This window comes from Equus asinus, chromosome 6 (genome assembly GCF_041296235.1).
Source record: "Equus asinus isolate D_3611 breed Donkey chromosome 6, EquAss-T2T_v2, whole genome shotgun sequence".
NCBI lineage: Eukaryota > Metazoa > Chordata > Mammalia > Perissodactyla > Equidae > Equus > Equus asinus.
Window position 1 is genome coordinate 55,021,653 of NC_091795.1, and position 950,507 is coordinate 55,972,159.

At 38.5% G+C, this 950,507-nt stretch overlaps 5 protein-coding genes and 3 long non-coding RNA genes across 25 annotated transcripts; 4 read left to right on the forward strand and 4 right to left on the reverse strand.

Moving 5' to 3' along the window:
• Nucleotides 1-144,430: 144,430 nt before the first annotated feature.
• On the reverse strand, nucleotides 144,431-324,244 carry CCDC85A (coiled-coil domain containing 85A). 9 transcript variants are annotated; one of them, XM_014843029.3, is made up of 7 exons: nucleotides 323,211-324,244; nucleotides 315,298-316,255; nucleotides 183,534-183,610; nucleotides 157,512-157,646; nucleotides 154,203-154,322; nucleotides 150,494-150,592; nucleotides 144,431-146,305 (listed from the first exon to the last, which is right to left on the reverse strand). In XM_014843029.3, exons 1-7 carry the CDS (start codon nucleotides 323,472-323,474, stop codon nucleotides 146,216-146,218), a joined length of 1,743 nt encoding a protein of 580 aa, XP_014698515.3. In that variant the 5' UTR covers nucleotides 323,475-324,244; the 3' UTR covers nucleotides 144,431-146,215. The 9 variants fall into 9 exon arrangements, with proteins under 9 accessions (XP_014698515.3, XP_014698516.3, XP_014698517.3 ...); XM_014843030.3 differs by lacking the exon at nucleotides 150,494-150,592 and having other exon boundaries at nucleotides 323,211-324,243; XM_014843031.3 differs by lacking the exon at nucleotides 157,512-157,646 and having other exon boundaries at nucleotides 323,211-324,242.
• A 44,226-nt stretch (nucleotides 324,245-368,470) lies between these two features.
• On the reverse strand, nucleotides 368,471-380,555 carry LOC123286349 (uncharacterized). The gene is made up of 3 exons (XR_011504027.1): nucleotides 379,450-380,555; nucleotides 378,532-379,150; nucleotides 368,471-368,750 (listed from the first exon to the last, which is right to left on the reverse strand). It is a non-coding gene; the product is annotated as an uncharacterized lncRNA (long non-coding RNA).
• A 15,193-nt stretch (nucleotides 380,556-395,748) lies between these two features.
• LOC106832303 (uncharacterized) lies at nucleotides 395,749-783,415 on the reverse strand. 4 transcript variants are annotated; one of them, XR_011504028.1, is made up of 6 exons: nucleotides 783,112-783,251; nucleotides 754,363-754,463; nucleotides 613,703-613,826; nucleotides 476,534-476,686; nucleotides 418,015-418,153; nucleotides 395,749-396,036 (listed from the first exon to the last, which is right to left on the reverse strand). It is a non-coding gene; the product is annotated as an uncharacterized lncRNA (long non-coding RNA). The 4 variants fall into 4 exon arrangements; XR_011504029.1 differs by lacking the exons at nucleotides 395,749-396,036; nucleotides 418,015-418,153; nucleotides 613,703-613,826 and having other exon boundaries at nucleotides 476,552-476,686; XR_006529127.2 differs by lacking the exons at nucleotides 395,749-396,036; nucleotides 418,015-418,153; nucleotides 476,534-476,686; nucleotides 613,703-613,826 and adding an exon at nucleotides 632,922-633,138 and having other exon boundaries at nucleotides 783,112-783,415.
• Nucleotides 453,529-494,825, forward strand: LOC139045526 (uncharacterized). Its single transcript, XR_011504030.1, has 6 exons — nucleotides 453,529-453,667; nucleotides 454,004-454,108; nucleotides 473,612-473,740; nucleotides 473,845-474,024; nucleotides 477,767-477,981; nucleotides 493,188-494,825. It is a non-coding gene; the product is annotated as an uncharacterized lncRNA (long non-coding RNA).
• EFEMP1 (EGF containing fibulin extracellular matrix protein 1) lies at nucleotides 545,911-604,513 on the forward strand. Of its 3 annotated transcripts, none has more exons than XM_014843026.3 (11): nucleotides 545,911-546,166; nucleotides 547,387-547,476; nucleotides 551,867-551,915; nucleotides 552,082-552,483; nucleotides 586,515-586,637; nucleotides 591,477-591,596; nucleotides 592,575-592,694; nucleotides 594,191-594,310; nucleotides 598,245-598,368; nucleotides 598,453-598,648; nucleotides 603,883-604,513. In XM_014843026.3, exons 2-11 carry the CDS (start codon nucleotides 547,396-547,398, stop codon nucleotides 604,042-604,044), a joined length of 1,497 nt encoding a protein of 498 aa, XP_014698512.3. In that variant the 5' UTR covers nucleotides 545,911-546,166; nucleotides 547,387-547,395; the 3' UTR covers nucleotides 604,045-604,513. The 3 variants fall into 3 exon arrangements, with proteins under 3 accessions (XP_014698512.3, XP_014698513.3, XP_070368179.1); XM_014843027.3 differs by having other exon boundaries at nucleotides 546,062-546,230; XM_070512078.1 differs by having other exon boundaries at nucleotides 546,080-546,827.
• Nucleotides 716,735-761,333, forward strand: PNPT1 (polyribonucleotide nucleotidyltransferase 1). 2 transcript variants are annotated; one of them, XM_014843021.3, is made up of 28 exons: nucleotides 716,735-716,895; nucleotides 720,759-720,819; nucleotides 721,409-721,483; nucleotides 722,150-722,255; nucleotides 723,576-723,625; nucleotides 724,640-724,703; nucleotides 724,795-724,842; nucleotides 725,786-725,899; nucleotides 731,008-731,194; nucleotides 732,050-732,101; nucleotides 735,100-735,157; nucleotides 737,168-737,264; nucleotides 737,703-737,805; nucleotides 741,605-741,675; nucleotides 743,738-743,774; nucleotides 745,745-745,811; nucleotides 745,895-745,984; nucleotides 747,247-747,300; nucleotides 752,077-752,183; nucleotides 752,647-752,718; nucleotides 752,809-752,872; nucleotides 753,282-753,365; nucleotides 753,904-753,987; nucleotides 754,842-754,948; nucleotides 755,036-755,091; nucleotides 756,686-756,764; nucleotides 758,658-758,705; nucleotides 760,078-761,333. In XM_014843021.3, the coding sequence occupies exons 1-28, from the start codon at nucleotides 716,735-716,737 to the stop codon at nucleotides 760,234-760,236; spliced, it is 2,355 nt and encodes a 784-aa protein (XP_014698507.1). In that variant the 3' UTR covers nucleotides 760,237-761,333. The 2 variants fall into 2 exon arrangements, with proteins under 2 accessions (XP_014698507.1, XP_044628415.1); XM_044772480.2 differs by having other exon boundaries at nucleotides 716,754-716,895; nucleotides 721,413-721,483.
• Nucleotides 783,416-783,479: 64 nt separating the features above from the next.
• PPP4R3B (protein phosphatase 4 regulatory subunit 3B) lies at nucleotides 783,480-847,476 on the forward strand. Of its 2 annotated transcripts, none has more exons than XM_044772477.2 (16): nucleotides 783,480-783,983; nucleotides 785,344-785,399; nucleotides 794,770-794,868; nucleotides 800,185-800,808; nucleotides 806,750-806,827; nucleotides 808,418-808,534; nucleotides 809,986-810,102; nucleotides 821,976-822,107; nucleotides 823,196-823,298; nucleotides 826,063-826,104; nucleotides 827,762-827,920; nucleotides 831,588-831,757; nucleotides 833,555-833,694; nucleotides 834,099-834,283; nucleotides 836,024-836,226; nucleotides 845,820-847,476. In XM_044772477.2, exons 1-16 carry the CDS (start codon nucleotides 783,842-783,844, stop codon nucleotides 845,922-845,924), a joined length of 2,472 nt encoding a protein of 823 aa, XP_044628412.1. In that variant the 5' UTR covers nucleotides 783,480-783,841; the 3' UTR covers nucleotides 845,925-847,476. The 2 variants fall into 2 exon arrangements, with proteins under 2 accessions (XP_044628412.1, XP_044628413.1); XM_044772478.2 differs by having other exon boundaries at nucleotides 834,120-834,283.
• A 2,381-nt stretch (nucleotides 847,477-849,857) lies between these two features.
• On the reverse strand, nucleotides 849,858-882,170 carry CFAP36 (cilia and flagella associated protein 36). Of its 3 annotated transcripts, none has more exons than XM_014843020.3 (10): nucleotides 881,802-882,170; nucleotides 878,685-878,749; nucleotides 877,943-878,044; nucleotides 867,331-867,445; nucleotides 857,490-857,577; nucleotides 855,705-855,756; nucleotides 853,954-854,056; nucleotides 850,897-851,036; nucleotides 850,557-850,703; nucleotides 849,858-850,025 (listed from the first exon to the last, which is right to left on the reverse strand). In XM_014843020.3, exons 1-10 carry the CDS (start codon nucleotides 881,914-881,916, stop codon nucleotides 849,924-849,926), a joined length of 1,029 nt encoding a protein of 342 aa, XP_014698506.1. In that variant the 5' UTR covers nucleotides 881,917-882,170; the 3' UTR covers nucleotides 849,858-849,923. The 3 variants fall into 3 exon arrangements, with proteins under 3 accessions (XP_014698506.1, XP_014698505.1, XP_070368180.1); XM_014843019.3 differs by having other exon boundaries at nucleotides 855,684-855,756; nucleotides 881,802-882,155; XM_070512079.1 differs by lacking the exon at nucleotides 877,943-878,044 and having other exon boundaries at nucleotides 855,684-855,756; nucleotides 881,802-882,079.
• Between the last annotated feature and the right edge of the window lie 68,337 nt (nucleotides 882,171-950,507).

A 950,507-nucleotide genomic window follows, 5' to 3' on the forward strand; every position in this document is an offset into this window, starting at 1 on the left:
TAACAACTAGTATCTACTGCAAACTTGCCGCATGCCAAGGATTGCACCAACTCTTTATACGTTACATTTAATCACAGTGAGCTAAAGTAAGAGTGTAAACTAGAGAGTGATTGACTCTTCTGGGTAGACCTCCCTACCAAGTGTTACTTAGTGGGCTTTGGTCAAGCATTTGGGTAAGAATTTGGGGGTTTGGGGATCATAGTTGGGTGGGACATACCACTCTAAGCAGTGGAGAGCAAAAGGAAGTAATGGTATGATCTAGCCAAAGTCCTAAAACAATGCCAAAGATCAATCAAGATCAAGCTCAAGTCATAAATACAGGAGCATATCTGAAAATAAGAGCTAAAGCTAATAAGGGATGGATCAGACAATTCAATAATAGTCCTTTGTTGACCCTTAGCCACAGGATGTGAGAGTGGTAGAAACATAGCTAGAGGGGATCCCAGGTAAGTGAACAGAGATTTTTGGGACTTGGGTACTTTCTGGAAATCTACTATTTGTTTCTAGTTTAACTCCACTAGGGTTCAAGAACATATTTTGTATTATTTCTATTATTTTAAGTTTGTAAGCTTTAATTTATGGCCCAAAATATAAGTTTAGTGATTATTTCATGTGCATTCGCAAAAAATGCATATTCTGCTGTGTGTGTGTGCATGTGTGTGCGATTGGAGGGGAGTGGTCTATAAATGTCAATTAGGTCAACTTGATTGATATTATTCAGATTGTCTACAGCCATGTTCATTTTCTGCCTCATTGCTACATCAGTTAATGCAAGGAGTGCTGAAGGCTTCAACTAAAATTGTATATGTATTTGCTTTTTTCTCTTAAATTCTATCAGTTTTTGCTCTTTTCTTAGGTGCATATTTATTTATATTCGATAGGCCTTCTTGGAGAATTGACCCTTTTGTGTCATGTAATGTCCCTCATTATTTCTGGTACTATTTCTTTTTCTAAAGTCTCATTTATCTGATATTGTCTGATATCTATCTATCATTTATCTGATTTATCTTCTATCTAATTTTCTATTATTATTCGCATGGTATGTATTTTTCAATCCTAATATTTTATCCTATCTATTTTTTCTATTTTTAAAGAGAGTTTCTTGAAGAGAGCATAGAGTTGGAGTTTTTCATTACATCACATTTGACAATATGTCTTTTAATTTGTCGGTTTAGAGCATTTATGTGATTGTTAATAGGTTGTAGCAAAATCTACAACTTTCTAGCTATTTTTCTTCCACCCGTTCTTTGTTTCTTATTTCCTTTTTTGCCTTCTTTTGCATTAATTGAGCATTCTTAGGATTTTATTTTACTTCCCCTCTTTTATCATATACACATTTTTATTATTTTTCAGTGGTTTACGACATATCCTCTCAGCTGTATATTGCATCTCTAAATATCATACTGCAGTGTACAGACCTTATAACAACTATTTTCCCAATTTTCGCCTTCCAATATTTATACTAATCTCATATAGTTTCTTTTTATATGCTTTAAACACTCAATACACTGCTACAATTTCTGCTTTAAATTTTCAACTATGTTTTACAGCAACTGAAAATTAGAAAAAGTGTTATATTTTTACCTTCATGTATTTATTTTTGAGCATTTTCATTTCTTTGTGTAAATACAGACTTTCATCTAGCATCATATTCCTTCTGCTGAAACACTTCCTTTAACATTTCCTATATAACAGGCCTGCTGTTAATGAGTTCTCTCAGTAGTTTAGTACTTTTTTGGTCTAGGAAAGTCTTTATTTCTTGTTCTTTTGTGAAAGATATTTTCACTTAGTATAGAATTCTGAATTGACAGGGTTTTCCTTTCAGTATTTTAACAGTATCATTCTCGTGTCCTCTGGTTACAGGGTTTCTGACATAAAGTCTGCTTTAATTTTTATCTTTATTCTTCTACATGTAGTCTTTTCTCTCTGAATGCCTTCCAGATTTTCTCTTTGTCTTTGATATTCATTAGCTTGAATATGATATGAATGTGTGTTTGAGTGTCTTTTGGATTTCTCCTGCTTGTTGTCTTCTGAGCTTCTTGGTCTGTGGTTTGGCATGTGTCACTAGTTCAGAAAAATTCTCAGCCATTATTTTTTTAAATATTGCTTCTGCCTTGTTCTCTCTTTCATCTCCCTTCAAATTTTAATTATACTTATGTTAGACCACTTAATATTTTCATGCAGATCATAGACACTTTTCTCTATACTTTTCACTTTTTCTCTTTCTGTTATGTCTGTGTTATTTCTAGGGACCTATATTCAAGTTCCCCAATTCTTTTATTGGCTATAACAAGTCTACTGATGAGCCCATCAAAGGTTTTTTCATTTCTGTTACTGTGTTGTTTTTTTATTTCTAGCTTTTCAGTTTGGTCATTTCTCATAGTTTCCATATCTCTGCTGATAGTACCCACCTGATCAAATATGTTGTCCACCTTTTCCAATATTTCCTTTATTAATCATTGTTATTTTAAACTTCCTATTATTTCTAACCTCCTGTCATATCTAAGTCCAGTTCTGTTGATTACTTGACAGTGAATTGTTTTTTCTTTTTTGATGTGCCTCATAATTTTGTTGAAAACTAGCTCTCTTATGAATGATACTAGCGATTGAAGTAAATATTATTACTTACTGGAAATAAGCACAACTTTTCCTTTGCTAGGTCTTTAATGTGGAGGTTTAAGCCTATATAATCAAGAGTTGAGCAGGGTTTGGGTTTTTTTGTTTCTATGGTTACTCTCTGTGAACCATGGACTTCAAATTCCTCTAGCATTATCTTATGTGTATGGTGAGGATTGGTTTGTCAGAGAGTTTCTGTCAGTGCAGCTCCAGTCTCAATTTTAGATGTGTCTTTTGTGCTGTGCCTTAGAAAGAGTCTCTCTCCACTTTCTCGTAATTCTTCCAACACAATTCCATTGTTAAATGTTACTTGACCTTTTTTGGCCTGGTGGTTGGAGCTGCCATCGTCTCTTGTTCTGATTAACCTTCAGTCTTAATCCCTGTAACCTACTAGTGTGGCCTTCTCAGTGCTCCTGCTACTCCATCTGTTGTAGTTACAAGCCCAGCACATATTCCTTCACCTCCCCCCGGGGTTAGAGGGTTTTTTCTTTTCGTTTCCCTGACTGAAATGGTTTTCAACCAAGTGTGACAATGTTTTTTGCCTTCCCCCCAGTAGTGAGATCATATAAGGGAGAAGGATCCTGGAGAGATTTTGTCCCTTTCCCAAGGTGGCTGTTCTTCCCTCACTCCAGGCCTGTATCATGACAGACACTTTCTTAAGACTCCCACAAGTCTTTCTGAGAATGCCAAGTGAGGTTGTGGAGAACAACCTACAAGTGGGTGTAAATTCTCTTATACATTTGGGCCTCAGTGATTCTATAGTCTTGTCTAGCCCACACTCAGCCCTTATCAACTCCTCAACAATTTTAGCTAAATTCTTACCAGTTTCCGGTGGCTCTTCCCCATGTAAGCAAATGCTTGTGTCCTATGTCTCCTTGCAGGCACATGTATTTACTTAGATTTCAGAGTTATTTGTGGCTCTGCAACCTCAGTTCTCTGATGGATTTTAGAAAAGATATAAATCTTCAGATCCTCTGACTTCATTGTTGTAACGATAGGAGTGATGTTTTCTCCTTTCTCTAGCTTTCCAAATCCTAAGTGTACAATGAAAGCCCAAGCAAGGCTATTTCATTTTTTTGTTGTTGTTTTTAATGTTTTATTTAGGTCACACTGGTTTATAACATTGTGTAAATTTCAAGTGTACATCATTTTATTTCAGCTTCAGTATAGACTGCACCATGTTCACCACCGAAAGTCTAGTTTCCATCTGTCCCCATACATAAGTGCCCTCCTCCCACCCTCTTCCCCTCTGGTAACCACCAATCTGCTCTCCTTATCTATGCGTTTGTTTATTTGTTTATCTTCCACATATGCGTGAAGGCTATTTCATTCTTAAGTCCACTATATCATACTCTATATCCTATCCATCACCAAATCTTACTGACTCTATCTTAAAGATGTCCACATTCGGACTATTTCTTACCAACTCCACCATCACCACTCTAGCCTAAGCCACACTTATCTGTCTTCCAGATTTTGTGATGGCTTTCTAATTGATCTTCCTGCTTCTGCCCTCACCCCTCCATGGCTTTTGTTATAACACAGAAGCTGGATGATATTGATAAAAACCAAGTCAGACCACACCATTTCTCTCCTCAGATCCCTCCAGTGGCTTCTCATCTCACCGAAAGTAAAAGCCAAAGTCCATATAATTGCCAGAAGTGCCCTGCATGATCTGTACCGCCTTCTTTCACTGACCGCTCAAGCCATTTTGACCTCCTCGTTGTTCTTTGCATGTGGTAGGCATGCTCCTCTCTCAGGATCTCTATACTTTATGTTCCCTCTGCTAAAATGCTCTTCCCAGATCTAAATGTTCCACACTCTTACCTGCTTCATACAAATAGCACCTTCTCAGCGAAGCCTTTCCAGACTACCCGATTTTATAGTGTACTCCTCATTAGTGCTTATCATTTGCTATATTCTTTATTTATGTATTTTTTAATCTCTTCTCTACCCACCAGAATCTAACTTACATGGAGGTAGATATTTTTTGTCTATTTCACTTGATACTGATCTCCAATACCTAGAAAAGAGCCTGTTCTCAAGCAGATTATTAACAAATGGTTGTTGAATCAATGAATAGTTATAAACTGAAAAAAGAAACCAGTGAAGATGGAGAGATTAACAATAAAGAAGAGAACAAATGATAATAGATGTAATGAGAAACTAGAGGTAGCATGAGGAGATGGGGAATGGAGTACCAAAAAATGGATCAGATCTGATCCTCTCCTGCTGTTACTACAGTATATAGCAGTTGATAAATTTATGGGTAGTAAGGCAGACAGTTAAGAGAATTTACGTTGGGTGGATCCTATTTTCCTCCTGACAAAGCATCATTTGCTGATATTTGGGCACAGTATGTGAGTGGTAAAGGGCGAGAGTTCAAAAGGACAACATCCAACACTTAATGAGAGACAGGCACAAGCTTAAGTAATGATATTCCTATCCACTTTCCATGAAGCATTAAAAATAAAACTCTGGAATAATTGAAAATTTTATTTTCATACTATCTATAACCTGAAAAATAAAAGCAATTTATTTTTGTGTGCCTATCTTAAGTCTTTACATAAAGTTAAAGCTTTTCAAAATTTTCAAGCTTAAACGTTGTTTTAAACGCCAAACTTACTTGCATTCTGTATACAGTTTTGTCTAATTAAGTTTATGAAATATTTGCTTTGCATTATCTATCAACCATCTTCAAATAGAATATACAAATTTAGCTATGAATGGGAAGAAGAATAACAAATTAATTTAACTTACTTTGTGTCTGAATTCTCCATTTTTTATTAAATATTGGATTCGGTCAAGGCTGAAACTGACACATCAGAATCTTGAAATCAATAATTCTGCTTTTTTCCACTTTAAAATCACTTTGAAGCTGTCATAATGGTGCAGCTGCAGAATTTCTGTTTTTCTGTGCCTTCTCTGCAAGTCTTTTGGCAGGTGGACACAGAGATAACAGTACTTCCACTCTTAGGAGTCATACTATTAATATTCCCTGGCAAGTATGAATGACTTCATTTTTCAGCCATGCCTGATTCTACCACAGATATGCAGGCCTTGCCTTTGTATAGAGTAAATCCATATGTGATTTAATGAGAAAAATATTAGTAAATCTCTGCTATATTTGATGTCTTTTCAAGAGGATAGCAAGGAATCTGAAACCATCGGTCTTTTGCGTATTATATGCATATAAAACAAATGTGTTTCCTTTCGAAGTTAAACAATAATGCTCCAAAATAACCTGTGCAAATCACATCTCTCTTGACTATACCTGATAACCAGAAAATCAATAGCATGGATTTCCTGAGAGTTAAAATGGATAGAAACATATTTGCCAACCCTAAATCAAGCAGGTATGTAGGCTAAAGCAAAGAACACAGGCTCAGCATAAGAAGGAATAAACTAATCAATAGGAAACGATGAAGATATTTTGGTGGTAGCAAAGAACACAGACCCAGGCACACTGTACATTCCATGAGAATAGAATTAGGTGTCTGATAATAGACAAACTGAGTAAAGTTTTGGCATTATCAGTCTCCAGCTGTGTGACTTAAGTTCTTAAACCATCCTAAGATTCAGTTCCCTCACCTGATATATGAAGTTAAGGAGACATACTCAACATGACTGCTATGCAGAGCAAATGAGATAAATGTATATAATAATTGTCCACATTTATCTCACACAGAGTATGTGCTCACTCAACAACTGCCGCTTGCCTTTTTGAATTTCAAGCCTCAAAAACTTGATTCAGAGACCATCAACTATTCTCTGAACAGATATTTTGCACCATGAATTGAACCAAGAATTTCCTTGCATTATCTAGATAACAGAGTTGTAGATAAAACTTATCGCAATGTGGGACATATTATTAACATTTTATAGATGAAGACACTGAGTTCAGAGAGGTCTAGTAACTCACAGGAGGTCAAAGAGCTAATAAATAGCAAAGAGTTCAAAATCAAAGAGTTAAGTTCAATAGAATCGCAGGAATAGATCAAACATATATTTTTCAGATGTGATTAATTTATATACCATCACCCTAGTCCCTAAAAATTGAAAAAGTGAGTAAGAAACCTCAGAATCTTGTTCCTCTTCAACTCAATCCCACCTGTGCTTCCATTATGTAAAATTAACTAGTCAGTACAGTCTATAAGACAAATCTAAATATGTCCCAAGATGCAGAGACCAGCACTTCAGGGACCGTTAAGCCACAATTTCCCTACCAGCTACCATCACTATCTTTCTGGATATACAACTGAAATTTAGAAGGAATAGCCATGGCCCTACTGCTAGGGAGTGTTTTTAAAAATGTTTCTCCTATTAAAACATCTAACAAAAATGAAATATAGTATGCAAATGCTTGTATCTCTAACCCTTGAGGCTTCTGCTTTTTAAACCAAGAGTAAAGCATATCCAGTTAGTTGAGCAGGGAAAATCACAGAACAAAGACTTCACCCCAAAACAAAGCTTTCAGCTTGGCATTAGCCAAAAATGCTCAAGACAAATACTGTTTGAAAAACTGAGAGTATTTCAGAAAGACACCTTCATTGTTAGCTAATGACAATAACTACCATTTACTGTGGAAGTATTACAAGCCAAGACACTAAAAACTGTCTTGCCCAAGTGAATACAACAAACAGGGAGAAGTGGGAATTGAAACCAATGCTGTGTGACTCTACAGCTGATGCTGTAACTGTGAGGCAGTGTCGCCAGTGCTATTTAGTCATCTGAACTGATGGACAACTTCCTCACCCACTCCTGACACCACCACAACTAACACCTGCCCAGATGTTGATTTTCTTTGCTTTCATTTATAAATAATCGCTATGGTGATATGGCTATGCTATACTATCTCATTTCATCTGACAGTACCCCAATTCTCCTTTTTAAGATAAAGCACAAAGGTATTTCTTTCTGGATTCTACTTCACCATACTGAAAGCACAGTGCCATGAATTCATTAATGCCCAGAAATTGAACATAAAATGTCATGAAATTCTGCAACTCTTGTACACATATCACTTCTCACATAACCAAATTACAACCATGTCTGTTATGAAGCATTACCAATATTCACCAATTATCCACCCCTAGAAGAAATCATAAAATTAAGCAAATGCATTCTAACCCAGGAAGGAAATTTGCTAAAGCATAAAACAATTATTTGACTTGGCATTTGACCAGAATCCTCAGGTTAACTAGAATTCAATAAGGAATTTTACCCTTGAAAAATGACCTTGACTTTGCAATCATCTTGGTCTATCCTTAGGAGTTTCTGTGAAAACACACTTGAAATTTTTAAAAAGAAACCTGAGGTTTTTAATGTTCTGCAAGCACTTTAAAAATAACCACAACTAACCATCTTTGGCATTTGTCAATCAAGGACTTGTCATCTAGAATCTTCAGTGAGGCAGAAAATATTTTTTGAATTCACGTAATCTTCAAAAACAAAATAAGAGAAAAGAAAGAAAATAAACTAGTGACAAGAAAGTAAAGCACCATAATTAATATTTTGGTAGAAATATGGCTTAAATCTTTAAGTCAGATGAATAGAAAATCTTATAAATAATTGTCCCTGAAACAAAACAAGTTACTTTTCCATTTTTACTGTAAATTTCATGCACATCAATTTATTTGGCCATGAGCTATCCCTATCGGTCACTAAATCAAATTAAAACATTGAATTAATTATGCTGTGTTCCAAATATTTTGGAGATTTTTTTCATCCAGTCTGTTAGTAAGTACTTTTGAGCCCCTATTTTATGCAGAAATACTGTTCTGGAGACACAAAGTCAAATATATTATAGAGCGTCTTCACTCTAACCTAACTAGCTTTATCTTATAAACACAAATAATAAAATAAAGTCCATGACTTCTGATACTGATATTTATTACCATCCACAAAATAGCATTCCTTTAGTCTGTGGATAGCACACATAGAAATGAAACCACTCACATTCTTTCACATGTGCTTGCTTTGATCTCAAGAACTTAATGTATTTTTAAAAGGATAAAGTGATATAAGCCTATTTTAAAGGTAACTCTAATTTCTACATCAAAAACCAAACATCTCATTTACATGTGGCCAATCCTGTTGAGAACGTGATGCAAGCCCCTTTTCTGGGGACAAAGGCCCTTCACAAATACCGATGGCCTATGCCTGGCATATTTAGTTCTAGCATCCAGTTGCAGTTAGTAGCACGGAAGTAAAACACATTGAAATTTGTTTAAAAGAATGTGTTGTTTTATACTGCTTGTGTAGATTCACATGAAATATGCAAAATGAAAGGATCAGAGACCTTATTTTACATATATTGCACTACATGTATGTATATGTTTAGGTAGATAGACAGATGAGTAAGTTGTACTAAGCAGTTAGAATTACGAGTTTATGTATATATTTTATATTTGTTGGAAAATAGGCATGAAAATATGTTTAATATAGGGTCTGTTTAAAAATTCTGCATTGTTTCTGAACTTTCTCTTTTCTCTTCCTTTTCCATCAGATCTACCAGTCATGTAACCAAGATTCCTGGATTTCTTCAAAACTGATTCCACTGATCATGTTCATTCTGAAAAGAATAAGTGGAGGGGCAGATAAAATAAGAGACACAGGTCCTCTTGAATGAGCCCAGGTGCTTTCAGTCAGACAGACAGATGGTCACAGATCACGGTTTGTAAACACTAGCTGCAGAGAAATCTAAAGAAGTCAACTAGAATACTCAACATGAAAACCCAGGTAATGTTGCTATGGACTGAGCTGTGTCGCTGCAAAATTCATATGTTGAAGCCCTAACCCGCAATGTGATGGTATTTGGCGATGAGGCCTTTGGGATATATTAGGTTTAGGTGAGGTCATAAGGGTGGGACCTTCATGATGGAATTACCACCCTTATAAGAAGAAACACCAGAGAGCTTGCTCTCCCTGCCACATGAGGGCACAAAGAAGGCAGCCTCTATCAGCCAGGAAGAGAGCCTTCACCAGAATCTGACCATGCAAGCACCCTGATGTCAGACTTCCAGACTCCAAAACTTTGAGAAAATAAATTTCTTTTGTTTAAGCCAACTAGTCTATGGTATTTTATTATTGCAGCCCAAGTAGACAAAAACAGTTGTCTAAATTTTTTAGCATTAAATTTGAAAGAAAATAATAATTATGCCAGAAATTGATGAACCTTAAATCTTTAAATTTATATTTTGAATTGGGAGATTATTTAAAGAGAATACACGTATGTCTCCAATTCATCCATCTGCTTTCTGAATATTCCGCTTCCTGTGGAAATCAACAAGAATAAAATTTTCCACATGTGCAATCAAATAAAAATGGACATCCTTAACATATATGCAAGGACATTAATTACAGCATTGTTTTAATTGTAAAATACTGGATACAATAAAGTGTCTTATTGAGTAATGGGTAAAAAAAAAAAAAGGAAGTCCTTATCTACACCAAGGAAAACAGAGAATGAATCTGAGACTGCATCACATGGTATAAATATCACAAGGAATTTCAGTTACAGGGATCTACTCATGATTACTCCAGAGATAAAAAAACTCTTTCATACTCCTGACTGTCTAAGGAAGAACAGAATTACACATGGAAATTCTATAGAATCTTAAGTTTCTTTCTACTCATGATACTGGAAAGAGCCTAATGGATGTGCTGACAACCATTTGTCTGATTCCCCAAGATCCATTCCTGTATTAAACCATCAGACAGTAAAGCACATTTACCACATTATCTCAGCCCTTCAAAGAATTGCTTTCATTGAGGCACAACTTAATGTAATGTTCTTTGCCTCTATTGAAAGTCGATACAGGAACCATTAGTTTGGGCCGTGTTTCTTTATGTTTGAAGATTTTATTCCTAAATGTTCTTAGTAAAAAGATCCAGGAAACAAATTCCCATTTTTTTGGTCCTCATATCTTTCTATTGTTAAATAATACAAATAAAAACTGTTAAAGTCTCTGCAATTCTGTTTTTTTTTCTTTTCCTTAATATTTAAAACTTAAAGCCAAATTTCATTGCTGTTATCTTGTTTTTGTTAATCCAGGACATGTAACCTATTAGGGTGCAAAAATCTTCTACTCCTGGGGACAGCCCCATGGCCAAGTGGTTGGGTTCCCACACTCCGCTTTGGTGACCCAGGGTTTCACTGGTTCAGATCCTGGGTGCAGACATGGCACCGCTCATCAGGCCATGCTGAGGCAGCGTCCCACATGCCACAACTAGAAGGACCTACAACAAAAAATACACAACTATGTACTGGGGGGCTTTGGGGAGAAAAAGGAAAAATAAAATCTTAAAAAAAAAATCTTCTACTCTTAAGACATATAATGCAGTGTACCTTTTTAATAATGTGAGTTAGCATTGCTTTAAGAAAACAATACAGTGGCTGAAATGAAGTAATTTTCTATATCCAGGGATTAAATTTTATTATATTTTACCACGGCTTTTCATTGATACATTTTGGAGATAATCAAAAATCAAATGCAATTATTTATTCCCACAATGGCATTGCAAAAACTGCGTCATCTGAGAAGTGTCTTGCACTTAATGGGCAGATACTGAGCTCAGTTGAGGTAAAGTGCAAAATGCACTTCAGATTCAGTACAATCCAAATAATAAGGCCATGTCACTAAATTTATGACTGAAGGCAAGTTGCACAGTGCCTCACAAGTCAGGGAATGCAATTGCTAAAAATAACTTGAATAGAGAATTCTCCCATATTAGTCATATATTGGAAAACTAGAAATATACTCTGACCACGGCAGATCTATTCCCCGCCACTCCTCCTATGCCTACTCCTTCTACACCGGCATCTTTCTGCCAATGCCACGCTGTATCGGTGAGGCATAACCTGTTCAGCTGGAAATTCTCCACTTAAAGGAGCTATTTGGAAGATCCCCAATGGTTCTCACTGAATTTCAACTCAAGATTAGGAAGGAGATAACTCAAATATTCTTTGAGTACATGAAAATTGGTTTGGAAGTGATCCAAATTACATTTTATCAGATAACTCCCTAAGCATCTTTCAAATCTTGACACATTTGACTTATTCATCCAAGACAGGTAGCAGTTGTATGAACTATCAGGATAGGGAACACCTGAAGTGGGGATTACATACATATACAATCTCCCCATGTTTTCCTGGCCAAACAATTCATGGCACCAACTGTCGAAGCCCCATCAGCTAGACCAGCCCCTGCAGTCAGCTCAGGGTAACTAGTTCTGTCGTCCTTACCAGCTACATTAAAAACCCCTTTTTCTTTATAAACTTGAGACCATTTAAACATTACCTAGGGAGGTTATAAAAAATTAATGGAAACTGATAAACACAGCAGATTGAACACATTTATCTTTAGCCTCCAAGAATACCACCAAAATGAAAATAAATCAATAAAAATGGATTAAACACAAGGGCAAAGCAGATGAGAGCTAACTCTAGTTAACATAAGATGTATCAATAAAGGTGTAAAAGATGAAAACAAGATTCACTATTGGTAACTGTCCTAGTAGAGGGAGACACTTGAAACCAATTCCAACCAGAGCACCCCTAGAGACTCAGCAGATAGAGGGACAGGTACTTGCATAGGCAGAGGTGGAGGCAGAAGTAGAGGATGGGTCTGAAAAAGGGAGGATTTCTTGAAAGTCTTTATAAAGAGAATGTATACCCTCATATCTGCTTCCCTACGATGTAGAAATCTGGAGCAAAGCTGCTGGAAAGTTTGAACTTAAGAACCTGTGGATTTGAGGCTGCACAGATAAGGGCAGGTATATTGTGCCATTCTGAAAACAGGTAAAGTAACTGAGCTACACATGCTAAAAGGAGGTTTGCACTCCAGTTCTCACGCTCCACTCCCAGAATGCTAGCAGCCAAGTTTATACCCCTCTCCTCGGCAGTGAGTTAGAGTGCTCATCCTGACCAGAACTAGCAAACACAAGATACGTAGATCAAATCACTATGTTGTACACTTTAAACTTATACAATGTTACATGTCAATTATATCCTAATATAACTTGGGAGAAAAGAAACACATCTACAGATACCCACTTTGGGCCTTTCCCTATGAAATGGCCAAGTCCCTAGCAAACAGTGCCATAGAAAGATAACAAGCTCTGTACAAAGAGAGAACTTCCAATTACCTTTTAATTTCCTCACTCTTAAAGCAGAATAGATGATCAAAGCATGACAAGATATTTGAGGAATGTCTCTAAAGGAAAAATAGGAAAGAAAATAAACAAACAGGAAAAAGGCACCTTGGAGAATCAGAAGAAAATACTAAACTTTGTGATTAATGATCTCAGAGACATGAGAAGTTATTCCAATCATGATGTAAAAACAGATTACTATAAAATAGAAACAGAGAACAAGAAAAAATATATAAGAAGACAGCAGAAATAAAATCAAGAGAAGAGTTTGAAGTTAAAGTTGAAAAAATTATCAGAAACACATAACCAAAAGGAAAATAACTGAAAAATAGAGGAAGGGGGAGAGAAAAATTATAGGATCAATCCAGGTGTTCCAACGTTCAACTAATTAGAGCTCTAACATCCAGAATCAAAGCATAGAAAAAGTAGAGGGGAGTAAATTATCAAAGAATATTATAACAAAATTGTCCAAAAGAAATTGAGTTTCCTCCAAGTGTTCAGCACAATGAATGAAAAAGATCCAAACCAAGGTGACTGTCATGAAATTTAAAAGCAGTAAAGATAAAGGAAAGATGCTAAAAGCATCTAGAGAAAAAAAGAATTGATCACAAACAAAGAATCAGGAATCAGAATGATGCGAGACTTTTTAGCAGCAACACTAAAAGCCAGAAGACAATGCAGGACTGGTTTCAACATTTCAATTTAAGGGAACATAATTTCCTCTTTCCTGCTTTGAGTGCAGATGTCATGCCCGAGACGCAGCAGATATTTTTTGCCCACCAGAAGGCAAGCATGCATGAGTATGGTGTCACAGAAAGACAGAAAGAGCCGGGATCCCTGATGACTCTTGGGGATCCCATAACTGCATAGAATTAGCTCTTTACTACATTTGTATTAGCAAAAAAGTCAATTTATTGCTTGTTTTTTTTTGAAAAAAAGATTGGCACCTAAGGTAACAACTGTTGCTAATCTTCTTTTTATTTTTTCTCTTCCCAAAGCCCCCCAGTACATAGTTGTATATTCTAGTTGTGAGTGCCTCTGGTTGTGCTATGTGGGACACCACCTCAGCATGGCCTGATGAGCGGTGCCGTGTCCACGCCCAGGATCCAAACTGGGCTCAGGATTCGAACAGGAGAAACCCTGGGCTGCCAAGGTGGAGAGGGCAAACTTAATCATTTGGCCAAGGAGCCTGCCCCAATTTATGGCTTGTTTAAGCCACTGTTGTTTGGTGTCTCTTATGAGCAGCCATGAGCAATTTATAACCAATACACACAAATCCAGGAAAGGGGCTTTATCAGACTGGTGAGGCAAAGGAAATTCCTAGAATGACAAGGGGAAGATGTTGCAAGACGGCAGTTGTACATCCAACTGAGAGAGCAACCAGTCCATACTGGAGCAGGACAGAGGTACCTCCCAGAGAAAACTGAACTGACAGATTAACTGATGTCTTTGACATACTAAGAGGCATTTTATAACTCTGTCAGTGAATTTACATATCAAATAAGGCAAACACACACACAATGCAATTGTTAACTCCAATAAAAATAATATTTGCATGAAAAGATAGTAAAATAATTGTATGACATATAGTTTCAGTAGTGAACAATATTTAATAACGAGTCATCATTTATAAGATAAAATTAGTAGTTCTCAATTGGAGGCAATTTTGTCCTCCAGGGGATATTTGGCAATGTCTGGAGATAGTTTTGATTATCACAACTAGAACGTGTTACTGGCATCTAGTGGGTAGATACCAGGGATGCTGCTAAACATCCTATAATGCACAGGACAGCCCCTCACAATAAAGAATTATCTAGCCCCAAAAGTCAACAGTGCCAAGATTGAGAAACCTCGGGTAATGGTTATATATTAGAAATTCAGAACAGTAATTTAAACAAAAATTATAATTTTGAGAAGACATAGGAGAAGCGTAGGCATTTGGTCTGTGCGCGCGTACAAGAGAGAGTCACTGTGAAACGGTTAAAGTCCATCTTTCTGAGAATAAATAAATTTGTAATATCTAACATTTGAACATCAAAAAAAGATGTTTAAATACATTATTTAGAAATATGCAGACAAATATCTGTTCCAATAACCAAAAATGATGAATGTGGCTGCTTCTGCTCAGTGGGCTACAGGGTGGGGAGGAACGGAGCAGGGTACACTGCTGCTTTTTGTTATAAGCTGCTTAGTAGTTTTTGAATTTTAAAATTATATTCATTAGGGCGCTGGCTCAGTGGCCGTGGCCGAGTGGTTAAGTTCGTGCGCTCTGCTGCGGCGGCCCAGGGTTCGCATCTTGGGCGTGGACATGGCACCGCTCGTCAGGCCATGTTGAGGCGGCGTCCCACATCCCACAACTAGAAGGACCTGCAACTAAGATCTACAACTATGCATGGCGGGGTTGGGAAGGTAAAGCAGAAAAAAAAAAAAAACAGAAGAAGATTGGCAACAGTTGTTAGCTCAGGTGCCAATCTTTAAGAAAAAAAGTATATTCACTAAATTTATACTTGGAATAAACTAATATAAAACAAAAAATTGGGAAGCATAAAAATATGAACTATGGAGCCAGAATTTTTGCTCTAGAGCAACATAAGTTTAATCACTACCGCTCTTGGTTACAACAGCTTTTCAGGTATGAAGATCATCCTTTCCTTTTCTTCTATCTTCCTTGGTCTGATCTCTAAATGAATCACTCAGCTCAGCTGTCACATCTGTTTTGTTCATCACGTCTATTTAATACCCTCTACAGGCCTAAAACAGAGCATTGGTCAATAGTTTTCTAATTGTTGCTAAATTGAGACAAAGTTTTAATATTTTTTCTATATAAAGTGTATTCATAAGTAAGAACAGGTTGAAGACATCAAAATAATAGGGAAACTATATGAGCAAACAATTCACAAATAAATGCATTTGTCCATAAATATATGAAAACATATCTAAAATTGTTTGTAACCATACACAAACAAAAATTATATGAGTTTATGTCGAGATTGCTAAACAGTAAAAAAGAATGACGACAGTGAATTAGGGAATTAATCATTTTCACATACTGCAGGGTAAAATACATTTACCCTTTGCAGAGTTATTTGACAAGATCTATCAAAAGATTTAATGTATATTTATTTTAAAATCAGTAATTCTACTTTACAGAACATGCTTTAAAGTAATAAACAAGATTCTAAAGATTTATGTACAAAGATGTCTATCCTGTGATTATTTATGGGAGTAAAACATCTTAGATATCTAAGATTGTGACATAAATTATAAATGAATATATTAAGGTATATGCATATACCAACACAATGCAACTCTAGAGAAGTATTGACATGAATAGATGTTCACAGCATATTAAGTGGGGATAAAATTCAAAAGTATATATATATATAATATATGCATAAAATACCACATACACATAAGTCTGAAAATATATCTACAAAAGCAATTTTTCTCCAGGTAAAAGGATTGTAGGAGATTATCATTCTCTCCATATTTTCATAAATATTCTGATTTATATTTTGTAACAAAAAATGTATTTGTGTATAGTTTTTTAAAATGCTATTTGTTTTGAAAAAATATAAAAATGTATATGCACCAGGGGGCCCAGCACCAAATTTCCATGCTGAGAGACTCTTAGTTCTCAACTAAATTGCAGCACAGAGACAACTAATAAAAGCTGAGCCCCAAAATGAAGCCTTCTCCCACTGTCTGGCCGCTTCCCCAGGTCTCCTCTCCTCTCTCCACTCTGCCCTGGCCTATGCAATAGCTCTGCAGGGTTTTACAACACTGTAATCACCAACACATTCAATAACAAAATTCAGAGGGAGGTTCTGGTACAAAGATAGTAAACAATGCTCAGTCAACAAATTTTCATTTATTAAAAGTGCTTTTGTTCGGAAATCATTACAGACCTAACCAATGTTCACAAAAAAGTGCTTTCTCCTTGACTGTGTAATTCTATTCTATAACTTTATCTTAAGAAAGTTCGTAAATGACAAATGTTCAAGAATGTATACACATTAGACCCACCTCTAAAATTTGCCAGACCCAAAGCAAGAGTAGAAATAAAGCCCACACACCATGTGTCTAAATATTTAAAAGTTATAAACCAAGCTAACACAGTTAAATAAAAATGTTTTTCTTCTACTTTGACAAATCTGCCTTCCCAATTTTTTTTAAAGTGGAGAAATATGTATAAAACTATGTTTTTTATCTGACTGAAATTAGGCAAAATATCAAAAATGATTAAATTTAATCAATATTGTGCATGTCTGAGCATTCTCTTGTTGAGCTGGCAATGTTTGACATGCAATAGAAAAAGGCAAACGTAATCCACAAATTATATTCAAAAATACTCTTGCCTTCATTTCATCAAACTCACAAATTGTTTTTGTTTTGTTTTTTGTGAAGAAGATTGGCCCTGAGCTAACACCTGTGCCAATCCTCCTCTATTTTATGTGGGATGCTGCCACAGCATGGCTTGACAAGCTGTGCTAGGTCTGCGCCCAGGATCCGAACCTGTGAACCTGCAGCTGCCGAAGCAGAGCACACGAATACAACCACCACAGCCACCAGCCCAGCCCCCACAAATTGTTTTTATAAGCAATATTATAACATTATTTTTGTTCTACTGAGAGAAATGATCTAAGAATTAAAATATAAAATGTTATTGTATTCAAAGCACCCAAATTTTGAACACATTTTATCAAAAATGTAAATTAAAGTAAAAACAAATAATTTAAACATCATTATAGTGATGTGGTTTGTTTAACATTACAAACTGTTTCTCAGCTGCCATGCAAACGCTGCAAATTTTGTCCTATTTTTGAGTGACTCCAGAACCAGGAATTGGAACACAGAGGAACAGAGACTGGATGCTCAGAACTGCTGAGAATACTTTGTCATGCAAGAATGTATGACATTTTTCCATGTGAGAGGAAGAATTTGACAAGTTAATTAATATGTTTTTTGTCTTTTGCATAAGCACTTTTGATGCTCAGATCATTCCTGCACCTATGATTTTGACACGCAAACGACACACAAAAGCGGCCTCACACAATCTTCATGGCATTCAGACATTGTCACTTTTTGTTTCAAGGACATGATGCAAGAAATGAAGAGAAGTATTTCCCTGGAGACTGAATGGTATGTCACAAAAAAGGACAAGTTTAGGTTCCCTGCCTGTGCTATGAGAGTGCTGAGTTCTAGATTCCTGATGTAACAGCACTGCCCACGTGTCCTTTACAAACCTGTGAGTCTGTGTACTTGTGACGCGGGTCCTTTTATAATGCAGGTCTAAGGGCAGGGACCATTCTTTCCCCGCTATAGGAATGGTACTAATAAGGATGCCACATCTTCCTCTCCTTGCTTCCATCTATCTCACCGCACTGACTTCAATCCAGCTGAATTTGGCTTGTACGCGATGAAACTTTGAAACTGCTATCTTGAATTCCTTCAGTAGCATCTTAAGCAATGAATCCAACAGACTACTACCAAGACATAATCTCTCTGTATCATCCCCATGGGCTCCTCCCAACTCCTTGAAACTCTTCCTTTCCCAGACCTTCATGGTAATACTCTTCTATTTTTCCTACTCTCTCTGTGATTACTTTTTATGTTTCCTTGGATGAAACAGATTGATAATACCAGTTTATACTTATAAAGGTCAATAAATTTTATTATATGTATGCATATAAGGATGGATGGATCAATGGATCAACAGATAGATGCACTGATGGATGGGTAGGTGGGTGAAACAAGATACTGATTTGAACTGGGACACTAGGTTTCATTCTCTGGCTGGTTGACGGCTGTGTGCGCTTATGTGTGCATGCATGCATGTGTGTGCAAGTGTTTGTGTTTTATTACTTTTGGTAATCAGTATCTTGGCCTTATACACCTAGAAAATAGAGTATATAACAACTAGGGATTAAAACTTAGGATCAAAATAAGTAAATATAAAGGAATAAATCTGCAACCCTTGACTATCTGATTAAATACTAGAACAACATGACTATGATTTCTCTGTTACATAGGATGTCGGATGCAATTTTGAGAAGGATATTCATTTTTATAGAGTTATCGTTTATATATAAACTGTATATAAACTATATATAAACGATAACTCTATAAACTATATATAAAGTTATATATAGCTATCGTTTATATTCAGTATATAGTTTATATACTGAAAGTCGACATTGCAATATTTTTACACTATGAAAGCATTTCTCAAACTATATTCTACATATTCCACAAGGTTGATTCATTAGCTATTCAACAAATATTTCATCACATAAATTTGTTCATATGGTCTTACACATTTTTTTTGAGATTATTCCTAGAAATTTCATACTTTACAACTTTAGTGTAGTTTTTTGTTCTTTGCAATGTTTATCCTGCTAAAGCTATTAATTCATAATATTAATTTTGAAAGTGGCCACTTTACCCAGTGTTCTCAGATTTAGTAGCTTTCCCATTGATTTGCTTTGCTTTGCTTAGGAGACATTAATATCACCTTCAAACAGCATTTGTAAATACTAAACGCTTGCAGTCAAATACACGTTTTTAGGTTACTGAGAAATATGCTGTTTCTTGTCTTTTCATTACTGTCTATCTAATAAAACTATTACTAATGCAATGTTTAAAAGCTGAATTTATTAGTTACTTTGACTCTTTCTCAGATATTTTTGGGTGGGAATTCAATACAAAAAACTTTTGCATCACTTTTTTGGCATTCATTTTTTTAAAGTTTCTATTTTCCTCTCTGTTCCTGCCTAAGCACAACTCAATAAAGTGCATATAAAGTACATTAGTATTTCCTTATTCATAATAATTTAAGTGAGGAAGAACTTTTTGAAAATTCTCATTTTCTTAGGCAAAGGAATGATCTAACTACAGACTGAACTTACACTACTAAGTTCAGATAATTTAATTAAGATGCCAAGCAAATTAGAGTATTATAAAGTGTTTTATTTAAACCTATAGTTTTTCATTACTTGGTTTTACATTTAGGATTTTTCTAGTGTTTATTTAAATACTTTATTATTCCAATATAATCATCATGAGAATACAATTTATACTATTAGAATACTATTATATTTATGAGCCATTATAGAATTTCCTGCTAGTAAGTTTCCTGTCCCAGTTTTAAAGGATTATAGTAAACCTGCAGACACACACAACTTTTTTACTGATGACAACGAAATTCTGTATTCACCCTCTCTCCTGCCTTCTTCTTATTCTGCTTCTGACTAACCAGATTTGGTAATTAAGAGGGAGAGGAATGATTAAAAAAACATTTTTTCAGAGAAAGCTGTTTTTCCTACATTATCACTGATTCTTGATCAATACTCTTTCTGGATCCTCAAGTTTCTTATTTTCTTAGAAGAACTCAAAGTGTTCAACAACAACCGAGGAATTTTTTTGGAATAGTAAGAATTTCATTAGATCAATCAATCAAGTGACTGGAGACACTTAGCTTTACCTCCACCCTCCTCCCCACCCGCCATTGCCACCCACCCCCATACAAGAACAGCTACTTTCAATTCTGGGTCACAAAGTCTCTGTCAAGCCACCTAATGCAGTAAGCAATTTGCCTATACCATGATATACGTCACTGTGTTGAGGTAAAACAATGATTTCATTGAAGTTTTGTCTAAAACTCACAGGGATCACCAGCTTAAAACAAATACAAAATTAATTAAATCAATTACTCATTTCCTTTTCTACGATAATAAATAACTGATTTGATCTTTGCGTTACCACATTGACTGAATCTGTGTCTCCAGGACATTGAAATATCAACTGATCAAAAAAAAACCAAATTGGTTGCAGTCAAAACTTCATAATGAAGTTTGGGGCTAAAAAAATTAAATGGACCATACACCTTGTACTCTTTTTGTTTGTTTTATCTTCTTGTTATTTTTTGAGATAAGACCTAGCACTAACAATTAGCATTTAGTTATTTGCAGCACAATTTGAGGAGGCTTGAAATTTTCAAAACAATATTCATCTAAGTCTGTTTGGTCACATTTGAGTCACACCTTTGAAAAAAGCCAAAATTCAGACAAACATTTTTTTAAATTTATTCCTCTTACGTGCCACAGACCTCTGTATTTAGCCTTCCTTGTCAGAGCTTTAAATCTGTCTCAGGCTCACAAACATTCTTCTACGTACAATATAAGTATAAATACTTACACCTAATGCGTTTAGTTCGTTTTTTTAAAAAGAGACTCATTCACCAAACAAAATTAGCTCATTCTATTCTAGACACATAAAGTAAATTGCATTCTGGATAATTATAATATGAATGACTAACATTAGTTGAGCTTATTACACAAAGCTCATCAAAGCAACACTAGGAGATGGGCATATTTATCTTCATTTTTACAGTAAGGGAACAAAGGCACAGAGGATTAAGTCATTTCCCCGCGTTAGTCTCCTCAGGCTGATACAACAAAATTCCACAGATTGAGTGGCTTAAACAACAGAAATGTATTGCCTCACAGTTCTGGAAGCTAGAAGTCCAAGGTCAAGGTTCCAGCTGACACTGTTGCAGGTGGGGTCTCTTCCTGCAGACAGCTGCCTTCTTGCTGCGTCCTCACCAGGTCTTTGCTCTGTGGAAGGAAGGGGAGACAGAGGGAAAAGAGAGGGGAGAGGGAAAATGAACCCTCTGGTGTCCCTTCTTATATGGACACTAATCCTATTGGATCAGGACATCACCCTTATGACCTAATTTAAATTTACTTACTTCCTTAGCGGTCCCATCTTCAAATATAGCCACACTGGGAGTTAGAACCTCGACATATGAATTTTGAAGGGACACATTCAGACCATAACATCCCCTAAAGTCTCACAGTTAATAAGTTGTGGAACCACGATTGAAACCCCAGCAGTCAGACTCGAGAGCCTGAGCTCTTAACCATATTCACTCAACTTGCGTTGAGCTCCTTACAACCAAGCTTTCACTGCACGTTGAACAGATTAAGAATTAATCATAGGTATTTTTTTCTCCACAAAAAAGCTATATTTTTATATGGTGGGGGGAGAGTAGAAAAAAAAAGCAGCGCCTATCCTGGGCTCTGCTCAGCGGCAGTTTCTTACTGCGTAGGGTTGAGGAAGGGGTGTTGTGATCGGTGGAAGGGCTGAAGTAAGTATGAAGGCCCCTCACACCCTCTGTCCACCTCCTACAGTCAGCCTGAAACCCTATCCTGGAACCCTGGGGCGGAGAAAGAGCCACTTTCACTCCTGTTTCTTGGGCTTGTTGACGGCCACTTGCAAGACAAGCAGCAAGAGCGACGCGCCCAGCATGTTGGCGGGGATGGCGAGCTGCTCTTTGTGATCATGCGGAGAAGCGGGCTCGGCGCCACCGCGGCCTCCCGGCTGGAGGCAGGAGCCCTGGACCCGCGCTTTGTGGCGCCCGCTCTCTTCCAGCCAGGCAGTCCAGCCCGCGGCTCTAGCCCCACCGTCCCGGGTGAAAAGTACCAGTGCAGCCTCATCTTGTTAGGCTCTTCTCTTTCCACTTTTATTATCCGAAGGAAGAGACCACTCTATTACTATTTTGCCTAACTGCAAAACTATCCCACTTTCTTCACTCATAAATTCATAAATGTTCTACAGGTGTCACATTAAATTCTCTTTGCAGCATGTTACTAGATATGTGCCATAGATAATGCCCAACTGGCTGTTTCATTTTTCAACATGGTGAACATTGCATCATAGTTTCTCAAAGTGACTGAAATCACTATCATTGGCAACTGCATTTCTGTTCACAGAAATATATGATTGCCTTTATTTTTGTCCATTCTTAGTCTTACAATAAAAGCTTGACTATTTCCACAATTAACATATTTGTCAATTCTCTCATTTCTGGAAAGCATTTAACAACACATAAATAAGTTTATTTCCTAGGCCATTATTGAAAAACCCTAATGTTCAATTACTATCATTGCATGATTAAATCAAATCACCCTTCATGCTCTATAAATGTTATTGGCTATCTTCTTTTCCTTCGGTGATTTTGACCTTCCTAATTTGAGACATATTCTCTAATATAATTGGCATTGACTGTAATTCCACAAAAAGAACTATTGCATGTAAAGCAGCTGAAATCCTAACATAGTTTTGACCCATTTTATTATATCCTATAAAACAAGCATATGGTACTAGAGAAAGCAATAGATGGCATTTCAGCAAGAAGACATTATTTCTTGATGAACGTTATTTTAAAATTTATGAGTTATGAAGTATCCTTTTATGGGAATATTAAAAGCTTTCCTTTTCCTTAGTACATAGTCACCTACACAGTGTGATCTGTGAAGTGTCAAGAGTAATACTTAAGGAAATGTATCCCCAAAGCTGGCTGGCCTGTAGCCAACACATGGATCCCATCATTATTTGTACATGTGGTAAGTACACATTTGGTCTTTGCTCCCCAGTTCCTGACACAGAGATTCTAAAATTCTTGTAACTTCCTGATTGACAGGGGTAATAGGAAGATCTTTTATTATTCATAAGAAGCCCCTTTCCACTATTTTTGAGTTTATGTTAATGAGGTGACTATTGGTGGGCCCCTGGATAGCTTCAGGATAGAAGATGGTTGACAGAGGAACCAATCGTATGACTAGAAGATTGGTACTTTTAGCCCTACTCCAGTGACAGAAGAGGGGCTGGAGATTGGGTTCAATCACCAATGGTCAATGATTTAATCAATAATTCTTATGTCCTGAAAGTGCCATAAAAACCCTAAGTGATGAGGTTCAGAGAATTTGCAGGTTGGCGAACACACCCAAGTGCTGGGAGGGAGGCGTGCCCATGGAAGCAAGGGAAGCTTTGTGCCCCTTTTCCTATACCTTGCTCTGCATCTCTTCCATTTGGCTGTTCTGGAGTTGTATCCTTTATAATAAACCAGGAATAGTAAGTGAATAGTATTCCTTAGTTCTGTGAGCCATCCTAGCCAATTATTGAGCCTGAGGGGAGCTTATGGGAACCCTTAATTTGTAGCCAAGTTGGACAGTGTGAGTAATTTGGGAACCCAATGCTTGCGACTGGCATCTGAAGTGTGGGCAGTCTTGTGGAACTGAGCCCTCAAACCTGCAGAGTCTGGTGCTAAGTCCAAGTAGTTAATGCCGGAATTGAATTGAATTATAGGACATCCAGTTGGTGTCCAAAGAATCATAGAATTGATTGCTGGTGTTTGAAAACACCGTAGACCCCTTTAAATATCTTTGAAGATATATATCATTTAAAGAGGTTGAAGCATCAATACAGCCTCCTAGTCTAGGTCAACCTGATCTAGGCTACCATCGCCTCTCACCTCTCAATTCTCTGCTTTCTCAACAGTCTCTTCTCCACAGAGCACCAGAGTGATAATTTAAAAGCATAAATCACCTGCTCAAAATACTATGATACTATGAAGACTAGGCAATACTGTGTGTAATACTATGAATACAACGGAATGCCCTACTGTGGCATAGAAGATCAGGCATTCTCCACCTCTTTTAACTGCTTTTCTTTAGCCCCTTTCCTCTTTCCTCCTCTTTAGCCACTCTGGACTCTTGTTCTTCCTCCACAGATTCCTCCTCAGGGCTTTCCTACTTACTCTTCTTCAGCCTGGAAGGTTCTTCCTCAGATTGACCAGCTCCCCCATGTCCTTCAAAACTCTGCTCAAATATCACATCAGCAGAGAGCCCCTTCCTGATCACGGCGATGAAAAACAGCACCTCCGCCAAGATGTCTGCTATTCTTGTTTTTATTTTCCTCATAATGAAAATACAAGGTACAATATAGTCTCTACCCTACCCCCAACGAGGACGTAAGCCCTGTACTTGTGGGCACTTTGCTTTGTTCTCTACTAAATCTTCAACTTCTGGACAGAAGCTGTCGCACACATGAGTGAGTGAATCTTATTTGGCAATAGTATTAGGCAATAACGGAGGTAGACCGTTTCATTGTCCCTTTTTCGTACATTTAAACCTACCAGAAGTTACAGGTACAGTGACAATGTATTACAAGACCTAAGTCGGTGTTTCTGGAAGAGTCGTATGGGGAGCAGTTGTGTCACTTGAGTTTGTAGTTGTTAAGAGCAAAATCTAAGCTCTACCCCATGCAGAAAAATCGGAACCTCTGAAAAATCAGAAAATGAGGCCTGGTTAACTATATTTTAACAAACTTCCTTGGAGATTGCTTGAAACTACTGCCTTGGAGAATGAGTTTCAAGAGTAAGGCCTTTTCAAGTCTCCCTTTGATCTGGTTCCAAGCCCCATCTCCGTTTTCTTCACTCGGCACGCTCTCCGCTAAGTCCCTACAAAACAAGCTCCATAATTTCCCCCGAAGACATCCCACCATACACCCTTCTCTTTGCTCCTGTGTTCATTTCAGAAGTTATCCCTTGAGAATTGCCCTGACCCTATAAGTACCTACTGAAATCTTATTCATCCTCAGAAAGCCTGATCACATACCCTCTTCTCCAAAAGAAGAGGTGAAAAATTAATCAGTGCTCTTGTAACACTTTTGTTATCAATGTTGAGTAAGAGTTATTTACGTAGACATCCGTCTCCCTGATGCAATAGTAAGTTCCTGGAGAGTGGCTACAGCTTCATTCATCAGCTCATCCTTTTGTTTCTATTGCTTCTTTTAAAATAAATTCTACAGGTTAAAGATTCATTCAATAAACATTTGCTGAGTTAAATTTTGTCTAGGTTATCCTTCTAGGTTGTTTAAAATTTTTATTAGCACAATCCTGATATAAGGTAATGTGAAATAAATATGAGAAAATGTGATATTGAGAGTCAGGTGATCTGGCTTCCAAAGTCCTCTCTGCCTGAGTAGCCATCCTTTGGCAAGTCATTTAACTTCTCCATGCCGGAGCTTATTCTCACATCATTTAGAGGTACTAGTTCCTGACCATTTTATTGTAATCTCTTTGGGATAGAATTAAATAAGAATGTATGAGTGCTTCAAAAATATTATAAAGAACTGCACAAATGAAAGTTATTACTACTTTGGTTAATTTTACATTCAATTTGGAAAAAAAAAGTAATCCCCAATGATGGAAGATAATAGTTATGCTCCTTGGTTGCAAATATCTGAAATCCACTCTGACTAATTAAACACAAAGCAGATTTATTGAACAGATAATGATAGCTCACAGAAACACTGGAAAGATGTAAAGGACGAGAAGAAATAAAGGAAACCAAAGTGTAGCCAAGATAGCACATAGGAGCAGTCTGAATGGATGCCGTCATCTCTGGACACTCACCCATTTAGCAATAGGTGAGGCTGCCCCTGGAAACTGACAGTGACAGCTCCATGAGTACACTCCGCTCCCTCATCTTTGAATGATTCCCTTAATGTTAAATGTTCCACTTGTAGTGTCCAGTTAGCCAAGGCTATGATACTTGCCTACACTTTAACTTCTAAGAAATCAAAGAATTTTCTACCCCTTTCACTTTTGCAGTGAGAGGCGGAGTCCTGCTTACCACCACTGTTAGGTTTACCCCCAGGAGGAAAGATATTGGGATTCTTGGATGCTGAGCAGCCAAAAATAACATACATCCACTACAAGACTCATGTTCCCCATAGGAAACTTTAAAATCTTGTTAAATTTTCCATTTTGCTTGAAAGAATTAGAATACATTATTTACTGTACTAAGCAGATATCAGATACCCAATAAATTTACTTGAATGGAAATAATGGAAACATGTTTGAAAGTAAAAGAAACAGAGTAAATCTAAAAAATTTGAACGCAATGGTATGACAAAGTTATTGCACAAATTGATAGCCAGCACTACGTGTAAAAGTAATTTTAAATAACATAAAATCTGGAAATTATGATGAGCAAACTTCCAACTGTATCAGAAATCAAATTTAAAACTTTTTCTTCACCACAATTTGAAGCTTGGTTTAAATTCCTGTACCAAAGTGGGAATTTTATTTAACTTAAACATAGGAGGGAGAAACATAAAAGAAGAAATTAGCAACATTAAAAGACTATGTCAGCATAAAGATTATCTGTGCATTCTTGTACATTTATGTACACTTATTCTAAAGAGCCAGAAATTCAATATTCAGTATTTTTGTAAGAGAATCCAAATGGTTTAAATGGCTTTATATAGATCTGGAAAAAATTTTTAAAGTCTTTTATTAAATATGGGCATGGCCTAGATTTTTTTCCAGAGTCTATGAAAATATGGAAAAGCGTAAGTTGTCATGTCTTCACTACAATGCTGAGGCACAATTTCAATATTTGTGAATACAGGGATAGAAATGATGCCATATTACCCAAAATTCAGTTATTAAGCAAGCTCAGACACACAGATACTCAGGAATTTGCATCTTCCTCAAAATAATTTTTAAGAAGTTCTCTCTGTGAAAAATGAAACTTTTCTTCTGCTTCAGACAACTCAGGGTTTGCTTGCTTTCAAATGAGCAAAAAGTGAAAATATTCAGTCTTTGAAAAAAATTCTGCTAACGCAAACCATTGGAAAGTTTAATAAGTATTATCGCTCTCACTTTTTCCCTGAAGAGATTCAACACAATTATTGCTAGAATTTGCCCTAGATTTTTAGTCAGCTACTGCAAGAGAAAAATAATACTGCCAACGGAGTTAATTAAAACTTGTGTTAATAAACTACTGGGGAGTGAAACAAAAAATGGCCAATAGTTTTCAATATTTCTCATTGGCAGTCATTACATTTATTTTTAAGCATATGTAACCCCAAGTGACACTGTCCATAATTTTCATGTTGGGTTCTCTTTCCAAGAAGATCCATTAACTTACTTCCTGATGTTTCACAGAATGCCAATCCAGACAGCCTCTGAAGATGAGCTTTCCATGCCTCCTTAGATAATAACACATTTCTAGGTATATTGTATTTCCCCTCCATTTCCCTTTATTAATTTCACAGGGAGGATTCTGTTTTCCTCCTCCATTTTTCTCCTTGTAAATACTCACCATCTTAGTCTGCTAGGGCTGCCATTAAAAAATACCACAGACTGGGTGGCTAAAACAACAAACCTTTATCTTCTCACAGTTCTGGAGGCCACAAGTCCATTGTCAACACAATCAGGGTTGGTTTCTGGTGAGAGCTCCCTTCCTGGCTTGCATATAGCCACTTTCTCGCTGTGTCCCCACATGGCCTTTCTAGTGTCTCCTCCTTTTCATATAGTGGCACCAAATCCTATCATATTGGGGCCCCATCCTTATGACCTCACTTAGCTTTAATTGCCTCCTTAAAGACACTATCTCCAAAAACAGTCACATTGGGAGTTAAAGCTTCAACATAGGAACTTTGAGAGGAGATAAACCAATCCATAGCATTCACTTATTAGGTTTATTTCAAATTTGAGAAGTAAGTTTTTCACATAATGAGAACCTCAAATAAGTTATGTCTCAGCTTGAAAGCATTCCTTTTATGGATCTAAAGTGTCTTCAGCAGAAACCCAATAGTAGCACAGAATTATGTGTTGCTTATCGTGTATCAGAGTACTAGAGCTTTAAAAGTTAAAAAATTACTTCCCAACACCCGCGGTCATTTACAAGACCATCATTTCAGAAAACTGAGTTCCCTCCATTCAGAGTTCTCCATTCCAATACTAGAGCAGCTGCCTATATTCATGGTAGAAAGACAAGAAAATAACGTTCAATAAATCCCCTTGTATCTACAAAATGAAAGTCAATCACTGTGCCCAAATTTCAAGGCGGCCACAATCTTGATGTGTGCAATCTTAACTCCCACTCTGGCAAGTCAGGGTCAGACTTCCCAGGTTCAAATCCCAACCCCATTTTTTTTAGCTGAACAGCCTTAGACAAGTTACCTGACTTCTACGTCTCCTTCTTGCCTGCAACTTGCATCTCTCCCCTCAGCCTCTCCCATTTCCAGTCAGGCCAGTATGTAACTCATTCCTTACTTTTCCTCCTGCGGCTTCCCCACCCAGGGTATTTCCTCTTTCCTTCCTCCTCTACCAGACTATCATTCTAAAAGCACCAGCCAAGCTACTCCCTAGTCCTTGATTACCCCTAGTCTTCTTTAAGCAATTTCTAACCATTTATTACATACTCACCATAAATCCAGCTCTCTCATATCTTTTCGTCAGATTCTGCTCACTTATTTTGGTTCATACCAGCCTGTGTTTCATGTGTGAATGCACTACATGTCCCTAGTTAGTTTATGGACTCCATTCACTTTCTTTTTTTTATCACCCATGACACTTAGCAAAGTATATAGTACATAGAAGATGCTCACTAAATATCTGGTTGTTCACTGCTATGGTCAGTTTATATATCTAAGTTATTTATGGCTATTTTAACTAGCCTCCCCTCCCAGCTCTCAGCTTTTAGAAAACAAGAATATTCTATTTTTAGACAGCTAGAATGGTGCCTTGGAAATAGCAAACATTCAAGAAAATTGTGGAATGAAGATTTCCTCCCATTATCTGCACCTTAAACAGCAGGCTAAGGAGACCAGGGAAAATGAGAAAAACTGATCAGTGAGTGGTGCCTTGTACACTCTAAAACGTGTACAAATAAATTCGCCGAGTGTGGCTAGCTAGAGACAGCAGCAGCTCCTCTGTTGAGGAGACTGGAGAGGAGAGAAGTAAGAGGGACTGAACAAAAGCTTAAAGGAAGCTGGTGAGAAAGTCTAGCACAGGCTCCAGGTTCCAAGATTTCTGGTCCCTTAAAAGGAAAAGTAGGGGCCAGCCCTGTGGCCTAATGGTTAAGTTCAGCATGCTCCACATTGATGGCCGGGATTTGGTTCCTGGGCACAGACCTACACCACTCATCAGCAGCCACACTGTGGCAGCCACCCACATACAAAATAGAGGAAGATTGGCACAGATGTTAGGTCAGGGTGAATCTTCCTCAGCCAAAAAAAGGTAAGTTGACTGCTCAATTATGAGCAATCTATGAGAACAGTATTGAAAATAGTTCAAGATAAATTGTCACATTTAAATGACACTGTTTGTGAATAAAGACTTTCTCACCAATAGGACCAAGCCTATTGTATTTTCTATTAGAAATTTATTTACTCCATGTTTCTCATATACATTAATTGATTCCTGGAATTTTCTGTTCTATCCAAGTAGTTCTCAGAGGTCTAAAAGAATCATGATCCCACCTTTAAGTATAATTAGTCAATTCCCATGTCAGCTGAAACACGAATTTTCTAGGCATTGTGTGTGCTATTGTCCTATGAAGGGCAAATTCAAGCAGAAAGAAGAGAAGTAGTTAGAAGGACGTCCTCAGGCATGATTATTAAAAAATGTGTCTAAGTTCTATGTGGGGGGAAAAAAACTACAATAGTCAGCCCACTCTAGCACTATATTAGTAACTATTCTGATCCACCTATAAGGCTAGTATTTAAATAACTGCCATAGCTACCACCACAAAGTTGAGAGCCAGCTTTAAGTGTAAGAAATGTGGAAAGGCCAGGCTACCCACATATAAAACTGTTGTCAAAGCTGGCTTGGGAGTGCTCCAGCCTCTCAGCCCATTCCTCTCGCTTTCTCCTCATTTTATGGTCTTTTTTTCCTCCTTCTGTCCAGTGTCCTCTTGTTCTCTAAACCGACACTCTTAAAAATTGCTGCTGGGAAAAGATCTTTTGTACATTATAAACAGTATAAACATGAATCAAAATGTTCCTTCTCCCAAAGACATTTATATTTAATTCTCTTTTCTCATTATAGATGAAAAGGTTTCCCCTAGGAAATTGATTTCTGCACCAAAGATGAGGTGGTGGTATTTTCTTCACACCAAGTAAGCAGATATGTGTATTAAGGCTTCAGAAGAGAATCAGCATCCTTTCAAACACTGTTGGCAGTGAAAATATACATCTCAACCCTCTTCCTCAGTGAAACCCTTCTGGAGAGCTTCAGTCTGCTGAGCTCACTCAGAACACAAAGACTCAGATAGACTCCGAAAGAACAGAGTACTTTTAATAAAAATGTAAAGTGGAGTCCGTGGATCTGGTTCTATTTCTCTGGGTCAGTGAAGCTCCCAGGCACAGGGTGCTTTGTGGAAACACTAATACCAGTGGGGAAAGTTAAGAAACCTTCTCAGGTCACTAAAACTTTTAGGAGGCCTGGAGGCATTTTTGATCTTATCTCTCAGACTACATGAGGCTCCTTTCTAAAATACAGTCTTCAAAATGTGAAGAACGCTTCCAGTATATAAAATTCCCTTTGCAGCAAATCACTGGACTATCATGTGTCATAGACTACAGCTGACTGGATGTTTCATTTTTCAATGTGGTGTTCATTTATACCCTCTTAGAAAAAGGATGTAAAGGAGACTTCGACACAGTAGACCACAGATTTGTTTTCTCTTAGCTTATTTTGGTTTATTTCTCAGCCAATAGCAAGATCAAATTGTACCTGGGAAGAAAAAAAAAAAATAGGCATATTATATGTTTTCCTACTCTTTAAATATAAGAAATTTATGACTGAGTCTGGTTTAGAGCCAAAAGAATTAAGTGTTATGAACTTCAGTTTAAATCCCACTGCAATTTTACCATTCTTCTTTTTGCACAAGGATCCATCATGCACCTCTAGCCTCGTGCAATTCTTCTCCATTGCAAGTTTCAACTGTGAAAAAAATACAAATCCAGAGGCTGAGGGCTATTAAAGTAAGACAGAGACTAACGTTATGTTTCAGTAGCAATATACAAACATCTGTGTTGTGTTGAACATATACATCCACACACAAAAAAGTTTATAAACAGCCCTATATAAAGTCACAGCAAGGGGCTGGCATGGTGGCGTAGTGGTTAAGTTCATGTGCTCCGCTTCGGGGGCCCGGGGTCACAGGTTCAGATCCTGGGCCCGGACCTAGCACTACTTGTCAAGCCGTGTTGTGGCAGCATCCCACATAAAATAGAAGAAGATTGGCACAGTTGTTAGCTCAGCAACAATCTTCCTCATCAAAAACAGGAAGATTGGCAGCAGATCTTAGCTCAGAGCCAATCTTCCTCAAAAAGAAAATTAAGATTAAAAAGAATAATAAAGTGACAATGATGAGACTTTCGTAAACAAAAGACACGTGGAAAAAATGCATTCTCTGCCTTTCTTCAAGTACCTGAGGAGCATATAAGACGTTAAATAAACCTGACTTTCCTCCATCCATATGTTACAGATGCAGTTGCTGTTCCAGTGCAAATCCTTTAAAAACCAGTTTAGAGTAAGGAGCTCTGTATCTTAAAGATAAGAGGATAATCATTTCTTAGAAAGCAGTGCAGTCCTCTCAAATCTGTCAAGCTTATAACACATGAAGTTATGCAAACGTGATTACCTTTCAGTTTTTCCATTGAGAAACGTTTCGTCCTGGCTTATAATTTCAGACTGGAAAATGGTGTCATCTACTTCTAATATAGCAATAGAGTTTCTATAGGGTTATAGTTTCTATAGAAAGAAAAAAGATTTTCAAAAGGGAGTCCAGTGGGATGTTGTTGATTTTTTCCATTTAGTTTTATGGTAACTTACACTCAAAAGTGTAATTGATATTTAAAGTGAAATGCTATATAATATATAGTTAAAAACTATATAATATTACAAATTTTTATATAATATATTATGGAAACTAAAAAGCTCATTTAAATTAATTGGACTCATAAAATAAAGTTCATTGTTCTTATCATCTGACTTAAGTCAATATTTAAATATACAGTTTCCTCTCGCCATTTCATATCACTGCTACAGAATAAATGAGAATAATGTGGTTTAGAATTTAGAATTTTTTTAACCCAAAGTGTCCTTGGCAAAATGCATACCAAGAATGAACTTGGATTTGAAAGTAAATTTATTCACAGCATAGAAGTCATACAAACTACTTGAGAACAGCCATCCCCATAGCCAGAGTAGACTATTCGTACTAGTGCACGTTTGAGTGGTAGCACAGGTATTTTCCTCTCCAGCAAAAACACTTCCCTTATGTCTCATGCCTTCCTTCCTTCGTATTCATTCAACTTAACTTTTATTGAGCCCTGTAATTACGCTAGGTGTTTACTGGAGGAAAAGTGACATAATAATCACAGGATAATGAGTTTGATAATAACAAAATGTGTGAGATATTTTGGAGAAAAAAGAATGATTTAATCTGCTCAGGTTCAGAACAGGGAACACAGAGAAAAAACATCACAGAGGTTTTTAAGATGGATTATGAAAGATGAGTAAGCATTCTCCAGTTAGAAAAGAAAGAGAAAGTGTTCTAAGTGTAGACAACAGCAGGTGCAAAGACCGCAAGCACAGGAAGCTCTGGAGATAGCAATATTGTGATGTGAATTCATGGACTGCAATGACGAGAGATGAGGGTGGAAAGATGATTGGGACCAGACGGAGCAGATCTTTGCATACCATCACGAGTTTTCTCTTTATCCTTTGGGCAATGGGGAACTGTCAGAAGCTATTTACAGATAAATAATGATAAGCTCTTTATTTAAATAAGTCATGGACTGGACTAGGTTGATACTGCTGGCAGAAGGACCAGGTCACTGCAATTATCTGATTGAGTAGGGAAGGAGATTTAGTCCTGAATGAAAAAATGAATTTACCAACAGGGAAGGTGAAAGACGTACTTTACCGTCATCTCAATGCTCACACAAAAAACTTTACACAGATTTTTATAGTGCCTATATTCATAATAAGTAAAAAGTGGAAACCATCCAAATGTCCTTCAACTGGTCAATGAATAAGTAAACAGTGATACATCCATACAGTGAGTACTACTCAGCAAGAAAAGGGGATGAAATCCCAAAATAAGCAACAACACGGATGATTCTAGAACACTTTATGTGAAGTGAAACAAGCCAAATTCAAAGGGCTAAATATTATACAGTTCTGCATAAATGAGATTCTGGAAAAGACTGTAGAGGCAGAAGCAGATTAATGGTTGCCAGGAGTGGGGTTGGAGAAAGAGTTGACTCCAAATGGTCAGCATGAGGGAAACTTTGGCAGTGATGGAACTGTTCTCTAATTGTGATAGGTAAGAATTTTACTGGATGTAAATTATAACTCCATAAAAAAATGTGGAAAATAAAGTTTTAGATTAAAAATAATTATCATGCCTTTATCCAAGAGCAACTATTATAAGTTTGTTGGAAAACTTTGTTTCAGAATAAGGATTTCCCCATGTTGTTAAAGAAATTATTAATGTAATTGTGAAGGCTTCTCTGTTTGATGACTATAATATAAATCACATACTGATGTCTGCATACTTCTATTTCTTCCATATTAACTTTAACTAAGGTTTGAGTCTTTGAACTTTGACTAAGGTTTCCTGAGTTATAGCACTTCCAGGAGACATAATATTTGAATATTCAAATTGTGTCCACGAATATCATGAGAAAATGTTCCATATGAATATGACAAGCATGTGGCAAAATTAAAATGCTCTCTAAAGACTATAGAAGGTGATTACCATTTTGAAGTTTCAGAAACCAAACTAAATTTTTTATTTTAATTTTAAAGTAATTTCATACAAAAAATTTACAAAAATAGTACAAAGAATGTGTGTGTGTGTATCATTGAGTTTACCCAACTGTTTATATCTTTCATAACTACAGTACAATCATAATAATGAGGAAAATTATATTAATAAAATACTATTATCAAATCTAAAGACCTCATTCTAAATTCCCAGTTGATAACCAGTATCCTTTTTCTTTCAAAATAACCCAGGAAGACACGCATTTAGTTGTCGTATCTTTTTAGTCTACTCTATTCTGGACCAGCTCTTCATTCTTTCTTTGTCTTTCATGACCTCAATATGTCTAAATAGTGACTAATCATTTTGTAGAATGTCCTTCAATTTGGGTATGTCTACTAATTCCTCATATTGAACTGAGTTTATACATTTTTTGTAAAAATATCACAGAAGTTATATGTGTCCTTTTCAGTGTATCATATCAGGAGACATATGATGTCAATTTATTCCTCACTTGAAGTGTCTTCCACTATAGTGTTCTCCGCTATAAAGTTACAATTTTCCTGTTGTATCCTATGGGGAGATACTTTGAGACTATGTAAACATCTTGTTTCTCATTACTACTTTTAGCATCCATTGATGATGATTCTTGCCTGAAACAATTCTTTTGTGGTATTTCTACTTCTATCATCCTTTCTACATTTATTACTTTGTATTAAACGGTATGAAGAGCTTTCTCTTCTCTGTCCACTTATTTATTGATCTATTTATTCCATTATTTGTTTATATCACTAAGTATTCATAGATTCTTAATTTATTGTATGAATTATAATGCATTACTAATGTTATTTTCTTGCTTATATTACTACAGATTTGGCCATTGATAGTCCCTTCAAAGGTGGCTCCTGTGTCTTTTTGAAACGTCCCAATCATTTCCTGAACACTCTCTTGCTTTCTGGCACCACAATATATTCTAGTTTCATCACGCAATTTCTCTGCTTCAGCCACAGAACTGGCCATTTTTCCAAGAGGCTCCTGTTTCTTTTGTTGGAGAACAATATTTAGAAACCAAGGTGTAGTTGAGAGGTGTGCTCATTCATACTGTTGTGTCACTGCTTCCAGACCCTTTCAGAAACAGAGCTAAGAAATAAAATGTATTGATGTGCCTGAATCCTGAGTTCCTGCTGATTCCTTCCATTCTAATCTACTGAAGACGGCCCAGCACTCACAACTAGGCCATGTCATTCTCCTGTTCAACATAAACACAGAACATCGACATCAGAAAATGTTACCTGAGACCATGATAAAGTGAGACAAGACAAGATCACTTCAGAATTTTTTCTCAGAGAAAAACAAGGTAATGTGCCACCCATCAAATACCGAATATCCCTCTCTTCTGGCTGCTACTTCTTTTCCAATTACAGATTTATTCTCACTCTAATCTGCCTTCCCAATACATGCAAGTATTGAGAAACCCAAAGATGGAATTGCCTCACCCTGACAGCATCTAATCTAAAGTGAATCCCTACTTCCTTAGACTTTCACTCAATTCGCCTCCCCAAAAAGCCAAAATCCTATGATAGGTTCTGTCTAACATTCTCTGAGATGCCTCATGGTTCCCTATAGTGTGTACTCTCCATCACTGCAATGAAAAATAATAAACCCAGCTTGTCAATTACAGGTGTGTTCCTCGTGGTCTTCAGCTGAAGGGCTCTGACAGCAACAAGATTTATTCTAGCCTGCCACCTCTCCTTAATTGTAACTCCTTTTTTGAACAGTGAGAAATCTGGCTTTCATTATGCACAATATATTTACTTATTTGCTTAATTCTAGAATACACACAAAATAGTTTCAGAAGTGTTAACCTATACACTTGTGGAAAATAAATCTACTAACTAGTGCTCAATATTTGTGTACAGTTCTTCTTCGCTTTAGCCTTAGAGTATATAGTGAAAATAGTGGTTTTCAAAGTTTCTTAGGTTAATTTTTTTCTTCCCCCTTCTCTCCCTCACTGTGGTTATGCTATTAACTGTAAAATATTTAGGTTAATTTGTTTCTGTTTGTGTTCCATGTTGGGTTGCTTGTATCCAAGTTAATTTTAATAATTTATTTTTGAGTATATGAAGCATTGACATGTTTCTAAATGTCAGAACTGAACCAAAAGGTATATTCAGAGAAATCTTACCCCCATCCCTTCTACCCTATTCCAATTGTCCCTTCCTTTCTATGCCACTTTCACCTATTTCCTATAATACAAGGTCTATATTATTCATTTTGGTTTTATATCTTCTGTGTTTCTTCTTCCTCAAGTCAACAAACACATGTATATTTTCTTATTTCACATCTTTCTTATATGTATGATAGCATACTAATTTATATAGACACTAACTTAACTTAATAATAAATATATCCTGGAAGTTTGTTTTGTTTTTGCTTTTTTAAACTTAATAATATATCCTGGAAATTCCTACATATCAGTTTTAGACTCTTTCTCATTCTTTTTACAGATCATTATACTTCACTGTATTGATGTATCATAGTTCATTTAACCCATTTCCTAGGTATAGTCATTTAGGTTGATTCCTATAGTTTGTAATTCCAAACAATGTTGAATAACCTTGTGCATAAGTATCTTTATATTGTTGGAGGTGTATCTTCCAAGTATAGTCCTATACGTGGGATTATTGAGTCAAAAGATAAATGAATATATAGTTTTGTTAGATATTGCCAAATTCCCATCCAATAGTTGTATTCATTTGCATTCCTACCAGTAACACATGAGAATGCTGGTTGCTTTACAGCCTTGCCAACAGAATCAAGTCATATTTTTTAATTTTCACCAATTGGAAAAGGGAATAAATGGTATCTGTGTAATTTTAATTTTTCTAATTCTGTCTGAAGCTGGATGTCCTTTTATGTTTTCATTTGTTTCATTTTGTTTCTGTTGTTTTTTAAACAACTTTATTGAAGTATAACTGAGATACAAAGATACACTATTTAATGTATACATTTTGATGAGTTTTGGCACATGCATACACCCATGGAACCAACACCGCAATCAAGGTAATAGCCATATACATCATCTCCAGAAGTTTCCTTGTGTCCCTCTGAATTGTTTTGTTTTGTGTTTTGTGGTAAGAATATTTAATATAAGATCTACTCTCTCAACAAATTTTTAAGTGCACATTACAGTATTGTTGCCCGTAGGCATTATGCTGTGTAACTGCTCTCTAGAACTAATTGATCTTGCATAACTGAAACTTTATACCGATTGAACAATTGCCCATTTCTCCTTCTCCCTGGTCCCTGGTAATCGCTGTTTTATTCTCTGCTTCTATGAGTTTGACTATTTTAGGTACACATTTAAGTGGAATTTTTCAGTCTTTGTCCTTTTGTGACTGGCTTATTTCACTTGCCATCATCTCATCCAGGTTCATTGTGACAGCTCAATATCAAAAGAAACAAATAAACAAAGGACTTTAATAGTCATTTCTCAAAAAAAGACTTATAAATGACCAACATATATATGAAAAGATGCTCAAAATTACTAATCATTGGGGAAATGCAATCAAAACTATAATGAGATATCATCTCATGCCAGTTATGATGCTATTATTAGAACAAAAGATAAGTGTTGGCGAGGATGTGAGAAATTAGAACCCTTTTTATGTTTAAGGTCTACTTTCATAGTGAGTTATCTGTTTATGTCTTCTTCCTAATTTCTAATAGTTTTTTATTATGAATTCCCCTCTAATTATAAGAGTTTATTATGTAGTAAGGATATTAACCCTTTATATGTCATATATCTTGAAAATATTTTCTCCAAATTTATCAATGTCTTTGATTTTGCTTTCGATTTGTCATGCATTTTTTAAAATTTTGTATAATCAAATTTATCAAGTTTTTTTCTGATCTCCTCTGATTTTATGGTTATTGGACCACTAGTATCTAATCTGTTGGACAAGTCAGGGTACTTTGCTTGACAGCTTGACCAAAACTATGAGGTAGAGAAAGAGCAGGTAGCCAAATAAAAATATGCTGGGTAGACAACAGCAGCAAATATTTATTATAGAAAAATCTCAGACTAGGGAGCTTCAGCTGCTCCCTTCCTTTTCTAACCCACACTCTTTCAAGTCCCTGTGCTTATTCCATTCTTCACAAGTAAAGATTTCTAAGACCAACCTACCATTTGTGCCAAATGGCAGCACAGTATTTACACAGCTGCGCAAAGACATTCATCCGTCTCCAGAGCAAAACTTCAGTGGGGAACAAAACCAACCCAGAATTTACGTTGAGGCATTTATTACTTGAAGTGTTCCAAAAACAAATAGCCAGTAAAACCAGCATCTTTGGCTCTTTCTCACTACCCATGAGTTGAAAATGCTCTCAATTCTGAATCATCCAGGCCCTATTTTCATGTCCCTTACACACTTTTATTATCTCAAAAATTGCCTCCAGAAGAGAAAATGGCACAACATCAATTTTATATCTGCAAGTTGAAAGAGATACCAGACTTGTAATGGCTAATGCATTCTGAAAAGTGAAACAGTGTGCGTGTGACTACCCTGACCTTTCAATACTTAGACTTCTTGGCATTTCTTCTCTTCCTTTCTCTCTAGATAGGAAGGCTGTAAACAAAAAACAGTGAGAAATGAGTGTGCAGTAAAGCAACGCAGATAACAAGATATTTAACAGAAAATGCAAAGCTTATAATCAACAGTATGCCCATTGTAGTAAACAGAAGTAGAAATAGATTGATTTTTACCTTGCATCTTTTCAAATCTCATAAAAAGGAAAATTAGGCTACAGTATATGAATTTTTAGTATGAAATTTGGATAAGATATTTTTCTTTGTTCATACAATTTTTCATTTTGTCATAACTTAAATACCAAAATTCTTCATGAAAGCCCAAAATTCTTTATTTAATCTAATGGAATTTTACACCACTTTTATTCTATTTTTTCACTGTTGATACCAACCAGAATATGTCTCTACTTGCCATTCAAAAAGGAAGAAGAGAGTTAAGGAATAAAAATAAATTAAATAAATACATACTTTTTTTTCAAAAGAAAGGAAAGCTAACAGTTATCAAGTACCTAATCCAAGCCTGACATGTGTGTACGTGCATGTTTGTGTATGTGTGTGTTCCATAATTCTTGAAACAATCCCATGAAGTAAATATGTTTGTCTCCATTATACCAATTACAATACTGACGTGCAGTAATAGGAATAAGCTTCCCAAAGTCAGACAGCAAGTAAGCAGCAAAACTAAAACTATAAGCCAATTCCCCTGATTTCAAAGTGATGTGTCTAACTTGAGTGGAGGCATTCTTCTACATTTTATTTGTAATTACTTTGTCTTTAGAAATGAATAAATGATAGTGTCATCCAGCATATTTACATAAAGCAAATACCATTTTAAGGGAGGATCATGTACTCCCATACTCATTAGTAACTACCAACAGCTAAATTATGCTAGTTCCCAATTGCATTAGACAGGCACAGATGCTTCATGCCACATCCCGCCCCCTGATTTCGGCAAGGCTTGAATGGACAGTGCCATGCACAGGGCCTGAGTCCCACCTCAAACACAAGCTGCAGTATCTCTGATTTTTCTGGTTCAGGGAGAAGCTGGGAACACAGTTTAAACTGTGCACAAGCATAGCCAGAACTATGGGAAGTTAATTTCCCCAAAGGCACCTCTCAACTAAGAATGGTGGGATCCAGGGGAACCAGATTAACCCTGGCTAGATCAAGCCCCATTCACTCATGGAGGTAACTAACCCTTTTCAGTTTCTCTTTCTTCCCTGCCTCATTCTCTCATTTCTGCTTCCCAGGATCTTCTCCCAAATAAGCCACCTGCACCCAAATCCTTATTTCAGGCTACCCCATCAAGGAAACTCAAACTAAGACATAAATGGTGTTAGAGTTTTTATAATAAGAAATATCAAATCAGGCAAAACAGTGAGCTCCGTACATAGCAATCTTAGGACTTTGTGAGACAATAAGACGGAAGCCCCTGCCTCTCATGTGGCAAACCTAAGGAAGATGGGCCATTCAAAAGCAGTTTCCTCACCTAAATAATATTGAGAATAATTGAAGCCTCTTAATTTTGTCATGAGGATGAAATGATACGCTTTCATCAGATACTCTTGCTTTATCTTATACGTCACTGTCCACTGCTTTTCAAGTCTTCTTTCCTGCTTTCATCTCCTCCGTCTAATCCCTTCATATTGGATTGCCCCAGGGTTCGGTGTTCTCTGTTCTTCTTGAACAGAAATACTGTCTGGGTCAGCAGTGTCCATCAGAACTTTCTTCTATGGTGGCAAATATTCCATACATGTACTCCCCAATTCAGTAACCACTAACCACCTGAGGCCACTGAGCACTCTAAATGTGGTGGCACATATGGCAAGTGGCCACACTGTTGGACAGTGTAGATCTATATAGTGACTCTCAATTTATTATTCCAGATCATACATCTGTCTGCCTACTTAAGATTTCCAGTTAGAGATATCAAATATACATCTCAAATTCTGCATGTCCGAAACTGAACTCATCTCCTCCTACTCTGAGGCCATACAAGTCCATCTTACCTGCAGCCCAAGATGCAAAGCTTGGAGTCATCCTTTATTCTTCCCATTCCCTGATACCCCAAAGTATATTTGGGCTCTGACCACTTCATACCACCTTCTCTGATATCACTGGGGTTAGAGTCACCATCATTTTCCAGGAGGACTACTGTGATCATTTCTAACCAGTCTCTTCCCTTTAATCCTCTCTCCCCATCTGTAGCTATTCTTAACTCAGTATCCAAAGCTATCCTTAAAATATGTCAGATTATGTCACTGTTTTGTTTAATACTGTGCAGTGACTCCCTGTTTCAGAGTAAAAGTCAAATTACTTACAATTGCCTTCAGTCCCTTGCATGGTCTCTGATCTTCTACTACTTCAAGCCAACTCACTCACTATGCTCCAGCCATGCTATCTTTTGCTATTTCTTGAACATAATAGGAAGATCATTCTTAGCACCTTACCTATTGCTGCTCCCTCAACCTGAAATAATCCTACCCCAGATAGCCACTTAAATAATGCCTTCATCTTCTTCCAGTTTTTGCTTAAATGTCTCATTTCTAATGAAACCCATCTAACCATCTTATTCAATACTGCAAATTATCCTCTCACTTCTGACAATCCTGATTCCCTCCATCATGCTCTATATTTTTTTTCTTTTTAACCTGGTACTTATCGTTTAACACCAGTGAAGGTTGGTAGAAAATAAATGGTATGCTCAAATGGAGGGGATTGAAGGTGTATTGGGCAAATATAAGGGAAATTAACTATGAATGGTGAAGCACACCAGGGCCAGAAACATCAAGGTTTTGGCGCTAGTTCTAGTTAAAAGGGCAAGGCAGGGAGAGGCAGTTTGTTGGAACCAGCAGAGAGCATCTTATAGAAGTTGGGCCCGTTGCTAGATAAGCCCAGCCATTGTCAACACTTCGACCAGCAGGAGGAGAGAACAACTCTCACTCTCTTCCCAGGCTCTGGTCTCCTTTTGTTGCCTCTCATTGTTGGAACACAACTGGAGGCAAGAAAGCAACAGAGTCCATTGATTCATCTGTAAAAGTCAGATTCCCAAAGCTCTGAGCAGGAAGAGGAAAGGATGAAATGAACCTAGAGAAGCAAACAGAGAATATCAATCACATTGACTTCTAACATACTATATACTTTGCTTATGTACTGTTGCTATTTGTTTGTTTGTCATCTGTATTCACTCCTAAAAAATGTAAACTATACAAGCATAGGAATCTTTGCTTTGTCGCTAATAAATCCCAAGTACACAGAACAGTGTTGGGCTCATAGCAGGTGCTTAATAATTTTTTTTTTGAATGATTGAACATATGAAAACATCTAGAAATTTCCTGAAATACAGCAAAACTTTAAAATTCAGGTTTATTCTCCTTCCCCATTGTATAAAACCTCAGCCTACAAACATAATTACCTAATACTTACAGTTGGTTACGAAAACGTCTAAAGTTTACCTCTGTAATAACTCTTGCGCCCATCTCCTCTTTTCTATTCCTACTGCTCCTTCCTTTATTCCAAGCCCTCAGGACATCATCCCTTTGTCATGACGGCTTCCTAACTGGACTCCCTACCTCTACCCCTCATCCCTTCAATCCATCTTAATTAAACTGCCGAGACTTCAATGCACAGGAAAAAAGTCACAAAGGAAAAGCATCACAATCAACTGTTTTAAAATTGTTGAACTCATGATAGATATAATTGAAAACTTAAAAATACAAAAATGCACTAGGAAGAATGAGTGTCAAATATGACTTTTACAAAGAACTAATATCCACATGATATGAAAAACTCACCTGGATCAATAATAAGGGTTTTTATCCAGAGAGAACTCAATGGATAATATTCAAGGAGATAATTTGTTGTCTAACGCAATTATCCAACAAATATTTTTGACTCTTCAGCCTCGATTCACCTACTTTGCTTGTTGCCCTTGGACTTCGCTTTCTTCCCATTTCTGCCTCCCCTTCTCCAGACTTATTTCCTAACCCCCTGTTTTTGGCCCTGCCTAATTCTATACAATCTCCCTTGGTGATATCGTCCAGTCAAAGATTTTCAGATACCCTGAATATAAATGACTTTAAAACCTTTAGTTCTCTCCTGAGTCCACAAATACATGAAACTCAACGTGCCCAAAGCACCTTTCACCTCCTACCTGAGCTATCCTCATAAGTGTAGGTTTCTCTACCTCCAGCAATTTGTCACTCTCAAATCTCTCCTTGTTAAGGCTGACAAAAAGATCTTTCTAAAGTAGAAATCATATTGCATCTTTCATCTGCTTAAAACTCCTCAGTAACACTATCATTGCCTACACAACAAAACCAGTTCCTAACCCCACAAGGCCCTTCATCTTCTGAGTCACACCTTAGCCCTGGAGCTGAGCCTCCCTCACACTGACCTCTGCTCATTCCTAAAGACTAGCAGTTTCCAGAATTTACTAGACTTCCATACCCTTGCACCAGCTCTTTCCTATGTCTGTAATTCCTTCTGCTTTTACATATCTGGTTAAAATCTACACATTTTCAAGACCTGGTAACAGCATCACTTCCTTTATATATTGAAAAAAACAAAATTCTGACCCATCAGGAATTCATCATCGTCATTCTCTCATTATACTCAGCTGCTATAGCAACTGTTACCCACTTGTTTTATTCTGTGTCTATCTCCACTAAAATGTAAATTTCTTTAGGCAAGGGATCATCTCTATGCTGTGCTGCTTTTAAAAGAGGAAAAATTACATATGTTAAATCACTCATCTCGGTGGTTTTAACAGTAGAAAAACTTGGAAACTCTCTAAATAAGCATCAAACAATAGAGAAAAATCTTAAGATGTAACACATCCACCAGAATAATACAGCCACTAATGTGATGACTTATGAAAATTATTCAATATGGCAAATACACATAACATCAATTTTGGCATAAAATGGAAGACATATTCTATCTAGACTTTGATTAGCACACGCAGTATTTGTATGAACACAGTGTCTACATGGAAAAAAGGAAAAATTAAAACATTTTCTGTAACTGATTGGTGATATCTCAAACAACTCCCTTTTTTTTCTTTATGTCTGGGTTATTCTTTTATGCTATTTGCATGAAAAATAAAGAGAAGAAAAACTATTGAGGAAAGCACCACAAAAAATATACTTGATGGGGAGTGGAGGAAGAAGTGGGGGATTGCACAAAGTCCTTTTTTTCTGTAAAGATACAAGCTTCCTCGTATGGCAGTTCTGAAAAAATTTCTCAGGTCCCTAAAAGTCAGTGAACCCAGGAAAATTACTTTCTGCTCTCCAAAGCCACACATTCAAATAGTAGATTGACTTGTCAATATCCAAAATCCATAATGTCTTGGAGTCACCTCCTCACAACTATACAAGGCCAGGAAAAGAAAAAAATCAGTTTTGAAAGTTCTGGTATAAACTGGATCCAATCCAGAACACACCTGAGCATCTGTTTCATATTGATAAGTTACGCTTTTAAAAAAATCCTTCCTTCCTTCATTACTGTCCAAAGAGATTAACACAGGAAACATTTCGGAAGTGCTGAGCAGGAAGATATTGACTGAGTCAGGTTGGCCCCAGGTCTATGTCTCATGTTTCTGCTGCCACAGCCATCCCAGCTTCTGCCCAGGCTACAAGCACAAACAGAGCTGGGAAAATTGTATCTTTGGCAGCCATCCCATGGGGTGAAATCCAATACACTGTCTAGAGAGGATAGGAAGCCAAAATTTACTCTGTACCACCGACTTGTCATTGCTTTTCACCAGCTCATTTAGAGAATTAAAGCTCTCTACTGTACCAAAGGACAGCATTTGTTCAACAAATATTTGTCAAGAACCCACTGTGTGCAGGGCCTTATGTTGAGCATTGATTATCCAATTTAGCTGAAATGAAAGGGCATGAGTCAATGACTGCTAAATATCATGTACATTGCCAAACTACTTCTTAATATGCAGGCAGAGAGCTCTTCCTGGAATGTCAGAGCTGAAGCACTCTCATAAAGCGACTCTCTGCCCTAAGGTAAAACCATTCTGGGCAAATGATGATCTGGCTCAGTGCTTTTCACTCAGACTGTGCTCTGAGTGACTCAGGGATCCCACGAGCAGATGGGATCCTCTCTAAGCCCAGCTCTACTCTCACCTGACTTATATAATGGGTTATTTCCTAAAAATATCTTTCAAAAATACACGTCCATCTTTTTCTTTTCCTCAGAAATATCTTCCTACAGTTAACATCAGGGAAATTTTTTATACCTCACCCAGATCTTCACAGTGTGACTTGAATATATTTACTTGCTCTTCTTGTGCCTTCAGGCAATAGTACATGTTGGTCATCACGATTCTTGTTGGAAAAACTTTGTATCCTTAAATGCAGGTAGCCATGAAGTCTTCCATTAGCTTTTTTTCTTCAGGCCAAACACTTAGAAATTCGAGATTGGGCCTAATTTTCAGCCTTTTAGTTTTCTCTGGGCTTATTCTGCTTTAGTTGCTCTGCATACTCAACATAGTAGAGTAAAACTCAGATTGAGAGTCAAAAAAGCCAGATTCTGACATGAGTTTTGATACAAATTCAATGTGAGGCACTTGGCAATTCAAAACCTCTGCGGCATCAGCTTTCCCACCTGCTGAGCAAAGTGGAACACAGCAAGCCTCCTGAGATTCATTTATCTCAAGCCTCTGATTAGCTATGAATATCAGAGAGGCTATGTACCTACCCATAGACAGTAGGTTCTAAGATGAATAATTTAGCCATCTCCTAATTAGCACCAAATTCCCTCAGTAAAATCCAGCACCTCCATGCTCAAATAAGACTTCAAAGTTCTTACCCCTGGGAGAGAAAGAGGTAAAGCTGGCTTTAATTCACTTTGGGGAATATACGACTTTTTTCACCTCCTCAAAAAGCAGTTTGAGAAAGCAACACGGCCACTGGAGAACTGGGGTGGCACTTGGTACATCATAGATACTCACATAAGTACTTGTTCTGTAAGTGATGAACCCAAAATGGACAGCAACAAGGGAGTGATGACAGAAAGTGAAAAAAGCTTATGAGGAAGCTGACATAACAGATATCTGTTTACTGACATGTCCCAGTGTCTTAGAAGAGGCCCTACTGAATGACTAAGCAAAGAAATAGAAAGCTGGAAATTTTAAATTTAAAGTTCTAGAACTTTCCAATTTTGTTAAGGGTAGGCCCGGCTCCTACTAATTCTTTTCAAGGCCCTGAGCTACAGTCATAGAACTTCCCAATAAATAGACTTCTACAAAAAAAAAAAACCCTAGTTATCTGATCTACACATGTCACAGTGACAAATACACAGTGCCTAGACTAGGGCCCCACTTTAGACTGCCAGACAGCTAAAGGAAACTAGAGTTCAGAGGTTTAAAGGATGACACCAAATTTTCTCCTCAAAATAGTGCAATGCAAAACAATACCACTAATACAGATAGATGTAAGAAATCATCAGAGAGCAATGTTTTGGTTTAAAAGACCTGGTTTTATTTGAGTACAGGTAAACCAAACTTTTCAATTGCCATAGTAAAAAAGAGACCTATTTCCAGCTTTTAAACATAAGGCAAGGTTTACAAATTCTTTGAAATAAGTTTAGCCCCTGGATGAGGTTGTTAAAGGAAAGTCACATGAATCTCCCCAGGGATGGAGCTCTACTGTCATAAGAAATTATGGGGATTTTTGTTTCTTGGCTTTGATTGGAATGGCAAAGATTTTGGTGCAATTTAAAGGGTTAAAAGTGTGTATTTCTTTGGAACAATCATATCATGATATTTATCTTTGTCACTATCAAATAGGGATTGTTTTGAGGATGCTTTATATTTTTCCGGCCTCTTACAAAGCTGCGGTCAGGTAAACTCAAGTGCCCAGCAAGGCAGGCTTTTGCTAACTGGTAATTACACAATTGCTACAGGGCTCGAACAGGATCCCATGATGAAGTCAGACAGCTTAATTTTTTTCTTTTTCTTTTCTTTTCTTTCTTTCTTTTTTTTGGTGAAGAAGATTGGCCCTGAGCTAACATCTGTTACCAATCTTTCTCTTTTTGCTTGAGGAAGATTGTCCCTGAGCCAACATCCATGTTAATCTTCCTCTATCTTGCACTTGGGATGCTGCCACAGTGTAGCCTAATGAGCAGTGTGTAGGTCCACAGCCAGTATCCAAACCCATGAACCCTGGGCCATGGAAATGGAGGGCAAGAACTTAACCACTATGCCACCAGGCTGGCCCCAGAGAGCTTAATTTTTGTAGGAGAAAGGTCGACTACACATTGAAAGATGTTATGGCAAGGACAGTACTAAGAGCTGTGTAAGCCTGGAAATCGGAAACAAGACTTTTTTCATTAGAATCCTGGTTTGACCAGGAGGCATCTCGAATAGCATTTTTAAAAACAGTGTTCCTCTTCCACAGGCTAAAATATTTTTTGTTTACTTTTTCTGATGGCATTAAAGTAAATCTGTCTAAATGATTGAGGGGACATGGAGCACTTGTGCACCGTCCTCCATGTATGGGTTCACTGAAACGTCAATATTGAGCCATGCTTTGATGGGCATGAATAGTCTGATGTCCACATGTCAGGTCCATGGCTAGATCAGGCCAGCACCCTTGGCATGATGGCCTGCTTGAGTTATCCTGATGGCTACAGAGGCCCTGTGAGTTCTTTATCGTCCCTTGCCTCTGTTTAGCACGACATCTTCATGACAATGTGATAGGGAAAAGCATAAGAATAGAAGGGGTAGATAATGGAAAAGCCAAGAAAATAGGTTATAAGTCTAACTAGAAATGCAACTACCACCAAGACTTTTATGACCTTGTCAGCAGAAGGCAGAATTCATGCACCTACCAACGGTACTAACTGGCCATAGACCACATGGGTCACGTTTCAGTGGAGATAGGAAAAGTGAACTTGGAAAACCAACATCAATCCCTCAAAAGCACAATACTCTGTGGTGAGGATTAATGAAAACAAGACTACAGGGGCTTCAGAGCTGCTCTTTGTTAGCTCTTTCAATTTCTTCAGGTGACCATGAGGTTTAGAAGCGCTTTGTGGAAATATGTAGAAACTCTCTGACACTCCCTTCCTTCTGCATACATTGGCTGGAAGGTATCATGGATCCATATATACTCTCCATCTTCCCACATACCCTGTTACCTATCTGCAGTGTCCATCTCTACTTAGCTAGACAAAATTCCATCCACCAAGATGTAAAAACTGCAGCCAAGCAATATTCAGTGTTTGGGCACTAGGGCCAGACTGCCTCGGCTGAATCCCAGCTCTGCCGCTCGCTGGCTGTGTAGCCTGGAAGAAATAATTTAAACTTCTTTCAGCTTCGGTTTCCTCATCTATACAACCCTCCTTGTAGGGTTCAATAGAGTGTTTAGCACCCAAGAGACTCTAAAGTGTTAACTATTGCTGTTATTAATGGACGATTCTCACTATGTACAGACATTATTTTCCAAAGAATTTTAAATGTAATTAGATCAAAGCTGAGAAGGGTTCAGGTTTAATCTGTTTCACTCATATTGTGAAAGTGAGACTAAATGTAATCTAGCATTTTTTACATTGTAGCTATTTAGAGCTAGGACAAAAAAAAAAAAGAAAAGAGGACTTTTGGGGGAGATAAAAAGTAGTTTTCCTCTCCCTAAGGAAAGAGAATGTGAAGTCAGAAGCTGTCCTTGTGTCAGTCAGCAGTAACAACACTTTCAGACTGTCTTAGACAAATCATTTGAATTATCTAGAACAGTGAAGTCATTTGAAAAGAAAAAATATCTTTATATTCACCTTAAAGAGATGTTATGAGAACGAAATGAAGTATATGACATTTATCAGAATGAACAATGCTTTAAAAACTCATGGTAAAAATATTATGAAAGCCATTCATTGACGATTAGAGAAATAAAAGAAAAAACTAAGCAAGTGATTGCAGAAAGGAAGATACATAAATTTGCCAGGTCACTGAAGAGACCCTGCTGGCTTTCTGTCTCTCATCATTTGCAAGTCATTTCGGATTAGAAGAGCATCTATTCTTTTAAGCCACATGGAAGCATCATTTTGGCATTAACACTATGCAAATTTGATCTCACCTGGGTGTGCCACACTAATTGCCACAGTTGTAGGCTTTTGGTGTTTTGTACAAAATGATTATTGCTTTTCTTGCTTCCATAATTATATGTTTTCCATATTGTAATTTCAGAGTTTATTGCATAGAATTGTACATAAAAACAAATCTAGTGCATTCATCCTTCAAGAAAAACAGAGCAAGAGAGAACAACAAAGGACTCAAAAGATTTCTATGAACCCCTGAGGTGGTAACAAGAGAATCCAAAGCAAAATGGTTTTGCCTTTCAGTAAATGACTAACCTGGCACAGTGCTTCTTCCTCTGGTGTCCTGGAAATTTAATGAAGCTGTTCAGGCTTCTCATCTACTCTCAGTGCTTACTGTGGATATGTGTCGGCCACAGTGCTCTCTGGTTGGAGGACGGTAGAAGATGAGAAGAATAACGATACCAGGAAAGAAACCAGAAGGAATCAATAAATAATCTAGGAAGAGCTTTAGGTTATTTGAGGCTATCAAATCCTTTGATCATACTTCAAACTCCTGGTTGAGACTCATAGTAGAACTCTAGTTCATCTTAAAATTTTTTTTAATGTATAATAGAAAATGAAATTCTTTGCTAGGAGCCAAATCAATGAGCCATTTTGTGATATCTATGCCAACTGGTGTATATGTTTAGTTACATATATAATAATATTTTCTTAGGGAGCTGAGTATTTGCCACAGTCACTTAACTTAGTGACCCTACTATCTACCTTATTTTATAGATGTATTTATAAATGTCTTCTGAGAACATTATTCCCCTTGAATAACGGATTATGGTATTGAAATATTTCTTGGGTCTCTGTCACTTTTTATTCTTCTCATAAAAATCTTTAGAGGCCAATACAGTCAGTAAATTCCTTATATTTACTACCCACCACGTGAAAAGCTATCGTTATTGCAATTGAGGCAAGCGGTGTTGGCAGCTCTTTTACCAGCTGTTGAAGTTTCCTATTGCTGGCTCTGCCGGCTGTTCGAGCTCCCTTGGCTCAGTCAGGACCACCCCAAATCCAAACCCTCACTGCCTCGATGCGATTCCCAAGAAATATGACACAGACTCCAAACCAGCCAAATGGGCAGTTGTTACCACGTCTCAGGCTTCTGTTCTAAATACTCACCTGCTCTCTCCTCACATAGGCTGAAAGTGTAGAACGAGCCCTGAGGCTTGACCCAGAGACAGCCAAGCAGTCCTACCGGCTTCCTTCCCCCCGGAAGCCTCGGCTTGGCCCAGGTTAGCCTTCCATTAAGACCTGCCTGGCAAAAGATACACTCAGACCTTTACTTGGTGCTGCCGCAGAAAGAGAGGGTCAGAAATTAGGAGCAAGTGGTCGTTTCCCATCTTCTCAGAAAAGCTCAGCCTCTAGAATGGTGGCCCCTAGCACGTGTCTTTGCTGGAACCCTTTTCTGCTGATGCCATTTGTAGGTGACTAAGGCCCTCTGCTCTGCTGTACTGACCCTTCTTTAACAACTTAGATAGCGTGGGCAGCAAGACTTGGATCCGCGAATATGGCCCTACCACAGAGCAGCTGTGTGACTTTTTGAAAATCATTAAGTTTCTTTCTGTTTTAATTTCTTCACCTGTAAAATGGAGACAATAACAGCATATCCACCTCATAAGCTTGTTGTGACAAATAAATAAGGCAATGCAGCTAAAGCACTTAACACTTATCATAGTGCCTGAGAGACAGGAAGCACTCGACAAACCCCATTGCTGCTGATACTTCTTAAAAATGGCATTGAGTGCCCACGACTACCGCCAGGTACTGAGCTAAGTACTTGAGATTCACAGACAACAGACTTCCAGCCTCTCAGGAGCTCATAGCCTAGAGGAGGGGCAGCAAACATTTTCCGTTAAAGGTCAAAGAGTCAATCTTTGTCAACCACACAGTCTCTGTTGCAACTATTCAGCTCTGCCACTAGAAGACAAAAGCAACCATAGACAAGACATACACAGATGCATAGAGCTGTGTTTCAAAAAGTCTTTATTTAAAAAAACAAGGAGTGGGCAGGATTTAGCCTACAGGCCATAGGTTGTCAACCCCTGGTCTGGAGGGAAGACACACACAGTTACAAGACAACAAAGTTATGGCTACAATGCAGTAAGCACAAGTCTCAGTGCACATCTAAGGGAAAGGACACCTCACTTAGCTTCTGTCATTATTCATACCATCACTTAGCACTTCCTACAAAGTGGTGGAGAGAACAAGAAATTTAATGGGAGCAAAAAAAGCTAAAATTGATGGATAGATGGGATTTGTTGGGAGTTTCAGTTTTCCAAGATTCCTCTGCTTTATAGCATCTTTGGTTTCAGAAAGTTAAGCTGAAAAAAAATCTACTTTATTGTCATGTCATTTCATTCAGCTGGCAGCCTATATTCTTCAGAGAGATTAAAGACAAATATCATAAAAGATTCTATCTATTTGCCACAACTCCCAAAATTCAGTCTATTCCTGGTGGATCAAGACAAGTTCTTGAGAACTAACTATAATAGAGCATTTGACATATTGCAGACCCGAGTTTTGGCTATAGGAGGATCTAACTTAGGAATCAAAATATGTTCAGGAAGAAATGTGGTAATGCTACCAGACAGTATAAAAACATTTTTGAAGATGCTTACATGCAAAACCTTTTATTTTTTAAGTGAGCATCTTTGGCTCATTAAAATGAATATCTCAGAGAGAATAAGATTTGGAACACAATTCACAATGGTAAATACAATTGCTGACTGCTTTTGGCTTTGTATAATTATTCTGGAAAAATAGCTTGTCCCAGCAGCTGTCAGAACTGTCTGAAGTGTGGGCATAGAGACTTTTGCATAATGCTGTGTACATACAACCCAGATGCTCCATCCTACTCTCAAGCTGTATGCACCCCCAGTTCTCCAGCCCCCAGCCTGAGGAGCGCAGGAGCGACAACCGAGACTGTCTCAGCTACAATGCAAACAATACATGGTATTTATCCCTTATTATGTATTTCCCTGTACTCTCCAGGTAAAACTTCAGCTTCTTCCAGAAAAAGCCAATGCCTATCACCTAGAGACGGTTTGTCCAGTCTCAGGGCAAAACTGGACATTTGCTTTTCTCCTTTCTCCTTCCATCCCTTTCTCAGAGGCCTGGTCAATTCACTGCTAGTTAATGCCCTTCATTTAAGTGGAGACAAGGGAAATGAAATAAAATTAAGCCAGAATCAGTCTCATTTTAGTTACTTGCTAACCATTCTAATAAAGGCTGCTGATAGATAAGACAGAAATTACTGTCTAAATGAACATGTTTAATGCCTCTGGACTTCATCGCCCATGTTAGCTAAGTATCTCTGAGTAATATAATCATAAACTAGATATAAAACTTCAACCCTGCAGAATTCTCAAGGGGTAGACGGGATCTTCAACGAACACTTGAATCATCTTGGTAAACAGATACCTGAAGGTTTTCATAGTCCATGCCTGTAATACCATGCTACCTAACAAGGTTCAAAAATACCCATTGCTGAAGGGTAGGAATTTGTTACAACCTTCTGAAATAAAAGTCAAGCAAAAAAAAAGATGTCTAAAACCTCTGCATATTTTTGTCATGCTCCAACACCTCCTCAGAAAGAGGTCAGCATGGCTTAAAAAAAAGTAAGGATTTAAATAAGTCATTCCCTAGGTGTAAAAAGGTGTCTCTTATTTTGTCTTCTGCTGCTAACTTCCTTCAGACCCATCATGATTCTGGGAAAAATTACGAGGATCATTTCTAAAACCGGTGAAAATATTGGTATACTAGTGGCCCTTGTGCCCACTCTGCTTCTTTAAGACTTAATGTGCTTTTTAAGGCGTACCATAGATAGGGTGGTAGAGAGAAAATGAAATTGGTTAGGGATGTAGAAATACTTTTGTGAAGAAATTAAATCAGAAAACCTCTCAAGTTTACCCAATTCTTTCTCTTGGGATTGTTTCCTTTCCTAAATATTGTTACTGCTTGAGCTCACAATTTTATATCCTCGGCTTCCTTCTGCTTCGCTTCCACCATCAAATCTAACAGATAATAACATCCTTCTTGCTAACAGGGAAAAAAAACATTTAAATTAGGAACCAGAGATATATCAAGTCTGTTGATAGAAATTCTCCTACTAAATAATGATGCCAATAATGAGTCATTGAATGTAAGCCCAGAAAACTGCTAGGAGTGAATTTTTTTCCCATACTAATGCTGCAGAGTATCTTGACAGGTATTTAATTCCTTATGCTGAAACAGTCCCTCATCCGTGTCTCTGTAACACCAACACTGAAAATTAGATACCAGTTCCCAGCTCCCTGCAGCCGTCCTCATCTGCACCGGCACTGGAGGGGCCCTTGGCTTCACTCCCACAACGGGGAGACCTCCTGGCATGGCCCCAGCTAGAAATCACATCCTGCCCCCCTCGACCTGAAGACATTTGTCAGCCAAGAGAGGCACAAGAAAGGATAGCACTCCCTAGGCAGGAGGCTCTTTTCTTATTCACAGGAAGACAGGGAGGATTCAACAAACAAACAAAACAAAACAAAGAACAGGAAATAGACAAATACCCCTATGAGACTCAAATTCACATTTTCATCTATCTGCTTGTAGAGAAAGAACACTTTAAGGCAAAGAATGAGATGGTAATGATTCCAAAATCTGTGTTTGAACAGAGGGAACAGCATGTGCAAAGGACCGGCAACAACAGAGTCCTAGATGACTTAAAGCTTAAAAAAGCCAGTTTAGCTGGACTGAGAGGGAGGAGAGGGTGTGGGAAGAAATGGAGTAAGAAAGGAAGTGGACAGGTCCTCTGTTTTAAGAAGTTGATGGTTATTCTAACGGTAATGGGAAGACACGGAAGTGTTAAGCAGGAAGTGATATGATTGCACCTGGCTTTTGGATGGCTTACTCTGACTGCCGAAGGGAGAGAATATGGAACAGGGGCAGATCAAGAGGTGAGCAGAACCATTAACAGAATACTGAAGTCACATCTCCTTTCTTCACCCTCTGAATCCTAAAGAGAAAGATTTGGATGTATGTTAATATAGAAAAGTTATGCCAAGAGAGGTACTCAATGCTGACAAAAGAAAAGTGTGTTTGTCTAGTTTATGGTCTGAAGCATCTGAAATACCTGGAAGTGTCTCCCTCTGACACAGTAAGGATCTACAGCTACTCTGATGGGATGGAAATGGGAGGCGTTATCAGAACCCAGAGAGATTTAAAGCAATTGAGTTTAGGGTCCAGGAGAAGAGCCAAAGGGATGGCTGGGAGAGGAAAAAAGAGAGGAAGAGATCAGAGTGGGAGAGATTCTCAAATTTCCAACTGAAGCCAACTCTATATGAACTGAAAGGCAATCACGGGAGAAATGGGAAGAAATGCTGTGGCCCATCCTATGGACCCTTGTTTGTTCCAGTTTGACTAGCATTAAGACTTTCTTCCTAAAAATGCACTGTGTCTGTCCCCTCTTCCAACTTTTGCATGCTTAAATGAGGAGTTACGTGATAGTCTGGGGAGAAATGTTGAAACACAGGTTAGGGTATTAGTAGAGGAAAGGAAGGATGTGAATACATTTTTAAATGTTTCTGAGTTCATTTTCATAGATGAGAGTCAAATTTGTGAGAGGCGATGATGAATTTTTCCTTGATTATATTAAAAGAGAAGTACCTGTGAGACAACAAAATCAAGACAGACAAGGGCCAATTTGATATGTGGGCTGGTGTCAAGGTGTGAAGATTCAGAGGAAAGCATCAATTTAACAACAATCAGATATACAAGGAGCTGTATGGTAGATACAGGATTAGGAATGGCTCTGTTTACTCGGATGTTGAGTAGAATGAGAAGAGAAGAGGAGAGAGGCAAGGAGGAAGAGGGGAGGAAAAGGGAGAGGAAGGATCCTGGAGAAGAACCCTGTAAAACACCAACATTTTAGGTACCGGCAGAGGAGGGAGAGACATGCTAAGGACCAAAGAAAGAGGCACCAGAGAGGAGTGGTAGGAAAGCCAGGTAGCGTGGTATCCCAGAAGCCAGGGAAGAGACTTTTTAAGAAGAAACTAATCAGCATTGTGGAATGCTGCTGAAAGATCAAATAAGATAAGGATTGACTGTCTCCTGAATTTATCAACAAAGAGGTCATCGTTGACCTTGGCGAGAGAAATTTCAATCCACTTACGGGAGCAGAAGTCATACTGCAAGAGGCTGAGGAGTAAACGAGAGATAAGGAGACAGCAGGTACCAGGAATGATTTCTCTAAGCACTTTGTAGATTCTTGGGTACCTGGTACATAGACACGCATGCACTGAATGATTAACAAATACTTATGATAATGTTACATTGTGTTTCAATTCAAATTATTTCGTGTTAATTTATATTTATCACAAATATAGTGCAGATGAAAAATCTCAAAGGAAAGGACAAATTGCCTGATAAATGTCTGGTCGATCATAGTCCTAGATAAATTCATTTTTTAAATAAGTAATCACATTTCCAAAGTTCCAACAAAGCTATATAAATAGAAGAAGAGAAGGAAGAAGAAGGAGGGACTGAGAAAACTTATCTCCTCCTCTGTTTAGACAAATACCTGGCTCTCTTCCACTCTCTGTGTGGTTGTAGGCAGAGGATAAATGAGCCCAAATCCCCTAAGAATCCCATTCCAGTCTGGAATCTGGACGCATTGATTCAAGTCTTAGGTCAGGGCTTGCATTTTTAGCTCATCGGCATCACATCCTGAGGGGTCTCCAGTCTTGTTCTGAGATAGCATGAAAAGACACAAGGCCTATGGGTTCTCCTCTAGTAATTACAATGATTATGCCTTCTGGCTAGACCATGGTTTGAAAAAGCATAAGCTGAAATAACTAAAGACTTGGGAACGTTCATTGAATACTCTATGTTAAAAGGCTCCCCTCTGATTATCCGCAATAGGATGGAAGACTATTTATCCTGTCATCATTTACATCATTACTGTCTTTATGGCTGCCCCTGCTGTTATAATAGGCTGCCTAAGATTCTCACTTACTATGAGAACACAAAGAGAGACATTTACATTCAAACATACGGGACTGGAATCACACATAATTCTGTTTTTCTGTCCAGATGGATTTTTGTCCTCCCCATCACCAACTTGCAATTTTGTCCACACAAGGCCAAGCATCTTGGTGATGAATGGGAGATTCAGTCAACCACCCAGCTGTTTTGTTTACACTGAATATCAGCAAGCATCTGGACAATGAGCTGAAACCTGCCCTCCTCCATCTTTTGCTAGTTGCTACGTAGGCACAGCCCCTGTCTGTTTTGAAACAAAATAAATGAGTTGCATTTTCCTCATTTCTCTGCAAAATTTGTATGATCTTAATATTAGGCAAATTGGGATGCAGTTTGAAAGAAAAAAGCAAGGTTCTTTGTTTTTTTGTCTAGTTTTCCCCATCATACTATTCTTTTATCCCTAGACATGACATGACGGTAAAACTATCCCTTCCACACTAATAGAGTGTTTGGGATTTTCACAGTAAATGTTCAAGAGTGAAGGGCAGGGCTTACACACTTACTGACGTAAAATCTTAAGGCCAGAAAAGTTAAGTGACTAGACTAAAATCACAGAGTTGTTAAGTGGCGGAATTAAAATAAGAACACAAGAAAAAGCAAGAGGCCCAGCTATAATTTCTCTTTCCCACAATAAATCCCAAAATTTCAGGAAAGGAATGTTGAGAGAATCTTTCCAATGAAGATTTGTTAACTTTCCAATTAACAAAAATGAAGAGAATTCTTTCAGATATTTTTAGATTACCAACAATTTAAATTTATACCAATATTATTAATATTAGCAAAATATAGGAGACTACAACTAATAATAGAGAAACTGTTAGGTAAATTTTTGTACATAGACAAGATGAAATATTTAAAGTCACTAAAACTAGGGATATAAAAATTGTCTTTGTCAATAAGAAGAATTACTTATATCATGTTAATTAATATGGCAACATATGAAATGATGTTTTGGTATAGTTTCAAATATGTAAGAAATACAGATACCTAGGAAAAAGGAGGGAAAGAAATGCACCGAAATGTTTACAGTAGTCAAAGCTGGGTGATAGTGTTAGGAGCCACTTTTATCTGCCTTTTTTCACACTTTTTGCGTTTTCTAAATTTTATGCAATAAACAATATAGTGCATGCTATGGTGTAGCATCGGGATTTGTCATCCCCCATTCACCTTTCAGGACTGAAGCACTGATCCTCCTTCCCCTGCCCCCAGGTGCTAAGAGTCTAGGTGGCCAGCAGCTCTCAGCTAAGTGCTTTTCTGGAAATTTCCCTGGCCTGAAGAGAACTGCCTCACCCAAAGTTGCCTCCTTCCCAGGGGCAGCTGGCATTCAATGACTGAGCTATTAGAGTATATGAAGGTCCAGATCCTCACTGTGATTCAACTCTGAAGGGCCATCTGAACTCCAGAGCTCCCTGTGAGATCAGCTGAGACCTTCTCATGAGCATCACATTTCAGCATCTCCATCTGCACAATCCTTCTTGCTTCAATCCAACATGAGTATTGACCCCAACAACACAACCTAATAAACTTTCTGCATGGAGATCTTCTCAGTAGGTGTTTTCTGGAAGAGTCCAACCTGCAATAATTGGTGCCAGGAGTTACTCAAAGAAACAATCTACAAAATGGGATTTTGCTGCTGAATCACCTGCCAATCAGTTAGCAATAAAAACGTCATCACCAGTGGTAGATGGAACATAGACAGCTCTAGCATGCAGTAATGGGGGAATTCACTAATAGTGAATTGAGAGAGGATAGTGGTGGAAGGGGATGCATTGTGGGTACAATATCTCAGGCTTTAAAAAGCATGGAAGATAATAATTATAAAGACTATGGAATTGGATGGCTGTTGTTGGGAGTAATCAATTGTTTTGGGTGGTGAACCTTGTTATCCACTTTATATGAAAAGAGAAGTTCCCTGCTGTTAGAATATATGAAGATTCATGGATAGTGGAAGACTGGCTTTGATGGTGGAATAGGGCCCTTGGAGATAAAAATTGGATGATCATAAACAAGGAAGTCTAAGAAACAGGCATATAGATGGATCTATGAGAGTAGTTATGAGTATGAAACCTTTGATCCCATGTTAACACCAATCAGAGAGGATCCACCTCAGAAAAAGCATTAAACAACCAAGAAGACAGAAAAATTTGACCAGTTAACATCAGCCAGCTTCTATCATCGACCACCTAGTATTGGCATAAAGGATGCATGAATTGAGTAGCCCTAGTGGCAAGGTTGAAGGTTGATGCGTGGGCCCAACAGCATGAGTCCCACTCACTAAGGCTAATCTAGATACTGCTGCTGCCAAATGTCCATCTTGCTAACAACAGAGACCAAAGATGAGCCCCTCATCTTTGTCACCATCCCTCAAGAAGACTACCCAGCCTCTTGTTGGCTGGTTGATCAGATTGGATTTTTGTTCACACTGTAAGAGGCAGCAACTCAACTTTACTAGAATCAGCATATATTCCAAGTATGGGTTTGCCTTTCCTGCCTGCAGGCCCTAATTTAGCCTCACTCTCCAAGAACTTACACAGTGTTTGATCTACTGACACAAGATCCTACATTGCAGTGGTCCCATAACCAGGCAATCCACTGGTCCCAGCACTTACTGTGCCATCTGGAAGATGCTGACCTGGTAGATCAATCAAATGGCCTGATGAAGGCATAGCTGAGGCAGGAACTTTCAAATAATGCCCTGGGAAAATGAGGAATCTCTCCAGAATGTTGTACAACGCTCAATCAATGACCTTTTAATGGTGCTATCTACCCAATAGGTATACCACATGGGTCCAGGAACCAAAGGGTAGAAACAGGAGTGACCCAGCTTACTCTCACTCTCAGTGACCCACTTGAGGAATGTATTCTTCCCTTCCTCTCAATGCTGGGTTCTGCAGGTTTAGAACTTCTGGTTCCCAGATAGGAATGCTTCCACCATGGGACACGGCAAGGGTGCCATTGAACTTTAAGCTAGTGCTCCCCATTCACCTTATGCTTCTTGTACTAAGAGACCAGATAGCCAGGAAAGGAATCACATCTTGGCAGGGATAATTGGCCTGCTCATCAGAAAGAAGTAGGACCACTGTTACACAGTGAAGACACGGAAGAACATATTGGCACCCAGATGATCTTTCTCAGTGCCTCTCAGTACTCCCTGGCACCATTTTGATCGTAAATGGACAATTCACAGCCACATACCGTGAAGGACATGGTGACTAGGGGCTCAGACCCCTCAGAGATTAGGGGCTGAGTTATCCTAGCAAGTGAGCCATCTAGACTAGCAGAGGTGCTAGCCAAAGGTAAGTGGAATTTAGAATGGTTAGTGGAGGAGAGAGATGTTAAGTTGTAGCCTTGAGACCAACTGAAGCAGCTAGAGCTAGAGGTCACCCCACTAACCTTCCTCTTGCAATTTTTCTAGGAAAAGCACATGAAGATCCAGTAGGAGCCATTCCTAGAGAGTATTATATGAAGCTTGTGGATCGGAGCAGTGCAAGTGGTGGCCTGTTGTGGCTGCTGTGGTGTCCAGATCAACCTTCAGGGCTGAACCATCCATTCTCCCACCTCCTGCAAGTGTTAGCAGCTGAGCTGAGGAAGACTCTGTAAGCTGAAGAAAGGCTTCTTCTCCTAGATCATGCACACACACACACACACCCCTCCAATTTCTGGAGGCAGCTCACATCCAAATATTGGTCAGTATGGGAGTATAAAGGCCTAGTTCTCTTTCCTCCCTGTGGGTTGACTCCACAGAGCCATTCCACTCCAGATCTTCCCATTAGGTCAGCAGAGGGCTTCCTTGTGCCTACACTGCAGGTCAATCATCCTACTTTCTTCATTCTCACAGGTGTGATTCCCAAGAGCACTCTCAATAAACTTCCTTTGCAAAAAGATCTCAATCTGAATATTTTCCCCCAGGGCATCCAACCTGCAATATGGAATATTAGTTTAGAAAAATATAAATTTAAAATTTTTTAAAGCACGCTCCTGTATCTATCCTCCTCTTTACACAAAACATCTTCACCCAGGATACCTCAAGTCCCAGGGCTACTTCAGAGTAGAATATTAAGGAAAGAGGTTAAGCAAGGTGAGCTGGGTTTAAGGTGAATGAATGTGTTCTGAGTCAGCTACAAAAAGCCAAGAGAATCACCACGAGATTTGAAAGCAGTGAAGATCATATTCATGGTAGGAAAAATGAAGATAATCTGTGAAATACACATGACAGTGGAGTTTAGTTAAAGAGTTATTTTGTTCATGCTGAGCAAGACTTTATTGGATAATAACCTCCTTATTTCATGAGGTTCTGTCAAGCTAAAAAGATGCAGAGAGGGATACGGTAAAAACAAGCTCATTAGTAGAAGAAGTAGGTAGCAGATAGCTGAGTAAGCAGGGACTAACATAAGTAGATGTCTTTTCTTTGAATTCCTACCTTACGTTTCTTCAAGACAACTTGCATTTTGTGGATCTGCAATTTTTTTTCCTGCCTTCAATAAATTTTAAATAATTTTTCAGCTTCCAAATGAATTACAATAATGTTTCATGTAGTAACAAGCTAATGTTGATCTTTCTTTATCAAAGTGTGATTGTTTCTTATATTTTAATTCGATTTGTGGTACCAAAAAATTATGACAAGTACTTGATGTTTTAGAATATTTTAAGGGAAATGTTTTCTCTTTTGTGTTTGAGGTGAGGATAAGTCAGTCCAAAGATATACCGAGGGCAGTGTGATGTCATGAGGACTGGAGCTCAAAGATATGTGCTCATGTCCAACTCTGAAGCCTTGGGCAAGGCCCTTCACCTCTCTAGACCTTAGCTTCTTCATCTATGAACCAAATGAATAGGACTGGATTCTTGCCAAGTTTCCGTACCGTAAGCTACTACGAACATGGTGTTATAAAGCAACTAAAAAGTCCTGCTCGAAAAGCTTGCTAACCTAGTTTGTGTGTATCCAATCCTTAATGATTTTCTTCTGAGAAGTGATCATAGTGAAGAAAATGAATTAACATAATACATGGGATATGGAACATTTAAGCTAAAGATTAGACCGATAACATGTTGATATAATCAACAGATAACTACAAATTCAAAGGCACAAATTTAGTAAAGAACAGCATGGGTTTCTATTGACCTCCTCTCAGAATGACCTAGGTGATAGGCAGCATGCCGTGTGTTTTATAAAGGTCCAACAGCTGCAGGTACCAGCTATGTCTCAAATGCCTGGGGTTAGAGCACAAGAATCCCCTCCCATGTGCCCCCTCCACAAATTCAATGACAAGGGGTGTAGATACCAAAGAGGAAGGCAGGGGAAGCTCCTCTGGATGAGGGCAGAGATTTTGCCTTCGGAGAATCCAAAACCCAAGCTTCTCAGGCAACCCAGGATGACTGTGTTTCAGACTTTTGGCCTAGCTTCAAGTAAAAATGAGCCGAAGATCCGTGAGAGATTTTTAGTGGCGTGTTGGCAAAGATGCTTTGCTTTCTCAGACCCTATCCCCAAATTTTAAAAACGTATCACATTTCTGACTAAGAATTGACAAAATGTGAGCCATCTGCTCTTCAGTGTACCCACACTGGAACTACTGGCCAGTTTTTCCTTTTCAGGAGATTCAGTGAGATACTCAGAGCTGGCACTTAGCAAAGGGAGTTGCTTGTGTCTGATGTCCCAGCTTCTCTCTTCCATGTCCTTCTCCCCTGCTTCCAACATTAGCTATCCAAAATCCTCCTGCTGTCTGTTTAATCCCTTCCCCTACTCAAATCAATTCACCAGAAATTCTCAATATTTAATATGTTTATGTATCTAACTGAGAACTCGAAGGCCTGTGCACATTTTAACATCCATCAAAGGGCTTAAGATAAAGAGATGAGACCCCAGTAGGTAGTACAGAATATTTACACACCATTTTTTAGTCTTGTGAGATCCCTGAAATTATGTCGCATAGACAGTCACCAAGTGCACTTACAGACCTGCTTTAGATCATTTATATCCCTTCTGCTTCTTTCAGTCATAATGGAAATTCTGTTCCTTTTCATATCAAAAACGTTTTTAGAATCCAGGAAATTTTATAAATAGGAACCAATCTCCCATTTGCTGCTTATAAGACACAGTAAAGAGTGAAAGTTTCTGTAGACAGCTACTGAGAGTGGCAGATCACAAAAATTGAGAAAAGAACACAATTAAATTGATCTGTTGGACAAAATAATGAAATACTGGTAGATAATCTATCATTTAGACACAAAATTTAACAGATGCATAGAAAGAACTGAAAACTAAGCTGCCAAATGACATAAAAGAATAACCCAACTGCCTGAGAGTTCTCGCGATTTTAAGCTGACTTTCAATATATGGGAGGAAAACATCGAAAAGAACTTTAAAATTTCCCTCAAATAAGCATTAATAATTGGGCTCTTAGGGAACACCTCCGACCAGAAGAGCAGTGACAGTTTAAACTGTCTAACAATACTGAGAACAATGACAAAAGAGCTTAAGACCAAATTTATTACAGCTATCAGCCTGTACCCATATGGAGCCTTCCGAGAGCGAATAGTGCTTAACATTCACATGGGAAAATGCCTCCCTTTTTTTCATCTGCCCATCGAGTAACCAAAATAGTCATTGCCTGCGGGTGGGCACATCGCGCGGCTTCTAGAGCCAGCTGCCACTCCCAGACTGCCTGCGTGGCTAAAAATTTGGACAGGGCCCACAGAACACCGCAAGGCTCAGCTGGTGTGCCCAGCCCCCTTGATGGCTAGCAAAGCTCTTTCAAACAAATACAGCAACTTGGCCAACAGAGTTCTTGCTCAGTGACTCCAAGGTGTCAGTCCATCAGTCAGTTGTGAAGCCTCTTACTAAAACCATAAAATGTGTAATTCTCGGACTAATAAAAGGTGATACCATAGATTAACTTTCTAAAGTATAAATTTATTTAAATATAGCAGGAGATTTTGCTGAAAGTCAAATTATTAAGGTGATTTTTAAAAAATGTCTGAAGATATGCTCTCATCAGTGTTACCCAAATTGAGTTCTACTAAACAGATGTTCTATAGGTGAAAAAAGAGTCTCCATGGTCAGCTAAGCGTGGGATATATCCCCCTCTGGGATGTTCACCATCTTTATTCGAATACAATTTAGCCCTAGGGATGACTTTTACTAAAAAGAAAGTTTTAACTGTTTAACTTTTTTAACTCAGATATTTGCAAACTAATTTTTCCCATCAAACTTTTCCACATCGCTCTGAACATCTGGAGACATTCGTTTTCAGAGCATGTTCTTTGGAAAATGGCGATATAGTGTCACTCACGGTACAAGGAAGATTTCTTCCCTCAGATAAAGACATTCACTTCATTTTGTCAAAATTTTTTATTCCTCAAGGTCAAAACATTAACCTTCAATTTCCAAGATTTTGGTAATTTAGACAAAGAATTGTGACCCTAGATTCAAGTTGGAGGCATCCATGCTCATCTGAAGTCAGACAGACAGTTGGGAGAACGGCAGGTCTCCCAGCGCCAGCCCAGCACCTCAGAGTGATGACAGCTTCTGAACTGGGTTCCTGGTTCCTTAGGCAGAAAATGAAAGAACAGAGTCATCCTATCAGGTTATAATAAACCAATTCCAAATAATCTATGAAAGAATAGAAACCACTTCAAATGGTTGAAACTGCTCTAGGACTTGCTGTTAGTAACAGAATTACCACAATAATTTCTTCAGTGAAATTTCCTATTTGCTCATTAAACTGTGACTTTACACAAAGTGGTTTGAGAGAAAAGAAAAAAGAGTAAAATTTAGCTGGGTGATCAATTAGTTTTCAAGTTCTTGGTAAATTAATATTATTTTTCTCTCTGCTTTCTTTTTTTTTTCTTTTGCTGAGGAAGATTTTCTCTGAGCTAACAACCTTTGCCAATCTTCCTCTTTTTTCACTTGAGGAAGATTAGCCCTGAGCTAACATCTATGCCAGTCTTCCTCTATTTTGTATGTGGGATGCCTCCACAGCATGGCTGGTGAGTGGAGTAGGTCCACACCCGGGATCTGAACCTATGAATCCTGGCCGCTGAAGCGGAGTACACGGAACTTCAAACACTCTGCCATGGGCCGGACCCCTTAGTAAACCATTATTAATTCAATGGCTGAAGGAATTATATTTCTCTGGTTTATATTTGGTTTATATTTAAACGCAGATTATTCTTTAAACTTTGAAAACAAAGATGAATAACAGGCAAACCATCAAAAGAGAAACAGTTTTCAGGGCTGGCCCCGTGGCCGAGTGGTTAAGTTCACGCGCTCCACTGCAGGCGGCCCAGTGTTTCATTGGTTCGAATCCTGGGCGCGGACATGGCACTGCTCATCAGACCACGCTGAGGCAGCGTCCCACATGCCACAACTAGAAGGACCCACAACAAAGAATATACAACTATGTACCGGGGGGCTTTGGGGAGAAAAAGGGAAAAAATAAAATCTTTAAAAAAAAAAAAAAAGAGAAACAGTTTTCTTCTCTAGCGACTTTCAGAAATTGAACAAAAAGTATGCTATATATTTTTTTCTTTAAAATGAAACTGGTACAACTATCGAGAGGTTTAAGATAACTATTCTTTTATTCTGAAAGAAGAACAGCTGTAGGAAATTTATCATGAAGCTAAAAAACAAGTTGTAAAAGGCTGCTGTTTTTCAGTGAAAAAAGCTTCTTTATACTTACCTTTAGAATATGGCATTGGAATCATTTGCTATTCCACAGGAATAATAAACTGAATAACTTAGCTTTTACTTGTTTCATATTGGTCTACTATAAAGTTACACCATGAATCCCGTATTTTAAACTAAGTATCTCCAAAACAAAATGTTAAATTCACACAATACTCTTAAATATTAACACAATATCATTTCTACAGGAAATCAACATACTGCATTTAATTACGTACATTGCAAGTTTTTTATTCCCTTTTCTTTTCATTTTAAATTTTATTTAATTTGATGACTTTTGAAATAATCAACCATTATCATAGAATAGACCCATTATGCTTTGCATTAAGTGAACATTATTGCAAACAGTGATAACAGGAATATCCTATTAGAAATTCTCTGCTTTTTCACAAGTGAAATAAATCTGTGTGTACTTTTAGGTTACTGATTCACATGACAGTGTAGTTTGGATATTTTTCCTTATCTTTAAAAAAAATCTACCTCATTTTAAAATAAAATTTGTGCAGTATACTCTACTATTTGTTTGAATCATAACTGATAGATGTTTAGATGTTTCCAAATTTTTTGTGGTTGTTACAAATGTTTGTGATGGTCATCCTAGTAAACTACTTCTTTACATTTTTGTTCATATTTCTATATGGTTGAGCCATTCTTCTTATTAATTTATGAAAAATAAAATTAGCCCTTTCTCATATGCTTTTCCAACTACTTTTTCCTATGGCTGTCATTCTTGTTTTCACTTCAATTTTTGTTTTGACTGAAAGATTTAATTTTTTTTTTTTTTTGAGGAAGATTAGCCCTCAGCTAACTACTGCCAGTCCTCCTCTTTTTTGCTGAGGAAGCCTGGCCCTGAGCTAACATCCATGCCCATCTTCCTCTACTTTATATGTGGAATGCCTACCACAGCATGGTTTGACAAGCAGTGCCATGTCCACACCCGGGATTCAAACCGGTGAACCTTGGGCTGCCGAGAAGCGGAACGTGCGAACTTTACCAGTGAGCCACCGGGCCGGCCCTGGATTTAATCTGTGTCCTTAAATTTATCAGGCTCCCTTCATGACTTCCAAATTTTGTGTCATGTTTAGAGGGTCTTTACTATAGCAATATCCTAATGTTTTACTCCATTGCTGTTACGAATTTATTTTGTATGTTACAATGTTGGATCCGTTTGGAATTCATTTTAGGGGAAGAAGTGAGGTAGAACCCTCACTTTAGTTCTCCAGATGTTAAGCCAATTTATTGAACATTGTTAAATAATCCATTCCCTCTCCCATTTATTTGAATTCTACCTTTATCATGTATTACATTTTCACATATTTGGACTTCTCCTTCCACATTCTTCAGTCTATTCTTAAGTCAGTAACAAACTCTTTCAAGTTCTCTAGATTTATAATTTATGTTAATATATGATAGGGCTTGTTTTTCCTCATTACTCTTCTTATTTTCAATCTTTCATTTAATCTTACCATTTATTTTTCCAAGTGAACTTTAGTATCACTTTAGAAATTTTCTCAAAAGGAATCCTGCTGGTATTTTAAAAGGAGTACAGTAAATGTATAGATTTGAAGAAAATATACATTATTATAGCATAGATTATTCTTGTCCAAAGTAAGTTTTTCTCTCCATTTAATACTTCATTACCCTTAGAAAAGATTTAAAGTTTTTTTCACATAAATTCTATACATTAATTATTATTCCAAGATACTGCATATTACATATTTTATTCCATTGTTTTTCCAAACTGATAGTTTTAGTAAAGAGGAAACTTTCAGTTATTAATTTTTAATGTTATTTCACTAAATTATTTTTTATAATAGTTATTAGTTGATTCTTTTAGGTTTACAGATATATATTGCTATCATTTACAAAATAAAAAATTGGCCCATACTTTCCAATAATAAATTATAAGTCTAATTTCATTTTTGCCTCTTTGTACTGGCTGCACTTTCAAAAGAATAATAAATGATAATGATATATAAGATTATCTTTTTATTTCTCCTGATGGTAACAGAAATATCTTAGTGTTTTAATATTAAGCCTGATGCTTGCTTTTGAATTAAGACACATATCTATCTCATGATAAGGAAGTTTGCATTTCTATTTTATATTTTTATAAGTTTTATATTAGAAATAAATATTGCTTTCTTTTTTTTTTTTTTTGCTGAGGAAGATTTGCCCTGAGCAAACATCTGTGCCAACCTTCCTCTATTTTGTATGTGAGTCGCCACCACTACACAGCTGCCAACAAGTAGTGTAGGTCCACATCCAGAAACCGAACCCAGGCCACTGCAGCAGAGTGTACAGAATTCCACCACCAGGCCACGGGGCTGGCCCTTAAATATTGCTTTTAAGAGCTACGTTTTTATCATCTATTAAATTGATCATATCGTTTTCCTTTACCTTTTAATATGGAAAATTATATCACTAGTTTTTCAAATATTAAAATACTTGCCATAATTTGTTTTGCAGTTTTGCTTACAGGGGTTAACAAAGTGGTCAGTAGTCAGTTTTGTTTTTCTCTTTCTGTTATTGTTAGGAGGTTTTGATATGAATTTAAACTTTCCTTTTTTATATTATAGAAATTATTTAGCAAAATTAGAATTATTTCTTTCTAAAGTATCTGAAAAACTGCATTTGTAAAATCTTCTGAGAGTGATGTTTGTGGGGAATAACAAACACTTTTCTCAATTTTCATCTTGGTTTTTGGACTATTTAGGTTTTTTACATCTTTTTAAGTAAATTCTAGTAATATATGGAAATTTTTATTATAAAAATGTTTGTTTTGTCTAGGTTTTAAAATAGAAGTAGAGAAAATATTGTAAGATAATCACTTATAGCTAATTGCATTTCTCCCTTATGTGCAGTTGTTTATTTCCTCACTTTTATTTCTAATTTTGTGTATTTTAGCTATTTTATTTGCAGTTTTAAAGAATCATCTTTTAGATTTATGTATAAGTTCTGTTTATTATGTATAAATTTCTGCTTTCATTTTATTGTTATTCCTTCCACTTTCCTTAGTTCCTACTTGTTGATCCTTTTTAAAATCTTGATTTGAATAATTAATTTATTGTGAATCTTTCCTGTGTAAGAATTGAAGACTATGGGAATTGTGCCATACATCACTATAGATATGTCCCATAGGTACCGAAGCTTATTGTTTTCATTTTCCTTATTTTATAAACATTACACAATCAAAGTTTTGATTTTCTTTTTGACCCATGTATTGTTTAACATAGACACCCCATTAATTATTATGAAAGACATTTGTTATATTTTGTTGGTTTGATTTTATAGTTCAAGACGGTTGTATTATTGTTTTAATTTAAATATCTCAAATACCCAAATTAAACTCTTTTTGAAACGCTACTGAATTTCACATAGCCGCTCACATATCTTGGAAATGTAAAATTTCTCTTCTACAACATGAAAATAATAATACTTACCTCATTGGTATTTCCTGTGGACCTTATTTAAAACTGAAGCCCCACAGATAACCACCTTCATATCCACCTTCTTGCTTAACTTTTCTCCAGAGCACTTTTCACCATCTAAAAATCATACGTATATTTTACTTACATGTTTGCTTATGTTTGTGTCTCTCCCAACTAAATGTAAGCTTCACTGGATTTAAGAACAGACTCACATATTAATGCTTCCTACTTAAATTTAATATTATTTTATCAGATGCCTCAAAATGTTGGTATTTCATGAGGATTGCATTAATTATATGAATTAATTTAAGGAGATTTGGAATCTTTGAAATCTGGATTACGTATACCGTATACTCAATAAAGATTTGTATGTGTATATATAGTGAGTATATGTATGTATATATTTGTATAATGAATAAACCGGCATTATATGCGACACAGAGAGAAACCTTTTGTGAAAAGCATAGCAGGGCGCTCACCCGCTTGCAGGCAGAAAGTCTGTTAGTACACAGTCTGGCCTCTATCTGTTCATCTTACACAGCATTTGGTGAAGAGCAGTTGCTCAATATATGTTGGTTTCCTTTCAATCAGTCAAAGGAACAGAATTGGTCTCAAGAGCCCCCTATCTCTTAAACAGAGAGTTTTATGTGCATATGCTCGTTATAGGATTCAAGAGGGGATAAACAAAATTTTTCCAAAAAGACAGTTTATCTAACTAATCAAGTTTTATTTTGACCTCGAGCATGTCTCTTACAGAGCCTTATAAACACATGCATAAATTAACCACTGAACCAATCAAATCAATCAGATCAAGTTCCATTACCTGGTCTTTTCACTTAAGAAAATGAAAAGTCAACGACATGACAAAATCTCATAATGAATAGGGGTAACCACACATATTTATTGAGAATCTGTTTCCAGTTATTATTAATGTCATTGTATATGTGATTCAAACTAAATTACTCTATCAAAGGAAATTCACGATTTTAATTTGATTTGAAATAAATAATACAAGGCACCTGTAAAATCAGTGCGTTTATAAACACTCCGAATTGAAATACATAGACATTGAATGATACTCACTGGCTACTCAGTCAGGTTTCTAGCAGGTTTCTTAATCCAGGCTCTCAATTCTATCAGCTTCTCAGAAGGTAGTCAGATTCTGTGGACTTGCTTCATACTAATCAAACTCAGAAACCAACTCTCATATTAGGAGAAAATATATTCACTTTGGATAGGACTTAGCTGTTAGAAAAACACAATGGCTGCGAAATAAAACCATTCACGCTCTGCAGTCATATCATGTTTCTTCCGGGTTCAAGCAACTGGTTCTGTCAGCATCCATATGCATGTCCTACATTTATTGTTCATTTATTGTTGACAGGATTGAGAAACATCATGCTTTCCAGGTGGATTTAAGAGACATCTCTGTAGCACACATTAACAAAATATTTCCTGAAGTGATCCACTCCAGATTTGCTCATTCATTCATTTATTTTTCACTTGTTCATTCACTTATTGCACATTAAATATCATACTATGTGACAGAACATGTGCCAGGCACTGTAGAAATAGCAGTAAAACATAATCCCCGCTTTAAGAAGGTCACAGTATGGAAAGGAAGACAGACATATAAAAAAAGAAGTTACAATACAGTGTGACAAATGTTTTGACAGGGTGCTGCAGAAGCATATTGCAGCTGTCTCATCTAATCAGGTTTTGTTCATTCCACTTGTTTCAATATAAGAGGCTTTTCGGGGGACAGATGAGGAGCAAGGGTGAAACGATCTATACGCTAACTCTACCCTGTATCATAAAAATGCACTTTTGAGGCAAGGAGAGCTATTAACCACACACTTTATAGTCAGCTACAGGAATCATTCTTCCTCTTGGCAAAAAATTACCCAAAGTTAAAAGTAGACCTTAAAGCAGACAAGTTCATATTCAATGGCCATATCTCCAGGTCCCTGTAGCCCAGCTGGAGGTCACCAGCATCTCCAATAGTTTCTACTTGGAACCAGGATTTACACCTTCATGATGAAAGCAAAATTGCCTTGTGCAATTAGACTCAAGAATTATCCAGTCCAGCTGTCTTTGACACCAAGGTGTGGTGACACTCTAAGACCTCAGTGACAAAGATTGAGGAGCTATCCAAATCCTCTATGATTTTTCTTAAATTCTATGTAGCCTCTAGGAAGATGTGAGGACAAGAGAGTAAGGAAGTGATTATTGAAAGGCCAAAACTTGTGAGCCACACATGGCAGCAGATTTTAACTGACCATGTGGCCAATGTTCATCACTTACGCAGACCAAGCAAGCAACCAGGTACTAAGGACTCCAAAGGCAAGGGATGATGAAATGGTAAAACACATTTTATATCTGAGAATATATTTGGGCTGAAAACTAAAGTTCTGCATATCTTTCTGACCTAGACATAAACGAACAGGTTCATTTGAAAAGGTGGTGTTGTATCAAGTCTCTTAACAGGGTCAGCATTTTTAAATTGTTTCCAAAGACAGCAAGAGTGATGTATTATAGAACAAAAAAATTTTTAAATTCTTATTGGATATAACCTTTTTTTACTTCTTGAGTGTTTGGGGGAACTATGCACCATTATTATTCAATAACTACTAAAAAGAACAGAGCAGCAATAATTCTTTTGAATTTCAGAGCTTCAAAGTAACATTTCTTCCTACCATCATTAGAGATACTTAGTTACTCACCAGCAGACTGTGTGCCCTCATTCCAAAATATTGCCTTTGTAAGCACAAGAGGTCCCAAAGGAGAGTATCAATGGTTATTGACTTCAAACCACTGACGCAGCAAATGACATTCATCTGTTAAGAAGGAAAGGTTGAGAGAATGGTACAAGGTCAGTTTCTCTTCAAAACCTACATATGCATCCTTTGCTGTCAATTCACTTCCATTTACCCCAAGAGATTGACTAGAAGTCTTTCTCATAAATTTTCAATGATAATTGGGAAGCTCAATTATTTCCCAATTTGTGTCATTTTAAGAATTTTGTTGATGATGCTGAATTTCAAGAAAATAATATGTATTTTCTGTGAAAGATAGAAAAGTACTGTTCTTAGTTGTTTAAACTTAGCTGTATCGCTCAAGTTTAAATAACCCTTATTATTCTTTGAAGGACGGAAATGGTAAATAAATGGGAAAATGCTAATTATACAATGTTACATTAAAAATGGAAATTAGTTTAGTTTATCTTCAGAAGGCTAATTTTAAAATTATTTTAATGAAGTCTAGGAGAATAAAAGCCTAGAACTTTCTCTGCAGCTTCATGAACTCTTCCTGTACACTGGGATCCCACTAAAGCTATCCGTTTACATAGTCATATTGGCCTGAAATCTAGATATTTTGGACAAACAAAAGAAAAATATTATTGAATATAATTTCAAAAATTCTTCATTTATCCAAGAGATACCTTTTTTGTTTTCAAAATAACTCTCTCTTTCATAAGCTAGGTTTGTGAACGTAGGTAGCTGTTTTCCAAAACAAAATATTTAATGGAGGCAATCATCTGAAAATTTCAGACCATGAGACTATTAGTTCCTTGAGGGCAGTAATTTTCTCTTAATTGCATTTTAGTCCATAATCTAGCATAGTTCCTGGCACGTAGTTGGATGCTCCATAAATATTTGTTAAATGAGTCAAAATAATGTGCTTTTTTGTCCGATATTTTTGATGTGGTTAACAATAATAGCCAACAGTTATTGAGTGCTTATGTACCAGGCACTGTGACCACTTAACATATTTAACTATTTAAATCCTCACAACCATCCTATGACCTCTGGACTACCATTATCCCCATTTTCCAGATGAGGAAACTGAAGTATGGAGAGGTTAAATAACTTGCCCAAGATATACAGCTACTGTAGAATAGAGCCAGGATTCAAACTAGGCAAACTGGCCCCAACCCTCTCACAAAATCATGACACTACACTCCCCTACCTTTCTGAATTGATAAGATATCAAAAATTACAGCAGAATCCAAATATTTTCAATAGAGGCTAGTTACCACTATTGAAAAGATATTGAAAGTTATTTAAAAGATTTCTGGTGGGTCTAGCTTGTTCTTGTGATCTTAAAATAATTTTAAAATAAGATATTGTATATCCTGGAAATGGTTTAAAATAAATAAAACATTAAGCCAGTCAAAACTATTATTCTAAATTTAAAATGTTCGAATAGTTTTTAAAATATATATATATTTACCAAATTTACTGTCACTTGTGTTTTGTTATAAAAGTAATCAAGTCATTTTGCTTAACTAAATTGTTTTTAAATATCATTTTTTGAAGGCAAAGCAGAATGCATTGTAGGACTGAGGGAATAAAATACACTGAAGTGTCTGTGTACATGCAAAAGAACATAAAAGATTTAGATTTGAATTACATGGATTCAGTCCACTAATTCACTTAATATAGATAGACAACTAAAATTAAGAGAAATTAAGGGTAGAAATTGCAATGGAGAAAATGGTTCCTTCTGCACGCAGAGGTCATGGCAGGCAGTAAAGCAAGGTCACTGAAGTTATGTGCCTGGACTAGATTTTAGTCCCCACCCTTATCTCCACTGAGGCTTTGGGTCCTCCTGACTGATTTTCATGAGGTGAAGGGTGTCTGCAAGAAGGTCGCTTCTGATGCATAAGAGCCTGGAAGTGAGTTGAAAAATACAAGAAAACTTGAACTACTTTGACCCCAACCAGCCCCAAGGAAATCACTTGAGCCAAATGAGAGCAGGGGCTTTCTCTCTATTTCTGTGATGAATACACAATGGCACTGAGGACTCTTCTGATGCCCCCTGGATGTGCAGATTTTAAGGATCCTATACTAGCACTCAGGACAGGAACCTTAAAAAAGAGAAGACGCAGTAGAAGTTGCTATGGTTATGGAGGGCTTAACACATGTCAGGCACTTTCCAACTACTCCAAATGCATTCTCTCGCTTAATCTTAAAACAATCCTCACTTCCCGCATAACAAGCTGAAGCTTAGGGAAGTTAAGCAACTCGCCCAAGGTCACGCAGCTGATAACCAAGGTGGTTTAGCTCCAGAAGCCGCTCTCCTAAAAAGGATAAATCTGGTGGAAGAATGGATTGCTGGTGGACATGGACTCTATGAACCCACATAAAAATACTCCCTAGCAATTCCCAAAAACACTTTTAGGGGTAATGGGGTGGCAGCAGTAAGGGGAGTTTCTGGGATGCTGAGTTCCTACTTGAGTGGGTGGGACAATGTCTCAGTGGGATTTGAGTGTAAATTCTAAGGTGAACTCATTATTTCCCCAGACTGATGAAGACTGGTGACATTTGGACAATATATATTTCATGTATTTTATATTTAGAGGAAAAAAGCACATAGACACTAGTAAAGATTAGTTAACACTGCTGTAGATGTACAAAATTTCAGGACTGAAGTAGCGAGCTAGCTAGAAAACCAAACAGTGTGATTCAACTGGACTAAAGATCTGGCTTGAAAGAAATGGGACCAAGTGCTGATTCAACAAAGCATTTGTACAAACATAATGAGAAAATCTAACGTAGAAGGCCCAGTGAGATTCGGCTAGCCATTGACATGAAAAGGAATTAAAGGCAGTCCCCTATAACTCAAGGCAGATTGTGCTCAAAGATTCCGTTTGCAAATCATTTCTCACTTGGGAGGCAGGTCCCTTAGAGAAAATGTAAAAATGGTGATTGGATCTTGGGCCAGCCCAGCTACAGAAATCTATTTCACTTATAAAGACCTGAAATACACTTTCAGGAGTACTTTGAAGCTCACTGCCATGTACCACACTGTTTCTTTTTACCTTAAATCATTTTGGAACAAGGCAGAACTTAAGTAAGTGGAAATAAGCAAAAGATTTCTGTAGGAAAATACATTTGGAAATTCAACTCGGTTATGCCCCAAACACATTTCTTTCTTGTCTTTTAAGCAGAGAATATGGAGATTCCCCGGCTGGTGGGTGAGGGCAGATGAGCTCGTAGGGCAATGACTGAGGGGAAAGTGAGTTCTTTCGCCGTTGCATGTTAAAAAGGAGAAAGCAGCCTGCTTAGCCAAGTTCCACAGTCGAATTTTAAGACTACTGTAATAAGCATATAGAGTTGGAGAGAGGTAGATGTTAAATAACACAATAGGAGCAGTTAGATTGAACTGGCCTGAAGCCCTATACTCCTGGACCTTTCAGTCCTGTGACAGTAAATTAAACACCCAATTTTGTTTATCACTTTGTTTTGAGTCATTTAATTTGCAATTGCAAGGCTCCCAAGGAATACAGGAGTCTCTCCGGGTGTTAAGAAACTAGGTGGAGCTTATGATGGGGTGAAGAATAGTGATGGTTTTGGGAGGGAGAGAAGTATAATGGTGATAATCCAGGCTTCACATGGCACTTGGAGGCAGGTCCAAGGAGCAACAGGAGCTTGGAGCTCAGTGGTACATGGATAGACTCTCCTTATCATACATCCCTCACTTTTCCTTTTTTTACCGCTGGGGTTCCCCAGGAAAAACTGGCATTGGAAGGAAGGGAGAACAGGACTAGTTCAGGAGTCAGTATGCTGTGGGGAGGGCTAATAGGGGCTTCTCCAAACACCAGGACAAAGTCAGCAGCTGCAGCAGTAGTGCAGAGAAAGGCTGGTGAGAAAAGTTCCCCTTGCAGCTACATTCCTTGCAGATATTTTTATTACAGGAGTGCAAAGAAATTGATCATTTGTAGTTCAGGCGCTGAAAGAAAAAAAAAGGCATACGTGTAATCTTACTAGATGGTCATGTTACAAAAAAGATGAAAATGAAGCTTTTGATCCAAGATGACTTAAATATCTAAAGAAGACAATAGGATCTCAAGACCTGCTTTTCAGAGACTTTAATTAGATAACCACAATTTGCGTCACTGACAGCCCAAAAGTCCTCAGAAGACATTTGAACTTTGCAGAAGAGAACCCTTACTTTCCAAAACTCAAGAAAGCAAATAAAGATCTAGTCACGTGTTTGTTCCAATCCAACAGGAAGTCATTAGCTATAAGCCTGGAAGAAAGTATGTCAACAGCAGAGATTAATTAAATGTTTAGCAATAAGCACAGTCCTATAGCAATTATTTGGGGAACATTTTCCAACTACAACAAAACAGCCTGGGGATAGATACAGAAGTTGCTCTATAATGTGGACTTTGAGAACATGCTGCAAAGAGCAGAAATTTAAGGAAAGAGGGAAAATTCTCAAGGACCTCTACAACAATGGCTCAAATTATCACTTACAGACTAATGAGAAAGGAGTAAGCTAAATAATCAGAGGAGGCTTCATGTTACAATAACCTGTGAAGAAGTTTTCCAAAACCAGAGAAAGAATGAGACAGCCAAGAGAAGAACCTATAAATGTTTATCTAAAATGCATTTAGAAGAATACAGGAGAAAACATAATAAAAAGGGTAATTCCCAGGATTGAATTTAATAGACTTATCAAATTTACTGAATTTACTAATAGGGCTTTCCTTTTCTAGTAAGAATGGGAATCCTCTGCAATTTCACATTGAATCTCCTCAACAGGGAGACATTGCAGCATTTTTAAGAGGGAAGGTGTGATACATCTAAAGATGAGAACTCCATATGCCTCTGTGTTTAAGTGCTAATTTGATTTGGGAAACTTTTATGCACTTAATAATTACCCCCTTTCTCCTTGTTAATTGGTTCCCTACCCCCACCAGCACCTCCCAACAGAGGAGTAAAATGAATTTCCTTAGCACTATGTTTAGAATTGTTAACAGCTCCTGTGAAGTTATAGCCTCCTTCACAACAGGAGCAGCTGGAGGAAGGTATAACTCTGGCACTCTGTGTGATGAGGAAGACTCCTTGGCTTAAAAGGCAAATATGACTTTATTCTGTTTGAGACATGTTTTTGGGTTAAACCAAACCTAACTGCTGAGCGTACTATAAAAATAGCTAAAATAGCAGGAAGACAGCAAAAATATTTGTTAGCTATCTGAAAAGAAAAAAGAAAACCAAACTCAGAGTCATATAGTAGTAATTTAAAGACTATATTTTCACCCCCCTAAAGACTGATAATCGAAATATTTAAAAACTAGTGTAGGTGATGTCAACAAGATGGCAGAATAGTTTTGTATCATCATCTCCTCACTGTGCACTGATTTTGTCAATCGCCCATGGATGAGAGTTATCTTTGTTGGAGGACAGAAGTTCAGCAGAGAAGTTTCAGCACATCATTGGAACAAAAAATCAAAGAATAGGCTCATTCAGGAGGGTAAAAAGAACAGTTTCACTTTACCTGTATCGCCTCTCCCCAGTGGTGGCACAGCTTAGCGCCAAGAGAGACCCCCTCAGTCCTCAATCCTTCCCATAGGGGAATGTGAGAGCATAGATTATGAGTGCCCAGCTTCCCTAGTCGTGTGGGACGCTAAATTACCCACCTCCTTCTCACCCCACCCAGAATACTGAGGGGATCAGCATGGCTGAGTGGCTGGGATCAGGGAAGAATGCCAAAGACTTACGGCAACCAGGGCTTGCGACTCAACAAAGGGCCATGGATCCTACTAACTGCTTTGCAGACTCCATCAAGAAATCTGCCCATGAGCCACTGGGGATGCCTCCCTTGTGGACCCCTCAGCTGGCCCATTAGTATCCCCAATCCTCTGTACCACACCTCACTGCCCCTCTGTCCCCCACATCCTGTGGCCAGCTCCCTGAGTGCACTCCACAGACAGTGAATGTGAGCCTTTGCAGATGGCTAATGAGCATGTGCAGAAAGCCAGCCTGACTGCAGGATTGGGAGAAGACACATAAACTCAAGCATTTCGGGGTACTTCCCTAGGAAAAACAAACAGGAGGTTCTCAGCACTCAGCCTAGTTTCGCAGATTAAGAGAAGGCATGCAATCTTAAGAATTCTAACCCCTCCAAGATGGAGTAAGAGGGGTAGAACAAGGACCCTTGTGATTACATTGGATCCACTCAGATAAGCCAGGATAATTTCCCCAGTTCAAGATCCTTAACTTATGTCATGTAAGATAACATATTCTCAGGTTCGCCAGTTCGGATCCCGGGTGCAGACATGGCACCGCTTGACAAGCCATGCTGGGGTAGGTGTCCCACGTATAAAGTAGAGGAAGATGGGCATGGATGTTAGCTCAGGGCCAGTCTTCCTCAGCAAAAAGAGGAAGACTGGCAGCAGGTGTTAGCTCAGGGCTAATCCTCCTTAAAAAAAGAAAATAAAAACCAAAATGGCAGATGCTGGTTCCAACCAAGTCCAACCATATTGATAACATTAACTGTTTATGAATTAAATAATCCAATCAGAAGCAGAGAATGTTAGATTGGATTTTTAAAAAAAACACAAAAACCATATGCTGTATATAGCAAGCACACTTTAGATTTAAAAATACAAATAAATTGAAAGTAAAGTGATGGAAAAAGATATGTCATGTGAATAGCAACCATAAGAAAGCAGGAGTGGCTGTACTAATATCAGACAAATTAGAGCCTTTAAAAATGTTAATACAAATAAAGAATGACATTTTAGAGGCTGGCCCCATGACATAGTGGTTAAGTTCAGTGCGTTCCACTTCAGCAGCCAGGGTTCACAGGTTAGGATCCTGGGTACGGACCGCCACTCATCAGCGATGCTGTGGTGGTGGTCCACATATAGAGTAGAGGAAGACTGGCACAGATGTTAGCTCAGGGCTAATCTTCCTCAAGAAAAAAAAAAAAAGAATGACACTTTATAATGATGAAAGGATCAATCCACCAGGAAGACATAACAATTATAAACATATATACAACTAAGAACAAAGCCTCAAATACATAAAGCAAAATGGACAGAATTGAAGGGAAGAATAGACAATTCAACAATACTAGCTGGGGACCTAAACAATACATTTCCAATAATCAATAGAACAACTATTCAGAAGATCAACAAGGATATACAGTAGTTTCCCCTTAACTGCAGATGTCTTCCAAGACCCCCAGTAGATGCCTGAAACCACAGATAGGGCCAAACCCTGTATATACTATGTTTTTTCCCATACGTACACACCTATGATAAAGTTTAACTTATAAATTAGGCATAGTAAGAGATTAACAACAATAACTAATAATAAAATAGAACAATTATAACAATATACTATAATAAAAGTTACCATAGATCTTAGCAGCCTCAACATGTGATTTTTTTTCTCTTTCCTTATTAAATTAAGAACTTTCACCTTTTCACTTAAAGGAAGCACTTTATGGCTTCTGTTTGGTGTATCCAAATTGTCAACACCACTACTCTTGCTTTTTGGGGCCATTATTAAGTAAAACAAGGGTTACTTGAACACAAACACTGTAACAGTCGATCTGATAAATGAGATGGCTACCAAATGACTAACAGGTGGGTACACACTGTGAATACACTGGACAAAGGGATAATTCACAGCCTAGGCAGGATGGAGCAGGATGGCACAAGGTTTCATCAGGCTACTTAGAATGGCATACGATTTAAAACTTACGAATTGTTTATTTCTGGAATTTTCCATTTAATATTTTCAGACCACAGTTGACCACAGGTAACTGCAACCATAGAAAGTGAAACTACAGATAAGGGGGGGACTACTCTATAAGACTTCAACTCTTTAAAGGAATTCTTTAAAGACATCTAAAGAACAATTCACTCCAAAACAGCAGAATTCACCTACTTCATAAGTACACAAGGAATGTTCTCCAGGATTGATCTGACGCTAGGTTATAAAACAAGATTAAATAAAGTTAAAAGGATTGTACTCATACAAATAAGTTCTTCAGAATGGAATTAAATTAGAAAATCAATAACAAGGAAATTTGGGGAATTCAAAAATATGTGGAAACTAAACAACACAAGCATAAATAATTAATGGGTCAAAGAAGAAATCACAAGGGAAATTTTAAAAAATTTCTGAAACGAATTAAAATGAAGCACAACATACCAAACTTACGAGATGCAACTCAAGCAATTCTCACAGGGAAATTTACAGTTGTAAACACCTATATTACAAAAAGAAGAAAGATCTCAATCAATAACCTACACTTCCATCTTAAGAACTAGAAAAAGAAAACGAAACTAAACCCAAAGCAATGAGAAGGAAGGAAATAACAAAGATTAAAGCAGAAGTAAACAAAATAGAAATGAAATGAAACAGAAAAACAATTTAGAACATCAATGAAACAAAAAGTTGGATTTTTGAAAAGCTGAACAAAATTGACAAAGCTTTTTCCTAAACTGACCAAGAAAAAAAGAGAAGATACACATTACTAAGTTCAGGAATGAAAGAGGGACATCACTACTGATCTTGCAAAGTAAAAAGGATTAGAAAGGAATATGACAAAGAACTGTATGCCAACAAACTTGATAACTTAGATGAAATTGACAAAATCCTTGAAAGACACAAACTACCAAAACTAACTCAAGATGAAACAGAAAATTTGAATAGACATATAACAGATAAAGAGATTAAATTTGTAATTTAATAATTTCCAAAAAGAAAAGCCCAGGTTCATAAGTCTTCATTGATGAATTCCAGCCAATATGTAAAGAAGAATTAATACCAATACTTCAGAAACCCTCCCAAAGAACAGAAAAGGAGGGAGCACTTTCCAACACATTGCATGAGGACAGAATTATTAAAACCAAAGACATTAGAAAAAAAGAAAACCAGAGACAGACAACTCTTATGAAAATAGATGCAAAAATCTTCAACAAAATACTAGCAAACTGAGCCTAGCAACATATGAAAAGGATTATACACCATAACCAAATAGGATTTACCCCAGGAATGCAAGATTGCTTTGACATACAGAAATCAATCACTGTAATACAACATATTAATAGAATAAAAGACAAAAACCACATGGTTATCTGGATAGATTCAGGGAAAAAAATTTGACAAAAATCTAACTCTCCTTAAGAAAAAAGTAACTCAAAAAACTAGAAATAGAAAGAAACTTTCTTAACCTAATAAAGGGCTTCTACAAAATAAGCACAGTTAATATTATCCTTAATGGTGAAAGATTTCCCCGTAAAATCAGGAACAAGACAAAAGTGTCCACTCTTTACACTTCTATTCAGCATAGTGCTGGAGGTTCTACCCAAGGCAGTTAGGCAATAAAAAGAAATAAAAATAATCTAGATTGGAAAGGAAGAAGCAAGACTATCTCTATTTGCATAGGACATGATCATGTACAAAAAAAGTTATAGGAAAGCCACAAAAAACATTATAACTAATAAATAAGTTCAGCAAATTGCAGGATACAAAATCAATGTACAAACACAATTATATTTCTATACAGTAGCAATGAACAATCTGACAATGATATTAAGAAGTCAATTTCACTTATAATAGCATCAAAAAGAGTAAAATATTTAAGAATAAATTGAACAGAAGAAGTAAAAGATGTACTCTGAAAAGTACAAAATATCATAGAAAGAAATTAAAGACCTAAATAAATGGAAAGACATCCAATGTTCATGGATTGGAAGCCAATATTAAGATGAAAATACTCCCCAAGTTGATATGTAAATTCAATGAAATCTCTGTCAAAATCTCAGCTTTTTAAAAATTTTTGGCAAAAATTGACAAACTGATTCTAACATTCATATATAATTACTAGAGACTCAGAGTAGTTAAAACAGCTTGAACATAAAGAACTAAGTTGGAGAATTCGTATTCCTGATTTCAAACCTTACTACAAATCTATTATAATCAAAACTATGTGTCACTGACCTGAGGATAGACTATATATCAATGAAATATAATTGGGAGTCCAGAAATAAACCTTCACATGTATATTCAACTGATTTCCTACAAGGATGCCAAGACAATAGGCCTGAGAAATCTTTTTAGAGTTAATGAAAATATTTTAAAATTCTGAGGATGGTTGAACAACCCGAACATTACTAAGAATCCTTGAATTGTACACTTAAAATAGGTGAATGTTTTGGTATGTAAATTGTCACTCAATAAAACTGTTTAAAAAGCAACCAGTTGACTTCAAATATAAATATGTTCCTTTTAGATTAAGAAGACAATGCGTAAAGTGACTTGTGATTTTTAAGGGTGGAAAAAAGAGGGATGGTTAGACATTTCAGACTTTTGATGGTTAAAATCCTATATTCTAATGTGTGTCTCATTTCACAGATTGAGAAATTGAGGAAGATTCAGTGAATTCCTTGTGCGCCAACCAGTTCCAACGAGATTTTGGTCTGTGCCAGCATTATCTGACAGAGAAAGCCAAGAAAAGAATCATTCAAATCACTGTGGGAAGCAAAAGGCAAAGATTAGAAGCAGGCATTCTAGGTTTGTTTCAGATCAGTACACATTTGGACGCTTTTAATACTTCACATTTATTAAATGCAAACAGCTCACTGGGTCAGAGAGAATCCTGAGCTGCTCACGGCCTCCAGCTCCCTGGTCTGAAAAATTGGAGTGAATATCAGTTCATTCTTCTTGAGGCTTAAGAACTTCCCTGAATTTATGAAATTGGAAACAGATAGTTGAATCACTTGATACCATTATTCATCCATAACGTGGACAGAAGCGTTTTCAGAGTATTTTCCCTTGAAGTCAAGTAATGTAAAAGTAAATTCCTGGCATATTCTAGAGAGATTCACCTTTTTATGAACCAAGTAGTTTTGTGAGTTTGTTTCAATTACCTGATCTCTAAGTCCCACTAACTCTGAGCTTTGTATAGTAGTAGCAGCATCATGTTACCAGAACCTGAAACCATGCTTTTCTGGGATGTTCTGATGGCAGAGAGTACAAAGAAATGACTTCTCTGGACTTGTTCCAGGGCAGCATGCTGTCAGGGCAATCTGAGGATAAGATGCATAGTCCGGTAAAGGCTGCGTAATTGCCTATGTGCTATTCCCACCTCCCTCTCATGAGTTATACCATTGGCGCTGATAAGCCATCACAATGTGCTCAGATATATATTAAAAGTAACTAAGTGTCATGGACTTAGTGACATAATATCATACCTTAAATTTTGAAGGTTGAGTGCTGCTTCCAGTGCTCTTGCCAATAGTGCTGTTTATTCATTCTTATATCATCTCCATGACTTGGAGAGATGACAGAAGAAGGAATGCAAAGGGAAGTCAAGTCACTTAGATCATTGCCAGGTGTCAAGGTCAATGCAAGGCAAGTGACTGCCAAGGATCCTATAGATTCACTCTGATAAAAAAATTCCACTCTAAAGATTTCACTGATATATGGTTCTCTTGCACCTATAATAGACATGGTAATATTTATTTTCTTCAGACACTTTTCACCTACAGCTATTAAAACAGAGCTTCACTTAGTAATCAATATAAAGTTCATTATCTGAGAGATAAATTGTCCATGACATGAAATCATGAATGAGCAAAATTGTTAATATGTTACACTCCCGTGCTCCCAGCCTCTCTAATGTCCTCATTCGGAGTTTCCCTCATCCCGAGAACCTCTTCCCCTCCTACTGCATCTCTCCCTTCAAGTTGGAGGAATTTCTGCCATGAGCCAAGTAGATGAGCCCTTTGATTTAAGCACATGTGCATTCCCCGTTTCCCTGAAATAACTCATAGTTCTGGAAAGCAGTGGAGGAAAGAGATAGTGAGAGACCCAAATGATGGTAGAAGGAAAAGGTAAAAAGTGTCATGGAGAGGGCTGAAGATTCTGTCATGATCTAGAGTCCACTTTATGGCTCCTTAACAGGTCTTCAAATTGGAAATGGACTTGAGCGGTCAATTTCAGCACGAGAACCTAACATTTTACATTGACCCATGCTTCTCTTTACTGAGCTTTCATCAGTCTTTATAAGGCTCTTTAAAGTAAAATTTTTAAACTGCTTAGAAGATATTAAACCACCTAAAGTTGTGAGAACTAGGGTATCTTTGCGACGTTGTAGTTTTGGTAGTTTTGGGCTAAAATAAGCCTCCTGAAAGTAGGTAGTGTTCTAGGATAGGTTAATTTCAACCCCTTGGCCCACTCAAGGCCTAATTGGTGCTGAGTCCAACTCCAGCCTAACAGTCTGGAGTTCCCTATGTGCTCTGAAGGAACCCTGTCTGACTTGAACATATGAAACTACTGAAAGGAAGCCAGAACATCTCTCAGCGCTGGTGTGGGTGCCCACAGGTCTACATTGAGGACCTAGCATGATTATCTCAGTCCCAACTGGCATTAGTCAGGTAAGTTTAAATACTTTGACCTGGAGTAAAAGGAAGTAAACTTGGATTTCTAAGATATCCAGTTTTCCCAACACAATTTATTGACGATATCATCTTTTCCCCATGAGTATTCTTGGCTCACTTGTCAAATATTAGTTGATCATATACGCGGGGGTTTATTTCTGGGCATTTATTCTGTTCCATTGGTCTATGTATCTATTTTTATGCCAATATCATACTGTTTTGATTACTATAGCTTTCTAGTATAGTTTGAAATCATGAAGTGTGATTCATCCAGCTATATTCTTTTTTCTCAGGGTTTCTTTGGCTATTCAGGGTCTTTGTGGTTCTAAACAAATTTTATCATTTTTTTTTCTATTTCTGTAAAAAATTCCATTGAAATATTGATAGGGATTGTGTTGAATCTATAGATGGCTTTGGGTAGTATGGATATTTTAACAATATCAATTCTTCCGATCCATCAACACAGGATATCTTTCCATTTGTTTGTGTCTTCTTCAGTTTCTTTTGTCAAAGTCTGTAGTTTTCATTGTACAGATCTATCACTTTCTTGGTTAAATTTATTCCTAAGTGTTTCATTGTTTTTGACGTTTTGTGAATAGGATTGTTTTCTTTATTTCTTTTGAAAATAGTTCATTATTAGTGTATAAAAATGCAACTGATTTCTATATCTTGATTTTATATCTTGCAACTTTTCTTTATATATATCTTTCTGTATCTATCCTGCAACTTTTCTTTATATATATCTTTCTGTATCTATATATATATATATGCAGATCATATAATCTCCAAATAAAGAAAATTTTACTTCTTCCTTTCCAATTTGGATGACTTTTATGTCTTTATCTTGCGTGATTACTCTGGCTAGGATTCCCAGTACTATGTTAAATAAAAGTGCACGCATGTGTGTGTGTTGAGAATTTTTAAGATCTACTTTCTTAGCAACTTTCAAGTATATAACACAGCATTATAACTATAATAACTATTATAAATATTATAATAATTATTATAATAACCGTTATAACTATAGCCACCATGCTGTACGTTAGATTCCCAGAACTTATTCATCTTATAACTTTCATTTGTACCCTTTGATCTCCTTCATCCATTTCCCCCAGCCCCCATCCCTTGCCCCTGGCAACCACCAATCTACTCTCTGTTTATATGAGTTCAGTTTTTTTAGATTCCACATATAAGTGAGATCATACAGCATTTGTCTTTATGTGTATCCTGCAACTTTACTGAATTTGTTTATTAGTTCTAACAGTTTTGGGTGCAGTCTTTTGGGTTTTCTATATATAAGATCATGTCATCTGCAAATGGAGACAATTTTACTTCTTCCTTTCTTATTTGGCTTCCTTTCATTTCTTTTCCTTGCCTGATTGTTCTGGCTATAATTTCCAATAATATGTCAAATAGGAGTGGTGAGAGTGGGCATCCTTGTCTTGTCCCTGATCTTACAGGAAAAGCTTCAGCCTTTCACCACTGCTGAGTACGTTCCTAGCTGTGGCTTGTCATCTATTATTATATTGAGATACATTCTTTGTCTAGCAATTTGCCTAGAGCTTTTATTATGAAAAAATACTGAATTTTGTCAAATGTTTTTTCTGCATCTATCGAGACGATCATATGATTTTTATCTTTCATTCTATTAATGTGATATATCACAAGTATTGATTTGCATATGTTGAACCATCATTGCAATGATGAATCCCACTTGATCATGGTGTATGGTACTTTCAATATACTATTTAATTTGGTTTGCTAGTATTATGTTGAGAATTTTTGCATCTGTATTCATTGGGGATATTGGCCCATAGCTTTATTCTCTTTCTTATTTGACTTTTGTATCAGGGTAATGCTGGCCTACTCAAATGAGTTTGGGAGTATTCCCTCCTCTTCAATTTTTTTTGGAAGAGTTTGAGAAGGATTGGCATCAATTCTTCTTTAAATGTTTGGTAGAATTCACCAAGAAAACCTGCTGGTCCTGGGTGAGCATCAGGATTTTAAAAACTCTCTAGGTGATACAAATATGCAGCCAGGGTGGAAAGCATTTGAGAGCCTTGGTATCTCCATCCAGAATGTGACAGTGCTTCCCTCTACTTCCTCCTCCACTCTGCTGCTCTAGTAATCTTTCTAAAATACAAATATTTTTGTGACATTTCCTTAAATTTAGCATGTCCTTATGGCTCCCCATCACCATAATCCCAAACATGGATATTCTTAATTATCTGTCTCTCCAACTCTACCTTCTCCACCTCCACGTCACGCTCCCATACTTGGTAGCCATACTGACCCAAATGGCATTTCTTAGATGAGCCATTCTCCCTCACAGTTCCATGCCTGATGTATCCCATTTCCTCAGATTAGAATACTCATTCCCACTGGTGTATTTGGTTAACTCTAACTTTTCCTTCAAGACTCACTTTCCTCTAGACCGAGAGAGGATTGAGAATGAGAAGGGGAAAAATGGTCTGTAACTGTATCTAACAGGTTCTATTTCATTTATATTTTAATCTAATCTTAACAAAGATCCAACCTCCTCATCATCTCCAGGGCTCCCTCTTTTGCACTCCCTAGGATGGTGTGCACGACTCTGTCAGTAATGGTATCATACTGCCTAGTATCCATTTGTGTATCCTAACCTTGTGAGGTTAGGATCAATGTCTACTTTATCTTTTTATCTCTAACACTTTCAGAATATAAGGTTTACATTGGCTAAGTAAACCACGAAAAGTTATGAAAAACATAACTTTGAATCTTCAAATGAATGAGTGAAGCAAGCACAGAAATATTAAAGTGACTCTCCAAAGAACTCATTCCACTTCTGGCAAGATCTCTTCCCATCCATAGTCTGCTTCTGTGGCATAATACTGCATCCAGCTTTAGACCAGGACTTTGAATAAGTTTTGCTTATCAGCATCCCTGTGGGGAGAGGAATAGAGTCCTCAAATCCAGAGGTCTCAATCTACCTATGGTAGTTCAGGGCAAAGTAAGCTAAAGACCCAGGTCTTTACCTTACTGGGTGAGGTCTTCACAAAGGCCTCACCTAGTAGGTGAGGGAAGGATTGAGAATCCACCTTGGAATGAAATATATAAATAGTTTTTAAATGCCTCACTTTCTTCTTGGAATTATACACTTGCCACAGCTTACTTCCTGCCATTTTCTGTCTGCTTTTTATAGTCAGCCTGAACTTGGGGAGATCGCTGCACTGCAATCAACTAGTAAAGCCCAGATCCAGGTAGTGTGATCACACCGGCCCCTTGGGAGTCCTGGGTGAACAATAGTAAGTTAATCAGACTAGTGGCCCCATTCAGACCACATCTAGGCTATTTCTCTCCCGAGAAAATTGCTCCTCTAGGAGCTATAAGCACAGTTAAAAGTGATCCATGTTAAATAGAGAAATTTATTTTAAAATAAGAATGTAGAAAGGCATGATCAGTTTCCTTCTCAGCGAATAAATGTCCACTGAACATTTTCCTCCAAACACTGGGAGTCAAAGTCCAAAGCACATCTGTCTCGTAAGAGAAAACTCATACACAAATCACTGGACAAGTCTGATATTTTAAAGATGATAACTTCACACTATAAATTTTGTCCCTTTATCCTTTAATCCAAATTCCAAACTAGTCTTTGTTTTTAGTCCATTGTTTCCAATCAACTTAAAGTCAAATGACTCAGCATCGACTTTGAATTCTTTGAATTAAACAGAACCTTTTGCAAAGGACATAGCGGGTCTATGACTCACTCAACCCTAATCTATGTCCCCTCCTCTCTTACCCTTGCGTGAATCTTTTCCCCAAGAAAATAAACAGGTACTAAAATCCCAAGACCACAGGTCCAAAGAGCTTAGTCTTCAAAACACTTTACACTTGTTTCATCCCTGTTAGATGGATAAGAGGTGGAGGCTGGGTGCTGTGTGGTTAGGGCCAAAGCTCCAGGCTGAGCCCTTGTGTCTAGAGCTCTGCTTCTTCCCTGGATTATGAGCCATGGTTAATATTATCTCTTATCTTCATATCACAAATCGCTGGAAGCAAGGACTGCCTAGTAATTAGTGTTTTGCATAAAGACACAGTCCAACAAAGTCAGAACCTGCTGAAGGGACTTGGGAGACTCCCATCAAGAGAGAAGCAGGCCAGTGGCTCACTGCCAGGCCCAGCTTCCCAGGGCTACTCTGGAGGCTTTTTTGACAATTCAGCCCATGAATAATAGCCCACCTGCCAGAGCTGCTGAATGGCAAGAAAAGGACACACAGCCACCACCTGCAGACCTCAAATCATCACAGTCAGACTCTGAACATATAAAAAAGTAACATCCAACTTGATTCAATCCAGTGTTGACTAAGGGAAAGACAATGGGCTTTGGAGCATATGGTCTGAGGTCCAAATCCTAGTTTTACTACTTTCTATCACCTTTAAATTTAGGTATAGCCATTAATCTTTATAAGTCTATGTTTCCAGTCTATAAAATTAGGTCTAAGTAAAACTACATATAGAGACTGTCTAGGATATATTAGGAGCACACATTCAATGTCAGCACCCTCCCTCCACACTCAGATTCTCACACATTCCTAGCAAAAAACATCACAACTCTGTATCCATCTATAAACATGAGTGTTTTCATACACACCCAAATATATCAACCTCAGATTTTCTTCTTAAACCCTGTAGATTACAAATCACCAGTGTATCTTCATCATGAATACAAGTCCAGAAGATGTGGTGCTGCAAAGTTCACATTCTCTTTATACACAAACATAGTTGATTAAAATACCAGGCCTGTAAGGAGAATGGAGACTGGGTGACTTGTAGGTCAGTGATAGAGCTCTTAAAACAGATAGTATTTTCTTATCAAACACCAAAAGACAAAAAGTCTTCAGGCTGAGTTGAGTCCATTCCCTGAATTGCTCCTCTGGCTTCTTCCTCATCAACTGAGATCCCCGTTAGGAGGCATTTCACGTGGGAAATCCCTGTGCTGCAGGGTCACAGGAGTAGCTCAATGATCTCAGCTACAGAGACACTCCAGCGGCAATGGCAACAGCAGTGTTGCCCACCTGGGGCCACTATTTCATATATGTGAATTGAGCCCCTGCCCAGCTCTTTGAACATGGACCATTATGGAATCTGTTTATATTTGTGGGTCTGCTTTTATGTTGTCGAGTTAGATTATTAGGCTGCCAGTAGCCTCACTAGTATCTCTCTGAAACACTCAAATCATATACCAAATAAACATATTACTTTCATGGTTAAACAGGAGGCAGTACAGTTCCAGATACAGATCAATATACTTTTACAAGGTTTTGACTGGGGTGCATAGGGTGGTAAAAATTGCCACATGATATCTGAACAGGCTGTGTTTACTATTGGTGTGTGGCATATTGCTCTTGCATATTCCTCAGAAGGAACTGTAGCCTGTGGGTATTTCCTCACTTTCTCATGAAACAAGACAGTGAGGGGAGAAGGCTAGGCATCTCACACCCCAGGAGCTGTGTCAGAGTCAGCTCTGACCTTGTCTCAGATGTGTCTTCTTGGGCTGAGCTGACACCACTGCACATGCTGGTTCCTGTCTTGGCCTTTTCCTTTCGGATCTGCAATTGGTCGGCTGCACCTGCCCCGGAGGAAGTGCTGTATCTGTCCTTAATCTGACCCTACTCCAGAACTCTGCCTCATGTTTCTCTGCGACAGACTACGATTCTGGTTGTTTGACCCTGGCCTAACTATAGGTGTTTTGACCTTCCTAGAAAGAGATGATGAAAACCAACATTTCACAACACTTGACCCATGGGGTGTTATATTTTTTACCATGTAAAGAAGGCTTTCTGTGAAAAGCATGTAAGGAAATATTAAATGAGACTAGTTTCTTTTAGAACAGGACTTCTGATGTGCTAAAGTGCATTATGAACCCATGAGAAGGGGATCCAGTATTGAGCGCTTCTGAAGACAGCACTTGACCAAAATGTTTCTCATGCATTATAACAGAATCAGTGCCCTAAGGAACAAACTTTGGAGAACTCTCGTGTAGACCAATAGGGAAAATGACATAATAGCACCTAACCACAGTAGATCTCTCATCCTTCAGCATCAAAATACTTTCCACTAAGAAATACTGACACCGACATTACCTCCATTTGCTCTTTCCCTTGAGGTATTGTGTGAGTGTGTCTGCTCTGTCCAAAACCTTCTCCCATCTACTCTCTACTGAAATAACTTTCACAAAAACAAATGTGTTGTAGATATTTTAATTTCACATTTGAAGTGAGACTTAGAATGAAAAGCCCTCCACTTCTTACCCTATCCCCAATGTTCTTAAGTTACTAAATCAGAATGTTGTTTTCTCAAAGCAACAATATTTGCTGAGTTCTATTATGTGTACGCTATGTGCTACAAGCCCTGCTGATAAGGGAAGAGAGACAGACCGAGAGAAAGAGAAGTGTTCTGAGGAAGAAGGTGAAGACTAGTGCCTTATAGAAAAGTTGGTGGCCTTGCAGCTTTGCTAAGACCAGACACAAGGAACGTTGGCATTTTATTGGGGGGGGCGGGGGGGGGGGAGGTGTTGTTGAATCTAGTTAGAAACCACCTAATGGGTTTCTTTCAGACTCAAGAGAGACCTTAGCAATTACTCCTAATCCCAACTTCCAGATAGGGCATAAGCTCAGGGCCCCCTTTAAATGCTTCAGAGGATTTCTCTCTTTGTGTTCCTTTTATGGACAAATGGAGAAAAGGTGACTGGAAGACTGGAAACTCAAGTAGTCCCAAAGCTTTGTCAACCCAGAGGCAAAACCCTTTTGTAAATGGACCAAAAACAATAGAACTAAGCAAGCCAGTTCCTTCCAAAATATAAGACAGTGAGCCCGGGCAGCTGAGCGGATAGAAGGGTAGCCAGACATGCGTGCATTCGCAACAGCGGAGGGAATGTATTCATTCCTGAAACTTGGATCCCTGCTGCAAAAAGCTTGAGGCACCTTTGTTTTTGCTTTTTTCCTTAACTGTAAAAGCGTGTTAAGTAGGAGATACCAGCCAGGATCAAAATGTAGCATCAGTTTGCCTTGGCAAGGTTGTAAGGTTCCCCCCATTACCCAATAGCTCTTCCTAAAAAGTGAGTACAGAGGTATCTGAGAGGGAGAGGAAAAAAAGGAAAGGCAGGAAGAGAAAATGAAGGAGATGAGAAAGAGTTGGATGAGGTTTCCACAATAGTAAATGCTGTTTAAAGCCAGTGTTGCTTACCTACAAGTCATGATGGAAGAAAACACCCTTCTATTCAAGCTTCTATTTAATCTTACTTCTAGTTTCATTTCATTCTAAACAGTGTGTTGTCACTTTCAAGAAAGACTTCTCATTTCTGTTTATGAAAACAGATTTCTGGGTAGAAGTTAAAACACAAAAGTTCTGACCTAAGCTTTGGGAACCAAGCTTGCATGAGAGTCCCAGTCTGAGTTCCTTTATGAGATCCGGGAGGGCCATTTTTACAACCATCTATGTCATATTAATGCCTCTGTCTTACAGGAATCCCACAAGAAGAGAAATAGCTGAGAAAGGAATAAAATCTGGTGGATGCCGACTTAATGGGCAGCCAGAGAATTTGGCTCTCCATCCATCTTCACCAGCTTTAGTACCATGCTGTGACAAAGAAATCAGTAGGAGCAAACGAGAGAGCTCATTGTGCCTTCTCACACTAGATTCACTGTCTACAAACAACAAATGTGATATCAATCTTTATATCTACCTGAAACTCTACAGTGCACAAAGAACGTCATATGTAGATATAGAACAGATATACACATATATGTATTTATATACACATACATAATACACATATAAACATATACAAATCTATATATGTAAATAGTACACATATAAATATTATATGTTTTCCCCCCTCATTTAATCCTCAGAAAAATTCTAGAAAGTAGTGATCCTTCTTCCTTATCGTACAGATAAGAAAGTGGGGCTCAAAGAGGTAAAGTGATTTGTCCAATGCTCTGGAGATAGAAAGGGGTAAAAGCTGGGAAGGAACTCAGATCCTACGACATCAAGTCTGACGCACTTTGCATTTGCATTATACAGGGGAAAATGAGGCATTGAAAGAGGTTCATGGTTTACCCAAGGACGAATGGCTGGTTGGAAGCAGAATTTAAATAAACAGACTACTCTGAGGTGATGGAATCATTTGGGGGTGGGAGAATAGCATTGATCGCTAAGGTTTGGTGGACATGCCCCACTTCATGACAGTCATACTTTTGAAAGTTGAAAGGAAAACAGGCCTTAGAAGAGGAGAAAAAAGAGAACATGCAGTCGCTCACTCATCTCCTCCCCACAGCTTCTTCATAAAGCCTTGAGGGAAGTTCTTCCCAGGATTTTTAACATCCGCGGGTAAAGGCGAATAAACACATTCAGAAGGTTCATGGTGAAATTGAGCCTCCCCCATGAATGTCTCAAAGCTTGTCCTTCCTCACTAGCGTCAGAAGGGGGTGAGAGGCCTCAGCCACTGCGTAGGCAGGGAGTGCCACAGAGCTCCCTCAGCCTAACCACATGCTGGCAGTTGTAGCAGCTTTAATGCACGCATACCCATTTCAGTTACTAGAGATAAATTGTGTGTGTGTGTGTGTGTGTGTGGTGTGTGCGTGTGTGTGTGTAGGGGAGTTGGGGCTGGAAGGCTTCCATTTAATTTATGAGCCTTCATGGACAGCCACACTCATAACTAAGGTGCTATTTCCAGGATTTGACAAATTTAATTTTGCAGTTGCCAGGTTTCTTTCATTTTTAGGAAAAGTAGTTGCAGCCCTATGTGGAGTTTCCAAATTTAAAACTGAATCCAACTTTTTACTCTATCCTTGCTATAAATGGAATCCTAATCCTTTTGAGGGCCTAGGGGAAAATCTGTAAGCATGAGACTCATCTTTTTATGCATTTCTATTTGCCCTCATAAAATGGGAGCAACGGTACCCACTGCAAACACTTGGGGGGAACGGAGAGCATCTGACTATCACTGAATCTTGGCCTTCAGATGAGATTTGCCTGCAGAATAGAATCTCAGATTCCCAGATGTGGAAGCTGGAAGACCTTCATGAGACAGAAATGCCTCGTACTAAAAGCCCTGTATGGAACCTTTATTTCTCTGATTTTCAGTTCCCTGCCTGTACGACTGAAGTAATAGTATCTTCCTCGTACGACTGGTGAGAGGATTAAATAAATTATTTATGTTAATTACAGAGGCTCTTAAACATTATGTGTCCAATAAAGTTTAGCAATTTTTATTGTTATTATTGTCACTGTTACATGGCTCCTATGAGGAGAAGAAGACAACAATCATTTACATTCGCAAGAAAAAAATGCACTGTGAAGTTCTGATACATCAAAAATAAAGCAACTGCCCATCAAGAGGATATGTAAGGGAAACACCATAATTTGATTATAATAAACTCAAAATACATGTTTTCTATAATTCAGTTCTCCTCATAGCAAAGAATTTAATGTTTGCCTTCGGCTGGTAAAGAGATTAGGTTTGCTGTGGATCTGTCTTTGAAGGAAAAGGACCAAGCTCTTGGGAGAGAACTTACGGGTGAGTTCTCTGATCAGAAACAAACAGAGGGCCCTGCTCACTATCTTCAGGAATGAGAACTGCGGCTACTGAAGATCTAGTGACTTGATTTGAGAGTCATCTTGTAAAGATTTAACAGGCTGAGCAATAGTGGCCTTCTGCTTGGGTCCTGACCTGAGTTATAGTCCTGTGAAAATATAGATGGAGCAAGGGAAGGGTGGGCCTACGGTGATCTGCCCAAAGTCACACAAATGATAGGTCGGGAATCTACGGCAAGTGCTCTGATGAACCTACTGGGCATACTGCCACTTGGACTTTTGGGACATGCTTTATGGTTTTGTCTTTTTTTTAATAGAAAAATATGAGGAAAATTCTAACGTCATCTTTCAGAAAAAAAGGGGAAATTAGGGATTATCCTGCTGTGAATATGGGGTGCCCTCATCATGCAGGAATCCCTTTGTAGAATAATTCTGCAGATAATTACTTGTAGGACTCCTTGGGGGAGGCCTCTCTCAGCACGGTGTGTGAGAATCCCGTCAGAAGGGGACTGAGGACTTGGTGTCATCCTGAAGTTTGGCCTCTAGTTCAAAGAGTCTCCTGAGGAAAGGTTGCTCTGCTAAGATTTTCCAACTATAAACAAAAGCTTGAATTAACCCCAAAGTGTGGAGTTAGACCACTGTGCCCAGCACTGTGGTATCCCAAGAGTGGCAGCATGGCTGGCTAACAAAGAAATATTGTATCGTTATTCACATTATTTGCTATAACATCTCTTTGTAAAAGCAAAGGGAATTTTGTTTTTCAAAAAAGTACTTGTGAAAAACACACTATCTTGCTTGCTTATTTATGGCAGGAAGTAATTCTAGAATTATTACATTCTCCCTGCAAGTTCCACTCTTCCTCCCCACAGAGGCAGAAGAATAGATTTTTCAACACAAAGTAGCCATGAAAAAATTTTCAATGATTTCCTGTCTTATTTGCTGATGCATAAGAGCAAATGAATATATAAAATTATATTGATTAGTTATATCGATTAAGATCAAACATGAGATATGCAGCAAAACTTCATCACCATTTTCAAAACTGACAAAGACAAAGCAGCTTGGTAAATGGATTTAATTGAATTCGGAAAAACCTCAACATTTCCCCCCAATAAACTAACTGAAACTTGCATTCTTCCCCTTCCATGCCAGAGAGGACACATGTTTGAAAACAATAAAATGGGTCATCTTATACTTTCTCCCTTTGGAGAACAGCAAAGAGAAGTGTAAGGCATGGCACGGTGGAAGCTGGGAAATTGTGACATCCCTCTCCCTCCCAGGGCCATACCCATGGACTGGGCCACAGTCTAGGGGTTCTCAAAACTATACAGCATCAGTCAATGCAGGTTGGGTAAACATGGACTCTATTTCCGGAACCTGTAGAGGGATGCTATGCCTTTGATGGGTTTATATGGCAAGGACAGCATTTTCTCCATAGAGTTACATTCTGGAACGTGGCCTTCCTACACCGCAAATTGTGTGCAAGCTGCCCCTTGGTTGGAAAACTCTTGAGCGTCTCTCAGTGCTGGCCTCTTAGCCCTGACATCTCCTCAACTAAAGGATACCCTTGGTTATGTTAGACTTCTCTTTCCTCTCTGCCGTACACCAAGCAGTTGTAGCTGCTGCTGGTTTTTCCTGGCAGGTCTGCACCCATAAAAAGAACTTCATCTTAACCCTCTGAAATTCCACCTCCTCCAGAAGAAAGCAATTTCTCTTTATAAATATTACTGCTGCTTCTTGAAATATAGATCGTTTCACTGGGAAAGGGAGTCTCACATCACACCGCATAGACCCTTGGGTTCTCCTGGAATCTCAAGAGCATTTTATGAACAAATAGGTTCCAGTTTGTGTTGCAGTATTTCATTCAGCACTTAAATCTGCCTCTTGCCTTCACAGCCATGTATTGCTTTACAGGCTAATTTCACACTTTCATAGCCCTTCTTTCCAATCACTCAATTATTTATTTAACCTGATACAATCCTCAAAAGTCAGGCTAGCATTGTCCTCATTTTCAAGGCAGGAAAATGGAGCAGTGAGTATGCAAGTGTCTGTGTGTATGAGAGAAGAGAAGGATGCACTGTGTTCAATCACAGAATCAATTCAGAAAATAGAACAAGAATATATAGCCTTTCTCAGCTAGTCATTTACTATGTCCCTCTGTTGATAAATATATATATATGCACTGACCGTATAGAGGGTAAGCTATGAAAAATAGAGGTTAAAAAAATATTCCATCTGGTCACATACCTTAGAAACTCAACAGAGACATATATAGCTCCCTGTAGATAAACTTTTTCTCCTAAATTTCTTTTATTCTTAATTTTCTTCAAGGACATTGATGGGTGAAGAGCAACTTGATAATAAATCATTTTGTAGGATTCTATTGTTCCATCATTAATTCTCCTGTGGTTTCAGCTTACTGGTATGTTCTTTCTCTGTTTGATTTTTTTCTTGCTTTGAAATTACAGAGACAGAACAATATGGAGTGGTAGCTATACTGCATTTCAAAAAGTCACTTGGATTAATAATTCAGTCAGACATCTTTGTCTCCCTCCATCCTCGAATCCAGACAAATCCTATTGCATAAAATAAGTATACTAGTTATGTCTCTATCCTATAATCACTTTGACTTATAAACTTGATTTGTTAATTTCTTGAAAATGTCTTAGGTAAAAGTTATTATATATGATATCTGAATCAGTATATATTTTAATGTTACTTTTTCTTTGACCTTTGCTCCCCATGACTGGCAAACATTAGTGGCTAATTGTGTTGAGTGAGTTGAGTCATGCCCAATTTATCACAGAAGCAGCAAGGCTACTCCCAAGGAAGTGAAATGACATGGAATGACAAAAACCTTCTCAAACAATCCAAAGAAAGGATTTCTTTTTCAAATGTTACATTAAAAAAATGATCTGTTAGATTAGCAGATAAAGGGTACTCTTAAAGGAAACTAGATAATCTCCTCGTTTCAATTCCATAAAAATGGTCACCTTGATTTTCATTACCCTATATCTGTGTCACCCCATCTGTGCCACCTCTATTTTCATTAGGAAGAAAAGAAGTACAGGAGGGACAAGTCAGAGGGGGTACTGTCAAAGAGGAAGGAGGAGCTTGAGAAAGGCTGGGTCCAGGGGCAAAGCTACAGTCTGTAGAAGACAGTGGTGACCTCTGATGGGAAGCAGAGGTGAGATGAAAAAGGCGTACACGGAAAGGTACAAAGTGCTGGGAATGTTCTAGTCCTTAGGAAGGGTGATAGGTTCATGGATAAAAATATACATAATTGACTGACTACTTATATTTTTATATTATCAAAAATTAAATTTTGAATTATATCAGCAGCATCATAACCGACATAAATTAGAGCTCAGTCTTCTATGGAATATTTATACTACTTTTTTATTTTTTTTTTTAGCTGTGATTATGGATTCTTGGGAACAACAAACATATGGCAGGGCTAAAACACCCTAGTCTCCCTCTGACTCTCAAACAGAAAGTATTTTTCCAAACAGGTAGACTAGACATTTCATCTGCTTCACCAAGAAGACCCTTTGGTGACTCTTACTCCTTCCTTTCTGTTATTACTTTTACTAGCCAATCTCAATGCCAAAAACTGTACACATTAGAAATTAGGGCATTTTTTCCACCTGTTGCATACAAGAGCTTACCATCTGTTGCATACAAGTGTCGAGAACAATAGTTCTTAACAATTCCGTCTGAACTCATCTAACACAGCCTTTCTAGTTTGATATCTAGCTGAAGACAAGACTCTTTAGGAATATAACTTGAGACAGGTCTGCTTTTTGTTTGCCCCCTGCAAGCAAGGGGGAAAAGGAAAGTTAATAAATAAGCCCAAAACTGAGGCATTATCCTGGAAAGCAATACTGAATTATGGAATCTAACTGGATTATTCAACTGTCAAGCCAATACAAGCACTGGTGTTTGTGATATTCCCAAATCATGAGAACCACAGCTATGTTTTTTGGTCATTTTTCATCCATAGAATATGCTACCAGTTTCCATATGGCAGGCCCATTGTTGAGGAGAGATGGAAGCAAAAGCATCTAAGAGTGTGAGACACCAACACTGAGCCATCACAAATAAGGTGGTCAACAAACTTACCTCAAGAAAGCCCTAAAACTCATCCTCAGGAAAGCTGAGGATTCCAGGGCTCAGGAACAACTAGATTTTCAGAGAAGCATAAAGATGGATGGAGCAGTCTCTTCTAGAGCAAAGTCTTTGAAGTTGCCTCACCATGTTAGAGAACATTATGGAACTTCCCAATCTCTCCTCCAGGGCCAGGCAAGACTTAGGGATGAAACCTAGGTTGGGGTACCCAAGAGCTAGGGACAGGTATATGAATGATTGGGACTAATTCTCAATTTAGAGGTGGAGCAACAGAAAACTAGATTATCATCATAAACAGAGGTAGATTTAGTGAGATCATCTGTATCAGTCAGGATCCCAGAAGGAAAAAAAATCCAATTCAGAAGGCACAAGAAAGTTTAATGAAAGGAATGTTCATAGACATACAGGCACACTGAAAAACAAGGGATGTTGAGGTACCCAGAAACTACCAATGGCTAGAAGCCATTACCAACCCAGGCTTGAAGGAGCAAAAGGAAGAAACAGACTATGAAAGCTCATTGGCACTGGACCCTCTCTGATAGGATAGGAGCTTTATTGAGGAAGTAATGCAGCCACTTCTAGAAATTTGGCCAAAAGCAAACACTAAACTCCAGCTTCTCTCCTCTCACCTGTCTACTTCCATTAGGTGCCTCCCTTTGGCTGAACTAAATGAGTCAACAGCAAGGGATACTAGGTGATGCAGACATGAAAAGTTAGCCTCCTGGGGCGGAGAATAGGGTGACAAAAGCTAAAGAAAAGAACTGAGTTATGGGGGATGAGAGCTCAGATGGAGAGTAACCAGCACATCATCTAAAATATCAAATCATCAGGGGTGAAAAATGTTAAATCAGGAATGAGTGGAGAACAAGCACTGGGTCAAGAACTGATCAAATAGAGGAGAGGCAGGACCCAGAGAGAGTCCCCAAGGAACCATGAACATCAGTGACAAAGAAGCTTTTGGGGACGGTGAGCATTTGACCACTGACCAGACCAGATCATATCCATCACTGACCTACATATGGAGTCTGAACTCCAGTCTCACTGACTTTCCTTCTCAAAATTCTCAAAGGGGACCTTTACACAAGCTATTGCCTCTGCTTACGTATACCCCAACCCTCCCACCCTTCTTTCCAACTCAATTAAACACCTCAGGGAACCCTTGACCTAACTGATGAGATTATCTTCACCCTAACACATGCTCTTCTGGAACCATATACTTTCCCTTCACAACACTTTTCACATTTGCAATTTTATATTTAGTTGTGTGATTCTTCAGTTAATGTTTGTTTCCCCCTCATGCAATAAATCCTATGAGAAAAGGAATCATGTCTATTTTTGCTCACCATTGCACCCCCAGTGCTTAGGATATGGTAGGAACTCAATAAATATCTTTTGAGCAAATACATTTTTTTAAATGGGAAATGAATATTTCCAACTCATGGCTCAGTTGGGTGGCTTAGCCAAGGCCTGGCTCCATAAGTTAACAAATAATATCTAAGATGTGCCTTTTTATGTTGTGCAAAAAGAAAATGTGACATTCCAGGTGCACCACCGTAAAGAGAAATTGCGTTCACTTGTTAAAAATGACAAGACAGATTTCATTCGAGCTACTGCAATAGGAGAGAGATACTTCAGTATAGAACTTAGCTAACCTCCAACTTAAACAGGCAAGGAAGACTTATTCAAGAATATTGCAGTAGGCATCAGGAGTAATTCAATAGGGCAAAGAGGTTGAACTCAACTCTTATAAACAGAAGCCGGGAAAGCTTTTAAGTACAGGGCTGAACTGGGGGGAAAGTACTGGAGGGCATTGTGGGGAGGATGATCCATGTGATTGGCCAGCACTATTAGCTAATTGTCACTAATCAGTTAGGCTCCCACCCTTCCACAGAGCCGGGGAGACAGGGACACCGTCTTGATTATATTTCAAAGGGATGGCTCCCAGATGCTTGAGAGAGATATTCCTCAGATTTACATCTCAAAGGGCAGAGAAAGAATTTGCAACTGCAAGTTTTTTTAAAGTAAATGCTCTAAGAGAAGTCAGGGGCCTATCGTCAGGAAGAAACCTGTCTGAAATTTATTCAAGCTGAGGGGAATGCTAAAGCCATTTGGTCAACTATGTTTCACAACTTTTGCCATTTTTAAGCAGTAGAACCTATAAGCAGAGACAATCTCAGAATCAATACATGTTCTTATTCAGCATGAGAAGTACCTGGTATGAGTGAGTGCGAGCAAAAGATTATATGATGATAGCAAAAAGCCCTTTAAAGAAAGAGAAAATAATCTGCCTCCGTGGTTTCCAATTACACCCTCTCAGTTATCACACTGAAAATAGAATCATGCTCGGTAATTATGGAAGAGATATCTCGGAAGCAGGAGGTACTTAAACTAAATGCCAAGTCAGCAAGCAAATGCACAGGAAAATTATTCCACCCCCTTGTGCTGATTTCCACCCCAGAGTCTGATATGCTGACTGCACACCTCGTGGCTCCCTAGCCTGGGAATCCCAGGGACTGCGGGGGTCAGCAACACGCCCACGGTTCACTGCAGGTGGAGAACAGAGTAAGAAAACAGCAAATCAGGTAACAAAATAGAGAAAGCTTTCGAAGAACCAAGTGCAACTATCAATGTAGGTCATTAGCTGTTCAGACTCTTATGCAAAAATTGATGCAGTTAGGGCTTCCTCTCAAAAAATAACCAACAGGATAAATAAATAAAGTAGCATGTTCGGAATTGGCATAGAGATGCAAAACTGGAGTGGATGATGTACTTTGCATCCATAGACCACATTGCCACTCCAGCCATCTAGAATGTTCACCCAGATATGTGGACTCCAAGCAGAGATGTCTCCTTCAGATGCACCATCACCGCCCCCTCCCAGGACTGGCAAGCCCTCGCCCGAAGCTCCAGCCCTGCAGCATTTGCAGCTGTTGGCAGCATCCTGCTTTCCACTTGGATGGTGCAAGTCTCTTCATTAGTCTTGGTGCTCTGAGCTTCTGCTTATTTAGACTAATTAGCTCCCGGCCTCTGGTGAGAAAAGGAGATGAGGCCCAGGCTCTCTCCTCTCTTCTTCCCTTGCTTTCTCTGGAAAATGGACATCTAATTTCTTTTCTTTTCTCTCCTTTATTTTTCGCAGAGCTATGGAGATTGACATGGCTGATGATTCAGCAATTTTGCTGTCCTGGAGAATTTCATGCAAAGGAAAGGGAGATGATACTATTCATTAAGGTGACTTCGGCTTCTGTAAAATTGAGGGGCTGCGATGCAGGGTTCGGTTCACTGCATAAATGACCAGTTTATATAATAAATAATATAATAATAATAAGCAGATCCAAAGCCGAGCTGGAGCTTTTGAGTGCCTGTATCTCTCTCCCCTCTCTGTGGCTTTGCTTCGTGCCTCCTCTTCCTACAATAGACGCTGAGTTTTTCCCCTGTCTCCTTTCCTGCCCTCCATTCCTCCAGCTGTGGCTGAAGCCCATTAACTCCTTTGACTCCTAGGCATTCCGCAAGTGAATGACTGAGCCACAGGGAAACCCTGTTGCCTCAAACCTCACCTTCACCAACAGCAGCATGTGTGGGGGCACGCCGTAGAACACGATTAATCCTGCAATTCCAAAACAGACAGTTCATCTTCATGCTTTAGAACTTCCAAAGATTTTAAAGCGATTGCATCAGCATCTCCTAAACTCCCTTTTGTTTCACTGACAGCTTTAAAAGATCATCTTCCCTGGCTGCAAAATCACGGATGTCATTTTTAATGATCGATGTTATTTGTCATTCCAGAGGATGATCTCTAGTGAGAATTACAAAGATGCCTTTATGAGACAGGGCCAGGAGCCCAGAGTAAATCAGCGGGTGGTTTTATGGCGACCCAAGTGACAGAGCTGAAGTAATCGTGTGGAAAGTGACACCAGACTCTAAATAACACTCCCTTCCACATCGCCTCTGACCTACCACTCATTTGTTCGCATTGCCTCTAACTGAATATGCCTTAGGTCCAGAGCATGGGGGAACACTCAGTGAATCTGACGGACAATGGCCTTCAGCCCCTGCTCTATCAGTAACCAGCTGTGTGAATTATTCCACACCAATTAACCTCTCTGAGCCTCGGTTTCCACAACTGTAAAGTGATTTCTATTTTAGTGCACAGGTTCTGTGATGCTGTGGTGGGTCCTTCATGAGAAACAGCTGTATGATCCTCTAACGATATCCTTTATTACCAGAATGAAAGCTGGCTGAGCACCGCAGACACTAAAAATCTTCAATGTCAGAACAATAATACCCTCTGGAAAACATTACCCCGTGATCAGGTTAAGCAACTCTTCCCTGCCTAGTTCAGGAAGCGTGACAAACACTAATTATCCTCATTAAGTTAATTTGGTTTCCCAGGCCTTCCCTGACACCTAGAAATCAAAGGGTAACCCCCAAGCTAGAGTCTTTCTGGAGGAAACCCACAAATAAAGTTTCTGGTGCCCAACTACACATAGCTACCAAAAGAGTCATTTTGACTTTCCTTTTATGTGATGAGAATGTACAATTGGGTATGAGGAAGTGGGTCAAACCCATCACATCTCTGTGCAGGCCTGCCCATGACATTTGTGGGGCCTGGGACAAGGGTACAAATGGAGGTCCACCTACTATACTGTCAGTGTTCTTGCTCTTTGGGGCCCTCTAAAGCTTGGGTTCGTAGCTGGGGCCTCTTCACCCAGGCCTAAAAGCTGCTCTGTGTCTGGGACCTGCATGGTCCTTGGTGGATCCTACCCAGCTAGAGCCTCATTCCCAAGGAATTGCTTCACTCACACTTTGTGTGTTAGTCTAGGTCCTCCAAGAAACAAAGAGATGTTGAGAGAGGACTTAATGTACAAGAAATTCATTAGGGGAAATGCCTGGGAGAGAGAATGGGGAGAAATCAGGAGAAGCCAGGAGAACTTGCAGACAGCAGTGCAGGCCTGACTCCAAGGAAGGAAGGAAGGTTGGAAGTGTCTTACACTACAGGGCAGTTCTAAGAAAAGTTGGTGAAGCCATTGGGCCATGCTCAAGGCAGTCTCCCATCAAACAACAGCCTCTCCCAGGAACACATCTGCCTAGTTATCCCTACCACACTGAGTCCCCGGCTGTGAGCAGCGTGGGAAGTGAGGCATTGGTGTGAAGGCTCTGATGGATTTCAGAGAGCAGTACCTAGGGCTAAAGATCAGTTTTTCCCCTGCAGTCACAGATCTGTGTGGCCGACACGGTCTGTTTTAGTCACAAGAACCTCTTCTCTGGTACTAACTGTAGATGAAGCTCTTTCTCAGTATTGACAAGCAAGTTACTGGTGGTGTGGGGTACAAACTCTTTCAGCCTCCAAAAGTCGGCACTGCAACCAAGTGGCACATTGCCTGGGTTTGCCTGTTTAGGTTACAGGGCTGTTTATTAAAGGAATAAAAATCTAAAGAGGAGATGCCATGGGCTACATTGGTCAGGGTCCTCCTATCCTACCTTCCTCTCTGCACTACAGTGACTAGGGGCCTCTCCTTTGGTGAAGACATGGGCTGTGGGTCATAGTACACCCTCTCTACCCACTGTGATATGTCATCTGTTCCCTTGTGAAAATAAGAGCCCTAATGAGGGTATTATATGAGGTTTCTATTACTGCCAAAACGAATTACCAGAAGTTTAGTGGCTGGAAATAACCCCCACTTATTATCCGACAGTTTCTCTACGTCAGATGTACAGCACAGCATGGTTTGGTTCTCTGCACAGGGTCTCACAAGGCCAAAATCAAGGTGTCAGACAAGCTGGGCTCTGAACTAGAGGCTATGGGAAAGAACCTATTTCCAGCCTCCTTTAGATTATTGGCCAAATTCAGTTCCTTGCAATTGTAAGGTTGAGGTCCTCATTCCCTTGCTAGCTGTCATTTGGGGGTTGCTTTCAGTTCCTAAAGGCCACTTACATTCCTTAGCAGCTGGTCCCCTCCATCTTCAAAGCCAGCAATGGTGCATCAAATCTTCCTGCTTCAAATCTCTGACTTCTCCTTCTGCTGCTGGCCATAGAAACTCTCTGGTTTCAAAGGGCTCCTGTGATGAGATGAGGCCCACCCAGATAATCCAGGACAGTCTCCCTATCTTAAAGTCAATTAATTAGTAATCTTAACTACATCTTCAAAGTCCCATTTGACAGATAACATAGCATATTCATGGGTGTGATATCTTATCATTCACAGTCATAGGGATTAGGACAGAAAATCTTGGGATGGGTGCATTTTTAGAATTCTACCTACAATAGGTACCTAGACAAACTTCCTCCAAAAGTGTCTTCCTATGATAAAAACCTTACAAACATAACTCCTAAAAAAGAGAAGAGAATATTGGACACTTTGAGGCCTATATACATGCCTGTCAAGGTGATGGATGGGGGCTGCTCCAGGAAGCAGATGCCCCCAAAGAGAACTGGAATCCCCACCAGCTCTATAACTCCCCGAGACAGATCTAGAGGCATCAACAAAACCGCTCCATCAGACACTTTGATAAGCAGAGAAAAATGCAGGAGAAAGGATATGGGGTTATACTTTCCAGATTGCAACTTTAGGAGAATTTAAAGAAGGCAGTGAACTCAATAAATAAGGAAAACTCATAACAATTCAGGAATACGGAAAATAGTGCAGTGCCAGCATGTTCCTACAGCATTGACAGACAGCACACAGACACAAAAGAAAGATACTAAAGATGGAGCAGACTCAAATACAATCTACTGCTATAAAAATAGAAAGCAATCCACCATCATAAAATAATTTTATGGATTTAAGAGCTAAATAGAGGGGGAAAATGTATCTAATAAAATAACAGATAATATATGTGCTGATTATCTCCTATTGAGATGACAAAAGGCTTTTTAAGATTAAAAGCAGAAAAGGAAAGCAGAAAGGAAGCATAATATTTTTACTACATACATTTTAAAACTTCTACACATCGAAAAACAACCGTAAGGAAAATTAAAATGCAATAAGAATTTAGGAGAAATAAAATATATGTATTTTATCGTAAGATATATAACAAACAGTAGCTAGTAACTTTAACATACAAAAGCTCATATAGATTAATGATTAAATTAATACAACAACAGGAAAATGATCAGAGGACCCAGACTAACAATATGCAAAGGAGGAAATATAAATGACTAATAATCATGTGAAAAAAATCTATCTCACCAGTAACCAAAGTAAATATAAAAATAGTGTAAACAATAAAATAGCATTTACTGCCAATCAGAGTGATAATTAAAAATAATGTATATCTACAGTTACCAGTATTGACAAGGGTGTAAGGAAGAAAACCATTTTATGTGATGAACATCCATTGAGTCAATCCTCCTATAAAACACTTTTGAAATAAAACCTTAAATGTGTACATACTCTTTCTTCCAAAAAATTCATGTCCAGAAATTTTTTGTAAGGAAATAATTAAAGATGTACACAAATATTTATCTACAAAAGTATTCATCCACGCATTATTCATTAGAGTGAAAAATATGGAACAACCTAAATGTCAAAAAATAGGGAATTGGTTAATAAATTATGGTGCATTCATATAATGTAGCCATGAAAAATCATGCTCTAGAAGAAGATTAAATGTTGTGGAAATGTTATGGTTCATTATGTATTGAGAAGGGAAATAAGCAAAATGCAGGAAAAAAAAGTATGTACCATGATACCATTTTGTAAAGAAAGATATGTTATATGTAATCATCACACTGCGTGTGAAAAATCGATTTAAAATGTAACACAATGATGACAATTTTTGTTGTTAGGGGTTGGGACTATGGAAGATTTTTGTGCTATTGTACTTTTTCTAAGTTTTGTATGATGAATATACTATCAAAATAAAAAAATAATTTTAAAAGCAATTAAAAATAAATGCTTAAAATGGTATAAACTTGAGTACCTCAATATAAATGTAAATGAAGGCAAATTATTGGACAGAGAGGAAGATGTAAATTATAAACTAGTAACTTGAGGAGGTTAGTCCCTGGGCATTTGCCCAAAGCCAACAGGTAGGTTCCTGGTGTCCAGGAGGAAGTGACAGTGATGTGGCAGCTCTGGAAGCTGCATGCTGGGCTGGCTAGCCTCATACGAATTTGTCCTGGCCATTTTATGAAAATCCCACCCTAGTTAACTTTTCCTTGCCCAACTTCTCCTTTGGGAAAATCGTGGTTCTCCCAAATCCTATCGTAAGCGTGTGTCTTACCGTGATAATTAAAGACAATAACTGGATGCACTTGGAAGGGAAGTGATATCATGATATCAGGGCATTCCAACTTGTAAACTTCGTCATAATCTGAAAATAACGTGTCCAGTTAAAAGACCTAGCATGGGGCTGAGAATGTCTGATTCCACACGATTGCCTCTAAGACAAGAAGTTCCCAACACTCACACGTGCTGTGTTTTGTTCTTTCAACTAACTTTGTCTGGAAACCATGTCTCCAAACTGCTTGTGGATAAGGTCCTGACAGGGGCTATCCCTTTCTTCTAAGGGCCAGCTTGCAGTGTACAGGCAAAAATCTCATTACTAATATTAATAATATTAAGAATAATAATTAGTTTTCATTGAACACCTATAAGTCCAGGAACTATGCTCAGCTCTTCATAGATTGCTATAATTTAATTCTTCTAAAAACTCTGTGAGTTATTTACTATGATTGTCCAATTTCAAAAACGAAGAAATTAAATTCTAAAAAGTTCAAATCTAACCATTGCCAGTCTTCTTAAATGCAAATCCTGTAGAAAAACATTAAGGCTTTTTATTGGAAAGTTTTCTACTCCCTAGCATAAGAGCTACTCCTGGTTTATGCTTTCTTGTCTACCTTTTGACCCTGAAAACCCCATTTCAGCCTATGGAATTAAACGAAGTCACATCAGGCATTTGTACTCAGTGACTCTGGCTTGTCACCCCCGCATACTCAACAGGGCTGCCTCCTTAGTCTCACCTGATAACTTCTGGGAGACTTGGGTGTCCCAACCTGGGCTCGCTCTGAAGTCTTTTTCTTCTCCCTTTTGTCTCTCTGGGGATGTCTGCGGCCCTCAGAGGCACTGGAAGGCAGACCTTTGCCCCACAGCTGCTCCTACTGCCCATGCACTCCATGGGACCACTGCCCTATCCACAATTTCTTGGTGTTCCCCAAGTTGAAAGACCTTCTATGTAGTTCATCATGCTGCCTTCTCTTCAAGCCTCACGGGGCTGAATCATGCTGTGTTTTACATAAGTGTGGAAGGAAATGTTCTCTTGTCAAGGCTCAGACGTCAACTTCAGGAGTTCCTGGACTGAGAGAGGCAGCAGCTCACACTCCCTTCCACTTTCCCAGGCTTGACACTCTTCCTATCCAGGTCCCTTTCCACCTGCCTATCTCTTTAAAGCTAAAGTTATAGTATTATGTAGGCGAAAACATCCGGAGAAAAGGACCACAATTCAAGTATCAAATTCTTGCTAGCAACGAAAAGTAAAGACCAACTGAGCCATAGCTTGCTTCACCCATGCCACCTGATTTCATTGTGGACATTTTTCATTTTAGTAGCCATCTCACTTCTTATCCACTCCCTTTTGTTGACATTTATTTGATATTCAAAGGTGTTATTAACAAGGTAAAAGGACTCTGTGGGAAGGGCATTGTATAAATGTTGTGAGCTCATCGATTTGACTCTTCAAAGCAGTAGGTGCCACTAAAAATGGTACTCTGAATTTTAATCATTAAAATACTTCCCCTAATGCTTTGTCCCCTTTTACAACAAAGAGCAAAGGTAATGTTTGTGTTCAAGAGAAATCATGTGTCTTTAATTGAGAATCCACTTAATTGGTGAGTTAGGGATTTCAAAGCACATCTAAGAGCATTTGGAATATTAAGAAAAATTAAGAAAATCAAAACCATCCTGGAACCCACAGAATATTGATCTGTCTAAGGGGTCAGAAACCATGACGCATATATCAAATCGGGCCCACTGCCTGTTTTTGTACAGCCCATGAGCTAAGAGTCATTTTTACATTTTCAAATAGTTGGGAAAAAAAGATTGTTACATGACACATCACAATTTATAAAAATTCACATTGTTGCTGTCAATAAAGTTTTATTGGAACAAACACCAAAAGGCTCATTTGTTTTCACATTATCTATGAAAGCTTTTGCTACCGTAGCAGCAGAATTGAGTAGCTGTGACAGAGACACATGGTCCACAAAGCATGAAAGATTTACTATCCAGCCCTTTACAGAAAAGTTTGAAAATCCCTGATCTGTCTGATTGATTTTGATATTTGTAATTTGACATAAAGAAACAGGAAATAAAGACACATGGATAAAACATCCTTCAAAATATTTCAGCTTGAAAAATGAGGTCAAAAAAAGTCTGTATATATTTAGCATAACATTTATACAGATAACTATTAAGTTCTAAATTTTTAGAAAATTTTGGCACAAAGAAGAAAGGGAAAATATACTATTGGAAAGAGCATCAACTGTGGATTCTAACAAAAACTGGGAATAAAACCTAGCTTTAGTAGTTACTAGCTGTGCAACTTTACACATGTTGCTTAGCCTCTCTGAGTCTGATTTCTCACTATGAAATGGAAGTGGAAATTAAAATATCCATCTCATTAAGGTCGGAGTGAGGATTATAAATAACGTAAGTAAAATGCCCTTGTTCCATGGCCAGAACCTACTAGCTTTTTTGTAAATAGTAGATACAGTCCTGTGGTTTTGGTCAATCCTCTCCTGGGAACACATGTTCCTGAGAGAGGTCTTCAAAAAGAAGCTCGGATTGAAAGGATAAGCTTCTGAGTTTGTTACTTGCAAAAGCTCCCAAGAGCTTTTACCACCACCATCCACTCACAGGTAGAGGCATAAATTCTGCCTGTGGCAGTCACCTTGAAGAATACAAGAGGAAAACTTTCAAGAATTTCACAATCTAAAGAGAAAAGCAAAGTAAAGAATGATATAACAAATGCAAGGAAATGCCCCCAAAGTTGACAGACTGTGAAAGGAACACATCGGCTAAGACTCTGAGCTCTGTAATTAAAGAGACCAAATTTGAGGCTCCATCTCTGTTACTTCCTAACCGTGTGTCACTGGGGAGACCACTTTAGCTCTTTTACTCTGTTCCCTCATCTACAAATTGAGAGCCATATTGACACCTATCACACTGAAACTTTTGAGGATTGAAAAAGGTAATATGAAGTGCTTGAGATGGTAGCTGGCATACAGTATGAATTTTATTCTTTCATTCATTCAACATACAGTTACGGGCACACCTATATACCAGACACTGTGGCCAATGTTAGGGAGAAACTAGTGAACAAGAGAGCTGTGGTATCTGCCCTCGTGGGTTTTATAACTAATAGGGAAGCTGGACAATGTGCAAGTAATTGAACAAGTAGGTAAGTCATAAGTCAAGTAATTCTATGAAAGAAACAAACAGTGCTGAAATTCAGAATGAAGGAGGGGTCTGCATTGCCTGGAGTTCAGGTGTGGCTTTTCTAAGGAAATGACATCCTTTTTAAGGATGAGGAAAGACCCAGGTACATAAAGAGTAGGAGCAAAAGAAAAGACTTGTGAAGACTTTTCCTTGAAAGGAAACTAGGTAACTGGCTGAAGTAAGGTGAGCAAGGGAGAAAGTGAGAGAAGATGGAGTCAGAGAGACAGACAGGAGCTACATGATGCAGGACCTTTGAAACATCATAAGGGAGTTGATTTAGTTCTTAGTGCAAAGGAAAATCTTTAAATGACCTTAAACAGAGGAGTAACACGATCTGGTTTATCCTTTTAAAGGGTTGCTAAGTGGATGGAGTGAGGCAAGAAGGGAATCATGGAATCATTTTGGGAACAACTGCTAGAGTCCAGGAAAGAGATGTGTCACTGTCATCTAGAGAGTTCAGTGCAGAGGAGACGGTGGAGATGGTCTGAGGAGTGGGAATGGGCAGGACCTGCTGATGGATTGGATATGAAAGTGAAGGAGCAGGATGCAACAAGAATGACTCCGTGTCTGAGAGGGCGGTCTTCTCTGCTGTTTTCTGGAATATGGAAGACTGTGGAGAGAAACAGCTTCAGGGGAAGTTCATCAACATTTAGAAGTTGGGTGAAGGAAGAGATACCAGCTGAGGTGGCTGAAGAAAATTCAAATAACTATGAAACTAAGAAGCAAAAAAAAAAAGGAGAGGAGAGGACTTCAGGAAGAAGATGGTGGTGGGGCCAGCCCGGTAGTGCAGTGGTTAAGCTCACATGTTCCACTTCAGTGGCCCAGGGTTCACCAGTTCGGATCCCAGGTGCGGACCTACACACCACTTATCAAGCCATGCTGTGGCAGGTGTCTCACACATAAAATAGAGGAAGATGGGCACAGATGTTAGCTCAGGGCCAATCTTCCTCAGCAAAAAGAGAAGGATTCATGGCAGGTGTTAGCTCAGGGCTAATCTTCCTCAAAAAAAAAAAAAGGAAGATGGTGCTGTGTTGTGTAAAAAACTGCCATGATCCTTATTTTTATTATGAAGGAAACATTTTTATGGGGGCTCAAATGTTCCCTCCTCTAAGCGGTCATCTCTGACTTACAGTTAGCTCCCCTCCATTGGTCTCTATCACATCACTGTACTCATGGTATTCAAAGAATGTATCACAGTTGCTAAATATGTGATTTAATTGTTTATAGTATGGATCTTCTACTTAGAATTTTAGTTCCACAAAGGCAAAGACTCTGCCTCTTTTTGTCCTTACTGTATTCTCAGTGCCTAGAAGAGTGCTTGGCACATAGTAAATGCTTAATTAATACATGCTGAATGAATGAATGAACAAACGAACGTTTGGTGGTTTCCTCTTCTTTGCATCATTAGTATCTCATTCTCTTTCTCTTCATCTCTATTCTTCCCTTGACGGTCTCTTTAAAGTCTCTTGTCAGGTTCATTTGACAGATTATATTTAAATGATATTTGAAAATATTTATATAATTTGACTCTTCCTTCTGCCTCATGAGGTCAGTAAGAGAGACATCTCCTCTCCATTTTACAGAGAAGACAGCATAACAGTGCAAAGAAAACTGAACTTAACCCACGAATCCTGACTTCATATATAGGTTTACACTGTTATTCCTCTGTAATTCTAAGAAACTTCCTAAGTTGTTCTAAACATGAATTTCCCCATCTACAAAGTGGGGGTAATATACTAGACTAACCTCAAAAATTTGTTATAAAGATAAATGAGATATATAAACAGGACAGTGCAAGACAGGCAATAGTGTTAAAGAGAAGGGGTGTATGTGTGAGTAATAGAGTAATAGTGGCAAGAGTAGCAGTAGCAGCAGTAATAGTAATATTTGAATACAGTATAATGCAATTTCACATTCAGGTGAAAGAGAAATTTGAGCCTTGAAATTGCTATTTTCTAAATCCTTCGACAAGAAACACGATTAAAAATGAAAATCTCCATAAAATGAAAATCTTCTTAAGGCTCAGTCAGCCACTTGCTTATTCTCGGAACTCTGCTTATCACAATGGGGCTGGGGTATGACAAGGGGCTTTGGACACTGCTACCTGGACGTCTACTGCACCCAGGTCCTTCCATGAATTCGAGAGGAGCCACAGTATCTGGCATATTACTAGGAAATCAGGCCGTATTTGGAATAGACCTGGTGTTTATATTGAACTATCATGAGGATCAAAATACGCTGCCTCACAAATTAATTTAAAATGTGCTAAGTTCTTTCAAAGAAGAACTTGCTGAATATTCTGAAAGCAAGCTCATGGAGAAAGTCTCCAGATCTTGAAGCCTGACTTACACTAGAGAGAACAGCACTCACTTCCTGAAACTTCTGAGACCTGGGCCACAGTTCTGAAATTATGCCCATGGGCACTTCCTGGTTGCAAGAATATTATCAAGCACACGCTAAAGGACACTTAATAACAAGCTCTAACCTTCCTTCTTTTAGGGTAATTTTCTGCCTCCTGTTCCTGTGAAAGAGGAGTAAATCTTTACTTGACTTGTACATGCTTCCTTGCTTTGGTCACACCTAACAGCCGGTCCTTGACCATGGCTTTCTATTGTCTTCTGAGAAGTTATCATAACTTCTTGCAAACCTGAGTTTGGCTTCTGCAGCTACAAGATTCTAAGCTTCTTGAGGTCAGGAAATCTAGGTCAGTTTGTTCTCACTGCATAAAAAACCACACCAAAACTAGTAGCTTTAGACAACAGTGCCTGATTCTACAAGCCACCGGACAATTTTTCTGATCTCAGCTGGACTCATTTAGGGATCTGCAATCAGCAGCTTTGCTCTGGAAGTTCACTGGCTATGGGATGGGGTCCCTTATTTCTCCCCACATGTTCTCTCATCCTCTAGCACAGACCAACCAGGCAGGATTCCAAGAGAGCAGGGATGGGTGCAAGGCCTCTTGAGGCCTAGGTTTGAGACTAACTGGCACATGATCACTTTTGCTGCATTCTGTTGGCCTAAGTCAGTCTCAAGGCCAAGTCAGATTCAAAGGGTGGAAAAATATTCTCCACTTCAGGAAGGAGGCAGCTTCAAGGTCTCATTGGAAAGGGTGTGGATACAGGGAGGAGTGGAAAATGGGGTCAATTTAGCAGTTAATCTACCATAAACCGTGACTTGTGTGTGACTATAGCTCCAGCGCCAAGCCCACCCAGTGTTTAGCCCATAGGAAGTGCTCAATAAACAATTCCTCAAGGAGGCATGGAATGTTGTATTGTTGTATTTGGGCCTGAGCCCTGAGCCTGCTCTTATTTCTCACTGTGATCCCCGATTGTATGATGGATTGAAGTTGCTTCGTCTTCTCTTCCTGTCTTCCTATCCTTGTTCTCTGGCCTCAGCTCAGCCCTAATATCAGCTAAAAAACTGCCAACATAACCAGGACAATACTGAGTCATCATATCATTACCCAAGAACAAATAAATGAAAATATTTCCATCCTGAGCAGGTTTGGAACACTTAAACTGCTTCCTTACTTTGCATTTGAAAATGGGTGGGAGAATTAATTTTCACAAATTGATGTTCTACAAGGATGAAGGGAAAAAATATTGTGTTACCCATACATACCAAACACATGTCTAGGTTTTTCACATGTATTATCTTTTTTAACCCTCAAAATATTATAGATGTTATTATCCCCATGATAACGATTCAGAAGTGCAAAATAACATGCCAAAGGACACCCAGATAGTAAGCGGTAGAACGAACTCCAGGTCATGCCCTTTCTTCCATAGCATGTGTCTTCTCAGGTCTGACAAAAAGTGAGTGTTGAGTTCAACTCTTCAAGAGCCTAAAATAGGGAAGGTCATGAAACCTAGGATGAGGACGTTAAATTATGAATCCCTGTCCTTGAGGCAGGCCAACCCCAGCTCCTTTTAGTTGGCAGAGTTCCTGACAGTTCTGCAGCAAAGGCGGAGGAAGATAGTTTCACCTCTGCATCTGCCATAGCTGAGACAAGAGTAGAGCTAAAAAAGGGCAGGCCCTGATGGGCCCAATGGACCATCAATGAGTAAAGGACAAAATGCTGACCTGAAGAGATGCTGGACCCCAATGAGAGGCAGTCACAGAGCCATTAGGAGATAAAAAATTCTTCCCTTTGGTCATAGTGTAACTATTTTGTCTGTGACATTGAGGAAATTTTCTTTCCATTAAATTTGGCACCAAACAGCAATGATTCACACAGTCTCTCTTTCTGAGATCTCTATTTTAACAACCTCCAAAGCCTCATTCAAATTCCTTGTATGAACTAGAATGTTGTTTCTTAAATCTTCTTGACGTCAGTGGAAATTGTGTGACAAGATGGTGTGGACATGAACACTGAACTGGGATGTCAGGAGGTCTGGTTCTAAAACTAAATCTTGTGTAACTTTGAGCTAAAATCTTCATATCTCTGGGTACTAGTCTCCTCATATGGCAAATCAAAACTCAAAAAACTATCATTATTGGGCTGGACCTACACCCTAAGAGCCTGCCACCTCTAAACATCTCCTTAGACAATTTAGCTAGTTAATTTTCATACATAGATTTCCATGCTTTAGATCCTAAGATCACAGCTCTTTGGATGAGGACCAACCCCTGACCCAAAGAGCAGCCATCTATAGGATGGCTGGTGACTCTGCCCAACAAGAAAAGGTTATACTAGATGTGTTCCTGGCCACATGCCCCCTCTCCTAACTTGTGTCCAACTGAAGTAACTCTGACATCACATTATACGTCAACTATTCTTTTTTAATAAATTTCTCCAAAATACATGTAACAACTCAACAACAAAACTGCAAACAGACCAATTACAAAATGGGAAAAGGACTTGAATAGAAATTTCTCCAAAAAAGACATACAAACACATGAAAAGTTGTTCAACATCTTTAGTCTTTAGGGAAATGCAAGTCAAAAATCACAACAAGATACCACGTCATCCACTCTAAGATGGCTGTAATCAAAAAGATGGACGATAACAAGTGTTGCAAGGAATGTGGAGAAATTGGAACCTTCGTACATTGCTGGTGGGAATGTAAAAAGCTACAGCTGCTTTGGGAAGCAGTTTGCAGTTGTTTGAAAGGTTAAAATAGAGTTATCATATGACCCACTAATTCCATTCCTAGTTAGATACCAAAGAGAATAGAAAATATATGTCCACACAAAAACCTCATAGCAGCATTATTCATAACAGCCAAAAAGTGAAAATAATCCAAATGCCCATCAACTGATGAATATATAAACAAAATGTGGTATATCCATACAAAGGACTATTAGTTGGCTTTAAAAAGGAATGAATTACTGATACATTCCATAACATCAGTGAACCTTGAAAACACTGTGCTAAATGAAAGAAGCCAAAGATCTCATACTGTATGATTATGTTTATATGAAATGTCCCAAATAGGAAAATCTATAGAGACAGAAAGTAGATTAGGGGATGGGGGAAATAAGGCCCAGTAGTACATGCTAATAGGTAATGGGTTTCCTTTGGGCTGGTGAAAAACATACTTAAATTAGACAGTGGTGATGACTGCACAAATTTTTCAATAGATTAAAAACAACTGACATCCTTTTTAAAAAGGTAAATTTATGCCATGTGATTATATCTCAATCTTTAAAAGTTTAAAGAAAACCCTTGTAATATCAATATTAGTAGTATATTTTTTCTATATTTATGAAGAAACTAAGATTATTAAGTCTAAGTGACTTACTCTAGACTCATAGTTAACAAATGCACAGGTGATCACTCAGATTTTATGCCTCCTAAGTATGTGTGCAAGACAACATATATGCATGTACACATGTAAATATCCTTATATTTATATGCAAAAATAAAATACATAGGTGTTTTATAGAAGTTGTGACACATCGTTCCATTTATTTCCATTCAATTAACAACCATTTATTGAGTTTACTCTGTGCTTGGCACTGAGGATACAGAAGGGAAATGAAAAGTGGGCTCTGTCCACACTTTACTGAATTACCTTAGTATGAATTACTTTAGCATGTTAAGTAAATGAAACAATGAAAGAAACTCTCCTCTGGAACTTTAAGTGAGCTCAACCTTCCCACATAAGACCAACCCACACAGATGCCTCACCGCCATCACAGCACCTCTGTGCTCCTTTTAACACTTTCTTTCCCTAACTACAAACTCTTGTTTGGTCCTGGCATTGATCCTACCTCTGACACTCTGGAAAGAATGTCTTTCTGTCCGTGATCACCTCGTGTCTCCCAGGTGTCACTAATGACTTTAGCCCAGTTTCTCTACTGCAGCAGTGTTAACACTTAGGACCAGATATTGTGGGGACTATCCTGTGCACTGCAGGATGCTTAGCTGCATCTCTGGCCTTTACTTACTGATGGCAGTAGAAACCCCCTCCCCAGTAGTGACAGCCAAAATGTCTGCATATGTCCCCTGGGGGATAAATCACCCCTGGTTAAGAGTTACTTCTTAATCTGACATTTCCTCCCAAGGCTCTTCCTGGCCAGGACTGCTTAGAAAGCTGTATCCTCTAAACCATGCCTCTCTAAATCAGTCCCCAGCAACAGTGCCCACCCACTCCAGCACCAGGCTGCTTGTGAAAGGGTGGGTCCAATTCCTTTAAAATATTTTTTCACTGCTCTTCTTCTAAAGCATCCAATTAGCTCTATCTGGCCACAATAATCTATAGTGTGTCTCTTTCTAACCCTCTTTACCCCCCAGAGAAATGCCCCTGATGGATTGTTTTAGTTCCTGGATCCACACAGTGTCAGCACCGGGTTCCCGTGAAGAGAGAGGTCAGAGAGGGCTTCTGAGCATCAGACTCACCGACTGCTCCAGTCCTGATTCTGCCCGCCTCCACCTTTCACACAAGCACCAGTCCCAAGGCACCATTTAACTGAGGAAGCTGCCTCAGCTGAAAAGAATGAAAGTAGGCAGGAATGAGGGCTCTATCAGGCCCTGATTTTAGGTGTTCTGGGTCTAAATCTGGAATGTAACTGAGGAGCTTTCAATCCACCGGGGGCAGGATAAATGTGGGGAATAGACCATAGAAAAACGCCTACAAAGGGAATAGTTCTGGATGAACTGTACTGCTCAAGGACTGTCCTCTTAGGAGAGACAGCCTATTCAAGATAACGCTGAGGAAAAAATTCTATTGTTCCTGCCTTATGGAGGGCCAATTCTTGTCAAAATTGTGAAATGGATGACATTGGAACTTTCTGTGACAGAAACTCAACTCACCTAGCTTAGCTAAAAAGCTAACTGACTGGCTCACATTGTTGGGAAGATCATGGAGTGGGCCAGGTTCAGGCACGCAGAATCATCAGGTTTCTCCCTCCCTCTCTCTCCTCCTTCCCTGTTCATTTCCTTCTAAGGTGTACTCTCTTTGTGGTAATAGCCGGTCAGCATCAGCATTTGGTGTTCATCGTTTATGAAAGTCCCAAAAAAGGACTCTGATAGGGCCGTCTTGAGTTACATTAGTACCTCCAAACCATGACTGTGTCAGGAGTCAAGAGTGGGGACAAGTGCCCTAATACTGTCCGATTTTGCACGCTGGGAATGTAAAACACCAGAGGTCCACTGGACAGTGTGAAGCAGCTTTATGGCTCCGCACTACTGTCCTTCTCCACTCTGCCCGCTCTGGACATTTATTGTCCTCTCACTGCTCATCCACTGTGCAATACTCACTTCAGGTCTCTTGGTATCCATAAGTACTCTATTTCCCTCCACTCCAAAGCCCACCCCCGACTAAGGAGGGAATGCGTAAATTTGGAGCCTGTCACAGAAATGTTTGGAGCCTCCTTGGGTGAACAGGGGCCATCGGAGCCCATCAGAGTACATTATGTAGTCAATGGTCTTACCTCAGTGGGTATGTGCTCATTCAGCCCATTCCAGGCAAAAGGTATCCTTTCATTTATTTGAATTCACGTCAGAGCTTCAGGAACAGATCTTCTCTGAGGTGAGCCCTGGCAAAGTGTAGCCACAAGTCTTTGAAAGCTAAAGAATTCTGGCATTTGACTTGTCCATTCAGACAAATTCAAACTTAAAAATCAGTTATGATCATAGCAGTAGAGGCCAGAGCTTTCCCCAAGCAGCCCCTCACGGCCCTCACTTGAGGGAACGTTTCCCGAATCTAATCAACACCACTGGGCCTGTCCTGGGCTCAGAGTTGGACCAGGGGCCCAACAACCAGTGAAAAACCACACTGAACCCTCAAAAGTCCAAACTCATCTTCCCTCACCCTAAGGAAAATGTCACCTTCCTTATATAACTCTTATGCCTTCCATAGATTATTTTTTGCTGTGCTGTGTTTTTTAATAGCAATTGGACCAGAAAGGATTGTGAAAAGTCCTCTCAAAACAAGAGATCACAAAATTCAGAGCAATATGTTGGGCTCTACAGGCTAAAATAGATTCTCCAACACACGTCTTGTTTTCTTGCTACCACAGAATGACCTTGGCCTCTGGGGCACAGCCAGGGTCTAGCTAAGGACTGACACCGTAGTGATTACCAAAGGCTTCTCTCCTGCCTCTTTGAGGAGGTCTGTATCAGCTGTGTTGACTGTGTCTAATAGTCACATGTACACGAGAGGCCAAAAGAATCCTCTCTGCTCTAATTTCTGTATCACACTTGGCAATTACCAGAGGCTCTCACCGTTGCCACACACAAAATCACCTGGGAAGCTTGCAAAATATACCTGTGCCCTGACTCTATCCTCAGAAATACTGATTTAATTAACTCTCAGGTGGAGCATGTCGGAATGTATGAAAAGCTTCCAAGGTGATTCTACAGTACAGCCAGAGTTGAGAACCTCTGGCATATCCTAAAAATTAGTATTTATTGGGCTCTTGCTGTACGCCAGGCACTGCACTAAGTTGTTTACGGCATTATCTCAATCAAGTCTCATAAGAGCTCTGCTAGGTGGTTACTGTTATTATGCCCATTTCAGAGGTGAGGCAATTGAACTTAGAGGGGTCTAGCCATTTTCCCAAGGTTAAATAGCCAATAAATTTTAGAAACAGGAATCTGTATCCGGTCTTTATGGCCAAAGAATCTGCATGTTTAGCAATTATGTTATACTGTTTCCAACTGTAGTCTGCTACCTTCTGAATACATAGGCTTATGGTAACCAAGTCCAGAGAAGAAACAAAATATATGCTACCAAATGGGAATAGGGGAAGAAAATGTCAAACAGATGATGGGGTTTGCTAAATCTAAAACAAAGATTTTTCTCTCTAGCAGCTGTGAGGTCACTTCTTGACCTTACAAGCACTATACAATTTCTTCTTTGGGGGAAGAAAATAATGACAACGACAACAAGGACGTGGCAATAATGCAGGAATATTAGTGCCCTTACTCTTTCTTTTAGGTACTCAGGAAAATTCATAAAAAGAAAATACACACACTCACACACATACAACACAGGATTTTAGAAGAATCTTAAAATGATCTGTACCAACCTTCTAATTTTACATGTGAGGAAACTAGGACTCAGATCAGTGCAATGACTTGTTCAATTTCACACATATTTGAAGAAACGGACACTAAGTCTCCTGACTCCTAGGTAGGGCTCCTTTTCCAGATCCAGTGATGGAGAGAGCTCCTTAGGAAGACAGATCAGTACTAGCAAACACACAAGGTGCTATAATAGCATTCCTCTGACCTATGTCCATGACGTTACCAACTGAGCCACATTCATGTGCTTATTCTGAGAGTCAGAAAACAGTTTGCACGTAGATGGTCTTCTTGGGTTACTCAGAGCTATGTCCTCCATTATCTGTACCTTAAAAAATGTCCCTTTTCCAGAATGGCTACCTAAACCAAGAGAAATGAGGCCACTGAGCCATAAGCCGTAGCACACGGGTTTTGCTTTCTCAGTGTTTTCCAAACTGGTTCTAGACCGTGAGGTCAGAATTACTCAGGGTGCTTATTCAAAATACGTATTTGTGGGCCATGAACTAGAGCTACCAAATCAGAATTTCTGGATGTGAGGCCCGTTTTGAGAAACTACTCAGATGATTCTTCTGCACATGAACATTTAAGAACTACTGATTTTAGGCAGCAGCCGTTCCTGCTACAGGTGGGTTCCCAGAAGAACCGGAATAAACCAGCAACTTCATGACCAAAAATGCTTTTTTGCTTTCTCAGTTCTGATTCTTAACCCATGCTGAGAGCCACGGTATTCCACTAGCAAATCCCCGAGGCTCTCTAGATGTATCATAAACCAGGCTGGAAGGCCTAGGCAAAGAGTGCTGATTCCCCTATCTTTTGATCTTGGTGTTGGAACCAAAAGAGCCTGGGAACTTGCCCACTCCAAGTCCTAGAGTCCCTCAGCTCACTGATGCCTTATCTGCTGCCAAGAGGACCATCTGAAGAGGTAGATGGCAGACACCGTGGCTCAGCTCCCGCCCTGCTCTGCATGCTCCCCTCAATCTGTGGCTTCCCAGAGAGTGACACCCTGACACTCCTGTGGTCATGTGCCATGTTTTTCTTTTTTTATGTTACTTTTTATTATGTCTCTGGGGGATTCAGCTTTTCAATTTATGCTAGCAATGGATATACAAGTGGAGCCCTCTGAAGAACATGAAAAGATCTTACCTATTCTTGTAACATTTAACCAAAAAAAGGAAAAATTCATGAAGAACACCGGGAGTTTTCTCTTTGAAAGGAAGGCAACCCCTCCATATAAAAGGCATCTATTTCTTTTTATTGTAAGACCGATTTTTCAAGACATGGATGTGCCATCTGTGACTTCATAGCTTCATAGTACCAGGCCTGCCTGATGAGGAATGTGAGCCATCCTGACAATTTGATATCATCTATCTGTGATGCAGCTAGAGCAGGAGAACAAGGAAGGAGAGAAGAGAGCTGTCTAGCCATCTGTATAAAAAGTCCCCATCTAGGTATTCGAACTAAACTGATATGAACTAAACAAAATCTGAAGTTTAATCTGATTTATATCCTTATTTCAAATCCAATCCAACATGCTCAAAACTTCCATAACATAGTATCCAAATATATTACAATGAAAACCTGTATTAGACAAATTATTAAACTAGAATTTGATCATCAATTATAGCTTTCAGTCTCGAGAGAGATGTGGTAACAAAGACGGAAAATTTTTTAAAAAGTGTAGCCCTAAGGAATAGGTCCAAAGGCATGCCCCTGTATTTTGAATCTCTGGATCTGATTGGCTGCAGAGTCATATGACTCAGGTGGGTAAGGCTGGGCCCAAGCGAGAAAGGACTGATGTATTTTGTCGCCAGTCAGGAACTCCACCTGGGATTGAGCTCGTGTGTGTAGGTTGGTTTGTAGAGACAGCTGTGAGGATCCAGGGAAGACAAAGATAGAGACTTCGAAAGAAATTGATGGTAACATGGAAACTAACTTGGAGGATGAAATTATACATAACATGCTGGTGGAATCAGTCAGAAGGAAGAAAGTCTCCGATTTCATTCCAATTGGAAAATAATTTCTTCCTTAATCACAAGACTTGTCATTTTACTCTGAGTCAACTATCTGCAATCAAGTTTTCTCAGAACTGAAGGTGCAGTGGAATTCGGTGGCTAGGGTGAGACACCTGCTGCTGGCACGAGCACAGGGACATTTAGTGCTTGGCCTGAAGAGTGCCCATTAAACAGTTGAATAGAGAAGCCAGGACTATCCAGCTGGAAATCTTCAACTCCTTCCAATTCTCTTAAACACAGAGACACCTGGGCTCCCCAATAATGCTGACATTTAAAGAAGATCCTACCTTTAAAAGGCAATGACTATTAACCACCAAAATGATCTCATTCCCTTTTGTTCTAAAAACATTTTAACATTTTAACACTTAATATTTAATACTTACATGTGCCTCCCACAGTATCAGAACTCAATGACTGTTGTTTAAATCTTAATATAAGACAATGTACTTGTTTGCAGAAAAAGATAAATAAAACCCTATGTTTGCCCTAAATGTGTTTATAATCTATTATTAACAATATTTTACATGTAAAAAATGGTGAAACAAAGAGGAGCCCAATCTCAGGGAATCTGAGTTTGTTAAGGGCAGATAAAGCATGAATACATGTTTCTAAAGATCTAGTGCTCAGTTCTCAGACTGTCTCTCTTTCTGCTCTATGTGGGAGGACTGGGAAGCTTTGTAGGTACAGGGGGACATTTTCTATCTGGATCCAGTCTTCAGCTCTTATTTCCTCTCTGTCTTTTGAGTGTTACTGAGGATATGTAAGAGGTAGGGAAAAGATGTAAGGGATGATTCAGTCAATCAGCCCATCAATATAGTTTTAAGTACTTACTTTTATTCCAAAGCATGAACTTTAGCATGCATTTTGAGCATCTACTTTTCCATTCATTTTTCACATTCCTCACAATCTCCCTATGAAATAGGTACAGTTCTTAAATCCATTTTATAATTTAGGCTTTGACACACTATGTAACTTGCCCAGGGCTAGTTAGTTAGAAAGTGGTAGAGTTGGGACTTATGTCCAGCTCCGCCTATCTCCAAGGCAGTGCTCCTAAACATTATTAGACATGACCACTTTCTGTAACTAGCTACCAACCAACGACTTTGTACTGATGTGGTGTTAGGGGTGAGGGTAGAAGTGGAGAATTGTTCCAGTTTAAACCAAAAATTGTAGAATTCAGATATTTCCCAGCATTTCCATAAAACTGGTGGTATGTGCAAACTACATATATATTTTCATGAGGTGACAAAAAGATAAGTTTATATGATTATTGACCTTTGGAGTATTTTGAAAAAAACATCCTAGTTAAAGTCACATACCCACAAAACGTTTGAACAAATTCTCAAGGCTCCTAAGTCCACTGCAGTCCATTCAGACCCAGTCTGGGCCTGCAGACTCAGGTTCAGAATATCATTTCTAAAGGAAGAAGGAACCAGTCACAGCAAGCTTGACACATTGGCCAAGTCTTAAGCCTAGTGTGGTGTGTCCTGCTCATCTTTGCCTGCTGTCCCAGCTCTTTCCACTCTAATCCTATGGTAGTGGAAGTTGAAAGGGAGAGTTGGGGAAAAATTAAACCCTTATGAGGAACTGGAATTCAATGCAGGCTGACTTTGTGTGACAGAGAAAGCTACATACATATAAAAGAGTGCCAAATCCTACCTTATTTAGTTCTAAAACCCAATCCAACTTTGGTACATTGGGTGACAGGCTTGAGAAATAGCAATGGGGTCTGTCATCAGGTAGTAATTGACATGACCTGCTAGTGACTTCTAAAAAAAATTTCAGAGTTGGTCCTAAATGAGTGGAGAGAGATGAGCCTTTGCAACAACAATTGCTCCAAAATACACACACACACACACCAGAAATTATTATTTGCTGTTTGGAAAACTTTGGAAGAGGGATTGAAAAGAGAAGAAAGCTTGGCTTAACAATAAAAAAAGAAGTGGTTCATTCCAGGCGAGAAGACTGGAATGTGAAGCAATGGAGTCTCTCGTGTGATGGAAGAGCAAAAGCACTACTTTAAAAAGGAAATGACTTTTACATCTTCTAATAACTCCTTTTCTCTCTCTTTTGTTGTAGTCCCACTGAATTCCACTGACACTATACAAAATGCATTTCTCAACAGACTGCTTCTCCAAAACCATAAACGTACTGTGCAAGAGCTTCCTATTATTTAACACAATTCAAATAACTGTCGAAATAAATTGTAAGTTGCTTCTCCAGTCAGAAGAGTCCCTTTAGACTGTGAAAGAAATGGTAATTAAAGAGAATCCCCACTGGATGCCATTGATCTTTCACTCAGGATTGCGGTCTTTCTGGAGGAAATCAGAACCGACATCATAAGTTAACACTCGCATATGAAGTGTCAGCATGCTATGAGCATTTAATTTCAAATGCTAATTGCAAAAAAATTAGACAGTAATTTTTTTAAAGCATTAGTACTTACTAATTTGTACTTACTTTGCTGTAAATTGTTTAATAATATATATAATATATATCATTACATATAATATCATATATAGTATAATAATATAAATATAAATATAAATGAGAATACTGTATAGGTCCAAATGTACTACTTTCTTATGTATAGTCGTATATATAAATTATAGGCATGCTACAAGGTTTTGTTTATTTTTTATGCTTTTCTGTGGTTTGGGGGGTGCTCCTGATGTTGTTTTTATGGGTTCATATCATAAGCTAGAAATTGGACATGTTGCCATGGAAATCACTTTCTGTAGAAGAGTTTACAGTGTAAACCAACAGTTATGGTGATAAAACATACTCTGGCAGCCCAGGGGTAGATTTCTGTTGTACGCTGGTGGCGGTGTTTATTGGATTTATGGGATTTTGTTTTTGTTTATCAGTTTTGTTTCTTTGCTTTTGGACACTAGAAAGGTTTGATCTAATTTCAGTCCCATTGGCGTTTTTAGACATGCCTCATGCCTTCATCTGCTACATTAAATGACTTGAACCGTTATTTTGCAGTTGAGATTTTAAAAAATCTATTTGAAGACTACAATAATCAATTCATTCATCCAAAAAAAATCTACTTGGCACCTACCACATTCCAGGTACTGTTCCAGGCACTCAGGACACACCACTGAGCTGAAAAAGGCCCCTGACCTCATGAGCTTATATTCTACATACAACCTAATAAATAAAAAGTAAATGGTAAGGTACTATGTAAAAAGGTGATTAGTGCTATGGAAAAAGAATAAAATGGAGCATAGAAAGAGGGAACAAGAGTCGAGGTGGGGTTGCAATCTTATATACAACGGTAAAGGAGGCCTCATTGAGATGACCTTTGAGGAAAGACTTAACGGGGTTGAGGAGGTTAGCTGTGTGGATATCTGAGAAGAGATCATTCCCAAGAGAGGGAGACAGCCAATGCAAGTGACATCATGTGGAGTTACATTCATGAGTTCAAGGAATAGAAAGAAGCCAGTGTGCCTATAAAGGAGCGAGCAAGGGAAGAGTAGTAGGAGAAAAGGTCAAAAGATAACAGGGGGATTTGTAAGCCTCTACAAGTACTTTGGATTTTATTCTAAGTAGGATGGAAAACCACTGGAAGATTTTGAAGTAAGGAGCAACATAATCTACCTTAAATTGTAATGGGTTCACTCTAGCATCCCTGTTAGGACTAGACCGTAGAGTTAGGCCAAGGCTAAAAGGAAGAGTGGATAGGAAGTATTGCAGTTATCCAGGTGGGAGAACATGGTGGCACAGACCAGAAAATCAGCTGTGAAGATGATGAGAAGCAGTGGGATAATACATACATTTTAAAGGTAATACCACAGGATTTGCTAATGAATTGGATGTGAGGGAGAGAGGAGGAGTCAAAGACGGCTCTAAGGGTTCCAGCATAAGCAACCAAAAGGATGGAGACATCACCGCTTGTAAAACACATACCAAAGAGGAGGCTTATATGGAGCAAGAATTCTAATTAAAAAGTGGAGATTGGACTTCTGGTTTCCTGTCTGACATGTAAGAAGCTTAGAAGTCATCACTCAATTATAACAGGTAAAAGCTGAACAAACTGAAAAATCAACAAGTCTTCTTAGATCCATCAGAGAAGTGAGGTCACAGGGCAAACTGATGCCCCCAAAATTGGGGAGACAGAAAGACAAACACAGAATCACAACTTACTGGAAAAGAAATTCATGAGCAGAAACCTCCACAGGAAGCAGCGCCAGCGTAGGAAAGCCTGACCTGTAATTGACGAATTGCTAGGCACTCAGGGTGGGCAAGTTTGAGAGTTTAAAAATCCCAGGGACCCAGTCATAGGGGTGTTTTTGGGAGTTTTACCTCCAGGAGTTCTACCAGGTCCCCACAGTGGACAACAGAGAAAGATCTCTTCATACTTCCAGCAAGGGAGGAGAAAAGAAACCATTTTAAAATATGCCAGAGCATTCTATTCTTCTTAACAAGGCCTTCCCTCAGGAAAAATTTTTATTTTACTAGAGCCTAACATGCTGGGGTTTTATCAGAGCCTAACCTACCTGGGGGAAGTGAAATATCCAGCTGCAGCCCCCTGTAGCCATCCTGTCTCACCTAAAGGAAGGAAGAGTTGAGAAGTGCTGATAAAATTTACAGTGCAGGGGCTCAGGCTCACTATGAGACCAAGACCCAATCATAGGACTACAGAATGCTTCCCCTCCTCACCACATCTTACCACTACAGTACTAAAGGCCTTTTATCCAGTACATCACGTCCATTTTTCAACTAAAAAATTTACAAGACACACCAAAAGGAAAAAAAAAACCCACACTTTGAAGAGATTCAACAGGGATTAGAAACAGAACCAAAAATGGGAAGAATGCTGGAAATATCACACCAGGAATTAAAAAACAAACAAAAAACTGTGATTAGTATGCTAAGGGCTTTAATAGAAAAAGTAGACAACATGCAAGAAAAGATGGATAATGTAAGCAGAGAGACGGAGTTCTACAAAAGAATCAAAAACAAATATGGATACCAAAAACACTGTAAGAGAAATGAAGAATGTCTTTGATGGGTTCGTTAGTAGACTTGACACAGCTGAGGAAAGAATCTCTGAGCTTGAGGATATAACAAGAGAAACTTCCAAAACTGAACAGCAAAGAGAAAAAACAGAGAAGAAACAAAAAAAATCCAAGGACTGTGAGTGAGACAACTACAAAAGGTGCAACACATATGTAATAAAAACACTAGAAGAAGAAAGAGAGAAACAGAAGCAATATTTGAAGCAATAATGACTGAGAATTTCTCCTAAATTAATGTCAAAGACTAAACCATAGATCCAGAAAGTTGAGAGGACACCAAGCAGAATAAATGCCAAAAAAACCTACACATTGGCATATCATATTCAAACTTCAGAAATCAAAGATAAAGAAAAAATCTTGAAAGAAACCAAAGGAAAAAACAGCTTACCTATAGAGGAGCAAAGATAGGACTTACATCCAACTTCTCGTCAGAAACCATGCAAGCAAAAAAAGAGTAGAGTGAAATATTTACAGTATTGAGAGAAAAAAAAAATCAGCCTACAATTCTGTACCTTACGAAGTTATCCTTCAAAAGTGAAGGAGAAATAGAGACTTTCTTGGACAAACAAAAATTGAGGGAATTTGTTTTCAGGAGACCTGCCTTGCAAGAAATATTGAAAAAGGTTCCTCAAAGAGAAGGAAAATGATAAAGGTCTAAATTTCAGATCTGTATAAAGAAAAGAAGAGCACTGGCGAATGAATAAATAAAGATAAAATAGAAACTTTTTTTATTCTTAATTGATGTAACAGATAACAGTTTGTTCAAAATAACAAGAGCAAGAGTGTATTCAATTATGTGTGCTTATGACACATGTTTCTATACACTAGCATGCATGCATATGCACATCTATGCGTAAGTAAAATGAATAAGAGCAATAAGGGCAGGAGGGAGGAATTGGGAATATTTTGCGTTTATAAGATACTTGCACTATCCATGAAGTGGTATAGTGTTATTTGAAAGTGGACATGGATTAGTCATAACTGCATATTGCAAACTCTAGGGCAACCACTAAAAAAACCTTTAAAAAATATAATCGAGGGGCTGGCCCTGTGGCCGAGTGGTTAAGTTCACACTTTGCTTCGGTGGCCCAGGGTTTCACCGGTTTGGATCCTGGATGCGGACATGGCACCACTCATCAGGCCACGCTGAGGCAGCATCCCACACAGCACAACCAGAAGGACCTACAACTAGAATATATAACTATGTACTAGGAGGCTTTGGGAGAAGAAGGAAAAAAAAAGAGAAAGATTAGCAACAGATGTTAGCTCAGATGCCAATTAAAAAAATGTATATATATAATCCATATGTTAAGAAAGGAGAGAAAATGGAATCATATAAGATACTCATTTAAAACCACAAAAGGTAGAAAAAATATAAAAGACAAAAATAGCAATAAAGAACAAGTGCAACAAATGGGCAACAGTAACAAATACGCTAGATTTTAATCCAACTATATCAACAATCACTTTAAACTCCAATTTTAAACACCCATTAAATGACAGAGATTGTCAGAATGGATCAATAAACAAGATCCAACTATATATTGTCTACAAAAAATCCACTTTAAATATAACAGCATATATAGATTAATAGCAAAGGGGACCCAACGATTCTGGGAAGATGGCAGAGTAGGGAGCATCAGGAATCTGTCTCCTCACCTATGTAACAATTGCTCTGGCAGAATCTGTCTGACGTTCCGATTTTGGAACTCTGGTGGCTATTGAAGGCTTGCAACTTCCAGAAGAGGGCTTGGATGGTAAAGGGTGGTTAATCGTGGTTAACTTCAGCTCTTTGCACAGTAGCAGCTACCCATCCCCCAACCCTCAGCCACATAACAGGCAGCTGTGCATGTGTTCCTGGAGCAGCCTGTTCACAGCTTGTGAGATCCAGGGTGGGCAGAAAGGACCCTATCCTCCAAATACCCACAATCTGTGCACTGATTGCAGATTCTGATGACAGAGATTCAAAGAGGCAGGCAGCCATTGTTGTTGTACCTCCCCTCATTGTTGCAAACCCCTCCCATTGTGGCTGAAGTGACCTCCAGGAGATTTAAAGGGCCAGAGCCCTTCCCTCTTCATTTTTCTTTTTTTCCCCCTTTGGGAGCCAGATATTAAAGACTAGGACATTCAAAAACAACCGCATATATGGGAAAAATTAGAAAGTAACTGCGTATGCCGGGGGAAAGTCTCAGAAAAGACCTGAAAAAATCTTAAGTTTATACTTCAGGCTAATTCTCGGCAGCCACAGACTACAACAATCAAAAATAAAAAGCAATGAACAAAAATAATAAAAAACAACAAACCCTCTGGAAGGGGAAGAATCTGATTTCCAGAGTTACCACACTATTAGATTCAAATGTCCAGTTTTCAAGAAAAAAAATCAGAAAGCATACAAAAAAACAGGAAAGTATGACCCATTCAAAGGAAAAAATAATTCAACAGAAATGGTCCCTCAAAAAGAATTCATGGTGAAACCAAAAACAAAGGAGTTGAAGTTTCCCTGCCTTTGGATGAAACTGTGCCTGTGCCACAAGCTTAACATGGGAAACAAAGTAACCAGTGTTTCTGAGCTTGCCTTGCAGAACAGCAGGAGGACCACTGATAAGAGAAGAGCTTGCTGACAACCCTCCCCCTAACTAAGCATCACACAGGAGCATTGGGAAGGTAAAATGACCGATTGTAAGCTTCATGCCTCATAGACTGGAGATCCACCCCATGCAGCACATAGAACCCCTCCAAACTGCACGTGACCCATGAAGAAATATGAAAGACAGTCACCCAGTGCAGAGGACTCTTAGAACTTCAGTCCCCAAGGTCACATGCTCCCCTCCCTGTCTTATTCTCACAATGTGCTTTGGAAAAATACTTCGAACTGCACCTGGGCAAGCTAATCTGCAAGTGCTGGAAAGAATAACTTGTTAGTAGAAAATTTATATCCTCTGCCCAAACTGCTCCTTCTGTCCCAGATAAGAAAGTAACTGAGGTTTTAGATTCCTCTGGAATATTGCATTTAGCAGATCTGCTACAAACAGGTGCCCAATGTTCTGTGGTCATCCATCACCTGACATTTCTGAGCCCCCTCCCCAAGCCCTTCTCCCTTCAATAAGTCATTTCCAAATCAGTTCCCTTTAAGATGGGTTTTTTAGGACGATAGTCCACCATCTTCTGATTTGCTAGCTTAACGCTTATTAAAGTTCTTTCTCTACCACTGCCTGCTTGGCCTTTTATCTTGCGGTGAGCAGATTGAACCCTTGCTTGGTATCAATGGCAGCTATGCTAGACAAAGACTTTAAGACAACTATCTTAAAGATGCTCGAAGGACTAAAGAAGAATGTGGAGAAAGTCAAGAAAATGATGTACAAGCCAAATAAAAATATAACTAAGGATGTAGAAAACCTAATATGAAACTAGAAAAAATTCTGGAGCTGAAAACTACAATAACTGAAGTGAATAATTCAGTATATGAATTCAAAAGCAAATCTGAGCAGGCAGAAGAAAGAGTCAGTGTGCATGAAGATAGGACAATGGGAATTACTGAGACTGAGGAACAGAAAGAAAAAATATTTGTACATCTCTGTAGCCCAAGTATACCTCACATATTTGCTTGTCTTTAATAAAATCATATGTTTAAAAATTGGGGGGAAAAAATGAAATGAGCTGGCCTCTATGTGGCTTGAAAGTATCAATAAAATTGATAAGCCTCTAGCCAGGCTAAGACAAAAAAGAGAGAAGACTCAAATTACTAGAATCAGAAGTGTTAGATTGGACATCACATGAGATCCCATGGAACTTGAAAGAATAATGCAAAAATATTATGAACAACTCTGTGTCCCCAAACTTGACAACTTAGGTGGAAAAGACCAATTCCTTGAAAGACACAACCTTCCAAGACACTCAAAAAGAAACAGACAATCTGAATAGGTCTATATCTATTAAAGAAATTGAATTAATAGTTAATAATCTTCCAAAACAGAAGCACTAGGCCCAGAGAGGTTCCCTGGTGAATTCTACCAAACATTAAGGAAGAAATTATACCAACTCTCTACAATCTCCTCCTGAAGACAGAAGCAGAGGGAATACATCCTAATTCATTTTATGAGGCCAGCGTTACTCTAATACTAAAACCAGAAAAGAAAATTACAGAAAACTACAGACCAATATTTCTCATGAACATAGATGCAAAAATCCTGAACAAAATGTTAGCAAAGCAAATCCAATAATGTATAAAAGGAATTATATACCACAACCCAAGTATGATTTATCCCAGGTATGCAAGACTGGTTCAATATTCTAAAATCAATTAACACAATCCATTGTATTAACAGACTAAAGAAGAAAAATCACAAAATCATATCAATTGATGCAGAAAAAGCATTTGACAAAATTCAACACCTATTCATGATAAAAACTCTCAGCAAACTAGGAATAGAGGGGAACTTCCTCAACTTGATAAAGATCTACAAAACTTATAGATAATATCATCCTTAATGGTGAGAAACTAGAAGCTTTCCCACTAAGATCAGGTACAAGGCAAGGATGTCCCCTCTCCCCATTGATTTTCAGCATTGTACTAGAAGTCCTAGATAATTCAATTAGACAAGAAAAGGGGACATATGTTAACTCTCTGCTCTTTGTACTCAACCTAAAACTACTCTAAAAGATAAACCTTATTAATCCAAAAACCTAAAGATATTGTTAATCATAAAGAAAATAAAATATTGTTCAAGAAAAGGGGAGATCGCCATAGTAGATGTTTTTACAAAGCAGGTTTAGACATGCACTTAAATTTAAAGAAGCACGAAAGTAGATTGAAAGTGTAAAGATGGAAGAAGACAGCATCTAAACAATAAGACTGAGAAAGCTGTCGTGACTATTATTAATATCAAATTCAGTAGATTCCAAGGCAAAGAATATTATAAAATATAAAGAAGGAGATTCCCTAATTATAAATGGGCAATTCCTCATAAAGATATAGCAATCCTAAATATGATTAGACTAATAACAGAGCTTCCTTCCTCTTACTTTCACAGATGTTGATCCCTAAAAACAACCTTTCATCCCAAAATCCATCTCCGCATTGGCTTCTGGTAAACACAAGCTGAGACAGTAAGATTGATTCAACATACAAAAAATAACAAATGCAGCTCACCACAATAACCAAATAAAAGAGAAAAATCAGATGATTACCACAGTACATGCAGATAAATGTTTGGCAAAACTCATTACCTACTCACGATAAAATCACTCCATAAACTAAGAGCTTGGTGCTTCTGTTCCTATTTCAGCTGTGAAATGGGCAATTACAGCAAACACAGCCTTGAGAAGGGCATAACCGCCACAGGATGAAGGTCTAGGTTGCCCCATCTGGTAAGCCGCCTGGACCAACAGAAGAGCTAGCTATGATTGACAGGAATTTAAAATATGCTATAGAGGAGAAGGATGATTAAAATCAATTATGGCCTTGGGATGAAATGCAAGAACAAGGGTTGTAGCTCATACAACTAATTCTTCCCATAATATTTCCCTAGAAATTATGACAATCACCATCTCGAAGAAGCTGTGTCAGGGTAGAGTAAATTTAATGTTAGACACAAATGATCAGAGCAATGCAAAAAGTGTGACACTAATGGAAAGTGTTCATGTTATGCCCTGATCCCCCTCAGATCCCTTTAGCATTTCTATCTGCCCTGCCCCCAGCTTTGATGTAATTTTGCTTCCAGGGGGCTACACCTGTCACTCTTCTTTGGCTTACTGTCATCAGGGCACCAAGCCACTTGTGCAAAAAGCTAGAAGTATCTGGATTTTACATATGGACTTTACAAGCCCATACCCTTGCTCCACATCTCCTTGGCAAGTGACAGATGGTGTGGCGGGATGAAAGCCCAGCTTACTTGCATTGGTTCAAGGTAAGCTCTGAGGCGTAATTTACACTCCAGAGTTTCCTTTCAGTGTCAGGCTGAACATACCTTCCAGAAAGCGTGCCCTTGCTTGGCTTCTTCCCCCTTCTTCTCTTGCTTCTTCCCCCATTTCCTTTCTGGTTTCTCCAGACAGCACTTCTCTTGCACAAGAATCTCAGAGTCTGCTTCGAAGAAACTCAACCTAAAATATTTTGTTGTAAGCTTTCATAGCAACCTGGTATTTCCACTTCATGTTACTTAACTCATGGGCAATTACTCGTTCAAAACCTGTCTCCTACTAGTGTATAAACTACATTAGTGGAGGGACTGCGTTGTTCCCACTGCCCCATCCCTAGATTGTGGCACATAGATTCAAATACATGTTGGATTATAAATGAATGAATGAATGAACAAACCAAGAGGGTCAAGATTAGTGACATGTTTGTAATTTTTTTTACGGAAACAATGCTTTATTACTTTTAAGTAGATTTAGTGAATTAACCTAAGATAGATAAGCAAGCCTTATTACTGAAAAGTAGGAATCCTCAGGAGCATGCTTGTCAGTTTTCAACCTTCTGGGTATTTCTTCCCTATATTTTTTCACTCTGATTACTTCCCTTAAAAGAGAAGACAGAATCAAGCAGGAGCCAAGTAGGTACTGATCGCACTGGGTACCAAAGTTGTCCTAGTCATTCTTCCCCTAGGTTCTGTCCTCTAGCTATGATGAATTGAACGATGTTCGGAATATATGATTCTTTGAACATCAGTAAGACATAACACATGGTAGGAGCCCCAAATCACCCCTGCTGCTGCTCATGTCTGCTAAGGGAGGCCTCAGCAAATGGTTCAGCTCGTTAGAGCAGTGAAGACAGGAGAGAAAACTTGCGCGTTAATCCACACGCAGGGCGCGCTTCATTGGAAGGAAAAGGAACTGACTGATTCTCTTGGTGCGAGCTCTCAGTCACTTAATGATACCAAATCGCTGCAAGTAGATCTTCTGAATAATGTTAAGGCAAAGAACACAGAAGAGAAAAAGATGAAAAAAAAAATCAGAGTCAGTTCTCTGTTAGCCTGACTAGAATTTTAACTACCAAACTGAACCAATTCGACTTCTTTGTTTCTTAAATCTTTTCAAGCCCTGTTCTTCCTCTGTGTGCTGAATACACTTCATCCAATGTAAATGCCAATTTTGAGTTGTAACATGGAAAAAGATGTGTTCGTTAATCACGGGACCTTGACTCCAACTTGCACCATCTTCCCGTTGGCAGCTAAAGAAACTTTGCTCAAGATAGAAGAAATTAGGGTCCCTGCTGTGAGTAGAAGAGAGTCCTGGTGAGGAGAAAGTCAATGTATATTGCCTGCAAAGATGTCTTTATAAAAGCCTCAAGGCTAACATTTTAGAAATAGTTATACCATCTGAGAAAAGAATGAGCACTGTGTTTAACTCTACCCGCTAAAGGAAGAGATAATTCAGGTAATTTTTAACTCAATAATTAAATCTCTATTTAACTGTAAATGCAAACTAACTGTATTAAAATATATGTAATTTATTTATTCCAAACCTTAGATGAAAGCTTTATTCACATAAGCAAATGTAGAAAAGGAAATAAAACTGCTTAGTTCATGGCAGCATTGTCTTATTTTTGTTTTGCTTTTATTGTGGTTGATTTAAAATTTCCTTAATTCTGTTCCTATGGCTTGATAGTCATTTGACAAAGGCAGTCTGATGGTTAAGTTTTAAAATTTCTGAATTTATACTACCTATACAGCTCTTTCAAAAACATATAATGAGCTTACAAAAGGAAGACACGGGTGGGGCCAGACTGGTGGCACAGCAGTTAAGTTCGCATGTTCTGCTTCAGCGGTCCGCGGTTCGCCAGTTCGGATCCCGGGTGCAGACATGGCACCACTTGTCAAGCCATGCTGTGACAGGTGTCCCATGTATAAAGTAGAGGAAGATGAGCATGGATGTTAGCTCAGGGCCAGTCTTCCTCAGCAAAAAGAGGATGACTGGCAGCAGATGTTAGCTCAGGGCTAATCTTCCTCAAAAAAAAAAAGAAGACACTGGAATGGTTAATGGAGATTAGTCAATCAGAAAAGAAAAATAAGGACTGAGGGAAAAAATAGGAATTCAAAATGCTAGTCCTGGTGGTTAATACTGTTTATGTGACTGAACTTCTAAACTTGGCTCTGGACTTCCGAATGGGAGAAAAAAACTTGTAGCTAGATAATCACGTGATTGTCTACACTGGAAATTCCACAGGATACATAAATTAACCATTCTCCAAGGTTACTTGATAAAAGATCAACAAAGGAAAATAAGCAAGATTCTTATATCTCTGTAATAACCAACTAGAAAAAAAATTAATAGAAACAAAAGTCCCATCCATAAAATCAACAAAAACGATAGAGTATCTAGGAAGAAATTTAACAAGATATGTGCAAGACCTTCAGGAATAAAACTACAAAGCACTATGAAAGGATATAAACAAATGTGAATAAATTTAAACATTAATGGGTGGGAAATCTCAATACTCTATTCTAGATAGATTGATAGAAGTCAATTCTAATCAAACTCCCAAGCAGGACTTTTTATGAAAATGGATAAGTCAGTCTCTAAGATTCATATGAAAGAGGGAGTTAAGATTAAAGAAGAACAAGATGTCAAGATATAAAGAAGATATAGTAATTAAGTAACGAAGACAGTGAGTTAGAGGAGGTCATCAAGAGACCCAGCAAATCAGAGGGGGATCTCCCTGGGCTTGTGGAACTCTGGAAATCTACAGAGAAGGTACAACAAATTATTAGGGAGTTGGGAATGAGACAGGCCATCGCTGCCCCTGTCTTTGAAGGCTGTGATCAGGCTACATTCACTGCAGGAATGAAAGCCAAGATGCCCCAGCCCGCCCCCAGCACCTGGTATGGGAAATTGATATCCATGCTGAGCCCAGGTGTGGGACAAGATCCTCATGAAGTCAGGCAATCTATTGCTGAGCTGGTGGAAACTGACAGATCCCAGGAGCTGGTACAGGCTGTAGAAAAGACCTGAGACAGAGAGTGAGCTCAAAAAGCCAAAGGCTATCCCCAAATCTGCTCTAAGTAACCTGGAGGTAAATGTGGTTTGACCTCATTGCTGCTGGGACCGCACCTGAACAGACAGACCAGCAATCCAACACTGTGTTGGTTGGCCTGTGGAAAGCCTTAGAAGCTGACAACAGTTCAGACCTGCCCCACCTGCTCCTACCATACCTGATGCCCCACCTGCTCCAGCAGAGCCCTCATGGATACAGTCCTAGTTGCCGAGGGTGCTTCCCACACCATGGGTTCAGGTTGCAGGCCAAGATCACCTCTATGTAAGTCCCCTTGAAGGTGATCAGAGGCCTCATGTTGAGCTCACTATTCACTGGTCCCCCAGAAACAAAAGGTGATGGGTCTGGTTGATCCTGGAGCTGAATGTACTCTAGTAATAGTAACCCTCAGAAGTTTTCTGGCCCCTCAGTGCCATTGATGGTTACGGAGGGCGAATGGTTGTAATTAGGAAGGTCCCTTTGATCATGCAAATTGAACTGCACTGAGTAGTATTGTATGCCCTGCCCATAGTACTTTCAACAGCCCTGTATGGCTAGTAAAAATGCCAGGTGGCTCATGGCAGATGACCACGGACTACCAAGGATTGAACAAGGTAGTGCCCTCCATCCATGCGGCTGTGCCCAATATTGCCACCATCTTAGATGCCTTGACCCATGGTCCTAGGAGTGTATCATGCTGTACTAGACTTAGAAAATGCTTTTTTCAAAATACTCCTGGCTGCTGAGTCACAAGATCAATTTGCCTTCAGGTGGGAGAGGCAACAATGCACCTTTTGAGTGCTTCCCCCGCACAGGGGTATCTGTCCCTGGTCTCCTTCCCCACGTCAGTAAAATGGGTCCATTACGTTGATGATATAATACCAACATGTGAAGATTCACCTCTGCTGCAGAAGACTTTGCAGACTTTGCTGGGACATCTGTGAGGGAGAGGACAGCTAGCGAACCCACAGAAAATTCAAGGCCCAGGCAGGGCCATAAAGTTTTTGGGAGATGTTTGTTCCGGTAAGATGCATGTTGTCCTAGAAACTGTGATTGATAAGGCGCAAACCTTTCCAAACCCTAAGCCTTGTAGGGATTTTGGGGTTTTGGAGGACTTTTATTCCTCACCCAGCAAAGTGCCTTTGTCCCTTATATGACCTGCTAAAGAAAGTGTACATGTGGGCCTGGGCATCCAAGCTGCCTTTGAAAAGGCAAAAATACTAGAGAAGCAGATTAAAGCTCTGGACATCTCCCAAGCAGAATTACCCTTTGAGTTAGATGTAGCTGTGACTCAGGAAAGTATGAGTTGGGCACTGTGGCAGAGACAACAGAAGAACAGAGTACTACCAGGACGCAGGTTCGAGCTCTGGAGAGGGGCAGAAACCCGATATACCCCACAGACCAACAGCTCCTGGGAGTGTGCACAGCGCTCCTCCAGGTAGAGCTTCTCACGAAGGAACAGCATATCATGTAAGAACTTCCCTTCCTATCAAGCGGTGACTTGAGAATATGTCTCATCGACCCGTCTCTGCCATGGCTCAAACTCCTACTTCATCTAAGTGGCATGCATATATACAGCAGAGGAATACCCTGTCCACCAGCCCATGTCTCTAGAAATGGGGGTGCTGTTAGGCCCTATAGAATATGTAGCTCCTTCAGATGCCCCACCCCTATTCCTGTGACAGCCCCTGGGGCCTGTAGACAGGGAGTGGAGGAAATTCCTGCTGATGTCTGCTATACAGATGGGTCTAGTTGGGGCAACCTGCCCACATGGACTGGAGTTGCTATTCTGTCCAACACTGACACCATCTGGATGGAAAGAGGCAGGAACCACAGCAGCCAATGGGCTGAACTCAGAGCATTTTGGCTGATGATCAGACATGAGCCCCGGCCATTCACCCTTTGTACTGACAGTTGGGTTGTTCTAAAGGGATTAACCCTATGGCTTGGATAACAGGAAACTGAGGGGTGGATGATCATGAAAAAGCCCTTGTGGGGTCAGGATAGATGGAAAAACATTTGGGTTCACCTGCAAGAGCCTGAGGCAGTCCTCATTGTCTTCCATGTCCTGGCTCATAAGGCGCTGACACATCCTGGCAGTCTGGAAGATGATGCCCTGGCCTGGGTACAAGCCCTGACAACTGACCCTTCAGTACATACAGCAGATCGGGTACATAGAAAGGGTGGCCAAAATAGTGCCCAAGTGGGATGGCATATTGCCAAGGATGCTAGATTGCTCTTGAAATACAGTGACTCGGTTAGTGTAGTAGCAGCACGTCCTGTGTGCTCTAAGTAATGCCCAAGGCAACTACCAAGGGAGTCTGGGGCCATCCATTGGAATTTCCAACTAGTGATGGATTGACAGATTGTCTATTTGACCAGGGTATTTGTACATGTATTGTACTCAGCATCTCAGATGCCCTATTGGTGGCAGCCTGGTCTGCGTGGCAATAGTGGAAAGCTTGGGTTAGGTCAGAAGCAGTGTCCACACAAACAAAGGCTTATTTAGAACCCTCACCCAGAGGGAGGGGGCCAATATAATCAGTGATTGGGGGTCATATTTTAAAGGTCATGATGTGCAAGACTGGGCAAAAGAATATGACATTGAATGGAGGTTCCATCTCCCCTGTAACCTGCAAGCAGCAGGGTCGGTAGAAAGGAATAATGGACTATTAAAGCAGCAGATTCAATTACTATCAGGTTAAATCACCTTGTCCAGGTGGACTAAAGTACTACCACAGGCTTTAATACATTTGAATGATCAACCAGTAGGGCCTGTTGCCACACATGCCAGACTGGTAAACCCTGCTGAGATGCCCAATACCGTAAAGGGATGGAAGTCATAGGAAACAGCCATTGCCCTGACTCTCACTGTGTATCAGTGCACTATGCTGCTGAGAACACCAAGCCCCATCACCCTGGGAGAAGTGTTATCTACTGGAATTTGCGATAGGACACCTAACGGAGATAGGTAAGTTACTTTTCACCCCTGGGTGAGGGAGGACTCCTTAATCTCCGCTGGGATCCTGTTGTCCTGCTGCAAGCCAGACCTGTTGAAAGCACTATACTTGGGATGAAACATGCACCACTGAAAGAGGGGAGAAGGTGGGGGTCCTGGTCTGGCATATCGCTCCCCTAGTCCATCTCCTCACGCCTGCAGTGCTGTCTCCCCTGGCCAACATGTATGGTATGCACGACCAGGTCAAGTTCCTAAAGCTGCCACCTCCTCCTCCCCAAGGCCAGGTGGGCATGTGCTATTTTCCACTGGTAGGATCATTTGGCCACTGTCTTTTATTCCTCCATTGGCCTGGAGGACATTATAGCACATATAGAAACTCTTACTAAATTCACTCCACAAGCCTTAAATAATAGCCAAACCTTAAACAATAGCCAACAAAGCCTGTCCCTACTGAACACTGAAACGTCTCTAATGAGAAAAGTAGCCCTCCAAAATAGAATGACCTTGGCCATTATTACTGCCTCACAAGGAGGCACCTGTGCCATTATCCAAACAGTGTTGTGTGTTCCTACCTCATGAGTCTGTGTCATCTTTATTAAATCACATGAGGACACAAGTGAATGCCCTAAGTGATCTGATCTCCAGCCTAGAGGACTTAATAAACCAGGGATTCAGGTCATGGGGTTTTTGGCGGAAAAAACTGTTACTTCGGGAATCATTACCACGATCTGTGTTTTCTCTTGCATGTGCCTCTACTGCTGCTGTGGGATCTGCCTCCAGTGCACCCAGATAGCTGCCGGATCGAGCCACCTCCCTGCTAGGGCACGGCTCAGGGCACATTGTGGATGAGGGGGGCATGTAAGGTTGTAAGATCCGGTCACGATGGGTGCACTGTGAGAGGAGGTCATTGAAGGACATGACTACTGGTTGGCCTGTAAGCTGGACCCAGGCCGTCAGAGGCTCTTCACCCCTTCCCCTGTCCTTGGAATGTATGTTCTGCCCACTGTTCCCACACTGGGAGCTATTTTCAAGGACTTTGCCTTGAGAGAACAATGTGCTGTTGAGACCATCTGGACAGCATACATGATAGAACCTAGTTGAGGCCTCTATATAAACTTTTAAGATCCTGATGGGCGGGTGCAGAGATCCACTTGTCTTACGGCTGCCCAAGACAAGCCTCCTATGTAAGTTCCCTGCTTATTAAACCTGCCGCCTACCCTTCTGGAGTGGTTTTGCCTCTTTTTTTGGTCTCTTCTTGCCCTCCATATATAGGGGCCAGTTTGGGAACCAACAGGGAGATTTTGACATGAAAATGGACAAATCAATGAACCAGAATAGAGATCTAAAAACCAGAAGTGTGCACACACACACACACACACACACACACACACAAACTTGACAGATGACAGACGTGGAATTACAAATTAGTTACAGAAGGATGGGCTATTCAATAAACGGTTCTGAAATAATGCGAAAAAAGAATAAAATTGGTTCTCTATCTCACAAAACACGCAAAAATAAACTACAGCTGGATAAAGATATACATATGAATGGCACAATTTTAAAACATTTAGAATAAATAGAAGATTATGTTTATAATTTCAGGGTAAGATGACTTTTCTTAAATACAAGAAAGAAAAGTCATAAGGGAAGACAAAATTTTACTACATAAATACTAAACGCTTCTGTACAAGGAATAATACCATGAAAAACATTGAAGAAGATATGTGCAATGCATATAACTCACAAAGACATAATAAATAGAATACATAAAGCTCTAAAAAAATAATAAAAACAACCTAGTACACAAATGGTTAAAGTACATGGACTTCAAGGGGAAAACCTACAGGCCAATAAACATTAGGATGGTTAATCTCATTAACAACAGGGATAAAGCAAACCAAAACCACAACGAGATACTATTTTGTACCTATCAGATCAGCAAAAATTGTAAAAGATTAGATGTACCAAATGTTAAGTACATGGGGAAATAGATCTCTTTGATGTTCTACTGGCAAAACCACTCTGAAGGACAATGTGGCGACATCTTATACTTGAAGACATTCACACCATGCAAACAAACATTCCATTTCTAAGTGTATACTCTAGAAACTCTGGCACTGGTGCACAAAGAGAGTTGCACACGGGTTGTCACTGAGCATTGTTGGTAATAGCAAAATAATCTACAATAATCTGTCCATTAATTTGAGTAATAAAAATTAGCAGTAAATTCTACAATGAAAAATTATGCAATTAAAATTTATGAATTAGATCCACATGAATTAACATGTGCCTATCTCAAAAATAATGTTGAATGAAAAGGTTGCAGAAGGACGACATTTATGTAAATGTATAAAACACATGAGCAATTTTCTGTATGTATGTATGTATGCCCATATTTATGTTATAAAACTAGAAAACTGTGAATGGAAAGGATACATACCAACTTTGGAATAGATTTTGCCTCTAGGATGGGAAGAAGGAGATGAGAAAGGGATGAGATTTAAAAGGGACTTTAAAAAATGTTTTCTGTTAAAAGTGAACCAAATATAGCAAAATGTCAGCAACTGTTCAAATATTCTCTATTTTCACTACATTGTTGACACATTTATGATTTGGAAAAATTGGGAAACTCCAAATCCAGAGTCCTGTTAATATCTCTGGTCCACTTTTATTCCTGGAAACTCTAAAACTCCTAGGATTCCTTCACTGTCTTCCCAGTGGCGCTGTCACCCACATCATCCTGGGCCCGCCAGCAACTGCATACATCATACACTAATTTTTCACTACCCTTTCTATCTGCCTTTTTTCTCCATCACTATCAGATGTTGTTGGTCTTTTCCCAATCTTCTGACATCCCTCTGTGTGCAAGGCAATTTTTCAGAAATAATTATTCATCTTTACTGCACCATTGTTCAGTAAGCACATTAGTCAAATTCTTGACCCTCCATCCTGGACCCTCCATCTCCTCCTCTTCTTTTCCTCAGCCTCCAGTATGACTGGGTCTGAGAAATTTGCTCCTCGCTCACCACACTGCCACAAGCGGTCTTCCTTCACTGCTGAGACTCTGCCTCAGCACTGTTTCTTACCTTTCCCCGGATGGATTGGAGGATGGAGGAGTCAGGAGAGGAGTGGCAAAATGGAAAATAAGCAAAAGGAAAGAGGAAGGCCGTGAATACCCACTTGCTAATTTCTTTTTATTCTATTACATAAATAGAACCCCTCTTTTGTGATGGTAGTTAAAGGAATCAGTTTAAATACATTCCTTGTTCTTCACAATAAAACTAAGCCATCATCAGATAGAATATTTATCCTCTAATTTGCTATATTAGGAGACCATACACCTAATTCATAACATTTAAAGTGTACCAATTTATTGAATAGGATTTGGGGCAGTCAGTAACAGAATCGCAAATCAAATTAAGCTGAAACAATAAGTAAAAATTTAATCTCCCTATTTGAGATTCCGGAAGTAAAGTGGACTCCAGACAAGGTATATTCAATGTTTCAGCCCTCTTTCTGCACCATTCTCTTGGCTCTACCCTTTCCTGTGTATATGCTTTCTCCTCAGGATGACTTCTCTAATAACAGCCAATTTGACTGCAGGCAGCAGTCAACTCTTCCTTTAGCACATCTGACAAGAGAGAGAAAGAAACCTCTCCCCTACCATGAAATAAAATTTCTTTCCCAAGACCTTAAATGAGTCTTGTTGGTGATGTTGCCACCATTGAACCATAGGAATGTCATGTGCTCATTGGCTTAAAATTGGCTTCCTGACCAATTATTAGCAAGTAGGATGAGATTATCAAGGCAGGCTTTGAGTCTAGACTTTAGACTAATCAACATTCAGCTCTGTAATTGGAAACACCTTCTCCTGAGAGTGAAGAGGGATGTCTGTCTAAAGCAAAGGAGGTCTCTGTTAGGAAGGAGGAAGAGGAAAATGAATCCTGAGTAGCCAAACAATGTGTTCACTATTGAATGGCAGGGCTAGACTGAGCCTAGAAAATAGTGATGGTAAAAAAATGAATACCCTAGAGACTGTTATCTGGCCTGTCAGAAACCCATTCCTACCTAACCCAGATTCTTGCAGAGGGAAAACAGATTTTTCTAACGCCTTTCTCAAATGCTATATTAAGGTCATGCAGCTTGGCCCCTACCCAGCAATGGTCCTTAGAATCAAAGGTCAAATTCAGACCTTTTGTGCTTCTATAAAACTGCATTCCTGATTAGCATGTGAATGTTCCCATGGCAATTATGATGTTGTATATTGTATGCTATCACCTCAGAACAGGATCTAGAAAACTAAAGGTCTTGGGACAAGAAGTGAAAGGCTTCTTGGTAATAAGACCAAATAGAATTCTAACTTGAGCATCAAAACTACGAGAAACATCATTGCAAAATGAGAGGGTATTGTGTTTTTAAATGGACATCATTAAATCTCAAGGAAATGAAACTATATTCACTTATGATTTATCCTTACTTCCAAAGGATTTTGAGGTAGCCTTTGACATTAACACTCATATAAAATACAGCAATTAAAGAACAACTAGGAAAGGGAAGGAGGGAAGCATGAAGGAAGATGGGAATAAGAGAGAGCACTGTGGGGACTTTGGGAGGAGCCTCCATTTCTCCTAACTTTCTGATTTTAAAAAATCTTCTGCTAAATTCTGGCAGTTTCTTGGCCTCAAGCTCACCACATTGCTCTCAGCAGTGTCCTTTCTGCCACATAGCCAATGTATTGAGTTTTTTTTACACTAACATTTTATGCCCAAGATGTAAAATTAATTCTTTTTAATAAATGCCATATTTACCATGTTTCTGAGAATACTGGCTATTCTTGTGAATTCCTCTTAATTCTTTTCCTTGGTGTATCTTTTGTTTTGTGCTTCTGATACACAGCTGTGGCTTCCCTCCAATGTTGGGTGATATTCGGTTGTATATTTATCTCAATATTGAAATTTCCTTATTAGCCTGCTGTGTTTATTCTACAACTTGCTTGTAAGGAAAAGACAGGATGCTGGGTTTTGGAGACACTTCAGTCTTTCCAAATTAAGTGGAAACGAGATGGTAGGACAAATTTAGGCAGACTGTGTCCGTAGCTAATGATCGTGGCATAGAGGGTCCCTTTTCCTGTGGGTGTTAGAAACTTGAAGACTTTGCCATGTGTCTCCAATTCAAATACCCTTACTTTTTGCTCTAGCCTAGGAGAATGATCTTTTTCTCTGCTTGACCCAAGGAGGGAGAGGTTACATGCATTAATCAAAATGCCTGGCTATTGTCAGTTACCTCAGAATCCCACACAATGTGTGTATCAAACTCTGCCTTGTTTGGAGCACCCTTGCAGCCAGTCCTTCTTTTTCAACAATACCCTCCATCATGTACACTGAATTACGGACCCATTCTTCAACCAGGTACTGTCTGTCTCCCTTCTTTTAAGAGTTCACCATAATTGCTTGTCCGTAGAGTACACTATTGTTCAGGTAGGATTATGAATTGAAACATCTTTTCAATCATTTTTAAAGTTTGAGGCAAGAGGAGGAAGCTGCAGCAGGTACCCATTCGGCCATTTTGAAGTGAAAGTCTTTATTATCAAATGTTTCACAGTGACACAAAAAACCAGAATAGTTGTAGAAATTTCGTTTTTAAAACATATAGCTCCTATGTGAGAATCAGACCAGTGTCCCTTTTTTTCTGCATTCCCACAATCACCTTGTGATTGGCCATGACAAGGACTGTGGTAGCTGGATGATGTACAAAGAACAGAGCTTGAAAGTAACTGTGCAGCTAGACTCTCTTTAGGTAGTAGTAGACCGACTCTTCAGTGTTGATGCGGTTCCCCTCCACAGCTTAATAGTATAAATTGCCACAGCCAATGGGCCTAGGCTCCTATGTCTTGGAGGACTTGCCATATTTCTTGTGGACTGTTGAAACCATTGAACTTTGGAACTAGGGTGGCAATGAAGAACCTTACAACAACTAGTGAGATAGATGTTATCTCCGTTTGATGTGAGGAAACAGGCTGAGTGAGGTTAAGTTGTTCAAACTCACAGAGCTAATTAGAGTCAAACGCTAAACTTGCTAGCGCAAAGTCTAAGTCAAACAGCCTTTATTCAGTGCTGCACTTAGTACAGCATACTTTACATTTCCATATGGTTACAACCTAATATTCTCCTTTAATTGCATAAAGAGATGAGAAATTTTTATCTTTTAGAAGTTAATATATGAATTCCTCACAGAGGTGCCATGAACTTGTTGGGACTTTACCTTGATAAGCCAGCTCGAAGTAGGCAGATTCTTTCCAAGAATGGCTAAGAAGATTTTTAATGGAGAATCAGTTTGCCCTTAAGGTGGAGGAGGGATGAGACAACACGAAGCTTACCACAGAGTGAAAACTCTGGAAATTAGCAGAGTAATTAGACTCACCATCTCCTCAGATCGTGAACATGATGTTTGAGGCAAACTTATCTAGGTCTCAAGGATAAAGGAAGCCCCTGCTGGCATCCAAGAGAATACTATTCCAGGTATTTCTTGAAAGCAGTCAGCACCATTAGTCAGGAACCAAAGCTGTGTTTACTCACATGGTAGTGGTAGACATTAACAGTGCATTGAACTAAAGAACAATCATCCCATTAGACTGTCAACATTTTACTATATGTCACAGTAGATGATCTGAGTTTTCTATGATGCCTTGAGCATGTGCTAGGAGCTTAAAAGGCATTCAATTAAAAAGCTTAGATTCTGATTGTTAATCTATAAGCTTCAAATGCTGGGTAAAAATGTTCCAAGATATGTAAATTAACCTTTGTTCCAGGGAAAATGAGGCTATAAACTAATAAATTGGTCACATAAGAGAACGGTGCCACTCACTTTTATTGATCAAGATATTGGACAATATCAATATTTAGGCTCTGGGCTGTCCATCTACTATGTCATTTAAAGTTGAGAATAATGCTAAGTATAGGAAGCCTTATTCCACAGTCTTATTAGTGATTTCCAAGAAATATGTGTACTCTCTGAGCATGTGTGTATGAGGCCAAGTTTTCCATTTCTTCAGTATTTCCCTTCCAGTATATTTCCTTCTGACGACTCATGTTTTAATAATAATCAAATTAAGTTTAATTTTAATCTATATGAATTAAAAGAACAAGTGAAAGATTTTATAACACAAACTAATTTTAAAATATTCTTAAATATCATTCTAAATTTTTTGTGTATGTGACAAAGACTAGCCCTGAGCTAACATCTGTTGCCAGTCCTCCTCTTTTTTGCTTGAGGAAGATCGTTGCTGAGTCAACATCTGTGCCAATCTTCCTCTATTTTATGTGGGATTCTGCCACAGCATGGCTTGAGGAGCAGTGCTAGGTCTGCGCCCAGAATCTCAACCTGGGCCACAAAAGCATGCAAACTTAACCACTATGCCACTGGGCAGGCACCCTCATTCTAAATTTTTAACTACACTGTAATAGAGAATGGTGTGAATTGAGGCATCTCTGAATATTAAATCCCTCATTATGAGCATATTTAAAAACATGGCTTTGTGTTATATTTGAGATAATGAATCATCTGTATTAGTATCATTACCATCATCATACAGGAGCACTAGGATATTTAGTGAACATTAGAAATCTACTCAATTTAGGAAAAATATTTTGAAAAAGAAAAAACACTATGAGATTAAATAATTTATTACCATTGCTAAGATGAACACATATACTTGATACTCAATTTTATGCAGAACTTTAAAAAAATAGTTTTAATACAGTATCAAAATTTACACAAGTATTTTTGTCAAAAGACCAGTGTTCCTTGTATTAGCTTCTGCAGGCTCTATGCAGGCACAAAAACTTGTTTTCAACGTCTTTCTGGTGTAGGAATACAACAATTTAAGGATAAAAGCTTTTCTATGAGGGAAGGTGTAAATAGAGCAAGCAATTTTCTTTTACAGAGTAATAATATTTTAAAAATATATAACATTTTAAAAGAAAGATAGACTTAAATGGTAACCCAATTACAATAATTAGAGAGATAATTCTATACTAAATTAATTCATAAATATTTTCTGAAAACAGAGGGCTGGCTTTTCATCACAGTAACATTTAAAAAAAGTATAATGAAATTTCTTCACATTCCTTCTAAATGACAATTAATACACTGTATAATGAGCCTGTTTAAAAACGACAATAACAGCAACAGAGAATATCTGCTATGAATAAAATCTTAGTAATTTAGAAGAAATCTGAAAACTGGGAATTGTTGCATTCCTACTTTTATAATCTTAAACTACAGTAAAAACTTAGCATTCTGTCACAGGCCTCTTGCACATTCATACAGGAAACTATCATTGCATTTGGATAAACATAAAATACCTATCATAGCATTTCCAATACACACAGTCTAATATTTTATATATATATATATATACCAAAAATAAGAAAGAAACTAAGCAAAGCTAGCACACCTCTTTTTCAAACCTCAAGCAATCTGAACAAGAGCTTTTAGCCTCAATAATGGACATGCGTCAGTTTCATAAAACGTTAGATAGCTGCTGTAGGCAAAGAAAGCTTTTTTCATAAATGCAGTGCAATATTTTAAAGTTTACATAAAGTTTATTAAATATAACAGCATGTCTAGAAACTAAAGTGTAGAAATTGACATCTCACAGCTGGAAACACTTAGAAAAATTATGTTTGCTTCTTCTTTAATTGAAATTGTTAATATTAACATCAATGGATACGCTGAATGAATATGGAGGTTGATATGTCCCCAGGATGTGTCTTCATGAACAATACATCAAGATTAAAAGAAAAGATATATTTATTTTGATCAGCTGAAATAAATGGTACTCTCTGATAAGCACTCTATAAAGTCTTGCTACCCTTCTAGCTGGTAAGGAGAATTTATGTGGTATTTTTAGCACCTCAAAAGTCAAAACAAAACAAAATCCCAGAAACCTAATCTTATCTTGCATCCAAATTAATTATGTAACAGGAACTAGTATTTTATTGACTAAAATATAAGAAATAGGTGCCCAACTCTCAAACTTGGGAAGCTGGAAGACACCTCTTCTTATCTTCAACTCAACATGGTAGAAAACTCCCACGGTTATATGCAATGAGTCAACTCTATCAAAACCACTGAGGCTCCACTAGACTCTCCCAATCATGCAGGTTTCCCAATAACAACCTTAGATCTGAGGAGTCAAAAACGTTTTAGTTCTAATGAAAATATTAGTACCAAAATGGTGATCTTCAAAGCTACCTTGAGATTGACTGTCCTAGACATTGAAGTGAGAGACATTAAATACAGCTTTAGTTATACTAAAGGTTTTAAAGGGAAAATATGTGCAATGTACAATCACTCCATGTTATTCCATGAGTCCAGGTTTGTGGAAATCCACTCTTTTCTTTTATCTCTCTCTGGCAGTGGTGATCTCATGTTTGAAAGAGAGTGCTTCTCACATTGGTCCTTTGTACTGGTTTCCAGACAAATGTTGCCTAATTCCAGGACAGGAACCTGCAGCATCTCCAAGTTTCCTCCATACAACCTTAAAAAAGATAAAAGGAAAAAAGAATAAGTACCTTTATTGTCCTCTTCCACAAAGAGATCTGTGGTTTTCTTATGGGGGATGTATGAGAGGTGCAAAGAGGAATGCAAAGACAACAGACAAAATATCCACATGAATAAGCTCAAACACAAACAAAATGAAATGTGATGCAAGCTTCTAAATCACAAGAATTGGTCAGTAGATGGGACTACTACCCCTTGTTAGCAACCAGTGTCAAAATTAAAGAACCATATGCCAACTTAATCTAGTTACATGAGTGGTCCTTAACTCTGGCTGCACACTATGCATGCACTTGGAGAACTAATCTTAAACAGTAACTCCCACCCTCAGAGATTAACTGCATTGGTGGAGGTGAGGCGTGCTCATCTGTATTTTTTTTACAGCTCCCAATGTGATTCTAACATGTAGCCAGAATTAAGAGGCCATGAGCAAAATCATCCCGGTTCCTATATTATACCTCCATAACAAGGGATACCAAAATGTTTAATCCACTAAGAACCAAGAAGGAGCTTTTGTTCTTGAGCCATTTAAACCCAAGCTGGCAGATTAGGGCCATTAGTAAATTTCCCTGGTTTTCCCAGGCACAATTGAGGGGGCCTCAATTGTCTTAAGTCTTAGCTACCAAACAGTATGATCTCTAAGATTACCAAAACAGAAAGCATCCAAATGCGGGGAAAATATAAGAATAAATTCAAGCAACACTGAGATAGATACAATTACAATATGTTAAAAATTGGGCCATTTTAGAGGAACAATAGCAAAAGGTGAGACTAAGACTAATATAAGTGTAAAATAAAACCACTGAATTCACCAACGATATGCCAATATACTAACATTAACTGGAAAACACAACACATACACAGAATAATAGTCATAACCCTTCTAGAGTGTTTCACTATAAGGATTATGTTCAGATTGATAAATTCCACAAAAATTTACATTGCTTTAATATGAACACAAAACCAGTTGGTTCTTTAATTATTCATAGATTGCGTTTCTTTCTTTTTGTTTTATTTTTCTTTTAAATAGAGCATGAACTCCAGGGAAACCCAATACTATTCATAGTAATACACAAGAATATAGGGTTCTGTCTACCTTCATTTCTAAGCCAATGGAACTATTAGTCTCTGTTTTAGCAGACACTATTATGTGGTAGAAATGTCCCGTCACATTTGAAGGGAGTTATAGTTGTGGTCCTGAAATATTTGGAAAGTAATGAAATAGCGATAGATGGCTCAAGCTGTACACAAGGGAGTTAGGAAAGTCTCATTTCTTAATAATTGACTGTGAAGAGGTACAAACACTTAATCAGGAAGCCAAGGGATGCTATGGACTTCCCTTTTCTAGTCCTTAAATGGCATATACAATTACTTCTACCCAGAATGCTGTGAATGCCTGGTTTAGAAGCAGAGAATGACTCAAAGACCTCAAAGGATGATAGACACAAAGCATTAGATGGTTACAACTCAAAAATGCAACTCCTCAAGTATTCAAATATAGGATGCAATGGGCCTTAACCCTGAAATCACTTAACCCTGAAACCACAACTCAAAGCAGGCAGAACTCTGAAATAAGCTGATGATACTAAGGTGGACACAGAGTAGTGACTTGTTAATAACTAAAAGACAGAACAGATGGGTGTCTGCGATTGTGGCTAAAATGACCAGTCAAGTGCTTCAACGGTGCTCAGGAAATTTACAAGAGCCAAAGAGACACACCTAAGATAAAACCATTACTACAAAAAGATAAATTTATTGTTTCTTAGAGGGCAGTTTATTGATTTCTGTGGCAGTTTAGGAAGAGAATAAAAGGACTGTGTGCTTACTAATCACCACGATGGTGCTGTGAATAACAGTCTTCCTTCTACAGATATCAACAACTCCTCTCCAAGAGGAATATTAGAAACTGAGGCAAAACTATTGTCTTAAGCTCTACCCGAGTCTTCATATTGATCTCACATTATGAGAAAGCTTTATACTTCTGTGACATTTTTATAAAGGCACATAGTTCCTCCAATAGGTTTCATAATCTTAGTTTCTAAGAAATTACTTATCTATGAAACTGTCTCACAATCTGTGGTTTTCTTTATTCTCCAGTATTTACTATGTGTTTTTAATGTTCGTATAATTTATAACTGTGACACAAATATTTTAAATCAACACATTTTTTTCCTGGCTTTCAAATAGTTTTCAAATATGAGTACAAATAATCAGATCTAGGCTGTCATGCATTTTTCTCAAATTTGGCGGATTAAAGACAAGAGTGGACAGTTAGAAAAGCCCTAGAGAACTTATAAAGGTAAACAAAGAAGGCAAGCTTTTCTCTTTCTGAACATATAGAGAAAAACAACAATACCACTGCATGTGGCCTTTTAAGGCATTTTTTGAAATACAGGCAAACAAAAAGATCAACGCAAAATGAATCAAGATCTAATCCATTAGTGGGTCCCTATTGTGACTTTGAAATAAATTTTCTAATGTCCAGAAATCTTTCATCTAAAAAAAAAATAAAGAAAAGAAATAATCTGGCATTTTGTACGCCATGGAGATGGTCACCTCTGTAAGATGCATTGGGAAGTCCCCAGATTCACCACACTTAGGAAAGTGGAAAGAGCCGATCCCCAGAGGAGATCTGGGCATACTCCTGACTTCACTGTTCATTAGAGAATAATCTGAGCAAGCAACAACTTTGGGATCCTAGTTTCCTCAAACACACCATGTGAGTATGGGGTTCTTAGCCAGGGGTTCCTATCCAAATCACCCAGGGTCTAGGGGGAAACCCATACACCTGAATTATGAAGGAGCTCCACATACTACTCTTCGGAGAGCCACTGGGGGATGACCACTATGATCCCTTCTAGTTTGATACTTCCTAATGTCTGAACTTTATTTCTCATTCTATTGCCAACAGAAGAGAAGCAACAGGCATTCCTAGGTGTGTGGCTCAACTTTTAAATTTATCTGAGGGAAATATTCAAATTGCAAACCTTAAGGACAGGCTGAAAAGCTACAGAAGGTGAACAGTGATGCATTAGGAAATTATGACATCTAGAAATAACGACCTTTTGAAAACAGACAAAAACAGATATGCAGGAAAGAAAAATAACTGGGAAGGGGTTGCAAAAGAAAAACAGCCACAACATAAGCAAGTGAGAGACTAAAACCCTTGCCCCGGCACATAGAAAATGCCCATGGGATCTATTATGTAACATTTACTGGATTCCAAGAAACTTAAAGGTAAATAAGTGAGCAAAACCTAATAACCTAAAGCTTAAAGGTATTTCTACAGTTCTCATATCCTAATGGACAAAGAATATGAGGATAAAAGTACAAATATAAAGCAAATTAAAATCAGTGCTTAATATAATCTACCATGAATTTTTGCTTTTTAACAAATGCCTTCCTTTACAATGTTCTATTTAGCTATTAAGCTTCACTAACTATATTCTTGATTAAATGATACATCCATGCATATTACTCAAAAAATTAAAATTTAGTCAGAGATTAATAATAAAATCCGAAGCACATTAATGATTACATAGAACATGTACCATGAAAATGGCATGTGAATTGTTTCCTGTGTTCCTTCTCTGACTTCATAGACAGATTTCTATGTATCTATCTCTTAAGTTTATATCTATCTCCTGTTAGTATTATCTGAGTTTGTGTCAAACACTGAAAGGTAACTACTTTGCATGGCATGAGGCACACATACAATATGCATGAAGAACTAAGCAAATATTACCTATTAAGATGGTGACTTTTTTGCCAAGTACAGTTAGAAAGAAATCCGAAGAAGGCTTTGTTTTCTTTGTTTATCACAGGTTTTTAAACACTGATCTTAAAAGTTTGAGGCAAAGACCTATTTATTTTTATCAAAACTAGTAACATTTTAGACAATAAAGTGATTATTTAGAACTTTCATCATTCATTGTGAAATACAGAATTGTCTGATTATCGCTTACCTGAATATTTTATAACATGATTATTGTGTTAATAAAACTGCAATAAAATATACTCAAGATAAAAACAAAGGGAGTTGGTTTTATTTTTATACAAAAATATGAAGGCATTTGGCCAGCATTTTAAAAGTAGGTATTCACAAAGCAGTAACTAAGCTACGATGAGGCTTTAACACAGAATACACAATAAAGCACGTTAAACTTACATTGCACATTTCTCTGACTATAGCTTTTTCTGTCTCACTAAGGTCATGTTCATACTCTTTACCCTGTTGACGATCTATAGTTTCCTGAACATCCAAGACCTGGATTTGTTGAAAAAGAAAAGCAAATTTCACATGGAAAAAAACTTGTTAGTTATGAATAAAACCATCAAGGAGCTCCACTTTGTAAAACCTTTAGTTTTCTCCGTGTCTGCATATCAGAGTGGATTAGTATAAGGCAAAATCTTTTAAAATAGTTGATTGTTCTGAAACCTATCTGGAATCAATTCTGCTTGATTTTCAAATGGCCATTATAAAGCAATCTATTGCATTGTTAATAGTCAATTGTATCCATTAAAGTCTAAAATAATTAGCTACATTTAATTTGGTGATTAAGATAACCTGTGTCAACCATTTGGAGACAGTCAATAATTCTTGCTCCATTGTAAAGATGGGCAATATAATTAATTATATGCCAAACAGTCCAAATGATATGTAGACATGGCCTAGAGAAAAGATAACTAAAAAAGATGATAGTGATAGGTAAAACTGGTCAGAACCCAGGAATATGTACAAAAGAACTCTTGTTAACATTAACACTAGTGACGTCACAGCTCTTGCCTGGACATGTTCCCGGTGCCTAGGAAAAGACTAGAGAGACAGCTTTTTGATAGTAGCAAAGAGAAACACTGGTTCCTTATAGAGAAAATATTTGAGCAACACTTTGAATATTTTTCATTACAGCAAAGTGTCTGGGGATGAGATGCTTTTAAACAATTTTAGAGGCTTATGATTGCACTTCTCTACATTATCCCTAAATGGATTGAAAACAATATTTCTTTAAAACTGTCTGTAGAGTTTACATGTCAATACTTTCTATGGTAAAAGAGGGACAAAATTTTGGCTTTGAGTGCTGTTTGTTATTTTTCTATCAGTTTATAAACCAACATTAATTAGCACAAAATAACTGATGCTTTTCCTAAAAGCTCCTGCAGAGTTCACACTGAACTGTGACCCTACTCAACTCCTTGGTTCTGTTGTCATCATGGTCAATGTTGATGGCCATGTCTAAAGCTGTCACCTGAGAATTTGTACCAAGAAGTAGTTGAACCAAAATAAATTACTTAAGCATGCAGTGGGACCTTCATGTCAAGTTCACAGATTCTGAGACTACGTTGATATTTACTAGAGATCAATCCTGTAATAATCTAATTCACAAACTACTCTCTTGTTAACTCAAAACTTCTAGCCATTATTATTATATAGATACCACTTCTTTAAAGTAGAATACGACAGTAGTAAATGAAAGGCTCACCTGGCACTCAATTCAGTTAGAGTAGTTTACAATCTTTATACACTTAGACGACAGCATTGACTACGCTCCGTGAATATTCACAGAAAACTTAAAGAACTCCTGGAACAAGCTCATTGCCTACAAGTTCAACTCATAATGCAGCTTAGAAAAGGGTACTTCAAATCAGTTAATTTCTACTAAATGAAGTGGTGCTCCAATTAATAGTTAGGAATTTTAAAGCAAGAAAAATGTGGCATTATTGCAAGTGGGCTAATTTCTGACACTGATTTACAACACTTCCCCCAACCATGACCATAGAGTTTATGAAAGCATAGAGATTTTTTTTGTGAAATCCATAGATGAGAAACTGAGCCATTGTTCTAATTATTCCTTTCAGAGCAGAAAAATCTTAGGATACAAATCAGCTCTAGATTGGTGACTTTCAAAAACAAAATATGTTGAGCGGCTACATCTCTCTTTTATGTTGTCACATTCTTAAGATGCATTTCCCATAGGCTATGTTTGCACATATTTCTGTTTCACGACACAGTTAACTAATGGAAGCAAAGACATCCTATATTCAAGAGCCTCCAGTTATCCAATAAAGACACTTCAGTTGCTCAGTATTATCCATTCTGCCAAGCAAGGACACTTACATGCTCTGATTATAACATAATATCTTCCTCTCTCGAGATAAAATTTTATATGAAAATTAGAAAATGAATCCAGAGAAAATTGAAGAGCTCTTCCCTGCCCTCCCTTTCCTCTTAGGCCATACTAACACAGCTGCACTGAGAAATTTGGGAAAGACTGCAACGTGACCCACTATGCTGATCTGATTCAAACTGTACTTCCCATTTAATAAGCAACAGGACGTAACAACCTTCAATTTGAAAAGTAGGGTAACGTGTGGCTTTTGGAGTATGTGCAGACACTAATACTACAGGAGTGAAGTCACTCTCTGGTCCATTTTTCATTGCTAAAACATTTTTCAGATAGCTAGCGCCTGGTTTATGCTAAAGTAACAGCATGTTTAACAGGCTGTTCATGCTAAACCACATCCCAAATGCTGTTAGAGAGAGCAAGATGGTTGTCATTGGATAAATCAGCAACTACCAGACGCAGGGCAGCACCCCTCATTCTGGTGTGCCTTCTCACAAATTCATCTAGGTTGCTCATTTTGTGCGTTATCTCAGCCAACACAGGAAATGCCAAGTGCGTTGCCATCAGCCATCAGCATGGTTCTGCTACCTTCTCTCTAAAATCAGTATATGCTTGGGAGAAGCAAACTCATTTCGTCTAAATTACAGCAAAATATAATGAGGGAGCTAAATCTTCTGCTAAAATCTAATCATCCCAAATCAAATAAATATTTTGAAGTTCCCATCTACTTCATTGCTTTATGCATGCCAAGGAAAGTGGGGCCCACTCCACAAGAGTGAATCTTCAGGCTGTTGATAAATCATTCTGAAACCAAAACAATTTTAGAAAAGTTGTGAAACTCACGTGGCAAGTACAAGACTGAAGCGCTTGACCTACTCTTTGGCTCAGCAAGGTTTGATCACGGCTATGTGTTAGGAATTACACATAATTTAAAGGACAGTGTTTCATACTTTGGAATTGATGAAACTTTAAGGAACTGTCTTAATTTTTAAGATGATTTTTATTGCCTACATCAGTTTCTTCTCTTAGATGGGTAAACATTTATATTGCTTATTTATTATTAATTTTACCTATGGTGCTTATTTATTAATTTTACTTATTGGAAAGCTCATTATTGGTAAAGAAAAATAAATGATAAATTTCAGCCAAATCTTTTTTGAAGTCATTGCACAATCTGAAGTAAAAGCCAAAAATAAAATAGCCTTATGAATAAGACCATATATCTATTTTCTAATACTTTAGAGAAAGGAGCATTAACTAGAGTTTGAATTTCTATTTAGTGGAGGATAGAGTAGGTTTTTGTTTATTTCAATACTTTCTTTTAGTAAGTTGCACAATGTACCTTCAATTGCATAAAAAAAATATGGTATCCTTCCTTATTTTGGCCAACTATTAATTCCCTATATTTGAAGACATCCCTGCTACAAACAGTGCACATAAAATACCTATAACAATATTTTACACACATGTGTATACATGCACATCAGACTTGAACTTTGATGCAGATAGATATGAATCACATTACTCAAAACAAAATGGTAAAACTAGAGATTCAACCATAAGTACTCAAACCCACTGTTAGTTTAAAAAAAATTAAAATCATACTTCAAAAATTAAGATAAAAAAGTTATAGCAAAAGGGGTCAAAAAATAAAGTATCTGTGGTTAAAACAAGACTGTGAGGACTACCAGACTACAGCGAACAAGCCACAACACAACTGAAGTTCTGGATAAACGGTTGTACACAGTTGGTTACCTTAAGAGAATGTACCACAGGTTCAGGCTGCTGAGAAGGTGTGGCATGTCCACTGAAGCTAGCTGGAGAGTTGGGTGAACTGTTACTCCCATCAGCCCCTGATGACAACCTAAAAGAACCCTTAGTAGAAAATCAACAACTTTGTTATTAAAACAAAAGTCGTTTATAACTGCATAGATGTCATTCAATATTCAATTTCACTGCCAAATAAGAATTAGCCACTGTGTTAATTTTTTTCTAGCCTGTCCTAAGATGCTGTCCACCTGTTAATTGAAATACACTTGCTGCTTGACCAGCAAGAAAACTTAACCAAGAGCCATCCCTACACATGTCCAGATGTCATTTCTGATTTACCACAGAGAGCAATGCCCCCTAAGGAATGCCCATTAAGAGCATTTCAAGAATGACTTTTGAAACTTAAAGATAATCAAGAGTAGGGAATTTGTGAGTTACTCCACAGTGGAGTTAAACATGCTCACTCAGCAAGACAAATGCCATATTCCATATGTCTCAGAAAATGCAGACACATCACATTCTTGCATTGGAGAAACTGTGTCTCTTATAAAACCCTTCTTTGAGGGAAAGCCCTATAGCGGAGCATTTTCCAAAGAGATTTAACTAAATTCAACACTTTCTTTAAGAAAGAATTCTCTTATTTTCTGGTCTTTTTAAATATGAAAAACAAAATAGAACACAAATTACGTATTTGTAGCTTAATGACTCTTCAAATTAATTGCTGAGAAATCAGAACCTGGGCATGATTAATTTGACTATGAGTGAGTCATAGTCACTCATACAGGAACTGGGGGAAAAAGCAAAAACTGCACTTTTTCTAGGGGTTGCTTGGGGAAAGACTAATGGATCAGGAAAGAAGAAGAGCAGTAGTTATCCACCCTCCTAGAGAAAACAGTCTAACAGGAATTTTCCAAACCTGTTTTTATGGAGATCATTACAGAGAGCCTGAGAGATTTTAATTTCTGTTCATCAACAAATCTAATTTTTTTCAGGCCTAATAGATTAATAACTGCTCTATTTCACTTGATCCTATGAATCTAATCCCGAGAAGGAGCTACTGAAGGTGCATCATGTGTGGATTCACAAAAAGAAGAAAAAACTGCAGTCTGGGACATTTATTATCCAGCATCTACAGGAGAGTTTCTAGGGTGTGCATTTTAGGGATAGGCGGGAGGAGCTGAGCACAGCAACTGTTATAGGTATGGGTTTTATGCAAACCATACTATTTGTACAGAAATTGACAATTCCCATTGGTTTTTACAGATATTATTATTTATGCAACTTGGAATATCTTCTCTCTTCCCTTGTTACTGCCATTTCTTCCTAGGTCCTGGAAGGCTATCCTTGTCACCTCACAAGCCAACTGAGGTCATGTTATCGTCCATACTCAAAGAGTTATGCAATCAAATCAGGTCCTGCCTCTACCTTCACTAGCCATCAGGGAGAGGAAGCCGTGGATTATGACATTTAGGTGACCTCTCCAGCTTCTGTCCTCCGTTGCTACTAATGATTACATTAATAGCTGATGATAACACAGGACAGCCAACTATATTAGCCCCAACCCTCTCTGGGAAAAAATATTTATAAGATTTGTCCTCCTGTACTTGTAATTCAGATCAAATCAGACATAATAATACCCGACACAAATAATAGAAGGGAAACTGTTTGAAGTTTAAAGATGGTTAACACCCATTCCCCCAACCCAAGCACCAAATTTTGGACTCCTCTTCCTCTGTGGAGAGCAAGTGTTTCCAAAACGAAGGAGTTATAAAGGAAGCTCTTCTTCCCTGAATAGCTCTGCTCCTCTACTGTTCTCTTTCCCTACTGGCACCACCCATTTGAACTCTCTTGAAAAGGCTTCTGAGGTTACACAGAATTCACGTCACTTCTTGGGACCCACCATCGCACGGCCGTTTTCCCTCTGACCAGCAATCTAACTTGGCAGGCAATCCTCCTTCCCTCTTCACTACCCTCCTTCCGGTGCTTCCTTTCAAACCCTTTTCTGCCCAGCCCCTCTGTTTCAAATGTTCCTTTCCCAGACCCAGCAAAATGGTAGGCATATCACTGCCAGCCTGCTTTTGCTTGGACATGGGGCCTCCAGCTTTCAGGGCATTTTGGTTTAAAAGAATTTCTAAAATCAATGATAAGTTGCTTTCCTAAACCAAGTCCTCTGGGAAACTGAGCACTGTTTAAACTTGAGGAGAGTCCTATTCTACTCTTATCTATTCAGAAAAAAAACACTCTTATTAAAGAAGTTTCCTTAAAATAATAATAATAATAATAACAACAACAACAACAACAACAACAATAATAATAAAAGGCTACAATAGGAACTACACAGAGGGGAAAAACATCATTCAGGGATTAAAATTCTACTACAAATTTATTTTGCAAGCCATGGACTAGTAATCACCAGAAAGACCAAGTTTCCTTTTCATGTGGTTTTTGTGAAGTCACAAAGGTAACCAAATGCCTGGTAAAGTTTTACACCAACAGGTGCTAAACAGTTTTCTACATTAGAACAAAATCAAGCACCACATTCTATCACATCTAATTTATAGTTACTATAAAATAAAAGGTTAGATTTCTATGTGCTTAGTCGAGTCAGAATATTTAGAGAATTATCTATGTTCAATCAATATATACTCTCAGTTGACTAATACATTTTCACTAAAGTATTTTTTTAAAATATGCTACTGAGTGAAATAGCAGTACAACAATGATTTTAAACAGTCCCTTGGAGTTTATTTGAATAAGATTAAGCCCATTTATTTAAACTGTAACTTGGCTGGCTCAGGAGACAGGGAATTTTAAAAAAAGGGAAATCTTAATAAAAGTGGAAATGTGATTCCCAGCTTCAGGGTGGCTTGTTTTCAAGCTCCACATGGTCACATGGTGCACGTAACACCTCTTGGGGCAGCAGGCAATTTGAAAGGGCAAGAAATATTTCTGGGCTGGTCTAGAGACATTTGATGGTGTCTAACAATCCATTTTCAAGGCTTCTATTCTTTTTAAACTCCTTTCTATGAAAGGTGCAGGGTACCTTTGTGCTTCTCCAATGTTTGGGGTTACTCAATTTTCACCCCTCAGGTTCAGGAAAGAAACACCGAAGATGACTGTTAAGGAGATGAGAGATTCTACTCCCATCTTCCCTCCCCAGATTTAGATACAGAGCAAATTTCTTTCATGTGTACAGACTTGCTCTCTACCCCCCAAGTATAACTTTTCCTCTAGCAACAGAAGTCATCTGGTTATGCACAAGACAAATGCAGCAGCTGACTCATCTTCACTCACCGGGAGAGTGGGCAGGCATCGTCCTATTCCTCGGCACCCTTGCCACCACTGCAAGACCCGTCGGGCTCTGGGCCCCCAGCCTTTCTCCATATTTGAGCTGTTTCTAGTTGGAGGTTGCCTTCTATTCTGGGTGGCCTTATATTTGGAACAATATAGTACAATCACTCAGAAAAATACTGTTTCCCAAGTCTCAAGAAAGCAGATAGAACAAGAAGCTTAGTGAAATGAACCACAATGACCACAATGGCAAGCTATAACATGCACCTCTAACTAGGGAAAAAATTAAAATAAAAACAAACTGAAGTTCTGTATATTAGAGCTAAGATCGATTTTTTAGAGTTTTTGACAAAGATGTAACTAATTCTCAAGCTATCTAAAAGGGGTAGACAGTACTGCCAAAATTCCAGAAAAAACAGAAGCTATTAAAACAACTTTATTTTGTTGGTTTTATTTGTGAGAATTATCAGAAGTCTTCGAAGTATTTAAAACTGTACCTTCAGAACTTAACAAAATTATTTGAAATGCAACTGGAAGCACTATGCCCTTTTGTTAGGAAACAGGTTGGGTAGATTATATTCAATAATACTCAGAAAAACTTACACTGCATCAAATTCTCAGCAAAATGTCTGCACATTAAAGAGTATATAATGAACTAAGAGGTCACTATTGCATTAAAATAACTATTTTACATGAGACATAGACATAATTATCAAAATTTCTATTAATAGGTTAATTCTCAAATTTCTGTATTGTTTGGAACTAGAGATATCACATAACAGGAATAAAAAGAAAATACAAAAAAATTTTTTCCCTAAATTTGTTTTTTCCATGACCAAACTGTGTAATTATATTAAAATGATTGGAAGCAAAATAAACTTATTTGAACATAATCTCTTCTCCCTGCCAACTTTCACTAAGACCTTTATCTAACAACGCTATGTCCTAAGGAATAAAAAGAAAATTGTAAATATAGAAAGTTCACAAAATAGCCCAAAAATTCCAGTGTGTAAATGTTTATGTAAATTTTAGGAGATTAAAAAATGAGAAAATTTTCTAGTTCTCATTGATCTGTTTTCCTAGAAGTATGTGCTCTATTGTGAATAGCACAGTCTTATTGTCACTATTCTCTGACTTTGGGAGGCTGAACAATAAAGAAAATGTACCATGGTCTTAAGTGAAGTAAAAAAGAAGAGCAATGATGACTAGCAGTTGGTACCCACAAAACTCTCTTCTGAATCTATGAACTCAGTACCAGTCACCTATCAAATAAATAAGTCACACATATTCCTCACACATAACAGAGAAAATTACGTATTTCCACTTGGACCATAATGATCATTTCATCATAGCAACACTGATTTGACTTTAATAATCATTTCATAAGTCAGTGTCTAATTTATTTTTATAATCAAAAAAAGTATGCCCAATAATTGGTAAAACAACTGATGGCTTAAAATTCACCTCTCACCTCAATCTGGATAGCTCCATTTCTGAGATGATCATTGACAAGTAATGCAAATTTTTTACAAATGAGTTCTATCTTCCAGATTTGGTTCTCTCCATGATTTACATATCTTTCAGATCTTACGTTTTTTGGATTCAACAAGTGAGTAAACCATACAGGAATTCCTACTTTCATTCTTCCTTAATGTGTAGTGAGGTTCGATCCCAATGCCTCTCCACTTTAACAAAGTTTATTATCATACCCATGAAATCTAAGATCAAATCCATAACCATTTAGAAGCCTGCTGGAAACAGTAGCTAAATCATTTAGCTAGAATGTAAAGAATGCACAATATTTTCCCATTTTCAGGAAGTAGATAGGACACAAAATAATAGCTATGCCTTTAAGCATCTTGTAAAAGGTTCTTTTTAAACATATTAAATATAGATTGTATAGCGTAAAATCTCATTAGAGGGGACAATAAACGTGAGCCAGATTTTTGAGGAAGAATAAACTACTTGATAATATAACCATTTTAAAAGAAAAGGTGATCTTCTAGAATCAAGATTATTGACTTTCTACTCATGCCAGCAACTTCTTTTTTTAATTCAAGTCATGGAAAAATGTGTTCTGGATCAGCTATCATTTTTGACCTTCAAGTAAACTATATATGAATGGTATTTATACACTAATGAAAGCTTAGCTCTTGGCTAGCTCTACAACTGTCAATCATGCTACTTGATAAAGAGAGCTTCATAAAATATAACAAGCCTTCAGTAACTCAGTGGTTGGAGTTGTTTCTGGCAACTTCGGAACTCAAAATGGGGGAACCCAGATTCTGGCTGTCAACTGGGAGAATAATTCCAAATAACCTTAAGAAAGTCAGCTTCTATTTTCTGAGGAATTCTGTTTTGCTTAGTTTTGTTTTCTGCAGTTTTTCAAAATTCCAAATTTATAAAAAAAGAATGCCTGAATGACCCTACCATTCCAATAGAAATCTGTACTCGTAGGCCATTTTATATAATGGTACAGAGAGTAATTTGCAAATTATTTTAGATATCAGGATGGTCCACCCTCAATGTTAATAGTAATGTTCTGCATCAAGACTGTGTAGGAGATAAATTACAGATTACTTACTATGTGACTATGTGGTAAGTACTCATTATAGAAATCATGAATCCTAATGCTGTAAGCAAATGCCCTAGATCAGGAAACAAAAGCATGCCTTCATATCAAAGAAGATAAAAATACAGTGGTATTTCTATGCCACCTCATATGACATCTGGAAGACCTTCTTCCATAAAAATTGAGCTTTGGGACATTTTCTAGTGTTGTCCTTAAAATAATTGACTTCTCCTTCAAAATTAAGGGGAAAAAATGAAGCCATTCAAATTTTTAAAAGATCATCTAAACAAAAAGAAAATATACTACTCATGGTCTCACTGAGTAAAATTATTATAATTCATAATATGAGTTTTAAGAGAACCGGCAAGATGAAACTATTGTGATTAAGTTGTCTTCCTGCTATTTTGTGGTTATATTTTATTTATTGCTATTTTAGTACAATTATTTTAATTAACACTCTGGAAGTTTCCATTCTTTTGCCTTACAGAAGTATACATTTAAAAAAAAAATCTTCTAAAAGAATAATAGAATATCATGTTGCTATATTTTGTCATGCAAAATATAGCTTCCCATTTAGATATTAGTCAGATGTAAGGCATTTGTCACAAACTTTAGAGCCCAGCCCTCTTACCTATTATAGGAAGCCAAATACGGAAGTCTGAAGATTGATCGGCTAAAGTGGTTTCCTGTTAGTTAAAGATGTTTAATTTTTTCTAAGTCCTCAGGCTAGGTCAAACCATCATACGGTGCATGATACCTTATTAGAACACATACCTAGTTTAGAAGGGAGGATGAATTCTCTCTTCCCTTATTACAGGGCAAGAGCAGATCCTTTGCTTAATCTCATCAAGATAATAATATTTTGTTCAGTTTGACCAGTCTTCATTCTGACATACTGCAAAGGTAAACTAGTATACAAACAGAAGCTCAGATTAGAAGAGATTTTAAAGTTAACTTTGATAGACGTTTTCCAGAAGATGCCTGTGAATGGGCTTAGAAATGCCAAGAGACCCTCAGCTTTGCTCTAATAGATAATAGTGAGTTGATTACATTCAAAGAAAAGGGCAGTTTTAAATTTAAATTAAGAATCTATTCAATACTGATTTAAAATATCAAATAATTTCTTTTATTTATAGATATTCATTCATTTATTTATTTAACAAATATTTACTAAGCACCCACCTGAGGTAATATCCCATGCTATGCCAGGTAGGTATCTATTCCAACAAAGTTTTTGAAAGAGAAGCAGAGTAAGGCCAAATCATTAACTCTAGGGTCACCTCATCTACGTTCAGATTCTTGATCTGATGCTTAGCAGCCATATGACCTCTCTGTGCCTCAGTTTCCTCACCTATAAAACGTGGGTAATAATGTCCAATGGGACTTTACTCTTTGGGTTTGGGTACTTATATGAAAAGAGCTCTTAAAACAGTGCCAGGCTCACATTACATGCTCTATCTATAAGTATTGGCTGTCATTATCATGAATGTTTTTGCTTTGCTTGTCAACCTATTTTATAACTTGTTTGTCAATCTACTTTCACATGTTTATTATTTAAAGCAATACTTCTCAACCCGGGGTGAGTTGGCCCTCCAGGGGGAACTTGTCAAAAATGTCTGCAGACATTTTTAGCTGTCAAAACTATCCGGTTTCCATTGGCATTTAGCAGGTGGAGGCCAAGGCTGCTGACACTGCACAGGACAGCCCCCACAATGACGAATGATTCTGCCCAAAACATCAACAGTGCTCAAGGTGAGAAACTCTGATTTAAAGAAAGAGATCTATGCTGGAAAACTGAAAAGCAAAATTTCTGGTGACAACTCCGTAGCAGATTTTTCATATGAGGACAAGTTGCCCACATGATTTGGAGCCTGTGATGATTTTCAAGGAAACTCTCTAAGCTTCAGCCCTCAAGTGGTCTGAGTGTAAAGCTATCCATATCTCCACCTTCACAAAGGAAATTACTCTAACAAAAGGAATAGAATTAAAAATACCCAAAACATCCTACTGTAAGAACAACTCAAGCAGAAACAGAATACAAAATGGGCAGGCCCAGTGCAGTGGTCCAAAGAACAAAGAGCCCTATGAGCGGGGACAGACAGCAAGTTGCAGCACCCTGAAAATCCAGACACCACTTCCACAGAGGATAAAACTGGCAGAAGATGTTTTGTGGACGTGACGAAAGAAAATAAAGCTCCTTTGGCAATACAACAGGTAAAGAGTCTGCACTTAACTTCAAGCAGTCACACTAGGAAAGAATAAAATTGCCAGCAAATAGAAACAAGGGCCCTGACGTACGAAACAACATCCCAGCGAAGATGAGACCATCTTTTGACACGCAGAGGGAAATCAGACAGAAATCTGGACCAGAACAGCGACCATCCTCTCCTTCACATGTGGCTAAGGGCTGTAGTCCATTTAGACGTGGGTCTCCTCAGAAGGTAGGGGACTTCTTGAGGACATTATCTTAGTCATAACAGTTTTCCTACTATATGTTAACACCTATTAAGGCACTAACTGTTGGCCTGGTGCTATTCTCAATAATTTATACTCCATAACGATTTTTTTGGTTTGCGGTCCTAGAAGTCTCCTTCTATTCCATGTACTCATCATTTAGCTCCCTGCGCTGCAAAGAGATCCTGGGGAGGATCAAGATGGTTGGGATGACCCAGGGGTCTTGGGGGGATCAGAGCACAAGTGTGTTAATATTAATAACTGATACAGAAGAACTGGTGCACACAAGCTGAACATCAGCTCTGTGCTCATTTGACTTTCTCCACTTCAGGCACAACTGTGACCATGACAGTTACCTAAAGTCTGCATCTATAATAATAACCCAAGGATTCAGAAACTTGGGATTTTACAAAGTAGCCTGAAAGGTTTGTAGGAATTGTTGATGACTCACTTTGGAAGATTATATGAGTCATGCTATAAATTAACTGTATTGTAATAGAGTTCCAGCTAAAGACAGTTATCTGATCAAGAGAATAGGCTATCTCCTGTTTGATTTAACTTTCTTCTTTTTGGGTTTGGGTTCCAGTGATACTTTTCTGGATCCCATGCTTTTTTTGTCCCACACCAGTGTGATCCAGGATGTCACTCTCTTGATTCTGGTCCCTTATTCATATTCACATTCTCTCTCAAGTCCTGGAATAGATATCTAAAAAAGTTCTTTCAATCCTGGCTCTCCTGATGAACTAGTCATGATCATGCGAACTTTACTTTCATTGACGGATGGAGGTAATTACTACCCTGACTATCCACCTTAAGGTGAGTTGACTAGACTCTTTCATAGCTCAATTTTAAGCTCTATAACATTTTACAGTTAATATTTCGTATATCCTGGAGTTCACTGATGTCTCTGCACTTGACTTTTATTATCTCTGTAATCACGATGACTGGCACTCTATCTGCACATAGTAGTTGCTCAATAAATGCTGACTTACTATATTAATGGATTATCAAAATCTTTGTGAGACTGTGGTTTTCCCTGTGTCTCAAAAATGATTGTGTAAATGCTTTCTTTGTGTGCCTATGTACTTTGTAATTAGTAGATATTCAATTATTTGTCAAGTAACTAAAGCACACTTTAATGCTAAAGTGGATCAAAATAAGCAAAGCTGACATTTTTCTGCAATGGTCCATATTTGGCAAAACCACACAATTTAAACACAGACTAAATTCCCTCCATTTTTTCTCTCATTAGCCAGTTACTATTACTTGAGCAAAACAAATTTATGCTGAAAGTTTCGAATCACTTCTATCTATTTCTAGGGCTACAGTGAAGCTCAAGTATATTAAAACAGCAATGAAAAAGAGTCTAGGGATGGTTAGCAGATCAAAAGTAGAAATAGACCTTATTATTGGGACATCTAAAGTATATGCTGATTCCCATCAAAATCATTATGTAATAGCAAACATTAAGTGGTGAAAATAAAAAATTATCAAAAGGGATTTCCCAATTTCATTAAGGCCAATCTATAAGTATCAAAGTGTTTACAGCTAAGGAAACTAGAAGGTAATATTTATGCACTCACTCATTTATTATTGTGCCACATAATGGCTAAGACTAAGGTCTGTGGGGTCACAGTAGAGGTGGTAACAAGTTTCAACTCAGAGAACCTGAAGTTGTAGACAATTGTCATGTTCAGGGAAACAGAAGGAGTCCAGAAGAATGTGAGCCTAGGATGCAAGGCACAGTGTAGCAAGAGCTGAGGTTGACATGAAAGGCAGGAGTCAGATCGAGAACATTCTACACCATATGAAGAATTTGAAATTTATTCTAAGCTGAGGCATGAGCTGTGACGAGACCTCATTTGTGTTTTACAGATCACTGTAATAATAATGTGGAGAATGATTTGGGTGGGACCAGGCTAGCTGGGATGAAGTCCAATTAGGAGATTAACAAAGACATTCAAGTGAAAAATGATTACTCATTGCCTACACTGGACAAAAGCAGAAGCAATGAAAAGGATGATATTAATGGATAAAAGGGCAGGACCCTGTGAGCCTTAATGTTTATTTGAATGAGGCAGTGAGGTTGAAAGAGGAATCCAGGATGGCTCCCAGCTTTTTGGCTGGGTACCAGCTAAATGGGCATGCCATTACCCAGGATAGGAAATACCAGGGGAAGTAATATATCTCACTCCTTCATCAGGTTTTTATAACCAAGATCAAAGAGGTAATTAGCAATATAAAGCCCAAAAGCATCTTTCTTACAGGCGCCCCAACAAAAGGTTTTCTTCTGACATGTAAAAGGAAAGAGTTTGCAAAATATTTAAATTGTAAATGATTTTAACTTCATGCCAAGATGAAAATATCTGATCAAACAGTATAATGTTCTTGGAAGGAAAATAAAATAATTTTGAAATATCTGCAACTCCAGGTGAAACCTGCAGATACCTAAATATAGTTCCTAGAAAAAAATAAGTGAAAGTAATTACAGAGGCTAGCAGGATGCCTTTTTACAAGAATTAGGGAGGGCAAACCCAAGGAAGATAAGAATTAATATCTTGAAAGAGCTAAGACAGAAAACACCCGTATCTCTGTAGCCAGAGTGACAGCAGACAAAGAACAATGAAGGCCTGGTAAAAAACAGCTGTTAAACAATAGGTAGGAAATGGGGACAATTAGTTTACGTACATTCTGCTTCTAGGTGATGAGTTTATGTACTTGATTCTTATCCTTTATTAACCATACAATTCCCAGTCAGAAACACTGAAATTTCTAGGAAAAAAGGAGAATGATACATCTAAACGGCTTTCCAATCAAAGTTGACATTAAATAGCAAAAGTTCATGGCTGAGCGAAGCGTATTTGAATACTTTTAGGTCTTGGGCTTATATCAAAGGGGGCTGGGAGGGGGACGAGAGTAGGACACAGTCAGGGCATGGAACTGACCTGCCAGTATACATGGAAAAGCAAAAAGTCATGCTAATCACATTGCATTTGGCTTGCAGAGCAGAGCCCATTAATGACTGTGTTAAATACCTCAGCACTCCATTCGAGCCCAAGGGAAGATGAGCACAGAGCTAGAGCCCCAAGGACTAAACAGCTATTTAAGATAAACACTGTTGAGTTGACTAAGAAATATTACACTGTGAGGTGGGGTTTGCTGCCCTAGCTTTAGCAAAAGGAACGGTCTTCAGTTTCCTCAAGGAGTCTTCCAGTACACAAAGCTCCCACACGAAATGGGAAGGTCAAGATAAGAGAGGCTGACAGGGAGGCAGAGAGAGTCAGCTTCACCACAAGGGCAGCTACCACTCTAGGCTACATATTAATAATACAAATAAGTGCAGCTGCTTGTTAGACTGCAGATCCACCCATGCCATTGTTGGAAGCCCTACCTTGGAGCATTCACAATGATCTTATGCTTAAAGGTTCACAAAAACAAGAGAGGCCAAAATGAATCTAGGCAGTGTAGCCGCTGCACGCGTGCTAGGAATAAAATCACCTGCAGGGAGAAATAAAATCTCCCATTAGTGACAAGACCATCTGAGCACAAAAGCAAGCATCATGAAAGCGTGAGCTCTATTTTCACAAACGACTCTTACTAGGAAGGAGGAAAATAAGTGATTTAAAAATACGACTATTTGTGCTCTACCTGTTAACATAAATAATTTATGATGGAAAACAAGATTTTTTGATTCAAACTGTTTATGCTCATTTAAGTAAATAATGTTCAAAAAAGTAAGTCCAGGACCCATCAGAGTTAAAAGGAAATAAAGTATAAAACAACTTTGCAAACTTAGTACACGAAGTAAGTTAAAAAATCATCCATAATTTGGGGAGATTAAAAAAGCTAAATGGGCCTCTCCTTACAGTCTGCACTGCATTCCTTTCTCTTCCCTATCTTTAAATCTCAGGGTCCCAGGGCACAGTCCACAAACCTCGTCTCTTGCTCTCTTAACACTCATTCACAAGAAGTTCTAATTCAGTCCCATTGTCATGTAAGCTTCCAAATTTTTATCTCCAGCCCCGATCTCTCCCCTGAGGTCCAGATGTATATATCTAACTCTGTCTGTGACATCTCCTCATAGATGTCCAACATCTCAAATTCACCATGCCCCTAATAGAACTTGATTCCTCCGCACCTCCTAACCTGTTCCTCCCACTCTCTCTCTTCTTAGTAAACGGCACCACCAATCATACAGCTGCTTAGGTCAAAATCCACGGAGTCCCTTCATTCGCTCCAGGGCTGCCACACTTAACCACCCTGGGCTGCCACTCACTGCACAGTCTATGAGAACAGTTCCTTCTGGGGTTGTCAGTGCCCAATCCATGAAGCCACGAGGTCTCTTTCCCTTATACTCCACCATCCAATCTGTCATAGTCTCAGCTCTACTTCAAAATATATTGTGAATCCAAATCCTCCCCACCATCTCCACCCTACCACTTAGTTCAAGCTACTATCATCCCTCTTAGACTACCAACTAGCTCCCTAATGAGTGTCCCTATGTCCCCTATCCCTGCCTCTACCTTCTTTAATCGGGTCTCTACCCAACATTGACAGTGATCTTTTGAAAATGCAAATTGATGATATGGCACCTTTGGCCAATTCCTCCAATGGCTTTTCATCAACTCAGACCCAAATCAAGCACGACCTTAGTCAACAAAGCCCTCTGGGTCTGCTCCCTCTCTGTCTCTGACTTCATCTCCTGTTACTCTCCATCTCACTCACTCTGTTCCAGCCACACTAACCTTCTTGCTTCTGTTTCCTCAAACATGCCTAGCTCATTCCTATCTAAGGCTTCTGTCCTTGTTGTTCTTGCTTCCCACAATGCTCTTTTCCAGCCATATTCCGTTCCTTCCTTCAGGTCCCTTCAGATGTCACTTCTTCAGAGACACCTTTTCTAACCCCATGTAAAATGCCTCTCATTCCAGTCACTCTCCAATTCTATACCTTGCTCTTGTTTTCTTCACAGTGATTATCACTTCCAGATATTACATATTTATTTCTTTAAATAATAATCTATTAAATCTAAGTTGCATGAATTGCTTATTCAAGGCTGTACTCCCATTGTTTAAAACAGTATCTGTACACAAGAGAAACCCAAAAAATATTTGAGAGGTAAAATATTGAATGAATGGCCAACACAAGACATCATCCTTCCATGGCCTACAGAAATCCCATTCCATAATTGTTAAGGGTTATTTCCGTTACACTAAGAAAAGCAGTGGAAGCCCACTAATTACTTGCCATTAAACCAATCTCCCTGTACCAATCTAATGATAAATGTCAACATTTCTCCTTCCAAATGGCAAGGTCACTGCTTTTGTCTATCCTATATGAGATTCTGAGGATAAAAGCATAAATAACTGATGTACAAAGTAGTTCCACCTCATCCCTCCTAATGACACAAACCAAGTCTGTCTAGTTATAAATTTTTCTTTTCCCTGAAGTCTCTGGGTGAAGAACTTAAGAAGAAAAAAAGAGCAAAAATTCTGAAAGCATTACCCAAATAAAGGACCTGGCTAAATCTTAACATGCACAGCTAAAATTTTCCAAAAAGTTGACTGAAAAATTCTGAAAAAGTGACACTGTAAAGCTTTAGGAAAAGCAAATTTTAAAAATGAACTGCTTAAAAATTGGAATTCTTGCAATAATATGATCTTGGATAACAATCAGGTTAACCAGTAATAATAAGTTTTCCATGGCTGGTTAGAGCTATCTTTAAAAAAAAGAAAGAAAGAAAAAAGTAAAAATGTAAAGATTTTGCCTCCTTAAGAGAGAAATGACGAAGTAACAAATGAGCTCCATAAGCTATTCACGACCTGACCCTCAGCAAGTCACATGTCCTCGATGCTAAAATGAAGAGGCCCATCAATTAGCTTCATGTGGTGGTTGTGAAGGGTGACTAACAAATCTGATAGTGAGGCACCCTGAGAACATTAAGTGCTGTAGAGAGGCTTGATAAATGCCAGGTTGCCATCAGGCACCATCTAAGCATGCAAACACATTTGGCTCTGTTTAAGCTCTCTGCCACTCCTTGGCTCTTCTGATGTCAATTCCTAGCAACAAAGACAAAAAGACAAGTAAGTGAAGATTCTTCTCACTTTCCTACGGGTCTCATCCTGCTCTACAGGAAACATGCTACAGACCAGAACTAGCCTTGCTCTTCTCTGTTCTTTCCAGAGCACCTTCCAGATCCCTAAAGAAGAGACACTGCATGCACAGCCAACTGAAGGCTTTTCCTTTCTTTCCTCCCTTTTCCAAGCACATATACATAGTAATTTAAACCCACATATTTGACAAAGATCATAGGAGAGAAAAATATTAATATGAAGAACCTGAAAAATACAGAATTCACTTAATTCTTATCAATGATCTTCTGGTTTTTCATTCTTTCATGAAATGCCCTCACTTACGGGAAAAGGGAGATTAACTGGCTTCTGACCTCCTAAACTAGAAATAGTTTTCCTCATTCACTGATAAACATTTAGATTTTCAACTTTAGAATTAAATTTAAAACTAAATTTAGGATTTAGAATTTCACTTATCTGTGAAGGACTATATAGCAATTCATGTTCTTTCCAAGCCGCCAGCCATGTGGTATCTACCTTAAAGACAAGCCTGCCCCATCTTATCTTTCCAGCAATCTCTCTAAGACATGCAAGAATAGCCAGGACGCAAAAGTAATATAATCAATCAATCACTAAAGGACAGCTTCAGTCACCATACACATGTGTTTCAGAAAAGTACAAATTTCCTCCCTGCTAGTACCACAACAATTATCCCTCCAAGAGGGGCGGGTCTTGACTTTTCAAGTCAAATGGAAGCATCCTGATCTCCAAAAAATTTTCATCGTAAAGCTAAGTGGTTTGTTAGATAAAAATAGCTTTGCCTCTTGCTCAACTACTCCTCTGGTTCAATCACAGAACATTTCAAATCCCAGATACTGATACTTAGGGCAGGTTTGGGGATGAAAAGACAAAGGAACTTAAACCAATAAAAAAATAAATAGGGGCCAGCCTGGGGGAGCAGCAAAGTGCGCACATTCTGCTTATGTGGCCTGGGGTTCGCTGGTTCAGATCCTGGGTGCGGACATGGCACCGCTTGGCACGCCATGCTGTGGTAGGCGTACCACATATAAAGTAGAGGAGGATGGGCATGGATGTTAGCTCAGGGCCAGTTTTCCTCAGCAAAAAGAGGAGGATTGGCAGCAGTTAGCTCAGGGCTAATCTTACCCCTCCCCGAAAAAGAAAAATTGAGAGTAAGTATTTGTGTATGATTAAATTCTTTATGTACAAATGAAAATTTAAGTAACAATATGAGACCAATTTTTTTTAAAAAAAATATTAAGTGATAACCCAAGTAATTGACAAACAAATGATTTTAGTGTAGAGCAGAGGTCAGCAAACTACTGCCAGAGTTAAATCCAGCCCCTTTCATCTGTTTTATCAGTAAAGTTTCTAGAACACAGCCACACCTATTCATTTAGATATTCTCTGTGGCTGTTTTCAGCTGTTCTGGTGCTACAATGGCAGACATGAGTAGTTGCAACACACCATTTGGCTCACAAATTTGAAAATGTTCACTATCTATCCCTGTACTAAAAAAGTGCCAACCTCTGGCATAGAGGGTGAAAAGGTACTTACAGATGGGAATAGTCTGTGAAGTGTCTGGAGAAGGAGGCAAACAGCATAAAGAGAAACCATAACTGAACCAGAAGATTAGTGATAAGTAGACAAATACTCTTTCCTGAGTAATTATTTATCTAGGCTTAGAAATGTCCTTAAGACTGATAAACGGATGAGATCTTTCCATGCTGAGAAAATCATTATTACAGTGATGAAATCTCTCAGTGAATAGCAAAACAGATGGACTAGAAACTAAACTGGTTTTCTTGGCTAATTCCCAATTCAGACCCTGATGATACCACACCAGAGGTTTGTTTTGGATGATGGTGGCAGTGGTGTTTTTTTCATAACGATCTTGCTTCAAGAGAAACACACTTGCCCCATGACAGGTTTCAGTAAAATGGGAAAAACACTACCCTAGTGGTAACAGAAAATCTGGGTACAAACCTTGCTTCTGCCCATTAATGGACATTCTCTCACCTGCAAAACAGAGATAATCTTAGGGACCAGGGTCTGAATGGAAATCAGTATCAAGGTGGACTCAATGTTGGTCCATATCCAGGACCTCAGGTGATGCCAGCTTGCGACTAGCACTTGTGACAAAAACAAACCTCCAGGGTAGAATGGGTGAGTCAGCCACCCCATGCTGTACGCTATCTGCAGCCTGAGGGAGACCCAGCTGCAAGGCTTACAGATTCTTTAAGTCGTCCATCCTGCTGTGGCCCAAGCTGTGCTTCTCAGAGAGAAAAAGGTCCATTCAGACTGCAATCCATCATTTACAACAATTGCACACTATCCTTTGCATGATCTAAAATGTCTCTCCTTGGGCCCTAAAGACTTAATATTCTGAACACTTAAGAACAGTAGGATTGGATGCCTTCAGAAAGAATTAACGTAAAAGATACATCTAAAATAAAAAGCATAATCTAATATGGCAACAAAAGATTAAAAATCAATGTGATAACAACATTGAACACTTTCTACTGGTTTAAAGACCAATTAAAGTCCTATTGATTCACAAATCACCATGGCATCATTTATAACCCTGAGAAACCACCTAGAACACAAATATGTCTTATCACATTCTTATGATTGATGCTGAAGAACTTTGCCAATATCAAGATCCTGAGCAAGGTACTTATTTTAAGTGAAGAAATGCTGAAGGGGCGGCTGCCCTTACCTGCTCTCTCACGCCCATCTTAATCTCGTTGTCAAAGCCTCATATAACCGGTTTCCCTAACCAAGAGAATCCTCTTCAATAGAACGAATGTCCATGCGGCCACAGGAGCCACTTTCTTCACAAGTGACTATTTAGAGAGACCAGTGTTCTCCAGAGTCCTTTTCAATTGGCAAAGAACCTGAGCTGCCATCACCCACTATCTTACCATTTGCGGAACTTACTGACAAAAGCATGTGAGTTTTGCTGGCACTGCTCCCAAACAAATTTCAAAATGCAAAATTGATAAATCCCCCTTTGTCTAAAACTCTTTGTCATCCAAATTCTAACTGTAGCTTCTGTTAACTTTTGGTACTCATTATATGCTTGGCACTCAAAAGGATAAAGACCCATAATTCCCACACAGCTTATTTGTGATCAAATTTATTAAAGTTATGATTTGTTTCTGAGTGTGCATTTTGTTTTTCTTTTATAATATTTCTGTAGTTATGAATACTAAACCTCCTAGCCTACGAAAATATTTTTTTTAAAAATTTTCTGTTTTTGACATGAAGATACACCTGCCTTGGGTGTCAAGAACAGCTGATATATCTTGGCTATTAAAAAGCCTCCCTTCTTAGAGCCAGCTTTTATGTGAGTTCAGGATGGCTCCCATCTGGTCCTGGGTTTATTAGTTATTTGTTATCTGTCAAACATTGGAAATTCTGCCTCGCATGTTGTTCGGTTGCAAATGAGAGGTATTTTAGGCCAAGAAAAGACAGTTACCAAATTCCTTTATTTGCTATACTACATTTGAGTCAGATACGCATTTCTTTTGTGATTCTTACCTTTCAGTATCCAATCTTCCTCCTAATAAAGCTGCTAAGAGTAGTAGCTACACGAATAGAACTACTGAAAGAATTAGTCCAAAGGGTTAAGTGAGGAGATTTGTTATCTCTGTTGTTATATTTTTCTCATGTTTAAAAAATAATTCAGAAGTTGCTTCTACACCACTGACCTATATTATAGAAGAGACAAAAATCTCAGAGTATAAAAATTCTGAAAGAGGGCTTGATTGTTCGTGAGCCTTGACTAAGCACTCCTGAAAGCACAAATTTCTGAGGTAAGTCGATTTTTGTGAAGTACTGAGAATGATGACAACTAGTTCTCTCAGAGGAAAGAATTAGACCAGGTAGGCACACTTGCATCAAGAATAATGGAGCACTTTCAAAAGGGAGGAACATTCTTTGAATAGATTGTCCCTTTACTAACTGTTCCTTCCTACTTCCATTTCTGGGCTTAAACTAGAACTCTGCGGTGAGGAGCTACTTTTTCTGTGAGTTTTGGGCCTGGAACAAGGCAGAACCCAAGTAGGAGTGAGGGATTTTCTCAGCCCAGAGAATGTTGAGAACCCTGATCCCAGGAGTCACGGGGAATGGCCAGGACATCACGGTAGCAGCCAGTCAACAGCCAAAGTCAGGACCAGACTTGGAAGAATAAGTGAAAACCTGTATACTTGAGGAGGGAGCAGCTCCCAAAGGTGGGCTCAAAAGGCCTAAGAGAAAAGTGATTCCATCTCTATAACTCCAATCTGGGCTGGTGTGGCCTGAGGCAACAATCCACTATTATTTTCAATAACGCCACATTTACAAATGTGGGTGGGCTGTTTTTCAAAATACTCCACTGCTGATTATGTAGAAACTACTTTGTAGAATTTCTAGAATAAACTCTAAAATAAACCCTAAATCTTCTCCCACTAAGAATTACTTACCTAGCCACTAAAGGCCCTTACATCATAAAATAATTAAGGCAAAGCCTATAATTTATTTCATATGCTTTCTTCATACTCTTCCTCTACACCTGCTTGAATTAGCTGCATATGTTAACATGCTACCAGGGTCACTGGTACGCAATTTGAAAGATACTATGTAAAAGCTCTTTGTAAACTATAAAAGTGACACTGATCATAGTCTTGCAACATACCTCCTACAATTCCTCCTTCATTCTCTACGTTGACAACAAAATCTAAAGAAAGGCCCAGTCCACTTCCTCCTGGCTGTTATTTCAGATGCTTTAGTCTACAGAATGAATCCAATAAATCAGATATCCTTTGAAAAAATATTGTCTTCCTCTAGACATTGTTCCTTCTGTGTATCACAAGTGCAGGGGACTTCGATTTATATGCAGATCCTCTTTCTAGTCTCGACTCTGTCTAGTTACACTGCAAAAAACTAACGTATGATAGCTCATGTTTCTGTCGTCTCCTTTTCACAGTAATTAATTTCGGCTTATCTCAGAATTGAATTCCTGAAGAGTATGCTACATTTTAAAATAAGGACCATACATTGTTTAGGTATGAATTAGAGGTAAGTAAAAGTTAATTTTCTAATATTTCCTATATTGGTATTCTCTTTCATCCTAATTTAAATTCTCCCTGTGAAATGTCATATGTCCATTATATGAAATCCTTTGAAATATTTTTGAATATGATCTTTTAAAAAATGTTTACATGAGTTTATGTGCTTGGGAGAGACTATCCTAAGTTCAGGTGATCTTTACCATTTGTACCAACTTTTAAAAGATAGTTTCTTCTCAAATAATATTACCTAATAAATAACACTGCATTTCCTAAAAGCATTAAGACTGTTCATAGTTTTGGGCTCTCTTTGAAATGCTGTGTTCACAAACTGGATGTAAAGTACAGGTCAATGATGTCTGTAGGATACCACAGAGACCATGGCAGAGCAGAGTGCTGAGCTCACTGGGCGATGAGTGATCCTCCATCCATACTTCCTAGGTGCTCCTCTTTACCACTGGAGAGAACCAGCTCACTCTTCACCGCATTTCTCTACCTGTTCTTGAATAAAGACCCATTCATTCCAGGGTATGGTAACTTTGCATGGGTATAAGACATGGACACAGCTTTTATTTACCCTTGGGCTCAGAATGCTCAGGGCCAGAAGAAACGACACTTACCAAAGAAGAAACAGAGACCTTTGCACCTGACCAGAGAGAAATCCATAAGCATTTATTACCCTCATCTTGTTTATTTTTAAATATGTATATTGTTAGGAAAAACTAGTGTCTTTATGTTCATTACAAATGATTTTATCTCAACAAAAATAACCATTAAGGGAATTTCACATTGTCTCTTAAAATACTCATAAGCTAACTCTGCTCAGACTAGGATGTAAGCCCCACTATACACATATTTGATGTAATATGCGCCTCAAAGACATAAACCCTTGACTGTATGTTACTTAAATTTAACAGCTATCAGATGAAATTTTACTAACTGTAGACCCAATGAGGTAGAATCATCCACAATGACATAAATATGCACCTGTAAATAAAAGACCCAGTATGGTGTAAAGTTGTATTTTGAGGGAATTTTATATCAAAATAATAAGGGGCACACCTATTTTGTGTATACATCACACATAAATACAAACTTTCTCAGGCTAGAGAGTCTGGATTTGCAGAACTGTGTAGAACCTTCCATACCACCCAGGACAACCCTCTTTTTCAGTCAAGGCATATAAGGCTCACAGAGGTTAGAGGATCATCCTGGTTTGAAAGCTAATTAGGGCAACTCCTAGTTCCTGTAATTCCTATTCTGTTTGTTCTAGTATATTCACAGTGACTTCTTTAATTATTTGATTACTAACAGAGTCCAAAGTCACTGCTGACTATGTCTCAGTTTTCTAAAAATGATGCAGTTATGTTCTGCTTATTTTTCACACAATGATAGCTTTTTAAATATAATTTAGGAAAGTCTCAAATCAAAAGTTTATTTACCTAAACTGTCTTGTCAGAGAATACAATTATTTGCCTATATTACACTTATATTTAGACAATATAGACATTGCCTCTATTACATTTATAGTTGCCTACTTTACATTTACAGGATACAGGTAACTACCAACTATTAAGAGGCACCAACTTTAATTTTTAATGTGTTATAAGCATGATCACTTTGCTTAGGCTACAGTAAAGAAAGAAACTGAGTACAAGACTTTTAAATGAAAAAAAAAAAACAACCCTAAACCCCACTGTAGGAAAGGTGTGAACCAGAGAGGGGAGGACAGCGTGGTTTAGAGTCTTTGACATCAGTCAGAGAGGGAGTGACCTCCAGCAGGAGAGGGAGATCAACCTGAGACTGTGCTCAAACAGGAGTCGTCACATCTTTTTTTTTTTTTTTTGAGGAAGATTAGCCCTGAGTTAACTACTGCCAGTCCTCCTCTTTTTGCTGAGGAAGCCTGGCACTGAGCTAACATCCGTGCTCATCTTGCTCTACTTTATATGTGGGATGCCTACCACAGCATGGTGTGCCAAGTGGTGCCATGTCCACGCCTGGGATCTGAACCAGCGAACCCCGGGCAGCAGAGAAGCGGAACGTGTGAACTTAACCGCTGCACCACCAGGCCGACCCCAGGAATCGTGTCACATCTTTACAAGCTTGAATTAAGCCAAGTTTTCATAATTTACTATTGTGGTTTTTTTTCGAGTAAGATTAGCCCCGAGCTAACATCCACTGCCTATCTTCCCCTTTTTGCTAAGAAAGATTAGCCCTGAGCTAACATCCATGCCCATCTTCCTCTATTTTATATGTGGGATGCTTGCCACAGCATGACTTGATAAGTGGTGCATAGGTCTGCACCCAGGATCTGAACTGGCTAACCACGGCTGCCGAAGTGGAGAGCATAAACTTAACCACTGCGCCATGGGGCCAGCCCTTTAATTTACTGGGGTTTTTTTTTTGCTATCCATATTCCAATAGTATTTACATTTAATTAATTTAATTTCCAAATCAAACACCACACAGTATTTTCCATCACTTTCCATGAGCCTGTTTCCTTACCCTATTAGAAAAGGGAGGGCCAGCCTGGTGGCACAGCAGTTAAGTTTGCACATTCTGCTTCTCGGCAGCCTGGGGCTCGCCGGTTCGGATCCTGGGTGCAGACATGGCTACCGCTTGGCAAAAACCATGCTGTGGTTGGCATCCCACATATAAAGTAGAGGACGATGGGCAGGGATGTTAGCTCAGGGCCAGTCTTCCTCAGCAAAAAGAGGAGGATTGGCAGCAGTTAGCTCAGGGCTAATCTTCCTCAACAAAAAAGAAAAGAAAAGAAAAAGAAAAGGGAAGACTGTTTCATCTTTAACTTTTTAAAGATTTTTGACTTTATTTTGGATTAAAAAGGGGAAAAGAGTAGAAAGCCATTTCTGCAAGGCAACATTAATTTCTCTTACAGTTCCATCTCAGATTTTTGCCAAATATTCCTCTATATTGCTTCTCATTAAAATATCTATGCTTCTAATTGATGTTACTACACAGCAACACTTTTTACTGAGAGAGTCCTATAATTTTTTGTGGCAAATTCTGCCAAGGATAGGTAACAAAAATGCTACTATTTTTATGGCTAATTATAAATAAAAAAATTTTTAATATGCCCTAGTGATAGAATTATTAATATGAAAGTATAGATACAAAAAGATAACACTGTTAAATATGAATCATTGTTACCATAGTTCCTAATAACCTTTTAAATGCAATAATTCTATTAATAAGTTTAATAAGTAGCATAGCTATATTTTCTGTTGCATTTTTATTTCACCTATTTTCTCTCATTAGAATGAAGATTTCTTACATATCAGACAGAGATTCTCAAACAAGAACTCTCAAGCATGAATGGGTCACAGAAGAATGTCATAAATCCCCTACTTTGAGCCTCCGAGTTGTCTTAGATATTTTTCCTATGAATTTCACTCTCTTCAACATTTTCTCTGACCGACTTTAGCTTTTCCCTTATCTAGTCTCCATTTACTTAGGTTCTCCAACACAACTTTTTCCCCATAAATTTATTTCCATATCTATTTGCCTCTTTTATTCCAATACACCCACACCACTTGTGTAGCTCCCATCTGTCCTCTGAAAACTCTATTGAACTATACATAAAAGCTTTTTTGTTTTCTTCAATTATATAAATCATGGTGATTTAGAGAAAATGGTAATGCACATGTACTACTCTTCTGGCGGAGTCCATTTTTTTTCTCAAATACGACTCCAGCAGCAACCAACCCTTAATGGATTTAACTAGTTTCTCCTATCAGTTGCATCCAGATTCTACTCAGGTTGGGCAACATTAGAGTCGCTATCCATGAAAAAAATTTTTTTGCACAACTTACTCCCCAGGAGTGCCAGAATAGCAATTTCTATGCAAATAACAACTGAAGAATACCTGCACTTGCTTTAAACATCCTGGAAAGCATTACTCTGTACCTGTTTTTTTGTGCAATAGCTATTGATATATTTTTTTTCAGAGAAATTCCAACCCTAGAAGAGCCATATATTTATGGCCCTATAAGACAAAAATGACTTGTAAAACATAAAATCAGAAAATGAGAAAAGGCAAAAAGCAACAACAATAAATATCTCCATAGCAAAAAAGGAAAAGCACATGAGGGAAATGTGTGTGTCAGGCCATGTCAGAGCGACTCCTCCCATCTCTGCCCAGCATACTGGTAATCTGCATACACACACAGGTGAGGGAGCTTTGCAGAGATGTGATGCTGGACCTGGGGTGTGTTGCCATGGAAGTGAGAAGCTTGATTTCTTTAGCTCCTGTGTACTCCCCTCAGCACTTCTGGCAATGGTGACAGGTTCCTTTCCTTTGTTCAGAAAATGCTCTGGAATTAGCTCTGCCTCTTTCCCAATGCACTGAAAGGCTGCATTGTGAGGCCACACTGTAACCAAATTATATGAGAGGGAGATTTTTCATTTCTTTTCCTAAAATTAGACTCTGATGTGTGTGCTAGCACAACAGAAATAGAAACACTTGCTGAAAGGGGCCCAACTCAGCGGTGATCCGAGTTGCCATGCCTTTCAAACACAGTCGCTGAACCCACAGCACACTGGCAGGCATATGACACTAGGCAGTTCACGGCACCTTTACTGATTCTGGAAATTGCTCTAAAACGTTGGTCTCGGGAGGTGGGCAGTTTGTATTGGAGAGGATCTCCGGGGCACAAAGGTGTATAGGCTTTCCAAGCAGATGTTTGTGCCAGAGCATTGATGAAAGGGAACAGATTCCCCGGTAGGACTTTTAACAAATGACTTTGGAATCGCAGCAAACTGCTTGTTTCTTGTCTCTAGCTCTCTTCATGACACAAAATCCAAACCCAACACAGAATAGGTGAGGATAGTTTTAAAAAGTAATAGTTTTTACCTCATGGTTATGTCTGACCAAGGACTGATATCTTCAAAAGGCAGTCTTATTTATAATAAAATCATCAGATAGGTATTCTATATCACCTACTTTAAGGTATATAGTTAGACTTCATTGTAGTCATACCATACAAACATATGGGTTAGGTCTGGACTGAAAATCCCTGTGACCATAAAGAAAAGGACAAGGAATGAGTAGGGAGATCTAAGCAAGGTGTTTTGAATTTGGGCTAAAATATCAAATTCTATGGGTACATACTTTGAAAACCACTACTGTAACTGTCTGTTCCCCTACCTGCCTACTTCTAACTCACTCTGAAGACAAAGGCCCTCTCTGACCACATTCTGTGAAGTATCAATTTTTCATGCAGATATTGGTATATGTGCTTGTACAATAAAACTTCACGATTCTGAATTATTTTGGAAATGTGTCCAGGGGAAGAAGATTCTGTAAAACACATTTTTTTTTTTATGATGGATACTATGGCTTTAAGAAAAATTGAATATTTCCCTTAAAGCAGGAATAGAATAAACATCTAACAAATCTTAGATGGCTATACAGATCCAATGTTAATTTTTAAGTTTAAAGAAGAATTTGACAATAAGAAAAACATATTTAGCAGTTTATTACCTTGAATTGCATTAATAGTATGAAATGATTAAAGGAAGCACTGTGCATATGCTAGAAAGAACACTCAACAGGCTTACATCTTGGCCTGAGTGTCCTTAATTAGCTGCCCGACCAGAACTATACCCCTAATCTGTGAACATTTATATGCCTTTACTAAAAGAGGTTGTCCTCAATGTGATACGTAAGGTTCTGTCCAGCTTTGAAAATCTATGACTCTATCCAGAGAAAGTTTGTCTATGTGTAAATGTGTATATGAAATAGGTATGCTCCTTTTAAATTCGATATAACATTCCTTACAACCACAACTTTACACCCTATTGAGTCTTTTATTTATAAATGCCTACTTATGTCATTGTGGGTGACGCTATCTCATTGGATTTAAAAGGTAACAAACATTTCATAGATAGCAGCTACATTTACTTAAGTAACAATCTTCATTTAGGGTTCATATCACATTAAACATGCACATAGTGAAGCTGAAAAATCAGTCTGTGCAGTTTTAGTGTCATGTGTATTATGAGAGTTTAGATGCAATCCTTTGAAATATTTTTAAATGTAATCTGTAAAAAATGTTCACATTAGTTTGTTTTCAAGGAAGTATATCCTAAATTCAGGTGATCTTTAGTGATCATTTGCGCCAACTTTCATAAAAGCATTTTCAAGTTTCATCCATGTTGTCACATATTGCAGGATTGCTTTTTTTTTTTAAGGCTGAATAATATTCCATTGTATGCATGTACCACATTTTCTTTATCCATTCATCTGTTGACGGGCACTTAGGCTGCTTCCACATCTTCGCTACTGTGAATAATGCTGCAATGAACATAGGAGTGCTAATATTTCTTTGAGATCCTGATTTCCATTCTTTTGTAAATATCCAAAAGTGGGCTTGCTGGATCACATAGTAACATTATGCCAAGTGAAATGAGCCAGTCACAACAGGACAAATACCACATGATTCCACTTACATGAGGTATCTAAAATGTCAAACTCATAAAAGCAAAGAATAGAATGGTGGTTTCCAGGGGCTGGTGGAAGGGGAAGATGGGCAGTTACTAATCAACAGTATAAAATTTCAGTTATGCAGGATCAATACATTCTAGAGATCTAATGTAGAACATTATACCTATAGATAACAGTACTGTACTGTACACTTAAAAATCTGTTAAGAGGGTTGATCTCATGTTGTCTTCCTACCAAAATAAAAAGGCACTTTTTTTTTCAAATAATACCTAGAAAATAATACTGCATTTTCTGAAAATAATGAGACTGTTCTTACTTTAAGATGCCTTTGAAATATTGTGTTCACAAACTGGATTTAAAGTACAGCTCAGTGATCTTTATAGGATATGGTAGAGATCACAGCAGAGCAAAGAGCTCTGGCCTTACTGGGTGATGACATGCCACGGTGTCTGCACTGATATTTCAACCACGCTTCTTGTGGGTTCCTCTTCACCACTGGATGGAACTAACTCAATCTTCACTGTATTTTTCTATCTTTTCTCAAATAAAAAACTCTTCATTCTAGGACTCGGTGACTTTGCATGGGTATAAGTCTGGACCCAAGCTTTATTTACACTTAGGTCTACAGAATGTCAGAGCTGAGAACCTTCTTATTTACTAAGAAGTGGAAGCCTTTGCAACTAACCAGAGAGAAATCCACAAGCATTTATTACACTCATCGGTTTATTTTTAAACATGTATTGTTAGGGTGAAGTTGTGACTTTCTGTTCATTATACACGACGTTATATAAAGAATAAAAATAAGCATTAAGGAGATTTCTCCTTCCAGGAAAATGCTTTACATACTAGTCTAAACACTAAACTATCAGTAAAAGACCTAGCTACAGCAATGAAAGATATCTGATATATTTGGAATTATAAACTTTAAAGTAAAAAAGACTATCTTCTAATTAAGGTACAATGAACAAGCTCTAACAACTGAAAATCAAGTGTTCAGATACTGAGACTACGTTATGCAGGGATGTCAGCTTGTTGCATTGAATTGACCTTGCAAATCAGCTAACATCATGCAGTCAAAAATAGCCTCTGCAGGGAAATCTCATAACTGTTTCTTATAGCATGCATAACGTCTAAGAATAAGTTGCAATGCCTTTGTGTTATCCAGCCCAAGCCTCAGTCTTCCACAAGGTCTCCCTTTAAATGATTCTCACTGCTCTGAAATCCATCTATTGTCTTCCATCCTTAGATCTCATCTACTGTCTATGTTCATTTCAGTTGTGTTTATACAAGCAGTTGCAACTGGTGGTTCTATCACATCTATCTTAGCTGTATATGAAGCCAACACCCTCAAATACAGAAATTTAACAGAAATATTGCTTTTAAACTGAGACAGATCTATTGTATTCTTTGCATATGTCCAATAGCATATTTCAAACAATGGCTTTTCTTTGGATTAAAGTACTCTGGACACATAAAAAGTTGTTTAATTCTAAAACATTGTTTTTCCATTTTAACATCTCTGAAATCAGCAAGAATCTGACATGGTAAGATTGACATTTTGTTCTTTCTTAACGGTACATATGATAATATACATCCCACATCAATAACGTCTTAGATTCAATAAAACGTGATCTTTCCTAGCCCTTTCTCGTGGAGAAGAAAAACAATCTTCTTGATAGAAAATAACAATGTATTTAAAAACATATGATTGAACACTAACTTGAAAAGTTGTTTAATCTTCTCCACTCTTAACTACCCAACTACTATGTACTTAAATATTGCAGGCACATCAAGTATAGTTGAGGACTCTTCTGATTTCCCTTCAAGACGTCTAACACTCAATTTTACAGATTTTTAAAAACCTATCTTGTAATCATTTTCACATTTGTTGTGACTTTTCCAATGGTAGCATACAGGCTAGCGTTTCAGTGGTGGATTCAATGGTGGATTCAATTCCCACTCAGGGAAACTAAGAAATCTCTCTCTTTTCCTCTTTTTCTTCATTTGCATTCCCAGTTGCCTCAGAGATGATATAACCATACATAACATTCACAATAAACTAATTATATTTTTTAGGTTTCTTGGAACAAAGACGTTAGATGTTTTCAGTCAAGGGTCCGAGCACAATCATACAGTGAATCCAACATAAAAGGAAAAATGGCAAAGAAAATTTTAAAAATGAAAAGTATAGAAGAGCAAACAAAAACTCTACCAGCGGTATTTTATTTCATGATGCAAACAAGCCCTTCTGTCACCATGAGTATTGACATATGTATAGTATGAGAGGGAGAGAAATAGATTCATTCCACTTAATCTCATGATTTCTAGCCAGATGGTTGGCCAGTAGAAGAGAAAGGCATTCTTACATGCGTACCTGACAGACCAAATCATCGTTAACAAGCAAAAGTAGTTTAAAAACAAAACAAGATTAAAAAGACCTAAAACGTCTTCCCAAAGCATCTTTGCACTAATGTTTACATATCTTCTCCTGACTTACAGCCAGTTTTTGTCTTTTCATTTAAACTACTGTTTACTAGCTGTTTGAGGTTTAATTTTTCCTTAGTCACTTATGAACTAGAAATATCACTAGAATGTGAAAAGAACACTAGTGACTAAATGCTTAGAAAACTCCTTTTTATAAAATATTAAAACATATTACTGTCTACATGTCTGTAAAGAAAACCAACCTAGAATCAGTAGATTTGTTCAACTCCTCAATAAAACATTTCCAAGAATCACCACCTCAACCAACATCATTCTTACCAAGATATCAGCCCTTGGAACTCATTTTATAAGTAAAACATACAGCAAAGCATTAAATCTCAGAAAAAGTTCCACTTTACATTCACCAGGGAAAAGAAATTAAGCCCCAAAGTAAAAACTGTCAAATACTGTCATCGCTTTGTTGCACTGAAAGAGTTCAATTATATCACAAAGAATTTTAGAAAGTACTAATTTAATTAAAATATGAAATCTTCAAACTACCTACAGCTTTCCCCAGCTCATAAATTAGCAAATTTTCCATTTAAATAGGAGTCCCTTCTCTATATTCACCAACTACATGCAGGATGTATATGAGTAGTACCATCAAAGTTCTTCCTGCTTCTTTTCATTTTCTTTCTCTTCCCTTCTTCCTTTCAACATTATTTTACATTCTTATTTCAGACATCTGCATCCTTTAGTACTACACTTAAGAATCTGCATCCTTTAGTATCATACTTAAGAATCTGGATATGATGGTCATTATGGAAAGTAATCATACTCCGCATTGATGAATGGCTATTTACAAAATGATTTCTATCATTTAAAGGAGAAAATGTAATCAAGACTTTAAATTCCAAATAAAATGCTACAACTCAAAGGACACTGACTAGCTATGAGCTTCTGGAAGTCACCCACCTGGGGCAGCATGCGATTTTCTTCCTCCAGCTGTCTTACTCTTGCCTCCAGCTGCCTAACATAGGACAAGGTTGATTCTAAAATTAAAAAGAAAGAACTCACATTATACACACAGGTCTTGTTTGCTGCACTGTCAGGATATTTCTGGCTCTTTTCATTCAAATCAGGTAGTGACTACGTTTTTATTTAAGAAAAAAAAAGATTTCTTCCTAGAAAATCTGTAACAGAAGCCATTGAAACTATAAGCAGTTTGAACAATTGTACAATGTTAAGGAGAATCAGAGACATGTACAGGTGGTGAGCTGTTGCAGGCTTTTGCTTACCATGCAGCCCTCAGAACATCAGACATGTTGAACTTGAAGAGAGTTATTCTCTTTTTTTCTACTTATTTTGTGCATTTTGAGCTTTCAATGATTTGCTCCACACAAAAGACTTTTTTGGTAAAATTATAACCAAAATAAATTACAAGGTCATATTAAAAACAAAAAAATACTTCAAATATCCAGCTCCCTTCATTTTCCCAATATATATTTCATGCCTTCAAATCTACAGATATCAAGCCCATAATTCAGAGAACTGCTATGAAAGGGCTAAATAAATAGAGTTAGGCTGAATTTTGACTTTGATTTTGGCTGAGTGTGACAGACACCCAAGTTTTCCCCAAATCTTCATGTAAACCAGGGGCAGACTTGAAATTCCTTCTTGTTTTCATATCTTCACAAGCTCAGGTAGGTGTATGCTGAAAGCTCAGAATCAGCATCATGCTTAGCGTCTGTTCCATAGTGAAACTCTGAAGCGTATAACTTTATGTCAGGAAAGGGGTCACACATAGGGGAAAGTAGAGTTTCATTCTGAGGAACAATCTGATGGTAACTCTTCTTCATTAAAGTAAAAATATTCAAGCACATCATATAGCAACATAGTTGTAAATCATTCATTAACCAAAGACAAATATATTTCAGATATAGTGAAATGTACATGACAGTAGAATCGCTCCAGAGCATATTTCCACAGTTAATATTAAAGCAGCAGGTCCTCCTCAGTGCATGTTCTTCAGCCTCAGAAAGGCAAAAGAGCAAGAGGCAAGACCAAGACAGTAGTGCATTTAAGAGGTAAGTATTTGGAGCCCTTAACAATCTGAAGTTAGGATGGCTATTGATGCAAAGTAATACCTTGATCTGAAATTCATCATGGAAACTCTACACTTTTTGCAGGGAAATTGGTTATATGAACAATTTCACTTTTATGACCTCCAAAGCAACAAAATAACATTTTCTTAAAATACATAAACAGCCTCAGTTCTTAATTCACAAATGTAACAATAAAGCTCATCCCGGACCAGTTTACAGCATGCTTGTTTTCACAAATGTTTGCAGAAAGTCCCCATCACTGCCATTAATATAACCATCCACTGACCTCACATCAGTGAAGAAGACTTAGCCTTGAGCATTCCTCACAAGCGAGAACTAGAAGGTAAAGGAAACTGAAGACATTTGCCAGAAATATAGTCTCATTTTTTAGCTCAATGAAATGTTAAGCACTTGCTTTATGGACTCTTCGAAATGGGGAAAAAAAGTACACAGCATAAATGAATAACAAACATATTGATTTCATGAATCTGCTTTACTCTAGCAAATGAATAAGTGATTTGCAGATCATCAAGATGTGAATGTAGATTGCCTGATTTACACAGTTTTGCAAGCCCCACTCTCCACTCTAGAAAAACAACCACTTGATAAGGGCTATCTAAGTGAAAAGCTGCTCAGAAATATTCTGTTTAAACCATTGGTAAATACAATTCTTTTTCTTTTTTGGTCACAATTTATATCTTTATCATCCCTATATTGTACCATCCCTAAGACTGTGATACTTAAAGTGGCTGAGATGACTCTATACAGAGTGATTCAGGAGACATTTGAAAAATGCCACTGAATGGATTTTAATTAACTATCTTCAGTCACTTTAATCAATTTCTCTTTTAGATCTTTGCAGCTTACATATTTGATGGTTTCACTAAGTTCCTACTTATATTACGAAAGTTATGTCATGTCGGTATAAAGAAAAGGGTGTAAATTCTTGAATTTGGAAAACATTCCTCAACTCCAATTTTTAATGTCAAGTTACATTACATGAAGACCAAATCTTTGTTTCCAAGCATTCACTGTAAATATGGGCTAGGACAGGAAAAGGTAGGGAATATTTTTAGATGGATAAAATAATGAAAAAATAAGCTTTATAGTGAAGGCAAAGCTAAGGAGAGTTTTGAGTTTATCCATTCAACAAATATTTATTGTGTCACTGATTTGGATCAGCCAGTGTTCCAGGGTTGGGATGAAGAGAAGACCAGTTATTGCAAGTCTTATGTTTCTCATAATACAAATTGTTTTAGGATTACATGCCCATGTGCTGTGTTCCAGAAGGTCCTGTTGTTCCAGGCTCAGTCTCTATTGTAATTATTACTTAACAATGAACGGATACAACAAATGAGAAAACTCCCTCTGGTGGGGGGCTGCAGGGGAGGGAGACAGGAGGAAGAGCCCATCTGCAGGCATAAGTAAGAGAAGCCATGCTGTTGGTTGTTTTATTCATCAAGAAACTGACTGCATAATCCTTTAACGGGAGTGAGTAGGTAAACATTTTTCTGGAATGTACGGTAAGATCATCACTGGGTCCCCAAGTTCCTATATGAAAAGCCATTGAAGAAACCACTCAATCCTTCAACTGTGACATGAGAGGAAAATAAATATTTGATTTGTTAAACCTTGAAATACTAAGGCTTGTCATTGCACCATAGGCTAGCCAAGCCTGACTACTAGTACATAATCGATAACGGAAGAGGAAAATACGTAAACATTTTAAAATAAAACATAAAAGGATAAAGCATAAGAAACTCCATACTTTTAAAATATTCACATCACAATCCACGTCCCAGTCCTAGTTGATTATTAGAAAAAAGCTGATGAAATTTTCTTGTAAGAAAGTAAAAGAAGCCCTGGTATGCTGGAGCCTATTTGGCCATGTCTGCAACCCCTTCACCACATTGCTTCTTCCTTTTTCTTCCTTACTCAAGGGACTTCCAGAGTGGTGCCAACTATAAAATAAGCTGGGCTTCCATTACACCCAGGGAATGTGGAGTATGGTTGTGCATTGACCTAAGAGGAATGTCTCACAAAAACTGGCATTCTTTTTATTTTATTATAAGGTGACACATGCACACACACACAACTGCATTGGAATGTACTATAATTTGAACTGATCATTACATTTTCTACTAGTGACTGACAGCTGTTAAAACTGAGATTTCAGAATGTCATTTTGGCTTTCAGACCTCCGAGAATGAGGCACCAAAAGAGCATCAAGGTGCCCCTTGAAATGGAGCCAAATACTCTGCTCTACTCTACACAGATATACAACATATTAAAGAAGGATCCTATCTGCAAGAGGTGTATAACCAGTTGGGGGGAGATGAGAGGGAAAAAGTAAAGATAACAATAAGGTAATATGAAATTCAGTGCTAAAGCACATGAAACAGGAGTACAGAAAGGTCAATATTGGCTGTAGTTCTTCTGAAGGAGAAATTTGAGCTTAATGGATCAACACAGGTTTGATAGGCCGGAGAGATGCGAGTGGAGCTACAGGATGGACAAGGACCAGCAGTCAAGAATCATCCTGTTGTAAGCAGGGAAGAGGGAAAGCAATCACATGAAGGAAGAGTAAGGGAGCAGAAGGAGGAAAAGTCAAGCTGCATCCCACAGTCACAGATCTGAGAAGCCAACATCAAATCACAGCTGCACTGATGGTGATTTGCTCTTACCCTCCCCAAAAGGTATTTTACTTCTCTTTCCAGACTGGGAAACTCTACAGACATCTTCACATTAAAAAAGCAAGGTTAAGCAAACACTACCAACGTGAAAATCCAACAACATTCTCAACATGTTCTGTGGGTAAGTCATTGGCATATTTTCGAAGCAGAAACTATTTCTTTCCACGTAGCTCACTTATCTTTGAACCTACATGTAAAAGTTCACCGCACCTCTCGCAATAAAATAAGTGTAAGAAATAGTCATGAGAACTCCACTCACTTCACATCTTCTAAGTAGCTCCAATTTTAGAACTGGAATGTACCTTAGAGACTTCCCAATCCAACCTGCCCCAGATCTCCTGACTCATTTGGCAGATGAGAAAATAAATAAAGCCCAGAAAGAAGTGAGCTTGACTTCTAACACTAGGGACTAATCAAATATATTCAAAAGATTTTGTGTCATTGCTGGGCATCACAGTGACTCCTATCTTGGATCTCTAACCATTGAGCGATGTCAAGCTTCTGAGTTCTTTTTTCTTTTTGATTTTAGATATTCTGGATGGGTTTTTACCTTTACGACAGGTCGATATTTTCCTTGGACAATATCCTGGACTTGATTTCACTTCAATTTACCTGAAATGCATTAAATCATATAAAGTAGCTCAACTTTTTCCTCTGCTAGTTTGAAAATACTCTGATCAAAATATTAAGCCCTCTTATCTCCCTTTAGTCTCTAAAGCAATGTTTTTCTCCCAGGGAAATACTCATCCCTGAAATCACTCATGAATTACTCTGATTATTGTACATAAAAGGATTATCATTGGTAGTTGCAACTGTCTAAGGTTTGTCAAACTTCTAAGAGGTTTTGATCGGACGTAGTGTTGTCTGGTCTCCAAAATTTCAGGGCAGAAAATAAAATCTGGTCCATTTTGAAACAAATTACAGCATTTGGAAGAGTGTACAGGAGGAAAACTTTTTAAAAGACTATTATGGCGATGGTTTTATGGGTTAGCTTTCCTGTGGCTAAGAGTTAGTCTCCCTCGGCCAGAAAAAGTTGAATAACCTGGAGGCAATCTCTTCAATAAATCCCAAGCTCTAAAGACACTGCTTGGATTAGTTCCAAATTAATCCCACCATCCACAGGCTTTTACATATTCCTAAGGAAATTACTTCAGAACTATATATTTAAAAGATTTTTGCTGTTCTGACTAAAAGTGTTTCTCTTTCTTCCTCAGGCAAGCAAAGGCCATCCTCCTACTTAGAATTCATATTAGCTCCAGAAATATAAGTGATTACATTTCTCACTATAATTTGATGTTTTTCTTATTAAAAAAGAATCTTGTTAGAATCTGCATTTTCAGATCAGCCTGGATATTTAACTCAGAATGCTTTATTGGCAGAGAGAGAATTCTTTTTTAATGGGAGCTTTAACTGTGCTAAGTAAAAAATGATGTCAGGTCTTGCTTGAGTCCATTACCTATAAAGCTAATTCCAGTCTTCTCAGACCCTTCTCTCTGTGCCAACCTGAAAGAAATATGAAAGCTATTTTCTATCCTATTTCTCCCATGGAAACCTGTTCACTGTTAGTCACCAGCCCCAAGTTCTCTTAGCTCTGGGTCCCTGCCCACACCTTCCCCTGGTCAAATACTCATTCCACTCTGCCTAGTCCAATACTCCTCATTCTTCTATGCATGGTATGTGAAATAGCTTTCCAATAATTAGAATATCCAAAAATTGGAATATGCTGCTTTGTATGATAATGTGCTTCATGCTTATTAGAGGTGTTTGGAGAAAGCTCAAGGAGATGCTGCAAAGATTTCTATCTGTAAGTGCTACTGGGTTGATCCCTTTAACTCTGAAGTTCAATAATTCTACAATTTAAAATTCTTCCCACTCCATGAATCTCTTTCAAGTTTTCCTTCTCAACTCATTGAGTGTCTTGTGATTTCCCTTCACCTACTTTCTTACGTTATTTTTCATGCCCAAATATGCTACATGCAAATATTCCCCCTAAACCCTACACAGGGACTGTTGGCGTTCCTTGCAGGGTTTAATACGTACTTGTAATTTACTTCAATTTCAAGACTTCTTCACCCAATAATGATTATTTGCTGTGTGCCAGACACTGATCTAGATACTGAGGACACAGCAGCAAGCAAGAGCAATAAGGTCTATGTGTTCATGGAGCTCACATTCCAAGGGGGAAGACAGACAGCGAAAAGCAAATACAATCTTTTGCGAAGGCGACAAGTGTGATACAGACAAAACGGAGTACAGCATAGAGAGAGTGGGGAAGTATAGCTTTATTAGGGAGCAGACCTGGAAAGAGCTCTCTGAGGACTATGACTCGCAAATAAGCCAACTATGCAGAGAGCTTGGAGAGTAGAATTCTAGGCACAAGGAAAGGTGACCTGGCTGGGAAGACTGGATTCTGGAATCTAGTCAGGAAGGGAGAAGTGACAGCAGCTTGAGACGGGGATCTGCCTGTCTTGTCACCTTCCTCCACTGCTTAAATTTTTAAAACCTTGTGCTCTTTTTAGCTCTTTACACTTAGACCTAGACTTTAGGCTTTGATTATGAGGCTTTCCTTGTGACAAAAGCCTTATTAGCATTATGTTTGGCTCTACTCTCTCACACACCCCACGTCCCATCCATTGGGAAATTCTGTTGACTCTTCCACCAAAATATCCTGAAAATCCAACCTCACAATTGTCTTCTAACATGTGTCCCTGCTTCTCTTCTTGCCTCCTCTCTCAGGTCTATTTTCATTTAGAGTCTATTTCAAACCCACAGCAGCCAGGGTGTTCTTTCCATAATGCTAAGTCCAATCACGTCATTCTCTATTCAAAGCCCTGTAGTAGCTCACCATTTTGTGCCACAGAAGAGCCAAAGTCCTTAAAAAGTCCAGCAGGGTCCCACATGATCTGGCCACCTGGCACCTCTCCAACTTCATGTTGTCCCACTTTCTGCTCCAGCCATGCAGCTTCCTTTCTGTTCCTGAACACCCCAGCCCTGCTCTTGCTTTAGTTGTCCCTGCTTTCTGGAATGCTCTTCCCCTAGACAGTTGCCTGGCTAACTTCCTCACCTCCTACAAGTCTTGGCTCAAATCTCAGCTTTTCAATGAGTCTCACTGAGTGCACCTCATTTAATCCTACAACCTACCCCGACCTCCAACCCGTACCCCTGATCTCCTTTAGCCTGTTGTACTTCTTCAAAATACCTTACCACCTTCTACCGTATAAATTTGCTTGTCCATATGTTATGTTTATTGCATGAGATCTGTCTCTTCCCATCAGAGTGTCAACTCCACAAGGCAGGATCTTTGTCTGTTGTGTTGAATGACGCACTCCAAGTGCCTAGAGTTGTGTTTGACACAACAAAAACTCAATGAGTCAACCAACCAGTTATGTAGATCGAGCCCTGAAAGGAAATTATTTCACAGTATAGGTCTACACTTTTCAGTCACTCCAGGCAAGACAGGATTTGTATTTAAATGGAGCCTAATATCAATTCTGTTGTGCCATTTGAAAAACATTCCATGAAACAAACTTTGGATGGAAACTTTGAGGTTTGCAAATTAGGTCAGATCTAACCAATAAGAAAATTTGAAATGTACTTTTCACCAGGCTCAAAAAAATGAGCGTGTGTGTTGGAGGGAGAGGGAAAGCGGAAAGGAAAGGGAGAGAGTAGAAGTCAGGGAAGACAGAAAGAAAAGAGAAAGAGACAGAAAAACAGTTGTGGGGAATGTGCAAAATATGGACCATGTCTACCACTAGTATCTTAGAATATAATGTAAGTGCGCTTCAGCTGCAAATCTGCTTAAGTTAATAAGCTTCCCTTTTGGTTAGAAATAGTCACTGGTAGGAATTTAAACTTCACCTGGACATTCTCCTCCCAGCCCCTCCCTGCAAGGGGTGTACAGAAGGCACTGGAGCAAGCACGTTTGTGGGGGCACCCGGCAGGTGTCAGTTGGGTCCAGTTCTGAGCCGTCAGAGAGCAGCCTGTGGAAGGCAGTGGGCAGTGGTCCATATCAAAACAGGCTATGTTTCTTTGTGAAGAGAAAAATCTGTCATTTTGAAGGAAAAGAAAAGAGAGCAATGCGCTGTCCTGGTTATCTTAATTAGAAGGAAGCCTGGAAATACTACATCATTTCTAAGAACGCTTTGACAAGAAAAAGTCATGAGTGCTATTCTCCTAGTGCTGTGCAAGTGCTCTATTTTTCTGAAACAGTCCAGACTTTGTTTCTTGTATCACTTTCTATAAGAGTAAATAGTCAAATGAATATTGAAATCCAATGATTTGTATATAAATTAAGAAATTAAAAAAACCTATCAGGGTCTATGTGCTAGCTTTTGACCCAGAAAATAATTACCATACATTGTTAAAGTCTCTCCACTTTCCAAATGAAAGTGTTATTAAAACGGGAGAAAATGGCACGTTGTTGCATTTTTGCTAGCATCCACTGTACCTATTCCTTGGGAATTTGCACCTCGTTGTTTCAGCTTCCATTTCTTTCTCTCTAACCTGGAGGCTCCATGGGCAAGCCCTTGCCTGACAGCTCTTTTCTGAGCTGCCCGACAACTAGCACAGTGCTACACGCTAGAAGGTGTTCAACAGCTTATTGTTGAAGGAATGAACGAACGAATGTCCCCGTTGTTCTGTTCCCAACTGTGCTGGCTGCTACTCAAAGTTTTGTGCTCCCAGGACAGCCTGAAGCAGTTAACTCAAAAGGCACTCAGATTTCCACCTAGAAAACACACTAGCAAGCAATCTAAACTGAAGTCTGGCTCAGTGGAACTTTTTGTGTCCCAAAATTGCCTTCACTTCTACTATTCCCTTTGAAAGCAACAGCTTTGCATAGAAGGTACTAGGTAAGTAGCCACAAATTGGGCTAAAGGACAGGGGACTATATGGAAAATATTTCAAACTCTAAGGAGCTGTTTAGCACTAGTGCCATCTTTACAGCTATTCAGGGTGGAAATGTGTCTTACTTTCCACCATTATGTTGCTGCTGTTTTGTTGTCATTTCCCAGAGAAAATAACTGCCTTTTCCCAATGCCAGAGGATAAAAATTGAAGTCATTTTAATAAACATAACAATTTTCTTCAATGTATGTGGCCCCCTTGAAAGTACACCTTGTCGGTATTGCCAACAAATGCACAAGGAGGTAAATCTGTAAAAACAAGTTTTCAAAAGACAGTAAATCTATAAAAATGTTATTTCCTCTTAGGATAATTATTTTGACTTTTTATGTCTATTTAGATGTTTTCAAAAGCCTACATATAGTTGCTTTTTTACTGTCATATTTTTCAGCAAAATAAAAATAATTTTGTCAAATTATATAGCAAAGCCTCATTAATTTGGCTTTTCTCAATTGGGAATTCACAAAAATTTTGTTCAATTTAGCCAATATACATTAGCTGCACTGGCGATGAAACAATATTGGGCAAAACCAACTCAATGTAACAACTAAAAAATAGTTCCCTTAAATAAGAAAAGCAAAGTTTTCACGATGTTTTAGCATTATTTATCCACACACAAAGTGATACAGATAGATAATGGATGAATCTAGTTAGATAATGAATGAATTTAGTTAGTGTAGATAAATGAAATTGGAAAGACCACAGACTTTGGAACTTTTTTGGTATGTTGGCTATTTTGGTATATTTATCAAACACTTTGTAATCATAGTCAGTTAACATACACTTATTGAGCATTTACTATGTATTAGACATTCTTTCATGTGCTACAAACATTTCACTGAAAACAAACAAAAAGGGCTCCTCTGCTCAAGGGACATTCTAGTAGGGAAGACATACAGACAGACACATACACAGACACACAAATAAGTGCACTGCTCCCCTATATGCCCTCCATCACTTCAGCTTAGACCTAGATGATCAGAGAAGATCTGGAGCATCTAAGTTGAAACTTGAATGTAAAGATCTGGGAATGAGCTTTTGAAATAGCAAGAATAGAATTTGAAAGTCCCCAAGGTGGGAATGAGCCTGTGGCACTCAAAGAATGGAAAGAAGGCTGCAGCGGCCAAAGGGAGGTGAAGAAAGTGAGGAGAGACGGGAGACTATCAAGTTGGAGCATACGCAGGGGGTGAGACCCACGGTATCAGTGAACCAGTGTAAGGAGCTTGGACTTTTGTACTGTTTGGAGTGGGGAGCCATTGGGGAAGGGAGGACTGGTACATTATAGCGACACCATCTGACTTACACTTTAAAATAATCATCCTAGCTGCTCTGTAGAAGGCAGAGAAAAATGGACCAAGAGTGAAGGTCAGGTGATCATTGAGGGAGCCTCTGCAGGAGGTGGGCTGACAGATGGCTGTGGCTTGTAAATGAGCCACTGCAGTGCTGCAGAGAGAAGTGGCCACATTCAATATGCCTCCTGGAGGAAGAGCCAACAAAACACATGTATGGAGTAGATGTGAGGTATTACAAAACAGGAATCAAAGATAACAGCCACATTTTTGGCACGAGCAACTAGAGGATGGTGGTGGTAATTGTGAGATGGCTTGGAGAAGCAGCAAGACTGGGGTTTGAAATCGAGAATTCTGTTTTGTTCATTTTAGACTGGACATCTAGGGTGAGATATAGAGCAGGCAGTTACAAATATGAGTCTGGAGCTCAGAAAAAAATCAGGGGTTTCGGTTTAAACATGAAAGTCAATAGAAGAGAGCTGTTGTTGAAAGGAGGCATGGGGGTTGGAATAGGGTCTGAACACAGCAGCCTGGTGGAGGAGGAAGCACCACATGACAGACACCCACACAACACCCTCCTCCCCAGCACCCAGCCTCCCTGGTAGACCTGGCACAGGTCTTGCGTTTCTTCCACTTGGGGAAATTTTGATGCGATTTCTCTATCCTTCCTCACTCTCACCTCTGTTTCATTCCTAAATTCAATCCTCCTATTTTCTGGTTTCTCTCCTGCTGCTTCCTTTTAGCATGCCACTCTCATTCTTCTTCATTTGGGACCTCTTGCTCTCCTACAGTCATTCTGGAAGGAGTGAAGTAGAGCACATGACTCAGAGTGCTGGCTCTATGGGTTTTAGTTTTCTCTTGTCAAACAAGAATATTGAAGTAGAGGATCTTTAAGACTCTTTAAGACCCACAGTTCCTGGGTTACAATTATCATGAATTTTACAGTAATCCTTATTAGTGGTTTAACCGCTACAAGCGGCTAAGACAGAATTTCTAACAGTGTACGTGTTTTATGTTGTTATTCTTTCAATCATTCATTAAACAAACATTTACAGAATATCTATCATGCACAAGGCCTTGAGGAAGCAGAGAACTTAGGACAGTGTTGTAATGTTCTGAGAAAGGGAGTCAGGCACACCCATGTGACAGCTGCACACCAGTTCTGATTACGGCAGTTAAATACATTTCTCTGAGGCTTGTTTACAGTTAAAAATACTATTCTTTACGAATATCTTCTTACAGATTTTTCTCTTAAATTCTGTATACTTAAAAACTCCTTTCACTAAAGAAAGTTATCACAATAAGAAAAAAAAAAACCTTAATCTCAGTATAAAGGAATATTAGTTTATCATTGTTGAGAATGAAATACTGAATGATTGCAAAACCAGAGACTGAAAAAACTATAAATTAATCTAAGCATTTTATTTGACAGTGGTATCCTAACTAAACTTAAGATATTAGGGTTTGTTTTCTGCCATTAATAAAATTATAATAGGAAATAAATCTCAAAAGTCCTCTTAAATAAAGCCAACAGATGGCAACCTGAACATGTTCACCCTATTTTTCATGCCCTTTGGTTTTAGAGACACTTTACAACAGTACAGCAGGGAGAGTGAGTTCTGCCCAGGAAAATTCCTGCTGACCTTGAAATTCATTTGGGCTCGTCTAGATTCACAAGGATTTGACCATTTGGTCTTCACTGATCAGTTACTAGGCAACAATAGACTAATCAATTTGGTCAATCAAATACATCAGATGATACAAATAACAGCTAATAACTTTAACATGATTTATCATCTATCAAGCACTTCGCTTAAAAGGCATGGGCATTTTTCACATGCATTAATACATTTAATCTTCACTGCAAAACTAAGAAGCAGGTATTATTGTTCCCATCTTAGAGATGAAAGACCGAAGGCTTAGAGATGTTGAGTAACTCCTCAAAGGCACAGGATTAGTAGAGCGCAATTCTGGAACTCAACCTGAGGCCTGCCCCAGCAAAGCCCATCATCGGCAACATTAAGAACACTCCTCACTGCTGGAGAACACAGACCCTGTGGAGACACAGAGCGAAGACGAGATTAAGCAATTATCAAAGAATTTGATCAGCAGCAAGAGTCTGATTTAAATTCTCTTCCTCATCATTATACTTGAAGTACCACACCAGTCAACTGATGCATTTGTTGAAAGAGTGATAACTGTATTTTTACTAAGATGCAAATAAGTGCATCATCTCTTCAGTTCATTCATTGGTGCCTCCAGGTAAAGAAAAGTCAGCCAAAGTGAAGACTTTATTTCAGTCAACAACCAAACCTCCAAAGCTAAGTGCCTGGATCTGCTAATTCATTAGTGGGCTTAATAAACACAGATGCCATTCACAATGCAATCTTTGGAAAGTTTCACAAACTTCTTACAACCCAAGTATCAGAAATCTATAGGCTTAGAAGAAAATGATGGACAAAGACAAAGGGCAGTTTCTTCTGGCTTTTAAACGTCTAATTTTAGTTTTCAAAGAAGCTGCTTTCCTGAACCTCTCCTGGATTCTCCTCTGGACAGCTGGGGAACCCAATAAAATGTTCACTCTGCTATCACTGCTGTTAACATTCTTCCTGGTGATAACGAAACAGAATTTGATGTATATCACATAACAGAAATAATCACATGCATTTGGACAGAAGTTGGTATTCCTCCAAATCAAATACCTCAATACTCTATTTTTAAAGTAATCATTTTCATCCACAAAATCCTATAGACTCCAAAAATATGCATCAATACTTATGACACATGAGAAAGTAGGGTAGGTACAATAAACTTCTATATCTAAAATAAATGTAATCTTCAAATAACGGTTTCCCAGGCTCCATACAGCCTGAAATTACACACACAATTGAAAGAATGTTTTAAATTCATTTTGGCCATACAATGAATCTATTAAATTCTGTTCTGCTTACATAAGTTTGAGATTGATAAATATTACCCTAGAAATGTTATGTGCTATATAATAAAATGGCATTCTTAAAGCAATGATTTTTATTCACCCTCCTCAAATATAAGAGTGCTTAACTTTCAAAGCAGATGGAACTGAGAATCTTTAAGTTTTCACTTGAGTTACCTCTTGTCAGTGCATAGTCATTATAATTGTTTAGGGAAAACTTTAAATTACAAATAAAGAAATTTATAAATCAACAAGTAAAAGAAGGAATAAAATAGACTGTGAAATCCTGAAATAGACTCTGAACTCCATGATCCTTAGGGAAAAGACTGTATTTTATTCATCTTTATAACCCAAAGTCTGGCACCAATACCAAATCCCAAATAGCTCTTTAACTAAGATGGATACCTCTTCAACATGAAAATAATGACCTTTGAGTATTTTAAGAGTTAAAAATGTCTCTACGAAGTTCAAGTCTATGAGAGCTGAAAGAAAATGCAAGCAGTTGACTTTAAGGAAGAAACATAGTTGTGAATAAAGTAGAAGTGCAAATAAGGTCACAATAAAAACATTCCCCTTTAGAGCACATTAAGACAAAAAAAAATACTGTATACCTGCTCCCAAATGGCTTGAGTGAGGCATTCTAATTAAAAAATAATACTAATAATTAAATAATGTTTTTACACACTTGGGAAAATTCCATTCTAACAAGATACCTCAGGGCCTGCTGGGTGGAAGGATGCTGGTCAAAGCGTATCTCCTGCCTGTGTGTTTCTTCAATTAATAATTAACGTCATTCTATCCCAGCTCCTCTGGGAGTACACAGCTATGCGGGCACCATCATTGTGTAAAGGGAATTACAAGTCTATTCTCTTCCTGAGAATAAACAAATTTGCACAAGAATTTAAAACAATGCAGGAAAGAGGAGCATCTGCCAAGAGAATTGCTTATAAACACATCCTTCTGCCCTCTGTGGACAGCTCAGCTGTCTGCCGTTAGCACCAACAATCCAACCAGAGCTTCTGTCTAGAGCTACTGGCTTAGTAGATTTACTGAGAAAAGGCTTCTTAAATCAGCACATTAGACCCAGGAACGGGACAAGATCAATTGTTTTTAATTTGCCATCTGTCCTTAAGAAGTACCCAGGAACATTAAGGTAGGATAAAACCACAGGCCCACGGCCCACATAAATTCAAATCCGCGGAAAATGATGGACACCTCTTACACTTACAAATGTATATATCTCTTCATAATGACCATTTTAACAAACTGATCTATAGATAGATTAATCTTCTCAGTCTAAATAGTAGCTCACTTGAAATTTATTTTCCTACTGCCATCTATGCAGGGGTGACTGAGAAGTCAATCTCTCATCAAGAGACACAGACTATCCTATGACTGCTATCAAGCTAAGAATTTAGCTCCTAATATATATGGGGAAAAATGAATTACTTAGAAGGACTGTGCATAATAATTCTGAAGATAGTACTCAGTTCTGTGTAAATAAGATTAAATCAACATATTTTTTAATAGATGCCTAGAAAAATACTTGCTTTGTGATCACCACCATCACTGCATATTTGATACATATGTAGACAGGGAAAAAATGTTTAGAAGCTTAGCCAAGTCCTCCATATCAGCACAGAGGTTCTACTCCAGGAAGGGAGTATCAAATGGAACTTTCTCAAAACCACAGAGTCAGGAACTGCCTGTTACTATCTTCTGCTCACTCTGATCTAAAAAGCGAGCAGATGGTACAGTAGCTCCAAAGTTAACTTCAACACAGAATCTCCCCAGAGCTCTCAGTCTCCTTCACAGTAGTTGGGTTCAGCCTCCATTTTTACACTTTCAGAAGCTAAGTTCTGTCTTGCTTTTCAGTCTCTCAGCACCTGGGGTCTATGCTCACTGCCCACTTTGTGTGTGAGGTCCAATGAATTCCGTAGCCAATTTCCAGGACATTTCACAGGGTCCTAGTCTCTGGTGCTTGGGTCTTCTGCATGATTTCAGCATCATAATAGTATCAGCTGTCCCCATTGTTTCTTAATTTATTCCACGCTCTTTTACATATATTTTATTCCACTTTCATCAGCACCCAGAAAATGCATGCAATATTTATTTCAAAACAACGCTTACCAAGAGTTAATGTATTCTTTTAAAAATCTGTTTGGCCTCTTGAAAGTTACTCTTAATAAAAGGTTTGTACCCTCTAAAAAATCTCTTAATTTATGCTACTGCATTATATAGTTTCATACATTGCTTTTATAGTAAAATGGAGCATGTCAGGATCCAAACTCAGGATATTCTTTCTTGGACAAAGGATTATGGTCTAGGGCCAGAAGACTCGGCCTGACTCATCCCAACCTACTGTACTCTTGAGAAGCTACACACTGTGGATGCTTTTAATCTGCTCTGAGAGTCTAGATTCTAGCTCAGGATCTGGACCCAGACTCAAACCACAAATCCAGTCAGGTTGGGGAACGGAGAACTCTACCTTTAAGGAAACCAAAGGCCAGGTAGGAAGGCAGGCGCTAAATCTTCAAAGGAGGCACCTTAGGAACAAAGCTCAGGCTTGGAGATTACTGAGACTCCCTGTGCCTGACTTCCAGGACTAGGCATCTTCCTCTTTATTTGCTTCTACTAACTTTAACTAGAAATCTTCCAGACTTTTATCTGACACTGCTCTGTCTGTGCAATGTTTCTCTTTTTGCTACTGTAAGAATCAACCCCCTGAAGACATTCATCTGGGACCTGGTATAGACTAGTGGTTAAGAGCATAGATGCTGGAGTCAGATTGCCTGGGTTTGTATCCTGGCTCTGCTCTCTACTCTGTGGCCTTGAGCAAGTTATTAAACTCCTGTGTCTCAGTTTCCCCATCTGTAAAATGGATTAATAACAGTACCTATCTCATAAATGGAGAAGTGAGTTATTACGGGTAAGGTACCTAGGAGAGTGCCAGGCACTAGCCCTAGCTTTTATTATTACCTGCCTCCCTTCTAATGCTAAATATGGTTTTGATACCACCACCACCATCACCACTACCACCACCACATCTTTGGCTCTCTCTAGTGGAGCAGATTGCTTGCTTTGCTCTGCCCTCCTCCTCCAGGGCTATGACGGCAGAGAGGACTATGCTCAACATTTGTGTAATCTTCTCCCCACTGCAATCCACATGGTCTTCGGTCTAGCTTCCTGTCCTAGACCTTCATGGGCTGCTCTGGCTCAGGCATCCATACATATTTGTCAAGTAACACCAGCCTTCGTGAATGTACCCTGACTACCGCATCGAGCACTGAATATCAGCAGAAGGAATCTGTGAAATGGGAGTGAAAACCAGATGAATACAAATGGATAAGAAGACTCAAAGGAAAGTAAATACCTTGTTCTGGAGCAGCATTGACTAAATGACTAAATGTGACCAAAATTTGTTTGACTAGTCTTAGTAAACTGATTAGTCACATTCTGGCCGTTAATAAACACTGAGTTTAAGCCAAAACAAAGGTCACGTATAAACAGTATATTTATTTATTCAACAAATATGTGAATGTTGCAGATATTAGGATTCTAGATATTGGGAGACCAAAAATTAGATAAAGGTAAGAAACAAGAAAACAAAATCTTCTCAAATTTGTGAAAGGGGATGAAGGAACAATTGGATGGTCATGGAAGGCCTCTTTGAGGAATGGGCATTTAAACTGATAAATGCTGAAGGAATGAGGGCTAGCCATGATTAGAGGTTGAACATTCTGGACAGAAAAGGCAGCACAAGCAAAGGCCCTATTGTAGAGATGAGCAAAATATTTTTTTAAATACAGAGTCCAAACAGAAAGAAGAGTGGAAGAGTGTTAAGCATCAAGTCTATATCTGCCTCAAACCAGGCTGGTGATTAAGGTCATGTGATCCCTTCCAGCTCTAAAATTACATAAATCTCTGCAGAAAGTGATGTGTCGATAGGCAAAGATAAGGCAGGTTATATTGGCTCTAGCACTTTGGACTGACTATCAAAACTGCCAGAGGAAGGCGTTTCACTAGATGACATGCATAGCAGTCATCAGCCTTCATTACAAGAGTAAAGATGATGGATGCAATTTTAGAAACTTCATGGTGACCTGGTTAGTCAAAGAAAGAGTAAAGTAGTCATGGATAATCCCTCAACTTCACATCAAAAGGACTGCAGGACTTAAGGATGGAGATGGTGTGGATAAAGTGGGAACTGGAGATTACACAGAAATAGGCAAGCAGATCTACGAAAAGCTTGGAATTTAAAAAATTATTTTAATTCCTTTTTCTAAATTGAGACGGAGATTTTAAGAAGTTTAAACTCCAAAGACTGTTTCAAGAGCATCAAACTACACTGCAGGGGGCTTTGAAACAAACACCCTTTTCAAGTCCCTTCTGAAAAACTCATTTCCAATTATGAACATAACTCCAGTATTTCAGGTAAAATTTCCTGTTAATGAGGAAAGACAAGAGTCTAGGGACAGATGAACTGGGTTGCCCGGCTAAGTATTTAATTTCCCACTTAGTTTTGCAAGTCAAGATAGACAACCTTAGTTCAAACATTAATATTTATGAAAAATGGCATAATGTTTCATTTAGGGAAAACAGTGCATCCAGCAATGCCAGTTTAGACTTTTCGGACTGCTACATACTGGTGTAGGTGTGTTCCTTCATGGAGAAGGTAAACCTCCAATTAACGTGCAATTTATTTTGTGAAAATATCTTTATAGATAAATTGCTCAAATGGATGACTTGGAAACCATAGCAACTATATATTTTAATTAAAGTTTTCTGCTTGAAAGGAAAATCTTAAATAATTGGTACCTCCAAGTCTTTGCTGAATTGGCTTAGCTATGGGAAATAGAGGCTTTTAATAATAGGAAAAGAAAAATCTTCCACTTTACCATCCTCCATTCACTATGTGCATCTTTTATAACACGAGATACCTGAGTTAATTCTCCAATATACGAAGCTAAAATGTGCCCTATAAATAGAAAGCCCACTTGAACACAAAATAGAAGAAAAATTATAACTCTGGTTTAGGAATGTTTTTCTAGCCATGGATAAGACACAAAAAAGACATTTTAAAATCCTTTGACAACTATCATTAATAGTTCCAATTTACTGAACATCAATGACGTCTGTTTACATAGAAAAGTGACATTTTGCCATTTTGTGAATAACTGTCTGAAACAGAAGTAGATTATTCAACAAACATTCATGAGCAGTCAACCATGTGTCTGTACTGAAATTCTCGCAGGTCCTACACAACCACTGGCCACCTCAAAGAGGGAGTTCTAGTTATCATGCCGGGATACAAAGTGTGCTGCCTACCACACGGCAGGGTTTCTAAAGTATTTTATTTGAGGAGATTTGATTTGCTTATGCTTTTGCCCATCTAAACATTGTTCTTTTTCTTTGCAAAATCCACAAATCCCACCTATCCTTCAATAGCTGGTCTTCACGCCCTTCCATCTCAGCAGAGCCTCTGTTGAGTAAGTTAGCCCATAATGGTCACTCTCATCTCTGAATTCATACCACACTTTCTCTTAACTCAATGAAATACTATGTAGTTTAACACCGGATTCCATTCCAATGTATCCATATGGTGGTTTTACCTCCCTAGTTGCATACATTCCCTGAGGGCAGGAGCTTGGTTGATACCCTACAGTGTCTGGCACAATGTTAGACATGTGGTATAAACTGCATAAATACTTGCTATTTGAGCAGATATTTTCAATCTTAAAGTCATTACCATAACTAAATTAAATCACCAAAAAATAGTCACATTTACTTCCACCAAGTTTATTTTATGAAATTTCCCCCTTGCCAAAACACTACTGGGGGAAAAAAGTCAAGCTGTTCTTAAGTTATTTATGCAAAACGCAGCCTGACAAAACAATTAGTATTTTTTCCTACTCTTGATTACAAAACATTTAAACAGATTGCATTTAAGGAATTACCTCAGTCAACCCCATGGGAGGTGGGGTAGATGGGCAGAATTCCAAAAGTTTACTTGTAAATCAGTTGTTTGGAAAGAGGAAAACACTTTCCCAGTGATATTATTCCCAGAAGTAATACCCCATGTGGGGGTTAGTTTTCCAGAAGTCTGCACCACATGAAGTAAAAGGGGCTGGGAGGAAGAGAAGCAGATCTGGGGAGACTGACTTCACACCCAACATCAAGGTTCTGGGAGGGGAAGGAGGAACAATTACAGGCACTCTCCACACCCCTTCCTCTATGATGTGATCTGGGAATCAGGGACCAGTGCTCCAGTGCTGGGGGACAGGAAATCCCAAGTAGCAACTGGGTCTCCTCTATAACCTTCAAGAGGAAAAAGAGAAGAAAATACCAGGTGAAAGTTGAAGGGAAGAGACCACATGTTGCTACTCAACTGGACAGGCCATTTAACAGCCTCATAAATGAATAGGAGCGTACTTGAGGGTAGGCTCAAATGGCAGACATCTGAGAAATCACTGAGCCCAGTCTTTCTTAAATTGTGTGCTTCCAAACTTTAGATTGCCACACCAAGTCAACAGCTGCTCTATGGAAAAGACCTTCCATGGTCCATCAGTTTGAGAACCACTAGGCTAAATAAAATCAATCACAGGTCATCACTGGCTACTTTAAGAAAATAATGAACGTTGTAAATCTTGGCGATGTTGGGGGAAGATATGGTATGCAACATGTCCAAAACTATTTTAACACAGAATGGTTTTTGCAAAGGACAGCACTAGTTGGAAAATGCACATCAACCCATCCTCTACATTTTACAGATGAGGAAACTGAGGCCTAGAGAAGCAAAATAATTCCTTGAGATAGCTGGGTTACCATGTGGAAGAGCAGGGACTAGAACTCAGAATTTTCCTACTCCAGGTCAGTACTCTTTCTACTATAGCACCACACAGCTTCTAACTCCAGCTCTGAACACAGGTGTCATTCTGTTAGGCAGCTCTGCCTTAGTCCCACCTTCTTTCGTCATGATCCTGAAGTTCGGCCTTTTCCCACCCTTAGGCTAAGCGCCTAAGCTTATTTAAGACTGGCCTTGACTCCCGTCCCTAATCTAGTCTACTTAATACCAGATCCAATCTCAACTGCCAATCTCAACTAGATCCCTGTAGATTACCTGCCCCTTGAATCCCCATCACAACATGGCTGATCACCAGCGAAAACACACCTGCTCCCCTTAATAGACCTCTTCCAGTGCTAATTACTGCCTGCAGCAACACCATCTCCTGACATCACACACTCCCTCCACAGGCCCAGCCCTGACTACCCGACTAGAATACCATCCATAGTCTCTGCTAGGTCCAAACAAAGTCCCTGCCCTCCCTGTGAATACCTGGTTCTCACATCCCATCCCTATTCCTGTGCCGCCCACTGAGCTATTTGTTGCCACAGGCAACATCGTGTACCAGTGCCTGTAGGACAACCTTCTGTCACAGGAAGTATCCATGGCAACCAGATGGGGCCAACAAATAGAATTAAAGTCCAGAGATAATTCCCCAAAGTTAGTTTAGCCAATAGATGATTTATCAGAGCAGTGAACATTTGGCAAAACTGAGTATATTAGGCTCCAAACCCTCTTTGTTGCACCATGGTCTGCTGGGCAACCACATGGCTTAAAGCGGGAGCCTGGAAAGGAGAGGCAGCAGTCCCAGCCATGACTGGCCTCGAGAAGAAACACTGCCTAGGAAATGAAACAAATGAGTGCAGGATGCAAATCAGGATGTCAGTCCTCCTTACTCCCGCTTCAGATTCAGCTAAATTTATGGAGGGCTTATGATGTGCCAGGGAATCTAAGGAATACAAGAAATATAGCACACATGAGACTTGCACAGGCTAGTTGGGAAAATAAAACTGAAATGTATAAAAAGATAAATATGATTTAAGTGACTGTTAAGATAAAAATAGAAGAGTTATCACAAAAAGGATTATGATTAGTTGCCAACTGGATTGTACAAACAATAACAGCCATGAAGTTTCAGAACAATAATATGACAATTCCTCATCTGGGGACATAATAAAAGGTGTTCAGTGTGCAAAGGGCGATAAGATCATCTGACTCATCCATCCTTCCATAAAATGGGCATGGTAAGACCTAACCCACGTGAGGATTCAATAAGATGGGGTATATGCCTCATTTTGGAATCATAAAGAGCTCTACAAATTTAGTTATTATGCTTCTGTATTTCAGGGTCAGAACCTAGACTAACAAGTCTATCCTTTTTATATAAAACTCCAGAAATATTATATAAAATCAGTTTCAAAATTTGTGAATTTTGTCAGATTTTCAAAATTAGAGACGTAACTAGCACACAGTAGGCGCTCAATAAATATCAAATAAATGAACGCTAAAAGTGCTGTACAGATATTTCCTTTTTCGCCAAGTTAAAATCCTTAAAAATCACTTTATAAAGTGGATGTTCAGAAAGCAACTCATGTTTTCCCATTGAGACTATACTGTAATTGGGTGTTTGTTTCTAACCAAGGATTTGGCATTACAGCTGTCACAAATATGATCTACAACGTCATAAAAGCAAGGACAAAATAATCATAAATCTTTATAATCATGTAAGTACTAAAGATATTCTTCAAACCCTATAATACGGTCATCATGCATGGTACTCATTGATTACACAAAGGGCCCTAAAGAATCATAAATTATACCTACATCACAAAATATTATAAATTCAAACCCAAACTACTGTGGTAACTATAATAAACATTAAACATTTAATTAACAATGATTTTCTTGCCTTTTAGCACTATCTCCCAGTGTTCACCCATAGTCTAAGAAATTCTGATTTAGGCTCCCATATTCTCCTGATAAATGTCTCTTGTAACAAACGAGACATTCTAAATCATTTCATTATTTTTTAAGAGTTACCCTTAAAAAAAAGGTGCTTGGTAGATGTTTAATATTGATAATGATAGTGATAATAGCATTTCTACACCTCAAAAATTAGTCTGTACGTCACTATTAATGCAACACTTCTTGTCATTTTCTATGATCTCCTGCTTCAGTTAAAGCAGAAAAGTAGATGTCCAACATCACATTCAAACAGTGCCACCAAGAAGCAAGCGTCTCTCACCTTCTTGATCTATGCAGTCTCAAGTTTATCTCAACTTCTCAGTGCTTCTCAAACATTAACGGACATTCAAATCACCTATGGAGTTGGTTAAACCTTAGCTTTTGGTTCAGTGGGTCTGGGCTGGGCTGGCACTCTTGTCCTAGGCCGTGGACGACCCCCTGAGAGGCGAGGTCTCAGAGCACTATGGATGCTTGAACCCCTGCTCCACCGTGCATCAGCTGTGAAACCTTGAGCAAGTTACACAGCCTTCAGAGCTCATTTTACATCTGCAAAGGGAAATTCTATTGCTACACTTTTGGAATTATTGTAAAGGGAAATTGAAACTCACATAAAAGCTCTTAGTAAGGTTCCTAACAGCTAGATTCTCATTAAATTTTAGTTACCTTCACTTTATTGCAAAGTCATTAAGAACATCCACAACGACCACAACAATGATTAAGAGATCATTAGCTTGAGCCATCAGAGGAGTCTCAAAAAAACTCTCACCAGAACTGTTAAAGGCCAGCAAAAGCCAAAATCCTGTTTAAGCATTGATGGAAACCATCAAATGGAGTAAGACACTGAGACCTAAGAAATGGTGTGAATTATGCACTGTGAATGAGGGGAGGAGGGAAATAGGAAGCAACCGAAGAGGAAGGCTGCCCCAAATGGAATGATTGACTACAGATTTCCAAACATAAAAGTTTGTATTCTCTCTCTCTCCCCCTCCTTCCGCCTCATCACCAGAGAGAATCAAGAATTCCTAAGAATTAAAACTGGAACAAAATATAAATCAAATTTATTCTTCTCCTCCTATGTCATAAGTCAAAACACCAGCTTGTAAGGAGAATACATCCGTGGGAATGTCTAAGAACACTGTCACAGAAGTTATGGGAAATTTGGGTGGAAAAGGTCATATTTTACATTTTCTACCTAAATTAAAAGTCACCAGCATTGCAAGGATCAAGAGTTCTTTGAGTGTCTGAATTCAAGAGAGACAAATGACTCGAGCTGTGGGAGGAATAGGGATTCCGCAATCTTCATGTTTCCTGTCTATTCAGACCTGTAAACCTGAAGTGGGAAATCAGGTGGAACTAACCCTCTCTTCCTGAAAAGCACGTGCGGTTGTCCATACAACCTTGCTTGCATTTTGCTTCCTGGAAGAATTCCTGGCTACTTCTTTTTCTCAATGGTACAGAGTGTTGTAGACCTTACACAGAAGTGAGGAAAACAGTTCTAACAACAGGAATCCCATTTTTCTTTTCCCATCTTTGGGGCACATTCTTAAATGGGCATTCTTATTTTTAAAACAAAATTTTTTGCTAATAATCAGAGTAATACTAAGTCCAGAGAACATAAAACCAAATAAAACTGTATTCAGATACTCCAATAAAGCTGAAATAGACCAATTTTTTTTGTTGTTTGCTTGATCGGTCTTGGTTGGATGGATTTGGTTCTTAACATATAATCATCATGGTGGCCCAACTTTGCAAGAGGCTTGTTATAAGTTTAAATAGGGGAAATCTATATAGTCTAAAAAGAATTATTCTGAGATTCCTGTTGCATCCTAGGTGAACACTGGGATTTCTTGTCGCTTTTGGTAACTGCAGTTGACAGGACTGAGTAACAGAAAGCTCAATTTCAGCAAGAATAGGTGCCAACCAACTCAGCATCCTAAACTAGTCTTCAGTCAGTCAGAAGCTGCTTCCTATATTTGGACTTCTCCCTTTCATCAAAACAAGCAAACATATACTCAACAATCACTTCCATCAGTGAACATGCTTATGACATTTCACCCAGGGCATGTCCCTGTCTACCCCAAGATTTTAAGGGCAGGTTAAGCAGTGGCTGCAAACAGAGACAGCAAATGACTCCAATCCTGTCCAAATCAGATGGGACCTGGAGTATGTAGTTTCTTTAGGCCTCTGGGTTTTCTTAGGTCGTATAGGACAAACTGAGGAAAAAGTTGTTGGGTCTGAGTAGTGTGACTTCTCCAGGGCCTTATGCTAATGGATAAAGGGCCAAGAACTGAAGGAGAAAGAAAAATAATCTTTTTCTCTATTAGGCAAAGTGCACATTATAACAACTTAAGAAGCAACCATAAATTCTAGGCATGGAGATGACATTCTGCCAACCACGCAGTCATGAAGCCAGACAGAAATTCCACTGCCAACACCCCAGCGCCTTCTCGGGAGCATTCAGTTGTTCAGCTAACAACCTTTCGGGCCCTCTGCTAGCAGGAGAGTCAAAGTCAACGACAACCTTTCACAATGGAATAAAGGATAGCTTCTGTATTTGTTCAAATCCTTGCTAAATCTGTTTTCTAAATGTGGTGGTCAAAAGACGAACCATTAACAAGTAGACTCAGACCACCAAACTGCCCCAAAGTTTATTTTAAAAATCCCTTTTATCGTTAACCAAATGTTACACACACAATCTTGTTACCTCTCATATCAGCATCGCCATTACTTTCTAAGCAATATTTTACATTGTGGCATTACCTAAGCTATCACTATACCATAAAACATTTTAGAAATCAAGCCTGTAATGCCAACTAGGGTCTATGAAGCTTTTATGATAATTAAGCTGGCAGTGTCACTTAATGTGTCGCAAGCTGAAGCTCATAAAACATGTTTACAAAACTGCTATGATCCGCTTAGCTGCCTATCAGGTTTAGAAGCTGGGTCTGACGTCAAGAAAAAAATTAATTTTAACCATTACAAGGACTCATGTCATAAACCACTTTTCTTTCTTCTGAACAGTCTTTGAACAAGAAATAAAATTTAGAATTTTACTCTTTAGTTATGTTCTTATGAAAAAGTTTCATTACATAAGTTCATATATTATCTTTTTTTCCAGAGGGATGCCTAAATTCCCATCTGACCAAAATAAATTATTAATTCTCAAAACAGAATTATCATATTAATATTTTCATTATTTCTATAGGAAACCATCTCAAGGTCCAGTTGAGAGTTTAGAACTTTAGAAGCTGGGAACCCATCTTTCCTTTCTACCACCAAAAGGGAGTTCTGGTTTCTAAAGAAGACTTCCTTCACTCTTCCCAAAGGTACATCCTTCTCTCTCTCTCCCTGCAGTAGACTGTAAGCTGCAAGGCTAGGATTCCACCTTAAGTCTGTGTGACCCCAAAGCCAAAGAAGCTGGAGTGTAGAGAGCATGGTGTAACAGATTAAATGAGACAGTACGTGCCATAGACCTGCCAAAGGGCGGGGCTCAGCAGACATCCAATGAATACGAGTTCTCTTTCTTCCTGTTCATAAATAAATGCCAGTCAGGTTGAAGCCCCCTTTTTGCTTTCAGTGAAGGGTAGCATCAGTAGAGATAGAACCTTAAAGAAAACATCTATGGTAGGTATTATTAGGTTCAATTTTCCAGTTGAGGGAAACTGAAGCTCAGAGAAATTAAGTCTCCTTTCACTCCCCACCAACGTTCACACAACTAGAAGGGAAGCACAGCCAGGATTTTAATCTAGGTCTTTCTAAGTCAAAAAGAAAGCTCAATCTTTCTAACTCTCATCTCAAGTAGATCTCACAGTTCCATAGTGCCCGAAATAAAACCCACTCCCTCAAACAACACTGGCTGAATCCAGAACCCTTGGATAAATCTATTGATGACAGTTCCTCCGACTGTCCTCCATTTTGTCCAAAATAATTTGGGCAGGGGACACAGTGGGTAGTTCTTTCTACAGAGGTATAGACAGCTCAAAGAGTGGGCTTCAGAACAGCAACATTAGGATGAACATCAATTAAACACCTCTCTTGTGGAAGCAGCCGAGATGTCCCTCAGTAGTTGAATGGATAAACTGTGGCACATCCAGACAATAAAATATTACTCAGTGCTAAAAAGAAATGAGCTATTAAACCATAAAAAGACATGGAGGAATCTTAAATGCATACTACTAAGCGAAAGAAGCCAATCTGAAAAGGCTACATATTATACAACTCCAACTATATGACATTCCAGAAAAGGCAAAATGATGGAGACAGTAAAAAGATCAGTGGTTGCCAGGGGTGGAGTGGGAAACGAATAGGCAGAGCACAGAGGATTTTTAGGGCAGTGAAAATAACCTCTATGATATGTTAATGATGGATATCTATCATTATACTTTTCTCCAAACCAAGAGATTGTACAACACCAAGAATGAACCCTAAGTAAACTATGGACTTTGGGTGATTACGATGTGTCAATGTAGGTTCATCAGTTGTAACCAATGCGCCACTCTGGTGAGGGATGTTGATAATGGGGGAGGCTATGCATATGTGGGGGCTGGGGATATTTGGAAAACTCTGTACCTTCCACTCAATTTTGTTGTAAATCTAAAACTTCTCCAAAAACTAAAGTCTTTAAAAAGAAAAAAAAATGTCTTACTTGAAACAATGTCTGAAAATGGTGAACTACACTGGCTTCCCATGACTAGTTCAATGAAATGTCAAGATTTGCCCAAGATACTTTGGGCTGCTGTCAAACCACCAGGTCACCAGAGATCCTCCTCAAATGTCTATTCAATGAGAGTACAAACAGGATGATCTTGGATTGAATGAACTTCAGAATGGGAGTGACTCATGTAAAATGTACTTCGTAAAGACACTTAAGTGTTTGCTATTGACAATTATGTCATCATGGCTGTTAAGAACCAACTTTCTTTCCTGCATTGTTACTCACAGCCAAGCTTACCCTAACAGTCAATAGCCACTGCTCAAAGCACTCGAAAAGTCAGTCCTATACATGAATCATATCCACCTGCCTATATATAATAGATGCGTTCGGACAAGACTTTTTGTCTGTGTAAATCAACATTTCTATATGTCAAATCATTTTCTATCAGGTTTGCTTTAGTCATGGGTATTACATCTTCTGCAGCAATGCCGGAAGCAGGCAGGAAGATCCTGTCACTGGAAGGAGTAGAATTAAGTAACAACCATCACAGGCTATTCTGTCAGCTTTGCTTCATTGCAGGCCAATGATGCAATGCCCTTTGGCTGTGTGTGCATTCTGCTCTTTCAACCTAAGCCATCACTGGACAAGGTGTGGGCTGTAAAGCCATAGAGACATTCATTCTAATCCTGATGCTGCCAATCACTGGGGACACTAGTTTGGGCAGTCTTTCAGCTCCCTGAGCCTCAGTTTTCTTACCTGTAAAATGAGGATAACAATATTTTGTAGAATTGCTAGAAGGATAAGAAATAAATAACTGGAACAAAATAACCATTCAATCAGTGATATGCTATTATTACTTTTACATGCATATATCAATAAAGAAGAGCAAACTCAAAGTCTCTTTTAAAAAGGGGCCACTTATTCAACAAATATTAGTTCATTAAATTTCTATGCTACTTCTTATCATTGGGTTAGGTACTAGGGTTCACTCCTGTGAATGAGAGAGGCCTGCATGGAGCTTGGCTCCAGTGAAAAGATGATCTGACTGTGTTGGACTTGAACCCAGTTTGTTTTTTTTAAATACAGATGATAATTTCTGCATTATGGAATAAATACATTTCATCATGGTAAACTTCGTTATCTACCATTTTTCTTGCTTTGCATACTTAAGTATGTTTTGCATACTTAATGAAGAAAGAGTTCAAAAATATTTATAATAAACTGTTTATTTACAAAGACTCCAATTTCATCTATTCAAAGCACATGAATTTATAAAGATAACCCCCTAGATTTCTTTGGTTTAAGCTGCAATTCTAGAAATTTTTAAGTGTTTAATCTTATCACCAGTTTAAAGATCTAAATTATTAAGAGTCATAAACTTTGAATCGCCACATGCAAAACCACTCATTCTGAATTTTCAATCAACCTGAACTAGGTATAATGCCTTCCTAACGTAAGAACAGCTGGGAAAGGAAAAATGTAACCACTCTGGACAATAATCTTAGTGAGTCTAGCAATATCCTACTAGATCGTCCTGTCCAGAAGGACAGGTGCTGCACCTTGCTCACTGCTGTAACTCAGCACTCAGCCTGGGCCTGGCACACAGTGGTGTTCAGTAAATATTATGGCCTCACCAGTGGCAAACATGCCTACTTGAAATTTCAGTATACCTGGCAGATGTCCAGCTAGAAACAGGTGGGCCATGCTATGGACTGAACGTCTGTGTTCCCGCAGACCCTACGGTAAAGCCCTAATCCTCAGTGTGATGGTACGTGGAGGTGGGGCCTTTGAGAGGTCATGAGGGTGGAACCCTCATAAATGGGATTAGTGCCCTTAAAGAAAAAACACAAGAGAGATGCTCTCTCTCTCTCTCTCTTTCTCTCTCCCTCTCTTTCTCTCTCCCATGTAAAGATACAGCAACTTGGCAGTGGGCCTTCATCAGAACTCAATCATGCTGGTGCTCTGATCTTAGACGTCCAGTCTCCAGAAATGTGAGAAATAAAGTTCTGTTGTTAGGCCACCCAGTCTTTTATATTTCAGTTAGAACGGCCCTAGCTGTCCAAGACAGGCCATGACGTGGGGTTACTACATGCAATAAACACAGTAAAGAAAGCATTTCTAATTTATACTTTTCAGTGGCTTAAACTTACACACCCACAATTTCTCTGACTTAATTAAACTGGATGTGTGGTTGTGTAAGTGGTTACATAATTAATTAAAATTGGAGTATTTCTCTAAAATGTTTTGTTTAGGAAGCCGTAAGCTCCTCTTGCTCTGTAAGTCTCACAGAGCTTACAGCACAGGGGGAGAGGACACGACCTTCCTGTTCCTGTTCATCCTTGTAGCCGTATCCTCTAGCACAGCTCTGGCACCTGGCAAGCATTTGATAAAATTTTTGTGAAGGAACTGAAAGAAGGAAAAGAGCATGAGACAAGAGGGAAACTCTTCTTGGAACAAGTTTGTCGTTCAATTAAAACGAAATGTGTCAATCTTCAAATTGTCATTTTTAGTATCTAATGTCATTATCTGGGAAACAAGAGTACTTGATTACTAAATCAGCAATGCTGATTACAGGATCAGAAGTACTCCACGCTGAATTAAATTCAGCAATTAATCAAAGCCAATGTGCTTACTTGTAAATATCAATATTGAATTTTAAGCATATAAGCCAGACAATCAATTAAAATCAAGACCATGACTTTAATCAGTGAATGTTGAGATACACTTTGCTCACTTCTGCAGGTAATCAAACTTAAATCATTGTTGAAGTCTGTTAAAAGGTAAACTGAGGCACATTAAAATTTAAGAGTTTGAGCAAACATTGATTCAACTGGCAGCGCCAAGCTAGAAGTGGTTAGGAGTGCTCCCCCGACAGGAGCCAGGGGAATGGTTTTTATAGAGAAGACTGGAAGCAAAGCGAAACAAGGCAAAGCAATCATTCGATTGGTTATACCTAAGCCTCTGCCTTATTTGGGAAAGCCTAGCTGGCTGTTTGTGATTGGTTGTTCCTAAGTTTCACTTTCTTGGATTCAAGTGTATTGACTCTGGCTTAGGTTTTGGTTTGCTTAGCAGGCTGCCAAGCATTAGAGCCACCTCAGTTAATGGTCTCCTTGTTTAAACACTTTAGCAAGCCTACTTTTGCCGTCTTTGAGGCAGATGCACAAATTACAGAATCTTTTGAAGTTGTTACCTACTAGCTGTGCCCTTGTCTTTTGAATAAACCTGGTAGCAGAGGTTGTATACTATAAAGACTGCTCTCCCAACTGCAAACACAGAGAAGTATAATGTTTAATAGCACAAGAACTAGAGACTGCCCAAGTTCAAATCTCAACTCTGTTCCTTACCAGCTGTGTGACCGAGGGCAGGTTACTTGACCTCTCTGTGCCTCAGTAAAATAGAGATGATAATAGTACCTACTTCATAGGCTTGTTAGAAGATCAACTAAGTTAATACCTGTGAAACACTTAAAATAGTATCTGCTAAATTGTAAATGTTCATTAAATGTTAGTCATGATAAACATATGCATTCACCTCCCTTCCTTAAAGTGGCAATGTGTCAATAGCATTGTCTTAAATATATTTATGACAACCATTATTAGTCTTTATTATTTTACTAATAATCCTAAAGATAATCTGTGGATTATTAAATATTTTAAAAAATTTCTTAAACATTTAAAAATAATTTGTGTGTGTGAGGAAGATTGGCCCTGAGCTAACATCTGTGCCAATCTTCCTCTTTTTTTTTTTTTTTTTTTTTTAATGTGGGATGCCAGCACAGCTTGGCTTGACAGAGCAATGCTAGGTCCACACCCAGGACCCCAACCTGAGAACCCTGGGCCACCTGAGTGTGTGAACTTAACAACTATGCCACTGGGCAGGCCTCTAAAAATAAATATTTTGAAAAGAAGTTTACTGAAGTCAGATATTCTCTTTAAAACATTTGGGAAATGTTTACCTCCCAGATTCCCCCATGGATAAAATTTAGAGTGAGCATCAGGTGATTAAATTTTTTTTTTTTTGTACATTTGCTATTTCAAGATTTCTGAGTTTCACTTATCACAATATTAATGTGGGTGGCCCAACAGTTCTTCCCATAATTTGAATTTCCTATTCTGCCACGAGCACAGATGCAAATAAAAATCACCGAGTGTTATTTCACCTCCTAATTAAGTCTACTTGGCCTGGTGAACTCTCGTATAAATGCACCAGTCCTAGAGGAAATTATCGATGCCACTGCACAAAAGTCAAATCTGCATGCATATCATATTTCTAAGATTTAAAATTCTGCTCAGGACCCATCTTCAGTGCCACTGTTCAGTGTTAGCATGAGTGTTTCAAAAACATTGTGTTTGAAATCTCAGGTCTGTGAATTCTCCTTAAGTCCAGAAAGCTCAAATAATAAGTGCTATATTCAATTAAAACTACAGAATCAAAGGTGAACCCTATTGTCAGTGGCACTGGTGATGAAATGGGATGGGATTTCAGATAACACATATTTCCTAATGAGAATGCACTTAGAACAGCTCAGCTCATAGCAACGTAAGGCACAATCACAATTGCTACCTAATTGAAATAACTTATGTGACTGCTCTCATTTGATGAAAATCACTAAGACAGGGATCCAACATCCACTCTTTCCTCTTTTTGTTCCAGTCTTTATCTCTTTCACAGCTCCTCCTGGCTTTACTTGATATGATAAACTTCCTCAACTCTTAGTGTCAGTTTCCAAAGATGCCCTTGCTGACTGTTAGCTCCTAAGCAACCTTCATTAGGAGATGCCCACATCCACCAACATATTGCTTGTCTATTAAGATGCCAGAAACTAAGAGTCTAAACCATACTTTATACTTATCAAAGAATTACTCCTTGCATTCACCAAAGACAATTCAAAACGTTTATGGGTATCATAATTTTCTTCCCTTAAAAAAAAAAAGTGGTTGGTAGTTTCTCATCTGCACTATAAACACAGCAACCACTCAGAGAGGCAAAATAGTGATTCAGCTCTCATAAAGACAGACTCCTCATTCTCTAAGTCTGTTGCTCACAGCAATTACCAGCCTTAGAATGCCTTTCCTGCTTGGCGTCCTTCAAGCAAGCCTACTTATTCTGCCAGGTTCAGGGTTCAAATAAAGTTCTTTCCTACTTTGTGACAGTCTTTGCTGACCTTCACACACAAAGGAGCAAAAGCAATGCCAGGAAGTTGGGCACAGGCCAGGTGATGAAGAACCTCTGCCCGCCTTTACATGTCCTCTGGCCAGGGCAACGCAAAGTCACTGAAAAGAAACAGAAGACCAGGTCAGATTTGTATTATAGGAGGACAGGGATGTAACAAGTTACAAAACTAGTAAGTAGTTAAGAGGACAGTATAGCTCTATAAGTACCTGCTGGAGAGAAAGAGTAAATTTAAAAAATATTCAGAGAACTGATGGAAATGAAGACAGAGTCCACATGAGGAGCGAAGAAGGAAGATGATGGATACAAGACACCTGCATTCCCATCTATACTTTACATTCCTTGACAGTTGGTGCTACACTTCAAACTTCTTTTGTATCACAATACTTTTCTACTGCACTATAGAGCACACAGGAGAAGGCATCAATAAAATTTAGCCCATTGATCCTTTGAGAAAACAAATCAACAAAATATTTATTTTAACTGGTTTGAGCTAAGTCCAGAGGAAAACAAAAGAAGAACTAAGACATGTCAAAATAAAAATGAAGAAAGTCAAGTCTACTAATAAAATACTGAATAGTAATATCACTTCCAAATGTTTGCAATTTTACTTTAAATGGGAAAGAAATTATCCGCTGGAGAGTTTAAACCTCACTCTTTATTTTCAGCCCCACAACATACACATTAAGATGTTATGGTAAGTTTTTTGGGACCCATGATTTACAATCCTATATATGCCCCAATTGCCTTGTACGTGGAAGTTAGTAAATAAAAAATGAAATATTTCTGTGACACTGCAATTAACAGAAGTTAATCAGAAATCTCTAAACCTACTAAATATCATCCACTTTGCAATCATCAGCATATCCCATGAATTAGATACTATAATCAGCGTCTCAAAAGACAGCACACTTCAGAGTCACAGCGAGGAACGAAGGCCCATTAAACGCTCACTTTAGCAACATTTTATTCCAGCCTAGATATCCCCCAAACAAACTTTTTCTTGGCCTTCTTTGCCCCCTGAGCAATCTTAAGCAAGTTACTTATCAATTCCGTGCATCTGTTTCTTTATCTCCAAAATTAGGATAGAAATAGTTCTTACTTCATAGGGTTAATATAAGGATTAAATAAATCAATAAATATAAAGTGTATAGAAAAACAGTGTAACTGTTCAATATTTTTTTCTTATTATTAAGGATGGATCTAAGTCTATGACAAAAATCTAAAGAATGTTCTAAGTTTCCGAATTCTAAAGAATGTTCTAAGTTTCCGAATTTTGTGAGAAATCTCTAACTAGAAAGCCAACCACCATTATTGCCATTACACTTGTGCCAAAGTCAGAATTTCCCGGGAGTTCCAGAAAAGAAATTGGCAGGTCCATTCCATGGAGGCCTGGCCTTTCTCGAACTCCCTCACTCAGCTCTGCCTGACACTGCACACAGGGCCTAACTTCTCCCTCACTCAGGTTCTCAGCTTAAATCCCCTAACACAGTTTGTCTATTTCATCTGTCTCACAGGGTTATTATGAGCAACAAACTAGAGGAAAAAAGAAGGAACTGCAATTTCCTAAGACCCTGTTCTCAATTCTTACACTAGGCTGGCTGTAGAGAAGAGGATGAAAGGAAGGCTTGTTAGAAGAGCTAACCTAACACACACTGATAAACACAATGCACATGCACACAGTGAATCTGACTTGATAGCTGTAAAAATGAGCTTTATGTTGAAATTACAATATTAGTCTAAGATTAGGTTCACCTCAGGAACAGTGGAAACAAAGATGTCTTTGTATTGGAAAAACAGTATCTGGGCACACTAATCTCTGTCGGGATCTCTTTGTAATAAGAAAATAGTACAAAACCAAATATATTTCTCCCCCATAGTTTTCCTCCCGTAATCACATAGTTTTTCTGGTTCAAAATTCTGGAGGCCATGCCTATTTCATTTTCTGACAGGTGAGCTACAGGAAGGAAACTTATGTGGGCCAAAGTATGCCATGGTTCTCTCAGTGGTTTTACAACCCAGTCTTGCTCCTGCCCCCCAAGCTCGACATCAGTCAGTTTCTCTCAGAAGCCCCTCATTATATCTTGCCTCATCTCATCCATCCAAATGTCTTCTTCCACTGCCCCAGGTGAAACAAAGCCTTTCATCTGTTGAAGCAGATATATTTACTTTCTTTTAAACTCCACTTTTTGTTTAAGCCATTCTTTATGCATAAAATGCCTATCGCCTGCCTTAGCACCAAGAAAAATTCAGATTCCACATCATCTACAAAGTTCTTCTCAACACCCGAACATCAGGTCCAATGACCTTTCCCTTTCTTACTTCCTCTTCATTTGGTGGTAATCACATATTGCCCCAAAATCATTATTCTGCCTGATATCCCCCATGTATCAGAATCATGGGTAGCGGGGGTGTGCTTCTTTAAAATCGAGGGTCCCAGATTCCCCAAGAAATTCTGATGGGAAAGGTGTGGCCGAAGAAACTATATTTTAACCAGCACCCAGGGTGATTCTGTCTCAGGTGGTAGAAAGGTGATACTCAGAGAAAGAGGCCTGCCACAAAGCCATCCTATGACGGAATGCTGCACACACACGTGTGCACACACCACCCCCATCCCCATGCACACACCCCGTCCATGCCCCCACACACACACCCACATCCAACACACAAGCACACACACAGAGGCCACATTTGGTAACCACTGAGTAATTTGGTTTGCCTCAAATACTTTGTATGACACAAATACTATATTGAGGGGGAAAACATTTTAGGGTAGACCTTGTAATTAGTTCAGTAAAAGCAGCATCCAAAGTCTAGAGGCTGATTTCTTTTACAAAATTTCTGGTGTAAAAATTTTATTTGCAGTTTGGACAGATTTAAAAAAAGAGGCGGCTGAATATCACTCTTTCCATTCATTGCTTCTAATAAAATAAAACCAAGGTTTCAAAATCCAGATTACTCAGATGGTACTTTAGACTAAACTTTGCAGTGTGTGTTTGTAAGAAAAATTAATGCGATTAAATGTGTCTCAAAATAGACTTGTAAAGCGAGATTCACTGACCTTCCAGGGCAAACATCACAAATGCAATCATACTCAGAAAAAACACCATCCCCAGATGGGAGATGACAAGAGTGGGCCAGCACATCCACACTTACTGGTAGGCCTAATACTGTCATCTGTTTTTATCACACCAGGTTATGTTGTACTTTAGAGAGGTTCCTTAAATTCTCTGCAAAAAAGGAAGAGTATTAAGTTCATTGAGTTTATAAACTGAAAGGAGTTCATCCTTAGAAATCAGGCAGCGGTGTGCTAGAGTAACCCATGTTTTCCTCCTCTGTATTTCTCTTCCACCCAACTAGGATCACTTGATCAGACTCTAGTAAGCTCCCTTCCCCTCAAGCAGGCTCAGCCTTGCTGCCAGGTGACTAAAGCTGCCCTTATGGGAGGGAGAGATGGGTGAGGGGACTGCTGGGAATGTCTAAGTCAGCTGACTAACAAATCAGCATTAAATTACACTTACCCCTGGACTACACCTGAGTCTATTTTCAGCAACAAGAAACAGTTTTCTCCATGTTCATTTGCCTATTCAACAAGCATTTATTTAGAACCTACTTTGTATAATACATGGTATTTACTCTGAAGGGTCTTAGGATCTTGATACTAAAGCCAAAATCTACCTATCTCTTCCCACTGGAGAACTGTGTCCCATCTCATTCCCCTAATATCTGATACTGTGTCTTGATAACTTGTCCTACAAGCCAGTTCCTCTAGGTCTGGGAGCCACGGAGCCCTTTCTGTGAATCCCAGTCACCTTGAAGGGGCCTGGTCTGCCTGGATCTATGTCCTATCTGTTTCTGAATGCTGGCTTTCCTCAGGCCACCACTAGGATACACATTTACATCACTTGGGTGCCTCTCTTATCTGCCACCATTCTCTCCAGACACTATACTCCTTTCTTCCCTAGAACAGGAGTCTACTGAACACATCAAAGGTCAAGTCTCTTGTCCAGCTGCTCACCTCTTCCAGTTCTTCCCAGCCTGGTCAGGTTAACTCTTCTCGTCCTTATTATGTCGTTTGAGTCACCACACCTGGGCCCTCTAAGAAACATGTCCTCTTTGTACTCTTACTTGAAATAAATCACTGCAGGTCTTTAGTTAGTAAAAGCTCACTCTCTAGCCCCAAGTGAAACGTATAAATACAGCTGTAAAATGCAGTGGGGATGGGGCAGGGAAGCATCAGCTCATATCCTGAGGACAATGGCAGGGAATCACAGCCAACATTACTTCAGGGATCTAATGCAGTCTGTCTGCTTGCTTATAATGACCTGTTCCTCACCCTACCCCAGTTTCTTGATTCAGCACAAGTGTTCCCCGGCCCTTGTCCTTTCTAACCTACACAGCCACTGGAATCTCCTGAGTCAGACTGTAATTGATCATCCTCCATTCCTAGTATTTTCTTTCTCATGCTGCTCATCCAACCACCAGCCAACTTGTCAGGAAATTTGCTTCCAGTGGCAAAGCTAGGAAACAAAAGACATCTGGGCTCCAGAATAGAGTACAGCCTCGGGATCCCAAGCAGAGATGATGAATTTTAATTCTCTATTACAGTACAGATGCGCCCAGGCAAGAACATTAGAAAAGACTAATCAAGGAAGAAATCAGCAGGGGGCATCCGTGCAGCAGATCACTGACAGCACTCTAAACTTAGCACAGTCAAGGCTAATAGCCTCCTTATATCCTCTCGTCCCATTAAGGATGCCCTGAAAACAAGCTACCCAAGAATATTGCTGCAGTTATCACAGTTACCGAATTGGCAGGCAATATTCTCTAAGTGCACTAGGCCAAGAGCTGAGGATTTCCTGTGCACCCTTTACTCTTTCCGACTGAGTGCAGTTATGAGAAGCAAGAGCGGAGGTACAAGTGATAAATAATGCATGAGAACTACAGGTGCGGAAAGCTTTATTCAGACCTGCCACGCTAATGCATGCCTAAGTCTGGCATTTGCCACAATGTGGCTGGATTTGCTCCTCTCTGTGTCCGAAATGGTAATGAGAATGGCAGAATTGAGGAAGAATCTGAACCTTTGATCAGGCCTTTAGCCTCTCTGCAGCTGTTCTGTCCACTTTGCATTGCAACCCTCTCCCAGGTCTCTCCTCGCAGATGTTTGAAATTTGGCTAGCTAATAAAATCATAGCATTTCAAAGCCCACAAAAGTACACAGAACTGGTGAGCATGGTAAATACTCTATTAGTCAGGCCCTAAATTTCTAAACTTGCAAAGCTGTGTCTGCAATTAAATTAGCTGCCTCTGCTCATTTCCAACTGATCCCTACTCTTTGGATTAGTGATGTCACCGCAAGGTTATTCAAGTCATCTCTTGGACTCCAGTTGTCCTAGAAAGAGTTGGAGAAAACGTGTAACTGGAAAAAGGATAGTAGGCTTAAAATAATCCCTAAACTTGGGCCGACCCAGTGGCATAGTGGTTAAGTTCTGCTTTGGCAGCCCGGTGTTTGCAGGTTTGGATCACACGCATGGACCTAGCACCACTCATCAAGCCATGCTGTGGCAGGCGTCCCACATATAAAGTAGAGGACAATGGGCACAGATATTAGCTCAGTGACAATCTTCCTCAAGCAAAAAGAGGAAGAGTGGCAACAGATGCTAGCTCAGGACCAATCTTCCTCACACACACACACAAAAAGATTCCCTAAAGTCATCAAGTCCTCCAGGAATGCATGATACCATATATATTGAAAGATTTTCCTTAAGAATTTCTAAATTAAGAAAAGTCCAGCCAAACCCGGAAACAGAATTCAGGATCTAAAAACTTAGTGGAGGGGCCGGCCCAGTGGTGCAGCGGTTAAGTGCACACGTTCCGCTTTGGCAGCCCAGGGTTCGCCAGTTCAGATCCTGGGTGCAGACATGGCACCACTTGGCAAGCCATGCTGTGGTAGGCGTCCCACATATAAAGTAGAGGAAGATGGGCTCAGATGTTAGCTCAGGGCCAGTCTTCCTCAGCAAAAAGAGGAGGATTGGCAGTAGTTAGCTCAGGGCTAATATTCCTCAAAATAAATAATAAATAAATAAAAACTTAGTTGAAGTGTTAATATGTGCCTAACCAACTGTGGAACAAGATCACTTTTTCTCCATAATGCAGCCTAACATGTTGAAATGAGGGCTCTCCTGCATTTAGGTTCATGTCAGATCTGAAATTCCACGATGCTTCTCAGGCAATACAGGCGTCTGACTATAACTTATTCACACACAAGAACTCTCATTTCTGCAATTACTTCAGTATCAAACTCTGAGCACTGAGTATTATTTCAGTCTTGGTGTATTCTCTCTCTTGCTGCCATTTCTCAACCAGTATTACTCTGTCAGCTTCAAATTACCCAAAGATACCTCCTTGGCACAAATTGCCATTTAGCTAGTGCATCCACAAACAAGGAATCATCGTTTCTCAATATAACATCAACCCCAGGAAAGTTCTATGGCAATGCAAGATGGCTCTGGTGCCTGGGGCAGGAGCTTGTAAATCTCTTCTGCAGTCAGTGTGGGATGGCAGAGCCAGGGAATAACACCTAAAACCTTTCCCAGAGATGAATATGTGGTTAATAGCAGATCATAGTGTCTCAAACATAGAACAGGTTAGAAGGTACTACCATTTCACAGCCTTTTTTTTTTCCAACAGCCCTAAACACTACCAGTGGCTGGTGCCAAGCTCTTGTTAACCATCTGCGAAGTGCCACCCAGTCTGGCCAAATGGCTGAAGGAGAATGAAGCTCTGGACCCAGTTCCATGCACTAACATCCAAGTCCCCCAAATCACATCGAGCAGCAAACTCTGACACTTACCTGAATTTAGCAAGCAAATATTTTTCCCACTGCCCCGTGCTACTGGAATTGACCGAGAACAGGGCACACTCTGGTCCTTGAGACCTCGCAGTTTAACACAGAAAAACCTACCAACGAGGAGCAACTTTCCATGACCCTGCACTGTGATTCCACTTGAAATCTATCAAGAGTCAACTAACTCTTGCTTATTAAGTAGCCACATCATAAATGCCCCAACTCTTGGCCCTAAAACCTGATCATATAAACATGCTGTGGGAACAGAAAAATATGCAAATGTCACATAATGGGAAACACAGGCTAATATGAGGACTGGTGCCCAAAAAATCTAAGAGAAGGATGTGGTTTTCTAAACACCGAGCTAGAAGAGAGTCATTGCCTCTCCACTGTCCCAAATAAGTCTCCCCAGCTCATCCATACTCCACTTAACATACCATACCGCTAAGAGCCCATTTCAGGGAAGTAACCTTACCCAGTTCGCTTCTCACTTCCCCCGACCATTTTAGCGCTACTGTGGGAAGCATTTGTAATGTGCTTACAGACACACGCCCCTACTTCTCAACAAATAAGTATTTCCTCAGTAAACCCCATTGAGAGTGTACTCCAGAAAGAGCAGTGCTAGCAAAACATCTTGTGTTCATTTTTCATAATTCAGAATGAAGTGACTAACCCCTGATATACAATAAAAATGATTAAATGCAAACTCTGAGCCTCTATAATAAATATTTTATATATTAATATATTTTCAAAAGTCTTAGTTCATTTTTACTGCTTTTCTGTATGGCATTATTCTATTTTAGTACATGCAATGAAATAATCTTCCACAGAAAAAAATAGGCAGTTTCTGGTCCAGTTTAAATAAGCAAATGGATAATTATTGTGCTATTAATTTGCTACATAAGTTGTTTAAATTGCTAACTCTTTCCTCTTTCCATTATTAGAGACAGTTTGTTCCTTCCCAATGAAAATAGAAAATTCTCTTCCAAAGTAAACTGTTTCCTCCCTCATGCCCAAGATACACAATCCAGGTGCTCTGTCTTATGATTCTTTTACAAAACAAGCTATAACCTCAATGAAAAGTGTTCAGTATAATGCCTGCTTACTACTCATTCAATGTCAAAATCCACCAAAATTCCCTTCCCTACTCTAGAAGCTACCACCTTGCTTTAGGAAAAAACACACTGGTTGGGGACCACTTGAATGACCCCATATAGTAATAACAGGCTGCCTGGTGACAGTGAGGCTGCCTTCTCCTTTGACAGGCTTAGGTATGCTTCAATAGTCTCCTTTTCTTGTTTTCATTTGCTGTTTATTGAAAAGGAAAAGAAGAAAACTGCCATATTCCAGAGACTTCTCAGTAGGTATGTTATAAACAGTTTTTTAATTTATTTCACAGCATCCTGGCACAGTTCAGCAAAAAGAAATCCTTTTCTAGATTATTAATGATTCTTTGGGATAAATCTTTTATGCAGGTGCTGTTATGGTAGCCAGAGAGGCACACATGGCCGTTAGACACACATTTAGAAGCTTCTATTAAGTGGGAAATATTGAGGAGGAGAATAAAAAGAGGTAATGAAAGCTATACCCATGCGATCTTGCTAATGTGCTCAAGTTCCTGATGTTATTTTCACATAGAGGAAAGGAAAATTGCTGCCTGTAGATTTCACATTTAAAAAACTGACTTCTTTTTCATTTTCAGGGCTGCCTGCCTCCCCTGTCCTTATTGTATATGTAAGAAAGATGTCAACACTTTACAGACTTAATTGGAAAGTAGTAGAAATCCCTGTCAGCTAGATTTGCAGAATCCTAACAGAGAAATCCTCAGGCACATAGCACCTGGGCAGTGACACTGGTGCCTCTGCACCTCGTCCTCTCACCAGGCCTTTGCCTGAAGCCAAGAGCTAGCACAGTGTGGGAGGAAGAGGGACTCCTCCAGGCATGTCCTTCTCATTCTACCCCCCCGAGTATCCTGACATTAGATAATGATGCTAAAGCTCATGGGAACAAGTGACTACACAGACACCACCTTCTTAATTTGGACAGAAATAACCTGGAACAAGAGTGAGTGGCAGCAGAATCCCACACTTCCAGAGAGAGGGGTCATTTCTCTTTATTGGAGCCAGGCATTGCCACCCACACCTCTTGTCAGTCCTCCAAGGGCCCTTAGGGTGGACTCCTGCGGTATCCTTTCAGAAAGTCAACCTCCTTTCCATTAACCATGTTTCTGCATCACAGAGTGAAACAGCTATCAGCAGGCTGTTAGCCAGAGCTATGCTTATGTCATGGCCCATATGTAAAATGCGGCCCTTTGTAAAGAAACCAATCTATCTTGGAAGATCACAGTTTAAAAAAGGAAACCTTGATTTAGGTCTCACTACACAAAAGAAAAAAAAAAAATCTTAGGATAAACTTCAGAAACAATGATCTAATGATCTTAAAAACAAGTGTGAGGAAAAAATAAATAATAACTCAATAAATATACTCGTCAAAAGGACTTCTTTCTTCGAAGCTATGAGTCAACTTTTTGTTTTTTTGAGTGGGAGGCATTTAGGGAGGTGACTGATTCATTCAAAAAAAAAAAAAAGCCAGTCAATTCAAAAGAATCTGAGCAGAAAAAAGATAGCCACTAATATCTGGCACATGCCTTCAGCAATCTAGCACATTCCTTCTTCAGATACGGGAAATACAATGCTTTGAATCCTACACTCACATCAGGTAATTCATACAATTCAACGACTCAAGCTTCTGCCATCATGTGTCTAGTGCTTGTGACTTCCAAAAATCACAGCTGTAATTACTACTATTAACAACACCAACCCATCTTGGGTATTTCAGGTACCCAGCAAATGGAGGTCCTGGCCTTATGAACCGCCATGTACTTCCTCACAGCTAAAGCTCTCTTCAAAAAAGCAAGTCTTACATCGGACTCAGGGAAAATGTGAACTTGTGTTTCCACAAGTTCTTCCCTACAGCCCAACAATGTGGAAACATTATTTCCTTTTCATACACAAATTCTGAGGCTGCTTAAGTGTTTTATCCGTCACCATCAGTCAGTCTCTACACCATCATAGAGCAAGTGACTGAAAAAAAAGGTGACTCCTCAATTCTGAACAGAGTTATCCAGTTGACGTGGTCAAGAAAATAAACTAATTCCAAGAGAGACCGGCCTCGTGTCTGAGTGGTTAAGTTCGCACGTCCCACTTCGGCAGCCCAGGGTTTCGCTGGTTCGGATCCTGGGCGCGGGCACGGCACCGCGCATCAGGCCATGCTCAGGTGGCGTACCACATAGCAGAGCTAGAAGAACCTACAGCTGGAACATACAACTATGTACTGGTGGGCTTTGGGAAGAAGAAGGAAAAAAAAGAAACTAATTCCAAGAGGAAACTCCCAGACTAAGAGTGTCAGTGATTGCATAACGCTGGCTGTAACTATTCCTACAGAATAAAAAACAAACACCATGACCTAGAAAATCAACTTTAAAAGTCCCATCTCTGGTATATCTTTGGCTTTTCTCTTCACAGAATCCTCCAGACTAGAACGTTCCAACTGGTACATCTGGTGGGCAGCAAATGGGTCACTAATATGCCACAGATACTGCTCCCTTCCTTGACTGGAGCAACCATCCAGGGCCCAAGAGGGCCGAGCCCTCACTCTGGTCTTCTCCAGCTGGGAATGGTCTGGTGCACTCACTCCACTGTGCTACACAAACGCTAGCATCTTTTTTTGTGTTTCATGACATGAAGAGGCTGGAGTGCTGTTCTACTCTGCCCTCTTCTCCTCCAACTTGGCTATTCACTGGGTTCATAGGATTATCCACTCTAGAATATCTGGGAAAAATTACACCTATAGAGGTTTGCATACTACCTTATTTTCAGCTTCCTTTTATAGACAATCTCATCAACGTTAGCCATAATGGGATAGGATGATACTTAGCCAGGAACCAAAACGCACAATGCTGAAATCCTGTCCTGTAACAGTCACAACGCCTTCATGGCCTCTTTGGAAGATATTTATAAATGGCATTATCCAAGGGAATTGTGCACTAAGGTAGACCCCTGGTAACCCAGAATGGATCACATGGAGTATTTTTTCATTTTCCTGCCTAGGTCTGAGGCAGGTAAAGTGGCCTACAACACTAAAAGCAGGTCACACTAATCTGTTATCCCTTTCCTACCTTAAATCCAACAGATTATTCATATCACCCTGTCTTCCCAGGGGACTGAGAGAGGGTTGTGGAAGATAGAGAGGTCTGTAGCCCCCTCTGAAGGCCAAAATGAAATGGTTTGGACCAGAGAAAACTAAGAGAAAATGTATATCCTTTCTCAAGTTTAGAATTACACTGCAACTCAAATTGTGACTTTCCTGCAACAATAAATGTTTTTATTGAACCATTGGTTTTACTGAAGCGTATGTCTCAAATTTGCCTAACCCTCTCCATCTCCATAAATATCAGCCTAGTCCAATCTAGCCTTCACCATCTCTCACTCAGGCCTGCACCAGCCTTCAAGAGGCCTCTATACTTCCACTCTTTGCCCTGCAATTCTCTCTACTCAGGAGTCAGCATGAGCTCTCAACATGTAAATCAGGTTACGTCATCTCCTCCTTAAAATTCTGCAAAGGCCTCCCGTCTTTCTTTGAATAAAAGCTAAACATGTAACTCAGTCTGCACGGCCTTATATATAGTCTACATTTCCGACCTCATTTCATGCTATGCACCCAGTAGTCCGCAAAGCTCTAACCACACTGGGCTCTGACAGCCTCTCAAACATTCTTTCCCACTTCAAGGCCTTTGTATTTACTGGTCCTCTGATCTTCTCCCAAATTTTCAAGGGAACAGCATCTTTTAATCTTTTAAGTCTCAGCTTAAACATTATCTAGTCAGAGAGGCCTACTCTGACCTCCCCTAGCCAGAGTAGGTCCCACTGTTATTCTCTCTCACAGCCACTGTCACTTACTTGATAGCACTTACCACCAGCTGTTTTCATTGTCTATCAAAGTGTTCAGCCCTTTATGACTTTATCTCACTCATTAGTACTGTCTTGTCCACTACCGTGTCTCTAGTGCCCAGCACAGTGCCTGTCTCATAGTGGAGGACTCCATCAGTACTTGCTGAGTGACTAATAAATGAATCAATGAGAATTCACAATATGGCTGGATCCATCTATGCATATTTAGTTGTTGTTGAGCCTCTACTCAAAGATTAATACATCAAGATTTTCTTAATTCTTTCACTATACTAGTTGTACTCTTCAATATTTGTCTCTAAATGAGAAAGCAATACATTTAAATTCTCCAAGATTAGAGTTTCCCAAAACACCATCAGTTGTGCTAATAGTGATTTCCCATACAACCCATATTAGTTCTGAAATTATCACCCAAAGAGAGTTACATGGTCAAAAGAATCTGGGAAACACTCCACATTCTTTTCCTGCCTTGGATATTCACAATGCAAATTAGCATATTAAAAGCTCTAGAAGAATTATAGTAAAGAAGCCTGATTAACTTTAACCCAAGATTTTTCATACTTATTTGATAAACAGAACCAATTTTTCTACCAATGCTAATTAACATCCGTAAGAACCAGTATTTCACAGACTACACTTTGGAAACAATTTTCTAAATAAATGTGTAGAAGAAAATGCCAAATGTAGTTCTTAAGAGAAATTCACTGGGTTCAAGCTAAAGATGCTGGTGATACAAATTTGAAACCCTAACAATGGTAGTAAAAGTTAATGATCTATAGACCAGAGGTTAATTATATGATTTTATAATTATCTGCACCATTTCCTCCTTCTGTTTGTTTTATGGATAGTTACCTGATCACCATCAGTGATGTTACTATGAGTTCAACCCAAAGCTGAGTAAATCTGGAAGAATTAAATAGCGAATTTCACCACAGAGGCAAATATAATTCATTTGACTTCATTTGCCACAGCTGAGAAGCAAACAATCAAGAATATTTAATCATAAACACAGGAACTGACAAAAAGCTGTTCTTTCCCCCACCACAAATGAGGAACCTTCATAGGGCCCCACCCACTAAAATCATGAAAAAAAGCAGACTGGGAAAGAAAAAAAAGAGAGATGGGTCGATCATGTTAGCATTGGCAAAAAGTTATACCTCCAGCATTTACATGGATTATATAGTTAATGGATTAAATCTAAGACTGATCTTTGAGTGATTATAGACAGAGAGACTGAGAATTCACTACAGCTGAAATGTCAGCACTGATGCAAGAATTAGAGAAGACAATTGTGGAAGCATGTGGCCCACAGAAGTGCTTAGCAGAGACGCAGTAGGGAGAGTAACTCAGAACTAGATCATGGCAGGGAAAGAAGGTCAGAACAAGGACATTCACCACCCCAGCCTCTCTCGCATAAGGTCTGCCTGAAAGTCTAGTACCAGAATAAACTCTTCAACTTGATCTGCAGTTGAAATATAAAATATGAAAACAGAAAGCACCTGAAAAAGTGATTATATCTTCCTACTAGCATGTTCTTATATGACTAGAATGTCCCGGTGCGCTTTAACTGAATCCCTCAAAAATAATAACATTAAACTAAGCTTCACCAATTGAGAATTCACGCCAATTCAGACAACAGAGCTGAAGTTTACATACTGTGTAAAGAGTATGCAGTAAACAAAAGAACAGGAGAAAGAAGACGGCAGAGGTAACAAATGAGAGGGCTCTTCAAGATCAGGTGTGTGCCTACCTCTCCAGCCCCAACTCTCACTGCCAGCCCTCTCACCTCTACCCTAACTGTTTTGGACTCTCTATTCCAGGCACACTAAACTATGTAGTTTCCCAAGGATGCCATGTTTTCTAATGCTGCTCCCTCTGCTTAGAATGCCTTTCTACCACACATATCACCCCCTCTTTGCCCACATAAATCCTACTTATCTTTCAAGACTTGTCTCAGATGCTTTCCACGAGCTCCCCTCCTTTTCAGTCTGGGTTAACTGCATCTCCCAGTGCTCACACAACTATGACACAATCTTTATACTGGGTTGTATGGTCTATTTACTTGACAATTTATTTGTCAGGCTTATGTCCCCAGTGAGTGCTACAGTGAACAGTAAGCAGTGATTGGTAAATATAGGTAGAATGAATAAATACAAGGCAAAAATCCACACGCAAAAAGAGACTAAAGAGTGATAATCTGAAACTGAATTCAGAAATAATCAGATATTGTGGATCCTGGTGTTGACTGGATCCATGGATCACTGGATCAATGACTTACGAATCTCTATACTTTCATTTGATATGCTAATTCCAGCTTGGGCAGTTCTCCCTACACCCAGGAATGCTGGTCTGCATCCCAGGCCCCTCCCAGTGCTACTCTTACACCATCCCTGCTTACACTATGAGACACTTATTGCCATCTTAGTGACAGTCACAGCAACTAAATGGTCACCATATACTGGCACAAGGCTCTCTGCCCACAGACCTTTAGAAATAATTATCACTTTTCCATTGCAGAGAACAGATGTGACTGCCCCTCACAAGTCATTTGAACTATTAGTGCAGACACCGGAGTACAAATTTGCAAGGTTCATTGATTAGGAAAATGGTGTTAATTGTGGTGCTCTGGTCTTGGGATCTACAATTTAGGCACAATCAGATTTGTTTTAAAAAAAAATACTGACTTGACTTTAATGATGGTAGGGCGAAGCAGAAACAGGGCCCTAGGAGATGAAAGTTATTTCTCTACTGGTGTGTTAGAAAATATACCCCTAACTTGGTTCTGGAAATGTCATTTTCATGCCAAATTAAAGGTAAACATAATTATGTGTAATACATCAAAAGTACCTAATTAAAAACACTCTGAGGCTAAAATATGCAGACAGACATAACTAATTCTGACTTATCTCATAATAATATCATTATTTATTTATTGAAAAGTGTCAGTCAAAAACATTAAATTAGTTTGTGCTTAGAAGAAGAGCTTAAAAACTGGCAGTGATTTTCATTGTAATTCATTCCTGGTTTTCTGCTTTGGGAAATATGTAAGCATCTGATTATTTTGATGCTCAAAGGGAAACAAAAGAACAAAGGAAATTTTAAGTATGGAGAGGTGGCAAGAGAAGATAAAGCCTGAGAAGTTATGATGAGCTCCATGCAAATAAAAATGCTGGGATTGTGACCAGATGTAAAACTATTCATCACACTGAAGACCTCTCAGTCCACTCTGTTCCTCTGCAATGAATAATTACCATGGCATTAGGGCTCTGTCCCAGCAGTGGGGAGTGAATTGTCAATCAGACCCAAAAGCATTGTGTCCAGAGGTGAGGCTGACACCAGGCTCTGTAAAGGAGCCTCCCAGGTTTGGAAGGAGATAGGCCCCAAGCTTCCCCAGACAACCTCTGCCACGATTCATGGCAACTCTCTGGGGAAAAGGGAAAACCTGAGGATAACAGGGAAGGAACTTCAGAGGTCCTGCTCCAAATTGGGAAAAAAAAGGTCACACTCCCAAAAGTAGTTCACATGTATATGCACAGAATGTTGTGTGCTAGATGTTACAATGTCCCATTTCTTAAAATCAGGCAAACAGTGAAATGGGAAAGAATTCAAACAGGGTAAAGGTGAGAAAATAAAGGATAAATAATAGCTTTGGACCCAAGAAAGAAGAGCCACATAAATAATGGATCTGAAAGGCTGAGCCTGGCATGGCAGAAAAAGAATGTAGGATGACAGAATTAAACATTCAACAGCGAATGTTACTTCTCCTTTTAGTTGTGACAGAATCATTGGAACTGGACTTGCCCTCCTGGCATAAACTAAAAAGTTGGATGAAATGTTGACAACTGTTTTCAGACATTAGACAATAGGCAATGAAAAACAGTAATTTTTGAGAGCAGGGAAGCCCACAACAGCCCATGTTTGCACAATGGCTTTCTGCCTAGGAGCACTTTCAGAATTGCCACAGGGAGGTGGAGCCCAACCAGAGCACTGTGTTCTTGAGCTGAGGAGATGAAGATTGGAGCTTGCAGCCACTGAAGCAAGTGGACTTTGTGGGGCTGGGAATTGGGAAGGAGAGAGCTCCCTAGGGTATTACCCAGAAGTTTGGAGGTCTACCGCAGGTCCTGAGTAAGGATTGGGTTATACAAAGCTAGACTGAGACTCTGTCAGGCCCAGCAGAGAGCAGCTGTTGCAAGGTTGAAAGATGAGCAAAGATCCCAGAAGTTGCCCTATGCTGAGAGACACTGGAGCTCTGCTGTAGCCAGAGTGGAGAGACCTTACCAAATCCCTCAGCATTCAGTTAAGACCACAAAAGGGCCACATTTTGATAAAACATCACTCCCTAAGTAAGGGTCATCCCCTAGGACTAAGAACAAAACCTAAAATAGAGCAGTCCTAACAAAGAATAAAACCAAGTCTGACAGTATCAAGAGGCTCTACCAGTAATTTAACCACCAGCCAGAAGAAAATCCAGTCTCCTTCAAAGAAGACAATATAATTCAGATCCCCTACAAGGATTAACCTAGATATCCAACCCACAATGAAAAATAACAAGTTATACAAAGAAGTAGGAAAATGTGACTCATAATAAAGAAAAATAAACATCTAACACATAAAGACACCAAGAGATGACCCAGATGTAGAAATGAGTAGACAGGATTTTGGAATAGTTATTTTAAATATGTTCAAAGGTTTAGAGGAAAATATGGACATATGAGTGAACAGATGGAAAAACCTCAGCAGAGATATGAAAAGTATAAAGAGAACCAATTCTAGTACTGCAAAGTAACAAATTAAAAATTAAAAATTCACCAAGCAGGCTTAATAGCAGATTGGAGACTCAAGAATAGGGGACCAGTGAACTTGAAGATAGATCAATAGAAATTATCCAATTTGAAGAACACAGAAAATTTTAAAAGCTAAAAAAGAGCCACAGTGAAGAGAATCTCAATAATACCAATGGCCTAACATGTGCAATTATTGGAAGAGTAGAAGAGAAAAGAGAAAATGAGGCAGAAATATATTTAAAGAAATAATGACTTAATATTTCCCAGTTTGATGAAAAACATCTACGTACAGATCCAAGAAGCTCACTGAACCATAAACAGATAAATACAAAGAAGATCACCCACTAGCCATGTGATGTCACACTGCTCAAAACTAGAGACAGAGAAAAGTGAAACGCAGTAAGAGGAAAAAAAAAAAAACCCTACAGAGGAACAATGATTAAAATTACAGTTGATTTGTCATCAGAAACAACAAAGACAAAACAATAATAAAATAGCATCTTCATACTGCTGTGGGGTGGGGGGGCAGAGGACCCTGTCAACCCCTAATTCTATACCTACTTAATACATCCTTCACAGTTGAGGCAAAACAACATCTGCAGAGAGACAAAACCTAAGATTCACCTCTAGCAGATCTGCACTACAAATAGATATTTCTGCAGGCTAAAGGAAAACCATGCCAGCTCAACACACACAGCACAGGAAGGGAAGAGCACTGCCAAGGATAAATATGTGGGTTAATGTAAAAGATAAGTTTTCCTCATTTTTGTTAACAGAAGAGTTACTATTTAAAGGAAAAAAAACAACATTACAGTGTATGGTATATAATGCATACAGAGGTAAAATATATGACACAACACACAAGGACAAGGGGAATAATTATATAGTCAAGTGTACAGTATACGTTCTGAGGATATCAGTGATAAACTCAATATTCAGCGTGTAATTCTCAGAGCAATGATTTAAAAATATAAAGCATTATAAATATATTTGATTAATCTAACAGTAAAATAATCTAAATGTTAGATTAAATAAATATGAAGTAAAGGAGAAAAAAAGAAAAATAAGATGAGGCAAATAGAAAACAAATTGTAAAAAGTCAGACCTCAACTCAATCACATTGACAATTACATTAAATGCAAATGGACCTAATACGCCAACTGAAAAGCAGACTGCCAACTAGATAAAAAAGCAAAATTCAACTATATACTGCCTAAAACAGACTAATATAAAGACACAGACTAATATCAAGGCAAAAGGGCAGAAAAATGTATACCATGTGAATAATATGCATAGGAAAGTTGGTGTTAACAAAAAAATAGACTTCAAGACAAGGAGTCTTATTATAGATAAAGGATAATTCATAATGATAAAAAGTTTATTTTTCAGGAAGATGTAAGAGTTATAAATATTTACGTGCATAATAACAGCACTGCAAAATAAAAAAAGCTGCTAGAATTAAAGGAGGAACAAAACAAACCCAGAATCATAGCTGAATATTCTAATACATCTCTCTTAGTAACAGACCAAACAGTAAATCAAAAATTAGTAAATTAGGAGATTTGAACAACAATATCAACTAATGGACATTAAGAAACCACTACATCCAGAAATGTCAAAACTCACCTTCTTTAAGTGCAAATGGATTATTCAAGAAAGAGCAATAAAATTCATAATAAATTTTAAAGTGTTGAAATAGTAAAGTATATATAAAAACAATGGAAGTAAATCAGAAGACAATAAGAATATCTAGAAATCAAACAATTGTAGGGGCTGGCCTGGTGGCGTAGTGGTTAAGTTCGTGTGCTCCACTTCGGGGGCCTGGGCTTCACCAGCTTGGATCCCGGGCACAGACCTACATACCACCTATCAAGCCATGCTGTGGCAGGCGTCCCACATATAAAGTAGAGGAAGATGGGCACAGATGTTAGCTCAGGGCCAATCTTCCTCAAAAGAAAAAAAAAAAATTAAACACTTGCAAATCTATTTATCAAAGAAAAAAACCACAAGGGAAACTGAAATAAATTAACAAAAACAATATCAAAACGTATGAGATGCAGATAAGAGGCCTCATACTGTGTGATTCCAACTATTTAATATTAAGGAAAAGGCAAAATTATAGAGACAGTAAAAAGATCAGTGATTGCCATGGGTTGGGATTGAGGGAGAGGGATAATAGGCAGAGCACAAAGGATTTTTAAGGAAGGGAAACATGTTAATTTTGGTGTAGCCTTTTCAGATTGGCTCGTTCATTTAATAATAAGCACTTAAGTTTCCTCCATCTTTTCAAGGCTAAATAACTTTTTAATGCTGAATAATATTCCATTGCCTGAATCAATGAAACAGAGCCAGTTTTTGGAAAAGATAAACAAAATTGAAAACCTTTTAACTAGACTAAGAAAAAAGAGAAGATGAATAAAATTAGAAATGAAAGAGGAGACATTCCAATGGCACCACAGAAATACAAATGTTCATAAGAGACTACTATAAACAACTGTACACCAAAAATTGGATAACCTAGAAAAAACAGATAAATTTCTAGAACATGAAAACTACAAGGACTGAATCATGAAGAAACAGAAAGTTTGAATTAATAGACTAATAGTGAATAAGGAGCTTGAAATAATTATCAAAAACCTCCTAACAAAGAAAAGCCCAGGACCAGATAGCTTCACTGGTGAATTCTACTAAAGATTTAAAGAGAATTAATGTCAATCCCTCTCAAATTCTTCCAAAAACGTATAGAGGGAACACACTCAAACTTATTTTACTTGGCCAGCATTACCCTGACACCAAACCCAGAAAAGGCCACTATAAGAAAACTACAGGCCAATATCCCTGATGAATATAGATGTAAAAATTCTCAAAATACTTGCAAAGCAAATTCAACCCATTAAAGAATCATACGCCATGATCAAGTGAGATTTATCCCTGGGAAGCAAGGATGGTTCAATATATGCAAATCAAGAAACGTGATATACTACATCAACAGAAGGAAAGATAAAAATCATATGATCATCTCAATAGACGCAGAAAAAGCATTTGACAAAATTCAACAGACTTTCATGATAAAAACTCTCCACAAAGTAGGTGAGAAGAATAAAACATTAGACCATGTCACTCCCAAGCCAAGACCCTCAAACCAAGCACTAGCATAACTGGTGACTTGCCCATGAGAGTAACGCCTGCAGGGTGTCAGGAGCCCAGAGGTGGTCTCTCAGAGGGCCTTTGGAAGCTCTGCAGTCTAAGGCTTCCTCTCTTCCAGTCTGCATCTGTAGCTCTATTATGAAGAAATCATTTTCTTGATTTTTTTCCTCAAAAAAAGGGAGAACAGAGTAAATACTCAAGCCAATACAGAGGATGTAGAAACTCCAGCACAGTAGAAAGACACACAGGTTCTAATGACGCTTCTACACTGACAATCACCTACCTGTGCCTCTAGCCAGGACTGATGTCCTGAGCTCCTGACCAGCATCCCAAGTGCCCACTAGACATTTCACTCAGGTGTTTTGTAAGCTCCCCACACTCAGCAAGCTCAAGATTGAGATCGGAATCATCTACGCTTACCCCACATTCACCTCCTATATTCTGAGGTGACTCAACCATGCAGTTCTGGCGCCCTTGCTCACCTGCATCAGCTCTCTCACCCGGACTGCTGCTTTCCTTGCACACCTCCTCCCAGATGCTCCTCTCTAAGTCATTCTCCATGCTACTGTCACGCTGATCTTTCCAAAAAGCAAATATGATTACATCATATTTCCCACCAATCCTTCAAAAGCTTCCTGGTGCCTTCTTGGGCATTCAAGGTCCTGGAAGATATGGGTCCTGCCTACCTCCTCAGTTGCATCCCCGACATGTCCTCACCTGCTAAACTAGTCCCAACCATGCCAAGCAGTTTGGAACCCCATGACCTCTCCTGAGTTACTTCTCCTGCCTGCTATTCTGTCAGGTATGTCCCTGCCTAATATCTTGTCTGAGTTACTCCAACTCATCTTCCTAAACTCAGAGCAAGAGTCACCACTTCTCAGAAACCTATGTGAGGTAAATGCTACTCTCACTACATTATGGCGTTTCCTAAGAAGGAAATATTAAAGGGCAGCTCCTTAGGAGACTCTGAGCTGACAATCTAGAGACTCATGTTAACACACCCTATGCTGAGCAGAGTGCCTTGTACATAAATGGTGCTTAATAAATGTTAGCTGAAAGAATAATTAAATGAATGAACCAATGAAGATATGGATTCTGTCAAGGATTTCTTCCAGAAAATTCTAAAATGTAATGTATAAAGCTATCATCATATTGCAAATCAAACTTTGAGTACCGCCTTAAGACTTTAAACAAGTCATGTGAATTTTTTATGCTCCCATGTCTCCATTGTCAAATGCAGAGTTTGGCAAAATAATGTCTAAAAAATTCTTTTCAGCTCTGAAATTCTATGGCGGTATGATTCTTCTGTGTTAATGTAGAATCAATAAGGAACGGGGCTTAATTGAAAGCAGGTGAGATTTTAGTTGGCCATAAGAGAGAACCTCTTAACAAGGCAGAGAAAGACGGTTTTCTGTTTCCCAGAGTTTCCAGGAGAAAAACAACCAACCATCTGCTCTAAAAGGTTCAATCATGCTCCCCAAAGGAGGGGCCATGCAAGATGATTTTTAAGTTTTACCTCCTTTCTCACTTCTTAATTTTTAGAATACAAATCAAAGGCACAGGTATAAGCTCCCCATTAGTGGACTTTTTTTAATCAAAGGGGAAAATTTTATCAAAGAACTGCCAACTTGGGCGCAAGATCCACCTTTCTCATTTAAGCTGCTGAGCTGTAGGGAAACAATCAAAATAGTCACTGAAGGCAGAAAGGTCAAAATGAGAGGACTCTGCGGCCTCACAGAGATCTAGCAACTCAGAGCATCTGAAAACTTGCCTGCTCTTGGAGGGTCTGGAGACTATGTTCTCCGCTCCTCAGGTCATGTAATAATTCTGAGACCTATTAGGGTCCTCTGCACGGACTAGAAGCTGAAAACAAAGTCAGCTGCCAAAGCAGATGATGTTTGCCTAAGTGATCACTGGCTTGCATTTTCAATCCAGATGGACATCAACCTTCAAGTTAAAATACACTCACCAAGACTTAAAAACTGCCCCAGGCCACTCTAACTAGTCGTCCTCAGAAAGCAGTGTATCAAGAGCCAGTAAGCAAAATAAGAACCACTAAAGAAAAAAAAAAAATCCCTAGGTCAATAACCTTGCTACCCAATCCAGACATATTCCTGGGAATAATTCTACATTTACACCCAATAGTTCCAGTAGGTCAAAAAAATTAATGAGTTTCTAAATTTACCTAATAGGAATATAAGGAGGGGAGATGCCCTATATCTATTTCATATAGTGTGAAATTCTCTCCAAGCTATCAATCTGACTAAACTGATTAAGTGTGAAATCTTTCTTTCTTATAGAGGATGAGGAAACACGAGGCTAGCCCACAAGATATTAATTTTTCCAACTCATTGTCTCAGTCTTTTATTCTAAATAGCAACACTAGACCTACAAAAGGTACCAAAAGGACAAATTTACTCAGACAGCTTGTAATGGACTTTTGCCTCCTGTTTTCCAGAAATGAGAGCCAACTTACATTTTGTTTGCTGCAAACTCAATTATGCCCCACCAAATTCCTAGTTGAAGCCCTAACCCCTACTGTGATGGTATCTGGATGAGGGCTTTGGGAGGTAATAAGGTCTAGATAAGGTCACGAGGGTTGGGCCCTCATGATGGGATTAGTGCCCTTACAGGAAAGACTCCAGAGAGCTTGATTCATCTCTCTCCCCTCACCTGCACACACCCCCCGAGGAAAGGCCACATGAGGACACAGTGAGAAGGTAGCTGTCTGCAACCCAAGGAGAGCGCTCTCACCAGACACTCAACTCTGCTAGCATCTTGATCTTGGACTTCCACTCTCCAGAAACATGAGAGAGAAATCCTGTTTAAGCCATCCAGTCTATAGTATTTTACATCAGCCAAGCTAAGATACAGGTTATGCTCAACAAATTGCGATGGTTAAGTCCACGTGTCAACTTGGTTGGGCTATGGCACCCAGATGTTTGGTCAAACACTAGTCTAGATGTTTCTGTGAAGGTATTTGTGAATGTGATTAATATTTACAGTCAGACTTTCAGTAAAGCAGGTTACCCTCCACAATGTGTATCCAGTCAGCTGAAGGCCCTAAGAACAAAGGCTGTGGTTTCCCAAAAAACCAGCAATTCTGCCTCAAGACTACAAAACAGTAACTCTGCCCAAGTTTCCAGGCTGCCAGCCTGCCCTACAGTGTGACTAAAAATGGCAACATCAACTCTCACCTAATTTCTGGCCTGCCGGCCAGCCCTGCAGACTTTAGACTTCCCACCCTTCCTCAATTGTTCCTTAAAATAAATATCTCTATTTCTGTGTGTGTGTGTGTGTGTGTGTGTAGCATATATATGCTATTTGGTTCTGTTTCTCTGTAGAACCTTGTCTAATACACAAGTTAAGCGAAATGGTATAACACAAAAATGGAATATATCAAATAATACATCAAATAATCAGTGACCACAGTGGGGAAGGAGGGAACAATGGGAAAGAAAACATCACACAGGGGGCTGGCCCCGTGGCCGACTAGTTAAGTTCGTGTGCTCTGTTGCGGCGGCCCACTGTTTCGCCGGTTCGAATCCTGGGCACAGACATGGCACCGCTCATCAAGCCATGCTGAGGCAGCATCCCACATGCCACAACTAGTAGGACTCACAACTAAGAATGTACAACTATGTACCGGGGGTTTTGGGGAGAAAAAGGAAAAAATAAAATCTTTAAAAAAAAAAAAAAAGAAAATACCACACAGATCTTTCCCAAGTTATCTACAAAGGTTGGGGTAATTTACAGAGATTATTGCTATTTTAGATTTATCATTAAATCAGTTAAGTCTAAGCAAATATAGTTAAATTAAAACTTTTAGTATTGTCTACTATGCTCATGTTTACTTTAACTAACTATGTATTTTACTTAGTGATAATAATGGCCCAGTGCTCTCACTTGCATAGTTTTCAATCCATTCATCTTTAATGTTTGCCATCAGATATGCCATATGCCTGACAAAAAAAATTTTTCCCCACAATGAATAGATATTCTATCAACTCCTTTTTTTCTGGAAACTTCCCTCAGTTACTTCCAAGTCATCCTACTCCTAGACACAGCTCTGCTACACAGCTGTCGTCCTGAGACTTCCCTTTTCCTCTCTCTAGTGCTGCATTGTCTTTTTTTTTTTTTTTTTCTGGAACGCAGATCATCTTCTTTCTTGGTTTACTCACTCATTTTGTTGCAGCACACCCTCTGGTAACTTTCCAGGAAACATCAGATGGAAGGTACATTTTTAAATACTTTTATTTCTGGAAATATTATTTTACTTCACACTTGATTATTTGCTTGGGTATGAAATAGTAAGTTGAAGATAACCCCCCCTCAATTTTAAAGACATTATTTCTTTGTTTTCTAGAATCCAGTGTTATCGTAAAGTCTGACTCAGTTCTTTTCTGTTTCTTTCTTTTCCCCCATGTTGTGAAATTCTACAATGGTTTTCTTTTGTCTAGGTTTTACCCTCGAATACAAAGGCAATCAGCGTACCCTTCAGAAACACATGGCTTTATGAATTTTGATGTATTCCAAAACACATCTGGATTTTTTTTTAATTACTTCTACATGAACTTCCTGTCCTCCTTTTTTTGTGGTATCTCTATAATTCACATTGGATTTGAACCTCACAGATTGATCTGCTAGTTTTCTTATCTTTCATCTCCTGTTTTCCTCATTTGCTTTTTATTTACTTTCTAGGAAAATTATCTTCCAAATCTTCCTTTGAACTTATTTTGGCTAAGTATGTTTTCATTTACAAGACCTCTTGTCTATTTCTTAATTGTTCCTTTATCATAGCATCCTGTTCTTAATTCATACATGCAATACCATCCCAAATCTCCTTAAGAATATTAAATATGGTTATTTTGACATTTTCTTATCTCCATTTCTCAATTTGTTCATATCAGTGTTTCTTCTATTTTGAAAGCCTTCCCCTAATGCCTTGTGACATTTACCTGCATATTCACATTTACAAGTTAAGGCACTAAAAATCTCCATGGAAGGTTGGAATGTACGGGCTGGGCATGTTGCTTTGTAGGATTCACTGAAGAGCAATCAGCCAGAGAGAAGGGCTTTTTTTTTGAGAGAGAGAGAGAGAAAGAGAGACTATCAACTGTAAGGATCTGGAAATCTTTTCATCCAGGAGTTATTCTGTTTCTCAAGACGCTAATTTTCTGCTGTCCTGCCTCAGGAGCACTTACTGTGTAGATTTATTGAATCTCCTTCTTTTTAGCCCTTTGATTTATCTTTGCCCTCTGCTATATACATGATACATGAGTGTGGAGCTTCCAAGTTAATTTCTTCAAAGAAACCAACCTCAGTTCTATGAGAAAGGAATGGGAGGCTGGTGAGGCGAGTATCATATGACATGTCAGGTAGAAAGGGGGCCAAGGATCCAAAAACTCCCTGTTCCTTATGAACTACTGAATAAATGTATTTTGGTGGTTTTCAGACCATGTCATGGCCACCTTCTGTGGTATGTGCTACTTCTAAGACCATCAGAGTTTCTATAAGATCAGTCTACTTGCTTCTTCTGGTCAGTATACCCCTCTGCAAGATGACAGGTGGTAGCTTCCTCTGTTTTGTTAAGTTGGTTACCACTCCTCATTCTTTTTTATCTTGCTAACTTTATTAAAGTCTATTACCCACTGATGCCCCCTAAACCATTTTTTTAGCCTTAGGGATTAATATCATTTAATAACTTCATTATTTGGTAGTATTTGGGGTGGAGAGGGAGAGGAGAAAAAAGCAAGTGGTCAATTTGTCAAATTAAATTATGTCCAAAGCCCAGGACTGTCTTCTTAGTCTCACACACACACAGCTGGGCTAACACATTTGGAGATAACCACCACCAACCCCTATCCACCCCCACTCCTCTTAGCTTCCAACCAGGGTTCTTGCTCTAGGCAGAAACTGGAAGAAGACTGGAGGAAAGCTCACAAATCCAAATGGTGCAGAACTTGAGCCTTTTCCCTCCATCTCATCAATGCCATCATTTGCCAAAGACAGCAGAGACCTGTCGAGGTATGGCCAGCCACTCACAGGAATAGCCAAGATCTGATGTATTTCTTCCCCTTAGTTTACTGTCTTTACGCTATATCTGAAGCAGGCCAGCCCTTAACCTAGCTTCCTGATCTGAGCCCTCTCTACTCCCCAGACACAGAGGAAATGCCTGCCCTTGTCTCCGTGCCTCAGCTTCCATCAGGAAGAGAGAATTGTTCAGCAACAGAAACCTCTTAATTTGTCCAAACTTTTTAGATAGAATGACGGATCAGGAGGAGCCTGACAAGAAGGGGAAAAAAAACTCAAGGATTTAGTACCACTAGCCTGTGTCTTTATAAGGCAACCCCCAGCATCTCTGCCCTGAAACTCACCTGCATACCTCTGACACCTGTTGTGTAGCGTCTGTGGACCCAAAACAAACAGGCTGTACAAAACAGGGCAGGAAGCAGCTCTAGCTCATATACAATGCCTCCCTCCACCAGTTAGAATTCTTGCCTTTCCAGAGTCTGAGCCCTGCCAGCCTAGCCAATGACACTTGCCTGCTCCTTTCCTACGGAGCTTAGCTGTCTGGATCCAATCCTGTGCTTGTCTAAGCACACACAACCCTCCCACTGTGCTCGGTCCAATGGTAATTCATTACTCAACTTGCTCTTATCTCTACTGAAGACCAGTTCCTGACCAAAATCTACAGCTCCTCAGAACTGACCCACACCTGACCCCAACTGACTCTAGCCTCATCACTCCAGTTTAGTAAATCCTTCAGGAGAGATGATGTAGTATACTAGTAACAGATTACACACTGGAGCCAGACAGACCTGGGTTCAATTCCAGCTCTGACACTGACTAGCTGTGGGATCTTGGACAAGTTACTGCATCTCCTTGAGCCTGTTCCCTCATCTGGAAAATGGAGATAATAATAAATCCTAATATAAAGAGTTATGAGGATTCAAAGAAATAATACAGCAACTATCAATTAGCAGAGTACCTGGAACAGAACAAGCACTTGATAAGTATCAACCTGTCCTATCAAAGCTGGCTTGAATCAGCAATAAATTCAATAGTTTCCCCATGGAGGGCTGCATCAACTGACTAGGAAGCATCCCATGGACCCTGTCTGTCTTGAGTTCCTAAATTAATCACCTTTATCTTTGGTGTTGATTTCCGGATGCTTCTAAATCTCTCGACCTTCAAATACACAAGCAAAGTCAGTATTTCAGATTCATTACAATCCAATACACATTAAAATAACAAAAAACTAAAATGGAAGATTAAAATTAATTTAAACTTATAAAAATAACTCCTTTAGGTTTAACAGTTATTTAAATGGAAAACAAACTGCTCATGGGTACCCAGTAATTGATGTAGTATTGCAGTTATCCACAAAGTATTACTTTTCATCCCAGGTGTTTAAATGGAAATGGTAGGATACTATTCCATTCTACTCTATTCATCTATTTAATAATTCAATCCAAGGACTATTAAAAATCAGCCTTCAAAAGTATCTAGTGAAATAATAGGAGAGCAAACTAATTTTATTTTTTAGGTATTGTTCTTCGCTATCAAAATTATGAAATTAAATGAATAATACTTAAGAAAATGATGCTAATTCTTGCACAAGTCCTGAAATTTTGTCAGTTTCTCATCACTAAGATAACTCATCAAAGCTTTCTGGATCCTACCACTAATTAATGTAATGGAAAGGCACAAATCAGCCAGTCTACATCGACATAAACACATGTATACATTTACCCACCAAGACCTTAATAATTCCTGCAGTGGAATGAAAACAGGTGGGGCATACTTGACAGGCTATTTCTGCACAAAATGAATCTGACACTCATTTAGCCTGACGATGCCATTACTGTGAGAAAGCATTTAGCAGACAAGACTCCTAACAGCAGTCCAACTGACAGATATGCATACCCCATGTTGAGTATAAAAATCAGCAGCAAAGCTAATGTGGAAGGAAAATATAATAGAGCTATTTATGGTAAGGGATCATCTGAGATAACAAACATTCATTCCCTTGGGTTAACTCCACCTTATATCCAGAGACAGCCTAACATTTGCAGACCCTTACTTAAATAAAATAAGGGCTTTCTTTCCAAGTATTTTTTAGTGAGGGGGAGGGTGGTGCTAATGGGAGGAGTGAGACAGCAGCACTTAAATACAAGGAGATTTTAAACCACGTGCTTAAATTATAAGAACTCAATGTGACCCTGGGGTTTAGAGTTTCTGGTGAGGGAAAGTGCCATAGTCTTTCTCTGGAGAGCACTCTTGGTGATGGATTTGATGAATCATCAATACATATTAGCAAAGGCAGATTTACTGTGACAATAATGAAGCTTAAGCTTTAGGACTCTCACTTGCATGGGCCTCTTCCAAGGACTTGGGAGAAGCCCTATCAATGTGTTCATACAGACTTACGTTTTTGTAAATTCTGCGAAAGTGAGATTTTTCACTACCATTAAAATTGCTTCCTGCTACTCCAAGTTTTCCTCCTTCATACACTCTGTCAAACACTTACATCCTGCCACATGGTGTGGTAACATCTATGGGCATTTTGGGGCTCAGCTAAGGAACAGTTGAGTTGGGAATACATTTAAATACTTGGGATTTAGTAGGAGACTTTTACGTGCTTCTGTGTAAGGTAAGTTATTACCTGGGGTCCTGGCGTAAAAATGATTCCCAGGAACACTCCTGCCATACACTGTCCTAATCCCCCTGCATCATGACCCAAAGATATGGGCCAGAGATTGCAAAATAAATGTAGCCTACATTGCCCAGCGTCAAAAAGGAATGGGGTGAAGGAGAAAACAAGGCTTTAAATAAACATTCAGAGCCAGAAATCTGTCTACGAAAAAGTCTTCTAAATCTTATAGAAAGATATTTACACTGAAAGAAACTGAGTTTCCCAAATTTGACAGCAATGCTAAAAATGTATATGACATTACTAATAAAATCTAAAATTTTTCTAAACTAGTAATAAAAAAACAAAGTCCAATCAACCTTGAAAGAAGACAATTATGTTTCTAAGCTCTCTGTAGGAAATATTACAAAAATCATCATTGTATGAAATGATCAAAGACTATGCAGCCAAAAATTTTTTCAAAAAACTGGACAATGGAGGCAATTAGGTAATACGTTACATAATTTTTCTAGACATAATGATAATAATGGTATTTGCTTTTTAAAAGTCTGTAATTTGTTATGATTTCTTTTCTCATTCTAAATATTCCATTTGTTCCTAATCTTGTTTTCCTTTAAGAGACCCTCCAAAATTTTATGTTTCAGGCCCCATAAAACCTGAATCTGTCTTTGCATATTAGATCTTTGTCTTCAACATTCCATAGGATAATTGAATATCATTCCTGATGTATATATAAAAGCCCCAGAAACTTAGAAACTTGACTTAGTGTTAACCTGAATAGTTCATGTAAATCTTCCAAAAATATTGAATACATTAATCTGAAATGTATTAAAAGCATAATTTGGTCTAAGATTCTTTAATACGTACGTAAAGCTTCAAGGCATCATTTAGGCATCATACAGAGCAGTCAACATAGAGATTTATCCTTATAATTGATTTTTAGGAAAAATTGTTGATATAGGCTTTCTGAGCCTACCAAACATCACTAGCTCTACCATCATGACCAATTTAGCCTGTTTCTTTAAATTATGTTTAAGAAAAATTCCAGATATTTCTGAATCCTGGTAGTTAGATTTTGACTAATTCAGTTTGTAATGTAAGTTTCTGGGGGGAGTTCAAAATAGTCCTGAATTACACTGAATCCCACTTACTAGTGTTCCTAGTGAAATATGGGTCTATTTAGTTGTCTTCTGAGGTTAACTGTATAAAACATAGCCAGTTTTATGCTCCATGAGGGCTGTGAGCACTCAATAAACCTGCTCAAAAGCCCCCTGGGCTCACCCTGGGTGCCAACATGCCCGAGCCACGTTGGCATCTCACATTTACCCCATCTGGTCCCAGTCAGAAAGAATGTGAAGGTCTGTACACTATGATGGATACAGCAATTACCTTTTTGAAGAAGCATCACAAAACTGCATGGATAAAAACATAGTTAAAATGATTCAGGTATGCACCATATGTAAAAAGGCAATGAGCACTTGAAACTCTATCATTCCTAACAGGTGGTTTAATCAATCTTTTCACAGATCTGAGTTTTCGCTTAAAAAAAAAAAAAAATCAAAAATAGCAATACTGGTTGTTAAAGAGATCTGCCCAGGGAGCTGGCTTGAATTCTGTTCGGTAGCCTTGGCTGGGAATGGTGAGTGGAGAACTGGCAGGAAAGCCGGGTCTGGAGGCTGGAGGAGGAGGAGTTCATCTCTATTTTTAGGGGCAGTGAAAATTGTTCCATTTTAGAACAGCTTCTACTTCTCAGTTGGAAATACCACAAACCAAGCCCATGAACATATTTCATTGTCCATAATTACATATTACACTATCTCCACATTGCATATTTTTAAAAAAGATAAGGCTGCCTTCATGTGTGCAAGCACATGTAGATTCACAAATAGAAAAATCTTCAAAGATCTTGTTCTCAATAGGGAGTGGGTCTTATAGCTACACTTTCTTCAAAGCCAACCATACTCCACTGCCCTCAACCTTAATGTTAATTGTCTTTCATCCTATTCTTCACATTAACAACAGTAGAGAAGCCTTAATTAACTGGTAACATATTTGAAGCATCCTTATTTGTACAACTTGCTAATAGTCCTTCTTAATGAAGAGGACATAACTCAGGGTCAGGGGGCTATAATTAGTTGACAATATCAGCCACAGAGATGCCAAGGGACAGAGAAGCTTGAGTAACAACAGGAATCAAGAAGCTGTTAACCCATGCAAGACTCAGTGAAAATTCAAAGCCGTGAACCCTAAATTCTAAATTTCAAGGCCTTCGTCAATTCATTTCATACAAATCACCATTAATCTTTACCGGTAGCTGTGTCACTAGAGCTGCTCTCCACAGAAGAGATTACTATGGTAAGTTGGTTCAAGAACTGCCAACTTGGACACTGGTGGCAAAGTGGCATCAGAAGGACATCTTTTCTTTCTACAGCTTGTCTTTCTCCTTTCAATGCCTCTTCCTTTCTCCCTTTCCTCTTCCTACTCCTTGAGTCAGACTTGGGAGTGCCAGTAGCATCTACAAGCAATGCCTACTCTCCCCAACCCCACTCTCAGGCGCTCTGGGTGATTATGTCATACAGTCGTTTGTGGTATGGAGAAAAATAAAGGCAGGGAAGGGGCAGAGGTAACGCTAGGATGAGGAGGTTATTAGTGTGTTTTTCACTATAGGCAAGTCCAGGAAGGCCTCCTCAAAGAGGTGACATTTCACCAGAGATCTGAATGATATAAGGGCCTAAACCAGGCAAAATACCTGAAGATGAAAGACAGAGGGAACAGGAGAGCAAAGGCCCCAAGGCAAAAGCATAGTGGTGTGACTGAAGAGCAGGAAGGAAAGGATGGCCTGGAGGGCAGTAAACGAGGTGAAGCTGTTGGGAGGGAAGGTCAGCGAAAGCAGGGGCCAGATCAGAGAGGGTCTGCCTTTTCCCTTTTCGGTCCTAAGAACATCTAGATGCTTTCAGACTCTAAGAAGGGAAGCAATTAGGAGGGTTGTGAAGAGAAGGGTGGTATGACGACAGATCACTCTGGCTGCTATGTGAAGAACAGATAGTATGGAGCAAGGGTTTGTGCAGGGAAACCAGTGAGGGAGCGACTGCAATAATCCAGGAGAGAAATGATGGGGGCTCAAATCAGAGCGCTAGTAGGTAGGAGGGGAAAGTGGATGGATTCTGGATGTGTTTTGAAAGCAGAGGCAATAGAATTTGCTGGTAGTTTGGATATGAAATTTCAGAGATTGCTAAGATACGAGGGTCAAGGGTGACTCATAGATTCTTGGTCTGGGAAACAGGAAAGATGGCATTCCTGTCTATGAAGACTGGCCAGGCAGTCAGAGGAGCAGGTTTTGGGGGGATGGGGATATTAGAAGCTTGGTTTTGGACACGTTAAGTTTGAAAACCTACTAGATATTCAAGAAGAAATATCACACAGGCAGATAGATATAAGAATCTAGACTTATGGAGAGAGGTTCACATTGTAGATAAAATTTCAAAGTCGAGAGCATAGAGATGATATGAAGGCTGTATAAACACCATGAGACTGGATGAACTCCCCTAGGGAATGAGTGGAAACAGAAAAGAGAAGAGGGTCAAGGATTGAAACCCTGGGCAGTCCAGTGTTTTAGTTTCTAAGTTGGGGGAGATGAAAAGAAATCAGGAAAAAAGACTGAGGAGGAGTCCCTCATAAATTATCCTATTTGCCCCATTGTAAAAGGAGAAGGAATCCGTTCACAGTTCCCAAGAGCCATGCTGCTAAAGAAGGCTGCTCAAGTGTCCACACCACCCCACTTATCTCTTTTCAACACACATTCTTCCTATACACACAAACACACTCTCATACTCTCAAGAACACACATTCACACACACCCTCACATCCAGGTTGCACATCCACATGAGCAGCCCAATACACAACTAGAGTGCAAACTTAGGAGAACCTACTTGGGACAATCCCAGCCAGGGCTCCATGGAGCCACAGACTACCTCAGGGCATCACTCCACTCACCTGAGAAGGCAGGCTGGGTCGGGGGAGGGGAATGGAGGACTCACTGTGGACTTCAAGGTCCTGTGCTGATTCAATTACACAGAATCTGCTCCCAAAGGGAACAAAATCCACAAAGTAATTTATTCTACTTGTCTCCAAGCATGCATTCGAGTTTTAAAGAAGAATTTATTTCTTAATCAAGTTTTAGTACTTACAGACACTCACACTACGGAAGCTCTCTTTAAGTGTGTACGGGCAGTGCATGACCAAGAGCCCAAGATATCAGCTCCCCTTGTGCATCAGGACCACAGCAATCCTAGGGGTGCTGAGCTCTCTAGATAAACTTTGCACCTCTGGATTATACTGCATTTCCACATGATGTCATAGTGGCAGAGAAAGGTCAAGTTTTACACACTCTAATTAAGTACTTTCACTTGCTTTGTGCTGCTTGCAGTATTTCCAGTGCTATTGTGAATGAAGTATTCATTTGGTCCCTGCTGGTGTCTTTGTTAATCAACACTTTAAGTGGTCCTGAAAAAAAACGTGCTCTGAGGCGCCTCTTATTTTCCAAGCAACGTAATTGAAGCTGTAGTTATAATTTGCCAAAGTAATGGAATGATCCAGTGGGGGAAAAAGCAGGCACACCAAATGCCCTGTTTCGAGACTCATGGCTGACTACTTAAATTTTCTACTTGTGAGCTGTTGTGCTGGCGTCATATGGACGTTCTCTTTGCTGTGCAGCTTGCCTGTGGTGACTCTACTGAGAAGCAAGACGCAGCGAGGCTCCGCCGAATCCTTGCTTTGAACGTGAGGTCTGACCCTGCTGCTGTCTCTCACAAACACAACTACTACTAGTTACCAGATACCACAGAGAATCTAAGGAACCCTTAGCAATGTGTGGATTGTTTATTGATGGCCACCACTGGGGATGAGCATTTCCCAGTGAGGGAAAGACAATTCTTGATTACCTGGGGGCACTTGGGTTACACGAGTTTATCCAGCAGTACTTAATGACCCAATTCCGGCTGCCTCATGCAGAAAACCCCTTAGAAACCAAGGAAAGCTGGGTGAAAGCCAATTTTATACTAGACTAAAAGAGACTTACATTTCCAGGAATTAGTTGCAGAAAGAGTGAAACAACTCTTTATGAGCAAATCTTATTCTGTTTGAAATAAATCCCCAGAATATCTGAGGCATTCTTATTATTATCAATTTCTTTAAAAAAATCCAAAACCAGTAATAAGTCAGTTCTGAATAACCTACCCTTCAGTTATCCGAACCTCAGTCAAGACTTAAGTAAAACAATCAGTTTAAAATATAGGAGAGGTAATTGCACAGCTACAGGAAATTAGCCCACACCTCTAATACCCTCTCAAATTTCCTCTACAATTCTATTCCTAGCATGTGAAATTTCAACATTTGAATGAAACTGGGCTCATGCACAGTTGTCTCCTCTTAGATTCAAAATACTCCAAAGCCTGCAATACAACATGTGGCAGATGTTCACCAAATACATACTGAATGAATGTATGGTTAGTTGATTTCATTAGCTCTTTCTCAGTTGCCAGAGGAGCTAGGATAGTGGATGCTAAAAAGGGGTTAAGGGTGAAGGGCTAGCACATGGCTTGGACTGGGCCTCTGGGCAATTGAGAGCTATAGTACATGAGTAAAAGGGCATGTAAAGAGGCTCCAAAAATTCGTTTCATCTACAACACAATTTGCCTCAAATCACTAGCAGTGCTTCTACTTTTCAAATAGCAAATATGTAGTTAGCTTATTCTCATTTCACCAGATGGTAAGTCCTTGAGAACAGGGGCCATGTCATGCATATGCCATACACCATACCTTGCATATATTTGATGCTCACTCATTAAACACTGGGTAAATAGAACTAAGTAAAATGAGGCATAGATTTCTGTGAATACAACCAGAACAATCCTACTGGGGTGCAATGTATGCAGAATTTCAGATTGGCTCAAATGAGGAAAATCTTAGCATATGAATTTGGTTAACTGATGTATGAATGTTCAAAATGGCAGCAGAGCTGTGCCAGAATCACTTTGGATGCAGCAGGATGTGCACACAACATCCATAAAGGAAGGAAAGAGGATGGGAACACCTGAGTTTGTAAACTACCTATCTTGCTGCCCTATTTTTTTCTCTGCAAGGCTTAGGGTTTTAGTTCTAGCCCAAGAATAGCACTGTGTGTTTATATAGCCCCACAGTTTTCAGTGTGCTACGACAGGTTTCTTCACAATCTCCCTGACTCATTTCATTATCCTCATTTAAGAGATGAGAAAACTGCATTTCCAATAGGCTTTGCAAATTTCCCAGCATCAACCAGGACAAGACTGATCTAGGGTGCATATCCAGAGTCCTGATGCCCATTCAGGGCTGTGTCAACTTCATCACTAAATCAGATTCTTTTTTTAAGAGATGAAAACAGAATAAATTTGGACAAGATGGTTTTGTAACACCAAGGTGCATTTTTTAAATCCTGTTAGTTCTTGTGAAAGCAAGATCTATGAGAAACAGATCTAATAATCAAAAGTTAAATGCACTGGAACAATAGAGACAATTCAGGCTAAACAAAATATTCAACCAACAAATTGAATCACTAGAAATGTTCTAAAAATGACACTCTTTTATATGTCCAAATGACTTTTCCCTTACACTAAAGTAATAACCTGGGCAGGTATCGTATATATACTTCCAGAGCTTAGTGGAGTTAATGCCAACTCCAGGCAACCTCACCCCCAAAAGATGCTTCCTGGCAGCAGCACCTAGAGAAGAGATTACTCGGGTCATGAATGCAACATGATTACTAACGCAGCCCTGTCCTGCTCATTGGGCTAAACTACAGAGCCACAGCACACTGCTACTCCTGCTGGCAGATAAGCCACCATGACATTAGAGCAGCTCAAGAAAAATTGGACAAATTTATCATGTTCATGTAAGCCCAGGTTTGAATAAATTAGTTCCACTAAAGTTTATTTTAAGGATGACTTCTCACATTATGGGCAGTGGCAAACAGCTTCTCAAAGAGAGAAATGATCAAAGGAAAGATTCTTGTGATTCTTTGTCAGAATCTACCTTTATTTATTTGCTTATTTATTTTTACCACTGCCCCCCCACCCTGATTCTAGCTGAAATTCCTAGGAAAGCTAGAGAAAAATGTCTTCTCCAGCAGGAGGCTAAACGGTGTTTTGGGGAGAGCATGAGTTACTGATCATCTTCTTTTATCTATTGCCCTGTCCATTTTTCACTATTTTTTTGGTTCCATACTATCTTCCCAGACTTCAAGATGCATGCTGATTTTCACATTTGTATTTCTCTGCCTTCTGTTCTCTCGACACTCTGGTTCCCTTCACATCCTACTTCTCTTCTCTTGTTTTAAACAGGAGTTTGGTTGCTAACCCACTACCTTAAATTCCCCTAGTCAACATAAACATTTGAGCAGGTTTGTATTGATGTCTTACAGCAACATAGACTTCTAAGAAAGCAGGCCAAGTTGGGTTTGATGCAGATGATCCAACTATCAGACTGGACCCCAAGATGAGGAAGGGGAAGTTCAGCATTCAGTGTCCAAAGAGACAAGAAGTCAGATCTGACCTGTGCCATCATCAGTATCTGAAGAGGCCCAATTAGGCAACAAGGATACAAGAGCTCTGCAGTTTTTAGTCCATTAAGGGCAGGACTTCAGCCAATGGCTAGGTTTCTAGTCCCTGGAGAATAGGCTCTAGGAAGACCTAGGAAGGTGACAGAAAGTTAGCCACGCAGGCAGAGTTTCAGATGATCGCAACCTCAGGGAGGAGCACTAAGCAGAAATTGAAGCAGAGGCCCAGACAGAGTCTTTAAATGCTGAGAGGATCCATTGAAGGCTCCAACTCCATGGACATCAAAGGGCCAGGATTCACCACATCTATATCAGCCTATTAGCCACAGGAATACAGAAGCAGAACTCCACCTCCACCCACCAGTGGACTGGAAGCTCCCAGTGTGCACATTCCCTGCTGTGCTCAGGACAGTCAGGGGTTGGATGGGCCTGAGCAGAGAGAGGGAGGCCTAGGAGGCAAGGCTGGGGAAAAGATGCTGGGGACACCAGGGCCACTGGCTCTGTGGCACAGCTTTCTCTCATATCTCCTCTGTTCTCTACCATCTTAATATATTAATTCCAAGATGTCAGCCTCTAGGAGTACGGAAGAATGAAGCAATCAGTGCACGTGATTTTGTCCACAAAAAATGAGCCACATCTAAAATTAATAATATACCCCTACCACCCCAGGCTCCCCAGTCCCTATTCCTCAACTTTCCTGCTCTGTTCCTCCTCAGTACTAGATAACCTTAACAGGTAGGCCCAGCATTGTCCCCCAGTTGCCAAACATTGCAGAAAAAAGCCATAACCTAGGTAACTAAAAATACATGATGTGCATCCTTGCCTGGCCCTCAAGGTTGCCCAGTCCTTATTCACCTCACATTGACCCTGAATCACTCAACCTACAGCTATTACTCTAAACTTTCGCAAAGGCCTTAGCACCACATCTTACCCACCATTCACTCTCGCAGAGGACTTTGACATGTTACTGAAAAAGTTTAATAAATCCAACTTAAAATGCTAATTTCCTTCCATTCTGCTTCAAAATGTCTCTGTATATTTACCTTCCCTTTCACATCTCAGGAAGAAATATCCCATCTCCTCGCCAAGCCAAATCCAGACCTGATCTCTTCCCCTCTGGACTTTGCAAAGACAACTTGATCAGTTAGTTCTTTTCTCTTGTAATTCAATATCATTTTTTCTACTGACTTTATCCCTCTCAAACTCATATTCAACCCTCTCTTGGCCTAGATTCTATTTTCCCTTTTAAACTACCACTTTATTCTACCAAAATTCTGGATGGAAGAGTCTATACCGGGATGTCAAACAATCTCATCCCTCAGCCACCACTAGTAGAGGCTGTTCATAATTCTCTACTTAGAAGGACTCATCCCAAGGCCAGGCCATGGCCGATGGTTGAATAGATGGAAGGGGAGCAGCATCGAGAGTGCTAAACACACTGCCTTTATCTTCCCACTACCCACTCACTCTTGAATTTCTTACATCCTGACTTTCCATAAGATCCTAATGGGTAAATCCACATTTTCTCATTCTTCATTTTCCTTGGTGTCCTCCTCCTGCAAACTCCTTCTTCCATTGGTCCTGCATCATTCCATTGGCTCCATTCTTCTTCTCCCTCCCTGGCCACTCCTCCTCTGTCTCTTCCCACAGCTATGCTTCCTCCCGCACCTCTTAAATGCAGGTGTGCTGCTGGACCCTGCTGTCCACTTTCTTCTACATCCTCATACTCCATCCTCAGAAACTGATTCACTCCTTCAATGTCTTATCCATGGCTCCCAAGTCAACATTTCAAGGAAGAACATCTGGTAAATTCTAACATGTTTATGATTTAAGATGGAGAAATCCAAACTTGTCACTTCAGTTGAGCCCAAATAAAAAACAACCCTTCCTCTTGATTTACCTAATTCTGTGGATGGAAAGGATATCAACATCTTATCATCTTCAATCTCTTTTTCTTCCCCTCCATCAGCAGCTAATATACAAAAATTTGGCATCTATAGCATCTTTTGTATCTCCTTCATATCAGATTCAGAATGGAATTCTCCTTGTTTAGATCTTTACCATTTCTCATTTAGATCATCACAATAGCTTCCTAACTCATTTCCCTGTCTCCAGTATCTCTTTCTCTAATCCATCTAAAAATACTTGAATACACACCTGATTAAATTTCTTAAATACGTTTTATTGCCTCACTCTTCCACTCAAAAATGTTCCAATTCCTCACTCAGAGATCTAAGAGTCTCCAAATTATGCCCAAACCTACCTTCCTCCCGAGTGTTTTTCACATGGCTTCTCTAGCTCTCACTTCTGCAAGACGGCATGACTACATACCCCTCACCTTTTCACTACTCATGTTGTCCTCCCACTGCTGTCTGCCCTTCCTTGTACCCTCACCCCCTCTCCCCACATTCCCCTTTCACCATCCAACCATAATTTAGGTTCATCTTATAATTTAGGGCTCACTTTAAATTCTTCCTTCTTTATAAAAACTTGTCTGGTCCCCTAATTAAAACCATTACCTTCCTTTTTTTGAACTCTTATAGTACTCTGGGTCTCATTTATGCCATCCTTTACATCCTGGTTTGCGTTATAATTATTTATGCCTTGCTGTCATCTCCCTGATACATACACACAGATGGTAACATGATCCATGAGCTCTCTTAAGTCAAGGATTGAGTCTTAAATTTGTGCTTCTACTCTGTACATACCACAACACCTTGCACACATAAGGTACTCATTAAATGCTTTGAAAACTGAATAAAAGCAAACTGAGATCTATCTATGGTTACTGGTAAGGTCATGGGTCACTTGAGTTATTCTACATTCAAGGTATTGGAAAGGTGGCATTATGTAGACTTCAGGTACACATTCTCGCTACAAATGAGCTCTCTTCTTTCCCTTTTGACAAGCTGAATCTGTTTGAGACTACTACCAGTTATTTTTAAAACTCCCAAGCACAAGATAAAAAATAAACGGCATTCATCCAGCAACACTTTACAACTGGTGTCTGAGTTTTTTTTAATCTTTTCAGATGAGTCTGCAAAGCTGTTCACTCTTTTCACAACCTCTGAAGTCACAGGGAGTTTACCAAATGTACATGGCAGTCATTTACCCAGCTCAGTCACTGGGCTAGAAGGTCTATATTTATCTGGCTGGGCAAGAGAGTCAAATCCAGCTAAACAATACCTGAGTCAGCTGCAAGGCTCTCCAATTAGGATAAAAATGGCCTGCCCTACTTTAGTGAACAGTGAAGACCTAATCCTCTAAAAAAATATCTGACTTAATACTGCAAATGAATTCTGATGGGTGTAATTCATTCCCTCCTTATGCATGAGTTATTTTAGTCAACCAATTTATAATTGAATTTTCTTTAGGCAATTCTCAGCTAGGTTGACTGACACGTTTTAACGTGATAACACTGATCAATAGGCCACCAAGGACACGTTGTACCCACTTAATAAATAGTAATAATAAACAGGTGCCTGACATCTGAAAGATATTCTCATTAATTAATTCTTATACCCAGTCCTACAAGGTATCCTGACTCCCCTTAAAAAGATCTGTAGTCAATTCCACCCAGAAATTTGGCTCTATAGTCCCATAAAAACAGCACAATGATAAATATACATTATTCAAAATACGAAATTTACTATTGTTTTTAACTTTCCCAATAATAGCCCTTTCATAGGGTCATCAGTATTTTGGCCTGAAATTGAGATATACTTGAATTCTGATTTTTGTGAGCTAACCTGAATATTTAGTCCTGACGTGCAACTTACTGTACATTTCAGGATTAGGAACAGGCAACCTGAAGGATCTTGAATTCTATATAGCTATGCACGTCTTTTGATCTCCTCAAATATTTCTCTATTTTCAAGGTCTCCTTCCATCTATTGCTCTTATCTCTAAGAAAGAAATGCCTCTGCTTGTTACCAAGGCTAGCTCTGTATTCTGTCTGCTCCTGTCTTCTCTAAATCCTATTCTTCCTGTGTTTTCATTTTCTCTTTCTCCACATAATTCATATTCTCTGCCTATCATCATGTCTAGGATTCACTCCCTCCTCCCAAAGAAACCCTGACCCATGACTTTAATGATCTTCCATGATTCCATCATTTCTTTCTCCTTCCTGGCATATCATCAATGATATCCTCAATTCTCCAACCTAATGACCTGGTCCCACTCTCCATGTTCCGTAATGTCTACAGCGTTTGACAGTGCTGGCCACTACTTCCTTCCGAAATGTCCCTCACCCAGGCTACTGTAACTCCATGAGCTATCCTTTGATTCCTCCTCTTCTGTCTCTTTGGATGACACTTTTCTCCTGGTGCCATCTGCATAAAAGTGTTCCCCAAGGTATAGTTCTTACCATCTTCTCTCTACTTTAGTTTAACCTATCACTCCTTTTTGTACTTCTCTCAAAATGCCATCTCCAACTCTCACTTCTCCGACAAGCTCTAGTCCTGTGTTTCCAACTGCCAGTTGGACATCATCTCCTAATACGCCCAGACTAAACATGACCTCAACCAGACTTATCTCCCCTCTCCCTAAAAGCCTCTATCATTTCCTTAACTTTATGAACTGTGCTTTAGTACTTTACTTCTACATTCACCCAGGTACTAAAGGCCACCTCCTTCTCCTTGACTCCTCCCTCTCCTCCACCCACACATCATCAGCCATGCAATCGTTCTGAGGCATCATTTGCATGGTCATTGAGAGGCTTTACTCCTTCGACACAGCCATAATCATCACTTCAGTGAATGTTATTATCACCTCATATAGAAACTATACCTTCCAGTCCCTTGCAGTTAGGTGGGGTCAGGTGATCAGTCTGGCCAATGGGCAATGAGTAGAAGTGATGTATGATACTTCTGGATGGGAAGAGAGAAGAGCAAGGTGTGAGAACTCCATGTGTTCTCCTCTCATGCCACAGTGACCTGAAATACTCTAGAAGGGGAAGCCTCCATCAGCTAGGGTTCCTCATGACCCATGAAGATTAGAACCTCCCCACTAAGCTACATCATTCATGTAAGGAGAGGAAGAAACAAACCTCTGTGATGCAAGCCCCTGGAATCTGGGGGTTAATCTGTTCCTCACACATAACCCAGTCTGCTTTTTCTCTCATCTTTTCAAACTGCCCTATTCAGACAAAATGCTTTTCTCACCACCCTCTCTTGTCCAAATGAAACTGTTCTTCTTGCAACTTTATCATCACTTCCCCAGGGAAGCCTTTGCTCATGTGCTAGATCCAATCCCTATTTATATGTTCTCATAACATCATATATTTCTCCCTTTTGGTACATATCACTGTTATTCATTTGTTGTTTCTTTAATTAATGTACACCTCCACTACTAACCTACAAGCTCCATGAGAGCAGGGACATCATGCTTGTTTTAGTTCACCATTGAAACCCGATGTCCAGCACAGCATAAAGAAATAAAGAAGCACTTGCTAATTGAGCTAATATATCTTTGTATCTATAGCGGCTAAGACAGTACTCGGTACAATACTTGGTTTTTAATATGAAATAATCAATATAGCACTATCATACACAATAGACATTGCCATAAATGTCTTATCTCTATTCAGTTGTTTACAGGGCAGGATCCACATTTCTATCCTTGACACCACTGCTGCCATCACTACCTAAGTACAGGGAGATAGCATCAATAAACTTTGCACAGCATTACCAAAGGGACTGCTGGAGCCCATCTGAGAGCTTGCTAAGAGTGCTTTCTGAGCTGCGAACAGGAGGTAGGTATTAATCCTTTCACATTCAAATTCAACAGCCCTTATCACTCCTTCAAATACCATCACAACTACTCCAATGAACTCCTACCTGCTAAAACGGAAAATACACATAAACCACACACTGAAATACGTACATACACATGTGTATGTATACATGTGTGTGCATGCACATGTGCGTGTCTCTCTTCCTCAAGAGTAGAGTTGAGAGGAGTAAGTTAGCAGATACTTTTAATATGTGATGTACCAAACTGACTTGCTTTGATAGGCACAAAACTAGTCTTTACGCCCTGTCTTTTGTTCTGCCAACTCGGTCTCAATCTAAATTCTGTGGAGCTTTTTTAGTTGAGCTGGCAGCCAATCTTAGCAGCTGGCATCATTATTCTTTTATGTTTCCAAGCTAGAAACACAGAAGTCATCCTTGACACCTTCCTCTTCTGGTCTCCATAGATCCATCAACAAGTCCTATCAATCTTTGCTCTTAAGCATCTCTCAGATCCACCCATTTCTCTGCATTGCTATCACCACCCTTGACCAAGCCACTTTCTCCCCAGCTTAGAATATTGTAATAACCTCCTAGCTGGTCTCCCCTGATTCACTCTGATTTCTCTTCAATCCATTCTCCAACCTGCATCAAGAGTGATCTCTTTGTAAAACATATCTGATACTCCCTTACGCCAACTCCACTGCTCTTAGGATGAGTCAAAAACCCAGTTTAATTGCCCATGAGACCCACTATGGTCCAGCCTTATCTTCCTCTCCAGCCTCACCCTGTACCAGGAACCCTCTCTTTCCATACCTTGCTTGTCTTCTTTTAGTTCTTCAAATGCTTTCTGTTCTCTCCTGTCACAGGACCCCTTGCCTGGAAATTTCCCTCAATCTTTGCCTTAATTCTTATCCTCCTCATCCTTCAGCTCTCAGCTCAAAGCAACACTTCCTCAAGAAAGCCTTCCCTGGCTTGTTTGATCCATTCTCCGAACCAACCTGCAGTGTTAGAAGCTCCGATGGTAGTTGTATCCTTCAACAGGGAATAGGAACTTGAAGGGTACACCAGGGGGGTTTCTAGGTGCTGGTAATGTTCTGTTTCTTATCTGATGCTAGCTGCGCAGGAATGTTGTGTGTGAAAATTCATCAAGCTGTGTGCTTATAATATGTGCACTCTCCTAAATGTATATTATACTTCAATGAAAAGCTTTTTAAAATACCCAGAGCACTCTGATCATAACGTATTTCTCCTTTTATGTATTAAGTCTTTGCACAGCTGCAATTTTACATCATTAGATTAATGTCTAACACTCTCCCATTAGATAGCTCCATGGAAGCAGGCTGGGTTTGCTCACTATTAACCCTGCAATGCCTGGCCTAGGTAAGTACTCAAGAAACATCAGATGATTCGGTCATCTGATGGAATGAAATCTTATAGAAATAAAAGAATAGGTCAAATTGAATGGCACCGACTACCTGCCATAAGAAATAATGGTCACTTTCTCTCCCGCTGTGGGCCTTCTACCCTCTCACAATCCCTCCCACCCAGCGTTCATCTGGTGTGATGAAGTACAAGCTCCTTCTTATAGACAGGCCAGGACCCATGTCGTTCAGGAAGACAGAATGAAAGAGTCTATAAGGGCACCAAAAAGAGAAGGAAGTAGAGAGATCTCAATAATAAGGGCAGGAATAGCACAACGAGGCAGCACTGGCAAAGAGGGAAAAAGGAGCTGGCACTGAGATAGCCATGAAGGTAGGCGTGTACACAGCCCAAGTGAGGTTAAGCCAAGAGGAACATGCAACTTGATATAAAGGACATTAAGAACAGAGAAGGGAAAAGAAACAGCAGAATCCACTGAAAGTAAACAATTATGAAAGAAACAGAGTGCCAAGACTAAACAGCAACCAAAAGGGCAAAACCCCCATACCCAGAGGCAAATGCAAATGAAACCTGCCAACACGCTCCCCAAGAGCAATTCTTATTTTCCACTCCCAATGGCCCCACTTTTTCAGAGAACACAGCTACCCATTTAATAAATAGTCACATTAAGCACCTAATACATGCCAGGCAATGACAGACTTAAGCACACAAAGCATTTGCTACCTACGAGGAGGAAGCAGAGCCATCTCAAGGCGGAACTCCCCGAGGGAAGGCCTACTGCACCCACATCCCGCCCTTCGTTTCCCAAGTCGACTAACATATTGCAGCATTACTTACAGGCTCCAGGGGATGCGCGGAGGAGGCACACGGCACATATAATATCAGATGCGCAAGAGTTCTTGACCAAAAACATCCAAAAAGGAAAATAAAAGGCGGGGGGGGAGGGGATAGAATTAAACTGAAGTGGAAAGAGAACAAATAAAAAGAGATTAGAGTGAAAAACAGAACAAGAGAGAAGGGAGGTCAGGCAGGCGTATTGGGAATCTGGCAGAAAGAAAAAAAGATGACATTTACAGTAAGAGACCTCTGCATCTAAAATCCTTCAAATGCACTTCTAATATTCCTCCATCCGCTCTGGTTCAACAGACTCTCTGGCATTGACAAATGGTTGCTCAATGAACAGAGACCTGATTTTTTTTAATTAACCAAATAACTCAATTTTTCTGGATGCTTTGATTTTTTTTTAAAACAGCATACATTAGAAACTTGAATCACATTACAATCCTTCCCCTAATACATTCACTTCTCAAAACCCTGAGAAGAAACCCCTGTTCGCTGTTTCTCAGGAAACCTGGAATTCTTAGTCCTCAGGTTGAATGTTCTGGCCTGGCTGCTCCTACCTTCCCCTGACTACCTCCCTCCTTCCTTCTCTCCCTCCCGGTTTCTTCCCTGGTTAGGCTGACTGCCAGGTCAACAGCCACATCAAACACTTAAGGAGTGCTTTTCCTTACTTTTTTTCTGGCCAAGTCTGTGTCATCTTATTCCTCATAGACAGTGCACTATTTTTCTCAACAATGTTCCCAACAGAACAATTACTTTGTTTTTCAAAGTTTGCATATACACAGGCCTGGGTGCATGGAAATAATTGTAAAAATTCCCTGTAGTCTCTTATGCCAATTACAGAATAGGATCCAGGGGACGTTTCAATTGCTGATGCTTAGAAAAGTATTCTAACTTAAAATCTTACTATATTTTCAGTGGCTTCCCAAAAATCAAACAAATACCAAGCCCTTAAATGAATTAACACTTGCTTCCAGATGCTTCCTGCCATCCCACAGGACTCTTCCCATCCACCTCACTCTCACAATAACCCCACAGTCCTTGCTTGCATATCACAGAGGAAACCTGTGAACACAGACCTCATCTGCGAGCCCCACCTGCCCTTCACAGCTGCCCACACGCTGAAGGCATTTACCGCCTCAAGATCCTCAAAAGCAGAGGCAATCAAACAAGGAGGCAATGAAGCCACTTCAACAGAGCTATGGCTGGGCCTGGCAATGTTACAGCAAATTAAATTTTAATGAGAAACTGAAAATGCTGAACCTTCGGGAAGTTTATCAGAGGAAGGGGCATCTGAAGGACAGAAATGCCCCAGGGCCCAGGTGTAGACACAGAACGATAACTACATGCCAGGGCCACTCAAGGTCAAGAATTTGCAAGCTACACAGACATCTAGACGCATGGAGAACAACCCTCTGCAAACATGCTGGCTTTTACTCAGAAGGCAAAGCAAACTGACGCAGGTTTCTTCCAGAAGGCTCAGAGAAAACTGATATGTAACAAGGTCAAGTGAAAGATGCTGGATATACAAAAGCTGATCTAAAAATACAGCTGCTGACCAACGACCCAGTGGCCTGGAAGCTGCCACAGTGCGTCTTCTGAGGTTGCTCTTCAGGGACGGATTCACAGATGGGCTCTGAGCAAGATTTTTTCCATGTGCCCCTCTGGATTCACTCTACCCTCCTCCACCCTGCTCTGTGCACCAGAAGACTGCATCACCTCAGCTTCCCCTGCCTTCTAGAGCTTCTCACTGGGTTCAGCCAATAAGAGGCCCGGTAAGAGACGGGAATAAAGAAAGAGAAAAACAGGGGTTCTCTCCCCAGCACGCTGTGATTTGGCAGTGGGTACCTCCCTTTACCTAAGGCAGAGCTCGTGTCAGCGGACCCCTCTCCCATGGCAACTGCCACCTCCTCCCCCGTCCCTGCAGGTCTGATCTATACTGATTGCAGCAGTGGGTTCTCCTGGCATCTGGATTCCCCCTGGTCTCAGTCACCAAGCAGCAACTGCAGGACACTGGACAGAAGGAAGAGAGTGAGGTCCTGGTATTTATTCCCGACTCCTCCCTCCAGTGGCACCTTGGGCTGGTGAATTTATTTCTTGACTGAGGGTTACAGCCCCTGTCCTTAGCTTTGCCAAGAGCCCTACCTGTTCTCACCGGGCCCCGACTGATACAGATACCCACTCGGTGTGATCTTCAGGAGAACTACAATAGCTAAGAGTATGGGTTTTAGCATCCGACTCCCTGATCTGAATCTTGATTTTGCCAGTCATTATCTACGTGACCGTGACCACTGATCTGCCCTCTTCAAGCTTCCTCACCATGGGGATCCTACGGAATCCAGTTCAGAGTGTTGCCATAACAATTAAATCATGTACGTGGCATTTAGCTTAGCCCTAGCCATGTAAAGGTGCTCGATAAATGTTAGTCGTCATTATTATCACCGCTATTATTTACGATGATCACTCCCTAGCTCCCCCCTCATTGACTGCTACTATTGCCCGAAATCCCCACTTTTGTGATGAGTGGCTTCACTGCTATAAGATACCTGTTAAAACAGAAACACCTTGGGAGTATATGGGAAATCTCTAACTTCTGCTCAACGTTGTTGTCAACCTAAAAGTGCTCTAAAAAATAGTCTATTAACAACAAAAACACACCTTAGGTAGACATGACACATTCAGCAGCTATGACCATTTATCACTCTAAGCAGGAGTCCACCCAGAAGCGATCAGCACGTGGGCCTAGGCAGGCAAGGACTGAGTGGATTGTCACAATGGGAGCCCTGGATGCCTCTGAGTAAAACCTGAGGACTTGAGAGACAGACTGGCCACAAGGCAAACAAGACAGGAGGTAGGTGGGGACCAAGGGCCAGTGTCATCTGCTTCCTCCTTTTCCCAAGGGCAAGCCATACCAGTCCAATGAGCATGTGAGTCTCCTTGATATGCCGCCACATCTTAGCAGCAGATCAGGAGGTCAGGGCTGCCCCCAAAACAGAAGTCACCAAGGTCAGAGACCTAAGCAAGGGAGCCCCTTCCAGGAAGAGCCATGCCTAGAATACGCCCTTCACCCTAAATTCATCATTCTTCCCGCCAGCTGGCAAGACATCCTCCCTCCAGAGCTGATGATTCTGTGGAATATTTAGAGAGCAGAAGCATTTATCACAGTGATATATCCTGACTTCTAGAAATTGAGACATCTAAAAACAGCCATCTGAGTAATATCACTTATAACCCCCATCACCTTCTGAAATGATCCAGCGAGAGAGAAAGATAAAGTTGCTGTAACTTTCTGCCAAGGAGGTAAAGCATGAGTACACCTGACATGTCTCCCTACTCCCCAGCGAGTGAGTGAATATTTCGGAAGCATTCTCTTTCCTCTCTGAATGGCTTGTCTCTAAATAGCTTCTGGTGCCAGCAAAACAGTGGTCCCAATTCCAACGTCCCCAGATTTTCCACTTGTTCATTGAATCAGTGCATCCCTCCCTTTTTCCTGTGATCCAAAGGTGAGAATTCAACAGGGCTGTATTTCACAGGGCTGTCTTAGGAGGGAAAACATATCTTTTATCTTCAGTGTCCTTCATATCCTCCATGACGTCTTTTCATTTGTTTTGTATTTTTTAATAATCTAGTCTTTTCCATTTCATATTTTTATCAAAGCACAAAAGGTGACACCTATTAGTCGCCATCAAAACAAGGCACGGTTTGGAGATACCCAAACAAAAGACTCCAAATGTAAAAAGGTGGCTTCAAGAACCCCATTACTCTTTGTGGGCTCCTACTGCATTAAAAGCCTAAATACGCTTGTGAGGAAAAGTAAGACAACACTCTAACTACTTTAATATTGTATACAAACACCTTTTCCTAGTACCAGGTGCATGATCTATGCAAGGAAAAATTACAGAAAGAAAATGTATCTTCCAAGTTTCTTTCTTCTTCCAAGAACAAAAAATATACCTGTAATGTTCCATGTCTGTAATCCCCAGATAAGTATTAAAATAAATTTTAAATTTCTCAGTCTTCACTATCACTGGATACCAGTGGGTTGCCGTTATTCTCTCAAGCAACGTATTTTCATTGCAACCCAATGTCAGCAAGCCCCAGTGTCAACCCAAGTAAGGGATCATGACACAGATAAGAAAAGATCTACAAACCCACTGTGTTCTGGTTATCTTCAAATTACCCCAGAATAGGCAGTCAGTCTCTTCACACACCCAGGCCAGTCTTGGTCCCCGGGCAGAACCCATACTATGGCACAATCATGTTTTGAGAGGATATCATTTAGCATGTAGTATATCCGAATCCCTGTAATAATAAAAATATTATCGAGTAGAGCTTCACTGAATTTCATAGGAAAATATTGTTGAAAATTAGAATAACTGCAACTTCTTCAAGTCCTTCACACATACTTGGGTTGTAAGGCTGACTGGAATGAATTATTCTTTCTCAAAATAAATATATTTTCAAACCATGAAGTCAGAAGTGAAAAGTCCTGAAACTGTCAACCTTCAAACAAACCTCTGTCCTTCTTTCTCCAAATGTCACCACTTAAAATTTCAAAGGTGCATACAGATTAGAAGAGGAACACATACATACACACAAACACACGCACACACACACATACAAGGGAAAAGTTTCCTGGCAACAACACAGCTTCTCTCCACCTTCAGCACAGTCTGGCTTTCCAGTGACTCAACTTCTCTAAAACCAGATGAAGCAAGGATCTTCTAATGGCTACCCAATGTGGATGCTATGATTTGCCTTCCAATGCCAATTCAGATCACACACCTCCATCCTCTCTGATCATAGCCCAAATTTCACCAAATTATGTTAAAAATTACAGAAGGCATTCCAACATAAAACCTTTTCTTCTCAAGACAGTAACCTAAACACCAAGTTGAATTTAAATATAAAAAGCATCATACACCATGAGCAAGTGAGATTCACCCCAGGAATGCAAGGTTGGTTCAACATATGATAACCAATGTAATACACCATATCAATAGAATAAAAGACAAAAAATGCATCTGATAAAATCCAATAATGTCTCATAATAAAAACACTCACTAGGAATAAAAGGACATTCCTTCAACCTGATAGAGGACATCTATGGAAAAACCTACAAGTATCATCACACTTAAAAGCTAAAATTTTCCCTCTAAAATCATGAAAAAAGAAGGATGCCCCCTCACTACTTCCATTCAACATTGTACTGGAGGTTTTAGCTAGGAAAACTGTGCAAGAAACCGAAGTAAAAAGCATCCAGATTGGAAAAGAAGGAGTAAAACTCTCCCTTTGAAGATGACATAATCTTGTATATAGAAGATCCTAAAGAATCTACAAATAAACTATTAGAGCTAATTAGTGAGTTCAGCAAGTTTGCAAGATACAAAAATCAGTTGTATTTCTATACACTAGCAACTGACAATCCAAAAATGAAATTAAGAAAACAATTCCATTTACAAAGGCATCAAAAAGAACACAATGCTGGGGAATAAATTTAATGGAAGAAGTGCAAAATATGTACACTGAAAACTACAAAACATTGCTGAAAGAAATTAAAGACATTCTAAACAAATGAAGATATATCCCATGTTCATCGATCAGAAGACTTAACATTGTTAAGATGGCAACATTCCCCAAACTAATCTCCAGATTCAACACAATCCCTATCAAAATCCCACCTGGCTTCTTTGCAGAAATCAACAAGTAGATATGAAAATACATATAGAAATTCAAGGGACCCAGGACAACCAAATAATCTTGAAAAAGCTGGAAAACTCACACTTCCAAACTTCAAGACTTACTGCAAAGCTACAATAATCAAAACAGTGTGGTAGTGGCATAAGAACATATAGATCAATGGAACAAAATGGTCCAGAAATAAATTCTCACATTTATCGTCAACTGATTTTCAGTACGGGTGCCAAGACAATTAGTGGAGGAAGAACAGTCTTTGCAACAAATGGTGCTGGGACAACTGCATATCCACATGCAAAAGAATGCAGTTGGAACTCTATCTCATACTATATATAAAAATTAACTCAAAATGGATCAAAGATTTGTAGTAAAAGGCAAAAATTTGTAGTAAGAGGCAAAACTACAAATGTCTTAGAAGAAAACTTAGTTGTAAATCTCATGACTATGGATTAGACAGTAGTTTCTGAGCTATAACACCAAAAGCACAAGTAATCAAAGAAAAGGTAATCTTAACTTCATCAAAATCATTTCTATTGAGCTTCAAAAGACACTATCAAGAAAGTGAAAAGACAGCCCATAGAATGAAAAAAAGTATAGCCAAATCATCTGCTAAGCACCTTGTATCCAGATTATGTAACTCTTATAACTCAATAAAAATAACCCAATAAAAATGGGCAAAGAATTTAAATAGACATTTATTCAAAGAATATATGCAAATAGACATTAAAACTTGAAAAAATGTTTATTAGTTATTAGGGAAATGGAAATCAAAACTACAAGAGATACCATTTACTTACTAGAACAGAAATGATCCAAAGGACAGACAATAACAAGTGTTGGCAAGAATGTGGAGAAATTGGAACCCTTGCATATTGCCAATGGGACTGTAAAATGGTGCAGCCACTTTGAAGAACAGTTGGCAGTTCTTCAAAAACTTAAACATAAGAGTCACCATATGGTGCAGCAATTCCACTCCCAAGAGAATTCAAAACATATGTCCACATGAACACTTATACACAAATACTCATAGTGGCATTATTCATAATAGACAAAAGATGGAAACTCAAATGTCCATCAACTGATGAATGGATAAATAAAATATCCACACAAGGGACTATTACTTGGCCTTAAAAATGAGTGAAGTATTGGTACATGCTAAAACATGAATGAACCTTGAAAACATTAAGGAAGTAAAAGATGCAGACACAAAAGACCACGTATTGTATGATTCCATTTGTATGGAATGTCCAGAACAGGCAAATACATAGAGGCAGAAAGTATGTAAGTGGTTGCTAGAGATTGAAGGAAGGGAGAGATGGAGAGCAACTGCTAATGGATATGATGTTTCTTTTTGGAGCGATAAACAGGATTACATCTGGGACTAGATACTGTGCAACCCCCAGCACTTCTGTGAACTTACTTAAAATCACTGAATTGCACATTTAAGAATGGTGAGTTTTATATATGTGAATTTTATCTCAATTTTTAAAAATTCAACATTAGTGGTATGTAGATTTTAAGAGTCTGCAAATCTTGATAAAAATCAAGAAATTCTATTAAAATCTTACCACAGAACAGACATAAATATATAAAATGACAAATTGATAAAAAGATCTCAAGTTATGATGGTCCTTAAAACTGTGATTCCAGAAGCCTTCCAAGGGAATTCTCCAATAAATCATCACCTCACACTGCCAGAAGTTGTCACTGAAGGGTCAGGACAATGTGCTTTCTGAATGAGGCCACACCATGCCCTTTCCAAAACCCAAAACCCGGGAATCTTCAGCCTGGTCTGAAGAACCAAGTTCACTAACTGTTGATGAATGTCCTTAGTAAAGCAAAACTCACTCCAAAAATACTGTTTAATGAATCTTCATCATAAAAATGAATACCTCCAACTTACTCCCCAAGTGTATTTCAGAGCTGTTTTACAAGACTCCAGACCCTAACCTATTATGTGATTCAAACTGAAATGCACTTGGCTACCTCTGAGCAATGAGTAGTTCCCTACAAAGTTATTCTGAAGAGGAAATAGGAACACGTCAGCTAAAACCTACAGAGGGTAATTTGCCAGCCAACACAAGGCATCAGTCAGCCTGGCTTCATAAGTATATCATTTTAAGCCATTTCTTTTTTGGGCTTCATCATCCAGAATTTTCTCTCTCCTGCCCACTTTTAAACAAAGAGAATAGTATGACATGTACCTTGAGTGTGAGGACATTTAATTACCTCTTTTTCTGACCCAAACATGCTGTCTGTGCAGACTCTGCAGTCATATAGTGACCTTGACATCTGGCTCAATAAAAAGACAGTCAATGTCTACTCAGGGAACCTCAAAAGGCACACTCTTCTCTCTTCGACATTTGAATTTTAGGACACTTTGAAAACGAAACCTGTCTCTCTTTCCAAGCTTCTTTGCACTTATTTTCAGCTGCCAAGGAAATTTTTAAATATAAGGATCCATTTTGCTCTTGGATAAGTACCAGTCATACGAGAATGGTGCTCCATCCCATGGGGAAATCATACAATAAAAAGTAAGATATAAAGTAGTGAAATAATCTTTAGCAAACACCCATTTCAGAGCCATACAACTAAGATTACATGTGTGCACGATGCCTATCAAATGAGTCAATCCTCCGTGCAAAGGACTGGTTTTCTGTAGACTGAGCCCATGATTCAAAAATAGTATGAGTTTTTCACTCTTGCATAGTATCTAAATAGGAGGTCTTATATTAAGAAAATGATCAATTCTTTGTAGAGAAAACAAATCTCTGATTATGTGAACAAACTGCACGCTTTGGCCACTCCAATTAACTAGCAGCCCCAATAAAACAAAGCCTCCAAATAATTTTCAAAGATTTTTTTTCATATTCTATTTTTTTGTACTACATTCAACAAATGAAAATATGGGCTACATAGATTGTGCCAGGAATGAGTCAAATAATGAGCCCTATTTTTAAGAACAGGATGTATTATATATCATCTTTGTATTTTTTTAATGAAAAAATTGAAAGCTGAGTGCTATTTTTATGTCAACCTGCTGCCTCCTGGCAGCATGACACAGAAGAGCAGAGATAAACAGGACAGTGAGGCAGACCTGGGTTCAAAGCCCAGCTCTGTCACTAACTGGCTGTGGGTGATCTTGAGGATGCTGCTTTCCCTCTTCAAACCTCAGCCTTCAATTCTGTAAAATGGAGGTAACATCTACCCCTTTTTTGGTTTTTTTTGGTGAGGGAGACTGGCCCTGAGCTAACATCTATTGCCAATCTTCCCCCTTATCTTTCTCCCCAAAGCCCCAGTATATAGTTGTATATCCTAGTTGCAAATCATTCTAGTTCTTCTATCTGGGATGCTGCCACAGCATGGCCTAACGAGCACTGCATAGGTCTGTGCCCAGGATCCAAACCAGCGAACCCTGGGCCTCTGAAGCAGAGCACAGAAACCCAACCACTCGGTCACTGGGCCAGCCTCATATCTACCTTTTAAAGTTGCCATGAGAACACACCAAGAAAATAAGTATCTCATGCATAACACAGCATGTGACACTTGAGCCACCAATCCGTATTAGGGCACTCACAGTAGGAACCTAACCAATTTTTTCTTCATTTACAAAAGAAATAACACTTTATTAAGCATTCTACCACAACAAACTCTGTTCTTTTTATTACTATAATTCAACAGTTAGAGGTAGTATAGCGTCACAGTTAAGAGTTCCAGCAAACCAACGAGGAGACTTGAGTTTGTATCTTAGCTCCACTGCCTATTAGTGAGTAGATCTGGACTAATTTCTTAACCTCCCAAACTCAATCTCCTTGTCTTTAAATTAGGGATGAGACATTCGTGTGAATTGCTTAACATAGTGCTTGATACATGTTAGGAATTGTTGTTATTACTTATCAAGATTCTTATATAAATTTTTTTCCTACTGAATCCCTTTAGACATAAATTTGCTGAATCTCCATCATATTACACAAAAGCAACATCATGACAGAAACACCTGCAGACACCTGCTTTCTGCCTCCTGCACCCAGCCTTCTGGCCAAATGAACTAGGCCTGCCTGTTAACTGAGTTTTAATGATAACTGTAGCAAGAATAAGCTTGAAGAACTAATTGTAGCTTACATGTGCTAAGTCACGCCAGCGATCTAAAGAGGACATCTGGCTTTGGTGAAGTGCACAAGCCATACCTGAGCAGGAGGCTCTTCACCCCAGGCAAGGTCTGCGGTTAACCCCACTGAGAATCCCAATATAACCAACTGCTAAAACAAGCACCATTTAGAAACGCCCCTCTGCATCAAAGCAGCATTTCTCATGGATTAGCAACCAACTAAACCCCATTTTGACGAGCCATGTAAATAAGTTAATAGGAAAGCTGGACCAGACAGAATGTGATAGAATCAATATTCTTGCGGGTAAGGGGCCCTATTTTGTTACTTCCGCGAAAGATAATCTAGCACCTTCTGGGTAACTCCACATTACTCATACACTTGGGCATGAGAATGGGAACGAGAATGATGGCAACACAAGGAACCTAATAAATTTGCAAAAATGTGAGGCCAAAATGCTGAAGCAGCCATTTACAGGGAGAAAGGGACTCATTTAGAAGATCTGAGGGGCCGGCCCGTGGCCGAGTGGTTAAGTTTGCGCGCTCCACTGCAGTGGCCCAGGGTTTCACTGGTTGGGATCATCGGCGCAGACATGGCACCACTCGTCAGGCCATGCTGAGGCGGTGTCCCACGTGCCACAACTAGAAGGACCCACAACTAAAATATACAACTATGTACTGGGTGGATTTGGGTAGAAAAAGCAGAAAGAAAAAATAAAAAGAAGATTCGCAACAGTTGTTAGCTCAGGTGCCAATCTTTAAAAAAAAAGCGATCTGAGGTCTCTTCATTCCTCCACTAGGTAAATCAGATGCTTATTTTATCTCATCTGCCGAGTCATCACCCTTGTCCTGACACTGTAGGACATTTTTAGATTCTAAAATGGAATGTGTAAAATGAGGGTGGAGAGTTAAGGAAAAAAAATGAATTTCTCATAAAAGGTCAAGAAGTGTGAGGTGTCACGCCGCCTCTGTCCTTCATTAGCTGCTCTTCCCCTTCTCTCTACAGCAAATCTTCCTCTCACCTCCTCTCATTATCATCTGCCCTGACTTCCACCGCCAGAGAGAGGCCAAGTCCAGAAATGGAGGCTAGAAATCAGGTGCAGGTCATACCTTGTTATCTCCCCTGGTCTCCCAGCTGCCTCAAGTCTCTCCCCACTCCATTCCCTCAGGCACAGGATAACGTCACTTCTCTGCACAAACACTGGGATCAGTTTCCTACCGTTCCCCCTGCCCCAATACCAGTCACAGCAACTCATGGAGTGCATACTCGGTACCAGGTACTGCACAAGGACTTTTGCTTCATTATTCTCAATGCTCACAATGACCCTGGAAGGAAGTTATTACTGTTATTGTTATCTTCAGTATTATTCGAACTCCATGTTTGGTGACACCTATACTTCCAGCATTGCTCCTTGAATCCCAACCAAACTGAACTTCTCACTGTTCCTAACTAAGCCTTGTGGTTCTTCCCTTTTGGTTCTTGTTCATGGCTTTCCAGCCAACAGGAAAATCCTCTATTTACCATGCACCCCCTTTTTAAAGCTGATCTCAAACACACCTCTTCCACAAGTACTTTTCATAATTCTTAGACAAAAATATTTTAATTATTACAGATTTTTTTGTGCCACCATCATGGGACTTCCATACAATTTTATGCTAGACTGTCCATTTTTTTTTTAAGAGACAGAATATCATGATATCAATGCCTGTGGATGGAATTTGGTATACAACACACACTTGCTCAAGGAATCTCTTATGGATAAACACAAACTTTGAGAAGAAAACCTAATCTCTATTTTTAGTGTCTTATACATTCTGCTTCTCTCATTGATTAGTTTTGTCTTTCTCTAATTTACCTTTTTCATTCATGTGTAAAAACCAATATCAAAATAAGCCTCCTACAGTATTATTTTTTCAAAGTACATTTAATGATGGTTATTTAATCAAGGCTCTGGTTGGTTCTACAGTAAGTGGACCTTAACGAGAAATTAAGGGAAGAATCTATGCAGAAAACTTTCTGTGCCTACTCTATTAACTATTGCAAGTAATGAGATCATCCACATTTTCATTCAGACAAGCTTCAGATTAGGAGTTTTAAGTTAGTATTTAGTTTCATTCTTTTCCCCTATCACATCGCACACCTTTGAAGATGGCACTTCACATAATTCACTGAACGTATTTTACCTTGTTCATAGGTCTCCACGGATGTTTAACAGAAGTTAATGACCCCAAAACCTTACACCTGTTTTGATTTCTTTGACTTTAGTAAACTGTTTTTCACAACCTAAGATGAACTCATTATGCCCAGGCTTATAGGTATATGAGCACATCTCCTAAGCTATCTCTATCAGCAGAGATAAAAACTGTTCAGCCTTTCATAATGTGGTAATTATTATCCAGCAAATAATTAAAACATAGTGTCTTCCCTAAGTCAGCAAACAGGCAGGACAAGAAAAGAATGTGTAAACACCCAGGTGAAGGAAGATGAATACAGAATCAAGGAGTTATAAAGATTAGATCAATTCTGAATATCTTTAAGAAGGGTCTAAGCTGGCTCTGGAGGACATGCATATTTGAAAGAGGAATGAAACCCAGAGAGGAGAAAAAGGTAAATGATAAATATATGAGTGACTGAATGAAACAGGCAAATCTGAAAAAAGACTGAGGAGTTAAAGATGAACCAAGATGGGAATAAGCATGCAGTATGACAGAAAATGAAAATCCAAGGAAGTTTATTTTTTTAAAAAAAATCAGAAAAATTATAGCCAAGACATTTTGAAGTGATAAGACCAGCAGATAGAAATGAAAGGCTAAGCAAGCTCGGGTGGGGGCTGGTTCAATTCAAATTTTATTTACTGAGGTCCAAGTAAGGGCAAGAGGCCATGCTAAGAGCTGGTGAGCTAACAACCCAGAAAGATCCTGCCCTCCAGAAGCCCAGCGAAATGACAACAAAGCTAGCACTACACCTCAAAACAATGATGTATGGCAGATTGAGACGACGGCCAGGACAGAAGCACCCAGAGACAATGAGAAAAGGACAAAGCTCCCTAGTCAAAGGAGTGACTCATAAGCATGCTTGAGCATGGGTGCTATTCTCATTCATGGAGAAAAAAGAGCTCACTACACATGCAAAAAAAGTCTTCTATTAATAAATGAGTAGTAGACTTTCTCATTTTAATGAGGTTAGGCTTAGAAGCAAGAATTTGGAAATAAAAGACCAGAACAAGCTCTAGGATCACTGAGTGTTAACTATACGGACAGATAGCCTCTCTTTTAAATGCTGATGAACAGTATCAGCAGACGAAGAATGTTCCAGCTAGCCTTAGTGGACAGAGTATTTTTCAGGTGCTATACCACTGAACCTTTACAGTAAATTTTATCAGTCAAGATCTTAGCTCAGAAGTTTAAAAATAATACTTGAAAACAACTCAGCCCTTGGTACAATTTGATTATGCATCAGCTGATTTTTTTCCTTTTTTTGACCTAAAATGTAAGGAGCACCTTTTTTCCACAGACTGCAAAACAGTACACAAGAAAATGGAATCAACTCAAACAAGCATCAGTAAAAGAATGTGGGGAGAAACGCAACATAAGGGCCTGCCCTCAGAGAGCTTACAGCAGCTGCAACGTGGGGGTTAGCCATGAAGGCCATTCTTAGATTCACAAATAGAGCATGAGAACTCTGATGATATCCCCTAGAGCAGGGTCAGCAAAGTACGGCCCCGGGGCTAAATGCAGCCCACTGCCTGCTGTTGTAGAGCCCATAAGCTAAGAATGAGTTTTACATTTTTAAATGGTTGAAAAGAAAGTTTCAAAAATATTTTGACATATGAAAATTATATAAAATTCAAATTTCAGCGTCCATAAATAAAGTTTTATTGGAAGACAGCCACATCCATTTGTTTACTGTTGTCTGTGGTTTCTTTGGCACTATAATAGCAGAGTTAAGTAGTTATGACAGAGACCTTTTGGTCCAGAAAGCAAGCCTAAATATTTACTATCTAGTTTTTTACAGAAAAAGCTAGCTGACTCCCGCTTTAGAGCATGCCAGGATTCCTCAACACAAATGGTTAGATGAGTTCCCTTTGCTCTTTTTCAGGGGATGAGACAAGGAAGCGGTGCAGTCTCGTCCTTACAGAACAGCCTCTGCAGTCAGAAAGCGGCACCTCAGCCACCAGCTATGTAATCCACCAAGTGATGTAACCTGCCAGAGCCTCAGTTTCCTCGCCTGTCCAGGACAGTACGATCAATCCACACCAGCCAATCAGCAGCCTAGGTCTACCAGGAGCTGGATAGCCTGGTGAGTTCTTGGCCTTGTCTTCTTAGCTCACAAGCAAACCTTTCTTCTTTCATGTGCACATTTCTGAGATGTTTATATTTGCACAACACAAAAGGCATTGGTCATACAATGGCATAAAAGAACTAAATCCCAAACCACAAGTCAACTGTTTTGCTGCTATCAGTCATTCTCAATGCCTTTTAAAATCACAGATCCCTTTGACCATAATCATGCGTTCATTCATTCAACAAATAACTGAGCTCTCATGATGTGCCAGGCACACTGCAGACAGTGAGGACAGAGCACCACGCAACTGACAGTCTGTGGGAGAAACAGATAACAAACACAAATGTGAACCCTAATTCACATTCATATATATATATAAATTTACTATATGTAGTAAATTGATAATAAAAAAATAAACACAAAATCCCAGAGAACAGAAAGTGCTCTCTGAAGAGACGACAGTTAAGCTGAGATCTGAATGACAAGAAGCAATAGTCATGCAAGGGCCTGCCAGAGGAAGAGCTTCCCAGGCAGAGGCACTATCTAATGCAGGGCCCTCCAGGGGCAATGGGATCAGTGAGTTCAGGAAGAAAAAATGAGGACAGTGTGGGCTGGGGCATTGCAGTCAAGGTAGAATCCTGTAGGAGAAGGTAAGGAAATTTTGCTACTATTATAAGCCACCATTAAGTTTTAATCAAGGGAGTGATCCACTGACATTTGTTATATAGTGATGAAAAAGTGGCAGTTAGGAAACTAGGAACTAAAAACTGTTCAGGCAGGAACAATAGTGGTGGCTTGGACTAGGATTGTAGTAGAAAAGGAGAAATATGGGAACATTTTAGAGGCAAAGTTAAGAAAATGGATTTGCCAATGGACTGGAAGTGTTAGGGGAGGGAACGCAAGAAATCAAATGCAACTAGTCGATTTTCGGCTTGAGAAACCGCTACCATTTTCTAAGATCACCAATTCCATGGGAGAATTCCATGGGGGAAGCAGCTATGGGGAAGAAATTCTAGAGTCTGGCTTTGGGCAAGTTTCAGACACCAATTAGACATCTAGTGGTGATGCTGAATAAGTATTTAGATATAAGAGTCTGAAGTCCTGCAGAAAAGTGACTGCTATATACATAGATTTGGCAGTCATCTGTATTAAGATGGCATTTTTTTTTTTTTAAGATTTTATTTTTCTCCTTTTTCTCCCCAAAGCCCCCGGTACATAGTTGTATATTCTTCGTTGTGGGTCCTTCTAGTTGTGGTATGTGGGACGCTGCCTCAGCGTGGTCTGATGAGCAGTGCCATGTCCACGCCCAGGATTCGAACCAACGAAACACTGGGCCGCCTGCAGCGGAGCACGCAAACTTAACCACTCGGCCACGGGGCCAGCCCCTTAAGATGGCATTTAAAGCCATGGGACCAGATGGAATTACCTAAATATGCAGGTAGAAAATGGAGGTGCACAAGAGAAAGCCCTGGGACTCTCCAACACTGACAGTCAAGAAGAAGACTGAGATCCTGTCTACACGAAAGAAGAGCCAGAGAAGTAGGCAGGGGGAACGTGATGCCACAAAAGCCAAGAGAAAAAGTATTATGAGGAGAGCATGGCCATCCCTGTCCAATGCTGCTGAGTGGCCAGTAGGAGAACAGTGCCTTTTGGGATCACCAACATGGAGATGTTTGGTGACCCTAACGGAGCTGTCTCACTGAAGCGGGGGGAACTGAAGAACTACTGGAGTGGGATAAGAAAAGAATGTGAAGTGGGGAAGTAAAGTGACTACAAACATCACCAATGAAGCTAACAACATTTTTCCTAGGAGAAAAAAAAAAGCATACTGACACATGAAGCATCAAATATAGGAAGGACTACATGACAGCCAGACCTCTCTAAAGCCATGAGCTCTCTGAGGTTCCAGGCACTCCCATTAAAAATCCTTGGTCTATAGTGAAAACATACTGCCAAGGCTAACTTACTTCACTCAACTGAAACCAAGATTCATGAGTCCAGACACAATTCTGATTTTTCGTGGGGTCTCCTGTCTTTCCCATGAAGTTCTTTTCCTTTATAAAGTGTCTCTTCTTCATAAAATGGAGTCACCTAAATTCAGAAAGAAGCCATAGGCTTACTTATGGAGAGTCTAGTCAGATTTACTCCAGCTCTTTCACTGACGTCTCTAAGAGACACTGTTAGAATGAGGGGCCATGCAGAAGCCTAGGTCCCCGAGAGACTATTTCAGGGCTCAAACACATTATCCTATTACCGAACTTTCTTTTCCTCCCATTGCAGGCTGGGGAGACGATGATGAGCACAAGGTGTTTTACCAAGAAGGCAGTTGAGATGTTCTTATTTTTCCAAATTCCGCCAGAAGAGACTAGCGTCATGCTGATTGAATGAGCAGTTAGGATATCGGAACATCAGACGGCACAGAGTCTTAATCTGAAAGAGATACAGTAGTATTCGAGGAACTAAGTTTTATACCTTTCATTTGCTCCTAAATCTACACTGTGGTTGGCATGCTGCCCTTTAGTATAAGGGAAAGATACCAGCCTGATGACGGGTTTACTGAATCTCTTGCAGCAGCCCCGAGATGTACAAAACAGGTAAGAAGGGCTTGTCTGCATCGTGCTTCTGCAACTCACTTAAACGTCCCTAAGCAGACTTTCAGTAGCAAAAGACAAAAGCAGTTATCTGAACTGGAAGCAGTTCATTCTTGTTCTCATTTCCTCCACCATACCTTTACCTAGCACTTACTGTGCCCTTTTACCAAAGGCCAGTACAGGGCAAGGGCCAAGAACCAAGCCCTGAGTAACAGCCACGGTCCCTGCACTCATGGAGCTCACATTTTAGCAGATGGAAGACAACCAACAAGTGAAAATAAACAAATTTTCGAATGCCAATTATTGCTTTGAAAAAAATAAACAAGAGTCCGAAGCAGAGAGTCTGCTCTAAGTTGGGTAGTGAGTGGAGGCCTCTCTCAGAGGAGGTAACGCAGGAGCTGAGACCTGAATGATGAGGTGCCGGCTTCGGGAAGAGCTGGAGAAGAGGGTTCCATTTATGCTTTTAAAATCTCATTTCCAACATCGAACTTAAAACCACTAAAAAATAATCTAAGCTTTGCAGTTTAGCAGTATTTCTAATAACAGAAAATAAATATGAGCTCCTGGGCTCGCCTATAAAAAGGAATGAGTCATTACTACTTTTATGATGTTTTCAATGACTAATTAACAGAGTTCGGAAACACAAAAAAATAACTGCTGGACTTTTACTGCCTGTGTCCAGGAATTTTATTATCTGTCCTAGGTATCTTTCCCTAGAGAAAGTCTATGTTCCTAAATTATCAGTCACGAGTTCCTAATACAGTAAGCAGAGAAGGGTTTGGCTCCATTAGTCTAAGTAATTATGCAGACTTCACCCAGCCTCAAGAAAATGTTTGAGACACAAAAAATGAAACTAAATATGAGATATATAATGTGGAATATTGAATATGCTGGGCTGGATGTTGCCAAATACCTGCTAAATTTCACTGGTTCGTTCTTCTAACGAGACTGCTCAGAACTTTTTAAATGTTGGCCCAGCATTACTCACTTGAGCATAATTTTACTGACAACATTAATACCCGTATGAACCTCATCAAATCTGAAAATAAACAAATTTTCCTAGTGTAACATCAGAGTCAAAATGCAGACACACTGTTGCTGCTAAAGCAAAGTGAGCTCGAGGTGGCGTCATGTTGATTCCCTGGCGAAAACGCGTTTATTGGGGCTGAGTCACCTTTGCCTAAGATAAAACACAAAGACAGTGTAAGCTCTTTATGCCTAATTTGTATCATATATTGTTTGGAAAAAATTGATCTCTTTTCATGTTTCATTTAGAAAAAAAATCTAGACTTGTAGATTTGGCTGTTTGTAACTGTGCTTCAATACGGTTCTACCTTAAAAAAAAAAAAAAGTGTATGCACCTAGAGCAAAAGGTCTATGATCCCAGCAAATGCGCAGCTCCTTGTCTTCTTCCTTCTGCTCTCCTCTCCTTTTCTTCTCTTTCCCTCTCCTCTTCCCTATATTCCAGGCTTTCCCTCAATACTCAAGTTTTACAAAACTTTGAAGAACTAAGGTCTAAAATGACTGGAAATCACTGACCCATAGCTTTTGCCATAATTACTAGCTACAATGTCAGTAATCTTACCTAAAAAATGCTTCCTTGAGGTCCCCTATTAAAAACCAGAGAAACTATGACACATGTCCAAAAAACTCAGTCAATCAAAAGGAGGAAATAAAATGCATAAGAAACACTACAGATATTCACAGACATAAGCCTGTGTCTTGATCATGTAGGATTAAGCATCTTATAAGCTAATACTGGGAGGGAAAAAAAAACTGCGTATGAAATGACAAACGATGCTTTAGATACATCTATCTCTACAAACAGAGGGGACAGGTCTTAATTCTGCTATCAAAAGTACCCATGGGATGGGGGGAGGGCACAAAGGGTGAAGTGGTGTACCCACAACATGACTAACAATAATGTACAACTGAAATTTCACAAGGTTGTAAACTATCACAATCTTAATTTTAAAAAAAAAAAGTACCCATGTCCCAGCAACCCTGGACTATGGTAGGAAAATCCTGTCATTGGCTTCATTTGCATAAAAAAAGAGACTCCTAAGCAGGAAGAAGTTTAGGGTCTTCAGAATCATCACAGGTATCCAGTTCTATTTCAGTTGTGCAATGGGAAAGACTTGCTGTGAAAGCCCATTATTTAAACATATACTGTCCAATGAACATAAAGTTTAGAAGGTAGATAAAACCTTATCTTCTCTCATCTTGATTTTGAATCTTAAAATGGTCAAAGAGTGGAATTAGAGAAATAGGAGGAGGACCAAGAAGATAATATCTAGGCTTTCATTGCTTTTAAACGGTAATATCAATAATAAAAGCAAACATTTATTGTACACTTGCCTTGCGCCAGGTAGCATGTCATTTCATTTAATTCTGAGAACAGCCTTACAAAGGTGGGTACTATTATTACCCTCAGTTTGCGGATAAAGAAATCGGGGCACAGGAAGTCAGGCATTTTGCTTCTATCTCAGAGCTTGTCAGTAGCAGAGGCAGAAAGCAAGAGTGGACTAGCTGGCTTTGCAAGCGAAGTTCTTAGATACAGTTACTCCTTGATGCTCAATGGGAGACCTTCAGTCCTCAGCTCTGCTGCCTGTCGTGTCCTTAAGAAAAGTATCTCAGACTCTCAGCAACTCAGTTATTTTCTGTGATTCCAAAATATGTCACATCTACCTTATAAGTCACAATGAAGGCTCACAACAGAGTGATAGCTACCATGTGGAGAGCACTGGCAACCACAGTACTGAGTCTTTCACAAGTCTTGAAATCTAAGTGAGCATACTTCGAAAAGGCAATCAGATCATCAACAAACCTCATAAGAAACCCAGGGGGTGAGCGGGGGTGGGGGGGGTGGGTTTCTGAGAAAGGCCATTAAGTACCTTGAACTCTGACAGGGGAGAAAGGTTGACCAGTAGGTAGTCACCATAAATACACAACTATTAAAATACACCAAGAAGATAAGGCAGGTCCTGATGTGTCAGACAAGGGGTATGGTTAGGTCCAGGAAGGTTTCCTGGAGAAAGAGGGCCTGTGGGCTGTAATTTTTTGGAAGGGAACAATGAAAAGAAAAAATAAATATATTCCTCTGCGCATAACGGGGTGGACTGGGCAAATCTTCAGAGTATGAGCCTGAGTTCCCACCAGGTTATCTATACAGCTCAAATGGATAAAAATCAATTCCTGCTAAAAACATTTCTTAGAAGACAAATAAGATGACAGATAAGAAAGACATTACTGCCATGGTCTGTTTTCTTCTCCCTCCAGGCTATTTTTCCATGAATAATGAAATCATTTTAATAAAAAAAATGAATAAAACCCTGAATTATTTTTAAAATCTGAAAACATTATACCTTTCCTTCTGTTGCCAAGCAACACACTTTTGCTATGATACAATCTGAGACCTTGATTAACATTCTCAGTTGTATAGAAAGAATACAGAAACAGGATATCTTCATTACAGAATGAAGTTTTTAAAAATAAATAAATGAAAGAAAAGTAAGAAAAATAGCACTCACATCAAATCACTTGATCTTCACACTGGAAACAGAAAGCCATGGATTCTTCAATTTCATAAAACTCAGTATGTAGAGCTAATAATAAAGGGGGATTCTATGCAGCTCCTCAAATTGCTGAAGCCACGTAAAAACATAGCAATGTCACTCTTACCACATTAGCTATAATTATGCATTTTCAGTTACTCGATGGCTGTCATTAGCTTTTGCACCTTTTAGTGCTAGAATTTGCCTGCTGAAATTAATCAGGATGCATCCCCATGAATTAAGAATTCAGCTAACAAAGAAAAAGTTACAAATACTCAATTACAAAACTCTGAAGTTGCAGACCCAGTCCATCCTAACAGCCTTCCACTTGAGGTAGGAAGTCAGATATCAAAACTGTGGGCAGAAATTTCAGATAGAGATTCTGCAGGTGTGACTACCATGGTCATTGAATTCATTCATCCTATAAAGCTGACAGGGAGAGTGGGAGGACTGGGGAATGGTTGCCACTAACACATTCGGGAGATATAATGAAGATGCAAGAGTCCAACAAAACACAAGGAAGAGATGAAACTCAAAATATTAAAGTTAACACCACCAAATGTAATGATGTGCACTGAGGTTAAAAAGCTCGAACCAGGAGGGCCGGCCCCATGGCTGAGTGGTTAAAGTTCCATGTGCTCCACTTCCGTGACCCAGGTTAGCAGGTTTGCATCCCGGGCACGGACCTACTCCACTCATCAGCCCTGCTGTGGAGGCATCCCACATGCAAAGTAGAAGACAACCGGCACAGATGTTAGCTGAAGGCTAATCTCCCTCAAGCAAAAAAAAGAGGATTGGCAACAGATGTTGGCTCAGAGTGAACCTTCCTCACAAAAAAAACCCCACAAAAGCCCTCAAATTGGAAAAACATGATTTAAAAGAGTTCATGAGTGAAAGATCATGGACTTTTAGTCCACAATGGAGGTTTAATATGAGATAAAGTGTCAACTGTTGCTTAAAAAGCATTTTAGGGGCCTGCCTGGTTGGTGGTACAGTGGCTAAGTTTGCACATTTTGCTTCAGCAGCCCATGGTATGCAGGTTTGGATCCCAGGCGTGGACCTACACACCACTCATCAAGCCATGCTGTGGCTGAGTCACACATATAAAGTGGAGGGAAGTCTGGCACAGAAGTTAGCTCAGCAACAATCTTCCTCAAGCAAAAAGAAGGAGATTAGCAACAGATGTTAGCTCAGAGCCAATCTTCCTCACCAAAAAAAAAGCAAAAGCATTTAAAAAATGACTGAATGCTTACTAAGTTCTGGGCACTGTGCTAAATGTTTTCAATTATAGTAAGAGTTCTAGGTGACAAGCATCCATTCTCTCATCCATTCAATAGATATTTACTGAACATCTACTATGGTCTCTGGAGACTGTACTAAGAACTGAGTAACTGATGGTAAGCAAAGCAAAACAGATACAGTTCCTGCCCTCATGAAATCCAGTCTAGAGGAGCTCCCATGCTTATCATCCTTATTTTACAGATGAGGAAAGCAAGGCACATTCAAGTAACTTCCCCCCAGAGCTAGTAAGTGACAGACCTGGAATTTTAACTCAAATCTGTTTGTCTCCAGAGCCTAGAGCCATAACCACAGTTCATTATATGTGCCCTGGCTTAAGAGGTGGTAATTCCATTGTACCTTGAAATGATAATCACACCTGGAAAACTGTATTTGGTTCTATGTGACTCATTTTAAGAGGAGCACTGAGTTCCTCTAGACACATTCCAGTTTGTTAATCAGGTTAATTGAATATCTGGAAAATTCTCCAGATTGAAAAATCAGGAATATTCTCCAGGTCGTTTAACCAGGGGAGAAGATTTAGGTGGAGATGTGGTAAGCACCTTTACGTAACAGAAAGATTTTTACATAGAAAAAAGTATGTGATTTACTCTATAAAGCCTTGAGACAAGAGTAGAACCAAAGAGAGGAAATAATGGGAGGAGGATAGCAAGGGGCTGACTTTAGTTCAACAAAAAGAGCTTTTTGACACAAAATCTGCCCAAAATTCATTGAAGAACTAAAATTCCTCAAGTGGAGAGTAGTCAATAAACCATTTATGGTGATATGGATATGTGTGATCTGGAGGTTGGATCAGTTTCTAAAAATGCACCCAACTTTAACATCCTATCATTCTAGAAGAAATTCATATATTTTATTTTCTGACACATACACACGAAATTCAGGTAGCTGGACATATTTCTACACATAAAAGAGAAAACTTATTTTTAATTATTTTTTAAACTTATGTTGATTTTATCAAGGAAAAGAGCTCAATTAGGTGCCAATCTATTTTTAACAACTCTCTTTAACACTTGCTGCAAAAACAACAATAGCCAAGAAATGGCAAGAGTGGGCTGAAGCCAACAACGCAAGCACTAGAAATGTAAGACGAGTTGATGAATACACACGAATATTCAAACTGAATTCTCTACCAGAAAATCTAAAAGGCTTCCAATTCTGACCCTATATTTGTAATCCTATCACAGGACCACTGAGCGTAATCGTGCGTTTTGGAGTCTATGTGAATTGCACCCCCTAGAGTTGTTCAGTGCACAATTTGCCAGGCCATCTGCCCCGACCCTGCCTGTCCTTCATAAACCAAGAGAACATGAATGGCCCTCTCCCAGTTAGAGCAGACATGCTGAGTTTCATTTCTACTGGTGCCCATGGCCTTGTAAGCTCAATTTACCCTTTCACCAGCACCTCATGACACATGATGGTACATATTTACAAGACTGGCTACCACAGTGATCGAGTTAATGATCCTGATCTCACTGGCCCAGTGCTCCAAGTAAATAACATAAGAAAGCACCTTTGTCTGGTTATGACCGAAAAAAAAAAAAAAACCTCACACACACAAAAAAATCAAAAAACAAAAAAGCTCACCATTAATAAGAACACTTTCTTTTTAAATGCTCTCACTACTATTCTGACCTTGGAAACTTTTACAAACCAGCTACAAAAGATAGAATGTTTACTTTTCAACCTCTCCTTGACTTTCAGTTAAGGTTCTGGTAATGCAAAATTGCTTGAGGTTTCCCCACACCTACAATATTATTTATCCCTCTGACTTTTTGTCATCCTAGGAGATCTGCTAACAGCAGAGGGTACAGCTGCTGGGAAGGAGTCTTTACTATGGTGAATAAGGTTTGAAATAGTTACAGAGGGGAATGAAGGGTGTTAACTGATTCTAACAAAATAGATTCTTAAAATGCCTAATTTGCAGATAAGATCTCAAATAAAGAAAATTCTAAGGAATCCAACTCTCAGGACTAATAAAGGAATTCAGCAAGACTACAGGATACAATAAACAGAAATCATTTCTATTTCTATACACTAGACATGAACAATCCAAAAATGAAATTAAGGAAACAATTCCATTTACAAGGGCATCAAAAAGAATAAAGCACATATGAATAAATTTAACAAGAGAGGTATAAGACTTATACACCAAAAACTCCAAAATATTATTGAAGTAAATTAAAGAAGACCTAAATAAATGGAAAGACATCCCACGTTAATGAATCAGAAGACCTGATATTGTTAAGCCTGGCAATATTCCCCAAATTGATGGGAGAGTCAATGGAAATCCTATCATAATCTCAGCTGCCTTTTTTGATGAAATTAAACTGGTACTAAAATGCATGTAGAAATTCAAGAGACCCACAATAGCCAAAATAATCCTGGGGAAGAAAAACAAAGTTGGAGGATTCACATTTCCCAATTTCAAAATTTACTAAATAGCTACAGTCATCAAGACAATGTGGCACTGGCATAAGCACAGGCATATACATCAATGGAAGAGAACTGAGAGTCAGAAGTAAACTCTCGGATTTATGATCAATGATTTCTGACACAGTTCCCAAACCTATTCAACATGGAAGAGTCTTTTCAACAAATGGTGCTGGGACAACTGGATATGCCGATGCAAAGCAATGAATACAGACCCTGTCACCTCACACCACACCCAAAGATAAACACAAAATGGATCATAGACCTAAATATAAGATCTAAAACTATAAAACTCTTAGAAAACAAACAGTTATAAATCTTGATGAGGTTGGGTTAAGCAGCGGTTTCTTAGCTATGATACTAAAAAAGCACAAGCAACAAAAGAAAATAGGTAAACTGGACTTCATCAAAATTAACAACTTTTGTGTTTCAAATGACACTATCAAGAAGTGAGAAGAAAACCTACAGAATGGAGAAAAATATTAGTAAATCTGATAAATATCTGTCTATCTGATAAAGGACTTGTATCTAAAAAAGAATATTTACCACTCAATAAAAAGACAAACCAATTAAAAAGGGGCAAAAGACTTGAATAGACATTTCTCCAAAGACAACATACAAATGGTCAATAAATACCTGAAAAGATGCTCAACATCATTAGTCATCAAGGAAATAAAAAACTAAACTACAATGAGATACTATACTTTATACCCACTAGGATGGTTATAACAAAAAAGGCAGAAAATAACAAGTGTTGACAAGGATATAGAGAACTGGAACCCTCATGCATTGCTGGTGAAAATGTAAAATGGTGCAACTCCTTTTGAAAATGGATAGCAGTTCCTCAAAATGTTAAACATATATCACATGGGTGTCATATGACCAAGAAATTCCACTCCCAGGTATTGCTCCAAGAAATATGAAAACATATGTCCACACAAAAACTTTTACATGAACGTTCACAGCAGCATTATTTCTAATAGCCAAGATATGGAAATCCAAATGTCCATCAACTGATGAATAGATAAAAATGTGGTATATGGATACAATGATATATTATTCAGCAATAAAAAGAAACGATGTACTGATACATGCTACAAGATGGATGAACCTTGAAAACATTATGTTAAATGAAAGAAGCCAGTTACCCAAAAACAAAAAAGATCTAATTCCATTTATATGAAATCTGTAATAGGCAAATCTAAGACAGAAAGTAGATTAATGGTTTTTGGGGGGTTGCAGGGAAGGATGGGGATTGACTATTAATGGGTATGGGGTTAAATACAAACTCGTTTGGGGGTGATGAAAATGTTGCAAAGTTGTTAGCAGTAATGGCTGTATGACTGAATATACTAAAAACCATTGAACTGTACACTTTAAATCGGTAGATTTTATGATATGTGAATTATATCTTAAAGATATAAAACGGACGGAGAATGGACACAGGGGAAAGGAGAGGAGGACGCAGGGAGGAAGGAAGGAAGGAGACAAAAAACACCAGGAGGCAGCTAAAGTGGATTCTAGAGGATTATTTAAGGAAATGGAAAGACCAATCTCATTACATCTTAAATCCCTGATGTAGCCATTCCAGATATCTGTACAGCCAGTTTTGAGGCAGCAACAGTGATGGTCCAAATAATACAGTGGTAATGAGCACTTTTAGCAGATTAGATACAGAAGTAAATTCCCCTTTAGACTTCTACTAAAGCTACTGGCTAAGACTATCAGATTGTAATTACATGTAGCATGGTCAGAAACTTTCTTCCCACCTTTGATGTAAGCAGTTGTCCTTTAAAATGGTAATTATTGTATCAAAGATGGAAGAGATGATTCTATTCTGTATTTTCAGTGGATGAGATTGAGATAGAACTATGGAGGGTCATTCATTTTTCAGGACTCTGTAGAGAGCAATGGTTGACAAACTATGGCCCAAGCACCAAATCCAACCTCCTGCCTGTGTTTGTAAATAAAGTTGTCATGAAACAGAGCCATGCCTATTCATTTACATATTGTTTATGACTGCTTTTGTGCAAAGTTGAATAGTTGGGACAGAGACCTAAGGCCCACAAAGTCTAAACTATTTATTACCTGGCCCTTTAAGGGAAAAGTTTACTGTTTCTGCTTTGGAGCAATATAACTAATTTGACTTTTTGGCAAATAATTTATACATCCAAATTAATAGTCTCCTCTTCAAAGCACTCACCTTGTTAGATGGTTTTTACTTCAGTAGTGCCACCAGTGCTCAAAGCTTTTTTGAAACTCGCCTTTGGGATCGTCTTTAAGACCTGAAATGCATGCTTTTTAATATCCTATCAATGGAAAACCTCGGCACTTATAGGTAGACAAGTAGCTATTTGGAATGAATATGGCAAATCAAGGTAGGTAAAATTACAGTTGGCTTAAAATCAGGTACGACTCAAACAATTCAGCTGGTACTCCCAGGAAACATGCAAATTGTCTTCAAAAGCAATTTTAAATGAGTTCCAAAAATGATTTTTCAGTCGAGACAGCATCTTTGGAATAATTATTGAACCACCTACTGTCATTATTCTGAAAAAGAAAGCTCAATTGGGTGTATAAATTATGGTATATTAGTTAAATCTGTCTCTTTACTTCCCAGTCACATCCCATATTGGGGACTCAGGATACATTTATAATCAATGGGTGGGAAAACGTGTCTGATATGCCCCTGAATATTATGCGCCAGAAAAACAGATTTACAAAGACATGAACTCTCCGTGGTTCAATTATCCTTGATGGGCTCCCTAATAGCTGGAGGGCCTGCACATCTCCTTCCCTGACTAGGTCCAGCAATTTATTCTTCTATAAAAGAGAAGCGTTCCAGCCTAATGGTTCTAACAGGGAATACTCCTCTTTGCATGACTGCACATAAAAAGGGGGTCTCCTATATTTCAAACACTTCCCAAGTCTTTTGCCTAAGATACAACAGGGATTATCCCATTAATTTCAAAAGTTGGGAATTATTTTTTAAATGATATAGGCAAAGACCTTTTCTCGGCCTATTCTGTAATCCTCACAAAAGCCAATGCAAAATTCATCACCTAGATTTTCTAGTTCTGCTTTCTTCTTTATAGTGATATTAACACACATACATTTAGAAGAGGAGTGAGAAGTCTATAACCTCGCAAATTTTTCTAAATTTTTATGATTCTGTTTCGAAATATTTCACCATCTTCTTGCCCATCTCTAATTTGACAGCAGTTTTGTTTTTTTTTTTAAAGATTGGCACCTGAGCTAACGACTGTTGTCAATCTTCCTTTTTTTTTTTTTTCCTGCTTTTTCTCCCCAAATCTCCCCAGTACATAGTTCTGTATTTTAGTTGTGGGTCCTTCTAGCCGTGGTATGTGGGACGCTGCCTCAGCATGGCCTAATGAGCGATGCCATGTCCACGCCCAGGATCCGCACCGGCAAAACCCTGGGCCACCAAAGCGGAGCACAGGAACTTAACCACTTGGCCACAGGGCCGGCCCCTGACAGCAGTTTTCATTAAACAACTTACATTTACAGAATCTTTCCATAGCATGTGATTTACTTTTCAAAGAAAAATAACTCTGATTTTACTGTTATAGTTCAATTTGTAAATCTGTATAGTTTTACAGTTACAGATCAATCTACACAATAGTTCTTTAAATTTCAAGATTACAATAACAAGTACAACTGATATAAACAGGTTTGGGAATACACACAGATAACTCCTGGTAAACAACTCAACTAGTGGGACAAATGAGTTTCCTTCTAGCTGCAAATTCTGTAGGCATCAATGTTTTACGGCAAAAATGAAAAGCCTCAGTCTCTTAAGTAGAGTAAGTGGAAGAAAGTTAAGTGCACATCCACTACACAGTAAGTGTGTATGTGGCACAGCTTCATGAAGGGACATAAATGACTTGGCCGCTGACGGTTTAAAATGCCAAGAGAAACCTTGCACACAGGCTGATTCTATTCCTGAGTAGCCATCTACAAGCCCAAACTATCTTAAACATTTCTGTGAAATGATCTGTGGCTCATCTCTTATTCATAAGCTACTGCTTGTTATTTGTGTATCAGGAAATGAAGTAAGAAAAGCAAAGAACCACAGAAAACACCAAGAGAATTAGGACCTTAAATGCGGATGTTTTCACAAAATAGGAATTTCTCTTGAAAAGAGGGAGATGCAGTCCAATCCAATGGGCCAAATGTCGGGAGTGGGGGAGGAAGGAGGCGGCGAAGGCTTTGGTGGGAATGAAGAAGCCATATTCAAGTCAATCAAGAAACCCTATGTCCCTGGCCACCTGCATATTTCTTTCCTTCTAGATTCATGGAAAAATTTATTACATGCTATTTTTGGTATCCAGGAGACAAAAGGGAAGAGGTTATCAATGGAGATCAACTTTTATTGCTGTTTGGTTAGGTAAAGCCAGTCTTACTGAGCTTTTAGACAATCCATTTGTGGTTTGTCCTATCATTAAGCACACTGACATTTCTGAAGAGCAATCTTCCAGAATGCCACTTAGCTACTGAGAAGAAATGATGAAGTACAAGCTGCCTTCTCAGAAATGTCTGACCTGCTAAACTGTCTGCAGTGAAAGGAATATTAAGCGATAGAGTTTCTGGAAAACAAAGTACCACTCCCTCTATGTTTTCTGTTTTGTCCTAGTTTATTCTTTGAAATTACATTTGTCTTTCTTCAGAATTATTATAAAGCTAAGCTGTTTTCAAATGGTTGGTGATACTTTACTGACTTGTTATATAATCACATCTTATTCTCTGATATGTCAATCGTGTTTTGTCTTTACGTTATACAAGCTTGGCTTCATTTTTTAAAAATCCCTAACATATTTATTCAGCACATGATGGGTACCTGACGTACCAGCCTTTTAAGGGAATACAAAGGTGAGCAATGGAGTTTAAGATTAAATAAAAATGGAATCAAAAGGTTTTACAGAAGGTAATATTTGTGTCTGTACCGACAAATACACTCAAATGCAAAAAAGGATCTTCCGAGTACACTAACATTTCAGATTTCCCAGAGTACGTCCTGACTTCAGAACACCATGGTTCTCTCCACACTGTTCCCTATACTCTCGTGGCCCTCCTCTTCTCTAGCTAGCAAATCCCAGAATCTTTAAATCTTTAGCATTATCCTCAGTGAGGCTCTCCTCCCCAACATGGTCGATCACTGGCTACTTCTTGCTCCTGTAGATCACAGCACTTCTCTTTTACATTCATCATACTGTATTATGATTGATTGACTCTGTCACCCCTACTGTACTGCAGTCCCAGGAAGAAAGGGACAAAGCCTTACTCTTTCACCTACCCCAGCATCTAGCATTAAGCCTGCTATACAATGGAAACTGGAAAAATACTCAGAGAATGGATGAGATAGAAAAAGGAAAAGAAAAATCATTGTTAACAGGAGGCAAAAGTAAAGATACCATTTGAGTGGAGGAACATTATGCAGACACTTTCATTAAATGGTGTTACACACAAGGATCTCTGAGAGCACAGAGGAGGGGTGAAGAGCCAGGTGTGAGGCTAAAGGTGCAGGAGTGAATCTTGTCAAGCAAGTGGGGTGGACAGCATTCCAGAGGAAAGCAGAAAAGGCACAAAAAATACTCACTAGTTGGAAGGGCAAGGAGAAGGTGGGATCTGTGAAAGACTTTACCGGCAGTTTGTTATTGCAGCTGGATGAAGCAGGGGGTGGTCAAAAAAGGAGGCAGGACACTTAAAATGGGTGCATTTTACTGCATGTCAATGATACCTCAATAGAGAGGATTTTAAAATGCAAGGTCATGGAGTATTTTTAATGCCATCTTGTTTAATGCCTCATGGGTGTCCTCTAACATTGCGTTTATTTATTTCTTCATGTTTCTGATAGATCTTTTCTCCACAATTATTCTAGAGATCCTGGAGAGAAGAGACTGTGTTCCTCATCTTTGCGTGATTCACCGTTACCTCCCATAACAGCTAACAAGGCATGGTTCACTGTAGGTACTCTATACGATTGCTTTTAGAAGAGGGCCTCACAGCCCAGAAAAAAATATACATCTGTGTGTGTGCACACATGCACGTACACATAAAGTCAGTGTGAAGGCAAAGAGTCTAAACAAAACCCAACAAAGGCACTCCTGCATTACCATCAACTTCTTTAGCATATTGATGGTAAACGATCGGCCTGCTTAATATAGTAAGAAAAAGAGGATGGGCTTGGTGAATTCAGAGCTTCCCAATTTGGGAGACAGCATCTCATAGACTAAACATGTAAATAAATAATTAGCATACCCTTGCAGATAAAAGGATTTTCTCAGTTAAGTACTATACTTAGGTTTACCTTCCCTTTACTCTTGCTTCTGGTCCTCCTTAAACCTTACAAGTAGTGAATTTTTAATGATCCAAGAAGTTAAATACTACCTCCAAAACATTTAACATTAAAAATCTATGAGCACAAGACAACTTGCCCAGTTTCTTCCTGTCTAGCCTCTTCAGCAAGTCAGTGTGTTACAGGAAAGGTGGGGACTGTGCTAGATGAAAGAAACTTAAAGGAAATAATAACTAGATACAAAGAGTGGACTAGAATAGAATCCTGACTGCACAGACAAGCTCTAAAGGATATTTTGGAGACAACTCGTAAATGTCAAATGTGGATCAGGTAATATCTAAGATGTAAATTTACTGACATGAAAAGCTGGTGATTACTAACTGGTAAAAAAGCAGATTACAAAATAGCATGTAAAGTATGATCTTTTTTGGTTACATAGACATACATGTACACAGAAATGAAAATAAAAACACATACAGTGTTAACAGTAATGGTGGTATGAAGACGGTGTTTTCATTCTTATATTTCCTAATTTTCAACAATATATACTTATTGCTATTCTAATGAAAACTTATTTTTAATTTTAAAAATAGCAGTGAACTACTTTTCTGCTTCTTTAACATGTCTAGTTTTGATTTAAATTATTTTAGATTACTATATTAAGACCATAGTTCCTATTTTCAAGTTTGTTTTTAAACTCTTCTTTCTCACAAATAGCAGATATTTAGTACCGTTATCCACAGTCACAATGTACGACATATTTGCTGAAATTACTTAAAAGCATTTTGACTACGGAAAATTTTACGTTGCTGAAGTTTCTTATTTTTTGTTGCTTTTGTTTTGGTTTCTAAGCAAGATTTTTCACACAAGATGTTGTATCAGACAAGATGCCATATGTCCTCAACCTCAGCAGGAACAACTCAGTCTGTGAAACAAATTTAATGATGCTTTTCCATAAATTGACTTCCCTATGATCCTTAAAATATGCACATATTTTAAGAAACCAATAATCAGCCAAACCTAATTAAGGAAGAGATAATTATGACTAACAAAAAAAGTTGGCAAATCACATTCAGGGATGTATATTCGGATGTTTGCCATGATTTTCATGTACAATTAATATAATAACTGTACATCGTATGCTTTAATCCTTGGATAATTAAGATATACTACATTAAGCTTTTAGAAAGAACATCATTATTTTGAGCATTTTGCTTTTCTTCCGTACAGAAAAACGGCTTCTTCCATTCTAGATGTTTATGCCTTTGGGAAGAAAACACCTTACAAATGCTGGCTTTCTTTACATGGAAACAACACATGTGGATAAAAAAGTGAACTAATTATCCACTTATTTTTGTCTACCATCAAACATTCACATATTTTACAGCACCAAAAAGATATGTCACGACTTTCAGTTAAAAATGGCTATGCAAAGGAATTCCTCTCCTTCAAAGACAACCGAACAAATATAGAAGAAACTTCTTTGGAACAAGGACACAGTAACAACTCTAAAATGCAAACTATGAAGCAATCTAAACAATAGAAGGGATGTCACTACCCATACCTTCTCCCATGTTAGTGGAAACAGGTTACCCTAAAAGCTCAGGTCAGACTAGGCCTCCAAGGCGGAGGCCTATACAGTGACAAGGGCAACCAGATAGAGAGGTGCATGTCTGTGAAAATGGTTATAGGGAATATATCTGGAGGCAATAAAATACAGAAGGAGCCACAAAACATCATGGGAGATACAACAAACAGAAACCCTTTTTCACATCCGTGTTTCTATTACCTCTGACCCAAGTTTAGAGGAGGGTGACTGCCAGAGGAAAAGGACCCAGGAGAATCCAGACTTCAGTGGCTTTGCTGTGAGTCCATCATCCGTTAAAGGCTAAAATCTAAGGGAAGACAAACTCATAGGGCAAAGAAAATAACCTCCTTGGCGAGAGGAGTTGTGAAACAAAACCAAAACTCAAACTTCAGATTGTCCCAGTTCACACTCCCCTCGCCCCGAGAGCAAAAGATGAAGAACATAAAAAGAAAAACGCCATGAATCAGAGGAAATTTCCAGGCAAACAGTTCCCCATATCTACAGAGAAATTTTACATAAAAGAGCTCATACAAGGAGAAAGAAGTTTCAAAAAAATAAGATGGCAGAGTCCAGATAAAAAAATGAAAAAGTAAAACAAAAATATTACTGAGACAAAAAACATTAGGAAGAAAAATAGCTGTAATGAATACAATTAAAATCACACAAAAAAAACAAGGTGGACATGATTGAGTAATTCACCAAAAACCAAGGTGGACATGATTGAGTAATTCACCAGAAAAGTAGCATGAGGGGGGTAAAAAAACACAACACATACAATTGATATTTTGGAAGAAGAGAAAAGGAATTGTGAAATAAGAGAAACATCAACTAAATTGGAATCAAGAGGCCTATAGAGGGATCTCTCACACCCTATCATACATCATCAATTACACCAAACAGGAAGAACAGTATGCTTGATTCTTTGACAGGAAGTTAAACTACTTTACCACTGAAGGAAGATTTCTCTCCCCAGCCGGCAGTAGCCCAGCCAATGAGAAACGCCACGACTCACCCAATTAGAAGGTGTTGCTGCCTTGAACTGTTCCTCTCCCTTAATGGGCTTTCATTTAGAGCAGCTCCTCCCTATTCTCCCTTTTTCTCTATAAAAACAGTTCCCCTCCTTTGTTTTTGGATTTGTCTATGGTTGACCATAGCATGCACATCCCGAATTGCAATTCTTTTGGTTACTACTGAACAAATCCATTTTGAGGGTAAAACAACAGGCGAATTGGCTTTTTAAGCTGACAGAATTAATGCAGAAAAATACTCAGAACTGTAATAGGCCTCATTGGTGGTCAGGAAGGAATAAATTAACACCCAAACGAAATACTAGGTTACAATTATCAGACTGAGTGACAAAAATTTTGTCATAAAAATAGCGATTATCGGTGGGCATATGGAGCAATGAGGAGTTTCACCCACTGCTGGTGACAATGTAACTAAAATATCCACTCTGGAACATGTGACATTATCTAGTAAAGCTGCAGACAGACACACTCCATGACTCGCCAATGGCCACGCCCAAGTACACACCCAGCAATGGTATGCACACTCACATGCACCAGTATACACATACAGATGTTCATGATAGTTTTCTTCATAATTGCCAAAAACCAGTAACACCTTTAAGCCCATCAGCAATAGAACAGGTGCATATTTTGTGGAATACTCATGCAGTGGACTACCAGTCAGCAGAAGTCAGCAAACTTCTTCTATAAAGTGCCAGAAAGTAAATATTTTCTCACTTTAAGAGCTATTATGTCTGTTGCAATTACTCAACTCTGCCATGGAAACACAAAAGCCATAGACACTATGTAAATGAATGAGTGCGGCTGTATTCCAATCAAACTTTATTTCTGGACAGTGAAATCTGAATTTCATAATTTTCACAACAAAATTATTAGAACGTTTTCAATCATTTAAAAGTGTAAAAAACCATTCTCAGCTTGCAAGTCATATAAAAACAGGCAGCAGGCTAGACATGGCCTGAGGCCAGAGTTTACCAACCCCTGCTGTACAGCAATAAAAATGTACAAAGCACAACCACCTGCACCAGAGTAATGAATCTTCAAACATAAGACTGAGTTTAAAAAAAAAAGGGGAGCAAGTTCAAAAAGTGCACTAAAAAAAATTATATGTCCATATGAATATAGAAAAAGCATTTAACAAAATCCAACACCCATTCTTGATAAGAACGCTTAGCAAACTAGGAATGGAGAGGAACTTCCTCAACTTCATGAAGAACATCTTCAAAAAGCCTACAGCTAACATCATACTGGCTCCTTTGCCCCTAAGATCTAGAACAAGGCAAGAATGTCCTCTCTCATCAATCCCATTCATCATCATATGGAAGTCCTAGCTAGTACAATAAGAAAAAGCATACAATTTGGAAAGGAAGAAATAAGACTATCTTTGCTCACAGATGAAATGATTCTCTATGTAGAAAATACAAAAGAGAAAAAAAATCCCTCCTGGAACTAACAGGCCAGTATAGCAAGGTTGTAGGATACAAGGTTAATACATAAAAGTCTATTGCTTTCCTCTATACCAGAAATGAGTAACTGGAATTTGCAATTTCAAAGACAACAGCATTTACAATAAATGGAGAGAGAGTCTGTGTTCATGAATTGGAAGACTTAACATTGTTAAGACATCAATTCTTCCTCACCTGATCTATAGATTCAATGGAATCCCAACTGAAATCCCAGCAATTATTTGTGGATATCAACAAACTGATTCTAAAGGTTATGTGAAAAGACAAAGATCCGGAATAGCCAGCACAGTACTGAACAAATTTTGAGGACTCACACAACTAAATTTCTATAATTACAAATGTGCAGTAATCAAGACAGTACAGAATTAGCAAAAGAAGACACATCAATGGGACAGAATAGAGAGCTCAGAAATAGACCCACATAAATACAGTAAATTGATCTTTGACAAAGAAGCAAAGGTAATAGAGAAATAGTGCTTTCAAGAAATGATGCTGTCCATATGCAAAAAAAAAAAAAAATTGACACTGACCTTACACAAAAATTAACTCAAAATCGATCATAGACCTAACTGCAAAACGTAAAAGTAAAAAACTCCTAGAAGATAACATTGGAGAGAATCCAGGTGACTTTGGATTTAACCATGAATTTTTAGACACACCACCAAAAGCATGATCCATGAAAAAAGAAAATTGGTAAGTTAGACTTCACTAAAACTAAAACATTCTGCTCTGCAAAAGATACTGTTAAGAGAATGAAAAGACAAGCCACAGACTGGGAGAAAATATTTGCAAAACACCTATGTGATTAAAGGACTTGTATCCAAAATATACAAAGAACTCTTAAAAATTCGACATTAAGAAAAACAACTCATTTTAAAATGGGTACAAGATCTGAAAGGACATCTCACCGAAGAAGATACACAAGTGGCAAATAAACACATAAAAGATGTTCACCATCATTTGTAATGAAATACCTACAGTACGAGTTCAAGAAAACTAAACTATGCCATTTCAGGAAGTGAACGCTGGTGCTGAGACTATAAAGAAAACGGTAACTGTCAAAGTCAGGAGAGGGATGTCACCAGGGAAGGAAGGGGTTGTGACGGGGGGGGGGGGGGGGGGGGGGGGGGGGGGCGGGGGATGACAGGGAGTTTCTGGGGGGGGGGGCCGTTATGATGTGTGTCTTCATTCAGGTCACAGTTACTTGGAGATTTGCTTTATAAACAATTCTTGGAACTGTACAATTTAATTTCATTTTCTCTATGTTATGTTACAATAAGAATGTTAAATATTTTAAAGATATAATAGAAGATAAGATCCTAAAATTAAAAAGTAACCACATCCATAGGGCCCACGCCATCCCAGGAAAAGGAATTCTGAACTATCAACAACAAGACATACATGGAGTAAGTTTACAGGTCACATTCATGGGGAGGAAAAAGCCAGATTGGCTATTTCTCCACAGTAACCCTCAAAAAAAAAGGGAGGGAGGACAGATTTCTCTCAGTTCGTAAACCGATTTCTATCCATCGACCTTTCTTGCACGCTATGCATGGGAAGATGTGAAGAAGGCTCACAATGGAATGATGTTTATTTCTGAGTGATACAATGTTGGCTTTTTCTTGCTTTTTCTTTCTAATTTTCTGGGTTGCTTAAGTTTTTTATTATGATCTTGTGCCATTTTTACAAAAACAAAGTCATTACTCTTGGAGCTTGGGGAGGCATATCACTTTCCACTTTGAGGAGGTTCACAGTCCAGACTCTAGACTCAAACTGCCCGAGTTTGAATTCAGGTCTGCCTTTGACCAGTAAATAAATTCACCTGTTAACCAGGATTTACATATGTTCTTCCTTTCCCATTTTTTTTCTTTAATTGTACCATCTTCAGCTCATCTTCAATACCAGCATTTATCTAGGAAATAAATACAGGAATTTGTCCAGCAAGGTGAAGGAAAATTCACCCACTAGGTAATCTGCCTCCAGGTAGAGGCTTTCACCTGTTACCACTGATCCTCACCTACGGTTTCCAAGTAGTGTGGCAATCAATGGAAGATCCTAATTCATCTTAGACATTTATGCAACACTTACTATGGGCAAGTATCAATCTAAATGCTTTATATATATTGACTCTCTTAACACTCAACATCCCAAAAGAGAAATTTTTACTATCCTCTTCTTATAAGTGAGGAAATTGTGGCCCAAAGAGGCTAACATAATGTGTCAAAGGCCACAGAAGTAGCGAGTGGAGAGGCCAACACTCAAAATCATGTCTGGCCCCAGAGCTGATACCCCTAACAAGTTTTATCTACTAATGTCAACTTTTTCCCTAGGAGACTGTGCTTAACTGTGTAGTGTTGTCTCAGGAGAGTAATCAAGACCACCACCTACTATCGTGCATGCCCAATCGCCAGTGTCTATTCAGCCTTATTGGACACATCTAGTGTGACATCTTGGTCCTCCACCCATCTGCCACATCCTGCATCTGACTGTGTTCCCTTCCCACCAAAACTGCAACTCACTGCTAAGGGTTGCCCTACCCAAACCAGGCCATCCATCATCAGGTCACGTTAATGAGAACAGACTGGTTTTAGTTGTTCTATTTTCAGTTATTAGACTTCGCTTCTATGCCTGAGTTGAGGCAAGGGAGAAAAGAAAATCACTTCAACAGCAACTTTTTATACTTGAAATAAATACTCCTTAATATCCAGTCATTAAAAGTGCATTAGTCTCCTTTCAAGGGGTTCCTAGAGTGCATATTAATAAAAAATTTTAAGAGGCAGCTCAATCCCTGTTTGGCCTACATCCTAGAGTCTGGGTATTCAGACAAAAGTCATCTATCTCCCCTCTTCTTCCAATCTCCTAGAAAAAGGCAGTTCCCAGAAAAAGTCCTTTTGTTTGAAACATGGGTAATTTTAGCTTCAGGTCTTGGCAACACAAAGAACCTGCTGCCAGTAACAGCCAAATCTAAACTTTCCATTAACAAGACTGTGGATCCCAACTGCTGCCGTATCGCCTTGCCACCCAGCCATCCTGAGCTTGTACCTACAAGGCGGGAATGAAATACAGGTAAGTGTGAAATATTGACCTAATACCCTAACAGCAGGCAACAGGGGCCCAGGGCTAAGCAGTGAGCTTGAAACTGAAATTCTGAACACACTCAAAGCACACTGAAGTGCTTATTCCTCCTTATGCAAACAATAGTGAGCAAGCAGCATCATTTGCAAGCTGTCAGCTGATAAGTGTGGCACCCTAACCAAGGCCATATAGCCATGGAGAGATCTCCACCTCTCATCCCTTGATTCTGTGATGTTATATTCTCTTTACACAGTTAGTGACGATTAGCTTGCAATCTGAGGTTTACCAGCTTCTAAACTGCTGAGATTAAAATGACAAAATAAGGAGCTAAGAGGCGAAGGAGACGGCTTTATCTAACTGTCAAACAAACATAAAATCAGATGCTCTACTACTTCTCCTCCTGGGGAAGAGAGGGACCCAACGTTTATCAACTGCCACTAGTATTTGCTACCTACATTTTCTAAGCAAAGTGAGGCTCTGAGAAGTGGAGTAAGCTGTCCTCCAGGACATGCAGCTTAGGAAGAAACCAGAACCAGAATCTGCAGCGTATCTGGCTCCAAGCTCATGTCCCACCTACTATACAGGGATGCTTCTGACAGAATGTGTGTGAAAATTCAGGCTGCTCACTGAGGGAACCAAGAAATACGCAGGTACACACAAAGGAAAGTTTTTCTTGACATTTACCAGGGAGAACTAGATTTAATACTTTCTACTTTAATAATATACACAAATCTATCATCAGGATACACAGATTTTAGAAAAACATCTTTCACCATTCCCCTCCCAAACTTTTATTTCTATGTTCCCTTCCAGTGTGAAGAGCACATAAAATGATTCCTTCTCCTCACACACCCTCATCAAACACCAGTAGGATCCTCTAGCCCATTAAACATACTCTCAATACTGCTGTTCAGCAAGAGTAATATTGGAATGAAATGATTGGTGGGCTTCTGTCAGCTAGCCATTCCATTAACATTTACCAAAAGCCCTACTTAGGCCAGGCATTGATATATAGAGACAAAGGATGGTTCCTGCCCTCAAGAAATCTAATGAGAATAGGAAAGACAGGTAATAAATAGTTATTATACTGAATAAATACTCTGGGATGCTCAAGAAACCCAGAGATGAAGCATTTGACACAGAATGGGAAAAAACCACCAGCAAAGGCTTCCAGTGTAGGATTTTGGCCAGGAGTACCTGGAAAGTACTTGAAAACAAGTGGCCAGTTATAACCAGAGCATCTTAGGGTGTGAATGTATCGGAGGGGACAGAAGCACTTGGATACGAGGTCTAAGAGCTAAGCTGGGTGCAGATCCTGTAGGACCTCCCATGCCATTTACAAAAGGAGAATAAGTTTTAACCAGAGGCATAGAGAAGCAACTGTCAGGTTGTTAGCAGAGAATTAACATGATCTGATGGAGATTTTAGGAAGATCAGTCTAAAAGAGGTCAGTTCAGAATGGGAGATATCAGAGATAAGGGGAACACCTGTGTAGGCAGCCTACTGCTAGAAGTCTTAACTATGTGGGTCTGAGCTAAGGAGGTGACAGTGGGAACAGGAGACAGAGTGAAGGAATATTTAGGAGAATAAACTGCCAAATTTATTGACAGTCTAGGATGATGGACAAGGAAGAGACTGGGATAACACCAGTATTCCAACCAGGACAACCATGATACCTTCACTGGAAGAAGAAAATTTGGTGAAAATGAAAAGGAAGATGATAATACTAGCACGAGACTTTTTCTCAGTTGTTTTTTTAAACTGTGGTTGCTTTAATTCTAACATTCCTAGTAGGGTAGCACCACTAAATAAGATTTCGTTATTTACAAAGATATTTCATATTTACAGGATATTTTAAAAATAATACAACAAATGGCTTGGCCCATATTCCCCAGAAAAAAGAAATGAAGGAGGATATGCACATACCCAAGAATAAGAAAATGAATACATGAATAAGATAACACATCTCTGCAAGTGCAGATACAGGACACGACCAAGAGCAGCACGAATCATACCTCAGTGTATTGTCTCCCCCAGCCAAAAATCATACAGCTTCCCAAAAGGAGTGTGTAGTGTGAGTCCATGTTGCCTTCCTCTCTTTTCCTCCAAGGGAACACTTAGATTTATCATTATGAATGTTGGCAAAAGATGAACTCTAAATTCCACTGAGTGTTTATCAAAACTTGGAAGTACCAAGGAAGAACAGTAATCCCTAACTCAAATGCCCTCGGGGCAGTCAGATAATAGAAACCAGTAAAGCAGCCTGGATGTAATGTAATAGGGAGTGGTGAAGACTACAGCAAATGGAAACACGTTTGCCCCCTTTGGTGGTTTTAAAACATATTGCAAATTCCTTGACACTTAGCTTGTTGAGAGGTGGGGTCTACAACCCTTCTCCTTACCTCTTGGTGGGCTCGATACTGCTTCAACCAATAGAGTACAAGAAAATTGACATTGTATGACTTCTGAGTGCAGGTCCTAAAAGGCCAGGTGGCTTTTGCCTTGTTCAGTGGGGACACTGGACTTCGGATCACTGAATCACCACTATGTAGGAAGACTGATTATCCTGAGGCCGCCATGTTGTAGAAGGCACACAGAAAGACCTCATGAAAAACCTGAAAGCTGTACAGAGATTTGGGGGGATGCCCAAGGAGCTTCAAGCCATCCCAGCCCAGGCACATGATATGTAAATAATGACTCCTCCAGATGATTCCAGCCCCCAAAATTTAAGTCTCCTCAGCTGAGGCTCCAGACACTGAAGTAGAAACAAACCACCCCCACTATGCGTTGTCCAAATTCCTGACCCTCAGAATCCATGAGCATAATGAAAGGGTTGCTGTTTTACAATACTAAGTGCTGAGATGGTTTCTTACACAGCAATAGAAAACTAGAACACCTCCACTAAAGAACCAGCCACTGCTCTGTTCCTACTGACTGTTGCTATGTGGGGGTGCAGGGCCAGTGTCAGAAGACCCTCCCATTCATTAAGAGAAGTCAGAAACTTAGATTTGTATGTGACTTTTCCAATTGTTAAAACACTAAGTGAGCTAAATAAAACATGCTTGTGACTGGATTTGGCCCTTAGATCACCAGTTTGCAACTCCTCATGTAGTATATAGATTCTCCGCATGCCAACAGATGTGACCCTGATGACAGCCACTTTCAAAGAGCACACTGTCAGTAGCTCAGACCACCTTGCCATCACCACTCAGCACCACACCAGCTTTTGTTTGTGCTTTTCCTTAGACATTAGACAAGAGTCAGCTCTAGTTAAGGCTGAGAAATTCCACAAAAAAGATTCCTAAAAACACTCCAGGATTTGCTTTGGTTTTAAACCTCCAATGGATTTTAAAGACTGTATTTCTAAGACTGCAAAGCCATGGTGATGAGAAAAGATGTCAAGAGCCAGTAAGTTTGCAAGTCACAAATATGAGCTCAAGTGGAGCATGGAATCCATGACCTATAAAGCAGAGCAGAAACTCAGTTGTGGACTAAAAGGTGAGCACAGAGCCTAGTATGCAATAGTAGCTCAGTAAGAGAAATGTATAAATGAATGGATGGATAAATAACAATTTCAACAGATGACCTGTCTGATCTTCCCTTATGTCACTGTATTTTGGCATCTCCACCAAAACAAAACCAAGATCTAATCTAGGTGTGCTTAGGTCTTAAACTGATGCCAACTGTTAAATCTCTAAAACAGATATGACAAATTCTCCCAAGTTTCCCTATCTAACGGAGACCCCCAGTACAGCTAGTTCTTTATAGTCCACTATAGTTTAAACTCTTTGCCCAAAATAAAAGTATTAACCAACCAACCAGAAAAGGCCATTCTCACTTAAACTATTAAATAGGGAGTTTCATATACAAGTCAACATTTAGTTCTGAAAGGGAAAAAAAAAAAAAGAATAGATTCCTATTTGGATCTCTGTAATTTTTACCAAATATCACTCAGGCCTGAATTAATCTTCTTGTAAGTGGCTAGAGTTTTGTTTGTTTCAATTTTCTTTTTAAGGAGCAGAGAAAAGTCACATGAGACTCAACGAGAATGTTTACTTTCAAATAGGTTGCATTCAACAAATTAGCATTCTATTTACTTTCTGTGAAATCACAGTACCGCAGCCATCTGTAGAAGGGAGCCATGATATAAATTATCATATCAAGGCTGAATGTTAAAGAAGACTTGGATATGAACTCAGACAGCAAATTCCAATCTGCCACCATTCTGCAATCTGGTCAGGAGGCCTTCAGAGAAAGATGACTCAGAATGATCCGACTTTGACACCATGGCCAAAAAGTTTCCTCCTTTCCTTTCTGCCTGTCTGAGTTAGACAGACCCCAGGCCTGTGTGCACAAGAAAGTCCCTGAGACAGGTAAAGAAAGCCTGCTGCCTCCTGTCTGGGTTATAAACAGCGCATTTTTGAGATTCAATATGGGGTACGAAAGGAAATTCTGGCTGTTTCTGTACTTACGAGCGGATGCTGAAGACCACGAAGTGCCAAGAGTTTACAATCAGATGAGAGGAAACACCTGAGACTAAGAGCCAAGGCTGCCAGCTCTCCTAATAATGTTCCCTTCTCCCCTGCATCCTTACATCACATGTACTAGGTGAGCCTGGAGGAGCAGAATGAGGTGGAAGCTTGAAAATATTATCATCTTGAAGCCTATAAAATCACTGTGAAAGTTTCTGTCTGAGTTAAGCTGGGCTCAAGACATTGCTTGACCCCATGGCAAGTGATTCACCATGTGCCCAGTAAATTCTAAGGTTCCACTCACCAAACCAGACTCTTCTTGATTTACATTAACCCAGGATTCCAGGAGCCACAACGGCACGGAAGGAAAGGATCCTGTGTTGCTCTAACATACACCACTGCTTCAAAATACTCTGCTACAGTGAAGCTATATCATCAGTGAGTTAAAGTTGCTGTTGCTAAAAGACCAGGCATATATTTGTGTGTGTGTGAGACAGAGAGAGAAAGAAGAGACCTACAACAAAACTGCATTTTACAGATGAAATTAGCAACTCTGTTTATTTTTCCTGAGCTAATAAAATTTAATATCTTGAATACTATAAGCTAGCTCTTAAATAAATAAATAATCTTCCTATAAAAACTCAGAATTGAGGTAGAAAATTAAAGAAACCTAACACTCAAACTCAACCTTTTCGAATGGCAACCCAGTGACGTCACAATAAAGATCACATTTATCTAATCAAAACATTAAAATATAAATTCTGCCCAAATAGTTCCACAGTAAAGAAAGGGAAATAAATGGGAGGTTCCAACAGGAAAAAGCCATGTGCTGGCAGATTCGAGGGTAAACATTAAGTTACGTTTCTCCAGAAAAGTTACTTCCTATTAATAAAAACATTAAAAATTATCAGCACCTCAGCAGCACCTGAAAAGCTTGGTTTCCATTAAAGAATTTATATTTTGTTTCCTCTCCGGCCCCAGAAGGCATCACAAAATGAAGAACAGATGGTGGAGACTAAAGGAGAACTTGAAGGTGGAAGTTTTCAAGAATGCTCCAATTTAAACGTCTACCTCAGAAAAACAAAATCCCCACGCCTATAAATTAACTCAATTGTTTGGTTTCATAACTTGTCTGTCATCACAGCTGAGACCAAGCACACACACTCAGTGACAAGAAGAATCAAGAAATGGTGCTATCTGGAACCACGTATTCACTGCTCCAGAAATCTGGCTGGTGTTTCCAAAATGTTTGCTTCTTTTGGTGTTTCTGGGTTAGACCAAAGGTTTTCAAACTTTGTAAAGTCACCTTTGTTCAAGTAAAAGCTTAAGCAAAAGTGTGAACAGGGAAACCAGTTGAGTACAGAGTTGCCCCAGTTGAAAGGCACCCGCAATGGCAGAGCCTGCCTACTTCCCCTCCTCCCCGCACACCCCCTGCCCCAAGGAGGCTCCACAGTCCTGAGGATTCAGTGGAGTGCAGTTTAAAAACCACCTGAGACTTAATATACAACACCACAGGCTAAAGTGAGGTCCAATACTAAAGTGGAAAAACATCAAAATGAATGAAATTTAAAGGCTAAATTAGGTTAATTTTACTATACTAGATCAACCAAAGGGTCAACAGGTTCCAGGATTATTTTTCTCCCTTTATTGTTTTAACAGAATTAGTTTATTGATTTTCACTCAGCAGTATATTTCTGCCTTCCGGGCAACCAAGCCATATTTTCCCCGAAACCTTATAATATCTTCATTACTGACTCAGAAGATATTAGTCAGAAGATGGATTTTCTTAACTGATGACCCCCATTGTAAAACTTCCCCACTAAAGAAGAACAGTAATTCAGCATAACCTTTGCTAGAAAAATAAAACAAAATAATGGAAGAGGATTAAATGATGGCATAAATCTGCGTACATAAAGCCCTCAAGCACTGATCCTTGTAAAACTTTTATTTCAGGAACCCTTAAAAAAAGGAATAAGAAAACAAACTATTAGAATTAAACTGCGTTATAAAATCCTAACAAGAGATTTTTTTTTTTTAATGCTAAGGAGCTGGCTTTCCTGGTCCACTTAGTTTAATCATAAGGTCTGAAGAATGGAGACCATTTTACATTCTTCCCTATATGAGAAATGAATGTCACCATTAGGAAACACTCTCAGATAGCATTTAACACCCCATGTAATCTAACCTCTATCTACTTTCCAAAATTATCTGCCACAACATAACAAAGTCCTCAGCACAGACCTACTCACATCCTTATCATTCCAGTAATGCCATTTGCTCCTTTCCTCCTTGACGCCATCTCTCCCAGGCATCCTCACGTCTCCTGCCAGCCTATCCAAATCCAACCACTCCCCAGGACTCAACCACAAAACATACTCCTTTGAGCAGCCATCCCTGCCAGTGCAGCCCGTGAGCCATCTCCTGGGCACCAACAGTTCATTCTGCTCTTAATCATACACCTTCACTGTTACTTCCCTCCACCCATGGCCATGTCAGACCACGAAGTCCTAGTATGAAGGGCCTGTGGCTCACTTTTCTGTTCTACCTCATATGGTTTCTATCACTAGGCTGCACCCACATGGAACATACAACAAATATTCGTTGAACAAATGTGTGTTTACACATGTATTATTCTCAATACTCTCAATTCACACATGGAACAGAGCAGAAATTTATACAAAGTGAAATAAGTAGTTTGGTTTTCTACTACCACCCATACCCATGAGTCTTTTACCAGCTCATGCTTCCCCTTACTGTCATTTATGTTTGTTTTACTATATTGTTTGTCTCAGGACACACTCTGATTAGCCTTTAATTTGTTGTAATAAATCTCTATTATCCCTGACACTATTTAGAACGCATGGCTGCCTGATGAGTCAAGGCAAATGATTACAATGAAATTGCTATAGATTTTGTCCTTTGCTTCAGTTGCTACCCTCCCAATTTCACTGCAGAGCCTCGCTCCAAACTCATTCAAGCTCCAGCTGTAAAGTAATAGGATTAAAGTGCCAAAGAAGAAGTGAATGTCTTACCTTCTGCCCAACAGTTCCAGCAAAAGAGACCAAAATGTGGTAAGAATGGACATAAAAGCACATGAAGGTCTGGTGCCACTGCCATGTCATTGGCTTACTCGCTTCCAAACTTTAGTCGATAAGCCATACTTTCCTATCTGGTGCAGGGATGGCAGAGAGACTTGAGAAAATCTAGTCTACCATGGAGTAGAAAGTGAATCCTTCACTCTGATTTTCCAGAGCACTATCCCACCAAGCCCCGTGGGAAAATAGGTTAAGAGTCTAGACACAGAATGCACATGGGCAGCCCATTTGCAGTCTGCCATCTGAGACCTGCCCAAACAGAAGTCTGACATCAACTGGACAAATTCCAAGTTAGCTCCACTATAGCCTCTTTAGCTCCCTGTTCACCCATAAGGTGTTCATACTCACCACTTCAAAGGGGACGGGGTCTATTCTGACATTGCTAGGTGAACTACTGCAACTCTGATAAGTTCCCTACAAGGCACAGCGGTGCAGAGGGGACTTAGCTCAATGGTTCTCAGGTCCTGCCACAAACAGTGAACTTTCCAACTAACCACAGAATCTCTCTCAGATAACGTCCTCACTGTTCCCTGCTAGGAGCCCAGGCCCAGCTGAACAACCTCTGGAGAAGTCCAGTGGGGTGGAAAGCAGGGAGAGGAGCCCCCATCCAAGCTGGTCAGCGCTCCACGCTATGAATCTCCTTTCTTCCTGTCCTGGTGAGAGGAGGGGAAGGAGCTGGAAGCCATGCATGAGTTGTGATTCCTGGCTTTTGTCAGCAGCCCAGAAGCTGCCTAAGTGAAATTAACTTAACACTGGATTCTAAGTTTATCAGCATACAAACTTGTGTGAAACCAGATTTTCTACACTGCGTGGGATAACATGTTGGACACTAGAAATGTACTCTGTATAGTATTGTTGAATCTGAACCCTGGGCTATGTGTTGTTATTATTCCAAAAATTTTTAATAGAGATGTAGAGACGTATCAGTACAATGTTGCCACCTGTTTCACTGAGGAGAAAGACTGCCTGTTAATAAATATATTTTTTGTTTTTAAATGTTCAAATGATCTTTCATGAAATGATAGTATCAGTAGATGAAGACTGTTATTATTTTATGGTCCATATCTAACAAAAGGAAAAAGTTGGCAATCCCAGGTTTATTCTCAGGTTTTAAATATCTGTGAAATCCAAATTCTGGGACTACCGACTTAGAAAATCTCTACTCCAAGCCTCTTACCAAAGGGATAAGTTATTTTGCCCACAGAAGTTGATGGTGTGCTAAAGGTCACACAACAAGAAAGCAGCAAAGTCAATTCTACATACAACTCTCCAGGCGGGCAAGCGTGCCACAAGGCCCTTTGCAAAGTTAGTGCATCAGGCTATGTTTTTTAACGCCATGAAAAATTTAAATCACTTTTAAATGCTTTAAAACACATTTTAATAAACACTTTTATTCACAATTAAAAGAATTTGGCTCGAGGAGATGTATAAAATTGTTTTAAAGCTATAAATAAAGCTTAGATGCCATATGCCAATTTAAGGATGGGTATCTACATATCACTTTAACATACGGGTGAAATTCCAGATACCTACAAATGGAAAAATAACTAGATATGCTTTGTGAATAGGTCTAACAGTACCAGCCTAGCTCTCTTTTTTAAATGAATGCCTATTATATACATGGCTGTAGAGAATCTGGCAAGAAAAATGTTTCCATCAAAGGTGTATGTGCAAAGCCAATAAACCCCAAGGTGGGTAATTTTGAGATTGCAACAGGAAAAAGCAAAGAAAATCAATGGCAAAAACCACGTGGCATATAGTTTTAGGGTAAGACGGCCTGAAGTATTGGTCTCCATTTAAGTGCTAAAAAGATAAAACTAAAAAAGCAATTTTCAGGCCTGTTCTTCCATGGATTTTGAAAAGCTTGGTTCTAAACTATTTCACATGAAAGTCACTATACTGGGGGAGCTATTCATGACAAACCACCTGGATAATGTTTATTTCTAGACCTCTAATTGATCATAATTGTAAATGTATTCTCTTCCAAAGTACCCTCATATGTAAAATAAACAGCTAAATTCAGCCAGTTCCCCCCATGGCTCCATAACCAGGACAACTCTGGTTGGTTCCTACAACAATCAAGAGACCTGCCCTGCCAATCAGCCTAAGACAGGCACCCATTAACAGCGCGCACCGCCACAGACAGATCCTTTGAGATTCTTCATGGCATCCCCCTGACACCGGTTTTGTCTATTTTCATTCTCTCTTCCTTACTGTAAGTTGACTCTTACCCCACTTTCCGGTTAGTCACGTCTAATCCATCATCTGCAGATATGACTAATGACTTGTCTTTCAGGGTCTTATTATTCTGTTTGGGTGAATGGGTGATTTGGCACTTACTATCTAGGGAAAGAGAAGAGATGCTGAATTAATGAGCATGGTTAATTTGAATTCTCAAGAGTGGTTCAACAGACCAGGTTGCTTTGAACAGAAATCTGCAACTCAGATATTTTGACCTTTTAAATGCCACCAAAAGTGTAACATAACTGTACTTTACTTCTGCTTATAGTAGCATAAATCAGAATAACTGGCTTAATTAGTTTTGTTCGCAGTAAGCTGAGTTATTAAAAAACACAACTTCTTGAGAGCAGTTGGTGTTGCCATCTGGCCCATCCCTTTGCTCCTGGTCTCTTTCCCTGCTGTTTCTTGCCATCCAGAAGCTGACACTTCTCCAGACACACAGCATTTTGGCTGTGAATAAAAGTGGACGCTTGAGGACAGGACTAAGGTCAGTCCATCTTCACAACAATATTCATCTAGAAGTAATGTGGTCTTGGGGTGAGGACAGTCCATGTAGGAGGAAAAAGGGTAGTAAGGTCGTTGGCCTCTCAGGCTAGGAGCAGGAAGACTCCTTCTACTAAGAATGCATTTCAGCAGCTGTCCATCCAGCACCCCATCTGGCGGAATCAGAGGTTCTCAGGCAATAGATCCAAGCTCACATCCTAGATTACCAGGTCTTCTCTGGTACCTCTCTAAGCCAGTCTATCAATGTTCACCTTGTCTCACTCTCATCATTGCAGGTGTCTGGTTTTCTGGAACTTCCAAAAGGAATAGTGGAAGAATGGTTCCTATTCCATTTGGGGCCTTAATTATTAACATTACCCCTAACTTCAAGTGGCCTCCAAGTCTGGAGGATTAAATATCTTCTTCATAAAACTGATTCAGTGCCCTGGGAGTCAGTTTTGATTCTAGTCCTCTACTAATTGGCAACTAGCCTTGGGCAATTCACTGAACTTCTCTGAAAGTCAGTTTTCTCATTCAGAAAATGGGAAGGTTGAACTGGATAAAATGTCGAGTACTTTTTTATAGCTCTATGTTCTATTATTCAGTGACTTCCTGAACCAAATACAAATACAGTGTCCTAATTTCTTTCTATTCTTTAGCATTAAAATCCATTATCAATTAACTGAATAACAAAATATATACACACATTTGTACATATATACACACAAATACTCACCACTAATTGGTTTTTTTTCCTACTGGTAAGAAAACACATGTCCCCAAATGCAATTCATACTTCTCCTTTTTAACAAACTAGCAATTATGGACACTCAAGAAGCTGTAGTCACACACAACGCCTAAGACCTCTCAATGATTGGAAGAAAGATGAGAAGACCTTTCAGTTTCCTTTAGAATCAAGACTAGAAGACAGAATTCCGAGTTTAATGTAACAGTTAATATACCTGACTAGAAAAGCCAACTTACTCAAGAAGCACCAGAGAACACCTCCAAACTCCTGCTCATCAAAACTTAACCAAAACACTCTATCCCTCACACAGCAGCAGGCATGATGGTGCTATAAATATTTTTTTTGTGGATTTTAAAATGTAAGGATTTACATTCCTTTATGTAGTTGAAAATGAAAGTGGAAAAGGTATTTAAAACATTAAATATCTTCAAATCCAATGCATGTATGTTCTATTAAACATACATACAACACTAAATGCTATGGGAGTGTATGTGTGGGTGTGTGCAGAGAAGATAAATAATTAAAATAGTCTTTGAGCAATCATCAAACCCAACCTTTGTGCCTAACATATCCTGTGTCGTAGACAAGCCTACAGTAGGCCTACATAACTAAGGATGTGAAGACGAAAAAACTAATAACTATGATTCCTGAAGATTTCATTTCCATGGTAATTGGATGTGTGCCTAGTTTCAAACCAGGGCCAAGACCGAGTCCCAAGACTCTTTACACCTTTCCGTAATGAGTGAAGTACAGAAGCTCTAGAATACATAACTCTTTGTTACGTGAAAACTGTCAATGATTTAACTCTGTGTGAATGACCCAGTAATTGCCTTTTATCTTGGGGAGGACAAACCAGTATTGCTTTTACAAGGATGATAATGCAACCTGCTGTTCCTCTGCCATTTTATCTTTTCTAAACACCTCTCCTGCCTCTCCAACGAGTAAGGATCCTCCACCTCAGAAAGAGCAGCCACTTCTATATTGGAAACTCTTGAATGGCACTCTAACGAGGAGGCAATTTATGTCAGGAGCAGCAGTAATCTGAACCTCCTCAATCTTTTGCAGATTAGAGACTTATAAATTAGAGCTGAGATTTCATGTCTGTGTTCTCAAGTGTCCCATAGTCTACGCTTGATATTGAATCTCAAATTTCCTAGAACTCTTGAAAGCCAGCCCATTTCAGAATAGGAAACTATTCTTAATATTTCCCAGAATCAAATTCAAAATAAGTAATTTTCTCTCAAAGATGCACAATGCTAGCACTAAATATTATGTATTAAAGTACTGTGAAGGGCAACTTGGTTGAGCCAAAGTACCCAGAAACCAATATTTCTGAACTCTTACAGTATTACAGAAATACCTTAATTCTCTGAAGCATAGTCAAGACCCAGAAAATAAGGAAACATGAACCTCGAAAAGCCAAAATACTTATAGATGCATGACACATGGACCATGCACTAAAGCTCATGCATTTTACTCACAGAACGACACTTCAAGGCCATTTACTGACTCTAAACACAGTACTAATCAGCATGGTTATGCACTTTCCCACAGTATGACCAGCCATTAGCAACAGCAGAACTTAGAAACAACAGTGAGAAAATAAGTTAAAGTCAGGCCAGCTGAGGGCAGCAAGGACTAATACTGACAGCATGCTGGTACCTGAAGTGACTGAAAATCTCTTATTTTAAAAGTAGATATTGAAAAGAAAAATAGCCATCTGGTAGCATTTAATATAGGCACTCACAGATGTAGCATAACAGTCTCTGAGGCCTCCAAGCATCAGAAGGTGCTAAAATTTGAGAAGTTTTAGAGCCTAAGGTCACAAATTTCAGTCTGGAAAACTTATTCCATCTAACATACACTGGTCCAGTGATGCTACACAAGTAAAACCTTCTCATTATTTTAAAAACTTGGGCAAAATCTGACTTCACACTCTTATTTCTGACCAATGGAGCTTGACTAAGATCCCTACACCAATGCCTCCAGAATAACCCACTATGAGTAAATGTATATCTTATAGCAAATCACCGTATTTGTACTCATTTGACACTTGTGAAAAGTTATCTGATGAAACGGAATACTCACCATAACTTTTCACTTCCCCATGCTTTGTTCTAAATTATTTCAGTTAAAAAGATAAATGCATGGCTAACTCAAGAATCATTTTTTCTATTATATCTTTCAAAAAGTTGCAATGAATCAAAAAACATACACACTTAATTGATTTCAATTGGGTCTAAAGGACACAACCATAATCAGCTGAAAGGGATTCTTGGTTGACTTCACAGCTGCACCTGGCTTATGTCACACATTTGAATATTTGTTTGACTAAAGAGAATCAATCAACCGAATGTTAGGCATGGTATAGGTACAATATTAAAGTTACTAAAATATATATATACACTCATAACACAAATTATAGATATAGATAATCTCCTTTGGAAAAAGATGAAAATGGTTCCCCAGATTTAAAGAATGTTTATTGCTCTGTGCTATTATTGCCAGTGGAGTTGGAAACCTTACATTCTCCTAGAAAATACCTTTCTAAGCCATTTAGGTTTACCAGTAACAGTTCAACTCTCAGATTACTTTGCAATTTCTTAAACTGTATTTCCAATATTAAGCTTTCTATGTCATTAAATCAAAATGTATTCTTACAAATGTATTATCAGAAATGCAATTTGTACACACAAGTACAGTACAATAATCAATTCTATTTTTCAAAACTTCTCAATTTGGTGTCCTACCAAAGTCTATATAAGGCGATCAGATTACCATATTGAAGCTTAAAGATCAAAAACTATTATCTAGTTCTTTAACCATGTATGTGTCAGTTCACACGATAGAAAATATACTGAGTTCCTCAGTGAAAATCAGTTCTGATCTATAACTGTAACTGTTGAAATTTTTCTCCCAAGAGACATTCAATTTCTTTTATCCAAATTCATTCATAAGCGATATTCTGATTCTTCCTAAGCAAAATAAAAGATTTGTGAGAGCGATTATTCGGGCTATAGTGCATCCCTACTCAATTCACAGACAACCTTGCTTCAGAGAAACCCTGCTGGGCTCCTCCACACACAGCTTATCTTACCCCACGGAGACAAGGCCATTTTGTGTTATCAGCATTTTTTTCATTCACTCATTAATAACCTCAACAGAGAATAGGAGCAATCTTAAAACTCAGGGTAAAATCTATAAGCTGGGAGATTTGAAACGCAGTATTCTCTCGTGGGAAATACTCATTAGCACTGCAGGCACCGCATGATCGACATACGCCATTGGTGTCTACCGTAAATGGGTTAGGCACTCATGTGCTTCTTTTTCCATCTGGATGTGAAGCTTTCAAAAGTACTTTCAAATTGCTCATATGCCGGGGTCTCCCCAGATTAACCTAACAATCCCATCCACCAAAAACTCACATTTTCAACCCATACCCAAAGAAGTACTTTATCAGAGAGCTTGGTCTGGGGTTGAGAGGCGTGAAGTTTCACAATATGTGCCAGGGTCAGTCCACCTTAGTCCTGGAGCTCAGCAAAGGAAGGGAAGAAGTTAACTTTCTTCCTCCCAGGAAGCTTGGGCGCTTGAGAGCTTCACTCACACCAACCCATCTTATACACCACTCCCTCACCTAGAGCAATGGTTTTCGCTGGTCTGCTCATTAGCATCACCTGAGAAACTCTTTTTGCAACATTCCCAGTGCCAGACCAATTCAATTTGCATCTTAGTGTGGGCCTCAGACGCTGGTATTTTTTCAAAGCTACCACAGTGATTTTAATCTGAAGCCAGATTGAAAAGCACTGCTCTAAAGCAGTGGTTTTGAATCAGGGGCAATTTTGCCCTCTCCCTACCCCCCTGGGAACATCTGGCAAGATCTGGAGACATTTTTGTTACAGCTGGGGGTTGCTCATGGGTAGAGCCCAGGATGCTGCTAACCCTCCTAAAACACACAAGGCAACCCCTCATAACAAAGAATTATCTGGTCCCAAATGTGAACAGCGCCACTGTTGAGAAACCCTGCTCTAGACAAAGAGCTGGTGGGAGAAACAGCCTGCTCTTCCTATCTCTAGAGATACTCTGACAAAATAAGAAAAGCAGCAAGAGGCAACTTTCAGGAGGAAGACTTATAACCCTGACACTCCATCCAGAAAGACCAAATGTAGTTCAAAGTGAATCTTGTCTAACACAAGTGAATAATTCCCTCATGTATGCTCTCATTGGCTAGGGTGATGCTGAACGAGGGCATGAAGCTATTGTTCACTGGAACACACTCTAAAGCAAAGAAAATTAGACCCATCCAGATAAGTAAGAATTTTTTAGAAGAAAGATAAAATAAAGAATAATGTTTCTTCTATTTGTTCTTTCTCAGTTGCTGGTAACCAGCAATATGTGCCTCTAGAATTAAAATAAAACATTACTTTTTCATGTGGATTCATAATGTCCAATGGTAGACTATTTGTAAGGGCCTCTGATCATCAGAATCATCTTTGTCTGGAAGGTCAACAGCAAACAAAGCTATTGTTAGAAGAACCTGACTCATCCACCACATCCATGAGCTGGCCTAAAAACTTATCTGTTAAAAAGCAAAGATCTGCTAGCTGGTATCTGGAAGCAAAACCCCTTGGTTTCATCGTGGAAGGGAACACTTTCACCTAAGAAAGTTCGCCCCAATCTTGGATTTCAATGAAATCAGGCAAGTGAATCCTCCATTCTCAATAGTTGAGGCTGTCAGTTTGCATATATTTCTAGCTAGAAGTGGCTATTCAATTAGTTAACTTACAAATCTAGAATATAGCTAGTAATTGAATAAACAGACAAATATCTTTGTGTTTAGATGTGATTAAGTGTTGAATCCACTTCCTCTTTGCAAATGTTACTCTCTACAAATTGAAAAGAAATAGTTGAATAACTCCTAAAGAAGTAAGTTCCCTTCATGAGCATTTTGTTCAATTTAGAAGGTTTTTTTCTGTTTTGTCTCTGCTTTTGTTGTTTTTTAAGCAGCTACTAATTTAAACATGTTATACAGGCTTAGATATTTTGAGAGAGGCCAAATACCTAAAATTCATTTTTGCATTACAGTTGGAAATTAAGCCAACTGTTTTAACCAAAAGAAACTCTTGAACATCAAGTTCATCAAGTACTTCATTCACTGACTTTGTAATTGAAAGCACAAGAAGATTTAAATACGCCCAAAGCAGTTATTCTTTTCACTGATGTTCCCTCAGCACGTATGTATGTGTGTGTTTGGAAGGAATGCATATCTTTGCAAGGAGGACAATATCCCACCAATATAGATTTCATCTCCACTGCATTCTACCATAATGTAGACACACTTCCCACTTGCTTTCACCTGCTTTTAGTTCATACAAAAACACACAAGTGCTCATCCAAAACACTCAAATCTCACACCAACTCCAAAAAGAATGACTGTGTAAATGACTCAGCAAATCTATAATTAGGGATTTACCTCCCTATTGGTTCCTATCAGTTTATAAGCCAATGATTCAACCAAAGTGTGTGGGGATTTAAAAATATGAAAAATCATGTCTTACCATCCATATCAAAAATTAATTTGTAACTGCAAGATAAATACAAGCTACCGATATCCAAGTTTACGAGCTGCTGATCCATAAACATCTCATTGTGCCATTTCATTTTCCAATTGATTACTGAAATAAAAACACAACGCAAATGTACTACAGATATACTTTGGTGAGATATCAACTGTCAGAAGATTTGTCACTTAAAAGAATGAGAAAACCTGAAGTAAACACAAGAAAGAACTATACTACAGTGTCATTCTAAATCATGCATCTATGTTACATCAAATTTTTAACTAAACAAAATTTTTAGATTTTAAAAAATATTTTGCCTGACCCACTATGTTTATCTGACTCCAGGCAATAATAAGCAACGATGTAATATCATCCTTATCTAATGATATATCCTACTTTATGCAAGGTATTGCTTCAAAGTTGCACCTAAAATCTTTTCTTATAAGTTAAATGACACGTTGATTAAACTAGACAAGTTCTTTATTTAAAAGAGGGCTTTTGGAAAGAGAAGAATTGCTTTGTAAGCGAAGCACCTGCCCCTAAATCATTTGTTTTGGTTCAAGATACAAGTTTCTTTAAAATAGTGCAAACATTCCCTTCTGATGCTCATTAAAAAGTAATCAAGAAATGGAAAAGTCATTAACTTTACCTTCCCATTAACCCATTACCCACTGAAGACAAGCTCCATGGCCAATAACCCATCTCATAATAACCAAAATATTTTTTAAATCCCTTTCATCTCTCGTGAAAACTGCACGGCCAAGGCTGCCTACAGCATTCAGGGCAGCATCTCTGCCTTTCCTGGAAAGAGTGAGGGAAGGTTCAAAAACGTGGCAAAAGCCCCAGTCAGTCAGGAGGCCTCAACACAACAGATGAACTGGCTTCTCCTGGCTTGCACCTTCCAACACAAACAACCAAGAAAACAGCAGCATCCTAGCTTTCCCACCTTTTCTTAGGGCCATTTGCGCTTAAAAGAACACTGGATGCATTGGAAGCCAACCTTCAGGAGTCAATTTTCGGCACTATGAGAAAAGGATTAGGATGAAATGGAATCCAACAGGTAAATCCCTACGTACAATATTGAAAATTTACCCCTGTGTGTCACTGCTAAAATTGGCAGCCTCCACCACTGCTCACAGCTGACTGCAGGAAGACTCCGGAGTGGCTTTCACACAAAGCGAAAAACTCAGATATTTTGAATTTTAAAAACCCCACAGTTTACAAAACCAATCATTTTAGTTCTACTCAAGCATAGGTAACATAAAAGGATTGTGAGAGTTTTCTGGGGTTTTTTTTAAGAAATGATTTTTTTCTCTCTTGAGTTCAAAGTGGTTTCAGAACCAAGATGCAGAAAATTAAACCTCTTCCAAAAGGTTTAAAAGCTGGGGTTTAGAGCTGCCTCAGCAAATGCAGCGGATGTTACGCTCTGGAAACCAAAGGAGCGTCCAAACACATCTGCACATTTTACAGAGGAACATTTAAAGGGCCAGGAAAGATGTCTCGAGACGTAAAAGAGCTAGCTATTCAGAATGTTGATGGAGTTTGGTGAGAGGGTTGGGTGGGTTTTGAGTGAGTAGGGAAGGGAATCATTTGATGCATTTTAGATGCAAAGAAGAGTCACAGATTCGTGCTAAAGCCCCCAACACAATGGAAAAAATCCTCAAGGTAAAGTAAGGCATATTTATAGGCATTCAGGAAACCCAACATCAAGCCTGTTGAGGGACACCATATTTTTTTTTCATGTTATTGTTTTTCACAATAAATATTCATTTCTTCCTGCACATGGTAAGCTGAAATCAAAAAACTGTTGGTCAACAGGTTCCACAAGTGCACCCCAGTAGAAACTGCACACAATTAGGAAAACGCTCAAGTTCAAGATGGAAGAATTTGAGAATGGTTCCATTTTTATCTTCAATACCCATAAATCTCACCCTGATTCCTCAGGGTTCCAGGGAATTACTTTTCCCTTCCCTCCCCTAACCCCTCATTCCTAATCTTCTCCAGGCTTACTTGACTGATTAACTGTATAAACTAAACAAACCGAGGGGAAGAAACACGTCACGATTTGGAGGCAAATGTTTTCTCCTGCCCACCTCACCTCCCCAGCCAGCATCTGCACTTTCTAATCCGGCTGGAAAGCCCTTCATCATTCAGAACTATCTGAGCTGCCCCAGCCAAAGCAGTTCCCCAGAACATACTGACCCACCATTCATGCCACTGTAGACATTCCGGTGATGGGGTGACAGGTCCTCTTGCGCCTGCCTTCGCAGGGTACCCTCCCTGCTGCCTCCGCCGCTGCCTCCGCCTCCTCCGCCCCCGTGTTTGTGATCAGGGCTCCCTCCAAAATGCTGTTTGAGGTGCTCAGGGCTGGTGCCCCTGGCTCTGGGTAGATGCTCCAGGCTCCCACTCAGGGCATGTTTCTGAAGATGCTCGGGGCTCCCTCCACTGTGCCGGGTGTGTTCAGGGCTGCCCCCAGGCCTGTGCTTCTGGAAGTGTTCAGGGCTCCCGCTCAGCACGTGCTTGGGTAGCGTTTCAGGGCTGCTCCCTGGGTGTGGGTGCCTTTGCTGTTCAGGGCTGCCTTTGCCCAAGGGTTTGTGGTGCTCAGGGCTGGGTCCTTTGAGTGCTTTTGGGTGATCTGGGGTCCCAGAGGCCCTGGGTTTCTGTAGGTGCTCAGGGCTGGTGCTCCTGTGCTTGGAGTGCTCCGGGCTGCCCTCGCCCCGGGGCTTCTGCAGGTGCTCGGGGCTGCCACTGCTGGCGTGGTGCTTGTGGTGGTCGGGGCTGTCGGTGCTGCCCGTGCTGGAGGTGCTGCTGCCGTCACCCACATCCCGCACATAGGGTGCTGTGCTGGCAGCGAGCTGGCACAGGCTGGCCTGGCTGTCGATGGAGCAGCGGCTGCCTGCACAGCCGGTGCCCTTCTCCTCATCCAGCAGCACACAGAGCTCCTTGAGCTCCATGTTCTCCTTCACCACCTCCTCCTGCTTCACCTCCAGCTCCTTCAGCTTCTGCAGGTATAAGGCCACTTCCTTGTGCATCACCCCAGCCGTGTAGCGGCCCAGTCTCTGCCACTCCCGGGACACCCTCTTGCCTTTCTGCCGGTCATCATCCAGGAAACAGCAGAGGTCCCTCAGTTCCTGGTTGTCCTCCTGGAGTTTCTGGTTGATATCCTGAAAAAATAGAGACACAACCATTCAAGGAAGGTCCACATATGAGGTGTCACCAGGCTCAGACTTCCTGGGAGGTACACATATGAGGTGTCACCAGGCTGACTTCCTGGGAAAGCGCCTGGAACTGGTGAATTCTCTGTGATGTTAGGGGAGGAGACGAGAGGAAGCTGAAGGTTTGTAGCTGTCCATAAAAATAAAAATAATAGGTATTGCTTATGCTCCCTGCCCAATGCTTTACCTGTATTATCTTATCTAATTTTCACCAAAACACTTAGGGAGATAAGGATTATTATCATTCTTTTACAGAAGGGGAAACTGGATCTGTCAAAGCTGCACTTGTCCAAGGTCATCCACTCAATACTTAGGGAACAGCCTGTTAATTAACAGGAAATCAGTAAAAACAAGGCTCCCCTACCCCACCTTCAAGGAAGAAAGATGGCTGCTAAGGCCTGGGAAATGCTCGAGAGCTCTGAGGCTACAGGCCTTTCATCAGCGCAAACAGCACTGCCTAGCTTTCCAGCCCATGGTGCGGGATGAGCAGCCCCAGTCCCCCCACAGGGAACAGCACAGTTGCTCTCTAGTGGTGTTTCAGTCCTGCACATCCCACCCCTACCTCCCATACCTCCTACATGTCTCCCAGGCATCTCACTCGGAACACAAGCAACGCTGAGCTCTTGTGTTCAAACTCCCCTCCCCAAAACGCACCTCTCAGCAAATGCCACCTCCCCCCCACCCCCGTCCTGTTGCTCTTTATAAGAACCTATAGCTATGCTTGGCATCTCCTTCTCCCTCACCTTCCACTTCCTAACTAAACAAGCCTTCTGAGCTCTGCCTCTGAAATTTATCTCATCATTTCCAAGCTTAAAACCCTTAATAGAGTCCGGCTGCCCTTAGGATCAAGTGCAAAGTCCTTCAAGTCTCACAAGGCCCCCAATCCTCCGACCCAGCGTACTTCTCCAACATGAATGGTGATTCATTTGTCCATTCACAAATATTTCGTAAGCATCTATTATGTGCCAGGTACCAGTCCACGGATGTATCAGTGGACACAGCAAAGACCTTGACATCCTATGGCTTTCATTCTGGTGGGAAAGATTAGCAAAAAGCATAGAACAATGTCATGTAGTGAAAAGTGGTGGGAAGCTAACTAAAGCAGGTTAAAGAATACTATTTTTTAAAAGAAGGCACCTCTTCAGAGAAGGAAAACATCTGAGCAAAGACCTGAGTGAAATGGAGAAGCATTTCCCTGAGTCAAATGAGCAAAATGACCCCAGGCAGAGAGAAGGGAAGCATAAAAGCCTGAGACCAACGTGGCTCAAGCTGTGGCGAGGCCAGCGTGCCTGCAGCACAATGAGCAAGGAGTGAGAGTCAGGAAAGGAGGTCTGAGAGGTGTCAGGGGCTAGGGAATGCTGGCCTTGTCAACCACGGGAAGGACTTTGGACTGCTGGTGAGCTGAGGATAGAGGAGTGACATGATATTATTCATTTTGTAAAGAATCACCATAGTTCTGTATGGAAAATAGACTGGTTGTGGGAGTTGGGAGGGCGGACAGAAGAGGGAGACAGGGTAAAGTGGAAGCCAGGAGACCAGCTAGGAGGCTGCCAGGCTGGTCCAGGCAGAGGGAGATGATGGTGGCTTGGACATATAACGGCAGGGGAGAAGGTGACAATATCCCCTCCGCAACACACACTGAGCCCGACCAACGCTGGCCTTGTTTCAGGGCCCAATGGACAAGCCTTTCCCCTTTCACTTGGCATGCTCTCACCAGCCTTCCACATAACCTTCAGGTCTCACTTGATGTCACTTCCCCATAGAAGCTGTCCCCGGCCACTACCCCCAATCTAAAGGAGGTCACCTTCTGTGCTCTATCATTCTTCCTCAGACTTCCCCTCAGTGGCGCATATTACAATTTGTAATCACATATGGTTGTGTGGCTATTAGTCATGTCTCCATCCTTACTAGACTAGAGCATGAGAACAGAGACCCTATCTACTCTGTTCACCTCTGTGTATCCAGAACACAGCACCCCCCGCTATGAAGACCTGAAACCAAGGAATTTTAACAATGGTCAAATCCCCATTTTTTTTCTCCATTCGCACATATAGTAAAGGGGCCAAGTGTTTTTTGAAGGACCGTGGCTTGTTGGGGGTAAAACAGGGGCAGCTACCTAAGATTTCCCCTGCTCTACAAAGCCTGAGAATCTCTGGTCTTGTGACTCTGTCATTCAACCCAGAACTTGAGGTACTTAGAGAGGGGATGTAATTCTCTCAGACTCAGATTGATTCCAACTCTTCCCCTGAAACTGACTAGCAAATAAACTATAAAACATCTGCGAGCCACACCCTGCACCTCCCAAAAGTCCTGAGGCCTAAGATGGCAGTGATTTTCAAGGCCTGAGGAGGAGGATCTGTGCAGCTTGGTTTCAACTCCAATTCTAACTCCCAGCATTACCAACAACTCTGTTTCCTTGTCTGTAAGGCCATCTCTTCCTTTTGCTTCTCTTTGCCACTTTCTGATGTCAGCCCTGGCCATTTCCAAAAGCTTCCCACCCAGCCCCCCTGCCTTGCTCTGCCCGATCCTCACCTTCCCTCGCCCACTCCAATCCAAGCCTCCTTTGGCCAGACTGATCTTCAGAACACTCCCTGCGTGTTATGTCTCTCCTGCATATCAACCCCTGTCACCTATGCTTTGCCAGGGAAAATGAGTAACGCCTTTGGCCAGAACTGAAAGGCTTTCTCCTGCCTTCCCACCTTTAGCTCCCTCTATATCAGCTAATTGCAAACCCTGATTATGCCCAACTTTCCAACTAGAAAGTACTATCTTCTCCCCTACATGAACTTACCTAAGAGGAGAGATTCCTCAGAAGCCTCTCCCAGCACTAGGATAGCACTGGCGTGCAGCAGTGCCATGCATGAATGGATGAATGAATGAATGAGGTAAACCTCCCACTCACTGCCTAATGCCTATAAGACACATTAGCTGGAACACTCATTGGGCATCTTTTTTTTTCTTTTCTATTGTAGATATCTTAGCTTCTGGGGGGCAGAGTCCGTTCTAATGTCTTTCTTTGCATACTCAACACACCCAGCACGGTGTCTTGCATACAGTAAGCACTTAATATGTGTTTATGGACTGACCAACCCTTCAAAGCCCTAGGCCTGTGGCCAAAACAGCATACAACTCTAGCTGCCAAGAAAGAACTTCTTAATGTTTTCAGCAAGTCCCCATTATGTTGGAGTCTACAGTAATAAAGGACTAAATTACCCCTTGACACTGATGCTTTAGGGGAAATCGGAAACTAGATATTCTGAGAAAACAATACTAATCAAAATTAATCTTTCTAAGCTTCAAAAATTATTCTACAATTAGTTTAATCCTGGCATTTCATAGAAAGTCCAAGTCATGTTCTTCTTCATTTAACTGAATTTCCATCTGAAAATACTTACCTGTGACTATACTACAACTACTCCTGATTTCTCCAGAACTGGAAAGTGAACAGAACTTGTGCTACCGAAGGCTTCAAGGAGTTAACGCGCTTTCTACACGGAGTGAAACGTTACTTCTCAGATTCCAGTTGGGGGGGAAGGGGCAGGTGTCGGCCCATTCGGTTTTCTTCATTACAGCTCCTTCTTCCTATTATTAGTTTTCTTGGTAATATTATTTACTCTCCAATTCTGAGCTATTTCCGTTGCCTTCTGGTGAACAGCTAAGCAACCAGCTTGACAATAACCTTGTGAGGCAGCTTCTTCAAATCTGCCGCCTTGAGACTTGGGCTTTCTTTTTCAAAACACTGTGTCCTTTTAACACTACCACAGCCACCTGATGTAATCCATCTGTCTAAAGTGGACTTGTAAAAGATTAAAGCCACCTCACAGCATACGCCCCAAAATGTCATTCATGAGACTCTCAAGCACCGTACCTTTGGCCGGAGAAGAATTGTTTTATTTTTTCATCATTGCAGGGCCGGGAATTGGTGTGTTGGGGAGCCAGGAGGAAAATTAATATGCTGCAGATAACAAATCTACAGAGACTCAGTTCCCCCGAATCCAGCCCCCACCTCCCGAAATTCCTGGTCCGAGCAGCCTAAGTGTTGGCACACGCTCAGCAGTGCACAGCCATGGTTCTCTGGGCTCCACTCCCTACACCATCAGAACCCTAACCTGAATCTCCTTTCTCCACCCCCTTCAGGACCACACATTCCGACCAGAGAATGTCAAGTAGCCCAAAGAAAAGATAGTCGGCCTATTTCGAACATTTTATATCTCTGTGACCTTGAGAAAGCTATTTAACCTCACTGGGGCTTCTTGATCTACGTATCATTTAATTCTTATCAAATCTCATGTGGAATTAATATCCCCATTTAGCAGATGAGAAAACTGAGACTCAAAGAGGTTAACAGTTTACCCAAGCTACCCAACTGTAAGACTCCAAATCCTTTATCTTTCCACTGCCCCACACCACACTACCTCCTAAATGTTTACACACAAACAAGGCAGCCAGTGCTTGGAGTCACAGGCCCCCCAAAGAGAAAGAACTGATACTCCCATCTCCCCATGTCTACAGCTGCAGTACCATCTAGTAGCTTTGAAAATATTTAGATGCAATTTCAAAGGCAGTTCACAGAAAGGGGAATAAAAAAGAAAAATGTCATGGGCTTAATTTACAGTCCTCAACTGAGAGTCCCAAACCATCAGAGGCAAAAAAAAAAAAAAAATCCCTTCCTTCCAGTTAAGCCAAAACAAAATAAATGTAGCTATCATTTATTCAGTCTTCCACTTCTAAGGATCACTACGGTGTCCAGGGAAGCGCTGAATTGAGACAATGAAGAGAAGGGAGAAGGCTGGCCTCTTAGCAGGCCTTCACCACAGCCCCCCCAGGGGTGGGCCAGGGGCCTTGGAGGTGCCACCCTGCAGCTGCCCCCAGATGAAGGGAAGGAGAAGTAGAGGCTGCCTCAGAAAGTACCCAGCCCCCACTATTTCTGAACTTGATAAGGAGATGGACTGGAAAGTCTTTTAATGCCAGGTCATGAACCTAGACCACAAGGAGACTCTCCTAGGTGGAGTGTAAGCACCCTTAACTGGCCTAACAGGTATTTCTCTAAATGAAGCTACTAGAAGGAAGAGCAGGCCCCCCACACACACACGCAATCCATGAAACCTGAAAGAACTTAAGTATTTCCGAAGTATGATGTCGATACGCCATACTATTAACATCTCTAGGAAACTGATTAATTAAAAACTTGTCCAAGACACATTATAGTTCAAACCATCGAAGATTAAATTGGAGGGTACTTTGGTCCAGCTGTGCCTAAGAAACCCACATCCAGGAGATGCACAGCTATATGTTTACGCATCCTCTCCTGACGACAATAACTACCAATTTTTGCAGCTAAGTCCAGTGGTTAACCTCCCCCTACATTATCATAACTTACTGCCACACCCCCCTAGGAGATGCTTATTATCATTTGCATTTTATCGATGAGTAAAATGAGGCTGAGAAATTAATTATCCAAGCTCACCCTCCTGGCAAATGAGGATTCTAGATGCAAACCCACCTCTGAGATGATCTTCCCACTACACCAGCCTGCCTCTAATCCCCCAAGAGTCTGGTACTTAATAAAGACTCCGTTAGTAATGAATTAAGCCAAAAGAGAGAGTAAGCCTTGGGATTTTTCTGACTGCAGGATCTTCCTAACTGCACCCGTGCTAGGGAATACATGACAGCCAGTTGGGGCCTCGGGGGAGGGCCATCTCCACCTGGATTGGACCCAGCACCCAGGTGAGCATCTAGCGTTCTGCCCCTCCCACTCTTCTTTGCACCAGAATCCCAAAGGTGAAGCACTGAGGCAATTAAGAAAGTGTCTACTGCCAGAGAAGTGGGGTGGGAATGGAAAGGGGACAAGAACAGCCTGTGCCTGCGGGAATTCGCCCCCTGAGATCCCTGCAATGATTTCGTTCGTGTCTGGCTTCCTATAAACAAAGAAGAACAATGAGAGGAAGGAATACCAAGAGGCACCAGCGCAAGCGGTGAGAAGTTTGTGGTGCACGCAGGCAGGGCGGTTCCCGGCCCTGGTCTGCTACAGTCAGGCACACTGAGAGCTCTCCAAGGAGAAAAGAAAGTTGTGGGCGTTTGGGATTTTTGTTGTTTTTCTTTTTGCTTTTTTTCTTTTCTTTTTGCTGATAGCAAAGAGGGCTGGAAATAAAGCATCACTGGCTGACACCTGGGGTACCCTTTAAAAAGCCTGCCTCTCCCATACTGAGTCCCTTTGCCCCCTCTCATGCTAGATGAAATTAAAATCAAACTGGGGGTGAATGGGAGGATCGGGTAACCCAGATGACGCCATCCGAACCTGGGGAGAAGGAAAGCAGAGGAGCAGGGAGAAAACGCCAAGGCAGACCTCAAGGTCCTCTGCACCGGGTAACATACGCCAGCTCCAGGGTGGCGCCCCGTCAACCTGTCTCCCTAGCATTGGCGCCCTTTCCTCACTCTCTGCCCGTCGGTGAAGACGTGGCGCCAGAGCAGCCGTATCCCCAACGCCCTAGGGCAAAGATGCCTTGGACTTGCTCCCTCGCTCATCTTTTCCCTGGACTGGCTGTAACCCGGCTCCCCAAAGCACTGATTTTCCAGGCTCCCTAGGAAATTAAATGTTCCGCGTGCCCATTACCTCCCTCCCTGTCTTTCAGCATCCTAACCGCCCGCTCCTCAGGCCCAGAGGACCTCGAGTGAGAGCTCCACGCTGGCGCGCCCCGTATGGGGAAGAGGAAGGGACCAAAGGCCTCCAAAGTTTAGAAAAGTTTCCAAAGGTCTGAGGATGGAAAACAGAAGACGCTGACCAGGAGAATGGGGAGGATCACCTGTTGATGGAGGGAAGGGAAGTTTGCCTGGCCCCACCTCCCCGGGGTGTCCCGCTCCCCGTCCCGACGGGCCGAGCCTCCCCGCCCGGCCCCGCGCTCACCTTGAGCCCACGGATCTCGCCGAGATGCAGCTGCAGGCGGCGGTTCACCTCGCGGATGAGGTTGCTGTGGTCCAGCATCGCGCTCACCTTCTCGGCCTCGGCGCGCCGCAGACTGCGGATCAGCTCCTCCTTGCTCCACTGCAGCAGCTCCTCGTCCGACACTTTGGACAGGTCCTCCACGGCCGCGGCCGCGGACGGGCTGGCAGAGGCTGAAGGACAACTTTCCGCCGCCGCCGCTGCTGCGCTTCCAGCCGCCTTCGACATGGTATCCGCGTGGTGGCAGGTGCGAGTGGGTGGAAGAGGCAAAGCGACTCCCGAAGGCGCGGGCGCGGCGGGGCCGCCTCCGCCCACACCCCTGTGCGCTCGGCCGAGTCAGCTGCACCGCCCGGGGGCCGCTGGGTCGGGGCGGCAGGGGTCGCGCTGGGCGGCCATCCTACCTCGCCATCCCTGAGCGCGCGCCCGCGCACCCCCAGGGCCGGGCCGCCCCCAGCGCGCTGCTACCGAGGCGCGTCCCAACTCGGCGCAAGTCCATGGTGAGGGGTGCTGGGGATCGGCCGCCGCGGCTGGAGAACCTCGGGGACCAGCGGGGGCCCCGAGGGGGCCGCACCCCGGGTCCCCTGCCCTCTCCTCCGCCCTAATTCGAGACTGTAGCCCCCCCCCCAACTCCCGCACACACGCACTCACACGCGCGCACTTTCCTCCCCCTGGCCCAGCTGCAGCCCCCGGCTCCTCTCCTCTCCCAGCCCCGCGGCGCTGCCGAGGCTGCTCCAGCTGCTGCCCGAGGGCTCGGCGCGGCCGGTCGGCTGCGCTCCTCCTACTACGTTCGCTGCGCCCGCCGCCGCTCCTATGCTGCTAAGGGAAGCCTTGCATTGCAGAGCCGAGCCGAGGAGGGGTGGAGGCTGGTGGGTAAAGGCTGGACCGGCAGGAGGAGGGGCCTGGAGCCGGGGACACCGCAGCCGCTCGACCGCCTCCCGGGCTCCGCGGCGCGCTCCCCACTGTCCCGCCGGGGAAGGCCGGGGGCGCGGCTCCGTCGGCGCCGGGGCGCGGGCGGGGCGGGAGGGGGTGCAGGGCGGGAAGCTGTGGCCGCCCGGCTCTGGGAGGCTCGCGCGCGCCACCGTGTGGGGGAGGAAGCTCCCTCCTCCGCCCCCTGCACGCCTGGCTCGTTCCCAGGCAGGGGCAACAGCTGCCCACCCAAAAGAGAGACGAGTATCTAGAGGTATTGGGGCTCAGGAAAGATGCGTAGGAGGACCTGTTGGGCAACCGTCTGCTTGTACTTTAGAGAATGGAAGAAGAGGTCGTTGGGAAAAAGAAAAGGGGGGGAGGGGTTGGGAAAGGAACGTTTAAGAAAATCCCAGTGCTCCGAAAAGAGGGAAGACAGGCTTGAGGCGCGGCTCTTTAGGGACCCCCTACCCCCCGCCTAGGTCTTTGTCTTTTCTAAAAATCCACTACTTTGTGAAGAGGCTTCAGGGGAAGGTACTGGATCTTTTAAATTTTTATTTGAAAAATATCGAAGACTTTAGGGGAAAATAAAATACCTTCATCTCCTGCTTCCCGAGGTCTGGATTTTAAGGTCAGCACAGTCACCTCCCCTCTGAGCAAAGCGCGGCCCCTTAGGCAAACTAAAACGCCAGCCAAGGAGATTTCCGTTTTCCGCTGTGCCGCAGGCGGCCAAGCACTCACTGCTTTGGCTCTTTATGATGGTAATTTCTGGAAGGTGGTACTCTCTGTCCCTGGCTTCTGTCTTTGGGCTACAAGATTCTCTTGCCCCCTCCCCATACTACCCTCTTGTCTCATGGAATCATCTCTGAGCTGAAAACGTGTTTTTCGCCTGAAGAAGTGGATGCATTTGGTCCTGGGCATGTCATTTAGGTGAATGTTCTCCTCTCCAGGATGGAGATGGGGCCAGAAAACTGCAAGGATCTACCCCCACGGGGCTTCAGAAAACCAGGCTGCAGAGGGAATCGTTTGCACCTGGTTGGATGAGGCTGGAAGTCAGAGTCCCTTCGCCAGATGATCGTGAGGTCCCCCGCTGTTAAGGGACGATCAGTTGGAGACTTCTGAGACCTGGCTTCCTGGAGAGCAAGGAAAGGCCGGGTGATCTGACCTAGATGGCCTTGGAGTTCCCCTCAGCTGGACTACTCTTTAGACAGATTTCTTCCTAACATAAGTCCCTGAGCGTCCTCTTCTTACAGCATTTACTTTAGAAAACTTTCCATTGTAAATTCTTTCTCTACTCCCTTGAGATGTAAATCATCTCCCAGCTTCTCACCAGTTTTCCCGCCCAGGAAAGTCTTTCTCAAGGACCTGGGAGCCATCCCTTGGAAGTGGAATCATCAAGGAAGAGAGCACCTCTCTCTCTCTCTGCAAAGGTAGAAGCCAAACTACAATAAGCACCAATTAGCAAACAGATGGCCTAGTCACCTTGACCAACGCCCCCTCCCACTCCCATCATCATCCAGGACTTTTCCAGTAGCTCACCCCAGGGCTTAAAAAGCCTCCTGCCTTTTACATCAGTGGACTTGAGTTCAGTCTCTGTCTGTCTGTCTGTCTGTCTCTCTCTCTCTCTCTCCCCCCCTCTCCTATCGCAACGTCTTGAATGAAGTCTTCCTTGCCTGTTGAACTATGTCCAGTGCCACTTTTCTTTGACCCTCCCCTTCTCTCACGAACACGGTAGGCTCTCCTCAGCACAATTCCTAAGACCACTTTTGGCACAGGAAGGGAAAATATAAGTGAGAAAAATATGAGTCTTGTCTCTGTTACTTGTTAGTTCTCCTTGACTCAGTCCTCTAAACTTACTGGCCCTCAGGCAGCCAGTGAGATAATAATGTACATGAAGTGCTTTATCAAGTTACCTGCAGAAATGCGACTTTCTTCTTACTGATATTACATTTGGGCAACCCCTTATCTGGGAATGGAACCACCACATCTATTTTCTTTCTCCATCACAGGTTTGTTCTTCAAGAGTGCACTTCACGGCTAACTCTCGCAGATCAGTAACATCTAAGTAGATATTAGGAGACAGATAGATGGCTGAAAGGAGGAATTGGACTTTGTTAGGAGGACAAGGAAGAAGGAAACCAAAGAAAACTTTCTCCACAAATTTATATACACTAGCAGCTGCTTGCTGTTGGGCTAGGTCACCTAGATGAGGTTTTAATTTTTCTGTGTTTGGTCATTGATTCAGGATAATTATTTCATGAATTATGTGGCTTCATGCTGCTAAGGTTATGTGTGGTGTTGGGAGCTTCACTTGGCTGCTAAAAATGAACTCAAGAAACAATCACTAAGAAGGCATTTATTTTCTCTCACATAACTGATATTCTAAAGATAGGTGGTTGAGGGCTGGTACGGTGTCTTTACGACAAAGACAGGTACCTTCTCTCTGCTCAGCCATCGTTAGCATGGTTGCCTCCTGGCCACAAGATGGCTGCTGGAACGTTAGCCATCCATCTACATTGGAAAGAGTAGGAAGATAGAAAGAAGCAAATGCAAGAGGGCACAGACCCCTTTAAAAAGTTTTCTTGGTAATTCAACCGAGTGAATGTCATTTATATCCTAATAGCCAGGGCTTGCCATGTGACCACCTACCAGCTGCAGGGGAAGCTAGGAAATTTTTTTTAAGTAAAATCAGAGTTGTTTTAATAGGAAATGAGAAAACAGTTATTGGATGGCCAACTAACAGTTTTGTATGCAACCTCAGCAGTGGACTCTATGTACAGTAAGTAAATGGAGGTATCTAAAAGCCAGCCATAAATGACTCTAAGTCGTTAAGTCCTGATGGTGTTATCTCATATGCTGTTTTTTTGTTTGTTTTTGAGGAAGATTAGCCCTGAGCTAACTACTGCCAATCCTCCTCTTTTTGCTGAGGAAGACTGGCCCTGAGCTAACATCCGTGCCCATCTTCCTCTACTTTCTATGTGGGACACTTACCACAGCATGGCTTTTTGCCAAGTGGTGCCATGTCTGCACCCGGCATCTGAACCTGGAGCCACCAAGAAGCAGAAGGTACCAACTTAACCACCCCACCACCGGGCCAGCCCCTCTCATGTGTTGTTTTGAACTAACTCTGTTCCATCGCAGTTCACCATTGCCCAGCCCAGGATCTCACTAGGTCTCACCTGACTCTCCTCACTGGTCCTCTTGACTTCAGTATCACCTCTCTTGAATCTGCTTTCCACACAACTGCCCACATGAACTATCTAAAAAGTCAAGTCCAGCTGCTTCACTCCTAAGGCAGACAGAATCATTGCTCATCATTCTTCACAACCTCCCTGTGTAATTCATCCCACTCTCTGACATGTGACTTTGCAGTAGCTCCCACTGCAGGGGCAGAGTTTACCTCCCCTCCCCAATGATATTGTACTTGGCCATGGGACTTGCTGTGCCAATGGGATGTGGGTGCTCGCAAGGGTGTAAACCTCCTCTGATGAGGCCTCCAGAGACATCTGTTTGTCCACTCACCTTCCTGTACTTCCACCCTTCACTGGGAGAAAAGCTAACCTTGGGTAGCTGATATTCCTTCGGTTGGCCCCACACACAGCCATCCCAGGCAACCTGAAGTGGACCTCTGAAGTGGAGCCGCCCTCCTGTTGCAAACTCACAGATCTTTGTGCAAGAATATGTGATCTCTGTTTATGCCACTGAGTTTTGGGGAGATATGTTGTGTAGCATCAATGCAGTCATTAGCAGATAGCACTCCCCTGCCTAAATCCCTTCAGGGGCATCTCAGTACAGCTCCACAGAGCAAAGCCACATTCCTTTGCAGAGCACATAAGATGGGCACAGTCTGGCCCTTGCCTACTTCTCCAGCTCCACCCTCCGCCATACCTTGCCTCATATTTCATACTTGACCAGTGCCAAGCTGCTTATAGCTCCCTATTGGCATTCACCATACCTCTGTGCCCTACTGATGCTATTCTCTCATGCATGGAATGCCTTCCCTATCTTCTTCCCCTGCACAACTCCCACTGGATCCTTCCACAGGCATCATCTCCTCCAGATCCCTGGCATCAGCCCACACTTCTCCAACAGAGGCAGAGGTGAGTCCCTCTTCACTCCCATAACATCCAGTGCATACCTCTAGCCCAGCACCTAAACCAGAGTCTAGAACTATAGGAAATTATAGGTGGAGGTTCAGACTAATCCAGCCCAATCCCAACAGAACAGTTTAGCTCCAGCTAGAATTTAATACTATCTCTTTTTTGCTTGCTCCAAACCCTATGGATTTCTGTCATGCCCTACTGAACTCCTTGATGCAATTAGAAATGCTATTGAGGATATTGCTGAGTGTATCCCATAATGCCTTCTTATGACACTGCACTCTATATGGTTTCTTGGCAACTCATTAGTTTTAATCTTACAGACATTGTGGATTATGCAATTGGTGTGTATTCCTCTTTGCACTGGCTGCTGGGGTGTCAGGTCTAAACTTGTGGGCCCCCTCAGCAATTTAGATGAGAATTCCATCATTTTCTGACTTTCAAATTTCTCCCTCCTAATTTCTTCTTTTTTACCTTGTTCCTTATGTATGTTTGTAAGTTACCTGATATATATTCTCACACACATGTATATATGAATGTATGTATGTATATGTAAGGCAGAAAAGAGAAGAAGGAAGGGACAGAAAGGGAAGGGAGGTCTGGTCTCCAATCATAGACGCTATAATGTTTTCTCTCTCTCTCATTTACTTTGATGTCTTCTCCCTGTGTTAGCCCCTAAAGTCCATGAAGACAAGGACCACTTCCTAACCTAGAGTCAGCTCTCAATACAGAAAGGAGGGAAAGAGGGGAGGAACAAGCTTGCTAAAGACCTTTGTCCAAATTTTTTTATCCCACTTGTTTGGAATGCCTCACCACCCACAACACATATACAAGGCCTCTTCCTTTTGAAAATATTAATCACTGTTTAATATATGCTATTTTGGAAGTCAGAGGAATGCTGTGCAGTTTAGAAAATTTTTCAAAGTTGTTTAAATGTGGGATAATATGATGCTTTAATGATTTAGCCTCAAATCGCTGCAGAATACACTCAAGTGATGGGATTATTCATTGATGATGCCAGATGTAAGTAATCGTACTGCATGAACAAGGCTGAGGCTTATCTCATTGTATCTGTGTTGTGTCGAGTAATACAAGCAGCTACAGAAACATCCTATCTTGCTCCACCACGAACCAATTTCCCAGGCAATACTTCAAAACTCAATGGAAGGGCACTGGATTTTAACTTTGTTACCTAATTCTCAGTCTGGAACCAGGGAACACAGCCCTTGTGCAGAGCTGGGAAGTAGCTGGGAGTCCCAGTAGTAACAGGAACCTCTGATGGTGGTGGGTATTACTGATGGATGCCTCCAAAACACGCTCGCACTGTGAACCATGGCGGAAGTGCTTTGCCTCGATTCAGCCCCACAAACCAAACATTCAGGAGCTTGCTGGCCTTTGTGGTGTTTTGTTCTGCCAGATACTATGGCAGAAACTGCTAGGGAAGGATTGGTCTTACTGCCAGAAACACCCAAGGGAGAGAGGTTCAGCCAGCCTAACCCTCAAAGTGTTGAGATCCCAGGTGTCTTCTGACTCATGGAACCAGATGCTTTGCCCCAGCCCACCCACCCCCCCCCTCCCGCCCCCCAACTGGAAGCTGCACTCTGGGTGGGGTGAAGCAAGCCTGAAAGCAGAGAGTACTTCAGAAGCCCGCATTTTCTGTTGTTTGTAAAGAAACAGGCATACGCGTTTGTGATCATCCCTGGACCATTAATGCTATTTCCACTATTACCCCTCCTCCAGGTCTCTGCTCCACAGATTCTCAACCCTGGCTGCATATTGGCATCACCTGGGGAGTTTAAAATATGCTCATGCCTGGGCCTCTCCCTAGAGATTTCTGATTTAATAAGTCTGGGTGCAGCCTGCATATTGGGGTTTTTAAAACTTCCCACATGATGCTGCTGTGCAAGAGTTTGAGAATTAATGTTGTAGTTGACATAGAACACTGCCTAATAGAAATATAGTACAAACCACAAATGCAAGCCACAGATACAATTTTAAATTTTCTAGTAGTTGCATTTAAAAAGTAAAAAAAAAGAGGTGATACTAATTTTAATAATATATTTCATTTACCCTAATATATCTGAAATGTTATTTCAGTGTGTACTCAACATAAAAAATTATTAATGAGATATTTTGCATTTTTTTGTGGTACGTCTTCAAAATCTAGTATTTTACACTTGCAGCACAACTCAAGTCAGACAAGCTATATTTCAAGTGCTCAATAGCCACAGGTGACTGCCAATATTGTGACTACCAATAAGTAGCTACTGTGTTGGACATCACAGCGGTAGACCATTTGGTTGGGGGAGGGTGTAGAAGAATGAGTGGCACCTACAGTGGGCTGAATAATGACCCCCCCGAAAGATAGCCACATGCTAATTCCTGTGAATGTTACCTTATATGGTAATAAAGGACTTTGCAGATGTGATTATGTTAAGCATCTTGAGATAGGGCAATCATCCTAGCTTATCCTAGTGGGCCCTAAATCAATCACATGTATCCTTGCAGGAGGGAGGCAGAGGGAGATGCCACCAATGGAAGAGGAGAAGGCGACGTACCCATAGAGGCAGGGACTGGAGTGATGAGGCCACAAGTAAAGGAATGCTGGCAGCCACTAGAAACTGGAATAGTCAAGGAATGGATTCTCCCTGGAGCCTCGGGAGGAAACACAGCCCTCCCAACACCTTGATTTTTGCCCCATAAAGACTCAAAAACTTCAGATTTCTGGCCTCCTGGGAGAGAATAAATTTCTGTTGTTTTAAGTGCCAAATTTGTGGCCACAATAGGAAACTAATACAACCCATTTGTAGCAAAGCACTTCCTTTTTATCTGTATTGCTGTAGTTATGACAGTCTTTCTTCTTTTATAGCTAGTTGGATACTATTGATTTTTTAGTTTTTCAAGCGCAGGGACCTGTCTTATTCATCAGCAAGCCCTCCACCGCACCTGGCAAGTAAATTGTTTGTTGTAGGAGCACAAAAAAGGTTGTTCACATGCATCAGAAGTGCAGTCTCCGAGGTGCCCAGATTCTGGTGTGCACTCAGGAAAAGAATGAAAGGAAGGCCGCCTCCTGAAGAGATCTCTGTATGGGAAAGCGACAGATCACAAACATCCCAGACTTCCATTGTAATGCCTGCCTGCCCTGCTCACTTGAAGTGTCTTTGAGAAGTGGTAACCCCAGGAGTAGAGAAAAGGAAGAAAGTGCGCAAAGCTGGGACTGCCTACAGGTCTGATCCGCGAGGCAAACTCCTGTGGAGCTGGCCTACCCCTGCCTGTCCCATTGCAGACCCACCTGACTGGATCTGGAAATTTTCAGTCCCTCTGCTAAGCTGCCTGAAATAGACGTAGCTAAGAGTCTCACAAGTGAAAATGCCTCTTCACACATTTGCTCTATAAGATTGCTTTTCTCCTAACGCAGAAATCAGCTGCCATGAGGGTGTGTGAGTTTCATTAGGAAGCCTGCTCTCAGGCAGACGGACAGTATAATAGCGCAACCCTGGCAGCATCCATATCACCTGGGATGTTGGCTTATAATGCCCCCATTAAGCAAAAATGATAAATGACAGACCAAAAATTGAGGTACATTCAGTGCCTTTCAGAATAGAACCTTCCAAGGTGCCATAGTCACATGGTGGCTGGACAAGAACTCTCGTGGATGAGGCACACGATCTTATTGAATCAATATGGGACAGGCATTTTGATCCCATTTTACAGATGAGGAATCTGAGGCTCAGGCCAGACTCCCGCAGTTAGTATGGTGTATCATCCTGATGACCACCTCCACCAGAAGAGAAAGGAGGAGTTTGAGGGCTCCCCAGGTGGCTCTCAGGACCACAGTCTTCCACGTCGCCTTCAAGGAGTAGCATAGGGGTCTTCAGTGGTGTATTCGATGAGACTCAAGTTTTTGACATTAGCAGTATAGCAAGCAAAGGATGAAAACAGGCTCTGAAGCTCACAGAAAGGGAGTCCTTATGCCTTTGGCACCTAGGAAAGGAGTCCTAATCACAGAATAATTTGCAGGGAAGGAGTTGTAATTGTTTCTTTGGTTTGGTGGCATCTACAGAAGTTCCTAAAGCTGCTCTTTCCCGCAGGGTTGTTCACATATGACGCTCTCTGCCTAAGCAGCCCTGTGCCGCTGGATAATTCCTACCCCTTCAAGTCACAGCCTAATGTCACTGCCCAAGAGACACCATCACTAATCAGGTCATCTAAAGGACCTACTCCTTCATTGTAAGTTTGTCACCTTGTTTGTTTCCTTCATAACACTTATCGTTTGCAATTATTCTTATTTTGTTTGTTTACTTTACACTTTCAGCTGGAAAGGCACGAAGGGAGGAGCTGGGTTTGTGTTATACATGACCCGCAGTGGGTTCTCAGTGGCTGTTTGAGTGACTGGATAAATTGCAGATGTTGGATATTTGCTGAACAGCACAGCAAGCCCCTAGGCACTGTGTGCTTTATAACAATAGAAATTTCCACAGGGACACCGATTCAGTTGGTCAGGGGTGAGGCTGTGGAAATGTGTTTGAAAGCTGCTTCTTGGCTGACTCTGATGTAATCAGGCAGTAGAATAGCATGTGAGACCCCTGTGCCTGCCTCCCTCACACAATTTGTGTTTGTTCTCTTTGCAGTGAGAGTCATGGCAACAACCGAATTCACACACTCATTTCTGGGGGTTTGGGATGCCTGGGAGTATCCTATGAATCCCATTTGCATTTGTACCACTTGTCTACCCACAAGAAGCCATGAATTAGATTTTTAGGCTAATGTTACCTCCTGTATACAGTGAGTTAACACTCCCCAGCAAGGAGAAGAGACAAAGACCACCACAGCCTTTGAGGGAATATTGAGGGCAGTGGAGGAATTTCACTTTCTGGGAAACTCACTCCAAGTTCTTTCAAACCTGAAAGTAATTGATATCCTTTAGGGGCTTGTAAAAGAACTAGAAGCTAGACCATTTAACATTGGCCAAATGAACTAACTCTAAGCAGGCCTGAGTGATGGGAGACCAATCTTAAACACTCTTAGCAATAGATGGGGAATGAGGCTGGAAATGGCAGCAATAGGGAGTAGAGGCCCCAGCTACACAGTGGTGGCATCAAAAGAAAGAGCAGAAAGGAACCAAGTACCTGAGGAATTAACTCCACTCTGGGCCTTTACTATTCATAGTGTGGTCCATGGACCAGTAGCATCAGCTTCACCAAAGACCGTGCTGGAAATTTAGAATCTCTGTCCCCGCTCCAGAACTACTGAATGGGAATCTGCCTTTTGATGATCTCCAGGCTATTTCTAAGAACATCAAAGTTTGAGAAGTGCTGCCCTAAACCAATGGCAAATAGAGGGTTGGGGAACTAGAGGAAATTCCTTAATTTCCTCTAGAATTTAGGAATTCCCTGGCTTAGAGGAAATTCCACTGTGGATTTATTCAAGCTTCAGTCCTATCTAAGGACGGGAGAAACAGGGAAACAGGGCTTACTGCTCTTCCATTCCTGGATGTCTCGTCTCTTCCTGGAGGGTATAAGTAAACTGGGGCCAAACAGTGTTCGCTAAACTCCTTCCTGTCCCTCACAGGGTGCAGCCTTGGGAACTAGAATTAGATTTTTGGTAAGCAGTGACATTAGGTAAAGATAATTCTCAGGGTTGACTGAGATCTGCATTTACCATTTTCTCTCAAACATTCTCAGCCTAGAACTTTAGCCAGCCCTCCTAGGATGATGTGTGTATATGAAGATCACAAAACTTTAGAAGATGATTTAGGTATTTGTTATGATGCTCAGAAACATAATGTGCCATTCCTCAGAGGTGTTCTTTCCAAAGTTGGAAGTGTGGCTGACTGTGTTGCTTTAATCTGCATTAAATGCTCCAGAGGGCAGGTTACGTAACAGTGCAAGAAATCATGAAACCAATTTGGGTAGCAGCTGAAAACAAAACAAAAACAAAACACTGGTTCTCTGGTTCATTGACTTTCATCTTCTCCCTAGGGCACAAAGAACTCTCAACTGCGTGGCGATATCACTGCTACTCTTTCACACCCCCTGTGGCTGAGCACCAACAATAATTCTTATTCTGAAGGCAATATGTCAGGTACTGCCAGCATGACCTCACATTTAGCCTCTACTGCAGTGTTCTGGGTGCTACCACAGTGCCCTGAGTATGTGCAGTTCGAGTCCTCTTTTAGAAAATTGCTGAACAAAACAGTCCTGAGATGTGTGTGTGTGTGTGTGTGTGTGTATGCATGTGCGCACATTTGTGTATGTGTGGATACTTGCCTTCACAGTAATTGAAAGAGAAGAGACTTTGGACAGTGAAAATAGAAAACTAGATTAAAACATATAATTACAGTCCAAGTAAACATGACCATTTTCTCAGGAAAAAAAAAATTAAATCTGCACCAGCCAGGATCTCTGGTGTTTGTTCTTTAAGGAAAGTATGTTCTTAATCAAACTATTGTATTTTTTCTGAGAAATAAAATGCTTAGGAAGAATGTGCTAGTGTTCTGAGTGTTCCATCAGGCCTATGAAGAAGGCTGGAAAGAGCCCAGGAGCCTGGACAGCAGCTCAACTAGAGAAGAAACCTGACCTCTAGCTACTGTCTAGCCACAGGGACATCCAAATGTCCCCTTTGCAGCTGTTTCTGCACTTTACAATGAGAATGATAACAAGCATCAGTCATATCTCTTTGTATTAAAACAGTGATGGGAACATGTTTTGAAAAGTACACATTGCCCCACCGAAATGCAAAGTTTGAGTATTTTTTATGGATATTACTCATCCCTATTTTGCTCTCTCTCTCTCCAGCCAGCAAACGTATTCTCAGGGTTCACCATTTAAGAGAGGAACCAAAGCTCTTAATTGTTTCCATCCCCTTGTAGTTGTAAGAATCACCTATATTATGACTCATGCTGAGACCAGGAACTTTGAACCACAGCCAAACTCTAAGCTACATGGGACTGAAGGGGAACACAATTCTTCAAATTATACATGTCAGCCCCCTTCCTACTTCTTCACACCCAACTCCACACCCACTGCCAGAGCCTTGGTTAGTCCACAGGGAAACTTTATGCAAATTAACAAAAGCCATCTCTTCCTTGAGTGGTGCTTCAAGTAGTGTATTAGTGTGTCTCTTTATCAGGAATTAGTTCATACAGTTGTGGAGGCCGAGAAGTCCTAAGATCTACAATCCACAAGCTGGAGACCCAGGACAGTCAATGCTGTAGTTCCAGACTGAGTCCCAGGCCTGAGAACCAGGAGAGGTGATGGCATAAGTTCCAGTCAGAGTCCAAAGGCAGGAGAAGATGTGGATGTCCAAACTTGAAGCTGGTCAGGCAGAGAATACGTTTTCACTTACTGGCCGCTTTATTCTATTCAGGTCTTCAGTGTTGATTGGATGCAGCCCACTCACATCGGGGAGGGCAATCTGCTTGACCCAGTTTACTGATTCAAATTTCATCTCATCCAGAAATACCCTCGCAGACACACCTGGAATAATGTGTAGCCAAATATCTGGGCACCCAGTGGCCCAGACACGTTGACACATAAAATTAACCATCACAAGTAGGGTACGTGGTGGACCACAAGCTGCATTCCAGGCCCCATCTGCCCCTCAGCTGAGCACCGTAGTGTAGAACACAATCTACACAAGCATACACAGTGGCCCTGCCCACCAGGTTAAGAACTCCTCTAAGAAATGGCCTCTTCTCCTCTAGAATCAGGGACCTTGGAGTCTTGCCTTTGTGGCTCCCTCAATCCCACTATAGTTTCTTTGGGCTCCATATACTCCAACAAAGGGTATTTCCCGTTACAAGTTTTTCAAATGAAGTCTCCTATTAATTTTTTACTTGGGGCCACACAGACAAGCATCTGAGTTACATGACTTACATAGGTCAAGGGTACAATGCTGAACCCTTCCTTTCAGTGGGAGAAGCACAGCTTTCCCCAGGACTGGCATGGCAAGTATGTGCAAAACATTCAGTTTCTCTTCAGTGAGGAATAAGAGAACAGAGAAAATCAAAAGGGAGAACAGCAGGAAGAGGACAAAAAACAAAATGAGTCCACAAAGTAAGGAATTATGTAAATGAACAGGGAGATAAACAGAAATAACAACTGACAAAGCATTCAATGAGTACTGCCTCCCAGAAATGACACTTGTGCAGAGCTACAGCATACGGAATGAATCACTATTTACCAGCCATGGACAGGGTGCTGTCAAGTTCAACACATCTGCAACAATTAGGAGTGGAATGTGTGGTGCCTGGAGAGCAGTGGTGTAGGTCTGGCATCAGAAAACAAACAATACCTACCTTTAATCATTTCTCCAAAAAGAAAGGAGGTGGCATGGAAAATCAATACATAAATGTTTCATGAAGAAAGCGGTTGGAATAAATGGCAGTTCCAAGTGAGTAAAATAAAAGGTTTAGATGTTGTTGGTTAAGAAATATAAACAATGCAACCAGGGAAAGCTGAGGAATATAGTTCTTGCTATGGTAACAGATTTAGAAACCAAACATGACTTTGATGTGGAAATGCAATTTTTTACGCTGGAAGAATAAGCATAAATTGCCTTGCCTTAAAATATACTTTCAGTGTTCATCCCTGAGTTCTGGAAACCTGGAAATGAATCCCAGACTCAAGGAGGCCGAGGCTTTGAAAATAGTGGTTTTAGGTGATTTTTCACACAGAGTGTGAAATTCTGGCCTTTTGGCTGCCAAATGGATGGCTCTCATGTGGAGATGTATTTGCTACTACATCAACAACTAGTCTTGTAGAAATTCAGCTTAATCCTAGTGATTGGGAAACCCAGTTCCAGGCCAGTCTACCCAATAGAAATCAGGGATTGGGCTCCCAAATGCGCTCAGTCTCCACTTAGAGAACCTGGACCTCCATCTCCTAGGTAAAGAGTGTCATCATCCCTGTCATTCTCACCAGTCCAGTCTCCTTGCCAACATAGCCTGGTGTAGTCTCCCTTCATCAACATGTGCATATCCAATGGGCATCTCAAACCTAACCCATCCAAACCTGACCTCCTGATAGTCCCCCAAACTTGCTCTTCCTACAGTCTTCGCCATCTCAGTGAATGGCAACTCCATTCTCCCAGTTATACAAGCCAAAACCAGGGATTCATCCTTGACTTTTTCTCTCATACCCCTCATCTAATCATCTGTAATTCTATTGGTGCTACCTCCAAAATATACCCAGAATTTGACTGCTTCGTACCACTTCTTCTTTTATCATCCCACTCCAAGCCACCACCCTCCCTTGCCTGGAATATCGCCGTAGCCTCCTAACTGCACACCCAGCCTCTTCCCTTTGCTGGCCCTGATCTATTCTCAACATAGGTTAAATGTAATCAATCATGTCACTCCAACATGCAAAACTTTCCAATGCCCCCCATGCCACTCAAGGTGAAAGCCACAGTCTTTATAATGACCTGTGAAGCCTTACAATCTGTTCTCCCCCACCTCCGGTCACCGTCTGGCCTTATCTCTATTACTTCCCCTCTTGTTCACTCTACTTCAGCCACACTGACTTTGTCCCACTTCCTTTAAATACCAAACTCCGTCCCATTTTGGAGCCCTTGCACTTGCTGCTCTCTCTGCTCAGACTGCTCCTATCCCAGATGCTGTACTTTCTCACTTCCTTCAGGCTTTCAGGTCGCCATCTACATCTCTATCATGGCTTCCCTGGCCACATTACTTAAAATGTAACCCCCTCTTCCCACATTCCAAACCTGCTCCCAATGTGGATTGGCCAGGGTGTAAGGTGGTCTCTCTCCACACAGTCCCAAGGCTGTCTGTCTAATGTTTGCCATCTTATAGCTGCACAATCTGGAATGTGTGACCTCCTAGGTTGCCAGAGAAGAGAAGAGAGAGCTTGGAGGTAGCACACTGGCTCCTACATGCCTGAATGTAGAAATGGCAAGTATCAATTTCATGCATATTCCATCGGCTTCAAGTGTCAGGCAGTTTCATCCAGTTGCAAAAGGGCTAGAACATGTAGCACCCTAAGTGCTCAGAAAGGAAAGAACAAGACATGGGTGAATTACCATGAACTACAAGCTGTTTCCTTGGAAGTCCGTCACTGCTTAGGCAGTAGGGATCCTTGTCTCCCGACCTTATTGCTCTAAGATTCATCTTAGACTGATTCCTTTTCACTCAGCTATTCAACAAATATTTTTGAGTGCCTCCTTGAGTGCCACAGTATGTGACACCAGCTGCCCCCAACGTCAGTGGCATGCTGCACATGCCCCACTGGATGTGCAGGATAAACAGATCAGTCTTACTTCTCCCAGGAATGTTGATATTCTAAGGGGGTGCTACCAATTTAAGCTTTCCTAAAATTTCTTGCAGCCCTCTCCAGTGGTAGACATATGTAGTCACATAACTAATCATGATCTCTCTTATTCAAGAAATAACACAAAAATGTTCCTTTGATCCTCCCAGAATGATGCATTGAGCACAAATGTTTTCCTCCTTCTTTGGACCTCAGGTGTACACCATGGAATTTTTTGTACAATTAGAAGTAAAAGTCTAAACATGCTCACAACAACAAGGATAGAGTTTAACTTTTTTTTTTTGGTGTAGTGTTTAGTACTGGAAAATGTAACATAATGCAAGATTTATGAATACAATTTGTGTAAATTTAAAATGCATACACCGAAAACCACAAAACACTATATATTCTTCAAGGAAGCATACATATCCAATATATATGTTAAACATGCCAGAGTGGCTGCTTATGAAAGAGATCAGCTTAAAAGGAAGGATCAGGATGAAAGGCGGGGAAATAATAAAACAAGAGAGCATCCTGGCATGGACAGTCATGCTAATGTGCCATCAACTGAGGAATATAACTAACTTGCCAAATATAAAATTTTACCTTCTAAATTCTTTTTTTGAAGAAGTACTCAGAAAACATTTGTTGAATGGATCAGTGAAAAGGCATCAATCTAAAATTAGTATTTAGAGCAATAAGACAGACTGACAAGGCTTCCTTCTCTACTTCTGTGTTCTGTGTTCTGATCTAAGGCTAGAGTTAAGTCTATAAGTAGATAACAGTGATATATCATACTTTTTGTCTATCAAATTGACAAGCATAAAAAATTGTAACACTCTGTGTTAGCAAAGATGTGGAGAAAGGGGCACTTTCAAATTATTAATGGGAACATAAAATGGTACATTTTTCTGAAAAGCAATATTTATTCTAACCCATAAAAATATTTATAGCCTTTAAGCCAAGACTCCACTTTTAGGAATTTATCATAAGAAAAATAATTTAGGTTCAATCATATTGATATAAGATGATTTTTTGAGGTAATATTACTGAAATAACAGAAAATTGCAAATGATGTAAATGTTCAGCAACAGGGATTGGTTAAATAAATTATGATATATTTACATGATAGAATTATATATAATTAATATGTAATGATATAAAAAAAGTTCATGATATATTATTAAGCAAATATAGCATTCTAAAATATGCCATGTAATGCCAATTTCGAGAACAGGAAGGAGGTACATTAAAATGTTAATAGTACATATCTGTGAATACTTATTGAGTCGTTGAATTCTGTATGGTTTTTATATTCTTTGTTCTGATCTAAAGTGGATATGTATTTTAATGGAAAAATACTATAATAACAAACATCAGTGAATATATCAGATTATAATTTCACCCAGTATACTATATTATGTCTCAAAGGCATGAAAAGATTATTTCCATGCTAAATTCTTAAAATATGTCCTTGCCTATTTACAGGATTCTCAGATCTTTTTCACGTGTACATTTCAGTCATTACTCAGTCATACTTGACTGTGTCACCTTGAGCCACTGCATCATTCCCATGTTAATAATTAAAGAGAAAGTCATTTTGAGATAAGAATAAGGATAAACAAAATATTCCCTGTAATTTTCTAGACCTTAACCAAGAATTCATTAAACATTTTATGAAGGTTCTGTTTGTGATTAGAACCAGGGGAATCCATGTTATCAGCAACGTGGGTGTTCTACAGTTCAGTCATGTCAGGACAAAAGAGAAATGACAAGGCATTATGACCCATTTGAAGCTAAGAGTTATATTAAAACCCAGGTTGGCTTTTACTTTAATAATAAAGAACAAATGTTATTTAATTTTATTGTTTTTTTAACTCTGAAATATAAGACCCTGGAGGGGTGGAGAGATAAGCAAGAGCTGGATGGTGTTGAAATTCAAACACTGACATATTTTCTATGTTTCTATGGGTAAGAGCTATTTCTAGTATCTTATCACTTTTATAAATGAATCTTCTTGGGGGAAGATAAAAAACATCACACACAAAACAAAAACTAGCCTAGATTTAGATTTAAATTCACTGAGAGCAAATGTTACCTTAAGAAATCACATTTTTTAATTCCACTGTAATGTATATAGCCGTAAAAACAAATGTAATATGTTCTGTCTGTTAAGCACACACCAATACAAAAATGAGGCATGTTGGTAGTTAGAGGAAGGGTGGCATATTCCAAGGCAAATAGTGTGCAGTTAACATCATTTGGAGGGTGTATTTTTAATGGTTAGTTATTATTTTCAGGTGTCACTAAGATTTAGATAATTACCTGATTTTTTATTAAATGTACATTTGCAAACCCATCTACCACCTGTTACTTTGAACTATTGGCTTCGTTGATATAATTTTTTTAAATTGTATTATATACGTTACTTGAGTTACTATGAACAACCTATAAGATCAGATGTATTTAAAACTCATAAAGGCAGCAAATGGGAAAAACATTAATTAAGAAATTGATTTTGATGTCTTGCTTTTTTAAAAATTATAATCCTACCTAGTTCTGTAACTCCTATGCTATCCCCTTCTCCAAATAGGAGACATAAACCTATCCTTTGTAGCACATATTGCTATGGACTGAATGTGTTCTCCCAAAATTTATATGTTGAAGCCCTAACCCCCAAATGTGGCTATATTTGGAGATGGGGCCTCTAAGGAAGGAAAGTTAAAGGAGGTTAAAATGCTGGGGCCCTGATCCCATGGGCCTTAGTACTCTCTCTCCTAGAGAATACAAAAAAGAGGTCAATGTGGTACAAAAGGCAGCTGTCTATAAGCCAGAAAGAGAGCCCTCACAGGAACTGAACTGGCCAGAACCTTGATCTTGGACTTCTAGCCTCCACAATTGTGAGAAAATTAATTTCTGTTGTTTAAGCCACCCAGTCTACTATATCCTGTTATGGCTACCCAAGCCAACTAATATATAATTATTTCATGTAATTTATGTATTTGTTTGGTACTTACTTTATATCAAACAAATTTGATTAAGTTATTGATTGATTGGATTCTACTAAATATAAGCTTCTTCTACTATCTAGACTTTGAATTCATTCTACAAATGGGGGATTGTGGCACCCATGTTACCATTCTCCATTTCTAAATAAATGGTAGACATAACTAATTGATCACAGCATTCTTTCCTGCTGAATCTAGACCAGAATTCATAACCCTTGTCAGCAATCCAAGCAGCCACCATCAATTGATAGAGGTAGACATTAAGTTGACATCTATTCATCATTCATGTTTTAGACTATAAGCTCATTGAGTCCTTGGATACTATCTTATTTATTTTTTATAGCCTATAACCCTTCATATGATAGAAGCTCAGTAAATATTCACTGAATTAAATAAACTGTATTTTGAGTATAAATCTTCTATAAAGAAAGTTCCCTACACAAGAGCTTTGGGTGTTTAGTCAAGATAAACTTGTCTTGACTCTACACAAATGCATAAGAAAGAAAGCGTCATGTGTACTTATAACTTTGACAGAATCATCATCAAGTATGAATAACGAGTCATAATAAGGATCATAAGAATAATTCATAACAATAATGCATAATTCATAATAATGAAGGGTACATTATGCATCATTAGGTATGAAGTTCAAAGCTGGAAGACACAAGGACACAAAGGAATGGAAAGCCCAGCCCCTTGCCTTGAAGAACTCCCCATCCAGTTGAGATATCAGACTCTTACACATGAAAATTTCACTCGCAATATGAAGAGAATGTGACAAGTGCCACTGCTAAATGAATGGTTTTGACAACAGGAGCATAAGTGTTCAGAGAAGGAGAGGAAGATTTTTCTTTAAAGCTAAAAGGAAATTCAATAGATAAACCAATGCTCCCCTGTGGTCTTCTGTTGATTTATCAGATTAGCTCTTCAGAATAGTTGCATATTCCCCAATAGGTACATACTCTCTCCACTGCCCCACCCCATCATATGCAAAGCAGATAGAGGAGAATGATTTTCTAAATCCTTGAGCAGCCTGGGAGATGCAACATGTCCTCCCTTTGGTGACTCAGTATCCTGTGGTCAAAGTCTTGCCATCCTGATTTAAGATGTTCTCGTCCTCAGTAGCAAATTCACAACAGAAAAGTTGTGAGGCTCCCAAAACATCTGTGAGGCCAAAATTTTAAAAACCAGCAAGTTGTTTCGTTTCCACCCTCAGACAGGCGCTTAGGGCAATACCTAACTTATTAAGTCAGGAGAGCAGAATTTAAACTTTTAACTAGGAAAGAATTTGGTCTTGCTGGACCAGTGGTAGTGAATCATCATTATCCTTAAAATTACCAAGAAAGTAGCCTTTCACCCATCACACAGTAAGCAATAAGCAAATCACCAGTACATTTCACTGATGCGGATATTTATTAGCATTTGATTACAGAGAAATTCTAGATCATTCTGTGAGTCTGTTAATTTTTTTTAAGTGGAAACTAGATGGAGAAGACAAAGTATTAAGCTTCCCATGCATGAAGAGTCACAATACGCTTTAAGACCCTGAAACTCATACTGCATGGCAGCCCAGAGTTTTCTGAGTACTTCACTATAGGAGGCATTAAGAATCATCGTGTCCCAGATTTTTTTCCCCTGGCAGTCATCCAGTTTATTTATAGAATGAGATAAAAGAAAAGAAATATTCCCAGGCTCTATGCTGGGTGTCATAAAGAGGCATTGCCTATTTTCCTCTAAATTTAAAAAAACAGAGTCTTGTTTTCAAGACATCGAACCACATCCTCCCACCTTCAGTCTTTTACTTTTAACCCCACTGCCCTAGGACCCCTGGCTCTTAGGATAGGAGGAACTCAGAATTTGGTTGGTGGAGCCACATATTTTTAAGAATGAAGGTTAAAATGACTTCATTCTTGATAAGAACTGGGAATTGGTAGGGCTTTCCCTGCTTTAAAAGGAGAAAATTTTATATTATCAAGTTAATCACTTTCTCCAGATGTAAACAAACAGCTAAACAGCACTAAGGACAGAAATATTGCAAAAGAGGAGAAGGAAAAGGTGAGGGCTATCACTCTTGTTTTTGAGTAGGTAAATAGGCACAGGACTCTTTCTGGTCCCCTCCCTCACGTCTCCCAGCCCTGCAGTGGGCAGACGGGCACAAGTGGGGCTAGCAAGAGAAGGTGTCCTCCACACCACCAGCTTTCCCTCCCATCACCTGCTTGGCTGGAGAAATCATCGTGTAAGTGGTTTTCTGGCTCTTCACAAAAGAGAAATCCCCACAGGAATCCCCGAAAAATGAACAGTTATTTGTCTGTAGTCCCAGGGGTGAGAAGGAGGATGGAAAAGAGAAAAGAAAAGAAGAGGAAGAAAATCAACATTATTAAGCTCCTAGTCAACGCCAGACATGTTATATACTGTTTAATTCTAGCAATCAGATATGAGACACTGGATTCAAATTCAGATAAGACCTAGATTTGAATCCCAACTCTGCCACTTACTAGCTATAAGACTTTAACCCCTCTGAAAGTCAGTAGTCTCATCAGTAAAATGGAGCTGCTAATAATAATCTTCCAGTGTTATAGAAAAGATTATGTGAGGTCATGCATGTAAAGTACTTAATAAAATAAATGGTAGCGACAATTTATTAAAAATTAGCTCTACTTTATACATGAAGGATATCACTCTGAAGGGTAGGTAACTCTCCCAACAAAGTAATACCCAGAAGATGACGCATTTCCTCCTGAGATGATGCTTGACTAGTTAAAAATGTTACATAAGATGCATATGGCTTTTAAAAGCACATGCATTCTCTATACATTCAGGAGTCACTTATTAAACTCCTTTCGTAATAGTGTGAAACAATGATCTTTGAAAGTGACTTTCAGATCCTGCATGTCAGTCCTTGCCCCAGGCCATCTAGTGGTCAGAATGAGAACTCAGCTTGCTGAGGGCTCCATGGAACTCCTTCCCGCGAGACCAGGCTCTCCTCTTGCCTTCCGCCACCTCTCTTTTGGATGGGTGCCCTTGCACTTTCTTCCCCAACTTCTGACCTGCACTTCAGCAGTAGCACCCCTGCCTCACTACTTCCGATGAGATTCTTACCCATGGATCTTGTGGTAGAAGTAGAATTCTCACCAAATATACTTACTCTCCTGCATTTCCTGACCCCCTTAAAGTTACAGGGCTATCTGACTAGTTCTAGCCAATAAAATGCGACCAGAAATGACATATATCACCTTTGCACTGAGGCAGTGAAAAGTTCATGCCAGATTCTTCAGTCCCATTTCTCCTGCTGTGGAGAATAAAGTCTACATGACCCAGATGATACAGGTACTAAAACAGCAGAGCCTTGGTTAGCTTGGATCCCTGAGTGACTGTGTGGAGTGGATCATCACACCACACCACGCTGGATACTCTATATAAGAAGTAAAGTTTCATTTTGTTAAAATAATGATTTGGGCATCTGTGTTATTACAGCACAATCTAGCATATCCTGATTTATATAAAATTTAAGCCCTGCCTGTAAATTAGAACGAGGTCTCTTGCTCTTGGCCACCTCTCCAAGACACCCATATTGGCTTTCATTTGGCCTTTTTGATCCTAGCGTGCTTTACAGCTAGTGTATAACCTGAAGTTCTAGACATCTCCCTGGAGTTAATTATCTGAATCTCCCCTTCCGTTTTCTCCCCTAAATCTTACCTCAACCCCAAGGAGGTGAAACACTGACCCAGCTAGAGATTAGCTAAGTCGCTAGAATACAAAATGGAGCAGGGAGAGTCACAGGAGCAAGGAAGGGAAAGAAGAGAGAGAGCTGACCCAGGGAGCAGGGGTAAGTGCGCTAAATCTGAAGGGGTCACTCAGAAGTAGGAATTAAAGTCAGAGTCTTAGAGCCAAGTGCTTCAAGATGGAAAAATGAGGCCAAAGGGAAAGTGAGTCATGATCAAAGGTTGGATGGTCCTGGGTAATTTTCTCTAGCCCTGGTTGGTATAGATGACTCACCCCTACTGGGTCAGGAGATAAGTTTGCAGAGGTAATGCTGGCTGACTTCAAGGATCAGGTATCTACTAGCACAGAAACTGACCAATCCACTGTGCTAGGTGATCTGTTAAATGCTGTCATGCTCATTAATGCACTGGGCAACTTGGTTTATTCCATGCTCCTTGGTACAGGGTTCCTCTTTTCCCAAAAATCCAGCAATTCTTACATCTCTCACCAGTGGGCTCCAACCCAACATGCTTAATAATTTGCTTCATATTCTAAAAGCTTACAATATTAGTCACTTGTGTAATGCAATTTCCTCAGAATAAGCACAGAGCTAATTGAAGAACTTAATGACTAATTTCTCAAGCCAAACAAGATGTTCACATTACCTTTTAACATTCAAGTTTGTGATCAGATTCTCTAATTTGGCTATGAAAGCAATAATCACACCTTATACCCCAAATAACATTAAAAATCAATGTGCAATGGAAAAGTTAATTAAGATTATGAAATATTAATTATCCTTTTTGATCTTTTCATTTAAAAAATCCATTCTTCTTTTACTTGCTCTATATTCAAAGCCGAACTGTAGATGTTGTATGTATGAATTTACAAGGCTATAACCAGTAATATTTACAAGATAAATCTTCACATCACGCACTGAATATTCAATGAGAAGCAGCACACTGCCTGGTAGCTCCTCCATGATTGATACCCTGCATATCTGGAGAGATTGTAAATCTTTGCATATAGACCAAATTAAGTTTGCGATTAAATGTAAAGTCAAAAAATCCGTATATTTCAGGCCTCGGGAAGTAGTGAGAGACAATGTTGTCCCCAACAAGATTTCTAAAATGATCCCTTTTAAACCAAGCCAAATGCTTTTACCATGAAGGAATATTGAGTTCACCTCTGGAGTGGCTCCCACATCACTAAATTCCACCTTGCTATATTTAAGAACAGATTCCATTGTTCAATTCTTTTACCTTTCAAAAATTGTTTTTCACTTTGTGCATTTGGGACCTCATATGTCCTATTCACCTTCTACCAGCAAAATACTGTTCATTCCTACTGAAACTGGGGAAGGCAAGAGTTTATGAAAATGTGTGCATTTAGAATCTGAAATTTTAAGATATCTTCAAATTCTAAACCCCTTTCTTTTATACAAAAGCTGGTGCTACAGTTAGAATCTGTGGAGGTGGTTTCAATTTAATTTTTGTTGTGCTTCAATTTAAATTTTATTGTGTACTTTAATTTTTATTCAATTTAATTTTTAATATTTTATTTTAATAATAATTATCATTATTCTGAATAATAATTTTATTATTCAGAAGACACAAAAGTTTTATTTGATGTTCTTGGTACATCGGATGGTCAGTATTTTATTAAACAGACAAACCAAGTTGAAATGGGGTAGCTTACCAGAGACATGGCCCTTGCCCTAGATTTTCCAGTTGTAGCAGATGCTACTTCTCTTGTGAGAAACTCCTGGGGGTGCTGTCTCTAGAAGAGGAGGCCTGAGCACCCCAGAACCAGGTAAACTGATAACCATCATTTCCCATAATCGCTGCACTTTTTCACCTCTGAACCTTCCCTGTGTCTCCCCTACACCACCTCTTTATCATTTTTGCTTAGGAAAATCTTTCTCTTCCAGACTTAATTCAAACAATCATTCTAGGAAACTGTGTTATCAGGAAAATAATTTGTAATGTAAAGCTAAAGACACCATTCATAACGATGCTTCCTAAAATGATCTCTAATATAGTGTGATACCGTCATGCCAAAGTACAGTTCAATGAAGGCCATTCTATGTGGGCCAAGCTATGATGCATTCCTAGTCTAATTCTCTGATAGGCCTAAATCAGGGACAAATTTTAGAGTGTGGGTGGATGAATTACATAGGCTTCAGGTTGTTTTCCATTAATATTCTCTCTCTCAGCTCCACTTTTAAAAGTAAATGAATACTAATGAGTGCTGACAGGTACCCTTATTCCATGTTTCAGTTAAACTGAGCTGGGAATAGTATTGATAAGTTTGCATGAAATCTGAGGAGCCTGACTAAGACTACTGTGGACATAGAAGGACAACTCCCATTCAGTGATAATTCAGTGATAAGAGAGCCCCTCCTTCTATCAGTCTTGATGAGGTGCTGTACCTAGGATACAGCAATCTGTCTACTAAAAGCATTTTTAGTTCATCATCATAAAACCTCGTCATTTGCACAAAAGAGAATGCTTCAGTGTCTACTGCCTGTTGCTTCAGGGTCTACATCCAGTTTATTAAAAGAAACCGCAAAGTATTCCCCAAAAAAGTTAAAAAGGAGGAGGCCACAACACATTTCTGTTGTGTGTGTGCCTGCCCCCCTCCCTTGGTTCACAGGTAATGAATACAGCTTCAGACTGCTATTGCTTCTGAACTGTTTACTCCTGAGTTTATTATTGACAAGAACCCCTAGAATTTTTTTTATGTTGCTACTCACCCACATCTTTCTGCAGTGGTTATTTTAGGACCCAGGTATAGGAATATATACACACAAATACAAACATACCCAAATTTTGTTCTCCCGCTGCTTTATGTCAGGTGTGAATTTTATAGGTATGGCTTTATTCAAGTCATTTATGACTGTTAAACCAAACAAGGGCCAAGAGAGCTTCAGCACGCCTCTAGTCTCTTCCAGTTGACATTCATTATCAGTCAGTTGCCTAATCATACCTCAACAAGCTGTTGGCCATCGTATCCAGTTCTTTGACATGAAAACATTAGACAAACAATATTGAGCTCCTACTATGTACAAGGCATCTTGCTAGGTACTGAGATTTCAGCAAATAAAAAGAAAAAAGATCATTTCTAACCTCATGAAGTTTCTAGCGAGGCTATAAGGATATCTATTAAGTAACATTTAGTGGATCAGGCACTATTTTAAGCACTTTAGGAATATCGTATCATTTAGTCCTCACAAAAACAAAACAAAACCCTGAGGAAAGTGCCATTATTTATATAGAAGGACAAGGGAAACTGAAATGTAAGGAGATTGAGTAATTTGCCCAAGTGCACACCTCTAGAAAGTGGCAGAGGCAGGTTTCAAACTCCAATGGTCTGGCTCCAAAGACAGCACATTTAACCCTTCTGCTATTTAAGGCCATGGTGTCTGGCCGTGTAGGTTGTACACCACACAAGTCAGAGGAGCACGTTCAAATGGACTACAGCCCGTACAATCTCATACAACAGCCTGAAGCCTAGACACACCACCATATTTCCTTGACCTGTCACTTTCTACTGCCCAAGATGAAAATAAACACACAGATGGAGGTAGGTGAAATGGCCCAATGCCTAGAAAGACACAAAATACTGAAACCAACAAAAAAGAAATGGGAACTCTGAATAGACTTATAATAAGTAAGGAGATCAAATCAGTAATTTAAAAATTGGCCGCAAGAAAATTCTAAGCCCAGATGTCTTCGCTGGTAAATTCTGCAAAACATTTAAAGAATTAATACCAACTCATCACAAACTTACAAAGAGTAGAGAAGGAGGGGACATTTCCCAATTCATTCTGTGACACAAAAAGTATAAGCAACCACAGAAAAAAGTAAACTGGACATCTTCTGTGTTGCAAAGGACACCATCGAGAAAGTAAAAAGATATACAGAATATTTGGAAATTAAATAACTGATAAGGGGCTAATATATATATAGTATATAAAATCCCTTGCAACTCAATAATAAAAAGACAAATAATCCAATTTAAAAGAATAGACATTTCTCCAAAGAAGACATATGAATGGGCAACAGGCATATGAAAAGATGCTGAGGCGGTGTCCCACATGCCACAACTAGAAGGACTCACAACTAAAAATATATAACTATGTACCAGGAGGCTTTTGGGAGAAAAAGGAAAAATAAAATCTTTAAAAAAAAATCCCAATAAAATAATGAGAAAAGAACTTTTTTAAAGGCCATAATCCCACATGGACAAATAATATGGGAGAAGAGACTACAGCAAACGGGAGATGTCAACACAATTTTGGATGCTGGAAAATAGATGCATGAGTGTCTCCCTGACCTAGCAGACTCAGGAAAGCTAAAATCCAAGCTTTTAGGGGGAGACAAAATGGAATATTTGCACTCCGGAAAGCTCCAGAAAGGCTCAGAAATTAAGGCATCAGTTACTTCTGAAGAGTGGGGTATGGGATGAGGCTGAAAATAGCAGTGTTGGTTGAAAGTTTATTTAAGGAGGAGTTAAATCTCCTTCCTAAACCCATGGAGCTAGACTACACACCCCACCCCCACCCCACTGCCTTAGCTGGAGAAAGACAAGTGGTTTCCTTTCTGCAGAAGTGGTGGGTCTCAGACTCTGGGCTCAGGACTTAGGCACTGGACCCAGAGACCCAAGACACAGATGAAGGAGGAGGGAGATAGTCAGCTAAAACCAGCAGAATTGAATCAAATGCTATGTATTGAAAGATAAAGTATAGGAAATCTCACAGAAAGTAAAACAAAATGGCAAAGAAATGAGAAATCAGAGAGAAAAGAGAAGAACATTGGAGGATCAATCCAGATGGTCAAACATCAGAATAACAGAAGTTCCATGGGTGGGTGGGTGAAAAATGAGATTAGAGAAAATGGAGGGAAGAATATTATAAAAGAAATAATGCAAGAAAATTTCCCAGAAAGTAAAAGAATGCGTTTCTAAATGGAAAGGACCTACCAGTTGTCCTGCAAAATGCCCATCATTGTGAAATTTCCTAACATGGGGATTCTGGAAGACAGTGGAACAGTTCTATCAAACTTCTAAGAGAAATTCTGTTCACCACAGAATTCTATACTTAACAAAATCATTAGTTAAGTATGAGGGTAGAATGTAGACCAAGAAAGAAGACGTCATGTAATCCAAAAAGTTGGGATTAAACACCAGAGAGAAGTAAGCAAAATTCCCAGGATGATGATGAAGGGGAGCCTCTGGGTGACAGCTGGGCTGCAGGCCTGGAGAGCAGCCGGACAGATGGGAATGTGGGGTAGGAGAATTCAGGAAGTCATGAAAGGTACGTCTCCAAGATCCAAGGTCAGAGAGGGGTGAGGAGTGGGGTGTGCAAGAGATTACTTGAAGTGATGACCTTATAGAGAGTTTTCAGCCTTCAGGAGTTTAGGGATGAGGTATAAGAGTTCTATAGGAAAAGAGGGGTACATTTAGAGGTACTAAATTATACTTGTTGGGTCCTTCCAAGAGACCTCGTAAATCATTTTCCTCTTGCCCAGCCAAGTTTTGAACAATTTGATAAGTAAAACTAAGGAATTTAGATGAAGGACAAAATGTCACCTGTTTTTTTTCTTCATGACAAAGGCTTATTTGGCTAATGTAGTTTAGTTGTGAGAGCCACGTGGGCTTTGAGACCCAGAATTAGGCAGCTTTTCCCACTCAGCCAGGGCAGTGTTCCCGGGAAGCTTGCTTCTTGACGACAAAGAGCTTCCAGGCAGGCAGAAGGAAAAAGGGCGGATCCAAATTTACTACCCAAGTTAAGCCACTCCTCCCCTAGGGAGAAGCGAATGAGTAAGTGAGTAAAGGGGTAGAGAAAACACAGAAACGTGAAGAGGAAAAACCACCTCATGGAAGAAAATATTAGGAGCCAGGAGTGTTGTGCCTCCCTCTGGACATTAACAATGCCAGCGTACGGAGTGAATGCACCAGACACTATCATAGAGCAACGTAAGAAGAGTCAGGGACTCCAGATATTTATGACAGCAGTGGAGTAAGAGAGCTAAATCCCCATCCTCATAACAGAAATCCAATAGATAGTCTTAAAATGGAAAGCCAAGAAATGACAACAAAACATATTATGAAGCAATAAGCAGCCAAAGAAACAGCTAAAAATGCTCTACGAGTTGCATGTGGCGGCTTTGGGGGGAAATGTCAGGGCTGGGGAGATGCAGAGCAGAGAATTCCTGCCCTTTCCGCATTAAGACTTGTTTGTCCTGCTCCTGGACTTTCAAGACTTTGGGTTAAGTTAGATGATATGAAATTGCCAAATTTGATCATTTCTGGCCTACAAAAACCCAGCAATTCCATATGTTCATATAGTTCAACCTAAAATTTTAACAGAAATTTAATTTAAAAAACCTTTTTAATGAAAGGAAAAGAACACAATTTCCCAGGAGCCTTCTCTGCCCCTTTCTCCCTAGTCCCCTTGGCATGCCCCCCAGGGCCCCCGGCACCTGTGCTGATGTATTTGTACCTAGCAGCGTTACAGTCATCTGTGGCCCCGTCTTCCCCACACGGGTAATGACTACTTGGGGGTGGGGGCGGGCGCTGTTTATCAGGGTGCCTGGCACAGCAGCAGGCACAGAGTGGGCCCCCAGTATTTTCTAAACGGCATAGCCTGTATTACCAACCCTTGCTGGGTGCTTGGATCATTGTTTCCTTTCCTGGGTGTTTATAATAACCCTTTTTCAGTCTATCTTAGGATTTTACCCAGAATCTACATCAAGCTCACTAGTACTTTTCAGTTTGCAGAATCTATTACAGTCTCCTTTTTTTAGGGAAAAAAAAAAGTTTACAAACAGAAACCTACTTTCCCATCCTTATATCTCCAGCTGCTCACCATGGTCCACAACATCTATTTGCAAGTTCTGTCGGAAGCTGGGAAGTGGTGGGTCTGCACCAGCAGACCTGACCTCCCACACGAGCTCTGGAGGCGGGATAATTGAGTAGCTCAGCTCTCAGGCTCCAGATCAGACGGTAGGATATAAATTGTGCCCCTTCCCTTCCCCTAATTACATAAAAATTAAACCAATAGCTTCACCCCTCTAAGTCTAAGCCTCCTGATAACTAAATAAAATAGTGCCTAAAACCACAGAGTTATTGTAATACAGGTAAATGAGGTGACGCAGGTAAAACATTGAATGCAGGAAGCATTCAAATATGTCTGTTACTGTCTGACATGGGTTTCCTCCAGTCTGGACTTCCCTTTCCCCTTCATCAGTGTTTGTTCTGTGCCTTTCAATCCAAAGATCATTCTTGGTTGCAAAAACTGGAGGTGAATGGAGGTGGAGGAGCTCTGATTTTTTTGTATTATTGGTTGGCACACAAGAATTGCCCACTGCTCCACTCCCACCACTATCCACCCCGCCCCCCCCCCCCCCCCCCCCCCCGCCTCGTGGGACTTACTCTGAACATAATTTTATGGGTTTTCTTGCCCTGAGCATTTCTTACAAGCTCATGGGAATTAAAGCCTGTGTAATACTGTTCCCACAGGTTTTGCCTCATCTCTGGCTCCAAGCACCCATTTCTATCTTTTCTAAATGTTCTGTTGAAGTCAGAACTCATCAGAGAGCTCTTGCATAGCCACCCTGGCTTCTCTAAGCACACACCCATTTAATTACCCTTCATTGGGTGAATTTGCAGTTGCGCAGTCAGAGCCCAGTGGTTCTGAGAGCTCCCCATCCCTGGTGCATGATCTTCCCTCCAAATACCTGCTTTTCTCTTGAACTCTAGAGCCCAGGATCTGTCTCCCCGGCCCGGCTTTCCTCCCTGGCTCTCACTGCCTCAGGGATGCCTGGTCATTTCTCACAAGGTTCATCTCACTCCTCATCACCCTCTCTTGGTTAGAGTTAGATCTAAAGCAGCAATTCTGCTGGTTACTTTCTACATAAACAGGGAAATAAGGCTAATCAGAAAAACCCTATTCACATGAAGGTGTTCGTTGGGCGTTATAGTGCAAACAAGCAAGGACCAATTTCCACTCAAAGGAGACACTCTAATGATGAGACTTTCTAACAGTCTGTGTAGCCAGCAAGAGAAGTGATGGTTTGGGTTCTGGATAATTTCTTGGCATCTCTTAAATCATAATGTTTATCCAAATAGTCACTAAATCTAAGTGAGGACCATATTGGTGATGAGAGAACCCAGTCCTCTGCAGTTACCTAGCTGGAGAGCGTGGACTAATCCCTTCTCCCCTCTGAGCCCCTGTTTCTCATCTGTGACATGAAGGGGTTGAACTGGGTGATCTCAAAGCTCTCATCCACAAGAAAGTTTTGGGATTCTAAGTATGGACTGAACATTTTTCCTGATATCTAATGTTTGACCTAATGTTAAAACAAAATATTATATCAAAGAAGTATATTAGAGTTCAAATTAAACTTTTCCAATATTAAGCAAAATGTAAACTTCCCATCTCTTTCCACGTTTTCTTTTTTACATATTCATCAAGTTCTTTTTCTAAGTATTTACTCTTTTGCGATGAGACCCCATCGTCAATTTTGATCTATTGTTCTATGTCCCCAGTAGATGGCACCACGTTACAACTTTCAGTTACCTTCTGCCTACAAAGTGCAGACCTTCCAGAAAATAAATGGAGTGATGAGAATGTGAGGAGCATTTGTTTAGCAAACAGATAAATAAGAGGAACTTTATATTAAACATACATCTGATATTAATTGACTTTTCCAAAATTTAAACAATTAGGTTCTACATATAAGGTGTCATAAAGTAATTATAATGTTTTGGTACAGACATGTCATATATTAGACCTGTCATATATTAGAATTGAGTGCTACCCTTCAAAATGATAAAACTTCGAGATTATAGCGGATCCAAATGATGCTGCCACATTGCTATTTAAAAAACATTTAGAAAAAAACATTTTCTGGAAAATACTCCCAGGATCAATTTCTAGCCCGCATGAGAAAAATAGTCTCAATGCCTCCTTTTTGCCATTCCCTCTCCAAAAGCATCATCTTCCTTGATAATCCTCACATTCAAGAGCTGCTTTTTTCCCCCCCGGGAACAGCTATTTCCAAATATTGCACACTCAGTGAAATTTGACCAACCACTTTTAATAATTTTGGAAAGACTAGAACTCAGCAAAGCATTGCCACATTTTCAGCCCATGTGTTCTGTGTTCCAGCTGGCTGCTTTTGCCATAGTGGGTGGAGCATGGCCCATATTGTAGGAAGATTTATTCTGGTATACTGACAAGCAAAGAAGCCAGTAATAAAGGAGATGGGAAAGGACTCCAGCACTGGGAAATGTGAGCCTTAAAAATACAAGTAAGAAGGTAAGCAAAGATCTCACCAGCCTCAGGTCATGAAGAACCAGCCCCAGCTTCACGCCTGGCATGGATTAGGAACCCCAGTTCTACCCTTATAGGTCTTACCAGGAGTGGTCTTGCTGCCCTCAGCCCAGATGCAGAGTCCCTGGCACAGGCCTGGCTACCTGAGACCCCTGGGGCTAGAAACATTCCCAATCCTTAACTTAATGCATTCCTGTTCCCCTCTTGAAAGGGAAGACCTAAGATTTGAATTATACTCTAAAACAACTGGGCCAACTTAACTCTGAAGATCAGTTGCAAGATCTTCTAGACTTCTAGTTACTTGAGAACGAAGTTTCCTGGTTGCTTAGTCCAGTCTGGGATTTCTGTGACTTGCTCCCACAGCTCCCTCTGGTGGTCGAAGCCGCACCCACAGGAGACCACACAAATTAGTAGCTTTGAAGCTCTGCTTGTTTATGGTCACAGTTTAGGGGCATCCTAAGGATATGAAGATACATATTTTAGTTAAGTGGTACCGGAACTATCCCATCTGATTATCAGGTTAAGTTTCCTTAGGCGAACCTCACCGACTCTGAATGACTTTCCTTTTAATCTTCAATATGTTTTCTCCACAGCCTGAAAATCCTCTGCCATGGGAACATGCAACCTAGGATGGCAATGACGATTCTGTCAACAGCCTATATGTCTATAATGCTATTTAAGTTTATCTTTTTCCTAGTATTTATTATTTATTATATGCTAGTTCCTGTTCTAAGCACTTTCCTTATATTAACTTACTTAATCCTCAAAACAACCCTCCGGGGTTGGTATGATTGTTATCCCCCTTTTTTAGAAGAAAAGATTGTTATACATTGTCTCACATGCCACAGGCCAGAGAGAACAACAAATATCAGTCTTTCAGATTCATCCACACAGCATCAATCAAAGGAGCTGTTGAGTCCATAAGGGGGCACCAGGCTTAGGGCAGTGGCCCAGGCAGGTCTTTTTGCAGGAGCTGAGGAGCCCAAGGGGAGATGTTTGGCCTGTGGGGAACACTACCATCAAACTCTACTCAGAAATTTCAAACCAGGGTCCAGTCCCATGGCCAAGTGGTTAAGTTCATGTGCTCTGCTTGGGTGGCCAGGGGTTCACTGGTTCGGATCCTGGGCACGGACCTATTCAGCACTCATCAAGCCATGCTGTGGCAGCATCCCACATAGGGGAACTAGAATGACTTGCAACTAGGATATACAACTATGTACTGGGGCTTTGTGGAGGGAAAAAACAAAAAGAGGAAGATTGGCAACAGATGTTAACTCAGGGCCAATCATCCTCACCAAATATAACTAAAAAAAAAAATTTCAAACCAGAACTTTTAGGAGGCTAATCAGTAACACATGGGTAAGGGCCAGCTTCCAAACAGACTTAGGAACACAGAAGAGAAAGGATCTAGAGATACATATGACATCTGAGATGGGCCAAAATTGTAATCTTCCAATAGCGTGATCAACTCTCCCAGTTTGCCTGGGACTGAAGGGTTTCCCAGGATGCAGAACTTTCAGTGCAAACACCAGGAAGGTTCCAGGAAAACTGGGACAGGTTGGTCTCTCTGTCTTCCAAAACACTTAGTTCTACTTTGAACTATTGGCGACCCCAGGTGTCTCCTTTCTCACCTCAAAGTTCACAAGACTCCTGATTTCATTGGCTTCCATCTCCCTCTGACATTCAAACAGTGATGGGGTCTAAGTATCAAGCTCTACATCACCTTCTGAGGGCTCTCCCAGCTGTTTTAGTACAAAGGAGGAAAGCCCTGCTTCATGGAAACAGTAGTAAATTTGTGGAACTTATTGTCCCCAAAAATAGAACTGGCAGGAAATATTAAAGAAAAATGAAAAAAGTTTGATGTGAAGAAGTTTAGGACATGCTGGCCCAAAATATGGCACTTTGGCATATTGATTATTTTTAGCTAAAGGCACTTTAAAAGCAGTAGATTCAGCAAGGGCACTCTGAGCTTCCTTTTTCTTTCTGAAAGCAGGAGATAAAATTCCCATGTGAAGGGTGCCTCCCTGTAGTAGAAGGAAGAAACATTCTTATCAGCGGAGATGGGGAGATGAGGACAAGAGAAATTTGTAAAAACAGATCTTGTCAAAATGACTTCTATCTTTCTTTAGTCTCCCCATATGTTGTAGTTACTTTTCCACAATTGCCACTCTTTGTTCAACCTAGTATATAAGCACTTAGGCCTAGTCACTTCTTTGGGTCTTCATTTTTCTTGTGAGAGCTCCCACATACATATGAATAAAATTTCTTTGCTTTTCTCCTGTTAATCTGTAGGAGACCTTAGGAGGATGGAGGAATATTTTCCCTCCCCTACAAGTGAACTAATGGAATTCAGATCTTTAAAAGATTGGGAACATTAAGATGAGTGTAAAGAAAGGAAGTGATGTCATGCTACGAATGTCCCTCAGGCCTCTGTTAGCCATTAAAATGGTAGCCCAAGTGGACCATGGGTCTGAATTAGTGCAGATTCTTATACACACCAATTCTTATGGGTGTTTTGGGGGAAAAACAATGGATGAATAACTTTTATGAAAATAAACACATGACTGAAAGAATTCAGAAAAAGAAAAACAATTTGATATAGTCAAGTGATTTTATTTATCCTTTCTTCCATTTTGCCAAACTTAAAATATTCACAAAAACCAAAAAGAAAGATAATAACTCCAGTCTCTGATTTTCTTATCTCCATCTTATTCCTTAACTTGTAAGACTTCAAATGACAAGCCTTCCTGAGTTTGGGTAGACACATAAAATCTTATAGGTGAAAGGACCCACTGAGGACTTTTCTCCTAAAGAGCCAGCCCTGGTCCTTTGGTAAGCCCTACCACCCAAGTCCCACCCAGTTGCAGTTTCAGACAATTGTCCTGGACACTGAGCATTTCCAGCTTGCCGTATTCAAATCCATCTTCTTCTAACTCTTACTTTTGGCTCTAAACTCTGCATTTAATTCCTGCCTTTAGCCCCTGTAGACATGGTGTTTAAATATCTTCAATCAAGATTTTAGCCACAGACTTTGTCTGGCTTGTCCTTTAGTTTCCTGGGGTCTTCCATGGGCTCTGATAGGAATTCATAGGCTTAACCTTAACCCCACAAAACCTAACCCACTCCCCAGTTACTTAGCTGGGTAAGAGTGGCCACTCCTATAGGGAGTGAGGCCTGAGATTCAGGAGGTCTAGAATGTGGTACTAACTCTTCTACCCACTGGGCCTCTATTTCCAGATTAAAATTAAAATTCCCTGCCCTTCTCCTTAGGACACTTGGACTCCTAAGAACAACTTCATAAACCCATGAGAAAGACCATTATGGTCCTAAGAACCTCTTTCTACACAACATTGCCCTTGACTGTATTTAAGACAAGCCCCATGTTTTCCAACTTTAAATAAAACAAAAACAGATAATGCTGACCCAGACGAGCAAAGTAAATAAAAAGATTTAGGTAAATGCTTTGAACTGTTAAAAAGAAAGACACTGTCTAAAATTGATTCCCAGGCTTGGTTTGTATTCACGTCTCCAGCCTAGAACCAATCAGTAGCATAGCATTAGGAAACCATCCTAAACCCCATTTGGCATAATAAAATGATGACCATTATTATTACTCCAAGAGAGAAGACACAGGTAGTGGAGACATCCCTGCCTAGAAAATTGCTAAACAGGGTTAATAGAAATGATCCGGGCAATTCCAGTTTTCCAGCTTCAATGAAACCATGTCTCTTGCTCAGCACTTTCTTCAGAAGCGTCTGAGTCAGCGCTTTGGTGTCCAGGAGGTCTGCTTTTGTACTAGTGCTCAGACTCTCAGGTTCAAAAATTAGATTCCTAGTGGGGAGGGTCCTCATCCCAGCAATGTACAAGCTTTCTGATTAAGCACTCTTTGCATCCTCTGGTGCTTTTTTCATTTGCTCTGCCTTCCTTACACCTCTGTGGGATAAATTTCGTTCAATTGTTTCAAATAGAACACATCTGCTTAATGCTGCCCAAAATAAATTTCCACTGCCCTATTTATTTTAATAGCCACGTGATCTACTAATGAACTCTGAACAGCAGAGATTAAACAGAGGAAATCTCTCCCCAGTCATGCTTTATCCATTAAACATGTGTGAATCTGTGATGATCTTAGCTTTCCTTGTGCCTGATGACTAATTGAGTTTGAGACAGGGGCTGTCAAATGCTAGAAAAGGAATGATTTATGCTGAGGATACTTTTGGTCTCTGATATACCCAGCTTCAGAGGGAATAAAATAAGTCATTACTGTATCAGGATTGTGACAATAGGCAGTTTCCAACAATGGACTTGCCCTCCCACAGCTGGCCAGTCTATTAACTGAAAGCTTTGAGTTTCTGTATTTGCTTTCACCCCTGCTCCTGGACAAGTGATCCTGTGGATTTTTACTTGCATTTATTTCAGTGGCAACATTTATTCCATTCCCAGTTATCCTTCCCCGAGATCTTATTGAAGCTGCCCCGGGAACAAGGGAAATAAGCAGCAGCCTGAGTAAAGAACCAGCTGCGGAGCCCAGCCCGCCGTTCAGATGATGCCTGCCCAACCCTGGCCCTTCTCTCAGAAACAGCAACTCAGAAATACTCTGGTTACCACGGAGGAAACCCATTTCTGTCCCGTAATCTGATTACCATTGTTCTCACATGGGACTGTAAACTGGGTTTATAATACTGCCCTCCTGGAAAAAAAGAAGGGTGGAGAAGGGAGATAGAACTGATTTTTAACATAGAGTGCACAAGTCATAAATGAAACACGTCAACCTGTAAGCTTTAGAAATGTCAATAACATGTAAAGGCTGAATTCTGGTGACTATATATTTGCCTGACTGTTTTATCACAGGAATAATTTAATCGACTAGCTAGATCAGAAAGACTGGCATGGATCACAATGCTAAGAGACTTTTGACTTTTTGTGACATTGCTTCATTGGATTTTCTGCTGCCCCTGGGAGTTGGTGCTCATGGATCCAGGAATGGTATCAAGGTTTTCCCATCTGCACTCAGCTCCCAGGTCCATTGCCCTTATGCCATCAGTTCTGGCCCAGGTAACACTGACAGAGCACTCTCCAGCCAGTCCACTCTCCAGTTCCTCAGAGGGGCCCTGAGGACAGTGAGGAATTCAAAGGATAGGTGTTCACATCTTAGGGTATCAGAGGAAAACTGTTTTCATCTCAGCTCCCTTCTTGTTCCTGTTCTGCCCTCTTGTCCCCCATCAGGTGTCCAGTACCTTCAAGCTGCCTCCACAGCTCTTCAGCCCCTCTCAATCTTGTTTGCTTCCCTAGGGAGGGCCCAGTCTTTTCTCTTTCCCCAACAACCCTGCTCAGAAACTTCATCAGCAAAAATCATGCAGTGATTGGGCTGTGACTCTCAGCCGTAACAGAGAGAAATTCAACTCACACTTAAACACAAAGGAAATTTACATAGATGGGAAGTTCAAGGGGCAAACTAACTCCAGAAAGAGCTGAGTCCAGGGTTTAGACAATGTCCTCAGAAATCTATTGCCATTTCTCAGTTCTGCCTTTTTGGTCTTGGCTTCATTTTAAGGCATGGTGTTCTTATGTGATGGCAAAGAGGACCACCAGCAGCTCTAGATTTACCTCATCCTTACAGCTAGTGGTCCCAATAATTCCAATAAAAATCTCAAGATGGGCTCTGATTGGCCCAGCTGAATCATATATCATCCCTGAATCCTTTACTACGGCCAGGTGAATTACACATACTCATTAGTCAGCCTTGGGTCCTATACCCACCCTAAAGCACTGGGAATGGGCTCCCCACTGGAAATAGGGGTTTTGTTACCACAAGGAGGTCAGTCAAGAGGCACAAAGGGCAAACACAACCATAGCTATGATAACATTCCTGTATACTGATTAAAATGCGTCAGCCCAGATAAATAGGTCTATAATGGAGAAATTTCCTTCATTAATAACAGGCTAGTAGGAATCAGGGCCTTTTAGAACCATTCTAATCATATTTCCTGCATGTGGTTGTTTATTGCAGCCATATATAACTCTCTCAAAATACAATTATAAGTGCGATATGTGCAGTATTCATGCTGTAATTGGCCTTGCTTGGGCATCATTCTCTCAACCAACAATATTCACATCTGTTTTTAAGCACCATGACTTTCTTCAAATAAAATTGTATGTAAAATTCCAATAGATAAAATAGATAAAAGTGAGCTGCTCAGTTTACAGCTGAGAGTTGGAGATGATGAAGAATAGAGGGGCAGACACAGATATGGGGGCCCAGAACTCTCCCACTTGGTGGTCCCTGGAGTACATCCTTGGAACTCCTGGGGTTCCTGAAAGAACAGTTTGAGAACAATAGATCTGATTACTCCGGGCACCAGGCTCTTGGCTACAAATGTTAGCTAAAGCCTACCTGCCTGAGTTTCCTTACCACAACCAAATGCAAAGGAGCTCAGTGATCACGCCAATTCAGCAGGGAAACTGAGTCTCACAAGAGTTAAGTAGGCTTCCCAACGTCACACAGTTGTGTATATAAGTTGGAAACCTAAATTCAAACCCAGCCCTGCTTATTCCTAAACCAATCCTCTCACCTCTATCCCATTAGAAACTCAGCACATAGGGTAGAATATTAATTGAAAAAAGCAGGGCCCAAAGTTGCATATGTCTAATGTGACCCTGCCTATTTAAAAATATAAATGCATGATTAAAAGATTGAAAGGGAATATACTAAAGCATGAATAGATCATCTGGGTTGGTGAGATTATAATGATTATGATAATAATAGCTAAAATCTAAGTTCTTACTACATGTCAGGGACTTTGACAAGGACATTACATAACTTGCCTCATTAAATCCTCATAACAACCACTTGGGGCAGATATGATTATTCTTCTCATTTTATAGAAGACAAAATGGAAAATGACTGGTCCAAAGTCACATAGCTTGTGAGTTCTGGGCTCAAACTCAACCTCCCAAGACCTTGCTCATAACAATACACTCTGGTGCCTTTCACTAATAACAGACGTGTACTTATTTTTTAATTAGACAAAAAATTAAAGGTTACAGTGAAATCAGACCTGGAATTAAGTTTTCTTCAATGCATGGTTACCTAACAGGATGTGGGAACCTCCTGGGCTTGGCCCATTGTCCATATAAAGATTAATCTAGGCTGCAGGGCCTTTTAGCCTTACCCCAGGACCCACCACCCTGCAGTCACCTTCTTCAGCTGGCAGAAGCACCCTTGCTCATGGTAGGTCAGCTCACGGCCTCCCTAGGAACCCTTGTTGGGGGATCTGCTTCAGAACCCGCATTATAGGACAGGGATCTAATCATTGTTGGTCTGACCCGACCTGTTTTCCTTGACTCTGATGTCCTGCCTGCCTCACCTCCATCTCCCTTTTGCTGCCAAGTCTCTGGTTCACCTGCAGGCAGAACCTACATTGCTCACTTGTAGGTAGCCTTCAAAGGAAGGGCTGCCAAGGTACATAGATCAAAAGTTGGCAGAAAAGAAGGCTAAACAGCCAGCATAATTTCCCCTTGACCAACTAGTCAGCTCCTGCCTGTCTCCTGAACTCAGGACTGCGCCCTAACCCAGGCCCCGGCACCTCTTCGCTCTTGTCTATTTCCCTGGTAACATGTCTACTCCAAGAGCAGGTGGCTGGTGATTGTTCCCCAATGCCTGCCTCCCTCATGGCTCTTCCCTGGCTCCACCCTTAACCACAGCAGTCCTCGTGTCTTCAGTGGGACGTTGAGCTGACTGTCCCTCCCTGGCACACTCTACACTGTACTTTAGGCTTAGCAATTCTGAGAACTGAACTTCTGCGTCCAACAGGAGTGGGGCTGACACCCACCCTGTCAGCCACTCTGCCAGCCAGCTCACAACTATTCCTGGCCTGTGGGTTCCTTCTCATGGGAGTTGGTCACCTTGGTCCACCTGTAGTCCAGTGTGGCAGTTTAGGTGTCAGAGGTGGCTGGTCCAGAGCAAGTATATGTGAATTCATATCCTTCTGAGGACTCTAGTCTTTGGTGACTGTGGACTCTCTCTGGCTTATCTCAGGGCAACACAGTGTCTTACAGCAATCCCCCTAACAGTTTTCCTTAGAATAGTATCCACTGAGATGCCAATATGTTACAAAAGGAGGGAAAGTGTCTGCTATTAAATGAGTTTGGAAAACTCTGCCTCCATAACCTCTATTGGAGCGTCACAATTTGTATTAGAATATCCAAGCATCTGTGAAATCCTGCAGCAAAGAAACCTGCTTAACTTGGCTACGTCCAGTGTTTCCCAAACTTATTTATGAGGCCACAGCTCACCCTTTTGTCCCCCAGAACACCTATTGACCTCGCTTTGGACACTGGTGTTCTAATGAACGCAGTTTGGAAAATCTCAGTGGCCTGAGACCCAGTAGAGCAGAGTGATCATCCAGTTATGTCTCTAGCCAGCCTTAGGCAAGTCACTTCACCTCTCTGGGTCTCAATTTCTTCATCTGTAAAAGAAGAGTGAGATTAAGAGTGTTTTCAAGTGAATTCTGAAGGAACCCTGAAGTGTCCATGGATCTACCTTAGGAGCTTCCTCAAGGGATAAACTAGAAGCGCAGTCCGCTTGGAGCTCCCCAGACCCCCTCAGCCCCGACGGGCATAGAATTGCCGATAGCTGTTTTACGTAAAGTAAAGTTTCCTTGTAAGAGATCTTTTAAAGAAATTCCTTTTGTAAGAGAAGGTGGTGGGAAAGGAATAGAAGAAGCAAGGAAGAGTGTGAGAATGTAGATTGCTGTCTTGTTTTCCCTGACTCCTGCGCTACTCTCTGACTCCCCGTTTGGGCATCAGTTTAGCACTGCCATGCAGCTCCTCTGCCATCCAAAGGCTGGATGTGAATGGTCTAACACCGCAATACCACCAGCAAACCTCTATTTCTCAAGGGAAGCATATGGACTACCCGGGACTACCCTGAGCTCCACCTCAAACCTACTGAATCAGAATTGGAGGCGAGTGGAACCTGAGAATCTGCATTTTAACAAAGCGCGCGCGCCCCGCCCCCCGCCCCCAGGTGATTCTTAGGTACTCTGAAGTTTTAGATCCAGTGCCCAGATCTTAGGAGCTGGGAAATTCCCATCACACCAAGCATTTGATGCCCTCTCTCTTCCGGTGTTTTTGGTTCTTCTGGGGAGGTGCTAGAACTCGGTGACATCCCCTCCCACAGATGTGGTGCATGGGCCCAGGGCAAACCCCATAAACATGCCCAGAAGACACCAAGAGTGAGGCCTGGAGATGAAGCTCCAAAACTGGTATGCACATAGGAAGCCACAACACTGTAGGAATGGGGATTGGAGCTGGAAAAGCAAAAAGCAAGCTATGGAAAGTCTGTGTGGCCAAAACTAGAGAGCAAGTCTAGCTGAATTCCAGGGATAGAGGTCAATGCCTGGCTGGGTTTGGTTTTGTCCTTTTAAACTTATTCCGACTGGGTATCTATGTATTACTAGCTTATGTTTACAGGAGCAGAACAAATCTATTGGCAAGATGTCAGGAAAGTGGCAGACACAGATAGGATTAGAAAGAATTGTTTTATCCTCTTTTCCTGCACCTCTAAAGTGCAAGTTACTCCATAGATTCCTGGGAAAATACAAACAGTCTTTTGGATAGTTCCTCCCTCATCTCCAAGCTGCACAGGGGGTCGTGAGGTGGACAGCCCCCAGAACACCCCACAAGGACGGTGGGACTTGCATTCTGCTTTCTAAATCAGCAAATGGTAGCTGTCTCTGTGGGTGCTGGGAAGTCTCCTCCTATAGCAATGGAAACAGCAGAGCCCCGATCTTAGTGAAGTGGAGCTTCTCTGTCTTTGTGAAGGCTAAACAGCAGTCGGACGGACCCAGTCCACACACAATGGTTAGAGAGAGCTTTCCCGGGTTCATGAGCACGTGACTGAGCTGAGGGCAGATCATGATGAAATCACCAAGCAGAGTCTCTAATCCCAGCATCCAGTTTCTCTCTAGAATCCCTGAGCAGCCGGTTCTGGCTTTTCTACCTTAATGATGTCAGTGGCCTCAGATTTCCCTCACTCCTTCCTCCTTTGTCACATAAAGCATGTGGCTAAGAGAGTGGGCTTTGGCATCAGACAGACGTGGGCTTGAATCCTGGCCCTGCTGCTCACACACTGGCAGGTTAGGTCACTTTCAAAGCTAAGGGTGGGTAAGTGTCCTCATTTGCATTGGGGATAATAATGAGAGTGCCGCCTGCCGCACTAAGACCATTACGAAGATTCAATGAAGCAATGACTGGGCGCCCCGTGGCACTGGGCTTCATACACATTGAGACTTTTATCGTAATTTTTATGATATGCTGCAGGCCTCCAACAAGGTCCTTTCAAATTCCTGCAGATAGAGTTCAAAACCATCCTAGATGCAGAAGTTATTGAACTGAATTGAATGACTACGAGAGGACAACCGGCCAGAGGGGCCAGCAGGAACTGACATTTGTGGTATAAATTAAGGAGAACATGGATTTGAAAGAGACTTGGGTGCCTTTTATACTAGTTCATATGCAATTCAGAGCAAGAAGGGGTTTCTTATTTATTCCATTGGAACCTGTAACACAAACTAAAAAACAATAGCACAAATCAACCAATTTTCCTCTTAAACAGGAAAAAATATACACAGAATTCCAAGATGAATACTGGAAGAAATAGAAATCAAAAAAAGTTTCAGCAAAGGCACTCACGCTTCCTTGACGGGGAGGTGCCTTCTCTAATTTCATCAGGTCTGCCCCCACTTGGCCACAATCTCACTCCCGCACTTCTCCTTGCCCAGCCGCTCTCCTTTGCCTTCTGGCTTGTAGTTCGGATAGTTTAATGCACCTCAGAATCACCTGGAGGGCTTGAGAAAATGAAGATTTCTGGGCCCACCCACAGAGTTTCTGATTCAGAGTGTTGTGAGTGGGGCCTGAGAATTTGCATGTTTTACAAGTTCCCAGTGATGCTGCTGCTGGCAGGGCCCTCATTTTGAATAGCACTGGCCTGACTCCATCCCTTATGAGTTACTGAACCTCTCTACGCCTCAGGTGCCTCATCTATAAACTGGGGATAAGAACCTTTACACTGTAGAGTTTTTGCAAGGATTCAGTTAGTTACTCCTCATAAAGTGCTTAAGACACTTTCTGGAATTAAGCCCTCAATAAACGTGAGCCGTATAAGCCATAATTCCAGAGAAGGGGGTGCAATAAGGACGTACTGTGCTGTGAAATCCTCCACGCTTGCTTTCTAGAACTCAAGTGCTCCCTCAAAATGGATCCTTTTCCCCTCCTTGTATTCATCATCACATCCTTTCAAGTTGTATCAAAAATAACACATCTAAAATGTATTGAGTATCCACTATGTGCTAGGAATACTAAGCAATTTACATGCATTCTTTGCGTCACCTTCACAACAATCCTTCGAGATGGGACTATTATCCCACTTTTGCAGATAAGGAGAATGAGGCTGCAACATTACCTAAATATTGTAAGTATCTTGCTCTATATCCCACAACTTGTAAGTGGCAAAACTGGGATTTGAACCTCCTAAACACATTTGCCTGCAAAGCTTATGCCCTTCACCACCCCAGAGACAGCAAAGAGGTTTCATCGTTCAGTCGTCCCATCTGCTAACAGCTGCCCGGGGCACAGGACTCTGAGGCATAAATATCCTGGGTCAAGAGGAAGGATTGCTGGAATTGATTAGAAATGTCTAGCTAGAGAGGGCAGTGTCGAAACATAGACCAGATATTTGCTGCCCCTGTACTTTGCTATGGCAACACAGATGGTGGTAAAGGTTTCCTAATTTTATTGAAGATTATATTTAAATACACACAAATCAGGTGAATGCTCCCAGGAGTTGCTAATGATTTCAGATCTGTAGGCCAGCTCCCCTGCCCGCTGTAATTTAATTCACATGGTATTTCAGTGCACACCAATGAAGGCAAATAGTTATGTGACTAAGCCACATCTGTAGATGATCCAAAACCATTTTGAAGGAGAGGGTTTAGAGTTCCAGCAGAGTGTTTTAAAATTGTCAGTAGACTATCTGACGTGATTGATAGGTGTTCTAGCAAGTTTCTGGACAGTATGCAAGGATTTAAAGAGGAAAAATATATTCCATCTTCACGTAAGACTTGAAAAAATAAAGCTTTAACCATCTGTAGCTGATACCTGATTGTGTGAAGGTCTTTTCCAATTTCCTTAAGCCCACGGTTCTCAAATTTAAATGCATGGGAAAACTGACGTTAGAAAGTTTGTTTAAAGATCAGATTTCTAGGGGCCAGTCTGGTGGCATAGTGGTTGAGTTTGCACACTCTGCTTCACTGCCCTGGGGTTCGTGGGTTCAGATCCCAGGCACAGACCTACGCACCCCTTGTCAAGTCATGCTGTGGTGGACGTCTCACATATAAAATAGAGGAAGATGGGCACAGATGTTAGCTCAGGGCCAATATTCCTCACCAAAGGAAAAAATGAGAGCAGATTTCCAGTTCCTTACCTGGGAGATTCTAATCCGGACAGTTAGGGATGGAGCTGGGAAAACTGCACTTTCAACACGTACCACAAGGTCTTGGGACCACACCTGGGGAGTCTTGCCTTAAGCGATGCTATCGCACAGCAGCTCCCCCTGTGTTTCAATATAAGGAAAACTTTCCTACTCAAAAAACTTCTCAGACATCACTTGTTAGCAGTTACAAACCATTTTGTAATTATTATAAATAAATATGTGTTTTATTTACCAAAATAGTGTGTATATCGATATTTGAGAAAGAGTAGGAACTCAGTGTGAAAGTTTAATCCGTCTATATGCAATGCTCAGCTCGCATATAGATTTAAAATCTTTTGCAGATGACTCTGCAAACCTTGCCTCCACCCCTCCCGTAGCCCTGCCTGCCCACCCCGCCTGCAAAGGTGCATGGGCCAAGGTGGGGAATCACTGAGAGCAGCTTCGATTTCTGCTCATTCTTTAGTACGGTTGTCCCTTGGCATATGGATGAGCCATCACTCAACCGAGGAGAGGAGAAGAAAAGTCACATTCCTAGGGCACTTACGTGACAGGAGTGGATCCATATTGGTTGCTTTACATATATATATATATATATATATATGTATGTATGATTTTGTTTTCATTTAAAAGTAGGAGTCCATTTCTTTCTTCCATCATCTGCACCAAGTAGAAACCCAAATTTGATTAATAAATTCTCATTTTACTGTAAAATCAGATAACCCTACCTCTTGTATCTCCATGCCAGTTTTTATGCTTTTTGTGGCTAAAATTCACATTTGTAAATAATACCGAATCCAAAAAAGGTGTTGGGCATCTACTATGAGCAAAAAACATAAAGACCTCATCAAAATTCCGCATGGGTTGAATACAGGGGATTCTCATCACTAGAGAGGTATGCATTTGGATATTTTTGGATGGTCCCTATTCTGTTTGCCAAACTCAAAACTCTTCTCAATTTTAGAAACTGAGAAACACGAAGGCAGGATTGTCTTCCTTAGGAAAGAATTACGGGTTCTAGCAGACGTGACTTAAATAAGATTATGTCCCCAGTTGCCTTTAGTTGAACTCACATTCAAATCCTCTTGGGTTTTCTGAGAAGGTGGTGGGAAATGCTGATCTAGAATTCAAAATTCACAGAGAACACAAATGATGAATGTACGTAAAAGACAAAGGAAAAGGCACCACAATTAACAATAACCAGGAAGTGTTTGCCCCGCGTCTATCTCCGTCCTGCCTGGCTCTGAAAGACGGGCTTCACATGACTACATGTTTGTTTGATATTGTCATAAATAGTAACAGTGAGGACTTGAATTGTGATAAAAGCCCAAATTTAATAACACGGACAAAAGCACTCAGACACCTGGCTTAATCGACTAAGTTTTGATCATTTCTAGTGAGGCTACGCTTGGACTTAAAACCATCAGGCTCATAGATAATTGAGATGTAGTTCATTAAGAAATGCTTGGAGGGTGATGAGAAAGGAGAAAATGAGAACTGCTTCATTGGGAGAATTTTTTTTAATGCTATTTGTCTTCATGACACCAAGGAGAAGCGCAAGGAGATTCAGCAGCTGCATTTAGTTTGTAGTGACCTTTCACCTCTGTTGATCTCTGACCCGGCTGTTTCAATCACGCAGACACGGAAGCTTGACAAGGAGATGTTTTAGGAGACGGTTTTCCTTTGTCGTGCACTGGGAGGGAAAGAAGTTGAGAAGAAAATCTCTTCAGCAAGACAAATTGCCTCTGTGCTTTAGCTGACAAAGGGTTAACAGAACCTCAGGTCCAGTTTCCTGCTCAGCAGTTTAATTGCTGCAGGCCAGGGAGACATTTGAGGGAGAGAGGACCGTTATTGGGGACCTCATTTTTCAAAGACCTGTCAGAAAGCTGGTCCACTGAATGGGTTTGATACAGAAACCAGGAATTGGGTCTCTTTACCAAATTCGAACCCTATTGACTAGTCCCTCAGCAGGAATTCTCTAGTCGTTGGCTAGGATGGTCCTTTCATCTGTTAATAGGTTGTTTCCCAGAAGAGATATACCTACCATACAGTATAAAGGGGGCAGGGGTAGGCGTGGTGTGCCTGTGTGTGATTTTCAAGCCGGGTTCCAAAAATGGAGACTGTATCAGAATCACCTGCAGGGCTTATTAAAACAGATGGCTGGGCCCACTGTTAGAGTTGTTTCTGTAGAGCTGGGTGTGGCCCAGAAACATGCATTTCTAGCAATTCCTACATGATGCTGCTGCTGCTGGTCTTAGGACAACTGTGTGAGAACCACTGTTCTAAGATATACTTTCCACTGTCTTCTTTCTGCCTTAATAATTACACTCACACACACACACACCCCAGCATAATAAATGTTACATATTATACATTATAAAAATGCTCAATAGGAGCCAGCTGGGTGGTGTAGTGGTTATGTTCGCATGCTCCACTTCAGCGGCCCAGGGTTCCCGGGTTTGGATTCTGGGCACAGACCTACACACCACTTATCAAGCCATGCCACGGCAGCATCCCACATACAAAATAGAGGAAGACTGCTGCAGATGTTAGCTCAGTGACAATCTTCCTCAAGCAAAAAAAAGGAAGATTGGCAACAGATGTTAGCTTAGGGCCAATCTTCCTCACCAAAAAGAAAAAAAAAGCCAAATATTATTATCACTAATAGCTACTTTGAGTACTCGCTGTGTGCCAGTGCTCTTAATCCTCCAAGGCAGGTATTATTGCCCATTTTACCAAGTAAGGCCTGATCCAGCCCAAATCTGACTCTTAAGCCCATCCTTGTAACTACTTTAATATTTTCTTAAAAAGTAATAAAACAATGAGTCAAAATTAACCAACCTGCAAGTTTCTTTTTGAGGAAGATTAGCCCTGAGCTAACTACTGCCAATCCTCCTCTTTTTGCTGAGGAAGACCGGCCCTGAGCTAACATCCATGCTCATCTTCCTCTACTTTATATGTTGAACACCTGCCACAGCATGGCTTGACAGACAGCGTGTATGTCCACATCCAGGACTCGAACCGGCAAACCCCGGCTGCTGAAGCGGAACATGTGAACTTAACCACTATGCCACCAGGCTGCCCCCCAACCTGCAAGTATTTTTAATCAGTCTTTTGTATATTCTAATAAAATCTATACTAGTACTAACTCTAAGTGGAAGAGTATAAACTTTATTTTTCCTTGCGTGACTTAGAACCAAAAAGGGAATATCCAAGGAATGTTGCAAAATCAAGCAGTCAACAAATGTGTACATCCTGAGCTCTTCCTGGATGCTTTAGGACCACAGGACAAGCCAGCATCCTAACCCAGTGCACCTGAAACACTTAGGGAATAGTCTAAGATTAGTGTAAATGTTGAATATGAGTGCCACAAGTTTTTGGGTTTTTTTGCCTTGACAAATAGTAGTAAGTGCAAAAGATAACATGGCACCAAAACAATGACTTAGAGCAGTGGTTTTCAAGCATTAGCCAGCATCAGAGTCACCTGAAGGGCTTCTTGAAACAGACATGGCTGCCTCCCAGTTTCTCATGTAGCAGGACTGGTGTGAAGCCCAAGAATTTGCATCTCTAACAATTTCTCAAGTAATACTGAAGCTGCTGGTGCAGGGGCCCCACTTTAAGAGCCATTGTTTTAGAAGAAGCCTTCCTGGATTAACTCAGCCTCTCTACTCCATTTTCCATTCACTGATTCAGCAGACATTGCTGGAGAGCCTACTATGTGTGAAGCTTCCTTCTTGTTCCGAGCATAAAACTGTAACCCAAAGAGAAAAATCTCTCCCCTCCCAGAGCTCACTATCTAGGCGGGACAACAACTGGAAATAATAAATACGTAGTGTTAACAAGTGATGCAAAGAAAGAAAAACAAATAAAATTGGGCTGGTGGAGAGATGCTATTTCAGTAGTGTTCTCCTCTCTGAGATAATATCCATCAGAACAGATACCTAAAAGGTCAGGGAGCAAGGCAGTGTGGCTATCTAGGTGAAGAGGGTTCCAAAGAGGAAGTGCAAAGGCCCTGAGGCAGAAACGTGCTCAGTGTGTTCAAAGAAAAGCAAGGAGACTAGTGACAGAGGGGAGTGTGCAAGAGGGAGAATGGTAGGAGATGGTATGACTTCTCAGATGTGCTTATTTCTGAAGCTCATCCAACTTTTCTCAACTCTCGTGAAGACTATTTTGGTGTGGGATCTGAGAGTAGACACATCTCTGGAGCACAAAACAAAGAATGTGTCCTCATAGGGTAAGGTTTATTGGGCATGCCCAGGAACTAAGCTTCGCATAATTTTTATTCAAAAAAAATCATTTCTCTCTCTTAAACAATAGTCTGAGCCAAGCTTATTTATATATCGAGTGTGGAAATGGAGGGAAAAGCCTGAATCCAAAAAGGAAGGGGTGGCTCTGGGTGACAGACAAGATATGGAGGGCAAAAGAGGGAATTAATGGAAACGCATAACTACGAATGGAGATTTAGAGAAGGAATGGAATTTCCATGGGGATGACAATGAGTTTGGTTTTATACATCAGTCTATGTGAATCAAATGGAAGTGTGTGTGTGTGTGTGTGTGTGTGTGTGTGTGTGTGTGTGTGTGTTGGGGAGTAGGGGAGATAATAAGATTTGGAAAAAAGGTCATGGCTGTATGTAAACAGGTGACAAATGAAGCCCCCAAATTAAATAAGTTCTCTAAAGAATTCAGTGTGGAGGATGGAGATGGAAGGCCAGGACTAGGCCCTGGTGGGGAGAGATGACTAGCGGAGCAAGAAGAGATACGGAACCAACAGCAGAGTATAAGAAAAGCAGAGCACCCCACCAGCCTCTACCCAAAATTACTGTTTCTGACAGAGCTGCAGCAAACACAAAATGGGCAAAGGTCAGTTCTCCCGTCCTTCAAGCCTATGGGTACGTAACCAGCTGCCTTTGTAAAAGGGATCTCCCCTTATGGAGAGCACCTTATCCCATAAATAAGTCAGACTCAATTATTTTATATCAAAACAATATCTTAGCTTTTAACGAGCTCATCTGCCAATACCCAGAGTCATGCATTATGAATCACTGTTTGCTCCTTCCTACACTTTCTAATTTCCTGCTAAGGAGACAGGGCTGAATGGGGTCATTAATCTGAATTAGAAATACTGTGACCCGCTTTGCACTTTGCTTGCTAACACTGTGTGGCAGAGCTGGATCTGTGGGGCTTTGACTTGCCATGCAGTTCTGAGGAAGAGGTGAGATGAGAGGGAGGTGATGAGCTAGTTTTAGTTTTTAAGCCCTTTTTAATTCCAGATGTTATTTGGGTATCTCACATTGGGCTTGGAAATCATTGCTATTGTTTCAAAGCTTTTACTGGAGCTGTTGTCAAATGACAAGCTTTGCTCAGCCTCTGTCTGGAACTCTAGAAGACCCACCTAAGCAGCCTGAAATAATGTGCCACCTTTATTGGAAAAGGGAGACGTGTATTTTGCCGGCTAAATTGACATAACTCAATAGATGTTCCACTGGTGATGCCATGAAGGGAAGAATCTGAATGAAGCAGGAGCATCCGTAAGGCAGTTAGTTCAAGGAGGCTCTCTGACGACTGCCTGCTTACTGCAGAGGAAATACAATGAATGGCCCTTGGAAAAACATAACTGCAAAGCCATCATTTATAGCTTTCAGATATTTATTTCACTTGCATGAACCACTTACTGTGTGGGCTGGGAAAAAACACAGGGAGAAAACTCAAGTTTATTAATTTACCTTCTTGTTTAGGACTCGAATACGGATTTTGATGGAATTGCTGGAGCTAATGGGAGTTGGGGATTATCTTCAGAGTTACACCAGTCTTGTTTTCCCCAGTCCCCTGAAACAGAGTCACAGATTATAGCAGACACCTAGTGCAGCAACCTTTGGCCTAAAGATGCCTTTCTTGACCTACCCCACCCCGCTCTGATTCCTAATGGGTCACAGACCTTACTGCTAACAATACTACCAGAGGACACTCACTAGAAATAAAAGTGGGTTTCAAAAGGTTTGGATAAATCCCCAGCAGGCTGGTCTGTTAGGGTCTGTCTGCAGGTGCAGTCACAACCTTCTGAAGTCATCAAGGAGCACAAATGTATTCCCTCGAGTTAATTCTGGATGTCTCTCCCAGACCTAGAAGGCAGAGCTGAAGGAAGCGTGGATCTGAGCTGAGGGTCACTCATTTGTCTGTCCTGTCCTCTGGGCCCTACAGCACCAGTCCAAAGTCTTTGAAAGCTGTCAGGATAGGACCCTCAGATTTTCTTTATGGCTTGTGCATGAAAAATTTTCCCTTGCGGACTCACCTCCTGTCTCCCACACTCCTTCCGCAGTCCTTGGTGGTTATGTCCCTGAAACAGCCCCAGCTGCAGCTTTGTCCCGAACCTCTCCAGCTGGCCAGCACCCCACTGCTCCCTCCACGTGCCCCACCTCCTCCTGAGAGACCCAGGGGTGACTGTAGACAACTTGTTTTGGAGCCTTGGGCTTTGGGGTTTTGTTGCCGCTCCAGGGCTGTGGAAAACTCGAGTAATTTTCTGTGGTCACAACCCCAGGGTCCCCAGTCAGTGTAATTATAAGTCAATCACTTCCCTTCCAACTCTGGCTCCTCTTCCCTTTGGGCAGGTAAAATCATTACCCTGGCTCCTTTCTCTCTCAGTCGGACATGTGTACAGGCCATTTACCTCACGTCTCATGAATCTTCTCAACTGAATGTTTTGGGGGGAGGGGTTACTTATTTATTTAACTCAGAACAGCAGAAGGCCTGTCATCGATTTCCTGCCCTCCACAGCCTCTGGCTGCCTTCTCTTTTCCAAAGTGAGTGCAGGGAGGATGATGGGGAAGAAACCTTCCTGAGACACAGCCCCAAGGGCCCTCAGTCCACCACAGCCTGGCAGGAGATGCCCCCGGGGCATAACAAGGCTGAGGAAGCAACATTCTCTCCTCATGAGAGGCACTTGGGGCAGGACAGGGAGAGACAAGGCTTTCTGTGCATTGAGAAATGTGAAGAACCCCTTCCAAAGAGGTCCAAATCTCCCTTACTACACTAACGAGAAAAAAGCGAAGGAAATGCCTTCTTGAGTCAGGTAAAGCAGTTCCAAATACAGGACGGTCATTTATGAGAGTTGGTTTTGTTGACCCAGAATTGAGGGGGCTGTTTAAATTCTCCCTGGGACACTCTCCAGTGGCCCTTCCCCTCGCTGCTCCATCAGCCATCCCATGAAACAACCGTGCAGAAAGCCTTCCTGTGAAGGTGTCTCAGGAGGTAGAAGAGGTTCCCCCCTTGGCCTGAATCCAGCCCACAGAGCTCAGAGCTGGGGAAGCTCCGTCCCTGGAAGGCCCCTCCATCTCGGAAACTTTAAACTTCCCCGAGTGACGTGCATATCTGTGGCCCCGGGCTTGCAGATTTCCTTTCTGAGAGCGTGAATTTTGCAATGGAACCTGGAGCTAGATTCACTGTCCCTTCCTGCCCCTGTGGCACGTGCTTCAAGAGGCCTTGTTGCATTTTTAATTATGTAGTCTAGCTGTTGTCAGCATTCCCACAATCATTTCTCATGCTCCTTGCCTCTGCATTTTACAACGTAGCAGCAATTCCTCAAAGAGGATGACGATAGAGCAGCATCAAGTAGAAGAGGAGTGTGCTCATAGAGTCTGCGGCACATGGCTTCAAATCCCAAGTCAGCATCTTAGCTGCATGGCCTTGGGCAAGTTATTCAACCTCCCTGAATTCTAGCATCTTCCTGAATAAATTGGGGTTGATAATAGTACCTCCCTCATGGACTAGTGGTGAGGCTCAAATAAGATAATGAACAGAAATGCTTTTCCTGGATCTGGAGCAGCACCGTCCAGCAGGTACATAATGTGAGCCACATATATAATTTTAAATTTTCTAGTAGCTTCATTTTTTAAAAAAGAAAAGAAACAGGTGAACTTGATTTTACTTATATATTACAAAATATTATCATTACAAAACAACATCAAAATGTATAAATGCGATGCCTTTAAATATTTTTTGTTGCACTAACTCTTAGGTATTTTATACATCTCAATGCAGACTAGCCATCTGCCAAGGGTTTGTGGATAGTGGCTACGATGTGGGGCCGCACAGGTCTAAAACATGGTAATTATTAGGTAAAGGCAAGTTCCTCTCTCTAAGACTGTCTTTCCATGCCTTGAGTTCAGAGATATTTGGAAATGAACTCTGAAATCACCTTTAGCCCCAGTACTGAAAGCCGTTTCTGAGTTCAGTGCTAGTCTTTTCCTGCAGGAGAACAGGCAAGGACTTTGTGTCCAGCCACCTGAGCACAGGTAGAGAGTTCTGTGGGTTCTCTATGATTCTGCTCTTCACTCAACAGGCAGACATTGATTTCCTGGAACCCTACACCTCAGAATTGCAGGCACCTCTGGTGGTCTAGCCTAAACTCTTATCGGATGCTTGAGCACCTTATACAACGCCCATGCTAATCCCTCAGCCTTTTCTTGAATGCCCCCAGCGATGAGCAGCTCACATACTTCCAGGAATGCCCGCTCCACCTTCAGGAGGCTTTGGTTCTAAGGAAACTCCTCCTTTAGAAACTTGTCCTTCTTCTCTCCCCTTTCTACTTATTGGTCCTAGTACCATCCTGTGGGGAGAGAGCAAGTCAAACCCATTTTCTGTTACAGCTCTACCTATTTTGACGCTGGCTCTCAGGTACCCTCTAGGTCTCTCTGTGTGGAGGATAAACAGCCCCGGTTATTTCCACAGTCGCTCATATGACAGTGTGAAACACTCTCTCCGTACCATGTGTCTGTAGCAGTTGTTATGTGTCCTTTGCAAAGTGCAGCCCCCAGAAGTAAACATAAAATGTGCAGTGTGGGCCTTGAAGACAAATGTTCCTGATTACAGGCAACCTCACCACGACTGCCATCTTAGCCACAGCCACACTGCACCCTAAGTGCCTGGTGGCAGGCAGCCTGTTGGCCCAGATGAGGACCCGCATGCTCAGCTCCATGTGGGATGCCAGGCTCTCCCCACCTACCAGCTGGAGTGTGACCTTGAGGCTGGCTTCTCTCCCTTTCAGCCCAGATGCAAGGAGGGCCAGGAGTGCCACTGCCACCTCTCCCGCTACATGGCCGGGTCTGCGAGCCCTTCCCAGTCCCTTCGCAGCTTCAAACACGGACGCAGCGGGCTCAGAGCTGCCTTGGCCTGTCCTTTCTCGGGGGGATTCCGGTGGCTCCCCTTGTGCCTTTCTGGCAGTGGGAAATCCTTTGGCCAGCTTTCCCCTTGTGGGATAGGGAGATTCTTGCCCTGCCAGGAGCCCAGCACTGGGGCTGCAGGTTTGGTCCCTCCTCTTTAGAAGCTCTACATGTTTCTCTGCCACTGATTAACTTCACACCAAACTCCCATTAAGGCCCAGTTCAAAAGAATGGGGTGGACAATGCATGGGGACGTTGGGCGGGGCCGAACATACTTCTCCAGAGATGTGGAAGGAAAGGAGCAGCTGCAAGGGAAGATTAAGCTCAGCCTCGCTCGCATTGATCAATAAATCAGTCAATCTTTATCGAGCTCCTCTGCCTGCACATGCTCATTAGTCAGCATGGCCCCAAGAGTTGCAGCTCTGAGTCTGGGATTTGAGGAGGAGAGAAGAAGGCCTTTGGTCAAAATATTTTTACCTTGCAAAGGTCAGTGGTTTCCCTGTAGGGTCATTAGCTAATTTACGCTAAGGTGTTAATGACATCAGCTTTCATTCTTTCTAAAGGGACTCCAGCCAGGATGGGGGGCCTGGGTAGGGACCACCTAAAAGGATAAAAGATGGAGAAGATAATACTAAAGGCAAATGTCTCTATCTTGCCATTTTCCCTAGGGCTTGGGATGCTGAACGTTAATTAGGGTCAAGATAGAAGATAGGAGCAGGGCTGTGGTGATAGTCCTGCTTTCATTCCCCGGCTCTTCCTCTCACCAAATGTGACCTACAGCTGGTCACTTAGCCTCTTGAGCCTCTGCTCCCTCACCAGTAAAATAGGAGTGTCCACCATATAGAGTTGGGAGAATAAAACACTTAGCACAGCTCTCAGTTTAAAACAAAACAAAACAAAACAAAAAACATGGTGGATACTTTTGTTCATATTGAATAAACCCAGAATGACAAGAGCTATGACTTTCGAAAAAGAGGATGGATGGTGGCTCTTCCTTGGCCTCCGCCTCTGACAATTCCTCATCCAGGCCTCATTTGGTGGCCCTTTATAATGCTGTCATTTGCAAAATTGTCCAAACCTTTTTGACATTCATTCCCAGTCATTTATATATCCTCCTTAGATTACCTCTTAATTAACATCTCGCAAGTTTATTTTTCTAAAATCACCTCCCTGAAATGTCAAAGGCAGCCTCTCCAGCCCAGTGTTTTGGGATTTGGTGACCAAACTGCATTTTCCTTTTGATTTATAGATTTGTAGTTTATAGATTCTGCCTGTGTCTTAGTTCAGGCTTATCTCTCTGCAGAGCCTGCAGTGTATGTTTATGCCACATTCATGCCTGCTTCACATTATTCATTCATTCATTTGATAAACATTCATTGGGTTCCCTCTAAGTGCTGCTGCTAAGGGCAGGACCACAAAGATGGCCCCTTTCCTCAGTCATTACATACTAGTAGGCAAAGACAGACAAGAAATAGGTAAACAAGCAAATGAATAAAATAATTCCAGTGTCATGAAGTGTAAATAAGTGTAACGAAGAAAACGAACAAGAGGCTGAAATGAAGACTACTAGAGAGAAGGTTGTCTACCTTAAGGAAGAGGTCCTCAGGTGGGAAAGAGCTCAGAATGAGACACTGAAGTATATAAGTAGGGTGGCTACAGCCTAGTGAGCTCAGGAGAGAAGGACAAAAAGAGGCAGTGAAGGGCTAGGCTGGGATCAGGTCCCAAAGAGCTTTGTAGCTCATCAAAAGGAGATCGAACTTTATTTTAAACTTGTTGAGAAGTTGTTGAAAGGTTTTAATCATGGCAGTAACATAATCAGATGTGTGTTTTGAAAGATTAGCTTTGCCAACAAGTGGAACATGGCTTAGGTTTGGGAAGAAAACAGATTTTAATTTGGAGACAGTTGCCTTAATCTAAATGAGAGACGATAGTGGCCAGGAGCAGTGGAAAGAAGTAGATAGATTCCAAGCACATTTATGAATTAGAGGAGAGAATTGACAGGACTTGCTGATGGCTCAATGTGTAGAGTAGGAGGAGGGAAAGAAAGAATTATCAAAGATGATTCCTAGGTTTCTCTGCGGAGTAATTGGATCCACGTAGGAAGATATCACTAATGAGATAGGGAAAATACAAAGCAGGGGCTAGAGAATCAAGTGTCCCGTTTCGGACATACATTAATTTTGTGATGCCTATGAGGTGTCATGTGTCAACTAGGTGGATGAATATGTGAGCCCCGAGCTCATAATCCTGACCAGAGATGAATTTGGAAGTCACAGCACAAAGATGACCTGTAATCCATGGTGGTCGATCTACTCACCTCCCTCCTGCCAAACGTTCCAGTTCCTCTCCTGGAGACACGATCTAGTGCTGTTGTATTGGTTGGGCAGCCACAAAGTCTGGGCCCACAGATTTCCAGTTCTGACCAGGGAGTCCCAGAAAACAAAAACTAAGAGAAGCAGTAGCAATTGCTCTTTCCTGAGGAACGACATCCTCTCATTCAGTTCCAGGGAACTCTGCTCATTGCCCTGTGTTGTTCTAGGAGAGGTTGCTTTTCTCCCAAAGTTCATTACGGGTGTTATTTTATGTACTATTTGGTAAAATGGCCATCTCAGTAGGTAGTCCATAAAATACGTGTTATGGTTTTGAAAGTGAAAGTAAATGATCATTCCTTTGTGTGAAATCCTCATACTCTAATTGGCACCACACTCTTTTGGGTGGATAAATTTATTTCCCACTACTCCCGGCTTGTTGAGACAAACATATTTTAGGCATTACATAGGCCCGTGACTAGGACGTCAAATGAAAGGAAATATAAAGTTTGATAAACACAAGAAAGGGCAAGAAAAGAGACTGGGGCATCTTTTACTCTGAGGATGCATCTCTGGAGGCCCAGACTGCCACAATGCTTCTGAGTGAGGGGCTCCAGGAATCATGAGCTGCCAGAGAAGAGAAACATTACTTATGACTTCTAGTTTTTTCTAGCTCTTACATTTCTCTCATTTTAGCAACTAAAAAAAAGTGCGATTATTTTCCCTTGTGTATAGAATTGACTCCTGGGCAAAGTTTAACAAAATTTAAATTTTATATTTTCTTAAATATTTCCAGAGGGTTGGGATTTATAAAGGAGATTCTGGTGAACATGCAGTTTGAGCAAAAAAATCATTATACTATTAAACATTTTGCATACTGTTGTAATGTTTTTCATATAAGACTACAAAAATTATGTGCTCTTTACCTGCTTGCTTTCAGCCTAAGGAGAGACAAACAAAGCCATCAGCATATGCCACGCCAGCAACTTTTTTCTGTTTTAAACTGTACTAGGGAGCTTGAATTTGCATGCTAAAATAAATGAAAGAATTTGATTATAGTTGCTGAAACAGCCCATTACTGTGCATCATTTCACAAGACCACAAAATTTAGCACATGTAATCGAAATGGATTGTCTTCTTCTAACTGTGAGAGCATTAAGGAGAAACTATAAAAACACTGATATTATGATGAATTGAGTTCTCTAAAATGAAACCGGTTACTTTTCTTACCACTTCTCTTGCTATTACTTGAATACACTTCAAATACCATGTAAGTCTTAAGTCTTTGCATCTTCCCTATGAATATGCTATTGTTTCCCTTAGAAAGATTTAACTCCACATTTATTTCTTTGTACTTATTCTTCTCGGCCAATTAGATTTCTTTTAGCTTCTGATGCCAAAAGAAGTATTGTTGGATGTGATAAGCTGCTTACTCTATTGAGAAGATTCTCCAGCATGTAACAATTTAAATTTTAATTTAGAAGTTTCTACTGTATTCATTTTCTAGTTAATATACAAAGAAGATGTGGGTTAAAGAAAGGTTTCTTAATCTTTCTTCATGGGAGTTCATGTGCCTAAGCAAACCAGCAAGCTAAAATTAGAAATGTTCTCTCACTCCACAAAAAAGCACACAAGTCTCTGAGAGGCTAGGAATTGAACAGAGTGGGAATAAAAAACTAACAAGGCATGATAGGGAGATGCTTATGTGTCAGCTTTCTGTGCAGATCTTTGTGTTCACCTTGTAGAACTCTCTTTTGTTCTCCTGGTTTCTATCTGAGATTTTGATTAAGAAATCATCATCAAAACAAGCAGGTATCTCAACATAATTCTGGGCTTTTCGTTTGAATTCAGTTGGGGGAGGACTTTTTTCATGATCAGAGAAGGAAGCATACCGTCCAAAACATCCAAAACAAACAAAAAAATCACCTTGATAAAACATGTCTCAAGAAACTTTTCTCACAAATGCTTCTTGACACAGAATACCTTCACAAGAATATGAATTCAGTATTGGGCCAAAGATAAAATAATGAAACAGGAGTTTTATGAAAAGGGAAACTGAAAACTTATGGAAACAAACTGAAAAAACAAAGCAGCGTCACTAAAGAAATATCAAATAAGTTAGAAGAGCAAGGAACAGAATAAGTACCACTGACAATCAAATTATTGGCATGGAATAAAAGCTTGAGATAATTAGAGTGCATGCATATTTAAAAGGATAAAGTATTGAGAAAAAAGGTAATTGATATAAAAGACACAGTAACTAAAGTTCCTGAAATAGCCTACTGCATGGAATAATGTATTCAAAAATATAATACAGGAAAAGTTATCTGAATTGAAGGAAAATTTTTAAGTTATCTATAGTTGGAAAGAATGTGTGTTCTGAGAAAATTTAATACAAGATTCTCTACACTGAGACACATTCTAGCTAAGCTCCTGAATTTCAGGGATGAAACAATTTCAGGCATCTGGACAGAAAAAGCAAATAACCTACAAGGAGTTAAAACCAGGCCACCTCAGATCAGTCAAAGCTGTAAGACAATAGAATGATTGTTCTGAGGTGAAAACAGCATGACCCAATAATGTTATACCCAAGATGGCAATCAAGTCTAAAAGCATTATAAACTGTGAAGCGACCAAGGGCGCATCACAGCCATGAGCATGTCTGAAAAAAACTAGACAATGAAAACCTGCTGATCCATTTTTAATCAAAATAAAAAACTTAGAAACAGTGAAGTTATGATTTTAAAAGAAGACTAACAGTGAGCATTCAATTCACTTAAATATTGACCATTAAACATATAAATTGAAGTTAAAGAATAAAATGCAATATTATAAACCCAAACAATGTAAAAATAATATAAAACATATAAAAATCGGCTTTGAAGGGGAGAGAGAAGACATGAAGATGTGTGGCCGTGCTGATGCCGGCCCTGATATCAGTTCCCCTGCATTGAACCCAGCATATGTGGGGTTAAAACCAAAGCTCTCATTCCGTGCTTACTCCCTGTCTCCCTGGCTCCAGAATCCACTATGCGTCGTGGAGACAAATGGCCAAGGTTACCCACCTGCACATTCCCTTATCATCCTCCTCCCTGTAAAAAGCTTCCCAAGGCTTAATGCAGGCTGGTGGGAAGCTCCGACCAGCAAGGCCATTGACTTCCCCCACTCCTATAAGCAGCCACATTCCTCACCAACCTTTAAAAACCCTCCCCTGGCTGATGTCACCTGAAATAAAAACGCTTTCCTTGCCATAAGAGTGGAGTTCCAGTTTTTATTTGGCCCCCTTGGGTGGCAGGTAGGGAACCTATGTTTGGAGGCAGTGACTGCACTAGGGCCTGGTCTTTCACAGCAGGGAGCAATGGTAAAATGTTGAAAATTAAAATATACAGCTTTAAAAATTTGATTCCAACATCAGTATTTTTCACGTTTTCTTAAATTTAGAAAGCCCTTTTATGAAATGATATTTCCTGAGATAAGGAAATACGTATTTGAAGTTTAATAGCTCCTCTAGTCTTACTTCTATAAGTTCAAGGAACATTACATTTATTACTTTTTATTTCAAAATAGCATTTATAATTTTGTAAACATAATGATAAACTCTTGTTTTAAAAAAGACCGAAGCATATATGCCAGGATATTAACAATGGTTCATTTTAAGTAATGGACATAGATTATTATAATTTCATCTTTGCTCTTTTCTGCATTGTTTAAATTTCAAAAAACTAAAAAAACAAGTTAGGGCTGGACCAGCAGAATCTGATAAGAAATTTTTCTCAGACTTTCCAGATTCTACGTAGTTCTTTAAGAATTTTTGTCGTGAGCATCCAAGGACCTGTGTAGCTGTTTGTAGACTAGTCATGCACATATTATAATATGTATGTGTGTGTGTATGAATGTTTTTACTGCTAGAAAAGGAAATAAGTAGCCACTTGCCTTTTTCATTCTATGTTTACTCTTCCAGCTCTCCCGCTCTTCAGGCCCTGGCTCTCTTCTGTTCTTCCTGTTCAGTGGATTAGAGGAAACACGGCAAACACAGCTGTAATGAAAAGATCGTTCCTACTTCGTCGCTTAGCCTCAAGTTAGTAACTTCCTTTCCAGGCCTTGCTGCTTCATCTACAAGACATTATCACCTGCCTGATGATAGGACTTTAGTAAATTACTCTGCGATGACACTTGGACTGGAATTGGGGAGCATGGAAGAGGACTGAGTGGTCCCATTTGGGCTATATTTCCAACAGCCACAGTGGGAGGCCCCAGGAGGACTGTGGTTAGAGAGCGGTAGCTGGTTTGTGGCTGCACCAAGATGCTCAACCTTGGAAGGTAAAGGCCAACAGCACAAACGTACGGGTTAGTTTTCTCAATCCTTAAACTTTCCTATTCTTTTTCACAGATTCAAGAGGAGGGAAGGTTGGGAGGAAATAGTTCAGAGAGCAAGAAAGCACATTCCATAAGTTCGTTATTATGCAAAGAAAAGAGGGTTGGGAGAGACAAAGATGCAAAGCAGCTGTATGGCAGCTCTGGCAGTAAAATGTTTGCATAGTTCGGTGCTTCACACCTGTCCCTTCCTTGTCACTCCCAACCCTGAGAGTTAAGGAGAAGTGGCAGCACCACGGTCCCCACTTTGCACTCAAGAGAGGCTCAGCCCAGTCAGGGCTTTCCCCAAGGTCACCAGGTCAGTGAGTGGTAGAATAAGGGTTCCAAGACAGATCTGCTCCCCCCAAAGACAATGCTCTTTCTAGTACTGCACACTTTCAAATATAAAGCCATCACGGTCTTCAATTCATTTAGCAAACAAAGCAGAAAACCTGAAGAAATGCAGTAAAGCGTCAAAAAAACCACCCTCCAAATTTCCCTATCTCAAGGCGTGAAACCTCTTTCTCCTGACTTGCCCTGTATCTTCTCCATGAACAGCATTCCATCCACATAGCTCAGAGTTCTCCACACACAGCGCACTGGCTCAGCTAAAGCCCTATGGAGAGGGAGGGAAATCGTGTGCGGGCAGAATTTGCGCGTCACATATGAACTTCTCCTGAATACTCCAGTCCCCACATCCTTTCATGTCCATATGTATACAACTTTATTGATCTGCTTACAGCCTCACAGGACTAACTGGAAGGTACCAGCAATTTCTCTTTTATCTAAAGAAGAGAATAAAGTTTTTAGAAAATATTGACATGCTATGTATTTCTAAGTCCCTGAGAGACTGCAGTTCTGTCAGTCCTTCTAATATCCCTTTTAGACAGGACTCCAATGCCTGGTTTCCTCACTTACCTTCATTAATGTAATCTTTGGTAGTTTGAAGCAGGATTGTAGTGTAATAATAATAGCTCACATTTCTTGAGCACTTACAAGCACTGTGCTAAGTGTTTTCTTAGCATTATCACATTTAACGGAATTATTATCTTGATATTTTAGATGATAGAATTAAGGATCAGAAAAGTTAAGGAACTCACTCCTGATCACACAGCTTTTATGTAATGAGGATGAGATTCAAGTCCTGGTCCAGCTGATTCCAGAGCAATATTCTCAACCAGTAGACCAGCATCCTACACATGTCCTCTGGTTGGCACCACAGCTGAAGAGCACACAACGCCCGCTGAATGCCTGAATAACCCCTGAGAACAGGCATGGGAAAGCTTTATAGCAGCATGGCATTGTGGCTAAAAGTTTGGGCTTTGGAGTCAAGAAGGCTCAACTTTGAATCCTGGCTCTGACACCTACAACCTTGCCATATATTGGAGCTTCAACTTCCTCGGTGAAACAAAGATAATGACAGCAGCAGCATCATGGTCGTTGTAATGATTAAATGGGGTAACATCTAAAACATATTTAGCTTGATGGCTGTTGTGTTGCAGAGTCTCAGGAATGTTACTATTATTCATATTAAGTCAAAATAGAAGCAAATACTCCTTTCTGTCAACCTCCATTAGCAACTTATTGAGAATAAAACTAATGAGTTCGCAAGTTTTAAACCTTTTGGCTGAAATGAATTAATCACCTATCAGAGATTGTATCATTCTAGTAACACATTTTAATATCTACCCTAAAATGGCAATGCAAAGACTGTCCAGTAGGTAAATCAACCAACTAATATTTATGAAACACCTAATATTTGCAAAGCATTTTGAGACACACAAGCGAGTATAGATCTAAGAGCCTGCCCTCAAGGTTTTCAGGCCTTGTTATATAACAATAGCATGTTAGATAACAACATTAACAACAGCACAAAAGACAATCCAACGTAGGTGACCTTGCAAAGCAGTATTTGATAAATCCTACCTGAGGGGTCAGAATAATGACACACTTAGCTTAAAGTAAGGTCTTATGAGCCAGAAAATTTGTTAAGGTTAAGAGGGAAAGAGAATTTTTAAAAAGAGCAAAGACAGTGAAAAAGAAGACATAGTTCCTGGTGGTGCAGTCAGGGAAGGGGAGAGAGGTGGGCCGGCAGTTTGTAGATAAGTAGCTGTAATGGGGCATGTCTGAGGAAGGGGCAGAATAAGAATAAATAATGAGGTTCTCATACCCCTTCTGCCCTTTACTCACAGACCTAGCTAAAGAGCAGGAAAAAAATCAAAGCCCTATCATAAAGGGAACTTCTAAAAATAACTTTCTTTGGGGAATCACAGCAGCACTGTCTCTTGGAGGAGTTTTAAGGTGATGACTGCTTGCCAACCAAATCTGTTTTGAATTTGGAACCCATTAGGAGAAATTAGACACAAAAGCCAAATAGTCAAAATACAGTATTATCATCTCATAAACTGATAAAGCTTGGTAAAAAATGGGGTTAGGTCTTGGACTTTTTTTTTTTTTGGGTGAGGAAGACTGGCCCTGAGCTAGCATCTATTGCGAATCATCCTCTTTTTGCTTGAAGTAGATTGTTGCTGAGCTAACATCTGTGGCAGTCTTCCTATATTCTGTATGTGGGACACCTCCACAGCATGGCTTGAGGAGTGGTATGTAGGTCTGCACCCAGGATCCAAACCCGCGAACACCAGGTCTCCAAAGGGGAGTGCGTGAACCACTATTCCAGCCAGCCTACCCCAGATCTTGGTCCAATTTTGTAACTAATTTATTGGCCCAATTAGGGACAAAATTGTATAACCACAGCCTCCCCCCAAGGTCTACCCCCAGTACCAATCCAGGGCAGGTCCCTGCACATTGCAGAAAAGGAGACCATATGCACTCCTTGGGCAGATGGTTCTGAAAATAAGACAGAGTATGGTCTCGGTGCTCTTATCCTCCTCCTAAACCCACCAGTCAGATGTAGAGCGAGGAGGAGAGGAGGAGAGACATTTCTCTCCTAATACTGGCCCCTCTTGGGGAGAGAAAAGTGTATTTATGAGTCTGGTAGAAATGCAAGGAGGTAGAAAAATGAGTCTTTCTCTCTCTGTCTCTCTCTCTCTCTAAATATGTATATATATATAATACACACACACATACATATATAAAAGTTTTAGATTGCAATAAATAAAAACTAAACACTTCACTTTCCGTATTTTCCCTGGGAATTTATTACTAAGATTTTATTTTTATCTGTTATCTAGTATTTTTTTAAATACCCTTCTCTGTTTTAAAGGCATTGCGTCCATTTCTGCAGTTTTGAATAAGCAACACGATTTCACTTTCTGGGAAAACCAAAGTAACTGGAATTTTAAGGGCCATTTTTTGTGCCTTAGTTTTTGCAGATTTGAACACATTGAAATTTGGGATAAAATATAATTTTTGTATTTTATAAAGAGACACTGGAAAATAAGTTAAGATATATTTGAATACTGATAGTATTTGAAGGCCAGTGTCTAAACTTGAACCAAATTCAGTATCACTTCCGAAGAACTAAAGGAATGAAATCTATCAGAGGGAGCAAGCATTTCAATTGTTTTATTTTTGTTTAGGTTTTGCAATGGAAGACTTGAAAATGTGACTAGTTTCAAAGGACTATCTGTTTCTCTCTTCTTTTTCCTTCCTTCTCCCGATACAATTTAAAATTCCAATGTCTTAATTACCTAAGCTAAGTGTTGATCTGATTAAAGCTAACAGTATCAAATGGACTGACCAATAGCCCCAAATATCCCAATGTGCATTTATACTCCAAAGATGCACTTACTCACTCAAGTGACTGATGGATGGAACGCGGGTTGCTCAGCAAAGTTCCCTCCCAGTCTAGACCACAGTGACGCTTCTAGTCACAAATCCTCCAGGAATGATAACTCTTTCTTTTTAATGTTCCAGTTGCTCAGGTCAGCGCCATGGTCAACTAAGGAAGAGAGATGATAGTGCCACTTCAGCCACAGGAACTGCAACCTGACGCCCAGGGGGTCTAACCACCTGGGAGGGGATGGGAAATTTCTCATGGTTTGGTACAAGTGAGTTTCAAGCCTCTAAATATAACCTGAGAAATTCAAGCATTTCAGGTGCCTGAGGGTAGCCAAAAAATTACACCCCTTGGGAAGAGGCCTTTATCCAGTTGGCTTGGATCTCTGGGTATCCTAAAGAAGTCACAGAAGATCACATCCCTGAGTTGGTGAGCTCAACATTAGTACTGACATTCCAGCTATGATATGACAGTAAGAATTGCTCAGTCTCCACACACTCACACACACACACTCACACACACACTCACAGAGCAGAAGACATTCAGTATCAGATTTGAAATTTTTTCTTCAAATAGCCTTTTTCTATTTCTAGAAAGACCTAGTATCTCTCTGATGTTACAGACATTATCACCCTAAACCAAACCCCTCTAGACACAACACTTCCACATGCTCTCTCAAACAGAGCACACATTCATCATCTCTCCTAAGTTTTCTCACACTAAACGCTCTTTTTTTCCTCCTATGTTACCAGGCACCTTTTACAAATGATCTCACCAACTCATTCTGAGCTCCAAAGGAGAGGTCCACAATTATACAAAATTGTTTAAACAAAGCACATGCTTTATTAAGGGCATGGGGACACCAAAAAGATGGTCTGTTCATCTTCCAGACCCCTCGTTGGGCAATGTCCCAGTTATTAGTGACCCTCTTGATGGTATCTTGTGGACTAAGAGCACAGGCAGCCTGAAAGCAAATAGACTCTACTCCTCTAGAAGAGGAACATCAAGGAGGCACGACGTGTCTGATACGCAAAGGGAACCATCTGCATCTTAAGACAAAGCACTAAAAAATAGAAAAATGGGGAAAATTTATTGGTACTGAAGTACTGGCATACAAATGTATCAACTTTAGTCATTCTGTTGTTATAAACAGCTCTGCTTCTCCTCTCTCTCTCCTTTTCAAATCCCCCTAGACTTCAGAGCAGTGGTTCTCAGTGGTTTCCCAGACCAGCAATATCAGTCTCTGCTGGGAACTTGCTAGAAATGCAAAGTCCTGGGTCTCATCTCAGACCCACTGAATCAGAAACTCTGGGGATGGAGCCCAGCAACGTGTGCTTTAAGGAGCCTTCCAGGTGCTCCGATGCTCACTAAAATTTGAGAAGCGCTGCTGAAGAGCATCTTCCAAGCATCCTCCAGTTTCTCCTCAAGCTATGGTTGACACCACCAGTCAACAGTCCTCTTCCCCATCCCAAACCAGATACTGTCTTCTCTTTGGAGGACCCTGGAAGCCACAAGTGAGAAATACTAGAAAGGTTTATATTCAGGGCAGAGGGGACTGGGAACGGGTTTTTACTTCCCCTTGGGGTTTTTATATACAAAAGAATAGGCCCTAAGACTACAATACCAAGCCTCACTCACACCGTGGCTTTTGGAGATTAAAAATACAGCTTAGATTAGGTTAGACTTATTATAAATAAATTATTTTAAGGAACTAAATATCCATTATTTAATTTCTGGTTGGATCCCAGGTGAACAAATGACACTTGACCTTGATTTTAGCCCCTCTACCACCATGACACAACTAATTTAAATTGCACAATTTTAGAAGCTCATTTATTCTTCCAAACATTACCTGAGTATTTAAAAATCTGATCAGTAAAGGCTGTTTTACTTGTCCTTTCCTTCCCTCTACCTTTGTCTACCTTGTTTCTAACTTGTGGCCTCATCTCTCAGCCAGCAAACTGTCTTATGCCCTCAAACAGCTGGAAACAATGAGAGTTTTCACTTTGTAAAACTTTGTAAAGTTTGTACTTTAAAAACTTTGTAAAGTTTTTACAGTGGGTGAGGGAGGGCCAGCTGGAAAAGGTGATGAAAATGGAACTCAGAGAGGATGGGTGAAATTCTAACTCAGGAGGGTGAGGAAGACAAAGTTCAAAGACAGGCATGAGCCTTGAGCGAGGAATTTGGGGTCTCGATGTAGCCCTTCATGTTCTGAATTAGCATCATCAGTAAATTGAGCTGGAGATGAGTCAAGCTGCTTAAAGGTCTTTTCCAACGCAACTTTTTGCCTTCTCCAGATAAGCATGAGCTGGTTGAGATTGCTAGGGGCTAAACAGATTTCCTTGCCTCCACTTCTCATTTTTTAGGTAACTCCCATCTTTTTTGAGTATCTTTCTGAGGACTGCTTTGGGCATTTTCAGACAGGAAATGTTGTGCCACTGAGTCTTATCCAGCTTTTCTATAGGTGCGTTGAAAGAAGAAGGACTGGTCCAAAAGGTAGAGTTTGATTGACCTGGAGACCTTGGACACACATTTGAGACATTTTGCTCTGTGTGATGTCTGAGGAAACAATTTTCTCTGACACAACAAATGGAGCTTTTCTACCTTTACTGGATGTGATTTTCAAATGCCAGTCGTACATAGGGTGGCTAAAGATTGGGGCTGATGAACTCTGTTCTCCTGTGACCAAAACAGTAGAGTATTGATAACAAAAACTGCAATTTACAAATGTCATTTACTAGAAATATCTCATCCTTGAAGAGTAAGAAATGAACAATGCATCAGAGCTCTTTATTTCTTCTCTTATCATTTCTTTCCCAATCTTCAAGTGTAAAAAAGACTTTCACCTTTGTTTTTGCCCCCTTATTGTCCTGATTTGGTTCTAATGTCTACCCAGTTCATACCCCCTCCCACACACCGCATAAATATTGAGAGGAAGTTCTGTTACCTTTAATCATTTAGAATGTTAACTTTTGGTCTCCACTGCTGCAGTATTGCATAGACGACCCCAAATATGTGTCTGATATAAGAGAAAAACCACAGAGAAAGACCACTAGAAGAGTACGCAGTAGAGATACAAAGTCAAACAAATCTCTTCATTTCCTCTTTTACTTAACAAGCAAATGTTTTGCAAAGTTATTGTTCCCTTGGATGGCATTGGCAAGCTACATATTCAAGGAGAAATGCATTCATATAATGTGTGGTAAGAGGTTAATCAATATTTCATTTCTATCTCATAGCAACCAAATGCTCACACAGGTTATTTGCTTGTTCTTTGGCACTTTATTAGTTAAATGAAATTAATTTATTCCACAAATATTTATTAATGCCTACAACCATTCTTGTTATACAATAGGAATTTAGTTAACTATTGATGCAGAAAATATTTCTTGAGAACTTACTATAAGCAGATTCAGTACTAAGTTCCCTGACTCAAGTGATTCATAAGCAGAGATGGGAATTTTTTGCTCTCAGAGACCTGAGTCTATGACTGTGAAATCGTTTGCATACCAAGCATCTCTGGCCTCTTCCTTCCTCTACCGCTAGCCATTCCCGCCACTGCTAATGAGATAAGTAATCTAAGAGCTTGAGCAATGTGCCCGTAAATCCATCTCTAAGGCTCTGCTCAACAATATGTCCTCCCCTGGGTCCATTGCAGGAAAATATGCACCATTTGAAACCTGAACCATCCGCTGCCATAGAAAAGCATATGAATCAAATGCCCACAGCAAAGTCTGATGATCACTTGCTCATGCTCTACAGTAACCCCAATCACTGAGGTTTGACGGCTTGCTGAAAAGAGTAGACTCATCAAAAGTTACTGCCCAAATATCTCTTGCACTACTGGGGACCTTAGAGATGAAAATAATCCTAGTCCTCCCCTCAAGGATCTCCTCACCTGACACCAGGGCCTTCCCTGACACCCTACCCCCTTTTCTTCAGCAGGAACCCCTCTGTTCTTTGTGCCTCCCCCTGTACTTTGAAAAACCCTCAGTAATACCAATTATCACATTCTACTAAAATTACTTGTTTGCATGCTTCTTGAGAACGGCACTCTGGTCTCTTCATCTCTGAAGCCTCAGCACTTCACACGGATGGTGGTGAATAAATGGTTTTCAGGTAGATTTTCTTTGTTCTTAATGAGTCAAGGAACAAATATTATTTTGCTGGAGCCCACAAGACACATAAACTTTGGAAGTGTCTATTCAACCTGCTGTCTGCTGCCTAACAGTCCTGAAAGATCCTTGCCGTAGTTCATCATTATATGCAAAACCTAGGAAATATTTTGCTCCATTATTCTATTAAAATAAAACCACATAATTTTTGAATGGGCATGACCTTGGAGATCTAGTACAAGTCTCTCAATTTCGCAGATGAGGAATTTGAAGCTCCAAGAAGTTAAGTCAAGACGATACAGCTAATGAATGGCAGAGAAAGGATGGAATTGAAGTGTCCCTGCTCCCTGCCCAGGGCTTGGTTTACCAGTCCACAATCCAGATTCAGCTTGTTGAGGTTCCATTTCTTGAGAAGCTCATGAAGGGGTTTGGGGAAGACACTGGCAGTTGAGCTGGATTCAGAAAGAGAGAGACACCTGCCACCAGCTACTCTATTTCTTTTTCCTCTCCAAGGAGGCATGTCCAAGGCATGAACATGGGCCAAAAAGCTGTCTTAGTACAAGGAATAAGAAAGAGAAGAAATGATGGAAAGCTACATAATATGCAGCTAATGAGATATAAGAGGGCCCTGAAGGGCAGTTTCAGATTTATGACCTCGTATCAAGAGGGGCTGCCCCCAGGTCAGATTTTCTGCAGTAACTGAGCTCCAGAATAGAACCTTCAGGCCTGCCCTTGTCTCAATCTGTGTCCCTAAGATGGATCTAGAATGTGAATAGCCCATGACTTTAGACAAAAGCTTTCACCAGGCAGTGCTTCATCCATTAACTCACCAAATTTAGCATGTGCTAAATGCCAGGCAAGGAGCTGAGCACTGCAGCTGCAGAGATGAACGAACAGAATCCCTGCTCTCAGGTGCTCACTGTCTGTGATACCTCCCACCAAGAGCACCTTAGAGGGCCTAGTATACCACACACACACATGCACACACACTCAAACACTCACACACACACACTACACGTATTAGAGACACATGAGCATCTATCACACCTCAGGATTTGACACTCTGTACTGGCATAGTACCATCCAGAACCCTAAACTTTCTGTCTCATGACTAACACCATTTAGGCTTCTCCTTACCTCTTGTCCTTTGTCCTCAAAACAGAAGGCAGCTGTGTCTGAATGCTGGGAAACTTTGTGGATTGTGCCACCACTGCAAAGGTCAAAATGGACGCTGCTTCAGAGCAGAGGAGAATTTGAGCAGAAAAGGGGCTTAGGCAAGAGAAAGGACAAATTACTTCCCTTATCAAACCGCGCCTCTCAGAGAGAATGAATTTGATAGATTCTCACATAACCAAGAATTATTGCTTCTCTTCAGGTACCAATCTGTGATTCGGGAGATACTCACAGTTAGCACTATATTCACTATAGTCGCAGAAAGAAATTGAAGAATATTTCACATTATTAAGCAATTCATATTACTCTTAAGTTTATTTATCTCTCTGCAGATATAGACATAATATATGTGAAAAATAATAAAAATTCTTTATATTGTCAACCAGATGAACTTTCAATATTGGAATTGTGAATAATTTTATATTTATAAAAATAGTCAAAATTTAAAGTAAATTTTAAGTACCAGCTTTATTTAAAAATTGTTATATTCATAAATTACAACTTATATTTTACCTCTTACTTTTAATAAGTCTTGAATATTTTAAGATAAATGTAACTTTTAAAATCTATATCATAAATAATTTTATCTTTTTATTTTCACATTTACTCTAATTTGTATTTGACAAAATATAATCAAATTGTATACTTTTGAGTACAAATATATTTTGTTTTTAATCCTTTAGCTCATTTCTCTAAACAGCACTTGAATTATAGAAAATATTAAGTATAACAATATAAGTAGTGATTTTGCTAAAATAAAGAGAAAAATATATCTTACAGAATAAATACATAACTGATGAAACATGCATGTATTTTATTACTCATGCAAATGTCGCTAGCCCATAACAGAACACAAAGTATGCACAATAATAATTAAATTTAGTCATCTTTAACATTTGCCAACTTTCTATCACATAAAAATCATGGTTTTACCCACATTATTTTTGTTTTGTCATTATGAAAGTATATCTGTCAAAGTAGAAAGAAAGATCATATTTTGTTTCACAGTTTGTTAGCTTGCTTTAGAACCTTTATGTGTGTAGACATATGGTTTGTGGGCCTCCGTTTGTCCTCTCATAGCAGGTGCTGAAATGGTAGGGGCGGCCAGTGTATGAGTCACCAAAAGTTAACATAAAATGATTGAAGCCCCAAAGTAAGCCAACAAAGTAAGTAGGAAAATAAGCCTCTTCCCTTTTCTTGAAGTCAGGACTCTTTTTTCTTGAACAGTTTCAGCTTCAGGTGGAACCATGCAGGGACAAACGGCTGTGGAAACTGAGTTTTACCGTTCATGGAGCAAGTATCAGAGAAAGACCGATCTGGCTTTGTCAAATGATCCTGGGAGGACTGATCTGTATGGATAGATGTAGTTTGTGTCTATGTTGAAGGGCTCCATAAAGTATCTAGGATGCAAAAATAACAAAGGGACTTTTCATGTTTAGAGGCCCTGCCAGTGGCTGCCACGTCCCAGTTGTGCTGGGACTTGAAAGTGATAATCCTTGTGAATTCTCTGCTTGGCCATAACTGAATAGTCTCTGTGTGTCTGATTCATTGCAGTGCGCTCACAAGGGTCTAAGTAAGGCTATGGTGAAACACAATTATTCTATTTTTAGTTTCCATTTCAGAGCTTTTGGAGAGAAACACATTAATCTTTCATTCATACATTATTGTCTTACTCTTTCTTTACCTTTGGTGAATCTTTCAACATTTTTTGACTTCTCCAGTTAATCTCCCAAATCAACCTTATTCTTGGATTTTATCTAATTTTTTCATAAATAGACATTATTACCATCTGGTAAATTTTCTCTCTTTGGCAATTTTTACACAGTTATTTTGAAGTTGGCTAAAATGTCTCTCATTTGACCCAGGGCTGCCCGTGTCTGTCTTTACACCTTAACCACCTTTCACATTGTATAATAGGGTCCCATATTATCAAGCACCCATCGACCTTAAGAAAATTTAGATAAACAAAAGACGAAGAGAGTGACAGTGTGAGCAAGAAGGGAATCCTATTAAATAGTGCAAGCAACCCCCACACTACCCCTTACTCCATCCCACCCAAAGAGTGCATGCTGAGTGAGTCTGAGTTGAGAGCTTTGAATCTGCCATGTCCCGTGCACTGAATATAATTCCGGTATTTAAAGACATAGCTTTTTCAGGCATTATCCCTAAATGCTAGCCAGCCACATGTGAGACTCCACTGCAGAAGCAGCATTCTGTCCCAAAGTTGGAAAAAAACGGTGCTAGATGTGTTGAAGACATGTTGGTCTCCAAAGTGTTGCCCTCCTTAGTGATTCGACTAGTTATGACTTGCACCTTATAAACCAGTTTTAGAAGTGAATCTTTGTGTAAGCTATGAATTGTTTAATGTTCAGCCATATCTGCCTGTAGGTTCTTAGTGAATAGCACCTATGTTTGATTCATCCTTTGTATCTCCTGCAGCCCCAACACAGTGCCTTAAACCGAGAGGTGGTAGGAAAACTCTTTTGAATGAATAAATAACAAAATAAATTTCCAAGTATTGAAAAGTGTGTCTCTGGTGGCCTCTAATCCATGTAATGAAGTGGTCACCAAATGACTACTACCATATTGATACTAGCTGTTTTTAAGACACTATTAAAAATAGTGTTTCTTGGGGCTGGCCCAGTGGTAGTGGTTAAGTTCGTGTGCTCCGCTTCAGCCACCTGGGGTTCATGGGTTTGGATCCCAGGCGTGGATCTAGCATCGATCATCAAACGACGCTGTGGGGGCTGGCTCCATGGCCGAGTGGTTAAGTTCTCATGCTCCGCTGCAGGTGGCCCAGTGTTTCGTTGGTTCGAATCCTGGGTGCAGACATGGTACTGCTCATCAAACCATGCTGAGGCAGCGTCCCACATACCACAACTAGAAGGACCCACAACGAAGAATATACAACTATGTACCAGGAGGCTTTGGGGAGAAAAAGGAAAAAATAAAATATTTTTTTAAAAAAATAGAGTTTTTAAAAAAAAAAACCACGCTGTGGCAGCATCCCACATAAAGTGGAGGAAGATTGGTATAGATATTAGCTCAGTGACGAGGAAGATTGGCAAGAGATGTTAGCTCAGGGCCAGTCTTTCTCACACAAAAAAACAGACAGTGTTTCTCAAAGTGTGGTCCAGATCACCTGCTTCAGAATTAGTCTGATGTACTTAAAAGTAAAGGTAAGGGCCCAGCCACGTCTCTTGATTCAACGTCTCTGGGAGTGAGGTCCCAGAGCCTGCAGGTGTTCCTGATGCTCTCCAGGTGTTCCTGGTGCACTCCCAAATTAGGAGACCAAAGGTTCTCAAGAGTGTCTGTGCATTAGAATCACCTGGGGAGATTTTGTTAACTAAAAATACCTGCCTTGCCCCCCCAGATTAATAAATCACAATCTCTGGGATGGGCCTGGCCATCAGCATGTCTCTAAAACTCCTCTGGTGATTCTAATGTGCAATCAGGCCTGAGACCCACTGCTTCAGATGTTTCTTTCTCCCACGGTAGCCCACTTACAATCTGCAGCATCAGCTACACTCAGCCAACAGTGGGCATGTGGAAAAAATGAGATAGGATCAAGGAAAACATACAAATGCCAGGGTCTGTGGGAAAGCTAAGCTCTGGGCAAACTGCCTCACAGAATGGCTTTCAAAAGCAGCAGCCTCACAGTCAAAATCACTGGCTCTCAAGCCAGTAAGAGAGTGACATTTGATGGAGGCACCATAAAGAGGCTCTTTGCTACCTTATGTGTGTTACCTATTAATAATTAAATTGAATCCAAGTCACTATTCCTAGAACCAGCCCATGGAAACACTTCATTGGAATTAGAAGAGGAGAAATTAATCTCTTGTTTTAAAGAACAAAATATTTATTCTCTGAAAGAAATAATGCCTTTTTTGCATAAGCTGTTTATGAAAAAGTGTAGCTATTGTCTCTTATGAGCCTCCCAATAACTATGTGCTATAAGCAGGAAAAGTACTATTGTCCCCACTTTGGAGACGGTAAACCCAAGTGGAAAAGGTTAAGTGGCCTGTCCAAGGCCACATATATAGTAAGTGTAAGAACCAGGACACAGTCCAAGCCTTCTGATTCAAATCCGATTTTTTTTTCACTCCATTCAAGTTCATCAGTACTATCTTCCCCTAAAAAAGAAAAAGATTCAGATTATATGCAAGAATCTCACCTGCATGCATCTCTCTTATGATACTTGTTGCTTTCTGCTTTATATTTTTAAATTATTGACAGAGCTAGAGATCTCTTACCATTCTACTTAAAGAGGAGTGGTATGTGTGTGATTCATCTTTATATTGGCCCACAATGCCTTGCTCTGAAAAATGGTAGGCAGTCATTAAATGTTTCGTGGACAATTAGATGAAAATAAGATCTGTTTAAATTTTCAAATTGTTGAAACCTTCCACCCGAAAGCAAACATAAGCCTGCTAATCACCAACTAACACACTCTTTTCTTTAAGAACTTTCCTGTGTCTTCCTCTTACAGTGGCAGTATAACTAACACCATTACTAACCTTATTGTCAGCCCAAATTTTAACCAAAGTGGGAATTATACACCAGGAGTCAATGAAGGTTTAAGAAATCAATATTTTAATTCCAGACCAAAGTGTTCTTTCTTTCTTTTTTTTTCAGTTTTATTGAGGTATAATTGACAAGTAAAATTGTAATACATTTAAAGTGAACAACATGATGATTTCATACACATGTACATTGTGAAAGGATTCTCAACACCAAGTCGTTTAACAAACGCGTCACCTCAGATGTGTACCTTTTTTTCTTTTTTGGTGAAAACACAAGTTCTACTCTTTTAGCAAATTTCAATTATACAGTACAGTATTATCAGCTATACAGACTATCAACTATAGTCACTGTGTTATTCATTAGATCCTCAGACCTTATTCATCTTATAACTGAAAGTTTGTACCCTTTTACCAATCTATTCCTACTTCCCCCAGATCCCAGCCCCTGGCAACCACCGTTCTACTCTTTCTATGAATTTGACTCTTTATTTTTTAAGATTCCACATATAAGTGACACCATGCAGTATTTGTCTTTTTCTGGCTTATTTCTCTTAGCAGAATGCTTTCTACGTTCATCTATGTTTTGCAAACGGCAAGATGTCCTCCTCTGTTTAAGGCTGAGTAATATTTCATTTTATATATAATGTATATTCTATATTATAATATACATCGACCTATATATACATATATATAACACATTTTCTTTATCCATTCATGCACCAATGGACACTTAGATTGTTTCCGTACTTTGGCTATTGTGACTAATTCTGCAATGAATATGTCAGTACAGATACCTCTTTGAGAGAGTGATTCCATTTACTTTGGATATATACTGAGAGGTGGGATTGCTGGATCATATGGTAGTTCTATTTTTAACTTCTTGAGGAACTTCCATACTGTTTTCCATAGTGGCTGTACCAGTTTACGTTCCCATCAACAGCATAAAAGTGTTCCCTTTCCTCCACATCCCTGCCAGCATTTGTTATCTCTTGCCTCTTTTAGAAATCATTCTTTTTTAAAGATTTTATTTTTCCTTTTTTCTCCCTAAAGCCCCCTGGTACATAGTTGTGTATTTTTAGTTGTGGGTCCTTCTAGTTGTGGCACGTGGGATGCCGCCTCAACGTGGCCTGATGAGCAGTGCCATGTCCGCGCCCAGGATTTTAACTGGCGAAACCCTGGGCCACCACAGCAGAGCTCGCGAACTTAACCACTCGGCCATGGGGCCGGCCCCTATCTCTTGTCTTTTTGCTAATAAGCACTCTAATAGGCAGGAGGTGACATCTCATGGTGGTTTTGATTTGCATTTCCCTGATGATTAGTGATGTTGAGCACTTTTTCATGTGCCAGTTGGCCATTTGTATGTCTTCTTTGGAAAAATGTTTAGTCAGATCCTTTGCCCATTTTTTAATTGGGTTATTTGGGGTTTTTTTCTATTGAATTGTATGAGTTATTTGTATATTTTAGATACAAACTCCTATCAGATATGTGGTGTGAAAATTATTTTCCCCAATTCCAGAGGTCGCCTTTTCATTCTGTTGATGGTTTCCTTTGCTGTGCAGAAGCTTTTTAGTTTTCTGTAGTCCCACTTGTTTATTTTGTTGACTTTGCTTTTGGTATCAAATCCAAAAAATCATTGCCAAGACCAGTGTCAAAGAGCTTACCCCCTATCTTTCCTTCTAGGAGTGTTATGGGTTCAGGTCTTATGCTCAAATCCTTAATCCCTTTTGAATTGATTTTTGTGTGTGGTGTAAGATAAGGATAGAGTTTCATTCTTTTGCATGTGGATATCCAGTTTTTCTAGCACCATTTATTGAAAGGACTATGCTTTTCCATTGTATATTCTTGGCTTCTTTGTCAAAGATCAATTGACCATATATGCATGAGTTTATTTCTGGGGTCTCTATTCTGTTCCATTGACTACGTGCCTGTTTTTATGACAATACCCTCACTACTTTTTTTTATTGAGGTTATGATAGTTTACAACCTTGTGAAACTTCAGTTGTACATTATCATTTGTCAGTCATATTAGAGGTGCACCACTTCACCCTTTGTACCCACCCCCACATCTCTTTCCCCTGGTAACCACTAATCTGTTCTTTTTGTCCACGTGTTTGTTTATCTTCCACATATGAATAAAGTCATACAGAGTTTGTATTTCTCTATCAGGCTTATTTTGCTTAACATAGTACCCTCAAGGTCCATCCATGTTGTTGTGAATGGGACGATTTTATCCTTTTTTATGACTGAGTAGTATTCCACTGTGTGTGTGTATATATATACCATATCTTCTTTATCCAGTCATCAAGTGATGGACACTTAATTTGCCTCCATGTCTTGGCAATTGTGAATAATGCTGCAATGAACATAGAGGTGCATGAGTCTCTTTGAATTGCTGATTTCAAGTTTTTTGGGTAGATATCCAGTAGTGGGATGGCTGGGTCACATGGTATTTCTATCTTCAATTTTTTGAGAAATCTCAATACTCTTTTCCATAGTGGCTGCACCAGTTTGCATTCCCACCAGCACTGTACAAGGGTTCCTTTTTCTCCACAATCTCTCCAACATTTGTTATTTTTTGTCTTGGTTATTTTAGCCATTCTAATGGGTGTAAGGTGATATCTTAATGTACTTTTGATTTGCATTTCCTGGATGATCAGTGATGGTGAGCATCTTTTCATGTGCCTATTGGCCATCTGTATTTCTTCTTTGGAGAAATGTCTGTTCGTATCCCCTGCCTATTTTTTGATCTGGTTGTTTGACTTTTTGTTGTTGAGTTGTGTGAGTTCTTTATAAATGATGGAGATTAACCCTTTATCAGATATATGATTTGCAAATATTTTTTCCCAGTTGGTCGGTTGTGTTTTGTTTCATTCCCATTTTCCCATGTCTTGTAGAAGCTCTTTGGTCTGATGAAGTCCCATTTGTTTGTTCTTTCTATTGTTTCCCTTGTCTGAGAAGATCCTTTTAAGACTGGTGTCAAAGAGTGTAATGCCTATATTTTCTTCTAGAAGGCTTATGGTTTCAGGTCTTACCTTTAAGTGTTTAGTAAATTTTGAGTTTATTTTTGACCCTCACCACTTTTATTCAACATAGTATTCACAGTCCTAGACAGAGCAATTAGGCAAGAAAAAGAAATAAAAGACTTCCAAATCAGAAAGGAAGAAGTAAAACTGTCACTATTTTTGGATGACATGATATTATATATACAAAATCCCAAAGATTCCGCCAAAAAACTGTTAGAAATAATACAAATCCAGTAAAGTTGCAGGATACACATCAATATACAAAAATCTGTTGCGTTTCTATACATTAATAATGAACTATCAGAAAGAGATATTAAGAAAACAATTTCATTTACAATTGCATCTATTTCTCAATTTGAGTACTAGGTACAGGGTGTACTTACTTTGAAAATTTATTGAGCACTTTTCTTCTATTTGTGTTAAATGTAAATAAAATGTTTACTTAAAAAAAGAGTGAGATTCCTGGCGCCATTTAACTAGTGGTGCACTGATTCAAATAAACTTATAATTGGCTAGAGGTGGGAGTTATTTCTCCACAAATGGAAGATTTTAACAGCAATGTTTCACATCTAATCAGAAATCAGGTACCTTGATTTGGAATTTTTATAAATTCACACTTCACATTCATCTGGCTTTTACTTATTACAGAGTCTCTTGATACTATCCACATTCAGCCTCTCATTGCTCCCACTCACCCACTCAGCCACCAAATACTCCTCAGAAATCTTCAAGGGTGTGACAAGGATCTCTATCTGTACAGGGACTTGGTCCTCTGTACCTAGCCAGCCCAGAGAGAGGCATATTTAGGAGCAGGCACTTCAACATCATTGATGGTTTTTACTCCAAAATCTCCTTTAGCCTCTACTATCATTATCCTCTAGAACCATCACAGTCCAGGGAACATGAGTCATCAATAGTTCTTTCGGCTTTTCCACAGCAGCACAATGCATTTTCAGAATGGGCAAATAAAAGAGCTCTTCCAAGAACGCATAAAGAATATTCCTAATCCAGTGGGTCTTGGAGCCACCTTCCATCACTTCTATTTTCTGGCTTGGCTGCCACACACAAACTTTGTCTCCAGACCTCCCTAGGCATCATTTCAGTCAACTGCCTCTCCTTTTAGGAGACAGTTTTTATACTTGAAGGTGGAGGAAAAAACATCTTCCATAAGTTTGAAACTCCTTCTAGAAACTGCCAGCAGCAACACATGCTCCTTTTTCAGTAAAGACCCTCTACTCCTTGGCCCCATCTGGTGATTTCCAGAATCCAATAAATTCATATGTTGCAATTAAAGTCCCTATCAGGAATTGTACTCTGTCCCCAGACAACTCTTGAATTGTAGCTACTGAATCTCTTTTGATGATGAAATAAGGACCCATTCCCAGTACTTAGGATAAGGATACCTGCATGGGGCCAATGCAATACTAGCAATTTTTGCAGCTCCATTAATTTCAGGTGGTGGCTTAATTCCAAGTAGGTTATGAAATCAAATATGCAGAAAGAATATTCCAAATTCAAAGCAGAACTCTCGTGTACATTAGAGTAAATGCTTCCTCTCTAATTAAGTTCTGGGGATGTCTTTAAATTTTAGATGTATATTTTCTCTTTTGCTATCAACGTCTACCAATAAATCAAGAATTTCAGGGGGGCTCCAATTCAATATTTTTGCCCAGAAAATATTTTTACTTCCTTTTCTTTACTCCTCATTTAAATGAGTTTGAGAAAGAAAGGATAGGACATGAGTAGGCCAAAGATTTGGGAAATATCCTGAAGATGAATGGCATATGAAATTACACTAATAGATAAAACAGAAAAGAGAAAAAGGCACTACTCAGAATATAAGAGAAGGCACAAGAGAAACTACAAGAAAAGTAAGAGCTGTTACTCCACAAAACGACCCCTGGAACTGGGAACCCGGAAGGAAGCAGACACTAATGCAGCTCACTGAAGAATCTGTGGGCTGACTTTTGGATGGTACATAAAGAGGAGGTTTATGTTTCTGATGTCAACAAGAAAAATTAAAGGAAACTAGAAATTCCAGGAAAAATAAAATGCTGTACAAAAATTCACGGCAAAAATATGAAGCATGATTATAGTAATTTATAGAGTCTAGATGATCTTGAACTTGGAACATGAAATATTCTACTTCAAGCAGACATGATTTAAGAACAAAAATTACGTCTCCTCTACAGTCACACTCTGGATCTGCAATGAATAATATTGAGCAATATTACAATATTGTCAGCGATATTTATTTCTTTTTGGTTTTCAGAAACAATGTATAGATAAAGCATGGAGGACTTAAATAAAGTTACCATTTGGAATGTAAATGCTTTAAACCTTGGCAATGTAAAAATAATGGTAGAACTGATCAAGAGTAGGTGTTAGAGGTGGGGAGGAGAGATGGGAGAAAGTATAGGGGTGATCAACTTCACCACATCTTATAACATGGGTAGTTAATCACCTAATCTGTCTGAAGTTGATGGAACCAGAAATAAAAGCTAAACATATCGTTAAAAGTATAACCAATAGAAGGGCCAAAAGCAAAAAAATTGGGAGTACAAAGAAAAAGGAAGAAGTGTGGTAGATGTGAGATGAAATAGTCATTTTTTACAGCAAGGAGTTAAAAGACAGGCTTGAACTTATGAGCCAAGAAATAGATATTTAAATTTCTATAGAATAGATATTTAGAGTTATAGTGATAACCATTGGAAGAACTAAAAACAAAAAATAACATGGATGGTAGCCTCTTGGGAATAGGGCTATGGATAATGGGAAGAGACATAATTTTCATTTGGCATCGTATCTTTGACTGAAATTTTATTTCCATGAGCATGTACTTTTAAGATTCTCATTAGTATGCTGAATTATAGCATCCCAAGTTCTCTACCTTTTCAATTTTCTAATCCTCAACCAGTGAAGCAATGACTCCATACAATGATCAAAACTTGACAGCCGGCTAAATTTTCATGGTCTTCAACTCTAAGGTCAGTAGCCATTTCATGGGAACTCTCCAAGTCTGCATATATTACCTTCTGGACTATAGAAGCAGATACTTCTGAACCACCTCCAACTGTCTGCTTGTTTTCCTGGCCAGATTCACCAGTTTTCTATGGATGTCATCTTATCTTACAACCAAGCATCACAAATCTCTCAGTAGGTCTTTTTAATAAGGTGCACTGGTTAAGTCCATGGTTTTCTCACTTTTGAACTACCAGAAAAGAAAAAGCTGCCAGAACTGAAATCCTGACAAAAAGACGTTCCCACATTGAACTCTGACAGAGGATACTATTACACTTCTGGAGTACTTGCAATCTTAGAAACTTCTGGATCCTAATATCAAGAATGGAAACCACAGCTATTAAATCCTAGAAATATTCCCTCTGCCTACATTACACTCCAAAGCCAAATGCTAAATAACCAGAGGATAAAATACAACGCTGTGCAATCTGCTTTGGGAGGTACAAGGCCACCATATTTTTGCCTCTACTCTTCATCTACGTCCACCCTCTAAGCATACAACTAGCAACAACTTACTTGGTTTAACATGTCTTAGCATCACTTCATCTTATTTGGTTTAACACAGGATATAATACTGAGAGAAGAACAAAATGGAAACTGTAGCTAAAATGATCAAAACTTTTTCTTTAAGGTATGCCTGTTTTTTTTGGTGAGGAAGATTAGCCCTGAGATAACATCTGTTGCCAATCTTCTTCTTTTTTCCTTTTTTTTTCTCCCCAAGGCCCCAGTACATACTTGTATATCCTAGTTGTAGGTCCTTCTAGTTCTTCTATGTGGGACGCCACCTCAGCACGTCTTGACAAATGCTGCTAGGTCCACACCCAGGATCTGAACCAGCAAACCCTGGGCCACTGAAGTGGAGCACACAGATTTAACCACTACACCACTGGCCCAGGCCCCTCAAAACATCTTAAAAGAAAAGATATTCAAGTTTGGCGCAGTTGAAAAAAAAAGCATGTAGATGTTTAAGTAATACAAACCTATGGTAGGGTTTCAAATCAAAAATTTACGTAAGTTGAGTAAGGTTATACAGCTTGCAAATGTTAGAGTTCAGCCCAGAATTGTTATTTTCTTAGCAAAATAATGATTAGACATGAGGGGAGATGATAATCCCCAAACCTGTAAATCTAGCAAAAACTTAATGAATATTGCCTGCCTTGAAAACTGATGATGGTACAAACATTTTTCTATGCATTGGCAAATTTCTACTGAGGTTTATTCTAAGATTTGAGGGGCTACTTAAGTCCAGGGAAATCAAAATTTGGATTTGTCCCTTCAGGTAAATCACAAGGAGTTTTGGACAAAAATCATTCCATCTGATTATACCAATCTCTGAGAATATTAAGCAGTAGAGTGTTTTATTTCTGAATAATAAAGATTTTTAAAAGACTAACCTATTTTCATTCCAATACTGCAGAATTAGCATAAGGTATCTTTTGGTATCATCCTTTTTGTCAAATTGTTCTCCTCTTTATATGGCTAAATTGAAATGTAAAATGTTTTAATTATTATGGACTGCAGTCAAAAAACTTCTAAGAACACTGCCCTTAATCTACACAGCCACTTCCATAACGTAGCTCCTCCATTTTACCTTTAACCTAGGAACTTACATTGCTTGCTAGAATTAACTGAAAATAGGTTACTTTTTTGGAGCAGGGAAAGATTTGCCCTGAGCTAACACCTGTTGCCAAACTTCTCTTTTTTTTCCCCCTCCCCAAAGTCCCAGTGCATGGTTGTATATATCCTAGTTGTAAGTCCTTCTAGTTCTATGTGAGCTGCCACCACAGCATGGCAACTGACAGACAGGTGGTGTGTTTCCATGACCAGGAAATGAACCCAGGCTGCCAAAGCAGTGAGAGATCCGAACGTCAACCACTAGGCCATCAGGGCTTGCTCGAAAATAGATTACCTTTTACCAAGCAATACCAACTGTTAATAGTTGCTTGGAGCACTGTGTTAAGAAGGATTCTGATGTCGTATCCAAGTTCAGTGGTCAGGGAAACACTAATCAATTAACATATTTACTATGGAAGCAAAAAGAGAAAATCACAGTATGTGCTGATTCTCTCTGTCAGGTGCTCAAATCTAGCACATTTTAAAACTCTGGAGGGTTTTGTGTTTTGTAAAATAAAAATTTCATAAGTTGAAATTCTGTAATATAAAACTATACCAAGTCTTCAGAAATTACCAAAATTCTCAAGGTTACCCAAGCTGCCCCAGGAGAAGATAGAAATATCCCAATATAAATATCAACTTGTCTTCAGAGTCCTGGGTGGTAAGGTCATAGAAATCGAATGACTTGATGACCTAGGACCTCCAACTTAACATCATCCTACCCCAAATCCAGTTGATTTTTCTAGGGGTCATCACTGTCCATAGACTAGAAATATTTTCTTTTGAATAAATAGACTAGATAGCCTAGCAGACTCGTGTGAAATATATATAAACTTAATCAAGGAGATACCACAAATCAGTGGGAAAGAGGAGGATGATCTGGGACAGCTGATTAGCTATTTGCATTTTTAAAAAATGCTTCAGGTGGCCTAGTGGTGAAGTTCAGCACATTCCACTCGTAGTTTATTTATTTTTGTATTGAAGTAACATTGATTTATAACGTTGTATAAATTTCAGGTGTACACCATTATATTTCACTTTCTGTATAGACTACATCATGTTCATCAAAAGTCTAGTCACCATCCATTACCATACATGTGACCCTTTACCCCTTTTTCCCTCTCCCTACCTGCCCTTCCCTCTGGTAACCACCAAACTGTTCTCTGTATCTATGCGTTTGTTTATCTTCCACACATGGGTAAAATCATATGTTGTTTGTTTTTCTCCATCTCACTTATTTTGCTTAGCATAATACCCTCAGGATTCATCCATGTTGTCACAAATAGCATGATTTTGTCTTTTTTTATGCCTGATTAGTATTCCATTGGAGATATATATATATATATATATATATAACACATCCTTTTAATCCATTCATCTGTCAGTGGGCACTTAGATTGTTTCCAAGTGTTGACTATTGTGAATAATGCTGCAAAGAACATAGGGGTGCATAGATCTTTTCAAATTAGTGTTTTCACATTCTTTGAATAAATACTCGAAGTGGAATAGCTGGATCATATGGTAGTTCTATTATTAGTTTTTTGAGGAACCTCCATACTGTTTTCCATAGTGGCTGCACCTATTTACATCCCCACCAGCAGTGTACGATGGTTCCCTTTTCTTCAAATCCTTTCCAATACTTTGTTATTTCTTGTCTTTTCAACAATAGCCATTCTGAGAGACTTGAGGTGATATCTCATTGTGGTTTTGATTTGCATTTCCCTAATAATTAGTGATGTTGAACATCTTTTCATGTGCTTGCTGATCATCTGTGTATCTTTTTTGGAAAAACATCTGTTCAGATCCTCTACTCATTTTTTAATCAGGTTGTTTTTTTGCTGTTGCGTTGTATGAGTTCTTTATATATTTTGGATATTAATCCATTATTGGATATATGATTTGCAAATATCTTCTCCCATTCTGTAGGTTGTGTTTTTGTTTTGTTGATGGTTTCCTTCGCCATGCAGAAGATTTTTAGTTTGATGTGGTTCTATTTGCTTATTTTTTCTTTTGTTTCTCTTGCCTGAGGAGATATATTCAAAAAGATATCACTAAGACTGATGTCAAAGAATGTACTGCTTATGTTCTCTTCTAGAAGTTTTATGGTTTCAGGTCTTCCATTCAAGTCTTTTATCCATTTTGAGTTAATTATTGTGTATAGTATAAGATAGTGGCCTCCTTTCATTCTTTTGCTTGTGACTGTCCAGTTTTCCCAACAGCATTTGTTGAATGGTGTTCTTTCTCTATTGTATTTTCTTGGCTCCTTTGTTAAAAATTAGCTGCCCATCAATGTGAGGGTTTATTTATGGGCTCTCAATTCTGTTCCATTGATCTCTGTGTAAGGTTTTCTGCCAGTATTATGTTGTTTTGATTACTATAGCTCTGTGTTATATTTTGAAATCAGGGAGTGTGATATCTTCAGCTTTGTTATTTTTTGTCAGGATTGCTTTGGCTATTTGGGGTCTTTTGTTGTTCTATATAAATTTTAGGATTCTTTGTTCTATTTCTGTGAAAAATGTGGTAGAGATTTTGATAGGGATTGCATTGAATGTGTATATTGCTTTAGGTAATATATACATTTTAACTATGTTAATTCTTCCAATCTACGAGCATAGAATATCTTTCCATTTCTTTGTGGCTTCTTCAAGTTATTTCAACAATGTCTTGTAGTTTTCAGTGTACAGGTCTTTCACTTTCCTGGTTGAGTTTATTGCTAGGTATTTTATTCTTTTTGTTGAGGTTATAAATTGGATTGTATTCTTGATTTCTCTTTCTACTAGTTCATTGTTAGAGTATAGAAATACCACTGAATTTTGTATGCTGATTTTGTATCCTGCAACTTTACTGTATTTGTTTATTATTTCTAATAGTTTTTTGGTGGATTCATTAAAGTTTTCTATATATAAAATTATATCATCCACAAATAGTGGCAGTTTTACTTCTTTTCTAATTTGGATACCTTTTATTTCCTTTTCTTGCCTAATTGCTCTGGCTAGGACTTCCAATACTATTTTGTATAAGAGTGGCAGGAGTGGGTACCCTTGTCTTGTTCTTGTTCTTAGGGGGACAGCCTTCAGTTTTTCACTATTGAGTATAGTGTTAGCTATGGCTTCATCATATATGGCCTTTATTATGTTGAGGTGTTTTCATTCTGTACCTATTTTATTGAGAGTTTTTATAATAAATAGATGCTAAATCTTGTTGAATGCTTTCTCTGCATCTTTGCAATGATCATGTGATTTTTATTCTTCAATTTGTTAATAGGGTGTATCACATTGATTGATTTGCAGATGTTGAACATACTTGCATCCCTGGAATAAATCCCACTTGATCATAGTGCGTAATCCTTTTAATCTATTGTTCTATTCCATTTGCTGATATTTTGTTGAGGATTTTCCCATCTAAGTTCGTCAGCAATATTGGCCTGTAATTTTATTTTTTGTGTGTCATCCTTGTCTAGTTTCAGTATCAGGGTAATGTTGGCCTCATATAATGAGTTAGGAAACATCCCCTCCTCTTCATTTTTTGGAAAGTTTTGAGAGGACAGATATTAAATATTCTTTGAGTATTTGGTAGAAGTCACTGGGGAAGCTGTCTGGTCCTGGACTTTTTTTGGGCGGGAGGTTTTTCATTACTGTTTCAATCTCCTTGCAAGTGATTGGTCTATTCAGATTCCCTATTTCTTCTTGATTCAGTTTTGGAGAGACAAAGATGGACATTATATCATGATAAAAGGGACAATTAATCAAGAATACATAACATTTATTAACATATATGCACCTAACATAGCAACACCAAAATATAGAAAGCAATTATTAACAGGCCTAAAGAAGAAATTGACAGCAACACAATAATAGGAGAGGACTTTAATACCCCACTTACATCAATGGATAGATCATCCAGACAGAAAGTCAACAGGGAAACATTGGCCTTAAATAAAACATTAGACTAGATGAACTTAATAGATATATGTAGAACATCCCATTCCAAAGCAACAGAATACACTTTCTTCTCAAGTGCACATGAAACATTCTCAAAGATAGACCATATGGTGGGAAACAAAACAAGTCTCAATCAATTTAAGAAGACTGAAATCATATCAAGCATCTTATCTAAACACAGTGGTATGAAACTTGAAATAAACTACAAGTAGAATGTTAGGAAAGTGACAAATATGTGGGGACTAAACAACATACTACTGAACAACTATTGGATCAATTAAGAAGTCAAAGGATAAGTCCAAAAATACCTGGAGACAAATGAAAATGAAAACACAACACACCAAAATCTATGGGATGCATGAAAAGCAATACTAAGAGCAAAGTTTATAGCAATACAGGCCTACCACAAGAAACAGAAAAATCTCAAACAATCTAATATTTAACCTAAAGGAACTAGAAAAAGATCAAACAAAGTCCTACATCAGTAGAAGGGAGGAAATAAAAATCAGAATGGAAATAAATAAGAGACTAAAAGGACAATTAAAAATATCAATGAAACTAAGAGCTGGTTCTTTGAAAAGATCAACAAAATTGACAAACCTTTAGCTATACTCACTAAGAAAAAAAGAAAAGGCTCAAATAAATAAAATCAGAAATGAAAGAGGAGAAATTATAAGAGATACCCCTGAAATACAAAGGATTATGAGAGCATACTATGAAAAGCTATATGCTAACAAACTGGATAACCTAGAAGAAATGGATAAATTCCTAGAATCATACAACCTTCCAGCAGACCAGTTTTGAATCCTAGCTCTGTTACTTACTAGTTGGGCAAATTGTTAAGCTTTTCTGAGCCTCAGTTTCCTCATCTTTAAAATGGAGGTGACAACATCTTTCATGCAGAGTTGGTTTAAGGATTAAAGGTAAAAGATATAAAGTGGCTGGCACATAGTAGGGATTTAATAAATGACAGCTATTATTCATATTAGGATTATTAACTTGATTGATGAAATAGGTAAGAAATACCCAGAGAGTTGTGTACTCATGGAAAATACATGCTATTTGAATTATTTCTCAAAATATTAAAAGGGATTTCATCACCAAAAATAACTAGCATATTTATAAATGTATAGAAAATCTAGAATGTACAGGACTAGAAAAATTATGTGAAATCTTAAAGACATTAGGATTCACAGGGGCTATCTGATCAAATTTTAGCACTCAACCCACCATTTCAGACAATGTTTTTCAGCTGAAAGGCCATTAATCCATTAAAGCATATTATTCAGAACAAACATCATGTTGTCAAAGTCTGCTATTGCATGGTTCTAGTAAGTGGGGTCAGATTTTTCCTGTTTTCTTAGCTGTGACCAATACAAAGCACAATGGACTACTTATCAATAAGAACACTCTAAGAAGAAGGAACAGGCCAAGCCATCTAAGACAGAGAAATTCATCTCCTGACCTGGTGTATGATGTGCCAAGGAGAGAGACACAATAAGAAATTCTGATTCTGGGTCAAATGGAATTCTCCTAAAGGCATGGTTCTGAGGGGACAGCACCTGCTGTAGGTGCACTTTCGTGGGAACCTGTGAGTGGAGATGGAGTCCATTTGGTTGGGTGCTAAATACTTTGTGTTTTATTATATTTATGCTCTTTTTAAATATATACTTACTGAGCACCTATTGTGTGGAAGACCCCACAAAGGGAAGTGGGCAGGATACAAAAGGAAAGATAGGGTCCATGTCACTAGGGAGTTTCCGCTCTACTAAAGAAGCATGACAAACCCACAAACAGCTCCAACATAAGATCGTACAGCACATGTGTCACAATACTTACATTTTAAGTACCCTGGAAACATTACACGGTTTCAAAGGACTCTTGTTGTCTCAAAGATTATTGTATAAGAAAAAAGTTCAGAACACTTACTGAAAAGTTATTCAGTAACAAACACAGCAGTCCTAGGATTGGATTAATAAGATTTTTATAGCAAATGCTTCCTAAAACTTATGCATGCAGTAAATATTTTCCTCTACAAAGTAGGTGCATTTAGGGGCTCTGCAATTACTCAAAAAGTGCTAGACTTGATGTTGTCTATGTTAATGATTTTTTATTACAATAGTTACATAACTCCCCTTCTTGGGGTCTTTGTGCTTACCAATCCTTCTCCTGAAAGATCTCCCTCCAGATTTCACATGTTCTGCTCCCTCATCCATTCAGGTCTCTGCTCAAATGCCACCTCCTTAGAAACACTTTTTCTCCCATCTCTTCAGTCTCTCTTTCTCCTCTTCTCTGCTTTGTTTATTTTTCCTGTGATATATACTATGACTTGATATTTTATTATATATATAGTGTTTGTTTATTTTCTGTCTCCCTTTGCTGAAAGCCAAGAGCACTTCTATCTAGTTCACCACTGAAATCCAAGACCTGGAATATTACCTGCTCATAAAAGTCACTCATAAACATTTGTTCAATGAATAAAAGAAGGAAGTGCTTTCTTAGGAACATTACATTCCTTCAAATATCCTCGAAAATGGAAAATCTTCATCTGTGGGATGTGAATTTGAATTTTGGAATCAGCCAAGTTTACTTAGAGCTTTCTGGTTAATAAGATGGGTGGATGAGGCTAGATTCATTCATTCATTCATTCAACAAATAGGTATTGAGGATGACTGTGTACCAGACATCATTTTAGGTGCTAGATTATCTAGTTGGTCCAAACTGAAATGTGACTATAAAGTAAGATGATGGGCTTTATTATGTGATGGTAAACTGATTCTGAAGAATTCCAAAGACACTTCACACGATAGCACCACAACTGAAATAGAGGCAAAGCTTTCAAAAATGACCACTCATGACTTTAATGTGGAGATTCTGGTATGTTTGTTTTTAAAAGATGAGTTTCAGCCTTTTATGTTTCCATTTTCTAGAAATAGGTTCTTTCCGGTGCCCACAGTGAGTCTTGTGGAGGCAGGACAGGGAGGCATTGTAGTGAGGTCTCCTCTACATTATTCTGGACATTCCAGCGTACAACAGACTCACCTTCCACAGCTATTTGTGTGTGGAAAACGTGCCAGCCTGCAAGTTGAAGCTTAGACATTTTGAGTGTTCACAAATACAGAAGAAAGTATTTTCAGATGTAAGTAAAAGTCCTAAAGACATACATGCAAATAATATAAGCAAACACACATATCTTGTTTTGTTTTTTATTTTTCCCCCAGAATCCAGAAGAGAAATTACTTGGTAAGTTATCCTGGCTTATAATAGGGTCCCTTAGAACAAGGATATCTAAATCCAATCCTCCTGGTATCGAAATGGTGCTAAATATTTGCCTACATCTAACAGTGCTGGAAGGTTCTAATGTATTGTGTATGTGTTATATTCTAAGCCAGGCCACCTCAGCATTTATCAATAAGAAATTGTGAAGCACCAGATTTTGTTTGCCTTTCTCTAAATCACTATCTGCATCAGGTTCTTTGTTCTCGACAAAACTTTGCACTTTGTGTCTAGTTACAACAAATATTTTCCTGAAAATCTCCACAGGATAGCCTTATGGTAGAAACTATTTTCGGTGTCTTCTCTGCCTCAACAACACTTTGAGCGCAGCAGATCCTGGAGAGCTGGACGTCCAAATTAAAACAGTTAAAACCACATGGCTGCAGGATCCATACAGCTGTGGCTTCTGTCAGCTCTTAAATAAAATATTAGATGTGTGCCTATTGTTTGTGAGCTGTCCATGGCCCCTTGTTCAGCTGGCTGGGGTTAAAGGGTATGTAGATTAGTTGGCCAGCTGTTTGGCAATTGTCACAGCCAGTCACTTGGTAACCCATAGAAAAGCATTCTCTGGAGATAGGGTCTTTGTTGCTAAGCAATAAATTCAGGTAAAATAACCTTTCCCTGGTTCTTATCGGTCCAGTTTTAAAACACAGGGCATAGGTTGGGTTGTCTCCCCCACAGGCTGCCCACAGCTCTTTTGTTTTTCAACCCAGGCCGTGAAATGAGGGCTGGTAACTTGGACAGCCCTTGTTCACTGGAACTAGTCTACTGCTGATACAGGCCAGGGAGCAAGCAAATGGCTGGAAAGCAGGGTTTATCGGGGTGTGCTATCAGGTTACCACTGTCATAATGTACCTTCCAGACCCAGTTTTTGGATTGGCCAATGTATCAGTCAGATGGGCAAAAAAAGACCAAAAACAGTGACAGACATTTAATGGAAAGGAAGGAAAATATATGCCTGATGATGTTTTTTCTACATTATTTGCAACTCTATAATAATAATTATTATTATTTCTCATGTTTTGAAACATCTCCTTGCCTTCAATACTTGCATAAAAGCTTTATAAGTCAGTCATTCTATGTTACAGAGACCAAGAGCACTGAGAAGGAGGGGACTCAGGCAGGAAAATGTCACTTCGGTCCCTCCAGGACAGGTTTGAATGGGCTTCCTCCTCTAAGGGATTGATTGCAAACGAGATAATCAACCTGCCCCACAACTACACTTCTCCCTGCCTCACAATCTTTGAGGAGGTCAGGAAATAATGTTAGAGGTGAATATCTCAGGTGAATTCCACTCACTATTTTTGTTGTCTCACCTGGCAGTGTTTGAGTAGAAGAGAAATAAAAAAGATGGTACTTTGGTTCCCTTAAAAACCTGTGAATTCAACTGAGCGTACTTGCCACTTGCCATGGAAAGTCACTGGTCCTCAGAGGCAGTGTTTGGATTCCCATTGGTCAGGCCTGCCACTGTCACTTCCACAGTGAGCCCAACCTTAGGTAAATCCCATTCACAAATATCCAGACTTGTTCTAACAGATAATTTAATAGGTAAACATTTTCCTTCCCAAAAGTTATATTCATGGTCAATAAGGGTTCACAAGAAATTCCTTCCAATAGCAGTCTCCACCAGTAGATTTAAAATGTTTCTTTCTTTCTCTTTCATAGTGAAAGTAGACCCATAGGTTGCAAAAATTATGGGATGCGACCTACATCAGGGTCAGCACAGAAGCCATTTCCTCAGTGACACCCTTTCTCAAGACTCCCAGCTGGAACTAAAGGGCCTCTGACAGCTGCCACTGCTGTTTCACACTGGGTGATGGTTAAGAGCCCCAGGAGTCTGAAATTCGATTCACCCATTTATTATCTGGGCAGCCTTGGGCAAGTTACTTGACCTCTCTCCACCTCAATTTCCTCATCTTTAAAATGGGCATAAAAATAAGGCTACTTAAAAACAGGGTTGTTGTGAGAACTACATGAAATAATGCATGTAACTCTTTACCACATTATAATTGTTAGCTTTGATTATAATTACCTCTCTTTTGGGGCCCACATCATTCTAAACCAACAGTAACAAATGCCAGTTGAATGTGCACTGTGGGCAAGGCTCTGTGCTGGTCACTTAAAATCTTGTCAGAGTTAATGAAGATAAAACATTAAAACAAAGACCTCTCTGGGTATTCATTACTCAATGTAATTATATGATTTTTCTAGAGAAACAGGCCTATAAAGAGCAGGAAGGAGCAACACAGCAGAAGGCCCACCACATGAGGGTCACTCCTCTGCTTGGGCAGTGGCTTGGATGCCTTAATATCTGCTCAGCAAGTTCCCTGTGCTGGGAGAGGGCACAGGCATTTAACTGTGCAACTTCCCGTCAGCCCAGTCAATCACCAGCCCAGAGTAAGTGGTCAATAAACATTTGCTCAAGTTGTTGAATCAGGAAAGGATGAGGCAAAGAAAAGGAAGAGGTCAGGTTCAAAGGTTTCCTATAGCTTTTGTTGTTGTTCTCTTACCTGTTTCCTTTTTAAATCTAAAATGCTCAAAGTCCTTTATGGACTCCTTCACCAGGCGGTTAGATCGAGAGGCATCTTACTATCCCCAGTACATGGATATGAGATTATTCAGATAACATGCAACTGGGCTGGAGCCCAAAACTATAACAAACACACAAACAAAACAACGAAACATTAATTTCGTCAAAATTCTAAGTAGGCCTTCTCCCACGTCTTCACAGAGTTTTCCTTGAAATGGCAATTTAGATAAACCAGTACTTTTACGCAAAAAGAGATGCTCAAACCCTATGTCATTAGTGGAAAAACTGGTGAGATTTGAATAGAGTCTGTAGTTTAGTTAATAGCATTGCACCAATGTTAATTTCTTAGTTTTGATAAATGTACCATAATTATGTAAGATGTTAACATAAGGGGAAGCTAGGGGGAGGTATATGGGAACTCTCTGTACTATCTTAGTAAATCCAAAATTATTTCAAAATAAAGTTTGTTAAAAAAAAGTAAAAAAAAAAAAAAGAGATGCTCAGAGTCTTTCAATAAAAAGATCTAGACAATAAGAAGAGAGAGAAGTATTACTCTGTGCATGGAAGGGCCAAACACCCAGATGGGTAGCCCACAACTCTGCATAAGTGCCCCCTGTAGCTCCGCTCCAGAATCTTCTGTCAGGCAGACCCTATCACAAACAGGGAGCAAAGACCAAGGGCCACAGGGCAAATTGACAGACCAGATGAAAAAGACAAAAAAAATTCCCCAGCACAGCTTCTGTGAGGCAAAAGAGGAGAAATCCCAGTCTGACTTCTGTGGTCAGTAACATTTTAACTTAATAGAGTCTGTTTACGTACAGAGTAAGTGTTTGGGGTTAAAAGGAATTATTTTAAGCCATAAAGTAGGTTAAAGAAGCTGTTACACTTCTCATCTGCAATTTGTACGTAGTAAATTTGCGAGTTGATGGCTCTAAGCAGAACCCAAAAGAAAATATCCTGTCACCTGTATAACATGCTCAATTGCTTTTTTCTCTAAACTTCACCCTTTGTTAGACTGATAATCAATTGTCACAGAGGTTTACAAAATTAAAAATGGGCTTTTTACCATCTTTTCATGCCTTATATTTGCACTATAACCTTTTTATGACGATTTCCCCGTTATCACAATCTCCTTGTATATTGGGACTATCCTTGGATAGCATTACCTGATAAAGAAGTCATTTTGATATTTCAGAAATAAAACCCCTTAGGACAGAGTCCAAGAGCCACTACCACTTTAAACAAATTGGTCTTTGTGACAAGTCATATATTAAGACTCCTGTGTGTTTTAACTTTGGTTCTGAAGAACACTTTATTTCTGATACTCAAACGTCAGAATCTTAAACCAAGACATATTCACTTTTTTTGCTACGTCCTCTCTCTGAGTATTAAAAGACAATATTTGGACAGCTGAGGCACATTCTATATTTATACTTCACACAAACAAGGCACACTTGTACACTTTATCACCACAGAAAATAAACCTAAATAAACATCTCTTTCTTCCTGTCCTGTATGTGTCTTTTGGCGGTGAGGCATGATTTTTGCTTCCTTATCCTCGTTTTCTGACCGAGTTGTGTTCTAACTAAACTTTTCTTTTTTTTCTGGAGTTGGCAGCGATCAATTAGATGTCTCCTTGCCTTGCACAATTAGAGAGTGTCTCCCTCTCTGTAAATCCTCCCTACTTCCTGAACCCAGAGCTCTTCGCAACTGGGAACAATTGTTTTTTATTTTGAGTCAGGGTTGTCTATAAGCATATGCAAACAGACAGTAAAGGACCTCCCAGAAGTATACTCTTTCTAGAACATGCTATCGTTAGCATAGTACAAATCTGCTTGATTATTTTTTATCTAGACAAAACTCTGGTGAGGATTTTTTTGTTTGGTTTAGATTTATTTTTCTTTTCTGTCTCACAAAAACCAAGTGTTCTCCAGCAATGAGGCAATGGAAAAAATCAATACTTGCCATGTACCATGTAACCAATAGAATAAGGGGAATGATTTATGTATGGATGGATGCAGCCTGAATCAGCTGGGGCCTCGCACAGAGAGCGAGAAAGAGAGAGAGGAAGAGACAGAGAAGGAGAGAGAGAGAGAGGACAGGGGGGTGGGGGGTGAGCTGAACTGCGGTGATTATCTCTACAGTGTGGCCAGATTTTTTTTTCTGCAGCAATCATCCCCTTCTCCAGCACTGCAGGACACAGGGAAAGCCTGCAATTTGTGGAATATGTGATGGCTCAGCTCCCTCCTTTCCTCAGAGTCATGATGCCATGTTCATATTAAGGTACTCTGAGAAGGGCAGAATGATGTATGGCCTGCAGTCCTGCAACCTCCCAGTCAACTCCACCCTAAGAAAGGCTAGTGATGGGTCGACAAGCACTAGTTGACAGAGTCAAATTATCAACAGGATTAAAAAAATAAAACGTTCCAGCACCGCTTCATGAGAAGACCAGCGGGAAGGGCTTACAGACAAGAACTACTCTATACCTCAGGAGTTTCTGCTGGAAATATAGTTTGGTTAACTGGAAATCCAGGGCGCTGCGCAATTAAAGGTATTTAATCCTGAAGGTAACTTTCAGCGTAGCTGATACTCCTGTGCAAAGCTTAGATATTAACTGTAGTTACGAGCTTGTGATGTGAAGATGCAAATAGACAGCACCAAACCCAGCTACTTCACGGCTGGATACATGGTACTATTGTATATTGAATTCTGGTGGTTGTGACTGTAAACTGGGTTAATCATTTACTTTAGAATGACATAGTATATACCTTTACTTGACATGTTTTGTAAAATTCCTACTCTCTGCTTCAAACTCAGGATGAACCGTGTAAGACTTTGTAAAAGGCAAATTGGACCATTTCTTTGGAATATCTTTGTTTTTTGAGATGTATTTCAATAGATCTAAATTTATTTTTGTAAGTTACCTTCTTTCTACATGTGCCTGAAACTGTAGGAAGCTTGACAGCATTAAATTTCCATCATTCTGTTGAAGAAGACTGAATTATGTCCTTTCATGAGGAACACTGACGCTATACAAATTTTTATAATGTTTTTATATCTTTGAACCCAGATACAGTGTTGACGTCACAGTTAGGTATTCCCCTAAAATATCCTGTATTCTATATATGACTCGTTACACTGCACATAATACCTGAAAAGATATTTTAAATACTGAGTGTGGCAGAATAATGCCACATGGTTAGTGTTTGCTTAATTTGGAGCTGGTAGCATTAACACCCATAAGCTATTAAAATGGCTTTTTTCCCCTTCAGCTGAAAGTATCCATTCAACTCAACGTTATCGTAAACTCTCTTGACAAAATGCTATGTTATTTTTAAAACATATATGTTTACTTTATACAAATTATGTTAAACTCTGTTGACAAAATGCCATGTTGTAAAATATGTGTGCTAACCCCATAAAAATTGTCTTAAACTGTTTTAACAAAATTCTATATTGTTTTTTGAATACGTATATTCAAAGTGTATTGGATGGCAATTTTTAGCCTTTTTCCACATATATATTTATTATCTAATTTTTTCTTTCATTTATTACAAAATTATCTTTTTGTTTCTGGCATATTGTATTTAGTTCCTCATTTACATTTCATGGTTTGTGCATTTATTTAGTAGTTAAGTTTGCATACACAGGATTAAGGATTAGAAGTAAAGTATAGATAGCTAGTAAAGAACTATTCTCAGTAGTCCTCATCTTTTCAATAACTCTTAATACTTTAATACCATTTTTTATGGATGTTACTAAAAGCAGTTAGGTTGAAGTACTATTAGTTATAAATCAGTAAATACTCTCATGTTTTCATTTAAATATCTAGTTATTGACAGACTTGATCTACCCTGCTCCTTGCAAAATTATTTTGGGAAGATTTCTATAGAAACTAAATAAATACAAATGATGTCTTTCCTCTAAAAATTAGAACAGTAAAAATGTACTCCACAGGTAAACTACATGTAGTGCAATATTTTTTTGTAATTATAATACAGAACTGATTACTCAAACCAGCAGAAACTATGCATAATCGTTTTGAATGGGGAAGACCAAGCAGATATCGGTTGCCTCCACATAAAGATAGATGAGCATTGCTTTGTACATTTTGATCTTGATCATCATTCTCCCTCTCACTCTTCTATTGGCCCAAACAGGTAAAACAAGAGAAACCCCTTACCGTCTTCACTTTCGGTTCCGCTGTCCAGCTGAGGGTTAATAAACGCAGAAAACCTGGAGATGATCCAAATATAGTGAGGACTGTGAAGACCAAGCTCAGCACTGCAGGTACCTCAGCCAGAAGGAACATTCTTAGCACCCTACAAGCAGGTATGGGCTCATTAAAAAAAACTAAAGCACATGGAAATGAAGAAGCATGATCACAAGCAAGGGGCTGCTCACTCTAAGGTAAGAACAACTAGAACCTTGTTGCAGGTTTATTTTTAGAGATGTGTTGCTACCACTTGAGAAAAACTGTTATCTATAGCAGAGAAAAAGGTTATAAGCCTGCCAAAGGCCACAGAGAATGTTTAATGAGTCTAGCCATATCTATTATATGATTTGAGACGGGGCCTTACAACCACAGGACCTGGAGTGTTAGCAAACAGAGAATCCTGGCCCTAACAATAGGAGATACACACAAAACGAGTGATAAACTAACCGTGGGCAGGAGATGGATAAACAAGAAGCCCAGGACCTGGATTTCATTGTCAGTTAACAGAGTGCCAACAGCATCCTTTTATTTAAAAAGTTTATGTCTATTAAACATAACTTTACAAGTTCTAAAGAAAGCCGAATAATCCTTCTCCCCAATATGAGATTAATTTCCTATAAATATCTGGAGTTAAAATGCGTAAATGAAACTCATGTCGGTGTCTCATGTTATGACAAAAAAGCAAATCTTCTCATTGTGAACAGGGCCTTCAGTGAACACCTGCTATGGTTTATGCTCCTTCATCGGTGGTTACAATTCACTGATGAAATACCCATTAAAGAGAAAGTCAATATCTGAGCTTAACCGCCTGCTTTGTTTTAGTACCTCAAATTATTTTAAAAACTGATTAATATAAATAACTCACTACTTAGGAAATACAACAAATGAACGTTTCACATTGCTAATCTAGCATCCACCAAAAGAAAAAAAAAGGAAAAAATAAATATAGGTTGATATCCAGTTCTTATTTACTTAACAATTCATTAACCCACTTAATAAAAATAAGTAAAAGAACTAATAAAAACATCCAAGTTTTTATTTTTTAAGTCTAATTTCATTCTTGCATTAAAACAAAACAAAAATGAAAAATAAAATGAATACAAATGAAAACATTCTAAGGTTAAAAATAAATATTGTTACTTCTAAATAAGTCTACCTATACCTAAGAGGGAACTTGTGGGCTCTCCATAAAAGATTATTTCTTGCTTACTCTATTTCTTTTTCCTTCAATTAGTCTACAGCAGCGGAACATCTTGGGTTAGTCTAGTTTAATCTGAACATAATTGGATGGTAAGTGTCTATTTTCTACTCTAAACGAGCTCACCTTAAAAATGCATAGAACTTGGATTCTATTTAACAGAAAAGTTAAATAAGGACAACGAAATGTGAAAATACATTTCTGTTCACTGATCTACTGTTAAATATGATTACCTATACTTTCCAGATCTTGCCAAGGCAGAGAAGCACAGGCAACAGTCTACTGAAAATATTAAGAGGTGAATGAATGTCCAAACCCACACCTCAACAGATTCGCCTGTTAGCATGAGGTTCCTTGGCTCTCATCCAGGCTGTTTATATTTGCATCTTTATAGATTATGAGAAGATATAGATCCTTTCATCTCTCAAAAAGCTGTCTAGTTCTAGCCACAACTTAGATGGTTTTACTGTATGGGCTGCTTCATTTATTAGAGCAGAATTTTTCTCTCATAAAATCTAAATGAGAGCACATCTTCCTCCCCACCCCAAGGGAATAATCCAAAAGATGGGAGGTTCTTAATAAAACAATTAATTGTGATAAATTTCTGATTTTAGCTCCTTCATCCAGGCTATTACCATGGCAACATCCTCTCATCCTATTGTTGGGTTGTTCTTCATTCACACAGCAGGTTAAGCCCAGGGCAGCCAGGGCAGGCTGTTGGTCAGCCTTTATTTTCTCTGGCCCTTCAACAAAGGTTAGTTGAGGTCACGAGAAGCCAAAGGGTAATTACTTTTCCTCTGCAGGGTTAAAGGTACACAGATTGCTATTGGGACAACTGTATGGATGACCTTCAGCTTTTAATGTTCAATCTTCTTTGCTTTCATCAGAGTGAATAGGTATGATATAACAGTGCTGATGCACCCCCATGCCTGAAATTCAGACTGTCTTTTTATTTTGTAAAGCTACTATCTACTAGGGTAATATACTCTTGGAATCAATTTGGAGCCTCCAATGCATAAAAGGTTTCCTATCCCTTAAATAGAAAGAAAAAAAAAACCACCTCATGGCAGAAAATTGCAGCTGTTCACTGGTTTTCTTATTCAGTTAATCCGATATTCATAATTTCCCAGGCTTCAATCATTTTCCTGAGGGTATGTTCTTTAAGGCTGAGAAGCAAATGGAAGCTTTCCTGGCTCCATGAAGCATCTGGGTCTCTATTTTATCCCCCTTAAACACCAATTGTGGCCCTATCACTCTAAACTCACTGAGAGTAAGTCAGATTAAAATGAGTTTCCTCTCTTTGCTTCTCTATTCTTAAAGAAAGACAGCCTCTAAAATAATTTGGGGGAAAGGGTCTTTTGAAACTGAATACAAAACTCTTTGTCCACTCATTTGAAGAGTCACTTTGAGATTTCAGCTCTTTATTTCAATCTGGAATTTTAAAGAAATGATTGTTATGGGCTCCAAAGTGGAGCCTGCCACCAGCCCAATGCATGCATTTGCCATTGTTCTACCATGAGACAAACAGATTTTCAGCTCCTTGGACATGATGGCTTTGCTGATGGTTCATCACAACAGAGATGCGCAGAGGGAGCCTGAACCCCTTTTCAGGGGAGGGGCTAAAATCATCTGAAAGAGCCACTTGACCCACGTTGCAGCCTTAGCCAGAGGCACCTATGCCTCTGAGTCTCATCAATTCTGTCCAAGAAGTTGCCTTGATAAGAGGAGCATTGGGGGAACTGAGAGCAGACTCCCACTCACATCCCCAGAGCGAGGTGGAGACATTGTTTCTGCTCATTTTCTCAGATTCACCCATGTGTGATCTGAAAGCAATCAGACACTTTATTTCCCTCCAGTCCTCTGTCTCCCACGCCAGCACTGACCTAGCTGCCTCTCCAGCCCTTCCCTCACACTCTTCATATTAAGTCGTCCTTCTGCTTGAGCTTGCTGGGAACCCTCCAGACCCACCTCCCACAGCTACCGCTCTGGGTTGCTTTATCAGTTGGTCCCTCCACTTGGCTTGAACTTACTGTCCCAGCCTCCCCTCACTGGCCACTCTGCCTTAGTCAAGCAGCCTGTAGCCGCCTGTGTGTGACTTCACCTTCCCTGGGCTTATGCCATCCTCTCTAAATGCCAATCCGCCCTTTCAATTTCTGTTTCTTTGAAAAGTTTGCTTAAAATTTAGTTCCTTCCAGAATTCCTCCTTATTTTATCCTCTGCTACATCTAAATAAATAAATGCATTTAATAAATATATATACATATTGTATAGTATTCTATATATACTATTATACATAATGTGCATAACGTATAATGAAACTGTAGAAAATGCATCCAAATTTTGAATCTTACTGAATAGCCATTTTTTAAAAACAAGAAGCCCTAAATTTCCCCACTTGCAAATTCTGGAGCCTCTTAAAACACTACTGTTTTACATAAGACAATGTATTACATAGCTGCCCTCAGTATTTATCTCGGCAAGTTCTATTTTTTTCTTCACTTTTGTTTATTCTCTATATCTCTACAAAGTGCTCATGGCCGTCATTCTTAAGAGCGAAACATTTTGGCACCATCACATCACAATCTCCCCAAATAATCTCCTTCTTGCTCTCAATGACCATCAACTAAAATTTACTATTATTAATTGATAACTAAAGAGATAGAGAATAAAACAAAGTATACACACACCCAGGGATATTTTATTTTAGAAGGGTTGCTGAAGTCTTGCAGACCTGTAGAACATGAGTTCTAGCTGTGGAATGGTCAGTGGTGGAGACAAGATTTGGAAAAGGAGACAAGAAACCTAAGGAGGCCTGTGTCAGGGTCTGGCATGTGACCTGGCTGCATATAACCAGGGGAGGGAAGAGAGGGGAAGATCCAGGCCTGCCCACAGCTAGTTGACAGCAATGCTCCCCACTGGTCAAAGAAATCACCCTTTCTTCAGTTACAGACTAAAGCCAAAGGGACCACTTGTGTTCTCTGTTCAGGATTCCCTGGCCAGTGGCATGCAACAAAGGTAGGGCTGTCAACTCCTAAAGCTGACTCTAGGTTAGTTAGCTGGGGCTTAAAAAAGTGAGAGGGAGAGTGATGGGTTCTCATGAGGTAAACCTTAGGAAAGCTGTTCTTTTCCTTTCTGCATAATTTCTCCCCTTTCTAATTCCCTCTCCATTATCCCCAGATGTCCCAGCTCCCCAGAGTCTTATCTGACATGGGAGTTTTAACGTCAATAGGCCATATTTTCTCCAGATCTGTTAAGAAAGATTCCTGGATGAAATACTTAGCCACAAGCAATGCAACTCTAATGATGGCATTTCAGGCATTTTGGATTTTGGTGAGAGAGATATTTAGAAGTGAGTACCACCTTTCACCCTTTGAGTGCTCTCTGGACCAGCAACAAATTGAAGGTAAAGTACTTAGGATGTATGGGGTCAAAGCTTCCTGCAGCACAACAGATCACACACTTTCATTCATTCCAAAGTGGACACAAACATTCTTCCTCTTTAGGCAAGAAATTCAAGCACTTGTCCTCAGCTGCTTCTTACTACTTCTTAAAGCTCTTCTATTTTCTCTTGAAATACAGAGCCATTGGTTTCTCTGTCCTATAATAGCTTCTCTCTTTGCCATTTTGTAGAGAAAGTGTTACTAAAAGGTTCAACGGAGGGACATTTTCACAATTACAATTGGTTCTTCCTCATGTGCCAGAAATAGATGTTGACTTGTCATCTCTTCTAATTGGTGTCTTCATATGTAGGATGTAAGGCTGTCTCCTCCAGAACCTGCAGCAGAAATTTCTCTAGAAATTGTTGAGTAGTTACAGGGAGTGATATGGAAGTGCCATGGTCCAGAGCATCAGGCCTCAGTGCCAAATAAGTGATGAGTGTTCAGGGTTATGGCATTGACTGCCTGGCATCTCAGGGTGATGTGGTGTCCTAAAGCTTGGAGCACTTGCAGGGCTGACATGAAATGGGACCTGGGAAGAAGACTGTAGCACAGTGCTGCTCAAATTTAACATGTGTGAGGAAGAGATTTCTGGATCTCACTTCTTGAGAAGCTGATTCAGTAGGCCCCAAATCAGCATTTCTAACAAGCTGCCAGATGATAATGATGCTTCCCAGCTGTGGTATCCAGTCGGAGTAGTACTGTGGTAGATTTCCCTTCTCTAGACTTCGCTCATCGTACCTCTAAAATGTACCACCACCTTTCCTTTGGTCAAAGGGTTTCTCACCTGTTCAAAAATGCTTGTGATTTCTAGATACCACTCTTCCACTTTCCTGCTCTTCTGTTCTGGTTTTCACTTCATTTTGACATAGCCTTTTAGTTTGTATGGATTATATGGGCTTTTAAGAATAGCACTTTTCTTATTTTTTTTCAACTACAAGGCAACTCCAGTTTCCTGCTATTAAGTCAGGAGAATATTCTTGCCCTCCACCAATCCTCTGTATCTAGAGAGCCCATTTCCACAAATTCCAAATCCTCACCTCTCTACCAACCCTAAGGTGATCCTTTCCCTTCTACCATTTTAGATGACTAAGAGATTTCCAAGACATACAAGGAGACATAATCTCTTTCCCAAGAAGCTTGTACTGTTAGGGGGCAACTTAGGCTAGTGGTGAAGTACATGTCCTAGTGCCAGACAGACAAGTTGTGTTTAGGTCCCCACTATGCCTTTTATTAGCTGTGACCTCAGACAGATAATTTAACCTTTCTTAGCCTCAATTTACTTTTCTGCAAAGTGAGAATAATAATAATAATAATACATACCTCATAAAGGTTATGTAACATTGAATAATATAATGCATACAAAGAGCTTAGGCACAGTGCCTAGAACACAGTAAGACTTGAATAAATGGTGGTTATTATTTGTATAAAGCCCACATTATGAACAGATGGCACAGGCTTTAAATTCCAGCGCAGTAGCTCCCTTTTTAGGTAATTTTGGGCAAGCTAATACATCTTTGAGCCTTAGTGTCTTCATTTTTAAATAGGGATAATTCACCCACCCTCTTGCCCTTTATCCAGCTGGAGTCAGAACATAAGTTTTGCCTTTGACTTTGAACTCCAGGCTCTGAAGGGTTCCTTGAAGACCCTCTCACAGCTTTGAGCCTCCAATTAAAGTAATACTACTACTAATTTTTGTGTTCACAGAAGCCTAGACAAGCCATTTCCACAGATTGTCCCCAGATTTTGGGATTTCACAGACCAGTAAATTTATATTTTATTTTTTTATCATAGGGCTCAAAATAGGGCATCAACTTTTTTCCCAGTAAAAAGTTTTTGGCTTTTTAAAAAATTTTTTTGTTTCTAACTACCATTTATCAACACTGTCATTTCATGAAAGAAAAGATATTTTATCATTAAGAAGTGGAAACACAAATCAAGAGGAAAAAAAGTCCACCTTGCACACACACACCCACACCCACACACACATACACTGTGTTGTCTTCTCGATTTACTGTTAACGTGGGAAATGTTACCATGGAGTGCCAAGTGGCCCACAAATGTGCATAGGAACCCCTGACTCCATTATCTTGGAGGTGACCTCACCTGCGCTCTAGAGTGCTTTCATGCTGTTCCTCAGCATAGGTAAGCAGGACAGGGATGCGCCTCTTCCAGGTCCAGGACCCCTTTGCCACCTCCTCTTCCTGAGCCTCTGAGGAGTGGAAGGGTTGAAGCCCCACTGGAGCCCCTCTAGCTCTGCAGCTGTGCAATGATCTCACATCCTCTGAGGCTGACTGCCAGGTGCCCGGGTGCAAGCAGCTCGGTGGTGCTTCCTGCTGTTTTACTCCCCCTCCCAGCATGTCTACCTCAGGTGGTTACACATTTTGCAGATAGATGCTCATTTATCTGCCGGATGTTGTGCATATTACTATTCCCCTTTCATGAATACATAACTTGAGGTCCCAAGAGGTCAAGAGGCTCTCCCCAGGGACCCAAGAATGACCACCTCGCTACATCTTGTTTGAGTCCCAGGACAGGGTGGAAACAACATGAAATGAATGTCTCTACCAGGCACAGTGAGGCTGCAAAAATAGAACTTTTCTCCAATGTCACAAGCTGAGCACTATTTTATTCCATGTCAATTCAGTGGACATTTACTGAGTCTCTATTAGATGCTGTACCAGGTGCCTAGAACACGAGCATGAAGAAATGTACACTCCACACTCAAGGCAACAGTCTACAATTTATTTCCTCCTATAGCCCAGGGAGAACCTTGTGTAATTTGCATTCAATATGCCAGAGACCCAGACCAGCAGGTACGATGTAAGTGCCTCAGGCAGGGGAGAGACGCCAACCACAGGGAGTAGTTCCGTGTGAAGGGCTCTGGGGAATTTACATGATGTTAATCTCCATGTAAGGACGGATTCTACACAGTTCTTCCTGAGAGGCTCTTCCTTCTCCCTGTAGATACCTGATTTGTTTCCCCTTGGAAGATACTTGAAAGATTTTGGCAGACTTTCTCTTCACTTCAAAATTTTCATCAGAAGCCAGTCTTGCTGACTGAGTAAACAGAGGACAGTGGGAGGAAGTAGAAAGACACTGACCTGGGGTCATGTAAACATGTTCCAGTCCTGGCCCTGCCACTGAGGAAATAAATGCCTTGAGCAGTCACTTCACCTCTCCAGGCCTCAGTTTCCTCATCTGAAAAATGGGTCAGTTGACCTAGCTTTGACGGTGCACTGACGCACACAGGTTCTCATGGTTCTGCATGTATTAACTCACTTAATCCTCACAACAATTCTATGAGATAGAAAGCATTTTTCGTATCCACTTTACAGAGGAAGAAACTAAGGCACAGAGAAGTTAAAATAGTCTCGCTCAGATTCATGTAGCTAGTAAGTAGCAGAAATGGTATTTGGACACACTCCATCTATTTGCAACATCTACACTCTTGACCACTGTGGCATGCTGTCTTTCAGCAGGTGAGGAGAACTAGATGGGACTAAAATCCCTTTTAATGTTTACAGTCTATCTATCTATCTATGAGTTTAAAATGAACTGTAAAGGCTCAGATTCTATATTTTAGACCAGTGTAGTAAAGAGCTTATAAAAAACAATTTATAATTTATGAATCAAAACTACCACCCATACTAGCACTAAAAATAAACATTTTTGAAGTGCTTTCACAGATATGATCACTTTACATACTAATTGGATCTTGTATACACAGGGAAGGTAATACCACCATCCACTAGACCAGGAAAAGGAAGCTCAGAGAGGTCAGGACTTGATTATGTCGCTCAATAAAACCAGTGTCTAAGCCAAGGGATGAGTCTTACTTCTCTAGCAAATCAGAGGCATCCAGGCTGGTGTCCTTGGGCCCATCCAACCTGAGTCACGCGTTTCCTCTAGGACTTACTCTTGGATTCAAAAAGACCTCCTGAATTCTGAGTAGTGACAGAGAAAGGAGCCGTTCTCTCTGAAGCTCTCCTCTGTGCCCTTCCATTGCTGTCTCTCAGAGGGACACCAAGTTGTCTGGCCCTGCAGTCAAGGGGATCAGCTCACACCACCCTTCAACATTCGGATGCATATGGGGGTCACTGCAGAATGAGCTTCTCTGGCCTTGAACTCCATTTCAGGCCTTCCAAAGAGGTGTCTAACCTTGCAGACTCAGCTAGCTCTGCTCCTCCTACTTCCCCCATGTTTACAAGGTAGCTTCTCCCCTCCACAAGAGGAAACTGAGCTCCCAAACGTCACCTGTGACTTCCGAGTCCAAGAAGCAGCTGCTTGTTCCCTTAACACAGCTGGTGCTTTCCCAGGGACGAACTTCTGCTCATATCCTTGCCTCCCCCTGGAATATGCTTCCCACCAGCCTATCTTCAAATCTTACCCTCGTTAGCAAGACTACCTCACGTGTCACCTCTTCCAGGAAGCCTCTCTTAGTCCTTCCAAATCAGATGTGATCTATTTTTCTTTGATCACCCACAATACTTTTCCTATGCCTTTCTCATGACACACTCAAATTCTGCTTTTTTACTGCAGTTGAGCTTATACTTTCTTATCTCCTTCACACCCAAACTGCTTTTTACTTCTTGGCAATGTCAGGAGAGCTAATAAATATCTGCTTGACCTTAAATTAATCTCCCATTCTGTAGAAGGAGTCACTCAGCAAAAACACATGGCAAAGAAAAGGGATCATTAGACTCTGTCTTTCTCAGATTTCATCAATTGCTTCTTTTTTTTTTTTATCAATTCTTTCTGACAGAGCTCACCCCCAGAAGTGAGAACATCTTTTTAGTAACTGCCACGTACCCTGGCTCCAAAGAGGTGTCCAAGTGTGAACATGTCAGTCTGAGACTCTGTTAATTGGACCTTCAGCTGCTCAAGGTCCACACTGCACAGCTGCTGTTTTACCCCAGCAACAGAAAGCTGGGGATGATGTAAGCAAGGGAGGTGGGATCAGGAAAATGTCCCTGCTGCTCCTCCAGGGCACTCAATTTTCAATTAAACTTGTCCTTACATAGGGAGAGGCTGGGACTAAGGATAGACTAGCTGATGTGTTTCATTCTCCTTTTTCCCCTCCCATTGTAACATATTAGAGAAGGGGACCCATTATTTGGAATTTTGACATTTACAAAGAGTTTAAGTTTAAATTATTCTGGTAGAAATGAAAAACCCAATCCTTTCCTCTAAAGTCAGCAAAACTGGCCAACAGAAAAATGCTCCCAAGATTTTCAAGTCTTTTAGGGTCTCTCCTTATGAATAACTCCGTGTAGCTCAAAACACTCCAACTAGTATTTGACTGGTTTTTCAGCCCACCAACATGTGGATCTGGAGAACTGGAACCAGAGGACACCATGTATGGACAGTGCTTTGGGGATTAGGTTTGGTGGAGAAGAGAGTCACCCAGGCCTCTCCCCATCCCACATCAAGGCAAATACGGGGCCGCTCTGAGACTTAGACACAATCCACCAGCAAATGGGCTTCCGTTTGTTCAGTTGATCAAATCAGGTGCTTTGGAAAGGTTGAGAGAAAGGCAAAAAGGGCCTGCCTTCCTCTTCACAGATCAGTGTTTCTCAACCTTTTTTTCATTATCACCTCTCCAAGGAGTCTCTTTAGATGTTTTTTCCTAATTCCTCCCCCTTGACATTTTAATGCCTCGAATATACTGTATATCTGTTTGTGTACTGTTACCCTTTGGAGGCCACAAGCCGTTGTCATGACGCTTAAACACTGATCCCCTATACCCCCTGGGGGGCAATACCTTTCCCTTAAGAATGCATGTCACACACCTGCTCCATGGGTTCAAAAGAAACAGGACACTTCCAGGGCACTGCCTCTCGGTTCCTTTTTCATCTTTTCTCTCACTCTCCTTCAGACTCAGTATGAGCCTTGCGGGCAACAGAGCTAGACGGCCCAAGGTGACTGAGTGTCTGCTCTATGGAATGCCATGGCAATGTGAGGGCATTGGGGCAGAGAGAATGACATGTCCAGAGAAACAGTGTGTTTCATTCAGTGAAATCTTAAGTTCCACAGTAGCAAGTGTTGAACTAATAATTACAACACATGGATTAATGGGTAAAACTTTCTGCAATAAAATTATCCAAAGAATAGCCTTAAGTTCCACAGTAGCAAGTGTTGAACTAATAATTACAACACATGGATTAATGGGTAAAACTTTCTGAAATAAAATTATCCAAAGAATAGCATTACAGAGTTCAGGAATTGGTTATTCCATTGCCCCTTTTACCAGCAAAAGGGTATGAAATTGGATTTTTTTCTTCCATCTAATTCACTTTTCCAATATTATAATTAATTAGAAAAATAGACCTCAACTTCTGCACCTTCCCTTTTGCCTGCAAACTTTATAGGCACAACACAATGACTCTAGTTATTAGTTCACTTCAGGCTAAAAATACGAGGGCTAACAATACATTAACATTTCCATTATCAATCAGAAAATTGCACTTCAGCTCCTTGAATGATATGTTGCTCAGCACATTAAATCCTTGCACTCAGCAAAAATGTATAAATACTTTTACTCCTGAAATTATGTTTTAAGAGAGACGTGTGGTAGGGTAAATGGGAGACGAGGACGATAATCAATTTAGATTGGTCTAAATGGAAGAATAATGGATTGCTATTTTTTTTCCTTTATCTACTATAGAAATTGAGCGTCCACGGTACGCATTTGGATACTCATTTGATACCCATTTTGGTATCAAAGAGGTGGCAGTGAGTAACCAATCAAAAATAAACTTCTCAGCCTTTGGCTCTGTGCTAGTACTTAACCATCTGTTCTACACACATCTCCTTGGGAGAGTGCCATGAACATTTATCAACTGCTATCACTAAAATGGGGTTATTCTCCTTTAACCTAGGCACCACTGGACCTGATTTTTCTGTTTGAAGCTAGTGCCAACTCTGTGTGCCAGTCACTTACCGATTCCACAGGTTTATTACTAATCTCCTCCTAAATATTCATTACTGCCAACATTTTGAGATCTCAGTAGTGCTTCCAGGTGAAACTCCTTCATAACATCAGCTTTCTTCACAAAATAAAGCAAAAAATAATAATTTTTTTTTTGGTTGACATTTCTATAAGAGGGGTAAGGAAACTAAGACCTGTGGGCTAAATTTAGTCATGCCCATTTGTTTCCATATTGGCTGTTTTCTCCACAAGGGCAGTGCTGAGTAGTTGAAACAGAAACTGACTGGCTTGCAAAGCCAAAAATAATTACTGTCTGGCCCTTTACAGAAAAAGTTTGTTGACTGTTTTGCGACATGAATTTTTTAAAATAAAAATGAAAAACAAAAATTAAAACCTTTTACATTTATAGTTTTAGAATTCAGAGTTTAGGATTTTTTTTTAGAGCAGAATAATATATGGTTGTTTTTCTATTCCTGGGAAAGAAATCTGGAAATATAAACCCAGAAATGTAGTAAAAAACGTCATTGATAATGATATGGGTTGGTTATGTATTGGCCAGCTGTTGTTTTCTTTGAAAAGCAATAGTAAGTTTTCTCTGAACAATAACCATGGATGCTCATTATAGAACAGACTGACACTTTCCCAAAGTATAGACATTCTTTTCTTAAGCAAGGAAGCACGTTTGAGAAATGGACATCTATTAGAATTTCTTTATACATGTGTAGAAAGTTAATATTGATATCCCAAATGATCTCTTAAAGAATATCAAGGCAAAAAATACAGCACAATTAATGTATATTGTTGCTGAATGTGATATTAGTTAAGGAGAATCAGAGATCTGAAAATATGAATATACCGATCAATGATTGTTTTCATCTGCACAATAGTATGTTAGCATCTAAACTTCTTGAGGATATCAATACACTCATTATATCTATTAATGTTTATTAAATATTATATTAAGTATATTAAATATAAGTATGTTAAATATCTACTAAATAGTAGTAAGACACAAAGTTATAAAAGACACGCCTCTGCTCTCAGAGAACTTAAAATCTAATAGAGATGCTCAGATTTGCAGACTCCCCAAATTCAGTTTTACATACATTTTTAAATTTCAGCCTACTGAACACACAGAGGTAAGAAAACCTTCATGCTTGATTTAGGCAATTGCTTGGTTATCATAACTCAAAGAGTATGAAAAAAGCCAACCGCATGCACCCTGAAAAATGTTCTCTTTCCTTCCAAGGTGCTATAGTGACCGAAATTCCATTGTATTTTAGAAATTCATTCCTTTAGGTTAAGCATTGCCCCAATTTTCTTCCAATATCAATGGGTCATTATTTAGATTTTTCTAGGCATCTTTAATTTCTGACATTTTAAATATGAATCACTTAAATAAATTACTGCAATAGATTGCTTATATTTTTTCTGATAATTTCTCTTAAGGTGGAATTGGACATAGATGATTTAATATGTTGTCGTTATTTATTTACCAGATCACTTTCCACTATGAGAAATAGGACCCCAGCCCCATGAAGGCACTGGGAATTTTATGTGAAGGATCATTAAAAGGGAGACAAGATACACGAAGGGGAAGAGGGAGAGAATCCCACAAAATAAGCTTAAACTCCTCACAATCTATCAAGACTAAGTATGTATAGGGAGTTAATGTTACCAAGAAAATCAAGAGTCATAAATGGAGAGAAAGGTGGTCTTCTCAGTTACCCCCACACTCCTAAAAATCAATCAGAGTCAATAGTCATATCGAAGTGGGATGGTGGTGATAAAGGGAAAGAGAAAAAAGAGACATTTCCCACAAATTCTGCGTAATTGATGACTGACCACATAGAGGCTAATGTCCATAACAGGAACAAGCTTCTATAAACTTGTACATTAAAGCTCTGTTCTATTCTAATGCAAAAAATAACCCTTTGTTAACTTAAAATTCTTGATCATAGGCAGAGGCACATGAAATTATTGACTAAGCCAGAAGCAAAATGCAAGGTATTGAAATTATAACTTAGTTGTAGGGAATTCAATGCATTATCATTCATTAATAGGCACTAAAAACTTTAATAAAGCAGAAGACTTCAGTGAACATATTTCAGTTGACATTGAGTGTAAACATGACTTGACTAAATGACTGTGTTAATTTGCCTGTCCAGCCACAGCTAAGAAGGCTACTCCAAATCTTAGCAATGCGTTTTTTATTTACTTTCTACTTTATTTGTTGTATTTATGCATATTTGACTTAACATATAACACATAATCATCTTACTGGGATTGTTTTTCTTTTTTTCTTTCTGTGTGTGTGTGTTTACTTCTATGAAATGTTGTCACATGTAAAGATTTGTGTAACTTCCACCACAATCAAAACAAGAACTGATCCATTACCACAAATTGTTGCCTGTCTATCCCTTCATAGTCACACCTGTCTCTAACACTTGGCAACCACTGATCTTGTCTCCACCTCTATAATGTTGTCATTTTGGGAGTGTTATATGAATGGAATCATACAGGATATATCTTTTTTTGAAGATTAATTTATTTTTTAAAGTACATATATGGCTCGTGTATATATATATATATATATATATATATATATATAAAATCACATACGTATATTTACTTGGTATGATCTTGCCTCAAATTTTATAAAAGAGTTTTTAAGTTCAATTTGATCCAAACTACAACAGGACATTAGAGACAGCCCCGGGGATAAAATTGGTCTGAAGGGTGAATCATTCCCCAACAGACAGCAGAGCTCTATGCTTCGAAAATGGCTCAATAGCTCTGAGAGCTGGATTCTATGATGAAGTGCAAAAGCACCTAATATTAGAGTATCTGGAGCAAATGTCCACAGCCTAGAGTGCTGTCTTTGGGAGGGATCATTGGAGAGAATGCACTACTAAAAGAAAGGCAGCTTTGCTTCCCAAGTGCAATGTTCATCCTGCCTTAATTCGGATTTTCTAGCAACAGAAAAGCTCCATAAGTGATTTTGCTGAACAAAGTGAAGACGAAGAGTTAATGACTTCTAACCAGGCCATAAATTCACCTGTTTTTTACAAACGTGAAGGAAAAGGCACTCAGGAGGACTAATGAACACACACATCTAAAAATAACTCCTCATTTAATTAACAGCATGCTACACACTCACTCTAATTAAAACTGCTGACTAGGCTGAGGACTATCAGTTCCACTTTTTTTCACCTTAAAAAGTTCACTGAAACACTGAAATCATTTGAACTTTATGCAGAAATAGCAGGTAGGTGACTGAGGAGAAGGGTGTGAGAGAGGGAAATTAATTTCATTTTAAGCAAAGAAGAGGCAATAGACTGGAAATCAAGCTGTGCAGAAGATCAGGGTGAGAAAGAGAGGGACAAAGATGGAACCAAAGTGGCAAAAAGCCAATCTCCAATTCCAAGCAATTTCCACAGACAGTCTGTGAAGGGAAGAGGGGCCACCTGGCACAGGAAGTATCCACCTCTGCTTTTGGGAAGCTGAGCCCAGCCCTACCCGGAGGAAGAGTAGGCAGCTGTTCAAAATGGGAGGATTTCAAGATTACTCTAAATAACGACGACAGCCAATATTTGTTTAGAGCTCGTTTTGTACCAGGAATTGCACTAACTGTGCTAACATATATTACCTCACATGATACTCACAATAAACCATTTTACAGATCATAAAACTGAGGATTAAAAAAGTTATGTTACTTGCTCGAGGTCCCAGAGCAAGTCAATGGAAGAGCCAGGAAATGGACCCAGGCAAGTTGAGACACTGTGCTGCCTTACTAAGCAGGGACAATACCTATTCCCAGAACTTTTGTGACAATTCAAGAGGGCCTTACAGCCACTAGGTGCTCAACACATAGCCCCCAAAAATCTCCTCCAATGACCTATGTCAGATCCTAAAGAAATCTATCAATGAAATTTGTTCCTTTTGGGTAAGACTTTGTATCTCCAGCAATACCTGAAAAACAAACAAACAAATACAGGCGGGACATATGATATGCATAAAATGTTCCTGAAAACTTCTACCAGATTTGAAAATGGAAAAGTGGAACCATATACATGTGCTCTAAGAGTGCTTCCATTCTCAGAAAGCTAAAATATTTGTAAATACACCTCTTATTGTAGACCTGGTTTTTGATGATATCTTTTCTACATTTGACACATGCTCTTAAGTTTCCACCTTAAACCCCAATCAGCGGCTGAATGAGCAACTGGGATAACTTCTGAGAAATTACTTTCTAGTGACATTAAAAAGTATTGCACTGAATGATTTCAAACTTTATAACATCGGCATTAGTACTTTTATTGTCTCCATTAACTTTTACAACATTTCAAAGAGAAAAAGTAAAAGTTAGACAAAGATTCATGTGTACCCAAATCCTGATATAGGAAAAGATAGTAATACTCTTGAGTCTAAACTGGCAGGCAGTATCATTATGCATCAGCTTGAAATGTCTGTTAATCATGTTAATTCGGCATGAAAAAAGCAGTTCATCTATATCGATGTTTAATACATGGGGAACATGGGCAAGTCAGGTATTTCATTAAGCCATTCCACCAACTGCTACCTTTTGGGATTTAAATTTGTTAGGTTACAGAAGCAAATGACTGTAGGGTCTGGACAGGAAGGCAAATAATAAAGCAGACCAGGTAAAAGGCTTTAGGGATGCTTAGAGACCACGGTGAACTTGGGTGGGACCTAGCTATCTGAAGAGGACAGCTGCTATGCAGCTAGTGACTACCATTAGGAAGGGTGGGCCCAGTGACACATATCATTCCTTGGCTTTCATGTGAAATTTCCTAACTGTTAAAATTTACAACTAATAGTTTTCTCAAAAAGTCAAACACTGTGCTGACCATAGAAAATACTTCTGAGGCTGGATCCAACCTGAAGACGACAGACTACTACATCCTCTAGGGGGAAAGCACCTAAGGATAAATTTTGATTGATTGAAAAGAAAGAAGAGTCCAGAGGGTGGGGGCCTAGGTAAGCAGAGGGGGTGGTGCCAGAGACCCAGGAGTGAGTGTGAGCCCCTACCTCCCACACTCAGGGCATCTCTAAAGAAGGGCAGAAGAAATACAAGGTGAAAAGACAAAGGAAGGACGTTATCCCTTCTTCACACTGTGTATATTTTTAGCAACAGCTGGAGCTGTGGAAAGAAAAAAAATAGATGGAAAAGGCTGGGGATGTCTGTGAGCATGTTCAATACTGTGAAGCACAAACCAGATGAGTGAGCTAAAGCACTTCATTTTCACCACTCTTGAGTGGTGACCTGATGACAACCACAGCAGCAGATGTTTCTAGGCATCACTGTGTCCAGCTCCACACTATGTGCTTTATAAAGATTATCACATATTTAATCCTGACAACAAAAACAAGTAGATATTATTCTCTCCACTTTACAGATAAAGAAACTGAGGGTTAGAGACATTAAGTGTCTTGCCCAAGTTCATAAAACTGGTAGGTGGCAGAGCAGGCATTGAACCCAGGACTATATGATTCCAGTGGTTGAGTTCTGAACCAGTGTCCACTGTTGTCCCACTTGCTGGTCTTGAATTGGGGCCAGAAGATGGATGAATAAAGTCCTTCTGAAATGTTGCAGGTGCTCAACCCTTCAGGAGCTTAGCTATCTGGAGAGAGCTAAGGAAGCACATGTTCTCCTTTTCTTGACAATGGTATTTTTTGGGTGGCAGTATGAGGTGGTGCTAAGAGCAGTGTATCACTAAATCAGCATTTCATTTGCCCTCAGCTGCCATTTCTGTGTGGTGTGACAATGGCAAGGTCACTGGAGCGCTCTCTAAATTTCTCTGGGATTCAGTTCCTCCTCTGTACAATAAGAACAATACCGCTTTAGCTGCCAAAGAAAGGAGGCCCCAAGAGGATTTCTCAAAGTCCCTCCCAGTACATTTTCAAAAACAGATTTCCATCAAATGCCAGCATTTCCAAATGCCTTCAGAATTCTATTACTCTTTAACTCCGGGGAGAGTTCACTGCCATGTGCCAATTCTCAGGTCCCTACGGATCCTGGTTACTTCAAGAGTCCATAACCCAGTCAGTAATCACCTCCGAACCTGTGAGTTTTTAGCTTTGCCTGCTTTTAACCAGAGGAATGGTAGAAAATTCTACAGAGAATATAAAATTCCAAGGTCCATGACCCCTGATCTAAAGATGAAGGCAAATGATAAAGACATATGTATAAAATTGGTTTTCAAAATTCTGTTACACCATCCCACACCAAAATATTCACTTAGGCACCCTTTCTTGAGGTACGAGAATAAGATTTTCAGAGAAAATCACTTTTAAAACTTCACAGCTGAAGACCTCAATAGTAACCTAGTATAGTGACTTACCTGAGTATCTAAAAGTAGGAGAAGCTTAATAAATGTAGGTTGATGGTGATTAGCATATCTAGCACTATAGTTCAATTAATATTAATGTATTTTATTGTGTTTAATCTTGTTTGAGTGAAAGGTATTGAGGGGAATTACATGAACCACTATGAGATGACCCATCCTAGCCCTGTCTGTGAACTGACTCCAGTCCACCTGTATGCTTTGCGTTCGGGAAACCTCCCATCCTGCAGGCACCCTTCTTCTGACACATTGTAATACACAATGGTGCTGCTGAGTTTAGGAATGTATTTCCTTGACTCCTACTCTCCGAAATTCTGAGACACTGGCTTCTTCAACAGTACCTGCATTTTTTGAGAGCCAAATGTATTCAGTGGTGAAATTTAAAAAAATTCTTTATCCCGGTTTTTTCAACAAATACATTGAAAGAAAAAAGGAGAGAGGGGAAGGGAAACGTACATTAAAAGAAACTTTGAGAGACATATCAACAGATTGCAATGTATGAGCCTTATTTCCATACTGATTTCAATAAATTAGAACTTTTAAAAATTATGAGGCAAGGAAATTTAAGTGTTGCCTGGATATTAAGGAACAGATATTAAGGAAGGGATATTAGATGGGATAATGATATTGCGCTTATTTTTTTTTAAATAATGTTTTATCTTTTAGAGATACATGCTAAAATATTTATGGATTCATTAATATAATGTCTGAGATTTGCTTCAAAATAATCCTAAGAAAGAGGAGAAATAAGTGGGAGTGGTTTAGGCATAATAAGGTTGGATATGAGTTGATAATTGGTAAAGTGAGGTGATAGTAAATGGGGGTTCTTTACATTATTCTCTCTTTTTCATGTATGTTTAAAATTTTCTATTAAAAAAAGACAAAAAAGACTGTATGTATCAGCTTCCGTCAGTTAGAAGAGACATTTGGGAGTCAGGGAACTCCTATAAAAGGGGATGCCCACACACTCCATGTCATCTATGGCTGATTTCTCATAATTAAAGAATGTGTTAATTTTTTTAAATTTTTAAGTGGCTTTAATGCACAGATCCTCTCTTTGAGTAGCCAAACTCTTATGTGTCTGAGGTATGGATCTTCTTTCCAACAGCCTGTTTGTGCATCCCCACATGAAGGATGGTCTGAAGACAGAGAAAACTAATGTCCAAAACAGAATTTACTAATTTTCCAACTAAACCTACTTCCTCATTCCATATCTTAGTTATTACAAGCCCTATCTACTCAGTAGCCCAATCTATAAACCTAAGAGTTATTTTCAATTTCCCCCTCTCCCTCCTGCTCACATCCACCTACCTGTCATGTCCAATCAATTCTAGATTAGATAGGGTTCATCAAAATGAACTAAACTTGACTCTGAGAGTTGCAGAACTGAAGGAAGAGAGCAAAGGGCCTGCTGATCACCCAGTCACACCTAAACAGTTCAACCCAGTGTAGTCAGAGTTTAGGTGCAAGAGCACATAAACACAAGGAAGAGCAGTAGAGATAAGAAGCCTGCTGCTTTGTGTTAAGGTATCTCTAACCTCTTTGAGGGCCCTGCTATTGTGAGAGCAGACTGGGCATAACCCTATAACCCATCTACCAGGGACCTCAAGCACACAATGAAAATGATGAATAAAACTATCCCAAATAGGACCAGACCACAACCTACAGAATACCAAAATGGAAGAATGAGAAATGCTGAGCTGCTCAAATGGCAAAAGGAGACATTAACAAAATATAAAAATAGCAAGGAGAATAATAGAATTTAACTGCTGTCTATAAATAGTATCTGAATCTATGTGACAATGCTACCCTTTATTCATCCCCACAAGTCAAACTTGGAGCCAAATGAGCAAAAGAAAAAAAGGGCATTTGACATGAAAGATGCTTGCAACACATTTAATTTTGCATAAAGAATGTAAATTTTCCAAGGATTTGACCTAAAGCATTAAGCCAGCCCGTATATTGTTCTAATCAATTAGGCCTTCCTGCATCAGTACTTTTGCTGTGCAAACAACCAAAGACATCATGTTCTCTAATCAGGAGAAAAAAATTCGTACAGATTGATTTAATTCCATTTATTTTTTGTTATATTTCTAGAAAAAAAGAATAACTTCTAAAACAGGTTTGAGGATCTCTGCAAGCGAAAAGGATGAGCTGTCATTTGTACCACTTGAAAGGGAGAAATGACCAGATGCTACTTAGTGTTTGTCTTGGGGCTTCTCAACATTATGAAATTTTAAAATGTAGATTTCTATACATGAGAGATATCATTTAAAATTATCCAAGTCCAAAATAGAGAGCCTTTAACACTGTTCTGATACTTACTACCTTAGATTTATCAAAATTACCAAAGTGTATGTTTTATAGCTAGAATGAGTTTAGAGATCATCTGTTCCATACTTTTAACGTCCCTATGGAAGTACAGCAACTTCTGTGGTAGGATCTTTATCAATACTGTTAATAATATTAATCAAGTATTTATTGAACACTTGCTATGTGCTAGGTTGTATGCAAAGCTCTCTCTATACTTTAACTTGTTCAGTCCTCACCAAATCCTGTGAGACTGTCGTGATTACTAACCTCACTTCATAAATGATAAGAGTGTGGCTACCAGTTAATGAACATTCTATTGACTCCTTCTGTAGATATGAGAGTATAAGAGTAATGAATAAATATCCCAACACAAAATCTTCCAAAAATCACTTTGGTCCTATACCTCAATGGAATGACGACTTCCAGGTTTTCACTTCTTAAGCCTTCAGAAAATATCTTCATAAGGAACAAAAGTTCATATCCAAGTATTTCCCTATGAAATTTCAATTATATCCCCCTGAGCTTTATTCAGTATCTTCTTCAGCATTTAGGTCATTTCATTGCTCATTATACTCTCCAGAATGTACAGTTACAAATTAGACTAATGCTTAAGGGTTTACTGTGTACCAGATATTATGCTAGATACTTTGTAAATTATTTTATTTCATTTTCACAATATAACTATGAGATAATATCTTTCATATTCTACAGGTGTAAACCCAGAGCGAAGAGACAAAAAGCTGATAAGGGTTGTGACTGGCATTTAGATCTAGGTCTTCTAATTCCAAAGGGAGGGTAGGAGACTGGGACTCCAGTTAATTGGCCTGCAACTGTTGAAAAAAAATATTTTGTGACAAAAAATATATTGAAACAAAGAGCCAAAGGGTGGATAGTTTATTGAAGGGTTTTAATTATTTACTCAATTCCTGGATCTGAATGGCAATACATAGTATGTTGTCCTGGTCCCAAGTTTCTCTTGAAAATTTCAACATGGACCACATAAGACATGATTTTTAAAAACTGGCAACCCAATGCTCTTGCTTTCTACAATATGCAGTCGTTTTATCCCCATATTTCCATGCTGATCAGCATTAGGAGACATAAAAAAGGTGCGCAAATCTAGAGCAAAGAAAAAGGGAAATGAGAAATCACACCAACGGGAACACTCAGATTCCACTGATCGTTTTTCAATCTGTACTATGCCCGACACTATTATCGTGAACTTATAATTTAACCAATGAGGTCAATAATGCTAGATGACCTACATTGTTGACATTTTATGGCAACTGAATTCTGCATTCTGCTATTCTAATAGCAGTAGCAACAAATACTCAGAAATGTATAGCATGAAATGTGTTCACCAGTGTCTTCTCATTCTGAATCCCCTGAATTGATCTCCCAGTTTCAAAAAGTACCCCTGAACCCCAAATACCAGGTGAACCATACAATGTAGATCAATAGCTTTTTTGAGTGCAATAATTGTTTCTCTCTGGGAGATTTCCATTAGTCCCAGAAGGAAGAATACTTTGATTGACCTCAAGGAACACAGCAGATGTGGATAAGCTGTGTGTGCTGCTGACCTTATCAGAAGAAAGCCAGGCCTTGAAAATCACAGGGGAACACCCTGGGCATGTGCATGTTGCTGTGAGAAACCAAACAGCTGGTAAACTGTGTGCTCTCTTTAAAAACCAACCAAACCAAAAAAGGCTGACCATAGGAGGGAAAAGGAGAAAAAGGAGTGTATGAATCAACAATATCTCTTTATGTTTAAAAACATTCTCAGGAAATAATACAAATGGGGGAAGAAAAGGACGTATGTTTAAGTATCTGGGAATATTTAACTTACTAGTAAAAAAGATTTTCTACATAAAATCCTGGAGGCGCATTTGCTTAAGCTCTGGGGGACAAAGGAGTTTACTCTGTTACCTTTGAGTACCACATTTCCTGCTCTGTTTAGGGGCTCTGTAGCTGAGTAAGATGGAAGGAAGAGGGTGGAGAATCAGAAAAATTAATTTCTCATGGATAGTTCCAACTCAAAAGAACAGGATAAAACTAAGAGAAAGTGAGGGAGGGAGGAAGAGGAATCTAGGAGACACTCAGGGAAGTCTTGACTTCAGAATGGGAGGAGTTTTTAGCTCCACTGAAATCCCTACCCAACACCAATGAGGCCAGATCTGCCTGGCACAGAGGCAATCTTTTGTCCCCTGCCATGAACTGAAACACAAAATTGAGCACATCACTAGTATAGAAGAATCACGAGCCACTGCACCCTGACATCTCTGAGAAACCAGCATGTGATCCTGGGCAAAGCACAGCAACAAGAGTTCATGAAACAAGCTTTTACAACCTCAGGTTAAAATTATTCCAGTTGTGCAGCAAAACCAGCACACTATTGAACAAATAGAACAGATGCAGGGACATGAAAATAAGCCCTGATCCATGTTTCAGGAGAGAACTTAAAGGAAACCCAGAGATGCCTCCTAAGGACCCACAGCAGCTATGGACTAAGGGGGAATTTAAAACCATCAATGTCCCTCTTATAAACTCAGAGATTGGTAAAGGCCTAAAAAAATTTTCATTCATTCATTTATCCAGCTAACATTTAAGGCAGGTCTACTATGTGCCAAGCACTATATTAGGTGCTAGAGAGACAAGGACAAAATAAGACAAGGAGCCCTCAGAGAGCTCACAGCTTAGCAGAAGAGAAAAACCACATTAATTCACTACAATACAGTGTAACAGGTAGACCATGGTTAAAGGAAAGGGTCAGGGTGATGGAAAAGAAGAAGGGGCAGATGGAAAAGCAAAGGCCAGGAGGTGGAAGGGGTGATCCTGACACATTGAAGGAGTTTCAAGGAGCTAACGTCTGTTAAACTTTGATTTTGCTGCCTTTTCTCAAATTCATTCACCCAGGCAGTATTTATTGAGAAACCATTAGATGTAGGCATTATTCTAGGTCTGCGTGAAGATAGCAGTGAACAACAGAAGCAAGGTCCCAGCTCTCAAGGAACTTAGAGTCTAATGGGGTGAAGGGAAGACAGATAGATAAAAAGTGAACAACAAAATAAAGATGAACAAAATCGTTTAACCAAGCAAAAAATACTGCAAAGAAAATCAAACAGGGTACTAGGCTAGACAGTGATGAGGGAGGGGTGATGAAAGACAAAGGAGCTTTTGCATTTTGAGGCCACAGCACCTAGGTTCATATCCTACCTCTGCCATTAATGAGCTGTGTGACCTTAGGGGAACTGTGTCACCTCCTTGTGCACAATTTCCTTGCCTATGAAGTGGAAATAATATTATATGCTTCACAGGGTTGTTTTGAGGGCTAAATGAATTAATAAGTGCTTTCTATAAGTGCAAAGAATAGTGCCTAGCATTAATTAAGACTTCAGCAAGTGTAAGCTACTGGTCCACTACTTCTGCTACTATCCTCATTATTACTTACATTGCGTGGTGGAGAAAGGCTTGTCTGAGGAGGTGGCATTTGAGCTAAACCTAAATGATGAGCAGAAACCAGATGAGGAAAGATTTGGCAGAAGATCATTTCAGGCTGAAGAAAAGCCAAGGTGGAGAAGAGCTTGAGAGGGTCTTAGGAATAGAAGAAAGGGCAGTGTGATGAGGCATGATGGAGGATGGCGAGAATGGTGAGAAATGAAGTCAAAGCGGTAAGCAGGGCCAAATCAAGTGGGGCCTTATGAGAAGATAGAGTGCCTCTCCATTTTGTAAATAACTGAAAAGTTTTCCCATCCACATGGATTTTAGCAGGCTGTTGTCCCCACAAAGGCAACTCACACCATAACGTAATCACCTGCCTTTGCACAGAGCTTTGCGTCTTACTGACAATCATAAAATACTAGAGAGGTGGTCAAGGGACTTTGATGTGGTCCTTACCGGTTAAGTGAGAGAAGACAAGTGACATAACTTCTCTACGTTCGTTTCACAAACTCCAAAATAAAATGGATTGAATTGGATGATATTCAAGGTCATTTCCAACCTACAATTTTATATCTCTACTCTTACATTTCCGCTAGATACGAACACAGACGTAGGCCAGTAGGGTTACAGCGTACTTTACATAAAGCCATATCATGTCTTTGCTTTTCCTATTAATGGGTCTGTTAATTAGAAAATAGTAATCTTCTCAAGCTATATTGCTATGTAAAAGTAAAAAAAACCGCAAAATCTGCCTCCTTTAAGACTCTGATTTTACAAGAAAATCTTATCTTCTGGCAAATAGGAGATTCAATCGGGAGATTGGTCGCTCCTTTCTGTGTGCAATTAACAGCAAACACCTTGTCATAAATGTTTTTGAAAGGTCAGAGATGGCAAAAATTTTGCTAAAGAGATAAATAGTCGAATAAAACACTACCCTGGTAATTCCTAGGCTTCAAAAAACAGCATAAGTCTGATCAATAATGAGACACACAAACAGGATTGTGGGATAAAGGGCGGGTCCAATTTGAGGTATTAAAAACTTGCCTAAGTCATTTCTTTCCCCAATGCAACACATGTTGCAGCGGATACTGAAGCTATTAATGGTAAATTCAGACTTACAAAGGTAGAAAAATAAGATTCTGACTGTGAAACAAAAGATTGTTTTAATTGAAGAAATAAATAATAGTAAGAATAAGGAGTTTTGCAAAAGTCAAGGTAAGAATATTTTCCCTCTGTAATAAATCAATTATTGAGCTCAAATTTTGAATATTTTAATCATATTTATTATTAATGCATTTACCCTTATCCTAGCACAAACTACAAGAATTCAAAGGATGATAACATATTGCTAAATGTGTATGTTTATATTTTAGATGTGCTTTAGAAATAGCATGTTTTATTTATATGTTCCTATCTATTGTTATTGTCTTAAGAGTAAATTTAAATTTTTGTACATTGAAGAGATAGGTTTCCTTTCTAAATTTTTCATTGTAAATTTTAATTTTTTTAATGAAAGCATTTCCAGTCCTGATGACAGATTTTATATTCCTGGCAAAAGTGTTTTATCACTTAAACTGCATTACACATTGATTATCTATTATCTTCTCATATTAAGAAGCCTCTATCAGCAGCTGATGTTTACTAAACAATCAATAAAATCTAAGTGAAACCAGAATAAACTCAAACAAATAAGTGGGCTGAAATTCAGAGAAAATTGAGACCGTGTCCACTTTAAAAGGGCAGCCTTTGTGAGAACTCATTTCTGCCTAAAAGATCTAATATATCTTTTTTAATGTCTTCAAAGTTAATAATGGATGACATGTCTTATAGCTTCAGTGATGCAACAACTTGTCGATAACACAGAAAATTTAGAAACCAATTCATCAATTCATGATTTTTTAATTGGACCATGGATGTTTAATTTTAAGTCATTAGACTCTCCAATAATAAAACCCTAGAAAGAGAGAGTTAATTAATACAAAAGCGGGTAGCTGTCCCCTATCTCTTCTGCTTCACAACAGGTGGCACTTTTCACTTCAAGACTTTTTGGGTGGAGTGGGGATAAGGTATGTGGAGTAGGAGGAAGTGAAGTGGTAAAAAAAAGAGGGGCTTATATAGAATGTATATAATTATATATGTTTGTATAGTTACAGGCCTATATATATGTATAATTGTATATATATTTGTGAGGTATTTATATGTAATATATTTGTATTTATAAATTTATATTTTTCTACATTTATTTACACATAAATATATTCATATTGAGAGGTATTTTGTTACATGTGCATATACTTCACAAATACCCCTCTCTCACCCACAGTAAGTCCCATATATTCTGGGAAAATAGGAAGGAATGCAGTTTTCCCTTATTCCCTTATTTGGAAGGGAGGTCGAGTGGTTAAAGGATTTCCTCATGTCTCACACCGCGGCTTACATATTTGCATACTGATATTTCATTATCCCTTGAATGTGCACCCTGGAAAGGACGTTGGTGATTATCTGGTCCACCTCACCCCCTTCACAACTAGGGAACCAGAGGCTCGAGGACATTAAGAGATCTGTCCAAGGTCACACAGACAGTTAGAGATAGAGTCAGTCTTCCTCCCAACTCCCACAGCCAGCAATCAGTCCACTCTACCAAGCTTCTCTGGTCTCCTCTACCTAAGAACACATCTTCTGAAGCTCACAGTGGAGAGATTAATGAGTCTGCAAGTTAAAGATTTGTTTTAAACAAATTGGTTCATTATTGTTTAATTGAGGAGGCTTCAGAGCAATAAAAGCTTTGCTAACCAAAACCAGAGAAGCAGTTCATGAAACATTGAGCTCAAGAAATGCAAAAACTGTCACAACTCAATATGTACTGCCTTTCTGTTTGATAAATGCCACCCAATAGCTTCAGAAGTATCAGAAACTAATGGTGTTCTGGCACTCTGTAGGCATACATTAATGGCACCAGGAGCATAAAATATAAACAATAATGTGTGTATCGATTGTTCTGGACACTTGAAGCCCAACAAACGTTTGAAAAGTCAGTCACTTCACTTGCATCAAATTACAGATAAGTCATTTGCTTGAAGCTGGAAACTTGGCTCTCCATGTAAATTTATCTCGTGACCCATAAACTTAATCATGCCATACCTCTGTTAGCTTCCTTAGGTTGTCTGGTATGAAAAATATAGCAGAAGTGCTTAACCCCATAAAACATACACAAATAAATGACAATTCACACATTGCTAGAAAGGATATTGTGTGGGAGAAATCTATTCCATAGGCTGAACAAATATCACGAAACAGCATTTTATTCTGACAGAATATTTTCAAAGGTTTCTGTAAGTCAATTACTACATGAGCTTACAAATGAATACGTATGCTTTCAGGATGTTTCAAAAACATACAAGTTTAGGAAGTGCAATGTCATAATTATCTTTTACCTAAAAACTAAATTTGGTTTGAGCAGTTCACAACTAGAGTTTATCTTTAGGCAATTTTTCTGCAATGAAAGGTTTACGCCTTTTTAGAGCTCCTCCAAAACAGAATTTAAAAGCTCATTTGAAGTTTGTGTGGCTGTTCTTGTAGAGGAGGCATCTTTTTACTGGCGCTTTCACACCAAAGTCACCTCTCTGGGCTTCTATCGAGCAGTCTCCCTGGTGCTCCCAGGTCTGGCAAACTGGATAGGAGAAGGAGAGAGTTCCCCATCCCCCAGCACCAGTTCCTTCCCTGAAGGGATAGGTTCCTCTTTGGAGTAAATATCACCCTGCTGACTTTTTTTTTTAAGGTCAGCACCTGAGCTAACAACTGTTGCCAATCTTCTTTTTTTCTTCTTCTTATTCTTTTCCCCAAAGCCGCCCAGTACATAGTTGTATATTCTAGTTGTGAGTGCCTCTGGTTGTGCTGCACGTGATGCCCCTATGGCCTGATGAGCAGAGCCAGGCCCACGTCCAAGATCCGAACCAGCGAAACCCTGGGCTGCTGAAGCAAGCAGGGTGAGCTTAACCACTCAGCCATGGGGCCAGCCCCACCCTCTGCTGACTTTAAAAAAGGGCAAGAAGGACTTTGAGAGGTTTAAAGAAAGACTTGTAATTTATGCCCCCTTTATGAGAAGAGGCAAGAGTTGGAAGTATTCCACCTCGCCCTTGACAAGGGCTCCTGTTATCCTGAGCTTGGAGAGTTCCCCCATTCACTGCTAAGGAGTGTTTGTCAGGGTAAGAACCAAGCCTCCAGCGATGTCTCCCACCAAACAAGGGGATAAGGGAAACCAAAGCAGGACAACTTCCTCTGCAAGAGGCCTTGCCAAAAACATACTAGCATTTCCTCTGGCAGAAGACATTCCTCTATCTGTAGAAGAGTGTGTGAAAATACACCTGCTTTTAGGTTGACAGTTTTAATCCTAAGCATTTTCAACTGGTTGCTTTGGGTAAGGTGACTAGATTTTCTTTTTCTGAATTTGGATATACAGATCTTTTACACTGATTCATCCAAGGTTGTACAACAGCTAAAACCAGCCCTTTTGAAGACTAGATGTCCTTACTCATGAATCATACCAGTTTTAAAAAGACTTTCTAAACTCTATTACATTCATTAGTAGTTGATAACCATTGTAAAATCATATATCTGCAATTTACATTAAAAGACCATAATTCTACTAATACACAAAATTAAAAACCCCAAGGGAAAATAATGGTAATTTATTTGGTAGCCAAATGACCTGATTTTAATGTTAAAGACATAATTTTATAGTTTCTTAATAAAATAATCTATAAGAGATTATCCTATTTTAAAATATACATAAAACCTTATGACTAAATGGACTAAAGGAATTACTGAATATCAGTTTAACCAAAACCTAGTTATTATACTTGCTCAAAAAGGGAAGAACATTTCAAAGGCAGACCTTTTATTTCCTGCTTAAAGCAGATTCACTATGAATATAGTTCCTAAGTGTAAATTGCATTCAATTAAATAAATTAAATAAGCTTGCCTTATTGTTTTCCTATTATTTAGATTTTAAAAGGCTCAAAAAACCTGAGTAGCTCAAATATCTCTTATCACAATCAAAACTCAATTAAGTCAATCATGTTAATATTTTGAGTAAAGAAAATTCAGGACCCTGATAGTAATTACATTTTTGATAAATTATATTCTGAAATCCAGGCCGTAACTTCATTTCATTCTAAAGTCATTAGGATGAGGGATATTCATGCTAAAGAAAGGCAGCAGCATTTAATTGCAAACACTATCTTCTAGCATGTCAAAAATGTATATTTTACACAGTGAATTTCTAATCACATAAGATCTGCTGGCTAAGCATCCCCTTAAAGGTAGTCCTCTGTATTTCAGAAATTATTTTCTGCCCTTTAAATTTGAAACTGAGACATTGATGACCAATGAACAAGAAGAAAAACTTTTAATTTGAAACAAAAGAATTCTATTTCTCCACTGCTTATAATAAGATGAATACAAAAAATGTTGAAAGTCATGTCTTTATTATATCAAAAACTGTTCATATGTTCTAAAATGCAGGTTTATAACAGCATTTAAGGACAGAGCTCCTTGCACTATCAAGGTAAAATAACTGTGCACTTCTACCAAGGAGGTCTTCAGAGCAAAAATTTAAAAATTAGGGCTGGCCCCGTGGCCGAGTGGTTAAGTTCGCGCACTCCGCTGCAGGCGGCCCAGTGTTTCGTTAGTTCGAATCCTGGGCGCGGACATGGCACTGCTCATCGGACCACGCTGAGGCAGCGTCCCACATGCCACAACTAGAAGAACCCACAACGAAGAATACACAACTATGTACCGGGGGGCTTTGGGGAGAAAAAGGAAAAAATGAAATCTTTAAAAAAAAAAAAAAAAATTTAAAAATTAAAGAACATTCATCATATCCTCCCTCTGAATGAATCCTTGAAAGCTACGTTAATCTTTCAAAGCTCAAGTGTAATTTACAGATGGACGACTTTTCCTGTACTTTCAACCTAGGAATCTTTCCTTCTTCTTGAAAATGTACCATGCAACTCTCTAGGCAATAACCTCCCAGGGCCTGATGGCTATGTACCTCCAAGTCCTACTAATGGCATTTCAGTTTTAGAAAAATGAAACTAGGCTATCAGTGTCACCTGAGTTTCAAAAGACTGTTCTCTGCTGCAGTACCTAAACTCAAAAGATTTCCTTTTGACATGAGGCTCGTGGTGATGTGAAAAGGGAAATGAGAGTCCCTACTGGGACTGTGAACATCCTCACATTTGTGAAGCCAACTGCCACACTCCCGGCTTTTCTTGTTCCCTGACAAGTCTTGTCCCAGCCCTCTCCTGGGACGCTTTTGACAGCAACGGCAAACAACAGAAGCCAGCAGGAATGTGTAAGAACAGGTGCTGGAGCCTCCCGGGGCACTCTGCCTGCAGAGAAAGGGCCTCCTCAGAGCAGCGCTGGGACATCCCGCATCAGAGATGCCCTCTTGCCCTCAGCCATTGCAGGATCTTCCTTCTTTTCATGCAGCAGATGTTTGGAAAGATTTGTAACAATGCATTAAGGCTTTTAAGTTGCTGCTGGCAAATTTCCTTGGTCAGCTTTTAAGGGGACTTTGGTGGAATCTCTGACAATATAAAACAAGGATGGAAAAGGTGGTTCTTGGGTTTGTGTTCAGATAAGGGATATGATAATAATGAAAGGCTAGGACCTTTTCCTATTACTCCATTATTCCAGGTTACTGCTTTCCACATCCTACCACATCTCAGGAAAGGGGACATTCCTAGGTTCAGGGGATCTCCAGCATTCAAGAGGAAACAGATCAGATAACACTTCCTCAATAAACAAGTCGGGAATGTTCACACACTCCAGCATATTAGACTCCATTTCAGGAGCATCTAGCCAACCACTTTTAATCCTTATCCTTTTTCACTTATTAAAATTGCTCCCCATAGTGCAGGGTGCTCTGCACCATGAGGACAGTCACCTGTGCAAGTGAACAACCACTCAGTGTGGCTGCTATGTCCTACTTCTCAGAGTGTGGTCCCATGGACCAGCAGCAGGAGCAGACATCACCTGAGAGCTTGTTAGAAATGTAAAATCTTAGGCCTACCCCAGACCTTTTGAAACAGAATTTAACAGGATCTCCAGATGATTCATGTGCAGATTCAAGTCTGAGAATCACTATATTACAGCTTCTTAGAGGAACTCAATGCTCAGGATTCAGAGAGAAGATGTTGCCCTACACCAATGCAGTGATCTACACTGCTCCAAGAGTATTCAGGTGCATTATCTAAGCCTAAAACTCCCCTAGAAATATGGGCAAGAATGAATGAATCTATGTTACAGTTGAAAAGACCAAAGTCAAACAGTGGATGATTGGTGGTAGTAGGACTCGAACTGCCAACTCCCAAATCCTAGACTTCTGCCCTTCCTGATGCCTCAGCTAGTCTGTAAGGAATGGCTAGCTCTTTCACATCTGGGCTGTGAGAATTTTTTCCCCATTGGCTTCACTGGTTTAGCAGAAAGTAGATTTCAAGTCTTGCTTCTGCTGTTACTCACCCCCATGACCTCGAATAAATCACTTCTTTAAAAATAGGTTGGAAGCCAAATAAAACAAAGGACATTTATAAAATAAGGTTAATAAACTAAGAATAGAAAAGCAGAGCCATGATTTAGTAATAAGTAGCAAACACTACAAAAATATGCAAGTTCTAATCTAATTTATAATTTCTGAAAACGTATCCTAAGAAAATACTCTCAAAGAAAATGTTACATGTACTAAAATGGTTATTAAAATATTATTTATAATATAGAAAAACTGAAAGAAACAAAATATTTTCTGTTCAGGATATGGCCAATAAAATTATAGAACATTTACTCATTTAAAATGACATTCACCAAGAATTGGCAGCAACATAAAAAATTCTGGTATAATGTCAAGAGGAAAAGCAGGTTATAAAATTGTGGTACAATTCCAACTATGTAGAAATAAGCACACTTCTAGAAAAAAATGGAAAACATTTGTGAAAACTATCATAGTCTATCAAGATAAATAGGATATAGATGATTATTTTCCTAATTTTCAGTAGTTATTAAATTGCTTTTACTATTTCTTTAAAAGAAAGTAAGTATTATGAAAAGGAAATGAAAAAAAATACAGTAACCAAGAGGTCTAACGTAGCAACTATAAATTATCTCAAATCTGGCTCTGAATTCCATGGATAATATTAAAAGACAATGAACAATTACTGATTCATCAGCATTGCTCAGTAAATCCTCTGAGGTCAGTAATATTATGATCCCTATTTTACAGATAAGGAAACTGGAACACACAGCACTCAGACTCTATGAACCTCAGTTTCTTCTTTTGTGAAATAGAGACGTTAATAATACCTACTTTCCAGGTTTCTTATGAGGATTAAACAAAATATTGGCTTGCTAACCTGTATGGTTCTATATAAAAGTCAAAGAGAGATTGAAGCTAAACTGGGGGGAAGACTTTCCACTTTTCTGTCAAGAGGGAGACAAAAATAGCTCCCCAAATGTGATGGCCCCTACAGACTGTCACCACACCAGGCTGCCTGCCTTGTATAAGTACATGGATTCAGGTGGCATCCTCTCAAACATCCCTGAAGCAATATTATTTTCAGGGCACACATGCAAAGGAACAGAAATCTGTGTTACATTTAAAGGTGAGATAGTTCTGCCAGCAATACCTGGCCTAGGAATCAGGAGACATGGAATGATCTCATTTCTTGAGCCTCAGCTGCCCCATCTGTACAATGGGGACATGTGTTGGTAGTGCTCACCCAATGAGCAAGTCAGCTCCTCCCAGCCAAGTCTCCACTCTTGCCCAGCCAATGCTTTTCCCACATGGCTGCCAAAGCAGTGATCTCAAAACCCAATCTAATCACATCACCATACTTCCATGTTGCTTCAAACCATCCATTTGCTTCCATTTTCTCTTAGGATGAAGCCCAATAATCACAGCCTGGCAAGGTCTTCCCCACTCGTCACTCTCCACTTTGCATTCCAAGCTGCCCTTACACAAGCTTTCTTTCAGGTCTTCACACTGGTTTGTGCGCCCTCTGCCCTTGCACACACTGTTCCCTCTGCCTGGGTATCTCTCTCCTCTCTGCCCTTCCCCAGTTCGCCTCACTTCAGTCATAACTTCTCAGGGAGCCTGGCAGACCTGTTTGCCAGGAAAAGCTCACCCTGTGGTACCCACTCATAGCTTCATATCTCTCTCCCTTATGCTACTGAGAGTGGCTGTAGTTTTATAATATTTATGTGATTCTGTAATTAATGTCTTTTTTGTGTCCTGTCATCATCACCCTATCTGCTAAAATGTAGCCTCTATGATTGCAGGGCCTTTTTTTTCAGTCTCCCCAATTCTTAGCACATAGCAGTACTTTGATAAATCTTTGTTGAATAACTGAGTGAATGTTATTCTTCCCGCCCCCTAGATTACTACAGAGCTGTGTAACTAGCAGATGCTCAATAAAGGACCTGCCTCCACTGTCTTTCGGAAACAGCTACATTATAAATATTTACATAAAATATAAAATACAGGGTATAATATTACTGACAGACTGTAGAGCAAATTATTAAGTTAAATTCTCTGGACGGATTTAAACACGGTTTAAATGAAACATGGCTTTTTTTGTTTGTTTGTTTACCCCAGTTTGGATAAACCAGAGTAGACTCGTCTGGGTCTCAGTTTCTTCATCTCTGTAATGAAGGGTTGCACGAGATGATCCTTAACATCCCTAGAACTCTGAGATTTTGACAATTAACAGCATGACAGTGAGAATCGAGAAAGTCTACACATGCATGATGCAAAGCAAGGCTCCTCTACGGACACTGACCAGCCCTCCTTATGTGAAATCCAGAGGAAGCGCGAGTTTGCCTCCCCTGTCTACACTCCTTCTCCATCTGAAAGTGTCTCCCCTCCTGCTCCTCTCAGCTTCTCTTTGCTCTCAGAATAACTGTCAGCAAGATTAATTTAAGTCCACGTGCTTCCTTTCCCTCAGGGCTTTTGCCTTTGAATCTTCTCTCTCAGTGTGGTGAAAGTTGTTTCCTGCCCCCAGGAGAAAGAATTTCAGGCATTAACACACTGGTGGAAGAGGTGTTTACTGAGCAGGGACCCTGTCTGCCAGCAAAGGCAGCTTCCTTCCTCAGCCTCTGAATGAGATCAATCCCTCCTAGGACAAAGGGCAGGTGAGGGAAGCTCAGAGAAGGGGCAAAGCCCCAGCTCAAATAGTACCCATTCAGACTTTACTCAAATGCATTTATGTGTATATTCATGAAAATATGTAAGGCTGATGTGTCTTGCAAAACTGATACACAAAAATCCTATCTTATAATATTAGAAACTATTAGCTAGTTTTGACATTGCAAAATAAATCACCTCTTGGTTGCTCTAAACAACAAAATCACCTTCTGGGTGTACAATTTATTAAAAATATTTTACATAAAGCATTTCAGTCATTTACATGTAAGGGCTCTCAAATTTCTGCAAAATTTTTACATATGGCACATTGAATAAAATATAAAAAGTATACACTTATGTAAATATAATCATCAATTAACTAAAATACTTCTTCACAATGTCTTCTTGTGACATAGTGTTATCCATTAAACAATGAATAATTACTTGCTATAGTATAGTATATCTAGTACATATAATATATATAGTATTATTCTCATGATATAGTATTTTAAATAACTATTTTTTAGCATTGGGGAAAATTGGAGGAAAGATTAGGCAAAACAAAAAAGTCAGAATAAAACAGAATTTAACTGAAAAATTCAAATTTGGAATAATTATGCTAAAAGAAGACTTTACTTTCTCTAACGTTTAAAATCTAAACTTCTATATTTTATAATTCTGTATTTATGGAAATGTACTCTAAATTTCTGAGTGAACCATGTGCTAAAAATGATATTCTAAATTTAAAGATTTTAAATAAATAATTAAAATTATTCGTTAAATGTAAAAAATTTCAAAATGTAATGCAAACTAAAGTTGCTCTTCAAAAAATATGTAGCATTTTGGTAGCACTTAATCAAAAGCAATGCCATTTCTAGCTCCTCTGTATTATCAGTTGATATACTGTCTTCTACATAAGTGCAGCATGAGCTGTACTACACTTGATTTAATTGATTTTCTTATGATTAGGCTTGTTAAATTTTTAAAATTGATTATGCTAGAGAGGGGGCAAGAGAGAAAGTGTTATGAGTGAAACTTCATTTTGTAAAGCAAGAATTTAATTAATTAAAATCTCTATTTTTGGAAAGAAGCAAATTTTGTTGTTTTTATACGTTTAATTAAACTATATTAAGAAAAAAAAAGAATCTTTAGAGTTGAGAATTTCCCAAACCATTTATGATTTTAGCTACAGAGTTGGCAAAACCATACCAAACTATGTGCAATTTCCTCATTTTGTAGTATTAGTTGTTTGGACTGTAATTACAGAGTTCCTCAACCCACACTTTCATCTTTTGATAACCATTAAGAAAGAACATAGAATATCTAATTCAGTTCACTCAAATTTGGTAGATGGCAGAGTGAATTTCTTAGCACAACATCAGTGTTACAATTACATAAGTTTAACTGTAGTTGGCGACTTTCATTTATCCCTCTTTTTAGCATCTTCTGGTAAACGCGTGGATAAGAAGGAGGGGGGAAATAAAGCTTTGACAGATGGTACTCAGCGTTTGACTCCTGCTGAGCTCAGCAGGACCTGTGGTTTCTAAGGTTAGGGCTGTCAAAATGGCTCTGTCTATCAAGTGAATAACAAAGTGTGGACTGCCTGTCTGTTTCCTATACAAAACTTAGATTTCATGTGCCATTATTGTCGGTCTTTCTGCTGATTTAATAACTTCCAAAGAGAAGAACTGAGGGTTCTGATGCAGCCTCACTATTTAGGAAACTACTTGGAAAGGGAATTCTCAAGGGCTGAAAGAGGTAGGCCGAGATCTGATCTCTTTTTCTTTAGTTTCTTTCTAAGGTTTCACGACTTGAAAAGGATTCAAAAGCCACCAAACGTTCACTTTTGGCTAACAGCTAAATGTGAAGTTTTCAAAATGAACTTAATGATGTCTGCCTCTCAAAAATGGTAAAATGTGTTTATTAAGAATCTCGGGGTGGTGGGTACTTATTCAACTAGAGATTGAGAATGAAAAAGAAAATGTTTCTATTATGAAATACATTGACGTGTGTAGATGTGTTTGTCAGGGCCCGTTTCTCACCTTTCGTAGCTCTTAATATTAAAATCATCCCGTTTTTTTCCACTACGTCTAGAGTCTTCAGATGGTCAGAGAAAGTACCTGATGCTGAAAGATAGAAAGCTGAATAATGTCATCAAAATTTGCCTTTTGTCTTGCGTTGTTACAGCTATTTTTCTTGGTAAGTCTTACATTTTTCTTTATGCATATTTTGTGATTTCAAAATTGTTATTAACCTCCTGAGATTCTAATCCAAGGCCAGTTAATGGATTTTAAAACCCAGGCTTTTTACTAAGATGATGAAGAAATTAGGTTTGTGGTAGTGCCCCTGAATAAGCTAATAATTGTATTTCAATGTTTAATTTATGAACATTTAAAGCAAAACTTCTGATTGTTATTTCAAAAGGACGAATAAAATTAAAATGTGGCGTTTTGAAAGTGACAGACTTGGATACATTTTAATCCTATCCTGTTACTAAGCATTTTCATTGCTACTTTTTTGACAAGCTGATAAAAGATAAAAGATTCTTATGTTGTCTCTTTTTTGACGCTGGCTTGAGCAGATACATCCACCAGTGTGGTGATTGTTCCCTACTAACATGTTTGAAGGAACACATTCCTGTTACAATATAGTTGGAGAATTTTCCTCTGCAAATATTTAGTTTATATAAGTCCCATGATCAAAAAGGAAATGTTATTTGGAAGTGTAACAATTTATTATTATTCCCAGTATATTTAATTACTTTGAACATTAAAAAAAAAGTTTTGAAGTATTTACCTTCTTTTAAACCTTTTTTTTTAAAACTCCAACCAAGCAGTCTCGTCTCTGAGATACAGGGCTTTCACTACACAGTAAATATTCAGTAAATGTTATTGAATTGAAATAAAAAGGATATTCAATATTGAATAAAAGGAATTCTTGCATTGAAATAAAAGAGATACAACTTTTACAGCAGCTTGTTATAAGAAATTATCAAATTCCAATTTAGCATAAACCCTTTTCTAGTTGTGCTTGCTTTTTGTCCTGGAAATGTATGATGCTTTTAACCATCTTTGTAGACAATAATGATAATTAAACAGAAATTTGAAAAAAAAAATCCTAAACCAAGATGAAGTTTTCTTCTTTCTTCTTCTATACTTCTTTGCTTGCTTTGTTTAATAGGGCAGTTTCTAAGCTTCTTTCTAACAGCCTACGCCATTCCCCCCAAAGGAAGTTTTATTAATTGTAAAGTTGCTGAATGAAATTTGCTTTTCATGTGTTTTCATTTTCTGAAGAGTCTCTGTGGACTTTATTCATGTGTCTGTGGGGAAAGTGCACTTCTGTAATTTCATCCAAGTCCGTAAACTATAAGGCCCTGGAAATTAAGTCCATCCTTGGCAGGAAGTCGGCAATCCTAGAGGAAGGAAACAGAACTAAAACAGATACGATGTTCAAGAACTGCTATCAGACATTTACCACCCACCAAAACCTTTTTGGTTCTAACCCACAGCACTGGCCCAGAACTCTGGGATCAAGAAGTCAAAATGTCTAGGGTTAACTAATAGAACTAATATGCTCTAACTGCATTGTTTATTTTTTTAGAATTTTTAATTGTAGTAAAACACATAAAATTTACCATCTTGGCCATTTTTAAGCATACAGTTAAGTAGCGTTAAGTACACTCACGTTGTTGTGCAACCAACCTCCAGAACTCTTTTCATTTTTCAAACCTCAAACTCTATACTCATTAAATAATCCCCCATTTTCTGCTCCCCTCAGCCCCTGCCAACCACCATTCTACTTTCATTTTCTCTGAATCTGACTTCTCTAGCTACCCTATCTAAGCGGAATCATACAGTATTTGCCTTTTTATGACTAGCTGATCTCGCTTAACATAATGTCCCCAAGGTTCATCCTATTTGTAGCATGTGTCAGAATTTCCTTTCTTTTTAAGGAAGAATAGTATTCTATTTTACATATATATAATATATGCAATATACATGTATATGTATCTCACACTTTATTTATCCATTCATCCGTGGATGGACACTTGGGTTGCTTCCATCTTTTGGCTATTGTGAATAATGCCGCTGTGAACATGCAGATACAACCTTCAGTTGTTTTAGATGTGATTACTATATGCCACAAAGTACATGAAGACCACAGCACACACTGGAGGAAGAGTGGCAGAAAATTACAATAATAAAAATAATAGCCAATGTTTATTAAGTGCTTACGCGGTGCCACGCACATCACTGGTATAGACTCTATAAGAGATGCACTATTATTATCCTCATTTCATAAAAGTGAAAACTGAAGCACAGAGAGAGGTTGGTTAACTAGCCCAAAGTCACTCAGCTAATATGTCATTGGGATGCAAATGTGGGAAATGGGGGGCAAGAGTCTGTGCACTTGGAGGAGAAAAGAAATCACAGAATCCATATTTATGGAGCCACAGCCAAGTAGTGAAGAACTCCTTGACCCCTGCAAAGGGTGTGGCCTGGCCAAAAGAGTGCTCAAATAGGACTCACAAAAACCATTTCTGTCACCACCTAACTGCAGGACCCTGAACAAGACAACTACCCTCTCTGGGCTCAGTGTTATGAAAGGGGAAGTTGAATTGGATGCGCTACAGTCTGTGGTTTCCAACAATCCCTCATTCCAAATGAGATTTACTGTCTAATACTTTATTACATGGTTTTTCACCTACTTAGAGATAAGAAAGTAATTATAAATTTTCAAATGTATGCTTAAGTCCCCAAATTTTGATAATGAATAGTTTTCCAATTCTTATTCCAGTATATTCAAGTTATTCCTTGTAGCCCTTCAATGAAACTAAAAAGAAAGAATACAATGACACAGTACCAACAAGAGTGTGTAAGGTAAAATATGGCTTCTGTTTCAACAAAAGCAAAGCAGAGAATTGTGAACAGTACTCATTTAATATATATTCACATAATTAGGGTCACAGAATCCCAAACACCCTGCACTAAGAGAAATGAGAGGGGTGAGTTTGAATGAATCCATGTTTTCCTCTTCACAGTCAAAATTTATCACTTAAGGGGCCAGTGCAGTGGTGTAGTGGTTAGGTTCACACGCTCTGCTTCAGCCTCCTGGAGTTTGTCAGTTCAGATCCCAGCCATGGACCTACACACAGCTTATCAAGCCATGCTATGGCAGGCATCCCACACATAAACAGAGTAAGATGGGCACAGATGTTAGCTCGAGGCCAATCTTCCTCAGCAAAAAAGGGGAGGATTGGTGGTGGATGTTAGCTCAGGACTAATCTTCCTCAAAAAAAAAAAGAAAGAAAAAAATTATCACTTCATCACATCTCTAAGAACAAAGACGGTAAACAAGCACTCTCATCATCATAAATAGTTTTATTAGCTTGTTTGGTTCTATGGTTATGAGTTCAGGCTCTAGATTTTTTTATGTTCATTTTCAGAGCATAACCCTAACTCTTGCTGTAGTGATTAAATGGGACCCAAGGAAAGAAAGGAAAGATTTAAAAACAAATGTTTTTTAAGCATTTAAAAAATTCTAAGGTCCTGGAGGAGGGCATTTGAATGCCACTGATCTAACTTATAAGTAGGTGCATGTTTGAAAACCCATTAAGAACACTTAACAGAAAAGACTTTGCCTCAGGCTCATGAGAAGTCTTGACTTGCAGTATTGTTGGAATTCTGTGCAAATCAAGTGACAAATGCTTATTTGACCAAAGTCAGGGTATTTCAAATAGAGTTTGGGATTGATCAGGTCAGCATTTTTTTCAGTGATATCTATAGATAAAATTCAATACTAACTTAAAAGAATGTTTCCATTTACTTTCAGCCAGTATTTACAACAGGGTTCATGATTTTATTTTAAACCAAATTATTACAATGGAAGCATCCTCCATGTTTCAATTCATAAATTTGCTACGATAGTAACTACATTCAACCTTCAGCCTAGCTAGCGAGTTCTGTGATACATACTGCATCTTCCATCTGTGGTTTCAGAAGATGCAAATTCTGCAAACCAGACAGAAGAGGGAGCTATCCATCTGGAAATTAACTGATCCTTTCAAAAATACGTCAAATGCAGAAGGAAATTCTAACACGATCAAGTCTTATTTGGTCTTGTATTTTATAGCAACACTATAAATTTTCTGATGTATTAAAAACAAGAAAGAAAACTACTAGTAAAGGCAAAAATATTGAGCTAAATTAATTAATGAAGAGGCAAAATATACAAACCATTAAAAGGCCAATTAAAAATACATTCATGTTTTATGGTTTGATCTCACATTTTATGGCAAAAATATAGAACCAGAACACATCCCCAAAAGACCAAAACAATATTCTGCTACCATACACATCACTAATGTTACCTTCCTATTAATCCTGATCATAAAATGAAACTGACTTTAAAATTGATAACATCTGGAAATAATGGCAAAATAGAAAAACTGCTGGGCTGCATCTGTCTTGAAAATGCTACGTAATAAGATTTACTTAATATATTTGAAAGAGAAAAAAATGTTTTGTTCCCCAATTTGTTGCAACATCTGAAAGTTCATGAGGTTATGACCCCTCTTTAAGAAAGCATCTCCCACCACCTGCAAATACCCCAGGAAAAGCAGTTGGAAACAATAAAACACGTGCTAGTTAACTGTTACCAGGGTAACGGTTCTGGTTCACCAATCCGAGTGCCTGCACTTCCCAGTGGCTTTGTCCGAGGGAGACATGCGCCAGCTGTTAGTGAATAACCATTGTTATAGATCATCAGGAAACCACAGTCAGCAGGCAACCCAGCCCCACTGGAAGTTTATTTCTCGTATTTGTTCATCACCAGGGCAATCCTCCACCTTTAAAACATCCCCTAAGGCTTCAATAACACCCTGCACCAACAGGATAGTTTAAAGGAGGCAAGTTGCAAAATGGCCTTTTTGCACAGCAAACAGATTTCTAACTTTGATTCCAATTTCATCACCCTCCTGCCCCCTTCACTTGCCAGCGGCAATTACAGGGCAAATATCTGAAGTCAGTGCCCCTTTGAGTGCTGTCCCTCCTTGTCCTGATTGGCCACCCAGATACACACGCATCCCCACCTCCAAGAACTTCCAAAGATCATTGGCTTACCCCATGCTGGAGAGAGCAGTATGATTAGCGAATGAGGGACTCTGCAGAGGCAGTTTGGGGCTGCACCAGGGGAGTTTGAGAAGATAAAGCTCTGGATGCCTGCCTCACCAACACACACACTTCAACCAGAACAGCCCCACTTTTACCAATTTTATATGTTTTTTTATAAATTCATAGATTTTCTTTGAAATAAGATGGCATTACATTTTTAAAGTTTAAAAGCCAATTAGCTCTAAAGCCATCCAATCATCAGATTCACCTTGAAAAAGAGACTTCTAGACTTCCAGCTTCCCATTTGGCATGTTAGGAGCTCAGAAGTCACCACTCCGTCTTAAAAATAAGTGAAAAGCTAAATAAACTGAAAAATCAACACCTCTTCTTAGTTTCGTCAGACAAGTGGGTTCACCAGGTAAACCACTGCCGCAAAACATGGAGAGACAAGTGGATACAGAGAATTACAACTTACTGGAGCAGAAACCTCCACCAGAACCAGTGCCAAGGTAGGAAAACCTGAACTGCAACGGATGAATTGCTGGAGGCTCAGTATGGACAAGTCTGAGAGTCAAAAACTCTAGTCATAGAGAGGGACTCCATGCTTTTGTGAGTTTTACCTTCAGGAGCTTGACCGGGTCCTCACAGTATATATCAGAGAAAAATCTCCTCATGCTTCCAGCAGGTGCAAGATGAAAGGAACCATTTTGAAATATGCCAGAGCATTCTGTTCTTCTTAACAAGGCTTGCCCTCAGGTGAAACTATTCTATCAGAGCCTGACCTGCTGGAGTTTTATCAGAGCCCAACTGACTTGGGAAAAGGGAAATACCCAACTCTAGCTCCCTCTAGCCATCCTATCCTACCTAAGGTGGGGGGATAGGGTATAGCAAATCACTGGTGAAGTTCACAGTCTAGGGACACAGGCTCACCACAAGACTGAAGCCTCATCACAGGACTATAGAACACTTCCCCTTCCCCTGCATCTCACCACCATATTACTAAAGGCCTATTTATCACAGTTCCTTTTACCCAGGACATTATGTCTACCTTCCAACAAAAAATGGCAAGGCATACTAGAAGGCAGAATACACAGTTTGAGGAGACTAAACAAACATAAGTACCAGAGTCAGATATGGCAGAAATATTGGAATTATCAGGTCAGGAATTAAAAAAGAAAAAACTATGACAAGGGCATTTCTGGAAAAAGTAGACAACATGAAAGAATAGATGGTTAATGTAAGCAGAGAGATGGAAATTTTAAGAAGAATCAAGAAGAAATGCTAGAATTAAAAAAACACTGTAACAGAAATGAAGACTGCCTTTGATAGGTTAATTAGTAGACTAGACACAGCAGAGGAAAGAATCTCTGAACATGAGGATATAACAATAGAAACTTCCAAAACTGAAAAGCCAAGAGATAAATGACTGGGAAAAAAAAAGAATAGAATATCCAAGAACTGTGGGATAATTACAAAAAGTATAACGTATGTAATGGGAATACCAGATATAGAAGAAAGAGAGGAATAGAAGCAATATTTGAAGCAATAATGATGGAGAATTTCCCCAAGTTAATGTCAGACATAAAACGACAGATCCAGGAAGCTCAGAGAACACCAAGCAGGATAAATGGAAAAACAAACCAACGAACAAACAAAAACTACAACTAGGCATATCCTATTCCAAACCCAGAAAAGCAGTCATAAAAAAAATCTCGAAAAAGCCAGAAGAAAAAAATCACTTTATCTATAAAGAAGCAAAGATAATTACATTAGTTTTATCCCCAGAAACCATGGAAACAGGACTATAGTGGAGTGAAATATTTAAAGTGATAAGAGAAAAAACCACCAACCTGGAATTCTGTACCCTATGAAATTATCCTTCAAAAGTTAAGGAGAAATAAGACTTTCTCAGACAAACAAAAGTTGAGAAAATTTGTTGCCTTGCAAGAGATGTATAAGTTCTTTGAGAAAGGAAAATTGATATAAGCCAGAAACTCAGATCTAAACAAAGGAAAGAAGAGCATCAGAAAATGGATGTGAAGATAAAATAAAAACTTTTATTTTTATTATTCTTAATGGATCTAACAGATAGTTGTTCAAAATAATAATAGCAACAATATATGAAATTATGTATGCTTATGTGTGATATATCTATACCTAGGTCTATCTATATAGATGTATGTTTATGTATGCTTATGTATAAGTGAAATGAATTATAACAATGATACAAGGGATGAAAGGGAGGAATTAGGAATATTTTGTTATTATAAAGTACTTTACTATCTGTGAAATGGTATAGTGATATTTGAAAGTGGACTTGGATTAGTTGTAAATGTATATTGCATACTCTAGGGAAACCACGAAAAAAGTAAAAAAAGAAATAATCTATATGCTAAGAAAGGAGAAAAATGGAATCATATGAAATGCTTAATTAAAACTACAAAAGGCAGAAAAAGTGTAGAAGACAAAAATAGGAACACAGAACAGGGCAATGAACAAAAAACAACAGCAAATATGGTGGATGTTAATCCAACTATATCAATAGTCACTTTAAATGTCAATGATCTAAATACACCAATGAAAAGAGACTGTCAGAGTGTATCAAAAAATAAGACCCAATTATATATATTGTCTACAAGAAACCCACTTTAAATATAAGACACCAATAGATTAGAAGGGATGGAGAGATATAACCTGCTAACACTAATCAAGAGAAAGTCAGAGTAGCTATATTAATTTCAGGCAGAGCAGAATACAGAGCAAGGAAAGTTATCAGGAACAAAGAGGGATATTATGTAAGGATAAAGGGGTTAATTTTCCAGAAGACATAACAATCCTTAAATGTGTATGCACCTAACAACAGAGCATGAAAATACATGAGACAAAAACTGATAGAACTGCAAGGAGAAATAGATGAACCCACTGTTTTTGTTGGAGACATTGACACCCGTCTGTCAGAAATGAACAGATCCAGCAGCCAGAAAATCAATAAGGACATTTTTTAACACAACAGCACCATCCATCAATTGGAAATAATTGACATCTATAGACTACTTCATCCAACAACAGCAAATTACATTCTTCTCAAGTTCACGCGGAACATTCACCAAGACAGACCACATTGTGGGCCATAAAACACACCTTAACAAATTTCAAATACTAGCAATGGGTACTCAGACCACAATGGAATTAAACTAGAAATCAATAACAGAATGATAAATGGAAAAATCACAAAATACACAGAGATTAAACAACACACTTCTTAATAATACATGGGTCAAAGAAGAAATCTGAAGAGAAATTTTAAAATATTTTGAACTAAATTAAAATGAAAATGCAACTTATTAAAATTCGTGGGATGCACTGAAAGCAGTGTTTAGAGGGAAATTTATAGCACTGAATGCATATATTAGAAAAGAAGGAAGCTCTAAAATTAATCATCTAGGCTTCCACCATAGAAAACTAGACAAACAAAAACAAGTTAAATCCCGAGTGAGCAGAAGAAAAGAAATAATAAAAATTAGTGCAGAAATCAATGAAACTGAAGACAGGAAATCAATACAGAAAATCAATAAAACCAAAAGCTGGTTCTTTGAAGGGGCCGGCCCCATGGCCAAGTGGTTAAGTTCACGCGCTCTGCTTCGGCAGCCCAGGGTTTCACCAGTTTGGATCCTGGACGCAGACATGGCACTGCTCATCAAGCCATGCTGAGGCGGCATCCCACAGGACACAACTAAAAGGACCCACAATTAAAAATATACAACTATGTACCAGGGGGCTTTGGGGAGAAAAAGGAAAAATAAAATCTTTTTTTAAAAAAAAAAGCTGATTCTTTGAAAAGATCAATAAAATCAATAAGCCTTTAGTCAGACTAGTGAAGAAAAAAGAAAGACTCCAATTACTAATATCAGAAATGAAAGATGACATCATTACAGATCCCATGAGCATTAAAAGGATAATAAAGGAATATTATGAACAACTCTATGCCTACAATTTGATATTCTAGATGAAATGGACCAATCTTCCAAAACTCACCCAAGATTAAATAGACAATCTGAATGGACTGTATCTATTAAAGAAATTGAATCAATAATTAATAACCTTCCAAATAGAAAGCACCAGGCCCAGATAGGTTCACTGGAAAATTCTATGAAACATTTAAGGAAGAAATTATACCAATTCTCTACAATCTCTTCCGGAAAATAGAAGGAGAGAGAATACTTTCTACCTCATTTCATGAAGCCAGCATTACGCTAATACCAAACCAGACAAAGACTTACAAGAAAATAAAACAATAGACCAATATCTCTCATGAACATAGGTGCAAGAATCCTCATCAAAACATTAGCAAATAGAATGAACACTGTATAAAAAGAATTATACACCATGACCAAGTGGAATTTATCCCAGGAATGCAAGGCTGGTTCAACATTCAAAATATCAATGTCACCCATCACTTCAACAAGCTAAAGAAAAAATCACATGGTCATATCAATTGATGCAGAAAAGCATGTGGCAAAATCCAACACTTATTTGTGATAAAAACTCTCAGCAAGCTAGGAATTGAGAGGTACTTCATCAAGTCTATAAAAAAAATCTATAGCTAATATCATACTTAATGGTGAAAAACTTGAAAGTTTCCTGCTGTGATCAGAAAGAAGGCAAAGAGGTCCCCTCTCACCACTCTTTTCAATATTGTACTGGAAATCCTACCAAAATAACTCCTGGAACTAATAAGCAATTACAACAAGGCTGAAAGATACAAAGTTAATATGCAAAAGTCAACTGCCTTCCTATATACCAGCAATGAAAAAGAGGAATTTGAAATTAATAACACGTTGCCATTTACATTAGCACCTGAAACAAGTGAAATACTTAGGTATAAATCAACAAAAGATGTACAAGATGTATATGAGGAAAACTAGAAAACTCTACTGAAAGATTTCAAGAAATAACCAAATAAATGGAAAGACAGTCCATGTTCATGGATAGAAAGACTCAAGATGTTAGTTCTTCCCAACTTGATCTATTGATTCAATGCAATCCCAATCAAAATCCCAGCAAGTTATTTTGTGGATAGCAACAAACAGATCTGAAAGTTTCTACGGAGAAGCAAAAGATCTAGAGTAGCCAAGTCAACGTTGAAGGAGAAGAACAAAGTCAGAGGGTTGACACTACCCAACCTCAAGAGTTACTATAAAGCTACAGTAATAAAGACCGTGTGGTATTGATGAAAGAATAGACAAATAGAAAAATGGAACAGAATAGAGAGCCCAGAAATAGACCCACATAAATGCAGTCAACTGATCTTTGACAAAGGAGCAAAGGCAGTACAATAGAACAAAGAGTCTTTTCCACAAATAGTGCAGGAATAATTGGACATCCGTGTGCAAAAAGAATTGATCTAGACACAGACCTTATACTCTTCACAAAAATTAACTCGAAATGGATCACAGACCTAAATGTAAAATGAATAACTATAAAACTCTTAAAAGGTAACATAGGAGAAAACCTAGGTGACCTTGGGTATGGTGATGACTTTTAAGATATAAGGCCAAAGGCATAATCCATAAAAGAAATAATCGATAAGTTGGGCTTCATTAAAATTAAAAACTTCTGCTCTGCAAAAAAACAATGTCAAGAGAATGAGAAGACAAGCTACAGACTGGGAGAAAATATTTGCAAAAGACACATTTGATAAAGGACTGATATCCAAAATATGCAAAGAATTTTTAAAACTCAACAATAAGAAAACAATCCTATTAAAAAATGGGTAACAGACCTGAAGAGGCACCTCACCAAAGAAGATATACAGATGGCAAGTAAGCATATGGAAACATCATATGTCATTAGGGAAGTACAAATTAAAACAATAATGAGAGACTGCTACCTACCTATTAGAATGGCCAGAATTCAAAACACTGACAACCCTAAATGCTGATGAGGCTATGCAGCAACAGGAACTCTGGTTCATTGCTGGTGGGAATGCAAACTGGTAAATTCATTTTGGAAGAGAGTTTGGCAGTTTCTTAGAAAATTAAATATACTTCTACCATATAATCCAGCAATTGTGCTTCTTAGTATTTACCAAAATAAATTGAAAATTTTTGTTCACACAAAACCTGCACATGGATGTTTATAGCAGCTTTATTCATAATTGCCAAAACTTGGAAGCAATTACGAAGTCTTTCAGTAGGTGAACAGATATTCACCTACAATAGGACAGTGGGATATTATTCAGTGCTAAAAAGAAATGGGCTATCAAGCCATGAAAACACACAGAGGAAATGCATATTACTAACTGAAAGGAGCCAGTCTGAAAGGGCAAAATACTGTATGATTCCAACCTTATAACTTTCTGGAAAAAACAAAACTATGGAGACAGGAAAAAGATCAGGGGTTAGGGAGAGAGAGGATGAATAGGTATAGCACAGAAAATTTTTAGGTCAGTGAAGCTATTCTGTATAATACAGCAGTGGTGGATACATGTCATCATGTATTTGCCAAAATCCACAGAACACCAAGAATGACCCTAATTTAAACTATGGACCTTGAATGGTAATGATGTATCAATGTAGTTCTTCAATTGCAATGAATGTATCACTGTGGTACCTGATATCCATAGCAGAGGAGGTTGTGTGTGTGTGGGAATAGGGACTATATGGGAATTCTCTGTACTTTGCACTCAATTTTGCTGTGAACCTAAAATTTCTCTAAAAAATAAAGTTTATTACCTTTTTTTTAACAGAGACTTCTCAAATTCACATCTTGGATGTTCAGATTCAGGACGTCTCAGTTGGGGCTTGGGAATGTGTTCCATAGTTGAGAACTCCTTGGTAGATCTTGACCTCCTGATCTTTTAAAATATACTGTACTGTCCGATTTTTTTCAGACCTTTAATCTCTGCTAGGCATAGTCTTGTAAATGCATCTGTTCTAAATATGCTGATGTCCGATAATGTTTATATATCAAATATTTGTATTTATAAAAAGGTCTCTCTCCATGGAAGTGTTTAAACAGGAGCCCTGTATTATAGGTTAGCTGTCTGTAAAGAACCTAGTCATAGAGCTAAAATGATGATGCTGTTCCAAAGCTCTGTTCCATCCATGCTTTCCCATGGAGCAAAGAAACAAACAAGATATCAACAATCAGGGACATGGCAACTATGATTCCATCATTCAAAAGTTCAATTTTCCTTCAAAAGAACAAGTGATACTGTTAACCAGGCCTTGCAAGCACATATAAAACAAAAAGCATGATTGGAAAAGAGAAAATGAAAAATGGCATAAGGAGGCTTTCTTTCTCCCATAACCAAAGTACACTAGTCCCACCCTTTGGAGCTCAGAGGACAATAATGAGGGTCATAGAGTTCCTAACATTAGCCCCTTCCTTCTACATAATTCAGGATGATGTAGCTCTCTATTTAAAAAGCAGTAAAAAGGATGGAAATGGTCTCCCTTGAAACCCAGATGTTTTCTATCTTTCTAAGCTCCAATTATTTCAACACATTATTTAGCTCCACTCACGTCATATCAGGGCCACCTGTTATATCCTCTACGCTTAGATTTAATGTTAAGTTTGTAATTATGGTTTATCTAGAAAAGTCAGAATGCAATTGAGAGGATGCTTTTAAAGTCATCTTGAGGTCAAAGGATGTGTATACGGCAGATTAACAGATAATCAAGACACTGTGTTGTGCAGTGTAAACACAATCAAACCTAATTTTGTGATTCATTATTACACAAATTTGGATACAATCCAGGACTAAAAAACTCATCATCTGAAATAAAACTACATGCCAGAAAGGCACAATATAACTTTGTTAGACTTTAAGGAAATTATTTTTAACAGTTTCATTATAATGCATTTTATTATAAGTATATGCTTCATTACCAAGATGGATTTTTCATATTTAAATATTCTTTTATCTTGTCTGAAATTAAATATATTCACTCTGATATCAATAAAATATGTGACTTTATGTATATGTATTACCCTTCTAATGGTAAACAGGAATTGCAAAAAAATATCTTCAGTAAATTAATGGCCATTCAGTAAATAAATGTTTATTGAGTACCTATTATGTGCCAGGAACTGTTCTCTGTGCTGGATACAACAGGAACAAAATACACAAAGTCCTTTCTGCAGTCAAATGTTGAAATTAAATTACAGTTAACATGGAGAAAAAACATTTTTTCTGACAAATGAACAAAAACAGAAAGAACATTGTAGAGTTAATGATATCACACTATTCACAAAGTAGATTATTCTTGAACTTCTCCTGAAGTAAAATGTTGCTTATTATGCATTATTCCAGCACTTTAAAATTAGCAGCTGGTGATGTTATTTATCATAAGACGGCTACTAGGGAGAAGAGAGACGGGGAAAATTGAGAAACACACTTCCTCCTTCTACTCATCTCTCTTGTGATTAGTTAGGCCTAGGGTAAATTAAGAAAGACATTGAGAAACCTAATTGCAAAGTCTAACCTTTAGATAAAATTGCTTGAAACTCAAGGGTATTACTTAGACTGACCATAAGATGCTTTCAGTATGGGTAAAACACTGTTACAAATGAAATCAGTGGTGGTTTGGGGAAGCTTCACTTTTCCCATTTTCCTTCATTCTCTATGGAGATGTGTGGCAGAATTAGAGAGTATCCATTCTCATTTATCTCCTATCTGAACCCCAACTATAACTCCTTTTTCCCCTTCAATTTTAACCTTGGATAAATATAGTTTTAAAATCTAGCAGTCCTGGAAAGATCACTGTAGAAAGAAGACAACTTTTTTCCATCTTAAATACAACTTCAAAGTGGCAGACTGGAAAATCTCTGCAGGCAAATGTGATGTCACTAAAGAAATCACACACTTACCCGTAGAGATTCTACAGTCTGACATCTTCAAGCTTCGAACGGTTTCATCAACCTTGCTTTCTCTGTGCAGTTCTTTGATTTGAAATAAATCAGGAGTGACCAAATAATCAGACTATAGCTAACACTTAACTTTGGTTTCTTGTAAACCTAAGGGGCATATATGCCTCAGGATGGTTGAATCCCACCAAATTAAATTGTAAAATAAGAAGACTAAAATGGCTTACAGCTGTTATCAGCATCATCTGAGAAGCTATTGGAAATGCAAATTCTCATGCCCACCCCAGTCCTCCTGAATCAGAAACTCTGAGCATGAGCCCCAGCAATGTGGCTGAACAAGCCTTCCAGGTGATTCTGATTCATACTCAAGTTTGAGAACCACTGGTTTAAAGAAAGCAAAAGATTATTGCTGGAACACTGAACTCAGAGGTCTTCTAATGTTATATAACATATGAAAAAATAGGACAAAACAAATGTAGTCATTAAAATATTATTGTTTAGGATAAATTTCTTTTCTAAAGTGCTTATCTTAATAATAAGCATAAGCATTAATAAGGGAATGAAACATTTTCCTTTAACTCTTACTTTGCTGATGCAATTGCAGAGCTTTGTTTATTTCCTTAGAAATAAAGAGTTAAGAAATCTTATTTAGGAGGAGAAAACGTTTTCATGTTTGGGAGGATTAAAAGGGTACTGACATCATTCAAGTCATGAGCCATAATTCTTATTAGATTTTATTGCTACATTCTTTACACAGCTTTGGAAAGTTATTCCTAAGAGCACAAAATATGCACTTAGACTGCACACAGAGAAGGAAAATGCTCTCACAATGAAATTATTTTAGCCTGACCAAATAATATTTGAAAGAGTCAAGACTTGTCCTCTATGTAACATATTTTTAAAAAATAAGAGATGAGATTATACAAATTTGTCTTTTTCAATATCCTTTATAATTTTCCCTTTTAACAGTGGAATTTGGCTATAAAAGATCTAATTTCTGTATACTAAAAGAAATTATTTTTTTCTTTTCTGGTAGTATAAAAATTGGATGGCTAAAGGGTAAAAAAAATTATAAATTGTAATTGAATTTGGCCTTTAATGACAGTGAATAAAATATACACTTTAGTTCTTATATATCAGAATGTAGTATCTGAAATGTTGGTATGCCTGCTAATCAATAACTTGTGGTAGCATGCTAAAAACTCATCTTCAGTTTCGTTCTTAATGAATTCATTTTTGTTATTTCTGGACCACACCAATTTCCCATGATGCAATGGAAAAAATTGTAACATTGAAAAATTTGAATTAGATCACACACAAAATGTCAACTCACTCAGATTATAATATTAAGGGTTGGCTTATTCATCGAAAAGTGAGAGCACAACTATGTCCAGAATCTGCAAAGACAGTGTTGGTGATCAGCAAGATGTTTTAGACAATTCAAACAACCTGAAGGAAGTACATTTACTTAGATAAGGATGGAGAGGCTTTCTATCTATCAAGTTTCTTTGCTTTTATTGAAATTAAATCAATTCAGTATTGATGCAATAACAAAATTAAAAAATTATTAACCGATATATGCGATTTGATATACAAAATCTTTCAAAACATGGGGTTCATTGGAGGAAACAATAAAAAGTCATGCTAGGAGTTTAGTATCCTCCTAGGCAGTAGAGAAGCTCTAACTTATCTGACGGCAACAACTAACAGCTACTACTGCACGAAGCACTCTATACATATTACCCAGTTTAGCCCTTGCCATGAACATGGTGAGGACAGTATTATTAACAGCCCCATTTTATGAACAAAGAAAATGAAGCCCAGAGAGACATAAATGGAAAGGAAAGAAATGATCTGAATCTACACAACTATACATCTGAGACAAAATAGTATGGAGGAATAAACATGGCACTATGGGCCAGGAAACCTGGGTTTTGAATGTTTGACTCTCCCTCGACTTACGCCTTCCTGGATCTCAATTTCCTCTTCAATGTTGTTATGCTTGGAGTGAACTGGGCAAGTTTTGGGGGTGGCCTGATCTCCTGCTATCTCCCTCCACCATAGCTATGGAAACTGCAAGCGAGAGGATGCTGACGGGAATATTAATTTACCCCCATCATTGGCCCCTCCCAAGGACACCGGCCTCTATCTTTGATCACTCTCCTTCCCAGGTCCAGACATGCTCCTTGGTCCCACTCTGGTGAGCCCAAAGCCACTAATCCTTAAGGCAAAGCAAACAGCTTCTCTTGAAGCACTGTGCCAAACCAGTCCACATGGTCTTTCCTCTTCTGACAGGGTAGCAGATTTCCTCCTCTTTCCTTTCAAGGAATGTCAGGGTTTTCAATAAATGTGTAACTTAAATATACCAATGCCCGAGGGCGATGCGGAAGTAAAGCTTGGCTACAATGTGCCACCCTTCAGGAACTTGAAATTCCTAACTGGATACAATCCTGACAGACACTTCAGAAACTCTATCATTCACAGAATCCTAACATTTCAGATCTGAAAAGGAAAATAGTGACTACTTATTCCAACTCTAATGTTTATTAAGCACTGACTGTGTGCTAGGCATTTTACATGCACTGTCCCATTTAATCCTTATAACAACCTTGTATGAAGTTGAATTATTAATGGTCTCACTTTGCAGATGAGAAAACTAAAGCTCCTAGAGGTTTAATAAGGGACTTGAACTAGATCTGTTTGACTGCAAAGCCCATTATCTTAAACACTATCCAATTTTAAGGCCCAGAGGCTAAGTGGCCTTGGGCCATACAACTGGTTAGTGGTAAACCTGAAACTGGACCTCAGGGGCTTTTTGCACCATATGACACTTATTCCTACTTGAATGGTCTATATTCTTGTAAAAGTGCCCTAAAGAATAATTCAATTTGTCATATAAGCCAAATGGCTGACTCAAAATCAAAGCTGCTAAATTATAATCTACTGGCTAGAGTGAGCACCAGTGAAGAAAGTTTATGTAAATTCTGCATCTATTTATAGTTTAACCCCAACAGGTAAATGCTAAAATCGTGCCTTACTATTTCTGAGGACATGACAAACCAACAAATTCACACATCATTATGAAACAGATGCCTCATCCTTTCCTAATTTCTGCTGACAACCTAAAAATGAAGGCAAAGCAAATCATTAATATACTTGTAGCACAGTGGGGATCACTTTATGGTTTTGTAAGACCTGGCTTGAATTAGCACTCATAAAGAGGTAAATGTTATCAAATTCATTGCTCATTGTCAAATTTACACATCGCTTGTCAACCCCGTCTTCTGTAAAGTTTCACCTGAAGGGCCCATTAAGGATATTACAATATATGAAAAATAGATAGCTTTTCCATTTGACAAAAGGCTTTTAATTTTGTCCTAGCAGTGACGAACCATGGTGGCTGCCATGGAGAACTTCCTTCACCTCACAAATGATTACCCACCAAAATAAGAGTAGTACCCAATAAAATCTGATCTAACAAAATATACGGTGAATTGCTATGCTAAATTGTAGCATTAATTCCTTGAAACAAAAGAAAGTACAAAGGAGACTTTCCTCAGTGGCTTTAACTTGGCATTTGTTCTCCTCTCCCATACTTCTGCTCCTCATCGTCTTGCCTCTTATTTTCTTTCCCTCCTTCCATTCTCTACCTCATCTCTACAAAACTCAGAGCTGTGTTTGGTTGTGGGAGGGGTGGAGGTGAAGGGAAAAATCATTTCAACTGGTGTGTAAAACATATCATCACTAATTCACATAGATTGTTCTTTCCCCTGAGGTTCCAACCAGCAGCTTCAGAAGAACTAAAAGTCCTATTTCTTTGCCGCAGGTTATTGCTTTAGGGAAACCAGGAATCACCATGTATTATATTAAAAAGGTAACTTATCACCATTATGATTATTGACAAATATTTGCTGAGCTCACCATGTGGTTGGAACAGTGCCAAATGCTCTATGTTCTTGAGGGCTTTAAGCAAGGAAAATGAGGTATTCCTTTTTTTAGTGGGGATTCCCCTCTGAATCTTAATTTTCAGTGCCCTAATAAGTTTGGGAGATGCATAAAATTATCCCTTATTTCAGAAGTCAATTGTACTTTATTCAGATTTTACTATCTCACTTTTATGAAATGTTATGAATTTTAAAGTGTTTTTCCCAACAAGAGAGAACAAGCCCTCCTTTCTCACTTTATATATAAACTATCCTAACTGACCACATTTGACTTTAAATATCCATGTTAGAAGGACACAAATTCATTTAAAAAACTAAGCATGTGAAAACTATGAGGAGTAAATATTTATAAAGATGGTAATATTCTCTTTCTTGACCTGGGTGGTGGTTACATGGGTGTGTTCACTTTGGATAATTCATCAAGCCATAGACTTATGACTTACGCATTTTTCTGTAAGGGTATTTACCTCAATAAAATAATTTTATTTTATAATATATATCTATGAAGAGTCCTGACATCCCCTCCCCAAACACATGCAAGCCCACAAACAAAATAACTGATTTCACACAGAGTATTTACTCTCCCTCTCCTAAAGCCCTTACTGCTTGCCCTAGGGACTTTAATTTTTCAATTTCAATCCTAAGAGATTTTTTTTTTTGATTTGATTTTTTTTTCCTATTTCTCCCCAAAGCCTCCCAGTACATAGTTGTATATTCTTCGTTGTGGGTCCTTCTAGTTGTGGCATGTGGGACGCTGCCTCAGCGTGGTTTGATGAGCAGTGCCATGTCCGCACCCAGGATTCGAACCAACGAAACACTGGGCCGCCTGCAGCGGAGCGCGCGAACTTAACCGCTCGGCCACGGGGCCAGCCCCCTAAGAGATTTTTTTTTAGGGCCTCCCTCTCATCAGATATTCTCTCTATAGGCTTTTTTCTTAATGGGCTTTCTTCTGTAGACTGGGCGTGATCTTCTCTAACAGGTCCCAGTCGTTTCCTAATATCTCAAAAGCAATGCAAAAATGTTTCCTTTATTTTTTCCTCACAGTCCTATCTCTGTCCACCCTTGCTGCTGCCCACAAAGCTCCAGGTGTCCATTCACAAATGCTGGCTAGGTGGCGTTCTCAGGCTCCTCTTCAAGAAGGGCTCATATAATCATAAAATGACTACGCCTCCTGGTATCTCTCTCTATCTGTCTCTATCTCTCTTTCCTTTTCTCACTGTACCTCTGGAACTTGTTTTTCCAGAAAATGAGTCCCACATTTCTTTGCAACTTTAAGGAAAAGTACTGCTATTGGACATTCTCCCATTTTCACTTTGATTTTTATGAGAATTTTCCTGCTGGGTTGTTGTCAAGATCAAATGAAATAATCTACATAAAATACTTAGTACAAGGTGAGGCACATGGTAATCACTCATTAAATAGCAGCTTTTTATTATTATTATTAATAGTAGTATGCTTAGCTAATGTTGTTTTTTGTTTGTTTGTTGTGATAATAAGGTCAACTCAAATTCTTAACCCGTACAAATTATTGTAATGCTGAGGGAATAATAAAATAGCAGCTACAATTTATTGTGTTCTGTATCAGGTATAAATTAGGCACTCTATAGAAATAGTCTTATTCAAGCCCCTAGCAATCCTATGAAACAGAAATTGGGATCCTATTTTAAAATAAGAAAACTATGCTTTTGTAGGTGTTAAGCCAATTTGCTGGGTCAAGAGCCAGTTAAATTGACTATGGGCATACATTTCCTTCTGAAATAACCACCTTCTTGCAGGAGGTGAATCTTGCCAGATTGTGGCATGACATTCAACCCATCAATAAGAAGCCACTGGCCCCAGTTGGGTACTGTGAGAATTACAGAAGAATCTCAAACCAGACCCAGCCTCAAAGGAGCTGACAGTGGGTAAGTCAACCCTGTTGCAACCTTGTCCATTTTGTCATTCGAACTTAAAGGTTTGCAGGCTTCAAGTACCTAATCTTCCACTCTTCTCTGTTTGTTGCCTTTAGCATCTCCTCCATCACCCCAAACCAAGTATCATCATAGAAAACTGTGACAAACTTACAGACTGAAGTTTATTCTCTCTTGCAAGAATCTTCAGAGGTCTGGGATTCTAGACACTCTCTCCTAAAAATTTCCAGGATAAAATTCCCTTCTTGTTCTACTTCTGGTGTACTCTACAAAAGATGGTAGGTTTAAGCTGATTCAGCCACTACAACTATAACTCCATTGAGCCATGATCAATGCCTCATGTCACTGAAACTAGTTATTGCTATGTCTCTTGTCTTCTGAAAGAGGACCTTCAAAATACTGTTTCTTTTTTAAGAAAGCGAAGGTGGCATATGCCAAGTCTTAAGGGTTACAATCCAATTATACATAGGCAACCCTTAATGACTGTTCTAATAGCAACCACTTCATTTATTTCTCTCCAATTACTCATGTTAGTATCCTTATCCAACCTGCTAATGGCTTTCCATGAAGAGGTTATTTATTCATCTACTTGGCTCCAGTTACAGGGGATGCACTGTGTCCCTTGAAGTAGAGCTGGCTTCTTTTTAAGGCTTTGTAGAAGCCTGAACTAGAGAAGGATAAAGCCTTTTTTATGAGAACCATCCTTTATATCAATTACACTTCTGCTCTGTGACTACCTATTCAAGAATGTCTCCACCATTCAGAATGTGGAAAACATGCCAATGGGAAGCTCAGCTCAATGGCAGTTCTGGCTTTTGCCTTGGGCTGGACACCCACTTATGCACAGTATGACTCAGACTCCCTTCTTGTAACGCCTTATCTCTGGACACCATTCTCCATGAATCCTTTTCTCTATTCGTAATCACTTCTAATCCTTATGCTCCTCTGTCTGACCTTCTCTTCCCACAAAAATCCAGAAAGTATGCACTTAATAAACAAACAAATCCATTGACAAGGATAGATGTATTCCGAGCAGCTTTACCAAAATTCAGCTTCAAACTGGTATTTAGCAAAATTCCAACCAAAATGCTTATTTGTAACTCCAGCCAACTATTTTATTGAAACCAATATGAAGCCAAACATTTTCTGAATGCCTACAAGGCTACAAAAATAATAAATAATGTTTGGCAATCTTTCAAACCTTGGGGGATTCAGAGTCCCAATCCCAGAAAGAACAAGAAGGTAAGGTAAAAGGAAGCAGACCTGAAAAAGGTTATTGCTTGCAGAGTGACTCCTACCCAGAAAGCAAAGAGAGGAAATTTGTTTGGGGAACCTTCAGGTGGTCATCACAACTGCTAGGAAATTGGGATACAGAAGCAAGTCATGTTGGAACAGTTCTTATAAGTCCTCTCATCCACCAGCACTTTTTCAGTTGGTTTTTATCGATTTGCTGCCTTTGTTTTGAGTTAATTTCCAAAAGGAGTATTGCAAAAGACACCCAAATGTGACCAAATTAGTACTACTTCAGTACCAGTGTGAGTTTGAGTGCCCAAAGACCTGAGATGTTTCAGAATTTAGACTTGAAGGCTGAGGGAGGACTAGATTTCTAAACATGTCTCAAATGATGGAGTGCTCATATTCATAAAGAAGACAAAACTGCATTATAAATATGCTTATATCAACTCTAGATACCATGGGGTTTTGAGAAACCATAAACATCATGTAAACTCAGAAGCCCCTGACTGTAGAAATAGATACACCTCTTGACCTACACCCTAGTACACTCTGGTACATCAATAATAAATGAGTAGCTTAAGAAAGGTACAAAAAGCAGATATGAAAAACTTCTAGAAAGGAGGAGGATAACAAAGAAGATACAAGCATGAAAAACAGAGTGGAATTTGGGTACCTTTTTTTAAAACCTAGAGGTTGGAAATTTGAAAAAAAATAGAAAAAGTAATTTAGTTAATCATAGCACATGGTAAATTAAAATAAAAGTAGAGTTTATTGAGTATCAGATTCTGTACTAGGTAGACATTTTCTCAAATATTATCACATTTAGTTCTTAACAATATCAGACACAAGTATTAACAACACAGAAACTGAGACTCCAAGAAACAAAATAATTTGCCTTAAAGCCCACAGCCAGTAACTGGTAGAACCAGGAATCACACCCATGTCTACCTCGCTCCAAAGCTCACAAGCTTCCCAACACCTTGTGCTCTGTTCCACAGTCAAGCTTGCAGCAGGAAGGATAAACCTTCTAAGTTTTCAGAAGATATCTAAATAATTCCAGTTTTGAATAAATGACACTAGTCTTCAAGGAAATATTAAAACTGTCACTATTTGAACAGATTCAATGACCTGACAGGAATTTTTTTGTTACATCCAAGTACAAATCTATAGAAAGTCTCCAGTAGAACTAAGATCACAAATGCGTAAATTGCAATGCCTCAAAAGATGCCTGTAGAAACATCTACTATGGATTTAGAGGCCTCCTTCCTTTGGTAATCTCCCTAAAATCTTTGAATAAGATGTATAGATAGTGTTAGAAAAGGCTTACTCCTTGATACTTTATTCTGTTACTACTTTTTTAGTTTATCTGGCCCATTGACTATTTAACCACATTGGCATAGCTTGGTTACCAAAACTACCCTATACTAGTTTCATCCTTTTTCTTTTTAAATGTCCAACAAAGGCAACCTGGTAAGGTAGGCAAGGCAGCAATGTGTGTGTCTGTGCTTTCCCTTCAGAGCCCTCCCCACTACAGTTGTGGGCATGACATACCCTATTTCAGGTTCATCTGCAGCTATCTCATCTTCCTCATCCATGTATAGTGTTTCCATTTATGATCTTCTTTTTCTATGTTTTCCAGTAGAGGGAAGAAGAACTACATCTTTATTCTTGCTATCTCTTTACAGTCACTTTTCAGTGTTAAACCTAGGGAGAAAGGAAAACCAAACCTAAGGTTAAGAGAAAAGAAAAAATGAACCATCACGCATGTTGCTTTGCAGTTGTGTCATTCATCCTAATGCCTTGAGAGGAAAGACAGGAGAAATGACAAGCCAATGGTTTTTTATTAGGATAAAATCCTCTATTTATTTTTTATTCTGAGCAATTTGACTCCAGAACATAAACTTAGAACTATATTTTAAATGTTAAATTCCAATAAGCAGACATTTTTATTTTTCAAAGAGTATTCTTTTACTTAGGAATTCATATGAAAAACAAGATTTGATTCACTTGTGCTTTCTCACTTGTTTTGTAACTTTATAACTACCTGATTTTTTTCCATGAAAAGCCATTTTCTAACAGCAAATTATCACTATTCTAATTTTGTCAAGTCTCAGTTATTTAAGGGCAAGTTATGAGCTGGAATCGATAATTCTTTGCTTCAACGAACATTTGATTTAGTTCAACAAATTTTATTGAGTACTTACTAAGTATTAGATGCTATACTGAGAATTGTATGGCTGGGAATATAAAGATGAATAAGCACAGTCCCTACATTTAAAAGTTCACAGTCTACTGATGGAGACAACATGTAAGCAAGAAAACACCATTGTGTATAATGGGTGCCAAAATAGGAAGAGTAAAAGTCGAACAGGATGGCAGAGAAGGGAGACTGAAGAGAGAAAGCAGTGTCTGATATGGGTCTTAGATTCAGCACGTGTGTCAGTCACACAAGGTGTGTATGGCCTGTGCGCATGTGGGTGTATTGGAGGAGGGAGAGAGGAAGCAGAAACCATTCCACATATGGACAAGGCATAACACAGCTCATTGGATTCTTGGAACTTCACGCAGTTTGTTATAGCTGGAGCCTACAGTGTAGGGAAAGAAATGTAGTATGAAATGATGCTAGAGAGAAAGGCAGGGGAAATCCCCGCCAAAGTGTAAATCCCAGCCCCTAACCCAGACCTGCTGAATCCAAATCTGGACTTTCGTCCTGGGGAATCTACATTTGTAACAAGCTCCCCTGGTGCTGCTTATGCTCACTGAAGTTGAGAATCTCCTCAGCAGATGGTGGAGAACCTCTGCAGGCGCAGGCGTCTCCTCCTCCCACCTTTCTTGATTCCTGCCACTGATTGCTGCCTCCCAGTGGACTGAAGGGGCTAAGGCTCATGGCCCAATCCCATGTAGCTATAAGAAAGCAGCATGGGCAAAGGGAAGGACACAGAAACTACCATCTAAAAAAGATAGAGACCTGGACCTCCGTTATCACACCTGCCCCTTTGGTGAGTACACGGTCGTTACTTTTTTCACTTATATAATTGCTGGTTTTCTTGAGATAAATAAATATTTTAGGATGTTTGGCTTTGGTAGTCCCAAATTCTTTACAAAGCTCGTTTTAAAATGGTTTTCAGATGATTGGTTTTACATTTACCTATACTCCTACTTAATGGTGTTTCACATTACGTAAGGATTAAGTAGAACAAATCCTTTCTAAATGCAAAGATTGTACTTTTATGACATTATATGAAATGCTGTGTATGCCAGAAATGTGTGAAAATAAGGTTCCCATTCAGCAAGAAGAGTAGCTTGATAATGTCTCATCAAGAAAAAAGGAGGAGACAAGATTTCAATGCCAGGTCTTCAGCTGATGCACTCAGTGAAAGAAGCCATGCACCCATATGCCTCTGCTCACAAGATTCTTCTTGCAGATCTAACCTGGATGGCTGTGAGTTGGTTTAATCTCAGCTGGCAACTGTGAGATGTTCATAAATCCCCACAGTGGTCTCTGGGATTATGCTAAACAGAGCAATTTCCTTGCCCTCAAGGACCAAAAGACTTGCATGGCTCCAAAATTAGAGTATCAAATTTCTATTTCATGACCAAGAAAAAAAAAGCTGTATAGTTACTGTTTCTTTCTCAACCTCTTTTAATCATATGAAAATCTTTTTCTCAAGTCCTGTCATAATGGAAAGGCAACCAGCCTTGGGAATTAATTTGCCATTATTAGATTCACATACTATTTATAGTACTCCTTCAATGCTACTTGGTTTGTTTTTGTGCTTTTTTTAAATTGCAACCAAGGGAGTTTGGGTGTTAGAAGCTGAACCTAAAATGTTTTCCTTCTGAAAGCTCCTCCCACTCTATATGGGAATGCTACTCTGTCAAATTCCAAGCAGTTCAAAAGAGGAGAATCTCCTGCCAGGCCCTCTCAAACTTTGCTGCCCAGATTATCACATTGAATTGCCCTTCCTCATTCCTCTATGAATGTTTCCCCTTCAACTGTCTTAATTAATATTGAAATTTAGTATCAACTGTGGCTCAGGCTAAGGTTGCCACAAGACTTTTGAGCTGGACCCAACTCCAATTCTTGGTGACCCCTGGAAACGGGCAGAAATCCATATTCTGCAAAAAGAATGAAAATAAATGTAAGGTATTACTGCAGGGTGAAAAAATCAGGACCAGTTATCTTCCTCATTCACCCAGCAATACAAAACAAATTAGATGGAGCAAATTTGTAATTAAATATAAGACTAACTTTAACAAGAAAAATTATTAAAGATGCTATTTCAAAGGTTTTGACTGGCACATAGCTCCTTGGGTATCCTCGGGAAGAGAAGCCTGTGTCTGCCTGATTAAATTATGGATATTTCTGCTACTGAGGCAGATTAGTATAGTATGACCTATTCAGTTTTCTTGCCAGAAATTGATGTTGGGTAGTACGAGGTCATTTTGAAGATTAGTTATTCCCAGAATAACAGTAAAAATATGGAACCAAACCAGAAAATAACACCTCTGGTAAGAAGAGGGCTTCATATTAATCTTCAGGGCTCATTAGGGCCCTTTAAAGCTGCAGAAACTCTCCAAATGTCATCAATATCTTCCTGCTAGTTGAAATAACCATTTTTTTCAAACATTAAAAAATTCCCAATTCCAATTCTTGGTGACAAATTTTCAAAAAGGAAAGAAAATTCTTGTTTCAAAAGGGAAGAAAATGAATGTAATTCAAGAGGGTAAGAAATATTTTTAAAATAGTTGAGTACATACTATGTGTCAGGAACTGCGCTTGTTGCCATGCTTGTACACGCAGTAAGTATATTGTTGCTGTCTGTAAATGTTCGTACTACCCTCTACTACAAAGGCACCAGGGGAGCTTTTAGAAATGCCAGTGTCAAGGGCTCCACCACAGACGAGTTAAATCAGAATGCCTTGGGGTGGGGCCTGGCATCAAAGAGCCACTAGGGGATTCTAATGTGCAGCCAGAGGTGAGAATCATTGTATTTGAGCCCAACAAGAAGGCTATGGATGGAGTGCACTGAGAGAAAAACTAGTAGGAAATGGGGTTCGAGGGTAGCTGGGTGGACCATGATAAGGATTTGGGGTTTTAATGAGAATGGCTTAAGAAGCAAGTGGCAAGTTTTAATTAGAGAAGTGGCATGGCTTGTTTATAGGTAACATAGATCGAATAGGATTTTCTGAGAACCTAATCATTTATAAACTCTCTCTAAAAAGAAATACCTATCATGGGTTCCAAACAACTTCCTTGCAATTAAACTTTAGGAGTGTAGACCACAGGATAAGCAGGTTCCTACCAAGAGGAGAGCTAGTATGAGAGAACAAAAAGAAAACTGGCTCAGGAATCAGGAGCCTCAACTCCTTTTGGCAACTAATTAGTTGTGTTGCTGTTTTTAGAAAAAAGTCACCTATCTTTTCAACCATATAGAATCTGACCCTCTTTTTTTTTTTTAAACTTAAAAATTCCAGAATTGTATCTTGGTGGTAATAAGCATCAAAATAAGGGATGGATTTGGCATCTCTGTCAATGAAACATTCAAAACTCTATTGTTAGATGGGGTTTGTTTATGCCAGTCCTAACTGAAGATGGAGTACAACAGCCTTTTAGTAGTGAGGCTCTCTCTTGCTCCCTATCTGAGATCTTGTTAGGGCTCCTAGGAACTAAGTCCTCACCTCAATCACCAGCATCTACAGAGTGGCACTTGTTACTCCTCCTCCACCTACACCATGAAGACTATGTAAGTCAAAGTGGAATCTGCCAGCCTCTCTCCAAGAGCAGGCAGGCAGAGCCTATTGCCAGTCTGTAGGTCTGCATCTTAGATGTGTACTTAATCTGTGATTGTAAGCTGTTACAGTAAGCTTGAAGTCTATTTCTGCTCAATACAGGTGGCCATGTTCCCTTCATCTGTCAGCCTATGTGTTCCTGTTTGACCATAGATCCCAACTCACTGAGGCTCTGAGCATTGCTCATGCCAGATCTCACCTCTAGGCCTGGAGTTGGCTTTGCCCTCAGGAGCCACAGTGACCATGTGCCTCCCACATCCCTTAGGTATTTGGGGTCCCATGCAAAGAGCATCCCAAGATTGTCTCTTTAGATGCTGCCTGATTCTGCCCTGATCAGGTGTCCTAGCACATACTGCAAAACAACCTGTGGTGCCCAAAGCTTGTACTGTGAGTGTTCTCTAAGCATCCTGACTTCCTCTCCAGGTATAGACTTCCAGCCCCTGGGTGCCCCACCATCACCCAGCCCAGGTGCCTACCAGAGTGGCAGAAGTCCAGAGGTCAAATGATTTCTCCATTGATTTCCTGGCTTTCCATACTACCTGTCAGTTTCCCAACTGAGAAAAGTTCCCCTCCTGAGCTCATTCCCACAGACAACTCTAAACTGTGCCTCCTTAGTGCTAGAAATCAACATTTCTCCTGGACTAAAAAGTCAAGTAAGATTTCCAGCCCTGTCTAAGGCTGGTGCTGGGGGCTCAGCTGGCTCAGGAGGCTGACCTGGCACTTCAGTTGTTGTAGGGAGCCTTGTGCTGCGGGGAAGCCCCAACTTGAAAGCAGGTTTTACTCCGTTATTGAGAAGAAGCTAGCCGGATGGCACCCTTCTGCCTTTGAAGGACTTTATTGTCCTCTGCATCTGAATAGATGTGGTAAGGAATATGAGCAGGCTCAAATCAGGCCAGTAAAAGTTCCATCTATGACCAAGAAGGCCTGTGAAGTCACTGAGAGTCAAAGCAGCTGGGGACATCCTAGCAGCACCCCCATAAAAGCTGTGAAATGGCTCCAGGCTCATAGTGTCTGTCTTCCGTAGACATACAGATTAGAATTTTCTGTGACCCTCCCCCATGCTGTACCACTGCAGGATGAATAGTTTTTGAATGCCCAGAAAGTCAATCTTTGTCTTCCTTTTCAAAACCCCACTCCAAAAAAAGAGCAAAAATCGAAACCAAAACAACAAAACTAATAAAACAAAAATGACTTATATTTTCAATGATCATTGCAAGGTCTCCAAACTCTAAAGCAGACCGTCTTACCCAAGCCACAGCTGTCTTCCATTAAGGTAGAGCCTGATTAAATAAACCTTTCCTGATTACAGACAATCTTGTATCAGCTAGAACCCCTCATATTGGCAACCTGGCTAGGTACACAATTTGTGCCAATATTGCCAATTCCTCTGAGTAATCCTCAAAGCCCAAACTTCTAAATAACCACACTCTCCTTTGGGGGTTATGACATTATTTAATTCATATTCTCAAAACCTGCTGCACCAGCACCCCACACTCCACTAGCAATGAACATGGTGGCCTGGAGTGGGTAAGGATGGGGAAGGTGCTAAGCTCAGCCAACATGCTTTACCAAGAAGAAACCCTAGCTTTAAGTTCTGCTCCCCATAAAATAGAGCTGCTTTTCATTTTCCATCCAACAAGTACTTAATGCCAATGAGGTACCAGGCTCTGTACTGGGAATATAGCAATGAACAAGCCATCCTTGCCCTCAATCTAGAGGAGGAGTTGGTCAGTAAATTAATCATGTAAATATCTCCATTGTGATTACAGGTGGTTAACTGCTATGAGCAAAGGATAGGGAGACCTCATCTAGACTGAAAGTGAGGTAGAGAGTTGAAGAATGAGTAGGAGTTGTGTGAGCAGAATGGTGAAAATCTTGGGAGAAGGGAGGAGTTTAATCAATTCTAGGAACAGATAAGGCTGCACCCTGGTTGACTGACAGTCTTGTCACCTGGAATGGACATACCAGAAGAATCTCTCTAGAAAAATCTCTGGGAAATACTCTGGAAAGGGTGACCTTCTGCTTTTTAGTTCTATTACAGATCCTTCAATTACTGGAAGATGCCTTTAGCCTATATAATACTCTAAAGATTGCTCAAAATTGTGACCTGGATTTTAGGATTCTCCTGTTTTATGGTGGCCTATCTGAGTTGTCTTCCCTTACTACCATTTTGTACTGTCTACAGACATACTAGCCATATTTCCAGACTCAAGTAATACAGAGAATGGCAGAGTTTCTATTCTATGATTTTTCTGGGGTGAAAGGAAATGAAAATGGGAAGTTGCAAATGTACTCCTAAAAGATCTCTAGTAATATAATGATGTCTAACAAGCAACATTCCTGAACTCCAATAATTAATTACTGGACGTGCACTTCTCTAGGTGCTTCATTCTGGCCTTTTTCCTTTTAAATCATCACACTTACTTATCACAGTCCTGTTTAAGATCACCTGTTTCCAATAGGCCACATAGTCTAAGACCAGGCTAGAGCAGTGGTTCTCAAATTATCTCCCTGGACTACATCACCAGTGAACTTATTAAAAATGCCAATTCTTGGGGCTGGCCCGGTGGTGCAGTGGTTAAGTTTGCATGCTCTGCTTCGGCAACCCAGGGTTTGCCGGTTCAGATCCCAGGCACAGACCTACACACGACTCATCAGGCCATGCTGTGGCAGCAGCCCACATAAAAAATAGAGGAAGATTGGCACAGATATTAGCTCAGTGACAACTGTCCTCAAGCAAAAAGAGGAAGATTGGCAATAGATGTTAGCTTAGGGTCAATCTTCCTCACCAAAAAAATATAATAATAAAAGCCAGTTCTTGAGCCCCATTCCAGATCTACTAAACCAGAAACTCTGAGTGTGTGTCCCAGCAATCAGTATTTTCACAAGCGCTCTGGCTAATTCTCCTACATGCTCAAGTTCGATAACCACTGGCCTATATAGGTCCTTTCATTCATCTCCGTGAATCCCTCTTTCCCCACCTGATTCCCTGCAGCAGTTTGTAATGAAAGATGATATTGCCATATCTAACCATCCCAACCACCATATCCCAGTCCTCAGGTTTTCCAAAAAACTTGTTGAATTCTTATATTAGGCACTCCAAATAGTCAATAGAAGCTTAGAGTCATGACATGGGGGAAGTTGGGCTCCTTTCCTGTTACTTTTGGTAAATGACACTACTTAGAGAAAATCCCACAGAGCATATCTGCAATAATCAAATCTTGAGGGAAGAACCCTGTTCTTCACCCACTTTTATTTCCTTATCACATTCTTCCCACCTCACAAAATGACACATCACCAACTAATTTTCCAGCCACTGCTAGAGTTGTTAACTCAGTTTCCTAATCTGTCAAATCTAGCTGCAAAAACAAAAACTATACCTACAGAGACCATGAAAGCTGTAGGGGAATATCATGGTGGCTGACTTTTCAGGTACTTCTCCTGGGGTTCCTCCTCTAACAGAGGTCTTTAGGGTCCCCAATACCATTCTGCTTACAAGTCCTCTGGCTTTACTGAATTACTCTCTGAAAAGCATATAAACTTTAATAGAATATCTAAACAATTGAGATAACACACTTGATCATAGATAAGAACTCTAGAAAGAGAGACAATAAGCTGGAAATTATGTCCCTGGACTACTTTAATGTATTCTAAAATTTTAGCATCTGTAAAATAAAAAATCTGGTAAAACTTTAACTCTCAGGCCTACTTGAGATCCAGATAAATGAAGACAGACAGATACCAATCAGTGGACTTTCCAGTCTCCATTCTGTGATCTCCACCTCTCAACTCCAATTCTATTCCACTTCCAAATTCCCTACCCAGTTATTTCCCAGCCTTTATATCCAAAATAGCCTATGGAAAACAGAAGTTCCATTGAACAGAAGGGTGGATTTTCTAATACAAAAGCCTTTCATTCATTCTATATTTGGGAGTATTCTAGAGGATTAATTACAATTTCCTAATTAATCCAAAGCTGACCTGCAAAATGATCAATAAGGTAGAAAACCAGGAACATTCTTGGGATTGTGTGGTTGGCCACTAATTCTTCTTGGTGTCATGTGCCTCCTATATCTACTAACTCTAATTCTAACCTTATCATTTCAGTGAGCTGAAATTCTAGTGCGGTTAAAAAGACATGATAAACTTGTCTTGAAAATGTAGGATAAACATGAAGTTTATCCTAATCAGTTAATCTGAATCTGAAATTAAATGACCATCAGATTGTCTCATTCAAATCTACCTTAGGATTTTAATATTTTTAAAATTATCATCAAAAAACAGGAATAAGGGGCTGGCCCAGTGGCATGGTGGTTGAGTTCGCATGCTCCGCTTCAGTAGCCCTGGGTTTGCAGGTTCAGATCCCAGGCACAGTCCTAGCATGGCTCATTGGGCCACGCTGTGGCAGCATCCCCTATGAAATAGGGGAATACTGGCACAGATGTTAGCTCAGCAACAATTTTCCTCAAGCAAAAAGAGGAGAATTGGCAAGAGATGTTAGCTCAGGGCCAATCTTCCTCACACACACACACACACACACAAACCAAAAAAATAGGCTTAAGGAAAGCTATTTGTAAAATATCCTTTCTAAAAAATACTTTTATCCATACTAGTTTACCATGAAATAAATGATTACAATAATTGAGTCTTACACATATTATATTTACAATGTCTCTCTTGATAAATTGGGGAAATTATTCATTAGTGTGACTTCGGATTGATTTATTACATGACATGTTGAGTTACTTAATTGCAAATTTCATATGTAGGAACAAAAGTGAACAAAGTTGCTTCATTTGGAAATAAATTATACTTAATATAAATTATTACAGTGTTTTTGATGTCGCAGATACTGCATCAGGAACTGATTGGATAAGAATCAGTCACCATCAGTTCCTAATGCATTGCCTTCAGCATCTAAACAAGCATCAGTTTTACTGTGATGTGATTATAGTTATAGAATAAAATAAGCTTAAGAGAAATGTTTCTAAGAGAGGTGGTCCCAAGATGCTAAAACACCTATCATTAGCCTACCACTCTTACTAATTTATCACAGATACCAGAGAAGTTAATCTAGTTTCAAGTTTATGCCTATAATACGCTTGTATCTTCCTTGCTAAATAAAACAGCATTAAAGTTGCTGATCAGTTTTATAAATTGGAAGAAAAATGAGTAGACTTTTTTTCTTTGCTATCTTTTTTCCTTTCTTTGCTATCTTTGCTTATCTTTTTTTTAACTTAGTTTATGGAGTTTAAATAAGTATTGTTATTTGAATAGAGATTATTTCCTACTATTACCACTAAAATAAATGTTATAAGAAAAAAATGCTATAAAGCAATTACTATAAAAGATAACATGTTGGTTAAATTCTACTTTCAACTGGCCTAAATTCATTTGTATTTTCAGTATTTTTTAGTTGAAGGGACAAGCAAGTTCATTTTACTGCACTTCCTAATTCATTAATCAAACATTCATTGAGCACCTATTATGTGCCTGCTGCCATTCTATGCACTTGTGATACAGCAGTGAGCAAAGTCGCCAACCTAATGGGGCTTACATACCAGTGAAGGGAGCGTGCTAAAACCCAATTTATAATAGTCTGTGTGAAATCAAGAGTTTTCAGAGGAGCAACAGTCCTGAAATAGATATACTTTAACATGGAATGAACATTATTGTGTACAGGCAATAATATAACTTTTGTGTCTACTTGTAAAATAAATTTAATAAACAATTTAAGTTAATTACAATATAGTATATACTATGTATATTTTCGTAGTCTCAGCTGAATATGTTCCCCAAAGGGAGAAAAGGCTACTATGCAGGATCTCTAAATAGTAATTCCTGCAGGTAATATGAGACATAAATTTAATGATTATTAAATTTAAATATAACCCAAATATGCACCATATGGCCTAGTTCCAATAGAGTTGTTAGATCATAAGAAACACAGGCCAATGACCACAAGTAATTGTAAAAAATAATCCCCACTTCTAGTCATATCTGACAAGGATTATTAAAGGAAAAACAATTCATAAACTTCAGCAATACTTCTAGGAATCTCCTCTCTTATTCTTAATGCCCCCACAGTTGTTCTGGAGCCTCTCAATCTCAATTCTCTAACCTTTGCCATCTGTAAAAGCCCAAGCCCACCAGGCTTTTCTATATCTTTTTCCCTCTCCTCTCCTTCTGCCTCCCCCATTCTCTGAAAACTCTCTCTCTCCCTCTCTTCCCACCCACTAAGACTCTACAGAATCAGACCCTAGCTTTCCTTTCAGCCAGTTTCTTCCATTCTTCCCTGTTTGCCATGCCCAAATCTGCTCCATTCTCCAGACATTCATATAACTAATTCTCTCACTTAAGTCTCTGCTCCTTTTCAGAAACACCTTCCCCAACTATCCTATTGAAAATAGCCCCTCAATCTATCACCCTCTATGCCCTTGCCTGGCTTTATTTTTCCTCATAGTACCTATCACTACTTGGCATTGTGTTGTGTACGTGTTTGTTTGGTTTTTTTATCATCCATCTTCCTCACCAGAATGTAGGTGCCTTGAGGGCTGGGACTGTGTAGTGTTCACTGTGGTATCCCTAGCACCTAGAAGATTTCCTGGCACATAGTGGGCTCTTAGTAACTGTTTGAATAAATGAGTTGTTTGTACTAGAAATCATTATTTTAATTTTTCTTTCCAGGGCAATAGTGCATACCTGAATATGAAAGTTTAGAAACCTTCCTAATTACATCCTCAGGCCTTTTCTCTATCTATGGTCTCTCCTGAGGGGATAGGGAGTTTTGGTATCGAGTCCCAGATCTTTAAAAACTATCTATATGCTAATGAATCAGAAATTCATATCTCTAGCCTTGACTATTCCCTGAGCTCTAGACCAATATACCCAACTCTTGGATTGGATTGATTGGAATAGGATCCTGAAAGTTGAAGTGGGGACGTGTGGGAAGACCCTGATGAAGCTGAGAACCTCGAGCCCCTAAATTCTAAAGAGTCTTCTTTGCCAATGGGAGTGGCCTCTCCACCCTACCTCCCACCCCCATCTGAGGCAATTAACCCTATACTGCCTAAGGAATCTGTAACGGTCTCCACTGAGGCAATTTCCATGCAAGACAATTCTGGGTCTCTTTAGGACCTACTCCTCACCTAAGATCTATAACTTTGCTTCTAGATCTATAACTAGATACAAGTACCAGAAGGTCCTAAAGTTGAAATACAAAGTGTGACCCATGAGGAGGCATGCTACACTCCAAAAGACCTTCTTGAGTTTTCTAACTCATACAGACAAAATTCAGGGAATATGTGTGGGAATGAATAGTAAGAGTGAGGGACAATGGTGGAACGAATATAAAGTTGAATCAGGCTGAATTTACTGATATGGGCTCACTGAGTAGAGATTCTGCATTTATTGTGCAGCGTGGAGAGGTAGAAGGGGCTCTAACAGTCTGTTTGGTTGGTTGGCCAAAGCATGGACCAAAAGGTGGTCCACAGTAAGCAAGTTTTGGCTTAACGTAGAGGAAGGGATTCAAAGACTTAGGGAGATTGGAATGTTAGAGTGGATTTGTCATTTAAGACCTGCTCATCCACCCTGGGAGTATCCAGAGAAATACTTTTCAACATGACTATGAGAAATAAACTCATGCAGGATCCTTGAAGAACTCTGTGATCACTCTTATCTGTAGGCCAGACCTAACTGTGGGAACTGCAGTCACTGAATTGGGAAACCTAAATGTGATGGGAGTAATTGGATCCCCAGGTGGCGGGGGCCAATTGGCAGCACTCAACCACAAGAGGCAAAGTGAGCATGATTACCATAAGGGACAGCAGAGTCAAAGCGGCATTCAGGATAGTCTGACTCTTGCAGACCTATGGTGTTGGCTACTTAATCATGATCTTCCTAGAAATGAAATAGATAGGAAGCCTACAAATTCTTACTTATCTGTATAAGCAGAAAAGTTCTAGGTCACGTGAACAAAAGTCTAACCTGAAACATAAAAATAGAGAGTCATGACCCTCAATCAATTCCCAGAGTTGAGCCAATTTACAGACCCAGAACCCCTTGAATGAAGGAGAGGCTAGGTAACCTTGAGGAAGAGCCCCTGTATTCTGCCAAAAATTTATACTGTTAATCTTTCTCCCAGCCATACCCAAAGCCTTTTACCAGGGTAACTGTGTATTGAGGAAAGGAAATAATCAGACCTTTTGAGGACTACTGGACACTAGCTCTGAACTAACACTAATTCCAGGAGAATCAAAACGTCACTGTAGGCCCTCCAGTCAGAGTAGGGGCTTATGGAGGTCAGGTGATCAATGGAGTTTTAGCTCAGGTCTGTCTCATAGTAGGCCCAGTGGGGACCTATCCTGTGCTTATTTCCCCATTTCCAGAATGCATACTTTGAACAGATGTACTCAGCAGCTGGCAGAATTCCCATATTGGTTCCCTGACCATAATTGGCTATTATGGTGGGAAAGACTGCGTGGAAGCCACTAGAACTGCCTCTACCTAGGAAAATAGTAAACCAAAAGCAATGCCTCACTCCTGGTGGGACTGCAGAGATTAGTGCCTTCATGAAGGACTTGAAAGTAGCAAGAGCAGTGATTCCCACCACATCCCCATTCAACTCACTTATTTGGCCTTTGCAGGAGACAGATGGATCTTGAGGAATGACAGTGGATTACTGTAAGCTTAACCACGTGCTGACTCCAATTATAGCTGCTGTATCAGATGTAATTTCATTGCTCGAGGAAATTAACACATCCCCTGGTACCTGGTATGCAGCTATTGATCTAGCAAATACTTCTTTCTCCTTCTCTGTCAATGAGTATCACCAGAAGCAATTTTCTTTCAGCTGGTAGGGCCAGCAATACATCTTCACTGTCTACCTAAGGCGTATATCAACTGTCTAGCCCTATGTCATAATTTAGTTCACGGAGATTTTGGTCACCTTTCCCTTCCACATGATGTCACCCTGATCCATTACATTGATAACATTATGGTGATTGAGCCCAGTGAGCAGGAAGTAGCAACTACTCTAAGCTTATTGATAAAAATTCAGGAGCCTTCCACCTCTGTGAAATTTCTAGGGGTCCAGTGGTATGGGGCATGTCAAGAAAGCTCTTCTAAGGTGAAAGATAAGTTGTTGCATCTGGCCCCTCCTACAGCTAAAAAAGAGGCACGATACATAGTGGGCCTCTTTGGATTTGGAGGCAAATATTTCTGATTTGGGTGTGTTAATCCAGCCCATTTACCAAGTGACCTAAAAAGCTGATAGTCTTCATTGGAAATCAGAACAAAAGAAGATTTTGCAACAGGACCAGGCTGCTGTGCAAGCTGCTCTGCTACTTGGGCCACATGATCCAGCAGATCCAATGGTGCTTGAAGTGTCAGTGGCAGATACGGATGTTCTTTGGAGCCTTTCACAGGCCCCTATTGGTGAATTGCAGTGCAGGCCCTTAGGGTTTTGGTGCAAAGCCCTGCCATCCTCCATAATTACTGTCCTTTGAAAAATGGCTTTCAGCCTCCTACTGAGCCTTAAAGACTGAATGCTTAACCATGCGCCATCAAGTCACCATGTGACCTGAGCTGAACATCATGAACTGAGTATTAGCTGATCCACCAATCCATAAAGTTGGGCATGAACAGTGGCACTCCGTCATCAAATGGAAGTGGTATGTATGTGATCTGGCCCAAGTTAGGTCCTGAAGGCACAAGTAAGTTATATGAAGAAGTGGCCCAAATGCCCATGGTCTCCTCTCCTGCTACACTGCCTTCTCTCTCCCAGCCTGAACCTATGTTCTCATGGAGAGTTCCCTATGATCAGTTGACAGAGGAGGAGAAGACTCAGGCCTAGTTTACAGATGGTTCTGCACCATATGCAGGTACCACCCGAAAGTGGACAGCTGCAGCACTACAGCCTCTTTCTGGAACATCTTGAAGGACAGTGGGGAAGGGAAATCCTTCCAGTGGGCAGAACTTCAAGCAGTGCACACTTTGGTTGGAAGGGGAAATGACCAGATGTGCAATTATATACTGATTCATGAGAAGTTGCCAATGATTTGGCTGGATGGTCAGGGATTTGGAATGAAGGTCATTGGAAAACTGATAAGGAAATTTAGAGAAGAGGTATGTGAATAGACTTCTCTGAATGGGCAAAAAATGCAAAGATATTTGTGTGCCACGTGAATGTTCACCAACAGGTGACTTCAACAGGGGGTGATTTTAATAATCAAGTGGATAAAATGACTCATTTATGGATACCAGTCAGCTTCTTTCCCCAGCCACTCTTAACACACAATGTGTTCATGAACAAAGTAGCTATGGTGGCAAGGATGGAGGGTTTACATGGGCTCAGCAACATGGATTTCTACTTACCAAGGCTGACCTGGCTACAGTCACTGCTGAGTGCCCAATCTGCCAACAGCAGAGACCACCACTGAGTCCCAATACGGCACCATTCTCTAGGGTGATCAGCCAGCTATCTGGTGACAGGTTGATTACATTGGACTCCTTTTGTCGTGGAAGGGGCAGTGTTTTGTTCTTACTGGAATAGACACTTATTCTGGATATGGACTTACCTTCCCTGCATGCAATGCTTCTGCCAAAACTACCATCTGTGGACTTATAGAATGCCTTACTCACCGTTATGGTATCCCAAAGGGATTTCTTCTGATGAAGGAACTCACTTCACAGCAAAAGAAGTGCAGCAATGGGCCCATGCTCATGGAATTCTTACCACATTCCCCACCATCTTGAAGCAGCTGGCCTGACAGAATGGTGGAGCGACCTTTTGAAGACTCAGTTATAACACTAGCTAGGTGATAATACCTTGTAGGGCTGGGGAAAGGTTCTACAGAAGGCTCTATATGCTCTGAATCAGCATCCATATATGGTGCTGTTTCTCCGATAGCTAGGATTCATGAGTACTGGAAACAAGAGGTGGAAATGGGAGTGGCACCACTCACTATTACCCCTAGCAACCCACTAGCAAAACTTTTGCTCCCTCTTTCCATGACCTTCTGCTCTCCTGGCCTAGAGGTCTTAGTTCTAAAGGAAGGAATGCTTCCTGCATGAGACACAACAATGATCCCATTGAATTGGAAGTTAAGACTGTTGTCCAGCCATTTTGGACTCCTCAGCCTCTGAATCAACAGGCAAAGAAGAGAGTTTCTGGGTGGATGGGGTGATTGATCCTGACTATGAAGGGAAAACTGGACACTACTCCACAATGGAGGTAAGAAAGAGTATGTCCAGAAAACAGGATATCCCTTAGGGTGCCTCTTAATATTACCATGTCCTGTGATAAAGGTCAATTAAAAACCGCAATTCAGTTCAGGCAGGACTACTAGTGACCCAGACCCTTCAGAAATGAAGGTTTGGGTCACCCTAACAGGTAAACAACCATGATGAGCTGAGGTGCTTGCTGAAGGCAAAAGAAATACAGAATGGGTTGTGGAAGAAAGTAGTTATAAATACCAGCTATGACCATGTGACCATTTACAGAAATGAATACTGTAATTGTCATGAGTATTTCTTCTTTATTTTCTTATGAATATATTTGTGTGTATTAACATGTATATATTAAGCAAATATTTTTATTTTCTTTCCTCTTGTTCCTTTATCACGTAACATAAGATGTATTGACTTTAGATCATATTATTTAAGTATTGTTAATTTCACATCATAGTATTTAAGTTACAGGATATTAAGGAGAAGAATAAACATCACTCAAGGACCTACCTCTTCTTCTCGAGAAGGGATTAGTGCATTTTTGTTGTATGCAGGATAATTGTGTCATGTTATGTGGAATTATGACCTTGTTATTGTATTTATTTGGAAATTAAATATGGATTAGGGAGAGGCATGTGGGTGGCCAAGTTGACAAGGAGTGGACTTGTGGTAGTTAATTTTATGTGTCAACTTGATTGGGCCAGAGTACCCAGATATTTGGTCAAACATTATTCTGGGTTTGTCTGTAGTGGTGTTTTTGGGTAAGATTGATAGTTGAATTGGTAGAATGAATAATGTGGAAGTGGTCCTCTCGGACACTAGGACCTCCTAACCCATCCAGTCCAGGTTTTGAAGGAAAGAAGGTCACTTGCCTTCTATAATTCCTTAAGTAGATTATTAGGTAAAATGGTGAGAGAAGGAAACCCCACCTTCACCCCTCAAACATGAAGAGTGCCTGTAGGGTCTGATGGATGAACACCCTGCTCTAGAATGTTCTTTCCTCAATCTTTACATGGCTTGCTTCTTATTTCTGGACTCAGCTCAAATGTGACTTCCTCAAAGACCAACTGTCGTCTAAAGTAATGCACCCTCCCCACCCCTACAATCATGCTCTATCTTATTACATGTTTTATTTCCTTCCTAGCATTTCACATACTCTGAACTTTTTTATTTCCTTGTTTAGTCTATTTCTTCCCGCACTCCCAGAAGCCTGCAACTTTGTCTTAGTTCTTCAGTATCTAGAACAGTGCCTGGTGTATGGAAGATGCTCCCAAATTACTTTTGAATAACATAAGAACCGATGGCCTCCAAGGACATAAGGCAAGAGGAAACCACATGCCAAAGTTCAAGTGTGATCCTGAAGATTCCTGGAGATGGATTCCTTTTGCTACAAGGAGAAACTCGGAAGTATATTTCTAGAAGTGATGAGAGCATTCTAAAATATTCTGTAATTATTTGTACTCTCTATCTTAAAGTGTTCATGATGGTATAAGGATTCAGAAGGGAAACCTTTAAGCCTAGTGCTTTGATTTAATTATGGGGACAGAATGAAAATATGGATTTTTGCGAGAAAGAACACTAAAAGTGGCCCATATTGGCCCTGGGATAGCCCCTCTTTAAAGAGGCAAAATGCAGTTTGGAATATGTAGTTTGAGAAGGACTTGCTGCATTGTAAGGACTGTGAAGAAATTTGTGAGGTCTGTGAGAATGACACTGTTTTATTCCTCTATATCATGCCATCACCCAGCAAAACTCCTGGCAGTAAAGATGGGAGGTGGAAACATTTGAGGAACTTCATGAAATGCTTTAGCATCCACATCACAGAAGTGAAGTCAGGCCAACCCAGCAACTACCTGCCACTGTGGCAAATGTACCATCTGAAGAGCCTTTCATTTTCTAGGAGGCAAGTGACAAACCACAATGCTGTAATTTCTTACTCATTTGACCAAACAATCCCAATCGTGTTGTGCTAATTTCGACCAAAGGCATAGAATGGGCATGTCTGCTCCCTATTCCTAACTCACTGAACTGAGCTTAGGAACAATTTGGGAATGGGGACTGTGGCCCATATTGTATCTGTCACAGACCAAAAAAACACACACACATAAGTACCCTAGTTTATAAATAATAGGCCCTCTAAGAACCCACATGACACCCTGAGCACTGGATAGTACTTCTGAAAGTTCTGAGACAGCTGAAAATCACACACAGGCAAGCAAGTCTCTGCTTAAAACATATCTAAGGATCTGTGCATGCATTGTTTATTCCAGCAACTTTACGGAATAAATTACACACAACAAATTAGTTTCAGATGGTAGGATATGAATAGCTTTGTGAAGTATAAGGGAAAGTGAACTCCCTCTTTTGACCCAACTACTTCCCATCTCAAGCATCTAAGACTCAGAATCCAGAGGTAATTCATTTTTAAAAATGCAATGGAGATCAGAAAGTTAATAAGTGGTGAGGATTAAAGATTTCAAAATGCAATTTATGAGTATTGTTTACTCATTATGCTGTTCTATGATTTCTGGTTGTTGTTATATGCAAAACCATGGGTAAAATTGAACCCCTCCTTCCTCCTTCCCTTCCTTATGCACAACAATCAAAAATAAATCTCTTCCTGGGGCCGGCCCCGTGGTCGAGTGGTTAAGCTCATGTGCTCCACTTCAGCGGCCTAGGGTTTTGCCAATTCAGATCCTGGGCGCAGACGTGGCACTGCTCATCAGGCCATCTTGAGGTGGCATCCCACATGCCACAACTAGAAGGACCCACAACTAAAATATACAACTGTGAAACTGGGGGGATTTGGGGAGAAAAAGCCAAAAAAAAAAAAAAAGAAGAAGAGTGGCAACAGTTGTTAGCTCAGGTGCCAATCTTTAAAAAATAAATAAATCTCTTCCTGACATTTCCTACCTGTACAGAAACTCCATAAAGGATTCAACTGAATGCACATTTTAAAATCTCTCTGCATACCCCACTGAGACAATCATTTGTATTCCAGAAAGAGATATAGTCTCTTTTTCCCCTACCAATCTTTTGTTTGTTTGTTTTTAATTAACACAGTAAAATTGACTTCTTTTGGTATATGATTTTACCACATGTATAGAGCTATGGAACCACCACTGCAATCAGGGTACAGAAAAACTCTATCACCCCCAAAATTCTCTGGTGCTACTACTTTATAATCCCCCACCTACCTTTAACCACTGGCAAACCACTGATTTGTTTTCTGTCGCCATGATTTTATCTTTTCAAGAATGTCATATAACTGTCATGTCACTTTCCACTAAGCAAAATGCCTTTGAGATTCCTGCAAATTGTTGCTTAATAGTTTCTTCCTTTTCACTCTTGAGTTGTACTCTATTGTATGAATGTATCAATTTGTTTATTCACTCACCCACGGAAGGATACTTGACTTATTTCCAGTTTGGGGCAATTATGAATAGAGCTGCTATAAACATTTGTGTACAAGTTTTGTTGTGAATGTAAGTTTTAATTTCTCTGGTGTAAATACCTAGGGTTGGGTTACTGGGTCACCTGGTACATGTATGTTTAACTTTATAAGAAACTGCCAAACTTTTTCCAGAGTGGCTGTACATAAAGTCTTTTTCATAAGTAAAATAATAAAAATTATTAGAAGTGATACCCTGATAGCTTGTTCACTCATGTTTAGCTGATTCCAATAATGTTATTTACCATAATAAAATATTGTCCCTAAAATAATAAAAAGCATTTGACTTCATTTTTTTTCTTTTCACTTTTAAAGCTTCAATCAAGTCTTTTAGGTTTTAACATGATTTTTTAAACAAAATTAGATGCTTGACAACTGTAGAAACATAAAGCCTGAGTAATCTACTTATAAATGAGGAAATTTTAATGAGAGGAAGAACCAGGGGAAAGTTTTCATCACAGCTAAGTTGGAGCAATTTAACCCAGTGTCATATGCATCAAGTCCAATTTTCAATTCATAAATAGGCCTCCCCCTCCCTTCCTCCAAAAACTTCCACCCCAGGCTAATTACAGAAGAAAACAGACCATGAGCACCAGCCAGAAAAGATTCACAGTTGCCACTCTTTAGTTGCTACTTTAATGGGAAACACATGTGCAAGATACCACCCAGGAGACAACTGACCAGTGTGCTCTGAAAAAATGAACGTCACCAGAAAATGAGCCACACAACATGGCTTATTCTCTTGGACAGGCTGAACTTAGAAACAAGGTTGATAGCATTTCTGTTCTTATATAAATATGTGCTGGTCCAAAGAAGAGATTCTGAGACAGAACTTAATCTGCAGCAACAAAGTTGAAAGGCAATGACGTGAACTAACCCTCACGACTTATCATCTCATCCACACACCCCGGAATCAGTTACCATCAAATTTGGGAAATTCGTAGCAAAGTTAACATGAGGAGAAATTCTGCAAAGGAATTGGAAGAAAGAGCATGACTGTAATTATTAAGTAATAATGCTAATACTCATTAGCTGCTTCCTACTACAGGTAGCCAGCACTATCCCAATTGCTGTACACACAGCATCACATTATATCCCTATTTTATAGGGCAGGTATTATCTCCACTATATTTGCTCAGGCTGCCATAAAACAATACATAGACTGGGTGGTTTAAACAACAGAAATTCATTCTGGAGAAGAACAAGATCAAGGTGTCAACTGATTAGGTTCTTAGTGAGGGCTTTTTCCTGCCTTGCAGACAGCCACCTTCTTGCTATGTCCTTACATGGTGGAGAGAGAAAGAGAGAGACAAGAGGAAGCAAGCTCTCTGTTCTCTTCTTAGAAGGAGTCTAATCCCATCATGAGACCCCAACCGAAAAGATTCCATCAAAACCTATCTGCCAAAAACCCCATCTCCAAATACCATTGCATTGGGCGTTAGGGCTTCAACATATGAATTTGGGGGAACACAATTCAGAACATAGCACCTACTTCACAAATAAATGATGTTTTGAGAAGTTACAGAGTTTACAATGGATCACTCAGTCAGCAATCAGCAGAGCTTGAACTTGAATCCAGAACTGTCTGACCCTAGAGAATAATATCTACTATTTATTGACTGCCCACTAAGGGCCAAGTGCGTCTACACAACATCTCTAATCTTCACAGAAAATCTTCCAAGTCAATGTTCTTCCTATTTATAGATATGGAAACTCTGGCCCAACTCTGGAACCATCTGAACCTAATTTATTGCACACAATGTATCCTAGTGGTTCTCAAAGTATGGTCCTCAGACCAGCATAATCACCATCTTTACTTGGCAACTTGTTAGAAATGCAAATTCTTGGGCCAAACAGCAGACCAACTGAATCAGAAACCCTGGGGGTGGAGTCCACAATCTGTGTTTTAACATGCCTTCTAAGTGATTCTGATCCATGTGAAAATTTGATAACCATTGGTTCCACAAATTTATTGGAATAATTAATACATTAAAAAATCAATAATAAGTGGTATATCCAAGATTCAAATACAGATCTGTTGGTGCCAAAGCTTGTGGCCTTTTGCTTTACTATACTGCCTCATCCCAACTTTACCAAGGGAAGGTCTTGGGGATGGGATGTTTTAAATGAACTGTAATTGTAGAACATGATTCTGAATTCTGCTTTGCCACTATAATGTTGATCAGTTCTCCTACCTACAATAGCGTAATACAGGGAAATGTATGAAGGACAGTCTCTGAGAATTGACAATGGTGCTTTCCAGTGATCCAAAAAACACCTCGTTGGGGGCTAGCCCAGTGGTGCTGTGGTTAAGTTCGCATGTTCTGCTTCAGCGGCCCAGGGTTCGCCAGTTTGGATCCCAGGTGCAGACCTATGCACCACTTGTCAAGCCATGCTGTGGCAAGTGTGCCACATATAAAGTAGAGGAAGATGGGCACAGATGTTAGCTTAGGGCCAGTCTTCCTCAAAAAAAACCACCACCTAGGGGCTGGCCCCGTTGCCTAGTGGTTAAGTTCGCACGCTCCGCTGCAGGCGGCCCAGTGTTTCGTTGGTTTGAATCCTGGGCGTGGATATGGCACTGCTCGTCAAACCATGCTGAGGCAGCGTCCCACATACCACAGCTAGAAGGACCCACAACGAAGAATATACAACCATGTACGGGGGGCTTTGGGGAGAAAAAGGAAAAAAAATAAAATCTTTAAAAAAAAAAAACAAACCACCACCTTGTGGTATGAACTAGAAAACCAAGCTTTGTGAAATGTTTATTTGGGCCCCACAATTTTTTATCCCATTTAGTGAAAATGAGAAATAACCTAGCATATGGAAACAGTAAGTGTGGAACAAAGTTACTTCTTAAAAAAAGTGAATTTCACCCCCTTTGTTTTATATTTGAAAATCATGTTTAATTCATGTAATCAATCACTGCATTATCTATAGATAGTTGCTGTATAGTTACACCATTTTTTCCCCTCCAAGGAACAAGACAATATTACATCCCATTTTGGAAGTCTAGATAATTTACAGAAAGGGATAGAAGTCTGTCTATAATGGAAATGGATAATTTTCAGAGAGTGGTGAATGAAGGTGCTTGATCTCACACCGAGAGCCTTTTAAAATTAGTTACAAAGTCAAAGCACATTTAAATAGGTTATTTCCAATGCAACTATGATCACTTGATCTCATGATCAATATCACCTCTAAAACAATTTATTAATATTAACGTTATTAATGAACATGTGCTAGACCCTGTGCTCAGCCTTTTACATGTGGTAAAACTCATTTAATCATCACAAACATGTGAGGTGGGTTCTAGGATTATTCCCATTTCACAGATGAGGAAATTGACCCAGAGAGGTTAAGAAACTTGCCAGAGCTCCTTCAGGCATGACTCTAGATTAAGCCTATTAAAAAGTACTTGAGGGGCCGGCCTGGTGGCGCAGCGGTTAAGTGCGCACGTTCTGCTTCAGCAGCCTGGGGATTGCCGGTTTGGATCCCAGGTGTGGACATGGCGCTGCTTGACAAGCTATGCTGTAGTAGGCATCCTATATATAAAATAGAGGAAGGTGGGCATGGATGTTAGCTCAGAGCCAGCCTTCCGCAGCAAAAAAAAAAAAAAAGGAGGATTGGTGGCAGATGTTAGCTCAGGGCTAATCTTCCTCAAAAAAAAAAAACAGCACTTGCTGAACATTCATTCAGACATGAACCCTTGGCTCTGGATGGACTCAGTGTTGCTCTGCACCTGGATTAGTTCCAAAGGTCCATCTGTGAGCCTGCCTGACCCCCAGGGTGGTTCAGCACAGCCTTCATTGCTTTGGCACTCCATCTGGGTAGAATGAAGAAGAACAGAAAAGTGATGATGTGGTGGACCCAACAGTACCCTCATTCGCGTGGGAGACAGAGATCAAAGTGATATAAAGAGACAGAGTGGGAACTGTAGTTCTATTTGCCTGTTTGTTTTCCACTTGGTTTTGAAAACAGGGCTATTAATCATTTAGTTTGTGGTTTTGGTAATTTCACTGACTCCTAATACATTTGAGTCAATGAGGCAACGATTAGCAAGATCTGTGAACATTCAAACTTATATGAAAGACGAATTTTTTTGCTTCAGAATTGTAGACGGATGTGACTTAAGCCCTAATTGGGAGAGACTTTATGTAATTTATAATAGCAGATATTCTTTTAAGTAAACGTCTCCTGCTTTTTAATTCCATCTACCAAAAACAAAAGCTGTTTTCAGCAGAGCATGTTGAGGTGAAAAGGGCTTTCCAAAGAAACTGTTGTGTGTGAATTTTGATTCTGTCCTAATTTGGGAAGTTCATCTGAGCCTGAGATCATTTTGTGCAGCTGACAGGAAGTTTGCTCAATGCCTTTTGCCTTTCACATCCACCCCCTCCAGCTCTCTTTATCTCTACAGACAGATTTCCCACTTTCATTCTTTTCTCCCTTCCTTCTTCCTTCACTTCACACGTGCCTCCACTCCTCCCAGCCACTCTGACTGTATTCGTTGACACCATAAGGAACACTGTTAGCAAAGTAGGAAAGGGTTTTGTAACATTTTGAGAGCTTTTCTTGCAGTAATTAAGGGCTTATACCTGGCCTGGCTAGACTTGTCATCGCATGTCATGTCCAGACTCTCTAACACTGTGTAGACTGAGAATCTTAATTGAGTCTCTCTTTCATCATTCCTTTGTAAGCATTTGAGCTCACTGAATACACTGAGAGCTTCAGAGAGAGCAAAGATCCAGTGTCTGCTCTCAAGGAGCTCATACCCACCTGGGGCAGGGGCAGGGGTGGGGCGGGGGGAGCAGTAGGTGTATGGGTAACAAAGCTCTCCATAGTTAATCTGGACCCAAGTTGATTCATTTAGAAGGTGATTTTCTTTAAATTCCTTTATGAAAAACGTCCTGTTGGGCATCAGACTCACAACAAATCTCCCTGGGTTAAAGATGATAAGTTATTGGTTAAATGATGGGTTTTGGAATCAGATCTACTTAAGTCCAAATCCCAACTCTGCCTTTGAGAAGTTACTGAACCTCACGGAGTCTCAGTTCTCTCTACTGTAAAATGGAAATGAAACCTGCCTCAAGAGTCTGCATGAGGATTAAATGAGAAAATGTTATACAAAGCACCTGGCATAATTCCTGGTACACAGGAGGTGCTCAATAAAGATTTGTTTCCCCTTGTTTTCCTCCTCTCTTCCCAAACATCACAGGAAGAGGGGTGTGACCTCTTAGTGAGAGGACACAAAAGAGTCTCTAATAATATTAAGCACCTCAGTGTCACCTAATCCATCCCAGGCCCTATTGGAAGCACTTAACTCACTTGATTCTCCCCCAAACCCTATGAGATAAGTGCTATTATTATCATCTCCGTTTCATAGATGAAGAAACTAAGGCACAGAGATGCCAAGTAACCTGCCAAGCTCTCACAGCTAGTATGTGGTGGGACTGTGATTTGTACCCAGGTTATCTAGCTCTTAACCATCATGCTATTAGGAGGCAGATCATGAGAAAGGCACTACCTACAGCTGGAGTCTGAGTATACAAACTGGCAGTCCTCAGATAATGGACTCTGATTTGCATGGTATATTAAAAATCAGAAGAGTTCCCATTAAAACCTATATTTCTGACTTCTCTCAAAAAAAGTTGGAAGATATGGCAATACGCAGCACACATCCTCATGGAAACAAGCCCCTGACTAGTGACTATTCTCTGGACTGAGCATATGCTCTCTAGATCACCACAGTTGCCAATGTTCACAGTTGTATTAGGCAGGCCCTGCTTTACTTCTTATCTGTGCATGCATTTGAGCTTGTGATCCAGAATTAGGCAATGCTCTAAACGTAGTTTTTTCCATTAAGACACAAGAACTATGTTCAATAAAGTACGCCCAATTATTGAAATGTTTGAATGACACGAAAGAACAAATGAATGTAGGAAAGAGGTCTGAGTACAAAAGCAATCAACAACCAGGTTCAAATCATAACCACTTGCTTAAGCTTGGATAAGCCTTTGAGCCAAATGTGCAGGAACTGTAAACCTCTGCTGTTATTCTCCACATCCCCACACCTAAACAAAAAGTCAAAAATGCAGGTTTCCTTATAGGTCATGGGACTGAGACCCATTTACTGTCAATGTTAAAAATATCCTTCTTTGGGGGCTGGCCCCGTGGCCGAGTGGTTAAGTTCGCGCGCTCCGCTGCAGGCGGCCCAGTGTTTCGTCGGTTCGAATCCTGGGCGCGGACATGGCACTGCTCGTCAGACCACGCTGAGGCAGCGTCCCACATGCCACAACTAGAGGAACCCACAACGAAGAATACACAACTATGTACCGGGGGGCTTTTGGGGAGAAAAAAAAAAGGAAAAAATAAAAAAAAATCTTTAAAAAAAAAATATCCTTCTTTGTTCAGCATAGCTAGAAAAGGCAGTTTAAATTTTCATGTACTGCTTAACCTGAACAACATCATCTAAACACTTTTCTTCTTCTAGCTCTTTAGGCCTTGCTTATTGGCATAATCTTGGACGGCAGACAAAAATTCAGCAAAACTCTCCTAGAAACCTGGAAAACGTAGGGAGGGAAAGGCATGGAACCTTCTCTGGACAAGCCTCTGAGAGAAGAAGAATCAACTTGATTTACAAGTAAAGAAACTGAGGCTAAAAAGTTACCCAAGACCACACAGCCAGCTGACCCAGCATATTCTGAACTCAGTCTGTGTTCTTTCCAAGACTTCACACTACCTTCCTCAGAGCCTATCTATGTGAAAATCATGTTTAAAGAAGGAATCTGTAGTATCACCATTTGTACCAAAATGATATCACACATCCTGTATTTAAGAGTCTTCCTGACAAATGTATCTTTGGTCAAGAGAGAGCTCTAATATTACTTATCAATGATCCTGCCTTTGTAACATGTGAATTATTTTTTGTTTTAGCTTCTCAGTTTTATTAAACTGAAATCAGGAAAAATCTCATCTTTTTACCAATTTATGATCATTTTTTAAATTATGAACCTGCAGTAATGCTTATTGTATTTACAAATTCTCTAAGTGAAAATTTTAAAACCATTTTCCTCCTCTAATCTCTCCCATTCTGCCTTCTTAGAAGTACACAAAGCATTTCAACCACTCCCAAATTCCCTCTTGTAATACCCTTAATGATTCTGAAATATTTTGTTATTCCCCAAACACCGCCCTAAAGACAAATCATTGGACTCCAGGCTCTTTACACTGCCAAGTTGAATAGAGTTCAAATGTTCTATCTAACCAAACTCTAACTTACAACAAAGACACATATAGTAGATGACGTGTAAGATATTCCGAAAATACCAAGGCAACAGGAAAAAAAAGTCTGTGTCATCAAGATGTCCTCCCAGAACTTCTTGTAATCTGGAATAATCATTTGTATCAAGATCCTATAAACTGATCATAGCACACATGTGTATATCCATATAACTAATAACACAAATCGACTTTCATTTTAGTAATGTGTAGCTTAAGATTTCACATATCCAAAACAATTAATATTATAAAATTTATGACTGTTTCTCTACTTTAGATATCAAAGCATGCACAAGGACTTGAGAGGAAAGCAAAACAAGAAAAATAATCTTAGCCTGATGAAATAAAAATTTTAAATAAAATTATAAATGATTGAAAGTATAACCTCGCTTTCCGAATTAACCATTCCAAAGCATGGTATGAAACAGAACACAGAAAAGACATTTTCCAAAAAGATGTGGGACCTACTAGGATTTCCTTTTATGTTAAAAAATGATTCATGGAAGAAGAGTTTTCAGAATGACCAAAGCATAGCCAGGCACTTCTTCCACCAGAATATCCACCAAAAGGCACACTTCCCCTGACCTGGAAGTTTTATTTCAGACCCAGTTCTTGCCCAACCTGATCCCACCTAGAAGATCTTTGGAGACATTTAAAGTTTATGGTAAGTTCCCTTATTATTTTCAGAACCATATGAACATAAAAGCAAACTGTGTAAAGCCACATAAAGTGATTGAATTTAAATTTCTCCAAACTATAAGCACTTGAAAACCAAGATTCTCCTTTTCCCCATCACTGTTGTACTGCTTGCACCTAGAATAATGCACAGCACATAGCGATACTTAATAAATTCAGTACTTGTATGAATACTGACAAATTCTCACAAGACCAATGGGGCAGTTGTACAAACCTCCCTGCAGCCCTGCTATTTTCAAAGGTTTCATCATACACTTCCCCTAATGGCTCTTCAGTTCACTAATCATAAAGCCACATAGCCAGAAAGGAAAGAAATCCCAGAGACTGAAAAGCAGTTTGCCCTGTCCATCAACTCACATATTTATAGAGTTTTAAGTTAAAAGGGATGTTGGAAGTTGCCTTTGAACTCTCCCCTTTTCATATGAGGAAACTGAGGTCTAAGCTCTGGGGTTAAGTGACTTGGCCTGGATTATCTCGCTGAGAGCTGCCAAAGCTCTTCCTGTTATTTCCTATATCTACCTCTGCAGTTAATTCCCACCATTTCCCCCAAAAAAGTATTTGTAGACATGAGGATTTCCTCTTTAAAATCCTCCCAGAAATCTTCCCTGGGGCATGGTAGAAGGGGCCACAATGTTAATATAATCTACCAATAGCCGGGGAGGGGGTTGCTCAACTGAAAGGTATGTGTTGACTGACCTGCAGGGTTTCACTTTTTGGGGTAAGGTCTTTTGAGTCCATCTGAAAACTTGAAATGTTTTATTACTCTTACATTATTTTGTGAATAACTCCAAGGGGAAAAAAATACCATTGTTTCCTGCAAGTATTGAAACAGAGGCAAAAACCTCCCATTTGGCCACAAGAGGGCAGCTACAACATTTCCTCCTTGATCATTGCAGTTCCAAACCATGACAAATGGCATTTTAGGGCGCAGCCTGCCATAGAATCACAGAGAGCACCTTTCAAGTGAATTCTCAATATGTCACAAAACATTCTCTCACGGTGTTTCTTGGGACTTTTCTTGTTTTATTTTTAAACAAATTATTTTCCAACTTCTTTCTAGATCTAGAGAGCCCTCTTTTAGAACTCTATGCCAAAATTACCATCTACAAAGATCTTTGGAGACCAATAAATCGTTAGGCTAATTTGGAAACCCACAGAAAATGTTTTATTTTAATTATGTTTGACCCCAGATAAAAATAAAAAACAGTAATGATCATCTCATTCTGCCACACTTAATAAAGTTTGTTCTAAGCGCCTTACAGGATTTGCCAAATATTTGCCTCGTCTCATAGCCTTCATTCGTCATTTCCATTTTCATGATATCCTGAAATCTTTCAAGTCAAAATTTACTGTGGAATTTTATCACTGAGCTAAACAGTGGGAGGTCTGCAAACAAAAAGCAGAGATTAGTGAGAGCTAAATTCCATATCCTTATAGTTCTACAAAAACACAAAATCAAATTTATTTCATTTTTTAGGTGACTAGAGTAGGGAGTTAAATTGAAAAGTAAATGCTAAGTTTTGCGTGTGTGTGTGTACTCGCTAATAATTATTGATAGCTAGTTTGGATGTTTACTAATTTTTTAATAGTTTTTGAAGATGTACATAGAGGTGTATTTCCTTCAAGTTTTCCATGGGGGCCTTCCCTAACCATCTATTTAAAGTTGCAACCCCTTGCTTCCCCCACATATCCTGTCCCCATTCCCTACTGCATTTTTCTCTATAGTATTTATCAACATCTGACATACTATATATTTTGTTTGGTTTCTATTAGTCTCCTCCACAAACACCCCCTCCTCAACTAGAACAAAAGCCTATGACAAAGGGAATATTGTCTCCTTTTTGCCATGATCTCAAAGCTTAGAATAGTGCTTGGCACATGGTAGGAACTCAATTCAGCAACATGGTGAAATCACAAAAATTGAAACATTTTTACTAGAAACTGATATTTCTAAATCTCTGGTATTGCTAATCTGCTTTAGGACATTTAAGGAGGCAGCCTTAAAATAGATAATAACCCACTTAATCAGAACTGAATCTATTTCTTAAAGCAAGTAACTTAAACAATAACGTGAGTTTGTCATTATTGCCGAGAGTATCCTCGTGAATGCTCAGACTCAGCTGGGTCCTGTTTTCCAGAAGTCAATCAAACTTGGGATGAATTCTCAGTGAACATGGTCCTCCAAGAGCTGTCACAGCATCACATTAGCAAAGCAGGGGCATAAGGGAAAGAGTAGTGACTTAGCAATAGATCGTAGTTCTAGTACTGCCTGTGCCACTAGCTAACAAGGGGTGAGGAGATCTATTTAAATTGCCTGTGCCTTAATGTGCTTATCCAAAAAATGGGTATAATACCATCCTGGCCTATATCACAGAATTCTGGTATCTCATGAAATAGTGAAATGTGAAAGTGTTTTGGTAAGTATGGAGTATTTTTCGAGTGCAAGACATTACTAAAATTAGTGTTTCTTGTTCTCCGCTATGTAGTGCCACCATTTGGTATGGCCAATCTACTATATTTAACAGTTTAATGGACAGCTGTAGGCTAGATGCAGTTCTATCAGTTAAGAGATATTTGTCAGGCCCTCCTTGGTGCCCAGCCCCCAGACCTCTTCTCATCACAGCTGGGTTTATTTGACCCTGAAAGCTCTGCCCCGTCTCTAGGATAAATCCTGATTGGAAACAGAAGGGATTTAAGAGAGTTGTAGCCCTATAACAAGGAATTCACATCATGTCACAGTAGTAACCATGTGCCCCAATGCTGGTAACTAAGCATCTTTTTTCTTTTCCTACTGATAATCAGATCAAGAATTCAGCTCCTGGGGGCCGGACTGGTGGCACAGCGGTTCAGTGTGCACATTCCCTTTGGCAGCCTGGGGTTCACCAGTTCGGATCCCAGGTATGGACATGGCACTGGTTGGCAAGCCATGCTGTGGTAGGCATCCCACATATAAAGCAGAGGAAGATGGGCACAGATGTTAGCTAAGGGCCAGTTTTCCTCAGCAAAAAGAGGAGGATTGGCAGCAGTTAGCTCAGGGCTAATCTTCCTCAGAAAAAAAAAGCATTCAGCTCCTCTTGGAAGTATTTTCACAGTAGGTATTTGCCTTAGTCCATTCAGCTGCTATAACAAACTACTTTAGACTTGGTGGCTTATATACAACAGAAATTCATTTCTTATGGTTCTGCAGGCTGAGAAGTCCAGGATCAAAGAACTGGCAGATTTAGCATCTGATGAGAACCCACTTCCTAGTTCATAGATGGCTGTCTTTTTGCTGTGTCCTCTCATGGGGTCTCTTTTATGACATTAATCTCATTCATGAGGGCTCCACTCTCATGACCTATGCACCTTCCAAAGGCTCCACCTTCAAATATCACCACCCTGCGAATCAGGTTTCAACATGTTAATTTGGCGGGATGCAAGTATTCAGTCTATAGCAATATTCAATAAATATTTGCCAAACAAATGAATGATAAATGGCTTTATGCCAGTCTCCCCATAGGTTTGGAACTCTACTAGGCCCTTGCCAGTATTTCCTTCACATACACACCTCTTACCTGCTGACAGAATCCTTAATGCTGTCTGACCAATCAGCAAATTACACTTCTGAGAATCACTTCTTCCTCAATTCCTACCACTATCCTCAACCACCTTTGGGACTTCTCACTTAGTCCATTAGACTCTGTAAAGCCACTGCTGCCTGATCTGTTCTTGGTTGCCATACCCAGGGGATACCATGTTCTAATTGCCATTCTGTACTCCATCAGGACAGCTACAACAGGTCGGTATTCTCAGGGCCTGCCTCACTTTGTTCCTGTTCCAACTCATGGTTTGTCTCAGACCCCACGACCCTCATTATGGTTAACTAAAAGGAAGCTGTGTAGTCACGCCTATCATGGGCAGGGCCCTGAGAACATACCAAACAGTGCAAGTGATCCCGAACTTCAAAAAATGTTATGTTCCAAAAGTTTGTTTGTAAATAGGTTCTCTAGCCCCGGGGAATGCATTTCCCAAGCCATCACAACAACTCATCTATTTTAATAGTCATTCCTTCAAAAATATTCATTGAATATTTCCCCATGTGCACTAGTCACTGTTCCTGGCAAAAGAGAGACAAAGAGAAATGAGACTCAGTCCCTTCCCCCCAGAAAGTCACAGAACAATGAAAGAGACAGTAGTAGAAGCAAATATTATATATACAATGTTGCATGTGTGAAAATAGAGGACTATCCACAGTTCAGCAAGAACAAGAAAGAAGAGGTGATCCCTCTCCCTAGGCCAATCAGGAAGGTTCCACAAAGAGACATTCCTGCTGAGGCCTGAAGAATGAGGAAGTGCACCAGACAGATGAAGGGAGAAGGGTGTTCCTGGTATGTGATTGTCAGGCTGCCAGACCAACACCCAAGCATCAATTTAACCCCTAATGTAGCCCTGCCAATGCTGCAGCACTGTCAGAGACAGACAGAGAACAGGTTTCCATAGGCTGGCCTGGGAAAACTTGTTTCTGCTGGGAAATTAGTTCTAAAACCTTCAATAAAACAGAATTGGCCCTGGGCTCATGCCAACACACACATACATGCACACACCCCACTACCACCACTCATCATCTGGGGCAAAAAAGAAAAGTGACTCAGTGACAGCAGCAGCAATTCTTGTGCCTTTGCTTTCTTGAAAAATACTAGCTGATCCTGTGAATGCAAGGTCATGAGTAAGGCTTGGTAGAGACTGCAAATGCCAGACAGGTCCACACCCCGAGGAGCTTAATAACTAGCTGTATAGACAAGACTCATGCATATAAAGTAACTAAGAGCTTAAGGCAGTAGCTGCCAAAGGAATGACGCATGCTATAAGCACTATACTCCTAGTCATCACTGCTTTCTTCAGAGAATAATTCAGTTTAGTTCAACAAGTGTTTTATATTAATGCCCACTGCAGGTCTGTTGACGATGTAAGGCTGCACTCTGAATTTCACAGGGCAGCATCCACCAAGTTCTGTAAATGCAAATAAGTTTTCCTCCCAAAAGTATTAGGTTAAGTCAACTCTGGAAAGACTGTGGGGGGCCTAATTAATCAGAATTCTGTTTTACTCAATACGGTAAATACATCAACACTGAATAGGTATGAGAAAGAATTTCCCACCAGTTGGAGCTGTCAGAATTAGAATGAACCGCCTTGGGAGGTAATAAGTTTCCCGTCAGCCTAGATAATTACTTGGCAGTGATTTTGTAGGGGTGACTCAAGCATTCAATGACCAGTAGGCTCCCTTCCAATCCTGTGATTGTGTGAACTTCTGCAGCTCCCACGTGATAGCACAATAGACAAATCTGGGAACCCACACTGCAGAACTGTCACAATGTTGAAGATTAGCCATGAGTTAGGCTCATTTAGGGTACAAGAGCCCAGTCTGAATAGTGGTGAGGAAACAGAGAGAATGGGAATGTATAACTTCTACCAAGAGCCTGACCAAATTCCTGGGGTTAGAGTGTCTGGGAGAGCCTCAGACTGCCAAAAGTCATTAGTACTCAAAGGGGATCATGGATATTAGATAAGGAGCATCCCATGACAAAGACTAAAGAACTAAATATGTAGCCCCTTGAAGAAGATATATGTAGGGTTCTAGAGTATTTTGAAAGGCTCATCAGATGTGAGCTCTCCTGGTCCCCATAGTGAGAGGCCATCCTGGACGTTAGGACATTCAAATTCTTGGGAACATCCAAGCAAAGGTGTCGGCAAAGATGTGCCCAAGAAGAGATCATCTTCAAAGTGAAACAAGCAGGGGGTGAACAAGGCCAAGTTATACAGGCCCCCTGAGTAAATGATATAATCATAGGATGGTGATTGTAAAAGAGAGGCAACAGGGTGAGGGTCCTGCACAACCAAGGAACAAGCTGCTGAAAATCCTGGTGTCATGTGGCACATCAGAACAAACTGGAAAGAATGTAATTCGCTGAGCTCCAGGTTTCCTGTATCTAAAGCAAGGCAACTGCATCGACGCAAGCATGTTGGCTAACATGCTATCAAGTAAGAAAAAGAGCCCACATTTGGATCCCTATTTAACCAGTTCCAGGTTCTGTAACTGAGAGTGTTTAAATCCTGTGAGCTTCAGAAAGTAGGGGACTGAATTAGAAAATTTTCATGAAGTCCCTTCCAACTCTAAGATCTATAATCCCAATTCACAAAGGAGAACATCTTATAGTAGAAGAAAACAGTTATCAAACAGATCATCACAAAACATTCTGGAAGACTCTAAATAAAGCCAAAACCTTGATTTCTGAATTTTCATCTGTGACTTCTCCTTTTTATTCCTGTTTGGACTAAATTGTGGTTTAAATAGTTAAGCCAAATGAATGGAAGTGAAACTAATACGCCGCACACCAGCAGCATTCTTATTTTTGTGGGGAAAGAAAGCAAATATGTGTTATTTGATCATGTAGGAAAGATCAATCTACAAAGCTCCCAAGGATAAAGCCCAGTTAAATCAATAGGGGTTCTGCCCAGTGCCCAGGGAAACCCATCAAGAGGAGCCAAATTATTTCTTTTTTTAAAAAAGCTATCAACTAACATTACAAATCATTTTCTATTCTCAAGAGAATTGCCTAGGATTGCAAAACTTGATAATTACTGATTCATGACTGATTTAGGAAAAACATCGGCTTAAGTAATCAGGCCAGAGTACTGCTGCTGACCGCAATGCTGGCAGGAAACCTATCCTTTCTTTCATCATTCCTTTCATGAATGTTTAACATTCTACAAAATTTAGCTTTTAGCCTATTAACAGTGGTTTGATTTTTCCAAAAGTTGGGAATACAGAACATACTAGTTCCGTGTTATCAAGCACCTATATATTCTCTGACTTTTATTCAAGCATCACTAAGCAGAAACCTAGGAAGTTATGGGAAAGTGATTCCAGAAATCAGACTTGGTAAGACATGGACTGTTTTCTGTAACATATCAGACCTCAGACTCTTTGAAGGGACTCTACAAACACATAAACATCTCCTCTATAAACTGACAGTACGTTCTGTATAAACCAGCAGGAAGAATTTAATTAATGTTTTGAGCCGACCCTACACATCACAAGCTGCACATACCTACACCAGGGTAATGCACGCTTCTCTTATATAAGCTTTGCTAAACAATTACTTCATTTGGTGGGCAGATAACACGACATCAGAAAATGTTCATCTGTATATGCCTCTGGGAAGACGTTTCCTATAAGGATAAGTGAATCTCATGTCTGCAGAGAGAAAGTTATTCCCTCTCTGTTGGAATTGTTTTTCTGCTTAAAATTAAGAAATTAAGAATATTTTCTTTTCTGCAGAGGAATTACAGAGAAATTCAAGCCAAAAGACTGTCCCACAGATTCAAAGAGACTGCCTCTAAAACCATATCAAATTTTCTTTTCAGATCTTTTTTTTCTGAGATTCTGCTTTCCAAGTAAACACTTTCTTGTTAGTGAAAAGCAAATCCTTGTCATCTACTAGTTTCTACTATCAGTCCTTAAATGCATGTATTAAAAAAACATCTGAATTGTAGGTCTATCCACTAAGACACACCATCAGTGTTCTTGGAGGAAAAAAGTCAAGTATCTAAAGAGAAAATTTAAGTAAACATTTTAGCAGGGCGGTGTAAATAGGTAGTCTTATAGATTGCTGAGGTGCAAGTTGACGAACTCTGTTACAAGAAACTGGACAAAATATATTAAGGTTTTAAATGTTTATACCCTGGATCCAAAAAGTCCATTTTGGAGAACTTATCACTAAAAAAAAAAATCTAGACTAACATAAAGCTTTGTGCACAAAGATATTTACTGCAGCATTATTTAAGAAAAACACAGAAACAACTTAAATGTTGAACATAGGAAAATGATTAAGGAAAAATTAATATAATCTCTCAACAGAATATTTGAGAAATATTCGTGAACATTAGTAATAACAATAAAATGCTTATATTATAATATTAAACTTAAAAGCAGAAGACAGACATATTATATATTATAGATACATACACATACACATTTGCTTTTAATTGTGCTTATAAAAATAAACACTAAATCTCTACCTGTAAAAAAAAAAAATGAAAGAAAATACTGAGTAAATTTTTTCTCCTTTCACCTTCTCTATATTTGAGGAATTCTAAACAGACACAGATTAGCATTGATGCTCAGTATTCCTGACCAAAATTAGATTAGACCTGAGGGAAGTCAGATATGAAGAAAAAATTTGGTGGCATTAATATGTATTGAATTAATTCAGAATTAATTCATTCAATGAATAGTTGTATGAATTGACTGTGGGAGGGAGGAAGGGAATTATAGAAGTCATAGTTAAACCAAGGGAATCATCTAGTCCACATTATGCCGCAGCAGGAAGAATGAACCTTGGGGAGACCAAGATGTAATTTAAGAACTGGAATAATATAGCAGCAGAGAATTCATAGGAAGAGAAACTTTCAACAAGGCAAAGAAGATGACAAACGGTAATGCTGCAGAGATGCGGTGAGGTCAAGGAAAAGAAGGAGAGGGGGAAAAAAGGCATTAGATTTAATAAGTTAAAGGCTAATGGAGAAACTAAGGAAAGAAATCAAATCGCAGAGGATGAGTGGTGAGGAAATGGAGGCAGTGGCTGCAAAAGGAGACGAGAAGGGGCAGCAGATTAGACCCAGGGTCATTTATTTTATCCTTTACAAAATGAGAGACCAGTGTTAGTTTGGAGGCAAGAGGGGGATAGGCCAACCATGAAAGACAGAAGACTCCTGTCCCCTGCCTGCCCCTAACAGTCAGAGGCTGCCCACATACCTGCATCTGACACAGAAATGCACCTCAAACTGGTTCTAAGTACATTTGGGACCCTAAACCAGCCATTGACACAGATCATCCCTTTTAATCAAACCGTGCTTGTGCTACTCCACACCTGTGCTCACATGGCTCTTCCCTCCCTCTGACACTGTTCCTTCTCTGCCTCTTTCATGGGTTCTCCTCCTCTGCTCCCCTCAAATGTCAGGTTCCATGGTCCATCTGTGGTCCTTGTATTAGTCTCCTAGGACTGCCATAACAAAGTGCCACAAACCGGGTGGCTTGAAACAACATAAATATATTCTCTTAGAATTCTGGAGGCTAGAAGTCTGAAATCAAGGTGTCATCAGGGCCATGCTCTCTCTGAAGGCTCTAGGGGAGGATCCTCCCTCATCCTGATAATCCTTGATGTCCCTTGGTTTATATTGGCATGACTTCAATCCCTGCCTCTGTCTTTACATGGCCCTTTCCACTCTGTGTGTTTCTTTTTTCTCTTGTTAGAAGGACACTAGTCATTGGAATTAGGGACCACTCTAATCTAGTATGACTTCATCTTAACTTAACTGATTACATCTGCAAAGACCTTATTTCCAAATAAGGTTACAACCTGAGGTTCTGGGTTGACATGAATTTTGAGGGAACACTATTCAACCCCATACAGTCCTCATGCATTCCTCAGCGAATGGCCATTCCAGTGTGGTCTCATCTACCTCCAATCCACCTACTCTCTGATCATGACTCTGAAATCTGTATCCCAGGCTCAGTCTCAGCCTCTCTGTCCAGGCTTGTATTTCCTGTGGCCTACTGAACATAGTTGAGTGAGAAATCCACAGGCCCTTTAGACAAAACATGTTCACTTCCAAAAGAGAGCCCATTGTGCCTCTTGCGTTTTCTGTTTTAATTTGTGATAAATCCATCTGGTCTTCCAAATGAAAAATCTTAGCATTATCTTCAACTTTCTATTCTCCCTAATCACCTCCCACCACATCTGATCCAGCAATAGACCCTATGGATTCCATTTCACAAACTTTATTCAAATTTGACCTCTACTTTCCACCTCCACTGCTAAGGCCTTAGTCTGGGCTCTCAATCTTTCTTTAGACTATTCAGGCAACAAATGGGTTCAACTCAGTAAAATAATTATAGGGCACCTACCATGTGATAGTGTTGGGAATACCAAGAGGGATTAAACACAACCTTGCCTTTTTGTAGCTTCCAATCTCAGCTGTTCTCCCTGCCACCAGGCTTAATGTATTTTCGTGGAAGAAATAAGAATCCAAATCTGAAACCAAATCTGAGAATGTCACTCTGGGGCTTACAACTCTCTTTTGATTCCCTTTTTCCTACAAGATGAAATGTTGGTCCTCCCCTAGTCGTAAAAGATGTTTCATAATCTCCTTCTCCATGTGCCACACCCCTCACCCCCAGCCCCCTGTCACTGCCATGGTAGCATCTTGCTCCTTCTAGATCCATGCCTAGGAGGAGTGCTTTCTTTGATCTAAAGTGCCTTCTCCCTTTTGTGCCCTGGCAGGCCTCCGCCTAGCTTTAAAGTGCAGTTCAGATGACCCCTTTCTTCTTACCTCCCATCAAAATCCAACAGAGTCCGTGTGCCTTCACAGGACTTTGTTCCAATCCTTATATGAGCACATTTAACACACTGTGTTTAAATTTATCTTTTTATCTGTCTGTCTCCATCACTAGACATGAACTCACAGAGGACCAGTACCAGATAGTACTCATTTATCTTGGTCTTAATGAATGTGATTATTAATGCATCCCAGCCTCTGCTTTATCTGAATCCTACCCAAGATTCAGGGTAGGACTGACTCAATCCCAGCCCCTTCCCCAGACTTTTTTGGGCCACTCACTCCAGGCCATGAGTCTCTCTCTCCTTGGAATGGCCACACCACTTACCTTCTGTTTCACTAGCTTGGCATTTAAAACATGGCGCTTTGTGCTATTAGTTGTTTTCCTTTCTGATGCACTTCAGAGCTTCTTTTCCAAAGCTTAGTCCAATACTTCGCATTGTAGTAGGTGTTCCTTAATATTTGCTGATTGATAAATCTTTTAGGGGATGGAACTTTAGAGGAAAGGAGGAGAGGGATCCAGGACAGGTGGTGATTTTAACTTATAGAAAGATAAGTTATATTTCCTCCCATGAAACTAAAAGGATGAGAAGGATGATATAGGAAAATGATAAAAGAGAATACAAAGTCCTGAATAGGAAAGCTTCAATCTTATAAAAATAATCATGAAAAAATAATATACTAAGCTAATCATTCCACACAAATCTTAAATGCAGCCAAATAAAAACAAATCATAATATACTATCTATGGCTAAATAGAGAAAGAGATAGCAAGACTATGTTAACTTATATACAGTGGAACATGTCATACACATTTAACTTATGTAAAGTCACCTCTAGAGGCTTGCTAGAAAGGAGAGGGTGAGAGAAAAAGAACTGTAAAGTGTGGACAATTCTACCTGCTATTCCATTAAAGGAGCAAGGGATGCCAACTCAGTCAGATCCTCTTCCTATGCATCCCTCAAAGTACAAACAGCTCGTGATGCTGAGGCTGATTGTAAGGTCTGAAGATAAACTCAAACCAGTTTCTTCAGCAATCTATTTGTACAGTAAAGGAAACACTAACCATGCAGAACTTACTGAGACAGAGTGTATTTCAGTATCCAGTGTAGCACATATTTGTGACTACATATATTGATATTTATGGGTGATTTAAGAGACTTTCGAGGTTATGGACTTCACATAGTTTTTATATTGTGTATTGATTTTGATACCTAACCCCAAGGAAGATGTGACTCCCCTGGTTAAGTCAAATGTCTTCTACTGACACTTAACTCCCATTAGGAGCTCTTATAGTACCTGCTGTTTATACTGCTTATTTTGACATTTAGTCGTATGCTATCTTATACCACTATTTAATTGCTGAATGTTCAGATATTCCACACTCTAAGTAAGCTGGTGACAGTAACCACATCTTACGCATTTATACCCCACAATCTATATGGCACAGTACCAAGGACAAAACAAAAGTGTTTAATTATTGAAAGGTCATTTTATCAACATCACTTTCTCTATAATCCAACTCAGAGTCTAAAAGAAATAATAACTCAACTAAATGGATGAGTTTCATAGTCTGTGTTGTGCTTTCTAGGATAGACTTACAGCTGTAAAATGACTGGCAGAAGGAGAAAGGCTCTTGTTTGACCCAAAATCATTCATTAAATATTAAGTAATTGACTGTTACCATATTCAATAGAGAAGGCACAAAGAGACTCAGTATAAACGGTAATAAAAAATGACTTTGTCATCAGCATTTTTCTGGAGGGATAATAAAAAAAGGCATTTGGGAAAGAGGCCACCTTTATGAGTGGCTGGGAGGGAACATCAGATCAAGCTAAGACCCACCCATTCCTTTAGAGAAAATAGAAAACAACAGGGTAAAATCTCCCAGGATTAATCAACAAAATATAGATATATGAAGATATTAATCAGGATTTCTTCAGGCTTAACTAAATTATCATGTATCATCTCTAATTTAAAAATAACACTTTTAAAGTAAAATGAGCCTTTTGCTGCTGATTCCTGACATACTATTTCCTTAAATCCTTTCATTTTATTAATATAACTCTGTCCACAAGGCAGCAGGAATCTGATGAATATTGAGCAATTACTTAGTATCATGGGATTATAAAGATAAGCTATTTGGATAATTTAAACTAAAAAAAATAACTCTCCATTATCTCCAGCGTGGGTTTTGGGACCTGGGTTATTCAGACAATTTGGCCAACCTATGCTTCATATTACCAGAGTAGACATTCTAAATGTGCTTCTAATGCTAGAAAATTATTTCAAACTGTTTTCAACATGTTCTGTGATGAAGAGATGTAAGGTTAAATACCATCCCAGTTAAAAAGTAAGTTTGCTGCTATTTTTACTCTATTGGTCAGCTAGCTCCTTTTAACTCTTGGGTCAAAGTTTTGGGACATTAAAACAAATAAATTCTCTCTGTTTTTTCAAGCATAAATGATATGCAGTAAGCCTCAGAGAACAGAGGTTACTCATTCTGGTTATGTTTTACTTTCTTGCAAACACATACTCATGTTCAATTGAACTGCCACCAAGTGATTTTTAAGTATTAAAGGTGAACACAGCCCTCCTTTTTCAAGGATATTTTGGGGAACTGTTGTGAAACAAAATGCAAATCACTTTTTAAAAAAACTGATGTTAAATAAAAAAGTGCTAGTCAAGAAATCACTCAAAGTTTAAGCTCATATAAAAACAAGCTAAAATTAATGATGGGTAAGCACCTCATAATGTTAAACAGGAAAAACATTCAGAACTCCTGACAACGGGTTCAAATTTCCTGACCTACTGGACAACCTTCCTTTTCCACTTCTTTCCTAGATTCCATCAGGTCATATTTTTCTCTCTACAATAAACTGTCATTTATCTAGAATGCAATCAACCGGAAAGTTAAAATAAACAGGGTGATGTTTTCCTATGCTCCCTTTTGAGTTAATTTACAGGTGTTTATTGAATGCCTACTGTGCTCATAACACTGTGTTTCATTTGCCATGGGCATACAAAACATGTCACAAATGTTGCTTAGAATTGTGTAACTTCTCTTTTATGAGGAAAAGATAATAAGTAAACAAGCTTGCAGAAATGTAGTCCATAAGCAATTTCCAACACATCAAAAATGTAATTCTGATTCAATCTCTAACTGCCTTGTTCATCTATAACCACAGGGCAATAATAGTAAATGCTCTGACAGTAAGAGCATTACCACCAATAATTGTGTCACAATGAGGAATTTAATATAAGCAAGATTCTGATTTTAGAAAAACAGAAAGAATCTATACATGAGGTCAGCAAAAATTTTTAGTTTCCCAGGGTTTCCTGTTTTAATGCCCTATTTGAGGTTATCCTGGGAATTTTTGAGGAAAAAGCTATCTTCCACAGTAGGCACTGTCAAATAAAACCAAGGAACTGAAAGTCCTTCCTTTTTCCAAGAGTACAAAGGAAATTAATATAATTTTAAAAACATTAAACCATTCATTTGATAATTGGTTTTCCATGATATTCAGCTATCAAGTAGGGTGAAAATAACTTCAGCCTTTCTTATTTCATATTTCTATTTTTTGACAAATTACCTAGATGTTGGGACAACAAGTTAACTATTTGGGAAAAAATAAAATTAGATTTCTACTTTTTGTGTTTCATCAAAATACATTCTAAATGAATTATATAATATTTAAGACATAAAATGACAAAATAAAAATATATGTACATATTTGAATATTCTTGTATTTTGGATCAAAATATCCTGTCCACAGAAGGAACACTCTGGATTCTAGATTCTAGATAAAGGAAAAAAAAAGAAGAGAATGCCTGAAAACTCATAACCTCATCAATTATCATTTGCTTTAGTAACAGAAATCACATTATCTATGTAGCCTGTTAAAAAAAAAAAAAAGATTAACAATGAAAGTAGACTAAAGTAACTCTTGATTTCGTAGTGTCCCAACTGGCATGCCGAAGCAAATGAAAATTCTTTTTGTAGAAGGTACCTGTAACCCAAGCTTCATAGACTTCCCACAGATAGAGTTCCAATGATTGTGAGTTCACAAATACAAATCATAAAACATATGAGGAATGAAACTACCATGAAAAAGAGTCAGCATAAAAACCAAGAAATTCAATCAGGCTACAGAAATTGCTGGTGTTGGAATTCATGAAGAAATAAAAGACTATAAAAAAATGGACAGGCTTAAAAAAATTAAATGTTACTTCTAGGAATTAAAACTATAATAATTAAGATTAGAAACTTAATTGTCAGGTTAATCATCAGATTAGACAACCTGAAAACCTAAAGAGAGAACCAGTGAATTGGAAGATAAATCTGAGTGCTCACATGCAGCAAAGAAAATCAAAGATTGCCATATAAAAGGGAAGTCAAAAGAGTTGGAGGAGAGAGAAGATAGAGACATGTTTAACAGGACAACCAAAAGAAAATAATAAAGAGGATGCAAGAGAATTGCTAGAATTGTGGAAAGGCATAAATCCTCAGATATAGGAATCACAACAATGATAAGAAGGACAAATGAAAATAAATCCTTACCTACACCTCATGAGAAACTGCAGCATACCTGAATTTAAAGAGGTCATAAGAGAAGCCAGAGAGAAAAGAGAGATTATCTACAAATGAATAATTAAAATGACTGCTGACATCTTGAGAGTAACCACAGACGCCAGAAGATTACAAAATACCTTCAATATGCCAAATGACAATGCTATCATCCTGGAATTGTATACCCAGCAAAGGTATCTTTCAAGATAAGCATGATGAAGATATTTTCAGACAAACAAATACGGAGAGAGTTTACTACCAACAGATGCTTACTAAAGGAACTTCTAAAGGAAGCACTCTAGGACAAAGCTCCAAAGAAAGATGTGAAATGCAGGGGGAAATACTGAGAAAATATAGTAAGCATGTTGACAAATTCAAAAAACATCGATTGAAATGATAACAATGTTTAATTTGTGGGGTTTTAAAATGAACAAAAATAAAAGAAAATGATAGTACAAAACATAGTTATCAAAGTTAAAGTGTTCTAAGGTGCTTATATTGCTCGAAAGGGTGAAGACAATGATTATCTTTTTGAACATTTTTGAGTAAAATATGCATGCTAAAATTTTTAAGATAACCGTAAAATCAATAGAAATCGTCGTAATGACCAAATACATATTTCTTATAAATCACAGTATCACAGTAAGACAAAGAGAAAATGAAGGTTAAGATGGTAGAGACAAACTCAAAAGCAACAATAATCACTATAATTGAAAATGACTAAACTCTCCCTTTCAAAGAATAAAATTGTCAGACTAGAATTAGAGGAAAAGAAGATATACTTAACACATAAGGATCACAAAATAGGTTGAAAGCAAAATGATGAAAAAGGTACATACTAGGCAAATACTAACCCAAAGAAAACCAAAAGACTAGAGACATGACTATATAATGAAAAGAGAGACAATTCCTTTTCCTGCGGGGGAGGGAGGGGGGGGAAAAGAAGAAATTGGATCAGCATTTGCATCCATTAACTATTGTTACAAACCCAGTGGCTTAAAGCAGCAATGGTTTGTTACCTCTGACAAGTCTGTGAGTCATCTGGGACTGAGTTGAAATCGACTGGACTCAGCTCAGCAGCTCGGCTTGGGTAGCTCTCCTCCCCTTGGGACTGGTGGACTAGCTTGGACGTTCTTCTTATAGCAATGGAAGAAGCGAAATACACAAGAACTCTTAAGGCCTATGCTTGGAACTGATGTCTCTTCTGCTCATTCTGTTGGCCAAAACAAGCCCTGTGAATGATCTGAAGTCAAGAACTGGGGAAATATCATATAACTTTGTGGGAGGAACTTGAAGCCACATAACAAAGGGGATACAGGAAGGGGTGAAGAATTGGGACTAATAATGCAACTACCACAGCACATGGAACCACTCACAAATATCAATTTCAGATGTGTAAGAAACACAACTATGAAAGCCAAAATGTTTTATCTTCAAAAAAAATAGAAGAATATCTTTATGTCCTTAGAGTAGAAAAAGATTTTAAACAAGAAATCAAAAATCACAAATCATGAAAACAAAGCTTGATAAATTAAATTATGACATCAAAAGATACCATAAAAGGAAGTGGGAAAAATGTCACAAACTGAAAGACAGCATTTTCATAAATAAAACTGACTTAAGATTAATATCCAGAATATATAAAGAACACCTTGGAATCCAAAAAAGAAAAAGAAAAACAACCCATAGAAAAACGGTCAAAAGACATGAAAAGCCGTACCTTAGAGGAGCATCCACAAATGACCAATAGACATGAAAAAGATGCTCATCCCATCAATAATCAGAGAAATGCAAACTAAAACCACAGTGAGAAACCATTTTACAGCCACCAGTGATTTTAATGTCTGACAATATCAAATGTCAACAATAACATGGAACAATAGCAATTCTTAAACACTGCTGGTGTGAGTATAAAATGATGCAAGTCTTTTGGAAAACAATTTGGCTTTTTTAAAAGCAGAAAATATGCCTACCCTGTGACCCAGCAATTCCAATACTAAGAACGTATTTTTTGCACATAAGCACCAGGAGATATGTACAAGAAGGTTTATGGTAGCTTTTTTTTTTTTTTGGAATAGCAAAAAACTAGAAACAACAGAAGAGTAAATCCATAAATTCTGATATGGTCATATAGTACAATACCCATATATGCATTAAAAAGGATACATCAACATGGGTGATTTTCAATAGATAATGTTAAATAAAATAAATAAATAAAGGAAATCACAAAAAAATTCAGATTCTAGTTATATATAGTTCAAAAATATACAAAACTAAATAATATATTATTTAGGAGTTGTCCATATGTGACAAAACTATAGAGAAAATAAGAACAAAATTAAGGAAATTGGTTACCTCTGGAAAGGAAGGGAAACGTGATATAGTAGGCTCATACAAGCTTCAAAATTTTGGAAATGCACTATTGTTAAACTGGGGTGTGAGCACAGGGTTATTTGTTTTATTACTATTCAAACAATATATGTATGGTATTTACATGTTCTTTTGCACAAATGATATATTTAATTTTTAAAATAAAAGTTAAAGGTTTAAACTATATGTCAAAAATATCACAAACATTAAAAGGCAAATGACAAAGCAAAAAAAAATCTTGTATTATATCAAATAGACAGAGATTTATTATATGTTTTAATTCCTACAGATAAATTTAATAGAAAAATAAGCTAAACACTGAAACAGACAATCCATTTAAAAATTTACATATGTATAAGTAAACATAAAAAAAGGCATTCCACCTCACTAGTAATTAATGAGATGGAAATCAGAGCAAGCATGTGATGCCATTTTCAACCGTGAGAATGTCAAAGATTAAAATGAAAGAGAGGATAGGATAAAAGACCACTCATATTCAACAAGAGGGACTATATATTGATGTAACATTTCTGGGGAATAATTCATCAATACATGAAAAAAGCCTTACTATGTGCTTACCCTTTAACTTAGGAAGTACACTTCTAAATATTCATCCTAAGAAAATAATCAGTTAAATGCACGAGATTTATGTATAAGCACACTGATTGGAAAACTCTTTATAACAATATAAAGTTGGAAACAATTTAATGTATAACAATTAGGAATTGGTTAAATAAATTATAGCAATCTATACAACATCACATTAAATGATCATTAGATGATAGTAGATACCTAATTGTGGACAGGAAAATGTGTTGATAATAATATTAAATGGGAAAAAAGTTGCAATATAAGTAGGCCTTGTATGACCCCATTTAATATATATTATTATTATTATTATGTATGTGTGTGTATGTATGTATGTAAGTAGAAAGATAGTAAACGATATATATCAAAATGAAAATGTTGGGGCCGGCCCAGTGGTGCAGCAGTTAAGTGTGCATGTTCTGCTTCAGCGACCAGGGGTTCACCGGTTCGGATCCCGGGTGCGGACATGGCACCACTTGTCAAGCCATGCTGTGATAGGCATCCCACATATAAAGTAGAGGAAGATGGGCATGGATGTTAGCTCAGGGCCAGTCTTCCTCAGCAAAAAGAGGAGGATTGGCAGCAGTTAGTTCAGGGCTAATCTTCCTCAAAAAAAAAAAAATTGAAAATGTTAACACTTGTTACCTCTGGATGGTAGGATTTAAGGTGATTTTAATTTACATCTTTTGCTTGTCACTATTTTCTTATTTTCTACAATAATCATGTATAATGAATAATTTTTAAAGAAAATTAAATTTTGCAATTAGAAAAATAATATTTCGTGTAAACAGCACCAGAGGAAATACCATTACAGCTTTTTAAAACTTCACACTTTTCTTTAGGGTTGATCCGGCACTTTTTGAAGGGAAGATGCTGAGGCTCACGAAGTACTGTGGAATCCAACACAAGACCATTAAACTACAGAATATAATGGAAGTCACTAATGAAAAGATTTTTAAATGCCCCATTGTAACACCACCACAATTTAATACAACAGAGTCAGGAAGTCACAAAAATTAAAATCCAATATAAGGGAAAAAATTAGAAAATCTGCAGAAATTTAACAAATTTAAAAAAGTTATCTAGAGTTCAAAGAAGGTATATATTAAATTTGAGAACCCTACAAATAGAAAGAGAAATTGTCTAAGTTATAACTTGTTTATACATTGTGCTTCCATTATGGGAGTTTGATATATCCCCTGACATTATACAGTTAATGTAATGAGAAGAAAAACAAAAGGAACCTAAGAGACTGTGGGGATTAGTAATAGGACCTAGGGACTTTCACCTCTAGTTCATTGCTTGGAATTTAGCCTACATCAACACATGACTAAGAATTATAACCTACACTTCATTCCCAGTGGTTACATGGTCCTCCTTGCCCGGAAAAAAAGGATTCAATCCAAAGAGCAACCTACTGAGGTGCACTTCTACTAGGACCCAGCAGACTCTGTAGAAAGTAAAGATCAATCCCGATTTTTGTCCATTCTCTAAATAACTGTGTGTCTATGAAAAGACGAAAGAGAGAGTGAAAAATTCAGGGATACAGGTGGCTTAAATTCCAAGTAAAATCATTCAGCTCTAATTTTCACACAAGTGCTTGATGTTTTCATTAAACACACAAAACCATACTGTAATTAGAAGACAAACTTGATCAGTCCAAAAATATTTCAAATTTCACTTTAAATTTGACGCCCTGGCATCAGAAGTCCAAGATTTCTGTTACATTTAAAGATGGTTAAATCTGCCAATGAGTGCCTCTTGGTAAGGACCCCCAACTCACACATTTTATATTTTCATAGCAAAACATTTTCCCAACAGAGTTAAGAGTTTTCTATCAGATAATGAACAATTATGCTACAACTTGCTAACAAATGTTCTTTACAGTGAAGACCCAATTAGCTGTGTCTGTTTGACTCATGCTGGCTTTCATTCAGAGACTGAATTTATGTGGCGAGACCTGTTCTTTCCTAGAGATATGACTCTGGTGATTGAATAATGCTAAGTATACATGGCTACGATCCCAAAATCTGACAAACTGGATTATTGCTTGTAGAAATTTAAATTCCAGTTGAGAGCATCTCACAGTTCCCAAAGGCCATCACAAATTGTAATCATAAACGTTATTTATTCATGACTAAATAAGACAAAATTAGTAGGTAGGGAGTTAGAGGGGCAGGGGTGGGAGGTTATTGGAAGGATAAATCTGTCAGCTATTTAGGTTAAATATAACATGCAGAAGCAGCTCTTTCAGCTATAAAATGATTTGGTAAATTTCTAAGAGGAGATTTTTTTTGTAATTTTACCAGATAACAGAGACCCTAACAAGCGTTTTATGGTAACATTATAGAGTGACAAGAGCCCTCAAAAATTCACTTGTTTCAACCCACTGCCTACCAAACCTCTGAAGAAAATTTTATAATCAGAAAAGAATAAGAAAAAAGACAAAACCAACTAAAAAAATGCTACTAAAACTAGTAGATTCTAGATCCCAGCTGTTGGATTTTTTTTCTTTCTAAAAATCAGATTTCAGATTTGAAACGTGAAAATAAACTATGCTCAGAGTACCAGGTGCTCTTTAAAAACAAAACATTGCTGGAGTAGAAGGAAAGTAAGGGAGGACTTAATGGTCTGGAAAAAGCCTATAATAAACAATTAAACCCCTTCCAGGATTCTAGAAAGAATTGTGAAGACCAGGGACCAGCCTGAAAACACAATCACCACAGGAGGATTCAATTAAACATATTCTTGGTTCTATGGAATAACATGACTCCATGTGGGTAATACGAATGCTTTCACAGCTGGGTAAAAAAATAGGATGATCTGTTCTTCAGCTACTCATGGATGGCTTTAGAAGAGATGAGATTCCTGACTCTGGTTATGTGTACCATAAGCCACATGCACAGTGAGTATTTTAGCGACAAAATAAATCTTAGCTGTTTGTATGACAACAGGTATCTGGGTTATATAAGAGAGTATTCAAGGGGATTTTTATTAAATGTTTTTATTGACTGTTTCTTTTTTCCCATGGACATAGTTAACTTAGGTCCATCTCTTTCATTTTATTTTGTCAGAAGACTATATCTTTACCCCTCCTTTCCTAAAAAGTCAATTTCTTGATTAGCCATTCAAATGTCCTAAAAAGTTTCTGATATGGACAACTGGTGAATTTTTGAGTGGTTTAATGCTCTCCTGGGGTGGAAAATCAATAAAATACTTTAGGTAGAACAGCTATCTAAAATATGACAAAGTAATAAGGCATCATTCATATATGCTAATGATACCACAGACAGATGCACTCTTGAAGAGACATGTGCTTGGAGTCCCTTTTCCTGTGTGGTCATGAGCCAGCCATTGCCCCTAATAATTCCCTATGACCAAGGGCATTTGCTTTACGATATATTTCTCCGTGAAGAGTTAAGTTTGTTCAGGTATCAAACAGGCAGATCTGACCCCTGGAACAGTGTGTATTGACCATTTGAACAATACGTGGAAGAGTTAAACACATACTTAAGAGAGTTTCACCTCTCTATGCCTCAGCTTCCTCATCTATACAGTGGAGACAGTAATAGATCCTACCTCATAGCTAGCATTGCTGTGAAGATTAATTTAAGCCTACGTCACAGTTAGCCTCAAAAATTATGCCCTCTTACTACGTCACAAAGCCACACAAAGATGGAATAAAATAACTTAGTTGTAGGAATTTCTTGCTTTGTTGGTTTTCAAGAATATTCTCTACTTATTAACACTTGTTTAAAATTTAAGTGTGTGTGTTTCTCCCTTCAGTAGTCTGCTTCTCCAGTTTTCTTGATAAAGTTCAAATTAGAAGCTTTAAATACTTGCATTGAAGGTTCTTTATCTAGGGAGTATCTATTATAGAGAAATCAGGGCAGACCCAGACTTGTGTTGGCTTGAAACTTATACAAGTTGGGGGCCCTCTTTAAGAAAAAGAATGCGAAATTATGAGTACAAAATTAGGTACAAGGCTTAGAAGTTAGAAATACAAAATTAGGTAGAAGGCAGTGCAAGTGAGGGGCCTCTGAAGTTTCATCAACTTCATGGTAAATCTACCTCTGATAGCAGTTTTAGCATCAAAAGCTTCATCTATTAGTTTCATTTTTAATGCTTATAGCATGAAAAAAATAATTTGTGCTGAAAGGTAGACAACGTGGTACTTACAGTACAGGTGGGCTGCTTTGCATAACACTAGGAAAGCAGAATTCTTGTTAAACAAACAATTTAATATGTACAAAAGAGCCAAAGAAATCCAAGAGCCAGTGTCTTTTACTATGTCAAGAATTTTTGTATGAAATGAATAAGCTGTTTTCAAAAATTAGATTCTTGTGACCTACTTTGTTTATAGTAGGAACTATAATTACTTTTAAGTTGTCTCAATTAGTCGCTGAAACAGAACTATGTAGGAACTTATCAAATCTCAGATACACCATGATTCTTAAGTAGTAGCCATTAACTGTGATTATAAAAAGACACTTCTTTTTGAAGGAAACATTTTTATCATCTAACATGATTTTTTTCACAATACTCTTGGAAAATAAAATTAGCATACCTCAAGAGAGGTTGATGGTGGTAAACCTATCATCTGTTATTGTAGCCAACTATAATTCCATACTAATCCTATACATTTAATGACATACAAACTTTAAATGTTTCATAAATTGAAATAACTTCTTGACTTGACAGCAAGTCACTGTCTCTAGGTCATGATTTTTTATTCACTCTTCAACTTACTGCAATCTGGTTTCTACTTCCATCCCTCCCATTAAATTGCTCTCATCAAGGTCAAATATGACCTCTGCTTCTAAATCCAGTCGACACTTTTTGAGACAAATATACTTGAAATCCACTTAGATACCACCATGCAGACCCCAGATTGCCTAGTCTGGCAAACAGGGGCTTCATGACTCAACCCCAGTTTGTCACTGCAGACTCAACTCCCTTTTACCCCCTCCTTGACCTCTTTACTCCATTCCTACAAAACTGCTTACAGCTCCCCTGGAGCCTTCCTGAGCCTTTGTGAAGGGCCATTTCCTCCCTTGCCCTGGCTAACTTTATTTATCCTCCAGGACTTACCCTTACATTCCTCTCTTTCCAGGAAGCCAGCCTTCTTTGACCTCCTAAGGTGGAGTTAATCGCCTCTTCCTCGGGCTTTCTTGTGCTGTCCCATCAAATTGCATTATAATTGCCTGCCTAGAGGTTTGCCACCCCTCCAGACTGTAGTATTCTCAGGGGCATGGTGGTAAACCCAATGCTTAGTATTTAGTATGTGTTCTACAAATATTTGCAGAAAAACTGAGGAACCAATAAAAATTTTTAAAATAAACAATTTATAAAATAAATAAATAACCCACATCCACACACACAAACTATCCAGATGATTCTACATAGAAATTTGGCTAAGTTTTACCTTGTATTTATAGGATTCAATTATAACAACTAAATCTATTTAATAATTTCAAATAAAATGCATTACCAGTTAATCATCACATAATCACCTAATTAAATCTAATCACAAAATTAAACACTTGTATCTCTGTATGGCAGTCTACATTACTACCCATAATTTAGTCTACATTACTTCCCATAAATGGTTTGGCTATTAGGTTTATTTTTCACAGTTTACTGACATAACAGCCTACTTGAAGAGCAGACAGTCACGATTTTCTAGTGATTTTATAATTTAGGAACAGTCTATTAATCTGTTTCAAATATATGACTAAGAGCTTTCTCAAATAAACATCATTTCCGTCAATTGGAAGCTAATCAGACTTACTGCATTACTGCTTACAAATAATGGAAATACATGTTCACTTCTATTTACAAAGGACTTTTGAGTTTGGATGTATCTTAAACATTCTATTTGTTTTAAAATCTCACCATTGTCCAAATAAAATAGTGAATCAAAAGAATGAGACATGAACCTTCACCTTTACAAATTTGCACTTTAAGAAATCTAATTGGAAAGACTAAAACATACATAAATTAATTCTTCCGTATTTCCGAGATCCATTAAGCAAGCAGTCCCTTCATGTTTTTCAATATTCTGAAGAAAATCATAACAAAACAGTCACAAAAGAAAGCTGATAAACATTTGTTGAAGCCAATCACTCTTGATCAGAGGGTGGGAGGAAGGGAGCCATATTCTTGACAATATCCACATGATGTTGTGGGGACCTGGAATTGGCCACCCCAAGATATGTCTCTTTGGCATCAGGATTATTTGAGGCTGATTGCTTTTGATAAACTGGGACAGGGAAGGAGGCTCTGAGGAATGGAACTTGCCCTTTGTTAGGACACGTTTACATTTGTAAGGTAAATCTCTATCTGTAAAAGGTGTCTCCCTCTCTGTACCAGGAAGAAGAAAGGAGATGACCTTCTCTCTAAAAACTCTTAATCAATACCAAAGGCAAGAACTTAAAATCTGCATGTTATTGTGCTTGTCTGGTAACCTCCTGTAACTAACTTCCCTCCCCCTCCCAACGCTGGCATTTCTTTAAGGATTAAGCTTCTTTCCTTAGGCTAGGAACTGATTGCTGCGCTCACCTGTGACCGCCCAGCTCCAGAAAATCGACTTGCCTCCGGCTACGCCCTCTGAGACAGCAGACCACTACCTGCTGTGTCCATCAAGCACTGTGCTGACAGGGCAATCTTGTGACTATTGTGGGAGGGACATTTCAATCACATGTGAAACACCCTGTTTGGGGGTATATAACCACTATGTGCACCCCACTTCTTCGGTGCCCTTTCTTCCTTCGGGAAGAAAGGCCCCGGGCCATGTTCCTCATAAAGCTTTGTTTAATTTTCTCTTGTTATTCTGTCTCATGTGAATTTAATTCGTTCTCCAGCCAGATGAACCCACAGTTGGGAAGAGGAAATGTCTTCCTCCCCTGCAATGTTCTACGAGATTATTTAACTAAACTGCAACTTCCAAGAAAAAAACTAATTATTCATTCAATAATTCACCCAACACATTTTTCTTGAGACTCTATTCCATGGCAAGCATTAACACAGAACTGGACAAGCAGAAAACAGTCCCTGCCCTCATGGAGCTTAGATTCAGATGTAATGAATGTTTGACAGCAGTTTATTACTGGGGAAAAAAATCTGAATCTCGTAACTCTTACCCCAATAATATGCCTTTATAATTTTACTCTGTATTACAAACCACTTCCCAGACCTGGATAACTATCTTACAAATGTGTAGTATGTATCTCAAAAAATACCTTTGATTCCTCCAGAAAGGATTAAGTGTTATATGTCTCCCCTTCCAAATTAGGGTGGGACAGAGACTAAGCTTCCTTCTTTGTATCCCAACACCCAGTTCAGGGCCTGGAAGAAAATAAGTCCTTATCTTATTATATAGGATAAGAATCAAGAAAACAGGATTCCAGACCTAACTCTGCTATTAAATGTGAGTGTGTGCACGGGGTAGTGAGGCAAGTATGTCTGTTTTCTGGTAAATCTCTTCATCTATAGTATAGCGGAGTGGGATTAAACTTCCAGCTCTGAAATATAATCATAAAAAGAATATGAATGGCATAGGAGGTCAAAGAATTAAAGATCTACTGCCTGTTTAATGTTGCAGGACCTTTGATAAATATGAGAATATGGGAATAAGAAGGGTCTAAAAAATGATCCTCAGGCTGAAATGTAGAAGACAGGAATCCCATTCCTTTTACATGACTCTGAAATCTTTTCTTTCACTTAAACTAATTCTTAACTTGTTCAACTCCAATTTCAAGGCTATTTGTAGAAAAATGAGTAAGAATGAAAAGAATGAAGGCACCCTTATTTTCTGTGGCCCAGTTCTTACTTATCCCTTGTAAAAATGCAATGATGTTGGTTAAATAAATCTAGCTTTCCTCAGCAGCTAATGGAAAAATAAATGAAGAGCTAAAAGATGGTAGGAGGCAGGTGCAATGGGGAAGAAGAAAAAAGGTAATAGTAATCAGGCATACCAATAAAAGCCAGCAGGTAGCAAGAATAGCAAAATTTTTCAAAGAAAATCCAAAGGAAGTCTAGAATTAGCAAGTGTTCAAAGGTTCTTCACTCTGCGGTAGAAGTTCAAAATCCTTTCTACCTTCATTACCAACCAACAGATCACCCTTGCAGACTAAAGTATAATTTGATATAAAGATATACATGCTATGTTCTCCCTTGTAATTTAGACATAGGAGTTTTTCTGGTGAACTAGTAGGGTGGGCCTGTTGAAAGGTGATTTGCATTGGAAAACTAAGGAGCCTCCTAGGAAAAACCTAAGCTTGATTCAGGAGCAAAGACACACTTGTTGGGGAGGAAGTGAGGAGCATAGCAGCGTGTCCTGAGGGTAGTTTCATCACCCAGATTTGTCCCCTTGGCCAAAACCTCACACAATTATTCCTAAGGAAAGGTACTGATGAATAGACTCAAAAAGTTGTTTTTGCTATTCACTGCATAAATGTTGATGTCCAATGCAATGCCACTTTTGTGCCCATGTGACAAAATCTAGCTCGAGAGGGGGCAAGAGATATTTTCCTCACTTCTACATGGGTCCAGGGTGGTGTTAGAACATTGGAAACTCCAGAACACAGTTTGCTTTGGAGTCTTGAGGCTTCCAGCCCAACCATGGGAGCTGCAGTGCCCAATGGAATATTTCAGACTGTGTTTCCCAAGACAGTTACACCATTTTGCAGGCTCAGCAGCTCTCAGCTATCAGAAGTGAGAAGGACTCATTCATGAGCTCATGTGAGATGCCCCCCCAGACCTTCCCTGCCCAGAAGGAGAAAATTTAATATCTCTTAAATTAAGAATTAAGACCACTTAATATCTGGGCCTCCATTTCTTCATTTTTCTTTAATAAACACACATGAAGTACCAACTACAGCCACACTACTGAGTGCTGAGGACATCAAGATTAATGACCTGGCCCCTTAAGGAGCTTTTGGTCCCACAGGAGAGACAGACAAACAAAGACACATACATGCAGAAATCATAGATTGTAGGTCAAATGTAATAAAAAGGGAAATGCATGTGGTGCTGCTATAGTGTAGACAAGTATTTAATCCAAACTGTAAGTGTCATAAAAGGGGAGAGGTAATTTTTCTATGAAAGCTAGTTTTTCAATCAACTAAAGTGGAGCATGGTTATTATCCAGGAAATTATGGTAGTCCAATTCAGTAATGACCAGAACCTAGTGCTAGAGATTGTTCATAGAGAAAATCAAAGATAAAGTTTACAAAACATTACACAATATGAGGAAATAATGTTGAGAAAGAAAAAGCAATATACAAGATCTTGTGCATATGTATAATGTATATACTCCAAAATAACAACAATTGTCTACATTTGCATATATACTTAGAATAAATACAGGTGAAAGAAAGAAAGCGAGAGAGAGTGAGTGAGCATATAGAGAAGTCTGGAAAGAAATACAACAAAACGTTGTCTCTTAGGGTGATAATATTTAAGTCATTTTCATTATGGATAATTTTAATTTACATCTTTATATTTTTTTATATTTATATTCCTTTAATATACTTCTGCAGAATAAAAATAAGTACTCTTTTGTCTAAAATATAGCTGATTCATACATTATTTTCAAATTGCTAGTTATTAGTTAGCTCCATGCCAGAATTTCTGAAAGTGTTGGAAAGAAGACTAAGTGAGAGAAACGCAGCATGACATACAGCACAACACCATTTTCTTCACTGATTAGATAGTTCCTTAGAAGAGAAAATAACCTCTTAATATAGCACAAACTTATATCTAAACTAAGTCTTCACAATACACAGAGAAGGAGAAAAATAACCAATTACACTGACAATTTGCCAGGTATTCAGACCAGCTATCTGGAGATTCAAGGCTAAGAGTAGGTCTTATTTATGTATCTGAGTGTGATCAATTGAACTAGGAGTCATTTTATATCACATACGGTGCTTAACCTCATCTCTTCAAGCTAAATATTCAATAAAAAGATGAAAAGTTACATCCTTTTGTTGGATTGTTTCCTTTATCATTATGTAAAGCCCTTCTTTGTTTCTTGTTATAATTTTTTTGTTTTAAGTCTCTTTTGTCAGATACAAATAATTGCTGATCTAAGTATTGCCTGATATATATTCTAACACTTGTACATATCTATGCACCCAACATAGGAGCACCTAAATACATAAAGCAAATGTTAATAGACATAAAAGGAGAAGCTGAAAGTAACACAATAATAGTAGAGGATTTTAACATCCCACTTACATCAATGGATAGATCATTCAGACAGAAGATCAATAAAGAAACACTGCCCTTAAATCACACATTAGACAAGATGGACTTAATAGATATATATGGAACATTCCATCCAAAAACTGAAGAATACACATTCTCTTCAAATGCACATGGAACATTCTCCTGGATAGATCACATACTAGGCCACAAAACAGATTATGAGAATGCTATGGAAAGTCACCAAATCTCAATAAATTTAAGAAGATTGAAATAATATCAAGTATCTTTTCCAATCATGACGGTAGGAAACTAGAAATTGACTACAAGAAGAAAACTGGAAAAGTCACAAATACATGGAGATTAAACAAAATGCTACTGAAGAGCCACTGGGTCAATGAAGAAATCAAAGGAGAAATCAAAAAATATCTGGAGACAAATGAAAATGAAAATACATCATACCAAAATCTGTGGGATACAGCAAAAGTTGTACTAAGAGGGAAACTCATAGCAATACAGGCCTACTTGAAGAAACAAGGAACTCTCAAATAAACAATCAGCATTATACCTAAAGGAACTAGAAAAAGAAGAACAAATCAAGCCCAAAATCAGTAAAAGAAGGTAATAATAAAAATCAGAGCAGCAATAAATGAAATAGAGACTAAAAAGACAATAGAAAAGATCAATGAAACTAAAAGATGGTTCTTTGAAAAGATAAACAAAATTGACAAAACTTTAGCAATACTCACTAAGAAAAAAAAAGAGAAGTCTCAAATAAAGGAAATCAGCAATGAAAGAGGAGAAATTACAATGGATACCACACAAACACAAAGGATTATGAGTACTATGAAAAGCCATATACCTACAAATTGGATAATCTAGAAGAAATGGATAAGTTCTTTATCCTTTATAGAACCTAAATTATACAATCTCCCAAAACTGAATCAAGAAAAAATAGAGAATCTGGATAAACCAATCACTAGTAAGGAGACCAAAACAGCAATCAAAAACCTGCCAAAAAACAAAAGTTCAGGACCAGATAGCTTCCCCAGTGAATTCTACCAAACGTTCAAAGATGTAACACCTATCCTTATTAAACTCTTCCAAAAAGTTGAAGAGGAGGAGACACTTCCTAACTCATTATACAAGGCCAAAATTACTCTGATACCAAAACCAAACAAGGACAATACAAAAAAAGAAAATTACAGGCCAATATCACTGATGAACATAGATGCAAAAATTCTCAACAAAATATTAGCAAATCAAACACAACAATACATTAAAAGGATCATACACCATAATCAAGTGGGGTTTATTCCAGGGATGCAAGGATGGTTCAAACTCTACAAATCAATCAACATGATACACATTAACAAAATGAAGAATAAAAATCACATGACCAACTCAATAGATACAGAGAAAGCAGCATTCATTTATGATGAAAACTTTAAATAAAATGCATATAGATGGAAAGTACATCAACAAAATAAAGGCCATATATGAACAAACCCACAGCTAACATCATACTTAATGATGAAGAACTGAAAGCTATCCCTCTAAGAATAGGAACAAGACAAAGATGCCCACTTTTGCCACTCTTATTGACCCCAGTATTAGAAGTCCTAGCCAGAGCAATTAGGCAAGAAAAAGAAATAAAAGTATCCAAATTGGAAAGGAAGAAGTAAAACTGTCACTATCTACAGATGATATGATTTTATAAGCAGAAACCCCTAAAGAATCCACCAAAAAACTACTAGAAATAATAAACAAATACAGTAAAGTTGCAGAGTACAGAATCAACATACAAAAATCAGTTGCCTTTCTATACACTAACAATGAAATAGCAGAAAGAGAAATCAAGAATACAATCCCATTTACAATTGCAACAAAAAGAATAAAATACCTAGGAATAAATTTCACCAACTAGGTGAAAGACCTGCACACTGAAAACTATAAAACATAGTTGAAAGAAATTGAGGAATTCACAAAGAAATGCAAACATATTTCATGCTCATGAATTGAAAGAATTAATATAGTTAAAATGTCCATACTGCCTAAAGCAATCTACAGATTTGATGCAATCTCTATCAAAGTCTCAGGGCATTTTTCATGGGAATAGAACAAAGAATCCTATAATTTATATGGAATAACAAAAGACCCTGAATAGCCAAAGCAATCCTGAGAAAAAAGAACACAGCTGGAGGCATCACATTCCCCGATTTCAAAGTATACTACAAAACTGTGTTAATCAAAACAGCATAGTACTGGCAGAAAAACAGACACACAGTTCAGTGGAATGGAATTGAGAGCCCAGAAATAAACCCATACATTTATGGACAGCTAATTTTTGACACAGGAGTCAAGAACATACTATGGAGAAAGGAAAGTCTCTTCAATAAATGGTGTTGGGAAAACTGGACAGCCACAAGCAAAACAATGAAAGCAGACCACTATCTTAGACCATACATAAAAATTAACTTCAAATGGATTAAAGACTTAAATGTAAGACCTGAAACCATAAAACTTCCAGAGGAAAACATAGGTAGTATGCTTTGATATTGTTCTTAGCAGTATCTTTTTGAATATGTCTCCTCAGGCAAGGAAAACAAACAAACAAAATTAAAAATGCTTTTAAAAAACTAAAAAGCTTCTGATAAAGGAAACCATCAACAAAACAAAAATACAACCTATTAATTGGGAGAAGATATTTACAAATCATATATCTGATAAGGGGTTAATATCCGAAGTATATAAAGAACTCATACAACTCAACAACAAAAAAACAAACAACCTGATTAAAAAATGGGCAGAGGATCTCAACAGACATTTTTCTGAAGAAGATTACAGATGGCCAACAGACACACGAAAAGATATTCAACATCACCAATCATCAGGGAAATGCAAATCAAAGCCACAATGAGATATTAACCCATGCCCATCAGAATGGCTATTATTAAAAAGACAAGAAATAACAAGTATTAGAGAGGATGTGGAGAAAAGGGAACCCTCATACACTGCTGGTGGGAATGTAAACTGGTGCAGCCACTGTGGAAAACAGTATGGAATTTCCTCAAAAAATTAATACTAGAACTACTATATGATCCAGCTATTCCACTCCTGGGGATGTATCCAAAGAACATGAAAACACTAATTTGAAAAGATATATGCACTCCTATGTTCATTGCAGCATTATTCACAATAGCCAAGACTTGGAAACAACCTAAGTGCCTATCAATAGATGTGGGAATAAAGAAGATATGGTATATAAATACAATGGAATACTACTCAGCCAAAGAAAAGGTGAAACCTTGCAATTTGCAACATAGTTGAATCTTGAGGGTATTATGCTAAGCGAAATAAGTCAGAAAGAGAAAGCCAAACACTGTATTATTACACTCATATGTGGAAGATAAAAAACAACAAATAAACACATAGATACAGAGAATAAATTGGTGTTACCAGATGGGAAGGGGGGGTGGGGGAGGGCAAAAGGAGTAAAAGGGCAAATTTGTACGGTGATGGATGGCAACTAGACTTTTGGTGGTGAACACGATGTAGTCTATACAGAAGACAAAAATATAACAATGTACACCTAAAATTTATATAATGTTATAAACCAATGTTACCTCAATAAACAAACTAAGTTGAAAAAAACAGGAAAAAAAAAGAGGAAGGAGGGAAAACTTGAAGAATCAATTTTAAGACTAAAAGAAAAATAACCATTCCAGAGAAATATTCATGAAGTGTTGATCGATTGTTTTGCACAGTAGAAAAGAAGATTAATCTCTACACCTATACTCATAACCCTCATCAAAATCAGCTTTCTATGAGAGATAGCTATATCCATGTCTGGCTTCCTGAGAATGTGAGCTACTTTGGGCAAATTCTGTCTCATCCTTCTTTTTCTGTATCTGCTACTTTCCTGACATAATACCTCACACTCAGGAGGCTTTCCTAGATATACTCTTCTAATTTAGTAGAGACAGAATAAAGAGATATTTTTGAAGGTTGCACCATGAATTTATAAAGAACTAGACTGTAGAGAGCCAATTGAAATCCATTTGTACCCATTCAGAGGGAGTATTTGTAATATTGAACTCAAGATTCAGTTGACTAATGAGTTCAGTAATACGTTAGGAGGAAAGAAAGAAGAAAACATTCAAATTAAGTAGCCATTAATCTGATCTAAAACCTTTTGAATCTTAGAATTTCAGTGTTGAATGTTGGAAATCATTTGAGTGATGAAAATGTGTTTCTATGTTTTCCTGGTAATTATTTTATAAAATGTTTGAAAAGGTTTCTATTTTAAAATTCTTTATAAGGAGACAAACTTACTTACTATGACAAAGGCATATGTATTCATGTAAACTTAAAGGCCCTATTCTTTGTCATAGAAATATCACAAGTTCTTGGTTCAGCTTTGTATGACATTGTACATGCTACTTAACACCTTTGTTTACCACAGTTTATAAAATGGGAATAACAGATATCTTATACAGTTTTGTGATACTCAAGATAACTTACCTAAGAAATATTTTCTATTGGATATTTGAATGTTTTAGTCTTCCTACCTTTCTAACTAGAAAGTAAAGAAATTTTCTAAGTTGTGTAAATTTTTCTTCTTATGTCTTCAATTTTGTCAAAACAAATAGAAAGAAAAATTTTATATTTAAAAAAATAAAAAGAGGAAAAGGACAGAGATGACACTATGGAGTGTCTTTACTGTTTATTCCACAAACATCTGTTGAGTATCTACAGGTACCAGGTTATCCGCATTTCCTCAGCAATACAAAGATAAGACTATCAATTTCAGCTCCCAGAAAGGTGGGGTCTCAGCATTAATATGGGCTGGGGGCAGTGTCCTGGGAGCTTACAGTAGGGACAGATATGGGGATCACTTGTCTAAGGTCTGCAGAGGATAGTGTTAAGCAAAAATAATATAAAAGGTATCCTCTAGGAGAGATACCAAAATCAAAGTGAGGTTGAACAAGTAAATTGTCAGTCCAAGGGGAGTATAGGCTGAGAGGAGGACTCCTGGTAGGAGGCAATGGGACAGAATCAAAACAGACAAGAGGATCCATAGAATTAGGACAGGTGCAGAAATTTCCTGAGGCAGAGTGCATTCTGCATAAAGCTTCAAAGAGCATGTTCTGCAATGTGGGCTGGAAAGGGAAGTGGACAAACACAGTTCCTTCAAGATCACAGCCTGGCAGAAAAGAGAGATAACACCCATTTCATTCTGCACACGTAGCTGTCAGCTCCACACAACAGCTCCCTAAGCCTGGACACATGCCTCAGTAAAATGCTCAGTTTGTGTTGCATGGATGGATGATAATAATGAAGATTATGTCAAACAGACAAAAGAGACTGTTGATGAAGAGATAGGGGAGGGAAGCGGAATGCTGCAAAGACAAAAAGTCAGGACACCTGGTTCTAGTCCTTGGCTCTGCAACTAACTAGGATTAACTTGGACAAGTCGTCTAAGCTCCAAGTTTCATGAAGGAGTTGGAGCAGAAGGTTGCAAAGATCCCTTTTTTCTGCTTTTTTCTTTTCATCATAGAATGAATTCATCTACCTTAAATCAGATTGGAAAGTCCTTTCTGATCCTGCCATTCTTCCAACTGATTTGAACAAATTTAAGTGTTTTATAACTCTCGGCCCTTTTAAAAATTAACTACAATTGAAGAATCTGCTTGAACAGAGTTATTAAAAAAACACACTTAAATCTAAGCAATATCCTTACAATATCTCTCTTGTGGATATGTAAACTTTTAATCTCTTACCTTGAGTAGAGTTTCCACATTTGCCCTATTTAATCAACAATAAAAGTCAGATATGTCATTCCTTATATTTTTTTCATTAGCAGCATACTGTAAATTGCAAATAGAAAGAGGTGGGGTTTTTTTGGCCTTTCTACATTCTACAATGAGAAAGAAATTAATGCTAGTTTATCAAAATAATTTATGCTTTAAAATTCCTCAAAGAGCAGGGAGAAAATAGTAACATCCATTCCATTTTAGGCTTTGGTTTCAGCAATTACACTGGTATAGGATATGACATACTAAGGGAAAAAAATCATAAATCAGTATTGCCAATGCTATTACACCATTTTGTTTTGTTTTGTTTTGTTGAGGAAGATTAGCCCTGAGCTAACTACTGCCAGTCCTCCTGTTTTTGCTGAGGAAGCCTGGCCCTGAGCTAACGTCCATGCCCATCTTCCTCTACTTTATATGTGGGACGCCTACCACAGCATGGTGTGCCAAGCAGTGCCACGTCCACACCCAGGATCCAAACCGGCAAACCCCAGGCAGCTGAGAAGCAGAACGTGCGCACTTAACCGCTGCGCCACCAGGTCAGCCCCTATTATACTGTTTTTTTGATTTTAGATTTCAACATACACAATATCTTTGATTTTTGTTTGAACCATTGCTCCCTCTAAAATTAACTTAAATATTTTCAAAGAGATTTTAAAACCTACTTTATCTGTAATCAGCATCAAGATAAAAGATTAGTATTCATAAAAGGACAGATGAGGAGAATTTTTTATTTTAATAAAAATCCACAAAGTGAAGGAAAAAATAATCCAAGTAAGGTGAAACAAAGTTGGAAAATAGAACAAAGGAAATTCTAAAAGTCATCAAAATATTATGGAAAGATTCCAAACTGGCAAAAGTGGGAGAGTGATGATCCATTTCTTTTACATATCGAAATAAAATTACTGATTTTCAGGGGGTATTATTTCTAATTCCATATTCCATAATGCAATCATCTTGAAACCCCATCAGCCTTGATTAGCCAAACGAAGTTTCCGGAAAAGCTAAGTTTGAAAGGAGAGAAGGAGGAACTTGTAGCCGAAAACAAAATAAAGCTTCACATCTGTGTTCGCATCTGAAGTTGCTCTGTAAGATCTGATAACTTGCTAGAAAGCAATCTTTTTTGCAAGGCAATGGATTTACATCATACATTTTATCTCTCCAAGGAAATTCTAATTACTGGTTCCAATCATTTCTGATTGATTTGCTTTTTATTCATCCAAGGTATTCTCTGCTCTATGATGAAATCAAGCCTTCAATAAAATTCCAAAAATTTCAGAACAATTTACAAGCTCCAGATGACTGAAAGTTTTCTCATGTCCTTTTGGCATTCAGAAAGAGAGTTTCACCAAATATATTCCACAGAAAAATACATCTGGCACTCACTAAAACAAAGAACTAACCAATGACATACTTGAAGCAAATTAATGTCACATAAATGCAAATTTGCCAATGTTCTTTGAGGCCAAAGCTGCAATCCAAACTCCGTGTATTTCAATGAATCCTCTTCTTAAGCGCAGGCCACCAGTCACAGGGGTTAATGCTTGAGTGTATTTTAACAATCAACTTAACAAATACACATTCTCTTCTGTGTACAAGTTTATAATGGTTTATATCTCTGCGTGTGTGTATTAGAAAAGACTTAGCATCTGCTGAAAGCCCACTTAAATTCATCTTTTCTCTTGGCCTGAGGCTGACTCAAATTCAGTGACAAAAGATGAAACAGAATCAAAGAATTTTAGCACTAAAAAGAATATTAGAAGCTATCTCTTCCAAGGACTTGTTTCAGTAATGGCAAGTATATCAGAAATCCATATGTGTATTCATCATGAGACTATTTTCATGGATAATACGGTAAATTTAGCTATTTAAAAATATTGAAGTTTTAAGCATCAATATGAAAGCAGCCCAAGAAAATAAATAATCAACATTATTCATGCAAGAGAATGTTACAGGGCTATCAGTAATCAGTGAGCAATTTTTATCGGGTCACTAAGAATATTAATATTTAACAAATAAGCTCTTTCTATGAAAGGAAGAAGCTTATACAGCCAATTCTGGCTCCAGCGTTGGCTTCTCCTTCAACAGCTTTCTAAGAGAATATACTTTTACCAACCAACTGGACCCAAACATTGCCCAGTTTGGCTACACGGCCAGAAATTATAGGCTAATTCTGTGATTCATGTTTTGGTCTCTAGAATGCCAGGAAAACCCAGTGTGGGTCCTTCTTGGGCACAGTTAGCCTACATCTTCATCAGCCACTCTTAGAAATGAGTCACACTGATAGGACATCTTTGATTCAGATACACACTCCAAAGCACATGGAAATTTAAAGCATAGTCATCAACATCTGTGAATCTCTTCTGAAATTGTGATTTTTTTTCGCCAAACAGATCTTCAAATCTTTAAAATTTCAGATTCCTCTGAGCTCATAGCAATTCAGCAATGTGAATTTATTGCAGTCTCCCACTGTAGTCTGCTCAATCTATGCATCCAGTTTGAATCTCTGTAACTGCACTACACTGAAGAAATCATACATGCCTCTGTGCTGTCCCTGCAAGCTTAAATTCAGTTGGTTGCGGGTAGGGAACAACAGAGAGGAGCAGACAGCCTGCTTTTGAACTCTACTCTGCTGCTCACTAACTATATGACCAGGGTGAGTTACTAAACTACTCTGTGCCTCAATTTCCTTTTTAGTAAAATAGGCATAATAATAGTGCTGTTGAGTTAACACATACTAAGTGCTTACTAGTTCCTGACACAGTGTAAGTACTATATAAGTATTAGCCATTACTATTTACTATCAGTAAGGAAGTATAGTTTTATAAGCCACTTGCAATTCAAAAAATTAGGTATCTCAGAGCCATTTATTCAAAATTACCATCATCTCAGGATGTTGCTCAGTATAGGGCCACACATGTCCACGACACACTCATCAAACTGCAGTGGACTAAGTATCTGGACCCTATTTCTCCTAAATATCCCATAAACTAGAGACAGTTACACACAAAAATATTAAGACAATTTTCAACCTTAATCATTTGTTTTATCCTATCATACACTGAATCTGATTCACTAAGCTCACAGCGTAAACTCATGAGTGATAGGTCACTGTGATTAATAATCACAAGAGCAGCTAAAGCTATGTGCAAGGAATTATACTAAGGACTTTATGTGCTTTCTCTTATTTAAAACTCATAAAAACTCTACAAGATAGTAATTATCATTTTCCCACTTTTACATATGAGGAAACTGAGGCCCAAAGAGGTTAAGTAACCTTCCCAAGTTCACATAGCCAGTGATTGGCACAGTCAGAACTTGAACCCAGGCTCTCCAGACCCAAGCCCAAATGCTACCCTGTTCTCTCATTGGGGATTATCTTAGGGTGTGTCTATCATTTCTGAACCAATCACTGTGGCAATAGGAGAACTGATGCTATGATTGACAGAGCCTAAGCCACATGCTCACCCAAAGAGTCAAAGGAAAAGTAAGCTTCATGCAAATCATATAGACTGGAAATGGTCTAGGTCAAACCATGGTGTCTGGATTCAAGGATAGTAGGGATCAGTAGGCAAAGGATATAAATGAAATAAGAGCCCAGGGTGGATGCCCCAGCTTGCAGCCTGCCTTGTAGTTCACAGAGGCAGGCCTAAATCTAGAAGTCTTGACAGCCCATGTAAAATGGGCTGTCTTCCCGTCAGAGAAGCCTGGAGTTGTGGGCCATTGCTCTTTGTATCCTCAGTTTCATCAGCACACAGAAACAACTTAAACCACTACAGAAGACAATAATTCTACCATATCACCAGGCCTAATAGCCAGGTTCTGGGCCTTGACATTCTTGTTGCACTGGCACGGAGCCATTTCCCCCAATTTTCAGGACCTAGGAGTTTTCCCTTTGTGTATACTTAGGGCATTCTATGGGCAGGCCTGATCATGGCCAACCATTATAAGAGTTGGTTTCTAAAGGAAAACCAGGATATTATTACTAGAAGAAGAGGGAATAGATGAGGAACAGGCAACAGGCAAAAGCAATGTGATAAATACAAGTACAATATAATAACTACAGATAAATGCTGTTACCCTAGTCAACGTTTGTGCAGAACTGACTCAAAGAAGCTGAGTAACTGCCATGGTTACCCAGCTAGAGCAAAGCAAAGGCCAGGCAAGAACTCCTGGCTACCTGTCCTGTTTTCTTTCCACTACACAAATCTTTAACTTTGCCCAGGACTGAGGGGTTTCCCAGGACCCAGAACTTTCAGGGCAAAAGTCCTGAGCAAACCAGGATGAGTTGATCACCCTCTTATTAATCCCCGTGTAATTGTTCCATCTTTACTACCTTCTTACTGAATTCATTTTTTCACAGATTTAACCTCCCAATTACACACATACCAGTGAATATTCTTATTCATGTTTTAACCACAGAACTTGTTGACTCCATTAATTAAAAAAAAAACCCATGTGGATCCTTGAGACCTCTAATTATTTTCAGGAATTTTTTTTAAAAAGAAATATTAAAGAAAACATAATAATGTAACTTTTTCTTTTTGACACATATAGTGTAATAGCTGGCAAACTGGGAAGCAGAGGGTTCCCTTATAAAAGTGGGTCACTGGTTACCTTTTAAATCACACAAAGAGAAACCAGAGTTGTGTTGCCTTCCTGAGGCAGTGACTCCTACAGGGAGTATTCAAGTCTTAAATCTTTGAAAATCACACTCACACAAAAAAGGCAAGGAGGTAGTGGGGGGACTCAGAAGCTGATCCAAGCAGAAGTGGCTGAAATGCTCAGCTCACCCAAGGAGAGAAAGGCTGAGAATCTCACCCAACAGCCTCTCCCAAGAAACACTTAAGGGCTGCCACTCTGGAGTGCAAGACAACAAAGGCCAAAGCTCCCAGAGTAGGAGGCTTCCTCACGCTAGCAGTGACCGCATTTTCTGCTGCAAGTAACTGAACACCTGACTCAAAACTGGCTTGATCCATAAGGAAATATATTGCCTCATAAAACTGGAGTGCACAGGTAGAACAGAGTCCACATTTGGCTGATTTGGAAGCTCAACATCAGGGCCACATTATAACTTTCATGGTCCCTAGGCACTTTTGCCTTCATGGGCCTCTTCTTCCATAAAAAATTATATTTTATGACTGCAATGGTATAAAGACAAATATAATTCAGGCTGGATGACATTTATTTTTTCCTTCTGACTCTAAAAGAAATTAAAACTTTGTGGAGGACTCCTAAAAGTATCATGGGTCCTAGGGTCAGTTGGCCTTATGAACAATCCATCAAGACTCCAGGTTCTCTCCACGTGCTGGCCACTCACAGCATGTATCACCTTTGTGTTCAGGCTGGCTTACCTCCAGACTGTAACATGGCTCTCAGTGGCAACTGAGGCAAATGGCTCTATTGTTCCCCTTCCCTGTGAACTTGGAAGGCCTTTCCCCTAACTATGGAAAAGAAATACTTCCTTTCAGTTCTGATAGGTCCTAAGCAGGACAAAGGCCTACTTGGTAACAACATCCAGAGAATGCCATTGATGATTTCTTTTTTTTGTTTGTTTGTGTTTGTTTTTTTTTGTGCTGAGGAAGATTCACCCTGAGTTAACATCTGCGCCAATCTTCCCCTATTTTGTATGTGGGTCACTGCCACAGCATGGCTACTGACAACTGGTGTAGGTCCGTGCCTGGGAACCAAACCCAGGCCACCAAAATGTAACGTGCTGAACTTAACCACTAGGCACGGGGCCTGCCCCCATTGCTGATTTCATTATCCTTGGAATAGTCAGGACATAGCCTATTGTTAGGAAGAGGAATGATACCTAAATAATACTGGGTGATGTTAGGATGGAGGAATGGTCTAATATAGCCCCCCACATGATACATTCTAATATCTCAGAACAATCATTCACATGTGTTGGATATTTGCTATGAGCTTCTCACTTAGTCCACAACATTAAGAAGTAGAAAGTATTATTCTCCTCATTTTACAGAAGCAGGAACTGAGGTTTAGAGAGCTTACAAGATTTGCCCATGGTAAGATTTTTGTAAATAACACATAAAAAGGAGAAAACATAAAAGAAAACAATAATAAATAAGACTTCATCAAAATTAAAAATGTTTGCTCTCAAAAGAACATTAATAAAATGAAAAGGCAAAGCAAAGTCTGGGAGAAAATACTAAAAAAATATATATCTGACAAAGGACTTTCTGGAAGACTATATTTTTTAAAAACTCTTACAATTAATAAAATAGCAAAAAAAAAAACAAACAATAAAGAAATGAATTAAAGATTTGAATGAGCTCTTCACAAAGGAAGCTATATTGATGGACAAGAAGCATATAAAAATGCTCAGTATCACTAGATATCACAGAAATATAAAATAAAACCACAATGAGATGCCACTTACACACCCATCATAACAGCTAACATTTTAAATGACCAATAATACCAGGTGTTGGCAAGGATGCAGAGCAAATGGAATCTCACATATTGCTGGTAGGAATGTAAAATGGTACAGTCATTTTGGGAAACAGTTTGGCACTTTCTTATAAAATTAAATATACCCCGACCATATGACCCAGCAGTCCCACTTCTAAATATCTACCCAAAAGAAAGGAAACATATGTCTACACAAAGACTTCTACGTGAATGTCCATGACAGCTTTATTCATCAACAATCCAAATATCCATCAACAGTGAACAGATAAACTCAAATCAGGATTTATCCACACAATGGAATACTACTCAGCAACAAAAAGGAATGAACTTCTGATATACCTAACAACCAGGACACATCTCAAAAGCGTGCTGAGGGAAGGAAGCCAGACATAAAAGAGTACATACTCTCAGATTCCATTTATATGAACTTCTGGTAAGAAAAGCCTGCAGGGGAGCAAGGGTGTAAGGAGGAAGACCAAGTAGGAGGCAGTTGTACTAATCCAGATGGAAGATGGTGGTGGCTCAGATCAGAAGTGGTGGCTCATCACAAAAGAAGTGATGAGAAGTGGTCCAATTCTAGACATATTTTGAAGATGAAGCCAACAGAGTTTTCTGAAGAATTGAATGCAGCGTGTGTGAGAAAAAGAGAAATCAAGGATGATGCCATGATCTTGGACCTGAGCAAATGGAAAGAAAAAATTGCTATTGATTGAGATGGTGAAGCAGGTCGGTAGCATAGGTTGGGAGAGAGGGTGAAATCAGCAGACCTGTTCAGTTTGAAACGTCCTTTTAGGTGTACAGATGAAGATAACAAGTCAATGGCTGGATATACAGAAAGATTTCCAGGCTGGAGATAGAAATTTGCGAGTTTTAATCCACTTTCTCCAGGGAAAGGGCTGAGGAATGTAGAAAGAATTCAAAAAGAAATAGAAGAAAATGTTTGGACAGATCTTTTTATTATACAAAAGCAAAGATCCATTTTTTTAAAAAAGCTTGGAGGTCATTAATGATTGGGAAAACAAACATTTGAATTTTGGTAGTAAAAATCTTCAATACTACTGGCAAAATCCCATATACTCAAGAAGGTTCGGGGTCATGAAGCTCTTCTGATCTTGTCCAATATTGTGTGGCTTGCAACCAAAATGACAAGGTCTGGGCAATCCATTGCCTACCCCCAGATAAGGGGAGAAGCTTCCACCTGACTGCTCTCTCTCTCTCTTCTCGCACTGTCTACCACATTCCCTCTATAGTAAGCAGGGAAGGGAAAGGAGCTATTCCTCTCCCGCCCACCCTCTGTCTCCTTCTCTCTGTTAAAGTCTTTAACACCTTCAGTTTGCACATTGTCTCATTCATGAAATTGTATTTGGCTGTTTGCTTCTTAGAAGACATGACTGCCTTGGAAGCAAACTATTAATCTGACTTTAGAGTTGGAGACTTTAGAGATAACTGCAATCTGTGTGGGATGACTTAAAGAAGCCAAGAAAAAAGAAATTTTTCTCTCCAGATTCCTGAAATTCCACCATTAGTGTGAAAGGTGGGAGTAAAATGCCCAACTTGGAATGACCAGTATTGGGGACTCCCCTAAGTGAACCAGTGGAGTACAAGCAAAGCAGTAAATGAGAAAAGGGGCCCATAAAAAAGGGAGGTTTGAGACATCAAAAACAAACCCAACCTCACAATTTTGTTAGTGTGAGTTCTACTTGGCCCATTCCCAACACTTGCCATACAGTAGGTCACAAATATTTGTTAAATGAATGAATTCTCTTTTTTCTACATTTGAGGGAGCAGACCTTCCCCCACTCCAAAAAAAAAAAAAAAAAAAAGGACCTGAAAGAAAAGACAAAAGAATCAGTTCTTTGAATGAGGTTAATTTACTCTCTTAGCGTTGACTTACTGGGGGAAAAAATTAAGCGACTTCTCAGGACCCTCAGAAGCTCTCTTCGAGAGATGTTTTCCCCTCTGCCGGGCACGAGAAATTAATTGCCCGGGAGGCTGGAGCATCACCAAGGGTAATTCAAACCCCAGACATCACACGCCAAATGTGCCATCTTCGGCCTGGGGTTCCGGCGTGTCTGGGAACTGGGGGTGAGGGGCTGGCAGGGGAGGGCAGGCGGGGTAACGGAGACCGCCCTAGGAAGAGGGATGCGGCCAGAGCTGCGCAGTGCGCTCTCCCGACCGGCTTGCAGCGCTTGGCTCAGCCGTTGCGCCTCCCTCAGCTTTCTCCTCCGCCCCCCTCGCCCTCCCCCTTTCCCTCCCTTTCTCCTGCTCCTCCTGCCGCCGCGGCCGCTGCCAGACCTCGCCAGTTCAGACCCACGGGGCTGCCCTACCCTGCGCTCTCCCCTCGCTGCCCGGGCCCGGAGCGCAGCGCGGCCGCGCAGGTAGGAGCCCCCGACACGGGGGTCGCACCAGTGCGTCCAGTGCCCGCGAGGCCGGCGCCGGGGAGTAAGTGGGGTGACCTGAGGGGTGCCGTGTAGAGAACTACCTCAGATTGTGCAGGATCTCATAGGCAAAAAGGGAGGTAGAGGTGTGCAGTCTCGGAATGCGATCTGTCAGCATGTGCGAGTACCCGGGTGACATCTGTTTGGATGGGCATGTGTGTGCGCGCCGACAATCACCCGACCGGGCTTTGCCCATAAACGAGGTTTTGAAAGTTTCAGGGGGCCAATGTGCGAGATTTAAGCCACACCTGAATTCCACAGGAGCTGGTTAGAAGCTGCAGCGCTGAGTAGCTCCTGGGGACTGCCGCCTGTTAACTGTTCAGGAAGCGGACCTCACCTCCCTGGGGGCGCCAGGCCGGCCGCCCCGAAACTGGTACCTCAGGTTGCGGTATGGTCCCCTGGTTCCGCTCTTAGGCAGCCGCGATCCTGAAGGTAGCAGGCGAGGACCGAGACACTGATAGGTACAAGGGAATCAGACGCTTTGGGCGACTGGCCCCACACAACCTGGAGCTTTTAAACAAAGCTGCGCGCAGAGAACCGCGTGGAAGTGCCACTTTGAGACTTTGTGCTGCGAAATGTGAGAAGGAGCTCCGAAGGGCAGGTATTCTACTAGGGGAGGAGATTGCTCCCCGAGTTTTGTTTTGGTGTTTTGTTTAAAAAAAAAAAAGTTTGAAGCCAAGGTAATTCATATTGGTTCACAGGTATTTCTGCTGAGTTGTGCAACGAACTTCCCTAGCATATAGGGAAAGACTTAACGTTCAAGGGAATATGAGATTTGCTGCCCCGCCTCCACCCTCGCAAAAAAAAAAGCACCATCTCCTTTGAAATTAATTGCCCCCTATTTTTTCTCTTCCACTCCCTTTCTGGAGTCTGTTGTGTAGATGCAGTATAAAACGCACGCTGTACATCCCTTGTATATATTCAGCGGAGCCGGATGGACTAAAGTGAAATGTAATCCTGCAGCCGTTTTTTCGTGCCTCCTTTGCCCACAGGAAGGTTGAGGAGGGGGAGGGGAGGGGAGATGAGAAAGTAGACTGGAAGTTGGATATGATGGAGCCTCAGCCTCCCCCGCACTCCCTTCCTTGCTTGTTACTTCACGGCTAAGGTTTTATTTCCCCCGCAGCAGATAATAAGCATTGGTTTGTGTTCTGTTTTCTTAGAGGTTCAAGATGTTGAAAGCCCTTTTCCTAACTATGCTGACTCTGGCGCTGGTCAAGTCACAGGACACCGAAGAAACCATCACGTACACGGTAAGGGGCGATGGAATTTGAGATAAGTGCGGTTCAGCGGGATTCCGCGACATAAGGCAGACTTTATCCACTCCTGCCAGTGTATGTGGGCTGTACTCTGTGGGGGGTAATAAATTAAACAACGTTTTAGCATGGCTCACGTTTAAGATTTGTTGTAAATTGCCAGTGGTCCTTTCAGAAGTTCATTTAGATCATCAATTGAGATAGGGACCAAAATGTCCCTTGCACAAGTGGGATTTGTGCAAGGCCAAAAAAGGGAACCCTTTTAAAACAAAACCCAAAGTAAGCTACATGTTTCCAACACGTTCAATAAATTAATGGGTATAAAAAGTTGGAAAACCTGGATTCCTATATACATGCAGATGAAACCAAAACTTGCAGAATAAGACTCAAATCAAGTAAGAAAGTTAAATATCAGAAAAGCACATTGCCTCATTTGTGCATGTGTCTTGTGTTCTCATGTAAGTGGCTTTTATTGACTTTATAAAGGCTATATATTCATTTATAGTATAACTGATAACTCATAAATGCCTTTCAGATAGACATTCTGTGTTACCAAAACGTGGTATTTGCTAAAATGGTTTTAAAATGCATTTTTTAAATTTGGTTTTACAAATAAGTATATCTGATATTTTCTAGTTAGCATATCTGACATTTCCAAGTAATAATCGATTAATTAGCTAATTTCATGGGTATAACCAATGTTTAAAAACTAGTGAAAGTATCCTCTGGCCCCTCCCCCTGCCAGGTGTGGATGTGGTGAGGACAGAGGGCAGTACTCACCTCACTTCTGGTGAGTTTGTTTGCACCTCTATTTTGTGTTTTCTAGTCTTTAATCAGTGTGAGGCAAATGACATTTGTCCTGGATCAGAATATGAAAAACATATTTTTCTACTTGTTCCCAATTTAAAATTAAGTAATTTACTCAAAAGAATGTGAAAAAATTTTGAAAATAAAACTCAAAAGTGAGCTTATGTCAATTACTGACAATAAACATTATCTCACTTTTTGGTACCATATTATCCCTAGAATGCTAGTATTCATCTGGCACATGTTCTTTGTTGTTGTTCAGATCAACTGTAAATCAAACAATGTTTAATATAAATATTTTGTTAACTTAATGGTAAATCTAGTTGCTTCCTCTGCTGAAGATAAATAAAGCAAGAGAAATGAATACATGTGTTGTTTATCTTCAAACGAAAATGTTTTGTTATTCAGGCTAAACTTACTACTTTCTTAGGGAGCTAAAATTAAATTAGCTACCCACTTTTGTGTTCATCTAATAAAAGACTTTATTGCTTTTACAATTGCTTATCTTATACCCCCTTCCATTTGCTCATCACCTAAAGCTTATTCCTCTTTAGCAGAGAAAGTTCCCTGTGGATTCAACACTATAGTTTTAAGACCACAAACTAGGGTTCACTATTATTATAACATATTTCTCAGATATGGCACCCTTTTTGTGCTAAGATTAGGTCTATTCTCTTTTGAATTCTGTATGCCTATTAATTCATGGTTAAAGGACAAGATGTAACTATTTTTTGAGTACTCCACTGTGGAGAGACTATCTCCTTTTAGCCTCACAGTAAAGTATGAGGTCAGTGACATCATCTTCCTTCTGCTGACAGTAGAACTGAAGATCAGAGAGAGTAGCTAACTTGCTAAAGGCTACACAGCCAGCAAGTGGTGAAGCTAAATTCAGTCTAGACTTGTTTGATAGTAGATTCATATTATATGTACTGGAACTAAATACCTAAAACAAACTGCAAGTCTTCTCTATTTAGCATAGGGACTATTCAAGTGAACTGTTATTTTGCTTGGCTTGAAAGATACTTTTCAGAAGGATGGGCTCATATCCACAAGATAGCCTTATATTCCCCTTCCATATTAAAGATGGGGTCCATTAAGCTATTTACTTGCCGAGTATCTGCCATGTGCAAAAGCAATTCTCACCACTATCAAAAGAATTTGTTAATTTGTTTAAGAAAATTCAGATCTTAACCTCAGGGAATTTACCCTGGGAAAATGGTGTTGAAAACTACAAAGTTCCTAAGCAAATACAAATATTATTATTATACAAATTATAATAAAGTTGCTAAAGAAATAGAAAAGTAAAGGGGTAATTAATGTCAATACTGGCATGTTGGAGGAGGTAGAACCTTGTGCTGGTTCTTGAAGGAAGTGATAACTTTGGATTAATCTGGAAAGTCTGAAGAGGAACCTGAATCAGAGAAAGTGGCATAATCACAGGCAAAAGTAAAAACAACCAAGTCAAGTCCAGGAGGCGACAAGTTCAGATGGGCTGGAGTTGGGTAGTGGGGAGAACCTAGAGATGATAATAATGGGAGATGAGAGGTCTGCAGGCTGCTGTGAGTGCTTAGATGGAGGAACAACATAACCAAGAGAGCAAGAAAGATTGTCATGGAGGCTGTGTGCAGCATGCACAGATATGGACCAGCTAAGGAGCCTTGCGTACTCATGAGGCCAGAAAGTCCTTACACCAATATGGTAGATACAGAAATGGACACAAAGTCAGCAGAACTTGAAGGAAAATAATTGGAAAAGTTGATGTTAAAGTTGTAATCCTGGGTCTTAAGAAAAGTGGTAGTGCCTTGGGCAGTGTTGGGGAAACTAGAAAGAATTAATTTGGGAGATAAAGTGAGTTTAGTTCCCCCCCAAGTCTAAGATATCAGTAAAATATCTAAACTGATCTCTATCTCCATTCAGCTATTCACTTGCCAAGCATCTGTTGTGTACAAAAGCAACTCTTGGGTCTAGTAAAAGAACTTAAGTTCATTTGTTTGTTTACTCTACTTTTGCTCAATCCTTCCTGAAGCATCTCTCTCAACTCTGCATCTGATCAAATGTTTTCTTGAGCTTAAAAATTCCTCAGGGTCTCTTATCATTTAAAGCAGCACTTCTCAAGAAGTAACCCGTAGATGACCTGTATCAGAATCACGTGGGATGCTTGTTAGGCATTCAAATTGCAGGCCTCCTCCCCAGACCTACAGAATCAGATCTTTTGGGTGGGCTCAGGAGTCTGTATTTTAATAAGCACCTGAGGTGATTCTTAAGCATAATAAAGTTTGAGATTCACTCATCCTCAAAGTAGAATTCAGTTCCTGCTTGTCCCAAAGAAAGGCTTCCTAGATTTGGCCCTACCTACCTTTCTAACCTCAACCCCACCCACCCAGGAGTACTTGCGGCCCCTTCCTTCTTTAACGGTTTTGTGCCTTTGATCACGTGATCCCTCATCCTAGAGTTCCAACATCTGCCTAGAAAGTCCTGTAAGGCCCAATTCACTTGTGACCTCCCCCATAAAGCCTTCCTTTCCATCCTGCCACACCCACCCACAGCCTCAGGCAGAGCCCATCACTCTTTCCACATGCATACTTATATCAGGGCCCCTGACATCTTGCTCCAACTTATCTACCTGTCTGACTCCTCTTCTGGTCTGTGAGCTGCTTGAGGACAGGGACAAGGTCTTCACATCTTTGCATCCCAAGGGACTAGGATGCTGTCTGGTATGAGAAGGTACTCGATAGATGGATAGATGGTTTGCTCAGCGAGTGAACTAGGGAGGAGCTGTAGGAACTGAAGCTAGAAGGCAGGCCAGGGTGTGAGAGAGAGGCTGAGCATTCAGCTGAATAGGAATGATGAGGAAATCTAGGTGCTGGGATGCTCTAAGAAAATTTGGAGGGGCCTGCCCGGTGGCGCAGCAGTTAAGTGCTTGCATTCCGCTTCGTCAGCCTGGGGTTCGCCGGTTCGGATCTCAGGTGCGGACATGGCACTGCTTGGCAAGCCGTGCTGTGGCAGGCATCCCACATGTAAAGTAGAGGAAGATGGGCACGGATTTAGCTCAGGGCCAGTCTTCCTCAGCAAAAAGAGGAGGATTGGCAGCAGATGTTAGCTCAGGGCTAATCTTCCTAAAAAAAGAGTTGTTGATTTAAAAAAAAAAAGAAAGAAAGAAAAAATTTAGAGAGAAAGACAAGAGTCAAGGGCTGAAAAAAAGAACTCTATTGAATTTTTTTTTTTTGGTAAAATTAACAATGTGGAAGAAGGAGCAAAAAAAGAGTAGTCAGAGAGCTAGGAGATTAACATCAAGACAGAGAGAAAGGAATTCCAAGAAGATGGTTATGGGCCGCTGTACCAAACACAACAGAAGAGTTGAGGCAGCTGATGATTGAGAAGGGTCCCCTGAAGTAGTCCAATGCACAAATTTATCTTAAAAAAAGAAAAGTTAGAGACTGTTAAACTACCCATCTCATCATCTATCTAGGACTCCAGCACAAGTATTGTTGCCACATGTGTGAAGCTTTTAGAGGGACTTCTTAGGGAATGAATACTCAATTAACTGTCTCCTGGCCCCATCTTGATGTTCTCTTCACAGCAATGCACAGATGGATATGAGTGGGATCCTGTAAGACAGCAGTGCAAAGGTGAGCCAACTTCAAAGACTTCCCATCTGAACATAGCTTTCTGTCCCCACCTCATGTGTCATTCTTCATGTCCTGTTTATATTATACCAAAAAGGCATAAGCATATATTTACATGTTCAGTTTCCTCTCTAAGAAGATTCCTGACTTATTTTATTACTGACCACAGATATTGATGAATGTGACATTGTCCCAGACGCTTGCAAAGGTGGAATGAAATGTGTCAACCACTATGGAGGATACCTCTGCCTTCCTAAAACAGCCCAGATTATTGTCAATAATGAACAGCCTCAGCAAGAAACACCAGCAGCTGAAGCTGTGGGTGCAGCTGCAAATGCAGCCGCAGCCTCGGGTGCAACCCCTGGGAGTGTAGCAGCCAGTGGCATGGCAGCCAGTGGAGTGATGCCTGGGGGTGGTTTTGTTGCCAGTGCTGCTGCTGAAGTGCAGACTGGCCGAAATAACTTTGTCATCCGGCGGAACCCAGCTGACCTTCAGCGCATTCCCTCCAACCCTTCTCACCGGATCCAGTGTGCAACAGGCTATGAGCAGAGTGAGCATAATGTGTGCCAAGGTAAGCATGACTTACAATACTAACAAGAAAGTTCTTGCCCAAGTGCATATCTTAGTGAGAATGATAGCAACTCACATTTATATAGAGCTTCCCACTCACCAGACATTGTGCTAAGTGCTTTGCCTGCATTATCATATTTAATTATCACAATAATCCTAAAAGGTAGTTGCTGCTGGTATTATCATTTTACAAATGAGGAAACCTTGGCTCAGAGAGGTCATCAGTGGTTCTCAACCTTAACTGCGCATATTTAGAGTCACTTGGGGGCCTTTAAAACTTCTCCATGTCCAAGCCACACCCCAGCCCAATTAAATAACAGTCTCTAAGGGTGGGTTCCCAGGCATCAGTATTTTTTTAAAGCTCCCCGTGTGGTTCTAGCGTGCAGCCAAGTTTGAGAACCAGAGGTCACAGAGGTGGTGAGTGTGGAGTCAGCCTTCAGACCCAGGCAGGTGGGGCCAAAGTCACAGCTGTCAGAAGGAGCAGTCAGGTTCTTCATTTGGAATTTGAAATTGTGCTGTCAAGCTACTCCATAAATATCCCCCTTTGGATTCTCAAGCTTCCTTTTCATTGAACTTATCATTGACTTATTTTCCTCAGTGAGGAATAAAAAAATAGGACTTCTGCTTCTCATTACCTTTGAGGGAGTCTCCTCCGCTCACATTTATCTCTCTTTTAAGCTCCCATTTGAGCACATTTCGCTTATATCACTTGCACTGTGGCACCCTCTGCCTGGGTTTTTCTGTTTATTTTCACAAAGAGTACACATCACTGTGTATTCTAGAAACAGCTGTAGACTCATGTTAGCAAAGTGATAAGAATCTTGGGCTTAGAAGACGCGTACGATATTAACTAAATGGACTGTCCTAAGGGATTTTGTTTCCCTTTTCCTACTTAGCAAACACTTTCAGATTTGCCTGGTATGGAGATTGTGTTACTGAAATGGGCCACAAGAGCCCCAGACTCCTTTTTCACTGCCAGGGGTTGACTGGGTAGATCCCATATTACACCATAAGTGTCTGGTACACAATGGCCAATGGAAAGAACCCAGGAATTCTTACTTTCTACCTGCCCATGAATGAGGAAGAGAGAATCTTCCCCTCTCAACACTGAGGGGTTCAATGAGGATCACTTGGCTCCTGCATTTAGTGAAAGAAGCATCTTCAGGTCCCCTGAGATGCTTATTCACCCGTGTTGAGTTTTATCTTCTGTATAAAAGATAGGAGATTTTAAGTGGCTTATAAATGAAGTCAGGAAACCTATCATGCTCTGACTTTTATGATTTTATATTTTCCGTCCAAATTTTAAGTACCCCACATCAAGAGCTATCCCATGCCGGAATGGTGTCACTTTTCAGAGGGTGCATCATATTAGCATCTGTTTTCTGTTACTGTCATGAGTCAGAATTCCAATATGGATGATAAATGCTTCAGCATCTGCTTGATATTCCAATATTTAACTTAAGGGTTATGTTAAGGAGATAACCTCCTGCGGTTATTTTATATGCATGTATTTGAGTGAATATTGATTAAAAAATCTTGAGTTTATTTAAGATATTGACTTTAATTGTGTTATTTAAATATATAATTAGATTGGATAGATTGGAAGCTTTTGTGGTACTTTTCCTGAAACTGAAAAGTTTTGCTGAAATTTTTTTAAGTATTGACTTTTATGTGCTGAATTATTTTTCACATTTCAGATGTATATTTTAATAATACTTAGGAGAAAAGACGCAGATAAATAAGTAGGTCATTTCCCAAAGTAGTTTATAGTCCATCATTGACTATAATGTCCATCAATAGTGGTTGAATTCAAGAACAATGCCTAGAACTGAATGAAGTTCTAGAATAAAACATATTCAGGACTTACAATACACATTAGTTACAGCAGGAACTATAATAAAAATGAAATCTTAATTAATTTTTCTTAAAAAGATTTAGACTACCTTACAAAGAAAGTTACTTTTCACATATTAAAACATTTACAATTCTTACTTCTTTGGGAATTTTTTTTAGTTATAAGCTAAAACTATTAAATGCCTTGCTTATGGTAGATGCTAAATACATACTTACTGATTGTTTGCACACAGGGTATTTCCAACCCAAACTGTTCTGTATAATTCAACCAATTTCTAAAATTTGGGATTGGGGGTCTGTATCATTGAAAACAGGGTTAAAAGTTTTTTGGATGACTTAAGGCTTAAGTTGGATTTCTTCCCACCTCCCAATTTTGCAAAGTGCCCATAAATGTGGATTTACTTAATTGTTGATAAAAGGGGGTTATTTCATATGATAACAACAGAATAATCTGTCTAGGGAATCTGACTAACATAAGTCGAGTCACACTTGTGCCCGTTTATTATTGAGCTAATCAAACATGCAGTCCAGCTTCTTCTAATTGCCTGCAGATGTATGACATTCTCATTCCAGGCCAGCAGCACAAAATAATGTTTTATAACCAATATGAAAGTGTAGGGACCTCCGTTTAAAACAATAATGTGCTCCAAGGACCTATATTTCTGACATCATTGTGGAGTTTCAGGAGCCTTCTGTTTTAATAAAGATCTCCACTCCCTTTTAAATGTTACGTACTTGTCCAATAATCCAAACACATTTACCATGGTTGCTGGATCGAAATAAATGAATGCCTGTGGATGAGTCATATTTGTATTAAAATTATTTCTTTTTTCCACATATATTTTTGAACAGGTACAGTTTATCATTACATAACCTAAAGCTGAGGACATTTTTTATGTAATGGCTGAATCTGTACTGTGTTTCAGTGTTAAAGCCAACTGTGCCTTTGAATGCACTATTACCAGTCACAGATGGCACCTAATGATTTAATACCACTAGATATTTTTTAATATATTCTATTTTATAAATATATATTTTAACCAGTTGTCTGTGTTTTAACATTTAGTGAAAGCATGATCCTTTTCATGTATTTGTCCAGAGTTTTTTAATTTTGTGCAAATACAAGGGATTTAAAATGCAACATAACATCCAAGTATCAGTTCACAGTCAGCAGGTTTTTTTCAGGTAATTTTTGCAACTGAGGCTGCTGCTGGGGGAGCCATTTGCACTGAGAATTTCAAATGTCAGGTGCCATCCTTGGCAGCTATAAAATTACATGAAGACCACTTTGGTGTAACATACCTGGAGTTATGTATAAATAAAGTTTCAGAAATTAATTGTTTCTCAGTGAGATATCATCTACCTCAAAGACAAAGGATATTCATCTGCTCCAAAAAGAAGTTGGATGAATGGGGAATGTTTTATATGTAACCTATTAATGGCTTACTTTATTTTTCTACATCTTTATTGCATAGTCTCTATGTAATCTTCCTCAAAGGAGATGGAGTTAGAAATCACTAATTCAAGTTGAGAAAGGAATTTTTTATCATATATAACTTTCTAATAGCCCCACCCTTATAGGAAAAAAAATCATTTGGCAACTAGCAAGTAAGAGAAAGCATCAAATGTGCAATTTGAAGGAATTTGTTCACTTCATTGAACTTTCAAAAAATTCAACATAGGGTATTTTGTATAGCTGGTAATTAAGCCAAGACTAAACTCAGTCACGACTTACAGGTATTATTTCTAACTTGCTAAAGAAATTACACCATCAAAAAATGAATTCAGTACAAATGCCTAATGAAGCTGATTATGGAGCCAAATCCACAGTGCAGTACCTGGCTTCTATTCCATAAGGTGTAACTGAGAGATGTGAAACAGCCTAGGATTTCCAACCATCCCTGTCTATCTGAGACTGTCCTAGTTTTAAAACTGAAAGTCCCACATCCCTGGAAACGCCTGAGTCTTGGGCAAATGGGATGGTTGATCACCGTAGCACACACCCAATAACCAAATCTCCTGCACCTCACAGCCAAGAGTGAGAAAGTCCCAATGTTGGAGCCACTTTTTCAGGTTAAGGCATTGTTTTTCCAGTGAGACTGTTTTTTCCTGTTTGTTTTGAACTTTCAAAAACCAGGCTTCATTGATTTGTTTATATTTGGACGGAGCCTTTCTTTGCAGTTGTCAGGGTCTCACTTGCCAGTTTGTCATAGAGCTGGTTTCTACATTGTTCTAGATCAAATGTGTAGGATATCTGGACATTAGCACCTACATAATAAGATACATGTCGTACTATAGTTAGCTCATCTTTCCACATTTCTGCTGGGAAAAATTTTACCACACAGCCAAATTAAATACAAACCATGTTTCAACTATAAAGCTTTGTTGCCAAAATTTTTATTTTTTTTTCTTTTCAGCTGTATTTTCAATGATTTGATTTGATTTTTATCATTATTACCCATGATGCAGGAGCAAATAAAAAGCTAAAACGAAAAAAAAAATCCTTTTATAAAGCCTAAAGGAACAAAAAAACCATACCCAGGGTTAAAAAGCTCTACAGACTTGGGGACCATCTATTATCTTCTGCACATTTCTTTATAAACATAAGGATAACTAAAATACTATTTTGAAAAGGAAAGAAGTTATTATTTATAAATCTACTTAAAAAAAGAAACTTGAACTAACATGTACAGATTCTCAGATGCCAGGGACGTCTTTCTTTGACTTCTTTCATTTGAAACTTAAATGATCTCATATTCTAAAGAGGATTTATAAATTATAGTGTAATAAGTAGCTTAGCATAACTGGCATTGTCATTACTAAACAGCTTTCAAACACTACCCTTTTGTAGATCCTCACTAATGTCATTAAGGTCTCTGGTTGCTTCAGTTAGTTTTGTGAGGAAATGTCTAATTTTTTGCATGTAATTATATAGCCCGTGAAGAGCTTTGATCTCAGAAAATAGATATTTTGCAAAAGGAAGACTGTAATTGAGTAAATTATGATATTAACAGAAAAGAATACTTCCAGCAGAAAGTAAAATGAGTATTTAGCCTGCTTACAGTTTTTCATTGTTTTCAGTTGTTAATTACCTTTGAGTATTTGAAAATTCTCAATAGGCATACAGATGGACAGGAGTTGAGTTTATAGAGAAAACCCAATCATTTTTTAAATAAGCTGATGTAGTGTAATAGATATGATTGATTTCCTCCTGAAAAATCTAGCATTGTTTCATAATTTACTTTTCCAAATACTGGAACCATCAAATTACTAGTTAATTTAAGACTCATTTTTAATACACATTTATGAACAGTATGTATATGTATCTGATTCATGCACAGTCAGGAAGTATCCTTAAAATTTCTTCATAAAAATTGAATGACAACTATTTGAGGTGGAAGGATGGAAGAGGTCAGTATGATCACTCTTCTGCAACAAAAGACTCTACTATGTAACTACCTAACTCAATGATTCCCAAAATGTGGTCCCCAGACCAGAAGTATTAGCATCATCCAGTAACTTATTAGACCTGCTAATTCCTGGGCCCCATCAGACTTACTGAATCAGAAACTCTAAGGATTGGGCTCAGCAATCTCTGTTTTAACAATCCCATGATTTTGATGCCTGCTCAAGGTTGGGCACCAATGCCCTAATTTAATCTTAACTTCAAGAAGCTGCATTCAGTTACAAGAATCAGAGGGCAGGGTCATAACACTTTACATGGGTTATGGGAAATAGTGAAGAGAAAACATCAAAAAATATACATTCTGCTTCTAAGATAGAATAATATTTCTGTTTTACATCTCTTACCTTTCTTATTGTCATCACCAGTACTCTGATCCCTAAACATGAATGGTCATGAGTCCTGCTTGGGACTATGTCCCTGAACCAAGGATACGATATATTCAATCTAGAGGATATGCAAATGTGATATACTATAACTGCCTGTATTGTCAGCAGGTGAAACTCTAAATTATGTTCTGGCTATGGTAATGATTGATGCTAAGAGATACCCATACCTTCTATAAGCATCCCCCTTACACTCATGGCACAAACTTGTGAGATGAGGAAATGCTGGGTTTGGAGGTTCAGTTCATGTAGAGTCACAAAAGAGAAGGAGGTTGACTCTGACTTTGGCCTTAAAGTGTCTTTCAGTTACCAAAGTGATAGGAGATCCATCCAATAGCAGATGCACAGCTGACATCTCATTCTATTTAGACTCTGTGAATATTATCAGATATTAGAAAAGTTTCACATAAGTGTCTTCTGTTCAATTTAAACTTGATCAAAGATTTACTTCCCATCAAAGACAAGGAGATTCTCGTTAAAACTAGTTATCACTTAATCTGTGGAATGAATTTCCTTCTCCCCATAGAAGCAACAAGAAGCAGATTAAAGTAGAATTGCAAGCCTGGGTAACTTCAGGAATGTGCACTGGTACTGGCTCATTATTTCCTTCTCCAGCAGAAAGTCTCAAACTATATTCTCTGAAATCAACAAGTTGCCCCATTTGTAAGGATTGCCTTTGCACTTTTTGAATTACTGGCACAATTTTATTCTTTAAAACCAAAGAGTAAACAAAATTTGTCCCAAATGTGTTTGATTTTGCATGAATGTACAAATAAGTAATTCATGCCACATCTGAAATTCATTAGCATGCTTCTTTTTCCAGGAGGTAACTGCAAATTGCATACTCAAAAATAAAACTGATCAAGAAAACTGCATTCAGATACTGGCAGAAAAAAATGGCTGTCATTGCAAGCATTTAGCCACAATGGCAGGCTTGTAGCTTGAACCTAAATGATTTGCAAACATTTAATAAAGATGAAGTGAAATGACATGAGAGGATGGCTGAGTGCCAAGATACTGGAAGCAGCATGGATAGCTTATTGTTGTCAATTTCATATGACCACAGATTAAAAGGAGGGTGAGACAGGGAATCAATGTTATATAAATGTGTACTAAATAGACTAAAAAACTTGAGATTTAGGCTGAATTAAATTCTAAAACTTGGACTGCCTTTCAAATACTTGCACATCTGTACTTGTCAAGGGTAACCAGGCAATATCACATGTGAAATTGACCAAACAGAACACAAAACCCTTCAGTTAGTGTTCAATAAATTCAATCAAGTTTGAGAACCACTTTCTGTTGTAAGGCACTTTGATAGAATCAAAGTAGAAGGAAGGAGTGGTCATAGTCCTTAGGGAACTTGGCATCATCAACCCATGAGTTATAAAATAACAATAAAAGAAACAAACAGCAGTTCTGTAAAGTAACACATAGGACATCACAAGAAGTACATAACGAATTGCCAAAAGTAGAAGTAAAACCAGTGTGTGATACAGGTATCCTTGAAATTTACTAAAATTCATATTTAGACAGAAAAAGAAAACATGTCTCCAGAAATGTGGTCAAGAACAAAAGTTTGGTTCCTCCCTAGAACTGGTCATTTAGAAGAGAATGATGAGGGCAAGTCAAGAGGTCTGATAAGGAAATTAAGATTCAGGCAGCAGAGGAAGTAACCATCCTATAGCCAAGAAGAACAAACGAGAAGCAGCACTGTGTCCATGTTCCTTCTGCCCTAGAGTGGCTTCCCTGCACAGTCCCCCAGAAGCAGTGTGCTGCTGATAGGAATGCTAACGAGGTAAGGAGTTGGGGTACTTGGAAGAAGACCAAATCAGAAAGTATACATGATGCTGAACCACTGCACAGCAAACATCCATGACTGGTTCTGTCCTCAACACATGTCCCCAACAAAATACAAATGTGTTCTCTGGCTCTGTCTAAATATCTTCCTGAACTGTGTCCCATTTTACTTATTATGAGTAGGTACTAAGCAAATGTTTTGTGAGTGTATATCTGTATGTGTTTGTTTGAATAAATGAATGGTTTTTAATCAACAGAGAACTCAGGCTTAAAGTTTACTCTGAGTTCTAAAACCATCCTTGAAAATGAGCTATTGAATACGATAGGTATATAAAGTATATTTCCCAGCTATATGTGTTATCAAATTTCTCACTAATAGTAGAGGTCTTAGATATCTTGTTCCCATTTTAAACTTAAGCCACCTGAAAGAAGGAGCTATAAATTCTATTCACTATATCCTGGATAATTAAGTTTTTAACAAACATTGGTGAATAAACAGGTTGCCTTTATTCCTAGAGCAAGACTAAAGTTGGAAATACTAGTTATTTTTACTGTCAAGCTGTTTAAACAGCAAACTCATCACTTTATCAAATATATCTTTCCTCAGAAATCTAATGGGAAATAATGAAAATACAGTTGAGTTTGCAGTGAAATAATCACAAAGCTGGAAAATACTTATGTGAGCTTTGTAATATCATGAAGAAACTCGAGGTACTTTATGAAGCTCTACAAAATAAGAGTAAGAAAGGAAGAAGGGGTCAGAGCAGTCCATCTTGGTCATTTCCCTTGACTGCAGGCCAGAAATTACCCTTTTAAAATCTACTTTGTTTAAACGCTAAAGGGTAGACTCCAGGAAAGTCACTTAGTTGGGCGTAGGTCACTTAAAGAAGCGCTGTTCTGATCTGGTCCCAAGGCATAAAGAGCTGAATTGCTAGAGAAGTGAGAAGGAAATCCATAGATCCCAGGGGGCCAGGAAGAAAGAACCCAGCTTACTGAGGGCCCCTTGGGAGCTGATAACTAGCTTATACTTTAACGGTAGGTGACATAAGAGTGTGAAGTAGGGAATGGATCCAGAACTGACCATAAAAGCTGTGTGTATAGCTTTATGTCTGCCCAGCTAAAGTGAAAATCATAATGGGAACTGGAACCGCCTTTGTGCATATAGTTAAACCTCAAAAAGCTCCAGGGACTGTAGTGAACTAAGTTTTGTACTCTAAACAGCTACGTGTGCTGCAAGGAATCTAATCCTACTCCCCTGAGTGGAGGTGTGGAACACAATCCAAAATGGGAAACAACTCAAGGGGTCCTAGTCAGTGTCCACCCAGGAGACCAGGTCCATCACAATCTAGATTAGGGAAGAATTTTTGTTCAATGGTGATTAGTTAGATTTCACTTGTGAAATATTTTGTAGCAAAGCCCTCCTATACATACATTCACAAAACAAGTATGCCATTAAATTGTCATTGACATTTCTACTATTAACTAAAAAACTGAAGTGTCTCAATATTTTTTAATATGCCAAAATTATGAAGAGCAGTATAAATTTTTCAGAATCTGTGATCAAATCCTTCAAATTTTTGTTGACTTGCAGAAGCTTCTTATAGAATTAGTTCAGCTTTAATCATTCTCCTAAAATATGTGGGCAATTTAGGTATCTGGCATCATTCAACTTTGCAAAACCCCCCAATGAACTTTTTTCTAATCACTGCTTTTCCCAATTTGAGGCCTGAAGAGATACTGTTGTGTAAGATGGCTTTTTCTCCTTATCCATGTTCTTTCCCGAGCAGTTTGTGATATCAGAAGATACCTCATCTAAAAAAGAGAAAGATATTCCAAAAAAAGTTGTTAAAAGACATCTTAGAAACCTGCCTATGCAGGCTAAATGACCTTTTTCTTGCCTAGATTTAGTTTATTCCAGCTATTTACACTCACATGGGCACACATACACATACCCACTCAAGTTCATGTCCATATACACACATGTGCACAAACATATAACACACCATTATTTTTGGTAGGAAAGTAACATGTATGGAAGTTAAACTGATCAAAGCTGATAATTCCTCTAAAATGTTCCCCTATCATTATTCCCATAAAATCAATACTGGAAACTGCTTTCTAAATTCATGTGTTTACCTATCACAAGAGAATGGGGCACCTTGGACAGCTACTACACTATTTTAATCAACAAAGAATTTTGTTAGATGGAATATAGAAAGGGTCAACAAAATATGAGTGATGGTGTTAAAGTGTAACCTCTAAGGCTCTTTGTCTTACACTTTGGCAGCATCCTGGTCATTTCTTTACTAATTGTTCTTAGAGATTTACCTGGATTCTATCCCAACCCACCTTTGTATTCTATAATGAGCAACTGAATTTTTAACAAAATAAACTTTTTAGATAGACTATCATAGAGTGGATTAGGAAATAACTTATCTGGGATTGACATTGAATTCCTAAGCTCCTTCATTCTTCAGATGTTGGTAAATTATATAGTCAGGAGGTAGCCCAGAATAAAACTTCACTCAACAAGCAAGGCAGAAAATTCCAGTCATTCATGATTAATTAAACTTCCTGGTAAAAGCTGTGGGCCCTTTCTGTAAAAGTAGTTCATGACCTAGCACATCAGAAGAACCCTAATCCAGGGAGTGAGCCAGAGAAAAAGTCCTCCCGCACAAGCTGGGAAAGATGCAGGGCTTTGTCCGGAACCTCAATTGCATGATCTCCCTTCTTAAATGATGAAAAAAACCTAAACTAATGATAAAAAGAAGCTAAATAAAAGAAGCAAATTTAATTGTGGTGCAATTTAAGTAGCTAATGATAGTTCTAAAAAACCAGGGAAGATTATTTGGTGAATAGCTCATTCAAAAAAAAAAAGTTAAATAGCAAAGCCATTGTAAATTGGAGTTCAACTCTTAGTAAACTAAAAAATCTTCTCATTGATTTTTCAATTTAGGCAGAAAAGTGGATTGTGTAAGCAGACCAGAGCAATAGTTTCCAATAAACCAAGTTATCACAGATGGTTCGTACCCCAAATAAACTGTCAGAATATCACTCTATTAGAAAAAGAGCTTGAGCTATTTAGTTGTCATTGTAAAAACCTGCCACAAACAGCATTAGGATTCTAATAGAGAGTTTTAAAGAATTATTAGAAAATCTAGTTATAATATCAAAGTCAGGAGTAGGCAGAATTACACATTACCAAAAGTATTATGAATTTGTATGCTTTTCTTGGTAAAATACAGTTTCTGGTCTCATATTAAGGGAACAGCTTATAGTGATGGGGAAAATAAGAAAGACCTCAGTAAAGAAGATTTCATGAATTATTTGATTAAATATGAATGGTGTTTTGAATATTCTCAAGAGCTTAAAAAATCAAGTAAAGGTCCTGAAAAGTGGGCAAAACTAATTGCAAGCAATAAGCCTGCCTATTCCTCAGTGTAAATCTCAAATTAGAAAAGCAGAATCAGTGCAGATTCAAATTCAGACCAAGCCTTTGCAGTTGATTCAAAGAGCTACATTTAAAAGTGATTCTAATAGATGACACACCACTGTTATGTCAACTCTATTACTTAGCAGAAAGAAAACACCATTTCTCTTAAAGGAGAAGAAATCATTTTTCTTCTCTGTTACAGTTAGGTGAACCTTTTAACCACAAAAATCACAACTGGGTAACTGTAGTCACTGAAAATTCATGACTTAAGTGTTCTTTGCCCATTGATCAATTTTAAATAAATATCACATATTATTAGAATGAAACAGTGAAGCTGGTTATGAGACTTCCCTGGCTCCTCTGTTGAGTGACTCAAGTAACGGTGCCACTCGCCCCCTAACATCACCTACCATCACCACACACCACTCAGTCTGAAAATCAGTCATCTAAGGAAAAGCAAAAATGCAGTGAACATCTGTTAGGGTAGAGGCCAGGACTGTATTCACACATTTGTGGAGAAAAAAGCAAACTAGAGCAAACAGCTGAGTCATATCCTTTTCTTCCAGGAACTTCTTCTTACCCTGAGAGACAGGTGCAGCTGTAAGAGGAATGAAAGTCAGAAAAAAAGAGATGTATAATGGAACTGGAAGAAAGATAAAAAGAAAGCAAGATAGGAGAGTAGAGGACAATGAGCAAGTGTAAGACTATACTAATCGAAAATAGGTTCTACTGAAGTATCTCATAAAATAGTATTACAATTAGCAACTTTCCACCTATGTATATATGTGTAAGTGCATATTTCCCTCAAAAGACTGATGAAAGAAAAAAGAAAAAGTGGCACTTTAATAAATCAGTTTTACTGTTTTTATAAAATTGGCTAGAGGAATCTTTAAATTTGGGATTCAGTTGTCTAATATGTTTTTGAGAATCTCCTACTTCTGTGTGTGATAGACCAGTGCTTCTCAAACTTTAATGAACACACAGATTACCTGGGGATCCTATTAAAATGAAGACTCTGATTCATATGTCTGGGGTGATATCTGAGATTTCACATTTCTAACAAGCTCCCAGATTTTGATGGTATATACAGATCCTATCTTCCAGTAGCTCACACTTTGTGCTTCCCATCAAGAAGTTGATGTCTAGTGATTCTTCATTTTCTATTTTCTGCAGTTAGCAAAATGTGATACAATTTGATAGAATCAGATTTGTGTGTGGTGGGTTTTTTTTTTTCAAAAAGATATTTTTTTCCTCTGTTTAGATACTCAGTCTCTCCAATATAAATTCCATTGTAACAGCTACAGCTGTAATACATAGATATTTCCCTTGCTTACTAATTAATAGAATTTTCTCCTGCAGTGGAATGTTTTTATGCTTGAATGCTCAGGAGGATCCCAGAAAGTAGTCTTTGGCAGCAAAGAGTGGCAGAAACCCCATGAAACTCAGCAAGAGACAAAAGTTCCCATCTGGGTCTTCCCCTAAGAGAGTCTGACTGTATTAAACCAGTTAACCTCTCTGGGCCTCAGTTTTCTCAGCTGTTAAAATGAAGAGTTGTCCTTTCCAGCGCTTATTCAAAATAATTTTAAAAGAATGAGAGAAAGAGAGAGGTGGAAAGAGTGCACTTTGTCTGGGTTACAAGCCTTGGAAGTGTGGTCACTATATGGTTCTTCATTGATACGTGCCTGGCATTTGAACTGTTTCTATTGATAGGAGTTCTTTGCCTTTCAGATGGCATTTTTATCAGGAAAACATACCAGAGCGAGTCAAAATCTGCCCTGGGAAGAATGCAGGTGCATTCTGTGGTTATAATAGCCTTAATGACTCAGAACCAAAAAACCAGACAGTTCTAATGACTTGAAGCTTTATTGACAAAACAGTTCACACCTAGTACTGGTTGTTTGCTAAAAGTCTGGACCAAATCACTGAAGCTTTAAAAGCTTGCTCACTGAACTCTTTTCCCCAGGCACTGACGTGGGTAATTATTGTGGTTCATGCCACAGTCCTGGACTCCATTTCAGTCCTAGCTTGGAAAGAAGTTATTTTTATTTTGGTGCACAGTACGTATACTTTTTGTGCATATTAATATAAACTCCTTTAAAGTGTAAAGGTGCCAACACTAAATGTTACAAACTTTTTGTTATTTTCTTGATTGTGAATTAAGATTTTCTGCCTCATTGGGGTAAATGAGTACCTTTCAGCAAAGAACAATCTGTTTAAAAATCTATACTTTGTTCATTTTACATTTTGGGATTTTTTCAGCCTCAGACTCAAACCAAACTTACAACCAAAGCAATCAGTCTTTCCTGAGCTTATGCATTATTATCCATCACATAGAAACCATAAGGAAGTCTATGCACTAGTTATCTGTTGCCACATAACAAATTACCCTAAAATTTAGTGCCTTAAAACAACAAACCTTTATTATCTCACAGTTTCTCAGGGTCAGCGATAGAGGTGTGGCTTAGCTGGGTCCTCAGGCTTTGGGTCTTTCACAAGGCTGCAGTCATCTCCAGGCTTGATTGGGAAGGATCCACTTCCTAGCTCACTCACTAGTGGTGTTGGCAGGATTCACTTCCTGCCTCCGTTCCTCATGAGTTCTTCCTCCTTCAATTCCTTGCCACATACACCTCTCCACAGAGCATCTCACAACATGGCAGCCTTCTTCATAAGAGTAAGCAAGTGAGGGGGCAAGAGAAGGTGCCAGCAAGAGAGAGAGTGCTAATAAGTCTGAGGTCACAGTCTTTTGTAACTTAATCACAGAAGTGACAACCTATCACTTTTGCCATACTCTGTTCCTTAGAAACAAATCACTAGAGCCAGCCCACATTCAAGGGCATGAATGCCAGAAGTCTAGGATCATTGGGAGCCATGTCAGAAGCTGCCTACCACAATCTATAATTAAAATTCCCCCTGAATTGATTCCAACCAGGCCTTTAGAGTTAAATCTAGAATTTTAAATGGTTTCAAAAAGCAAAATATGGGTTAAAAAGCAAAACGCACCCACCTCCCCAGCGGTGCAGAAGACTGGATGACTCATTCAGATACACAGCCTGAAGGGTGTGGTTGAAACAGGCAAAGTACTGTGCAAAAGAAGAACCTCACTGCTTCTACAGCTCCTTTTGAATGAATGTACCCTTCTCTTCTTCATGGACTTGGGACTTCTAAAATGCTATCAATCCTCACCAAAACCACTCCAAAGTAATTATGACTGTATCCTTTGATTTACAAATTTCTGTATTAAATTCCTTCTTTACTCCACTCTACAAATAAATAATATCCATGAAGCAAATAATTTATCAACAAACACAAAAACTCCCTTTACTTTTGCAGATTAGCATGTACCCAGATGCCAGTTACATAAAAGAAATTTAATAAACACTGTTCTTGCTTCATGTTAACTTTTGTCCTAGACATCTATATTAGTATATTTGTTAGGGAATCATAGAAAATGTTCTCTGTCTCTCCTATAGAAATGTCTGGTCTGTTTTGGTCACATTTTCCTTCCTACAGCCTATTCAAAAGCCTACTCCTAGAATCATCATATTTATGTTTAAATATGTTTAAATCTTTTCTTTTGCCTCAAAAGTCTACTAGGAGACATGTGCTGAACCTATCTTAAGGTTACAGTAAATAGGTTTGTAAAAGTCAAAAATTCAGCCATAAAATTCAATATGAACTTTCTTGGGATTCTAAGGAGTAGGTGTCTTGATAAGAGGCAGAATAGTGACTTATTTTTCAACAAGAAGGCAATAGTCAAGTAGAGTAGCACTGTAAGGAAAAGGAAGAAGAGGAAAAAATATATGAGCAAAAACAGAAAAATCAGTGAAGGTGGAAACCAAGAAATCGAACAAGGTATAGAAGGATCTATAAAATCGGATGGTGACATGTAGGGAAGGCCACCAGCCACATCCAATCTCCCCTAGAAGAATTTTCTAGTAGCCAGATTGCAAATGAACCAGAGGGAAAGAATAGAGAAAAAGCTAATGCACCTACTAAAAGGAGTAACTAAAATCCAAAGTAAGGGCTTTTTTTTTTCTTTAAAGAAGATGGAAATGGACCAAATATTCTTAAATTGCTTTTTAAAGTACATAATACAGCTCTGTATGGAGTGCAATACACTTTCTCTTTGGTTCACTCTCCCCCAGACTTATTTTCCAGATTTGCCCAGGTGTCTCTGATGCCAATAATAAAACCTCTGTGGGCCTGCTGTGCGGGCAGTAGGATAAATGGGTGCCTTGGCAGCCAGGTGGAGGCCAGCCTCTGGCCTCCGGCCTGGAGCATCTTGGGGAGGCTGGTCTGGTCCATGAAGCAGGCAGTGAGAGCTGCGGCAGCCCTCAGGGGGGCTCCCAGTCAGATCTGGTTCCTTTTACTGTGAAGTCCAGAGGGAAAAAAAGCATTACGTTCATAAGATTTCCTCATATTCAGCCATCCATTTGCTAATACACTCTCTTGACATAAGTAGCCCCACTAAATTCCTCTTTCCTCATCACTAACTCTAAAATGACAGTTTAAGGATTATCCTTTCTGCCACTTACCATGAAACACGGCTCCAAACCAGTTTGTTATAGGTTTCTGAGCTTAACCACATAGCTCACAACTGAGTGGATAATCAATCATTTTATGACTAAATCCATCTGGAACAAATTTGAAGAAGTAGCCATGTAGGTTTCTTTTGGAAAAAAAAAAAATTAAACTGAAACCAGAGTTGATTTTTTCAAAGGTTCAGAAGAAAAAAAAATTACAAAACTCAACAATAACTTTTCCCCCCAGAACTCATGCATGTTCTCTGAGTAAGTTTGGTGCTGTCCGGTCCCCGTTTTACATTTCATTTAATCTTTCAGAGAAGCAGTCCTGGAATGCTTTGGAGGAGAGTCCATTTCCCAGAGAATGAGGTCATGATCCCTCCTTGGGTAGATGGAAAGGGGGACATTGTGTGGTCAGGTTGTAACCATAACTTCATGCTGATCTTAAATTCCCAAACACGCAGGGCTCAACTGAAGAATTATGGAACCAAAAGAGACTGTTTCTGGCCATTCTTGCTGGACCCACTACTTTTTGCCCTGTAGGCATTAAAGGATAATTTAAATATCAAGAGCCTTAGCTTTTAACTGTGCCTTTCTTTCCCTCACGAGACCCCAAATTGTTAGTGTAAATTTGGATATATTTTTCAATGTATACCCTGAAATCTACACCATTCATGCATTCATCTTTTTCAATTTTTAGTCACTTATTCATCAGTTTATGCCTGAATGCATTCAGTTAGTATGTGTTCAAACTGCACTAGATGCCTAGACACACCACCTTTCTTGCAAAGACTTTTCAGTCTATCTGAAGAGGTAAGATAGAGCCAGATTTTAAAAAATTAAATGATAGAAATAATTCAGCTCAACAATTAAGTCAAAAAAGCCCAAGTTGAGATCCTCCAGTCCCCGTGTAGTCAATGGTAAATGGTGGTTACCGAAAAGCACTAGAAGAGTCAAGAGGAGGGATTGGTTGCTGCAACCAGGGGCCAGTGAGGGCTTTGTGGATGTGATCTGGGTCACGAAGGATGAACTGTATGTGAATAACCCTGAGAAGAGAAAGGGCAGGCATTGCTAGGTGGATGCCCTGTATATAGAATAATGGTGACAGTACTGTGTCGCTGTTTGGGGTGAGGGAAAGGAGGGCTACTGTGGGGGGCAGCAGGAAACAAGATAGGAAAAGTCATTGGAGGACAGTTTATGTAGAACCCTGAATTCTTGGTTAAGCCATTTAGATTTAGTACTGTCATAACTAGTGAAAGATTTTGAGCAAGGAATGACATAATGAAAATGCGACCTCCAGATAGTTGTAGGATGAAGAGGAAAATATATATACATATATGGTTAAATGTGTTAAATCATCCTAATAGGACTGGGGTGGAGTTTGGGGTGGAGAGGGCATTTGTCAATCTGCTTTATAGAAAAGTGAATGAGTTTCTCAAGAAAGAATTGCACTAACTTTCAAGTACTATACATACAGTAATGATGCTAATAAGAGACATAAAAAGAGAGTTTGATCCACAAGGACTATTTTCAGGATTAAAATAATTTGTTTAAAACTATTTCTAACAGATATATTCATTATTTTTGCATGCAAGTGCTTCTCCTGTGTCAAATGATGATTCTAAATAAGTTCCACTCCAAGTAGGATAAATAATTAGGTTCCAAAAATTTAAAAGGTAGGGTAAAACTTTAAGTTTAAATAGTAGGTTTATAATATTGTTTAGCAATATAGTTATTCATAGGTATTACAAAGGTAAACATCAAATTGTAAGTTAATAAGATTTTGGTATAATTTCAGCTCTTGCACCCCATGAAATAACCAATTAGGAGCTAAATAAGCCCTTAAATGATCTTCTGAACAATCAGCCTTTCTGCCTTGTGCCCACATCCATTAAACTGTAGAATGTTCATTAGTCATAATATATGGCTGAAGGAATATGGAGCAAGTCTCTAGCCATAAACTATGTCTAAACATAGACCTTTAACAGCAATTACTCTTATTTTAACATGTTTAAGACTGTGATGCTGCAAAATGCAATGAACGCAACCTAAGCAGAGTCATGCCCTGATTATAATAAAGGTTTTGCAATTATAGGAAATTATGGCAAGCGGCAATTATCCATAGGTCCACTCTCCCTTAGGAGTCCCCTACCTTTTACTTTGCAAATAAGCGTTAACTAAGGAGTAATTTGGTTATAAATAGAGGAGAGCAACAAGTTCTCCCAATATGTCTAGAGGAAATGCATTTTCCACTTAAAAATTATCTTCATTTAAAAATAAGAATTTGGGGGCTGGCCTGGTGGTGTAGTGGTTAAGTTCACACACTCCACTATGGCAGCCCAGTGTTCGCAGGTTCAGATCCTGGGCACGGACCTATGCACTGATCATTAAGCCATGCAGTGGTGGCATCCCATATACAAAATAGAGGAAGATGGGCACCAGTGTTAGCTCAAGGCTAATTTTCCTCAGCAAAAAGAGGAAGACTGGCGATAGATGTTAGCTCAGAGCCAATCTCCTCACCAAAAATTAAAATAAAATAATAGAAATAGAATTTAAATGGAGTACAAAAAGGGGAATGGCAGTTTGGTAGTGGGGGTGAGACTGGACTACTAAACTAATAAAGTAAGAACTTAAGAGCATGTGAACATATAATTTAGCTTATGGAATGATCTACAGGAATTTTAACTGGATTTAATTTCTCTTCACTAAGTCATGATATTGTTTTGTTTTGTTGTTGTTTTGAAGACCTACCCACAGAATTTTGCAAAGGTAAAACACCTGGTTCATCTGTTTATTGGTTTATTTGAGTTTCCATTCTGGAACTCTTCATAAACAATAGTCATGCCTGTACTTTTCCTTTTTAAGAATGGGGTCTGCTGGAGATGATGTATTAGTTGTCTGGATTTACTTTTTTATTTTATGTTGGATTTGGGAATAATAAGATGGGAAAAGAAAATTTTAATATTTGCTTTGCTGCTTACAGTTTGGGAGATGGCACAAAACCATAGACTAGGTATCCTGTAGCTGGATCCCTAAACACAATTTCAAAGTGTGAGATTATTCAGCAAGCCTGAATTGAGTAAATACTGTAAGCAAAGCACAGTAGCTGCTGAGAATATAAAGATAAAAGCTTATAGGGCCTGCCCTCAAAGAGCTCACAGTCTATAAGGAAGTAGACAGTAATTACAATGTGGCATTCTGAGTCCCATTTTAGAGACTTCCCAGAGAAGGTGACACCAGGTATCAGTCTTAGAAAGTTGTGGAATTGGCAGAAAGGAAGGAGGGAAGGCAAAAGATTGGTACATGCAAAGGGAAGTGCTTTTGCTAAGGTTGTAAGTAGAAGACAAAAAAAGAGAACAAGTGTTCTGTATGATTCAGTATGCAGTACACGAGAGTAGGAAAGAGATCATGAAGGGCCTTCCATGTCATGTTAAAAAGTTTGGATTTCATCCTGAAGATAGTGGGAAGTGACAGAATCAGCTTTCCTCTACACCAAGTGAACAATGCCCTATACCAATCTGAAACTTACTTATGCAAATCTTAATGAAGTACACTCTCTTTGCTCATACAAGAAGCAAATAATACATCATTTTCCCTTAAAACTTATTTCTGAATTCTAAATTTGTTAAGCCAGCTACATAATTTTTGTAACTACTTAGGACTGGATTTATTCTCCATTTATAACAGTATTACAAAGGCAAATTAAGCATGGATTTCATTCTAAAAATAGCACATCTCTGTTTGTAAGCTTAAATTTTTATCAAATATAATGCAGTAGGGAAAATGTCTTAGCTCAAGGTAAAGCTACCAAAGTCAAGTCTAGCCTTAAAAGTCCACTTAGCATTTAGTGTATTGTTCCAGGCCGTTATGATTTTATCCACACAGACTATAATTGTAACTCTTAAAGGATTTTTACTACTTGGGGTTTGTTCCATCTTAGAGTTTGTACTAAAACTTATTGGAAGACTAATGTGAAAGTAAAATTATAACTCAGCCTTTGCAGAAGCTACAAGAGGTTCTATACATCTACCTTATTTGGCACAGCATCCTTTAGTCTATAACAAAATCGTTGTAGTGACAATATAATTATATAAATACTATGGAAGCTTTGAGTGTTATTTATCTTAAGTGTTTTTCCACCTTATAACAGTGCTTGAATTTATACATCAAATCTAATGAAGAGCTCAACTGGTACCTTCAACAAATTGGGGCTACAAAATTATAAAGGCCACTGATGTGTGCCCAGGGTTATCCAGTCACTGGTTTCCTAATGGAGAATGTCAGAATTCTGTAGTTGGAACAAAACTTGTTTAGGACCCTGAGCCAGACAAAGTGCCAGGGACACTCCTTCCTCCTTAAGGTGGCTCTAGCTAAGGAGGAGGTGGGGAGCAGCCATCCAAGACCTCTACAAGGCAGTTGACTCCAGAGATAGCAGTTTGCTGCTACCCCTCTTTCTTAACAAGGATACTTTGTGGATACAGCTGTCCCAAAGGTCAGTTAGACAAGCTGCTTTCTGTAGTGATCTTCCATTGGCCAAAGGAACCTGGGAAAAGAAGCATAAACAAGGTGGGTGTAAGCCAGACCTTGAAGAGGAATCTATCCTGTTAAGGTAGAGGAGTTGGAGAGAGGCTCATGGGCAAAGGCAGATAAGTGGCAAAATGTGTGTTGCACATGGCAGTAGGTAGCCTGGCTAATGTGGAGGGTTATATAAGATGGCATTGATAAGTTGGAATCTAAGGGAAAGACTAGTTTTTATGTGAAACCACCTGTTATGTTGCAGTAAGTTTCAAAACAATCATACAGGACCTTCTGCATTTTATCGACATCTATGTACAAGGTCATAAGATTAGCTAGCATATGTTGGAGTCTTGGGGGCCTGGACAGCAGCCCACCATCACTGAGGAGATGAAGATGGCCCTGCTGAGCTCCCAAGGGGTGCCCTGAAGAGCCACACTGCTGGGCCAGGGAAACAGCATTCACAAACGAATGCTGAAGCAGCAGTGCCCAAGGTCTACAGACCAGTAGGAGATGGCCCTCATACTACCTTGGATGTGGCAGCAGTCAGAGCTGTCAAGTTAAAAGAATGGTCTGTCCAATCAGAGTGAAATAGAGAAAGGGCAAATGGAAAATCAAATATTTAAATAGGAAGGAGTCAGAAATGCAGGATGGAGAAAGGTAGGATAAGAAGACAGAGAAAGAAGTCAGCCTAGCCACCTGCTGATTTGTCACATTGTCACCTTAAGCATAGAGTTCTTCCTCAGGCTTTAAATTCTTTTGATTTTCCTGTTAATTCTCTCTGTTATACCCTTAATATGTGCACAGGACTCTTATCATATACACGTATACAATTTACCTATGGCTATAATGAAACCATTTCGAGGAGGTCATTTGGTGTTTGAAAAAACCAAAATTAATTTTCCAAAAGAATATTTTTCTAATATGCCACGATTTTACTATATTACTAGCATAGCATTTAAAAAACAAAAATTGGCTCCAAATCACACTCTCCTGTGTGATATGATTGAATGGATGCTTCATTACTTCATTAACTACAGATGATGTAGGTCACCATTACGTTTTGTGGACCCCTTAGCCCTGCTTATTTGAAAAGTCAGGCATCCAATGTTTTCATCTTAGAGTTTAACTCTGAGCCTTGTTCTTATGAACAAACAACCAGAAATATTTGTCCTGACTTTATGTGCAGTTATTTCCACTACGTTTGAAAATATTCCCCATCTGTTCTCTAGTTCTGATTTATAATTTCATTACTGCTTTGAAAGATGATGACCATAGTGTCCTTGACAAAACAATTATTATAATAAAAATTGCTGCTGAAATTTACATTTTCATATCTTTTTCATAGCTAGAACTTGTTCACACAAAATTTCTCTCTCAGAGTTACATATAGGTTCTAATTAGAGCTCTAGTTAAAACTATGTTTGCTAAGTAGGCTTTATAAACACTAACACTCCATTGCTGAGAAGGGGTCCTATAGCCATCAACTGCCCTTTCAGATCACAAAATAGTATGAAATGCAAAAGATGTTAGATTCTTTTTGCTTTGCCAGATCCCTTTTGTTTGAATGTTTGCAATTTCCCTAATGAGAAATAACTTTAAAAGGCTGATTTTGCCTGTTCTTGTATCCATTCATCTGGAATATGCCAAAGGAAGTGAAGTCATTCAATGCTATGGTGTTCCTCCTGATTGGATTTCAGTTATGATGGACCACATTCAAATATGAGCAAGGAAACAAACATAGGATGTGTAATTACATGCAAGTACATGGAAAATTATATTAAAAGCCCTGACTTTTCTACGGTTTTCTTTCCTCCTTCCATCTGTGTACAAAAGAACTACCAACCTGATGTACACCAATTTATAGTAATTTCACAAGGTTTACTACACTTTATTGGGCACTTAGTGTCAACCAGGTACCATTTGGGGTCTGTATTATGTCAGTTAGTTCTCAAAATAACATTATGGAATGGATATTATCCCTACTTGACAGATGGTGCCAGTGAAATTTAGAAAGGTTAAATAACTTTCCCCAGGCACATACCTAAAACATGGTGTTACTTGGATTTGAACTGAGACCTATTTGACTCTGAAACCCGTGATCTTACCCACTCTTCTGTCTCAGTCATATTTCATATCTTTCTGTCAGCGAGTTGCATAATAAAAAAAACTTTTCTGCAGTTCTCAGACTTTCTAAAAAGATCAACAAGTCCTCCTGTAAACTCTAATTCTTGGTATAATAAATTCTTGGTATAATAAGGCTAGAAAAAAAAGCTAGCACAAGCAACTAAAGAAAGATACAATCTCAAATAATATAATTTAGAACTTAAAAACACTGCAGTGAGAAAATGGTATGATTGTTCTAATTCTGAAAGCCATGGAAAGAGATCCATAGTTGAAGGTCACTCACTGACAGGTGACCTCCTTATACCTGTCTGGCAGCCTATCAGTCATCCACACTAACCACATATGTGCCTGAAGCCAAAGGTTTTCATTTAAAGATTTCCATAAACAAATTATTACATTTCTAGGGAAAAATAATTCTAGGCTAATTTTAAAATTACCAATATGAATTGCTCAACTTTTCCATTTTCTTCTAAAATGAAAACTTGGAATATGATAGACTCCACGGATGTGCTCCATACAGTAACCATTTTAAGTATATATAATACATCTAAGAACATAGACTGTTTTTCTTTTTCATCTGTGTTTATTCATTCCAAGAAAATCTCTTAAGGACTGACTGAGTTTGGTGACTACCTGTAATACATCAACTGCATAACTGGCGTGGGGCCATCTCCCTTTGTACTCCACAGGCATAGAAACAGTGTACGGGGTGTTTCCCCATGAGATTTTTTTCAGAGTTTAAGCCACCAAACAGGCATAAAGCTACTCTAAATTCCTAACTTTACAGGTACACAGTAGTGCATTTAAACATTAAGGAGAACTTTCTATTCATTCCAGAGCCATTTAATCCTGTCCAGAAGGATGAGTCCATTTTTAGACCCTCCTTTGATTCTATACATTAGAAGGAAGGAGAAGTGACTGCTGAGAAATGAAAAAGAAGAGAAGAAGAAATAGAGACCTATGATCATGGCCCCCAAAAATCAAGAGCAAGTTATTTAGGTTTCTCAAGATCCACCGTCCTAAATTAAAGAAGGCAGAAGAGATAAGAGCTGGAAAATGAATACTTTTTACAATAACATTCAGGAAGTCAGCAAAGTGAGCTTTAATTTCAGATTTTTAAAAATGAAAGAGATCTCAGAGAATATATGGTCCAAATGTATTTTTGCCTCCAATGGAAATGTAAAGTAAAATGCCCCAAACTCATTTAAGAGTCTAAAGACCATTTTATATGCCAGCTTGAGAAGTCTTTAGAATTGAAACACTCACAGGGTCAGTAGTCTTACTGAACAGTATTTTCTTTTGTCCCCTATTGTCTTTAGGTACTCCTTGAACTAATACTCAGGAGTTATTTGAATGCCATTGCTTCAAAACACTGAAAGTGTTTTAACAGAGTGGGGGATAAATCCCACAGCCTACATATGTCAAACACAATCTACCAGCAAATTAAATTCAAGTATGAATGATAATTCATGAGTAACTTGAGGAAAATGGTAACTGGAGTATCATTTTGGAACAAAAGCAACAAGTCAAATCTCACTTGGTTTAATGGTACATGAAAGATTTGGGCACAAGCTGATAGTTGCTTACATTTAACATTTGCATCACTGAATATTCCTATGCCTTAAAATGATGAAGACTTCAGAGTCTTCCTTCCTGAAAAATCCTTAATATGGGACAAGGAATAATAAGTCTAGGATTTCTTAACTGCTTCCTTGCTCAAGGAAGAGGGAGAGAATAAATAACCACTTAAGATGAGATCTGTCCTTGCTGCATTTTATCATAGAGCAAGTTTTTCAGACATTAGAGGATAAATTATAAAAGTATAAAAGTAAATGTCATAATTACAAAGATATATGTATGTATACCATGTGTCAAATGAAAGTATAGATATTCAATTTTGTTGACTCCTCACAACTTTCTCTTTTTTTTATTTTTTCCTTTTTCTCCCCAAAGCCCCCCGGTACATAGTTGTGTATTCTTCGTTGTGGGTTCTTCTAGTTGTGGCATGTGGGACGCTGCCTCAGCGTGGTCTGATGAGCAGTGCCATGTCCGCGCCCAGGATTCAAACTGACGAAACACTGGGCCGCCTGCAGCGGAGCACGTGAACTTAACCACTCGGCCACGGGGCCAGCCCCCCTCACAACTTTCTCTTACAGTGGATGCAGCATATATTTTTCAAAATTTTTATCAGCATTTTCAAACTTAAATGTACAATACAATGAACATTGAACACTCATCATCCAGATTCAAAAATTATTAACATTCTGCTATATTTGCAGGCAGCACCTTAACACTATTTTTAAAAACAGATGACTGGTCTCATCCTCACCCACTACCGGGATCTCACATTGCACCATTTGCATATTCCCAGTGATAGGAACCTCATTACTTCCTAATATATTAAAATGTCCAACGACCACAACGTTTTTTTCCTTACACTGAGCTAAAATCTGCCTTCCTTGAATTTCTACCCATTTATTCTAGTTCTGCCCTTTGGAAAGTCATGGTCAAGATCTTTTTCTTCTTCCCTAAGCAGCCCTTCAAAACCCTAAAGTCCACTCCCATAGCAGACTATCCTCAGATACAAATCTCATCCATATTTTCTGCTCTTGTAAATTGAGCTCAATGGGGAAAAAGGTAAGGATGATGTAAGGAGAGAAGGAGGGACTGTACGCCTTCTTATGGGCTGGCATTTTTTCCCACAAGTTTTGATTTGTAATATTTTAATTTTCATTCAGTTTAAAGTAGTCTCAAATTTCAATTTTGTTATCTTCTTTAAACCATGAGTTGTTTTTGAAGTGTACACCTTTTCCAAAAGAAGGGGATTTCTAGTTTTGTTGTCATCATTGTTGTTTCTATCTTATTTGCATTGTAGTTAGAGAAAAAAATCTGTATATTGCAATTTTTGAAACTTATTTAGACTTGCCTTAAGGCCAGCATAAACTAATTTTCTTTTAATGTTCCCTTATTACTTCAAAAGGTTACGTATTTTGTACAGTGTTATCAATTAGTATATATCAATTAGATCAAAGTTTTTAATCATGTTATTTATATTTTCTATTCATTTCTGAAAATGTATGCCTATTCTTTTAGTTACTGGGAGAGGTATGTTAAAATCTCTTACTGTAATTATGTTTATTCATTTTTCCCTTTAGTTTTATCCATTTTTGCATTATCTGTATTGAAGCTAAGTGATTAAATTCAGTTAAATTTAGAATTTCTACATTTTCCTGATGAACTAAAACTTTTATCAGTACATAGTATTACTTCTTATTCTCTAGTACTCTTTTTTCCCTTAGAGTCAACTTTGTCTGATGTTAATATTGAAAAGCCAACTTTCTTTTGGTTAGTGTTTGCATCGTTATTTTTTCCATCTTTTTTCTTCAATGTATCTGTGTTCCTATATTTAAATTGTTTTTCTTGAAACAGCAGATTCCCGTTTTGTTTTTTTAATCAATCTGAATTTTTGGTTTTCAATAAGAGCATTTAATCCACTTACATTTAATGTAACTATTGATATGTTTAGGTTTAAACTACCATTTTACTATTTGCCTCTATTTTTTCAGCACATTTTAGTTTCCCTTTCTTTCCTTTCTTGCCTTCTCTCTAAAATGATGAACTATTTTGTATTATTTCATCTCCTGTATTAACTTTGTAGTTTTATACTCTTTTACTATTCTTTGATTGTTTTTCTCTAGGGATTACTTTAACATGCATCCTTGACTTATCAAAGTCTAAAATAAATTAATATTTGTACCTCTTCCCAGACTATGCAAGGACCTTAAAATACTTAAACTCCATTTACTTTCCTGCCAACCTATGTGCTATCACTCTCATGTGTTTTAATTCTAAATATTTTATAAATCCCCAAAGACCTTACTATTATTGTTTTATACAGTCAGTATTTATTTAGATTTACCCACATATTTATCCTTTCATTGCTTTTCATTGTGCTGGAATTTTGAATCAAAAAGAGAAAAGAAAAAGGAATTTAGTGCAAATTTGGTGAGTCAGCCCGCCCCCCCCAATCCTACCTCTCTGCTCCATTTGGAATTCAGAAAAACATAAGGGCCCTGAGGCATATGGGGAAACATTGTACAGAAACATCATAAGTAAATTGTAATGAAATGGTTAGGAAAATACACACAAGAAGGTAACATGCTCTGAAGGCAAGAGGCACAAAGGTATACTTTATTTAAAAGCCTTAAGCAGTTGATGATTTGGGGAAGTATTGCCAAATTACACTCAGCAAATTTAGTAGTAAGCCTCAATATAGTGGGCACGAAAGCTGTTTACTATTGAATGAACAACAAGTATAATGAGAGTGGTCTCATACAATTATGAGGTCACCAAGCCATGCTTGTTATAATTGGCATTGCCATAGCCAGGGGCTTATGCGACTTCAAGTGAAGATTGGCCTAAAGGAATAAGCCAGGAATGTGTGTGCTTTGGGCTATGGAGACTGACTAATCTGGCTGTGAGGACTCAGGGAGGGGGGCCAGGAATCAAATCACAGTGCTCAGGCAGGGCAGCGTGGACTGAGTTGAATGTAGTTAGTCTCCATTTAGTTCCTCACTCTCCAAGGATTTAATCTGGTGCTGGGGATGGGAGGTAGGTGGGAGGGGCAAGGTGAAGCTCTAGGGCACTAGGAAAACACAACTGATACACTACTGCAAAGGCATCCCCTAAGATGGGATCATAATTCTTCAAAAAGCCATCCAGCATGAGGCAGGTCCCCAGCTTGTACGGGATGGGCTTGAACTTTCACACGGAGGGTCTTTAATTCCTGGTACTGAGCTACCCTAGAGCAAAGAGTGATGGTGCTGCTTGTTTCAAAATAAAGTTTTACCTCCACAAGGTTGTAGATTGATGATTGGGTGTAATATAATTCCAAATACCAGGGTCATCTTTTCTCAATTTTTTAATGGATAGTTAAGTTTAAGAAGAAAAAAAGGGAGTTTAGCTGGGTATGACATATTCACAGAGATGTTGAAGAACACCCTTGACAATTAACAATCATTTATCAGTAGATAATGTTTTTTCTTAAGATTCTAAAAGCAATAACGCTCATTTTGCCAGTGTGCAAAAAAGGGCTGAAAATGAGAATTAGGGCCTTTGTTTCTTTTCTTGTCCTGTTTTAGCCTATGACCGACCTGTTCATTTGGTTTGTGTATAGTACAGATGAGTCAGGAGTTGATTGTTCACATGCACCAGTTGGTTTTTCTCCCCCATGTTCATGAACTATATGTCTAACCTAATCCAATCATCTTGCAAATGAACACCACTAGCCACAGAGGAGACTGGGTGAGAGAGGATTGATTTGTAGTGTAAATCCATCATCATTGCTGGAAAATCAACTCTAAGTACATGTAGCATGGTTTTTCCATATGGAAACAGCATGTTTCAAAGTTCTAATAGAACACAGTGCAATGCCAAAGACACTTGATTCTCCACTTCTCCACTCCTAAAAGAAAGAAATGAACTATCAGGGAGGCTAATATTTGTTGATTTTGGTGATATTTTTGTTTATCATTTAAAGCACACCAAATTATTAACAATCTGTTTTGCCAGAACAGATAAGAATCTAGAACTATAAATCTACTGCTGGCCATCGATGAAGACAGTTCTCTTTTGTTACTTAATATCAGTATTTATTTTCTTCACTAGAACTGCTTAGCTTGGGTGAATTCTAGCTGATAATTTCAGAAGGGTGAAAAGCTAACTAGAACTGGGCGTTTAGCCCAGATAAATCTGATTCCAGTACTATGAAAGAAGCAGCAAGGGAAATAGAAAGTCTTTGACAAAAATTGTTGATAATTGGCTAAGGACTAGGGAGGGAAACAGAAGACTTGGAGAGCTATGAATGTTATTCTAATGTAGAAGAAAGACATAAGGGAGGAATCAAGGCGCTACAGATTAACAACACTCTCTTTAATTCTAAGAAAAATTAAATATATATATACAACTACAGTAAAACTTCTGTTATCCAGAACTCTTAGGAAATAAGTCTTTCTGGAGACCTAAATTGCAGAGGCAAAATGGAAATCTTGGGTTTGAATCTCTGTTCTGTGTGACCTTGGGCAGGTCACCTCACCAATCTACATTTCAATGACATCCTCCTGCCTCATGCATAAATTATGGATGATGCGACCACTTATTCCACAGGGCATGATTAGGATTAAATCAGAAGCTTGTAGATCTGATTTTCTAATCCAATAGGAGAAGTATAAATATTGCAAAGCATTTACCTTTTTTTACACCAATGAATTTTAGAATTTTAACAAATTTCTATATGAAGTTATATAAACTTAACTTATATAGAAAGTTACACACTTTCTTCTTAATCAGATTTCAATCAACATAATTTAATGTCATGATTACTCAGATTATCATTATCAATAGCCATTAATGGATGCAGCAGTAGTAAGACAGGAACGCCCTCAGCTCTTGCTGAAATAATTCCTACCTTCCAGGATTATATTGAAAAGTAGGATGAATATCCAAAATAACTGTAAGATCTTCATCCAGTGAGTCCCTTTTATTTAAAGCTTCATAAAATAAGGAGAAAAATTACTTTGCTGGAAACTAATTTATTGGCCTTCACTAGAAGGCACTAGGACCAATCATTCTGAGCAGATGGGTATCTATCCAAATCGTTAAGAATGTGAAGGGAAAAAAAGCAAGAACAAAAGAAAAGGAAAGCAAGAGACCAGGAGTAAAGCAGCTCCTCCTTACAGCAAACACAAATGTTTGACTTTTTTTCCCCCTACTTTACTCCATTTATGAGATTAAATCAGTATAGTTGGGGAAGATACAAATAAGTCTTAAATCCACATAGCAGCAACTTGAATTTAACCACTGCCTTTTCTTTAATCACAGGATTTCAGAGGACAGCACCATCAAATAATATTTACAAGGCATACACAGTGTCCCACACAGAACTAGTAAAGATGTTGTTATTTTATTCTAAGGGTTTTGCGATCTGGAAACAAAAAGATATATTTTGATGTTTCTGAACACTTTTTTAAATCTGTGCATTATCATTAAAGATAGACAGTCTGTTTTACAGATGGAGAAACAGAGAGAAAAAGAATTGATACCATGGCTCTGACAGAGGTCACATAGGCTGTGACAGAATCAAAATAATTTGAATCCTCTTCCCCCTATTTCAGTGCATTCGTATTACTGGTCGATGGTGGCTTATTCCAAAGTAGTTCTGATTATTCCTTAAACCTAAAGCAGCACAAATTAGAAAAGTCTAAGTGATAATCGACAGCATTTAAGGTACAGAAAGTTTTTGCTCATGAAAATACACTGAAGTGACTCCATGTCGTGGTAAGTTATCAAATTATGGAAAGAACATTGCAGAGATTAAAATGTTGCATAAGAGAGAGAAAGCAGCATGAGTCAGGGGTTTGGGAAATATGAGTCAGACTGAAGGGAAGGAGCCAAAAACATAGCGAATGAGGGCCTAAGCAGGGACTTAATGGACACCACAAAGATGTGGACACAGTTGCCTCCATTAACTTTGAGAGAAAAACCAAATATGCAGTTCCATAGACTGGGGGTCAGTGTGATAAAGAGGCTAGGAGTGAGAGCTGAGCGAAGATCAGACTGGATTATTTAAAGCAATGATGGTGCCAAAATCAGCAAGAGAGGGACCTACAATAGTATAAATCACTAGGAGGGAGAATGTGGGCACATTTTTGAAAAATGAGGGAATCACCAAATATTGCCATTAGCTATTCTTAACTCCTTAGAATGATGAAATATGAGTTGATTTACGTGTTGTGATATTTTAGGAAGCACATTCTATTATTTTGTTCTTTGGTAATGTTTACATTAGGCTATGTCTACATAGTTCAGAGCTGCTCCCTGTGGTGTTCAATCCAAACTTGAATCCCACCTTTAAGGCCCTGAATTTTGCTCATAACTTGAGCTACCATTTTATGAGCGCTTTCAACCAGGCACTGCACCAGGCTCCTCATACACATGAGGGAGGCCCCTCCATGCTGATTCCAGCTGTCTGCAATTCTCATGCAAACCACTTTTGTCTTATCATTGTTTCCTAATGTGACTTGTCTTCTGCCTAGAAATAGCCTCCTATTTCTTCCAATCCATGTACCTCACCTTCTTCAAAATTCAGTTCAAAACTCACCTCCTCAGGCAAACCTTCCTGGGCCTCCCACCTCTGATGCTGCCTTATTCCCCCTATCTTCTGAACTTCCCAACTCCATTGCTTTCTATCCATTTCCTTTTGCTGACGTCTTACTGGTTTTGCCATGTTTCTTACATCTTGCCTGTTACTCTGCCTTGTAAATGTTTAGTTCCGTGAGATAAAACACTGATCCTGCTTCCCTTAAACTCTAGGTATCAGTTCTCAGCAAACAATCATGATTCATTCATCTATTTATTGAACAAATATTTGTTGAAAACCTATCATGTTTCATATACTCTGCTAGGTGCTGGGAATATAGGAAGAAGTAAATCATAGACCCCATCCTCATGGAGCTTGGGTCCAGGGCCCAGGGAGTGTGTTAACTGACTGCCTAGAGGACCTAGTGAGCGTAACTGTCACAGGTAACTTATAGACAGTTTAAAAACAAAACAAAAACTCCTCTCCCCAGAGTACTTTTTCCTAGATTCTCAGGAAAATCATGACTGACCTAAGTAATTTCCCTTATGAATAAAGCATTTCTTTGACCAGTACAGATATTCCCACCACAGAGGGCTTTCATAAACACACCTGGGAGAGCTAGGTCTTCTGGTGCATCTGCACAGGGATGGATATTCTGCTCTGAGTTTCTGACATAGTTGTATACTTTAGTGATTTTCTTATCACATTGAACTTGCTGATATTTAAGAGAAATATAAATGCATACAAGTAGAAAAAAACAAGCATACAAACGTTTAACAATGTATAACAATTCTTATATGACTTTCTATAGACATATGAATAAGTAATAATACTATCTCAAGGGGCTGACCCCATGTCACAGCAGTTAAGTTCACATGATCCGCTTCAGCGGCCTGGGGTTCACTGGTTTGGATCCTGGGTGCGGACCTACACACTGCTTGTCAAGCCATGCTGCGGCATGCATCCTCATATAAAGTAGAGGAAGATGGGCACAGATGTTAGCTCAGGGCCAGTCTTCCTCAGCAAAAAAAAGAGGAGGATTGGTGGCAGATGTTAGCTCAGGGCTAATCTTCCTCAAAAAAATAAATAAATAAATAATAAAAATAAATGTAAAAAAAGGATCTCAAAGCACACTTTCAAAATAATAAAATTGTGTATTTAAATAAACTAATAAAATTGATGGTATAATTGAAGATAGTTCAAAGAAATTCAGTCTATCTATATATCCTTCAGCATTAGATAAGCTGCTAAGGGCAAAGGAGAGGATAAATATTCTAAACTCGAGTCAGAAAAGCCATAAATCAAAATATAGTCAGTTCATTTACTAGTAGATCCAGCTCAAGGCATACGATGAAGCATGCACTCAACTCCTTTGGAATAATTTCTTGAAAGAGGATTTCACGCAACTGTGTTTTATTGAATTTCAGGAGGTTTCCCATCAGAAAGAATTAAAAATAAGTGAGTCTAGGTAAGTAGAAGAAAGTGTATAAAGTAGAAGAAAGTGTATAAAAAACATCATTCTAGGTGAGGTGAGTCCTATTACAGTTTAGATTGTTTTTTGATAGAGAAATGGAAAGAATATAGCAGCAATGGAGGCAGTGGTATTTTATTTTTTGTTTATTTTTATTAAATTACTCTAACTCATCTAATATTTTAATTAAATAATCTTTCTCAAAAAGTAAATGTAGCTGGTTCTTAAGAAGGAGTAGATCCAGGTAGCATGGTTTTCATGTTTAGAATCTATTTAATGATATATTAATTTCACTGGAAATGTTAGCTTATTTTTCAAAGCGACTTAGAATTGAACGACAAGAAAGTAGGAAGGAAATTGTAGGACATCAGGAATGCAATGGGGTGGAGGCAGTTTGCAGAGAGATGTCTCGGGAAGAAAAGCCGCACTCACTGGTGAGGCCTCCCTTAGAAAATGCAGCAGCCAGCCTGCGCCCTTGATCTTCCGCCAGCATGTACTGAGGAAACTTGCCACATCTGAATCTCACATTGCCATATCTCTCAGGGCTGTTATCACCGCAAATGCTGGCAAATGTTCTTGACATAAAACAATAGGAATTCTGTTGTCATTTCTGCATTAGCGAGTCATAAAACTCTGAAAGAAACCCCAGTAGAAATGTTTTCATCAAGCGTATATGAGAAAATAATAAAAGACCAAAAAAAGAGCAGATAATTTTAAAGCAAGATGACTGCACCTTTTCATAGTACCTAAAATGGACAGTTATAACTACTGATTTGAAAATAATATTAATAGATTTCAAAACAAAAAATAAAAAGCAATGACAAAAAAATTCACCACAACTTTAAAACCAGGTTCAAAGAATTATGTAATAGATGCTTTTATAGGTTATCATCCAATAAACAGCCATACGTCCCTAGAGTATTTTTCATCTTCCCTCCCTCTTTCTTTTGGAAAGAATGCCTCTTATCATTTCCACACACAGCTAATTGGAAGCCGATATCTGAGAACAACTTCCTACATTGTTACACTCGGTAGTGTAAGTGCAGCAATTCTTCTTGGGAATATAGAAAGATGAAAGGCAAGACACCAGGAGCCGCTGCTCTCTGAGCTTCTTAAAGGGAAGGCAGGAACTGAATAAATTCTAATGGCTCATTTTTTCTATTGATTCTTGGCCCATTATATCTTCCAAAGCACCACTGTGGGTCTACCACAGTGATGATCAAAGGCCCTCTAAGCCTTCCTCAGTTTTATGCAAAATTTCTCATCTACGAATTACGAGTTTTATGATATTTTTGAACAAAGCTTAGTGTCTTCAGTTGTTGAAGAATGCCAGAATACATAATCCTTTCATCTGTGCTATTTAACTTCATAATATGCGAGATCTGAATGAATGCAAAGGTGGTGTAGATAGGGCAAAATTAAATTTCACTTATAAATTACTGTAATATGAATGCACACATACAGATTCACATCAGATTTTGATCCCAAACAAATTTGTTATAACAGGTTCATTAAATTATGACTGAGCATTTTTTGCTTTTCTAGAACTATAATCTACCTACTCCTTAAGGCACAGTTAGTAAATTATCCCCAGAAATGAAATGCTTTGGGAAAATATGTACTTTAAACTATACCAGATTCTCTCTCCTGGAGGATTATGATCAAACTGAATCCTTCGCATTTTGAAATTTGCAATGAAAGGTTTATACATTCATATTACACTAAAGTAATGCAAAAGTTTGCAAAAAAAAAAGGGAAAAAGAACAGCAATAAGGAATGCATAACATTAAAGTTTGATTTATACCCAGTTATTAGGCAGATTTTTAGAGATTTGCCAATAGAAATTATCTCAAATGTGACATACTGGGTGAAAAAGCAAATATCATACAATTTATTTACATTTTAAAACAAAACAATACTGTATATTCTAATGGGTGCATATCTGTATAACAGAAATATAAAAACATCTCACGGAAAGATTCGTCCCTCTGGGTTAGTGGAACGTGGTAAAGGGATGAGGATAGAGTAAGGCTTCAGCTATATCTCAGATGTTTCATTTCTTAACAAAATAAAATGATCTGAGGCAAGCATAGCAAAATATTAGCATTTGTTAAATCTGAGTGGTACACACTGGTATCTATGAAATTACTTCCCCAAACTTGAAATAATTTATAATTTAAAACATTTTCAATATATCAATATTATAATGTTTTAAGAATAAAGTAAAAACTTAGTTTCTTTAAGAAAAGTATGACAGCAAAACAGAGGAAATAACATCTTCACAACCGACTCAAACTCCTTCTTTGCTGCATGTCTTTAACAGACATAGATGAGTGCACTGCAGGGACACACAACTGTAGAGCCGACCAAGTGTGCATCAACTTACGAGGTTCCTTTGCCTGTCAGTGCCCTCCGGGGTATCAGAAGCGAGGAGAGCAGTGTGTAGGTAAGTACAACAGTGCAGTAAGCAAAGTCCTATCTTGAGCATCTTAATTGTTTAAACCTCAGGCAATCAAAACAAAGCCATCACATTTATTTGAAGAATAATAGCTAACAACAGCTTATTCTTTCATGGACTACCAATCCATTTTCCACATTAATGAGAAAGAACTAACCTTAAATGTTGAGCATATTCTGGATATAAAGTGTTGGTTACATGTTAGACTAAGCAAAAGCAGAAATTTGGGGTATGAATGGGACCACAAAAGCAACCAAGAAAATAATTTTAAATTAGCTATTTGGGGGCCATAGCACTAAAACACCAATGAAATGGTCTTCATTCACTTGTTCATAGCATAGCATAGTTTATAGGGCAAATGGTGAGGTTCAAATCCCAGCTCCATCCCTAACTCACTTTGAGGCCTTGGGCAAGTTATTTAAATTCTCCGTCTCACTATGGAGATAATACTAGCCCCTACCTCAGGAGCTCTGTGTGAGAATGCTTAGAACAGTACCTGGTCTTGGGCTGAAGAGCTGTGTGCTATCATTAGGTAATGAGCTAATAGACTAGAATTTATGTTGCCAGCTGGTGCAGTGCTAGGACTGCAACCCTAAGTGCAGCATGTGCCTCTACTTGAGAGCTCTACTTGAGCTCCCTGAGGGCAGGGGCCAGGTCTGGTTTGTGTCACTGCTGTCTCCCCAGTCCCTGAAGAGTGCCTGCCAAATAGATGCTCTGTGTGTTTTTTTTTTTTTTTTGAATAACTGAAAGAACATGGTATGGGGACGCTGACGGGCAAATAAGTAGTAATCTAAAGTGTTCTTGGCTCAATCATGATGCCCAGCACTAGGCATGAAATCCTCTAATTGACTCCTTCTGTCCACTGATTTACATAACACCTCATACCATAGATCAGTAAAAAGTCCTTGACATCAGGATGTCTACACTGAGCTCCTCATGGGCCCCAGGTCAGTTCTGCCTGACACAGGTCTGCGCCTAGATGCTGGGGTTAGTGCCCAGCCTCCAAGGAAGGCCAGGGGTTTGCAGTGACTGAAGCTGTGATTTAGGAGAAGATTGTGTGGAAAACTCCACAGGCACCAAAGTTTTGCCCCTGTATCAGTCAGGAAAGTAAATAATTGAGGGAATAAAAAGTCCAGAAAAAAAACTAACCCAACCTACTGTGGAAAGAATCAAAGAGAATGGAATATATGGATAGAGCCTTTCGGATCTAATCATGTGGTTTCCCTGTTATTTCCCTCACCAATAGAACCAATTCTCAACAGAACATATAAGGTCTTCCTTAATTTGATCTTTGCCCAGCTCTGTTGCATGAAGACCCCTCTCCCCATATAAAATTACACTCCAGCTTTATCCCACTAGTTATAGTTCTCCACATACATCACACTGTCATACTTTGGTGCTTCTATATGAGCTCTTTTGGCACCAGGAACATGCACTCCTAGCAAACTTCTATTCAACTTTCAAATCCCAGCTCAGGGGGCACTTCCTCTGGGAAGTCTTCCATGATTTACCCCAATATAATTAGTCACTCCCTCCTTCATCTCAGTACTTCTCAAACTTTGATGGATCCTTTTTGTAAATTTCCAATCTGTTGCAGATCAATTCTTTTGTAAAGTACGATAAAAATATTCCAGTGACACCAAATTGCTATTCCTAAACACATACTGTCAATTTCTATACTTATTCATTGCAGACTGGTCCAAATAGTCCATGGACCAGCAGTGGTCAGCAAGCCACATTCTTTTTTTTTTTTAATTTTTGAGGAAGATTAGCCCTGAGCTAACATCTGCCGCCAATCCTCCCCTTTTTGCTGAGGAAGACTGGCCCTGAGCTAACATCTGTGCCCACCTTCCTCTACTTTACCTGTGGGATGCCTACCACAGCATGGCTTGTCAAGCTGTGCCATGTCCACACCCGGGATCTGAACCAGTGAACCCCGGTCGGCTGAAGCGGAACATGCACACTTAGCTGCTGCACCACTGGGCCGGCCCCAGCAAGCCACATTCTGAGTAGTACAGTGCTCCCTTTGCCCTTTATACACCTTTCTATTGTCGATCTTATCATTCCATGCAGTAATTCGTTTTCATGCCCATCTTCCATACTTGACAGGGGTAGAATGTATCACTTTTTCATTAAATATTTATTGAAGGCTGACTGTGTGCCAGGCACTGCTCTAGGTGCTGGGTTATCATGGTGAACCAACAGATTTACAGAATCATGGCCCTTATAGAGCTATTAGAAAGTAACATTTATACAAATTAGCTATTGATACTGACACCTGGCTGTAATACTTGGTAGTAGGAAGAACCATGCTAAAATTGCTCTTAATTAATATGAAGTTTCCATTCATTCAACTAATGCTTATTGAGCACCCACTATGCCAGGCTCTGTTTCAGATATTAAGCATACAGCAGTGAATTGACAAAAAAATACTCTACCTCCACCTCAAGAGGAGGAGACAGGTCTTATTTGGAATGCATTATAGTGAGGGAGACAGACAAGAAGCAAACAAACACATAACACAATGTCAAGGAGTGTCAATGGCTACAAAGAAATACAAAGCAAGATGAGGGGATAGACAGGGCAGAAGATGCTATTATATGAAGGGACAGAGATAGCCTCCCTGAGGTGACATTTGAGCAGACTCCTAAATAAATGAGGGGGGAAGCTATGTGAATATTGTCATTGTTTATTTCAATACAGTCATGTGCCACATAACAACATTTCAGTCAATGATATATCACATATACAACAGTGGTCCCATAAGATTAGTACCATATAGCTTAGGTGTGTAGTAGGCTACACCATCTAGGTTTGTGTAAGTACTGAAGAGGAGGAAGAAATTTTCTTCTACCCTTCTAGGTTTCTCTGGCCAGTCTAAGAATTAAATTGACATGAGACAGATTAACAGGAGAAAAACAAACAAAAGTTTAATAATGTATACACATGGGAAAAACCCAGGAAATCTGAGTTGCTCACCAAAATGGCCAAAGCTTTCACCTTAAATACCATCCTCAGCTAAAGACAAAAGAAGATGTTGGGATGGGGAAAGTCAGGGACTTCAAAAAGAAGGAAGGCAATTCACAAGAAGGTAAAAAGGAGTAAACGTTTGGAAAACAAATGTTTGGCTGCACAGAAACAGAAGAACACAGAGGGAAGCCCAACAAACAGGCTTTTCTAGGTTCCTCCCTTTCTATTACCTTGTTCATATTATGCTAAGATGATAGCCCGTTTTCTGAGACAGGTTTTTTTCTTTGAATTCTTTTAGGCGGTTAAAGGAGAGGTAATAAGAAAAACTTTCTGAGTCTTTTGTTTCTTAAAAATAATCAGCCTAAAATAATCCTCTCATCAAAGAGATACATTTTGGGGTGGCAAATTTTGTTCCCTTTCAGTATACTCTATAATGTTGACACAACGAAATCACCTAGTGACGCATTTCTCAGAACATATCCCTGTCGTTAAGTGACACATAACCATATTCAAGTTAAATCAAATGTATTTTGCAGCTTATTAAAAATAGCTCCCATTTACTTTTACCTGTTTTGTTCAAGGAAGTTTGCCTATGTAATCCTCCAAACAAGTCCACCACATTGTTGTATTATTATTTACAGAAAAGGAACTGGAAGCTCTGAGAGGTTAAGACCAAGCTAGTAACTGGCAGATCAAAGATTCAAACTCAGTTACCCTGAGGCCACTTGAGCACACTGCCTCCCACACTTTTAATTATGAACGTACCAGAAGAGCTCAGCATAAAGTTTTGTTTTCTTTTCCTTTTTTACCATAAGATAGTATCATTACACTGTCTTACATTATACATGCAATTATTTCAAATTACGCATGCCATGTTGGAGTTGTCACAAAGTGTAGAGTTATGAATTAATGAAATTTTATTATGCTTCTAAGATGTTAATCCTACCCTGCAAGTTCTCAATTGAGCGTTTTATAGTTGGAAATATTTATATGAGAAGGACACGGGCTGGAATGCTTCATCAATGTGTCAGAAGAGCACTGTCAAGAGGTAACTTGTTCAGCATCCTATTCCTTCCACAGTGTTCGTCCATTTGATTCTCACAGAAACTTCATAAGATACACATAGCAAGGATTACTGTCTACATTTTACAGAAGAAAAAATCAACATACTGAACTTTTAAGTAGCTTCACCAAAGTCACCAGCTGAACAGCAGCCCACACCTCCTTTCTCTTAGTTTTATGCTACATCATTCAGTTCTTCCATAGTTCTTTTTTAGTTCTGTCATTATAAATAAGCTTTAGATTCCCAAACTGAATATTCTCATGTATATGTGAAATAGTTTTAATTACTTTTCTGTCTTTAAATTTCAACTCACCCAATCAGGTTTATGAAATCTTTATTCTTAACATCTCACTTAACTGCAGAATGCAGACCAAAGTATATTTAAAACACACATATCTTAATTTGAAAAAAAAGAAGAGGAGCCAACCCAGTGGCATAGTGGTTAAGTTTGCACACTCCACTTCAGCAGCCCGGGTTTCACATGTTTGGATCCCGGACGCAGACCTGTGCACTGCTCATCAAGCCATGCTGTGGCGGCATCTCACATACAAAATAGAGGAAGACTGCCATAGATGTTAGCTTAGCAACAATCTTCCTCAAACAAAAAGAGGAAGATTGGCAACAGATGTTAACTCAGGGCCAGGCTTCCTCACCAATAAAAAAAAAGAAAGAAAAATAACTACTTTTAAAATGAGGTCTTCTCTACAAAGATCTCCTAGATAATTTTCTGCTTAGAACTTGAGAGTGGATAGTCAATAATTTTGTTCTTCTTGTGTGTGTGCCTGATAACCTAGATATAGATGAATGCACCATTCCTCCATATTGCCATCAAAGATGCGTGAACACACCAGGATCATTTTATTGCCAGTGCAGTCCTGGGTTTCAGTTGGCAGCAAACAACTATACCTGCGTAGGTAAGCCTTTTCGGAATTGCCATCCTAACTGATCTCTGTCTTCAACAAAAGTAAACCTCATGCCATGTTGCACTATTTCCAGTTTTCTATTTTCTTGAGCGAACTAGTTTCCATCAACATTCATGCAGAAAGCTTAAATGACAATGACCAATCTGTTTCTTAAAATACATCAAGATGTGAGTGGAAAACTTTGTTAACCTTGGTTTTAGTTCTCCTCTGTGGGTATATCAAAAAATAAAAAGTTATACATCAATTGACATACACACACCAATTAGTCAGCAATGTGTGATATAAATGCTGAAGGTGCCAAAGGGGTTACTGTAAGTTCAAGTACATAAACTTTCCACTGAAAGGGCATCTGATTTTTACATGCTTCTTCTCCCCTTTCAGAATGCAATGTCATGGCACACAGTTTCAAGATTGGCATGACATGGAAAGCGTCTAGCACAGGAAAAATGCTTTTTCACAATATTTTCAGTGCCTCAGAGCATTGCAAAACTCTGTATGGGTCTCAAAGGCTTATGTTATAATTGTAATGGAATTTAACAGAGCCCATTTAAAAAGTAATAAATAGCACAGATAAATCTTCACTACAGCATGCTGAGAGACAATATCAGTATGAGTGTCTTATATCAATTATTTATAGACTTGGCATTTTGCATCTGAACAACAATAAAAGAAAATAGATACTGGAATGTATATTTATTAGAATCATTAAATTCTTTTGGAAAGATTCATCAAACACCAAACTGTTGTTCCCAGAAAAAAAATACTCTGGTATTTCTAAAAGAAGTATATGACAGATATGTGAAGTTGTTCCAACAAATATGAAACCTGAATGGATGTTCTCCAATGAGCTTCTGCAGGGCAAAGAATCCAGCTAGGATATTACTCACATCATCAGGTGACATAAGTACAAAAGAACAAGAATATGTTTAAAGACATAGGTATATAAATGTATATAACCTTTCTTTTCAGACATAAATGAATGTGATGCCAGCAATCAATGTGCTCAGCAATGCTACAACATTCTTGGTTCATTCATCTGTCAGTGCAATCAAGGATATGAGCTAAGCAGTGATAGACTCAACTGTGAAGGTAAAATATTTCCCAAATAATTTGTATTGAGTGCAATCTCTGTGGTTGCTGTGGTTTATCTGATTATGTATCTGTTTATGGAAACAATTTTTTGAAGAAGAAGATTAGTCCTGAGCTAACATCTGCCACCAATCTTCCTCTTTTTGCTGAGGAAGACTAGCCCTGAGCTACCATCCGTGCCCATCTTCCTCTGTTTTATGTGGGATGCCTGCCACAGCATGGGTTGACAAGCAGTGCATAAGTCTGCACCCAGGGTCCGAACTGGCAAACACCGGGCCACCCAAGTGGAATGTGCAAACTTAACTGCTGTGCCACCAGGCCAGCCCCCTGGAAACAAATTTTTATCCACTGAAATTCTATTCTAAATCCAGTTAATTTAGTTCAGTTGTAATATTGGCTTTTTAGTACGTTATCAAGAGAAAGGAGAAGAAACAAAATAACTGAAATATTAGATACAGGCTGGGTCTAATAATTAGGGTGCTCTAGTGTCTTGCTTTTCAAAGTGTGATCCAAGAACCAGCAGCTTGTGAGAATGGAGAATTTCAGTCCCAGCCCAGACCTACTGAGTCAGATTCTGCATCTAACAAGAACTCCTGGTGAATGGTGTGCACATTTAAGTTCTAAAAGAGCTAATTGCATGTCAGAAACATTAGAATAGAAACCAAGAGACCTGGCCCTTAATCTTATTCCTGCCGCTATGTGACTTGGGCACATTTCTTAAGTTACCTGGGTTTCACTTTCCACATGAGTAAAAAGAGGGCCATTTAACTGAATGGATGACCCTCAGAGTCTTTTGCACATGTACATTGCACTGTGTAATTCAGAAAGCATAAGACATCCTGAAGGGGGTGCCATCAACATTTGATGCCCCTGACTTCATCATGAACCCTCTCAGCTTTACTTGGGGCCACAAAAGTCATACCCCATCCAGAGAGGCCTCCCATCATGCTACTGTGCTCAAAACTGAAAGAGGCTGGCTCTGGACAGCTGCCTCTGCCCTTATGAGCAAACTATAAAGACATCACCATTGAGAAATGCATTCTTCCCCTGAAGGCCAGACCCTGTCAGGACGTCACCTCTAGAAGCTAGCACAGGGATGGGACTTGGAGTTCAAAGCTCAGATGAACTTGGCAGCAGAGCCACCCAATATCTGAGAAAGCAAATTTGAATCTGCATCATGGGTAGGGCTGCAGAGCCCAACATGAAGAGCATCAACCATAAGCCAATTCATTCAGTCTGGACAGCTAGTATGGTTAGGTCCAGGATTCACCAAACTGTCAGCTATGATTGAGTAAAACTTATGGTAAGAAAAACTCTTCATGCTGTGAAGTTCTAGGGGAAATGAGCTGATTAGAATTGTCCTTGAGTTTCTTATAAAGTATTTCTGTTTCAGAGTTTGCCATGTTTTTACTTTCTTACCTCCTAAAAAAATATTACCAAAGTAGTGATGTGTCAGTTTTTCACCTCTGTGTTCTTGCTCTTGCCTTATTCAACAGACATTGATGAATGCAGAACCTCAAGCTACCTGTGTCAATATCAATGTGTCAATGAACCGGGGAAATTCTCATGTATGTGCCCCCAGGGATACCAAGTGGTGAGAAGTAGAACATGTCAGGGTAAGTCTATTGTTTTCATATCTGTTAAGTGTTCCATTTTTAACCAGGAAGAGCAGGGAGGAAGTGATAGGATTCTCTACTTTCATCTTTTCCAGCTTGAATATACAATTTGAGCTCTTTTCCCCTGTTCATCATGAGACATACACATCTCATAAAGACAGTATTCAGTGTTAATGCTGACTTTCCTTGAAATTCCAAGTAATTGTTTTTCTTTCTTAAAATACAATTTTGATAAAATAGTGATATCCCTTCTATATAGCCTATATAATCTCTATGATATACATCTTCTAATTATCCACCAGAAAAGATTTACTTATTAAAATATTTCACGAAGAGTTTGAGTCTAGAGCATAAGCTTAATATGTTGGTTAGGCATACCTCAAAACAGTCTTAATTCTCTAAAACACTAAGTTTACAAATTGGTTAGTAGTTTCAGTGCTGAGAAAATCAGCTTCAAGTGTCTTAAAATGTGCTTGAATTCTTCAGCAAAAACCTATTGATCTGAAAATAGCTAAGGGCCTTGGGTCCAGTTGTAAAATAAACATTCAGGTGATCTTCACTCCTACACATAGGTGGAAGAAGCTGCTCTCTATGTGGAATGATCTCAGAGTCTCTCCAAAAAATCAGAAAATACACACCATCTTCTCCCTACCTTCAGTGCTACATGTAGCTTAAAATTTCTTTAACAGGGAAAAAGACTGCTCAGATAAAACCAAAAATGTAGATGATCCTGGAAAAGCTACTACAAATACTTACATTTACATAAAGCAATGAAAGAGTGAAAAAAAATGACTGAACTTAAAGACAGAAAATCTGTTTGAGTCCTAGCTGTGCTGCATTCTATCTGTATAATCTCAAACAAATTATCAAATTTCTCTGAGCCTCAGCTTTCTCATTTGGAAAAGGAAGCTGAGGGAATGAAATGGAATAATGTACATAAAAATGATTTATAAACTATAAAGCTGTATAATTCAAGATGTTTTATGAAATTTACATAGTAATGTAAATAACTAGTAGGAAATCTTCTCCAGAGAATCCTTTTTAATCAGAATTGAGAGAGGGAACACAAGGGTAGTAAAATTCTGGTAAGAAAGGAAAAGATCAAGGAGAGGAGACACTGGGGACTGTCAGTCTACGTCGTGATTTTACAGGAGAATATTAACTCGGAGGAGCATCCATGACCTTGGATTTTATGGTATGCATATGATCATTCTACTAGACTCCAACCACTAACTGTGAGCATACATAATCAAAATACTGATAATTGCACAATGAACATCTTTATACCCCTTTCCAGGTTACTAGAGACTGTAATGTTAATTGCAGAAAAACATTTCATTCCAATGGTTTTACTTTCTGAACCTTAATTGAGACTTTTACATGAATATTACATGCAGGAAAATGTTAGCAGTGGGCTATCCTAACCAATTTCCCTGGAGTCCTTCAAACAAATGTCTCTGTGTTTCTGATCATAAATGGAATTGATACCTAGCAAAAGACAGAAACAAATTAACATAGAGTGGAATCTTACCTGCCTACTCTCTCTCTCTATAGAAACATTTATATCTGTTATAATTAAAGGTGGAAAATGTACTGGAATTGCAAATAGGGGATTCACGAGTGTTATGTCTTGAAGATACGCAGCTTCAGAATGTTTGGTTAAGCCAAAACATTTTTGTGAGACATAACATTCTGTTAAGGTACAAGGCAATTTGTTTCCCCCATTGAAACCATCCCTTCTCAACCTCATCCACAGACTAAAGTCAAATCGAAAGTTTGGATTCTTACCTTCCCCTAAAAGGCTTATTTTGGGAATGAAATAACTATTCTCATTTCCACAGTCTTGCAAAAAATGAAAACTCTATTGGCGTCGGGGGGGAGGCAGCAGGGAGAGAGAGAGACAGAGAAACAGAGACAGAGAGAGAATACACATACACACAGACAGACACCCATCAAATATTTTAATACTATGAATAATTTCTGAAAAACCTTCCAGAATGATTAGGGTGTTGATTATGCTAGGCTCTAAATTACTGGAAGTAATAAATGAAATTATTACATAAAGTTTCCTTTTGCTCCTGTTGGACTCCATGTAACAAAACAGTCTTAGTTTTCCCTGTAGCTAAACACCATCTTCATTTTCCAAAAAAATGAAAAATATTGAAAGGACAAGTCAATTGTGATTTCTTCTGAGGAACCTAAGTTCTTTTTTTAGCTATAGCCAGTCTAAAAGAAGACACTTCTTTTAACTGACTCTTGGAAACTGCATAGCTTTTCCAGTTTCTTCTGGGGTTCCAGATAGCTTTGGCTAGTTTGGAAGCTAAAAGAGAAATTTTTCCTCCAAAGACAAGGCATGGAATTATTCTCATTTAGAGGATGCAGTACCTTGCAGTGGAAAGATGCCTGTCACTAACTGTATGAACTTGGGTCAGCTGCTTAACCCTTATTTGCTTTTCCTCCATGTCAAATAGAGATAATATCTTTCTCACCTATCTCCACATGGTTTGTGAGGAGCAACTTAGTTGAATTTAATATCTCTTAAAAGTCAGGTGCCCTAGTGCATTACTGCTAGGTGATGAAGGGATAAAAATATGGGTATGATAGCCCTTGCCCTCAAGGAGTTTACAAACTAATAGAAGGATTAAGACAAACAGGCAGATTTCAGTAATGCAAAGCAGAAAGCAATAAAGTCCCCAAAAGAAGAACATGAGGTGTGAGAATTCATAAAGGAGAAAGAGATCATATCCCAGCAACTAGCCTATGCCTGACTTTCAGCAAGGATTCAGTAAATTACATTTGGAATAAGTAAATTAATGAATGGAAATATCCAATTGTAGGGAAAGAATATTCAAAAAAGGCTTATATTGGATAAAATCTAAATCACTATCCAAATGTAAAGGAAGATAGACATAGATAGGGAGGTGGATATTGACATAATTTTTACTGTTGTTGTTGTAAATGTAATGGCTCTCTAGTGAAACTATTCTCTCGGATGTCATCAGGCATCTCCTAATTCCCAAATCTAAAATCAGTCTTTGTCCAGCCTGGCCTATCTACAACCCTCCTTCCCAGGACTCTCTCTCCCTCTGACTTTCTTGCACTGCCTTTTGCTGGTTGCCTCTCACCTCTGACAGCCTCTTTCTTCATTCCTCTTCTTCCACACTGTCTTTAAATAGCTATGCTCTACAAAGTGGAACACTTCCTAGCGTCATTACTATGCTGTGCTTCCTCTGAACAGTATAATCCACTCCCAGAGCATCAACTCTCCACCAGCGTGTTACTGCTTACCAAAACCACATCTCTAGCCTTTACCTCTCTCCCCTCTCTCCAAAGCTCCTGAGCTAGACAATAAATTGCCCTCTGCATAGTTTTTGCTTGCTGCTTTCTCAGTCTGGAAGGCTTTCCCCACCCCAGCCATGAAAATCCCATCTAACTACCACCCTTCAAGACCAAATTGAGATGCTCTGTCCTTCCTTCAGCTGTCCCTAATCCCCCAGGCAGAATTAATAGGCTTTGCTTCTAATCTTCCAGTGCACTTATCTATCTCTTATTTAATTCTATCTTATTTTATAATTATCTGTTGCCATATCTATATTCCTAACTAAATTACAACCTCCCTGAGGGCAAGATGTGATGTCTTTCACTTTTATATATGCAAGGTCAATGGCTGACATTTGGCTTTCAGTTCAACAGATGAACAATAGGTGCTTTATAAAATATCATGAAATGATACATATTAATCTGTTTAGAATAATTCAGCTACTTCCATCTGTCCTGAATTAAATACAATGAACTCAGGTCCCACCCAGTCTTCTGTCTAAAAGCAAATTAAACACAGTCCAGATTCCCACACACCTCTTTCCTTGCAAACCTGAATCTGCCACTTATACAATTCACTTAGATCAGTAAACTCTTTGACCCCATGTCTCTATAGATATAAATGAGTGTGAGACCACAAATGAATGTCGGGAAGATGAAATGTGTTGGAATTATCATGGCGGCTTCCGTTGTTACCCACGAAATCCTTGTCAAGATCCTTACGTTCTAACATCAGAGAAGTAAGAAAAATCAGAACTTTTGAAAGTGAGACTCTTCTTGTCTTACCAAGCCAAATTGGTGAATATTATTGTTTGTCTCTGCAGCCGATGTGTTTGCCCAGTATCAAATGCGGTGTGCCGAGAACTTCCCCAGTCCATAGTCTACAAATACATGAGCATCCGATCTGACAGGTCTGTGCCATCAGACATCTTCCAGATACAGGCCACAACTATTTATGCCAACACTATCAATACTTTTCGGATTAAATCTGGAAATGAAAATGGAGAGTTCTACCTAAGAGTAAGTATCCTGAGGGCAGCCTTAGCTAAGACAGGTTCAAGTTTGTTGGTGGTATTGTTTGTTAGTGTTCACCTGGAAAGAAAGCTAACATTTAAAGAGTTTTTATTTGCAGACATTGTGTATGGCCTTCCTATGTTCATTATCTCATTTAATCCTCTTGGTAACACTGTCAGATATTAACATTTATCTCCATTTTTTACAGAAGAGGAAAGTGAGACTGAGAGAGATTGAGTAGCTTCTCTAAAGTCATTCAGACACCAAGTTGCAGACTCTAATGGAGTTGTGTGTGACTACCAAAACACACAGCCTACATAAACACACACACACCAAGCAGATACCACAAATCAGTGATAGTTATTGAATTGTAAAGAGAAAAAAATAGTTCCTGATGAGCTTTTTAAAAACCATGAATTCCTTATTGTTACATTCCCAAGATTATTTACATTTGCACCAAAACTAAAATCTGGAAGTCTCTGAGAAGTAACCCCAACCCCCTGCACTATATGTGTCAATAGTTGCACCATTCTTGCAAACTTCCAGGCAGACAATGTGAAGTCACCTTTGAGTTTTCCCTTTCTTTCAGTGCTTATATGAAATCTTTATCTGAATTCTGCCTTTTCTTTCTCCACAGTGTCTTCTGGGTTATCTTTGCTTCACCATGCCTCTACCTCTCTTCCATTAAACTGTCTCTTAGCATCTCCCTAATCCCTCCAAGGGCTTCCAAGCAGATCTCCCTGACTCCAAGTGCCTCAGCCATCCAGCACCCCCTTCCCTCCTGCAAAATCTCAGCAAGTTCATTTTAGGTTAAAATTCTGACATATTTTAAATCAGGCTCACCACTTCATGTGAAAATGATGGCACCCCACCAAGCAGTTTGCAGGGTTACGGTAACTGTTTCATGCTAAGGATGTTATTCATCCAGTTACGATTTTCTCAAAACTCCTTTGGGCACTTTTCATTTCTAATCAAATTTTAAAGTTAATATTTCACGTTGAGAATATGAAAAGTTAATTGGGAAATTCATCCTTGTGGTAAACTTTACAGATTTTTAATGTTTACACATTTATCCTGTTCCTTGATGTATTAAGTTCTCTTCCAGCTCCAGAATTATGTGATTCTGTTTCTTTGCCAGTAAATTGGAAATGATTAATTTCTCATGACCAACTTCTGAAGAGAAAAGTCCAACTCAAAATACAATCTATTTCTAATAGCTAAGAATAAACTTCTTTAACATCTGATGCTTTAAATTTGAGATATACTAGATATTTGTAAGAAGTTTACTCTAAATGAATTTCACACAATTCAGATAATACCAATTTAATAATTCTAGCCCAAACAAATAACATTATTTGTAACCCATGGCAATAAAATAGGTTCATCTCAAAGTCTTCTTTAAAAATAATTTTCCATTTTGAACTCATAGCCATAATTTAAGAAAATAAAATTTCCTAGCAGAACCAACCATTAAGCAAAGTTCCAGCATGTTTTTTTCCTCACAATAAACATGGCACTTAAAAAATTTTATGATTCATTATCAGTGCATTTATCAACTTGATATTTTCAAATATAAATACAGTGTGTTTCTCAAGTAAATCCTTTTCTCTCGTGAATGATATAAAACATTGCCAATTTTGATAATCCCAGAGTTAAATATTAAATTATTTGAAACAAAAAACTATTTAAAATAAAAAGGTATTTCAAGACTATTTCTTATCACATAATTTAAAAAGCAGTCAGATCAAATCCTACAAAATTTCGCCACTGAAATTCCACTTGTGCAGAGGGCATTTTAATGCATAAGAATCAATCAAAGACATTAATTAAGCACTTACTGTATGCTCAGGTCCATGCTAGGTGCATGTAATGCACAGTTCCTTATTTCAAAGAGCTTTAACTATTACTGCGTGGCAGAAGTTAACTTTTATTAAAAAAATAAGGGGACAATTTTATGTTTAATTCCATGGTCCAAGACATCAAAGAACTAATGTGGGCTGGAATAGTCAAAGAATGTTTCTTGACGGTCATGAGACTAGACCTGATCCCTGAAAGGATCTGTGGGATATAGGATTTTATTTATATTCCTTTTGGGAGAACACTGAGAAAGCCTTCTCTCTACAAAAGGGGACATATTGTAAAGAAGTAGTACATGAAACTGAAGGTAGAATACCATCCCCTCACCCCACCCAGCATCTATCCTCTCTTACTGAGCCTTATTTTTCTTCATAGCCCTTATAACCACCTTGCATAGTATTCATTGCTCTGTGTCGCCCACTAGAGTGTGAGTGTAATGAGAGCAGAGACTTTACCTGTCTGTTCATTCTTCCTGCTCAAAAAATATTTTTAAACAAATAAGTAATTCAATCAACACCTTCAAGGTATGTTACCTACAGCTATTGCCTACAAGGGGCGAGCACCATGCTAGGTCCTAGAGACACAAGTGAATAAAACCAAGTTAATTCCTGCTCCAGTGGAGCTTATAGTCAAGACTTTGAACAGGGGCTCACAAGAATGCTGAGTATTACAACAGAGAGTTGCAAGTTGCTCATGAGTGCATAACAAATTGACCTAACCCAGACAGGAGTGGTATGGGAGCCTCCTGGAAGAAGTGGGTTTAAGGTGAAGACCAGAAATTAAAGACTAGCAAATGGAAGGAATAAAAAGCAGTCCAGTTGGTCTTGAACTCCAAGTGCTACAAGCAGAGTGCCTTGAGAGGAGCCTGGAGAGATGAGCAGGGCCTAGATCATACAATGCCTTACAGACCATATTAAGGGTTTCAAGTAGAGGAGTCGCTATCAGATTTTCATGTTAAAAAGATGCCTGGCTACGCTGTAAATCCTGGATTGGAGTAGGGCAAGAATGGAAATGGAGAGACCAATAAGCAGTTCAAGAAATGGGGGATTAGGATGGTAGCAGTGAGTCCAAAAGAAGTGGACAGACTTGTGAAGATATAGGAAGAAGTATATGACTTGGTAATCCATTTGCTATGGGGAGATGGAGAAGGAAGCATCAAGGATAACTTCCAAGTTTCTGTCTTGAGCAACATTAAATGGTGGTGTCATTTACTGAGATAGAAAAGGAGCCAGTGTGGAGAGGAAGGTGGAATTCAATTTGGACATATTGAGTTCTGGTCCCCATGAGACACTGAAGTAAAGATGAGTAGAGAAACGGATAAGTGGGCTTGGAACTCAAAATATAGACTTTCAAGTCACTGGCAAATACATGATAATTGAAGCCATGGCTATGGATGAGCTCACTCAGGGAGAATGTATAGGGAATGGGTGAGATTACTCAGAAGAGAAGAGGGCCAGGGATAAAGAGAGGCTAGATTACAAAGAGTTTTCCTTTCTGTAACCTGATCTGAGCACTATCATAATCATCCAGTACCTTAACCTACAATTGCCTGGCCATCTCATCTCCCATGACCTTCAGCTTCATGCCATGCTGCCACCAACCCCATAGCCAGACCCTGGACTTTGTTATCATTCAGAACAGTTCCACATCAGAATCTTAGTCTTCAATGACCCACTCAATGACTGACTCTCCTTCCTCTCTCTCATGCTCTCACTCCCACTCCATCTGCCCTTCACCTTCAAGTGATGTTAGTCCCCTGACCCCTCACCCCCAGCATTTTCTTCCAGTCTATCAACTGCTTGGTAAACCCTTCAACTACTCTGTCACCAACACCTCAACTCCCTGCCCAGGAACCCTGGATCAATCCCATAATCCGTATCTATTTTCATACTCAGCTTGTCAGCACAAATTGACACTTATAAGTCACCAATTTCAGATGGGTCCTCAGTATGTTCAACAATCCTATTACTTTCTTCTCTTCAGCCCCTGATCGCAAATGTCCCCAAACTCTTTAAGTCCTTATACCCTTCATTTTCAGTAGGTGACCTACTCTAAACCACTGAAGCCAACAGGCATGGATTTCCTGAACTTTCCATCCCACTGTCTGCGAACTTAAGTCCATGTGTCCCCCTTCTTACCTCCTCCCTTCAGTTTTCCAAAGACAAGATTCCACTTCTGTCAGTCAAGGCCAACCTACCACTTGTATTCTTCACTCCATCTTCTCTGGAAATTTGTTCCATTAGACTCCCCTCTACCTTCTACATATTCAACTTGTTTTTTCCTCTAGATGTTGCTCTCTCTCTCCTCTTCCTTCCCCACCAAAGTTCTTAAAGCACAGTCTGTAATCACGGTCTCTGTCTTCTCACTTTAGTAGTGGGAACAGAAGACAGAGTTGCTCTGGAAAAAAGCCACTGATAACATCCATACTGCATTTTTCAGTTCCAGTCACCCTCAGCCTCCCCTGCTCTGTTGGTCAGTGCTGGCCGCTCATCTGCTTTCCACTTAATCATCTATTTTTTCTCAGCTTCCTTCAGTGGTTTCTTCTCTGCCCACTCCCTAAATGTTGACTTGTCCCAGACCCAGCCTTATCACATATACATTCTCTCCCTTGGTTTAATATCCACCTATTGAAGTGATTGCTAAGTCCTAATCCACTTCTTTATCCCCGCCCTCTCCTTGACATTCAGATTCACACATCTACTTACCTGCCCCTCGAATCTCATCTCTCCCTACTCTCTAGCACCCATCACATTCTTCATCAAAACGAAACTACATCCAGTTTTCTCCTGAATGTACTTCTTTACAAAACCTCCATTTATCCTGGTGCTTCCCCTCAGGCATTCAAAAGCCTTCCCTCAATGCTTCATGGTTCCTCCTCTTTTTCACTGTGTATACACACTTTTATGTATCTTCATGTATACCCTGCATATACCCATGTACCTTAGCATTTGCCACATACTATTGAAATTAATTATTTACATGTCTCTTCATCTACTAGAATGTAAACAGATGCACAATGTTGAGACTGAAAGACGACAACTTTGTTTACCAGTTCAAAAATTATCAGGTTCTCACTTGAACTCCAGTCTCTATAAAGGCTGGAACTATTCAATAAAGGTGAAGAGAAACATTAACATAGAGGGGAAGAATAGAAAACAAACAATTATCAAAAAAAGCAAGTCCCTGGTACTTGGAACTAATGACTATGTGTGGACAAGGGATAAGAACCATGAAAAGTTGGAACCAAGAAGGAACTAGGAAGTGACTTTTATCCCCCCTCAAAATTGTCCCCTGAATTCTCATAGGACGTATACTCACAAATAAAAGAAACTCCAATCCAAGAAAAATTGTTCTCTCTCTACCTCTTTTTTCTTTTATTTTAGCAAACAAGTCCTGTAAGTGCAATGCTTGTGCTGGTGAAGTCACTATCAGGACCAAGAGAATATATCGTGGACCTGGAGATGCTGACAGTCAACAGTTTAGGAACCTTCCGCACAAGCTCAGTGTTAAGATTGACAATAATAGTGGGGCCATTTGCATTTTAGTCTTTTTAAAGAGTTCACTATAGGCTTTTAAATCAGCCAAAGAATATTGTTACCTTAAAGCACTATTTTATTTATAGACATATCTAGTACATCTACATCTATATACTGTACACTCACCAATAATTCAAACAATTATACCATGGTATGAAGTGGGCATTTAATCTGTAAAGATTCAAAGTTTGTTTTTATTACTTATGTAAATTAGACATTAATCCACTAAACTGGTCTTCTTCAAGAGAGCTAAGCGTACTCTATGTGGTGAAACTTGGATTCTTTTCTGTAAAAGTGGGACCAAGCAATGATTATTTTCTGCGGTGCTTAAGGAAACTTACTAAAGCTCCACTGACAGTCTTATAAGGAGGCAGCCATCATTAACATTGAATAGCATGCAAGTTCAAGAATGAGTTTTTTAACTGCTTTGTAAGAAAATGGAAAAAGTCAATAAAGATATATTTCTTTAGAAAATGAGGACCTGCCATATTTGTTTTGGGTTTTATTTTCATGATCAATCTAAACGTGGTTGTTTATTACATAGTAATACATCATTACTGTATAATATGCTGGTTTCTGTAGGATATTTTAAATTTTGTCAGAAATTTTTGACTATGAATGTAAAGAAACAGTAAGCAAAATTCCCAAAATGAATAAGGTATTCCCTAGAAAATTATTATATTGAGAAGTTTACAGGGAGGAGGTGCAAAAACAAAGTCTTTCTAAACCACATTGGAGTTGACCTGAAGAAGCAAACTCAGTGTCTTAGTCAGTTTGAGCCATTATAACAAATACTGTAGACTGAGTGGCTCATAAAACAAAAGAAATTTATTTCTCAGTCTGGAGGCTGGAATTCCGAGATGAGGGTGCCAGCATGGTCAGGTTCTGGTTAGAGCCCTCTTCTGGGTTTCAGATTTATATCCTCACATGGTAGACATCCTCACATGGTAGACAAAGAGGAGAGAGGTCTCAGGGTTTTCTTTTATAAAATCACTAATCCCATTCATGAGAACTCCACCCTCATGACCTAATTACCTCCCCAAGGCCTCAGCTCCTAATACCATGACATTGGGAGTTAAGATTTCAACATATGCATTTTGGGAGGACACAAACACGCAGTCCATAACATTCAGTAAATGTAATAACATCCATGAATTCAGAACTTCCACAAGATGTGGAGTAAAATGAAAAAAGGTATTTTACTAAAAAGAAGTTTCAATTTCTGAATAAAATTAAAACCCTAAAACTTCACTAACTTATAATTGAAATTTCTCATCTTTGTATTTGACACTCAGAGAGGAAGAAAATGGTGGTGGGTCTTACTCCTGGCATACAGAGTGACAGTGAACTAAAGCAAATTACCCTCCCTCCCAAGACTATGAAAAGGTTTTATGTCTTCTTATTTGTTTAAAGTGTAACTGCTTCACTTCTATGTATCACATTTTTAAATAAAAATAAATATTCTTTTGGAAGATCACCCAATCATTGGAGGTTTTTTTAATGTAGCCAGTAAGAGCCAATATAATTTTTGTGTCTGGGAAAAAAATAGTTATAGCTGCCAGAGCAAGAATGACCATTTGATTTTTTAAAAAATAAATAATCTAGGAGATGAGGAAACAAAAAGACTGTTAAAATCATGCCAAAAAAGGTGTGCAGCCAATTTTCTCTTAAATCCAGTTTCAAAGCACATATGAATAACCTCTGACACCAGGTAACCTTGCCACTGAAAACAAATGTTTTTCAAAGAGTTGACTACATGTGCAGTAATTGTCAAAAAGAAAGTTCACCAAGAGACCAAAGAACAAAACACAAACTACTTGTGTGAGTAGAGCAGGGAATGGGCTTTTAAAGGTTAAAGGGGCATAGAAACAGTGATGAGAGAATGGGTCTAACCAAGGACCAGGCAAGGAAGCAGAGTAAACAACCAGCCACAACACAGCAGAACGGCTGAGTGCATTACTGTCACTCCATCCACGATTACTTATACAGTTCAGATAAATTAAGACTTGATCGAAATGTTTTTGTTTTTAATCAGTCTAGTGATTTTTCTATATATAGACACAATTCTCAAGTCGGATCTGAGAATGATAAGAGGTAAAAAAAAAGGCCAGGACCTTCTTTTAACAGATTTCCCATTCTCAAACAGGAAGGCAGGGTCTTATCTATATCTTCACAGAGGATAGTAGAAGAAACAGGAAACTCTCTGAAATATTCATATATAAGCCCTGACCTCCGCCTCCACCTATAAACGTATATGTTATTATATAATTATATATAGTATTATTACTTTATTATATATCAAATATTATTATATATTATTAATATAATAATTACATATAATATAGTTATATATATTTTATATATAGTATATAAGCAATAATTTATATATGTAATTATATATTTATACACTATATAAAATTATATATAATAATTTATAATATATAATAAAATAGAATAATATGTAATATATATTTATATAGTATATATGTTATATGTTACATATAGTAATTTATATGTTTTTATAATAATAAAATAATAATGTTACAAAATACATATAAAATTCACCACTTTAAAGTGTACAACTCAATGGCATTTAGTACATCACAATGTTACGCAAATATCAGTACTATCTAGCTCCATAACATTTTCATCACTCAAAAATAAACCTCGTACCTATGAGCAATCATTCCCCATCCCCCTTCCCACAAGCTCTGGTGGGAGTTACCACTAATCTCTAGTTTCCATCTCTATAGATTTGCCTATTCTGGAAATTTCATATAAATAGAATCATATAATAGGTGGCCTTTTGTGTCTGGTTTCTTTCACTAAGCATAATGTTTTCAAAGTTCAGCCATGTTGTAGCATGTATCAGTACTCCCTTTTTAAGACTGAATAATATTCCTTTGTAAAGATATACCACATTTTGTTTATCCATTCATCACTTGATAGACATTAGTTGATAGGTTGTTTTCACCTGCAATTTCTTTTGATCTTCAGTGTCAAAAAGGAATCTGATTCCTAGACTATTCATCCACTAATTTCACAGCCTAAATCATCCATTTTTAGTTTCATTTTTAACTACAAAGTATAGCAAGTGAAAAAAATGTCTTTTTTTCATTCACAGAAGCAAAATCCTGGAAAGAAGTCTGAAAAGCTAACACATGAGTTCCTTTACAGGTACTCAGTAAACATAAAAATCTCATGCTCTCTTTCAATGTAATTTGAAATTCAAAATAAAGTAAATATCATCACTAAAAACAAACCAAAGCAGTAAGACAAAGCTCTGCTTTGTTTTCAAACCACACATGATTCTCTCCTCCACTCCTCCATTAGAATCATTGATTTAAACCAACTCCTATAGATGGGAATTATGGGAATAATTCATTGTGAGAGTCATTATTATTCAGCAGCAAATATTTATTGAGCAACTTCTAAGGTAATCTCTTCTAACATCTGACAGTATGATGTAGTTAGAAGAACCAGGGTTCTAGTTTCAGTTCTAGCATTAATCAGTTATGAGACTTGGCTTCATTGGACCCTAGTTTCTTTATCCATAAAACTGGGATATGGAAACAAGGTGTTTTTCCAGCTGTAAAAACTGTAACTAATCCCTACCTAGGGTTGCATACAGAGAAAAGATGGCTCTCTTTGCCAAATTTTTGAAAGCATGTGAATATTCTTGGTATGAAGTGGCTGTTGAGAAGCATTGAACATTGTGAAAGAGAAAACTAATATTTCCCACCCCAAAACAGGTCTTCACAATGTGGTTCATTATTGGGGCCAAGGACATGATAAATAATCCAATTTAGCTGTAAATTTTTAAAATTATAATTCAAAATAAAATTTTTTTAGTGTTCACTCTGTTAAATTATGCATGTTTTTGCTCCTTTCCACTGATATTAACTGAAATATGGTTATTCATGTTAAACTGAAAGTCATTTTAGCTTGTTTCATCAGTGAAAAAAGCCCAGCCATGAGTTCCCACACTTCCAAACATGCTTCCAAGGATTTTCATATGTTTTACTCAGTAAGCCTCCATAATGAGGACTGAACTAGTCATTTCAATCACTTTACCATTCTAATGTGTGTGCCTGGGCTCTAAGACTTCCATACTCTCTGGCTAGACAGACTTATTTTCTGATGGTGGTTAGGAAAGGCTTCTTGGTTGTTAAGACTTATCAAAAGGAGAATAACTTCCCTTCTACTGCCAAATTTCACTCAAATAGTTTCTTTGACAACTTGCGATTTCCATCCCATCCAAAAATAAAATCTTCTATTACATACCCTTCTTTTTAATAATAGGATTCTAAACTTAAATGTCACCTAGTCAAACCAACTTATTTTTAAGACTTGCTCAAGGTCACAGTCTGTTGAACAAGAGCACTGTGCCTAGAACGCAGGTCTTACGAATTAGATTAGGGCTCTTTTCATTGGCCATGCTCCAAACTTCAACACCAATAAGCAATCCCTTTCCTTCCAAGCTTCTTCCTGCAAAATGTCCACCCCAAATCATAGACCAGTTTTGCTGGTTGCCATGACCAGTTGTCACTCCTGCTGTTACATACAGTCGGGTTGAAATAACACAGATACCAACCTGAATCTTATTTACTCTCTTAAAATTTAGCTGATTTGTTCTCTTTAAAAACTCCAAAGAGGCAGAAGTAATTGTGTTACACAAAATACCCCTGAACTCTAGAAACTAAAACTCAAGGACCAATCATGTAGACCTTACTATACTTGAAAGGACAGCAACTTCCAAAAGAAAAAAAGCCTATTACTAAAGATCCAAATGGAGCTCTCTGCATGCGGGAGCTTTAGAGCAACAGTGGTGAAGATGGAGTGGGCCTAATACTCTCCTGGTTCAGAAGCTGGACCAAAAGGCTTATAGAGTCCTTCCTTCCACAGGATTAGAGTAAGTGGTTAGTGTAAGGATTACTGCCCTTCCTTGACATTGGTTAATATCCATTAGGTGATTTTTGAAGGGGCAAACAATGAACATCATCACTGAAAAGATTCTTGCTTTAGAGGCCTGGAATAAGATAAGATTCCACATTTTATTAACAACTTAGTCCTCAATGGGGCTTTTAGTTCTTTCATAATATGTTTAAGAGAAAATGGCAAAAACAAGTAGGGTTTTTTTTTTTATTTTGATTAAAAAATACAAACACTGGAAGGTAGAAATCAGCTAGAAACAATCCCCATATCTAATAAATGTAGTCATCTCTACCACTCTGCCTTTACAAGGGAGATGTTTTAGTGAATCCAAATGATAGAAATAGATTGTTCAATACTCTACGACCACCTGAACACAGCCCAGTGGGATTATTATTTTTGGGAAGCTTCACAAATACAAGTTTATTGTTGAATCTTGTTTCCATGACTCCAAGCAGTTGCTTATGTTTTGAATAGCCATGTATGCTTCTAACTTTCTAACTCTTTTAAAATATAGAACAGCTGCTGGTCTGCTCATATGTTATGTATAAGAAGCCCACAAGGGACAAAGCCCTCCATTAATATGTCGAATTATTTTTAACACACTTTTATTTCTACCCTGAATCATCATCTCAGAAAGATGGCAAGTTTCCATCTTCCCAGCTGGGGGGAGCACCTGCAAAATGCAAACCCAAACTGTGACACATCTGGTACCAAAAAAACCAATCTTGTTTCATCTGGCCGGCAGACTAAAATATCAAGATTGTTGAACAGAAACAAGGCAAAAAGTTAACTGCCATTTATATGTAGTCAACACAGATGTCTAGTTAAGCTGTTTATATTATAAGTGCACGTGTATGTTAAATGGAGCACAGACTCCTTTAATAAGCCAGAGCTGGAATATAAATGCAAGAGAATTTTAAAGACCTGAATGCAATAATTCGGTTCTTTTTTATCTTCCCATAGAAACTAAATTAGTTTCTGCAAAATCTCAGCATTATTTTTAAACAGATGCATATAACACTAATAAATAATTTTGTTGAGTTATTTGGGTATCTCCAGATTATTTATTTATTTCCTTTAAAAACTATTCCATGTTTTTTATTTTAACATTTAGATTATGTTTCTTTAAGTGGTAAATTACTTGCACATGACTTAAACCAGGTGTCTTGGTGTGTGTTGCCCCAAAAGCAGATCCTGACACAAGAATTGAGTGTGGGTAGTTTGAGAGTTAACTCAGGAACTACAGGTGAGGAAGTGGGGAAAATGAGTCAGGGAAGGGAGAGATGCCAACAAATGAGTGAGTTAATGAGTGGGTCACTTATGTGGGCAACTGGCTCTCAGTTCCTCTGGGGAATCCTCTGAGAAATCATGTGGCACTCACCTCAAAGGCATCCAACCAGAAGCTGCTTAGGCTGGGCCATTTATCTACCAACTCCCATCCCTGTGGTGAAGGCTGTCCCCAGAGGCACTAATGCCACACCCACTTATAACTGCCTGAGGGAGGGCAAGCTCTCTGGCACTGGAGAAAGTCCTCAGGAAGAGAGGAAGAGAGACAGAGGCTTGTTGTAGGGTGCTGTCATTGAGCTAGAAATTTCTACTGCAGCTCCCAATAAACTCATGTGGCTGAGGGGATGTGGGTTGTGGCAGGCCTGGAAGTGGCTCATCTTCCTTTGGACACACCTGCGAGGAAGGCTGGGAAATAGCATCTAGCTGTGTATTCAGGAAGAAGAGCAAACAGGTTTTGTCACTAGCTAGCAGTCTCTGCCTCAATGGGGAAGCTAGAAAATGACTATATTCTTTATTATGGAATGGAATTGTTCCACTAGAGCAGAGAACAGTTTTCTAACTCCCAGATTTATTTTTAATGTCACTTATTTTTCTCTGTATCCCTTTTCTTAATGTACTTCTTGTGTTCAAGGGTAAGTAGAATTCTTACTTAGTTCCACACTTCCATGTATTAATTTTTAATGAAGGCAAATCACCTTTTCAATGCCTATTTATCCATTCAATAGATATTTAAGTGTCTACAATTGTCTCAGCCTAGTTGTTTCTTTAGGCTTGTTGTCTCACTCCTTGTCCAAGGATGGCAGAAAGAAAGAAAACTGCTCTTACTCCTAAAAGAAGGGTATTAGAACAGAGTTTTAAATTTATAAGAAAAATGTTGATGCACAAATATGATTTCTTTAGTGTCATTTCTAATAACCAAACAAATTAAAACAGTTTAAATGTACAATAATGGGGGAATGGCTTAGTTAAAACTATGGCACGTCTATATGGTAGAATATTATGCAGTGATTAAAATGCTTATAAAGAGATTTTTGTAGAGTGGGGAATGTTTATGATATAGTGTTAAGTGGAAAATGCAGGAGGTGCTATCTCAATTACATAAATACATGCACAGAAAGAAGAAAGTACATCAAATGTTAACTGTAGTTATTTCTGGGATAGGATTGAAAGAACATTATATTCCCCTTTTTGTACTTTCTTATATCTGCAATTTATTATTATTATTTTTTACAATGAGTTTCATATCAGATTAAAAAGTTCTCTTTTTTTTAAAGATTTTATTTATTTTTTTCTTCCTTTTTCTCCCCAAAGCCCCCCAGTTCATAGTTGTATATTCTTCGTTGTGGGTCTTTCTAGTTGTGGTATGTGGAACGCTGCCTCAGCGTGGTTTAATGAGCAGTGTCATGTCTGCACCCAGGATTTGAACCAACAAAACACTGGGCCGCCTGCAGCGGAGCGCGCGAACTTAACCACTCGGCAACAGGGCCAGCCCCTCAGATTAAAAAGTTCTTTTTTAAAAAAACTCAAAGCAAACTCAAGGAAGACATAAGAGACTTGGGAATATGATAGGTAATCAAAGCCAGGCCATATTAAAGCTTCCTAAGCAAAATGGTCATTAAACTAAAGCTGGGAGGCCAAAATCTGGGAGTGAGTTACTAGAATCGTCCATATGAGTGCTTGTTCAGTAGTGTTTTAGTATAGAATCCACCAGTCCCATTAAGTGAGGGCTTAACATCTTGGTGTCCAATATGCAGCCCAAGGGACTGGTCCATCCATGCTGACCTGGTAGGGCAAAACCAAAAACACAACTCAGGCCAGAGGGTCAGACTTAGAGGTGGGGTAACAAAGCCAAACCTCCTGATAAGAGAGAATCAGGGGGAAAGGCCAGACTTTGGCTACTACAACAGCAGAGGCAAGAGGTTCCAGACGTCAAACAAGTAGATCAAGAAGGAAAAGCTGTGGCAACAGTTTGGATTCAGAAATGTTAAGTGAAGTTCAGCAGCAATGATTCAGGTGCCAGGCAGTTCACATTAATCTCCTAGGATGGGATTTAGGCTGGGGCCTTAGTTGAATATGTAAGGCATGCCTTTAACATCTTAAAGTTATAGCTTAGTGTCAGCAAATATGTGTCAGCCTTTTCCGAGAAAGGCATTTTCAATGGCTAGATATTTAAACAGCAATAATGAGAGCTAACATTTATTGAGCATCTATTATATGCCATATAGTGTGCCTTCACACCGTGCTAAGCACTTTATGTGCTTTATAGGTATTATCTCATTTTAAGACATGGGCATTTCCATTCCATTTGCAAGATGAAGAGACTGAGTCTCAGAGAAATAAGAAAGTGCCCTAGTCACACACAGGTAGAGCCAAGTCTGTAACTCAAGTCAGTTTGATTCCAAAGCCCATAGCCCTAACTATCTCATTACTAGTCAGTGGTTAATTCTAATGTGGTCTTGATATTTTCTGTGCTTCTTTTTACAAATATGTCAGTAAGCTAAAAACCCTTTCTATCAGGAGTGAGGCTAGTAATACCATGGGTAAGTAAAATGCATTAGGATCTTTGGTGCCTGCTAAAGGAATATTACTAATAAAAAATATTTATGAGAGTTAATTTGGGAAATAAGAAAGTCTCAGCACCCCTAATGTCACACCATTGTGTCTGGAGATGACGCTTCTTCATCTCTAGTAAATAAGGAGGAAATGAAAAGTTTATGCGAGGGAAGTCTAAGTCAGCCTCGAAAATTAGTCTGTATTCAGGAAGGATCTAAATGGAGTAAGTAAGGCATTAAACAATTAAGATTTCTATTTAAAATTGAAAATATAACATACAATCCATGTGATTCTTCTTTGGATCACTGAAATGTACCCCCTTTGGAACAAACATCTTTGATTTAACATTTGTTAAATATAAAATACAAATATAAAAAGAAACCTTGGGGCCGGCCCGGTGGTGCAGGAGTTAAGTGCACATGTTCTGCTTCGGCGGCCCGCGGTTTGCAGGTTCGGATCCTGGGTGCAGATGTGGCACCACTTGGCAAGCCATGCTGTGGCAGGCATCCCACATATAAAGTAGAGGAAGATGGGCACAGATGTTAGCTCAGGGCCAGTCTTCCTCAGCAAAAAGAGGAGGATTGGCAGCAGCTGTTAGCTCAAGGCTAATCTTCCTCAAAAAAAAAAAGAAACCTTTACAGTGCAGTAAACATCTCTGTGGATTAAAGAATAAAATCAATTGTGCAAAGTTGAACAATGGGTAAAAAGAGAAAATACTCCTTTGTTGGCTTCTCAGAGAATAGCATAGAGCTGTTGAATATCAGTTGCAACTTAATAACATGCTCAGGTGCTTTTTTTTTAATTGCCCAAGATTTGACATGTTTTCTTCTTTTGAGTGAAAGTTTGTGCAATTAGACATGCAGAAAGCTACTGACATGCTTGGGCACTTTACCTTAAAATAAGGTACATCTTCAATTGCATACTCATCAATTGCGTACTCTCCATCGCTGGTCCTAAATCTAGCAGGCCACCCCAAAAGTAACCATGGGACTTCAGTACATATCATTCACCAACTCCTGTTCCGAAAAGAAAAAAGATTAGTCCCTTCAGTAGCAATTATTTTTTTCCCCAAGAGATGTTCCAAGCACTGTGTGATGAAATTATGCAAAGAAAATAGAAAAGAAACGATGCTGGGAGGGTCCAGCCCCTTGGCCGAGTGGCTAAGTTGGAGCACTCCACTTCGGCAGCCCAGGGTTTTGCCGGTTCAGATCCTAGGCATGGACCTACACATGGCTCATCAAGCCATGTTGAGGTGATGTCCCACATAGCTCAACCATAAGGACCTACAACTAGAATATACAAGTATCTACCAGGGAGCTTTGGGGAAAAGAAGAAAAGAAAAGAGGAAGATGGGCAACAGATGTTAGCTCAGGGCCAATCTTCATACAGACACACACAAATAGTAACTTTAAAAAAAAGAAGTAACAATGCTGTGAATGTCACAAAATGGCAGTGGGGAAGTCTCATAGCAGCCCATGATCACCTTAGAGAAGGGAGAAATTAAACATCTGCTCAAAGACACTAAGGAAATTTCTGTCTTATTTTATTTTTTAATAGTCCAAGAGCCAATCTAAAGATTCCATTTTGAAGTCACTGCACTATATCAAGATAGCCTTTTTATTCTATGAGGCTTAGAGGAAGGTGGGGCAAGTTTCAATGTCAAATAAATTGAAGTAGAAGATAAATAAAAAACAAGAATTGAAAAATGATGTAATACAAAACTATTTAGCTCTGCCAGATGCTTCTGTAGCAAACAAGGGATCCTAGCAAGTCAAACACATGCCCTGTTATCTTCCCAATAGCTTCACTAATGAGCTATTTGGTGTAGAAGCAATCTTCGGTCCCAGGTCTTGACAGTTTTATAGCCCTTGGTCAAAGTTTTCAACAGCATTTGAGCAGGCGTGACTAGGCAGCTAGATTACACATACTGACTTTCCACTTACAGATACACAATATTTACTTTTCAGGGTGAGCCAGTAAACCAGCTGACCAATTAGGCCACAGATTGTTTGAGCTTCATGAAAGCTTAGCAAAGACTGTGACTATAAAAGCCTCAGGAACACATGCAGGCTGTACTTCCTTTTAAAGCGTCTTCATATAATCTCCATGAAAAAGAATGCCAATGACTAGTAGTCTTCTACATCAGAGCCACTTTGGTGTAAAAAACACTAAGAATGTCTTTCAAGTGGAAAGTTCTAGTTCTGTCGGATTATGGAGACCCATACTCAGGTGGTAGACAGGATTAGACTTCAGAAATAGAGGCAAAGTTTTACAAGAAATCTCCTGAACTTCTCTAACCTCCCTCTCATTTGGTCTGTCATCCATGTCCCTCTACAATAAATTTTCCAACTTTTAAACCAATATTTCCTTCAATGAATCCTCTCTTCTAGCCAAATTGATCTTTTCATGGTCCCCTAAACATGTGGTGTGTATTTCTACCTCTCTGCCTTTGCTCAAAATATTGCTCCAACTGAGAATGTCATCATTCCTCCATCCCTATCTCTCCTTCCCAGTCATAGATCCTACACTTCCATCTAGACCCCACTCAAATGCTACCTCCTCCATAAAGACTTCTTGGCCACAGTGATTTCTCTCTTCTCCGACCTCCCTTAGCATTAACTGTTTATATATCCATTTGATACTTATATGCTGTATAACCATCCTTATATCATTATATAAGTTTGTATTTATATGTATTTTGCCCTCCTGAAAAATTGCCCAGCCACCTGTAGGCCACTTCTACTTGAGTGGCAGCCAAACTGAAAATTCAACAACTCTCCCACCAAGCCTGTATCCTTCTTAAATTTCTATTACCAGCACCACCATTCTTACATTTCAGCCAAATTTAAAAACTTACAATCATCTTGAGTCTCCTTCCTCTTCCATACTTCACATATTTAATCAGTCCTCAGGGCCTGTGAATTCTAGCACTGTCATATCTCTCGCAATCAAAACCCTGCGTTTTCCATTTCCACTGTCAATACCTTTGCTCAGGCCTTTATTCCCTCACCTGGACTATTTCAAAAGTTTCCCACTGTCTTCTCAGCCTCTAATTTCTCTAGCTCCAATCCATTCTAAACACCTCAGCCAGATTAATCTTCCTAAATAGAGCTATGAATCACATTACTTCTCTGTGTAAACACCTTCAATGGCATCCCAAAGCCTATTAAATAAATTTTAAATTCCTTAGTGTGGCATAATCTAGGCCTAGTGTCGTGGATGCTGTAATGTGCCACCCAGATCCCCATTTACTACCAAGGCATTCATTCCCCTGATGCCAGTAGTGTTGACTTTTGACAGATCATAATTGAACTCTTCCCCAGAAAGTACCATTGGCCAAAGGGAATTGTTTGGCCCAAGTTTTGCCCCCTCTCCAGAGGCATTCCACATCCAATGACTAATTGCTATGAGAATAAAAAGGCCCATCCTCCTTGTCTCAATTCAGGACAACTTTATAGGGTTATGCTATCTTCTGTATGCCATATGGGATTAGCTGAGGGCCCTGTTGCAATCTCATTTCAGTTCAACTTCTCCCTCTGCCATACCCTGCTTCCCTAAGTCCCTCACAGGAGTTGACCCCAAGAGCATTCCCCAATAAACTTCCTGCACTGGAATTTTTATCTCAGAATTTCTGTTCAAGGAACACAATCTAACACACCCAATGATCTTTCTTTCATATCTTTCACTCCCGTCCTTTATATATCCTACATTCCAGTCAAACTGGATGATCTGTCATTCCTTAAAGACATCTCATACATGAGCATCACTCATTCATCCAAAAATTATCTACTGAACATCTAAATTGTTCTAGAATCTATAGGAGGTATTGACTGACCTAAAGGGATATAGGTAAACAAGCCATTAGAATACAGTATGAACAGTGATTTCCCAGCTGAGACCAGAGGAAGAGGAAGAGAGAAGAGTGTTAGATAGTCCTGGAGCTATGGAAACTCACCTGGTGTGTCAGTGAACTGCAAGTTCACTCCAAAATGGCTGAAGCTCAGGAAGCTTGAGTGCTAGTGGCAAGAGATGAGGCAAGAGAGGTCAACAGGGTCAGAACAATAAAGGAGAGTAGCCTTAGTTAGGGAGCTATCAGAGGGCTTTAAAGAAAGAAACAACACAATGATCACATTTGTGCTTTAGAAAGATTCCTCTGGCTACAAGGTAGAGAAGAATTAGCTAGAGGAAAGATTGAAAGTAGATGGCTACTTCAGTCATCCAAACAAAAGATGATGGACAGCTGAGGTGGCAATGGAGATGGAGACACCTGAACACATTCAGGAGATATTAAGAAACTACAATATAAAGGGTATGATCACTTATCATATGGAAGGTGATGGGGAGGGAGGAGTCAAAGATTATACCATATTTCTGACTTGACTAACTGGATGTACATTATTCACTAAGATAGGAAACACTGAGGAAGATGTAGACCTGGAGAAAAAGATAATGAGTTCAGTTTTAGACATGCTGGACTGAAGGTATTTAAGTAAGAGTTGAACATGTGAGTATGAACAGCAGACAGTAGATATATAGGTCTGACCTTCAAGACAGCAGCCTGGCTAGAGGCACAGTTGAGGCATCATCAGCATATATATGGTCATAGAAACCTGGGGTGAGTTTGAAAAGAGCTGTCAGAAAAGCAGGAGAAAACCCAGGAAAATGTATTGTTACAGAAGCCAAGGGTATCCTTCAAGATGATGCAAGTGGTCAACAGTGTCAAATATTGTTCAGGCCATATAAAATAAGAACCAAAAAGCATGTCCACTGATTAGACACACCTCTGTGCCTTTGCTCAAACTATTCCACAACCAGAGACCATAGATACGTTTTCCATCTTTCAAGGTTCAGCTCAAAATGCCTCACATTTGCATAGTGACTTACTGAACATGATCATACATTACCTCATTTACTGACTGTAAGATTTCAAGGGTTAAAACCATCTCTCACATATCTTGGCATACCCCTCAGCTCATTAAAATGTGGATGCCATAGGTTCAGAAAAGGAGCCAAATTTGCAGGGAAAGCTTCATGAAAGAAGAGACTCTACAGATGGGAAGAGCTGGTCCACAGGCCAGAATATTGCTTGTCCCTGTCAGCAAGATGGCACAACTAAGGCAAGGCCATGGCCATGTGGAAATAGTCATGAAAAAAATGCCCTTGATTGTTTAGAAAGGAACATCAGCCAGTATTCATCCTCATATACAAACTTACTAAATGAAATGACAGTGACAAGGCCATCCTGCCTTTTCACTGTGACATTAACTTCATATACTGCTTTAGTGCTAGATCTGAAGCAAAACGCCCACATCTTCCTGACTATGACTGACCTCACTCACCCCAAAAGGGAGTCCATGAGCAGCCACTGATAAGGAGGCATTCATCTTCTGACCATTCTTTTTTCTGGAGTGTAAACATCTAAAAAGGAAAGTCTATTTGAATAGGTGCAACTGCCAACTTCACTTGCCCCTTCATATTTAATGAGCCTATTTTGCTTTATAGGTGCTTCAAAAGAGCTCACAGAGAAGAGGCAGCTATGAATGGAAAACATGAAACAACTTGCTGAGCCCTTATTGTGAGGTCCATGGCTTGCCTTGTCGTGCCCTTGCAGACTTACGTTTCCACAATTCCCTTTTCAAACACAGATCAAAATCCAAATGAGAAGAGAATTCTTGCCCTCCTCCAAAGTGTTGACATGAAAGAGCATTTCAAGGCAGCTTGAGGGCAGTGCAGCCACCGACACAGTAATAGTTAAAGCAGTAGTAATGTGGTACATTGTTTGGAAACATTCAGCCCAGACCTCCAAAATTGACTGCACAATGTCAAGGCCAGGAATTATTCTGCCTTTCTCCTATCCCTGCCTAAGCAACATTCCTTTAAAGTTCTCAAGAGGCTCTGGCATTTAGAACATTGGCAAATATTTACTCAATGCCCAGAAGAGTACCTTGAAAATGGTGCCTCCTTGATGGTGGTGACACTCAACATCAGTAACAAATAGCCCTTTAAGCAGTAGTTTTTTATAAATGGAGAGAGGACAGAGTAAGGAAGATGAAAGTTTAAAGCCAAAAATTCCCAGCAGCTTCTATCTGGAATATGTTGGCTAAAGAAACTTCAGCTCAGTAAGAAGTTAGTAAATGCCTATTAGAATTAAGCAATGCAGGAGTTAGGGTAGCTCCCCCTTTTCGTCACATCATTTTGTCATTCAGCACTGCCTCTACATTATTATTGCATACTTTACTTCTGGAAGTCTTTACCCTTCATACTGTGGTTTCCACTGAGTGGGTTAAAAACAGATGATTCACTTTACACTGGTCCATCCTACAGGTGTCCAAGGATACACGGGATGATTAATGTGAGACCAGCTGTGCAAGGAGAGCACAGCTAAAGCTTAGGAAGGAAATTTGGGATTTAGTCCAAGCCAGCATTTTACATGATTTTTAAAAATTTTTAAACAAGCCAAGACATCAGAGAAAGTTTTTTTATCAAGGTCACATAGTTATATGTATCTTCTCAGAATTAGTTTTATTCTATGAGTGATCCCACTGTTTTAATACCTGCAATATTAGATTCCTTCACAATATAATAGTGTGCTACATTTTATAATCATAATGACCACACACATGTGTGCACATCCACACACACAGATGGCCCACAGCTGTCTAGAATGCCTTCAGGAAAAAATATAGATATAGAGGTTAAGAAAGATTTAGGTGGAGAAAAGGGGACCATTGTACAATACTGGTGGAAACATAAATTGGTGCAGTAACTACAGAAAACACTATGATGCAGCCACTATGGAGATTCCTCAAAAAATTAAAAATAGAACTACCATATGATCTAGCTATCCCACTTCTGAGTATTTATCCAAAGAACATGAAAACATTAATTCAAAAAGATATATGCACCCCTATGTTCATTGCAGCATTATTTACAGTAGCCAAGACTTGGAAACAACCTAACTACCCATCAACAGATGAATGGATAAAGAAGATGTAGTAGCTATACACACTGGAGTACTACTTAGCCATAAAAACAGATAAAATCTTGCCATTTGCGACAACATGGATGGAGCTTGAAAGTATTACACTAAGCAAAATAAGTCAGATGGAGAAAGACTATTACTGTATGAATTCACTCACATGTGGAGAATAAAAAACAACAACAACAACAACAAACACATAGATACAGAAAACAGATTTGTGTTTACCAGAGGAGAAAGTGGGTAGGGGGAGGGCAAAAGAGGTAAAGGGGAACGTTTGTACAGTGACAGATGGAAACTAGACTTTTGATGGTAAACATGATGTAGCCAATATGGAAGTCAAAATACAATGATGTACACCTGAAATTTATGTAATATTATAAACCAATGTTACCTTTATAAAAAAATAAACAAAAAAAGAACAATTTAGGTAAGAAAGGATATTCTCCAAACACCAACTATATATTAAATTGAGAACAAGGCTATTTGTAATAGTCCAGAAAATTCTCTCCTGTGGCTAGTAATAATAATAATAACAGGTAGAATTTTTTAGATGTATTAACACATCTAATCCTGACAGTGGGATTTTTTTATCCTATGAAGTGGGATTTTATTATCTCCATTTTAGAAGTGAGGAAACCAGGGCTCAAAGAGGTTAAGCAATTTTCCCAATTGTTCACAGGTTCTCTAGCTAATAAATGAGAAAGCAAGTATTTGAACCTAAGCTGTCAGGCTCCAGAGGCTGCCCTCTTAACCACTATGCTGAACCGACTAGGCTTAATATACACAACCATAAACAACATGCATGAGACTTGTTTGCAAACGGATTTCCCAGAGTTTAAAAAAAAAAAAAGTTTCATCTATATACAAAATTCAAGATTTTTCTTCTTTTATAGTATGCCCTGGAACTGCCGACCTAAAACAGTAGAATACGTCAACATCTCACAATTCTTAAGCTGCCCTTTCCACTGATAAGTTGCATTTCATTTCACTAACTTTTATAATGAATTGATGTAAGATTGCATCCAGTTTAAGAACTATAGCTATGCACTTATTTTAATATTTTTCAAGAACTTCAATTTTTTTCTCTAGAAGATTGCTTTTTTTAAGTAAACATTTAGCATCTTATCTTTTGATCATCACTTGTTCCAGTTCTTATAATTTATTAATGGAAATTATGCTTTGTTTGGGAAGAACCCACGCAGATTGTTTTAAGTAACGTTACTTTTCACTAAAGGTAAATGAAAAATTCCAAAAGTTACTACATATTTTACCAATGGAAAATTAACTCCAACTTCAGGTGAATCTTTTTTGAAACAGAATCTGAATTTTTTAAAAATGATCAAAGCAGGCTATGGCTTTTCATACTTTTAAGCTGATCAGAATTCTCCAAGCTGTCAAATTATAAATCACTGTCATAAATTACAAATTAAATTCACTATCAACTTACAAAATAATTTAATTGAGTGATTATAGTGCAACAGAATTTATTAGGTGACTAATGTTACTAAATAGTTAGTAGCAGTCCCAAACAAGTACCCATACTATTTACAAGCAGAAATAAAAGCGTTATTTTTTGATCAAATGTGAAAGATCAACCTCTTTTTAGCTCTTCCTTTCCAAGTAGCATGTGTATCCCAACAGTTAATTTTTCACTCATTTTCCAAATATGATAAAGTAAACATTTGATTTGAAGGAAAAAGAATGAAAAACTAAGTATACCTATGATGAACCCTATATTAGATGCACCTAATCCAAAATTTCAAAAACAGGTCCAAAATAATTTTATGCCACTGTTTTGATCTTGTCATTTTCACTCTGGGCTGTTTTGATCACATTTTTATGGAGAAAAATAATCTGATATAACCTAACTAAGGAGGTAAAAGATTTATATACCGAAAACTACAACATATCAATGAAAGAAATTAAACAAGACAGAAACAAATGGAAAGACATCCTGTGTTTATAAATTGGGAGACTTAATATTGATAAAATGTTTGTAGTACCCAAAGTGATCTACAGATTCAATGCAATCCCTATCAAAATCCCAAAGACACTTTTTTACAGAAATATAAAAACAAATTCTACAATTCATGTGGGACCACAAAAGACCACAAATAGCCGAAAAAATCCTGAGAAAGAAGAACAAAGCTGGAGGCATCACATTTCCTGATTTCAAAATAGATTATGAAGTTACAGTACTAAAAATAGTATCATACTGGCATAAAGACAGACATATAAACCAATGGAATAGAGTAGAGCCCAGAAATAAATCCACATACATACAGTCAATTGATCTTTGACAAGGGTAACAAGACTACACAATGTAGAAAGGATAGTCTCTTCAATAAATGGCGTGGGAAAACTGGATATTCACATGTAAAATAACGAAATTGGACCCTTATCTTGCACTATAAACAAAAATCAACTCAAAGATAAGACCTGAAATTGTAAAACTCCTAGAAGAAAACATTGAGGAAAAGCTTTATGACACTGGCTTTGGCAATGATTTCATGGATATGACACAAAAGCACAGGCAACAGAAACAAAAATAAGCAAGTGAGACTATATTAAACTAAAAATTTTCTGCATAGTAAAAGAAATAATCAACAGAGTGAAAAGGCAACCTAGGGAATGGGAGAAAATATTTGCAAACCATATATCTGATAAGAGGTTAATCTCCAAAATATATAAGGAACTCCTACAGTTCAGTAATAAAAAAAAAACTTACAATTTGATTTCAGAAAATAGGCTAAGGACTTGAATAGACATTTCTTCAAAGAAGACATACAAATGGCTAACAGGTATATGGAAAAAATGCTCATCATCACTAATCATCAGGGAAATGCAAGTCAAAGCCACAATGAGAGATCACATTATACCTGTCAGAATGGCTACTGTGAAAAAAACAAAAGACAACAAGAGTTGGAGAAGATGTTGAGAAATTGGAACCCTTTAATACCGTTGGTTGGAATGCAAAATGGTGCCGCCACTAGGGAAAATAGAATGGAGGTTCCTCAAAAGAATTAAAAATAGAACTAACATATGATTCAGCAATGCCACTTCTGGGTATACATCCAAAAGAATTGAAACTAGGATCTCAAAGAGGCATTAGCGCTCCCACATTCATTGCAGAACTATTCATAATGGCTAAGAGGTGGAAACAACCTAAATGCTCGTTGACAAATGAATGGATAAAAAAAAAAAGTGTTACATTCATACAATAGAATACTATTCAGCCTTAAAAAAAAAAAAAAGAGACAGGGAATTCTGCAGTATTTGACAACTTGGACAGACCTTGAGGACATTATGCTAAGTGAAATAAGCCAGACACAGAAAGACAAATACTACATGATTCTACTTATATGAGATATCCAAAATAGTCAAATTCATAAAATCAAAGAGAGGAATAATGGTTACCAGGAGCTAGGGTAAGGGAGAAATGAGGAGTCATTTATCAACAGGCATAAAATGTCAGTTAAGTAAGATGAATAAGCTCTAGAGATTTGCTGTACAATACTGAGTCTATAGTCAGCAATGATATATAGTACTCTTTCTTTTAAACTATACCTGTCTTTTCTTTTTTTTCTTTTCTTTTAAAGATTTTATTTTTCCTTTTTCTCCCCAAAGCCCCCTGGTACATAGTTGTATATTTTTAGTTGTGGGTTCTTCTAGCTGTGGCATGTGGGACGCCACCTCAGCATGGCCTGATGAGCGGTGTCATGTCCGCGCCCAGCATCTGAACAAATGAAACCCTGGACCACCGAAGCAGAGCATGCGAACTTAACCACTCGGCCATGGGGCTGGCCCCTACCTGTCGTTTCTTAATGTTTTATTATTTTTATTATTTTTTTAAAGGTATGCTTTTTTTGGTGAGTAAGATTGGCCCTGAGCTAATATCTGTTGCCAATCTTCCTTTTTTTTCTGCCCAAAGTCCCAGTACATAGTTGTATATCCTAGTTGTAAGTCCTTCTAGTTCTTCTATGTGGGATGCTGCCACAGCATGGCTTGATGAGCCGTGTGTAGGTCCATGCCCAGGATCCAAACTGGCAAACCCTGGGCCATCAAAGCGGAGCACACGAATTTAACCACTATGCCACTGGGCCAGCCCCTACTGTACTCTTAAAATCTATTACATGTATAGATCTCATGTTAAGTGTTCTTACCACAACAGAAGAAAAACAGAAAAAATATCTCAGTTTTAAATGTTTGAGGTCTTCTAATAATTGATAGGATGCTTATTATAATATCCAAATAAATATTTTTGACATGTAAGTTTGATCACTTCTACTCTATCCCCAAAGCATTTTTATAGCTTCCCATTGTTCTGAGGATTAAAGACCACAATCATCCATAACATTGCCTTTGAGCCCATGGATGCTGGCCCCTGCTGCCCGTCCTCATATTGCCCCTTGCTGGTGCCTCATCTTCACTCTACTCCAGCTGCACGGGCCCCCTCTCTCTATCTCTCCTATCACAGAGCTTTGGCACTTGGCCACTGTCTCTAGGGAACTTCTCACCCTACTTTCCAACCATGTAACTCCTCTTCTTCCTTCAGATGTTGTCCCACCTCACATCTATGTCAAACCCACTTATCTTATGCTCTGTAGAACTCCATGTACTTCCCTTTTTAAGTACTTATTACTGATACCACTTTAAATGTATATATGTGATTGTGTGATTACTGTTTGTCTTCCCCACTGGACTCTATACTCCCTGAGTGTGGGAGCCCCATATCTGGCTTTACTCACCATTGTTCACCACCATTTAACAGTGTGCCTGGAACAGAGTAGGTGCACTATGAAACAAATGAATGAATATTATTTTGCCTCAACAAAATGAGTAGATTTGTATTTATGCTTATCACTTGAGACATACAACTTTGCAGCCTCCCTTTTTAATGGCTCCCATATTGGACATGGTTCCATACAGGCAGCAACGTTTTCACCCTAAATAAAGCCCTCACCACAGGAATCCAAGGGAGGACATGGAATGCTACAGATATCAATGCCCTCTAGTTCCCCTGGAAGGATTTAAAGTTATCATACAGGTGAGGAGAGCCAAGGTGTACCAGAGAACGACCTTTTAACAGCATTAGGAGTTAATCCCTCCACACTCTCCCTTCTGAGAGCTCATCTCCTTTCAGATATTATAAGGATTGCTAACCATCTGACAATATTGATCTTTTGGCCTCTCTGAAAAGAGCCAAATTTTTTTTTGGCTTGGAAATTTTTTTGTCTGTTTGTTTTTCAGCTCAGCATAACTTAACTTCAAACTATAATATTTGAGTTGGAGACTCTAAATGCACAAAAAATGTTTACCTGATCCACCAATCCCAAGAGCATTTCTTCATGGAATCATGGCATCCTAAGGGTGGAAAGGACTGAAGGGAGATCATAACCCATCGCCTTTCACACCCACAACTCCAAGTCATTCCATGCCTCTCACTGGAGTGTTCCTTGAACTAGGACAATCTGTTCCACATAGTTTAAGGAGACTTGGAGCAGAATTTCATGAAAGTTCTATGATAAAAAGAGCAAAGAAGGTTGTATCTCTCCACAAAGGTCTAGAGACATAAGAAGAGATGATGCAGAAAAGGGAGGATATATGGAAATAGGAGTTGGGGAATGAATAACAGGAAAAAGAAGAACTAGGGAAAACACTGAAAATTAAAAAAAAAAATTCTGGAAACATGCGCAAATTAAGATAGCCCAGGATATGAGTCAGAAGAGGCTTGGTAAAAAAAAGACAACCAAAGAAAAATAAGGAAAATGAGGATGGCTTTGCTGTTTTTGTTGTTGTTTTTCTCTTACAAACATAAGTTTACAGTGACTAAACAAACAAAAATTAAAGTTTTTATAATGTACTGTATGTGTAGGGAACTAAATTTTTGAGGTAAAACATGACAGTTCAAGGATATATGCAAATCAGATGACAAGACTTAAGATGAAAAATAAAGCACACTTTACATTTGTTTTTAAAGAAATCACATTGAGCAGTGAAGAAGATCCCTTCCAAAATGTTTAATTTTCCTTCACTTCACCACGTTCCTCACAGTGGGTTGACCCACACACCCAGAATGTTAGTGGCACATAAATCAAACCTTTCACAAAAATCAGAAATAAAAAAATACATGAGCACAGGAGGTTCCTGATATTGGCAAGACTCCAATCCACATATACTCCTGGGCCTGATCCACTAATATTAAGAAGCTAGTTTGTTCTTAGTTCAGTATGGGGAAGGTGCTACCAGCCTTAATTTGGATGCACTAATGTACTCTCTATAAGGAGCAAGATGTCTCCAACAAATTACTTCAGAATTGTCATACAAGATATTGCCACAAGGTGTGTAAAGTCCTCCTGACTACTAATTTGCAACCAGGCAGTGAGTGAAGTATTAGAATATTTAGAAAATCTAGCTCAATGTATTTGTGGCCATGGCAGTGTAAGGAAAGGATGCACCATTGCGTGGGTGTGGCATCTGTAGTAGGGAAACCATCCCTTAGGACAAGAAATTTGCATGCAATACAGGACACTCCACAAATCAGGAAGATCTAGTGCTGATCAACAATAAAGCAATAAATGTTCTCTCCAAAAAACAAACAAAAACTCTTCAAAAGGGACAAGCTACAGATCATATAGAATAATCTTAGCTGAAAAAATGTCAAAAAGGAGGCACAGTAACTCCCTTTCAGCCAAAGTCTGACTCCCTGGGAGGGGCTCCCAGAGCAGTCTTCAAGTCTGTTGACTTGTTTTTTCAAGCTGTTAATGTAACTCGAAGCTACGTTGGTTTGTTTTGTTGTTGTGACATGGTCTCCATAGATGTGCATTGAAATTGTGCCCAGCTGCAGTGAAGCCAAGAACCATGCAATCTGGAGGTTGTGCAAGCGAGATTACAAGGCTCCAAGGTATCCAGTGCCTGTGCTGCTCATCTCTTCCGCTTACCTCCAACCTTGGCTTGTCTAGCCCAGGCAGCAGAATGCTGCATTGGGACCAGATCCAAATGCTTTAGGAAAGTGGCTACATTTGCAGAGAAGGAACAGAGCTTTAACTTCACACAAGGGCTTTATTTAAATGTCTAGGGAATAGTCAATGATAACCAGGACCAATTTAGTGCCTCTTTGTTTTTAGTTGTCCTTCTTCGTTTCTGTATATAGCCCAATTTGCTCATCTTTATTCCTCTCAGGAATTCATTACCCTCATGTTTCCTTCAACTCCTGTCCCTCTCAAGAAATAATTTATTCAGCTCATTCACACCAGACTTAACAAATAAAAACATAGGACATGCAGTTAAATTTGAATTTCAGATAAACAACGAATAATTTTTTAGTGTAATTATATCCCACACAACATTTGGGACATATTTATACTAAAATTATACTAAAATTAGTCATTGTTTATTTAAAATTCAAATTTAATTGGTTGTCCTATATTTTATGTGGCAACTCTATATTAAAGAGTAAACTACCTGTGATTTTTTCACCTCTCCCAAGGATATCAACTGAATTTTAACTTAGGGTCAAAGTCCCCATACCTTAAACTAAATTAATAATTAGGAGATTTTAGCAACAAACTAGAAGAAAAATATATTATATCAGGTAACCAATCACTTATTAGGGCTAGCCATAAGGAGTCACCTTTTTTTAAACTACAAAGACTACAATCCAGAGATAGAAAGTATAGCTCAGCTCTTACCCACTTGGACGTAGGGCTACTGATCAAGGTTTATTTCAAATCAGACTACGTGATTATTCATAATAATTGGTGCTCCATTTTTCTAGATAGAGAAAATATGATTCAAAGACACAAGTCTCTGCCCCAAAATATCTATTCCCACAGCATTTTGAATGGCTAGAGATACAGGTGGTATTGAGTATCCTAGGCCTCAGCCCACATCTCACCAACAAAGATTTTTCATGTCATGTCTATTGAAAAAGCCAAGTATGAAATACATAAAAAGTGTTATATAAAAAAGATATAAAAGGGGCTGGCCCAGTAGCACAACGGTCAATTTCACATGCCCTGCTTCAGCAGCTGGGGGTTCACCGGTTTGGATCCTAGGCACAGACCTACTCACCGCTTATCAAGCCATGCTGTGGCAGGCATCCCACATATAAAGTAGAGGAAGATGGGCACGGATGTTAGCTCGGGGCCAATCTGGGCCAATCTTCCTCAGCAAAAAGAGGAGGATTGGCAGCGGATGTTAGCTCAGGGATAATCTTCCTCAAAAAAAAAAAGATATAAAAGCTGTAAATGGTGAGTGAAGAGGACACTTGGGCCAACCTCAATTACCTAGATTGGACGTTACCTAGTGGTGTAAGTTAAGGATCTCTGGAAAGAACCTTGTGGGAGATACGAGAGATGAGGTCATTCAACATCTATTCCAACCTGCTTCTGGAACGGCTTCCTGTGTAGTACAGAGGCTGGTAAACTAAAAACTGCTTTTTTTCCATGCTTCCTGTGTATTACAGAGGCTGGTAAACTAAAAATTGCTTTTTTTCCATGTTTCCTTATAACTAGGGTTCTGGGTATGATGTAGGCTCTGTCATCAGGTTCACTTTCAGAACATGAATTCAGACTGAGTGAAGCAAAGAGAGAGGCTGGACATGAGGCATTGTTGTGCTGCTACCGATGGAGTGTTGACTCCCCAGTTTAGCAGAAGGGGCTTCCCGACCACAGTTTCTCCATTTGACAGGCAGCATCCAGATAAAGGCAAGCACAGCAGTTCTTTTGATGACTCAGTTGTGGTGTGGCTTCAGGATTCATTTCTGGAAGTTTACCAGCCTAGAGTCTGTTTCTTCAGCCCACAGACTTGTTCTGTAGACCATTGAACATCCTGTCATTAATATATTTCAGCTTAAGCCAGCTAAAGTGATGTCTGTTCTCTGCAACTGAACACTAACTGATACAAGCTGCTCCTCCAAAAATATCTGTTTCACCAGCCTAATAGTTCTCAACTGGGAATAATTTTGCCCCCTGACCAGAGGACACTTGGCAATGTCTGGAGACATTTTTGGTTGTCACACTGGAGGGATACTATTGGCATCTAGTGGTAGAGGCCAGAGATGTTGCTAAACATCCTACAATGCACAGGACAGCCCCCCACAACAAAGAACTCACCCAGTCCAGAATGTCAATAGTGCTGAGACTGAGAAACCCTTCCCTAGCCCAGAATCTAATTTGAAACTTTATCATTAAAAATGCAATATTTGGTTTAAAAAGTACCCTCATTCACAATGCAAACAGCCCTCAAAAAATTAGAAGTAAAATTTTGTTCTCAGTCAATATAGTATTAAAAACCATATTCTCTTTATTCTAAGATTTACATGATTTCCATATTTTAATATTGCTGAAATCATGTCATAACTTAAAACTAAGGTATGCTTTTAAGGCGGTGATATTTTTTCTTGTTTTTTTGTTTTTGTTTCTTGCTGAGGAAGATTTGTCCTCAGCTGACATCAACTGTCAATTTTCCTCTTTTCATATGTGAGTTGCCACCATAGCATGGCCACTGACAGACAAGTGGTGTAGGTCTGTGCCCAGCAACCAAACCTGGGCCACTGAAGCAGAGCATGCCAAACTTAATCACTAGGCCACTGGGGCTTGCCCTTGGTGTTTTTTTTTTTCAATCAAAAAGCTATTGTTAAATCTATAGTATATCTTAGGACTGGTAGCATTTTGAATCAAAGAATTAGGATAATTTAAGTAGGTACATTCTTGAGGATGAGCTTGACAAACTGCAAGTGGTGAAATACTGTCAGTGGGCAAAGGGCACCATAGTCTCAACCCTAGCTACACAACAGAATCACTGCAGTGGTTTTCATTGGTTTGGGCTTGAGGCCCAGACATCAGTATTTTTTTCAATGCTCTTTGCAGCCAGGGTCAAGAACCATTAATTTAGTGCACCTTGAAGAATTTAGACTCCTGAAGATAGAGAAAAGGGAAGAAAAGGGTGCCACTAATAGGAAAGATAAGCAAAAAGTGATGTCAGATAATCAGACAGACTTCAGAACTCACTCTTCTGCCCAGGACCAGACCTCATTATCATCGCCAGGCAATTTGCTAACACTCCAGCCTTATATCTCTTCAGCAACTTTCACAAGCTCTCTTGGACCCAAAGAAAATCACAACTGGAGAATTTAACTAATAATGGATCCTGACAAAAAGAAACAGAAGATGCTTTCATCTACTCCAAACTCAGCACATTTCCAGAAGCAAGATGTATCTTATAAATACATTTCCTGTAACATACAAACGTCTCATTTCCCTATAAAGTCTAGCTCCTGCCTTGAATGAAGAGGTGCTCAGTAAATACTGGTTAAGTTGAATTAAATCTACTCCTTAAAAGTGTTACTGACTCAAAATGTTTGAGGAAGAGACACAAGTCCCTTTCGATGGGGAGAGCAAAAACTCAAGAGAGAACAGTAAGAGGAGACAAAGGAACTAGTACATTCCAATTACCTCCTTTCTCCAGCAGTAGGAAGAGATCCATACTGGTCCAAATAAATGTTGTCTCAGAAATTTGCTACTACTGCCAACCTAACATCCCTATTATTTCTTTATTTTTTTTTTTAAAAATAGTCAAAATTGACACAACAAATTCTACAGGGTCCCCAAGTGCCTTAAGACCAAGAGTGTAGACTTTTGAATAAGATCCTGAAGCCATGATCTGTTATACCCAAAGGGTATGTTTAGGTGACAGCCCACAATATTGCAGAGGAGTTAGTCTAAAGCAGTAAAGTCTATAGCCTTAATCTATCTTTTTAGAAACAATCACTCTCATCATTCCAGCAGTCAGTTTTCCCTTGCTTTATATTTATTTATTCAGAGACTTCTAAATATATGCTGGTCTGTCGAAACAGCCTCTGGGCCCAAGTACAATAAAAACATTAATTAAAACACATGATTAGAAACACCCAGCAGTGAGCCTGGAACAGCATCACATGAGCTCTGCCATTTAAGTATTGGTCATAGAAGATAAAGCCACCTACAAGTGACCTGCACCTTGCCCCTCTGGCTTCTCTGTGGATTCCTGACCAGCTGATGCTGAGGCAGGTGTTCTCTGCCAATGGATGGACACACTCATTATTCCATTTTCCCTTAACTCTTGATTTGGCACAGTCTCTACCTGCTCTCCTTTTAATCTGCAATGGGCTAATGAGAAATTCACAGCATCCCCAAATTTGGCAGAAGTCTGGGCATGGGAATCTTACATAACAGTTGGGCTTTGGTAGGGGAGGACCTGAAGGGCTGAATGTCCCCTGCTAAAATGTGTCCTCCTCTTTGTGGGCAGTGTAACTCTCCCTGAGATGGTCTACCCTTGGTGCTGGTTCTGAACACTTCTGAATGCAGAAGCAGCAGCAGAATTAACACAGAATATACAACATAAGAGTCAAAGGGAGTACCATAGGGAATAGTGTGGATTTCAGATAGTGTAGACACTTCAAATTTGGGGGGATCCATCTATGAAACAGACCCATCTACAAAACAGGTAATTAATCTTCACTCCCTTGTGATATACAAAATTCCCTAAATTCCAAATTTGTTTACACAGCTAATTAGGGATGAAAATTTTGAATCTACCACAGGCCTATTAAGAAGATCTTGTTATATGCAGACATGTTCTGTCAAGGGCGTATATCCAGTCAGGGATTCCTTCAATGGGTGATATGACTTTATTATAAGCTCTATCCTTTTCTTAAATGCTCACAAGTAAAACAAAAGCAAAAGATTTTGGCTTCCTTCTTTTATGTATGATTCTCCCACAAATCCCCCATGTTAGAAAAATGAGAAAAGAGATTCAAAAGAAAATAATAGCAGATCAATGCTAGATAGGAATGATATTTCAAAAGTGGTGGGAACATATTATTTGCTGTTCCATTGGATTCTGTATTATTCATTCCTCTTTTTTTTTTCTTTAATGACAAATGCGCCCATATCTTATTACAAAGAGGCTACCACTAAAGAAGATAAAAATGCCTTTTATCATGCATCTGGCCCAAATTATATCTCTTGAACCCCTTTTCAATTAGCTGTGGTGTTTTTCACAATTTTGCGACTTAGTCAAATTGGCTAAATCTCATGTGCTGCCTGCTACTACATTCTGAAGTGCCAGGCTGGTACCTAAGAAGAAAAATAACATTTTCCTTCACTCTTAACCCACATTCTGACTTCTCCTGCTGAATTCAATCCCTAGCTAATTAGTTCAAGAGCAAGCAACTTTAACCGAGATTTTGTATCACTTTCCTGTTTCTGAGAGCTGGGCTTTCCTCAAATGTAGCTCTCTTGTTACCCTTTGCATTTTAAATAAGCCATTTTAGAGCATGGCTCTTTCTTTTTCTTTAATATATGCACCCCTTGGGGCTGCACTGAAGCTTGTGATGGCTCTCTGCCGGCAGTCAGGGCAACAAAATGGCTACAAGATCCAGCTTTATCCTACAGTTGGCATCCATTGTGCAGCCCCAGTAGAATGGGGAGATTGTAAGTCAATTTCTTGGAAATGCAGGGTCCCTAGTATTCCAACATAGAGTCCTGAATCTCACTTCGTTTTTTCCATTTTGTTTGTTTTAAACATTCAATAACATTTCCCTTATTAATAGTTCCTAGAATAAAGTATTCCACAGAAGTCAATTTCTCAGATAACTGAAGACTTGTTAATGTAAGAGTTTGATAGAAACTCTTTCTAAAATGCTAAATAGTTCCCTTGGGTCTCAGATAAGTTATGCTACATGTATTTGACTTTCTCTTGATGATTTAGGGTCATCTTTAAACTATCAGTTATTACATTGGGGTATAAAACAATAATAGATGCATGGAATTATTTGCCCCTATATTAAATAGGCCACTAGGCTTTCTTGGTTACTTTAGCAAATTTTCATATTTTTATTTCTGTCTCCTTTCATTCTATTGACCTGTCAGTCTTCACTTTGCACTAATGTTCATATGTCAGTCCCTAGAAGCAAACTTTGGGTTTATTGGGTTTATTGGCTTCCAGCTTGCAGATGGCAGGAAACCCAAACAAGTTTGTTGTAACAACACCTACTTTAAAAGTAAATCAGTTCTAGACGGTATTCTGAAGCTCAGCCTTCTGATCTAAATGCATAAGCATAAGTGCACGAATGTGTGTCACCTACTTGTTGCTCAAAGCACTTTGGGCTCTTCATCAGCTCTTCATCTGTATCTCATCGAAGAGAAATTACCAGATACTTGTCTTTGGGTATTGCACAGTCAAGTTCAGCAGTCAGTAATCAATTTGTTCACTCTCAGAGTTCTCTGTCCTTCTTCTTCTTGTCTTCTCTTTGTCCCTCTGATTCCTGCTTTGAGCCATTTCAGTAAGCATTAAATCATCCACTATAAGGAAAGAAATCATACAGGAAAGAGCAAAACATTTTAATCTATGCAAATTGAACTCTAATTTGGGGGGGGTGGAGCAGGGATTGAGGGATTGGTGGAAGAAGGATGAAAGTACATTGAAATGAAATATTTTACTTTTTAAATTTGCCTGTCATCAAAAAGGAAGCATGAAGTTTGGCTATAGTCATAAAGGTACCTGCCACTTGTATGTGGTTGTTTGCCCCAGTGTCTATGTGGATATCCAAGAGCCAGGGTGCACTGGGCTCAGAACACTAGAAGCAAGAAAGTCATACCAAGTAAATCCCTATGAGAGCAGACTTTGCTCCACAGCTAGTTCAAGGCAGGACTGGCTGCATGAGAAGGGAAAGGGAACTGCAGTAGCAGAAACTGCTTGTTCCATCCTTTCTGCAGTTCACAGGTTCTAATTTGGAAAGCAGTTAATATTTTAATGTATGCATCCCTTAAATGCAAAGACAACATCTTATAACTCTCCCTAACCCCCACACCTAGCACAATATGTAGTCAATAAATATTTGATTTAAATAATAATAAAATGTGCTCCCATGTTCTAAAGGCCATGAGTGCAGGAAACCATGAGAAGGTTACAATGATTCCACTTCTTTTCAGGAAGTCTGGAAGTCATCTGCCTGGTTGAGGTTTAAGATGCACTAATCAGCAAGTTCAGGGCAAAGAATCAACTCTTCTACTTCCTTTTGAATCTTAGTTCAAACTCTAAGGAGAAGAAAAAAAAATAACAAAACAAACTACCATTCACCAAGACTGCAAACCAAACCTCAGACCAAAAATATCCTCATGTTTTCATGCTATAGTGTTTATTAGTACTTGAAGTTCAACCAGAGGGAATGAAAAATTGATCTAGTTCAGTTTCTCAGCTTGAGAGTGTTCAGCACACATGCTAGATCACATCTTGAGCAAACTTCGTGGTATGTTCATGCTGAGAATCCTTTTAAAATCAAGTCTTAAAAAGACTTTGCTAAGAATATATTTTTCATTCAATAACATTTAGGGAAAAAAGATCCAAGCTAAAATGCAGGCCTATTATGTTAGCTTTATAAATGCAATCACCTTTCTTTATTCACTGATTTATGAAGTTCCTTGAGTAAACAGGAAAAAAAGTGATATTTAAGATTTAAAAATAATGTACTATTGGAAATGCCTCAAGTGAGAGCCTTGTTTTAAGTGCCAAAGGAAACACCTTCCACTATAAAAGCAGGCGACTGTATTTTGTTTTCAATAAAAAAAAAAAGCGTCAAGTGTAATTTTGGAGAGTGTCTGAAGGGAAAAAAAAAGGAGAGCTTCAAAATGATCTCTGATAGGAATCTTCATGACATACATAATGCTGGAAATATTATTCACCTAAAGAAAGTGACTACCCTAAACTTCATAAATCATCTAAACCAGGATTTCTCAATCTTAGCAGTATTGACATTTTGAATCGGATAATTCTTTGTTGTGGGGGCTGTCCTGTGCATGGTAGGATACAGCAGCACCTCTGGCCTCCATCTACTAGATGCCAGTAGTGGCCCCCACCCTCCACCAGTTGTGAAAACCAAAAATGTCTCCAGACATTGCCAAATGTTCCCTGGAAGGCAAAATTGCTCCCAGTTGAGTACCACTGATTAAATTAGAGAAACTGTTTTTAAAAAGTTAAGGATCTTAAAACAGCAGACTTGGAAAGACACAGCAAAGAATCAGTGATGCCAAGGAAACACTACACTAACAAGATAATTAGCTTAGATAGGTGATAGAAACAATGCACAGGACTAACCGTACCTGAAAAATGGAACCATAATCTAACCAAGAACAATAGTATACTGGAGAAAACCAGAAAGGCCAGGATCAGTGAAATAGTTGAAAAACATTTTTCTTAAATTTTTATCTGAAAAAAAAGTCAGTCTGGATAAAGAAAGTCAATCAGTTTCACTCAGCTCCCCCAGCAAAAAAACTGTAACTGTCAAGTATTTATCACTTAAAGGATAAAATTTTACAAACTTCCAAGGAGTCAGTACTAATTTGGAAAGCTGTTGATATTTTTATGTGTGCATCCTTCAACGTGAAGACTAGCTTAGGACTTTCTGTATCCCTCACACTTACCAATATAGGTACTCAATAAATATTTGATTTAAATCATAATAAAATGTGCCTTCACGTTCTAAAAGGTTTTAAAGAAGACTTTTTGAAGTGTGGTGGAATGAATGATTTTGGACATCTCTCACTTGGAAATAAGAAGATCTATATGGAAAAACCAAGATAAAGCTCGGCAGAAATATTAGAGTGGGAAAAGCAAAGGTCGGAGAGTTGAAAAGACCTGAGTTAAGTCCCAGCTGCTGCATTGGTCCTAGACATGCGACTGGGTCCATTTACTCTATTGTACTCTATAGAATGAGTACAATAATCCCACCCTGAAGGACAGTTAGGGTAATTACACAAGAGTAGACATAGTAAGAAAAAAAATCAGCTCTTTTGAACACCCTCTCCAAGAGAACATAATTCTACCACAAGTGCAATATCTACCCAAATTAACTTTTCTCTTTGAAGTCAGTAAAAGAAGAATCTCAAATCATTGCAGACCTAAAACAAAGTGTCAACAAAGTCCCATACCAAAATGATAGTGCAAAAAACCATCAAGGAGTACAAAAAGATGACAGACACTTGAGAATAAGTACATACAATATTAATAGAGTACTATTAATATAAAGTCAATTAGTAAATTTGGTAATATTGTATGGAAACTCTAAAGTATGAACAGAAAATTACACCTAAACAACACATAATGACTTATCTTTTCTATAAAGTATTTAAGTTTACTTAGTTAACTAAAGAATTCATTAATTTTTTCTAAAAACCAGTTCTATATGTCTGTGTTAAATTCTTTTTAAAAAAAAGAAGACATTAAGCTGAATAGGTTTGGTTAAAATTATCTTGCAACTTTGTTTTTAAAAGCTTTTAAACTGAAATTTCTTCCTGGGGTCATGGAAATAGTCTATTTCTTAATTGGGGTGTTGGTTACACAGGTGTATATATACATCATAACTCATTAATTGTTCATTTAAGATCTCATGTTTTACTATATGTGAAAAACGTTATGTGTATATATTTGTATATATGTATTTGTGTATATATATTTGTATATATACTTATGTACATAAAACTTTTAAATTTTTAAAAAATATAGCTGTAAAATTTATGTGATCCAGATCTTTTTCCTCTCCCTCAAACTGGTCTATTTTTATAAACCAATTTTAATTGTCAAAGTAATAAACAAATAAACTTTGAAATAAAGAATATTAGTTAGTTCACAGATACCATATAAATAAAAAGTAAAGAATGAGCACAAAAGCCTTAACTCCCAAGATGACCACTTATATTATAAGATAAAATTTCACTTTTGTTCTTATTGTTGTTGTTGTTGTTGTTGTTGTTTTATTTTTATTGTTGTCTGCAAGAGAGACACTTACATCCAAGTTACATTAGTAGTGATTCTTACATATTTTGGAGTTAGATTAGAGACCCTTTGAGTCAGAGTAAGAAATGTATATCAGCATATACACATAGAAAAATTTGGAATACAATTCCAGATACCATATAGGCCAGGTTAAAAACCATTCAACTAAAAGTTACCAAATGGTTAAAGGCGTATCATGTCTGTATGACTATAAGAGAAACATAGGTTATTATCCTGGTAGTCATAATGGTGATTGCTTAGCACACATCATCAATAGAAATAAATATGGCTACTACATGGTGAAAACATAGATTAACAATGAAACCTAGTAATACTGAATGTATGTATCTGAAGCTGCATAGCAAGAGCACACATAAAAGAAAATTTGACAAAAATGCAAGAAGAAATTAAAATGAAACTGTAACTCCCAAATAGTCAAATAAATTATTTTTTAAAAGAAAATTAAGGAATAAATGATCAAGGGAATGAGAGTGAATGTAAGACATAGTCAAATTTAAAAATTAAACATTAGTTCAAGTTCATATACTTCACAAGAGATTTAGAGGCAAAACAAACAAATGAATTTTCAAATGGAAAGTTTAAAATCTCAAAGATGCAAATAAACAAAATTGAAAAAGAACAGAATTGAAAAGAGCAATAGTTGGCTGCTTGAAAAGAGCCTTTCATGACCCTTCTTCAAGTCACCTCAGCAGCCTCATTGCCTCCTGCCCCAATCAAACCAAGTACCAGAAACAGTGAACTTTTAATGCCTCACTCTTAAAGATGAAGGAATAGCCAAAGATTGCCAGATATTTGAAGAAAAGTTCTAACAACAAAGAGACCAAAACAAATTTTGAGGAAAAATAATTTTCAACATCAAACTATGTGAGGGTAAAATAAAGTCATTTCCAGACATACAAAGACTCATGCAAACTCCTAGGCACTCTTTCTCTAGAAACTACTAAGAAATGTGCTACACTAAAATGGTGGAGTGAACCAAGAAAAGGGAAGATTAGGCACAGCAGAGAGAGAATTTTTAACATGGTGTCAAAATTAATACCTGGTAAACGGATGTGTGACATTTAAAAAGCAACCAATCTTGATTAAAAAAGAAAGATAAAAGGTGACAATGGATTTCTCTACGAAAGAAATAAAATGTAAATTTCAGATTATCTTACAGCTTTTATCATGTGAAAAGCTGTATGGAGAGCCACTTTATAGAAAAGAAAGCCATAGATTCAAAAAATATGAAAACTAAGCAAATGAAAATTGTTAATAAAACAATTAACTCAAAGAAAACTTAAGAATGGTATAAGAAACGCAATTGTGTTATAAACTATATATATATACACTATATATACATACACACACTGTTTTACTATGTTTAAAGATTATAATAGTATATATATACACTATATATAGTATATATAATATAGTTTATAGTATAATCTATATATAGTATAAACTATATACACAATATACATAGTAGAAACTATGTATATAGTATATACAGTGTAAATATATGATTATATATACACTATAGAAACTATACATATTTCATATATATATATACATAAATTATATAAACAGATAACTACATAACAGTTATAATAAATCACTGAATATAGATTTAACTAAAAATTGTGATTTTACTATTTTGGAAGGAATGGAATGGGGAAAGGAGCTGTAAGAGGGCCAAAATAAATAATGTCTAAAAATGTTCAAACAACAGCAGTATATGCACAGTATTTTGATATGAGAAGTAAATACTGGATTAAACAGTTGAAGATTTTGAAAACGGTTACCTGAGGGAGGTGAAGGAAGCCAGAAGGACAAGAGGCAATTTAGGGTGGAGGAATTAAGAGAATATTGGTTTTTGCCTAAGCCTCTTACCATTATTTGACTTTAAATTGTATGCTCATATTATTTTGATGAAAAAAGGAAAATATTAATTTTTTGTAAAAGGAACGAAAGAGGGGAGGGAGAAAAGAATGAAGTTATTCCCCTTAAAATAGATTTATGTACAGCTATAGTATTACAAAAATATTTACACAACCATAGTTCTAGGGACTGCAACTCTAGAAGAAATCCACTGTTCCCAGCTTTTCAGTTTGTAAAAAACTTACCCTTAGGGTTGAGGTATTCAAGTTCAAGTTTAATCGAAGCAGACATATTGAGTCCAAAAACACTAGTTGATGGTTAGCAGGAAGGAACCCTGTCCTGTGAGACTTTGGTCACAGTTACTTCCTCACATCCTATCCCATGTGCTTCATGAGGGCTTGGGTCACATGTTCCCAAAGGGAGTGAGGACCTAGGATACATCTCCTACTGCTTTGGCAGCTCTCATATCACAGTATACATAGTAAATAATCCAAAAATTTAATTACAGTTACAAGAGGCTTTGGACAAAGCTATTTAATTCATGGGGATGGGAAGATGGAAATTAGTATCTTATTCATAGGAAAAAGGAAGAAAATCATTCATAAAGTAACATCATGGTAAGCATTCCCAAGGATAAGTCTTCATGCTCACTATCAAGTAATCCAGGAACCAAACAAACCCTCTGTTATCTGACTCTTATTTTACCTTTCTTAATCTTTGAGTAATTAACATTGAAAAAAATTTGTTTTCTGGGCTACTCCACAGACAAATAGTTTCCCAACAGAAACAGACAAGCAAATAGGCCTGAGCATGTGATGGACTTGGAAAGCAATGAATCTTAACAAATTTGCAGTTGATTTATCGAACTGTTAAGACTACAGAGTTAAACAGAAAAGATTTGGATGGATAAATGAGATTTTGTTACCTTTGTTTCTTTACTAATTTTGTTTGTTACAGCTGCTTGTTGCCATGAGCACCAAAAGTTATGACACTGCAATTCACACTGAATATTTCTATTTGGAAAATAAGGTTTCACTTACATAGTTGAGGTTCATCAACCACATGAACTGAGAGTGGGAGGTTTACACACACATCATAGATCTATTTGCTAAACTACTGATCTTGTTTATTTTTAGATGAACTGCAAAATGGAATGGTGCTTCTTCAGTTTAGAGGATCTTTTCACTGATTCATCCAACAAATATTTATTGAGTTGCTACTATGTGTTCTGTGCTACTATGTGCCGTGTGCCCTAGGCTCTGCACTAGGTGCTAAAAATTCAGCAGTGCAAAACAGAATTTACAATCCAATGGGTTAGTTAGACAATTAAGCAATTAAACAAGCAATTTTAATAGGATGATTTAAGTGCTTGGAACACATGTCTAGTAGGGAGTTAGAACACAAGGTCTGGGCTGCAGATACAGATTTGCAAGTCATTATTTCAGAGCAGACAGTTGAAGCCATGGGTTTAGATTAGCTCATCCAGACAGTCTGTAGAGTGGAAAAAGTAGGGGCCAAAGGACAAGCCTCCGGGGCCTACTGACCTTTAGGGAACTAGCCAAAGAAGAAGAGCAAGAAAGAAACCTGAGAAAGGATAGAATGACAAAGTAACAGATGCCACAGTGGGGGCAATTCAATTCAACATATATTTATTGAGCACCTGCTATGTGCCAGATATGTGCTGCTGGGTAATGAGAATAGAGTAGTGAAAAACACAGACCCAATCATTATAATCAAAAGGAGAAAAAGTTTGCATGGGATTTGGGATTGTAGAGAACTGTGTGGCTTTTGCAGTAACAGTTTCAGTGGAGAGAGAAGGTGAGAAGCAGGGTTATACTGCATTGAGGAGAGACTGAGAGATGAGAAATTGTAACTGGCAAATGGAGACAACCCTTTCAAGTTGTGTGACCATGAAGAGAGGCAAGAATAAAGAGCAGTAATCAGAGGACACAGGGAGCTGAGGATGAGGAGTTTGTTGGTTTTGTTTGGTTTTTAATTATGAGAGGCTTGAAAAATTATATGCAAAATGAATGTGCTATGGAGAAGAGGAGGTTAATAGCACAGAAAAAACAACATGACTGATGAAGATAATTCCTGGAGGAAAAACAGGAAATGGCATAAGGAAGTATGTAGCTCATCTTACCCATATCATCTCCTGTTCTGTCCTAGCCCCGTGACAGCTCTGAAGGGAACATCCAACAATGTAAAGAGTGGATGCTCCTAGAATTGCTCCACTCCTAGAATCATGACCAAGAGCTTTAAATCCCTAAACCAGTAGAATCTGGAAAGAATTGGTAGAGCTCTTATGCCTTAGAGCCAAAGACTCCAGCATTTCCATGGTTCTATCAGTAGCACACCTTCTTTCCCACTCTCACCCATCACTAAACTATAAGGTGACCAGATCACATTTCTGCTCCCTTCTGCCTAGCCTGCCTTGGGGAAAGAGAGGTTCCTCTGTTTTTCCCTCATCCCCAGGGCACTAGAACAAAGAGTGAAGGCAGGAAGGTAGGGAGAGAATCCTGCCTTACATCCCAGGTACCCGACTAGGTACACACACGCACACGTAAACCTGTGCCTTGAGTCTGGAACCTATCCTATTCCCCACCTTATTTTGACTCAGGCTTCCTAGCATAACCCTGCTTTGCCTGGTTCCTTCACCATTGCTATTCCGCAATTTAAAATCATCCCCTATGCCTGTCCCCTCAAAAGAAGCTCTTGGGCCTCCAGTGCCAGTTTAGAACTGGACTACATTTACCTCACTCCTATTTAACCTTCATCCACCTTTCCTCTAACTACCCCATCCCCATTCTCGCTCTCCTAGGTTTTCAACATGCCTTAATTCAAGGCTGTGTGGCACTTTCAATGGGATACCATGGCTGATAAGGAAGTTTGCAAGGCTTTGACTCTAAAGTCAAAACATAAACTAAGGCTAAAGTGAAATCACTTCCTTTTGCTAGCCTAAAATCTGGATTACATACTGTCTGTGTTGGTAGTGAGCTGGGATTTGATTAATTCTTGACTGGTATAGAAGAAAGAACACTGAGTCAACCACAGCTCAGGTTTCCACTTGCCATTTATTAATTCTGTAGGTTTTGGCAAATTGCTCAAGTTCTCCGAGTCTTACTTTTCTTCTCTGCAAAACAGGGATGATTACAGCCAGCATTTGTGTGTTTACGATGTTCTAAACACTTTATGAATGGCCTCATGTTATCCTCACAGTTACCTCAAAAGGTAGGTTCTATTATTGACAATTAATACTTGATGGGCAAAGTTTAAACCAAATAGCCTCATTCCAGAGCCTGCCCCATTAACCACCGTGCTCTGTTGAGCTAATAATACCTTTCTTCCCACTTTCAGGGCTATAGAGAAGGGCTTGAAATATGGAATAATGTGTGAGAAAACAGTTGATAGATTATTGGTCAATGGGTCCAGAGTTTCAGTACTGCCGGTTAAGAAGAGTTATAGAGATGGATAGTAGTGATGGTTGCACAACAATACGAATGTACTTAATATTACTGAACTATACAACTAAAGTGGGTAAGATGGTAAATTTTATGTTGTGTGTATTTACCACATTTAATTTTTTTTAACTTCTAAAAGAGAAAACAGTTGGTAGATTAAAAAGTACCATACATATGCAAACTATTAATGATGTTTTTAATTTTTTAATGTATAATTGGTAGGTTCCCTAGAAGAGGATTTTGTGTGACTCAATTTTAATCCTTCTTAGAATATCTAGAATAAATAATATAAAAGGGGAAGCCTACTGTAAAATGGCAGTATCTGCATTTCAGCAGCCTTAATGGCAGAATAGAAATGAGGAGGAAAAAGTGACTCCAGGTTGGTTTTTACGTGACATTCTAAAGGTTCCAAGCCTGACTCCAAATACATTCTCTGGCCAACCTCTGTGTTGTCCAATAGAGAACAGAATATTCTTTCAAAAGTTAGACCCATCTTCCAAAAGGAAGGATCAAAGCTGAGGCATGATTGATCATATCAGTGTAAGTCCTGGTTACAAATGTTCATTCATGTCCATTGCGCCTCAGGCTGAGGCCTAGAGCTCCAGTCATGCATGGGTGACTCCCAGCAGTGTGTGCATTCCCTACTCTCACTTCTACCATGACGGGTTCTTGTGTCATTTAGTATACTTATGCCATTCTATTCCCTGTAACGTCTTTCCTTTCTTCTAAAAATATTTTTTTCTTAATAAAAAGGACATATTCATTATAGAAAATTCAGAAAATATAAAAATCAAGTGCTCTTGGCTAAGTATTGGACATTGACACAGTAACTCCAAAAAAATTGTTTTCTGGTTCTCCCGAGAGAATAGAAAAGTGAAATCTTATTTTGAAGGTGAATTGACTTCTGAAATTTTCCTTGAAGGTTTACTATCTGGCACTCTGGTTGCATTCCTCCTTTAAAACAATGTCATGAAGGGCTATTAGATTTCCAGATCAGCCCATAAAATCCTACTTAATGTATAATGGAGCCGAACGATAGCATGGATAGAGCTTCACACCAAGCCACAAGACCCTAGGCTCCTTCTAGGAGGCAGGGACTTTGCCAGCCATCTCTGAAGCAGCACTGGCACATATTGGGCACTGAGCAATGGTAATTTCTAACTGTGACTTTAGAAAGACAGAGGAATTGGCTTTGTGGGCATCTCCTTCCTCAAGCAGCACTAAGAGCATCCAAAGTTTCCATAGTTGGAAAGAAGATGAAACCATGTGGTTAAAGAAGGGGACAGTAATCTTTAATGTGTAAAGGTCAGCAGGTAGATTGAATGCTCAAAGATTGGAAACCTGCTTACTAGAATGTGTTGAAGAATGATCTCAGCATCTCTGATTTTATTGGTGACGCATACAGTCAACAGCCAGTCATATTTATTAGATGGTTGTCTTCTATTTGTTAACCAAAATATTGGTGCCAGGAAGGGACACAAAGTATTTCTGAAGGCAACAAATCACCTGACCTCAGTAAACTTTCTCCTTTCTGGATCTACAATAGTAGGCACAAAAGAACTAGAGAATAATAAATGTACAAAGCAATACAATTTAATATAAGAATAATTTAGACACAAGTGAAAGATGGCGCCGTGAGTAGTCCTCTTTGTCTCTCGCCCTTCGAGTCTACAATTATTTGGACACTTATCGCTTGACAAAGGATATCCAGACAGCATCTCAGGATGTCTGAGACACCCACGCGACTATACATCGGAAGGCGGATGGACTTTCCTCCGGGAGGATGTGGAAATAGGTGAAAACTCTCCAACCCCGACGGGAAGCCTAGTACCCGCAAGCGGCTTTCTTCCAACGGACGCCCCCAGAGGATCCACACACATCTAGGGCAGGAGCGAGAACACAACAGAGGAGCGACGGTGGAAACAGGTGACCAGAACCCTACCTAAACCCCCTGCAATTACTCCTAAACGCAGAGGGAAACTTTGGAGTTGCACACCTGAGCCCGCGGGGAGAGTCTCTCCCCGCCATTGGCGGGGAGACCCAGCCTGGTGCTCGGGGCACCCGGAGGGTCCCAGAGAGAGACACGGAGGGCACGGAGATCTCCCAGCTGCCGTTGCCCACCCCGTGGGACTAGGGATTGCCGGCGATCTCGGAGAGGACCGGGGCCGGGGGAACTTTCAAAGGCCGGTTCTGCGACCCGGAGGGGAAGCCCCGGAGCTCCACCCGGGCAGCAGACAAGGCTCTCTGTCTGCCGTTAGCAGAGGGGCCACGCTGAGCATTCACGGCTCCGGGAGAGGCCCGGAGAGAATCCCAGAGGGCGGGGCGACCCCCAGCTGCCGTTGCCCACCCCGTGGGGCTAGGGATTGCCAGAGATCTCGGAGAGGACCGGGGCGGGGGGAACTTTCAAAGGCCGGTTCTGCGACCCGGAGGGGAAGCGCCGGAGCTCCGCCAGGCAGCAGACAAAACTCTCTGTCTGCCATTAGCAGAGGGGCCATGCCCAGCATTCACGGCTCCGGCAGAGGCCCGGAGAGAAGCCCTGAGGGCGGGGCGACCCCCAGCTGCCATTGCCCGCCCCGTGGGGCTAGGGATTGCCAGAGATCTCGGAGAGGACCGGGGCGGGGGGAACTTTCAAAGGCCGGTTCTGCGACCCGGAGGGGAAGCGCCGGAGCTCCACCCGGGCAGCAGACAAAACTCTCTGTCTGCTGTTAGCAGAGGGGCCACGCTGAGCATTCACGGCTCCGGGAGAGGCCCGGAGAGAATCCCAGAGGGCGGGGCGACCCCCAGCTGCCTTTGCCCGCCCCGTGAGGCTAGGGATTGCCGGAGATCTCAGAGAGGACTGGGGCTGGAGAGAGTTCCAGAGACCCAGCTTAGTAGCCTAGGGGGAAACCCTACAGGCTCACAGCAGCCTTAGGGAAAGCCTCTGCACAGCACCAGTAGAAGGCACCCAGCCGCCAGCCACAAGGCTGGAAGACCCCAGGGCAAAAGCAGCATAGCTAGGTGTACTAACCACAGACTGTAGAAGATGCCAATAGCTCTCCTGCGACCCATAGAGGACAAGTGAGATTTGGTGGGTGCCGACAGCAACGGAGCGACAAATATAAGTGATCCCACCCCTGGCCGCTGGAAAAGCCCATAACACCGTTGCAGACCCCAAGGAGAGAGCACATCTAGGTGGGCTGCAACAGTAGGCACCTGCAGCCTGAAGCCCCCCTGTGACGGCCCCCACGGCAGAGGAGGGAATCCAAAGGGCCACTGTGGCTACGAAGAGGGGCCCAGGCCCAGTTAGCAACTACGGACAGGGTTCCTGGTTGGTGAAGTATAAACAGCTGCTCCCCCCACCACAGCAGCTGAAACAAGTGAAAGGAGCAACTAAACTCTATCTCCATGCGGAGGCACAAATCAACAACATCAAGCAATATGAAAAAATACATTAAATCTCCAGAACAGAAAGAAAGCAACAAATACACAGAAAACAATCCCAAAGAAAATGAGATATATAACCTAAATGACGATGACTTCAAAACAGCCATTATTAAGATTCTCAATGAGTTAAGAGAGAATTCTGACCGACAACTCAACGAGTTCAGGAGCTATGTCACAAAAGAGTTTGATACGATAAAGAAGAACCAAACAGAAATATTGGAAATGAAGAACACAATAGAGGAGATTAAGAAAAATCTAGATGCTCTGAACAGTAGGGCCGATAATATGGAGGAAAGAATTAGCAATTTGGAAGATGGCAATATAGAATTGTTGCAGGCAGAGGAGGAGAGAGAAGCAAGACTTAAAAGAAATGAAGAAACTCTCCGAGAATTATCAGACACAATTAGGAGATGCAACGTAAGGATTATAGGTATACCAGAGGGAGAAGAGAAGGAGAAAGGGGCAGAAAACCTATTCAAAGAAATAATGGCTGAGAACTTCCCAAATCTGGTGAGGGAGATGGATCTTCAGGTGACAGAAGCCAATAGATCTCCAAACTTTATCAATGCAAGAAGACCAACTCCACGGCATATAGTAGTGAAGCTAGCAAAAGTCAACGACAAGGAGAAAATATTAAGGACAGCCAGGCAAAAGAAACTAACCTACAAAGGAACCCCCATCAGGCTATCAGCAGATTTCTCAGCAGAAACTTTACAGGCTAGAAGAGAGTGGAATGATATATTCAAAAATCTGAAGGACAAAAATCTACAGCCGAGAATTCTCTACCCAGTGAAAATATCCTTCAAATACGATGGAGAAATAAAAACTTTCCCAGATAAACAAAAATTAAGGGAGTTCATTGCCACAAAACCTCCTCTTCAGGAAATCCTCAGGAAAACCCTCCTTCCTGAAAAATCCAAAAAAGGAAAGGGGCTACAAAACCAAGAGCAGAGGAGATAAGTAGAAGGACAACAACAGAGAGTAGCAGCTCTACATCAGAACAGATTAAACCATGGGACGAGAAACAAAGGAAACTGAAGAAAACCGGAAAACAAGACACAAAATGGGAGTGGTAGGCCCCCACATCTCAATAATCACTCTAAATGTAAATGGACTGAACTCCCCAATCAAAAGACACAGAGTGGCAGGATGGATCAAAGAACAAGATCCAACAATATGCTGCCTCCAGGAAACACACCTCAGCCCCAAAGACAAACACAGACTCAGAGTGAAGGGATGGAGAACAATACTCCAAGCTAATAATGAACAAAAGAAAGCAGGTGTCGCTATACTAATATCAGACAAGGTAGATTTCAAAGCAAAACAGATAAAGAAAGACAAAGAGGGACAGTATATAATGATAAAAGGGACTCTCCACCAAGAAGACATAACACTTATAAATATATACGCACCCAACACAGGAGCACCAAAATTTGTAAAGCAACTCTTAATAGAACTAACAGAAGACATCAACAACAATACAATAATAGTAGGGGACCTCAACACACCATTAACACCAATGGACAGAACATCTAGACAGAAAATCAACAAGGAAATAATAGAATTAAGTGAAAAATTAGACCAGATGGACTTAATAGATATATATAGAACACTTCATCCAAAAACAGCAGGTTACACATTCTTCTCAAGTGCACATGGAACATTCTCAAGGATTGACCATATTTTGGGAACCAAAGCAAACATCAATAAATACAAGAGAGTTGAAATAATATCAAGCATCTTTTCTGATCATAACGCTATTAAACTAGAAATCAACTACAAGAAAAAAGCAGAGAAAGGTGCAAAAATGTGGAGACTAAACAACACGCTTCTCAACAAACAATGGATCATTGAAGAAATTAAAGAAGAAATCAAATATTATCTGGAGACAAATGAAAATGAGAACACGACATACCAAATCATTTGGGATGCAGCAAAAGCAGTCCTAAGAGGGAAATTCATCGCAATACAGGCTCACCTCACTAAACAAGAAAAAGCTCACGTAAGCAACCTCAAACGACACCTAACGGAACTAGAAAAAGAAGAACAAACAAAGCCCACAGTCAGTAGAAGGAGGGAAATAATAAAAATAAGAGCAGAAATAAACGATATTGAAACAAAAAAGACAATAGAAAGGATCAATGAAACAAAGAGTTGGTTCTTCGAAAGAATTAACAAAATTGACAAACCCCTAGCCAGACTCACCAAGAAAAGAAGAGAGAAAGCGCAAATTAATAAAATCAGGAATGACAGAGGAGAAATCACAACAGATACCAATGAAATACAAGAGATCATAAGAGAATACTATGAAAAACTATATGCCAACAAATTGAACAACTTGGAAGAAATGGGCAAATTCCTAGACTCCTACAATCTCCCCAAACTGAATCAGGAAGAAATGGAGAATCTGAATAGACCAATCACAAGTAAGGAAATAGAAACGGTAATCAAAAACCTCCCCAAAAACAAGAGTCCAGGACCAGACGGCTTCTCTGGAGAATTCTACCAAACATTCAAAGAAGACTTAATACCTATTCTCCTCAAACTGTTCCAGAAAATTGAGAAAGATGGAGAACTCCCTAACACATTCTATGAAGCCAACATCACTCTGATCCCCAAACCTGACAAGGACAACACAAAGAAGGAGAACTACAGGCCGATATCACTGATGAACATAGATGCAAAAATCCTCAACAAAATTTTGGCAAACCGATTACAGCAATACATCAAAAAGATTATACACCAGGATCAAGTGGGATTTATACCAGGGACACAGGGATGGTTCAACATCCGCAAGTCAATCAACGTGATACACTACATCAACAAAATGAAAAACAAAAACCACATGATCATCTCAATAGATGCAGAGAAACCATTCGACAAGATCCAACACCCATTTATGATAAAAACCCTCAGTAAAATGGGTATAGAAGGAAAGTACCTCAACATAATAAAGGCCATATATGATAGACCCACAGCCAACATCATACTCAATGGACAAAAGCTGAAAGCCATCCCTCTGAGGACAGGAACAAGACAAGGGTGCCCACTTTCACCACTCCTATTCAACATAGTACTGGAGGTGCTGGCCAGAGCAATTCGGCAGGAAAAAAAAATAAAAGGAATCCAAATAGGTAACGAAGAAGTAAAACTCGCGTTGTTTGCAGACGACATGATCTTATACATAGAAAACCCCAAAGAATCCACAGAAAAACTATTAGAAATAATCAACAACTACAGCAAAGTAGCAGGGTATAAAATTAACGTGCATAAATCAGTAGCATTTCTATACACTAACAATAAACTAACAGAAAAAGAACTCAAGAACTCTATCCCATTCACAATCGCAACGAAAAGAATAAAATACCTTGGGATAAACTTAACCAAGGAAGTGAAGGATCTATACAATGAAAACTACAAGACTTTCTTGAAAGAAATAGGCGATGACATAAAGAGATGGAAAAACATTCCTTGCACATGGATTGGAAGAATAAACATAGTTAAAATGTCCATACTGCCTAAAGCAATATACAGATTCAATGCTATCCCAATCAGAATCCCAAGAACATTCTTCACAGAAATTGAACAAACAATCCTAAAATTCATATGGGGGAACAAAAGACCACGAATTGCTAAAGCAATCCTGAGCAAGAAAAACAAAGCCGGCGGAATCACAATCCCCGATTTCAAAACATACTACAAAGCTACAGTGACCAAAACAGCATGGTACTGGTACAAAAACAGGTCCACAGATCAATGGAACAGAATTGAAAGCCCAGAGATAAAACCACACATCTATGGACAGCTAATCTTCGACAAAGGAGCAGAGGGCCTACAATGGAGAAAAGAAAGTCTCTTCAACAAATGGTGCTGGGAAAACTGGACAGCCACATGCAAAAGATTGAAAATTGACCATTCTTTTTCACCACACACCAAAATAAACTCAAAATGGATCAAAGACCTAAAGATTAGGCCTGAGACAATAAGTCTTTTGGAAGAGAATATAGGCAGTACACTCTTTGACATCAGTTTCAAAAGAATCTTTTCGGACACTGTAACTCCTCAGTTGAGGGAAACAATAGAAAGAATAAACAAATGGGACTTCATCAGACTAAAGAGCTTCTTCAAGGCAAGGGAAAACAGAATTGAAACAGAAAAACAGCTCACTAATTGGGAAAAAATATTTACAAGCCACTTATCCGACAAAGGGTTAATCTCCATAATATACAAAGAACTCACACTGCTTAACAACAAAAAAACAAACAACCCGATCAAAAAATGGGCAGAGGACATGAACAGACATTTCTCAAAAGAAGATATGAATATGGCCAATAGACACATGAAAAGATGTTCATCATCGCTAATCATCAGGGAAATGCAAATCAAAACTACACTAAGATATCACCTTACCCCCGTTAGATTGGCAAAAACATCCAAAACCAAGAACGACAAATGTTGGAGAGGTTGTGGAGAAAGAGGAACCCTCATACACTGTTGGTGGGAATGCAAACTGGTACAGCCACTATGGAAAACAGTATGGAGATTTCTCAAAAAGTTAAAAATAGAAATACCCTATGACCCAGCCATCCCATTACTGGGTATCTATCCTAAGAACCTGATATCAGATATCTCAAGAGTCCGTTGCACCCCTATGTTCATCGCAGCATTATTTACAATAGCCAAGACGTGGAACCAGCCTACATGCCCAGAAACTGATGATTGGATAAAGAAGATGTGGTATATATACACAATGGAATACTACTCAGCCATAAAAAAAGACGAAATTGGCCCATTCACAACAATGTGGATGGACCTCGAGGGCATTATGTTAAGCGAAATAAGTCAGTCAGAGAAAGACGAACTCTATATGACTCCACTCATAGGTGGAAATTAGTATATTGAGAAGGAGATCTGATCGGTGGTTACCAGGGAAAAGGGGGGGTGGGGGGAGGGTACGGAGGGGGAAGTGGTGTACCCACAACATGACTAACAAAAATGTACAACTGAAATTTCACAAGCTTGTAATCCATCATAACATTAATTAAAAAAAAAAAAAAGAATAATTTAAATAACACCCTTGGCAATGGGTTGATTTCTAATAAGTTTGGAGATCACTCAATAATGAGTTTTTTTTAAATTCATTCAAAAAATATTTGCCTATAGTTGCTATGTTCAAAGTGCTGGGCTAGGTTCTAGGTACACAACCGTAATCTCAGTCCTTGATGGAGTTGCAGACCAGTAAAGTCAGGAAAAGACTAGCAGAGAGCAAGTACTAAACAAATAAATATATATTTCCAATTTGTAATAGATGCTGTGATAGGAAATAACAGGAGGGGATGAATGAAAAGCCTTGCAGGTACCTGCACATTTACTCAAGAAACTGAGAGAAAAACAATGTGGCTGAATAAGTGAGCAAAGGGGCAAGTGGCATGAAACAAGGGACACGTTGGGAGGGCCAGATTATGCAAGAACTTGCAGGAGTCTGGATTCTATTATAAGCACAAGAGAAGCCACTGAAGGCCAAAGTCAATGGGGACATGATGTGGCTTATGTTTTAGAAATAATATTTTGGCTGCTGGATGAAGGATAGATTTGAGGGGTTCAAGAGTGAAAGCCAGGAGATCAAATGGAAGTTGTTGCCTATATAGGAACCAAGCTTCCTTGAAAAAAAAAATAGAGCCATAAATAATATAAACATCCTGTCAAAATACGTCCAGGCACTGGGGTAAAGGGGCTTCTTTATATTACTTATTATTGACTGACATTATATGTTTATTAATTTATATAATTGATTATCTGCTCAGTATCTGTCTCTCCAATTAAAAAGTAAACTTGATGAAGGTAGGAAGGTTGCCTTGTTCACTTCTGTACCCCCAGTGCATAGAACGATGTCTGTCACATAGATTCTCAATAAATATTTGCTGAATGAATGAATGAACCATGTATTTAATACTTTTTTGAAGCAAAGGACCCTTCTGTAAAGTAAATTATCATCTTCTTTCTTTTCAACTTTGTAAGTCTGGATCTTTATATATCAACTGAGAGGAACCTGAAGGAAGAGTAAACTAACTCAATTGAAGTTTATTGTACTGAATAAAATGTAAATCCGAGGAAGACAGAGACTTTGAAAGTTCTTATTATATATTTTAATGAATAAATTAATGAAATCAGAGCTCAGAGCACTTGTCTGCGGTTTCCACAATTGTGCTCTTTTATCAGATGATTGAAGCTTTGTATTTTAAGATGGTATTTAGGACTTATCAAAGCACATAAACTCATCTGATTTGACAGCTATCATAGCAAGCTGGTTGGCATGAGTTATGGGAAAAAAAGGCCTCCACCCATTTCAGGAAAAAAAAATGGTATCATGGCATAGTCTGCAATAAAACTGGCAAAATGATCCATTCATTCATCCATGTCAAAACTCTCTGCTCCCTTAGCCCCAGAAACCCAGACTTTAGGAGCAAATTGTAGAGAATCACCACCAGATACTAAGGGTCAAGAAGTTAGCACATTTCTGGACCCCTTCAACTCAAATTCCTTCTTGAGGCAAGCTCTACAAGGCTGTATTAGTTTTCTGCTGTTGCCGTAACAAATTACCACAAACTTGGAAGCTTAAAACAGAAATTTATTGTCTCACAGTTCTGAATGCCAGAAGTCCAAAATCATGGTGTCAGCAAGTTTTGGTTTCTACTGGAGGTTCTGAGGGAGAATCCATTCCACGTCTCTCTCCTAGCTTCTGGTGGCTCCCAGCAATCCCTGGTCTCCAGACATATCACTCTAGTCTCTGCCTCCCTCTTTACATCGCCTTCTTATCTGTGTCTTCTCCTCTCTTCTAAGAACACTTGTCATTGCATTTAGGGCTCCTTCTAATCCAGGATGGTCTCGTCCCAATCCAGGATGGTCTCATCCCAAGATCCCTAACTTAATTGCATCTGCAAAGACTCTCTTTTTTTCAAATAAGGTCTTATATTCACAGACTGTAGATGGACACATCTTTTGGTAGGCCACCATTCAACCCACTACAAGGACCAAAGCAAGGTTAAAGTTAAAAAAAAATTGTGCAATTCCATTGAGGTGGCACTCTGAATCAATATGACCAGGATAGATGTTTGCGGGAGAAGAGGGGAAAGATGTTTTGTTTGTTGTGAGGTCACAACTCTGACTTTTTTCCTGAATAGAGAAAAACGAGGAGAAGTAGATGCATAATTATTTAATTAATTTTGATGCATCAATCCATTGAGGGGGTACCCAAGTTAAGGGGAGGGGGCCTAACCATGGAAGTGGGTAAGTGGTGGAGGAGGCCTTACCAGGTATTCTAGGCAGCTCTTTGGGGCCTGTCCCATGCATCAGCTCTGTACTACATTGCTTCCCCTTCCCTCATCTCTCCAAACTTAGTGGAAAATCCTTCTCCAAACCTCGAGCTTTTCTCTAGATCCTCAGATATCCAACTAGCAATCATATCTGACTCTGATGTTACCTCTTGTCTGGCCACTCATTTTCAGTGCTTAATGCTGAAGTGTATCCCTCTTGGGATAAACCCACTATAGCAGCTTAAGGTGAAAGACCTAATCCCTTTCCCCGACCATCACTCACAAACCCCATCTTTTCTCTTTGATGTGTAGACGCAACAGATTGTCCCAAATTCAACAGATGCTTGGGCATTGCCAGAATCCCTTCCTTTATACACTCCCTGGTGATCTGGTGTGGAAGAAACAGTCAGCCTTGGCTGACAGCTTGGGCGATATTACAAGGCACCATGAGGCAAGAAGAAGCACTGCCAAGATTTCGTTTCTGTTTTTGCTGGTCTCTACCGTGGTTTCCAATGAAAAGAATAGTTCTAAGAAGGTACGGTTGGCAGGGCCACACTGTGTCAATGGGCTACTTTCAACTTTGAGGAGCACTGATTTTTTTGTTTTTCTTGGGGTACAGTCTTCTGGAAGGTTGGAATTTATTTCTGGCATAGTTCTTCACTAGAATCAATTGTACATCTTTAAAATTGTGCTTTTAATATTACTTTAAGTACCTATTTTATAATTCAATAAACTGCTCTCAAGCATGATGTAATGCTGATTAATGACACTTCCCTGGTACACCAAGAGCTCTCAGTTCTGCCTTGTGCTTCAGTGCATACCTGAGGCATTCCATTAATCACTGTTATGCCACAGTCTGTCCTATCATATTGCTTAATTACCATTTCTGTTATTCATTCATCTACTCTATTAATCCCCACAGAACAAATTCATCAAACTCTGAGGCCTTGATGCAATGGTGTTCCTGGTCTTGCCAGAACCTAGCCCTAGAAGCAGCTTATCCATAAAAGATGGAATGATCCCAAATCTCTTGATATTCAGGAAAAACTAATCTTAACATACGTAGTCTACAAAGGGAATCTTGTCTCTCTTTCCTCTTTGCAGACCCAAACTTTACCCACCTTTCAAGGTTCAGCTAAATCCCTGCATCCTCTATGAATTCCTCCTAAGTTATAGGTCTTAATTGCCAATATCACAATCTAATTATTCAATTTTGTTATTTTATTCTGTTCTTTGTGGTTTGATATATGAATATTAATTAACCTGAACTGTGACTTTCCTGAGGACAGGCTTCATGTTTAATACGGTTTACTAATGATGAATAATAAGAATTATAAATAATAATAATAACATCTATTGACTATTATGTACCAGGTACTGGGCTCAGTGGTTTACAAAATCCAAGTGCTTGACCACTAAGCAGGGCTGCCTCTTCTCTTAACCTTCACAGTGCCTGGCAGTGTACTAGGCACACTATTAATTAGCTTAGTTGTTTAATTAATTAATTTTTAGCTTGGATGAAAATTCTATATTCTTCAGAATGGAAAGAAGAAGAAAAAAATGTGCTTCCAGATTAGAATAAGGACAATAGAGAAGAAAAATCTAAACCTGAAAGACAAAAAATGATTGGCAGGTATTTGGAGTGGGAGAAAAGTATTCAGAGATCAGGTGTACAGAGTTCTACATTCTACAAAAGATATTTCCATATAAAAATTTAAGTAAAGTTGTGAAATTTCAATAGGGGTATGGTGAAGCCATAATATAGTTTCATGACAGTAAATTTTGTTCTAGGAGACATAATATTGACTGGACCAATTGACTAGAATTGTAGATGTTTCTAGTCACTTTTTCACTGACTTATACCTAACATTTCCTAATCCTTTTCCCTCATGCAGTCAATAGCAACCATATTTGCAATGTGTCCTAATGGAGAACTAACGGCAAAAACGCAGGTTTCTGTTCTCTCTACCAAAAACCGTGCAGTAAGATGTATCAAAATAGGAATGGACTTTCTAGTCATAACTTAAATTATTTTCCAATATGAGAATCATCAGAAATAATCCTTTGCATTTCAGAATATTTAAAAGAGAGATATATCATTAAATCATAGAGGATAATTGGATACAATGTATTTTAAGTTACAGCCCTGTTATGCTAGGTGTCTTACCAGTAGGCAAAACCAATTACATAGTTGTTGGAATATACTACCTGCTAGAGGGCTTCAATTTTACCACAGCATCTCATATCCCATTTTTGTGCGTATGTATGCATGTATACACAGATAAGGAAGAATTTTCACCAATGTGTTTGCAGTGGTTATCTTCGGGAGATAGAATTTGGGATGTAATTACCTATGCCATTTAAATTTTTATAATTACCATGTATACATTTTTACAAAAAGAGTACATCTATTTAACTTTATATCTTTGGCTTAGGAGGTGGTAGAAACAAGTTAAAATTGAAAACTTGGTGGATATCAGGAATAATTGAGGCCAAGTGAGGGGAAGAAAACAAGAAGACTTTAGCTGCTGGGAGTGAGCTGAGGGTAGGAATACCACCCAAAGTGAGAAAGGATCCACCATGCTGCATCCAAGAACACCAACAATTAGCTTTGCCTACTTCATATTGTTACATAAACCTGAAAAGTAACATTGTCAGGAAAAATGAAGTTAGCATATTCAAACTCTAATTCCGATTCCAATACTCTCTATAAAATCATAGGATTTTGAAAATTAGAGACAGCGATGCCAAAAAGCACACTCTAGGTGAATACTGGAGGAACATTTACCATCTCCTTCCTCAATTCAACACATTTTTGTCTATTTAGTGTGTATGATGGTTGTTTGCACATGCTCACAGCAGAAGCACTAATTCACATAATCACTCAGTATTTTGGCTTTATTTTGCTTCTTCTGTATATGATTTTTTCTTCTTAGCTAAATATTGTCTTCAGAACTGAATTAGATCTCAAGAGAGAAGATTTTCCTAGGATTCCTCACACTGGCTAATAGAGTGCTGGTCAACCTAAGAGACACTGGGTAAATACCACTTTTCCTTGACATCTTAGGAAAGGAGTTTACAACCCATCTAGGGATAAGAATGAGAAAAAGAAAATCAAGTGGGAAAATTCAATTCCACAAATAATTGCTATAGCCTTAACAAGGGCAAAGCATTGTGCTGTAGCACCATCCTACAGTGGGACATAAAATACTTCCCAGATATCATCTTATAGGTCTTCAGAACACCCTGGTGAGGTAAAAAATTAGCAAATGCCATGAGGATCCGGAATAAGTGACATAAACCAATAGAGAGAAAATTTGTCCTGAATATTTGGGAACTCATGGAAAACTGAGGCTTCCTACCTCCCAAATTTATATTCTATCCACTTCAGAAAGTCTTCTCCAATTCCAATTCTTATCCCAAAATCTATCCCAAGAGTCATTTATTCCTAGTGACTCCTAACATGGGCAGAATTAGAGAATTCCTGGGAAAACCTCCAAACGTTTACCTCTTGTACATAAAGACTCATTCAGAAGACTGATTGTAAATGCAAGGAGATTTTGCTGATAACATGTCTACTTTGTTTAAATTATTATTCAATGCTCCCGTTTTCCACAAACTTTTCTTGAACCTTCTATAATTACTGTAGCTACAAAACAGAGTTGGATTAGCTGACTTGTGCCATCTAAAGGCTATAGTGAGAACCTCTTTGACCAAGAAAAATAAAATTAAATAAAAAATATTCATATCAGGGTGTCTGCAAAAGGAATTCAACAAAATTGTTCCGTGTGAGGTTAAAACATAAAACAGATAATAAGGGCTTGGGCAGATATTATTGATATTATTTCAAATCAAAATAAAGGAGAAAATCAAGAAACCTTGGAGCTACAGTCTTAGCTCTGTCGCCTACAAGCTGTGGGACCTTAGGCAATTTCTTTAACCTCTCTGGACCTCATATTTCTCATCTATAAAATAAAAGAATTGAACATGATTTCAAAAGTAACTTGACATAATTTTTTACTTTTATGAAATGAAAAACAAATTTATAAATATTTACATGAAATTCAAGAAAATGGGTAGGTTTAAAAAATGATTATTGAATTAAGCGAGAAGTTGAGTAAGTCAGAGGATTTCACAGTCCTTCCCCCTTTTCAACTATTTCCTCTTTTTTCTAGACATACAGTGGTGTACATTCTCCAGGCTCCCTCACAGTTAGGTTTTGACTATGTAACTGAGTTCTAGTCAAAGGAATGTTAGTAGAAAGATAGGTGCCACTTCCATGTCTAGCCCATAAAAGCCTCACATCATGCATGCTCTTCCCTCTTCTGCCAGCTTGATGTGGACGTGTGCAACACCTTGAGAGGAACTGGGCATCTGAATTACCATTTGAAAGACCCATTTATTTACTAGAAACATCCCTTTGGGATTTTACATGAGCAAGAAACAAACTTATTTCAGGTTTTCGCCATTATGTATCACTGAGTTTGTTACACCAGTTAGCTATACTCTAATTAGTACAACAACATTTTTTCACTCAAATTGACCAGGGCAGATTTGTGTTCCTTCTTTCTGAGATTCCTTAAAAAATGGCAAATCAAAAGTCATGTGAGACATATGACTTCCGATTTTTGTTTGTGCTGCGAACTTAAATAAGAATGTGCAAACTTTGGTTGTTGCCTCAAGAAAAAAAAATAAGAAAAGAAAGTACCATGAGCCATGATATATGGGATGACACAATCAGAGCTAAAAGCAAGGTATAGACAGCTTCCAAGGGTAACCCTGAAGTGGCTCAGTGCCTAATACAACGTCTTCTTGCACAAAACTGATGCTCAATTTCTTGAATGAAACAATGAGCAAATGAATGCATGAATCAACCACAAATCTAATGACTTCTACAGTGGAGTATGAAAAAAAGGATTTATTGCCCATGCCATAGAATGGGTAGATTTAATTAATTTATGACCAGACTGTTGTCAGCAATGTCTTCAGTGCAAGAGAAAAATTCTAATCATAATGTGTACTCTACCAACTTCTCAGTTCACCAAGAAATGGGATTTTGAATATTCATTCAAACTCAGCCTAGGCTTCTACCATGAGCCAGGCTCTGTGTTCTACTCCCACAAGGGACATGTCCTCTGCTTCCACTATAGTTCTTCACTCAGGACCTGGAGATTTTCCATGTAGCCTCAGCAGGCTCCCAGCCTCCTCAGACTTTCTCAGTATTGTCACCCTCATTCACAGAGCAGGACTAGCACAATGATTAAGAGCACAGTCTCTAGAGTAAGAATGCCTGGGTGAGAACCTGCCTCTGAAATTTTTAGCCTTGGGAGTTTGGGGAAGTTACTTAAGCACTCCTCCTCTATAAATGGGAGCATTAACAATATCCACTCCTCCTGTTGTTGTTAGGACTCATTGAGAAACTCCAAGTTTAGCACACTGCTAACACACACTAAGTTAATTCTCAATAAATTTTAGGTATTATCATTTCTCTTCCTTAAGGATATAAGGTCTTAAGATGGCAGGCATCAGTGGAAAGAACATCATACAGCAAGTCAGAACTCCTAGATTGTAGTTTCAGGTCTGTTGTTAAATAGATATTTTAAAGTGAGCATTTCACTTAACCTCTCTGAGTGTCAATTTTCTTGTCTTTCATATGAAAGGGATGGCCAGATGATTCGTATTTTCTCTTCCTTACTCTATGATTCCATGCCTTATGTCTTATTCAAGTCTCTGTAACATAATGCTCAATACTTTGTTCTGCACATAAAATACAGACAGACAATCCCATAACCTTCCTCTGACACCTACTCCAATTATTTTAGGCCATGAGAGTTCACTCCTGGCATCTTTGCCACATGGTAGTGTGTAACAAGAAAGACAGGTGGAGTCAAACAGGACTCAGATGCCCTATCAAACACTCTGAGGGCAGATGTTATGTTCAAGAGTATGGGATCCATAAGCACATCTGCAGAGAACATCAATAACCAAAAGAGGCTGCCCCACTTATCTCCTAGCAAAGCACCTCAGCGATAAATAGCTGAATCCTAAGCACAGAAGACACTCAAGAAATATCTGTCGCTTTGTTTATTTATGTAGAACATTCATTTCCTGATCCTAAAGAACTGAATTTGAAGAGACAGAAAAAAAAGTATGCCTTTTGCTTCAAGTAAGAGATTATATATTTTGATTCCCTAGGGTCAACATATAGTAGATTCTCAATATATGTACGTTTGATGAATGAATCATTCTAGATCTTCTAGTTCTGTGTTCAGGAATGCAGGCTACTGGAATCTTTTAAGTTAATATTTATAATTTCTCCTAATGAAATACATGGTCCTCCAAGGAATCACTTCTCCTTGTGCCCATGCCCCTTTTGCAATGTGATGCTGCTGCTTCTCCAATAAAGAAGTGAGGTTCTTTCTTCACCCCTTTGAATCTAGCCTGTCCTAGTGACTGGCTTTGACCTTTAGAATGTGACGGAAGTGATATTGTGAAAGTTCCAGAACTTACATCTCAAGATTCCTTGCAGCTTCCACCTTTGCTCTCTTAGACCCCAGCCACCATGGAAAAAAGCATCGGTTTCCATACTGTTGAGAGACCATGTGGAGAGGTCCCGCTTTCCAGTCATCCCTGCCAAGGTCCCAAACATGAGGGTGAGATCATCTAGACTCTCCTGCTCCAGCAGATTCACTGGATAAATGCAGTTCCATGAGCAAGTCTGGGCAAGACCAGCAGAAGAACTGCCCAGCCAACCCACAGAATCATGAGAAAGAGTAAATTGTCATTGTTTTAAAACAATGAGTTTTGGAGTGGTTTGTTATGCAGCAACAGATAGTTGACGCAAAACTATTTTTGGATCAGAATCAGAATAGCCACACAATAAGGAGTTTCATGAAAATAAGATTATATCAGCAGTTTTGCCAGAGGGGAAAAGAGAAAGAGGAGAGGAAAAAAATTTAAATACCATGTATGATAAACGATAAAATCCCAAATTTTATCAATATGCAATTTATGCAGGAAATGTGATACAGGATTAAATCTATTCATTGGTTTGAGGACCTGCAGAAAACAGTTTCCAAACCATAGATGCTTTTTTATAATTAATTATTCATTAGTAATCACTCATTGCATTATCTCTCTATTTCTGCATAACAAATCACCCAAAAGCTTACTGGTTAAAAGAACAGTCATTTATTCTTCTCATGGATTCTATGGATCATGTAAATAGGAGAAGCTTGTTTAGGCAGTTGTGTGACTCAGAATCTCTCATGAGGTTGCAGTTGTGGTGTCAGCTGGGTCTGTAGTCATCTAAAGGCTTGACTGGGGCTGGAGAATCCACTTCCAAGATGTATTGCTCACATGGCTGGCAAGTTGGTTCCTCTCCACTTGGACCTCTTCTTGTAGCTCCTTGTGTGTCCTCATACCATGGTGGCTGGCTTCCCCCAGAACCAAAGATTCAAGAGACCAAGGCAGAATTTGAAATGTCTTTTATGGCCTAGCGTCAAAAGTCACACATCATCACTGCTGCCCCTATTCTATATGCACACACAGAGCAGCTTTGAGTTGATATAGGAGGAGACTACACAAGGGCAAGGATTATTATGGGTCCTCTTGGAGGCTGGCTTCCACATCCCTATTGCCAAAAAAATTGAGAGCTTATACTAAAAATACAGATGCAGCAGGATTACTAAGAATAAAATCATGTTAGAAAGTGAAACTAGAAACCATAAAGAGGCAAGAAGAAAGCTAATTCCATCTGGGCCTTTGGGTAAGATATTTATTACAAGTCCACAATCCCTTAATGGAAACTCTTGAGGCCAGATACATTTCAGAATTCAGAATATTTTGGATTTTAGAAGGGTAAGGAGATAAGGAGGTACATACACCAGATACCATACAATACCCTCCAGTATTGTGTGAGGAACAACTTAAAATCAACTACATTGTTATTTGTGCAGCAAAATGTATGAATTTCAAACTAAGTGGAACAAAAACTTTATAAATAGTGTCACATCTCAAAATCCATCAATTTTGACAGCAAATTTTTTTAAAGTCTGGGTCTTTAGAGATTTTTGGATTTCAGAATTGCAGGTTAGAGATAGTAAGCCTGTAGAAGTTGCAAGTTCACAGGATCAGACCCTATGGCTATAGATTCCCCTAGATTGTGTACATCTATCCCCATTTCCAGGCCTTGCCTCCCCATCAACTTCCCAGCACTGCTGATCAAATCTGTCCCACAAACTCAGATTCTCAGAGCTGCCCATTCATATTTGAGGTCTCTAATGGCCTATTTTCCTGCCTTGGATTTTGATTTAGGGGCTAGGTTTTCATACTTGCCCAACTTACACCCAGCCTCTGTTTTCAGGTTTATAGCTACCATTTTAGCATCAACAGCTCATAGTAACTGTTGCATAGCCTAAGAAGTAGGATAGTTATGACACTTGAACCATAGATTTAGCTGTTTCCTGCCAAAGCAAAAAAGCACAGAAGTTGTTTGAGAGAAACCATTATTTTCTCGATGTCAAATTCTCATAGGAATGTTGTCAAATGTGCTATTATAAAGGATATACTTCTGGGGGCCAGCCTGGTGGTGTAGTGGTTAAGTTTGCATGCTCCACTTCAGTGGCCTGGGGTTCACTGGTTCAGATCACAGACACAGACCTACATAGTGCTCATCAAGCCATGCTGTGGTGGCGTCCCACATACAAAATAGAGGAAGAATGGTGTAGGTGTTAGCTCAGTGACAATCTTCCTCAAGCAAAAAGAGGAGGATTGGCAACAGATGTTAGTTCAGGGCCAATCTTCCTTCCAAAAAAAAAGGATATACTTCTAATCTGAGAGTGGAGGCATCCAAAACAAGACACAACACCCCTAGAAGTCAAAAGTAAAAGAGTTTTAGTTTGTCCAAAATAAAAATATGAAATTTCTAAACATGGCTAAAAGACAAGTGTCAGATTGGTTGGAAACTTTGCAGCATATAAAAAAGAGAAAAGGTTAATGAGAGTTCCTACAAATTAATAACAAAAAGACAAAAAAGGGAAATTAATAGGAAATTCACAAGTATATTTAAATATCTAATAAATATATGAAAAGATTTCTGACATCACTAGGAATGAGGAAAATACGATTTTTAAAAGTGAGACTATTTTTTACCCATCAGATGGGCAAAAATTTTAAAGTTCGATATTATAAAGTTTTTACAAGAGTATGGGGAATACCACTATCATATACTATTAGTGGAAGTAGAAATGGTACAACCTTTGCAGAGGGTAACTTGGCAAGACCTGTCCCAATGTTAAATGCAAATGCACTTTAACGATTGATTCCACTTCTAGGATTCTATCGGCACACATGAACAGAGACATAAGTAGTAGGATTTTTAACTACAGCATTGTTTGAAATAGTGAAAAATGCAAACAACCCATCTATTAATAGGGGACCGGATTTTTTTTTTTAAACTATGGTATAGCCCAGGAGTTTGCAACCTATGGGTCCCTGGGCTGAACTTGACCTCAGCCTGTTTTTGTACTGCCTGCAAGCTACGAATGGTTTTTACAACTTTAGAGGACTGAGGAGGACAAAGAGGAGAAGGAGGAGAAGGAAGAGAAGAATATGCAACAGAGACTTTATGTGATCCAGAAAGCCTAAAATATTTACTATCTGGCCCTTTTCAGGAAAAGTTTGACATAACAATATTATAGAATACTTATCAGACCATGAAAATGATGAGAAATAAGGGTGGCAATGGTTGGATCCCAAAAGTGCAAGTGACAAATTTATCCTCTTCCTATCATCCCTCAGACCTCTGTGCCAATATCCAATAGCACTTGAAGATATAAAGCTCCCAGTGCCCCTTTGAAACTTCATGAGGCATTTACAAAATGAGCCCCATTAAAAAAAAAAAAAAACCAGTAATTTAAAGTAGCTGTCTACATTGATCACTATCATTGGCAAGTGGTTATCTACTTCTCTCAACTGACCAATGTTGATATCACAAAATCATAGCTTTACAGGATTGAGAGAGTCCAAAAATTCATCTAAGTCTTAATCTGATGCATGGATCCTCTCCACAGCTTCCCTAACAAGCGGCTGTCAAGAACTTGCAGTGATGAGGACCATTCCAGCATAGAGCAACAATACGTGTTGGCATGGTGCATGGAGATACATACACCAAGTATAACCAGAGACCTGCAATTTTTTTTCACATTTTAGTTTATTGAATGGTAAATAAGATAGCAGGCTCTAAACACCTGAAGTGAAAATAGTGGCTGCTAAAGGAAGTTTTGTCGAAAAGCAATGAACAACCTGTTTCTGAAACCAGAGAATATATCCAAGTGTTCTGGATGTGGTGATCTGGGGCCAGCAGATGCAATGCAGATGTTTTAGCATCTGTTAGAAGGAATTGTTATATAAGATGCTCTTACTGCAGAGAGTCTTAGTTATCATTTTAGATTGAACACGGTGGTTGATTTAGAAAATGAGGGGACAGGGAGTTCCCTGGTTGTGGAATGCAAAACTAAGGGCTCCCATAGAAAAAAGAAACCTCCAGAACAAGGACTTGCTTTGGTGTTTTGCAGTAGGAAGATCACTGTACTCAGAGGTAGTTCTACTCTCTCCTGCCTCTCTGTGGGACCCCTCTGTGACCTTGGGCAAGTCGAATAACCTCTCAGCCTCTATTGTTTCATCCATAAAGTAAGAATGAAACCTTGCCTGCCCAAAAGTAAGAGTAGATCAATTCAAGAGGACCTGCCTAGCAACAAGATCTATGACCCTGAACTGAATCCAAAAGTGATGACATTTTTTTTTTTTTTGCCACAAGACAGGATCCATTTTTATTCTTTCCTTCTTCTACTAGTTCTACAGCACTCTAAGCAAGGCAGCAGACATGAGTTGTGCTGACTATCCATGTCTTCTTCATTCATGTAATTGTGATTTGAACAGTAACCACTCTCAACCAAGAGTAGGGGATTAAGCAAAGTGAGAAACAGTGGGACGGACCGGCCAGTTGGTGTAGTGGTTAAGCTCATGCACCAGACCAGGGTTTGTGGGTTTGGATCCCAGGCAGGGACCTACATACTGCTCATCAAGCCATGCTTTGGTGGCGACCCACATATAAAATAGAGAAAGATTGGAACAGTTGTTAGCTCAGGGACAATCTTCCTCACCAAAAGAAAAAAACAAAAAAAGCAAACAAATTTAAAAAAAATTAAGTGAATGACAGTGGGAAAACTCAAAGTCGTGTTCTTATTATCCCACAAGAAAACCAGGGCTGGCATTTTGTTATTCAATAATAGCACCTTGCCTGAAATCAGTGCTTTACAACTGACAATGTCCAGGCAAAAATAGCAGCTGTATCTGTACTTTCACATGTAGAAACTAGGGCAAGCTCTACAACCCATATCTCCTGACACCTAGGCGAGCTCTCTCTCCATTATTTTTACCTCCAGACTTCAATTAAATGATCTGGACTACTGTGAATAAGAATATGAAGACTTTCATAGAAAAAAACTCAAAAACCACTCTAGCTATAGTTGTACTGAAAAGAGCATAAACCTTGGAGAAAGACAGATCTGGTATTGAATCCTGGCTTCCTCACTCCCAGTCATCTTTGATACTTCTAATTCTGGCTCCTCATTTTATAGATAAAATGTATAATACCTCCCTCATGTGGTAGTTAATAGAATTAAATAAGATGATATATGTAAAGTGCAGATACACAGCAGACTCTCGATCAATGCTAAATCCCTTAACAACCTCAGCATTCAAGAAATTCTACCTTATTTTGAGCTTAAATCTTTCCTGCTACATTTTATCTCTTATTTCTTTTCACACTGTGGAAGATAAATATACATATATCTTTCGCACATATATAAAATCTTTAGCGCCTCAATGTGCTATGAATTTTAGATGATAAAAGGGGGAAAATATAAATATAAATCCTACATCGAGTTAGTGATCTCGATCGTTTGCCTAGTGTAGACAGTATGGTTCTATATAACTCTTACAGAAAAATATCTCTCAAACACCACAATTAAGGGAGCCTATCAGTTGTCCCACTTGATTACCATGAGTACACAGGGAGAGAATCCCATTTCTGCAGCTGAGGAAAGAGATTACACTCTGAATAACCAAGAGACAAAGAGAAGTGACCCAAATCATTTGGTTAAATAGGAAAATAATGTCTTCTTTATTTGTTTTTATATTTGTAGCAGAAGAAAAATGGTAGGAGGATTCCAACACAGGCAAAATGCTACCCATTTGCATTATGTATAGCATTGCTTTTACTCTGAAACAAGGATAACTGATTCATCTTCTCAGATGTCCATGATAGCGGCAGTTTAAAGAAAAAGAAAGAAAAAACAACTGGACTTGACTCTCACAAAATATTTTTCTTAAAAGCCTTGCAAAAAGATCCTAAGGGTTTTCAAAGGCCAGGCCTGACTTCCTAAAAGCAAAATGATTTTGCAAAGACCACTCTGATTTTGTTAAAACAACCACAGCCAAATGAAAACTCCACCAATCTTTCAGGAGTTAAAGCAGCAGCATACCAAGCAAATGGCAAGGCTACGGTAAATCCACTTACATTAGGAAAATAATAACAGTTCAGATTTGAAGGAGTTCAGAGTCAAGCTTTATCCCCAAACAGAGACTCATTAAGCACATAGTGTACTAACCACAGTGTACCCTACAGGGATAAATTCAAAACTCTTGGCATATGAGATGTTAGGGCTGGAGCAACTCTGAACTTCTTTTATAAAGGCATGAAAAACATGAGAAGCATGTCTCTGAACCTGAGCCAACTCATAAGGCTGCCATGCCCTCCTGTTTTGGCAAGAAATTAAAAAACACTTAACCTTCAAGTGGTTATCTGTCCTCATCATGTTATTCTAATCTGTAATATTCTGAAGTCAGAAAATTAAAGATAAAACTTGAGAAAATGAGATTAGTCACTAAAGGTGAGGAAGATCCTAAATCTAAATCCAGATTCATATTGTCAATTATTTATCACTAATTTTACTTCTCTTACCTCACTTAGCAATAAACTTCAGCAGGTACTATAGATTTACTTGCAAAACAATTGATTCCATAGTCTGCTTTGAAGGGAAATACTGTGTTTGAGGAATAGATGATATAAGGCAACAATGCTTGTTGGGAAAATACAACGAAAAGAAAAAGTAAGAGAGCAATCCAAGGAAATGGAAAAACCAGGGTAAAGTGAGTGACGAAATCATATAGTGATGAAATCCATAAAGCAGGTTTAGGACATGCAAATAGAAAATAGAAGAAGAAAGGGAAAACCAAGAAGTAGACATAGGAAAGAAAAAGAACACTGAAGAAAGGAGAAAAGGGTGTAGGAAAACAGTGTTACAGGAAGTGAGGATGAGCACTCACAAGATAAGAAGAACATACATGTAACGATCTCAAAAAGCCCCTGGGTAATGGGGTAAAGTGATCTTGGAAAATGTTTGCCTCTGAGACGTTTCACATTTGCATTATTTGATCCTATATTAATTGCAGAGGATAAGGTATCTTTGTGTACTAGGCAATGTACGTCAGAACTTTTAAACTATCAATGCATAATTATGCTTCCGAACTCTTCCCGCAATGAGTAGATAAGAAAGCAGACAAAGTCAATATAAAGGTACTATGATGGGAAAATATGATAGGTATTAAGGTGTCCTGTGCAGGTAAATGTGCACAAAGGGACACAGAAACACCTAAGATCTCCTTTAGAGAAATATAAGGAATTTTAAATAGAGGAGAGCACAGTCTAAGTGTGAAGCAAGCTTCATATCTTGGCCTATGCATGATAGAACAAAGCTAGACCCATACCTGAGTAATTCTTTACAACGTAATTCTTTCATTCATACTATTATCTGAAACTATCTTAATCATAGAAATTCTAAACAGATAAACTCAGAGACTGCAGCCTATAATGTGAACAGATAAGAACATATTACAACTTCTCATGATGTCTTCCTAATACAAATTTTGAAGCCAGTATTTCTTTTCTTATTTAACTTCTAAAACACTGTGATAGGCAGAATTTTGGCCTCCATGATCTTTGCCCCCTGGTATTACTTCTGTGGTCATGTTACACTACATCGTAAAAGGATGTTGCAGATGTAAGTAAGATTACAAATCATATGACCTTAAAATAGGCAGATTTTTCTGGATTATCCACCCAGACCAAAAGTAAGCACACAAGCCCTTAAAAGCAGAAGAGGAAGTCAGAGAGATACAGCAGAACTGGAAGTCAAAGGGACTCAAAGCATGAGAAGGACTTGATGTGCTGTTGCTGGCTTGAAGGTAAAGGCGCCACATGGAAGGCATGAAATGAAACTGGATTCTGCCAACAACCTAAATAAGCTTGTGCTTTAAAATGTAGGTTTTATTATTATTCAGGTATGGTGAGGCCAACAGATGAAGAGACCACTGCCATATGAAAAGATAGTTTGTTACTCACAGTTGCCAAGAGGAGGGGGTATGCCATACCACACGGTGCCACACAGGGAAACACCAGGATCAGGAGGCAAGAGTGGGTGAGGAAAATGTCAGTGATTGTCTTTGTTGTGGTTTCCATGGGAAGGAATGGGCAAGGCAGGCTAAGTAGGTTTAGGATTGGCTAGTTCAACTAATTTCAGTGGGCTCTGGGGCATAGGGGCTGTGTTTAGTTGTCTAGAATCTGGCACTGGGGTGACTAGAGCAGGGAAATACTGGACCTGAGTGTGATAACCCAAAAGAGGAAGTGGTAGGGGAATAAACTCTGGATTGGTTAGTTTGCATAAGAAAGGCATGCTTGTAGGCAAGTCATTTACTTTCTGGAGGAATTAGCTAACCTTGGGAGGGTTAGTCTCTCCAGGGTCAGCAAGGTTCCAGATGTCAAAGCATCAGAAGCACAGAAAATAAAAGGGCATAATTAATGCAGCTTGGCTATGGATTCTTCCCAACAGCTTCCAGAAAGGAATGCAGCCCTACCAACACCTTGATTTTGGCTTTGTGAGACCCTGAGGAGAGAATCCAGCTACGCCATGCCAGACTTCTGTTTTGCAGATCTATGAGATAACAAATGGACATTGTTTTAAACTTCTACATTTGTGGCAATTTGTTACAGCAGCAAGAGAAAACTAATACATATGCCAAATTCTCCTTGGTGGCATGTTTCTAATTAATTCTCTGGGCATGTCATATTCTGCAGAACCTTCCACCACTTTCAAAAGTACAGTCTTACAGAAAAAAGCTAATTAGACAAGCTGTCTTCAATGACTATTTTTGGCAGTTTTCCATCAAGCTAAATATAATATGAAATTTTTAATACTATCTACCATTAGAGCATGGAAGAAAATTAAATCAAGCTGTGCTTAGGAAATTGGTTAGAGTTTGTGGAGCTCAAATTCTTAAAAGTTTAAAACATTTGGCGGTGTGAGATATAATAAGTACTAATAACTGCAGGATGCACTATTCATCCCTATTAGGCAAATGACTGTGTTAACATATAAATTTGACCACACCTTCAGATCAAGACGTTGTAAATGAATGCTTTGAACCACTCTCCACCCCAAATAAGCTCATAGCAATGAAAGATGTAGCCTCACAGTCAGGACCTGGGCTGAGCTCTGTGCTATCTACAAATCACCAGTGATAAGTGCCCTGAGATGTCCCTATAAAACTTGATTCTGAACGGGGGGCAAAAGGAGCTATGTACAGACAACTGCAACAAAGTAGAGAAGGAGGAGTGAGCAAACAAAGACAAAGAGAAAAAAGACTTGCCCTCAAGATGAGTCTACAATCAAAATTTTATAATACATGAGGAAAACTAATAAGCAACCAAATGAAAATAAAAAGGAAATTCTGACATGACCTGAGAATGCTCAAAGAGATAGAGAAAGGAATAACACTTTCATGGAAAAAATCAAGAAATTATAAAATAAAATAAGCAGAAATAAAATGAGAATATGCATTTTAAAAAATCAGAATTCCTGGAAATGAAAATTAGAATTTAATTTTTTTAAAACTTGGTGATAGTGGTGAGGGAATCAATAAAATGAAAGAGCAGTGAGGCATTTACCCAGAATACATTACAGTGAGATAAAGAGGTAAAAACATAACCATGAAAAAGCAGTTAAAAAATATGGACAATCAGGGGCCGGCCTGGTGGTGTAGTGGTTAAGTTTGCACATTCCACTTCAGCAGCCTGGGGTTCACCGGTTTGGATCCCGGGTGTGGACATGGCACTGCTTGGCAAGCCATGCTGTGGTAGGTGTCCCACATATAAAGTAGAGGAAGATGGGCACGGCTATTAGCTCAGGGCCAGTCTTCCTCAGCAAAAAGAGGAGGATTGGCGGCAAATGTTAGCTCAGGGCTAATCTTCCTCAAAACAAAAAAAAGAAAGAAAATCAGTTGGGAGTCTCCAGCATATATCTAATGCGAGAGCCACAAAAAGAGGAAATGGTATAAACTTCTCCAAAATAGAAGAAATACGGGAGTCTTCAGATTAAAAGTGCTCACCCAGTGTTACACAAGATAAATAGATGTATTTGGCCTACAATTGTTCCACTACAAACAAAATGCAAAAGTAAAAACTCCACCCTTAGAATGCACTATTTATTTAAAAATCTTTAAAAGTCTAAACATAAGAATTCATACCCTGAATGAAATGTTCCTCAGCAGCTCTAAAACGCAATAGAAGACACATATAAGTAAATTTGGAATTTTTAGTTAAAACTATAGTAAGAATTGTACCTAACAATATTAAATTACTATGCCTTCCTAAATTGCCTTCTCCATTTCTGTGGAGTAACAGAGTTGAAATAGCCCAAAAAGTCAAAATGGAGGAAAAAATAAAGTTGGGGTTGGGGGAAATGAAATACTAAATTGCTGTATTATGTGGAAGAAGGATAAAGTTTTTATTAACTTTCGACTTTGATAAGTAAACTATGCATGTTGTAATGTATAGATTAATTACTAAATGAATAAAACTAAAGTATGTAACTACCAAGCTAATAAAAGGCAAAAACAATTTTTAACAATCTACTCAATCTGGAAAAGGAAATGCAGAGAGAAAAAAATGTACAGCAGGAGTGTCAAACAGAATAATAAAGAAACAAAATGATAGAATGAAATAAAATATATCAGTAGTTACATTCAGTGTAAATAGACTAAATGTTCCAGTTTAAGAAATAAAAATTTTCAAACTGGATTTTAAAAGGACATTGAAAAGTTGAAAGCAAAGGATGCAAATTCATATACCATGCAAATAATAACCAAAATAAAACTGGTGTATATATATTAATATCACACAAAATCAAACTTAAGAGAAGAAAGTATTAGAAATAAAGAGGTTTCATAATGATAAAATATTTCAATTCACCAGGAAGACACATTTTGAGAACTGTATGTACCTGATAACATGACTTCAATATATGTAGAGCAAAAACTGAACTGCAAAGACAAATAAACAAATCCACAATTATGCTGAGAGAATTAACATACTTCTCTTAGTAAATGATAAAACAATCAAAAAATAAGGACAAAATATTTAAACACAATTAACAAACTGACCTAACAGACATACATAGAGCACTGACTCTAAGAACTGTGGAATGCACATTTTTACCAAGTAGGTAGAAACATTTACAAAAAATTGACCATATATTGAGCCATAAAACAAGACTCAACAAATTTCAAAGAATCAAAATCACACAGATGTTTTCTGACCACTGGGTAATGTGGAAAGATAACTTTAAAAATCTCCATTTGTAAATTTAAAAAAAGAAAACAAAACAAAAACCTCCATTTGTTTGAGAAATTATGAAGTGGGTTAAAAGGGTCATAAAATAAATAATGGGAGAAGTTGGAAAATAATTTGAACTGAATGATAATGTAAAAACCTGGATATTAAAGTTTTAAGAGGCAGCTAAAATAGTACTTAGAAGGAAATGTATAATCTAAACTGCATATATTAGAAAATAATGACTGAAAATTAGTAAGCTAAGCATTTATTTCAAGAGATTAGCAAGAGAAGCAAAAGAAAATTAAAGTAAGTAGAAGGAAGGAAATAGTAAAAATATAGGACAACTAATGGAGAAAAACTAACAAAGTTAAGCTTCTTCTTTGAAGAGACTAACAAAATTGGCATAACTTTGGTGAAAATAATCAGGAAAAAAAGATAGAAGGAACAAATAACAAATATCAGAAGTAAAAAAGAGAACACCACTGCTAATGCTGCACACAAACAGATAAGAACATATTATTGACAACTTTGCCAATAAATTTGAAAATTTAGTTGAAGTAGAAAAAAATCCTAGAAAAATACAATATATCAAACTGGCCTAAAAAAAATAGAAAACTCTAAAGTCCTATAACCATTAAGGAAATTAAATCAGTAATAAAAAATCCTGCCCACAAAGAAAACTCCAGGTCCAGATGACTTTACTCTTAAGTTCTACCAAACATATCAAGAATAAATAATTCTCATTATACACAAACTCTTCCAGAGAATAGAAAAATAGGAAATACTCTCCAAATCATTTAATGTAGCTAGCATAAATTGTACCTACCAAAACCTGACAATGACAATAAAGGAAAGGAATATTATAGGCCAAACTCATTTATGAGCATAGATGCAAAAATCCTCAACAGAATATTAGTAAACCTAATCTAGCAACATATAAAAATAATAACAGATCATGATCAAGTTGTATTTATCCCAGAAATTCACGGTTGGCTTAATATTCAAAAATTAAATAATGTAATTCACCACATTAACAAATTAAAGCAGAGAAATCCCATGATCATCTCAATGGATGTAGATAAAAGCACTTAATAAAATTTAACATCCATTTATGATTTAATCAAATAAAACTAGAAACAGAAGGAAATTTCTTGATTTGATAAAGGATATTTACAAAAACATACAGCAACTATACTTAATAAATGCTGAAAGTTTCCCATTGGGGATCAGAAGCAAGACAAGGAAGTCTGCTATCACTGTTTTTAGCCAACATTGTACTGGAAGGCCCACTCATAAGGAAAGAAAAAGAAATTAAAGCTAAGAAACTAAAGTAGAGGAAAAAAACAAAACAATAATTATTTACAGATGATAATGATTTTATACAAAAGAACCTACAAATAAACTGTTAGAATTTGGAACAAGAAAGTTTAGCAAAGTCACTGGATATTAAATCAATGTACAAAAACCTATTTTATTTCTCTATACCACCAACAAATAGTTAAAAATTTTAATTTTACAAAAGATATCATTTAAAATAGCATCAAAAATTACCAATTACTTAGGAATAAATCTAACAAAAGATTTTCAAAACCTCCATAGAGAAAATCATAAAACTTTGTTGAAAGACATTAAAGATAACCTAAGGAATGGAGAAGAATACCATGTTCAAGGACTGGAACATTCAATATTAAAAATATGTAACTTCTTCATAAATTTATTTGTAGATTCATGCAATCTTAGCAAAATCACAAGTTTTAACGGGACTTGACAAACTACTTCTAAAATTTATACAGAAATGCAAAAGGCCAAAAGCAGTCAAGGCACTTATATTAGTTTCCTACAGCTGCTGTAACAAAATACCACAAATTAGAGGGCTTAAAACAATAAATTTCTTGTCTCATAGTTCTGGTAGCCAGAATTCTAAAATCATGGTGTCACCAGGTTTATGATTCTGTTGAAATCTGTACATAGAATCTTTTCTTGCCTCTTCCTAGTATCTAGTGGTTTCCTGACAATCTTTGGCTTTCAGTTGCATAACTCCAATCTCTGCCTTCTTCATCACAGACTATTCTCCCTGTGTCTCTATCTTTACATGGTCATCACCTTATAAGGATATCAGTCATATAAGGATATCATCTTATAATGATATCAGTAGGGGCTCAACCTACTTCAATATGACCTCATCTTAACTAATTACCACTGCAATGACTGTATTTCCAGACAAGGTCATATTCTGAGGAATTGGAGACTTCAAGATATCTTGTTGGGGGGACACAATTCAGCCAATAATAGCACTCTTGAAGACAAAGAACAAAAAGAAAAATTTGTTCTATTAAACATCAAGACATATTACAAAGCTGTAGTTTTAAGACAGTGTGGTGTTGGCACAGGGACAGAAAAATAGATGACTGGAAAGGAAAGCTCAGAAACAGAATAGAAATAGACTTGTGTGACACTTGATTTATGACAGCGAGGATGGAATGGACTTTCCAAAAGAAGGTACTGGGACAATGGAAAAAATGAAATTGGACCCCTCTTTCACAGCATACAAAAAAAATCAAATACAGTAAATTTTAGAAAATACAGGATGATCTCTTCTTGACCTTGGACTAGGGAGGGATTTCCTAAACAAACACAAAAAGTACTCATAATAGAGAAAATGACAATTAAGAACTCCTTATACAAGGCAATACAGAAAGAGTGGAAAGTCAACCCTTAGAGTAGGAAAAGATATTTGCAATACATATTGTGAAATGAATAAGAAAAACCTCAACTAAATTTGAATTGAGAAGCCCTTTTTGGAGTAGGGAGAGCTCTCACACCCTATCATATCTCATCAATTACTCCAAACAGGAAGAGACAAATGCTTGCATCTCCAGCAAGAAGTACAACTACTTTATTACTGAAGGAAGATTTCTCTCCCTGACTCAGCAACAGTGCAGCCAATGAGAAATGCTGCAGTTCATCCAATGAGAAGCTGTTGCCGCTCTAAACTGTTACTTTCCTCCTGTAGACTTTCGTTTAGAACAGCCCCTCCCTACTCCTCCTTTTTCTCTATAAAAGCAAGCCCCTTGCTCTGTCTCTCTGGATTTGCCTATGATTCATCACAGTTTGTGGATCCCACATTGCAATTCTTTGGGCTATCCCCAAATAAACTCATTTAGAGGGTAAAATAACTGGCAACTTTGCTTTTTAAGTTGACATATTTGGTTTCAGAAGTGGGATTTGAAAGAGGCAACCCCCCCTACCCCACCCAGAGGGATGACAACCCCAGAACTGAGCACGGTACTTACAGGGAGTCCCTTGCATTCATCGCTTCTAAGAGTCGCTGCCTACTTTTGGTTTGGTGAGTCTCCTCTCAGATTTTGAGCTCTGCTCCCTTTGTGTTTTGAGCTCTCTGACTTTATTCGGGATCAGGATTGTCTTTATCCTCTCAGGGGAGGTACTTCGTCCTTCTCAGTTCAAGGCTTTGTCCTTGGGTTCAAGGCTTTGTCCTTGATGAGTACTCAGTTGTTTTCTTAAGTGGTAGCAAATTCCTTTTGGGACTCAGACTTCCTGAGAATCTAGGAGTTTTCTTTAGTTTTCAGATTCCTTTTGGAATCAGGGTTGTGAATCTGGCAACTTTCTTTTGTTTTTAGATTCCTTTGGGGATCAGGGACAGAACTCTAGCAACTTTCTTGGGTTTTCAGAGGAAATTTCAGAAATGGGATCCCAGTCATTTAAATGTTCTGAGGGAAACTCTCCTTTAGAGACCCCAGTCATGTTTATGTTTAAGAACTATGGGCCCCCTACGTGCACATTTTTAACTACATGCGCCAAACTGACCAAAAGCAGTCAGAAATTACAATGGCCAGTATGGGGACCTTTCAATCTCCCCAAACTTGTTTTTCTTAAAACCAGATTGGAAGACTGCAGCTCTAAAATTAAGCAGAACAAGTGATACATTTATTTTAATTGGTACCTGGAGGCTCCTAAATGCACACAAAACTCTCAAATCACCTCACTACAAGATTCCTTATCTAAATTAACCTAAAAAGCTAAAAAACTAAGGAAGAGCAAGACTTCTGAAGTTTCGCATTCCCCTCTTTATTCTTCTTTGTCTCAGGTGACATCTTGTTTCCCTTCCCAGACTCCTTTTTCTCAGGCTCCACCCTGGCAGCCATCTTGTGCTCAGGCTCCACTCCCAACACCATCCTTGTGCTCAGGCTCCACTCCCAACACCATCTTCTTCTTTCCCTTGCACTGCCCCTACCTTTTCTGTATCCCCTGCTTCCTCACTCTAATCATCTTGCCAAACTTCCTTTCTCCTCTGAATCTAGCCTCACTCTTTCTTCTTCTGAACCTATCATAACCTGCCCTTTTAAAGTTAAACCTTCTGAGGACCCAAACAAACCTCAGATCACTTCTTTTCCCTGGACTAAAGCTGAATTGTGAGCCATTGTTAAGGATTTTCCAAAAGCAACGATGATCCCCACAGATATGCTGAAAACATTAATACAGTTGTTCAGACATACCAGCCGGGGTTTTCAAATTTATATCAGCTAGTTCATATGCTTGTTGGGGAAGGCCAGGCCCAAAATTGGATGAAACTAGCCTGATGGAAACATTCTGAAAGGGATTTAGAAAAACAAACTCCTAACTTTTGGCAAGAGGCTAGAAATCTCGCTAAAAAACTCCACCAAGCAATCCCAGTAGCTTTTCCCAAGCCTGTCGATTAGAACAAAATTCAGGCTTGCGTGCAAAAGCCTGATGAACCTGTTCATGGCTATTTTAATTGGCTTCAGATCCCTTTCAAAGAAAACTCCGGCCTCCCCATGGAAGCTAAATCCACTGTGGTAGTTTTTAGTTCTATGTTTGGTAATGGCTTGGACTGAGATCCTTCCCTCTCAGGGAAGAGGATCTGGATGGAGTGGGAGACCATGTCTACTCCAGATTTGGTCAATTTGGCAAATCACCTCACTTGCACCCCAGAGGATTTAACTAGAAAAAAGCACATAAAAATCCTACATTTTCAACTCCAACAAATGGAGGCCTCTGGACAGAACCAGAAGCTTCCCAGTCTCTGTCACTTTTGTAAAAAGCCAGGACATTGGAAAAGGGACTGCAAGCTAAAAAACTCCAGGGGTTTTCAGCCCCCCAACCAATTCTTCCAATGCCCTACCTATCCCCAATGATGGGGCTCTGAGGAACCACAGGGGCTTTTCCCAATCCTTTCCCTTAATCAACTTGGGGAATTCACTCTCCAGATTTGGAATGAATCTTTCCCCATATTTATTGACGCCAATGCTATTGGTGCTCAACCCACTGTTATGAAAAAGCCCCTGCCTTAGGGTACTAAAACAGTTTAGATAGTGGGAGTCTCAAACAAACCCCAGCAGGTCCCTGTCTCTAAACCCATTCCCTTTTGTTTAGGCCTTCTGAGAGACACCCACTCTTTTCTCCTTAGTTCCTCCACTCATTCATCTGCTAGGCTGAGATTTCCTGGAGAAATACCTTGCTGGTGGTTTTTTTCTCCTGAAAGGGGGAAATAATTCTACAATTTGATAGCAGCAGTAAGAGTAGTCATCAAAATAGCCAACTGGACAAATTAAATGACTCTATGACATCTTTCATTTGTTCTATCACTGATGGTATTAAAGATAATTTTAAAGACACTAGCTATTTATCTCTCTTAGATCAGCTGCTGCCCTCCTTATGGACAAAGTCCACAACTGACATCAGCAGACTCCACAGTGTACCTCCTATCAAAATTCAAATAGATTCTTCAAAGCCTCTCCCTAAAATTAATTAATACCCTATAAATAAAGAAGCTCCCTGGGCATTAGGCCAATAATAGAAAATTGTAAGGCCCAAGGCCTCATTATCCCCTGTACTAGTTCCTGTAATACTCCTATTTTACCAGTAAGAAAACCCAATAGCTGAGAATGGAGATTAGTCCAGGACCTTTGAGCAATAAATAACATTATCATCCCTAGGCACCCACTGTTCCTAACCCTCATATGCTACTGGCATATATCTCAACAGAAAGCAAATTCTTTACTATGATTGATTTGTGCAGCACGTTCTTTAGTATCCCAAATGATAAGGACAGTCAGTACCTAAAGAGGTACTGACTTTCACTTGGGAAGGAAAACAATTCACCTGGACAGTCATGCCTCAGGGCTTTACTGAAAGTCCTTCTTACTTTTCACAAGTTCTGAAGACTGATCTGGATGATGTATAGTTTCCTAGAGGTTCTACCTTGTTGCAATATATAGATGATTTGCTTCTTTGTTCTTCCTCTCAGGCCTCCTCACAGAAAAACAGCATCCACTTTTTAGGCTTTTAGCCCTACAGGGATACAAGCTCACCTAGGAGAAACAGCAGATTGTCCAAATTGAGGTTTGTTATTTGGGGTACCTGATATTGGAATAGGGCTACACCTAGATCCAAATAGGCTCCAAGCATCAGCTACAAGTTGTTCTCAGGCTGGCTGCCTATTGTCGAAATTGGATTCCAAATTTTTCTCTTATGACCAAACCCTTGTATGTATTACTGAAAAAAAAATAACCCTGACCTGATCTTGCAGGGAGAACAGGATGACAAAGCCTTTAAAATCTTAAAGGAGAGTTTAATAAACCCCCCTGCTCTTGGGCATCCAAATTACCAGCTTTCCTTTCTCCTTTTTGTGTATGAGAAGGAAAGGAGTGCCGTTGGGGTACTCATGCGAAAGACACAGGAACCACCATCAACCCATAGAGTATTACAGCCAGCAACTGGACCCCGAAATACAAGGATACCCTCCCTGCCTTAGAGCCACACCTCCCACTGCCCTTTTGGTTAAAATCACTGAAGGAAATAGTTGTAGGATCTCCTATAACCATTTTGGTACCCCATGCAGTGGAAGCCCTCCTAAATTCTCACCATACACAACATCTTTTGGCTAGCTGTCTCACCTTTTATGAGATTCTCTTACTAGCTGCTCCTCACATAACTTTTTCTCACTGCAATAACTTTAACCCTGCCACCATTCTCCCCTCCCCTACCAATGAAGTCCCCCATGACTGTTTAACACTGACAATGCACCTCCTGACCCCTTGTGATGACCTACAAGAGACTCCTCTGAATAACACTGACATCTCATGGTTTACTGATGGGTCTTATTTAAAAAGTCACAATGGTAAATATTGTTCTGGATATATGATACCAAAGTCTTTTGAAGTAAATTAAGCAGCACCTTTGTCCTTAGCTACTATGGCCCAGCAAGCTGAATTATATGCACATACGTAGGCTTATACCCTAGCCAAAGGCACAACTGCCAACATTTATACTGACAGTATTTATACTACTGGAGTGCCCCATGACTATAGGATGTTGTGGAAGCAACATGGTTTCCTTACTTTCAGCAAAAATAAAACTTAAAATGGTCCTTACATTCAGGAACTATTGGATGGAATATTATCTGCTGCTTTAGTTATTATTAAAATCCCAGGGCATTCTAAACTTGACTTTCTAGAAGCTAAGGGAAATCACCTTGCTGACACTCCTGCAAAGAATGCTGCTCTTAAAGGAGCTAATAATAGCCAAACTTCTGTCGTGGTCCAAAAGGATACTTCCCCAAATGATAGCTTGGAAAAACTGGTTAGAGAAGGCCAACAATCGGCCCCAGAAAAGGAAAAACAAGATTGGAAATTTTACAATTGTCGGTTTGACAAAAAGAGAAAGCTCTGGTTTGGGCCAAATAACAATCCCTTTCTACCAGAGACTCTAAAATTCTCATTACTAACCACGGTACATGCCTTGAATCATTGTACTGAGACAAAATGATAAACTGTATGCACCAATACTAGTGAGGAAATATCAGTAAGACTCCAAAAATTGCCTATTTACTTGCCCTACTGCCCAAAATACAATTCAGGAAAACCTGTCTGCACTGCTCCTGGACACTTTAAATCGCCCAATGGATCATTTGAGATTTGGCAAATGGATTTTATACAGCTTCTCTCATCTCGTGTCTTGGTCATGGTCTGTATGTATTCTTACTAGACTGAAGCTTTCCCTTGTAGACAAGATACTGCTTCATCTGTGGCTAAAATTCTGTTAGAAAAGATTATCTCTACCTGGGGGACCCCCTTCAAACTTCATAGTGACCAGGGAACTCATTTCACAGGTCAAGTGCTTTGACAGGTCTGTGCTGTTTGGCTGGTTCTGCAGCACATTCACTGTGCTTATCATCCTCAATCCTCTGGGCAGACTGAAAGTACTAACATTATTAAGACTCAGTTAGTGAAGTCTGTAGAAACCCTCCAGATACCCTGGCCTAAAGTGCTGTCATTGGTCCTCCTAAATCTCAGATATACCTGTTTTGAAACTCATAAATTCTCACCCTTTGAAATAACCATAGGTTGCCCAGCACACTTGACTCCTGCTTCTTTCAACCCTTAATTGGTAAATGGAAACACACTTCAATATTGTAAATGCCTACTTGCTTCTGTTAAAAATAACCATGCTTTAGTAGAGCAATCTTTTCACAGTGTGTCCCTGGGAGATGAAGACCTCAAACACCATGCTCTACAACCTGGAGATTTTGTTTACTGCAAAGACACCTCTAAAAAAGTTCTCTCCAGCCTCACTGGAAGGGCCCCTATCAGGTACTGTTAACTAACACTTGTGCCACCAAACTCCAGGGAGTGGACTCATGGATCCACGTGTCACACCTAAAGAAGGCACCAAACCCCAAGTGGACCTGTACTCCATCCAGTGATCTGAAGATAAAATTCACCAGGATTTGAAGCAGCTGATATCTGAGGCAGACGGCTTTCCCAGGATGATTGGATCAGGCCTGTTATACCCTCTTCTCACTGTTGTTTCTTACTTTATTTTCTCTCTTTTCTGGAAGGACAATCCTCTTGTCTGCATTTCTGAATCCCTTGAAAAAGGGGGAAACTTCTCTGATAGTTGGATTTGCCCTCAGAAACTTCAGTCTGTCTAAGATAACAATGACCCCTTAGTTCACCCTGTAAGTAACTTTACTGGGATTCCAGATGCTGTTATTTGTCTAAATTTTTCTGCTGTCCCAGTATACCGAGTCAAGGTGCTAAGCCCACCTAGACTAGTCCGTTGCTTTAATTTAACCCAACCTTGGAAGGGGAAGACAAGATCTTTTGAATATTTGTATTAAAAAGTTTGTGGGACCACCAATATAAGCCAAATTATTTGTAATTTCTTGATATGTCCATGTATTTAGGCAACCTCTTGGTACATAATAACGTAGTATCTGAGCCTTGGTTATATAATGCTAATGCCTCTATGCCAATGAATGAGTCTATTGACAATATCAATTATGTGGGAGTCTTATATACACCCCCTGGTTACATCTGCATTTATGGAGGTTTCAGTAATAACCCTTATGCCTGGGCACCTCATTGACTTCCCAGCTGGAAAATACAAAGACAGTGTGCCCTTGCTGTATTCACTGTTCTATTCTCTCTGCATAACCAGAGACCTCTTATTGGTCTCTCCCATTAAATCTCCATAGTCACTGTAAATAAGAAGTTCCAGACACGTATGTGACTCTGGGTTTCCTTCCTTGGGAAGAGCCTTCTTTCCGTGGATCAGAGTGAGTGCCAATGAACAAATGATCAGGAATTTCTCCCTGACGCTAGAAGAGCTGGCAAACTCCACAGCCCAAGAAATTTCAGCTCAACAACGGTCACTTAACTCATTGACCAAGGTAGTTTGGGATAATCATATAGCTCTTGATTATCTATTTGCTGAGGAAGGCGATATCTGTGCAGTGGTGAACACTTCCTATTGTACGTGGATAAATGCCTGTGGGGAAGTAGAAACCCAATTGCATAAGATTAGAGAGCAAGCACATTGGCTAGAACAAATTTCACCTAGCAATCCACTGTCTTTTGATCTGCTCAGCTAGTTACCTTCAAGGTCTGGGCTCCTGGTTTAGAACTATCCAGCAAACTGGGCTTATAGTACTGCTCTTAATCTTATTCTATATACTTGTTCTGAAGTTCTGTACTATGTTATACTATTGTCTGTCAAACCTTTGTAAAAGTGATATGCCCAGTATGGTGATGCTAGCTCAGCACTTCAAAATGATCTCCACCATCTATGACCTTGGAGACTTTAGATGGAAAATGCCTGAGATTTCTCCCACCTAGCCTTCCTTATTACTCAAATGTGGACTAAATGGCTTCCAACCACTATGCACTTTCCTTCAAACATGGGACATGACAACCAGGAAAGATCTTTCTTGGTACCAAGAACAAAATCACCATGCACAGAGAACCTGACTCTTGATCAATCATGCTTTCAGGGAAAGATCTTAATCAAAAGACCACATTTTCCAAAATGTGAAATGAATAAGAGAAACCTCAACTAAATTGGAGTTGGAAAGGCCTGTATGGGAAGCTCTCATGCCCTATCATACATCTTCAGTTACTCCAAACAGAAAGAGACATTCGCTTGCATCTCTACCAGGAAGTACAACTGCTTTACTACTGAAAGATTTCTCTCCCTACCTGGTAACAGCCAATGAGAAATGCTGCAGGTCAGCCAATGAGAAGCTGTCACCACCATGAACTATTACTTTGCTCCATAGACTTTTGTTTAGAAGAGCCCCTCCCTACTCCCCCTTTTGCTCTATAAAAGCAAGCCTCTTCCTTTGTCTTTCCTGATTTGCTTATGATTTGCCACAGCATGCACATCCCAAATTGAAATTCTTTTGGTTATTCCTCAATAAACTCACTTTGAGGGTAAAATAACTGGCAAATTTTCTTTCTCAGTTGACAATATAACTGACACAGAACTAGTATCTAGAATATAAAGAAACTCCTAAAAATAACAAGGAAAAGTACCCAGGAGTAAAAATGGTGAAAAGATTTGAACACACACTTCACAAAAGAGGAAATCCCAATGACTAATACCATATTTTAAAATGTTTAGTGCCACTATTTCTTCAGGGACATACATTTTAAAACCATGACAAAATACCACAACTCATCCATCAAATGAGAAAAATGTAAAAGTCTGACAATATTAAGAGTTAACCAAATATAGAGCATCAGGAACTTTCATAGTATGAATTGTATAAATTGGTACAAATTCTTTGAAAACATTGTGCATTATCTGGTCAAGTTGAGGATAACGCATACCCTATGACTCTGCAGTTCTACTCCCAAATCTTTACCCTAGAGATACACTAGGGTACCATGATACATGAACAAGAATGTTCATAGAAGCATTGTTAATCACTACCAAAAAGTGTAAACAATTCAAATGTCTAACAGCAATAGAATGGATAAATAAATTGTGGTCTTAATCAGCAATGAGAATGAACGACCCATAGCTACAAACAACAATATGAATAATTCTTAAAATAATGTCAAGGCAAAAAAGACAAGTACACAAAGAATACACACAATAATGATTTCATCTATCTAAAGGTCAAGAATAAAGAAAGGCAAACTGTGTTGTTCAGGGGCGCATACCCATGTGGTAAAATTATAAAGAAAAGTAAAGAAATACTTCTATAAAAGTCAAGACACTGATTATCTCTGGAGGAAGAAAAGGAGCTTGGGATTGAAAAGAGGGTAATTGGGAAGACATACACAGATGGCTTCCTATATATCAGTAATGTTTAATTTCTTGACCTGGGTGGTGGTCACAGGGGTGTCCACTTTACAAATATTTGTTACACTATACATATAATTATTGTGCACTGTTTTGTATCCTATATTTCACAATACTGAAAATTTTAAATTTTAATATAGGTTTTAATTTTTTTAATCTAACTTTAAAATATTAAAAATTTTAAAAGTCCACATGGGCTGGAGAGAAAGTGATTGTGCTCAGTGACTGAACAATTTTAAATTACCTTAAAGAGAGTGGTTTCAGTAAATTGTTGAGAGCAGAAGTTAGGCTACAAACAGTTATAGAAGTTCTGGATCACTTTAAAGCAGAGGAAGCAAACATTATTCTTTCAAGACTTTTGGTAGTGAAAAGGTGAACTAAAAGAAAGCAATATGAGAGTAATAAAGTCAAAAGAAGGGACCTTTTTCAGATAAAGAAGACTACTATGGTTTCAGACAGATAAAAAGACTACAAAGAAGAAATATTAAAGACGCAAGATGGTGGTCAGCGTAGATAAATGAAGGAACAATGTTCTGAGAGCTGGAAGAGCACAAGTGCAGGAACCAGTCTTTGAAAGGAGAGAGAACATACCCTGTCTGAGGCAGAAGAAGCTACGAGACTAAAGTGTGCGATGTGAAAGGAAAACTCAGAGACAAAAGCAGTAATAAAAGAAAAGAAAACCTTTGTGCACTGTTGGTGGGAATGTAAACTGGTGCAGCCACTATGGAAAACAGTATGGAGGTTCCTCAAAAAATTAAAAGGAGAAATACTATTTGATCCAGCAATTCTACTTCTGGGTATTTATCCAAAGAAAATGAAAACACTAACTTGAAAAGACATATGCGCTCTCATGTTCATTGCAGCATTATTTACAATAGCCAAGATATGGAAACAACCTAAGTGTCCACTGACAGATGAATGGATAAAGAAAATATAATATATATATATATGAACATTATTCAGCTATGAAAAAGAATGAAATTTTGCCACTTGTGACAACATGAATGGACCTTAAGAGCATTATGCTAAGTGAAATGAGTCAGACAGAGAAAGACAAATACCATATGATCTCACTTATATGTGAAATCTAAAGAAAAAAAACAAAACAACAAGCTCATAGATACAGAGGACAGATTGGTGGTTGCCAGAAGCGGGGAGGGGGGCAGTGTGGGGGGTAAACAAAATGGATAAAGGGAGTCAAAAAGTATAAACTTCCAGTTATAAAATAAATAAGCCATGGGGATATAATAATAGTGTAGGGAATACAGTCAAGAGAGAAGGACTTAAAAATAAAAAGAAAAGTACTTTTATTTCTAATGCCTTGTAATGGAGTCTAGTCATTAAAAGAGCTGACTCCTCCAATAAAGAATACAGCAGGTATTTAAGGAAAAAAACAGCAAAGTTACCAAGATAACAGTAAATCTGTTTACGGTGAGCAAAAGCAGCCATTTCCCCACAGGGTTACCATATGGGCAAGGATCACCATCTACCGTAGGTGGCAGAAGTCGGGGTAAATTTGTTTTTATCAGAGACTTCTCAGAAATGACTCAAAAAGGCCTCATCATTTAGGAGCTCATGTTAGACAAAGTCTCCTTGCTTTTTGTTTTGTTTTTACTGTGGTTCATCATGTGCTATTCATGTTGCTCTCAGAATTACAGTTATCTGCAGTCAGTGAATGTGTCTATGATAAAGTGCAGACCTTGAGGAAAATGCAAAATGCTTGAGATGGACAGGGTAAGAAAAATGAGAGGAAGTCAGTTGTAGGTTGTATTCCAAATATTCCAAAATATCAAAGAGGATGAAAACAGGAAGGACATCCAATCCATCCTCCTCAATGTGTTTGAGGGAAAATGAGGCCTAAAGAGAAGGATTAATGAAAAGCAAAGTTTGGAACATAGGGCTATCAACCTGTAGTCCAGTGCTCTTTATGCCATACCATATTGCCATGTAAAATCAAAGTCCTTTGGAGCCCAATTCTTTCTTTGTGAGTTATGTAATATGTGCACAGGAATGGAATCCTAGCATGAACAGTAAAATAAAGTACCCAGACATTCAGATGCGTGGTAGGTATCTTGATTATCTTTATTCTGGTCTTTGTCAGACTCTCTGCTCTAGGAGAGAAAAAAAGGCACACAATATATATTTTTTTTAATTGCTAAAGTAAGTTAGAAGTACTATAGGGATAAATTTAGAATAAAAAGTTGTCCAATAGTATAGAATTTTATATTAAACTGGTATTTTTTTTTTTTTGAGGAAGATTAGCCCTGAGCTAACTACTGCCAGTCCTCCTCTTTTTGCTGAGGAAGCCTGGCCCTGAGCTAACATCGTGCCCATCTTCCTCTACTTTATATGTGGGATGCCTACGATAGCATGGCATGCCAAGCGGTGGTGCCATGTCCGCACCCGGGATCCAAACCAGCGAACCCCGGGCCGCCGAGAAGTGAAACGTGCGAACTTAACCACTGCACCACGGGGCCGGCCCCTAAACTGGTATTTTAAAAAAATATTTCCAGTAGCTTCCTAATTTCTAAATTTAACCAAGAGCTCATTTAGAGTGAGATAAATTAATCTGAGGAACTATTAAAATAAATGTACTTACTTGAGCACAAAAGTTATTAAAATATTGAAAATTTCTAAATCTCTCCTTAATATCAAATCACATTATTATGCTGTTCTAAAAATGATAAAAAGTTTAAGTGTAGCTTGAAGACAAGAATAAAAGGGTAAAGAAACACTTCATTAGTCTTCTACCACATTTTAATCATTTCAGAGAATAGTAAAATGTTAGTACGTGTAAAATTACCAAATGACGCTAATCAATTTATATAAAAATGAGAAAGCCATGGAACATGTCTTTCTATAAAACTGTCGTACTAGTTTTAAAATGATCAGTTTCTGTTCTTCATTATCTTCTAATTTGCAGAACAGCAATCTGAATATATATACTCCAAGAAAAATCATAATTAGATAAGGCCTGTCTTCTTAAAGTTATCCATTTTAGATTTGCATTTGAAGAGTTGTCAAAAATCATCTCAAAGCAGCTGTTTCCAATTATACTTATTTTGACAACTGAAAATGAGTAAATAAAACAAAAATAGTTTAATATTTTGATCAATGTAGCTCCTTAATACTAAAGAAAATAATTACGCTTTATATTAATATAAAATTTAAGAAGGATATTTAAACAGGAAAGAATTATTTTCTTAAGTTCTGTAGAAGTTAATTATTATACAAACTCAGGTATATGGTATACAAAGTACATTTTATTATACGCAAAATTACAAATAAATCATGCCTAGTCTGTAACTCAGATATTCCAATCCACTCAACACAAGCTTCATTCACAAAACATTTCTACCATATTTGATGTTTGAGGGATAAGTAAAGTACAATGCCAACATCAATAATAGTATAAATGTGACTTGGATCTCCTAAATATTTTCCATTCTGCCAAAGGTAGATCTAGACCTACATTCTTTAAAAAAAAAACAAAAAACAAACAAAACCCCACAACTTTTATAGGAATTTCAACTATTTAGAAAGAATATTTTTTCATGTATGATAACAAAAGTATAAATAATACAGATGAGCCAGAAAAAGGAAAAAGAGAGGAAACATGAACAAGAGTTGTCAAACATACAAAAGTCCTAGAATATTACAGCAAAAACAGTACAGGAATCTGGGGTTTCTTTATCTAGGTTGCTGTGAAATATTGGGGACACCATTTAATCTTCGTATTTTTTTGTTGTTGTTAAAACATCTCTAAAATAAGGACCTATCTTCCTTCACTACAAATCTGCGTTTTTCTTTGAAGCTTTCATTAAGACCTTTCAATGGAAGTAACAGGGATTTTTCTCAACAGAAAACAACTAAAGATTCAAAGGCAGCTTTGACCTTATGCATAAGATCCTACAGGACACTAGAAGGCCTGCTTGCTCCCAGCTATCTGTCCAATTACTCTGACATTTCTGAAATTTCCACTAATTTGTTGTATATTCACAGAGTTTCTTTAAAGATGAGGAATTAATTCTAAAAGATTCCTATTGGTAAAGTGCAAAATGTTATATTAATGCTAATATTTTTTCAACCAGCTAGCTAGCTATATGTGGCTGGGAGCAGATGTGAATAAGGTAAAGGGACACTAAATTATATCTGTTCAGGGGCTATCCATCCTTCAGTGGATGGTAAGGGTGAGGAAAAGATCCAGAGCATGGGGTACTGCCTAAAGGCAAATCTGCTCTGAGGCTGGGGTCCTTAAACAAAGCCATGTGGTAACAGTCAAGTTCTACCAGACACCTGGGGATAGTAGGAGAACCAAAGCACCACATTTTCCTACTTCATCATTTGATCTCCTAAATACTTTCCATTGCCAGAGATAGATTCATTCACAGTATAATAGCACATTGAATGTACCAGAAGAAAGCAGCATGTTACATACAGTACTGTAAGATTTATGCCTTTCCACATTTGGTAAAAGGGGCTGTTTCTTCATCTGAATCTGTGCCCTGCTTTCTGCCTTTGAGTATTAATTCCACTTACCCCTATTTCCTTATCTGCCTAGTCCTGCAGCAGGTCAGGCATAAAACACAGGACCAGTCACGACCACTCCACCTTAACAATTAAACAATTCAGGTCAAGGGCAGGAGGGAGTGGGGAGTAACCATCCTTGTGTATTTCTAAAATGAAATTCCACGACTTCCCTTATTGGAAGTGTCAAGCATCCCATGAACTAACATTAGGATCAAAACCAGATGATTATCCTGTTTAAAAATAACCCTGTTTTTCCTAAGAAAAAATACACCCTCGTTAGCTTAAAAACCAAAATCTAATTTTTATCTTTTAAAAAAAAGCTCTTTAAAGTAAATATTTCCCTGAAAGAAAACCACCATAATTTATTTTCGTGGAGGGGAGGAGATGGATAGAAAAGGAAAAGAGAAATAAATTGAGGTTTGCCTGGAGCATAAGTAATTTGAACTCTGGACATGGACATGGATCTTTACCATTAGTAATTGTTCTGCTATTCCGGGGGAGAGGAGAGATGAAGCTAGGGTTGAAAACAGTTCAGAATTGACCAGAGATGAAAGCACTAATTCCAATGCGGGTGGGGGATAGGATTCAGAAATACTGGAAAGCTTTGTTTTCCTCACCCTGTGTCTTGGAACCGCCAGATCAGAAGTTGGCAACTCTAGATTAAACATCATAACAGCTGGGATGAGGAAACTCTTCACAGAAGGGCCACCCCAAAAGTCAGGAATGAAAAAATGCTAGAGGAATAAACACAACAAAATCCCTCAGGAAAACATATCTGGCCACTGGGTGGGTATCAGCCTTGTGTCATACTTGGTATGCACTAGAATTTTCTTCCTTTAAAATAAAGACTCTTTTCCTTTTCAGAAAGTTCCTTGTCTTTTAGGTATTCACCCATCTTTCACAGAGAACTTTGATTCTAAGTATATACTGCTCATAAGGCTTTATTTTTAGGGGAACTATTAGCCCAATCCCTTGATCTAAGGTTTAAAAACATTACCTATAAGAATCTATGGATAGGGAAAAAGAAAGAAATGCTGGATAATTTCCCTTCTTGGGAGAAGCAGGTTGGTTTTCTACAACGTCATTTACCCCAAAGGACATACAAGACTATTGTCAAGTCCTAGGATGTCTCCTGGTAGAGGCACAATAGTTACCTTAACTTCACTCTGCATCATTTCTCTGTGTCTCAGTCTACTTAAACTCCTTCCCTTGATGCCTCAGCATCCAAATTTGTCATCTTTCCCCCCAAAATGTTGCTTTTTTTAACCATAGAAAAATCTATTTCTACACAAGAGAAGTTGTTCACTAAATTTAGCCCTAAATGTTTATACTTTTGCCTTTACATTATTTAATTGACACTCTTCTCACCTTCCTGTGACTTCTTATGCCCTTCATGTGGTATGAAAACTGAGGGCATTTAAAAACCACAACAAGGTGGGACTCTAACCCATGAGCAGGCAGTCAGAAGACCCTGGGAAATAATGTTGAGACAAGGATCAAAATCAAGGGCAGAGAGAGTATCTAAATTGACCACAAAAAGAATCAGATCCTTAACTTTTTAACATCAAAGAGAAATCAAGAAAAACAAAGCTTTCATATACACTTTGTCCTTTTCTTCCATTGAACAATGAATTCTCTAAGTAAATGTAAGAGAAAATACAGGAATGTATTGACTTTAGGCTGCCCCATGAGTAGATACGTTTTCTTCTCTATACAAAGGAAGAAATAGAGTTCAAGTGCAAAAGATGAGATTTGTGTTAGATTTTTCTTTTTCTTTTTCCTAATTGACTTAAGGGGAACAAGTCACTGGAATATGGCACCAAAAGACCTTCTCTGGAAACTTTGAAGAATCTAAGCTAGTTATTGGACAGGGCTTCCTGGAAAAACTAGGTGAGAGCTCCTGTAAGCCAGAGTAATATATTTGAATGCTGGCTTGGCAGTCAAGCATATTCTGGGTGTGAATTCTGCTACTACTCGTCATCATATCGGTGATCTCAGGCAAGTTACTCAGCCTCTAAAAGCCCCATTTTCTCAGCTATAAAAACAGAGGTAATACCAACCTCCTCAACAGAGTTGTGAGAATTAAATGAAGTAAGGGAAGTAAGTTCTGGCACGTGAAAAGCAAATAATAATAATAGTAATAATAGTTAAACTGTAGCTAGTGATTACCAAGTGCCAGGAGCTGTTTACGTGTATTACTTAATTTAATCCTCACAGCAATCCTATGAATTACATACTATCTGTAGCCACATTTCACAGATGCAGAAACTAAGGTTAAGTAATTTGCCTGTGGTATCTCAGTTAGTAAGAGGTACAGGTAGGAGTCAATCCAAGTACTCTTATCCACTATGCAACTTATTACTACTCTACTACTATCGCTGCTACTACCATTCATTATTCATCAATATATCCCCAGTACCTAACACAATGCCTAGCATAATAGGCAGTCAATAAATACTTCTTGAATTGAATTTAATTTCTCAGCATTACTTAGACTCAGACAGGGAAGAAGTGAACAAGCCAGTCAACCAAATAAATTGTATTCATTTTCAAAATATCTATCAAAAAGTATGGCTGTCATTTTTCATTGACTTCACTTGTTTGTATTAATCTGAGTGAACTGAATGGGGATTTAGATACATAGAATATACTTTAATATTCATGAATGACACCAGAAGATAAAACTACAGACCAATATTACTTATGAAAATGGATGTAAATATCCTCAACAAAATACTAGCCAACCAAATCCAGCAACATATAAAAAGAATTATACACTGTGGCCAAGTGGAATTTATTTCAGGAATGCAAGGATGTTTAACAGCTGAAAATCAATGTGATAATCATGAGTGGGCTTGAAGATATGACATGCAGCATTTTGTCATTTTACTAAGAAGCAAATTTGAATCACACACACAACATGAGACTGGTATGTGAGGATCAGATGCAAACATGTGCTTGGTGTGTGCACTGGGCAAGGGCCTGCTGAGAAGGCAAATTTGCCTTTTTCTAGATCATTATCTTTGTAGTAACTCCTATAAAGTTGTGGAGGAAAAGCCTTCCTCATGGGAAATTGGGCCCAAAAAGTCAGCCCACAGACAGAGCTATAGCAGTATTCATGAATTTGGGAACTCTGGGACAAATCCCTAGTAGATATCAAGGCTATACCATATAGAATGTGATAACTGTGAAAACTAAAATCTGATCACATCAAAGCTAGCCAGATGGAAGACCAAACAAATTCTCAGAAAATCAGCAAAAAATTCTGGGGCAAACTTTCAAAATCCAGTTCATCTTTCATCATTTTTCTAAGTTGTGATATGTTCATGATTTCCTATTTAATTATCTTCAGGAACTTTTCTAAAACTTTTACAACATTTTCACATTTTCCAAAATAGTACAAGCAATCAAATGTCAAGCCTACCATAATAAAATTACTTAAAATGCACATGCAGAAAATATGAAATTGCTTTGCATTGTTACATTAACTTAACTACATTACAGAGTAAATATTATGTTCTTTTAACATCATAAGAGTAAACTAATGGCTCAGAAACATGTGTGATCTGACCAAATTAGTGTTACTATGGAAACTTGATATTTTCAATTTCCTGACCCTTAAGGTTGATTTCAACACAGCAATATGCTTTGTTTTCCATTTTGCTGCTATAGTTTACTACAATAGAAAAGCATGCTGCAAGTCACATTTATTAAAGACTCTAAACTAAAACTGGGAAATAAAAGTAGGAAAAACTATATTCTTCTCTTAAAAAGTTCAGTCATATGTCATCTATGGTTCATTCCATAACACTAGTCCTCATCTGGCTTGTCTTTATTTTTCCCAACAGTTTGCTGGCAAATTCACAGACTCAAAATAAATAGAATTTTTCCACTATCTAATTCTGAATTTGGCAGAGAAACTCAATGATGAATCTATTCCCTACCTCAAAAAATGTTTTCTTTTATACATTTCACTCACCCATACTCACTCAAGTCTGTAGACTAGAGAAATAACATGACTTTATTGTAGGGGTATTTCTATCACATGTTTCTCAGGAATAAATTAAATACAAATTAAATCCTAATATCTGAAATATCAAATAGGAATAATCATTTTTTCTACCACTTTCCATCTTGGATTCCTTCCAGGCCATCTGAGGAGAAGTCCCATAGGCTTTATCACTACGAAGAGGATATTCCTTCATATCCGGAACCAGTAAAGGCCTCTCACAATAGCAAGTGATGCTGTAGGCTTGTGGCTTCACTTACACCCAAACTTGATTCTTTTTTAAAATAAAAATTCTTCACAAGTTACACAAATTTTTAACCAGCTAACTTGTAAAGGACTTACAGTAGTAAAATAATTTAAACAGTAATTTTTATTATTTCCTTCATCATGCACAGGTAAGTGAAGGGTTATTGTTATCTAAAAATGCTTTCCCTACTAATTTTTTTCTTACTTTTTCAACTTAAACTTAGTTCCAGCCACTCTCAACCTACCAACCCTACCTTCTACTACAAACCTTTTCAAAGGAGTCTTAAAGCTCATTTATTCTAGTTTGGAATTAATGCCAGAGAAGTGACACAATGTGACCCACCCTGTTTGTTTCATGTAGGTGCCTAGAAACAACTTATAATTTCTATTTGGAAAGAGACAAACCTGGGTTATACATGGACTTTTACTCTGAAGTCTGTTAGCATTTCTTTTTCAAGCATCACTTTCAGTTTATGTGAGGAAACTTGTCCCCAGGGCATTATTTTAAGGGGATTTGTGAATTTTTACTGCATAGTGCCTCCAAATTAATTTACCAAAGCAATTTTGATCATATCACCACTCTACTCAAAAACCTTCAATGATCTTTCTTTCTCCACTGCCTACAGGCTAAAGTTCTAAAAGGCCCTCAACAATCTGACAGCAATTAATGTCTGAGATCTTACTTCCTACCCTCTCTACCCAGACTCTTTGTTCTAGCCAGGGTAAGGAGAACTTAAAATTCCTTTCCAGTGGGATGTGACATGTGCTGTAGACCAGAGAAAGCTGCATATTGTATTCTAGCCTCCCTTTTTCCAGTGGGAGTTTTATTAAAGTTCTCCTGTTCTTTCTCCACAACTCCATATTGTTTATGTTGGAAGTGAACACCTTAGATGGTTAGACTGTGAAGAGTTGTATCCATACCTAATGGAGAGGAAGAGACTACACTCAGAGATCCTGGACTTGAAGTTTGAATTAGACTTTGGATTATCTCCCTTTGGAGAGGGGTTATAAATGCATGTAACAGTGTATGGATAGAAAGGACAATATGTGTGGATGCTGAGCACCCAGAGATAGACTATAAAGGACTCCCCAACATACTATCCACCTCTTTCTGTGGAGCAACCATGCTGTTTGAGTGGAAGCAAACCACATCTCCAGCTCTAGGTGGACCCCAATATGTCTAAGCCAATCATTGTCATCCCAAGCCCCTTGAAACAAACATTAGCTCAGTAACCCAGTCCTAAGTCATTCAGTAGCTGGTATTCTCCTGGCCACTGTGATTGGTTTAAGGATGGTACAATCAGAGCAAATCTGAGAACGTTTTTCAATGGCTAAAGGAAGCAACTCTCTTCTCCTGGATATGAACAAGGAATCATATAGGCCAGATGTGGTAGCCAGACTCCAAAATGTCGTAGCCAGACTCCAATGAGTCCAGCCTCCTGATATTCACATCTTTGTATAATCCTCCTCTCACAATGTACTAGGGTGGTTCTATATGACCAATATAATAGGGCAGAAGTGATGGTACGTCACTTGTGAGATTACATTATAACATAACATACTGGGTTCTCTCTCCTCCCTCCCTGCTCTCTCTCTTTGTTTTTCTCTCCAGAGGAAGCCAAATGCTGTCTCATGAGAAACCCACAGAGAGGCCCATATGACATGGAACTGAAGCCTCCAGCCAACAGCCACATGAGTGAACTTGAAAGCAGATTCTCCACTCCCATTGAAGCCTCAAAGGACCACAACCTGACTGCAATCTTGATTGCCACCTTGTGAGAGACTCTGAGACAGAGCTACTAAGCTAAGCCATGCCTAGATTCCTATCACACAGAAACTGTGAGATAATAAATGTTCATTGCTTAATCTGCTAAGTTTTGGGGTAGTTTGTTATGCAGCAATAATGCATACACTTGAGGAATTATCTTGCAATCAAGAAGAACACCAGGCTAAGGTAAAGAGAGGGCTATGAGGATCACAGAGAAATGGAGCTACAGCCCTAATTAACACATCCCTGAAGCCCACTTTACTTCTAGTTCTCTTCAGTTACATAAGGCAATAAATAAATGCCCTTTATTTTTTAAGCCAGCTTGAGTTAAGTTTTCCAGTACTTGCAAAGAAAAGTAGGCTGATGCAGAATTTGTTTGGAAGGACTGAATGTCTCCAAATGCGACTTCCAAACTACCCTGATCTCTGCCCATTTGCTCATGTAGCAGCCCTTTAGTCTCTGCCCACTTTATTCTTACCCATCCGTCATGGCACTGTTTAAGCCTCACCTTTTCCAATCTGGTGACCACTGCAAGAGGGTATCTAGGTAATCTAAATTAATATGGTACTTTAGCTGTCACTTCTATTCATTTGGCATTTGTCATATACTGTTCTATCTGATGAGTATATGTTCATCCATATTGTAACCTCCTTGAAAGTAGAGACCATTTTTATATATTTTTAATCCTTATGGTATTTATCATAGAAGACAATCATTAAATATTAACTGTTTGATTGACTCTATTAATCAGGGTTTTTAATGCAAAAGTGAACTACCTGGCTTGGAATCACAGATCTTCATTCTGACAGGTCAGATGCCAAGATAGCTGCAGTGGCAAAAGGAAAAAGCAGAAGAAAGGAGGGGGCTGCCTGTTTTGCTGGCCCACATTTTCTTGATTTCATCCCTTGGACATGCAATAATGGAAGATTTTAAAGATGCTACTTGGTTCCTGACAACATCATCCTGTAAAACTTTCTCCATATTTTAAAAGGATGCAAAGGTGTCCAGGTAAGCTATGGTTATTACACACATTTTTGAAGCACATGTAATATCCATTCTTAACAGCCCAAACTCAGTAGAGTACAAACATATAATGTCTTTTTTTCCCAATTCCTACCTTAATCCTACTCTGCTGAATCTCCCTTTCCCATCCCTCAACAACATACTGGGAAATTCCCACAGCTTTGAAGTGACTATATTATTAGGAAGTCCAGTTCAATTCAAAACTTAATTATCAGCTCCTCCCTTCCTGCAGCTCAGGCATTTGTGGCCAGGGCCTGAAATGGGGAAGGGGCTTGGTCTCCTCCTTCACTCCTCTTCCCTTTCCTCTTAAGGGGGTGGGCTTGGGGCTAGAGGATTGTAGTAGAAGCAAAGATAGAAAAGGACAAGTGTCTACTTCAGTGCTGCACTGTGGCCTTCTCTTGGCTGATGCTGTTTATTGGCCTCTGTGTGGAAGACATCCCAACACTGGGTCTTCCATGGGGTACATATGTGAGGGTTCTTTAAAGACTTGTGAGGGGCCTCCCTGGGGTATAGTTTCCACCTTGCTTTTCTAATACCCCCTCAGTTACTACCCTTGACATTAGTCACCACAGCCTCTTGCATAGGGCACTGGCAAGTCAGCTCAAGTCAGCTGCTGTCCATGGAGGTTTCTTGACCCCGGGAAACTCACACATCAATGCCATGCCACGAGGTGGGTATAGGCTGCTCCACTGCCTCACTTCTCTCTGCCCCATTATCTCACTTTGATTCTCTCTTCTCTTACTCACACAGGCACTGGGGTCAGATCAGCTGGTTTGATGACTAAGAAATAAGATATCATTCTCCTCTTTTAATCTCAGTCTCTTTAGGTGTTCCTCAGAGAACTCCCTCTGGTTTCAAAAGAGAAGCCATAGTACTTTCCCCTAGGCCAAGGATTCAGGACTCTAACAAGATGTCCCTCTCCCCTAGTCTAGTCAAAAGTTTAAGTGGATTGGGCATAAGGAGTGGTTCAGTCTCATATGATGATGGCCAGGGGGGGGGGGTGGGCAGAGTCAGTTTGTCTGACTCTTATTAAATTCTCAGAACATGGAGTATTTGGTACCTCTTTGTCATTAGCTTTGACTCCTAGTCACCAATTGCCCACTCAACACCCTGATACACACTGCAGAGAAAGGGAACTTGGTTTGTGAGGAAGAACTGGAGTCTTGCCTCTGCTTATCAGCATTAGCTAACACAATCTTATTATGGTCATCTTAATTCTCCATATTTTCTCATCTGTAAAATTAGAATACTTTTTACCTGATCAATGGGCTTCATATATACACAAGCTAAAAACGTGGAATCACATTAAATTTATTCAATATTTAGGTTATGTCTATAGAATAGTATTCAATGAAAAAATAAATCAGTTACACCAGTTTCTTAGCACTGATTTATAATCCCAGTTTGTCACATATTATGCATGAAGTAATAGGACTATTGTGAGAATTAAACATGGTCATGCATGAGGAAGCCTTGGCATAGAGTAAGTGCTCAATTAATATTATCCATCATTATTATTATTACCTCTGTGACCTTGGACAAGTCACTTAAGATCTCTGGGTCCCCATTTCCTCATTTTTAATTGAGGATAATAATAAAGTCTGAAGATTCTATGAAATCACGTTATCTGGAAACAATTGTAAATTTTTTTGTAAAGGTTTGATATTATCTATGAAATAAGAACATTGGACCTTTAAAGCATTTCCCTCTTCTGAAGTACAATGCATTTATTATTTGGTATTATGAAGAAAGAAAAGAAAAATGTTCACTTTTCAACAGAATGTGTTGGAGTCACTAATAAATAAAGTCAGCAAACACTGCCTCATTCTATCCATGAAGTCACAACTTCCAGAATGTAAATGACTGCTCTTCCTATCATACTTTCAATTCTCATTTGTTCACCGAAATGTTTTACCTCCTCACTGTGTACATTTCAAGCACCACATAACTTAAAATGGAAAGGAAATGACTTAAGATGCAATGGAAAACTACCAAAGAATCAGTCAATAAAATTTAGTCATAGAGGTTATTTATTCCAATCTCTGACATCTAAGTACTGGTGGGAAATTTTCTTTATTCCATCCTGCCTTCAAATATGAACACTAATCATATCACAGAGATATTAACTCCATTTTGGAAATTCCAAATCTTACCATATTCCTTGCCTGTTAAATAAGGTAAAAAATATATTCAAAAACTAAGAGTTTTTTAAAATAACCTATGTAATTTATATTTATTGGCCAGTCTGTCAAAAATATCTTGACTGCATCAGCCAATTGAAATTTGAAAGAAACATAAATCTAAGTTTCTGTTGTCACTACTTACCATAATTATTCATTGCAATCTTTAAGTACAAAATTGAAACACACTCTATGTTGGCCTTTAAGGAATAAAATAGTAGTTAATGTATTTTGGCTACTTAAGACATTCAGACTCACAATTATTTCTAATCGTTAAGCTTTGAAACAGGAGATTCTCTTAGGAAGAGAATCAATTTCAAGTTTGAAAGTTGGAGCCTCACTGCAAATTTGCAAGCAGCACTATTTATAAATCAAGCAAAATATTTTTTGAAAGGTCTGCCACATATATATATGGCCCTTTACAATTAGAAAAATGTTTTTACATGCATTGTTTTATTTGATGTGTGAAATTCCTTGGGAGAGAAGCAGAGCAGAGAAGGAAAATGTGGCTCAGTGAAGGCCAGTGACTTGCTCAGGATCGCAGGAACTGATAGAGCAGAAAGGAGAAAGCAAGCCTCTTGATTCCCAGGCCAGGGATCCTCCCACCATAATGGGCTGGGAAATCTGTAGAGTTTTTCTTAAGAAATCCATAGAGGTCTTTGAAATCCTGATAGCACATCTCACCTATCACCTCGCTATCAACAAGATAAAAATCATGCCAGTTAAAATCAGCCATTTGAAATCATGTCTAGCATGAAAAAATGCTTACATTTTTCATTTATTCATTCACTCATTCAAAAACTATTGGTTGAGGGCACACTCTGTGCTAGCACTTGGAATGCAGCCATGAGTAAACTAGACATGGTTCCTACTCTCCTGGAGCTTATAGTTTAGTCATGGAGATAGATACTACTCGTGTAATCACACAAGTAAATATACCACCAAGAACCAGGAGTAATGCTGTCCAGAATGAGTACAGCATGCTTTAAAAGTGTCTAACAGAGAGACCTAGCCTCATCTGAAACATCAGGGATGGCTGGGATAGGAGGAAGGGGTGGGGAAATAAGGAGCAACCCAAGCCATGGAAGGACATGCCAGGCCAAGAGGGTCAAATCTATAGAAGCGCTGAGGCAGGAAGGAAAATTAAACATACTTTATGATCACAATTTTACTTAAGCAAAGGGAGGAAAGTCTAGCAGGAAATACACCAAATCATTAAAGATGTTTTCTTGTGAAGAGAAATTGGCGAGGTTCATTTTCTCATTTATGCTTTATCAAATGTTCCAAATTTTCTACAACAAAAAATATAAGCTTTGTGATCTGAGGAGAAAGTCAGCTTAAAGAAGTGGGAAAGAGCTGACTAGAAAATCTAGCCCAAAAGACCCCTGTGTGAGAAGAAAGGGAAACAGAACTCTCCCAGTCACTGCAGGCCAGAAATCAAGGAGCTGAAGTGTGAAGCTGGAAGTAAATGGTATAAGAACATAATTAGCTTTGGTGATTTAACAGGTCCCTGAATACTCAAAATGTATAAAGCTGTGAATGAAAAGGAATTAATGTGTATTGAGCCTTCTTATGTGCCAAACACTATCCTACACTCTTTCTAGCATTTCCTGGAACAGTAATATATAGATAATGGTGTTTTATTTCCACAACTTACCCTCTGATTGTATTCCTTTATCTCACACTAACCCTACAAGATATATATTTTAATTCTCTTTAAGTGGGGAAATGAAAAGGAAAGTGAGATTTAAAAAGAGGTCAAGTAATTTGCTCAAAGTCAGACATCTATTAGGTGGGAAAGCTGAGATGAAACGAAAAGGTCTATCTGACTCCAAAGGAGCTCCTAGGACTCCTGTCACCTATATAAATATGATAGGGATTGTTTACATTAAGATTTTCCCACAGGAAATGGAAAAAGATATGATTATGGTTGCTTTGTTGCTAGCGAAAGAGGATAGGATTGTGCTGATAGGATGGTAGAAGACCTGTGCAAAGCACAGTATTTCTAAACTCATATATAGTGCCAGGGACTGTTTTAAGTGCATTAGAAATCTTGTCTAACTTAATCCTCATAACAATCCTATGAAATAGGTACTATTATTTTCCCTAATTTGCAGATGAGGAAATCAAGTTACTGAGAGGTAAAATAACTTGCCTAATATCACACAGAGCTGTTGCTTGAAGCAGGCAAGATGGATCTAGAATCTCTAGACCTAACCACCAAGATATACTTCATTCCTAAATTCTTAACTAACTATCTTGGTCCCCTCTACACGTAAGTGATCTATTTCTAAAACTTCCTTCCATGGGCTGGTGCCCCTGCTCAGACTGGCAAAAGACAAGTTCCATTAGAAGCTTGAAGCAGACAGAAAATCACTTTGACACTGACTACCCCTGGGAACTAAACAATAATACTGAGACTCTGATTGCCCGAAAGCAGCTTGCCTTGTAAAAACAAAAGTGTCTAGCCTAGTGGTTCTCAAACTGTAGCATACATCAGAACCACCCAGAGAACTTGTTAAAATGCAGATTGCTGGGCCCCACCCCCAGAAGCTCTGATTCAGTAGTCTGAGGTGGGGCCCAAGAATGAGCATTCTAATAAGTTCCCAGGTGATGCTGATGTTGCTAGTGGTCAGACCTTGAGAACCACTGGCAGATCCTAATGGGAGGCAGGACCCTACTGGGAAGCAGGACTCACAAGAGTGTCAGCACCTTGCACCCAAGCCCTGAAACTGAGAGTTCCTTTCATCCTGGCCCCACCCCACACTCAATAACCTGGTTCCAGAGAAGGTGAATGAGATGGAGAAGGAACTGTGGCTCTCAAACCTGCAATGAACCAGGACTGGAAGTGTTTGCTAAAAACCAAAAACAATGGATTTTTAGATGGTGGAAGTTTGATTTTTTTTTTTTCTGTTTTTTGTCAGGGGTTCTGTTTGCTATGCTATTTGGGTAATTATTTTTAATCTGAAAGGAAAAACAAGATATACCTAAGCTTTAAAATGCTGGAGTTATATTAATCTCAAAATTGCTAATTAAGTTCACCTACAAATATAAAAAATAAAAAATTCCATTTTACGTTTTGAGTTACATAGGAAGTTGTGAAACCCAAAAACGTGACAACACCTGAGCGCCCTCTGGTGGGCACTGAATTCTCCACTGTCCAAAGGCTGCAGGAGTGTTTCCTACACAAAACAATAAATGAGATCTCCATTATTTTTTGAACCCTTTGAAATCAGTGAATGTTTTGTATATTGAGGACAAATACAAAGAGAAAGATTGACTGGAGGAGAGAGATTTTGCAGAGCACTGTTATGAAAATAGAAGAAAACTAAATTTTAGATCAGAGATCAATCTAAATCAAATCTGTTACTCCACAAATTTTTACCCACTAGTTTTAGCTCCATTGATGATTCTTGCCTGAATAGTTATTATGACAACAGAAGATATTTTTACTCACATTATACATTCCAAAGCACTTGAGCCATATGTTAATATACAAAACTAGAATTATAGTAAACTTTGAAATTATCTCAAGTTATGAACCTTGTGCTGGTCTCACTTGAAAATGCCTATGACTTCTGTTGAAGTCACTAGCCTTATCTCCGTTTACCTGACATTTTTGTAAAGCTATCTTTTATATTTTGGAAAGTGTCCTAACCCACTGCATGGATCTCTCTGAATTACATACCTATAGGTTCAAAGCCAGGCCTTAAGGATTCAGCTCAGGACATCTTCAAAATATTAAGTCCAAAAGGTAATCTCTAGCACTTGCAAGATTGCTATTAACCACCAGCTGGATTAACATAACATGATATCAATGTTTCCTTACCAATCCTTCAAGTCCATCAGAAAAGCTGATGAAAATTTTGAACAAATTGTATTTTTGAACATAGTAACTGAATTAGACTTACATTTTGTAGTATTTCCTTCCTTTTAGAATTCTAACACTAATAGCAGCTAACATTTATTGAATGCTAACTATGTGCTATTCACAGCCTTACTGGATGAGCACTCTGGCTGTTTGCATGTTACAGATCAGGAAATTCAGACTTACAGTGGTTAGAACACTCACTCAAGTGCAAACAGCTAGTTAAGGGCAGAGCAGAGATTTAAACCCAAAAATTCTAACTACAGTCTTAACCAGTAAGACATACTGCCTCTCTCTCTCTTTTTTTTTTTTTTTGTTTAAGATTTTATTTTTTCCTTTTTCTCCCCAAAGCCCCCCCGGTACATAGTTGTATATTCTTGGTTGTGGGTCCTTCTAGTTGTGGTATGTGGGACGCCGCCTCAGCGTGGTTTGATGAGCAGTGTCATGTCCGCGCCCAGGATTCGAACCAACAAAACACTGGGCCACCTGCAGTGGAGAGCGCGAACTTAACCACTCGGCCACGGGGCCAGCCCCATTCTCTCTCTTTTTTTTTTTTTTAATCTTTTTACCTGTAATAAATAGAAAGACAAGTGGGGACACAGGTAGTCTTCTATTTGAAGGTGCCCCTGGTATTTTTACCACACCTTATCTTTATAACCCTCTTTCTCTATTAGATTCCTTTATATCTATAGAGGAAGCACCATCATCTCAATCCCTTATATTCCAACCATCTATAACCTTTGGCCTGAGCTCCACTCTCAAATGCAATGAAATGTCCGTCTTTTGCATCACTGGTCCCCTCTTCTCCATTCCTGTTTCTAGCATCCTGGTACTGTGTCCTGACGCTTTTCTCTACCTTCAATCTCTCTACCTCTATTTTATCTAATATAATACCTGAGATTATTCTTCTCAAAGCATGGCTCTGTTCAGATCATTGCCCAAGGCAAAGTCCAATGCCCATTGCACATAAAACCCAAAGGCCATTCATGACTTGGCTCCAACCCACCACTCCAGCCACATCCTCCTCATCCAGCTTTAGCAAATTCTTTAGTCACAAACAAGAAGCCCCAGTTGTTCTCAAACAATATCCTGAGAGTGTACATGCCTTCACTTGGACATTTCCCTTCCATCATATCCCTATATCCAGATCTTACTGACCCTTCAAGGCCTAGATTAAACACTTCCTTCCTTTTGATTCCATCCTTCTTGATTCTGCAAACTAGAAATTATTTCTGCTCCTCTGAGTTTTATTTCTACCTCCTCTGTGCCATGTATTATTTTCAACCTTATGTTACAGGACAAGTCCACGTGGGTTGTTGTCAAGCACCTCAAACTTCACATGACCAAAACTGACATCGTCGTCTCCCATACTGCAATCTTTTCAGAAACCTGGGAATCATCCTAAGCCCTCCTCCCTCACCCTCACCCATTTCTTTGAATCAGGGGCCAAATTTTGTACTCCCTGAACATCTCTAGCATTCACTCCCACTCAGTCCTCTGGTAAAGCCCTAGTTCATGTCCTCCTCATCACTCACGGAACTATAGCAATTAGTCTTTTTTCTCTTTTCTTGTTGTCTTAGCTTACCCCCTCAAATTCATCCTCCACACCGCCATATATAAGACGCCTCTTGGAAATTCAAATATCCACATCACTCCCTTGCTTAAACCTAAACCCATCTATAGTTCTCCACTGCCTACAAAGTGCAGTCTAAGATCCATAGCATAGAATCATCCATCCTCTACCATGTGTCCTACCACTTTCGACCTTCATTTTGCAATCTAGTAATATCAAATTGATTCCACTTCCCTGAACACATAGTTATTTTAAACTTCTCTCCCTTTGTTCTGCCTGGATTAATCTTTGCCTCAGTCTCCCCTGTTCCAGGGCTTCTGTGTTGAATTATCCCTGGGTATATCACACAGGACACACTTAGTTGTGGCAGCAGAGGCCCCTGGCACCCTCAGCCCCACTTCTGTACCTAGTGAAGTCATATCTGTTATTTTGGCTCAGTTTGAAATTCATCTCTCCCAGGAAACTTCTCTGGAATTCTTCAGTAGTCTGTGCACATGGCTTCTATTATAGCACCTTGTCATATTTTTTTAAATCATCTGGTCACGTGTTTGTCTCTCCTACCACCATACTTTAGGACAAAGACCATGACTGACTTAACTTTGTAGCTCTGACTCCTAGCCCAGTGTCTCATACATTAACTAAATGTTGGTTAAACTAAAATGTTATGTTCATGCCATCTCACCTTCAGGACTGTGATATGCTAGAGAGGAAGAATTCTGGCTTACAGTGCATATCTTTACATTCTCCATAGTCATCATACACAGAGCTGACTAAATATCGGAATCTCCTGAAAAGCTTTTTTTTTTTTTAAAGATTTTATTTTTTTCCTTTTTCTCCCCAAAGCCCCCCGGCACATAGTTGTGTATTCTTCGTTGTGGGTCCTTCTAGTTGTGGCATGTGGGACGCCGCCTCAGCGTGGCCTGACGAGCAGTGCCATGTCCGCACCCAGGATTCGAACCAACGAAACACTGGGCCGCCTGCAGTGGAGTGCGCGAACCCAACCACTCGGCCACGGGGCCAGCCCCCTGAAAAGCTTTTTTTTAAGTACAGTTTCTTGGAATTGAGTGTAGTACAAAAGTGGCATTTCATATCACTGAGGGGAAAGAATAGCAAACATTTCTCCAATAGTGCTCATTTTTACAACATACATATGATATAACGTGATCAATAGTTTAATAATTTGATTGTGGTAGGGAGCTAATGCTGAATGAGCAGAGAAAATATGTACAAAGCATAGGACACAGAGCCACTTTGCTGGGATGGCTGGCTACTCTGTTGGCATGTCCAATATTTATTTACCTGGGCATACATTTGCTCTTATGTTTACCTTTGGTGTTTACGAGGTGTGCTGCAAGCAAAATTGCCAGATCAAGGCCAAAGATTAAAGAGGAGAATCAGGTTCAGGAGTGAGTGGAATATAAAGAAAATGAAGAAGGTTTTTGTTGTTGTTGGTTTTAATATAATTTATTATTTTTAGCATTTAATAACTAAATATACTTATATTCAAAATTCCTTTATTATTAAAATCCCTGAAGCAAAAATAACTTGGTTATTGCCAACCTAAAACTCTCTAACTCCTAATTTCCTTTTTCTACTGAAACAACTGTTTTGATAACATACTTTATGTAGTGAGAAGTATCTTAGGAATGATACTATTGAGTTATAACAGAATAGATTATATTGAATAAATGGTGTTGAGACAACTGGCTGATCAAATGGAGCTTACAGACTAGGGGAGAAGGAAATCATTAAACAATGTCAAGATGACCAAACCTGAACTCATCTTTTGTCCCAAATCTGGCCTTCACATCTCTCCAAAAGAGGGACAATTGTTCACACCTCTCTACGACAGGCATACCATATCATATTTGACTCTTTTCACGCCTGCTCCCCAACATTCAATATCATTTAGTATTATCAATTCTACCTCCTAAGCATCTTGTGAATCTGTCCACTTTTCTCCCATGAACTTCTAACACCCCCGTTTAGACCTCCATCAACTCATGTCTAGATTTCTGCAATGGTCTCCTCGTGAGTCTCCCTCCTTACATTCTTGTGCTTTTCCAATCCTTTCTTACAAACCACAGCCAGAGTGGTCTTCCCAAAAATAAATTCAATCAGGTCACCACTCTGCTTATAACCATTCAATGGCTCCCCACTTACTGTAGGATAAAGAGCACACTCCTTAACATGGCTAACAGAACTCTGCCTTATCAGACCCCTTCTCTAGCTTCATCTCTTGGCACTTTCTTCCTCAAACATTCATATACAGACACAATGAATTTATTTCACTCTTCTCTTACTTCCTAGCTACTATATATGTGTTGCATGTGTATTAACCATTCTTTTTCTGTCCCTTTGCCACTTTCCTATTTATCAAGCAACTCTTTATTTCCTCTAGAAAGCCTTATGTGATAGCTCTCTCCACAAATTTGTGTTGTATTCTGATCTCTCTGTTCCCTATGTCGTCCTGTACTATGCCCATCATAGTTGCTACCACACTGAATTGTATTTATCTGTTTACTTGTCTCTTTTATCTCACCAGACTATAAACTCACTGAAGGTAGGGATTTTGCCTATCATATTTACTCTCACATCTCTCAGCTTACCACAATGCCTGGTACATGGTAGGAATTAGTAGTTAATTCATCAAATGGATGGATGGATAAATTAATGAATGAACACAGTGTCATAAGTGTTATAACAAAAAATCATCATAGAGTATTAAGATCACCTTCAGGTTCTATGATTCACTACAAAGACCCATAGGACACAGAGAAGCTGTTATGTTCACAGTTATGCTTTATTACAGCCAAAGATACAGATGAAAATCAGCAAGGGAAAAAGATGCATAAAGTAGAGTCAGGAGAAACCAAATGCAAGCTTCTAATTGTCCTGTCCCAGAGGAGTCTCACAGGCAGCACTTAATTCTCCCAGCAATGATGCTGTGACAATACATGCAAAGTGTTGCCAACCAGGGAAACCCACCTGAGCCTTGGTTCCAGAGTTTTTATTGGGGGGGTCAGTCATGTAGGCATGGAGCACCTGTATGACTGACCTTAGTTACTCAGTCTCCAGCCCCTCATCCAAAGGTCAAACTGATACAGAATAGCCCAAAGCCTAAGGCACAAAAAAACAGGCATTTACCGCAAATCACACTGTTAGCATAAACTATCTGGTGTGGCACAAAGTCTCAGGTATACAAAGACACTCTTGTTAGGAAGGATATTTCAAGGTCTCAGAGGTTATCTCCCCAGGAGGTGGTCCAGAGCCAGTACCGAAAAACCTTTAGAATGTGCAGGGTTTGGGCAACCTAGGCCTGCTGAGTTAATGCTTTACTTCTTATAGAAACTGGGGTTAGCTAAGGAAGACCTCCCTAGAGAAACAACACCTGAGATGCATGTTGAAAGAAAAGTATCATCCAGAAGAAATATAGGTGGGAAAATACCTCAAGCAAGTGTAGAAGAAGCATGAGCAAAATCACCAAGGCATAAGTGAGTATGGCTCTTTAGGGGACTGAAAATAGTTCATATGACTGAAGTCCCTCTATGCACGGATCCTCAAGCTTCCTTGAAGTTCCTCTTGCCACCATTCTCCCACCTGTATTTATCCTCTCTCTAGGATATCTTTTCATAAACTGGAAAAATGATTCTTACATCATCATATATTCTTCCCAATCTATTTTTTGTGGGACTTTTTGCCGTAAGTTTCACAAATAATTTCTTTCAAAGTATTATCTGCATCTATTTTGAAAGTCCAAAACTAAGTATTTATTATTTTCTTTCTTTCTTATAACAATCTTTCCTAGGGACAGTGACAATACTATACCTTAGTTATTTCCTGAGTAGGGGAGAATGATAGGATACCAGAAAATACTGGAAAAGAGGAATAAGTTAGTAACTCAAAATATAATCTCACTATATTTGTATGCCTCCTTGCAAATTTCTCAGGAGAGGACAGTCTTCCATATCATTTGAATTTCCCACAGCACATAGCTCATGAATTTATATTAGGCCAAGTCTGCATGGACATGCTCCCCTATTCTCAACAATTAAGTAAAATAATAAATGTGAAAATAGTACAGTGCCTATACTCCACAGACTCTATAAATTATTCTTGAAATTGAACTCTAATATTTTAAGTACTATTTCCAAATATACCTCTTCATAAAAAGGGTTAACAATTTTAATGTGTATAGAATTCAAGGCTTGAATGAAGTATACATTCTTAACAATCAAAGCAACCAAACTTCATGAAAGATAAAACTAAAACTAAAATTTTCCACAAGAAAATAGTGGGGGAATGGAAAGAGTTGAACTTTGATGGGAAGAATGGAGCAAACCAGCTGAAAAAAATTAAACTAAGCTATGTATCTAAGGCCAAAACCAAATTAAAAGAGACCTAATGAGAACTAGGCAGCAGCCTAAAAGAAATCTCACATGCCCTCTTCACCCTAATATTGCCATGTTGGGAGTCCATGGGGTCTGTATTTAAAGGGGAAAACGTGCAGGCATTTGCTACAGAAATTGCTGTTTTCTCATGTAATGGTATAAGCTCCATTAATGTTTAGTGGTAATGAGAATGATGCATACTGGAAAAAGACATAGGGATTGTTTAAAGGAAGAGAAAATGCAAATGTGGATGCCCAAATGGAATTTTTGTGAACTTACTAATTTTTGAAAGCTATTTGAAAGACTGAAAAAGACAACGAAATGTTAAAGCTAATATTACTGCTCAACTTCAAAGCCTCCTCTCTCATAAGATTGAGGCATGTGTAAAACCACAACAAGAGAAGTTTTATTTTAATTGTAAACATTTCAAGGAATGGTGCATGACCTTGAACATCATCTCTTCGAAAGATAACAAGCTGTGAGAAGCTAAAGGTTTGTGATTTTAATGAGGGTTAACAATGATAATGTAAAGCTACTTTGCACACAATAGTCCAATTATTAGCAACAGCTTGTGCCTGTCTGCAAAGCCACCTGTTTCATATCTAAGACACAGTAAGTATATTTTAATACAAAACTTTAAGTTACTCTAAGACATACTAAATTTGGATCAACGTTGTCATCTTATGCAATGAGCCAAAACTCGAATGTATGGATTGCTTCTCTCCTGATCAGTCTTTTGTGTGAGTTGTCAAAGGGAGAAGGAGAAAATTGGGTAAGAGATGGCTTTACGCTGTTCCTAAGCAAACATTAAAGTTAGCCTAGTCCAAAATCAGATCAAAGACATAATTATTCTGTTAAGAAACACAGAACAAATTTAAAGAGTCAGAGAAAATGTTAATATGGTCTGAAATTCCCACTAGCATAATCAACAAAAAACAGCTCCAAAAATCTCCTCCAAATTTTAATCCACGTTAATTACAAATGACAAACACAGTTAATATAAACTATAATGGTCTGACTAACTTGACTGAGCATGCAATTCAATGTTGGCAAGGTCAGGCTTTTATGCTCAATTACTGTTCCTTCATGCTGACTTTAAAGAAACTGTTTTGTGAGAAGGAACAATGATCCCACTATCCTAAGAACAACTAACCAACGTGAAAATTTAAATAACAATCCAGTGGGGAATTGCATTTAGTTTGAATCCTAAAGACACACAAATATACACAAAAGTCTATTTGTAAATTGATTCTATTTGTCACAATTCTGTAAAACTTTCTCCTAGCCAGTTTGTGGCAATGAATGAAGGCATCAGGAGTGTGGTCAAACACAGGAAAATCTATCCACTAGGCAAAATGACAATGACTAGTGGTGGTAGACGTAACAAATAACTAAAGTGGTGATTGGAGGTGTTATGACACAGAGGAACACCCACGAGACTCAGCATCCGGATAACGAACCTAGCTGTTTTAAGGTGTGGAGAAATTAGAGGTGATCCCATCATTGAGGCAGACTTCTTTTTGATTCTCTTTTATTGGGAAGTAAATTTCAGTACACCAAGAGATAAAGACAAGCTGAAAGGGTTTTTACTATCCCTTATTCTCCTCCAAAAATGTAGCAGCAAGTATTATCCTTGCATTACCTAACATGCTCCTACCCTCTGTTTTAAGATGGGAGTTTTTAGTTATCCAAATGATCCAGAGCCCCAAAACTGCTCAGTTCACTTTGTTCCTGGGGAAGATACAGAAGAGATGATTGCTACCTGCACCAGCAAGGCTGGATGACCATTACGAGGAAGGGAAATGTTCTAACCCCTGTTACTGCTTTCTTCATAGCAGAAAATGTGGGTCAGTGGTGGTACCAGTCAAAGCTTTCTTAATGAATCGATGACAATGATAATCGATGACAATGAGGAACAGGTATTTTCTTAAACTTTTCCTCTATTGTCTTATCTTCAGTACCTGAGGCCTATGAATTAAATTGACAAAAGATGGATTAACAGGAGAAAAGGTATACAAATTATATTGATGTTAACATTTTTATGCGCACAGGGGCTTCACAGAAAAGAAGTGAAAACTCAAAGAAGTGCTTAGATTCAGGGGCTGTACCATTTTAACAAATGGTGATAAATTATACAGAAGCAACTAGACAAAGGAAAGGGAGTTTTGGGCTTCTAGGGGGAATAAACTGTGGGAATGTGACTACGAAATAGAAGAGGGAAACTAATGGAAGATAAGAGTTATTTTAGTATGGTTTGTTTATGCAGACTTATCTGGGTGCCAGCCCTCCCTCTCCAGAGTCACTCTCCTCATCCTGGTATAGGAGAAGGAGGTAAATTTATGCCACCTTCACAAAAAGAAATTTATGCCCTGCTTTTAGGCAGACAAGGGGAGGGCAGAGAATTTTCCTGTATTTGGTGATTCTCACTTTCCTTCAGCTCAAAATAATCCTTATGCCAAAGTGGAATATTTTAGGGTGGCTTTTTTTTTTTAAGATTTTATTTATTTCCTTTTTCTTCCCAAAGCCCCTCGGTACATAGTTATATATTCTTAGTTGTGGGTCCTTCTAGTTGTGGCATGTGGGACGCCACCTCAGCACGGCTTGATGAGCAGTGCCATGTCCATGCCCAGGATCCAATCCGGCGAAACCCTGGGCCACCACAGCAGAGCACGTGAACTTAACCACTTGGCCACGGGGCCAGCCCCAATAATTTTTGTCCTTTTTTTCTTCTTTTTTCTTTAGCCCTGAGCTAACATCCACCACCAACCCTCCTCTTTTTGTTGAAGAAGATTGGCCCCAAGCTAACATCCGTGCCCATCTTCCTCTGTTTTATACATGGGACGCCTGCCACAGCATGGCTTGATGAGCAGTGCTAGGTCTGCATCGGGATCTGAACCAGTGAACTCAGGCCGTCAAAGCAGAACATGTGAACTTAACCACTGCGCCACCCAGCCGGCCCCAGGGTGGCATATTCTAAATGGCTTCATTATTTTACTTATTTATACATACCAATCATATATTATCTGCGAATTTTAACTGCAAATGTCAGAAGCCGAAAACAAATTCACTCAAAAAAAATCTACTGATTCACTTACCTGGATAAACTTTGTTAGAAAAATAATCCGTCTGACTGAATAAACCGGTTTCCCTTGAAATTCATGATCACAAACCTCAAAGAGCACACAGCAATGCACCAATGTCTAGAAGTCCCTTCATGCTTCCTTAGTAGATCCACTTTTCCATCTCCCAAAATAACCTCCTTCCTAAACTTCATATACTTTCTCTTCCCCCGCCGACTCTCAGTGGCTAGACTTGCCTCAAACTTCACTAAGAAGATTGAAGTCAAACAAATTTCCTTGATCCTCCCTTAGGCAAACCTTCAAACTCACCCGCATCTGCTCATACCCTCACCTTCTCTCCCATTACAGTGAAGAAAACTTTCCTCCTGCTATGTGTAAAACAGGATGTTGAATGAGGACTTTTCCTCCTGTACCAAAATTTAGGTTAAGGCTCAAAAACTGAAAATAATGAGTGATAATTACCCCAACATTCTATACGATATAAGACTTCACTTAAATAGAACCAGTCCATAATTATTAATTTCCTTCACCCATTCCAGCCAAAATAGAGAATATTTGAAATTTGGACATAGAATTGAAGAGAGTCAATGAGGTAGAGAATTGCCAGCCTAATCAGGAATGATGTTGTAGGGGAGGTGGACATTTCCTCTCCCCAAATGGGGGTTCGTCTGGCCGGAGAACAAATTAAATTCACATGAGACAGAATAGCAAGAGAAAATTAAACAAAGCTTTATGAGGAACCATGGCCCGGGGCCTTTCTTCCCGAAGGAAGAAAGGGCACCGAAGAAGTGGGGTGCACAGAGTGGTTATATAGCCCCAAACAGGGTGTTTCACATGTGATTGAAATGTCCCTCCCACAATAGTCACAAGATTGCCCTGTTGGCACAGTGCTTGATGGACACAGCAGGTAATGGTTTGCTATCTTGGTGGGTGTAGCAGGAGGCAAGTCTATGTCTGAAGCTGGGCAGTCACAGGTGAGCACAGCAGCAATTGGTTCCTAGCCTAAGGAAAGATGCTTAATCCTTAAGGAATGCCAAAGTTGGGAGGGGGAGGGAAGTCAGTTACAGGAGGTTACCAGACTAGCACAATAAAATGCAGATTTTAAGTCCTTGCCTTTGGTATTGATTAAGAGTTTTTGGAGAGTAGGTCATCGCCTTTCTTCTTCCTGGTACAGAGAGGGAGGCACCTTTTACAGATAGAGATTTACCTTACAAATGTAAACGTGTCCTAACAAAGGGCAAGTTCCATTCCTCAGAGCCTCCTTCCCTGTCCCAGTTTATCAAAAGCAATCAGCCTCAAATAATCCTGATGCCAAAGAGACATATCTTGGCGTGGCCAATTCCAGGTCCCCACAATGTGGTATTTTCCCTCCCCTCTCCATGGAGGAAGACGGAGCCATCCCACCCTCAACCAAACCAAGCAATGGGAGCCCAAGAGAACCACTGAGAGAGAATGAGGGAAATGGCATTTCCCTCCCCAAGTGGACATTTATTAAGCTGTAGAATAGCCCTGTGCTGACATGAAACAGGAGCAAACACAGTAAAAGAGCTTTCAGGAAGGCTTGACATGTCCCATAGAGCTGAAGAATTTGAATCCATTTTTTGATATTTGATTGCTGATAACTTTTAACCCTCACACTCCCTCATCCCCTTGTGCCCTACATCTTGGCAAGCTGATGAGAAAGCTTGAGTTCTCTCTCCTTTGGCACTAGTGGGAAATTCAAACCACATAAGCCTCTGCCCACCCACACATAGGGACCCTCACTCCAGTCCTATATCATAACCATATTAAAAACTCCAGGCCAGCATCCTTTCCTTGCCCTCTCAAGCCATTTTCAGACCAGCTTGTGAAGTCTGACATACTCCCTCCAAAAAGTCTCATTATGCAAATAATAAACCTTTTCATACCCACTTGGGGCATGTGTGTGTGTGACATCAGTCTTGACATCCAAAACAAATTTTGGTGAGGGTCCACCCTGCTACTTCTAAGTGGCCACACAGGGACATTTAAGATATAGACACTAGTGCTTGCTTCCCACATAAGAGAATTTGGAATGTAGAGACTTACTGGAGCCACCTGCAATGACAAGGCAAGAAAAGAGGTCAGTTTGACACAAGCTTCAATTCTACCTATTTGGAGGGAAAGGATGTGTGAGTTTGTGGGCAAAAAGAACCCAAGGAAGCCATTTTGATGGTACTTCACCCAAGAGGGCTAAGAACCAAAATAAGAGGATCTCAGCGTTGAGAAGCTGTGCAACAGACAACAAGGAGCAGAAGCTGAGAAGATCCCAAAAGGTCACCCAGAGAATACCTAGATTAGGAAACTGAGCAATTTGGTGGTCCCAGCAGAGGTGACCAGACAACCCCCACACACACCCCATAACAGAGCTAGCTTTGGGATGTCTGTAGTAATGGTTGACATGAAAAACAGCCAGTGTCAAATAAGAACACCATTGGCTCCAGAAACTGAAAACTTTCATCCCTCTTCTGCTCCCTCCTCCTGTGTCCCAATCCTGAAAGAGCCGTAAAAATTATGGACGCAGGAGGAGGCTAAAAAAAAAACAGTGAAAGAACAAATTATACCCTTTCTTCACTTCTCTGGACTAGTGGAGAGGAGAGGTTTTGAATTGCATGTGAGACCTGTGGTTTCTGCTTAGGATGCAGAAATCTGGAAAAAGTATCCCACCCTTGTGACAATAATAACAATAACAACAGTAGCAACAAAGCCAGACAATCTGAAAATTCACAACTCTCCTAGAACCCATCAGAGAGCTAAGAGCATCCAACTAATCTGAAATCTAAGAAAAGAAAAGAGCCTCCAGTGAGAGAAGAGGATGAGCCATTGCTTACCTGGCACAGTCACCAGCAGACACTGGTAAGAAGAATTCAACTAAATTTTTTAACCAATTGCTAAAGGCAAAGTGTGGGCTATGGAGAGAATATAGAACCCCTGGGGGTTGCAGACACAAAAGGAATTTGCAACTACTCACAGGATCTTCTCTGTAGACCTCACTGGGCACTCACAAAAAAGACTAGGGTAAGATCAACAGTCCTGAGAAAGTGTCCCTCATGATGCAGGCTTGGGGAAGAAGGACAGAAGCCACTGCAGGAAAGGTGGAAGCCCCACTGGATCCTTCTCCCCTACCTCTCCTATATAAGGAACAAAAGCCTTATACACTGTGAGAAGGTAGCAAATACTATCACTCTAAGGCACTGGGAAAACCCCCAGGTGAGAGAAGGAATAGAACATAACCTTTTACACCCTGCAGAAGCAGCAGAATACATGCTTGGCCCAGAATTACAGCTGGGAGAGGGGCATGAGCACAGAGATGCTACTCCCACCCAAAAACCAGGGACACAATACCTTCCTAAGACTGAGGGTCAATTAGAACAGCATGGCCCCTCAGCTCCCATCTCCAGGGTAACAACCTTCTAGGAACAAGTAACAGTGGTCTACTGCTGGGAGAGTGTACAGAAAGACCCTCTCTGAGGAGCAGTGCACAGGGAAGCAGGAAACAGAGGGCATACTCAGATGAGTTCTGAAGAGAATTTAGTGAAAGGGCTATTTACAGACTATTTACTAGATTCTGAAACTAACAATTAGAATGCTGAGGCACAGAGGGATAAGCAACAGTGGGAAACTGCTAAGGCTTGAAGTGGCAAGGAGAAGAAACAGTGTAATTGGAGTGATAGCTAGAGCCAAGAAAGCTGGGCCACCTGGCAAGTGCTGTAGTGACAGGCGGATGCAGTCAATGCCACACCATAAAGAATTATGGTTCCATATTTTTAGTTTCTCTCTCTTCTTGCCCTCTGATATCCTGCTGGTGCCTCCTGTTGGCTGACCCAATCAAAAGTCAGAGGGCCAGGGAGCTGGGGTGTTTCAATCCATATATCAGCCACTTCGGGCACGGAGCAGAGCTGAGAAGGGTAGTGAATGGATGGAGTGGGTGCAAATGGAAAATACCCAAAATAATACATCCTAGCTTTCCTCCTGCATCAACACTGGCTCCATCTCCACAGCCTTGGCAGCCTCTCCCTCCTCAGGACTTAGACCCAGGCCTTCTTCTCTTTTCTCCCTACCATCTCTCTAGGTGATATCAGGCATTTCCATGGCTCGTGATGTCATTGGTATGCTGATTACTCACATATTACTCTAGTCGTCTCCTTGAGTCCTACGCTAAGATCCAACTGTCTTGACAGCTACTCTTGAGTACCCCAGATACTGCATTTCTGACCCATCTAAGCTTATTAATAGCCTTAATTCCCCTCTCCCAGTATCCAATTCATCAGCAAGTCCTATCAATTCCAACGCTAAAATATATTCCAAATCTGTCCATCCTTTCTCCTTGTCACATTTGCCACCCTATTACTCCTAATCTTTACACTTCTCTCTTGTCCTCCTCCAATCTATTCTGGACTCAGCAGCCAGAGGGACCATCTTAAAATGTAGACTAGATCATGCTGCTTCCCTCTTTAAACTTTCCAGTGCCTTTCTCTCCTACTCCATCTCTGCAATACTCCTACTTACTGTTCTCTAGCCACACTGGCCATTCTGTGTCCTCACAGAAGCCAAACTCTTTCCTGACTCAGGGGCAACCCTCCTCCCTGCAAGTTGCTGCTCCCACCTGGCCCCCATGTTTCAGAAGCTGTCTCTTTCTTATCCTTCAAAGCTGCTTAAATGTCTCCTCGTCAGGAAGGCTTTCCCTAGCCATCTTACTTGAAGTAAATTCTCCCTCCAACCTGTTATTCTCAATCTTCGCACCTAGTTTATTTCCTTCTTAGCCTTAATCACAGTCTAATTTTTCTGTTTATTTGTTTGGTTGTGTTTTTGTCAGACTCTCATTCTAGACTGCAAGCTCCAAAAAGCAGGGATTATTATGTCCAATGACTGTCTCAATACCCCTATATCCCCTAAGCCTAGCATAACGCCTGGCATAACTCAGGTATTCAATAAATATTATAAAACCTTATTACGTTTTCCATGTGCCAGGGATTATGCTTAGTTCCATAAAAATGAGATTGCATTTAAATCTGCATAATAATCCCAAGAGGTAGGTACTGTTATCATTGTCATTTCAGAAATGAAACTGAGGCATAGGAAGGGTAAGCAACTTACCAAGAGTCACATGTTTAGGAGGCGAAAGAGGTGAGATTCAAACCTAGACAATCTAATGCCAGAGCCAGCACTTTTAATCACTATGCAACACCTACTCCCACATTCACTTCCATGCATGAAATATGACTATATGAATTAATTAAGTGGAAGGACAGACATAAATTGTACCCATAAGTCAGCCTGGGGAAATCAGAATGGATAGTAATGAAGCTGAGACCTGAAAACTGAGTTTGACAGATTAATACATGGAAGGGAATGGGTGCCAAGCATCGAGAATCCTACATGCAAAGACACAGAGGCAGGAGAGAGGGTGGTATGTTTGAGCAGAACAAGTAGTTCAGTTTACCTGGCAAATAAAATGAGGAGAGGGAGGGAGGGAAATAGGGTAGTAAGTCGAAATCGATGAGGCTAAATAGGAAATACTTAGAACCCACACAAGCAGTTTAGATTTTATCCTGTAGATTAAAGATTTAGGAAGCCACTGAAGAAACAATCAGGATGGAGACACAATTAGATTTACGATTCAGAAAGATCCCTCTGCCAATGGTGTAGAGCAGTCTTTCTTAAAGTTGAGTAGGTTACATTCTTTCCAGAGAAAAAATTTTCATGGACTCCTTCAGTGTCTGCTGATACTTCTTATTATGTTGCTTAAATACTTGGAAATATATAACAAGACATAAACTCCTTATTCTTGTAGCTCTTAGACAGTCATAAAACTAAAATAAATGTATCTACTGTCTAAACCAAACTGCAAACCAAATTAAATTTCAATTAACAATAATTTAATGCAATGATGTTTCACTTAAATGAAATTGTTACTCAGAGCATGTAGTGGTATTAACTTTTTTGATGCAGGTTCATTGGAGTTTGAAGAAAAGAGAAAAGGAGATCTGAGAAACATTGCTGATGAATTTAAACTGGATAACTTTTAATGTCCTTGAAGACTTATAGGTAAAGAAATTCCTTTTAAATTACACTTTGGCTGTCAAACAATACTGTGCAGAACTATACTTCTAGAATGTCACATTTCAGATTGAACCTCATGGATCATAGCTTCAGTAATTAAAACCACAAGAATTTAAACTTTTTATATTTTTATTTCTATGTTAATCTTAAAAAGCTTAGTATAAACTCCTGGATCATCTGTATGACTACTTCATAACAAAGCTACACCACAAGATTTCAGAACCCACTTTTGCCTTTGAGTTTCTGATCCACTTACTACCATTTCAATTATTTTGTATTGGTGTGAGGAAACAGGTGGGCTTAATATGTAAATAGTGCCTTCTAGCATTAGCAGCTGGATGAAAGCTAACTGATCCATGTATTCTAAAGGAAAGACAGTTGTTTGGTATTTCAGAGGAGATTAAAGAGAAAATTAAGAAACGGCTGGATCAAAGCTGGATCTACCATTTATAGTGCTGACAGTGTGCCAGATACTGTGACAAACCTCTTACATCCTCTATCACATTTAATCTTTACAAAAACCCTGTGAGATTCACAATATTATCCATTTCTATAGACAAAGAAACTGAAGTTCAGAGAGCCAGGGTCAGATAACTAGTAAACGACAGAGCCAAGATTGGGACCACTCAGGACTAACTGCAAGTCTATGCTCTGAACTATTAGGCAATACGCCTGAATGAAAATGATGATATGGTACTTAAGCACATTACCAAAAGGTGATTTAGTATTCCTTTTTTTGTAAATCCAAAGTCATGTTGTATTATGGCAAGTAGATTCTGACAGACTTGTCATCATGATAGGTTTCAATGGGTTGGTCTTGAAAACACAGTGGCAACATAAGGTAAACACAAAGGTGGAGGAAGAGGCAAAGACTACTTTAACACTAAATACCCATAGACAGAGTTGTCGTAATCCCTTCAATTGGCATGGAAATTCCAAATCAGTGATAATAGCTCATGAAAGCAAGGAGTCAGGAAAGCAAAGGTGGCTGCCTTGCCACCAAATCATTTTTCTGTTTGGAGTGCCACATTTTTAGTTCTTAAACCATGCTGGAGTGTGTGTTGGGTTTTGTTTGGATATCTTTTGGGAAGGGATTTATAACCTTAAAAGAGAAATAAGACTCTCATAATAGAAAAATGGTCATTGGTTCATTCAAAGATTTTCTAACAGACTGGATTAAGAGGGGTGGGAGAAATTTATCCACCTGCTAACATTTTGTCAAAGTCAAATTCCAAAAACATTTTTTTCATTTTCCAAAACATTTTTTATATAAAGCTGACATTTTGCATTTAAGAGTTGGTCTAGAAAATATTAACATTTGACCAAAAAGGGCAGAGAAATGAATTTTTAAACATTAACAATGGAAATGATGAATCAAAATAACGATAAAGATATCTAAAATAATGATATAGGTCAATAAGAAATGAAATTAACTTACTAGAAATAAATTAATGCAAACCTTTGCAGTAAAATATTTGTTGTGTGAAATTCATAAAATAAAAACCAGGGCCGAGGAGGGCAGAGAGAGATCTCTTTCCATGATCCACCACACAAATTCTCCTAATTCTTATCTCACAGAGGCCATATAGTAATAATGTGTTGTCTGATGACTTCTATTATTACCATATTTACTCTACTTATTAAACACATTCTTCTAGGACTTTCTTTTAAACTACAATAGCAAAAAACAAACCAAAAAAACCCGTTAGTTTTATAACTGACTTCCATTGGCAGGTACTGAAAGAAGAAAGATACGGTGTCACAATCGCGTTCAGACAGGTTTGACCCTCTCTAGTCTTCGTAGAAAACGGCCAAAGTTTCCGCTTCAGCGGCGTTCCCCAGAAGCACCACGGAAACGAAACTGCATCAAGCTCCGCCCCACTATCTGCAGAGTGAGCCAATCAGGGCGCAGCCCGGGTTGATCGCGTGCCGGGTGTCATGGCGGCCTGCAGGCATTGCTGCTCGTGCCTCCGGCTCCGGCCCTTGGGTGATGGTCCCCTCCGTCTGCCAGGCCGGGATCGGGCGCTCACCCAGATGCAGGTGCGAGCACTATGGGGTGGCGCGGGGTCTCGAGCCGTGGCCGTGGACTTAGGCAGCAGGTAAGGAATGGCGTGCGTTCTCTGTCCTTTCACGAGGCGTCCTGTCTGGCCAGCCCAGGTACATTCATCTCCTAGGGTAGGAATCAGGGAACCCAGATCTCTTTACCCCAAACTTAATTCCAAGTTTTCCTTTCCTGGTTTGGAGTTTGTCTCCTAGCATCGTAGCCCTTCCCGCACTGTCTCAGCCTCATGTCCTTTGCTTCTTGGCTCTCCCCCTTGCCCTGTTCTGGGCTTCCTTTCTCTAGCTGAGTCTGCCCACCTGACTTCCATTCTCTTTACTTCCGGGGACTCCTGTACTCTGAAATGGGAAACGTCCCACCTCGGGATAATGAGTTGACAATGGATGCTAGATCATTCAGTCTAATTTATTGCCCAAAAGCCTGGCCAGTATGACCCTGGATAAGAAGGGAAGGGAAACGTCAGCTTATTGAACACTAGTTATATGATACTCTCTTTTTAAATCTGCAGTAAAGGTTCTATTAACCCCATTTTATAGTTAAGAGTACAGAGGCTCAGAAAAAGTTAAGTAAGTTTCTCAGTCATCAAAGCTACTACTATGAAACTAGGTGGATTTTGAACTTGTGTTTCTCTGTTACAAAGCCCATACTTTTTCCAGGGGTCTGTTTGCCTGAATTCACGTCTAAAGTCACTATTTAAAAACTCCTACTTGAATCATTTTTAGAACAAATAAAACTAACGCTTACTTTATATATGTACATGTTTAACATGTACTTTAGAACAAATTTGACCCTAGTTCATACAAAGAGCTGGAAAATCTAGCTTTGGATCCAGGCCTTCCTCCCTAACTTACTGACTGATCTTGGACAAGTTACTTCACCACTTTTTTCACAAAATGAAGAGACTGGATTAGATCAAAGGCCTGCAAACTTGTTCTGTAAGGGGCTAGATAGTAAATATTTTAGGCTTTGTGAGCTGCATACTGTCTGTCACATATTCATGTGTGTTTACAAACCCTTTGAAAGTGTAAAAAACATTCTTAGCTGAAAGGCTGTACAGAAACAGGCTATAGTTTGTTGACCCCTAGACTAGATGATCTCTAAGGCTCTTTCCACCTCTGGCATTCTTTGATTCTGAGTTTTTGAGGGAGTGGGTATCTCTTCCATTCTTCAAGGACTCAATAGTCTTCGTTGAAGAAATGCACCAGAACATTTCATTCAACAGACACCTACTATGTGCTAGGGACTCAAAGTAACAAGATCAGCCCCTGCCCTCCAAATTTCCCATAAACAAACTACTTTGATTAGTCAACCTGAACCTTTTTTGTAACTAGTTCTTTTTAACCTGTATCATGTGTTGTGACAACTAGATTCATAAATATCATACCTGCTGAGTAAATCAATTCTTTTAGCTTTGTCATAAGTTTGTTGTTTGGAGCATTTGAGTGGCTACTATGTAACATGCACTTTATATTTGTTATCATATGTACTCTTCACAATGCCCTAGGAGGTGGATACATACTACTGTGGTAAGTGTTTTTCAGATAGTGTATTTAATACTCACAGTAACCTTTGAGGCAACTATTTGATTTTCATTTCAGCAAGCTTTTATTGAGCATCTACTTTGAACAGGGCACAGGAGATAGAGTCTGATGAGGGAGTAAGATAAACACAGGTTCAGTATTGGGAAAATCACTGTGGGAGAGGTCTGGACAAGGTGCTAAGGGAGCACAAAGGCATACTTATCCCACCCTAAAGCTTGCCATTGGAGGTGAATCTTGAAGGGCGAGGAGGAATTAGCAAGGAGAAAGCAGATAAAGTGGCAAGTATAGTTACAGAGAAGTGAGAGAGTGCATTTGAGTAGTTACAAATAACTCACTGTGGATGGAGCAAAAGGTGAAATGTGAGTTTAGCAACATGTGCGAGGCTAATCTTAAGGGTAGGTTTTTGTTTTTGTTTTTGTTTTATATTACTGAATTTTTCTTGGTAGAAGTTGGGGGAGGTGGTTACATTCCCTATCATTCTGCAAATATTTCTAAAAATGTTCATTAAGCATCTCTCTCCCTGGAGTTCTACTTCCTGTGGCAGGTGGCTCCTCTCTTCCCTTTCTCTGTTTCTCAGTTACCACCTCCCAGTCTTCTCCCTACCAATAGGATCTCCCTGCTCATCTTATCCTTTTTATTATTTATTTTTTCAAAAGTAGTTTTTAATTAGGTATTCACTTACATGGTTCAACATTTAAAAAGCCCAAAAATCTCCTCATACAGTTCCATAGCCACCCAGTTCCAATCCCCAGAAGCTACTGATGTGTTATCAATTTTGTACGTATTTAGAGCTATCTGATACATAAAATATAGGAGAGTAAATTGGTAAGAGGTAAAATCAACCATGAAATACAAAAGTAGTAACAGTTTTGCACCAAAAACAGAACTAAAAGTGCAGGGACAGAAAAAAATTACATAGGTTAGTTAACATCAGCTGAAATCATGAGATATAATGGAGAGTAGCCACCTGGTTCTTTGCATAATATAAATTGCAAACACCTGGAAGAAAAACAGTTTGAATTAGGGCAGTCACCAAGGCAGGACCATAGGACTATCTGGTGAGCGACCTAGGACCCCTAAGGAGACACTGGGTAGACTCAACAGAGGGAACAAAGAAGGTAGAATTTGGTGTTTGAATAAATATATAAATCCAAGAATGCATGTTTGAGAACATCTTGGGTACTGCAGACATGTTTGTTTTTCTCACTGATTTGATCAGTCCCCATTGTAGATATATTCGCGTTAGAAGCTTAACAGTGCTTCCCTGGCTCCACTTCTCTGCCTGTTGATACAAGAGGGCTGGTTCTTAGCCAGGGAGGGGATAGTCCATTGGCTCATGCTGTTGAGTACATGTGCTCTCTTCTTTGGGACAATGCTAGTGCCTACATATAGATGGGGCCATGTACCTGGTTTTCACCAGTGGAAGCTGAGAAGAAGTGATACATGTTATCCTCAGACCGAAGTGGTCAGAATATGCCACTGTGGGCAATCCCAAAAATTCTGGGTCAAGATCCCCATCAGTGGAATAGAACTGTAGCTTTCACAGCTCTTCTCTGTGTCTTGGGCCCACTTCAATCTATTTAGAGATACTACCCACCCCATCACAGGTATCACTCAGACATTCATAATTCACATTAGTAGATGGAATTCCAATTCCTGGTATGTCTTGAGAAGTACTGGTAGCATATTCTTTTTTAGGATCAAACAAAATTTCAAGACCCCAAATTTACGCTTGACCACATAAAACCTTAATTTAATACAGTCATGAGCTGCATAACGATGTTTCAGTCAACAACAGACTGCATATATGACGGTGGTCCCGTAAAATTAGTACCATATAGCTTAGGTGTATAGTAGGTCATACCATCTAGGTTTGTGTAAATGCATTCTATGATGCTAGAATAATGACAATATCACCTAATTATGCATTTCTCAGAACTTGTCCCCATCCTTAAGCAGAGCATGACTACTGATTTCAGCAGTAGGTGGGTGGTGATCTGATGCTACTTTCTGTCTCTGTACATTTGCCTATTCTGGGCATTTCATATGAATGGGATCATATGATATGTGTCTTTTGTGACTGCCTTCTTTCATTTAGCATAATGTTTCCAAGGCTTATCCATGTTGTAACAAGTATCAGTAGTTCATTTTTTTTTATGGCTGAACAGTATTACACTTTATGTGTTATACCACATTTTGTTTGTTCATTCATCAGTTGACAGACATTTGAGTTGTTTCCATTTTGGGGCTATTATGAATAATGCTGCTGTGAACGTTCGTGTGCAAATTTCTGCATGGATATGTGTTTTCCTTTGTACTGGTGACCTAAGTCCTTTTGTATTGAATTTTTATTTTTAAACAGAAAATTAGAAATATCCTCTGGAAAACTGGCCAGATTTGCAGATGGCTCTGCTGTAGTACAGGTAAAAAGTCTAGGTTTTTAAATTTTCGTCTTAAAAACGGTTATGGAGACCAGTACTGACTATCTTTATAACATAATGTAACTTAGAATTGTGGTGCTGGAAATTAATTCAGACCATTTCTAGTGTCAGAACCATTCCAGACAACTAGGGAGTCAGAGGGCTGGATATATTAAGATCTCTTCCAAACTTGGGGTTCTCTTTTATTCTGTTAATAAATTGTAATGCTTTTCTAGAGAAAGTGATTTTACTGTTTTCTTTAATACTAATATTTAGGAAATTTTTCTTTATGTATAACCTAAATTTCCTCATAAGAAGTAGAAAATCAATTGGATGTAACTAAGCTATCAGTGAACCTTTTCTCCTTTTAGTTCTATTGCTTTCGAAAAGCTCAGTGACTATTCTAATATAGATCATGATCATGTAAAAGAGATCAAGGTTGGACTATTTGTGAATTATTATTTTCATTGTCATTGAGTCATGGAATAACAGTTCTCTTTCCTTGGGTTTAACTGGAACGAGGTTTCATTCAGTCACTACTTATATGTTAATATGAGTTTAAAGGAATTTACCAGTGTTGTTTATATTTAAGTCAGGTGACACTGCGGTGATGGTCACAGCAGTCAGTAAAACAAAACCTTCACCTTCCCAGTTCTTGCCTTTGGTGGTAAGTATTTACTGATTTACCTGAACTGTAATATAGCATAAATGTAGAATTTGTGATATTTTTGTACAGTGTAATGTGTGCAAAATGTAAACTTCATACAACAAAGGATTTTCCTTGTTTGATACTGAGTCATTAAACGAATTTAAATTGATTGCTTCATAACCACTTCTCATAGCAGTAAGCATAGTTTAGAATGTCCAGATGCGTTGAGTTGACAAGAACAGTGGAAGTGCATGAGTCCTTTGATGTTGAGTGAACATTGCTTTCATAGGTTTTCCTTCAGTATGATTCTGCAAGTATATGTTTAGTGAAGAGTTAGGATTTTTTGGCTTCTTTCTATTATGAAAAGGGGAATGCAGTTACAATTAACAGAGTTTATACAAAAAAGGCAATGTTTGACTTGCCCAGAATAAGCTACTGTGGGAAGTAGTGAGGCTAGATAGTCATCTGACTGCTAAGTGAAGACTTTTTTTAAAATCAGTTTGCTGAAACATTTCTCCTTTCCCCAAGAGATACAAAATACTAAAAGTAAATAAAATCCTCTTAGTCTGGAATGTGTTGTTAGCAGCCTCAGGAGAATTACTATCAATATAGTAGTTCTTGGGGGATAGTTTGTTATTACAAAAAGGAGTCAAATGAATTTCATTTTTTTCATTGCTACTTCAGGTTGACTATAGACAGAAGGCTGCTGCAGCAGGTAGAATTCCCACAAACTATCTTAGAAGAGAGATTGGTTCTTCTGATAAAGAAATTCTTACAAGTCGAGTAATAGGTAAGATATTAAGATAGAGGCATTAACCGTCTTTGATATTTCTGTGTTAGCATCTCTTCTCTTCCATCTGTGTTCTACAGTCTCTCTTGAATTTTTCTTCATTACATGAACACCACCTGAAATTATTTACTCTCTGTATCACCTCATTTAAATGTGGGCTCCATGAGAGAAAAACCTTTCTGTTTGTTCACTACTGAATCCCTTGTACCTGGTATACTACCTGGCACAAAACAGGCATTCAGTAAATATTTGTTGACTAAACAAATGAATCTCTATTGAGCATATAAATTCTGTGGCTCACGGCTCTCTGTTGAACCTATCCCTAGTATTTTTCATTTTCATGTTCCGTATAGTAATTCTTTTTTTTTTTTCCTGCTTTATCTCCCCCCCCCCCCCCGCCCCCCGTACATAGTTGTATATCTTAGTTGCAGGTCCTTCTGGTTGTGGGATGTGGGACGCCGCCTCAACGTGGCCTGATGAGTGGTGCCATGTATGCGCCCAGGATCTGAACCCTGGGCCGCCACAGCAGAGCACGCGAACTTAACCACTTGGCCACGGAGCCAGCCCCTTATAATTCTTGAAAGCATTATATTCATTAACCACTGAAATATGTCTATAATCTTTCAAATCTTTGATATCCTTAAATATTGTAGGATCATATGTAGTTTATAGCTCTTCTACACATAAATTGCTAGTGTGTGTAGTTATATGCATTTGTCAGACACAGAATGCCAAGGAAGGATTTTCTTTTGGTCTGCTCTTAATCTTTCCTATTCTTTTTTTTTAAGATTGGCCCTGAGCCAACATCTGTTGACAATCTTCCCCTTTTTTTCCCTCCCCAAAGCCCCAGTGCATAGCTGTATATCCTAGTTGTAAGTCCTTCTAGTTCTTCTATGTATGATGCCACCACAGCATGGCTTGATGAGGCATGCAGGTCCGCGCCCATGATCCAAACCAGCAAGCCCCAGGCCATGGAAGTGGAGCACATGAACCTAACCACTAAGCCCCTTAATCGTTCCTGTTCTCTCCTCTACTTATATATGAAAAGTTGCTCCTCAATTTTAGAATTGTGTTTTCTTGCCCTAGTAATTTTTTCTTGTTAGGGCATGGTGTGTATTAATTGAAGCACTGACATTCATCTATGTCCTCTCAGTAAATCAGTCCAAGGGATTTTTTTATTTTTATTTTTACTTTTTTCTTGACATTGAATAGCTAGCTGTATTATTTTTTTAGCCTGGTGTTTAATGGGGAAAAGTTTTGAACTGGAAAACAACTTCTGTCAGTACTATTTAATGTCTTCTCTTTGTTTTGTTTTGGCAGATCGTTCAATTAGACCTCTCTTTCCAGCTGGCTACTTTTATGATACACAGGTAGGTTCTGCTTTAGGTTTATTTGTTTCCACTTCAATCAAAACTAACTTAAGGAATCTCTATAATACCTCCTAGGCTAAACATTGTAAAGAATACACAGTAAGAATTTTTGGTGATGCTGCTGCATTTTATATTGTTTTTTAAAAAAGATGGCTAACATTTACTCAGTGTCACTTTGTGCTGATACCTGAATTATGAGTAGGCATTAGCCAGCCAAGGAGTTTGGGGAAAGCATTGCAGACAGATGGAATGGGAAGTATGAAAGCCCTGAGGCAGGAAAGAAATTGGTGAGTCTGAAAGAAGGAAGGTCATTGTGATTGAGGTGGGTGGGGATAGATGAGGCTGGGCCATACAGGTCATATTAGTAACAGTGGCTAGAATAATCAAAACAACTTATCTTCATTACCTTTCTTTATTAATGGGTCCTCTAAACCTCTGCTTTGTTATATTTTAATAATTTCTGAAATTATTTTCTTTCAGAATAATGACCCATATACATTTTATTTGATAAAAAGAAATATGCCCTGCAAATAGGCCTTTGCAAGGATGTCACAGCCTCAAGAAGTTATTTTCTTTAGTGTATAACGTAGGCTTATTATTGCAGTGTAAAGTAATTCATTGGTTTGTTTTCTCTATGCTTACAAACAGAAGACAAAAATACTTTTATGTAATAGAAATAGCCAACATTTACTGTGTACTTGCAACATGCCCAGCATTGTGGTAAATGCTTTACACACAATATTTCCTGTAATTTTCCAGGAAACTTTTAGGAAGACGCTGCTATTGTTTTTCCCTTTTAAAGATGAGGAAACTTTTGAGGCTTGATTTAAGGAATTTGTCCAAGGTCAAGCGTGTAGTTAAATGATAGCCAGAATTAAGGGTTTGACTATAAAGCCCATACTTTTAACCATATAGTGCTGCTATAGTTTAGGCCAAGATGTTCACGTAAATGATAATCCTGCCAAAACAAGTAGTTTTTTTTAAGCACTTTGAATTTTTTTTTACCTTCTACAGGTCCTTTGTAATCTGTTAGCAGTAGATGGTGTTAATGAACCTGATGTCCTAGCAATTAATGGTGGTAAGTATAAAAATAAAGATTAAAATGATCACTTGATTTTTTTAAAGCAATGAAATATTTTATTTCAGCTTTTGTTTTTTCTTTTTTTAAGCTTCTGTAGCTCTCTCATTATCAGATATTCCTTGGAATGGACCTGTTGGTAAGTTAGGATTTGAACATAAACATTTGTGTTTTTTCAGAAAATGCTAGTGAGCATGCTAACACAAGGTCGTAGATTTGTTGACTCCAATTTATCATCTCTTAGGGAGTTGAATTAGATGACAGACATTCTAAGACTCCTTTCTGCTCTGAGACATTTTCATCCTTGCTTTGGGTTTCATTTCTGATAGCAATATGTTATGCTGTTAGAGATTTTATGTCACTGGATATTTTGACTTCTTAGTTACCTCTTCTATTTGAGGAGTTTTTTTTCTTTTGACTGGAAAATTGTCAGAGTACATATTCTCAGAATAAAAAAAAGTGTTTGTAATTTACAGCTGTTATAAGTCATAATCATGCAATGTAAAAATAATTCATAAAGTAAATAATTATTGTGTCATAAATGCCAGATACTGACCTAAACACTGAAAGAACAAAGGCACACTAGGCACTAGAAATACAAAGATGAATGAGGCAGTTCTTGCTTTCAGCGTAAGTATGGGAAAGAGACAAGTAATTATTTATAAACAGTATTATAAAGGTATAGCAAAGTACTAAGAAAATGATAGAGAAGGGCGAGTTTACCCTTGTAAGGTCAGATTGTGAAGGAGGGCTTCCCAGAGTAATCAACATTTAAGCTGAACCTCAGTAGAATCAGATAGTAAGCATTTGTTTTGGAGAAAGTACATTCTAGATCAAGAGAAGAGCATGAGCATAATCGCAGAGGTGTGGAAGAAACGGTGAAGTCTGAGCAACTCAGAGTGGTCCAGTGAGGCCAGAAGGTAGGGTAGGGTAGGATGCCCTGTGGGCCTTAAATACCGTGGTAGAAATAGGGATTTTATTATGGTCATAATTGAAGATAGGGATTGAAGCCATTGCTGGAATAATGTCTTGCAAAGTGAGTTTTTACTAAATAATTGCCAACATTTTATTATATATTTTAGGGGCAGTACGAATAGGAATGATTGATGGAGAATGTGTTGTTAACCCAACACGAAAAGAAATGTCTTCCAGTACTTTAAATTTAGTGGTTGCTGGAGCACCTAAAAGTCAGATTGGTAAGTAGTTTAAGTACTACATTCTGGATTTTACTTACAAGTTCTGGCATCTTAAAAATGCATTTAAACTCTTTTTGGTATGTATGTTTTGTCAGTTAGCCATAAAGATTTTTGTTTTGTTTTATTGCTGCCCTATTTTGGTAGTGCTCTTACTTCAGATCAAACAATACCTAAGATTATAGAATGTTGTACGACTTTAATTGAAATATACAAAAATCTTTACCAAGGGATTTCTTTTTATAAGAAATTCTTTTTAGACTGGTAAGCTAGTCTAAAAATTAAAGTTCTAAATCTGGTAATAAATTGTTTTTTAGTTTAAATATGTTAATTCAGCTAATTCAGTCATTCTAAGCCTGTGTGACGTCTTCTGAGAAAGAAGTAACCTATTTCCAGGAGGTGGAAACTAGTAATAAAGTAGAAGAAATGCACTCACCATGGGTCACCTTCACTCCTTGTAACAAAAATGTCATAATTGCACGATTGAAAATCAGAGGCTGGTTGTGTTAAAGGAGAATAGGCTCTAGCAGTCAGAATGACCTGGGTTTGAAACCCAGCATCTGCCACATACTTAGCCATGTGACTTTGAACAAATTAATTAAGGTCTCTTATCATCAATTTATTCCACTATGTGACATTTGATGTCTGGGACTTTTTGACATGGGATCTTCTGATATGGGAACATTCTGATGAAACGTAAACTACTAACCTTTTAGTGCTTTTTTGTACAATTAATGTGTGAAACACATTTCTAGCTTTTTCTTTTGGAATGTTGGTAAGTTAGAATTAGGTACTGTATGATAGATAAAACACATGTAACAGGAGTTGTATGTATATCTACATATTAGTTAGAGATTATGTTGTTAAACTAAATAACAAGGCTTAGACAAGATGGGAATTTATTTTTCTCTCAGGTAAAAGAAATTCGGAAGTAGTGAGTCCAAGAGAGTTATAGCAGCAACATAGTATGTTTTAAGAAATCTTGATTCCTTCTAGCTTTCTGCTCTGTTATCCTCAAAGTGTGGCCCTCATCTTCATGCTTATGAACAGGCTATGAACTCTGGCCAACTTATCTGACTTAGAGGTAGGAGGAAGAAAAAGGAGGGGAATAGCAAAAAGGTGTGTGCCAACTAAGTGAGTCACCCTCCTAAGGAGCTTTCCCAGAAGTCCCCACACAGCAGTTTCTACCTAAAATCTCATTGGGCAGAACTGTGACACTTGACTGCATCCTTGACAACAAGGGAGGCAAGGAAATGGTTTTTGGATTCTACCTCTAGAAGGTGGGATTCATACTGTGGGGAACTATCACAATTTAGAGAGAGTATTCCAATGATTTGGGGAAGCCATGAATAACATATGACCCTTGCATCATATTTGAGTATCTCATTAAGGGCCCTGAGCAAAGTATTGGTTTACTGTTTTAAGTTCACTTGGTCAGCATCTGAAATTTTCTTTTGCTTAAAGTTACAGTGTTGATTTACTTTCAATCAGTAAACTGATTTGGCTACTTTACAGGGTTGTTGTGAAGATTAGGGTCAGGGCTGGCCCCATGGCCAAGTGGTTAAGTTTGCGCGCTCCACTTCAGCAGCCCAGGGTTTCACCAGTTCGGATCCTGGATGCGGACCTGGCACCACTCATCAGGCCATGCTGAGGCGGCATCCCATATAGCACAACCAGAGGCACTCACAACTAGAATATACAACTGTGTACCGGGGGGCTTTGAGGAGAAAAAGACAAAAAAAATGATTGGCAACAGATGTTAGCGCAGGTGCCAGTCTTTAAAAAAGAGAGAGATTTCATCTTAAAAAAAAAAATTAGGATCTAGGTTTCTAAAGTATCCAGCATAATACCTAGTACTTAGTAGGCATACCGTTAACACCTGCTATTATCATTAAGACACAGAAGTACACTTGCTTCTAAACAGTCATATAGCCTCTATCTGCCTTAGAGCTTGAACCCTTCTAATTTTAAGTAGACACTGGAGGAATGAACTAAGATCTTTACTGCATCTATGCCATGCCATAGAAACCCAGTAGGCAGCCTTCCAGCTGGCTGGTCTCCCGTTTTGCTCTCTAGATGGAAGAATGAGACTCTAGAGACTGCATAAACCATCAGAAGGTAGTCTTGAGTAATTGGAGGGAGGCTGAGCGTGATTCAGAACCAAACTGTAAGAAGACTGGTTTCAGAAATTACCAGCCTCCACTATTTCCAGGAAGATACTCAGCTAGCTCGCTGTGCTTTTGTAAAGGTGCACCAAACATACATTTGATCCCATGTTTATGTGTTAAAGTTAATATTGGGCCCAAGTCAAATACCACCATTGTGGAACTTCTGGGATACAAAAATACAAAAGAGTAATTGCCACCATTTCATTATAAAACTATTTAGTAATCTGAATCTTTAAAGCATGACCTTATAGGGCAAGAATAGTTTCTTTGTGCTGTCAGCTGCTAGATTACTTCAGCAACCATTATTCTGCACAACGTTATTTAGATGCTTGTTTTCAACTGGTGCATTTAATATCACTAATCTTTCTATGTATGCTAGGATATAATTCAGGAAAAAGTATACCAGTAACAATTTTTAAGAAGAAATTTGTATCTAGAATTCATAGCTTCAACTAATCTTAAGAGTCCTTTATCTTCAACTATTGAAAATGGTTAACAATTTTGAGCAATCATTTTGACAAGCTTTTTTGTTTAAATTTTTAGCCTCTATAGTAGTGCTCTCCAGTGGAATTCTCTGCAATGAAGGAAGTATTCTATATCTGAATATGTGGCTACTGAGTACTTGAAATGTGGCTAGAGGACTGAGGAACTGAATTTTTAATTTTATGTAATTTTAATTTATTTAAATGTAAATAGCCACACAAGGCTAGTAGTTATCATATTGGACAGCACAGGTCCAGACACTCAAAACTATAAGGAATTTTCTTTTAAAGCTTTTTAAAAAATGAATTGCTTTGAGGTTTAATTGGTGAAAACAAGGTTTATTTGAGGAATATTCATTTTCTTGACCATATTCTTTTAATATTCTTTTTTAAATCAATTTATTGAGGTGAAATTTACATATGTTACATACATTTTTTTCAATCTTAAATTTAATTCAGTGAAAGTGAGAGGGATGTCATGACATTACAGATGAGAAAAAGAAGATAACCATCTCAGTATCATGGTGTCAGAGGAAGTTTCTTCATACCTCAAGTGAAGTGTTGAAATCTTACTCTCTTTACCCTCCCCCATTTACACTATAATTGTTTTAATATTCCTTTACATTTAGAACCACAACAGGCATTGTTAAAATTTTTGCTTTGCTTTAACCATCAAACATAATTTAGAAAACTCAAGAGGAGACAGAAAATGTACTGTATTTACTCATATTTTTGCTTAATATGTTCCTAATATGTTTTCTTCCTTTATTGTTTCCTTCCTGTTTAGAGAACTTCCTTTAGCCATTCTTCTAGAGTAGGTCTGCCGGTGACAAATTTTCTTAGTTCTCCTTCATCTAATATCATGAGTTCCCCTTCACTCCTAAATATTTTCACTAGATATAGGATTCTGGGTTGACAGTTCTTTTTTTCATCACTTGAAAAATATCACACCACTTCCTTCTGGCCTCCATGGTTTCTGATGATAAATGTGCTGTTATTTGAATTGCTTTTCCCATATGGGTAAGGTATCGTTTTTCTCTAGTTGGTTTCAAGATATTTTGCTTTATCTTTGGCTTTTAGAAGTTTAATTGTGATGTGTCTTTCTGGTGTGTGATGTGTCCTAAGTAGGATTCCTTTAGCTTCTTGAATCTGTAGGTTATGTCTGCCAAATTTGTTAAGTTTTCAGCTATTTTGTTCCCCAGTACTTTTCAGCCCTGCCATCTTGTTCCTCTCTTTCCAGGACTCTGATGACATGAATGTCAGATCTTTGGTATAGTTTCATAGGTCTGCTTCAATTGAGTGATGGAATTCCAACGTATAAAGAACATAAGGAGATTTTTTTTCATTCTAGATTATACCTAGATGCCTCAGAAGTGACTTATTGGATAATAATAAATCTTAACCAACATGATTGTGGTTAAACATATTACATATGATGGTAAATATGCACTACTATGATCTTTTACTTTATGTAAGTTGAGAAATGCCAGAAATAACACACAAGTAGGCAAGAGTCATTCAGCCTTGCAGAAACCAAAGCCAAAGCTGAATAGAAGATTTTAGCTAGATACCATACTAGAACCCTACCTTGGAGCTTCCCTGCTTTACATAGGAGTTTTACTATTACAAAACCAATAAAAGCAACCTTTTTATGGTAGTAGCTGGGGCCTTCTGGTTGGCTTATTTGAAACAGTATCACTGCAAAGATTTCCCCACCTGTCTAAGCATTAGACATTGTGACAATGACAGAATTAAGTGGAAGATCACATTAAATAATTGTTAAACAGGAAACATTTATTGGATAACTACTGTGCTGATAGTTTTAAATTTCATTTCAAATACAGATTAAAAATAAATGCAGTTGTATATTTTAAAAGGTGGTATTTTATGGTATTTAAATTATATCTAATAAAGCTGTTATAAAAAATATGTAGGGGCTGGCCCAGTGGCGCAGCGGTTAAGTGCGCACGTTCTGCTTCAGCAGCCTGGGGTTCGCTGGTTCAGATCCTGGGTTTGGACATGGCACCGCTTGGCATGCCATGCTGTGGTAGGCGTCCCACATATAAACTAGAGGAAGATGGGCACGGATGTTAGTTCAGAGCCAGTCTTCCTCAGCAAAAAGAGGAGGATTGGCAGCAAAAGTTAGCTCAGGGCTAATCTTCCTCAAAAGAAAAAACAATATGCATAGTTTCTTTTCTTTTCTGTTTCATTTTTTATGAGAAATCCCTCATTAAATTTAAGAAGAATATAAACCTAACTTCAAATATCAAGGTTTCTTTATTCATCCTCCACTGTTCACATTTTGGAAGTATGTTGATTCCGAGGAAAGAAATCAAAAAGCTGTATATACCATTAATAAACAAAATTGATCTGTAGTATTTATGTCATGTCATGGTACTTGAAAATACTATATTGGTAAAAGGTTCAATGGCAATCTTTTTTTTTTTTTCCCTTTAAATAGTCATGTTGGAAGCCTCTGCAGAGAACATTTTACAGCAGGACTTTTGCCATGCTATCAAAGTGGGAGTAAAATATACACAACAAATAATACAGGGCATCCAGCAATTGGTAAAAGAAATTGGTGTTACCAAGAGGACACCTCAGAAGTTATTTATCCCTTCGCCAGAGATTGTGAAACACACTCATAAGTAAGAACATTTGTACAAAAGAAAATATGAAATTGTCACCAGAGTTAATGGAAGCACTGTCCATGCATTACCTCTTAAGTAATACTCTTCCACATTTTAAGAGTCATTGCTATAAATACCAATTTAATGCTTTCAAAAGGATAAACCCACATCCCTCTTTAAGGGCCTAAGTGTGAACCTGTAATGAAAGGGGGAGTGAGTTTATTGTTCAATGTTCAGATAATCTGCATTTCTCTCTGTGTTAAGGAAAAGGAGAATAAAGTGTAAAATATTTGAATATCTAAGGAAATTGTTGAGATTCTCCAAAAGAAATCAAGTATAACCACCACTATATGCCAAGTGCTTAGGATAGTGCCTGCACATAGGCAGGCACTCAGTAAATGTGAATGATCACCAGAAAGTTATTTCATTTTATTTGAAATAAATTGAAAAAGTTAGTATTTCCCTTAGTATCAGTCTTAGAGCCATCAGAAATTAAAACGTTATATAAACTGTCCCCCATAAAAGACTTGCCTGCAATAACAACCAAAATGGATAGAAGAAAAAAAAGCAAGAGGTTAAAAAAAGAGAGACTGTGTGGAGAGAGAGAGAATAATAAAAATCTAAGGTGAAATTAATTAAACAAGAAGGGAGGGCATAGTACCATGTGTGAATGATTCCCCTGAGAGGGAGGGAGAAAGAAATTTATGTTCTATAGCATATTATTATGTTCTATATCATATTAGCAATGTTAAAGAGCAATACGTATTTCTAATTCTTTATAAAATGTTTATTATTAAATAGTTCAGTGTTGTTTGTGATAGACACTGCTTTGTGTTTCCAAATATGCTGACATTTATTTTGTGCTTAAAATAGACTCGCCATGGAAAGACTCTATGCAGTTTTTACGGATTATGAACATGATAAAGTAGGTATACCTGAATTTTGTCTTGTATAATTGTTCTGGGAATTTTTTTTTTAATATATATTTAATATATTTTTTTATTAAGGTTATAAAAGTTAACATCCTTGTGAAATTACACTTGTACATTATTATTAGTCATGTTGTAGGTACAACACTTCACCACTAGTGCCCTCCCTCCACCCCCCTTTCCCCTGGCAACCACCGATCAGTTCTCTTTGTCCATATGTTAACTACCACCTATGAGTGGAGTCATACAGAGTTCATCGTTCTCTGTCTGGCTTATTTCACTCAACATAATACCCTCAAGGTCTATCCATGTTGTTGTGAATGTGACGACTTTGTCCCTTTTTATGGCTGAGTACTATTCCATTGTATATATATACCACAACTTCTTTATCCAATCATCAGTTGCTGGGCACTTAGGTTGGTTCCATGACTTGGCTATTGTGAATAATGCTGCAATGAAGATAGGGGTGCATGGAACTTCTGGAATTGCTGATTTCAGGTTCTTAGGATAGATACCCAGTAGTGGGATGGCTGGGTCATAAGGTATTTCTATTCTTAACTTTGTTTTTTTTTTTTTAAAGATTTTATTTTTTTCCTTTTTTCTCCCCAAAGCCCCTCTGGTACATAGTTGTATATTCTTTGTTGTGGGTCCTTCTAGTTGTGGTATGTGGGACGCTGCCTCAGCGTGGTTTGATGAGCAGTGCCATGTCCGCGCCCAGGATTCGAACCAACAAAACACTGGGCTGCCTGCAGCGGAGCGCGTGAACTTAACCACTCGGCCACGGGGCCAGCACCTCTATTCTTAACTTTTTGAGGAATCTCCATACTGTTTTCCATAGTGGCTGCACCAGTTTGCATTCCCACCAACAGTGTATGAGGGTTTCCTTTTCTCCACAGCCTCTCCAATATTTGTCACTCTTGGTTTTGGATATTTTTGCCATTCCAGCAGGTGTAAGGTGATATCTTAGTGTAGTTTTGATTTGCATTTCCCTGATGATTAGTGATGATGAGCATCTTTTCATGTGTCTATTGGCCATCCGTATATCTTCTTTGGAGAAATGTCTATTCATGTCCCCTGCCCATTTTGTAATTGGGTTGTTTGATTTTTTATTGTTGAGTTGTGTGAGTTCTTTGTATATTATGGAGATTAACCCTTTGTCGGATAAATAACTTGTGAATATTATTTCCCAATTAGTGGGCTGTTTTTTTGTTACAATCCTGTTTTCCCTTGCCTTGAAGAAGCTCTTTAGCCTGATGAAGTCCCATTTGTTTATTCTTTCTATTGTTTCCCTCATGTGACGGGTTATGGTGTCCAAAAAGATTCTTTTGAAGCTGATGTCAAAGAGTGTGCTGCCGATATTCTCTTCTGGAAGACTTATTGTTTCAGGCCTAATCTTTAGGTCTTTGATCCATTTTGAGTTTATTTTAGTAAATGGTGAAAAAGAATGGTTGATTTTCATTCTTTTACATGTGGCTGTCCAGTTTTCCCAGCACCATTTGTTGAAGAGACTTTCTTTCCTCCATTGTAGGCCCTCAGCTCCTTTGTCAAAGATTAGCTGTCCATAGATGTGTGGTTTTATTTCTGGGCTTTCAATTCTGTTCCATTGATCTGTGCATCTGTTTTTGTACCAGTACCATGCTGTTTTGATTACTGTGGCTTTGTAGTATGTTTTGAAGTCAGGGATTGTGATGCCTCCAGCTTTGTTCTTCTTTCTCAGGATTGCTTTAGCAATTCGGGGTCTTTTGTTGCCCTATATGAATTTTTGGATTCTTTGTTCAATTTCTGTAAAGAATGACATTGGAATTCTGATTGAGATAGCGTTGAATCTGTAGATTGCTTTAGGTAGTATGGACATTTTAACTACGTTTATTCTTCCAATCCATGTGCATGGAATGTCTTTCCGTCTCTTTATGTCGTCGTCGATTTCTTTCAAGAAGGTGTTGTAGTTTATATTGTATAGATCTTTCACTTCCTTGGTTAAATTTATCCCAAGGTATTTTATTCTTTTTGTTGCGATCGTGAATGGGATTGAGTTCTTGAGATCTTTTTCTGTTAGTTCATTGTTAGCATACAGAAATGCTACTGATTTATGTATGTTGATTTTATACCCTGCAACTTTGCTGTAGTTGTTGATTGTTTCTAATAGTTTTTCTATGGATTCTTTGGGGTTTTCTATATATAAGATCATGTCGTCTGCAAACAGCGAGAGTTTTACTTCTTCATTGCCTATTTGGATTCCTTTTATTTCTTTTTCCTGCAGAATAGCTCTGGCCAACACCTCGAGTACTATGTTGATTAAGAGTGGTGAAAGTGGGCGCCCTTGTCTTGTTGCTGTTCTGAGAAGGATGGGTTTCAGTTTTTGTCCGTTGAGTATGATGTTGGCTGTGGGTTTGTCACATAGGGCCTTTATTATGTTGAGGTACTTTCCTTCTATACCTATTTTATTGAGGGTTTTTATCATAAATGGATGTTGGATCTTGTCGAATGCTTTCTCTGCATGTATTGAGATGATCATGTGGTTTTTCTTTCTCATATTGTTAATGTAGTGAATCACGTTGATTGACTTGCAGATGTTGAACCATCCCTGTGTCCCTGGTATAAATCCCACTTGATCATGGTGTATAATCTTTTTGATATATTGTTGTATTCGGTTCTTGGAATTGTTTTTTGTCATAAATCACATAATTATGTTTATGAATGTTAGTCCTATTTTTATGAAAAATCTCTAAACAGAAAGCTAAATAAAAGCCTGTTTGCTTCTCCATTCTCCTTTTGTTGATTAATACAAGTTTTAGGGAAGTGTGTAAATATATTTGAATGAATTAAACAGGTAATATTTCTTGTAAATCAATAACCAGTTCTAATCTTTTAAAGAATACTGCCATTAGAGAGATCTGACCACTATTACAATATGTTAATTGTATAATAATTTAAAAATAGAAGTGTTAAACGTTGCCATGTATATATAATAACTAAATCTCAACTTTCTTTTAGATTTCCAGAGATGAAGCTGTTAACAAGATAAGATTAGATACAGAGGAACAGCTAAAAGGTAAATTTTTTTTTAATTTAAAAACATCTTTAAAGGAAATAATAGATGTTTAAATTTTAGTTGTGTGATTTGGAAGAAATCAGTTATTCTCATTGCTCCTTAGTTTTATCTTCAGTAAATTTGCAATAAGGACATGTCCCAAAGTTAGTGTTAACTTAACTTCTAAGAATGTGGTCAGCACCGCACCTGACAGAGTGGGCACCAGTAAATGTTGAATGTGAAATATTCCTAATCTAGATCAGACACTTAGACTCTAACATGAATATCTTTGTATCCTGTCATTTGAAAACCTGAAATATATTCTTTAAAATTCTTAAGTTCTTAATCTGTGAAATTGAAAAACTAGTAATATCTAGTTCATGGGGAGTAAATCATTTACATCTGTGTCTGGCATATAGCAAGTGTTCAATAAACATTAACCGTTATCATTGTTATTGATATTATGTGGAATTGTGAAGTTTAGATTTTAGAGAATTTCGCTCTCTAGAAATTATTAAGCAAAGGATTTTATTGTATAATATCAATCACACACAAACTGAATGTCTACCAAGCATGACATATAGTTCTTGTTAATTTTTCTGCTAATGGACGAATATCCTCTCACCTGAGTATCCTGTTTTAAGATAAAAACTCTCCTGTTAGCATTGCTATTTAAGGCCATTACTTGTAACTGCCGTTGAAAGAGGTTAGTCTGTTTTCACTATATTTCATCCTGTTAAGCATGAGAAGTTGTATAACACCTGTTGCCTTATTTAAAAAGAAAAGTGATTTTGTGTTTATATCATACATAGTAGAATATCTTCATTTTTTTTTTTTAAAGATTGGCACCTGAGCTAACAACTATTGCCAATCTTGTTTTTTCGGTTTTTGGGGGTTTTTTTCTGCTTTTTCTCCCCAAATCCCCTCAGTACATAGTTGTATATTTTAGTCGTGGGTCCTTCTAGTCGTGGCATGTGGGACGCCGCCTCAGTGTGGCCTGACGAGGGTTGCCATGTCCGCGCCTGGGATCTGAACTGGTGAAACTCTGGGCCACTGAAGCACAGCGCTCGAACTTAACCACTCAGCCACAGGGCCGGCCCCCATAGGATAATATTTTAAATGTTTTGTTACTAATTATTTTCCTCTCCAAGTGAACCCAGTTAAAGCATAAAAGTTCATGTCGAAGTATAATATTTAAAATTATTCTTGCCTGATGAAGATACAATACTTAATATATCTCTCTGTGGCCATTTCTAATGTTCTGATTACTTTAAAGTTATATTTAATAAACCAAATGCTTGAGAGAACAGTGCTGAAAAACTTGGCATAAATCAACTGATAAAGTAAAGTAGCTTAAAATTTTTAAAAGCATAAGCTTAGGCAGACATCTGTATTCAGATCACAGCTGTGTCAGTTACTGCATGTGTGAGCTCAGGCAATTTATTCCACCTCTTAGGCCTATTTTTTCTTCTGTAGAATGGGGATAATAATAGATATTATTATATCTAATAATAGAATTTATTTCATAAGTTGTTGTAAAGATTAAAGGCATTAAAAAAGAAACACGTACCTGGGTCATGAAGGAACCTGATAAATGTTAACTAAAAAAACAGTCGTTAGAGATTTGTAATATATAAAGAAAATTATTCCTCTATTTGCAGACTAAGATAAAAGTTCCTAAAGCAAAGAGTGAAGGTGATTACTCTTTAAAAGTATCACTTAGAGCTTTTCTTAATATGGTTAGCTGAATTTCTCCAGGTAACATACAATAGAGAGCTGATTTCAAGGAATTATTTGTTCTGGTAGAAAGCAAACTAAGTTCCAATAACAATACATTGGAGGTGTAATACTTGTGTCTCTCCTACTTGAGGAACATTTGATTTATCTGCTTTGTTTGCCTGAGGACTTAATGTTCAGAGTCAGCTCCCTTGGTTTACTTCCATAGTTAATTCATTTGATACTGTGAACTTAAGAGAAATTGTATCTTCCAAAAAAACAAAACCTTTGTTTGGGTTTGTCTTTCTTCTATAGAAAAATTTCCAGAGGTTGATCCATATGAAATAATAGAATCCTTCAACGTTGTCTCGAAGGAGGTTTTTAGAAGTATTATTTTGAATGAATACAAAAGGTAAATGTATCCTTTTTTGATGGAATTGAAGTGTGTGCTTTCTTTGTTAGGTTGCCTTGAAAGTGGCAACTTGCTCAAACTAAGGAACTGGGTTTTTTCACATGAGAAGAGTGTGTGGATTTTGTGGATGTGTTTGTCGCTCTGTGGGCCTCATGTGTAGAGCAGTGCTTCCCAACCCTGACTGCACATCAGAATTACCTGCAGAGCTTTTTAACAATACAGGTATATGGGTCACAAACCCTGAGATTCTGATTCAGTGGGACTTAGGGTGGGGCCCGGGCCCAGGTATGTGTATTATTTTTTAAAGTTCTTAAAGTTCTACAGGTGATTATGATTTGCAACTGGGGTTGAGAACTTCCTGGTAGGGATAAAAAGATAATATGTGATTTTTCTGATTTCCAACACTGCTTTACATGCTTATTTCCTTTATTACTATAGGTGTGATGGTCGAGATTTAACTTCACTTAGGAACATAAATTGTGAGGTAGATATGTTTAAAATTCTTCATGGATCAGCATTATTTCAAAGGGGACAAACACAGGTAAGATATATAAAAAGCTACAATTGTTTGCTGATTCAGGATTGCTTGATTAGATCTAACAGAAGTACACTATGTAGACGCTATAGGTTTTTATCATATAGAATGTATTATCTATTCAGATTAATATCTGATTTTTAACAGCTTTTTTGAGATACGATTGCTGTACAGAAACTGCACATATTTAAAGTGTATGTTTAATAAGTTTTCACATGTATATAATTGGGAAACTGTCACCACAGTCAAGATAATGAACATACCAAACACCCCCAAAAGTTTCCTTGTGCCTCTCTATAATCCCTTCCTCCTGCTCCCCTCCCTTTCCTCAGCCAACTACAGATCAGCTTTTGTCACTATAAATTGCTTTGCATTTTCCAGAATTATCTGGTATTTTTATTGTATTTTTCTTTTAACCTTAGGTGCGGAAAATTGAGTCATTCATACTCCTGAGTTTATGGCATATTGTCATTGTTGGTCTATTCAGGGTCTTCATTTGTTTTCTCCATGTAGCCTGTACCTCAGTCCTGTTCTTTTCCCTTAAATAGGCACCCATTCTCTTCTATTTAACATATATCTGTATCCATTGTTTTGTGTATGGTATTATGCTTATACCTCTTTCTTATGTTAATTGCTACTTTAATTTTGTCAACTAATGGGTACAAAATGGTATGTCTTTGCTTTCATTTGTATTTCCCTGATTACAAGTGAGGCTGAGCATCTCTTTATATAATAGCCAGTCAACATGGTCACTGTATAAAACCATACGCTCAGGTCTGTACACCTCCAGGGCACTCTTTTCATACAGTCCCTGGAGTTGAACAATGTGATGGCCCTGGTTCATGTTTGCTCTTTTGTAAATGATCTGTTCATATCCTTTGGCCAATTTTTTTTCTTTTTTTAATATGATTTACTGTCTTTCCTACTATTTTTCAGTTATTTCTGTGTTTTAAATATCAATCCTTTTCTGTAACCAGAATTTGTATGTATCATCTCCCTCTCCATCATATGCCTTTTAACTTTGCTTGTGGTAGTCTACAATATGATGGAGTGAGCTTGAAATCTTTAGTTTTGATGTAGTTAATCCTTCCCTTTTTTACTTTTATGGTTTGTATTTTTAAAGTCTTATTTAAGAAATCCTTTCTTACCCCAAAGTCAAAAAATTATGCACATACTTTTTCTATTAACTTTCTATTTTAGCTATCAAATTTAGACCATTCATCTATCTTAGAGCTTATTCCTATACACAGTGTGAGATGGAAACCTCCAGAGTGAGCCAATTTTACAACATTATTTAGTAATAATTCATTTTTCCCATTGATTTGTAATGTCACCTTACCATATTCAAAGTTTATAAATACTTTTTTTAACTATATTCTCTTGTATTGTTCTGTAAGTTTCCTGGGCCAGTGTGAAACTGTTTTAATTATTATGGATTTGGGGTATGTCTTAATATCTGAGAAGCAAATCCTCCCTTTTTTATTCTCCCCCCGACTCCCAAAATTGTCTTAGCTATTGTGGTACATTTGTTCTTTCATTTGAATTTTAGTATTGTATCAAGTTATGAAAACATATCTCTCTAGGATTTAGATTGGTATTGTACTGAATTTATGGATTAATTTGAGAGAGAAATGATATTTTTACAGTTTAATTAGTCTTTACAATGACTATAGTCTATCTCACCTTTGATTCAGGTTTTCTTTTATGCCTTTTAATAAAGTTTTCAAAGTGACTCCATTAAGATATTCTGCATACTTTTGTTAGCCACTCTGATAATCTCTGCCTTTTAACTGGAGTGTTTAGTCCATTAATGTTCAATTTAATTATTGATGTGATTTGAATTTAGGTCTGTCATTTTATTATTTGTTTTTGCTTCCTCTGTTTTTTGTTTTTCTATTCTTTCTGCCTTCTTTTTGGATTTATTGAATATTTTTTTAGAATTCCATTTAAAGTTGTTTATTTGCTTTTTAGCTATACCTCTACAGTATTTTCCAGTGGTTACTATAAAGAATATAGTATACATCCTTAACTGTTCATGGTCTTTTTGGAGTTAATTTTGTACTACTTCACCTAAAATGAGGAAAGTTTGCAATCATTTAGGTCCATTTGCCCCTCCTTCCATCCTCTATGCTGTAGTTGTCTTATGAGTTACATCCACATTGTTATAAACGCCACAAGGCAATGTTATAACTTTTATTTTCAAGAATCACCTATATTGTAAAGAGGAGGAAAAAGACAGTCTTTTATTTTGACCTGCATCATTTCTCATGCTTTTTTTCCTTCCTGAATATCCAAGTTTCCATCTAGTATTATTTCCCTTCCATCTGACAAGACTTCTTTTAGTATTGTCCTATGGGTCTTCGGACAACAAATTCTTATTTTTCATTTATCTGAAATGTCTTTATTTTGCCTTTACATACAAAAAATCTTTTTGCTAAATATAGATTCTGGGTCAATGCTTTTTTTCTTTCAGCACTTAAAGATGGTTCCACTGCTTTTTTTCTCCAATGTTTCTGATGCAAAATCAGGACTCATTCAAATCATTGTTCCTTGCATGTTATTTATTGTTTTTGTCTGGGTGTTTTCAAGATTTTCTCTGTCTTTAATTTTCAGCAGTATGGCTATGAAAAGTGTGGTTTTCTTTGTATTTATCCTGCTAAGGGTTTCCTGAGCTTGAACCCATAATTTTGTGTCTTTCATTTAACTTGAGAAATTTCAGCCAGTTTCTTGAAGTACTTTTTCTACCTCATTCTCTCTTTTCTGTCCATCTGTGATTGCAAGTACATATTTTAGTCCTTTTGATATTGTCCCACAGGTGTTGAAACTCTTTTCCTTCCTCCTGCCCCTCCGTTTATTCTTTAGATTGGGCAGTTTGCATTAATCCATCTTCATGTTCACCGACTCTTGTCATCTCCTTTCTATTATAAGATAATGTATTTTTCAGTTCTAGAATTTCCATTGGTTCTTTTTTATGTCCTTGAATATAACAGTTATTGAAAATCTTTGTCTGGGGCCGGCCCAGTGGCAAAGCAGTTAAGTGCGCACATTCCGCTTCGGCGGCCCAGGGTTCACCAGTTCGGATCCCGGGTGTGGACATGACACCGCTTGGCAAGCCATGCTGTGGTAGGTGTCCCACATATAAAAAGTACAGGAAGATGGGCACAGATGTTAGCTCAGGGCCAGCCTTCTTCAGCAAAAGAGGAGGATTGGCAGATGTTAGCTCAGGGCTAGTCTTCCTCAAAAAAAAGAAAAGAAAATCTTTGCCTGTTAATCCAACATCTGAATCAGCTTAGGGTCAATCTCTAATCATTGTCTTTTCTCTTGAGAATGGGCACCATGTCCTGTTTTTTTGTAGGTTGCCTCCTGAACATTGTGACTAATACATTGTAGAGTCTCTGGGTTATGTTATATCTCTCCAAAGAAGATTGATTTTTTTTTTTAAATTTTAAGCAGACAATTTTATTGGCTCAATGTTTACTGAGGCTTCCTTTATGGTCAGGTTTTATAAATATTCCTTCCTCTTCCTGTCCTCTGCCCCTAGTACTCCTAGTATAGTGCTTTACATTTGCAGTCTATGTGTTGTAGTCTGTGATACGTAGTTTACTTTTGGATTATTGTTATTGAGGTTTACATATAACCTTATAGAATGAACAAATGTTTATTGTATTAAGTACCATGGCAAGCTTTGTATAGACTGTACTTATTCCATTTCTTTAAGAGCTAATTTGGTTCTTCAAATATTTTTAGTGTTCATCTTTGTTGTTAGTAAATTAAAGTCTGAGGAATTCTTTTTCTTCTTTTTTAGGTGCTTTGTACCGTTACATTTGATTCATTAGAATCCAGTATTAAGTCAGACCGAATAATAACAGCTATAAAGTAAGTTATTTTTGGTTATGATGTTCTAGTATCTAATTGAAGCTCATATGGTATATTATTATTCATTACTTTTCAAACTTGTATCTCTGTATTTCATTTTTCTGTTTAAATAATAGTAATTTCAAGGGGTTTTTTTTTTTGCTATGTTGTCTTCTAACTCATTGGTTGGAACAAATATTGGTAAAGCATTTAATTCTTTTTTTTGTAGAAGGTTTTTGTTGTTGTTGTTGGGAAAGATTTGCCGTAAGCTAACGTTTGTTACCAATCTTCTCTCCTTTTTTTTTTCCCCTCTCCCCAAAGCCTCAGTACATACTTGTATATTCTAGTTGTTGTAAGTGCTTCTAGTTCTTCTTTGTGAGCCTCTGCCACAGCATGGCTACTAACACACAAGTCATGTAATTCCATGCCTGGGAACTGAACCTGGGCTGCTGAAGGGGAGAGCACTGAACTTTAACTACTAGGCCATCAGGGGTGACTCCATTTAATTCTTTATATGACTATATTTAGCTCTGTCTCCAGAACCATTCCTCAGGCCAGATTTCCTGGGTAATCTTAAATGGATAGGTTTTTCTACTGTAAACAAGAGAGCAAATAAATAAGCAAGAGTCCCAGTTGCTAAAAAGAATCTGGAAGCTGTTAGTAAATGAAAAAACTTTGTCTAATCCCAAGCCACATTTGAATTTGTGTTAAAAAATACTTAGCTGTCCTCCTCTGTTCCTAAAAAGTCAGCAGTAAAATCATGTTGATCAATTTTAGATGATGAGAATCTGTATTACAATCCCCACCAAACATTACTGCATCAGAGTCCCGGGACTCACAGCCACAGTTCATTCTTTCCGCAGTGCCTAAGAGTGTTGCTTCCCTTTCCCTGGTTAAGGATCTTGGAAGACCACAGGACCTCTGCCTCCCTCTTCCTACAGCCAACTGATGAGGATAATCGCTAGTATCTTCAGGATAGCATCACTAATTGTTTTTGATGTATCAGATAAAATTGACAATGCAGCTGTGTGTATAAGGCTGGACTGCTCATCATAATCAAAATGCTCTTTGGGGTAGCTCTTATCCTTTGTCTGTATTTTTAATTCCCATCTGGGCCAAAATTTAGTTGCCCTGCCCTTCTTCAGTTTGACTCCTTTCTCTTCTAGGAGGCAACACAGCTTCATAAGAAAGAGCACTGGGCTTGGCTAGGGCACTTCTTTATGTTCTAGTCTTAGGACTGTAACCTATGTAAGTGAGGGGGCACATGTCACTCAGCCATGCTGGTCTTTGGTTTCCTCATTTTGTAAAGTGTGGGTAATGCGCTAATGATCCCTATCCTCCTCTCTAGCTCCCCAAATCTATGATTCCTTTAGTCATCTGAAGGAGTCTAGTTTTTAGATTTCTTTTCCCAAGGCTGCAGTTTATGGTTATGCAGATTCAGCCCTAGCCCAAGACTTTCTAAATCCTCTGCACAGAGAGGTGCCTTTTGTAATCTCACCAAAAGGGGACACTGTTTGTGCTAAGACCCTTCATGTGCCTGTCTTTTCATCAGTTAATGATAATCAGGTTTCCTGCTTCAGGAAAGGAATTGTTTCTTCTCATCCTTATCTTCCCCATTGTTCTAGATATAGTCACAAGAGTTCTGTTTTCAAACCCTGAGAAGATCTTTGCCTGTTAGATCTCCTGATTGCTCTCAGCTATATCATTTCAGTTACTGATCTTCATTTCACATGTTGACTGGGAGAAAGATCATAACTCTGAGATTTAATGTGTTTGTAACATTTAGGATTCTGACAGTTATTAATGCTTAAAAAATATGTATCTACTGTCTTAATATTCAAATCTGGATATTCAAGTGCTTGTATTTGAAGCAAAGTTGTTTTCCTAAATCTGTATAGAATTCATTCATAAGCCCTAGAAAAAATACTGTCTCTGACATCCTTCTGATTCTCCTGGTTTTCAATTTCAGACCAACTCTCTTTAATACCCCATTGTTTTTTAAAATCCCTTTAAATCTTTTTTGGTTGTTTACTGAAATAAATTTGTATCTGTATGTTTTTAATATTATGCTTTTTGTTTGTAGTGGATTAAATGATAAAAACTTTATGCTGCACTATGAGGTAAGGTGAATTTTTTCCCCCAACGTTTTATTATGAAAAATTTCCAGGATACAGCAAAGTTGAAAGAACTTTACAGTGAATACCCATATACCCACTACCTAGGTTCTACCATTAACATTTTACTATGCTAGTTTTGTCATATATCTGTTAAGGTAGATTTGCAGGCTGTCTATTGCATACAGAAGGGATTTAGAGACAAAAGTAGTAGCTTTCCAATCAGCAACTTCCTGTTCTGAGCCATACATAAGAAGTTAAAATATAGTGGACAATATTGTTTTAGTCAAGAAAGAGTTTTATCTGTTTACATGTGTGTCAAACAAAAGTGGGGCTTTTCAAATACCTCAACTGGGAAATCACCTTCTCCCTTTAGTTCATTGAAATGTTCATATTTTTACTCAGTTGATTAGTGGTAAAAGTACTGAGGTATTTAGTGTCAGCTTACTTTATCTGAAATCATTATATATAGTTGAGTTTGTGATTGACTTTATTCACAACTAATCATAAAGGACCAGACACAACATATAATACTTTAATTTTAGTATTTGAAGCATCCACACTGGAAAGCTAGGGTAAAACAGCAAGTTGCTTCACCTTTGAGTGACCATTGTTCGCTGCCGAGAATCTTAAACTTAACATCTCAATTTTGTTGAACTTGCTATAATTATGGAGAACATTTCATGGAATATTCTAGAGAATATCCAGAAACCTGGAGATTTTCATAGGTCTTGAGTCCCTTATAAATATCCTGTTCTGGATATACCCAGAAGTCAGAGAGGAACTGTAACTAAGTAAAGTTCATCCTTTGTCATAAACTGAAAAGCACATGGCAGTCTTTAAAAAGGGTAGCTATGGAAAACGCAGCTCTAGCTGATTATTGGGGGGAAAGGTGGAGGAGACGGCAGGAGAAGGATATGGGCTGTTACTGCCATTATCATTACCTTTTTTTAAACATTTTTAATGTAAAATAAAATACAGATATTGAAAACTATATAAAACAAAGGATGGTTTAATGAGTTTTTATAAGGCAGACAGCCTTGCACCACCCAAGTCAGAATAGAAGGTTGCTAGTCACCCCAGAAGCTCCTCTGTGTTTTTCTTCCCAGTCTCAACACCCTTCTTCCCCTAAAAGTAACTACGCTCCTAAGTTTTATAGTAATCACTTTCTTGCACTTCTAGTGTACATCCCTAGATACTATAGTCTTGTCCATTTTTAAAAATCTATTATTTCTTTAAGTCTGTCTTAATCTACAGGTTTCTCTTCCATCACATTCTTTTCTTTACAGTCTCTCTATTGAAGCTCCAGGTCCGTTTGACCTGTAGAGTTCCCCCATAGTCTGGGTGCTGCTTATTGCACACTCATGATGCAGCTCAACATATTTCTCTGTCCTTCTGTCTCCTGCAAATGGAGCACTAGATCCAGAGGCTTGATCAGATTCAGTTCCATCACTCCTTTCAAAAATTATTTTGTTAAACTGGAATTCCAGATTTTTAAGGGAAATTTCCCAATTTTTTAAATGAGCGCAACTAATTCATATTTCTTTAAGAGAACATATTGGTCACATAAAACAGTTTGCAACCTCTGGCTAAAGTAAAAGCCTGATTGGAAGAGATCTCTGTTTCCTCAGTGTGCATTTCTTTTTAAATGTGTGTATATTTTTTCTTATTACAAAAATATAGTATTTTGTTATTGTTAATAATTTAAACATTATAAAAATTTATAATGTAAATCCACATAACTATCCACTTCCACCCTGATTCACCTACACACTAAAAATAGCTACTTTTAGCAATCTGGTCTATATTTTAGATGTCCAGACATTTTTTGTATATATATGAATGTACTTTTTTTTTTTTTTTTAACAAAAATGGGATTCTCTGGTTTTGTAACTTTTATTATTTTGGTAATATATCTTGGATATTTTTCCATGTCAGTTGTATATATGTGTGTGTGTTTTTTTTTTTTTTTCAAGTTTCCTCCTTACGCAACAAATGAAATTGGCAAAGTCACTGGTGTAAACAGAAGAGAACTTGGGCATGGTGAGTACAAATCTGTAAACCTATATGGTATTCTTACAGAGACTTAGTACATTTTTTGCTTATTATTTTCTATTCTAATTTAGGTGCTCTTGCCGAGAAAGCTTTGTATCCTGTTATTCCCAAAGATTTTCCTTTCACCATAAGAGTCACATCTGAAGTCCTAGAGTCAAATGGTATGGTATTGAAATGCTTTTCCTAGTCAAAAAGACCAAACTCCCTGTTATATATTCTTAACTTTTCATAAGCAATGTTACATTGTTTATTACTACAGTGCCCAAGCCCAGTGCAAGAGAAAAATGTGTTTAATCATATACTTGTTTGAATCTCTGTTCTTAGCTAATGAATTGTTTTGAAAGCAATATAAAACAAATATTTCTCTTTACATATCTGTTATAATAGATCCAGTTTGGGTTATTTCTTTATTTTTACACACATACCATAGAACAAGCCCAGCCTGGAGAGAAGAAGGGCCAAAATAGAGTGATCCATTAGGCAGGTGACACCTGTCAGATGTCACAGATATAAGCAGACACCACAGAGAGGCTAGGCTAAAAGGTCAAATTTAAATATAACATCAGTCCTCAGGTCAAGGCAAGGTATGGTCATTAAAGGCAGAAAGAGTACAGAGTTCTCAAAAATGTAGCAGACACAGATCAGATGGTCATAGATACTTAAAAAAAAAAAAATACCAGAGTAAGCTCAGAATTTAAACTAGACTTTCTGTTCTCTACTGGGTGTGACTAGGCTATAGCTTATGGCCTAAAGAGAGAGCCAGAGCTCTGTATCTTTAACTGCCTTCTGATTAAGCAACAAAAAAGGCATGCTGGTTCTTCTGGGAGGTTTCTTAGAATCATAATCTCTAGCAGTGCTGTCCAATAGAACTTTCTGTGATGGTGGAAGTTCTCGATCTCTATGCTGGCTAGTTAGGGGGCTGAATTTATTTCAATTAATTTAAATTTAGTAGCCATATGTGGCTAATGGCTGTCATATTGGACCATGCAGCTCTGTATTTTGTGGTTTAGGAGAGATTGCCTTAAGTGCTTTTAAAAAGAAAGACGGAAAAAATATTGAATATTTATATTACAATTGAATATTTGTAAGGAAATAATCAATAGTAACAATTTTCTACATTATTTTTTTTTTGAGGAAGATTAGTCCTGAGCTAACTACTGTCAGTCCTCCTCTTTTTGCTGACGAAGACTGGCCCTGAGCTAACATCCATGCCCATCTTCCTCTATTTTATATGTGGTACGCCTACCACAGCATGGCATGCCAAGTGGTGCCACGTCCGCACCCAGGATCCGAACCGGCAAACCCCGGGCCACTGAGAAGCAGAACGTGTGCACTTAACCACTGTGCCACCGGGCCGGCCCCAATTTTCTACACTTTAAAAAATCAGAATATTATAAAACAAGGTTTTTTTTTCTTTCTATAGGATCATCTTCTATGGCATCTGCATGTGGCGGAAGTTTAGCATTAATGGATGCAGGTAAAAGAATTATGTCTCAAAACTACTAATGCTTTATATATACTTGATTAGTATAAAATACAAGATTTCTTTAAAACTGGGTTTTAGTAAGACTTGGAGAAGCCAGATTACAGATTACCAAACCAGGCCAGAAGCAAGATAGCTACAAACTGCAGCTTCAACTATAAAGGTATTTGCTGGAATTCTTATTTTTGGCTAAAAGCAGTAGAATAAAATTATTTACTAGCCTTGGTTACCCGGTGAGCTTTCTCACCTTCCAAAAGGTGGCGAGATCCACAATTGATTCCATTCACCAAGGAAGTTTGGATTAGCAAGCAGAAGTATTAAGACCCAGGAAAGTAACCATGTAATATTCCAGTTGATTTATGCAAGCCATAAGAAGAACAATGCCCCTCAAAGAAGTATACACAGAATTTTAGAAAGGAAGACTGCAAGTAGTTCAGGATAATCTCTGGGTCTGAAACACCAAAAGGGAAAGTCAGTATGTTAAGGAGCTCTGAAAACAGTTTCTGTCAAACAGTCACCAATGCTGCTATTCAAGAAGAAAGAGAAAAGGAACCTACAGGCACTCAAGAGGCCATTCAAGGAGTTTCCTATAAATTTACACATTACGGTACAGGTATGGAAATACAGAAAGGACAACATAAGCAAAGATGAAATAAAAGAATGGTGGGAATGTATAAAAACATTATCCAGAGGGGGCTGGCCCCGTGGCTGAGTGGTTAAGTTCGCGCGCTCCGCTGCAGGCGGCCCAGTGTTTCGTTGGTTCGAATCCTGGGCGCGGACATGGCACTGCTCATCAAACCACGCTGAGGCAGCGTCCCACATACCACAACTAGAAGGACCCACAACGAAGAATATACAACTGTGTACTGGGGGGCTTTGGGGAGAAAAAGGAAATAAAATCTTTAAAAAAAAAAAAAAAAAAAACATTATCCAGAAAGATTAAAACTTAAGCCAAAGCAAAAAAAGCTAAAGGCGATTAAAGGCACTTTCTAGTTGTGTTCAGTGGAAGGAAAACATAATCTGATATTTAAGGTACCTGGTAAAATAGTATTCCTTTATTCGCCTTCATGCATTCTTTCAACAAATCTTTATGCCCCCTCTGTGCCAAGTACTGATCTAAGCTCTTGCGATGCAAGTGAATAAAAATGAAGCTCTTGGGACACAAGTGAACAAAACAAAGTCCCTGTCCTCATGGAGCTTGCATTCATTAGTCTTCCAAGCTCACACTGGAAAACAGAACAAATCCTGAGAAAGGTGAACTGAAAGATAAAATTAAAGGAGATCATAAGAGAGTCTTTAACTGCTTTAAAGGAAGTCAGCTCTCTTGATCTAGACAAAATCCGTCCTAAGTAATGATGAGAACTTCAGAATGAGATAACTGAAGCATTTGAGAAATCACAGAAACTAGCATACCAAGGACATAAGAAATTCTTACTTTTGAAAGATAGGTATTTTCTGTAAAGTATAACCCAGTGAACTTGACAGTGACCCTTGGCAAGACTCTTAAATAGATTATAAAAAGAATGGTTTATAAGTATTTTAGAAGAACGGAAGGGGCTGTGGATAGAAGGAAGCAGAAGGGACTCAAAATAAGTCATGCCGTAGTAAACTCATTTTTGTTTTTGAAAATATTACTAGGTTTGAAGTGGACAAGGAGGATGCTGTTAATGTAGTATATCTAGAGTTAAGCTTGGCAGTTTATGATCCTTGTGTAAATGATGCAGAAATTGAGACTGTGTGATAGGCACACCAATCATATCTGCTTGTAGGACGAGTACAGGGGATTGGTTAATCTGATCGGTAGGTAGGAGAGGGGTCTCACGTGGAATACTAGAAATGCTTCATCCTAAACCCTGTCCCTTTCAATGTTTTTGTTACTGAGTTGACTGAGAACATGGGCCTGCCAATATAAAGGAGTGGGTGACTGATATGTTAAATGATAACTTTAATCTCTAAAAAAATCTTAACAGGATAAAAAATACATGAAGCCAAATATAAAAAAATTAAATTTGACAATGTCAAGTCCTGTGGGAAAAGCCAATAAACATATGCAATTCAATTCAAATACATGAGTGCTTGCCATGCCCTACGTCAGGCACTGTCCTATATCCAGGGATACAAATGGTACCCTTTTTTTAAAAGGTTACATGTGCAAAAACAAAGATACTAACAGATCAGAGAGCGAATACAAATACGTACAAGGCACAAATAGGTACGATATGGGTGAAGAAGCAGGTTGAAGGTAATTGGCTTTATAGAGAGCTACATTTCACCTGGTTTTAAAGGTTGAGTAGTTGTTGACCATGCAGATTAGGATCAGGGACTGTATTTCGTGTGAAAGGAATAGCATGTGCAAAGTTATGAAGCAGTATAGTAGTGTGTTTCTGAAATGTATTCGAAAGAAATGATTAAGTAATAAACTGGGACCAGATTTTTTTTTTAAAGATTGGCACCTGAGCTAACAACTGTTGCCAGTCTTTTTTTTTTCTTTCTTTCTGCTTTTTCTCCCCAAATCCCCTCAGTGCATACCTGTATATTTCAGTTGTGGGTCCTTCTAGTTGTGCCATGTGGGACGCTGTCTCAGCATGGCCCGACAAGTCGTTCCATGCCTGCGCCCAGGATCCAAACCAGCGAAACCCTGGGCCGCTGCAGGGGAGCATGCAAACTTAACCACTTGGCCACAGGGCCAACCCCTGGGACCAGATTTTAAAGGTCATTATTATGCTAAGGAGTTTGAACTTAGAGCTAGTATTTTCCAACTCAATATTCCATGAAATAGTGTTCCACAGAATGTTGATTATTGTATGGAAAAAAGTATGTGTTCTTAAAGTACATTTCAGTAAGGTTAGGCAGATTTATTTAATATGGGTTAAATAGACCTTAATATGCTAATATGAATACTGAATCTCTAGGAAAAGTATGTGTATATTTCCGAAACTTTTTTGATCACAGAACATGTATAAAAATTTCCTGAAAGCAGATAATGGGGAATTTGAAGGATTTTATGTAGAAGAGTCACATGATTTGAATCTGCCTCCTTTTTTTTGTTGAGGTGGTTTTTCCCAGCTTAGATGAAGCACTAGGGGATAGAATGGGAGAGAAGAGGAGCTGGGAGAGAGACTAAAATCTGGGAAACCAGACAGGGAGACTTTGCCAGGGCAAGAAATAATGTGGACTTGGACTAAAGGAGTGGCAATAGATATTTCAACATTTAGGGGAAAGGACAACTTTCCAAAAAGACTGAAGGTAGACTAATCAGATCTTTGTGACTTGATGGGACATAGGAAATGAAGAAAGAAGTGTTGATTCTGGCATGAGTGTCTTAGTTGCTTTCAACCAAAATAGGGAATGCAGGAGAAAAAGGATTTATTAGGGGTGATTAAATTTTGAATATATGGGGACATTTAGCTGATGATATCCAACAGGCAGGTTGGCTGTACAGATCCAGGCCTTAACAAAGAGAAACTAGGCAAGAGAGGTAGATTTTTAAGTCATTAGCATTATAGGTGATAGTTAAAACTGTGGGCTTAAGTAAGATTGTTTAGAGAACATGAAATAAGATCCCTACCACACTCCTTTATACCAAATAAATTCCAAATGATCACAACTTAAAACTTTAAGAAGTGAAACATGGAAGATTTTATCAAAATCTTGGAGAGCAAAAATCTTTCTAAGCAAAATCCAGGATCCATGATTGCATATAACCTTTAAAATTCTATACAGGGAAAAAAACTCAAAATAAACAAAGTCAACAGACTAGGAAATAATATATTTCATATTTATATTTGATTTACTGTAATATTCTACATTTATATTTAATGAAGATCTGCCCATATTGAAAGAGCTCTTACAAATAAATCAGTAAGAAAAAGACTAACAACCAAAAAGGAAAATGGTTGAAGTCCATGAATATAGGCAGTTCACAGAAAAAGAAATATAAATGTTTATAAACATGAAAAAAAAGTTTAGCCTCACTCATAAAAACAGGAATCAAATTAAAAACATTAAGCCATCTTTTTTACCCTTTAGATGGTCAAAGGTAAAAGATTTGACAAGAATTAAGAATATGGACTGCTGATAAAAGTCTAAAATGCTACACTCTTTGGAAGGCAGTTTGATGGTATAACAAATGTAAATCCACACACCCTTTGACTCACTAATCCCACTTCTATTGTGTGGCTGATAAACACATAAGGGGAGTACTATGCAGCCATTCAAAAGAATAAGATAGAGCTTTGTGTGGTGTCATATATCAATACCCAACATGTTTTTAAGTGAAAAAAGCAAGATATAGAATAATAAATGCATTTAGTATGCTTCCATGAGTAAAGAAAATAAAAGATTACACTTAGATTTATACTTGTGCAAAGAAATTTTCTAGGAGGATACACAAAAAACCTAATGGTGGCTATCATGGGGAGGTAGACTGAGGGGCTCAGGCTGGAAGGATTTACCAAATACATGGTTACTTTTCAAAAAAACAAAAAGAAGGCACTAAAAGCAAAAAGGCAAAGAAACTGATTGAGTTTGTTATTATTAAAGAGGTTTTTGCTGAGAACAATGATTACCTGTTAGAATTGTTTTCAGGGGCTTTTATTGTATGTTTAAGAAGAAATGAGGTAGATAACTTACTAAGACCTTTCCAATTTAGTTTTGATGGTTGTCAGTTTAGAACACCATCCACTTATATTAAAATAAATGTCAAGAGAATGATAAATATGTGTGATAGGCTGATGTACACATGACATACGTTCTTTTTCTCAACTATAGGGGTTCCAATTTCAACTGCTGTTGCAGGTGTGGCAATAGGATTGGTCACCAAAAACAATCCTGACAAGGGTGAAATAGAAGATTATCGTTTGCTGACAGATATTCTGGCAAGTATATTCACATTTTCAAATATTTAATGGTGAAGATTATACATACTTTACAAGCATCATATGCTTAGAAGAATGCTAATACTTGAGAAATAGAGGTCCTTGTTCTTACTTTCCCCCTCTGCATATTTGCCTTCGATTTCATAGGATGTAAGTTAAAAATATATATTACAGTATAATATCCATAATGGCTAACTTTAAGATGATCATAAATTAATCCTTAATGCATTTATGGGGGAAAATGTGATCGATCTAAAATGAAGTGATTTTCTGATGAGATATTTGTAACTTAAAAAAAGTCACAAATTGAAAGCAGTAGTTAATGTAGAAGATATTTCTTTGTGTGTAGTCTCAGAGGACACAGTTTACTTCTAAAGCTATCTTTTTTTAATTCCTCTACAATGACTATGGGTGAATTTTGCTTTTATTTAAAACTACATCATAATTTTTTAAATTCCTTAAGGGAATTGAAGATTACAATGGTGACATGGATTTCAAAATAGCTGGCACCAATAAGGGAATAACTGCATTACAGGTATTTTGACACACGTTTTGTTTCATTTTGTAGTATTTAAATAACGTCATGAATCAATATTTATGTAATTTTTTGGCTTTTCCATATTAGGCTGATATTAAATTACCTGGAATACCAATAAAAATTGTAATGGAGGCCATTCAACAAGCCTCAGGTAAACCAAGCCAGTGCGCCTAATTCTCCTTTTATCATTGTTTAGTTTGTTAATGGGAATTAAAATTCCCATTAGGCTTATTATAAAAAGTAGGCTTATTATAAAATATTGCTTTAGAAAATGAAACTTCATGATCAACCAAAATCAAGATTAAGTTATTGGGCATATGACTAACGACCAGAGTGGGAGACCAGTGAAAATTCAATTTTTACAAATTCAGTAACTCTCTAAGATAGGATTTATGGAGAAGGAAATTGAAGTAGAATTGTCAAGGTAAATGAGATGTAAAGAGCTTTGATTATTAAGCTAAGGAGTTTGGGTTTTACTCCATAAAAACTAAGAATACTGCTATATCTAATCACATTTATTTTATGTAGTTATAATTTTTATTATGCTTTATCTCTTATAGTGGCAAAGAAGGAGATACTACAGATTATGAACAAAACTATTTCAAAACCTCGAGCATCTAGAAAAGAAAATGGACCTCTTGTAGGTAATATATTAAAATTACTGATTTCAGGGTCAGTCCTGGTGGCCTAGTGGTTAAGTTCAGCACACTCCACTTTGGCAGCCCAGGTTTGTTTCCCAGGTGCAGACCTACACTGCTCTCTTAGCAGCCATGTTGTGATGGTGGCCCGCATACTAAAAAATAGAGGAAGACTGGCATGGATGTTAGCTCAGGGCAAATCTTCCTCAGCAAAAGAAAAAAAAAAAAATCAGTGAATTCATGATAAGGTAAACATTAATATATGAAAGTATATTACTATTTTTACATATTTTTTAACTCCATACACAAAACAAAAATATTTTAAATGCCTTTATAGTTAAAATACTTTAAATTTAGGGGGACATTCTTAGACATGAGAACTTTCAATAATTTTAGTCAAGTAACAAACTGTTTTTGTATTTCATACTGAAATAGTTTTACATGTGTCTAGGCCAAAAGAAAAAATCCTGAGTGACCAGGACATGTTTTAGCTTCATATATATATATTTGAACTATTTATATTTTTCTCTGTACTACATTTCAGAAACCATTCAGGTTCCATTATCAAAACGAGCAAAATTTGTTGGACCAGGTGGATATCATTTAAAAAAACTTCAGGCTGAAACAGGTAAGAGTTGTATGAAGTTTAGGTTTTTTATTTAATGCTAGACCATGTAAGTTTGCCATTTTATCCCTGTTGTGTTGTTCCAAAAATATATGTTTGAAAAATGAAAGACCAAGAGAAAAGGATATAACACTGACATGTCTTTACTGTAAGTTTTCTGTATGCTTCTTAATAAATCAGCAAACAATCATCCTTAACTATATTCAAGAAGGATGACATATAATTCATCAGTGTTTTCCAACATTTTAAAATCGAACATTTAGAAAAATGTTTCCTTTTTCACTTAGTCTTATTTAGACTCTTTTATTTAAACAGTATATGTAGAAATAGCATCCTTTGTTTTTTCTGGAAGCAACCTTTGGGTCATCTAGTACTTACCAGCTTTGAGGTTATTGAAGGATAATGAGAAGCAGAGTTGCCTTAGCCAGTTCTTAAGATTGAGAAACTGACGTGATTTCGTCCCTCATCTGTTTGCCACTCTAAAGGATAAGAGGGAGAAAGAAGAAAAAATGAGGAAAGGGTTCTAGTATAGTTTTTACTCATAATTAAGAGAGCAAAACCAAACTTTCCAAAATTGGAACTTGACATACTTTATGCCACCGGATTGTGGACTCCAAGAAAGCAGGGACATTGGCTCACTGTGATATCCCCAGGGCTTAACCCAATGTTGGATACATAGGAGGTGTGCAATGTGTATTGGTGAATGAATCCCTTCATTCCTAAAGCAGTGATTAAACACAGCACAACAATGCTCAGCTACTTCCAGGTCACTCCCCTGCTCTCATATCTGCTTTTAAGACTAGTCTCAACTGGAATGAGCAAGTTAACTTTAATGTGTTAAATTATCTTTTTAAAAGGTGTAACTATTAGTCAGGTGGATGAAGAAACATTTTCTGTATTTGCACCAACACCCAGTGCTATGCATGAAGCAAGAGACTTCATTACTGAAATCTGCAAAGATGATGTAAGTATAGGTCTTACAATAGTTACTTTTTTCTACTTTTTGTTTCTGTTTTCTTTATGAATCTTATGGCTTATTTTGCACTTACAGCAAGAACAGCAATTAGAATTTGGAGCAGTATATACCGCTACAATAACTGAAATCAGGTAATACCAAGTAATATGCAGTGCTATGCTGGTTTTTATGAGATTTATATTATAAGCCCTTGGTAACTTCATGTTTGCTTTATTTACTTTGAACTTGTAAGGTGTTTAGATTATACATCAATTACCATATAATCATTATTTTTAAGGTATAACTTTATTTTCTACACTAGTTTGTAGATTTTCAGTAACATCAGGTTCTGTGATTATAATTATACTAATAGATTCATCTAACTGAATTTTCTTTAACCAAATTTCCAACCATTTTAATTTTCCCCAAAAACAGTAAATAGGCCCAAAATAGATTTAGCAATATTTCCTATTTCTTTCTTTGTTTTTTTGGTAGTTTCTTGTTGGTTTATTTTAAAAATAGTACTACTTAATGCCTAAGTAGCACATTTTTTAAATGCCAGTTTCAACCTCAAAATATTTTTCCCAGTTAAAAAAATTGGATTTTCAGGATCAAAAAATCCCCCCCCCCTTTCTTTAGTGAAGAAGATTGTCCCTGAGCTAACATCTGTGCCAATCTTCCTCTATTTTTTGTATTTTTTCCTGGGCTGGCCCCAGAAAATACTTTTTTTTTTTAAGATTTTTTTATTTTTCCTTTTTCTCCAAAAGCCCTCTAGTACATAGTTGTGTATTTTTAGTGTGGGTCCTTCTAGTTGTGGCATGTGGGATGCTGCCTGAGCATGGCTTGATAAGCGGTGCCATGTCTGCACCCAGGATCTGAACTGGCAAAACCCTGGGCTGCCGAAGCAGAGCGCACAAACTCAACCACTTGGCCACGGGGCCAGTCCCAGAAAATCCCCTTTTTAAGAAAAAAAAGAAAGAAATTAAGAGATGTAGCATGAATGTTCAAAGCTATTTGAAATGAAAAATAAAAGGCAGTGGGATAATTTGTTTAATATCGCAGGTGAAAAGTAAGAAATGAGATGGCTTATTTTATTAGACTAGAGAAAAAAAGAAATTTTTAATGAGATAAGTATCCCGTTTTCTCTAACTTCTTTCCGTAATCACTACTACTTAATAGCCTGATGAGAATTTTACACTATTTTAAAATATTTAATGTCATTCCAGAATTTTTGGGAAAATATTATTAAGAGAAATACAGAAGAAGAATATATATTCTAGGGGCTGGCCTGGTGGTGTAGTGGTTGAGTTTCACACTCCACTTCGCAGCCCAGGGTTCATGGGTTCATGTCCCAGGCACAGACCTACACACCACTCATCAAGCCATGCTCTGGTGGCATCCCACATACAAAGGGGATTGGCACAGATGTTAGTTTAGGGCCAACCTTCCCCACCAAAAAAAAAACCACGTAAGTGTATATATATATATATATAGTCTAAAAGCTTTTCACTGCATATTTTTCTTTTATCTTCTCTGTCCTTTGTTTGACAAGCATTTAAATAAAGGGCATATTTTCAATTGAAAAAATAAGTATCCCTTTTAGATAATCATACTTTTTACAGTTATATTGTACTGGAGGTTATTTGGGTTGTTATTTTGTTCTCCTATGAAAACATAATCACCCTTTGATTATCAGTAGATTTACAGATACTTATTATTTTAACTAGGCTTATTTCCTTTTTGTAGAGATGCTGGAGTAATGGTTAAACTATATCCTAATATGACTGCAGTACTACTTCATAACACACAACTTGATCAACGAAAGGTAAAAAAAAGACAGATTTGACTATTTTTAAAACTACTTTAAAATAACCATAGTTAAATTACCTAGGTTAATGAGAACGGTACACTTTGTCTACTACTAGCCTAATAGAGAAAACCAAAAATGACAGAGATGCTGCTGACAAAAGGTTGTACATTGTTTACCAGATATTTATGTTTCTCCTTCCATGATGGACTAGAAATAGCATCTAGAGTTAACAGACAGCAGTTACTAAAAATATCTAGCTATAGCCCTGTTTTCCCAATTTTCATGACCAACCAATCATGACAAGATAATTCTTAGGATGTTTTTTAAATTGATTTAATCTTTGTTGTAATATATACATTTGGAAGACTAAGAATACGCAACTATTCAAGAAAACTGTGGCAGCAGAGGATTAATAGGAATGTCTGTTTGACCATGTATTAAAATATATTATAAAGCTATAGAGAATAAAACAGTGTATTACTGGCCCAGAAGTAGACAATCCATGAAACAAGAAATAGAGACCAAAAATAAACCCAGTTACATACATGGGAATATAATACATGCTGAAAGTTGCATTTTGAATCAGTGAAGAAACAAAGATTATTCAATAAATCATATTGGTACAGCTGGTTATCATACAGCAGGATCTCTACTCTTTTTATACCAAAAGCCCATTTGGATCAAGGAGGTAAATGTAAAAAAAAAATTTTTTAAGGTGGTAAAAGAAGAAAAAGAAAATCCAGGCATGAGGGGGTGGAAGGGTTGAGGTAGGACACACATTTTCTTCTAAAAACTATGGCTATTTTAATAATCTTGGGACTGGGGAAATCTTTTTCAACATGATATCAAAGCCAAAAATGTAAATAAATTGATTAAATTTGATTTCATAATTTTTAAAAATCATATGGCAAAGTTACAATAAGGTTGAAAAGACAAGGAGCAGCTTAGGGAGAAAATGCTTATAACATATGACATGTTATCTATACAAAGGGCTTGTATAGATCAGTAAGAAAGATGAATATCAATAGGAAAATGAGCAAAGAACATAGACAAATCATTTTTTTAAAAAGCCAACCAAGATATTCAATATCTACACCAATTTTTTAAAATGAAAATAAAACCAAGTTATCATTTTTCAACTTTCAGATAGTTGAAAATTTCTAATGTGGGTAAGAGTATAGAGAAAAAATGGACATTCTCATACACTGTTGATAGGAATGTAAATGGGACAAACTTTTTGGAGAGTTTGGTCAATGTGTATGAGTACCTTTGAACCTAGAAGTTGCACACGTAGGACTTTGTTCTGAGAGGATAATTAGAGTAGATGAATACATAATCATTGCAACACTGCAATTTATTTTTCCTCAACTTTTTATTTTCAAAAATCTTAAACCTACAAAAAATTGAAAAAATAGTACACTGAACACTCATGTATACCTTTCACCTACACTCGCCAATTATTAACATTTGCAACACTGGAATTTACAACAAATTAAATGACCATCTTTAGGAGATTGGTTATACAAATTATATCATTTGGATATTCAACTGTAATGCTTCATTTATTGATATGAAAAGACATCCTCAACACATTATTGAATGAAAGATCAGCATATTATAAAACAACAGGCTCAGTAAGGTCCGTTTTTACAAATGCAGTACACAAACAAAATAGACATTTGCAGGGATGCTCATTAGAGTGTTAGTAGTAATTATCTACAATTAGAGGGGTTTGGGATGATTTTTACTATCTGAATACTTCTGTATTATTTTAAATATTTATAATTAACAGATTTTATAATCAGAAAAACCAATAATACTGTTTTCCACTTGGGAAAAAAATGTGTACTGCCATGGATATTAGATAATTATGCAAGAAAACTAATAGATCAACATGTTCTCTTTCAGATTAAACATCCCACTGCCCTAGGATTAGAAGTTGGCCAAGAAATTCAGGTACTTGTATCCAACCTTTTAGCCTTAAAGTTGTAAACTGTAATTGAAGTTTCAGTTATTTCAAAAAGTAAGCTAAATGAGGGGGCCAGACCAGTGGCATAGCGGTTAAGTTCGTGTGCTCTGCTTCAGCGGCCCAGGTTTCGTGGTTTCGGATCCCAGATGCACACCTAGCACCACTCATCAAGCCATGCTGTGGAGGCATCCCACATAAGATAGAGGAAGACTGGCACAGATCTTAGCTCAGTGACAATCTTCCTCAAGCAAAAAGAGGAAGATTGGCAACAGATGTTAGCTGAGGGTCAGTCTTCCTCACGAAAAGAGAAAAAAACTAAGCTAAAAGAATCGACTCAACATCTGTGATTTATATTATTTATATGCTGTGCTTCTTTTTTAACCTTAGGGTTGCTTAAACAGATTCTTTAAGGATTTAAGACACAATTCTTTGTCTCAAGGAGCTTACAGTTTAGTTAGAACAATAGTCCCCTTTAGAGCTTTTAAAAATACTTGAGGAGGTCAGTGATGGCTGGTTATGCAGTCAGTGATTTGGAGACAGGACGTGAGAACCCTGATAATGTAACTTTGTTGAAGGCCTTGAATGTTGTATTTGGGAATTTGAGACTTTAATTGCTTCTACACTGCTTGAGGCTAAAAGGTTTTGAGTTTATTGAAAGCCATGTTGTTTAGTTCTAGAATTCTGATAATAAAATTGACCTTTTTTATAGTCCTTTATGAATAGATGAAAGAACTCATGCTAGTCTGGATTTTTTTTCTGCATTCTAGTTATACCTAATACCCATGGCCTGAGTAACTAAGGCTTCTTTCTAGTTTATTCCCAATCAGTAGTCTCATTATTCAAAATAGCCTCCAGGGAAAGATGAGAACTAAGACATAGTATCTCTGTATAAACTTGTTTTTTTACATCAAAAGGGACTTAAAAACTGCCACCTTTCCCCCTGACTCTTTGTCTAGGCTCAAGTCAAGTAACCTCCAGTGTGATAGTCCTTTGAGCAGTAGTCTGAGTGATCTAAGAGTAGTCCTGTATAGTTTGTAGCACAGTTAGGCTTAGGAAGCCCTTGTCTAGAATCATTCACCATGGCTTTGACTGTTCTTCCAGTATAGGACCTGACCTGGAGAGGATAAGGCGGCACAGACGAGTCTGACAGATTATAAATGCTCCTGTCTCTTTTTTATAAGCACTACTTAACCAAATTATATTTATTAGCATATACCTCCACTTAGCACTGAGCTATGCTTTCAGTGAACAAGTAAAAATATTAGTTATTGCCTTATTTGGACCATGTAAATTTAAATATCTTTTAATCTGGATGTCGGTCAAAGTGCTGTTAACTTTAAATTTGGTTCTTTAACACAGGTGAAATACTTCGGGCGTGATCCGGCTGATGGAAGAATGAGGCTTTCTCGTAAAGTGCTCCAGTCTCCAGCTACAACTGTTGTCAAAACTCTAAACGACAGAAGTAGTATTATAATGGGAGAATCTATTTCACAGTCATCATCTAATTCTTCTCGGTGATTTTTTTTAAAGAGAATTCTAGAGTGATAGTCTGTAGAGGAAAATTTCAGTAATATCTTCTAATTGTAGATTTATATATAGTATAAATATATTCTAATGATTTGTATTAAAATGTTTATTTTATATGTGCCATTTTTTATTTCAAGAGTTACCTATATTCTCTTATTCTTATTTACATCATAAATCAAATATTATTAAAGTAAACCATTTATATGTCTTAGAAAAGATCATCCTTTAGTTTCTATAATTCTGAAATATCTGGGAAACTTAGAAATAATAGATCACACTTGCTACTATAATGGCTCTCTTCCTACACATCTTATTTTTCTTCTTTATATATAGTAGTGACAGTTTATTCTTAGTCATCTTATAGCTTACATCTTTGCCCAACAGCTTTACTTGCCTACAACTATTTCAGAAACTGGAACTTGCCATATTCAAAGTCAATCCCTATTTCTTTAGTATGGTTACCAGATATAGTAAGGAGTTGAGGGAGCTAAACTGATCTGTTTTTAATGATATACCACCTTTCAAACTGATCACAAAATCATAAACATAGTAGAGCAAATATTATAAATGGGATCCTCACAAGAATGAGGTAGTATGTTTTTCGAATTTAGAAAATATAGAAAAATCATTTACTCGTCAAATAGAACTAGATCATTTTTTGAGTGTGTATGTTGCTAATTATGGATGTTCTTGGTATAAGGGATGAAAGAATCATGATTTTCCGTTAATAAATGTTTGAAACAGTCATGCATAGAGGCTGTTGATACAATTAGTAATAGCTTCATTCCATCATTTAATATATTGTATTATAATTCCACAAAGTAAATGGCTCATGGAAGTCATAATTTAGAGTATGCAATCCTTTTATAAATCTGATAAAATATTGGTAAATTCATGATTCAGGGCTAACTAGCTCATAAAATATTAAAAATTGAGCTGGCCAAAGATGTTTTAAATGTGTGTATTTAAGCCAATAAACATTGATTATATATCTATAGTGTATAAATAGCATGTTAGGCAATGTTGATATACTTTCTGAAATACTAAAGATTAGTTGAAAATGAAGATTAAATTTAAACTAAATGCTTTGTACATTTGATTGTTCTATTTTATAATGACAGAAATTTTTATTCTCACTTTGCCTTCTCTTTAAGACATAATCCTTAATGGTAGAATTTCAAAACTATAATTTGTTTTTCTTAAGTTTTCTATTTTCTTTTTCAAAGGGACTCCCAACTGCTAATAATATGGAAAAATGAGACCGGTAGCACCACAAAGTGACAGTATAGCTCACTAATCACAAACCACCAAAAAAGTCCCATTTCTAATTAAACCAAGAGCCTATACTTTGAACTTTTATTTTTTTCTTCCTTCAAATCTTGGTAATTTGCCCTACTTTCCAATAAAGTTTTTCTTTGAGGGTTATTATATGCTAAAAACTCTAATTTATAATGACTCAAATCAAATTGAGTGCCCATCTTTGGTAAGTAGTGCAATATAGGTACTTAAAAGGCTTTTTCCTCCATATTCTTTCTATTGACACCCTGTTACCAAACCAGGCTCGTTTTGCCCATTACACCGTATGCCAGTCACCAAGACCAGCAGAGAAAGGGTTTATTCACAAGGCTTGCCAAGATGGGAGACTGAGTCTCAAATCCACCTCCTCAAAAATGGGGATTAGGGATATTTATGGGATAAAGAGGCAGGGTGGTCTGTAGTGTGGGGATAGATGATTGGAGGTAAGGAAAAGTGAGGTAACTGATGATCTATGCAAGAGTAGTCGAGCTTCATGGCTCTTCATAGGACACATGTTCACAAAATGGTGGCATCAGCGTGATTTGAGGGTGGAGTTTTTGACCTGCTGATGTCAAAGGGTCACCTACTGGACATTTGCACAGGCCCAGTTGATGGGTCAATGGTCTCAACCAGCCTGAACTGGACAAGGAGTCAGCTTTCAGTTCCTGAAAAACAACTTAAGCACCCATTACCATGGTGACCCAAGAGTGAGAGATGTTATCTATAAGAAACCTGGTGGGATTCTGATAATATATTGTTTATCTACATGACTTTTAAGAATAATCATTAATGGCTATTGGGCCACCAGTTTCAATCCCCCTATTCTTTGATTATTCCTCATTCTTAAGGGATTTGGGGTGATGACCAATCTAGCTAATTCCTACTGAATTAGGGCATAGATCTGGGTTAGAGGAATGGAACTGTTTAGCACTCAGTTGGAAATATTCTCTTGTTCCTGGCTTGAGGTTGACATTTTACATTATTAGAATTTTTGTATTTTGTTCAACAGTTTTGGTACGTCGTCTAAAAGCACATTTTGTAATCAAGTATCCAACCAGAAGGAGAAGTATAGACAACTGAATTTTGAGAGTCCTTGCAGAATAGAACTGATCCCCTGGGGAATGCAAGAGAACAGTCCTGAAAATGAGTTTGGACTCAGCATCTCTGGGGATACTTCCTGTAGCCAGGTAGCCTGTTCTCTGATTTTCTCTACGTAAGTCTCAACCTCTGATGAGCTGTTAATATATATGCAACATGATGAGTTAGCTATTGCGCAAACTCCTTGTTCAGCCAGGATATAGTCTGAAGCTATCTGACTGTCCAGGATGACCCCTCCTGATGAAAGCTAATGCTCTCCGCTGGGCTGCTATTGCCTGTGCAGTTTCACTGGTGAGTATCCCTAAGGTGAGAGAGAGATTCTCTATCATGTGCTTGTGGGCTGCAACACCCCACCAAGGCAATAAAGTTTGTCCAAAGAAATATCTGGCATCATCTTCTTGAAAATTACTCAGGTAACTGGTAGCAATATCTGGCATAGACCACTTAGTTCTGGAAAAAAGTTTTAAAGAACTGATCCTATGCTGGGTCTCTACTGAGCTATACATAGATATAGGTGTAGCCAGGTACTCCAAAAGACAGTACCACTATATGAGCCAAGTAGCCAGGCAACTGTAGGCCCAACACTGATGATCAAACCCACAAACAAAAATATAACCAGGTGAGGTACAGATTTAGATTCCTGATTCCTGATGTAAGCATTTGAACTTTTATGTTATTTAACCATAAATCTGTTGCTTCTTTAGAGCACTCAGGGAAACTTTCCTTTGAAATTATGGAAAGATTTGAATTTGTTCATGATATTTGAAAGATTTCTTAGCTACGTAAAATAAGCTGTCACTGTGGATATGTACATGCAGGATATGGGGGAGTGAGGATGCAGCAGCCTCAGTCTATAACTTGTGTTTGTTGGTGAGCTGGAATAATTAGTTAATGTTTGGTATGCTGGTAAAGTTTGTTACGGGGATTACTATAGGGTCCTAATGTTCATGTACTGAGTGAACTTTTTGATGACATATCCAACATTCAGTGAGGTTTCCTGCTTTTGCCAAAGACTGGGAGATTCTCACAAATGAATTATCCTTCCAACAGTAAAGAGGGATGAAATAATTGATCAGGGAAAAGATGAAACCATACCTCAATAAAATCATGATTGTTAGAGAAGTAGTTCTAAAAGATTAGCAATAGGCTATGGAGTTACTTATCTGGTACTTGCAAAGAAAATGGTTCAACCCTCATAGTGTGCCAGTGAATGCACAGCTGGTCTGTAAGAAATGGAGAAATATGAAAAAGAGAGCAATTAGTAAAGTGCGGCTAGGATGTAAGAACCCTAATCGACCTTTGGCACGTCTCTCATTACCTAAGACTTTGGTTGAATTTTCTTCCATTTCCTGAAAAGTAACTTTAAGTCAGTCAAGGGTTCACAAGAATAAGAGGCAGGTAGTGAGGAGAAATCAGTGTCTGGAGTATGGAACCAGCCAAGGTTAGGATGATCTTGGCTATGATGTTCTTCCACAGCATGGTTCCCATTTCCCATGGTATTCTAATAGATGGGACGTGGTGGGTCTGATGGTTCTCTTGGGACCAGCTTAACTTGAGTATGGTGGATCCGTGGCTTAATTCCTTTCAGCTTTATCAAGCAGTGGGTTACCAGCAGCACTTCATAGGGCCCAGTCCAGTGGGGGTGGAGCTGGTCCTCCAGATGCTTATTTCTCCAGGACACAAGTGATGCAGAAGAACATCTGTGGGATACATTAACCTGCTAGAGGCAAACTCATGAATAGCAGTTAGAGTAGCTCTCAAAGACTGTACATACCTGACAGTGTCTAGTTCTTTAATCTGAGTTCCGTCCAGATCCCCCAAGCCATATTTAAAATATAGGAAGCGTCTCCCATATAACTGGAGCTTGCTTTTAGGGGCTACCCTCACACAGAGCAGGGTAACTGGCAAGGCTTTGTCCCAAGTTAAATTAGTCTCTTGGTAAATTTTAAAGACTTTTTAAGGGTGTGATTCATCTTTTCTGTTTGGCCAGTAGACTGTGGCCACCAAAAAGGCCCATGTAGTTTCTAGCAAATATTCAAGGTACCAGCTATCTCCGGTGTAATGATTGCTATGAATGCCTTTCCGTTGTCACTCTGAATAGACAAATGTAATCCAAACCTAGGAATTATTTCTTTTAATAGGGCTTTAACCACTTCAGAGGCCTTTTCAGACCACCAGGGAAGGGCTTCTACCCAGCAGTAAACATGTCCATGAATACCAGAAAATAGCTGAAATTCTCAGTGGCTCTTGACATCATTGTGAAATCAGTCTGCCAATCTTCCCCAGCTCCGGTTCCTCTGTATTGGACTCCTTTTAATACTGGTGGGGGTCCCACCTTTGGGTTATTTTTGGCACATATCATACATTTCTGAATCACCGTTGGAATGGTCCTTTGCATATTTGGTCTTATAATGAGTTTCTGAATCCACTGGAAGATGGCATCCCTACCATACAGGCTGCTCTGATGTATGTGACTTATTACATCTTCCATAAGATGTTCAAGGACAAGAATTGTTCCTTGCCTATTATAAATCCATCCTTCTTTGGTGTAGTGGTAGTCGGCGTCCTGAGAATGGGCAGGACCCCAGTTAAATCCCCATTCATTGGCCCTATCTAAGTCTTCAGGAGGGTATTTTGGGTGGCATTTCATCAAATCCACTTCAGGAATGAGAGCCATTATCGGAGACCTAGGTGCTTTTGTGCTGGCTGCTAGTTTTGCAGCCTTATCTGCCCAGTTGACTGCCCAGTTGGCAGTGAGACACTCAGATTTCTGGTGTCCTAGACAGTGGACAATGGCCACTGCTTTTACTTCTGGGATAGCCTCTAGTAAGTCCAAAGTTTCTTTGGCATGTTTAATCTTTTTCCCTGCAGTTAATAATCCTCTTTCTTTCCAGATGGCTCCTATGGGCATGGACCACTAAGAAAGCATACTTGGAATCAGTAAAAATGGTCACTGTCCTGTCCTTACCTAAATGGAGGGCTCTCATCAGAGCTCTAAGCTCTGCTTTTTGGACAGAGGTACCTAGTGGAAGGGCTTCCACTTCCAGAGTTTTGATGGGTTACCACCACATATCCAGCTTGGCGTTGTCCTTGCTCCATGAAGCTGCTCCCATCCATAACATCTCAAGGTCTGGATTTTCCAATGGCAGGTCTGTCAGATAGGGACAGCTGGAAAAAACTTGTTCGATTATCTGAATACAATTACGTACAGGTTCTTCAATACCAGTGGGAAGTAGAGTGGCTGGATTTAAAGTTGAGACCACTTTCAGAGCAACGTTAAGATTGTCTAGTACCATGGCTTGATACTTGCCTAGCCTCCAAGGAGCCTCCCCTTAGTTCCAAAAAAGGAAGCACACAGTGAGGAGTGTGCAGAGTGGTGGGCTGATCCAACGTAAACTTCTCTGCCTCCTGCAACAAGTCACAGGTGGCTACTACCACTCTCAGGTAGACAAGCCATCCTTTAGCTACTATATCCAACTGTTTCAAGACAAAGGCAACAGACTTTCTCATGTTACCCAGATTCTGGGTGAGTACCCCGAGGCCTCTCAGGAACAGGTCAAACAGCTTTCTAATGTCTCGGAGGCCTAGAGCAGGGGCAGTTAGCAGCTTCTCTTTAATGGTTTGGAAGGCTTTGGCATTTTCTAGTCCAATTGAGGGGTTCATTGTCTTGTCCCTTGGGAGCCTCATACAGGGGCTTGGCTATCAGTCCACGGTTGGGGATCCAGATAGAGCAGAATCTTGCTATGCCCAGGAATCCTCGCAATTGTCTCCTAGAAGTGGGCACTGCTACCCTAGTTAGTGCCTCTCTCCTGTCAGGGAGTAGTATGCTTCTTTGCCCCTTTGACAGCTCAAAACCCAGATATTTAATAGCTATAAAATCTGGACCTTTTTCTTGGAGACCTCATAGCCACATTCAGCTAGGAAATTTAGTCAAAATCGTGTTTTGGTCTGGGGCCTCTTTGGTCTTACTAGCAATCAGAATGTCATCCACATACTGGAGAAGAGCTCCTTCTCTCAGCTGGAAATTCCTCAAATCACTGGCTAAAATTTCAGCAAAGACAGTAGGGGAGTTTTTAAAGCCCTGAGGAAGGACAGTCCAGCAGTACTGTCGTTTGACTCTTGTCTCAAGATCTTCCCATTCAAAACCAAGTAACTTCTGAGAGTAGGAGCTCAAGTGTATGCAGAAAAATGTATCCTTGAGATCCAGAATTGAGAACCAATTGAAATCTCCAGACAGGTGGTAAGCAGGGTATAAGTGTTGGGCACCACTGGGTGGATGTCTTCCACAATCTGGTTAATCGCCCTCAAGTTCTGCACAAAGTGGTACTCTTGTGTGCCTGGTTTCTGCACTGGCAAAACTGGGGTGTTAAACAAGGACAAACAAAGGTAAAATGAGGTCATATTCAAGAAAAGCAGTCAATAAAGGCTGAATTCCCCATCTGGCATGTTCTTCTAATGGATATTGTCTTAAGTTTAGAATGTCCGACCCAGTACAAATTCTGACCTGTACAGGTACTGTAGTCTTTACCAGTCCTGGCCTCCTATCCACCCATACATCCCGGCTTACCTCTTGTAAGACTTCTAGAATTTCTATTGGAGGCTCCCTAGCTTGTTGCAGTAATGCTGCCTGGAGGACACAGCCTGTTCAGGTGGTACCCTAATGTCCATTCTTCCAGGTGCAAAGGTCACTTCGGCATTCAGTTTGGTCAGTAAATATCCCGATAATGGAACAGGACACTCAGGCATGTACAAGGCTCTATGCTTTAAGTACATTTTTCTCATTTGATAGTCCAGGGGTTGGAGAAATGACTTACTTAAGGTTTCTCCTGAGACTCTTGTCACTAGCATTGTCTTTTCAGAGGCTGGAAAACCAAACGTTCAAAACTGAGTAAGCAGCCCCCATAAAAGTCCAAAAGTCTATTTCCTACCATCCTGGTTATCCGGGGCTCTGTGTGGGAAATCTGTCAAGTGAAACTGGGAGGAGGCCCTGGGCCTTGTCATTCTTAATCACAAGTGGTGATCTCAGGCATTTGGTGTGCTGCCTGTTGTCCCTCTTCTTGAAGAGTCTTATTTCAACTGGGGCATTCTTTTTTCCAATGGTCCCTTGTTTACAGAAGGTGCACTGATGGGGTCCCACCATAGGGTGTCGCTTGCAGCTTGGGGTTTGGGGTCCAGGGAGGCCTACCTTAGGTTAGGTTCTTCTTTGTGGTAGTGCTCAAGGTGGTCCTTGGGACAAAGCAGCAGGGTGGCATGTTGCTTCATCTTCCATTGTTCTTTTCTTTCCTGGGCATGGCCCTGCCATTGAAAACTTTAAAGGCAATCTCAACCAACTGGAACATAGGCATTCCCAGGGCTCTTTCCACTTTTTGTAACTTCTGAATGTCCAGGGCACTCTGACCAATAGAAGTCATGTTTACCATTTTTAGATTCTTGGGTGCCTCTGGATCTATATCTGTGTATTGTCTATATGCCTCAAAAAAATCTTTGTAAAATTCCAAAGGTCCTCACCAGGTTTTTGCTTTACCTCACAGACCTTATTAATGTTCCTTTGCTGTGGAATCCCTTTCTGGAGTCTGGCCAGAATGGAATCCCGGTAATGTTCCAGCTTAGCCCTGTCTCCGGCATTCACATTCCAATTGGGGTCAACTGTGGGCATGGCAATAGTGGCATTGGCCCTCACAGGGTTACCAAGAGTCTATGTGTGCAGCCAATTTGCTTCTTCCCTAGCTTCCTCCAATACCATTCAGCATTCCTCAGAGGTCAGAAGGATGTTCAACAGATTTTGTACATCTGCCCAGGTGGGGTTACGAGTGGCAAAAATTGATGAGAATAGATTTTCCATTCTCTTCGGGTCATCCCTATGGGTGTGCATGTTATTTTTCCAGTTAAACAAGTCTGAGGTTGAGAAGGGCAAGTGTACCTAAATCAGACCCACTGGCTGTCCTATAGTGGCATCCACACCTCCAATAGGGACTTGCCTTAAAGGAAATTACCCCGGCTGGGTTTGGATGTCTCCATGGCCAAATTGGGTACCCTGCCAGGTATGAGAAGAGGAAACCATTCCTATTTCTCGACCCTTGGAGACTAGAGATGTTGGAGCCTAAGGCTGGAGCTCAGACTGGGGCAGCAGAGGAGCAACAGTCCCACTGTAGGGGATGGAGGAGGAGTGGTCACAGTATTTGACTGAATTAGCAGTAAATCGTCCTCCTTTTCATTAGAATCAGGCAAAACAAGTTTCTTTATCTTTCCCTCTTGTTGAATAAAAATCTTACATCATCTTTGCAAAGACTTATTTTGGTATAACATAAAAGACTGAACGTAAGATATTTCATACCATTTCTCTTCCCATTTACAAAACAGATCTAATTGCAAGATTGTATTATAATTTAGGGATCCATTTTCAGGTCATTTCTGTCTGGAGTCTAAAGAATATTATGGCCACATGGTGTGACAAAAGAATATCATCTTTTTCCTTTTCATGGGCTCATAACAAAAAGTCGCCCACTTCAGGAGAATGCACATCAAAGCTGCAGGTGGGGACGGAATTAACATTTCCCAATGTTTCAGAATTTAGACATGACTGGTCATAAAAATACTTATGTTATTCAAGGCCGCAGCTAGAACCAGAACTCAGACACCAGATAGTACCAGGAGATCTCCAAAACCAGACAGTACTAGGAGAATTTCTGGAGCAGAAATTCTCTAATTCTTCCCTAAATTCAGGGCATCCTAGAAACCAGGGCCATCACAAAGAAGGTCAAACCAAAGGGAAGACAAAACAAAAGTCCAGTCATTTGTACTGAAGTTACTCACTGAAAAGATGTCTTCCAAACCCAGAAACGGTTTCTCTGCTACAAAAAAATAAAATTATGTGCCAGAGGTCAGCGACACTGAGCCAAGGAAAGTCCCAGGACAGTCCCTAGGATAAGTGGTCCTGGCAGCTGCTCGGACTTGTCCACAGGCTCTCAATACCAGCAAGAGGCTGATGAACCATGAGCAAAATGTCTGTCTGGACTTTTTGCTCCTGGCTGGCTCGCCAAATTTTTACCAAACCAGGCTCATTTTGCCCAATGCCAGTCACTGAGACAAGTTTTGCTGCAGAGAAACAGTTTATTCACAAGGCTGCCAAGCAAGGAGATTCCATCTCAAGTCTCAAATTACCTTCTCAAAAATGAGGATTAGGGATATTTATGGGATAAAGAGGCAGGGTGGTCTGAAGTGTGGGGATAGATGATTGGAGGTAAGGAAAGTGAGGTAATCAACGATCTGTGCAAGCATAGTCAAGCTTCATGGCTCTTCATAGGACACATGTTCACAAAATGGTGGTGGTAGCATGAACTGAGGGTGGAGTTTTCAGCCCCCTAACATCAAAAGGTCTCCTATGGGACATTCACACAGGCACAGTTGATGGGTTGATGGTCTCAACTGGCCTGAACTGGACAAGACGTCAACTCCCAGTTCCTGAGAAGCAACTTAAGCACCCCTTACCATGGTGACCCAAGAGTCAGATATGTTATCTATAAGGAACCTGACGGGATTCTGATAATATATTGCTTATATACATGACTTTTAAGAATAATTATTAATAGCTATCCGGCCATTTCACCTCTACCCATAAATTACAGTTTTTATACAATCATTTTTTCTTCTCTTATAGAATACCTTAAATTTCTGGATCTAAGATAGTAGTATGAATTTCAGTATCTTTCTTAGTTCAGTTCAGCCAAGCACAGCATTCATTTATGTAACATTTACTATGTGCCATATACTATAATGTGTGCAGGGAAATCATCAGTAAACAAAACAGAAAAAGTTCCAATGCTCACATTCTAGTGGATGGAAACTGACAGTAAATAAGTACACAACATGTTAGGTAGTGATAGCTTTTTTAAAGAAAAAGAACTGGGTAAGAGGTTAGAGTGATACAGAAAAGGTACTATTTTATATAAAATCATCCAGAATGGCCTCTCTGAGTAGGTAACACTGAGCAGAGAACTAAAAGAAATGGAGGAAGATATGCAGCTATTTGGGATAGAGAGTTCCAGACAAAGCGACTAACAACTTCATTTTCACTTGGTGTTGTATGTTTAGAACATAGAGCAACCTTTTCATTTTTAAACCAATTTCACAATATCTTTTATTCCTTAATCTTGTGCTTGTTCTTCACTAGAATTAGAAAGCAAATTTTATTAAAGAATATAAGAGGAGATGGCCAGCAATATTTTCCAAGCATTTAATCAGGCAAGAATATGCTTGGTTACTTGCATGGAGAAGGTAGACACCCAAGATCGTGTGAAAGTTTAACAGGCATTTACAAAATTCCACGCTCATGAGAGTTGAGACTAGGGTGGTAGGCAGTGAAAATGGAAAAGAGAGAATATGTCTAGATATCAAGGAACAGAAACCAACCTAAGTTAAGCTAAAGTGAAGGGGGAAATTTATCACAGGACCATGAATTTCATTTCAAAGAAGCCAAATCACACTACCTGTCACAGACTGGAACCAGGACTGACAAGTCATCAGGAACTAAGGCAGTTCTCCCTCCCTACTTGCCTATGGAAACTCATGGCCTCATTTGCGCTTCTTTCCACATAAGAATTTTATTCTTCTATGCAAACATATGTTCACAGCATGGGGCAAAAGATGGCTGTCCCAAAGGAAGTTACCTGTCTTCGCGTTTGAGTTCTCCAGAAGGAGAAAAGGATAGGCTCATCTTAGGAAAGATGTCAAAACTGATTAGGATTGCCAGATAAAATAAGAGAATACCAAGTGAAATTGGAATTTCAGATCACCAAATGTTCAGTGTAAGTATAGCCCATGCAATATTTGGGATATATTTATACTAAAAAAATTATTCCTTGTTTATTTGAAATTCAAATTTAACTGGGTGTCCTGTATTTATTTGCTAAATCTGGAGGCGTAAACCTGGTATAAGCAACTAGTCAGAGAACTGCCAAGGGCCCACTCCTGGGAAGAGACAATATTCAGAAAAAGTGGGCTGACCTTATACCAAGACACTGCAGAGGAAATATAAAAAGAAAATGGATGGACTTAGATTAACTCAGATAGAAGGGAGTGTGGGTCGAATGTGGAGAGAAGAGAAAGAAGCAGTTATGGCTGAGGATTTTGGCTTGAGGATTGTGAAGACAATAGGATCTGTGACATGAATAGTAAACCTGGAGGGGCAAAAGAGTTTTGAAGAGAAAGATGTCCTACTTATTAAATACAAGTGTGAAGTCACCAACCAACCTATCAGCTGGATATTCACCTGAATATCCTAGAAAGCAATTGGGGCATAAGTGACTTTTATAGAGGTAATATTTAAAACAATCCCAGTTTTACTATCTCAAGCATATCTCACATCACTGCAACAGGTTTCCAAATAACTTTGCAACTTACTAAATTAATTTAAAGGTAATTAAAACTACCTATTATGAGCTCAGTACTAAGCTATACAATAGTTTGTTTCCTCCTGGGACTTACATATAGTCTAATATAGAGTTACTAATTAATGAAAGGCAGCTTGATAGGCACCCTAGTAAAGGTTTTAAAAAAAAGTCATGTTATAAAAAGATGGGGAGGAAATAGATTAATTCTAACTGGAAGAAAAAGAGAAAGTTTCTAAGAAGTGGAATTTGAATTGGATTTCAACATGGAAAGGTGATACTTGAGCTGGGCTTTAAAGGATGATTATAAAAGGAAAGGCCACCTATGGAGTGGAAACAGTTTAATCAGTGGGTGGATGAAGAAGATAGTAAGTAGAGGTCAGATGGTGGAGGGATTTAGCATATTAGGCTTAGAACTCTGAATTTTATTCTGCATGTGTTGGGAAGCACTAAAGAATATCCAATGTTTCATGAAAACTAAAATTTCAAAGCTGGCTATAGTTTTTGATATTGTGGCTATATAATTTAATGCAATTGCCAAGGATTCATAAATTAGAAGAGATGATATTCAAAAAAAAAGAAAGCATAAAAATATGCAGACCATTATCATTTATGAAAACAAATAAATTGCCTTAATAAAATTCTGACAAAAGCTATTAGGATCAAGTAGATCCGTGGGAATGCAAGGATGGGTAAAATGACAATATAATCCATTAAAGAGATTATAAGAGAAAAACCAGATGATCACCAGATGCAAAAAGGCAATTTATAATATTCAATGTACATTTCTTAGAGACTTTAGAATATTAGGAAATATCCTTAACTTGGTAAGTGGTATCTATTGGCATCTATCAGAAATTAAGAACATGTATGCAACACTGGAGACATTGCCATTAAAGTCAGAAAGAAAACAAAAATCACCACTATTACTCTCATCAACCTTCTGAGGTCCTAATCAACATGATGAGATTAAAAAGAGGTAGAGAGGAACAAAAATATTTGCAGATGACCATCTAAAAAACACTTCAAATTGTTACAAAACAATTAGTTAGAACTAATAAGGGAGCAGTAACCACACAAGTATGCCAAAATAAATATCTTCTCCAGGGGTCAAAAGCCACCATGATCTGAGTTCATTTCCACATCTCTCACTTTTTCCAGGCTTCTAAGAGCTACCCCAGCAGTGAGTTTGCCCCATCCCCTGAGGTCCTCGCCAGAGTTAAATCTTCTGTCCCAAAGGCATCCCAAGTCAATGAAATCTTGATTACCCAGTATTAACCTCCATCCCTCTTGATCAAGCACCCTCAAAATCCAATCCTAAGTGTACTCCTCTGGCTCCTGCTAGTACATGCTACCTTATTATTTCCATTCCTTCAGCGTGTAATCTGTTTCCTCCATTATCAGGCCCAGCAGTCCCCAGGCAGATTATGCTGAGATTTAACCCTAGTTACCAGAACCTCTCAGCTAGAATAAACAGGAGCAACTGTGGAAGAGGTCTTTCTGCAAGGCAGGAAGTGTTACCTCTTACTAGGAGAAATGAGCCACTTCTGCAAGCCTTATGGGTTCAAGGGTATTTACAAAGCCCAAATCTTCAGAAGCACCTATCCCATGTTTCAAACTTCAAGCTTTCCCAACCAGGGCCCTAACTGCATAGCAGACCTCCCTAGGCTGAGCGTTCAAATATCTTTAGAGCTCTGTAAACTGTCAAATCCCAATGTCTGTTCTTCCACTGTAGGAAGTAAGGGCCTCTTTGTGAAGCTCCAAGGAGGCCTCCTGGCTCCCAAACTTAGTTTTAACTGTGTATTAAGTGCCCTCAACTTCTCACTATCCCTCTGCAAGGCAGTACAACTTAATTGGCCAGCTCTGAATTCTCGTAGGCATTTTCCCCCCTATCGTCCAATGCCTGAATGTATAGGCAACAGCATTCCCCTCTTCTGGGATGTCTTCCTAGGTCATAACTGGTGAAATCAATAGTCAAGTAGCCACCTCGTGCCAGGCACTGAGTAAACCTTTACCCAAACCCCCATCTTACTGCTTGATTTCTTGCACCACTCCCTGTATCACCTATGTCAGTTCTCGTCCTCAGAGAAGTAGATGCCAAGAAGGGCTTAGATACACAAGATATTAATTGGGGGAAATGTCTGTGAAGGATAAAATATGCAGACTCAGGAACTGGCAGGGAGAACCTGCAGATCATAGTGTAAGTCTGACCTCTGTAAAAGGAGGGAGGAAGAGAATTACTGGGTGAAAAGAGCTTCAGATTACAGTGTAGGTTGAAGAAAGTTTCATCCAGGCTGATAAGAAGTTCCCCAAGCCAAAGGTGCCCATTAGAGGAGCTTTGCATTGGGCAGGAAAGGACAAGTTTAGCACTCCTGCTATGTTCAGTCACTGGCTGAGAGCAGCTCAAAGTATTTGTGGCTTCAGCACAAACACAATGGTAGATCCAAAGGAGTGGCAGCTGGCTGTCAGCCAACAACAAACCCCAGAGTAGGTTCTTTGGAAGGAGATCTGAGTGGTATACTTATATGGCCACCACAACCAACCAAATATCAAAACAAACTATAGAACTACAGCAATTAAAACTAGGGGGGCTTGGTGGCATAGTGCTTAAGTTCTTGTGCTCCACTTTGGCAGCCTGAGGTTCACAGGTTTGGATCCTGGGCTCAGACCTACACACCGCTCATCAAGCCACACTGTGGCAGTATCCCATATACAAAGTAGAGGAAGACTGGCACGGGTGTTAGCTTAAGGACCATCTTCCTCAAGCAAAAAGAGGAAGATTGGCAACAGATGTTAGCTCAGGGCCAATCTTCCTCACTAAAAAAAAAATTCTTTTTAAATTGTCATACTAGAGTTGGCCAAATAAAACAATGGAAACTGAGTAGTGAATTCAGATTCAAATCCAGATATATATAGGTATATGTGTGTATGTGTGTGTGTGAATTCAGTAAAGAATATGATTAAAATAGCATTTCAAATTATTTCATCTATGAATGATATTGATAACTGGCTCTCCATAAATTAGCACCCTACTTCATATATACAAAAAATTCCAAGTGGATTAGAGAACTAAAATGAAAAACTGATAAAAACATATTAGAATACCTTGGTTAAATAGGGAGAATTAACCACACACAAGCATCCCATCTCTTTGACAGTTAAATACATTTTTTAAAAAGTATAGAGTCCAAAGGGCCAACGAAATAAAAGAGACAATAGCAGACAAAAGAGATTTTAACAAATGTCAGTTGCATGACAAGCAGATAGAAGAGCAATAGTGGACTTAGCAGAGTAGAGGAAGCTACAACCTAAATGACCACAGAGGTAATCAGAGAAGAAAAGAGAACTAATTATCTCCACATAAAACCAGAAAGGATCAGGGGTGAGAATGTGAGGGCAGGGTGAAAGTCTATATAGAGAGGAGCTATAAGCCTGGGTCCACCCCTCAATCCCACATAACCAAAGGACTACCATCCTCTTCCACACACACACTCATACCCATACATACTCTTATAACATTGCCACCACCACCTCAGGAGACTGAGATTTATTTCCTAAAATGAGAGAGACTTGACCTGGAGACTTTTGTCACAGTAGATGGTAGGAGATTATGAAGCAGAGTTAAAAGCAGGGATTAAGTGAAAGCCTGAATATCAAACAGTTGGTTGGGCCTTTAGCCTCCTTCCCTGCCTTAACCCAAGCAGGATATGGGGGAGTACTTAGAGAAACTAGACTCCCCCAGAGAAAAGACCTCTAAAAACATTTGGTAAGGAATGGTGGAGGGGCTATGATTGAAAAAAAATCACCCCAGGAAATGTCAGCAGTCTATAGCCTTGCTCTTGAGAGTAGAGAGCCAGAGTTTGGTAGGGGCCAAACCAGAGGAGCTTTGTATGCCACCTAAAGAAATTTATACTACAAGAAATCAGAAACTATTGAAAGACGTTAAAAGAATATAATATGCTCAAATTTGTTTCACAAATAGCATGCAGTGATGTGTCAAGAATTGACTACTTGGAGATAGAAATTAGTGATACCAGCCTGGAGCTTTCAAAGATGTAGTCTAATCTCAATGAGCTGATGGGGTAGTTATTAAATTACCTGCCAGGGGGATTGTAAAATTGAGTAGTAAACTTCTAAAGCAAACTTCAATCTTTCAATAGTTATTGAATACCTACTATGTTCCACACCCTATGTTCCACACCTACTATGTTCCACACCTGGAAATACAATGGTGAGAAAAAACACAGCTCCCTAGACTAATGGAAATTTTTCATCTAGATGTAGACAGTTATTAAATCAGAAATCATACAAATAAAGCTACAAGTATGACAAATCCTGCAATGGAGGGGTGCATGGTGCTATAAGAATCTGTAATAGGAAGATAAAATGGATACTCTGGTTGTCTTCCTAGTATCAATTTTACCCATATCACATAGTGTAACATCCACGGGATTTGGGTGGGATTAACCCCAACCCCAGCTCCAAGGATAGACCCTGATTTGCCTCAGCCAATCAGTGCTTAACATTCCCTGACAAAACTTGAGGTTCAGGAGTGGGCATGTGACCTACGTTAGTCTAATCACAATGCAACTAGGGATATGTGAAGAAACTCTCTTTTGATGTGGATTAAGAACTATGTACCCTTGGGAACTCTTGGTTACCACCTTAAGATACAAAAGGAGTCAGGCTTAGGATGAATTTGACAGAGCAGAAAATAGAATTCAGAGGCAGAAAGAAATCAAGTTCTTACTGATACTGTTGAGTCACTCAACCAAATCAACCCTGAGGTTCAACTTATCTCCAGACTTTCCAATCACATGATCCAATAAATTCCTTTTATCATTTAAACTAATTTCATTTTTTTGTTACTTGTAACATTCTAAGGGGATTTGAACTAGTTAGGGGAGTCAGGGAAGGCTACATTACGGAAGTGATAAGTGTGGCGACATCTCAAGGAGATGATTGGAAGGAAGAAAGTTCAAACAAAAAGAACACCTGTACAAAGACACTATGGCAAGCAGGGGCATGAGGGTCTGGAAGAAGAGTACAGTAGTCCCTCGGTATCCACAGGCGATTGGTTCCAGGACCCCCAGAGGATACCAAAATCCACCCATGCTCAAGTCCCCTGGTTGGCCCTCTGCATCTGGCGGTTCCACAGCCATGGATTCAACTAACCACAGATCATAAACATATATGTGGAACCCGTGATACCAAGGGCCAACTGTATTTGGGCTTTTTTTTTTTTAAAGATTGGCACCTAACAACTGTTGCCAATCTTTTTTTTTGTCCCTTCTTCTTCTGCCCAAAGCACCCCAGTAAATAGTTGTATATTCTAGTTATGAGTGCCTCTGGTTGTGCTATGTGGTACGCCACTTCACCATGGCCTGATGAGCAATGCCATATCCACGTCCAGGATCAGAACTGGAGAAACCCTGGGCTGCCAACACAGAGCGCATGAACTTAACCACTCGGCCACAGGGCCAGCCTCTGTTATGTGGGTTCTAAGATGTAGGTGGAGAGATAGGCAGAGGCAGGACCAAGAGGGCCTTATCAATCATATAAAGGATTCCAACTATTGAAAGATTTTTAGCAACATAAAGGAGTAGGACACAAGAGGAAATGGTGACTGACAACATGATCAAATTTCCAGCTTAGCTTGATCATCTGGTTGTACAGTGGAGAAGAGATTGGGGGAAGAGGGGTAATGAACTGTTCAAGTAAATTCAAAGAGCCTAGCAGGAGACTATATTGCAGTGGTTCTGGTTAAAGACAGTGGTAGCCCCAGAACTTCTCTATGAGAAAATTTAGAGCAATAATTTTGTTGGAACGGTGAGGTAGGAGGCTTAAAAACTGTTCATAAATTGTCCATTTCAAAGAATGGGGAAGGGGTATGGGGTAGGAGGGATGATTGAGATTACGGGGTCAAATACCATGCTTCCCTACAGGCACTCTGTAGTGCGGATAGAGATAATGGTAGCTGGGAAGAAGATGGTGCTGCTGGAAATGAAGAGAAGTGGATGGATCAACAGAACTTGGTGATGACTCGATATGGGTGGTTGTGAGTTAAAAAAAAAAAAGACACGCAAAGCACTTAAAACAATGGCTAGCACATGTCAAGTTCTCAATAAATACAAGTTTAAAACAAAACAAAGTGTTAAGGATGACATCCAGGTCGCTGACTTGAATAACTTGCTATTCACTGAAATAGAGAACACAGAAGAGAACCGAATACGAAGGAAGAGAAAAAGATTGAGTTCAGTTCGGGGCATGCTGAACTTGAGCTACCTTTGAGCCATTTCAGGTGTTCTATAAGCATGTGGATATAGTAGTCCGGAGCTCTGAAAGAAGGTCTAGCCTGGAGATATAAATTCATGAATCATCTACATATAAATGAAACTGAAGCAAGGGATGTAGTTGAAATCACTTAGGGAAAGAGTCTAGAGTAAGAAGAAGAAAAACTAAGACTGAGCCTTTGAGGAACTCCTGGTATTTAATGGTTGGATAGAGGATGAGACAGCAAATAACACAAAGAAGCAGTAATCAAAGAGCTGGGAGGAAAGGCAACAGTTATTTGTCAAGAAAGTAAAGTGAATGGTGTTCCTAGAAGGAAGTGGTCAAGGTGTCTATTTTAACTTATATCAAGTAAAACGTCCATTGGCATTATCAACATAGAAGTCTTTATTGAGTTTATCAAGAGCTTCTTGGTAAGGGCTGGGGGTTGCTGGAAACCAGAATGGGTTCAACATAGAAATGAGTAGAAGGTGAGGAAATGAAGGGAGTATAAACAACTTCAACCCTTGAACAGTTTGGCTATAAAAAGGAAAAGAAATAGGCATGTAGCTGAAGAGGATACAGGTTATCAGTTTTAGTGGTTTATTTAAATAGAGAAGCCTTAAAGATTAATCACCATAAGGAAAAAATGAGTGAATATACAAAAAAAAGTTTATAAAGTTTCTTTCATACAAATATCTAACAGAATTGGGAAAGGTAAAAACAGAAAGCCTCACATTTTGAGGACATGAGTCAATTAGACTGAGAACCCAGTTCACCATGTAGATGTTAACAATATATTTTTTTAAATTCTCAAGAATTAAAAAGTGTAATGTGGGGGCTGGCCTGGAGGCACAGCAGTTAAGTGCACACGTTCCGTTTCGGCGGCCTGGGGTTTGCCGGTTCGGATCCTGGGTGCAGACATGGCACTGTTTGGCAAGCCATGCTGTGGCAGGCATCCCACACATAAAGTAGAGGAAGACAGGCACAGATGTTAGCTCAGGGCCACTCTTCCTCAGCAAAAAGAGGAGGACTGGCAGATGTTAGCTCAGGGCTGAGCTTCCTCAAAAAAAAAAAAAAAAGTGTAACGTGGGGGCCAGCGCAGCACAGCAGTTAAGTTTGTATGTTCCATTTAGATGGCCCAGGGTTCACCAGTTCCGATCGCAGGTACAGACCTACGCACTGCTTATCAAGCCATGCTGTGGGAGGCGTCCCACATACAAAGTAGAGGAAGATGGACACAGATGTTAGCTCAGGGCCAGTCTTCCTCAGCAAAAAGAAGATTGGCGGCAGATGTTAGCTCAGGGCTAATCTTCCTCAAAAAAATAATAAATAAATAAAAAATTTAAATTAAAAAAAATGTAATGTGCCCTCAAGTGACATTTGGCAATGATGGGAGATAATTTTGGTTGTCACAACTGGCAGAGGGGGTGCAATACTAAAGGCTGATTGGTAGTATTCTGATGGGTAGTATTCTGATGGGTAGAAGCCAGGGATGCTGCAAAACATCCTGTGATGCACAGGACAGCCTCTCACAATGAAGAATTATCCAGTCCAAAATGTTAGTGATGCGAAGACTGCAAAACCCTGCTCCAGGAATTTAACCTACAAATATATTCGCACACATGAAATAACTTCTGTATAATCATTTATTGTTTGAAATTGCAAACCACTGGAAATGACACATATATACATAAATAGGAGATGGTTTAAATAAACTAGTATACAACTGTACAACAGCATGCACAGTATTCCATTATTTGTGTTTTTTAAAAAGGTAATAATGTAATTATACACACACACACACACACACACACACACACACACGAACTCTTGGAGTGAACTTTGATGACGGCCTGAAGAAAAGAACTTTTGCTTGGAAAACACATTGTTGCAGTGCAGTACCGCCCTCAGACCCAACTTGGGCCCTGTGTTTTAGAGGGTCTTCTGTCTGTACTTCTCTCCTTGAGGTGATAAGCCCATGGAACCAAGGGACATGTCCACCTGGAACCCAGTCTCCCCTTTCTAGACCATGCTCTGGGCACTCTGGAATTCCCTGCTTCCAGGGTCTGCACAGTCCTCTTCTCAAGTTCTATCCTCATGTGGAGTGGCCAAGGGATAACTACATTCAGAGACTGTAGACAGGGCTTGGATAGGAGGCTGGGGTATTCCATGTGTGCACATAAGGGCTATCAAAGTGCAGGACAGAGCTGAGGTGTAAGAAGAAAAGGAAGGCAGGCTAAGGGCTTCAGGGACCAGAGAGAGACTCTGGAACTCTGAGGAGCTCAAGAACTCTAGATTTGAATCTGGCTTCCAGGTCATTATGAAAATATATTTGTCAAGGTATATCAAAGGTAAGAGAAGAAAATATGTTTTATTTAACAGTTTGTTAGCTTGACTTAAAACTATTAAATATTTAGACTTACGGGGGCGGGCCTGGTGGCGCAGCGGTTAAGTGCGCACGTTCTGCTTCTCGGTGGCCTGGGGTCCACCAGTTTGGATGCCGGGTACTGACATGGCACCACTTGTCAAGCCATGCTGTGGTAGGCATCCCACATATAAAGTAGAGGAAGATGGGCATGGATGGGATGTTAGCTCAGGGCCAGTCTTCCTCAGCAAAAAGAGGAGGATTGGCAGCAGATGTTACCTCAGGGCTAATCTTCCTCAAGAAAAAATTTAGACTTACAGTATATGGTCTTGCATTTGTATACTTGTCCTGAACCTTGCAAATATCCATCCCTACAAATGTTAGAGATGGGTCAGTTGCAGTAGAATAGATTGAGAGTAATGGCTGTGGCCTCGCGGAAGGAAAAAAACAAGGAAGAACGTGTGCCTGAGGATCCAGCAACAGGGAGAGATGAGTCCTAGGAGTTTAACTCTGTTCTCTTTTTCTCTGGGTCACCAGATCTTAGGGGATATACCAGAAGAGATACTGAAGAAAAGATGGGAGGGATGTTTTGAAACCTTAGTCAGATCATTTCACTCCTTAGTTCAAAACTCTCCAACAGATTTGCAACTCATTCAAAGTAAAACCCAAGGCTCTTCAAAATAGCCTTTCCCCCACTCTCAACCTTATTTCTCACCATTTTCCCTGTTTCTCACTCCACTTCAATCACACTGGTTTCCTGAGTGTGAGTGAGTGTGAGAGAGGCTTTCCCTCTCACTCACTCAGCAGGCTGCAGTCTCAAGGCCTTTGTACTTGCTGTTCCTGCTTCCTAGCTCTCTCTTCCCCTGCGGAAATGGCTGGCTGACTGCCTCTCTTATAGAGGACTTCCTCAATAAACATCATTATACTTCCCAAACTCACTCTCTAACCTTTTTCTACTCTATTTTTGGTCATAATATTTATGAGCACCTGGCATATATTTGTTTATTGCCTCCCTACACTAGAATGTAAGCTCCACGAGAAAAGGGTCTTTTTCTATTTTATTCATCATATAGAACTGTGCCTAGCACACAGTATATGCTCAACAAACATTTATTGAATGATTGAATAAATACAGGAAATGACCCATCTTATTTCACAATTATGTCCAGAGTTAGATCTATTTGTAGGATATTAACCTCTTAACATGTATAGCGTTAAAGTGACTTCTGTATAGTTTCCATTCCTTTAACTCACATATAAGTTCTTTTAGGTCAGTAACACATTATGACTTCGTTCAGCCTGTCCCCTCAGCCTCAAAAACCTTTGCAAACCAAACTCCCACTCAGAGATCCTCTAACATCAGGCTCAGAAGTTATCTATCTGAAGCTTTCTCTGATCCCGGATAGAAATGCTACATTTCTCTGGGCTCAAAATGCACTTTGTCCACATCAGTTATATCAATTAATGGGCTCTATTGTTATGTATTTTATAACTACTTAATTCAAATACATTTTCTGAGGTCCTCTTTAGATTAAAAACTCCTACGTACCCAGAATTTTAAATTAGAATCTATTTTTATCATGCATCTGCTCTGTGTAAGACATTATCTCACGTTATGTGCACCGCTGAAAGGTGTCCACGCACAACATCTGGTCAAAACATAAGCACGTTTTGACCAGACCATTGATAGGTAATGACTACAACTCCCAAGATGCGCTGCAGGGTCAACGTGTGCATCTCGCCTGGTTTTCATCTTTCAGGCTAACGGATGTAAAGAACTGGCGGCTGAACAAGCTGAGGGTGTCTTAAAGAACAAATAAAAGGATTCTACCAAGATCGAACCGGGAATGAAACGAACCACTGCCCAGTGCTCGCCCTGTGTCCACCGGGCTACGTCTGACAACGTGAATGCCGAGAGAATTCCTCGCTCGCTTATTCAGCGCCGAAGACCTCCCGATAGATAACGCAAGAAATACCCGCCAGATAAACTGAAGAATATCAAAAGAGTGCTCTTAGAGGTGATAGGAAGGTAGCTTCCCGCCACTTCCCTAAACGTATCTGAAGACTTATTTTCCGAGGTTACAAACACGGGAAGGGCAGTGTATTTTCATGAAACGGAAAGTATGCTTTTCAATGGCCAGCTACCAAAAGCCTAACGGTGAAACGCTCTGGCGGGAAATAGGAAACTGTCAACACACTTTTTTACGACGTTATAATCGCCTGAAGATCCAAAGAACACTGCCTGAGGAGAGGCTTAACTGTAACAGACTCCATAACGAGCTTCAGTGGGCTCGGGTCGCTTGAAAGGGCTCAAAGTTCCTACGTCTTCACAGAAACAGGTTTAAAATTATTTTTCTCACATAGGCTGAGAGTGTGAGCTTCTGTTAAGGAATACGAGCACATTTCCTTCCTTTTTGCACAGGGTTAGTCCTGTCCAAGGATGCGTACCTCCCAGGGTGGCTTTGCTTTTTCCTCAGAGCTGGGTCTCACCCGTCATCGCACGCCGAGCGCCGCCAGACAACTCACGAAGCCGCAGCCACCCCTCAGCTGCTGCAGCCAGCACACAGAGGAGTCTCGCGGCACCTGCGGACGGGGGCTCGCGAGAACCGCCCACTTGGCCGAGATCCCGCGCCAGCAGGCGGGGCCGAGAGAAGAGGAAGTCGCCCTTAGGCCCTCTCACCAAAGTCCAGCACCCCGCCTCGCGAGAACGCCAAGCACAACTGGGCCGGGAAGTGCATGTAGAAGTGAGGGCGCCGCGCGTTGGACTCGTCGGCCGCCGTAGCCCCTGCTAGGACAGCCCGTGCGAGCCTGCTGGAGGAGGAAGAGAAAGGCAGAGAGAATCGGGTTTCAAGATGGCGGATCTGTAGTAGTTACCGCGGCGGCGGCGGCGGCGGCGGCGGCGGCGGCGGGAGACCCAACGAGCTCTGGGCGAAGAAGGGAGGGGAGGGTGGGTGTGTGCGGGGGTGAAGTAAGAGGTAACCGCGGTTGTGGGCGGAGAGGTCTCGGTGGCTCTCGTTGCTCATTCCCGCGGCTGAACCTTGATAGCCATGGTGAACTCGGGCCTCTCCGGAGCCGCCGCCGCCGCTGCCGCCACCGCCACTACCGTCTCTCAGGAGTGAGGAGCGCGGACGAGGTGAGCGAGGAGGCGGCGGCTGGAGCGGTGAGGATAGCAGCCACCATGTCGGATACGCGACGGCGAGTGAAGGTCTATACCCTGAACGAAGACCGGCAATGGGACGATCGAGGCACCGGGCACGTCTCCTCCACTTATGTGGAGGAGCTCAAGGGAATGTCGCTCCTGGTTCGGGCAGAGTCCGACGGTAAGGTTATTGGAACGGTAGGCTAGGGGACAGTGCCTCCGGTTTGGGCACAGCCCTGGGGTTTAGGCCCTGGGCCGAGTACTGTTACTGCCACCTTTTGGGACAGCGCGTTGGTTTTGTGCCTGCACTTCTGTACGGTAAAAACAAACTACTTTGCCTGGAAAGCTCCTCAGTCCGACGCCGATTCTCCGTTCCCCCGCCTCTTAGCCCTATTAAGGATTTGACCCCTTCCTCTCCAGTCACTCCTCTTTTGAAGAGGGGAAGTGATAAGGGAGGAGGTAATGAAAGACAAGTTAGTGATCTGCTGGTCCTACAGAGCTGATCGCCTCTGTTGATCTTTTATTTTCTTATCCATTGTATGTCCAGTACAAAAGATTTAGTGAAACTTTTCTTTCTCAGTTTTTTTTTCTTTAACCGTTGTTACCAACGAGCCCCTGTTGCCACAGTCGACAGGTGCTGGGGAATACCAAAAGCCATCTCTTTCTGGGTCTGTTGCGGACTGTTGCCACGATACGTGCACGCACAAGCACATACACATCTCTACTCTGGGATCCCTCCAGGCTGTTTTTGTAGAGAGTGCTGTGAAAAAGTGGATACTTTACACCCTAAACAAGTTAGGACACCAAAGCTGATTGTAAACTTCTGTTCGTTGATTTATTGTAGGAGTCATATGTGAGAAATTTTTAGATTATAAAATGTAGAGCCGTAGTTAAAACATTTTTCTCACTGTAATCTGAATGCCTCATTTTGAGCGACTGATATGTCCAGACAGTAGAAAAATAACAATCTTAGATTTATTCTTGAGATATTTGTACTCTTGCACTTTCCCTTTTACTTTAAAAAGTCATGGACCTTTATTTCTACATGAGATATCCTTCCTTGTGTTCTTAAGCAAAAAGGATAAATGCAGTTCTGTAATTTGTGTACTAAGTACTTAGATCCCTATTGTGGTCCTTTGCAATTTGTTTTATTTGTCAATCTGGAAATAACAATAAAATAACTTTGTTAAAAAGAGTTTGGCTTCAAGTGGTGGTCATTTAGACCTTAAAACTTTCATTTCAATAAAACTTTAATAGTCACCTAGTCTCCTTATATTCTTGGTCTGAATGCTGATCTTAGATGGATTTTTTCCTTTAAGTGTGTATGGGGATAGGATGATAGGTTCTAAATTAAATGTGAAGCCTGGATCTGGAGAGAAAAATGTTAATTCGAATACAGTTGATTACTTCAAATGTCTAGTTGGGTGAAGAGAATATGTTTTTTTGGTTTGGTAATTGTTTTGTTTTTTTAATGTGGATTCTGATTTTTTATTCAGGGTTTTGTAAATTGAAACTTAGAAATATTATTTTGTATCTTTCAGGATCACTGCTCTTGGAATCAAAGATAAATCCAAACACTGCATATCAGAAACAACAGGCAAGTAGTTGTTTATCTTTAATTTGAAAGACTTCATCTGTGATCAAGGAAGTATTAATCTGACAAAGATGAGAAATCTTTCCTGACCAGAAAAAAATGTTTGGTAAACAGAGTTACAGACCATATGTATTTTCCTTGCAGGTTAAAAGTTTCAAACTGGAAAGTGAAAGTTTTTGTACTGGCAGTAATTTATCTTTGAATTGAGCTGCTCTTAGGTTATATTAGAATACTATGTATTCATTAATCTTATTTAACTACAGTTAGCCAGGTCTCTTCTATATCCTGTACACTAAGCCTTTTATTCTCAATCACATTTAAAGGAAATGGCATAGAAGAAAATTCAAAGGGGTACCTTTAAAATCGAGGAAAGCCTGTTCGTGGTGTAAAATTAGATCCTTTGACTCAGGCAAAGGATTTTTGGAGTGGAAGCATTTAAATCCTGTTCTATAATTGTTGTATATTTTTATTATAATAATCAATGGATACTTTACAAAAGTGTACATTGCCAATTTTGTAATGTTTTCTGTTAATATTTATTGTCTTATTTGGGAAAAGAAAACCTGTGTTGTGCTTTACCATGCCTAATTATTTAATCTGGAAATGGCAGCAGTGATTCCACCTTTTCTTTATTCTGTGAATGTTTTCATTTTTATTATGAAAGATTTCAAAATCGAAAAGTACGAAGAATAATCTAATGAATGTCTGTGTAACACCACCAAATTTAACAATGTTAACATTATACCATATTTGCCTCAAATCTTTTTGTAATGTTGAACATTGTGGATAGAGTTAAAGCCCCCTTTGTACCCATCTCATTCTATCCATTCTCCATCCTCCCTGTAGGTAACCACTATTCTGAAGTTGATGTGTATTATTTCTGTACATGCTTTTATACCTTCTCTGCGTATGTATGTATCCATAAATACTGTGTAGTCTCTCATGTGTTTTTAAACTTTGCACAATTGATCTCGTACTCTTGAATGTATTCTACAACTTTCGTTTTTCACTCAAACGTTATTTTGAAGATTTGTTTATGTTAACAATGTAGATCTAGTTGATTTTTTTTTAAAAACTCTGTATAGTATTCTGATGTATGGTATATACCTTTTGTGAGACATTTGGATTATTTTCAGTTTTTTCTGTGTGCAGTGTGTAATGTAAATATAGCAGAAAATTTTGAAGGCAAAGATAAGTTATTTTAATATTCTATTTACATCATCAATGCCTATTTTCTTCAAGATCAATGAAAATTTGGATGCCCCAAAACATACCACACAATCGGAGGAATGAAATTATGTCTATCGCATAGTGCATTATTAGTAAAATTGTTAAATAATTGTTTTGTGTATGCAGTAAATTCTTAATCAGTTATTTGAAATATTTTTAAAATTTTTAATGTTCAATTAATAGTTTTTTCCTCTACTTAGAAAATATTATGTCTTTTTTGGTGGAGAATCAGATTAAACATTTGTTCTGTATTGCACACTTAAAGATGTTTCCTATACCTTAGATGTTTAAAGTAGACATTTAAGTAAATTTAATTTTTGAGTCAGCCAGGCAGGTTTCTCTCTGTCACTGCTCTTAATTTTGCCAGATAGCCACTTTTGGTTTGTTTTTTGTTTGCGTGCTCATTTGTGGGGAAAGAAATGCTAATATTACGTGATCATTTTTTTTCCTATCTGCATGAATATTAAATTCTCAGGAACTGTGTTTTTAAATGTGACTCCCTACATTAGTTATAATATGTATTCTTCTCAAATCGTGTACAAGTTCCTTTAGCTGTTGTTACTATTGGAAAGATCACATTATGGCAGAGGTTTGTGTATAAAATAGTCCCCCAGCATTAGTCCAAAAATACACAGTGGATGTGTAAATACTTTAGAAACTTTGGGACATGTGTCATGTGTAATGTTCCTCTGCTAGAAAATTAATGTATTGGAGGAAAAAGTCTTTATTTAAAACAAAATTTTTATGCCATTGGGAAAGTGTTTTCTATAATTAATCATATTTAAATAATATACTATTGGGCTTTTTTAATATATATTTTTCTAATTGAGGTGCTTTTTACTAAACATTAGAGTATAAGAGAACTTTTTGGCAATGAGAATAATGGAAAAGCTTTGTATATAAGAATGAAAAAACGTGCGTAAATGGAGTCACCTGTTTTCTTTATTTTTGTTTAAATTGAGTGCACTTTTCTAATAGAAATCAAAAGCCATTTGGTGGTTGTGTTAAACTGTTTTTTTTGTAATACATATGATTTTTCATATTTTCACCAAAATCTTGTTCAGTTTGCACATTTTACCATGTTACACAAATTGGGATTTCCAAACACATGGATATTTTTCTATGTTCGTTAGAATTATCTTTTTTTATGTCGTCATTTAAGTTATTCAATAAATTAGTCTAGAAAATCATTCATTTCCAAAATTTATATGAAGTATATTGATCATTAGTGGATTTCTCATAAAAACCTTGAGTGAATGAATAAGACATTCATAGCTCATAGGATATCTTGACATTAAAATACATTGAATAAATTCATTCTTTAACATCACAGTTCTAAAATGAGCTAAGTACTGATTTGTGGGCTCAAAATACATCTTTTTAAAATTTTCTCCAAAGGCAAATTACTGAATTGTGGGCTCAAAATAAGTTAGAATGAGTTGAGTTGAATGTCAAACGACTCAATGTTGATAGGTCATCGATTCACATCACTTCCTTCTTACTTACAGTGGGCAATATTGAAGTAGTTAATGGGAAAGAGAAGATATACTTACCCTAAAGAAGCCCGTAAACTTAAGTGTTTTAAACACGTTGGAAAGAGAAGAGAATGATTAAACAGTGGAACATGAAATAAAGTGCCTGATACGTGTGTCAAAATTTTAAGTTATTTAGAATCAGTCCCACTGATCTTGACTAAATCAAAAGTGGAGTCATAGGGATATGTACCTTTTATATTTAAGACAATTGTGTGTTAATTGGGTTTAGGAAAGAAGTATAAGGAAGTTCTCATCCTCAGTTTTATTGGAAGACAAGACATAACAGGTGAAACAATTATAGAATGGTAATAAAATAGCTGATAAAATGTTTTAACCCAGTCCTCATTGAAAGCCCATGAAAGTATTTCACAGATAAGGTAACTAAGGCACAGAAAGTTTAAGTTTCTTGACTGAGCATGTACAGCAAGTATACGCCAATGCAAAATACTATAAAAAGCAGCTTGTATTCCACAAACTTGGGCAGTAGAAAATTTGAAAAGGGAGAGATTGTTTAGAGCCAGAATCATTAAGAAAATCTTCACTTTCCTATGTGGTGTCTGCTGAAGGAACTGTAATAGGGAAGGGAGTAGTACACCTGATACAAAAGGTACTAAGCCTATTTGCAGCAGAGGTTTTTTTATTTGAGAACTTGCTTTGCTAAACAAAAGGAGAGCCATTATAGGTTCTTGAGTAGGGGCCTCACATGATGAAAGTGATACTGCTGTGTTTAGGAAGTCAGTGTGGCAATGTCATGAATAATGAGTTGAGGGTGGAGAGGAAAACAAGAGCTTTAGGTAGCAAGACCTTTTGCAATAATTCAGATACAAGAAAATGAAAGTCTGTTCCAGTGTAGTAAATGTAATTGGGAAGAAGGAACAGAGCTCCAGGATATTTTCAAGAAAGTGCTGAAAGATTTGGTGAATGATTAAATATGAAAGAAGCAGTCAAAGGTCACTAGTAGTATTTTTGAGTCTCAGGACCAGGAAAATGATGGTTCTCTCCGGAAACTGGGAAGTTGAGAAGAAAGCAGGTTTACATTAATAATTTGGGAAAAGGCTTTGTTTATTTTGAATAGATAGTACATTCACATTGTTAAAAATTCAGAAGGTATTTGGTGAACTCTCACTCCTACTCTGGACACTGGACTCTGTCCATACGGTTTCCCTTGCTGGAGGTCACCAGCGTTAGCAGTTTATTGTACATTTTCGTAGAGGCTTTATGGATGTGTAAACAAATATGCATGCAATCACATATATATTCTCCTTTTTATTGGCATAAATGGTAGCATGATATATACTGTTCTGATCTTGCTTTTTTTTTTCATTTAGGTTTGAAGCAATAGTAAAATGAATGGAAAGGTCTTATAATGAACGTCTTAGACAAGAGATACAGTAAGAGTTTGGTGCAGGAGATTCCAATTTGAGAATCATTGAGTTTTGTTTTTAGCTGCAAGAGAGGACCTCCTTTGAGAGAGTAGATATGAATTGAGAAAAGAGCAGAGGTTAAGACTGAGCCTTGTTGAGTTATCCACATTTATCCATTCATCCAGTAATACTTGATTGATTGCTGCTTAGGGGTTGATCACTATCTTTAGTTTGAATTTTTGAAGTGCATTTGAAAGCTTTTGAAGAGTTTTCAGCAGAGGAGTGACATTATCCAAAATAGTAACATCAATCTGGAATTGAAGAGAGACAATAACTGAAAGACTAGGTGGGAGATTGCAGTATAGCCCAAGCAAGAGATAATGTTGGATTGGGTTAGGGTGATAGTGGAGATGGAAAGAGATGAATGTATTTGAGATATAAATTAAAGACAGAATTGACAGGGCATGCTGCTGGATTAGATGTTTGATAGTGACATAAAAGGAAGATCCAGTAAAGAGGAAGAGTAAGCAATTGGGAAATGTAGAGAATCAGGAAAATGTGTTGTCTTCAAGGGAGAACAGAATTTCGGTAAGGAAAGAAGGACCAATGGGTCATCACATGGCTATTTAATATCCTACAAGAGAAAAATTGAGAATATTCTAGGTTTTGGTTAGAAGAGCATCCACTGAGATGAAGGTAGAGATGAAAAGGATCATACTTTATTGTATCTATCTCTTAATTGGCAAAACAATCTAATAAAATTGAGGGTGTTGGGGTTTAGCCTGAGAGTCGTGGGGAATGGGCTAATGAGTATACAAGAGAGAAAGAGATTTCTACAATTTTGAATGCTGCATTAAAATGAGAGCATGAATTTGTAATGAATAGAGGCCACTCTGCACTTTGGACTAAAGATCAGGTGTGTGAGTAGAGGACGTGAGTGATTAGGTTTGAAAGATTGGGCAGGATGATGGATAGAGATGTGTTCTGGATGGTGGTTTGAAAGGAGACCAATGAGGAATCTTTGGGAATCAGATGGAGGGGGGTGTCTTTCTTAGTTCGGGGTCTAGACAGATGGGTTTAGAATTGGACACGCTTAAGTGTTTTAATTCCATATTTCTAGCTATGTGATTTTGAATAAATTTTCTCTGAACTTCATCTTTTAAATAGAGTTGCTACCTGTCTTATATAATATTTGTAAATTATTGTTTGAAAAATGCTTTGACACAGTGCCGAACACGCAAGCTCAATAAGAGAACTATATTCATAATAATCTTATTATAATCCTGATGTAGGCAGCATTTTCCTCTTTTCCAATGAGGAAAGATCAAAGTACTTTGCTGAAGTCACAGAAATAGTGGTACTCAGATCCTAATTCTAGTCAAGGGTTATTCCCACTGTATCCAAATATATCACAGATTTGGGGAAGATAAGATATCACTACTGTTTGTAAATAGTATCATGTCTGTCCTGGACTGTATGTTATACCACACTATATTTTAAAAATCCATCTCAGAAAGACTAGGTCAGCTACCATTAGGAACTACTAGAGAGTTAGGTGCTGCATTATTTGTCTGGTTAATCTTACTCATTTTCAGATTTTTAATTGATTTTGAATCTGGAAATGGAATTCTATAATCTATTTCTATTTGTTTTCCCTTTTTTAGAAAAACAGGTATTCTTTTTGAAAAACTTTAGCTCTGTATTGAATTTTGTCAGAGTCATTAGGGGCAAAGATAGGATTAGTCTGGCAAGCAGTAGGATCTCAAATATTTCATGACTCTGGATTTTATTCATGTTAATTGAAGTATCAGTTCAGGGAGGAAAACTAAAACAGAATTCGTTGGTTTGTTAGACCCTGTTAAGTATGTTACAGATACTTTGTGAACATGATATGAAAACTAGAGACACTTTCCCCCAATTAGGTGTTATACACCAAGTTTTAGATACAATTTTCAAGTGTAATTTAGATCCTGGATTAAGAACCTCTGATTTAAACAGTATACAGCTCAAGAATTTTTTTTAATATATAAGATTGAAAATAACTATTTCTTACAATAATACTGCAGTGCAAAAACCTGATTCAGTAAACACTAAATTCTCAAGCTTCTTCAGCTCATGTCTTACTCCCATCCTGTGCTTGGACATAATCACCCAGACCAAATATAATTGATTTTTTCCCATTCTCCTTGCAAGCTCATTTTAAATCTGATTGCCATGGGACATAGTGGTGACTAAATATTTTAGTTAGTAGAAGAGAACTCAAAGCTTCTCGTGGTTTAAACAGAGGCATTAATATCCCAAAGATATGTGTGCCACACACAGATGAGCAAAAATATACTATCACAAAGCACAGTGGTTGAAAACGGATCCTACTATGAAAAATTGAGCTTGACTGTATCTAGGCTTCTTGGATATACAGGAAACCCTGCCATTTGACACTTTTCATTCGTTATTTTAAATATTCTTGTGCCAGCTCTATGTTCTCTCACCTAGAATCTTTTGCTCTGACCCTTGGAATAAGCAATTCTAAGAAGTGTTTCTTCCTGGTACTTTTTACTGAGACAGTAGGGTGTGGGGAAGGGGGAAGAAAGAATGGTGAGATTTGTCACCCATTTGGTATAGATACATAGAGCTGGAAAGTGCCTACTCTGATGGTACTTCCCTATCCTCTTTCAAACAACTAGAGATACACTTAGGTCAGGTTCTCAAATTTGACTTATTGAAAGAATTACCTGGGACCCTTGTTAAAGGTAAGGATTCTTGGGACTCACTCTAGACCTGTCCCCAGGGGAGAGGCATGGGAATCTGTATTTTTAACCATCTTCCAAAGTCAATCCTCTTTGCATTGAAGAAGGATTCTGAATATAAATCCCGTTTAGTTTCTGATGTTTTGACTGGCTTAGGGAAAAGACTTTATATTAAGAATGTGAAGGAAAGAACAAAAGAAAATGATGATGAAGAGGAGGACTAAGTGACCTTAATTCAGACTTTGTTGATTACCTCCACTTTCTCTTGGAAGGTAGTTTGGAACCAAAATAGAAAGAGCCTTGGATGCCTGGATAAAGGGCTTTGGATTTCATTCTCTTGTACTAGTAATCTCCAAAATGGAATGCACAGGATGAAGCATTGAGATTTGAGAAGAAACTTGTTTATAGATTCTATCAAAAGAAGAAATTGAGTTTTGCTAATATTTAGTAAAGTCAGGTGATCAAGAGTCAAAAATAAGCATGGTATTCTGAGAGAAGAGTAAAATTTCCGTGAAAGGTATTCCCCACCTGTTGTGAATTATTGTAGCCTATGTGTGCAGATAACTGTTTACAGATATTTTCCCATTTTAACCAATCTGTAACCCTCACAAAATGAACAAGAGCTCTAAAAAGGATTGGAAACAATAACATAAGTGCAATTAAACAAAACAGTGGTCAAACTGACATTTTCACTCTAGGCTAAGCTGTCACCCAAGTGATAAAGCAGAAACAGTGATAAAATAGATCTTACAAGAAGTTGCCCCTCCCAGAAAGTTCAGAATTATTAGAAAGTTGGCATTAAGTATGGATTTGTATCTGTCATCACTTATGGGTGTGCTGTACCCTAAGTGTATTATTGGCTCTTAAAATGCTAATTATTAATGGTATAGAGCCATTAAAATTCAAACATGTAAAAATATTGCTTATTTTAGCTTTATATAAATCTTTTTATTTCTATTTTAGTGAAGTTTTATAAAGTATTGCTATACTAACATTATATTTTTGTATATAATATATAAGTAATTTGAGACACACTGTTAAAAAAGTTTTGGAAATCACTGTTCATGAAGCTGTTTTGAGGAGAGCTGTAAGACAAAGGCTCAGGGACTGAGGAAAGTACACAGTGCTAGTGCTTTAACCTGAGTAACTCTGTTTTTATCCTTTTTTACTTGGAGATTATTAGTAAAATTTTATTTGTAAAAAGAGATCTGCTGGGTTTTTTTAATAGAGGTTTCAAAACCTCTTCTGTAGATGGTGGGAACCCCTGAAAGCTTTTAAAAGAAAAAACAACCTAATAAAATTTTACAATACCTGGTAGTTAATTTCCCTTCCAAGAAGCATCATGTCTAGGCAGAAGCTAGAAAACAGATTTCCAGTTCTTCTTACCTGGTTACACAGCAAATAAGTATTAATCTGAGGCTTGGATTAATTAAAGGATATTTTTCATTTACTGGTTAGAGCTACCAAAGTATTGAAAAGTGTTCATTTTGAAGACTTTGTCTTTATTAATCTGGGGCTCACTTTTAGTTTTATATTTTTTAATATCGGGTCATACTATTTATAAGTACTAGTCAGATGAACAATTATTAAATATAAGGTTTTTGTAGGTTATATTTTTGGTAATTAGAGTATAAATTCAAAGGTGCATTTTGTGAAAAATTAAAATTTTAGCCATATTAAACTTTCATTATTATGTATCCTTTACAAAAGTGTCTGTTTCATTTGAATGTTGCATAGTGATTTTAGTACTTAAACGTGTGTTTTAATTTAAACCCAAACCTTCATTTTTAATAAAGGGGTTGACAATTTTTTCGTCAAAGCATAACCTTTTGGTAGGGGTATAATTAAGGACATTCTAGGAAAGCACTTAGACCTGAACTGGGGATTCTTCATTTTTCTATGACCTAAGCTGCTCAACTAGGCGCCATTGGTTATACTAAGAGTGAGTATCTTCATTTCATCATTGTTTTGCATTCCTTAGTACCCTAAAGGCTTTTTAAAGGCAAAAACAGAAAGAGTTACACCTTAAGATATTTTCAGCTGTTAGTCAGCCTATACTTGCAACCAGTTGACAACCAGCTTAAAGGGAAAGATAAACTTGTAGGTGGTGGGTGTTTAGTGAGTGAAACAGCTGAGTTTCTGGAAACAGTAGGAAGTAGATGATTAGACAGTCTACATTACACTTTGGCCAAGAATGGCTAGGCTTTCCATCTTGGTAACATGAGCCAGAGCCTGCTAACCTGTTTTAATAATTTTTGTTTTAGAAAATTGCTCAATATCATTTTTAGTACCAAAGCTGCTATTTCATTGCCAGTATATTACTGAAGTTGCAGAGGATAAAATATAGTTATGTGATGTCAGTTGAATGTACATTAATTGCACTTATCAGAGGGCATTTGTCATTGCTATGCTGTTTTCTGTCCTCTTGATTTTTGTTTATATTTTGTAGTTATTTCTTTTCAAGTGTGATGATGTAGAAATCTTTATTTTTAAACAGGATACATTAATTGTTTGGTCAGAAGCAGAAAACTATGATCTGGCTCTAAGTTTTCAGGAAAAAGCTGGCTGTGATGAGATCTGGGAAAAAATTTGTCAGGTAAGTTTCTTTTAAAATAATTAACTTATATTTGCATGCGTTCTTGAATTTTTTTTTTTGCTTTTTACCTGAAAGATGTATGTTAGAAAGTGGAGAGAGAATGTCTTTGAGATTTTGGTAACCTAACCTGGAAATTTCTCTTATGTTCTACAGCAAATTCTTTTACTTAAAATTAAAAAAAAAGTTGTCATAATTTTGTTTACCACTTTAGATTTTGATAGCATATATTCATAACTAATACCCTACAAAATGTCAAGATCTTTTAAAAACCAAAAAGGATTAAATAATCATATTCTAAGGCTTTTGGATTTTTCTTTAATATTTGGTCACCTTTTTGCCTAATATTTGTGAATACTGTGTCCCAGACGCTAATGTTATCAAAAGTGCTCAGAACTTTTCGTGAGAAACCTATAGTCTAGCAGGATATAGGATAGCTAGTAACTCTCAGGTAACTAGAACATTTTTTAATAAAGATTTTTTTTAGAAGTTTCAGATTTGCAGAAAATGTGAGCTGAAAATACAGAGTTCTTATATACTCCCCTCCTTGAGGAGTATATACACCTCCTCCCCCGCAAAGTTTTCCCTATTATTAGCATCTTAGATTAGTATCATACACTTGTCACAATTAATGAACGAATATTCACTATTATTATTAGCTAAAGTCAGTACTTTATTCAGATCTCCTCAGCTTAAAACCCAGTGTCCTTTTTCTGTTCCAGGATCCCATTCAGTATACTACATTATGTTTATGGCCCCTTGGTAAATCTTGGTCATGACAGCTGATAACTAGAATTTTAAATTAATCATAACATTCATTTTAACTACCATTTTCTGCAAATGGAGATCACTGTGTTTCAGTGGTTGCCTAGTATAATTATTCTGTTAGAGTGTTTTTTGACTATTGTCATTCTCATTTATATCAGCTTTTCCTTCTGGTGATTCTTATCACTGAAGATTCTTGAGTTAGTTTTATGCATCTGACCATAGTCATTTTTTTTCCTTGGCCCTCCCAATAGCAGTGCCACACAGTATAATAAAGTGGTCCGAGAAAGTGTAGTGTGAACCTTCGCATTCCATATAAGGCATATGGCGTGACATATCACTCTAAATCACTAAACTTTTCTTAACTGGAGTAGATAATTTGTTTCTTTTCCACCTCGTATCTTACTATGCATCATGTATTGCTGGAGCATTATTAGTATACATTATTAAATAGAAGAATTTCACTTGATGCAACAGCTGAAAACACTAGTAAATGTGATTTTGCTTTAATTTGTACAATATACATAGAATATACTCCAGATTGTTTTATTATTTCTGTTTATGTTTTGCCAATTTTTAAACCTGTGGATGGTGATGGCAAGAAGGTCCTAATTTTTCCTCTTTTTTTCTCATGTGCTCGCTAAGGGTTGAGATTGAATTTTGTTGGCAAAGTTTTCTGTAAAGTGAGATTTAAGACCTAAAGGTGACTTCTGTTGCAGACTTATGCAATCCACAAATATTTGCCATTCTATTCTCGATTCAATAAACTTGAATCATTCATTCATTCATGAGAAGGGGAAAAAAAACTAGTCTGTGAAAATAATGAAAGCATACTGAAGGATGTAAAATTTTAAAAATATAAGATAACTTTACCATAATATTTATAAGGCTGTTCAGAATATTAATAACAGTATATAAAGACTAATCTTCATTTTTTATAAAGTCCTGAAAAGTGTTATTTTGTATTCTTCCTCTTCTAATACCAGCATGGTAACTGGCACATTTTGTGTATGTACTCAGTATATATTTAAAGAGTGAATGAATAAAACAGAAGACAAACATCTTATTTAGATATACGGTGTTGATTTACACATCTGCTAGAACATAAATTTATCTGGTAGATAATATTTTCCAGTGATCAGCATATTAGATTATACCTTGCCTCATTTCTCCCCTCCCCACACCTCAGCACCTACTGTTTAATATGTGTTCTTGGATATACATAAATTCTTGAAGACTTTGTACATTTGTCCTAGAAATTTTCACTGAAATTTGTTTCTTACTCTTTTCACTTGTACACTTCAGGAGGTCCCCAAGACCACTCTCAGGTTTACTAATTCACTAGAACAACTCACAGAACTCCAAAAAGCTGTTATATTTGTGGTTACAGTTTATTACAACAAAATGGTACAGATTAAAATTGTCAGTGGGAAAAGGCACACAAGACAGGGTCTCGGGAGAGTTCCAGGCATGAGCTTCCAGTTTTCTCTCCCAGGATAGTTGTGCAGACAGCAGTTAACTTCTCCCAGCAATGATGTGTGGCAACAAGCATGGAGTATTGCTGACCAGGGAAGCTTACCCAAACCTTTGTCCAGCATTTTCATTGGGGGTTATTCATATAAGTAGGCTGACTACCCATGTGGCTGACTTTAGTTTCCAGCGTCTCCAGGGTTAGACCTCCACCATAAACCATGTAGTTACCCACGCATAGCATATCTGGCATGGGCCAAAGCCCCCAGATAAGCAAAAACACTCTTATTAGACAGGATATTCAGAGTGCTTAGAGGTTACCTTTCAGGGGCTGGCCAAGGGCCAAACCTTTCTTTGGCAGGATTAATCCTTTACTGCAAAGGCACCCCTTGGACCTTGGCCCAGACTCTCTTACAGCAAAATGATCATATTTGTTCTAGCATCTGCTTTTAGCATAGCATTTATATGACAGAGTAATGAGTATCAATATGAATATGCCTAACATTTGGAGGAGCCAGTCTGAATAGGGATAGATTTAAAGAAACAGCTATAAAGTCATGATTTACTTTTCGTATTTTTGTACTAATATGATTACTCATTTCTGTCCTTGATCTACTGCACTTTATATTTTATGGTAAACTTACACAGAACTGTTTAGCATAGAAATTAGCTGATGGTTAACAAAATCTACTTCTTCCTCAGGCCAGTCATTTTCTATCAGCATTACATGCTGAGGGAACGTTAACTTAATCTCCCAATATATTTGATCATCAATATCAGTATTATCATAAGGTTTATATACATAAGGTAGTTGGATCAACAATGCCAGTATTATACCATATTGCAGTGTGGTAGTAGGTAGAACCTGAAAAGTAAGAGTCAGTAGATACTGGCACATTACTAGAATCCCATGTAGTTGTTAACGGTTGGTCCAGTTCATCATCATATTGTATGACAAAATGTCTCCTTGAGTAGTGTCACTCATCAAGTTTATTTACAGGCTTCCATTCGACCTTGTCAAGTTCCAAGAGCAGCAGTGGTGGTCTTGGTAAACATGTGGCTTCACCCTTATATCCCTCTGGTATAACTGAGCTAAGAGAATATCATCTCTTGCTCCCAGTCGCTCCTGAGGCACCAGTGTTAATGCTGGATTTCCCTCTTATTACCCATGTATTCATTCCTTTGCCCTTAATTTACTATTTCTCCTCCCCATTTGTCATTGATTTTCACCCAGACTTTTCCACGTTTGGAAAGAATGTGAGATTTGGCCACTCTGCTGGTCCAGCAAGGTTAACTTTTACTCACAAGTCAGTACCATACTTTTAAGATCTATGCATGTTGCTGAATATGCATTTAGTTTATTGCTCCTAACTACCGCATGGTATTCCACCGAACCATACATTATACATTTTACTTTTCAAGTCTGGGAGGTCACTGCTGACATTTGAAAGAACAATTTCAATTTCAACAAAAACCATTTTACTCAGTCATTTCTTAACCCCTTATAATGAGAAAGGTGAACTCCTCTCTGAAAAGTGTCACAGCTCAGAGAATAAGTATCTTAAGGGGAGTGGCAAATGATAGAACAGAAAGAACCATTGGAGAGGAAAAAATTATAAAAAAAGAGTTAAAGTGGTTGATATATATTGAGCTTTTACAAAGCATGAAATCAAAAATACATATGGAAGTGTTAACCTCAGAAAATGGTAGAGATATTTTCTTTGAAACAAATGAAGGAAATAAGTGAAGATAACTCATGAGATGGAGAAGATGAGTGTTGGAGGAAGTTGAGTACTAATGACCACTTTTTTCAAAGGGGACAAGTCTCTCTTGTGAGACCTAAAGAGAAAGTAATAGTCTTTGACACTTGAAAAGGGAAAAAATTTAAAGCAACAGCTATAAGGTACTAGGATAGGAGTGTAGGAAAGAGAAATTTTCATTGAGAGTCTTATTGATAGTGTGGATTTGTTGTAAACCCATTCAGCACAGTTAGTTGACTGAATTTAAGAATGTTAAGGTCAGATTATGTTGTAGTAACAACATCCTAAAATTTCAGTGATTTATTAAAACAAAAGTTTGTTTTTTACCTAATGCTGTTTGACTAGTGAGGGGCAGGCTTGGAGAGGAAGGGGCTGTGCTCATCAGAGCCACTCAGGGACCCCGATTGACAGGGAATTCATTTTAATACTTGCAAGATCAATGCAAAGTGCGAAAGAAAGGTGGCAAATAAGAGCACTGGCTTCTAAAAGTTTCTACCCAGAAGTTACAAATAGCGCTTTTGAAGAAGAGAGGGTAATTGCACTCTCATGTTAGGAATTAGAAAAATTTTATGGAAAATTCTAAACTTTTTTTTTATGTTAGAGTAAATTATTAAAATTTGTTATAAGGTAGCCATGCTCTTCTTGAGCTATCAACCTGAATCATAAAACAGTTCTTTATTCATTATATTGTAATTTTTATCTAAATATTAGAACCTGGAGGCTTTATCACAGATGTTCCATGAATGCCAATTTTTAAAAGAATAGAGCAGTTTCAGGCTCATAACAAAAGCAAATATTTTTCCAAAAGTGAATTTCAAAAGTAATTTGAGGAAATCTTATTTTCTCACTCTTGGATATACAGGCATTGGGTTTTAATTTGGTTTGACCTCAGTAAAGTCCTTGCCAGACCAATGTGATGGTGATTTAAGAGTCAGAAGAGTTACCTTCTGCAAAATTCAAAATTGCTAGATATAGTGAAGTTATTAAACAGCTGCACATGGTTATTACATAATTTGACATCACAAATCTACAAAATATTAGCTGAAATATTCAGGTTATCAGGGATCAGAGTTCACCATAAGTTCTAAGTTGGGAAATTTAGAGGTGAAACGATCTGCAGTGAGTAACTTAGACTCAAAAAGTGACTCTAAACTACGTGTATTTTCCCCTTCTAGACTTGACTTTTAATTAACAATGACTGTATTGCTAGTATTGATTTTTTGCAAGGTTTTTTTAACTTAAATCCAATGCTCAGTGATTTGATTTCCAAAATTTTGAATTCTTTTGTATTTTAAGGTAACCTGCTATACTTGGATATTTTTAGGTTCAGGGTAAGGATCCATCAGTGGAAGTAACACAAGACCTCATTGATGAATCAGAAGAAGAACGATTTGAAGAAATGCCTGAAACCAGTCATCTGATTGACCTGCCCACATGTGAACTCAATAAACTTGAAGAGATTGCTGACTTAGTTACCTCAGTTCTCTCCTCACCTATCCGTAGAGAAAAGCTGGCTCTGGCCTTGGAAAACGAAGGCTATATTAAAAAACTACTGCAGCTGTTCCAAGCTTGTGAGAACCTAGAAAACACTGAAGGCTTACACCATTTGTATGAAATTATTAGAGGAATCTTATTCCTAAATAAGGCAACTCTGTTTGAGGTAATGTTTTCTGATGAGTGTATCATGGATGTCGTGGGATGCCTTGAATATGACCCTGCTTTAGCCCAGCCAAAAAGGCATAGAGAATTCTTGACCAAAACTGCAAAGTTTAAGGAAGTTATACCAATAACAGACTCTGAACTAAGACAAAAAATACATCAGACTTATAGGGTACAGTACATTCAGGACATCATTTTGCCTACGCCATCTGTATTTGAAGAGAATTTTCTTTCTACTCTTACGTCTTTTATTTTCTTCAACAAAGTTGAGATAGTCAGCATGTTGCAGGTAAGTCAGCTAACGTGTTCTTCACAATTCTGTTTTCAGATATTTAGTTCCCTTAATAGTTCAAACTGGTGTTCAGTCTTTCTCTTTGAAAGATTTCTTGTTTACTTTAAATGTACTATTAGGCATAGAAAACAGGGCTTTGTCTCATGGTTTTCTGAGGGAAAATCATTTCTTAATGTGACCTTTTATATTTTTAAGAGTCCCATGATGCAGCTGGGGTTTTTTTTGGTTTTTTTAAGATTTTATTTTTCCTTTTTCTCCCAAAGACCCCCGGTACATAATTGTGTATTTTTAGTTGTGGGTCCTTCTAGTTGTGGCATGTAGGACGCCACCTCAGCATGGCTTGATGAGTGGTGCCATGTCCATGCCCAGGATTCGAACTGGCGAAACCCTGGGCTACCGAAGCAGAGCACGTGAACTTAACCACTCGGCCATGGGGCCGGCCCCAGCAGCTGTTTTTTAATTTTTTTGTTTATTTCACTTTTTGCATTTTAAAAATTGTGGTAGAATATACATAAAATTTGTCAATTTAACCATTTTTAAGCATACAATTCATAGCATTATGTACATTCACAGTGTTATGCAACCATCACCATTATCCATTTCTAAAACTTTTTCATCATCCCAAAGTGAAACAGCTATTTTTGAAAGTATCTTTTGTTTCGTTTTATGAAACCTAGTTATTATTGAGGTATGTGTGAGTGTGTGTGCTTAAAGCTTCCCAGATAATTCAAATGTGCAGCCAGGATTGAGAAACATGCATTAATTTTCAGGAAATGATGCTTAGATTATTTGCTATATGAGATTGATTTTATTCTGTCTCCTTGAGTTGTAAAATAGGAGTTTTATACCATGTTTATCATGTTAATTCTTTATATCGTAACAGTGTAGTAAGCATGATTTTGAAAATTTTGCTTTACTTGTGGTAGTATACTATACTCACGGTATCCAACCTAACTGCCTTTGCTATTTCCATATCAGTAATCACTAAGTTTATTGAGCAGCTACTGTATACTTAATGTAGTGGTTCTCAAGTGTAGTCTGTGGACCATTGGGGGTCTCCTAAACTCTTTCAGAGAGATCTGTAAGATTTTCCCTTTTCCAACTTGATGTGAGTGTGAGGCTGTAATTTCTTCACATACTTCACCCAAAACAACATACCGCAACAGGTTTGAGAATCTAGCTGTCTTCTGTTAAGTCAAACATTAAAGGGAGTTGGAAAAATGTGTAACAAAGCACTCTTCTTTCTAAATTTTTAAAATTTGGGATTGTATATTTGTTTCTCATAAAAAATATTTCTATAAACATCTAATAGCTTATTTTTTAGAGTTAGTATTTTTAAATGTCTCAGCTTTAATTATGGTAAGTATTAGTCAACATAACCCACATAATAAAACTCTTTGGGGTCCTCAGTAATTTTTAAGAGTTTAAAGGGATCCTGAGCCCAAAAAGTTGAGAATCTCTGACTTAGTCCTTAGCTATGAGACTCTGTTTTGTGATACTTCCAACCATTATTCACCTTTCTATTATTGCTACTCTACTGTTTGTGTAGGGTTTACTTCTTTAGGTCATTCTTTAACCTGTCAATTTTTCTTTATTCCACAATAATAAATGTGAGGGAAGTTAGACTTACACATTAGGTTCTTTCATAATATATGGGGACTGCTTTTTAAAAACCATACTATACACTTCGTTGTGCCATTTCACTTGCTGACAGGAAAACAGTTACAGTCTCAGGAGACTGGAAATAGACCCACAGTCAATATAGTTGATGTAAAGGACCCAGTGACAGAAGCTCGAGTGTAGCTTTCAAATGACTGCTTTTGACTTCAGAAGGGTTGCCAAATCCATGATAGTAAATCATAAATGCTTTCCTATGTTTTAAAAAATAAATTATGCAAACTAATCTATAAATATTTGTAACACTCTGTATGTCATTTTGTATATTATGCCTTAGGTTTATTTGTAAAGACTATAATTATATAAGTCAAGTGTAGCTTTAAAAAAAGAAAGTCTTACTCATTTCTGGTCCATGAGATGCATTTTATGAAATAGCCAGATACTGTGAACAACCTGTTGTTTACCTAGGGTTTACCACTTAATTATCTCTTATGTGCCAGCTGTGATGCTGAATTCTATTTTCAACAATGTATGAGAGGGAAGTAATTAAGATTATGGCCTTTGCCCTCTAAAGGTTCATTTCCTAAAGCCCTACTCTGAGTTTTCCATGTAGAAGTGTTTTGGCTAGGTGTTAGGTGTTTCCAGATAGCTTTCTGGCTAACTAATATACATACCTGTAGCTTCTTAAATGAATATTAACCTGCTGTTGCGTGAGTTACATAAAGCAAGTGAAAATAAGAAATTTTGTCTAACTGGACCAAAATGAGGTGGTATAAAGTACATAACTCAACTCCTAGCCTAAATTAGATTAATTAGCTGAGAAATTATATGAGAGCACTTAATGTGGTCACTGGCTCCTAGTATGTACTCAAATACATGTTGAGATTCTCTTAAGCATGATAGGGGCTTTAGATTTTAGTTAACCTGAATTTTCTAGCTAATTGCAGATCAAAATCCCTCATGCCCAGAATTGAGAAATATGCTTAAACATGTTTTATAAATTAAATTCCTGAAAGCCAATAAAGTAAACTTATTTCCACACAAACAGCTACAGATTAAGATCCTTTTCAGAATAAAAAGTTTTAACATTTCACTAGAAATAATGGAGGACAGGTATCTCAAATGTTGATATTTTAACATATTACATATATTTCCACTGTTTCATAGATAAGAGTTGAGGTAAAAACAAACCCAGTAGGGTCAGTGGTTTAGTTCTTTTTTGATATATATTGCAGATAGCAGGATTTCAGCACTGAAAGAAAAATTTCTAACCTTTCATCCCAATTACTAATTAAATATGTAAAATCTTCCAAAACCTTTTAAGAAAACAACTGTTTGCCTAATATGGTTCTTTGTTTTGTTTTTGAGATTTTTTGTACTCAAATGTAGGATTTAACCTATTGCATTTTATCTTATATTTGGCCGATTCTAGTTTGTTGTGTGTATTTTGCTTTGGTTTGTTTTATAACTTTGAACTACTTAGGAATCTATCCTGTTATGTGGTTGGAGTGACAAAAACCTCATTATGCAGGAGACTTGGATTCTAAATGCATCTCTCACTAGCTAGTGTCAGATAAGTCCATTCTTTGGGCCTCAGTCTCGTGAAATTTAGAATTGGATTAGGCAGTCTATAGGTGACCTCTTAAAGCCTCATCTAATTCTAAATTTCTGCATTTACATGATTCTAAAAATGGTGAATGGGTTGTGGGTTTTGGTATTTTGGTTTTGTGTATGTGCCTATTTTTACATTATTACAGAGGAAAAAGTTTGATTCAGACTTTTTAGAAGCAGCTCTTTCCCCATAAGGTTTTGTTCTGTTATCCAAAAAAGCAGACACATGCAATTTGATTCAAAATAGTTATGTTTTGTTAAAATAAAAGCTCTTCAAATGAAATGGAGGGGCCGGCTCCGTGGCCAAGTGGTTGGGTTCATACGCTCCGCTACAGCGGCCCAGGGTTCAGATCCTGGGCGCGGACATGGGACTGCTCATCAGGCCACATTGAGTCGGCGTCCCACATCCCACAACTAGAAAGACCTGCAACTAAGATATACAACTATGTACGGGGGATGGTCTGAGGAGATAAAGCAGGAAAAAAAAAAAAAAAGAAGATTGGCAACAGTTGTTAGCTCAGGTGCCACTCTTTAAAAAAAAAAATGAAATGGAACAGAAAAACTAAAGTGATCTAAAGAGACTGGTTTAATTACTGGGAGAACCAGGGAACTTAGGATTTGGGGAGAAACATTCCATCTATATTTATGATAGATTTTAAGCTGTCAATCAATTGCTTCCTTAATATGTACATTGGAACAGAGTGCTTTTGTAAAATATTATCAAGTATAATGTTAGAAATCAGAAAAAAAATATGTACTAGAAATCAGAAAGCATTCTCCTGGCAGACTGTAATACTTGAAATTGCCTCTATAATACTTCATGCAGTTTTAGCTGTCAGCCCACAAATAATGAATCATGTAAGAAGGATTTAAATGGGAAATTGCATTTATCACAGAATTGGAACTATTTTCCTGTAAAAATATTCTGAAAAAGTTAAAAATTTTTTAGACAAGAAAGGAAGATTTAATCTAGGAGAGATGCAGAGAGAGAAAAATTTATAAAAGGTGTAAGTAGAGGTAAATGTGTACTTACTCACCAAATCTAAAATATTGAGATAAGTATTTGGAAGAAGTGATTTGAGGGATAAGTAGGTTACATATGCAGTTGAACTCCCTCGAAGGTGGATAGTTCAGGCTATAATGCATAAGGTCCAAAAGAAGTCAATGAAATAAATAACAAAGGAAACACCATTCAGAGTGAGACTGATGAAAGGGGTTGTCTCTCAGTGTTGTGTCTTTGAGTAGCAATAATGGATGTTTTAGTGGGAGAGCATGTGGTATTTTCTGTGATCATACCTAGTGGTTTTCATTGGTTTATTTTTTCATGTACTCCACCTTATTTCAGAAGGGCTTTAAGGGACTGATTGCGCTTTGTGAATGATCCACAGTAAGGAAAAGGGCAGGTATTTGAGATATATCCTTTACATGTCATGGTTTGATTTTATTATCAACCATCAGGTATCACTATTACAAGCATTTTTAGAACATGCTACTTTAATTAATTAAAATTGATATAAGTTGTATTTCATAAAAGTGAATTTGGGAGATAGCTGAAGCTTAAAACAATTTTCTTTTAGCAAGTTTAATGGAAATCTTCTCTAAAGTAAATTTCAATATTCATGTCAGTTTTTTCCTTTGTAGTTTAATAGTCCATGCTCATTATAGAAAATTGGAAAATATAGATAAGCAAAAAGAAATCGCTCATAATCCGTCACCAAAAGGTAGTTAACATTTTAATGTTTATGCCTTCTAGACTTTAGACACACGTTTATATTAAAAATAAAATCAGAAGGTACATACTCTGTTTTTCTGTTTGTCTTTTTAAACAGTGCTTAGAAAAATTAACACGTGTCATTTAATACCTCAAAGTCATCAGTATGAAAGCTGTTATTGTAGTGTTTTGTCATTTAGTTATATCCTTGGGGACCACAAGAACATGTAAGACTCTACTCCAAATGGCCCTAGATTACTATATTTCATGAGTTCTTGTGTTTTAAAAAGCTTTGTAATCTTTTCGCTGCCAGAATTCGGTTTCCTTTACTGTCATCCCTGTGCCACCTTTGTAATTTAACTTTTCTAATCTGCTATTTGTAATTTAATTTTTCTCACTGACAATGAGATCTTCAAGCTTGCTTGAATTATGTTTAATAGACCCTGAGAGGGAGCTAGAGAGGCTCTGAGTTTAAAGTAGATGAGTTTTCAGGCATGACATCTGGACCATCTGTTTTTCTTTTCTTTATAGTTGATTTTTCTGGTTAAATGAGGTATTAATGTATATACAACATTGAATGATGTAATTAAGTTTTGAAAATTATGACATAAGTACACCCTAGATTTTTTGTTTTGTTTTTGTTTTGAGGAAGATTTAGTCCAGAGCTAACTGCTGCCAATCCTCCTCTTTTCACTGAGGAAGACTGGCCCTGAGCTAACATCCATGCCCATCTTCCTCTGCTTTTTATATGTGGGACGTCTACCACAGCGTGGCCTGCCAAGGGACCTGAACCAGCAAACCCCGGGCCACAGAAGCAGAACGTTTGCGCTTAACCACTGTGCCATTGGGCCAGCCCCTATACCCTGGATTTTTTAGGTTTCATGATGAAGCTGCTATTAGGTTTTCAGCTACTTTAATAATAATTTATGTGAATCATATATATGAGTGTAACTTTATACTTTTGTTGATATTTCTTACTAATTATTTCTTCTCGTATAGGAAGATGAGAAGTTTTTGTCTGAAGTTTTTGCACAATTAACAGATGAGGCTACAGATGATGATAAACGGCGTGAATTGGTAAGCTGTTCTTGAAATTCAAACCCTTAAAGAGTGTTACTCTTTTGGCATACACAGCTTTTAATAATGAATTTGTTAACTTGAGAGAATTTTTTATAGTTAGTATGAGATGAAAGCTATCTATTTAAATTATGCTGTAAGAATGATTATTTTCAAAGTTTCTAAAACTTGCTCTTTTGTATATTTTAGAAATTTCTTAAGGTATTTTGATGCGGTTATCTCATCGCCATGCCCGCCCCCCCATGAGGGAATTTGTGTGCCTTACAAACCCCAAAATCAGATATGTGGTTTACGTTAGGACAGAACTACAAACTCATACATTTTTCTGGTTGTAGATAATAACATTATAGAGATGCTTTCCTTTTTAAACAAGAGGTAAGGAAGATGCTTCATTAATAAATGAATGATAAATAAGTTGGTTCTTGGAAATGTTTTTTTCTTTTGAATGTGTTTATAATCACTTTAACCATGCCTTGGAGAAAGAGAATGATGATTGCTGTTATCAGCAGTTTGTCATTTTCTCAAACATTATAATTAGATAATTGCGTTTTAAAGAAGTAATGAAAAATTGCTGACTTAAAATCAGCCAAGTCTGGGGCCAGCCCCATGGCCGAATGGTAAAGTTTGTGCACTCCACTTCAGCAGCCCAGGGTTTTGCCGGTTCGGATCCTGGGCGCAGACATGGCACTGCTCATCAAACTATGCTGAGGCAGCATCCCACATGCCACAACTAGAAGGACCCACAACTGAAAATATACAACTATGTACTGGGGCACTTTGGGGAGAAAAAGGAAAAATAAAATCTTAAAAAAAAAAATTAGCCAAGTCATCTTTAGTTTATTTATTAATAGTTCTCTTATTTAGAAAATTAGTCCTTTAGACTAGAGAATCTCTAATGTTCTTACCAATTCTTAAAAATTGAATTGTGGGGCTGGCCCATTGGCACAGTGGTTAAGTTCGCACACTCCGCTTTGGCGGCCCAGGGTTCACTGGTTCGGATCCTGGTGCGGACCTGCGCACCGCTCATCAAGCCTTGCTGTGGCAGGTGTCCCACATATAAAGTAAAAGAAGATGGGCACAGCCAGTCTTCCTCAGCAAAAAGGGGATGATTAGCAGTAGATGTTAGCTCAGGGCTAATCTTCCTCAAAAAAAAAACTGAGTTGTACTTTTGAGGGCTCCTTGGGAACCCAGCCACCATTTATTATTGCATGGTTTCTATGAAAATATGTGCTCTCATTTAAAATATCTGCTTTACCATGGGATTTTTACACCTTAATCATAAATTAAGAGTAGCATACATATATGTATGCCATCTGAGATTCCACATACAAGGTGTACACTGCAATGTCTTTAGAGAGTTAATTGTTCAGTATTTGAGAAATAATACACGGCTTACTTTTGGGATTTTTTTAGTTTTAGTTTTTTAGTTTTTAATATGTTCTTTAATGTAGGTTTTGAGGTACCAGAATACCCTGAAAAGTCAAGGTCTTTGAGAAGGGTGAATTCTGCACTGTGGTAGATCACATTACAGTGTGCCTCTAGTTTTCTTTTATGTGTGTCAACTTCTAACTGTACTTTCTAACATTACAGGTTAATTTTTTCAAGGAATTTTGTGCATTTTCTCAGACATTACAACCTCAAAACAGGGACGCATTTTTCAAAACTTTGGCAAAGTTGGGGATTCTTCCAGCTCTTGAAATTGTAATGGTAATTATACAGTTTCTTTTCATATTTTTGAATTTGTGAATTTGTAATAGATTTATATTATAGGTGGGAAAGTATTTATTATAGTAATGCATATTGAATTTTATAATTTGGTTATGATTCACTTGATAGTGAATTATTATAAGAGTTTTTAGTCTTCAGAGTTTCATTAACTTAAATTTGTAATATTAATATGTAATTACTTGCGTATAGTATGGCCTCAAGTGAATAAAAATCCCACATTTTTACAACACTATTATTTCTCCTGTAATAATATTATGTTTCATAGTAAAATAAAATATCTTTCCTTTTTAGACCAGTGAGTGAAGTGAAAGCAGACTGGATCAACATGGCTCATGCTGCAATCTGGGGTTAGGGCAGTGGTTCTCATACTTTTGTTTATATGAGTTTAATCCATTGGTAGTTATTTTATGAAAAATTAAAACTGAGAAGATTAAGTGTTTAGTAATTCATTTAAAAATAATAAAATCAACCCACCATATGTTAACATAAATAATATAACTTCTGTGAAAAAATAATTTTTCCAAAACAAAAAAAATTGAGTAATAAAAGTGGCATTGTTTCACATTTTTTGCCAATCCTTTTAATGTCTAGCTTGATAAAAGATAGATTCTCATAGCAGCTTCTGCGTTTAATTTGTTGTGATATCAACATATCTTGTAGCCTGTGGAAAACTCCACTTTACTTGTGATAGACTAAGAAGAAGGCCAGTATTGCGTTAGTGTTATTTATTATTATGAAAATAGTTTTAATCTCATGCACTTCCTGGAAAGACCCCTCTCCAAGATTTCCTGGACCACACTTTGAGAACTGCTGAGTTAGAGAATGTTTTCAGAATCACCTGGAGATTTGTAACTTACAAATCATGTGTCCTTCACGTATTGAAGGAGGGGAAACATTCAGGATCACTACCTTAGAAAACTAAGTTGTGGGGAAGTGAAAATACCCAGTGTGTTTTCAAAGTGTTCTCTATATGAGGATGAGTCATGAACGAGAGAATCCAGTTACTAAGGAGTAACTCTGGCAAATCCAGGACCAAAGACAGATTCTGGAAAGTTTTGAAGCCTTAGCTAGGAGGCATCATTCACATTTTTTGCATATATTGAAATCAAGAATCCTCTTCCCCCAAAAAATTTTTTATGGTGTTTGTAAAGCATTACTTTATAATCCTGTGCTGATTCTTATATATAAATCCTCTGAATATTTACCTTTGTGGTGGTAAAAACTGACAGAAAGCAATCATTGAGCTGCCTGAAAGTTTTTAGTATTTGTAAAAGCAAAGGAAGAAAAGGATGGAGAGGTTATGTATTTTGATTCCAGTACAATGTCTAGTTCCAAAAAGTTGAAGGTGTGCATAGATTTGGGAAAGAAAATAGTAACGCAAGTATAACTTTGTTAACAGTCTCTTAGTAACCTAATTTTCCTTTTATCAGGGCATGGATGATTTGCAAGTCAGATCAGCTGCTACAGATATATTTTCTTATCTAGTAGAGTTTAGTCCATCCATGGTTCGAGAATTTGTAATGCAAGAAGCCCAGCAGAGTGATGACGTAAGTAGTAATGCTCTGTTTCTATGAAAATTACCTGTAGTGTAATGTTTGCAAACTATTGAGAGAAAAGGCATAACCATAATCTTAATCTTTGCTGAAGCAAAATAATAGATTTCTTCTGATCAGTCGTGACTTTGGCAAGCCCAGAATATGTGGCAATTGATTTGTTTCTTGTAATAAACACATATTCAAACTAGTATTGAGATAAATAGATTATGATAGAATGAAATTCTTTGATGTGGGTCTTAAAAAAAGTTTCAAGTGCTCGTGAAATGTAATTTCAAGCCCTTAGGTCAGCATAGCTAAGAAGTTGCTTTCACTTATTGAAATGTGTATATTTTTTTAGTGAGGATGAACGTTTAATAATGAGATCAATGTTGTATTTTCCCACTACAGAAATATTTAGACTTTCCCCTTAAACTGTTTTAAGAACAAAATGAACAGATAGCTGTAATTTAAAATACCGTTTCTCATGTGAAATAAATTTTAATGTTAAGTAGAAAATAACTCAAATGTAATTATATCTCTTCTTAATAAAGATTTTGATTCCCAATGTTAATTTGATTCTTGTATGAGTCACCATTGAGTTAAACTGTATTTGTTTTATATGTTTCATGTTTAACTTCTTAATATCAACTTAGGTTTTTACATTCTATCTTTGTTAAATATTTCCAATTTTTGTAAGTAATTTTATTTTAGAATCAGTTTGAGCTAATGCTGTAGTTTATATATTAAAAGAGAAATGGAAGAAATATTTTATGTTAGGTATATTTTAAGGTTTATTTTTAAACCCAAATGATGCTAAATCTGACTTTGAAGAGATATACCTAATTTATTAATCAGTTTGTAATTTCACTATTGATATTCTTATCTTAGTGACATCTTTTACAAAAGATAACTTTTAAAATTAACACTCCTATTGCTCCACCTTCAGTGATGTGTGTGATTAAAGGCATTCATCATAAAGTCTCTCAAGTCATGAGCATAGTAAGCTACTTTTAGAATTCTTAACTCTTAAAGCTTTTATTTCTGTTTTCGTTAGATCCTTGTTTACATTTAATTGATGCATGAAACTTAGAGAAGCAATTACTGATTTTTTTTTCCCTTTTGTTTTGGTGAGGAAGATTGGCCCTGAGCTAACATCTGTTGCCTGTCTTCCTCCTTTTGCTTGAGGAAGGGTGTCACTGAGTTGACGTCTGTGCCAGTCTTCCTCTACTTTGTATGTGGGACACTGCCACAGCATGGCTTAATGAGCAGTGTGTAGGTCCGTACCTGGGATGCAAACCCACGGTGTGCACAAACTTAACCACTACACCACTGGGCTGGCCCCAGGGAAGCACTTACTGATTTTTGACTATGAAAAGTCTCTTTCTCAATTTCTCTCTTTTTTATAATCACAGTCTTCAAAGTCTTTCATTTCCCTGAATTTCTGAGATCTAAAACTTTACAATTTAAAAATTTGGTTGCTTCAAAATAATTGAGTTAGCCCACAAAAGAGGATAAGTTATAGTTTTTTTGATTTTCAAAATTAAGGATTTTACATGCTGAATTGTACTACTGGGTTGATGGTAACCTTCAAAAAGAAAAAAAATATAGCTTACCTGTGTATTCAGTATGTAGTTGATATTTTGATGGCCTTTCAAAATAAATGGATAGCATTCAAACTTTTCTTTCTAGTATGATGGAGCAAATTTGGTTTTAGGAACATGGACTACAATATTAAAATATATACTGAGAGCCAGCGCTGATGGCCTAGTGGTTAAAGTTGAGCAGTCACTGCTTTGGTCGCCCAGGTTCACTTCCCAGTCACAGAACCATGCCACCCATCTGTCAGTTGCTTTGCTTTGGTGGGGGTTCACGTTAGAAGAACTAAAACAACTTACAACTAGGATATACAACCATGTACTGGGGCTTTGGGGAGGAAGAAAAGAAAACGAGGAAGATTAGCAACAGATGTTAGCTCAGGGCGAATCTTTCCCTGCAAAAAAAAAAAAGTATGTTGAGACACAAAGAAATATTAACATTTGTCACTGTAGTCATTATTTCTGTCGAAACTGGAAGGCTGGATAATTGCTGTCTTTTTGTTATGCCACAGATTTCACACTTTTTTATGTTAATGGCCTTTGAAACATTTAGTAAAAACTTATTTTAGTATCTGACTGGATAAGTAATACAGCTATTACTGAACTACTTATTTTGGCAGATATTTTCAGTGTATTTATCACAGGAATAAATTCATATGTTAATTTTTAGATATGATAATAGCATTGAGTTTTTTTTTTAAGAGGTCTTATTTTTTAAAGATTCATACTGAAATATGTATAGAATTATATGTATGGGATTTGCTTCAAAATAGTTCCAGAGGTGAAATTTGCGATAATAAGAAGTTAAAAAAATATATAAGCTAATCTTTGTGGGTTGACTGTTCAGTATTTTATGTTGAACATATCCCATTTCATTTCTTAAAATTGTGTCAATTTTTTAACTTGAAATAATTTTTAATTTTTACAGAAAAGTTACAGTAATAGTACAAAGAACTCCCATATACCCTTCACCCAGATTCCCCAATTGTTAACATTTTCTCTCTTATTTGCTTTATTATTCTCTTTCTTTGCTTGTATTTGTATATATACATTTACATACATAAATAATTTTTTTCATTCTGGACCATTGAAGAATAAGGTACAGACATAATGGCACGATGTCCCTTTACCCCTGTTTACTTTAATGTCTTTGTACTAAAAGCTATGTATACATAACCAGAGTAGAATTGTCAAAATTGAGAAATTAACATTTTCACAATATCTAACTACGGCCCTAATTTAGATTTTGTCAGTTATCCCAATAATATCCTTTTTAACCAAGACAAAAATGAAAAGTTTCTAGTCCAGTATCCAGCAATTTGAATTTGTCTGATGTTTCTTCATGATTCTATTTAGGTTATTTCTTTGTGTCCAGAATGGTATAGAAATAACCTCCACTTCAGTGCATCATGTTAAGAAATTCCTCTAACTTTAAAAAATGAGCTTAAGTTTTTGTTCAGTCTCTTTTGCCATTTCACAGACTTAGGGAGTGGGATCATTATGTTCTGTAGAATTTGAGGAGCTATTGTTGCTTTCTTCTAACATGTCAGAATGGGTTGAAAGAGGTATTGGTTCTATAATACTTGTATCCTTTATTCAGGTTGCTGCAGAGCAAATTTCATATGCATGACTTTTTTTTATTCTTACATTTATATTAAGAAAAAAACTGGAAAGGTTTTCACAACATCCTTCAGTTATTTTTATTCTACTACTTCAGAATATTTTTCCTGCTCTTGCCATTCTTTCTTTCTTGTCTTACTGTATTAATGGAATCTAAGATATACAGATGCTAATATTTTCTTGATGTTACCAGAAGTGTCAGTGGAAAATTTTCACATAACTTTGTCATGATTGCCACTTGGCTGATAGTGACTATCTTATGCAATAGATTATAAAATATATCTCAATATCAAGAAATTAATATTTCTAAGAAATCTATGTTAGTAGCAGTGAAATTAAGCATGTTCTTTATCTTTCCCAATCAGAAAATAAAGATGCCAACTGATAATCTGGATAATCTCTGAATTCCGTTTGTAGATACCCAGAACTTGCACTCTGTTGCTTATTACTTTTGGCAATGTTGCAAAATTCTTAAACCACTTAAATGTCCTTTAAAAACAAAAGTATGTGCTTCTAAGAATAGTATGAAGTGAGTGATGAAACCAACAGGAGTATCTTTTCTCTAAAACTTTGATTTAGAAACAACTAAAACTTTGAAATATCTCCCAGAAGCTGTCGTTAATCTTACTTAAATGTTGCTATTTAGGTGAGGGATAGCAAACTTAACGTACCCAAAGGTAAATAAGAATTGGTGGGCTGTGGTCTCTGTTGTGACTATTCAGCCCTTCCACTGTAGTATGAACTGTCCATAGACAGTTTGAAAGTGAATAGATGTGGCTATGTTACTGTAAATGTTTTGCTGTAAAACTTTGTTTACAAACTAGGCAGTTGGCCGATAGTTTTGTAGTTTGCCAACCGCTGACTTAGACCCTTTTCTCAGAACATTGCAGGCAAATGATGGTGGCATTTAGGTGCTGATTCTGAATTGAAAGTTATAATTGCAGAAGCTACTATGCAGTGTGAAAGAAGTAAAACAAACAGACCATAGGAATAAGCAGACATCAGTGGGGAGGAAGAGGTTGGGCTCTCTTAAGGCTATGAATTTAAAATGGTGTTCTCTGGAATAGATTTTGGTGCCCTAGCATTGGAATAAATTAACTGGGGTTACTCTATAATGGTTTATTTTCAGATCCACCGAAAGAAAAAATTTTCTGGTAGTTTGTCTTACATTTTCATTGTTTTGCCGCAGTTGTTTGAGAATGAGTTTTCTAGCCTGAGTAATGCCATTGTTGGAGAAGCAGGTTAAGGAAAATTGGATTTGTACTTGTAGTGTTTTAATGCCAGGGAACAACTTTAGGAGACAATTAGAAATGCTGACTTGAATTTTGAGAGGGTTGTCCAACTTTAGTGATCTTCTGTTCCATTCCCCTTGTGCCATTGGAGAAACTGACATGGAAGAGTTAATAAGGTCACTTAGATAGCTAGTTATTGGCAGCACTGCAGTTAGAGGCTGGGTCTTTTGATTTAGCTATTTCTTCTGCTTGTCAGGCTTGCTCTGTTGTGTTAATTAAGAAATGAAACATGCCTTACAGACAACTTAGAATGCTGATAATACTTTTAGTTTATTGATGAATATTCAACCATTTATTATATTCCTTAGCAACTATTTGTTCATTATCTGTGAAAGCACATTATTACTTTTGAGTGGATTTAGTCATGCATTGTAGTAGACTAGTTTTAGTTGTTCACTGAGCTGAGTGTACTTCTGGGATAGGACTGCATTGCTAATCCATACTGTTCTATGCAACATAATCTCTAGATCCATGGTTAATTCCAGTATTTTAGAAGTTGGCTTTTACTTTAGCAGAATCCAATAATTCAGTACTACTACTACTACTACTACTACTACTACTAGAACCTAACATGTATCATAGGACTCATCTCATTTGTTTCTCATCTCTTAATGTCTTTCATTGCCTGGTGTCTTCTGTATTACCAGTTGCAGTTTCATATATTTTGTCCAGTTTTTTATTGTTGTTTCGGGGCAAAGAGTAAGTCTGTCACTCCATCTTGGCCAAAAGCAGAAGTCTGATTTGATTTTTCTTTTCAGAGCAGATTTTATTGCAAATGACTGGCACTTACTCAGAATTGGACATTTTCTGGATTCATGTCTCTTTTGTGTTATTTTCTTTAATAATTATTCATGTCTCATTAAAATGAGACTTCTGAACGTTAAAAAATAAACCTATCTGACAGAAGGGTTTAGAAACCAACTTGTTTTAAGACTTTCGTGTCATTGAATGTGGCAGTTGGTTATTGATTGTGAGAAATCTCCCTTTTTTGCCCTTTTTTTCCTGCCTCTTTTTTTCTTTCTCTGAGTCTTGCTATCCTGTTTTTTTCCTTTTCCCTTCTTCAACAATGAACCTGTAAAAATAGGCTCGAAGAGTGCTGTTCAGTTTTTATGATGATGATAGGAGTGTTTATTCTGTAGCCATTCAACATGATGGCCACTCACTACCCATGGCTACTGAGTGCTTAAAATGTAGGTAGTATGACTGAGGAATTACTAATTTTAATTTAAACAGCCTCGTGTGGTGGTGGATATCATATTGAACGGCAGAAGGTTAGAATAATTACCACCTATACAATCAGTCTAAGGAGTTAATCTTTTATCTTCTAACCATTCTAAGCAAAGGATTGTCTTGATCAGATCTCTATTTTATAAGGATAGTTCTAATGGCATTCTGGAGAACAGACAGCTGGAAAATGAAGGCCAAACCTGTGACAGGAGAAAGGAAGGAGAATGAGGAATTAATATATCACTTAGGAATGGTTTTGGCTTTATTTACCAGAAAAACCAGGAGTAACATCAGCAGGATGGCAGAATAGAAAGTTCCAGCCCTCATCCCCCGCCCAACAGAAACACCAATTAAATAATCAACAGACAAGAATACCTCCTTGAGATTTCCAGAGTCTTAGCACCTTGGTGGAGCACAGAAGTGAGAAAGGATGCATTGAAAAGTATAAGAACTGTGTCACTTTAGCCATGTCGTTTCTTCCCCAAGCCAACACAGCACAGTGCCAAGAAAGATCCCCTGGGCCCATGAATTCTCCCATAGGGTGAAGAGAGAGCAAAGTGAGAGTCTGACAACCCTAGCCTTTCAATATGCTACCCAAGAGGGCCACTTCTTTCATGCTTCATCCAGAACACTGAGGGAATCACCTTGTGGTAACTAAAAACAAAGAAAAGGGGCAGGGGCTCTCAACACCATTGCACAGATCCCAGTGGCTGGTCCATTTATCCCAGTAGTGGACCCCACCAGCTAGCAAAATCTCTGGCTACTGGTGAAGGGCTTTCCCTGCCAAAGCCACTCTGTAAAGACTGGAAGAGCTTACTGGTTCTTCAGATGCGTAGACGCAAACACACTGCTACAAAGATCATGAAGAATCAGGGAAACTTGACACCACCAAAGAAACAAAATAAAGCTCCAGTAATTGGCCCTAAAAAAAAAAGGAGAACTGTGAACTGCCTGACAAAGAATTCAAAATAATTGTGTTAAAGACGCTTAGTGAACTAGAAGAGAACATACTTAGATAACTAAATGAAATCATGAAAACAATACATGAACAAAATGAGAAGTTCAACAAAGAGATAGAAACCATAAAAAAGAACCAAAAGAAATACTGGAACTGAAGAATGCAATGACTAAACTGAAAAAAAATCAGTAAAGATTCAACAGCAAACTCAAACAGAAGAAAAAATCAGAGAACATGAAGACAGGCCATTTGAAGTTTCCAGTCAGAGAACAAAAAGAAAAAAAAGAATGAAGAAAGTCTACATGCAGTATAGGACACCATGAAACAAAACAATTCATACATTATGGGAGTCTCAGAAGAAAAGAGAAAGAGTAAGAGGCAGAAAGCATATTTAGAGAAATAATGGCTAAAACTTCTCAAATCAGGGGAGAGAGATTGTCCTCAGGTGCTTGAAGCTGATATGTCCCCAAACAGATTCAACCCGAAGAGATCTTCGCCAAGAGACATTGTAATAAAACTGTCAAAAACCAAAGCCAGAATTTTGAGGGCAGCAAGACCAAAAAAAGCCCATCACATCCAAAGGAACCCCCATAAGGCTATCAGTGGATTTCTCAGCAAAAACCATGCAGGCCAAGGGAGAGTGGGTTGATATATTCAAAGTGGTGAAAGAAAAAACTGCCAACTAAAAATACTTTACCTGAAAAAGCTTCAGACAATGAAGGAGAAAGACTTTCCCAGACAAACAAAAAACTGAGGGAGTTAATCACCACTAGACCTGCCTTATAAGACATACTAAAGGGAATTCTTCAAGTTAAAAAGTGAAAGAATACTAAACAACAACACAAAAGCATATGAAAGTATAAATCTCATTGGCGAAGATAAATATGTAGACAAATACAGAATGTAATGCTCTAATTGTACTGTGTAAGTCATTTTTAACCCTACTATAAAAGGTAAAAAACAAATATTAAGAGTATCTATAACTTTGTTAATAGATACCCAATATAAAAAGAAGTAAGTTCTGACATCAGTAACATAGTATGTAGGTTGGGGAGTAAAAGTGTAGAGTGTGTATGTAATTGCTAATAAGTGCTTAATATCCAGTGTGTCAGGAACTCCTACAACTTAATAGCAAGAAAACAATTTAAATGTGGGCAAAGGAACTGAATAGACATTTCTCCAGAGTAGAAGTACAAATGGCCAACTGGTATATGTAGAGGTGCTCAGCATCACTAATCATTAGGGAAATGCAAATAAGACCACAATGAGATATCACCTCACACCTATTAGGATGGCTGTTATTGAAAAATCAAAAGATGATAAGTCTTGACAAGGATGTGGAGAGAAAAGAACCCTTGTACACTGTCGGTGGGAATGTGACTTGTTGCAACCACTACGGAAAACACTATGGAAGTTACTCAAAAAATTAGAACTGCCATATAATCCAGTAATCCCACTTCTGAGTATAAATCCAAAGGAATTGAAATCAGGATCTTAAAGAGATGTCTACAGCTCCCATGTTCATTGCAGCATTGTTCACAATAGCCTAGAACTGAAAGCAACCTAAGTGCCCATCTACAGATGAATGGATAACAAAAATTTGTCATGTACATACAGTGGAATATTGTTCAGCCTTAATAAAAGAAGAAAATCCTACCATTTTTGACAACTTGGATGAACCTGGAAGACTAAGTTCTAAGTGAAATAAGCCAGACACAAAAGGACAAATACTGCATGATACTATTTATATGAGGAGTATAAAATAGACTTATAGAAGCAGAGTATAATGATGCTTGCAGGTATGAGAGAGGGAGGAACGGGGAGGTATTAGTCAGAGTACAGAGTTTCAGTGATATGGGATGAATAAGTCCTAGAGATCTACTGTACAGCATAGTACTTATAGTTAACAATTTGTATACTTAAAAATTTGCTAAGGGGGTAGATATTAAGTGTTGTGTTTTTATCACCAAAAAGAGAGAGAAAACAACTTGTAATAGTTTACCTAACAAAGGTTTTATTTTATTCGTGTCACAATAAGTCAAGGAGCAGCTTCACAATGCCCTTAGATATCCAGCTCCATGGTGCCAAAAGACTTTCATCTTTTGCGTCAGTCACCCTGAGCTTCTGGTTTTAATGTCTGTTATTTGAAGTTGCAAGATTGCTATTCCACTTCTAGGCAGCAAGAAGAGGAAAGACAGAGGGCAAAAAATGGAGAGAGCTAGATAGCTCTTCTGTTTCGTTTTAAAGTGCTTTCCTGGAGATTCCATTGAGCAGTTTCTACTTAGATTTCTTTGGCCAAAAGTAAGTTACCCCCAGCTACAAAGGAAGCTGGGAAATACAGTGTTTTAGTTGAGTACGTTGCCTCTCTGAACAAAATATGGGCTCTGGTAGGAGGACAAAGAATAGAGACTAGATTGGCTTCTAGTAGTATTAGCCACGGTCCATCTCTATAGCTACCTAACGTCCATATACACTTTTCTTTCCTCACCCACCCTCTCCTCAAGGAAGACAATCAAGTTTCCATTCACTTCTGTATCCAGCACCACATCCACAATATTTGGATGTTATACAATCCTCTTCAGGTCCAGATAAGTCTCCTAGTGTTTCAGTGACCTATATACAAAAAGATAATTTATCTGCCCCCAACATCACAATTAAACTTTTGTTTGGAAAAAGGGAGGACATGCATACAGCGGTCGTTCATTCACATCCGTGATGCACTAGTCCGTCAAATATTTGTGGAAGAGCAGTAGCTTAGACCCCTTGTCCCTGTAGGTCCTCCATCAAACTGGCTGTCCCTGGTTCTGTATTCTGAAGAATCTCCCTTGCACATTTTCTTCCAAAACCTAGGTTCCTTTCCTCAGGACATTATCAGCTGTGACTACATCTGAGATAGGCAGTGAAAGATGCCTTTCCTTCAGGGCTCTATATAATCTGTGTTGCCTACTTACTGTTGGTGTGAGTTCTCTAGCCCAGTGGTGGTCTTAGAGATTAAACAATCACAGACTGTTGCTTATTCTGAAACTTTCTTGACAGTTAAGCTTCTTCAACTATTTAGTAGGCTTCTAGACTGTTTGCTTCTTGTGGATTTTAAAGATCTTATCTAAGCATAGTCTTTAAATCTGAAGATTCCCTTTTACCTACTGACCTCTGTGCCCTTCCTGTCTCAAACTTGGGTACCTTAAAAAGTTCTAAAGAATAGCACTCAGTGGTGCATATACCTTTGTCTGGCAGGAAAGTCTTACAGGACTTGGAGAAAGGCAGTTCTTTTTTATTTTTTTAATCTCTTGAAAAGGCTGTAGTTTCCTGTAGCAGTCCGTTTCACTGTGAAATATGTAAGTTGGCTTTTTTTTTCAGTGAGGAAGATTGGCCCGGAGCTAACATCTGTTGCTAGTCTTCCTCCTTTTGCTTGAAGAAGACTGTCCCTGAGCTTACATTTGTGCCAGTCTTTCTCTGTTTTGCACGTGGGATGCTGCCACAGCATGGCTTGATGAATGGTGTGCAAGTCCACACCCAGGATCCAAAGCCATGGAGCGTGCAAACCCAACCACTGTGCCATCCGGCTGGCCCCTAAATTGGCTTTTTTCAGTTCCAGGAGTCACCAAATTTTGGGACTCTCAGTCAGCACAGGTCATTCCCCTTTTATCTCTGCTTGTGGACCAGCAGTTTGGCATTGGTACTTATGGAAGCAGGATTGTGAGAAACTGCATTTGAGAAACAAGACAAGAGTAAAGTTTAAAAAGTATATATTGAAATGACATTTCCGTGTATGAGCCATACATTAAGTCTTTATTGTTACTCTTGTTTTTATTTAGATGTAACCTAAATTCATCAGGGTTTTTTTGCCTAGTTTTAAATGAATGAACTTATGTAAGAGAATGATATGTAGTTGAGCAAATTATCTGAGGCCGTAATTAACTGGTAGAATCCAAGTAAACATTGGCATAAATTTAAAGTAAATGCCATAACATTGTTCTGAAGATAGCTCACTGGCTGACACCTTTTTGTAATATCTTAACATTTTATATGAAGTATGCTTTGCTGAACATACCAGAATAAGAAATAGCAGCAGATTAATGTGGAATCTGCTCTTTGCTCTCTAATTGAAATAAGGCTTGGGTCTGGATTTATTGATGTAATTCTGTGATTTTTATTTCATAATTCCTCTTTGAAGAAATTTTATTGTTTCTAATGCCATAGTGGAATCAGTTCATTGGTGTTCAAATTTTAAAACATAATAGAGAGTAGGGTTCTAGTTTTCAGCAGTTAAGATGTTCTGACATGGTTTTGTTGGTTCTGCATTGCATTTAAGATCACAAACAGCTTCACAGGGAAATACTATTTTTGGGTAACACATCATGTTAAGTTTAGTGGCGGGCAGGCAAAACAAAATAATAAAAAAAAGTTTCTTTTTATTACTTTGCAGAATTCTCCCAATTTAAGACATTTATCTTCATTTCATGCAGTTCCCTTATTTCATCTCCTTCAGTTACTACCTTTCTTTCCCAATAATAAACATATTCTCACATCTACTGAGATGATGTCAAAACTTTTCCTTTGACATGAACAATCACTTTGTGTCCAACTTTAATGTTCAAGACTTCTGCTTTAAAAATAAAGACAGAAGGCAAGTAAATTTTGTATCTGCAAGCTGCTTTGTGGCTCTTTATGTTAAGACCCAAGAGCTGTTACTAATCTAACAACAGGTCTATTTGGCATTAGATCATTGTATAACATAATGTGTGCCCTGTTACCTCCTGTGGAGAGTTGAGTACTGGGTTATTTTTGCTCCTTCCCCACCCCACCCAAGAGGATTTTCTAGTTAGAAGCTGAGATAATCTATATGTTGGGTCACATGATGTATGATCTTGCTTGTTTAGTCAACTTGTAAATTTATACCTGAGGCTGAAACCTAGAATCTCTTAGAACCTCCAGTGAACAAGAATTTCTGGCAAATGATTTTGTTTTCCACTTCTCTATATCGATGGTATTCTAAGCTGTAATATGCCCTTTTTTTTTTTTTGAGTGGATTTCTTTCACTCTGTTTATGGAACTTTGAAAAACATTAGGAGCAAAAAAGTTTGAGTTCATTCATTCTTTTTTTTTCTCCTATATAATTCTGATTTTGTTCTTTCAGCTGGTATATTTCTTTTATATTCAAACCGAGTGTAATGAAAACATGTTTTCTTTCAGGATATCCTTCTTATTAATGTAGTAATTGAACAAATGATCTGTGATACTGATCCTGAGCTAGGAGGTGCCGTTCAGTTAATGGGACTTCTTCGTACTCTAATTGATCCAGAGAATATGCTAGCTACAACTAATGTAAGAAATTACTCTGAGCTAAAATGTTTGGTCTACTCAGTTTTAGATGATTTTATATATAATAAATTATGTGTAAATATATAAATTATATGTAAATTGAAAATTTGTACAATTTTGTGATGTAATAAATACTTAAGTATTTGTACCCTCAGTATCAAGTTGCAATAGTGTTCCTATAGCAGTTCATTTGTGGCACAATACGAGATTGTGATCTGTTAAAATCTTACAATGTTAGCACTTCTATTTATGGCCCTTGGCCTCTGTATGTTAACTTCTTAAAAATTGATACACATTAATATGAATACGCTTAACAGTACTGAACTGTAAACTTAAAAATGGTTAAGACAGTAATTTTGATGTTGTATTTTTTTATCACAATAAAAAAGATTAATGTGTACTGAATGATCTCAGATGCACAGTAAAAGAAGTCATAAAAAAAGAACTTAAGGAGGTATTCCAAAATACTGATAATGGTTGCCTCAAAATGGTGGGATATTTTTCCTTGATAAGATTCCCTCCAATTTAGAGAATATGTATCTTATTTTTAAATCATTACAAGTTTGTTGGACTAGTTGTGTAAAACATAGTGGCCAAAAAATCAATAGGCTTTGTTTTCCAAATTTCCAAGTAACAGATTTTTAAAAATAGATCTAAATTCTGTCTTTTGTCTAATGGCTTCATAAGTTGATTTGGTTGTTTTTCAAATTTGGATAGACTGCAAAATTTAGCGTTTCAAATTTTAAGCGGTTAAACGTTGCTCTCACATTGCTTGATAGATTCTTCATTGTATTTCAGATCATAAGCATATTTGAAAATAAATTGTTCTGAATAATTTTCCTCAGAAGACCTTTTTATAGTACTATCTAGTCTTTTTCCTCCTTTCACATTTTTTCATATGTAATATGAAATAGATTTGATTTTTCAATTCTGAAGAAATGAGATTCAAGTGAATATAACTAGTTTTCTAGTTCTTTCACAGTATCTTAAAATATCTGTTGTTTGTGTATGACCTGCATTGCTAATTCTTGAAGATGTTTTATTAATCATAAAGGTGTAATAAAGTCTTTTTTTAATTATGTATGTTTCAGAAAACTGAAAAAAGTGAATTTCTGAATTTCTTCTACAACCATTGTATGCATGTCCTCACAGCACCGCTTTTGACCAATACTTCAGAAGACAGATGTGAAAAGGGTAGGATCTCTTATTTATCTCCTCTGATTTCTGTTTTTAAAGAGTGAAATAAGTATTATAACTAACAGGCTGTTTACTTGGTGTTTTATATCACAGGGAAATTATTACTAAAAAATTTAAACCACAATATAAAATCATGATTTTATTTCTGAGTGTCTTTGTCAGAGAATAGTATAGAAAATGTGGAAAAGAAGATTACACCTTGAGGAAGAGAGACGTAAACACTTAGCAAAAGAAGGAGATTGTTCCCAAAGTTGTTAGAGTTAATATCTAGAGTGAATAAGAGCAAACAATGTATTGCCTACATTAGAAAATCCCAGAGAACCATCATTTTGGAGAACAATTTGGAAATATAGTAAAAGCTCTCTAATTTCACAATATAAGAATCAGAAGCTGATGGGTTCATCAAAAATGTTGGTTAAAGCAGGGAACAAAGTAATAAACTCTTTATAAACATTTACTCTAAATGCTAACTCATTTGCTGATATTTTGTAGAGGGTCAAGGCTTTTTTTTTGTGGTATGTGTTTTTTATTGTATTTCCATATTATCTTTCTTGCGTAAACTACGCCCCTAATTCATCAGCTCTAATTTCTCGTTTCAGTTTATTAAAGTAGGATGAAAACCTAAAGATATTTTTGAAGCTATCTGAGTGCAGAATCCTACTATGATTTTAAGTATTCATGGTTGTATATGTGTGATTTGGCAACAGTTTTTTTTTATTGAGTTCTACTGTATTCACCTTAACCATAGATATTACAGTTATATGACATTTCATCAATCTGTAATATTTAAATTATATAATCATACTACCACAAATAACTAGCATAAACAAGGGACTGACTCTTTGACAAGCATACAGCTCAACTGCTGAAATGACTACATGTATGGGAACATATTCTCTGAGATTGTGGTTAATTTTATGAGTCAGTTAAGAGAATGTTTACGAAACAAAGTTGTAGAATGGGCACACCCTACGTAATACCATCACTTCCATTTCTGAGTATGTATCCTAGGGCACATTTATACGTATGCATGACAGGTATAAGAATGTTGTTTTATTTTTCGTGGTAGGAAAATGATGAAAGTATCATATATTTGTATAATGGTATACTGTTAGCAGTTAAAATAATTGAATTTTGCAACTCACTGGTTCTCAAAAATAAAGTTGAGGGTAAAACACATTGCAGAACATTTTATTGCAGAATGGTTCCATTTATATAAATTAAATACATTTTTAACATTCATTTTAAAATAAAACACTTTGAGCGTACAGAAGTATAGTAGATAATAGTGTAACAGACACCAGTATACTTCCTATTGGCTTTATCTAAACTAACCTGCCATTTTTTTCAGGTGTTTTTAAAAGAAAATAAATTACAGATACTGTTGGAGTTTCTTATGTGCCCCTTCACATTCTCATTCTACCCCACCCCACCCCCATCTTTCAAGAAATGCCACATTTGGAGTTTATTACCTCTATGTTTGTTTATATTATTATGACATGTATAATATAGTATTATTTTTCATGTTTTCAAACTATATGAATTGACTTGTACATATTATGAAATTTTTTTTCTTTTTGGCCAGTGCTTTTTTTTGAGATCTTTATTTTTCATATTTATTCATTTTTATTCATATTCATTTTATTTCATATTTATTATTCATTTCATATTCAAAATATCATATTTATTTTTAACTCTGGCATAGTATTCTCCTGTCTGACTGTGCTCTAATTTAGCCATTCTGCTTCCAGTGTACATTTGTTTCTAGCTTTTTGCCGTTACGAACAGTGCTCTGATATACATTCTTGTGTTTCCCTACACAAATGTGCTCTAAGATGTGTGCCTAGAAATCAGAACTTACTTATAATGATCTCTTTGTTCTATTTTATTATTTTTGCATGTATGTGTGAGGAAGATTGGCCCTGAGCTAACATCTGTTGCCCATCCTACTCTTTTTCTTGAGGAAGATTGACACTAAGCTAACACCTGTGCCAATCTTCCTCTATTTTTATGTGGGAAGCTGCCATAGCACAGCTTGATGAGCGGTGCTGGGTCTGCGCCTGGGATCCAAACCTGCAAACCCTGAGCCACTGAAACAGGCTGTATAAACTTAATCACAATGCCACAGGGCTGGCCCCTACTTATTTTATTTTTTAAAAAATTCAAAGCATAAATGACTAATTGTTGATGTATATGTTACTGTGGGGTTTAAGAAACTCCTATATGCAGAGACATATCTTAATTGTTGGTGGATGACTAAGATGAGCTAAAATAAGATATGACAGTCAGTCTGTAGTTGTAATCTCATTTTTTATCAGAATATTTATGATTTGTCTTTTAAAGATTTTATTTTTCCTTTTTCTCCCCAAAGTCCCCTGGTACATAGTTGTGTATTTTTAGTTGTGGGTCCTTCTAGTTGTGGCACATGGGGTGCTGCCTCAGCATGGCTTGATGAGTAGTGCCATGTCTGCACCCAGGAGTCAAACCAGCGAAACCCTGGGCCACTGAAGCAGAGCACACGAACTTAACCACTCGACCATGGGGCCAACCCCAGTGATTTGTCTTTTAATAATTCTGCATCTGCACCCAATTCTGTAAAAGTTGCAGATAGAGGTATAATATTTGACTGAAGCAACTAATTATTAATGGTTATTCTGGAGCTAAAATGAGATTATGATCAAAGACATGCTTTGAATATTGTAAAGTGCTAGGAAAATATGAGATTATTACTGAAGTAGCTGATTTTAATTTTTTTTATTAGATAATATAGTTGGATCTAACAAAAACAGCACGATTTGTCCTGGTAAGTATGAATTCTTATTTTATGAACTAATACAAATTATAACCTTTTCCTACTCAGAGTATAATGCATTTATACAAGGCTAAGAAAGGCATATTTTTAATAAAAATCCAAAAATAGATTTACTTTTTCTTTACTATGAAGAAAAAATTCCATTTTATCCAATATAAAAAATGGAAACTCATTTGAAATTTTGTTTTTCTTTTGTTCTATAAATTTAGAGCTTGTTTTCTGACCTTTTTGAGAAAATGCCTGAAAGTTGAGGATTTAGTTACTTATTTTTGAAATCTAGTAAACTAAGGCAGTTAATTAGGAATTCATCTTCATGACAGCCTTATGCTTAAGTATTGTTTATGAATCTGAGTGTAAACACTGTTTCTTATACTTGGACCATGCATACCAGGTATGGGTCTGGTAGTATGGAAAATATGTTGTGTGTACCTAGAATTCTGTCTTTCCTATCAAGCTCATCAAAGCTCTACTGGAGCCATTTTCAAGTAAGGAGACCGTTCAGAGATATAATGAGTAATTTCATGTCTTAATTTGGGAAAGAGAAAACAAGACGTTTAATTAACACTGTAGATCAATGTTAAAATCTTTTATAAGTATAATTTGGAAACTGAGAGATAAAGATAATTTGTTTTTAATGGTGAGGGACTAGTTCAAATATTGGCTATGTTGTTAGCTGTTATGCAGATTGGTCTGGAGCAAGTAAAACTCTTCACGTGCATTTAAAGTAGAAAAGATTTTGAAATACCAGAATTGTATTTTGTCTATTTAATGGCTATTCTGTTATTAAAAAGATGCTAGTTTATTTCTGATAGCATCATAGTTCCACAAAATATTTATGTTTGTAATCTTGAAAAATAAAATAGTTGGACTAGATGATGTCAATCATTTTTTCTGTTCTATAATGTGCTTCCATAATTTCCTCACAGTTTAATATTTCCTTACCTAAAGCATTTATAATAGGTGTAGGTAATTACCTGTATGAGCCCTTGTCAGAGATCCACTTTTGATGTTCAGGAAGCAATTTGAAATCATTCCATGAATGTATAAACCAAAGCCACTTGAGGAAAGAAAAAGCTAGTTTATTTCAATAGACCTTTCTTAGGTCTCATGATTTGATGTTTAAAAGATTAGTGTTGAGAAACCTTGGTGTAATATTTTTCACTTGATATTCAAATACCCAAAAGTGTCCTTTCCTTAAAAATGTCTTCAAAGAAAGCGTATTAATTTTCTTGGGAAATTTGCATGGCGCCATGTTAGGCAAAAAGTTTGAGGTACTTCCTGTTTACTGTGGACTCTTAGAGATTCATTAAGATTAATAACGACAGCACAAATTCAGGAAACATTACTAAGAAAATCTAAATGCAGTGAGAGTTTTTATTGTCATGTTTGTAGATTTTTATTCAGGCTTTTTTCCTCTTATTATTATTAAATATTTTATATGAGAGCCTTAGAAAGTATCTATTTAGTTATCCTTCTGGAGATGCTGCCTAATGGAAAAGTAAAAATCTATAGCTTCTTTAGTTAATATAAACATGAGGAGGAAATAGAGTTTTACTTTTGCTCTAAAATATAGGATGTGATTTTATTCTCTTAATTTAGATGTATTGCAATATTTATTTTTGTTTTCATATGATGACTTTCTTTGTAGATAATTATCAAACAGCACAGCTGCTTGCCTTAATTCTAGAGCTACTCACATTTTGTGTGGAACATCACACATATCACATAAAAAACTATATTATGAACAAGGACTTGCTAAGAAGAGTCTTGGTCTTGATGAATTCAAAGCACACTTTCCTGGCCTTGTGTAAGTAAACTAAATGAAAATTCTTGTAAAACGTTTAAAGGAACAACATTTTTAATAGAGATAAAAGCCGAAGTTACCTATGTGAATTTACTTGTTTTTTTAGCAGTGTATATGCTATTAAAGAGATGATTATGAGAGGCACTAATCTTTTATTTGAAGGACAAGAGGAATAGGTCACAGTGCTTCCTCACCCATATATTGCTCACATTTAGATTCAGTTAGCTTAACTGTTTGAGAGAATACCATGTGCAATGATAACATTTCACTAATAGATCCAGTACTGCTGTCTTTTACATCTGCTTCGTCAAATTGTCATTTAGTAGTAACTCTTTTTATATTTTGGAGATAGAGGCCTTGAAACATTTTTGTGTAACTCAGATTATTTATTAAACTTGTAAAATAGCTTAAGGGTAGTCCCCTAGTAGACCACTTGGACCTATAGTAATCAAACTTAAATGCTGATATTTGCTCCAGTGTTGATTTTTGGCAAACTATAAACTTTCCTTTCCTCTCATAATTTCTCCTGCAAATAGAGGTGAAGAAGCTTCCTTCTCCCTCCAAATAAATAGAGCTTTATGGGTTACTTCTTTTTTTTTTCTTTTCTTTTTTGTTTTTGTTTTTGGTGAGGAAGATTGTCTCTGAGCTGACATCTGTTGCCAGTCTTCCTCTTTTTGCTTGAGGAAGATTGTCCCTGAGCTACCATCTGTGCCAGTATTTCTCTATTTTGTATGTGGGATGCCGCCACAGCATGACTTGTTGAGTAATGTCTAGGTCCGTGCCCAGGATCCGAGTGCATAAATCCTGGGCCACTGAGTCAGAGTGTAAGAACTTAACCATTATGCCGCCAGGCTGGCCCTGGAGGTTATTTCTGAGCATAAAAATTATAGTTAAAATTTAAACATTTAATTAGAGAAAAAGTTCATCTCTCTTCTACTTCCTTTATTTTTTAAAGACCTTAAAGTAACCACTGTTAACTGCCTGCACTATTGTTTTTCCATTCCTTTTTCCATACCTGTACAAATTTACATAAACGTATTCATATGTGTATAGGGTTTTTTTTATTTTTACAAAAACAGGATTATACTAACACACTTCTCAGTCTCTTAATATTACTCTAGGTCACTGAATATGGTGTGAACGAATTTTTTTCCTAAACATAACTGAGTAATATTTCATATAGTGGCTCTTCCACAATTTATTCTACCATTCTCCAGTGCATGGATAACAAAATTATCTGGATATTTTACTATTCCAAATAACACCGTAGTAAATAGCCTAGTACATAAATATTTTAAGTGCTGGTTTATTTATTTATTTCCATGAGATAGATTCCCAATAATGGGATTGCCAGGACAAAATGTGTATATATTTTTAATATATCCTTTTAAAATTTTAATTTGACATATAGCCTCTAGATTACTTTCCCAAAAGATTGAAGCACTTGACATTCTTCCAGTACTCGATGTTACTGCTTTTTAAAATGTTATCAGGCTCATGATGGAAAATGTGGTATTCCATTTGTGTTTTAATTTACTTTCTTCTTGACAACATCTTTTCATATTTTAGTGCTTTTGCATATTGTCTGTTGCAAACTGCCTGTTATCTTTTTCTTAGAGCTCTCTTTATACTGAAGATACTAACAATTTATCAAGTTTTGGGGAAAAAATGTCCCAGTCTCATATGTCTTTGCCTTTATGGTATTGTTTTCCATGTAACTGTTTTAAAATTCTTAATGATGACAAATATGTCTCTTTTCCTTTTATGGCTTTTTTCTCTTGCTTAGGAAAGTCTCCTGAGATTATACCAGTGTTCTCCTCAATTTTCTTCTAATATTTTTGTTTCATTTTTTGTGTTTATATATGGAATACACTTGAAATTTTGTTTTTGCATATGGTTTGAAGTAAGGGTCTAGCTTTGTTCTCTTCTAGATGAATTGCCAATTGTGCCAACACCTTTATTAAATAAACTATATTTTCCTTAGTGAATTAAAATGTCACTTCTTTTATGTAGTAAGTTACCATATATACTTGTGTTTTATTTCTAGACTGTCTATTCTTTCATTTCATTAGATGAAATAAATGGGAATGTTTATTCTTATGTCATTATAGTATCTCTGTTGTAAAGTTTAATATCCACAAAGTCCCTCCTCATGTTTATTTTTCATAATTTTCTTGGTTCTTGTACATTTGTTGTTCCACGATAACTTAAAAATAATTTTATCCAGTTCATCCTGATTGAATTTACTTTAAATTTGTATATTAATATTAGAAGGATCAGTGTTCTCATGATGGGTTTTCCTCTCTGGCTTTCTATAAGTAGTCCTTTTTGGTGACTGCAGAGTAGTCCCATTTATATGGCTATATCATAATTGAACTGATCTCCAGTACTTAAGTGTTTATAATGCTTCAAGATTTCCATTACTGTATTATAAGAAATGCCATTTAACTATAGCTTTGTGTGTGTCAGTTCATTCACCAACAGTGGAAGAGCATGCCTGTTTGCTCAAATCTTTGCCAGAACTTCAGTCTTTTAGTTCTGCCACAGAATGAGGTGATATTATAAGTCTAGCACTTCTCTCCACATTGTTTAGTGTTAGTTATTAGAAATTTATACTTTATGTAACCTGTTTTCTGTTTTATTCTCAGATAATGTTTAGAACCTCTTTTGACAGGCACAACTTTTAATGACTTCCATCCATGAACAGAGAGTTGAAATGAGAGACAGACATTCAGAAACCTTGTGTTTTGAAAGATTTGGCTAGTGGTGTCAGTAAAATAAATTAAGCTACTTAAGGAAAAGATCACAAGTTAAAGGATCAACAAACATAAAAATAAGGGATTAAAATTATAGTCTTTTTGTGTTTCACAAAAATTTTAGCAATAATATTTAGCTAAGGGAAAGACAAAAGGAAAATTTCTTTTCCATATTCTAAAATGTGGAAAGCCAGATTATACTATTTATACATTACTTTATCATTCTTTTACAAATACAGTATAATCTGCCACAGTACATCTTTACCCAAGGCAAAATAGCTCATAAGCAATTGGTAAACAAAGGAATGATGTTATTATAATGTGGAGGTACTGTTGGTTCACAAATGATTTTTCCAGGGCAAAGGGAGCTGTAATAGTGGGAGTGTAACTATAGCCTTTATCAAAAAAGTGAACAACCTTTAGCTCTCCTGTGAAACTGACAGCAGGAGCCCCTTTGGCTGTATTTTCAGAAAATTTAAAAGTAGCACCTACCTTGAAAGCTTCCTTCCCCAGAGAGATAAGACAATCTTGGCTCTTGGCAGGTTGCACCATTCCTGTGCCCACCTTAATGACAACCCCCCACTGATTCTGAGCTGTCTTCACTGCATTGTCTCAGCATCGACAAGCATTGCTGCTAAATATGGCCAGAACTTGCATTCTAAGGTCTTTGTGTATTTTTTAATCTCTCTGCCATGGAGCTCCCTGCCTGGGTAGTTATAAAGCTTTGGCAACAAAGTTGTACGGGTTTTAAGTGGTCTTTTCCTAACTCTCTTTTTCTCAAAGCCCAATTATTTTTAGTGCACAATTTTGCCTTTTATTCTAGAAGAACATATACATTGCTCTATCCAAAAATACCTGCGTAATAATTAATATTAGTAAGATCATCAACTTATTCCTGCATTATTTTTAATTAGGTGCTCTTCGTTTTATGAGGCGGATAATTGGCCTTAAAGATGAATTTTATAATCGTTACATCACCAAGGGAAATCTTTTTGAGCCAGTAATAAATGCTCTTCTGGATAATGGAACTCGGTACAATCTATTGAATTCAGCTGTTGTTGAGTTATTTGAATTTATAAGAGTGGTAAGTTTATATTAAAGAATTCTTAGTAGAGTACAGTAATTTTATGTTTAGTGATGTTAATGTTTTAAATTACAAAATTCAGCACAGTCCTTTAACCCATATTTACTCTATTCTTCTCACTTCAGTTTTTATTGGTCACATGTTTCAGTATCATGTCTGGCACATGTGGACATTTCATTCAAGCATGCCATTTATGTGATCTCTGTGATCTGTTGTAAGGATAGTAATAAAAATGAATGGAAAAGCTGAAAAATAATTCCTTTGGTAGACATCAATATAAGATGCATAAAAAGTAGGATTTATCATGAATTTAAGTCAAAGAGACCTGAAAGTTAGGTGGACTACTCCCATTGCCTTATTTTACAGATGAGGCACATGCGACACCCAAAGTGATTAAATGACCTGTTCAAGAGCATCCTGTTACTTAGGAGCACAGTCAGGGTTTGAAGATACGTTGCAGCTCAGTTTTGGGCAAAAAAAAAGATTTGTCATAAAAAGATCTGGAGAGGGCTCTGTGTGAATAACAGGGATAAGACAGATAACTGTAGAACCGGTACAATAAATTTACCTTCTCCTATACACTGAAATCATTCCACTAGGGGAAATGGCCACATGGTTAGAAAGAACTTGAAACAAGAAAGTCAGATATAGAAATTTGTTCTCTAGTTTTGTTTCTTACAAATCAGATTTCTACTGATGGCAGAAGACTATTCTCATATGAAGATTATTTGGGTGACTGAATTGTTTTCCTAATAGTGGTCAGTTGCCAAGAGTATGATTTTCAAAAGGATGAAGAGGATAGAAGTACTGTCTATAGCCTTAGAAAAGAAGCAGCATAGTTAACTAGCTCACAAAGTCTCTGAACCCAGGTTCACAGTACACTGTTTAATGACTCAGAGATTAACTTATATTGTTATACCTTTAAACTTTTTGGTGAGATACTGATAAAATGAATTGTAGGATTCACAACCCCATCCCCATTCCTATGATTGAATTTGTTTTTCTGAAAATAATTAAAGAAGTGGCTTGTGTATTTCTTACTACTGTTAAAGTCCTGAATCACAACTTTAATTATTTTTAATAATGAGTCTGCTTTGTACCCATGGATTTACAATGATAATTTAGAGTGATTCATTTACAATTTAGAAGTTATTACTGTCAGTTTATTTCACAAAGATTATACCACTGGAAGATGTGGGAATAGACAAGTACAAATCGAGTTTATCAGATCTGTATATGTAATATAGTCGGAGGAATCCATGTTTATTATTTAGGTAAGGCTTATCCCATTATGATAGCAGTTAAATGAGGAGTCATTAATTAAAGCCTAACATTTGTTGAAAATATAATTTCAAAGTCTGCTTTCTAATTAGCTGTGTGCTCTTAATCCAGCCATCCAATATCTCTCATAGCCTCAATTTTGTTTTTCTGTAAAATGAGGATAATAAAATCTATTTCATAGAATTCTTATGAGGATCAAGTGAAATTGTATGCGAAAGTCCTTTTTAAATTGTAAAGTGTTATGTAAATGCAAAAAGTAAACAGAAGACATAAACTAAATCCATTTACTTTTCAAATGTTTCTTATAGTGCCCCCAAAAGGGCTCCAGTGAGTTGCTTTTTTCCAAGTTTTCTGTGGAGTCCTGGCTCATGTATAAAGAAAGTAGGACATTGATTTTTGGAAAGTCATTTTCAAAACCCTCTTTTGTTCAGCTTTGGAACTATAAAAAATTTTTTTAAGTTTTTTTCCTCACAAGCATTGTGTTATATTTGAAATGTAAATTTTGTGCTTATACAGGAAGATATCAAGTCTCTTACTGCACATATAGTTGAAAACTTTTATAAAGCACTTGAATCGATTGAATATGTTCAGACATTCAAAGGATTGAAGACTAAATATGAGCAAGAAAAAGACAGACAAAATCAGAAACTGAACAGGTATTATTTAAGTATATTGCTTTTATAGCCTATAAAATTAAATCCGAAATCGTCTGCAGTTTGGATCTTACATATGAAATTTACCGAGGAATTTTTTTCCATCATTAGGTAGGACCGGGTTATATAAAAGAGTAGAATATCTTCCCTAGCCCAGATCTTTTATATGAAAAATTACTGCTCCATATTGTAACTCAAGATAAATTTTTAGTTTAGTTTACAACATCCTTAAATATTTTGGAGTGTTCCCTGGTTACATCTTGTATCATGATTTGAGGTGATTATGATATAAATTTTACTCAGTTAAAATTACTTCAGCTCCTCTTGGTTATACGTATTTATTCTCAAATTTAATCTGGTTGTGAACTTTAGATCATTACTCAATATTTGTGATATGTTTCTTACAGTGTACCATCTATATTGCGTAGTAACAGATTTCGCAGAGATGCAAAAGCCTTGGAAGAGGATGAAGAAATGTGGTTTAATGAAGATGAAGAGGAGGAAGGAAAAGCAGTTGTGGCCCCAGTGGAAAAATCTAAGTCAGAAGATGATTTTCCAGATAGTTATGAAAAATTTATGGAGACTAAAAAAGGTATTAAAATTTTGAATTTTCGAATTGTGCACCCTCTTCTTCATTACAGAAACTATTAAGTTGCGTGAAGGTGTCGTCATAGTTTATAAAGCGTGAAAGACATGAATTTTATACTGAATCCTGTCCTTTTAAAATTACACACTTTTTCTAAATCTGTTTGGGAGCTCTTTTCATGTTTAAAATGTTTTTTCTTGAAACTGACCATTTTATGATGCTCTCCATTTGCTATTTAGAAGTTGTATTGTCTGCTTATACTTTGCCTTCTGTGTACAGTCTTGTTTTGTTTTGTTTTGTTTTTTACTGAAAACTCCAACAATAATAGAGACCACATAGATCCATAGAAACTTTCTAGAGCATTCCATCTTTTACAGCTAAGGAAACTAAACTCAAAGAAATAACTTTGCTCTTTGAAATTTTAAAGTCATTATAAAAGTTTCATAAAGATACAATATCAAGAAAAGAAGTAAAAGTAAAATTTCCCTTGTCTTGCAAATATGTTTAACTTGTATATAAAACTAGGATCTTACTAGTATCTTTCAAAAGAACTAATCACTTTAATTCTATAGCCTGGAAAATTACCATTATTGGAATACTGTGCTGTCTATATCATTTAAATGCTTAATAAAAATACCTTAAAAGGAAAAAGCATTTCCTGGACTTTACGTAAGTTTGTGATTTTGAATATGAGATTTTCTAAAGGCATTTCTCATTAGTTAGTGTTTCACTGATTTCTTATTACATTTTCCCTGAAACTGTTGTTCCCAGCCTCACTTATTTTCCACTCGTTAGTGCCGTAAGTTCTATTTACTTCAGCCTAGGGGAGCAAATAGCGTATTAAAATGTCCTATGGAATAGATGTGTTTGGTAGCCAAATTCTTCTACCTTTGCTCATTACAGGCACTGCCCTGACTACTGTCCAAAGAGGCAATGAGGCCATACTTGAAGTACTGCATCCAGTTAAGAATCATATACAAAAATAGTAGCAACCAGATGTTAAAGGATAGTAGACACCTATGTCATAAAAGAAACAGATAAAGGAACCTAGAATATTCAGGAAATAAGATACTGATAGATATGATCTTATCTTTAGGCATTTGGAATAATGACTTGTGGGAGAGATTATTAGGTTTTTAAGGAGTATAGAAGTATAGAGTCAGTGAGTGGAAGCTGCAGGGAGACAATCAAAGGAGGAGTCAGCTGGCTAATGAGTCCTTGGAAGTGTCCTAGAAACAGCAATGTAGAATTCTATTAGAGGGTGGCTGATTGGTTTTCTTTTTGTTTTTTTTTTTTTTTGGTTTTTCTTTTTTGAGGAAGATTAGCCCTGAGCTAACATCTGCTGCCAATCCTCCTCTTTTTGCTGAGAAAGGCTGGCTCTGAGCTAACATCCGTGCCTATCTTCCTCTACTTTATATGTGGGATGCCTACCACAGCATGGCTTGCCAAGCGGTGCCGTGTCCACACCCGGGATCCAAACCGACGAAACCCGGGCTGCCAAAGTGGAATGTGGGCACTTAACTGCTGCACCACCAGGCTGGCCCCAGGGTGGTGATTCTTAAGGCCCTTTATAATCCTGAGATTTCTAAGATTCCAGCTAATAAAGACTTAGTCACCATACACATCATGCTCTACTTTTATATCTCTTAATAAGTTTTTAAATTATCTTTAAATTATTGTTTTTTTCAAATACTTTGACTTTGCAATATTTACTGATAGAGGTTCAAAATTTTACTTCTGCTTTAGCAAAAGAAAGTGAAGACAAGGAAAACCTTCCCAAAAGGACATCTTCTGGTAGCTTCAAATTTACTTTCTCCCACTCCACCAGTGCTGCTAATGGAACAAACAGCACAAACAGTAAATCTGTAGTGGCTCAGACACCACCAGCAAGTTCTAATGGATCCTCTTCCAAAACTACAAACTTGGCTACATCAGTAACAGCCACCAAGGTATGTGAAACTGCTCTGCACACAAACTTTGCTTTTTCTATCTGTAAAATTACTTCAAGTTTACTGAAGAAAAATTGGATAATAAAAATAATTTTAAAGGAGAAAAAGTTGCGTGCATTGTCATAGAACATGACTGCTAATGTTTGATTGATTTTAGATAGATAGATTTATTTATCTGACGCATAATTGAGGTGGTTCTATAAACACAGTTTTGTATCCTACTTTTATTTATTTCTTATAAGAGTTTTTCTCTGTTATTAAAACATTGTTGATGACTGTAGAATTTCATGTATTTGGCTGTATCGTAATATTTGTAAGCATCCCCTCCGCACCAGTAATATTTTGGAGCACATAAGTTGATTCTAATATTTCACTGATGTGACCACATCTGTTGTTGCATTTTAAATTATTTTCTTGGCTAGATGAGTAGATGTTTTCACACATATTGTCAAATTCCTCTCCAGAAAGTCTGTACCAGTTTTTGTTACCGTAAGCATTGTATGAGTGTGTTTGGCTCACTGCAGCTTTACCAGTGTTATTACAATTATTTGTAGTCTTTGCCAGTTAGGTAAAGAAGACAGTATGTATCCCATTCTCAATTGTGTGTCCTTTCTTAGTAGTAAGGTCGAATAGTATTTGAATTTGTTCTTCTGAAGGTTGTATCTCCATAGTCTTGCCTTTTTAAAATTGGCTTATGTTTTTCTTAATATAAATGAATCTTTAGTTAAGAATATTAGCCTTTTTGTCATTCACATAGCGAACGTACTTCCCATTGGTTACTTTTTTTATAAACAAGTTTAAATTTTATATGAAAGTTTTTTCTTCCACATACATTTTTTATATGTAACCATCGTTTTCCCCAAAAAGGAGTGGCTTAAAAAGGCATAAATTATAGGACAACTGTTAGTATAAAGGGAGAAGGACAAGCGGAGGGAAATGCCATGGTAGTAGAAAACCTAACTGAAGTGCTGGTTCTTGTTTTGAACACAAAGTACAAGTCTGAGTTCATTGTTTTACAAAAATGTAGAATCTTTATTCAATATTTTGTAGTGAGGCATGGGCCTCTTAAAGATCACAGAAGTAGCATTTTCGATGGGATTCTACTATCTTTGAAACACATTTTATGTTTTTAACTAGAAGTTTTAAAATTAGTTTTTACTTTATGATAGGACGATTTAGTTTAATATTGTGACAGTACTAAGAATATTTGCTGTGGAGTTATATTGTTTGGGTTAAATCTTGGTTCTGCCTCTTTCTAGCTGTTTGATCTTGAATAAGTGTTTTTACTCTCTGGGGCTTAGTTTTCTCATTTTACACAGGACTAAAATAGGCTTGTGAAGATTAAATTATTTAATAAATGTGCAGAGCTTAAGACACTATTTGGCATCTTCTCAATATATACTAGCTTTTCTTTCCTTTTTTTTTTTTGGTGAGGAAGAGTAGCCCTGAACTAATATCTGTTGCCAGTCTTCCTCTTTTTGCTTGAGGAAGATTGTCACTGAGTTAACATCTGTGCCAGTCTTCCTCTGTTTTTATGTGGGATGCCTCCACAGCGTGGCTTGACAAGCAGTGCTAGGTCCATGCCTGGGATCTGAACCTGCAAACCCCAGGCCCCCAAAGCAGAGTGCATGAACTTAACTACTACGCCACCGGGCCAGCCTCTCTTTTTTGTCTTAATCAAAGTAATATATGCACTTACTTTCAAAAGTCAAATAATATTGAAGGTACTAAAAAAATCCATCTTCTTTTCCTCTCCACAGAGATAGCTTTGTACTCCTCTAGCTGTTTCTTCTATTTCAAAATAATGTGTTAGTACTGCTGTATTATTTTGCCAAGTTTAGACGTAATTTATTAAATTCTTGTTATAGTAGATGAGAATTTAGCACATGTCAACACTCTGTACCACATCCTCACCCACATTTCTCCCTGTAGCACAATTTTCTAAGACAATATTTGATAATTTTGTAGGTGTAATGACAATACAGTCATGCACTACGTAACAGCACTTCTGTCAATAATAGACTGCATATGTGACAGTGGTGTCATTAGATTAATACCATGTAGCCTAGGTGTGTAATAGGCTATACCATCTAGGTTTGTGTAAGTACACTCGATGATGTTCACACGACAGAATCACTTACCAATGCAGTTCTCAGAACATATCCCCATCGTTAAGCAACGCATGACTGTATAAGATATTCTTTATTCATGAATTTCTTCCTGCTCTTTTTTCTATACTCTGTTTTTCTTTATAACTTTTCTCTTTTTCTAGAGTAAATAATTGCCACCATTTTTTTCATTGGTTGCAGTAATTGTGTCTCTCTCACTCATTTTTTCTGTACCTCTCAGGTTAATTTCCCCATTGTCTGCCCGTTGGAGACATCTGTCTTGAAGTCTCCCATCCTGTTCTAGCCTAGATTGTTTGCTCTGTGGACTTGCTGAACAGCTGTTGTCTTAAGGCTGCCTCTGCCATCATCCTAATACTTCCTTTTGCCTCTTTTTATTTTTGAGGAAAATTAGCCCTGATCTAACTAATGCCAATCCTCCTCTTTTTGCTGAGGAAGACTGGCCCTGAGCTGCCCATCTTCCTCCACTTTATATGTGGGATGCCTGCCATAGCATGGCTTTTGCCAAGCGGTGCCATGTCTGCACCCGGGATCTGAATCAGCGAACCCCAGGCCGCCGAGAAGCAGAACGTGCGAACTTATTAACCTCTGTGCCGCTGGGCCAGCCCCATCTCCTTTTTTTTTTTTGACTGTTTCCTGGATCTTATGTCTCTGTTCTCTTTCTTGATTTTTCTCTCTCATTTTAGTGGAGCAATATCCTCTAATAGTTCCCTGAGAGAAGAATTCCCTAAGAGGTAAAATTTGAGACCTTGCATGTATGAAGATGTCTTTATTCTTTCCGCCTACTTGATTGACAATTTAACTGAACATAGAACCAGATTGGAAATAATTTTTTTAAAAAAATTTGCAGTTATTACTGCCAAGAAATCCAAAGATATTCTTATTTCTGATCCTATGTGTTGATTTTTTCTTCTTCTTCTTAGAAGCATTTGGAAAGTTTTATTGCCTGCATTCTGAAATTTTAGGATGATATCACTGGGCATTGTCAGCTAAACAGTCATGTCCTTCAGTTTTGGGACATTTGATGCTCTTTCACTATAACTTATTGTTTGGGTGTTGAGCCTTCTATGGATTGATTTTAGAATTTTCATAGTTTTTCTCTCCTATTACTCAATTTTTTGTCTTCTATTTTCTGGGTTTTATTTCATTGATTTTTAAATTTATTATCCTTCCAGATAATTTTTTATTTCTGAACAAGCATAATCAAGTGCAAGCACAAACACGTTTTTCACACTCACAGCAGATTGCTGGATATGTTCATTCTACATCTTTTTGGGGGATAGGGAGAAAACAGTGGTTATTCTTAGAAAACAAATTAATTGCTCAATCACTCTAGACTATCAAAAGATTTTAAATTAAGCAGGATAGGAATTCACAGAAGTAAAGCACTAGTTAAATTGGCTGTCAACCTTCTTTAGCAAACTGTGGCCACATTTCTAAGTAGCATTAGGTTCTTTATTACAAATGGCCATTTAGCCATTTTCACCATCAATGTTGATTGCTATGGTGGAATTGATTTGTTCTTTAAAATTCAATCGATCAGATGTGAACTTGTCTATTTTCCTTTGCAAGTCATCCTAAAGCTCTAACATACTTTTCAAAACCACATTCTTCAAAAATTTTATTGTTTTCCAGGCTGGTGAAACATCAGCTACTAATGAAATTAAACAAAAGATATTCTTTAAAGATATGAATGCTATAGAAACACAGAATACTGCTTTAGTTGTAGAGCTGTAAAACATGCACATTTTCCTCGAGGAAAAATACATACAAAGTCAGAATGAGAAAAAAACTTTTTTTGCCGCAGATTCATGGAAGAGAACACTGCATCTTGATTTTTCACGTAACAGACTTATCTGGGTGAGCTTTCCAAATCAGGACATAAAGGAACTTCCTTCACAGAATTCCAAAGAATAGATAAACTTATTTTATAAATAACCCCTATTGATGGATTTTAAAGTTGTTTCCAGCATTTTGCGGTTAAAACCACTCATGTGACCTTCCACATATATCATTTCACATATATATGTATTTCTATGTAGAATGTACGTTTACAGTTTTGATAATTATCAACTATAAACACTCAGTAAAATAGAATGAATGGATAATTTCTTAATATGATATATATGGCTGATACCAAAAGCTAGCTTTATCCTTAAGGAAGAAATATTAGAAGCATTCCCACCAAATTCAGGAACAAGACAGGCTGCCACTATCACTACTATCATTTAACTATTGTTCTGGGGTATTGATCAATACAAATAGGTGAGATTAAAAAAAAGCTGTGAGCATTAGAAAATATCAAAACTATCACTTTTGCTGATAATTAAAAAAAAATTTTTTAATCATGTTAAGGAAGATCTATCTTATTTCGTTAAGTAGAGGATAATTCTTGAATTTGATTTCCTTAGATTTGTTAATATGACAAGTTATATTAATAGCTTTCTAACTTATTTGTTAGCTTATTGGTTTGGTTCAGGAAAAAAGTATCATTTTTTTCCATAGGTTTTTCTTATTGTTATCATTTGTTTTCATCCCCTCTTTCATATTAGAAACTTTCCTCAAGTGTCTGGCAATGTACAGACTTTCTTTTACATTAAAAAGTAAGGCAGATTTTCGATAAGAGTGCCATGACAATTCAATGAGGGAAAGAATAGTCCCTTCAGGAAATCGTGTTAGGATGATATTCACATACCAAAAAATGAAGTTGGACTTTGCCTCACATCATGTTTATATAACTTAACATGGGTAAAAGATTTAAATATAAACATTAAAACTGTAAGTCTCTTAGGAAAAAATATAGGCATAAATATTCAAGGCCTTGAATTAAGCAATGACTTCATAGATATAACACCAAAAGCCTAAGTGTTATAAAAGAAAATAATAAATTGGACTTCATCAGAATTAAAAACTTTTGTGCTTCTAAGGACACTATCATAAAGTGAAAGACAACCCAAGAATAGGAGAAAGTATTTGCAAATCATGTATCTGATAAGGGACTGGTATCCAGATTTTTTTAAAGATTGACCCTTTGGCCCTGATCTAACATCTGTTGCCAATTTTTTTTTCTTCATCTTCTTCTTCTTCTTCTCCCCAAAGCGCCCAGTACATAGTTGTATATTCTAGTTGTAGATCCTTCTAGTTCTGCTGTCTGGGACGCCATCTCACCATGGCTTGATGAACAGTGCCATGTCCATGCCCAGGATCCGAACCAAGGAAACCCTGGGCCACCGAAGCGGAGCATACAAACTTAACCACTGGGCCACAGGGCCAGCCCTCAACAATGAGTTTTAAAATGGGCATTTGAATAGACATTTCTCCAAAGAAGATATACAAATGGACCATATAAGCACATGAAACAATGGTCAGCATCATTAGTTATTAGGAAAATGCAAATCAAAATTACAATGAGATTCTACTTCACACCCACTAGGATGGCTGTAATAAAAGGGGGGAGAAAAACAAGTGTTAGGATGTAGGGACATTGCAACCTTCATGCTGTTGATAGGAATGTAAAACGGTGCAGCAGCTTTGGAATACAGTCTGGCAATTCCCCAAGATGTTAAATTTCACTCCTGGGTATATATCAAAGAGAACTAAAAACACATGTCCACACTAAAACTTGTACGTGAATGTTCATAGCAGCATTATTCATAATAGCCACAAAGTGGGAACGGTCCGAGTGTCCATCAACTGATGAATGGATAAAATGTGATATATCCATAACAATAGATATTGTTGGGTCATAAAAAGGAATGAAGTACTGATACATGCAACAACATAGATGAACCCAGAAAACATTATACTAAGTAAAATAAGCCAAACACAAAACACATATTGTATGATTCCATTTATATGAACTGTCCAGAATAAGCAAATCCATAGAAACAAAGTAGATTAGTGGTTGCCAGCAGCTGAGAGGAATGGCTAGTGACTGTTATTGGGTATGGGTTTTTTGTTGGGGGGTAGGGGTGTTGATGAGAATATTCTGGGATTAGTGGTGGTGATTGCACAACTTGGTGAATGTACTAAAACCATTGAATTGTACACTTTACAAGGGTGAATTTTATGGTACATGAATTATGTCTCAGTTTCAAAAATGAGGGAGTTAAAACAGCGAGCAGGGCCTATTGATGTGGACTTCATAGAAGGACTTGAGCAAGTGTCCTGCTTTTTTCAGGGATTCTTAGTTACCTGTAGTTTTGATTAGTTTGTTTTTTCCTGTGGAGCCGCCTAGCATTACAGGTGTAGCTAGTCTACTATCCCTGGCAAGTATAAGCTTTCCTGTTAGTGTTCTGAGAGCCTTGATAGGAAAGAGAGCTTAGAGTGGGGGGTGGGGTGTCTCTACTCAGTATGCAGAATTTAAATTTATTCTTCCATTTTCAACCTGGCGCCTTACCCTTGCTCTTCACTGTGCCAGAAATCCTGAAGTGCAGATCCTTTCTGGTTCCTTTTCTTTATAGTTTGTGGTGATGGAGGAGCAGGAATCTCCTGGAGATGCGGGTGGGGGTGGGCAAATGGATTGTGAGGACTCTGTTGTCTCTTTTCACTGATTTAACTGTCTTCCCTGCTTTCCCCAGAATTTTGCTGCCTTTACTTACTAGTCCTTTCAGGGGTTAAGACAACTCAGTTTGATTCTCATTTCTGTTTCCCCCTGCAAATACTTCATTATTGACTTTCTCCTCAGTTAAAAATGTTACCTTGCCTCTGATTTTTCTTTTCCAAAAGTGCCTTGACAGCTTTCATCTGTTATTTTCTCCTTTCCTGTTTGTCTTTGTTGGATACACCTTTTTTAATTCCTTTACTGTGATTTTAGTGAGGTTTCAGGAGACAGTGGAAGTAAATGCATTTATCCGTCTTCCAGCAGCTTAGTCAGCTTGAGCTCTTCTCTATTTATACAAATGAAATACTTTTTAAAAATTAGCACTAAAGGGGCTGGCCCGGTGGCCGAGTGGTTAAGTTCGCGCGCTCCGCTGCAGGCGGCCCAGTGTTTCGTTAGTTCGAATCCTGGGCGCGGACATGGCACTGCTCATCAGACCACGCTGAGGCAGCGTCCCACATGCCACAACTAGAAGAACCCACAACGAAGAATACACAACTATGTACCGGGGGGCTTTGGGGAGAAAAAGGAAAAAATAAAATCTTTAAAAAAAAAAAAAAAAAAAAAAAATTAGCACTAAAAAAGAAAAACTGTACATGAATTTTACTTATGAATACAGATACAAAAATCTTTAGAAACTTAGCATGTCTTATCCATCTGATATTCCATGTTAAAAGATGGTTTTCAATTTCATTAATAGACAAGAAAAGCTATCATCAAAAACAAAAATTTTTAAAGAGAATATAATACCCTAGGAAAGCAATCTAAATGTGCAACAGGGAATTTAGCTATATGATGATATATTCATACCATGGAATATTAGAGTTTAAAAGAATGAAATAGAACTTTGTGTACTAACAGTGTATTTTTAAGTGAACATAATTGTACAAGGGTAGGTATAATTGCAATGATACTTGTTTAAAAACAGCACATAGTTGGGGCTGGCCCCGTGGCCGAGTGGTTAAGTTCACACGCTCCGCTGCAGGCGGCCCAGGGTTTCATTGGTTTGAATCCGGGGCGCGGACATGGCACTGCTCATCAAACCACGCTGAGGTGGCGTCCCACGTACCACAACCAGAAGGACCCACAACGAAGAATATACAACTATGTACGGGGGGGCTTTGGGGAGAAAAAGGAAAAAAATAAAATCTTTGAAAAAAAAAAACAGCACATAGTTGTATATTAAAAGTCTGAAATCTGTCAAATTCTTCACAGGGTACATCTCTGGATTACAGGCCTTTTTACTTCCAGTATTTCACATTTTGTATTTTTAGTGTTTTTACAGTGAACATGGGTTTTTTAATGTAATTGAAAATTGTTTAGCTGAGTGTTTCAGATAGAATATTTATTAATATTAAGCAAAAAGATCACTTTAAATGTTAACCATTTGGAACTCGAATGTTTGTACATTATGATATAGGATCCTAAGCTTAATTAAACCTTTTCTCGATAACTTGCTGTCATCTCTGTGAATATCAGACTGGTGCCTTTTTAGACTTTACTTATGTCTTCTATCTCCTCTTATCCAACTTGTTTGGCTTAGAAACTAAAGAACCAATAATAATGATATTAGTAATAGCAGCTAATAGCAGTTATTGAGCACTATATGCCAAGCACTGTGCCAAGTGCTTTACATGTTTTGTTTTCAACTTAATTTTCAAAATAAGTTCGATGAGGTCTAAGTACTTCTATTATACCAGTTTTACAGATAAGGAAACTGAGGCATAGAGATAATAAGTCACTTGCCCAAGGTGATGCACCAAAAACATGGTGGCATTGGAATTTTGTCAGGCAGTCAGACTACAATCAATATATTCTTAACAATTTAGCCATACTACCTCTTGCTTACCAAACTTAAGAACTGTGTGTTATTGAGCTGAGAAAGAAGCAGAAAGTTTCTCTCATAAATACATGTTTTATTTAGTTTACAGACTTTCTGATAACTATTTCTAGCTGCTCAGAGGCCTTTGTTGATTAGTACTAGTGTTTCAGTTATATTCTGGTGAAGTGTTAATGACAGACGCCTGGATTCTTTAGGTATGAAGCTACATAAGTTTGAAATATGAGTTATTTCAATTGTGTATGTTTTTCCCCTAGAGGCCTTAAGGGTTTGAACTAAATACAACATTTACAGTGGTCCTCGTAACCTGTAGGACATGTATAAATTTCATGGGATTAGTTCAAAATGAATGCAAACCTAAGGACTTTAATTTTCTGGGTAGAGTGTCCAGAGCTTAAATAGGATTTTCAAAGGGGTCTATTATTCATAAAAGACCAAACACCTGAATTAACTCATCCTTACTTTTCTTTCACTTAGAGAGCTAGCCCTAAATTTTTCAGTCACTAGGTTTTAGGAAGCATTTCATGAGTTTATTGTCGTCAGCCATTTTAAACTGTTCTTCAAAAGCAGAATGAAAACAATGATGTATCCTACTTAGTGAAGAAATGTATACATGAGGAACAGAAACTAAAAGGAGACTTCTTATCACTAACTGGCTCTTCTCTCTAGTTCAAAATGAGAGAAATGAACCAGTTCATCTCCAAGGTCCTTCTAGTTCCAAATGTCATTATTCTTTTTGAGTGCTGCTATTTGGAAATATAGCTACTTTTCCACAGTGAAATTTTGCTGAATTAAATTGTGAAGTATCATTAAAAATCCCAAAGCCAGACAGGAAAGTTGAGAGTAAGAGTGCTACCAGTTGTACTCACTAAGTGTTCAGAATTTCAGGCAGTTCCTTTATCAAATTCAAGTATATCTGGTTAGGTAGTTTGGAAAAATGATTTCTGATATCTTTAAAAGTGACTGTACTGATAAGCTTTTTTTATTTATTAACATATGTTAAAAAAATTTTTTTATTATTCAATAGGGAAGTTTGGTTGGTTTAGTGGATTATCCAGATGATGAAGAAGAAGAAGAAGAAGAAGAAGAAGAAGCAGCATCTCCCAGGAAAAGACCTCGTCTTGGCTCATAAAATATTAACTGGGGACCCTCAACATGTGGTCTTACTAAATGCTGCAACTGTTTGATGAGCTGAAAATCTGAATCAGAAAGCTTTCTCACTTGAACTTATAATTATACAAGGAGTAGCAAAAGCCACTCACTGTATCAGCTAGGAGAGTTTAGTTCTGTAAAAAAACAGGCTTCCCAGGAACTTGATCACTTGCTAGTAATTAAGGGGTTTGCCTTTCAGGCTGTCAAAAAAAGGTTAGTAACCAGAACCTGGGAGATAGCTTCTCAGCAAGGAAACTCAGGTTTTGGGACGGTTTGGGGGAGGGACAAGGTTGATAAAATAATATTAATGCAGGGTTGCTCCAGGGGGGGTATCCGATCTAGAAACAGTTATAAAACTTCAGTTGCAAATCCAATAACATTACTTGTATAATGGTGCTGGCCATGTTGTTCTTTTAATCACTTGCCTCTTTTTAAAAGAAATTTTTATGGAAAACAAATTCAACTATCATAAAAAAGGAAGTTAAACTCTTGGGACCATTTCTTTGAAGATTTAACAGAAATTCAGCCTAATAGGTAGTTGGAGGGAAATACACCCTGTATTACAGCACATATTGAGTTTTCTACACCTGGAATTTTCAGTATGTATTTTGATGAAAACAAACTGGATTCAAAATGGACAGTTTTGTTAATATAACTTTAAAATCAGCACTTCTAGAGGTGACAAATGCCAAGAATTAGTAAGTAGTATTCCAAAATGGTTTTCTCTAGGAACAGGAGTGGGTTAAACAGAACGTTTTCAACCACCTACCAGTACAATCTTTTGTGGAAGATACTTTGAAGTCACTTTCTGCTTTGTTAGTAAAGTTGTCTCTCTCCAGAGCTACAGACAAGTTTTAAAGTATAATTTCTATAAAGACTAACTTACAAAGAATAGTGCTGAATTAAGTGGCATTTAATATCTAGAGGCCATTTTGATCCAAGAAGTTCTACACTGTCAAAGTCAACATGCAACACATGAAGCTTTTCCATAAACAAGGGTGTAACATGAAAGCTGCTTTTTTTAAAGAGTAAAAGCACATTCCGTGTACGTAAATGAATTTAAAATAATAAATTGAGGCAAACAGTTAAGACGTTTTATTTTTAGAACAGCAAGTTAACTGTAAATATTTTAATGTTAGTTTGCTCATCTATGATCTGAGATCATGCTGAAGTGAGAAAAATGTCCCCCAAACTACAATTGAATGCGTTGGGAAAAAAAAAACTAAAAATAGTAATTCCAGCTACAATCTTCGGATCACCCTTGTAATGTGTTATGGGTCCATTTTTCCTGGAATACCTTAAACTGAAGCAGTTTCCCCCATTTTGGAGATTTTGTAGTTAATTTTAATTTTGGCTATTGTTTGGAAAAGATGGGCTGTCTGTGTAGATATGAAGTATAGTTTTTCCATAAAACAGATGTTTATTTTGTATTAAAAATACCACTGTACTTGTTTTACACCATTTGTATACATGTGGTGATATTAATGCTGAACTGTAAAATTCAGGAATTAAAATGTGACCCTGTAATTCTATGATTGTTGCTTTTGTTTGGTTTATTGTAAATATAAGTTAACTCCATTTGGAAATATGGCCATTTTACAGTATCTTTTAAAAGCGAGTAAATTATCCATAGATGTTGATTATAAACCACTAGGTCATACACCAATCTGAAAGAGTTCTAAATAAACGGGGCTCAACTGCACTTTAAATATCACTGCCTCTAATTTTAGAAGGTGTGCCTTGAGCAAATAAAGTCCCAGCACCAAAGCATCAGAGTGTGGGGCTGTTATCACCTCTCTGATTAAAGGAACATATAATGAAAAAGACCTTCCACCTCATAAGGCAAGTGACTCAGGATACTTTAAACGAAGATCAGTAAAGTTGCCATATGAATACATTTTCTTTCAAGCAAGTTTTATCAAGCCCCTTCACTCTTCTTAGCTCTTATTAAATTTCCTCTTGTAATCTAAGAAGCCCAGGCCTAAAGCATTTCTCTGTTTACTCTTGACTCTTCCTGATTAAGTAATTTTAAGTTCCAGGAAGAAGTATTATCTTTATATCTTGTGAAAAGTTTAATTTTCCTTTCTGAAGAACTGCCATGTGTCTTAAACATTTAAACCGTCATCATCATAGGAACCTTTTCTTATAGCAGAAATGTGAGTACTTTGTTGAATTATAGGATAACAGTTTTCATGGAACATATGCTCACCCACAATGATATCACAACAAGACTTAAAATATCCCCTGAAAGAATAATATTAAGATTCTACATGTTAGCTGCTGTCTTAAATGACTACCCTCAGGCAATCAGGATTTTTATATCTTTATCTTCACTCAGTGAAGCAAGCCAGAGCCCACATTTGTATGCCTGAGGTTCTCTTAAAATTATATCTGTAAACATGTATCCAATATAAAAACTATTTTTAATAAAAAGTTACATGAAACAGATTTCTGTGTTTTAATCACTAGTTTTTCCTCTTCTCCTTCTAAGTGATGAAAATGTGACAAATGTAAAGTAATACTGATTTTTTTCTCTGCAGCTTGAAGGTTGGAGGTAATTTTGGTATCCTTGTGAGAAAGTTTATAACTGTAGGGGCCAGCCCAATGACATAGTGCTTAAGTTTGTGCACTCCACTTGGGCGCCCCAGGTTCACCAGTTTGGTTCCTGAGTGCAGACCTACATACCCGTTCATCAAGCCATGCTGTGGTGGCATCCCACATACAAAAAAATAATAGAGGAAGATTGGCAACAGATGTTAGCTCAGGGCCAATCTTCCTGACCAAAAAAAAAATGTATAACTGTAAATTTAAGGAGATAAAATGGAATTTTAAGGTAAACTACAGGAATGGCCCATAACCAGAAAAGGGGGTGCTAGTGAGATGACCCAACACAGGAAGTTTCTGAAAGAAAGTTCTCTCTCCTATTCTGGTTATCTTTACGCAGACTACTGTACAGAAAACCATCCAGGATCACTTCACATACAAAAGACCTACACCCAAGGCAGCATTCCCCTCAACAGGCTCAGCCAATTTATCTGTTTTAATGGTAGCTTTTCTAGAAAGAGTAATTGAGTATTTTTAACATCCCCCACATCTATTTTCCAAGTTTTGTTTGCTCCTGCCTCAAGTGTGAGATGCTAAAATCTATCTTACCACTGCCCCAGATAACTCTTCTTTTCAGTGGATTACCTTATACCTAATATACCCACAACTACTCTGACTCATGCAACAGTCTCCATACAGCAGCCACACATCTTTTTTAAACGAACACTTTGATATGTAACTTCCCTGCTTTAAAACTTTTCAGTGACTTCCCACTGCCATTATAAAATTTAAAAGGCTCACCTTCCCTACAAGGCCCTGCAAATCGGTACCCCATCTATCACCAATTCAATATGCTAACCCTCTCCCCTCACTCTCTCTACACTAGCCATCCGAACGGCTTGTCGGTATGTGCTTTCTTCTTTTCCTGCTACAGGACCTGAGTTGTTCTTTCCCATTTCTCCCTGCAGTTAGCCTTCCAAGCAGGTTAAACACTGCTTTCTCAAGGAGGCTTGGCCAGCCCTGATACAACACGGCACTTTTCCCTTCTCCCAATTTGCTCTTTGGGCCTTCTTCGCTAACCCCATGAAGGCAGGGACCCTGTTGATCTAGTTGACCACTGTATGCTAAGCACCTAGCACAATGCTCAGCACAAACGATAGGTAAGCAAGTTTGAATGAATGAATGCACTATTAATTAGTTTTCTGAACCTCCTCTCCAAGAGACAACATTATTCGGAAATTTGTGTTAAACTGGTCAGCATAAATAGCTGCCTTCCCCACTGCCCTTTACCTCAAATGTTTAATAAAATAGTAATAATGAGAACATATTTGTATCTACAAACACAAGTATTTGAAAGTAACAGGCTCAGTTTAAGGATTAGATAATTTATTTTTAAGAAAATTTGAACTTCTGTTTTGCTAAACTGTTTTTAACATCACTTATTAATAACTTCTTCTTTAAGTTTCTCTGCAAGCAATCTCCTCTTTAGTAATGTTTGCTTCTCCTCTGCTGTCATTTCTGGTTTCTCTGTCATCTCCTTAAAAAAGAAAAAAAAAAAAAGAAATTGGCTACCATATAAGATGGGTTCATTTATCTAAAATTCCCAACATACTGCCTGGAACAAAGATTATAGAGCATTTTCAGTAAAAAAAAAAAAAAATTTTAAAGCCACATATGGACTGAGTTCCCTAAATATCTTCTCTGTAAGAATCTCTTCTTGGGAAAGCCTCTTGGAGGTGGTGGCTATGATACCGACGCAGCTGTAGGATAGAATATTTCAAAAGTCTCAGGTCAAGTAGATTGCTGACCCTTAAGCACTCAGAGCAGGGCAAATAAACCAGAAAAAAATGTATCCATGAAACTGCTATCATTTCTGTCTCACAAAATCCTCATATCACAGCCATCTCACTGCCTAGAAAAGATGTTAGCAAGTGCTACCCTAGCAGGGAGATTAATAAGAATGGATCTGTGAGCAACATTCATTATTGAGGCTTTCTTGCACATAACTCTGATTTTGAGAATACATCCCCTAGATTTGCAGATTTTGACATACTGAGGCTAGCCATACCTCTACCTCCCCAGGCTTTCCTTTCTGGTCCAAATTTTGTATCTGCTTAGTCCTCATCTCCTTTCTCATGGACATCAACTTATCTCTCTTCTGCTTGAGATAGTGTTCTCGTTGCCGGAGCTCTTCCGTTCCAAGAGTTGATAAATTCTGGGTCAAAAAAGAGAACTATTTAAATTCAAGTTTGTATAAGTGGCACAGATACCCACTGATTGATCTGATTCAATAGGAAGTTTGAGTTCAAGATCATAATGAAAGCCAAATGTATGGCTGTTTACATTGTTTGTTCCCAGTACTTTGTCATTTTGCTCATAGTTCTTAGAAAGTAATGTTTTTTACTTACTGCTATTGGTCCTTCAATGCTTGTATGTTCTAAGCCAGGAATCTTCAGGCCTTTTCGTGGAAGGGAGGAAGTTTCAGGCAACATTTCCAGCTTTCTTGCCAAAGGTTGTACTGACTGATTACCAAAATGCACTTTAACCTCTGGCAGTAATTAGAGACAAATTAGAATATTATAAGAAATATTAAATATTAGGCTAGGTTCACCAAAAACAGCTAGTGTTAATAATACTTTTTTTTTTCACATTCACTCAATCAACACACATTGATTCAGTGCCTATATTGTGATAGGCACCGGCTGAGAACAGTAAACATGGTCTCTGTCCTCGAGGAGCTTGAACTACAATTTCTTATGAATAATGATATTTCAACAAATACCAAGCTTCTGCTATTTGGTACTATAGCCACAAAAAGATATAATTCTTCTCTAAAGATTAGAACTAACTACACTATAATACACTACAAGGTTGCCACATAAGCCAAATAAACAGTACACTAAAATCCCTTACTAGTAATGTAATTGATTCCCAAATTTTTGCCTGCAGGTAAAAACTGTAAGTGACCCTTTATTTTCAGAATAATTAATATAAAGCTACAATTTTTTGTATTGGAAGAGTAAGTGCCAGTAATATTAATAATTTTTGTTTGTGATACATATTGAAGATAACTATGAACCTACCAACAGATTAAAAAAAAAGATTTAAAGTAAATAGAACTTGGAAGGAGATATAACATGAGCACTCAGTACTTTCCAGCGATCTGGTGACTGTGCCAAGAGACAGGATTAACATGCTAATTGCTTTTCTGAGCCATTTTTATTATAAATTAAGGTGATTCTTTTTTTAAGATAAAACATTTTCAGTGTAAGTACATGGACTATGAAGGACTGCAGAGTGAGACAAGCAAAGACGCACATAAAAATGATGCCAAGAACTAAAAGCATGATGGAAGAACATGATTTACATGTCTCTGAATGATTAAAAATCTTGCCAGCATAGTAAAACCAGAAAGAGAACTTCGCGTGAGCAAGAAATTTGCCTAAGGACCACTGCTCTCGCATAGAGTGCTAGGAGACTGAAAGAAGAAAAGCTCTGAGGCTCTTGGACAGTAAGGGGAGTCTCCACGGCAGAGATGAGGCTAGAGATAACATTCCAACCAACCTCGACAGGAAGCTACAGGACTAACTCAAATAAAGATGAGCTTAAACAAGCTGGTCGTAATATGCAGACAGAGTTAAACATGCAATTCTTACTGATGGTGCCTTTAAGCAAAGGTAGGCTTAGCCCCCAAATATGGAACTACAGAGCTGGAGAAGGCACAGTTCAATTCATTTCTGAGGAGGGGGCATCCCAGGCACATAAGCATTTATATTCAATTTATGTACTTGCTCTGGATAGTTCTTGCGTTGAATTTGTTGGTCATGAACATCTTGTATATTCTAACTCAGATCTAGAAAGGAAAGTATTTGAAGCCAATATACTTAGCTTCTCTGATTTCTAGGAATGAAAAATCAGAAAGCCAGCAAGCCCAAAGAAAGATCATCTCATCTCTGGCAAGTCTTTGTGTCAATTTGAGAACAGATGGTGTCCGTTTCTAGCAGGAACCAAGGAAAGACATGAGCAAATGGATAAACAGGAGGTCGAACACCTTTATGATTGTTCCCAAATTAGGTATTCATACCGGGCTTCTATCACGTTGTATGAAGTGATTTCCTGGAATATGGGATAAACTCATTTTTAAAAAATAGAATAGTTTTTGAAAATTAAAATCATTACTTTTGAAATTATCTGCCATTTCTTCTGTGCCACTAATGTGCATAATTGAGTTACATGTGGTTTGAGATTGTTTTCTACAGCTTCACTGAATAGTCAGATAAGGAACTAGATGAAGCAAGTTTATTCAAATTATGTCAGACACAAGATTTAAACAGGGTATGTGTACTTAGGTCTGTATATACAAAGCTAAACTTGGGTCAGCAGATTAAAAAAAAGCTCAGACAAATCTAAAGCAGGTGTTTTCATAGATAGAATTCAAATGAGGTTATTCTACTGAGAATCTACAGAATATAAAAAAAGAAAAGAAATGGTTAGATTGGCTAGGAAGAAAGAAGTAAGGTAACTTCATAAACCTGCTTCTGTTTCATATGCCCCACTGTTTATCAACTAAGAATATAGTTCCTTAAAATCAATGGGTAAACATCAAACCCATCTTTTCTCAATTACAGAAGTTCTTCTAAAGCGTAGAAGAACACAAGATTTGGAGGCAGAAGACCAAGGTCACAGTTTCACCATTTAAGAGCTCATGATTTTGCACAAGTCACTCAACTTCTTTGACTTTCTTGCAAAAAAAAAAAAGAAAACTAAAGATCCTAATATCTACCTCACAGAGTTATGTTTTTTTAACTGAGAAAAAGACATTGATTTAAAACCATAGAAATCCATGATAAAATGAACTGAACTCACAATCATGATTCAATTTGTTTCAGAATTACTTGTTCTCTCATAAAGAAAATCAGAGTATACTGAAAATAGATTTGACACACTGAACAAGTTTATCCACTACCATTTCCCACAAGGATTCTCACTGTTTTTGGTTTCAACAATAGTTTCTGACTAAATAGATAAATTAGCAACCTCTTATTTTCTACCTGTGCTTTAATTCATTAGGAAAATGACTTAGTATTATCTTTCCAAGTTCAGCTTCTAACTCACAAACACCATATAAGTGTGGTCAAGGAAGAGAACACCAAATGTTACGTGAACATGTCTTGGATGCTGCAGCCGTGGCAGAGAGGCTGGTGGCTCCCTCAAGGAATTTTGCTCACTGCTCTGGGTTCCAGGCTTCACTTAGAAATTTGGGGACTACACCTTCTCTGTCAGCTGGGTATTTCTCCTCTGCCACCTCTTTAGCTAAATTCAGAAAGAACTTTAAGTACCAATAGCCTTTCAACAACTCCCTCCCAGGGTTTTTGAAGCTTAAGTATGTATGAGAAAGTAGCACACTATTTACAATGTTTATGTATTCGAACTAGTAGAGAAAGCTTGGTCAACTTCAACCTTACCTGTGGGTGGGTGTGCAAAATGTTCACCATCCCCTTGGGAATTATTCATTTTTGCAATTTCATTAGCATGCACTGGGGGCTCTTCTGTTTTAGCCTCTGATAACTTCAGGAATCCATAATACAATTAAAAAAAGCATTTTAGATTAATTTTGACTAATTCATTGCTTAAGGGATCCAAAGACATAAGTTTAAAAAAAATTACTGTATACTAAATAGATAATGAACAAAATATTCTATTTCTCCAAAGTTTTTAAGATATTTCCAGCATTTTATATCTTCCACTTTTTGAGGTAAGTAAACATTCTCATTTCAAATCACGCAGTGCTAAGAGTCACTAACTAGTATAGTTAGGACTTTGGACTTAGCAAGAAGTGGGTTCAAACCTAGATTTCACCCTTACTAGTCATGTGACCTTGAGCAAGACACTGAGAAATACTCTGAGAAATAAAACCACTGAATTATAAGGTGCTTTTCCATTTAAAATAATCTATATACCACTACCATGATATGCCCGAAGAAGCTACAAATTGGTTTATTTCCATTTCTAAAATGTGATAGTATACTTAAACTAAAGAAATCATTTAAATCTTAGAAAGAATTAAACAAGCTGATAATTCATTTTTCCTTAAAAACAGAGGAAAACCCAATCATATGTAGCTTCTTAGGTAATTCATGGATATCCAAATCATAAGCCCTATATGCTGGGTGACGGATACATGAAGATTCATTATTATAATCAGCTCTTATTTTGTGTGTTTGAAAATTTCCATAGTAAAAAGTCTAAAACAACTCATACACCCCTAAAACATATTACTCAAGAAGCCTAATATAGTTCATTTATAAATTAGAGTGTTAATACTGTCTTCTGACAGCGGTTTTGAATTGGTGTCTATTCTATACCCTTATATTAAAAAAAAACTTTATTAATATCTGTGAGTTTCACCTCCACTGACTAAAAGGAGATTTACTCAAAGATACATAAATCACCTCTTAATCCTAAAACATCTCTTTCTTCTGCTCTTCATTAGGTACCTTGGAGTAAAATAGGTTTTTCAAAGACAGTGAGTGATACAAGCACCTATCATAGTGACTGAAGGGAAGAAAGGCAAACGCCTTTCAAGTGACTGAAAGAGAGTACATATTACGTTTCCCTTTCCCTTCAGGGAGATGTGGGAAAACGGGGAAAGAGAGGCAGCTAGAAAAGGAGAGAGGAAAGAATAAATATTAGCTTTCCTCCCCTCAGCCAAATACATGTTTAATTATCCTTACGAAAAATTAGGCACTTTACAGAAACAGTTCTTAATGTGTGCCAGCAGATGTGACACCGTGACACTGAAGCACCCTGCTTCAAGCTTATCACGGTAAAGCCTGCAGGGAACCCTCGGTGCTAACCGCAGTTGCTGCTTCAAAATAGTAAAATAATCAAGGACAGTGGGAAAGCAAAATATTTTTCTTAATCTTCTTTTATTCATAAAATTAAGGGGAATTTTTTATAAGTATCCCCCCAAATATAAATGGTATTACATTTTTTTGGAGTTAATAATCTCAGTCTTTACTGGGAATTAAAAGGTAGACTGCTGGATGAATTATAAAGTTAAATATAAATGCTTAGAATTGACAAGAAAATATGAATACTCTGAGGAGCTGTGTAGTCCCATGTAAGCTTAAACTCTAACGGCAAAAACGAGGTGTAAATTTTAGGGATAATAGCAATGAAATACTTCCGTTACATTAACATGTTCTGCAGGCACCTGCTTTTTTCTCTTCCTTTCTTCCTCCTGGTCATATTCCTCTTTTGATTTTCTGAAATATACAAAATAAGGTAGAAAAGTAAATTTTGGTCAAAGAACAAATACTCAATAAGCAACATGCTAACCTAAGATTACAGTGTGTGGAGGAATCTGGGAAACAAAGATGGAAATAATCAGGCTTTGCTTAAAGCAGCTTACAATCAACTGAGAAAGACATACATAGGCATATACAGCATAATATAGTTAGTGACATAAGATACAGGTTTACCCATTTATTCTAGAAATGTGAATAACCCCTGCCTGAACAAAGACCAAAAGGCTTGAAATCCTAAACCCAAATTTGAATGGCAAATCCCATTAACACAGACTTTGATCTCTCGAAGAGAGATCAGGTACACCCCTCCGATAAGATCCATTTCTCCCCTCATTCTAGTTTTTCCAATGGCATCTGAGTTATCACCAAGTCCTCCTGATGCCACTATGCCACAGCCATATCAGCTTTTGTAAACTGCTCACTGAGGCAGTCTGATTTAGGAAAATAGCCAAGGTAACTCTTGTGCATGTTCATAACTAAGCTCTGCTACTTATACTGTAGTACACCCCCCAAAAAAAACCCTTAGAAAATAAAATCTCAAAGTACAATGCTGATCAATTTTCAGGCCACCAATCAACTAACAGAAGCAATCAGTACCAGTGAAAACTTTACCAGTCCTCTAACCCTATTACCAAGTACACTCACCTCTTCAAACCTGTAAATTCAAAGCATTCTGTGTTGTCTCAGGCTCCCATTTGCCCCTCGTGGGGAAAGTAGGATCTGGCAGGAAAGGGCTGGGGTCACCTGCACACCTCCCTCCCCGCCCCAGAAGCACCTCTTCCCTGAAATCTAGAGCACTAAGTTCTGGAGCTCCTTCCATAGTTCCCCACTAGGCCCATCCTCCCAACCACCATCCTGCCCAGCCTCCCTTCTGCTTTGGAGCTGGGGACAAGCTGGGTAGGTCGGGGGACTACAGGATGCTAGAAGATAGTCATGTGTATGGTTATAGCCCTCAAAGGCCAAGGCCCCATTCTGCAGGTGACACAGTGGCTGCAGGTATCCTTTTGCCCTAAACCCATACATTATCACAGGAGCTTTAAAAATGAGGTGCTGCAATTTCCCTTCCCTTCCAAAACTCCCAGAGGTCAGGGGACAACAGGCCCAAGGGGGAAAAAAGGCCTTTTTTAGTGGGCTGCACACTCCATGCGAGGCATTTGGCTGAGAATCATATAACTGAGACAAGGAAGAAACCAGCAAGACAGTCATCTGGGATGGCCACAGATGCCTGCAGGTTACTGGCAACCCTGTCAGCTATTTTGTCTGTAGGGTCTGGATGTCCAGCCTCCTCCTGAGAGATACCTAGCATGAGCCACCTCCAGTACCGAGATCCAGAAACCATGGAGTTTCCTGCTCAGCTCAGGCCATTATACGCCTTTCCAGGCACCAGGCTGAGTCTACTGCACCTTGTTCCCAGTGGTGGCTAATTTCTATTCCCATGATGGGAGTGGAAGAAGACGCTCCCATTTGGGCTGGTTTGATATGAGTCATCTGAAAATAATTTTTTCTGTCCATTAAAAAATGTAATATACACATAGTTATAAACAAATAAAATTATAAATAATTTTCAAGGTCTTCAGTAGAGAATTTAGATATTTTTCTAGTTCATAATATTTTGGAGGTAAAAAGCATGTAAACAGATCATATTACAACATTACTAATGATTCATTCAAAACATAATTAAAGAAGGATACCTGAGAACTTCCCTCAGGATTTTCATCTCTTCCTGTTCGAGGTCACTGACCACATCAGAACCATCTGTTAAGCAGTCAGGTAATACACCTGTTCAAAACCAAAGACCACATGGAAGAACATCAACTCAACTGAAAACATTCATTTCTCACTATTCTAGTTCATCAAGAGGTACTAATTAGTTCACTAAGATCTATCACTTAAAAAAATGTTCTAAACTATTATCTTTTTAACTGTGGTCTTTTTAATATTTTCTTGTTTTAGGGAGTCAGCCCCACCAAAAAAAACACAATTTTAACTTGAAACACCTCTTAGTAATTATTAGTATTGCCTATTAAAAATAACAATAATAATATATGGCAATAAAAATTAACATAAGCTATTATCTTCCATAATCATATACTGTCTGAAGATATACCACTGAAATCATTAAGCTCCTAATAATAAAACTATGCTCTCAAAAGTATCTCTTAAGTGGGAAAAGAATTTACAAAACAAAATATGAAATACTTTGTTAATGGAAACTGCATATTAATACTCTTCATTCATACTACAACAAATGCTACTGAAAAGGGCCCTGCTTAGTACATGCAAAAAAGCATGGTGCTAAGCACTTAGGGGGAACATAAAGATGAAAAAAACAATCTCTGCCCTTGGAGCTTCTATTCAGATATTGGGCTAATAACTATAAACCAGGACAGTACCAACTTTGGCCCAAGGTGAATAATAATTCATGGCAAGTAATTTTAAGCATTGGTTTAATTTACTTTATTACTTATATCTTCCTGATAAGCAGGTACACTGGTAATAAGCATTCTGTTCATATCTATAATTATTATATTCCCATGACATTAGTAGCATGTCTCTTAATTTTTACCTTCCATTTCTTTATCCCCATATGACTATGGGATTTTAGATCTGCTCTAAATTAAAGTAGCTTTATTATTCTAATTCCCTTGATGTTTAAACATATTCTTTTAATTAAACTTTTTATTTTGAGATAATTGCAGATTCACATGCAGTCATAAGAAATAATACAGAGAGATGCTATGCACCCTTTACCCAGTTTCCCCAATGGTAACATCTTGCAAAACTACAGTACAGTATCACAAACAGAAAACTGACATCTATGCAACCCATTGATATTAAGTGCGTTTTTGCTCAGTCAAAAGATATAAAATTAGTATTCTCCTAATAATCTTTCCAAGAAAAAATAAAAGAACTAAGAATAATGCAACAGTATACAAAACTTCAAAATCATCAGAATAATGCTCTGATTTGCATTTCTTCCAAATTCTTTGATAAGATACAACCAAGAATCCAGAGATCCTTTGAATTTTTCTCACCACAAAGACAATTTTCAAATGGTCTTCAGTTTTGAGTACAATCAACATCGTTCTAAGGTACTCACCCCTGGCTCTAAGTTAAGAAATAGTCTTAAACACAAGTATTAAAAATTCCGTGGCAGAAACTAAGTATTAGTCTATGTTTAAATGTAAGCAAACTGTCCCACCCTGTGGTTTGACAGCAGCATTATTCAGCATCATTCCCCTTGTCCTCACCTACTAATATAAGCCAGGTTTGTGAAGTTATCAGGCAGCCAAGAACTTAGAGGCAGGGCCCTACCTCACCCCACAAGAGTGACTCATGTTTGGTTTAAGCCAACCATAATGGTCTTATTCCCCCTGCCAGAGGGTTTAAGAAAGGCATGTGACCCCAATCCTGACTAAGAGGACCAGAGGGGAAAACTCCAAGGGGCATTCCATGACAGTGTTGTCTTGCTAACAAAAAGAGATGTACAGTAAGAAACATTTCTTCATGAGACACTGTTGAGTCTGCATTTGATGTAGCCAGAGTTCAATCATGAGAGAAGAGCCTGACAATGGAAGAGTATAAGGATGGAAAGTGTCAGCATCCTTGAAAACATCATTGAGCCACTAAATTCATCAACCCTGGACCTATCTTCCTTCCCTCCCTTCCCCTGGATTTGTTCTGTGAGATGAGAACTGCTTATTACTTAGGCCATTTTCATTGAGGTTTTCTGCTAATGGCAGCCTGAGTCATCCAGCTGATACAAGCTATATACACTAGTTCCTCTTTAATTAAAATCTAAGTGAGTTTCTAGTTAAATTCCAAACTGAAACTACAGAGCGCCAATATCAAGTTCACTCTTTGTTTTATGAAAACTGATGCCCCTAAAACAATTTTAACTAACATAATTATTCAAATTCTCTATCCTAGAGGTCAGAATAAAGTATAGATTCAGGAAAATTCAGAGAAAAGGATTTTCTAAAATAAACCATGGTAGAAAGACAAGAGAAAGAGATTCTTTTCCAAACTTATTTACATCAAAGCAACAGCACAGTGTCATGCATTGTTCAGAGTTAGGGTGGTGTTATCTCCTACCCACAGACAACAGCTCTCTTACTTGCTATGAAAAGCATCTTTGAATTTGAGGGTACAGTTATGATGGTGGTTGGCTCTAAGGGATAGAGTCTCTACTCACATCACTCAAATGAGAGAAGAATCCACAGGGACCCTGCAAGATTCTAATGTTTGCCTTGCAACAACAGAAGCCAGACAAAGACACTACAAAAAAAAAGAAAATTACAGGCCAATATCCATGGTGAACATAGACACAAAAATCCTCAACAAAATATTAGCAAACCAAATTCAACAATACATTAAAAGGATCCCACCATAATCAAATGAGTTTATCCCAGGGATGCAAGGATGGTCCAACATCCACAAATCAATCAACATGACACACCACATTAACAAAACAAAGGATAAAAATCATATGATCATCTCAATAGATGCAGAAAAAGCATTTGAAAAAATTCAACATAAATTTATGACAAAAGCTCTCAACAAAATAAGTATAGAGGGAACATACCTCAACATAATAAAGCCCATATGTGACAAACCCACAGCGAACATCACATTCAATGGTGAAAACCTGAAGACCTTTCCCCTAAGTTCAGGAACATGACAAGGATTCCCACTTTTATTCAATATGGTATTGGAAGTCCTTGCCACAGCAATTAGGCAAGAAAAAGAAATAAAAGGCATCCAAATTGGAAAGGAAGAAGTAAGACTATCATTATTTACAGATGACATGATACTATATATAGAAAACCCTAAAGACTGCACCAAAAAACTTTTTTTTTTTTGCTGAGGAAGATTAGCCCTGAGCTAACATCTGTGCCAAAATTCTTCCACTTTATATGTGGGTTGCTGCCACAGCATGGCTGATGAGTGGCATAGGTCTATGCCCAGGATCTAAACCCACAAACCTGGGCCACCAAAGCAGAGCATGCCAAACTTAACCACTACACCACAGGGCCAGCCCCTCAAAAAACTATTAGAATAAATGAACTCAGCAAAGTTGCAGGATACAAAATTAATATACAGAATTCTGTCATGTTTCTATACACTAATAACAAACAATCAGAAAGAGAAATTAAGAAAACAATCCCATTTACTATTGCATCAGGAAGAATGAATACCTAGGAATAAATTTAACAAAGGAGGTAAAAGACTTGTACTCTGAAAACTATAAGACACTGATGAAAGAAAGTTAAGACAACATCAATAAATGGAAAGATATACTGTGCTCATGATTGAAAAAAATTAATATTGTTAAAATGTCCATACTACCCAATGCAATCTCTATCAAAATACCAATGGCATTTTTCACAGAACTAGAACATAATCCTAAAATTTACATGGAATCACAAGAGCTCCTGAATAGCCAAAGCAATCTTGAGAAAGAAGAACAAAGCTGGAGGTATACTCTCTGATTTCAAACTATACCGCAACGCTGTAGTAATCAAAGCAGTATGGTACTGGCAAAAAACAGACACAGAGATCAAAAGAACAGAACACAGAGCCCAGAAATAAACCCACCCATATATGGTGAATTAATCTTCAACAAAGGAGAGAGAACACAATCTCTTCAATAAATGGTGTTGGGAGAACTGGACAACTACATGCAAAAGAATGAAACTGGATGACAAACCCCTAGCCAGACTCACCAAGAAAAGAAGAGAGAAAGCGCAAATTAATAAAATCAGGAATGACAGAGGAGAAATCACAACAGATACCAATGAAATACAAGAGATCATAAGAGAATACTATGAAAAACTATATGCCAACAAATTGAACAACTTGGAAGAAATGGACAAATTCCTAGACTCCTACAATCTCCCCAAACTGAATCAGGAAGAAATGGAGAATCTGAATAGACCAATCACAAGTAAGGAAATAGAAACGGTAATCAAAAACCTCCCCAAAAACAAGAGTCCAGGACCAGACGGCTTCTCTGGAGAATTCTACCAAACATTCAAAGAAGACTTAATACCTATTCTCCTCAAACTGTTCCAGAAAATTGAGAAAGATGGAGAACTCCCTAACAGATTCTATGAAGCCAACATCACTCTGATCCCCAAACCTGACAAGGACAACACAAAGAAGGAGAACTACAGGCCGATATCACTGATGAACATAGATGCAAAAATCCTCAACAAAATTTTGGCAAACCGATTACAGCAATACATCAAAAAGATTATACACCATGATCAAGTGGGATTTATACCAGGGACACAGGGATGGTTCAACATCCGAAAGTCAATCAACGTGATACACTACATCAACAAAATGAAAAACAAAAACCACATGATCATCTCAATAGACGCAGAGAAAGCATTCGACAAGATCCAACACCCATTTATGATAAAAACCCTCAGTAAAATGGGTATAGAAGGAAAGTACCTCAACATAATAAAGGCCATATATGATAGACCCACAGCCAACATCATACTAAATGGACAAAAGCTGAAAGCCATCCCTCTGAGGACAGGAACAAGACAAGGGTGCCCACTTTCACCACTCCTATTCAACATAGTACTGGAGGTGCTGGCCAGAGCAATTCGGCAGGAAAAAAAAATAAAAGGAATCCAAATAGGTAACGAAGAAGTAAAACTCGCGTTGTTTGCAGACGACATGATCTTATACATAGAAAACCCCAAAGAATCCACAGAAAAACTATTAGAAATAATCAACAACTACAGCAAAGTAGCAGGGTATAAAATTAACGTGCATAAATCAGTAGCATTTCTATACACTAACAATAAACTAACAGAAAAAGAACTCAAGAACTCTATCCCATTCACAATCGCAACGAAAAGAATAAAATACCTTGGGATAAACTTAACCAAGGAAGTGAAGGATCTATACAATGAAAACTACAAGACTTTCTTGAAAGAAATAGGCGATGACATAAAGAGATGGAAAAACATTCCTTGCACATGGATTGGAAGAATAAACATAGTTAAAATGTCCATACTGCCTAAAGCAATATACAGATTCAATGCTATCCCAATCAGAATCCCAAGAACATTCTTCACAGAAATTGAACAAACAATCCTAAAATTCATATGGGGGAACAAAAGACCACGAATTGCTAAAGCAATCCTGAGCAAGAAAAACAAAGCCGGCGGAATCACAATCCCCGATTTCAAAACATACTACAAAGCTACAGTGATCAAAACAGCATGGTACTGGTACAAAAACAGGTCCACAGATCAACGGAACAGAATTGAAAGCCCAGAGATAAAACCACACATCTATGGACAGCTAATCTTCGACAAAGAAGCAGAGGGCCTACAATGGAGAAAAGAAAGTCTCTTCAACAAATGGTGCTGGGAAAACTGGACAGCCACATGCAAAAGATTGAAAATTGACCATTCTTTTTCACCACACACCAAAATAAACTCAAAATGGATCAAAGACCTAAAGATTAGGCCTGAGACAATAAGTCTTTTGGAAGAGAATATAGGCAGTACACTCTTTGACATCAGTTTCAAAAGAATCTTTTTGGACACTATAACTCCTCAGTCGAGGGAAACAATAGAAAGAATAAACAAATGGGACTTCATCAGACTAAAGAGCTTCTTCAAGGCAAGGGAAAAAAGAATTGAAACAAAAAAACAGCTCACTAATTGGGAAAAAATATTTACAAGCCACTTATCCGACAAAGGGTTAATCTCCATAATATACAAAGAACTCACACTGCTTAACAACAAAAAAACAAACAACCCGATCAAAAAATGGGCAGAGGACATGAACAGACATTTCTCAAAAGAAGATATGAATATGGCCAATAGACACATGAAAAGATGTTCATCATCGCTAATCATCAGGGAAATGCAAATCAAAACTACACTAAGATATCACCTTACCCCCGTTAGATTGGCAAAAACATCCAAAACCAAGAACGACAAATGTTGGAGAGGTTGTGGAGAAAGAGGAACCCTCATACACTGTTGGTGGGAATGCAAACTGGTACAGCCACTATGGAAAACAGTATGGAGATTTCTCAAAAAGTTAAAAATAGAAATACCCTATGACCCAGCCATCCCATTACTGGGTATCTATCCTAAGAACCTGATATCAGATATCTCAAGAGTCCGTTGCACCCCTATGTTCATCGCAGCATTATTTACAATAGCCAAGACGTGGAACCAGCCTACATGCCCAGAAACTGATGATTGGATAAAGAAGATGTGGTATATATACACAATGGAATACTACTCAGCCATAAAAAAAGACGAAATTGGCCCATTCACAACAATGTGGATGGACCTCGAGGGCATTATGTTAAGCGAAATAAGTCAGTCAGAGAAAGACGAACTCTATATGACTCCACTCATAGGTGGAAATTAGTATATTGAGAAGGAGATCTGATCGGTGGTTACCAGGGAAAAGGGGGGGTGGGGGGAGGGTACGGAGGGGGAAGTGGTGTACCCACAACATGACTAACAAAAATGTACAACTGAAATCTCACAAGCTTGTAATCCATCATAACATTAATAAAAAAAAAAAAAAAAAAAAAGAATGAAACTGGACCACTACCTTACACCATATACAAAAATAAACTCAAAATGGATTAAAGACTTAAATGTAAGACCTGAAACCATAAACCTACTAGAAGAAAGCATAGGCAGTCAGCCCTTTGACATCGGTCTTAATGATATTTTTTCAGATATATCTCCTCAGGCAAGGGCAAAAAAAAGCAAAAATAAATAAATGGGACCCTATCAAACTAAAAAGCTTTTGCACAGCAAAGGAAACCAGCAACAAAATAAAAAAGAAACCTACTGAATGGAGAAGATATTTGCAAGTCATATGTCCAATAAGGGGTTAATATCCAAAAGAACTCATACAACTTAATATCAAAAAAACCAACAATGTGATTAAAAAGTGGGCAGAGGACCTTAACAGACATTTTTCCAAGGAAGACATACAAATGGTCAACAGGCACATGAAAAGATGCTTAACATCACTAATCATCAGGGAAATACAAATCAAAACCACCATGAAATACGACCTCATGTCTGTCAGAATGGCTATTATCAAAGAAACAAAAAACAACAAGTGTTGATGAAGATGTGGAGAAAAGGGAATGCTCATGCACTGCTAGTGGGAATGTAAACTGGTGCAGCCACTACTGAAAACAGTATGGAAGTTCCTCAAAAATTTTTAAATAGAATTACCATACAATCCAGCAATTCTACTTCTGGGTATTTACTGGAAGAAAATGAACACACTAATTTGAAAAGATACATGCACCCCTATGTTCACTGCAGCATTATTTACAATAGCCAAGATAAGGAAGCAACCTAAGTGTCCATCGATTGATGGATACATAAAGAATACTCTTCAGCCATAAAAAAGAATGAAATCTTGCCATTTGCAACAACATGGATGGAGCTATAGAGGTTATAATGCTAGTGAAATAATTCAGACAGAGAAAGACAAACACCATATGATTTCACTTATATGTGGAATCTAAAAAATACGACAAATGGACAAACAAAACAAAACAAAAACATACTCATAGATACAGAGAACAAACTAGTGGTTGCCAGAGGGGAGGACGGTAGGGGCAGGGGATGCAAAATAGGTGAGGGGATTAAGATGAAAAACTTCAAGTTATAAAATAAATAAGTCATGGGGATATAATATACAGCATAAGGAATATAATCAATAATATTGTAACAACTTTTGGGGGGACAGATGGTAACTAGACTTATCGTGACGATCATTTCATAATGTTTATAAATATCAAATCACCATGTTGTAAAGTTGAAACTAAGAGAATGTTGTATGTCAATAATACTTCAATAAAAAACAGAAACTGAGGGGCTGGCTCCGTGGCTGAGTGGTTAAGTTCGCGCACTCCGCTGCGGCGGCCCAGGGTTCGGATCCTGGGCGCAGACATGGCACCGCTTGTCAGGCCACGTTGAGGCAGCGTCCCACATCCCACAACTAGAAAGACCTGCAACTAAGATATATAACTATGTACCGGGGGTTTGGGAAGATAAAGCAGAAGAAAAAAAAAAAGAAGATTGGCAACAGTTGTTAGCTCAGGTGCCAATCTTTAAAAAACAAAAGAAAAAAAAGAAACTGAGATGTTTTGAGTCAAGATGTCAAATGTAGTTCAAGTACACAAGAAGGGAACAAAAGCAGTAAGAGCTAAGAGAAACTGAGATTAGACAGAGTCAGGGAAAAGATAAAGCCTAAGAGGGTTCCTAGGACCTGAGTTCTGTTTTCTTTTCCACCCGATGGTGGTGCAATCCTATCTGCCCATGGCCTAGAACAGCGGCTCTCAGTGCAATCTCAGGACCACAGCTTTAGTATCGCCTGGGTACTTGTTAAAATTGCAAAGTATTCAGCCCCATTCCAGACCTACTCAATCAGAAACTGGGAGACAGCCATAGGTGTTTCAACAAGCCCTCCAACTGCTTCCACTGCTCACTAAAGCTTGAAAACCACTGTCTCCTACAAAGGCCCTGATGAAACCAGCAAATAGCCATTGATGATTAAGTATCTAGGTACTAAGGTTCTTTCCTTTTTTGCAATTACTGATTATAGCTTTTGGCTGTTTAACCCATCCAGCCTTAACTGTGCTGTTTAGGCAATATGCTATCTGACTCCCACTAGGTTCCTATAGATAACATCTCCCTGGAGCCTGGGTCACCATGGTAATGGCCATGTGAGCTGTTTTTCAGGAATCACAACTCCTTGTCCACTTCAGGCGGGTTGAGACCACCAACCCATCAACCGGGACTGTGCAGACGTCCTATGGGCGACCTTTTGACATCAAGAGGCTAAAAACTCCACCTTCAGATCATGCTAATGCTGCCATTTTGTGAACATGTACCCTATAAAGAGCCATGGAGTCTGACTATGCTTGCACAGATCATAATTACCTCACCTCTCTTCACCTCTGATCACCTACTTCCACATTTCAGACCACCTTGCCCCCTACCCCATAAATATCCCTGAGTCCCTATTTTCAGGGAAGTGAATTTGAGGCTCACGCTCTGGCTTCCTCATGTGGCTGCCTTGTGATTAAACTCTCTGCTGCAATCTCGTCATGTCGGTGTCTGGCTTTCTCAGTGGCAGGCAAAAACGAACCTGGTTCAGTAACACTAACAATGATAAGCCAGAAGGAAAAGAGCAGTCATCTATCTTCTCACTGTAACCCCTCAGAAATACTGAATTCCATACACACACTGGCTAGGCAAAAAAACTGAGCTCTCTGAAACCTAAAGCATCATTAAATCAAATTGTAGTCTGCTTTCTTTGAGATGTCAAACACATAGTGATCAGGTAGTTTACACTCTTGAATCTCTAAAGTCAGCCATAGAGTTTCACGCTTGAAATAAATTTATGCAAGGCAGCTACATTTAAGACCATATTAGAATCAGAATAGTCAAAACTGCAACAACAAAAAAAACGCATTTAGCATTTAGATTTCTAAATTCAACATTTTACCATTTCTCTCTTGAATTATTCGAATGGCTTGCAGCTGCATTTCAATGTTTTTCTGGACCATCATTGTTTTAAAGATAGTAAAATCTTCCGCTGCCAACACAGGTTGCAAAATGGCCTGTGGAAAGAAGTCTCAAGTTAAACAAAGATTCAAATTTTAAAACTATTTTCTACACACTCAAATCATTTCCACTGTAAAATGTGCATTAATTCAAGAATGCTGCAATATTATTTATAATTAGATGACTCAAAAAGACAATTTGAAGATTTTATTCTAAAAGCCTTTAAAGTAGGGTTCTTAAGAGACTGACTCTCCCAACCCCCAGGCCTCCAGGAAGCTAAGGCTGACAGTGATACATTTTCCAAATAAGCAAGTGATGAGTTACTCTGAAAAACAACACAGGAATTGGCCTTACTTTTTTTAAAGTTACCGCTTCAGTATCTTGATTTGTTTTTCAGCCAAAATAATGTAATCTATATGCTTTATATTCTGTCACTTGAAATTTACTGTTTAATGATAAATCAGCAACTACAAAATTATCCCTTAATTAATTAAATAAAAGTAATAAAATAAAAGTAAATACCAAAAAATGGAGTCTGGAAAATAAGTGTAATGAGGTATCAGTAACACGAGAAGGCAATTGTAGTTATTTATATGTAGAAAGTTTTGTGGAAGAGGTAGTTAGAAATTATGATGTAAAATCATTTTCTGGATGGAACAGAAGTCTAACAAATTAAGAAAAAAATAAAGGTATCTACTCTAGAGTTCCCAAATTAACACTTCCTTAACCACAGACAACTACTGCTATGTCAAAAAGCAAACCAATTCCCAAGCTGATTAAAAAGAAGTAGAATAAGATTTGAAATGTGTGAAAAACCAAAAGATAACACTGAGATCTTATCTGTCTTACTAAAATCTTATTTCAAACTTTACATGATATTAATAGAAAAGGTGACCACACAAAATCATGCAGAGGCAACCAAGGGTGTGCCATTGTTTACCAGGTGAACAGCAGCAATAACGTCAGAGAGACATCTCAACAAAAGCTCCACCAAAGAGCTCTAGGCAAAGAGGAGGAAGCCCTTCCCACAACAACCGGCTCACATCCTAGACACCCGCGGTAGAGCTAAACAAAATAAAGTGGAAAAGCAGCTCTCTGTGACAGGAAGTCAACTGCAGGGAAAAAAAGCTGGAAAGTTTCTTTTCCTTTAAATTCACATAAACTGTCCAAAAGGCCCAGGGCAGGGGATGGCAAATAGGCTTTATCTGTTTTTGACTGAAAGTTGCAGCCCAGAGCTCAGTATTGAAAACATTTCTGGGCAGCCTCTGTGATAGATCAGTGATGTCTGCCAGGACCTCTTTATGGGATTATGCCACCACGTAACTTTGGTCTGGGGCTTCCTAGGCTTCTTACTAGTAATATCAAGTACTTTATCCTCATCACCAACAAACACTTGAAGGGCTTACTGATGACAATGTGTCGACAAGAGCTTCTATCAGCAAGTCAGAGTTTGAGTTGATACTTGAAATTATAGTTCAGGGCTTCTCAAAGTGTGTTCCTTGACCCATCTAAGAAATGCAGGAAAGAGGGATTGTTAAATGCATATTCCTGAGCTCTGCCCTAGACATAATGAACCTAAATTTCTGAAGGATGGGTGCCCATGCACCTCCTCAGATAATTCTCATAACATTAAAGTTTGAGAACCATTGATACGTTGGGGAAGAAAATGAGCCCTTGATATTAAAAGCCTACTTCCAGCTTAACCATGCAGTAGCTGTATGACTCTGGACATACTATTAGTCCTCTGAGCTTCAGTTTCTTCATCTGCAAATTAGTATAATAATAATAGTAATACAGTATTTCACTGAATCTAAGACTCCATAGACTAGTAAAATAAACCATTATTTCAAGTACCAAGAAAAGCAAAAAAAACCCTGCCAATTAAATTAAAACATGCCATCAATTATAAAGTGCATTCTCACTTCAGAGATATTATGATATGAAAAATTTGCATTTTAGAATGAAAGAAATATATTAATAACTTTCTGGCTGGGTGTCAGAATTAAACAAGATGAAAAAGCACTTTTTAAACTGAAAAGTACCTATAAAAGTAATTGCTCTGGCCCTTAGTGAGGCTGGTTAAATATCAAAATAGTGTTCTACACCTAACAACTTTACAGCAATCTTCTGGTTCAAGATTCTGGGCTCTTCTGGTCCAAGGAAATAGAGCACCCCTCTCCTAAGAGCTTCCAATAAGGGCAGTTAGAGGAAGTGAATACAAGAGTTACTCCAAAAAACTAGCAAGTAGTTTAAAAACAACAATCTTAAGAATCCTTTAAATTAATTGAAATGTCAAACTACTTTGAAAAATTATGAGGTAAAGCAAATGTGATATCTATGTTTGAGAAAAGCACATTAACAAAAAAATGAGCATTGAGTCATTAAAATCTGACTTAAATGAGTTTAAAAGACATTCAAACATGTTCACACTTAGCCTAAGGTAACCCTATTTTTATCTCTGTTTAGACAATCACACTGTAGTTTTGAAAGGTACAATCATGCATTTATGCTGCTCCATTAATAGAAGTGCAACGAGAAATAGATGAATTCACTATTATAGTTGGAGACTTCAACACCCTCTATTAGTAATGGCAGCAGGCAGAAAATCAGTAAGGACATAGCTGAACTGAACAGCAACTCCTGTCAACTGGATCAAATTGACATTTCTCCAACAACAGAAAAACATACATTCTTTTCAAGCTCACATGGAACATTCACCAAAACAGGGAACATTCTGGGCCATAAAACACATCTTAATAAATTTAAAAGAATAACACTCATACAAAGCATGCTCTCAGACCACAACAGAATTAAACTAGAAATCACTAACAAAACAATAGCTGGAAAAGCCTAAAATACTTGGAGATTAAACCACACACTTCTAAATAATATATAGGTCAAACAAGTAGTCTTAAGAAAAATTTTTAAAATACTTCTAACTAAATGAAAATGAAAATACAACTTATCAAAATTTGTGGGGTGCAGCAAAAGTAGGCTTTGAAGGAAATTTATAGCATTGAATGACTATAGTAGAAAAGAAGAAATATCTAACATCAATAGTCTAAGCTTTCCCTTAGGAACTACAAAAAGAAGAACAAATTAAATCCAAAGTAAGCATAAGAAAAAAAGTAGATATTGGAGAAGAAATCAGTGAAATTGAAAGTAGAAAATCAACAAAAGTAAAAGTTGATTCTTTGCAAAGACCAATAAAACTGATAAATTTCTAGCGAAGTTAACTAGGGAAAAAAGAGAGAAGACATAAATTACTAATATCAGAAATGAAAAAGAGGACATCACTAGAGATCTTATGGACATTAAAAAGATAATAAAGAAATGTCATGAACAACTCTATGTCCACAAATTTGATAAGAGAGATGAAATGGATCAATTCCTTGAAAAACACAAGCTGCCAAAACTCACACAAGAAGAAACAGACAATCTGAATAAGACTGTATCTATTAAAAAAAGGAGTCAATAACTAATAATCTTCCAAAACAAAGCACTAGGCCCAGCAGAGTTCACTGGTGGATTCTACCAAATATTTCATAAACATATAAATTCTCTACAAAAAAAAGATAAAATTTTGAAGTAAGTTATAGATTCACATTATTTCTCAAAAGAATAATGATCAAATATGTATTTGCAGAAGTTGAATAGCATAGCATATACAACTGATGTGAAAGCTTTTCTACTGATTCAAATTATTAAGGTGGAAAAAAGTATGATTTTGAAGCCCACTATCTCTCCTATGACTCAGTTTGTATGCTGTTTTCCCAACACCCTCCCTACAAGATTCAGATTAGCATTTACATGTATTTGAACATGTATGTGAAAAATTGCCCTAAGCTAAGAATCCTTGGGGAAAAGAAAGAAATCACACCATTTCTCTACAATCTCTTCCAGAAAACAGAAGCAAAGGGAGTCCTCCCTAACTCATTTTATGAGGCCAGCATTACCCTAATACCAAAACTAGACAAAGCCATTACAGGAAAGGAAAACTACAGACCAATTATCTCTCATGAACAGAGATGTAAAAATCTTCAACAAAATATTAGCAAATTGAATCCAACAATGTATAAAAAGACACCACAACCAAGTGGGATTTATTCTAGGTATGCAAGTATGCAACATCCAAAAATTAATTCATGTAATTCATCACATCAATAGGCTAAAGAAGAAAAATCATATGATCATGTCAATAGACACAGAAAAAGGATTTGACAAAATCCAACACCAATTCATGATAAAAACTATCAGCAAACTTGGAAAAGAGAGGAACTTCCTTAACCTAATAAAGAATATCTATTAAAAAAACTACAGGGGCCAGCCCCGTGGCCAAGAGGTTAAGTTCACGCACTCTGCTTAGGCAGCCCAGGGTTTTACTGGTTCGGATCCTGAGCGTGGACATAGAACCACTCGTCAGGTCATGTTGAGGTGGCATCCCACATGCCACAATTAGAAGGACCACAACTAGAATATACTATGTACTGGGGGGATTTGGGGAGAAAAAGCAGGAAAAAAAAAAAAGAAGATTGGCAACAGTTGTTAGCTCAGGTGCCTATCTTTAAAAAAAAAAAACTACAGCTAACATCATATTTAATGGTGAGAAACTAGATGCTTTCCCATTAAGATCAGTAACAAGTTCCCTCTCACCATTCCCATTCCACATTATACTGGAAGTCCTAGCTAATACATTAAGAAACGAAAATTAAAGGTATAAAGATTGGGAAGGAAGAAACAAAACTGTTTTTGTTCAGACAACATGACTGTCTACAGAAAATTCCAAAGAATCAATTTTAAAAAACCCTCCTGGAACTAATAAGTAATTATAGCAAGGTTTCAGGATACAAGGTTATTATACAAAAGTTAACTGCTTTCCTATATACCAGCAATGAACAATTGGAATTTGAAATAAAAAACACACCACCAATTACATTAGCACCACAAAAAAAGAAGTACTTAGGAATAAATCTAATAGAGTATGCACAAGATCTATATGAGGAAAACTAAAAAACTGATGAAAGAAATTAAAGATGATCTAAATAAATGGAAGGATATTCCATGTTCATAGCTAAGAAGCTAAGTTAACATGCCAATTCTTCCCAGTTTTATCTTTAGATTCAAACAATCCCAATCAGAATCCCAGCAAGTTATTTTGTGGATATCAACAAACTGATTTTAACATTTACATGGAAAGGGAAAAGACCAAGAATAGCTACACAATACTGAAAAAGAACAAAGTCAGAGGACTGACACTACCTGACTGCAAGACTTACTATAAACTACAATAATCAAGACAATACAGTATTGGTGAAAGAACAGACAAATAGATTAATGGAACAGAATAGAACCCAACAATAGACCAATACAAACACAGTCAACTGATCTCTGACAAAGGAACAAAGGTAAACCAATGGAGAAAGGATCATCTTTCCAGGAAACGGTGCTGGAACAACTGAACATCTACATGCAAAAAAATGGATCTAAACACTGACCTTACATCTTTCACAAAAATTACAGTAGTCGCCCCTTATCCATGGGGGATATATTCCAAGACCCCCAGTGGATGCCTGAAACCACAGATAGTACTGAATTCTACATATACTATGTTTTTTCCTAACAAGCTAACAGGTGGGTTGTGTATACAGGAGGGATATGCTGGACAAAGGGATGATTCACATGCCAGGCAGGATGGAGCAGGACAGCTTAAGACATCATCACACTACTTAGAACGGGCATGCAATTTAAAACTTATGAATTATTTCTGGAATTTTCCATTTAATATTTTCAGACCACAGTTGACTGCAAGTAACTGAAACCATGGAAAGCAAAACCACAGATAAGGGGGAACTACTGTAACTCAAAATGCATCACAGACTTAAATGTAAAAAACAAAACCATAAAACTTCTAGAATGTAGCACAGAGAAAATCTAGATAATTGGATGTGGCAATGACTTCTTAAGATTCAACACTAAAAGCATAATCCATGAAAGAAAACTGATAAACTGGACTTCATTAAAATAAAAAGCTTCTGTTCTATAAAAGACACTGTTAAGAGAATGAAAAGACAAGCCACAGAGGAAAATTTTGTGAAATATTTGCAAAACACATACTGTGATAAAGGAAACGTATCAAAAATATACAAAGAACTCTTACAACTCAACAATTAGGAAACAATTAAAAATGAGCAAAACAATGAGATACCACGACACACCTATTAGAATGCCTAAAATCCAAAAAACTGACAATACCAAATGATGACGAAGATGTGGAACAACAGGCACTCTCATTCATTGCTGGTAAAAATGCAAAATGGTACACTACTTCAGAAGGGAGTTTGGCAGTTTCTTACAAAGCTAAACTTAATCTTACATGTAATCCAGCAATCTACCCCTGTTTACCCAGATGAATTGAAAACTTTATGTCCATACAAAAGCCTAAATACGATTTATAGTGGTTTTATTCATAATTAGCAAAGACTGGAAACCACCAAATGTCTTCCAAAAGGTAAATGGATAAACAAACTGTGGTATATCCACATAATGGAATATTATTCAGCAATAAAAAGAAATGAAGTATCAAACAACACAAAACATGGAGGAAACTTGAATTCATATTGCTTAGCAAAAGAAGCCAGTCTGAAAAGGCTACAACTGTATGATCCCAATTGTATGAGATCAGTGGTTGCCAGGGGCTTGGGGCAGTGATGGAAAGGATGAATGTGTGGAGCACAGGGGATTTTTAAGCCAGTGGAATTATTTTGTATGATATTGTAATAATGGATCTATGACATTATGTATTTGGCAAAATCCACAGAAGCATACAACACAAAGAGTGAACCCTGATGTAAACTATGGACTTTAGTTAATAATAATGTATCAATATTGGCTCATCAATTGTAACAAATATACCACACTAATGAGAGGTGTTTATAATAAGGGACACTGTACTATCTGCTCAATTTTCTGTAAACCTAAAACTTCTCTATAAAATAAAGTCTATTAATTTTTTGAAATCTTACTAGCACTCATACAAAATATTGTTAACTATCCTGTTTGTATTTTTAGAAAATGAAAGTTTCACCGTATATGTAATCTTTTCAACAACACAAGTTATTGGGAAAAAGTGTGGTTTTCCCAAATTACTATTATTATAATACAAACGTTTCTGAAAGTATTAATTTCTATGTTATAAAAGTCAAAGCAAATCAAGTAAGAAACAAAAAGAAAAGCAAAAAATACTGATTGTCTCTTGCCATATAGAAGTCCCCGGCTTTTGCAATACATAGAAATCAATGAGCCTTACCCAAAGATCACATAACAATGAAGCAAGTCACTTTTGCCTATTTCAATTGGAAAAGACTACAAAATTACAAATATTAACTGAAGACAACTGAATTAATAAATATATCAGTATTTATTATCATTTTCTTCTGAACTGTTTAGAAAGATATCCTAATTCACAAGCATTTTTTAAGAAAGCACACATATATAACAGGAAAACATCCTCTGAAAAAGATTTTATTGTTTTAAACTCGAGTTCTTCATGTGATGCACTCCTTGCCACTCCTGCTGACTTTAATACACAAGAGTATGCCAGGACACTGGTCTAGGTCTAATGATGACCAAACCATGTAAAAAGAATTTTGCAAGCTGGCTTTTAGCAGTACAATTCAATGGGATCTAGCAGCTAGTGTAAAAAATCAAAAGCAAACCAAAACAAAATAAAAATTACCTCCTAAATTACTCAAGGCAAGCAATTGGTTTCTTGAGTTCATTTTTAGGTACCCCATATTGGCATAATACAATCAGCATTCTAATCTTTATGTACAAAGATTAGATTATTACTGCAAAGTAGTACATAACGTGCTTTGAGCTGTTTTTCTGGTAATGGTGATGGCCTTGTGCTGATTCAGTCATGTTGCTATTCAGTAACTGGTGCTGAGTTTGCTCCAGAAGAGAATAAAGCTAACTAGTCCACATGGGGATTGAAAATCCATGACCCTGGCCTAATTAGCACACTGCTAATCAACTACCAAAATAGCTACTGTTAATTAAGAAGTGCTTCCATTTATAGACCACTTTATATATGTCAGGTATTGTGCTCATGTTTCATAAAAATTATTTCTTAAATTGCACAAAAACTTTTCAAAGTACAGGCATACCTCAGATACTGCAGGTTCAGTTCCAGACCACTACCATAAGGCAAATATCACCATAAAGCAAGTCACATGAATTTTTTGGTTTCCCAGTGCATATAAAAGTTATGTTTACAGTATACTGTAGTCTATTAAGTGTGTAATAGCATTATGTCTAAAAAAATGTACATGCCTAATTAAAAACTACTTTATTGCTAAAAAATGCTAACCATCACCTGAGCCTTCAGTGAGTTATAACCTCTTTGCTAGTGAAGGGTCTTGTAAAAAACACAATATCTGCAAAGTACCATAAAGCAAGGCACAATAAAATGAGGTATGCCTGTAGATACTATCCCTATTTTACAGATGTGCAAACTGAGAATCAGAATGGATAGGAAAGGAAAACTGTAAAACAACCTTTGTCCGAGGTCTTACAGCTAGTAAACGAAAGATCTAGGACTCAGATCTAGGTCTGTCTGTGTGAAAAGGCTTGCCTCCTTGTACATAACAAGGCTGTACTACAATCAACTCCAAACAAATCAAAAGGTGTTGTATGATAGAACAAAAGAGAAAGACGTGTTACTGTTGATCTGAAAACATTTCAAAATTCTGAACATCTTCATTCACAAATAAAGTTATCCTGATACTGAAAACAAAAGATGGATGTGTCTACTATTAAACTGTGAAAATCTTTATTCACAAAGTAATTCAGACTCATTCACAATGGCTTAATTAATGGGGTTGACAAATATTAACCGAAGCAGAAAATATTCCTGGAAAACAAGGAAAATAAAAACAAATACCAATGTATTAAAAGAAATTTAAAGACTAGTTAATAATTTTCAAATTCTTCCTATTGAACTAAAAAGGAGAAGAAAATAATGCCTATTATTATTCCTTAAACTAAAACTATGGTATATATAGAATAAAAGCTATTAGTGAACCATAAAACAACTTTTGCTTTATAGAATTATTAACTAATAAAATCAGATGTTACATTAGTGTGGGCATATCAATAACATTTAAATATTTTTTTAAATATCATGTTATATTAAAGATTTTCTATCTTTAGAATTAAAGGTGATCATTAAATAAGCAAAAGTTGTACAAAAAAGAACTGTAGCAGGAAGTACAGGATCAAGTACTAGTCAAAGCAACCTCTTCTGGGCCACAATAAGAAGACAATTTAAGTAAACATCTATTGAGAACTACACCTACTGGGAACTAAGTTCTCATCTCTGTGCTAGATGCTGGGAATGCAAAGACACTAAAAACAGTTCAAAGGACTTACAGTCTAATAAGGCAAACAGATTTGTAAGAAACTGTAATTCAAGGTAGAGTACCAAAAACGTAAAAGTAGCCAGTGAAGTAGCATGAGCACTAGTCTGACTAGAGAGATAGGAAAGCTGCTGTAAGAACTAACACACTAGCCAGGCCCTATGATGAGAACGATTTCTCTGGGTAAGGAAAAGATGGTGGGTGCGGAGGTAGGGGATGAACGTTCCAGGTTAAGGGAATAATAGCATGAGCAAAGTCAGGTGCAAGGATGTTGACAAGAGTGAGTGGTCTGGAAGACTGTGGTACATAATGTATTGGAGAACTATAGCAGAAAAAAAAGAGGCTGAAAATATAATTTGGGGTCACGTCACAAAAAATCCTCACTACCATCTCGTTAAGGAACTATAGTTTATTTGATAGAAGATGGGAAAGCTAAAGCAAATTTTGAGAAGGCTATTTGGGCTGTAGTAACATAGCCCTGTCCTCACCCTCTAAGCAAGGGCTCTTAGTTGGAGTGCCTGGGCTGGTATCCTGGCTCTACTGCTTACTTAGCTGTGGATCTGCACTAGGTGCTTAATATATCTGTGCATTAGTTTTCTCATTCATAAATGGAAGTAAAATAATACCAATTACTTAAAGGGTGTCAGGAAGTTTAAATGAGATAATATATGTCAAGTGCTGAAATAGCAGCTGGCATGAGCCGTCAGTAAATATTAGTTATAAATACATGTAATATCAACTTCAGTCCAGTACTGCACAACTAAGGAGACAATAAAAGTAGTTCCAAGAGAAGGAAGCCCCAGCAACTGTGTAATTTGGATCTGCTAACATTAAAAAGGGGGCAAGGGCAAAACCGTCAGAGATCTATATAAATAAAACAGTAGTTTGAATAAACCCTGTGATCTATTATAGATCTGAGTTTAGAAAGTTCCTTTTTAATTGCCTCAGTTCATTAATGCCTCAAATTATCATTTCTCAAGGTAGTTATAAAAAAGAACCCATATGTGATGAGTTAGCTTTTCACTCTTACAATGTCAAGAATATTATACTTTGATAATCAAACATAGAAAATTAAAGTGAAACCCTGGGCATTTTTGTTAAAACTATATGTTAGCAGAATAACACAAAAGCAAAAACCTGTGAAGTATGGGTCTTTGCGAGAGGAGAAGTGCATGCTTCTTGAAATTGATCTTCATTAATTCCAATTTCTTTGAGGTAACTTTCTAACAGCTTTTCAACCTAAAGAGAAAGTTTAACTTTTATAATTTACATAGAAAAATTCCAAATGATAGTTTTCATGTTAAGTATCGAGTTTAGAAAAGTGTAATCAAAAGCTTGCTCGCAATTATTAATCTATATAAAATTATATTACGTGGCAGTGACAATGTCCTTCATTGAAAAAACAAACAGCATAAAGTTAAAATTTTTGCAGAGAATTAAATGAAATTTTATTTCTTCTACTAGAAATAACGGAAGTCCAGATTATGACATTCAATACAGTACAACTCTTCTGCTACCCAGAGGCATTTTTAAAAATCACAAGACAACCATGGCGAAATAAATAATTAACACTTGCCTGAATGCATCAGCAGAAGAATAAGAACAAAATTTAAAGATTAGATGCAAGATTAGTTGCATTTTAAGGGTAAAATAGTTGTCCTAAACCCATTCCTTAGATTCTAGGGTAAAAGAGATAAGAAGTCATAAGGATGAGATGTTCCGAGAACACTTGGAGGCTGATGCAACTGGTAGTTATTAGGGTAGATCTGATTTTTTTTTAAGCAAAGAATTTTAATGGAAAAAATCTATTTTTTTAATTTAGAAGAACTAAAATTATTATTCTAATTACCTTTAAAAATCGGTGAAAAAAAATACTCACCAGTTCTTTGTATTCCTGATGAATCTCTGTATAAGTCAATTTGCTTTCTTCTTCATCATCAAAAACTAAATTTAAAAGAATATTTTTAGCGTAAAAAAAAATCATTTCATTAATACCAATATAAAAGCCCACTCTTTACATCTTACAAACAGAACTCTTATTTTTATAATGTAGCTCTTCAACTTTGAGTTCTTGGGTTTAAAAAGAAAAAAGTATATATATGTTTATATATGTATATAAAGTATATACCTACACATATATACACATATATAAAGTATAAAAAGTACATATATAAAGTATAAAAAGTATGTATATGTTTATATATATATAGTGTTCACTGTAAACAAGTTTTTTCCTACTTAAGATCTACTTCATATATAAGACAAACACTAATTTTCTACTTTTCAATCAATAAGACAACAACGTCTTTATAAACTTTTAATGGAATATTATTTTTAATAGTTTTTAAACATTAATTCCTTTTACAACAGGCTCCAGATTATTTTACCATACTGAAACTCTGCTGATGCAAACTTTACTGAAAGTGACTAGGACATTTTTTTTACATATAAATTAATAATGAAGTTAAAATAAATAAAATCAAAACAAATGTGAAACAACGTAGCTTAGAAAGAAATATATTCCCTCGAGAAGCTACAATCTAATTAGGGAAACAGGACAAATACATGAACTGTAAACAATAAACTTTTTTTTTAATTCCCGCTGAATAAGCTTTCTAAAACGTAAAATTAACTTCTGTAATTTTTTACTTAAAACTCTTAACTGACTGCTCTTTGCCTAGAGAATAAGTGCAAAATCCTTAGAAGGCCAGACAAAACCCTCAAAGACTGGATCCCAAGTCTCATGTCCCACCACTCTACAACCCAAACTCTGCATTCTTAACAATACACAATTACTTGGAATACCACCAAACATAACACAGTGTTTCAAAGCCCCATGCCTTTGCTCAAGCCATCTCTCCCTAGATCTTTTTGCCTTTACTCCACCCCCGTTCTCCCAACCATTCTTCCAGACATTGCAGGTGGCACATTCTCCGTGATCTGCTACCCACTCCCTACTCCTAGGCTGGTTAGATCCCTTCCTCTGAACTCTTATACTACACAGCACCATGTGCCTAGCCTTATTATAACATTTGCCACTTTACATTTAAATTTTATTTACCTGCCTGTCTTTGCTAAATATAAACCTTTCAAGCACAAGGAATTTGTTGTATTCATCTTTCTATCCCCAGCTTCTGGCCCAAGAACACTCAATAAATGTTTGCTGAAATAAATGCTGATATCACAAAGTTGTACAAAACTAATCTTCAAATTACCTGAGGTGGTAAAGTCAGTGAAGTATATAAACACTGTTATTTTAACTGTCACTGGGATGTTACTTCCATAACTGCTGGCATCTGCTCTATATAACACTGGGCATACACGCAATACAGCAACTACCTAAGCTGTTTTCAGTTAATTCTGAAATCAAATTACTACATTCCATCTTCATAAAGCTGAGGATTACTGCTTCCCTGTAAAATTACACAATCAGGTGTGTTACTACTGAGATGCAGCCCCTTTTGATGTTTGGGGATATAAGGAAGAACAATGCTTTAATTTTTTTTTCCTTTCAGCAGTGAGGTAAATGGAATCAAAACGTAACAATTTCTTTCTTCTCCTAAAGGAGGTCAGAACTCCATATTTCATCAGTCTCATAACAGCATTTTAAATTCTTTAAAAAAAAGCACAAATAAGTTATTTCGAACTTTTAAAAAATTACCTGTAAAAACAATACTTAATAAAAACTATTTGAATTTTGATTACGGCAATGAGAATATAATGAAAAGCTTCAGTGATCAAACTAAATTTCATCTTTACCAGATTCATGGAATTTTAGAGTTGAAAGAATTCTTAAAAGGTCCTCCAGGATAACCAACCATTTGATAGTTTAATTCCCCTCTATAACATCTCCATTAGGACCCGCCCGTGGCCGAGGGGTTAAGTTCGCGCGCTCTGCTTCGGAGGCCCAGGGTTTCACCAGTTCGAATCCTGGGCCCTGGGCACGGGCATGGCACCGCTTGTCAGGCCATGCTGGGGCGGTGTCCTGCATGCCACAACTAGAAGGACCCACAACTAAAAGTACACAACTATGTACCGGGGGGCTTTGGGGAGAAAAAGGAAATATGAAGGCTTTAAAAAAAAGATCTCCATTAATTTGCGGTCACATCCATTCAAACACTGCTAGTGCCTCGGGACGCATTATCTTCGGAGGCAGGCTAACTCATCTGGGATCCATTCTGTTACGAAACACTTCCTTAATAGAAATTTGTTTCCCTATAGCTTGTACCCACTGACCCTAGCTCTATCCCACTGAACCTTACAAAACAAGTCTAATCCTTCCAACATAAGACAGACATTCAAATGATTGATGGATATTACTACCCTCCAAGTCTTGCCCCGCTAAACCACCGCGATAACAGCCGGCCTTCATTCGTACGACGTGATTTCTGGTTCCTTTTCCGTGAATGGACTCCAACTCGTCTCCTCAGAACCTGGAGGTGCCCTTCCCTCACAGGGAATTTTATGCCACGTTTATATACCTCATTTGTTAGAAGATACTCCCCATTTTTGGTACAGCCGAGAGTCAGGGAGCTCAATAAAGGGAATACATACAGGCCACCCGGATCACCAGCTCTGGGCCTGCTGGAGTAACCACATGCCTCCCTTTGCAGTCAACTGTTGGGATCAGAAGGAACTCAGGCAAACTGACGCCTCTCCTTCCAGGTCTCCGGGAAAGTGCTGAAGCCCACCCAAACAGTGCACCTGCCCAGGGCAGAAACGTGCAGGATGGGGTCCGAGACTCAACACAGGACTGAAGTCTAATGTTGTTGGCATGTGTGCTCGGGCCCGGGGGAGGGAAGTCTCGGTCCCTGTTTTCAGTTCCACTAAGGGATCACGGGCGCAGCAACAGCAATACCTCCTACAAACCGGCTCTAAATCTGGCGGACAGGGGTGGAGACGCGGCAGATGAGACACGGTGTGTGATGACCACCTCCCTGCCGACTGCTGGTGTGAGAGGCGAGAAAGGATTGTTGGTTCGGGTTCTGGGTTTTACCTTCACATTTCTGCTCCACAAAGTCCAAGATGGGGATGGACCAGTCCGGGCCTCGCAGGAACCCGGCGATGCTCTCCACCACCCATTCCACCTCGTCCTCTTCTTCCGCAGCCATCCCACCCCCGCGGGGCGCCGCGGAACCCTAGGCAAGACCCGCGAAGCGCACTAAGGCCTTTCGGCCGCAGGGAGCGCAGAGAGAAGGGGAGAAGAGCTGCCCCCGAAGTCTCCCGGCTACCTGGACGGAAGCTACAAACCAGTTAACGTAAAATGGTCGCTATGGCAACACGCGTAGCCGCCAGTCGCTGCCACCCGGAAGTGAAACCAGCTTCCCTGGGGCCTGCGCACCTCGGAGAGGGGCATTTGAAGAACGTTTACGATTGGCTGGAAAAGAACAGTGGCTCGAAAGATAACCTAACGCCCATTGGCCCGGAGTTGCTAGGGCTGAGAGGAGAAGTGTAGCCATTGGCTGGAGGTCCTAGAAGGACTGTCGAAGTCCCCCCTCTGAGAAGTGCGTGAGAGCCAAGGCGCAGAAATGTCGCAGGGAGGCCCCCAGTGACTAGGCCTTTGACTGGAAGACCTTCGGAGGCTTCCATGCACAGTTGCTTCCCCTGCAGTCCCAAGCATCTTCACACCCACTGCCCCCGACACGTTTATGATTCAAGGATTGTTTGAAAATACAAAACCCAGCAAAGTAGCTCTGTAAGACTTGCTGATTGGCTCTGCACTTTGCATTGTGTAGCTCCAGGCGGGTCTTTAATCTTCCATGCATAAATAGAAAAAGTACAATTGGGAGCTATTCAAGGGCAAAATCAAACTTAATATTGCTTTAAATAAATGTCTATGTAACCAAATCTTATGTCAAATAACACCAACTCAACTTTTAGATGGGGGTCCATTGTGGAATGGGTCTTCAAAGGTCATTGTCAACGTACTTGGCGTCCTGAAATATCTCTAAACAACCTTATATATATTTACATAAATGGGGTCATGTTCTCTTCATATATGGTCATATTTCCATATAAAAATATAAAACTATCCTTTACAGCTGCGCAGTATTCTATAGACTACCACTTTGTTATTTTTATTTCATGTGTGTATGTACACACAGTATCTTACTTGGATGCATAAATGTGATCATTAGCATGCAGGGTTTTTTTGCTCCCTTCGTGGTGTGGGTGTCCCATGCCATTTTTCCCTTGTACAAACTGCTGAAATAAACATCTTTGTGTCTCTAAGAACTGTTGGTTTTATGGACTATCCCAAGGGGTAGATTCTAGCAGAATTGCTAAGTAAAAGAATGTATATACCTTGATTTATTTGACCAATCCCCAATGCTAGAATAAATAACTTCAATTTTTTAAACTCATAAACAATTCTGTAATGAACATACTTGCACATATGTTTTTGGACCCTAGTCTTGTAATTTCCTTTGAATTAATCCCCAAAGGGAAAGTTACTAAACCTATTTTTTAAAATCTTTTTGAAAAATATCTTTTCCAATCTTCTAAGTTAAAAATGATACAGAATTTGTGTTTTTAAATTTGAAATTGAGCATTGCTTCATTGATTAGCCTTTTGTGTTTCTTCATGTGATATCTTTTCATATCCTTTGACCATTTCTTATTGGGATGGTCTTTTTTTTCTTATTGATTTGTAAGAACTTTTTATGCATTATAAGAATTTTAACTCTTTGTTACATTTGCAATGACATGTTTGTCATTTGTCTTTTAATTTATTTCATTGTGTCTTTTGCCATATTTTACGTGTTGACTTTAAATGCGAGGTAATAAGTTAACTATTTTTCTTAGTGGTTAGCCATACTCCAAACACCACTTGCTGGAAATGGGTGTGGTAAAGCATTGTGATTTTTTAATTACATGAGAAAATTAAATGAGAAGAGGTAAAAGGAAAGAAGAACATCATCATTCTTAGGCTAAACTTTTGTGACGCCAGAGTGGATTACTGCGGTTTATTGTTCTGCTTTTCTGTCTTCTAAACCAGCTGAAAATAGAAATCCCATGTTTGTTCTGCCAGTTTCCTCCTTTCATAAAGAAGTTGCTTGTAGGGTTTCTAATGAGCCTCATAGGCCACAAAGTACTATCCAACTGTACTTGGCGTTACTTGGCATTAGAGTCTTTATCTTCAGTCTCTTCCAAGTACTTTCCAGTTCCACCTGAAGCAGATGATAACTGGGATGCACAAGCTCTCCTTTCATTTATTTTCTCAGCATTCTTCCTGAATTGGGCAATATGGATTCCCTAGGCCTGCAAATTCTCTCATTTATTTCAGAACAATTTATTATTTCAATTTTCTTCTCAAAAACTTGTCTTTTCTTTTTACTCACTGCTTGAGATTCTTTTTAAAAAAAAAAAAGATTTTATTTTTCTTTTTTCTCCCCAAAGCCCCCCGGTACATAGTTGTGTGTTTTAGTTGTGGGTCCTTCTAGTTGTGGCATGTGGGATGCTGCCTCAGCATGGCTTGATGAGTGGTGCCATGTCCGCGCCCAGGATCCGAACTGACGAAACCCTGGGCCACCAAAGTAGAGCACGCAAACTTAACCACTCGGCCATGGGGCCAGCCCCTACTTGAGATTCTTATAACCAGGATGCTGATACAGTTTAATATTCAATATGCTTATCATGAAATAAACACAAAAGAACAGTGCACGTACTCTTAGGGCAATGCGTGGCGTGCGCTGGAGTAAGAGTGAGAAGACGAGGTGGGTGTGTGTTGTGCATTTTACCATAGGCGCTTTGTTCAGTCAGGTAGTGCTTTTCACGTTCTGCAGTAGTGCAAAACATAGTCATCTCTTGAAAAACCATGACTTCTCATTTTGGCAATTTTATTACTTTTGGTCTACTACATATGAACAAATTTTCGTATTGAAGATATGTGTTGTAATGGAAGAGACCAAAATAGATAACATACACACACTCACACACGCAAGTAAACATATATATATATACACTCCCACACACACACACACACATACAGCTACAATACTTTTACCACAGCGTTGATAAGAGATTTAATTAGAGAACATTTATAAAAAGTACTTGAGCTCAAGCTTGGTAGTTAGTAAGTGCTCAGTACATATTAGCTATTATTATTATTATATGTAGTTTAGGTATTTTTTTTAAACAACTTGCAGCATGGGTATAAGAAACCATTCTCTTTATTTTGCCTCTCCCTTTCACTGGCAAGTTACTGTGTTCTTTCCTGCAGTCTTACTGAGATCGCCTGCTTCTGCCCATCCCCCATATGGGAACAGAGCCTCTGCCTTACTAAAGGGTTATAAAGCTCACTCTTAACAAGATGACTGCATTCCTCCAGGTTTGTCAGGAACCATGTGAATAACAACTACTCACATTTGTGTATTGCTTTATAGTTTACAAAGGGATTTACATCTCTTTGACTCAGTGCAACCTTGAAAGCTAACTAAAGATGGTATTAAAATTTTCCTGATCTTATAGATGGTTGATTAATTTGCTAGGACTGCTGTAACAAAGTACCACAAACTGGGTGGCTTAAACAACAGAATTTTATTTTCTCATAGTTGTGCGGACTGGAAGTCTGCGATCAAGGAGTCAGCAGGGTTGGTTTCTTCTAAGGCGTCTCTCCTTGGCTTGTAGGTACCACCCTCTCACTGTGTCCGCATGGTCTTTCCTCTTTACCCGTCTGTATCCAATTTCCTCTTATAAGGACATCAGTTGAAGGGGATAAGAACGATATCCCAAAATATGCCACTGATTATTTTGAGCTGAAGGCAACTGAGAAATGACGGACACAGAAAAAGCTCTCTGCTCTCCCCCATTTGCATAAAAGCAGGGCATAAATTTCCCATGAGAAAGGTACTCTCCCTGTACCAGGAAGAGGAGAAGAGAGCACTCTGATCACTGGAGACAAGGAGTCAATGCTGAGATGAGTCTGCATAAACAGACCTTACTAAAATAACTCTTGTCTTCCATTAGAACATATCTTACCCCCATATATTTCCTAGTCACTTCTCCACAATTTATTACCCTCTGTTACAATGGTATATAAGCCCCCAAGTCTGTCTGCTCTTTTTTTTTTCTCTTGTTTTGTTTTTTTTTTTAAAGATTGGCACCTGAGCTAACAACTGTTGCCAATCTTATTTTTTTCCCCCACTTTTTCTCCCCAAATCCCCCCAGTACATAATTGCATATTTTAGTTGTGGTTCCTTCTAGTTGTGGCATGTGGGACACCGCCTCAGCATGGCCTGATGAGCACTGCCATGTCCATGCCCAGGATCTGAACCAGTGAAACCCTGGGCCACCTAAGCAGAGCGCACAAACTTAACCACTCGGCCACGGGGCTGGCCCCTCTGTCTGCTCTTTGACTATTTCATTTCTTTTTTGTGAATCCCCTATGTGCATAAAATTTTAAGTATTAATAAAATCGCATGTCTTCTCTCCTGTTGATGTGTTTTTTGTCAGTTTAGTTTGCATGCCCCAGATACTAAACATAAAAAGGTAGAGAAAAAGTTTTTTCCTTCCCTACACAGTTGTATTGGATTAGGGCCTACCCTAATGACCCATTTTAATTTAATTATCCCTTTAAAGGCCCTATCTCCATGAGGTACTAGGGGTTAGGACTTCAATATATGAATTTGGAGGACACAATTCAGCCCATAACAGATGGGAAAACTGAGATTGTATGAGGTCAAGTTTCTTGCCCAGAGTCAGAACAAAGTCACGGCTTGCATTTCCCTGTACTTGATACTTAAGCAACAAGGTAACTTCCCATTTTCAATTTATAAGCTATTACGAAAATTTTTCCATGTCAATGAAGATATTTCTACATGATCCTTTTTAATGTTACCTGGCATCTAAGCTCAGACTGCTATGACAGAATACCACAGACTAACTGGCTCATAAACAACAGAAATTTATTTTTCACAGTTCTAGAAGCTACGAAATCCAAGATCAAGAAGTCAGCAGATTTGCTGTCTGGTGAAAACCCACTTCCTGGTTCATCGACAGCCACCTTCTCACTGTCTCCTCACAGCTGGAAGAGGAAGGGAGCTCTCCAGGGTCTGTTTTATAAGGGCAGTAATCTCATTTATGAGGATTCCACCTTCATGACCTAATCACCTGCCGAAGCCGCCCTTCCCCCCACCGTTACCATCACATTGAGGATTAGGATTTCAATATATGAGTTTTAGGGGCACATTCAGTCTATAGCACCTACTTTTCCATTGTATGAGCATAACAAAATTATTTAAACAATCCAAAATTGATCTAGGCTGTTTCTTGTGCTTTTTAAAAAATAATTCTACATGAGTATCCCTGTAACTAAATCTTTGCACCTAATCATTAGAAGAATTCCTAAAGGTGGAATTGCTAAATCACACAGTATGCAGTTTTTAAAAACATTTGTACCTATGGGGTTTTCTTAAAAGGAAGTATTGTGTGTTCTGCAATAATCATAGTTAAATGTTAAGCAATACTTATCCTGTTTATTATTGTTTTACATCCATGAGTGTACACAGCCATACACATGCACAAATAGCTATCAGGTACTTTGGGATAGCTAATTTAATCAAGGGAAGACTATAGAGAAATGATAGTGAATTTCAGAGGAAGCAGGTTCTTTCGTTTTACAAATGTATCTCCAACTCCAACACAATGGTTGGCTCTAAGAGACCCACAATGAATGTTTGATGAATATGTGAATGATGATCTGAGGGTCCAGTGTCTCATGTTTGCCTAAAAATAATTCATTTCTCTTTTCTGCCCCTTGGGGAGAGAGCAAAGGTGTGACAACTGGCAAAGCAGATTTTTTTTTAACTTTAGCAAAGCATACTTGCATTCTAGATCAGATGATTTAAAGTTATTATTAGCAATAGGCTTAAAAATACCACTGCAATAGAAGTGTCATTTTCATATGTAATTTATAGAACATATAAAACATCACTAATGAACTACCTAATTGCTACTCCAAATGGTATGAATTCAGCTTTCAAGTAAAGAGAGGAGAAGAAGGTCACCGCTTTAATCCTATAAATTGCTTTTGTTCTGGCTACAGAAAGACTTTTTAGAAGTTCTAAATTATAGGTTCTTTGCAAATATTCTTACTTGGTTATTTGGTTTATATAACAGCTAAGGGATGGAGGAGGTTTCCATGGGTTGGCAAATAAATAATTACCTGCCATATCTTCAAATTCTCCAATGAATTCTTAGATTTCTAATGCATTTGCAGACGTAGCATCGCAGACTTTCTCTTTTCAAAATCTTGTTTTTCATTCCTTGTAAACTATAAAATATTCAGCAGCTTGATTTAAAATAGCGGCAAAGAAATAACAAAACCACAATAACTTTTCAAATCGTGGCTAAGCATATTCACACGATGTAAAATGTCATAGCTTAAAATCCTTTCTTTAGTCACTGAGTGCACACCATGTGCCAAGCACTATGCTGGACATCCAGAATAAAGACCTCTGGGTATGGTACATTCTAAATTCCAACTGGAGGATAGTTCACTGATTTTCATTTCATCTCTAAATGTTCAGGGCCTTTTGTGAATTGTTTCTTCTTTTTATTTCATCTCCCTTTCTTTATTCGTTATGTTTTTTTTTCAATGTTTTATTTGACTATCTCTAGATCTCTAGATAATTTTCTTGTTTTACTTTCTTCTCTTCTCTTCTCCCTTTTATTACCATGTTGACTCTTACCTTTGTCTTCCATTGTGTTTTCTCACCTATTTTCCTGGGTTTTGTTTTGTTGTTGTTGTTGTTTGAGGAAGATTAGCTCTGAGCTAACATCTGCCACCAACCCTTCTCTTTTTGCTGAGGAAGAGTGGCCCTGAGCTAACATCTGTGCCCATCTTCCTCTATTTTATACATGAGATGACTGATACAGCATGTTGATAAGCGGTGCACAGGTCCACGCCAGGGATCTGAACGTGCGAACCCCCAGTCACTGTAGTGGGGCACACGAACTTAACCATTATGCCACCAGGCTGGCCTTGGTGTTTTTTTTCTTTTAATTACTGTATTGCTGACTTTGGTGAGGATGACTAATTTATGAAACATGTTTGTATGTGCCTTAGATCTGCTTTTAGTTCTCTGAAAAGAAGCTGTACCTATCAATGGCCTCTAAATTTTTTTTTTTTTAAAGATTGGCACCTGAGCTAACAACTGTTGCCAATCTTCTTTTTTTATTTTTCTTTCTCCCCCAAATCCCCCCAGTAGATAGTTGTATATTTTAGTTGTGGGTCCTTCTAGTTGTGGCATGTGGGATGCCACTTCAGCGTGGCCTGATGAGTAGTACCATGTCCATGCCCAGGATCCAAACCAGCGAAACCCTGGGCTACCACAGCAGAGCGTGCGAACTTAACCACTTGGCCACAGGGCCAGCCCCTACCTCTAAATTTTTTTGACCAGATACTCCATCAGTAAAAAATTTTTTAAATACTCCCCTTAATATGTGAATATATATTTACTAATGAACTACATACATGTACATGTACATATATGAATATAAATAATTATAATATATCATTTTAAAAGCAAAACTTGAAAAATTGAAATTAACAAAGGGTGAGATAAAAATAATAAAGTTGAAATCCTGATACTGTTTTCCTGAGTGCCAATGGTTCGTCTTGTGCACCCACTGTGGAGGCCACTAGTTTGGGCTTGATGAACTTGATGGTTTAGGCTTCTGGCATAGTAAGGAAGCCACTGAGTGTCCTATATGCTCTAGTTTCCTTTATAATATTCTGGGATAAATGGTAAAGAAAATTTTGAGATTCATATTTGGAGCAAAGGACACTGAGATCAACACTGTCAAACAAAAAAGGATGACAAAGCCTGTTCCACCTTCAGAAGAGGCGGAACCATCCTGGCTGGGAACCATCCTGATGGGGAGGCAGTAGGGAATTAGGCCTAATAATGGAACATTTTTTAAGGATGGCAGGGAAACACCCTTTTATATATGCACTTTTAAATTTTATCTTTATTGCTTTTTCTGTTGGAAAAGTAATATATGTGCATTCGAAAACACTCAAACATTACGGAACTATACAATGAAGAAAGCAAAAGTCTCTTACTTTTCCTACCACCTAAAGAAAACCACTGTAATTCTGTGATTATTGACCTCCAGATTTTTTTAAGATGCACATATTAACATATATTATTATCTTCTTTAACCAAAATGAGAGCATTCCCATTTATACAACTTGTTTTTACTTCATTTTCCCAAGGATATCTTTCAATATTAATACAAAGAGACTGTGTGGTTTTTTGTTTTGGTTTTTGTTTTGGTGAGGAAGACTGTCCCTGAGCTAACATCTGTGCCAACCTTCCTCTATTTGTATGGGACGTCATCACCACATGGCTTGATGAGCAGTGTTAGGCCTGTGCCTGGGATCCAAACTTGTGAATCCCAGGCCGCTAAAGTGGAGTGCATGAACTTAACCACTACGCCACCAGGCTGGCCCCTAAAAGGCTGTTCTTTTAAATGGATGCATGGTACTCCGTTATATAAATATACCTTTATTTAATGAGTATCTTATTCATCCTCATTTCCAATATTTTGTTCTTATAAACAATGCTACAGTAAACATCAGTGTACAGTATTTTTGCATTCTTGCCTGAGCAATTTCTTAAAAGAGAAGTGCAATCCTGGGTGGAAGGATATGAAACATTTTTGGAACAAGAAAATTTTCCATCAGTATTACCATATTGCCTTCCAAAAGGCAGTACCAACTGATACGCTCACCAAAAGACCATGTGTTTATTTTGCCACACCTTTTCAACAACTAAAACTATTAGTGCATTAGTGCTTTTTTTTAATCTGAAAGGTAAAAACTATGTACTTGTTTTACTTGCGTTTCCATATTTGCCTACATTTAATTGTTAATGAGATTGAGAATTCTTTCATATATTAATTGGTCATTTATATTTGTGAGAGCAATGATTTTTTGTTCTGTTTCTATTTTTAACTTTTTTATTGTACAAATTTGCAAACATAAACAAAAGAAACACCATACTTCAACAATGATCCACATTTTTGCCAGACCTAGACATCATGTCATTTTACAGAAGAGTGCTTTTAAGTAAGGTTGGAAGATGTCATTTAGTGCCCTTTGACCCAGGCCCTCACATCTAATTCCTTGACTAACCAGATAAAGTGTACCAAACAAAGAGCAGCGACAGCCAGCCGAGGCCTCTTGCAGCAGTGGAAACGCAGTTGTGGATTCAGGCCACCAGATGGCAGACCACAGGGAAAAAGAAAAAGCAGAAGAAACCTGCACCTACCAAGAGGCAGCTTCAGGATGACCCAGGGGTCTCAGGAAACTTGGTTTCTTATCAGCTCTGGGGGCAGGGGAGAGTAGTCAAAGGCACTGTTTTAAAGCATAGTAAAGTATTTAATTATCTGATGGGAATGTAGTTTATGATTCGATGTATTTTATTATCAGATAAAATATCTTTTTTGTTTGCTTTTTCTTATAAATTTTATCATTCTTAAGGCGTCCAAAAATAATATTTTAAGTGGAATTGCATCAAACCTATATGTTAATTTGAAAAAAGTCAAAATCCTTACAATATCTATTTTTGCCGTGAAAGAACATGATGTTTCCCCCATTTATTTGTCTCCGTTTACATCTCTCAATAAGGATTGCAATTTTCCTTATGAAGATCATGCACATCACGCATTAAGAATTTAGTTGGGAACAGGCTTATTTTACATATATTTTAACTGGATTTTGATGATTTTACAGAAATATATTGATTTTTGCAGAGTTAATGTTTAATCTCTATATTCTTTTATTGAGAAATAGCTTTAAGTTAGCTCTTTTTAATTTTCTTGCACTGCAATTATATAATCTGAAAAATATATAAAATTCTTGTGTTGCCTTTTCACTGTTTATTTCTCTTATTTCTGTGTCACACTTCATTACACTGGCTAAAAATGACATAAAAATATGAATGTATCTGTACTGTGTATAGTTGACTTTTTATTTGGAATACTCATCATGTTTATTTTCATTTTATATAATAATTTGTTTTTATTAAGAATATAAATGGGTTTTGAATTTCATCTGGTGGCCTTTTAGCATCTACTGAGAGGATCATATGACTTTTCTTATTTAATCAATTGATGCAGTTATTTTATCAATGTTTCCTTATATTGTCAGTTTTCCAGTCTCAAATAAATTCTCTTTGACCTCAATGCGTTGAAGTTTTAATATATTTTGAACTAGGTTTGCTAGCATTTTATTTGTTTTGTGTCTAATATTCATGAGTAAGGTTTGTCTATAAATTTTTTTTGGTGTGTCACATCTTTATTGGATTATAGTGTCAGACTTATGTTTAGCTCATAAAAGAATTGGATAACATCCAAACATTTTCTATATTTTATGTTCCAGAATAAATATGTAGTGATTTTTATCTATTTTATTATGATTACATTCCTAAGGCAGTTCTAAAAAGAATGCTATTTTTAAAATTTAAAAATGAAAATAAATAAATGCTGTATTACAGTAGAGATGTTTTATAATTCAAAACCTTAAAGAACATAATAACAGTTATTTTTTCCACCCCAACATGTTAAAGAAATGCCTGCCAAACCCATTATAAAAGATTATCTCTGTCTGGGTGTGCTATGGATTATACTATTACATAAAGCAGACAAAATCCTTTATTTTTCTCAGCTGTTCTGCGCAATCATGGATAGAATAAAATTATGCCTAGTGATTCAGCATTTGAAATGTTATACCAAGTCAAAAGTTGCTGCCTATATATTTTTCACAATAAGCTATTGCATTTCTTAGGTGCTGGTAGATAATAATATTCCAAGGAAGTCTTTATTGGGGGGAAAAAAGCAGTAAAAAATTTGACCCTTGTTTTAGCTAGTTGTATATCTTGCCTCCAGAAATAAGTCAAAGCCTGGATAATAAAAAACTATTTATGGTAAACTTCCAGACAAATAATATTGATAAAGCTTCATTATGACTCTGTTCCTCATCATGGATCACAGCATTGTCAAACAGAACTTTCTGCCACATGGGAATGTTCTCTTTCTGTGTGTCCAAGGTGTGCAAGTGTCCACTGTGGCTCTGAGGATTTGAGATGTGGCTAGTGCAAATGAGGAACTGAATTTTTATTTTTATTTAATTTTAATTAATTTAAATGTAAGTAGCCACATGTGGTTAGTGGCTACCATATTGAACAGCAAAAGCTTCAAATTATGACATTTAATCAGTATGGATACATTAAAAACCCAGACTGTTTTCACCACTGAACGTTTCCTTATTACGCATAAATAAATTTCACTTTCCAGTATTTTGCCAACTGAGAATCAATATCAGTCTCTGCTCACTTTTACAAAATTATTTATACTTTCATTTTAAAAACTTGCTTTAGGGGCCGGCCCCGTGGTCGAGTGGTTAAGTTCCTGTGCTCTGCTTGGGCAGCCCAGGGTTTCACCAGTTTGAATCCTGGGCGCGGACATGGCACCACTCATCAGGCCACACTGAGGTGGCGTCCCACATGCCACAACTAGAAAGACTCACAACTGAAAATACACAACTATGTACCGGGGGGCTTTTGGAGAAAAAGGAAAAATTTAAAAATCTAAAAAAAAAACTTGCTTTAATACATACTTACCTCCCGTCTGAGCCCCCTTGTTTTGCCATTCCAAGAAGCATCTGTTTCTCCTGTCATTGGCATTTTGTTGTCGTTGTTCCTCTTTGTTTATATGCTTTTAGCTTGGCATTAGGTGTCTTTGTAATTTTGCATCCAAACCTACTGAATTTTTCTTAGTTCCTTCAAAAAAAAAGTGATTTGTTTTAAATATCGGACATGAACATGTTGCCATGTATAATTATGGATAATTATATCAATAAAATGGTCATGGGTGAAAAATAATCAAGAAGAATTTGCAAAAGAAATTTTAATGAGAACTTCCATGAGAATAGAATTGGCACTTTAGTATGGAAATTGCAGCTATATCACTGAACTGCTTTTCAAAGATGAAGCCATTTTACTGAATCCATTAATGTAATTACACTTTGAACTTGCTAAAAAGATGCACTTCAGCATGCACCAGTTTTACATGTAGTCTCCACATCCAGCTCCATTATTATTAAAATTTTACGATTTGGTGGTATACAATTGTAACAACATTGCGTGTGTTGCTTCTTGTATTTCTCTAGGAGCAATTTGAATGTATACTTGAAAAGTTTCATGGTTTCAAATGACCTAATAGGATCAAGGAAATATTACAGTGAATTATCTCTTGATTAACAGATCACAAAGTACTATTTTTAGAGAGATTGGAGTAACCATTCATTTGAAGCTAAAGCTTCATCATTTAATAAGTTAATTCATCAATCAAATCATAATTGTCAGTAATTGAGAATAATGGTAGTGGCCTAAATATAAAAAAACTAGAAGCCATTTTTAAATGAAATCTGTGACTGGAATCCAGATATTGAAAGCATTGAAATATTGGACTGGCTGGATTCTTAAAAGAAGAACTCATGTCTTGAAATATGTTTTTCTATCTTAAAGAAAATTGCTTATAAAAATGCTGAATCTGGTGGTGGAGGCCATTCTAAGTGTGGCAAGAGGGGCAACTCATGAATTCCTCAGGAAGGAGTGGGCACAAGATACTACTCCTCACTCAGACCAGTAACTGAGATTAGTCTAGCATCTTGATAAAATATAATCTTATTACCTTGATCCCTGCTAACTTACAATTTATAATATAAAATTCAACTTGCATTTTTTCTTGGGAAAACATTTTGCTAACCAAATAATATAAACACAGAAAATAATATAAAACATGAGACAATCCTTTTCATTTACTTATTTCTATATGATTGTAGTTTTAAAATTAAGGTAATGTTAGATCATTTTTTATGATAACTATTTAGGATATTAGCAATTTTTACCTATTTATTCTTTCAATAAATTTCAAAATTATTTTGTCAAGTTCTTCCATATTATTTTTTATTGGGATTTTGCCTGATTGCTTTAAGTATATTAATTAATTGTGGGAGAATGACATTAAAACATTAGTCTTCTAAGGGGCTGGCCTTGTGGCATAGTGATTAAGTTTGCATGTGCTGCTTTGGAGGCCCAGGGTTCACAGGTTCAGATCCCAGGTGTGGACCCATACACTGCTCATCAAGCCATGCTGTGGTGGCGACCCATATACAAAATAGAGGAAGATTGGCACAGATGGTAGCTCAGTGACAATCTTCCTCAAGCAAAAAGAGGAAGGTTGACAACAGATGTTAGCTCAGGGTCAATCTTCCTCACCAAAAAAAAAAAAAAATAGTCTTCTAAAATATAGTACCACTTTTCTTGAACTTAATATCTTTCAGGAAAATCTTCTAATTTTCTTCACATTAGTAATATATTTTCCACTAACAGTTATTAACATATATTCATGTCTGCTGCTATTGTAAATTATAATTCTTTTTTAATTACATAATTCAAATTGAGCATTGTTGGTATATATGAATGTTATTTCAATTTTATATATTTACCTTATTTCTAAGCATTTTACTAAACTCTTTAAAGTATTCTATATTCCTCTCCCCAAAATGGAAGTTTCTTTTGTTGTCTATTTTCTTAAAAGTAATACCTATTCATATCATACATGTTATGTTCATTAAAGTTTGAGACTTACTAGAGTTGTGAGCACTGGGCTATCAGATATAGATAAACGGCTCTTGCCAGCAGATATGGGAGAACATAGGCAAATCACGCTCCAGAATATCTGCAAATCAATTTAGAAATAGCAAGTTCTGCTTAGACATTCAAGGATGCATATGGAAGGTTTTGTTAGAATAAAAGTCACCTTAAGAGTGTTCACTTGGCCGGCGCAGTGGTTAAGTGTGCACGTTCTGCTTCAGTGGCCCAGGTTCACCAATTTGGATGCCGGGCGTGGACATGGCACTGCTTGGCAAGCCATGCTGTATAGGCATCCCACATATAAAGTAGAGGAAGATGGGCATGGATGTTAGCTCAGGGCCAGTCTTCCTCAGCAGAAAGAGGAGGATTGGTGGCAGATGTTAGCTCAGGGCTAATCTTCCTCAAAATAAATAAATAAATAAAAGAATGTTAAAAATTTGTTGTTATATACTTCTGAAACTTTTGAAGAGGTTATTGTCATGTTGGTGTGTTGACAATAAAATAGGCATTTAATGTTAATTGAATGAATGAAGGACTGACTGAATGAATATATGTAGCACTTTGGTTTACCCTGAGGGTATAATGATGAGCAAAAACAGACCTCAAGGGGGAGAGAGACTTTAAATAAAGACTCACCCATATATATGCATCGTCTGATCCTAGTGGGAAGAATCTGAGGAGCCAAGACATCATGGCAGCCACAAGAACCCTCTCCAATGTGACCTTAACCACCCAGAGGAAATCTAACCCTAATTAATATTATTCTCTTTGGGGTTTTGCATCCCAAACCCCTGATCTGTGAAACAAAGGCTGGACATAGGCTTTGAGAGGGTCCTACTGGACATGTTTGTCAAACAGATGAAAAATTAGGTGGGAAAGCACCTAAACCACCACTCCATCTTCAGTTAGGTGCCTAAACCTTCTATTGCCTGACCAACATCCTTCCCCACTTGCAAATTACTAAATATTTTCAATGAATTTTCAAGGAACCACCAGAGCCTGAGACCTCAGGCTGAGGGGTCTCTGAACAGCAGATAAACCTAGCTATTTGTATTGTTTACAGGCTAAAGACTTTCACTGCTGCCCATGAGCACTTTTCAGGGTGTCCAAACCACACACTGAGTATTCCATTTGTACCCCTGAAACAGGACTCCGTCAAAGTCCATGATCCATTGCATTTGGGTGGAGACCCATGTGCTTGGGGCTAAGAACGGCATAAAACGTACCTGATAACAATTTGTGGGAAGGAGTGGTTTCCAGAGAAATGTTAAACTATTTTCACTTATAAACATCTTGATTTCCCCAAGCTCTGGAAGTTTAGGGAATAGTTTGGTCTATAATCAGTCCAATCATTCCAGTCAGGAAAACAGAAACCACCATACCTAGTTCAAACACAAAGGGATTTAATTCTGGGAAATGGTTACAAAGATGTTGAAAGGGCTAGCGGAGAAAGGGGGAGAAAAGAAGGAATGTTACGCAGAGATGTGAAAGCTGCTACCACCATTCTCAGGCTGGAGCCCTCCAGCTGCATTTGCTGCCTGAGGTTACTGTATGGTCAGTGCAGGAAATCCACCTTCACAGAAGGGGCACCATGTGGTCAGTGCCAAATCTGCCATTGAGACACCTCTACCACTGGTACCAGACTAGAATGGCTTCTTCTTTTCTCCCACCAGTGAGTCCCATTGGCCAATCCTGACCAGAAGCTAGTTGGTAAAGGATTCGGGGGAATGAAGTTACAGGCTTCCAGCCCCTGCAATTATAAAGTAGAGAAGGGAGAGTATGACGTTGTGCCAACAGAAAAATAACTGGCATGATAATATTATCAATTAGGTAGATGATAATCCTTTTTAATCAATCACATCTGATAAATTTACTTCTGAATGGATTGGGTAAGTGTATAGCACTAAACACTTTCTTTCCAATCATTTCTTGGGAAAGCTTGCTTGGGAAATATTAAGATGGCAGTAGCACAAGACTGAGAAAAGGAGCCAAAGATGGTTGAGAAAGAGAAGAATGGACAGGGCAGAACAGGTCCAGGGGCAGACACATGGATAATTAACTTGATGAAAGGCCAGCATGGATTCTGAAAAAGATGCATCTTTCCAATTAGAAAACATTTTGTCTCTAAAATTGAGGGTGGAGGTAAGGGAACAACAATAAAAACTTTTCTTTTGCCTAAGTAGCAAAAAACAATGAGTTCATAAGAAGAAAAAAATCTGACTTACTAATTATATGTAAAGTATGCTTTATAATGGAAGGAAAAGGAGTCACCAAAAGTAAAAAAGGTACATAAATTAACATTCTTCAATATCTTTAGCCAACTGAGTGAAACTGCTTAATAGAGTTATGTCCCCAAATTAGCTTCTTTTCGTATTCCACCCAGACATATCCACTAGCATTTGTAAAAGGCTCAGGATACCATCAGTTGATACCTGATGTGGAATTTTTTTTAACTTTTTAATATTTCCTCCACTCTCACTCTGATTCACAAAATGCTTTGTTAGAGTTCACTGGGGTTCTGAGGCTTATATGATTCAAAAATGAGTTAATTCCTATTTTTTTCGTTGGCAGAAAAAACATTCAGTGAGCAATACTGAACAGGATGATTACTGAGTGGGTAAACGTGTTTGGATTATCTCCAAGATTGTTTTGAAAATTCTCTCTACTGTAAAGTACATTTAATTTTAAAACTTTTATGAACCTAAAACATTAACTTTTAAAATTAACTTTACTCCTTGCCAGGGTGTATATATATGTGTGTGTGTATAGACATTTTAAGTTTATGACTATATATTGTGGGGTACCACTCTGAAATTCTGTTCTAGAGACTTCTTTCAGAATTATGAAATGATTTAGAATTATAAAAGTTGGAATGACTTTCTGGAACTTTATGTTTTTAAATCTGCCACTTGCTGTCATCATGAAAGGCATACTATATACCCAATGAAAATTAATTTAAAAATAATAAATTCATAGATATGCATTTAAAATTTTCACGTGTGGTAAAAAAGAAGAACATCTCTATCAGAAATTTTTCTTAAGTTTGTGCACAATTCTCTTATAGTTCTTCTGGGTCTGAAGTAGTCACCCCATTTCATAGTTAATTCTTCTAAGAAAACACTAGAGAGGGAAAAGCAGTGGATTAATTTATATTGGTTTGTGTAGATTAAGCTTTCCCTTCTCTCCTTGTGGGGGTAACAAGGTGAACAGTCAACACACATTCACAAAGTACTGCATAGAGACTCCAATGGGGTCATTTCATGGACAACCTGTATTCAGTTCCATTCAGGTAGTAGGCATGTGTGTGGCCCTGCTGCTTGTTCAAATAGTGAACCATTTCCATTCCCATTGTGGTAGGCAGAATAATGGTCCCCAAAGATGTTCATTCCTTGCATTTCTAGAACTTGTGAAAGTGTTACCTTACCTGGCAAAAAGGACTTTGCAGATGTGATTAAGGATCTTGAAATGGGGAAATTATTCTGGATTATCCAGTGGGCTCAGTCTGATCACAGGGATCTTTAAAAGTGAGCTTTTTCCCGGTTATGGTCAGAGGGATATGTGACTATGGAAGAAGGGTGAGATGGAGATGTAATGTTGATGGCTTTGAAGATGGAGCAAGGGGCCACAAGTCAAGGAATGTGGGCAGCCTCTAGAGGCTGAAAAAGACAAGGAAATAAATTCTCCCTTGAGCCTCCAGAAAGGAATACAGCTGTGTCAACACCTTGATTTCAGTCAGTGAGACCTGCCTGATTTCCGACCTACAGAACTGTAAGACAATAAATTTGTGTTATTTTAAGCCACTAGGTTTGTGGCAATTTGTTACTGCAACAATAGAAAACTAATATACCCGTGAAGCCGCTGCCCCAAGGCCACTGCTGGCTTGGCCATCCTAACTCGTTCTTTGGGACTCTGAATGCAGTAATAAAAGGGGTAACCCTTGGCATAGCAGAGTTCCCTGTTCCAACACTGCAGTCAGCTCTAGTTCTGACTGGGCTGCTCCCAAGCTTTACCAGTTATGAAATATTTTGAATGTTACTTTTGATTACAAAGACCTAAGTCAGTGACTTTCAAACTTATTTGACTCCAACCCACCTACAGCAAGACATACATTTTGATATCAACCTAGAACACACACACATTCCCACCCACACATATAATATAACTGAAACCAATGTTTCACAAAGCAGTATTTATCTTTGCCACATGCATTGCACGGACATTTTCAATTCTGTTCTCTTCTATTTTTTAATGTAAATTTCCACTCGTTAAATTGACTTCATGATTCACCAGTAAGTTGAAACACTCAACTGAAAAACACTGACTAGATCATGACACCTCTACGGTCAAGATGTACAGTTTCTGATGGAGAAGATATTGTTTTATTTTAAAAAGAAGTATAAACATCTGTTCAGAATTTAAACAGTTTCTCTATATAACCTTAATTCATTGTTACTAAACGTTACTTGTTAATGGACTGAAAATTTATTAGTTTTATCAAAGTGAACATCAAACCCATAACAGTTTGTAAATTAAACCTCGTAGTAAGAGGGAGAGACCACAACGGGGAGGGGGAGTATCCCAGAAACAAGGTTTAAAGAAATGTGTGGAGTCACTGGGTACATGTATTTAGTGTTCTGTTTTTCTATTACTCAATTTGTTCATTTCTGCTTTTATATTTAATGTTTCCCTTTTTCTTGCTTGCCTTTAAGATGTTACCCATTTCCACTTCAAGATTTTTTAGGTTAATTTATTGCAGTTCTCTTTTTCTTTTTCTTATTACTGTTTATAGCTGTAGCATCATTTCAAGTGCTTACACTTTATTTCAGTATCCTCTTAATTTAGAGGTCCTGGAAGAGTTTAAACATGCATTTAAAATTATGTTTGTTATAATTCAACTAACTTTTCCAGGTGTTGGTAGCAAAAGGGTTTGAAGATTATGCTATAAATTAGTTAGCTTTCACTAGGTTACTCTGTGGAACAAAACCACCCCCTGAATCCCAGTGGCTTACAACAGCAAAGGTTTATTTGTCATTCACTGCATATGTTGGCTAAAGCCGTGTTCTGAGATCTTCATTCCAGGATGTAGGCTGAAGGAGCAGCCTCTATGTGAGAAACAGTGGTTCATAGCTGAACCACAGGCTGTCTCTTAAAGCTTCCTCTCAGATGTGGGGCATACATTACTTCTGCAAACATTCCACAGGCCAAAGCAAGTCATAAGGCTAAACCCGATGTCAATAGGGTGGTGAACATAATCCTTTCATAGGCAGGGCAGCAAATAATATGGAATAATAGTATAATCTACTCCCTTGTTATCCCCCGTAATGCTGCAACCAGAAAGGTTTATCCTTGCATCTCTGTCAGTTCAAAACTCTGTTTTATTGTTGGATTATGTCTGAGACTTATCATTACAGCATTCATGTTTCCATTTTTAAATGTATCTTTAATCATAATATAATACTGTTTGTCTCCCTTAGTGCTTTTTGCCATAACATCGGCTGTGCAGATCATGCTTTTATAGGCCACACCAGGCTATGGCTACTATGGGTTATAATAATGTTAAGAAAACAGTATTTTTCTAGCTTAGCCTATACCCACAGAAACGCAAGACCTCATCTCTCTCTGAATTCACCAGGTACTGCATGTGCTTCTGCAAGGAGTCCTGTGAGGCCCAGGAGACTCCTTCGTGGTACCTATCCAGCTGGTGTTCCTAGACTGCTGAGAGGAGAGCAACGTTCCCCGCCTCCTCCAGGTGTCTACAGAGCAGCGCTGCTCTGTGCATTTCACACTTCAGAGACTCCAGGCATTTCACTTTTTAAAAAAATTAATAGCAATCTTTCCCCAGAGCTTTGGCTCAACTTCCTAGTTGCTGGGATACCATTGGATAGAGAATAATATGATTAATACACTGTACCATACTCAAAATTACTGTGACAGCCAGACCTTATATGTTTCAACAAGCTTATTTCCCTCTCTCTGTCTCTCCTCCCCTTCTCTCTCTCCTCCCCCTCCTCATTCCCTCTCCTCCATCACCTCTCCCCTCCCCCTCTACAAGATGCTCCTCTCTTGTTCTCACAGCTAGATCCTCTAATAACCAATCCTACCCTGGAATCTCTGTGAAACTGATACAATTTAAAACCGAGTTTTTATTGTGCTTGTACAGGCACTATGAATCATAAGCCCTTCCCCTTGCTTTACTAAAATTTCCTATTTTGAAACATTTTATCACAATAATCACACACATGGAAAAAACCAATGTAATAGCCTTTATGATGAAAGCCATAGTCTATTGCCCCACCCGCTCCCACTCCTAATTCAATTTCCCAGAAGGAACCACTTTTAACTATTTCCGTTTCAAGGCTTTTTGATGGTTGCTTTCCTAATTCTAAACAATGGCCTTTACTGCTCTTTCTTGATTTACTGCTAAATCACTGTATTAGGTGAGAAGATTACTTCCCCTCTTCTTCCAGCTTTTCTCCTCTTCCTCCTGCTTTCTGTGCTTATACCTTCACTTTCACATTATAAAGGTTGGCATTTATATTTTCTCTAGTAACCATAGTTAAGTTTTCCCTGTTTTGTTCATGGGCTGCTTCTAAAAATTGAAAACCACTAACAATCATTGACATTAGAACAATGTAAATATTGTTGATAAGAAAATTAGATATTAGGATCTCATTTTCCTTTCCACAGGGGCTGTACAGATCATGTAAAAGACTGTCCAAATTTAAGATTATAGAGTTTTACTTGGCTGGTTTCCTTTTATATTTTCATCTCTTTTCACTTATGCTGAAAATCTTGGTTTCAACGACAATAATATGACAATCAGAAATTGTTAAATCTACAGAAAAAGTTGAAAGACAGTAAAAGCCTGTATCCCTTTTATCTAGAGTCACAAATGATTAAAATTTTTTGCCACATTTGCTTTACTTCTCTCTTTTGTTTTTGCTGAGTCATTTGGAAGCACATTGTAGACAGCATGACAATTCACCACTAGCATGTTTCTCCTAGAACAAGGACATTTTCTTACAAAACCACAATCTATTATCAGACCCAAGAAATTTAATATCGATTCTAAAATACCTCTGACATAACCCATACCCAAATATTCCATAAAATGTCCTTTATAGCTTTTTTTTCTATTCAGAATTCAATCCAGGCTCACTCTTTTCATGTAATAGAAATATCTCCTTTATTGCCCCTTGCTTTTTTTTTTTATCTTTAATGACATTGACATTTTTTAAGAGTCCAGGCAATTACTTTGTAGAATGTCCTACATTCTGGATTTATCTAATTGCTTCATCCTGATTAGATTCAGCTTAAACATTTTTTGTAAGAATATCATAGGAAAAGTGTGCACTTCCCACTGCATCACATCAGAAGACCCATAATGCCAGTTTGTCTCATTGTTGATGATGCTGATGATCATTTGTTTCATACGGTGTTGGCTAGATTTCTCCAATGCAAAAGTACCCTTCCCCTTTGTAATCAATAAATAGTCTACCGAGTGATTCTTCCAGACAGTGTGAATATCTAGTTTTCCAGCCACCTTTCACTCAATGGTGTTAGTATCCACAAATGATCCTTGCTTAAATCAGTTACATTGAGGTTGTAAATGGTGATTTTCTGAATCATTCTTTTGTAATGGCTGTGTAGTATGCCAGCCTTTAGAGTCATATCATAATTTATTCACCAGGTCCTCTATTGATGGATGTTTAGGTTGTTTCTAGTCTTTTGCTGTTATAAATAATGCTGCAAAGAACTCTCTGGTATCTTTTATGCAAATGTGCAACTTATAACTGTTAGAAGAATTCTAGGAAGAAAAATTGCTAGGCCAAAGGCATTTAACATTTGGTAGATGTTTCGATGTTGCCCCCCAAAAGAATGATACCAACTTACGTTCCCACTATCAGTGCACAAGACTGCCTATTTTCCCATTCGTTATTTTTTAATTATGTATTTCTGCTTTATATCTACCACCGCCTCCTATTTTTCCACTCACTCTTGCTATACCTTGATGCCCACGATGCTCCTTCTGAAGCTTAGCATCCATTATCATCTTTTCACTGCTCATTACTCCCCTTCATGTTCTCTCTTTTCTAATTCCCCAGCTTGTGTTCCAGGGTCCATCATTGTAATTATTCTTTTGCGTACACTCTCAAATCCTTTACCCCTCTCTCCCTCCACTTTACTTTACAACCATGCTCCAGCCTAGGTAAATCTAACTCTCTTCCTGTGTCAAATCCAGCAGCTAAATGTGACTGGAGAAAAACAACCATTTAGAAGACACGCACTGCAAATTCATGGCCTCAATCTCAAATGGGCCTTTAATAAAGTCCCAGTACATTCCCTAGGCCATTTACTCTCCAACTTTCCTAGAGGGCTATTTCGTTCCTTTTCTACTCTCTTCAACTCTCCAACACTTCCTGATACCTCTGCTAATGACTGCTATTTACTTCCCTGAACAGACAACTTCCACATCTCCCACCACATCTACTTGCCTACCAGCATCAGTGCCCACATATTCTGCCTTCTCCCCTGTAACCATGGATATACTGTTGGTCTTCCTGTCTAAAGCCACCTCCTGCATTTGTACACTGGATTCCATCCCTGTCCACAAACTCAAGGCCCTCTCTCCAACAATTGTTCTCTCTCTTTCCTGTATCATCAATGTTTTCTCCCTACTGAATCATTCCTATTAGTATCAAACATAATGTAATAGCTCCCATTTGGAAAAAAAACCATCCATTGACTTTGTCTTTTCCAGCCAATGCCCCATTTGTCAGCTCCTATACGTAAAACTTCTCCACAGAGTTGTCTATACTTACTGTCTCCACCCCTCTCCCCCTCTTCTCTCCTGAACCCATTCTAATCAGGCTTTCATCCCCACCCCTCCACAAAAGTAGCTTTGGTCAACATCCCCAATGACCTCTGTGTTACCATATCCAAAGATCAATTCTTAGTCCTCACCTTACTTGTAACCTACCTGAAGCATATTACACAGCTGGCCATGTCCTCCTTAAAACGCTTTATTATAATCTCTGTTCAAATGTCACTTTATCTGAGAGGACTTTTCTGAGCACTCTGACTTAAATAGCCAATCAACTTGTCCCCTCCACTTTGTAGTGTCTACCCTCCTACTCTGCAGTATTGATTACTACCTGATATATTTCATATTTATTTGTTAATTGAATTTCTCCTTATTTCAAGCCTTATTTGAACAAAGCAACTGTAAAATGACATCTTTGAGACAATTAGGGACATTTGAATATTGACTGGTTATTAAATGATATTAAAGAATTACATTAATTTTGTTAGACATGGTGTTTATGTGAAAAAAAAAGTCATCAGTTAGAGATGCACAATGAAGTTTGTATGAATGAATTGACATAATGTCCAAAATTTTCTTTAAAATACTCAAGAATGAGTCCAAGATTTTTGGCTTTAGCAACTGAGATAGTGGGGCTGTAATTTGCTGAGATTTTTGAAGACTGCAGGAGGAAGCAGTTTATCAGGGGATGAGAGTGGGAGAAAATTATGGGTTTGGTTTGACATGTGAAGTTTGAGATGTGTGTAGATACCCAAGTAGAGCTGTTGAGTAAGCATCTGAATGTACCAGTCTGGAGTTTAGGGAAGAGAACCAGGCTGGAGATAAACATCTGCGAGTCATCCAGGTATACGTGATATTTAAAGCCATGAGTCTGGATGGAAACACTAGGAAATGAAAGTAAGGTTTTTAAAAAAACAAAAAGAAGAGATCTGAGGACTAAAAGTGCTCCAAAATTCAGAGGCCACAGATGAGAAGTCATCAGAGGAGGCTAGGAAGGAGTGTTCAGTGAGGTAAGAGGAGAACAAGTATGGCAGCCTGAGAGCAAAGTGAAGCAAGTGCTCCTAAGCCCAGGGTTCCAAAAATGGTGTTATAATGAAAATGTTTAGCAAGTGAATATAACACAATAATTTATTTCCCTGCATCAAAATATACAACTGCAGATAATTGATAAAAAATGCCTGAACTTTTTTGGTAAAGTAGTATTCTCTTAGCCAGCCCTGGTGGTCCAGTGGTTAGGTTTGGTGCCCTTGGCACCACTGCCTGGGTTTGTTTCTCCGTCAGGAAACCACACCACCTGTCTGTTGATTGTCGTACTGTGGTGGCTGAGTGATGTTGAAAGCTATGCCACCGATATTTCAAACACCAGCAGGGTTACTCATGGTGGGCAGGTTTCAGCAGAGCTTCCAGACGAAGACAGACTAGGAAGAAGGACCTGGCTGCCCACTTTCAAAACATTGGCCATGAAAACCCTGTAAATAGCAAACAGAGCATTGTCTGATATAGTGCCAGAAAGTGAGAGAAGGGCGCAAAAAGACAGGGCGGGGTTCTGCTCTGTTGTACATAAGGTTACTAGGAGTCGGAATCAACTTGCCAACACTACCAACAAAAAATATTCTTTTAGACTTTGTAAACAAAATAGCCGTTATTATGCAAATTATGGGTTGAATAACAGCTAAGTGTCACTAGTAATCTCAGGACTTAACTCTATTTTACATTATTGTAGTGACTACTATTGTGTTCCATCGAGAGTCCTTCTTCAGGGTCAACATTGTCATCCTCCAGCTGCCAAGAATATCAACTGCTGTTGGCTCACAGCTGCATGCCTTGCTGGGAACATCTCTTAGCTGTAAGGAATCGCCTTTTCTAAACTTATACCCACTACTGGGAGGGAGCCCATATTAAATGACTGGCCAAGGCAGAAGTACAAAGCCTGGCCCCTGGCCTCCATTTGGGACAACTCTGAAGGGTCATCCCTACTCCAGAACTCCCCGTTGGATGACTGAGGCTTCAGTTGAAACCTCACTGGGGTCAGCTTCTCTACTGTCCAATCCTACCTTCCTCTCTTCCTCAGAGGTATCTCTCCAATAAACTTCTGCATGCCACTCTCTATCTCAGAATTTGTATGTCAGCCTAAAACAATGTTCTACCAGATGGCACTATCCTCCAAATGTAATTGTGGCATTTACAGTATAATTTTAGAATTTATTATTTGTTGAAAAAGCAGGTCATTTGTTCTGTAGAATTTTCCATCTTCTGGAGTTGGCTGATTGTATCCCTGTGTGCATTCTTTATCTGATACTTTCTGTAAACTGGTAATAATACGAGAGCCTTAATTAGATTCACTTCCACCCATTTAAATGTGATATTCTAAAACCCTTTTTTACTTCTCTTCTTTGACCCCATAAAATTTAAATATTGATCTGATACTAAGAAGAAGAAAAATCAAAGCTCCCCAGTATCAGGAGAGATCCTTTATTATTGCACCCTTCCCTTCTCCACTGGAGAATGTGCTTCCCTAGGTTTACAGCCTTAAACTCTAAATACTTTCCCCCCAAAGAGTATGATTATCTTATTCTCATCTAAGAAGGGAACCAAAGACAGCAACCCCATCTCTGGATTATTTGCATGTAGAATTCCGTGTTGTTACTAATTTTAAAAAGCCATCCTGGCTTTCTTCTGTCAAATGGTTTGATTGTGGATCACATTCTTTCACCGACAGCTGGTATATTCTAAGTCAATTAATCACCATGCATTTATCAAGCACCTGCTGTGTGATCAACGTCATTCTTGGAGAATTCATGCTGATTAAATTCTCTGTAAAACAATTAGGAAGCTGTATCTTGTTTCTACTCTGCCCCATCTCCACCCCCCAATTCACATAAATGCATTCCAAAATCAAATAGATGCTCTTTTTGTATCAATTTACTGCTTTGAATTATCTACACCCTGCTCCATTCTGTTAGGAGTTGATAACACCCTGGACAATTATGATTTTTTTCTAAGGTAGTCAAAGCAATTTTGCATAAGTGTCTGCCCTTCTGCATAATTATGTCCTCTTATGTATCTCCTTTTAAAGAAAATTTGCTAAAATTTTTTGTTCATTTTATTTTTTTATTATTGTCATTACAAATAACAGAAACCAGCTTGAGCTGGCTCAAGGGAAAATAAAAACTCATTGGAAATATATTAGACTCTCTCACAGAATCCAAAGTATTGAACCACCAACGAGGCCTCTGGAAAGACGGAAGACAAAGAAGCTCTAGGGACCCTGACAACAGCTGCTCACAAACCTTCCTTTTGGAATTCTGCCACTAACAATACTCAGAGCCAAAATTCTCCTGTCTCTGTGTATCAGTTCAGAATTCAAATTCCTGGGAGGGAGAATCTGATTGGTTGAGCTGTGGTCAAAAGGCTGCTGCTGCTCCAATCAAGTATGACCAGGAGGCAGGGTCAGATGCTCTACATCCGCACTGTCCAATACAGAAGCCAAGGCCTACATGTGGCTATGGAGCACTGGAAATGTGGCTAGTACATTGAGGAATTGAATTTTTCATTTTATTTAATTGTTATTAATTTAAATTTAAAAACTGAAACAATGTAAATTATTTTTCCATTACATACAACTTTATTATTTTGGTAGAACTATAGCTCACTATCAAATTGTCAAAATTTACCATCTGAATTGAGATGTGCTACCAGTGTAAAATGCCATATTTTGAAGACAGTACAAAAAAATCATGTAAAACATCTCAATAATTGTATTTATGTTGAAAAGATAGTATTTTGGATAGCTTGGATTAAATAAAATATTAAAATTAGTTTGACATTCTTTTTACTTTTTAAAAATATGGCTACTAGAAGATTTTAAAGTACATATGTGGTGCACATTATATTTCTATTGGACAGCGTTCCTCTGTATAGCCACCAAGGATCTATTTCTGAGGACCAGGGGCAGTTCCAAGATACTGGATAAAAGTTGTGAGCAGATGAGACACCCTCAAAAGGATCAAGTACACAGTACAAAACAACAAATACGGAGATTCCTGGGGCAACTTAATGTACTCTACAGTGGGATACTTCAGCATTTTTTAACTACTTCACTGCAATAGTCATCATTATTAAGGAATATTGAAAGCTGTTGTTGAAACAGGCAAACAGCCATTGATGATTAAGTAGCTAGGAACTAAAGTTCTTTTCCTTTTTGCAATTACTGATTTTAGCTTTTAGCTGTTTAACCCATCCAGACTTACTGTGCTGTTTAGGCAATATGCCATCCGACTCCCACTAGGTTCCTATGGATAACATCTCCCTGGAGCCTGGATCACCATGGAAATGGGTATTTGAGCTGTTTTTCAGGAATTAGAACCCCTTGTCCATTTCCAGCCATTTGAGACCACCAACCCATCAACCCTGCATGTGCAGATGTCTGATAAGTGACCTTTTGATGTCAAGAGGCTAAAAACTCCACCCTCAGATCATGCTAATGCTGCCATTTTGTGAACATGGGTCCTACGAAGAGCCATGAAGTCTGACTACGCTGTCACAGATCATCAATTACCTCACCTCTCCTCACCTCCAACCACCTCTCTCCACACTTCAGACCACCTTGCCCCCTACCCCATAAATATCCCTGAGTCCCTATTTTCAGCGAAGCAGATTTGAGACTCATGCTTTCACTTTCTCAGTGGCTGCCTTGTGATTAAAACCGTCTCTCTGCTGCAGTCTCATTGTCTCAGCGTTTGGCTTTCCAGGCAGTGGGCAAAAATGAAACTGGTTCGGTAACATTGTCTCAGACTTTAATGTTTGACGCTGCAAATTTCCAACACTTCTAACCAACATTTATTGACAAAGACCCTGTCCTCATGGAGCTGAAAATCTGGTAGAGGGGAGAGAGACAACAAGCCGCTAAAGACATCATGCCCAGGTATTAATAAACGATCCATGTGAAAGAGACAGTGAATGACAAGGGATGCTCTTTAGCTGAATGATTATGGAAGAGCTCCCTGATCAGGTGACATTGAACTAGAGATTGGAATGAGGGGGAAAGTGTGAGTCATGTGACCCTCAGGAAAAGCAGTCCTCCCGGCAGAAGGAACTAGCTCAGCATGTTTCAGGATCCACAGGGAAGCTTCTCAGGCTAACGAACAGAGAGAAAGGGGAACAAGGTAGAAAACTAAATCAAAACAGGTGGTCTGGAGCCAGACCCTCAGAGCCCTCAAGACAACATAAATGCGAGTGGAAGCCCTTGCAGTGTTGAGAACAAAGAATGACATGATCTCATTTACATTTTTTCTTAGCTCTGCAAATCATACAGGGCAGACCTGAAACTTTATGACCCAGTTTTTTCTGTAGAATGCTTTCCTCATGGTTTTATCAAAAACTATCAACTTTTAACTTCATTTCTTCACTCTTTATTTGTCTCATGAAAAAATTAAATGAATTATGAAAAAATTAAGTTTATGAAAAATTAATTGTATGATTAAATTCAGAGCTATTTATCTCCTGAATTAATTTGAATCCTAAAAATTTTCTATCCCTTTTATCTTAATAAATGTTTGTACCATTGAATTGTAGAACTAAATTATTTGCCTCAGGGAAACAATTTTACCCATGACAGAAATCTTCGTAATGAGTAAGAATCCTTTCAAAATTTCTTGAATGCAAAGCATTAAAAAAATAATTCAGTCAATTGCCTAACACACAAAGAAACAGATACCCGTAGAATCTAAAGACAACCATAAAGGAGACATGAACGCAGAGGCACATAAATTCCTAAAACTTGCTAAGGATATGCATAAATAATCTATATAAAAGAGGAATATACATAATAATGATAACTACTGATCATGTCATTTACCGGTGACCATCTGTATGTGTTTGCTAGGGCTGCCATAACAAAATCTCACAGACTGGATGACTTAAACAGAAATTAATTTTCTCACAGTTCTGGAGGCTGGAAATCCAAGATCAAGGTGTTAGCAGGTTTTGTTTCCTCTGACGGCTCTCTCCTTGGCTTACAGATGGTTGCCTTCTTGCTGTGTCCTCACATGGTCTTTCCTCTGTGCATGCACGTCCCTGGTGTCTCTCTGTGTGTCCAGATTTCTTATAAGGACACCAGCAGATTGGGTTAGGGCCCACCCTTAAGGCCTCATTTTAACTCAACCACCTCTTAAAAGACCCGATCTCCAAACACAATCACATTCTGAGGGACTGGGGGTCAGGGCTTCAACATACGAATTTGGGGGAGGGACATACAATTCAGCCCATAACACTGCCACTTACCTATGAAGATAAAAGTTTGAGTAAGATGCTGTCCCTAAAAGAGGTGACGATGTTATAGGTGCTACATTAGAAGGATGTAATATTGGTCATTTATCTTGGGAGCACAGAGGAAAGAGTGTAAGGGGCTGGGAGCAATCAGAAGGCTTCCCAGAGGAGTTTACATTTAAAGTGGCTTCAGAGGACAGTTAGACATTGTATACTTTGTGCCAGTGCCCAAGGCAGCTGTGCCTCAAATATAACGTCACTAGTTAACTGTTCAATATATTATATACATGCAAGTGCTTAGGAAGCAATAAGGTGCTATGTAAATATTCAGTTTTCTTTCCTTTTTTTATTAATTAGCTAAATTACTATATTCCTTATTTCTCCAGAAGCAAATTGCTAAATAAAAATCTAAATACATAATATCTTCATTTGCCTTCTTTTTTTATAGGCTAATGCTTGGCAAAATATTTTGTTGTTTCTCCTTGCTTTTCTCATCTATCTTTGCTTGCTTTGGGTTTTACAAAATGCTTTAGATAAGACTTGAATTTTTTTTTTTTCTGAGATGAAGAAAAAGAGAGACTTCTACGTCTTTCTTGGGGCTGGCCTGGTGGTGCAGCGGTTGAGTTTGCAGGTTTCGCTTTGGTGGCCCGGGTTCGCCAGTTCGGATCCCAGGTGCGGACATGGCACTGCTTGGGAAGCCAGGCTGTGGTAGGCATCCCACATAGAAAGTAGAGGAAGATGGGAACAGATGTTAGCTCAGGGCCAGTCTTCCTCAGCAAAAAGAGGGGGATTGGCAGCAGATGTTAGCTCAAGGCTAATCTTCCTCAAAAAAAAAAAAAAGAGACTTCTACAGGAATTTTACACGTCGTTCCATGACTGATGACAGCACCTGAGGATAATTATTAATTATGGCAGGAACTAGATTGACTATACACTTAGCAAAGTTGGATTGGATAAGTCTTCGAATTGACTTCAAGTAGAATTCTTTGTAGCTCTTTTGTTACAATACTTAAAATACTATTCTCTTAAGATCAAAGACAATTAAAAAAAACACGTCTTATATCAAGATAGCCTCTATATGTCTGAAAATATCTGTATTTAAAATTTCAAAGTAACTTTCACTTTCCCCCAAATCACTCCAGATATTACTCCTAAAAAGCTTTCTTTTCCTGGAGAAAACTTTTGGGTTTTTTTGGCAAGTGTCCTTCCCCCTGGAGAAGTTGGTTGAACAAGAATCTGTTTCTGTGGTCTTTTGTGGTTTCTGTGGCTTAGACTGTGATGATTGGATCAGACCTGTAATGTATTCATAAATTATATTCCCACTACCTTTATAGCATGTCACTGGAATAAAATCCTGACCCTGCTAATGATATTAGGAAGAATGAGATTGTTTTCCACTAAAAGTTAGAATGCTTGGAATTTTATTTTCTTTCTCTCAACTCTTAATGCTGTGAAAACTACATCCTGTGGAGAATGTATGAAACTAAATATAGCTAAAATGTGCCAAGTAAATAATAGAGACTCTTTCCCGGAGGAGCTCATAATCAGAGAACAAGTAGCATCTTGACAACTTGTGTTGTTTTTGCTAACAAATAGTTTATCTTAAATATTAAAATGCCATACTCTTCATAATTGTCATAGCTTAACTGTTAAAGACTTGGAAAATAATTTGCTTTAAAATGTAGCAGTTCAAATGCAATGTGCTATCCTGGATTGGATCCTGGGACAGAAAAAGAACGTTAGTGGAAAACTGGCAAAATCCACATACAGTATGGAGATTAGTTAATAGTAATGGACCAATGTTAATTTCCTAGTTTGGGCAAAGGCACCCTGGCTAGGTAAGATGTTAACATTAGGGCACATCAGATGAAGGATATACAGGGACTCTCTGTACTATCTTTGCAACTTTTCTATAAATCCAAAATAACTCCAAAATAAAAAGTTTATTTTTTAAAAACAAAAAACTTACCACAATGTTGAAGTTATATTTTCCAGTCTCTCTTCCTGAATAAAAGGGCCAGGTCCACAATTCCACGGATCTATATTGGACTTGGGGCTATGGGGAAAAACAAGACCAAGAGCCAAGATGCAAAACCAAAAGGGCTGGGACCAAGAGAGCTTCTGGGTGAAGAAGTTCAAAGCTGGTCGAAAGCTCTTGACTGAAGGGGAAATCCTCTAGGTTGTTAATATAGGTAGTCACTAAAGCTCATATAAACCCAAAAAGGTGATTTTAGAAATAGACAATGTTATAAAAACAAAACGTTTATGTAGATGAGAATGATAGATATAATGCTGATTAATGCACCTTCTAAAAGTACCTTTGAAATTTGGACTCTACCTGTCAGACATTTGCAAGCTGCCAGTTGACACAAGTTAAGGAAGTTGCTGAATATTTACAGGATTGGCTCTTGCGTTTCTGATTGTGTGAGACAAGGTGACAGTCTTCTGTTGTTTTCCTTGTTCTCTGGTTCTGGTTCTTTCTCATTCTGTTTGAAAATCACCTTGTAATCACCTTGTAATTTTTAAACATGAAGTTGTGATCCTAAGAATCTTTTCTACGCATACATTTTCAGTTTTAGATCTGATGATTTTTATATGAAGTGCTAATGTTTTTAAAAACAAAGGTTAGGGGCCGGCCCGATGGTATAGTGGTTCAGTTCTCGTGCTCCACTTCAGTGGCCTGGGGTTCACAGGTTCAGATCCTGGGTGCAGCAGACCTTCACACCACTCATCAAGCCAAGCTGTGGCGATGACCCACATACAAAAAAATAGAGGAAGACTGGCACAGATGCTAGTTCAGGGCCAACATTCCTCACCAAAAAAAAAACAAAACAAAAAAAGTTACATTGTAGCTTGTAGTCTACCTTGGCACAGATTCCCATCCCTCTTCCCTTTCTCTAGTAAACCCCACCCTCTCAGAGGTGGGCACATGACAGGTCCAATCAAGCATGGTACCCCATTTCTCTGGATATACTGAAAAACTGGGATGATGCAAACATGGAGATGCTAGAAAGAAGCCCTGCTAAGCTAAGATGAAGGGACAAGCTTGAATGCAAGCTCATCTGTCTGAAAACAGAAAGGCAACAGCATTCTGGGAGGCCCCTTCTGCCTCTAACCAGCAATCCAGGACCACTGAGGGTCTAATAATAATTCTTCTTGCTGATTTGAAAAAGCTTAACTCTATGCTCCAATCTACAATAAATACAAAGGAAGGAGGAAGGAAACACACCAGAAACTCAGTAAAAATTTGGGAATGCTGTTTCCCTCACCCCCTTCTCTTAAACAACTATGCTAGTCTCTGACAAACATAATTAGAAATCATGCACATGGCTAAACACTACCCACTGTGTTACAGCCTAGGGGCAGGTTAACCATAATGGGAGACAGTAAATTGAGAGCCTATAGGATGGGCAAAGCTAAGATCTGTTGCTAAGAGACAGAAACTTTGAGGGTGGGGGTAAGATTTCTGATATTTGGTGCCTAGTTTATAGAATCCCCAGGTATAAAATTGATAAAAAGCCAGCTGAGATCTGAAGGGCATTGCGTTGCCAGAAACATTCTACTCGGAAACAAGCCTGTGATTGTTCAAAGCCTAAGGCAATACCCAGGCTCCATAATCAGGCCAACAAGTAGTCGTGGCTAAAGTGGTTGCCATCCTGGAATACGATGGGTGAGGGAGATTTACTTCTCACGTGTGCACACTGGGGCAACAAGATTGAATCACTAAAGAACTTACTTATTGGAAGGGAAGCAAATTAGATGATATTTGCATTGTAGGACCAGGAGGAACCCCATTTCCCCCTGACCAAGAGGAAAGCATATGGCCCAGAGATCCTAGACTTTAAGACAATGTGGTCACTGGACAAGACTTGGGGTTGTCTCGTTGGGAGATGAACTGTACATGGAGGTGTTACATTAAATTCTGTATGGGACATTTTTGGAATTGCACATTCAGAAAGGCAATAGTATAGATGATAATAGTGAACTACAATGGCATACTGTGCTGCCCAATATCTTTCTTCATTTGGCTGACTACCATGCTATTTCTCTCTTCTGGTACCAGATCTTCTCTTTTGGAATAGATATGGGCATATGTCACAAGCCCACCCAATCTTAATACTCCCTTCCCCAGATATTGTGATTAGTATAGGGGTGGATGTGTGGCCCAAGGAGGGCCTATGAGAATCCCTCTCTGGAATTGATATGTAGACACTGGGGGAGAGAGGTCTCCTTCCACTGGGATTCCTAAAGCAGATGATGTAAGCCTAGAGCTGTGGGCAACCTAATTCTCTGGCAGCCTGGAAGATGGAAGAAAATGAGGTCACTACACAGAGGAGGCTGAACTGAGACATTGTGGGAGGGTGGAAGAGCCAGACCTGATGATAGAATTTCCACCTGGCTTGAAGCCAAATCCTTCCATGAACTTCTCTCTCCCTATTTCTCTTTTTCCCTTCAACTCGTCTCCCTTTTGGGTTTAAATTAATTTGAGTTGTGTTTCTGTCAATTTCAACTGAAATAGTCTTTATATATTTTTACTTTTCTAAATATAAAAGTAATATATGCTCATTGTAAAAGAGATTTGGAAAATATAGATAAGTATAAAGAAAAAAGAAAATTATCTCTCAAGCTTCAAGTATAACTAGCTTAGCATTTTAGAGTTTTGCAGTATTTTAAATGGTTATTTTACATAATTATAATCATAATAAGCATTCAAGCTTAACCTACTGCTTTTGCTATTTAACATTATAACATTTTCCTATGTTTTTAAACCACCTCGTAAATATAATTTTCTTAAACTTCCTCTATTATTGGATAATTTTGAAATATCATAACCATTTTGGATTATAGCCCTAGCATTTATTTTCAGAAATATAATTAGTGGGCCTAAATATTGGAACATTTTAAAGGCTCATGATATGTTTTAGATATGATTCCTTATTTAGATGAATACAAACATACACGTATGAGAAATTTGTCCTTTATGGGCAATCAGGATTAACTGAACCAAATATATAGTGTTAAGAGGAAAACAAATCAGATACCAGTAGGCCTTCAACGAATAGTTCTTTTTAGGGGCAAAAGCTATCCTGAATTAACCTAATTCAAAATTTAAGCCACACACAATTATAGAAATTAAAAGAAATAAAAACACTGATATTGAACCATGGCACCTGGATACATGCCTCCCAATTGACATAATCTTTTAAAAATATAACTTTAGCGTTTTTCCACTGTGAAAGTAATATAACAACACAAGATACTATTGACAGCTTTTTTTAAATGATAATGTTCATTGTCATTGAAGTACAAGTACAATGCTGGAAAGGGTGCGAATTAATATAACACTTTGGGGACAATTTGGCAACTATTTTATTTTTTGTATGAATAAATAAGTAACCAGTCACTTAAATTTCTTTATAATATTCAATAAGTACACGTATTTACTTAACCAATACTCTATTTTTAGACATTTAGATTGCCTCCAGTGTTTTACTATTACAATAATGCTATATATATATATGTACATTTTATATGCATTTGACAATATATAAATTTTAATAGTTTTAGTGTATTATGCATTATTTGCTTTATATTGACTCCTAGAAGCGAGATTACTGAATTACAGTCACTGAACTGAAATTATAAAATCAAACATTTTTTGGCTCTTGATGGAGAGATTAGCAAATTACTTTTCAAAGAGAGTATATCAATGTGCCATGCCAACAGCAATAAGTGAGAGTATGCGTTTCTACTAAATTATTTTACTGTTTTGCTCATTTAAGAGGTAGAAATTACCTGATTTTAATTTATATTTTTAAATTACTAACAAAGATGAATATTTTCTGAATATTTGTGTAAGATTATGTTACTCTTCACTGACATAATCTTTTAAACAGTAAGAAGGCATCCTTTTTTGGGGCTGCTTCTGTCGTATTAGGAAGAAATACACCAGACTCTTCTGTCACTTTGCCTTAAGGAGGCTCAGGGGGCTGACTAATCAGTTGCCACAGACTATTACAATGGTCCCCAAATGCTTATCCAAAAAATTGTGTCAAGAACACTTCATACATAATAGCTGGGAAATCTATTAAAAATGAGATTACTGGATTCCACTTTCAGAGAATCTGATTCTGTGGGCCTGCAGTAGATCATATTTTGTAACAGTTCTATAGGTGAGCCCAATATGTTGTCAGATTTGGACACCAATGCTCTAAAGCAGAGGTTCCTAAAGTGTGGTCCCCGAACAACACTTGGGAACTTCCTAAAAATGCAAATTCTCAGGACCCCATCCCAGATCTATTGAATCAGAAACTCTAAGGATAGAACCAAGTAATCTGTGTTTTAACCAGCTCTCCAGTTGATTCTGAGACAGAAACACTGCTCTAACTATTATTGTGAGACAAAGAGTTGAGAACTATCCAAGGTCTACCTCCTTCTGCTTGGAAAGTCAAGGGAGATGACATCTAAAGGATGAGTAGACTTTCACTGGGGACTAGGGGCAGAGGGACCTATCGGGCAGACAGAATGACGTGTGGAAAGACACGGAGGCAAGAGAGAGAGGATACATAACACAAGGTGGCTGGACTTGTTGGTGTGCAGGGTGCAGCACGGGTGACAGGAGAAGGAGGAAAGTTGATAAAGTGCCCCATGTGTCATGCAAAGGAGCAGACATTTGTCATTATTTGGCTACTCAGTCACCATCCCTTTTACTAATTGTCCACTGGGGGAATTATCTCTTCACTACTGTGTCTCACTGACAGGATGATAAATCCAAGTGCTCTCCTGGTACATAAACCAAAGGAGTGTTCCCCCCAAAACCTTCCTCTCGCCTCTCCCTGGCATCATCAAGGGGTGATCGTGTGACCTAAACTAGACCAACTACACTTTCTGTCCTGGAACTTTGTTTTTTTTTTTTTTAAGGATTTAATAAACTTTTTATTGTAGAGAATTCAAACATGTATGAAAGTAGAAGGAATAGTGTATTGAATCTCCATGAACCCAAACTCATCCCCAGCAGTGACTGATCATGGCCAATCTGCCTTATCTATACACTTCTCCATTTCCTCCAGTTTCTAGGGTTTTTTTGAAGCAAATCTTAGAGATATAATACTGTATCAAGAAATATTTTTCCAGTAATACTAATTTAGACTAATTTAAGTTAGTTTGATGAAAATATTGCTTTGTGCTAGAAATGATGCTTTCTAAAAGTCCTTTCAGTGCCAAGTACTAAAACTGACAACACCTGAAAAAAGTGTTTTCCTCATTGGAGGAAAGAAGAAATGTCAACGTCTGGTCACCTTCTGTGTTTCTCTGACTCTTTGTCTTTCTCTCTTTGTTACCTCCAAAGTCAAACACGATTGCATCAGTTTTATTTAACTTGATCACATTTATTTAATTCCATATATGATCATGTGTCATTCAATCCCTAAAAAGATTAAAAGTTACATATTTATTGCTTCATTGTTTATTTATTACATTCATTATTCATTTATTGTTTCATTGCTCTAAAATTGCTTTCCTGAAAATTTTCAGTATTTGGCTACATCGAGATCACCACTAATTTTTTGTTTATTGTGGTAAAATGTATATAATTTAAAATTTGCCATTTTTGAGTGCACAGTTCAATGGCATCAAGTACATTCATGATGTTGTGCAACCAGGGACTTTGTATGTTGATCACTGTAACATAAGGAGAGAGGGGGCATATAGAGTCCACTCATTGCAGCATAAGTACCCAAACTAGACCAACCAGGGATCCCTACTACTGAATCCCTCAGGAACTGCCTCATTCCAAGTTTGTTTTTCAGTCCCCGCTTCAGTCCTGTAAGCTCCTGAAACCCCCTTAAGATGATCAGTGTCAGCTGTTTCTCTACCAAAGAACCCTAAGTGACACAGAACTGTGAACGATTTTAAGCAAAGAAGTGACGTGATCAGCTTTGTGTTTAGGAAAGATCACTTGGACTGTAGTGTAGAGGTTGCTATGGACTGAATTGTGTCCCCTCCAAACTCATTTGTTGAAGTCCTAACCCCCCACCCCAACCCGACCCTGGCAATGTGACCGAATTTGGAGATAAGGCCTTTAGGGAAGTAATTAAGGTTAAATGAGGTCATAAGGGTGCTGCCCTAATCTGATAGGACTGGTTTCCTTACAAGAAGATGAAGAGACACCAGAGAGATCTCCCTCTCTCTCCATGTACACAAAGAGGACATGCGAAGACCCAGAGAGGAGGTGATCCTCTACAAGGAAAGAAGAGAGGCCTCACCAGAAGCCAAATCTGCCCACACCTTGATCTAGGACTTCTAGTCTCCAGAACCGTGAGAAAATAAATTTCTGTTGTTTAAGCCACCCAGTGGTTAAAACCACTGTGGTATTTTGTATGGCAACACTAGTAGACTAATACAGAGGTTATTGCAAACACATAAAAATGCATCTTTAATTCATATGTTTGCCTAACTAAAACAGTGACAGTGGAAATGGAGAGGAAAGGATGAATTTGAGCCTTATTAAAAGAGAGAATTAGAGGATTTAGTGACGAATTAGAGGCGAGGACTGAGTCTAGATTATCCCTAGGTTTCTGATTTGAGCCCGCGGGGACCAGTTGCTAGATGAATGTGAGGCCAATGGTCCTTCCCCCTCTTCTCTCTCTGTGGAAATCCTACCTATCTGTATCCGGAATCTCAAAGAAAAGATCTGTGTAGCTGACTCAAATTCAAACATATCCAGGCACAATTTGTGGGTAAATGAGAGGACCAACATGGGATTTATGTACATGAGAGCCCGTATAGCTTCTTTGAAAAGATGATGCAGAGGCTGGCATCTGAAGCCAAGTAGACACCAAATTCCACCCTTATATTGTAAACTCCTTGACGGCAGATACCACTGGACCTGGGCTTCTCACATAGTGGCTGATAGGTAGTAAATCTTCAATAAACATTTATTGAATGAATATATATCAAATAATGCTCTCATCAGTTTAGCCTGATGTGCAGGACAGGACTTAATGGTACCATCTTGGTTTGAGGACAAGGATAAAGAACCAGAAGGGAAAGAGAAATTAAAATGTATCGTGATCTATGTCCCTGAGATTGTTTGCCAGTGCAACCATCATAAGTCAGCATGTAATTTCTTTGATGTTGGGGGATGCAATTAAAAACAAGCCAACTGAAAGATCTGTATTATTAGAGGTGTCATAAGAAGCTGAGCACATCAGGCAGCTGTCTTATGGGGTCTTACAGGCATAACACAGGCTGTGAGGTGGATGATTTCCTCCATATTAGTATGCTGACTTTCTGAGTGAAACAGAACAAGGGGCTCCATTGAGTACTGTCACTTTGCACAACTCCAGGAGGTGCCATTCAAATAGACCATAATGTGAATGATATCCCTGGCAACACCCATGAATGCCCTGGAAGGATGAGACAATCATGGGTAGAGCAAAAATGTAGTCAGGGCTGTCACCTGAATCCAGAAGCCGAATTGCTTGATCTCCAAACCTCACAAAGTCTCTTCTGAAAACATGAGACATCCCTCAAGGATTGAACAAGAATGGAAGTATTTTTGAGTGGAGATTTCTGCACATTGCTTTGCTTTACTATTTTTGTCGTTGTTTTGTTACCTTGCTGTAACCCTGTTGAAGTGTGGTCTGGGGAAACATAAGTTATCTATCCTAAACTCTGTTCAAATGCTATCTTCCCCTGTCCTTTTTTCTACTGCTCCAAATCTCTCAAAAAGGCTAAACCTATGGTATATGGGAAAGTGGCAAAAGATGAATCTGGAAATGCAGGCTGTGACCAGATCATGGAGAATCCCAAAAGGAGAATCTGCAAAGATGAAATGGCATGATCCCTGGAATTAAGTGAAATTGGATTTGAATTCTTGCTTCATGAGTTTCTGATTGTGTAATCTGTGTGCTTGATCTTCTCAGTTTTGTCATTTGTAAGATGGTATACATTAGGATTTGATTTAGCTACACTAAGAAAATTCCAAATAGGATTGGTTTAAACAAGATATAATGAATTTCTCTCTCAAGAATCCAGAATTAGGTCATCTAGGCATGGTATGGTGCTCCATAGTTTCAGGTGCCCAGGCTCCTGTCTTGTTGTCCTGCCATGCTTGCCTTCTATTCCTAAAGTAGAAATTATCTCATGGTCCAGGTCAGCTACTCTAGAGACACATTACAGCCAGCTGGAAGGAGGGAAGGGGAAAGAAGGAAAAAGGGGCAAAGCACTCACTAGTTCTCTCCTCAGGAAGGTTCCCAGATGTTGCCACATGACATTGTAGTTTTCTATAGTTGGCCAGAACTTAGTCACATGGCCACAGCTAGCTGCAAGAGAGTCTGGGAAATGTTGTTTTTATTTTGGGTGGGTATCCATTCAGCTAATAATTCTAACTCTGTGGAAATACAATGGATATGGGTGGGGAGGCAAGACTAGTACTCTTTGCCATAGATGGGGATGATAATTTTACCTCTTAGGATTATTGTGAAGATTTGAAGAGAGGAAGTGTATAACCATTACTCACTTAAAGTTGTCTTCTTAACTCCTTTGGACTTTCTCCTGAAAGACATAATTGCTTCTTCCTTTTAATCCTTATAGAATTTTGGTTATAAATCCCTCAAGTTTCTTATAACATTAAAGCCTTTATTTATCCTGTATGTCTTGAGCTTCAGCAGCTTGAGAGTACAGATGTCATCACATTAACTTTACAAAACACAATGTTCCTGTTTGTGCTTCCACTTGAATATGTAAGAGCCATTTCCCCTTGCATAGTCTAGAAGCCCTCAAAGAGGAGGACCACATATGGTGACAAACAACGGCTGAACTACAGTCACCACATGGGATCCATCATGTTTTTCTGGTCTACTTTTGCATCTCTTAACTGATTTCTGTTTGCCTAAGAGTATTTCTTTAACAGAGGTGAAATTCACATAACATAAAGTTAATCATTAACCATTTTAAAGTGTATAATTCAGTGGCATTTAGTACATTCACAATGTTGTGCCACTGTCACCTCCTTTTAGTTCCAAAATGTGGCCTTTTGTGTATGGCTTTGTTCACGTAGCATAATGTCTTTGAGGTTCATCCATGTTGTAGAATGTAATGGTACTTCATTTATTTTTATGGCTGAATAATATTCTATTGTATGGATATATAGCATGAATGGATACTTATCCATTCATCATTCAATGAACCTCTAGGTTGTTTCCATCTTTTAGCTATTGTGAATGGTGCTATTATGAACATTTGTGTACAAGTATTTGTTTGAATACCTGTTTTCAATTCTTTTGGATATATACCTAGAAATGGAATTGCTGGGTCATGTGGTAATTTTGTGTATGATTTTTTGAGGAACTGCAAAACTATATTCCGTAGTGGCTGCACCATTTTACGATTCTACCGGCAATGTAAAAGTGTTCCAATTTTTCCACATCCTTGTCAATACTTATCTTCCATTTGAAAAAAAACTATGGCCAACCTCAGTGTGGAGTGGTATTTCCTTGTGGTTTTGATTTGCATTTCCCCAATGACTGACAATGTTGAACATCTTTTCATGTGCTTATTGGCTATTTGTATATCTTCTTTGGAGAAAAGTATGTTCAAGTTCTTTGCCCATGTTTTAAATGGGCTTTTTATCTTTCTGTAGTTGAATTGTGAGTTCTCAATATATTCTAGATATTAAACTCTTATCAGTTATATGATTTACAAATATTTTCTACCATTCTGTGAGTTGTCTTTTTACTCTCGATAGTGTCCTTTGATGTATAAAAGTTTTAATTTTGATGAAGTCCGATCTATTTTTTTCTTTTGTTGCTTGTACTTTTAGTATCACATCTAAGAACCCATTGCCAAATCTGAGGCTACTATAGACTGGATGTTTGTGTCCCCTCAGAATTCATGTGTTGAAACCCAGCCCCCAGTGTGATGGTTTCTGGAAGTGGGGCCTTTGGAGGTGATTATGTCATGAAGACTGAGCCTTCACTAATGGAATTAGTCACTTTTTAAAAGAGAACACAGAGAGCTCCCTTCCTCCCTTCCACCATGTGAGGACACAACAAAAAGACTCTGAACAATGAAGCAGGCCTTCACTAGACATTGAATCTGCCAGCACCTTGATCTTGGACTTCCCAGTCTCCAGAACTCTGAGAAATAAATGTTGTTTACAAGCCACTCAGTCTATGGTATTCTGTTATAGCAGCCCCAAAGGACTAAGACAAAGGCCGTGAAGCTTTTCCTCTATGTTTTCTTCTGAGAGTTTTATAGTTTATAGTTTTATAATTCTTATATTTAGATTTTTCAAACATTTTGAGTTAATTTTTGTGTAAGGTGTGAGGTAAGAGTCCAGCTTCATTCATTTGCATGTGGATATCCAGTTCTTCCAGCCCTATTTGCTGAAGAGACTCTCCCTCGTTGAATGGTTTTGGCACCTTTGTTGAAAATCAAGTGGCCATAGATGTATGGGCTTATTTCTGGACTATCAATTCTATTCCGTTGATCTGCATGTCTCTCCTTATGCCAATACCACAGTATTTTGATTACTGTAGCTTTGTAGTAAGTTTTGAAATTGGAAAGTATGTCTTCCAATTTTGTTTTTCTTTTCCAAGATTGTTTCTGTTGTTTGTGGTCCCTTGAGATCACATATGAATTTGAGGATTGGCTTTTCTAGTTCTTCGAAAAAGGTCTGAGATTTTGATAGGGATTGCATCGAATCTGTAGATCAATGTGGGGAGTATTGCCGTCTTTACAGTATCGTTTTTCCCATTTATATTTAAGTCTTCTTTAACTTCTTTCAGCAGTGTGCTGCAGTTCTCAGTCTATAAGTTACACTCCTTGGTTAAATTTATTGCTAAGGGTTTTATTCTTTTTCTTTTTCTTTTCTGCTTTTTCTCCCCAAATCCCCCCAGGACATAGTTGTATATCTTAGCTGTGGGTCCTTCCAGTTGTGGCACGTGGGACGCCGCCTCAGTGTGGCTTGAGTAGTGCCATGTCCTGCCCAGGATCCGAACTAGCAAAACCCCGGGCCGCCTAAGCAGAGCGCACGAACTGAACCACTCGGTGGCGGGGCCGCCGCCTGTTCTTTTGATGACACTAAAAATGGAATTGTTTTCTTAACTTCTTTTGCAGATTGTTCATTGTTAGTGTACAGAAATCCAACTGATTTTTGTGTGTTGGTCTTAAGTTCTATTACTTTGCTGAATTTTTTTAATTAGCTCTAATAGTATGTGTGTGTGTGTGTGTGTGTGTACTCTTGAGAATTGTCTATGTATACAATCGTATCACCTGCAAATAGAGATAATTTTACTTCCTCCTTTCCTGTTTGGATGCCTTTTTTCCCCCTTTCTCCTGCCTTGATTTCTCTGGCTAGAACTTTCGGTACAATGTTGAATAGAAGTGGTAAGAATGAGCATCCTTGTCTTGTCCCTGATGTTAGGGGGAAAGCCTTCAGTCTTTCATCATTGAGTATGATGTTAGCTGTGGGTTTTTCATATATCCCCTTTAGCATGTGAAGGAAGTTCTCTTCTATTTAGTGTTTTGGGTTTTTTTTTTAAGATTTTATTTTTTTCCTTTTTCTCCACAAAGCCCCTCGGCACATAGTTGTACATTCTTCATTGTGGGTCCTTCTAGTTGTGGTATGTGGGACGCTGCCTCAGCGTGGTTTGATGAGCAGTGCCATGTCCGCGCCCAGGATTCGAACTGAGGAAACACTGGTCCGCCTGCAGCGGAGAGCGAGAACTTAACCACTCGGCCACGGGGCCAGCCCCCTATTTAGTGTTTTTATCACGAAAGTTTGTTAGATCTTGTCAAAGGTTCATCTCTGTCAATTGAGAGGATCATGTGTCTTTCCTTTGCTCTATTAATATGCTATATTACATTGATTGATTTTCTTGCGTTGTACCACCCTTGTTTTCCTGGGGTAAATCTCACTTGGTTGGTCATGGTGCATAATCCTTTTAATATGCTGCTGAATTCGGTTTTCTGGTATTTTCTTGAGGAGTTCTGCATCCCCAAATCAGAAGGGATATTGATCTGTAGCTTTCTTGTGATGTCTTCATTTGACTTTGGTATCAAAACAATGCTGCCTTCAGAGAATGAGTTATTAAGTGTTCCCTCCTCTTCTATTTTTTGGGATGGTTTTGGAAGGACTGGTGTTAATTCCTTTTTTGAAGTTGGTAGAATTCACTGGTGAAACCATCTGGTTCTGGGCTTTTCTTTCCTGGGAAAATTTTGATTACTGATTTAATGTCTTTACTTGTGTTGAGTCTATTCAGATTTTCTATTCTTTCTTGAGTCTCTTTTCATAGTTTGTGTGTTTCTAGGAGTTTGTCCATTTCCCCTAGGTTATCCAATTTCCCGCTGTACAATTTTTCTTAGTGTTCTCATATAATCGTTTTTATTTCTGTAGGTTGATAATAATGTCCCCACTTCTGAAAAGGTTTTTTTTTAACTTTAAAAAGTTTAGTTGCAATATTTTTTATTATGGAAATTTTCAAATACACAAAAAAAGTAAAGTAGATAGTATAATGAACTTCCAAATTCTTATCATAAAGATTAATAATTATTGCATAACCAGAAGGACCTACAATTAAAATATACAACTATGTACTGGAGGACTTTGGGGAGAAAAAGAAAAAAAAAGATTAATGATTATCAAGAACTTGTCATACTCGCTTCATCTAGTCTTTATCTTTTTCTCCCTTTCTCAGCCTAAAAGTATGTGAAAGGTGCCAATCCAGTTCTGTTAGGGAGAGAGAAGACAGTTAAAAAAAAAGTTACAAGCCAAACGTGTGCATGTGAGTATCAATTCTTTGTTGGCACTGAGAGGCTTCTCTCCCTCCCAGATGTGCCTCTTTGTTCAAGATTGAGTCCCCTTTGCTAGAATGTGATTCTCAGCCAATTGGAATCACCTGGGAGCTTTAAAAATATTGATGTCTGGCTCCTACCCCCAGAGATACTGATTTAATTGGTCTGGGATATAGGCTGAGCATCAGGAGTTTTTAAAAGGTGATTCTAATATACACCCAAGATTAAGAACTTCTGCTTTTGGGGCCGGCCCTGGGGCCTTGTAGTTGAGTTCGCGCACTCTGCTTCAGTGGCCCGGGATTTCGCCAGTTCAGATCCTGGGCCAGACATGGCATGGCTCATCTGGCTGTGCTGGAGCAGCATCCCACATGCCACGGCTGGAAGGACCCACAACTAAAAATGTATAACTATGTATCAGGCGGCTTTGGGGAGAAAAAAGAAAAATAAAATCTTTTTTAAAAAAAGAATTTCTACTCTAAAATGTAAGAGTATTAATTCTTCTGTTTCTACTGAGAATTTCTTACAAGGTGATTCAGAAAACAAAAACTATAGGACCTGGCCTTTCACTTTCTCAGGTATTTACAAATAAATAACCAATTTAGGCAAGGATCTAAAATATGAAGTCTAGCCAAGGTCAGGAATAAGTGCAGGAGTCAACTCCAAAATCTGCCAGAGAGTTACTAGAAATCTTACCTGAGGGGAGTATCAGGAAGTGAAGAGTAGAGTCAGATGTGAGAAGTGAAGACTTGGTAGACTGGGAATTCTACTGAATTCCTGGGGCTTTGTCCAAGGGTAGGGGTGGCAATGCTCGCTGTACATCAGAATCACCTGAGATGATACATTTACTCAGGCTTCACCTCAGAGATTCTGATTTAATTTGTCTAGGTCATGTGTACTTAAAGCTGAGCATGCATTAAAATCACATGGAGGGCTTGTTAAACCACACATTGCTGGGCATCAACCTCAGAATTTCAGACTCAGTAGACCTGAGTTGGGGCCCAATAAATTGCATTTCTAGCAAGTTCCCAGGTAATGCCGATGCTGATTGTCTGGGGACAACATTTAAGAACTACTGATTTAGGGTAAGACTCAAGTTCAGACTTGGGAAAAAATTCTCCAAGTGATTTCAGTGTGCAACCAGGGTAGAAAAATCACTGCCCTAACACTGTTTCCTCTCTAATTGTGAGGAAACAGAGTACAGAAATCTGACCCTCCTGAAGCAGGACCTTCCGTTGAATGTGAAGGTGGGAACGAAAGAAGGAAGGAAGGAACTTCAGATGGAGTCACTGGGTGAATCAGATACTCTAAGGTAGATCTGATCTCCATGGAGGGAAAAGAAGGACTGAATTCAAATCTTCAATTTTACTTCTTAGTTTCTGAATTTTACTTCTGTTCAGCCGTTAATCTCCACTTTTCTATGATTATAGAACTAGAAAAAATAACTGTTTCCTGAAATACCTTTACTTCTGGATAGAAGTGCTATTTAGAAATTTTAGAGTCTCTGATTCATAGGAATGTAGATATCTTCTGGGCTGAATCTTGTTTTTACTCTGTCTGCTCTTCCATATGATAAAGTATTTCTTGAATTTACATAGCAATTATTTAAAATTATGTGGTCAGTAGGAGAGATGCAGCTAAAGAACATTGTTGCCTTTTGCATAAAACATTACAAATCATGTGGACCAATGTTTCTCCACACAAATGGCTCACATAGAAATGATAATACAGTATTTGTATGGCACACTGGGGCAAGAGGAAGAGGCTCTTTGCGGCTGAAGACAACCAGTCAGGGGTTCACCAGCTGCCTCAAGGACTGAGGGCAGTCAATATCTCAGCTGGAACCAAGCTTGCTCATTAGAAATCTCTGATGTAGACAAAGTATATATCTACTTCATGTAGATGCAGCCTTCCATACTATATAGTTATCCTCAAGAAGTAATTGTTGGCTTAAATATTTTGTAAATAGCTTAATCTAGATTTATTTCCTCGTGCGTTTACTCATGATAGGAGTGAATTTGCTCCATGATACAGTTGTGCAATATACATTACCACAATCTTGGGGTAATACTGGAAATGAAGGGGACAGAATTAGAAAGTCTAAAACATTTAGAGAAGACCATTGTGGTGACCACTTCAGTGCTCCATAACCAGGAATGTTCCTCTGAAAACAGACAGCTCCACTCCCTCCATGCCAAGCTTGGGCTTGGGCAAATCTCCCAAGCCAAAGCACCTAGTATCCAACTCCCTTCTGGGACCCCATGCAAACATCTCCCCAATCCACACACTGTGCATAAGAGGGACACAGGTCTCTGCCAAAATCAGACCTTTTTCCTCACCCCCTTGGGGAGCTCCAGTTTAATTTCTTGTTGGGTCCTATGTATTTTTCTTCAGGCCAATACAAAAACCTTGGAAATACCCTCTGGTAAGTGAAAAGAGCCCAAACGTAATTTTCCAGCAGGGAGTGGAATTACCTTTGTATTCTTTTCAGTTTCCTAAAATGAGTAGCTAATAACTGGGCAGAAGATTCTACTATATCAATATATTAGGCTGCCTCCAAAGAAAAAGGTCTCTGCTCCAAGAACACATACTCACAGCTGAAGCTCAAGAAATTACATGGTGAAATAGTATTTAAGATTAAAGACTATTTTAGTCATATAAATTCTGCCTTTATGTAAAAGTGCAGGATACTCTAATTATGGACCGATTATTGTTAGTGGTACATACAGCAGTAAAGATTTTCCATATTCAAAGTAGAAATGAACACTTTCAAGCAAAATGAAAGAGGTTTAAGGGGAGGGATAATCTGTGCAGTGTTCAGATGTGGGCGTGAGTTGGCCTGAATCTAAAAGCAGAGGTGGACTGTAAGCAAACATGCAAACTAACACCCAGGAACTAAACTGGATTAGACCAGGAAGAAGAGATCACAGAAGTGTGACTCTTGTAGCAGCAGTCAATAAACCTAACTGGATAAAAACCCAGGGGATGTTTGAAAATCTCGTCATGAGACGGCATGGAGTAGCTTCTCACCACTCAGATCTGACCTAAGCCAATTTGTTGGTTCAGAAATTGTCAGCGTCTTCTAGTCAAGATACCAGTGTCTACCAGAGATTAGAGGTGGGTAGGAGCCATGCTTCCTCTCCTTCCACACTGTTACTATGATTTATTACAATAAAACCTAATCTCAGACCTAAATTTTCCACAGATCCCAAGATGTATTATGAACAAACAGGCCAAAAGAAAATAGTCATTATAAATGGTTTCTCTAAGCTCAGTGAAGTCCACATTGCCTGTTCTTGGCACTCTAACAAGCTAACTTGCATGGAAGATTCATGTGGATGCCAACACAATCGTATTCTGACAGAAGAAGTCTAACCTTCCAACCAGCTCAAGTGAAAGAATTCTGCGTTAAGAAAGGCAACATGGAAATAAACAAGTTAGAACTGGAGACTTTCGATGCTACTTCAAAGGCTGTTAGGCTTCTGGGCTGCCAGACTCTTATACTCCATTTATGCACAGTGGAAGTACCTGTACAACATGTTTTGACTAACACTCACTATAAAAAAAACCTCTCTTACAGTGCATTTCAGATAGCAATATGTAACATGCTGCACTAGCCTCCTTGGAGGGATGGACTACTGATTAGGGCCCTTCAACTGCTAACTAGTCACCCCTGCCTGGGGTGTGGACTACTGATGGGGCTGTTCAGAATGTTAAATCACCATCCCTGGGATGTAGGTTAATTTGTACACACATTTACATCAAACTAGTATGTTCTCAAGCAAGTTCCAGACAAAATATCAGACACATTTAACTAATAATGTTTAAATCTAATTTTACTTCCCACAGTATTTTTTTTCCTCCTAGGGACAGAAGTGAGATTGATTTTAAAAATAGTCGTCATGACTCAGAAATTGATTAAATGTAATATGCTTTACTATTAGTTAAGGGGCAGAAACCCAACTCAAATTAATTTAAGCAAGGAGCTGAATTTAGTGGATCCTGGTCCTGGGGATGACGGGGAAGGATCTGATTATAGGCACCCTGGACCCAGGGACTCAAAGGTTATTGAAAGCTCTTCTCATTCTCTCTCTCTCTCTCTCTCTCTCTCTCTCTGCTTTGTGTTTCTTCCTCACAGGTCGATTTTTCTGTTTTGGTCTTCTCTTCTATTTCTGAGAAGATTTTTAACGGGACACGCAAGCCCCTCTAGCTTCACTTCCATTTAGCTCCATGACCCCAGAGGCAGGGGCCCCTCCAATACCTGATGGGAAAGACTTGAATTATCTCAATTTGTGTCACCTCTTCTCCATAATAATCCCTGGATAGTCCCTCTGGTTGGAGGACTCTAAGTCTGAGTCACTTGTTCTGTGCTTTGTGGGTGGGAGAGGGCAGTTATCAAACGAAAGGGTGGAGCCAAGCTGCCCCAAGTTATAATGGTCATGGCCTCCCCCACAAATTCCTTCCTGCTCTCCTTTCCCTGCTTTTCTTTGGCTTGTGTGTATTAAATTAGATATTATGACAAACAAGAAAAATTCAGCCTTCTATATCTTAAGATTTTGTGGCACATAACCTTTGATTCACTTCCTATTTTTCTGTAAAAGAGATCACGTAGAATAGTTAGCACAAGAACTTTCTGGAATGTTTTCCCCCCAAGTAATACCATTAAAATGGAAATCTAAAGCTTTTTATAAGCAGAGGCGGACAAACATTGATCCCCAAAAAAGTGCCAAGATGCCATAGCAACGACTATCATAACCTAAATAAATTTCCTTAGTCATTGAAATTAATTGAATCTGGGACTAGGGAAAACAGCCTGTTTACACATTTAATTGCTGTCTACAGGTAAGAAGCTCCTAGATTTTCCAGGTGAATGATGTTCCTGATAAATATCTCTCTGTCTTGTAGACAATAAAGTGATTCAACAAATGCCATATGTAGTATTTAGCTCTCAAGGAGACCTACGGCCTAGTTGGAAAACATCCTATTTGCTGTGCCTACTGGAGGGCAGAAGGAACAGATTGCTGGTAATAGCTCACTCCACATAGTGTCTGTCAGACATAAAATGCCAAGTCAAAAACTGACCGCATGCAATGTGGATACCAATGTTTTTCCACTTCTCTCAGTTACTAAGAAGCTTCAAAGAAGAACAAAGAGAGCAAATTGCAAGATCGCTATTCAGACAATAATAGATTGTAGTATGATATCTGATCATTGTATTATGATGACTAATTTATAACAGTGTTGATTAAAAATGGATGAATGGTATCAGTTGCAATTTTAAGTGTTAACAGCGACACTTTGATGTAATTATTAGCAGCCTTCTAGTATGAAATTCTATTATAGAAAATATTCTGAAGAGAAGTGCCATTGTAGAAAAAAATATATACTACTATTCATATATGAAACATAGTGGCCTCATTTAGGTGGATAAGACCAAAATAAATGTGGAATGGTGAATGATTAAGTCTGAGTTCTGCTATTTAGGACCTACTTGGTTGCTGAGAATTGCAGTTAGGATACTGAAAATATATACTGTCATGTGTGCACGAGTGATATGGTACCTTGATACTCAAGGTGTGATATGTGGACCTGCAGCTTCAACATCACCTGGGAGCTTATTTAAAATGCAAATCATTTGGCCCTACCCTGCACCTACTGAATCAGAAATTCTGGGAGCTGGGCCAGCTGTCTGTTTTACAAGCCCTCCACATGCTTCTGGTGCACCGTAAAGTTTGAGAAGCACCATCCTCTCCTGGCAGCTTGTGCAACTACCCAAGCAATAGGACTTGACACTATACATGTAGGGGATGCACAGGTCTCTCTTGTCTAGTGTCATTACTTGCAGCAATAAACCAACTTAGTACACCTCCAGGGTTGCCATGACTTCTTTCACCTAACCCTCAGACCTTCACATTACGTGGGTTGAAACAGTCTCATTTTTCTCATCAATTTTTTTTAAGTCATCAACAGGAACATCTTGGTTTACTTTCACTTCTAGAATTCTATTCTCCATTGTCTTTAATCAGTGCCATATAACATACATACTGCGGTCTCTAATAGTTAATACAACAAAGGCATTTCTTCTCTATAATGTATGTTCTTTAAAAATTCATTTTTCTTTTTAATTATTTTTTTACAAGACTGGAAGTCTTGAATTTTCTTATGTCGTTTAGTACGAGGGCAGACTCCTTTCAGCATATGTGCTAGCCAAAGCCGCCTAATCCACTCCTTCTATTCATATATGAATTAAAAATTAAATTGTAGGAGGGTACTTTTTGAACCAGTGATTAATCAGCATCAACTGATATTTATTAAGCATAAATTACAACCAATATTCTGTTCTAGGAGTGGTAGAATATATGTAAAGTGGCTCAAGACATGACTATCTGTTAATATCTGTTAACATAATGGAGGCATTATATAATTAACTGTAAAATAAATAAATGGAAAACAGTGAAAAGGAAGAGATCACTGGATTGAACAGGTCTGGGAAGGCTTTACTCAAGATTGTTTCACCAAGCATGTTTAGGAAGCACCTGCTCCAGGAAAGCCTGGAAAGAATGTAAAACTTGAGCTAGGCTCCTGGGAAAGGCAATTCAAAAGGCAGGAGCAGCATAAACAAATGTATGGCATGAAAAGTTAATATAGTAGGTCTGATAGCCCTATGTTTTGCATATCTTCCAGGAAGCCTAGACCTGTGATTGACCCTTGCCAAATCCCAGGTGTGTGGTCCTTGGAAGGTGCTTTATGGTAATTTTGATGAGTTTGTTGCATACACCTGGAGCCCTGGGCTATGTGTTAGCAGCTTGTCAGAATTGCTTTGCACAAACATCAAGATTGTTGATGTGCACTAGTTTCATTGTTAGGGTCTTGAGTTTCGGTTGCCATGAATAATCATGTACCAGAATGTGCCTAAGTGACCAGACCTCCATAATAAGCCTTGGACCCTGAGACTTGAACTGACTCCCCAGAGTGGAGACATTCTGCACATGTCCTCTGCTGGAGAGAAAGTACATTCCATGTGGCCCTTGATGCGGAAGGACTCAAAAGCCTGTATCTGATCTCTCTGGATTCTGCCCAATGCATATCTTTTTCCTGCTCCTTTTGCTCTGTACCCTTTGCTGTAATAAACCTCAGCCATAAGTATAAACTGATATTGAGTCTTATAAGTCCTTCTAGCAAATCATCAAATGTAGGGTGGTCATGGGACCGCTGAAACATATGGCATGTGGTAAGATTCAAAATGCACATGATTTTTGGGAGGTAGACTATAAATATTTAAATCTGACAGGAAATTCAATTCTTAATTGCTGAATGTAAGTGAAGGGTATGTGGGTGTTCATTGTACTATTATTTAAAATTTCCTATAGGTTTGAAATTTTTCAAAATATCAATTTATAGAAAAATTAATAGTAAGAAATGTCAACAATTAAAAGATCAGTTATTTTATATGTGCATGGATGTGTATATATATATAGAATCATAGAATTGTATGCTGTCTTGAAGAATAGAAGGTTTATTCTTCACCGTTTACTCAAATCTATCCATCTTTTCTTGTTTGTTTGCATCTATATTTTCCATTACTTTTTCACCACAGACTGCTGTCTTGGACAGATGGGGCCTGAGAGGCGAGGTAAAGCCCTGAGTTCCTGGGTGAGAAGTGGGCATGAGGCTGCAGTAAATAGAGCCAAGAGGATAATTATCAGGTCAGTTTCCTACGGAGTTACTGGGTTGGTAGTGCCAAGACCAATAGTCTAGGGTCAGGATGCCAAATTCAGACTGGACAATGAGAAGAGGAAGCTCAAATTCGAAGCTGATCAGTTGACAGAGAAGGCAATGCAAACAGAGCTCAAACAGGGAGGAAGGCAGACAAGCCAAGAATGATCACTGAGAAAAAAATACGCAGAGCTACAATTCTTTTTTTAACCTGGTTCGTGCCACACTGACAGAGGGGGTATATCCTGAAGTGACTGATGCAGCTAGTGAGTGGGCACTTGTAAGGTCAGAGTTCTCTCTCATTCTGAGACTGAATAAATATTCACTTACATTTTCTTCTAGTTTTACTATTTGGGATTTTACACGTAATTTTTTAAAATTTCTCTGGTTAGACTATTGTATTCTCATGTATGGGTGAGATTGGTTTATATTGTGCTGGCTTCCTCACGTTTTATTAATAGGATGAGCATAGTGGTCAAGAACATGAATTCTGGAGTCAGACTCCTTAGGTCCAAATCTTGGCTCTAATACCTAATAAATAATTAGCAGTATTACTTAGCCTCTTGATATCTCACTTTCTTCTTCTATAAAATGCAGGTAAAAATATTACCTACCATAGGGTTGTCATGAAGATTAAATGAGCTATGTAAGTAAAGCACTAAGTGGAGTTGATAGAGAGTAGGTACCCAATAAGTTTTCATTCTCTTAGTATTTGCGGCATCAGAAGAAGGAATTACAAATAAGGAAAAGAGGAAGACTAGAATGACCCCTATGATGCTGGATTGGAATAAAAAATATCAGGAGCAAGAGGACAGAATAGGAGTTTTCCACTATCATCCCACCACTGAACATCAATTTTGACAGTCACTCACAGATGAGAGTACCCTTGTGGGAGTCTAGGTGTCCAGTGGAAACGTTCCAGCATGCCGTTAGAACAAAAAATCTGAGCATAGATGCAGTGAAGAGGGTGAGAAGAACAGTTTCAGAACCAGCCCTGATGGCCAAGTGGTTAAAGCTCAGTGCACTCACCTTCAGCGGCCTGGGTTCAGTTCCTGGGCAGGGAACCACACCACTTATCTGTCAGTAGCCATGTGGCAGTGGTGGCTCATAAAGAAGAACTAGAAGGATTTACGACTATAATACACAACTATATACTGGGGCTTTGGGGAGGAAAAAAAAAAAGAAGAAGATTGGCAACAGGTATTAACTCAGGGCAAATCTTCCCCAGAAAAAGAAAAAGAAAAAGAAAGAACAGTTTCACTTTATTTGCATAAGTTCTGGGGATCTAATGTACAGCATGGTGACTATAATTAACAACAAAGTATTGTATACTTGAAATTTGCTAAGTGAGTAGATCTTAAGTGTTCTCACCACACACACACAAAAAGATAATTATGTGAGGTAATGTATGTGTTAATTGACTTAATTGTGGTAATCATTTCACAATGTATACATATATCAAATAATATTGTACACTTTAAATATATACAACTTTATTTGTCAGTTATACCTCAACAAAACTGAGGAATAAAGTATCAGTGTGAACTAATGATTTGCATAAATATAGAAATGAAGAAATAGAGGTGTGCGCGTGTATACTATATGTAAGTAGATATTAATGTATGTATATATGCATATATTTCTCAGCTCTGTCTGCTGAGAGGGACTAGAAGCAATGATATCCCAGTAATGGCAAACACACCTGCTATACACATTTTATTCTGCAAGCACAATTTTCCAAAAAATAAAAAGAAACCAAAGCTCCTTAGAGAAATAGCTGGTTATAGGGCTGGAAAATGGAGAGAACAAGAGAAGCCTGGAACATCTTATAATGCCAAAAAGTATGTGGTCAAAAGAATTATGGGGCACGTTGGAAGAACATAGGAACCAATATGAAGGGAGTCCCAATGGCCCAATCTGAGACAATTTAATCAACAAAATAAATAATGACAGTAATATGTTATAGCCTATAGAATAAAACCAATGTTCATGAGACCATATGAACTGAGTAGCAGAGATAGTTGTTAGGCAGAGAAATGAGAGTTAAACAGAGAAGCAGAGACAAGGTACGAGAAGGTATTTCCTGGGTTCCTGGTTGCTAACCATTTTATTATCCCATGCTCTTTCGGAGGTACTTCTGCCCTTGGATTCCACAAGACACATTCAATCCTTATAATACATTCTCCTTTTAGGCTCAAGCCGGGTGCCAAGAGGCAGAAACCACAGTGGTTATTTTTACAGAAATAATTTGATGTAAAAAATTGCTAGGGGCCAGCCCCGTGGTTGAGTGGTTAAGTTCACATGCTCTGCTTCCGTGGCCCAGGGTTTTGCTCGTTTGGATCTTGGGTGAAGACATGGCACAGCTCATTTGGCCATGCTGAGGCGGCCTCCCACATGCCACAACTAGAGGGACCCACAACTAAAATATACAACTATGTACTGGGGGGATTTGGGGAGGAAAAAAAAGCAGAAAAAAAAAAAAAGAATTGCTAACTAGGTATTGATGAACTGAAAAGGCAAAAAGAAAACAGTGAGGTATCATGGAGGTAGCAATTCCAAGAAGCAAATACCACCATTAGGGCTGGATGGAACAAAGGGACATAGTTGGAACTATTAAAACTTAAAGGCTTGGAAGAAGAATCAGAAAGAAATGGGTGGAGTGTCCTAGCCCCAGCACCACAAGGCACACTATGGAAGGGTGGGTTTGAAGCAGGCATAACTGACGCACCAGCTCAGGTCGTTTTCCGTTACTTGCAAACAAAGGGTTCTCACTAACAAAAGAATATTTTATGAAAATTTTGCATGACAATATATACACTCTCCAAGATGATTTCAAATGATTGCATGGTACTTAATTGTATGCACGTACTGCAATGACTCAGATGCTTCTGCTTTTAAATCCTTAGGTTGTTTTTAGTTTTTCACTATCATGTACAACACTGCTAGGAACATCCTTCCACATTCTTCGTTGTACACATTTTTTGTTCTCTGAATAAATTCCTAGAACTTGTGGGTCAAAAAGATGCACATTAAAAAACAAAATTTTCTGTGTTGAAAAATTTCGAATTCACAGAAAAATTGTATGAATAGTAAAAAAGAACACTTGTTTACCTTTCAACTGGGTTCACCAAATACTGACTTTTTCCACATTTGTTTTCTCTCTCTCTCTCTTTGAGTCATATAAGAGTAGTTTGCATATAATAAAAGGATGCACATTTTAAAGGCTTTTGATTCATTTGGCCAGAACGCACTCCAGAAAAATGGTACCAATTTACATCTATTAGCATAGGAAATTGTTTCCTCCCCTGTCCTCTCTTCTTCCATTCCTGGCCAAATACATAGTTTTAATTATGGTAGCTTTAAAATATAATATGTTTTTATTATCTGAAGGGTCAAGTTCCCCCTTATTTTTTTCTTTTTAAAAATTTTATTGATTAATTATTCAGATAAATTTAAACATGTTCCTTTTCCTTTTCTGTTTCTCCTCCTCCTCCTCCTCCTCCTTCTTCCACAAATAAGCAGACACAGATACATTTTATTTTCCCTTTTCCCTTACATGAAGGTAAATACTCTTTTTCACTTTGCTTTTTACACTGAAAAATTTATCCTAAAATTAGTCCATCCTGGTTCATGGAGATCTTCCTCATTCTCTTTTACAGCTGTATAATATGCCTTTGCATTGTTGTATAATAGTTTATTCAATTATTCTAGCAGAAGTTACTTTTGAACTATATACAGTGTTTTTAAAAAAAACTTTTTATAGAAATAGGCACATAAACTATATACACGTGTCAGAGTGTACAGCTCAATGAATTTTCACAAACTGAACACACAAGGGTAACCAGTACCCAGGTCAAGAAAGAGAACGTCATTAGTACCCCAAAAGCCCCCCATGTGCTTCCTTCCTGCTACTATCATCCCTACCCCACCCGCCATGGTAACTAACCACTATTTTACTTCTAAGAGTAAAGATTAGTTTCACTATTTTTGTTCTTAATACCAGTGGACTTATACAATATGCATTCGCTTGTGTCTGGCTTCTTTCACTCAACATTATACTGTGAGAATCATCTATATTGTTCTGTGTAGATCATTCATTCTTGTTGCTATACAGTATTCCATTTATTTATCCATTTTACTGTTGATGGGCATTTGGATAGTTCCCAGTATGGGGCTATTACAAACAGTGCTGCCATGAACATTCCAGCACATGTCTCTGGTATACACAGACATACATTTCTGTTGGATATTTACTTAGGAGTAGAATTACTGTATTATAGGACATGCACATTTGGTTTTAGTATATGCTGCCAAACAGTTTTCCAAATATCAATTTACACTCCCACCAGCAATATGAGAGCTGTTTGCTCCACATCCTCACTAACACTTGGTAATTTCATTTTAGTCTTTCAGGTAGGTGTGTAGTGGTATGCCCTGTGATTTCAATTTGCATTTCCCTGATGACTAATGAAGTGGAGTACCTTTCATATGTTTATTGATCATTTGGATACACTCTTTTATGAAGTATCTGTTCAAGTCTTTTGCCCTTTTTCCTATTAGAGAGTCTGCATTTCCCCCCCCTTTTTTTTTTTTGAAGGACTTTTATATATTTTTGTATCCCAGATACGAGTGGTTTCTTGATGTCTTAGGTTGGGTTCCCTGGAAGGAGACCTTGAGTCGAGGATTCTAGTGCAAGTGATTTGTTGAGACAGTGCTCCCTGGAGAAATAGTATGCGAGTGTGAGAAGCAGGATGAGGAAGGGAGAGAAGCCAAGTAAAGGTGCAACCTCAGTCAAAGTCCTGCTGAGGGTGGCTTCAGCCTGATCCTACAGCGGAACTCTGGGGTGTTAGTTTTACCTCAGAATTTGTCCCAGATTGAGACAAGGGAGCTGGGCTTTCATACTCCTGATACATAATTCTGACACAAGCTGCAACATGGATAAACTTTGAAGACATTATGCTAAGTGAAATAAGTCAAAACAAAAGGACAAATACTGTATGATTCCATTTACATGAGGTACCTAAATTAGTCAACTTCCTAGAGACAGGAGGTAGAATAGTGGTTACCTGTGGCTAGGAGGAGGGGGAATGGAGAGTTATTACGTAATGAGTACGGAGTTTCAGTTTGGGATGCTGAAAAAGTTCTGGAGGTGGGCAATGGTGATGGTTGCAAGCAATATGCATGTGCTTAATGCCACTGAATTGTACACTTAAAAATGATTAAAATATTAAATTTTATGTTATTTACATTTTACCACAATAAAAATATTTTTAAAAATTAAGAGAATCAGGGCCTGGACCAGTGGTGTAATGGTTAAGTTTGTGTGCTCTGCCTCAGCAGCCCTGGGTTGGCAGGTTTAGATCCCAGTCACAGACCTAGCCACTGCTCATCAAGCCACACTGTGGCAGCGTCCCACATAAAAGAGGGGAAGATTGGCACAGACGTTAGCTCTGAGCGAATCTTCCTCACCAAAAAAAAAAAGAAGAAGAAGAAGAAGATGTACAAATGGCCAACAGGTACATGAAAAGATGCTCAACATCACTAATCATCAGGGAAAGGCAAATCAAAACCACAATGAGGTATCACTTCACTCCTGTTACAATGGCTATTATCAAAAAGACAAGAGATAAGTGTTGGTGGGACTGTAGAGAAAAGGGAATAATTGTGCACTATTGGCAGGAATGTAAATTGGTACAGCCACTATGGAAAATAGTATGGAGGTTCCTCAAAAAATTAAAAATTAGGGGCCAGCCCAATGGCTCAGAGGTTAAGTGCTCACCTTCCACTTTGGCAGCCCGGGGTTCGCAGGTTTGGATCCCGGGTGCAGACATGGCATGGCTTCGCAAGCCATGCTGTGGTAGGCATCCCACATTAAAAGTAGAGGAAGATGGGCATGGATGTTAGCTCAGGGCCAGTCCTCCTCAGCAAAAAGAGGAAGATTGGCAGCAGTTAGCTCAGGGCTAATCTTCCTCAAAACAAACAAACAAACAAGTAAATAAATAAAAATTAAATTACTATATGAGCTAGCAATCCCACTTCTGGATATATATCTGAAGGAAATGATATCAGGATCTTGAAGAGATACTTGCATTCCCATGTTCATTGCAGCATTATTCACAATAGTCAAGACATGGAAACAACCTAAGAGTCTATGGATGACAAATGAATGGGTAAAGAAAAAGAGATACACACACACACACGTACACACACACACTGGAATATTATTAAGCCATAAAAAAGACAGAAATCTTGCCTTTTGCAACAACATGGATGGACCATGGGGTCATTATGCTCAGTGAAATAAGTCAGACAGACAAACAGACACCATATGTTTCTACTTATATGTGGAATCTAAAAGCCTCTTGGAAACAGAGAATAGAAAGGGGGTCACCAGGGCCTGAGGGGTGGGAGAAATGGAGAGATATTGGTTAAAGGTTGCAAACTTTCAGCTATAAGATGAATAAGTCCTGGGGATCTGACTTACAGCATTGTGATTGTAATCAACAATACTGTATTATATACTTGAAAGTTTTAAGAGGGTAGATCTTAAACGTTTTCACCACACACACAAAAAACGGTAATTACGTGAGGGGATGGAGGTGTTATCTAACCTTATTGTGGTAATCGTTTTGCAATATATGTATATATCAAATCATCATGTTGTACATCTTAAAGATTTTTTTATTTTTCCTTTTTCTTCCCAAAGCCCCCCACCCCAGTACATAGTTGTGTATTTCTAGCTGTGGGTCCTTTTAGTTGTGGCATGTGGGATGCTGCCTCAGCATGGCTTGATGAGCCGTGCCATGTCTGCGCCCAGGATCCGAACTGGTGAAACCCTGGGCCACCGAAGCGGAGAGTGTGAACTTAACCACTTGGCCACAGGGCCGGCCCCCGTGTTGTACATCTTAAACTTACATATGTTATATGTTAATAATATCTGAATAAAGCTGGAAAAAAATTTTAGTTGGTTTCCATCTAATTCAAATTATATTCTAAAAACTTTTTATTAACATGTAAATATAGTCCTGTATATTGTTAAGTGGGGAAAAATGGGTAATATATATTGTCTATAATATGACCCCACTTGTATGTGTGTGTGATTGTGTGTGTGAGTGGTGTGTGTGTGACAATTTGGAAGCAGGTAGGTAGATGGGAATGTGGATGGAATTTTTCCCCAAGTTTTTCTTTTGTTTTTCCTTTCTTTTATTCTTTTATCCTTTTTGGTATTTATCTGCAGTATCTGATTTTCCTGCAACGAAGACATATTCTTACAAGTCACTTTATATAAACATAAGTTATAGTGTTTGTTAATGTAATTAATACTGAATACATTAAGATGTATAATAAGTATTCAAGACACAGATGTGAATTAGCAGTATTATCATAGAGTATTTTGTATAACACATTAATGTTATTTATGCATTGAGACCACCACACTAATAGTATTTTAATTTTATTCTTATAAACTGCCCCTGATTCTTTTTTTTTTTTTTTTTTTGAGGAAGATTAGCCCTGAGCTAACTACTGCCAATCCATCTCTTTTTGCTGAGGAAGACTGGTCCTGAGCTAACATCCGTGCCCATCTTCGTCTACTTTATATGTGGGACGCCTACTACAGCGTGGCTTTTGCCAGGTGGTGCCATGTCTGTACCCGGGATCCAAACCAGCGAACCCCGGGCCGCCAAAAAGCGCAAAGTGCAAACTTAACTTCTACGCCATTGGGCCGGCCCCCTTGAGATTCTTTTGGTATCCTCTACTCTTAGCACAGTCACTGGCACACAGTTGCAATAGAATTTATGAATAATTTCAAGGAAGGAGAAAACTTTGTACATAGTTGTGTTTAATAATTTGGGGAGAATGATTCAAAACCTCAGTGGTGGTCTACATATATATTTGTAACATAATGCTGGCATGTGTTTTTATATCACCAAACACAACAAACATTGTTTTAAGGAAATTGAAATTCTGTCGGCAAATGAAATAAAGCCCTAGACAGTAATTTCTTTTCCTTTCTGCCAATAGAGGGCAACATGAACAAGTTGCTGGATTGGTAGTAGTGTTCATAACCTCCAGTCTATCAACAAAGGTCCAGAAAGTCGGTGTTAAACTTGCAACAAATAAAGCAGCATAAGTTGAATCTATAAAACTTTAGTAGGAGGAACTCCTGTCTGGTTTCTCTGCCTGCCCTGTCACCTCTTTGCACTCCCCCGTGCTGCTACAATTTTCTTTTCTTTTTTTTTTAAATTGGCACCTGAGCTAACAACTGCTGCCAATCTTTTTTTGTTATTCTTCTCCCCAAAGCTCCCCAGTACATAGCTGTGTATTCTAGTGGTGAATGCCTGTGGTTGTGCTATGTGGGACGCCGCGTCAGCATGGCCTGATGAGGGGTGCCATGTCTGCGCCCAGAATTCGACCTGGCGAAACCCTGGGCCGCTGAAGTAGAGTGTGCGAACTTAACCACTGGGCCATGGAGCTGGCCCCTAGAATTTTCTTTTTTAAAAGGGAAATCTGATACCATTCCTTTTTTTTTGAGGAAGATTAGCCCTAAGCTAACATCTGCTGCCAATCCTCCTCTTTTTGCTGAGGAAGACTGGCCCTAACATCTGTGCCTATCTTCCTCTACTTTATATGTGGGACGCCTGCCATAGCATGGCTTGATAAGCAGTGCCATGTCTGCACCCGGAATCCAAACCTGAGGCAGTGGAACATGAGAACTTAACTGCGGCACCACCGGGCTGGCCCCTCCTTTTTTTTTTTTTAAAGCTTCAATTGAGCCCTATTGCCCATAGTATAAAGGCTAGTTCTTTAGTACGATGTTTCAGTTTCTTCACAGTATGACTTCAATTTTCACTTCCCACCACTCTCCACCCCTGCGAAACTGTGTTCTTTCGCCACATAAAGCTCTTCATGACTCCCCAAACGCACCATGCTCTTCTGTACTTTGATGTGTCGCTTCTGATGTTCTTCCACCTGAAATTCTCCGGACTTTCCCTCCCCTTTGAACGCCTGCTTTTCACTCAAGTCTTGGCTGAAAAGTCACCTCTCTGTGAAGCCTTTCTTGACTTCCCATTAAAACTGAACCTTGCAGGGCTGGCTCTGTTGTCAAGTGGTTGGGTTCCCATGCTCCACTTCAGTGGCCCAGGGATTCACTGGTTCGGATCCTGGACACGGACATGGCACCACTCATCAGGCCATGCTGAGGCGGGTCCCACATAGCACAACCAGAGGCGCTCACAACTAGAATATACAACTATGTACTGGGGGGCTTTGGGGAGAAGAAGGAAAAAAAAAAAACAACTGAACCTTGTGTCTCCCTACATATCAAAATAGAGCAAATATTGCACTGTTTCAGAATAGTCAGTTTGCCTGTATTTCCTAGCTAACTGTAAGGTCCCTGAGGGTTCGTGTGTCATAAGGAAATATCTTATTCATGTTAGTATCCCCAGCGCATGGCATGTAATAAATACTCAAAACGTGTATTCACTGAACTGACAAAAGGAAAGGAACTAAATAGGAAGTTCTCATATTGGACAAAGCACCTTGGATAAAATTTTAGACTGACAATACAGCTAAGGTGTGTGGATGGTTCTTCTCGCAAGTTCAGGAAGCATCAGATGTTACTGAAAAGATTATTTTTGAAATATATAGGAATTTTTTGGTGAATTTTAATTTCTTCACCACTTCTTAGTGGCCAGTGTTTTTGTAGTATTTGTCAAGATGGGGATTCTTTAGGACAGAAGTACAGGAATATGATGGCTTTTGTAATTGGAGAAATCCTGATAGCATCAGGTCACTTGATTTTTAGACCAGGTGGAATTCCACTTTCGTGCTTCTCTGGAGACAGGGGATGGTCTACAGTCTGTGTGTACTCGGCACGCTCAGTAACAGATTCCAGTCTCATTGACGCCTTTATGCTGAGATCAGCATTCAGGAGTGCAATGAGGGGAGAGGAAGCATTCCTTTCATGATTCTACCTCAGGCTTGAGCACCACAGTATGTTTAAAAACACATGATATATAACCAGTAAGTAGACACAGATGATGTTTTGTAGAGGTGATCATTGCTATACCATCTGCCAGGTTCTGCAGTTGGTTAAAGAAAAGAAAAGAAAAGAAAAGAAATTAGTTTGACAGGATTTGCTCTTCACAAAACCATGTTGATTTTTGCCAATTCCATGTAATTTGATATGCCCTTGCAAAATGAGTAAGAGAAAAGTGCTTTCACATTGAACCACAGGAAAAATATGGCCATTGTTCTTATGACCCTTGTTAAAAAAAAATCAAGTATGAGTTAGATAGGGCTGTAGCAAATAAAAGAGAAAATAAAGGAGACAGAGACAGTTGGATAACTAATTCAGGATTACCAAAACTCAAAAATTGTTTGCAGCTGTTAATATAATTGATACACCAGTGCCATGTCTTAAACTAAAAAGAAGGTGGATGAGATCTAAAGCTTTTTGGGAGCAATATGCCCAATCCAAGACTTGGAAACCTGTGTTTTTAGATTTATCCTAGTAAATTTCCACAGAAGGTGTGTACGAGTTTGTGAAAGGTAACAATTACACATAAATGATTTCTTTCTAACTTACAGTCAAAGTCTTCACATGATTAAGATATTGTGAAATATAGGAGATCTAGTTGGTATTACCTACTAACGTTATTTCAGTTACCACCATGGCTGACTACCATGTTGATTTCACAATGATTTTGGAAGAGGCTAATTAAACTTTGTTAAATATAAGTAAAGGGCATAACTCTGATTTGTTATCCATTTCGCTTTTATTAAACAAAATGATGACTAAGTAATTTTGAATGGGGATACATTCTAAATAAATGTTGAGTGAATGGATTTTAGTGAAAGTTGGTCTGTGTGTAGAGCTTCCAGTTTTTGCTGTGAGGGACACAGAAAAGAGAATCACAGTGCCCCATAGTCACATTAACCTAATTTTGTTGCATTCTTTTAAAATAACCTCTTTTAATAAATTATATTTATTGTTATTTAAAAATCAAGTCCTTAAATGAAAGTTGTAAAAAAAATATTTTAACAAATTTATTCATTCAACTAATATAGAGTGCATACTATGTGCAAGGGCACTGATACTATATATTTGTCAGTTAAAAAAAAATTTGTCTACACCTTGCATTAATAGATCATATATGTCAAACTACATGCCACAAACTTCATGACATTTTGTTGTTAACATACCTATCAGCTCCCTCTGTTTCATCATGGCATTCCACCAAAGATTTAAGTTTCTGTTAATTTGAAAAGAATTGCCATTTTGTATGGCTATCAAAGAATCTATAGAAATGGTTTGAGGTGTTATCCACACTTTTCATATGCAGCTCTGTGCTGGATAGTCTTCTCTGGGGGCCCATAGTTCTAATATCTCTCTGCCTTTCTCTGTGCTTGGGGGCTAATGTCTATGGACTGCATCATCCAGGTTCTCTTGCTCTCTGCTTCTCATGGGCTTCAACCATGGGGAGTGCTGACCGGCAATAAAAGTGAGAAGAACTGAGAGACTGGGATATTCTTTCCCATTTTTTTCCCTCTGCATCATGATGACGGCAGTGGCCTCACTTTCTGTGGACACAGCTCTTATCCAGTGGCTCCTCTTCTGAGACTACAGTCTTTCAGGGTTCTGGTAACCCAGTTTCCTCCTCTTGCCCCTTCAGGCCTAGAGATGGAAGTGCTCCCTGCTATTGCTCACCCCTGGGTGCTTTGCCACCCTCTATTGGTTCACTTAACTCCCCATACCTCTCTAAGTCATCCCTTCATTAAATTCTCTTTACCTAAACTCTTCAAGGGTGCCCCCTGTTTCCTTCTGGAACTCAAGAGAATTCCCCCCAAAATTGTTTTATATCCAGGAAAAAGGTTTTCAATGGTAACATGATCAGAGATTGAAAACAATTTGAACTATATCTGGCACGCTAGAATAACGGAATTCAGTTTCCAGGCAACTTGTGGACCAACTCTTCTGCACTTCCAGAATATAATTATACAACATAGTTGGATGGTTAATTTTATTATTTATAATGTTAATTAATTAACTGGAAAAAAATTCAGTCCTTCTTTTTGTTTTGCTTGCATCCGGTCTAAAAACAGTGAATACTGGTTTAGAGGTTGACAAACTATGGCCTGGGGGACAAACCTGGCCTACCATCTCTTTTTGTGAACAAAGTTTTACTATAACACAGCAACACCTATTTCTTTTTTTTTTAAATTGAGGTAACATTGGATTATAACTATATGAATTTCAGGTGTACATCATTATATTTTGACTTCTGTATAGACTACATCGTGCTCACCGTCAAAAGCCTAGAGCAATGCCTACTTCTTTATGCATTGTCTATGTTTGCTTATGCTACCACAGCAGAGGTGAATAGTTGCAACTGAGACCTGATGGCCCACAGAGCCTAAAATATTTACTAGCTAGCCTTTTACAGAAAAAGTTTGTTGACTTTTGCACTAATTGATTAAATGATATATTTTCCATGTTATTTCTTTTGGCCTCATTTAGATACAATGTTCTCTGTGTCTTGTATGCTATCTCACACATATAGTAGCTCAATAAATATTGATTAATGAAGAAGGTGAGAAGGCACTGACAAATATAGAACTCATAACTTCAGTTTTACTTTACATTCAGAGAATATATTTTTATTCTTTTGCAAGATTTATTAGTCAAGTTTTAGATATGGTTACGGGAATTTGGGGTTTGATGTTTTAAAAACTGGTAAACTGGCAGTTCTACACACTTAAAATATGATGAGTATCATTATTAAAAATACATTAGAATTCTATTTATTGAGTAATTTAAACTGAGAGTCATGTTCAAACTTTGATCATTGCTACATTTTCTAATGGTGTGATGAGAGTGGTAGAGTTTTTTAAAACAATATGAAATAAATGCAGCAATATATTAACCTCTGAGTGGTAAAATTATAGGTTTGATTTTTTTTTGTTTCTTCTTTATGTGTTGCTGATATTTCCAAATAGGAAAATGAAACATATTATTTTTATAGTAAGAAAATAAAATAATTTTTAAAATATGAAACACGTTTAGTTCCATGTAAATGAATATTTTATATTGCTATTTTAGTTTAAGAAACCAAAGACAGATCTTTCGATTACAAAATTCATGGAATAAAATTGAGTCTGAGAACACTTCTCAAGCTAATATTTTAAGAAAATATTCAACCAGTGCCTGATGATTGAAAATTAGGAAATAAAAACTTTTACATTTAAAATTTTTTGCTTCATGTGAATTTTAACTTTCAACAGCAGGATATCAGATATGTATCTTTGATGTTTGTCTTTTTAACCAGTATACACTTTTCTACATCTCTTCCTATTATCATTCAACAGAAGGAAATAAAATGTCTTCGTATTTCCTCATTTGTAACACATCATCATTTGTAATTTGTATTTTTGATATAGAAGAAAATCTATATATTTTTTCTGATTAGAAATATTTAATTATTTTAGCCCATATTTATTTTCAGTAGCCTAAAAGCACCAGTGGTGCTTCATGTGGAAACCTACTTGCTGACTATCTTAAGGGCAATGCCGTGTGGCAAATTCAAAGGATGCCCTAAAAAATGGTATTGTTATACCCAATTATAGCCAGTTCGTGTTTAAGTTCTCAAAGGGCTTAAGCTTTTGTGTCACAGTATATAATTTATCAATCATATTTCTGTTATCTTCACTGTGAGGGTATTGCCAGCCCCATGGAATTTTTGTCTATTTTACTAATGATCCAGCATCTGGTCTGACTTAGGCTAGGTTCTGTGTTAACTAGGTATTGCTAATGTCTGTCTTCAGGATATAAATGGGTAAATAGTAGAGGTTAGGAATAGTCTTACAGTCAGAATAGGGAAGTGATTTTTTTCACCTTTTAAATGTCCATTTTACAATATTTGTCCTTTTCTACACATGTTTTTATTTCCTCCTCTATCAGGTTTCCATTTGCTTAGTATCTTTCCATTAGCAGCATTCTAAGCACGAATGAGTCACCGCCCGTTGTCTAGATATAAGGAATTAAAGGAGGAACTATGTAAACCCAAAGAACTGATCACATGCTAGGATAGTCATACCCTGGAAATACCACTAATTTACAAGATTATTTCGTGTCATACCACAGCAAACTGGTTAAAAGAAATAGATTAGCACCACCTTCCCTAAGTAAAGACCAGGAACTGAAAATAACTGAAAACATTACACCAAGAGACACTTTGGGCATGTCACAAATTCATAGACTTTACGCACAGGAGAGCCCATCAGGTCCTCACACAAAAATTATTAATTCTTTCAGACTGTTTTAACAATCTGTGTACTCCTGGCACACGGAAAATTAGAAGCAGCAAATTAGAATAGGAATTATCGATAGAGATATGATCAGCAACAAAAACCAAGAGCCAAGAGAGAAGATAGAAAAACTCTTCAATTAAAATAAAAACTCAAAACATAGTTGTCTGGGGACTTGAGTGTAGCTCAAACACCCTTGCACTTCTTAAGAGCTTCTGAACACATCATCATATTAAAAGCACAACACAATCATTTAGGTCAATTGTGATGATGTATTTCTTTAAGAAAAGGTTAATGTTCAGAATAAGCTGTTGAATAAAGCTTAGAGAATTGTAACACCTTTTAGAGGATTTCCATTAAAATGATAACAAATAAAGACAGTTTGGATACTGAAAAGGATAAATATCATTTTATGCTGTCTGAGAAATAAAAGATTATGTGATGTTTATGTATTCCTCTAAGTTTTTCTCTGAGAGAAAAATGTCTTTTTAGTTCTTCAAATTCACTGGCAAGCAATAATTGCCAGCTAACACATCCTCAAGGTCATTAGGTCATTTGAAATCACTTAGTCATCACTTTGTTTAATAAAAGCAAAATGGATAACAAACTAGAGTTATGCCCTTTACTTAGATTTAACAAAGTTCAACTAGGCTCTTCTTGGAAGTTGCTCTGCTGCGAACTCTTGCGGATTGTTAGGAATTTAAACTGGTTACCGTGGTTGAAGGAAGACTCTTTGACATACTGACGGAAAGTACCCATAATAGCTAGGCATTGCTCTAAATGCCAAGGATACAAAGATGAATAAAACAAGGTCACTCTCCAGAAGTTCCCCATTTACTCAGGAGAATAGCATTCAGCAAATACATGCCATTGAGAGCAAGTTACAGAAATAAAAAGAGATTATATACTATGCAGGCACAAAAGAAGGAGTGGTCAACTCAACCCGAGGAAGAGGAATGTCACACAGAGAGGTGATAGTTGAATCCTGAAGGATGAATGAAGTTGACCTGGTTAGAAACTAGGCAAGAGCATTTCAGACGGGGATGGTAGCATGGAATGTGATGAAGAATTTGAGATGGTTGACTTTGTTTCGAACACAGCATTAGGGCATTTGAGAGGAACAACTGAAGACTGGACTGAGAGGAGGAGCCTTCTCTCTGCCCAGTCATCTCTTTCCAACTTTCCTTTCCTTTGCCCAGTTGAGAGACAGGACAGAGCAACATGTCCACTGTGTAATTTCAGCTGTCCCATTATACAGCTGAAAAAGCTGGTGCTCAAGGAAGTTAAGCAACCTGCCTAATTTCTGTCCGTTTCTCTCTCATTGTATTATATTTCTCTTAAAACTATGGTGGATAACTAAAACATATGCTTCTATGTTTTTAGGTGAGTTCAAAATCTTATTCATTAGATGAAGAGGACTTTTGTCAAGTCTATGTGAGACGAGTTATCTTGATGGCATTTCTTTTTAAATATTCATGAGGCAATGGTGCCATTTTTTTTAAACAGCTTTTTTGATAAATAATTAGCATCATACAATTCAGCCATTTAAGTTACACAGTTCAATGGTTTTTAGTTTCTTCACAGAGTTGTGCATCCATCACCACAATTAATTTTAGAATATTTTCATTTTCTCAGAAAGAAACCCTGCACCCCTAAGCCATCAACTCCATTTCCTCCCAACCTTCCCAGACCCAGGCAACCACTAATCTACTTGCCATTTCTATAGATTTATCTCTTCTGGACATTTCATATAAATGGAATCATAAAGTACGTGACTGGCTTCTTGCACTTAGCATAATGTTTTCAAGGTTCATCCATGTTGTAGCATGTATCACTACTTCATTTTTTTAATTGCCAAACAATATTGTATTGTATGGATATATCACATTTTATTTATTTATTCATTCATTAGTTAACAGACATTTGTGTTGTTTCCACTTTGGGGCTGTTATAAACAACTGTGCCATTCTGCTTCTATATTTGTGTTATTTTTATTATACTAGTTTCTGGATGTGGTTAGCTTTGGAAATATTTGTGACCAAGAAGCCCGGCTTGGAGTGAGTCTATCACTTCCCATAGTGTAGATCAAGACAGAGGTAGACATAGGTGCTTTTGGTATGCAGGTAGCGTTATGTACGTGTAACCTGCAGAGACAGTCTCAATTACAATACTACATGAGCAAGAATCTTTCTCTGCTGATTCCTAAATGGGATCACGGTCTATTCCAACCATTTAACCTCTAATTAGAAGGGAGCGGAGCAAATAACCTACATCCAGATGGGTATGAATTTTCCAAAGTCCTTTCCTGCTGGATTTAACCATCCAAGAAACTGTGAATTCAGGACAAATAAATGACTACAAGGTAGAAAACTAAAGTACTGTGAAGAAATCTTGAGAAATCTCTTCCTAAGTGAAAGGAGGATAGGAGGAAACTTTTGGATTTAATCTTACAGGACGTTGCAATTCAAAGACCATTAAATTGTGTATAAGGTACAAGCCCTCTTTTGCCAGACAAAGAAGTTTCCTGATTGTACTCTTGAGATATTATAAAGCATTTCTAAGGCTGCTGTTAAAGTAGAGAATTGTGAATTGGTAGGTTTCCAAGTAAGTTACTCCAGACCTCAGTCTGGTCTAAAGCTTCCTGTTTTTACAATTAACTCCTCATGTTTCTTTGTTGAGTGTGTGTGTGTGTGCGCGCGTGTGTGTGTAAAACCTAAAGATAGACAAGGAAGCATCTGGGGCCATCTGGCTCTAGAGGGGAATCCAGATTTCTGTGAAAGCTAGCTACCAAACATAAAGTGGATAAACAGTGCTATCTTAATGTACAACTCCTGTGCTAACCTTCCAGTCATCACTGTCCAAAATGCCCTTAACTTGTTGTACTTGGTGTCAATATTTTATGGGTTTTTCGTCTATGAATGAAGCAGGTTGGTCTGTCTTAAGATAAACCCCAGTATAGGCCTGAATGCTTCCATGTTGTTTAGTCAAGCTTCTGAGGGATTGTGAAGAAAAGTGGACACGTCAGGCATTGGGCTACTCCTGAAAGCAATGCTTCCTTCTTGGTGTCTGCTCTCTCTTGGTCTGCATTCCCAAGCAAAGGATTGTGATGAAGTGTCATCAACAGCAGA

Coding starts and splice junctions, on each gene's coding strand:
- CCDC85A (XM_014843029.3), bottom strand. CDS start 323,474: ATGTCGAAGGCGGCTGGAAGCGCAGCAGCGGCGGCGGCGGAAAGTTGT. Junction 157,647..183,533: donor AAAATCGCATGCTGCCCCAG/GTGGGTGACTTC, acceptor TCCAAATATAAG/GCCACCCAGAATAGAAGGCA. Junction 146,306..150,493: donor TAGTCAGAGAAATGTGCAAT/GTAAGTTTAACG, acceptor ATCTTTTTTAAG/GTTGTATGGAGGAAACTTGG.
- CFAP36 (XM_014843019.3), bottom strand. CDS start 881,916: ATGGCTGCGGAAGAAGAGGACGAGGTGGAATGGGTGGTGGAGAGCATC. Junction 850,704..850,896: donor GCATTGAAGGACCAATAGCA/GTAAGTAAAAAA, acceptor TTTTTGACCCAG/AATTTATCAACTCTTGGAAC. Junction 850,026..850,556: donor GAAAGCCTGGGGAGGTAGAG/GTATGGCTAGCC, acceptor TTCTTTTTTAAG/GAGATGACAGAGAAACCAGA.
- EFEMP1 (XM_014843026.3), top strand. CDS start 547,396: ATGTTGAAAGCCCTTTTCCTAACTATGCTGACTCTGGCGCTGGTCAAG. Junction 552,484..586,514: donor TGAGCATAATGTGTGCCAAG/GTAAGCATGACT, acceptor TGTCTTTAACAG/ACATAGATGAGTGCACTGCA. Junction 592,695..594,190: donor TGATAGACTCAACTGTGAAG/GTAAAATATTTC, acceptor CTTATTCAACAG/ACATTGATGAATGCAGAACC.
- PNPT1 (XM_014843021.3), top strand. CDS start 716,735: ATGGCGGCCTGCAGGCATTGCTGCTCGTGCCTCCGGCTCCGGCCCTTG. Junction 721,484..722,149: donor CCCAGTTCTTGCCTTTGGTG/GTAAGTATTTAC, acceptor TTGCTACTTCAG/GTTGACTATAGACAGAAGGC. Junction 752,184..752,646: donor GTTTGCTGACAGATATTCTG/GCAAGTATATTC, acceptor AAATTCCTTAAG/GGAATTGAAGATTACAATGG.
- PPP4R3B (XM_044772477.2), top strand. CDS start 783,842: ATGTCGGATACGCGACGGCGAGTGAAGGTCTATACCCTGAACGAAGAC. Junction 826,105..827,761: donor AAACAGCACGATTTGTCCTG/GTAAGTATGAAT, acceptor CTTTCTTTGTAG/ATAATTATCAAACAGCACAG. Junction 833,695..834,098: donor CAAAATCAGAAACTGAACAG/GTATTATTTAAG, acceptor TGTTTCTTACAG/TGTACCATCTATATTGCGTA.